The sequence below is a fragment of the Natrix helvetica genome (assembly GCF_964273705.1).
Source record: "Natrix helvetica genome assembly, chromosome: Z".
Lineage (NCBI taxonomy): Eukaryota > Metazoa > Chordata > Lepidosauria > Squamata > Natricidae > Natrix > Natrix helvetica.
The window spans coordinates 41,975,095-43,070,010 of record NC_138554.1 but is presented as its reverse complement, the minus strand read 5'-3'; the positions used below and the strand labels follow the sequence as shown (position 1 = coordinate 43,070,010).

The window sequence follows — 1,094,916 nt, the reverse complement described above, 5'->3', positions numbered from 1 at the left end:
ACTTCTCAGCCAAGATATTATCAGCTAATTTGTAGTTTAGCATGACCCTAGCCAATTGTAATTTATTCAATAAACCATAGTTAAGCAAAATTTGCCTCAGAAGGTTGTATGAACGTAGATAAAGCATCACTAGCCTTATCCATATGTCGTATGGCAAGTCCATGCAAATATATAAATGAAGATAAATGCACCACAAGAAAGTTACTTAAAATATATAGGATGGTTAACTAATCTAAGTTAATTCACTCCCAACTCCAAAAATGCATCATTCCTACTGTGAGTATGATATTTTGATTCCTTTCCTTGACAAAGCAGACATCTGTTTATTTTTTCATTTTAGTCTGGGCATGTACATAAAAATACAGCAACACATAATTCAAAAGCTCCAGTAAATTTTTTAAAACTGAATATGAGAGCTTGTCAGAAAAGAAAGAACTACATCAGAAAAGAAATAAGGCATTGTACAATATGGATTACGAAATATATTTATTTATTTGTAGTGTTGGGATAAGAAATAAGACAAGTGCATCAGCTAACAGAACTACACTAATATATAAGATTTGGTTATAATTTGGTGATCATTATGAGATAAATGCCAGTTTTATGTAGTGGTTAAAGACACTGGGCTAGAAACTAAAAGACTAGTTCTATCTTAGGCACAAAGCCAGTTGAGTGACATTAGGTCAGTCATGCGCTCCCTCTCAGCCCTAAGAAAATGAGTGGTGAACCACTTCTGAAAACTCTTGCCAAGAAAACTGCAGGAACTTGTCCTCGCAGCTGCCAAGAGTCAAGAATGCACATTTTTTTAAAAAATCCTTATGGTAGAGTTATCAGCATTGTTCTATATCTTCTTCCTAAAATTAAATGATATGTTATGTTACTTAAGATATGTGCCAAAGTCAATTTGTATTACGTACTTAACTTTGTATATTGCACAGAGTTATGTAGATGAAATGGGTAGCTATAAATTTACCAGATAACTAGATAAATTGATAATTCTAATCCTTCTCAAATTCTGATTTTGAAATCAACAAAACAGGAATTGGGTAGCACCTTTTCTGACTATCAAATGTTATTAAAAGGCATACGATTTGGTGAGCTGCCATTCTTTTCATTAGATGCATAGAGTAACTAGACTGATAATGGTATTTAAATGGGATGAGAGGGATTGAAACGTGTCATACGACTTTTAAGAATAGTATGTAAATTTCGTTATTGAATAATATTAAATGAGGCTCATACTAAAGTAATAAAAAGGAAAAATTGGTTAATTTGAATAGTTTCCTTACAGACAAAATGTAGATACTTATTGTTAAAAAAGCATTAAGAGCAATCAACTTTCCAAAGGGGGGAAAAACATGAGGCAAAATAATCAAATTTTGAAAACTGACAAACTGACTGGCTGTGGAAGATCATGGAAAGATAATGTAAAAGGTCATAACTCCTTCATCCTTCATCTCAGGTTTAATTAAGCTTAGTTCATGCACTATCCATTTATCTCTGTAGAACATGAAACAGAGGCATCCATGAGTACTGATACCCATTTACATTGTTCCAGAAAGTTGGAAGTACAAACTTGGCATTTGCAGAGGCTGGGTTTATTCATTCTGCCAATATGAAATAGTTTTATTTTCCAGCTATAAAATATAGATTATGTCTCTCTGAATGAAATAATTTTGTTAACACCTTTTTTTTTTGCAACAGTCTCTATTTTCTTCATTGGTTTCATTAAGAGTGGTAGATGCATAAGCATTTTACGTTCACATGATACAAGAAAGTTTAAAGCAGAATGTGAATTTTACTTTCCTGAATACAGGTAGCGGTTGAAGTATGACCAGCTATTAATGGCCATTCAAAGTTAAGACAGACTTCCTACCCCAATAGCTACATATCACCCCATTTCAAAGTTATGGTGGCTGTACTGCCCTGCAGTCATTCGCCTTTATGAACAACCACAAGGATCCCCTCACTTCTGTCTCCCATATTCTGCCCCACCAAGATCCTGCAATCCTTAGGCCTGCTCCCACACATCCATCACTCATTGGACTTATCTCTGCATCTTGGAAGGCTGGGGAGGTGATCCTGGGCCTGTATCACGCCTCCCCCATCCCTGACGCAGCCTATACTTTGTTTAATGACCCGCACGTTTGTTTAATGACTGCATTAGAAAGAGTAGGGATGGGGGTTGTGAAGGGAAGCCATTTTGCTTAATGGCTGTCATGACATGTGCCCAAATGAGCAGGCTGCATTAGAGTCGTATCTCAAGGATTGCCTATATATCCCAGTGATATTATAAAATGATGTGAGTTGTAGTCATGGGGTAGATCTTTGTATATTAAAAACAACACCTGGTATCTATACCTGAAATAAATAATGTAAATTAATCATGTCTGCTTACTCTTATGCCTGTTTATTATACAATTATTGTTCGGCTTCAGCTAATTATGAGAAGCATGGAACTATCCTTCTGCACTGGAAGCCAAATATCTTGGAATACTAAATTCTTCTGCTGGCAGTAAATTTCTAATTTATGAAGTATGATTTTTGAATACACAGATCTTTGGCCTTTCATGTCATTTGGAAACTGCTCTTAGTCCTATTGACAATAGCACCACCTACTGACACTCCAATGTCACTTGCCGAAAGTACTGTGGGAGATTCAGTTCTGGTTGGCTTTGCATATGAAAAGCTGTGGGTTTTTTCATGTCTGATCCTAACTACCAAATAGTAAGAATCCCATCCTCACTGGCAGATTGCAACTGTCTCATCTTGGCAACTCCAGTATTTGCCTTTGGAATATGACATTGACTTTTTAATGGTTTCTCCAGTAAATATACAAAATATTTTGGTTTCTGAAAACAGTTGGTTTTTCCTGCTAGAAGTGACAGAAATGTATGAAAAAACAAAGTGCTTATTACATTTGTGGGAGAAATTAAGAACATGAATCTTGCAATGTGTGATCAGAAATATATCTTGGGAAGAAAGAAGATGTAGCTAGATCTTCTCTCTTAAATTACTGGTTGACAGAAATATTGGTCTTGCCATTGATTAGATATTGGCCTATCAATTATATGAAAACATTACCTATGAGGACAACAGGTTTCATTAAAAAGGTATTATGAATACAAGTTGAACACTCATAGAGGGGTGCCCACAGCATCTTGTACCTCTTTTCACCTATTCATCAAGGTACAGGTGTTACATTAAAATTATAGTTAGAGAAGGGTCAGGCACAGTTTTCTTTTCTATAAACACAATGAAAAAGTACATCATAGAAAAATACCCAAAGGTAATAACACATCTGGCAAAAAGTAGGACAACACAACAAATCTAAAACTGTTCTCAAAGTAAACAGGCTTTCACACTGTGGACTATAGAGAATCAGAGAATATCAGAGAATCAGAGAATATATGTATACATGTTATACAGAGAATATATGTATAAGAGAATATATGTATACATGTTATCAGAGAATATATGTGTTAGATATTAACATATATAGGAGGAAGTCTCCTCTCTGGTCCGCTGCTACAGCGGGAAACAGGTATTACTCTGATTGGTCGAGAGGCGTACCCGAGTACTATAAAAGGGGAACCCTCCGACCACAGAGCAAGCTGGATCACTACTACTACTAATAAAGAGCTGTTAAGTCACTTCGTGTCCGCAGTCTGTTCTCTCGCTGCCCAGATCTAACATTAGCGACGAGGGTGGGATTGAGAGACAGATAGGACGAAGAACGCTACCTCCAGAATCTCCGGCTTTGATCCAGCCCAGGAATTCGGTAGAAATTCCGGCAGCCATCTCAAGCCACCGCAGCGCGGCAAATTCAAACGAGAGAAGATGGCGATGCATGCTCCCCCCGCTCCATTCGACCCAGCGAATGATGAATGGGAAGCCTTCATGATTCGTTTCGAGTGTTTTCTCGAAGCGAATGAATACACGGGAATCACCGACGCCCAGAAGAAAAACATTTTCCTCGGCTACTGCGAAAAAGAAGTATTCAACACGGCCAGAGACCTCACCGCGCCTACTCCAATACAGGCAGTATCATGGGCGGCGTTGCAACAGGCTCTACAGACTCATTACGCGCCAAAACCTTCCCGCCATGTTTGCCGCCAAGCGTTCAACACGAGGAACCAGAAGACGGGAGAATCTATCAACCAGTACGTTGCAGCACTACGAAAAGCAGCCACACATTGTGGATTCAGAGACCTGGATGAGCAGATTATGGATCGACTCATTAGCGGGCTGAGAGACATTTCCCTACAAAAGCGGCTGTTAGCAAAAACCAATTTAAGCCTACAGATTGTACTCGAGGAGGCAAGAGCTTCAGAAGCAGCAGACAGATCAGCGGAGACAATTCAACGTGGGTTCAACACTGGCCAGCCAGCGCCAAGACACACCAAAGTTCACTACGAGGACACAAGCCCCGACTACGAGGATCCCGAGTTCGAGGACAGTCACCTGATGTGGAGCAGTCACATGAGGCCTGGGGGGAGACCCGGATTCCGTTTGCCGCCCTGCGCAAGCTGCGGAGGGAATCACCCCAGGTCTACTTGTAGGTTCAGGAACGTTGTTTGTTCGCACTGCAACAAACTTGGGCACATCGCACGAGTGTGCCGGAGCGAAGTCCCTGCCTCACGGCAGCCACCCATGTACCGCCAACAGAAGCCCAACCCAGGGGCTTGGCGAAACCAAAAAGGGCGCCCAGAGAGAAATCCACAAGTGTTTACCCAGAGAGAAAATTCCCAAAGAGCTGAGCGAGCGTATCCCCAGAGAGATTACACACAAGGAGCTGAGCGAGCGTATCCCCAGAGAGATTACTCACAAAGAGCTGAAAGAGCGTTCTATCAAGACGCTCAACGAGAGTATTTTCAGGATACAGATACTGAGATAGAGTTGACCCAAAGAGAGGAGTTGCGAACGTATCTCACCACGATAAGTCAGGTCCGCCCCAAGCGGCCAAAAAGGCTGAGAGTCACAGTCCTCTTGGAGGGCTCACCTTGCGAGCTAGAAGTTGACACAGGATCGACCCTGACGATCATTTCATGGGCATCCATGAAACAGGCTATCCCTAGCCTCAGAAAGAGCCAACTACGCTTTCCAGACGTCCTGCTGCGAGACTACCAGGGGAACCAAGTCCCCATCGTGGGCCAAGGCACATTCCAAATCCGTTTCAAGGACATCATAGCCCAGCTGCCCGTGACCATCGCCAGCGCGCCATTACAGAACCTTCTGGGGCTTGATTGGTTTGAAGCCCTGGGGTTAGAAGTCACCGGAATCAACGCCGTGGAAAACAGCAGCGCTGAACAGATTTTTAAGGAGTTCGAGGATGTGTTCAGCCCCGGTCTTGGTAAGTATGTGGGTAAACCAATATCATTTAATTTAGACCCCAAAGTGGCGCCAATCCGACTTAAGCCGAGACGAGTGCCTTTTGCACTCCGCCCAAAAATAGACAAGGAAATAGATAAATTAGTAGAGCAAGGAGTCCTTGAGCCGGTGGATCACGTGCGTTGGGAAACTCCCATTGTGACCCCAGTCAAACCAGACAGATCAGTCCGCATCTGCGCGGACTATAAATGCACAATTAATGTCGCGCTACAACAAAGCGCGTATCCTGTGCCTGTAGTACAGCACTTATTGCACTCATTGGGGCCAGGAAAGGTATTTGCTAAATTAGACATGGCACAAGCTTACCAGCAGCTGCCCGTAGATAGCGCCACAGCGGAGGCCCAAACTATAGTGACGCATAGAGGGGCATTCAAATGCAACCGGCTGCAATTCGGTGTGAGTGTTGCTCCAGGTTTGTTCCAGAGCGTCATGGAACGGCTTTTGCAAGGGATACCGGGAGTCGTCCCCTATTTCGATGACATCTTGGTGTCCGCTGCAAACAAGGAGCAATTAAATAAAAGAGTCAGAACTGTTTTGGCCAGAATCAGAGAGAAGGGTCTCCGCCTTAAAAAGGAAAAATGCCAAATTAACGTGCCTAGCGTAGAATTCCTGGGATATAGAATCGATGGTCAGGGAATACACCCCACTTCAAAGAAAATTAAGGCGATCCAGGACGCCCCCACACCACGTAACCAGACCGAGCTGCAGGCCTTCCTCAGACTACTTAACTTCTACAGCGTTTTTCTGAGACAGAAGGCGATCGTTGCTGAGCCGCTACATCGACTACTCCAGCGAAACGCACCATGGAGATGGGGACGATCCGAAGCAGCAGCTTTTGCCGGGGTAAAGCGCCTGCTCACCACTGACTCGCTGTTAGTCCAATACAGCCAGACACTACCGCTAGTATTGACCTGCGACGCATCACCTTTTGGAGTCGGCGCAGTCCTTAGCCACAGGATGCCAGACGGAAAAGAAGCACCCATCGCGTTCTACTCTAGAACTCTTTCATCGGCCGAGAGGAACTACAGCCAAATGGACAGGGAAGCGTTAGCTGCGGTAGCTGGAGTAAAACGTTTCCATGAATACCTCTACGGCCGCGATTTTGAACTAATTACTGATCACAAACCGCTGTTGGGACTTTTGGCGGGAAACCGCCCCACCCCGGTCTCCCTTTCTCCACGCATGACCAGGTGGACTGTTTTCCTGGCTGCGTACTCCTACAAGTTAATTCATCGACCGGGCTCCACTCTAGGACACGCAGACGCACTCAGCTGTTGCCCACTACCGGACCTTTTGCCAGACCCCACTCCCGAAGTACCGGTGTTGCTCATTGACTGTTTGGACTCAGGACCGGTTTCTTCCTGCGACATTGCAAGGTTCTCCTCTAAAGACAATTTAATAAAGCAAGTTCAAACTTGGGTTTGGAGGGGGTGGCCGAAGGGAAACGTGGGCCCAGAATTCAAAGTGTTCTGGTCAAAACGGGACGAACTCTCAGTGTTACAAGGTTGTTTATTGTGGGGGGATCGAGTTGTTATTCCTTATGCTTTACAAAAAAATGTGTTAGATGCATTACATGTCGGGCATCCGGGGATCGTTAGAATGAAGGCTTTAGCGAGAAGTTACGTTTGGTGGCCAAACATGGACAAAGAGATAGAGGAGTGGGTGGCCACTTGCGATCCATGCCAAGAATCGAGACCAGCACCCCCGGAAGCACCCGCCACGGAATGGGAAAAGCCGAAAGCACCCTGGTCGAGAATACACATCGACTTCGCAGGGCCAGTTCAAGGTCAGACTTTCCTTATAGTTGTGGATGCATATTCCAAATGGCTAGAGGTAGTCCTAATGACTTCAACCACGGCAGAGGCAGTCATTAAGGTTCTACGGCAACTTTTCGCCACTCATGGCCTGCCCGACCTCCTAGTCTCCGATAACGGGCCCCAATTCACGGCCATGCATTTCGAAACGTTTTTAGCAGGTCAGGGAATTCGGCATGCCCTCGTCGCGCCATTCCATCCGGCATCAAACAGACAGGCGGAGAGAATGGTGCGATTCGCAAAAGAGGCCCTCGCTAGGATGGGTCCAGGTGATTGGCAAACACGCATTGACCATTACCTCTTAATTCAGCATATTACCCCAAGCGCAACGACGGGTAGGAGCCCCGCTGAACTACTCATGGGCCGCCGTCTACGGTCTCACCTGGACCGTCTTCACCCAAATTACTCTGCCACAGCTCCCCCAGACTCCACAAGCAAAATTCGGTCTTTCAGCATAGGGGATTCAGTATACGCCCACAACTATGCAGGGGGAACATTGTGGATGCCGGCCAAGGTCATTGGCATCACGGGTCCACGATCGTATCTGCTGGAGCTGGAAGATGGGCGGAACTGGAAAAGGCACATCGATCAACTTCGGGGTCGCCTAGCACATTCAGACCTTCGAACCGAAGACGAGAGTTTCCAGCCAACGGAAAGTCAGCCGCTCAAGAGCCCCGTCATAGAGAACTACGACACCTGCGAACCCAGGTCGGAACAAGAGAGCGAGCACGAAGCAGAGCAAACCCCAGATAACGCAACCGAGCAGACTCCGGAACGCCCTAGCAATGAAGGCACAAAACCTCCCGAACATGAAACAGGAAAAGCACCCGATCCTGCAACCACTTCTAACCAACCCGAACTACGACGCTCCTCCCGAGCAAGACAAACACCAACGTATCTAAAGGACTATGTTACTAACCGCAACGTTCCGTCTAGGAGGGGAGGGGTGTTAGATATTAACATATATAGGAGGAAGTCTCCTCTCTGGTCCGCTGCTACAGCGGGAAACAGGTATTACTCTGATTGGTCGAGAGGCGTACCCGAGTACTATAAAAGGGGAACCCTCCGACCACAGAGCAAGCTGGATCACTACTACTACTAATAAAGAGCTGTTAAGTCACTTCGTGTCCGCAGTCTGTTCTCTCGCTGCCCAGATCTAACAATATGTATCAGAGAATATATGTATACATGTTATTAATTTTATATTTCTGATGGGCCATATTACATTGATTAATCACAACCTGAGGATACTGCTTTATATACAATGTGATTGTTCCCTAATAATCTTCACTTCTTCCAACCTCAAAATGCAAAGAACAATGCTATGATAGATAGAAAGAAAGGAAAGAGGAAAAGGAAAGAGCTGAGCAGAAGGATGTTAAGTGGATATGGCTTCTCCCATTGACTTTGCTTGTCAAAAGCCAGCTGAAAAGGTCACCATGTAAATGGTGATTACATGACCTCAGAATGCCACAAACCTTGTAAATGCGTATCAGTTACGAAGTGCTCAAATCACATTGTGACCATGGGAATGGGGCATCGGTTGTAAGTGTGAGGCCCCACTTTTCAGTGCCATTATAATAGTGAATAATGATTTGACTAGTGGTTAAATGAATGGTTGTATGTTGAGGACTAGCCATATTTTGATAATAAGCAAACAGACTTGAATAGTTAGCAATTTGTCCAAGTATAGTCGCAATAGAATATATTGCAGTGATGATGTATTATTTAATAAATATGTTAAGCCTCAGAGCTGCTAAAAAGCCACAATTTCTATCTAAAGCACCTTTATTTAGAATTATTGAGAAAAGAAAGGAAGAACTCACTATACATCTATCAATAAACATACTTTTTCATCCTAAGGACCAGCCATAAAACATGAATGTTTTTTTTTTTAGGGCAGAAGCAAATATCTTTTTCAAGGCCATGGTTCCCTGGGGACAGGTAGGGGCTTGCCCCCAGCTTAGGATCATCTTCAGGAAGAGAGCCGGCATCATCTCTTTACTCAGGCCTCTCTAGCACAGAGACCACACAGGTGGAGTAAATAAAGTTAATGCTGTAGAATTACCGTCGGGGCATTTCCTTACTGAGGAGCGTTTGAAGCACTGTGCCATGCCTTGAAATTACAGCTAATTATAGAGGCCATTTGCATAAATTACAAGGAGCGAGGCAGTTGTCGCCAATCCTTTCCATGCACTTAGGAAGAAAGTTCCGCTTGCTGGATGGCAATAAACTGAAGAGGGGGGCTGGGCTGGAAAAGAGACCCACCTCTGAAGATGATGGAGATGGAATTGGAAGGCAGAGGATAGTGGGGGAATCCATTTACAGAGATGCAAGCCCCTAAAGCTACACTGGTGCCAAAATTGCTTTTGGATGGAGGCCTAAATGTGCAAAATGAATTGGGGAAACTTCACTTTGCAAATTGGAAATTTAGAAGTTGGTTTGTCATCATCCAAAATATGATTCTTTAGTGAAAATTATTTTTTGTGTGCAAGAGTAGTCACATTTCTACTGCAGTGAGTGGGTTTTCCCTATAAATTTGAATTTTTCCTATATATTTATGAATGATAGCAATCTACCTTACAAAATTTGTTGTTAGCAGTGCTAACATAACATATGTGGAGAAATGGACCACTGCTATACTTATAGTTTCACAATTCTCTACTATACCCTTCATGTGGAAAACATTTTATATTAGGTAAGATAAAGATGTCTCCATGGGTTTTTAGAGAATGGCGCTTATCTTCATTTCTTAAGTCAAAGAGCTAGTGTTGCCCAAAGACATTTCTGTGGTCAGGTGGCCAGCATGACATCACAACAAAATACAGAGCATATAGGCAACATGGAACTTCAGGACGAAGTAAAAAAATGGATATTTAAGCAGACTGTGGCTCAAATTCCAGATTTTTAGTACTCCCAAGAGATTTGTCCCCCTGCTCATAAACCAATATGCTATAGCCCTTCATAGTAATTCAGTCTGATAACATATCTCCACTGTTCTTCATCGTCAGCTGTATTTGGATATGACATGTGCTTTTCTATGTTAATTAGAACATTGGAAATTCTCCAGGTTCAATCTCTCATCATAGATCCTAAATACAGGAACAATTATGGGATATATTATGGGACAGATACTTTATAGCATTTTGTATTTTTATTGTATTGTACATTATGTGCTTTGCTTTCTTTGAATCACACAAGCTGTTTTGTTTCCTCAATGACTTTTTTGGCCCTAATTCTGGAAGTAAAAGTCCTCATCTGGAAGACCTTAGAGCGGTGATGGCTAACCTTTTCCCCATGTGTCAAAAGCAGGGGGAGCATGGGGGCGTCGTGCGTGGGTGTGCCCACACTAATAATGCTATGCGCACAACCTCCCCCCCCCCGCTTTTGGTACATGATGAACCCATTTTTCACCTTCTCCAAGCTACAGAGGCTTTCTAGGAGCCCGGAGAGGGTGAAATCCACCTCCCCCATGGAAGCCCTCCAGAGGTTTCAGGAGGCTTTCCTGAAGCCTCCAGAGGGCACAGCCCTACGGGCAACCTGAAAGTCCATTCCCTAACTTTCAGTTTGTGCATTGGGTTGGTATTTCTGTAAGATTTGGTTTTAATCAGTGACAGAGCTGACAGGGCAACAACTTGTGTGCCCTAACAAATGGCTCCATGTGTCACCTGTGGCACACGTGCCGTAGGGTCGCCATCACGGCCTTAGAACATGAAACAAAAGAGTTGGAAGGGAGCTTGGAGGTCTTCTACTCCTACTCAAGCAGGAGATCCTACTATGTCAGACAAATGGTTGTCCAGTCTCTTTTTGAACACCTACAGTGATGGAGCACCCAGAACTTCTGAAGGCAAGCTATTCCATTGGTTGATTGTTCTTACTCTTAGGAATTTTCTCCTTAGTTTTAGTTTGCATCTCCCATTGGTTAGTTTCCATCTTCTGTTTCTTGTTTTGCCTTTTGGTGTTTTGGAAAATAGTTTGACACCCCCCCCCCCATCTTTGTAGGAGTTACTCAAATATTGGAACACTGCTATTATGTCTCCCCCTAATCCTTTTTTTCATTAAACCAGACATATCTACTTCCTGTAGCTGTTCTTCATATGTTTTCGCCTCCCCTTAATCATTCTTGTTGCTCTTCTCTGTACTCTTTCCAGAGTGTCAATATCTTTTTTATATTGTGTCTAGCGCTATCTTCTCAGAGCTTTCATTTGACTGTGTCCTTTTCCTTTGTCAACTCTTTACCTGCCCCTACCCCCCACAGTCTTTAATGGAGAAATAGCAGGCCAAGAGCTGCACTGACATTCTTGATAAGAATGGCGGTAACTACAATGAGAAGAGCTCTTTTATTATGATATTGAAAAAAAATCAATGATTTTAATTATTCAAGGACACTAAAAGTTGTTATAAATAACTGGAAATACATCAGCAGTGTGTTGTTCCAGGGCCCTGCGAAAAAAGATCTTTCCTATAAGTGGTGTACCTTGTCTTAGAAATAATTTGCACCAGTCTTTTCAGTTGGGGTATCTCAAAGTAGCCAGACTTGATGAGTATCAACTCTAGCTTTGAGAAGACCCTAAGAATGCAGCTTTCAAACAAATTGTTTTCTACACTAATAGATTTATCTGGTCAGCAAAAATGAAGTCAGGTGGCTGCTGGTAGTTCTTCCTTCCCAGATGGTACAACTCCTGAAAAAGCTTCCTGCAGTACCAAAAGTTTAAAACAGCATCTACTGACAATGAGGAAGGCTATTTTATAACTTTGGGGGGATTGGGCTAAATAGTTTATCCAGTTACCTGTGGACTGGAAATAGGAACTTTTCCCTTGGAATAGAGGAGGTAGCCATGAAAAAGGGCAGTTCATTAGAGAGACAATAAACTTGAAAAGGAACATACAGAGAAGATCAGAATACTCTACAAATAGGCAAGCCATGGATTTTTCAATGTTTGTGTTCCTCTATCCTCCAAAACCCATAAGCAAAATATCCCTTGCATTGAATGTTGTCTATGCATGTCCTTGCAGCTTCTTTTTTCTGCTTTGTCCCTGTAATACTGCCTTCATCTGATCTCTAGCCCACACCTGGAAGTATAAGGTGTTCCTAGCTCCTAAATCCATATTCTCTTTCATATAAGAACAGGTTTTACCATGGAAACAATCTGATGTGCTTCAGAAACCATTCTGTTGGAGGCACATCATGTGACTGCCTAGAGAGTGGAATTAGACTGGCACCTATTAACCACTTTAGGCTGATGCAGATATGCCCTCTACCATTTGTTCCCTGGGCACTACCTTCAAAGCCAGTCTGTTTTGGGCAATGGAAGAACCTGCTTCTTTCAGACCAAGCTGTTTCTGCATATCTAAGCCAAGCCACAGATCCAAGAACTGCTCAGACTGAAGATTGGAACTGGGAGTGAAGTAGGAAAGGGGCTGCACAGTGACAAGAGATAGTGAGAAAGAGGTCTCTACTCTTTCAGGTTCCATTTCCACCTGTCAGCTGTTGTCTAGGCTGATTTCATACATAGGTTTAGGATTATTCTAAAAGAGCAATTATATTTCTGCTTGAAAGGTATAAAAATTTCACCTGGTATCAGATGATTGTCAGGGTCCCTTTGAACACACCCATGCCAGACGGAGTTTTGACAGATGACTAAACCCACTAGTCAAGCCATCTGTCAATACTACTGTCCTGCCCCAGCCTATATTAAGGAGGATGATTGGTGAATGTTTTCCTGGCGATGTTTAGTGAGACAGGGAAGGAAATACAACCTGAGGAACTCATCAATCTCTATCTTTAACATGTTCTGTATATCTTCAAATGAACACTACTGTATGTTGACAACCTATAGCTACAGTTCAGGCAGCAAACATTTTGGTAGTGTAATTTTCTGCCACCTCAGGGAATGAATAGTACTTTTTATATATTTTATTTATGTTTCAGGTTTCTAAACTGCCTGTATTCCTCAAAAAGGAGGTATTTAACCTAGTTAATTTTAACTTAGCTATGAGTAAGAATTCTGCATTGGAGACATTGTCATAATGATGACTTGCAAACTCAGACAAATGCACAAGTTTTAACACAGATATACTCTATATGACAGGGATGTCATACTCACATCATCACGTCGTCATGTGACGTACCACAACTTTCCCCCCTTCACTAAAATGGGTGGGCATGGCCAGTATGTGATGCATCCAGGCCACAGTCCGCGAGATTGACATCCCTGCTATATGAGAACAGAATCAACAGCATCCAAATAATGGGATTTTGATGCTACTATAGATCTGCATTTCCTATGTAGATCATTTTTTATATTCTGCCTTTTAATACTATTTTAAACTTTCTCTTTATTTTTTCCCCCTTTAATTAAACAGAACTGAAAAAAGGAAAGGAAATAAGAAACAAAACAGCAAAAGTATACATAAAACAGCAAAAGTATACATAAAATAGCTTCTTATGTAAAGTTTAAACACCAGTTTTAATAAAAGAGGATCTCATTCTAATTTTCCATACATAATCCACCTCTGTTAATTTTAAGGCAGCAGGCTAGAGAGCAGGAGACCGGGAATTCAAGTCCCACCATGAAAGCCAGCTGGGTGACTTTGGGGCAGTTGCTTTCTCTCAGCCCAAGTTACCTCACAGGGATGTTTTTGTAGGGAAAATAGGAGAAAGGGCGATTGGATATGCTCACAACACTGAGGCATTAGTGAAAATAATAAAGGTGGGATACAGATAAATAAATAATAGTTTTATGTACCCTATTAGTTACTTTTACTGTTTTAGTCCATTTTAAGACCTAAAAATCCAACATTAACTTATGTATATCTGTGAATATTATAATGTTAGAGTAGAGTGTAGTGAGAATAAAGTTTTGCAGGACTCTTCTTTGAAATTTCTGCCTGATTTAACAGATTTTCCAGATTCACTATTTGCAGTTTCAAACTTCTTTTCCTTTTAGTAATACCTCTTTGCAGCCTTTTTGTTCAGGAATTTTCTCATCATTTGGGAAAATCTTGCATCCTCAATTCTTAATCATTTAAAGAATAACAGGGAAGTTTGGACTGGGTCACTCTCACTTTTATTTTCCTTTAGCCACCCCCCTTCTACCAGGTTGTGTGCTTTCATTTTTCTTTTCTTTTTTCTTTTCATTTTTTTACCTGTTAACAGGAAAGACCTGCACTCAGTGCACAGCAAGGGTTTTTTGTCCTGGAGACGGCGCGTCCGTAGGTGGGTTTTTGATGTCTGCAGTTCAGAAACCGCCCTTCCAGGTGGCTCAAAAGCATCTCTGTGGCTCAGACACATAGACTCGCGTCTGCATCTCCCACCCCTACCTCAAATCCCTTCTTCCTCCTCCTCTGCCGCTGCCTTAAGACTTTGCTTCCTTCCTCTCAGGGATCTGTAATTTGTTCTCCCCCCCCCCTGCCCCACCTTCCTCTTCTTTTGTTTTATCCCTCTTTCTCCACCAAGTAACAGTGGTGTAAAAATCATAGCTGTCAGATTCTTAAGAATAAACCACCGGTACAATACTGGGTCTACCTTTCTGGTTCTTATTTTACATAGACTCTTATTACCTAGTCCAACTGTTTTCATGTGAATTCATTTTCATATGAATTTCCCTAAATACTTTTATTGACAATTATATTATGAGGTAATCTTTTGGAAATGATGCATTCCTGGAGTTTTGTGGACAAATAGTTGGGGACTTTGGTAAGCTAGCTGCTGCAAAGCTTATGCATTCATTAAAAAAATTCTTACAATAGTCAAGCAAAGCATACATTTACTATGAATTGGACCTTTCTTTCCTTTAGCTCCTTTTTTAGACAGAACTCTTACATATGGTACTTCTTGTCTTGGGACTTTTATCCCAGTAGGTTGACATTTCCAAACAACACTTGGAGGGGCAGAGCTTAGAAAAAAATTGGAAATAAAGATAAAGCTGAAGACTTCTACTTGACTTACAGCATGCCAAGTTTGCACTTACTACAAAATGTAGGATATATATTGTATTAATGTAAAGCATCAAATGGGAAAAGAAAACTAATGGGAACTAACTACAAGGTCATTAGTATCCCGAACAACTATTGATGTTTCTGCTTTGGAGTAAGAGTAGGGCTGTCAGATTGGATGGCCAAAATCCAGATAATTGCTATATGACACGAAAGAGATAGAAGGCAAATAACCCCTCTCCGATGCTCTTAAATGGTCTTCTAGATTTTTGTAAACTAGACAGAGGGGCCCTAGATAAAAGTTAAAGTTTTTGCAATATTATACCACCTTTTTATAAATTAGTACATGGGAACTGAACTGCTAGATTGGACAGTTATTAATATATGTTTGGCAATATTCAAATTACTAATAATGGTATTAAAAATTATTAGCTCATGAATGATGCCAAGAATTGCCAGAGATTCCCAAATGAATTTCCTGCTATTACTTTCATATGATGAGAGACACAGTATGATTTCATGGATCATAGGAATTTTGTTCTTGAAGAAGTGTGGGGAAAGATGAGGCTAGAAGCTCTGAGGAACGTCCAACACAATTTTATTTAAAGTAACAGCAACAAGCAATACAGGAGAGAATCTCCGTTCCTCAGCCTGACAGCTATTTATACGAAGAGCTGTCAGGCCGAGAAACCAATCAGGGAAGCAGAACAGCCCGCCTTCAGCCAAGCCGCGCCTGATTGGCTAAGGCGTGGCATGGCTGTTGCTAGCTGTCAACAGAGGGAATCCCCGGTCGTATGTCGGGGTGGAAAGGAATATAGCAGTTCTCAAGGAAGCAAGATCTGAAATCTAAACATCAGATAACATCAAAGAGGCATATGATTTTATTCCTTTCACTGTTTGACTGTTTCTCCACCAGCATCCAACTTAGACAGTTTTCTCCTGAGCCAGGTAACATCTGTGCTTCAGAACGATTGATTCCATTATGAGCCCTACAGGGGTGGGTTCTGGTAGTTACTACTGCCAGTTTGCTCGTGGGTGCGCTATGCGCGCATGCGCAGTGCAATAAAAATGGCTCTGTGCATGCGGAGAAGCAAAAACAAGATGGCGGTGCCTATGGCGCCACCCAGAGAACCGGTTTGGGGGGGGTGTCAGGCCTGGGTTGCTGCCGGTTCCAATGATCCAGGTCCCTAAACTACTATCGGTTCAGCTGAACCGCTCCAACCAGTAGGAACTCACCACTGGAGTCCTATCTGTCACTTTCTAACTCAAGGACATTTTATTTAGCACCAGAACCATTGCTGGTTAAGCCATTGTTACTGTAATCTACCATCATCATGTTATGGCCACTAATAATCTAGGATTATTTTATTCCACTGAGAAATTTTTTTGAAAAACTATTTTCACCATAATGCAATAATGGCAGTCATAACCCAGCCAGTAGCTATCAATTCTTGAGTTCATTTTCAGAAAGCAAAGCATTAAGAAGAAAATGGTGACCTCTTATTTGGTTCATTATTTTGATGCTATGGTGGATTTCCCTACACATACACCCAACTCCTACTGCACGAAGGAGTGGCAACAAGGCTCCTAAAGTTGACTAGCATTGTTTCAGATCATATCCCACCAATGTTTCAAGAAAAACACTTGCATTCTTCCTAGAACAAGGCACTGTGAGAGAAATGTGGATTTTTGACTCAATATGGTGCAGCAAGAGAACAGCATATCTGCTTGGATAGGAAGAGCAATGAGTGAGAGATTAGCTATGCTGCAGACTGGAAGAACAAGGAGACATTTAAAAGCTCAGGGGCAGAAGTATACATGGAGATTCTTTTTCATTAGTCAGCTGGCCCTACATTTGATCCAAGCACAAATAAGGATATATAATGCCAAGCCTTGGTTTACTGATTAATCCACAATTTGCTGGGTTTGTATAGATAATAAACCACAGATTGCTGCATTTATAACCAGGATGAGTTAGTTTGAACAATGTGCATGGTTAAAACTAAATTTTACATGTAATATGTACTTGGATTTAGAAGGCATTTGAGGTTGTTAACTTGCTAATCTGTTAAAGTTTTTTTTTCAATTAATAAAATTAGAATAAAACACCTCTCTCAATTCTGGCAACTATGCCCCATCTTCAAAAACAAAGGCTTAGGATTTCCCTCCAATTTACAGATGGACCGGAGGGCAAAGGAATATTTTTCATGTTTTCTCTCCTACAAGGTTTTACTAGCATTGCATAATCCCATTTTGTGACTCAACACAGTTTAAAACAGACATGACATCATTGGAAGAATTAGTAATTATTTTGTGTTTTTTCAAAGAAATAGCAGCCACACATTATCACTGATTAAAACCAAATCTTACAGAAATACTTTATCCTCTAGCTTTTGCCAAAGTCCTGATTTAGATTAGAGGTCAGCACCATAGCTGTTTGTAAGAAATAAAGGATCCTACTACACCAATGTGGATTTTCCTTTAAAGCAAATAGAAGCAACAAGAGTTTTCAAGTCCAAATCTCTTCCTCACACCTTAGTATTGTTTTTTCCCCTAAAAATAAAACATATAAAAACTGGACTAAAATCAAGATTGCTTTGATGGAGATATATTTTGAAGAGGTAGGGCCACTTTAGCGGGATTGCAGCCTACATGGGAATTTCTAAGCAGAACAGCTGGCTAGGTAGGCTGTAAACGGGCATGGGTGTGAAATGAGGTATGGCTACTTTAAAAAGTATGGTGTGTTTGCTTTGCTTCAATAGTCTTTCAGATAGGCAGGTCATCCACATTCTAGCCTAGCCATGTATTACCCAATGGAAATTGAATCAGCAGGATTTTGGTTTTAGTTTGTCACATAGTAAAAATCTATAATCAGTGTTAATCTAGGACTGTATGTAAGTTTCCTTGTTCCTATAATATCCCACACACACTCACACAAATAAAACTTTATACCAGCCTCGTAAAATAAATAAAACTCTTTTCCAAATCTAGGAAGACCTTATAAACAATAACAACTTCACATTCTTATAAACATCTAGAGAAAGGTCAAAAAAGTTGAGATAGCATTCTTGACCATGTGATCAGAGACCTGATCCTTTTCATGTGGACATGGAGCAAGGGTTTTCACTAAACAGCCCTGGCCACCATTTTTTTTGATAATCCCGCATGCAGACACACACACACACACACACACCACTTTTTAAAATGTTTTAGAGTTTATGTATGCCCAGCCCCTCTGTATAATTTATGAAGGCAGCCTACTATTTATGACAGCCTAGAAAAAGATGGTGCTACTTTGAGAGTCCCACAACTCTCTTTAAAGTAGCATTGTTTTCTTTCAGATTTGTGTAGGAAAGGTACCAGTTATATATGGAGTCCTAGGTATGCATGGGACTTTTATGAATTTCACTGGGTCTTTTTATAGTTTTGATTCATTGCAAGTGGGTGTGGCCAGATTGGGGAGAAGAAGATACAGATTTAATGGCAGACTCTGCAGACTGCTTTGAATTTATGTTATTTTCCTCCCCTTCCTCCTTTTTTAACATTGCTAGCTTTTGTAAAATAAGTAGTGGTTTGCTTGTGAGCACAAATATGTGGATTGATATTTTGGTATCCAGACACAAATCTCAACATTTGTCAAATAAACAGAAGGGATAAGAACAAGAACAAAAAGTACCAAATGCAATTTACATAGCCTTAGAATCAAGGTGTTATTTGACCAATTTCGTTTTGCTCTTCCATTGACTATGCACTATGTCAACAAGAGACATAGCAAAAAAATCAAACTAAATTTCCAGATTTTGACATAATTACAAGCCACAGTTAAACAAGCCAGAGACATAACCAATCTTAAACTTTGGTTTCAAATTCTGGCTTTCTAACCTCAAATAACTGTTTTGTTTTGATTAGGTTCAGATAAGCAGATGTATCATAGATAAAAGAATTCCTGGGTTAAAGTTGCATGTCTGTCTTCATTGTAAAAGAACCAATACTCTCTGCTTCTCTTTGTTAGAATGTCCTAGCTCATTGTACTATAGAAAGATAGTACCAGCCCTTTTAAAAGAATGAAATATTTTAGGAGATATTAAAAAGGCAGAATATTATATTTTCCCTAAAGAAGAAACATGTTTCTAAAGACAGAAACTCAGAGCTTCAGCTCCCTGCCCCAAAAAAATATTTGGTGCCCCTTGAGAAGGACTGGGCCAGCCTATCTATAAAACAAAAGACCTTCAGCTCCAGGATGATGGGATTATCCTTCAGAGCAAAGTCATTCAGCCACAATAGAAACTGCACAACAAAGCCTCTTCATTGCATCAACCCAAGGTTCAAGGAAGCTTGACTCAGATAACCTAAAAAAGCAGCTATGACTCCTGCATAGTCCCATGGGAATGTGACAGCAACTAATGGAATACATGCACTTTCCACAGGAGCAGGAAACTCAAGGGCAAGGCCCAAGAGAGGGTATAAATAACCCTCTCTCTCCATTCCATGTGGTCAGCTACTCAGAATCACATCTGCTTGATAGTTCTGCTTCACCATTAAACCATCTTTCCAATCAGCCTCCATGTTTCCAGTGTTTTTCTCCCCACTTGGAACTGAATCAGATGGATATTTCTTTCAACAATACTAATCGTTTCAAAATAAAGCTCTGGAAGTGGTATGAATGATTAGCAATTCTCAGTGGTATCTCCACATGCAGCCTTTCAGGAACAGATCTGTTTAACAAGGGGAGATGGCAATGTCACAGTGTCACAGAAAAACTGAAGTTTTTTTTTATTTACTTGCTTTGTTGCAATGATACAGATTTACAAATGTTGTGGTTACTTCATTGGGAATGTTTGCCTCACCTTGTTGTTTGGCTCCCGTGCTTTGTACATTTTCAGTTATTTCATAGCATATTAATATAGAATACAGGATTTATAGCTTTGCAGCCAGAAGTTTTTCAGAAAACTCCACAGATTAAACATTAGCAATAGAAAACTTTTTAGTGGAGTCTCCTTAATTAACAAATTAAAAGCTTAGCATTAAAAAATTATGATTGACAGTTTCAGAAGCATGAGACACTCTTTAAAAAAAAATGCTATAGAGTGCTATAGGGGTGTTGCACCAATGCCGGGCATACTGTAGCTCTTTGATGTTCACCATGATTGAAAAATTAGAATAATTTATACAGAATTGCCAAAATTGTTGAGGAAATTATGCAAAGTCACCTGTATACGTTTACATCACTTATAAAGCAATGGTGGGGAACATACGACTTCAGATCTTGCTTTAAGCATTCTTCACTATTGTCCATGTTAGTTGGGAATGATAAGAATTATGGTATATTTTAGAGAGCTAACAAGTGTCTCTCGTCAGGTTGCTTTTCTTAACAAGTCAGAGTAATCCAAATTTGAACTATATGCATTGCAGAAATTAATTACCCTGGAGTACAAGTATCGTGTTTCTTATCACATTCCAGACCACCTACCCCAAGAGATATTCAGCAGTGAAACTCCTAGCAAGATGGTATCAGCCTAAATGCTTGCCTATATATAGAGCTCTATTAGTTATTTTTCATGTGTATGTGTGTTTGTGTGGCATATGTGAGTTAAGCCAAACCCAACTATAAATCACTCATGTACTGAATTCCACACCCACAGAACAGGGTGGGGTAGTGTAAAAGAGATGGTAGCAGGGAAGGAGTACTTTTGTTGTGCCTTAAGTTCCCTTTGGAGCACGGCATACTTATGATAGAAAGAAAAAAGGTAAAAAGTTCAGGTGAAGGGCAAAAGGATTCCTGGAATGGCTAAATCTATAAAAGAGGTTGCAACCATGGGGTGATTTGCTTTTATTTTATTTCCAGCATAGCCCATCAAGGAAGAAAGTCTTGCCGAGTCCTGTATGGTAATTTCAAGGTCCTTCAGTTTGGCTTTCCAAAATTGCCATATATTATGCAAAACTGGAGCACACACACCCCCAGCCGAAACTCTTGACATAAATCAGTAGAGCTGTAGATTTTAATCATATCAGTTACCATAAAAATCAATCAAAGTGATTGGTCATTATATTTCTTCTTCACTAATTCATGGAACAGAAACTAAAAGGCTGCTATGCCAGAACAGTTGCATAGTTATTCCTTTCCCCCCCCAAGATTCAGTTTTCTGGAAAGCTAATATTTAAAAGGGGTGGGTTTTTTTTTTTACTCTGTTCACAAATTTAGCAGTCAGTTTACATCTAAATGTGAAACAATAAACATTAGCTTAAAAATAAGAATAAAAATAGAAGCACGGGAAAATAGGATTGCAGTCTTTCATTGTTCTGGAAGTAATGCCTATATACTTCTGTCATTAATAGTATGTCTGAATTTGCAGAAAAAATGATATTTTAGACTGGAGGTTCTACAGAGCTCTGGATGAGTAATTTTTCTACTGGTAAGAATCTTTTCTTCCCTACCTGTCAACTTCTGGCCATCCTCTCCATCTTCTTCATTCCTAAATTAAAAATCATTTGGTGGCCCAACAGGAGTAAATGAATGATTTCTTCTTCTTTATTTTTGGCCTTTCTTTTTTCCTATCTGTTTTTCCTAATCTCAGCTGAAGGCATGATCTGAAAGGATGGAATTCATATGCTTCAACCTGGTGGGCTGTTAGGTGTGACACCCGGAGGAAGGGTACTTTTGTGGTTTTATAAATCTGGGTAAGCCACTTAGAATCATTATATGAGATAGTCTCATATGTCTCATATAAGCAGCATATAACTCTTGGAAATGTCTAATAAGTTAGAGTAATGAAAACATGGCAAATTCTATTCAGTGGTTTGCAGGCTTAACCATAGTTTTCAAATAGGGTCCCATACCCAAACACAATTTCTCAGCTGTAGAGCATCTTATTTTGCATATAAAAACTCCTCAGTTTAGTTTCCAGATTTCAATCTCCAATCAGGAAAATTGAAGTGATGCATTGATTCTGTTTTTGGGTTGCATTGCAGCTAACAGAATATGACAGTTCAAATCACTATAGATTTCTCTGGTGTAGCTCATTTCAACTTACTGTCCTTTGGCCATTCAAGCAGAGAATTGTGCAAAGTCCTGGATGCTGCAAAATAAAATCTTAATGAAGTGGTATGAGAAGAGGATCAGCACTAGTCACATTTACCTGAAAAATACAGTTCTTAATATTGAAGAAAATTCATGGATTTAAAAGCAATGTTTGAGTCAGTACCCAGAAACAAACAATACCCAGAAACAAACAATTTGATGAAAGTCTATCAGAACAGTACCAGATAGTTCCAGTGTGGCTCTCAAGTATACCAGAGTTGTGGTGGTGCAGTGGTTAAAATGCAGTACTGCAGGCTACTTCTGCTGACTGCCATCTGACAAGTTCGATTCTCACTGGCTCAAGATTGATTCAGCCTTCCATCCTTCCGAGGTTGGCAAAGTAAGGACCCAAATTGTTGGAGGCAATATGCTGGCTCTGTAAATCGCTTAGAAAGCGACTATAAAGCACTGTGAAGTGGTATATAAGTTTAAGTGTTATTGCTATATGTTCACACTTATCCAGGAAAGTGTGACATATATCTGCATTCTGCTGCCTTTCTTTTAATTTGCAATATACATTCATTGGTGTCAGTGATGGGGTTTAAAATTTTTTACTACTGGTTCTGTGAGCATGGCTTGGTGGGTATGACATGGCTTGGTGGCCATGCCAGGGGAAGGATGCTGTAAAATCTCCATTCCTTCCTCACCCCAGGGGAAGGTCATTGCAAAATCCCCATTCCCTCCAGATCAGCTACGACTCAGCTGGCAGAAAATAGATAGGGCAGTGCCAGTCAGAATTGGTATTTTGGTGTTTACCGGTTCTCTGAACTACTCAAAATTTCCACTACCGGTTCTCCAGTACTGGTCACAACCTGCTGAATACCACCTCTGATTGGTGTGCGTCAAGGCCAGAGCACATAGAATAGTACATTGTGATGGCCTTGCATCAGTCCAAATAAAACTAAAGTAGTTTTCTCAAGAAACTCTTTTATGTCTTCCATCAGTTCTGGAAAATTAATGGTATCAGTAATATTCAGGCTAAATCCATTAGACATATAATACAATAATAATACAATAGCAGACTTGGAAGGGACCTTGGAGGTCTTCTAGTCCAACCCCCTGCCTAGGCAGGAAACCCTATACTGTTTCAAACAAATGGCTATCCAACATTTTCTTAAAGACTTCCAGTGTTGGGGCATTCATAACTTCTGGAGGCAAGCTGTTCCACTCATTAATTGTTCTAACTGTCAGGAAGTTCCTCCTCAGTTCTAAGTTGCTTCTCTCCTTGATTAGTTTCCACCCATTGCTTCTTGTTCTACCCTCAGGTGTCTTGGAGAATAGTTTGACTCCCTGAGATATTGGAACACTGCTATCATGTCTCCCCTAGTCCTTCTTTTCATTAAACTAGACACATCCAGTTCCTGCAAACGTTCTTCATATGTTTTAGTCTCCAGTCCCCTAATCATCTTTGTTGCTCTTCTCTGCAGTCTTTCTAGAGTCTCCACATCTTTTCTACATCATGGTGACCAAAACTGAATGCAGTATTCCAAGTGTGGCCTTACCAAGGCATTATAAATTGGTATTAACACTTCACGTGATCTTGATTCTATCCCTCTGTTTATCCAGCCTAGAACTGTGTTGGTTTTTTTGGCAGCTGCTGCGCAGTGCTGGCTCATATTTAAATGGTTGTCCACTAGTACTCCAAGATCCCTCTCACAGTTACTACTATTGAGCAAGATACCACCTATACTGTACCTGTGCATTTCATTTTTCTTGCCTAAATGTAGAACCTTACTCTTTTCACCATTGATTTCATTTTGTTAGATAGTGCCCAATGTTCAAGTTTGTCAAGATCCTTCTGTATCTTAAGCCTGTCTTCTGGAGTGTTGGCTATTCCTGCCAGCTTGGTGTCATCTGCAAATTTGATGAGTTCCCCATTTATTCCCTCATCCAAATCTTTGATGAAGATGTTGAAGAGTACTGGGCCTAAAACAGAGCCTTGGGGTACTCTACTGCATACTACCCTCCATGTAGATGTTGTTCCATTGAGGACTACATGTTGAGTGCGGTTGGTCAGCCAGTTATGAATCCATCTAGTGGTGGTGATGCTGTCTAACCCACATTCCTCTACTTTATCTAGTAGTAGGTTATGATCTACCTTATCAAATGCCTTACTGAAGTCCAAGTAAACTATATCGAAGGCATTCCTCTGGTCCACTAATTTTGTCACTTTGTCAAAGAATGCAATAAGATTAGTCTGGCATGATCTGTTTTTGACAAAGCCATGTTGGCTTTTGGCTATTACTTTGTTTACTTCTAGGTGTTCGCTAATTCTTTGCTTGATTATCTTTTCCAGAATCTTTCCTGGTATTGAGGTCAGGCTGATAGGTCTGTAGTTTCCTGGATCCATTTTTCTCCTTTTTTGAAGATGGGAACCACATCAGCTCTTTTCCAGTCCTCTGGCAGTTCCCCGTTGCTCCAGGATCTCTGAAAGATATAGTTCAGTGGTTCTGAGATCTCATCTGCCAATTCCTTCAGAACCCTGGGGTGTAATCATTCCGGTCCTGGTGATTTAAATTCGTCTAGGGTAGACAGATGCTCACTTACCATTTTCTTCCCTATTTCAATTTGTATTCCTAATCTGATTTTTGTGGTGCTGGTTTTGATAGGTTGGACTGTTTTATCCCTTTGTGTAAAGACAGATGCAAAAAATGAGTTAAACAGTTCTGCTTTCTCCCTGTTGCTTGTCACCTTCTTACCACTTTCTCCCAGCAATGGACCAATTGTTTCCTTAACTTTTTTTCTTGTTTTTAACATGTTGGAAGAAGCTTTTTTTTGTTATTTTTTACTTTTGTGGCAAGCCTTTCTTCATTGTGAGCCTTAGCTTTCCTCACTTCATCTTTACAGGCTCGGACTATTTGCTGATATTCTGCCTTAGTTATGTCCCCCTCTTTCCACTTTTTATACTTATCTTTTTTGTCTTTCAATTTGTCAGAGAGTTCTTTATGCAGCCATGCTGGTTTCTTTTGGGAGCTGTTATTTTTCTTCTTCTTTGGTATTGTGCTAGACTGGGCTTTTGTAATCTCATTTTTCAAAATTTCCCAAGCCTCTTGAATTGTTTTCCCCTTGAGGATTCTCATCCATGGAATTCTTCCCAAGCTCTCTCTAAGTTTATTTAAATTAGCTCTCTTAAAGTCCAAGACTCTAGTTTGACTTTGTTCTACTACTTGTGTTTGCGTAATGTTGATTCCAATATTGCATGATCATTTGCCCCCAGAGTTCCTATGGCTTCAATACCTTCTATCACTTCCTCTCTGTTAGTGAGAATTAAGTCCAATATGGCTGATCCCCTTGTTCCCTTCTCTACTTTTGGCAAACAAGGTTGTCTGCTAGGTTTGTTAGGAACCTGTCGGATCTTCTACTTGGTGCAGAGTTTGTTTCCCAGTTGATGTCAGGGTAGTTAAAATCTCCCATTACTATTGTGGTGAGCTTCCTACATAAATTAGTTAGCTGACTAGCAAAAAGTTCATCTACTTCCTCTGCTTGGCTGGTATAGACCTATGGCAATGTCATTTCCCTTCCAACCTTTAATATTGACCCAAATGCATTCAAGATAGTTCTCATCATTGTTGTGCTCTATTTCTGTAGAGATGTAGTTATTTCTTATATATAGTGCAACTCCACCTCCTCTTTTATTTGGTCTATTTCTTTTAAATAATTTAAATCCTTTTAGCTGTATGTTCCATTTGTGGGTTTCATCCCACCAAGTTTCTGTAATGGCAACAATATCGTATCTGCTCTCATTTACTTGAATTTCTAATTCACCCTGTTTATTCCTCATACTCTGTGCACTGGTGTATAGACATTTAAGTCCATTTTGATTGACCCTGTGTTTACTGTCTACATAACCTGTGTTATGCCTGACTGTCCCTATTTTCTTTCCACTTGTATGATTCATGCATATGGTATGGCACTCACTATTAAATGCTTGGTTTTGCTTGACAGCGGGAGTGATAATCTTACCCGCACAAACATCTATGTTACACGCACTGATAACCCTATGAATTTTAGATTGCTGGGACAGAAATGTTCTGTATCAACTAATTCTCTGTCCCCACTGTTCAGTTTAACATCTTGGGGTTTCTTTGCATCAACATTCTGCAAAGAACATATAAGAACTCTATTAAAAAAATCTCACAAAGTCTGTGACATTTTGTAATGGCAAACAGTTCTTAAGGCCCTGTTAGGATGCCCTGCAATGTATCCAACCTGTTAGGATTGGAGTTGGCTTGTTTTCTACTGAGATTTCTATGCAGCTTTGCTGCCTAAATTATTGGTCTTAAGCTAATTTAAATTGACTCTTTTGGCTTCTTTGATTTTGTGAAATGATATTAAAAGTTCATGGTTAAATAAAATACATTTGGGTTTAATTTTCTGTGGGCCCACTGTTCAATATCTGATGTTGTTAGATTTTGAGAGCCAAAATACAAATGCTAGTGTATAATATTCTGATTTACATATTATACTTCTTTGGGCAGTTCACTATCTTACCAAAATCTTATGTCTAAGGCACAACAGGAGAGCTTAACTCTAGCTACTGGCTACATATGATGTGTTGCCATAAATGTCATTTTTAAGGGTGTCTTCACATTTCTTTGTTGTTATTATTATTTTTAATGAGATAAAAAGCATAAATCATGTTCATTTTTTATATTTTATGCACAAAACCCATAGGGAGTTTCCAGTCAGCAGTAAACATAAATATTGTCTTTTTTCTGAAGTCAATTTGGTCATTTCAGCAAGTTCCATCATCTTCCCCCATAATTCCTCCATTGTGAATAATGCTGGATCTTTTCATCTTTGTGCATAAAATAATTTCACATTGTAGATATCATACACAAAAACAAAGTTCCATAGCTTTTTTCCAACAGTTGTCAATTAATTCCCAAAGAAAAACCTTTGGTCTCAATTGTATATTAATCTTAAACGTCCTCTGAATTAATGCGTTTATTTGAATCCAAGACTGGTGACATACACCAATGTTATATCATTTCATAAAAATTCTCTTTCAGATTATAATAAAGTGTAAATTACAATCCTTTCAATCACGTTTCCCATCATTTCATTTGTATGTTTTGCGTGAAATTTAACCCACTTTATCATACATTCTTTTATTTGTTCTTTAAAGTTCAATAACAATTAATACATTTTAGCAACTAAATATTCATCAATGCTATACAGTTCATATCAAATTTGGTCTTACAATGATCAAAACCATAAATTCTTGTTTACTTTAAATGTTTCTAATAATTATAAATAAGAAAAAGCATCGACTACTTTATCATTTTGTCATTAATTATCCTGATTTTATTTTACATTGTTCTTGACAAAATTCTAATATCTCACCATAATAGTCCTTTGAGTTTGCCTATTATTTCTTGCCTATAAAATGCTTCAAAGGTGTTTTTCGGCCCCACCTAAATTTGTATCTATTACATATTCTCAAATGGAACATTGGCATTTTTCTCAACATATATCTTAAAGTAACTATTTCAACTTCCTATTTTTAATTTTAATTGAAAATTGCTTCATGATATTCTATGGGAAGTAGCATATAAATCTCCAAAAAATAAACCAAATGTTTTTTAACTGCTCAAAGCTTTTAAAAAGATGGCTGGAGCCATCTTTTTATTCTAGTCCTTTATCTTCTTCTGATCCTGCATCATACACAATTCCAGCTACCCTCACTTTCTTGACTTCTGTCTTGGAAAATATTCAAAGGTTGTAAGCGAAACTCTCGGTGAATCTGAGTGTCTAAATGTCTTGGCTTCCCTTTTCCAGCAGCTGTTTCTCCTCTTCTCTCAAGGCTGCTTTCTTGCAGGTGCTGGGGAACTTCTTAAACCTTAATTAGGAATGGAGAGCAATATAGAAGGAAGGAGAGGAGAGACAAAGGGAGAGAGAGGGGGGGGAAAGGTCTCTTATTCCCTCAGGGCAGAGCACATCAAACAACTCAAGCTGGCTCTTGTGAAACTGATGGCAATTTCCTCTTCTGTCATAAAACAAATTGTTATTTGTCAGGAAAGCTGGTTAGCTGGTTGTGGTATGCCATGTGCATGCTGTGCCCTACAGCCTGGGTGTATTGTGCTGGGGCCTTAGCATAGGGTGAAGATGTATAATGGTGTTGGCTGATACATGAAGCTTATCAGAAGGAAAGAGATGCTCAGAATCATGATGAGCCCGTGGCTTAGTGGCTAAGACTCCTGCCTAAGATATATACAGCCCGGGTTCAAATCCCAGTAAGGGTATGGCTAGCTGATGAAAGCTAATTAGCTCGAAATAGATCTATACTAGTCTCCCTTTATTTATTTATCAGTACAAATACAACACAAATATAAAAATACAACTTTAAAAATAAAAATATGGTTTTCTGCCTGCATGGTCTTCTGTGATAAGCCGAAGGACAGAAAGAGGGAGTAGTGACCTTCCTCCCATATTTAGGCATACCAGGGGTTGTAACACACACACACACACACACACACACACACACACACACACACACACACACACATATATATATATATATATATATATATATATATATATATATATATATATATATATATTCATTCATTAAAATAATATAAATTAGTACTTTTATACAACAATTTATAAGTATTATAAATCATATGTGGCGTGTTGATAACTGAGAATGGTTTCTTCTCTAAGCAAAAAGTTATTCAGAGATCATTTGCATGATTCAGTTTCCACCATGCATATATGGGCCATTAATCATTTTTAAATGTACAATATTATCCTTACTTGCTTCAAGACAACTAGTAAGGCAACCTCTTTCTTTCTATTTTTGCTATGCATAATTGTTTTCCAATTTCAGTACAAGTAAGACTGTCCTATTCACATTTTATTTCATTTGTGCAAATGTCTCCACCACAGTTGTCTACAAAAACAGATAGCCTCCATAGCTTTTTTTATCCTGGGCTGTTGTGCCGTCTACCGCCTTCGAAGGAACTTCAACCAGTGAACCTTCCCCAGTTTCTCATGATGTGATTGAAGGAATGCTGTCCTTTCTTCTTTCCTTCTTTCCAGGTGTAATGGATAAGAGGTTTCATAGTTTTCTCTTCTAGCCCAAGAAACAAGAATGAGAAAGCTATGCTGACAGATGGGACAGTATAAGGGGAAATTGATGGAGGGATGCTCTTATTAAAAAGCTCTTAATGGAGGCAACATTCCTTGAAACAATGGGAAGGTAAAATGCAAGTTTTTGATTTTCAGGCGGAATAGGTGGGAGACCTAAAGAAGCAGGGAAGTCCACCAATTGGACACCATATTAGTTGCAGCTCAGACAGAAGAGCAAGACATTGCTTTGGCTACAGCACGGTAGGTTGGAATTGGAAGGGATTTCTTAAGCCAGTATCTTAATTTCCAGATGAATTCATATTTAAACTTTTTTACTTTTTAAAAAATATTTTAAGAACACAATAAAGCCAATTTATATAAATGCATCCACTTATTGTTGGTTCCACATAATCTGTTCTTCCCAACCAATTTTTTTTTGGCTTCCATTCAATCCTGCCCAATTCTTGGAGATTGTCAGGACAAGTCCTTGAAGCTTTCTTGGCAAGATTTTTACTCCTCCCTAAACATATGAGATTTCAGAACTATTATTGACCAGAGTTCCATTTCTTTATATTAATAAGAAATTAGTGTCCTAATTGTTGATTTTTATGCTGAGCTATCGAATCTCCATTTTAAAAAATCCAGATACCTACTGAATAAGCAATAAACTTAATATTTTTGTTGAACACTAAGAGATAACACTAAAGAGATTACAATATTTAAAAGTATAAAAACTAGGTGTGTTTCCTTTGGGATGACTATGTGTCCCGCTTCTCAGAAATTCTTTCAGTGGAAGAACTATCAAAGGTATATGGGTGAGAATAAATCTTACTGCTTTTCCAGTAAAGGCAGGAAACAGAAAAAAAATGTACTTTTCTTGCATATACATTCTGTCGTGGGTGTGATAAAGAGGACGTGGAACAACAAGATCCAATTAATTCAGCAGCCATTTAAAAAATCACTTGATCTTAAAATATGATAGAATTAATCTACAACATTTTTAGGGTTGTCGTAAATTAGAATTATTTTTAGAATTAGAGTTGAGGGCTCAAAATTTTGATATAAAGATCTACAACTTCAGCTCCCTTGCTGATTTTTTGCATGCCCCATTTTCCTTTTTTTAATTTTGGAATGTTGCAAAGGAAAAAGTATCTCAAGAGCTTCCATTGGGACCACAAAGGTGTTTTTATATCTAAGATCTTGTCTGAAATTGTCTTTCTTCCACTTTTTGAATCTTGTCTTTCTTCCACTTTTTGAAAAGGAAGCCAAAGAATCTTATGACCTCTAAGATGCTCTTTCACAGATCATAAATTATAGCTGAAGCCAACTAAGGATTTTATGCTGTATGATACTTTCACAATCTTCAGTAACCATCACAATTACCAACAGTCTGAACTGAAGAACAATTTCTTTCAAAAGTTAGCTAATTAAACTTATTCCCTCACCCGTTGCTTTTTAAAAAGTTTTTATGAAAACTCACTATTACCTCTGATTCTTTGAGAGATTATAATTTGTAAAAGTTTGTTTGGGGGGGGGGGTTCTTCACTTAGCTTTTAATAACCAAGTAATTAAATTTAATAAATATGCTATTGTTAATATCTTTATTTCCTTACAATGTTATTTCATTTTCTTTTTAGTATCTTAAGGATTGTATTTAACTCCTTTTACAGTCTTCATCTATTTTACCTTTTCATTTGGTTCTTAATTCTCTTCATAGTTTATAATTTTAGACTTGTATGAAACATTACTATAGTCAATGCCTTCTATGTATATATGAAGTATGATGCTTCCAAATATTAGGGTATCAGAAGAAGTCCAGCTCTCAGTTATCTGAACTCTCAAGAAGCTGTTTTACATATTAATGGCCTCCAAATCTCCTCAACCATTCAGAGCATGCTGCAAGTGGTGAATTAGTTTAGATGTCTCTAAAAATAAATCAAGTGACGCATCTCAAGTTCTACAACAGAAATGTTTAACGTAAGTATTTCAAAAAAAAATTAAAAAATGGAAGGAAATGGAGATAGTGGGACATTAGAAGGTAAAATGTGTGATTATATGAAAATAAACCATATAAGCTATGTTTCTATGTTCTCATGATTCTGGCTCCCTTGAAGTAAGTGTAGAATTAAGGGTGTTGATGAAGGCACTAGGACAGGGGTGTCAAACTCAAGACCCAGGGTCTGTATCTGGCCCACAAGGTGCTTAGATCTGGCCTGCGGGGCTGCCCTGGAAATAGAAAAGGACCGGCTTGCAGTGCCTCTGTCAGTGAAAACAGAGCTCTCGAGGCCCCAGTGTGGCCCTTGCGAGCTCCATTTTTGTCTGTGGCAGCCTCCTGCAAACCTCTGCCAGTGAAAATGGAGCTTGCGAGGGCAGTGGGTTGCAGGAGGCCATCGCAGCTGAAAACGGAGTTCGGGACCCCATTTTTGTTGGCAGAGTGTGTGGGCCACCACAGGCGCACCCAACACAAGTGACGTTGAGCTGGCCACTCCCCCTCTGGCCATCTCCCCAACCTGCAAGGTGAAACACAATCCTGATGCGGACCTCAATGAAATTGAGTTTGACACCCCTATACGAGGAGGATGAGAAATTGAAATAGGGTCAAATACTCTATTTGCTTTTAGAGCTAAGCTATCATGGGTCTTAGTCATAATTTTATATACATTTCTCTTGAATACATTTGGAGATTGTTGGTGTATTTTCCCAGCCCCTTCATTTAATCTTCCTATTGCGTTTCGTTTCTGCTTAAATTGTATTGTATTTATCATTACAAATCTTCAAAAAAGTCTCTGAATGGTTCTGACCTTTCAGAAAAAGAAAACCTCGCCTTTCCTAACGTTTTCTAAAACAGTCAGTTGACAACCTTGAATAATTCATGTCTGATTTTTAATTACAGCAACTTCCTTTCCCTCCCTGCTCTCATTAGAAAACATATATTGTCATCTAGGGAGGGGAGAACCTGTCTGACCAAATTTAAAGCTATTGAAGGAAATTTTTCAAGATTTAAAGACAAGTAAAAGTGATGATAGAAACAGAAACAGGAATTGCTGCCCAGCCCACACCTAAATTTCATCATCTTGGGACTTATTTGAGCTCGTTAACATAAAACAGGCAATGTTTTGCAAACAACTAAGTGTGCATGTCCACAAAGATATCATGTAGTCATTCTTGAGTTTGGTTTTTGAGGCTTTGAGTCAGAATCTAGGCCTGTCTGTTACTAAGGTTTGTCCACTTCTTATCAATTTGGGAAATCATAAAAGAAATGGCGATTGCTAGGCGTGTTCTATCCATATGTGGCACTTGGTGCAAATGGCCACTTAACTATATATTTTAACCTTTTCTATTTTGACCCAATAACAGTTGAATTGTATGTAAAAATAAAACACCAAGACATCTAGAGTGTTCTGAGGAGGAAAAGCCACTTTATATATATGTTACAGTGAAAGTCCGAAATCTGGTGAATGTCGACATTCACATAGTCGCTTGGTGTATGTCCGAAATATTTGCTAAATACCCTTATCCTCTCGACACCCTTACCCTAATACCCTTATCCTCTCGACACCTCGGCTCCTCTGTTTGCTAAATATTTGCTAAATACCCTTATCCTCTCAACACCCTTACCCTAATACCCTTATCCTCTCGACACCTCGGCTCCTCTCTTTTCGACCTTCACCAGAGCATATCGGAGATTTCGGACTTTCACTGTAACATCGTCACCGTGAAAGACCGAAATTGGTATGTGTCGACATTCACCAGTGAATGTCGACATTCACCAATTTCGGTCTTTCACGGTGACATATATATATCATGAGTTAAGGTAAGTAACTTTATATCAACAAGAAATAAACAGAGTTGATAACACTGTTCTACAGAAATTCTATTTGAATGCATATAATATGCAATTATATAGCCACTTTTTATGCTGCTAGAGGAAACGATATATAATTTGATTCCCATTCCTTTCAAATGCTTTTATTGTCAAGGGAGTAGAAGAGCTTGGATTTAATTGTTGCATGGCCACATTCAAAAGTTTCTGCTGGAGGTGTTGGTTTTTGGGAATATAAGGAGGAAGAGTATCTCCATTTATTTATTTATTAAATGTATAAGTTATCCATGTCAGTATTGAGAGAGTTAATAACCACTTAGTAATTCTCTCTAATAAACTAGATCTGAAAGGTTAGGAAATTTACCTCCAACATCTAATTATAATAAGCAGATGAAGAAGATGTAGGAGATGACCAGACTGAGCCTGAGGGAGGGGTCAATCAGTTTTGAGTCCCTTCATACCCACAAGAGATCTAAGTCTAGCCCATTTTGGACTCCATTGATTCTGATCTACCATCAATTTGCTTTGATCATTAGTAGTTCAGATTCTTGTAGAGACCATTAGCATGCAATAAACCTGTATTTTTTTTGAACTGCCTTGAGTCTGATTTCCTGCATTTGACATAAGCCTTGGTATGTATACCTCTATGTGGGATTCTGGTGCCGTTTGAACAGCAGTGTTCATGTAGCCAAGCCAAATTTGTTCTGGCTTGGGTGCTTAAAGTGTCACATCATTTTAATTTTTTCAATGTAAGATACAGGTAATTTCCCCATTGGTAGAAACTACTAAAATGGCTTCTCCTGGCTAACTTTTGAACAATTGCATATCTCCTTATTTATACTACAGTACTGAAAAAAATTATTTAGGATAAAACTAAAGTGTACTTTTGTATAAAATTTAAAACTATGCCTGGATATTACTAATGATTTCCTTGGTTCAGTACATGTTCAGAAATACTCTGATCTTCAATTGTTAGAGATTGTTCATCAGTCAAACCCTCTATTAGACCATTAGATTTAGCTTTGATTGGTAGACCATGGGATAATGTTAAAAAGCATAGTAAATCATCTCATTCATATACTGTACTTACAGCTATGTTCACGTTTATAATGTATTGCAGATATTAATTCACAGTACTAAGATCTTTTAATCTTCTAATGTATAAAGATACATTAACTTTGAATAATCAGAAATATTATAGAATGAAATAAATATAAACAATTTCAGGAACCAAAGCTTGGATATAGAGACTCTACTTGTTAGATAGGGCAATGAGAAGGCAGACTCAGGTTTAACACAATAACAGCTCTTTATTACAACAGTCAAGTCTATACAATTCATCAGCAGTTAGGTCTGACAGCTCTCCTTTTATAGGGAGCTGTCAGGCCTCTCAACCAATCAGATTGAACCTCTGTTCCCGCCTAAACAGCGAACTGGAGTGGAAACCACAGTAGCCTGTGTTAATATCTAACACTACTATTAATAAAATAATGGAAATAATAAAGATATTTTAAAAAGTAGGAACAACACCAGGCCTATAGTAGAGTTTGTGTGTAATTTTAAGAATATCCTCAAAGTACTTGCTTTCAACTTGCAGCAATTATGGAGTACTTCTTAATGTACGTACATGATTAGGAATCTTCTGAAAATTCTTGTAACAGTTTTCTTTGTCAGTATTTCTTTTACAATGCCATTTAACAATAGGGTTAAATATGGTTATCAATAATAAATAATACATTATCATGGTGAATATTAATAGTAAATATTATAAGCCAGATGTTTAGGCAGAATCTGGAATTTTAACCCACCTAGCGAGTCCTTCCTAAGGATCTGGGGTAGGCAGATATTTCTGTTTCATAGAGTTAAGTGTATCATTGCAGTATGTAAGCTGTTTCAAGTAAAACTAACTTTTGCATTTGACTGATGGTAATTTTGTCAGTGCTGATGCTCTACAAATGGTGTTGCGGATGTTTTGGGATTGTACCCTTCACACTTACTGCTATTGGTTGTGTTAGAGGAAATGTCCATCTGGGAATTCCCCTCCTTCCTGACTCCTGAGTCAACATGAAGGGGAGCGCGGAGCGCGCTCTGCGGGACCGCGGCTCACGCTGTGTGATCCCTCCTCCGCGATCCTTCCAGCCTCCCTCCTGCGCACGTCCCATTCCCCGCCTTCCTAAGTCAACATGAAGGGGACCACAGAGCGTGCTCCGCGGGACCGCGGCTCATGCTGCGTGATCCCTCCTCCGCGATCCCTCCAGCCTCCCTCCTGCGCATGTCCCATTCCCCGTCTTCCTAAGTCAACATGAAGGGGACCACGGAGCGTGCTCACGCTCCGCGGTCCCCTTCATGTTGACTTAGGAAGGCGGGGAATGGGACGTGAGCAGGAGGGAGGCTGAGGCTAGAGGAGCCTCCTGCACATGTGGTCCCATTCCCCTCCTTCCTGACTCCTGAGTCAACATGAAGGGGACCACGGAGCGCTCCCATTCCCAACCACGTGTGCAGAAGGCTCCTCAGCACCTTTTCCCTTTTCCCTTTTCCCTTTTTTTTTAAATTTTCATGATGAGAGCGGTGCGGCTCTGCCTCCCCTGCCTCCCCTGACCGCACGTCCCTGGTGTGTACGCATGCGGGGGGGGGTATTAAGAGTAAGTCTGCTTTCTGCCTCAAAAAACATATTTCTCCATTTCTCATTCAGGGAAATATAATATTCTGCCTTTTTAATATTTCCTAGAATATTTCATTCTTCTAGGAGAAGGATGAGTCTTAACTTTTTACAGTTCTCTCTTTCCTTTTTTATTATTTATTATTTGCCAAACTTGTATTGCAATAGTCACTAACTGATTTTTTTTGTCTTTCTTCTCAACAATTGTTAAGTCTGTGTGTTGTGGCAGGTGCTTGCCTGTAAAAAAAAGTCCCAGAGCACTTTGACTTCTTCATTTTCCATTAACTTTGTCTATTTTGTGGTGTAGTTAATTCTTACTTGGAGGCAAATGGTATTTCTTGGAAGTCTTCCAAAATATCATTGTTGTTAATTTGTTATGCTTTTTTTATAGTCAGTTTGTACGATCTTTGCCTGGCCTTTTTTTTTAATGGACTTGCCCTGCCTTAGGAATATTCTCCCACTGGAAGTGAGATCTGTCCCACATTTCTGCGTTCTGGAAGAGCCTAAAAACATGGTTCTGTTTTCAGGCCTGGGGCCATGGATAGGGGCCTGCTACATTGGAGATGGCTGACAGGGTTGAGAAGATTCACCCTGTCAGCCATCTCCACCCAGAGGTCACCCATTGTCTTGTTTTTTTTAATTCTAGCTTTTCTATCTATCTCTCCTAATTTTAGTTGTCTTGTATTATCTTTTTTAAAAAAACTTTTTAAATTATATTGTATGTTTACCAGAGTCATTGTATCAGTGAGATATGGGTTATATAAAAATGTAATAAATGAACAAATGTTTAAAACGGCTACCTAGATGTTTCCCTGTTTCTTCAGTTTCTTGCATTCATTGTCTGTTTCTGCCTTCTCAATTCTGACTTGTGCATTTGTTCTTAAGGCTTTGTCTTGTGCAGCCAGAATCAGTATCTCAGTCTCTTTCTCAAATTTTCTTGCTTGTAGCCATTGCCAGATCTTGCTGTTATCTAAGAGAATAAGAGCTGGAAGGGATCTTGGAGGTCTTTAATCCAACCCCCTGCTTTTCTACTTTGCCTGCCATTTCTTTTATGTATTGGATTGGATTGGATTTATTAGATTTATATGCCACCCTTCTCCCAAGGACTCAGGGCGGCGTACAAATTAAAAAACACATAGTACAAAAGTTAAAAGGAAATTAGAAACAGTCCAAAAAACAAATCCAATTTATATAACACTCACATTTTTAAAATTAAATAAAATTAACAGGCCAGGCCGGCTTGCTGGAAAAGCCAACTTTTTAGGGCGCGTCGGAAGGACCGGAGGTCAGGGATTATGCGAAGCTCCGGGGGCAGCTCATTCCAGAGGGAAGGCGCTCCCACAGAGAAGGCTCTCCCCCTGGGGGTCACCAGCCGATACTGTCTGGCCGACAGCACCTTGAGGAGGCCAACTCTGTGGGAGGCTATTGGTGGCAGTAGGTGGTCTCGCAGGTACCCTGGGCCTAAGCCATGGAGTGCTTTAAAGGTCATAATTAGTACCTTGAATCGCACCCGGAAGACAACTGGTAACCAATGCAGGCCGCCTAAAAGGGGTGTAACATGGAAGCACCTAGGTACCCCCATGATAACCCGCGCGGCCGCATTCTGGACCAGCTGAAGCCTCCGGGTGCTCTTCAAGGGCAGCCCAATGTAGACAGCGTTGCAGTAGTCCAGGCAAGAAAGGATGAGGGCATGAGTGACTGTGCACAGAGCATCCCAATCCAGGAAGGGGCGCAACTGACGTACCAGGCGAACCTGGTAAAAGGCCCCCCTGGTCACAGCCGTCAGATGTTCTTCTAAACTAAGCCACGTATCCAGGAGGACTCCCAGATTGCGAGCCTTCTCTGAGGGGGCTAAAATTTCTCCCCCTATCCTCAAAGATGGAACAAGATGCACAAATCGGGATGACGGAAACCACAGCCACTCAGTCTTGGAGGAATTGAGCTTGAGCCTGTTCCTCCCCATCCAGATCCGCACAGCCTCCAAGCATCGGGACATCACATCGAGGGCATCGTTTGGGTGGTTTGGGGTAAAGATGAAAAGTTGGGTATCATCAGCATATTGATGATACCGTACCCCAAAATCACGGATGATCTCGCCCAGCGGTTTCATATATATGTTGAACAGTAGGGGTGAGAGAACCAACCCCTGGGGCACCCCACAAGTGACGCGCCTGGGGGTCGATCTCTGCCCTCCAGTCAACACAAACTGCGACCGATCCGATAGGTAGGAGGAGAACCACCGTAAAACAGTGCCCCCCACTCCCAACCCCCCGAGTCGTCGCATTAGGATACCATGGTCGATGGTATCGAAAGCCGCCGAGAGGTCTAATAGGACCAGGACAGAGGAGCAGCCCCTGTCCTGGGCCCGCCAGAGATCATCAACCAACGTGACCAATGCCGTCTCCGTGCTGTACCCGGGCCTGAAACCCGACTGAAACGGATCCAGGTAGACAGCTTCATCCAGATACTGGGGGATGTGCTACCACACTCTCGACAGCCTTCGCTACAAAGCGAAGGTTGGAGACCGGACGGTAGTTGGCTAAAGAGGCTGAGTCCAGGGAAGGCTTCTTAAGGAGGGGCCTCACCACTGCCTCCTTCAAGGCGGTGGGAAAGAACCCCTCTCTCAATGAAGCGTTGGTAATCGCCTGGAGCCAGCCTCGTGTCACCTCCCGCGAAGCCGAAACTAACCAAGAGGGATACGGGTCCAGCACACAAGTGGCAGCACTGAGTCTCCCCATAATCCTGTCCATGCCTTCGGGGGTGACAAGGTCAAACCCATCCCAGATTGTCTCCTCAAGATTCATCCCCGTCGGCTCACCCGAATCTACCCAGTCAGAGTCCAAGCCTGTCCGGATCTGAGCGATTTTATCCTGCAGATACTGAACAAATTCTTCTGCGGATGCGATAAGAGCAGAAAAATATTGCCGTTTTGCCGCTTCTATCGCCACTAAGTAGGATTTAATATGAATTCTTACTAGTGTTCGATCAGATTCGGACCGGCTGGCCCTCCAGCCACTCTCTAGGCGTCTTTTCCGGCGTTTCATCTCCCGGAGCTCCTCGGTAAACCAGGGAGCCATCCGGGATCGACACCGGGTCAGAGGCCGCAAAGGCACAACACGATGCAAGGCCCCAGCGGCAGCCCTATCCCAGGCTTCTACTAGGGCTTCGGTCGAGCTGTGAGCAAGGGATTCAAGAAAAGTCCCAAGCTCCATCAGGAACTTTTCGGGGTCCATCAGGTGCCTGGGGCGGAACCATCTAGTCGGTTCCGCCTCCCTGCGGCGAGGGGTAGTGGTATGGAAGTCAAGCCTGATGAGGAAATGATCAGACCATGACAAGGGTTGAATAGAAATATCCCCTAAATCTAGATCATTCATCCACTGCCCAGAGACAAAAATCAGGTCGAGCGTGTGTCCCCCATTATGGGTGGGGTCTTGAATTAACTGTGTTAGGTCCATAGCTGTCATGAAAGCCATGAACTCCCGAGCTGACTCGGATGTCTCGCCAATGGAAGGCAGATTGAAATCCCCCAGGACCATGAGCCTGGGGAAATCAACCGTCAATCCAGCTAATACATCCAGCAGCTCCGGCAGGGCCGATTAAACATAGCAGGGAGACAGGTATGTAACAAAAAGGCCCACCTGAGCTCCAAGGCCCCAATTCACAAAGAGGGACTCACACCCGCCTATCTGAGGCACAGTGACCTCCTGAGGTCTGAGACTTTCCCTAGTAACCACCGCTACCCCCCCGCCCCTGCCCTGGGCTCTCGGCTGGTGAAACGCCCGGAAGCCTGGTGGGCATAATTTGCTAAGGGGCACCCCCCCCCCTCATGGCCCAACCAGGTCTCTGTAATGCACGCCAGGTCCGCTCTACCCTCTTGTATGAGGTCGTAAATGAGGGGAGCCTTATGTACCACAGACCTGGCGTTAAGCGACACCAGCCGGAGACCAGGGTCCTGTAATCCCGGGCACCCGGGGGTGCAAGAAGGGCGATGAGGGTTGGAACGTGCGATCGCTCTTAAACAGCAAACCCGCGTCCTCCGAACATCATTTGGCCCTCGGCCCCCACCATATCTGCCTCTCCCAGAAACAGTAGAGATGGTGAACCCCCAATGGAATGGCTTAATGTCTCCCCCGGAATCCCAACCCTTCCTAGCCCTCCCAACCCGCGCCCATTAGTTAGCGCTGGCCTGTGCCCTGGCAGACTCGTCCCCAAACCTGTCTGAGCCATCCGAATCAACCCTCCCTCCCCCACCTTAAAATTTGGTTTAAAAGCCCCTGTAAAAAACCCTTAAGAAGTCTCTTCTTCGCATGCCACCTCTCGGGATCCCAAGATCCGTCATTAAGGAAGCATCTTGATAGGTCAGAAGGCCATTCCCGGGAAAGGGGAAGTTCCCGGAGGGAATAAAGTTCTGTCGCAGTATAGCATAGAGGAGAGTGTGGCATCAACCAAACAGGATGACATCATGGGGAGATTAAATGAGGAGATGACATGTCCACGGGGGGGGGGGGGGGGGCAGCCGGCAGTGTTCAAGGGGGTAGCAGGAAGCTTATGTCCATCATAAAAATTGTCGGTGTTGGGGACAATATGTAAGGGTAATGGCCAGCTGTCCAAAATCGCAGCAGATGCTAGCTTGCGAGGTGGTAAAGCGGCCAGTGATGGCGGCAACGAGGACAGCGGTGGCATCGGCGGCTGCTCCAACTCCGACTCCAACAAAAATCGCTTCCCTCCCCCTTAGTTCCACTAACTATCTTTCAGAGGATGATCCCCATCAAAATGCTAAGCACAGCCCTTGAGCCAGAAAAAAGTTCTGTACATATGCAATAAAGGAATATATTAATTGAACACTGAAGTTGACAAGCAGGAATAGCAAGGAAAGATGGATAGCTCTAATACAGAGGTGGAACATCAGTCTCCCCGGGGCTGCATTGCTCTGGGAAAACTCTCTCTGGGGGTTGCCTGCAATAAATGGATCAACCCATTAGCTCTGTGTCACTTTATGACATACCAACATATTCCTTTTGAAATATGTATACACACACCTACATACACTCCTCTTTTCATTTTCCTTTCTTCTCTCTACTTCATCCCCATTGCTCCTCCTCTTTCCTCTCCCCCCCACATACAGATAGATGTACCGACAGATAACCCCAGATACCTTTCAGAAAATGAATTCATATACACTTGTTAGTTAAGGTAGTTTGGTCTCTCATATTTTATGTACACAATGTAAATATCTTGCCCATCCAGGAATAAATGATATAAAAGGTTTGTTTGTTGGGGAAGATCAAAGGGAAATGAAATTATGAATGAGCCAACTCAAACAACGTCACAGCCACCTGGGGCAAGAATGACACCACCAGAGTCAGATTAGTGCTCCATAAATTATATCTCCTGTGGGTTACAAGGCCTTAAAAATGAAGTTCACAAGCTAATTTCTAATTCTCCAAAGCCATTATCCTTGCCTACTGATTGAATTAAGGTTCAAATTTTCTATTGATTTTTACAAAGATACAGACTTCCATCTTTTTTGCCCTTTTTAGAATTGTATTTTCCAGGGAAAAATTGCTTTCATTTTAAAAATCCTGTGTCACGTGATGGTAAGAAACAGCAGTTATCTCAACCATCAATAATCCCAAAATTTTTGTTGGTAAGTGAGACAGTAGGTAACTGAATTTTGCCCCATTTTATGACCTTTCTTGCCACAGTTGTTATGTGAATAGCTGATGTTAAGATAGTAACACAGCTGTTAAGTGAATCTGGCTTTCCATTAACCTTGCTTTCAGAAGATTCAAGTTAATCACATGACCTGGGGATACTGCAACTGTCATAGATATGAGCCAGTGGGTAAAGTTCTGGATTTTAATCACGTGACCATGGGGATGATGCAACAGTTCTAAGTGTGAAAAACAGTCATAAGTCATTTTTTTCAGTGCTATTGTAACTTCAAACAGTCACTAAATAAATGGTTGTAAGTCAAGGACTACTTGTATATGATACAATAAGGAGTATCATGTATTCCTGGGTTCTGAGCATATTTCAATCATTTATAAATGGCTGTTTTTTCCTGTCATTCCACTGTCCCTGATACATAATTAAATATAGCTGTTTTAAATATTTTCACATTTATTAGAATATCAGAATGCAAGTATGCATGTGTATAAGTCCACAGAACTATTGAATACCATTTGTCCATCTTGACTAAGTTTCATGTAATTAAGAGTTTCCAGAACTTAAGTATCATGGGAGGGAGGGGGAGGGAGGGAGAGAGAGAAAGAGAGGGAGAGGGAGGGAGATTAAAAGAATTTGCATGATTGCCATACTTGCACATCATCTCTTCTTTAAGCTGCTTTCTGTATATGAGCTCCTGCTAGCCATGCTACTGTTGTGCCGCAGTCAGATCACAGATGATAGGAAGGTGGGATTTAAATCACAACTAATCATTCGTGCTGCAGCAAAATGCTGGCGCTTCTGAAAAAGCAAGTACCTGTTGGAAATGAATTTTTCACATCTGCAAGAAAACTTAAAAGTTGTGAATCTTTTTAAAAAAGTGATTAGTTTGATTTAGTACTGAAACTCTCCTATGTACAGTATATTCTTACCTGAAATACATCTAAGCAAAGGACTTCTTGGTTTAGGTCGTCATGAGAATTTAACCCCTTCTAAATATGCTCATTGTCCCATAAGAGTCAAGGCAATATTCTCCACACATATCTAAAGGGCTGTTTAAAAAAAAATCTACAGAATTCCACATTTTGCCACTGTCTTCTGTCGGGGCGACTAATGAATCATATTGACGACATACAATACTTGCATTCTCGGCTCGTGTGTCTCTCCTCCTCCCACCTCCATTGTGGAGTCAGAGATATCATGGTCTATGTCTATGTTTTTTCCAACTCCATCTTCTCCCCAAACCTGTCAGGCCAGCTGCCCTTCTTTCAAAAACCTGTCTGGTTGCCTAAAACCTGCAGATCTTGGTGTCATGGTTTTCTGAGAATGGAAAGGAAAGCTGACAGCTTAGAAATGATTCAAGAAGGCACAACCTTTCCAATAAGTGTTTTTGATCATTCAAAAAAATGCCTCGGGTAATGCCCATGGCAAAAAACTCTAACAAGCAATACATCTCCACAGTGCAAGCCAACTGTTGATCATATGGTAATAGTGTATACTTGTTCTCTAAAGCTATTCAAGAACTATTTGCACAAAGTATTTTTTTTGAGAGGGGTTAATTTTTTCTATACTTATATCCCCCACATTTCTACATTACACATATACTTCTTTAAAATGCATAGGAGAGATGAAAAGAACAATTTGAGAGGGCCAGGAAAGCAGTATATGGCTATGTTTTCACATACTACTCTAGGCTAATATGCTCTCAGTTAGTTTATTTCAGGCTATGCTGAAAAAGTACAGTTGTTTATTGTGAGACAAACTCAGACAGTAAGAACTGATCTATGATTAATAATGAGTACAACTCATTATGTGAGCATATCTTATAGATATGGTTGGGAATTTTACACCTTCGATTTTTCTCTATATGATGAATTGGTGATGATGCCACAAATTTTATACTAGCTGAACTGCTCTTGATTAAATACCTTGTGAAAACTTCAAATAATTTATTCAGATAACATTGGTTTTCAGTGGATAATTGAGGGTTCAGCCAGGAAGAAAATCTGTAAGATTGTATGCATACTGGCTTTCTAACATGCAAATATATTTATAATGATGTCAGCAGATAATGGAGGTTATTCATAGTGCTCTGGATGATATAATGCCTTATGATACTATCTACCTATTACTACTTTCAACGGTGCCAAGGTCCTCAAGCTAGCGGTAACTCTGACATCATAGTAAACAAGAAGCAAATTTAGATAGGAAAATTATATGTATGAAATTATGATGGAGAACAAATGCTTGATGAAAATGCACAAGTGTATATTTCTTGCTTTTTTAAGTGATATTAGGGAAGCTATTACTATGGTTTAACTTTGAAATGGCTGCTTTCATTTAAATTGTTATCAATTACAGAATTATAAGTATTTCAAAAACTCAAACAGGATTTGCTGAGGTGGTGGTGGTGCAGTGGTTAAAATGTAGTACTGCAGGCTAACTCATTGCTCACTCCAACAGTTTGATTCTTACCAGCTCAAGGTTGACTCAGCCTTCCATGCTTCCAAGGTCAGTAAATGAGAATCAGGGATCGTATTCACTTACCCTCCCTACTGGTTCGCAAATGTGAGCGTGCTATTTTGTTGCCTTTTAAACATATTAAATTCTGATTAATCCACACTTTCTCTCTCCTCTTTGATTATGAACAGTAAGTTAATATGTAATACGTAAGTTTTAAATTTTCCTTTTCTGGAAGCTTTTTTCTATATAAGATGGCAAATTAATTTGTACAAATCTACAAAATAATGTCAGTAGTATCAAGGCCACCTGTACCTCATTCTACAAAGCACATTTTTACCATATTTTATTTCAAGGGTAGTCAAGGTACTATTGTTGCTTTTTGTAGCAATTTCTTCCTATAGAAAATTGTATTTGATTAGATACTTACAATTTTCTTTAATTTCCATGAAAGTATTTTTGCACTTTTCCTTCATAATATCAAGCTCTTTTAATTTAACTATTGAACTCTATTTCTAACTTTATAAAAATCAATTCCTTAATATAATTATCTGTCCCAATAATCTTCACAGTCAACCTAACTACAGACTTCTAAATATTATCTTTAAAGAAGCTTCCAAGAATGATTCCCAGGGCAAATCTACTATTTTTACAATATTTGATTATGGGTAATAATTCTGTACCACTTATAGCCAGAAGATAATCCATTATCTTATTTTTTTCAGAAGAAATGTTTATTTATTTGTTTGTTTTCTTACAGGAATTCTATTGCCACCTATCTCATATAATGCTTCTTAGTAGTTTACAACAAACCATAAAAAATCAGATAAACACAGAGGTACTATTTTGTCAGGGGCCAGACCAAACACCTTCCCAGCTTATGCCAGGTGTTCAGAGGCCTCTGGAAAACTTAAAAAGCAGGGATCTCTAGGATCTCAGGTTAGAAGGTTTTCCAACGGGCTAGGACAGTCACCAAGGTGCGCCTCTAAAACTCCACCAGATGGCAATATTTAAGGGAGGGGAACTTTACCGCGCCCACCAGATCTGACCTAGTAGGATGGGCAGATATCCTCAGAGAAAGGGAGTCCCACAGGTAACCTAGACTTGTGCCATATGGGACTTTCAAGATGATGGTCCTATATGGCACAATTTGGCACAAATTTAGGTTACTTCAAGAAGATAGCATCGTGAATTGCATTCAATGCAGTTAACAAACAGTGGTATTATTCCATTGAATTATGGAACACCAAAAACTGGAAAATTATGGAAAACTGCATTCTGCACCATTAGAAACTTATGGATTTTTTTCAAAGGCAACCCCAAAAAGAGTGTATTGCAATAAACCAAACAGGAGGTGACCAAGGAATGAATGACTGTGAGGAAGGCTTCCTGGTGGAGCGAGATGAATTGGGCAAAAGTCCACCTGGTCACAGTTGCTATGTGCTAGACAAACACCAGATCCAATGTGTGACCACCATAACCATTTTGCCATGAGTCAGGCTGTTATTTAAGTTGGATCAGGTCTACGACTGCAATAGTGGCCATAAACATCCAAACTACTTTTAGCCGCAGATCCAGAGAAGGCAAGTTTAGGTCCCCAATCACCATCCATTTGGAGATTTCCACGATGGAATCTATTGGAGTTCCTCCAATGGTCATTTTGTAAATGATCATTGTTTTTGTTCAAGTAGTGCAGCCAAGGCGCCTATTACTACAGGTACTACCATCAAGTAGTGATGGTTTGAAATTGCAGCCAAGGCACCTATTACTATTGGTACTATCTTTGCTTTCTTATGCCACATTCATTCTACTTCTATTCGCAAATCTTTATTTTGCGCTAGTGACGTCTCGCCTGGATTACTGCAATGCTCTCTACATGGGGCTTCCCTTGAGATGCACTCGGAGACTACAGTTGGTCCAGAACGCGGCCGCGCGGGTGATTATGGGGAGGACTAGATACTCCCCTGTAACACCTCTCCTGCGCGAGCTGCACTGGCTGCCTGTGGTCTACCGAGTGCGTTTCAAGGTTTTGATTATGATCTTTAAAGCGCTCCATGGCACAGGGCCTAGTTATATGCAGGATCGCATCCTGCCCCACACATCCCTACGACCAATTCGCGCACACAGAGAGGGACTTCTCCGGGTGCCGTCCGCCAAACAGTGTCGGGGGGCGACACCCAGGAGCAGAGCCTTCTCTGTGATGGGCCCAGCCCTGTGGAATGACCTCCCCCGTGATATCAGGATTATTTCCGACCTCCGCTCCTTCCGTGTACAGCTGAAGACCCACCTCTTTCAATTATCCGGCCTGGCTCAATCGCAATCGTAATCTTCCCATTCCTCCAAACTGTTTTTAAACTGTCTGTAAATATTAATTTTTTGGGTTTCTACAATTGGGGTATTTTAAAGCTGATTTTTAACTGTCTATTGATGTAATTTGTTTCCTCCTCCGTGTATGTATGTGTGTATGTATGTGTGTTGTATATGTATGTACATTTGGTGTTGTTATATATTTTTTATGTTTTATGCTCCATTGTACGCCGCCCCGAGTCCTACTTGGATAGGGAGCGGCTAATAAATCCAAATTTATTATTATTATTATTATTATTTTTTGTGATTTTTCTTCAGTTCTTTCTCTTCTATTCTGTTATCTCTCGGTACTGCAACATTCATATCCTGCCTTTTTTCCCCTTATTAACAGTGGCTAAATCTAGAGTATTGTGTGGCACATGCTGGTCTGTTTGTCCCAGAGTACTTTAGCTTCTTCATTTTTTATAACTTTTAATAATACTATATTTTGTTTTCCCAACAGTTCTTGCTTGCAGGGAAGTGGTATTTCTTACAGATAGTCCAATACACCATTGTTGCTACTTTTTCATGCTGTTGATTATAATCAATCTGTGAGACCCTAGTTAGCAGCAGCTAACTAGATGGTCCACTGTTTCTTCAGTTTGCTTGTAGAGATGGTGTTTGCTGTATTGTTGTTGTTGTTGTTTGTCACATAGCAGCCAGCTAGTTAGACTGGATTTGGCATTTTTGACCATCATATCAAATCCTTCCCAAGGCCTGGAATAAGCAAATGTTATACTTTAATAATATTAAGTATATTGTTATTATATATGCAATAATGTGAATTCAAAGCTGACAGTTCCTTAACAGGCATTGGCCTTCCTGTACATTGAGTTCTTTCAGAAGATGTTTTGGATGCTTTATTTATCAGTGTAGATATAAGATGTGGATCCAGCAGCATGTCCTTTTGTAATTGGAAATGTTGTCAAGACATAGATATTCTAAGTACCATCCAAATATTTTATGGTATGATAACTGTGCCAATAATCACTGGGGCCTATTTATGCTATAATTTTTCAATTTTCAGTCTTGATATTTTGTGATTTTGTCCAGTTATTAGTCTTCTATTCTACTATCCCTGTTTGTTGTTGTTGTTGTTGTTGTTGTTGTTGTTGTTGTTGTTAGCATTATTTAATTATAGTTGCCCACTCCCATAGATTCTAGGAAGCTTACAAATACAAAAACAATAAAAGCAGTTAAAAACATGTTTTGCCTGTGGCAGACCAAACTAAAAGAATCTTAACAATAACAAAGCAAACCAAGTCCCCACAATCACCTTAACTCCAGATCTTAGACCAAACCCAGTTCTTCAGGGCTTTCCAGAACCCCAGGAAAGAAGATGGTATTCGTATCTCTGGTGAGATGATGTTTCAGAGGAGGCATATATCTTTGTTCCCATAATAGTTTAATACAAGGAAGCTGAATTGCACTCATCCTGAAGCAGAAACAGTTGAAGATAGGTGGGCTTTCAGGTATCCAGGCCCTTTCCTTATATTTCAGGAAAGGGTAGCCATATGCATTATTATTATTATTATTTTTAGAAAATAGGAATAGTGATTCGGAATTTTTATCTGGTTAGATCTCAAACCTTTCACAAATTTCTACAGCACTAGTTGCTCAGAGGAAAGGACATTTCCTTTTATCCCTAAAACTTACATTATTTCTTTATTATGGGTACTTGTTTCCATAATCCGTAGATCATAGATCCACAACAGATATGTCTTTTAAATCCCAATGTCTATAAGTTTATTTCTTTGTTCATAATCTGTGCTCAAAACGTAGGGCCTTATCTCACCTGCACCATGACACAAGCAATATCTTTCTTCATTGTATGCACTTCTTAGATTGCTTTCATCTCCTCCCCTCGAGTGAGACACACTTAAGCTGTTAGTTGGCAGAGGAATTAAAGTGATATTTTCGTCATTACTCCAATACCATCCAGGTGTGTGGGCTAAAGATACTAAGGCAAGACACAAAGAACCTGAGACCAGACAGAATGATTGTTAAAACATGGTGCAGGTGCCCTCCACATCCAAGTGTAAGAAACAAGCAGAAAAAGTTCATTGCCATGTGGGGGAAGGAGAAAGAGATATAAGATTTATAACCTGGAATATAAAGAGGGTTGAATGGCGAGATTCTTGATGGCTTACTTTTATTAGAATTCTTTTTTTAATCTCCAATAGCAGAACCTTATCTGTATCAAATATATTCAAGTTCATTAAATGTTTAATGTTTTTAATCCTTTAACTACGAGAGTTGACTGCATAGTTACTGCAGATGACTGCAGTAATATGAGACAGAAGTGGTACAGGGAATATAGAGATCGGAAATGTAGGTAGAAGTTTTTAATGCTAGTATATTGTTCTACTGACATAAGGTATAGCATTTTGATTCAGCAGCATGGAAATACCTGTTTAAGTTCATGAAAATTCTCCAAGAATGTAAAGTTTCATTGCTCAGATCTTTGCAACAATTATGTAAGATAAGCTAGCGATAAGATATCTAAAAGCTCGTGAACCTATTGCAGAGTTGTGTTCAATATGTAGTGCTTGTTCTTTTATTCAGATTTTATAGACCCCAGACAATAAAACTTGAGATGGGAGTTTAGAACTTAGAACTAAGGGGAATTAGGGTAGATTTCCTTATATTGCGATGGGATTTATTTGATAGCTGGTAAAAACAACATCATTGCTGGGTTATGTTTTTAATAATAATAATTGCAATGGGCACCTTTGGTGCAATTCTAAAACATCTTGAGCACCACTTATATGCCATCAGCATTTACAAAATCACTATCAGTCAATAGCAAAAGGCAGTTTTATTTGGAACAGCTTAAATCCTCCAACGGTATCTTTAATATTATTAAGCAACAACATCTGCCTATCCAAGGTCCTTGGAAATGACTTGATAGATGGACAAAATTGCAGATTTAGTCTAAACATTTGGCTGACTCTGTGACCAACCATAATAATACAACCATTTGTGACTTCTTTGTCTTGCTCTTTATGGGAAGACTATTCATTTGTATCTACCTGTATATTTATTTCCTGCTTAAGTAGAATTCAGTTGCAAGTTCGATCCTACTATATTTGACTCTGCTATGTTTGTGTACATTTTCATATAACATTATTATCATCATTACATTAATTTATTGTGAGAAGCTGTAATAGGAAATGGGATACTCTGGTTTTATCTTAAATGCTATTATGCCTCTTGCATTTTATTTGGCTGTAAACTTTCTTTTAATAATTTATTCCTCTCTTTTCTTCAATCTGCAAATTACTTGTCAAATTAGAAAGTCATTTCAAAATTTAGATGTGGGCTTTACTCCATTCAGTGTATGATGCACTATAATTATAAGGTACCAAAAAGATTAATTTGAATCTGGAATGGAATGATAGTTATAGATAATCAAACTTGCACTGAATTATTTAAAAGTCACATAATCTTTGATGGTGGCAGTAATACCAGTGATTTACTTTTTTATATCCATAGATTGGTTGTTGAGAACTGCTTTAATCTGTTTAGGGGATGCCCAGTTTCAATCTTATAGAAATTAAGCTTTTAAGAATTTGATATGATTTTTTTTTTAAATTAACAGTGTGGCATTCTTCATCTGGTCACTATTAAAAATGCTATCAGATAGGACTTTGGTTTTTCACCAAGAATATTTTTTTCACTTGGAAATTAATATTTACAAAGTTAGTTTTGCATACTATAATGCACCAGGTGAGGATATCTACTATAGTAGATTCTTTTGTGAACTTGGGACTTTTTCTTACCCTTAGCATTTCTTCCTTCCTTCCTTCCTTCCTTCCTTCCTTCCTTCCTTCCTTTCTTTCTTTCTTTCTTTCTTTCTTTCTTTCTTCCTTCCTTCCTTCCTTCCTTCCTTCCTTCCTTCCTTCCTTTTCCTTTTCACTTGGAAGAATTATAGAAATATTAATATTATTAGAATTAGCAGCATATCATGCATCTTAATTGTTAGACTTTATATCACCTGTTCAGGAAACCTTAATGAAGGAATAAATAATTTGTAGCCCATTAGAAGTAAGCCTCTAAAAAGTAAGGCAAATTACAAAGGCAGGTGGTGAATGAAATTCAAAAGCTTCATGAAGATGCATCATCTCTAATCAACAGCAGTTCACTGCCTAAAGGATTAAAGTCAGTATGTCTGCAATAAAAACAAATATTCTGTATAGAACAGCTGATGAAGAAGAAAAAAATCAAATGTATGGCATTTCTTCAACACCTGGTTTTAAAAAATGCATTATAAAGTACAGTAATATCTAGTGATATCCATAGGGTTAGAAATATTCACATCGGAGTAATTATATTTCTAAAAATAGTTCCTATTTTATCTGGGAGGGAAACAAAAGTAATATGAGTTTGGAAGGAGACATGACAGACTAGAAGAGAGCTAGATTATGAGACTGAACATCAACATTCTATTTCCAGTTGTAAAGGATGATCTAGCAATACAGTTCTGTAGAACTCTCTTTTTAAAAGCTTGAATCAACAGGATTCACAAACAAAATTTTATCAAAATTCAGAAATCCAGAAATTGAAAACGAACTGCTTACTGATGTAATTTTTTTACATTTGTAGACATAATGCTCTACTCTCTATATTCTTTGCATATCTCTTCAAATGATTTCTGTTTTATTCTGTTTTTCTGTTTTTAAGAAGGCAACCATTTGTCTGAAATAGGGTTTCCTGCTTCAGCAGGGGTTTGAACTAGAAGACCGCCAAGGTCCCTTCCAACTCTGTTATTCTATTCTTTTATTCTGTTAAAACAGATTACAGGCTTCCAAAGGATCACCCTCTGTAAAACTAATTTAAAATGCACCAAAATTGTTCTGGATAATTTGACCATTTTCAGATATGTTTAGATATCAGATATCAGATATGTTTAGATATCAGAAAACTTATGAGTACAAGCAAGTTTATAATTTAGCCTAAGGAAGCTGACAATATTTGCCATTTTGACTAACAACTGATCACAGATAATTAATAAATAAGCATTCCCCTGGATAGTAACTAAGCATTTTATACCACCCAGTTGAAATCAAATCTATCCAAATATCTATTTTATCTATTCACACACAAAAACCAATTGCTAGTTTTTCCTTTCAGTATTAGTAATATGGTACATCTCTGTTATCTTTCAAGCTTTTAATACTGGCATGCCAGCAATTTTGCATTTGTGTTTCTTTTCTTAATCATCCCAGCAACTGAGACACAAGACAGGCCAAAGAAGGGAAGACATTCTTCCCTTAAAGCACAAATTGATTGTCTTGTGGTGGTATTTCTCTGTCTATGGACACTTTACAATTGGCATAGGAATATAAACTTGCAATTGCCAGCCCCTATCTATAATATAATAGGCTCAAGTGGAGATCTCCATTACTGAGACTCCATTTTTATTTGAAAGATCATAAAAATCCCAGGCACAATAGTAGCATTCCTAATTGTTCATTAGACAATTCACCCCCCCTCCCTCAAACTCATGTGACTCAGTTTCCTCATTCATGTGTTTATATACATTACTTGCAAATTAAAATAATCTGAGTCCTTTGAACTCCTCCCGTGTCAGGTCACATTGGCACAAAAAGCATTAATGGAGAATAAATGTTTTAGTTCTCAATGTTGCATTGCTGCAGCAGAGTTAGCAGAAACCCCTTGTCTTTCCTGTTCTTTATGCCTATTAGCAATATATTTGCCTTCATTATGTCACATTGTTAGCTCTTAATTGTACAAAATTTGTGGGAAGGCAGAATTAATGATGTCGTATGAAGAACATTGTTTGTGAGTAATCTAAGGACTCCAGCTGTTACACTGTACAGATTAACACCATCATTGAATAGTTAATTAGACAAATATTTTGCCCTATAGTATTCTGCAATTTGAACCAAAGACAGGATGGTACTCTTTTTATTTTATATATGAAGCAGGTGAGCCTTTCATTAACATTAGCAATAGTGGGACAAAATCTTAAAACAACAAATTAGATTAGGATAGGCAGGATTTGATGTGGCATATTCCCATTACTCTGATACAAAAGTAATACTTCTGGGTTGGATAGTAATAATTAGTATCATTCAAAAAATAAGTGGGGTTCATTGAGATGCCTAGTTTAAATGTATGCTCAGAATAAGAAATGTAGAACTGGAGTATTCCTAACAGCTATATAAAAAGAATAAATCAGTTAACAATGATCAAAACAGAGCTTCACTGAGGTTTTCAGATTCAGTTTCAAGGAAGTGTGAAATTGGAAAAGGAGATATACTAGTACCTGATTTGTAATAAAAGAAGGAAAAGGGGGCTCTGCATTTTAATATTTTAAGGTGTTTTAGTTGAATTTTTCAGTTGAATGTTTTTAATTATTATTATTTGTGTGTTATTGTTTTTTTAACTATATTGAATACTGGTCAGTCACATGGGTTGTGAGATGGGTGGCTATATATAATTTGTAATAATAAATAAATAATATTTTTAAAATGTAAATAAATAAAATAAACTGGCAAATTCATATAGAAAAGGAAGGAGTGTTTTCGTTACCATTGATGTTACAGAAAATAAGAAGTGCAACATCAAAAATTGTCAAATGGCAAAGCAAAATTAATGTTGGTGTGTTAGTAGAATTCCAAGATATTCTGTAGCCTATCCTGAAGTCTGACTTCTACATCTTAAAAAGCTGACATTGCAATATGATATCCATTCCCATATTTTCAACAACTATTAACCTAGTAATATTTATGGGTTTATGAGTCAAGATGCCTGAATGATACTATGGAAGCTTCTATACTGCTATGTAAAAGTAGTATCCATCTGTTTCTGTGCCGGCCTAAAACTATCTGGTTTGAAATGCCCAGCTCCCATTGGCAATCCTTATTCATAATGTAGGCAAAGGGTTGGCTTTATTTATACTAAGGAAAGAGCTGGTGGATTATCCAGCTTTGTTTCCTTTTCCACTAGAAAAAAAATCAGATGGTGATAGGAAAATACTTGCCAATCATTTTCCTTAATACAATATTAGATTGGAGGTGGAAAGGATGCAAATGTTGACCAAGATCACCTCACCACATCACTAGCAGAATGGTCAATGAATTGACAGAATAGTACATTTACAGGAAAAGTTATGTGAAGATAAAGAAAAGTCTACTTTAAATCCAGAACAGCTGAATATGAATTAAAGCTGCCTCTGATATGTGCCTGGGACCAGGTGAAATTGACATCATGAATTCAGGGAGCAAAAAAAAAATATTGTGTTGTGGTTAGGTGCAAGTGAGGAATAGTTCTGTATTGCCTATTCCTGCTCAAGGGAATATACAGGGTTGGATCTCATTAGTAGTTTTGGAGCTGTGGTTTGGGATTCTTTTCCCCACAAACTTGTGAAGTCAAATGGAATGCATCTTCCAAGTTTTTATTAGGATTTCCAGAGTCAATTTGTGGGTTTTAATAACAGGACTGAAACAGGATTTACACCTCCCCAATGAAAGGATATAATTTTTCAGATGCTGGTGAAGTGCTCAGGCAGTTGAAAAGGTAGTGTTGCTAACACAACACAACATAGAATTTTATGACAAGTTTAAGAAGTAATATAAAATAAAATAGGTTGTCCCAGATTGACTTGAGAATCACTTACAGAGATTGATAGTTCAAGTGACAATAGTTGATTGGGACTTTTAGTCCTAATTCAAGCCTGCCCCCATAATCTCTGTTTTGACTCTGGCCATTTTCACACAAGCATATTCAAGAATCTAACTATATGCGTTGACATTCATTTAAAAATGCAGTCCATCACAATCCATAAATCCAAAGGTGGATTTATTTTCCAGCTCTTTCAAAAAGCAGAAGTTATGATTCATACCGTATCTGCATTAGTACTAGTGCATTAGTACTAGCCACTATGATGGCTAATCATACAGGTTTGACAAACCCAAGATGGGCTTTTACATACATGAATTTGCATCTTTAGGCATTTCCAGTTCACCAACTTTTTTATCTCCCAAACTCTTTTGGATCGCCTTTAAAATTTAATTGAGACAGTTTAGTCTATTATGTATACCATGATTGCACAAGGAAATGTTCATCTATTTGCCAGGCTAAGGAACTGTGCACCACCTAATCTGCATTTTCCTTTTTTGGCTAATTCTAGAACACTTAAAAAATAAGTAAAATAATGTTCCTTTGCTTACATGGTGGAAGATTCCCATAGAAATTAAGATAAGATTCTGGGTTCCTTTATCAGCCCTAGATTAACCTTTAAATGAAATCAGTATATGCTTAGCGCACAAGTAAGTAAGTAAGTAAATAAATAAATAAATCTTTATTACAGTCAAAGACCAGCAATACACATTAGTTTTTACAATATGTTAAAAAGGACTGACATTAAGATATAATTAAAAAGTATTGACGTTAAAAGTAGAAAATAACATACATGTTCTCAGATTGATCGGATCACTCCCTGGTTTACCTGGGTGCAACACTGTTAAGTATAGTAGTAAATACAATGGTCTAAAGATTGTTAGAGATATGTCCAGATTATTGGTACAAGATGACAACTATACTTCTGTAGTCAATTTTTTTCTTATGGACATTGCAGCAGCACAGAACTTTGCCACTGCATACGTGGTAACTGGGTTAGTGTCCTGGAGGAGAAAGCCTAGATAAAAATTGTCTGCCCTCCCTGGCAATCTCTCTAATAAGGGGAGAATATGTGCAGACCTACAAGCTCTGTATAGCTCACAGTTTAATAGAACATGTGAATTATCTTCCACTTCTCCTTTACCACATATACAAACCCGTTCTGCTATAGGTGTTCTCTTATACCTGCCCTGGAGGAGTGCTGAAGGAAGAATGTTAAATCTGGCTCTGAAGAAAGCTATTCTTTGTTTTGGGAAGATCAGGTCATTTAGATATCTTGTGGATTCCCACATACCCTATTTGATTCTTCCTTACTGTGGAGAAGCAACCTATTTAGTTCTTCTTGGAACTCCACGTCCTTCATTCTATTAATTACTACTTGCTTTGCTTGATCAAAGCCTAGGGACATTAAGAATAATGGTGAGAGCCCATAAGAGCCCAGTTTGTGATCAATTGCCTGTTTCCAGGGGGAGGGGAAATTGTCAGTCAACACTAGTGGGAACAGTCCCTCTGGAAATAAATGCATTTTAAGCCAATGAATGATCATCATCTTCCAGACTTTTATCTGAATTTGAGGCATGCCTGTCTCAATTCTTAACTGGGCATTTGAAGTTCCATTGGGTGCAGCTAAGATGCTCGTAGGAATTTGGTTTGTATGGTTTCTAGCAAGTCTTTCTTTGTAAGGATTTCTGTTTGTGCCCCATATAGAATTTGTGCCAATGTTTTGGCTTCAAAAAGTTTTAAGGCAGCAGGTACTAACTGACCTCCACCTGTATAAAAGAAATGTTTAATTGCATTTGAGGACCTATTGGCTACTTGCAATGTGTGATCCAGGTGTGCCTTCCATGTCCTTGTGAGTGGAAAACCACCCCAAGGTATCTAAATGTTCTAAATTGTTCCAAACTATGTCCTTCTATTTTCCAGGAGTATTGGCTTGGTCTTTTAGCAAAACTAAAATGTTTGATTTATCAAAGTTAAGGACCAGCTTGTTTTGCCTGCAATAGCCAAGTGTTGCCCTAATTGCTCACTTCAGTCCTACAGGGGTTTGTGAAATGATAGCGGCATCATCAGCATATAAGAGAATTGGCACTTTTCGTTGTGCTAGGTTAGGAGGATGGAAATCAGGGTTCTGTAAGAGATCAATCAGGGGATTTCTGGTGCAATGTGAGAGTAAGGAGTATTGTATTATGATCGCTTTCCAATCATGAGTCTACCACCATCTTCTGTAAGAACTTCAAGAGGTCATATGATATTATCCAGTAATCAACTGTGGATTTTCTTCCTGCTCCCCGATAAGTATATTCTGCTGGAAAGTCGCCCCATGGGGACCCGTTAAGGATACAAAGATCCAAATGTACAGTCATTTGTCTTACACACAAACCTGTCCGATTAGCTTTAGGGTCTTTAAATTGTCTGGAATGCAAAGATTCTCCTGTTACATTTTCATCATAGTGAATCTTAAAATGATTAAATAATGCTTGATCATTTGGTCCCATTCTAGCGTTTAAGTCCCCCCCACCTATAATTATTGCAGCTTTGGGAATTTGGCTGAACAGCCCAGAATAATATCTTCTATGCTATCCCAAATCTTGTTAATCACATTATTCTTATTAAGTGGAGGAATATAGATATTAAAAAGCAAAATCTCCACCTGTTTAAATAAGAGTAATGTAGTTACAACCCATGGCTGGAAAGGTGGCATTTAAATTGCAAGGATGTATTAACTAATGTCACAATACACCCTTTAGCTCTCCCCCCGACCTTGCTTAGGAAAGCCGGGATTGAGTTAACCCAATAGCCATCTAACTGAATCTCTGTGAAGGCCCAGGTTTCCTGCAAGAAGAGGATGTCAAATTGTGATATATAGTCAAAAAAGAGTTGGCCTTTTGATGGAACAGACCAACCTGCTATATTCCACGTTATAAGGGAAAGTGGGTCATCTTTTGCAGCTCATTAGGAAACTTGAATTATACAAAGGGAAGTTGTCTGGTTGTTACCATGGATTGAGGTGTCATTGCACACCGAATTGGCCTTCTTTAAAAATAGGGAGGATCTGTCTAGGTCATGTGTAGACTCTTGAGGAACTTGTTCAGGGTAAGAGGTTTTAGCACCAGCTAAGAGAGCTTGCCATTCCAATGCCTCTTCTCTGGGTGTAGGACAAGGTGTTATTAGGTCGTCTTTCATTCTTTGAGATGGTGGCTCTGACATGGGTCGACTCTCAGTTTCTTGGTTTGGTGCTGAAGGTGCTGAAGGTGTCATGGGATATTCACACAGGGATGAAAACATCTCCATCTCTATTGGGATCTCTATCCCTTTGGGTCTTGGCTTCTATTTTCCATGATCTTGTATTTATGTAATCCTTGTCCTCTGGGGGAGAAGTGAGAGGCTCAATTATTGGGGAAACCAGATCTATAAGCAGCTCTGCTGTGTCCATTGTGACCAATAAGGAATTTTTTTTTAATTTTCTAACTTGTATAATATATTGTCTTGTTCTTTCCTTGGGAAAGCGCCAAAAGCGTTAATGAGACCAACTTCTGTACTGTTAAGTATCTCTTCACCGGGCAGGGCTGGTTGACTCCCACTGTCTTTCTCTCTCTTTTCCAAGGTTGAAAATGAGGAGGAGGCAGTCACCTTGGGAGCTTGCATGTTAGCTATTAACGGAGTAACCCTTTCCTCACCAAAGACTCTGATGGGAAAGATTTGGAAGGAGGCTAAATATGCCTTCATCTTGAATAACATCAGTGGTATGGTGGGCTGTTTGAAAGACAGGAGAATCCGCTTCCAATTTGGGGCCTCAGGTAACAACTCCACAGCATGGAGCTCAATCCTGCCCCTATGACAGTAAAGAAACTGGCTTAGGGAATTTAGTTTTGCACTTCTAGAATTCCAACATCCATAATTAAGTCAGTTCAGATGGATTCTAAAAGCTATCCGTTGGGTTTGTAATGAGCGATATGATTGTTGTAATTGAGGGAGGGATGCTTTCCTGATTTCTTCTTTATTGATACCTTTTCCTCTTGTTGCCTTGTCTGGGAAGGGTCTGTTTTTCTGAGAGGACTGCCACCTTTTATCCGACTCTTTAACTGTTTCTCTGGCTCTTTGCTCTTTTTCCTTTTCCTTATCCTGCGTATGGGAGTTAACCAAGTATTCTGCAAGAACTTTAGTGGGGGTACCTGGGGCCCGATATTGTACTTGAAGAAAAACAGCTAAATTTTTTTTCAATGTCTCTACATCATGTTGGATGGTAATTAATCGTTCAAATATTGAAACCACCGTTTGCGCTGTGAGAAGGCATTGCTTTGCCATAAACTCAGTTGAATTTTCCCAAGGTAAACTCTCAGTACTCTGAATTATCTGGTTGTTGGTCACCTTTTTTGCCTTTAGCTCAGCCTCCATATGGGAAGTTATTGGGCTAGTTGTTTGTGAGAAGAGCTGGCTTTCAGTTTGTTCCCCACCCCCACCGCCAGATCGGGAAAGTCTAGTAAATGCGGTTTTGCCATATCTTTTTGCCGGTCCGTTCTAATCTCTCCAGATTGTTGGGGATGGGGGAAGGGGTTAGTTTTACTTACAGATCTCTTGCCAACAGAGAGCTCCTCAATTCTTGGTTGTTTTGCTGTCTTCATTGGAGGGAGAGATGCGGGGCTGGTGCTATGGCGTTTCTTTCTTTTTCCCATGCTTTTTAAATTCTTGGTAGCAACAAAAGTTGTTGTTTGTATTATGTTCTATGCTGTTAATGTTAATTAAATAAAAGAGGATCCAATGGGAGTACTAAAAATTGATAAAATAAAATAAAACCGGGAGGCACTACTGCAAACACGCTCCAGCTGCATCGGCTACAGCTCCCCCACTTCCCTTAGCGCACCAAGATACGGGGGCATACCTGAGATTTTTCCCCCTAGTGATGTGCCCTTCACTCTTTTACTGCCACACCAAACTTTAGTCACTTTTCAGAAATTGTCCTAGTCTACCACATATAATATGCATTGCCAAAAAGTTTTCTTCGGAAGGATGAGTGACTAAAAGCTTGCTTTGAACATGTTGTCCGAGTTCTTATTTCTTTCCATCTTATGCAGAGTTGATATTCAGCAGATTTGGACCGGTTCACCCCAACCGGTAGCAGAAATCACTAGTGGGCCCACCTGCCCCGACTCTATGTTGTCCTATTTAGGGACGTTTCTGAAGCCAGGTGCACGCATGGAAGGCGCGTGCACGAGCAAAGCCCATGTGCAGAAGGCCGGGCACATGCGCAAAGTGAGCAGGCAGGCATGGGGCGAACCAGTGGTAACAAAGTGTGAATCCCACTGCTGATCTCATGGCATGAACTTTGTTTCTGTTGAGGGACACCATTGTTGAGCTATGCTTCGGGCATCAGTTGGCCTTAAGCTGGAACAGTAGTAAAGTAGAATAAAGGCTCAGAAGTGGTTTAGGGGAGAACACTCAATGCCTTTAAAAGAACGCAGCAATCCATTCCCAGTTCAGGACCAGGAATTGTCTCCTTACTGCCAAGTTTTGTCAGCAAAAATGAAGACAGTTCAGAGGTTATTGCCCTCACCAGCTGATCATGTACTAAGAATGAACTATGCTTTCACCTGGACAGTCTGTACAATGGTTAGGGTTAGGGTTAGGATTATAATGATTCAGATTCAAATTCACATTTGATAATGGAAGTACAGTATATTGACTTTGAACCAGACACTGTCTCAATAAAACCTACTTTTAATTTCAATGGGAATCTTCCACCACATAACCTATTTTTTAGCAACTACACAAGGATATGACAACCATATGCCAGCAAAGGAATTTATATATAATTCTAATATTTGGATACAATTCTAATCGACAAACATGAAAACCAATAAAAGTCTCAAATATCTTACAACTTTCTTGGCTGCCTATATAACATGTACTGAAACACCACTGATATGCTTCAGGGTCTGCCACAAAGAAGAGGGAGTCAAACTATTCTCCAAGGCACCTGAGGGTAGAACAAGAAGCAATGGGTGGAAACTAATCAAGGAGAGAAGCAACTTAGAACTGAGGAGAAATTTCCTGACAGTTCGAACAATTAATCAGTGGAACACCTTGCCTCCAGAAGTTGTGAATGCCCTAACACTGGAGATGTTGGATAGCCATTTGTCTGAAATGGTATAGGGTTTCCTGCCTAGGCAGGGGGCTGGACTAGAAGACCTCCAAGATCCCTTCCAACTCTGCTATTGTATTGTATTGTATTGTATTGTATTGCTATGTCATTAGGCTTTAAATACTGTTTCTCAAAACTGTTCGAGGCATAACTAATATCATTTTGAAATTGCTTTGAGATTTCTCTTCTAACTCACTAGAAGAAATCCCAAATCCTTTTTCAGAACTAATAACAAAAACCTCTAACCACTAGACATAGCTATTAAAGAGTTTTGTTTTAAAATATAGATTCATTGGTATACTTTGTACTTCACAAAGCCAGTGCAGGAATTATTAGGAGAGGAACTTAAATTAGATTTTTAGTATAATAATGCCTTGATAGTAATGCCTGTGGCCATGTTTCATTCTAAATAACCTACTGATTTGAAATATATTACAGTTCTATTTTCTTTATATCAAAATATAAATGATAGCATGATAGTGTAATAGGATATGTGGATGACCTTAGGGAACACAGGAAAGAGTTGCTGCATAGGAAAAAAATCAGAAAAGAGAGGCAGGAGACCCCCCAGGTGGCTTAATAGCCAGCAAAAAAAAAACTTAAGAGAATCCAACCTAATAAATCTGGTGGTAAAAATATTTTCCACTTGATTTCATTAGAGATCCAGAATAGAAAAATACAGTATTGCATTTTGCATATTTAACTTGTGGGAGTCTAAAGAATAAAGAGATAGTGTAGACACATAATCTTTTATAGAGAAAGTAGATCAATTGAGAACTATTGACTACAAAATGAAACCTCCTTTTTCAATAGCACTATATCTCTAAATAACAGATGCTCACAAGGTACAAAGCTGATTTATTTACAAGTATTAAAAAACAGCTCTAGCATGTGCTTGCCTGCCTTTCTAAATTTAGTTTATAAATACACACTTTCAATAATAATCATAGTTCAAACTATGGAGAAAATGTTAAAAGAAAAATCCAGGAATATTATGCTCCAAACTTGAGCTAATGATGGAACCAGGGTGCAGGAATAATGGGCCGGTGTCCTAATCCAGTAGAGCTCTGCTTTTGTTTCATAAAGCCACAATTGAAACTTAGTCAAACGTAGGTACAGCTCCAAAGCTCTTGCTTTAAAGCAGTTCACATCATTTCTGTTAAGTGCTTTGATATAAAGACCTTGTGGCTGGAGTGAGGGGGTAGGGTCCAGAAGGGAGGGTGAGCATCTGCCAAGGCTCAATTTTAAGGACCAATGGTTTTGGGAGTTGCACCCGGCTGCCAGGGAGTGAGTAAGCCAAGGGAGCGGGTACATGAACAGGAGGAGAAGGTAATTAAAGAGGGAGGCACTAGCCACAGCAAGTTCCCACAAATGAAGGCCCCGAGGCTGTAGACACCAAACAACAAAGGACCAAGCAATTATTTGGCTCCAGTGGAAGGTGCTGGTCCCAGCAACGAGCTGGTTTTAGCTGGCCACCCTGGGGCAATGCTGAGGTTTGACAGAGAGGGTGGCGGGCATGATCGGGGGGGGGGGGGGGCAGGGGAGATGGCAATACAGCAAAGCTTGTACCAGTGTCTTAGTTATTATGCAGCAAATACAATTGTATCCCTGTTTTACATGTAGAAAAGGGGGGTTCACAAATGAAGCCTCCAATGTGCTTATAAATACATTACAAGCTTATAGTAAAAAAAGAAAAAGAAAATAAAAAAACATATTGTAATTGCAGTGGTTGTGTGCATGTAGCAGTAGGCTCTCCGGGGAATAGGGAATTCAATGTCAGGCTCAAATAATCCGGAACAGGAATTGGATTAAAAGCACTGAGTTTATTTTTGCCACTTATTCACAGGAATCTGAGCAACTAATTGTCTAAGCTAAACTGGCACTAGGTAAAGGTCAACATAATTCATGAGGGGCTAGATCAGAGTCTCTTGTGGCTGCGCAATGACTCCAAACTAATGCCACATTTAACTCCACTCTCCAGCTCAGGCTGCTCATTTCCTACAGAAAGTATTATTACTTATTTAAAAAATTCTTACTGTTTTCTTGCATATTGTCAGTTGACTAAATCATTAAAGTTTCCATTCTATACTGTTCTGTTCTATTCCGCAAACATTAATGAATCAAAAACTCAGAACTATCATATCAGAGTTGCAAAAATATGAGTAATCAGTGGAAGGCAGCAAAGATTTAAAGTGTTCTGTCTTTCTTGGCTGGAATCTACTGGATGTCTGGATTTTTGCAGACAATATATTATATGGTAACCATGCCCAGACTTGCCACAATGAAACTTCACACACAGAAACATACACCTTATTGACTTGCCCTAAAGTCCTGTTTTAGGCGGTATTGCCCTGCCCAAGAGGGTTATCTGACTTACTTATTATATAATCTTCTAGATCAGCGGTCACCAACTGGTGGTCCGCGGATCACTGGTGGCCCTTGAGAAAATTTTGGTGGTCCACAGAAAAATTATTTGCATTTTTATATTGCATAAATACTATTTTATCTTTTTAAAAAATTCATATTAGTGGTCTGCAGGATTTAAAATTATGAATTTAGTGGTCCCTGAGGTCTGAAAGGTTGGCGACCCCTGTTCTAGACAATATCAAACTTTGCAGTGGTTTTATTGTTCATACAAATTGAATTGGAACGCTGGCACATCCATACCATATAAAGGTTGCTTTTCTATAGACGTTCCTCTATATCTTGGATTCCAATCATAAACTTGCACGCAACCTTAGAATTAAAAAAATTATACAGACATTTCTCCATTGTTTTGGGTCACTGACACCATCTCAATAGCTCAGTATCCAGGTGGGAAAGCTCAAAATTCTGAAACAATTCAGCTGTTCAATTTTATGGGTTTTAATGAAATAGATCAGCCTATAGTTTTAAATACTGATCCAGAGTTGGGGACCAGGCCAACCAGTCATAAAAAGGCTAGTGTAAGAGGAATGGCCATTTTGTAAGATTAACTTAACTATCAGGGACAGAGGGAAAGAACATTTAGGATCGCCTCTATCTGCCAATTCTCCCTTACCATTCTTCCTGCTAGACTTGACTTTCCATAGGGAATTATTAATTTTAAAGTGAAGACCCCCTTTTATAATTCAGGGTAGAATTATGCAGTACTGTCAAGCAGAAAAGGATTAAGGAATGCTTTTCAGTTGATAATTCTTCCTTGCAATTCCCTGTTTTAGAATTAGGAAACCTATGCTTGTCTTTCACCATGCAGTTCTACCTTAAAATAACCCCCATACTAATTCTCATTAGATGTGGCAACAGTACCTTACACAAAGCCTTAGAACCTAAAGTCACCCTTCTTTTTTGAAAGACCTTGAAGAAGAGCCCTTGTATTCCTAGATGTACTGCATCTAATTTGTTAGATACTAGCAACTGTTATAATGGTTTCCACCAAGGTCCTCTGTTCCGGCGGGAACACAGGTTCAATCTCATTGGTCAAAGGGTCTGACAGCTCCCTATAAAAGGACTGCTGTCAGACTGAACCTTCACTGGATTGTACATAGTTGTTCTGTTACAATAAAGAGCTGTTGTTGCCTTTAGCTTGAGTGTGCCCTTCCTTTACCCAATCTAACACTGGCGATGAGGATGGGATTGGAAGGCAACTAGGCGAACCAAAAAGAGCATAGCAATCCAGCAAGTACATCCAGCCCGGAGGTCAGCACAGCTTCGAGCAGCCATTTTTGAGCGGCAAACTCAAAACACCCTCAGAACACAAAATGGCAATGCACGCCCCATTGACTCTGTACGACCCAATCACCGAGCACTGGGAATCGTATATGCTGAGGTTCGACTGCTTCCTCAAAGCCAATGACCTCATGGGCCTTTCTGAAGGCTGAAAGAAGAACATGTTCCTGGATTACTGTGGACGGGAAGTGTTTGAAACAGCCAAAGATCTATCTGAGCCAACGCCACTCCAATTGGTCACTTGGTCAGTGCTCCAACAGACACTGAGGACACATTACACTCCCAAGCCATCTAAGCATGTCTGCCGGCACGAATTTAATATTCGCAATCAGAAGGAAGGCAAATCGATCAACGAGTACGTTGTGGCGCTAAGAAACGCCGCAGTGTACTGCGAGTTCAGAGACCTAGACGAACTCATACTTGGCCGCATCATATGCAGTGTGCGGGACATTAATTTACAGAGGAGGTTACTTGCCAAATCTAATCTCACTCTACAAATTGCCTTGGACGAAGCCAGGGCATCCAAATCTGCCGTTAATTCTACAGAAACCTTGCAGTGCCAAAGCACTCCACAAGACTTGCGAAAGAGCGCACATGTACATCACGAGGCTACAGAGGCCGAGGGCTCAGAAAGCGAAGATGACAGCTACCGCATGCGCAGTAGCCGTACCAAGCCGGCACGCAAATTCAAACCGCGTTTCCCACCTTGTGCAAACCGCGGAGAAGACCATGCCAGATCGTCTTGTTGTTTCCATGACACCACCTGCCAGCGTTGCAAACGAAAGGGGCACATCACCAAGGTTTGCAGAAGCGAGCACCCCACAATGACCTGGAAGCTCAGAAGCCGACCTAACCGCAGCAGAGGCCCAACCAAGGGGCATGGCAACCATGGTGCTCAAAGGGCGACACCAGAGTCACCTACCACACCTCAATTGACCAGGTCCGCACAAGGCAGCCAAAAAAGATGAAGGTCACAGTCCTCATTGAGGGCTCTCCATGCAAGATGGAGATCGACACAGGGTCATCATTGACCATCATGCCATGGTCTACACTCAAGCAGGCTATCCCTAGCCTGAAGAAGCAGCATCTACGCATTCCTGACATCTGCCTTCACGATTACCAGGGGAACCGAGTCCCCATCGGGGACCAGGGCACCTTCCGGGTGCAATTCAAAAATTTCAGCGGCCACTTCCAGTGACGGTGGTTCAGCAATGACCTGCAGAGCCTCCTGGGGCTTGACTGGTTCGAAGCCCTGGGCCTAGAAGTGACTGGTATCAACGCCTTGAAAGACAAGAGCACCGAATAATTCTTTAAGGAGTTCGAGAACGTCTTTGGCACCAGTCTAGGTAAGCATGTGGGGACCCCAATCTCTTTTAATTTGGACCCCAACATAGCCCCCATCAGGCTAAGTACCTTTCGCTCTCCGCCCTAAAATTGATCTGGAAATTGACAAGCTCATAGGCCAGGGAATCCTAGAGCCGGTTGATCACGCATGCTGGGAGACCCCTATAGTGACACCTGTCAAATCTGACGGGTCTGTCCATATCTGCGCAGACTACAAATGCATAATCAATAAAGCTTTACAACAAAGTGCTTACCCTGTAGCCTTGTGCAGCATTTATTACATTCCTTAGGCCCCGGCAAAGTATTCGCTAAATTAGACATGGCACAGGCATACCAACAATTGCCTGTAAATGGCACTACGGCACAAACTGTCATGACGCACAGGGATGCATTCAAATGTAACCACCTGCAAATTGGAGTTAGTATCGCCCCTGGATTGTTCCAAAGTATCATGGAACGGCTTTTGCAGGGGATTCCAGGAGTCGTTCCCTATTTCGATGACATCTTGGTATCAGCTGCAAATGAGGCACAACTTTTCAAACGTTTAAGAAGTGTTTGGACCAGAATTAGAGACAAGGGCCTCCGTCTCAAGAAAGAAAAATGCCAAATTAATGTGCCAAGGGTTGTATTCTTAGGGTACCTCATTGATGGCTCTGGGATTCACCTGACCACTAAAAAAATTAAAGCAATCCAGGACACCCCTACACCTCACAATCAGACTGAGCTGGAGGTGTTCCTCGGGCTACTTAATTTCTACAGTGTTTTTCTGAAAAAGAAAGCCACCGTTGCTGAGCCCTTACATCGTCTCCTGGCAAAGAATGCAAAGTGGTCGTGGGGCAGAGCCAAAGCAGCAGCATTTACTGCAACAAAAAGACTCCTGTCAGCAGACACATTCCTGGTGCAGTACAGCCAGACCCTGCCATTTGTTTTAATTTGCAACGCTTCCCCATTTGGCATCAGAGCCGTCCTCAGCCACCACATGCCAAATGGAACCGAGGTACCCATAGCCTATTACTCAAGAATCACAGCCAGCTGGACCGTGAGGCTTTGGATGCAGTGGCCGGTGTAAAAAGGTTCTATGAGTACCTCTACGGCCGTGATTTTGAACTCATCACGGACCACAAACCGCTACTGGGCTTGCTGGCTGGGGACCGGCCTACTCCTGTGTCATTGTTGAATGACACAGAATGACCAGATGGACTATTTTCCTTGCGGCCTACACCTATCGCCTCGTCCATCGAACAGGCTCAACCTTGGGGGATGTCAACGCTTTGAATCACTGCCCACTACCAGAACTACTTGCAGACCCTACCCCGGAGATGCCAGTCGTTCTCTGCTTAGAGACTGGTCCTGTCTCCTCTAGTGACATTACCCACCACTCTGCAAGAGACTTCACAATCAAACAGGTTACGTGTGGTGGCCTAACATGGACAGGGAGATCAAAGAATGGGTGGCTACCTGCACACCATGCCAGGAGTCCAGACCAGCTCCCCCAGAGATGCCAGCTAAGGAGTGGGAGCGACCTCAAGCACCATGGTCTAGGATGCACATAGATTTCGCTGGCCCAGTTCATGGCCAGACATTCTTAGTAGTTGTGGACGGCTACTCGAAATGACTAGAAGTAGTCCTCATGACCTCTACCATGGCAGAAGGGTCATCAAGGTACTACGGAGACTTTTCTTCACACATGGCTTGCGCGACATCCTGGTCTCTGACAACAGGCACCAATTCATGGCCATGCAATTCAAGACCTACTTAGCAGCACAGGGAATCAGACATGCCCTGGTCACACCATTTCATCCGGCCTCCAATGGTCAGGCGGAGAGAATGGTGACATCTGCAAAAGAGGCCTGGGAGATTGGCAAACACAGGTTGATCATTATCTTCTAATTCAACACATCATGCCAAGCGCTACTACGGGGAGAAGCCCCTCCGAGCTTCTCATGGGTCGCCGGCTAAGGTCCCACTTAGACCGGCTACACCCAAACTATTCTGCTGCATCTCCCCCAGACTCAACAAACAAAATTCGGAATTTTAGCATAGGGGATTCAGTTTATGCCCACAACTACGCCAGGGGAACTCTGTGGATTCCTGCCACAGTGATAGGCATCACCATGCCTCGCTCTTATCTCATAGAGCTTGAAGACGGTCAGAATTGGAGAAGGCACGTGGCCGCCTCTCCAACTCCACTCTTAGGCAGCCAGAGGTAACTCCTGCACAAGTTAGCCAAAGCCCTACCCAAAAGAAGCACGAAGTCACTCCTTCCACAGCCAACTCAAACCCGAAAACACCGGGATACTCATCTACTTGTGTTGTAGGCCCGCAACAAGCTCCGAGCAAACCAGCTCTAGGAGCTCCAGCTGCGGCCTGTAAAAGATTCCAGGAGCTTCCATCAGGTGAAGCTGCAGAGCCAACAGGTCCATCCGACCTGTCCGAAGAACACCCTCAGACTGAACTGCGCAGGTCTGGCAGAGTTACCAAAAAGCCCGCCTACCTGCATGACAACGTCACAAGTCAGTTGATTCCATCTAAGAGCAGAGGGGTGTTAGATACTAGCAACTGTCATAATAGTTTCCACCAAGGTCCTCTGTTCCAGCGGAAGCAGGGGTTCAATCTCATTGTCTGAAGGGTCTGACAGCTCCCTATAAAAGGGCTGCTGTCAGACTGAACCTTCACTGGATTGTACATACTTGTGCTGTTATAATAAAGAGCTGTTGTTGCCTTTAGCCTGAGTGTGCCTTTTCTTTACCCAGTCTAACATAATATATAGCTAGTCCTTGGCTTATGAGCAGTTTCTTAGCAATTTTTCAAAGTTACAATGGATTCTCCCCAAAAGATACTTACAATTGAGTTTCTGAAGTTCCAATAGCTGTCTTCCCTGGCAGTCACATGATTACATTTCGGGCACTTGGTAACTGGAGCACATTTACTGGCAATTGCAGAGTCCTATAGTCACATGTCTATGATGTATGACATTTTTATTGAAATTTTTACGTTGTTTACTTCCAGTTTCTGGCAAAAACTGTCCATAGTGAATAATGGGTTTACTTAACAACTTTAGCATTTGCTTCAGGGGTGGGATGCTGCCAGCATTTCTGCTGCTTCGTAACACACGCAGCAGACACTTGCTGCGCACGCACTGTTCAATGTAAATTGTTCTGTGCACATGAGCAGAATAATTTACAGTGAATTGCGCATGCGCAGTCACTAAAATCCAAAATGGCATCAGCCAAGCGGCAGCGAAGGAACTGGTTCAGGGGCATGGCAGGCCTGGGTCGCTGCTGGTTCTGAGACCCAGGCCTGAATTCCACTACCAGTTCGGCCGAACCAGGCCGAACCAGCAGCAACGGACCTCTGGTTTGCTTCAAAACCGATGCAGAAGTAGTTCATAAAATCAGGTCAGACACATGATGACCTGCTTTACAACTGCCATGACTTACGACCGTAATTGCCAGCCTCAATTATGGTCATAAGTCAAGGACTACCCCATCGCAATCTGACCACGATAATTATTCCCTCTGAACCATTTCTATACTGCAGAATCCAACCTGGTTCAATATAATGTCTTCCAAAGAACTCTGGGAATTTGATATTATTGTGAATACTGGAGTTACATAATTTAATTGTCTTTAATTGGTAACCGTTAAGATGAAGCTGATCTAAAATGTGTTAATTGTGATCCTAGATACATAGATCAGCTATCACAACTCAGCAACCTAAGGCCAAGCCTAAGATTGCTGATATATATTGCAAGCTTATCAAAAGGCTCAGCTCTTAGTATAGCCTTATAACGTTCCCTTCTTCTATCAAAGAAAGTGTACATTAAATGTAATAATGCCTGAATCCATTCCTAATGACAGACAGCTTCAGCGGCAATAATATAGACTTAGTTTGCGTCCTTACTTGTAACAAATCATACAAAATATTACTATTTTCTAGGACATATATACTTTACTTCTATAGCCTGGATTCCCATCATGAACTTGCATACAGCTTTTTCTTTTAGCTTGCCCTTTGCATTTCTATTTGTTTTTTAGCACCACACAAGTCTGTTCAAGCAACTGAAGATTTTCCCATTATTTCCTCTATGCCCATTTCCCTCCCTTCATGCAGACGCAGCTGAACGGAAGCCGAGACACAGACGGATAAACACAGGTGCGGAACTGAGTGTGAGCACTAGTTTATTTATGGTACGGAATCCAGCCTTGGCGACGACAGGATTCCTACATTACAGTCCTTAATCTGTCCAGTCGGAAGCAAGTCTCCATTCATTCTGTTTTAGCTTTAAGCTAAACAGGACAAAAAGGAGAGATATTTGTCCACACTCTGCTGAGGGCTATCTGGCTACTGATTTGCTTCCCTTTTTACACTCATGTGGCAAAATGTATTGCTGCTCTACTTCTAACCGTAGGTTATCAGTGTCCTTGCCACAGGACATCAGGGCAAAATACATTAAAACTTGATTGAACAATAGATACGAAACACTTTGAGTATCATTTCTTTGATGTTTTCAAAATATATCCACCAATAAAAATTGGAGGGAATTTCAAAGATAATTTAGTTCAACTTGCTGCTGATGCAAAAAATGGACTATTATGATATTTTCTAATAAGTAATACAGTGAGCATATTTTCTTGGAAAAAAGAAAGGGGAAACTGAAAAGGGGAAAATCTGAAAAAGATGCATAAGGATAAAAATGTATAATTGTGTGAGTTTATAACTTTGCTTTTCAAATGAAAACTTCAATAGCAAAACCACAAAAACAAAAATGCACACTGTCATGAAAATATCTAAAATCAATATATATATATATAGCTATAATTTTAAAAGACAATTTACTTTCCATATTTTTCAAAAGTATATGGAAGATTGTACATTAAGTGGTACCATTTCTATGGTAAAAGTTAAATGACCAAAATAAATGAGCTTTTGAAAAATAAATCTATAGGAAGCTTTCTTATAATAAAGGGTATGATGTAACTATATGCCAAAAAATTATTAAGGGAGGAAAGGACCCCAGCTTTTGTAGCAATTTGTTCTACGTCGAATAGGACTGTTCTCCCTGAGAATAGTGAAAAACAGTCTTAATGGTAACTTAAAATATATTAAGGTTGGTGCTCCAGAGTGCTAATGACCTGCCTTAACATTTACTCTGATCAATTACTTGGAGCAATTCAAGAAGATCCTGAAGACTTGGAAGCCCAAAAGGATCAATTTGCTCTATCCAAAAGTATTTTTCTGAGTCCCCTTTTCAAACCAACAAGATACTTCATCATATATCCATTTCCAATTTCTAAAGAGCACTAATTCTAGCATGCTTCAATACTCTCCCCAATAGCAGTTTTAGAAAATTAATATTAGAGCATTTTAATGAGATAACTGAAACTGTGAAAAGGGATCACTGAAACCAGCTCAATGTTCTATAGCCTCTAAAAGTACCCTAGGACCACTTTTCCAATGTAAAACACCAAGAAATTTTTTTTATGTAGTTTCCAAAACCTTCGTTTCTTTGAACATAGTCAATTTTTTATGCTGCTTGTAAAATACCTTGATTGCCCATTGATGAACCTGTCACCAATTGTATCATTCTTTTCCTGCTTTTATTTTTAATGTGTTTCATTTTTAACTCTGGTTAAATGAAGTTCTCCCTATTCTTTTTGTTCACATTTTTCAAATTGGCTACAACTTACTGTTTCTTACTCCATGTAAAATATATGCTTTCTTTATCCAGGTAAACTCCAACTATTTCATTGTGTTGTAGTTTTAACTTGTAAAATTTGCAAGATGTTCTTTAGCTGTCCAACCTTTCATGTACATCCTGCACAGAATAATCTTTCTCCACCTAAGGACACTGATGTCAAGACTGGTCAACAATAAGCCCTCCTTTCTTTTCTCCATGCTTAGCCTCCTTGAAAACATACAGTAACTGTCATAAAAGGCCAAGAGACGTGGCATCAAAGGAAGAAGTCAGTCTCCTCTTTCCCCTCCACCATGTATATTTTCCCTATATGGTTTATGTTGTGGCCCAGCAGGTGCCGTTGCCGCTGCCACCAGACTCCAAGAGTGAGGGTCCCTATGAGTCGGCTCAAGAGGAGGTGGGGGACCCTGGACAGGGTTCCGACGCTGAGCAGGGATCGGAGAGTCTGGTTGGCCACCAGGAGGCGCCTGAGGCATGGAGCAGCGGTGAGAGCCAGAGGAGGGGGGCTCCCGATGCCATGCCTTGGAGCAGCGGGGAGGAGTCACGAGACAGTGAGTCAGAACTGAGCAGGGAGTTCCTGGATGCTCGTTACCGCCGCGCCCATAGACGCAAGGAGCATGGGCATAATTATCGGCGATAAGAGCTCTCAGCTGCTGATCAGGAGGCTCCTCTCCAGGTTATAAAAGGGTTGACTGTGCATACGCCCTTTGCAGCAGTCAACAGATGACTTATGCCAGAAGTTCTAGTCTGGAATTCTAGCAAGCTGGATAGCTGCTTTCATGTCTTGTTTTTGTGAGTTTTGTCTTGGTGGTTTACTGCCACGGAACCTTCTGTTTGTTTGTGCAATAAACCTTGTTACCTTGTACTGTTCCGGAGCGTGTTCTGTGTGGGCAAAGGAGGAAGGGGGGTCAGAACAGGTTTATATTATATTTGAAGTATATATCAGTAATCCTCAACTTATTACCACAACTGAGCCCAAAACTTCTGTTTCTAAGCAAGGAATCTGTTCAGCGAGTTTTGAACCATTTCACAAACTTTTTTTTTTACCAGTATTAAGTGAATCACTGCTGTTCTTAAGTGAATCTGGCTTCCCCCATTGACTTTGCTTTTGGGAAGCTGGCTGGGAAGGTTACAAGGGGTGAACATATGACTCCAGAACAGGGCAACTGCTCATAAATACATGCCCATTGCAAGCGCCCAGATTTTGATTATGTGACCATTGGGATGCTGCAACAGTTGTAAATATGAAAACTAGTCATGTCACTTTTTTCAGTGCTGTTTGAATAGAAAAAGCAATAGCACTTACAGTATATACCACTCCAATGTATAGACTTATATACCGCTCCAGTGTATAGACTTATACACCGTTTTGGGTGGTTTACAATGTCAGTATATTGCCCCCAACAATGTGGGTCCTCATTTTACCAACCTCAGAAGGATGGAAGGCTGATATATATACCTTCCATCCTTCATTAAATATATATATATATATATATATATATATATATATATATATGTATGTATGTATGTATGTATGTATGTATGTATGTATGTATGTATGTATGTATGTATGTATGTATGTGTGTATATATATATATATATATATATATATATATATATATATATATATATATATATATATATATATATATATATATATATATATATATATATATATATATATAAGATTGGGAGATTTAAGATTTTTTAATGAAAAAACCTGTTCTTAGAATATATATGTAAAAGTGCTGATACTGTAATGGGTTTTACCTTTTGTTTGTATTTGACCCTAAGTTTAGTTATTTAGAATTAGCCTGCATTCTAACCACAGCACCACCAGGGCTTCTGGCCATTAAATACATGATTGTGTATTGAGGTCTGCAGAGAAGAAAAGACTGTACAGATAGAGATTGTATATATCTCAAAAAATTGGGAAAATACTTTAGTATGGCACAGCAAAACACGTAGGAAATCATAATGCAATTTCACAAGTATTCATTGAATTAATTTTGATGTTTATTTTGGTGTTTATTTTCCAGCCTGCTCATCAGAAGAAGGACAAATATATATTTTTTCTCCATTGGTCATTGAAGAACATTGGCTTTAAGGAGAGGCAGTATTTTTGAATTCTCCATCCTTCCAAATCCATGGGTGCCCATTCCAAAAATATAAATTAGTGAGTAGTTTCTTCTTCTATTCTGCCAGTCAAAATAGAGGAGTAAATAAGTTCTCCTTGCTTGCATTTGTAGTTACTACAGATTAAGTTTAAAAGTAGATGAAAAGCAAAGGAGAATACATGTTTGGTTTGTAAACACTTTCAAGATTTAAATTTTCTTAAAACTTTTATTTTATTGAATCTTAATCTGGGTCACATATGCATATCTGTGGTGGGATGAGGATAAATTACCCTTGCTATATAACTTCTTGGCAGTGAAGGATTTCATAATGAAAAAGAGACAAATAGATCTGTAGTGTAGTTCATGAAGGAGATTCATAATAGATTCTGAAACTAAACCTTGGATTATACTAATTCTCCAGCACTCAGAATATAGTGAATGTCACAGGACAGAGACTGAATATAACTATCCATTAAACTACAACCAATATAGATGGGGAAGAAATGGAGGTAGTGACAGATTTTATTTTCCTGGGTTCCAAGATCACCATAGATGGGAATTGCAGCCAAGAAGTTAAAAGACGCTTGTTCCTGGGGAGGAAAGCTATTGCAAATCTAGGCAGCATACTAAAAAGCAGAGACATCACCCTACCAACAAAAGTGCATATAGTCAAGACTATGATTTTCCCAGTTGCACTGTATGGCTGTGAAAGTTGGACTGTAAGAAAGGCTGAGTGCTAAAGAATGGAGGCCTTTGAACTATGGTGCTGGAGAAGACTCCTGTGAGTCCCTTGAACAGCAAGGCGATCAAACTGGCCAGTTTTAGAGGAGATGAACCCTGACTGCGCTTTAGAAGTCCAGATCCTGAAGATGAAACACAAATACTTTGGCCACCTAATGAGAAGGAAAGACTCACTGGAGAAGATCCTAATCCTGGGAAAGATTGAGAGCAAAAGAAGAAGGGGATGACAGAGAATGAGGTGGCTGGATGGAGTCACCAAAGCAGTTGACATGAGCTTAAATGGACTCCAGACGATGGTAGAGGACAGGAAGGACTGGAGGAAAGTTGTCCATGGGGTCGCGATGGGTTGGACACGACTTTGCAACTAACAACAACAATACCCTTCTATATTATAAGGCTTTTATATTAGAAACAAAATCTTGATATATAGTAGCAATAGCAATAGCAGCTAGATTTATATACCATTCCATAGTGAGTCGATCCTTTGCTTTTTCTGAAGATCCATCAATTACTATAGCGAACTCTGCACAGCATTTATATTCTGCATTAATAGATCAATTAGAAATGTGAGCAGTAAAGAAAGTGGGAAAATATCTCTTTTTTTTTTTTCTAAAAAATTTTATTGGTTTTTTTAAAACATTTATAAGGAAAAGGGTAGGTGGAATGGTATACAAATTTTGGCAGTTGCAAGTATGGCAGACGCCCCCTCCCTCCAAACTCATAGGATACATCTATGTATAAAACATTAATACAAAATCGTATAAAATCAGCATATTAATTCTATAAAAAAATTTCAATCAGCTTATATATTATGATATATAGTCTAAATATAATTTCATTATTACTTTCGGTCTGTTTATAACAATGTGATTTTCTTATTCATTTTTGTGATCTGAGCTTTCTTAGTGTTGCCCCTTCTCCCCCCGCTGGCAGAGCTCCGGCCCCTCCCGTGTCCTGTGTGACCGTAGAAGAGTCTTCTGTTTTTTCTAGGTTCGCTTTATTTTTTTCCATAAAGGCCTGAGCCTCTATGGGTGTATTGATTCTGATTCTTGTCTCCTCCCAGAATATCAGCATCCCTTCAGGCATCAACCATCTAAACCACACCCCTTTCTGGTATAATTTATTCGCCAATTGCGAATAATTTTTCCTTTTCTCCCTAATTTTTTTGGGGATCTGCTTCAAGATGGTTATCTCCCTGTCATGGTATGTCAATGCTTGCTCCCTTTGTACACCCAGAATTATGTCTCTTGTGCTTTTCCTAAGAAATTTGATATGGACCTCCCTGGGTACATTGTGTGTTCTGGCATATGCTGAGTTCACTCTATAGACCAGGTCTATCTCTCATTCCATCTGTTGTTTATCTTTGTGTATATATTCAGCTAAAATATTAGTCATGATGTCCCTTATGTTTTCCCCATCTGCTTCTATAACATTTTGAAATCTAAGATAAAAGGACATTCTCTCAAATTCTGTTTTCATTTGTTGTATATCAAGTTCTTTGTTACCCTTCTGCAAAGCTTCTACCCGCCCCTCGCCTCCGCCACCCCACCCTCCACAAGGTCCAGTCTCTGTGAGTTCTTATAGATTTGGACTTGATTCTCTTTAATTTCTTCCTTCATTTCCTTTAATTGTTTCTTAATTTCTTCCTGACCCTGTATAAGTTGCTGAAGCATTTGTTGCAAATCCATCTCTGTACTCTTGGGTTGCATCAGTTCTGTAATCTTTGACTGTGTGGCAGGACTGGATGTTGCAGATGTCGGTGCAGAGGTAGCAAAGCCAGGTTTTCCAGGTGGTGGTCTTTTTGGAGACATAGTTTATAAAGCAGAGAGATCAGTCAGTGTAGAGACTGGACAGGTGAAGAAGTAGAGCAGGCAGATGAGTTCAGGAGGCAGAAGATCCAAGCAGCTGGGAGTTTCTTTGGTCAGTCTAGCAATAGAGAAAGATTTTCTCTCCAGAGGGTTCAGGAAATAGCAATCCACAAGAGATTCTTCTGGGTGACACGGAGACAAAGACCGGAAGCCTGAATTTTAAAGGTGGAGTCAGGTTTCACAGTTCATAAAGACAACGGAAGTGTGCCATCTTGCCCTGCCAGCTTTGGGCTCAGAGGCATAACAAAAATTTTAAAAGTTCAAAAAGTCCTCAGTTCACCCATAAGTTCTGGGACTAAATCCAATGAAAGTCACTTTTACAGGGGTGAGGCATCATTAGTTGGCTCTCCCCCCTCCTCCTTCCCCTGGGGGCGAAAGCAAAATCTTCTCAAGCCGCTTGTCCAAGGGGGGGGGGGAATCCCCCTCCCTCTAACCGCACCTCCAGCAAGAATCCGAAAGTTTAACTTTTTAAAAACGCTGAAAAGTCCATCATTTCAAAGAGAAGGGAATGAAGAAAGGAAGCCTCTCACCATACCGCCGCTGCTTCCTTCAAAAGTACGTTGTCCGCTCGGCATGGAGCGAGACGCGTGCGCGCCCTTCAAAACTGCTCCCTGGTGCCTAGAGCGAAGCGGAGAAGCCCCCACCAGCCGCCGCCGATGCAGGGGCCCTCCGCGAGCTGCTCCCTTGGCAGGACGCCTCTCCGGGGCGTCCTGTGCCCCCCCAGAAGCGGGGGAAGCCCACCGGGAGAGCGGGAGCAGGCAAAGGCTTGCCTGTCGCTGTAGCCGCCGGAACCGGAAGTCAAGAAAGTGGGAAAATATCTCTGTCATCTTCTAAAATTTTAAATTACAGATTTACAGATTAACGGGGTTGGAAGGGACCTTGTAGGTTTTCTAGTCCAACTCCCTGCCCAGGTAGGAGACACTACACCATTTCTGACAAATGACAGTCCAATCTCTTCTTGAAAGCTTCCAGTGATGAAACACCCACAACTTCTGAAGGCAAGCTATTCTGTTGGTTGATTGTTCTCACTGTCAGAAAATTTATCATTTCTAGGTTGAATCTCTCCTTGATCAGCTTCCATCCATTATTCCTTGTCTGGCCTTCAGGTGCTTTTTAAAGAGGCAGAATCATATGTTTCCACTATTATCTCACTCTTGAGAAGGGTGAACCATTTGTTTTGTAATATATGTATGCATAAAAGCTTCTATTGTGATCAGAAATGTAGCACTTTCTAAGTTAGGAGACTGATTATGAACTTTGTACATCCGTTATAGATTTTCTATAGATTGATTTTTTAGGTAGTAAGATACAATTTTATATCGTATAGAAAAGGAGGATAATAATTTGCAGACATTCAACATACGTGGTATTAGCCTCAGGTGGACAAGTATTTGTAACTCTATTAATAATGAGGGCATTTCTGTGTGACCTTCATTGCCATATCTAGATAACGTCTTTCCTATTTTGCAGTTCTGGGAGAGAGGGGGAGGGGGCACATACAATTTACTTAATTTAACTGATTAAAATTTACTCTGAGCATGTGTAAAATGTCTTTACTTGCCAGGAACACTATTAACATCAGAGAAAGGGGGAAAAATTAGAAGGAATATCACAGCCCATGAATGTCTGATCTGAGAACATAAAAATTTAGTGCCAGTTTGAAAGCAGTTCTAAAAGTCTTATAATGTTTGAAAAGCTAAAGTGTTGAGTTGATGTAGCTCAGCTGCAATTTATTCAAACCTATTGCAAATGGAGCAGTTTGGTTGGATTGGAGTTTATGTCTAATAATGGAAATGTTAGCTTGAGGTCTTCCCATTTCCCTCTCAGTGGCCCAGACAAAACATTGTTTCATCATTTTTTTCCATTCTGGTCAGCATAAGAATATATCAACCAGAGCACGGGTGAAATTTGACCACCTCGGCCTGGCTCGGGTGAGGCGCTAAGGGCAATACGGATTGGTCCACCGAGCTGGTAAAAATCGCTCCTGGCAACTCGTCCATGCCCCCCCCAGTTGCCGCTCACGTTTTCCAGCCGCTCAACCCGTCCTCCCAATCTGAATGTTTGTCCCTCCATTCACAGAAAAACTGCTGCTCCCTTTATGGTACCCCCTCCCTCCTGGGGATTATCTTAAAGGGACAGACTGCAGCAGCTCTGCTGTGAATGGAGGGAAAAACATTCAGATTCTCTCTGCCACAGCATTCACTATGAGCCCTTCTCGTGCTCATACACACATTTTTTCCTACCAGGTTCTGTGGGCGTAGCTTGGTGGGGGGTGTCATATGACTAAGTGGGTATGGGCGTGGGCGTGAGTGATATCGAGTTGGCCATGCCCACTCAATCACAGGACACACACACACACAAACCCCACCAAACCAAGCCCACAGAGCCGGTAGGAAAGAAAATTGAATATCACCCTTGAACCAGAGTCATGCTCTTGTGAGATGGGCAGCCATATAAATGATTGATTGAGAAATAAATAAGAAAAGGATGAGGAAGCATGCAAAATGCCAGTTTACTAAGCCTCTTCTCTCTTCTTGTAAGATTTTTATTAATGCAATACTCGCAGCATCCAGAAATGGGATTGTGGTCTTTATTCCCCATTCTCTGCATTTCAAGTCAGTTGAAATGAAGAGAATCATAGATCACCCACCAAAAACTTCCATGTTAGAAAGGAAGCAACAAAATATATCCTGTCATTTCCCCTCACTTCCCTGATATGTTATTTTCTAACTAGTGCTATTGCTAGTAACTTTCAACCCTGAACTAGTTCTTCTAATCAAGGTAAACAAGTACTCATTATTCATTATAAATATGCGTCAGGGTTTTCATTATGGGTCATTACTGAGCTTCTAGCTAAGCCACACTCCTGGTATGCCTGGAAGAAAACACAGTAGTATCCTTTTAAAAGGACTCATACCTAGTTTGATCTTGTGGGTCAAACTTGCAAGATCACCTTTCTTGTGGCACAAACTCTACACCTGTGAGAGAATAATGCAAGGAATGCATACTCAGCAATAACACACTCACAAAAGAAAGCTGTAAGCAGAAACATGGTGCCCTGTTTGGAATCTTTTGCCTGAAGCAACTGTTCTCAAATGCCTTATTGAAAAAAATAATAATCTGAATCTAATGAAAGTCAAACAAATCTAAATCCAGTGAATTTTGAAAGGGACTTTGATAAAATAGAGCAAGGTCAACTAGGCTGCTAATAGCCTGGCTTTTATTCCAACCCTCAAATTATCTTATTCTTTGCTATTTAAATCCAGGAGTCATCTTTGGTATACTGTATTTATGAGACAATTAAACCCCCAATTCAACTGTTAATTGTTTCTGTCAAATTCCAAAAGAAAAGGCCAAATCAAAAGACCAGCTTCAGTTTCATTCTGAAAACTGAGCTTTTGGGCTGAGAAAATGATTACAAGATGATGACTTTTATGTTTAGCATGATCACAATAACCTTGCAAAGGCAGTTCTAAATTAAATTAAATTTCATCCTGCAGATGAAACCACCTTTCCAGATGGTTTTCAAAATACAGTTCAGGTCTATATTTGTAACTTCCAATTGCACCTTCCAGAATTTCTAATCAGCACTTGTTACACGGAGAAGAATTCTGAATGCAGTAACCTTGGCCTTAGCCTTAATCCAGAAGGCACCAAATGTAAAAGAATGGCCTAAGTCGGGGTGGAGAACTATGGCCCTTTTATGACTTGTGGCCTTCAACTCTGAATTCTGTGAATTGAAGTCCACAAGTCATAAAGGGGCCATAGTTCTCGACCTCTGGCCAGACAAAGATGGTCTCCAGCATCACATTCTATTGATTACCATTGAATTACAACAGTAATTGATTTTCTGTCCTTTTTTTTAGTGATTGTCATATGACCATAGTGTGTATGTGTACATTGGTATAATTTGTCTGTTGTTAGAACAAGAGAGACATATTGATAAAGGAACTCACAATACGAAATCTGGGTTAAAAACTCTCATTAGTTACTTCATAGCCAATTCCATATAGGTACTGACTCATTTGCTTTATTAAGACAAACAGCTGCAAAAACTGAGCCTCTCATCTCAGTGGAATCTGCTATGAGAAACCCGAGAATGCCTTCCTGCCTTTCATTCTTTTGCTTTTTCCTGTGCAAGTTTCTAGCCTTGAGGGTGGGAGAGGAAACCCCAAAAACCATATAAGCAATTTTAACTGAAAGTTCAGAAACCACAAGCGTCCCCTGCCGGCAGCTGCATGGTCTGAAAAGTTTTAATCTAGTGCCAAGTCATCATTTCCTTGGAATATTAAGTGAATTATTTTGAAATTGTTCTTTACCCCATTCGTACCTTCGTGGTTAGAAAGAAGTTAGCTTTAGGCCTTGGAATATGTTCCAGGTGCAATTTCTCATTTTGTTCGTCATTTCTTTTATATGCAGCCAGAGTTGTCTTTGGTGAACTTTATGCCTCAGTTTCCCAACAGATAATAACCTTGTCCTCAGCTTAAAGGATGAAAAGAGAGGGTATGGCCAGAAACTGCTACTTCTCGACTGGCTACAACCTGTTTATCTAGAAATGAAGCAGTTACCTTCCATTTCTGTAGCAATGGTGATTTATTCAGAGCTTGTAAAAAGGCTTATAAAAATGACAGATATACAAAGAAATAAAAAGTAGAGAGATTTTACTGTACTATTCCTTATTATATGCAGGAAGTATTCTCAGAATTCAGGATAGTTGCAAAGCCTACTTACATCCTGGAACATAAGTAACAATATTAAAAACCCTGGAATGCAACTTCCTCATTAAGATCCCCCCCTCCCTTCCCCTTTCTTTCCTGGTTGTCCTTAAAATACTATCAAATGGAAAGAAGCAATAGGCAAGAGCTGATGTTGATGAGTTTTTTGGCTGCTTCACATGCCATCTGGCATAAAGACGCTCAGTTTGACATAGTGGCTAAGGTGCTGGCCAGAAACCAAGAAGACACTGAGTTCTAGTCCTTCCTTAGGCATGGAAGCTGAGTGGGTGACTTTGGGCCAGTCCAGGCACTTTCTTTCTTCCTTATTTTTCATTCTTAAATTCCAAGAAAGGTATTCCCTAGATTATTATTTCTTCACTTCCATTTGCTGGAAGTCACATTCTCCATTAAAACTCTGCTCTTTCTCCCTCGTAGCCTTAAAGCACACTTACCTCATGCCATCTCTCATCGTTAAATCAGCCATGGGATGGGAATAAATCCCAACTCCCCAGACACATAATCCCACATTCAGGAACCTGCTTACAACAAAAGCTCAACAACCAAACACACATTTTTTCACTAGATGGAAACAATGTATATGCAGTAGACCAGCCTACTGTAAAATGCAGAAATATACATCCTCTTTTCTTTTCAATTCTTTTCAAATCAACAGGAATTTACCATAGCTTTTTTTTCCCCCAACCTTGAATTCAGATATGTCACTTGAGCATTTACATAATGGTTCTGTCAATGCAGAGGGCCTCTGTTTCCCTTGCAAGGGCTTCAGCCCTTATAACCCATAATTGTTTCCTGGCAAGTTGCCACTGCATAGCAGTGATGGTTAAACGTTTTGGTGCTGAGTGCCCAAAGCTTATGTGCGAATGTATGCGCATGTGCCCCAACCCCCCAAATGCAATGCAAACGCCCCATGCGTATGCGCCCCATCCCCATGTGCACAATCCCCTTCACATGTGTCCCCCCCATGCATGCACCCTGGCCCCCCAGCCCCGTTTTGGTTTCCAGGTTGGTGCAGGAGGCTTTTCAGGCCCAAAATGGGGCACAGGGGGGGGCTTGTGATCTTCACAGTTTCTCCCCCCAGTGTGCCCTAGCTTTCTCCTCCATTCCTACCTCCTATCCCTTCCCCAATCTTTGCAGTTTCTCCCCCCAGCATGCTTTTTTTCAACAGTGAAGACATTTGTTGGCCTCGGAATGGAACCTTTCTAGATCAAATTACTTATGTATTTTGGGTTTATTCATATCTAGCCTTTATTGATTTTATAAATATCTGAAGGCAGCAAACTTACCTACTCTTCCCATTTTCCCCACAACCCCCACCTTGTGACTTGAGTTGGATTGAGAGATAATGACTGGCCCAAAGTCACCTACCCAGCTTTCATGACTAGAATTCACATTCTTCTTTTAGACCAGCATCTTAACCACTGCAACAAACTGGCTCTGTTAATATTAAGTCTATTAAGCATTAATTTAAAATGTGGCTCAAATAATAATGGAATGACACCAAATTGGTTAATAGTATTTTTCCACAATAGGAAAAGTTCTCCTAGAAAGAATATTTTCACATAATTTTCAATATGTAGCAAATTAATCAACATATAATTTTGTTATCAAATATTCATTTTAAACTTGTCACTAAGCCATAATGTATTTACTTTATTTTGACATTAGCCAATCATGGGTATCCACAAAGTGGCCGAAAAAAAGTTGAGATGGTGATTGTAACTCTGGAATTGATGCTTTGTCCCTTTTTTTGCATGCAATGTATGTATGACATCACCTTGACTTTTTTGATCTACAGATGCCTCTGGCCCAAGAAAAACAGAGAACTAGTGGAAAATCTGTATATCGCGTAAGATACAAATAAAATCAAAGATTTCTGTTTTCACATACAACCACTTGGTTCCAGGAGTGCAAAATAAAATCCAAAAATATTGCGCTTTTTTAAAAAAAGGTGCAATTCTGCATGGTAATAACTGCAATTATGACCCTTTATCCCAGCCATCCCTGTAATCAATTATAAAAAAACATAAACTATGATTTAATTATATATAAAATTACATAAAGATTATGCAAGATATGAATCTAAGATTTTATGTGGGGTTCTTGGTTGTTTTCTAGCAGATATTTCATTACCCAAACTAGGAACATCATAAATGTTTCTGATTTTATGTTAAATTCTCTTGATTTTAAAAATCATGTTTCTCTTGAATTAATTTCATCTTCTTAAGATAAAATTCATTTGTATCTATCTCATTAAATGTTGATGAAGATTGGTATTTTTGGTGGTTTGCCAGTCTGTAATTATTTCTAACTTTGCATTTACCATATACATTTTAACTTTTACTAGTTATTTTTATTTACTAATAAGAAGAAATAAAGTTTGCTGAAATCCAGTTAGTATCTGGTCCTCCCATAATATCTATGCATCTATGTACTCTTTGGTAAGAGAATACGAAAGAGGAACATATGAGATAGGTTGTTTGGATTTCGGTTCTCAAAATTTCCAGTTGGAGTCCTTATTAACAAAAACTTTGCAAGCTGAATTTTTCCATATTAATTAGTCTGCTGCTACTTTCCCATACTTTGACCAATAGGTACTGAGGCAAAAGAATTGCTGATTTTGAATTCTTATTTTTTAAAAATTAAAATGGTTTCATGTATGAACTTAATCCTGTGCCTGTCTACTATAAAAATGAGCCCAATCTGTTAACAAAACTTTATTTTTTATTTCAAATACCTGCATAGCATGCAATATACAAGGCATTATTAGATGATACTGATCTTGCAATTTCTCTCAAGAAGGTTCACATATAGGGACTGCAATTTTTATTAATCTTTATTATTTTACAATGTATGACCACATTCTCACCTCTCCAGTGAACGATGCCTCCTTCTCTCAAGACAGTTCTAGTTCTATGGGACTGAATGTAACTCAACAAACAGTGCCATTTCAGGTGTGTATCCGGCTATACAATAATCTCCAGGTCAATTATTTCAGTGATGCAGTGACTCTTGTCTGGTCTGAGAGCCAGCTGAATCCTCCTATAATCTGATGATTTACTGCAATTAAGACTGAAAACATTTATAGTCAGCCCCAGATTCACAGAACTATTCCTTCTCATTTGAACCAAGTGTACATTCATTGCTAGGATAGATACACCATGTGCCAACAAAAAGTAAAAGGGTGGATTTATTATGCTGGATTCTCTTGGCTTCCTTCAAAAATGCGTTCCAAGGAAATAGTCTATTTAAGGAAAACGGTCATAGTTTCCTTCAAAAATGCTTTGCAAGACTAGTGGATTAGGCATAACACAATGTAGAATTCAGTGTTATGTCTATACTTTTTTTAATGCTATTTTCATTCCAGTAAAGCAAATAATCTGCCAGAATGTAGTCTGGAAATATTCTCACAGATATATGAAATATATCATTTTTAAAAAGCAGCCCATTTTCAATTTTTTTAGGCTGATTCTTGGCTACAGCTCTAAACAGCTGATATCTCAGCTCTTTGTGATGATTCATGAGTTAATTTATGCTTAATCACCAAATGAATCAATTAGCAAAAGGGATAACCATTGATCTTTCTTAAGAGCGAAGGATCTTCCACTAGCTATTTTTGTTGCACTTGGAGGGTAAAATCATACTCCTGCGGAAGATGCTGAATTAAGTAGAAGATATTGCCACCTGAATCCTTTATGAAGAATTGGCTGTCACTGAGCTCACTGACAATTCCTGCTTACCATACAAAGATCAATGCCAAGGACATGTACTGATGATAAAGCCTCCATCTCATCTCTATATTACCCTTCAGGCAGGCTGAAATCTAAGTTGTTCCAGTATTCATATAAGTAGCCTCTTCTGTGTTACAATAATTGAAAACCTCTAGGAGCTTTTGGAGGTCATAAATTTGCTTTTATGAATGGACCAATTACCGGCCTTTTTCTTCCCATCTGGTCATTGGGTTCTCTGCCTCCAAAACTATTTTAACTGGGTTTGCCAAAGGGGTTGAATAGGCCACTTTAATGGTCCCCCCCCCCCAAGGTTCTACTCTTGGGAATATGAGAAATTGATATTCCTATGGTGGAGTTCTAAAAAAGTGAATTGTTTTCAATCCTGGCTCAAAATTAAAAGGCTACAGCTTGGTATGTCCAGAGCTGCACAAAATGTGAGTTTTACTACAAACGTCTCTGCCAAAGTAGCAAGAGTAATGATAGAACAGATCCTAAGCTATCAGAAAGAAAAGTATTACACCTGGCTTGAATCAGTGGATGAGGAGGTAAAAAGACCTTGGATTACTCTTACCCTGATGAATAAACAGGTGTATGACCTTATTGAAAGGGATTCTCCTTACAAGACAAACAATAGCTTGAGAGGAAGCTCTTGAGAGGAAAGTTTTAAGGGACAAATAGCAGGAAGCAGAAAAAAAGGAAGGATGGAGGGACAAGCAATTTGATTTAGTGCTATGAGAATCATTCACAGAGACACTAACATAATTGGTCCATGATGGCAGTCAAACAATTTCAAATTCAGGACAAAGTACAAAGTAAATAGCAGTTAGGGTGGTGGTGGCTGGGAATCTACCAATTGATGACTTGAAAGCACTATTTTAAAGTCTCTGGTAGTTCCTCACAATCTAGATTCTCATTGAGTCTAATTAGCTAAATGTATGGGAAGGAAAAGAGGGCTTAGATTACAGAATCTTGGGAAATAAATGTATACTTTAACATACTTTTTCATAATGTTATTAAATATGGATTTTGATCCTTTTGCTAACTACCAGATATTCTGATCTATTAATATTTTGCAAATCATAATCCTTTTTCCAAGACGTTGAGAAGTGTGTTACATCTGTGTTAATGTAAGGAAAGCATGCTACCACTGTTATATACCATAGTTGAGTCCTGAATAGATAAGGTTTATACCTTATCTATTCAGGACTCAACTATGGTATATAACAGTGATAGCATGCTTTCCTTACATTAACACAAAAATTCCCCACAGGTTTTACCCTAGGGTTATTTCCATGTACTCATTATTATCAGTTCCACAATCATCTGAAACATGAACAACTTAGCAACTGTCGTACCTGCACCTTCTAGGTGCTCTAGACTACCTCCACCAATTATCTCTCAAGTGAGGAATTAGAGAGAACAAAATAAATATACAAGTGATATTTTATATGAGATTAGAATATTAGCAAGGGAGCTCCAGTGGTGATATATGTGTATGTTTTATGTTGTTATGAAGAAACAATACCATTACAGTTGGATTTTTTTAGTTAAATTCTTTGTAATGTTCATGGCCCAGAGTTTCTTGACCAGATGAGTCACTAGATTTATTGAACTGATTTGCTAAATAAACCCTCTCCCCATCCTTCCTGTGCTGCACTTGGGGGATGTGGGGGGTAGAAGCAAACAAACAAATAAAAACTAGCCATAGGCCCTTCTCTTCTACGGAGATGAAAACACCATGGTGTTATAATCATCATCATCATGGTTTTACAACTGCAGGATGGAAGGATTGCTAAGGAGATAGGAAGCATCATTCCTATCTTTGCAAAGATGAGCTGCCCCATTGTACTCCATAGAGTTCCTGAAAAGCTGAATCTTTGCCATTTGATCTGCAGGTAAGCTAGAAATAAATTTGTTCAGTGGCCCAACACTGTCGATGGCATAAAACTAGAGTGAGGAAACACTAGTCCAGAAATTAAGTCAAGTCTCTTTGGGCTCATTCATATGTTCTATTTGCTTAACATGCTTGTTCACATGTGCAATTTGCTTAACATGAATTGCATTCTCAAACCATACCAACCTCCACTATTATTTTTTTCTTGCCCTACTTCTAAATGCCATTTTTCAATTTCTGCTTGGTATAATCCATGGCAAGTGCTTAATCTGTGGCAAATCATTCAACAATAAATTTAAGGGTATAAACTTTCCTTTTCTTTATCAGACACAATTTAGGGTATACTTCCCAGTTTGTGGCAACCTGTCCATAGCTTGAAAATGTTTCTGATTGGCAGTGTTGCTGTCTCATAAAAATGGCAATTAAAATTCAGAACACTGAAGGATAAACAATGGGTGTCTCTATGCTTATTAGAAGGACCCTATTTTATATGTATACAAAAAAGTACGTTAGACTTTTAAATCAGATGAATCTTAGCTTTCTAAGCCCATTTGATTTCCGTGTTGCATGTTAAAGAAGATTCTTAGGAATCTTTTTTTTAAGGTCCTATATTAATTACCCATACACTTCCACACAATGCAGTTCCAGAATTCCCCAGGGGAGAATGTTCAACCCAATACTAGCCTGTTTTGACATAGTCATAGTGGGTGACCTGCTCTTAAACTCTGCCTTGCAGAATAGCCCCAGGGAAGTTGAAAAGATTTACTATTGGATCAGCTTCCTACCCCCTGGCAGTTCTGTAGGTGTGGTCAAATTTATAGTAACAAGCATATATTGAGGAATGTACCTGTTCTGGCCTTTAGGGACAGGTGTGCACGGGGAGGGGGGGAAGGTTTTTTGCAAGGGACTTTCAGCTCTGATACTTTTCTTTTTCACAAATATTAACTGTCAGATAAAGAAACCCCCCCCCCTATTTTTTTTTCAGTAGAAAAAAGGCCCTTTTGCTTTCCTCTGGAGTCTTTGCTGTTATTTTTCCAGCTGGGAAAATCTCTGTCTGCTCCCTTGCTTCAGTTCCATTACTTTTTCCGTGGTGGAGGACTGCTTTGCCTCTCCTTTGAGAAAAATAGCAGAAGGCCATTCATGTTGCCTAGTAGTGATTTATTTCCAGACAAGCAATCTGAAATTTACCACTTTTTCTTTACCCCTCTATTAAAATGCAGAATTAATTTTTAGATCAGGGTTTTCTTCCCAAACTTGGCATTTTTTTCAAGTGTGTGGACTTCAACTCACAGAATTCCCTAGTTAGCATGCAAAGCAAAATTCCCAAGGCACACCAGCTGGAGAATTCTGAGATCAACATCCACATGTCTTAATGTTGCCAATTTGGGGGTGGGGGTGGGGGACGACTTTAGATGATATATTAAATATGAATATCTTTTTTACAGGAAAAAAAGCATTTGTGATATGCTCATGCACAGCTTCCATTTCTCTTGGACCTGCACAGGAAAGCTCCTTATGTGGGAAAGTGAGCAACATAGTTACCTATATTCAGTGGAGCCTTCACAGCCTCCAGTCAGCAGCTGTTACATATTACTAAGTGTGGCTAGGAAATGCCATTTTCTGGGGTCTCAGTAAAATTATTAAATACCTTGGAAATATCAACTTTCTGATTAGGGGCATAACTGAATCTTTAAAGCATTTGATGTATTATTATCATTCTTGGGAGTGGTTTTATAAATCAAACGTGATAAATTATAGACCATGGTTTATAAATCCAGCCCATTTTAGTTTATTGAATAAACTATGATTAAACAAAGCATTATTTAGTGTGATATAACTCTGCTGTGTCCCCTGATAAACATCGTAAATGTAACATTTTCTGTTGTTTTTGGCTGTTTTAATGACCTGTTGAACACTAAACCACAATTTAGTCTCAGCGGTGTGGTTTATGGTTCATTGTATTGTCTGAAGCAAGTAATTGGATTAATTCTATAAACAATTATTTAACCATTGACAAATACGTCACATAAATACAACATTTGTGTGTATACAGAGCAAAGAAAAAGAATATGTTGCTGTCTAGATGTTGCTAAACCGCACTTTCCAGCAGGCAAGGTTTGCATTGACAGTTCAGCAACATAGGGAAAAGCGTAAGACTCCCTGTCATCACAACATTGTATATTTTCCTTGACAATTCTATAAAATGTCAATCTGAATCTCTTGTACCTGGCTGGTCTCACCGCCTTAGTGAAATTAGGTCTTTGTCATCTTTCCATTGCAAGTCATGTTCACACCAGCCCTATGGCTTTGAGACAGGCTAGAACCTGTGAGGACGATGGGGGAGGGGTAGTCTATAAAGGAAAAAAGAGAAGACACTCTACCTTCCCTTTTCTTTGAAGGTAGATCAAAGCTTCTTAGTAGCACTGCAATTGAGGCATTATGAGAAGGCAAGGTGATCAATAAAGCCATGCTTGCTACTGCCCTGGATGTTAAGGTCTTGACTTACACCCCAACCCAACTCATTCCAGACCAGAAGTGAAATGAGAAGAATGTATCCTACTCATCAGATTCATTTCCGTATAAATGATCTTCCTGAATCAAATTTTGATGGCTAAATACTGGAGTAGCCAACCACTGACCCCTACCTTCTCAAAATGCTCCCTGCCGTCCTAGCTTATAATTGTTCTTTTTTTTTAAGGCAGGCAAGATGACTTACAAGCATAGAGCTGCAGTAACCCTATTATTTCCTAAAATAATATTAGACCTATATGAGATCCAGAGGCATTCTTGTAAATAAATATTAGAGGCTGGTGCTTTGCTTATTAGGACATAGCTTCCCATTTCTAAAAAATAAAATCAGAGTGAATAAGGAGGCCAGCAGATTCCAAGGGTATGGATACAAATATGCTCTTAGGGGCTTTTTCTGTTCAAATGGGGTTTATTTGATATAAGATATAAAACATATAATAAGAACACATATAGAAATTGACAGATAAAATAAATCATCTTAAATACTTAGGACTGGCACAAAAATACCTGCAATGCAATTCCATCTCTTTTGCAGTCATTTCCTCTTTCCCTCCCCCATTCTTCTTTTTTGATCAAATTCCTTTTCCAGCTCAACTTTTTATGATTGCCGAACATGTTCTGTCTTCCCTTTGCTGTTGTTGTTTTTTTGTCTCTACTGAGATTTCCTCTTAAAAACCAATTTGGAGTGTTTTGACAAAATTGGAACTTCATTAAGCAAGTTGCCATTATCCTTTTGCTTCTTTGTGGGAACAAAGGCACTCAGCAACCAAACTGGCTGCCTTGGCTTCCAGAACCTTCTAAGAAATGGCCTAGACCCAATTTGATATTTTGGGTTTTGTTTGGGAGTGCTCTTTTATAGTATCGTAAATTGCACCTGTGATAAATGACGGGGAAAGTCTTTATGTTGTCCCTATGTCTGTCTTCCTTGTGGTGCATTTTAGTGAAATGAGTTTCTGAGTTCAAGAGACACAAAGAGATATTCTCACCTCCCTTGTCTTTCTCAGTAAAATGCGGCTTAGATAGAAACAAGGTTCTCCTATCCTATGCATTGCTTAATAAATCTTTTGTTTCAAATTCATTGATAGCTTCCAAGAAAATGATATTATTTCCTTAGGCACTGGAAGCCAGCTGGGTGAATTTGGATGTGTCATTGTCTCTCAACTCAACCCACCCCATATGGGATGTCATGTGGCAACAGGACACAGCAGCATTATCTATATATACTACTTTGATTGGATTGAAAATAATATAGGATAAAATACTTAAGCAAACAAATACCGTAAATAGCAAACCTTTTCTGTTTGAATGAGACTTGATATTCTTTAATTATTAATTTTCTTTTAGTATTCAATTCAAATATGTACCATTTTTCAAACTAGAAATCTCCAAAGATCTAAAATGTACAGGATTGCTTGTTTAGAGTATTTTTAAAAAGCTTCTCAAGGGCCTTTCCCACTTCTCTGTTACTAAACTCTTTGTCTGTGTTTGAATGCTATCCTAGCATTTCTCTCTCACACGCACTTCTGTGCTTCTTTCCACCTTAAATCCATTCCTCTCTCATCTCTAGGCCTAGATATGACACCACTGCAGTCTTGCTTGCCTGCTGCTTTCATTATTTTCTTCATCACTAGCTAGAGATGCATCTCTGTCCTGAAAAAGAAATTTGGGGGCACGTAGTTTTGCTATGGCTTTCAGAATTTATCTATGCAATGTGGGGTTACATAAGGAATATACAAAGAAAGGGCAAGTTGACCACTTGTGACCATTGAACCAACTTGGAATGATTTGAGGTGAGAAAGAATAATTAGCCAAACCTGCCTTATAGGATTGTTGCTATAAGAATAAAATGAAGGAAACCCCTATTTGCACCTATTAGAACTAAGGAAAAAATGGAATATAAATGCAGAAATAATAAAAAGCATTTTTTCTCTATCCATAGAATAATTGGTTAAAAAACCAAAAGCAGGACGCTTTCTTTCTAAAAAGTTCAAACTTTGAGCTGTAAACCTCATATAACTAATCAATACTCTAAAGTGTTCTAAATGTTTGTTTTAAAATCAATTTGAATGTTTATATGGATATGACACAATGGTAAAATTTTGGAAGGATTAAAAAATGTAATTTTAAGCTGCAAGTGATCGGCTGCAACCTTTACTTTAGAAAAGAATTACCTTATAAAAAGACAAAACCCCTATAGAGGACTTCAGCCAAGTTCAGTTTTATAAGTTGCATCATGCCTACTACTACTCCTGCAATCTCCTTGACCACTGCACATTACACCTCTCCTCTATGAGTTGCATAGTTTATCAATATGCTTTCAAATTCAATTCAAGGTGCTGGGGATGACCTGGAAAACTCTTCACGTCATAGGACCAGGTTATCTGAAGAATCATCTCTCTCCAATTACATCTAACTCCCTGCTAGGTCCACAGGAAGAAGCATGTTCTAGGTTTGGGCATATCATCTGATGGGGCCCCAAAGGAGAGTCTTCTCTATGGTGATGTTCTAACTTCAAAACTTTATCTGCCTGAATATCAGGTTGACCTTGACCCTAATTGCCTTTTGGAAGGTTTTGAAGATATAGTTTTGCCATCTTACTTGGCTATCTGACTGTGATAAGGAGACTGTTCAATGGCTTTATTGATAGTTAAAAATGTACTGTTGCTCTGCCACTGACTATGAATTCAGTATGGTTTTTAATAATTTTATATGATTTTTTGGTCTTATTTGTATTTTATTTGGATTTTTGTTTTGCTGTTGTTTTTAATTATTGTGAGCTGCCCAGAGTCACATACATGAGATGGATCGCTGTATCAATTGAATGAATGAATGAATGAATGAATGAATGAATGAATGAATGATATAAACCTGAAATGATAAGATTCCTAGGATTACCTTAGTCTGTCCATCCTTTTCCCCACACAGAAAGGTGACTTTTTCAAAGCTAGCTTTTACCGCCACCTACTGGGACAGGAAATTATTACAGTAGTCTCATCTTCCAGCTACCTCAAGGGCAACTAACCAAGGGCAGGTAGATGGTTTGGAAACATTTCGTTTCAGAAATGTACAGATGAAATTGGTCATAGGGCTGAAACATTTTCTCAATATTCAAGAGAGCACAGTGCAGCCAAAGGATCACATCAACATGCTATCCCTCCAGTCCTATGTAGAAAATAAAGATATGCTAGAATAAATTGCACAGTCCCAACTGTTGAGGCCTATTGTTATGCAATGAGGCCAGTGACTAGTATTTTTCTGACAGTTTTAATGTGAGACAAGGAAAATGATTGTTTGATTCTACCCGCTTATTGGGGGGGGGGGGAATCACCAATTGTTCTCCTTAAGGCAGTGTTTCTCAACCTTGGCAGTTTGAAGATGTGTGGACTTCAACTCCCAGAATTCCCCAGCGTTGCTGGCTAGGGAATTCTGGGAGTTGAAGTCCACACATCTTCAAATTGCCCAGGTTGAGAAACACTGCCTTAAGGTAACATGAGATAGAACACCGTGGGAGCTTGAGGTGAAGAATTGATATACCTTTTATGTTTCCCAGGAGTCAGTGGTCCCTTTGGGGCATGAAGACAACCTTACAACATGTATAGAGAAGGGTTGGGGCTTATAACAATCAAATTTTCTTTGTCCCCTTTTGGAGATCTCTGGGAAGAGGAGCTGCAAGAAGCATCATGACACACTCCCTTCTGTTTCAAGCCATGCCCCTTTCCACGTCTGTGACCCATCCATTCAACTGTTGGGCATAGAGAATTGGCAGGGGCAGAGGTGATATTCAAACCATTTCGGGCGAACCAGTAGTGGCGGCTGCTGGAAGCGCCATCCACCCACCCTGACGTAATGTGCGACCTTTTGTGCATGCTCACATTTGCGAACCGGTAAAGGTAAGTGAATCCCACCACTGGGCAGGGGGATATTGAGTTCTGTCATCAACAAGCCTACAAGGCAACAGCAGTGTGAGAGAGACCATTGGAAGCAGACGTTATAAAGGAGACCATTTGGTGTTAGAAAAGGAAGCCAAGATCAGATGTGGAATCATTGGAAAAAAGCATTTCTAAAAGATTCCTTAGCTGGCTTGCTCTAGATCTGCCTGGGAATTTACTTGCATAATTTACAAGATTATGGTTTGACCTCGACTAGTATTAACAATACTTTTCTGAAATCTGTGTAGTTCTACACCATGACCAGTTATATCCATTTCGTCTTATTCACACGGGGTACCTTGTCAGTCAAAGGCAGGTCAATATCATTTGGAAGGGAAAGGCAGGTTATACATTTAAAATGAGTATTTCCTTTGGTTTCTTCATCTACTTTATGTCAATTGATCTCCTTTATGGACTCCTCTCTGTTCTCTAGTTAATACACAAGGGAGTTGGATATTTTTCTGAGTTCTATAAAGTTTTCAGGAGAAATGTCCTTATTTTTTAAACGTTAAAATGAAGAAAAATAAGCATTTTTTAAAACTTAGAATATAATCCCAAACTCTTTTGTTGCTGCTTTTTGCTTTTAAATAGATACATTGATGTACAGTGCCATAATCTGAAGAATAATGTGTATTTAATGATACTTTGAAACTCATTGGTTACATATTGATTCAAACTGGCCTTTCTTACAGATTGGATGGAAGAATGACTATTCCATTTATAATTAACCCCATTTTAGAAAGCTAGAGATGATACTAGCTCTTTTTAAAATCCGATCTGGGGATTATGGTGAATCTGATCCACTTCATAACACTCTAACTATTTATAATTAATTCAGTAAATTAAGCATACTAGGTTTTAGCATAATATGGGAATACAACCACTGAAATGTAGCTACCATTTACACAGATTATGTCCCTCTTAGATCTGAGTGACACAGGAAAAGCATACAAGGCCTGTTGCCAGTAGAGTTGTGTAGTAGTGGATACAAATATTTTTTTTAAAGTGCTTTGTGTCAGGTACATAGGATCAGAACCATTGTTTAGTTGCAGTTCAAAAGATTTATTGTTCAACCTATACATAAGAATCTAGTCAATTAAAATTCAGTACTAAATTGGCACCAGATAAGGGTCAACAGAATTCAAAAGGGATTGGACTTGGACTATTTGTAGCAATGTAACAGCTCTTAGCTGCTGGCGTGCTTAACTCCTCCCCCCCCACCCCCCAACTATTTCTTTGGAACATGTTGTGATATGTTCTGCAATGCCTGTGTTGGAAGAAATGTCTTCTGGGTTCGGCTCCAAGTGGGGAAAAAGACACTGGAGACATGGAGGCTGCTTGGAAAGATGGTTTTAATGATGGACAGAATCACATGGCTTGAGTCCTGAACAGAAAAGGTGATCACATGCTTCAATGTTGGGGAGAAGAAGGAGGGACTGAGATGCTGAGTCCCTGGTTTTATGCTCTCTCTGGTTTTTGATCTTGAGCTTGTCTTCTGATTGGTTGTCAGACTCCCATGGGGCCATGCAGGGGCAACTCTCTAGGCTGCGTTTTGAATCCAGGTTTGGTTGAGTTCTCAGATGCCATGTGATGAGTTGGGTAAAGGGCCAATATTATCATGCCTTAATCCCATCCCCCAGAGCTGAAGGGGAGAACTCTTTATTATGTAAAGGGACTGGTTTGGCCATCTTAATGGCCCATTGACTGGAGGCAGGAAGCTACGGGGAGCTACTCTCAATTTAAAACATATTTCTTTCTTTTCACATCCAGGGAAATATAATATTCTGCCTTTTCAATATTTCCTAGGATATTTCATTTTTCTGGGAGAGGGCTGGATGATAACTTTCCACACCTATATAAAAGCAGCTGAATATTTTTTAGAAATTGTACAACTGCCTTTTGCAGCTACCCGAGTTTGGTTTAATGAGTTGTAACTTAACAGTTGCTACATTGTGCCTCCACATACTCTGAACTTCTGCCTTTGAATCCATGGACTACCCAGCCTCAATACTTATTTTCCAAATAGACTTCAGTTTCAGAAGAGCAACTATGTGTCCTCAAAGGGGACAAACACAGACACAAATATCTTTGCTTCCTGTTTGTTCCACACACACATGCATACACACGGATATACACATGGGTAACTATTGTCATCAAGATTTTTCTGAAAGACAATTTCCAACATTCCTCACTATAATGATCCTCTGTTACAGTAGGAATTATAGTTCAGTAACACTTTCAAAGTCACAAGATCTCCAGCCTTAATTTACAGTTGCTGAATCATAGAACAGGGAAAAATGCAGCATTCAAATAGGATTAACTTTGCTACAGCTAGGAAGCACAGTCCCCTCTCTATGGAAAATAAGATTCCTTCAATACAAGTCATTTTTGTAGCATTCATTCTACAGGCTGCATTTCAAAAACCTAGGTCTGCCTTTGATAGTCAAATACTAAGTAAGCTCAATTTCATGATCTCAATCTACTAACTGTAATTTAAATAATAATATCATTAGTAAATGTCAGAGAATCTACACAATTTTTAGACTATTTACTTATTTTTCAAGTATTTGGCGCCCTCTAGGGGTATAAAACATTGGTTACATGAAATAGATATGTCAATCTAGGTCACTCTTAAACACAATTTGTACTCAGGAAAGTTATCATATTATATCCCAGCAATTTGTCTCCTTGCAGCAACCAGCAAACAGCCTGGTCAGGTTCAGCACAGCCTGATTTAGCATGAGTAGCTGATTGGCAGTTGGATCTGCCTACCGATCAACTGTTCCAAGCTGCAGGGATTGCCCATTGCTGCTGCCACCTATGCCCCATTTCCATCTCTGTGTGTTCCATTTTTGGACTCCGCATGCTCCATTTTCAGCCTTTGCACATCCCATTTTTGGCCAGTTCCAGGTGATGGTGATAGGCAGCCGCCTGGAATGGACCAAAAATGGGATGCGCAGAGGCCGAAATGGGGTGCGCAGAGGCGGTGATAGGTGGCAGCTGCGATGGGTGGCACCACCGCCAATGGACAGCAGCAATCACCGCAGTCTAGAACAGCTGATTAGTGGTATTCCAGGAGGCATATCCAACCGCCTGCTTGTGTTAAATCACCCTGTGCTGTTTGCTGCAAGGAGGCAAATTGCTAGGAGGCAGAGGTAGATTTTTTTTCTTGTTTTCCTCCCCAAAAGCTAGAGGCATCTTATAGTCCAGAGTGTCTTATAGTCTGAAAAATACAGTAATTACAGTTTATTTTTATGAGTCTACAGTGGTTAAGGCATCAGGCTAGAAATTGGAAAACTGAGTTCTAATTCTGTCTTCAGCACAAAGCCAGCTGGGTGATCTTGGACCAGTCACTTTCAGCTCCAGGAAGGAGACAATGGCAAAACCTTGCCAACAAAACTGCATGGACTTCTCCAGGTATTCTCTGAGAATTGAATATTATTGAAGAAAAAAAATGGAATTATTTTTTGCTAGCCAATTTATATAATACAAGGGCTGACATCAATGGCAAGTAGATTCTTTTAATCATAAGTGGCCAATAAAACAAATGCATTCTTACATGGAGGATAAAAGTAAATGGATAAGAACAATGCAGATTTTGTAGGATGATCCTTGAAGACAATCCAAAAATTAGAGCCATGGAGAATGTGGTAATATGGATGGATGGTGATTGATACCTTCGTGAGGTCTTTCATTATCCCGTTTTGAAATATTCTCCTCCACAGCTATTCTACAGTCACAGTGATGTTTAAACTGTGATGTTTAGAAATCTCCTATGTGTATTCTTATGGGAAGACCTATTTGTGTATAGTCTTTACACCTTAGCTCAACAATGAAACATTTTTAATGACGCTCGTACCAAAAATGTTGGCATCCAATGTAGCTTTCTCAATTACGAGATTTATTTTATGAGATAAATTTCCTATGGGATTGAGGCAAGGCATATCCTTAAATTTGGGACTCAAAATGTATTTTCTCAGTTCTTGCAATGCTCTGACTGTAATGTTTTGTTTTAATTTGAATTATTTTTAACAGGCACCCTGGCTACATTTTGTAAACTATTTATTGTCATTAAGAGTGCAGGTTGCAGATACAGAATATAAATAACAAGGATTTTCTACTTCCCTATTATAGTCATTACAATATGAGAATCCAGATCGTTAGAGAGGGCTGTAAAGCGATACGAAGGCCTAAAGTGCTATTGCTATTATGCTTATGACAACCTGTTGAAATGTCAGATAACCTTTACTGATTGGATACGGTGGAAATAATTCAAGTGTTTATTAGATTGTGTCTCCAAATTAAACAAAGGCATCACTGCCAATTATTTTCACATTTTGCATATTTGTCAAATAATATGCTTTGCCTTGTTAAGAAAAGAAAGTATCAGGGTTCCACGGGAAAATTAAGAAAGATGTGGGTTTCCCAGGTTAGAAGGTTGCACGCTGAGTTCCAGCCTCGCAAGGGTCCTCGGCGCGCTCTAACTGATAAGCTTTCTGACCGCACCGCGCCATCTAAGAAGAGATTCCCTAAACAGCGCAGATGTTGATTCTCATCCCGCATCCTAGAACGAAGGCTGCATAACCTGGAGAACGAAGACAACAAACAGATGAAAGTCTGACCCGCTGCTGCCCCCAGTGGTCTTCCGGAATTCGCAGCACAAGGTTGGACAGCTCTACCTAAATCCAAAAAAACATCAGCAATGACACATTCCCCTCCCCTTATGGCGTATATGTGTGTGCGTGCTTGCTATTGGCTTCTCAGGAAATTATTTTTGCTTGACCAATGAAAGTTATCTGCGAAAGAATCCCACCCCTTTTATTGAGCTCTGTTTGTTTTTCCTCTTCTTCTCCCAGGTCCTTGCCTATCAATCAATGATAAGCGGAACACTACCCTGAACATCAATTGGTAAGGATTCAAGTCAATTTGAGATTCCGTCCAACCGATTGGACTTTCCATTGACGTCCGTCATTGTCAAACCCGTTCTTTTACATTGGCTAAACTTGGACGTTTCGGTAGGCAGGAAAGATTGGTAAGAACGGATGCCAATCATTTGGAGGCGGTTGTCTGAACGAACAACGCGTATTTTGATTGGCCGAACAGTGCAATCCTTGAGCGGCGATTGGTCACGTCTCGGTGCGATAGGCGGGGATTACAGGGCGGTGCCCGGTCTGCTGAGGATGAAAATGGCGTCTTGAGGGGGGTCCGTACCGCTGCCGATTCCTTTCTAGCAGGTGAGCGGGTTCGAGGAAGCGAGTTCGTGCTCGGGGAGAAATGGGAGGAGAAATCAAGAAATGGAGTGGGGTGATAAATGGAGGAAGAGGTGGGATCTGTAAAGCAAGTAGGGGGCCTTTGTTGGGAGCCCCCCCCCCGAGCGCGCGAACAGGGCTGAAGCAACTGGGACCGGAAGGGGGCGGGGCTAAGGTGAGAGCCCGCCTCCGGGGACCCATAAGAAAAACAGGCGTGGGTGACGGGGGGGGGGGAGAATGTCCATTCATTACTCTCCTGCTTTAGAGAGCGGGAGGCGGGAAACTACGGGATATTTTAATAGTTTGGCATTGTTGCTTGGGGTTTTATTTTTATTTTAATTAATGGCGGTAAATACCTGTACTTTATAACAATAATATGACAGCAAATAACGACCTTTGTGTAATATTGCTGCTTCAAATATATTTTGACTTGTTTTGTTTTTTCCCCCTGATGCCAGGCTATTTTGACAGATGCGGGGTTATGAACTCCTGTAGATTAAGAAAATGGTATAAGAATGGAGAAGAGCTGGAGGATGGACAGTGACAGTCCTGCCAATTATATATATATATATATTTTGCAATTTAAGTAACAGTTGGAAGGGATGTTGGAGGTCATCTAGTCCAACCCCCTGCTCACGCAGGAGACTTGTACTAGGGAATTGAAATGCTGATCTGCCGACCTTTCTAATCAACAAGCTCAGTATCTTATTACAGTAGAGAATGTGTGTATGAAAAGAATTGAGCTAGTCATCTAACCTAGGTGACAGTGAGAATAAGTGGTTTTAGGGCACTGGGATGAGCCTGAGGTCCAGGCAGAATCAGAATGGAAGGTACTTGGAACCAGGGAAGGTAAAGAGATGGGTGTGGGAGTCTAAAAAGAAGAAAAAACGGATGGAGATCATGCTGCCTCTACTCATGGAACAGATGTTCAGCACAAAGGTACAGGGCAGAGAGAGAAAGGGAGAGGTAGTAGATGACTAAATGATGCAGGAAAATTCACAAGACTATCAGATTAAGTCAGGTTTAGCATTTCAAACCTTTGGACTTAAGTAAAAGGCAAGTTTCCTCAAGTATCAGTACTATATTCAGATGCACTGAGAATAAAATATAATTAGTGGGGGTACAAGAAATGATAACACAATCCCTTGCTGTGCTTTAGATTGCTTGCTGCAATAGCAATACTGTATTTGCACAATGATGTTTTTTTTAATTAATACAGTTTAGGCTTAGTTACAAGTGCATAGTTTATAAGCACATAGAAGTTCAAACCAGTTATAGAACCCTCTTAATTTAACTGACCTCAGTTTAATTGCCTTTGAATGCAGTGAACAAAATCAATTCATATACTGTATACTGCTGTGCATGTGTAAAATCTCAATTGCTATTGTATGCATGCTTCAGATATGTAAAATGTGTATATAAAATCCCATTCCAATTTTGATTATTCTGCTTCAACTTTGTTTATACGGTAATGCAGTGAGGTGCCCAAATTAGCCAACTAGTTTAGGGCAGGGTGTCCTGCAGACCTAACCAGTGGAGTTGAAAAAGAAATTGTGGTCTATAGGATCCTAAAGAACAACCAGAAGAAGACATCTACTGATCACGCACAGATCACTGGCAATGCTTGGTGTGTTGAATCAGAAGGCTATGTTTAATCTTCACAGATCAGTACTATGCAGCCAGTTAAAAAGTCCAAACAATCTAGCAACAAGGCATGTTTTATTTATTGTACTGTGTGAGTGTTATTGCAGTTATTGGATATGATTCTGATTTGCAATGGTGGCTAACCTTTAAACAAATCCTAAATTTATTATATTGGATTCCATCTTTAAAATATTTTTTTCTTAAATTTTTCTGAATTATTTCAAGGATAAGATTAAATAAATAACTGCAAAGACAATAAAAAAGACAAATTACAGACAAATAAAAAGAGAGACAGGAAAATAAGAAAGTGTGCACAATATATACAGAGAATTAACATTAAATAAACACACACAAACCTTTAAAATATATTTTTGGTGAACTTACTTAATTTGTGAGCTGGGCTGAGAGTGAGTGGCCTGAAGTGACAGTTCTCTAAGAGTGATTGACCCAAAGTGATATAACTGGCCTAAGGGAAGCTTAGAACAGAAGTTTCCTGATTTCTATCCAACTTCTTAACTACTATTCCAAATTGGATATAGGTCCTAAACCATATAAAAGACTTAAAAGCAAGTGAGACAAAACCCCAGCCACAAGTAATTCAAGTATTTTTAATGTCAGTTTTAAGTTTTAAAAGTGACACTAAAAATACTTAGTTATTTGTAGCTGGGGTTTTTCTCTCTTTGAGTCAAAACTTGCTTTTATATTTTATGCTAAAGTCCCTACTTTTTAGGTGGAAGGGGGGGGGAATTGTGGAAAAGCAGAATAAGATGCTAATGGAATTAAATGGAGTTGGACTAATAGAAAGTTAAATATAAAGAAAAATAAGGGATACTCTGGAAGCGTTTAGTGATAATCCTCACTCCTTAAAATGCATACCCATGTACTCTAGTGCATTTTAATCTGAAAAAAATATTACTGAAAAATTACTCAATTTCATTGTATACATGATGTACAGTGACAATAAAGGCTATACTACTCATCTGATTATATACTCTGATAGTTATCTACATCCCTCTGTGCTGATGTGACTATCCAAATTTAAGGGGGGGGGGGGGAATGATGACTATGAGGCCATAGCTTGTGTTTATTCCTCTCTTTTTAAGAAAATGAGTTCAACAGCTTAAAATATTTCTTTCTGGGATTTAAAGATTTCAGTAATGATGGTTCCTCGAATTGTAAAGTAGGGACTTTAGCATAATGTAAATAAAACATTTAAAATTTTTAAAATAACATTAAAAGTTGGTTGCTTGTGGCTGAGATTTTTTGTGGCTGAGGTTTTTTTTTCTCTTTGAGTCAAAACTTGCTTTTAAGTCCTTGAATCCTTCCTCGCTGGTTGAGTGATATTTAACCTTGATCTTGCAAATCAGAATTTTCTATAAAGGTAGTCCTCAACTTACAATAGTTCATTTAGTGACTGTTTGAATTTACAACAGGACTGAAAAAAAGTGACCTATGATCATTTTTTCACACACCTACTATAGCGTCCCTATGGTCTCATGATCAAAGTTGAGACATGGCAACTGACTATATTATGCTTCCAGTGTCCCAGGGTCATGTGATCACCTTTTATGGCCTTCTGAAAAGCAAAGTCAATGGGGAAACCAGATTCATTTAGCAGTTACTAACTTAACTGTAGTAAATTCACTTATATGTGGCAAGAAAGGTCATAAATTGGGGCAAAATTCACTTAGCAAAGAAATTTTGGGCTAGTGTCGTAACTCAAGGACTATCTATATTAGAGCTTCTGATGTGGGCTTTCAGCACACCATGTTTAATCTAAATTCTGAAAGCCACCATGCACTGAATTTAGGTTAGAATATAGCAAATCCTGGCAAAACAAGTAAGTCTTCATTTTCTTATTCCATTGTCCTTTTGAAGCCCTATGAACCATCATTTATGTCACATGAACATTGACATGACATTTTTATTGCTGTTGCAAGATGCCCAGAGTTGTTTAAAAAGGAGAGCCATGCAAATCTTATCATTTAAATAAATATATCTAGAAACCGAATTGCCTGTTAAAAGTAATGATCATAGTGGGATATTTTTCTCTTTCTTATCCTCTTCAAAACCTTATCTCATTTTGCCTAATCTTATGTAGTTGATGGAATGAGTCATAGTTATCAGCTTCACATTTGCTTCCATTGAAAGGGTGGGAATTTTTTAACCTGTACCTTTTTCTAGGCTTTAAAAGATATGTTCAGTTTGAGGAGATGCTGATATATATAATGTACTCGCATACATGCTCTGAATGACCTTTTCTCTTTGGAATTTTAGTCATATGACTGCAGGATGCACAAAACAGTGCTTAGAAGGCTGAAAATTATTATTTTTTGTTGTTGTTTCTTTCCCACACTGGTCATTCTGTTACCATCTTTCTTTCCCTGTTTCCTTCATTTTGATAATAATCATCTCTACATTTTCAAATTTATCACTACAATCGTAAAATCTATAAATTTTCTTTTGGAATATTTCCCATATACAGAATTCCATGAATAAGTTGTCATAATTATAATATAATTGCTGCTTAGAAATTTAAAATAGATATTTCTAAGATATGTCAAAGCCAGTACCATTTTGTAAACTTATTACATACTACAAATGTGTAAGCACCATAAAACAATGCATATAATTTTATATTGATGCTCATAGTTTATAAAAGCTTTTGCTTAAATTCTGTCTTGCAGTTATTTGGCTGATTGTTTCTATTATGATGAGGTAGCAGAAGGTCAGAACATATTTTTTTCCTTTCCAAATGTGATAAATATGCCCCAAAGTAGTCCTACTATTGATGGCATCACTGTGAAATTCTCTCAAATATGTTGCATTTTTTCCCATTCTAATAGTTTTTACACTACCTTTCTAATCCAACTTTCCTTTTATTGTTCTGATATCTGTCAGCTCCACAAGCAAAAAAATGCTTAAGATAGATTTAAATAAATACTGGAGTACAATTCTGTGCTCCAGTTTTATATTGTGAGTAATTTTAATTGAGACTGGTATATTATGACAAATTTCGTATCAGTATCTCTTTCTTGCACACGCTATAAATCTTACTATCAATATTGAAAAATAGTTTAGATTATTAATTGATTAACCAAACTTCTTTTTTCAGATTTAGAGACAAGTATGGCTGCCACTGCTGCAGTTAGTCCCAGTGATTACTTACAGCCTGCTGCTTCAGCAGCTCAGGTGGGTTATTTCTGTTGATGGCATTGCTGCATTAAAAAAATATAAATGGTTAGCCTAGAATCCTGCAATGTGGAAAACTCTCTGACGAAAGTGTTTGCTATAGAGAAGAATTAGTTTACCTAAAAATTCAGGGATTGTTGCACATAATGCTAGTATATGTCAAATTCCAATACTGTTCTTGAACGTAACTTTATATTATAATACTGTGTAAGATGTTTGCATGCTGTAGTCAGTGTTTTAGGTTCTTATGTTTATATTCCAGTATGGATTATTAGGTATTATTCTGTTTCATATACATATATAAACGTTCATATTTGGAACAACATGTCATGATGTTTGCCAATCAGTTACAAACTTTATCTAAAAATGGTTTGGTGGACTAAGCAATTTCTTGATTTTTAAAAAAGATTTCCTGCATGTGAAAATATATTTAATTTGGCAGAGCAAGAGACAAGTGATGGAAGTGAAAAAAAATAAGAGAACAGTTGAAATTTTTACTGTGTGTTAAGTGGCAGTATCTACTAAAAAAAAAAGTTTAGACTTGGTTATATAAATGGTGTCCATCAGATGTTCCTAGGGTTGTAAGTTAAACTAGAAACTTGAAAAAAATATCCCAAAAGAAGACAGTGACAAACCATTTATCTTTTTGCATTCAAGAAAACTATTCTTGGCATGTACAAAGATTCAACTGGTATTGCCATCAACCCAAGTATATAATTTAGGACAAATAAAAGATCTATGTATAATTCACTTATCGAGACAACCAGTAGCATAGATGATTTAGATATTTGCTGGAGAATAACAGATAAAAATTTATGGCTACTAATCAGAGTATTTATAAATGGAATTTTCAGAGAAATAACTAGTAGGAGTGTGCATGCTTTGAAAATGATCTGGAAGATACACTTCCAAATGTGCTGGAGCATGAATTCAGTATCTCTTTGAAGTAGCTGTGTCTTCTTTGGCTTCCATGTGAGCTTGAAAAGAGGCACAACTGCTTTAAGGACTGCACCCTTAATGCAACTCCTTAAAGTAGCCACATTTGTTTTCAAGCTTGAGCAGAAGTCTGAAAGTTTAAAGAAATGCTATACTACACAACCTGAAGCACATCTTCAATATCATTTTTGAAGCAAGAAGTATGCACAGTTTTTAATGATTAACAACCATTGAAAACACACAGAAGGATTCACAAGGTCAGTGCAATAATTTCTCTTAGGAACATAGAAAATATGAGATTATAAACTCATAATAACATAGAACTCTCTGTTTTATAAAGAATCAAGTTAATAAAGCACTGTAATGAAAATGTTTCTTTGCTTTCTCCCCATAAAAGAAAGTTATTTTAACTGGAAAACTCATTAATAGACTATATTATTTATTTTGAATTTCATTTTACTAGGACAGTAACTCATTGGTGAATCTTCAAAAGGTCAACTATATGTGAAAGCATTTTGGCTACAAAATTAGACAGAAACTAAAAATACTTTCTTTTATATGCTATTAGCTACCAGAGAAGAGAAGCAGAAAATACATGTAGAATAAGTACTGGACAATTAAAAAAGAAGGGGAAATCCCACCTTCAGCCTTTGCCAAGCGTCTAAGAAACTCTGGTTCCATTAGGAACCTTGGAATTCTATTTAATCCAACTTTCATTAAACACCACGCAATGTTTAGCTATATTCTTCCTCTTCCTGGTTGACGTAGTGGAAGTATGTACAACATTTCTGCTAGATGTGGGTTGTGTCCTTTTCTATCTTCCTTTTGGAATAGAAAGAGAGTAAGATAATCAAATCGAGAAATGGAAATTGTTTATGTTTTCAGAGTGATTTTTCTATGTAACAACTTTCAGTTATCTTAAGATAACAGACTCCCTTTCACAAAACAAAATCAAGAATAGTTTTCATGAAATATAGCTTCCATCCTATCACCCTCGGCAGAAACATCTAAGGTGCTCTATATCATCATTGTATCCAATGGTGGGTTGCTAACCAGATTACTACCGGTTCACACGTGCGTGCAGCACTTATGTGCAGAAGCATCCAGGCGGGTCGGTGGAGCCTTCCAGCGCCGCCACAAACGGTTTGGCCGAACCGAAAGCAACCCACCTCTGTATCATCCCAAAAGTTTAGGTTTTAGTTTGTTTCTAAAAATATTTCTTAAGTTTACTTTCTTAGAGATGTAGTAGGACTCTAAAGTCCTACTACATCTCTACTTGAAATATAGATGCATTAAGAAATAACTGTATCATAATAAAGAAATGGTTTGTTGGACGAGGGGTAGCATATATATGTATGTATGTATGTATGTATATGTAAGATATATATCTCTCACATGCATACCCTTTTATCTATTTCCATCATGGTAAGCATTATTATTCAAAGCAAGGAAAGGAAGTAACACGTAGCCAAAGATATTTAAGTCATGAGATAAGAAAAAAAAGAATAAAATGTGATTAAATTCACTATATTCTTTTTGCTCTTGGAACTCCATCATATCCACACATGACTCTTTGTGGTTTTTATTCTTTAAAATCCTCAATTTTTCAAGAACTCATCAACTGCAACCAGCCCCAGTTTCTCAGGATTTCTCTTCTATGCAGTTGATTCATTGTTACTTCATATATTTGCCTTGTAAATTAGTTCTAAATTGTTTTCTCCAGGAACAAACTACCAGAATGTATTTTTTCTATTTGTCACTCATTTTTGTACCCAGCCCTTATTCATTCATCACCCAAGAACTTCTGACCCTATTTTGTTTCACAATAATATGCAATATGTTCCGTATTTGCTCTGCATCCAAGTTACTTTTTATACTGACATATCAGCCTCTCACTTTCATAAACCTAGCTGAGCAAAAACAAACTTCGAGACACAGCTATGTTTCTTCTTTATACAATTCTCCTAGTAATAGATTACCTGTTGCCTTCCTACTAACATTTATTTGTATGTCCTAATAATTTCATTGTCCATTTTCTAATCTTTTGTAATTATTCTACCAAACTACATCAATTTGCTCCAGCTTTTTGGGCATTTGTGTATAATTAGCTATTAATCATTCCATTTTCCCTGTCAGATACAATTGCCTTCATTATATTAATGCTTAGATCTATTTTTTCACTGCAGTATACCATCTAATATTTGCTAATGCATTCCTTATCGATTTATTCAAAAATACATTAAACAACTAAGAGAACGTGATCTATTCTTCTCTTATTCAGGGTTGAACTATTTGCTATGTATTCCATTTATTCTCATGCATACATTTGTTAGATAATATTCCCCCTCACTGCATTCAGCAAGCAACTTTCAACTCCGTATTTGTGCAAAACATTATATCCATCCTGCATATTCCTTTTATTATACACCTTCTCTAAATTAGTGAATGCACAATAACTCTCTTACTTTGACATATTTCACAATTGCCTACTAAACACCAGTACTCAGGTCAGAATACTCCTACCTAACATAAGAACATTTTGTTTCCCAAATTTTGTTCGTTGTCACCCGTCGCATCATTTTTAATTATAATTCTGCCAAAAACTTTTTCGGGCACACTTAACAGTTACTGCATTTACTGCTTTTCCTTTTCCCTTTATAGAGGGAATAATAAGGCATTGTTCCACTCATCAGGCACAGATGGAGTCTCAGTCTCTCTCTACACACACATGGACAACTCACACTGTTGCATAGCTACTCCTTAAATAATTGCAACCTTAGATTTGAGCATAGGCACAGCATTTATGGCATCTCTTTTCTTTCTTTCTTTCTTTCTTTTTTTTTTTTTGATACTATCATTTAGCATTCATTGCAATTTCACTCCTTGATATACTAGTGTCAGTTCCATATATATCTCTCAATGCATCCTCCAGCATTCTCTCAGTGGTTTCACGTTATGCATGTTTAGCCGTCTTCACTTCCTTTCTATATTTCCTGTGCCTCTTAATCTTAACCAGCTCTTATTTTCTTTGACTTACCTTATTAACAGCTATATTTTCCTGTGTATACATATTGTAGTAATGCTTCTTTCATAATCTTTTTCTCTAGCTGTCTTTCCTTTTCTGTGCACTTTTTATTCTTTCCAGCCTAGTGAAATGTTGGAGATGTGTGTGTGTGTGTGTGTGTTGTATTTGTGCTGATAAATAAATAAAGGGAGACTAGTATAGATCTATTTCAAGCTATTTAGCTCTCATCAGCTAGCCATATCCTTACTGGGATTTGAACCCAAACCATATTTCGGCATACCAAGGGTTGTAACACAAATACATGTGTGTGTGTGTTTGTGTGTGTGTGTATATATATATACACATATATACACATACATACATACATACATACATACATACATACATACATACATACATACAATTACTAAGAATGCTGAGCTTAGTGTCCCTTCATCATACGTCCTAATAGGGCAGGACCTCCATCAGGCATTCCTGATTCTCCTGGATTGAACAGATGGTCTATCCATCCAAAACATAAGTCTGTTAAAAATTAAACAGGAAGAAACCAATATTCACGTGATAGGAGAAATAATACAAGAAGGATCAATTTTTTTAAAAAAGAGCCCTAGCTAGCTTCGGGCTGCAGAGTGGATGTTTATACCCTTTAAGCTTGTTGGAGAGGCAGTTGGGCAGCAACTAAGAACGCTGCTGATTGCTCTGTTCTAAGTTCTTACTCCTTCTGATCATCTGACCCAGAGTAGAGCATGTACAGCCTGCAAACACAGATGCAATGAAAAGGAAAAGCACAAAACTGCATTCATAAACAGAACACGTTACTTCACTACATAAAATAAAATATAGATGCTTTCTTCTGATAAAGGATTTGTAAACAAAATTATTAAGAACCCTTCATCAACATGCTTTCTCTAACTTATTTTGTCACCTATATTCTGTATTCCCTTCATTTTTCCACTAAGCATTGCTTACATATTTCCAGTGAGATACTTAACCGACCTCTGCAATATTTTGTCACATAATTTTACTTTCTTATATCCGGTTGGCTGTAACTTTTTCTTTATGGCATAATTGAATAAAACTTAGAGCATTATGAGAGGTCATAGTGTAACAATAAAATACAGCAGCATGCCGCAGGCCAGGTCTCAATAAAAAGGTTTGATCTACTTTCAAGTGTCAAGGAAGGGATTCCTTATCTATTTTCCTATATTATAGGTTTTTTTTAAAAAGAGATCCTCCATCATTGCAACAAAGAAAGTGGACAATGTTAGGAGAAGTCTGCTTCTTATTTACTTCATGTAAATGAATGGTTTTTTTTTTCTTTTTGATAAAAATGATTCAAATCATTGATTCATTGAGAGAACTAATAGACTATCTTTTAAATAATTCTGTTCTCTTGGTGCCCAAGCTCCATTCAAAGTTAGTGAATGACCATCATTGTGTATGATATCAATATATGTTTTTACTGTGTATGAGTCTAATACAGTACTAATTTTTGTTTATAAAATGTTTATTATGGATATTCATTTTGAGGTGTTGATTGCTGAAAATGGTAAATATTGAACTCAGAATGAATAAGAAAATAAGAATAAATGTTCATTTTGGGGAATGCTTCATTTCTTCTTGTATGGGTGTTATATACAGAATATTTTGGATCTCTCAAATTATCATATACATTTATAATTCATATTTTGAATACATGTTAGCTGGAATGTTTGCTGAACTTAAATTCAGTGGAATAGATCCTAAACTAGTCTTAGTTTAGTTCTTAGTTCTTTTGCACTTGATGAGCCAATAGCACTTCTCAATTAGTCTGGATCCAATTCTATCGATACTTTTTGATTTAACAATATGATGTGCTATTTTAATACAAAGTCCAAACTCTGTATTATAAAGATCTGAGTTTTATCATTCTTCAGCTGGCTTGTATTATATCTGGAACAAACTATTTGTGTCTCCTGCCTTTGACCCAAGCCTTTTCTTTTCCACTCCTGTAGGATTCTCAGCCATCTCCATTAGCCCTACTTGCAGCCACATGTAGCAAAATTGGTCCTCCAGCTGTAGAAGCAGCAATTACTTCTCCTGCTCCTCCTCAGCCTGCTCCTCGGAAATTGGTTCCTATTAAACCTGCTCCACTCCCATTAAGTTCTAATAAGAACAGTATTGGAATCCTACCATCAAAAGGAAATCTCTTTCAAATCCAAGGTTCCCCATTGGGGACATCATATCCTGGTGGACAGCTAGTATTTACAATCCAGAACCCAACTGTAATCAGCAAAGGAACCCGTTCTCCTGCCAATATCCAGTATCAGACGGTACCACAGATCCAAACAGCATCAGCACAGACGATTCAGGTGCAACAAAATTTGGGCAATCAAATACAGATTATTCCCAGCAATATCACGCCTTCTTCTTCCTCCTCTTCCTCATCGTCCTCTTCTTCAGCTCATAAGCCTGTGCCAATAAAGCCAGCTCCAGCTCATAAGTCATCAGCATCCAGTCTCCACAACACAAGTAATGTTGTCAAGTTAACTGGTACCAGTGGCAATGTTACACTTACTCTTCCAGTGAGCAATCTTGTAACTTCTGGGGAAACTAGTTCTCAAACTCAAGTTGTGCCCGACAGCCCCTCTAAGCCAAGCAGGAAATCCCGAAAGAAAATGGTATCACAAGCTCAGACAACTGCAATGGCTATGGCAGAGCAAGTGGAAACAGTCTTAATAGAGACTACGGCTGACAACATCATCCAGGCAGGGAATAATCTGTTGATTGTGCAGAGTCCTGGATCTGGGCAGCCAGCTGTGGTCCAACAGGTGCAAGTAGTTCAGCCCAAACAAGAGCAACAGGTAGTTCAGATACCACAGCAAGCCCTACGGGTAGTCCAGGCAGCCTCCGCTACACTCCCTACAGTTCCCCAAAAGTCCCAACAAAACTTCCAGATCCAGACAACAGAGCCAGTTCCCACTCAGGTATTTCATTGAAAGTTTCCCCCTCTTTTTTTTCTTTAAATTTTTTTTTTATTAATTAAAACTAACCCTCAATTTGGAGTTATCAATTAATACATAATTAGCAGAATTCTTGGGGGCAAACAGGCTAGGGGTTCTTCTAATTGGAAAAACCATTTGCCCAATTACTTTTTTCCCTATAAATACGTTATTTAAGTGTCCGTTTCCTATAAAAGCATTCAAGAGATATAAACAATTTGGCATGCATTTGTTTTGGTGTAGTGATTTGTAATCTATCAGAACTTGGGAGAGGGGAAGGTTGGGAAGCTGTACTTGGAGGTCAAATTCTACATTCCTTCCCATGCACGGGTGCAGCCTGTGATTCATTTTTGTGTCGTTTTTTTTTTTTAGGTCTATTTTAAGACTCCTTCTGGTGAGCTACAGACAATACTACTCCAAGATGCCTCAGGAGGGGGTCTAACCATGGCCTCTTCCCCTGCGGTCTCCTCGGCCACAACCTGCAGCAGCCCCGTACCCCGCAGTTCCCAGTCAGGGGGGAGTACCAAAAAGACGGGGGCTCGTAAAGAGCGTGCTCTGCCAAAGATTGCCCCTGCTGGAGGCATCATCAGCCTCAATGCTGCCCAGCTCGCTGCAGCTGCCCAGGCGATGCAAACGATCAGCATCAATGGTGTGCAGGTTCAAGGGGTTCCTGTTACCATCACCAATACCGGAGGTGGGAAATATGATGTGATGAACCTGTGATGTGCAGTATATCAATTTGTGATACAATAATATGTTCATTCTTTAAATTTCTTGGAATGTTATCAGTAACGAGGAAGAGTAATGTATAAGTAGAGTTATGTATATACTTACAGGAATTACATCTTCATAATGATTCTAGACTGCTCATAACAATTTTTTTAAAAAACCAAAGTCCTCTTCCTCAAAGGTGCTAGACTAAACAAGCCCCCCAGTTCAAATTCCATCCTGGCCCAATTCTTGGGGAAAGAGCCAGGCCTTGAGGAATGGACATGCTTGAAGAAAAGTGTGAAACGTTTTGTGTTCATTTTAACTTCTGCACCCCCCCCCCCCAAGACTGATTTCTTCTTGCTACATTCTAATAATAGGGGTCCTGCCCAACTACAATGGCAGATTATATCACTATGCCATCATTACTAGGAAATAGCTTGATTATTTTCTGAATAATTGTAATTCGTAATCATAAACATTGCATTCTTTCTGTTCTGTATATTATTCCCTGGTGCTACCTCCCGCTGCGGGGAGGCGGAACCGGAAAGCACTAGATGGTTCCGCCCCAGGCGCCTGATGGAACCAGATAGGTTCCAGACGGAGCTTGGGCCACCTCCTGTAACCTTGACCCGCCCCCGGGTAGAGGACCTGGTGGTCGCGTGGAATAATGCGACTACCGGGGCCTTGAACCGGGTGGCGCCTTTGCGGCCTCTCCGGCGGCAACGATCCACCCTGGCCCCTTGGTTTACCGAGGAGCTGAGGGTGATGAAATGCCGCAAGAGACGTCTAGAGAGTAGTTGGAGATCCTCTCGTTCCGAACTTGATCGAACACAGGCACGAGCCCATTTAAGGACGTACCTTGTGGCATTGAGAGTGGCCAAACGCCAATATTGTGCCACTCTCATTGCATCCGCAGAGAACCGCCCTGCCGCCCTGTTTCGGGTGTCCCGCTCCCTCTTGTTTCAGAGGCCGCGGGAGGCCCCTCTACAGGGCAGAGCAGAGGAATTTGGGAAATATCTGCAGGATAAAATCGCTCAAATCCGGAAGGATTGGGTCCCTGTTAGTGGTCCAATGGAGACGTCCGTGGCGAGTCTTGAGGAATCGACCTGGGAGGAGTTTGACTTGGTTACCATCGAGGATTTGGACAGAATGCGTGGACGACTGTGACCCACCACATGTTTATTGGACCCGTGCCCCTCCTGGCTTGTACTGGCATCCTGGGAGGTTACACGAGACTGGCTCCTGGACCTAGTGAACGCTTTGCTGAGCGAGGGGTCTCTCCCGGCCGCCTTGAAAGAGGCGGTGGTGAGACCCTTGCTCAAGAAGCCTTCCCTGGATCCTTTGGAGCTGGCCAATTATCGTCCTGTCTCCAACCTTTTTGGCGAAGGTTGTAGAGAGTGTGGTGGCCTACCAGTTTCCACGGCATCTGGAGGAAAATGATTATCTAGACCCGCGCCAGTCCGGCTTCCGCCCCAGTCACAGCACGGAGACGGCCTTGGTCGGCCTTGGTCGCGTTGGTGAATGATCTCTGGAGGGCCAGAGATAGAGGTTGTTCCTCTATCCTGGTCCTATTAGACCTCTCGGCGGCTTTTGATACCATTGACCATGGTATCCTACTGCGCCGGCTGGAGGGGTTGGGGGTCCGGGGCACCGTTTTGCGGTGGTTCGGCTCCTACCTTTCTGGCCGGACGCAGCGTGTGTTGGCAGGGGAGGAGAGGTCGACCCTACGCCCCCTTACTTGGGTACCACAGGGGTCGGTCCTCTCGCCACTCCTGTTCAACACATATATGAAGCCGCTGGGTGAGATCATCCGTGGTTTCGGGGTGGGATACCATCTGTACGCTGATGATACTCAGCTGTACTTTTCCACCCCGAACCACCCCAACGAGGCCATCGAAGTGATGTCCCGGTGTGTGGAAGCCGTACGGATCTGGATGGATGACAACCAACTCAAACTCAACCCCTCCAAGACGGAGTGGCTGTGGGTACCGGCTCCCCGGTTCAGCCAATTAATTCCATCATTGGCCATCAGGGGCATTCAACTTGCCCCCGTGGAGCGGGCGCGCAATTTGGGCATCCTCCTGGATGCCCGGCTGTCCATGGATGACCATGTGACAGCCGTGGCAAGGGGGGCGTTCCACCAGGTTCGCCTGGTGCGCCAATTGCGCCCCCTACTGGACCGGGACGCCTTACGCACAGTCACTCATGTGCTGGTGACGTCTCGCTTGGACTACTGTAACGCTCTCTACATGGGGCTTCCCTTGAAATGCACCCGGAGGCTACAGTTGGTCCAGAACGCAGCCGTGCGGGTAATTATGGGGAGTACTAGGTACTCCCATGTGACACCGTTCCTGCGCGAGCTGCACTGGCTTCCTGTGGTCTATCGGGTGCATTTCAAGGTTTTGATAACAATCTTTAAAGCGCTCCATGGCTCAGGACCTAGTTACCTGCGGGATCGTATTCTGCCCCATACATCCCTGCGACCAATCCGCTCGCACAGAGAGGGCCTCCTCCAGGTGCCGTCCACCAGACAGTGTCGAGGGGCGGCGCCTAGGAGTAGAGCCTTCTCTGTGGCGGGCCCAGCCCTGTGGAATGACCTCCCTCCAGATATTAGGAATACCTCTGACCTCCGCTCCTTTCGTATAAAGCTCAAGACCCACCTATTCCAAGTAGCTGGCCTGGCTCAACTTTGATCTAACTATATCACTCCTGACGGGTTTTTATTTGGGTATTTTAATTGCATTCAATTACTTAGGGGTTTCTAAACATTGTATTTTATTGTTTTTATTCATTAGCCAACCTCCTCCTTGTACATGTCTTGGTATATGTTTTTGTAATATGTATGTCTTGTCTATATATTTATTTCATATGTTCTATTGTACGCTGCCCCGAGTCCTTCGGGAGAGGGTGCGGCTAAGAAATAAATATTTATTATTATTATTATTATTATTATTATTATTATTATTATTATTATTATTATTATTATTATTATTATTATTATTATTATTATTATTATTATTATTATTATTATTATTATTATTATTATTATTATTATTGGTTGCTGGAGAGATGGCAGTGAAGGATTCCACACTTTCTATCTTCCTGAGGGTGGAAAAAGTATGAAAACTCCCTCAGTTAGCAAGTTTGAAAATGTGTATTGGAGTGGGATAGCAATATTGCAAAGATAAATGTTAGTAATTTGGGAGGAGAAGTTGGGCTTCTGAATCGAGGCAGGAATAAAATGTTGGACCTTGACTTGGGTTTTATTTCAAGTCTTGTGCAATTCTGACATCCAAAAAGACAAGAAAAGAAAATGGAACTCATATTGCATATTACATTTTATCCTAGAGGTTTCCTGGAACAATTGAGTCTCCATATTATAACAGTGGAAATTCCCAAGCCATATTTTCTTCATTCTTCTGTTTGCAGGTCAACAGCAGTTAACGGTGCAGAATGTTTCAGGCAACAATCTAACCATCAGTGGCCTGAACCCTACCCAAATCCAATTGCAAATGGAACAAGCACTCTTGGGGGACCTGCAGCCTGGAGAAAAGAGACGGCGGATGGCTTGTACCTGTCCGAATTGCAAGGATGGAGAAAAAAGGTAATGTGTGGGGATTGGTAGCAAAAAGGAACATTAAATCCCAAAGGTTGCCAACTTCAGTTCCTACTTTATATCAGTGGTGGGGTTCAAACATTTTTACTACCGTTTCTGTGGGTGTGGCTTGACAGTCATGTGTGGCCTGGCTATCGTGACTGGGTGGGGTGGCTTGGCCATCATGTGACTGGGTGGGAGTGGCCAATTTAGCAGTCCATTTTGCCAATTTAGCAATCCATTAAACAATACACAGCAGCCCCCTTTTCTATTCTTTTTAATACTGCATGAAGTTTTTGCTCTAGGTTTTTTTTATTAGGGGGGAGAGGTTGGCAATGCCTGCGGATTTCTAGGAATTTCTCCTCTGTGTTAGAGGCACCAAAATAACCAAAAAGATATAAGGTCTCCTGCTGGAGCAGGGGATTGGAATAGATGATCTCTGAGGTCCTTCCCAGCCCTGAATTGCTGTGCTGTTTCAAAGCATCCTCTGAAGCTGCATCTAGTGCTAGATTTGTGGTCCTTCCTTCCTCTCCTTTTTCTCTCCATCCACCCATATCTGATTCACTTTCCATTCCCTCTTTCTCCCTTCCCTCCCTCTTTTTCTTTCTTTCTCTCTTCTCCCCTTCCTTCTTTCTTTTCTTTCTCCCTTCCCTATTTCCCCCTCCCTCCCTTCCTTTCTTTATTTATCCCTTCCCTTCCTTCTACCTTCCCTTCCTTCTACCTTCCCTACCTCTTTCTTTCTCCCCTCCCTCCCTTCCTCCTTCCTTCCTTTATCCTTTTCTCCCTTCTTGTGAAGAACATCAGAAGGTCTTTGGTAGGAGGATGAAAAGCCAGACATTTTGAAACAGAGAACATGCCCATTGATCATCTGGCATTCTTAGAGCTCCACTATTGATTAGCTTAGCCTGAGCAAGGATAGCTAGCAGCACTTTCAATAAGCTCTTAACTCAAACTCCATGCCAGAGGTCTTCAAACTTGGCAATTTTAAGACTTGTGAACTTGCAACTCCCAGAATTCTCCAGCCAGCAGAGCTGAATTCTGTGAGTTAAAGACCACTATTCTTAAGGTTGCCAAGTTTGCAGACCTCTGCTCCATGCCTCCAGGATCCCCAAACAGTGAGGATTTCTTTTGTTTCTCCCTTGAAGCCCCCCCCCCCCAGCAGCCCGTTTTTGCTGCCAGGGGGCTGCAGGGAGGCTTGCTTAACAGGCCTCCCTGAAGCCCTCTGGGAGCCATAATAGTGCTCGTGGGGCCACCTGGAAGGGGCGTGGGAAAGTAAGGTTGCAAGCCCGGGGGGGGGGGGGAGTGCAGCAAGCTCCAGGGAGGGGAGAGGCAAGCGAGACTTATCTGTAGGCAGGAGGAAGCAGCTCAGTTGGGGCGCAGGGCAAGCACCATGTGGCAGCTTAGGCAGGCAAGCCACCCAGGAGGTGAGGAGTGACTGGGCGGGGTGGGTGGATGGGGTGAGCGACCGGAGAACCAGTTCGGGGGTGTGGCAGGCCTCGGTCACTGCGGGTTCCAGTGATCCAGGACGCCAAACCACTATCAGTTTGGCCGAACTGGTAGGCACTCACCATTGTTTATAAAATTATTTATTTATATCCTTCCCTTCTTGCTATCAATAAATAGTACTTAGTCCCTTATAACAACAAAATCAGCATTTTAAACAGTTAAACATGGATAACCCCTATTGAACAAATTTATTTAGTGGAAGCCTTACTTGCTTTTTATTCGAGATTATTCGATTTCCATGACGGGGGATCCAGACATGCTGCGTGCCTACCTGACTCATGAGTGGCTCGTGGGAGAATTGCGTGGCAGCACCAGCAGTAAGCAGAGGCATGGCGGATGGGGGAGGCAGGTGATCCCAAAGCCACACGTGGGTGACTGCTTGGCGCAGCTGCAGGCAAGCTGGGAGAAAGTGGGCTGCAGTGGGTGATGTGTTGGGATCACCTCTACCTCCGCCTGGCTTTACTGCGCACTTTTTGCCCAAAGAGATGAAGCTTCATGTGCTTCCAAAGGGGACACAATTTGCTTCCTTTCCAAGCACCCCATAGGCAACCAATCACTTTTCGCCTGGACGGAGACTCAAAGCTTAGTGTGCTTGCAAATGAGACGGTTTGAAACAAAGTGATTAGGTCTGTTTCAGTGCGTTCCCTTTGCAAGGACACAAAGCTTCGTCTCTCTTTGGGTGAAAAGTGTTTGGGCTGCTATCACCACCGCCACCCTTTCCATCCCATTATCTGCTTGCCTGTGGCCTCAATCGAGGCCAACCTCTCAGCACACCCCGGCCTCCACCTGCCCTCGCGAGGCCAGCAACAGCATGGGCAGCCACTTGGCAGCCAGCATGGGCAGCTGCCATGGCCAAGAAGTGTCCTGGCAGCAGCTGAGCCAACATGCAGGGTGGGTGGAGGCTGGGTTGTGCCAAGAGCTTGGCCCGTTGTAGCCACGGGCAAGCAGGCAGTGGGATGGAGAGGGTAAGGCCAGAGGTAGCTTCGCTCCCAATCCTGTTGGGCCCCACACTCACTGCCTCCTGCATTTTAAAAAAACAAGACCTTCCCAAAATACTGTGAAATCAAAATTTTAAAATACCAAGGTAAAGTGTCATAAGAATGGTTTCCGATGCATTATTTCCTTAGATATACAAGTTTTAAAAATTGATAATGTTTGTGCATATCTTCCTGTTCCATTAGTTGCCTATAAAAACTGCATAGGTTTGAGCATACTGTAGCTTGTGGTAAAGTGATTGATATGTAGGTGATGAAAAGATTGATTTTCTGGAGAAAGGAACTGATGTCGCAACGGTACAACGTGCGATCTCGGAGCTCTGAGATCGCAGTCAACACTTTTGCCGCTGGACGGCCATTCGGACCTAAACCGTCCCGAAGAGACGGTAACAGAAAAGAGTACGTCTTGCTGATCTCAGGGACACCGCAAAGTCCCTGATCCAAGAGAATCTCTTCTTGCCGGTGACAATAAGCACAGCCTCAAGCTGTTGAAGTCGGGACAGCTTCACAACAGGAGGAAAGCGGAAAGAGAAAGTGTGTCCATCTGGTGAGGAAATCTTGTTTTTATAAAAGACTGCCCCCAAAATATTGAAGTTAAATTAAATTAATCTTAGAGGGAAAAGAAGTTACACTGCCACTTGGAGGTTGGAGGTTGAGACCTGGAAACATTGCTTTTTCTTTTTTCCCTTTGATCATTTTGACCTTGCACTTCAAAGGCTTCAGCTTGTTTATAAAAGAAATAAGGAGAAGAGCATGGGTTGTTTACACAGATGCTCTTTGGATGCTGTTGGTAGCTGGAAAGAAGTGAAAACAAAGATTTGTTTTTAAACCAGAGTGACAGTGTTTACTAATTTGAAGAATGGCACGACATCAAAAAGAAACCATAACATTACAACAGATTATGTTTGGAATTCAAAAATTATTAAAAACAACAGAGAGAATTGAGAAGAGATGGGAAAATATTGAAAATATAAATTATAGTGTGGTAAAACCTGATGGAAAAATGGAAGATATCCAGCAAATGGAAAAAGTTGAGGCTAGTCCTAAAAACCCAAGGGGAAAATGAACAGAGGGGCAAGATAACCGTGGATATTGACAGTGAACTTAGTGTGGTTGGAGATGGAAAGAGTGGAACAAGAAAAGGGAAGATTGATGGAAAGGTGCTTTACTCCAGATTTCAAGGCATAGAAGAAGAAAAAACGAGAAGAATTGATGGACTTAAGGAGAGACTCTTTGACAAAAACTCTACTGATAGCCAAAGATAAGCTGACTAAAGAAGCTGATGGAGGGTTTCAAGATTTTACAAGATATGTAACAAGCAACATGTTGCGAAGGGAAGTCCAAACAAATTTGATTAAGGAAATAACCAGAAGACTAATTCCACAAATGGCAAAAGAAATAGGATTACACTATTACTGGAAAGACACAGGTTGAGATATGAAAATTAATAATAAAACACTAGTTAAAATTAGAGTGTTATGTTAAAAATGTAGTGATAATGGATAAAGTTTGATAAATAATTGATAATAATAACAATGTATACATATGTATTGGTTTGATAAGAGGAAATTTGGTATAAATTTTAAATGGTGAAAAAGGGAAAAGGTAAGTTAAACTTAGTCAAACTATTGTTAAATGAGTGACTGATAAAAATAATAATGTAATAATTTGTATTGACATGATAAAAGGGATATTGGATATAAATTGTAAACAATGATTAAGAAAAGAGGTCTAAAAATTTTGTTATTAAACATAATTAATTTTTATTTTGAATGTGTTATAAAGATATAATGTGGCTGGATGATATTGAAAATAGATAAGGGAATGCCAATATATATATATATATATATATATATATATATATATATATATATATATATATATATATATATATATATATATATATATATATATATATATATATATATATATATATATATATATATATATATATATATATATATATATATATATATATATATATATATATATATATATATATATATATATATATATATATATATATATATATATATATATATATATATATATATATATATATATATATATATATATATATATATATATATATATATATATATATATATATATATATATATATATATATATATATATATATATATATATATATATATATATATATATATATATATATATATATATATATATATATATATATATATATATATATATATATATATATATATATATATATATATATATATATATATATATAAGAAAAGATCAATTTTCTATCAAGCAGGACACAAATCATTAAGTGTGAAAGATATTCTATAATAAAGGTATTAGATTGTCTAGTTGTTAAAATATGATCTGGTGAAAGCTTTTCAGAAGAAAGGGTGTTCTGGTTTTCTTGTCCAGAGATTATTTGGCATTGTATAATGTCTTCAGCCTTTTAGAAATATAGCACCAATAATTGAATAAGTGTACATTGTCTGCTATAATAGTTTTTGCAGGTTTTTTATGTTGAATAAAATAACTGCATGAAAAAGAGACAGGTTTATTCCCAAGTTGCTTATCTCTGAAAAAAATGAAATAGTATTGAATTGTTTCCTGGGACAGTACAGAGATATTCATGTTAATGGATGGGCTTAATAATGGATCTGTTTTTGTATTGAACAGAAAGACTTCGAGTTTTGTCTGCTTTTTTTCAGAACCAAGCTGATCAGCTTATTAAAAAGGATCAGCTCAGTGGCAGAAAACAAATAGTTTCTTTCCTATTGCACTTGGTGACTATCTTGAGCAGGTTGAATCGAAGAGAATGAACCTGCCTTCTGAAATTCTGAAATTCCATCTGTGGGTGATGTTTGGATTGGTGTAAACTTGCATCCGTATGCACGTGTGTAAAACTAACAATTGATATGATCTCAGAGCTGAAAAGGTTGCACCTTCCTTGCTAAATTGGCAGGCAGGTTTGGAATTATTGAAAGGTTCACTTATTCAAGCAGTCTTGCATCTTTGCTTGGAAGACTGAAATGGATACTTAGTAAATGCCAGAAGAGCCAACGTGTTTTTAGAAAAAGTACTTGTAAATCATAGTTGAATCCTTTCCCAGAAACCATATAGGATAATCAATATCAAATTAGTTTGATGTTTTCAACAGATCTGATCCCTGAGATCCCACCACAGTAAAATCCAGCAAAGATATCCAGACCTTAATTAATCTAGATTAAGAACACCCTTTTTCTGTTTTTCTTTCTTTGTAGGTTGGGGGATCAAGGAAAGAAGAGGCACATCTGCCATGTGCCTGAATGTGGAAAGACCTTCCGCAAGACTTCCCTTCTGCGGGCCCACGTACGTCTACACACAGGCGAGAGGCCTTTTGTCTGCAATTGGATCTTTTGTGGAAAAAGATTTACACGCAGTGATGAACTGCAACGACATGCCCGAACGCATACAGGTCTGTCCAGTCATTTCTCTTCCTCTCTCTTCCGTTGTATCCCAGCTGTCGTTCTAGTAGACTTGGATATTGGGAAGTGTGATGTTTCTTGGATCAGGTATTGCAGCAAAAATGCCTGTTCCCTGGTCTCATTCGATGATGTTCTGTATTAAATAGGATCTGGAGCATGCCTTTTTTCATTGTACTAGTGTGGTGGATAGATATAATGAGAGGGAGTTTTGGAAATATTGTAATCTTATACTATGAAGGGCTTTATAGGTGATTCAGCACCTTAAATTGTACTTCAAATAATAAAAAAATATTTATATAAAAAAAACAAAGCACACTAGAAACTATTATACTTCTAGCGTAATATACATATATTATATCTATATATCCCTCTGTAAGGAAAGTTGTTGAAATGGTAGTTGGACTGCGGTTGCAGAAGGCACTGGAAGCAGCTTATCTAGACACATTTTAGTTGTGTTTTAGGCCAGAATTTAGTACACCAATAACCTTGGTCACACTTGTAGTTAATATGGGGTAGAGCTGGGATGGAGATACTGCATCCATTGTTGATCTCTCTGGTGGCTTTCACTACCATTGATCATGGCAGCATCTGGACTAGCTTTAAAAGCTGATAGCATGTTTTACAATGGTTATCTTCCTTCCTTCGAGGCCTGTTCCAGCTGGTGTGCTGGTGGAGACAGGTTGTTCCCTAGCCCTCTCCTTTATGGGGTGCCATGGAGTTCAATGTTCCCTTTCCTTTTGTTGAGTGTACTATTACATTACTGTGCCATTCATGCCCCTACAGGGTGACTGTTGTGGAATACTCCATCTTTAATCTTGGATGGGTTTGCACTTTCCCATTTATGATTGGGAATTGACCTGGACTCATAGTTCCTGCAGTGTTACAAAGGCCTTTGCATATTTCCATTTGGGGCACCCATTGCATATATTTTTGTATCTGGAATCCCTTCAGATAGTTGCCTGTGCCCTGGGTACCTCATGACTTAACTATTGTGATGTGCTCCACCTGGGCTATCCTAGAAGTCCACTCTAAAGCTTTAAATGGTTCAGATTAGAGCATTGCTAGGCTCACAGCTAGAATTCATATCCTACAGCTTAGACTGACTTTAGCATTCTCCGCTGTATCTCATGATCTGCTCATTTACATTTCACAATTCAATTGTTCTGTTATGGTACTGATACATTCAGCTTTCTTTGATTGCAGTGGCCATCATTCCATCTCCATTGTTCATAAAATACTGTCTTAGCCTTAACTAGAAACTCACATATTTAAAGTCTGAATGGAAAATTGTTCCAATATTGAATCAGATTAATGCTTAGCATTCTGGTTTGAAAAGTGGCTTATCAGATGCCTACAGGGAAGACGTGAACAAGATCTTCATCCTTGCCATGCATTTTTACATGAGTTTATGTTTAGATTTTGTGGGGGGAAGATTTTGTTCAATCATGCCCAATTCTTAGAAAAATCCCTGCAGTGGGGGATTTGGCAAGGTTTTTCACAACTGTTTGCCATTGCCTCCTTAATAAGGCTGAGAAAGTGAGAGTGGCCTAGTATTGCCCAGCTGGCTTTGTGCCCATGGTGAGACCAAAACTCACTGTCTCCCAGTTTTAGCCTTAATCTCCATACAAAACTGGCTCTTAGTTTTAGTTCTGGATTTAGTTTTATCATGCTCCTAATTTTTTTTAAAAAGCAATCTCTGTAAGGTATTTGTGCATTAGCTTTTTATTATATGGCTGTTGTCATGTGTGCTCATTGTTGTTCTTGTTCCTTTCTCTGACCAGGTGACAAACGTTTTGAGTGTGCCCAGTGCCAAAAGCGCTTCATTAGGAGCGATCATCTGACAAAGCATTATAAAACCCACTTGGTCACCAAGAACTTGTAGATTGAGATGCAAGCAGAAAAAGTAAGGAAGCGGAATGGTGATGAGCAACTTTTCACCCCTCATCATGAAAGATGGTCTCTGCAAAGGACAGGGGAAAAAAAAGTCCCCAAATAATTGTCCTGACTATGTGACAGCTTTCCCAGCCACATCTGCCCAAGGAAAAATGGAATGGCTGCTGCTCCTTCAATTGAACTGCCTTCAGAAGGGCATACTCCTTTGGAAATTCTTGATGAATACATCAAACTTCAAGGCTCGAACCAGAGATGGGGGAGCAATGCCATTTCCAAATATGCTCAAATCAGCACAAGCCCAGTGGCAGACCTGGAAAAGCAAGGCAAAACCCATTTATGCACTTTCCTCGGGAGTTTGCAGAGCCAGGGCCCTCTGCTGCACCAAAGGAACTCCTTATGGGTTTAAGAGTAGCACCAGCGGAACTGTACCCCACTTGTAATTTGGGTTCCTCTTCCCACTCACTCCCATGTGCTTGTGAAGCTTTTGAATGAGAGGCAGGGAAACCATCCAAAATGGGACTCAGTCCCCCTAGCACATTCCTACTTTATATTTAAAAATATAAATATATATATATATATATATATCTATATACACACACATATAAAATAACCTCCTTAGGAAGCTTCATGTCTTTTCTACGGAGAATGTTGCCTTATATTTTACCCCAGGTTCAAATTATGTATTGTGAGCATTTTTTTTTAATTTAATGATTTCTTTATAAGCAAACAATCCTTTGCCTAACAGTGCAGGCAAAGGCTAAAGCCCCTATCCAAATGCAGAGGCTGTGATCTGATCGTGGTCTATAAACTAGAGATGCCCTGTCTACAGAACAGGGATTTCTAGGGTATGTGTAGCAGCAGCAGCAGCACTTCGTTGAAGGAAGGAAGGAAGGGGATCTCCCATGTATATACGAAGCAGAGCTGTGGGACTGTGTAGATAACAAAAAGTGCAGGCAAAAGCTATGTATGAGCCATATGGAAAATCTAGGGCAATCTGTTTGCAATTCTGCATTGCTTGGTTACATAAATAGAGTTAAAAGTCCAGTGTAGATTTGCACCGTCAAGCTCTATTAGACATTATTAATGATTTGGCAGGAAAAGGAAAAGGAAATCTTTTCAAAAATGGAATATTCTCAAGTTTTTCCCTTTTTTTATTTTATTTTGTTTACTTCGCTGCCTCTTTTTTTTATATATATATATATCCGATGCAGCTCTTTTCGTGTACTATAGTGTATATTGTATCATAAGCTATATATTGCGTTTAAGTGTTTGTTTCAAAAATATACCATTTGTTATTTTTGACCTTTTAAATTAAAATGAAAATCCATTTTATTTTTTAGTTGTAACTGCTTGACGTATGTTTCTTTAAGTGACAAATCATTCTTGCTTTCAATTAATGGTGTAACTTGGCAGAGCTGCATGTAGCTTGCCTAAAAGGGAGTGCTGGGTTGGGGGAGAACCATGCATTTCTTGATGGACTGAAATGTTACAATCTCACACTGAACCATCATTTGGGAACAAAAGATTATTTTTCTTAAGAGGGAAGAATGGAAAAATGGGTTGTTTAGGTGGCTTGTTGACAATACAAATGTAAAAGAGAAGTATTTTTACTCCTTAAGGACTGCTCAAAAGCATTTTCATGCTCAGATTGTTTTGTCATGCAGATATAAAAAGCTGGTCAGAATGCTTTGATTTTATTACGTCTCTTTCATTACACTCTCACTCTCTCCATAAAGAAATAACAACTTTCAAAAATACACTTGTGAACTTTGTATAGGAAAATGATCTTTGACCTGTTATATTCATTATATAACAGCGTGCAAAGGTTTATAATGGTGATCATTATGCTTCTGTCATGTTTAATCCATAGTGACAGTGAATTATAGTGGAATTCAAGGAAAGCTGCCTTGTTCTACAGCACAGGTGTCCAACTCGCCGCGCCGTTTCACAAAGTTTCCTCCGTTCACGGAACTGCGGTAGGCGTGGCCTGCATGTGATGCACCTGGCCCACAGGCCGGTAGTTTGACACTCCTATTCTATAAAGTAAAGGCTTTATCAAGGATTTGTAGTACCATCCAGCAAAACGTTTTCCCCTATTGAAATGCTCACACGTTTTATTTTTTTCCCATCCTGGGGGGAAAGTCAATGATTTAAGTAGCAGGCAGACAGGTAGGCAAGAAAGAGAAATAAATCCATATCGTTATACTCCAGTTTTGAAACTAATGTTGTGAATAAGCAATCCCATATTAAAAGTTCTGAAATGGTAAAAGGTATAGTGTTTGGTGGCTGTATTGATTTATAAGAAAGGAGGCCTGAAGAATGTACTTGTTAACATATCTTGTTCAGCTCCAACACGCAAGGTAGCTAACATACCTCATAAATACCACAATACCAAGATAAGAAAAAGGTAAAGAACATAGCAAGAGTTAGAGTTAATTCATATTGTAGATATTGCTCTGAAATACTTTATAAAGGAGCAATGTTGCATAAAATCAGGAGAATGGAGCCCACACAGATTTCAGAGGCCAGCATACTGTGCAGGGATACGGCAGATAAGGTCTGTTTCTGGGTCCATTATCATTTGATCTGTTGAGAAAGAATACCTGAATCATACTTTCCTGGATTGACCAAACTACAAGGTTTTGATTGAGATATTGAGAACATCCTTTGAGTGAGGGATTTTGCCAGACTTAATAATTTCAGTATCAATCATCGCTTAAACCCTTTAGTTGATTTACACATATACGGTAAGCCTTTTGACCATAGATTAGTTTTCTCACTTGATCTATTATAAAAGGACCAGGAGAATAGGGACTTCACTGTCTCTCAAAGAAAGCTTTCCTAACGTAGATATTGTTAATAAATCCAGTTTTACCTCAGGTGTAAGGAAAGTATACCAGATTCCTCAAGCCTAATATTTATTGACTTGCGACTGGCAGTGGCTCCACAAGATCTTTCTCAGCACCTGCACATGTTGAAAAGTGAATCTAGGGATTTCTATAACAGAGTCTGATTTGGAACTTCAAGCATAGCTACTATATATCCTTGACCAAAGAACAATATAGATCTTGAGCAGATACACATGGATTTGTGAGAGAGGATAGGGATAGTCAGCTGGTTCAACTATGGCAATTCATTGGGAGACAGATGTCACAGATCATCCTCTCACACAAACATAGTCTTAACCACTGCATTAAATTGGCTCTTCTTATAATGTACTGCTCATAAACATCTGTCTAGCTATCATGGAACATAATATGACTTAGCACTAATTAATATAACTAGTAAATTCATCTGATCAAGTTAAACTGTCCTAGGCAGAAGAAAGGATATCTGCTAATTTAGTCCTAGTTATCAAAATAACACACCTTGCAATATTCCATTGCAAGTTTGCAAATTACCACTTGATACAAATGGTTAATACTATGATCTAGATTCATCATAATGCTGTTAATGAATTATTTTAACTTGCTTCAGCCTGGCTTCAGTTCCTGTACTGTGAGAGTTCACCATGATAGAGCAAACCACATTTCCAACCCATTTGTTCCCTTTTTTTTTTCCATTTATTTCAAATTTCATGTTATTGTTATTGACTTTAAAGACTCGCAGCCTGCCTCATCTCCAAAGATTGTCAGCAATGTCATCACAAGAAAGTCTCTAAGGAAAGAACATAATAATCAAGACCACAGATACAAAATCATAAAGAGACACAAATGAAATCCTTGAGTTTAGCTTATTGTCTAAATCCATCCATGTCGTCAAAAAGCAATTGCTGTGATTCACGTATGGTTTGTTGAAGTAAATAATCAACATTACAATTTAATATAGTGAGGTAGTTTGGCAGCATGCTAAAATAATGGTTGGGAACCCACAGACCAGAACAATAAATTATTCAATCCCTTTTAGGTGAATCTAGTTATGTGACGCTAATCTACTGGGCAAAAGGAATAGCATGGGATTTCTGGCATAATGGATGCTTTTTACAAGAAGTCACTGCTCACCAGAGCAACTAAATTCTGCCTCTAGAGATGATACCAGAATTTTAGAAAGACATTCTTGTTGATTGAGACCAACATTTTTTCTCAGAAAAACTTCTGAACAATCCTTGTGGAACAAATCTCCAGCTATGGAAGAAATAATAGGAAAGAATAATAAAATTTTACTTCATCATCCAGGCAACAGAAAGCAATACGTTACTATTTTTTCTTTCTTCCTTTGGGTCACTGAAATGAGGCAAATGAATTACACTGGCTGATGGGCAGGGCAATTCTGCCAATTTCAGTGCATTACAGGTAATCCTAATTAATGGATCACAATTTGCGTACTTGGCAACCAGCTGACAATTATAATGGTAACAGCACTTGTGATCGCCATTTGCAACTTTTATTGCTGCAGCCTGAGAAGCAAAATCTATCTGGCGGGAGTTGCAAATGGTGATCATGTGATGTCATGCTCAATGACTGTATGGGACTCAATGGCAACAACCAGAACATCTGCAAATTCCATTGTAATTTGGCATGATCATAGACATTGCATTTTACCATCTTGTTACTTAAGAGACAGAGATGCTAATCCCAGTTGTTGATAAACTGGATAAACATTTTGAATCTTCCTGAAGCTAGGATTGGAGCTGCTGGAGAGAAGGAGGGGGTGAGTCACAAGACAAAGACACTGAGGTGGGGGCCCTTAAACTCCATATCATTTGAATCTTCCTGAAGCTAGGATTGGAGCTGCTGGAGAGAAGGAGGGGGTGAGTCACAAGACAAAGACACTGAGGTGGGGGCCCTTAAACTCCATATCATTTGAATCTTCCTGAAGCTAGGATTGGAGCTGCTGGAGAGAAGGAGGGGGTGAGTCACAAGACAAAGACACTGAGGTGGGGGCCCTTAAACTCCATATCATTTGAATCTTCCTGAAGCTAGGATTGGAGCTGCTGGAGAGAAGGAGGGGGTGAGTCACAAGACAAAGACACTGAGGTGGGGGCCCTTAAACTCCATATCATTTGAATCTTCCTGAAGCTAGGATTGGAGCTGCTGGAGAGAAGGAGGGGGTGAGTCACAAGACAAAGACACTGAGGTGGGGGCCCTTAAACTCCATATCATTTGAATCTTCCTGAAGCTAGGATTGGAGCTGCTGGAGAGAAGGAGGGGGTGAGTCACAAGACAAAGACACTGAGGTGGGGGCCCTTAAACTCCATATCATTTGAATCTTCCTGAAGCTAGGATTGGAGCTGCTGGAGAGAAGGAGGGGGTGAGTCACAAGACAAAGACACTGAGGTGGGGGCCCTTAAACTCCATATCATTTGAATCTTCCTGAAGCTAGGATTGGAGCTGCTGGAGAGAAGGAGGGGGTGAGTCACAAGACAAAGACACTGAGGTGGGGGCCCGCACGCCGTTAGGCGCGCGAATCATATATCTATAAACCAAAATAGCAATAATACATTCTGGATTAGTGTGTTTGAGATTGTGATTTTATTTATTTCAAAATGACTGGCTTAGTTCAATGTAATAGCTGTTTTGCACCTGTCTTTCGCAGTACTCTTTTCAAATTTGGATACTGTCCCCTTTGTAAACAAATTACGAGTCTACATAGGCAGATTACCTATCTAGAATCTGTAATCTGTGCTCTCCAATCAGAAACTAGGTGTCTACGTCAGCCATTCCACTCTATGGTGAAGCCACACTATCAGCCCCCTCTACCACAAAGATCTTGCAGGAGAAGAGCTGTCTGGACAACTGTGGGATCTGGCAGGTTGAGAGCTGTGAACCATAAACCCAAAGCTTTTGCTGTGACCCAGCAAAACAGATATAGTGCCCTTGCTGACCTTAATGGGGACACTAAAGAGATAGGTCAAGGCAGTTGTGATAATGATGACTCAAATAAGCAGGGGATCGTGGTCCAAAACGAAGAACTTTCTTCGGAAAGGCGAAAAGGGGAACCAGGTATCACACATCAGTCGCAGAAGAAGATCAAGGTATGTAAAAAGAGAAGTCACCTTCTGGTTGGTGATTCAATCGTAAGAGATGTTAATTTAGGAGAGGATACGGAGGTTTTAAAAGAGGTCAGGTGTCTGCCAGGTGCTACTGCCAGCAGAGACAAGAGGCGTATTCTTAAGATAGTCAAGAATGCAAGTAAGGACTGTGACGTTGATGCTATTATACATCTTGGCACTAATGATCTATCCCAGAAAGATGTACTTTCTGTGCAGAATGATTTCCAGAACTTGGGGTATGAACTTAATAGTATAGGTTGTAGGCTTATCTTTTCAGAGGTTTTACCTGTATATAAGGAACAAAAAGGGAAGGGCCAGCGTGTAGCAGAGTTTAATGTTTGGCTAAAGGAGTGGTGTAAAAGGGAAGGCTTTGGTTTTATTAGTCATGAAGCCTGTAGCTGGTCCAATGAAAAACTGTACAAAAGAGATGGGTTGCACCCATCCAAGAAAGGAACTGAGTTACTTGGCATTAAATTCACAGATTTTCTTGATAAACATTTAAACTGAAGAGCGGGGACAGAGAATTAATAGATACAGAACATCTCTGTCCCCAGCAAACTAAAATTCATAGGGTTATAAATGCATGTAACATAGATGTGTGTGTGGGTAAGATTATCACTCCTGCTGTCAAGCAAAACCAAGCATGTAATAGTGATTGTCATACCATGTGCATGAATCACACAAGTGGCAAGAAAATAGGGGCAGTCAGGCATAATACAGGTTATGTAGACAGTAAACACAAGGTCAATCAAAATGGACTCAAATGTCTATATACCAATGCACAGAGCATGAGGAATAAACAGGGAGAATTAGAAATTCAAGTAAAAGAGGGCAGATATGATATTATTGCCATTACAGAAACTTGGTGGGATGAAACTGACAAATGGAACATACAGCTAGAAGGATTTAAATTATTTAAAAGAAATAGACCAAATAAAAGAGGAGGTGGAGTTGCACTATATATAAGAAATAACTATGTCTCTACAGAAATAGAGCACAACAATAATGAGAACTATCTTGAATGCATTTGGGTCAATATTAAAGGTTGTGGGGGAAATGACATTGCCATAGGTCTATACTACAGGCCACCCAACCAAGCAGAGGAAGAAGATGAACTTTTTGCTAGTCAGCTAACTAAGGTATGTAGGAAGCACACCACAATAGTAATGGGAGATTTTAACTACCCTGACATCAACTGGGAAACAAACTCTGCACCAAGTGGAAGATCCAACAGGTTCCTAACAAACCTAGCAGACAACTTTGTTTTCCAAAAAGTAGAGAAGGAAACAAGGGGATCAGCCATACTGGACTTAATTCTCACTAACAGAGAGGAAATGATAGAAGGTGTTGAAGTCATAGGAACCCTGGGGGCAAGTGACCATGCAATATTGGAATTCAACATTATCCAAACACAAGTAGTAGAACAAAGTCAAACTAGAGTCTTGGACTTTAAGAAAGCTAATTTCAATAAACTTAGAGAGAGCTTGGGAAAAATTCCATGGATGAGAATCCTCGAGGGGAAAACAACTCAAGAAGCTTGGGAAATTTTGAAAAATGAGATTAGAAAAGCCCAGTCTAACACAATACCAATGAAGAAGAAAAACAACAGCTCCCAAAAGAAACCAGCATGGCTGCATAAACAACTATCTGACAAACTGAAAGACAAAAAAAGTAAGTATAAAAAGTGGAAGGAGGGGGACATAACTAAGGCAGAATATCAGCAAATAGCCCGAGCCTGTAAAGATGAAGTGAGGAAAGCTAAGGCTCACAATGAAGAAAGGCTTGCCACAAAAGTAAAAATTAACAAAAAAAGCTTCTTCCAACATGTTAAAAACAAGAAAAAAGTTAAGGAAACAATTGGTCCATTGCTAGGAGAAAGTGGCAAGAAGGTGACAAGCAACAGGGAGAAAGCAGAACTATTTAACTCATGTTTTGCATCTGTCTTTACACAAAGGGATAAAACAGTCCAACCTATCAAAAGCAGCACCACAAAATTAGGAACACAAATTGAAATAGGGAAGAAAATGGTAAGTGAGCACCTGTCTACCCTAGATGAGTTCAAATCACCAGGACCGGATGGATTACACCCCAGAGTTCTGAAGGAACTAGCAGACGAGATCTCAGAACCACTGAATTATATCTTTCAGAGATCCTGGAACACCGGGGAACTACCAGAGGACTGGAAAAGAGCTGATGTGGTTCCCATCTTCAAAAAAGGGAAAAAATTAGATCCAGGAAACTACAGACCTATCAGCCTAACCTCAATACCAGGAAAGATTCTGGAAAAAATAATCAAGCAACGAATTTGCGAACACCTAGAAGCAAACAAAGTAATAGCCAAAAGCCAACATGGATTTGTCAAAAACAGATCATGCCAGACTAATCTTATTGCATTCTTTGATAATGTGACAAAATTAGTGGACCAGAGGAATGCCGTTGATATAGTTTACTTGGACTTCAGTAAGGCTTTTGATAAGGTAGACCATAACCTACTACTAGATAAAGTAGAAGAATGTGGGTTAGACAGCATCACCACCAGATGGATTGGTAACTGGCTGACCAACCGCACTCAACGTGTAGTTCTCAATGGAACTGCATCTACATGGAGGGAAGTATGCAGTGGAGTACCCCAAGGCTCTGTTTTAGGCCCAGTACTCTTCAACATCTTCATCAATGATTTGGATGAGGGAATAAATGGGGAACTCATCAAATTTGCAGATGATACCAAGCTGGCAGGAATAGCCAACACTCCAGAAGATAGGCTTAAGATACAGAAGGATCTTGACAAACTTGAACATTGGGCACTATCTAATAAAATGAAATTCAATGGTGAAAAGAGTAAGGTTCTACATTTAGGCAACAAAAACGGAATGCACAGGTACAGTATAGGTGATACCTTACTCAGTAGTAGTAACTGTGAGAGGGATCTTGGAGTTCTAGTGGACAACCATTTAAATATGAGCCAGCAGTGTGCAGCAGCTGCCAAAAAAGCCAACACAGTTCTAGGCTGCATCAACAGAGGGATAGAATCAAGATCACGTGAAGTGTTAATACCACTTTATAATGCCTTGGTAAGGCCACACTTGGAATACGGCATTCAGTTCTGGTCGCCACGATGTAAAAAAGATGTGGAGACTCTAGAAAGAGTGCAGAGAAGAGCAACAAAGATGATTAGGGGACTGGAGACTAAAACATATGAAGAACGGTTGCAGGAACTGGGTATGTTTAGCTTAAGAGAAAGAAGGACTAGGGGAGACATGATAGCATTATTCCAATATCTCAGAGGTTGCCACAAAGAAGAGGGAGTCAAACTATTCTCCAAAGCACCTGAGGGTAGAACAAGAAGCAATGGGTGGAAACTAATCAAGGAGAGAAGCAACTTAGAACTGAGGAGAAATTTCCTGACAGTGAGAACAATTAATCAGTGGAACAGCTTGCCTCCAGAAGTTGTGAATGCCCCAACACTGGAAGTCTTTAAGAAGATGTTGGATAGCTATTTGTCTGAAACGGTATAGGGTTTCCTGCCTAGGCAGGGGGTTGGACTAGAAGACCTCCAAGGTCCCTTCCAACTCTACTATTGTATTGTATTGTATTGTATTGTATTGTATTGTAAACTATCTGAATAGTGATTCTGGGATCAAGAGATTTGGGTTTCAAGTCCTTATATAACACATTCTCCCAAGAGTGCAATAAGATATAAATGAAATGACATTCAATAGTTATGGATTCTGTAGGTCTAAAAATTTTCCTCTGCATATTCAAAGAACTGACAGAAACAAGGGACATATACATCAAGATTACACCAAGGAGGACCCAGAGAAGCACCCAGAAAAAAGGCAAGAAAAGAAAGAAGCAGTAAGCAGTAAGTTTAAGTTATGACCAGCAATGTAAGCAAGAGATTTCATGCGTCTAACCCAGCAATTGAGGGAAATGACTTTTACACACTTTTTTTTACACTTAGACTTAAATACCGCTTCACAGTGCTTTACAGTCTTCTCTAAGTGGTTTGCAGAATCAGCATATTGCCCCAACAATCTGTTCCTCATTTTACCCACCTCGGAAGGATGGAAGGCTGAGTCAACCTTGAACCTGGTGAGATTCAATCTGCCAAAGTGCTGGCAGCAGGTGATCAGCAGAAATAGCCTGCCGTATTGCACTCTAACCACTGGGCCATCGCAGCTCACTTTACCAGCAAAGGCTTAGTAAATTCATAAAATCCATAAAGGGAAAGGTGGCAGAAATCAGGATGAGACCAAGATGATTTGTTGTCTAAACCAGAGCAAATGAAATTTCCCTCTTGCCCTAGGCAAGATTCACAGTACTGTATCCAAAGACAATCTAAATAATTTTTTTGGCACAAGGCAGAAAATTATATCTTTCTCCTTCTATTGCTTTCAGCAAAAATTAAATAACTAAAATCTCCTTGCATACTCAAGATATTTGGCATTTTCTGCCTCTATCAGCCAGCTCCCTAAATAGTGGGAAAACTAGCTCTGAGCTTAATGTTTGCTATATGATGGGCTTAATGCAGTATGGGAACATTTAAAAAGCAGAGTGCTTGCTATACTGCTTCTTTTCTGGACTAAGGAGAGTATTTAACTGGTTTTCTTTTAAGGTTAAGGTTATTTTGGGACTTTCTGAGTGTTTATCTCAAAATACCAAAAAACTATGCCACTAGTCCTCAGCACCTACATCTCAGATGTAATTCTGAAACCTGCAAAAATGAGCTTGTAACCTTGAGTCCCCATCACTAGCTTAGTGATGGCATTACCAAGCTTACTGAAATAGTTGCTAGTCAATAGCAGGTTTATTCAGAAATGAGTTCAACCCTTTCTATTCATACTCACATCAAGAAGAGCAAAATTCCAAGGTATCTTCATCTTGCTCTGAGTAGCTGATGAGATGGCAGCATCCCTGGTATTATACATCAAGATAACTTGTCCAGTAACTCATCCTGTGGGATAAGGTTTTCACTGGAAAACTGCTCAATTTCTGGAAATAGAACAGTATAGAGGGGGGGGGGAGGAAGCAAACAAGCAAGCCTCTTAGGTCACTAAGCAATAAGCAACCAAATAGAAAATGACATTTGGTTCATTTGCAGATATAATCCCTTGTTACCAATATCAGATGTACATTTTAATTAGTACTTCAATCAATCAGAATAGAGCTGAAGTGACTTTGGGGGTCTTCTAATCCAACTCCCTACTTAAGCAGAAGACTCTATACCATTTCAGAAAAGTGGCTGTCCAGTCTCTTCTTAAAAACCTCCAGCACCCACAATTTCTGAAGGCAAGCTGTTCCCCTGGTTAATTGTTCTCACTGTTATGACATTTTTACTTAATTCCAGGTTGCTTCTCTCTTTGATTAGTTTCCATTCATTGTTTCTTGTCTTACCTTCTGGTGCTTTGGAAAATAAGTTGACACCCCTTCTCATCTTTGTGGGACCCCCTCAAATACTGGAATACTGCTATCAAGTCACCCCTAGCCCTTTTTTTCTCTAGACTAACCATATCCACTTCCTGCTACTGTTCTTCATATGTTATAGTCTCCAGGCCTTTAACCATCTTAGTTACTCTTCTCTGTACTTTTTTCAAAGTTTCAACATCTTTCTTTGAAATGTGATGATCAAAACTGGATGCAGTATTCCAGGTGTGGTCTTACTAAGGTTTTATAAAGCAGTACTAATACTTCACCTGATTTTGATTCTGTGCTTCTGTTTATACAACTAAGGATTGCATTAACTTCTTTGGCTGCTGCTGCACACTGCTGGCTCATATTTAAGTGATCATCCACTAAGACAACTACTTATTTTCCTCCGAAATTAGCCCTAATCTGGGTTCATAAAAAATCTGCATGCACAGTGTAGCAATACAAGCAATCCTCACTTAGTGACCACAATTGGGACCAGAAACTCCATTGCTAAACTCATAACAGAAAACCACATGATCCCAATGGATTTAGGACTTTACTTCCACTTGTTTATTAACTGAAGCAGTTATTAAGCAAAACTTCATGTGTATGATGATTTTACTTCTGCCAATTCTATTTAATTCAGCTTGCTACAACCCAATTGCAAAATGCACAAATGAAGATCACACAATTGTGGGACACTACAATGGTTGTAAATGCATGGTGGTTGCAAAGCACAGGAACAGCAATCATGCAACCACAGAAAACTACAATGTATTGTAAATGTGAAGCTTGGTAACAAAGCTATTTTTATACACTGTTGCAAATATGAACAGTCACTAAATGAGGTAATTGTTAAAACAGGACTATCTGTATGCAACCTACATTTCAAACCAATCGAAAGTAATATTGACAAATAGTGGCATATCATTTATTAAATTAATTAATCATTTAATTTTCTTAATAAAATATTATAAAGGGTTTTTTTTAACTGAATGGTATGTTTTTTAACAGAAAAGTATAAACTCATGAATTGCTAAGTACACAAGGTTTATTAGGAGCAGGAAAGGATGTTAATTTACAAGCAGGCAAAGCCATTACAAAACCAATTCAACTGTAAGAAATACAATTTAAAAATTATTTTTCCTGTTTATCGTCAAATTCCAGACCTTTTAAATGGCAGGCTCTGTGATGGGCCCATGCATTCCTCATTTTTAAAACTATGCGCTCCAAGCGGGATATACGCTGCTCCAAATCTTTCACTGCAAAAAAACATCACAGAGGTTATTTTTAGTAGCCAGAACTATTTTCAAAGAGGCATCCATTCAGCCAATTTATTCAGCATAAAATTATAGTGAAATCTTATATTTGTTATTCCAGAAATAAATCAACCTGAGTAGTATGGTGCTTTTTCTGTAGGAGATAGCTAGGCAGAGGCTGAAGGTGGGTTCAAGTGAATCATCAGTTGGAATCTATGCTAAAACTATGCTCCCAAAAGAGACTTAAGTTCCAGACTTCTATGAATTCAGTTGGCTCTTATCTAGTGCCAATTTGCTTTGACTGTTAGTAGACCAGATTCTTGTGTATAGGTAGGTACATGTAACAAACTTATAGTGCTTCTTTTACTCAGAAGCTGGCTTTCATATGGGTTTATCAAAAATGTGTATGTACAGTGTAGTAATACAAGTAGTCCTCAGTTAGCAATTACAATTGGGACTGAAACTCCACTGCTAAAAACATAGCAGAAAATAACATGCTCCCAAATCCATGTTTAAGCTAGAGTACACTTTATCAGAAGCATTCTAAATTGACAAGACATAGATATCTGTGAGCTGAAGGTTTACAAGAAACTAGTAGAGAAATGGAATGTATTTATACAAGTTGTGATAATCATATCGAAGTCAACATGTCTGCAAAATTACAATTATTAATAAAGCAGTGTTAAAGTTAATACTAATACACTATTATTGGTGAATTAATATATCAACTAGAATAAGTTTAATTATTTCAGATCAGACAGTGGAAGAATTTCTTGAAGATTGGTATTCAGACTTGTTCCCTTTTGAAACTTCTTTGTTGAACATTAAAGTCAGCTCATTTTCCTGTTCAACACATCTTATGAAGACTTTAGGTCAGATTAATTCATACTTTACTATATTTAAACTCATTGATCTCCCAACTTCGGAGTCCACTAGAGTTGGGTGGCCAATAAATTTGAAATAATAATAATACTAAGAATTTTATAAGATACATAAACAAATTGCAGCTTCCTGCAATAACATCAGTAGAGCTGCAAAAAACTGAGCTGCTCGGAATATGTATATTTTAAGAAGGTACTTGGTTGATACCTAGGATGCTGGCAGCAAACCGAGGAGTTTGACTCGGTTGCCATCGAGGATTTGGACGTGTTACGCGGGCGACTACGACCTACCACATGTTCATTGGACCCGTGTCCCTCCTGGCTTGTACTGGCATCCTGGGAGGTTACACGTGACTGGCTCCTGGGACTAGTGAACGCTTCGTTGGGCGAGGGGTCTTTACCGGCGCCTTGAAAGAGGTGGTTGTGAGACCCTTACTCAAGAAGCCTTCCCTGGACCCAACGGAGCTAGCCAATTATCGTCCTGTCTCCAACCTTCCCTTTTTAGCGAAGGTTGTAGAGAGTGTGGTGGCCCAACAGTTCCCACGTCACCTGGAGGAAAATGATTATCTAGACCCGCGCCAGTCCGGCTTCCGACCCTGGCACAGCACGGAAACGACCTTGGTCGCGTTGGTTGATGATCTCTGGAGGGCCAGAGATAGGGGTTGCTCCTCTATCCTGGTCCTATTAGATCTCTCAGCGGCTTTTGATACCATGGTATCCTTTTGCACCGGCTGGAGGGGCTGGGGGTTAGGGGCACCGTTCTACGGTGGTTCGGCTCCTACCTCTCCGGCCGGACGCAACGTGTGTTGGCAGGGGAGCAGAGGTCGACCCTGAGCCCCCTCACTTGTGGGGTGCCACAGGGGTTGGTCCTCTCGCCTCTCCTGTTCAACACATATATGAAGCCGCTGGGCGAGATCATTCATGGTTTTGGGGTGGGATATCATCTGTACGCTGATGATACGCAGCTGTACATTTCCACCCCGAACCACCCCAACGAGGCCGTCGAAATGATGTCCCGGTGTTTAGAAGCCGTATGGGTCTGGATGGGTGACAACAGACTCAAACTCAACCCCTCCAAGATGGAGTGGCTGTGGCTTCCGGCCCCCCGGTTCAACCAGTTGCTTCCATCTCTGGCCATTGGGGGCGAGCAACTGGCCCCCATGGAGCGGGCGCGCAATTTGGGCGTCCTCCTGGATGCCCGGCTGTCCATAGATGACCATGTAACAGCCGTGGCAAGGGGGGCGTTCCACCAGGTTCGCCTGGTGCGCCAATTGCGCCCCCTATTGGACCGGGATGCCTTACGCACAGTCACCCATGCGCTGGTGACGTCCCGCCTAGACTACTGCAATGCTCTCTACATGGGGCTTCCCTTGAGATGCACTCGAAGACTACAGTTGGTCCAGAATGCGGCCGTGTGGGTGATTATGGGGAGTACTAGATACTCCCATATAACACCTCTCCTGCGCGAGCTGCATTGGCTTCCTGTGGCCTATCGGGTGCGTTTCAAGGTTTTGATTACCATCTTCAAAGCGCTCCATGGCACAGGACCTAGCTACCTGCGGGATCGCATCCTGCCCCATACATCCCTACGACCAATCCGCTCTCACAGAGAGGGACTTCTCCGCGTGCCGTCCACTAAGCAGTGCCAGAGGGCGACACCCAGGAGTAGGGCCTTCTCTGTGATGGGCCCAGCCCTTTGGAATGACCTCCCCCTCGACATTAGGATTACCACCGACCTCCGCTCCTTCCGTTCAAAACTCAAGACCCACCTTTTTCAACTATCTGACCTGGCTCAACCATAATTCCATCTTATTCCTCCTGACAGTTGTTTTAAATTAGTAATTTTAAACTGGGGTGTTTTAATTCCTAATCTCATTATTATTATTTTATGTATTGTAATGTTGTTCCCTCCTCCGTGTAATATATATATGTACTTTTATTTATTGTACGCCGCCCCGAGTCCCTTGTGGAAAGGGAGCGGCTAACAAATCAAATAAATAAATAAATAAATAAATAATCAACCATTAGCACCAGTCAATGGTATTTGTGATGCATTTTTGAATGTTCAGTTGGCTGAGTCTTGTTGTATTCGAGTCTTTTCCCATGTAAGATTGAGATTGTCTTGGCAACATTTTGACGAGGTCTCACTCGCCATCTTCAGGGTAAGTTTTGGGCTTAAAGCGTGGTCGGAGCTGCCGTCTTTCTATAAATCTTGGTGGGAGTGTGTGTGGAGTGCCGGCTTTGTTTCAGTAAGCGGAATGATTGGTTGTGTGCTTGTATCATGATTGGTAGATTGGTGCTGATTGGAGCTGGCTGTGTGTCCGTTGTTGTTTCGTGTTGTAATGGCCTGGGTGGTGGGTGGGGCTTGTTTGTTGACTAGAGCTGGTTTCCAGATGTCTGGTAGGTGGGAGGTATCATCATGTCTGTTCATGTTGTGGGGGTGTTTCTCTATTTCGATAGCTTCCATAATTATTCTCTTGTTGAAGTGTTCAGTTTTGGATATTAACCCCGTTCCTTCAAAATTAATTTCATGTCCTGTAGCTTTACGGTGCTGGAAAAGGGAGGAAGTTTTTTCTTTTTTTCTTACTACTTATTCTTCTGTTCGTTTGTCCTATGTATGTTGCAGAGCAGATTTTGCATGGTATTTCGTAGACTCCTTGGTTTTCTAGCTGGATTTTGTCTTTGAGGTTTTTCAAGATGTTGGGTATTTTTTGGTCAGAGTTGAAGGCTGTCTTGATATTGTCTTTGTGGAGAATTTTGCTGAGTTTATCTGTGGTTCCTTGGATGTAAGGGAGGAGGGCGATGCTGTTGTTCTGTTCTATGTCTTGGTTTTGGCGGGGGGTCTCCCTTTGGATTAGGTTGATAATTGGTTTTCTTTGGAATCCGTAGGAGATTAATATGTTTGTGAGCGTGTGTAATTCAGTTTACAACACAAAACAACAATGGACACACAGCCAGCACCAATCAGCACCAATCTAACAATCATGATACAACCACACAACCAATCATTCCACTTACTGAAACAAAGCCAGCACTCCACCCCCCCACCAAGATTTATAGAAACATGGCAGCTCCGATCACACTTTAAGCCCAAAACCCAGCCTGAAGATGGTGAGTGAGACCTCGCTGAAACAGTGCCAAGACAATCTCAATCTTACACGGGAAAGACCCGAATACAACAAGACCAGCAGATAGATAGATAGATAGATAGATAGATAGATAGATAGATAGATAGATAGATAGATAGATAGATAGATAGATAGATAGATAGATAGATAACCATGTTTTCCCGAAAATACGACAGGGTCTTATATTTTTTTTGATCCACGAAATATGGCCTTGGGCTTATTAAAGAGGAGGGCTTATTATTTTTGGGTTGCCGGGCGGCTGCTCCCTTGCGACTGGGTTCCCGAAGAGCATCTTTGCCCCCACCTCATTCCCGCTGCTTGGCACCTTCGGGATACTGCTAGGTCGGCGAGAGGTGCTCTGCCTGCCCGGAGGGGGGTGGGATTGTCCAGGGGGCTTATTTTTGGGGGTGGGCTTATATTTTTGCCCATGCAAAAAATGTGGCAAGGCTTTAGTTGCAGGACAGGTTGTATTTTTGGGGAAACACGGTAGATAGATAAATATATCAAGTTTTTAAATTACAGTAGTCCTCAACCTATGATCAAAACTGGGACAAGAATTTCTATTGCTAAAATAGACAGTTGTTGAATTGCACCCAATTTCACAGTATTTTTCTCATAGTTGTTAAGCAAGTTACTGGAGTTATTAATTGAATCATGACATTGTTAGCTTCCCCCATTCACTTTACTTGACAGAAGGCGATTTGGGAAGGTCACAAATGGCAATTACATGAGCTTGGGATGTTTCAACTATAGTTAAATACATTTATTTATTTAATTAATTAATATGTTGCCCATCTATCAAGCACCCATATTTTGATCATATGACCATGGGAATGCTGTGATGGTCATAAGTGCAAGCACAAATCATGTCACTTTTTTACGCCTTTAGTATAAATTTAATGATCGCTAAATGAACAGTTGTAAGTGAATGACTATCTGCACTACAATATGGTCTTAGCATATTTACTATAGCATGTTAGTTGATTTCACAAAGGACTGAAGTGCACAGGTAGGAAACCCCCCCCAAAAAAGGTCAATATAGAACAAAAAATTAATTAAAATCAATTCCCCCTACTCCTTCTTCATCAATGCTTGCCCTTAACTTCTTGATCAAATCATTTTAAAAATATGTTTGCTTACTTGTGCAATCCAAGGTTATCTGGATGTTCTGAAGCCCAACTTGGATTTCATCCAATGTAATCTTCATTGGAGATCTAGTGAAATAGCGTGGATTGGTTTGTGTCCCTATCTCTTTTGGTCCAAAATCATTGCTGGTTGAAGAGATTGGGTATTCAATACCATCATCTTCCAAGGGAGGAAAAATTAATAGCACAGTAATTAATTTCTCCTAGAAGAAATGGATTATTTAGACCTCTATCAATGAGGAATTAGGTCTGCGCTCAGGATCAGACACACAGCGATTATATTGTTTAATGAAATCTAGTGAAACTGGATTGGAGAATGCAACCTCCCCTTCCTCAATCTTGCTGGATCTGCTAAAGGCTTTTGATGCTATTGCTGCTGGAATTTTTCTGCACAACTTTTCTTCTACATGGACAATGCTACTGCTGGGATGATCAATGAAGAAAATGGTTGTGGAAGTATGTGTATACACCAATCCAACTGACTGGGGCCTCTTTGTTGCATGACAGAATAGAACATTGCCTATAGGCCCCTTTGCTTTCAGAATAATTCCAACAGAATTTCTTATTGTCGTATTATTGATCTATGGTGCTGGAATAGGTATTTCATTGGTAGAGGTAGGATATTTAATATGCAAAACTTTATACAGTAACTGTTTTGTTGATTTGGGGCACATACCTTGACCGGATGATCCTGGCTGTTCTTGGTCATCGTCTTCTTCATGTCGAAATATGTAGGCAACTGTCCAAAACAGCAAGGATAATTGAATAAGTCTCCTGTCCTACTTTCTATTGAACATATCAAACTATATATGACCACGTCATTACTCATACAAAGATAGCATTTGTGAAATAAGTAATTAAGTCTTATAAAACAGCGATGGGCAACCTATAAAACGTAGCCTGAAAACTATCTGGAAGTGATAAATTCAGGGCTCTGGCAAAAGAAAGCCCTCCTTGCATCACATAAAGGGAAAATAAGGCTGATTCTACACAGTTTTTATTCTCATCCTGCCCATAGCTGGCATGTGCTTTCAGTGGACTATAGTTGGATGGATCTCTGTGACATATCAGTACAATAGTATATGTGTGAATTAAAGTTTTACATTGTACATATAAGCAAAAATAGTAAGCTTTCTAAACAATGTACTATCCAACTTGTCTACTGCATTATACTTACTTGATGTCACCCAGTTTTTCCCTTAGGCAAATTATATGGACAAACATGATTCAGGTGCAGAACAAAAATTGTGATTTGGTTCCTATTTATTTTGATTTGTCCTCAGCCATAAACCCTTCTCTGGGCAGGTGTTTGTCTCATATCATGGTTTAGCCAGCATTCTACTTCAAGAGCAAGGAGAAAAATGATGTTTGTACCTGGGACTTCTAAACGGTTTTCTCTGGGAATTGGTCTTCTGTCTTCCACTTTTGGACGTTGAGGTTCTGAGATTTCATCCTTGCAGCAGGTCCAGGACATATCCGTATGTTCCCAGTCCTTCAGAGATAATGCCTTAATTTCTGAGCAGAAAAGAACCCCTTTGGTCTTGTGATAAGGAGCTATCGTCTAGGGAAAATCACTAACTCCCAACCCCAGGGGAGGGTTCCTGGAGACTACTGCTTCACGCTTCTTCTGGATAGCCTTGACATTCTTACTTTGAATGGGGATATGCAGCTTTTCCAGCCTAGAATAGAGTATAGAAAAGTGAGAAATACGGCAGGTAGTGACTCCCAACTCTAGAGAATGCATTCCCCTTAAGTCTCACATTGCATTGAGAAATGCTGGAAAACTCAATTCTTTCTCCTGAACCAATGAATATATTGCTTTCTTAAAGATCAATATCTCCTGCCTATATCGTGGGCCCCTAAACAGCTGCTTTATTTAAACCAGTGTTTCTCAACTTTGGTACGTTTAAGTTCTATGGACAACTTCCAGTCACATGAAGTCCACATATCTTAAAGCATTGAAGTTGAGACACATTGATTTAGGTTCTGTTCATCCAACATACCGAGGCCCAAATTTGGCAACCATATTTTAGCCCAATATGTTATGTAATCACTCAGCTTGCATAATTTTTTTTAGAATTCAAGGTGTCATGCAAACTCCAAAAAGGAGGTTTGTTTAACACACACTGTGAAAATATTACACAAACACAGTCAAAAATTTTCTCAGCTGCAGGTAGGTTCTATACTTAAGGAAAGTATTAGTTTGAGAAAACTGTGAAGGTGATGAAACTAAAAAAAATGTGAGGAGTGGAGAGAAATGATACAGTATTCCATTTTATTCTCACAACTTCTTCTGAGGTAGGCTGAGATCAGTGGTGGGATTCAAAAAAATGTTACTATTGGTTCTGTGGGCTTGGCTTGATGACCTTGGCTTGGTGGGCATGGCAGGGGAAGGATACTGTAAAATCTCCATTCCTACCCCACTCCAGGGGAAAGTTACTACAAAATCTCCATTTCCTCCTGATCAGCTGGGACACGGGAGGCAGAGAAAAGATGAGGGCGGGGCCAGTCAGAGGTGGTCTTTACCAGTTCTCTGAACTACTCAAAATATCTGCTATTGGTTCTCCAGAACTGGTCAGAACCTGCTGAATACCACCTCTGGCTCAAATGGAACAAGCTAATGAACATTATTAAATGAGAAATACTAATCAGAATCTCCCCTATCGAAGTCCAAAATTTTAAATATTACTGGAGTAGTTGGGCTCAATGTTGGGGCTGATCTCACAGAGCAGAGAGTATCACAGATAGTAAATAAAGAACTAGAATTCAAAAGCTTATATAAAATCCAGCTTACACCCCCAAATGTGTAATGTTGCTTCCTTCCTTCCTGTGCTCTCATTTGCTTTCTTCCTTTCTTCCAGAAAGAGTCTGCTGATATCTTCACCTGGATAAGGTGAGAATAGGTGAAATAAAACTGTAATAAAATAGGCTTTAAGATTGAGCAGCAGGTAAAATACAAATATGAATGGTATGTTATTTCAGATTATTATTTGTTGTTGTTAGTTGCGAAGCTGTGACTGACCCATCGCAAACCCATGGACAACATTCCTCCAGGCCTTCCTATCCTCTACCATCCTCTGGAGTCCATTTAAGCTCATGCCTATTGCTTCAGTGACTCCATCCAGCCACCTCATTCTCTGTTGTCCCCTTCTTCTTTTGCCCTAAATCTTTCCCAGCATTAGGCTCTTCTCCAGTAAGTCAGATTATTTAAAAACACTAAATAAAGTTAGAAAGATATGTCAAGACAGGAGAAATTACAACTGCCTTTGATAGCAAGAATTTCTGTGATTAAAATGAATGTTTTGCCTAGAATATTATTTTGGTTTTAGCTAACACTTATTTTGCCTGAAATGATGAATATTTAAGCAATGGCAGAAAGATATACTGTATCCAAATTTGTATGATGGAGGAGGAAACACCTCCTTAAATATATGACAAGATATGAAGGAGAAAACATTGGGTTTACCTGATATAAAATTGTATACTGCGGCTTGTTGCTTGGTTTAGAATGAGTTTTGCTGAGATATAGACTTGTGGATTTAGAAGAACCTCAGATGTTGGTGGGAGTAATTCTTGGTACAATTAAGTTATGTTAGACACACCATATTGAGAATATGGAATAGATACAAAGTTTCCATGTTTTTTCCAAGCAATTATCTAAAGTCTGATGCTTAGTCAAGAATAAAAAATAGTTTGACAGTGATTAATACATCTATGTAAGTTATGCTTCTTAGTCTTGCATTATTATGAAATCACAGACCAAAATTACTTCCAGAACAATTAGTACATAATGAAGTTAGGTTCCAAGAATCACCACTATCCACCATCACTGGAAATCGGTAACACAGAAGACAAAAATATGAAATACTTACTTCCTGAAAGGAGCTCTGGCTATCTGACTTATGAACCATCAGGGTAAAATATCACAATGGAGGCCATGTCACTGTTACCTTAGCAACCTGTCTCAGCCATAAGCATTTTTATGGCTTTTAATTCTTTCAGCCTGTTTTATTTACCCACTTGCTTCTGAGCTGGGCTAGAATTGTCTGGCTGATCAGTGCTCAGTTTGTAGAACTGAAAGGTCATGCCATACAACGGGAAGGGTTCCATAAAATAATATATGACAGTGCTTATACACCAAGAACAACCACAGTACTGCTTTTGTATCATCAAGCTCTTTTTATATGTGATAACAACGCATATCTTTCTAAGGAAGGTTATATGTATGCATAAAAGTAGGGAAATTTTACTCTTGTACTGCTCTAGTTATTACTGATACTGTTACTATACAAAAGCTTCATAGTTTGATATGGTGTATCACCACAGGAGCTAACTCAATGCATGTTCAGCAGAGGTGGTATTCAGCCAGTTCTGACAGGTTCAGGAAAACCGGTAGCGGAAATTTCGAGTAGTTTGGAGAACCGGCAAATAGGCTGGCCCCACTCCTGCTACCCCCCCCCCCAGCCTCCCAGCTGATCTTCTTTTGTTGCCCTGAACAGAAGAATGGAACTGGAAAGCAGGTTAGTGGGATGGGGAGGGAATGGGGATTTTGCAGTATCCTTCCCCTGCCACACCCACAAAGCCATGTCACAACCACAAAGCCACGCTCACAGAACTGGCAGTAAAAAAAATTTGAATTCCACCACTGATGTTCAGGACTGGGCTGCAAAATGATAGCCCCCTTCCACTGTTGCTTCTATCAACCAGCATTTAAAGCACACTGCCTATAATATAGAAAGTATCTAATAGCTAATGGTAGCCTTATCATCCCTAAAGCTGTGCCACTGTTGCTGACAATGAATTCCAGTTTATTATTTTCTTCTGTTGGTCCTCTATCTCCCCACACTTAGTTTCAAGAGCATCATTAGGAACAACCTAATTCCACATGGAAGACTCTCTTGTTCTCGGCCCTTGATAAAGAGTATGAGCTTCAGATTTGGCAAAGGGACTACCGTCCTTGAATTGTGAAAGAGAAAATGGAATTAAACACAGTCATCTCTGCAGTAAACGAACTTGGGTCGCCATAGCAAAATGTAGGATTCAGTACTCTCCCACGCCATATATGTTTTCAAAAGAGAACGTAAGCTCCCTGGCACAGAATATACAGCAAATGCAAGGGAGAATTTAAATAAAAAGTATGCATTGCATAAAAGAAGCACTTTATATAAACTGCCTGTCTACAGGATATGCAACCTTTTACAGAATGCTTTAATAAGTAGCAGTCTTTCTGAGTATGCTGGCTGTGGAGTTCTGGAGTTGAAAGTCAGGCATCTTAAAGTTGCCAAGGTTGAGATACACCGATAAAAAGTGTCTAGTTTGCCTTTTTTTTTCACTTGAATGAGCTTCAGTTTAACAATACAATTTTATTTTATTTTTAGACATGTGGAAGTAAGAACTGTTTAATTTTGGTCAGTAAAATTTTGACAAAGTCCTTAGTATAATTAATACCAGTTCTCTACTTCATAGGTCCACCATATACACCTGCAGTTACTTTTCATGATTCCAGCATTTACAGGTAAATGTATAGGAGTTACATTTCCCTCTCCTTTTTTGTCACCATGCTGTTGATTGGAGAAATCTGAAAGCTGTAAATCTTCAGTTCATTTTATATGGACCCAGGAATCAGAATAGGCTACTCACACTATGGGGGTACAAAGATCTAGACCCGTAGATGGCAGATTAGAATTTTGTGTTACCAATCCTAATCCAATAATTTTAATTTATTAACTTTTTAAACAACTAGGGTTCACCTCTTCTCTTTGCCAGACTCTGGTATAAATTAGTTGCTAACCTTCCAGAAGATCCGTAGTTTTACCCTGCCCTTTTGCTGTTTCTAAATTCCTCGAATTCTCCTTTTAGAAATTTCGGGTTGTACTCTTATTGGTTGACAGTCAATATTTCAGACAGCACAAGACTTTAAATCTTCTTCCATCGTTCTATTGCAACTTTCAGAATAATAATAATAATAATGTAAAATGCTCGCTTTTCATTGGGCTCACGGATCCCGCCTTCTATCTTCCTATTCGCAATGTTTCAGTTCTTCTCTTTAGTTCGCAGCGATGAGAGAAAGCGGACGGGAGAGGGATTGAGTACTGCGGCAATATTTCTGATTGGAGTTTAGTCATTTTCCTCCGCCCCTTAATTTCTGACGAGTGAAGGTAAAGACAGCTTTGAATGTTAGAGTCTGGCCGCTTCCCCTTCTGTTTGCGCATGCGCTCTATGAGTAAAATGTGACCTTAATGTTTAGGTTCAGGGGTCTTCTGTGGCTTCGGGCTTCGAATTTGATCATCACTCGTAGTTCGGGTCAAGTTCAAAAATCTTCTCATGCCATGGATTTAGGATCTCTTCGGAAAAACTACAGGGGGGATGAAGAGGTGAGACATCTCAATGTATTTCAAGGATTCCGCATAGAGAAAATGTTAGCAAGGGATTGGCGACAGCCTCTGACTTTGTGCAAAGTGCGTGGCATTTATTTGCAGTAGTAATCTTGGGATCTGCTGTCAGGACCGATGTTTTGTTCTGTCAAAAATAACAACGGGACACTAAACATGATATTTTACAAAGTACTCTCTTCTTTAGTGGGAGATCGGATCTCGGAATGCTTCTGCTGGATAAATGGGTCTTGGGTGCAGGATTTGAACGATCGCATACAACCATTTTATAGTTTTGCAATAGTAAAATAAACAGTGAAATGAAATAATTAGAGCAAATGCTGTGTGTCGAATTAAAATGGCTGAGAAAATATGTAGCTTTCAAATGTTTGGATAGGAGGTAGCTCCTGAAACTAAACACTGAAGGTTTTCTTTTTAATTAAAATAAGAGTGAGATGGTTGGGTCTCAAATGTGTAGAGATCGAACAAGGGTGTATAAGTGGAAATGTTTGAGCACAGTTATAACACAAAAAGGCAATAATGGAATAACTGCAGGTTGTGATAAGAAAAGCTGAAGAGGGAGCAGTGGTGCTGCTAGATAATTTTAGGTTTGGGACTGAATAAATTTAGAGGTGTCTTTAAATCGCTTTGTGCATTTTTTTTCTATTATGAAGGACTTAGTTTCCCTTTCCCTTTGAACCACTTTCCTTGTCGCTTTACAATTGCATCCATGTTTCTCTAGTCAAATTTATGTTGCTTAGATTTTTATCACGGCTTTTTTCATATACAACTCAAGGTGACAAACTTACCAATACTCAGTTTTCCTCTTATTTTCCTCACAACAAATCTATGAGATGAGTTTTACTGAGAGAGAATGACTGATTCAAACTTGCCCTGCCTGTTTTTCATGCCTAAAGCAAGAATAGTTAGTCTCTTCAGTTCTAGCCAACACTTTAACTACTATAGCGAAGTCTCATTTTCTTGTAGAAGGTGAGATTATGGAAAATTATAAAAACTTGTCAATTGTAACGGGGTGCGGGGGGAAAACTGTTCAGATTTTGGATATCTCAACATATACATGATATACTACACCAATGCACGAGCATATAATAGATACAAACTTAAGGTAAACCGCTCCAACTCGATTGCAGAAAATACGACTTCAGCAACAGAGTGGTCAATGCCTGGTGAAATGCACTACCTGATTCTGTGGTTTCTTCCCCAAACCCCCAAAACTTTAACCTGTCAACGTCACCCCATTCCTAAGAGGTCTGTAAGGAGCATGTATAAGCGCACCAACATGCCTACCGTCCCTGTCCTAAAGTTCCCTTTTATTTGTATCCATTTCATGTATTCAAAATCATGTTTATACTTATATGTGTTATCCAAGACAGTCTTGACAAAATAAATAAATAAACAAATCACTGGAAGGCATGTACTGCATCAAAATAGAAGAAGCAATGGGAATGGATGAAAGAAGATGGACCAACCAAAGGAAATTGGTACTTGAGATTGAAAGGGATTGCTAAACACACACCTGCTTTCTACGTCCATCCTTCTAGGCTTTCGAGGAGAAACATCTCACCTCCCTTAATCCCATTCAACAATTCTCTGCATGGTTTGAACAGGCCATGAAGTGTCCATCGATTGGAGAAGTCAATGCTATGTGTTTAGCCACTTGTACCAGGTAAGGTGTGCATCCTCACGGCTTGTCTTTTTGCTGCTTTGTTATCTATCTGAGTTTTATCTTTCTTTCTATTACCTGATTTTTACCTCTTCTCAGGGAGGGGAGACCTTCTGCTCGGATGCTGCTTTTGAAAGGATTTAACCAGGAAGGCTTTCTTTTCTTTACCAACCATGAGAGCCGGAAAGGAAGGGAACTGGTGAGCGTTACCTTGTGAGGAATAATTATTTGAGAAAGACTGAAGCTCGTGTGCTGAAAGTCTTAGTTATGTTTGAAAATGATCTATGCATCGGGGACAGGGATGAGGAAGGGAAGCTACAAATTAGTCAGAATTTTGTTCTAGTTATTGTTTGCAGTTCAAGGGAAGGTGAGAACGTTGCTTATTTTGCGTATTTCTGCGTTTGCTGGTCATGATTCCATGAAGGCACTATAGATCATGAACGTTCAACCTGCCTGGAATTGAATGGAATTACCTTGGGCAGCACATAAAATATATAATATAATGAATATATATATATAAATCAAAAGAGTGGCATGGTGGCCTAATGGTGAAGATGCTCACCTCCCACTCGGAAGGCTGAGAGTTTAATCCTAGGCAGGGGCAGATGTTTCTCTCCTAGGGCACAAAGAAAAAATATCTGCTGTGAACTTCATGTAAGCCTCAGGAAGGGCATCTGGCCAATAAATACTGAACGCCATCTGGATTCTATATCGCTACCCTAAATAGGGACTACAGAATCATAAAAATAACTCTTAAAGGTTTGAGAGGTGTCTTTTATTCAAAGGACAATAATAGTTTTCCCTCCCAATTGTTTTGTATTGTTCTTTCCCCCATTATTTACAGGATTCCAACCCATTTGCTTCAATGGTCTTCTATTGGGAGCCTCTCAATCGCCAGGTAAAGAGTGTATATTCTTTTATTTTAATATAGTAGTGGGGGGAGAGAGAAGAATTTGGTAGTCACATTTGAACTTTTGGAGGCTAAGACTTCAGGAAAGGTTATCACAGATTGTCCTTTCAATCTTATCTTTGTAGTTTCACTCTATAAAGTGAAGACTTGAGCAGATGGCTAAATCTTGCTGCAGCCAATATTTGTTTCCTTCAGGTTTATTCAATTTGGAAAGTTGACTCCTGTACTATTCTTCCTGCAGGTACGGATTGAAGGCTCTGTAGAAAGGCTTCCAGAGCAGGAATCAGAGAAATACTTTCATTCGCGTCCAAAAAGTAGTCAAATTGGGGCGGTTGTGAGCCGTCAAAGCACAGTGATTGCAGACAGAGAGGTGAGGAATGGTAGTGCTATGTTTTTCAGTTACATATTTTTGAGAAAAAAAGGGACAACCAACATTGAAATGTTTCTGCCTTTACATGTAGGATTAAAATACATTTTCCCCAATCACATATTCAGATAGTCTCCGTGAATTTGTTTCAATGATTCTTTTCATTATAAAACTTTTATAATAAGAGAGCCAGTTTCATGTAGCGGTGAAGCTGTTGGCTTACAAACCATAAGATTAAATTCTAGGTCTCCCATAGGCATTGAAAGCCAGCTGAGTTACTTTGGGCAAGTCATTCTTCCTCTTGACCCAACCCCTCTCAGAGAGTTGATGCTGTGGAAAAATAGGAAGAAGAAGTATAGATTTTAAAAATGGGATAAAAACTAATTATAATAAACTTGAAGAATTAAGATAATCCCAAATGCAAACTGAACGTACATCAAATGGATATAAATGTTGAGTTGTTCAGAGTGAATATTCTTCATCAGAATGATTGAATTACATTTTAAATATTGATCTATGGAAAAAATGATGAAATCTGAACCACTTTGTGATACAGATGGTAATCAGAACACCCTTAAGATATTATAATCTAAATAGTCCTTTTTCAGTTAGGTGTGATGGAAGTTATATCCAAAACATGGATGGTAGGTTGCTTATCTGTGCTTGTGTAGATAGTCACTGTAACTCTGTTTTACATAATGTGTGGAACATTAGAACATTAGAAAGACAGACTAACCATGAAACCTGCCACAAACCACTGAGATATATAATTTTACATGTATATGACTCTCCCCACCCATTCTGAGAAAGCTCAGAATGTTGAATTTAATGTAAACAGATTTAATGCATGTTAGTCAGCCTTTCAAAAGTTAAAAATATACGAAGACTTGTTGATAGCACAACATGCTTGCTCACCATCAATAACCAGGAAATCCATGTAAAAGAATGAGCACATATATGCTTTTGCAGAGTAGGTGTAAACTCCTCTATGATGGATGATAGTCTTGAAAAGTAAATCTGCACCTCAATAATCTATGAGAGTATATGTAGAAGGCTCCATTAGCAACTTAAATATAATATCAAGCTTCATCTTTTTTGCTTGTTGTGATGATTTGTTTGAGGACTTCATAATACTGTCCCTTCTGTTAGTATTTAAGGAAGAAGAATGCAGAGCTAGAGGAGATATATCGAGATGCCAAAGTGCCTAAGCCAGGATACTGGTGAGTCGGACCTTCATGTGCATTTTGGCAATAGGTGTTTCTACTCTGAATTCAACATTAATTCACTGTCAGCAAGAATTCATTATGGTCTCTGAAACCTGAATGGCTGCAGGTAGTTACAACTATTAATTTAGCGACTGTTCATTGTTACAACTGCACTGAAAAAAGTGACTTACTACTTATATGTTCATACTTACAACCATTTCCCATAATCAAATGATAAAAACCTGGCAACTGGCATGTATTTTTAAAGACTGCAGTATTGTGGGGGTCATATGATTTCCATTTACAACCTTCCCTTCCAACAAGTCAGTGGGGGAAAGCCTGATTCTCTTAATGTATGCGTGAATCACTTAAGAGCTGCAGTGATTGATTTAACAACCTTGGCAGAAAACGTCATAAAATTGGATATGACTCATTTAAACAACCTCCTTGCTTAGCAACAGAAATTGTGATTCTAGTTGTGGTCAAGGACTGCTTTGTAACACTGGCTAGCTGGCAACTTTAGCCTGTGACAAGACACGTGTGGAGTGAAACAAACCAAAATGGCTTTCCATTATTAACGCCACTCAGATATCTCTTTTGATTTTAAGCTAACATGAAAAATTGTGCCATAGCCATTCTCTTGGATTGTTATTTGGGTATATGTGTACTTCCTAGATGTTCTAAACTCCATATTTCTACAATTCACATTCCACTTCAGAGAAAGCTACAAACTTTTATAATTATGTCAAATTAACATATCTTATTTATATAACTATGTCATTTCTGTTTTGCATAATTTTATGCTAGCCATAAGAGGAATATAAAAACAAATTCCAATTTATTCTAATTCATATTTAAGCATGGCAATCACTGTCATTTCTGTCAAATATTTTTTCACTACAGTGACCAGAAAGCTATTTTATTTCAAAATAGGAATTTGAGGTTAATGGATAACCGAGTTCTAGGCTTGGTGCAATATTCTGTGTTCAATAATACAGTGATTCTTAGATAGACACAATGTCTTTCTCTGGGATTCATTATTATTTCAGAGATAATGCTGAAATATCTATACTTGTCCAGAGATCCTGATAAGATGGCCATTTCCTCCCTGCTTATGTCCTACCTCTTGGTCCATCTCTGTTAAAAGGAGATATGTTTTCCCTACTTGAACGGAGGACGCCTTTGTGGGCATGTTCATTTGACCTTCAACTCATTGTCTTATTGGACCTTCTGGCCTGAATTGTTCAGCCTAGTCTGGACTTGTAGCTTGTAGATCAGTCTAACTTTTATTGTCCAGCAACTTGCTGTGGTCCTCTTTTTTCCAGGGGAGGATACATCTTAAAGCCAGAAGTCATCGAGTTCTGGCAGGGCCAGACCAACCGTTTGCATGACCGCATCGTCTTCCGACATCTGCAGGACAGCAGCACATCCTTGGACCCCATGACTCACCGAGGGGAGGGCAACTGGGTATATGAGAGACTCTCTCCTTAAGCAGCTTGCAGGATTTGTCTTTAAATATACATGGCAACGTCTCTGATCCCAACCCTCCCCAAGACAGAGCAGATGAAGAACCAAGAGAATAAAATCCTGGGTCTAGAGTAAGAAGACTTGTATTTAGATGTCTGCCACCCATAAGTAACTTTGGACTACTCCTTAACTATCTACCTATTTCATGCCACAGTTTTTGTGAGGACAAATTGAGGGTTTCTTCACTGAAAACTATCCTGAGGATATGTAAGAATGGAGGAATCTTAATGAAAAGGATTGAATTCTCAACAACTATACCCCCCTGCCCCCAAGTACTTTCCAGATATGGGGAGTAGCACTGGTGGGTGAACATAACAGAGTGGCCTAGTTTTGTAGTTTATATTTTGCAGTTAACTCTATATAATTCTGCATTCAGTTGCGATAAATAGATTGGATTTGGTTTTTAAAAACTTCATTACATTATTTAGGATATTTAAAGCACTCTGTATTAAAGAGGCAGTTTGATGTAGTGGTTAAAGTGGTTTCTGAGCCAGAAACTAGGAGAAACTAGTAAGTGACTTGGTGCTGGTCACTCTTACTCAGTCCTAGGAAGAAAGCAATGGAAAACCATTTCTGAAAATGGTTGTCGAGAAAAATGCATAGACTTATCCAGGCAATCCCTGGAAGTCAGGAATTCCTGGAAGGTATTAAAAGGAAAAATAATAATTTCTATAGCATCTGCACATAATGTGCCTTTTGACTCAATCCAGCAGTTAAGAAGCATTGCAAGCAATGTGGACTTTGGAGCCATAATTAGAACTAATGGAAAAACAAGATCAGATCATCCATGCCAAATGCAACAATTGGCATTTATAAAATAAACAAGACTATAACTCGCTGTAAACTTAAGAATATCAGGAGTGGTCTGAAATGTCAGTCTTTTTGCTCCTGAACTTTCACTGTCTATGTTTTTAAACTTTTCAACCTGTAAAATGAGGGGGTTCAGGTAATCAAATTCCTTTTCATTAGAATTGCTGAAGATTGATCACGGTTTCCTACAAGTCTGAATTAAAAAATATATAAACAAATATATACAAATAAATCCAAAATAGCTATAGCATACTTTTTAAAAGACAAATTTTCTCAAACCTAGAAAAATCAGGAATTTCAGCAATATATGTTTATGTGTTTTGCATCATCAGCCTGCCACCCGTAGTCTTCAGTTTTGTTAGAGGTAGCTGTTGGCCACTGACAGTTTATTCAGCCAACTATGCTTTAGAAGGGAGATTCTTTCTTAAAAAATAAGAGGCACTGAAAAGTGGAAATAGCTATCCAATTTTTTAAATTTCTAGTTGTTCCTTGGAAACAATATGCAAAGGTAGGACTTACATCTCTGCTTGCATCATGGGAAAAGAAATGTGTCCCATCCGACTATCTGCAAACCATCATACAGGTAGTCCTCAACTTACTACTGTTTAACAATGTTTCAAAATTATGACAGCCTTAGAATAAATAGCATGATCTGTACTCGCACTTAACTACCATCCCAACCACCTCAAGTCAAATAATTGTAAGAGTCTTGGTAACCAGTTCACATTTAAGGCTGGTTGCAGCATCCTGTGGCCACGATTGCAATTTATGCTCCCCCCCCCCATTTCTGATAAAATACACCCATTGGAGAAGCAGGATTCTCTTAATGGCTACTGTAAAAATTATTGTAAAATTGGGTCCTACTTAACCTATAATCACAATGACTTACAACAAAAATTCCTGCCCCAAGTATAGTTGTAAGTGGACTACTTGTGTTGCATCACTCAGAGTGTTTTCCAAGCTCAAGAATTTTTCAATGATGTTGGAATTTACAGCAAGAAAGGTGAGCCTGGAGAGCCTCATTTTCTGAACAATTGTGTTCAATTTGCATAGGAAAAATTAGAATCCCAAGCACTGTATCCAGCCTGCAGTAATAGTTAGCAAGGAAATCTGCTGCTTTTGTCTCAAGATACTTTTGTCTCCACTATGACAAGCACTGTGTATGCTTTTGTTTTCAGAAATGTGAATCTTTCATGCTAGAACTGGATGTGCAAGTTCTACATCAGCAAGCAGTTATTGTAGACCAGACACAGGGGACTGTGTGCACTTTTGTGTTAATGTTATTTGTAAAAAAAAATATTTAAGTGGTGTCATTACCTTAATAATTGTTCAGTCTGACTGACCTATCTTTGTGCTCTTATGTACTTAGTTGATTCTGTGACTATGTACATTTGGACAATAAAAGTTAGTGAATGATAGTTGAAAGTGAGCATAGTTTAATATTAACTTTGTCCTGTTTTATTGCTTTCTTAATTTTCTCAGTACAGTAGGATGTCTCTTCTGTATTTCATATGCTCTAAGATGGATTTGGACATTTTATGGCCTACGGATCACATCCGGCCCTTTCACTGAAGCAGGGGTGGCAGAAGTAATCCTCCACAACCTGTTTTTCACGTGGCCTCTTGGGAAAATTACCTCTAAGACTTTACAGCAGACATACTCCCAATGTAAACGCGGCTGGATCAGCTACTATTAACAATATTTTTTTTTGTTTCCCTTCTTATAATAAGATCAATATTTCTAAACCTTGGAATCTTTTCAGATGTGGGGACTTCAACTACCAGAATTTCCCAGCTACTAGAGCTACTTTCCCAGCTACTGATACCATACTAGAGTATCAGGTGCATACTTTTAGATATCCATATTCTAAAAACATTTTCCTTTCTTACATTTTTAATTAGTATCATTTTCACACAACTTTCTCCAGAGAAAGGCTCAAAGTTAAGGTACCTTGTCTGTAGAATGTCCCAAATTTTGGGTGAAATACAATCCCAGATTTCTTCCAAGAAAAGAAGACATAGAAGGTAGTGAAACAAATATTTCTATTACAGAGTTCTGGAAAAATGGTGCTAGTAAGAATAAGACAACATTGGAGCAGAAGGATAAATGGTTTTACCTAATATAAGTAAGCTACTTACATTCTAAAGCAGGGGTGTCAAACTCATGTTCTCATGGCAGCATCAAGTGATGTATTGGGGCTTTCCCCCCTTTCGCTAAACTGGGTGTGGGCATGGCCAGCATGTGACGCATCCACCGGGAATTTGACAGCCCTGTTCTAAACAGACCTATCTATCCATGGACACTAAGGATATTACTACTACAGAGCAGTCTCAGAATCTCGGCAACACAATAATTCTAAAATGTCAGACAGCTGATTGAAGTTACCAGTTTTAACTCCTGGAGGATGAAGCCACCTCTCCCAGTTATGGAAACCTATTTGACAAAGAACAATATGAAGGGCAAAAATCAAGTTGTTACTTCTAGCTCTTTAAACTGTCTTCCAAATCCTAGAATTTGGGATTTGGAACCTGAGAAGGGCAAAAGAATAGAGCAACTGCAATGCTTTTTGTGTTCTTGCAGAATGTTCTGAAATCGAGATCCGAAGAGAAAAATATAGAAAATTGTTATTTTAATACAGATAGTCCTTGACTTACAATAATTCATTTAGTGACCGTTCAAAGTTACAGCACATTGAAAAAAGTGACTTATGGCAGTGGTGAGTTTCCAATTTTTTTACTATCTGTTTGCTCGTGCATGATGCTTCTGCACATGCACAGAAGTGTCTGGGCAGGTGGGCAGAGCTTTCTGCTCCCGCTACTACTACTGGTTCGTCCGATCCGGGCCAAACTGGGAACAACCCACCTCTGACCATTTTTCAGAGTTATGACCTTTGCAGCATTCCCATGATCATGTAATCAAAATTCAGACATTGGCAACTGGTTCATACTTATGGCCATTGCTGTGTCCCAATGTCATGTGATCATCTTTTGCAACCTGACAAGCAAAGTCAATGGGGAAATCAGATTCATGTAATAACCAGGTTACTAACTTATCAATTGCAGTGATTCATTTAACAATGGTAGCAAGGAAGGTCATAAAATGGGGCAAAATTCACTTAACATCACTTGTCTCATTTTACAACAGAAATTTTGGGGTCAGTTGTGGTCGTAAATCGAGGTCTACTTGTAACATCTTCCTTAGAGAAAAGGGTAAAAGAGTGCTTTAAATTTGCTTTCCACCAGGAGGCGCTAGAAGGAGATTTCTAGGGACTGTTCAAGTATCAGTTCTCTTGGGTTGCATCCCAGTGAAACTGCAGCTGTGATAACCTTTTGCCCTTGCTGAGCTTCCGGAATGTTTGCCTTCTGAGTCACTGCTCTCTTGTTCTAATCAGGAGTCAGGATCTCTTTCAGTAAGTCATTTGAATGATGGGATTCCCTAAAGGCCAGGTGAGTCCCCTGCATTGTGGAATGTTCCCTGGATACCTACCTTCCTCCTTTAGCCTGCAGCTTCTTGGCTCATTACCATGTCTAAAACTTGCAAGTCAGTCTTGTATTCAAGGAAGGAAACTCTGCCTCTGACCATGTGCAGAACAATTAAGCAGCTGAGCAATTGGAAGCAGTTCTCACCACCTCCATTATATATTGTGGATTGCAAAAGAGGTTCCTGTCTGGCTTCCAAGTTGAGCTAGTGCTATTGATTTTAGAAAGGAACATATTGGCTGTACTCTGACAGGTAGGAACACAAACAAACCAATCACTTGTTAGTCTAGTTGTGCAAACGCCTGTGGGGTTGGTTTGTGGTTTACAGAGGGGTGTGAACCATGAGTCATTTGCTGTGATGCCAGCTTTTCCATCGATCAACCTTTTTTCTTGCATTAAGTATATCAGAAGCTCAGTGGGGAATCTTTCTCAAGTTTGAGTCCCCAAATATTGGGCTATAACAATTTTTTTGTCTTTCCCAGCACTGCCAAGGGATTAAGGGATTATCATAGTGATAAGAGATATTGACTTCCGTAATCTGGTAATCTTAATCTCCACATTTTGAGAGTTGTAGTTCTTCTATATCAGTATTTCTTGGTTTCAGAGTCTTTAAGAGGTGTGGACTCCAATGCCCAGAATTCCCCAGCCTATCTGCTTCCCCAATCTGGTGATCTTCCTCTTAGAATTTTGAGAACTGTGGTTCCTCTATATCAGGGGTGACAAACTCATGTCATCATGGTGATGTCACGTGACATATTGTGACATTTCCCCCCTTCGCTAAACTGGGCATGGGCGTGGCCAGCGTGTGATGCATCGGGGCTGTGGGCCGCGAGTTTGACACCCATGCGCTATACCATGAAGAGACTTTAAGAATAGAATAACATTTAGTTTATTCAAGGAAAGTTAAAATACAAAACACCAAAAGAAAAAAGCCCACAACGTTTAAAAAGTGTCTTGAAAGAAAAAAGATTTAACACATATACACATAATATCCTTCCTAGCTATTAATCTCCCACCACTTACAAAACAGGCCAAAATCATTTTAAACTACCGAACTATTAAATCTGCTTACAATTTGTTAGTCTGTCATCGATATACTATATCAATAATGAAGTAGTTAAAAGGAAAAGCAATATTAATAATAATATATAGAAATATAAAAATAACAAAGATTATCAATAATAATGAAAAAAGACAATTTAAAATCCCAAAACTCTGTTATAATCAACTTGTAGAAAATTGACCATGTCTTCAATCCAAAATCATCCCAAAAAATTAAACCTAATTGGTCCTGGATCAAATACTCACATTTCTTAATACCATTTCTTTTCAGTTGCTGATTGATTAAATACAATAAATCCAATCTCCAAAGCCAATCTATCTCCTCCCCTCCCAAAAAATCCCAGATGAGGTCCCCCCCCCAATTAAATGTAATAGGTTTCCCCACTCTCTTTCGAATCCCTTAAAAAAAAAAACCATTTATCACATCCACCCAAATCTCAGAGCCTTTAGATGTCTGGACTTCAACTCCTAGAATGTTTAGCAGTGGAATTCTGGGAGATGAAGTCCATACCTCTGTCTATACCAAGGGAGTTCTATTTTGGAAAGAAAGATTTCAATTATGAATTGGAAAATGGTACTACATTTTGGGCAAGGATGTAGACTAATTGAATGGCATGAATGGGCTCTTCAAACTGGATTCTATAACTCGAGGTATTTAATGCTTCCCCCCTCCCCACTTTCTTGATAGTTGATGGGATTAAATGCAGTTCAAAAGAAAAGGCAATCTTTAAAGGCTCAACTAGTGACTTTCCTAGCCTCCAAGATCACCGCAGATGGGAATTGCAGCCAAGAAATTAAAAGACGCTTGTTCCTGAGAAGGAAAGCTATGGCAAATCTAGATAGCATACTAAAAAGCAGAGACATCACCCTGCCAACGAAAGGGCATATAGTCAAGGCTATGGTTTTCCCAGTTGCAATGTATGGCTATGAAAGTAGGACCATAAGAAAGGCTGAGCGCCAAAGAATTGAGGCCTTTGAACTATGGTGCTGGAGAAGACTCTTACGAGTCCCTTGGACTACAAGGTGATCAAACTGGTAAGTCCTAGAGGAGATTAACCCTGACTGCTCTTTAGAAGGCCAGATCCTGAAACTCTAATATTTTGGCCACCTAATGAGAAGGAAAGACTCACTGGAGAAGAGCCCAATTCTAGGAAAGATGGTGGGCAAAAGAAGGGGACGACAGAGAATGAGGTGGTTGGATGGAGTCACCGAAGCAGTAGGTGTGAGCTTAAATGGGTGGTAGAGGACAGGAAGGCCTGCAGGAATGTTGTCCATGGGTTTGCGATGGGTTGGACATGACTTCACAACTAACAACAACGACCTTCAATCCTACTGTCATGAAACTTGTCAGATATTTTTTTAAAAATCTTATTTTTATGGGGAGGAGAAATCTTGTTCTAACTTATGCCACTTGGAAATTCAATCTGTCTTGGAACTTGTCATAGGATTCTTCATCACAAACTTCTGCTTAACAAGACAATTTAGGAGTGAAACTAACCTTTATAAGATTAGGTTTTAAACTGTAAAATCACAGTTAAAAAACAGTGACATGTGGTACAAAGATCACATTTGTCCTTGAGTTATTGTATCCCTGTGTAACTGGATCTGTGAAGCAGAAACACAGGTGGCATTTTACATCTGAGTGGGAGATTTATCATCAGGTCAGGTGCCTTGAGTATAAGTAACTGAATCCATTGCAGAGAAAAATAATACACTTTAGATTCGTAAAATGATGTGTTGTCGTGAATCGAAAGAAAGATTACTCTAAATTTAATTGAAGACAGTCCTTCCCACTCCTTGAAAAAGAAAAGCAAAAAAAAAAAAGCCAATCTGTTTGTAATGTATCAGAAAATATAAGAATTTTAGGAGTAAATGGCGAGGCAGTAGTGGGAGTAGGGTGGGAACTCTATGCATTTTGTTTCAAGTAAATACATGGTTGAACACACTGTAGTTGTCCGACCTTGGGGAAGTAGCTTAATTTTAACTGAGGGATTGGTGGCTTTTGTTTTTCTTTCTAAGAAAATCTTCCAGAAGCTTAATAGCAGTCTTCTCTTAGCAGGGTAAGAAATGGCTGTGAAATAAACTTGCCTAAACCACTGTCTTCGGTAAATGAACGAGAAATAATGTCATTATCCTTATTCAACGTGACCATTGAAAAGCATCATATTGCTGATAGCCTAGATGCTTTTTGATCAAAACAGAGAAGACAAATAAGTAGGAAGATAATTTCATATGCAAGTGAATAGGTTCCTTTATATACGCTCATCCAAAACAGGAATAGCTACATAAAGAGCCTATTTTTGAATACCTCGGTGCATCCATTTCTGAAATGTACGAGCAATAAAGCAGGGATATTTCAGTATGAACAAAGACTACATTGTATGGATGTGTTTTTTACTGGATCCAAGTTTGCCCCAAGGAAATATATTTCCTTTATCCCCAACTCTCTTTCTTATCTTTTAGCAAAATAATATATTGCTTTGTCCTAGAATGAGCCCATCCTCATTCTTTACTGCCTGAAAATGTAGCCTCTTTTGGTTAGCGTGAGTGAACAAATTAAAACATATTTTACAAAGCATAAGAAATGACTGGAGTTTGGGTACCCAGTGTCTTCTATATTATAGCAACACAGAATTAGTGCCAGCATATCATTGCTTAAAAGGAAAGGTTCCTAGATTGTGCTAAACTGTAAACCATGCTCCTAAAAACACTTGGTTTAATCTGTTGCATCAAATTTTGGCCGATTTGTGGAAGTTAGATTATAATTATGTTTAGGCCGATCACAACTGGACTGTCAAAATCCAGACAACCACCAGAATGTAGCAAAGTCTACAGAATATCATCTATGCTGCCATCTGCTTGCCATACAATCCATTTCCTTTTTTTTAGCATCAGGACTGTCCTGCCATGCCATGCCACCCCCTGCCAACTCAGTAAGAAACATACAGCCCTCGCTATTTCTCTGTGGAGAAATTCTGAAAAATGCAGACACAAATGTGAGACCTGTATTCACAGAAAAACACTCTATACATGCTTAATTAGACTGACATTTTCTTCCCTTTCATTGTTATAAGAATCAAACCAGTTGTACACTTATCACAGGATTCCCTTGCCTTCTTCCAGGAATTATTTCACTCTTAAAATTTCCCTATAGCCTAGGATTTCCTGGCAATATCCTGTTGAAATCCCATGCCCAACCTGGCTTAAATTTTTGAGATCAGGTAAATTTGCTTAAGTGTTGCCACCTGTAGATAAATGTAATATTGACATGTGGGGTATAACTTTAAGGCAGGAATTGATATTAAGTGCAGGCATCCTTGACTATGTTTCCCTTCCTATTACATTTGTCCCACTCAATTCAGGGTCTACTTGTTTGTACCATACTTGCTCAGTTTGTACAACAAAGTCATCAATACCTGATGAATATTGTAGGCGTTTTGTTTGTCACAGCCTGTCCCTGCTTGTCATAGCCAGCCCCTGTTTTGGGCTGAGAGAAGTTGCTGGCCAAGGTCACCAAGATGGCTTTCAGAGAGGATTAAAACTGGGTTTCTCCAGTTCTAATCCAGCACCTTTACCACCACATCAAAGGCCTCTCATACACTCAATTTTCTTAAATCTAAAGTAGTTTTTCACGGAAATTGTGATCATTCTAGAAGCCAAGTCAAGTCCAAAAACATTAGAGAATTACTGGAAGCCTGGCATTCTGGCAATTGTGCCATAAACAGATTTTAATAACATTGACATACTGTGCAAAGGCATAATCAACAGGCCAACAAAAGAGGCAAAAGGACCAAAATACATCTTAAAAGCAATTCAGGGCTAGAAGGGCATAGATTAACACCAAGACTAACATCAAATCAACAGTCAAGAAGTGAATAATATCCCACTCAAAGAACTAACAAACAAGCAAAAGCAAACAGCCCCACCACAAACCCACCAATGGTTGACAGGGCAAGTCAGTAGAATATAAATTGAGAACACCCCCCCCCCATCCCCTACTAACGTTGATAATGTTACGGTTTGGTAATGAAACATCTGCAAGAAAACAACCAAGCTCAGAGTGCACCAAGGACCTCTCATTTCAACCCTGAGGTACAAACATACACTTTTATTGGAAAAACAGCTGATTTTTGAGTTTGCATTAATAATTCAGATGAAATAGGTCACTTTTTAATTGTTTTCATAATAAATACATTTAGGACAATTGGAACAAACTACATAAGGTGATTTTTGCCAGATCACAAGAGAAACTGTTACAGAGTTCAACAAAACTGCTGTTCAAAGTTTATCAAAATTGTAATTTTTACAAGAGCAAAACGAGGTTGATGGATGAGTTATTAATGTAGTTCTTGGCAGCTAAAGTTCATGTGGTTTGCTAGACAAATTTGAAGGGAAATAACCTGAGGGTTATTGCAGTAAATGTGGGAAAAGAACAACCTTGAACTGAACATATGTAGCAAGCAAATATTTTAAAGGCATTTCTGCTGATTTAGTGGATCAGAATTACAAAATCAGACAAATTAATATTTGCCATTATTGAAATGACTCATAGGAAATGGAATTTCAGATGTGAATATGGAATAATAAAAATAAAGCTTGAGGCTGAATTTATAAATGCATGGGAAAATGTTCAAATCTTCTTTTCAACTATTATTCTTGCTGATAAGAGATATTGGGGAAATTCTGAAGAAGTAATTCTAGGTAGTGTTAAAGAGTTCTGAGTTACAGAGTGAGACAGTGAGAGAGACAAAAACAAAGAAGCTATTTTTGTTTCCTTATATTTAACAGCGCCCTTTCTAGAATATAGCAAATGAATTACAATATAAAGTTCCTATTAACTTTCTGTATAATTCTTCTGAGAAGGAACAGCCAGTCCAACACCAACCCCCTCACCTCAGAATTTTCACTGAGACATCAGGAAAAAAAACCCCACACAAGCTATTCAACCTTGGACATACTGTGGTAAAAAATGATGAAAGATTTACAAAAGTAGTCTTTGATGAAGCTATTAAAAAAAAAAGGTACTTTAGAGGAGGAGGAAATCTTTTTACATGGTGATTACTATTCAGTTTGAGCTGGAGAGGAACTGTTTCAAGAAACCTTGCTATATATCAGTGTTTTAATGGACTTCAACTCCAAGAATTCCCCAGCCAGCAAATCAAATAAGATGTTAAAACAATAGAATATTTAAACAGCTTGTTAGATTGGGTAATGGATAGGCACACACAGGCTTAACGGTAACAACAGCTCTTTATTAAGTACAAGTGAGAACATTCCAGTGAAGGTTGAGTCTGACAGCAGCCCTTTTATAGGGAGCTGTCAGACCCTTTGACCAACAGGATTAAACCTCTGTTCCCGCCAGAACAGAGGACCTTGGTGGGAACTACTGTAGTTGGAACAAGTATCTAACACCCCTCCCCTCTTGGATGGAACAATCCTACTTGTTACGTAGTCACTCAGGTAGGCGTGCTTTTGGGTAGCTCTGCCTGAGCTGCGCAGTTCAGTAGGAGGTGCTTCCTTGGACAGGTCGGACGGACTTGTTTGCTCCACAGCTCCTCTTGGTGGAAGCTCCTGGAAGCTTTCACAGGCCGCAGCTGGAGCTTCTAGAGCCGGTTCACTCGGAGCTCGCTGCGGGCCTGCAACATAACCAGATAGGTTTCCCGGTACCCTTGGGCTTGAACTGGCCCTGCAAGGAGTGAGTGTTTGCTCCATTTAGGTAGGGCTTTGGCTAACTCATGTAGGAGTTACCTCTGGTTGTCTAAGAGTGGAGTTGGAGAGGCGGCCACGAAATTGGTCAATATGCCTTCTCCAATTCCTACCATCCTCGAGCTCTAGGAGGTAAGAGCGAGGGCCGGTAATGCCTATCACTGTGGCAGGAATCCAGAGAGTTCCACCGGTGTAGTTGTGGGCGTATACCGAATCCCCTACGCTAAATGTCAGAATCTTGCTTGTGGAGTCAGGGGGCAATGAGGCAGAATAATTGGGGTGTAGCTAAGTGGGACCTTAGCTGGCAACCCACGAGAAGCTCAGAGGGGCTTCTCCCTGTAGTGGCACTGGGTGTGATGTGCTGAATTACCAAATAGTGGTCAACCTGTGTTTGCCAATCTCCCGGGCCCATCCTAGAGAGGGCCTCTTTTGTAGATCTCACCATTCTCTCAGCCTGTCCATTGGAGGCCGGATGGAATGGCGTGACCAAGGCATGCCTGATTCCCTGAGCTGCTAGGAAGGTCTCAAATTGCATGGCCATGAATTGGGGCCCGTTGTCAGAGACCAAGACGTCGGGCAGGCCATGCGTGGAGAAAAGTCTCTGTAGCACCTTGATGACTGCTTCTGCCGTAGTGGAGGTAATCAGGACTACCTCTAACCATTTCGAGTAGGCGTCCACAACTACGAGAAATGTCTGGCCGTGAACTGGGTCAGCAAAGTCAATGTGCACCCTAGACCATGGTGCTTGAGGTCCTTAGCTGGCACTCTGGGGGAGCTGGTCTGGACTCTTGGCACGGTGTGCAGGTAGCCAACCATTCTTCGATCTCCCTGTCCATGTTAGGCCACCACACGTAATTCCTAGTCAAAGACTTCATCCTGACAATTCCAGGATGCCCTACGTGTAAAGCCTCTAATACTGCAATGCACAGTTTGGGTGGAACAACAACCCAGTCCCCTCACAGTAAACAGCCATTTACAACCGATAACTCATCGCGTTTGGCAAAATACATTTTGAAATCAGCCTCAACAGGCCCCTTAGACCACCCCCAGTTCAAAATTTGTTTCATGGTGGAGTCCTTCGCAGAGTGACGGGCAATGTCACTGGACGAGACAGGCCCAGTCTCAAGGCAGTCAATGAGGAGGACTGGCATCTTGGGGGTTGGGTCAGCGAGAAGTTCAGGCAGCGGGCAGCAGCTTAGAGCATCAGCATGCCCAAAAGTGGAGCCTGGTCGGTGGATGAGACGGAAGGAGTAGGCAGCTAGGATGATGGTCCATCTGGTCATGCAAGGTGATAATGACACTGGGGTAGGTCGGTCCCCAGCCAGTAAGTCCAACAACGGCTTGTGGTCTGTAACCAGTTCGAAGTCCTGGCCATATAGATACTCATGGAACCTCTTTACTCCGGCCACTGGAGCCAAAGCCTCATGGTCCAGCTGGCTGTAGTTCCGCTCTGCGGCAGACAAGATCCTGAAGTAAAATGCAATAGGGGCTTCGGTTCTGTTGGGTATGCGGTGGCTGAGGACGGGGCAGACGCTGAATGGGGAAGCGTCGCAGGTCAGCACCAATGGCAGGGTCTGGCTGTACTGTACCAGGAAGGAGTCCGCTGACAGGAGTCGTTTTACCGCCACAAATGCGGCAGCCTCGGCTTTGCTACAGGACCACTTCACGTTCTTAGCCAGGTCACGGTATAAGGGCTCAGCAATGATGGCTTTCTGTTTAAGAAAGACACTGTAGAAATTAAGGAGCCCGAGGAATGCCTGCAGCTCGGTTTGATTGCGAGGTGTGGGGGTGTCCTGAATTGCTTTAATTTTTTGTGTGGTTGGGTGAATCCTAGAGCCATCGATTAGGTACCTAAAAATTCAACCCTTGGCAAGTTAATTTGGCATTTCTCTTTTTTGAGACGAAGGCCTTTGTCTCTAATTCGAGGCAAAACTGTTCATACACGTTTGAAAAGTTGAGCCTCATTTGCAGCCGATACCAAGATATCATCGAAATAGGGGATGACTCCTGGAATCCACTGCAAAAGCCAGTCCATGACGCTTTGGAACAGTCCAGGGGCAATACTAACGCCGAATTGCAGATGGTGACCTTTGCATGCACCCCTGGGTGTCACAATGTTTTGGGCCTCCACCATAGCACCATCTACAGGCAATTGTTGGTATGCCTGCGCCATGCCAATTTTGCGAAAATTTTTCCAGGACCTAATAAATGAAGGAGGTGCTGTACAATGGGTACAGGGTAGGCACTTTGTTGTAGCGCTTTATTTATTGTGCACTTGTCGTCCACGCAGATGCGGACAGACCCATCAGATATGACAGTGTCACTATAAGGGTTTCCCAGCGTGCGTGATTGACCGGCTCTAGGATTCCCTGGCCTATGAGCTTGTCAATTTCCCTGTCAATTTTGGGGCAGAGAGCAAAAGGTAATCTCCTGGGTTTTAGCCTTATTGGAGCTATGTTGGGGTACAAACTAAAGGAAATTGGAGTCCCCACATACTTACCCAGACCGGTGCCGAAGACGTCCTCGAACTCCTTAAAGATGGCTTCAGCGCTGTCGTCTTTCAAGGCGTTGATTCCGGTCACTCTAGGCCTGGGGCTTGGAACCAATCTAGCCCTAGGAGGCTCTGCAGGTTGACGTTGAGCACTGGCACTGGGAGTTTCCCGCTGAATTGCTTGAACTTGACCTGGAAGGTGCGTTGGCCCACGATGGGGACCTGGTTTCCCTGATAATTGCGTAGGCGGATGTCAGGGGTGCGAAGATGCTGCTTCTTTAGGCTAGGGATAGCCTGCTCTAAGATGGACCATGACATGATGGTCAGTGATGACCAGGTGTCGATCTCCAACTCACATGGAGAGTCCTTGATGAGGACTGTAACCTTCAGCTTTTTTGGCCACCTGGTGTGGACTTGGCCGATTGACGTGTGGTAGGTGACTCTATTGTTGCCCTCTGAGCGCTGTGGTGGCTTCTGCCTTGGCTGGGCTTCTGTTGGCAGTTTGGTGCGCGTCTAGGCTGCCAGGTAGTGGCAGGGAATTCACTCCGGTACACCTTGGCGATGTGCCTCTTTCGCTCGCAGCGGTGGCAGGTTGCATCACGGAAATGGCAAGCCGATCTGGCATGGTCTCCTCCGCAGCTAGCGCAAGGTGAGAGATGCAGTTTGAATTTGCACACCAGCTGGGCGCGGCTAATGCACATGAAGCAGCTGTCATCTTCTTCGCCTTCTGAGCTCTCGGCCTCTGCAGCCTCACGATGTATGCGTGTACACATTCGCACACCTTGTGGAGCGCTTTGGCGCTGCAGAGTCTCAGTCGATTTGATGGTTGATTCTGACGCCCTGGCTTCGTCCAAGGCGATCTGCAGAGTGAAGTTAGATTTAGCGAGTAACCTCCTCTGTAGGTTAATGTTCCGTACACAGCAAATTATGTGGTCCAGAATCAGCTCATCCAGGTCTCAGAATTCGCAGTATGCTGCGGCCTTTCGAAGCACCGTAACGTACTCATTAATTGACTCGCCCTCTTTCTGGTGCCTGATGTCAAACTCATGCCGGCGAACGTGCTTGGAAGGCTTGGACGCATAGTTGGTTCTCAGTGTCTGCTGAAGCACGGACCAGGCGACTGATTGTAGCGGTGTCGGCTCAGAGAGGTCTCGAACACTTCCTGGCCACAGTATCCGAGGAACATGCTCTTCTTGCGGCCTTCAGAAAGGTCCATGAGGTCATTTGCCTAGAGAAAGCAGCCAAATCGTAGCATGTACGAGTCCCAGTTCTCGGTGACTGGGTCATACGGAGTCGGTGGGGCGTGCATGGCCATTTTGTGTTCAGAGGGTGTTTTGGGTTTGCCGCTCAAAAATGGCTGCTCGAAGTCGCGCTGAGCTCAGGGCTGGATGTACTTGCTGGATTGCTATGCTCTTTTGGTTCGCCTAGTTGCCTTCCAATCCCATCCTCATCACCAGTGTTAGATTGGGTAATGGATAGGCACACACAGGCTTAACAGTAACAACAGCTCTTTATTAAGTACTACAAGTGAGAACAATCCAGCGAAGGTTGAGTCTGACAGCAACCCCTTTATAGGGAGCTGTCAGACCCTTCGACCAATAGGAGTAAACCTCTGTTCCCGCCGGAACAGAGGACCTTGGTGGAAACCACTGTAGTTAGAGCAAGTATCTAACACAGCTTAATATAATAACGCTGCACTAGAAGGAAACTGAAGACCATAAAAGGGGATTTTATAGTCAAATTTTAATGGGGCACCAATTCATGTATTACAGTTCCCTCTTTAGTTGGTTTTTTTTCATGTGGTGTTGATAGAAATTCCTGATAATCTGTTGAGTTACATTTGGATCTGTTCCAATATAAAGTATTGTCTGACTAAAAAATAATATAAGAAGCTAATAAAGCTTGAAGATGAATATTATTTGTACATTGATATCAAGATGGTGATTTGTATCTGAGCCATGTAATTCTGCAGGACAAATCCAGCATTTTTGCCACCTGATGCAGAGCACAAGAGTCTTCTCTTCCCAGTTTATAGACTAGATCCAACAGATTTTACAGTTAAAATTTTACTTCAAAGTTGGAGGAAGAATAGCAAATTTCATCATACTACAGGACAGCAGACAAGTTTAGTGGGATCCCGAAGCAGTATCTCATGTAAATGTGATTAATAAATAAAATGAAATCATATATCTGCCCTCCTAAGAGATCCTACTACTAATCTCAATCTCATAGTGATTGGGTTCATATATTGTATTAAGCCATAGTTATTGAATAAACCCCTATTGGTTGATTTTGTACTATAAATCATGGTTTATAAGTTACTGTGTCTTGGTTCACACATTATGCTAAAACAACACCAATTACATTACTTAGTGGGTTATCTGAAACCTGGCTTTTGTCATTTTGTCTTACAAAAGCACTGGTCTTGGGGTACATAAAAGTGTTGCCATAGTTTCACCACATTTTATTTGAGTGCAAGTTTATGTATTGACCCTACTTATTTGTTGGCCTGCATTAAAATCAGTATCCCTCTTTTCTGCTAGGGATACAGCACATAAATAGCATTGTATATACATTGCAATGCACAGTATGTACTGAACAGCTGGGTTTGTGGACATCACTTAGGCAGCTCATGTACCAGAAAACGTAATAATATTCAGGTAGTCCTTGATTTCTGATCAGTTGCTTAGTGATAATTCAAAGTTATAATGGACCTACCTCAAGGTATGTATGACCTGGGTTCAAAGTTCCAACAATTATGTGATCGAACTTTGGGTGCTCAACTACTTGGGCCCATTTATGTTTCCAGGATCTTAGATCATATAATTACGTTTTATGATAATTTTGCTGAAAACTGGCATTTACTTTTGGTGACAAATATCTGTAGCTTGGGTGTAGGATGAGGGTGGAGGTTCTTTCTCTGAGCTTGTGGATTGGTTTCCAAATATTTTGTCACTAGAATAGGTAACATCTTTAGTGGAATTTAGGGAATTCCATAAACTCTGCTGAAGATGTTATCTAGCCTGGCAATGAAAAGTTCGAAACCAACCCTCAAGCTCAGAGAAAGAACCTCCACCCTCATTTATTTCTGGGTTTTTGTAAAACTGGGCCCATAGCAAACCATTGATTTACTTAATGACCATGATGTTTGTTTAATGATTGCCACAAAAAAAGTTGTAAATTTGTATTGGTTATGATCAACCCACTAAATGACTGTCATGACTTACAATAATTATGAACAGGCTTCATTATGTAGTATGTCATAAGTCGAAGACTATGCTCAAAATCACTAGAAGAATCACCTTTGCTTTTTGCTAAATTAGTAAAGTAATGCTGTCCACCCATCAAGTTCAAGAGCCATACTATGGTAGGTGCTATTAAGTCAACAGGTTGTAGTCCATTGTTCCAATTATAGATGATTTTCTCTAATCTTCATCTGATCTTCACCTGAACGCATCCAACAAAGGGGAGGCACTACTTCTCTGATTAATGGTTCCACTGTCAAAAAGCACTTACAATTCAGAAGTAATTTTCCCTTCATACATATTCAATAATAATAATCTGTTCCTGTAATTTAAATACATTATTCAGTGCCCTATTCAATGTTATATCCTGTCAAGTATTTGAAAAACATGACTATAGCTCTTGTTGGTCTCTTCTCAAAAATAACCATCCTTCTTCATTTAATCCACTGTTTTTCAAAGTTGGCAACTTCATGGTGTATGGACTTCAACTTCACAAATATGTGAAGTCCATTCTGGGAGCTGAAGTCTACATGTCCAATAGTTTAAAAATCAAGGATTATATTTCTCTTCCCAGTCACCTGTTACTCTCATTGCTATACTTTAAAATGTTAAAGATTGTCTGAATCAGAAGCCATAACTAGTCATGGTATTCAAGGTAGAGTGGGCACATCAAATGCAGAACAAAGTGCAAGTAGAATTTTTATTTTAAAACTGCATTTCTGTATATGCTACCTAAAATTATATTTGCCTTTTGGTTTTAGTTTTCTTCCCTTCAAGCATATCACATTATTGATCCAAATCCCATATTCAGTTTACAATTTATTAGTACTGCAATTTATCCATAGAATTTCTGCTTCCTTAGAAAATAATTTTGCAATCATCTCTTTTAAATAATATTGATATTTTATCCCATTTCTTTTATAAAAACTACTAAATTTTATTTCTGTTCTGAAAGATATCCTATCCAGTTTTATATCATCAGCAAATTCGAGAAAGCTTCATGTCTTTATCCAAGTAATAAAAAATGTTTCAGAATTCAGGACCTAGGATATTCCCTCCACCCACATGGTACTGTAGGAAGCCCTCCATCCCCAGATTAAAATATTATTTATTCTTAATATTAAAATGAGGCAGAATATGATATTTCTCCAAAGGAGAATTTCAGGAAAAATAAATCTTAACAAAGGCAGAAAATAACTCCAGTCTTTCTTAATAGCCTCAAGTTTTTAGAGATTGATTTTTGTATCTATGAAGAAAGACTGGGCCAATCTATTCATAAACAAAATGCCTTCTGCCCTTACAGCTGAAGGGATTAAGAATTTACACCCCCCATCCAAATTCTAAAGACAAGACATGACCTTTAGGATTAACCCACCACCATTAGAATAGCAAAAAACACTACATTGCACAATTCCCCTAGCCTAGAGCATCTTAATCACAAAATCCCAGAACCCTATAAAGATCCATTCATTCTCCCAGCCAAGGAGTTGGACAAGCGAGAAACATTGCTGTTGTCACTGAAGTTTCTGGAAACCAAATAAACCTTCTTTCCTTGCAGCCAGTCAGCCTCCATTTTATTTCCAGCTCCTTTCTCCTGGCTTAGAACCGGACCAGATTTTTCTTCCTCTAGTACCTTATTCCAATTTGATAAGGAACCACTTATTAGTACTCTGAGCTCAATTTTTGAGTCAGCTTGGTAGCCACCCATCCCGCTTAAACTCAAGTAGCATGCTATGCAGAATATGGGCTGTTTTGTAAAGTGCTTTTCTGCAATGAAGTTAAACTACATCTCCAGCATTCCCTCAATCTAAGGATTCTATCCAAACAAACCTTTGATTAAGTTCATTTGGCAAGATCTGTTTTTGACAGCTCATGCTGACTGATGGTAATTATCAGATTGTTTTCAAATTTCTTAAAAATAAAGATTTGTATGAACTGCTGTAGAATCTTTCCATGTACTGACATCAGATTCGCCTTAGTTGTTGATATCTAAGAGACAACCAAAGCTCACCTATAAGAAGCAACTTAATCTATTAAAACATTTCCCTTCTAAATTTTCTATGACAGAATAAAATCATATAAGGTGAATGTTTGGATAATTTTCAGTGATAGTCAAATTCAATCGCTGTTGCAAGAAAGCTTATAGCAGGGAGGAGGGAAGACGAATGCAGGTGCCAGTACCAATGAGGCCTATCAGAACAGCTGCCGAAGTGTGCTAAGAGCTGGGCAGGCCTGAGAGGCAAAACAAACATTTTCTATTTACTCCGATTAAAATGTTAACAAGGTAGCTAAGGAGGGGTAATTGATCTGAATTTGATAGTAGTGTGTATGCTCCCTTTTCTGTGTTCTACCTCTCAATATTCCTTTCTCATTTATAAGTCCCTCATAAGCTTGTGTTTAATGCAAATCTTGCATTGTTTATTTCTTAAATTAAAAAAGAGGAAAACAAAATAAAACATAATGTAATGTTCATCCTTTGGAGAAACTTCATATGAAAATCAGGACCCGATCCTAAAGTTTCAGATGGTTCCCTCGTTAACTTCATTAGCAAATGTAATGAACCTGATGTGTCAACATCAGCTTCTCTTCAGCTGAGAAATGTCCTCAAAAACGGGCTTATGAAAAGCATCTCCTTCACTTGGCCATTATTTTTCATCCCGTTCCCCATCAGAAAAGAAATTGGGGTTTTCGGGCAAAGTAGCCCTGATTTTCTTCTTTTCTTTGAAGCGTCCAGAATTGGAAACTTTGACATGTTTCCCTTTGGTACTTTTGTCCACAATTTTCTCTAGCCGGGCATTGAATTCCTGCTCATTGTGGCTTCCACTGCTCCCATCTGCTGGCATGCCCTCTTGTACACTCTCATCATTGGCCACTCCATAAATATCTGGACTTTCATACAATACCTTTGGAGTTGATTTTTTCTTTCGGAGGAAGGTTAACTTCCACCAACTATAATTATTTTCTGCCATGGTGCCAACAGGAAGGATCAGTCACCCTTGGAAAAGAGGAAAAAAGCACATATGATCTTGTGACATTGGCTGGTTCTTCTCCCCCCCCCCCAATAAATGATCAATAAGATCATATTTAGAATTCTGAGCTTCATATTCCTCATGTACACATAATAAACACCTCACCCCAAATCCCTATTTTCATTCCAAAAATAAATTATGCAAGCTAGATGGATAACATAAGCAAGAAAACTATGAACTTCCTCTCTTGATCTGTGTCAATGCCCTTATTGCCTTAGAGAAGAAAATATGTAATACAAATAATGAGGACAAAATCAAATTCCATGTATGTGGGAAAGATTTATTTTTGATGTTTAAGTATCCCAAGAATTACGCTGATTGAATCCATGCATTATGCCAAGCTAAACAAGCCAGTTGTAATGTGCAGAAGGAATAAACTTGAGAAATAGGAGCAAGAACCAGAATTAAAACAACAGTCAGAAATCTGAGGCTGGGCAAGAATTGAGAAATCATCTCAAGACAAGATTCTTTTGAGTTCTCACAATAATAAGGGGGTGAGGAGGACATTCAGACTTCCAATATTCTGTTTCTACAACCAATAAAAGAAGTGTTGGCATACATGACTTTGGTTTCCTAATCTGGTGCTAACCAAGTGGGTCTTGTGAGTCCTTTTAAATGATCCATATGGGCCAGCCTTAGATAAGAGAAAAATAGGCTATAGTTATATCTTCTTGCTGAATAAAAAAATTGTCCACAAACAACTACAATAATTTTTATTCTTTCCATCTAGGTGGCAACTTAAAAATTAAGTAGAATTACAATTGGTTAGCATTTGGTGACCACCAAGATACTTTAAGGCTAGACTGTGGAATATTGGGGAAAAAAATCCTTTAAAAGGGAATAGGAAAGAAAACTGCATGGAATGCTTATTAAATCAGCAGGGGAACTCAATTTGAAAGTGTATCTTTAAATTATTATTATGCATTGATTATTATTTTTCAGCTTCTAGCTCGTCTCAGGATTTTATATTTGCTCAAGGTGTAACTTCTTGTTTTAAATCTATTTGGATCAAGAACAAGGGCAGGAGCTAAATTAAAACATTTGTTTGCTGTGTGATCTAAAGATATTGTAGCTTGAGATACCATTATAATAGTTTACAAATAGACAACCTACTGAAAGAAAAGACTGAACTCAACCTTCTGTTTGAAGGCCTATCTATTCCCTGTGAGACAAGCAAAAAGAAGAGATAACCTTTCTCCCATCCCATGTACTGTATGTCCTATATTAGAGCCCATTCACTGTGTCCATAGATTGCTATGTGGGCTGCTAAAATCCAACCTTATCTTCCAGCTCAGAAGTGGAACCAGAGAGAGATATTAGAAACATAGATGAATGGTAATCTTTAGTCTAACAAGTGCTATGTCACTCAGAACCAGCGTTCTTCAACCAAGTATCCTCCAAATGTGTTACATTATTTTTAAGGTTGGTGACTAAGTTACAGATTCAAATATGCTGTCCCCAAAACCATGCTTAAACTTTAAGACATTTAATGTTTCTCTGAAGCACATGACCTATTGCATTTCCCTTTTTTTTTTACTCATGTTCTCTTTGTCTATCAACCTGGAATCCCCCCCCCCCATATGCTGGCTCAGAATTATGGGAATTGTTTCAATAAATGACTAGGATCGGAGGTTGGGAAAAGGAAGAAAGGAGGGGTCCAGGACCCATTTTTATTGGATATTGTAGATAACTAGATAAACTATCTACCATGTCCTAACTACTTCCATAGGGTCGAGATAATGGCAGAGAATGCTCTCTCCTAGACCCTGCCAGTTGGAGTTCTTTGATTGGGAGGAGGTTGGCAACATACATTCCTTGCCTGACTGAGTGGGATGAAGCTGGATCTATAGGCAGCCTGGTTCTATTCCATGTTGGGCTTTACAGGTCATAAGCAACATCTTGAATTGAAGGAAACTGGCACCCAACACAGTTCATAGAGTAGAGATGTTAGATGTGCCCTTCTTTGGGCACCCAATATAGCGTTTAGCATTTGATTTCATCCATCCTTGAGAGGAATCTAATAGGTTGGGAGCAAGGCAGTTTGGAGAGATCAGAAACTGAAATATTCTGTACAGATGTATCTTCCTTTTCTCCATATAGACAGCAAAAAGGAATCATTTGCCAGAAGAACCCTCTTGCTAGAATGGCATAGTATTTGACTCTAATCCAATGTTTTACATGGATAACAGAAAGCAGAGCATTTTTAAAACTCACAAATTGATGGACACCTTTGAAATAGGCAGTAAAATAAATAAATGTATCAAGACACACATTTCTTGTCTCCCAATTCTTAGGACATAATTGAGCAAACTAATGTTCTTTACATGCTTTGGACTATAGTTCTTATGATTCCTTGTAATTTGCTGTTTTGGTTGGAGGCGAATAAGAAAATTCAAATTTTTTATCAATTTGCCTGACTTCTGAGCTAAAGAATCAGATCCTATCTCTGTTAAGCATATTTTAGCAATAACTCAGGTTTGCAAAAGTGAAATATGCAAAACAGACAGATACTCAGTGGGTTGTCTGAGATTTTTTTTTTTGTTTCCCTATCTTATTTGAAAGCCAAATAAAGTTGTTCCTTCTTATTCTATGTTTACAACAATCTTGCAAAAGATTAGAGCAAGAAATTATATCTTGGTCTGGGATCATACAGAGATTAGGAATAAGTATGGATGAAAACATGTGTTTGCCCCATCTTGATTCAAAACTCTGCCCACTGAAGTTTTATTTGTCTTATCTTTACATCTGCTATAATTGATTAAACATTTGTGAAGGCTACAAAACACAGCATTCTCAGGTGTGGAGTGAGTTTCCTTTCCCTCTTCCCTTAAAAGTGCCATTAACAACATACCTGATTTGTCTGATGTCTGATTTGTCCGTCACTGAACAGTATCTTCAACTCTTGTGGGCAAAGACCAATATGGAGAAGACGTGAGGTAGAACGAGACAGAGCTAGACGTTGAGTTACTTTTTTGCAAAACTGCAGAGATGGCTTTGGCAACCAGTAAAAATGTAGTTCTCACATCTCAGGTGTGTGGAGGTGCCACATACCTATTTGTGCTTCACTTCTCTCTCCCTTCCTCTGTATGTCAAGGTTAACCAGGGACTGAGCCACTCCTGCCTAAAATAAACAGGAGCGAATAGTGGCTGAACAGGGACAAATTTGAATATTCATGATGAGGGAAATCTAAGCTGAGACCTTTTGCTGCCTTAGAGCAATTCAATTTGACTTTACCTGCGGAGAAGGAGGAGGTGGTATTTAAGGTGGGGGGAGTTAAATTCCAGAATTTCAGCCCTTGGATGTTGGGAATGCATCCATGAAGCCTTAAAGTTTTGTTTACTGAATCAAAGTTTTAAAAAGGAAAAAACTCTACTTCCTTAGGTGGATTATGTTGATAATCACAGGCAATAAATGCCTTACTGAATGCATATGCCCACAGAGGCTTAGACTTTATAAATCCAAACTGAGTTAACAAGGCAAAATTTAAAACACCTAGATTGTAAAGGATTGCACCCTGATAAGTGACTGCCTGCAGGGCGCAAATTCTCATATGGGGACACTATTATTCTGCAAGAAAGTAAGTCCATAATATTGTACACTGTCAACTTATTGAAGATAATTTTCCTCAAGGTCCATTTTTGGTGATCTGGCTAGTTTATTTTTTTCTGCCAGAATCAAATGTGGGAATCAACCACTGAAAAACATGTCAACTATAAAGTAAACTGAAAATTCACAAAAATTCTATGAGTTTTAATCCTCAGAGTCACATATACTATACATATAATTTTATGTCACAGTAATCAAATGATAAATGATGTGTGAACAAGTGTTTTATAAATGCCTGTTTTGTGACTTCTAGTTCCAGTTACTGTATTTATTATAATTGGACATTTATTTTATCCTTCTAATCACCCAGCAATATAGGTAGGCAAATACATGAAAGATAATGTGTTAGGTATTTATAGTTGCAGCATAGTGTAAAAACCTCCTATTGGACATATTTTATTACAATAAACAAAATATTTGAGGGCAAAATTTAGTGGTCACATAGTTGTATTCATGAATTGGTGGAGTAAGAAACATTTTTGAAAACTTGCCTTAAATATTTTGGGTATTCTAAAAGCCTTACTGAAGTTTTAAGCTTTTATAATAAAGGCTTCAAGGTAGATGGGAAGGGTTTAATTTTGTATTAATTCATTTTTAAATAAATATTAAACTATTTGATCACATGAAAAGCTTCTTCCTAAAATAATTTTATCATCTGGAGATTTTAAGAAACAGAGAAAAAAATTCCCTCCAGAGATATATCTGAGTTCTGCTTTAGTTCATGCTGGGGCTTGGGTCTCTGTAACACTGAGCAAGGTTAACTGGAGTTTTTTTTTTTTTAAAAAATAAGGAAATAGTCTTGCCTACTACTAGCATGATGTTTGCAAAGCTTTCAACAATTGTGACTATTTGTTATTTATACAGTGTCTCAAAGATACTGGTTCTTTGTGGAACAGTGTAAATATACAAATAAAAAATATAGATTTGAGTTTCCAATGTGTTTTCAGTCTAAACTGAACAACAACAACAAAAACCCAATCCTTTCCTAGCTAAATTTCCGATGTCAGATAAGCCCAGTAAAAGGTCCTGGTAAATGGAGACCAATTTATTCATCTATGTAATCGTCCAAATCCAACTTTGTGGGATGCAAAATGTAATTTTCTAGATATCAAAGCAATATGGGGACAGCAGAATGTATACCCACTGAAAAACTAATTCTCAGCTTAATCCACCTTACAAAGAACTCCTTGTTAAAATAAAACAAAATAACTCTTAAACTGACATTTAATTTGATATTGAATAGGTGGAACTTCCTGGTTCCAGTTCTTACCAGTGCCAAGCAATCTTCTAATGTTTATTTCTTTATCCTTCATTGAAACCAAAGGGTTAACATCTCTAGTTCTTACTAGTTTGGTTCTTTTACATCTATTCTTTTCATTGGAGGATTAGTCAGACTAGACTCTGGCTCAGGCACTCATCAGACCGGTTTAGACTTCTTTTCTTTTTCTTTCTGTGTTGGGGTGAGAGAATAATTTGTTCCTTTTCCTTTTCAGCTGCCAACAGCTTCCAGTAATCCAGGTTAGAGACCATTCAGTTGTTTTCCCAGGCAAATCATTATCCCAAAACAGCAAATATTTCTAATGAGAAGAACATTGTACAGTATTTAGAGTGGAAAAGAATCTGTAATTGTAATTGTTCAGAACTGAATCTATTTCCCATAATTCAAGTTTATATCAGTTCACCATTTTGGGACTGAGTCTTAATGAAATTCCAAACTCACTTGGTTACCCATTCCTAGTCATGAAATCATGACTCTTATAACTTCTAAAACTAGGGACAGGGCAAAGGTAACGTGAGAAAGGTCGGGCTTCCTTCACTCATCTATAACCCATATACTAATTTATTTACTTCCAGCTTGAATTTTATTTAAGCATTCTTAAATTTGTGTGTCACTTGAATGTACCCTCATTACAGACAAATTTAACTCCATTTATGTTCCATTCAAAAGATTGGGGCTTTAGTTAAATATAATATTACCAAAATTCTCTGATCTCAGGACAGTAAGTATGTTTAATGGGTTAAATCCAAACTTTTTAGAGAAGGAAGTTCAACTGATTTTAAGATCTATTTTCTAGGCATGTCTAAGTCCAAACTCAACACCAACAATCTGGAATACATCAATAAGAGTTGGCAAAATGTTTTTGATACTGTAAATTTGCTTTCCACAATCTGATGCCCTAGATATTTATTAGATTATCTTTTAAGAGGCAAAGATTATATAATCTAATAATTACATAATCTACAGGTGAACATGACTGGAGAAAACTCACACATAAGTCATATAAGGGATATCCATCTTCTCATCATCTGCCTGGAAGTTATAAATAGTAGTGAAATTGGATACTATCTAGAATGTTAAAATGTAGTTAATTCTCATTCAAATCATTCAGACTGGAACATAAAATAATTGCTTATAATAAAATGTCTTGTGTCGTCCAGTAAGTCATTTATGAAAAGTTATTACCTTCGCTGTAAGCAAACACATGGACTGAATGTTGAGCTCTGTAATTTCACCTTTTTATCAAAGGCAGTCTCATCTTAAAATACTATTACTAAAACAAAAGCTGAAAATATTCACAATTCAGTTTGGAAATCTATTATACACTTTGGTGCCAAATATTCTACCATGTACATAAAACATTAGAATTGCTGGACAATTCAACTTGGAAAATAGATGTTTTTACATCGTTTGCTATTATTATTATTACTAGGTTATGCAATTCCAACATTAACTTCTGGTTGGAAGAAATGGCTAATTTTGAAAAACAAAAATATTAAAAGTTATTTTCCAATGTGACTTTACAGTCCTGTTATTCTTTAATTTACTTGAAGGCAGTCTCATTGTGTAATCATTTCTCAGCATCCAAGTAATAAATAGCTGATGTAATGGACAGCCTTGGATTACCAAAGAACATGAAGAAATTATGACTACCGTTTTATCTTGAACTGTCGAATATCTGAATACTATTCTCTGACGGGTTTTTCTAGTGAATAAAGATAATTGTTTCACCTTACGATAATTTGCGGATTGACTTAAACCTTTCGATAATCCTTTTACTACTGGTCTTGTCCTTAGCTGAAGCATTTCCGCTTCATCTACACTAGGGTTCAAATTTGTACGTGCACAATTCGTTAATACAAAAGTAGCCTCGTCAAAGAATCTGTGTGCAAATTTTGAGCACCACCTGCCGACCGCTACCGTTTCCTAACTGCTTTCCTCTGCCCTCACTCGCTCCGTCCGCAGCGCCCCCACCCCTGCCGCCGCCTCCGCTTCTTCTGCTATAAGTGAGCTTTTTACGGTGTGAGTTTCTGCTGGCCAATCACAGAAATGATGCGTGGCCTTGTACAGTTCCCTCCTTTCACTTCCCACAGAAGGCGGCCTCTGCATATTGGAACTTGCATTCGTTATTGGCTACGGCGGAAGAACTCCGTCCTGCGTCTGCTTCGATTGGTTGTTGAGGCGGAAGAGTAGCATCGTTGAAGAGAAGCGAGTTCTTTTGGCGGCGGAGGCAATAGGCATTATGCAGGTGGGAAAGAACATGTAATGATAAGGGGGAGTCGATGGGTAACAGCACTTGGGTTATTGGGGCGGGGGGGGGGTAAACACCTCCTCCTGAGATTGCTCCGCAATCACTCTAGGCTTGAGAATTACAGACTTGGAAGGGACCTTAGAGGTCCTCTATTCCAACTCTCTACTCATGCAGGAGACCCCATTTTGCACCTACATTAAACTCCCCTTGTTTAATTCTAAAAAGAAATGCCACGTACTTTCCTCCGTTAATTCTTATAATTCTAGTTTCCTGGATGCAGTTACCAAGAGTAAATATAACACTTTTGGAAACACTGGCTCATAAAAATCTTTCAGAAAGTGTACAGAAGGGCTCAAACCTCTGATTTCATTCAGGGTTTTTTTAATCTGTAGAGGTAGTCTTCCACTTCGAGGCATCCAAAGCCTTGGATCTGTTTCTGTTTCAAAACCACTTTACTTTTTAAAATTGCAATTTTATTGTCTGTGAAAGAGACATCTTGCTTTTATTTATTTTAAAATACTGTACCCTGGAAGCTGCAGATTCTTAAAACATTTTATTCACATTTGTGTAATACAGTGTTTGTCAATCAAAGCCTCTTTAAAATGTGTGAATTTCAATTCCTCAAATTTCTGTCTAGGAGGGAATTCTGACTAGGAAATTCTGAGAGTTGAAGTCCACACAACTTAAAAGTTTCTGATATTGAGAGACACTGGTGTAAGCATGCGGGTTGTTAACATGGTCACAGAAATCTAAGACATTTGGAGGAAAGACAGATAATCTATGCAGTGGGTGTAAGCTACAACCTCCGTTCGCACATACGGATTTCAAGATGATTTACTAATTGTAGCCCACTGAAGTCAATAGTGCTTAAAAAAACCCTGGCATATTGTGGTGTGTAAAACCAGTAATTGGAGCAAGAATTAAGCATCAAATGGTCATTTTAATTCAATATATTTTAGTATTTTAATAGATTAATATTATTGGACATGTTATTTCCTTTAGATCTTCACTGAGTTAATATGTTGGGGGGTTAGCATATTATTGACATAGTAATTTCACTGAGTTAAATCTCTTTGAGACTCTTGTTAAATCACTCTGTTTCTGTTTTAACAGGACTATCAGAACTTGCCAATTGATATACAGACCAGCAAGTTGCTTGGTAGGTCTCTTTGTGTTCTTTATTTGCCCTGTTGAAACAAGTGTCTGCTTTAAAAGTACTACACACATAAATATGACTTGGAATAGATGTGTGATCTTTCTGGCTTTTCTTTTGATGTGTGTTTTTTTCTTTTTGAAGATTGGCTGGTGGATAGGCGACACTGCAGCCTGAAATGGCAGGCTCAGGTTCGCATCATCCGTGAAAAAATTGCTTTGGCTATCCAGGACATGCCAGAAAATGAAGAGATCAAATGCCTTCTGTCTGGTGCTTGTGAGTATTTATGGAAGTTGTTAAATGAATATATAATTAACCTTGTATTTAGAATATATAATTAACCTTAAATAATAAGCTTGGGATTTTTGCCTCTTTATTTTTTAAAGAAAAATAAGATTTTTAAAATATAGAATAAAATGTATTTAATCAAAATCCCACAGTCTTTCTGTCTCTGATTCCAGATATACACTATTTTCATTGCATCAGAATTGTGGAAATCCTCAAGAGGACAGAAGCCTCTTCTAAAAACATATTTGGTCGCTATTCGTCACAGAGAATGAAGGTGAGTCGTCCAGAGGAGGAGAACAGCATATTTTGCATTCCACATCGCTCAATAAACTCCACATTTTCCAAGAGTTGGTTGTTCCCCTCTATATTACTTATGCAAACCTATACCCATGAATTATAAAACATTAAAGTTTAATTAATTAAGGTTCACTTCTTTGTGCTAAACCAAAACAACCACATATAGTTTAACATGACATATAAACTCTATTGATTGTTAAAGTTCCTTCAATAAGTGAGCAATTTACTAATCTTTGGATTTTTCAACAGTTGAATCAAGAATAGCAAGTTTCCATGTTCTTATCCACTTCCAACAAAAGATTCGTTAAATTGAATCGAAGATGAAGGGCATATTTATCCAATAAATCTAGGCAGAAACACTCTGTGGAATACTGTCCAAGAAATAGTATACCAAAATGTAACATATTCTAAAACTCCTGTCTTTCAGAACACAATGTGGAGAACTTTTGCATCTGAATTATTATTTATACAGGATTTATTATTAAGCAAACTTATATGGTTCTATACTTTGATAAAAATAATAAGAAACACAATAAAATTAGAACAAAACCCCCCACAACACTGAAACACAAGTAAAACTTTAACCACGATGGCCTGGCCCATCAAATCCTGGATGCGGTATCAGGGGTAAAAGCCAGCTTTTCTTTGGTTTCCTGAAGGCCAAGAGATTGGAGCCATTTGTATCACTGCAGAAGGTTGTTTCATGTGCCATGAGGCATATGCCTTGTCAGAGAGAATGTGTTTTCCAGGCCTCACCAGGTAACACCAGGGGGTCTTGGAGCATGTCAACCATCACAGATCTTGTGTGTGACAGGCAGAAACCACGGTGGATAAGTGGTCCTAAAACTAGCCTGGCCTCATATCATGTAAGACTTTAAAGGTGATGATCAACTCCTTGAATTGCATCTGGAAGCTTAATGGGAGTTATTGCTGCTCATTCAGCAGTTAGGTGGATGTGCTGTAATGTGATCACTACTGCTTACGTCAGGGGTCCCCAACCCCCGGGTTGTGGCCTGTTCAGAACTGGGCCACACAAGAGATGGCTCGTGTGCACCTGTGTGTGTGCGCAGCTCAACTCGAGCAAGCTGTGCCCCAAATGCTTCTCTCTTGCATGAGTAGAGCTGCATGTGTACATCCTGGCCTGCCGCTCACATGGCCATTTCCCCCTTCCCCCCCCCTTTCCAGCCCACTAATCTGTCTGCTCTCAATGCTCCAAAGGCGAAGCAGTGAGAGCAGAGGCTGAGTGAGATGAGCGCACCCTCAGCTTTGCTGATACAATTGAGTCTGCCTGTGCAGAATACCCAATCCGCTTTTGGGGTGTCAGATAGCCTTGGTGATCTGAAGAAGCATGAGACCATGTCCCCAAAGGCTTCTGTGCACCAAAAGCTTTTGCAAATGGACGAAAAGCTTCATGGAAGTGATTTCACACTGCTTCAGGCCTTCCGTCCCTTTGTAAAAGTTTGGCACAGAGAAACCTGAAGGAATGTGAAACTGCCCCAAAGGCTTCTCTCTTGCTTGAGTGGACCTGCACATGCTTCTGTCGCCTGGTTCCCTCTCTTTCCCCTTCTTCCGGCCCACCAAGCTGCAAAGGCTGGGGATCACTGGTCAATGTCACTGCATTCTGGACTAGATACAGCTTCCGGATGATCTTGAATGGTAGTCCAGGTATAGGTGATCCTCGATTTAGCAATGATTCATTGAGTGACAGGTTACAGCAGCACTGGAAAAAGTGACTTATGACCTTTTTTCATCTGGACATCTCCATGGTCACGTAATCAGAATTCAGTTGCTTGGCAACTTATATATTTTATGATGTTTGCAGTATCCTGGGCTCATGTGATCACTTTTTATAAACTTCTGTCAAGTAAAGTCAGCAGAAAGCCAGATTCACTTAACAGCTGTGTTATTAACTGCAGTGATTCACTTAACTGTAGCAAGAAAGGTTATAAAATGGGGCAAAACTCAACAAATTCCTTGCTTAGCAATGAAAACTTGGGGCTCAATTGCGGTTGTAAGTCGAGGACCATTTGTAGAGCAAGTTGGGTTAGATGAATCCATAGGTGACTGAGAAGTACCTCCCAACCAAGAAGGGGCAACTGGCCCTCTGAGTGTATTTGTGCAAAGGCCTCTAACCTCAACTGCCATTTTCACATTAGACCAGACCTGTGAGTCCAAGAGACCCCCCAAAAGAGTGTAACTCCTGCCAAACATAAATATGGCATACCATTGGATATGAGGAGTGGTGATGGGGAGGCCTAAAACCCACAGCACTTGTATGCTTTTTTTAAATGAAAATGCACTCGGTATAGAGTGTAAACCATGGGTTAAAGTTAAGCATGTAAGAATGTGAATCATATCACTGTTCAACAAACCATTGTTAGATCATAGATTAAGGCTGTATGAATCAAGTTATATTGAGATGGATGCAGTTGTAATGCCCTCTTACATAGATAACAGACAAGCTTGAGTGAACCTGAAAGAGGGGGAAGTAAATATATGAGTTTCAGTCTACTTAGATGGAGCAGTGAGCTATTATTGTTTGATTTAATAGAGCTTTGGGAAATCCTTGAAGAGCTAGCTCAACCTCTCATAATTTTGATCGGTTTTCATTTATTCATTCAGTAAATTAAATTTTTCTTCCTGGTTTATTTTCTATTTAAGCATCTTCTGGGTTTTTTCAGTTTTAAGAATAAGGGCAAAGTGCAAGAGATGCTATAGTAACTATACTTTCTCATGTCTGAGAGATGGCATTCTGGCCCTTAGAATGATTGGAAAATGGGTTGCAGACTGTATATCACAGCAATAGTCTCCTCCTTTCATTGTCTTTTCTGCTCCTCTTTTACAGGATTGGCAAGAAATTGTAACACTATATGAAAAGGATAACACTTACTTGGGTAAGGCAAAACACAGCCTCCCTGTGTTGCACAGAAATGTACACAATTCTCTTAATGAGTCTAACTCCTCTCCTTTCTTTAGCCTGAAATTAAGGCTATATAAATTCAGTATTTACACTGCTTGCCTACCAGCAATTAAAATCACATTTCCTCCTCTCAGAAACACCTTCAGAGATTAGAAGGCTTAACATTTGAAGACAATCGCTCTAACGTAAGAAAAGCATTCCATATTCGTATTGTCCTTTCTGAATCTAGAGTATATTCTCTTACTCAGTAGTGTTTTCTCAATGTCTGCAGTCCCTAAGCACAAAGGAGTTTAAGACTTCAAAAAGATACAAGTGATTGCAAACCTTTTTGGCACTGAGTGGCCAAACCGGAACGTGCGTGTGCAGGCCGGAGCCCCGGAAGCTCGAAGACAAACTCTCCGGTGTGCATGTGCGCGCCAGTCACCTGGTCTTCTGCGCGTGCCGGACAGCTGGTCTTTGCGCGTGCCGGAACCTTGGAAACCCGAAGACCAGCTGACCGGTACATGTGCCGGAACCAGAGGAGCGCGTGTCAACACAGACGGTTCTGCATGCCACCTCTGGTACGTGTGCCATAGGTTCGCTATCATGGGAGCAGCCATTCCCAATCTAGGTGCCGCTATTAAATTTTAACTCTCCAAATTATCTCCTGCATCCACTCTGAATAGGGAATCTATATATAAGAGCTGCGGCGATGCAGTGCTTAGAATGCTGGCTAATTCTGTTGACTGCCAATTCCCAGCAGTTCAAATCTCACCGGTTTAAGGTTGACTCCTGTCCGTTCAGGATCAGTAAAATGAGGACCCAGATTGTTGAGGTTAGGGGCAATATGCTGACTCTGTAAACCTCTTGGAGAGGGCTGTTAAGCAATGTGGAGCGGTATATAAGTCTAAGTGCTGTGGCTATCTGGTAGGATCCTAGACTAGAGAAGGCTGTTCTAGAGTCACCAGCAAGAGCCCTTCTACTCTACCTGAAAGTTACAGTGCTTGAGTTTGAGCTTTTTCTTGTCTGTTGTTTTATATCAACCTATACATTTCCTTTCTAGGCTCAATATTTGTTTGCAGGTCTTATATGTCTTGTTAGTGACTAATCCTAAGTGGTTTTTGTAGGTTCCTAGCCAGAGTAGAAATACAGTATATCTTCAATACAGATAACTAGATGTTTATAATTTTGTAAATCTGCACATTTCCAGAATATTTTCATTAGCTTCAACACTCTGATTCTTATTACTAAAGTTCTGCATCAGAATAGGAAAATTCTGTGGCATTCTTTATGTTACTGAATACACATTTAAATTCCTTGAACAACTTGCCTCCAACACTGGAAGTTTTTAAGAAGAGATTGGACAACCATTTGTCTGAAATGATTTAGTGCCTCCTACCTGAGCAAGGGGTTAGACTAGAAGACCTCCAAGATCCCTTCTGTCATTCTGTCATTTCTTCAATATTTTTGTCATGTTATTTGGGGTTGGGATCCTACAGGTTTGTGCAGTTTACAGATGAATGATTGTTTCTTCTTAGGGAAAATCAACCTTAAGTGATTGGTATTTCCTATGGAATACTAACTATAGTATTACAATAGTATTAACTATTGATTACAGTATTAATTAATAATAACCATAGTATTAGAATAGTACTAACTATTCTGTTACTTAGCTGAATCGTTGTCACATGGATACTCTTGATTTCTGAGAAAATTTCCTCCAGTGTGGTGCTCCCTAGATATATTGAATCATCTGCAACATATTGTTCAAATCAGCCATAGTGAACAAGAACTATGAGTATTGTTTCAATATGTTTGGGGGAACAGCAGTTCAAAAGGTCTGGAGATTTTCTAAGCAGCACTATATGTTGCTGAAGACATGTTTTAATTAATATGGAAAGATTTATAAATAATAAGCCCTATGTGAGAAGTTGCAGTTGACAATTCAGTCTGGGTTATGGAGGTGGTACATAAAATATATAGATGATTCTCACTTCCTTTTGTCAGTCCTTTGGGTCCCCTTCTCACTGGTTGGCCCTACATGTTCTCCTTCAGCATCCAAAATAATCTGCCTATTTAGGATAAGGAGACCAACTTGCACAGTCATCAAATTCTACTCTTCTTTGTTAATTTCATTGTTCTTTGCATTACATTTCCTAACGTATGGGGGGCCTGTTGGTCAAGAAGTGTAAATTATAATGAGAGTGAAGAAGGTAATTCTGATGTTAAATTCACCAGCAAGGATTAATTTAGAATTTGAGTGTCTTGACAATAAATCCAGAATCTAATCCTTAAAGATATCCCAGTTGTTGTTGATGTACCTCTCCTGAGTTGAAAACTTATACAACTCAGTACAGTTCCCAAATTTTAAATAAGGTTTCTTTTCTTATTGCTGTGTTAATTATTACAGTCATTCTGCATGCATACTAGCAAAAAACCGTCTCATCCATACACCATGCTTGGCAGGTAAACCCTTTTTAATATTTTTATACATTGGCAAAGCTGTTATTTTATTTTTGAGCCAGATACCCTAAGGAAAACAAAATTGGACATTAACTATTGGACAGAACTAAAATGGTTGTTCCCGATTCTGTTCCAAGGATAACTGTAAACATAATTATAAGATAACTGAATCAGTATTGACTGAATAAACAATTCAAATATTTGGAATTACCTTCCAATCTTCCTTAATGTTTGAAGAACCAAATGAAAGATTCATGTAAGCCTCAGAAATATCCAAAGACTTGCAGAGATATTAATTTTCTCTCAGCAGCAACAAAATTCTTTAAAGGCCAAGGTATTGAGCCTTTGGTTTATATCAAATAGTTTTGTGTGTTCAAGGATTTAAAAGCCTTAGTAAATGTAAATTTACAAGAGCTGTATTTTGTGTATCTTGCCATGAGTCAGATACTATCTCGAGTTTAGAAGGTGACTTTTCCTTTCTATAAATGTTTGGGAATTTATCATGTAACATATTGGTTAAAAGTAATCTTCATGGCTTAGCTCCCCCCTCCCCAAATTCTCATTAACAAGTTTGTTTCTTCAAAGAAGAAAAAATAGGCAGACTTAAATTAACCCACCTCAATTCTTTTTCTAGTATGCTTGTCATGAAAGTTAAAGCAACATCTGTTTTATTCTTACCAAATGGCTAGTTCTGTATTCAGTTGTTTTTATTAACCAACTGTCATGGGTAGGAGGTTCAAATTACCAGTACTGAAAAGTATAACTCCCTTGAAGATTAGTCTTTGCTTGGCAGGGGATGATTATGCTGTAAATTTGAATTTCTTGTGTACCATATGGACAGAGTTTTTCTCCCTGTTTTTTCTCCCAGTCCAGTTACGCTTCCTTTGCTTCACCTCCATTCCCACAATCTCTTTTCTTTCCTGTCTCAATGCAACTATCCATTCTTTTTATTGCTCCTTTATACTAGAAGTGCTTGTGCATAGCCATGTGAGTAGACTATGAGATTAGGTTATTATATACAGATGGAGATCAATTAATTCTATAAAGGGAGTATATTATTTATAGGCAATTACTTTTAATTGGTAGTTATTAATTCATGTGTGTGGGAGGGTACATGTATGTTGGTCCAGCTTTGCCCTTTTTGGGGGCATGGTTTCTGGAATGTTCATGCATGCATGTATAACTATCTATATACAAATGCACACTTTCCCCTTGATTAGGAATCTCTAATTTTAGTTGCATTTAGCCATGGCAATCTAGTTTTGACAAGTTAGGGAAGCTGTACTTTATTTTTCTATTTATCATTTTATTCCTACACTCTTCATTTCTTGGAGTAATGGCGAACCTAACATCAGAGTGGTCTTCCTTTCTGGTAAATCAATATATCTGCACTCTACTTGCTGTGGCCTTCAGTTGAAAAACATGGTGCTTTTCAAAGGTATATTTCCTGGCCAATGAAAAGTTGCCTGTTCCTGATCTATATTGCTTTGATTGGGTGTGTACAGTTTGTGTACCATAATGTCATCAGGCATTTGCTCATTCGCAGAAGCAGGGTGAAACACACTGCCCCTTTTTTATTTTTTCCTGCAGTGGAACTGGCCAGCCTCCTGGTGCGAAATGTCAGTTATGAGATCCCCTCCCTCAAGAAACAAATCAGCAAATGTCAGCAAATGCAACAAGAATACATCCGGAAAGAGGAAGAGTGTCAGCTGGCGGCAGCTGAGATGAGGGAGCGTTTCTGCAGCTCCTGCAAGCAGTACGGAATTACGGTATAAAGGGATGCTTTCCCCAATGCTTTTAGTCTACCTTGAACATTTTGGCAGAAGATGGGGGCTGCTTAAGACCTTGAAAGTTTATCCCCAGTTCAACTAATTTGTTGGCTTGTTGTGGTTGTTTTTCTGCAGTAGAGAAAAATGGTTCTTGATGGATTTTTAAATTTGATTGCATCCTCTTCTTGTGATGTGTCTAGCTGTGTTGAAGGTGGCACAGATTTTATATATATATATATATAATCTGTGCCATATATATAAGGTTCAAATCCCAGTAAGGGTATGGCTAACTGATGAGAGCTAAATAGCTCGAAATAGATCTATACTAGTCTCCCTTTATTTATTTATCAGCACAAATAACACACACACACACACACACACACACACACACACACACACATGATTAGACTCCGTGCAGACATGTCCCATGATCCCACAGTCCCCTTTCTTCAGGTTCCCTTCCCATTAAGGAATTGGAGATAAGGCAAAAAGTTCAGGAATCACATTTATTTTTCATGAGTGAATAAGCTCAGGGGGTTAATTATCACAGCTTCAAAGTTAAGCTCCTAAACCCACTAGGCCTTGGCAAACCTTCTTTTGAACATTGTCCATTTGTTTTTTTATATGTCCCATTTCAACCAGGGGGATGATATACATCAAGAGCTCCTAGCTTTAGTGAAAGATTTGCCAACACAACTGGAAGAGATTGGAGCTGGTGCCAAGGGACTTTTGGAAGCCATCAACCTATACCAGGCCTGTGTACAATTTGTTTGCAATGGGTAGGTGCTTATAAGCTGAAAGGTTGTAGAACAGTGATGGCTAACCTTTTTTGCCATTGTGTGCCAAAAGAGGGGGAGGCGCAGGGGGTCATGTGCGTGCATGCCCATATCCATAATTCTATGCACACCCCCCCCCCCCACTTTTGGCACGATGACACAGTGGACCTGTTTTTTGCTTTCCCCAGGCTCTAGAGCCTTTCTAGGAGCCTGGGGAGGGCAAGAACGATCTCCCCCCCCCCCCCAGGCCCTTTGGAGGCCGGAAACGGCCCATTTGCCAACTTCTGGTCAGACCAGAGGTGCATTTTTCACTCTCTCCAGGCTCCAGATCCTTTCCAGGAGCCTGGGGAGGGCAAAAATCCCTGGATGCCCACCGGAAGTCGAAATCAGCCTGTTTCCCAACTTCTGTTGGGCCCAGAAGGCCCGAAGGCACACATGCCATAGGTTCGCTATCACAGGTCTAGAATAACTTTGGGAGCGGTTTTCCTCACTATTTAAAATCTGCCGATGAACTGGAAAGGGACAGTAGGTCTATGCCAAAACACGAGGTGTCAAAAGTGGGCCTCCATGTAAAAAAAAGAGAAAAAGCTGAATGAAGAGGACTGCAAAAGATCTCCGGCTTGAAGAGACTGGCTAGAAAAGACTGCATAGATTTAGGTAACCAAGGGGTCCAATTCAGATAGGTCTGGTTGTATGATGTATTTTTTGTGGTTGAAGAGAGAGGCTGTACTTCAGAAGAAGAATATATGCAACTTCAAGCTGAGCTAGAAAAGCTGTTGACAAAAACCCTGGGAAATGTTGACATGGTCAATGATGTACTAATTAGTCAGATAAACATGGATTAATTAGAGATTTTCCCCCCTTAAAAATGTTTGAGCTGCTCCATTTATTTGAGCCCTGTAATGAATCCCTGTGATCCTGGGATGAAGTTTGCAAGCACCACACAACCCACACGTAAAGTTCTTTTTCCAGCTACTTCAGTTTGTAACGTGTGATGTATTTCTAAGAGGGTGAAGATCATCTTTGCTTCTACAAACTCTAACAAAGTGCAAACTGAGGCTTCTTTTGTATAATCTAGTTCTACAGAACAAGTAGTCCCATTGCTGAGACATGTGCAGGCTCAAGGCAACACCACTGTGTATGAATGGAGGCGAGGAGTCAAACCAATATTGGTGGAACGGCCAAAGACAGAGGAAGTGAAGGAAATGGTCGAGGAAGAGGTGGTATGTATGAAGGGGACCAAAGGGACACAATAACATATACAGAATCTAAAAAACACCTTTTTCTCTCCCCACAAAAAAATACATTTTAATATAAAATCTTTATCTCAGATTCTTTGAGAATATGATAATGGAACCGCACATTTCTTTTCTGTCCATTTTGAGGGTCTGCATTAAATTCAGAATTTTCTTCTTTTTCACTAAGTACAATGTATGATTTGTTGGGGTATGCCTACAGATACAAAAATGTGTTGTGTTCCATTGATAAAATAAATCTAATAGGGTTCAGAGGTTTGGCCAGAGAATTCTGAGAGAGGATTGTAGTCTGGTCAAACTTAAACCCAAAACAACTTTGTTTTTCTGGGCATTGGTGATAATAAACGCTTAAAGGCTTGAATAGCTCGGCTTTCGCTCCTCCTTCCCCTCCTTCACATGACCCCTGGCTCTGCACTCACTATGCTGCTGTTAGATGTTGAATGCGCCATTGGCCATCCAATTCTTTCTGTGTCTCTAGCTGCCATTTCTTTTTCCTTTTTTTAAAAAATAAAAATATTTTATTGAATTTTCCAACATTTAAAAGACAAAACACAAATGTACACTTATAACAGCTTTTCCATATCGGTATCCATATCTTTTGTAACAATCCTATTTACAAAAAAATCTATCTCCATATCACTACCTTAAATTATATCCTTACTTAAATACACTATGTATACATATACATATACATACATGCATAAATACATACTGTGTTTCCCCGAAAGTAAGACAGGGTCTTATTTTCTTTTGCCCCACGAAATATGGCCTTGGGCTTATTATAAGGGGAGGGCTTATTGTTCTGGGGTTGCAGGGCAGTTGCTCCCTTGCGAACTGGCTCCCAAAGAGCCGGGCATAGCCTCAGGGGCGAAGCAGCCATGAGGTGACCATGCTCACGAGCAGCCGCCCGGCAAAACCCCTCTCCAGATGGGTAGAGCATCATTCACTGATCTAGGGGGGTATCCCTAAGGCGCCAAGCCATGTGGTGCTCTGCCTGCCCAGCTTCTGCGGCTTGGCACATTCAGGATACCTCCTAGGCTAGTGCATGGAGCTCTGCCCGGCTGGAGAGAGGAGTTGCAAGAGCGCCTGTTCTGCCCCCACTGCGCTCCAAGCATAACTTCTTCTCTGGCTTCCAAACTCGGCTGCCGAGTCTTCCAGCAGCGGCTGCTCTAGGAGTGCGCTCTATGGTTGTGGGCTGGCTGCTGGAAAACTCTGTTCGGAAGACTCTCTGTCTGGCGCTTGCGCAACCCCCTCTCCAGCCGGACAAAGCTCCATGCACTGATCTAGGGGTATCCCCACCTGGCAACTCCCCCCTCTGGCCAGGCAGAACGCCACTCCCCAACCTAGCGGTATCCCGAAGGCACCAAGCAATGTGAGTGCCTTTCCTTCCACCCCAGCTCCCGTGGCTTGGTGCCTTCGGGATACCGCTAGGTCGATGAGCGGTGCTCTGCCTGGTCAGAGGGGGGGAGGTTGTCCAGGGGGCTTATTTTCAGGGGTGGGCTTATATTTTTGCCCATGCGAAAAACGTGGCAAGGCGTTAGTTTCAGGACAGGTCGTATTTTCGAGGAAACACGGTATGTATATATACATACATACATGTGTGTGTGTGTGTGTATTATTATATATATATTATTTTATATATATATAATACTTTTACCATTTATACCTTAAGTTTTATGTTTACTCTCAAGCCAGAAATACCATTTGTTTCAGATTTGATAGTACTTGGTTTCTGCACGCTCCTTCATTTCCATTGGTAGTCTGTCTATTTCTGCACATTCATACATTTTCCTTCCTATAATTTGATCGAGGGTGGTGGTGGTTTCTGTTTGTTTCTAATTCTGTGCTAGAACGATTCTACTTGCCTTAGCTGGAATTTCTATTGACCTGCCCTTTTACCTGGTCTCCCAGTCCTTCAATGCCTACATGTTTCAGCTCTGTGCTTAGATGAAATGGGAATGGGAACTTGTACACGTTTTTATTGATTTATATGCATCTGCTGATGGGAAAAAGAAGAAGAATGCAGGACTTCAGCCCAGCCATGCTTACATATGATACGGCCAGCCATACAGTTCCAGGCACTATTAAATATTAAAATATGTTTTGTACAAAAAAGGTATTTATACTAACTGTTACATAATTTAAAACGTCCTAAAACTGATGTAGCATTAAAGAGATTAAAATATATTAAAATATGCAAACAATATAAATCAGCAGTTATGACTAACAGAGGATTACCATCATGAGGTATCAGATGCGGAAATGAATAAAAATATGTGCCAGAATTGTAATAAAAATGGTAGAGGGTTTAATCTCTAAGGGAACAGTATTTCACAAAGAAGAATCCTTACTGTAACAGAAATGCAGCATCTGTAGAAATAATTATCCTAAAATAGTCCCATGTTGTCCTCATATATCTGAAATTCGTCTCATTTTATTGGCCAGATGGGTGCCCAGATAATCAACATTCTAAGTGGCCAGCGCAGAAAGTCCCAAGCTTCCAAATGTTAAGGGATGGATTTTCTGCTTTCATGTTCTGTAAACAAGAATAAGAAGCGTGAAACTCATGACCTAGTAACTGTGTTTAGGAGTTTTAAAAAAAGACACATAGGAGTTTAAAGCATAGGAATTGATCTGAAAGGGGGGGGGGACACCTTAAAATCATGACATACCTCCCAAATTATTTGGTGACAGTTTTGTTTTCCTGTTGCAGATTGACTGGGGTGACTTTGGAACAGAAGAAACAGTATCTATCTCTGAGGCAACAGATTATGGTATCTCAGTTGAAGGAGGAAGTGAGGAGATAGATTGGGGAATTTCTTTGGAGCCAGAGGCTCAAGTGGGTGTTTTCCATATCTACCTGCTTGTATATTAAGTCTGTATTCCTGCAAGTTTCAGAAGTACTGTGTCAAAACATGTTGGCTGTACATTATACGTGGATGATGTTGGTACATAGCCACACAATTTTAAGAGGGAATGTATTCAAATACAGCATTAGGCTGGGATTTATTTTAACCATGTTTATTAAACAAGCTGCAAATATCTTTTGGGACAGTCGGGATTGCGATTGCTAATATGTTTATGGGTAAAATAACAAAAACAAACCAGAATTAAGCTAGAATGTAATATACCTAAGCGAGGGTGTCAAACTTGATTTCATTGAGGGCCACATCAGGGTTGTGTTTGACCTTGTGGGGGAGGGTGCGGAGGGGACTGGCCAATATGGGCATTGTCAGCTAGACATCACTCATGTCGGAGGCACCGGTGGTGGCCCAAGAGCTCTGCCAGTGAAAATGGGCTCCCAGCTCCATTTTCAGCTGCAACGGCCTCCTGCAACCCTCTACCGGTGAAAATGGAGCTCCATTTTCACTGGCAGAAGCACCAAGGGCCAGTCCTTTGCTGTTTCCAAAGTGGCCCTGCGGGTCAGATCTAAGCACCCCGTGTGCTGGATCCGGCCCCTAGGCCTTGAGTTTGACACCTCTGACCTTAGCCATACTTAAAACTGGATCAAGATTTGTGAAGGACAATAGATTTAAATTGCAGTCATGGAAGACTTAATCTTAATTGACACTTTTTGTGTAGTTAAAGTTAAATTTCTGACAGAGACCTTGTTTCTACATATTATGAACCAGCTCATATTTCATGCAGGTATTATGTACATCCATAGAGTAATGGGCCAGGAATTCAAACTAACATTTTGTATCATGAATCTGTTAGCTTTGTGTATTGTTGCCACATGTCACCATCCTTCCTTCCCATAGGAGAGCAGCTCTTCAGGCATTGACTGGGGAGATATGAAAGATGATATGGCTCAAATGTTAAGTGAGGGTAAGTGTCTGTTTTGCTAGGGGGAGAGCAATATGCATTCATATAAACTAGAGTGAAATTCATTGGGGAATAAGCTGAAAAAGTCTTCCCCCTCCAAAACCTGCCTCAATAAGGAAACTATTTCAGCATCAAGGCCACTTGAAGGTGAGAACTGACAGACATGGGAGGTATTGAGGATCATTTCCTTGAACAATTTATCTTTCTTGGGGCACTTCAGCTTTCACAGTAAAGTTATCCCTGAAAATATGATGTTTTATCCCAGCTGTCACTGAAGAGGATCTAATGTGAAAGAGAGGTGAAAATGTTAGACACAAGAGGGCGGTATTGGATTTGTGATTCTTACTCCTGTTATTGGATCCTTATCCAAAGATCAGACTTCAGTTCATACTTATCCCTTTTTGGATTTCTTCTATTCGTTTTCAAGTTGTGCTGGTTGCTTTATCCATTGGCGATACATTGATGTAACTATCAATGCTAGGATTCTTGCTGGTGGTTTTGAAATTGCAGGTGGTTGTCAAAATGCATTTTCTCTTGCCAGCATATGAACTAGAAACATCTAATTGAATTGTTTGGAAGCTGCTTCTTTCAGTGCTGGATTTATTACATGAAGCCATCATTCATAATATATAAGGCTATGATATAGTTCCACTTGTCTTTGACTATGATGGTTAGAGATGATAGATTCAAATATATCTGGAGGTCACCAGGTGGAGATAGCTGATTGGTTAAGAACAGGGTAATCATAGGTAGATTGATTAATCTGCTAATTCTCTATTAATCTGCTAATTTGCCTCTTAAAACAGCAGCCTGAGAAATAAATCTGAATTCAAAAGGTCATCTGAAACCAAGATCAAAGAGGGGTCAAAGCTCCTTTTACTAGCAAATTTGCAATCACAGAAGACTTGAAAAATGCAAACCTTTATATTGAGATATTGGTTCCCCCCCTTCCCCCCCCCCAAAAAAAATGGAGTAGCCTGAGCTACTTGAAGTGGTGCTGATTTGGTATTGATGTTTTCTCACAATCTGAGAATGGAACACTTTTTCTAGGTTAGAATTTGGCAGATGGATCATTGACATAAGCAATATTGGAGGAAGGGAGAAAAACTATGTAGGTTGGAAATGACCACGGATAACTTATTGGTATCACTTAGGGAGCTGGAGGCTAAAACATATGAAGCATGGTGGCAAGAACTGGCTTTATCTAGTTTAATGAAAAGAAGGACCAGGGGGCGGCATAATAGCTGTCTTCCAATATCTAAGGGACTGCCAGAAAGAAGAGGTGGCCAACCTATTCTCCAAAGTACCTGAGGGCAGGACAAGAAGCTATAGATGGAAACTAATCAAGGAGCAAAGCAACCTAGAACTAAAGAAAAAAACCTGACATTTAGAACAATTAATCACTGGAATGATTTGCCTCAAGTTGTGGATGCTCAAAACTGGAAGCTTTTAAAAAAGAGACAGCCATTTATCTGAAATCGTATAGGGCTTGCTATTTGAGCACTGAGGGTTGGACTAGAACAGTGATGGCGAACCTTTTTTGGCTCGCGTTCTACAAGTGGGGGGAGCGCAGGGGGGTCAAGTGCGGGCGTGCCGCACCCATAATGCAATGCGCGACCCCCCCAGTGCGCATGCGCGCACAACGCGTGACCCCCCCCCCTCATTTTTACATGCTTTTTTCGCCCTCCCCAGGCTCCAGGGGCTTTATGGGAGCCTGGGGAGGGCGAAAGGAGCTCCCCCGACCCCCCGGAGGCCCTCGGAGAGTCGTTTTAAGTGCTCCGAAGGCATCAGGGAAGCCTCGGACGGTCCCTGAAGCCTTCGGAACGCTTAAAACGACCCTCCGAGCAACCCGGACGTGGTTTTAAGCGTTCCGAAGGCTTCAGGGACAGTCCCTGAAGCCTCCAGGGGGGCGGGGGAGACTCTTTTCGCCCTCCCCAGGCTCCTATAAAGCCTCTGGAGCCTGGGGAAGGCGAAAAATAGCTTTTAAAAAGGTGAACTAATCTGGCCAGCGCGTGCATGCGCGCTGGCCAGCTGACAGGGCAGTGCCTTGCGTGCCCTTACAAATGGCTCTGCGTGCCGCTTGTGGCACGCATGCCATAGGTTCGCCATCACTGGACTAGAAGAATGGTTCTCAACCTTCCCAATGCCGCGACCCTTTAATACAGTTCCTCATGTTGTGGTGACCCCCAACCATAAAATTGGTGTCTCGGTTCCTAAGACCATGGAAAATATGTGTTTTCCGATGGTCTTCGGCGACCCCTGTGAAAGGCTTGTTTGACCCCCAAAGGGGTCCCGACCCACAGGTTGAGAACCACTGGACTAGAACACCTTGAAGGTCCCTATCAACTCTGTTATTCTGTTATTCACCTGTGTTTTCCATTAGCCAGTTATACAAGTTTCTATCTGAATTAATAGCAGGTTTTATTTATTTTCTTAGATTTTTATCCCACTTTTATTACTTCATAAGTAATTCAATGTGGCGAATATGCACAACATTCCTTCCCTATAATAACAATCCTATAAAATGGATTGGATTGAGAGGGAGTGACTGACCCAAAGTTACCCAGCCAGCTTTCATGCGATGTTTGCAGAGAAAATCTAAAATCTATACAAAATCCATCCCAGTTACTATGTAGAAATTGGATTTCCTTGTGCATTCTTTCTATGATAATCAAAAATTCATAATCAATAATATTATACAGTATATAATATTAAATTTGGAGATTTTTAATTCAGGCCCCACACCAAGAAGGCTGGAACCCACAATCCTTATGATACAGAATTAAGCAAATGTTATGTATTGTTACGCTAGACATACCTAGTTCCTGCAACCGTTCTTCATATGTTTTCGAGGACTGGAAACTAAAACATATGAAGAACGGTTGCAGGAACTAGGTATGTCTAGCTTAAGAGAAAGAAGGACTAGGGGAGACATGATAGCAGTGTTCCAATATCTCAGGGGTTGCCACAAAGAAGAGGGAGTCAAGCTATTCTCCAAGGCACCTGTGGACAGAACAAGAAGCAATGGGTGGAAACTAATCAAGGAGAGAAGCAACTTAGAACTGAGGAGAAACTTCCTGACAGTTAGAACAATTAATCAGTGGAACAGCTTGCCTCCAGAAGTTGTGAATGCCCCAACACTGGAAGTCTTTAAGAAGATGTTGGATAGCCATTTGTCTGGAACGGTATAGGGTTTCCTGCCTAGGCAGGGGGTTGGACTAGAAGACCTCCAAGGTCCCTTCCAACTCTACTATTGTATTGTATTGTATTGTATTGTTACATTTGTTTTTGCTCATGTGAATGGAAAAAGCTTCATAACCCACTTCATTTGGTTTCTAATATTTACCAAAGATTTTAAACAGATGTATATGATTTTCATGAGAATTAGTAGGCAGTAAGCTCAGGCAGAATAATTCTGCACTCATATTAGTTCTCATCTTTGTACAGCATTTGCTGTCTGCAACTTCAATTGGTGATTTAGAGGGGCATGGAGCTAGGTAGAATACTGAAATTGCTCGGGACCTTTTAGAATGAATTTGTTCTGAATTTGTTTGATTGTGGGAAATGGACAGAGAAGGAAACTAAGCATTTGCCTCATAGCTTTTGGAATTTTATATATATATAAAAACAACAAATGGTATTTTTCTCTTTTACCTGTGTCCCTTGTTATTCCTATCTAGACCTTGAGGGAGTTGCCCGAGGTCCTAATGCTTTCACCCTTCTGGAAATTCCAGAGACTCGTAATCAGTTCATTGATGAACTCATGGAGGTAATGATAGATACTTTTATTTTATTCCATTTGCTTCCAGTCTTTAATATTGTAAAGCCCTCCTGGAACTACCTTTGCCATCTGTGTCTCACTTTCCTAGTTTTTTTTTAATTTCCTTGCCTTTCAAGATAAGTGATGTCCAAGATGCCTTAAAATAAATATATCTGGGATTCAAATTCATTTTTTGAAATAGCTGCAATCTCATCGTATTGCCAAATCCTGTGAAAATTACTGGCATTCATTCAAATCTCGCTGGATATTTTTTTTTAAAGAAAGCGCATAGGTTATGAAAAGTTAAAATGTTAAATGGTTGTTTTCTTTCAGGGTTTCACCTATGGGAATATTTTGATACACTATGTGATGTTGCATGAGGTTATCTTTGGGTAAAGCAAGGAGCATAAAGGTCCCTTTTTGTTCATTATTCTGAAGGAAATTCAGGAATCTTCCTCCCCAATTCCTTCTGTATCAACCTGTGAAAAACCCTCTCATTTTTTCCTATTTTAATATTTCCATAGCATAGTTCTCACTGTAATGTAAACCTGTGTTTCATCTAATGCAGAAGAACATGATTTTTTGGATCAACAGTGATTTATGCAAAAACAGCTAAGATATGTTTTTACTCTTCAATCATTTGAATGAAGACTTAGGAATCGGTGTATAAAATCCTGATTTTAAAGTCAAAATGATTTGAACATGCAGTCAGGTACTTGACATCTTTAGTTGAATTTCCAATTTGCTGGTGGTGATAGGCGGACTGACAAAATTAAAGGTTAATAGGTTAATAAAAGGTTACCTTTTCCCTTTTCCATCAGTCTTTGTGAGGCTGTGTGCACTGGTTCAATTCTTTTAAACAAAGCAGTGCCCACCCCCACAATCATGGAACAGAATTTGAGAATGGCAACTTAAAGCAAGCAAGGTTCTTCCTTAATATCAGATGCAAGGGTGGCTCAGTGGCTGAGACGCTGAGCTTGTCGATCAGAAAGTTCGGCAGTTTGAATCCCGAGCGCTGCGTAACGGAGTGAGCTCCCATTGCTTGTCCCAGCTTCTGCCAACCTAGCACTTCAAAAGCATGTGAAAATGCAAGTAGAAAAATAGGGACCAACTTTGGTGGGAAGGTAACAGCATTCCATGCACCTTTGGTTTTTAGTCGTGCTGGCCACATGACCACGGAGACGTCTTCAGGCAGCGCTGGCTCTTCCGGTTTGAAATGGAGATGAGCATCACCCCCTAGAGTCGGGAACAACTAGCACATATGTGTGAGGGGAACCTTTATCTTTACCTAATATCAGATGCAGACATTGTTCAAATGTCTGGCAAGAGCATTTTTTCCCTCCACCATGGAGAAAAAAATGCATACAGCAGAGAAAGAGAATGTCCTCCACATCAGTCCATCTCAGTCACACTGCATGCTTTATTTCTAAGAATTGAAACAAATGTGATGTGCTTCTTATAATAGCAATGTCTTTTTTAAAAAAATCTTACTTCTCTTTTGCTTTCCCAGCTGGAGATCTTCCTTTCCCAGCGCATTGCTGAGATGAGTGAAGAGGCAGACATTCTATCTGTGAGTCAGTTCCAGCGAGCGCCACCTATCTTGCAAGACCAGACCAAAGAGAGGTTAGAAGCCTTGATGGCAGTCATCCAGAATCTAATAGGACAGCTAACGAACCTGAGAATGCAACATCTTTTTATGATCCTGGCTTCTCCAAGGTAGATAAACTAATGTTTTCACTCCAATCCTGATAATAAGGATTGGTAAAATTGACTGTGCTTAATGTTCTCACAGTTAAATTTTGGTTTTTTTTTTTCTGATATAAGTATACAGGGAGTCCTCAGCTTATGACCACAATTGGGACTAGAATTTCAAAATGAGGCTGTTGTTAAGTGAATTATCCCCATTTTAATGACATTTTTGCTATGATTATTAAGTGAATCACCCTGTTATTAATTGAATCACATAATCATTAAGTGAACCTAGCTTCCCCATTGGCTTTGCTTATCAGAAGCCCACTGGGAAGGTCGCAAATGGAGATCATGTGATCCAGGGTGCTACAACACTCATAAATACAACGGAAGTTGCAAGTATCTGGATTTTGATCATGTGACCATCCGGATGCTAAGATAATCATAAGTAAGTCACTTTTTTCAGTGCTGTTGTAACACTGAACAGTAGCTAAACAAATAGTTGAAAATTGAAAATGCCTCTCAGACAAATAAAGCATTGGTAAACAGGGTGCCACAATCTCCTGCTTGTATGCATTGCTGTGTTTGGGATAACAAATAGCATTGCATATTGTGACAATCCGTTAACCATATGTACTCTGTTTTCTTGGAAGAACGGCCAGCATCCTGAGTTTCTGCCAAGTCATGGACTGGAAGCAACCTGCCAATTATTCAGCATTAACATAGGCTTACCTAGAAATTCATTATGGTGAACCAAGTAGATCTTACATAGGTGTAAACATCTTTATGGTCAACTTATTAGTTCATTGGATTATCTCAATAGATTAAAATGTGTTTCTCCATTCCAAATACTAAATCAACATTTTATGCATTTCCTCTCCTCCTTTGCTCTCATAGCTACTTTAAAAGAAATTGTTCCAGAATAGGTTGCTTCTCTAAGACCATCCCCTGACTTTTTCAGCTATCAAGTTATTTATTTTATCACTTCTATGAAACAAAACAAAAACATGACATGGTCCCCACACTTAAATTGAATGCTCTGATGTCTACCGATAGTTTTATGGCGAGACTGATCAGCTAAACTTGTCAAATATTCTGATTCTGAGATATCACAATGATACAATGGAACTTCGATTTATTGGGTAGGGGTGGTCTACTAATACTGAATTTATTTATTTATTAATTTATCAAAGGTATATAGCCACCTATCTCATCAGACATGACTCTGGGCATCATACAGCAGTGCAATAAAATAATGATATAAAAACATTCAATATAAAAATATGAACAGTTGTTATTAAACATTAAAATATTGTTTGAACGTGAAGCATATAAATCATAATAAGATAGAGTAAGTATATCAAGGGGGACGCGGTGGCTCAGTGGCTAAGGCGCTGAGCTTGTCGATCAGAAAGGTCGGCAGCTCAAATCCCTAGCACCACATAACGGAATGAGCTCCCGTTATTTGTCCCAGCTTCTGCCAACCTAGCAGTTTGAAAGCATGTAAAAAATGTAAATAGAAAAAATAGGAACCATCTTTGGTGGGAAGGTAACAGCATTCTGTGCGCCTTCGATGTTTAGTCATGCCAGCCACATAACCATGGAGACTTGTCCGGACAGCGATGGTTCTTTGGCTTTGAAACGGAGATGAGCACCACCCCCTAGAGTCGGGAACAATTAGCACATATGTGCGAGGGGAACCTTTACCTTTACTTTAAGTATATCAACCATGTCATCCTCAATAGGGGAGTCCCTTCAAAATGTTGCTGGTTCCCTGGGACTCCCAAGCCTGATGACATAATCAGGTATTGAGGGACTTCCTAAACACCAAAGAGGATGAATCTTTGGGGAGATGGAGAGAATTTTCCATAAGGTGAGTGCCACAGCAGAGGATGTCCATTAATTACACATTGGGTCAATGCATTATTTTATGTTATGTATGTGATGTGGTTATGTGTCTATTGTGTTAAAATAAAAATAATGCAAATGTAGCTGCTTTTTTCAGACCATTTCAAATAAAAATTGTCTGTAATTTTGATGACATCAGAACAGACATTCGGCCCATTGAACCCAAAGTCTGGTAAATGGAGGTCCGTTAAATTGAGATTTCATTCTATAAATGGTTAGGTATACAGCAGATAAGAATTGGTTTGTAGGTGTTACATGGATGCCATTATGATTCAGGTATGTGGATCGAGTGACTGAGCTCCTCCACCAAAAATTGAAGCAAGCAAATCTATTGCTTCTGAAGAAGGAGGTAATGGTGCAGAAGCAGAAGGAGGCACTGGAAGAACAGGCTAGCCTGGAGCCAAAACTTGACTTACTTGTAGAGAAAACCAGAGATTTTCAGAAACTGGTGAGTACCCAGGAAGTCTTCTGCATAGTTTTTCATGTGATAAGATCTTTAGATCATTTCTGTTTTTGTGTAGTTCGGCATATAGTTTATTTCTTGATTCAGTATATCTTACATTTCTGCCGTAAATTGCACCTTCCTCCTGTGTCATAATATCCCTGAAAAATGTGAACAAAAATATAAATCAACATCACCTGACATTTTCAGGAAAGCTTTGAAACAGAAGGTATTCTATTAGAACATGAAGAACAGAAATTTAAAATGCAGTAAATGCGGATGTTAGTATATTAGTTGATAATCTGGGAAGTGAAATGCCAGTCTGAGAGCAGTTTTGCCTTCAATATGAAAGATTAAATACTTGGCTGAAATGTATTTTTATTTTAAATGACATTTAAAATAAAAATTAAAAAATCCTTTATGTTTTCTGAAGAAATTATTGGGGTAGTTTGAATTCGAATTCAAATTAACCCTGCCTCATCATTTATTTGTTTATTTATGAACTTATTTATTACTGAAAATTGGCCATCTCTGAACAACTGCTGTTGCCTCTGGAGAAAATATATTTAATCATGATTAACGAATTGATGGCAGGCTACAAGACCACATGTTCCTTTACTCCTTTGATCTGCCGTTTCACACACAGGCTCTGCTAGATATTTTGCTTGCTTGTAACAAATATTTGTTTTCCCTTCAGCAGAGTTCTCAGGAGGGGAAGGATAAATTGGGGGGGGGGGGGGCGGAGATATGTGAAAATATTTAGGCTGAATTCAGTTTTCAACTATTACTTTTTTTAGAAACTAGAATTGAATGATTGTACTGTAGTGAATAATTTAGATCATTAACCTGACCAGCTTCTTCTGGGTCTGTTACATATAGAAACCTGATATAATAAAGGTGTATATTAGTAGCACGTCTGAGAGTTATTGATGTATACTTGTACTAATTATTTTTCAGAAAAATAAAAATGTACATAAGTTGTCATTTAGATATTCATTCTTATGTTGCTTTTTATCCTTTTATTGAATATGTATTTTAATTATAGTGATACTCAAGACTCCACTAAGACCCCTAGTATTTTCCTTCTCTGTATACATTTCGCTGATTTTTATTACATAAATATCCATTATTGCTGAAAATCATTTTTAATACAGGTAGCCCTCAACTTTCAATAGTTCGCTTAGGGACCATCAAAATTCCAACGGCATTGAAAAAAGCAACTTATGAGCATTTTTCACACTTACGACCATGATCCCCATGGTTATGTGATTTACATTCGGATGCTTGACAGCTAACTCTCATTTATGATGGTTGCAGCATCCCAGGGTCATGTGATCCCCTTTTACAACCTTCTGACAAGCAAAGTCACTTTTCCAGATTCACTTAACAACTGTGTTACTAATTTAACAACTGCAGTCATTCACTTAACAAACGTGGCAAGAAAAGCCCATAAAATGGAGCAATTAACAAATTTTCCACATAGCAACATAAACTTTGACCTCAATTGTGCTCGTAAGTCGAGGACTACCTGTATATATGTATGCTGCTCATTAGGGCTGTGCAGTGTTTGAATTTGACTTATAACAGGTGAATCAGAATATGTGGGAGTATTAAGGCAGTTCCACTTTGAGACCCATTAAAAGCAACCATGTCATTTTCCAGGATTGTTCCACTGCAGGAAGCTTTGTTCCTATTTGGAAGCTCGTCTTCCAGAGTGAATCCAAGCCACTGCATAGTTCTTCTTGCCAAACCTAACCTCATATGTCCTTCATGATTACCTGACTTTGAGAACAGTGTTGCGTGGTTGAAAGGAGAGGTAGGACATAGAAATCAGAGCCTGAGAGGTGGCAATTGGTTAACTATGGCAGCCTTAATTTTATGAAAGATTGCGTCTTTTTAATTCAGTATCAATAGGTATATAGCTTGTATGTTTAAAATCCAGGATATTTTATAACTGATGGAAGCCTTCTTTCAGATAAAAGCTGACATCTCTAAGAGGTATAACGGTCGACCTGTGAACTTGATGGGCGCCTGTCTTTGATTCTTCCTCCTCAAATATGCCAGAGACCGCCTTTCAAGCAGCAAAGTGTTAAGCATCATCTCAAACAAGAAGATAATTGGAAAAAAGAATAAGTATCAAAAAGTATAATAAAAGAGGACAAGGGCTACCACTGACCAAGCTCCAGGAGTTTTGGATCTGTAGTGGGAAAGATGCTCTGATTCCATTTGTATCAGCTATAAACACTTCTTAATAATTTCTAATGAGTCAATAAAGCTGATGTTTCAATACTAAATTCTTGTTTATCTTATGTATTCTCTGGTTGAGGAAGATTAAAAACTATCTCTCTGTTATTATTTCTCTGAAGTACTAAATGCACTTTTAATTTTTCCTTGCTTTCTGTGGAAATTTTCTGCACCAACTACTTGGCAGCAGGAATATTTTGTAAATGTCAGTAAGTGATTAGTTTTTTGCTTGATCAAAGAATTGAGGGAAATACTGTACCCATTGTTATCAAGTCATCTGCTATTTCTGTTGCTTAATATCTTTAACAAATAAGTTTGCTTGTCTCTATTTGTGTGATATTTATTCAACTTTCCTAAGCTATCCTAAGGAAGAAACTTCTGCGAGTAATATCACTGTCATTGTCCACCATACTTTTATACTGCCACTTATTTCAGTGGCTTCACATAAAGTATGAAGGAGTTTGTATCTATGGAAATTCTCCAATCATCCCAGTCATGGTTCTCCCAAAGATGCTTTTTCCAGAAGGCAACTGGACTTCCTTGGTTTAATTTAAAAAAAAAACATTTCACTTATCTAAGAAGCTTCTTCAGTTCTTATTAAGAACTGAGGAAGCTTCTTGGATGAGAAGCGAAACGTTGTAGAAAAAAACCAAACAAATGCAAGAAGATCCAGTTGTCCTTTGTAAAAAGCACCTTTGGGACTACGAAGGAATTTGCATTCAACTACTTTCAGCTATAAATTCTAATTTTATGGTTCCATTTTTGATTGTATAAAAGAGTTCGGCTGTTATTCAAGTTACTTGCACTTTTCAAGACACTTCCATTTCTGCACAGGAAGCAAATGCGTTTTGGGTTGCTACATTTATACTTCATGATTCCAGGTGCACACCTAACCCCGTATAGCATCTGTTCATATATACAATGCATCTGGAATATAGGATGTGCCTTAAACTGAGGCAAAGTTCTAGGTATATACCTTCTATTCCTGCTGTTTCTCTGAAATATTTGCATCAAGTGAAGAGATCAACAGATGTTTTTCTCTCAAGTCTCCCATTTCCATGTTGTCCATCTGTGATTCAGCTTTGAATGATAACTAAATGGTACAGTAGCCAGTCACATAGTGAATCAGCCCTTCCCTTTTTTCTGTTCAAAGTTGGCACCCTGGAAGAGGCTAAATCAAGTCATCCCTAAGCTGTGGATAGACAGCGATGCCAGCAAATCACTGTGAGTGGTTTCAAAGTCTGTGCCCATTGTCTTTTCCCCTGGCAGATGATAAGAGAAGAGTACCAGTACCACCCCTTTTCCCCTCTTATTTGTTGGGGGTGGGGATGAAGAGTGTGAGATCGTTTTGGGGTGTGGGAGGGAGGTGATTCGATTTTAATTTCATAGGAGAGCAGTTGATTCATTGCTCTTTGTCGGTGGTGTTGACTCTCGTAATGACTTCCCATCAAAATGAAAAGTGGAATGACAGCGTTCATTATTCCTGCTGCTTGTTATCTCAGCAGTGGGGGGGAGGGCTACCCCCTCCCCCCCACGCAGCCTTTCAGCCATCCTGGACAGTGAGTGATGGGCCCTATTAATCACCGACCCTGCGGACTCTGGTGGACACACGCTACCCGGCAGAGAAGGAGAAAGAGATAAGGCACCAACAGCCGCTACAATCCATTAACGTCAAGTGGGACTCTGGCCCCTCCTTCATTCTTTGCTTTCACCCTCTTATAGCTATAGAGGTGGTTGTCTTGGGATGAGGTGGGATGGGGAGGAGCAAGAGGGGAAAAGCAAATGGGCTCTACTTTTTTGGGCCATCAGCTGGAAACTGAGCAAAGACCTTACTTTTCTCATCAAATCTCAGTAGCATTCTGGGTTGTTTAGAGCCAAACCTTGTAATTGGATCGCCATTGCTATGGCTACCCAAAAGGAAAAGTTTCTGTTTTGCCATCTTATTTGCCACCTCCAAGCCCTCTTTTTGTTGACATACCTCTCTTCAATTCATTGCCAACTGCAAAAACATTCTAACCCTTGCATGATTGTAAGGATCATTTATGATTCACCTCTTGGTCAATGCATTTCAGCTATGCCCAATCTGGTGACTTTCAAATACGTTTGGCTGAATCCCCAAAATTTGCAGCTACAAATGAATTTCTTAAATAATGTGGAATGATTCCTATATCAAGGTATGAGCATATACTGTATTTAAAATAAAAGCCAACTGAACACAATGTGAAACAAGTTTGAAATTGACTAGGCCTAGGTATTTTACCTATATCCCTTCAGAAAATTTGCTATACTTTTACTTTATGCTGTTGGAATTTAATTGACTATATTTTGGGGGTTTGACACACATGTCATTGGCTTAATGCTTTCATGCAGAGATGCAAGGAATATTATAATGTACAAATTGTTTAACAGGTGGTAGGTATTAATATAGACAGCCAAACGTGACCCTCAAAAATCTTAGATTAAGGGACACTAAAATTCACGGTTTAACATTTTATTGAGTTATAAAATATTGTAAAATAGAAAAGTAAATAGAAAAGCAGTGGCGAGGAAAAGGGAAAGGAAATGAGGAAGGATAGGAAAAAACAAAAAGTAGCATTGACTTCTGACTGTTGCAGTAAAATAAGGCATTAACATCAAATCACAACTTTTTGCTTTTTCATAATATGAACAAGCGATTTCTGTAAAGATCTATCTACTCAGAAAAACTCAAAATCAAAGTTTCATTCTTTTCCATTTCAAGCACAAATTTCAGAAGCGGTCTCCAAGTGGAAACAAAAGTACTTACAGTATTTTTCAGAGTATAAGACGCACCTTTTTCCCTCAAAAAAGAAGCTGAATATCTGAGTGCATCGTATACACTGAATACAGAATTTTTTGCCTCCCAAAACCCCACCCTCTTCACCATAATGCCTGTGTAGAGCCTGTAGGAGGCTTTTGGAGAGCTGCTGGGGGCTATGGAGGGCAGAAATGAGTGAAACACGAGGTGTTTTTTGCTCAATTTTGATGCCCCCCCAGCCCCTAGGAGTATGTAAGGCTCCTAAAGGCTATGTATGCAAAAAATTTTTACAAAAGAACGGGCCCGTTTTCGTGAAAAATGAACTGTTTTTTGCTAATTTGGGGGGGAGGGCACCCCCCATGAGCACTCTGCAAGCCTCCTAAAGGCTATTCATGCCTTTTGGGGGGGGCGTTTTTGCAAAAGGCAGGCCTTTTGGGGAAGTTTGCAGAGTGCAAAAACTTTTTTTAAAAAAATTGCCTCTTCAAAACCTTGGTGCATCTTATACTCCGGTGCGTCTTATACTCTGAAAAATAAACTATGTTCTTTAATCGAAGTAGTCAATTTTGCCATTTCAGTCAACTCTATCAACTTCTGCAACCATTTGTCCATAGTAGGAATCAAAGTACCCTTCCATTTTTGTGCGTACAATAGTCTTTCTATTGTCAACATATATAATAACAAAGTTTCGATTTTTCCTCCCAGTTTTTTCCATTATGCCCAAAAGGAACAATTCTGGTTCCATTTTTATCTCTATTTTCAAAATTTTATATTAAAATATGAATCATACTCCAAAAATATTTTGCTTTATCACATGTTCACTATTGATGATAAAAAGTCCCTTTTTTACTTTTATATTTCCAACAATCATTTGACATACCTTTATACATCTTAGATAACCTACCTAGTTTTAAATACCAATGATTATAGGAAAAAGATAGATTATAATTTCATAATTATATAATATAAATTTACCCTTCGTTGACATATTTTCCCATTGTTCAAGCATCACATTATAACCAAAATTCCTTTCTCAGTGCATTTTTATAATGATTTACATGTTCATTTTGGGAGAGACACTAAAATTGCATCATTCAGTAATCCACCAAAACAAATTTGGTGGAGTACATTGAAATTAATTGGAATGTAGTAGATACAAAAAGAAAACTAATATATAGTAACAACAACAAAGTACAATTGCACTTATTTTTGGGTTTATATCGTTACAATTTCTTTTGTGTTGCAGTCTAGCAAAAAGTATCTTACTAGCAGTTGTTAAAATAAAAAAACTTGGTTATATTTTTGGATATTACATTTACTGTCGAGTCTAATTTGGCGCTAAAATTCCACCATTATAAAAACAAAGGCTTTGGCCAGCAGCAGACTTATAAGTCCAAACAGAACTTATAATTTAAGACTTTATAAATGTAAGATTCAATAAAAAAATACCTGATTCTTAAGCGTTTTTAAGCAGAGATACAAAACCTCTTTCAAGTCCAATTCAACAAAACTCCAAAATTTAAACTGTATCACCAATAAGATCTTACCACTCTAATGTGGCAGCTGACTTTAAATATGTCACCATTTGAAATGTCTCATTATTATAATTTAAGTTTATACTTTTAACCACATTTAAGAAAATCTCTGGTGTCACAAATACTATTATTCAGGTTCTTCTGTTTCTACAAATTGTTACTGTTTGTGGAATACAAAAAAATATGTGTTCCAAACATTAATCAGTAATCCTTTGATTTCAGAGCTGTTCCATTAGTACTCTTAACTTTTACTAGCTGTATTAATTTATTAATATTGATCTTCTAATTTGCCTTAGTTCTGGTCTAGAATGCTTTCTTTTAACAAATAGTTGGAAGCATTTTAAAATTCTTGAATTTCCTCCCTCTTCTGACCAGTTGCATGCCATCCCTATTTTTACTTCCAGATCTCTCAAAAACTAATCTGTGTTCATCTTCATGTGCGCCAGTCTTGAAATGTTGAGAAAATCAAGAGATATTCTGAAGAGAGTAGGTGGAGACATCATCCAGACATGGGTCAGCCAGTGTCCAATAGGACTGGGTCTACCAAATTGACAAGACCCGCCCTCCATACTAGCCTCTCCAGCTTAGACTCAGTACGTTTCCTTTGGACTGGCTGTGTCTGGTAATCTCTTCGACAGTTTTGTTTCTTGCAAGTTGGATAAATTGATAAATTCGTATTAATTTGATATATTGGCTATCCTAAATTCTAAATTGTTAAATTTGCTGATTGGTGCAGAGGTTTTCAGAGTGGGATTTATTCCCTGGCCCTAGCGGCTTTCTGAGGGGATTGTGCCCACGGGTTCTTCCCTCCGGCACTTCCTTGCCGTTTGTGCACCTCGCTTCGTTTCACGGGCGCTTCATTGCTGTTCTTCGGCTCTCTGGGTCATTTCGGCTTCTGAGCTATTAGCTGAAAGAGCGCCTGTCAACAGCCTCCGTCTACAGTTACAAGCCGCCGCTGCCACCGATTCATTGCCACCAAGTCGCGCTGGAATCACTATTGGAGCCATGGCTTCCCTTCCCAGGGCTAGGGCTGCTGGTTTGTCGCGTTGGCAATTTGCAACCTCAAAATGACCAGGAGGTTGTGGCAAACTAGCCGGCATTGCCAATTCGCCTTTCCAATCCCTCAGAGGACTCGAAAGTTTCAGGTGGCCATCTCTGACAAGAATTTTGGCGGGAAAAGATCCCGGCGGCCATTTTAAAGCATCAAAAAGTTCCGTCTGCCATTTTGACAGCACCACACGAGGTTGTGAGTAGAATGACTTCCCTTGTCTCAGATACTGTTCTTGCTGATCCCCCTCAGGATTCCCCTCCTTCTTCTATACTACCGTGTTTCCCCGAAAATACACCATGTCCTGAAACTAAACCCTTGCGACATTTTTCGCGTGCGCAAAAATATAAGCCCACCCTCGAAAATAAACCCTCTGGACAATCCCCCACCCTCCGACCAGGCAGAGCACCGCTCGCCGACCTAGCGGTATCCCGAAGGCACCAAGCCACGGGAATGAGGTGGGGGCAAAGGCGCTTGCATTGCTTTCGGGGTACCGCTAGGTCAGTCAGCGGCGCTATGCCCAGCTGAAGAAGGGGGGGTTGCTGGGCAGCTGCTCTCTTGCGAGCGGGCTCCCGAAGAGCCGGGCACAGCCTCAGGGTCGAATGGCTGTGTTGCGCTGTCGCAGCAGCAACGCAGCAGCCATGAGGTGACCAAGCTTATGAGCAGCCGCCCGGCAACCCCCCTTTCCAGCCGGGTACAGCGCCGCTGACCGACCTAGCAGTACCCGGAAGGCACCAAGCAACGCGAGCGCCTGTTCGCCGCCCTCCACGTCCCGTGGCTCGGTGCCTTCGGAATGCCCCTAGGTGAGTGAATGGGGCTCTGCATGGCTGGAGGGGAGTTCGCAGCGGCTTTTCCTCTCCCCGCTCGCGCGAAGGGCATCTGCGCTGCTGGCGCCGTCCGCCGCTTGGTTTTTTTTTCAAAGCATGGAGGATGGATGCCGCTCTGGAAGTACGCTCTATGGTTGTGGGCTGCAGATTGTACAACCATAGAGCGTACTTCCAGAGCGGCATCCATCCTCCGTGCTTTGAAAAAAAAAACCAAGCGGCGGACGGCGCCAGCAGCGCAGATGCCCTTCGCGCGAGCGGGGAGAGGAAAAGCCGCTGCGAACTCCCCTCCAGCCATGCAGAGCCCCATTCACTCACCTAGGGGCATTCCGAAGGCACCGAGCCACGGGACGCGGAGGGCGGCGAACAGGCGCTCGCGTTGCTTGGTGCCTTCCGGGTACTGCTAGGTCGGTCAGCGGCGCTGTACCCGGCTGGAAAGGGGGGTTGCCTGGCAGCTGCTCATAAGCTTGGTCACCTCATGGCTGCTGCGTTGCTGCTGCGACAGCGCAACACAGCCATTCGACCCTGAGGCTGTGCCCGGCTCTTCGGGAACCCAGTCACAAGGGAGCAGCCGCCTGACAACCCAAAAATAATAAGCCCTCCCCTTTAATAAGCCCAAGGCCATATTTCGTGGGTCAAAAAAATATAAGCCCCTGGCGTATTTTCGGGGAAACATGGTACCTACGGGGTCTGGGGAGTCGGCACCCAGGAAAAGGGCAGGTTCTGTAAAGGACGTTGCCCCCAAGCCTGCCAAAGTTCCGGCTCAGGAGAAGGTTCTCTCCAAAGGGCAAGAAGGTCCTCTGATCTCAGGGTCTCGTAAAGCCAAGGCCAAGTCACATCATTGCGAGGGGCTTATTCAGGCTAGATTGATTCCTGAACCCAGACCTCAGAGTCCTGAAGAACTGTCCACTGACACAGATGGGGAACATTCCCCTCCTGCATTCCCTTTACAGCCTGAGGATGGGGTGGTTGTCCCTGAGGAGGATGATTCTGAAGGGGAAAGGAGCCTAACACCTGACCTAGATGTTGATTCACCTAGTCCAAGGGGGGGGGGGGTTCCTGCTATCTTTCTGACATGCAGATATTATAGCAGCTGCCATAGAGAGAGGCATTGCTACTGGCCTTCAGCATCGTGCTGATGTGGTTTCTTCTATGGTAGAAAAGGTTTTTACTTTGCTTAAGCTTTTTCTGGAGGTAGTCCAGAATCAATGGGCTAAGCCAGGGTCTTGGCCTCTTCCTTCCGCCTTGGATAAACAACTTTACAACGTGAGTCCCGAGTTGTCCAAGTTGCTGGAGGTACCTTCCATCGACCCTCCAGTAGTGGCACTATCTGCTCCCAACGCTGCCACTGAGGCTTCTGAAGATGCCCTACGCCCGGAGAACAAAAGGTTTGATCAGACCTTGGCCAAGAGGCACCAGGCCTCTACATTGGCAGTGGGGGTTGCTGCTTCTGCTTCTTTCTTTAACAGGGCAGCTTTGCGTTGGCTGAAGCAACTTCAAGAGAGGCTTCCTCCTTCTGACATGAGATCCCACAAGGATCTAAATGGCCTTAAGGCCGCGATAGAATATTCTGCGGATGCCTCTTTGGATGCAGCACGTTTCGCCTCCAAGGCCATAGCTTCTTCAGTGTCCACTCAACGGCTCTTATGGCTCAAACAATGGCAGGCAGAAGCCAGAGCAAAGTGGAGGCTTGCCTCTTCACCTTTTTCTGCTGACTGTCTCTTTGGGCCTCCACTTGAACCTCTTCTTATCGTGTCCAAAGATAAATGAAAGGTTCTGCCTTCTGCTACTCGAAAAACTGATAACAAATCTTCTTCTTCTTTCTTCCACAGGCAGCCTTCAGAACCTGGACGGGGGTTTCAATTACTCCCGTCCGCATCGTCAGGCACCCCCCAGACAGGAATCAGCTTCTTACGATAGATCTGGCAAGGGCAATCAATGTTTCTCCTACAGGAAACCTTACAAGGGAAGTTCCTACTGCCCATTCAGAAAGCAGAAGTGACTCTGAGTTTCCTTCCCATTGGAGGTCTCTTGGCGGCCTTTGCCGATTGTTGGGATGCCATCACCAATGAGACATGGATTCGACGCACAATCAGATTGGGATTGGCTCTAGAGTTTTTCTCTTCATCACGTGTCAGGTCTCCAGGGACACCGTCAAAAGAAGGTTGGTAGAAAAAGCTATCCAGCATCTCCTTCAGATTCAGGCTATAGAGGAGGTGCCTCCCAACCAACAGGGACGGGGTTTTTACTCCCACCTCTTCATAGTGCCAAAGTTTTCAGGGGGTTGGAAAGCAATTCTCAACCTCAAATTTCTAAACAAATTTGTAGTTTACCAGAGGTTCAAGATGCATTCCCTGCAATCCATATTGGAGAGTGTTCGTCCAAATGACCTCTCTTCTGTGGATCTCACGGAAGCATATCTCCACATCCCCATTTTGCAGGACCACAGGCAATTTCTCCGGTTTCCCCATGCTGGAATGCATTTCCAATATCGGGCTCTCCCATTCGGCCTCTCATCGGCTCCAAGGGTCTTCACAAAGGTCCAACCCATCTTCACTCTCTGCATATTCACATTCTCTGTTACCTGGATGACATCTTGTTGCTGTCCAGCTCATTACACCAGGTCCACGGGGACATTCAGACCACTCTTCAAGTCCTCCAGCACCACTGGTAAAGAGTCATTTAACCCCTGCCACTCGCCTCATACATCTAGGGGCAGTGATAGACACAAGCATAGGGAGGGTCTTCCTTTTTCTGGAGTGAAGAGTGAGCATACGCAAATTAGTCTCAGCCACCCGGAGGCAACACAAGATCCCGCTACTCCAATTGTCGCAGCTACTAGGGAAGATGGTGTCGACCTTCTACATTGTGCTGTGGGCTCGCTTCCACAGTCATCATCTGCAGTGGTTTCTGCTTCCCTATCAGCAGTCCAACAGCAGCTGTTCGACGGTTCAGGTATGTCTCACTCCGGAGGTAAGAACTTCTCTACAATGGTGGCTGTCTCCAGCATTGTCTCAGGGCATTCTGTTCAGGGATCCTCAATGTGTAGTCCTCACCACCGACGCAAGTTTCCTGGGCTGGGGTGCTCATATTTAAGATCAAGTAGCTCAGGGGCTCTGGTCCCGATCTGATCTAAAAAACAGTATAAACTGGTTAGAGCTGTGGGCAGTGTATCTCGTGCTACTCCATTTCAGAGACAAAGTCACCAATGCGCACGTATCACAATCGGCAGGCGGACAGTCTCAGTCACATGAACATCGACCCAGCAGAGTGGAGCCTACATCACAGGAGCTTCCAAAAACTCATGGAGAGGTACGGGCTCCCAATTCTGGAACTGTTTGCGACGTAGAACAACCATCAACTTTCCAGGTACTTCACGTGCTACATGACTTTGGGGGCGGAGGGAACCGACGCTCTCAGATGCAGCTGGCCTCAGGGTCTTCTGTATGAGTTCCCTCCAATTCCACTGATTCAGCGTGACATCCGAAAGATGCTGATCGAGGAAGCAGAACTGATTCTTATAGCACCCCACTGGCCCCACAGGCCTTGGTTCGCGGTCTTGATCAATCTGTCAGTGGGCCCTCAGTGGCAGCTTCCTCAATTCTACTCTCTTCTTCTACAAGGCTCCCTCCAACACCCTGATTTAGCCTGGCTTTGTCTCACCGCTTGGAGATTGAGAGGGGGCCTTGACAGTAGCTAATCTATCACATGAGGTTATACAAATGATCCAGGCCGCCAGGCGTGCGTCCACCAATCGCATTTATGACGCCACTTGGACTCAATTCTCTTCCAGGTGTCAGATACAACAAATTTCACCTTTACAGGCCTCCATACCTAATGTACTTCAGTTCCTTCAGCTGGGACTTGACAAGGGACTGTCCCCAAATACGCTACATCATCAGGTGGTGGCATTATCTTCAGTTCTGTCCATTAAGGCTTCCAAGCCACTCTTACATCTGCCTCTTATTCGTTGATTTCTTAGAGGCACTACAAACTCATGCCTCCTCCTATACATAGGTTTCCTTCTTGGGACATTGTCTAGGTCTTGGATGCCTTAATAGGGCATCCATTTGAGCCTCTACATTTGGCACCTTTGTACCATCTAACAATCAAGGTTGTGTTTCTTGTTGCAGTCACTACAGCCAGGCGGGTCTCTGAACTAGCAGCATTGTCTACCAGACAGGACTTATGCATATTTCATCCTGACAGAGTCATCCTCCGCCTGGACCCTACTTTCATACCTAAGGTAAATTCAGTATTTCATAGAGCACAAGAATTGGTGCTTCCTGACTTTTGTCCCAAACCATTACATTGTCTAGAATGCAAATGGCACTGCCTCGATGTGCGTCGGGCCTTGCGTGTATACATCAAGCGCACAGCGGAATTCCAACGTTCAGAGGCTCTCTTTGTACATTTCCAACCTGGAGGTAAGAAGGGATCCAAGACTTCTTCTACAGATATTGGACGTTGGGTTTGCTCAGTGATTTCCAGAGCCTACATCGCTCTATCTATTCCGGTTCCACAACAAATCATGGCACACTCCACACGCAGCACTACCACTTCAGCTGCTGGCCATCTCAGGCTCCCTTGGAGGAGATCTTCAGGGCAGCCATGTGGACAACGCCATCACCATTCATCCACTACTATAGGCTAGACAGATATGCGTCGGCAGATGCAGCCTTCGGACGGTGAGTATTGCAGCGGATGATGGCCCAACAAGATTCTTAAAGCCTCACTCTGTTCCCTCCCATGGGACAGATTAGGCTTTGGTATGTCCCATGTCTGGATGATGACTCCACCTACTGGGAGAATGGGCATTGATTACTCACCTGATACAGCCCTTCTCCAAATGGTGGAGACATCATCCAGCCCCACCCTGGGAGTTTTATTCGGACTAATCTTTGTTTTTTGTCTTGACAAGGAGAGATCACTTATTTTATCTGAAGTTGACACAGCAGTCTACCTTTATTCTTCCTTCATCTAAGTTGGAGAGGCTAGCACGCAAGGCGGGACCTGCCAATTTGGTAGGCCCAGTCCTATTGGACACTGGCTGGAATACCCATGTCTGGATGAGGTCTCCACCATTTGGAGAAGGGGGGTGTCAGGTGAGTAACCAATGCCCAATCACTGTTCTCTCCAGTTGATCAATAGGAAAATGCAAAGAACGACTTTCAGTTAGTCCTTTGCTAATAAACAACTGCCAATGCCAAAGTAATGAAACTTCTCTTATGCACATTTCACACAAAAGTAAAAGATGGTACATTATTTTCTCCACATTTTTGTTCATATCCTATGAACTTCTCTGGTTATACGCAGATGATCAGAGAGTTACAAGAGCAGAAGTAATGATCCGCCAGGACTAGGTTGCATTAAAAAGACTTTGTGAAATAAAGCCAGGAGATGACTGAGATTAGATTTCCCACCAATGAGGAAACAATCTACTCATTGGTTTTATAAAGATTTTATAAATATAAATGTAAAGATGTTTGCTGTGCCAACAAATATTTGTGCTTGTATGGATCCAGCTAATGTTAACGTATATGGGTTCAGAGCTTATTCTAAGTGGATGTGGAGATTTCAAGTGAAACTACCTTTAACTGAAAATTTACATAGTAACAATTTTATTTTCTAAAATAGATCATAATAGCACTGGCAATGGTACCAGCATTTAAACTTATATACCGCTTCACAGTGCTTTACAACCCTCTCTAAGTGATTTACAGAGTCAGAATATTGCCCCCAACAACCTGGGTTCTTATTTTACCCACCTCGGAAGAATGGAAAACTGAATCAGCCTTGAGCCGGTGAGATTGGAACTGCCAAAATGCTGGCAATCGGCAGTCAGCAGAAGTAGCTTTCAGTACTGCATTCTAGCCACTGCGCCACCACAGCTCATAACACTCTGGCTTTAATCCTCTTACTGTATTTTGTACATATTTCTTTAATCAGGCAGTATTAGCTGTTCCTTCTTTTGACTAAATTGTAAACCCAGACATATATTACTTATCAAATGCAAAGTGATCTGAAAGGAAAGAAAAGTCAAGGAAAACCCTTGATTAATGGTTGTGCTAAAAAAACAGATCAATTGTGATAATTGCTTAATGTTTGGTATATTTTTCTATCACACTTTCAGGGTATTTCACCTACAATGTCTTACATTTCCTTTGACAACTTTTAAATTAGGTCATAGTTACTGTGCTCTAGAGTGACATTGTCCCTCTGCAGAGGGAATAAAGCAAATTAAAATAGTCCAACACATACAGTAGTGACTCCAGAATTCTGATAGTTTTCTAAGATTGGAACAGTTATTTGGGGCCATTATCTAAGGCTCTTTTCATATTTCAAAATCCTAGATGGAAAAAATACGCCTATTCTTTCACTAAATAGAATCTGTCTGGGTCACCATCAACATCTACTGAGATACTGGAGGTGAATGAAGTGGGTAGTTAGAGCAATAGCTATGTACACTAGTGGAAAGAGTTATGAGCTAAATGTAAGGTGACCAGACATCCCGCTTTTGGCAGGACAGTCCTGATAAATTTGTCCCGCGTCCCGCAGCGTTTTAAAAATGTCCCAATTTTTGGTAAGGTGTGCGGCCGCGCACGTGGCAAGAAAACACTGCGCAGCAGTTTGCAACTGCCGCACAGTGATTTCTACTGTCACAGGCTCTGGAAGCAGGGGAGGTCCTTTGCAGGCGGCTAGAACTGGCTGCCCACAAAGGACCTCCCCGGACTTGTTTTGATGAGCGCGAGGCGACTGATGGTAGTTTGTGCCGGCCACGCCCGCTCAAACTATTGTCAGTCGCCCCGTGTTCAGCAAAGCAAGCCTGGGGAGGTCCTTTGTGGGCAGCCAGTCCTAGCCACTTGCGCCTGGCACTGTGGCTGAAGTGAACCTCCCAAGCCCCCGCTGCCAATAGAATAACTGCTGCTGCCGCCTCCTCCTCCTCCTCCTCCAACAGCACCACCACATTTGCTGCCCGGTGCTGCGGCTGAGGTGAAGCCACCAAAGCTCCCGCTGGCACCCCTGCCCGTGGGCCCTGCCCCCTCCTCCTCAACTGTGCTTTTAAAAAAATGACTCATGGCTTCTCAAAAGCAGGGTGGAGGAGGAGGAGGCAGCATGGCTAATGCGGGACCCAGCTCAGGTGCTCCGAGCGGAGGGGGTGGTGGCGGCGGCGCTGCCACGGGCGGAGGTACCAGCGGGAGCTTTGGCAGCTTCACCTCAGCCACAGCGCCAGGCAGCAAATGTGGTGGTGCTGTTGGAGGAAGAGGAGGCGGCAGCAGCAGTTATTCTGGTGGCGGCGGGGGCTCATCGGCATCTTCAGCGGCAGCCCTTCCCCCGGTGAAAAAAACCATAGATGGAGCAGATCCATGCAGATGATGTCGCCGCAACATGACTGGAGGAGGAATTCTGGGAGTTGAAGTCAAGGGTGCAAGGGTCTTGTAACTTGACAGCTTTAAGACTTGCACTCTTCAATGCCAGAGTTCCTGAGCCAACATGACTGGAGGAGGAATTCTGGGAGTTGAAGTCCACAAGTCTTAAAGCTGTCAGGTTTGAAGACCCCTGGGTTTTTTTCCCCTAAAGGGTTAGGGGTGCAAGGATATAGACCAAATTTTTAATCAAGAATCCCCCCCCCCTCCCAGTCAATGGTGTCCCGCTTTACCAATGTTAAAATCTGGTCACCTTAGCTAAATGCCTATTTAGCATTTATAATTTCAAAGTTTCTATTCATAGCTTAAGAAAACAATAGTCTCCATTGACTTATAATAAAAGTAAATTTAGATCCTTCTTCCTTCCTTCCTTCCTTCCCTCCCTCCCTCCCATGTTATCCACATAAAATGCATGACAAGATTAGTGTTTTACATGGTAGGTATAAGCAGTTTTCTTCAAGTCCTTGCCATGGACGAGTCTAGTTCCAGAATCTTTTCTTCAGGGGAGTGGGGAGGAGAGAATTTGTGAGGTGAACTGAAATTAAACTCATATGAATGATACTAGAGAATATCCCTCAGAAGTAGCCATTTTAAAAGCCTGCAAAATCTTCTGGTCACAATTCAGATGTCAGTAAACCAGATCCATTCTGAGAAAGTTACTTGAAATGTACTTTATTTGCAAAGATGCTGAGAGATATATTAGGTTAGTTAAGATAACACAGTACACACATAACAATATTTCCAACAATATATCTCTGGGTTCCATATAAGCTCAGAAGCATTTAAAAAAATACTGTGATAATACAACAGATACCAAAGTTGGACATTTTTATGACTTAGAACATTTTTGTATGATTAAAAACTTTCATGATCTGAAATGTCTTCAAGTGATAAGAGACTGTAATCTATGCCTAAGCTTCTAATAAACAAGAATAAATGTCACAAAGATGTCAATAACAAGATTTTTTGCTACTACTTGCACAACATGGAAGTTTTCTAAATTAATTTCTTAGTTTATCTATAATCTCAGAATGGGATCCCATTTCAATCACTCATTTGACTTCATTTTGTTCTTCTCCTTAAGGTGCCACTTCAGAATGTTCCATGCAGAAAATTAAGGAATAATTTGATGCAAATAATAGAAACTACAGAATCAACAGAAAACCCAATCAAGTGAATGCATTGAAAAAGATCCCACCTATACCATCATTTTGTTTCTCCCCCCAACTTGTACACCTTATGAGTGCTCCCACAAAGGTAGTCCTTTAATTTGTAGCTTGCCTATTTGTTTTTCCTTATTTTAGGTGTTTTGATTGATTGATCAATGCCAACAATTCATTGTAATTTCTTAAGCAATTGCATATATAGATTTTTCTCCCTGATTTTCTCTAGACTTCAGGAAAAAAAACCATGCCAGGCCTGGTTGATACTTGAATGGGAGTTTGACAAACAATCGGTGAACCTGAAAACATTCTGGAAAAAAGCAGTAAAAAGCTCTTATTATTTTAATGCATTATAAACTTTTAATCATTAGGTTAGGTTTAGGTTTAGGTTTATTGGACTTATATGCCACCCTTCTCCCAAAGGACTCAGGGCGGCGTACAACGTTAAAACACATATTACAAAAGTTAAAAGAAAGATTAAATAGAATATCCAAAAAAAACCAATAGACATTTACAATAAGATTTAGAAATTAAATTAAAAATAACAATTAAAATTAATAATTTATTTTATTGAGGCCAGGCCAGCTTGCTTGAAAAGCCAACTTTTTAGGGCGGGACAGAAGGACCGGAGGTCGGGAATTATGCAAAGCTCTGGGGGCAGCTCATTCCAAAGGGAAGGCGCTTCCACAGAGAAGGCTCTCCCTGTGGGGGTCACCAGCCAACCCCCTGGCTGATGGCACCCTGAGGAGGCCAACTCTGTGGGATCGTACTGGACAGTGGGAGGCTACCGGTGGCAGTAGGTGGTCTTGCAAGTACCCTGGGCCTAAGCCATGGAGCGCTTTAAAGATCATAATTAACACCTTGAATCGCACCCAGAAAACAACCAGCAACCAGTGCAGGCAACCTAAAAGGGGTTCAACATGGGAGCACTTAGGTACCCCCATGACAACCCGCGCGGCCGCATTCTGGACCAGCTGAAGCCTCCGGGTGCTCTTCAAGGGCAGCTCCATGTAGAGAGCGTTACAGTAGTCCAGGCGAGAAAGGATGAGGGCGTGAGTGACTGTGCACAGGGCATCCCGATCCAGGAAGGGGCGCAACTGGCATACCAGGTGAACCTGGTAAAAGGCCCCCCTGGTCATGGCCGTCAGGTGTTCTTCTAAACTAAGCCGCGTATCCAGGAGGACTCCCAGATTGCAGGCCCTCTCTGAGGGGGCTAAAATTTCTCCCCCTATCATCAAAGATGGTACAAGATGCACAAATTGGGATGATGGGAACCACAGCCACTCAGTCTTGGAGGGATTGAGCTTGAGCCTGTTCATCCCCATCCAGATCAGTACAGCCTCCAGGCATCAGAACATCACGTCGAGGGCATCATTTGGATAGTTTGGGGTAGAGATGAAAAGTTGGGTATCATCAGCATATTGATGATACCGTACCCCCAAACCATGGATGATCTCGCCCAGTGGTTTCACGTATATGTTGAACAGGAGGGGTGAGAGAACCGATCCCTGGGACACCCCACAAGTGAGGCACCTTGGGGTCGATCGCCGCCCTCCAGTCAACACGAATTGTGATTGATCCGACAGGTAGGAGGAGAACCACCGCAAAATGATGCCCCCCACTCCCAACCCCCCAATTCGTCGCAGTAGGATACCATGGTCAATGGTATTGAAAGCCGCCGAGAGGTCTAATAGGACCAGGACAGAGCAACAACCCCTGTCCTGGGCCCACCAGCGATCATCAACTAATGCAACCAATGCCGTCTCCATGCTGTACCCAGGCCTGAAACCTGACTGAAACAGATCCAGATAGGCAGCTTCGTCCAGGTACTGGGGAAGCTGATGTGCTACCATGCTCTCAACAACCTTGCTACAAAGTGAAGGTTGGAGACCGGACGATAGTTGGCTAAAGAGGCTGGATCCAGGGAAGGCTTCTTAAGGAGGGGCCTCACCACCACCTCCTTCAAGGCGGTGGGAAAGAACCCCTCTCTCAATGAAGCATTGGTAATCGCCTGGAGCCAGCCTCGTGTTGAGGTAGGCCTCAAACTTTGGTTCATTATAAGTGCAAACTTTGGTCAAGGAGAAATATGCAGACTGTTGCTGTGTGAATCGCTGATGTGGTATTTTTATCTTTAGGCACAGACAGGGAGGACGGATGTTTCCTGTTTAATCAGTCAAGGACAGGGGACAGTTCCTTATTATTTTTGCAGATGTCTGGGTTTCATAAACTGCCCACTAACAGACTTTTATTCTTGTCTTTTCTGTATTTTTCCATGTACTCTTTTACCATATTTGGAACATATATGTATATGTAAATGCTTACGTCAAAAGGACTATATAAGCTTGCTGGAGTGGACCTTTCGGGGTTCAGACTATTGTTCCCATTTTTGGTGTTTGAACCTGCGCAATAAACTTTCTTGCATTGGAAAGACCTGGTCTTTGAGTCCTTACTTTCCACAACAGTGTCACCTCCCGGGAAGCCGAAACTAACCAAGAGGGACACGGGTCCAGCACACAAGTGGCAGCACTGAGTCTCCCCATAATCCTGTCCATAATCCCTCGGGATTCACAGAGTCAAATTTATCCCAGATAGTTTCCACAAGATTCATCCCTGTCGACTCGCCCAAATCTACCCAATCAGAGTCCAAGCCTGTCCGAATCTGAGTGATCTTATCCTGCAGATACTGAATAAATTCCTTAGCTCTACCCTGCAAGGGGTTTTCCCCAGTTCCTTGATTAAGTAAGGAGTGGGTCACCCTGAACAGGGCGGCTGGACAGTTATCTGCAGATGCGATAAGAACGGAAAAATGTTGCCGTTTTGCCACTTTTTTCACCACTAAGTAGGATTTAGTATGAATTCTTACTAGCGTTCAGTCGGATTTGGACCGGCTGGCCCTCCAATCACTCTCTAGGTGTCTTTTCCAGCGTTTCATCTCCCAAAGCTCCTCGGTAAACCAGGGAGCTCTCCGGGATCAGCACTGGGTCAGAGGCCACAAAAACACAATGCGGTCCAAGGCCCCAGTGGCCGTCCTATCCCAGGCTTCCGCTAGGGCTTTGGTCGAACTGTGAGCAAGGGATTCAAGAAAAGTCCCAAGCTCCATCAGGAACCTTTCAGGGTCCATCAGGTGCCTGGGGTGGAACCATCTAATCGGTTCCACCTCCCTGCAGTGAGGGGTGGTAGTATGAAGGTCAAGCCTAAGGAGGAAATGATCTGACCATGACAAGGGTTGGATAGAAATATCCCCTAAATCTAGATCATTCATCCACTGTCCAGAGATGAAAATCAGGCTGAGCATGTGTCCCCTGTTATGAGTGGGGTCTTGAATTAACTGAGTTAGGTCCATAGCCATCATGGAAGCCATGAACTCCCGAGCTGACTCAGATGTCTCGCCAATGGAAGGCAGATTGAAATCCCCCAGGACCATAAGTCTGGGGAAATCAACCATCAATCCGGCTAACATACCCAGCAGCTCCGGCAGGGCCGATGAAACGTAGCAGGGAGACAGGTACGTAACAAAAAGGCCTACCTGGACTCCAAGACCCACTTCACAAAAAGGGACTCACGCCTGCCTATCTGAGGCACAGTGACCTCCTGAGGTCCAAGACTTTCCCTAATAACCACCGCCACCACCACCCCACCCCTGCCCTGCCCTGGGCTCTCAGCTGGTGAAATGCCTGGAAGCCTGGTGTGCATAATTCAATGAGGGGAACACCCCCCTCATGGCCCAACCAGGTCTCCATAATGCACGCCAGGTCTGCTTTCCTTTCTTGTATGAGGTCGTAAATGAGCCTTATGTACCATGGATCTGGTGTTAAGCGATACCAGCCGGAGACCCGGGTCCTGTAATCCTGAGCACCCGGGGGTGCGAGAGGGGCAATGTGGGTCAGAGCACGCAATCACTCTTAAACAGCAAACCTGCATCCCCTGGACATAATTTGGCCCTAGGCCCCTGTAACGCGTGCGCAATAAATCACTTTCAGATAAGAACCCTTTTTTTGTTTTATGACCTGCGCAATAAAGCTTTCTTAGTTTAACTCTTGAGTGTCAGTTTAGGCAGTTCAGGCCTAGCAAACTTTTTAACATCGTGACACCCCTTCTTTTGCTAGTCTGGGCTGACGTCATCAAATCATCAATTAAGGCACATCTTCTTTCGCAGATACTCGTGTTGATTTGCGGCGAGTGGTTTGTTAAGCATGTCTGCGATCTGATCATGTGTAGAAACATATTGCAATTTAACAAAACCTTGCTTAACTAATTGCTTTGTGTTTTGATAACGAATGTCAATGTGTCTGGACCTAGAACCTGTAAAATGTGACTCAGAAATATAAACAACAGATACATTATCTTCCATCACGGTGATTGGTCGAATCGGACGTGTCCAGATATCTGTGATCAAAGCATCAAACCACGTTAGAGAATTACAAGCATCTGAAACACAAGCATATTCAGCTTCAGTAGATGAACATGAAACAAAACTCTGTTTTCTCACTTGCCAGTAAACAGGACAACCATTTAGGAACATCATGTAACCAGAAGTGCTTTTGCGTGACTTCTTGTCGCTCGCCCAGTCGGCGTCGGCAAAACAAATCAACTTTGGTTGATCAGTGTGTGTTGGTTCTAGCAATAACTTCATGTGCTTAGTGTGTTTTAGGTATTTCAACAACTTCTTAATGCATGACCAATGAAATTGTGTTGCCTTACCTACGTGTCGTGATAAAAGATTAACACTAAGTGCGATGTCAGGTCTGGTCCAACTACTAATGTATAATAGTGAACCAATGACTGAACGATAAAGTGTTTGATCCTCGAACTCAGGACTTGGTTCATGTGTTAAGTTGTGAAAATCTGTTTGCATGGGTGTCTTTGTTGTGCTAGCATCTTTCATGTTGCAATGATGTAGAATGTGGTCAATTTTCTCCTCTTGTGAAAGACTAAACCCCTTCTGTGTCTTTTCAATTTGAACACCTAAATAAGTGCTAATGTGTCCTAAAGATTTTAGTGTGAAGTATCTCTGCAAACTTTTAGCAAAAATCTCACTCATTTTCTTATTTGGACCAATATAAACAATATCATCAACATAAACAAGAATTATCTCATATGCATTGTTAGATCTTTTTGTGAACACGCATTCATCAGTTTCGGACTTAATAAAGCCCATTGAATTTAGTTTGTCAGTAAGACATAAATACCACATTAAACCTGACTGTTTCAGACCATAAAGACTTTTGTTCAGGAACCAGGTATCCCCTTCTTGCTTTCGGAATCCTGGAGGGCTTCTCACGTAGATCTCTTCATCTAGGTCTGCATGTAGATAAGCTGTGTCCACATCAAATTGGAAAACTTCTAAACCAAGAATAGTTGCAGTGGTTAAGGCAATTTTTACACTTTCAGTTCTGACTGTTGGTGAGTAAGTGTTTGTGTAGTCCTCAGGATAACGTTGAGCGAAACCCTGAGCTACCAGTCTGGCTTTGTATAAAGACTCACCATTTGGTTTCTTCTTGATTCTGTAGACCCATCGGGTGCCAATGACTTTCTTGTTTGCTGGAGGTTTTGCAGGTGTGAATACATTAAGTTTCTTTAAACTGTCCATTTCATCCTGCATTGCATCATACCACTTGTCTTGTTCTGAATCAGGAAGCTGTTTGATTTGTGTGAATGTCTCTGGAGGAAGAGTAACGTTGCAAATCAAAGGTACTGGTGATTTTGTCAGTTGCCATGAATAACGTTGTGGAGGGATTCCTTTTGTGGCCCTCTTGGAGCGTCTAGGAACAACAGACCAGTCTTCTTCTTCTTCTTCATCATCATCCTCATCCTCACGTTCGTCGCTAGCATCAGCATCCGCGGCTTGAGAAGACGGAACATCAGGTTGTGAAGAACTGGTAGAAGGAATATCTGCCTGCGAATTGTCATCAGGCTGCGTGGCATCTGGAACACCATCTCTAGGAAAATAAACTTCAGGATCATTGGAATGAATCCTGGACCAGTCAATGTCTTCCTCAAAATTAGCAGATTGTGAAATGACAATCACATGTTTAGTATCAATGAATTTGTACCATTTTGAATTATCATCAATACCCATAAATCTTAGTCTCTTTGCTACTGTACCTCCCTTTCTTCTTTGACTTAAGGGAGTGTTCACCATAGCATATGAACCAAAAATATGGAGGTTCTTGAGATTAGGCTTGTAGCCATATAGCATGTAGAAAGGAGTTTGATTGATTACACTGCTCCAAGTACGGTTGACAATGTAATTTGCATATTTGATTGCTTCACCCCAGTATGCGTTACTGAGATTGGCATCTTCTAGAAGACAACGCATCATGGTTTGTAGAACCCCTTGTCTTCTTTCTACGACTCCGTTATGAGCCGGTGTATATGGAGCAGATGTCTGATGAAGAATTCCATTCTTACGCATCCAGTCCTGGAAACGCTGAGACATGAATTCTGCACCACGGTCACTCTGGATTCTGGCGATGCGAACTTGGTATTGTGTAGAAACAAACGCTGCAAAGTCTTTAAAGATCTGAAAGGTCTCAGATTTCTCTCTCATAGGATATACAAATCCATATCTAGAATGATTATCTACAATTGTTAAAAAATACTTTCTGCCACCAAGTGTTGGTGGGAAAGGACCCACTATGTCAGTGTGTACCAAATCAAAAATGCGTGTTGACCGGCGTGTAGCGTGTTTGGGAATTGCAGCCGCCTTGGATTTAGCCTTTTTGCAAACGGCACAATCCAAAAACACCTTACACCCCTTTAGATCCAAACCTTTTGCGAACTCCGGCATCTTTCTAAGAACACGGAAACTGGCATGCCCCAATCTTCTGTGCCACTTGTGAATACACCTGGAATGCAAAGGTTTACCAGTTAGTGAATTCTCAACATTAACAGTTTCATGAGGACCCTCAGGCTTACTTTGAACAATCTGTTTCTGTTTTCTTTGTTTGTTGGCTTTAGGAGCCTTTGGCACAGTAACGCTTTCTCTCTCTGGGACAACTCTCTCTGGGTTTGCGTTGTGCCTTTTTGGAGTTTGCATACTTGCCTGTGCTTGCCCTTTAGGCTTTGGCTTTAAGTAATAAACACCACCAATCAGCATGGTTTCAGCAACAATATCACCATCTTTAACTAAGTAACTTGCTTTTTCGAGGTGGTGAACCTGGAACTTTAACTCTCTAGACAAGTGACTTTGACTAAGCAAATTACTGGTTGCTGAAGGTATGTAATAAACATCAGGGATGTGTGTATCGAGCTCTTCAATGTAAACAGTTCCTTTTCCCATAACCTTGCAAGTGTGGTTGGTGAAGGAATACAGTTCTCGATACTCGGGCTCTGGTTCGCCCATCTCTGTGAAAAGTTCCCTTCTGTGGGTAACGTGCACAGCTGCTCCACTATCTAAAGTCCACAAAAGACGTCTGTCGAACTTTGGATCAGGTTGTGGAACGTTGGTTATGGCCAGTGTTGCAAGTGGAGCTTGTGGATCACGCCTTGGACCACGACGACCTTGTCTTCCGCCTCTACCTCTGCCTCTGGAATCTGTTCCTCTGGGCTGGTACGTGACGGGAGCTGGAACTCGTTGGGGACAATCCCGGGTGTCATGTCCCACACGGTTGCAGGTGTAGCATTTTGGCATCCTTGGAGCGTAGCCTCTTCCTCGGAAGGGACGTCTGGCTGGAGCCTTTGGTGCTGGAGGCCGTTGCAGATGTGGGGTAGCTAACCTGATAGCTTCGTCTTCCACTAAAAGTCTGCAAACGTGGTTAACTGTGCGTTGAGCAATAGGCACGTAGTTAATCTTTGCAACAGCATCTTTCCATTCATAATTCAATGAGTTAATGATGATGCTAATCATTTGGATATCATCGATTACATGGCCATTTTGTCTCAATTCACTTCTCATTCTTTTCAGTTTGGTCAAATGTCCACCAATTCGTTCACCAGGTTTCAACTTCGAACCATGGAACTCAGACATGAGCAAACATGAGGATTCAATTGAAACGGGCCTGTAGCAATCTTCCAAAATAGCCCAAATTTCTTGGGCAGTTGCATCAGGTGGAAAGATACCTTGGATCTCAATTTCCATTGACATGAGTAAAGTCGTGATAGCTCTGTTTTCAAGGTTTCTTATTGCAGGTGTCCAGGGTTGACGGGGAGGATCAAAAACCATGGAATATGTGCCTTCTCTTCGAAGCAAGAGCGCAATTTCACTGACCCAGGCTTTATAATTCTCTCCTGACTCCTTTAATTTGGACTCACCAGTCAAGGGGGTGACTGTGAATACCTGCTGAGGAACAATTTGTTGCTCTGGTTGCAAATCTGGTTGTTGAACCAGGGGATGCTGGGGTTGCATCATTGGCCTTTGCGTGGCAACATCAAATTGGCTTCCTCGAATTCGCCTTTGGCTTTGCCTTATTCCATCTAGGGAGAATTCCACACCGCCAGGGGGTATTGAAGACTTAACCTTTGGAGACAAAGTTTTGGCTTCTAAAGGACTCATAGACAATTCTTTAAACCTCATAATCTTTTGCTGTAATGATTTTTCTCCGCCAGCAGATGGCAGTGCAGCTTCACTTTTTGGCTGCCTCTCCTTTCTATACGTATGCTGAAGTTCAATGGGCTCAAAGGGACCACGTGACCTCGGTGACGTGTACATGTCTCTTTGTTCTAATTGACCAGTGAACTCTGTGGGGTGTGTCTTAGGCTGTTGTTTTGAAGAAGACAAGATGGCGTCCTCAGACATTTTGGGAGTGGGGGAGCTTCTTCTACTTCGCCTTATCTCCTCAAAACACACTCTCGCCTCCTTAACATATCTTTCTAAACGTTCTATTTGATATAGATAGCTTTGCATTTCTTGCTCATCTGGGGAGATGTCATAAACTTTGCTTTCTGCGTGGGAGGATTTTAACTCTGCCGGCAGTTGCCATTCATCAATCGTTTGATAATCTGCGAGGGTCTGGGAATGGAGTGGCTCTGGCAGAGTGGGAAGTTTTGGCTTGGCCCCCAAAAATTCATAATCTCCTGGAGATATTTTAGAAGGAGGAACCACTGACCTCGTTTCGTGGATGTCGCGTCCTGTAGCTCCTTCTCCCATATTTGGCTCGGCACCTGAAGGAATTTGTTGTTCCTGAAGCACGTTTTGATCTTGCTTCTCTGTGTCCGAGGGAGCCTCCTTGTCAGAGGAAGCTGATCCATCTGTGCTCGCCCCATCTTTCTTTTTCTTTTTTTTCTTTTTCTCCGACATTGCTAATTAGGCTTAGTCGGTTATCTTTAGATAGCATGAAGGGAAAATACAGCCATAAATTGTAACCATCTCAGCTGGTATCATCAAAAGCCAAAAACTCTGCTACTAAGTTGTCAACCAAACCTCTGCTACCAAGTTGTCAGGGGAAAAAAACACCCTGTTAGAGATCAATGAACCGTGGCTGATTCCCTTCTGCATATCTTTTGAGATATTGAGAAAAATAAGTCTTTAAAAGTATTCTAATTAATAAACAAACTTTAATAATAAAATAAAACAGAAAATAACTAATTGGTTACATTTTGATAATGAAAAGCTTCGTTAGCCAAAGTTGGCTGCCGAACAAAGAAGAGAGGAATTTGGAATGTGTAACGCGTGCGCAATAAATCACTTTCAGATAAGAACCCTTTTTTTGTTTTATGACCTGCGCAATAAAGCTTTCTTAGTTTAACTCTTGAGTGTCAGTTTAGGCAGTTCAGGCCTAGCAAACTTTTTAACATCGTGACAGCCCCCACCGTATCTGCCCCTCCCACATACAGTAGAGATGGCAAACCCCCCAATGGAATGGTTTAATGTCTCCCCTGGAATCCCAACTCTTTCCAGCACTCCTGACCTGTGCACATTAGTTAGCTCTGAACTGTGTCCTGGCAGACTCCCCCCAAGTCTGTCTGAACCATCCAAATCAAAGCCCCCCCCAAAAAAATTGATTTAAAAAACCCTGTAAAAAACCCCTAAGAAGCCTCTTCTTCACATGCCACCTCTCGAGATCCCAAGATCCATCATTAAGGAAACGTCTTGATAAACAAGAAGGCCATCCCCGGGAAAGGGGGAGTTCCCAAAGGGAGTAAAGTTCTGTCGCAGTATAATATAGAGGAGAGTGTAACATCAACCAAAATGGAGTGACATCACAGGGAGATGGAACGGGGAGATGACATATCCATGGGGAGGCAGCCAACAGTGTTCAAGGGGGTAGCAGGAGGCTTATGTCCATCATAGCCATGGTCGATGTGGAAGACAATATGTAAGGGCAACGGTCAGATATCAAAATTGCAACAGATGATAAATTGTAGGTTGGTGAAGCGGCCAATGATGGCTGTGGTGAGGACAATGGTGGCAGCAGCGGCTGCTCCAAGAACTCCAACAACTGAACTCCGTCCATGCCAGCCGCACTCATATCCGTCACCAGGGCTGCACTCTGTTAATCCAGTCCATAGTGTCTCAAGGGGAAGGGCCAAATGGCCAAATGGCATAGTACGGTGGCCTAGGCAATGGCGGGGGCCACAACACAGGAGCACCCCCCGAATCCAACTGCGCCCACGCCCACGCCAACTATCGAAGCCACCTTCCGCTGGCATCAATACCCATGCCAGCTGCCTCAGCCACTCCTCCGCTAATCCAGTCTATCACGTCCATAAGCAGGGGGAAGCAACCAGGATATTGCGGCATGGGCAGTGGCAGCAACGGCGGCAGAAACCCCAGGCAGGGAGCCCCACCGCTGCCGACCATACCCACGCCGGCAGCAGAAAAACGCTCTCCATTCTCCATTCACCACCAACCGCCCCGTTTCACTCACAACGTTCCGGCTACAGGCAGGAAACCGCAGCTCAAGGGTACCCCCCGAGGTCCCAGGAAGTTCCCATAGCTGGACCTGGAACCGATGATGGGATAGAGTACCCCCTGCACACCCCGAGAAGGAAAATCATCTCCCCAAAGTTCTCCTCAAACGTGACAGGGCACCACCTTGGGCATGCGCAGAAGTCAAGGGTGGAGGCAGTCAGACCCCCATCCCCCATTAAACATGAAACTCAGTCAACTGAACATTTAAAAATTTATTACAAACTTTATACTATTATATTAGTAGTATATTATTATTAATAGTATATTATTATTACTATAACTATTATTACTATTATTATTCTAAACTATAGGTAGTACTCAACTTATAACAACAATTGAGTCCAAAATTCCTGTTGTGAGACATTTCTTAAGTGAGTTTTATCAATTTTACAACATTTCTTGCCACAGTTGTTAAGTGAATCACTGCAATTGATAAGTTAATAACCTGGTTGTTAAGTGAATGTGGCTTCCCCATTGACTTTGCTTGTCAGAGTTGCAAAAGGGGAACCACATGACCCTTGGACATTGCAACAGTCATAAATACGAAGCAATTGCTAAACATCTGAATTTTGATCACACATGGTTATGGAGACACTGCAAAGGTTGTAACTGTGAAAAATGGTCATAAGTCACTTTTTTCAGTACCATTGTAACTTTGAACGGTCACTAAATGAACTATTGTAAATTGAGGACTACCTGTACATTACATTACACTATACTGACATATTATTACCAAGAAAACTTCATGAGTATTGCAGTCATTTTTACAGGTTCCAATATATTTTATATTTTGCTTTGTTTTATTGTTATATTCTTTACTTACTTTTTCTCAGGATCTTTTTTAAGATCTAATGAAGCTGCATTTTAGAAGTTGTTCTTTATGACATATGGTGCATTGATTGATTGATTGGTTGGTTGATTGATTATGCATGTGCCTAGTACAATATTTGGAAGATTTCTCTGCACTATTTTGCATTAATGTGTTCATAGGAAGGGTTTTTCCCAAAATAGAGCATCAATTGAACATAATTCTATACAGAATTATTAGCAGGATTTCATATGGCCTGATATTACTAAGTGGAAAGTGCTAAAAATGAGCAGGACATTTACAAACATTTGCATAGCACATTCGCACATCTAGCCTTTTCTCACATTCATATGTTCGATAGACTGTTCCCCTGCTTGAACAGAAGCAGTGACCTGAGGAAATGTATTAATTACCATACCTTTATTCAGAATTAATTAATCTAGACTAATTAACACCCTCTGGACTAATACCAGAATTGTTAATAAGGCATGATAAAAATTCATCCAAGTATGATATTTTAAAATTTATTTTTAATTGCAAAATGAAAATGAAATAAAAATAGAAAATAAGGAATTTTCTGCTATTAGTTTTTCATATCAAAAGCATGAATCTATTCACTTTATATCTCACATGGAAAAACACATGAGGAATTTTTATTTTTACAGATAAAATATTTGAAAACTTTCAATGCTTTAGTTCAGCATTCTGAATCCTGGTTCTCTCTACATACTTTGAACTGTATCTTCCATCATTCTCTATTCACTTGGTAGCCTTGTTGGTTGGAAAATGTGGGAGCTGAACTAAGTGCAACAGTTCAGAAAGCTGGCAAGATTGCTCCTTTTTCTATGTTTGTGTGAAAGAACTGTCACAGATTAAGCACTTTACATATAGATGAAAGACATCACCCAATTTAAAAGCAAAACACTTTTGTGAGGAAGTGTGTTCTCACAATTACCTAGTTTTATTATTCCAGGATAAATTATTTCTTCATTAAATCTACTTTGCCAAAGCTTTAACTGAAGATGTCAAGAGTTAAAAAAATATTTAAGAATATCTGGACTACCACTGTGCTAGATTTTTCCCCACTCACTTATGATGACTAGCCAAAGTAGATAGATATGCATGAAATATAATTTATCCTCTGTGAATTAATCTAACCCTTTTAACCTAGGGAGCATCACCCCAAACACAATGCATTGTGTTTCTCTTTCCCTTGCTCTTAAAAAATTTATGCAATAAATCTGTTCCTATGTTTTGATATAGAGAGAATAGGGGTACTTTTTTCCAGTGTTCTTTTAAAAAAATCAAATTTAAATTATGTTTTGCAAAAATTATAGGTTCACATTACTTGGGTTTTCAAATGACGCCTTTGAGTACCTACATCCCCACAGTCATTTTTACAGATGTCGAGTGGGTACTCTGCTTTCATTGATTTTTGTAAACAATAATTTTATGTTTTTTAAAATGGAGAATTAATATATTTGAAAAATAAGGGTCAGCTTTAAACATAATATATATTTCCAATAATATCTCTCTATAGACTTAGATGCATTTGAAAAAGAACTGTGATGTAGTTGCACTCAGTTGCTGGGTTTAATTCCCCCCCCCCCAAAAAAAAAGACAAAAGGAAGTTAAGGAAGTTTTTAAAAAATGCCCTGGGAGTTGAGAGGAGATAGTATATAACAATTTAGCAGCATTTTCAATGACAGGATATTTTAAAATTAGTCAAATCTAGAATGTAATTATTCTACTATCCTCTATTATTTTATGTTATCGTATGCCACTGATATGTCACCTGATCAATGATAAGATATTTTAAAATTAGTCAAATCTAGAATTCTATGAGATGGCAAAGTTACTATCCTTCATTATTTTATATTATCATATGCCAGAGATGTCACCTGATTTTCCTGGCAAATAGACACAGATAGAACTTCAAGAGCATATTGCTGGCACTTTTACAAAATGGGTGCCACGAGAGACTCAGTCATAAAAGCATCCATTTTATTAGAAGGCAAATGCATGACCACCACAGCCATACCACCTCATACCATTCTTTTCTTTTCTTTTTTTCTTTTGATATATAATGTAAAATAAAATCCCGAACTGAAATTAATCCTCATTCTTCATACAATGTTTATGGAGTCCATAGGCATTTCAAAAATTAAAAATCATGCTAAAACCAGTTTTGAAAAAAAGCTGAGTTGAAGCACAGAAGTTGTGTGATGTTAAAAACAGCATTCATCAGCCAATCCCATTTATGACTTGAGATGTATTGTTTTGATTGCTCTTAATTTTAAAAAATCAAACATAGATGGATGTCTAATATGTTTGAAATGGCCTATAATGTGAAGAATAAATGTGAAGGGTTTGAGATGATAATAATGTTCATGTTTGTTTTTTTCAAGTAGCTGTGAATGCATGCAATGTCACTCTGCCTGTTTATGAAACGTGTCTGCTCAATTTTTACAGGCTTTGCATCTATAACAATCCCTTTGCCCCCAAAGCAAGAGTGCAAAGAATCAGAAACTTCTAACTTTCCAAAAACTACCAGAAGCTTTCTGGTGACATAATCTGAAGAGACTGAGTTGAATTTTATATAACTTCAAAAAATAGGATGGGAAGTATGGGAATATATATGAAAATCCTCTGGAAGGTACAGTACAATTATGGTGAACCTTTCAGCACCGAGTGTCCAAAATGGAATGCGCGCTGGCCATCTGGTCTTCAGGTTTCCAGCGCTCTCATGGGCGCGAAGACCAACTGGGCGGTGCACACATAGAGCAGCTGGCGATGGCGCAACGTGCCCAGAGAGAGGGATCTGCGTGCCACCTCTGGCACACGTGCCATAGGTTTGCCATCACGGGTATAGTATGTTGGTTCCATTTATATTTGTAAACCATTTCCAAATTGGATGGTATAATGTCAAGGTTTTTCAAGGTTTTTTGGCAGGAAGTTTAAGAGTGAAGCAATTTGCCATTTGTTTACTTGATACTTTTTTAAAAGAACAAGAGAAAACATATAAAAATTAATGTGCTTTGTGTGTCCATATGGCTTATTGCAATGCCCAAAGCATGTGCCCAAACCCCCAAAATGCAATGCATGCATGCCCCTGTGCATGTGTCACTCACACCGCCCTGCCCCCTCCCCACATGTGTGGCAGAGACCCGATGACCAGCTGACTGGTGGGAGGCGCACATGCATGCATGGCACACCTGAACTGAGGCGACAGATTGCAGGCCCACAGAGAGGGTGCTGCATGCACCTGTGGCACGTGTGCCATAGGTTCACCGTCACGGGCTTATTGGTACCCACCTCTGATTTATAGGATTGGTTTAACTAGATAGTGCAGTATTAAAATCATTTGAACTTTGAAAACTTTATTCAAATATTTTTTTCTCTCTTCATACTCTTCCTTATAAGTCCCACCATGGTAGTGTATCATTGCTACATTCATATTGACAAACAAAGCAATGAGCTTTCTCCTCTCCGTACTGTGAAATGGAGCATGTACATGTTTGAATGGAGATTTAGCCATTAAAAAACATGAAAAGTGATTCTAATTTACCACCCTCATTCATTAATAGTCAGTATCTCAGAAAAGTCCCATTTCTTGCAAATGCACCATCCACACTCCACTACTTCCCCCTGCTTATTGGGAAAAAAAGAGGAAAGAAGGAAAGAAAGGGGGGGGAGCTTTAGCACTGCAAAGCCATTTGTCAAACATTCCCGTGAGCTCTGCTTGGCTGTTTCTGAAAGGACACCGTGCCACTGCAGGGGAAGGTGAACATGAATAAAAGCACTATGTAAATTGGTGCTTAATCTGTGGAGAAACACCCAGGCTCCAGAGAGCTACTCATCACTCCTCTTAACTGTGATTAACTGATGAATTAAGCAGCACCTTTAACACTTTCTGTACTGGCCAAAAGATATGCCATATAGAACCATGCATCCTTTACGAAAGGCCTGTTCTAACAGTTCTTAGACACCAGCACTATTTATGGAAATTCTGCCTTGAATCAAGAGTTGCACCATTTTCTTTAGTCTGCGAAGAGGATTTAGCTTCTATCAAATCTGTCAAAATTTTATACACTGCACAAGATTAACCTCAATAGAGAGATTGTACTGTGGGACATGTTGTATGAACCAGATCATCATGTTAAGTCATATAATACAGTTAGTTCATTTCAGAATTGCATGTTATATGAACTAGTCACCCAAGAGTTATATAGATCCAACCACTGAAAAAGGAGGAGATGATGGATTTTATATGTGCATGAATGGACATTATAAGGCCATGATGGCGAACCTATGGCACACGTGCACAAAGTGGCACACGAAGCTATGTCACTTGGCACATGCAGCCTTGCCTATTTGTCTTCAAGGGTTTTTGGCGCACCTGCAAGCACAACAATCAGCTCTCCTTTGCATGCATGGTAGTGGCAAAAACCAGTGTGCATACGTGCATCAGCCAGCTGATCTTTGGATGCGCATGCATGCCAGAACACGGAAGTTCAGCTTTTCCAGAGCACAATCCTTTTGTGCAGATGGCAGTGCCGAAAACTGCCCTGTGTATGCACGCAGGCCAGCTGATGGATGGGCACACATTCATGCTATAACCCAGAAATTCGGTTTTTCCGAAACACAGCCCCGACAAATGCGTGTTCGTGTGATGTATCCATGTGACTTTTCCGGCACTTGGTGCCGAAAAGGTTCGCCATCACTGTTGTAAGGCTTACTCTTCAAGTAAGGACATGCCACATTACAGATCTATGTTGAGGTGCTATCTTTAATCTCAGCTCTGATGTGTGACATGGCTAAACATCTAACTTTGCCCCTGCAAGATTTTTCTTTTTGTACAATTTACAAAGCCTATTTTTTAAATAGTTAATCACACAGGAGTATCCAAAAATATAAAACTTTTCCCACTGCAGAAGTTACTTCTATGAATGTGAATAACTAGGAACATATGTACAAATTCAGGAATGGAATTAAAAACCCAACTTTTCTATATTCATGATGCCTTTAAGGATAAGAGATGCCTGACTGAGATAGAGGAGTCAATACCAACATCCCACAGCCTTCTTCTCTGGTACCTGCAGACTCCCTGCCAGACTTTAGTTATTTTTAGATTATTTCAATTTAAAAAACAATGGGAAGCTGGTATGTGCAAAGCAAAGCACCAAGCTGAAGCATCATCTTTATTTACAATAATGCTTCTGCGATTCACATAGGCCTCATAGGCATTCTTGGAAAATAAAAATGGTGGGTGGCTGCAGTGCTTCGTTTGGAAATGTGTCCACCAGAGCAAAAAACAAAAAGACCAAGGTAAGCATGGGTGGAAGAAAACTTTCAGAGAAGCTAAAAAGGGTGGCGGGGAGCAACCTTCTTAATTTGCCTCCTAGTCAATGTGTAGTTTGTGACTGGTTATTTTGTGAGACTGCCCATGACATTATCTGAAAATTCTAAAATATACCCACCGGTCCAAAAAGACTGCCTATTCCTGGCCTAAAGTATCCCGTAGAGAAGGTTCAGATGTCATCCATCAAAGGCAATGTCACAAATTGTAGTTTATTAGCTGATGATCACCCAAGTGAGAAACAACTCAAGCATCACACCTCGTATCTGTTGCTCAAACTGTAAGATCAGGTAATAAATGCCCATAGAAATGGGGTCAAAACAGGCTACCAAGAGGAAAGAAGGAAATATCACCATACTTGGAGAAAAAGTTAAATTTTCAGATGTACAGTTGCTCTTTTTTTTAAGGGAATTACCTTCCTATGGTCTAAAGATAAATAAGGAAATGAAGACTAAGTATGTTCTGTAAACACAAAGCACTGAATGTCACCTGGAAAATAAAAATGGGAAACTGAGGAGAAGGTGTGGTAAACTTAGTTTCCTTTTGTGCAACCATGCTAAAGAGGAATATGGCAGCCTTGTGGTATCTCTGATTATGTCTTAATTTTGTTGAAGGTCTACTTATTACCTCTAAAGGCTTAGCAACGTAGCCTTCTTGCCATTGCTTGAAGATATCCCGCTGTTTGTCAAGGGCAGGGATTGGCAACAGACCAGTGGTGGGTTAAAAAAGATATTCTATAAATTAAAAAAATCCTTAAAAACCATTGTTAAGTATTCCACCAGCAATAATTTATACTATAACTATTTTAAGGTATTGTACCAGCCAGTAACCATTATTCCACCAGCAATAATTTATACTGTAACCATTTCAAACTATTCCACACACAATAATTTAAAATGAAACCATTAAAAATATTCCATACACAATAAATTACAATAAAACAATTTAAAACAATTCTATGCACAATACATTTTAAAGTATTGAGTATAGAATATTTTAAAATGGTTTATTTTAATTTATTTTGGATAGAATCTTTTTTAAAATAGTCTAAGACAATTTAAAAAAAGAATCCACACACAATAAATTGAAGTAAACCATTTTAAAATATTCTATACTCAATACTTTTAAGTAAAATTATTTAAAAAAATTCTATGCACAATAAATAAAATATTATTTTAAAATACATTAAAAAAATAAAAGAAAAAAAACCAGGTTACTTACCAGCAGGCAGAATCAGCAGCTCTCCGATGCGATGGATGAATGCAACAGGCAGCAGACAGGCAGAGAGGCAGCAGGACAGTAAGACTGTTTAAGACTGCTTAGGGCTTAGCCAGCCAGGCGAGGCTGGAGAGCGGGGGTGGGGGGCTTTTGGCCTAGTCTTGCGGAGACTTGCCGCCCATGCCAGCCCGGCGCTTCAGTGAGGAAAGGCCCGGAGGCCTTTACTCGCGGAGGCTCGCCGCCCTTGCGGCCCACGCCAGCCTGGTGCTTCAGCGAGGGAAGGCCTGGAGGCCTTTCCTCGCGGAGGCTCACCGCCCACCGCCCGCTGCCCGTGCGGCCCACACCAGCCTGACGCTTCAGCGAGGGAAGGCCCGGAGGCCTTTCCTCACGGAAGCTCACTGCCTGCCACCCACTCGGCCCACACCAGCCCAACGCTTCAGCGAGGGAAGGCCTGGAGGCCTCCCCTCGGCAAAGCTAGCCTCCCATCGTCCCCCTCGCACTTAGTTGCTTACCTGAGGGAAGCAGCAAGCTCCTTGAATGCGAAGAGAAGGGAGTTTTGAAATGGAGAACTCGCTTTTAAACGGGTTGCCTCCAGCCCACTCACTGATTGGCTGGACTCCAGCCAATCAGTGAGCGGCGGGCTGGGCTAGCTAGTTTAGTGTGGACGGGCGGGGGAGTGAGCGAGCGAGCTGCATTGGGACGGCAAGGGCGATCGAGCGACAGGGGCGGTGCCGGTTCCCAGAAGTTACTTCCGGGTCCGGTTACTTCCGGGTTCGGTGATGAACCGGATCGCCCGATCCGGTGCAAACCGGGAGGAACCCACCATTGCAACAGACATACATTTACAACAGTTGCAGTATCTTGGGGTCATGTGATCACCATCTGCAAGCTTCCCAGCCGACTTCTGACAAACAGTCAATGGGAGAGGCCAGATCTACTTAACAACTGTGTGATTCACTTAACAAATGCAGTGATTCACTTAATCAACTATGTCAAAAAAGTAGTAAAATCAGGTATGACTCACTTAAACAACCACTTTGTTCAACAATGAAAATTCTAGTCTCAATTGTTGTCATAAGTCAAGAATTATATAAGTTTAATACTATTATTTTTATGGAAAGAAAAACCCACGAAGGCAAAAGTCCTCACAAAAGTCATAATATTGCTCTATTGCCGCTCTATGGATATCAGAGATCAGCATGCAAAGCAACAGCTACTTTCATTCTAATCTAATACTACAAGTGCTAAGTAGGGGGGGGTTGTGGGGGGGGGAGGATGATGCTGATCACCAGATATAGAAATAAAATGAATATATTGCATTCAGTGACAATACTCGACTATTTAGTGACAGTCAAATAATTAAAAATTGTGCTATGAATAAACATAAACCTCCTCAGAATTTGAAGAATGGTTTCAGCTCAAGCCAATTTGCTTATGGGGCTAAATTGGGGAAAACTTTGCCTTTTTAACTTTAGTAACAAAATTTTTACTGGGCTCAGAAATAAGCTTCTTTTCTCTTTCTGAATAGCCATGAATGATGGATGGAAAGGAATGATGGAAAGCGTATATCTATACAAAGTGTGCATACAGGTGAGTCCTCCACTTACAATCAAAACTGAGTCCAAAATTTCCATTCCTAAGCAAGACTGTTATTAAGTGAGCTTTGTCCTATTTTTTGCCCCATTGTTAAGTAGATCACTGCAATTGTTAAGTTAGTAATAAGGTTTTAAGAGAATCTGGATTCCGTATTGTCACTAATAAATGTTTGTAAATCAAGGACTACCTGTCTCTTATAGTATCTGGCATTAGTATTTAGTATCTAGATTGCTAGCTAGCTACAATCTTTCAGGTAATCATCTATCCAGCTGCTATAAAGCAACTGTAGAAGTCAGTGTTGGAATAGAATGGAATATAAAAGGAATAGAATAGAATAGAATAGAATAGAATAGAATAGAATAGAATAGAATAGAATAGAGGTGGAAGGGACCATGGAGGTCTTCTAGTCCTACACTCTGTTTAGGGGAATAGGAAACCCTATTCCATTTCAGACAAATGGTTATTCAATCTCTTCTTTAGAACTTCCAGTATTGGAGCATTTACAACTTCTGGAGTCAAGTTGTTCCACTGATTAATTGTTCTAACTGTCAGAAAATTTCTCCTTAGTTCAAAATTGCTTCTCTCCTTGATTAGTTTCTAGCCATTATTTCTTGTCCTGCCCTTAGGTGCTTTGGAGAATAGCTTGATTCCCTCTTCTTTGGGGCAGTCTGTGATATTGGAACACTGCTGTCAGTCCTTTTCATCAAACTAGACATACCCAGTTCCAGCAACCATTTTTATATTTTAGCCTCCAGTTCTCTAATCATCTCTGTTGCTGTTCTCTGCATTCTTTCTAGAGTCTTAACATTTTTATATCATGCTGTACCAAGGCAAAACTGGATGTAGGATTCCAAGTGTGGCCTTACCAAGGCATTATAAAGTGGTATTAATGCTGCATGTGATCTTGATTTTATATCTCTGTTTATGCAGCCTAGAACTGTGTTGGGTTTTTTCACAGCTGCAGCACACTGCTGGCTCATATGTAAATGGTTGTCCACTAGGACTCCAAGATCGCTCTCACAGTTACTACTATTGAGCAAGGTACCACATATACTGTACCTGTGAATTTGTTTTTCTTGCCTAAATATAGAACCTTACTTTTTTCACCATTAAATTTCATTTTGTTAATAAATCAGTTAAAATTTGTCTGTTTGTGTGTGTGTGTGTGTGTGTGTGTTTTTCATAGATTTTCATGGGTGTAGGTATGCTGGTCTTGTTGTATTCGGGTCTTTTCCTGTGTAAGATTGAGATTGTCTTGGCAATGTTTCAGCGATGTCCCACTCACCATCTTCAGGCTGGTGTTTTCGGCTTCATGCTTGTGCGAGTAAGGCGTGGTCGGAGCTGTCGTCTTTCTATAAATCTTGGTCTTTCTATAAATCTTGGTGTGTGTGTGTGTGTGGAGTGCTAGCTTTGTTGCTGTAAATTGGTTGATTGGCTGTGTAGTTGCATCCTGATTGGTAGATGGAATTGATGTTTGTAGATTGGTCAGCTGTTTTGTATCATCCTGTGTGGGTGAGGTGCTGGCTGTGTGTCCATTGTTCTTTTGTGTTGTAACGACCTGGATCATGGATGAGGTTCGTTTGTTGACTAGGGCTGGTTTCCAGATGGCAGGAGGTATCATCATGTTTATTCATGTTGTGGGGGTGTTTCTCTATTTCAATGGCTTCCATAATTATTCTCTTGGTGAAGTGTTCTGTTTTGGAGATTAATTTGGTTCCTTCAAAATCAATTTTATGTCCTGTTGCTTTAAGGTGCTGGAAAAGGGAGGAAGTTTTTTCTTTTTTTTCTGACTGCATTCTTGTGTTCTGCGATGCGTGCATTTATTCTCCTATTAGTTTGTCCAATGTATGTTGCAGGGCAGATTTTGCATGGTATTTCGTAGACTCCTTGGTTTTCTAGCTGGATCTTGTCTTTGGGGTTTCTTAAGATGTTGGCTATTTTTGGGTCAGTGTTGAAGGCTGTCTTGATATTGTGTTTGTGGAGAATTTTGCCGATTTTATCTGTGGTGCCTTTGATGTAAGGGAGGAGGGTGATGCCTTTGTCCTGTTCTGTGTCTCGGTTCTTGGGGGGAGTCTCCCTTTGGATTAGGTTGGTAATTGTTTTTCTTTGGAATCTGTTGGAGATTAATACGTTTGTGAGAGTGTGTAATTCAGTTTTCAGGTGGTCTTTGTCGGCTAGGCGTTTGGTTCTGGAGATGAGGGTCTTGGCTACAGAGTTGATCTGTGCAGGGTGGTGATGGGATTGTGTGTTTAAGTAGCGGTTGGTGTTTTTTTTCCAGTAGATGGTGTGTCCTAGGGAGCCATTGGGTTTTTTGTAGATTAGGATGACCAGAAAGGGAAATTGGTTGTTTGCTTCTATTTCCATAGTGAATTGTATTTTGGGATGTAGGCTGTTGAGATGTGTGAGGAAGTTGTCCAGTTTTTCTTTTCCGTGTGGCCAGATCATGAAAGTGTCATCTACATATTTAAGCCAGAGTTTGGGTTTGTGTTCAGATTTATCTAAGGCGTTAGTTTCAAAATATATGTATATTTCATGTCATGTTTCAGTTCTTCCCCAAAATCTTCACCTCACCTTTTGTGGTGGTGAATGCAAGTTTTCTTCCATTTGGTGTTCTCATGAAATATTTGGTTCCATTTCCATAATTCCAATGTTAACCTGGAAATAACAGAAATATTATTTGTATTTAAATAAGGGGAATCTACATTAATTCATTCAGTAGCTAGATGCAGCAGTTTTTGTTTTGTTGGTACTTTGCCAGAAAGGAAAATTTATGATCATGAATGTTTAGCATGCTAAAGGCTGCATAGTGAAGCACACATTTTTATTGTCACATCATGCATATCCATAACAAGAAGTCTTAAAGTCTGTTACAAATAACCTTTTGTAGACCCCAGTCTATTTCATTAGATGCAAGATGTGTATCTCAGATTTCTGAAATACAAATATAAATCAGTGTTAATGTTCAGAATGGGAATTACTGGAGCTGAAATTCAGAGTCCTTGAGACAATAGTTTGGAGATGTTTGATACAGATGAATATAATTATATACAACAATTTAAAGAAGAACAGTGGAATAGAATGGCCAATTGTTTTTTTTTAAAAAATACAATCCATGATTACTAAAGTTTAAGTATAAGAAAAATAAGACAATTACATACATTACTACTAAAATTTTACTGGCAAGTATTCAAAGCAGCTATAAAAATTTAAAAAGCAAAAATTGAGCATGACATGTTAAAAAGGCAACTTAAAATGAACAGTAAGTGATAAAATCATTTGCAAAATAACTAAGGGCATATCTTCCATAAACTGGAAGCAACATAAGAAGTGCTAGAATAGTGATGGAAAGCCTTTTGAGCTTGGCATGTCAAAAACTCAGAAAATGCCTAATTTGATTCAGCTGGCATTTTATCCTCAGAGAGCAACAAAAGAGAAACAATTGTGCAAGAACAGGGTGTTCTTTTGATAATAGCTGCCAGGTGTTGGACAATGCTGGAATTTCGCCCAAAATGTTATGGTGTCAATGATTCTCTAGCCATCACTATGCTTAGAAAGATGGTATCTGATACTGGAGGCATGTCCAGTCTCCTACAGATTTTATCAATCAGAGAGGTAAATTTAAACTGGAAGAAATAATTCCTTAGGTAATCTGACCCTAAACTGTGTAGGACTTAAAAGATCTGTGTAGGACTTTAAAAACCCTTAAAATATCTCTGGCAAAGAAATGGCAATCAGAGCAGATCTTACACTAGAAGCAATACAGGATCCAGTACTGTATTGTATCTTGCAGCATGTGCAACTCCCATACACTTTTCAAAGGTAGTCCATATTGAGCATGTTGCAGTGGTTTTCATGGGATATAATCAGGACATGGGGAATTTGACCAGCTTGAAAGAACCTCAGTTAGCATACTAACATAACTGTGCAAAAGTACTCCTGGTCACAGCCACTCAGTGACAGTTGAGTAAATAAGGAATACTCTTGGGGCAGAACAACAACAGCCAAAATATACTGAGCTCTGAGTTCTTCCACCTATAATCTTTTATATGATGCCATATTTCTGACTGTTATTTCAGAAGTTAAGAAATCCTATGGGTAAGACTGTGGTATGTGTACATATGTGTTTTCAGCTATCATTTGTGGATCATTTGTAAACCAAGTATCAAGAGAAAGCATGAACGTGGAAAAAATATTGTAAGATCTAAGTGTTTGACAAGGATCTTGGAAAGATGGCTAATGTGTCATATAAACAGTTAAGTAATAGTTCACTGACCCAACTTTTTAATCTTGTAGTAGTTAGATTTATCTTCAAATAGATCTGGCCTTGGATGGTAAAATAACTTCTCCATCAGCCATGTTGGGCAAACAGCTGCCCAGGAAGTTAACTAATTATTTTCTGCTATTAAGAAAACATTGTAGAGAGGATCAGGAAAACTAAGGAATGTAGTCCTTTTCATAGTTCTTCAATACACTTCTGATGGCCACATGAGTCAAGTAGTGGAAAAAATCAGAAAGGATGGGTGGGGCATTCTTCCCTGTACCTACCCATGGTAGGCCCCAGTTATGTTGTTTCTGTAAGTGTACTTTTCACTGTAGCATGGAGAGAGAGAGAGAGATGGAGATGGAGATGGAGGGAGGGAGAGAGAGAGGGAGGGAGGGAGAGAGAGAGAGAGAGAGAGAGAGAGAGAGAGAGAGAGAGAGAGAGAGAGAGAGTCAGTCAGTCAGTCAGTCAGTCAGTCAGTCAGTCAGTCAGTCAGTCAGTCAGTTTGTCTATGGAAATTCTCAATCATCCAGGTGTCATGGTTGTCCCAAAGGTGCTTTCTTGAAAATGTTTTGCTTTTCATCCCACCAAGAGAAACGATGAGAATCAGAAGCAAAATGTTAAAAGAGAAAAACTAAGAAAGTCGTTGCCTTATGAAAAGCACCTTTGGGAGAGAAAGAGTGGTCCAGGAAGTGCAAGCCTACTGTAAAAATGGCTGCCGCACAAAACTGTACCTCCAAGCATTGTGATTTAACGCAAAAAATAACATGTCATAATCCTTGTTCTGGCAGGGGCTTTACATTTTTAAGTGGAGAAAGCAACACATTTTGCTTGCAATACAAAGAGATATAGTCAATCAGATACAAGTTTATTAAATTTTTATGAGAAATATAAGAAATTATCTTTCTTATTCAAGGAAATTACCTCAAGGTTCCACTTTTCTATGCTTCCTTTGGTTTCAGTATAGTGTGTATAGGAAATACACTATACACTTAACTTTTCTAAGGAACATGTGTTCCTTAGGAACAAATGCTATCAGCCTATTGACATATGCTACCTGTCAGAACTAATATAGTCCATTGCTAGGGAGTGGTTGGATGGGGTTTTTAAAACATGCCAAAACTGCTAACAGGAAGAGTGAAAACCATTGGAAAAATTTATTATAGTTTCACTAAGACATAAATGAACTGACACAGTATTATGTAAAATGCATGAAAGATACAGGTAGAACTATTTATCTCAAATGTCCTATTTCTCTGTTGTACAATCCAGTTCTTACTTACAAGGGTTTAGACAAAAGTTAGAAAATTCCATATGACAGAAATGTATTTGCATGCAGAAGGAATTTCCCCAATCTAAGTCTACAGCATCTGTCATTTGGCCAGAAGAGGTAAGTAGCACTTAGTGGTCAAGGACCTTGTTTAGCAGTGAAAGATGACAGGTTGTCCATTAAAGTGAAGGAGAAAAGAAAGGATCATGTCCCATCTTTTATTGTGTCATATTGTCGATGGGGGGAACTGTAAAGGAAAGCGGGCTTTGACAATTCAGCTTGCCTCTCTCTCCTCCATCTCCCCAATCTACTAAAACATACAGGCCTGTCAGGGTTATTAAAAGACCTTGTCACTCCTCTTTAAAGCAATCATAAATACCTACTGGGTACTGACTGGATTTAGCAGAGGGAGGGAGTGGGCTGCAGGTGCCTTGGCCAATCTCTGCTTGATGACAGAAACTTGTATTGATGCCCAGTTGGCAGGTTTGAACAGTGGCTTGGTGCTTCTGTCTGTCTTCTCTGAGGGCTAGGCTGGATTGCCATGAAGTATGCTAAAAGGATACAGCAGTTAGTTTTTAAAGAGATTGTATACTATGCATATAAGTGCTTTACTTTCTTCTTGAAAAATTTTCAGGGTAGATAAGATGCAAAATTCAAGAGGTCAGCAGCACCCTAATTCACTATAAGGATGGAACTATGATGCACTTATAATTGAAGTATTTCTGAGCAAGCACATTTTCTCAATGCTACTATATTTCATAGCAATCTGGAATAACAGAAAGTAAACAGGAAAAAGGGATTTGAATGTAATGAGATCCTTGTTGTCCTTATTTTCTTTTAGACAAAATTGTCAGTAGGGGTTAGCATGAGGCCTATTTCCACTGGTACTTAACATTGCAACATGGTTTTTATGCCCCATGATTTCCTCCTTATCTCGCCTTCATTCATAATACATCATTATTTGTATAAACCAAAGAAGGCCTGGAACACCTGATCAAGAAAATCAAAGAAGAAAGTGAGAATGTTGGTCTCTTTCTGAACATCAAAAAGACCACTGTTCATGCAGTTCTTGACCACTGCAAGGAAGAGAAACATCAAAATAGAAATTGATGGTGAAGAGAGAGAATGCTTGGGAAAATTCACTTTACTAGGATCTCTAGATTGTTCAAAGTGATGAATGCAGCCGAGAAATAAAATTTGGATTGTACTAGGTCACACAACAAAATGAACATGAACCAGATATGGAAAAGCAAGTACATCAGCCTGGCAAACTAATGTAGGTTGTCCGCTCTATTGTGTTTCCCATAGCTACCTATAGTTGTAAAAGTTGGACCTTAAAAAATTCCAAGACAGGAAGAAAATCAACTTGTCTGAGCTATGTTGCTGGAGAAGTTTCCTATGTATTCCTTAGGCAGCAAAGGTGACTTACAAGCAAGTACTGGAGGACATAACACTAGACATGTCACTAGAATGCAAAATCACAAAACTGTCTCATTTACTTTGGCCATGTCATGCAGGAGAATTCATTGGAGAAAGCAGTTATGTTTGGAACAGTTAACAGTAAAAGGAAAGCAGGCCATCAAAGAACACAGTGGCTGGATAGCATAAAAGCTGATATCAGCTAGAATGTAGAAAAAACTCAAAGAAATAGTGGAAGATTGGAAAATATGGAGAGACCTGGCCCATAAAATTGCCAAGAGTCAGACATAATTTAATGGATATCATCATCATCATCATCATCATCATCATCTCTCTCTTACTCCAATCCTACCCAACAATAACTTCAAGGTAGGCAAAACTGTTAATCTTGGCCATAGAGCTCTTTCTTTCCCACTGTTTGCCTACTTGTGTTTTATGCCCACTTCCCTGCTTTTGACAAATTTCTAGCAAGATAAATGGGAAGGAGCAGACTTACATCATTTGAGGAGGTAGAGAAGTGTGTACTGATACTTTGCCAATTTCTTTGTATTTGTCACTGCAATCATGTTCCTTTTCCTTTACCTAGTTGTCTGGAAGCTGGCCAGTTCTCTCCCTCTACTAAATCTAACAAGTAGGATAATCATAGTAAGGTTTGCCTCCTTTCTCTCTGAGGTTATTTCTGCTCATTATTTTGTTTTGCCCAAATTAGACATGACAAAAGGGCAGACAAAACCATCTAGGAAAGCTATATCAGAATCCTGAATTTAGGTCTTCCTCTTCACTACTACAGTCCTCTGATTGATGAGTATCCTTCCTGCTGTTTGGTAATGTGCTGAAACAGGGTAACAGCAAAGTCAGAGCCAAAAACTATTCAGTTTGCCTTTAACAAGTAGCATCCTCACAAATTGGCAGTGAGGCAAAACAGGCACAGTAGAAGCAATTACGGATTGGCAATTGGAATAGCAAACTTTATACCAGCTTTGTTCTGTGTCAGTGTAAGATCGGGTGGATAGCAATTTATAGCACTGAATATTGGTAGAAGAGTCTGAAGCCCAGACATGCCACATAATATAATTCCCATGCTGCCAGTGCTCATTCGTAAGTTGGACAAAGAAGAGTCACCAAATATGGCAATCAGCTGGTGGCCTACATTCCCCTGACTATTTTATTTGCTTTTGCAAACACACACACACGCACACACATCGCTCCATCGCCCCACCCCCTCCTTACATGTACTCTCCATCAGAACAATTGCCGAGGATGGGAATTTGGTGGCAAGAAGCCATTACACCTTCTCTATAGGAGGGTGAGTATAATGATGGAAAGGTGGAAGTTTGTATCACACATTGCAAAACTGTCTTCACAGTGTTTTTTCAGGAGCAGGGACTGAACCTTTAGTTAATTCACACACCTTCCAGAGATCCACAAAAATTTTGTAGTATCTTGGAAATATAGAGATATGGTATTGAGAGTCAGTTAATATTGTTCTTGCCTTTGCAAACTGTCTTTGTTTAGCTTTCCACAATTAGTAAAAAGATAATAAATTCTGACAAAAGAATTTGTAATTTAATAAAAGAAATCATGCAGATTTGTACAAATAGAATAATGAATGATATTTATATTATTACACTATACATTCTTTAGAATTTAGAATATCTTAGTGGAGAAAGTTCATATTATGAGGCTAGAATAACTGATGTGCTGTTTTGTCCTTTAAAAATTGCATTTGAAAAATATATTTTTTTAATTTACCAGCTTTTGCTTTTTCAACTAAAACTGTTTTGGATAGCAAGCATATGATTGTATTACATATTGGAGAAGAAGAATAAAAATGAATAGCCATACAACATTCAAGTTGCACTCACACCAATCTTCTTAAATTATAACATTTATCTCCCTTACTAGCCTCAATACATTAACAAAGCACTAATGACCATACTTCATTTCTCCTTCAATCTTCCTTTTGGAAAAGACAAGAGATACACTATTTGTGCAAAAAGAGACACACAACTACTATTTGAAAATCAATGGTTTGTTAAAGTTAATGTAGATCAAGGACCTGGGAGATTTGAACCAAAAACCACAATCAACCATGAGAATGGTTATTGCTTCAAAGAGATGATATAAGAATAAGGTAGTAGTGGGAAAGGGAAGAAGCATGTTACATTTTTCTATGTTCCATGAAAAGAAGAAGAGTAAATAATTCTGGTAGAGTGACTAGAAAGTTTTTTCTGTCTCACATAAGGGACCAGATGCTCTACTTTTTCTCACAGAAGCTTTTCAGGTAATATTGATAATCAGGCAGCATCTTTTAGATTACTTGGTGCCAAGTCATCTACTGTATTTTTAGGAGTATAAGATGCACCTTTTTCCCTATAAAAAGAGGCTGAAAATCTGGGTGCATTTTATACACTGAATACAACATTTTTTGCGTCCCGAAACCCCTTCCCCTTCACCAAAATGGCCATGCATAGCCTTTTGGAAGCTTTTAGAGAGCTCCTGGGGGCTGGGGAGGGCAGAAATGAGCAAACAATGGCCTGTTTTTTGCTCAATTTTACCCTCCCAGCCCCCAGGAGGACTCTATAAGCTTCCTAAAGGCTATCCATTCCCTTTTTTTAGATGAAAAACGGGCCCATTTTCGCAAAAAATGGGCCGTTTTTTGCTTGGTTTTGCCCCCCCCTCCCAGGAGCACTCTGCAAGCTCCCTAAAGGCTATTCATGCATTTTTGGGGGGAAACGGGCCCATTTTTGCAAAAAAACGGCCAATTTTTGGGAGGTTTGCAGAGTGCAAAACTTTTTTAAAAAAATTTCCTCTTCAAAACCTTGGTGCGTCTTATACCCCCCAAAATACAGTAATTTAATGACTACTTCACCTAGGCTTTCCTACAATATTTGCCATCTGAAGCAGCTTGTTACCACACCTCAAAGTTGGCTCAAGTTTCCCCCCCACCCCTAGAAAACCAGAAATTGGCTACATGACTCAAACCTTCCTGGGAAACATGCATAAAATAGTATTCTAATCTCAAAATATAATTGATCATGATCCAACCACCAAAAGCATTGGTTAGAATAAATAGCTGTGGTCAACAGAAAACCATTTTATAGCAGGATCGTCATGGATGCCTTGGTCAACACTGTGTTATGGACCAACATCTGTTTCATTTTGAAGCTGATATACTTTGTCAAGTGCCAGAAAGGCAAGGTATATTTGTTTCGTTTGGGTTGTGTTGGAGGCCCTGGAAATAGCAAAAGGCAACTTCATCCCCATGCAGAGCCAGAGAGTTTCCTGGTTCCCATGGCAATCCCAAGAAACTTGCATCCTGAAGACTATTTTATTCCTATCTATAATAGGCCTTTCTCCTCACATGCAGTGGAACTAATGTAACCCCAGCTGCAGGGCTTGTGAAAGGGACAGTAAAGAGGAAGGTTTCACACAGCCCCTTATGCCACCTCCTGTGACCCAGCGCCACCATTGCTGGCCCCTGAGGTGCTGCAGCTGCTCCACCTGGGCCTCTTCCTTGAGTCAGGAGGTCAAGCAGTGACCTCGGAGAAGAAGGGGAGCAAGGGTCAGAACTTCCCTGACAAGGATCAGTCAGCCCTGGGACTGACAGGGAGAAAAATGAGTCCAAAAAGAAGGGGGCAGCTGAGTGGTGTGTGTTGTGGTAATGGGTAAATAAAAGAGTCTTTGTACATTGGTGTAGGTTGCTGAGAAGCGGTGGGGTTCTGCCTGACCTTTTATCTTGCCTTATGTTCTATTCATCTCATTCATTCATTCTCTCTCTCTCTCTCCCTATATTTTGCAAAATCCTTCCTTACTTCCTTCCCTCCTTCCTTCCTCTTATTATTCTTTCTTTATTTTAAGTGTTTAGATGTGATGCTGAAATTACTAATTATTATTTGTAATTACTTATTTATTCTTATTCTTCTTAAATATGTTTATATGATTTCTACCACCTTCATTTTCCTTTCCAATGTGTCAGTTTCTTATACTTTTCATCCATCAACTTAATTTTTGGCCTATAGTTTTTCTTTGTTTTCTCTCTGTACATATCTTCTTTCTCCCCCTCCCTCCCCCCCTCTTTCTCATCCATAGAGATGGTGAACTTTGTTTTTCTCCAACTCACTTTACTATTGTTATTGACAATTAGTAACTCCTCAATGTACATATTATATATAGAGAATGTTCTAATAATCTATGCCATCCTTTAAAATCAACATCTGTCATTTGGAAAGGGAGAGATGCTTTTTTGTGAAAGAAAACAAGCTATCTTCTTCTTGTATCAATAAAAATGTATGAAATCCCTGCATGATATTTCTTACCTATTCATCTCTAGTGTCAATCAGTATGAATATTATATACTGTTGTACTGGCTGGTAATGAGAGATAATAATATAAATAACTTCTGAACTTTGCCATAATTGGAGATATGTACTATTCACAATAAGGAAAAAAAACAGTATAGCAAGTCCTTTGTATAGGGTTTATTCAGTCAATAAGCTCTTTTGTCATAGCTTACTTTAAAAGAAAGAAAAAGGGAATGGATTATTCTTTCAGAGATAACGGCCACTGTCAAACTAAAAGTAGAGTGTGTGTATTTAGAAAGAAAATATATGTGATTAACAATTCATGGAACAAACACAGGAAATGGGATTATTTCCATACTGATATGGAACAGTGTAGATCCAGGAGAGTGATACATAACAAGGAGAATCAGATTCAAGGTCTTCCTTAATTTAGACATCTTTATTCATCTATATATCCATCCCCATAAAGCAAATGCTGTTTTCAGTGTTTTCAGAGAAAATATATTATCTCAGCTCTCTGCTTTCCATTTCTATTTATTTCCAACAGATCTCTAAATACCCAGAAGATTCTCTTTCTAACCAACTCACCCATGTCTTTTCCTTCCAATTTACAAATTGAGGTGATTAAATTCCTACTTGCCCCAATTCTCTGTTCATTCCGTGATTGAAGATACATGGTTTTTTTAAAAGAAAGGAAGTCAAGAATTGGTTAAAGTACAAGATTTTCAAAGCAGTATTTAAGATGTGGATTTAAAGTGGGAGGGATTCAATGGTCCCTAGGGGCTGAGCCTTTTAGTTCTGCCTCCTTTCCACTCAGATTTTCTCAGTAGACCTTTGAGTGCCTGGAGTAGAACTGGTCCAAGTTGCTCACTTCCTACAGCTATGACTATTATAGGCTGGGTGCTTATTTGCATTCGTCTAAGCACCTAGCATTCCATCCTCATTTCTCAGCTCCTTCCAACCCCCCCCCCCCCTTTCCCCAAATGAACAGCACAGCTTCATGCCAGCAATGCATTATCTTCGCAAGATTGAGGAGCTAATGGAGAAGATCGCCTCCCAGCAAAGCAAAAACTCCCCCTCAGAAGACCTGGGAGAGGTTGAGCTATTTGTATTTCCTCAGGAGAGTAATCTCCCCTCTCCCCTTCTCCAACTGGGAGTTGGGTTTTGGTCCCTTGATGCCTGAGAGAATGATGAACAATTCAAACCCTCATTCAACATGGGCCTTCAGCACAACTTACCATAGCTTGCCAGATGGTTGCATTTCTCACTGCTACGGTTTACTCTGCATTGATGCTCTCCAAAGAGTATCACGAACACCCTTAGTCTTTCTTACCCCAGGATGTTTCATGTGCTAGAATTTCATTCAATATCTTGTCAGTATATTTCAGGAAAAACAGTTATATCCCTTTTCTGCCTACTTCCAGAATCTAAGAAATAAGTTTTTTTTTTTTTGTATATCTGTTCTAGGCTAGCCATCTGTTTATCTTCAAACAAAACAGTCCTCTGTTTAAAGACATTCTCTATTCAAAAAGCTCAAGTTTGCCCAAAGGAGGCAATGATAAAGCCATTTTTAAAGTGCTGGGAAAGTATTAGTACATCTCAAAATATGTCATTTTTGGCTAATGTGATGTAGAAGTTGTTTCCTCAGAATTCTATGTACTTCTGGAAGATACTATATTTGCTGGACTATTTCCACTTGAAAATTGTCCCCAATGCTCAAAATCACATTCAAGCTATCCTATGTTATTGTCACTATTGGCTGTGAAGGAACCTCATTAATTCTTCCAGCGGGCCAGTGGGTGAGCATGAAATCAATACTCTAGCCTATGATCCACCCTATCTTGGCATTGGAGTAACAGTGGAAGCACTGTGAAGTGAAAGTTGTTATTACCAGGGATGCCCATAGATATTGTTAAAAAAATTAAGATAGTGGCTAAAACTGTGGCTTGAAAGCTCTGTTTTTATGTGCATTGCACACAAAAGTCAAGATTTCATTATTGTGCCCACTGTTTTGATTGTTTTGACCATACCTTGCAGGTTGCCCTGGTTACTTCTATGTGAAACTGCCTGCTTTACAATTCTAAGAAAAATACTACAATCCTATTCTTGCAACATTTTCTTTAGCAGCAGAAGACATGCTGATGCTCAAAACCATCAGCACAAACACCGCTATTACAATAATAATTACAATACATTAAATAAATGGGTTGAATTTTTCTCTTCCATAACATCAAAATCAGCTACTTCAAGAACTCAGCCAAATGACAGGGCCTGCACTTATTTTGGAAATATTATTATCATTTATTTATTTACTTATTTATTACCCTTGTTGTTGTACACTATACTCATTCTCTGAGTGAGGACAAACACAATGCCTTTTGGATCCATTGTGTGAAACCAACTCCATGTTAATATTTTTGAGAGTCTTTAAAGTGAGAATGGAACAGATGCTTCTGAAAGATGAAAATCATTCATATTTCTGTCTTTAAGATATCCCCAAATTGTTCAAATCATGTGTCAACCAGTCTTGTTCCCACCTTTGAAAAAAAATGTGCTGCCTAAAATTGGCTATTTTCCTACAAAAGGTTAGCAGCACAATTTCATGATACTGGGGATTGGGGGGGGGGGGGAGAGTGATGGGGAGAACTTGCCATTCCAGGTCTAAACCATGCTTTAACTGTTGTACAATATTAAACTGTACCTGAAACCAGTTGTAATATCATAGCAAATCTTTGGGGCATTTCTATTAAATATTATTAAACAAGGGTATTAAACAGAATTAAAGCAAGGCTAATTGTTGAAATATTGAATTAAATGAGTATATTTCATCATTAAAAGAGTGAGAGAGCATAAAATTATCAGTTCTGAAGGAAAGGCCCTTTTTTGGTTACATATTCTGGCAATAGCATGATGGCAATCACAGCTGAGTTCTCCAGTATTCTTTACCATCTGGTTAAGGCATTTAATTTGAATGTTATGTACATTTCATCAGATGTAAGGTCCTATTTTCTGCACCTATTTATTTTCACTAAATAATCTTTTCTTGTAACTGATTTTGTTTCTAAATTATTTTAATTTTCTTTAGATCAGAACTGTTGATCATTTATTTGACCAGGGTTAGAGGTTAGATTTTATATACAATAAATGCAATAAAATCACATAACTGCTATAATGGCTAGAAAACACACTTCTATTTCATAGATAATTGGCAATAAAGTAGCCCCATGGACGCTTTAAATGTAATACTTCTACTTTCTTTGACTCATCATTAACATCATAAGCGGACAGCCTACCCTTTAGCTATTATTTAATTATTCCATTTGTGCAGGAATGTTCTTTATATGAAGCAAAATGCAATGGATTTGGAGTACCAATAAAGAACAATAGAATAAGACAGCTGAGTCCATATGTCAAACCAGCAACTTCTCCTGTGTAAGCCCTGAACAGGATCTATACAACACAGAAGTACTCAGCTCTTTCTCTTCCCCTCATTCCAAGATTGTCTGCTTTTTCTGCCTCTTATTCTATTTGTCCCAGGGGAGCTGAATTGTGTGGTTGTATACAACAGCCTGTTATCAGCCAGGCACTGCTGTGGCTTTCTGATAAACCAAAATAAAATACCCAACCCTCTTGAACAAAATCTTGTTAAAGGGCAGCAGGGACAAATGGTTGATCGATTCTGGGACATCCAGTTCTGAATGGCAGATGATGGATGGGAAGAATGTCCTGCCTGAGAAGGATGAAAGAGGTCAGTCAGCTGATAGTAGCTGGGAGATTGTCCCTGCTTAGGCAGTGTCATTCCCTGTCCCAATCTGGACAAGTGAGCAGATCATTGCATATGCATAGATATTAGTGTAACATGGTTCATGTTTCAGCTCTGGAATCTGTTGCTAAAACAAGTTGCTGGGCTTCCAACCTATACAACAATAAAGGCAAGAAGTACCTATGAATATACAGAAAGATTTTCCCACCATTTAACCTATTACACAGGGTCTGATTATATAGGACAGATTTAAAGTGAAAGTGTTTACTCATCAATTCTAGAAAATATGTCAGAGCTGAAATGTAAAATTTCTTAGCTGCTAGACACTACATAGTTTTAAAATCCTTCATACTCTCTCCCCCCCCCCCAAAAAAAAATTCCATGAATGTGCCTTTCTACATTTATTGCCAATTTTAGAAATGCATTTTTCTGGAGATGCAAAAAGTTGCCCACTCATTTTATTTGTTTCTTAAGCTATTCTTTAAACATTGATACCTTTTAGGAAATAAACTATGCAATAATAATGCATTCCTTGCATTTAACACCAGCTAAGTGAAAATCCTTCAGAATTGCTATCAAATTTAAAAATCTATGATAAAAGGTGTGCATATTTGCCAGTCTCTTTAAGCAATTTTCATGTCTCTGCATGTGCAAAATGCCTGGCGCTTTCTTATTCTAAGTCACATTATGGTTCAGTATTATCCAAGCTGACTCCCAGCATCTTCTAAGGTATTCATACTAGACTATTGTGGATGTAAAGCAGATGTTACTGAAGTGCCAATACAAAACTTTCAAATTTTGCTACTGAAGGTGGATTGGTTAAATATGAGATTTTGCTTTGGAATCTCTGCTCTTCAGTATCATCAGTGTAATCACTGTTATAAATGTGATTTCTTAAGCATCTAATTAGCAAAGGCTGTAGTTAGAATTAACATTGGACTTCCATGATGGAGTTAATTATTTGACAATGAATATGATAGATGGTACTACTTTTAATTTAAATTTAATGTAATATATTTTTTAAAAATTATCAGCACCTCTCAAATTCATCCTAGTCGCAGACACCAACATACTTCAAAAAAAAAAAGTCATTTGGCTTCTCTAGATAAACTGCTGAGAATTCCAGATGCTACTGCAGCATAAATTGAACCTTTGCAATCATTTTTCAAAGAGGCCTTATGTATAACACAGCATAATAATACATTCTAGTCTGTCTAGTTCACTTCTGCACAATTAGGCACAGGATCTAATTGTGCAAATGTTTACTACTGGATTGTAGAATAGTAATTTAACATCAAATTATCATTAACCAACCTTAGATATGCAGTACTAGACAGTCACAGTAATAGCTACATGGCTGGATTTAGACTTGGTGAGACTTTCAAATATGAGAAGTGGCAGAGATTCCATTTGTTAAAGGCTAATGGAGAATAGGAGGGCTTACTTTATGGAGACATTAATGTATGAAATTATAATAACACTATGACAAGTTTTTTTTTAAAAAAAAGCTAAAAATTTGAAAGTCCTCTTCAAACTGGAGGGGCTCTAAACTGAAGTTGTTTTGTTTATGTCTAACTTTGGTTCCAACCAACCATCTGTTCTGGGGGTCATATCAGAGATTGCAGCTTATGTGGCACATTAGATTGCTTTCCTTGTGACAAATAATGAAGTAACTATCACCTCTCTGTTGCTTTTTTTCTTTTTTGAATAGCACAAGCTAAAATAATTTAAGTGTCTCTCCCTCATTCTTTGTCATCCTTTTTCACCTCTTCCTGCCCAAAGCAGAGATAGTTGTTTTAGCAATAAACTGCTAAAACAAAAGCAACACAAAATATTTGTGTACAATCTTGCAATCTTGTACTTACCTTATGCATCAAAGTGGTTACTTTTTGTAAAAGATGCACTGTGCATATAGTCATTATATATTCTTTTTCTGACTTTCAGTTAAAAAAAAAGGTAAGCACTGATAAAACAGTTGTAAAACTCCTTTAGGGATTTACACATATGTGTATTGGTGATACACAAGTGCTAGCCAATAGGTGATTTCCCCTGCTGAATTTACTTTCCCATTCCAGCTGAACTATTGTGAAAATCCACATAACTAATTTTGACAGAATTTTCCCCATGAGAGAAAAACATATGTTTGTCTATAGAACACCAGAAGCACAATCAAATCAACTCCACTCATTTTAACGTTTTACGATTGTCTTTATCCTTGGACAGGCATAAGAAATAGGAAGGCTTTTTAAATTCCTTTTTTAAAAAATGGTAAGTTGCTTCTTCTTCCTTTCTGTGCTAACAAGAATGGGAACTGAGCTGCTTTGCTCAGTAAGATAGGCTGCTGTACACAGTGCTGGCCCCAGAGGAGAAGAAAACTTCACCTGCTCAGAAGCAATTAAATTACCAATTAAGAGCCTTCCATTTGGTTGAGACCTGCCAAGGAACATGCACTATACTCTAATTGCATTCCTGATAACAATTTCACACAATTAGTTGCCCAAACCCAGCATAGCACAATGGGTTTGGGGTCCCACTGCAATCTGGCCATCTGGGTATTCAATTAAGTGTTCCACTCCTATCTACTTTCCCCCCACCGTCTATATGAGTGAGTGGAAGGTTTTTCCCTCTTTCTTTCTTTCTTTCTTTCTTTCTTTCTTTCTTTCTTTCTTTCTTTCTTTCTTCTTCTTCCTTCCTTCCTTCCTTCCTCGCCACCCACTTTCTCAATTTTGTTTATAATATTTAGCACCCTCTTTCAAGATTATCAGCAAAGACTATTTTTCACTAAAGGTTTTTTAAAAGGTATAATTTTTACATGGAGTTTATGAGCATTCTAGCTGCTAAATTAGATGATGTCCTAACCTAATTACATTTCAAAATGAGGAAGAGAACATGTTATTTCAGGTTCCTTTGACATACTTGAGAGTGATACCAGAACTACGAGCAAACCTGATTGTGTTGCGCTAGCTTTATGCCATGTCCCTCCCTCAAACAGTCTTCTGCAGTCCTTTTTGTACCATAAAAATATCTAATTGTTCTTCTTAATCTAATATTGAATCATGGTATGCAAATTTTATAATACTTCCCACTCCACCCTGCTTTACAAAAAGGCTTTACAAAAAAATCATGGGAGCTGACCAGTCTAGTTCATCGTTCTTAGATTCTTGGGAGTTGCAGGGAAGTAGGTTACTTATTATCTATTAATAATCTTCAAAATATTCCCCTCGCTATGGAAGACCACATATTTTAGGACAATATATAGAGTCAGGATGGCATATTACTCTTATATTGTCATAGTAAGAAATTAGTTATTCAAAGAATCCCCAAGTAGAAATCCCATGTTTCTCTTATGATTTTTCCAATACTCAGACTATGTTTTATCATTTCTCTTTAATCTGGTACAAATTCCACTAATATTGTGTCAGTTGTATGGAATCTGATTGTGCAAGTATCACAAGATAATATTGGATACTCTCAATGAAATCATTTCCTCCCTTTCCTATGTCTGTATCATTATGTATTTTCTGTATTTTTATCTATTTAAATTAAATAGATTTAAATTACAGATTTCATATGCTGGATTTTTTTTCCTTTCAAAATAAGTATACATTCTTGGCACTTGGATATATTAGTATATTTGCCCAATTTAGTGGTTCTGGACCATGAATTACCATTGCATAAAGTTGACAGTTAAAATGCTCGAGGAACATGTTCTGCAACAGATCCATGTACAAAAATGTGTCTATTTTTTTAAATAAAAGTACTCCAACCAATCTCACAGAGTTATGCTTTGTACATTTTATACCTGATGTTGCTGCTGGAACATGTTTTTTCTCAAATGGGTAAGCCATAGTACTGAATTAAAAGAAGGAATGAACCGACTTCACACACAAGGAATTGGCTAAATAGTTTGGGACTGTATACGATAATGGTCTTAAGAATGAAGGCGAATATATATGTTTCAGGATATTTAAATAGAAAATATATGAGTTGCTTCCCAAATTAAATATATACAGGTGTGTGTGTGTGTGTGTTTTGTGTGTGTTTGAAGCACAATATCTTCCAACTGAAACTCAGGTTATTCATAATGCTGAATTCAAATTGGTCTTTATAGTCCTGTAAATTCTAAACTTATTTTTAACTTTAAAAATATAGTTTTCCATAACAAAAAGTTCTCATTCCTAAGTGAATGTGTTTTTGAATAAAACATTTTACTTATAAATACAGAACTTATGGAGAGTAATATATTTCAATATAAAATAATAGTACAGGTAGTCCTTGTCAGAGGAAATTTTCCACCCTGAGCTAATGAGGTCTAGAAATCGACGGCTTTTCCAAACAGCATATCTTCAAGAAGCAAAACAAAAAAACAAAAAACAAACGAGAACATGTTCCAATGAAAACAAACTCTAATACAAAAATAAGAAAATAGAAATAAAACAAATCTATCTAATTGTTACATTTTGGCAGAAGCAATTCTCGTCCACCTTCTTTGGCAGACGAACAGAAGATCAAAAGGAAAAAAGTCTCTAGAATGTGTGATGTATTATAAACGTGTTAAGCATGCGCAGTAAATCATTGCTGATAAAGACCTATGACCTGCGCAGTAATATCTCAGCACAGCTAGCAAACAATTAACACAGTGACAGTCCTCAAATTACAACAGTTTGTTTAGTGACTGTTTGAAATTATAACATCACTGAAAAAGTGACCCATGACTGTTTTTCACACAACCACTACAGCATCCCAGTGATCATATGATTAAAATTCAGATGCCTGTCAACTGACTCATGTTTATGACAGTTGCAGTGCTCAGGAATCATGTGATCATCTTTTGCAACCTTTTGCAACCACCCGACAAGCAAAGTCAATGGGGAATCCAGACTCGCTTAATAAACATGTTTCTAATTTAACAAATGATGTGATTCATTTAACAAGAAAGGTCGTAAAATGGGGCAAATCTCACATAACAAGTGTCTCACTTAGCAACAGAAATTGTGACTGTAAGTTGAGGACTAAATGTATATATCTCCACCTAACCAATTAAGTATATTTGTAAGATATCAGAAAGCTTCTGCCATGTCTATGACAGGCAAAGAGCATAGTTTGGATTAGTTTGCCATTGTTCCCAATACTAGCTACATCCTAGATAATCATCTGTAAGGTTTTTTATTCCCAACTATAATACTGCACAGATGCACATTTTCTATTTCTGGATTGCAGCACACACCCATGCATACCACTTTGTAGGCTACAGTTTTGGTAGAAGAAAAAGGGAAGAGAAAAAAATGTGGCAACTGTAAAATAATCAAATAAACAGAAATAAAAGAAATTACAAATATTTCCAACATTTAACAACTGCCAATTTTATATATTATAGTTTCTTGTTATGAAAAAGTTGCTCATATTTAGCAAAACAAAAGCTCACAGAAATGCCTCTATTGTTGCAGTACTTCTGGAACTACAGGAGTCAAATCTCATCACTGTCTCTTCCACCTCCTTCTCATCATGGTTTATTTCCATTGCCTCTCATCTTGCCCCCCTGGTAACATTTACTTTGTCTTTGCTTTCTTAAGCATATACAGTGCAGCTGCTTAAAGATCTCTAAATCTCTCTGTTAAACAATACTTAACTGCTCAACAGATGCCCCAGTGCACCTTGGGACAGCTGCATTGCAAAATACAGTCACAGCCATAAAAGCAATTGAAGTCAACATCACTTTGAAAAGTTTATTGTAATGCATATATTCAGCACCCACCTCTCAAGTATTTTTTTAAATTAGATAGGTAGACAATTGGTCCTTATAAGATATAAAATTAAAATTGTGTTCAACAAATATTTACAATTAAGGATGCATGAATATGCTTCAACTCCTTTACTTATGTCATAAAAAAGAGTGTTTTGTGCACCCCTCAATGGCTATGTAGATTTACAAAGAACTTAATACCATGTGCACTGAATTCAACATTGCTTAAAACTATAATAATGAAATTTCCTCTTCTATCTAATATAATTTGATTTGGAGTCTTGTGGATAACCTTCATGCAATTTTACCAAAGAATTGAGATACTTTCAGTGGACAAATCCATTAATTATTTTATTGTGTATTTAAAAACTCAAGGTTCATATCCTTAACCAAGTACCAAAATGCAGTCTGGGGATTGAATGGGATGAGAAAGCTGTCTAATGTGGCCCATGATGTCTACACTGCTGAATCCCCCACTCAGTCCATGTAATAATAGTATTTAGTGATGGCTACATCTTTTTAAGAAAGTACAAGTATACAAGGATATACAGATAGTCCTTGACTTACAACAACTTGTTTAGTGACCAAGCAAAGTTACAGTGGCACTGAAAAATGTGACTTTTGACCTTTTTTCAAAGTTACGAACTTTGCAGCATCCCAGAGTTCTGGTTCATATTTATGACTGTTGCTGTGTCTCAAGGTTATGTGATCACTTTCTGCAACCTTCTGACAAGCAAAGTCAGTGGGAAAGCCAGGTTTACTTAGCAGTAATGGGTTATTGATTTATCAACTGCAGTGATTCACTTTACAACTTTACAACAAATTGGTAGGTTGGCAAGAGCTGGGGCAAGAATGAGAGCTCACCCCTTTGTGTGATGCTTGGGTCTCAAACTTCCAGTCAACAAATACATTTTGCATTACATTGTATGGAAATGAAATATTTAAAATGATAGCTAAAAATAAGCATGATACCATCTATTTGGGGACTTATCTTTATCCAATATCTCAGGGGTTGCCACAAAGAAGAGGGAGTCAAACTATTATCCAAGGCACCTGAGGGTAGAACAAGAAGCAATGGCTGGAAACTAATCAAGGAGAGAAGCAACTTAGAACTGAGGAGAAATTTCCTGACAGTTAGAACAATTAATCAGTGGAATAGCTTGCCTCCAGAAGTTGTGAATGCCCCAACACTGGAAGTCTTTGATGTTGGATAGCTATCTGTCTGAAACGGTATAAGGTTTCCTGCCTAGGCAGGGGGTTGGACTAGAAGACCTCCAAGGTCCCTTCCAACTCTGCTATTGTATTGTATTTTATTGCTTTTGAAGTTTGGCCTTTGATGCCTCCAAGCCAATGGAAATAGGGCACTCCAATTATACACTTAAATCCACCTTGAAATACTTTACTGGGAAATGAAAAAGCACATTGAAACCATCGCATCTGGCTCAGATAAAGTTTTTGGACAAGCCAGGGGAACTATTATTATTACTCTTAACTTTCAGGACTGAATTTTGTAAGTTTAATGTAAGTTCAAGAATGAATTTTTAGATCATCAAATAAACCTGAAGACCTACATAGAATGCCAATTAATCAGTATCTACCTTGACTTCATCAAAGCTGGTCAGTATCTAAGGATTCTATGAGTCAGCAGGAGAAGCTAAGTCCATCATGCACCGAGTTATGAATTAACAAAAATCCCTTTAATCAATGTCTCCACAGCAAGAATATACCTTGATCATATGCATTGCATCTCCTGAGTTCCTTTATCTAAATATATGAGGTTTGCAAGAAAAAAAATTGGATAAATGCATACTAATGACAAGTCATTAATTGCAAAAAATATAAAGTAATATGCAGATAAAATATAGCAAATATTGCATGTTCCAACATAATGGTAAACTTCCATGTAAAAGCTATTGCAAATGATCTAAATCAGGGGTGTCAACCTCAAGGCCAGGGGGATGGATCCAGCCCATGTGGTGCTTAGATCTGGCTCGTGGAGCTGTCCTGGAAACAGTGAAGGACCAGCTGGTAATCCCTCTGCCAGCAAAAACGGAGGACGGCTGTGGGTGCTAGATACTCCCCGCCCCCATGGTGTTGCAGCAAGACAATAGTAGTTTCCACTCAGGTCCTCTCTTTTCGATGGGAACAGAGAGGCCCCTGATTGGCTGGAGCGCTGGACAGCTCCCCTTTAAAAAGGGAGCTGCCCGACCATGCATTCAGTGGATGCCTGTCCTTATACCAATAAAGAGCTGTTGTTATCGCTAGCCTTTTGTGCCTTTTATTACCCGATCCAACACTGGTGACGAAGGTGGGATTGGAAGGCAATTAGGCAGATGAAAGAGCGAAACTCACTGACAAAAGAGCTTGATCACAAGGCAGCATTCCGCCTGGAGCGCAGGAAGGCAACAGGAGGGCCATTACAAACCCAGAGAGAATCACGATGGCCACCTACACTCAACCACCTCCGTTCAACCCAGCCACAGACGATTGGGACGCGTATCTACTGCGTTTCGAGGTCTACCTGGGGGCGAATGATCTCGGCGGCGTCCCGGAGGCCTGGAAAAAGAATCTATTCCTGGGTTACTGCAGCCCCGAAGTTTTGGAGACCACCAAGAACCTCTCTGAGCCGCTGCCGCTGCACGCTGTCTCCTGGTCCGCATTGCAACAGATGTTGAAGACCCACTACGCCCCGAAGGCATCCAAGTACGTTCGGCGATGCCACTTCAACATGCGGAACCAGATGGAAGGTGAGTCAATAAATGAGTACATAGCAGCACTCCAGAAAGCCACACCCCATTGTGAATTCCATGAGCTGGACAATGTTCTCTTAGATCAAATCATAATGGGAGTCCGAGACCGGGCTCTACAGGCGAGGCTGCTGGCGAGATCCAACCTTTCCCTCCAGATCGCTCTCGACGAGGCAAGGGTAGCCGAGTCAGCGAACAAGTTCGTGGAGACCCTCCAATGCTTCCACGCACCCGCGGAGGCACCCAAGAACGCCCATGTCCACCACGAGGCTATCGAGTCTGAGAGCTCCAAGAGCGACAAGGAAAGCAGTTACCGCATGCGCAGCTGCGAAACACCGATGCGGAAATTCAAGTCGCCTGGCCTGCCCAGTGCCAGCTGCAGAGGCGATCATGCTAGAGCAATCTGCTGTTTCCAAGACACGACGTGCTGGTGGTGCGAGCGAAGGGGACACATCCCCAGAGTGTGCTGCAGTGAGTTCTCTGCAATCACTAGTCGGCCCGAAAGAGCGGAGAAGGGACCGAACCGGAGACAGCGACCCAACCAGAGCCCTCCCAGGAGGACAGAAACCAGCGACCAGATAGCCAACCTCATGGCGACGGCCCAGGGACGCCATGGTCGCATCAGGAAACCGAACATCACGGTTCCTGTATGGCACATCTGCACCAGCTGCCCTAAAAAACTAAAGGTCACCATTTTCCTCGAAGGTGCCCCTTGCGAGATGGAGATTGACACCAGATCGTCTCTGACAATCATCTCATGGTCGGTCCTGAAACAGACGGTCCCGACCATACAGAAGAAGGACCTCAGACACCCAGACGTCTGTCTACGGGATTACCAGGGGAACCTGGTTCCCCTCATGGGCCAAGGCTCGTTCCGAGTGCGCTACAAACAGATCACCAAGGAACTACAGGCAATCGTGGTCCGGGACGATCTCCAAAGCCTTTTTGGGCTGGACTGGTTTCAGGTATTGGGGATGGTCATAGCCAAAGTAAACACCCTGAACGAGACGGGAAAAGCACCAGCCACTACTGCCATCGGGAACACCGCGGAAACGATATTTAAGGAGTTCGAGGACATCTTTGCCTCCGGTCTGGGTGAGTACAAGGGGGACCCTATTTCCTTTAGCCTAGACCCAAACGTGGCACCAATTCGGCTAAAGCCTAGGAGAGTGCCTTTTGCCCTCTGACCAAAAATTGATAAAGAAATTGACAAACTGGTGAGCCAGGGGATCCTCGAACCAGTTGATCACGCCCGCTGGGAAACGCCGATCGTGACCCTGGTTAAGCCCGACGGGTCTATCAGATTGTGCGCCGACTATAAATGGACAATCAACAAGGGGTTACAACAAAGCGCGTACCCCGTACCCGTAGTCCAGCATTTGTTGCATTCCCTTGGCCCAGGAAAAATATTCGCAAAACTGGACTTGGCGCAGGTGTACCAGCAGCTGCCAGTAGATGGCGCCACTGCGGAGGCCTAAACAATCGTGACACACAGGGGGGCGTTCAAATGTAACCACCTGCAATTCAGTGTTAGTATCACCCCTGGGCTGTTCCAAAGTATTATGGAGCGACTTTTGCAGGGGATACCAGGAGTCATTCCCTATTTCGACGACATATTGGTATCCGTCGCAAATGAAGTGCAACTTTTAAAACGAGTTCATGCTGTACTAGACAGAATCAGGAACAAGGGCCTCTGCCTAAAAAAGGAAAAGTGCAGAATAAATGTACCCAGGGTAGAATTTCTGGGCTACATGATCGATGGCTCCGGGATCCACCCGACTAACCAAAAAATCAGAGCTATTAGGGAAGCCCCTACTCCGAGGAATCAGACCCAACTCCAGGCATTCCTAGGGCTCCTTAACTTTTATAGCGTGTTCCTCAAGCAGAAAGCGACGGTTGCTGAACTGCTCCACCGCCTGCTAGTGAAGAACACGAGTGGACATGGGGGAGGACTGAGGCCAAGGCATTCGCCGCTGTGAAGGGACTGTTATCGGCGGACTCTTTCTTGGTGCAATACAGCCAGACCCTGCCCCTGGTGCTGACCTGCGACGCCTCCCCTTTCGGCGTCGGTGTGGTCCTGAGCCACCGGATGCAGAATGGCACAGAAGCCCCCATCACATTTTACTCAAGGACACTGTCCGCCGCTGAATGGAACTACAGCCAGTTGGACCGTGAAGCCCTGGCTGCAGTGGCAGGAGTCAAGCGGTTCCACGAGCACTTGTATGGCAAGGATTTTGAATTGGTGACCGACTACAAGCCCCTGTTGGGACTATTGGCTGGGGACCTCCCGACACCAGTATCACTTTCCCCCTGCATGACCTGATGGACTATCTTCCTGGTGGCATATTCCTACCGGCTCATCCACCGTCCAGGCACCACACTGGGACACACCGACGCACTAAGCCAATGCCCACTACCAGACCTGCTTGCCGACCCCACCCCCAAGGCCATGGTACTCCTGCTCGACTGCCTAGACTCGGGCCCCATCTCCTCCAGAGATGTCGCACGCCACTCCTCAAAGGACCCCATCATCAAACAAACGTTGAACTGGATGTGGAGGGGGTGGCCCAAGGGGCCGGTTGGAGCTGAATTCAAACAGTATTTTGCAAAGCGGGATGAACTGTCAGCCATCAGGAGTTGTCTACTGTGGGGGGACAGGGTAGTCATTCCCAAGCAACTACGAGTAACCATGTTAGAGGCTCTGCACATGGGTCACCCTGGAATTGTGAGGATGAAAGCATTGGCAAGGAATTATGTGTGATGGCCCAATTTGGACAGTGACATACAGGAGTGGGTAGCCACATGCACACCCTGCCAAGTGTCCAGACCGGCTCCCCCAGAGGCGCCTGCAAAAGAATGGGAGTGACCCCCCAAGCACCGTGGTCCAGGGTCTACATAGATTTCACTGGCCCAGTTCACGGTCAGACATTCTTCATCATCATGGACGCTTTCTCAAAGTGGCTGGAGGTAGCCCTGAGGACATCCACTACCATAGAGGCAGTCATCAAGATGCTATGCAGGCTATTCGTGACACACGGATTTCCCGATTTGCTGGTATCAAGTAACGGCCCACAATTCACGGTCAAATCATTCAAAGAATTCTTAGCGGCACAGGGAATCCGACATGCCCTAGTCGCTCCGTTCCATCCAGTGTCAAATGGCAAGGCAGAACGGATGGTAAGGTCTACCAAGGAAGCCCTAAATAGAATGGGCCCGGGCAACTGGCAAACGTGAATAGACCACTACCTGCTTATACAGCACATCACACCCAGCGTCACCACTGGCAGAAGCCCGGCTGAACTCCTCATGGGGCGCCGGCTCAGGTCTCACCTAGACCGGCTACACCCCAACTACTCAGCAGAAACGCCCCCTGATTCCACAAGCAAAATTCGGACTTTCAACGTAGGCAACCCGGTTTACACCCACAATTACACGGGGGGACGCTGTGGATACCCACAACCATCATCAGGGTTTCAGACCCACAGTCCTACTCCGTCCAGCTCGAGGACGGACAACATTGGAGGAGGCACATCTACCAACTCCGGGGACGAGTGGAAAACTCCCCCCTCCGGCAAACGCCAATGACACTACCGCAAGCCGAACCACACCAACCCCAGACCAAGTGGGAAACGTCAGGGGACTTATCTGATTCCAACAGGGCCTGGGAAGATCCACCTCCGGAAGTTCCAGCCAAGGCCTCCGAAAGTTTCCAGAGGGTTCCATCAGACGGGTTCAGAGAGGCAGCAGGTCCGACTGACCAGCGCAAGGGGAACCAATCAACTGAACTGCGCAGGTCCAGCAGGATGACACAAAGACCCGCATACCTACGTGACTGCGTCACCCGTTAGAATGGTCCATCCTAGAGGGGAGGGGTATTAGATACCCCCCCCGGTGTTGCAGCAAGACAATAGTAGTTTCCACTCAGGTCCTCTCTTTTCAGCTGGAACAAAGAGGCCCCTGATTGGCTAGAGCGCTGGACAGCTCCCCTTTAAAAAGGGAGCTGCCTGACCATGCATTCAGTGGGTGCCTGTCCTTATACCAATAAAGAGCTGTTGTTATTGCTGGCCTTTTGTGCCTTTCATTACCCGATCCAACAGTGGGCAACTCTCCTGAGCTCCGTTTTTGGTGGCAGAGGGTTGCAGAAGGTCATCACAGGTGAAAACAGAGCTCAGGAGCAACTTTCTCTGGCAGAGCGCACAGGCCACCCCAGGTCCCTGACACAAGTGATATTGAACTGGCCTTTCCCACCCTGGTCATCCCCTCCTGAGGTCAAATACAACCTTGATGTGGTTCTCAATGAAATCGAGTTTGACACCCCTGGTCTAAATCATAGAGGTATGGTAGGCATTGCATGCCAAAACAACTAGACAGACAATTATTACCCCTCATGCCATCACTCTGCTGAACATCTAATTACTACAGTACTGTCTTATATCTAAGGATATTTATCTACAGTATGTAGTATCGCTGTATTACTATCACCTTTTTCATCTTTTCTACTACAATCTCCTATTGGAACCTTATGATTATATTATTTTATTGTTTATATGTACATTGAGAGACAGTAACAGAATAACAGAGTTGGAAGAGACCTTGGAAGTCTTCTAATCCAATCGCTTGCTCAAGCAGGAGACCCTATATCATTCCAGACAGTCCACTTGTTAATTAGTCTTACTGTTAGCAAATTTCTCCTTAGTTCTAGGTTGCATCTCTCCTTGATAGTGGTCATCCAATGTTTCTTTTCTTGCATTCTGTTCTTTTGGAAAGTAGGTTGACCCCATTTTCTTTGTGACAGCTCCTCAAATATTAGAATATTGTTATGATGTCACCCCTACTTCTTCTTTTCACTAGACTAGATAAACCTACAACTGTTCTTCATATATTTTAGCTGCCAGTCCTCTAATCATCTTTGTTTCTCTTTTCTGCATTCCTTCCATCTTTTTATAATATGGAGATAGTCTGGTTTTTTTATGATATGGTGATCAAAACTGAATGAAGTATTCCAAGTCTGGTCTTATTAAGGCTTTATAAAGCAATACTAATACTTCATATGATCTTGATTCTATCCCTATGTTAATTAAGCTAGGATTGCATTGGCTTTTTTGGCTGCTTCAACACACTGCTGGCTCATATTTGAGTGATTGTCCATTAGAACTCCAAGACCCCTCTCACAGTTATTGCTATTGAGTCAGGTTTCAATAATCTGATTTTTTTTTTTTGCCTGTCTAAAACCTCTTACTTTTCTCTACTTGAATTTCATTTCAGTAGATAGGACCCAGTGTTTAAGTCTGTTGAGATCTATTTAGATCTTGAGCCTATCTTCTGGAATATTGGCTATTCCTGCCAGTTTAGTGACAGCTGCAAATTTGATGAGTTCCCCTTCTATTCCCTCATTTAAATCATTTATGAACATGTTGAAGAGTATTGGGCCTAAAACAGAACCTTGGGATACCCCTTGGCTTCCTTCCTTCTTATGTAGATGTAATTCCATTGAGAACTACATGTTGAGTGGGATTTGTCAGCCAATTACAGATCCATCTGATGGTGATGCTGCCTATCCCACATTTTTAGCTAAGCAAAAAGTAGGTTGTGGTCTACTTTGTTGAATGCCTTATTGAAATCCAAGTATACTACCAATATGTGTACTTATATGTGTATAATCCAGAGCTTATGCATGGAGACAAATTCCTTGCGTGTGTGCAACACACTTGGCTAATAAAGTTATTCTGTCCTGTCCTGTCCTATTCTATATCTGCATTCCAAAGATTTAAGTGGAGCAAGTGTGTGGGAAGGAGAGAGTGAAAAAAATTAGGTATACCATCTGTAAAAATGCATATCCAGACCAGTGATATTTTAGCTCTGTAAGCTACATGCTGGAGAAGAAGATCAACTGCAAGTACTTTACCTACATTAATATTAGATAGAAAGAAAATGATGAAATTATGTTCTAGAGATGGAAGGCAGCTTGTGAGAGGAAATCCTTTCCATAAGAAATAAACTACCTTTATGAGCTGCAGAGATATTACAGAGCAACCGAAGATAGAGGAATTCAGTCAACACCACATATTTCAAAGGAAAATACAGTTTTCTTGATAGGGAATATGGTTAGAAAGAGATGATGAAATGCTGATTTAAAAACAAGACTACTTTGATATTATCAAATTGGCCAGTAGATGTGATATTCTGTTAGCTGATTTTTAAAAAAAGATATCCAGAATTATGAGAGTAATGTACTATATTTTGAATTACTGTGCTCAACATTTCAAAGTGGGAATTAAAGAGTTTCATTTGTCTGCCTCTATCATCCTGATCCCAATACTACATAGCAAACATTAGAAATGGATTTTTCCTGGGACAGCCTGTTTTTTCTTCCCTACCTCAGAGCTGCTCAGGTAAGCAGCAAGTAGAGATAGCCCTGCTGAACAATAATTGTGCTTTAATTGCTTCTCATTTCTGGTCAGCCACCATGCTTAATAATAATTTCTCTACCTCCCCCCTCCCCCCCCCAATGCGGGGAAGGCTGGCTGAAGATGCTCTGGATAAAGCAACCGGTCCCTTGCCATCCAATTGTTGTCTCAACTATCAATCAAGTGTGGCAGCTCAAAGAAACGTGCAGGGGTGAGATGGGAAGAATAGGGTTCTGTTTGCATAAACAGCTCCAACTCTCTCTCGCTCGTGTTTTCTTCCCCCCCCCCCTCTTCACTAGCCAAAAATATATGGCAAGATGGAGCCTGGCCCATTAATCAAGGCAGCTGGTTGAACAGCCTTTCCCAGTGTTAATAAATACATTTCCCTCCCCTTTATTGGATGCTTGTCCTAATTTGTTTCTCCTCTGGATTCTCTCCCCTCCCCCATCCTCTCCTCTTTCCAAAAGTGAAATCCTTGCCCATTTCTCCCTCGTCACCCCCCAACTCCCAGCAGCCCTTGAGAAAGCAGATGTTAGGCAGCCCAAACAGAGCCAGGCTGAGGCTGGAGCAGCCCAGTAGGCCTTGGTTGCCATGGCGACTGAGAAGACCGCCTGCTGGCTGCCTTGTGCCTTGTCTTGCTGGCTCAGTGATTATCTCCATCTCAGCAGCCCTCGCCATACGGCCTGGGCTATAATCAAATCCCCTCTGTTCATCCCCTCCAGAGAGCCACACACCGATTTCACCGCTTTCTCCGTGCCCCTGCGATCAGAATGCAGATGCATGAGCAAGCCTTTTATTAGGAGCCTTTATTACTCTAGAGTTTCCATTCGAATTGGAGTGGAAACGGAGGGAACAGACAGGGATAAGCCGTGGAAGAGCATGCCCATGTGCTTGACTGTGCATAATATGTTTTCATGGCATCCAGTGTGGACCTGCCTGGGGAAAGAAGGATGAAGAATCAAGACCTTTCTAGAGGTCGACAGTCAAGTGGAAGATCAGCCTCTATATCTGTTCTCTGTTAAGTCTTTCCAACCTGATTGTCTTCATCCTAAAATCCATTATACATTACAATACAATAGCAGAGTTGGAAGGGACCTTGGAGGTGTTCTAGTCCAACCCCCTGCCTAGGCAGGAAACCCTATACCATTTCAGACAAATGGCTATCCAACATCTTCTCAAAGACTTCCGGTGTTGGGGCATTCACAACTTCTGGAGGCAAGGTGTTCCACTGATTAATTGTTCTAACTGTCAGGAAATTTCCCCTCGGTTCTAAGTTGCTTCTCTCCTTGATTAGTTTCCACCCATTGCTTCTTGTTCCACCCTCAGGTGCCTTGGAAAATAGTTTGACTCCCTCTTCTTTGTGGCAACCCCTGAGATATTGTAACACTGCTATCATGTCACCCCTAGTCCTTCTTTCTCTTAAGGTAAACATACCCAGTTCCTGCAACCGTTCTTCATATGTTTTAGTCTCCAGTCCCCTAATCATCTTTGTTGCTCTTCTCTGCACTCTTTCTAGAGTCTCCACATCTTTTCTACATCGTGGTGACCAAAACTGAATGCAGTATTCCAAGTGTGGCCTTACCAAGGCATTATAAAGTGGTATTAACACTTCACATGATCTTGATTCTATCTCTCTGTTTATGCAGCCTAGAACTGTGTTGGCTTTTTTGGCAGCTGCTGCACACTGCTGGCTCATATTTAAATGGTTGTCCACTAGGATTCCAAGATCCATTTCATAGTTACTACTGTTGAGCAAGGCACCACCTTTACTATACCTGTGCATTTCGTTTTTGTTGCCTAAATGTAGAACCTTACTCTTTTCACCATTGAATTTCATTTTATTAGATAGTGCCCAATGTTCAAGTTTGTCAAGATCCTTCTGTATCTTTAGCCTATCTTCTGGAGTGTTGGCTATTCCTGCCAGCTTGGTGTCATCTGCAAATTTGATGAGTTCCCCATTTATTCCCTCATCCAAATCATTGATGAAGATGTAGAAGAGTAGTGGGCCCAAAACAGAGCCTTGGGGTACTCCACTGCATACTTCCCTCCTTGAAGATGCAGTTCCATTGAGGACTACACATTGTGTGCGGTTGGTCAGCCAGTTACGAATCCATCTGGTGGTGATGCTGTCTAACCCACATTCTTCTACTTTATCTAGTAGTAGGTTATGATCTACCTTATCAAATGCCTTACTGAAGTCCAAGTAAACTATATCGACAGCATTCCTCTGGTCCACTAATTTGTCACATTATCAAAGAATGCAATAAGATTAGTCTGGCATGATCTGTTTTTGACAAACCCATGTTGGCTTTTGGCTATTACTTTGCTTGCTTCTAGGTGTTTGCTAATAAGTTGCTTGATTATCTTTTCCAGAATCTTTCCTGGTATTGAGGTCAGGCCTGTAGGTCTGTAGTTTCCTGGATATAGTTTTTTTCCTTTTTTGAAGATGGGAACCACATCAGCTCTTTTCCAGTGCTCTGGTAGTTCCCCGGTGCTCCAGCATCTCTGAAAGATATAGTTCAGTGGTTCTGAGAACTCATCTGTCAGTTCCTTCAGAACCCTGGGGTGTAATCCATCCAGTCCTGGTGATTTGAACTTGTCTAGGGTAGACAAGTGCTCACTTACCATTTTCTTCCCTATTTCAACTTGTGTTCCTAATCTGATTTTTGTGGTGCTGTTTTTGATAGGTTGGACTGTTTTATCCCTTTGTGTAAAGACAGATGCAAAACATGAGTTAAATAGTTCTGCTTTCTCCCTGTTGCTTGTCACCTTCTTGCCACTTTCTCCCAGCAATGGACCAATTGTTTCCTTAACTTTTTTCTTGTTTTTAACATGTGGAAGAAGCTTTTTTGTTATTTTTTACTTTTGTGGCAAGCCTTTCTTCATTGTGAGTCTTAGCTTTCCTTACTTCATCTTTACAGGCTCGGGCTATTTGCTGATATTCTGCCTTAGTTATGTCCTCCCCTTTCCACTTTTTATCCTTAACTTTTTTGTCTTTCAATTTGTCAGAGAGTTCTTTATGCAGCCATGCTGGTTTCTTTTGGGAGCTGTTATTTTTCTTCTTCATTGGTATTGTGCTAGACTGGGCTTTTGTAATCTCATTTTTCAAAATTTCCCAAGATTCTTGAGTTGTTTTCCCCTTGAGGATTCTCATCCACGGAATTTTTCCCAAGCTCTCTAAGTTTATTGAAATTAGCTCTCTTAAGTCCAAGACTCTAGTTTCACTTTGTTCTACTACTTGTGTTTGCATAATGTTGAATTCCAATATTGCATTGTCACTTCCCCCCAGGGTTCCTGTGGCTTCAATACTTTCTATCATTTTCACTCTGTTAGTGAGAATTAAGTCCAATATGGCTGATCCCCTTGTTCCCCTCTGTACATTTTGGAAAACAAAGTTGTCTGTTAGGTTTGTTAGGAATCTGTTGGATCTTCCACTTGGTGCAGAGTTTGTTTCCCAGTTGATGTCAGGGTAGTTAAAATCTCCCACTACTATTGTGGTGTGCTTCCTACATACCTTAGTTAGCTGACTACCAAAAACTTCATCTACTTCCTCTGCTTGGTTGGGTGGCCTGTAGTATACACTTATGGCAATGTCATTTCCCTCCCAACCTTTAATATTGACCCAAATGCATTCAAGATAGCGCTCATCATTGTTGTGCTCTATTTCTGTAGAGAGATAATTATTTCTTATATATAGTGCAAGTCCACCTCCTCTTTTATTTGGTCTATTTCTTTTAAATAATTTAAATCCTTCTAGCTGTATGTTCCATTTGTCGGTTTCATCCCACCAAGTTTCTGTAATGACAACAATATCGTATCTTCCCTCTTTTACTTGAATTTCTAATTCGCCCTGTTTATTCCTCATACTCTGTGCATTGGTGTATAGGCATTTGAGTCCATTTTCATTGACCCCGTGTTTACTGTCTACATAACCTGTGTTATGCTTGACTGCCCCTATTTTCTTGCCACTTGTATGACTCATGCACATGGTATGGCACTCACTATTAAATGCTTGGTTTTGCTTAACAGCGGGAATGATAATCTTACCCGCACAAACATCTGTGTTACATGCATTGATAACCCTATGAATTTTAGATTGCTGGGGACAGAAATGTTCTGTATCAATTAATTCTCTGTCCCCGCTGTTCAGTTTAAATGTTTATCCAGAAAATCTATGAATTTAATGCCAAGTAACTCAGTCCCTTTCTTGGATGGGTGCAAACAATCTCTTTTGTACAGTTTTTCATTGGACCAGCTGCAGACATCATGACTAATAAAACCAAAGCCTTCCCTTTTACACCACTCCTTTAGCCACACATTAAACTGTGCTACACACTGGCCCTTCCCTTTTTGTTCCTTATATACTGGTAAAACCTCTGAAAAGATAAGCCTACAACCTATTCTACTAAGTTCATACACCAAGCTCTGGAAATCATTCTTCACAGAAAGTACATCTTTTGGGGACAGATCATTTGTGCCAAGATGTATAATAGCATCAACATCACAGTCCTTACTTGCATTCTTGACTATTCTTAAGAATGTGCCTCTTGTCTCTGCTGGCAATAGCACCTGGCAGACACCTGACTTCTTTTAAAACCTCCATATCCTTTCCTAAATTTACATCCCTTATGATTGAATCACCAACCAGAAGGTGACTTCTCTTTTTGCATACCTTTCTCTTCTTGTGCGACTGATGTATGATACCTGGTTCCCCATTTCGCCTTTCCGGAGTAAGTTCTTCTTTTGGACCATGATCCCCTGCTTATTTGAGTCATCATTATCACAACTATCTTGACCTGTCTCTTTAGTGTCCCCATTAGGGTCAGCAAGGGCGCTATATCTGTTATGCTGGGTCACAGCAAAAGCTTTGTGTTTATGGTTCACAGCTCTCACCCTGCCAGATCCCACAGTTGTCCAGACTGCTCTTCTCCTGCAGGATCTTTGCGGTAGGGGGGGGGCTGATAGCGTGGCATCTTCATAGAGTGGAATGGCCGAATTGGGCACCTAATTTCTGCTTGGAGAGCACAGGTTAGAGATTCTAGATAGGTAATCTGTCTATATAGACTAGTAATTTGTTTACAAAGGGGAAGTATTCAAATTTGAAAAGAGTACTGCGAAAGACAGGTGCAAGACAGCTATTACATTGAACTAAACCGGTCATTTTGAAATAAATAAAATCACAATTTCAAGCGCACTAATCCAGAATGTATTATTACTATAGAGTTAAAGGGCCACTACCTACTCCTCTTTGTCTCTCTGCTTCCCCCCTTCCAGGCAGCAGCTCCAATCACCAGCCACAGGAAAGGTCAAATGAAATGGAGTTAAAGGGCCACTACCTACTCCTCTTTGTCTCTCTGCTTCCCCTCCTCCAGCCAGCAGCTCCAATCACCAGCCACAGGAAAGCCACAGGAAATTATCCTCAACCTCAATTCTTTTCTCATGGAGAAAATCTGTCTAGATGGTTACTAGGAGTAAAAAATGATTTAATGGCACATAATGAATCAATCAATGCATAATGGTATAAGATTAGGAGAGAAAGTTCAACACATCTGGAGGGAGACTCAGGATAGAGTCTGACAAGCTTGGTTAGATTTTCCTGTAAAAAAACAACAATTGTTTCCAGGGTTGGAAAGGTAAAGATGTTAAAGATCATCAAGAGGAACCCCATGCCAAATGCAAGATGCTCCATGTTACAGCATCCATACCACTGTCCCTTCAGGTTCTGCTAAAAAGTCTACGAGAGTCAACCCCCATCTGGTTCACAATTCACACAATTGAGAATTTCTAATTTTCTGGCAAAATCCTGTTTCTTCGAATTTGAAAACGGTAGTTCAACTTCTATTCTCTGGAGCAACAGAAAATAAATTTACTCTATCTTCTACATAATAGCCCTTCAAGTACTTGAAGATGGCTGATATATTGCCTTTTAATTATCTTTTCTTCACACTAAGCATCCTCATCTCTTTTAGCCACTCCACAGAAGAGTTGGTTCACATAAAAGCTCAACTTGTTTCCTCTTTAGCGTTAAACCCTCCAGGAATGAAAAAATGCTTTATTGTGTATTTTTTCCAACCAGATACCATAGTTAATACCAACCTGCCACAACCTGGTATCCAATATTGATTGATTGCTTTACAGTATATATCTGTCTTATCTCTCCATGCTGATTTTATAGAAAGAAAGATAAAGTTCCTGCCTTTATTACTATAAAAGTGTTGGCTTTTATTGGTTCAGTTTATAAAGTACAGCAGGAGTCAGAATGTTGGATGCTATGTTTTATTCACTAAATTGTCACTAAATAATAACAACCTACACATATACATATTGTTTATTTTTCTACAGTATATAAAAGCTGCAAAACACATTTGAATCAAGCTCAGTTCTTAATGATCACATTGACCCAAACATGCAATGTCTTTTAAGCAAACAAGTAAAACCCCTAACATTGGATCAGCAGTCTAATCCCAATATATTGGTGTACAAATTAAATATTAATGCTATACAAAAAAGCAGTTCTAAATTTGATTACTTTTCACCAACAACTCAAAAATCACTGGCGATTAGCAGACCATTCTTTGGCTCCAATTATAAAAGGTGTGTGTGTGTGTGTGTGTGTGTGTGTGTGCGTGCGTGCGCATGTGCATGTGTGTGCATGTGTGCGTGCATATGTATGCACACACACGTGTTTGCATTTTTGACATGACCCAGTAGCATTATTCTATGTCACTATGTATCAGTATCTCTCATAAAATAGCTATTGTTTAATGATAACAATTTAATCTGTATTACGTGGTAGAAGACTGCTTTATATGGTGAGTCTAGACATGCATCTACCTAGATCAAAGCCATCAAACAATATTTTCCCTTTTGCATGGCAAACAAGTAAGACAAAATGTTTTGCTCTTACATAAATGCAAATTAGCAAGTCTCCAGCTAACAGAAATGTAATTTCAAGCAGTGACTGCATGGCAATTCTTTTATGATGAGCCGGCTTTAACTCATTTATTATGGGTTCTTGTCATTAGCATTCTCAGAATGTTTGAATGCCTGAGGAAGAAAATCCTCTAGAGCTTTCACTAATCCATTGAAACAACTGACTGGGATCTTTTGCTAAAATGAATAAGAATTTTGCCCTGCGGATTTCAGAAGGTCCCAAGCAAAAGACACTAGATTTAATTTTGCTTTGTGGGCCCAAAATAAATATGCATGAAAACAAGTGGATCATGCAACTGCATTCTGAATATCAATAAAAATCCAGGTGGCCTTATAGAGCCTCTTCTTCTGTTATAAATACAACAGATTTTATGCTATAATGTTTTTAATGTGCTTACGGCTACTAAGCAGCAATTTTATTTTATGAAATAATCATTTTGTTTCATATGTGGAAGGACCTCTGTTATAAATTCTACCCAATGGCTGGCTATTATTGATTGGGCGAGAGAATTGAAATATTGACCTGAATATTGCCAGTGTTTCTATTACATTTCTCAAATTACAAGACACTCATCTTTTTTGGAAACACTTTGGGTCCCCAGGGTAGAATGTGGGATGAAAAGGAAACTACTGTCAACATGATACCCCCATCTATGACAGAAAGACTACTTCACCAAAGCCCCCTTTGGTTTCACATGTACTTGATGGGTCTTTTGTACATCTCTTTCTTGAGTCTATTGACTGTAGCTCTGTCTTTGTCATCCTGTCAGGCAGAGGTTGAAAAAAGGATGGGGGAGTGGCTCTTAGGGCATGGGAGGATGAGGCCGCAAGGAGAAGACTCACAAATTAGGTTACAGCAAAGAAAGAAAGAAAACATTCAGCAATACATAGATTGCCTTGGGGTTATTGCCCTCTGTTTCTCTTCAGTCTTTGCTCTTTACATGCTTTTTTATATAGAGAGTCTCATAAGTTATGCCAACAGATGTCTTATTGAAATCCCAGAGTAGAGCAGTCTTTTCTATAATCCACATAAGGATTTTTTCCCAAATGGGAACAGTGGCAAGTTCTCTCCATTGATCCAGATGGTTCTTTCACTGAATTTTCTGGAGAAAGCCACCATACTCAGCTTTGAAGATATATACTAGTACAGAAGAACTGATTTGCACAAATGTAGTGCAAGATACCCCAGGATTGTCTCTGTTGCACAATCTATTGTTTGCCATATTTGCCTTTTTACAGATTTCATATGTTTTTTCTTAGAACAATATTGATAGCATTAGGATATGAAAACTGAGCTGACAATCTATTGTTCTCTGAACAAGTCTTCCCTATAAATGTTATGTTAACGATCATCAATATATCTGATATTTCATACCATTTATATCCAAGAAAAGTGCTCATATCACTAATAGTCTTGCTTTATTTGATACATTGATCAAAGTATGCAAGGCAGAACATACTTTAAAATAGAGTTCAGGCAATATGCATGCCAAATCCTTTTCTCTGGCTCCAGAGCTTCTTCAGATGGGCTGCTGAAGGACAATGGCATCATCACTGGAAATCAGGATTGTGATGATTCTATGCTATTTTGATGCAGAAAATATAGCATACTGCAGTGTGAAAGCTATAAAATTGTCTTAATACCATTTAAAAAAATATTCTCCCCAGACAAAAAAAAGTAGTTGACTCACTTTTTAATTATTTGAAAGATCAAATGTAAATGTTTTTGTGCCAGTAATTGTGTGTATGAACCCTTTTATTGTTCAACATCACTGATTATCAGCCTAGCTAAATGGCAGCACTCCTGGCTGAAATAGCAAGCAGCACCCTTGTTAGCATAGGAAATACAATAGAATGACTGGAAATAAATAAAATGGCAACATTTTCCATATTATTGTCAAGAAAACTGCAAGGTTCACTACATGAAGTTAATAGGAGTCAAGCTCAACTCAATGAGTCTAGATTTATATTTTATTGTGGTGTATCATAATTTTCTAGTAGTATTCAATCTTATGAAAAGCTGCTTGCTTTGTTATCCATGTGTACATTTTTGATCAAGGAAAATGTAATGGTTTTTTTGCACACCCACTGGACTACCTGAAGATGAAATTATTTTGGATCAGACAAATGGGGAAAAAGTGGATTAGACTCAGCTTTAAGAGTAAACATAATTTAGGAACAATGTAGAGTAGATATGATTAATTTAAGCCTTATTCATTTCATTAAGTCTAATTATGGTTAATTATTATGGAAATCATTGTACATTCTATTCTGTGCTATTTTTATGCAATTGGGTTGGTTAAGGTGTTATTGCATGCTATACTATCTTTATTCTTCTTTATGTTGTCTTTTTTTTAAAATTGTGTTGACCATCCAGAGGCACTTTGTGAGGTGGACAAACTTTAAACAGATATAAACAAACAAACAAACAAACAATAAATAGTCACAACATATTTATTTTATTTTCATAATTTTATAAAAAGGTTCATCATTTGTTTGTATAGTTAGATCACCAGAATAAGCAAATGTATTTCTTATTTTATAATTGGATACACATAGCATGATAAACCATAATCATTTTTTTTTACCAAACATAACTCTTATGTTCACATAACATACTATGTTCAAAGAAACAAACCATATTATAGATTGATGTGATGGCCTACTTCACAAAGCATTGTTAAAACAATGAATGCACTGAACCATCAATTGTCAAAATCATTGTAGCCCACTTTAATGTATTCTGCAAACCCAGCAATCAGACATCTCTTTTTTTTCTTAGCTTAAATTAGTGTTAATAACTAAATAATATTTTAGCTTAATTATTTGATTTACAGAATCTTATCGCTTTAAAAATTTTAATATTTGTGTTTCTGAAAGTTCATATGTAAATCCTGTTAGTTGAATTTTATGATGTGATTTTTAAAAACTTGCATAGGCTAGATAAATGTGAGTAAACCAAGTGTAATTACGCCAGATGAAAAATTTATGGAAGCATTCCAAATTTGTCTCTATTCTGCAAACAGCTTCTGAGCTGAGATATTATAGAAGAGAAACGATCTCAGGGAAGTGAGAACTTAGCATTTCACCAAGAGTATCCATGGCAAATTGTAACTGATTTTTAATGAATAAGCAACAATCAACTGGCATTTCCAGACTATATTTACTTTTTTTACTTATACTGTTTCTCAGAGATTTGAATATCTGCATATATATGACAATGAAAGAGGAGGGATTCAGTTGTAGAAGTCTTGCCAAGAATCTTGTGTCAAAGTGAAATAGCACTGAAACACTATATATAATAAATCAGATTAACCATTAAATGAAGAAATAACCTTTCCTCAATTTGATAGAATTTAATATAACTCGGGGATCATTTTTAGTGTTCATTCAATTTTACTATTTACAGCCTATTAAACAGTTTGTTTCTTTACTCCTCCTTTTAATTTATCTAATTATAGTCTATCTTTATGCTTGTGAATATTTATTAATAGTATGCTTTTAATAAGGCCATTGACAATTCTGACACGTGAGCTAACTTCTGTTAAACATACAGCATTATGCTAGTTAAAGATGTCTCTTCCTTTGCTACATCCAGAATCAATTGTGTTTATAATAATTTGTAATTAATACGGCCACATTATAATTATGCCTTTCGATTTCTAATTTTAGTTAATGGGACTCCTGGTCTGGAAGTTTTATTTGGAGAGCATGCATTTTCTTTTGGCATACTTTTGTGTTTCTTCACTATTATTATTTGTTTGGTAGTTGCCCAAGGGTCAGTCACACATAATAATGTGTGTAGCAATAAAGGAGAGGGGGGGAGGGAGGGAGGGAGGGAGAATAGGGCATTATTTTAAATGAATTAATAGGGTTTTAATTCTTTTCTTGGTATGTCAAAATCCAGATGTCCTCATACTGTTGCTTTTTGATCACGAATATGGACACTATTCTCTCAGACTCTTGCTTTCGTTTATCAGTCAATAGTCTTTGGATGCCCTCTGTTGGTAGAAGCTATCAAGCATCAGGAAACACCAGTGAACAGGTTTACAAGAATAAGAGACCTTCCCTTTCTGATGTTGTAATTATCAATATTATTTAATTAATAACTCACTTGTCAGCTTTGTCATGTATAAATTAAGAAGAGAATTAAGCACATCCAAATAAGTAACTATGTTACTTTAAAAAAAAAACTTCATTCTATTCTTAAAATTTTAATGGCAGATCTTAAATTAACTCCTCCTTGTTAAGATAACGTTTTTCTTCCTTAATTTCTACATGGCTACACACAGAAATAAGAAAATTTTTTGAATAATCTATGCTGAATATGATTTGAAAGAGGGATGGCTATGGGAGGAATATATATACATTTTTCTAGTTCCTCTGCTAAACAAAAATATATTAATTGGAAAACCTCTCTGATATATTTGGGACAGAATACAATAGTTAGATGTAAGCATAATCATATCTATGGTACATCTAGCTAATAAACTTTTAATTGGCTAAGTTAATGGATCTATTCTAAATATGGCTCTATGAACCCAAATCAATTATCATGGGCTGACATCCTTCCATAATCTTTAAGAGAGTTGTCACTGATTTGACAGATATAGCATGTTCTAACTACAGTGGTTTCCACCAAGGTCCTCTATTCCGGCGGGAACAGAGGTTTAATCCTATTGGTCGAGGGGTCTGACAGCTCCCTATAAAGGGGTTGCTGTCAGACTCAACCTTCGCTGGATTCTTTTACTTGTTGTACTTAATAAAGAGCTGGTGTTACCGTTAAGCCTGTGTATGCCTATCCATTACCCAATCTAACATAGCATTTTCCTTGAAATATACTGGTAGTTATTTCTGTTATTGTTCCTTTTGATTAAACACACTATTTCCTTCTTCCCTGAGCCAAATTAATACAAAATTAGGCAAATCATCTTTGTTCTGAATTTTAATTTTCTGTTGTTTTCAAAAGTTGAAGCCATATATATATTACAAGCAGAGACTATTTCACTAAACTTTCAAAGTTTATATATTTTTTCTCATTATTTATAAATCTGTTCTTTACAGACTTTTACTTTTATAACATCTTCCGAGTTATAATTAGTAAAGGTCAGTTCTGAATAAAAGAGTAAATGTCGAACACCAGGGAAATCAGGAGATTCAGGCAGTTCAAATGAGTGTAAAGATTTATTGCAAGCTTAAGTGTCTACAAGAATCTGATCAACTAATGGTCAAGTGAAATAAGCAAGAGATAAGACAGGCATTCATGGTATGTTGGACTTAGATATCTTGCAGACCCATAGGACTCATGGCTTATGGTGCGTTTGACTCCTCCCTTGGGCTCAGCCTGGTCATCTTCCTAGGGAAAAGTCCCTATTTTCCATTTAGCTACCCACCCTCCAACTCCCATGTCAATGCATGTAATAATTATAAAGTCCCATGTGTCAAATAAATCACCTATAATTATTATTTTTGAATTAAATGATCTGAAAGAAGGAAGAAAGAAAGGAAGGAAGGAGGGAAGGAAGGAAGGACGCCCATCAGTTCCTAGTTTTCAGCAAATAAAAAAATAATAGTTGCATTTGTCTAAATCTTCCTATGACCTTCATTTTTAAAAAGTCATTTAAAATTAAATTTCATTTTTCTCCCTCCCTAAAACCAAAATAATTACCAAGTATTTTGTGTACACTATGTGATAAAAACAATAGCTTTTAGCAAAAATTGCTGGTCAAGAGAGTTCTTCAGTAGAAATTACTTGACTTAGGAGCTAGGAGGAACAGGATTTCAAATTCATGGCATTTTGATATAGGTTGGTGGTTAAAAAAAGTTTTGAAAGAGTCAAAAATTACATTTTATTCTATATAAAATCAAATATGAACTAAAATATTGTGATGTCTCCAAGACTGAAACCTTTCCTTTCATCTTCCTTCCCACAAAAGAGACAGAAATGAAGGCCACATGTATTACTAGATATTGCTAAGCTGCTTAAAGGAAGCAGATCTAAGCATTAATTGTTGTTTCTAAAGCCAACAGCTCTTTAAAGACTGTGATTTACCACTCGGGCTGCCCAATTTAATATGGAGATATAAAATGTTTGTCTATACATGTAACCACTGTTTTACCTGGGCTTTGTCATGATGCAATCAAATCTAATACTGCTCATTTCCATCATGTAACGGGGTTGGGCCATGCCTCCAGTCCCTAGATCTAATACATTAATTTTATAATTGTTGGTTGTGTTTTTATTCCATTCATTTTAAGTATCAGTCACTCAGAGTCATGTATATGAGTTGGGCGGCCATATAATGTGTAAAATAAATAAATCTGACTATAGAGAATCTGTTCTTACTTATATTGATTTGATTTGCTAATCTGGAGTGTACATTACACCAGTGCTGAAAAGAAAAAAAAGTCTGATTCAACAATGGGAAAACTACATCAAGAAAATCCACAAGGGATATGAATTGGCAAAGGCTAATATGCTTCACATGGAGGCTGAAGACAGAATAAAGCATGGGGTCATTGCTCTCACCTTCATTCTTTGAAGAACTTCATCCATTGATTTGAGACCTTGTCTTGGGAACATGCATCAGAAATGTGTGAGGGGGGGTAGTGAGGGATATGTGAATAATGCTACTGATTTTCTCAAGGGGGCATAAATTACTTAATTAATTATCAGGCTTTTTTGGTAGCCTAGATTTAATGTTAGCCAGTCATTAAAATAGCCATCCATCACAGCTTTACTAAGGACCAATCCATGAAAAGAAATCTTTCAAACAGTTAGCCAATGGTAAAATTCTAAATTGAAGGTAGCAAGTACAAAGCTAAAGAGTCTATTAGAGATAATTTATTTGTTGCTTTCTTTAGACTTCAATTTGCAAAAACAAATTGAAAAGACAGACCACTTTTTTTTTTTACTTTCAAAGACTAAGGAAATTCTTATTCTGTTTTCAGAATCCATGTCAATTTCAGCTAATTTTCAGAATTCAGTTGCTTGGAAATAGGAACTTTGCAAAATCTGAAATTAAATTGAATTCAGTTATTTATTTTATGCCATTGTGTATATTATCTGTCTCGGGAACTATCTGAATAAAAAGCTATAGACATACGGTATATACACACAAATATATAACTTGCTAAAATATATTAACTGTGAAATCCTATATTCATGCACATGTGACTAAGCTAAAATGAGCTTATTTATGAGCAAAGATGTATTATTGCATTGTTGGAAAAGATACAATTAAAATATGGGTAACAATAGGATACGCTAAGGGATTACTCTGATAGGCAAATTTAGATTTTTGAGAGAAAATACCATAGTTTTGGGGGATAAGGTTCTAAAATAAAATTTCCAAATTTGTTTTTTCAAATTTAGACAAGTATAGTTTACATTTAGCCTAAACTCATACAATATGTTTTTGTAGCAATGCAAAATTTATTTAGAAGCTTTTTTGTAAAAAAAATTGATTGGATACAAAATAATCTTAAGAAGAACTTTTAAAATATCCTTACTGCTTCTATGGAGATCATGGAATGATTTAATACACTCTCATGGCCCCTTGTCAAATTATATGAACTCCAAAATATGGTTCTGGAAAATTTTGGGTGAAAAAGTTGAAGAATGGGTTTTAAATACAACATTCAGGAGTTTCCGGAAATGCAACTCTCAGAAATGGAAAAAAGAGGTTACATCTCCAAATTTCTTTCTTTTATATGAGATGTGGCCCAGGAATTAAAAGTGTGATGCCAATAAAGGAGAATATTTGAAGCTCAGGGTTAAAATGAGGGGTCCTTTGGGCTCTCTGAGCAAGCTACAGAGCACCAAGGACCACTAAAAGTGTGATATTTTGTCATATTTTTATAATAAGGTATAATTATTTTAAACTGAAGGGCAACATCCTAATTAAAAATTATCCTTGAAACACTGTAATACGTTTCTTTGCACAATATATTTTGGTGAATACATGCCATGCTGTACATGGTTATTCTGGGGAAAGATTGGCAATTGAATTAAATAGTAAGCGTTGTAAGCTTTTATTGTAAGAAGGTGCATGTAGCAAATCATACTGTAAATGTCAGAAATTGGAGACTGTCAGCATTCCCCAGCAAATGCAGTCAATCCTACCTCCAGGAATTGTCAACATTCACCCAGTAATTGTTTTTCCAGCAAATGCTGACAATGCCAATAATCTCATGTTTTTGATGTTTGCTGTTAATATAGTGCTTGACACCTAATTATTTTATATGACATGTTGCATTTCTATACCACCTAAGAGCAAAAGCTCTTTGACCTTTACACAAGTAAAGGTAAGCAATGTACAGCACTCAAATATAACATCCCAATATAAAGTCTAAAAATAATAATTATAGAGTAATTCAAATAAAGTCCACAGACCAAAAATAAGTGTGTGGCTTTGATGCCATTTGTAGATTTTAAAAAAGAAAACACGTTAATTCTTCCGTGGTTTTTGAAACTGTAGTTGAAGTTAAGAAAGATGCAGCAGCCACATTATCCAAATATCTTTCATAGTATGATCTGTCTCTTCTTCAGCCAGCTGCCTCCTATGGTACTTGCCATCAAAGGAAAACAGATTAACTGTATACTTTGTTTCTTGGGTTTATCTGTTAACCCAAGTTATACAGAATAATTGCTAAAACCTGTTTTGGAGCTCACAATTACAGCTAGTTATTTTGTCTCCACCACCTTCCATATGGTTTTTATCTGGCAAATGTTATAGGATGTCTACGGAGAGAACAATATGTGATTTTTAAAGAAGAGGACAGAAGAATACAATGCATATATCACATATATGCCGTCATAAATATTGTGCAATCAGTACACAATTAAGAACTAACATTTAATATTGGTTGACTTTCATGATAGGGCACAAATGTGGAGATCAAAATTGGGGAAAGGAATGCCCTCCATGTATGTTGGACTACAACATATATTGTCCCTAATGATGACCTTATATCTGTCAATAGATTACCATATTTTTCGGCATATAATATGCACCCCCCTAAAAGTGGGTGAAAATTTTGGTGCGTCTTATAGACCAAAGACGGGCCTGTTTTTGGCCTCCTGAACCCTCCACATGTCACGTTTTCATCCTCCCCAGTTCCCAGAAGCACTCTGCAGGCCAAAAACAGGCACATTTTTGGTAAAAACAGGATGCATGGAAGGTTCAGGAGGCCAAAAACAGGCCCTTTTTTGGCTAAAATGTGGCAAAAACAGGCATGCTTTTGGCAAAAATGGGACATGTGGAGGGCAAAAACTATTTTTATCTTGTTTTCCTCCTGTAAATCTAGGTGCGTTTTAAAATCCAGTGTGTTTTATAGTCCGAAATATATGGCATTTGTCTCTTTGCAAGATGTCCTACAACACAGGTATCAGATCCGTGGCATCACTTTGCCATCACATGACGTTTCGTGACTTTTTTCCCCTTCATGGAGCTCGGGTGGACGTGGCTGCATGTGATGCAACCAGCTCGCTGGTGCCAGCTTGATACCCCTGCCCTAGAATAATCTCTAGATCAAAATATTTTCCTCCCCTCACAGGAATATGCATTCAGTGTATTTATAGACCTATATCTTTTTGCCTCAATTAACTATAGAATACTCTATAGTAAGAGTATAGATGATATCTTTATTGGAAGTATTAAAAAATGCAACTTTTTCATCAGACAAAATAGTCATGGAAAGAAGGGGCTGTGCACCAATAAAGTTTTCAGAAGAATCTGAATGCTTCTGCTTGATATTCTAGGCTTTAATAAACATCTTCTTACCTCATTACTGAGTTTGGATTCCACCTTGGATATCAACATGGCTGTCATGTTGAAAACCATATTGTGTGTGTATGTGCAGTTTAGATGGGTGATCTTTAAAAAGTTAAGCAAAATCAGATGAGATTTAGACCTGCACATTAGATTGGAAAGTTAAAAGGAATAAGGTATCCCAGAAAGCAACAGCAATCACTTACAGTATTGCCAAGACCATGTAATCATTAGGACTCAAGCTAAAGGGATAATTTACTGTTCATGGATTGTATATATGCATGTTTTAAAAACAAAAGCGTTGTTGCAAACTTCTTAGAAAGATTGTGGGGAGCATAATTCTGTAGATATTCAAAATGTTACAGTAGATATTAGTAGTAGTATTGATTACATTTCTCTTTCATTTTTTAATTTTCTTGAACATACTTGCTAGTTCATGTTAGATGTGACTGAAGAACTTCAAATAATCCTTGAGTGATTTTAGAACTATATCCTATGAGTTCAGCTTGATAAATCAAATCAAATCAAAATTTTATTCACGATCCAAGACCAAAAACCTCTTTGATAAAACTTCCACAACTTACTTTCAAACTGTAGTAATAACATTATAGACAAATTGCACGCTTTTTTCTCCATTCTTGATCCCTTAACAAAAGTAGAAGTCAAATGGAATCAACCACAATACAGTATATGGCATTATGTTGTCAAGATGATCCCTTCATCTTCTGATAGCTCTGGTTGATTCCCTCCCCCTCCCCCCCCCATCAATAGAATAGAAGTATGTGGATGCCTCTACTGACAGTCAAAAATAAATTGATCTGGTTTGGGTCACAGTACTTGAAGAGGAGATTGCCTGGGAAACAGATGTACTAGAAGGAAGTTCGGGGTCCCTTTTTGAGGATGGAACCAAGACTAGTTGCAGTGAGTGGAAAAATTGATCATAATTCAAAGGCCAGCAGAGGGCATACTGCTAAGCTTGAGGAAATCTCCCAAAACCTTGTATCTCATTTCCCATTGGTTTCTAAACTAACATAAGCAATATACTTTAGCTGAATTTAATACTGGCTTCAGAGTACTTAGAAGTTGCTATATGATTTGCACTTACTTATAATCAATATTTTCTTTCTCTCCTGATGTTACTTTTGAAGAAATACTACTATTCTTCATAAATATTTGCTGGTAATGACAGTCCAGTGAGTGTTTCAATATTGCGTGTTGGGCACTTGACTTATGAATAGTTTTGACATAGTATATATTTAAGTCTTACAGATTAAAGTGAGAGATTTGATGAAAATTATGTCAAGCTTTCTCCATAACTAGCTATGAGATTTAGTTCAGAGCAGCAGCACAACCCAAAGACTGAATTGCAGCTTTTTTTTAGCAACACATACTTCTGTCTCAAATAACAAGACTTCTATCATGATTAACCTATCCTCGTTGCTTTCCATTGAATGCAACTGCAAATAATTTAGTTCACATCAAATCCATTATGTGTAGATATTAGAACAGACCATTCATGCTTCATTCCCAACCAGGTTTCTGAAAAGAATGGCCATATGTGTGAGAGACAGAGTTTAAAGCATGAAATGCAGTATTGATAGAGTTATGACACAAGTGGAAATTAGTTTCTTGCTATCTGCTGCCTGCTGAGGATTTGCTTTTGCTTTCCATTACACTGTGTTTGCATATTTATAAATGAATCAAATATTACAATGCTCACAAAACATCCTAAAGTTTTCTGATACTAAATAGTATCTTTGTGGAAGCGTATAAAAGCACATGCTAAAAATGCTGTGTCTAAGAGGAAGAGAAAGCTGTGGGGGGGGGGGGGTATGAAACTTTTGGAAGTAGAATATGATCTGTATGCAGTGGTGGGATTCAATTTTTTTTACTATTGGTTCTGTGGGCGTGGCTTGGTGGGTGTGGCTTGGCTTGGCTTGGTGGGTGTGGCTTGGTGGGCATGACAGGGGAAGGATACTGTAAAATCTTCATTCCCACCCCACTCCAGGGGAAGGATACTGTAAAATCCCCATTTCCTCCCGATCAGCTGGGACTTGGGAGTCAGAAATGGTATTTACCAGTTCTCCGAACTACTCAAAATTTCCGCTACCAGTTCTCCAGAACTGGTCAGAACTTGCTGAATACCACCTCTGCCCGTATGATAGAAGGAATAAAGTTATTTGCAAATGCACACTTAGTAATCCAAGTGTACTGAAATATATCAGACAATATATCCATCGGATATATTGAATGTAATCCCCATATTTTTCAACTACTAGATCAAAAATAATTCAACCAAAAAGAGGGGGAATTACAGTGCTGCTGAGCAATTCCACAGGAAAGCCTTTTTTCCTGAACAATTTTATCAAAAGGAGCTTGGAACACTTCTTTTATTTCATTATTTCACTCCTTCCTCAAAAGTATGTTTTAGTTTAAGACAGTGTAGATGCTCTTCCCTGGCTGTGAATGCTCAGTTGTCCCTTAAATACAGCAATGCAGAAGCCATATATTGTTGCTCATAGTGAAAAGAAAATATTGTGTGTGTATTCAGAACTAATTTTGATATTTGATATACAGAATGCCATGGACTCTTGATCTTAGAAGAGGCTCTAAAAATTTCTGAAACTCCAAAGAGTCTGGTGATCATTGCTGAAAATGTTTAAGCAATTTCAACAAAGTATTATCAGCTTTTGCCAGTAGGTGGAGATGCAAGATCACAAATTATTCTCAATGCTTCCCAAACTGAGGACAACTGGGGGAAGGAAAGGAGAGAAAAAAGTGAGCAATGCTAATTAATAAAGATAATAAAAGTGTTTCTTATGAATTAATATTTTTTGCATTTAGAGGAAATGCAATATTATAACAAATTTCTCTGTAAGAAAAGGGCAGTTGAGAAAAGGGTATGAAATTATGACAAATAAATGTAAGGTGCTTCCAGTTTGTTGCACTTCAGCTTTATCGTTTGCAATGATGATGTCTCTTCAACAACAAATCTTTATTTTAATCACAGACCATCATAAAATGCAAACAAGGAAAGTTACATCCATTTTAATAATATCATCTGAAACCTAAAAGCAATCGGAGATAATTAAAAGTAGGCTTATTAAAGCACTGTACAATTTAAAACACTAACATATTTTTATAAAATGCTTAATACCAACACTAAGAATAGAGACTAAAGATATAAAAAACAAAGATTAAGGAAAGATCAATACATTAAAAAATTATTAGTAAGTTGACCCATGCCCAGTGTGCTTAATTATTTCTTTGTTAATGTCAATTGCTGCCAGGCAAATTGTAGCAATTTTGAATGTAATATGGTTCCTTATCAGAGAGCAGAAAAGGGACTCATTATGATTTATAACAAGTGTCAATAAGGGAAGAAAGTTTCTTGACTACATTAGTAATAGCAGCAGTACCAAAACCCATGTGTTATAGTCTAAATAGTATTTGTGTTGGTAAAATAAGGAACCAGATTGTTGGGGGAAATATGCTATAATGCTTGCATTGTAAACTGTCCAGAGAATACTGTAAAGTACTATGGAATAGTATATAAATCTAAATGCTTTTGCTATTGCTACATGAGTAGCAGTGGTGGGTTCCTGCCGGATCGCACCGGATCGCGCGCTCCCTTTTGGCGATGAACCCGGAAGTACGTTCTTGCCCCGCCCCTGGCGACGGGACGACGCTTGCCTGCACTCCACCAGCTCGGCTGGGACCGGAGACGTTTCTCTGCTCAGCAATGTCTTCAGTGGAGCGGTGGCAGCCTGGCAGGCTGAGCCTGCGTCCCTTTCAGGAGCTCCGCTCCACTGAGGAAACATCTCCAGTCCCAGGCAAGCTGGTGGAGCACAGGCAAGTGTCGTCCTGTCGCCAGGGGCGGGGCAAGAACGTACTTCCGGGTTCATCGCCGAAAGGGAGCGCGCGATCCGGTGCGATCCGGCAGGAACCCACCACTGATGAGTAGGTTGTTAAACTCATGGGAGCTTTGATAAATCTTCCATTAAGACCTGTAGGAAGTTAGCAGTCACCCCTCTCCTAGAAGAATGAAATATTCTAGACAATATTAAAGGGCAGAATATTTCCCCCTAAAAGGGAGGCAGAAACTCAGCCCCACACCTTTGTCAATGGGCCATTAAGGCCTGAGACAGTCTATTCTACATAACAAAGATCTACCTCTTTCAGGCAGAGCCATAATAGGAATCCCAAAGCCCTTTCATTACATCATCACCCAGCAACAGCTCACCAAACTTGGGACTCAAAAGACAACCTATAAAGTTGCCCCTGCATGGCCCCATGGGAGTCTGACAACCAATCAGAATACAAGCTCAAATTCAAAAGCCCAGAGAGGGATTCTCAGCATCTATCCCCCTTTTTCTTCAAGATCTTCAAGGCATGTGATCCCCCCTTTCCCCCAGGACCTCAAACCATGTGGTCTTGTCCACCATTAAAAACCATCTTTCCAAGCAGTCTCCATGTTTCCAGTGTCTTCCTCCCAGATGGATATTTCTTCCAACAGAACCTAAGAAGGGCATTTTGCTGTGCAGGGAAGTTAAAGAGATTCCTGGTTCCCATCTTATAGAAGCTGTAATGTGGGTTGGAATATAGCTGACTTTGTTCTGGAATTTCATATCTCAGGCCCTTTGTCAAATGCTTCCTTTAGCTTGAGTGTGTTCCCAAAAAAGCAGATGCTCAAATGGCGGGCCATAATGAGTATGTTTCCCCATTGTTGCTGTGATGGTTGAAATTACTATGTTAGGACCAATGGAGTCAGTCTTGATGGGACATAGTGGCATTTGAGCCAATATGTGATTATTAGCAGCCATACTCTCATCTCCATGTTTTGTGGCCCGGCTTCCCTTCAATAGGTGTTCCAGCCCAATTATCTCCTTCCTAGAATTTCCCACAGATTTTTCTGCCCTTATTTATTTCATGAAATAAAAAAAAATCCTCCCATATTTTAATCTGCTGATTTAATGAAATAGTAAGTGAATTGATGCTGATAATAATTTATTTTTAAAAGCACTGCAAGTTCCTAGCAAAAATGAGTAAAGGGCTACTGGACATCTCAGCAGCTGAAGATTCTGATATCTGCTGCCGATGTCCTCTTGGGCTATGGCAGAAAATATTGCCAGTATTTTCCTGCATTAAGAGGTTTAAAAACATTCGGTTTTGTTTAAAATAGTTAATCCTCCGATATTTACTCACAAAGACTGAAAAAATACACCTAAAAGAATAAAGGGGGGGGGGGGAATTGTTTTCTTGGAAATAAAATCATCTGCTTTTGGGCTGAATAAATCTGCTTACATTTGTTTTAATAACCCAGTGATTTTTGAAAGGGGAAAATATTTTCTTCAGTCTGTTCCTCATACCTGATCCTGCCATAAACACATTCTAATATTTATTTTCCCTCACCACCTCCTCATAGCGTTGTCTTCATCTCAAGCCCAGCCCATGAGTAAGAAGTTATCCTTGGCTGGGCTGATGTTAAAGTAGTATTTTTGCCTTATTCAACTACCATCCAAGGTGATTGTCAAGATTTGTCTTTGTCATGCATTATCTTAGAGGGAAGTTAGGTGATTCAGTGACTTTAAACAGAGGCACTACCGAGGATAGAGTTCTGATAGCAAATTTCATGCCAGTATAATTGTCTGCCAATTCAAGGATGGCTGGGTAGCGGTTTCACTCGGCAATGGAGAAAGGCCCTTTGTGTGCTTCCAGATGGATAGCTCTTCATGCTGCTAATCAAAATATATTGTGCAGCTAGTCTGTCTTTTTCTACTTAATCAATTTTTCCAGAGCAAGATGTGCTTGGCTCTAGTGAGCATGTATCTTCGGAGAATGCCATTTACATCCCACATGTCATCAAAATTAAATTCCAGTGTGCTTTATAGCAGGCACAGAAGAGATATTCCATCCTGGGTAGAGAAGAAACTAATCTGCATTTTAAACAATAATATTAAAAAATAATCAGATCAACAGGTGGGTCAGTCATACTTTCTACAAGAGAATTCAAACATATAAGAAAGTAAAATGTTTCCTCAGAGCATCCTTCTCCAACTTGAGTGCCCTTCAGATGTGTATATTAACTTCCAGAATTTTCCAGCCACCATGATCAGTGTTAAAAATCTTAAAGTTGAAGTCCACATATCTGGAAGGTGTCCAAAAAAGAAAGGCTGCGATTGAGGCTGGGAAGAAGACACCTGAGATTGCCCTCTCTTACTGAATGATGAATTTTTCTCATTATTGGAGGGCAAAATCTGAGGTACCTATTCTGAGGTCCCTAAAATATTCTCAAAAGCATCATAGGATTGTGGTAAAAATAATAGTTTTAAATATGAAAATACTCCATGAATGGGTAGACATATCAATATTTCCCAATCTAAAGTTGTCAAATGTATCAGTATTACTGTTCCCATAGATCCCACCCAGCATAATCAATGGGAATTCTATATAACGTTTCCAGTGCATCTGCAGGAGGCCAGGCTAGTAAAATTTGATATTTCACATACAGTATTTTTAGTGTTGGTCACTTCCCTTGGCCTCACCAAAGGTAAATCTAACCAGTATAACCATCACAGAGTAGGTTTAAACAGTTTCCCTCCACAGGCTTGGACTAGATTGTTATTGTGATCCTTTCCAATTTTACAATCCTATGATGTTAAGATCTGAAATCTATCTAGAAACGGATGGATTGGGCAAATCTGGCATTCACTAACCCATGAAAGCATGGATCCTTTATGAAAGCAAAATCTCACTGTTACATAAACAAATTGGAAATAATGAGGGATTGTGTGATTATGGGACTTTAATGTAATTTCATCCCAGAAGAAGTCAGGCTATGAAAATAGAGCTGACAATTTATAGTAGCTTTAAAGATGGCAGTGCAAAAATATTTAAAAAACAATAAAATGCAGAGGGATCTTCCAGAATGTGTGCTTAGCAACATGAAATTGAACTAAGACCCATGCTGGTCACTTGATACCATCACTGCATGCTCCCCGTCATGCTCTATCCAATTCTTTTCCTGTTGTAATTGTAAAGTTTTGGTAAACTCCTATTTTGAATCAGCAAGTCTCAGGACAGAGGAGGAACAATTTGAAATGTCTTGTGCAGGATACTCTGCAGAGCCGTTCCAGGGTATAGTTGGCTCACCCCACTTTCCAACCTCTGATACCTGCCCAGGCAAAGAAGTCTAAATATTGATTGGTCATAAGAGGGAGTACGCTATCCTGGTGAACCAACAAGAGGTTTACAATAGAAGATAATATATGCAGCTTGGAACTGAACTGTGAAGTCCTTGGTTGTTTGCTTGCAGATATTTTTAGATAACATGTTCATTTAGATCAGTGGTTCTCAACCTGTGGGTCAGGACTCCTTTGGGGGCATTTTTATTTGATTTCTATTTATTTTCAAGATTTATAGACCGCCCCCTCTCCCCGAGGGGACTCGGGGCGGTGTACAGGCATCTCATTAAAAACCAGATACAAAAATAAATACCCTTAAATACCCTTAAAATCGAATTAAACCTAACAGCTGTACAAGATAATAAAAGTTAAAAATCAACCTAAAACTAACCCCTAAAAATTTAAAAATGCAGACTTGAGGGACTAAACTGGGATTAGGCTAGGCCGGCTAACTTGAACAGGTGGGTTTTAAGCTTCTTACGGAAGGAGCGGAGATCGGTGGTGGTTCTGATATCAGGGGGGAGGTCATTCCAGAGGGTCGGGCCCATCACAGAGAAGGCCCTACTCCTGGGCGTCGCCTGCTGGCACTGCCTAGTGGACGGCACCCGGCGGAGTCCCTCTCTGTGAGAGCGAATCGGCCGAAGGGATGTATGGGGCAGAACAGAAGGGCCCTACCCTTTGGAACGACCTGCCCCCAGACATTAGAACAACAACCGATCTCCGCTCCTTCCGCAGTAAACTGAAGACCCACCTGTTTCGGCTAGCGGGCCTGGCATAATTCGACAACTTTTCCACCCCTAGGTCATTTTTAATTGTCAATTTTAGTTTTTAAACTATTAATGTTATTTATTGTAATTATTTATTTATTTTTTACCTCCTCTGACACTGTGCTAACTGTTGCTTGTGTACGTCGCCCCAAGTCCCTGTGGGGAGAGGGGGCGACTAATAAGTTTAAATAAATAAATAAATAAATAAATAAACAACCCTTTCACAGGGGTGGCCTAAGACCATCGGAACACATATATTTTCGATGGTCTTAGGAACTGAGACACCAATTTTATGGTTGGGGGTCACCACAACATGAGGAACTGTATTAAAGGGTCGCGGCATTGGAAAGGTTGAGAACCACTGATTTAGATAAAATGTTCAGTTTACAGTTGTATTTTGTTTTCCTTTTGAAGAATTTGAAGTTTGATGGGAAACAAAAGATAAAAATGAGAAATTCTTCACGGGCCTGTAGAGAACTAAATCAGCTGAAATATTTCTGAGCCAGGAACACAAATTTTGACTGGCTGATGTCTATAGATTCATCACCTTTCTATAAGCCCAACCTACCTCATTTATTTAGGGGTGGGGAGTGGAAGAAGGAGTGCTATACGTGCCTCCTTGAGCTTCTAAACATAAGGCAGATGTAACCCTGATAAATATGAACAGGTTTGCTCCTATGACATATAATAACCTTAAATAGTGAGAATGGACTATTTATCCTGTTTAGTTTTATTTTTTGTATTCAGAAGATCTGGGTGATGGAAAGAAAAAGTGAGTTGTCTGAAAGTGCTTTTAAATTAGCACACCTGTTTTTATGTTTCATATTTAACCCACTGCTACATTTAGTCTAAACATCACTTCTGTCAGTCCTATAAGACATCATGAAGAAATGTAGAATCATGCCAAACTGCAAATTGCTTCAAACATCATTTTGAAATTGGAGATTGAACCCCATGCATTTTGGAAACTGAATTCCAGGGAAACTGAAACTTCCAGGAAACTATTCCAGCAATTATAGGTACTTCTTGACAAGAGTTTTCCTTTACAGTTTTCCTTTGCCCTAACAGTCTTAAAAAGATTTCCAGTTTGTTTGTTGTCCCTCTGATTCATGTATAACTTCCATGTATGGCCACATTTCTCATAAATAATATGATACGAACAACTTTGAAAAAATTAAAGAGGTGACCTATAACAAGTTGGGCTTCTCCCAACTGATCTGAGTAGGCATCACATAGCATTGCAAGTTTTTCATTCTTTGGAGAAACAAAGTAATGTGATAAACTGAAAATGTTCCCAGACAATATTTGGGATATTTTATTTTAATAAGGACCACTTAATTTGTTCTTTGGCAGATTGCAGCACCTACAAAGAAGCAAAAGGAGAAAGATATGAGAACCATTTCTTTTATCTGACATTCTTGCCCAAAGAACAGGCATAACTCATCTACTTCTTTTGCAGAAAATCTCCTGCCAACTTTGTGGACCCACGTGTTATGTACAAAAGTGTTCAGCCATGCTAAAATTTATCTGGAAGGTTCACCTGGGTGTTTCTTCATTTAACTGCCTCAAGTGTGCCACTCTGAGAGATTAGGACTCCAGCTCTGCTCTCTTTAATGATGGGAGCTCTAATTCAGTGTATCGGAACAGCATCAGGTTGGAAAAGTCTGATGTAGATCAACATCAGGCAAGGGCTGTCACTTCATAGGATGTACTATGGGTGAGGCAAGTTATGCTTGCTCAGCATTTAGTTTGTTAATGAAAATGGGATTACTCATTTCAGCACTACATTATTTGCTGCCATTGCTTTGCCCTTAAAAAAAATCTATTGATGAGATTTGTTCTTAAATGTTTGGTTTTATACTGTCCTCAGGCTGTTATTTGAAAGGCATTATAAAAATAGTTCAATAAACCAGCCAGCCATTCAGCATGTTCACTTTTATGAACTCTGCAGACAACAGGATGAAATCATTGACTAAGATTGGCAAATTGCCAGCTAGAGAACCAAGTCCTGGTGAAACTTGATGCAAATTATGTTTTTGAGGTTTTTTCCAAATCAAGCCTGTGAAAGGGAGAAATATTTTGAAAATATTGAAAGAATTCCCTAGATCCGTGATGGCGAATCTTTGGCACGTACACCAGAGGTGGCACACAGAGTCCTCTCTGCTGGCATGCATGCCATCGCCCCAGATCAGATCTCCATGGCGTTTCATGAGCTTCTGTTTCCCTTCAATCGACAAAACAGAAGCTCACGAAAGGAAAATATCTTATCTCTTGCTACACTGCCGGTGTTTGGAAGCTCTGCCTCCCGCCAGCCAGCTGGTCTTCAGGTCTCTTCTGTGCATGCACACTTGTCTGTGTATGAGCACATGTGCGCATGTCTGTGTGCGTGCGTTTGCGCATACACATGCATGCGCACCTTTCAGTTTGGGCATAGCTGCGTGCGCAGTTTGGGCACTCGATGCCTAAAACGTTCGCCATCACTGCCCTAGATTATCTGACCCTAAATCTTCCTATTCTGAACACTAGATGGCAGACATCTCTTTTAAATGAAGGAGCTACACTGATCAGAAAGGAAGTTCATTGACTGAAAAAGTAGGTTTGAGGCAATTGCGGTATTTTGTGGCTAAAAAGATATTTTGACACACTACCTACACTTATGCTATTCCTTTTAGTTGTTCATTTATAGCCTATTAAATCTTCATCACAAAATTTAGTCTTGATCCAAATGCTGATGATTTAAATGATTTATTTTACAGGATCCCAAGCACCTCTAAAAAAAGATTCTTAACACAAGTCTACAGGAGTGTTTCTGGCCCAGAGGAAGAGAAAGAGCTCTGGATCTTGCATTGAGCTTAAGAAACCAGGACACAATTAATTCATGTGCCCAAATGCAGTGCTCAATCCATTTACTTTTTGATTCTTTTATTTATAATTAGCCCAATCTTGTAGGAGATTATCTGAGGACAGGTAACAAATCTAGTCTTCTTGTATTAAATAGCTTTGAAGAAGCCACTACACGTCTAAACATAACACTGGAGGAGTTCTTAAATGGGATGTAATCCAAATTAATTTTAAATAACTTCATAATCCCTTGATTTCTGCAAAACTGAACACATTGAGCATTTTTTCAGGGAAAGTAAACACTTTCAAAGAGCTTATTTTGTTTTATTTGTTTGTTTGTGCTAATTAAGCTTTTAATTGGTTTAATATTTCACTCTATCTTCCCGATGATTTCTGGGAAATATACTTCTATGAAGAAAACACTGATTATTAAACAGAAAATTTTACTATTCTACCAAACTACATCTTAAAGGTAATACCCATATTACGAGCGTTCCCTTAGCGAACGTTCAAAGTTACATGATAAGCGCCCCCTAGCGCTTACAAACAAATCCCAAAATTACTAATATTGCAGCACCAGGGCAGTTGTTCACTCTTATGAATGACCACAGACCACTCTGTAACATTTGCCCTGCAAATTCCCCCACCCCTGGCCAGGTCTTCAAAAGTACATCACCTTTGGAGACTCTCTTATCTTGCAAAGATCTCCTCTCACGGTTTCTTTGCCTTTTTCATTGCTTCAGGCTTTCAAAGCATTCATAAAGAACAGAGGTCTAACATACCATGAGACCATGCAAGATCAGTGGTGCGAAATCTGGTGCTACTGATCTTACGTGATCTCACACTTTAGGCATCTATTCTCTGCGAATTGAGGCCTGGGTATTTGCAAATGTAGGTAAGGCTTCGGCACTTCAGGCCTTCCCTCGGTTTGCCATTTCCTTGCCAGGAGATTGCATTCCTGCAGGTTTTGGCAGCCTGTTGCAAAAAGCCTTTGTTGGGCGGATGCCTCCCTCTGAAGCTCTGTTCCTACCGGCAAAGGCTTTTTGCAAAGGGCTGTCAAAGCCTACAAGGATGCAACATCAAGTGCTTTGCTGACAAGAAAAGAGACCTGGAGGGGGGCGCATTCCTCCAGGTCTCCTTTTTCATCGACTGACTTAAGCAGTTTGTTGGTGAGAAAGAAGATCTGGAAGGGCACATGCAGCCCTCTGGGCCCCTTTTTTTCATAGCAGAAGTCTTCTTCAAGCTCTTTGCTGACAAGAAAGGAGGGTACTGGCCAGTGGTGGGTTCCTGCCGGATCGCACCGGATCGCGCGCTCCCGATCGGCAATGAACCCGGAAGTACGTTCTTGCCCCGCCCCTGGCGAAGGGACGACACTTGCCTGCACTCCACCAGCTCGGCTGGGACCGGAGACGTTTCTCTGCTCAGCAATGTCTTCAGTGGAGCGGTGGCAGCCTGGCAGGCTGAGCCTGCGTCCCTTTCAGGAGCTCCGCTCCACTGAGGAAACGTCTCCGGTCCCAGCCGAGCTGGTGGAGCGCAGGCAAGCGTCGTCCCTTCACCAGGGGCGGGGCAAGAACGTACTTCTGGGTTCATTGCCAATTGGGAGCGCGCAATCCGGTGCGATCCGGCAGGAACCCACACCGGTACTGGCAAAGAAACAGGCTAGAGGAGACAGATTTTCATAAGGTAAGTCACCCACACAACAGGATGGGGGGAGCAATTGTGGTGACCCCAGGGGAGGGAGAATGAGGTATCTGTGGATTGGGGGAGACGTTGAGTGATCTGAACCAGCTGGCCTGTTCCATCACTAGCCCCTCCATAGCCTTTCCCACACTGAGATACCTCATGTGCATTAAAGAACTACGGATTCGATTAGCAAATGTGTGGGCGAAAGCAGGGAGTGATCTCGTTCAAGATACCAGATTCACTCCTACAAGTCCTTGGGTTACAAATGGAATGGGCAGGCTCCATTTCATTCGTAACTCTAAGACTATCTGTAATTACGATTAATGGATATAAAATCCATTTCAAAGTGTTGTCTGCAGCTGAGCTGAAGTTGTGGTTAGACATAACTGCATAAAAACTGCTTTTCCTCAGAAATATATTTGCCTCCCTAGATTTTGGGATTTATTCAGAACAGACTATAAAGCATAAAAAATATTATCTCAGTCATTGGCAGGAAACATTGACTTACTGTAGTTTTGATTTGGCTTTCTGGTATTATAAATTGCAAAGCTTGATTAATTACATAGATTGCTAACTTGGACATTTAGAGGATTGCAAAGGGGCCAATGAAAATCATATATTTCAAAATTGTGACGTAAGTAGCGTGCAATATAAGAATGCAAATGCAAAATCAAACAATTTCCATTGAGACACCATGATATACCTATTATTTTTGCCCTATTGAAATGTGTCCTAAATGCATATGATTACTAGACAGCAAAGCAACAATACCTCCTGCTATCATTTTATTAGGTTCATAATGTTTTCAAATATACTTCCTTTATAATAACTAGATAAGCATTACCCTGGTTGCATAACCCCTGGCTATTTTGCCCCAATGTTGCAGAGCAGAGAAATAAGCAGCCAGAAAGAAATGATGAATAATATGCATGTGAAATTAGTGCAAGGAGATATAAGAAACTTAAACTGTCCTGAACAAGATTTTATTTTATTGTGAAAAATATCACAGATAATTTTAAAAATATATGCAGGATCAGGCCTGACTAACATGTCTATATGAAACCATTAGGAAGTAGGCTATTAGATGGACTGGGACGTCAAAAAGCATCCCATAAGAAAGCATCTAATGGCATTTACGTTGTTCCCAAGAAAGCAGCATGGACCGTCTGTGTCACTTCCAGGAGTTGGGTTCAGTTTGAGGGAATCTTTACTATTTTACCTCGCACAATACAGGAGTCCAATTTACAACCATTCTTTTAACGTGCAATTGAAGTTACAATATTGGAAATAAAGGTCTTCAGACTATTGACCATCACAGCATTCCTATGTTGACATGATCAAAATTTGGGCCCTTTTACATCTGGCATATAATTACAACAATTGCAGCATCCTGGAGTCATATGGTGACTATTTGCAACTTTCCAGCAGGCTTCCACAAGCAAAATAAAAGGCGGAAGCTGGATTTACTTAATGACCACTTGATACACTTAACCATGCAATGATTTGCTTAGCAACCAAAAAAGGTTGTAAAAGTAGGTGTGACTCACTTCACAAATGCCTTGTTTCGTAATGGAAATTCTGATACCAATTGTGGTCATCAGTCAAGAACTATATACTGAGAGTCACTCACTTTTTCTAACCTAATGTACTTTTAAGTGTTTTTGGACCTCAGGTCCTAGAATAATGTTTATTTACAGATAGGCAACTTGAAGCAACAGAAAAAAAAGAGTGATATTTGGCTTTATGTTAAGTGTCTTATAGTATTTCTGAACACAAGATCATGGATAATTAACTTAATAAATGCAGGTAATGTGCAAAGGTATATATAAGAATCTTGCTTTTATAATTTTTATAAGGATGAAACAAGGAAACTGAGCACATGTCTCTGATTATTTTCTAGTTTTTTTCACTTGAAAATTTTCAGATTTATATTATAAAGCAAGCAATATTTGTAATAGGTTTCATACAGGTAAAGGTTCCCCTTGCATATATATGCTAGTTGTTCCCGACTCTAGGGAGTGGTGCTCATCTCTATTTCAAAGCCAAAGAGACGGTGCTGTCAGAAGACGTCTCCATGGTCATGTGGCTGCCAAAGGCGCCCGGAACGCTGTTATCTTACCACCAAAGTGGTCTCTATTGTTCTACTTGCATTTTTACATGCTTTAAAATTGCTAGGTTGGCAGAAGCTGGGACAAGTAACGGAAGATCACTCTGTTATGCGGCACTAGTTTCATACAAAACAGCAAAAGATACAGTATATATCCTAACAAATGGTTGGTTAACCAAATGCTGCTCCATTCTTTACTAAACTAAGTCAGCATCATCCATGCACAACATGGAAGCATTAACAGATTTATGGACATCTCAAGTTTGGCAAAACTACAGGTAGTCCTTGACTTAAGACCACAATTGAGCCCAAAATTTCTTTTGCTAAATGAGACATTTGTTAAGTAAGTTTTGCCCCATTTTATGACCTTTCTTGATACAGTTGTTAAATGAATGGCTGAGGTTGCTAAATTAGTAATACTGTTGTTAAGTGAATCTGGCTTCCTCATTGATTTTGCTTATCAGAAGTTTGCCAAAGGTGATCAGATGACCCTAGAACACTGGGCAACCATCATAAGTATGAATCAGTTACCAAGCATCTCAATTTTGATCACATGGTCATAGGGATGCTGCAACAATCATCTGTGTGAAAGACAGTGATAAGTCACTTTTTTCAATGCTATTGTAACTTTGAACTGTCACTAAGTGAACTTTTGTAAGTCTAGGACTACCTGTGCCTATTTTTTTAAGAAAATGAACACAGAGGATAGAATATTTAAATGAAAATGGAACACAGCACTGTTATCTTTTAAAAAGGCATTTCCTGGCTGGCCTCCAGAGAACATAATTCATGTACTGACATTTTGCCACAGATTCCACTTATCTGGCTAAGCCATCCAACTCTATCACATTTGAGAAAGCAATATCTTTCTGCAGAAGCCAAACTTCAGATGATTCAAGCAGTCTTACCTGAGTGACACTGTGCTCTGCTAAAGAGCTGTCATCCACCTAAAATAGGAAAAGAGATTCAGATAGTTAAGGAAGATAAAGATTAGCCAGGAGAGAGATAAATAGAATGCTGATAGCTAAGTCAAGAAATCCATAAAAATAAATAAGGCTTATTTAAAAAGGAGAGAGTCTTGACTAAATGGATTTGAGGGGGAGAAAAGACACAAAGCCAATATATATTGACAATTCAGCAAACAAATAATGAATTTGAGAAGCAAATTGCTAATGACGCAAAGACAAAGAGATGGTTCTTGATTTAGTCATAGATTTTTTCCATTTAGAATTAGTCATACTTAGAGTATATCCATTAAAATCAATGACTTCTGAATTATTAATGATTAACTTATATCCTACTGAGTCCAATGAGTCTAGTCTAAATATGCCTAAATCTGGAGCCAATGTCATAAAATTGTCTTGCAGTATGCAATATAATATCAATGTCTAGCCAACTTTGGTTGATTTTGAAAAGCTAAGCGGGTGGAATCTGATTAATATTTGTATGGAAGTCCATCAGGAAATGCCACCAGGAAAGATTCAAGAGTGTCTGCCTCCATGAAATATTGTTTGTAGGAATGTGCCTCAGAGACTTCCAATCTCCAATTTTCACCTCCAAGTTTTCAGAGAAAGAAATTCTGTTCAGAAGGGGAATATCCACCATCAGAAAATCTTTTCTGACTCATCCAGGGCTGCTAAGTCATGTTCATTCTAATTCGACATCAGAGGGAACTGAAATTAAGCATGCTAGGAAAGAAACCACAGCTTCTCTGGATTTAATGCTTTCCAAACCCAGGGGAGAGATTTGTAAGATACAGATATGGCCTAAGAGATTTCTCTTTCTCACATGAAAACAAAAACCCCTATATCTATTGTTGCTGAAGCCACATCAGCAAGCATGCAAATGTATGAGAGATTCAAATCACAAGAGCCTCTGGGGTAAATTTTAGGAAGGTTGTGCTCATTTATGAGAAGAAATAACGATTGTGAAATCGTATGGACAAAGGCTATGAAGATGGACATCTTAAGCAATGATCAATTAAATCAGATGGAATATAAATATAACTTATACTAATTGACAATTTGCAAATTAATTATCTGTGGAAAGAGTATGCTGAGAAATATTTTTAAAATTCTCAGATGAAACAGTTGGGGCATCTAAACTAATATGGAAAATTAAAGTCAAATCTCCGTCAGGTCAAGCTTGACACCTGATGACTTCCTATGCATCCTTGACAACTAGAAGAAATGGTTTATTATTATTTCAAATGTCCCTGTTAATTTTCAAGAACAAGGTGACCCTGTTATTGCCATAGTAATAATGAATTCACCCTTGGAAAACGTTTTGACTTACCAGAAGGAAAATGAAGCATACTAAACTGAATATCCTACAAATAAATGAATATAAGTAATCCAGAATGGATAATTTTAAATCAGATGATAAATCAGATGATTACATGATACATACTATTTTTGATCAAGATCTGTTTGTAATTTCTGGCAAGCTTTTATGGACTTTCGCTTAACACAGAATTGAAAACATAATACTTTGTGGATTTGTTTATAGGAAGGATAGGGAATAGAAAAATAAATGTTTGTAACATTAGAGGGGTGAAGAGTCACTAAATGTTTTTATATTTGCAATGAAGATTGAAAGTCTGTTCTTTATGGGCTATATATTACATTATTCAGGTCATGATGCATATGGCAATAAGAATGTACAACAACTAAATATAGTTTTCCATTGTGAAGAAGGAAAGGATAAGGAAAGAAAATCAACTACGATGGTCAACAAATAGAGAAAAACAACAAGAAAAACCACAAAAGGTTTTTTTTTCTTCAAAAAAAAAAAGATCAGAAAAATCAGGACATTTTCCATATAATGGGAGACAAGAATAACCCTTGACAAGATCTAATAGAGGCAAAAGAAGTTAAAGAAAGATGGGAATAATAATACTAATCCATCAATTCCATAAATACTATTATGAATGGGACAGTGGTGGGTTCTGGATCCCGTTGCAACCGATACAGTGCAACGGGGCCCGGTGTCCACCACATGAATGCACACAATGTGCGCATGCATCCTTACCTCTTGCGATGCCTCCGCAAGCCTCCGCAACACTCCAGCTGCTTGGCGGAGCGTCGCGTAGCTGCTGTGTGCTCCATGCGTGTGCATGGAAGCGCAGAAGAGCTCAAATACAGGTAAGGAGCTTGGGTGGGCAGGTGGGCCCTCTGGAGCACCGTACTGGAACGGTACCGGGTGCTCCGGGCAGGCACCGGTATGTCTGTACCGGGGCGTACCCCCTACAGCCCACCACTGGAATGGGATTACACAATGAAAGATAAACTATTTCAGGAAATAACTCTACTAGAAACAGGAAAAAAGACCAATAATCAGATAGAAAGGCACCACATTACCCAATGAATTTTTTTAAGTTGCAACAGAAAAGGCTAAGGAGCTACTAATTATATAAACAAATGTAAAACAAGATTATATGGGGGTCCTTGATGCTCTTACGACCTTGGTTGTTTTCTTCAGACATTTCATTACCCAAATTAGGTAAAATCCTAATGAAATATCTGCAAGTAAACATCCAAACTCAGATAACATCAATGACCCCTCGTTTCAACCCTGAATTACAAATTTTCTTATTTACAAGATTGTGCAGTTTGGAGACTGAAAAGTGCAGTATATGTAATAAAGGGCAATTTATGTATTGATTCATAAAGTGCAAAAAATATTCAAGTTATCAAATATGTCCTAGTTCTTCATACAAGCAAAGTTACTTTGATTTCTTAATATTTCATATTAACCAAGATTTTTTCACTTCACATTTTAATTTTCTTAATTATTTTCTAAGCATTTCCTTCTAACAAAGTCGTACCATTTGATCATTTGAAATACTGTTTTAAATTCTAATTTTAATCCTGGATGTCAGTTCTTCAAATTCTGACATTTTTAAAATATATTTGTTTTCCAAGTGATGCAAATTTAGAGAAAATATTCTTGTCCACCCTCCCTATTCTGAACTATACTGTCTCTCCTGCCCCAGGCCAGAACGGGAAAAATTGCCGCAGTCAGCTCACTACCTCCAGCTTGCCACCACCAAGTTGTTTCTACCAACTCATCACGGCCAAGTTGACACAGAGGAACTCCACATGTCCAACTCACCAAGGGGACAGCTCATCATGGGCAGTCAGAGTGAGAGCTGGACAGGTGAGTGAGCAGAACACAAAGCAGGGGCGGTAGCCATGGGCTTCCCATTTTCACACTCACACACGTACACACACACATATACACACATGCTGCTGCCGCCACTGCCACCGCTGCTGCTGTACCAAGGTCCAGGCTGAAGAGGCCAAACACACTGGTGATAGTGGGGTGTGTAAAAATGGGATGTCTCTGCCACCACTCCTTACTGCCCACCCAGTGGTGGGTTCCTACGGGTTCAGACCAGTTCAGCTGAACCGGTAGTGGTTTGGCGGCCTGGGTCGCTGGAACTGGCAGCTACCCAGGCCTGCCACGCCGCCGAACCAGTTCCCCGTGTGGTGCCATCTCCGCCACCATCTTGTTTTCTAGTTCTGTGCATGCGCAGAACAAATTTAATTGCAGTGTGCATGCACGCACAGCACATGCACGTAAAGTGTGCATGTGAGTGAACCAGCAGTGCCTACCGGAACCCAACCCTGTGCCCACCCCACCCACCACTGACATTGTTGCCATTTCTTCGGGCCGAAGCTCAATGTGCTGATGGCAAGGGTTAAGAAAATGGCCACCACCACTCTGCACTGCTCACCCACTCACTTTCCTGCCTGTCCAGCTCTCCTTCCAGCCACCCACAATGAATTGTCCCCATGCCAAGCTGGCCATGTGGAATTGTCCTGTGGCAACTTGGGTGGGCAGTGAGTTGGCAGAGGCGACTTGGCAGTGGTGAGCTAGTTGTGCAGAGCTGTTCACAGGAAGTTGTCCTAGATCTGTCCCAGGCACTTTAGTTCTTCTTGAAAAGGATCCAAGTTCCTAATCACTGCAAAATTTCTTCAGAGGAATCATCAGAAGTTCTCACATAGCTTTTATTTTTTTATATGCCTTTGAGTAAGTGGTGACTCGTGTTGACTACCTGGATTAGTCCTTGCAGGTTTTTTGGCAACAGTTTGGCCTTGACATTTTCCTAGGGCTCAGACAGAATGACTAGTCCAAGGTTACCAGCTGGCCTTATGTCTAAAGTGGAACTAGGATTCATAGTCTCCATTTCTAGGTTGTTGCTTTAAGAACTACACCATATTGGCACTCAACATGCCTATTACCTGTAATATATTTCATATTCTGGCACTACATTAAGTCTTGGTTAATGAAATAAATGTAAACCTCTGTAAATTCTTCTGTTTTCTTCATTATTTGTCATATGTTAACTATCTGATCTCATATTTTTCTATCTTTTCTTAAACGTGTTTTTATTTGACATTTCCACATACAAGACACCAAGCCTATCAAACAGATTCCCATAATATATAACAGGCTGGGAATCAATCTGAAATATGTTTTCAATTGGGTTGGAATTTTTAAAAGAACCGATAATATCGTCAGAGTTGGAAAGGACCTTGGAGGTCCTCTAGTCCAACACCCTGCTCGGGCAGGAGACCTGATACCATTTTAGACAAATAGCTATTCAGTCTCTTCTTAAAAGCCTCCAGTGATGGAGCACCCACAACTTCTAAAGGCAAGCTATTCCACCGGTTGATTGTTCTCACTGTCAGGAAATTTCTCCTTAGTTCTAGGTTGTGTCTCTTCTTGGTTTCCATCCATTGCTTCTTGTCTTGCCTTCTGGTGCTTTGGAAAATATGTTCACCCCTCTTGTTTGTAGTACCCTCTCAATATATTAGAACACTGCTATCATAACACCTCTAGTCCTTCTTTTTACTAGACCAGACTTACCCAGTTCAATGTTTTAGCCTCCATCTTCCTAATCATCTTTATTGCTCTTTGTATTACAGAATCTCAACATCTTTTTATATCATAGTAACCAAAACTGGATGCAGTATTCCAAGTTATGGTCTTACCAAAGCCTTATAAAGTATAAGATGTGATCTTGATTCTATCCCTCTGTTAATGCAGCCTAAGATTACATTGGCTCTTTTGGCAGCTGCAGCATAGTGCCGGCTCAAATGTAAATATTTGCCTACTAGGACTCCAAGATCCCTCTCACAGTTACTGATACTAAGTCAAGTTTCATCTACTCTATACTTGATCCCAGAGCAATTCTGAGGCTTGCTCTGAGATCTCCCCACGATCAACATATTTTAAAATTATTTGCTGGAGGTGTTTCAAATTCCCTCAGATAACAAGAAAATGTTAGCAACCAGCAGCTTTTACAGAGTAGAACTGCACCGGGGCTTGTAAGTTGGAAACCTACTGTGGGTAGTTTAGTTTGCACCCATTCCCAGTCAATCCATATATCTAGATCAGCGTGAACAGGCACATAACTCAGTTTAGCCAGCAATAATGTAGATTGGTATGATGGGTATTTATTAAGTATCAGAAAGCATTAACAAGAGTTAAGTGTCAAAATGGAACAAAAAGCAGACAAAAGCAAGGAGAGATATGAACAGAAACAAGAGTTTACATGATCTAAGAAATTAAATACAACAAAAAGCATTAAACATTTTCAGAGCCATTGGAAACAATAATTAGCATGGACAGTCCAAAGAAAGCCACTTTTGGTGTTTCCAATTTTAACCCTTTTATAGACAGTTTCTGCTTTGTCTGCAATTCTTATACCTCCCATGTTGCCCTTGGGTAATTACGGTAGTTGGAATTAGTTCTTTTCTCTTAAAATTTACGAACAGTTTGTGCAGCCCTTTAAGTTCTCTGCATGCTTGCTCTGCAGCACATATTTAGTCTCTATAGATAACAGGGTCATTTTGTGAGAAAAATAAATTCTCAAAGGAATGGGAATCTATTGATCAAATTTACATCAAATCAAAACATAAAAGATTGTGGAGAATTTAACATATTAAGTTTGTTTTTAACCCTTATATATACACACCACCAGAGATAAAAGAGGAACACCAGGTGATCCTTCCTTTATTCTGTATTTAAAGAGACAGTTTGTCGAACAGTTATTGTGCATTTAAAACCCCACAGAGAAAAGATACAATTTAATATGTCTTGTGATATGTGAAGTGATCAAAAAGACCAACACTTTTCTTTCAAGGCATTACTGCTAATTACTTATAATAACAAACTGAGCAGTTATTTCATACTTCAGGCTTGTGAAGGACTATATCTCTGGACAATCATAAATGAGGTCCAAGGTAAATATTTCAGCTCAGCCATTCAACATGCCACACTTAACATGCTTAAAGGGAACCGATGTCTTACTTCTGCTTCCCACTTTGGAAGATGTTTCAATATTTGTACAACTTTTCCGATATAATTTCACTTTGATCCGAATTGCTGGTGATATAATCAAAGAGAATGAAGCCATAAGCTGCAGGCTCCGGATTTGTCTGAGATGGAAAGAGTTTTATGAGTAAAGTAAGTTGGAATAAAAGCAAGGATGATGCAAGAATCACCAAAGAGTAAGAAATACAAAAGAAAATTAGAAAAGTACAGTAGACTCACTCTAAAATTCAGCTTCTGGATGACTTGCTGGGAATCACTTTCCATAATCACGCTAGAATTTTAAAAAAGGAAAGAAGTTAAACATCTTAGGAAAAAGAATTTTCAGTCTTGTTAATAGTGCTTTAAAAATCCTGCAAATGAAAATAAGAGTTACCAGACAACCTGACATGTTTCTTGTGTACTCATTAACAGTGATCATCTTGCATAGGAAGAGGCATTGTTTCATTGAAGCAACATTTTCTTCTAATGCAATATTTTGTGTAGGTTTTTAGTGTTAAAATGTTGTAAGAACCAGTTAGTCAGTGCTGATGCCTGTTACGAGATTTCCTAGTCAGCTTTCAGATATTTATTTTGTGGTTTAAAGTTTTTATTCTAAATTTTATTCTGATCTTTCTACCTGTTTTGCAGAAGTGTGGGTATAGTCACTGCTTTTCTGTATGAGACATTCCTCTGTATTTATCTTTATTTTTCCCCCTTTCTTTTCTGATTTCAGTTCTGCAGTCCTGTCTCCTACTGAACTGATTTTTTTTTTACTTATAAATCTCAGTCTGAGCAATTAATATCCCAGGGTAACCAGTTCTCGTCCATAAGCCACATTCAACCTTCTATCTAATCGCATGTAACTTCTTTCAAATGTCACCCACACAATTGAGAAGAATGGAAATATTTTTTTAAAAGGCTTACCACATTGGCTTCTACCCTGGTTTTGACCTTACTATGCTAGCTAAGCTCTGCCCATCACCGGCATCTCCCACCTTACGTTAACACTACTGGCCTGAAGCCTTTGTCAGCATATACTTTTACCTAGAACAAAGACTACTGAACTCAAGAGAGATTTACTTTTGATTACACATGTAGATAATCACTCTCTGTCTCAAGAAAGTGGGGACAAGCCCAATTCAGAAGTAAATAAAAACAAATTTTGAAATGTGAATTTAAAGTATCCCTTATTTTTACCATTCAGCTGGCTTTCTTAATGTGACATACCTACACTGTATCTCTCAAGTACTTTAAATTACTGTGGTTTATTTATTTATCAAATGTATATGCCTTTTTCTTATGGTTCGAGATGATTCTCAGCAGTTTACGAATCATGGCAATTATTTTTATATCCTGATTAGAATTTGAGACTAATATAATTAGTTAGTTTGCCAAAATTTGCCAAATGTACTTTATAGCAGAAAGATATTTTGAATAATATTGTATTTATACTGCACAATATTGTGCACTTTACAGAGTACACTATACTATATATACTTAAATCCAAGTTTGTATTTAAAGAATACCAGGTAGTGTCGGTATGAAATGTATTTTACTGTAGTTTTTCCCTGTGATTCTTTGCATATAATGTTTTCTCTTCCACAGAAATCTCACCCTCCATCAACAATCTCATCCACTACAAGGAAAACCCCATCCATGTTTTCTATCAGAATTCGCTTCTCCACATTCTTTCTAGATAAAAGAGAAAATGACAGCAATGTTAATTCCAGAATGCATTATCTACATTTGCTTTCCATGATTTCCTGCCTGCTACATTCCCCAGGATTTCTGATGTTATGCTCTCTTACAATGGTTTAAGAGTTAATGCCTTTTCCTCAAAAATCTCTTGGAAATGTAATTTCATAAAGGCTCAGATTAGACAAAAGATCTTTAAAATAAAGAATTCTCAGCACCTTGTCAAATTACAACTTCCAGAATTCACTGGAGGAAACCAGGATAAAAATTATGTGATATAATTATATAGACTGATAAAATAGATGCTTCGCCCCCAAAATAGGATTTTTTTAAAATGGAAGATGTTTCTGGAAATAGGCACTTCTTTCCAAAGATAATATTGGTTATAAATCATTGTTTAATTCAGGAGTTAAGTATGGGAATTCCATGGCCTAAGTGATTGCTTAGTTGAAGATATTCTTTTTTTAGAACACCTAGCTTTGGTTTGTTTGTTGCCAATGATTTGGATCACGTGGTCTAAGTTTTGAGAAATTGCAGTTGCAAATAGAGCTTTGAACCCAGTAGATCTCAGTTGGAGTATCTAGAGAGTAGTGGTGAAAGACTGGATTCTATTCCCTAGATTTTGATATATGGTACTCTGGTAGAATGCAATCTTTTTTTGCATTTCAATACCCAGATGATACACCATTCAATCTCTTCTGAAATATGTACCACACAACTCTCCATAATGAACTTTTGCCTCCCAGAAATAGCTTCCAAGAGAATTCAAAATAGCAAAGAATGACTTTTTTAAAAGTCAATTATATTCACTTGTTAAAAGCACTTTTTATAAAGCACTTCTTTGAAAACAAATACAAAGGTCTTTATTTACTGTCAATATTATAGATAAATCTTTACAGGTGAGATATTGCAAAATTGAGATATTCGTGCTAAAAATAGCAACCAACCAGTAATGGAATCCTATTTTCCTCACTACCGGTTTGGTAGCGGGAGCACATGCATGTCTGGGCATGCGTAGAACCTTCTGCGCATGTGCAGAAGGCCCTTGATGATGTCTGAGTGGGTGGGCAGAGCTTCACGATGATGCCACTACTGGTTCACCTGAAACGGCGTGAATTGTCAGCATACCACCTCTGCAATCGACTCTCTGGTTGCTACTTATTGTACTTTCATTAAACTTCTTGAATACGAACCTCAGAACCTCTCTATATAGACACCAATCAGATAGTGATTACATATTTATTTCTATGCAATGGGAGGTCAATAATGGAAAGCATAATTCAGAGGACATGTTGAATTTGCTTATAAGGAACTCCTTTGGGGAAAATAAACGCTAATGTCAATTCAATTCAACCAAGATTAGGTTAGAAGTGATCATTTTCAATAGCCCACCCAGAATTATTTAAGATTGATAGTCATATAAATCTTTTAAACAAACAAAAATAACACTTTTTAAATGCCAGAGGAACTCAAGAAAACTACAGATATTTCTTGGGAGATTTGATTTTCTTAAGAGCTTGCAACTTGGCTTGCATTCTTAGACTAGCCAAAAATCTTCCTTCTTAAAGACGATGTTTCTTGCCATGTGCCAGGCCACTATAGGCAGCAATATGCAACTGGGATTATCCATATATATTCATACACAAGAATGTTATGGGTAGGTTCAATGAATTCTGATAATTTCTGCTCCCCAGTCTATAATTTTGGTGCTTGATAAAGCAATCCTTAATTCCCAGCAGAAATAACAAAAGTAACTCACCGCAGCATATGACTGAGGGATTCAAAGAGACAGGAAAGAACTGACATCAGCATTAACTGGAAAAAATGGGATTCAGAAAAGAAACTCTTATCAATAACAGTCAATATCTGGTCTAAGCATATATTTCTGCCTAAGTACTGCTCTTCAGAAATCAATTGGAAGCAAATCAAATTGGAGTTTCCACAAGGCTCTTTCACCCAGCAACATATGAGCTTTCTGCACAAAAATGATTTTGTGTAAATCATTATTTGGGGTCTCGTCCAATCAAGATGAGTCTCAGAAGCTCAATCAGAAGCTTCCTCCCTGTAGTTTATTTCTTTCTTTGCTTCCTATTTAACTTGCCAAAGAGATAAATTTTGGGAAAAGGAAGCATGCACCAAATAGAAAGAAAATCCAAGTACGAAATCTAGAATATTATTTTGTCTATTCTTTTGCCACACTTTTTGCTAATTTGCCTATGGTTTAAAAATTATTTTAAAGGACATATTACCTCATTTTCATGGGAACTCCCCACCACATAAAAGAAAAGATCAATGCTGCTTTTATAGACTATAGTTAAGCCTTCTAAGAAAGCAATCTCACCTGTGGGAGAAAAAGAGAAAGAGAGAATTATATCAACATTGTGTTCAAAGTATTCAAAACCTGAGAGGCTGATGGTTTGCCATATTTTATTTTGGCTGTACCCATCTAATATCTGTATATTTCAAGAACTGTGACTCAAAAGGAAGCTTTCCATTGATGCTAGTCATTATTGATATGGTTAAAAAAAAAAACCTTTCAAATTTGAGTTACTGGCAACTAGACCTACAGTTAGTTCGATAGCACACATAGAATTGTGTCTGTTATGAAAATAATTCAGAATTCTGTGCTTTGGAAATTATCCAGCCATGAATACAGCCTCATTCTGCTACTTGTTAATGCAGTCCTTTTTTTGCTAGCTTTAAGTCCTGCCTGGAAAAAGAAACCGCTTTAAGAATTTGGTTAACTTTAATAAATCAACTCCTTCAAGCAATTGCCCTTTCTCAGGTTTGCACAGAAAAGATTGGCTGATTTAATGAGTAACAGAGACATGCTGTGTTTCTGTTCATATAAGGTCCAAAGCAGTGGTGCTTGTCTGCCACTTACGTGGCCTGGTTCTGAATGGGCAGTGGCCCACTATTGGGCTATAGACTGGGGTTTGGGGACCCCTGGTCTAAAACATTGAATTTTGAATCATTCTCAAAGCATGCCCAATCCTGAGCTTAGGTGAAAAATATGTTTGCCCTCATGATCATAACCAAATGTTGCCCCTGAGGGTTTTTCCTGTAAGATATAACGCCTTGGATATATAAGTTTATGGAAGAGGTCTTTAAACCCATTTCACCCACTGCTTGCCTCTTTGTTTCTGCTAAACTCAGTTCATATGACAGGTTTAACCTCAAACTCAGATTAACAAAACATAATTGCTATAATCGTATGCATGCTTTGCCCTTAAGTGATCATACAATAGGCTAAGGGTTTCTCATAAACTCTGAAACACAAATGGCACAACTTCATTTTAGCCTACTCAAGTGTGTTGCATAAATGTATTCTATATGCTTTTTATTACCCCTGGCTGCTTGAAATACATTTTGTGACATAGGAAGGAGATCCGAAGTGCTAAATCAAGGGATTCTGTTCATCAGGCCAAATGGTCAAGTTGCTGAGTTTTGAGATGAACTTTTACTCACTTTCTGTCTTATGAGTTTTGTTGAAGACATTTCTCTCAAAGCTCTTCTGTTCTTTTGTTGATGAAAATGTGTCATCATAATACTGTGGACAGTCAGAAAAGGAGATTTAAAATAGGATTGAAACAACAGAGGGATGGGAAATAATTTGCAAATTGGAGTTATCTTTATTCAAGATAAATTGATTGTGTCGGTTATGGAAAATAGGGTACCATAGCCTTCCAAAACAATCAGGTGAAAATAAATGTAAAAAATACAGAATTTCCCCAAATATAATGTCTCCTTCTTATGGCTTTTAATACTGCAAAATGTTTAACACCTATGTTCCTTTTTCCTAATGTTCCCTTATTTTCTTCTCTTCCCATACTTGGCTTAAATCGCGTTTTAACTGCCATCTCATTCCTTTCTAAATTCATCTCTGTGATTCTCTCTAATTTGTAATCTATACACTGGTAAATTTAGATACTAAATTGAGTTATGGGAGTGTGTGCGTGTGTGTGATACACAATAAAGTGGACATACAGTATATTATGAAGATCTCTTTAATAGGGTCCGGATATCTGTGACCTAAATTCTGGCCTCAAGACCACTACTGCACGCACATAGGCTTCTCTCCAGGATGACACAAATCATGATTGATTAGGATTTCCATCCTCAGAGACAACACCCCAGTGTCTGGAATAGTCTATAGTTTTGACAACACCTAATTGGCTTTGGCTGATTTTGTCAAGCTAAATAGTGTTGGCAGTGGTTAATACTTGATAGGAGTTCATCAGGAAATTAAGAGCTACAAATAGTCCTTGAATCACAAGCGCAACTGGGAGCAGTATTTTCACCATAAATCAGGTGAGACCCAATTTTATGACAATTTTTACAGTGGTCAAGCAAATCGCTGTAGACAATAAACTAATCAAGCTTTCTCAATTGATTTTTTTAAACAAAAATTGGTAAAAAAAACCATAGCTCTGCAAGATGTTACAGCCAATTGTAAATGCAAACTGGTTATCAAGTGCCCAAATTGCAATCATTAAAATTGTGAAACAATTTTTTGGACAAATGGTCACAAGTTGAGGACTATACTGGGAAGTAAAAAAAAAAATCTGAGCGAAAGACATTAGCAAACTCTCTCCCTATTGGTACCAAAGGAAGTGTATTGACCTGCCCATCTCACCAACAGCTGTGTCTAATTTGAAATAGTCCTTAACCTTTATTTTAGACTAATAATGATCAAACTCCTAATGGGACCAGTATAGATAGCAACTGGCTTAGACCATTATGGGTACTGAACAATGAGTAAGATCTTTGACTTCTTATAAAGCAATTGCCTATATTCTGTTCCCTACCTAATAAATGCAGCCAGCCAAACTTATCATGATTACTTAAAGTAAGGATCACTTATTCAATTGGCTTATTTACCTGTACTTTCAGTGGGAGTTAATCAACAATTGCTTTAGATAATTATTTTATTTCTTAATTATTGGTATTTTATCCTTCATGGTAAAATCACTCTAGATGAAAGATAGTGAATGATTGATACTAACAGTAATAACAATTACAATAACGATAATGGAGATTCCAGCGGTAAGTTGTGATCCCATTATCATTCATATTCTAGCCATTCTATAGGATGGCTAGAATTTAAGAACTTCAATATATCCTCAAAAACCTTATTGTTTATATGTGATCTGGCAGCAATTCTGCTCCCTTGGCTTCCAAAACCACATAGCAGGAAAAGCAGAATAAGAGTGACCAGTAGATGACTTTTATTCCAAATAACTGCTTGGACAATTGGGCTTTTTATTATAGGAAGTAGACAGCTGGGACGCTTAATGGAGCTTTATAAAAACAGCATTGAGGAGGAAATGAATTGAATGAGACATAAGTGATAAATTGGGAGTGAAAATGTTTTTCCTGTTAGAATACTACAGTACAGGGACACTGACCAAAACTGACATATAGGAGAGAGAGAAAGATCTTCCTATTGTAAGGAGCAATTGACAGAAATCATAAGGTATTTGGCAGCAAGCAGCAAAAATGGTTTTTAAAAAGTAGATAGCAAGGAATTCTCTTGGACAATTTCAGAATGACATCAGATGCCTTTTGTAAACACAATATTGTATAGATATATGGAAATAGAAGGGGGAAATTATGAACTATGTATGTGCAAAGGGGGATAATACTTTGAATTAAATAGCCACTTTGGTCCAGTGGTTAACTGCTAGTCTTGCCTTAGTTATGAAAGCTGGTGGGATGAAATTGGATCATTCTCAGTCACTCTCCCTTAACCCAATGCACCTCAGAGGGTTGTTGTGGAGAAAATAGGAGAAGGAAGGAGTGGAAGCCAAAAGAAGGAAATCATATTCTCCAACTTAGACAGTTTTATTAACTTTCCCTGACCTTAGGTTTATCAGACCTTCAATAAGTAAGCAAAACGTCAATCAAAATTGCTAAAAGTATCCTACCTTAGCCAAAAGTCGCTGCCCAAAGCTGTCCAAGATGAAAATTGCTTTAATGGTGTACAGAGATGGTTCCTAAGGTCAACATTAATTGGTTTCATTTTACTGCAAGATTCAGAATATTCAGACAACAAAATAATTAAACAAATGATTTGGAAAGAGAGGTACTAATAAAGGAGAACGTTTGTATTTCAGGGTTGAAATGAGGGTCTGTGGTGGTCTCTGAACATGGCTGTTTTCTTTCAGATGTTTCATTTGCCACAGTAGGCAACATCACCAATGCTGTTAAGGAGTGGAAATTGCTCTTAATTTATTCTCTAGTGGCTTGTCCTGTCAGTATTCATGGGAGTGGGCTTGTGGTGGTTTTTATGGTGTGTGAGGGGTGGATGAGCTATTTACTGTTGGGTTTGTTTGGAAATTCCTTGACTGGAGTATTGTTCACTTCTTGACTGTTGGCCTGATGTCAATCTTAGTATTAATCTACGCTCTTCTGGGTGTTGATTGCTGATGAAGAGGTGTTTTTTTTGCTTTTTTGCTACCTTTTTGACTTGTTGATAGTTCTTTCGTCTATGGATGGCTGATTTGTCAGAGTGTCAGGATTTCAGGAGTTCTCTAGCATTTTTTATTTGGCTTGATTTAAGATGATCACAATTTTCCAATTAAAATTATGGTAAAGTCTATTTTATGTGAAAATTAATGAGTTTTCATCATGTCTTGTGCTAGTTGGTTTTCATGGATGCGTTCTCCTAGTCTTCTGCCCATTGGCTCTATATAATGGCTGTTGCAATCATTATACTGAATGTTGTAGACGACTCTTGTTTTTTTCTTCTAGGTCTGTTTGGTCTTTTGGCTTACTTAGGATGTTTTGGCTTTACTTGGTTTGTATCCTACATCAATTCAATGCCATGTAGTTGCAAAAGTCTGTTGATGGTTTCTGAGATTTTTTTGATGTGTGGCAGTGTACTTCTTACGCTTGGGTTGTTTGTGGTATATTGAGTGGGTGAAAGTGAAGTCCCTGATGTTCAACATTTATTCAACAGGCTTTTCTGAAACTTTTCTTTGCATTATTTCAACTAATATTTCTATACGTCTATAGTTAACACGCTTAATTCTCATCACAACCTATCATTTTTTAAAATTTCTGTACTAATGTTCTGGATTCTATTACATTTCTAGTCAAACCAAAAGCACAATAGGAAGGTGTCAATAGGTTGGGAGAAAAGCTTCCTTCTTTAGTAAGGCAGTAAACACCAAAAACTAGCTCAGCAAGGACAGAACAGTTTGTGTTGGTGATGGAGATGGGGAATTGAGTAGAGGATTAAGAGCATTCCTGAATAGCATTATCCGTATAGAAACATTTTGCTACTGTTGTTAATTTGTTTAAGTATATGCCAATATGTAGCAAATTCTACATTACAAGGATTCTGCCTTGACAGCATAATAAGCAAACAAATATCAAATCAGAATTTGCTCAAGATAGTTAACAATACAGATGTGTATAAATTATTTCAATATTTATGTTTCCCTTTGGGTCTCCTTCCCTTCACAATTCTATCCACCCCTACTCTAGATAATGCTTTAGGTCAGATTGGTGTTTTCCTCAGCTCCCTCCTCACTCCACCTGTACTCCCAAGGACTCAACGCAATGAAAATCAGGCTACTATTAAGACCACTTCATTCTGTTTCTATCCCTCTCAGGAAGATTTTTCCTTCCAGTATCCCAGCACTTTTTTCTGCCTGGCCGAACGCGTGCCAAAACTTTAGAGATCGAAGTTCTTACGTAGGCATTTGTTGTGATGCCTCCCCCCTCCCCCGTGGCGCCCGCCTTCCTTGCAGCTGCTTCCCCACCCGCTTACCAGTATCAGACCAGAGGGGATTTCCATGGCTCCAGACCGCACTCCGCCGGCGCGATCCGCACCTCCACCTCTTCCTCCACCGGATCCCCTAGCAGCGTCCCCGAGGTGGTCGTGCTGACGTGGCCGGGCCTCTGCTTTTCTCATCTCGGGTCGCTCAACGCCAGAGCTCAGTTCAGACCAATTGAACTGCTCCGCCCCATTCGGGCATTGGGTGGGCTGCAACGCTCCCCCGCCCGCCTTCCCGGCCTCTAAGTATAGCATGAAGGACCACTTCTTAAAATGTCCACGCAGGGAAGAAGTGGCGGAAGAGAGGGGCGGGAGATGTGGGAAGCGAAGTTCTGTCAATCTGTAGTGAGAGGGAAAAAAGGCAGCCAAGGATTTGATAGAAGCATAGAAAACTGACAGCAGGGGGAAAAAAACTCGATGGTCTATCGAGTCTGTCCGTTAAGGTTTCGGTGTTTTTGTTTTCGATTTTTTAAAATTTATTTTATTTTATTCGGATGATGAACAGTTGTTTATCCCAAGCATGTTTAAACTAAGTTACTGAGGATTGACCCACTACTTCCACTGAAAGTTGTTTCCAAGCTTCCACTGTGAAGTAATACTTTTAAACATTACCTTTGAAGTTTGGTCTTGTCAGTTTGAAGTCTTGCCCCTGGGTTTTTTATATTGGCTTAATATTGAAAGTACTGCCTTCTAGAACTCTATTCACACCCTTAATATATTTAAAGATTTTAATCCTGCCACACCTTTTCTGTGCTGTACTCCGGGCTGTACATACTCAGTTCCTCCAATCTTTCCTGTTACATTTTGTCCCTCAGACATTGCACCACTTTTGTTACCCATCTTTGGACTTGCTCAATCTTATCAATATATTTCTTTAAAGTGAGGTCTCCAGAACTGAAGACAGTATCTAAATGGAATCTGATTAAAGTCCTGTATAGTGGAATTAGGACCTCCATTTTCCTGCTGATGGGGATATAGCCCTAGTGATGCATCCTTGAATTTTGTTTGCCTTCACAAATGGCTACACAGTTTGCTGACTTTGTAGTCATCTGTTATGAGCAGATTATGTTAGTTTTTCAGGAGATGGAAATCCTTCCTTCCCTCCCTCCCTCCCTTCTCAGGATCTGAAAAATGGAGAAATATTTCTCAACTCATGATCTTTGCCATTATTCAAAATACTTCGGTAGAAACCCACAGCCTCACATATAGGCACTGTGGAAGGATTGGACAGCCATCTGATGGTCCCTGGATAATCAGCCCATTTCTATTTTTCTCTTTTTTCCTCACACTCCTGATATCTATAGTTGTTGAACTTGTTAGCATTATTAGGAGTAAATTTAAACCCAGTGCAAGTCAACTAGCAAATCTTTGGAAATCTTTTGAAAGCAAACACTTTACACACACACACACACACACACACACACACACACACACACACCTTTGTAAAATGCATCATCAGGTAGTAGTTGCACATTGCAGATGGCTAAAAATTGAATAAAATGGGCATATTTCAGGGCGTGATATAAATTTATGGCAGAAGACAGATTTTATAAGAGAAATTTAGAATGTAATGTTGCTTTTCATAGCTTTGTGTTCATTTGGTGAGAAATAAATCATAGAATTTCAATAGAGACTGCAGCATTTCTTTTTAACCATGTACAAGTAGTCTCCGAATTATGACAATAGAGTGCAAAATTTATTTTGCCATGTGAGAAATTTGTTAAATTTTGTCCCATTTTATGACTTTTCCTGCCACATCAGTTAAGTGAATCCAGTGGTGCTATTCAGCCAGTTCTATCCAGTTCGGGCGAACTGGTAGTGGTGGTGGTGGGAAGCTCTGCCCATCTGCCCAGACATCATCATGCATGCATGCTCACATTAGCGAACCGGTAGCGAAGGTAAGTTAATTTCGCCCCTGAGTGACTCACTGCAGTTGTTAAATTAATAACACAGTTGTTAAGTGAACCTGGTTTCCCCATTGATTTTGCTTGTCAGAAGGTCACAAAAGCTGATCCCATGGCCTCAGGACATTGCAACGGTCATAAATATGAACCAATTGTCAAGCATCCCAATGTTATTCCCATGACAATGAGGATGCTACAATGGTCGTAAATGTGAAAAAAGGTCATAAGTCCAGGTCTAAATGAACTGTTGTAAGTCCCTTAGCCAGTAGGGTAAAGGCAAATAAAGGAGGATTTTCACCACAGCCTTGTTTGACTGTGATGTGTCCAATAGTAAAATAAATTCTCAATTTCAATCATCATTTTGTTGTGGTGGTATGAGAGAAATGTTTTCTGGGCACTTTGGTGTTTGTTTGTTTTTTACAACTGATGGCATACTGTGCTAAAATTCTAAATTTGAACAGCCATGAGACTACAGAGTTCTTTTCATCATTCTTAATTTTATATTGTCCATAGCAAAATTCTCCTAATGAACTTTGGGATGCCCAAATTAAGAGATTCAGTCACACATTTTCCCATTCTGAAACATATGAATACACACACACACACGCACATGCACGCACACACGCACGCACACACACACACATACACACAACGGTTAATATTGTAGTGGAAAGGAATTATAATACTGAGGGTGAAGATTCGTTCTATGAGCTTTTGGGTTGATTTATGAATGTTTTGCTACCAGACTAGGTAACATCTTCAATGGCGTATAGAGTTCAAGATGTTACCTAGCCTGGTAACGAAATGTTCCGAAACCAATCCACAATGTCTGAGAACGAACCTTCACCTTCATCCTATACCCGAGCTACAGATATTTGCCACTATTGTAAATGATAATACTTTTAAGATAGGTGCATCTCTCTATCTGGAATACCTGGTCCGGTATTATTAAAGAATAATACTATAGAAGAAAAAAATTGAGAAAATGTTAAGTGTTCTAGCATAACCCATTTAAAGATGTCCTACAGATTACAATGTAAAAGATTGAAATCCCCTCTAAAAGTAACATCTTTTAGCATCCATGTGGTTTTCATAGCAATATGAGTTTGCTACTGACTTCTTTTGAGGTGGCTTTGTCTTCTCAGTCTAGTCTGTAATCATAAGCAGGCTTAAAGTCAGTCAAAATTCATAGGTATTATCACCTAGGTACCCCATGATAACCCACGCGGACGCATTCTGGACAGCTGAAGCCTCCAGGTGCTCTTCAAGGGCAGCCCCATGTAGAGAGCGTTGCAGTAGTCCAGGCGAGAAAGGACGAGGGCATGAGTGACTGTGCACAGAGCATCCCGATCCAGGAAGGGGTGCAACTGACGTACCAGACGAACCTGGTAAAAGGCCCCCCTGGTCACGGCCGTCAGGTGTTCTTCTAAACTAAGACGCGTATCCAGGAGGATTCCTAGATTGCGGGCCCTCTCTGAGGGGGCTAAAATTTATCCTCCTATCATCAAAGATGGTACAAGATGCACACATCGGGATGACGGAAACCACAGCCACTCAGTCTTGGAGGGATTGAGCTTGAGCCTGTTCCTCCCCATCCGGATCCACACAGCCTCTAGGCATCAGGACATCACGTCGAGGGCATCGTTTGGGTGGTTTGGGGTAGAGATGAAAAGTTGGGAATCATCAGCATATTGATGATATCGTACCCCAAAACCACGGATGATCTTGCCCAGTGGTTTCATATATATGTTGAACAGGAGGGGTGAGAGAACCGACCTCGGGGGCAACCCACAAGTGATGCGTCTCGGGGTTGATCCCTGCCCTCCAGTCAACACGAACTGCGACCAATCCAATAGGTAGGAGGAGAACCTCTGTAAAACGGTGCCCCCCACTCCCAACCCCCCAAGTCATCACAGTAGGATACCCTGATTGATGGTATCAAAAGCTACCGAGAGGTCTAATAGGACCAGGACAGAGGAGCAGCCCCTGTCCCGGGCCTGCCAGAGATCACCGACCAACATGACCAATGCCATCTCCGTGCTGTACCCGGGCCTGAAACCCGACTGAAATGGATCCAGGGAGACAGCTTCATCCAGGTACTGGGGAAGCTGACGTGCTACCACACTCTCAACAACCTTCACTACAAAGCGAAGGTTGGAGACCAGACGATAGTTGGCAAGAGAAGCTGGGTCCATGGAGGGCTTCTTAAGGAGGGGCCTCACCACCACCTCCTTCAAGGTGGTGGGAAAGAACCCCTCTCTCAATGAAGCATTGGTAATCACCCGGAGCCAGCCTCGTGTCACCTCCCGGGAAGCTGAAACTAACCAAGAGGGACACGGGTCCAGCACACAAGTGGCAGCACTGAGTCTCCCCATAATCCTGTCCATGACCTCGGGGGCCACAGGGTAAAACTCATCCCAGATTGTCTCCACAAGATTCATCCCTGTCGACTTGCCCGAATCTACACATTCAGAGTCCAAGCCTGACCGGATCTAAGCGATTTTATCCTGCAGATACTGAACAAATTCTTCACCCTACCCTGCAAGGGGTCTTTCCCAGTTCCTTGGTTAAGTAAGGAGTGGGTCATCCTAAACAGGGCGGCTGGGCAGTTGTCTGCGGATGCGATAAGAGCAGAAAAATGTTGCCGTTTTGCCGCTTTTATCACCACTAAGTAGGATTTAATATGAATTCTTACTAGTGTTCAATCAGATTCGGATCGGCTGGCCCTCCAACCACTCTCTAGGCGTCTTTCCCGTGTTTCATCTCTCGGAGCTCCTTGGTAAACCAGGCAGCTACCCGGGATCATCACCAGGTCAGAGGCCGCAAAGGCACAATGCAATCCAAGGCCCCAGTGGCTGCCCTATCCCAGGCTTCCACTAGGGCTTCGGTCGAGTTGTGAGCAAGGGATTCAGGAAAAGTCCCAAGTTCCATCAGAAACCTTTCAGGGTCCATCAGGCACCTGGGGCGGAACCATCTTGTCGGTTCCATCTCCCTGCGACGAGGGGTAGTAGTATGGAAGTCAAGCCTGATGAGAAAATGATTAGACCATGACAAGGGTTGGATAGAAATATCCCCTAAATCTAGATCATTCATCCACTGCCCAGAGACAAAAATCAGGTCGAGCATGTGTCCCCTACATGGTCTTGAATTAACTGAGTTAGGTCCATAGCCATCATGGAAGCCATGAACTCCTGAGCTGACTCGGATGTCTCGCCAATGGAAGGCAGACTGAAATCCCCCAGGATCATAAGCCTGGGGAAATCAACTGCCAATCCAGCTAACACATTCAGCAGCTCCGGCAGGGCCAATGAAACGTAGCAGGGAGACAGGTACGTAACAAAAAGGCCCACCTGAACTCCAAGGCCCCATTTCACAAAAAGGGACTCACACCCACCTATCTGAGGCACAGTGACCTCCTGAGGTCCAAGACTTTCCCTAATAACCACCGCTCCCCCCCCCGTCCCTGCCCTGGGCTCTCGGCTAGTGAAACGCCCGGAAGCCTGGTGGGCATAGTTCACTAAGAGGAACACCCCCTTCATGGCCCAACCAGGTCTCCGTAATACACGCCAGGTCTACTCTACCCTCTTGTATGAGGTTGTAAATGAGGGGAGCTTTATGTACCTCGGACCTGGCATTAAGCGACATCAGCCGGAGACCAGGGTCCTGTAATCCCAAGCACCCGGGGGTGCAAGAAGGGCTATGAGGGTGGGAACGCGCGATCACTCTTATACAGCAAGCCAATGTCCCCTGAACATAATTTGGCCCTCGGCCCCCACCATATCTGCCTCTCCCACAAACAGTACAGATGGTGAACCCCCCAACAGAATGGCTTAATGTCTCCCCTGGAATCCCAACCCTTGCCAGCAGTCCTGACCCACGCCCATTAGTTAGCTCTGGCCTGTGCCCTGGCAGACTCCCCCCAAGCCTGTCTGAGCCATCCAAATCAACCCCCGCCCCCTCCCTTAAAATTTGATTAAAAACCCCTGTAAGAAACCCCTAAGAAGTCTTTTCTTCGAATGCCACCTCTCGGGATCCCAAGATCCGTCATTAAGGAAATGTCTTGATAGGCAAGAAGGCCATCCCCGGGAAAGGGAGAGTTCCTGAAGGGAGTAAAGTTCTGTTGCAGTATAACATAGAGGAGAGAGTGGCATCAACAAACGGGATGACATCATGGGGAGATGGAACAAGGAGATGACATGTCCACAGGGGGGGGGGCAGCCGACAGTGTTCAGGGGGGCAGCAGGAAGCTTATGTCCATCATAGCGATGGTCGGTGTTGTTAAGTAATTAAGGACAATAAGTAAGAGTAACGGCCAGATGTCAAAATCGCAGCAGATGATAAATTGCGAGGTGGTGAAGCCGCCAGTGATGGCGGCGGTGAGGACAGCGGCGGCAGCAGCGGCTGCTCCAACTTCAACGACTCCAACAGCTAAGCTCCATCCACGCCAGCTGCACTCATATCCGTCGCCAGGGCCACACTCCGTTAACCCAGTCCATAGTGTCACAAGAGGAGGGGCCAAATGGCCAAATGGCACAGTACGGTGGCCCAGGCAACATCGGTGATACCAGAGGGGGCCACAACGAAGGACCCCACCCGCTCCAGCAGCACCCACGCTAACTACCAAAGCCATCTTCCGCTGGCGTCAATATCCATGCCAGCTGCCTCAGCCACCCCCCGCTGATCCAATTTATCCCGTCCATAAGCAAGGTGGAGGGGGGTGAGCAACCAGGTTAACACCACGGCATGGGGAGCGGCAGCTGCAAAGATGCCAGTCCGGGCGTCCCACTGCCGCTGCCGCCGACTACACCCATGCCGGTTGCAGAGACCCCAGGCAGGTGTCCCGACGACGATGACAACAACCACCCCCACGCTGGCTGCAGAGACCCCACAGTACGGTGGCCCAGGCAACGTCGGTGATACCAGAGGGGGCCACAACGAAGGACCCCACCCGCTCCAGCAGCACCCACGCTAACTACCAAATCCAGCCGCTGACGCTGACCACATCTACGCCGGCAGCCGCCGACACTCTCCATTCTCCTTTGTCCGCCAACCGCCCCGTTTCACTTACGATGTTCCGGCTACAAGGCAGGACATCACAGCTCAAGGGTATCCCCGAGGTCCCAGGAAGTTCTCACAGCTGGATCTGGAACCAGTGCTGGGAACCAGATAGGGTACCCCCTGCAAGCCTCGAGAAGGACAATCATCTCCCCAAAGCTCTCCTCAAACGCGACAGGACACCATCTTGGGCATGCGCAATACATGTCCTTTATGTTTTGTGAAGCATATTCAGTAAAATAATTGTTGCTGTTATTCAGTCTCTAAGTCATATCTGACTGTTCGTGACCCCATGGACCATAGCATGCTAGGCCACCCTATCCTCCACTGTCTCCCAGTTTCTCAAATTTATGTTCATTGCATAAATGACACTATCTAACCATCTTATCTTCTGCCGGCCCTTTCTCCTTTTGCTTCAATCTTGCTCAACATCAGAGTCTTTTCCAGTGACTCCTCTCTTTTCATTAAGTGGCCGAAGTATTTACATTTCAGCTTCAGTATCTGTCCTTCCAAAAAACACAAAAGACAAACATGACACAACCTAATAATAGAAAAGCCAGGGTGTGCATTTAGCTAGGTTTGTGAGCACAGCCAAATCATAACAGATTTAATTGCCTTAGTTTCTTTGAGTGGCTATGTCTAAGTACTGCTGGATTATAATTTTATACATTTTTAAAATTTTGTTCATTTTCAGGTAAAGCTGTGTTCTAGTTCATCCATAAGATGTACATCTTTTGGTACTGTTCCAAATGTACAGCACCTCCCTTATCGTTTGGGACAATATCTAATCAACATGTTAACTACGACTAGTTCATCTGAAAAGGGTCCAGATGCTTCGCTACTAATTGCTTCCATGGAAGGGAATACTAAGTACCTATGAGAAGTTGTTGAGGATAAACAGGCTACTGGAAAAGTTTCAATTAGTGCATAAAGGGGGCAATTAATTAACTTGGATTCTTCACCAAAGTCCTGTGGAAGTTAAGAAAGAGGGAGCTTTGAAAGGATTTTAGTTAATTCTGACAGGCTTTGTACATTAGACAGCTCTCTCTATTTCAGCATTATAGCCTGTCTTGAATTTGTAATTGCATTCCAGTTTGTACAGTTGGAAAAAAATGTTGGGTTAGATTTACATACTCATTATATCTTCCATCAGTATGATGATTATCTCATTCTTGAATATATTGCACAAGTTCTTCTTACTGATGCTATTTTTTTTCAAACGTGTATTTTCAATCACTTTTATGAGGAATGTTTTGAACTATTGTGTCCCTTGTCTCCAGTAAGTTCAACACATTCCATATTGCATCAATACTTTCATTCTTATTTCTGGAATATTCCTGTGAGCATATGGAAATTGTATAGTGTATTGTATATTGCTTATGGAATAATAAGCTAAATCCAGATTGGAGCTCATCTTATTACTCCATAAACTTGACTATATCATGAACCTAACTACATGATTACAATACGACACTGACTAGAATATAGAAGGACAATTTGGAAGGAAGCTTTGGTAGCCAAAGTGGGCTAATGATGCAAAGTGGTTGAGGTGAACTTAGCTTTATAATTATGTTGATATTGTTTTTAGTCCTAGATTGATTTTTTATTTGTTTCAGGTTCAAACTGCTGTAAACTGTACTATCAATATTCAGTAACAAAGGACAGACCTTGGCTGATGACATGATGAAGAAGATGAAGTGAGGAAAGCTAAGGCTCATAATGAACAAAGGCTTGCAATAAAAGTAACAAATTAAAAAAAAAGCTTCTTCCAATATGTTAAAAACAAGAAAAAAGTCAAGAGAACAATTGGTCCATTGCTGGGAGAAAGTGGCAAGGTGGCAAGCAACAGGGAGGAAGCAGAACTACTTAACTCTTTTTTTTTCATTTATCTTTACACAAAGGGAAAAAATAGTCCAGCCTATCAAAAACAGCACCACAAAAAATTGATTAGGAACACAAGCTAAAGTAGATTAGGAACATAAGTTAAAACAGGGAAGAAAACGGTAAGTGAGAACCTGTCTAGCCTAGACGAGTTCATATTACCACCCCAAGGTTCTGAAGGAACTGGCAGGTGTGATCTCAGAACCACTGAACTATATCTTTCAAAGTTCCTGAAGCACTGGGGAACTGCCAGAGGACTGGAAAAAAGCTGATGTAGTTGCCATATTCAAAAAAGGAAAAAAAATAGATCCAGGAAACTACAGACCATCAGCCTGACTTCAATACCAGGGAAGATTCTGGAAAAGATAATCAAGCAAGAATCAGCAAACACCTAGAAGCAAACAAAGTAATAAACAATATCCAACATGGGTTTGTCAAAAACAGATCATGCCTGACTATTGAATCTTTGACAAAGTGACAAAATTAGTGGACCAGAGGAATGCTGTCAATATAATTTACTTGGACTTCAGTAAGGCATTTGACAAAGTAGACCATAACCTACTACTAGATATAATAGAAAAATGTGGGTTAGACAGATGGATTCGTAACTGGCTGACCAACCGCACTCAATGTGTGGTCCTCAATGAAACTGCATCTACATGGAGGGAGGTATGCAGTGGGGTACTCTGTTTTGGGCCTCGTATTCTTCAAGATATTCATCAATGATTTGGATGAGGGGATAGATGGAGAACTCATCAAATTTGCAGACAATACCAAGCTAGGAGGAATAGCCAAAACTCTGGAAGATAGGCTTAAGATACAGAAGGAACTTGGCAGACTTGAATGTTGGATGCTATCTAACAAAATGAAATTCAATTGTGAAAAAAGTAAGGTTCTACATTTAGGCAAGAAAAACAAATGCACAGGTACATATACAATACAATAGCAGAGTTGGAAGGGACCTTGGAGGTCTTCTAGTCCAACCCCCTGCCTAGGCAGGAAACCTTATACAATTTCAGACAAATGGCTATCCAACATCTTCTTAAAGACTTCCGGTGTTGGGGCATTCACAACTTCTGGAGGCAAGCCAGTCCACTGATTAATTGTTCTAATTGTCAGAAAATTTCTCCTCAGTTCTAAGTTGCTTTTCTCCTTAATTAGTTTCCACCCATTGCTTCTTGTTCTGCCCTCAGGTGCTTTAGAGAATAGTTTGACTCCCTCTTCTTTGTGGCAACCCCCGAGATATTGGAAAGCTGCTATCATGTCTCCCCTAGTCCTTCTTTTCAATAAACTAGACATACCCAGTTCCTGCAACCGTTCTTCATATGTTTTAGTCTCCAGTCCCCTAACCATCTTTGTTGCTCTTCTCTGCACTCTTTCTAGAGTCTCCACATTTTTTTTACATCGTGGTGACCAAAACTGAATGCAGTATTCCAAGTGTGGCCTTACCAAGGCATTATAAAGTGGTATTAACACTTCACGTGATCTTGATTCTATCCCTCTGTTTATGCAGCCAAGAACTGTGTTGGCTTTTTTGGCAGCTGCTGCACACTGCTGGCTCATATTTAAAAAGTTGTCCACTAGGATTCCCAGATCCTTTTCACAGTTACTACTATTGAGCAAGGTACCACCTATACTGTACCTGTGCATTTTATTTTTCTTGCCTAAATGTAGAACCTTACTTTTTCACAATTGAATTTCATTTTGTTAGATAGTGCCCAATGTTTTAGTTTATCAAGATCCTTCTGTATCTTAAGCCTATCTTCTGAAGTGTTGGCTATTCCTGCCAGCTTAGTGTCATCTGCAAATTTGATGAGTTATCAATTTATTTCCTCATCCAAATCATCGATGAAGATATTGAAGAGTACTGGGGCTAAAACAGAGTCTTGGGGTACTCCACTACATACTTCCCTCCATGTAGATGCAGTTCCATTGAGGACTACACGTTGAATGCAGTTGGTCAGCCACTTACGAATTCATCTGGTGGTGATACTGTCTAATCCACATTTTTCTACTTTATCTAGTAGTAGGTTATGATCTACCTTATCAAATGCCTTACTAAAGTCCAAGTAAACTATATTGACGGCATTCCTCTGGTCCACTAATTTTGTCACTTTGTCGAATAATGTAATAAGATTAGTCTGGCATGATCTGTTTTTGACAAACCCATGTTGGCTTTTGGCTATTACTTTGTTTACTTCTAGATGTTCACTATTTTTTTGCTTGAATATCTTTTCCAGAATCTTTCTTGGTATTGAGGTCAGGCTGATAGGTCTATAGTTTTCTGGATCTATTTTTTTTCCTTTTTTGAAGATGGGAACCACATCAGTTCTTTTCCAGTCCTCTGGCAGTTCCCCGGTGCTCCAGGATCTCTGAAAGATATAGTTCAGTGGTTCTGAGATCTCGTCTGCCAGTTCCTTCAGAACCCTGAGGTGTAATCCATCTGGTCCTGGTGATTTGAACTCGTCTAGGGTAGACAGGTGCTCACTTACCATTTTCTTCCCTATTTCAACTTGTGTTCCTAATCTGATTTTTATGCTGCTGTTTTTGGTAAATTAGACTGGTTTTTTTTCCCTTTGTGTAAAGACAGATGCAAAAAATGAGTTAAATAGTTCTGCTTTCTCCCTGTTGCTTGTCACCTTCTTGCCATTTTTTCTCAGCAATGGACCAATTGTTTCCTTAACTTTTTTCTTGTTTTTAACATGTTGGAAGAAGCTTTTTTGTTATTTTTTTACTTTTGTGGCAAGCCTTTTTTCATTGTTAGCCTTAGCTTTCCTCACTTCATCTTTACAGGCTCGGGCTATATGTGGTACCATGCTCAATAGTTGTGACTGTGAGAGGGATCTTGGAGTCCTAGTGAACAATCACTTAAATATGAGCCAGCAGTGTGCTGCAGCTGCCAAAAAAGTCAACACAGTTCTAGGCTGCATAAACAGAGGGATAGAATCAAGATCACGTGAAGTGTTAATACCACTTTATGATGCCTTGTTAAGGCCACATTTGGAACACTGCATCCAATGTTGGTCACCATGATATAAAAAAGATGTTGAGACTCTAGAAAGAGTGCAGAACAGAGCAACAAAGATGATTAGGGGACTCAAGGATAAAACATATAAAGAATGGTTGCTGGAACTGCAGATGTCTAGTCCTTTGAAAAGAACTAGGGGTGACGATAGCAGTGTTCCGAAATCTCAGGGGTTGCCACAAAGAAGTGGGAGTCAAACTTTTCTTCAAAGCATCTGAGGGCATAATAAGAAGTAATGGGTGGAAACTATTCAAGGAGGGAAACAACTTAGAACTAAGGAGAAATTTCCTAACAGAATAATTAATCAGTGCAACAACTTGCCTCTAAAAGTTGTGAATGCTCTAATACTGGAAGTTTGGAAGAAGAGATTAGATAACCATTTGTCTGAAATGGTGTAGGGTTTCCTGATAAGCAGGAGGTTGGACTAGAAGACCTCCAAGGTCCCTTCCAACTCTGTTAAATTAAATTGCTCACTTTTGGACTCTTAGCACTAAAAGAAGGTTAAAATAGAGAAGTGTTCCTGATTTTAGGGATTTTGATTAGGAAAACATTGAATGAAAGAACAAATGCATACATCTCTTCATATTTAAGGAAATAAAATTGCACTAAAAGAACAAAATTAAAATATAACAGCAGCTAGTATTTGCAAATGTGGTCCACTAGATTCACAAACCAGGGCTTTTCTAGAAATATCTCACCAGGTTTTCTTCTAAACCCAACTTTGCAGAATTACCAACAATGACCTTACTAGCTGGGAATTCTGGGAATTGAAGTTAAAAAATATCAAAGGCACTCAGAATGAGGAAGGCTGTTCTCAAAATACTGGATATTGTGCTGCAGTATTTGTATATGCTTGCTGAGCAGGTATGTGATGCTCAGTAAACTTTGGTTACTTGGGACACATTGACAGGGATGCAAAAGTAGCATGTAGTAATAGCATTAAATTCCTAATTTCACGTGACTCTTATTTCAGGTGCAGATATTTATATCCAGATGCAGACAGTTTTCTTGTTATATTTCAGTGCTCAGAACAGGATAGCTTCACTGCTTTTTATTTTATGCTGCCTAGTCATACTGGAAGCAGTGACAAGTTTTATTTTTTTGGACTCCAAGATTATTGCAATTGCAGCAATGAAATTAAAAGATGTTTGCTTCTTGGAAGGAAAGTTATGACAAACCTAGACAGCATATTAAAAAGCAGACGCATGCTGACAAAGATCTGTGTAGTCAAAGCAATTGTTTTCCAGGTAGTAATGTATGGCTGTGAGAGTTGGTCCATGAGAAAGGCTGCGTGTTGAAGAATTGATGGTTTCAAACTGTGGTGTTGGAGAAGACTCTTGAGAGTCCCTTAGACTGAAAGGAGATCAAATCAGCTTCAAAACAATCAATAATATACTTTTATTTGTCAGAAACCTAGAGAGAGACATTACTATAGTTCAATAAAAACCTGAAGAAAGTAACAAGCTCCAGAAGTAGAGCTGAAAAACCCCTTCCTGAAACCTTGGAGATTTGTTATTACCATTGATAGTGAAATGGATAAAGTGGACCAAGAGCCACAATTTTTAAAATGGCTATTTCAGATATTATTAAATTTTTAATTGTCCTTCAATTGTTTGTTTTAAAAAATGGCCTTGAAATAGAAGCTTATATTTGCTATTATCATTTGGTATCACTGAAACTTTTATGAAATGCCACGAATAAGCTTTTCTTGAGCTTTTCAACACATGAAGTAAAAGTGCGCTAATGAGAAGCTGAACCAATAGTATATTGTGCCACAGGTGGCATGCGGAGCCACTTGCCGTCAGCTGGCCAGCACACATGCAAACCGGAAGTTCAGGAACGGACTTCCGATTTGTTCATAGGACCGTTTTGCGCCCTCCGGAGCCTTCAGGCGGATTCCCTGAAGACTCTGGAGGGCGAAAAATGGCCTACGGACAAACCAGAAGTCCTGTTGCTCATAGGGCCAGTTTTCGTCCTCTGGAGCCTTCAGGGAAGCCTCCTGAAGACCCTGAAGGCCCCGGAGGTCGAAAATCGGACCTATGGACAAACTGGAAGTCACCATTCCCAAACCTCCAGGTTCCCCGTAAGTCCATTTTTCGCCCTCTGGAGGCTTCAGGGAAGCCTCTGAGGCCTCCTGAGGGTGTGCAGGGATTGTTTTCACCCTACCCAGTTTCCTAGAAAGCCTCTGGAGCATGGGGAGGGTGAAAAAAACATGGCAAAAGTGGGGAGGGAGCTTGCTGGTCGTGCATACATGCACACACGCAGGGTGTGTCGTGCACATGGCATTATGAGTGTGGCACACCAGCACACGACCCCCGTTCTCCCCCCCCCCTGCTTTTGGCACGGGAGCCAAAAAAAGTTCGCCATCACTGGTTCATAGGATAATGAATTGGATAGACCGTCAATTAGGATTAAGAGAACTAACAAATCTCATATTTATATGTTTTCCAGAAATGGGGAATTAATTTATGAGTGTTTATGTTAATAAGCCAAAGAAGGACATGCCACTAGAGATGTTCCTCTCACTCACTAAAGCATTTTTGCTTGGTTTTTCTTGTATTTCTCTGTCTTTGTTCAATGGTGCATATGCTAATATTTGCAAAATATAAATTTAAACATGATTTAAGACCACATGCTATATATTTTTATTTACCGTATTTTTCGCCCTATAAGACGCTCCGGAATATAAGATTTTAAAGGAGGAAAATCTAGAAAAAAAAGATTCTGAACCAAATACTATAGTAAAATATTTTATATCAACTGTATAAAGTTAACAGCAGTTTAAGAACAATTTTATGTCAACCATGTAACACAGGGGTGTCCAAACTTTTTTCAAAGAGGGCCAGATTGGATGAAGTGAACATGCTGGAGGGCCGAACATTTTTCCGAACATTCTTTGAACAATAACAATTAAATGCAAATGAATTATTTTATGCCAAGTTAATTGCAAATGGCATACTTTTCATTTCATAACATTAAGATCAACTGACAGCTGAGTTTTCACAATGTATCCATCTTTTCCCTGAAGACTCGTGTTTAGTACATTCAGATGCTTTCTTTCCTCTTTCCCTCTTACTTGTCTATCCTTCCTTCCACCCTCCCTTCCTCCTTCCCTTCCTTCCTGCCTCCCTTCCAGTTCCCTCCTTCCTCTTTCCTCCTGCCTGCCTGCCTTCTTTCCCTCCTGCTTATCTATGCTTCCTTCCTTCCTTGCACCTCCCTCCCTTCTGCCTGCCTGCCTTCTTTCCTCTTTCCCTATCCTCCTATCCTTCCTTTCTCCCTCCCTCCTTCCCTGCCTCCCTTCCAGTTCCATCCTTCCCTCCTTCCTTCTGCCTCCTTCCTGCCTGCTTGCCTTCTTTCCTCTTTCCCTCCAGCGTGTCTGCTTTTCTTTCCTTCCTTCCACCTCCCTTCTGCCCTCCTGCTTTCTTTCCTCTTTCCCTCTTACTTGTCTATCCTCACTCCCTCCTTCCCTCCTTCCCTGCCTGAGCGGGCTTCTTGCATGGCCCCAGCCCTCCAGCCGGTGGCTCATCTAAAACTTTTAACTTCCCAATCTAGCGTTCTCCACCCACCCACCCCCAATCCGCCCGGATCTGTCATGCAGCAAAGAGATACAGTAGCTGGGCGCAATAGCAGCAATAGCTATAAGCAGATCCGGAGAGATTTGGGGTTGGGGGTGGAGAACGCTAGATGGGACACAATCAAACTCGATTCAAAGGCTTTCGCTCCTGAGATCAGTGCACTGCCATCCAAAATGCTATTACTACGATCTCTGCCACCTGGCAGCGCACCGATCTCAGGAGCGAAAGCCTTTGAATCAAGTTTGATTGTGTCCCATCTAGCGTTCTCCACCCCCAACCCCAAATCTCTCCGGATCCGGAGAGATTTGGGGTTGGGGGTGGAGAACGCTAGATGGGACACAATCAAACTTGATTCAAAGGCTTTGGCTCCTGAGATCGGTGCGCTGCCATCCAAAATGCTATTACTACGATCTCTGCCGCCTGGAACTGCCCGAGAAGCGGCAGGTAAAGCGGGCGCTGCAGCGATCATGGTACCAGCATTTTGGATGGCAGCGCACCGGTCTCAGGAGCCAAAGCCTTGAGGCACCTTTCGTTTGCAGGAGGAGGGCAGCTTAAAGCAGCGCCCCAGCAATGTGAGGAGCCGCTGCCACCGCCACCACCGCCTAAGCCCTCTCGGGAGCCCAGCCGAGTGGGAGCTCTGAAAGCGAAACCTCTCTCCAGCCATCACGATCTCTGCAGCCCCCTCTTTGCCTGCCCCATTTTCAGATGACCCAGTGGCTACATTCGGCTTACAAGACGCACTCAGATTTTTACCCTCTTTTTTGGAGTAAAAAAGTACGTCTTATAAAGCGAAAAATACGGTATATTTTAGTACAGATATAATTTAGATCAGTTCACTTTAGAATATTTTTATTTATTTATTTCATCAAGCATGTATTAGACAACATATATATTTATAAACATGATTTTGGATACATGAAATGGATACAAATAAAAAGAAACATTAGGACAGGGACGGTAGGCACGTTGATGCACTTATGCATGCCCCTTAAATAAATTAAATATTTATTTAAATAAATTAAAGCCCACACTGAATGACAGGTTTTTGTTTCTTTTAAATTTCGTTCTGGTCTTAATTGAAAATATTATTATTGTTGTTGTTGTTATGAGGTTCATCTTTGGTGAGATTCACAGCCTTTGGACTGATTGGTAGCTCAACAGCTCGAGTCCTAACCAAGGACCTAGGAACTGTTAAGGTAACATCGGAGGATATAAGTTGTTCCAAGTAGGGTGGTTTTTGGTAGAATCAGAATGTTCAAGTCAGGTAAATTTAGAATTTCCAAATAGTGAGGTAGCCTTTTAGGTATTGCTCCAAGGGCTTCAATTACTGTTGTTGTTGTTGTTGTTGTTGTTATTATTATTATTAATTTTATTAATTTTATTCATTAATCATGAAACTCAGCCAACTGAACATTAAAAAATGCATTACAAATAAGATTGACTGGTGCTCATGGTTGATACGGTTTGCTGCCAGCGTCCTAGGTATCAACCAAGTACCTTCTTAAAATATAAGATGTTCCGAGTAGCGCTGTTTTTTGCAGTTCCGCTGGTGTTATTGCAGGAAGCTACAATTTGTTGATGTATCTTGGAAAATTCTTGGACATGGTGCCAAGTGCCCCGATGACAATGGGTATCACTGTTACATGCTTCATCCATAGCCGTGTAGTTTCGATGGCCATGTCGCAATATTTCATGATTTTTTCTAGTTCTTTTTCTTCGACTCTGGCAACTCCAGGAATAGCGATATCAATTGTTGTTGTTGTTATTGTTATTATTACTATTATTATTATTATTATTATTATTATTATTATTATTATATAGTTTTAACATGAAACTCAGCCAATTGAATATTCAACAACAACAACAACAACAACAATAATAATGGCACAAACCAGCAGTGGTAATTCCAGTGGTAATCGGCATACTGGATGCTATTCCAAAAGCACTGGAATTACATTTAAAACAGTTAAAACTTGACAAAATCACCATCAGTCAAATGTAAAAAGCTGCACTGCTTGGATCCGCACGTATATTTTGAAAATACGTTACAATGTCCTAGGCCCCTGGGTGGGGCCCGACTAGTAATCAATGCCAAATCCGGCGAAAGAACTGGCTGCTGTGATACAATTGTATAATAATAATAGTAATAGTAATAATAATAATAATAATAATAATAATAATAATAATAATAATAATAATAATAATACCCTCCGAGGAGCTTTACCTTGTCATGGTGGAGGGGCTTGCACGCTCTAGTGATCCTAACGGCTATGCTGAACAGGTGCAACCATATCAGACAAGTCTTAGGTGAAGGGCCAGACAACATTTGCTCCACAACCCATTCAAACATGGTGAATACAAAAAAATAAATAAAAAAAAGGAAATTTATGCCGGCTGAACTGTCACCCGGATTAACAAGGGTTCTGTTGGATGCTATGGCTCCTGGGCATTCTGCGCAAAATGAGCTACAGGGCTCAGCTCCCTCTGCTCAGCAACCAGGGCATGGAGCTGACAAGTTACTGGAGGAAAAAGCAAAAAAGCGAAAAATCTGGACTAGGGAAGAAAACATCTCTATTATGAAAGCTTACTATCAGTGGAACCAGAAAAATGTGGATTTCAAAAATGAATGTATCAGATTTGGAAGATGAACCACACGGACTGTGATATCAGTGAACAAAGGCTAATAGACCAACGACGCGTAATTCTGAGCCACAATTTTTTCACTACAGCAGAATTAACAGGAATCCAAGAGAAAGCAACTAATGGTCTGAGTATACCAACAAAAAAGAGTAACATCAAGAATGATTTGCAGACTCAGAAGCAAACTGAGGAAGAAAGGGAGAAAGAGGCTGCTGAAATGGATGAAGATAAAGAACAAGGAAGCACTGAAGAGCAAGCACCAACAGATAGTGCTCAATTAGCTGAGAAAATAAAGCATCAAATGGAAGATGCTGAAAGAACATGTTTTCCAAAGCTGAACCATGTGAACCAGAAAGAATTGAGAAATATACTAAAAAAGGTCAATGAGGCTGTGCAAACCATTCAAACCACTACATTAGCTGAAACAAACCAGCCGATGTATGCAGCAGCTTTCATAACCACCAAAGAATTGGGTTTGAAAATACAAAGGAACCAAGAAGGGGAAGCCTAAGTGGAAAATTCGGTTGGAATTGAAGACCAAAAGGTTCATGGAGACTTGAGCAACTTGAAGAATTTAAGGCAAGGTCAGCTAAAGAACAAGCAGGTCAAAAGCAGCCTGGAAGCAAGATACGATTTGGAGAATAAAGAGATTGCAGTAGTAATTGAAGAGCTGAAGCAGAAGGTTGTTGCCATTGCTGAAAAGATGAAACAGTATGAAAATCGAGTAACTCAGTTCAAGGGAAACTCACAGTTCAGAGCAAAGCAGCACCAGTTTTATATGAGCTTAGAAAGTGGAGATGGAGTAGCAACAAATTAAAAGCCCGATAAAGAGAAAGCTCTGAAATTCTGGAAGAATTTGTTGGAAAACAGCAAGAACCACAACAGAAATGCAAAATGGATCAAAGAAATTGAGGATTCTATTAAAGTGCCTAAAATGGAAGATGTGAAAATAACAAAAGAAATGGTGCAAAGACTGTCAAGAAAAGTGAAGAACTGGAGTGCACTTGGACCAGATGAGTTACATGGCTTCTGGTTAAAGGCACTTACAAGTATGCACAAACGATCGGCAGCCCAAATGAACCAGATCTTAAAAACACCTGAAAATGATGAATGGATGACAACTGGAAGGACATTTTTGATCCAAAAAGATAAAGAAAAAGGAAAGGACCCTGGAAACTATAGGCCAATCACCTGTTTGCCAACAACATACAAGCTCCTTACTGGTATCATTGCAAACCAAATTTATGGATACTTGGAAAGAAATAACTTGCTTCCTGTAGAATAGAAAGGATGCTGCAAAAATTCAAGAGGAACAAAGGACCAACTGCTGATTGACAAGCTAATCCTAAAGAATTCAAAGAAAAGACAAACCAACCTGTTCATGGCTTGGATAGACTATAAGAAAGCATTTGATTCAGTTCCCCATAGCTGGATCAAGAAAAGCCTGAAAATCTTTGGCATCAGCAGCAACATACAAAAATTCATGGAAACTTCAACGAACCTCTGGAAAACGAAGCTTATAGCTAATGAAGAAGAACTGGGTGAAGTTGAAATTAAACAAGGCATTTTCCAGGGCGATTCCCTTTCACCCCTACTTTTTATACTCTCAATGATACCAATGACAATCATTTTGAAGAAGATGAACTGTGGATACGAACTTGCAAAGAAAGGACTGAAAATCTTGCACTGGGTGTACATGGATGATTTGAAGCTGTTTGGTAAAACAAAAGCTGAACTGAGTTTATTAATTAAAAGCACAAAAGAATTTAGCCAATTCATTGGTATGCAGTTTGGAATTGACAAATGTGCAACAATGGCAACCAAAGCAGGCAAGGTCATAGAAGATGATGGACTAGAACTTGAGAATGAAGAAATGATAAAGGCAGTAAAACAGAAGAAGGCTACAAGTACTTGGGGATTTTAGAGGCCTCTGACTTAATGCATAATAAAGTCAAGGAATTAAGTTCAGCCAAGTACATTCGACGAATTCGCAAGATTTTAAAGTCCAAATTGAATGGAGGAAACATCATAAAAGCCATAAATACCTGGGCTAAACCTGTGATTCGATACTCTGCAGGAATAATTGACTGGACCCAGTTGGAGTTGGACAATTTGAACAGAAAATCAAGGAAGCTTATGACAATGAATCATGCTTTGCACCCTAAAAGTGATGTTGACCGATTGTATCTACCAAGAGCAGAGAGTGGTCGAGGACTCCTACAAGTAAAACAGACTGTGGAAGAAGAAAAACACAGCTTGAATGATTACATCCAGAAAAGTGAAGAACCAATGATTAAGGAAGTAAATAAAGGAGGCCTTTTAAAGACAATTAAGTCAAAAGCTGAATATAAGAAAGAAGTAATTGAGAAGCGAGCTGAAAATTGGAAAAGCAACGTTATGCATGGCCAATACTTTAAAAGTATTGAAGGCAAAGGTGACCAAAAACTAACTTAGAACTGGTTAAGATCAGGAGTACTGATAAAAGAAACAGAATGCTTTATTTTGGCCGCTCAAAAACAAGTCTTAGCCACAAACTGCATGAAGGCAAAAATTCAACATGTTACCACCAATAGCAAATGTCGCCTCTGTAATGAGAAAGACGAGGCAGTTGACCACTTGATCAGTGGGTGCAGCAAAAATTCACAAACTGACTACCCACAACGCTATGACCGCGTTGCTACGATCATTCACTGGAAATTGTGCCAAAAGTTTGGATTTGAGTACAGCAAAAACCACTGGGACCATCAGGTTGAGAAGGTTTTAGAGAATGAGAAAGTCAAGATCTTGTGGGACTTCAGAATCCAGACTGACAGGCACTTGGCCTACAACACACTTGACATAACAATAGTTGAAAAGAAAAAAGTATGGTTCATTGACATTGCAATACCTGGAGATGCATGAATTGAAGATAAACAGCAAGAAAAAATCACAAAGTACCGGAACTTGCAAATTGAAATTGAGCGACTGTGGAAAAAGAAATTGTGTGTTGTCCCGATTGTAATTGGAGCCCTTGGAGCAATACCTAAAGGACTACCTCGCTATTTGGAAATTTTAAATTTATCAGATTTGAACATTCTGATTCCACAAAAAACCGCCCTACTTGGAACAGCTTATATCCTTCGACGTTACCTTAACAGTTCCTAGGTCCTTGGTTAGGACTCGAGCTGTTGAGCTACCAACCAGCCCCAAAGGCTGTGAATCTCACCAAAGATTAACCACGCAATAATAATAATAATAATGATAATGATAATGATAATGATTATTATTATTATTATTATTATTATTATTATTATTATTATTATTATTATTATTATTATTATTATTATTATTATTCAAAGAATATGACAAAGAATATCTAGGCAAAACTACATCTCACAAATGTTTTCTGAATTAAGTAGAACTATGTAGTATGAATCTGATTTGTGTTATTGTTGCAGGATATAGTCAGTCTGCAATAATACAATATCACTTATGCAACATGCTACATATAGACCTACTAATAAAAAACTTAATTTAAAACATCACATTTAATTAATTCAAATATTTGTCCAGTTTAAAAATATATAACCTCCAATATGTATCTATAAAGTATTTTTGAAAGGGGGAAATCACTGCCCTGAACTGCCAAAGAATTAAAATTAAAATCATGGCCTCCCAAAGGCTGCTGTTTTCTGATTTACAAAGGAACAGATATAATGTACATTAGCACTGATCTCCCACTTGTTTTTAAAAAGGAAATAACACTTTACCTAGATTTTTTTCATGTCTGCATGACATGGAGAGAGTGCACAAATTCTTATCACCTCCATGTCATACCTTACTGCCACTTCTTTCGTTCCTGCCAAAAAGCTTTCTGGAAGGTCAGGTTGTTCTTATAAGTAAAACTAGAATATAGTAAAAGAGATGCAGAAAATATTTTGTTTTGATCTCCTTGGTGCTCTCTGAGCTTGGTTGTTTGCTTGCAGACATTTCATTATCTGACTAGGTAATAATACCTAATGAGTGTAATATCATTATTGCTATTAAGTGCATATTTGTTTCTTCCCCCTTCTTAAAATAAGGATCCAGGTAATAGGCAATTCCTTCCTCCTTTTCTTCTCCTACTTAGCAGCATATTCACATTTCATTCCACATTTTCTAAAATGTACCTGAAATGTACTTTGGTAATAGCACAGTATTATACTTTATTTCTTTGAGCAATGCAACTCATATGTGGATATCTTTCTCGTCATTTTGTAAACACTGGATTGTTCCAGGAAGTTAACTGATAGAGCAGTAGCTATACCAATATTTTAACGATTGGTTGGTATCATTGGAGACTTTGCTTAAAAGTTGCAGAAAACAGTGTATCACATCAATGGGAAACCTGCAGGAAGTAGAATCTTTGCTAGTATCACCATCATATCCAAAATGTAAAGGCAAGAAAAGTCATAATGCAGTGATGGCTAACCTTTTTGTCGTCGCATGCTGAAAGCGTGTACCCATATTGCAATGTGTGTGCCTCCCCCATGCGCCCCATGCATATGGGCATGACCCCCAGCATATGCCCCGCCCACATCCATGCGACCCCGCACATGCACATGTACCCTGTCCCCATGCATGTGTGCATGTCTCCCATATGGACTCCACCCCCTGTGCATGCATGGCAAAAACCTGAAAACTAGCTGGCTGGCGGGAGGCACACGCACATGCACGGTGCTGAGCTGGGGCGACAGCCCAGTTGCCATAGGTTTGCCATCATGGTCATAATTAAAAGGAGTGGGAATATAAAAGCTATCATTTTGGGGTAGCATTGCAAGGAAAGGTAACTACACTAAGATATCTATATGTTAGCCTAACTTATTATAACTCTGATCTCCTAAAGAATGCAGTCTGAGAGGCCTACAAAAATGGACTATTCACAAAGTGAAGCATTCCTAAGCCATAAAACCTAAATATAGGAACACACATGTGTGGTAACTATCTCCACATTTGTAATCAGGTTAGGCAATATTAATGGACAGCAACATGACTGAAAAAGAGGAGGAAGAAAATCAAGGATGTTTAAAGCTATTTCCCTTCTGCTCCCCTATTGCATGTCAGTACACATTAAGATCACATATTGTTTTGATAATTCATTTTTAGTGTGCTTCCATACTTGGCTTTAAATGCTGAAATGGCTGATACAGACATTATCTTTTTGATTTTCCAAAAGCACCATTCTACCCAACATGCTGGAGGAGGATTGTTTCATTTTTCCTCATAGATACAATTTTGACTCCTACCCGCATTTTGAGGCTTCCGGAGCACCCAAATTCTGCTATTAAAAATAAGTGCAAAAATGCCAGTTTATCAGCATTTATCTCCTTAATATAGTAAAATTACAGCATAAATGCCACAAAAGTTTTGATATATTTATTTTGCCTTTAAAAATCTTCAACCTTCACAAAAGCAGAAACAATTCCTTTTGAAGACAGAAAATATTTTCTTCCCTGTTGCCAGCAGCTGAAAAACTTGTTTGACTCATTTAGGGTTTCACCAAAAACCTGTTTAGAGAAAGTAAAATTGCAAGGAGGGTGTGAAAGAGACATGAAGTCATTTGCTATACTCTTTTAAGTCACCAAACAAGCATTTTCAGATGCCTCATTTCTAAAGAAAAAAAATCCTTTACCACTTTAACCCAATTAATAGCTTTGTCAAGCCGTTTACGCCTATGTTTATGTGGGCACAGCCTTACCCAACACACCTGTTCAGGCAGTTGGCTCTTTCTCTCTTCAAACACAGCATTAAATTACAGTATTAAATAGATCTCGTGATGCAATGGGTTTCAAAACGAATACCACAAACACATACTTGATACAAGATATACCAGGGTTGATCATTCTATCACTTGTCAACAGACTACTTTTTTGAGATAATTTATAATAAACTAACTATCCTTTAATGTTTCTGGCTGTTTATTTAAAAATGTTTTTTTTGTTTTGTTTTGTTTGAACATATTGAGGATTTCTGGACTGATATTTCTGAAGTTTTTCTAGTTTGAGATTTGTAGTAAAGAACTGCTAACCCTTCAGACAAAATAAACTATGTGTTGCATATTTATAGAATCATGCATAATTATTATGTTAGGCAAATAACAAATACTTCTCACTTACATAAATTAATGTTAAACACTGAAAAACAAATTCTCAGTTTCTATCACAATTGATTACTGACAAGGTTCACATTGATTTCTTTAACAAAATGTATCTGATTTGTAAGAGTTCGGTACAAATAGAACAATAACATACTACATGTCTGGCAGTAAAAGAAACAGAAAGTTTCATTGTTATTTTTTTGATGAAAGAAAATGGGAAATGTATGTCTTTGTAGAATTCAACTGCCAAATTAGCACATGGAAATGAGTTCATCAGGTCATCATACAGCTATATTTCAAGGATGCTTCAACTTCATCTAAATTTCCATCTCTTACTTAGTCTAAAATTCTGATTGAAAAACTGTTTATGTGATCTTCCTTTAAACGAAAAAATCTAAAATTAATCTTTAAATTGACAAGGTCAACTTGTTTATAGATTGTATAGATTATTTGTCTACAATTTTTACATTACATTAAATTTAGGGGCTTACCTAATACATATGATTTAGTGATTAGGGTTAATATATGGATATTTATTACATTTTTTTCTTTTTTTCCTGTATGAACTGGTTGCTGACTTTAATAAAGTATATCTACCTAATCCAAAGAGTGACAGCAAAGTTGATTTGTTTGAAGCTATAAACAAACAAGACAGACAGATACAAAACATCCAACTCACAATCAGTTTGTAGAGATTAGGTAATAAACAATTAAACAGCGATGTCAAGATCTGGAGTCATAGTGTCTCAAACAATACCCTTAACGCATACAATATTTTTCTCAGGGAGAAAAGTACCTTTTAAATTCATCCAATAATTCCAAATTTGGGACAAGCTGTCAAAGGCACATAAAAGTGGGGTGACAGGTGAGTCAATAGAGTTGAAAGAACTGGTATATGTCTCATAATGATATGAGAAATGAAAAATAGTAATTATGATTACACCATTACTTTATCTCAAAGAACAGATATTAGCTAATGTTTGGTGGCTTAAGGTATTAATTCAGAGATTATAGGTGCTCCCAGATTAAAATTGTGTAACTCCCTTGTCTCATTCTCACAATTTTAGGAGTGAAGAGTTGTGTAGGAATAGATATTTATTTTGCAGTTTGTTTATAAAGTTAAATGTTAACATATAGAGGTAGTCCTCGACTGAGTTCATTTAATGACTGTTTGAAGTTACAACAGGATTGAAAAAAGTGATTTATGACTGTTTTTCACCCTTACAACCACTGCAGCATCCCAATAGTCATGTAATCAAAAGTCATATGCTTGGCAACTGGTTCATACTTATGGGTAACTAACCTATCTACTACAATGATTCACTTAACAAGAAAAGGCAAGAAAGGTCATAAAATGGAACAAAATTCACTTAACAAATGTCTTACTTGACAACATAAATTTTGGGCTCAATTGTGATTGTAAGTCAACTACCGGTATATATATATGGTATGTGTGTATTATTCTTGATCTGCCCTTCTTGTTGAGGATTACACTTATTTTTCAGGTTTTTGCCAGGAGCCTTGCTGCAAAATATGAGTTAAACAAAGCCAGGACAAAAACTAAGTTTGATTTAATGTACGTTAAATTTGATGAAATATTCCTCATATAAATATAGATTTCTATTCTATGGTACTAAAAGTTATTTTTCCGTAACAATTTTGGAAAGTATACTATGTCAAACTTGAGAGGGAGAATGAGATTTTTAAATTTAAATATGAAAAATGTATTTGATGTCTTTATTTCTGGTTGAGATGCAGACAGAACAATTTTGAATGGTATACTTTCTTTTTAGAGCTTTTTTAATTTTTTTAAAAAAACAGTGCACTACTCAATTTTGAGATACCAGTGGTGATCATAATAAAATTATGTTTTATTATTGTTTGATTTTATTGGAGAAAAATCAGTAAGTGTGGTATATATCCCAAATTACAAATTGTAGAGGACCAAGCTGAGTCAGAAGGTGGAATCAAATCCATCATCAGTTTAGAGTCTCTACCCAAGAGATGTAAGTCCAGCCCTCCTGAAGGCCATTGAGTCCATCTGGCACTGATTTGCCATTAGGTCAATTCAGATGTATAGGTAGCATGAAATAAGCTTGAAATACTGTTGGAAGTTAGCACCTAAACTTCATCTAGAAAAAGGAAGTATTCTAGGAAATATTAAAAAGGCAGAATATTATATTTCCCTGGATGAGAAAAGAAGAAACATGTTTTTAAAGATAAAGCAGCTCCCTGCAGCTCCCTGCCCCCCCCCTTCAGCTCCAGGGTGATGGGATTAAGACATGGCCCTCAAAACATGATAGGATTAGCTCTCTACCCATTTTACCACATGGCACCTGGGAAGATTACATCACCCAGCAAGGCTTAACCAAGCCTGGGACACAGACAGCTTACAAAGTTAGCTAAGAACCCCCATCCTCGGAGTCTGACAGCCAATGGGTTATGTTTCTTGTACAGGAACAGGAAGCTCCAAGGTGGGGTCCAAGAGAGGGTATAAATCTATCTCCCTCTCTCACCCATGTGCTTTTTTTGCCCAGGATCTCAGATGTGGTCCTGTCCACCATTAAACAATCTTTCCAAGCAGTCTCCATGTTTCCAGTGTCTTTTTCCCCACTTGGAACTGAACCCAGATAAACATTTCTTCCAATAGTACTTTTTAATTTTATCATGGCTCCTGTCTTCTTGCATCTGACAAATAAGTGCCCAAGTGCTTAAAGCTATATTAGCAAAACCCACACTTCTAAAATATTGAAAATGTAAATGTGGAAATGGAAGTAAATGCTTATGCTTGCTGTGCTACCATCATCACATTCTGATTGTAAAGAACATTTAGAATAAAAAAATGATTTTTACATTTTCAATTTTTATCTTATTATATTCCTGAACATATTTTGTATGGATTTCAAATTTAAGAGGAGTAAAGGAAAATAAATTGTTACACAGATAAATAAAATGTCACTAAACCTGAATTATCTGCAGCGACTTAAAAATTATACATAATACAATCTATTAAATGTAACATTACGTTGTAGTTGCAAAGAAGCATTCACCAAAACTTCCAAAGTAGTACCGAATGTTTAAAATCCATACATGAACAGGAACTTCTGAAGACGTCACTTGGTTGTCAATGGCAACACTCTCAATATGGCGCCATTTCGCAAGGGTAATAGGCCCGTCATTAGGCGGTTATAAGATTACGTAATCGGGTGGGGAACGGTAAAAGAAACTAACTGCAGCTTTAGAGCTCAGAGTCCAAAGATAATGGCAAGAGGCGATTACATTTTCGAGACACAGTTGGTTGTTTCTTCTGTCAATCAAACAATCTGGTTCAAGGAGCTAAGCGAAGATTAAACTGATTGGGGAATTTATGTTGTCAATCAACTAGCATCGTAGACGGCCCTCTAACCATCGTGATTGGCTTTTTCTCTTGACATTTTTTTTTGCCTCTGTTAACACTTTTATCTGTGTGGATTCTGACTGGCCGTTAAGCTGTCAGTCGCTGTGAGGTTTGTGGTTAGGAAATAATGTTTAGTTTCTGAGTGGACAAACAAGCTGTCATTCATCTCAATCGTTAAAAACGATTGGACAAAGCTACACAGAAGGCAGGAAATCTTGTAGTAGCAGTCGAATGCCGCTGTATGGGCTTAAGACCGGCATTGAGGCAAGGCCTCCTGAAGGTAGTCGTTCGTTCTGGACGGTGATCACTGGACAGAGAAGGTATACAGATGAAATGATGGATTTCTACGACGGGAAGTTGTTGGAGAAAGCTAGTGCTAGGGAATAAAAGACGGATTGAATACTGGGGGGGGGGTTGAAATCTGGGGAGAAAAGAGGTGGGGGTGACCCACAGAGACGGCCTGCAATATATAAAGGGGGGGGGGGGGAATTGAGAGGCGTTGGAGGGGGATTGAGAGGCGTTGGGGGGGGGAATTGAGAGGCGTTGGCGGAGATGGTTGAGAAGAAGATGGAGGTAAAAATATGGTAGGCGACAGACGGAGGGCCAGGTAAAGGAGGTAGCTGGGAAGAGCAGGACTGAACAAATAATATGAATCGAAGAAAGGCGACTGTGGGGGGAAACGGGGTTCAGATGCAGAACCGAGGTGGGGTCTTGACCAGATGAGGCTTGTGGAAGGAAAGAGATGAGAGGAAGGAGGGTCTGGAGGGAAGACGGTACATGAGTTCAGGCGTGGGCGGGCTGTGGAAAGAGCTGATGGGGTAATGCCGGTATATGGAATTTAAAGAGCACTAGGTAGACGGAGAGAATTTTAAAAAATATGGAAAGTTCGGATATGCGGAGGTAAAAAGTTAGCCTGAGAAAGTGAAGATTGGAGAACTGTTTTTCCCTTCTTGTAAGAGAAATCCGATAAGGGAATTTAGTATAGGCAGGATTTGCTGAAAAACGAAATGGTGGAGGGGGTTTCTGAGTGGGTGAGGCACTCCTAGAACATAAGAAACGGAATGAGGTTGGTCCTCTAGAAGTAGAAATAGAGTAAAACCAGATAGTGGAGAAAATGCGAGCCTAGCAAAAGTAATGGGTGGGGAATTGTTTCTAGAATAGAAGCAGTTTGACATTTAATTGTATTCTCATAACCATTTGTAGTAAATGGATGTGTTACAGGCCAAGAGCTGTTCTGTTTAATTAAAAGAACATTTGCATAGTGTTATTCTGTAACTTAATAATTAGCTTGTGGGAGTTAGCAATCCTGACCTATTTTTTTCAGGATTCTTATATTTGGAATCGAAGACTTTTAGAGAAATGAAAGTAAGAAAATTGACAAAAAAGAGAAATATGGGATTTATTATAAAATTTTAAGAAAATATATACACCAGATCATGGATTGATTGATTAATTAAGGAAAAACTCTTGCCTGTTGATCTCTTGTTCAGAATCTCATTAAATGGGTTGCACTCCTTACTAGACAGGAAAAGAATGCTTTTGAATCTAGATAACATTAACTATATATCACATTATAAAGGGATATTATTTAAAAATGACAGCGAAAGTAAAAAGCTTTACTTTTGTTGGAGTTATACTTCCTCATGTAAATAGGACAAGGTTCAAGCTCTTGTGTGAAAATATTCGTGATAGAATTCTCTTATGTCATTAGCTTGCATTGTGAAGAGTTTAAATTTTTAAATTGAGATTGTAATGAGAGTCCAGAAAGTCTTAGCGATTGAGAAAGTAGGATTAATGAGGGAACATAAGAAAGAAAGTGTCTGGTGGAGAATTTTGGCTCTCATGTCTTTCAAAACAACTACTACTTAGAAATCATACGTCTCTGATGGAAATAGAAAAAGGTGCTGAAATATGATAGTAGAAGCATAGATTGGATTAGTCTGCGTATATGGTTGCTGTTCTTAATAGATCAAGGTATGGCTTTTGGAATTCTTGTATTCTGTTTAATTTGAAATGGGAGCAGATGATGCAATAGTTGTGATATAGATTTTAAAAACAATTTCAAATTAATTAAAGGGGAAAATGTATTGAAAAGCTCAAGACATGAAAGCCAAAAAAAATATATCATGGCTTTATATTTAATTCTAAAAATTTGAGCTTGCAATGTTTTCTGATAATATATGTAGAATTATTCTGATGGGATATTGACCTTTCTTATCCTCATGTTTCTAACTTTTATCAGAAAATGATTTTATGTGTTTTTAATATTTAGTTCCTTTTGATAGATGCACTTTAATGTCCATTTAATATTGAGTGTACAGAGATTTTATTGCTTGAAGCTTGATTGTACACTTATATATGAAAGTATAAGGAAAGTATTTGATCATAAATGCCACCTTATCCATAATTTTCATTGGCTAGATAATTGAGGGGGAAATGAAAGAAGCCCTATTTTTCCCAAATAAGTTCTAAAATTTAGATATATCTGCCAAATACTGACCTGCCATCAGTTATATCTCTTCCAAGAAGGAAGGCAACATATATTTCCTATAAATATTGACAATCAAACTGATTGAGAATCAGAATGTTCAACAATCAGGAATCGGAAAAAGATGGGCACAGATCACTGGAATACCTGTAGCTATTAGTAATGCAACAGTGTAGAATTACAAGCCCTGGCGGTTCCTGGAGTAAGGAAAAGAGCTAAAAGAATCTGAATAGCTAAAGCAAGGATCAATGCATATATTAGAAGCTATGTTCTTTATTAAATCCAGTAATTTCTTCAATAGGCATGAAGTTGTAGGTATGACTTGGGAGAAATAGTTGCAGACATAGCTCTTGTGTTGATAAATTGCAACATCCTTAATGCTCAACGTGAATTTAAAGTCCTTTTAAATTACTTAGAAATTTATGCTGAATGAAGACATAGTCAGCAAGTTTAAACATCACCCACAGCTCAGTGGTGAGAGAATAAAAGGAGGCAAACACCAGCATTCTTTGGAGTGTTGATATTTGGCTCTTGCTGGGTAATCAGATGCCAGAAGCCAAATGGATATTTCCTTTAACTATGCCTCCCCCCCACCTCCACCCCCTTTTTGTTCAGACATGTCTGATTCTCAGTGACTGCCTGGACAAGTCCTTATAGCTTTCTTGGCAAAGTTTTCCAGAAGTGGTTTGCCATAATTTCTTTCCTAGGGCTAAGAGAAAATGACTATCTCAAGGTCATCCAGTTGCCTTTGTACCTAACATAGGACTAGAACTCAAGGTCTCCTGATTTCTAGTCTAATGTCTTAACTATTATACCAAATTAGTTCCCCCATAAACTGTAGGATAATGCTAAATTACTTGGCTCTTTTGATCATATTTTTTGTTAAATGTGCACTCCACAACTTATTTCTAACCTGTACAAAATAAAAAAAAGTGTTGAACTGATTTAAATTATGGTGCCTTTTAATGCCTCTGTTTGATTTTTTTGGGTGTGTTTCAGTTTCTGATGAAACTTGCAGCAAGCAGCAGAAAAGTCTTCCCTATTCTGGAACCCTATACTCTTTAACTGCTCCTTTAGAGAAAAAGGAGGAAAGAGGGGAAGATCAAACTTGCAGCTGTTCTGGAAGAATTGTTCCATCTTGCAGTTGCTGTGGAAAAATAAAAAAATCAAGGAAGTTGCTGTGTGGATTCATTAAGACAGTAAGTTACATGAGTTAATATGCTTTGTTTTGTTGTAAAACAATTTTGTATTCTGAATAAGCTGTTCCAGAATAAAAGTCTACTTAATGAGAGTTTTTTTTATTCCTGGAGATTTCACAAATGTATTCATAATCTGAATTCATTTAGATTTTTCTTTAAAATGGAATAAGAGCATTTGTTTTATAGTATATAGAAAAATATCTCACAAGAGATATTTGAATATTATTAAAGATTCTAAATATACTTTTTCTTTCTAGAAATGCTTTCTCTGAAGAAATATTTCACTGAAGGACTCATTCAGTTCACAATTTTTCTCAGCTTGATCGGAGTGAGGGTGGATGTAGATACTTATCTAAATTCACATCTCCCTCCTTTGCGGGAGATCTTTCTGGGCCAGAGCTCTGCATACACTCAAACACAGTTTCACAACCTGCGGAACACCCTAGATGGCTATGTTATACATCCCAAAAGTGTAGATCTGGACTACTATTTTACAGCTCGAAGACTTCTCAACCAAGTTAGGGCCTTGGACAGGTTTCAGGTGCCCACCACTGAAGTCAGTGCTTGGCTGGTACATCGCGATCCTGAAGGTTCTGTCTCTGGTGCCCAACCCAATACAGGCATTTCCCTTGAGAATGGCAGTAGCTTGCAAAATGGAACTGCTTCAGACAATGTAGTCAGAGAAAATGCAATGGAACAAGCATATAGTGAAGAGTTGGAAGACCTAGGTGCAGTGGCTCCTCCACTAAACGGTGATCTAACTAAAGAGGTATGTATAGCAATATTATATGGGATAACCTAAGAGAAAGAAAATAATTGTTTGAGGATCTCTGTAACTTTCATCAATAAATATACTGATTTTTGCCAATATTTAACATTTCTTTGATAAGAGTGAAACAACAGTATTAGTAATCTATGTTGATACATGATGTATATCCAAAAGTCAGACCTCATAAACAATTTATTATATAAAATACATTAAATGTTGCTATTTTCTTCTAAGCCATTGGTTCCCAAACTTTTTCCTTCATTACTCAAAGCTACTTATTAGAAAGTTGAACTTTGAGGACAGGTCATAAGTCCCTTTATTCAGCATCATCATAACTTTAAATGGTTACTGAATGTATGGTTGTGACTCAAGGACTATCTACATAACTAAGTGATCTTTAAGTTATTTCAGCAAATTACCATTCATAATTTTATTGATTTTCACCTTAATAGGAATACTTTGGGAGATTTTTGACTATTTTTGATACACATAACCATCTTTTGTGGTGGGAAATGTGTTCAGGGAAAAGAAAAATACAAAGATAAACTCTTTATCTAATTTTGGGTAACTTACATGGATTTGAGAAATGTTCTAAACATTTTCTTATTCATTTGGCAAATGGCTGAACATTTCAAAGTACCATAAAATTTTCTTTTTGGGAAAAGGATAATTAAAGATATTGCAATAATCCTATGGGGCATCATTTTTGGTACACCTTGGATATGTTACCTTAGGTTATATTTTTATGGTGTTTTTAAGTTTTTTTAAACACTTTTTTAGGTGAAGACATCCCAGTTAATAATATCACCTGCTTAATTTGTAGTAATAGATAATTTTATTGCATATATTAAGTTAGCGATGAGTTAACCAATTTTGAATTCTTTCAAAGGAATTTTTTAGTATGTATTTAAGAAAGCGAATGCTTTACCCTCTTCCTAAACAATAAAAACTATCGTTTGCAGTCTTCTTTTTTCTCTTCTGTCCTATGAGGGTCTATTCTGGTTTGCTTTGTTTGTACTGTACTTTGTTTTATTTAGTGATGAGTTCAGTTATTTACATGGGTGCTGAAGTCTGTCTCAAACACATGGTGATATAGAACTACTTCCAGACCATCCTTAATCCCTGGTAGTTTATGTTGCAAGTGGACTGTGTTACTAGAGCTGGTATCCAGGCTGGGGGAGTGTTGAAGCAGCTGTTGTGACTATCTTCCTCTCTTGTCATGTTGCCTCATCTCTTTCATAGGCAAATATAGAGTAAAGATTTCAGAAGTTCTGCCCTTGAGAATATAAAAGTGGCATTTGCTTTGCAAGGGAGGCTTTCAGTTGAAGTAAAAGTAAGTCACTAGCAAGCTGAGAGAATCATTTTGTTCTGGAAATATAAATACTGTATTTTTAGAGCAAGAAATCAATCCACTTTTGTGGATCTTTCAACCCCCATGTCTTAAAGGCACTAAATCTAAAATGGCAATAATAAATGCCATTTTATTAAAATAAAAATTGTAAAAATGAGATAACCCTTCTGAAGTATAATTATGAGGCTGATTAATATGAAAAGTTGTGTAAACTGAAGGTCATTTAAAAAGAGAAAATTTGAGATCAATTGTGGTCGGAAGTCAAAAACTATTTGTATTGGGGTGGTTGTTTTTTTCAGATTTGAAGCCAAGATATTTGGTAGTCCTTGGTCATGAATATGAAAATCAGTACTGTTTGCCATTCTAAATTCACGGGGCTTGCAAAATATGATAAAAGTGGTAAAGATGAATTTATTAAAGTTCATATGACTTAGATTTTCATCAAACTCTGATTGATATGACAAGTCTAATATTTGATTTAGCGATAAACCTGCTTTAGAAGCTTATCCTCTGGAATGGTGCTGTAATAAATAAAGTATATTTCCATTATTCATTTTGAAGTTATCTTATCATTGATTATAGTGCAATGGGTTTTTATGATTAGTACAAACCAGAGAATGAATCTGTGGTTTATTTTGACATATGGTACAAGGAAAAAGTTAGTATACTATACTTTTATATTTTATATTAGTATTTTTCTAACCCTTACTGGTCCTTTCATTCTTTTAGACTTCTCATCCTTTCATGGCAATTATGTACAGGTGCTGTAATTTTTCACATTACAGAAGCAGTTGAGCATTTGATCTGTAACCTTTTGCAGTATGATATGTATTATGACAAACAACTAGAAAGTGCTTTTCTTTAGAATAAATTCATGACTAACTTGAGGTCTATATATTAAGAACTTCTTAAGAATTTCTATAATAAATTATTTAATATACAGTATTTGCTTTTTTGTTTGCTTACCTAACCCTAACCTAAACCCAAAGGAATTAATTGTATATGCTTCTGTATTGGAATCTAGATACAGGGAACATAAATCTATAGGGTAGTGATATGGGCATAACATTTAGATTCAATTAGGCAATATATTGTTTTCTTTTCAGGAGTGCAGAAGACTAAAATACATATACTTTGGAGTATAAATAGATAATTTAAAAAATTATGAGATGGAAGATTGGATTCAGTTCAATCTTAATCAAGAACTCTGTGAAAATATAACATGGACTTCAAGATAGATGACTTAATACATTTATTCTTGAGCTCTGAAGGTTTTGTATATACAGACTACATATAAATGAACAGAAATTCTGTGAAGGAAATAAGGTACTTGGAAAAGCTTTCTAAAATATACACATCTTCAACTGGACACTTGCCTGATGGTTCTTGGACTGACATTTCAAGGATAGGATGTAAAACGGTAAAGACTTGTACATTTTTTATTTTTAGTATGTATTTATTTCAGAATCTGAAAATACAGCATATAAAATTAACAGAATGTGCTAACCCTGTACATAATTAGTTTTTATACAATCTTTATCAATTATGTTTTCCACATCTTTCAAGTTTATTACTGAAATTATTACTGTTTTATAATGTATTTGCAGTTTGCCAATATATGCTGTTTCTTTTCAGTCCAGTGAACAGGATATCTTTTTTTAAGTAGAGGTGAAATGAATGCAGTGGGCTGTCCACTCAACCAAACAGTGGTGGGGCATGAATTATTGAACTTTTAAAATATTATTGGCCATAGTACCCAGAGTCCCATCTTTTTTCCTGCCCATTGGAGTGTCATTGAATTTGACATCACTGAATATTTTGCACTGCCCTGCAACATTTGATACCTGAAACACAGGAATTTTGTTTACATAGTTAACACTCCACCCCCTAAATTAAACCAAACCAAAACACTAACACTCTTGAATTCCCTGCAGAAACTAGATGAACTTGTTCCCTGTTTGGGGGGGGGGGTCATTTATATCCTCGACCTCATGGCCTAGATATGAAATGTGGGCCTCAGCTATTAGAAGTGTATCGAAGTTTTTAATAAGCTCTATCTTGAAATTAGTGTTATAAGAATTAGATGTTTTTGAATTTGTTTTTATATATTCAATTTGTATTCCACTGCAGTCTCACAACTTATGGAAGTTTTTAAAAGAGTTGGTAGTGCTTTAGATAAACAAGTTCAAGTATTCACTTAGCTTTGAAACTAACATTTGTAGCCTGTCTAAATTGGCTAAATTCACAGGTTTTTATTACTACAGTTTGTTTAGTTCTGAAAGAGTGTATTATGTGAAGTTGGCCATTTATGGCTTATTCAACAAACCATGGCAAACCATGACATATTGGGTAAACCTCTCAGCTTAATTAATAGTTGTGAGGAGGAATGCAGGTTATGTCAATAACCAATAGATTATTGTTATAAGAACAATGAAATAGAGCTATGCTGTTCCTATTGGAGGGTATTAATCTGCTATGTGGCTTTAGACTTTCTCTTGCTTCTTCTTAAAATGTCAGTTTCTCTAATGGGAAAAGTAATACCTCACAGGGCACTATTGAATCTCTTTCTATTTAGAACATTCTTACTATAGAAATGGTTAGACTGCAGTAGAAAGGGCTTCTGGATAAAAGAACCCACCCCAATATAGATCTGAGCTTTAGGACTTTGATGACTGTTGTATTGTTAACAAAGTACTAGGAGTGAATGTGGGGTTATTTTGTGGTGAGTCTAAGGTGTTATTTTCCTTTTTCTCTCCCCCAAATTCATACAGCTTCCAAATACATTCTAATATGCGTATTTTAAAATCTCATTTTTAGTATATTTTCTTTACTATTGGATCTAGTAAATTGAGGGTTTTAAGTGCTTAATCTGGACAGAAAGAAATTCATTCTTATCCAAATATGACAGGTAAGCTTATTCAGGCCTTAGAACATTTTTTCCTTACAGTTTCCAAGGAAAGGTCTATCTCCTACAATAACCACATAGCTATTACCGAAGACCTTGCTAGATGGGATGGTTTATTGAATACAAGAATTTATGTCAGGTTTAATTGTTTTATTTCTGGTTGCTATTTAAAAATAAAGAAAAATAATTTGTTGAAAGTTGAAAATTAATTTCTGCACTGTTTTATCATTTTAGTAGTTCTTAGTGTATAAATTGAAAAAAGAATAATTCTTTATAAGGATTTCAAATCACAGATAACATTTCTAGAGGAGAACAGGGTCTGATAGCTGTCTGTCTGTCTGTCTGTCTGTCTGTCTGGTATCTAGTATCACCTTTTCTAACTAACTTTTTATTATTATTAAAATCGATAAGCTTTCCAAGCTCACCAAAGCTTTTACCTTTTGATAGTGCTTGTTAGCTGGAAAAGGAGCTTCCAAACTCCTGACTTTCATAACAATAGGTGTCCACCATTATGAAACTTTAAAAAAATATTTATTAAATTTAATATGCCTTAGCTTTATATACTTGCAGCTTTTTTGAAACTTACAATATTTTTTTATAGTTCGGATTTTTCTAAAGTAGAGCTCCATAGCATTTCCTGGAATTCGTCAGATCTAGAATTTCCATCCAGTATTTCATGCTCCCCACTAGACCATTTTTCCTAACAATGTATATAGTCTGTTCATCTAATTATCCAGGCACATTCCCATAGTTCCCTTGGAAATATGCAAATCCCTATTTGCTGGCAAAATAAACTTCATTTTAAAGCAGCATTTCAATATATTTTTTTTAGAATCCTGAAACACATAGAAGAAAGTTTGGGATGCCATGAAAACATTATTAACATAGAGAGTACCTGCCATTCTAGCTATTTTGGGGCAAGAGGTAAAGAATAGTATGAGGAGCCTATTTTTTTTATTTCACATCATAAAAATGGTAAAGAAGACCCTGTGGAATTTATTGTGCTAATTGTTGCTGACTATAGGGAGCGATGCTCATCTCTGTTTCAAGTCCATTGAGTCAGCACCGTCCAAAGGCGTTTCTACAGTCATATGGCCAGCCTGATGTCATGGATTGCTGTTACCTTCCCACCGAAGTGGTATCTATTTATCTACTTGCATTTTGAACATATTGAACATCATAGTTTTTAAAAATGTCATAGGCATATAACTATCCCTAGAATTTATTGTAGCTATGTTATAAATCAAATTATTGACAAAAAATTACCACATACCAATTCAGTTTTCAGTGTTTCTGCTGCTGGATAGAGTAGGCATCTATTTCTTAGCAACTATAATGCAAAATGATATTATATTTACTTTTATATCTTGACTAACATTTGTTTACAATGGAGGAGATTAAACTGCAGTAAATGACTGCCTTCCATTATGACTTCACTCAGTGGTTGTTTTGCTTTAGCCTAATCTAGAATTTAAGAACAAATGAGCTGTTCCTAGTTATTAAGGATATATTTCTCTTGTTTCCTTGGTATTCAGAATTCAGAGGTCTGATTGAACCACTACCCTGAGTTTTGGTAGCTACTACTACTTACCGGTAGTTATTATTTCCCATCCTTTATGGACTCATATAGAAAAAAATTATTTAGCTACCCTGTTTCCCTGAAAATAAGACCTCCCCGGATAATAAGTCCAATTGGCCTTTTGAGCGCATGTGTTAAAACAAGCCCTCTCCCTAAAATAAGTCCCCAAAAATATTGCAACACAGCAGCAACTATGAAGTGATCATGCTCGCTGTCTCCTGCACCTCAAAAATAATAAGACCTCCCTGAAAATAAGACCAAGTGCTTATTTCAGGGGTCAAAAAAGAAAAGATCTGGTCTTGTTTTCGGAGAAATGCAGGTAGAAGTATAGCTCTGGAAAGTATTATTAAAGCTTAATTGAAATTTGAATTATCTATTCTATAATATCTTTTTTATTTTGTTTGGCGTAGACATTGTTATCTTAAAATAAATCCTCACACTTGCACGTTTACTTAAAAGTTTTTTTTTTACTTGATAATTCCTATGAAGGAGAACTAGACTAAGGTTCTTTTTCCTTCCCACTAGCATCTTATAATGTCTAGAGTGGTTCTATTATTGAGACCACATCTGGTCCACAAACTGTTTGATCACCAGTTTACAATGATTAAAGTACAGCATTCAAGAGTGTGTAGAATCGTTTATAGCAATTTGCCATTAGATAAGTTAAGAATCACACTCATTTATCATATTAAAAACTTTAACTATTGATATAAGTAATGTTTGTTCAAGGTGTGTTGTAGCTATTTAATGTAGGACATTGCTAGTTTACTCATACCTTTTGATTTACTTATAATTGCAGAATGAGGGAAAGTTAGTGTAATAGCAATTATCTAAATTAATTGCCTATACCCACACTTTTAATGAACAACAGGTACAGTTTTTGTAATTCTTTTTTTCCTATGATGTTTGTTCTGCTTGGATTTATTGAAATTTAACAGTTTTATGTCTGTTGAATTCAACAATAAATTGTATTTTGTATGCCTTTTTAAATTGTATTTTTCTAATTCATTGTTATTGTATATAAATGCAAAGTCTTTATGTTCATAATTGGATTTAAAATTTTAAAAAACTGGTCTTTAACAACAGATAGTTTGAGAAGCGCTGTTCTAGAGTTACCCAGGTATAACAAAGCCTACTGTTATTACTATTATATCAGCACAACAATGGTTGGTTATTTCTAGAAAATGCTATAAGTAAGGAAATGGCTATGATATGCAGTTTTGCAAATGCAGAAAATGTATGCAACTACTTTCTGTATATTATTTAAATATTCTTAAACTAAGGAAAAGTTTATGAACTTAGGAATTTCCAGTTATTATTAACTCAATCATGTTCCACGGTTACATTCTGGATTTCCTTCCAATAGTTCTCTGGAACATACCTTTGTGGGACTTTGAACAAGATCAAGCTGTTTAGCATAGAATTAGGATGATAAAATAGGATACAAGGAACTGAGACTGAAATATATTAAAATACATTTAGTAAAGGAAACACAGATCTTTAAAACATTGCATTTTCAATAATAAAACATATATCTTTGAGCAAGGATGCAGTTTAGCATCTTTTAATGTTTCCATTCTATACTACAGTGATGCTTTTGCTATAGTTCTTATTTTAGGAATTTTTTAGGGATTGTCATGGTTTGACATTATTGCGCAACTGTAACTTTTCTGTGGGATTAAAATTTACCAGCAAGCTAGCCTGCTGTCTATCCATCCTTCGCTACCATGTAACAGCATATGTCATACCATTTTCTTATTTGTTGATTGTTTGTTATTATTTGTTTATTCTCATGATACTTGTTTGGATTTCTTTTTTACGACATGAATGGCAAAAATCGTTGCCATCGTTGTTCTGTCAGGAAGAAATAGAAGAAACTGTGTCTGCATCAACAAGTCATGTAGATCCTCTAGATGTCTTTCTATTTTGCTTCCTCGAAAACCTAGAAGCAACTCTGCTTCCTTTCCGTATGGAATATAGTAGTAGTTTTTGCTGATTTTGCTATGCATCTTTGATCCAACTGCACACCTCTGCTTTTGCTTGAGACTTCAAATTTAATACACAAGTTCTCTTTTAATACAATATTTATATTTGATATATGTCTCAAGGACTCTAGGTCAAGCTTTTGGGCACCAAGGAACAGTTCCATGGAGGGCAGTTTTTCTGTGGACCAGGGGCGCGTGGTTTCCCATGCTGCCTGGATCCATTGTTTGTACGGATGGGCTTTGCTCATTTGCGTGGCAGAGGTTGGCTACTCTTGCTCTAGGTGGCCTATACATCTAGACCTTGTTTAACACCCATTCATTCAGGGATTGATCAAAGTTATGCAGGTACTGAATGAATGAATAGTAGTTACGATTGGTCTTCAAAGTTTCAGCTATTGTAGCCCCATGGTCATGTGTTCAAAATTCAGATGTTCAGCAGCTTACCCAGGCCAGTGTGCATTTAAAAGCCTTGTAAAGGGCCAGTAGTTGCTTTGTCCGTGGGAGAAAGAAGATGGTATCAATGGGAGGAAAATGATGGTGATAGTCAATAGGATGGCAGGACTAGGCAGAAGAGTGCAGGGTGGCTGAAATGGCAGAGATAGGTAGGGAATAAGCAGGTTGAGGATTTGAAACAGAGGCGAGCATGGCAAGTAGATCCTTGCCTAATAACAATGTGGTCCAGATCTAACAACTATAACCAGGACTACTGGAACTGCTGCAGTGGTGGGTTCCGGATCCCGGTTCAACCAGTACGGTGCAACGGGGCTGAGCATCCACCACATGCACGCACGCAGCAGGCACATGCATACTTATTGCCCGTGATGCTCTGCGATGGGTCCGCAACGCTCCAGCTGCTTAGCAGAGTGTCACGCAGGCTCTGTACGCTCCATGCACGTAAGCACCGATCGGCTCAAATAAAAGTAAGGCTGGTGGGTCCTCCGGAGCACTGTAACAGAACGGTACCTGGTGCTCCCAGCAGGCACCGGTATGCCCGTACCGGGGCATACTGGTCATATCCCACCACTGAACTGCTCATGCTATGCAGTGATGTATATGATGTTTCACCTAACAACTGCTTTGCTTAGTGATGGAAAGCACATTCCTAATTAGGATTGTTAACCAGGAACATAGTTTGGGAGAGTTTGGGTTTTTTGCTTTTATTTTTACTACTATTTTGTTAAATTTACTTTTTTCTATAGTAACGGATTAATCTTTCTGTGATCGTTTAAATAATATTCCCCTCTGTTAGAAAGCATATGATTTGTACTGGATGCAGACAGGCTACGTTGAATATAGGTCCAAGAGTCCCAGAAAGTTTCTTGAAACAATATTTTAAAAACTGAATAAAACTTGAATTGAAAATAATTATTTTTCATACAGAAAAATACTTCTTAAAGGCTAATCTGTATTTACTAATGTAGCCTGTTGTTTATGTGTTGCTGAAGTATAAAGGGCAGAAACTCAGAATTGATATTATAAGTAACTATGGAAAGAGATATAAATGAAAACAACCAATTATTAAATTAAATAGGCTGAAGATATACTATGTCAGCATCTTCCTCTTCACTCTTTGAAAGCAGAGGTCAGCATCAATAGCTGACATGATTGTTGCTTTCAAAAGTCTTTTTGTCAAAGAGGAGGCTTTCTTATTCTCAGCCCAATATACAGTTCTTGTTTTCGCTTTGTTTTTTTACAAGCTAGAAGATGTCCTAATTATCTAGTTTCCCTAATCTAGTGGCCTAACCTGGGCCAACACAAAAACAAAAATGCATTGCTGCACTAAATGATTTATAGATATTCATCCATATTGGAAAACGCTGATACTTAGAGCTGTATTTATTGTGGAAGAACACCTTATAGCTGGGAGAAATGAATTATTCTTGAATATAACATCTAGCAAAATATAGCATCAATGTCTGCTAAGATTCCTATATTGAACCAAACAAAGCCTCTCCTTCATGTCTGCAAAGCTAGTGTTGTAAATGTGGTGCAATTATAATAACTTGTGAAGAAATGAACTGAATCTTCAGGGGTAGAAAGCTTTTGCTCAACATTTTCTTTCTTTTCCTAAAAATAAGAAAATAAAATGGACCCAAAAACCTAATTGTATGCAGGTTTGTATATAATTATGTTTAATTTTGATGCAGAATTTCATTTAATGTATGGTGTATATTCTAGTATTCATTTCTTGTATCTGGTGACTTCTCCACCTGTATTCCAGTAATGTTTTATTCATTATTAGTGGAATTGGAAGAAAATTACTTGAGTAAAGAGAGAGATTGCATTTCTTATTCCATTATTTTATATTTGTTTTCTGAAAGCTGTAAATCAGAAACTAAAATTCCAGGGTAATTATTGATTGAGGGGATTTGGAGGGAAGGAAGCTCTAATCCTGATTTATAGAGTCAAAAAATTCCTTGTAAGTTGATTTTCATCTCTTACCTGTATAAAACACTCTACTTTGTGGCCTGCCACTTTTCTGCTTCTTTTGGAGAGTGAATGAAATCTCAGTTGATGAGAAAGAGAGAACTTTGGGTAATCTCCGAGTGGGAGAAAGGAGGAGAAAATATTCAAGTCTATCTGGAAAGGCTTCTTTAATGTTGTTCCCCCTGCACCATCGCAACCATCATTGCCTGGTTTGGGTGGGGCATCCAGGCATGGGAGCTTTTCAAGGAGATAGAGACCTGAATGCTGCTGCAGCTCCCAGGGCAGCCTGGGTGGGATGGAAGCTTAAAAAGCAATTGGCTGTGTGCTTTGCATCCTAGGTGACGAATGCAAGGAGGAGCACTTTCTCCTGCATCCTCAGCAGGGACCAGAGGCAAGGGATTGGTTCTTTATGCAACCTAGGTAACCAGCACAGGGCGGAGCCTGGCTCCCTCTGCATCCTCCGCGGTGACCTGGGGGAGGGGACTGCCTCCGCCTGCAGCCTAGGTAACGGGCGTGTGTGTGGGTGTTGTCTCAGTCTCACTGCAGCCACAGCACAACACATGGGGTGGGGATTCCATCTCTGCAGCTTGGGCATTGAGCAGGGGGTGGGGATTTGACGGAACTCCTCTCTTTAAACGACAAGCAGAAGAGAGCTGAGGATTGGATCTCATGCTGGAGTGAGGGGAGGGAGGAGGACTGGCTATAGCACAGCACCTGTGGGTCACATGCTGGAAAGGAGGGGGGCTTTCAAACAATTTGGGGGCAGCTAGCAAGCTTGCCAAAAAAAAAGAGCAACTGCTAACTGAAACTGGAGATGTCTGTCCGGCACTCATCTCGGGTCACCCAGCTCTGCCTGCCCGGAATCTACGCTCTACATAGACCATGATCTGGGTGGACAGCTCTGGGAGCGGCAGCTGGGGACATGAGAAAGGTATCCTTTCTTTTTAACTCTTTCCTCATCCCTCATGCCTGTCTGCCGCTTGCTTTTATGATAGATTCAGGCCAGATAAAGCTCAGGTACTGGAAAGATGTGCAGTAGGAAAGACTGTGCTATACATTGACTGAGGGAAATATTGGATTGGAAAATATACATATTGGAGGAAGAAGTATAATCATGGTTTGAATCCTTAATTTATGAAGATATTTCAGTGATGCTTTAGTTATAGAAAGAAAATTATGTTGATGATTATGTATTTTGTGCCAGTGATTTTCACAGAAGGTGGAGGGAGATGGACAGAATTCTAAAATAGGAATACTTGTAAGAGGGAGCAGGTAACTGAAAAAAAATATTTGAAATTAAGAATATCTTTGATCCATGGGGTGTTCTGGCCTGCTTTACAATGGAAGTTGGGGTGAGCAAAGGGTGTACCTTATGAAACATTATCAGGTCTTTCCCACCATACTGCCCAATCACTTCCAAACACTCATAGTCTGGAAGTAACTAGAAAAGGCATACATTTGGATTAGGATCTTTAATTTGAAGAAATAGTTGGTGAAAGGGTTAAAGGAGAGGGAAAGATTGTTTCATCTAAAAAAATCAATTTGCATTGAATGGTCCATGGAAAAAAGCTTGTATTTTGCAGTTAGGGAGGAGATGATTTAAATTAATTTGAATGAATGACAGATAGGAAGAAGAAGAAGACGAAGAAGAAGATATGATCCAAATGCCTGTTTGTGATCAGTTAGGCCATAAAAAAACAAATTGGATCTTTTGAAGCTGAAGATGCTGAAAGTCTAGGGAGATCTAGGGCAGTCAGTCTGAGGTTAGAAAGGGGAGCTAGCAGTTGCAAAACAGTCTGTCTGTAAATTAGTTCTGAAATACTAAACCAATGATTTGAGTGAATACTAGAATGATTAAATTAAGATAGAAATATTAGAAACAAGCTTATTCTGAATTATTGCTCCTTACATAGATGGAATAGTCAGTGCTTTGAAATTGGGTGGACAAATCAGAAAGATTGCAATATTTCTGTATTTTATATTCCCTGGTATTCTGAAATGAAGGATGATTTAGTTTGTTATGTTCCTGTCTGGAGCAAGGAGAAAGAACTTAAAATGAGTACACTTGCCATCTCTAATTCGAGACTTCTTTGCCACTTATGTATTATATAGGGATAATGATAATTCGATGTGGTTTTCATTGGAAATGGAAATGTAGAAGGGTGGAGCCCCAAGTGCTGACCCATCAGCCTCATTCAGCCAGAAGGTTTGTTTGCAATATTAAAAAAAAAATCCGGAAGAATGGGAAGGCATTTCTGGGCCTGAATGAAAGAAACATCCTGCTGCAGTATGTGAATGAATATAACTTTGAGTGATCTTTGTTTTGTAGTGGAAGAATTTGTAGGATATTGTAGGGTATGGGATGAAAAAGGAAATTTTAAGGTATAATAAACCTTGTTTAAAGTCTGTTGTAGAGGAGGAGGCTTGTTCACTGCTTTATGGTTAGAAGCAGGCAGATTTTTTAGAGTGCATTCATCAAAGTGATTGTTTTCAGTTTGAAGGACTGGTTAAGGTAGACAGCTCAGCTGTGTGGAGCTAAGGGAGCTGGCAAGGCATAGGACGCATGGCAAGCCGGGTTCTCAAGTTGCATCAGGTGGCTGAAAATGCAGAGAATCTCCACCCCTTTATGCAAATAGACAGAATGGCACCACAGGCTGATGCAAGCCCGCTATGGAGCAGCAATCCGGAATGACAATTGGCCCTCCCTCTCTCACCCAGCCAGCCGTCTGAGCAGTTAAAGCTGCAGACTCCTGCCTGGACAGAGAGAACATTGCTGCGTAGTATGGGCAGGGAGGAGGAGACAGCTCAGTTGCTGTCCATGGAGTCCCTTGTTTGGGCCCCGGAGCAGCCCCTTTGCAGAGCCACTCTTGGCAAGCTCCCTGTGCAGGATGGCTGTAGGGGGGGGAAATATGTCTGGAGCATCACGGCAGCAGAGATGGTCGAGGGAAGGATCAGGGGAGGAGGGACCACACCCCATTCAGAATGAAGGGCGGCACTTAGAGGTGAGTGGGGTCAAATGATGGCGTGGGGCCTATGTCACAGAATGGATGAAGTTATGGTGGTGCTTTGGGTATAAAAGCTGGAGGCATTTGTCCTGGAAGTTTTGTAGGAGAGGTCATCCTCCTGAATAAGTCTTTTTGACGAAGAGAGACAGTCATGTTTCTTTCTCCCTGTTTTTTTTTCTTTTAGGATATAGATTTAATTGATATCCTGTGGAGACAGGATATTGACCTTGGTGCTGGACGTGAGATTTTTGACTACAGCCACCGCCAGAAAGAAAACGACGTGGATAAAGAACCAAGTAACGGTGAAGAATGTGGGGATGGCTGGAGGAACAGAGGGGATAGCAGCATCAATGACAGAACTGAGGTAGTGGATGGCGAGACAGGGGAGACCTTCCCTGTGCAGGTAAAAACAGCCTGATGGGGAAGCACAGATTTCTTTCCTGCCATTCTGACATTGTACTCCATACCTGTCCAGTAAAGAAGATTGCAACCTGTAGTTCAGTTCATTTTCCAAAAAGTATACTGTCTCCCATATTTTTCTTTTGGGTGCTATTTTTATATCTTCTCAAATTATTTATGTGTTTTAATGTGCTTACATACTAAACTAAGCTGAGCTTTTTATTTTTAAATAAAAAATATATAATATCTATCTAGCTATCTATCTACATATATATAAACTTGGAACCTTATTAGTTGGACCTCAGTGGATAGAGGCTACCTGGAGTTTGTTGCCCAAATTCCTGTGATCTGTGTATCCAGTCTGCTGACTGTCAAGTTCACTCTTTCCAATATCTTCTTCTGCTTCATATGCAGGGCAGAGAATAGTCCTCAAGAGGGCAGAATAGGCTCTGGTTCATTGATACCTAAGGGCTCAGCTGTACTGTTCTTTCGGAAACAGGCATTCAGAACAATTTTCTGCTGCACTTTTTGTAGGTTTCATCTAACAAGAAGTACAGGTAGTCCTCAACTTACAACAGTGCGTTTAGTGACCATTTGAAGTTACAATGGCACTGAAAAAAGTGATTTATGACCATTTTTCATGCTTAGGATCATAGCAGCATTCTCCCATGTCCGTGATTTACACTCAGATGCTTAGCAACTGATTTATATTTATGACGGTTGCAGTGTCCTGGGATCATGTGATCACCTTTTGTGACCTTCTGACAAGCAAAGTCAGTGTGGAGCCAGATTCACTTAATGACATTGTTATTAATTTAACAATTGCAGTGATTCACTTAACAATTGTGGGAAGAAAAGTCATAAAATGGGGCAAAACTCACTTAACAAATGTTTTGCTTAGCAACATAAATTTTGGACTCAATTGTGGTCATAAGTTGAGGACTGCCTATAAATGGAAGTTATATCTTAATTGTAACCCTTACGTTTTTCTACAGTTTGTTTGCTGCTTCTCTTTTTTACTGGGATAGGTTATGAGATATATGTACTTCAGATAGACATGAAATACAGGTAGTCCTCGATTTACAGTAGTTCATTTGGTGACCATTTGAAGTTACAACAGCCCTGAAAAAGTGACTCGTGACCAGTTTTCACACTTATGACTGTTGCAACATTCCCTGTGGTCATTTGATGTACATTTGAATACTTGACAGCTGACTCACATTTATGACGGTTCCAGGATCACATAACCCCTTTTGTGATCTTCTGACAAGCAAAGTCAATGGGGAAACCTGATTCACTTAACAACCTTGTGACTATTTAAGAACCGCAGTGATTCACATAACAAACGGTGAGAAAAGTCGTAAAATGGGGCAAAACTCACTTAACAAATTTCTCACTTAACAACATAAATTTGGGGCTCAGTTGTGATCATAAGTTGAGAACTATCTGTACAAATTGGACAAACCACTTGGAATTCTGCCCTTTGGATTAACTACATATTTACTGTTTTTTAAGAATAATTAATTTTTAAAAATTGCTTTGGATGAAATATATCAGATTTTGAGCAGATGATGCTATTTTGGACTTGGGTGGAATACCTTAAGCCACATCTTTGCAAATGGTCACACATGAGGGTTCTCCCCCCCCCTCTCCCCGTCCTACAGAGTACCTTCTGACTAATATTGCACAGAACCACTTCGTTTGTGATATGGGTAGTCTCCACATTTGATAAATATGACTAAAAAAGATTGTGTAATTCACTGACATTTTAAGAGAGAAGACCTAAAAACTATAAACTCTGAAAGACACATAAAGACAGTTAAACCGTATTTGCCATCACCCTTGCAATTCCCTGAAAGCAAAAAAATCTTTTTCTATTCAGTTGAAATCGTCACCACTGAAGCTCCTGATAGCAAAAATGAAAAAGCAGATTCTGTGTACCAAAACATTGGCCACTCTGTCCCTGGTTTAGTTTATATATCAAATACTAAGGGTCAGGAAAAAAAAGAAGTAAAGGAAAAAGAACATAAATATTAAACACTAGAAAACCACAGAAATAGATTATCTTCATAGTCTGGCCTTGTATCAGTAAAACGGCCTTTATATTGTTTTTTCCCTAGGCGCCTGGGGTGGAGGATCAGACAACCTTGTCTTTGGAGGAGTGTCTTAGATTGCTGGAGGCTACATTTCCTTTTGGAGAAAATTCAGAGGTACATATTTTCACTTTGGAAGTAGAGCTGATCAGTTTGGTTGCCTACCGCAATGCTGAACCTTCTAGATATATCACATTTCAACTCCAGTAATTTTCAATCAGCAGCAATGGTAAGTGGAATTGTGGTAGCTGGGGCCCAACACATCTGGAGGGTATCAGTTGGAGAAAGTTAGCTTAGTGTTCACTCTATTTGTCAGTTCCAGTGATCATTCCAATTTAACAATAGATTGAATTTCCATCTCGTGTCCTTGGAATAACCTTGGGAAATAGGCAAGTGTGCTATGCTTTGAGAAAAATAGAATGTTCTGAATAATCCAGGAATTTGCTCACCCACTAACCTAAATGCATTTTCTGTTTTAAAACTACGGCATTCCATATCTTGCAAATTGAACCCCCTTTACCTCCCCACCTTTGCTTAGTCTTATTCTAGTGTAGTCTTAGGGAGGTTAATAGAATACAGACTGAATCTCACTTATGTTTCATGAGGTTTCCTAAAAACTCCTTTGGCAAACTTTATTCTCTATTCCAATCTCTTCACACGATTTCTTTATAGGAATATAATGTATAATATCTTGAGCTACTATTTATTCATATCTTTATGTAAGTGCTAAATATATTTAAGTAAATAATAAATCTTGGGAAAGAGATTGGGTTGCTCTAGCATGTGACAAAAGAACCTCTACATTTCATACACTGAAAGGAAAGAAAAATGCTGTTTTAACACCATCTAAAACTTTTTTCATTCACTCTGCTGTTTGTTTTAGTTTCCAGCTGCAGATGTTCCCAGCCTAGCTGACTCTCTGCCTAACGAGAGTGGGCCTTCTGTCGTGTCAGACGGGCTCCTGTCTCCCCTTCTGACAGAGACAGAGCTGCCCTTTGATCTGGAGCAGCAGTGGCAGGACCTAATGTCTATCATGGAAACGCAGGTGAGGAAGGCAATTTCTTCATGTGTTGGTTTCTCCAGGACAATATACGTAGGATAATCTCCTATGCTTTCTGGATTTAGCTCTTTGTCCAGTTTGCATCAGTTTGCCACAACCTATAGCAGTGATGGCAAACCTTTTAGAGACTGAGTGCCCAAACTGCAACTCAAAACCCACTTATGATATTTATTGCAAAGTGCCAACATGGCAATTTAACCTGAATAATGAGGTTTTATTACCCAAAATAATGATAAACAAAGCAGAGTTCAGCTAATTGTTCTACAAAAATGGGATAAATGCACTTTTATGCCCCTTCATTTTTTTTCTGGTTTTTAAATATTATGTTTAGCAACAATAGCAAAAAAGAAAATCTTTTGTAATATCATTTCTCTTTCCCTCCCTCTCTTTCCCCCCTCTTTCTCTCTCTCCTTCTCTCCCCCTCTCTTTGCCTCCCTCCCTCTACTTCCATCTCTCTTTCCCTCCCTCTTTGTTTCTCTCCTTCACCCTCTCTCTTTCCCTCCCTCTTTTTTTCTCTCTGTCTATGTTTCCCTGCCCCCTCTCTGCCTCTCTTGCTTCTCTTTCCCTCCCTCTCTTTCCCTTCCTCCCTCCCTCTTTCTCTCTCCCCTCTCCTTCTCCCCCCGGGGGGAGGGGTAACCCCTGAACTAGTGCTGGGTGGTGGGAATCTGACATCCAGAGGCTGACGAGCCCAGGAGCACTCACCCATCTCAGCTGGTCGGCGGAGAGCCGAAGACCAGCTGGCTGGCGGGGAGGCAGGGCATCCCAACACTGGCAGCTCTGCAGGAAAAGCAACTGACATCCGGGAGACGAGACGAGACAACACAGAGTTGCATTGTGGCTCTGCGTCATAATGGCTCCAGGAGGAGGGGACTCTGTCTCCCCCATTGTGAAGCACGCTAAAGGTGCTGCAAGAGCACTAGGCAGGCCATGGAGAAAGCAACAGCAAATGTACTGTGACAAAGGCAGAATGCTGTTTCACACATTCTTTTTAGTCCCATAAACTTTTGTTACCCTGCAAACAAAGGCGGGAAGCGTGACAGAAATGCGATGGAGCTGGGCTGTAGCAACAGCGTGCATGTCCACAGAGAGGGCTCTGAGTGCCACCTCGGTGTGTGCCATAGGTTTGCCACCACTGACCTATAGGTATTGTCCTAGAAATGGAAGAAAGTTGGATCTTCCAATACACATATTTCCAGGTTTCAGTTTGGATCAGAGAATTAATATTGTTATTTAATTGATGTGGTTTTGAAAGGCTTCAGTCAAATGTAAAACAGAACATTTTATTTTCTTTGTAGTATCTGTAATGCAGAGCACTTTCTTTATTCCTGCTAGGACTTTTTTTTCCTGTAGCATTTGGTAGGACAATAGAATGGAACACTAGGATATAAAATGATAAAAGCAAAATTCTGTAGAGTTGTAACTTTCTTAAAACCTGTCGGGGATCCAGGCCTGACAAAACAATCTTGTTGAATGTATTCATCAAAATCAGAAAAATGAGAAGCACTAAATGATTGCTAGCAAGACAGTGAAACAGATACTTTCAAACCATTTGTTAGAGAGGAAATCCAAATAATCTTCAGGATTCTAATAATTCCTAACCCTAATAATTCAGTGCAACATAGGAAAAAAGCCTTCATATGCAAAACCATGCAGCATGCCTGTTCTTGAATTATATCACATAGCATTTGTTCTTGCCAGGATTTTTTTAAAAAATCTGCCAGTAATGAATAGTCTCTGTCCCTGGAATTTCTTTTAAAATTTCTTTCATTTCTAGAACATGCTAAAGTGTTTATATCAAATACCGTATTTATCGGCGTATAACACGCACAGGCGTATAACACGCACCTTCATTTTAAGAGGGAAATTTCAGGAAAAAAATTTAAATTTCAAATAAAGAACTTTGAAGCAAAATAAGGGTAGCTCAGAACTTTTTTTTTTATTAATATTATTACCACTTATAAGGTAAATAATGTAAAAGGACAGTAAAAGCAACTGTTTTAACAAAGAAACTTGGATATTCTGTTTTTACAAAAGTTTACTCAGAAATCGCTATCTGGGAAACCAAGAAACTCTTCATCTTCACTGCTATCTTCAAAATCGCAATGAACACTGCTGCTTTCACTGCTACTATCTTCCACCCTCCCTTCCTCCTTCCCTTCCTTCCTGCCTCCCTTCCAGTTCCCTCCTTCCTCTTTCCTCCTGCCTGCCTGCCTTCTTTCCCTCCTGCTTATCTATGCTTCCTTCCTTCCTTGCACCTCCCTCCCTTCTGCCTGCCTGCCTTCTTTCCTCTTTCCCTATCCTCCTATCCTTCCTTTCTCCCTCCCTCCTTCCCTGCCTCCCTTCCAGTTCCATCCTTCCCTCCTTCCTTCTGCCTCCTTCCTGCCTGCTTGCCTTCTTTCCTCTTTCCTTCCAGCGTGTCTGCTTTTCTTTCCTTCCTTCCACCTCCCTTCTGCCCTCCTGCTTTCTTTCCTCTTTCCCTCTTGCTTGTCTATCCTTACTCCCTCCTCCCCTCCTTCCCTTCCTTCCTGCCTCCCTTCCAGTTCCATCCTTCCCTTCCTTCTGCCTTCCTGCCTTCTTTCTTCTCTCTCCTGCTTGTCTGCTTTTCCTGTGTGCGCGCGCGCGCGAAAAGGAGGTGGTGGGAGAGAAATTTGAAAGGTCTTCTGCTTTCGGAACTCGGAAATACCCCCCCACCTCCCCTTTTCCTCCAGCGAGCACAAAGCTTGACGGAGGCGAAGTGTGAGCGCGCGCGCGAAAAAGAGGTGGTGGGAGAGAAATTTGAAAGGTCTTCTGCTTGCCGTGGGCGGGCCGCATTTACATAGAGCAGGGAGGGCTGTTAAAGGGCCGTATTAAACCGGGCCGCAAATGGCCCGTGGACCGGACTTTGGACATGCCTGGTGTATACGGTACTTGTTAATACTGTAAAAACATGGCTTCTTAACATTATATCGGCGTATAACACGCATACATCATTTGCCCCCTATTTTTCGGGGGGGGAAGTGCGTGTTATATGCCGATAAATACGGTAGCTAATGGTCTGGCAGCAGCATGATCAATAACATTGTGCTAAATGTTTAACTTTTGCCCAGAAATCCCCTAGTAGCAGTGTTTCATTTATATAACAAGTAATTAACCTCCCTCCTCCCACTTTTTTATTTTGCCAAAACTTGGTGGCTAGAGGGGAGAATTGGGTAGGATATGCACTTGTATGTAGAAAGTATCTTGGGAAAACAATAACTAGATCTTCCTAGATGCTTTCTTGATTATTAGAGGGCAGCAACTAATAAGATTGTTATTTAAGAACATGGTATTTAACTTCTGTTTGTTTACAGTAAACTGTATCTGAGTTTTCTATCCACTTAAGTGGATGAGAAGACTACCATAAATATTGATGTGTACAGGTAATCCTCGGGTTATGAGTGTTCCCTTAGTGAACGTTCGATGTTATGTGATAAGCGTAAGTGTAGTGTTTACGAACAAGTCCTGAAACTATGAATCTTGCAGCAGCACGGCAGTTGTTTGCCCTTACGAACAACCTCAGCAACATTCGTCCTGCACTTTGTTGGCCAAAACGGAGCTTCAGAGGGCCTGGCCCACCCACCGATGCTCTGTTTAAGCCTGGGCAGGCCTCGCCAGGAATTTTGCAGTCCAAAATGGAAGTTTGGAGAGGCAGGCCCACACCTCTGATGCTCCATTTAGGCCTGCACAAGCCTCACCTGGCATTTTTCTGGCCAAAACAGAGCTTCGAAGGGGTGGGCCTGCCACTCCAAACCTCCATTTTGGCCTGCAAAGTACTATGTGAGGCCTGTCCACGCCTAAATGGAGCGTCAGTGGGGCAGGCCGGGCTCTGAAGCTCCGTTTTGACCAACAAAATACAGGATGAATATTGCAGAGCCTCTGCGTTTGTTCGTAAGAGGGAACAACTGCCGTGGGGCTGCAAGATTCATAGTTTGGGACTTGTTTGTAAACACTAGGGGTGCCCCTCCGAAGCTCCATTTGGTCAGCAAAGTGCTGAGCAAGGTCTGCACGGACCTAAATGCAGTGTCGGTGGGAGCTTGGCTGGGAGGCTAGAGAAGAGACATCTTGCTAGATCTTTGCACAGTAAGTGATCTGGCATGGCAGGTTGGGGGGAAGCAATTGTGGGGATTATGGGGTATTTCAGTGGGTCGGGTAGGCCTTGGGTGGTCTTAAGCAGGTGATCTGTTTCATCACTAGGCCCCTCATGGCCTTCCCCACCCTGAAATACCTCATGTGAACTTAACGAACTGTGCATTTGATTAGCGAATGTGTAGGCAAAAGTGATTCCGTTCAAGGTACGAGATTCACTCCCACAAATCCTTGGGTTACGAATGGAATGGGCAGGCTCCATTGCATTTGTAACTCGAGGACTACCTGTACATGTTTCCAGACCAATGTGCCAAGAATATAAAATACTAGGTTTGGAATTAAATCTAATATACTTCTCCTACTATCTTCTATGCCCCAAGCTCTGGGAGATGGGAGGGTCCACTAGATCAGACTTTATCTCTGTGTTATGTGTTGTAAGCAATGGGGTAATTTGATCCACCAATAATATCCATTCTGCTAATGGAAACATAACTCATTGTTACTTTTTTCTTGGATTCTTTATATTTTATGATGTTGTTTGAATTGGACAATATTGAGACCTGCAGAATCTAAACAATCTCTTTCTCCTTTGCAGAGCATGGAGGTAAATAGCACTACAGCTGTAGAAACTCTGTACAACAACCCAAATGGAGATCTTTTGACAGCCAACTACAGCCTTGCTCCATCTACCCCTATTAACCAGAACGTCAGCCTGCATCAGGCATCGCTAGCTGGCTGCACACAAGATTTTCCTTCCCTGTTCAGCTCTGAAATTGAAAGTCCCTCAATGGCTGGAGGCTCAGCTTTGCTGCAGCTGGTTCCTGATAACTCCACTGGCTTCAGCACTACATTTGGCTCTACCAACCTAAGTGGCATTTTTTTCCCTCCCCAGCTAAACTGCACTTCAAATGAAACATCTGGGCCTGAACTCCCAGACCCTCTTGGAGGGCTTCTGGATGAAGCCATGTTGGATGAGATTAGTTTAATGGATTTGGCTATTGAAGAAGGCTTCAACCCAGTGCAGGCATCGCGCTTGGAGGAGGAATTTGATTCAGACTCAGGGCTCTCTCTGGACTCAAGTCACAGCCCTGCTTCTCTCAGCAGCTCAGAAGCATCTTCCTCCTCTTCGGCCTCTTCCTCCTTTTCTGAGGAGGGAGCTGTGGGCTACAATTCCGATACTGAAAATGTGGACTTTGAAGATGCAGAAGGAGCTGTTGGGTATCAGCCAGAATATAGCAAGTTCTGTCGGATGAGCTACCAGAATCCTCCTCAGTTGCAGTACCTGCCTTATCTTGAGCATGTGGGTCACAATCACACATATAACATGGCCCCCAGGACCTTAGACACTGATGAATCTCAGCCAGCTAGTGTGGGAAAGAAGACTTCCAAAGAAAAGCAAGCAGATTTTCTAGATAAGCAGATGAGTAGAGATGAACATAGAGCCAGAGCCATGAAGATTCCTTTTCCCAATGAAAAGATCATTAATTTGCCAGTAGAAGAATTCAATGAACTCCTGTCCAAGTATCAATTGAGTGAAGCACAGCTGAGTCTAATCCGTGACATTCGCAGAAGGGGTAAGAATAAGATGGCAGCCCAGAATTGTCGTAAAAGAAAACTGGACACTATCCTCAATCTGGAGCGGGATGTAGATGATTTGCAGAGAGACAAATCAAAGCTCCTCAGGGAGAAGGTGGAATTCCTCAGGTCCATCCGCCAAATGAAGCAAAAGATGCAAACCCTCTACCAGGAAGTGTTTGGCCGTCTGCGTGATGAGAATGGCCAGCCCTATTCTCCAAATCAATATGCTCTACAGCATGCCAGTAATGGCAGTGTTATTCTAATACCACGTTCCTTGGCTGACCAGCAGGGACGGCGTCAAGAGAGGAAACAGAAAGACAGGAGGAAGTGAAAGATGATAAATATCATTTGAAAAGCATAAACTTGCTGAATCTGCAACTTCGAGAAGGGCTGAGCCCAGAAGAATTTGGAGGAACTTTCATGCCTTCTTATCCAATATATCTTCTCAAACCATGATAGCTGCCAGCCAGTGTATAGGAGCAGACTGCTGGGCAGGGGGCCTACAAGTCTTGTGAGGCAGAATGGCAAAGCATGTTGGGAAAGACCTGTGCTTCCAAAAGTCTCAAACCAATTGAACATTATGAGAGTGTGAATTAGCTGGCATAATGTGTGTTTGCAGGGGGGAGGGGGGAAATATCAGCAGAGGATAAAAAATTTGAATTGTTAAGGCTGGCTTTTTGTAAAGGAAGAAATGTTAAATGGATAGCTTGAGAAGACCTAAGAGTATTTTTTTTCCTTTGAATTCCCAAGTCTTGGATATTTCAGGTAGCTGATTGGATTTTTTAAAACTAATTTGACATCAATTATATGCAGTTCAAAACCATGCCTAAATCTGAATACTTAGCCATGATTTCTTCGTAAATCTTTATGTACTTAACTACAGAGGGAGCACAGAAAATTGTACTAGAGAAGAGAAACATTTCCTTCAAGCTGAACGTAAGAATTTCCCATTCAAGGAGTTTATATGTACTACCATTTTGTACTTCAACAATTACCACAATTATTTGGCAGGGTAGGAGTGAAAACTGTTAATAGGATTGCTATAGAAATGCATCTTTATCATCCCTCACCAATTGAATACTTTGTTAAAGATGTTACTTGCCCCCAGTGAGGAGCCAGCATTAATTCTGGGCCAATATCAAGATGCATTACAACATGATGGTGCATGGTAAAATTGCATGCTATAAAGCTGTCTTTTCCGATTGATTGGCTTAGAGAGACTGCTTTGGGTGAAGGGAAGTGTAGGGCCAAAGGTATAGATCTTCATTTGACTAGAGTCTGCAAGGTGTGTGACCATCACCATTTGGTCTACACCACAGCGGGTTTTGCTTCTATTAAGTGGGCATGCTGTGTTAAAAGCCATCTACAGCAAGCCTCTTTATGAATGGGCACTTTGATTTTAATTTATTATGGTTTTAGAACTCTAGGTTCCTATATTGTTTCCTCTCCCCTGTAGGGCTATAGAATGAACTTAATAGTATGCATGTAGGATAGAAGGGTGGTACTTCCCCTGAAGATCAAAGCTACTGAAAGTTTTTTCTGCCATAAAGACTCAAAATGTGTTAACGGTGATTCCACAGCTGGCTTCCCTTCTGTCCTTGGATGTCATTCCAACTTCCCCCTTCCTCCATTGAAAAAAAAAAAAAAGGCGAAGGGTGAGGGTAGTGCCTTGAACACAGCTAGCCTCAAGCTCTGAGGCCATCCCCGAAGCTGTTAACTTGCAGTATAGCACAGCTGGAAGTATTACTGACTTGACCAGCAACTGTAGAGCTAAATGGCTTTGGTTTTTTTTCCAGCCACTCAGTCCTGTGTATGTGGTGATATGTGAGGGCATAACACTGAAATGGGCATCCTCCTGAGGATTGTAGAGATGGAGTGCATTGGTTTAAATGGTATAAAGCAATGTTTGCAAACATACTTTTTTTTTTTTTTTTGAAGGCCAAGACCTTTTCCAGAAAAAAACATGAGAGTGGATATGAAGTATATGTATGAAGCCTTCTCCATTTCTCATGCTTTGTAATTAAGAGCATGAAATTTGAAGCACAAAATGTGTTGGAGCTGTGACTAGTTGGATGGGTAGGATGGAGCCCTGTTGCGTGCATGTGTTAATTTATTTCTGAGGTTTTATTCTGAATGGTTTCTATTATGAGCTATGGGAAAGTGAGGAGAGTGTGAGCACAGGACAAAAATAAAATGGCTTATTCACTATTTGAACATTGTTTTGTGTCTTCTTTACCTAGGACTAAACCTAATGTATACATTTATAACAATGCTCTTATTACTCTTCTGTAGGCCGATGAAACTTTGCTGCCTTATAGTCACAGTGAATGATAGATAGCTATTAGTTGGGATAATAGGAGTGCATCAGGGCTTATTAAAACTTTTGTGAAACTAATCTTCTATACTTTCAAGACCATGAATAAAGAATCTGATGGTTAATTTCTTGTAAGTATATATAGCCAGATCTCCTTACAGATTGATTTATTTTCCTTATAACAAATTCTGTAAAACACTTGTGTACCACTTTCTCACATTTGTAGAAAGAAGCAAATTTTAGCTGGAACAACTGATTGAAAAACTTCTTGCAAGGATCATATAAAGGGAATTCAGCAGAGGCTTCAAATGCTTGAGTTTAAATATTAGACAAACAAGCTATGTTATGTCAAATGTTATGATATAGAACAACGCATTGCCATAAGATAGTATTCATTAAGGAAACTCTGTAGCAAGTAGTAATATTGTTAAGTAATGTTGTACTTCATTCCCCCAAATATCTGAAATTATATGGAATAGTATCTGGATAATCGGATACTGATTAGGAATAGTAGTTTTGGTAACCAAAAGAATTATATTGGGGTAATTAATACCTGCACATAAAATTAGTAACTATCTTACACTTAATAGAACTGCAGTTCAGATTTTCAACCACCTAGTATAGCGCAACATGATATGGAGGGACAAGAAAAGAATACGTATGTGAAAACATCTACCATAGTGATTGGGTTACAAGATGTATTGGTGTGGGGGGGGGGATTTTTCAGTAAAATATTCAGTCGTCTTCTTTAGAATGTTTCATCTAGTGCAGTTCTCAACATTTTCTTCACCATCACTATCCCCTTTAAATACCTTTTGTGGACAAACCATGGCAACAGACTTCCAAGACTTAATTCAAAATTATAACATTTCTCCAAGTCTTCACAAACCTGTGATGGCATTGCAGGTCCTCCAGGGATCTACGGACCATAGGCTGAGAACCACCAATCTAGTGAATTTACTTTCATGTGAATTCTGTTTGCAGAAATTAATAAATTATAATTTGGTACTCTAAATCTGAGCTAGCCAAGAACTGGATGTCCTGTCTTGGATTGCTTAAAAGAACTATCACAAAATCTTCATGGTACAATTAGAACAAGCCATTTTCAGAATGTATTCTAAGTGAAATTTATTGTAAAAGTAGCCCACATATGGTAGATTCCTGGCTTCTAGCTTTATTTTGCACTAAAGATAGTATTGTTCCTGGAATAATGTATCCAGGGATATGCTGAATGCGCATTACTTTCTTCTCCAATGTTAACTATGTACCATGTAGATATCTAGATCACAACTTCCATTTTGATTCCCTTAGCTGGGGTCATCCACACTTTCAATTCAGTTTGTATCTTCACTAGCATGTGTTATCAGGCAACCTACTGTGTAGAAAACAAATATTAAAAAGATTTTAGCACAGATTTGCTAAATTGTAATGCAATTACCTATGGCTAGGTCCTGGAGAAGTTGGATGTTCCCATGTCTTAACACACTTTATAGGTGTAATAGTCTCTCCATTTAACCCATGAATGTTCATGTCACTTATAGAACAAGTTCATAAGGCATGAAGAACTGTTCCAATATTAACATTCTGTTCTCTTGTTCAATTTGTTGCATGACAGCAAGATAAGTTAGCATAAATGTGCTTTGGATACAAATTTACAATGTGTAAATTTGCCCTTCCCCCCAGGATTTGGGCAGGCTCTGATTTCTCCATTGCCATTTAAGAAAAAAAAAGATACAAAAAGAAATCTTACTAATGCTTTAAGATTATGGCTTTTCCTTGCTTGCTTACTAGCTTTCCAGGTCATAGGGGTGGTGGTGGTTATAAGTAGCATGTTAAGCTGTGTGCAATAGGTTTAGTTTTCTCCAGAGAAAATGCAGAAGCTAGTAATTCAAGTAAAAAGTAACGTAAATTAATAAAAGTAAATTTAAATGTAAAAAAACCCAGAAGGGCATTACAACACTCACAACATAGCTATTACAACATACCTACCCATGTTTTTCCCAAAATAAGACCGGGCCTTATATTAACTTTTGCTTCAAAAGATGAATTAGGGCTTATTTTTTGGTAAAGTCTGATTTTTGGGGAAACTATTAAATGTGTCCATCTGGCTGACAATCTTAACAGGTTTATTTTTGGGGTAAGGCTTACATTACAAGCAGTCTGAAAAATGCTAGGGATTATGTTTTGGTTGGGCCTTATTTTTGGGATAAACAGGATATACTTAACTAATTAGAAGCAAGAAGAATGAGAAATGGCATGTCTTAGCTTTAAGATGTTTTGGGCCTCTCTTCTACAAAGTACCATTTGTAGTACACTAAACAGGTACTTTGTCACTCCATATCTTATAGTAACAAGACATAATTGTCTACATGATGTATACTGTACAATGTCATGAACAAATTTAAAGCCATGTATTTTCCCCTAAATTCTAGATTCATGTCCCATTATGAAATACTTGCAAGGAAGACCTTGCCTAGAGGGAAAAGAAAAAAAAAGGGTCAGGATTATAAATCTAAAATTTTATTAAGACAAAAAGACAAATCATTATGAAGTTAAATCCAAACACTTAAGTTTTAGACATTTTCACAGAAGCCTACACATGCTTTATCTTAAAAAAGATTTGTACAATACATTTCTACGTACATACTGCTCTGTGAAGGAGTTGGTGGCTTACTAGGATTTGAGCAAATTTATTGGTAAAATTATGTCCTTTGTAAAAACAGAAGTTTTATTAAATTGAAATTGGTGGCAGGCCAAGACAAAGAAAATAATAAATGCCCAAGTATGACAGTGTTTACAGAATATTCTGCAACTTATTTGTGCTGTAGAAAGTTTTTTCAAGGTTTCTTCTTGATGCCACTCATTTAGATTCTCAAGTTCACATACATATAGGAAAGTTAAAAAAGTAATTCTGTGGGAAAAGATATTAAAAAGATGCATAAAAGTTATTTAGAATAAGGTGTTGCCAGTTCAACTACAGGGTCTAAATTTTAATCTTTTCTCATTTTAGATGCAATGATAATTCTTGTATTAGCAGTCTCAACTGTTAAGTTTAACACTTAAGACACATTTGTTCCAGCATTTCAAAATTGAGTAATTTTACTCAATTAAGAGTAGCTTATTTTAATTGCAGGTTTTTTTAAAAAAAATATGAGTCTGGCTATAGAATACTGTGAACCATTCTTTGTCTCAAGTCAGTTGGAACACACCTACACTTCCCACCCCAACAATACACAAATAATACCCAAAAAAGGAATGAAACCTACACACACATGCTAAAAATGCAGTTAACACTATTTGAGAAAAAGGCTGCAAATTGCAGGTGATCTTTAGAGAACATGCCACCTCCACTTGCTGTTTCTGTTGGTGGCCTTCATTCTTCCAATCAAGGTGACAGATTATGAATATATATGTTATATGAATATATATGTTTTATACATATACATATATATATATATATATATAAACATAAACACACTGTCATAGGGAGAAATCTTGTCCTGTTTCTACAGAGGGCATCCTCCTCAGCCAAGAGCTTCTTCACTTCTCCCTTATGTTCAAACCCATAGTCTGGTATTTTAATACAAAAGTCAGCCAAAGGAGGGATGAGGACAGAAGGACAAGCAGATTAATTCTTGTCATCCTTCTTATCATCGTCCTCTGAGGGATAAGAGTGCCATGTGAGCCTTTCCTCATAAAATGAGATGACCACTTGTGGACACTTGATGTTAGCTTCCTTGGCAGGAACAAGATCAGCTTCATCTGAGTTTTTCCTATATAATCAAGAGAAAAAAAAGTTTTAATATTTATTGCACAAGGAATGATAAAGATCTATTCGTGTTAAAATCCTTTTTTAAAATATAGATGGTCATTATGCTGTGTCATCTAAATGATAAATTGATGGAATGTATTGTTTACAGTTGTAACATTAATGTCAATGTTTTCTGGCAGCAACTACAACCATTTTTATCCCCCCCCCCTCTAATTTAAAAGATAACTCACTGGATATTTTGTAATTGTAGGGGTTGAGGAGCACCCCATTAAAGTGCAACAATATTATGACATCATATTTCAACCCCTATATTTGGAGCTATAATTGTCTTTTTAGACCAAAGAAGTAAATTGTGACTCTCGGACTGCAAAAGTAAACATTATTTGGATTTCTATTGGTTTATTCAGCATGACTATCAATGAAGGATGTTAGAAACTATACAAGTAGTTCTTAACTTACGACCATAATTGAGCCTGGAATTAAAGTTGTTAAATCATTGAGGTCGTAAATTGAGATATCCTGTGACCAGATTCAAACTTATGAATGCTTTTTTAATGGTGGTCATCAAGCAAACACACAGTTATTAAGCAAATTCATTTTCCCCAATGAGAATTTTTTCTGGAAACCAAAAGTAAATGGTGGAAACAGGCAATTTCTTCTGGGAAATTGCAGTCATGTGACCATAGGATGCGGCAAATGGTTGTAAAGGTGAGTTGCCAAGCACCCAAGATACAATTACATGACTGCATGCGTATTTCTATTTCTGCCCATTGTAACTCCGAAAACAGATTTTAAGTAGCTCTGGAAATACACCTTAATTTCAGCCATTAAGTGACAGGTCATAAATCAAGGATTGTCAGTGTATAGATCAGTGATGGCTAACCTTTTTGTTGTTAGGTGCCAAAAATGCGAGAGTGCGCACGCGATAGCATGTACGCCAGCACCCATAATGCAAAGCGCCCACCCATATGCGCATGCGCGCACAACTCCCCCCCCCACATGCACTGTACTACTACTCCAAGCTGAGCTTGGTATTTCCTCCGGGGGGGGGTGTTCAGGAAAGCCTCTGGAACCTGGGGAGGGTTGGGCCCATTTTTCATTCTCCCCATGCTCTCCGAGGATTTCTTGGAGCCTAGGGAGGGCAAAAATGGCTTCCCCTGGCCCCCAGAAGCCAGAAACGGATCATTTCCAAACTTCTGGTTGGCCTGTTGGGATTGTTTTTCACCCTCCCCAGGCTCTGGAGACTTTCCTGAAGCCTGGGGAGGGTGAAAACATCCTACCCCGGCCCTCTGGAAGGCCAAAAATCAGCTGGCCGACACACGCATGAACCCTGGAGCTTATAACTTGTGTGCCGGAAGTTGTGGCTCTGCATGCCACCTGTGCATGCTTGCCACAGGTTCACCATCACAGGTATACATAATCCTCAATCTAGGACCACCATTGGGACTGAAATCTTGGTAGTTGAGTGAACAGTTAAGTGAGAGATCCATATGACCACTTTGTTCAATGACCACAATCCTGGCACTTCCAGTTGTTGCTATTAAGCAATCTCCTAGGTCGTTAAGTGGACAGTCTTAGATAAGGATCATGGAGGCCTCGGGGCAGGGGGAGGATTTATTGGGGAGAAATCTTTAACTTGGCTGCAGGAATGGAGCTATATTTTTCAAGTGCTGCAACCTGACAAAGATTCCTCCCACTCCCAAAGGGGGGGGGGGAGATACTGAGTGAATGTAACTGTTTCTGCAGCCCAATGAAGGAATTCCTCCCAGTGGACAGAGAAATCTTGTTGTGCTGGAAATCTCAGCTCCACACAGAACTGAGATTTCTATTCCCCCAGTAGGCATATCCTTCAGTCAGACCGCAGAGACCAGAGGGGATCCTTTTGGCAGTAGCTTGCAATCTTCCTTTCATGCTTCTCTACTGACTTTTTGGGGAAGCCAGCAGCAAATGGCTACCACAAGATTGTAGGATCCCAGACAACTGGTTGCAAGTGCGAACAGGTTGCCAAGCATCTGGCTTGTGATTGCATGAAGATGGACTGTATATCACGTGAGGGCAGCATGGTGTTTTACAATGGTCAGAAATGTTTTACAGGCCCATAAAGCAACCTTTCTGACATCACTGTAGTTTTGAAAGTTGTTAAATGATCAATTGTAAGTCAAGGACTACCTGTAATTTAGCAAAATCAGATTTTGAAGGTTTGTAGTTATATGCAAACATTTCATTCCAGAGACAGAAACTGAATTTTCTTATTCTTCACAATATCACATTTATCTTACCTGGGATTCCCAAGATGTGACTCTTGGAACAAGAAATATTTCATAATTCACTCATTAAATGTTCTACTGGTTTATATTTAACATTACTAATAAAACAATTGTAATGAAAGATGGCTGGTCTCTATATTGAGAAATCACTTCTCAGATCTTATACAAATTATTATGTTTTTTAAAATTATTTTAATTATGTTTTTCTTTCTTAAATGGAAAATTTAAAGCCAGATCAGACTACAGTATTGGTAGTACTAGACTTAGACCACAATTGAGCACAACATTTATGTTGGTAAGCAAGACAGTTGTTATATTTATCATATCCCATTTCTGACATGGTTGTTAAGCTAATCACTGCAGTTATTAAGTGAATCATGTGGTCATTAAGTGAATCTGGCTTCTCCCCTTGACTTTGCTTGTGAAAAGCCAACATATCACTCCTGATCAGTGCAATTGTCATTAATACATGCCAGCCCCAAATTCTTGATCGCCTGACCATGGGGATGCGGCAATGTGGGAACACATCATGAAAGTGGGAACAGTGAGGCAGTTAAATTTATATGCCATTCCAACTGTCAACAAACTGGAGAGCATAATTTCTGCCAGGGGCAAACAAGATTAAAACAATAAAAATTTCAGTAATGTTGGGGCAAGTCAAATGTGGGGAGGAGCAATGGAAAAGACCTGCCTACGAGAACATATATCACAGTAAATGACATTTTTAAAAAAAGAGGAAATCCAGGAGGAAGCATATCTTCCTGATCTAACTGGGCAGGTGGAAACCATTAGGAACAGATAGCCCCATAGTTTAAAATACTGAAGTACAAGATGACAATTTGTACCTTGAAACTACCATATTTTTCAGAGTATAAGATGCTCCAGAGTATAAGACGCAGCTTAGTTTTTGGGGAGGAAAATAAGAAAAAAAAATCTGCCCCTGCCTACTAGTATCTATCCATGTTCATCTAGCTAGCGTCCTCAGTAAACAGCCTGGCCGGTTTCAGCACATTAGTTTGTTGGTTGTGAGCGTGCACACACGTACTTGCTTCGCTCAAACGGGCCTCGTTGGGGCTGATATGCAGCTTCAAAAACACAGCTGATTGTTGCAGGGAGCTCCATTGAGTAAAGCAAGCAAAGCATGCAACTGGTCAGATAAGGCAGCAGTTGTTCCAGGTTGCCATTTTCGCCTCCACGCTCACGTTTTTAGCTTCCAAACACTCCGTTTGAGACCTGTTCAAGACTGCGGGGACTGCCAAAGCAGATCATGCCAATCATCGCCTGAAAACACGATGCACGGAGGCAGCGATGCGCTCTGGTGATCCTCAGTCTTGAACGGGTCTCAAATGGAGCGTTCAGAGGCTGAAAATGCAAGGTGCAGAGGCCAAAAACATGTGGTCTGTGGCAATCCCTGCAGCTTGGAACAGGTCTAAAACACAACATGCGGAGGCCGAAGGGTGGGGGCCAGCGGATGGGCAGGACTAAATTCAATGTATTAGATGCACCCAAATTTTCATCCTATTTTAGGGAGGGGAAAAGTGCATCTTATACTACGAAAATATGGTAATTGGTAGCTAGTACAGATGGTGGTGGTTACATGAGCATGCTAGAATACTTGAGTTGCTTCTTTTGGGATCAGATAAACTACCTTCTCAAAGGCAGTCCAGATGGAAGTACAATAATCCAAACTGAGGGGACTAATTTTGGTAAAGTGAATATGGCCTTATCCAGAACCTGAGATGGAATCAGATTGCTTCCAAACTCATAGCCACTGTCTTGCTGGGATTTAGCTTGAATTTATTCTTCCTGATCTAGCAGTCTGATATTATGTCACAGCATTTCCTCAACATTTATTCATCGTATTTCTATTTGAAGATGTGCAATGCGAGCTTCAAAAATTAAAGAACAAATTTACCATTTCATTAGGAACATGAGCTCCCCACTGGAATCTGTGGCACCGATAATCCGTTCTGGCTCAAACCCTCTTGCAAACCCTCGAGGCTTTTCAACCTAAAGAGCAAAATAGAAATTTTAATATTGCTGCTTTTAGAGTTTAACACAAACAGATCAAGCACTGAATTCAATATGGACCCATCAGATAATACAAAACATTACTTCCAGAAAATGGCTTCTGCTATACTCTAGAAATGAGGGAATCCTAAATTAAGAATATCATACATATAGTGTTAACGTTTGGAATTTATATTGCTCAAAACTGTTTGATTTCATGAACCCTAATCTCATGTAATTTTAAGGACAGACCTTTAGCAAAATTAAATAAAGTTGAACTATCATTTTTGTAATCTGATCTCTTCCTTAACGGCAGCTACCAGAGATCATGTATTCCTTGAAATTCTAGGCACTAATGAAACAATGGGCTATAGATAAATATTAATGGGATAAAAACTATATTATATTGCAATTAAAGTTTTACAGCTATAAATTGGGAGTTTAGCTACACTTCCAAGAATGGGAAAAAATAACTATAAACAGAAAAAACAGAAAAGGATGTAAAAACTGAAATAAAAATGCTAAGTACCTGAAAGAATGATGAACTAGATAAAGCAATAATTCTGGGGGAATGAATAAAGTTCTTCAAAATTACAGGCAGCAACAGTTATTTTAAGATATTTCTGCATCTCAAAGATGTATACTATATTCCTGTAAACTATAATTATGCCCCTCTATTTAAAATGTCTATCTAATTCTTTTTTTCTCTTTAACTATAAAGACATAAGTAATCTTGAGTGGATCGTATGTTGAAGGAATCTGACTTACCTCTTCTCTTTTTTTCTTTGGTCTGCTTTCTTCCCCCCTATCCTCAGAATCTGACTCGGCTTTGCGCTTGCTTCCCTCTGACTTGTCAGTTTCATGTGCTGTTTTCTGGGATTGCAGGAATTCCGCAATTAGGTCAGGGCAATCGAGATTCTCCTCTGGCTCCCATGTATTATCTTCACTGCAATGCAGCCAAAATACCAAAGTTTGTAACTATCATTTTTATATTTCTATCATATATAATCAGAAAAAAATATCTGAATGAATATGAGACCTGGAAATTCTTTGCATAACTTAAGAGTAACTTTCTATAAATGGAAAAGTATTAAATCTATAGAATTTGCACAAGCCTTTTATTTTAAACCTGTTGTAATTGCTGACATTTTTATGAGTACATAAAAAAACTTTCCATATACATAAACAAGTTACACCACCTGGGAATATGGTTTAATTTGAACTAAAGCAGAAGGAATGTTGCATTATATACATAGGGTATCTAATGACAAAGAGAACCAAATTACCAGGATTTCAGTGGTTTTGTTATTTTTGTGAGTCTTGGTTTTATGAAGTGAGAATTAAAATACGGATGGGGGAGGGCTCAAGCTTTTGTGCATTAATAACCAAGGCAGAACAGTTTTTCATTTTCCTCATTACTAATAAATGCATAGGTTATGTAACACTCTTGGAGGGCAAGCAGTTTTGGATAGCCTATGTATTCAAGTGCCCCTCAGAGCATGTATGGCAGGACAGTAAATACATCCCTGGAAAAACATATAGAAACATCTGCATATGTCACCTAACTAAACTAAACTAAAATGTAAACAAAGAACTGTGCAAATTGGAAAGTACATTTTTGGGAAAATCAATCTACATCTGATTTTTTAATACATTATTATCCTGCAGGAACATATACCATAGTTCATATTACCACATCTTTTCCTAAAGTGTAACATTTGCCTGAAGTCTGCCAAAGGTACAACTAAGATAACATAAACAAATATAAAATGTTTAAAAACGCAGTGGGGCAGGTTGAAGTACATTACCAGAAGGTAAGATTTTTTAAAAATTAAACTGGATTTTTAAAAAGCCATCATTCTAAGGAATAAGCACTATGGAATGTCAATACAAGGTCTGAAAAACCGAAGTCAGCCGATCTTTCCTTTCAATAGAACTACAAAATAAAAGAAGTAGCCTTACTCTGAAAAGCCTTTCCACTTGAGCAGGTATTCCACTTTGCCTTTCACTACCCGCCTGTCAAGAACTTTCTCCACAACGTATTCCTCTTCTTCCTCTTCCAAGACCTCCTCCACTTTCTTCTTGTTTTGCTTTTTTCCCATTGTGCTCGCCAGCTTTGCGGTTTAAAGGAGGCTGTTGCAAAAAATGAAAGAGACATCAGGAATGAAAATGCTGATTGAAAAACTTTTGGAACTACATCAGCAACACTAAATAGAAGTTGCTATATTCTTTTCTACCCAGTGTTCAACCATAAAATAATGGAAAAATTAAACCCAAAGATGTTTACATGGGTAGAAATACAATCACAAAAACACACATGAAATACGTAAGTCTATCAACATCTATGGTCTACAAATATCTACATAATTGCAATAGCGGTTAGACTTATATACCACCCTATAGTCTTTACAGCACTCTCCGGGCAGTTTACAATGTCAGCACTTTACCCTCAACATTCTGGGCCCTCATTTTACCAACCTCGGAAGGATGGAAAGCTGAATTAATCTTGAGCCCTTCAGGATCAAACTACAGGCTATGGGCAGAATTAGCCTGCAATACAGGATTCTGACCACTAGGACATAAACCCAAGCTTTGCTGAATGGCATTCATATGTCCATCATCTGTGCTGATTTGATTCAATAGCATAGTCTTTTTAATTAATGGGACATACAGATCAACTCTGGGATCTGATTCTATCAGAATGGCACATGTAACCTAAGGCAACAGTTACAGACAGATGACTATAACAAGTTCTATGCAACTTAGTTTTTATTCCAAGAACAGAATACACTGCAGGAAACAGAGCATTATGTTTCAACTTTAAATTTCTCAGAATGAATTTTTATGTTCAAAGCAAGAAATATTAGCCATCACATTCTTTTTTGCTATTCTCGGAAAAACCAACAGGTTCTCTACATATGATAGAACAATAGCTTGATAAGAAGAGAGGAAGATAACATTATCAAGTAGTAGGAACAGCATAAGTGCATATAGCAAGCAAACTAGATTAAACAGCTTGTGTCTACTGGAAATGAAGAATTACAGTCTACTGGAAAAAGAAAAGGCCTCCTGCAGGCAAAACATGTCACAGCAGGAGGATACACTTGTCTCAGTTGGGGTCTGATAAAAACAGACAAAAGCACAGCTAGGGTTTAGAAAAGGGTCTAGTTTGTAATGAAAAATGGTTAGCTAGGGAGATGCCTATGAACAGGGGCTGAGAAGGAAGGGACATTTCTAAACACATTTTATTAAGCTTAAACTGGCTTCCAAATAGTGGGAGCTCTAGTTTTGAGCTGTTCTGAGTGTAGCATAGGTTCTTAACATTCTTGGCACACCAACAAGTCTTTTCCTGTCTGTACTCCCTTTTCTTTGTATGACTTGGTCTTTTCAATTTCTAAGCTTGAAGCCAGTGTGAATTCCTTTCATGCATTACTATTTGAAAAGCAAAATAAAATATACATGTTTAAAAGTAAATTATAGAGCTACATCAAAACTATTGTATTTTTCAGACTATAAAACACTCTGGACTATAGGGCGCACCTCACTTTTGGGGAAAAAAAACAAGAAAAAAAATCTGCCTCTGCCTCCCAGAAATTTGCCTCCTTGCAGCAAAGAGCCTGGTCAGTTTCAGCATAGCCTGATTTAGCATGAGCAGCTGATTGGCAGTTGTATCAGCCTCCCAGAATACTATCTATCAGCTGTTCCAGGCTGCAGAGATCTCCACCGCCACCTATCACTGCTTCTGCACATTCCATTTTCCGCCTCTGTGAGCCATTTTCGGCCCGTTCCAGGCAGTGGGGATTGCCGCCACCTATCCCTGCTGCCTGGAACAGAGTGAAAATAGGACACACTGAAGCCGAAAATGGGATGCCCAAAGGTACAGACAGTCCCTGCAGCCTGGAACACCTGATTTGTGGTATTCCGGGGGGGCAGATTGATCAGCTGCTCATGCTAAATCAGGCTGTACTAAAGTTGACCAGCTGTTTGCTGCAAGGAGGCAAATTGCTGGAAGGCAGAGGGGGAAGGAAGGCTGGCAGGTGGGCGGGCTTCAGCAACATTCGCTCTGTAAGACACACAGGCATTGCCACCTACTTTTGGGGAGGGGGTGTGCGTCTTATACACCAAAAAATACGGTAATTCAAATTAAGACACACAGGCATTGCCACCTACTTTTGGGGAGGGGGTGTGCGTCTTATACACCAAAAATACGGTAATTCAAATTAATGCAACTAAGTGAAGACAGAATTAATTTTCTACAGTACTTGCATATGGATTTAACCAAGAGCATCTGAATTTCCTTGAATTAAGGCTTATTTCTATTTCTATCATATACATATCCCGCTCAAACAGGAAAGGGAAGAACATACACTTTTATATAGATTTTAATAGTCTTATATGATGCCAAAACTCAGAATAGTCCAAAGTCATAATGAGATGACTATCCTAGAAAACAATTAAGTTTATGTTCCACCAGTACAACGTCTCCAGACTGCCTAACTTCTCTTTAAGAACTAGATAAGGTTCCATGAAATTCAAGGAGAGTCAGGTTTATCTCTTGAAGCTGCACAAGGACTCGAGGCTATTTCTCTGTTTAATCACTCCTCCCTGCCTGGCTCAAGGTTTCCCAACACTTACAGACTTTATGTACATTTTCAGTTTTCTATATTGTGTAAAATGATATTGTAAGCAAGACATTACTTACAATAATACACCAAACTTTTGTGCTAAAGAGATGGCATATATTCAGGAAACATAACACTTTCTCTGGCTTTTCATCTAATGGTATTTCTCATTTCAGAAATAAATGGGAAATGCTACAGCTTTTAATGTTCACATATCTGTGAAATGTGATTATTCTAATGTGATTGCGCTTTTCAAGGAATTTATAAAAAGAAATTTATCTTTTTTCTATCAATGATATGACACATTCCTTTCAATAAAAATGCTGTTAACCAGAAGGAGCATAATCTGTACAGAAAGATGTAAAAATATTTTTCCTTACTTAGCTTCCATTTCCTCATCTGCCTCCTCCAGATTCTTGAATGAAGAAGAAAAGTTCAAGGAGAGGATTCAATTATATTTTCCTCTCCTTAACCTCCTGCTTCAAAATGCCTACTTTATAACAAAAATGCAGAATAGCTTTACCATAGGGTATGTATGTTGGCAAAATTTCCTCCTCCCAATATAATTCATCCTAGCATTAAAAAAAAAAATTATTTCCCTTTTTTGGCTTCAACTATATCCTTTTACTATGAAATTATCCTTTCTACATGTTTTACTTTCTCTTCTCCTTTATATCCATTTGTCACCCTACAATTCTCTAATAAATTAATTTCCCCATCACCAAAACCATATACTTCAAAATGCATTGAGGTTATTTGATCAATACATATAACTGAAAAAGCAATTAAGTTTCCTTATTCATATACAGGTAGACCTTGACTTATGACCACAATTGAGCCCAAAATTTCTGTTGCTAAATTAGACAGTTAAATGAGTTCTGTTCCATTTTATGACCTTTCTTGCCACAGTTAAGTGAATCACTGCAGTTGTTAAATTAGTTACAGAGCTGTAAAGTGAATTTGACTACCATATTGATTTTGCTTGTCAGAAGCTCGCAAAGGTGATCACATGATCCTGGCACATGGCAACTGTCATAAATATGAACCAGTTGCCAAGCATCTGAATTTTGATCACATGACCAAGGAGATGTTGCAATGTTTGTATGTGTGAAAAACAGTCATAAGTCACTCTTTAATGCCATTGCAACTTTGAATGGTCACTAAGAAAATAGCTGCAAGCCAAAGACTACCTGTAATAGAAACCAAACAAAAACAAAAGTGTAGCGTTTAAGTAGGCAGTATTTAAGACATCAAGACAATCAAAATATGTAAATAACTATAAAAATGGAAAATTAAGTCAAATATTTGGAATTTATTTTCAAAATAAATAATGATTGCTGTAACAAGAGGTTATAATGATACAACACAAGCTTAGGCGTCATATAATTTTAAATGTGCAGCATAGTTCATTTATTTTTATTATTATGGGAGGGAGCCCTACAAATTGCTTAGTAATTTCATTTCATGACCCTACATTGCACCACAATTAAGTTCCCATTAGATACTCAATGCAAACATATTTTCATTTAATTACTATCCTACAAATTTCCTTCTCAACAATCTTGCCAAAAATTACTGCCAGGTATATCTAGATGTAATTATAGTATCTAAGTAGAAAAGTGAAGAGGAAATGGGCATAATATTTATAGTTAATATAAGGATGAATTCATGTTCAATTATTAATAGTTTCTAAGCATAAAATGCTGAATATTGGTAATAGGTTACTAGTTTTTGATCCATACTATTAAGACATAAACAATTATATTGGATAATGAGTGATCCATTTTCCTTGCTTGTTTTTTGCAGAGAAAAGTACTGTAATCTTTCATAAGGATATCAGTTCTAATGGACTATGTATATATTAACCTGAGTTTTCATTTAAACCTGGGTATGTTCAGAGGAAAAAAAGATTAACTGATAAAGAAGAGAGTAACTAATGAATTGGATTAAACTTCTGCAGACTGACAAGAGTTCAAAGTAAAGTATTTATAGAATCCTTGTGTATCTGGAATGTGAACATCACTTTTTCTCTGGTAGTTCAAATTGATACACATAATACAGATATTCCTTGACTTACAAACATTTATTTAATGTTTGGTTACAATGGAACTGAAAATAGCAATTTATGGCAAGTTTAAACACTTACGACCATTGCAGCATCTCAGGGTCACATGATCAAAACTCAGGCACCGGATAACAGAGATGGTACTTAAAACCAAGGACTATGACTTAGCAACTACAGGCAGCCAATCACACAACCCAAAATCAAACCAGGACTCGGAAAGGAATTTAAAGGCCAGTACTCCCCTAGACAAGCACAATCCAAAGTGCACTGAAGGTCTCCTCGAATGGGGACAAAACATTTGCAACCAAATTGTCAAGCTTGGAGCTCAAACCAACAACATAACTGGATAACTGCCATATACTATGATAGTTTATTGCCGGGTCATGTAATCACCATTCGTAATCTTCCCAGCTCATTTCCAACAAGCAAATTCCACGGGGAAAGCCAGATTCACTTAACCATATGATTCACTTAATAACCATATGATTCACTAAATAATTCATAATTCACAGCTTAACAACTGTGGCAAAAAAAGTTATAAAATGGAACATCACTCACTTAATGCCTTGCTAGCAATTGTGGTCCTAAGTTGAGGACTACTTATACTCTCATCCCATTTTATTTTCACATCCTGACCAAGGTGAGTAACTATCTACCCAATGAATGCAGACTTGAACCTGGGTCTCTCTGGTTCTTGTCCAACCATCTTAACCATAATACATTATATTCAAGTTCATACTGTTACATTTGCAATTTAGGGTTTCATGGCTTATTATACTGTAAACTAACCTTGTGAACATGTATTAGTACTGAAATCCCAGGAGCAAGTACTTACTATCAGGAGCAGCAAAATGATTGAGTGTTCAATGAAGGGCTCCTGAAACAATTGAGCAGGGTTGCAGATACTGCTCTTATCAGCATCACTGACAGTGTCTGTTTAACTCTTTGGATCTGCATACCTAGGTGCATTAAACATACATCAATGTGGTAAACGAATAGAGTATTAAACCTGAACTGGGGAAACCTAGGCTCAAGTCAGGTAAGAATACTACAAGTTACCTTAGATCAGTTAATATAGTACATCTTTGTCTGATCTAGTTGTACTGATGATAAAGTATGACAAAACCAAACTCCTGACCAAAATGTAGTAAAAAAAATACAAGTTAGTATTTTACAACATAATCTATCACAAATACTTAATATATCCTAAGTGTAGCTCCATAAATGTATTTGTAATAATATTCCACTATCACAAATAAATTTCACATCTTTTTTTTAAGGCATAGATCTTGAGGTTCTTTTTACCAATTCTTTCAAGATCTACTGACTTCTTGCTAACCAGCAAAGAAGTAGCTTGACTATGCTCCAAATAACGTCATGTATTCATTGAACAGATTCTTCTCACTATCAATAGATTTTGGGAATGTCTGGGGCTATGCAAGTCTCCATAGTACATGTTATCTACAAAAAAAATGAAATGTCTTATTAATCTCCCACCAATCTTAAGGGTAAAAAATCCAACTTAGTTCCTGAGGATACAAATCTACTCCATCCCTGCTTATATTTCTCTCCAATAAAAAAGAGAAGCCTCCAAGAACCCGCTAATTTTCTTTTGGAGCATCTTTCTCAGTCAGAAAGACTGGATCCCTCCCCCCCAAAAAAAATCAGGTGTTCATCTATTTGAAACCCAACATTTTCATTCCTCCCTCCTATTCCCTAACCTCTTTACATAGTGAATCCTCCAATTCACCGGTATGAAGCACACATATTTAACATTTTCAATTACACATTCAATGTTTGTTTTCTGAAAAGCACGTCCCACCAACGATAACCTGTACAGCCCTCCATCCGCTGCTATGTTTTACAGTGCATCCGGTCTGTCTGAATACAGTAGTATACATACCTCGTCTCCCTTACTCAGCCTAAAGCCTACTTTAGCCTGAGGTTAAAGCCAATTTCATTGTATTTATTTTGTACAATGACAATAAAGACTATACTATACTATTTCTTCAGGCAAAGTGCGTCGCCGTAATCCATCGCGTATCTGTTTCTTGTCCTTCCCCTTTAAGGCCAAATTAGGTTTCTAACCTCAGCCATATTATACCTTTCGTCCGTCCCCCCGTCCCCCCCGTGGAAGACCGTTTAGAATCCTGCAAGATCTCGAGATCTCCAGAAACCCCTCTGCAAACCTTTTCAGCCCACCCCCAATATGGCCGCTTCGCCCTCATAAGCCGCGCGCGAGTTATCTGGCAGCCCTCCACCCTGCTCCCTTCTCTCCTCTTTACCTTGGTTAGCCTCGACAAGACCCCACAAGTGAAAATGTAAAGATAAAAAGAAGCACGGAGAAGCGGAGGAGCCTCGGCTGCAGTGGGCGAAAGAGCAGGTCCCCGCTTCTGAAGTAAGAGGAGCAACGGCTGGGAAAAGGGCCTACCGCGTTCGATCCGCCTCCACCAAACAAAAGAGCGCTGAAACCCCTCTACCCGCCTAGATCCACTGCGCATGCTCTCTGCAAGTCGACGCCCCCCCTTTTTTTTCTTAAGCCTCTCGAAATTATTCTACCCCGCGGCATCCTGGGACCGGATATTGTTTTTTCCTACCCTGCTCATAGACTTAAGATCAGCCTACAGATTTTTTTCTAGAAGGAAAAACGAGACTTGTTCATGAAAACAAAGACGAAGTTTAGAATTTTGGCCAACTATGGCTGATCAGGGTTAACATATTATCTTTCCCAAGGAGCCGGTTTTGTTTCATTACACTGTCAACTTGATTTTGTTTTTAATAGTGTTTAAGTTTTAAAAGTTTCATCTTATATAAGTTGATTCCTCTAGAGTTTAGTTCTTAGAAAATAGAAGAGAATTCTTTATTGGCCAAGTATGATAAAAAGACAAGATACATTCATCAAGAATCATAAGGTACAACGCTTAATGATAGTCAGAGGGTACAAATAAGTAATCAGGAACAATATCAATATAAATCATAAGGATACAAGCAACAAAGTTACAATCCTGCAGTCATAAGTGGGAGGAGATGGGTGATAGGAACAATGAGAAGACTAATAGTAGTAGTAATGCAGCCTTAGTTAATTGTTTTGACAGTGGTGAGGAAATTATTGGTTTAGCAGAGTGATGGCAATTCGGGCAAAAACTGTTCTTGTGTCTGGTTGTCTTGGTGTGCAGTGCTCTATAGTGTCATTTTGAGTATAGGAGTTGAAACAATTTATGTCCAGGATGCGAGGCAGAGGTGGGATGCTGCCGGTTCTGCCTGAATCAGGCACCGTTTGCTTTTGTTTTGCGGCAGGGGAAGGAAGAAAGTGAACGCCGGTTCTACGGTGATGCTCCGGGAGGGCATGCGGACGTCTGCCGCCAGGTAGTGAGGGAGGGAGGCAAGAGTGGTGGTGGTGGTCCCTTTCAAGCACAGGGCACGGAGGCGGTGGGCAAGATGGTCCCATCACCTGTTGCTGGAGAGGGGTGGTGATCCTTCAGCCAGGATCACCTTGGCGTGGGCTGCATCGACCTGTCTGCCCATGCCATGTCCTGCTCTGGCTGGCCGCATGACTACCAAGTATGGTGACCTGGTCTTTGCCAAGATGAAGTGGCGCCACCCAGGCCGAAGAGAAAGGGTGACGGGCTCTGCAGTGACACAGCCGGGCCTGGCCTGATTCCCACATGAGGGGCTGCTGCCCACCTGCCCACTGGCGGACTTCGCGCCTCTCACTCCGCTTCTTCACCAGTAGGAAGCACCGCCGCAGATGACTCTACTTCCTCCAGGTTCCTGGAGTGGTGTCAGCGTCAGCAGGCCGATCTGCAAAGAGAGCAGGCAGGTGGCCGGGTGGGAAGCCAGTGGGCTACTTCGAAGCCTGAAGCCCCGCGGAGCCGGCACGGGAGGTACGCAGTCCTGGATAGAAGGCAGCCTTTTCTGCAGCATCCCCATCCCCTCTTTGGATCGCCCTGCAGCGGGGGAGCTTTGCCTTTGCAGAAATGGGACGGGCGCTTGTGCAGCAGCCCCGAGATGTATACTTGCCCTCCCGCAGCACCACTTCCACCACTCCTCTCAGCTCCAGCGCAGCATCTGCATTTCCACCAAGGGCCACCCTCCCACCAACCACTGAGTCTGGGTGGGACACCGACCTGGGAAGGCAAGCGGGCATGGGGGACCGCCAGTAAGGCTACATGGAAGGCAGACAAGCATGGCAGGGCTGTGAGGAAGAGAGTAGGCTGTCTGCTCCCTTCCCTGTGGCCCTGACATGCTTGCCTGCCTTTCACCCAGCCTTCTGCATGCCTGCCTTTGCAAGCTGGTCCCAGGGACACCAAGAAGACTGTGAAAAGCAGGGGAGGGCTGCATGGAAGGTAGTAGGCTACTTGCTTCCTTCCCTGCGGCCCTGCCATGCTTGTCTGCCTTCCACAAGGCCTTCTGCTTGCCTGCCTTTCCAAGCTAGCCACAGGGATGCCGGGAAGGCCTTGTGGAAGGCAGGGAAGCATGGCAGGGCCATGGGGAAGTGGGCAGGGGCAGCTAGCTAAGCTGCTACTTGCAGACTTACCTGGCAAACCGATCAGGGGCGCAGCACTTCAGGCAGGCAAGCTGCAGAGCAGAGACTGGGCAGGGCGGGGTGAGTGAGCGGCGACTGGGGGTTCAGGGGCATGGCCAGGCAGCGTACCGGTTCTGCGACCCAGGCCAGCATACCACTACTGGTTCGGCCAAACCGGTAGGAACCACCTCTGCTCCACACTGTCCATTTTGGATGCAAGGTAAGTACAGGCCCCATGCGGGGGCTTGGGGAGGGGGGAAACAGGCCTCCTGGAAGTTTCAGGCCTCCAGAGGGCCTCCGGACCTGGAGGGAGGTGGTTTTTGCTCTCCTAGAGACTCAAGGAAAGCCTCCAGAGCCTGGGGAAGGTGAAAACACCCCACTCCATGCGGTGCAGGAGGCCGTGAAGGCCATGCCCACCATAGCCATGCCTATCCAGCAACCAGGCAAAGAACCTCTTGCTGAAATTTTTGAAGCCCACCCCTGCCCTCAGAACTTCATCAAAAAGTTCATATCACTTACTTGAAATAGCACGGGCAAGTCAGCTTACCAAAGGATTGCCCTGTCTTACATTAATGCAATTTCAAAGACCACCACCAGGTTACTAGAATAACTATGCCAATAAATCTATATTCTAGGCCACGGATGGCAAAATCTTTGGGCTTGGCATGTGAAAAATCCAGAAAATACTCAACTGCTGGTGTGTCATCTCCCACCCCTGAATAAATGATATAAATAAATACCAATGAAGAAGAAAAATAACAGCTCCCAAAAGAAACCAGCATGGCTGCATAAAGAACTATCTGGCAAACTGAAAGACAAAAAAGGTAAGTATAAAAAGTGGAAGGAGGGGGACATAACTAAGGCAGAATATCAGAAAATAGCCCGAGCCTGTAAAGATGAAGTAAGGAAAGCTAAAGCTCACAATGAAGAAAGGCTTGCCACAAAAGTAAAAATTAACAAAAAAAAGCTTCTTCTAACATGTTAAAAACAAGAAAAGGTTAAGGAAACAATTGGTCCATTGCTAGGAGAAAATGGCAAGAAGGTGACAAGCAACAGAGAGAAAGCAGAACTATTTAACTCATGTTTTGCATCTGTCTTTACACAAAGGGATAAAACAGTCCAACCTATCAAAAGCAGCACCACAAAAATCAGATTAGGAACACAAATTGAAATAGGGAAGAAAATGGTAAGTGAGCACCTGTCTACCCTAGACGAGTTCAAATCACCAGGACCGGATGGATTACACCCCAGGGTTCTGAAGGAACTAGCAGATGAGATCTCAGAACCATTAAATTATATCTTTCAGAGATCCTGGAACACCGGGGAACTACCAGAGGACTGGAAAAGAGCTGATGTGGTTCCCATCTTCAAAAAAGGGATAAAATTAGATCCAGGAAACTTCAGACCTATCAGCCTGACCTCAATACCTGGAAAGATTCTGGAAAAAATAATCAAACAACTAATTTGCGAACACCTAGAAGCAAACAAAGTAATAGCCAAAAGCCAACATGGATTTGTCAAAAACAGATCATGCCAGACTAATCTGATTGCATTCTTTGATAATGTGACAAAATTAGTGAACCAGAGGAATGCCGTCGATATAGTTTACTTGGACTTCAGTAAGGCTTTTGATAAGGTAGACCATAACCTACTACTAAATAAAGTAGAAGAATGTGGGTTAGACAGCATCACCACCAGATGGATTCGTAACTGGCTGACCAACCGCACACAACGTGTAGTCCTCAATGGAACTGCATCTACATGGAGGGAAGTATGCAGTGGAGTACCCCAAGGCTCTGTTTTAGGCCCAGTACTCTTCAACATCTTCATCAATGATTTGGATGAGGGAATAAGTGGGGAACTCATCAAATTTGCAGATGACACCAAGCTGGCAGGAATAGCCAACACTCCAGAAGATAGGCTTAAGATACAGAAGGATCTTGACAAACTTGAACATTGGGCACTATCTAATAAAATGAAATTCAATGGTGAAAAGAGTAAGGTTCTACATTTAGGCAACAAAAATAGAATGCACAGGTACAGTATAGGTGGTACCTTGCTCAGTAGTAGTAACTGTGAAAGGGATCTTGGAGTCCTAGTGGACAACCATTTAAATATGAGCCAGCAGTGTGCAGCAGCTGCCAAAAAAGCCAACACAGTTCTAGGCTGCATCAACAGAGGGATAGAATCAAGATCACGTGAAGTGTTAATACCACTTTATAATGCCTTGGTAAGACCACACTTGGAATACTGCATTCAGTTCTGGTCGCCACGATGTAAAAAAGATGTGGAGACTCTAGAAAGAGTGCAGAGAAAAGCAACAAAGATGATTAGGGGACTGGAGACTAAAACATATGAAGAACGGTTGCAGGAACTGGGTATGTTTAGCTTAAGAGAAAGAAGGACTAGGGGAGACATGATAGCATTGTTCCAATATCTCAGGGGTTACCACAAAGAAGAGGGAGTCAAACTATTCTCCAAGGCACCTGAGGGTAGAACAAGAAGCAATGGGTGGAAACTGATCAAGGAGAGAAGCAACTTAGAACTGAGGAGAAATTTCCTGACAGTTAGAACAATTAATCAGTGGAAGAGGTTGCCTCCAGAAGTTGTGAATGCCCCAACACCGGAAGTCTTTAAGAAGATGTTGGATAGCTATTTGTCTGAAATGGTATAGGGTTTCCTGCCTAGGCAGGTGGTTGGACTAGAAGACCTCCAAGGTCCCTTCCAACTCTACTATTGTATCCTGCTATATTGTATATGTTTAAAAAATACAGTCCAATCATATGTGATTCTATATATTATGTAAAAAAGGACAAATAATTAAAATAAATAAGAGAAACACAAACTCATTCTGGGCAGGTCTAAAGGCCACACAAGAGCACAGTTCTTTCATGCAACTTCTGGAGTTAGAAGTAGAGGTTTTGAAACCAGCTAGGATGAAAAATGCAAGACAATTCCTAGATGCCTGGCACTCCAACTATGCTGCAATAAACAGCATAAGACTTAAACTCTATCTATGAATCTTATCAAAAGATATTCATATATAAATTAACTGACACACAGGAAACTCACATATATATTCACTGGCATGTAAACTAACTGCCACACATGGAACTCCTCCACTCTATCATGAACATAACTGACATAACAGAAAGATATTCACAATCTTGTCAATCAGGAAAACTTATTTCCTCACATCTTTTCCATTGCTGATATTACCTAACATGGCAATGGAATTTCGCAACCTAGAAACCTAGCTCCTAAGAGCACATTATTCTTTACTATGGCAATTTTTGAGTTCTCACTTTCTTTTTTTTAATAGTCAGCAGTTGCATAAACCCATGTTGAATAAGTATAAAAATACAGCTGTGGTTTTTTATTTGGAATTGTTAAATTAATTTGTAATATTCAAATACTCAATCTTCTTTTAGACAACACAACCTTTTTAGCAATGGATATGATTAGAATTTTCCAATCCTCTCAATTTAGATGTTTTAAGAATGAAAGATTTTTTTTGGGGGGGGGATGAACTGTGAGAGGGATCTAGGTGTCCTAGTAACCACCACTTAAGTATGAGCCAGAAGAGTACTGCAACTGCCAAAAAGGCTAATGCAGTCTTAGACTGCATCAACGAAGTGATAGTTTCAAGATCATGTCAGGTGATAATACCACTTTATACTGTACTGATCAGACCAAGCTTGGAATGCTGCATCCAATTCTGATCACCATGATACAGAAAAGATATTTGGACCCTAGAAAGAGTGAGAGAAAAGCAACAAGGATGAAAAAGGTCTCTAAGATAAAGCATATGATGAACAACTGAGGGAATGAGTATGTCTAGTCCAATAAAGAGAAAGACTAGGGGTGACATGATAACAGTTTTCCAGTACTCAAGGATCTGTCACAGAGAAGAGGGGATCAACCTATTCTCCAAAGCACCTGGGGACAGAACAAAATCATTAAAGAAAGATCCTACCTAGAACTAAAGAGAGATTTCCTGACAGTGGGAACAATTTTATTAATTTACTGATTGATTGACTGACTGACTGACTGACTGATTGACTTATTTGTCACCATTGCACTTCATGGAGATTCTAAGAGGCATGCAAACACTACTCAGTGGAATAGCTTACCTCCAGAATTTTGGATGCTACATCACTGAAGTTTTTCAAGAAGAGAGTGGATAGCCATTTGTTTGGAATTTCTTAATCACTAAACCAAACTGGCTCTTTATTGTCTCTTGGACAAACTTAACATCTAGGAGGTATGGGAATATATGTGTGCGACCATAGTAATAGCTTCAAGAATAACCTTGTCCAAGAATAACCCTGTCCAAGAATAAATTTGTCCAAAAAAAAAGTCAAATTTCCTTGAAACGATAAAACTTCTTCCATGTAACAGGTCAAGGCCATGGAAAAATAGGATCTGCCCAACAGAGCAGATCTGTACAATATGTAGAAGAGCAAGCAACAGAAAATGTAGAATCCTGTTAAAAACAGAACAAAAATATGGTCAAATAGAAAAAGTGCTGCTGATGACAGTATTTGATATAGAGGATTTTCAGTTATATCCGTACAGGAAACAAAAGTGAAATCAAAGGCCAACTGACATACTGTAATTATGAGAAAACTTCTTAGTGTACCATAATAGCTTCATCATTGAGATCTGATATTGTTATGGAAAAGCTCTTACTTTAGCAAGTCACACCTACTTACCATATTCTTTTCATTGTGGATCAGGAGTTCAAGAAAATCAGACAAATTGTTTTGATGAAGTGCATTTCACTGAAAAGAACAAAATTACAAAACTAGCCTACTTTCATAGCAGGATGCACCTCCAAGTGCACAAATATTTTTCAAAGCCTGGTCTGCAAATAAAAGCCAAAGGCCTGTAAATGTAAGGAATAACATAGTAGTTAAGGCTATCTTGCCTACTGCAGGGGGGGGGATCATTCTGCAAGAGTTCTATGGAAAAACGTCATAAGTCACACATGAACCTGACAGTAATTTTTGGCAAGCTTAAGAGTGTATCTATTGGCATGAAAAGAGCGCATTATTGAAAATTTATATGGAAAAGTGTAAAATCTGTAATTCTTGCGATAAGTGTTAAGAGATGGAGTCCTTAAAATTACATAAAGTTTTCATTAGGCAGAGATTGGCATAGGTCTATCTATATTCAAACAACTGCACTAACTATATAAAGAATTATTCCAGCTTCAGAAAAATCAATTTAGAATAAATGAGAAAATAAGTGATCTGGATAGTAAAGACAGGTATGACATATTCCCCCACCCCATTTTTAAATACCAATAGCTGTCAATGTAAAAATGAAAAATTCAGGCAATTTTGACAGCCATGGGAAGTTGACCATTTTCCTGCCTTCCTAGCTCATCAAAATATCCCATCATGAGAAAGCCAGACAAATTCAGTAAAGACATTATAGAATGCAGAACTAAATTTTGTTACCAATCTGCAGAAATTTTCTAATGCCTAAAGAGGAAAGTACAGAGAAATGATAGTTGGTAACTGAAGGAAGCAAATGAACATAGTAAGATTCAATCTGAATCCTAATTCTTGACATGGGTTCTCCCAAATTTTAATTTAAAAATATAAACACAAAACCTGACTCATTTTAAATAGTGACTAAGGTCTTTGTCCCAGATTCTGAGGTGACTCATTCGGAAGACATGATATTCTCTAACAGTCACAACCATTTTCATTAGCCCTGTGTGTCAGAGTGCGCATAGTGTGACTATTTTGAGACAACCCAGGAGCAAAATACAGTAAACAGAGGTTTATCTTTCAAATAGTGGTTTATCTATAAGGAATATATACATACATGTATTAGGCAAAGTCAGGCAATCAATCATCATCTACAGCATAGAAGCATACGTGGAGAGAAAGACACTCTCATAGAGCCTCTCTTATATATACAGCCTCTAAAAGTTGAATCAGCCCAAAAACCTTGTGACTATTTCCCTACCCTATATCATTGTAGCAGCTGGTCAGCTCTTAAAGTATTTCCCTGACATTGTGGCTTGGAGAAACAGAGGGATACAGCACAGTAACTTCTAGACAAAGGAATTCCCAAGGTTAATTTACAAATCATGAAGAATCAGAGTGTTTCTTAACAGGGAAAAGGTCAAGAATAAAAAGTGTCTGAATAAAGCTGAATTTAGAGAAAGTTGCAATACTGCAAGGATTTTCTAATCAAGTATAGGCTAAGGGGTAGGGATGGCTTTATCAAGTAAACTGGTTTGGAGGAATAGATCCAAGGAATAAAATCAGTTTTTGTTAGATAGTTGTACTAACTGCAGTGGTTTCCACCAAGGTCTTCTGTTCCGGTGGGAACAGAGGTTTAATCCTATTGGTCGAAGGGTCTGACAGCTCCCTATAAAAGGGCTGCTGTCAGACTCAACCTTCGCTGGATTGTTCTCACTTGTTGTAGTTAATAAAGAGCTGTTGTTACCATTAAGCCTGTGTGTGCCTATCCATTATACAACCTAACACTGGCGACGAGGGTGGGATTGGAAGGCAACTAGGTGAACCGAAAAGAGCGTAGCAATCCAGCAAGTACATCCAGCCCGGGGCTCAGTGCGGCTTCGAGCAGCCATTTTTGAGCGGCAAACTCAAAACGCCCTCTGAACACAAAATGGCCATGCACGCCCCACTGACTCCATATGACTCAGTCACCGAGCACTGGGACTTGTACATGCTACGATTTGACTGTTTCCTCAAGGCAAATTACCTCATGGGCCTTTCTGAAGGCTGCAAGAAGAACATGTTCCTTGGGTACTATGGCCGGGAAGTGTTCCAAATGCCAAACGACCTCTCTGAGTCGACGCCACTCCAATCAGTTGCCTGGGCCGTGCTCCAGCAGACGCTTACGACTCATTACGTGCCCAAGCCGTCCAAGCACGTTCGCCGCATGAATTCAACATCAGAAATCAGAAGGAGGGCAAATCGATTAATGAGTATGTTGCTGCGCTCTGCAAGGCCGCAGCGTACTGCGAATTCAGAGACTTAGACGAGCTGATTCTGGATCGCATAATATGCAGCGTACGGGACATTAACTTACAGAGGAGGTTACTCGCAAAATCTAACCTCACTCTGCAGATTGCCATGGATGAAGCCAGGGCGTCAGAATCAGCCGTCAAATCGACTGAGACTCTGCAGCGCCAAAGCATCCCCCAAGACGCGCGGAAAAGCACACGCATACATAGCGAGGTTGCAGAGCCCGAGAGTTCAGAAGGAGAAGAAGATGACAGCTGCCGCATGTACAGTAGCCGCGTCCAGCCGGAGCACAAATTCAAGCAGCGCCTCCTGCCTTGCTCAAGCTGTGGAGGAGACCATGCCAAATCAGGGTGTCATTTCTGTGACACAACCTGTCAGTGCTGCGAGCAAAAGGGGCACATCACCAAGGTGTGCCAGAGCGAATTCCCTGCCACTAGCTGGCAGCCTAGAAGCGCACCAAACCATCAACCGAGGCCCAGCCAAGGGGCCTGGAAGAAGCCACCACGGCGTTTAGAGGGCGACGACAGAGTCACCCACCACATATCAATTGGACAAATCCGCACCAGGCAGGCAAAAAAGCTGAAGGTCACAGTCCTCATTGAGGACTCTCCATGTGAGATGGAGATCGACACCGGGTCATCGCTGACCATCATACCGTGGTCTACCCTGAAACAGGCTATCCCTAGCCTCAATAAGCAGCATCTTCGCACCCCTGACATCTGCCTACGCGATTACCAGGGAAACCAGGTCCTCATCATGGGCCAAGGCACCTTCCAGGTGAACTTCAAACAATTCAGCAGGAAACTCCCAGTGACAGTGGTCAGCGGCAACCTGCAGAGCCTCCTAGGGCTAGATTGATTCCAAGCCCTGGTCCTAGAGGTGATCGGCATCAACGCCTTTGAAAGACGATGGTGCTGAAGCCATCTTTAAGGAGTTCGAGGATGTCTTCGGCACTGGTCTGGGTAAGTATGTGGGGACTCCAATTTCCTTTAGTTTGGACCACAACATAGCCACAATAAGGCTAAAACCCAGGAGAGTATACCTTTTGCTCTCCGCCCCAAAATTGACAGGGACATTGACAATCTTGTAGGCCAGGGAATCCTAAAGCCAGTCGATCACGCATGCTGGGAGACCCCTATAGTGACACCTGTCAAATCTGATGGGTCAGTCCGCATCTGCGTGGACTACAAATGCACAATTAATAAAACACTACAACAAAGCGCCTACTCTGTACCCATTGTACAGCACCTCCTTCATTTGTTAGGCCCCAGAAAAATGTTCGCTAAATTAGACATGGCACAGGCATACCAATAATTGCCTGTAGATGGCACTATGGCAGAAGCCCAAACCATTGTGACGCACAGGGATGCATTCAAATATCACCGCCTGCAATTCGGCGTTAGTATTGCCTCTGGACTGTTCCAAAGTGTCATGGAACAGCTTTTGCAGGGGATTCCAGGAGTCATCCGCTATTTCGACGACATCTTAGTATCGGCTGCAAACGAGGCACAACTTTTGAAATGTGTACGAACAGTTTTGGCTCGAATTAGAGACAAAGGCCTCCGTCTTAAAAAGGAGAAATGCCAAATGAACGTGCCAATGGTTGAATTCCTAGGGTATGGCTCTGGGATACACCCGACCACTCAAAAAATCAAAGCAATTCAGGACGCCCCCACACCTCACAATCAAACCGAGCTGCAGACGTTCCTCGGGCTGCTTAATTTCTACAGCGTCTTTCTTAAACAGAAAGCCACCGTTGCTGAGCCCCTACACCGTCTCCTGGCTTAGAACGCAAAGTTGTCCTGGGGTAAAGCCGAGGCTGCCGCATTTGCTGTGGTAAAACGACTTCTGTCAGTGGATTCTTTTCTCATCCAGCACAGCCAGACCCTGCCATTGGTGCTGACCTGCAACGTTTCACTGTTTGGCATCGGTGCTGTCCTCAGCCACTGTATGCCTAACGGAACCAAAGCCCCTATTGCATTTTACTCCAGGATCTTATCCTCCGCAGAGCGAACTACACCCAGATGGACCATGAGGCTTTGGCTGCTGTGGCTGGAGTAAAAAGGTTCCACGAGTACCTTTATGGACAGGACTTCGAACTGATTACAGACCACAAGCCGTTGTTTGGCTTACTGGCTGGGGACAGACCTACCCCAGTATCTTTATCACCCCGCATGACCAGATGGACCATTTTCCTTTCTGCCTACTCCTACCGCCTCATCCACCAATCGGGCTCCACTTTGGGGCACACTGACGCTCTCAGCCGTTGCCCGCTCCCTGAACTTCTTGCTGACCCTATCTCTGAGATGCCAGTCCTCCTTATTGATTGCTGGAGACTAGGCCTGTCTTGTCCACTGACGTTACCCGTCACTGTGCAAAGGAGTCCACAATCAAGCAAATTTTGAACTGGGTGTGGAGGGGGTGGCCCAAGGGGCTGGTTTTAAAATGTATTTTGCTAAATGTGATGAGTTATTGGTGGTAAATGGCTGTCCATGGTGGGGGGACTGGGTTGTTGTTCCACCCAAACTGTGCATTGCAGTATTAGAGGCTTTACATATAGGGCATCCTGGAATTGTTAGGATGAAGTCTTTGGCTAGGAATTACATGTGGTGGCCTAACATGGACAGGGAGATCAACGTCTTGGTCTCTGACAACGGGCCCCAATTCATGGCCATGCAATTTTAGACCTTCCTAGCAGCTCAGGGAATCAGGCATGCGCTGGTCGCGCCATTCCATCCAGCCTCCAATGGTCAGGCGGAGAGAATGGTGAGAGGCCCTCTCTAGGATGGGCCCAGGAGATTGGCAAACATGGATTGACCATTACTTGCTAATTCAGCGCATCACACCCAGTGCCACTACTGGGAGAAGCCCCTCCGAGCTTCTCATGGGTTGCCGGCTAAGGTCCCACTTAGAGCGGCTACACCCCAATTATTCTGCCTCATCACCCCCAGACTCCACAAGCAAGATTCGGACTTTTAGTGTAGTGGACTCGGTATATGCCCACAAGTACGCCGGGGGAACTCTGTGGATTCCTGCCACAGTGATAGGCATCACCGGCCCTCGCTCTTACCTCCTAGAGCTCGAGGATGGTAGGAATTGGAGAAGGCATATTGACCAACTCCGTGGCCACCTCTCCAACTCCACTCTTAGACAACCAGAGGTAACTCCTGCACAAGTTAGCCAAAGCCCTACCCAAACGGAGCAAATGCCTACTCCTTCCATGGCCAGCTCAAGCCCAAGAGTACCAGGAAACCTATCTAGTTTTGTTGAAGGCCCGCAGCGAGCTCCGAACGAACCGGCTCCAGAAGCTCCAGCTTCCACCAAGCAGAGCTGTGGAGCAAAAGGTCTGTCTGACCTGTCCAAGGAAACCCCTCTTACTGAACTGCGCAGGTCAGGCAGCGCTACCGAAAAGCCCGCCTACCTGCGTGACTATGATACCAGTAGGATTGTTCCATCTAAGAGGAGAGGGGTGTTAGATACTTGTACTAACTGCAGTGGTTTCCAACAAGGCCCTTTATTCCGGTGGGAAAAGAGGTTTAATCCTATTGTCGAAGGGTCTGACAGCTCCCTATAAAAGGGCTGATGTCAGACTCAACCTTTGCTGGATTGTCCTTACTTGTTGTAGTTAATAAATAGCTGTTTTTACCATTAAACCTGTGTGTGCCTACCCATTACACAATCTAACAGTTTTATTTACATATTTCAAACTAGTTTGTCTACCACATGATACAGTAGTACAGATAAATTAGATTTTGTTTTGTTTCCCTTCAATTCATAATCAAAAAGTCATATAGATCATACAGGTGCTTTCTGATTATCATTATTATGACCCCAAATTTCTCCTGAAATCAATTGTTGACTCTTGAGTATCTTCCTTTAATTTTGAATGTCATTTTATTAGTATTATACAGTAGTTTGAATACTTTTCATTTTGGGCTTAGAATATAAATTAGTATTTCCCAGTCTTTTGACTATTGCTCAGTTTACTATACCTGCTCACAAAATGCATGGAATAGTTTAATATTTTGTAAGACTTTAAATGGTGGCGTTGGTAATTTATTAATCTGGCAGTTTGCTCTTAGCAATGTATTTTAAGACACATTTACCTTCACTTTCCAGAAGTGCTCTAGGATTCAATCCTGTTTGGTTACCGGGACGAGAGGTTTAGTCTTTCGTGCTTTTGGACGTGCTGGAGCCCATCTTATTGCCCCACTCCTCTGAAGATGGGCTCCAGCATAAGTCTGAAAGTTCGTGTTGGAAGAAGTTTAAGTTTATTATTAGATTAGAAGAAATGTCTTTCTGGGTTCAGTTCTAAGTGGGGAGAAAGACACTGGAAACATGGAGACTGCTTGGAAGGATAGATTAAAGGTGAACAGGACCACATGGGTTTGAAGTCCTGGCTAGCTGACCACATTGAGTGGAGAGTGGGTGTTTTTTACACCCTCTTTTGGGCTTTGAACTTGAGCTTTCTGTTCCTGTGGCAAGCACAAGTATCCTATTGGCTGTCAGACTCCCAGGAGGCGGGGATCTTAGCTAACTTTGTAGGCTGTCTGTGTCCCCGGCTTGGTTGAATCTTTCTGGGTGATGTAATGAAGGGGCTTTGGGCAATTCCTATTATAACTGAGGGCTAATCCTACCTTTGTTGGATCTTGGTTGAGGGTATTTGCTTATGAATAAACCTAGCCATCTCTCTATCTCTATTATTATAGGCTGATATCTGCTATGAGCTATTAAGGAGGGTGCGGGCTATTAAGAGTGAGCCTGCTTCCTGCCTCAAAAAAATGTTTCTCCATCCAGGGAAATATAATATTTTGCCTTTTTAATATTTCCTAGAATATTTCATTATTTTAGGACAGGGGTGAGTGCTAACTTTCTACACTTAGAAGACCAAATTCTGATCCCGGTGACCATACCAGATTGGATCCTGCAACATTATCTTGGGACACGTATTCATAAGAAGTGCTCTAGTTCAATGAATAAACTTTCAAATATATCATCTACCCTGTCTTCTCTCTTTTACATAATTCTATGACTGCTTCTCCTTTATATCTTCCTTCTCTACAGGTTTCTTTTGTATTTTTTTAATTTTTCTTGACCTTCTTATTTGGTTGTAATTCTCACTTTCTTTATATTGCTTATTTAGATGACACATCTTGTACATATATAGAATAGGTGGTACCTGGAACTGAGATGTCTTAGTGAACCATCATTTAAGCAGGAGCCAGTAGTGTGCTGCAATTGCCAAAAAATCCATTAACAGTCCTAGCGAGAAATGATAGTAGTACTTTACACCATGCTGATGAGACTACACTTAAAATACTGCATTCAGTTCTGGTCACCACAATAGAAAAAAGAAGTTGTGATCTGGAAAGTGTGCAGAAAAGAGCAACAAAAACGATAATGGGTCTACAGGCTAAATCATATGACAAATGGTTGAGGAAGCTAGGCATATTTAACCTATTGAAGAGAATGATTAGAGGAATATGATAGTTGTCTTCCAGTACTTGAAGTGTTGTCATAATAACTTGGGGATTTACTTATCCACTAGGGCACCAGAGGGTGGGACAAGAAGTAATGGATGGAAACTTGTCAAGGAAAGATCTAATCTGGATCTCTAAAGAGAAATTGCCTGACAGTGAGAGCAATTAATCAGTGGGATAGCTTGCCTCCTGAGGTTGTAAGTGCTTTATCACCTGAGGTTTTTGAAGAATAGATTGGATGGGCTTTTAATTCACATAGTATAAGGTTCCTACCTTAAATAAGGGGTTGGATTAGAAGACCTCTGAGGGTCCCTTCCAGCCCTATGATTCTATGATTCAAATATTTTATTTCATTGATCTTATAACTATAGGTAATAGATCAATTTATTATGGAAGAATATAATTTAAATAGTCATGGGTGGCTACTGTTAATAAAGTTATTATCATTCCACCTATCAACAATCCATTCCACTCACTCCTTGTTCTTCTTTTCCATCCCACTCAATCTCATGAATGTATCTGTATCCTCTTAAACAAATGTGCTCAACCTGCAGCCCGCAGTCCATATGTGGCCCTGGACAGCTAGTAATGTGGCCCTCCAAGATATAATAAAAATATTAAACAATAAAGAAAGTTTGTTATTTGTATACATTCACTGTTTTATATATGTGGCCCAAGATAATGTGGCCTAGGCAAGCCAAAAGGTTGGACGCCCAAGTCTTAAACTATTATAATATTTCATACATCTAATAAAGTTGGTTCATAGTCTACAAAAGGTTATGATGTAATATATTCAAAGCTTTAAGCTAAAGATAGCCTTCAATCAAAATAAATTATTGTAACTACCATATTGCAACATTATTATTGCAATTAATAGGAAATAATACTAGACCTGAAGTTTGGAATAAAATGAAAATACTCAAAATTATTAATTAAAGTGACTTTATAACAAAATGCTTTTGATTGTGAGATTTGGGGGCTAGGATGCAGAATTCAGATCATTGCAGTGACATTTCTTAAACAGATTGTATAATATGCTTTTTATTTGAAATAGGATCTAACACATCAAATCACTCCTATGAACATTTACAGATGTTTACTACCTTTAGCTCAGAATCGAAACTACATTTCCCAGCAGCCCTCGCTGCTTTTATCTTTAAACGGAAACTAGGTCATTGGAAAGATGATTTAAAAAACTATGAGAGGAAGCCAGCAGTGGAGCTTGGTTGTCTTAAAGGGGAAGCGTCTAATTCAGAAGCTTTGGTAAGAGAAGCGGGAAGGTTGCAGAGTAAGTGAAACCTGGCAGCAGGTTCTGAAACGCAAGAATTAACAGAGTAGCCCATTGTTTGTTTTTAAGAAAATGCAGAAATAGCGAGGGAGAAAAATTAAGTTGGTAAAAAGGTTAAAAGTGTGGAGAATGTGAGTAAAGAAAGGCTGTTCCGACGAAACAAATCGGCAGTAGCAGCAGCAGCAGAGCGAATATAAAAGTGGTTGTCGGTGCAGGTGGTGCCTTTTGGAGAGGATCCCGAATATATATGTAGACAGTTTAGCACAAAAGAGCGACGGGCTATAGGGAAGGGTGGGTTGGAGCGGCGGTGGTTATGGGGGTGGGGATCTTAAGCTGGCAAGAGCAAAGAAGTATCATTGAGTAGCAGAAACCTAGTTTCACACTTGGACACAGCTTTCTTCAAACGGATCCTGTCGGCTGGCGTTGATGGGGCTGCAGCCCAGTATGGCTGAAGGGGAAAAGTGGCCCACTATTGGCTACTAAGCAGCCCTTTTTCCTGCTGGGGACTAAAGTTCCCTGGGACGAGTGAGTGGGGTTACTCAGAGGGCCCCGACTGTGGCTTTTCCTCCAAACAGCAGTGGGCATTGTGTGGGCTTCCCTTCTTTCCCCTGGTAGACAGATGACCCCAGGAAAGCTTCCCCCCTGCCCTCAGCTTGCAGCTAATCCCACTCACAGGTGGGGTCTACCTGTTGGTGACAGAGTGGAGGAGGAAAAGGCCAGGATGGAAATAACTGTACATAGGCAGGAAGGGATTCCCGGGGTCCTGCTGAAAAGGGCAGGTCACAGAACACTTTCCAGAAATCCAACCTGTTTATTTTGGCCTTCAGAAAAGGCAACAGCTTATTGTTCTCAGATTTTGAGCAGCTGCTGCTAACAGGCAATTGGAAGGGGACATTTGTCTCAAAAACAGACAGTTTATGTTCCTGGAAGTTGGCAGACTGATGGGGGAATGCCTAACTTTTGGTGGGAGCAATCAGCAGGGGTCTTTGGCTTCTCTTTTTATCAAGCATTGTTGGGTAGGACACACAATGCCCAAAGTAAATAAAAAGAACACCAAACCGGGTTGTTACAGGGATTAGCAGTGCAGTGTGAATTCCTTCCCCCTCACCTAACTGCCAGGATGTGTTAACATCTTGGGTAATATTGTCCTGAGGGAAGTTAGTGTGCATCTACTAAAACTCACATTTGAACAAAGGGCATGTTTTCCCCTAATACTGTGATTTTCAGTTGCTGGTTGGTTCATTGTAGGCCAAGAAATGGAAAAATAACCTGGAAAGGGCTAGTTTATGTATATATCTCCCAAGTAGATAAATTTAGTAACTAGGTTCTTACAACCAAAACTCTAAACTACAGAGAGTCCTTGACTTACCACCACAATTAGGGCCATAATTTCCATTGCTAAGCAAGACAAGTTTTTAAGTGAGTTTTGCACCATTTTTTGAACTTTCTTGGCACTGTTATGAAATGACTGCAGTTGTTACATTAATAACGCGGTTGTTAAGTGAATCTGGCTTCCCCATTGACTTTGCTTGTCAGAAGGTCACAAATGGTGATCACATGACTCCCAGACATTGCAAATGTCAAATACATGTCAGTTGACACGTGTCTGAATTTTTATCGTGGTGATGCTGCAATAGTCATAAGTGTGGAAAATGGTCATGCCCCCCTTTCAATGCTGTTATAACTTCAAACTGTGACTGAATAGTTGTATGTCAATAACAGTGGTGGGGTTCAATTCTTTTTAATACTGGTTCTGTGGGCATGGCTTGGTGGGCGTGGCATGGATTGGTGGGTGTGGCTTGGTGGACATGGCAGGGAAGGATACTGTAAAATCTCCATTCCCTCCCCACTCCAGGGGACAGTAACTGCAAAATCCCTATTCCTTCCTGATTAGCTGGGACTCGGGAGGCAGAGGATAGATGAGGGTGGGGCCAGTCAGAGTGCTATTTACCGGTTCTCTGAACTACTCAAAATTTCCGCTACCGGTTCTCCAGAACTGGTCAGAACCTGCTGAATACCACCTCTGGTCAACAACCTATATTCGCATTACATGCTACTGTGCCCAGCCAGGTGAACCATGTAGAGGTATAGGGAGATGGCGCACTTTGCATAACACATTGCAACAGGGATTGTGTTTCTACAATATCTTGTGCTATGTCTTTCCTGTTTTATTTCAGCTTAATTCATCTTACTGAACAAATCCAGGCAATAAGGATAAATGGAAGCTGAAGCTAGGGAGGGCTTAACTTCTAAAAGAAGGAATGCTGAACTCCATTCCTTGTGTGAATCAAGGCCTTTTGACTTGAATTTTTTACCTGCTAATATGAAGTGGGGAAATTATGAAACCTGTGCATGGCTAGATGCTTCTTTTTTTCTTCAGCTTTGGAAATGAATTAATACTGAACTGGCCATTCAGACGTCCAATATAAGTAGTGTAACTTAAGCAAAGATGACATATAGTGTCATACTGGAAGTATATATGTTATAAGTGGCAAATGTGCTTGGGAACAGTGTATTATATGCTGCATTAGAAGCTGCTTAACTCTGGTCTGTTCCCCTGCTGTAGGATTTAAGGATGAGCCAGCTGTGCTGAGCCAATGGGAAGAGCATATAGCCATGATGACAAACCTATGGCATGCATGCCACAGGTGGCACACAGAGCCCTCTCTGTGGGCACCCCAGCTGTTGCCCCAATCCAGCTCCACTGCGCATGCGTGCATGCCTCCCGTCGGCCAGCTGGTCTTCAGGTCTCTGCAGCCCATGTGCGAGAGGCAGGGCGCATGCACAGGGGGGCACTTGCATTGAATTTTGGGGCCTCACACGGTGCCCCTGCACCATGTTTTGGCGTCCATGTTGGTGCAGAAGGCCTTCCAGGTCCAAAACAGGGGGCGCCGCTCGAGATTCCTTGCACCCCATTTTGGGCCTGGAAAGCCTCTTCCACCAACCTGAAAGCAAAAAATGGGCCCGGGGGGACCGGTGCGCATGTGTGGGGGCCAGGAGATCATTGGGGATCTCATGTGTATGCACGAGGAGTCGTGTGTGCATGTGCAGGGGAAGTGGGCCATGCACAGGGGAGTTACGTGTGCATATGTTGGAGGGCAGGGTGCAGGGGAGTGTCGCGCATACTTTGGGTGCAGGTGTGCTGTTGCACGTGTGCTTGCGCTTTCAACATGCAACAACAAAAATGTTAGCCATCACTGGCATATGGAAAGCTGTTAAACTATCTCCTTGCACTGCTTAGAGAGCTTATGATGGAAATTGGTTCAGGCAATGGAGATAGGGGTTCTTAAACATATTTGTGTCATGAGCCTTTTTCAAAGTTTGGTGACATACATGGAACCCTTTTTTGAAAAATATATCTAAGCACATAAAATAAAACATGAAGAAATAGATTGTGCTACTGAGGAAGCTAAGTGTACTATTAGCAAAGCATTAAAATAGCAAATATGTAATATAGTAATATTCAACAAAATCAATTACAAGACAGTACACTGTAAGAGTATAATAATTTTAGACAGCAACATGTATTGAAGTTAGATATTTTTGGAGTCTCAAGTCCATACATTATTTTGCTGCCAATTTAAATGTTCGAATAAAAAGCTAGATTTCAGGGAGAGGGTACAGAAAATAAACGTGTGTAATTCGCCCCCTCCCCCCCAATCCAGATTCATGGCCTCCGTAAAAGAGTTGGTAGACTCAAGTAAGAACTCCTTCTTTAAGCCAAGCCCACATTTTTAGGCCAGTGAAAGTACTTGAAGCTTTAAGTGCACGTCAGGGACACACTCAGAAAGGTTGTTGTGGTATGCTTATGACTAAACAGAAAATACCTGTTTTTCAGAAGGTAATTTGTTGAGGTTGCTTTCCACCAGCCATTCTTCTCTCTCAAGTTTCTCTTTATTACTTTAGCCTACCATGTTTGCTTATTTGTTTTGGATACTCTCATTCAAGCAAAGAGCCATGCAGTGCTGTGCTTCCCCCATCTCTCTCTCTCTCTCTTTCTCTCTCTCTCTCTCTCTTTAATTTTATAAACAATTTTCTGAGATCTATATGGGACTGCAATGCATGGTTGGAAACAAATTATGTTTGAGGCTGGTGTACTGCTTTGCACCCAATTTATATAGTTTAATTAAAATAGCATAAAAATAATATTGGCTGACGCAAAGAGATTTGCAGCTGCAAAGAAAACAGTCTACAGGCAGATTGGCACTGACAGCCCAGGCTTTAAGCTGCCTTTTCAAACTGGTACTTTACATGTGGATTTCAGCTTCTCTAATTCCAGCCAGGAAGGCCAACAGGCTGCTGGCTGGTAATTAGGAGAACTGGAAGTCCAGCACATCAGAATAGTTGTGAGAAGGCTGGTTTAAGTTCATATCTGCAGCTTGGGGAATAAATCTTCATGTCTCTGCCTCATTCTTTATTTTGGGGAGTTCATGTTCCCCATAATATAATTTCTGTCAGCATTGTCTTTATTGGCAGAGAACACTTAAAAATAAAATTGGTCAGTTTGTCCTACTTAACAGTCCAAGTGGGAGATCAAGTAGAATAAAAAGGAAGTATTTTGCAAGTCAGTTGAAGGGCAGAACAATCTAATTTGCCCTTAACTGAGGGTACAGGAAATATAAAAGTCCCTCTTAGTTAAACTTAGAAGCTGTTTCCTGACTTTAAAAGTATTTTATGTTTTGTCTGTTTAAATCTAGCATACAATTTTCTGATCTGGGGAATTCTAAAGAATTGAGGCTGTTGAGAAAGTTGACACCAGAAGTCCTGTTCTGCATAGCTATACCGACTTGAATAATGGAGAACACCACCTTGGGGAACATACAATGCAGTGTTTCTCAACCTCAACAACAATTAAGATCTGTGAATTTCAACTCCCAGAATTCTAGGAGTTGAAGTTTATGCATTCAAAGTTGTCAAGTTTGAACATAGTGAATAGTGATTCTTTCTAATTCAAGACTATGTAAATGGATGTCCTCCCTATATGTAGGAAAAAATACAAGGTTTCTTGGCATTGATTGGACTGGCTATGGGTGTACACAACATAGGATAGGCTCCTACCAGCCTATCCTCATTCAGTCAATCAGGTTTCCCAGGCAACTTATACAACCTCTTTAGAAATATTCTCAACTGTTCAAATGACCTTTGTTTCTAAATAGTGTCAAAGGCACTATTTAATGTCCAATCCAGATCTAAATGTACCTAGTGGGGACTGAAAATGGTTTGTGTATAATCCTAATATAAAGGCTTAATCACTTTAAAGCTCAATAGCACTACTACTAAATTTGGGGTCTCTTTTTTATTCCACTTTATTTATTTTAAAAAAGGAAATACTGGTAGAAGCAAAGAATAACAACTCCTGCCCATTTTCCCCATCTGTGACAATGAAGAGGGACGTGGTGGCTCAGTAGGGGTAGTTAAGAAGCTGAGCTTGTCAGTAGTTAAGAAGCTGAGCTGGTTGATCAGAAAGGTTGACAGTTTGTTGGTTCGAATCCCTAGCGCCGTGTAACCGAGTGAGCTCCCATTACTTGTCCCAGCTTCTGCCAACCTAGCAGTTCGAAAGCATGTAAAAAATGCAAGTAGAAAAATATTCCCCTTTAGTGGGAAGGTAACAGTGTTCCGTACGCCTTTGGAATTTAGTCATGTCCGCCACATGACCACGGAGACGTCTTTGGACAGCCCTGGCTCTTTGGCTTTGAAAAGGAGATGAGCACCACCCCCTGGAGTCAGGAACGACTAGCATATATGTATGAGGGGAACCTTTACCTTTACCTTTAACAGTGAAGAAGGGCAAGTGAATGAATAGTGATGATAGCAGCCATAAGGGGAGAAGGCCCATGCAAGCCATTTTGCCTAATCCAAATCCCTGACCCCCAAAATCCTCCTGAGTCCAGCTCTATTTCTATGTTCTTTAGACACATGTAACTATAGTTAAATAGAATAGAATAGAATTCTTTATTGGCCAAGTGTGATTGGACACACAAGGAATTTGTCTTTGGTGCATATGCTCTCAGTGTACATAAAAAATACAATCATTAAGAATCATAAGAGCCAATACTTAGTGATAGTCATAGGTTACTAATAAGCAATCAAATCACATTAGGAAATAAACAGAACAATACAAATTGTAAAAATACAAGCAACATGGTTATAGTCATAAGTGGGAGGAAATAGGTACTAGTAAGGATTAGAAGAAAAATAGTAATATAGTAAATAGTTTGACAGTGTTGTGGGAATTAATTGTTTAGCAGAGTGATGGCATTCAGGGAAAAACTGTCCTTGTGTCTAGTTGTTTTGGTGTGCAGTGCTCTATAGCATCGTTTTGAGGGTACAAGTTGAAACAATTTATGTCCAGGATGTGAGGGGTCTGTAGATATTTTCTCAGCCTTCTTTTTAATTCATGCAGTATACAGGTCCTCAATAGAAGGCAGGTTGGTAGCAATTGTTTTTTTCTGCAGTTGTAATTATCTGTTAAACATATTTTTTTTCCAGATCAAATCGTAAGAAAACACAACAGTATTAAATCTCCCATGAGATCTAATAGCGTTGGGGTTTATGATATTATATCTTTCAGGCTCACAGGGAAACAGATTCCAAATGCTGCTACTTTCATCATGTAGGATATTAATCTGAAGGAAGCAGTTTTTACCTGCTTTATCACTCTTGTGGTATGGTTTTCTCACTACTCTTGTGGACGAACAGTTTAAAACTACATGTGGATGGCCATTGAATTTCAGTAGAAAGAAGGAGGGTTAGCACCAACAATGCATGTATGTTGTACATCCAAGGATTAAAAACGAAACCCAAATATGTCAGAAAGTAAGCAAGTGCACTGCTAATCGAGATGATAACTTAACAATAATTTTCTCGGACTTTATGCTGAGAATCTCAAGGCAAAGCTGCTAGGGATGATGCAATGAAGCCAAGTACAGGACGACTTAAGATAAACATGGGCATGCATAGTTTTTTTCATTTTTTCTCAATGGGATGCTTATGGTTTTCCCTTTACATTTTTTTAGAGTCATAAAGTCATGAATCATTGGGTTTGCTCCCTGTCCACCCATTCCTTGTCCCCTTAATTCAAATTAAAGCAAATTCTATTCACCTTAATTTAGCCAACTTTATGTTTTGTTTTCTTGTTTGTGTGGCTGAATAAATGAGGATTAGGATTTGTGTGTACTCCTGCGATCTTTTGAATCAGATGCAAAAAATGTATGAAATACATGTCGGCACTTGCTTGCATTGAAAAATGTCTCCTTAACAAACTCCCCTTGTATCTGTCAAGCTAGAACAAGTGCTTGCATTCTTCTTGGTCTCTAGAAATGAAAGCGTTAAGATGTTGAGACTGAATCTATTTCTGGACAACTACTGGATTTATGGAGGATGCACAAGTTAGTTTTGGGCTATATCAAATTCCGTCGTGAAAAAAATCTTGGCCTTGCAGGTTGAATTAAATTATTCAGATTGAAACAATTCTTTTCTTTTTGCAGGACATTGTAGTTTATCCCAATAGCATTGTTTCCTCTCTCTTCCACTAAACCGTCCCCTCTTCCCAATTTAGCTTGAAATACACCAGGCATCCCTCTTAGGACTTATCTCTCCGCTTATCTTCATAACTTAATCTGTTCTTTAGTGCTCTATTGTCTTCTAAAGTAGTAAAAAGATAGATGAAGACATTGCTGTCTGGCTTTCCAGTTGCTATAAAAAAGAAAAAAAATGTAGGAAAGTGAAGTGAATATAAAAGAAAAAAAGATGATTTTAGAACTAAGAGGAAGATTGTGGTCCTCTGGATATTTGTGATTGCGGTTTCACTACACCCAGTCAGGTTGGCCAATGGTAAAGAATGCTGGGGTTGTTACTCAGCAACCTCTGAATTGGCACAGGTTTTCTCTGCCTGGTTCATAACTGGTCAGGCAGTTTTCTTCTCACCTGCCAAAAGAAATTTATATGTACTAAACCCAGGTTTGGTCGATTCACTCAATGGATTGAAGATCTGAGGGCACTTACCACCCATGAATGGATTGTTGAGAGTCAGTTATTAATGAAATATGGAACTCCTTTGTACAGTAAGTTAGAAAATGATGATTATACAAATGTATTAAAATTTATGTGTGCTTGAATAATACATTATAAGTATATATAAAAAATTGTAAGTTTTTTTTCATATTAAGCACATTTTATATATAGTTGTGTAAGTATTTGCATTATAACTATCTTTGTGTTTTTCTTTTTTCTCTTTAAAAAAACAACAGTAAAAATTAAATTTAAAAAAAAGCCCAAAGTGAAATTCCCTTGTTCCAGTCCTTGTTTCAATAAAAGCAGGTAAGCTAACTCTTTAGTGGACCGCTTTGGAATATAACCTGAATTTAGGTTTGTTCGTCTGTTCTGTAGACTAACTTTTATCTAAAATATTCCATTTACTTTCCGTTACTCCATCTCCAGAGCAGGATCTGATTTTATTTGGTAAATAGGTGGAGGAAATGCAGATAGTTCATGGATAATTAATGCTCTGGTATTAATTGTATGTCCTTTCTTTCTTCCACCCCCCCCCCCCAGATGTTTCCCTCTTAGGTTGTGAAAGTAATATGTTGGGATATCAAGAAGAAGAGGTAAGACTATTGCCATTAGCAGACATGACCGTATGAACTATTTTCTATTTCACCCATTCTGAAAATATCTGCAGTCAGCGTCCAAGAAGGAAAATAGTTTTTAACAGCCTCCAAGTTTGACTGAATGTGGCGAAATAATAGAGGCTAAAGCAATATTGGCAAAGGTTGCTTCAAAATATGAGGATACTTTATTTCCAAGCATTGTTTCCTACTTTATATTCATGCTTAAAGCAAGTTATTTGGAATAAGAAAGCTTCAGTGCAGAGCCATAGATCTATAGCTTAAGTCACAATCTATAAAAGCTCCTCCCACGCACACCTACATATATGTGATTTATATGGTGGCAGAAAGCTGAATCATGCAAATTCCTCTGGAGAAAAAGTACCTAAATATACATGAGACCATGGTGAGATATTTTGAATAAGACATGTTGTGTAGCCTATCTGCCTTCCTTGTAGCACATATTTATATCTTTCTCAGGACAGAAACTTACACAAAGATTTTTCTTAGGTGCTCACAGCTCAGCTTCACCCTATCTTTTGAATATTCAAAATAAATCTAGTTGAACAAACTATGCTTTGTGTAAGTTAGCCAAGCTTTCCTTATCCATTCATCCTTTATATGTGCTTGACTTGCAACTTTCAGAAGGTGGCTGAGCATTTTGAGGTTTGAAGTTCTGAAGCATACAAATTTGGTGGCAGCTGGGCTGAACATCACATTATTCCTCTGTTTTATCCCTGAGGCAATAGATCAAGTCCTGTTTCCTTGCTCCTCAATTCTTCCAAATGAAGTGAAGGAAAGATATAATAATACTAGTATTTATATTCTGATTGATAATAAAAACAGATATAATTGCATACCTTTGTAATAAGATGGTGGGCCATCTAGTTATAGTACTGGGCATGTATGTTTAAGGTTTAAGAACTTCATCTTTATGTAATAACTTAATTGACTTGTAGCTAGCTGTGATTAGCTTGCATAAGTTTAATTAGACTAGGTGTGGCCCCGTAAATATTCATTCTCTCTGAACATTGGCCTTTCTGGCTGGGTTAGGATGAGTTTGGAGTCTTAATGACACCCGGAAAGTCATAGATTCCCCATAATAACTATTGGAAAAGCATAATCATGTTTATCAAATAGACTTTGTATATTTCTTTTTTCCAATGCTTGAGAAATCTGTCTTGAGTCTCTTTCCAGCCTTTTGATATTAATATAGTAAAGCTTTTGTACAATCATAATGAGCTTCTGTTTATGCATTCAATTCTTTTGGCTGAAAAAGGGGGAGATCTCTCTGGTTTAGGTGCTAACATTTAGAGAAGTGTTGCAAATTAAGTGGACTCTAAAGATGTATTTTTTTCCTCTGGGTCTGAACCTAGGAACTGACTACTGTCCGTGTGCAAGATCCTCGAATACAAAATGAGGGCTCATGGAATTCTTATGTGGATTACAAAATATTTCTCCATGTAAGTATAGAAATACTGGGGGGAAAAAACAGCAGTAAGTAACAGAACAGAATAACAGACTTGGAAGAGACCTTTTGAGGTCTTCTAGTCCAACCCTCTGCACAAGCAGGAGACCCTGTATCAATCCACACAAGGTTGGCCATTGTGGGAGGCATGGCCCATCCCCGTCCTCCAGCTCTGCCACACATGTGAGACGAGCCTCCTGCAACAGCCAACAGACCCTGGGCAAACCCGTTGTTAAATTCCCCCCCACCGCTATCAAAATGGATCCTGGGCGCTTATGCTGCAATCGAGAAACGGGAAATTGAGTGGCCGGCATAAGAGAAGGAGAAGGACCAGGGAGAAGAAAGAGGGAAAGTGGCCTCCTCCTATCCTTGCACCTGCTGCTCCGTTTCCCATTTCTTCATTGCAACGCCACGCTGCAGAGCTTTCCCAACCCACCACCCAGATTCCCTTGCTTCCCCCAAGCATTTCTTTGCCTACCTGATTTCCAGGTCTGTTGCGTTTCTCCATCACATTTCTTGCCTTCATGTGCAGGAAATAAAAGCTTGTGGGACTGAAAAAAAAGTTTAATCAATCATTTCCAACTTTGTGAGATCTTTTTTTTCTGTGAGAAGTTGGAATTGATTGATTGGACTTTTTTTTTAGTCCCACAAACTTTTATTTCCTGCGCACAACGGCGAGAAATGCAATAGCGAAATGCAACAGAGCTGGAAATCAGGTAGGCAAAGAAATGCTTGGGGGAAGCAAGAGCATCTGGGTGCTGAAATGGGCCCATCTATTTCCAGCAGTTGCCCAGGCCCGCTGGAGGAAAGGCTGGCATCTACTGGCACTTACATGCAGTGGCATTCCAGCTGTGGCTGGGAAGGGGCAGCTGGTATGGGCGCTGGAGGCAGGACGCCTGCTCATTTCAGTACCCTCTCTGAACCACTGGCGCTTCGCCAGCATTTTAGCTCTGGGCTGCTGCCTTATGTGCAGGCCCTGCCCCCCCACTGCCTGAGGCAGTTTTTGCCTGAGTGACATGATTGAAGGTTTCCGTCGTTCCTCTCTTGGACTTTTGGGGAGGGTTTTTTTTTTTCCCCTGCCTGGAAGGAAGTTGAATGAAAACCAGACGTTGAATGAAAACCAGACGTCTAACTGGTTCGCTGAACTCAGCGAAAAATTAGGTTGTACCAACTGATGTGAACCAGCTGAATCCCACCATTGTAGCTATCCAAAAAGCCTCCAGGGATGGAGGTCTCACAACTTTTGAAGGAGAGCTGGTTAATTGTTCTTATTGTTAGGAAATTTCTCCTTAGTTCTAGTTTACTTCTTTCCTTGATGATAAACTATTTTCTTGCATGCTTTGCAAAGAACCAGACATGAAACACACATCTGCTATTGATGTGGAAAAGAACCTTGTGCTTGGTTTTTTATTTCTGCGGACTTACTTAGTGCAGAAGTAACAAAAAACAGTGAGAATTTCCCATTATTCTTTCATTCTGCAAACTGTTGTACTTTACAAGCATGGGAAAATTGCTTCTGGTTAGTGCAACTTTTAAGATGTGTGGAGTTCACCTCGCGGAAGAGAAAGAAGTCTGGGAGTTGAAGTTCGCACGTCTTAAAGTTGCTGAGGCCAGGGAGACAGCCATTTTTGACCCATTTCTTTCCCCATCCATTTGTTAGGAATTATTACTTTTGTAGACATTCTATGCCTACTTGAGGTATATTGCAACTATTTTCCCTGGTTCCCCCGAAAAATCATAAAACTGGTATTTTCTGGCATTTTTTGGATGTGTGAACCACTGAGCCATGGTGGTGCAGTGGTTAGAATACAGTATTGCAGGATAACTCTTCTTACATTGCCAAGCGTTCAATTCCTTTGATCCTGACTGACCTAAGATTGATTCAGTCTTCCATCCTTCCAAGGTCAGTAAAATGAGGACCCAGATTTTTGGGGGCAATATACTGAGCCTGTAAATGCTAAGAGTGTGCTATAAAGCACTGTGAAGTGGTATATACCATATTTTTCGGAGTATAAGATGCACCTTTTTCCCTCAAAAAAGAGGCTGAAAATCTGGGTGCGTCTTATACACTGAATACAGCATTTTTTTGTCTCCTGAAACCCTGCCCCCTTCACCAAAATGGTCGTGCATAGCTTTTAGGAACCTTGCAGAGTGCTCCTGGGGGCTGGGGGGGGGGCAAAATTGAGCAAAACCAGCCCTTTTTTTGCTCATTTCTGCCCTCGTTTTGCTCAATTTTGGCCCTCACAGCCCCCAGGAGCATTCTATAAGTCTCCTAAAGGCTATGCATGCCCTTTTTTAAAAAAAACCAGTGGGCCCATTTTTGCAAAAAAAGGGCCAGTTTTTGCGAAAAAAGGGCCATTTTTCAGAGGTCTGCAGAGTGCCAAAGCCTTTTAAAAAATTTTTCCTCTTCAACACCTTGGTGTGTCTTATACTCCGAAAAATATGGTAAGTCCAATTTAAGTAAATTTAACAGCTAATTTTCAGCAATATATTCCTGAAGGTTATTAGGAACCATGAAACAGGGAATGGGGCTTGATGCAGACTGCCCCATTGTCTTCCGAATGAGCTTTGAAGGGAGAGAAATCAATATGCATAGTTTCAGTGTGGACATAGAAGCTGGTTTGCTTTAGGAGAAGAACGGGAGACAATACACTAGTAATCTTGGATTTTCAACCACAGTTGAATCCAAGGTTTCTGTTGCTAAGCAAGACAAGTTGTTAAGTAGGTTTTATGACCTTTCCTGTCACCGTTGTTAAGTGAATCACTGCAGTTTTTAAGTTAGTAACATGGTTGTGAAAGAATTTTGCTTCCCCCTTGATTTTGCTTGTCAGAAAGTTACAAATGGTGATTCCATGAACCAGCGACATTGCAACTGTCATGCCATTTGCCAAGCATCTGAATTTCAATCACATGATCATGGTTATATCATAAGTATAACAAACAGTCATAAGTCACTATTTTCAGTGCCGTTGAAACTTTGAATGGACAATAAATGAATGGCTGTAAGTCATGGGCCACCTGTATTGTTATGTTCCAGGTGTGAACTTCCCTGTAGCACCTGACTGACGGAACAGACAGAACTTTGGTTTCATGCACCTTTCCTTAAATTATTATTAAAAATTGCAACCAACATCAATCTATTGTTTCCCCACTTTTTACATTGCACAGTATGAAATGCTTTGAAAATCAAATTAAATAGAAAAAGTAAAACATGACAAAAAGAGAATCGTGGTGTAACTTTAAAGAGGCAGACAGGCAGTGCATATTTTTGTAACTAATATAAACAAAATTGAAAGCTACTTTATACTTCTTTTTTTGTTTTATTCACCAGTTTTCTTTATTCGTTTTTCTTAAATTTGTATTCCTTTTATTTGCATAAAATTTTTCAATAAAAAGCAATTTTAAAAAATCAAATGGATTTTTTAAAAAAAATGACGTTTAATCAAAGTTCATTCTTAAAACCAAAAAATGCTATGGTAAAAGCTGTTTATCATAGCAATTCTCTATTAGCACAGCAGCCAGCAGAGGGAGACAGTATAGAAAGAGATTTGGAGTGAAAAAAAACAGGTGGAATAAACCTTGTATCAACAACAATCTTTCTTCTTATTTTACAGACCAATAGTAAAGCTTTCACAGCCAAGACATCTTGTGTCCGCAGACGATATCGTGAGTTTGTGTGGTTAAAGAAACAGCTGCAAAAAAATGCTGGCTTGGTGTAAGTGTGAGGTTGTGTTTTTTTTAATAGTGGCTTAAACCATCAAAGGACATTTGCACATCATTTGAAAATATTTCAGTGATAAACGAATATAATTTTTTGGACTGGTGGTAACACTGGCACTTTTAAACTTACCTTAGAAATGTCAAAGTTGAAAATATGCTTGAACTGTAATGTATAATTGTGCATTAAAACTGAATAGAATTCAAGCAAAGAGCTTTAGCTCATCTGCATATTGACAGACCTAGAGCCAATTTCTTAGGTGAAAATTCAGTAAATTGAGGTCTTTCATGGAGGACTAATGGCAATTCCAAAAGATAATGATGGTTTTATATTTTGAATTTTACTTTTCATTTTATGCATTTCAAAGAAAGCTTAATGAGCTTGTTGCTTTTATTGCAAAATACAATTTATAAACTTTCAGGGGAAAAGATCCCTAACCTTGACTTATCATCTTGGAACAATCACCCCAAACCTTTTCATAAATCCACCTTATGGATATAACACAATAGTGTTTGAAGGTACTGCTTGAGCTTGCAGAGGATTTGAATTTTTGCAAAGAGAGCTGTTAATGATGCAGAAGTCCAACTCTTGTAGAAGATACATTCTTCTTTGTCAGCATTGCTGCTGAATTAAATTAGCTTCACTGTAGGCTCCAAGCATTGATGGGAATAGACTTTTAGTAGAATGGTAACACCTATTTTGGTGAAGAAGAAGGTCACGGAGTAGCAGAAGATTGCTAATTACTTTTTATTTGTGGATGCATCCTCAAGGAGGGATATATTTTTATATGTATGTAAATCTGTCCCTTGTATCCTTTAGGCCTGTCCCAGAACTTCCAGGGAAATCTACTTTCTTCGCAGGCAATACTGATGAATTCATTGAGAAACGAAGGCAAGGATTGCAACAGTTCTTGGAGAAGTGAGTGGGGAACAGGATTATTATTGGAGATAGAACATTTTCTGGATCCCACCTGAATAGAATTTATCATCAATTTTATAATGGTGTGGAGAAGATAACATAATCAAGATAGTTTCAATTTATGTGAATAACCGAACTTGTAGCTTAGTTGATTTTTTAAAAAACAAAATCAAAAAAATATGACAAGAAAAAGTTGATATACAGGTAGAAATTTTTTGAAAACCCAAAGCCTGTCAAAAAAAGACATATCTCAGATACAGATCAATGGTCCTGGCAAATTTCCTAGGAATTTCCTAGGAGTGATATTGATCTCCCCTTCTGCAGCTATAGGAACAAATCAATAATTGACAGTATTCCCATTACAATGGCAGAAAACTTTGATGCCACAGCAGCTCTGCTATTAGGACTCTAACAATGGTGGGGAAAAGCATGCCAGTGTGGATGGAGAAAGCCATATATTTGCTACAAAAACTTCTTTCGTTTCCTTCTGTACGGGAAGAATTATATGCTAGCACTATAGTTGGCACATCCCTTCCCCCTCTCAATGGAAACATTGCAGTCAAATTGAACAAAGGCTGGCCAAGGCTGCCAAAATAATTTTTTTAAAAGAAAGGTGGGGTGGGTGGGGGTATTTCTTCTACCGTAGATTCTAACTTCATACCTTGAGGGTCACTCTGTCTCTCAGAATCTAAGTTGTGCTGCAGCAGTAAAAGCTATTAAAACTTCAAATGGAAAGTACTGTTTCTGAAGATCTGATTATTGTAGCATTTGTGCTTAGAATTTCCAATTCTTTTATTCATATTCTAGGACGGTACAGAATGTTGTACTCCTTTCAGATAGCCAGCTGCACCTTTTCCTACAAAGCCAGCTCTCTGTACCAGAAATTGAAGCTTATGTGCAGGGTCGGGGCCCTATGAGTGTCACTGATGCCATTCTCCACTATGCCAGGTCCAACTGTGGTTGGATTCAGGAGGACAGTCATTCAGCTTTGCTGGCTGTGCATGACTTTGGCAACAGGTGAGTGGAACGGATCTAATGGTCCAGAAGACAGTAATCACAGTTTCTTTTCCAGGATTTTTTGTACTTCCTGTCTTCTATGCTTGTCCATGGCTCCCCTTCCTTTTTATCAGTCCTTGTTTGCAAGATCTCTGATACAGATTGTACTAGAGCTGTAGAAATAAATATTCCAAAATCAAATCTGGAGGGGACACTTAGATATGGGACTTTAACTTCTCTGCGATAATGTCAGTTGTATGGACATGACAGGAGCATAGGTATGACTGAGATGGGGAAGTAGGTGCTTGGAGTATGATTGCATGTATGATCTGAATTTAGGAATGTGCATATATGTTGGGGCTCGAAACCCAGCAATAAATGTGAGTGTAGAGCCAGAAGGATTGACCATAGCTATTTGGTGCTGAATCCAACAGCTAACTTTTTCTTTCTCTTAACCCACCTAATAGGAAAAGGAAGTGGGAGATCACTATTTGGCTGGAAATTGCTTTATGTGTTCAACAGTTGACTTTCTGTCTATTGTATCTGTCTGTCTTTCTCTCAGACTGGTTCTGTTTCCTTCTTAATGAAGAATCACTTCTAGAATTTTTGATTAAGTAGCAATGACAGGTATGATTTTGGCAGATAATGTGAGCTTTTAGCAGAAAAAGGACCCAATTTCTCATTCGTTTGTACCATAATTTATGGCATCATTTTCTTGTTTGATTCTATGGAATTTTAATGGAATTCCCAAACACATTCAGATTTGATTGTGACTTGTATCCAGTCCATATGGAAAAATATATCATTCTTTTTTCCTCCATATCCCAAGTTTTATTTGCATGTAGAATTTGGAGTAGCAGATGTTAAAATGGTTTTGTCACACTGTCTAATATCCTAGCATCTATTATCTTTTAAGGGATTCATATATATATATATCTGTTAAATGTGGTAGTTTGTTTCTGTAAGAAACTGAGTTAGTTATGCATGGTGAAGACAGTTTTAGATGTGTTTACCTTCCAGACATTTCTATACTTGCATCAAATTACAGCACAAACAACAAACTTTTGACAGCATCCTTTTCTGCCTCCGCAAGATGTAACTTTCACCTAATTCCCCAGCCCATACTTGTGTTATCATTGTTAAACTAGTACTTTCTCCCTTATCCTAATAGATGTTTTGCCATGGATATAATCTAATATGCTTTATTAATCAGTCTGTGACACAGCCAGGGAACCTCTAGCTTAAAACCTATTGGCCACTTAGGCTATACCAGTGCTTCTCAATTATTTTCTGTCATGCCCCCCCTAGGAAGAAGAAAACATTTCGCGCCCCCCCCCCCCGCGCGACTGTAAATAGTATAATTTGTCTATAAAATTGTTATAAGTACACCTCTGCATAACATAGCACACCGGTCTTTCCTCGTCTCCCACCGTAGTCACATGCTTTCTTTCCTCTTTCCCTCTTACTTGTCTATCCTTCCTTCCACCCTCCCTTCCTCCTTCCCTTCCTTCCTGCCTCCCTTCCAGTTCCCTCCTTCCTCTTTCCCCCTGCCTGCCTGCCTTCTTTCCTCTTTCCCTATCCTCCTATCCTTCCTTTCTCTCTCCCTCCTTCCCTGCCTCCCTTCCAGTTCCATTCTTCCCTCCTTCCTTCTGCCTCCTTCCTGCCTGCTTGCCTTCTTTCTTCTTTCCCTCTTGCTTGTCTATCCTTCCTTCCACCCTCCCTTCCTCCTTCCCTTCCTTCCTGCCTCCCTTCCAGTTCCCTCCTTCCTCTTTCCCCCTGCCTGCCTGCCTTCTTTCCTCTTTCCCTATCCTCCTATCCTTCCTTTCTCCCTCCCTCCTTCCCTCCCTCCCTTCCAGTTCCATTCTTCCCTCCTTCCTTCTGCCTCCTTCCTGCCTGCTTGCCTTCTTTCCTCTTTCCCTCTTGCTTGTCTATCCTTCCTTCCACCCTCCCTTCCTCCTTCCCTTCCTTCCTGCCTCCCTTCCAGTTCCCTCCTTCCTCTTTCCCCCTGCCTGCCTGCCTTCTTTCCTCTTTCCCTATCCTCCTATCCTTCCTTTCTCCCTCCCTCCTTCCCTGCCTCCCTTCCAGTTCCATTCTTCCCTCCTTCCTTCTGCCTCCTTCCTGCCTGCTTGCCTTCTTTCCTCTTTCCCTCTTGCTTGTCTATCCTTACTCCCTCCTCCCTTTCTTCCCTCCCTCCCTGCCAGCAGCTCCTCCAGCATCCCAGCTGGAAGCAGCAGCACAACAGTCGCCGTTACCAGGGGCGAAGGGGTGGCGGTGGCAAGATCGGGCGACCGCCGCCCCTTTGTCCCTTCCCCAACAGCGGCTGTTGCGCTTCCGCTTCCAGACAGAATGCTGGCGGGGAGGCGAGCTACCTGCATAAAGACACCGCCGAGGGCATGGCAGAATATATCCCGGCTTGAAGTGGCAGCGCTGGGGACTGCTCAGAGACTCATCAGAGCCGCGGGCTGGAGCTGTGCAAAAGGTCTGCTTGGGCTGGGGGGGTGGGGGGGGGGAGGGAAGCCTGGGACAGCCATGCTTCCCTCCCTCCCACCCCCGCCCGAGCAAGCTTCTTGCACAGCTCCAGCCCGCGGCTCCAATGAAAATCCACAGTCCGAAGTGCTGCCACTTCCAGGCGGGATATATTATGCCTCGCCCACGCCGCCGCCGTTGCACCCAGATGGAAAGGGAGCCTTCGCGCCCCCCTTTATGGAGCCTCGCGCCCCCCCAGGGGGGCGCGCCCCACTATTTGAGAACCGCTGGGCTATACCAACAGTTATACCAACTTTTCTATTAGACCTGTGCATTACTTTTTGTATATTCTTATTTAAGTAGTCCTTACAAACCAGATCTCTTCCGGTATCCTCCTGGAATTGAGCAAGTTTACTACTATTGCAGAAGAAAATATAGATCATTTTGAACATGTACTTAGTGTTTTTCTGGAATATTGTTAAATCTGTGTCCAGTAAACATTACCCCCCATGTATAACAGCTGCGTAAAATCCAGCATGTTTTGACAGATAGCTAAATTCACTGGTCTAGCCATCTTCAGAATACTTCTCCTTGTTCATCCCATCCAAAGTTAAAGAGAATTTTTACAGGATGCTTTCCTGCGGACTGATGAAAGTTGAAAGGAAGTGAAAAGAAACAACATTTTTTGCCTTAACATATCTTATATATAATAAATAGGAACAATAGTATTTTCTGGCAGCATGCTTGTGGCCGGATAGGGAATCACTTATTGGGTAGGCACACTGTGTTGGCATTGATATTGGTGCCATCTCAGAAACTGGGGTATAACACTTGGACATCAGAAAGCGCTTATAGACCTCTAGTCATGTTCTAGACCAGCGATGGCGAAACTTTTTTGGCTCACGTGCCATAAGGGGGAGAGCGCAGGGGGTCGTGTGTGGGCGTGCCACACCCATAATGCAATGCGGACCCCCATGCGCATGTGCGCATGAAAGGCGCACCCCCCCATTTTTAACATGATTTTTTCGCCCTCCCCAGGCTCCAGAGGCTTTATAGGAGCCTGGGGAGGGCGAAAACAGCCTCCCCCAGCCCCCAGAAGCCCTCCGGAGGATTCAGGGACCTTCAGGAGGCTTCCCTGAAGCCTCTGGAGGACTAAAAAGGACCCTATGAGCACTCCTGTTTGCTTGTAGGGTCCTTTTTAGTCCTCCAGAGGCTTCAGAAAAGCCTCCTGAAGGTCCCTGAAGCCTCCAGAGGGCTTAAACCGATCCTACGAGCAAACCAGAAGTCCGTTCCTGAACTTCTGGTTTGCCCATAGGGCCGTTTTTTTGCGCTCCGGAGGCTTCAGGGAAGTTCTTGAAGCCTCCGGGGGGCCTCGGGGCGGGGGAAGGCTGTTTTCACCCTCCCCAGGCTCCTATAAAGCCTCTGGAGCCTGAGGAGAGCGAAAAATGGGTTTAAAAAAGGCTGAACTCAGCTGGCCAGCACGCACATGCACACTGGCCAGCTGACAGGGCAACGCCTCGCGTGCCCTGATAAATGGCTCCGTGCCATAGGTTCGCCATCCCGGTTCTAGACCATGAACCTCTGAGCAGTAGAATTCTGGGAATGAATCAGCAGCTTTAAATTAAATATTTCTTTCTTTCTCTATTGCTCTCAACTCTCCTGGTATGTGCTCAAGTTTTGATGAAGAAAGCCAATTTGTCCAAAGCTCCATAGAACCACTCCCTCATTGGAGTGACGTCAGCATAGATGGCAACAAATTGGAGAGTCCGTGTTCTGAGGAAGATGACCATCAACCAACAGGACTGCTACAGGCTGGTTCCACAGCATCAAATCACATCGACAATTAGCGAGAATAAAAAAGCCCATTCAGGATGTGCTTTGGAGCTCAGCATAAACTTTTGTCACTTAGTTGAAAATTATTTGGATTATTAGAACTCCAGGTGGAAGTGCTTGGATTATTTCTAGTGGTTTGGGTGTGAACAAACCTGGACCAGTGAAATGTTTGAACAATTAGAATTGAAGCATATGAATGCAGAAATAGTTTTCCAGTATGCTTTTTTTTCTGCTCTTCCACTTTGAACCCTCGTCTTCCTCAACTTTATGTATATTTTGACAAATTATCCTGCATAGGAAAGCGCTCTGGCTTGTTGACTATGTTCTCTTCCCTCGTCCTCCATATCTTTATCTGATAATGCTTGCTGCACAACCCCAGCTGTCTTTTGTAGGTGTATCAAAACTATTTGCCTGTAGTAGGGCTTCTTTTTAAGATGGTGCCAGAAAGCCCACCTGCTTGCCATGAACGCCAAATCCACATCTGGGTTCTTTGGTAGATATACACAGCTGGGACAAATGGCCAGACTCCCTCCCCAATTCATTATTGCTGGAGCTGCTAAGAGGAGCATGTTATAAATATTCAAGGGAAACGAGGAATGACAATCTGTATTCTTAGTTGTTAGGTGCACATCCTGGGAAGAGTCATTCTTGCTATATTTCATTGCTTTGACACAGCATACAATTTGACAAGGAGACAGTAATAAACCCCATCTTATATACTAAATAAAAATTGTACTTGTCTGCCTAAATCCTCTTATCAGTATCATTACTATAGCAGCAGCAAAACAGCAATTCCATAAGTCTAGATATCTCAGTTTGCAGATTTCTTATTTGACTTGTTTGATCCTTGAGCAAAACATAAAATTGAAATCAACAGACTTTGAAGAGCCTGGAGGATCTGCAAGTGCCTGCTTGAGATGTTCCAGTCCTTTCCTTTTTCTTCCCTTCCCCCTGCATTTCCACACACTACACAATAGAAGCTAAATATCAGACCTATGTTATTTCTCTCCCAGTTTTTGTCCTTTAAACTGGGCAGAGAAACAAGAATAAGGCAATTTTTGCCACAAGTAAATATTTATCCTATGGGCAGTGGCTTTTTTGTTTGTTTGTTTAACTAAATTACTTGAGGGTTTTTTGTCTTCTTTGTGTTCTCTTGTGATGACAATCTCAACAAATTACATGAAAGCAGAACAATTATTACTTAAAAAGAACTAGTACATTGCTTCTCTTCCCACTCTTACCTTCTGATGGTCATTTTTAATTTGAATTTTGCTTTTATTATAGAACCCACAAAGGAACAATGCTTAAAGCTATAAAAAAGCTAAGTAAAATAAATAAATAAAATAAAATGGTAAAAAATGGTGGGTTTTCATGTATGTGTGAAATATACAGTACACATACATGTATGCACAAGCCCACACAAACCATTTCACTGAATGGTTGCCATATTTTATAATTATCCATATCTAAACTAAGTCAGTAAGTGATTTGCTTGTAAAATATTAATCCTGTAGACTTCTAAATTGTTGGGACCATATATTTATTTTTCCAATGCTGAAATCTTTTAATATAAACAGATAATCTACTTTCTTTATATGCATAAGAGTATGGTTCAAAATGAACATCCGGAAATATTAAATCTTTTCTCAAAATTGACTTAATACATGTAATAGTTTCTTCCCCCATGGAACCTTTATAATACCCTGTATAAACGTATATTTAATCAAAGCATTGATTTCACTGCTGTTCCCGTCATCTGAGGATTTACTCAAGCTTCTCCAATGTTTGTGATGAGGACCTGGGGAGAAAATGAATCACCTTTTCTTTCATGATTTTACAGTTTGTAGAATAAGAATAAAGTAAACCCATACTAGAATTGCCTTTAGTTGATGTTTCTCAGTATGTGGGTCATGAAGAAAACTGCAACAGGTTGCAAAATGGTAATATTCAGCAGCAGTTTCCTCAGTTGTATCAATTGTCATAAAATTACAACATGCCAATCCTATGGTAAGTGCATTATGCTTACAAGAAATCCCTGAATTTATATTTAAAAAACCATTCTGTTCTCAAACCAACTATCTTTCTTTCTCACACCAAATGTGGTCCAAATTTATTTTGTCAGCCAAGAGTTGCCAAATGTTTGCTTTGACTTATTTGTAAAAATAAAGGGATATAAATAAATAACAGATCTCACATTTCAACTATTTTCACATAGAGAAACATACAGTTGCATATGTACATATATATATATATGCCTTCCTTCTAGCAAAATATAGAAAACAAGGGGGTTGGGGAGGATGTAGCCGATGTAAGAGGGGAAAAAAGGATATGCTATGAAGAAAAAAAAAGTGAGGCTCATAATTAGATGAATTTGAAGAATCATAAACAAAGGAAAGAAAATAGAAAAACTCCCTTTTCAGGCAGGATTAAATTCACCACACAAATAGCCCTTTTCAAGCCTCAAGTAATCTTTGGGCTAAACCATTAAAAATAGGCATGTGATATCTTATCTAATGGATGCATTTAGGCTAATTCTTTGTTTTCAATCACATCTGTTATCAGAGAAGGTAAAGCTTGTATTATCGATAAACATGGCACCTTTCATTCCTGAAGACAAACAAAATACACTATTAGTTTCACCAAGGATTGTTTTGGACAGACACACCCACATCTCACACAAATGAGTTGTTGTACTACAATAGATTGACTTGAAATGACTAAGATCCAATAGGCAATGCTATTTCTCCTTCCAATTCTAAAAAATGCAAATCTTTGCCTTTGCTAGAGCTGGGACCTTCAGTCAATGTGATTGAGGGGTGCCATATTCCTTTGAGCTGGCCCTGATACTAAGGGAATTTTTTTCTCCTCAGATGACTTTGTTACCTCAAATTTGGAAACTGTGATGATCAAAATTACAGCAACCATTAATTGGAAGTACAAAATAATGGGATATCTTTCTGTTTCCTCTCTACCAAGGAAGATGTAACAGGGAATATTTATGTAGCAATTTTCACTTAATTGTTACATAAGAACTTTGTAGGAGGTCACTCACTTCTGCCTTACAAAATGTAGCGGAGTTACTATAGATAAGGCCATTGGAGAGCTTTAATTAAGACAGTTTTCTACAATGGATTTGCCCATTGCTTATGAAATTGTATATTTTGATATAGATGAAGATAGCATATGGGCCACAGCTGACTTTGCAGGCTTATTTTGTGTTTGAAACTTGGACCACATAAGATTTTTGGTTGAATAATCTTTTTGCTTGATGATGGACCAATGGAGAATAGGCACTCAAAATCTCACTTAAGCAGGAAATCTATTTATACCTCTCTTAATTGTGTGTGTGTGTGTGTGTGTGTGTGTGTATTGGTGTATATCTATATATATTGGAAGGCTTTCTAAATCTGTTTTCTCAAGGTGCTGGACTACAAACAATGAAATTTCTAACCAGCATACTAGCTGGGAATTTGGGGAAACATAGTCCCAATATACTGATCTGTTGTTTTAACTGCATGGAATTGGTGGAATGAATTTTTCTCATGTCCTTCCAGTACCATAAGACCCCCCAAGGACCCATGCATGAAGTATCTTGTGGGGTCTTGTGTTAGAAGAGTATGTACAAAACAATACTGGAGTTTGGAACTCAATATGTTTTTTTTTAAAGAATTGGGGTGTGATTCTGGTTGTCAACCTCCTCAGATTGCAGTTTTACATTTCAGGGGCATTTTGGACCTCTGTCACATAAGGGATTAAACCAAGCACACAGGTGGAGGGCACGGGAAGAGGACTTTGAAACCTATGGAGGAACATTCTCAAAATGTCAAAAGAAGTTCACTTCAAAGAAAAACTCAAAAGAGAACAAGCCTCTTTCACTAGCCAGATGCTCACTAATGACAGCTACTCTGCTGATTGGCCAGGCTGCCTCATAAATATTGATGGGAACGCATGATCCAAATGGCACAGCTGTGCAACCACCTGCCTTTGCCAGCTTAGCTTTCGAAGCTTCCAGAGAGTAGCTTGGAGCTTTTGGGAGATTTGATTTCCCATCTTGAAAACTCCGCACCAATCTTCTTGTCCTCTTTTGAGTGAAGTCCTCCTTTCTTTTCCAGTTAGGAGAGATGTAAGGAGATGATAACCAGAGGAGTCAATGCAGTTTAAGCAGAGTTTTACTTTTATCCAACTTCAGTTTTTATATTTATTTCCAGTATGAGATATTATATAGAACCAGACATATAAAAAGATGATTGCCTTTATTCAACTAGCAGTTGACTTGCTCCAAACTGTGTGGACTATTTCTTCTAGTACATGCTGCAAAATGAAATAACCGATGGAGGCCCATAAGGTAGTACTAATCTCAAGCTGTAAGTGTTTATGTTTATGTTTGAATATTCCCATTAGTTTTTTTTTTTAAAGCAGCTACCGGTATACTGTATAATGATCACAAGTATAAATCTAACATAGCAAGGCAAAGACTCTGTTAGGAGGGCTGTGTTCAGTTTGAAATTTTCTCCATCGGAGTTCTTGTCTAATGCAAGAAAGTGTAATACAGTGCAGCCCAGCTGTAGGTTGTAGCTCAGAATTTCTACTCCTCCCCTTTATCCAATGGCTCATAATGTCTCCAGGTTATCACAATGCAATGGAAGCCAGGAGAGAAGAGAGCCCTATAAGGTATTTTAAGAATGGGTTAGACGAATTCACATGTCCATTACTATTAAAGTGGGCCAATAAGTGATGTAATTAGAACCTCCCTCTCTCTGAACACCATTTTTTTAATGTCAAATAAAAGACGTTCAATTCTTTCCTAATCTGGTGGTTTTCATTTGTATCAGGATTGCACCCTCATAATGCTGCTTTGGAATCAATGCTAATATCTTCCACAGGCATTGGCCAGCTCAGTTGTGTTATCTGATTTTAAAATAATGCTATATATACTCTATATTAAAGTCAGTGGAATTTTTCTCTTACAGTTGGGAGCTGGCTAGAGTCCCTCTATAAATAGTCTGAGCTAGCTAGAAAGTCTTTCTTTTTAATTTTTGCTCAGGGAAATGACAACACGACTCTACTGTGCTTGGACAAGTCTTTGTTAGCCTGACCTTTCACAAAGGATCCTGGGAGCAAGGTTCAGTCATGCTGAGCTTCTGAAATGTCCATCCTTGGAATATGTCATTCAATATGCAAAAAAGAAAATCTCCAAGTCTTCTTAACTTCCAGTCATATACAAATTCTGGAAGTTCAAATTTAATCTCTCAGTAGCTGTGCAAACAAGTTGTCCTGTTAAAATACCACTGACTGAACATATGCAGAATTATAATCTCTTATTACTTTTAGAAATCACATAGTACAAATGTGTGGCGTTTCATGAGTTAAAAAGAAAAAAAAAGGATTCCCTGCTGGAGTAAGAGCAATATCAACATCTGCATGCTTTATTTTTAGGTTTAAGCTGATTTAATCTTCCTGCTGCCCTGGGATCCATTTATTAGGCTCCCTGCAAAGGACTAATGGCTTGGCAGTTCTTTTATTCATAATGAGTTCTTAGCTCAAGTGCTGGTCCATCTTTCCCTGTTTTAGGCCTTTACTTGATCATACGCAGTTTCAAAATTTCAGAGGCAGAAAATGAAAGCTTGGAGCAGAGACTCTTCTTTGAATCATTGATTATGTAAAGAAAGAGGAAATAAGAATTGCATATGCTCAGGTGATTCTCATTTCTGCTGGGTTCTTCTAAGAGAAACTGTTGGAAGGATGCTCCATATCTGAAGGCCGGTTTGCTTCATTCACCTTCCTACTTGAAAAGATGTACTTCCTACTTCATTGAAGAGTTGCCTCTTCCTGACTGCTCATTTCAAACTATAATTTTCTGGGTGTGTGAAGATAACACCCCCAACAAACACCCCCCCCCCCCCCAATAACAAGCTGGTGGCTGGATCTAGTGTTGAGACATGAACCTCTCTCCCAGCTTGTTTCTTTCTCTCTTTTTCCCCTGCTGTTGGCTGGATTTCTGACAGAGCATCATTAAGGCTCCCCAAGTCTCTCTGCCTTCTGCTCCATTCCAAGTTTCTCTTGGCAGTCGTTTGCCCTTTTGTTGTTGTTGTTTTAAAATAGAGAAAGTGATTTCTGCTGTGCCTGCCAGCAGCCTGGAATTTCAGGGTGGTGATTAGGGGGGGGAAGGGGGAAAAGAGAGGGAAAGAAGGAGGGAGGGAGGTTGAGTGCTGTGTTATAACAGGCTCATTAAGCTCAGGGTGGCAGGGTGGCAGCTGTGGATCGAGATGTGGGCAGCCATCTGAGACGCCGAGAGGAAAAGAGATGCGTCTCTCCATCAAGGCCTGGACATGAATCCTGTGATTTGATGCTCTATGGGCAGCCTCTGCCAGGGAGTGAGGGAAACCATCAGTCTTGGTTTGAACCAAGATTTCAGTCAGAACTTTCCAGCACCAGAATCTGCCATCACTCACCTGGGTTGGGATGTTTTCATTTGATGTTTTCTTTGACAACATTTTGTTTCATGTTTTGCCTTTTCGCAATATCAACCTCTCCTCTTTGGGTCTGAGATACTAATGCAGAGCTGAGCCCAGCTGATAGCATCAAATGCATCCTTCTGAAAGTTTAGGTGCACCGCAGAGAGATCTCTAAAAACGGTTACTCAGTTGCAACACAAAGGGGCAAATTAGTAAATGCATCATTATAGAATAATTAATTCATATTTAATGTAAATAAGTCAAATAATTTCAGTTCTGGGTAAACTGGCATGTTTTTGGCATGCAACCCTATTTTAAAATAAAATTTGCTGGGAACACAGATACTTAAACCTTAAATGTGAATGTGGCACTTCCCCCCACAGAGGCCACTAAGGTTGCAAAATAATGAAGGTTCCACTCAGCATGTGCAGAGTACATTTCTTTCATGGCCAGATATATATAGTCGGGACACAGAGAAAGAGTTTTCAAGATCAGGAATATGCTTTCCAAAGAAAGACATTTTTACAGGTTTTTTTAATGTGCTTTTGTAACTGGGATATACTGGTATATAGAAAATAGCTACCAGAGTCCATTTTTATACTGAGAAATCTATGCTCCAAATACTTGGAATGGTCTCTCAGAGACCCATTCCACTTTCAAGGGGAATTATCTATTCTCCAGTCATGTCCTAATATGTCATTATGTAATTTCCCAAGGAAATGAAATTCCCTCTCCAAATAGGTTGCAATTCTAGAAATAAAAATGTTAATTTATAAATTTTATTAATGATTAGTCTCTACTGAGGTCCTTCATTAAGGCTAAGAGTAGAATGATGCCTTGAGGTGCCTTGAACGACCTTGCTGGGTTGTTGTAAGGATTACTAAACTGCTTTAAATGTGTTAATGTTTAATTGCAATCAGAGATCAATAGACATACACAGGGTTATCCTCTTTGGTGTTGTCATTTCCAGTCAGTAGCAACCGATTGTAAGTTATATTGCATTGGAGAAACCTGGCAGATTATTTTACCAATAGGAGAACTGGACTTTACTTAGCCCCATCAGTCAATATTCATCTGAAGTTTGTGGCACCAGTTATCTGAATGGACATAGGTCCCCTTATATTAGTGAGAGAAACAAAGGCCACCAAACTGCCAACTTGGTCTTATTAAGATTCCTCTTATGCCAAGTATTCGTTCTGAAGCAGGAAACAATTAAGGGCACAAGGCCTGGAAAGTATGTTCCTGCAGTTTTTCTTGAAACTCTTTTCCTGTTGGATATCATTAACATATTTTGTAAAGAGAATCTTACTGGAGTTTGAGCATAGCTAATGTCATAGGGTGAACTTAAAGGGATTAAAATAGTCCATTGTAGTGTGTATGTAAAATGGGATGGGGTGGGACAAAGTGAGATGGCTTTAATTCTTGGCCAATTACATCTTTCCCGTTTTCTTTTTGTCTTTGACACAAACAGAAGTATAGAGAATAAAAGAGATCTGGACTCATTTCTCACATCAACATGAACTTGCTTGATCAGGGTTGGAAAACCTATGGCCCTTGGTCTAATTTCCAAATTCCATTGTGAGTAATCAGTTCAGACCTCTGGCAATAACCATCTGTCTCTCCCTGGCAACTGTTTAAGTGGGGAGAAAAAGGACAAGTGGGGAGGAGGGAATAGCAGAAGTCAAAGGGGAAAGGAAGGAAGAAGTGGTTCTATTCCTTGTCAGCTTTAGTCCTGGCAGAGTTCTGTAATTGGAAAGTGACTCTTAATCGAAATGGGTTTTCCATTTCCTCATCAGAGGCTTTAAGATGACAAGGCCATCAGGTTGGGGCAAAAATCTCGGTCTCAGACTATAGAATAATAAAGACCTCACCTCCAACTCATTAGGGTTGATTGGCTGTGGTTTGATTTAAGAGAGATAATTTTAAGTTTACTCCAAAGTTACTCAATTACTAAAATAAGTTTCCTTCCCTTCCAACCATAGCTGCCCTTTTGCACTTGCAATATGAGAACAATAATCTAACTACCATGTAAAACTGGTATAAGGACTAATTAATGAAAAGCACTTTGAAGGCTCTAATAGGCCCATGGAACCAAGCAAGGCTGCCATTCAAATCCAAGTTCTGACTTTGGAACCTGTGAGATATTTAAAGTACAGCTGTGCAAGTACAGCCAAAATGAAGAGGAAATGTTATTTTAAATGCTTTTTCTTCAGGGTTTGGAGAGTGGAGATTATTTGGAATCCTTTAAGCTAGAGTGTCAAACTGTCACGGCATCATCACGTGATGTATTGTGACTTTGACAGCTCTGCTTTAAGCAACATCAAGACAGGTTCTTCTTGCATTGAAAGGCATGCTGAGGGGCTGGGAGAGTATTAGATACAACAGATCCATGACCCTCCACCAGCACATTTCCTTTGCCTTTTAGTGCCTTCCAGCATGCTGAATTTGGAAGCTGAAAAGGAGGAGACAATGGGTGATATACTTTTCCTGTCCTAAGATCAGAATCCCTTCAAGTCAGATATTTTTTCTAGGGAAAATGTAAGAAAAAAAAACCATGGGTGAAATCAATTGCATCCTTAAATATTCTTGAATATTATCAGAATGGAAATTGTGGTAAGAGGGCAGAATCCTGTGATCATCTACTTCCCTTTACTGGAAGCTATTGAAAATCAAGGCCGCTCAGCATTCATATTCTTTTATCACTTTGAGGCAGTCCTTTCCAACTGGGTGGCCTCCTGATGTGTCAGGACCAATACACCGGCAAGACACCAGTTGGAAAATGGGGAATGTAGCAGCATGTAGAGTGGAATATGGCATATTTGCACTGTATGCACAAGGAGATATTAACACATAGTTTATTTTGGAAATAGGAAATTTTGTTCCAAGTTGGAATAAACTGGGACAACTGCCCCATTTATTTCAGTGGTACCAGTGCAGGAAAACTTCTCAGGGCACCATGACCTTTATTTTTTCCTCTGCTGGGAACACAGTTGTGAAAGAGAGCAAACAATTTGTGGCAAGCAGTGATCCCTGCTTCCTGTGAGCTGAGAGGTTCAAATATGTCTTCCCAATTAAAGCACATCTGTTCAAAATGAACTGGAGAGGGCTGCTGCTGGTAGAGCTGCTGTCTCTTTAAAGAGCCCTTGTAGTGACTGATGAGGGTTAGAGTGAGAGTGTGAGAGAGAGAGAGAGCCCAGCAGGTCCTGATGAAACACTCATCGCACAGCTAGAAAATGACTGTAATTATGAGTTGGTCCCTGCAGAAGAATGAACTCCAAGTTTGCTAATAACCCCGCCAGGTGCTTTTCTCTCTCTCCATGCCCAGGTGGTCTCAGTGACAGCAAAATGTGGCTTGCAGAAAGTGCAGACAAAGTATTGTAATGCAGGGTAAATCTATTTCAGCCATTCCTTCAGGAGAATGGAGTCATTTGGCCCACAATGTCATGACTAGGTCTACATAAACCAGAACTTAAGAATGATCATAATATTTCAGACCCAAATAACAGCCCAGCCCAGTGCTCTGTTTCTCAACTGACCAGCCAAATGTCTCAGGTAACACATAGACCCTTCTGGCAACATGGGGGATGTTGGCCAAGCATTTCATTCTCAAAGACATATTCTCATTGCATGTGTGCAATATTTTTAACACTATAAAGACTGTTCATAGATGAATCTGCCTTTAAAATTTTTTTACTAAATGACCATAAAATATAATATCACAAGCTGATCATTCAATGATGGCTAACCCTAAAAACAATTATCTTTGATTTAGGACTAATTAATGCCAACGTTTTGATGGCACTGAAAAAAATGACTCACAACTGATCTTTGCACTTATGACAGTTGCAGCATCCGCAAAACTCATGATGACAATTTGGGGGCTTCGCAACTGGCAAGTATTTATGAGACTTCTTGGCATTTTTAGCATGAGAAGTAAGGTTGAAATTGCAAAGTATCTCACTTATCAGGACATACACTCTGTCTTTCAATAGGCTTTCTACTTATTGTTCTGTTTGGGTCTACTTTACAGTAACTATCTAAATGTATGATTACTTTGTGATTACAATAGCTCCAAGGAACTCTGGACATTTTATCTGAGGCTAACTTGGAGAAATATTTGTAAAACTATATGTCTATTCGAGTATTGTAGATTGTATTCTAGTATTACCTCTGTGTGTTTAAATTATAAATGCTGCTGCTTATTGCAAGTGTGATTCATCTCATGCACAAGAGAAAGGAGAACCAGAATGCTGAAGTTACACACATTTTTAGAAAAAGTGCAGAGCAGAATAATAGCACAGTGATGTGAGTGTCTATGGGATTCAGACTGTTGCAGGGAAGGGAAGACATTAAGAGAACATAAGTATCACTTCATCTGAATCAAATATGGCAGTACATGGATTTAAGCATTACTTTCCAAACTCAGGCTCTGGGCATTTGTGAAGATTCTGAATCATCCAGGTCATAGTTGTCTCAAAGGTGTTTTTTCCAAAAGGCAAATGGACTATTTTTTCCTTGAAGAAAAAAACATTTTTGCTTCTCAACCTAGAAACCTAATCTGTTGTGAAAGGGTGGTGGTGGTGGTGAAAGGATAGGTACTGATGGTAGAGACTGGATGGAGGGGGTGGGGGGATAGAAGGGTAGTTTCTGACCTGATGGTGGTGGTTCCTATCATCCACCTATCATCCATCTATCCATGTGTCCATCTGTCTGTCTATCTACCATCCTCCTTCTACCTTTATCATTTATCTATCATCTATGTATCTCTGCTGATTAATATCATTGGTCAATATTTGAGTTTAACAAATGTGCTTCAGCTGCTCCTTTCAGTGTCAACTGAGCCACTAAGAATGCAAATCTGCACATGGGCAAGGTACAAATTCGCCATGCATTTCAACTGACTATGGAAACTACGCTTAGTTTGCAGATTTTTGTATTTTGTTTACAGTATTTGTTAACATAGAACTCAAAAATACAGTATTGTATTTAGTATTTGTTTGTTAATTATTTTCCAGGTACCGTGATCCCTGGGGAGTGTGGAATGCCCCCCCCCCTCCATTCTTTTCCAGTGGGAATTCAGATACCTTAGCTGAGCAGTTAGCTACTGCCACCTTGTGGCTTTCATGACCTATATACCTGGGATACAGAGGCAGGCCAGCTAGGGAGTTCTCTATGTGACAGATACTTTTCACTCCCATAACTGTGTTTTCCCCGTTCAAATGCAATTCAATAAATTGCATTTTTCCCGATTAGACAGGGAAGAACTACCCCCTTTATAATCTCAGTTATCACAGAATAGCACCCATGGTTACTGCAACAAGGGATTTCCACAGCCCCCATTGTGCTAGACTCTGTGTTTCCAGACTGTGACTGCAGAGCCTTCTCTGTGTCCCCAGCTGAACTGCACAACAGTGTGCCTTCGTAAAACAAGAAAAACTACCATATATCTAGATGTAGGCAGGGAAAAATACCTAAGGCATCTGTAACCTATTTAGATCCTGCAGTCATGCATAACAATGTGTTGACTTAGAGCTAGAATGGGAAAATTAGAGGTAACAGTGAAGAACAGTAGTGTCTTTGGGCACATAGTATATATCTTTTATTACCAAATACGTGCAGCTAATCTTTACCCATAATGGTTGGATTCCCATGCACAAAATATGACTTTTACACCAACTGGGAATCCCAAATCTCCAGCTTTAGAAAATAAACCTGATAGAAACTGGCTGAATTATATTTTGCATTCGGCCATATTACTTTGGGGTTTCATTTGAATTTGGAATAAAAACAGAACACTTAACAAAGTTATATTTTTGTGCAAGCATTTACTTATTTATTAATCTAGCAATTAAAAAAGAAGCAATGGATTGTCACATCCATTGAGAATGTTTGCCTTCATTGCTTGCTTCAAATTATATATACCACAGTTTGCTCAACCAACTTACCTTGAATTCGCAATAATGAGTTGCAGATCCGGAAGATCCATTAGATGATATAAAACAGGGGTCCCCAACCTGTGGGCCATGGCCCACCACTGGGCTGTGGTCTATTCGCAACTGAACTGCATTGTGGCGGGCCAGCATACGTGTAGCCCCACTCACACCAATAGCAGGCACTGGTGCTCACAGCCCCATTTGTGCAAGTAGCGCAACAAAGTCTTCTCCCTTGCATGAGTGGAGTTGCGTGTGCGTGCATGCTGGCCCACTGCTAATGCAGCCCAGTTCCCCTCTCCTCCTCCAGCCGAGCCACCAAGCTACCTGTTCCCGATGCTCCAAAAGCAGAGATATGAGAGCAGAAGTTGAGGGGATGAGTGCACCCTGCTTAGCTTCGCTGATTCACGGAGGCTGCCTGCACAAGACACCCAATCTACTTTTGAAGGGTCAGACAGTCTCAGTGAATCTGAAGGAAGATGAGACCATGCTACTAGACGCTTCTCTGTGCCAAAAGTTTTTCTAAATGGACGAAAGGTTTTTGGGGAGCAATTTTGTGCTACTTCAGGCCTTCTGTTCCTTTTTAAAACCTTTGGCATGGAGAAGCTTGAAGGAGCTGAGACCGCCCCAAAGAGAAGGCCCCAAAGCCTTCTCTCTCATGTAAATGGAACTGCGTGTGTGCCGGTCCCTACTCATGCAGCCCTGTTCCCCTCTACTTCTACAGCCAAGCCACCAGACTGCAAAGATGGGGGACTGCTGACATAAAAGATATAGAGAAAAAGTCAACTCTTTGCTTCCATCTAGTGATGGTTCAGATTTTTACAGCCCAGTTCTGCTAGGCCTGAGAGTATGATCTGCTTGGTTGGACTTCAGAAGTAACCTGGAGAGTGTCTGCTGGAGAGAAAAAAATGTCTATTTGGATATATATGTATATATGAGAGAAAGCATAATGTATGTGCATAAATTCTGGTTGGCCAATCAGCTGTTCTAGCGGTGGGGATCGCCGCCGCCTATCGCCACCCATTCACTGCCGTCTGTTTGCCATTGATTGCCATGATAGGTGGCAAATGGGTGGTGGTAAATGGGCGGCAATGATCCCCGCCACCTAGAATAGATTATCAGCGCCGCACCAACCCCCCCCCCCCCACTGCAATACTTGCTCTACTTTTTGGGGGGAAGGGGGGAAGGTGCGTCTTATAGTCTTATAGAATTTACCAGCTATGGTCACATTCTGAAATTCCTTATCAAGAGAGATTGATTTTCTGTATTTCAGTATTTTTCAAACCTGGCAGGTTTAAGACGTGTGGACCTTAGCTCCCAGAATTCTCCAGCCAGCATGAAATACATAAAATTCATGTATAAAATTCCAAAGTATGCTGCTAGGGAATTGTGGACATTGAAATTGACTTATCTTAAAAGTTTCCAAGTTTGAAAAATACTACTTCACTTTTATATAAATTGACGTTTCACCCATTTAATTCCTTTATTTTTTCTGCTGTGCTGTTTGTAACTTGCATTTTAATGTTAATATTATTTTAACTATGCTCCCATTTTATTTTTATCTATAGTTAAATTATTTAAATTATTAAAAAAATTAAAATTTAAAATTATTTCTTAATGTTACACTTTTATTTTGAATTTTATTTTTGTTATCTTAGATACATTTATAGAAAGATAAGAGTGTAAAACTGAATAATATACTGCATAAGGCCTAACAACACTAAAAAAAATTAGTTTAAGAACTGTATTATCAACAATTACAGTACATCCAATTTTACGAGCAAGAAAATGTTGACTATAGTTTTATTCTAAAGATTCTGTTGAATTTTTTTGAAACTAAACATACAACCAAGCAGATTGCCTTTAAACTTTGTTCATACTTATATTTATTGAAAATGACCCTGAACATTTCTCTGATCTGAATTAAATTTCTTCCTTTTCAGTCATTTTATTTGGGTATTTTATTCTAATAATTATATTTACTGCTGGTGTGTTGTGGCCCTTGGCTACAATAAAAATTGACCAGCTGATTAAAAAGCAACACTTCAGCATAATAAACACATTCCAGTCAGAAAGTGACAGTAGTATTTATTCTGGAATATCAGCAAGACATACTTTATTATTTTTGATAGTTCTGAGAAAACATACTCTTCCTTCCAAAATAATCATGACAAATCAGAAGTACAGTGAGCAGCCTGATGACTGTAGCCTGTGAATAAAATTCCAGGAGAATGAAAAAACACAACAGCTAAGTTTAGGGGACCAAAGTGCTATATTTCTATATAAAGGGGGACAAAGGAGGTTGATGGACTCAACTTCAGCAGGTGTGCATCTGTTTCTTACAAATAGCCAAGAAGTCCCAGTAATTATCTTCATCATGATGTCAAAGCAAAGAGATATGCACATAATCTAGGAATAAATGTAAAATCAATTTGAATATTCATTTGAGAAGAACAAATATATAATATGGAAAACGAATTCATAACAGGTATGAATGGTCTTTCTCATACATTTCAATTCAATTTCAATTTATTCGATTTGTTAGCCGCTCCCTCTCCACAAGGGATTCGGGGCGGCGTACAATAAAAGCACATATATAAATACGTATACACATACACATACACGTACACGGAGGAGGTAACAGTCATAAAATACATACAATAATAATAATAAAATTAGCAATTAAAAATACCCCAGTTTAAAATTACGAATTTAAAAAGACTGTCAGGAGGAATAGGATGGAACTATTTATCCCATAACTAGTTAATGTTCACCCTGCGTAAGTTTCTAACCCACGTAGATTTGTTGTTTTTCTGGAAAAATATATCTATTTTTAAATATGTTTAGTGACCTTTTGAAGGAAAAACAGAACCTTGTTTTTTTTTTAAAAAAAAAATAGACTAGCCCTTTCTTCATAAAAAATGTTTAAAGCATGAAAGGGAACTGTTCCCTATTTGTTATCTGTTTGGTAGAAAATCACTGATTTTCTGAAAAGGGATTTTGCTTAGCCTTGCTAGTTAATAGTTTCATTACCTTCTGCAGCTGGTGGGCAATTTTGCTAACTGCCCAGACTTTCTATTCCCAATTTCTGGTTGCCACAAACCTTGGATAAAATCTGGGCTTCATAGTCAGTCAGGACCTTTTTGTTTTGTATTTTAATGGCAGTTGAGGAGATGAGCATTGTTGTTATGGATGAGCCAGTCCCAATATTGCACAAATTCTCTATGGTCATTCACCAGGTCTGCTGGAGATGTGGAGAAAGATCTAAAGAATAACCTTACATCTCCTTCATCCACTTGTGCTGAGCTGATGCTTATGTTCAGCTGATTCCTTCAGAACATTTTTATTTCATGCACAGATTCTGATCTAACTTTTCCATGTAGATGTAAATATAATTCTGGATATTGTAATATCATCTCTGATGTATAGACTAGCATGTCTGGAATGGTGGCTAAACCTTTCACTATAGATACCCATCTATAGTCACCCAACCCTATCCCATTTTACATTAAAAAAGAAGTTTGGGGGGGGGGGGTTCTGTTGGCAAGTGACTCTTAAGTGTAAGAGGAAATGAAACTGGATAATTCACAAATTGTTGACCTTAAATTGTAAGCACAGAACCATTCACAGGCCTCATTGTTGATAATCTCTAAAATTTGGTCATAGCGGGCAGTGCAAAGCATGTATCAACATTATTTTCTGCCCTCTATAGTGGGGGTCCCCAACCCCCAGGCCATGGCCCACTACTGTGCCTTAAGCCACTCAGGACTAGGCCAAAGAAATGACAGGCAAGCACATGTGCATGCTCCATTTGCTTGAGCTTTGAGCCTGCGTGCCCACCACTCACATAAATGGAGTTGTGTGTGCACACATGCTTAACGGCTGTTCATGAGGAATCATTCCCTCTCCCCTTCCTGCTGTTCTGCAAAGCTGGGAAGATTGGGGAAACTCTGATCTATGGGACAGAAAGAATGTACGTGAAAGCAGATATGAGGTAGACTCCTAAGGTAGTGATGTGAATTCTTAGGCTAGCAAATTGAGAACAGGGAGAAGAACTCATAATGTTATGCCCAACAGTCAATTCTACAGAACCTGTCCAGGAACATCACAGATCCCAATTGCCAGTATTAATTATAGTATCCCTGTCACAGCATATTCAATAACATTTTTAATGGACCTTTGAAACACAGTGGACTGCTATTCTTTATGTCTCCCTATTTTTAAAAAAAGAATTATTACAGAGTCAATTATTCTGTCTTCAGGCCACAAAAATGCAACAAACCAATGTAACATAAAAACAAAAGGCACATGGTCATGCCACAATGCAAATCCTGCCTTTGTGAACTTGTGTCCCAACATCTGACATGACTCATGTTTTGTCTCTTGCCCTCTTCCATCCACGGTGGACACTGATACTTCAGTGTTTCTTGGGACTTACTAGATTCTTTCCAGGTCTATCTCAATACTCTATGCTTTTTCCAAACATGGGGGCTTTCTGACTCACTTCTGCAAAGAAAAGAGGCCAGAAGATGGAGCCAGAGACAATATTCCTCCTGGTTTAATTCAAACTGAAACTGAAAAACACAAAGAGGTTATGGCTTTTCCATGTTCAGATTCTGGCCTTCCCTCCTGGACTGGATAAAATTGTTCTTAATAATGCAAAGCCAGAGAAGTCAAAGTTCAACTGAATTGTAGCTCACTAAAATTTAGGTCCAGAGTTTCTTTTCAGTGTCAACATTTGGAACTGGATTGTGCAATACAGTAAAGGTGAGTATGCTTCTGAGCATGGATAACATTCCTTCTTTATCTATCAGCCTTTCCAGAATATCTGGAATTATGGCCTGAGCTGCCACTTCAGGGTAATCTTCAGCATTTGGTACAAGTATACAATCCCCCTTCTAATCATGACTTAAGAACTGTCTCTTTTGTAAAGCAATTGTAGGCATATCTGAATTTTCTAAGAAGACATATGTGATTAGGAAGGTGATCAATCATTGATGTTGAGCCAGTTTCTATTAGTGAGAATAGAGGCAAGCTTTTAGATTTACATGGTGCTCCTCACTAGGCCTGATTAATCAGGGTCAGTTCTTTAGTTGACAGTCAATAATTTGCCCCTTCTAACGAACAAGTCTTTTTAAAAAGAAACAAAGTGTTTTCTCTCAGTAGAGGAAGACAATGTTATTGTAACTCCCCACAGTATCTAAGGAATCTTGAAACCAGATTGTCGAAAGAAAACAGATGTGTAACTGGCTAGCCTTAATTCATTAATTCCTTATCAAATGTCCACCATTCTAGGCCACTTCTTTTCTCTGGGTCATGTTTCTTACAAACATAGTTTACTATTAGTATCACCTCTTGGTAGTTATTAAAACATTATACTATGTCTTTCAAGTCTCTTAAGCGTTGTTCACTTTACTGTAAAGTACCTGAGGGAAGACTGAAAGCTGATGAAGCATTAATAGCTTTGGCAAGAGAATGTTTAGTAACCAGCTGAAGACAGAGGCGTTCTATTTACATTGCTGATACCAGAATGCAGCGGGAAAGCCCAAGTAGCTAACCTAATCATTCCTATATGTTCTACCGTATACCTTCTATATTGCCTTACTTTGAAAAAGATAAGGCAGCCACTATCCATTAAAGGATTTCAGATCCTATTACATGTTGCAAAGGAATGGTCATACTACATATTACAAATACGGACCTACATTTAATATGTTCTTATTATGAACCACTGGAGAGAGAGGTGGAAATTCAAGTGACACCACAACATAACTTATGAAGAATCATACCCAGTGGTCAAACACATGCTCTGCATCTAGAAAATCCAAATTCAGTCTTTATCTTAACCAAATTGAGCTAGAAAATTCTGGATAGCCACCACCAGGCAATGTATTATATATATAATATATTGGTCTAATCGGTTTAGGTATGCTGTTATATAGTAATCATTTCCAGGGAGTGAAGGAGTATATTTTGATTATCAACAGCATTTTCCCACTAGGGCTCTGTAGGTATATATGGATTTTCATTGGGATTACAGTCTAGTACAAAGTGTTTAAAAGACTGCCTCTACCCACACTGAGGCCCTGATTTAGGACAGCAGTAGTAGTTAATGAAATGTGAAGTTTGGATCTGAAAAAACTATTGGATCCATGGGAAATGGAAAATTCTAGAACTTTGAAGAGATAAATGCCAAGGAGAATCACCCAGAACGAGATGATCAAAGCTGCAGCATAGCATTATAAGCACAGCTTTCCTTATTTTCCTTACCTTTTTCTGCTGTTCCTCATTCTTCCAAATCATAGGCAGGCATGAGATGGTTCTTTGGGACAATCCCTACTATATTGTTCAGCTCTCCGACCCACCAACCATACATGTTATATTCCTAGAAAGAAAGTACCAGTAGCACTCATGAAATAATGGCATATAAGGACTTGATGGGATAGAGCTAAGATTTTTGTCTCTGGCACAGATCATTTTATGCATACCTCCACCTGTCTCTTTAATAGAAATGTTTTTATTTTTAAATAGGCTAAAATATTATCCATTTCCATATATATTGCTTAAATATGGGGGCATCTTATATGTTGTCAGATGTATTGCTACATAAGTACCATCATTATTACTAATGCTATTTCGTTACTTCGCCTTCTGTTTTTCTTTTCAGGTAGCAGAAACTATTATAAACATGGATGAACCAGATATATTTTGCTTTCCTTCTTTTTCTAATATCCAGAATTGTTACCCCTCCCATATTAATCTTCCCATAGATAGATTCCAATTGCAAATCAACAAAGTGAAGACTTGGGGAAAAATCACTTGGGAATAATATATTTGGGGAAATATAAATGGAAATTAAATGAAATGTGATGTAGGATTCAGAACTATTTGGCATCTTTATATATACAATTCTTATACATGTTTTCCAGGTGTACTGTAAATAGACTAAAACAATAGCGGTATATGCAATGGAGCAATGGATTACGAAAGACATGGGAGGTGGACTTGTAGCTGTCTAGATGCTGCTGAAGTATAATCCTGAGCATCCCCCATTTAGTTATATTAACTGTGACTGCTGGGAGCAGTAATTTAGTAACATCTGAAGGGCCACAGATTCTTCACATCTGCCACAGGACTTTCAATCCTCGTCCGTCCTTTGCTAGTCTATTGTGAAATATACCACATTGCATTCTATTTTAATTTTAAATTGGATTTTGGTTGGCTTAGATCAGGGGTGTTAAACTAGCGGCCTGTGGGCCAGATGCATCATACACAGACCATGCCCACCCCAGCTCCACAAACGGGAGAAACATTGTGAAACATCATGGCAATGTGACACTGTGAGTTTGACACCTATGGCTTAGATGAAAGACTTCATCTTTAAGCATTGAAGCAATTGGTGTGTGTGTGTGTGTGTGTGTGTGTGTGAGAGAGAGAGAGAGAGAGAGAGAGAGAGAGAGAGAGAGAGAGATGCTCCCTCAGACATATAAGCATACATGTTATATTATAGAGAGACATGAGGGGAGAAGTTAGGATTATTAAAATTGAAAGGCAGCAAGTGCCCTGGTTTTAGGCAGGATTTTCTCCCAGTGTTATTTAAAGATATCAGGGGTTTCCATTATCCTTCTACATGCAAAGCAGTGTTCTAGCATCAGCCTACCCTTTCAAAAAAAAGTCAGCAATTGGCAGTCTGTAGTGGCCTTGCTTCCTCTCCTTGGAACTTTCTAGTCAAGGCAAACTAGAAAGATTGTGTACAGGGCTTGTGGCTTCATCAACAAATCAAGATCTGCTGTAACCTATTCTGGAATGGAGAGTAGCAGCCAATTGCAATAATTATGCAGGGTCATCATTTTCTCTGTAAACTTCAACATTCTGGTCAGGTGGGGTTTGATCACTGTACAACAGATCCAGGAATTGTCTTTTTCAAGCTTCCATTCCTTATTCCATCCCCACCCACCCCTTTGGCATTTGATATACACATTTCTGCCCTTTGGTGCTTCTGGCTCAAAATCACAGAACTGGAAGGGATATTTTAGGTCCCTGAGGGACCCCTGCTTAGTGCAGGAATCCAGATTAAAATACCTCAGACATATGGCTTTCTAGCCTGTCTTGAGCACATCCAGTGAAAGAGAGCTGTCTGACTAAATGGCTCCACTATTCTTACTTACTGTTAGAAAGTTTTTTTATAACATTCAATCAGAATTTGATTGAATACCATTTGAATCCATGTCCTGCATTCTGGAACAAGGGTGCAGGAAATGGAATAATGGTACTTGAGAGTACCATTATATCCCTTCCTTGATCATATTTTCTCAAAGCTAAATAAACCTAGTCACTCTGATCTCTTTTCATATATCTTAGTTTCTAGGCCCATCTGGCTTTGTTAGTTGGTCAGTCTAATCAGCCAATGGATAACAGATCTATATTTAATTCACCTTTGGCATTTAATTTGCATTAACCACAGTGTTGAAGAATTAATTTATACATGAGTTTAATTATCATGGCTTCCCAAAAGATTCTTAAGAACCATAGCCTGGTGCTATACATGTTGCCTTGATATCTTTGGATAAAAAAACTAAACGAATGGGGGGAAAATCATATATCAAAGGGTTGTTTGGATTGTGTATTGCTTTTACTGCCAGAACTCACTAAGAGGCTTACTGGAGAATGATTTTTCTAGGGCTTTCTCCTCAGGTCTGAAATAAACTAACCAATGAGGTTTTAACAATTTTTAGGGCCTTTGAATCAGCATTGCCTTCTGGCAATTGTATGGACTCATCCTACAGTTTTCGTGGCAAAATTTCCAAAAAATGGTTTGCCATTGCCTGTTTTCTAGAGCTGAGAACGAATGATTGGCTGAAAGTCATCTAGCTGCTATGGGCCAAAGGATTAGAACTCATGGTCTCCTGGTTTGTAGCCTGGTGTCTTAATCATTATGCCAAACTGGCTTTCTAGGTTGTGATTTACACAACAGCGAATGTAAATTCCTTCAAAGGGAATATAACAGGAGTGATATCACCAGAGTTAGTTTTAGTCATGGCCTCCAGTCCAAGTCCATTTATATCTATTCAATTTTATATATCAGATTCAGAAGCATATATTTGGAAATTTTCATTTTAGAAAAAAAAGCAATTCCTCAATTAATAAAAGAGCAAAATGGAATACGTTTATATTACTACCAGATGCATAAATAATGTTTTTCTTAGATCATAGTACTGCAAGTTAATTGTCCTGTATGGATAAAATTTTCTGCACACAGAAAGTAAGCATGTTAGGGAAACAGTGTAAACCAGAGTACACCCTGATATACTAGTTTTCTATGAGAAAGGAACTCTTCAGAAACCCAGCCATACATTACTCCATCTGCAGGCTAAGAGAACAGAATGTAAAATCATATATATTGTTCTATGGCCAAAGTCCCAAATAAAGAAGTACTCTATTTGCGATGGCCTTTTCGTTTGTGGCACTTTTACCACTGGATTTCTTCCTGCTTTTGAGAATGTATTCCTAAAAATTGCTGGTTAATGGTGAAATTATGCTGCTCTGCAATTTGCTTCTTGAATAGCAACAATGATATTTGAAATAATGATCAATATGAGAGTTCCTCTGAGCATGTTCAGAGGGTTTCCTCTTCAGATCCATCTCCTTCATACTGGTAGTACAAATGAAACACTGAAAGAAAAGTTTTATTTCACCAGTCACTAGCATAAACATTATGGGTTGTTTCTAGGCATCTATGCTCGTCACTTGTTGATTCATAACATGGCAACTAACTTGGCAAACGAGTCATTACAGATTAATTGCCACAGATACACACATCTTTCCTCTCATCTGATGTCCTTTCAGGCATGATGCTTTCCAGCTAAGTCTATTCACACATTCTACTCCAGTCACCAGACTTTAATCATGAACCAACCCATGCATGTGTAAGTGAAATCCAAGATTGGAGGAAGTCACAGAGAAAAGGTAAATGCACTATATGGCTGGATGGCAAAGCAAAGATTAAGACCCAATCCATTTTCCATACATTGCCTTGTCCTGAGCACTGTGAGGTATTTTAAAACAATTTCAGCTTTGATGGATTGCTGGGGAGCTGGCGATTGCTCATAATCAAGAAAGGAAGAATGGAATGCAAATGAGCACAAGCCGAGAACCATCGGCACTGGGCGCTTTATTTCTCTGCACTGTGCCAAAAAGAATTAAAACAACATTAAACTCCCAGCAATAATGTTTAAGCTCTCGTTTCCAAGTGCCAAATTGCACCGCTCTGGATCATACAGATGTTCGTTAATTATGCTAATTTTTATTAAACTATTAAAATGGAGGAAGTTGCACTGGCAGAGCCCCGGCCCGAGGTGAACCCTGTCTTGCGTCTGGAGGTGCTTATTTGCCAGCTCCCCTTAATAAGCTGCTGATGCTGGAGGTTTGTGCTTTGCTTAGCGAGGGGAAAATGTGTGTGAGGGAGATGGAGAGGATGACTTCTTCAGCAGAAAACTGTCAAGGAAAACTCTAGCACTGTTAGTGAGATCTGATGCACTAGCAATCTGTTGTGTCCTTACCATAAGGGGCAGATGAGGCAATGTTCTGGAGTGCTCCCATTCAGGGAACTCTAAGGAAGCCAGTTCTGTTGGCCTCCTCTTGTGAAATCTGGTGCCTCATGGAGTCCCTTCCTCATGTAGTGTTGATCAGGGCTGATAAAATTGCCCCTGCCTTCTTCTAAGTCAGGCAGCAAGACCACTGCCTTTCTTTGGCAACTGGCCACCAATATTAACTTAAGACAGCTGCGGTGGAGGTGGCCAATTTTCACTTCTAGCAAATGTAGCTCAGGGAAATCAAATTCTCCATCCTCTCAATGTGGCTTTAATAGTGCATCAAGATCAAAACAGAGTATTGAGAAATCATCTCCCTCCCTCATAGAGCTGATTAACTCATCTGGCAGGAAGAATAGAAGGCAGCAAAATATTGGGAAGCCATACCAAATGGCTGGCTCAGTCTATTATTTACATTTTGCAGTATGTCCACGAATGGTACGATATTCATGGCATTATGAAAATTGTTAATACCAACTGAGCGTTGCTCAGAGTGCTGTATTAGATTGTTTTTAAAGGAAGGCTCAGAATTATATTACTCCTGCATCCTTATGAGGAATTGTAATCCCAACAGTTGCATAAAGTTTCAGCTCTTTGTTAATTTTTTGGAAGTCCTTGCCGCAGGAAGTTCTGCAACAATGAACAAACCTATTGTTGTGTACATCCCCCCTCTCCCCCTTCTTTTTGTAATCACTTGAAAAAGCATTCAGTGGGAAAGATCCTGTGACTTTAATGTGTTAATTGTTCTGAATGGTGATATAGTCTGAAATGAAGAACAATGGGCTTTGGGAAGTGTATGACACAGGATTCTTGCTCACATCCTTTCCTTCAGGCAGTAAATCCTGATCAAAAGACCTCACTCCCAGATTTATTTTTAGGGAAGGAGAGAAAAAGAACTTTAAAACCATTACATAAATTTGTAGATTGCATAATCAAATTGAGGGAAAAGAAAAAAGATAAAGAAGGATGTTATATTTTGTCTCTGAGACAGGACTACATGCATTTTCATCTACCCTGAGTGTATAGAAGAATGAGAGAGTATATTAGAAAGTGAACATTCAATTATCTCAAGATAAGCATAGCCCCAAGGGATATACCCTCCAATTTAAAATAAATTCCAAAAACATGTAAGGAAAGTAATAATTAAAAACACAATTTGTCTTAGCGAGCCCTGTGGACTTGAGTTTCTAAATTCCATGTGAGCATCAAAACAGGAAGGGCACATCTCTCCCTCCCATCCCCCCCCCCGCTCACTCTCCCTCCCTCCCTCTCTCTTTCTCCCCCTCCCTCCCTCTCCTCCCCCTGCATTATTTCATACAGGAGTTCCACACGTGCAGATTTGGAAGAATTTATGTTGGTGAGATCCATCAATAAAATGACATCTAGAACTATAAGAAAAAGCATAGGATATGATCCAAAGTAAAAGATAATTGAGAAACATCATGGATAAAGTATCTTTATCTTACAGCCTTCCCTGTTACTATTTTACTGCTTCTCTACATCATCCTGGGTGTCCTTTGCATATCTCCTGTCTCAATGTCTGGACTCTCTCTTCCATGCCAGGAGAAAATGCCTTAGCAAGCAGGTAGCAGCGGGGGGTTGAAGGAGTGAGACTAGGAGGAAACAGCAGGCAGCTCTCATAAGCTGGAAAAAAGAATGAAGACCCCTGCTACAAAACTGCTTGCTTTTAATTTCCGTCTGCCCCCATCCCCACTGTTTCCCTATTTGTGAAATGTTCTGCATGATAGCTCAGCAACTACCCAGATGACCACTGAGATGTCCTTAAAGGGCAGGACAGATGCATTTTCAGAACTGCAGGCATACTTAGCTTCTATATAAATAAAACAGGTGCCAGGGCTCAAGTGTAAACTATCACCGATTGACTGGGAAGCCTCTCTCTATACACACAGCTGCAGCTGTCTGTTGCAGTAATTCAATGGTCATGGGAACTCTGCTAATCTCTCTATACTCAGTCAGACTATGAATCTATCTATTCCATTGCTGTGCATTCTCAGTGGCATTTAGACCTTTCCAGCAAGACTTCTTCTCTAGACTGCTTCCTGATATGAAAACTCTGGTTCTTATGATTTTCCACTGAGCTAACTCTCTGTAAATTTGTGTTGGTTAGGACTACTTCAGATATTAGATACAAGCAAAAGAAAGCCATTAAAGCAATGCTTTAATAATTATTATTAATTATTTGTCATATGGTTGTATTATATGCTTTGCTATAGCACTCTTACAACAGCTTCTAATGGTCACACCTGGAAAGAACATTGTTTATCTTTTATTTTTTTTCTAATTGTAATTTGGAAGGATTTTATAGGGAGTTTCATATCATTGATAGGTAGAGCTGAAACAAATGGTAAATGGATTTAGTGCTAAAAGTGGACAGGCCAATTATCAGTTGGATTCACACAATATGTTTAACATTATTGTTGAAGTAATCCATTTAGTGCAAAATGCACTTGGCAGTAAGCTAATGGCCTTGGTTTACATGATCCACTGAGCCATGGATAAGTTTAGAAAGTTGTGTGAATGCAGTTCTAGAGTTTTAATTGACCCAGAGAAGTATGTTATGCTGTCTTGAATGCTCTTTAGGTCAGGCTATAGCAGTGGTGGGATACGACCGGTATGCTCCGGTATGGGCGTACCAGTGCCTGCTGGGAGCACCAGTATACAGGTACCGTTTTGGTACAGTGCTCTGGAGGGTGCCCACCCTCCTTACCTGTATTAGAGCTGTTCGGGGCTTCTGCGCACGGAGTATACAGTGTCTGCATGATGCTCCGCTGAGCAGTGGAGCATCACGGAGGTGTCGTGGAGCGCCGCGGGCGGTAAGTATTCATGCGCATGCTGCACGTGTGTGCTGCATGCGTTCATGTGGTGGACCGCACCGGTTGCACCGGGATCCAGAACCCACAACTGGGCTACAGGCCCGACAATGTGACTACATCCATTTTCTGATACTTTTTATTCCATACTATTTGTAATATTCTTATTTTCCCTATCTTCCTCCATCTCCATATCTGCAATGGCATACATAACAAACCTGGAAACATAGAAGCAAAAAGAAGACAATTAAAGTTGGAAGTTGGACCATTGCAGAATCCCATGAGAATGAAACTCAAAGTGTAATGGGAGAAAAGAAAAAAGAAAAAAAGGCACCAACTTCCAACTTTCTCTTTTTCCCTTCTTCCCTTCTTACTTTTCATTGGGTTTTTTTTCCCTTTGTATTTTAAACTAATAAAAAAGTTAAAATGGAGAATGAAAAATGAAGTAACCACCTTAATCATGGAAAGTATATGGCGATCTGAAATTTTGCTTTGGCAGACTTTTAAGATTCTGTTACATTACTCTACCAGCAATAAAGATGTTTCCATAAACCCAAGCAGTTCTGGTTTCTGCTTCCTAATCTCACAGAGTTTGACAACAACTTATCCAGAATGCTAAAAGAGATACTTGTTGCCAGAACAAGGGCTTACAGAGAGGCATTAAATTACGCTGTGGTGGCAAATTGGCTGCCTTCCATATAATATATGATTGGATTGATTAACTGACTATATTTAGGTATGCTACTTCCTATAATCTTGAATATTTTTTAAAAAGATATAGTCATCATAGAAACTTCTGCCTAAGAGTTGGATGGAAGAGTTTGAATTGTATGATTTTTACAGGTATGATAACTAATAAAAAGAAATTTGTTTACAGCACTTCAAGTTTGGTGACATACTGCAAGATTGTTGTTGATAAAAACTTACAATCAAGGAGTAGGAAATGTGGCTAGAGTAGAAAATAGTAACCAAACATTTAAAATAATGTTTGGGGAAAAAACAGTGCAAAGGTAAAGTTGAACTTAAATGCCTGGCATTAATGCTCTTAAAAACATTCTTCCCAAGATAAGTAGGGACTGATCCTGTGAAAATTCATTGCTATGCAAGCTATAGGATTTCCATTAAAAAAGCAAAAATAAAAAATAATAACCAGTAAGCTTCCTCCTCTAACTTGTATTAAAATTAACCACATGACCTCCTGATGTCATCACATTGCATGATTCATTTTGTAATGTGATTGGAAGAAACATACAATGCAATATAAACAGATCAGTTACATTTTATGATACTTTTAGAAGAAGACAAAGTGTACTCTGTGGATTAGCAGCTCTCTGTTCCAATGCCTGATTTTGACTTCTATTTCAAGAGAAAGTAGTACGGCATGTGATTAAAATTATTCTTTCTTTAGATACTCTGCACATTCTGTAACTGAACCTTGGCATTAAAAGTAGGTTGCAAGACTGATTCATCCTAGTTTCCAATTAATTCAGGGGGGAGTACAATCTTAGGAGCCTCTGCCCTTTCTCTGTAGTGTTATATTCTGTTTTGGGCTGGAAAAAATAAGAGGAGCTGGCTCCACAGCCCATCTTGCCAATGCTGAGCTAGCAATATTTGCTCTTCAGCTCCACTTTAGCTCTAGTTACAGTCCAAGCTTCTCATAAACAACCCCAATCCTTCTTTGGTGATGCAGTTAATCAGCTCCAGTCACTCACAGAAGATCAATGGCGGGATGACGGATGTTTGAGGAGAAAAGCCAAAATCAATCACTGGCTTATCGGTATATGATTGCTTGGACCCATTATTAGTGCCCGAGTGTCGTACATTATTGTTAGTAAAATGGAGTCCTCTAATTCATAGGTGAGCTGTGACATGCATTATTGGAAGGTTATGTGACATAGGAGGGTTTTATATTGCGTCGCTGCAGACATCTGTTTACCTCAAAAATTGGCCCACGGCCATAAGCCAACTCAGAATAAAATTTAGGGCTTCTCATTGGAAACAAAGAAACCTGAGATTGTTTGCTAATTTTTAGAAGTTAAAGAAAGGTGGATGCCAGGGTCTGATTGCCTTTCCAGAACCCTCAATAACAGCCCCACTTTTCTTGGATATTTCCATGCCATTCACATTTTTCAATAGGAGCTTCACAAGAAAACTTCACATCTGCTTGTATTATATTCTTCTTGCAGTGTTGCTGAATATCTCCCTGCTAAGATTGTAATGTCACTTTGCCCTATAGAAAGTTATAATGTGATGCCAAGAAGCTGAATTCTTTCCCATTGAATTTTGTTATCTTTAATCTTAGAGTAGGTATGCTCAAAACAGATCTATCAATGAATCTCGGAACAATAACATGGAAATAGTGGATGAACTGAAAGACTGGATCTAATCCCCGAGCCAGTAAAAGACCTTCACTTCTTAAACAATCTTTCCTTCTACTAAGCCAAATTACCTACTTGCAGCAAATTATGGTATGGCATTGACATAACCTGGCAGCCTTTTTTTCCCCCCAAGACCTTATCAGGTTATCTTCATTTAATCTCCAACCATTTGTAATGCTCCATCCTGCAGGGGCAGCAGTGGTGAGCGGTAAGGGAAGTGAGCGATGGCCAGCATCCCTGCCTCCTTCCTCCACGAGCGCAGCTGGGGAGAAATCAGGGGTAGAGAGGGAGGAGAAGGCCGTCCCTAGCAGGAGCTCGGCTGTCTCCTCCCTCTCTCCCCCTGATTTCTCCCCATGGCAAGCAATGCAGCTCTCAAAGAGAACAAGTGTGGATGCTTCTTCCAACAGCTGAGGCCTCCGCTCCTCTTCCTTCCTCAGCTGTTTCTTTCTTTCGCCGTTATGGGGGCGGGGCCAGGCTGCTACCAGTCTGGTATGCCAGATTTTCACTACCTCCTCTGGCGTACTATACCGTACTGGGAGGAACCCACCTCTGCCCCAATCCCAGACCACACTAAGGAGAGTGACTGGTAGATGTTTCCCCAATAGCTGCAGAGGTGGTATTCAGCCAGTTCTGACAGGTTCTGCGGAACTGGTAGTGGAAATTTTGAGTAATTTGGAGAACTGGCAAATAGGCTGGCCCCAGCCCTTCTGCCTCCCAGCTGGTTTTCTTTTGTTGCCCTGAACAGGAGAATGGAGCTGGAGAGTAGGTTAGTGGGGTGGGGAGGGAATGGGAATTTTGCAGTATCCTTCCCCTGCCATGCCCACAAAGCCACACCATGCCCACAAAGCCACTTCCACAGAACCAGTAGTAAAAAAAAATTGAATCCCACCACTGGATAGCTGATGATATCTGGTAGAATAAAGGGAAAATAAAGGGAAACAAGGTCTCTTGCCTTGGGCATGAGGTTTGATTGGAAGACTCAAAGATCTCTTTCTGCCCTAAGATTAGTGTTTACTAATTAGTGTATTACGAACAAATCCTACAGAGAATTTATAAACTATTTACTAGCTTAGGAACTTGTTAAATTTACATGGAAATAATTTATCTTGATTTCAGATTGTTTAGGAAGAATTTTTATGATATTTGGCTTAGTAAACTAATTGGATGTAAATTAAATGATGGTTTGAAAAAAGAAATTAAAACTATTCAAAAATATATCATCATTGGCTCCTCTTACTTAATGAAGAACATTTTTGAATGAGATGCTTCAGAACTTTGCTCAAAATCTAGCACTCTTCAACGTTCTTACCAATGATTTCCTAATTCTAGATTGATCAAAGTTCAAAACTAAACATTGATGAGAGGAGACTGTGAGACATAAAATACATAGAATTAAGTTACATATTTTATATTTACACAGATTTTTTCCATTGAACAAAAGAAAATATACTATACAATAATTAATCATTATCAAAGAAGGCTCCAAAGCTGCAAAAAGAGGACTTGGGAAATACATATAGACCTATAGACATATAGTTGGTTCACACCTATCTTAAATAAAGAAGTGTAGCTGATACAAATTGAAAGAGATAAACTAATGCCTTAGAAGATTAAATCTAATATAATTCATATTAACTTTATAGAATAGTAAACTGGGATGAAACTAAAGAGAAATAAATGATATCTGGAGGAAAACAAGAGTAACCACAACATAAAATGAACTAGAGGATGGGATACACTCTGGCTTCACAAACAAAATATATGAATAAAATTTCAGGATTGTGACTCATCATAATTGGAAAACACATCAGTTATGAAATTATCTTCAAAAGTGCTGGATTTTTGGCTATATTAATAAACAATGAATTCTCATTTAATATAATTCAGTGTTCCCTTCTACTGGCTCAGCAAAGATAGGGTACAGAATCCACTCCTTGGTGTTTATTTTAAAATAAGATATAGTGAAATAGAGATGGGTTCAGCAGAGATGGTATGTAGGAAAATGAAATAAAAACCGAAGAGGAAATTAGGTATGTTTTAACCTGCAGAAGAGAAAGGTTAGGGTTAGGGTTAAGGATGAGTGTTCTCTCTTGCCATTGAGTGCACTGAATGTGCTTAAGTTATAGGATGAGAATTCAAACTGAACACTAGGTGAAGCTAATAGTAATTAAGGATACATTAGAAGTATACACAAGAAACATTAGCCAAAAGGGTAATGGGCTCTAGCTTAGTATAGATGTGTATATAGAATAAACAACATCTATTGTAACTCAGCAATTCCAGGTTTCCTGCACAGATTGAACTATCAGCCTTTCTTAGCTGTTGCCTTAAAAATACATTGGAAGAACATCTACAATTTCAGCCAGCAAGGCGTAATTTTTAATCCAATCAATAAGATTGGTCTATAAGCTCTCTCTTTGACTATACAATATTGAATGTCATAGAGGTATATAATATTCAATGCTGTCTTCATTTTGGCTGATATGGAAGAAAATTAATATAAGTTCTTTTTGTACTCAGGATTTGTCTAATCGTTGGGATCAGGGATTATTTATCCTTCCAGATCAGTATTCAATTTATTAGGACATGTGAGTGTTTGGCAGTTACAATAATGGAAGAACAGGGCAATTGGCCTTTTAAAATCTGGTGGCTTAATACAGTGGAAAATATATTGTGCCTATACTGAAATATTTTCTTTTATTCCTGAGCTAGTTCTGACATACAGTCAACCTTAGATTTTTCTCTTCTTCAATTTTATTCCAGCTGCTGAAGGTTCCAGTCTTGATAATTCATCTTAATTTTACTTCAATAATACTATGTAGGAAGAAAGGAGGAGAAGGAAACAATTCCATCTGTGCTTACATCACATGCCATTCTTTCTCAAGAACACCAATGTATCAAAAGGATTGTGCTATTTCTAAGAACTGGAAAAAAGCAAAATATATGCAAGGTGCTGATAGATCAAGACTCATTCCATTAAAAAAAAAGAGGAATGATATCTGGGAGATATTAAATCTGGGTGTTCTGCATAAGACAAATAGTAGATATAAGTGCAAACATTATTCTTAGTACATAGATACAAAACTAAAGATGATAATTAAATGACACAGAGCTATCCACAAACATTCATTCCAAAAAACAAACAATCCCCCTCAAGGAAGACTTACCTGCATGCTATTACACAACATTTAGTTTAAATCAAATACTTAAACCCTCCCAACTCCCAAAATATTCACAAGTCTTTCTATTATGCCCATAAAGAGCTCAGCGAACAAATATATATGTACTGTAATCCAAGTTTGTAAATCTGAGATGAATCTATCTTTCTAGCAATGAATAGTGCTCTTTGCCACTGAAAAGGTGTATTCCAATTTTAAAACTCTATAGTAGTTATTGAATGATAACCAAGAAGAAAAACATAGTCATATACTATGCCTTTCATTTTAGTTTCAAAATTACTGTAAATAGGCTTTGGGCTTGCTTTCCTTTTTGCACTAAAGTACTGCAGAATATTTATTTATTTGTATCCCACCTTTATTATTTTAACAAATAACTCAAGGTTACAGACATATCCAGCACAGCTTCCTATTATTTTCCATACAAAAACAACTCTGTGAGGTGGGTTGACCTGTGAGAGAATGACCGCCCCAAAGTCACTCAACTGGCTTTCCCGGCAAAGGTAGGACTTGAACTCATGGTTTCCTAGTTTCTAGCCTACTGCCTTAACTATTGATGCATAGAAATCTTAATAGAGACTTCTGTCAAGACTTTGGGGCTTCAGTATTGAAGAATGATTTTACACCTGAGATACATTTGATGATTAAATTAAACCACTGTACTAAGCCATGGTTTGTTTATTAAATGAAATATAACTGGCTGCATTCATTCAATGCATTAAGCAATAAACAATTGTTTACAAACTACTATAGCTATGTGTTTGTCTTTACAACATAAAGCTACAGATAAAAGAACCTTGTGGCTTAATATCTTTGAGTTCTTAAGCCTTAGGGCAATATTATAAACCCAACTTATCATTAACATCTTCCTAAATTGTCTAACCGATTGTTATCCTAGGAGTCATACTTGAGATATGAGTATTAATTAAAGAAATAAGAAATTTCGGCAAGAAAACATTTCTCTTGCTAGAGGTGGCATTCTTCAAGAGCACTTGATACATTTCCCCCCTCTTTATCTTTCAATTCTCTGCTGCTTCTTTAAGTAATTTAAATGTTTCCTTGTGTAAATCAGAATTAAAATGAATGTTCCTCTCTATATCATTGCTTCACAGGATGCTCAAAACCCTATAATTAGCTTTAAGAGAGAGAGGCAAAATAAGCAGTTTATTTCCAGGAGTGGTGACCTCAGAGATTGTCTTCTTACCAGGAGGCAAGGCCTTCTCAGCTGCCTGATTTTTGCTGCTTCCATTCATTTCAGGACAGCTCTTCATTGTACCTCATTTATTAGTGCAAGCAAGTATATTAATTACATTTTCCATCTCAGACATCACAATATTATGAGCTGGGTTATGTGAAAAAAGGTGGAGGCTTCCTGTAAAATGTGGTCTGGATCGCTTTCAGCATAACCAGTCCCCTCTTTCTTCATACACCTGTTCTCAGTTGAAGTTTGACCTGCTCTTCAGGCTAATTTTTCTCAATCTCAGCAACTTTAATATTTGTTGAGGAATTCTGGGAGTTGAAGTCCACCCCTATTAAGTTGCTGTCATTCATTTTTGTCATTTAGAGCAGCAGTCTCCAACCTTTTGGGCACCATGGACCAATTTTTCCACAGATTTTGTTCGCTTGCCCACTGCACACCTCCACTGTGCAGTCCAGTTCCTAACAGGCCATGGACAGGTACTGGTCTGTAGCATGTAGCTTGGGAAGTGAGAATCTCTGATTTAGAAGAGCAGAGAAAATAATATCAGGAGAAGTATAACTTATAGCTTAAACCTTTTTAATTCTTGATGTGGAGATAGGGAATGGGGAGGGGAAGTGTATACTATTATTATTATTATTATTAAATTTATTGGCTGTCCATCTTACCACAGGGTAACTCTGTGTGGCTTACAATATTAAAAAGGTAAACTATATAAATAAAATGCAACAAAAATACAAAGTATAATACATAGCCCTAGCCAAAAGATGGGGAGGGAGGTGGGATCTGTTTATTAATCTATCAACCACGCCCAATGTGACCCCCCACAGAGCAGTATAGTATTGCTAAAGCACTTATGAAACAAAAGCTAAAGTCTTGATGAATTTTAAGTCCACATCTATCATTTTCAAACTTGTTTTCCTTCTCAAAATTCCTAAAGCCGAGAGCATAACAAGGAAATTGCATTTAAAATATTTATTTGTGTAAAAATTGAGTTTTCCTAAATTCTCAAGATTGCTAATGACTTGTTATACTATCAGAGCAGCTTTCCCTAACTTTTACGGATTTTTGGATCAGCAGGGTGAGGGGAGGGGATGGTGTGAGCAATGGGTGAGTGTGCATGAGCAGCTTTATTTGCACAAGTGCAGTTGCTTGCCAAGTGCAGCAGCACAGGCACACACACACTTCCATGGCCCAAGGTCAAGGCCCAGTAGTGGGCCACAACTTGATGTTAGGGACCCCTGTGTTAAAATACAAATCAAAAGGGATTTGGTAGCACTTTTTCAGACTAATCAATTGTATTAAAGAGCATATGCTTTCATGAGTTACAGTTCATGAAAGTGTATGCCTTTTAATAAAATTGGTTGGTGAAGTGCTAATGGAGTCCTGCTTTTTGGCTACTAGAGATTAACACAGCTGTCTTCCTATAGCAGGGATGGCTAACCTTTTTGATGTGGCATGCCAAAAATGTGCACATATGCGCACCATAATGCAATGCACCCCCGCCCCCTGCCTTGTGCATTCATGCACGACCCCACAAATGCATATGCAACCCCCCATGTGCATGCGTGACACCCATGTATGCACACATGACCCCCGCATCTGCCCCGTCCCTCACACATGCGCATGTAAACTCTGCACATCTATGCACAAACCGCTATGCATGCACAGCAGAGACCCAAAAACCAGCTGGCTAGCGGGGGACATGCGTGCATGCGCGGTGGAGCTGAGCTGCGGCAACCGCTCACGTGCCCATAGAGAGGGTTCTGTGTGCCACTGTGGCATGTGGGCCATAGGTTCGCCATCACGGTCCTATTGGGTTAAATCACTAGTATATACAATGTTTTCTTTAAAACTACTCACTTTCAAGTATTTTCTTTTGTTAATCTTTTCCTTTAACTTCCACATGGAGAACTCATGAAAGAATCATAGGTTCAGGGGTGGATTGCTGCCAGCGTTGCTACCAGTTTGCTTTGCCTGTGCTTTGCATGCATGTGCACAGTTGTAAATTGTTCTGTGCATGCATGCACAGAACATGAAAAAATTACTAAAAACATTCCAACAATGGCAGCTGCGACCGGGGAACCAGTTATGGGGCCTGGCCAGCCTGAGTCACTGCTGGTTTTGAGACCAAGGCCAAAATACCACTACTGGTTTACCCGAACCAGTATAAACCGTTAGCAACCCACCTCTGCATAGGTTGAATAGCTTCCTATGCTTGGCTTGAAATCTGGATTTATCAACTAAATTCTTTCACTTACCCCAAATAATGTTTTTTTTTTTTTTTAAGAAAAGGCAATGGCTGTTTCACCTTAATAAAATCCCAGAGAGGGTGAGCATTCATGTTAGTGTGATTATGGTCAGGCCCAGTTTTGCTGTTTTAAAAGGAAGAGGTACCTGATCATTTTGGTTATGATTATGATCCCAGTGTTATGATTCTACAGTCAAATTGTACTAATTTTGATTTATATAAAATATATTGCAATCCTGATATTATTCGCCCCTCAAGACACCAATGACAAAGAACCTTAACTGAATTCAGAGACAATAGCTATGGTTGCAGCACTCCTCCTCCTCTCCCTCCGCCCATCTCCCAGAGCCAATGGGATTGCAAAATCACATGACATGGTTATATTAATATTTATTCCATAAAAATGTGGCTGCTTCATACCACTCCGCTGCACTATTCTGACTGCAGTGCCAACCCTCAGGCACCACAACACAATTTGGAAACCATGTGACGGAAATGTTTAATCTGTGCAGCCCATCTGTGCTGCGTATTTTTCCACATCTCCCCGAGAGAGGCGCCTCTGAATCTCCACACTGCCTTTAATATTCTCCTAAATCATTCCCCCCATTGCACTTTAAGGGCCATTGCTACAATTTTACAGGTTCATAGAAAGTGCACTGAGGAGGGAGGAGGATGTTCTTGGGGTGGGAAGAGAACCTGAGGTAACAGGGCATTTGTTGCTGGGATTCTTTTTCATATATATTCTTGGGATAACTCTTGCTCATGCCTCATGCCATTTGGAAAAGGCAGTGGGAACTTACCCTTAATAAAGACATCAAGCTGCAGGCTGCAGGAAGGTTGTGTCAGCGCAAGCTGATTGGGAATGGGGGAAAACATGATTTCCTAGGAGCCCAGCTATAATCAGCCTTCCAATTTCAGGGCATGGGGCAATGGTCTGCCCTTTGGTTTTCAGTAGGAATGTCTGTGATCAACAGATATGGCAGTTCCCACTAAGTATATGAAAAAGATGAATGTGATTTTGCCATGGGGGGAGGGGTGCTTTTTCCACTGCTGTCCAAGGCAGACATTCTTGGAGCAATTTGCTTATATGAGCCTCATAGGCATCCATTTATCAAATGAGCACATACGTCTTCAATACAGCCAAATGTGTGAGACATAACAGTGTTCACTGAATTAATAAAGCAATGATTGTCTTATAGAGAACTCATCCTGTTCCAAATCTGATCTCTAAGGATAGCTAGTTCTCATACCCAATTGAACATGCAAAGATTTCTGCTACTTCTGGCTCTTGAATTGAGGTGGATCTTATGGAAATTTTTAAATGTCCTCGAAAGGCAAGAAAAACCATCACATTTATTTAATGTAAAGCTCTATTAAATATAGGATAAACAAGAGCATAAGTGTAAATATAATAATTTCTAACCTTAGAGAAAAGCCTATATCCACACAATAGCCAAATCAGGATTGACTTGACCAATAACCTTACATATATATTTGTATAGGATTCCCCAGATGCAGTACTTGAGCTCTTCAGAGAAACTGTAGAAACCAAATGATAATAAAAATAATAAATTTCTATATATAACAGCACTTACCTAATCTTTAAAAGTAGAGAGTATTTCAGCATATAAAGTTTGGGCATAATTATATGACATTAAATTATAGCTCTGAAAATAGACTTTTAAAAGCAAACCACTGAAATGCACCACATTTCAAATCAAATAATATCTTCGCTTCTAAAATTCTGCTATTGGAAAATTCCTATAACTATCAGAAGTTGCTCAGGCTTTGATAAGCCTTGAAAGGTAACTCCAAAAATATGGAGAAAACTGGGGAAACTACTTCTTTAAATTCACACCCTGAATTTTAGAAACTGAGTGGCTCTAGTGATCATAAAAACCTCACCCTGAGACATTTGGTAGAAGACTGACAACTGGCATGCAGGAATTAAGCTATAACATAAGATTTTCAGATCAAAAGTTACATCTTCAAAATATATTCAATGAAATTGAGGGCACCTGACATTATTTTCACTCTTCAAACAGGTAGGAACAGTTTAAATCTGACCTGTATTTATCCTTACTGCAGTCACTCACAAACACTGTCAGCACAACTTGAGCAAATCCAGGTAAACAACAGGGAACACAAAGAATGGCATGTAACTGAGACCTTCCATCTACAGCCAGGTAATAAAAAATTCATATGTGGCTTTGGATCCTTTAAAAAACCCCATTAAGAGTTGATATTTTGCTAAGAGTTCTCCTTTCATCTGCATTAATCAAATTGTGAACCTATCTCTATTGTAAATGAGAAGAGCATGGAAAGAGCATTGTGCTTCCAGTTCTATTTTCTCAATAGCAGACATCAACATGGTATTAGCCTTTCATTCAAATTTCAACCAATTCAATTTTTGATGCAATTCCTTCTGTACTCATCTTTCAGCTAAAAGTCCCAGATATTTTTACACATGCATATTTTGCTTGTGGGCATACTGCCTGATCTCTTTCGATCTTATAGCAGCATAACTGAAGTTCCAGACACATGACAAGGGGTTTGTGTAAAGATGCTTTTTGAGTAAAGATTGGACTAATGAAATATATAATGGTTGCTCATAAACACAAAACTGAAAAGATCATTTTATGACAATATGGTGGTTTTTAGAATGAGTATCATAATTTTTAGAAGTAGAGGATTTTCAGTTCCAAAATCCATATTGTAGTTGTTAGAAACTTGAAATAATACTTCTATTTATGATTTTTAAAAAATCAAATCCTATTCAGTTTTGGCCCCTCAACATTGTAACATATGACTTTCCATATTCATTTTTGATCAGACAATATATCCTCATCTTTTGACTTGATAAAGCCTAAAATTTCATCCACAAATTATTGTTGCTTACTTTGTAAAGCATTTAGACCAAATGTGAATTTTTAACAGGCATACATTTCAAGGCCCCCAGAGGTGTCAGGAATGACCCGGATGTGAACTTAAAGTTTTAATTTGCCCTTCACAGTCTCCCTGATTTTCTCATATAGTTGTCTTGTTTTGAATTTGCCCACAGCTGCAAATAATGACTATTGAAGATCTATATCTTAGTATGTTTATCCTGTTGTGTGTGAGAAAAAGTGTGCATCGTGAAAGAAAGTATATGTGGTGAAGATCAAAATTAATCAAGCAAATCAAACACCATATTTAAACAAATCAAGTATAGAGTAGTTCTAAAGAAAACCACTGATTTTGATGAAGGTGTTAATCTTTGCCACTGGATTTGTAGAATTATCTAATATGTAGGCTTTGAGAAACTCAGAAAATAATTAATATAAACCTAAGGTTTTCTGACTTTCTAACCTTTTAAAAATTTCCTGAGAAAGACAGATGAACTTAAACCTGCTTGGGTAAGGAATCTAATGATGCATTCTATGGCTGCCCCTCTCCAGTGATTGATGGAAATGTTCAGGAATTACAGGAGAACTAAACAAGGTAACAAAATATATATTTTCAGGGCTGGCCCTCCTATTAGAGAGACTTCACACAATGCTTCCTAGGACAGTAACAAACTGGATTCTGTAATACAACAGGTCCTTTCTTAAAACCAAGCCTTCTTTCCTTCTATCCTCTGCTGGGTAGAAGATAAAGAGTCAGCACCAATGCAACTGACCAGATCTAGAAATGAGTAAGATAACTTTTCCCCTTTTGCTCAAGCCCTAAAGTGTCTTCACCTGATTCTTCAAGAGACCCAAGCATCTTTTTTTTCTGTAACCCTTAATCCCTCCCTTCCACTACTTCCCCGTAAGGGAATCAAGGAGGACGGAATTGAAAATCATGAACAATCTGTAGCATTACTCATTACCTTCTAATATATACAAGCCCCAGGTTATTGCCTGATCTCGCCAGCTATTGCCACTGCCAATGAACTAGCTGCTTTTGGGATAGCGATGAGTCTCGGAGGAAAAAAAAGCATGCTGGAATAATTCACTCTTGAGAGATTTTAATCCCTCATTTTCAAACTCAAAGGGTAAAAAAATTACATTCTATACATTGAAAAGGAATAAATAAATCAAGTTAAGAGGTGTGGTTGCTTCAAGAAATCCTCTCCCTCCCCCCTCCTCTCTCTGTGTGTTTAGGTGCTTGTATATGTAAACGTGTATCTAGGAGATGTAAGGGGGAAATTGGACACATTCTGGTTTGCCAAGATATTCAGACAGAGACTGATGCTGTTTGTTACATCATCTGTTCAACAGAGGTGTTGCTATAGCAGCTGCTTATAGCTTCATTTCCTGGATACCCCCCAGGGGGGTGTCACAGCCGGATCCACCTGCTCTTTTACCCTACCCTCGGCAGGGTCATCTTAAGGTCACCAAAATAAATGAACGTCGTTGCTAATGATCTGTTTGCTGGCTGTTTATTCTCCGGGAGTGTCAGGGGCGCTCACATTTAGTAAACTCATTATGGGTCCAATTAGACTTCACCATTGCTAGATATTTAACTCTTTTTTCCTTTTAAATTAGCATTTTAATAACATTCTATCCAGCAAGGATGGGTGGGGGGGCACAGGGAACAAAATGACCGCTTTTCACGGACAAAAACTTCTTTAGCCGTAGGTGGAACTTTAATAGCAGATCTGTGAAGGTGGCATAGAAATAGGTCCATGTTCCATAAACACACACACACACACACACACACACACACACACCACTATTGTACCAGGGAAGAAACGACAGAGGGTGTGTGGGGGTGGGGGTGGAAGGAGCTAAAGGAAACATTTCTATTTGCTTTATCACACACTCGATTTCCTAAATTTGTTCAGCAGCCAATTATTTTCAGCGTTAACGTCTTGAGCTGCTCGCATCTGATGAAAATGAGCAGCCATCAGATTTAAACTCTGGAAGTGACCTGTGAAGGGGTTTGGAATAATTACGTAAAGGACTCAATTTATTTTAGATTCCCCTGGCTGGAAGAACCATCCAAAAGAAAAAAGAAAAGTAAGAAGGGTGGAAAAATTAAAAGAATCCAACACTGATTAGATGATTAGAATTATCAAAATATCTCTTGAATAGAACCCCCCAGAGAGCTACTTCTTTTAAAAAGGTCACTCCAATTATTTTTGTGTCTTTTCATTCTTTGAGAATTACTCCCTACGTGGAATAATTTTTCCACCCTCCCCACCTTGAGCAACCTCAAATGATCGATTTTGCAACTGAAAGGGTGACATAGCATGTAGAATGAGGGGATCATACCTATTAGTTTTCAACAAGGATCAGTGACTATTTTTAAAATGTCAGGATTTTGTATAGTCAGACCTAACATTCATTTGCAGCACACTATCCTATGTTTATTTATGAAGAAATGAGCAGCACTTTGTCAATAGAACTTACTCCTAAGTAAATGTTCTTGGGAAAGCTCCTAAGAAAAGGATCAAAGGAGGAACCCATTGTTTCTGGCTGTGGCATGCTGTATTTGTAGGGTTCAAGTAGAATGAGGAGGCTGCCTTAGGCAAGAGAAAATAGATGGCATGAAGGGGGAGGGGAGTTACCAGCTGTTTCCTTGTACTGAAGCTATCTCTGCCACCCTGCTTCTTCTGAGCCCTATAAGTTATCAACTCAGATAAAAAATGGGTTGGGTTTTGCTCCGTCAAAGGTACTGACCCACGAGTCAGTTAGAGAGCAGAGGGTACCAAGAAATAGAGACCACTCTCTTTCATCTCATGTGGCTAATTGCCTAAGTCTGAATCTGTGTCCAAGGAGGGCTTTTTTTAGGCGTCATGCCTACTGGTTCTTCTAAGAATTAAATCTACCAGCAATTATTTTAAACAGTATTATAAACCAGAACCATCCAGAAGTTGTGAATACTCCAAAACTGGATGTTCTGAAGAAGAGATTGGACAATCATTTGTCTGAAATGGCATAGGGTTTCCTCCCTGAGCAGGGGGTTGGACTAGAAGACCTCTAAGGTCCCTTCCAACTCTGTTATTTTATTCTATTCAGCTATTTATGATTCTATGAACCCATGCCATGCCCTTTTTTGTGAGTTTTAAAGGCTCAAGTTATCACACCTTGACTCTTGATCATCATACATGGCTATATATTGATTTATTCATAATACATATTATGAAAAAGCAATTTAAACATATGAGGCAGTCCCATAAATGTTAAAGTTGGTAGTGCAGTTTGTGAATGGAATCTCACCAGAATGCAACAGCTTACTGACAAGACCCACATCTCTGATGCTGTTTTCTTTCACTCCCAGCATTCACTACTAGGTATTAAGTCTACTATGAAACATTTGAAGCTACCTGCAGAATTCTATAAACATGCATCATTTTGGGGGGTGAAAGTATATCTGTGACTATCTGAAAAAGCATGCAGAGAACTGATCTGAACAACAGAGAAATAATTTATATAGTTCTATATACAGTCCTTGATGCAACAGCATGTCTCTTACTCTTACAAAGGATGCTGCTTCTGAATATTTCCCTAGGTTTTTGTTAAATACTTCTTAACAATTAAATTGAGAACTTCAAACAAAAGTACTTGGCTGATGCTCTTCCTGCAGGAATTGTTTTGCATTCATATAGAGAATAGCACTAAACATGAGATTCTGTAATGACTGATTAATTTAATACAGTCCTCTACATAATTCTTCTTTCCTCTTTTTATCAGCAATATATTATTATTTCCAGATTATAGACAGGAGAATGGTATTAGAGCATTTTCATCTGATAATATTTCATCTGATATCAGAACTTCAAAACACATGCTTCAATCCTGTTACTTGATGATCCACGCTAGTGAAATCAAGAACCTGGAATGGTTGTGCCTCATCAATGTAAAACCTGATTACTAGAATAATTATTTTCTTCACGATTGCACATGTTGCATTTATAGTATATGCAGCTAAAACAGAACCAAAATAGTCACAGATTTCAGAAAATTTGCACATTTAGAAATGACTATTAAAATTTAAATCAAAATACGATACAATATATCCATAACTCCTTGCCTACTTAGTTTGCCTTAAGTTAGAACAGTTTGGTGTTCATGGATATTTTACAGCCTTCATTTCTACTTTCTTTTAATTATGTATTTCTTAAAACTGGGCTTGGCCAGGTAGATCATAGAAGGAATTATAAAAAGAGAATGCATTCTTGGTTTCCACAAATTGTCAAAATTAATGAAGAGTATTTTGTTTTATCCTTGTGGGGACCAATGTTTGTTTCAACATGTTCAATTAATGGCATATGAACTGCATCTGAAAACAAGGATTTTGCTGGAGGCCAAGACCAAACTAGAGGTTTCTGGTACACTGCCTCCATTCTTAGCCACAATAATTTGCCAACTTATTTTTCAGTCTGTGTTATATAACACTGCCAGTCTCTGTCTGACTGCATCAGCATGTGAGCTGCATGGATAGAATTTGTGCATTCTGCTGCCACAAGTCCCTAGCCAAAGGCTGATGAAAAGTAATGCTGGGAGCCACAATAATGTTCAATTATAGTTTTCACCAGAATTATAACTATTTTGCTGATATAACATGGGCAATATCATATTAAAGGTATAGTGTTGCTATTTTCTCTAAAATCTGTATCACTTAGAATATATAACTGTATCATTATCTGAATTCGGAATGTAAATTTGTAGATCGATTGAGCTTTTGGAAATGCCTTCCTGCTCGCCCTCTTTTTTTTTAATGAATACCACTAGTCATCTCCAATATTAACTTAGGGAAAAAAAGCTGTGCATAAAATCTGCCTGCCAGCCTGCCTACTTACCTTACCTATCTATCTATCTATCTATCTATCTATCTATCTATCTATCTATCTATCTATCTATCTATCATCATCTATCTATGATGGATTCAATTGGCTAATAACTGTACTATCACTACCTTTTCCATAAGTTCCAATCGTGTTTTGTCTTTTTTCTTTCCACATTAATACATGCATAAATAACTGTGCGTTACCCAAATATTTATCATATAACTGTGATGCCAAGAAGAAGCTGGACTTACATTGTGGGTGAATAATCAGCACATCATTAATCATATATTACAACAATCTACATACACAAATACAAATTAATTCAAATCCAAAATTATTTTGATAATTTGGACAAACAGTTTTTGTTAAATAATTGATAATCACTTATCAACTCTTTTTGATCAATTAAAAATAATCTAATGATTCATCTGAAGATGTTACTGTGATATTATGGGAAGACTAGCATTTGGATTTTTCGCCATAGTCATAATATCTCCAGCAATTCTATAGGCATTATTCCATACTTACTAAAATCAGCTTTGAACAGGGTCCCTACTTGCACGTTACCCAAGACAGAATGCTGATTTATATATAATATAAGGTATAGACACTGAAAATATACACTATAATGTAAATACAAATTAGTACATCTTGGGGAGTATTCTGATCAGGTGACCCGTGTTCCTGCTACTACATCTGCTGTGCCATTACTGACCACTGCTTTATTAATTTCAAGTTACTTTTTCTCTTTTCTCATGGTTCTTTATTACTAAACTGCATTTGAGCAGAGTTCTTTAAAAAATAAAATAAAATGGGCTTTTCTTCTTATAGTCCTGTCTAGGAAAGGGCGCGGTTTATAAATAAAAGTTTACTTACTTGACTTACTTATAGTCATTTAAGTGCAATGACTTACTTATAGTCATTTAAGTGCAATTGTTGTATAATAATGATACATATCTATCACCAACACCTCCTGACATATGTACCTAAATAAATATTGATATCATGAAAAAGCCAAAGTATTTTTTTTGTAAACTTGGAGTATATTCAAAGTTTTCTTCTGTATGTATTGAAGACACTGCTTCATCTATGTAATAACACTGAAAACATCTGTGAAATAAATTGAGCTTCAATATGGATTAGTTTTTGGCAATGATAATTTTAAAAGCTCACAAGGAAAACCAAATTGGATACATTAAGCTCGACTGTAAACCTGAGAAGAACCTATATTTTATTTATTTACAAGTGTGAGAAAAGAGATAAATATATAATAAAACATAAATAAATAAAACGCGTGTAGAAGAAAACAGTCAGGCTATAAGTTCTTTAAAGCAGTAGTATTTCAAAGATAGAACTACTTCACGCTAAATTCAAATACACTGCAACCGAACCAGAAATAAATCTTGAATGCAGTTGATGTCATGGGATCACACTAGATTTGCTTTCAAACTGGCATAGAACCCTTATATGGAAGTGCCCTTAATCTTTTAAATACTATTAAAGGCATAGTAATTGGCACAGCAAATTAAGGGTAGCATAGGCATAGTAAAGTAAAAGTGTAGTTGTAGTAGTAAAGACACAGTAGTAGTATTTCCACATTAGCAGCTCCTAGCTCTATCTATTTGGATCTCTTGCACTGTACTCTTCAAGCAGTATTGCAATTGCTGTTCTACCTCACTGAGGTTGAAGATTTAAGTATTTTAATGCTTTCTATTGTATTTTACCCAGACTCCCAGTTACCATTTCTTCCATCTCTAGATTGGACTACAAAAACTCCTACCTCCTCCTTAGGTTAGAAAAAAATCAATCCATGTTGACATTGTTAGAACAGATGGGCGATTAGTGCAGCATAGACAGATATCCATATTTCTATATTCCTATAAGTCAATTTTCCAAACATGGCTTTGCTTTAACTACTTTTTTCCTATTCACATTAAAAAAATTAAAATTTGGCCCAAGTGGCGTTTTAAGTATGATTTTTAGCATATTGAAATTTGAATTATTTCAGGATATGTAAACATTAATTACTTCAGGGAAAACTAGAAAACTGAGCTGGGTGCAGGCATTCAGTGAAGAAACTGTAATAATGAAAAAATTGCAGTTTTCCCCCCTAAAGATAAATTTTCAAAATTATGCTGGAACTTTTAATTCAAACACAAATACTGATTTGTACATATTCTCTATACACCATACAATGTTTGTTGTCATTCAGTAGACCACTACTCATTATAATGTAGAAAAATAGTAATTTTCTAAAAAGATAGAAAACAAGAGCCAAATTTATATATTATAATGAAAATTACATCAACGTTCCACTTCTCTCCCGAAATAGTTGGGATTTTCTGCTGCCTAAAAAAAGGTGAGGAAAGCATATGAAAAAAAGGAGAAATAAGAAAACAACTGCACAATAATATTTTCTACATCTTATCCATCCCCTGAAATTAATAGATTTATATAGTCCTATCTATAGCAGATTTATTATAAATCAGAAGAACTTGAAACTGAAAAAAAAATTTCAACCCCATTAATTTCAAGATTCCTTTAAACATGACTATAGGGCTCTTTTCCCTTGATTGTGAAAAAGCATTGAAGAAAAACCAAACTGCTCTACAATAATTTATCAACAATTCAGTCTGTGGTGCAGTGGTAGCATGTATAAAATGCACGCATTGTTACATAGCTGTTATGCATTTCTATGACAATGAACCAGACACAATATATACACATATTTATGAGAGAGTTAAGAAGAATAACTATAGCAATATTAACAATAATTTACATATTGTCAGATAATGACAAAAGTAGGGATGGAAAAAGGAACCAAAAGGAGCAAAAAAGAAGGGAATAGCAGAAGGTATTGACATACAAGGGAATATGATGGGACCAAAAGTTAGGCATGCTTAAATTATTTATGATTCTTCTACATGTAAGAATAAATTTAATGGGAAATATTGTTAAGTGCCTGTTTAAGGACAAATACTTATGTATTATAGGAAATATATTTAGAACTCTATTCTCTGGCCTACTGAATCTTGTTTTTTTTAAAAAAATCAAAAATCTGCTGGGATCGGGCAAGTTCAGAACAAACTTACTTTTCTTTATATATATATATAATATTTTCTGAAAAACGTGAATTTTTTATGCTCCTTTCCCAGCTTGATGTCCTCCAATAGTTCTATATCTAAGACAAGCTGGGGTTAATATGCTAGAAATGCCCAAAATGTATGATACTATATTTAATCTCATTTCAGTTAGAACAAAAAGTTCTAACTGAAAGAATGGATACTAGCATAAGTGTCCAGAAATGTTCTAAGCAGCCTATTTCTCTTTGTCTTTTAGTTTTAAAGAGAGTCTTACCAAAATCCAGATGTTCATAATTTCAAAGATGAGGTATTCTGATGCAACACTTTGATCCTTGTGGCCAAGATACGTAGGATACTCCCATTATAGTTTTTCCACAACAGCCCACACATCAAATAAAGACTACAGAGTCAATAATATTCACATGGGTCACTCACGAACCATGAGAAGTAAGCCATCTGACTTTTTTTGAACTCATATGTTTATGCATAATAACCTATCATCTGGAAATATCCTCACATTTTCCTTCCCTTACATTCAGTCATATGTCAACATTGTCCAAGACAATAGGCATTCTCATCATATTTCCCAGGATTCTGTAAGTCAAATGAAAGAGGAAAAAATAGGAGTACTCCCCAATTCTTTGCCGCTTTTCCCTTCTGAAAATTACAATGATTCAGTTGCACAAGGAAGAACTCAAGGACAATTTGAGGAGTGACAAAGGAAATAGAGCAAAGAAAAACAAAAAAACAAAAAACAAAAATAACCTTTTGGGGAGGGGGTGTCATTTTTTTTGACAGCAGTAGTTAAAATGTTTGTTTTTTTTATCAGCTTAGCTGCACCTTCAAAATTGTCATTTCATTAAAAAAATTGACAGCACAAGCTATAATTTGGAGATAGCAATAGCAGGATATATCTAGATTCGTTATGCTACTTTAATTAAATACTGCATTATGGCTTGTGACAACTTCATTGCTAAAGCACAAATAAATGTGGAATTAAAGTGTTAGTTAGGCTTTCAGTATCATAATATTTGGGGATCTTTTTTGTTGTGTCTCTTCATATATTCTTTTTCCTTTTTCATTCCTCACTCTCCATCTTTCAGTTTAACAAAGAAAAGAGCCATAAAATCAAGATGTTTGTTCACTTATAGATGGAGTAGGCAAGGGAAAAAGAAAAAGGAAAAGAAAGGAAGAAAAGAAAAAGATACGTTATAATCATGCAACTCTACCACAAACTCTCTTCTGCGGATTCTCTGATAGCAGGAACAATTCCTTTGATGGGAAAATGTTTGAATATTAATTGTGTTTGTGACTCTTATCTTTCAGACCCGGCTCCTTGTAAATGATAGTTCTCACGGCTGTGGGATTTAGCTTCCTTTGTGTAGCATTTAATAGCCAGTTTTTAATTTTTTTTCAACTGTTGATTCGTTACCAGTTTGACACAATAGCAGCTCCTGAAAGTTCATACAAATTTTATTCTTGATTATAGCAAATGAAGCAAAAGCAGTTTCTTCAGTATCAGCTGCCCCTTCTATTCACCCCCACCCCCCCAACACCTTTGACTACACCAGTAAACTTGAAAAGAGTTATGGGGCTAACGCAAACTTATTTTATTCCCAGAAATGTAACCCCCGATCCCATCAATCTATTTGCTTCTCTGCTAATGAAAAGCCAAGGCCGCATGTGACATTTCGTGGCACCAACCACTTTAAATGTTACTGACATCAGTCGGGTTTTTAAATGTTACTTGCCTCTCATACGGATCAGGAAATGGTTTTATAATTATCTCCTCTCTCTAAATGCACTGAGAGATTTTCACGTTGTTCTTTTAAGAATTTCTTGATCACAGCCAAATTAAATAACAATACATATTTATATTCTGAAGCTCTAAGAAATTGATTAAAAAAAATAATTTTACAAGAAAACAAGTTTTGTGACTATGCACAGGCAGCTCTGGTAGGTTAAAAAAAGAGATTCTAAAAGATGGTTTTAAAATATTTTTACACAATTGTAATCAGATTATAACAGGTTACTGTAAAATGAATATCAGAAGAAATTATCAAGCAAATGTGAGATTTTTCTGGCTAAAGATTGGGCGGAAGCATAACAAAAACATTTATTTCTACCGGTATCATCTTCCTAAGAAATAATCAGTATGACTAATTAGTAACATTTCTATTGCCAATTTAGAATATAGGCCTCTCTGTTCCTCATAACCAACCTGGGACGATTAGTAAAATATTTAGAACTAAATCTTTGTCTAATAAAAGCAAAGATGATTCTAGCCAAGAGCTTGTTATAAACCTGCTTTTGGAAAATGGAAGGAATGTCACATTTAAAGACACATATTTTCCTTGATAATATATTCAAATGGAAATGCATTGAATCCACTACATACACTAGCATAACCAATAAATTTGCAATATTTCAGCCTCAACAGCCTACAATGATTCGTTTTAAAGATTTATGTGATAAAAAATTACTCAGAGATGAATGGAGTTTATTCTGTGCCAGATTGGGAGGTATAAGGAATTAAACTACTGTCTTTAGCAGTGCATTTATTATTATCTCTGACAAAGAATAAAGACTTTTACAGGGTCCATGATAAATTTCTGCATAAAATAAACAGGGTGGTGGAATTGCATATGTGCAACTATACATATATTATATCTAAATATTGCATTAACACAAGAAAATTGTGCATGGTTTTGCATTTGAGATACAAAACTAAAGATTACCTACCACAACGAAGAAGAAAATTTAGAAATGAACTGACTGAAAGAAAAGTCTCTTATTATATAAGGCACTGTTATAGTCTAGAAGAGATCTTTAAATGAAAGATTGTGTTTAGAAATAACAAGAAATCCTTACAATATCTGGATATTAAGATGTTTGTGTGTTATTGGAAAAGGATAACATAATAGACAAAATTTGGCATAGTTTTAACCAGCTGAGATCAATTCCATTTTCTCTGGAGACAAAAGGAAAACTTCAGAAAAAGTCACATCAATAATTTTCTGGATTCTGGTATTCTATTCCAACTCAAAGGATATAGGGTTTAGGGAATGAAAAAAAGGACAAACCACTTAAACACGTATCTTACTCATTAGAAGGCAGAGATTTCCTCAATATGTAAGACCTATAAATATCACACCCAGCCATCCTTAATGGTAACTAAAATCTGTTACTTCATTGCCTCATGATAGGGCCATCCCTGACCTAGAGTTCATACTTGAAGATCATAGATGGGACATTAGTTTTAACAGGCTTTAAGCCCTCTGTCAAAGCCAAATAATAAAGGATAGATTTTCCCCGAGACTTTCTGTGCTTCTTATTAGTGAAATGGGGGCTACAATCCAAATTAATGATTATAATAGCAGGTGGTGGTAGTTTCTCCATATTAATTAATATACAATATCATTTGCATGTGTGTTGTATAGCTTTGTTACTTATTATTTGAATGCCAATGAAATGTACAGTATATCCAAGATAGCTGAAAGTATAGGCTTTGACATCAGCATGAAACAGATAGAAGCTATGTGAGACTTTGAAAATGAATATTCTGAAGATTATTTCATATTTTTGAACGTCATGATATAGTTGTAATCAGGAAAAAACATGGATAAAAACATGGATTCCCCATTTTTTCAATGGTCTTCCTTTCATGTTAAAGGGAGTGGCTGACCAGGGCCACATTTGTAAAAATGTAAACCTAGTGAAGGGTGTTTCTTCTGGATCAGTTAACATGTATGGAGTAAATAGCATTCCTCTTCTTAAATACAGTTGGATAATCTGATAATTTTGGAGGCAAAAATAATAATAAGAATGCTTATATTTTTCAGAAGAATAGTCAACTTACTGTTCATGGCATAAAACAAAACTGGAATTAAAGGGAAAGAAGGGGATTTCAATGTTATAGACAGATATTAATTTTAGAATGCCACACCCATAGGACATCGATGGGTTATTACTGGGGTGGGGTTACATTATTTCATCTTTGCCCATTCTGGCACTATATAACCTTTATGTTGTTATAGAAAACTATGTGTAGAAAATTACATGGAAGAAATGAATTGTCTAGGGGGTTTATTTCTGGATGGTTGGTTCTTGTCTGAAGGTGAAGATGAAGGGGGCTATGATAGGGGAAGCTCTCTGAGGAGGGGAACATGGGTGGGGAAATAGCCTTAAGCCTGAATTTGACCGGTGTATGACCGTTGCCTTCTAGCTGACCTCAGAATCTATTCCCAAGCATTTCTGATTCTATAGTCTCCTGTCCCCATGGGAGTTATTAATGGAAAAAAAACCCAATATCCTAGCCATCTTTTCATTGCAATGCAGCTTATTAAGAATGACACGATGGGGGTATAGGTAGAAGGAAGAGGAAATATATGTGGGTTTTTAAAAGCCACTTGCCAAAATGGTCTTAGTTGAAATGAAGGTTCATAGCATCATCTGATCATTCTTTCACTCCTGCCTTCCCCCCCCCCCCTTTCTCTTTGCATCTGACTCCTCACATTCCACAAAAAGACCACTAGATGTCACCCGCCTCCTCCTTTCACTTCAGGATCTATGGAAATAGGATTGTACTTTAAAGCAACAGTTCAGAATTAATAACACTGGAATGTTTTGTTTGTCTTATCACTTCCAACAGAGAGATAGAGATAGATAGATAGATAGATAGATAGATAGATAGATAGATAGATAGATAGATAGATAGATAGATAGATAGATAGATAGGCAGGCAGGCAGGCAGGCAGGCAGGCAGGCAGGCAGGCAGGCAGGCAGGCAGGCAGGCAGGCAGGCAGGCAGGCAGGCAGGCAGACAGACGACAGAAAGATCAATTTTGAAATAATTATTCAAATATAAAAATCTTCTATTTTGATTTATGGGGTAGGAAAAAAGGATGTTCTATGACTGCAGAACAGTGGCATTCTGAGTTCCTTAAATTGGTGCCCTCTAGTGTTGAATTACAATTCCCCAGCCAGCATGGTTGTTATAGAGATGATAGGAATGGTCTGAGTATCATCCTTAAATTTTATCTGTTGTTTTCCTTTTACATTTCAGATATATCACATTCACAATTTTGTCATGGAAAATTGTCTCAAAATACAAACACCCAGTTTCTTGAATAATACTATTTTTTTAAATTTTTGATGGCTGGCTGAGGATTTTACAATACAATACAATAGCAGAAGGGACCTTGGAGGTCTTCTAGTCCAACCTCCTGCCTAGGCAGGAAACCCTTTACCATTTCAGACAAATGGTTATCCAACATCTTCTTAAAGACTTCCAGAGTTGGGGCATTCACAACTTCTGGAGGCAAGCTGTTCCACTGATTAATTGTTCTGTCAGGAAATTTCTCCTTAGTTCTAAGTTGCTTCTCTCCTTGATCAGTTTCCACCAATTGCTTCTTGTTCTACCCTCAGGTGCCTTGGAGAATAGTTTGACTCCCTGAGATATTGGAACACTGCTATCATGTCGCCCCTAGTCCTTCTTTTCATTAAACTAGACATACCCAGTTCCTGCAACTGTTCTTCATATGTTTTAGTCTCCAGTCCCCTAATCATCTTTGTTGCTCTTCTCTGCACTCTTTCTAGAGTCTCCACATCTTTTCTACATCGTGGCAACCAAAACCGAATGCAGTATTCCAAGTGTGGCACCAAGGCATTATAAAGTGGTATTAACACTTCATGTGATCTTGATTCTATCCCTCTGTTTATGTAGCCTAGAACTGTGTTGCTGCACACTGCTGGCTCATATTTAAATGGTTGTCCACTAGGACTCCAAGATCCCTTTCACAGTTACTACTACTGAGCGAGGTACCATCTATATTGTACCTGCGCATTCTGTTTTTCTTGCCTAAATGTAGAACCTTACTCTTTTCACCATTGAATTTCATTTTATTAGATAGTGCCCAATGTTCAAGTTTGTCAAGATCCTTTTGTATCTTAAGCCTATCTTCTGGAGTGTTGGCTATTCCTGACAGCTTGGTGGCATCTGCAAATTTGATGAGTTCCCCATTTATTCCCTCATCCAAATCATTGATGAAGATGTTGAAGAGTACTGGCCTAAAACAGAGCCTTGGAGTACTCCACTGCACACTTCCCTCCATGTAGATACAATTCCATTGAGGACTACACCAGTGGTGGGTTCCGGATCCCGTTCCAATGGGTACAGTTGGAACGGGCCTGGCGTCATCCACATGGATGCACATGGTGTCCGCGCTCACGCCTGCAGCATGCACATCCAGCTGCTCGGCGGAGCATTGCGCAGGCACCGTATGCACCATGCATCTGCGCAGAAGCGCCATAGGTTTAAAGGACAGGTAAGGAGCTCAGGCGAGTGGATGGGCCCTCCAGAGCACCGTACCAGAATGGTACCCGGTGCTCCGGTATGCCCGTACCAGGGCATACCGCCTGCAACCCACCACTGGATTACACATTGAGTGCAGTTGGTCAGCCAGTTACGAATCCATCTGGTGGTGATGCTGTCTAACCCACATTCTTCTACTTTATCTAGTAGTAGGTTATGGTCTACCTTATCAAATGCCTTACTGAAGCCCAAGTAAACTATATTGATGGCATTCCTCTGGTCCACTAATTTTGTCACCTTGTCAAAAAATGCAATTAGATTAGTCTGGCATGATCTGTTTTTGACAAACCCATGTTGGCTTTTGGCTATTACTTTGTTTACTTCTAGGTGTTCGCTAATTCATTGCTTGATTATCTTTTCCAGAATCTTCCCTGTATTGAGGCCAGGCTGATAGGTCTGTAGTTTCCTGGATCTACTTTTTTTCCTTTTTTGAAGATGGGAACCACATCAGCTCTTTTCCAGTCCTCTGGTAGTTCCCCAGTGCGCCAGGATCTCTGAAAGATAGAGTTCAGTAGTTCTGAGATCTCATCTGCTAGTTCCTTCAGAATCCTGGGGTGTAATCCATCCGTTCCTGGTGACTTGAACTCGTCTAGGATAGACAGGTGCTCACTTATCATTTTCTTCCGTATTTCAACTTGTGTCCCTAATCTGATTTTTGTGGTGCTGTTTTTGATAGGTTGGACTGTTTTATTCCTTTGAGGATAAGATTATTAAAAAAATAAGAGTAGCTTGGAACGACAATCAGGAGCCTTCCAATATATGATATACAGAATCATACAATGGGAAAAGAGATGAAGGCCACACCATCTGCTTGCCACAAAACATAATGACCCATTTATCAGTCTCTGACCATACAAAAGATTACTTAACAAAATGCAGACTGCTACTTCTAAGAATTCTGATGGAATAAAAAAATATCTTTTGACACACTAAATAGCTCTCCAGAACAACACATTTTAGACCAGGGGTGTTAAACTCATGGCATCACGGCGGCATCACATGATGTATGAGGAGTTTCCCCCCTTTGCTAAATGGGGTGGGGGTGGGGCTAGCACATGATGCCTCTAGCCCATGGGCTGCGAGCTTGATATCTCTGTTCTAGACCATTCAAGCAAGTCATGCAACAATTTACAAAGATATTCAAAAGCCATCCTGATTTATGAAGAACATCTTTTTGACTAAAAAGTTTCCAGCCACTCCCGTAAACATGCATGAAATATGTGATTGAAAACTATTCCACATATGATATCAAGCAAATAAGTGCAACCAGGCATTGAACTGCAACCACTCCTGCCACCCAGATTCATTTAACTATGTTCTTTAGGGTACATAGTTAAAAAGAAAACATACTTAGAAGTGTATTCATGGTAGAACCCATCAGCCATTGATAGTATCCCAAATAGTGAGAAAGACTGTTTTTAAAGTCATCCAAATATCATAAAATAATGATAATGAAGATGAACTTACATTGTTTCAATGATGTCTCAATGATGGCTATAAGAACTGGGGAATTTTGGAAGAATATATTCTCCCTTAATTGCTTTGCTCTGATTTTTTCTTTCTTTAAAAATGTCCCCTGGAAATTATAATGCCAAATTTCAGCTGATCCTAAAAATCTAAATAAAGTATGATTTAGTATCTGGATGGGAGACCATCAGGAAATACCAGAGCTGTGAGCTAAACTGGGAAGGGTATCTGTGAGTTAAGGGGTGGCAAACAGAAGAAAGCAATAGTAACAAAATGCTGCCAAGAAAACTACAGGGATCTATTTTGTAATTCCCAGGATTTGAGCCCTCAAGTCTTTACAATTCTGAGGGCTTGGCTGAAGTCAATTGCATGTGATATTAATAAATTCCTTAGACATACTGTAGGTACACTGGATACCTGTAGGGAAATCATTGCTTGCCTAATTCATAAGCCTCATCACTCTGTGCCAGTAATACTCTGGTTCCTTTCTAGTTCATAATCGTTGTAATAGATGCCAGACATTGATATCTGAATGAGTGATTTGTAAAGCGTTATTGAACTCCCTGAAAGATATAGAAACGAACACTTATAGCAATATATCAAACTGTTTTTTTAATTGTAAAATTACCTGGAGGAATGCAGAGCAGGTCATAGTTGTACTAAGCAACTCTTAATGCAATGCAGTTGTAAGCAGTGTAAGGAGAAAATGAAAGAGAAGGTTCTTTAAAGAAAAAAAGATGTCAGGGACATCTGGTAACACCAGGGCCAAGCCTAGCTGCCAACACTGGCAAGCTTTGCTACAAGCCCTCAGTGTCATTTAAAAGCACCTGAGAATGCAAGTTGACTCAGGTTGTTGAGCATAACCACTGACTGTTCTCTTAATGGTGCTAGTGAGGAGCTCCAGAACAGCATTATCAATGGCACAAGAGATATGCTGATGGCTTAACACCTCCAGCTTAGCTGTGCTCAGTGAAATTGTCCAGGTTTTAATGCTGGAACCTCAGCAATAAAAAGGAATGAATAACATTATTTAAAGGGGGAAAATATCAAACCAAAACTGAAGCACGTGATATTGTCAAACATTTGCATGCCTTTCCTAAAACAAGCAATATAATTCTGAGATCTTAATGATCACATTAGGTAAAAATGCTAGGAGTTCCTTATCAAGGCTGGGTTTTACCAAGGATGCCTACAGTAATTATATACGCTACCTACTTGGAGATGTTGAGCCAAAGACAGTTTTGTCGTAAGACTATGACCCAAACTGAAGCAAAATCCATTTTAAGTCATACAACCTGTCTGAAATGCCACTGATTGGGAATCTTAAAAAACAAAAATCTACTCAACTTCAAGCATAGGAGATTGCTTTGCTTCTTCCTTTTAAATTGGTCAATGGCTAACATGTCCTAGTTTTCTGCTGATTTTTGAATGATGTTTTCCAGTGGCCAAGAGCTTAGATGAATCACAGAGACTCAAATGAACCTTACTGTATAAGGAATGTTTTTTTACTGATCCTAAGCTATTTTTAAGTTATTTGTGGCCATTGATAAATAATATCTAAGAGATTGTGTGACTATAACCACAGAGATTTAATAGGGAGAAAGTTTAAAGATAAGAGTACTGTATACATTTAAAGTGTAATTGATAACCTTCCCTTCTCATCATGGCAATCACAGAAAAGCTTCAAATTTATGAGAAGGAAGGAGAGGTTCACTTGAGAAAGCTATTTCACCAGATTTGTTGCAGAAAATGTTTGGGCAATTTGGCAAAAGAAACAGGAAATAGAAATAGGATTTGTAAAAAAGATAGGAAAGAAGAAGTCAATAAGATTGAAAAATCTGTAGGACAATTAGTTGGAGATCTAAGACAAATTACCAACATAGTGGAAGTTTTGGGAAGCAAGACAGAAGCAATTCCTTAAAAAACATGGAGAAGATATAAAACAAAAGCTTGTTAAGCCTGTCTAATTTCCTGGGTTGGGGGGAAGATGACACTGTGATGGAGACTAATAAAGTTTATATGATTAATACATATTTTGCAAAATTAAGAAACGTTCCAAGAGATCCTTGTGCAGTTTGTAAGGAAAAATAATAGAAATCAAAGTGTGCAGCAGCATTTTAATACTAGATTGGGGATTGGTAAGGTGATTTTTCTTAAGTAAATTCCAACTACAATACTGTATAAGTGAATAGATGTTTTTTCCCCTTATAAACTTAAGCAGAAGATTCCATCTGGATGAGAAAGAGTGATTTTTCCTTTTAAACTGAACTCTGTGCAGAAAACAAGAGATATTTTGGGAAAATTTAAAGAATTGGATGAAATACAACGGAAGTGACAACTACATATGCAACTAAACAAATGCTACAACAGATACAACAAAATTCTGAAGAGGATTCTACATTGGGAGCAATAGGGATTGACTTTTTAAGTATTGCCAAATTAGGCATTATTGCTGACTGTAGAATGCAAATGCAGCAAATGCTTCTAAAAGTAAAAATATATATCATTATTTGAAAAAGTTAAAACAATATGTGATTTCTTTAAAAAAACATAGAAAAAATAGATCCAAAAAAAGATTGTGGTTTTTCTGAAAGACATATCTCTTTTTCAAGAATACATTTGATTTGGGTATAGATATTGGCTATTAAAAGCATAGATGTTACCAAATATAATTTTGGATCAGAATGCAGTGACTTTAACTTTCTACCAAAAGAATTTTATTGGTTTTTAAAGTTTTTTGGGGAAAAGGGTAGGTGGATATAAAAAAAAACTTTTTTGGGGCAGCTCCATCGTGCCAGAGGTAGGAATCTCTCCAATTCTCACAACTTTTTACAGAAGAAAAAAACCCCAAAAGATAAAAGATAAGCAGAAACAGCATCTTATTATACATTGTACCAACCATTTGTTCAATCATCTCTTTTGCCACTTTCTAATATATCAACAATTAAAATGATATTCCAGATATACCCGAGTCTTTCTGTTATTGTTCCCTTCCCCTTGTGCCCAGGAGGAGCCGCAGCCCCTCCCTCCTCCATGTCTTGTGTTTTGTCACCTTTTCACTACTTCTTATATTTCCGTCCTCTAGGAGGGCACTATATTTTTTAATGAAGGCTTCTGCCTCCATGACTGTGTTAATTCTAATTCTGTTTCCCTCCCAGAAGATCAGCATTCCTTCTGGCAATAACCATCTAAACCAAATTCCCTTATTATATAATTTCTTTGATAAGGAGGAATACTTCCTCCTCTTATCTCTTATTTTTTTTTTGGAATTTACTTAAGAATGGCAATTTCTTTATTTTTATATTTTAGTGGTTCCCCCCTGTGAGCCCCTAGAATCTCATCCCTCGTGGTCTTCCTAAGAAATTTAACATGTACTTCCCTTGGAACATTATGTGTTCTGGCATATACTGAATTAATCCTATAAACCAGATCCATATCCCACCACAACTGTTCTTTATCTCTTTCAATATATTCTGCTAAAATTGTACTCATAATATCCTTAAGATCTTCATCTTCTGTCTCCGGTAGGTTCTGGAATCTGAGAAAGAAGGACATTCTTTCAAGTTCTATCTTTGCCATAAAATTTTCCAATTCTATATTTTGGACTGCCTTAACCTCCTCCAGCCACACCCTCCTCTAGCACCCCAATTCTCTGTTTATTTTCTGTTATTTGTTGCTGCACATTTTAAAGCTCATCTCTAAAATCTGCTACCTCCTTTTTCAACTCATTTTGACCCTGCATAATAGCTTGAAACATTTGAGTAACAGATAAATCCTTTGAACTTTCTCCAGTCTTTTCTTGTAAAAATGATGAAATTTTTGTCTGTTGAATCGTTGGACTGGATACAGTAGAAGTTGGTGCCGAGGCTGCTTTGCCTGTAGGTGATTTTTTGGCGCCCATTGTCTAAGTTCAGAAAGAGTAAAGATCTTTTGCAAAAGAAATGGCCTCTGTGAAGCGCGCAGCCGAATGAGTCCGAGAAGACAGGCAAATCCAAAAGTGAAAATTAACCCTCTGTCACAGTTCCAAGCCAGGAAGTCACTCAGAAAAAAAAAAAAGAAAACCAAATAGTCCAAATCCAGAAAGACTACGTAATAGGAGAGGCTCCAAGAGTCCTTAAGGGGGGATAATATAAAGCCAGACTTTCTTCAAAGGTAGTTTCAAAAGGCAGACTTCATTTATAAGTGTGAAGAAGAAGAAGGAAGAAGGCCATCTTGGCTCCTCCCCGGGACCAGGAGCAGAACATTAAAAACTTCCATAAAACTTTCAAAATAACTCAGCAATCAGCTCTTGCAATTATGATATAAATCTTTTCACATAGTTAGTTCAAGTGGCTAATTCAATTTTTGCTCTCTATCTCCATTCCGAGATTGAGAGACTGTCCAAATGCCGCTTTGCCTGAGAGGGGTAGAAGGAAAAAAAACAACCCCCCTCCAATCTTCCTACTTCAAACAGATTGAATCCACAACTTGTAAAAAAAGCCGCTACTCGTCAGTTGAAAGCAATTAAGGAGATTGGAATGAATTTCTCACCTCTAGCACTTCAGCCGCTGCATGTAGTTAACTCTTTCCTTCCGGAATCCATTCAGCGAAGGTGCTGTTATGCACCCCCTACGCTCCCCGGCTCCTAAGGCGAAACTGAAGACCCCCCCACCTATACGGGGGGTTCCAGCAAGTGGCCCTTTGGCAGGTGGTCTCTCCAAGACCCCCTGTGCTCCTAAAAGGAGCCCACCGGAGAAGCGAACAGCGGACCAACACCGGTCGCCTTTGGAAACAGGAAGTCCTCTCCACAGTGACTTTAACTTTCAAAAGGTATAATGGTTCTTTTAGATGGAGACTGAATATGAAGTTGTTAAAGGAAATTATAATATAAAATAAAATAAAAACTCTTAACAATCAGAAAATTATCAAACCATGGTAGCTATATTCTAATTTTGCATTTTTTGTGTCAGTAATGCAAAATTAAAATCATCATTATAAGAAGGTACACTGTTTATGTCACATTAACATGGACAAATGACATCCAGATAGAGATGGAAAAAGTCAATATATTTCAGGATTTGAATACTTATTTTTTATTTAAATATTTATTTTATAAAATAAGTAATAATGCATTATTATTTTATTATTCCCAATTTTTTGCCAAATATAACTTTTATATCTTATACTTTGATTTGTCTTTAAAAATTCTACTATTTGGTAGAAAGGCAAGCATTAAGGATCAGAGGACTTGGGAAATATTTTTTTCTACCTGTCCTCAAATATTAAATATTGGATTGGATTCAGTTTAGTTAGAATGCATCCTAGCTCACTTAATGGTTTTTTTTTTTATTCTAACGAAATGGCTACATTTGGAATAATCTCCTTTTTGATACAGATGCATACTATTTAAAAGGATATTGGTATGATGTCCATTTTTAAGTCCTGGTATTTTGCGATTTTTTCATGTTCCTTCTCGTTGACCCTGCTATCACCTGGTATTGCGATGTCTATGATTGTAACCTTATTTTTCTCAACCAGTCTGTTGTTAACCATAACCAAGTTTTTTCACTGTCCACTTTATCTTTTATTTTTTCCAGAAATTGACCATGCAATGCTTTTTTCTGCCAACTTTCCATTCTTGATTTTATCACATCTTTTCTGTATTCTTGTTTCGTCTGTTGGGCCTTCAGTAGATTTTTGTTCTTTACTTCGATTAATAGATATTTTTGACTTTCTTTTAAATAATCAGCCAGTGCATGTTTTTCTTCTTCAACTATTTGCTTCACTTGTAATAATCCTCTGCCACCTGATTTTCGGGGTAGGTATAGTCTATCAGTGTCACCTGGACGTGGATGTAAACTGTAGATGTAAACTGTAGTGCATTGTCATTAGTTTCCTGGTTTTTCGGTCCAAAATGTCCAAATCAGCTTGTGTCCAGTTAACTATACCAGCTGTGTATCTTATAACTGGTATTTCCCAGGTATTTATGGCCTTGATTGTATTTCCACCATTTAATTTAGATTTCAAAATTTTCCTAACTCTGTTGGTGTACTCTCTCCTGACAATAGTTTTTACTTCTCCATGTTTGATGTTATCCAACTGCAGAATGCCTAAGTATTTGTAGGCTTCATTTTCATTGCATTTAATTAGTTGGCCATTGGGCATTTCAATTCCCTCACACGCAGTGATTTTGCCCCTTTTTATGGATACAGTGGCACATTCTTCTGTGCCAAACTGCATTGAAATATCGGTGCTGAATACTCAGACTGTGTTTGTCAGTGATTGGATTTCTATTTCTGACTTTCCATAGTTTCAAATCATCCATATATAATACATACGAATTTTTTTCAGCTTCTTTGGCTGTTTGGTAGCCTAATTTCATTTTTTTAAGATTACTGATAGTGGGATCATCATCATCATCATCATCATCATCATCATCATCATTATGGGTTTACATTAATGCTGAAAAGAAACCTTTCATAAAATCTAAAGTTATAGTAAATATACAAGGTTAATTTAGTCAGCCCCCCCCCCTTACTACATACCATATTTGAACAAGACTTTCCTATTTGCTGTTGAATCATAGCCAACTATGCCTCCCCCCCTTCTTTCCCATCCCAAAATCCCATCTCCCCATGGCTGATGCATTAAATGTCAGCCAGGACCTTAGCAGCAGACACATGCATTCCAAATAACACCAGATGGATTTTTATATTAGCTACTATTTCATGTTCAAGGCACAGCAACCGTACTGCGTTTTTTTAAAGAAAAGAAAAGAAAAAGCAAGCCTCGGCGCCTCTTGTCACACTTGCTTCGGCAAGATTAATTTTGCAAAATTAATTGGGACAAGATTGAGAAGGAAATTAAAATGCAGCTGAGTGAACAGGCTTTTCGAACACCTTCTTCTCTTCTTCTCCCAATCCACTTGCTTGCCACCCTCAGCAACCCCGCCAAGCTTTATTTTACCTTTGCTTCTTCAATAATCATAGGTGAGCACTACTGCCTCATAAAATCATTTTTGAAAGGAAAACACTCAGGTGCACTTAGTTATTCCCAATGAAGGAGGTGATAGAGCTCCATTCAAAGAAATTAAAACCAGGTCATATTATTGGGTGCTATGATAAGAAAGGCAGGAAGGCAACATGAAGACCTACAGTGTCTATTTCTCAACCTTGGTAAGTTTAAAATGAGTGAACTTCAACTCCCATAATTTTCCAGTCAGTTTGTTGAAGTCCACCATCTTAAAGTTACCAAGGCTGAGAAACATTGATCTACATGATAAAAATGTCTTTCTTGCAGCATTACGTTTAATATACAAGTTAATATTATAAATATGGGAGGGTTTAAGATTGCATTTTGTGATGACATATTCGTGAAAGTACATTTTGAATACAAGTTGAAGCTGGATTATTAAAAAGCATTATTTGAAATGGTTCATCCCCTGGAATTGTAAGAACTGTAAAATTGTTAAAATATTTCCAACAAGTAGTTGCAAGGATCCCAAAGAATAAGAAGCATTCATATCGATATTAATGAATTTAAGATGTCTTTGTTCCTCACAAAGAATTAGAGAGAAATACTTCTATCCTCTGTTACAAGATTTTCAATAAAACTTAAATGTCCCTCCTATTTTAAAATTGAGTAAATTTGGGAAACTATCCTTTTTTATTTAAAAAAAAAATGTGTTCAAAAAGTCACTGCCAACTGTGGCTTCTGGGCAAAATTCCACATTTGCATTTGAGCAACTTCATATAAAGTATTATAGAGAAATTTTGGTTTATGTGATATGTTGATTTTTGTGTCTGTGAGGTGGTATCTGCTGTAAAATTTCATCAAAATGAAATTTTCATCGAAATGAAATTAATGTCTCCTGGACAACCTGGCTACAATGTAAGGGAAAGCATGTAAAGAACAAAGAAGTACAACCTTACTCCAGCATTTTTAACTCTTGATGCCACTGTGCTATCTTTATGCACTGTAACTCAGTTATTAGCCTGTTACTTTGCTGTTGTGGATTGTGTAGATCAGGGGTGTCCAAACTTGGGAACTTTAAGACTTGTGGACTTCAACTCCCAGAATTCCCCAGCCAGCCTGGCTGGGGAATTCTGGGAGTTGAAGTCCACAAGTCTTAAAGTTCCCAAGTTTGGACACCCCTGGTGTAGATTAAAGAAGAATTATATTGTGGAATATTTATATTTTTTTTGCTATTTAATGCAACATTATTTCAAGGGTTCCTCTAGGATTAAGAAAGTTTATAAAGAAATGTCCTATCACCAAAATTTTGCAGCCATGAGGGGGGAAAGCAAATCTGTTTTTTTTATTTCTTTATTTATCTAGAGGAACTTCATAACTAAATGTTATGAAATATACTCCATACACTACATAGTACAAGGAAGAGAAAGTAGGATAGGCTTTTGAATGACTATAGAAGTTGGGTCACTCCATTATTTAGTATATCACTTTATTCTTCCCCATTCCCAGCAAAATACAAAGTCAATATATTATACAATAAAAGTCCCAGGAATCATACAAAATAAGAAAAAATAAGCTTATATGAAGCTTGCATTTCAATTTCAGCTTAGAAAATGTATAGCCCAATTGCCTTGATAGTACTGTGTAACCACATGCTGAGCTGAAATTTGTTCCAAACCATTGTTTTTATAAATGTGACTTCTTTAAGGTGCTAGCAAGTACTGGTCTACATTACAGTGTTAGAAAGGGCTTGAGGAAGACAGCCAAGACCCGTGATGGCGAACCTATGGCACGTGTGCCAGAGGTGGCACACAGAGCTGTCTCTGCTGGCACCTACACCATCATCCCGGGTCAGATCTCCGTGGCATTTTTTTCGTGAGCTTCTGTTTCCCTGCAAATGATGAAACAGAAGCTCATGAAAGAAAAAGATCTTACCTCTTGCCGCACTGCCCCACCTCCTGCCAGCCAGCTGGTCTTCGGATCTCTGCTGCGCCTGCACACATGTCCATGCATGCGCAGGCATGTTCATTAATGCACAGGCATGTCCATGCATGTGCAGGCATGTTCATTAATGCACAGGCATGCGCAGGCATGTTCATTAATGCACAGGCATGCGCAGGCATGCGCAGGCATGCACGTGTAAATCTTTCAATTTGGGCATGCACGTGCACGCAATTTGGGCACGGTGTCTAAAAGCTTCGCCATCAACGACCTAGACTCTAGTAATAGCAATTTATATCTTAACGAACTGACCTTTAAGACCAATCCTAAATCATTAGGACCAAAAAAACTTAAGTCTGGAACTTACTCCTCCTCAGTACAGAAGTGTTTCTTGTGTAGAGTCAGCTCTGAAGTTCCTACTCCTTTTCCTTGATTGCTTTGATATGAGTAATTACATAGGTCAGGGTTTTTATCATCTGATATCAAGCTTCTTGGAGCTAGATTCTTACTGAGGACACATTCTTCATTTGCATATCTGTGGTAAAGAAAGTACTTCATATTCCCACCAATTCTTCATCCTCCATTTCTGCAGTTTCTTGCTCCTATCTCACATCTGATCAAGCAGCTCAATTATCTATGTGATTCTTGAGTGATAAAACACATGCTCAGCCTACTATAGAGACAAACTATTGCCAGGCATATTTACATGAAACGAAAGAAGAATTTCCAGGAGCAACTTTCTGAACTAGAGAGGGAGATTTGGGTGTAGAAAGAAGAACAGAAAGACATGGGTGTGTTTATTACATACAACTATAGTTTTCAATATATTCTAGTTTCAAAAATTTTCCTTAATGATTATTGTGAGTCCATAGTAGGACTCATATGTATTGCAGATATTACTCATTTTACTTATTTACAGAACCCTCATGGCAGAAAACCACTAGCTGCAATCAAATAAGAAGGTTGCATCCTAGAATATAGTTTCCCTTTTTGATATCCTTCTTATGTTTGCCAACCTAGCAATTGATGAATATATTCCTCCACAAATTATGTGTGTTCTCTTTCATACTTCCCTTTCCTCAAGATCCCTAAATGCACTAATATTTATAAAACCAGTTACTTCTTTCTCTCCTGCCAAATTTTGTAACTATACACCTTCCCCTTCACTGGAATCCACATCTGTTTAGAGCTTAAAATGGTAACTGCACAGTACTGTTTATGCAGCAAGTTTATTAGCAGAGCTAATAAATTAGAAGAATGTCATGGGCAGCTGATGCAATATGTATGCCATCCCAAAATTATTGGAATTATCTCAGGAACTTTAAAATTAAATTGCATCACAGTTTGCCTGTTCAGAACAGCTGAAATCACAACCTGCTCTCTCATAGTTTGGATATGCCCTTTGTTTATCTTTTTGGTTTTGGCACAAAGCTATATGGTAAAACTGCTGCAGGTTCTGGGAGATTCCAACCTCCATGCCCTGAGGGAGGATCCTAGTTACCCAAATATTTGACACATAGTAATAAAGGACTTCAGAGAAGTTGAAATGTAACTGGAAGATAGAGGACATAGACACTTTCTTCTGCCATGATCAGATCACTTTCTTTTCAAATTACAGATGAAGCTCCCTTGAAATTCTGCAAGATCCATTAGAGGACACCATTTTTAGTGGTTACAATCCTGCCTTATGAGTTGATTTAGTTGGTGGTGCTGTGAGAATAGCAATTGAGCTTTTGCAAGGTCTATTGTGGAGTTCTCCAGTGTTTGATACTCTCACCTGTATTTAATCATGCACCACTGGAAGAAATTATTTGCTGATTCAGGGTGAAAGATCATTAGTATGCTGATAATGCCCAATTATATATTGCTAGATTGAGGTGGAGATGCTGTGGAAGTCATGCATTGATACCTGGAGAAGGTCAGGATATTACTGGGATAAAACAAGAGAAAGAAAACTAAACTGAAATTACGCTACTTGCTGCTAATAAACATGAAAGCATTTTTTAAGAATTGTCCCAGTAATTACTCTTGATATGGTAGTGTCACCAGCTAAGGAGTTGGTATATGATCTGGGAGTCCTTCAGCTGAATTAGCAGGTAGAAATTACGGTGGTGGTGGGGAGAGGGTTTGCTCAGCTCTAGCTGCTTGCATCATTAACACCCCTACTTTAATCAAGATGACTCATGCCCTAATTATCACAGCCAGACACTATAATGTATTCTATATGGGACTGCATTTAGAGATAGTTCCAAATGTAGTGGCAAGACTCCTGAAGGGACAAATCAATTAGTGTAGAATTCAATGTATTCACTGTATTTAGTGTATTCACTGAAATGGCTCCTAATTCGCTTTTAGGCTTAATTCAAAGCACTTATCATCTTTTTTAGGATCTTCATAGCACTGCTTCATATTATATCATGCAACATCTACCTAACCAGTGTGAACACCTAGAGAGTGTCTGCTGACAGCCTCTCACTCTGTGAGAGTATCTGTGAGTAGCTCTAACTCTTGGGTTTGGAAGAGAGAATTGACCCCAACTCTGCTAGTATTTAGAAAGACAATTAAAACTAGGTATTCTAGCAGGTATTCAGCTCCTAGTTTGTCATGGTGTATTTTTTATAGCTATTTGTTTGGACATTATATTGTGATTTTAGCTATGTGTAGTGATTGTGTTATTTGCCTCCTAGCTGATTTCAACAACTTATAAATAAGACAAATAAATACATAAATAATAGTACTTACCTTACTAATAATGTATATCAAATCTCCCCTTTGAAAGGAAAGTTCATCTGGGTGCCCCCCTGTGCAGCTCCATAGACTTTGATAATAATTTGCATAATGCCTTATGAATCCTAAGGGAGAAATTTCATTGCAAAAGTTATTAAACAGTTTCTGAATTCCATTCAAGGGGTTTACAGAAATACAGACAGGACAAACAGAATTAAACATTTTGTTTAAAATGCGCGCATGCACGCACACACACACACACAAACACTGTAGTCCTCGACTACACAATAGAGCCCAAATTTCCATTCCTAAGCAAGATAATTAAGTGATTTTTTTACCCATTTTATGATCTTTCTTGTCACAGCTGTTAAAATAATCATTGAAGTTGTTAAGTTAGTAACATAGTTATTAAATGAATTTGGCTTCTCCATTAACTTTGCTTGTCAGAAGATCACAAAAGACTCAGGACATTGAAACAGTCATAAATACATTTCAGTTGCCAAGCATCTGAATTTTGATCACATCACCATAGGGATGCTGCAATGGTCGTAAGTGTGAAAAATGGTCTAAGTCACTTTTATATATACTGTAAGTCTCTCTCTCACACACTCACACACACACAATTGATAGTGAAGATCAATCAAGATTATTCTAATTATTGGACAGGCTTTACAAGTAAAGATATTTTTTTTAAATGTAGGATGTATGATAAGAATATATGAATGAAAATAGTTTTCTTTTGAATTCTATTTATTTATTTATTATTTATTATTCGTATTTATAGACTGCCCCTTCTCCCGAAAGGGAATTCTAGGCAAGATTAGATATGGGTCTCAATGCCAATAGGTATTTTTCCACAGCTAGAATATTGAAATTATATGCATTTGTTTATCTCTATTTATCAGATTCTGTCCATAGGTTTTCAAGTTTATCTATGCTATAAGCCTGTGGTGAGTTCCTAACCTGTTTACTACTGGTTCGCTGAGAGAGCACTGACATGGCTTTCTCCTGGTGTCATTTTGCTTAACCAGTCACTTTTGGGAGGGTTTATATACAGATCTGCCTGGCAGTGAACTACTAAAGTCCAAATACTTTGAAAGAGGAAAGAGTCAGGTGACTGTAAGCAACTGGTTTGTTTTTTTGGAGGTCCTCAGAAATGTATTTAGTTTGAGCCATGACACACTTCTTCATATTTATGTTGTGAAGATCAGGCTTGATGTTACATCCAGAATTCTGTTCTTTAACTAAGGCAGGTCCTCCTTTGGTTGAAACATTTAAGTTTAATTTTCTTTTCAAATGAACTGATAATCCTAGAGGTTTATAAATTTTTGCCACACCCAAATAGGTAGCTTTGGATTATCTCCTCAATAAATAAATGGGCAAGTACAATATTTTTTATTCATCTGCTTAATTGGGTCCACTTAATTTTAGGATTATGTTTTCGATCATATTCAAAATTCAAAGGGTAAACAATTTTTTAAGCACCACTGTAACTGTCCAGTGGAACCACAACATAGGGGAAGACAGAAAGCGCATTACCCATTTTGAATTGGAAGAAAAGAACATCGTAATAAGAAAAAGGGCGTTGGTCCTTACCTGAGACGCCTCTTCTCCTAGGGTGGAGGCAGTGTCCAGGCTGGGTTAACCTTCATCCACTCATCTTGAGGACTGAGTCTGGTAAAGTTGTTAAGCCATGCCCCTATTGTTAGGCAGACCCAGCTTTTGATGAAGAAAACACCAGACCCCGTGTGTCATCGTTCTCAGTTGCAATATACCTGTACTCCGGCCATCCAGTTGAACACTCCTGCTGAGGTACTAATATATAGATCAGTCGCATAAATCGCTCCCCTGACCAACATCACCATGTAGTGACCAAGACAACAACTTTTTTTTTATTTTTTTATTTTTTATATATTTCAAAACTGTAACCAGCAAAAACTGTAACAAGCAAAAACTGTAACAAGAAAGGCTAAACAAGGATCAATTTCTGTCCTGGGAGGGGCTGGATGCTGCCTCCACCCTAGGAGAAGAGGCGTCTCAGGTAAGGACCAACGCCCTTTCTCCCTAGTGGTGGAGGCAGCATCCAGGCTGGGATGTACCAAAGCTGTAACTGTCCCAGGGTGGGTTTAAGACTGTTGCTGTGAAGTCTCAGCCCTAATCACTGACGGTAGCACCCTGAAACCAAAGGCTGCATCTGCTGATGCAAAGGAATCCGTTTTGTAATTCTTAATAAAAGCATTAGGTGTGGCCTAAGTAGCAGCCCTGCATATTTCCTGCAGGGAGGCCTGAGCCGCCCATGCTGCTGAGGTGGGCGCGCTCCTTGTAGAATGCACGGTAATTTTACCCAGCACTTGTGAAGATTGGAATTGGTAAGCCAATGAAATACAGGCCCTCAACCACCTGCCTATGGTGGGGGATGTGATTTTGCTGCCTAAGGAAGCTGGCTGGAATGACACAAAGAGAGCGTCAGATTTCCTAATTGCAGACGTGTGTTTCAAATAAATATTGAGAGCCCTCCTTACGTCCAAGGTGTGCCACTTATGTTCCAATGGGTGCACAGGATGGGGACAGAAATTTGGTAGGACAATCTCCTGCATTCTGTGGAAGCAGGAACACACCTTGGGGACGAAGGAAGGATCCAAGCGTAAGACCACCCTATCTTGATGGAAAGTGCACAAGTCCTCCTTGGCTGAAAGTGCCTGCAACTCTGAAATCCATCGAGCGGAAGTAATGGCCACCAGGAATGAGACCTTTAATGTCAAGAATCTGAGAGACACATTCCCTCAGAGGTTCAAATGGAGCCTTAGTTAAAGCGTCAAATACTTTGGTAAAATCCCAGGATGGGTACTTGTGGACTGCCGGAGGCTTGAGATTGGACGCCCCTTTAAGAAAGCGGCACACCGTAGGCAGCTAAGCCAGTGAAGGAGAACCCCCACATGTCAAAACAGATGATATGGCTTCCACTTGCCTCCGGATGGTATGGGGCGCTAACCCATTGTCCAATCCATCCTGCAAAAACTCAAGAAGTTGAGGGATTGTGATGTCTTACCGGAACACCAGGAACAGAAAGATTTCCAGTTGGCGTCGTAAATTCTGTCGCTGGACGGTTGCCTAGCGGCCTGAATCGTCTTGATGACCCTGAAGGAGAAATTGTCCCCCCCTAGGACACTCCGCTCAAATGCCAGGCAGTCAACTGGAACCACTGAGGATCTGGGTGCTCCAGTGACCCCTGACTGAGGGAGATCCTTTCCTGAGGAGTCCTCCAGGGTCTGTCCACCGAAAGTGTCTGCAGGTCGGCGAACCAAGCTCTGCGTGGCCAGTGTGGGGTGACCAACACCACCTTGGCCTTCTCCATGAGTATTTTCTGGATTACTCTGGGAAGGAGAAGCAGTGGGGGAAAGGCGTATAGAAGGCCAGGAGGCCATCTGCATCGCAAGGCATCCACCCCTTCCGACCGATGTTCTGGGAACCGAGTGTAAAACTGCGGAAGCTGGCTGTTGTTGGGGGTGACGAATAGATCTATCATCGGCATGCTAAATCCGTCCACTATGTCCTGGAAGATCGAGGGGTGCAGTTGCCACTCGGCATTGTCCAGAACCTCGCGGTTGAGCCAGTCTGCCTGCACATTCACCACCCCTGAAATATGTTCCACGGTGAGACAAAGCAAGTTCCTCTTGGCCCAAAAACCCAGCTTCATGGCTTCGTCCATGAGTGAATGTGATTTGGCCCCTTTGTTGGTTGATGTGCGCCTTCGCAGACACATTGTCCGTTAGCACAAGCACAAGTTTTCCCGCCACCAATGGAAGAAATTGGCGGAGAGCCAGATGGACCGCCCTCAACTCTAGCCAGTTTATATTGTGGGATCAGTCCACCTGGTCCCACTGGTCCTGTGCTACCTGTGTCTGAAGGGTGGCCCCCCAGCTGAAAAGGCTGGCATCTGTCGTGACAGTCAATGAGTCCTAGTCCTTGAACAGACGGCCCTTCGTGATGGCCTGAGATGTCCACCACCTGAGGGAACGGGTGACCTCCGCCAGGATGCGCACATTGGCCAGGGGAAGCTTAATAGTCTCCTCTGAAAAGGTAAGAAGAACCATTGGAGTCATCTGGAATGTAAACTCGCCCACGAAACTATCCCGATGGCTGACACCATGGTGCCCAGTAATTTAGAGAGGGAAGCCAAGGAGCACCTGTGTGTCCTGGCTGTCTGACCTGCCAAGGCCCTGAGAGTGTACTGTCTCTCTTGAGACAAGTACACCCTGCATTCAATTGTGTCGATCAACACCCCCAAATGCACCAACCTGGTGGAAGGATGGAAGTGGCTTTTGGGAACGTTGATTGAAAAACCATGATCCTGAAGAGCCTGGATGGCAGATGCCAGATCCCTTCGTGCCTGTCTAGGGGACGAAGATTGGATAAGGATATCAACAAGGTAAGTGTGAATTCTAATGGGCACCTCCCATAGTGCTGCGACTAAGGCCGCTAGAACTTTCGTAAATACTCGGGGTGCCGATGACAATCCAAAGGGGAGGGCAGTGTATTGGAAATGCTGCCCTAAATAGGAAAAAAGTTGGAACTGTCTATGTTGGGGCAAAATAGGAATGTGGAGGTATGCCTCCGTCAAATTGATTGAACTTAAAAAATCACCATGTCTGATGGAGCCCAAAATGGAATGCAAAGAATGCATCTTAAAATGCTTATAACAAATGAACCTGTTTAATTTTTTAAGGTCCAAAATGGCTCTCCGAGGCCTTTGGTATAACAAAAAGGGTAGAATAAAACCCCAGCCTGCATTCCTCAGCCGGTACCGGTTGGATGGCTCGAATGTCGAGGAGATGTTGGATCGCCTCCAGCATGAGGCGTCTGCGAGCTGGGTTGGAGGAGACCGGGCAGGTCCTGAAGATCCTAGGGGGGGTTGGAGATGAACTCAAGGGAAACCCCTTGTCTAACAGTAGATGTAACCCAAACGTTGGAGGTAGTTGTGTCCCACACATTAGCAAACATGCTAACCTACTTCCAATGGGATAACTGGCCCCAGAGGGGCTATGTTCTGCGATAATAACGCCCCCCCCTCCATGAAAGGGATGCCTGGAGGACTTTCTTTGCTGAAAGCTGTCTGGCTGGGGCCTCTGCCTGGAAGAGTAGCCTCCCTGTTGTCTATATCCCTGGCTCCCATAGTCCGCCCCCCGAAAACCATAGTCCTGGTTCCGAAAGGACAAACCAAGTTCTTGACCTCGAAGGAGGAATGCCTGGGGTAAGGCGTCTGGCGATTGAAGCCCTTCTTGGGAGCTGAAGGGAGGACCTTCCTCTTTTCTTTATTTTTCACCAGGTATGGATCCAAGGCATCCCCAAAGAGAGAGCTGCCCTTGAATGGAGCAGAGGCCAATCTCCACTTGTGGCGTGCATCAGCTTGCCATTGTTGAAGCCACAGGAGCCTGCGGGATGCCACTGAAGAGGCCATGGCTCTGGTGGTGAATCTGGCGGAAGTTAATGTTGCATCCGAAGTGAACTGGACTGCCGCCACTAGTTTTGCAATGTCCTTGTGGGCTCTTATGTCTGAAATAGGTACTCGCTGTTGCAGTTCTTGTAGCCAAAGAAGACATGGTCGGGTGAAGAACAAGGCTGTAGTGGTGGCCTTGACCGCCCAAGCTGCCGCCTAATGTCCTTTTTGCAGAGTGAGATCCGCCTTCTTCTCTTCTGGCTTAAGGACGTCCTCTGGAGCCCCTCACATATGAGCTGGTATGTAGAGGGCAATCACTGGAGCATTTATCGGGGGAACAGACAGAAACTGCACCAACTCGTTGGCGACATTAAAGAATTTTTTATCTGAGGCTGAGGGACTTGGACCCGATGTGGGAGCCGCCCACTGCCGTTGGATCAAATCCACAAAGATCTTTGGCATTGGTATTGTCTCGGCTGGAAGAGTCTGTTCAGAATACAGGGATTCTGCACTAACAGCAATTGGCCAGGGAGTGGCAGTTGTCTGCTGAGACCCAATTTTAGAGGCTGCCTTAGCTTTGTACAGCAAGGAGGGGAAGAGAGCTGGAGGGAAGAGTCCTGAAAAGGCTTTTTGGTCAGTTTCCCTTCCCTCATCGTCAGAAAGCTCAGCCTCCTTGAGTTCTCCTTCCTCTAATTCAGAGGATTGGTCTTGATCCTCCTGGTCAGATATCACCAGTTCTGTAGGTGGCACCCACTAAATGTGTGGTCTCTGAGGACCTTAGTGCTGCCGGGTAGCTGTGCTATTGCTTTCTCAATAAACTCTCCAATTACTCACAATCCACAATTTTTTAAAGATGAAACACAAATCTTTTCCGACCGGAGATAAGTGATGACACAGTCGTCCTCATTGAAGGACTGAGTCAAAAGCTGGGTCTGCCTAGGAACAGAAGCGTGGTTTAACAACTTTACCAAACTCAGTCCTCAAGATGAGTGGATGACAGTTAACCCAGCCTGGATGCTGCCTCCACCACTAGAGAGAATGTTTAGATGAATAAAACCACATACATCATCATAATATGCAAGAAAGATTTGTGGAGATGGTACAGACAGAATACAAATCTTGGTAATAGTTGGAAGAAAATAGATCTACTTCTTTTGTGTGAGATAAAAGAGCTTATTCAGGTAGTCCTCATTTAGTGACTACCTTGTAAAATAACCATGATAAAAAAGTAGCTTTAGACTAATGGAGACTAATCCTCCATTTATGACCTTCGCAAATTTGCACAGCAAAAGAAAGCTGAAGTAAGATTGTAAGTATAGTCGTTGTTTCATTTAGCAACTATTTTGCTTAATGGCCAATTCTAATTATGGTCACCAAATGAGGACTACCTTTACTGAAAACCAAGTAAAGGTGCAATATTACTTGATCTACAGCAAGAGGTAAGCATAGCTTTATTGCTACTAACAATTAAGTCAGACATTATTTGATTTTGGTTACTAGATGATTATGCAACACAGGATTAAATGTGCAGCTTGAATAAGACAATAGCATATCTCCAAAATGAGTTCTCTGCTATTCTATATCATACATTTGCCACAACTGCTAAATTGCCCAAGACATTTGACTCCATTCTGAAAGTTCATTCTTAATTGAGTCATTCCCAAGTATAATATTCTTATGCTGATCATTGCCAATATAGTTATGAATAAAAAAAACAGAGAGCATTAATTTTATCCCTATATAAATTGAGATGAATGATTTAGAATGGCTGGGAGCATATATTGTGGCATAGAGGTGTGTATATACCAGTCCCTAATTCAGCATCTTATACACAGTTATCAGGATGTCTGAGAGGAATAAGAAAAACAAAATGATTATAATAATTTACTTACACAGTGTCCTTCCCTTCACTTACTGTGATTTATGAGTATATAGTAAAAACAATAAAAGCATATTAGAAACCATTATAGTCATTTTTAAAGCAATGTTAGGAAGAAGGGAAAAAAATCCAACACTGTAGTGTTTATTTTAAGAAAAAATAATGTTTTAGAGATTATTGGAACGACCAATGCCTCTTTTCTTCCTTTCCCTTGTTTCCATCTGGATTTGTTTTCTTTGTTTCTTTGTTTTATGCATTATGTTGTTACTGTTTAAAAAATGTTTTTAGCAAATTGTAAACGGCCCAGAGTCGCCAGGAGTCAGATGCACATATTTTAAATATAATATAATATAATATAATATAATATAATATAATATAATAGTATAGTATAGTATAGTATAGTATAGTATAGTATAGTATAGTATAGTATAGTATAGTATAGTATAGTATAGTATAGTATAGTATAGTACAGTACAGTACAGTACAATACAATATAATATAATTGTTTGTATGATTTTTTTATTTTTCCCTTTCAAATTCATTCACCGATATACATAATATAGTCACACAGTCAGTGGAATGGTTTGCCTTTAGAAATTGTGGGTGCTCCATCATTAGAGGTTTTAACAAAGAGATTGAACAGCCATTCGTCCAGAATGGTATAGGATCTCCTGCTTGGGCTGGGGGTTGGACTAGAAGACCTCCGAGTTTCCTTCCAACTCTGTTACTCTGTTAAACACAATTTATCATATAAGGATGTTTCCTGAACTATGAGCAAATGCAGCACCCAGAACTGCAGGAAACTCAAAGCAGCTCCACCTAAGTGTTTTTTTCCTGAACTGAATATATATATTCTGGCAGAGAAAGAATCAGGTGGTCTGGTGGGGAAGAGAGACTGGGGGCAGAAAGCAGGTGGACAGGGATGGTCCAGGAAACAGGCTTTCCGCTTTCAGCCTAAAGTCTCAAGGAAAAAGCCTGGGAAGGAAGGTTCCCTCCCAGTGCACTCTGGAAGGACAAGCTTCCCTTTGAAGATGTCTAGAAGTAGTAATTGAGAAGGTCACATTCCAAGTAAACAGACCTTCACTGCTCTCCCTTCCTTTTGGCATGCAATTCTCCTTTCTCTAATTTCTGGTTTTTACAGTGGGTTTCTGTCTACTTTCTTGTCTCACTTCATTTCATGACCTCTTTCTTGTTTGTTTGCTTTCCTAATTCCATGGCAGTTCTTCTGCTGCTTCAGTTTTATGTTGACTCCTGGAAGCTTCAGGATAGAGCTACAGTATATAATTATGTTGGTAACAATATAGAAATGTTTTGCCATTGTCTTCTTCAAGGATTTTTACAATTTCCCAATCTAGAGGTAACCTAAGTAGTTACCTCTAGATTGGGAAGTCCTGAGGTTTCCTGGAGCTTTATCTTCCACTAACTGGTAGGGATGTCCAGTGCTTTTCATTTAAATAATATTGGAGATCACAATGTAAACCTTTTCTGAAATTCCTTAAATTATTTGAATTCAAGGGACTGCATAGGGCACATTAATGTGTGTTAGTTGATAAAATTTCATATATAGAGAAGCAATTATGCATTTTGCTTTGCATAGAATCTGTGAGAAAGAAATTATGACTCATACAGAAATGCATTACAATGCTTTAAAAATATTCCAGAAAGAGACACTCCTATGTTTTATTATGTATCAGAGTTTACTTATTATATTGGATTCTAGAAGATGACTCTAATAAGGCTTAGATTTAGACACACCTAGCATCTATCAATACTCAATATGATTCATGGTTGAAACATGTATTGACTCTAGCATCAATAAGGTCAATTGATTGTTCACTTTATAGTTCAATAGAAATACCATTTAAAAATTCCTGGCTGACAGACTTTGTACACATATTTTAGCAACAATCCCATGGTAAAACTGGACAACCAATATGGAGGAAGTGGCATGTATAGCACTTATTTATATATAAAAGATATAGTGTGTAGAACCTTACCTTTATTTTTGATGTTTCCAGCATTTTCCCTGTCATCCTGAGCAAACATGTTGAAGTCCTCATCTACAATAATAAGTGACATGAATATAAAATATCTACTGGCAGACTAATTATGCCACAAAATGTCCATCATTTACATTGCAGAAAAAGTATACATTTTTCTCCCACTTATAATCCATGTACATTTGTCATGATGGCGGTTAATAACCCCACCCCCAAAAAGGAATCTAGGAAAGACTATAAGACAATATTTTGTGGAAGCCCTGCCTTGGTTTCTGATAGAAATGAAACTTTCCCATGGCAAAAGAAGCTTTTCTCTCTCTAGGAGCCATTTGTGATTTTTGTTCACTGCAAAACAAAAGCAGTAAGGTGACATAGAAGGAGTGATTGGAAGCCACTTTAGTAAATGAAGGGAATTGCTGGCTAATGTAAAATAATCATCAGCAGCTAGAAGATGAGGATGCTCATGAGGCAGTCTGAAGAGTGGCTGTTAGGAGCTGCCTAAAATGCCACAAAACGATATTTAAAATACCTACTTGTAATAAGAAATGTGTATTAAAGATATAAAATTCAAATAGCTATAATGCTTTTGCTAGAATCATATCAAAATTTGCATAATCCTGTTAAGAAAGAAAGGGTGCATTTGTCTAGAAATGGCAAACTCTTTTAAAAAGCATGTAAAACTTTATATTTTTTTGCTTTCCCAGGAGCACACAAATATCGGCCAGATTGAAGAGTTCAGTCTACTTCCCACAAAATAGTTTTGCATGGTATGATGTATTTTTATTGCTTTTGAAAGAAAGATGATTGTAAGCATTTTACTAAGTACGTGTTGCCACCATAACCTCCCATTCCTCTATACTATAAAATATGACAGATTAGAATAAAGGAAGGTGATTAGAAAAAAGGTATGAGAAGAAAAGATTAAATCTCAGTCACAGCACAGAACTAATAACTAACAAGGTCCATCCTATCCTCCTTCCCCAAATTTTTGCCATTAGCTATTTTTTTTTCTTTTTAAAAACCTTCTTGGTGCTATTATTCATATAGTCCACATAATGAATCTCACTGTATTCTTCTTTGTTTTAAAACAGTTTTCCTCAATCTGATGTTTTCAAATGTTTTGAGCCACAACTCCCAAATATCCAGACAACAATTTTTTCAGCTGGCATAGAAGTCTGGAGATTGTAGCCTCAACACATACTGTATGTAGGAGTTCAGGTTGGAAAAGCTGTTTTAAAATGTTGCAAAATGTTTATATGAAATCACTTCAAAGCAGGATTAACATGCACTTTATCTACATGGCAACTATATAGCTGTACATAAACTGATATTTATTATAAACAAGCAGCTGTGTATTTGTGTAAAATGCAATCACAACAAAAATATTAATTGCATTTTCATATTTTCCTGATTTTAAGAATCTTGCAACCTTTCTAATGACCCTAACGTTAGAATGAGACATACCCTGCTGTTTACCAATACAGATATGTTCAAACAATATAATAATATTATGACCAAATTGAAAGAATACCTTCTTTGATGTCTTCATAATGCAATGCAGGGGTTTAGAGTACAGCTATGCACTGTACTAGTCTCTAATTTATGTTTTGCTATGGTTTCATTATAATCAGCACTTATGTAGACAATTCTAAAGACTTGAATGTATTGAAACAATTTATTTCTGACCAGTTGAGCTTCTACAACACAATCAGGTTAGATAAAAGACTAAGTGTAGGAGTTGACCGGGATGAGCCTGAGGGAAGGGTCAAGCATGTTATAAATCTCTAATCTCTTGTGCCCACAAGCTCTAAATCCAGCCAACCTTAAATTCCATATACTTTTATCTACAGCCAATCTGCTTTGACCATTAGCAATTCAGATTCTTATGGAGGCTTTAAACTTGCAATAAAACTATAAATTCATTTGAACTGCCTAGACTTCTGATTTTCTGCAGTTGACACTTGTAGCTTTATTTGCACAACATTCTAAGTTAGTTTAGTGTTAATTTTGGTCAGTTTTTAAAAAATAATTTAGAATGGTAAGCTCCTGCTCCAGTCCTACTCTGCTGCCTTATAATGCAGGATATGTGTTGATGTTCTGAAGCCAAAGCATGCATCAACAATGGGTAGCAGTAATACACAAAGATGCTAGATATGAATGATCATTGTATTATAGATGGCAAAAGTATAATTTCATTTTGTATGGGAGAAGGCAATGGTAATTCACTTCTGTATTTTATTAAGAAAATTATATGAGTAGACCAGATAAAATGAAAATTTCAAAATATTAATGAGGTTTATGAGGCAGCTAGGTTAAAGTCTTTGGGATATCTAGTTCCTGATGTCATCCAGGAAAAAAGACCTAATTCTACAATTCTAGAATTGCAGTGGGCCTGTAAAATGTAAGAAGCATGATCATAAGGAAATTCAATCCACTGAAAGATGGAATGAACTGATTAAAAATTAACATCTTAGGAATTGGTAAATTGAAATAGATTGGAATTGGATACTTTCTACCAGAAGATTATACTACATATTGCTCAGGATGCAAAAACAAAGAAGGGATTCATAGCAATTCATTACTTTCATAGTCAGGAAGAGTATAATAACTAGGGTACTACACAGCACTTGGTAGAATGCAATTAGACTGTGCAAGCAACTCTTTAATATGATGATTATTCAACTTTATGTTCCAACCACTGATGCAAAAGAGAAGGTTGACAAATGTTATATGTAAATGTTGATTTAAAGTCAAACTTAAATCAATAGAACATGCAAGCAAGACTTGTAGGTTATGGCTGGAGATGAGAATGCCAAAGTTGGACATGCTAAGGAGAAACATTTAGTTGGACTGAATGGCTTGGAAAGCAGGATGATGATTTATTAATTGCTACAATTCCGTGATTTATTCATTGCTCAAACAGCTTTCCAACAACCAAAATAACATATGTGGACATCACCAGGTGGAGTATTATCAGGTGCAAACAACCAGATCTACATGTGAAGGGTTCAAGATAACTACTTTATTATGCTCTATCTATAATGCAAGAATCTCCCTAGACAAGGTCCCATGCAACTTAGGGAAGGTCAGGTATAAGTTTCTTTTGGCTGTGTAAGAACTTTACCTCCCCGCTTGCTCCCTCTTCATTGCTTGGCAAGGAATGACCCAACATCACACTCCTCTTATCAGATCCCTTCCTCTACCATGTCATGTTTATTGTCTAGGATCTCACAGGAACCTGGGAGGGTGGATGGGAGCAATGCCAACTCAAAGGAGTCCTCTCCCCTGAATCTGAAGACTATTTCCAACCAGGCTGTGCATCCTGCAAAACATCCAGATGGTTAGAGAATTCCTCCTTACTTTCCTTCAGGAACTGAAGTCCAGAAGATGAAAGCCGAGTCTCATCTGCTCCAACGCTTCCCTCTAGAGGTGCCTCCTCTGCCTAATTAACTCCTTCATTCACTGATTCCTTCTTAGGCTCTGAGATTTAATCAGCGACTGGAAGTTTAAAAGGTCTTGGCTTGTCTGGGAATCTTTGATAAAACTGCTACACTAATTCAGGAGCATGCACAATATATTGCCCATACTTAGCATTTTTCCATGAAAAGTTCTGCTTCTGGATATCATTTCCAATGAATCAAGTACTATATGCCTTTACACTGTCTCCTTAAGTTCAATATTTCTTTTACCCTGAACTCTTTCTTGCCTTCAACAATCAGTATGTTTGGGCATACAGTATATGTGTTAATGGCAGTTGTGATCATAAAAAGGTTGGCACCTCTCTAACTAGCAATAAATGATAGAAAACTGGGTGGACCTTCATAGATGGTGCCAATTGCAAACAAAAGGCCACAGTATTTACACACTGTAGGACCTTAAAGGAACTCAAACTTTGATCAAATTTCTTCTAGGATCTGATAGAAGTCAAAAATTTGGTCAACAATCACACTTTGTTTCCCTCAGCAACTGCTGCACTTCTTGCTACTGCCAGGTGCATGGACTCTTCCTCTCCTGAATCAGCTGTCGGTGGCATGAGAGAGGGGAAACTTCACAAAACAAGACTTAGGCTCCTTTGATTATCCTGCAGTTCCTTCAAGTTGGAGTCTATATGTACACAAAGTTAGTATAATTTGTCCAGATTTTGTGGAATTATTTGCCTAACCAGCTCAGTCAGTATGCAGACATTGCCTGAACTGATCAATCAATGCTTCTTCATTCCAATCCACATCTACCAACAACAACTTGAAATCAATATATAAAGCCTCACCCTTCTATTGCCTTGCCTGAGCTACCAATCCCATGGCTGATGGTTACATATTGGTGGGAGTGTTCTTGGTAGTTCCTTGATAAGGCTGTTGTTTACTGTTATCTTGTTCGTCTGCATTGATAGTTTCCTGATTGCGGTACTGTTTACTTGATTGTTGGCCTACTGTTAATCTTAGTGTTAATATCTGCTCATTTGGATGTTGAATGCTGATGAGGAAGTGTTTTGGTCTTTATTTAATTTTGAGATTTTTGATTGTCTATTTTGAATAGTTAAGAAGATAAACACAAGACATCAGCCTAATCAATTGAACCACCAAGAATTCTCCCACCCACATTGACAGAGCAAATCACCAATACTGTATATAAAACATAAGAGAAAATCCCACTCCCTTCTTGCACCAATGATGTTACCTAGTTTGGTAATGAATCTGCAAGAAAATCACCAAGCTTAGAGAAAACCACGGACCCCACATCCAATTGTCCTTATGCAAAACCTATAGACAAATCAGGAACTACAGCAAAAATGAAACATGGTGAAATAGATTGGCTTTGTGTCAGCAATATATATGCTGGGTATATATTGAAGGAAGCTAGTTTAGGTGAAGATGAACATGATTTTAAAACTGGAGGAAAATGATTAGTAACTGCACTATGCAGATGATACTATTTTAATAACTAAAAATACAAATGATCTGGAATCTCTACTAGTGAAAATCAAGGAACATAGTAAAAAAACTATATATATAGTTTTATATATAAAATATATATATATTATATTATATTATATTATATATATTATATTATATTATATTATATATAAAATATAAGACCAAACTCATGAAAACAAGTATAGCAACCAACCTCAAAATTGCCAGTGAAGATACTGCAGTGATGGATAACTTTTGTCTTTTGAGACTATCAGCAGTAAAGAAATATGCTATGCAGTGAAAAATATACTGAAGACTAATACCTGGTACAGTTGCAATGAAGTCTTTTGAAAAGATGTTCAAAAGCCATGATATATTTATAGAACTAAATATCAGGCAATGATTGTGCCTGTGACAGTCTGTGGAAGCAAAAACTGGATTGGAATAAGCAGTATAAAAATAGTATTGATGCTTTTGGACTTTGGTTTGTAGAAGATTTCTGAGAATATCACAAACAGCCAAGAATACAAGAAAATGGATTTTTACTGAAAAACAGAGCTACTTCTTTTGCCATTTCACTTTGGTTACTTCAGCCATGTTGATGGCAGGGCTGTTGCCAGCAGGTGTGCAAATTATGTACTGCTCAAAGGTACCATGACATGAGAGGGAGGCACCAAATGAAGAGGATGATAGTAGCTGGATAGTAGCCCAGTGCTGCATTGCAGAGAACCAAGTTGGGGAAAGAACCCTATCCAGATATTAATTCCTGCACATACACAGCACATACGGTAGATTGTACAAGAAAAGAGAGAACAATGTGTCAGAAAGCTGGAATTGCCACATGATGTGACTTGATGCTCTGATGGCAGAAACCTTGTTATACTACGGTACCAATAGAACAGGGCCTGCGCTGTTGATGGTTAGAGTTGTCATTGGCAACTTTGCTTTGGAGAAAAGTTAGGAGCAATAAAACTCTAAGTGGAGTTGCTTGTCTTCTATTGCAACAATGCTAGTCCTGTGTACACTGGGCTCATAGATCTTGCCATATGGTCTCCATAGTGCCTGAGTTGCCACGGATGGGGAGAATGAAAGTCCTACTCCCTGCTAGTCTGCAGCTCCTGGCTTCTAGTCATGGTCTAGTCAAGCCCGGGTTCTGATGCTATCTTGATATGAGGCCAGGCCTGCAGATCGCCCTTGGCCTGCCTCACCCAAGCACAGAGCTATGCTTCTCTTCTGTAGCAAGCAAAAACTATGATCATGAGAGCAGGCCCTGGCCCTAGCAGTGTTAGTGTTTTGATGCAGGACTAACATGGGAACTGAGCCATACTTCTCATCCTAAGTGAGGACCCATAATTTGAGATAAAATCAGACTGGATTTGAGTTACAGTATGTGGATTGAAACTGGGATTGTTATCTCTGCTTGGGAAAAGCAATTATAGCCAGTCAGTAATGCTCCCCATTCCACTATTCCATGGCTCAGAATAGCTGATGTTTCCAATAAAGGTGTATATTTGTTGAACTGAAGGGTCTCTAGTGTTCTGTGAGCTTAATTATTTTCTTGCAGACATTTCACTATCCAAACTAGGTAACACCATCAGTCCTAGTCAAGTGCACATTTGGATAATGAAATATCTACAAGAAAATTACCAAATTCAGGGAGCACCAAAGACCCCTCATAGCTCATGTTTTTTTTTTAAATCAAAGTTTATAGCCCTAAAAACCTGAGCGCTAGACTCACAAGCATCCATTTAGTGTTTCAGCTCCCTGGCCAATTGAGCTATATACTGGAGTTTTCAAGGATGTCCTGAAACTCAGAGGTTGGTTCACCCCACCTAGACCCTTAGCTTACAAAAGAAAATGCTAAAACAGAATGTAGGAGGTAGTAAAATGCATACAGGCAAGGAAGTGGGAGATGACATGTGAAGATTGACAGCTACTAGAGGCAGGCAGTCAAATGTCACAAGCTAAGGAGATCAGCAAATTCTAATGGGATTTCTGGAGCCTGGCTTTGGAGCTCAACTGGTGTTCTCAAAAGCAACACTCTAAGAGCAGAGATTGAAGTTTGACCTGGAGACTGGCAACAACTAGAAGAGAAGCAAATGTACTGAGACAGTGTCCCACTCCAGCTAGTGCAATAATGTTTGGAAAAAGGTAATATAGTTGTATGCTACCTTGTAGACTGTGAGTCTTTTATTTAAACTGAATATTAACAGACTGAGTATGAGGGGTGTGGTGGGCAAGCCATGAAGACGCTTGCCTCCCACTCAGAAGGTTGCGAGTTCAATCCTCTTTAGCAGCAGACGTTTCTCTCCTAGGTCACAAAGAAAAATATCTGCTGTGATCTCTGCATAGGCACCAGGAAGGGCATCCAGCCAGTAAACACTCAGATCCATCCAGTTGCTACAATTCTATCCCTAATAGGGACTATACAGTTGTAAAAGGAGAGTTTTATTAACAGATTGAGTATAAAGAACAATTAAAGATATAATGTGGCAACATCACTTTGCAAAGCCTGGAAGGGTGGAATTGACCTACAACAATATCCTGTTTTTGAGAAAGGTGAATACTGAAGTAAATCATTGAGTACAGACTTGCTATACTGTGTTCTTTATGTTTGAGATCCTTGTTCTATAAGTGAAGTTTGCAACTTCATTTGGCATTCTATAGATATATCCATGTTGTTTTCTTGACAGAAGTATAGAAATCTTTCCTACTGCCCTTTTTCGGGATATTAATTTTCAACTTCCCAGTCTAATCTATAACCCTGGGGTTTCCTGTTGATCTCATGTAAAAATTCAAATCTCAATTGGTGCCCACCAAACCTTTTTCAAGAGCATCCAATGGCAACTGGCTATTGCCACTAGCTATTCTTATGTCAATTAACTACAAGGAATAGGTCAGTGATGGTAGAAGCCCATGATAATTGGCCTTTCTATCAAATTAACAAAGAATCTTGCAGGTGTAAAGTAAAATAGCTGTTATAGTAAAGTTTCTGTGAAAGTACCAAATGGCAATAGATTTAGCTAAGTTGAAGGAGCAGACTCTTTCTTATTCTCTTATCACAACTATTAAGATAGTGTTAGCACCACCAATCCTTAGAAATAAAGTAATCCAGTAGATCAGGTAAAATGTAATTTCAATATTGTGCTGCTGTCTTTGGGGCAATGAAAATTGCCAGTTCTAAGATGTCTGATTTTGGTTAGATGACATTGGGGGCTAAACTCCCACATGTATTTCATCTCATAACCATATGAAACTTGGCATTTTTCATGTGAAAAAGCCAGTCATTTCAGATGTTAGTACAACTGCCTGTGTACAATAAAGAATTTTGGGTGGCAATATTTTAAAGTAATACCAGTGAAATCAGGCTATAATCCAATGCTGCCCAGCAATAGCAGCCTATATAAGCAAAGTGTAACAATATAAAAGAGGAAAAGGGAGGTCATATTTTAACCGTGCTCCATAAACCTATCAATTGTTATTTAAGACAGTAATAGCAATCACTTGTTATAGCATCGTAAATTTACATGGCACTTTATAAGTATAACACAGGCAGGAAAGCTTCCTTAGCTTTGACAAGTATCTCCGGTCTCACTAAAGAGAAGACAATGAAAGAAACACGCTCAGGACATGATGGAGGCCAGGGGAAGAGGAAAAGGGAGGAGGAGGAGAGGGATGTTTGGGCAGCAGGACAGACTTAGCAGAAGGGCAGTTCAGATTCCAAAAGGAAGTGAGGGTTAAGAGACGAACAAAAAACCAAAGGTCAAACAAAAGTATTATTTTTTTTCCAGTGCACGTAATCACTCTGAAAGCTAATTATTTCTTATTAGCTTGTCAAATTGTAGCCAAAGATTTTATTATTTCTCTCCTTCACCAATTTTTAATTAAATGGCAATGCATAGTAGTAATTATATAAGCCCAAGAAAATATTATTTGGCAAAAGGAAATGATAACTTATAGGTTGCTGTGCTTTAGCATCACTCAGCTTGATCCTTGATTTTTTTAAAAATGAATTAGATTTTGAGTTGTCATAGCCAGCAGCAACAGAGAGTATTCTTTATCAAATAATTGTAGAAAGCTGCTGATTTTAGTGATTACTCTGCTCATCAGGGGCAATGAACCTTTTGAGGACCAGTTTGGTATAGCAGTTAAGGAAGGGGTGGGTACAGCCGGTTCGGGCTCAAGGTAAGCATGGCGCCTGCTTGCCCTTCATCTCCGGTCGGGGCCCAGGGACACGCCATTCCCTGACTCTAACCTTGCCCTGGAGCCACTGCTCGCTCGCTGCCTGCTTTGCCAGGTGGGGGAATGTGCTCTTCCCCGGCCTCTGCCTGCATGCCACTGCTCCCCTTTGGCATCAAACTGCCGCCCCCAGGGGCCGAACCAATTAATTCAGCCTGCTGTGCCAAACCAAAGGCTGTGGTGGTGGTAGGGCAAGCATGGGCACAGGAGGGCCGAAATAGTTTGGGAACGGAATGGATGGTTTTCTTACCTGTAAGAAGTCCCATCTGGAAAGCGCTGCAGCAGAGATCTTGCAGCCATTTCTTCCGTCCCTTGCCGAGTCTCGGTCACTTGTGGAGACATTCCATGTACTCTCTGGGTTGGCAGCTGCTTCTCTTGCTGGGAGAGACAACGTCTGTTGTGCAATTTAGCAGATGTGAGCCGTTGCATTCCTCTAAGTCCCATCCAGAAATTGCTGTGGCACAGAGAACCAGCATTCAACATGGTTGCTGCTTTATGCCGTGTGCTTTCCAGATGGGACTTAGAGGAAAGCGGCGGCTCACGGCTGCTAAATTGCACAAGAGATGTTCTCTCTCCCAGCAAAAGCAGCAGTGGAGAGAAGCAGCTGTTGTCCCGGAGAGCAGAAATGGAGTGGAGCAGGCCCCGAAAGGCTTCTTGGTCAACCCTTGCCACATGGTGGAAGTCATTAATACGTGAAAGCTGTGCATGCATGCATGCATGAATGGAAGCTGTGCATGCACACATTTGTGCACGTTCACATTTTCAACAAGCCGGTTGTTAAATGGGTTGAATCTCACCACTGAGGTAAGGTACCAAGCTAGAAACTAGGATACCATTAGATGTAGTCCTACCTTACACATGAAAACTGGGAGGCTTTGAGCCAATCACTCTTTCACACCCCCTAGGAAGGAGGCAATAGCAAACCACTTCTGAAATCATGACAAGAAAACTGCAGGAACTTGTCCAGTCAGTTAACAGGAGTCAAAAACTGACTGAAAAGTGGGCATATGCTGCACATGTATGTAATAAACTTGTTAGATATATCTCTAGGATGTCTAAGCTCAGCTAACTGGAGAAAAATAACAACAAACATTATTACTTGTAAAAATATAGAGACGGTAAACCATTTTCACGTTATTGTGGGAAAATTCTTTCTCAATCCAGAAGATTTTGAAAGATATCTTTTCAACTTTAATTAGGGTGCTATTTGAAGTCAACCATTATCTCTGCTTTTGGCTGTCCCAATGCAGCCAATCATTCTACGAACCTTTTGATCTATGTGCTCACATGAGACACAGAAGACTGGAAATCGGTCCAGAATGGCTACTTTTAGTTCTAGCATTTTCAGCTTTTCAGTAGATACTGAAAGTGACTTTTGACACTGACATCCTATTACATATGTTCATACTTCTGTACCATACTGATGTATCTACATGGGCTGGGAATGGCATTGTCATAAAGGAAGCCCTTTTATCAGTTTATGAGTTTTAAAACATAAAATTGTGCTAGCATGATTTTCGATTAAAAGCATTTTTTTTAAAAAAAATAAAGTTTATAAATTATTAGTACTATATACACAATCAACATAAAACATTAAAGAGACAGTAAAGTGGTACTGAAAGGGTACTTAGTTTTTAAGCGATCTTTTAATTGCATTAAAATACTTTTTCATAGGAACATTCTTGTGCAAATATTAAGTACCTTTTTAAAAGAAAAATAGCACAGATTTTAAAAAATGAAACATTTTTAAAATGAATAACTAGAAAAGTAATACTAAAAGTAAAGTGATGCATAGTACTATAGACAAAATTGCCCAAAATATCACTTTATCAGTCAAAACTTGCTTCTTTCAAAAAAAGAGGAAAATATCTTATAAGAGCTGCTTTAGTGCACATTTCAACCTTAACCCCTAATCCTGCATTCTTCACTATCCTTTATGTGTGTGTATGTGTGCATTTATATGCACTTGCATATGTGTGGGCAAGTAATATGTATCTAGTAGTGCAGGAAATAAAATGAAGGTCTCAAAATTAATCAGAAATAATCCTCTTATATCAACTACAACTTGGATATATTGAAAAAAGCATCTTTATTTTATGCACTATTTACAAAATGTTATGCTACAATGTAGTTTATTTTGACTTACTATGTAAGTCATTATGGTTTGAAAATATAGTTGATTGCTGAAAATGTTATCTGAACCAACAATTATTAAATCACTGTATCACAGTTAGGCAAATAATGGAATAGCACAATGTAGGAATTTAACCATTTCTTTTACTTCAGCTAGCCAGCTGGAAAAGAAGCTATGTAGTAGCCTAATTAATTTACTTATGTTCCAGTCAGAAGTTTGAATGATATTTCCAACTTATCTTTGTTGTCTTAAGGACATGAAACCTGTTTTTTTTAAGTAAGCAATATTAGGATTCTAAATTTTCCTAACACTAATATTGGGATTCTGAATTTTCCTTTTAAAGGGAAATCTAATACTTTTGGGGCCTAGATCTCTTTTCTGCAAAGGGAAGGAATATCTGACAGATAATTAAGATAGAAAACCAACCAGCTATGAAAATATTTTTTTTTCCTGATATCCTATCTGCAGAGAGAGTATTGGACAACCTGCCATACTTCACTTTTTGGAAGTCAAAGCTTTTTTCTCCCTTACCATGACTTTGTCTAGGGCACAGCTGTCTCTTCCCCTCCATTCAAATCAATGCAAACATGGTCAGGCTATCCCTTTGTGAATTCAGAATTGAATCTGAAGTTGTAGGGTCAAAAAAAGCAGCTCTGATTACCCTGCTCCAACCTTACTATTAGACGGGAAAGTGGAACCAAAGATCTTTTCTAAATAAATCAGTCTTGATTGTAGAGCTCAGGCCAATGAGGAGATAAATCTCATTAGCATTGATTTTAAAATAAATTATTGAGAGTGCTTTCCCCATCCCACTTCTCTACTCTGTGAATCTGCAAAGAAAAACTCTAATCTGCTTACTGTGATTAGTAAAAGAGAAAGGGGGGGGGGGGAGAGAAATCCAAAAATAATGGAACAATCAATTAATATTGCTCCAGAGAATTCTTTGTGAAAAAGAATTGAAACATTTCGGATTATTCCTGCCTCATTGCACTTTTAGCTGTTGATTGGAGTTAGATTTAGACTTTGACTGAGGCAAAAATGTTGCTTCTGGTACCTCCTCCCCTTCCTTGTACTTCACATCCCAATTTTCTTACAGGGATTTCAGAAGGTAGAAGACCCTGTGCAGACTTCCTAAAACACTTGCTTCAGAAGGTCTGTATCAGAAAAGCAGAAGACAGCTAAGCATTTTTTATTCATGTTTCAGAATGTTTATGATTATTCACCAGGAATCTGTGGTTCAGTATATGGCATTCCTTAGCTTAGAACCAGTGGTGAAATCCAAAAGTTCTCCCTATCAGTTATGGGGGCGTGGCTTGGTGGATGTGGCTTGGTGGGGTCATGTGACTGGGAGGGCATGGCCAACTTGACATCACTCACGTCACTCACTGTTAGATCCAGGAGCTGCACATTCTGCCCTTCTGAAACCCCCAACGCTTTATGTTTCCCTCTGCCATCTAGCTTGACTACCAAAGCGAACCTCAGAGGCTTCTCTTGCTCCACTCTCCATCCCAGAGGGTCACGCATCCCCCTCTACCAATCCTCCATACAAACCACCCACCCTGTTTCTGCAAAGGCAGAGCCCCCCCTGCAGAGTGACCCAAAGAGGGGAGGAGAATGCTGCAGAAAAGGCCATCTTCCACCTGGGCCAGCATGCCTCCTGTGGTGGCTCTGTGGGGCTTGGGACGCCAACCTTGGAAGGCAAGCAAGCATGTGGGACCTCTGGGAATGCTGCATGGAAGGCAGGCAAGCATGGTAGGGCTGCGGGGAAGGGAGTAGGCTCCTAGCTCCATTCCCCACAGCTGGCCAACTTCGACATGCTTGCCTACCTTCCACGTGGCCCTTTGCTTGCTTGTCTTCGCAAGCTGGCCATGGGGACACTGGGAAGGCTGCATGGAAGGCAGGCAAGCATGGCAGGGCTGTGAGGAAGGAAGTAGGCTTCTAGCTCTCTTTCCTGTGACCGGCTGGCCCTGACATGCTTGCCTGCCTTCCATGCAGCCCTCCGCTTGCCTGCCTTTCCAAGCTGGCCATGGGGAACCCGGGAAGACTGCGTGGAAGGCAGGCAAGCATGGCTGGGCTGCGGGCCGCAGGGAAGGGAGTAGGGGAGGCAAGTTGAGATGGTGGAAAGCAGAGACTGGTTGGGGCGGGGCGAGTGAGTGGTGACCTCTGGACCACTTTGGGCGCGTGGCCATCCAGTGGTTCCTACCGGTTTGGCAACCCAGGCTCAATGTCCGCTACTGGTTCTCCCGAACTGGTCCAAACCAGTAGGATTTCACCCCTGCTTAGAATGCCTTATTGCAAACCTCACCATTTGTTTTCAAAATATCAAACACTTCTGAAATGCATTGTTTCACTCCTCCATGGTCCAAATTACTTTTTTAAATATAGCAAAAACAAATCTTTGCACTTCAGCCAGATCCCTATTTTTGCAGACCCAGAATTTACTCCAAATGTATAACAAATGTTTGCTCCCCACCATTTTGAGGCAGGAAATGTGCAAAAACTATAACCTAATAATAAAATAGACTTTGTATATTTAAAATCAAAGATTCTCAAACCTTGTCTTAAAATCGTGAAGAAAAAAATCTAAACCATGCCAATATTAACACCATTTCCTGTCTACTATGTTGCTCTCAGATCCCTAAAAGCATTAAGAATGACTCATCACCAACAAGGCCAGAACAGTTACCGTATACTCAATGAGCAATAAACTAATTGTAATCCTAATGCCTTTTTTGCCAATGTAACAAGAAATTTACCTCAGTTCATATTGTTTTAATTTGTCTTATAGATAATGTCCCACTGATTTCTGATCCCAGTTTGCAACATTTCCTCTTTGTACATTTTTCATATACGTTCTCAAGGGTGGGCTTCAAAAATTTCAGCAATGGGTTCTCTGCCCAGTTGCTGGGTGGGTGTGACCGTGGTGGGTGCGGCCTAGTCGGCCTCCTGCACCGTAGCAAGGAGGGATACTTTCCAGTAGTGGGATTCAAAAATTTTTATTACTGGTTCTATGGGCGTGGCTGGGTGGATGTGGTGTGGCATGGCTTGGTGAGTGTGGCTTTGGTGGGTGTGGCAGGGGGAGGATACTGTAAAATCTCCATTCCCTCCAGGGGAAGGTTACTGCAACATCCCCATTTCCTCCCGATCAGCTGGGACTGAGGAGGCAGAGGATAGATGGGAGTGGGGCCAGTCAGAGGTGGTATTTACAGGTTCTCTGAATTACTCAAAATTTCTGCTACTGGTTCTCCAGAATTGGTCAGAACCTGCTGAATACCACCTCTGGTGTTTTCATCTTCCTCAGTCTCCAGAGGCCCTGCGGAAGTCCCCCCGCCCCCGAGCCTCTGCACAGGCTCTGCACTTACCTTGCATCCAAAATGAATTGCGTGAAAACTCTTGGGAGGGGCGGGACGGGGTGGGCACGGCCAGCCAGGGGTGGGATTTGGAGGTTCTCCGAACCAGCCATAATGTTAGCTATGGGTTCTCCCAAATCCAGGCAGCCCACCCCTGTACATTCTGTGTTTTACATCATGTCTTTTCTATGTGAATTCAAGGCAATTAGCCTGGGAGGTATTTGTAGAGACCTGACTGGCAAGAAACAAACAGGCAGTTTTGCTCATTCTTTTAAAGCTCAACAATTTCTCATAATCTTCAGTCATTATGGCTGATGATACTGATAGGGAGTTATGGGAGTTGTAATTCAACCCATTTGAATGTTTTTCTTTTGGCAAAGGCTAAATACTTTATATCAAGAGAGCCTTTTTCAATCAGAAAGGTACTGATTGCATACAAGATTTCATACCATGCATGCAAGACTTCAAAATGATTTAAAGCATCACTGAAATTCAAACACTTTTGTTATAACATACTCTTAAAAAGTCTGAGATCGTACAAAATGCAGGGTGCATTATTCAGTAACTTCAGCATACAGTGGTTTCCTCAAGGTCTTTTATAGGTAGGGCTTGTTCATATGGTACTGTCCCCCATCCTGGTGTTCCCAATATTTCCTATATATGCACAGAAGAGATTCACAGGAGATAGCAACAATCCACTTTTGATAAGCACCAAGAAGTTAAGTAAAGTAATCCTGAATGTCATACAGTGATATAACATTGATAGAGGGCATTACGAGTACTATAGAAGTGGCTACACAGTTTGGAAAATTGATGGAACAGGGGACTCAGTTGTTAGTGCTTGATAGCTGCCCAAAATATAATCAACTGATGCCGAATCAGATTGTGGGACACTTCCAGAGCCAAAAGGGCATTGTACAAATTTACAATGAGTCCTGGACAGAATATTCCCTCTTTGAGGTCTTTTGGGTCAATAATCAAAAGCAAAAGAAGCAAAAAAAATACCATCCTGTTAATCAAGCAAAGAAACAATGCCAGACACTTAATATTTACACTAGGTTTTGGAAACTATTTCATGGATTCCATGTTATACATCAGTGGGTCCTGAAAATGGTCCAAAAATGTGAGTACATATAATTCTTCCAAATAGAGGTAGTATAGCTTGTTTTCCTCAATTTTACAAGAAAGGTGGAGGAAAAAGTATTTGCATTTTTCCATATCTGTAAAACAAATGGAAATACTTGGCTAATTCAGAGGTTTTATCTGGCCTGCCAACCTCAGGATCCAATACTATACAGACAGTCTCAGAAAAAATACTGAATTAGGTCTCAGGATAAAAAGGTTTGTAACTTAAACCCTAGAATCTCTAGCACTCTGCTAGAAAATACTGACCAGAAGTCCCCCACTCCCCAAAATCAACATTAGTGCAGTATGTATTTGGTCCTTTTTTACTCCCAGTCCAGCAGCTCAAATTGCTTGGCAGAGCTGTGCAGCAGAGTGAACTCCAGACATTCCCCCAAGGAGACTCCTCTGTCTCACTTTTTTCTCTGCTTTACTGGAAATGGAATGCTATTTCCCCCATTTTAGGTTGCTGTGCTACCCACATTAGCAAAGCCTTCCTAATGGGTCTATAGTAGTTTGCTATAGTCCCCAGCCCCAATCTGAGCCATATTTTGCTAAAAAATAAATTAAAAACCCAATATTTATCTTATTTTTGGAAATAAGAAGAAGGATAGTAGAAAGATAATTTTATTTATTATAATTGGTTAGATTTATTTGCTACCTTACCTCCAGGAGCTTCAGGCAAGATACATATACCGGTAAATCATTTTCCCATTTTTTTCCTCTATCAAAACAATATTGTTGTACTTGTTGTATACTAAATCCACAATACAATACAATACAATACAATACAATACAATAGTAGAGTTGGAAGGGACCTTGGAGGCCTTCTAGTCCAACCCCCTGCCTAGGGAGGAAATCCTATAAAGTACTTATTCTGCACCCAACCAGGTCTTGGTAATGCATGCCAGATTGGCCCTCTCATCCATAATTACATTAGAGATGTGATCCATTGATGGAAGGCCTTAATGCAGACTGATCTGGATTCAGCAGCAGGTGACAAAGGTTAGGGTCACTGAAGCTCCAATGGCCAGATCTTGAAGCACAGCATAAAGGCATGAAATGCGTCCTCAATACCAAGATTATGTTTCATGTTCCACCAAAATTCCTCATTCCCATCAACATTGTGATGTCTTTCCCTGCCCTCTATTCTCTTACAGAAGTCATCCAGCAGGATTTGGAGGGAATGTGCCCTCTCCAGTACAATTAGTGTTCTAGATTTGCCCTGTTCCTCTATGCCATTAATTATATTGATTGACTGATTTATGAGAACAAGATCTACTATATTATTCATTTCTATAGGCTGTTCCCCCCATCTCTCTCAGTGTGTGAGAGTATGTATTTACATGCTGAAGAATAGGTTAAAAATACTACAAGAAAAGTTTTTTTTTTAAAGCCAGAGGTCAAGTTCTAAATTTTTAGATTCAGGTCTTTTTGACTCAAACTGAGCTTCCGTAATATAGTATATCTGTAGATTATGGTACTATTGGTCAGCCTTTGGGTTAGTTCAGTGGTTGTAACATCAATTGATGGTTTGCATTTGTAAATAAAATGAATCAAGACATCTAGTGCCAGAACTAGAATATTCACTCTACTTCATGTACCACATATTCTACTATAAGGCATTTAGGGATCATAAGTGAGTAATCCAGCAATGAGAAATCAAGCCTTAGACTTTGTTTCTGTATGTCCCATATTGTTGATGCAATAAAACACCATAAACTATTCTAAAATTGGTAGAGTACTTGCTGTGTGTGTATGCAGAAATCTCTGGATTTTTCAGCTAAAAGAATCAATTTGTAAGTAATAAGAAAATCATTAAATGGGGATTTTGTGACGAAGCAGTCAATTTCAAAGATGATTTTTCCAAAAGGCAATTTGGGTTTTTTTGAGAGTCCAGTTGACTTTTCGAAAAACACCTTTAGGATAACCATGATCTGGATGATTGAAAATCCCCATAGACATTCAGTTGAACTAAAACAAGAATAGATAGAAAAGTAGGCTGAGTTTGACTAATACACTCAACCAGTGGTGAAATTCAAATTTTTATACTACCAGTTCTGTGGTCATGGCTTGGTGGTGATGTCACTCATGGCCACGCCCACTCAGTCACATGCCCCCACCACCTCCAAGCCACGCCCACAGAACCCGGTAGGAAAAAATATCCGTATGAGTCTATTCACAGCGGAGATGCTGCTCCCTATATAATCCCCCCTAGCCCCCTCCCTCCTGGGGGTTGAAGTACGTTAAAGGGACAGACTCCTGCAGATCTGCTGTGAATGGAAGGAAAAATGTTCAGATTCTTTCTGCCACAGAATTCAATGTTAAACGCAGCAGAGACAATCCAAATGTTTCTCCCTCCATTCACAGTAAAGCTGCTGCAGCCTGTCCCTTTAAGATAGTCCCTGAGAGGGAGGAGTCCGGGTGTGGGGGAGACCATAAATGGAGCAACAACTCTACTGTGAATGGAAGGAGAAACATTTGAATTGTCTCTGCTGCATTTAACGTTTAATTCTGTGGCAGAGACAATCTGAATGTTTTTCCCTCCATTCACAGCAGAGCTGCTGCTCTCTTTATGATCCTCCCCAGCCTCCTCCGTCCCAGGGACTGTCTTAAAGGGACAAGCTGCAGCAGCTCTGCTGTGAATAGAGGGAGAAACTTTGGATTGGGTGAGTGGGGGGTAGAGCAACCGGAAGGGCCGGGTGAGCAGCGACAGGGTGACAGACGACCAGGCGGGCATGGGTGGGGGCCACTAGGGATTTGTACCACCAGTTAAGAGAACTGATGCCAATCATCCCTGCTGGTTTGGCCGAACTGGGCCGAACAAGGAGGATTTCACCCCTGTACTCAACTAAGTTAAAATGTATATGGGCAATTAATGATTGAACATATTGGGAAAACTAAGCATAGTCTGAGTATGTTCAATGCGCTAGAACATGACAGTTTAATATGTTTGTTTGCTTATTATAGTTTATTTTATTGTTATGAAAATAGCAATTGTGATTTGTTAACCCAAATTTAAGCTTTAGGATGTAGTATGATGCGGATAAAATTCTAAAGGAGTCCTGTGTTTCCATGAACCAAATCCTGGACTCAACATTCATGAAAGATGAACATGCATTTTTATTAGCAATGCCTAGAATATTGAATTTGGATTTTTTTTAAAAAATCTTTAAGTATCTATTCAGACATGTAGTAGCTTAAGGTTACTATCCAGTCTTATTTAATTCAGAAGAATGTTGTTATAAGAAAATCAGACAACATCTCTTCAATGCCTTGATATTAATGGTTTTATCTTGCCTTTTAAGGCCATAATTTTGAGCTAGTGTTTAGATCTGTATCACAAAGTGCAACTTCCAAACTGTTCTAGACTTTTTTGAAGGCTAGCAGTGATTTGGGTCTGCTTCAGTATAGTTTTATTGCAGCAACACAGACCTGGGTCGCACAGAGACAAAGCTTGATTTCTTATTGCTGGATTACTCACTTATCTTCCCTAAATGCCTTATCGTAGAACATATGGTGCACGAAGTAGAATTAATATTCTAGTTCTGATACTGGATTGTCTTTTGATTCAGAAATGTAGCTTGGATTATTTGTTTGAGATATCATCTTGGCCTGCATGCAAATGGCACCATGAATGTAGGCTTTATTGATGTGAGAGATCAATGGTACAACTCTCCAGAATCTCAGGCAGAGTTTCCTTTGTATCCAATCAATTTGAATACAGGTACTTTTTAACCTACATATGATTCAATTGCTCTATGAATTTTTTTCAACATAGGATAACAAGACTTTTCTTTTGTATAGTACTGTATATTCAACAAATTGCCTGAATAGTTGAAAAGTTTACATTCTTTTCACTATTAATAATTTCATTTCAATACTGCCCTCTTAATGGTTCGGGGAAACCTTTATTAAAATTTAAAGTGTTTATTAAAAGCAAGGAATCTGTATATTAAATTAGTCTAAAATGGCTAAATATTATGAAAAGCCAGGCTGAAACATAAGACTTTACTGCTTTCTTGAGGATCGCTAAAGATGGTAGTCCCTGGAAAGCTTCACGAAACATCTTTCATTACCTTAGGAAGATATGAAAAGACCTAGCCACAATCTTCATCAGAGAAGCTGGTGGATTCCCAAACTCTCCTTAATAAAAACTAAGGAACGTCACAAAAATGGTATTCTTTCAGGTAACTTGGATCTAAGCTATTTAGTTATGGTATGTGCAGAAGTTTGAAACAGAAATATTTTTCAGTTTCAAACACCTTACTTCAAACAATATTTCTAGTTTGAGCAGTTACTCTAACCTTATTAAAAGTGTTTTGACACGATTTTAAGTATTGTGAAAGTATGTCCAAGTCAGAAATAAGGCTATTTTGACTTTGAAACACTTCTGAAATAGTTAGGAATTCTGGTAAGTCAGTAGAACATAATTCGAATATGAGATTTTGAGTTCAAAATGTTTCAAATTCAAAACATTTTGCACATCTCTATAATTTAGGTTTTAAAAGTGAAAAATAGTACTTTATATTTTGCCTGGAAACCTATGTATAGCCAGAACCAGTATTTAAGAACATGCACAGTAAGGTATGAGTAGCTTCAATGATAAAACTGGCTTCCACATTTTGATTTAACTGGAATTTCAAATTACATACAAGAATAACCCTATATAAAATGCATTACAATTGTCTAATACTGTAGTTAACACTGCTGCAGCACTGTTTTAGCTGATGTTAGCTAGTCAGGCTCTAGCAGCACTGCAGTTGATTAAAATAATGGAATCTAAGACAAAGTACAGCATATCAGCTGAAATCATGATATTATAATTAAATGCCAGGCTTTCCCAGTTGCATGCCTCAAAAATTCATGATGGATGGAGACTTTCTGGAAGAAATTCAGTTATGTTTCTCTTCTGGAGGATACAATCACGAAAGTGTTAACTGGTCTAGTATCCACTTGAAAGTTGAAAAAAGGATTTACCCTCTGAGGCACTATAAAAATGCTGGGCAAAAATGACAGAAACAAGCAGTCACCAGTTCAGGGAAACCTTTCCATTTATCAATGTGGATCCCACTTGCTTCACTCTTGCTTAAGTACAGATCAGGGAGCTTAGGTGAACTAGTAACAGTTTAAAGATATGAACTTCATTATATAAACTGCTCAGTTCACACAATTCCTGCCAGAAAAATAGAATCCCCAAATGAACTCCAGTCTTTTTGGTAAAGATAGGTATATATTGGTAGTAAGAGACAAGGAAAACATATGTCACAATATTTTTGTTTTTAAAGTAACACAACAGATACTGTACAGATAGAGCTTCTAACTTACAATTATCCAATAAGGCTAACATATTGATGAATTGTATGAAATCAGTTCAAACAGGAAATAGGGGTCGAAAGTGTGAGAGTTTGAACATGGTTGTAGGCAAAAATTAATTGCAGAACACCATTTATTTTTAAGATAAATGGGGTGGGCTGGGGAAGAATAAACAATTCAGAGGTGTGGATGGGACGGCCTAATAGTTAAAATAGTTATAGAGATGCAGATCTGGGTAGCTGTGGGAGAGCCTACTCTTAATTACATATTGCCCTTCTTCTGGAAATAGTTTCTTTCGGCATTCTGAATGTCAGTCCTTTTGTCATTAAGAAAACCAGTAAAATTTTGCTACTGCATTCCAGTTGGCATGAAAGGCAGGGTATTCTAATGTTGTTTCATAGATGTTGGAATAATTTTAATGTAGCTAATGTTCCTGGTATCTATATAGGTACTGTAGATATGTTTTATTTTTTATTATTGAAATCATGTCTATTTTTAAAATTATGTATATTGGATATATACAATACCAATCATTATTTCATCACCTCAGTCATCATCTACTGCAGTGTTTTTCAACCTTAATCACTTTAAGGGGTAGATTCCAATTCAGACAATGAAGTCACTTGAGAGTGAAATGGGTGGCATATAAAAAAAACAAAACAAAACATCAGAGAATTCCCTAGCCAACCGACACATACAAATGCATACTAATCACAGATACACATATATGGCTTTAAAATCATACCTAAAACATACCTCATTAGTGATTCCTCATCAGATTAGAGAGTGGTATTGGGTTGGGTGTTACAATAATGCAATAATACAATAGTAGAGTTGGAAGGGACCTTGGAGGTCTTCTAGTCCAACCCCCTGCCTAGACAGGAAACCCTATACCGTTTCAGACAAATAGCTATCCAACATCTTCTTAAAGACTTCCAGTGTTGGGGCTTTCACAACTTCTGGAGGCAAGCTGTTCCACTGATTAATTGTTACAAAGTTTGATGCTGGATATCAACAATCGAAGCTTAGTTTTCAAGTTACAGGAAATAATTTATTTGTTGTAAATTAGAATTCATTTAATAAATTCCAATTTATTCCATCTTGAAAAATAACCTTGATTAGTTACTGTGCCTAATGCTGGACAATACACTTTAAAAATGTTTTAAATACTTTAAGTAAACAAGAATAATAATGAAAGTAGAAAATAAGCCATATGAAGAGAGATTGAAGGAGCTGGAGGCATGCTTAGCTCTGAAAAGACTTGAAGAGGTATATGATAGCACTATACAGAGGTGGGTTTCTGCCTGTTCACTCCGGATTGGGTGAACCGGTAGTGGCGACAGCAGGAGGCTCTGCCCACCCGCCCAGATGCTTCTGTGCATGCAAAAACAAACCGGTAGTAAAATAAATTGAAACCCACCACTGGCACTATATGATAACCTGAAAAGAAATAAACCATCACCTAATATCCCAGAATCTAGAAAAACAGAATGATGGCTTTAAATTATAGCAAGGCTATAATCACAGCAAGGCTGATCCCATTTTAATATTATAAACAGTTCTTAATAATAAGATCAGTTTGACCAATGTTGAATTATCTAGAAGTGTGATGGGCTTGCTTATATTGGAATGAAGTCTTTGAACTGGAGGCCAGATTGCCATGTATCCATGATATTTTAAATTGGATTCTTACACTTAGTAGATTAAGATTCAGTGGCAAAAATATTCCCTTTCAAGTACATTTCGAATATCCTATAAGAAGATATTGGAATAAACAGGAACCTTGTACATTTGAGGCATGTGGTTTGTTACTACACTATGATCTCTTTCATACCAACTTCCAGTAGACAAACGCAACACATTTATGTTATTCTCAGTTTTAAGGTTAACACTAGAAAATCCCTTCCCCGCTGAGCGACATTACCTAAATAGAGAAACAGAATGACCACTGCTGGGCAAAAAAGCAATGGGAATGGGAGCAATTTCCAACTTCTTACTAGCTTCTTCATTAAGTTTTCTTATGGACAGTTGGCAAAAAATGTTGGAAATCTTAATCTTCCTTTCTCCCAATCTTCCCTCCTCAAATTTTTGCTAATTTTCCCATTTACTTTCAATGCAAGAAAAAATCAGCAGGAAGTTGCAATTCCAAGAGTAACAGCCAGGTAAGTGGCCACTCTTAGTTGGGAGGGAAGGGATAGATGGGAAAATGATACATGGGTGTCTGCAAGTGGTGCTATGTGAATTGGAAAGGCTATATGGGTGTGCACCAGAGAGGCTGTGAGGGTCAAGGAGAGCATGGGATATGGTTTAGATCACAAATGGTAGCCTGGGGATGCGTGAAAAGTGCTATGCAGGTCAGATAGAGTGCGCAGGAGCAGCATGGAAGAAGAATAATGCATGGGAATTATCTGGATATATGGGAGAGGTGTCATGCCAGGTGGGGATGGCATGCCAGGAGTGGTGTGGGTTGAGAAGCCTAGGAGTGCTTGGAAATGTGCAAGAGGTGCTGTGCAGGTCAGGGACTGCACATGAGATGATGGTACAGTTTTGGAAGGGTATGTGGAGGTTATCAAAGAGGTGGTCATGAGCAGAGAAGGTTTATGGAGAGCAGGGTGGGTTGGGAAGAATTCGTGGGGACAAACAAGAGATGTCTGATATGGGTTACAGAAGGTGTATGGTGGGCAGTGTGAAACAGGGTGGATACATAGGGATATGCAAGGGATGCTGCATGATCAAGTAGGAGGACAGTGGAAAATGGAGAGAGTGCTTGGGGTGGCACAGATTTGAAAACTAGTGACAGGGTAGCATGGACCAGGAAGGGAGTGTGATGGTTGCTTCCTTTTTTGTTTCTTTCTTGTTCCTCTTTCCTTTCCCCTTCCCTTCCCTATCTTATCCAGCAAGCAGGTAAGTGAGTGCTACTGGGTGGGAAAGGGAGCAAGAGAATGCGAGACTGTTTGGGAAACTACAAAAAACATTGAAAATAAAGTTCATGTAACCACAGCAGTAACCTAACAGTGCAGCACTAGCCAGTAGTACTGAAGTAGCCACAACTTCCCCAAATTTCATTCCGTTTTGAGTCCCAGATTTTGGATATATTTTGCATCCAAGCTAGCTCTCTTGGAAAACCAGTATTCAAAAATGGTTGCCATATGATGCACCATTTCATTCAATTAAAGGTCATGATGAAAGTTTTAGTAGTATATAAATAAAGCAGGATTTTCAAGCAGTCTCTAAAACTAATTTCCACAGGATTTTGAAATGGTCACCATTCAAGAGCTGCATGGATACAGAGAACAGCAGACTGATAAAAGTGCCCAGATAAAATCTACTTGCTTAGTATTTGCTGGCTATGACAAGGAGCTAAACAGAGCCTGGAAATTACCATCCTACTATGAATATACCTGGTTAGTCATCAGAAGAAAGGATGAAATTTGAAATGAGCCATTGGTCTGATTTATTGCAGGAACCCCAAAAACTCAGCAGATACATTTTTATTTGTTTCTGGGTTTGTGTGGCATGCTTTTTATTATGCAAATAAAATTCTCAGTTGTGTCTGAGTGTTTTTTTAAGAATGGAACAGAATGAACTGCTTAGAAGAAGGAGAGAGTCAGAAAGATAATTTCCTCAGCAAGTCATCGTCGCTAATGAAGTTTTACAAAAACAGATACAACCAAGGAAAAATAAAATTTCACAGGTGATAAATTTTTCCAATTTCCGAGGCAGAATTCGATAGGATTGTTAAATTAAGAGTGAAGGTGTCTGTTAGGAAGCAACGAACAATGATGGGTAATTTTATAGAGTGGAAAATTGAATCAAATTGCAACATTAAAACACAGCTCCTTGGAGGATCTGCCCCAAATGCAGGCCTACTTCACTATATCAGTTGGTGACTTGGGGGAAGGGATATACTGTATGAATGGAAGGACTGTGCAATTGTAAACAGAATGGAGATATGGCTTCACAATATCTTTAGAATCTCCAAGTTGAAGAGAGGGATGGATAGGATACCAAACAAAGTGGGGTGAGGAGAGGGATGAGAAATCTTCTTCAATCAGATCTTGGGAAGAATTTAATTTGCCACAACTACCAGACCTTCTTTAAACCTAAATCTGAGCTGGCACGCAAGAGAGATTAACAAACTGAGTGCTTCTGAGCATCTTCAGAGTTTTACTTTTAAAGTTATGCTAGGTTATCTCTTATCCCAGTAAATTAAATAATGAAGAAATAAAGACCACAGTTTTATGCTCCACATGCATATATAGCTGATGTGAAAGTCCATGTATATGCTTGACAATCAGATGGTTGATTGTTTTACACAATACTACTCTTGAAGAGATGTCAGGGTTGCTAATACTTATTAATTCTAGGGTACACTTGTTAGGAAGCTAGGTTTACAGGTACTGAATTATTAAATAACTGTTTGATCTATCAGTTAGATTGCTGACTTCGGAAAGTATAGATCCTATAAAAAAAGCAGAGGAAGAAGTGTCTATATTTTTATTTATCAAATCTCACTGAGGTCATTGCTGAATTTAAAATAGCTAGTACTTCCATAGAATGCACAGAAAATTTCAAACTGAGGACCCTAACTAAGGAAGTAAATACATAAACTGTTGATTAGTCATTTTTCTCTTGTAAGAATGAACCAAGAATAAGGTAAGAATAGAAAATCATGTTCACAATATTTTTTCTATTTCCAAAGGTGGTTCATGACTTAAAGACTCAAATACAGGATGGACGTAACAAATTTCTTTTCCAGGATCTCTCTTCTGAAGTTTGCATCAGATGGTAAACTAATATCTTGGAAAAATTATTTTCTTCTATGTTGCAATCATTAAAAAAGACTCTGGCAAAGATACTGTAAAGTGCCTGGCCCGTCTTTTAACATAGTTTGATATTTAGATATTAATATTTATGCAAAATTGGAAAATCCCAACCCATGAGGTGCAGAATAGCCAAGGACAAAACTCCATTATCTTTCTCTATTAATTATCTTTTGCACTGGGATCAGGGAAAGAATTCTCTGAAAGATTTTCTAAAGCTTTTTCTATCTTGTCTTCTTCAGATGCTGATAGCACTTAGAATCTCTCTTTCCCATTTTTCTAGTTATGGCCTTGGGGAGAGAGAAAAAACCCTCTGAAAAACATGAGATTGAAAAGGAGCTAGATGAAAAAAATAATAATCTATCACTTTTACGTGAATCAATATTCAGGAAAGCATGGTTCTTCTCCATCTCTCTATTCTCTGCTATTCAATTCAGAGTTGCAGTACTCTTGTGAACTTTATGGCAGTGACTCTGCAACATGTCTGAAGGATTGGGAATGACAGAAAGGAATGCTGCCAAGGCCTGAAAGCTAGTTACTGGATCTCAGAAATGAGGTTGCCAGATTCTTTATCCTTATCGAATTGCTATTTTTGCCCAGAATATTTGTCTGAGGAGTTTGGCAATGTGTGCCTTGGGTTTCTCTTTTTAAATATGTGCAGTGATTTGTATACCAGATGCTTTAGACTTTGCAAAGAGTTTGTAGGTACAAGGAATCTGGATCCTTTACAATCCTAGCCAAAAAATATTTTTTCTCATATGGTTGCTATCTTTCTTATTTTCTTTTATTTCAATACATATCTTTACAAAGAAGAAGTTATAACCCCCAAGGAGCTTCAAAATAGACTTTCATCAGTGATCCTGGAGTCTTCATTTAGGAATAGCAGGGGTATTTCATAAATGAAGAATATGTCTAGACCTTTTGTGTGATTTTGTTACATGCACAAGAAAAGATATGAGCATGTATAGAAAGGTAAGTTCTTTTTATCTGCAGAATGAAACTGATATGCAGAAATCCTGCCTCAAGACACTAAGAAATCCCAATCAGACTGATGGAACAAATTTGCCATTCTCCATGAGTGCTGGGCAGAATGATGATTTAGTATGGATTACTAATCCTATTGTCCAGAGGTGGGCTGCACATATGTTAACAACCAGTTCGCTTGAACCGGTCCAACCAGGCAGCAGTCCTCCTCTGCTATTGTCTCAGATTGGCTCCCTCATTTTAACAGTGGGAATAATGAATGAACATTCCTATGAATTTGGTTGTGTGCTGATTAGCATGAATGAACCTCTCATTATGATTTCACCTTATAGCCTAATGAGTAATCAGGGAATTGATGAAGTAATTTTAATGACAGGGAATGTTTTTCTTAATGACCTAGAAATCTCTCTCTCTTGTGTTTGAAATGTAACAGCAATCAGAAATAGCAGAAGGGGCAGAGGAATGATTTATAACAGGTTTTGAGACAGTAGAGGTAGAAAGCTCTGTTTGCAGGCTCATATAGTAGCTCTCTTTATTTAACTGATGTATGATCAATAGTTTTGTTGCCTAATTTAGCAATCTAGTATTTCAAATAAATTCTGCTCACACAATGTAAAAACAAAGATTGTAAACGTAACTTTCTCCTTTTAAGAAAATTAATTCCTGTATTATTCTTCAGAGTTTTTACTGCCTTGCCTTCTGTACTGCCTTTGCTTATAAAGACATTACTCATTTGTACAGATATATCTATGTCTCTATGTGTTGCTTACCCCAAGAGCTCCATTTATTTTTTGAGTCCACCAGATATTGATAGAAATAAACTTCACAGAATTCAGTATCTCATGAATCTTAGTTTCAAAATCCCTAATCTGAAACCTTTTTTTAACAATCAGTTTTCGAGTGATATTGAATTTGTGTGAGGATAAGGAACGCCTCCCTACTCTGGAACAACACAAGCAGTCTTTCAGAGTTCTTCCAAAGAACAGCTAAGCCTTGGTATTAATATGTTGGCACTGGGGCCATAGGAACTCCATCCTGCCAATCACATGACATCAACACTGGGAATTTACGAACATGACCTATCTTTGTCACAATACTTTTTTTTATCCTTGAACAGAGGCATGCTCTTTCAGCTCAGAAATTTACATTAACATTGAGCAGCCCTCTCTCAAAAGAGGGGGAAGAATAAGATACTACCTATCTCCTGTCCACAATGCAGTCCTTTCAGTAGTTTTAAAAAGATCCAACCCCTATTTGCACTCTGATACGTGTGACCCTGAGGGCACAGATAAACCCCGAAGTGGCTTCAAGAGCTCTCAGAGTGCTAACAACCAGATGACTGCAAAGAAATATGATCCTTGCAACCCCCCTCTCCCCATCCTGTCAGAACAAATCTTTCCGTCGCCTGTACCATCCTGCCAGAACTAATGAAGCTTCTTGGATAAGAAGCAAAATGTCTTTTCAAAAAACAAAACAAAACAAAATAAACAGTACAGTTGTCTTTTGAAAAAGCACCTTTGAGACATAGCAATAGCACATGGGTTTTGAAAGACAATAGAGATTTGCTGCCATGATGGGAAAGCATTGGAGGCTTTTCATTGCAATTATTTATATTTGTAAGCCCTTACATTCTGCACTGAAAAGCATTTCCTCAATTACCTATGGTATGTTTTTGCAAAGCAATGGATAAACATTCATAGATATATCTGCAGAAATACATGAACTGCAGGAGAGGGGACATTTTAACAATTTACTTTTTGTTTGAATAAACAGAGGGAGGGTATGCATTTTTTGGAATGCATTGAGTGGAACTTATGATTGGGATGAGATACTCAATTTTTGGCAGAAATTATCTGTTGTTTGCATAATTATTTGCGTAAGACAAGCACCAACTGTCTGGCTGACTGCTCTTTACTTTAGACATGCCAACATAGAGATAGAGACTTGTTCATAGCTCTTGATACTTGATCTGCAAATAGTCAAAACAATTTTAGATGTCTTTTACAAATGTGAGATTGAAAATTTATTCCATAGAATCCTCCTAATTATACTTCTGTTTTCATGCTGTAAACTGAAAATAACATAAAACTGAAAGGATCAATAGATTCAGGAAACTAGAATGCACCAAAATTAAACTTGGTGGCAAGTAGTCATTTTCAGCAAATAGTTTAGGTGTATTAGGCCCAGAATTTGTAGAAAAGCCTGTCATATATAAAATGAAAACCAGAGAAAATAATCTGGGAATATATGTCATTCTGTCCTTTCAAATAATCTAATTATTTTTCCAACCAATTGAGATAATTCGTGCATATTTCTAATCTGACTTTTTAAAACTGACTTTCAATTGCAAATTGGTATAAGCATGGTATTTGTATAAATTATTTTTGGTAAAATATTTCATTGACATAAGAGTTATACAGATTCTTTCAAATATAAGTAAACTTAGTCTTCTCCAAAGTACAAATGTGTTAAAACTAAAACTTCCACTATTCCTAAAGTGAATGGCTCACCTGGAAGAACTTCATAAATGCCCTCTTTGCCTTGCACCATGGTCTCCTCTTTGTCTAGGTCCAAAGTGGAATCCTGATTAAATGTTACACTTGGGGTATCAAAACTCTCTATGTCATCATAGGCCTCTTCTTTATCAGTATTATGGTAGTCCTTTTCTTCCTCTTCCTCTTCCTCTTCCTCCTCCTCCTCCTCCTCTTCCTCACAGGGGATAATGAAGGAATTCATATCTGAAAGATTAAAAAAGAAAAAATAACTTATGAAAAGAGGGAGGGAGAGGGGAGGGAGGAAGAGAGAGAGAGAGAGAGAGAGAGGAGGAGGAGGAGGAGGAGGAAGAAGAAGAAGAAGAAGAAGAAGAAGAAGAAGAAGAAGAAGAAGAAGAAGAAGAAGAAGAAGAATCATCTACCATGTACCAGGCAGATTCAATAACATTACTACTTGCTTGCTAAAAATAAGGTTACCAATCTCCTCTGGGATTTCATCAGGTGGTCAAATCCATGCACAACCATAAAGAAAAACGAAAGGATACAACTTTCATCCCCCCATAACAATCAAAACAAATGTTCTGAAAGGAAGTAACTTAACTCTAACAGCCTAGTAGACCACATTCTGCTGAGATCCTTATTCCCATTACAGTACTGCAAATTCATGAAGATACATAAAACTTTAAAAATGTAATAAAACAACCTTTGCTATGCATATAGTACACATACCACACAATCAGTGGCATGCTGCAGCTGACTTGTTCTGGTTCATGAAATTGTTATATTTTCTGAATTTTGCAACCAAGTTGAAAGCAGAGTTCAACCATGATGCCCAGTGCACTGATTAGCTGTTTGGCGGTTTCTGATGTGGCATGCTGGTAGCAGTGAAGTTAGCAGAGTTACTTGTTATAAATTTATTAACATAGCATGAAATGTTAACATGCCATCTCCTATTGTATTTATACATTTATGGGTTGAAACTAGAACTAATGCAATTCAGTGCAAGGGAATCCCATAACAGATACACCTTGAATCTGTAATTCTCACAGGCAGGGTATTGTTTTCACTGTAAAGGAGGATATTATTCAGAGTATCTATAAACATAACTAACAACCTATAAATGAAATTTGGTCCCCTCATCAATGAATTTTTAGAGTGAAAAATGTAGATTAGTAACAAAAACAACAAAGCAATAAAAATTTATTTTCAATCATAGTACCTTAAATAGCATTCACAACACAGGCTTTGCATCCTGACCAGCAGAGGATGCTTTGAGAGCATGCATTGTTTATAACTCAGAAAATGTCTCCACCAAAGTGGAAATGTGATTTTAGGTTTTGATTAATCTATCTCACATTAAGTTTCATTATTATCAAGTTGGTTTATATGCCTAAAAGGTATCCAGGGAGCTGGGAGGAATAAACCTGGGGAAAAGTACAAAATAAAATAAAACCAAAACAAGATAGGAGAAGAAGATGTCATGTTTTGCATTTTGAGTAGATTTGTCTCAGTTCAGATGACAAGATAATAGATCTGGAATTTTTAATTAGTATAAAAACCAACTAAATACATATCTATGAATATTGAAGTGGATTAAGGATTACAGTATATACATTTCTTTTAAACAAGGAAAAATGTGGGAGAAATATCTTTTATCATTATCCCTATCTTGAGCATTAAACTATGAAAAATGTGCTAAGAGAATGCTAGCTTGTATATCATTATTTGGATAGGAGGGTGTACTTTTAGAAGCTCATTGCTTTTCTACCATAGCTATCCTTGCCTGTGCTTTAAAAAGCCTCTTCTTTTTAGCTATGTATTCTTTAAACCTCTCCCTCTATTTCTTCAGCCAAACCTAAATTTCCCTAAATTAATTTTATTTGTAGCTTCCACACATCACTTGTTTTCTTTTCTTTTAAATATGTTTATTGGGCAGGTACTATCATATCTAGGCCATGTAACAACCTGCTGCAAGTTCAATAACTACCAAACATTGCCACTTAATTGGTGAAGTAAGGGAAGGTTCAAATTATCCTCATGTGCACTGCAAGAATAAAGAGGTCAGAAGACTAGGTGCGCATCAATGTATTCACCATCAACTTTTTCCATGAAGTGGGAAACCCTGATTTGAGCCATACTAAGAAGAACTCCAGAGCAACCTGTATAAGTCACAATAGTGTAGGGGGAAACAATATTGTGTGTATGTGAAGATAAAGTACTGGATTTTATTCAAAAACACCTGATTGAAATCTGTTCATCACTAAACTTCTTACATAACTTTGGGACAATCAGGATTTCTCTATTTAGGTGATGTATTTTTAAGGGTAAATGGGATTTCTTTGATGTTAGTCTTTAATTGACAAAAGCCTCAAAATTAATAAGGAAACTCTTAGAACAAAATCACCAATTTGGAGGTTTCGATTAAACTTCCTTACGTTTTCTGTGACTTTCAGACAAGTTTATCATTCTGTTTTTATGATTTTTCTGAATAAGTTCAAGATATCTTTTGAAAAATAGATGCATAAGCTAAGATTCTTAGAAATGTATGCAGATGTTTTTGTATGATGATAAGAAATCTATTTTAAACACAGACACATATCCAAAGTCCTTAGGAATTTAAGAAGAGCTCACTGGTCACATACTTCTATCCAAACAAGGAAGACTATTTCTGGCATGATCATCTAATGCAAATTAGAACTGTAAATGGAAAAGGATATATCAAATGCTCAATCTAGTTTTAGAAAAGGAAAGAACAAGAACCATTATTGCTAATTGCTCAATAATTGAGAAAACCAAAGAATACAAAAAATTTAACATGTACTTTGCTAATTACAAAAAGGCCTTCAGTCATGTTGACCATGTGGAATATGTTTTTAAAATATCATTGCCCTCATGTCAAATCTATATATCGGGGTGGGTTCATGTACCGATTGGTACCAGTTAGCTTCACACACGCTTTGCATGTTGCTGTGTGTTGCTTGCGCATGTGCAGTTGACTGTAATTTGTTCTGCGCATGCGCAGAAACATGCCAGCAATGGCAGAACAGACCGGGGAACCAGTTTGAGGGCGCGGCCAGCCTGGATTGCTGCCAGTTCTGTGACCCAGGCCAAATCACCCCTACCGATTCGGCTGAACTGGGCCAAACCGGGGGCAACCCACCTCTGCTATACATAGTCAGGAATCTTTATATTATATTTATATGGAGATGAGGAAAAACATATCCTGCCAATAACTGCTAGATATCCTGGCCATTCTGACACTACCTATCTTCAGTGGCTGCTTAAGGATGAACAGACCATAACTACAGCACAGGTGGCCAGATTCTGCGCAGCAGCACTGGGGATTTGTCACAAACACATGTCTTCTCCACCATGGTTATTGTTATATTCCTTTCCTCCCCGACATACGACCGGGGATTCCCTCTGTTGTCAGCCAGCAACAGCCATGCTGCGCCTTAGCCAATCAGGCGCAGCATGGCTGAAGGCGGGCTGATCCGCTTCCCTGATTGGTCCTTCGGCCTGACAGCTCTTTGTATAAATAGCTGTCAGGCAAAGGAACGGAGATTCTCTCCTGTATTGCTTGCTGTTGTTAAACGTTAATAAAATAGTGTTGGACATTCCTCAGTGTGTCAAGCCTCGTCTTTCCCCACACTTCTTCACTGGCGACGAAGGTGGGATCCTCCTGAGGCGACGACCCTGACGGAACCCAACCTCTTCACACAGCCGCTTGAGTTTAGCTCCCCGAGCCGCACAACTCCAAGCCGCTATGTCTTCGCTTCCTCTGTTCGCTCCCTTCGGAACTGAGGGAGAAGGATGGACGGGATTTTTGGAACGCTTCGAGTGTTTCCTGCGAGCCAACGGGAAAAGGGGTATTCCGATGGAGGAGAAGTGCAGCTTCTTCCTCAGTAGCTGCGGAACCCCAATGTTCAACGCCGCCCAGGCGTTGGCAGCCCCTTTGCCAGTCCACGATCTCGACTGGGATACGCTGATGGCCAAGCTGAAGGGACATTACGCCCCGACCCCATCGAAAATTACCAGGCGGTACGCTTTCCGTCAGTGCGTCCAGAAGCCGCACGAAGACATCAGCCAGTTCCTCCAGTCCTTGCGGACCACAGCTATACCCTGCGAGTTTCCGGACTTGGAGGACAACCTGGTGGAGCAATTTGTCAGCGGAATCAGGGACCGCCGGCTGAGGAGGCGTCTCCTGGCTCGGCCAGAAATCACCTTGGCAGAGGCGGTCGCTGAGGCACGGGCGGTGGAGTTGTCTGAGCAATCCGTCGCTGAGATGGACCGCCACCCGTTTCCATCTTCCCCAGCGCATACCTGCCTCATTGATCAGCTGGTGCCCATGCCGAGCCCGGCTGAAGAAGAGGAAGAGCTCGTGGCTCGCCTGGCAGAACTGCAGAGATGCCGCAATCCGCGACCTCCGCGCCAGACTTTGACAACCTGCCTTGGCTGCGGGGGCAGCCACGACCGGTCCGCCTACCCATTCCGGGCATCCATCTGCCGCCGGTGTTCAAAAAAGGGGCACCTGGCCCAAGTTTGCCGAGCTGTGCTGCCACCACCACCACCCCAAGGAGCCACAATGCGTCCTCGCTAGGGGGGAAGGAGTGTTATATTCCTTTCCTCCCCGACATACGACCGGGGATTCCCTCTGTTGTCAGCCAGCAACAGCCATGCTGCGCCTTAGCCAATCAGGCGCAGCATGGCTGAAGGCGGGCTGATCCGCTTCCCTGATTGGTCCTTCGGCCTGACAGCTCTTTGTATAAATAGCTGTCAGGCAAAGGAACGGAGATTCTCTCCTGTATTGCTTGCTGTTGTTAAACGTTAATAAAATAGTGTTGGACATTCCTCAGTGTGTCAAGCCTCGTCTTTCCCCACACTTCTTCAGTTATGTTATATAACAAGTGTGGCAAATCCTTGCACTGCTTAGTTCTTTCCCTTTTAGCATTGAACCTACAACAGGCCACACAGTTTATGGATTGCAACTGTAGTATAGTCAGACCATGTATAATTGACAGACTGGATTCTTTATTATAGATTTTAGTTGTTATTTATTATTTTATACTAGAATTTTTAATTGTATATATACTAAGCGTTTTATTTGTTCTGGTCTCTGGTCTAAGACTGTAATAAATTGATTGAATTGAGTAAGAAACATCAGTAAGATCCTCCTTGCTTATGAGACTACTCTAACAGCTGAAAATGGACATGATTTGGAAGCTCTAATGATAAAAGGAGTACAGTGAAAAGTGTGCTAAGATTAAATATAAAAATACCATATTAATAACCATATTGATAATAATTACAGTAACCATCCTTAAATAAACAAATAGTGAGTAGCTTCTGCCTTTTAGGATCAAGCTATCAACAATAAACGAAGTAGCAGTCAAGAGATATACCACAGATTAGCACTTGATAGGACAATTATAAAGACCTTGGAATGGGTGCCCTATTGGACGACCTGAATAAGTCAATTTAGGGACAGATTGTCATGGAGAAGAACTATCTATGTGGTTTCTAAGAATAAAATTATGAGGTGAAAATATACAAAGTCTGGATGACCTTCAGATTGATCTTCTGTTGAAATAGGTCAAATTCTTCTTGCACAAACGTAAGGAAAGAAAAGGCAGGAACATAGCTCTCTTAGCCACCATGTGGCAACTAGGATGTAACTGAGATAATGTGGAAATCAGTTTTAAAAGAATATTTATGAGGAGATGGAATTGGAAAAAGCTCAGACTGTTTACATCCATGCATTAAAAACATATCCATCAGATAACCTTTCCATTGACCCACTTTGTTGTAGAAGGTGACAATAGATATATTCAAAAGACCTTTCAAAACAGCAAAGGAAGTTGTTTTCAACTTTTGGAAGCAAAATCCATATCTAGATTTACAAAGAACATCTTGGCTGAAGCAGCAAGGCCATAAGTAAACATCTGAGACCAGACCAGACAGTTATCAAAACTCTCTGCAGTAGTCTAAAAACAGACAACAAAAAGTATAAAGGTTAAAGTTAAGATTTCCCCTGTCCAGTCTTGTCTGATTCTAAGGGGGGGTGTTCATCTCTCTTTCTTAGCTAAGGGAGCCAGCATTGTCTGTAGACATTTCTGTGGTTGTGGGCTCCTTGATTATACATACGTTGAGGTACAATGTATGAGCAAAAATATGTTGCCACATAAAGGCAGGAGAAAGAAACACAGATTTAAATCCAGAGCTGGTGTAAATATGGTATGGCTAAATTGTTAGATTCTATAGTAGTTGATCTTCAATGTCACAAGGGTTTCTTTTGCATCTATCAATTTATCAATTTGAGTCTAATCCCTGAATCTTTCTCTGCAAAGCCCAGTAATAAATGCTTGCTTTCCTAGATAGATATTTATTACCATTCTCAGAGTAAAGTTCTGACAGAGGGTATATAGCTTTATCAGATCCCTGATAGAGTTGACATCAAGATTATATGTGAAGAGTAGGATCCTTATCCTGCCTGGTTTATTGAGGTTTATTGTTAACTGAAACTGAAGAAGACTCTCCAATACTTTTTTATACAATGGCACAACTAATGAAGGTATGTTAATCACTACATAGTTTCTGATTTTCTGGCTAGATCCATCCTTTTGTTTTGTTGGGCGAACAACCAGTCCCTTCAATAATACCGATTTTTACTCATTCCCTGCTTTCTATAAAATTGGAGATACTTTTTGAAGGAAGAGAGGGAAGAAAGGAAAGATCATTTACCTAATGACATTTTGGCAGAAGCCCTAGATAGGTTCCAATTTGCAACAGTATGTTAAAGCTGAATATCCTATTCATATAGGTAACATACAGTTAAGGTGATTGTACTGATTATATCTGGAATTAGCTATGTGTCACTAGTATAAGGTATATAAGTAAAGATGGCAACTGGGAGTAGATACATCCAATACTTGCTTGCTTGCTTGTGGCTCATTGCTATCTGCTTTAGGCTTTCTGTCTCTCCCAGAGGAGTGATTGACTGGCCATGCATTTCTGCCATTAAATCATTAAGCCCTGGTAAGATGCTAAAGGATGGTCCAGTGCTTTAGTGAGGACAGAGGACCCTGCCACGCCAAGTGATTTTAAACAAAATATACAAAGAAACATAAAAGAAATTCTGCTGCCTCCAGCCATGATGCCACTCCTCCATTTCAGAAGCAAGGGAAATTAAGAAGTTTCTTGAGTGAAAGCAATTGGGACTCGTGGCTTCCAGACTTAATTTTTTTTTTCTTTTTAAACATATGAAGAACTAGAGAACTTCGTCTTGGCTTTTTCTATTCCTTTATTTACATTGGTTGCAAATTTAAGATTGCAGTTTTTTGTGGGTTGTAAATTGTGTTTGAGGGAAGGCTTTCTGACAAAGACATGGCATGATATGGTTGTTTAAGAAGAACAGCTGATTTGCCCTCACGTCATGTATTTAAGTATTATTTCAACATTTGCCACAAGAAGGAGCAGAAGAATAATCTTTAAAAAAAAGTTGAATTATCTTTCACAACAAGGGAAAGACTTGAAAAGCATGGTAAATATAGATAACAAAATTCAGTTCCCTTGGATCTAAGACTTTTACTTATTTGGAGCATTTATATGGACAATAACAAAGTCATGGGTAAAGAGGCTAGCACCATAGTGTCCTGCAAGGTTCGTGCCATGCTTGTATTTCTGCTTATGGAGAACTCAAATTATATCTGCATGAGGTGTAAACTGATTGGATTGGTAGAAGAGAAGGTGGAGAATTTAGAGGCAAACCTTGCTGTCTTTTTTGATAAAGTGACTAAAGTAGTAGAAATGCTGTGAATATAGTATGTTTAGACTTCAGTGAAAGTGGGATATCTCAAGTTTCTGTGTTGGGCTCAGTGCTCCTCCACATCTTCATAAATGATCTAGATAAGACAATAGAAGGAGAACTAATCAAATTTGCAGACCACACCAAACTAGGAGAATTGGCAACACCTTGGAAGATAGATTCAAGATTTAGACGAATTTGACAAGAATTTGGGCCCTATCCAAAAAGATACAGTTCAGTAGTGAGAAAAGTAAGGTCTTGCATTTTGGCAGGAAAAAACAAATGCACAGTGTACCAGAAGAATACAGGGTACCTGGTTCTATTGTAGTAATTATGAGAGAGATCTAGGTGTCCTAAAGGACCATCACATAAGTATGAGCCAGACGTTTGCTGCAGCTGCAAAAAAAAGCAGTCTGCATCAATAGAGTGAAAGCATCAAGAATAGAGAAGGTATATCCCTGCACTATACTGCATTGCTGAGGTCACAGTTAGAATACAGTGTCCAGATCTAGCACCACGACACAAAAAGATGCTGAGGCCTTAGAAAGAGTGCAAAGAAGAGCAACAAGGATGACAAAGGTCTGGAAGGTAAACCATATGATAAACAGTTAAATGAACTAGCCTAACAAAAAGAGATTAGGGGTAACATGATAGCCATCTACCAATACTTCAGAAGCTAATACAGAGAAAAGAGAATTGACTTATTCTTCAAAGCACCTGAGGGCAGAACAAAAAACAATGGGTGGACAGATCCAATCTAAGCAAAAATTGGAACTAAGCAAACATTCCCCTATAGTGTGAAACATTAATCAACAGAACAGCTTGTTTTTCCGAAGTTGTGGGTGTTCCATTGCTGGAGATTTCTAAGAAAAGATTGGACAGCCATTTGTCCAGGATTGTTTAAGGTCTCCTGCCTTGGACAATGGGTTAGACTAGAAGACCTCCAAGGTATTTTCTAGTCCTATGATTCTAAGGTATACCGTACCTGACACGTTAACTGAAGTTTGTGGAACTGAAGTATGGTCTCAAGAGGTCTATTCAGGATAGAAATAATTTGTTGATAAATAAGTTGAGAGTCATAGAAGGGAAAGTAATGAGAAACAATATGTGGTAGAGAAAGAAAGTCCTATTCCTTTGATCAGTATCCCTAAATGCAGCATGCCTATATCTGTAGGAAGAATAAGGGCATGAATTTTGAAAAAGATAGATACAAAGTATTATAATACTGGCAACACTTATGTGGAAAATCTTGATAATAATAATCAGAAAAATAAATAGCGATTGAAATCCTGTGGAATGCTGGAGATAAATGGAAAGGGTATTGTGATCATTAGGTGTAAGAGTGGCAAGCATAACTTTGACTGGAAAAGAATCTTTAAATATCTCTTTCAAAAAATCTCTGAGGGAAATGGGTGATTAAGAAATATGAAATATAAACAAACAAAGAAATAAATAAAACAAAGAAGAATACTGCAAAGTTGTTACCAGTCTGGACACTACCAGTATGCACCCCTAAGACTGATATAAAAGCGGGTATCTTCAGAGAAGGCAGAGATACAGGAGAGTGAGAACATACATTGTCAAAAGTCTCGATGAACAGGATAAGTATGTTCATGCATGTGATACTGAGTGTGAATGTCTGTTTTTTTCTCACTCACATTCACTTGAAGACCATTTAGGACAATATTTCTTCTCCTTCCACTTTGTGAAAACTGAAGCGAATGACTAATGCACAAACTGGTGGATTAGTTAAGGCTATTGATATCCATAGTTGATTGATAAATATGTAATTGCTTCATTGATTAATTCTTAGAATTAAAATATGGGTTTGATCCTTCCTAAGGGACTCACCTTTCAGCAGAAATGTGATATGATCCACCCAGTCTATAGCTTCTGTAGGATTAGCAGCTGTGAACTGCAAAAGAAATAAAAAATCAGAATGCCAAATGTATATAATCGTTCTTGATTTATGACCACAATTGAGTCCAAAATTTCTGTTGCTGAGTGAAACATTTGCTAGGTGAATTTTGCCCTATTTTATGACTTTTTTTGCTATAGTTGTTAAGTGAATTACTGCAGTTAGCAACATGGTTGTTAAGTGAATCGAGCTTACCCATTGATTTTGTTTGTTAGAAGGTTGCAAACATGACTGCAGGATACTGCAACTGTCATAAATATGAGAATGTTGCCAAGTGGCTGAATTTTGATCATGTAACTATGAGGATTGTGCAATGGTCATAATTGTGAAAAACAGTCATAAGCCACTTTTTTCAATGCAGCTATAACTTCAATCACACATGAATGTGTCTAAGTTAAGGACTATCTATCTGCCTTGATTTACATGCTGGATATTTAAATATGGCACCACCATCAGTGTAGATTACATGCCATTGGTATTATGTTCTACATGTAGTCCTCAACTTACAATCACAATTAAGCCCAAAATTTCTGTTGCTAAGCAAGACATTTGTTTTGCATTTTGCAGTTGTGAATTTTGTCCCATTTCACAACTTTTCTTGCTACAGTTGATAAGCGAATCACCACAGTTGCTAAGTTCGTAATATGGTTGTTAAATGAATCTGGCTTCCCCATTGACTTTGTCATAAGGTCACAAAAGGGGATCACATGACTCAAAGACACTAAAACCATCATAAATATGATCAGTTGCCAAGTGTCTGAATTTTGATCATGTGACTATAGAGGTGTTACAGTGGTCCTAAATGCGAAAAATGGTAATTAGTCACATTTTTCAGTGCCATTGTAACTTCAAATCATCACTAAATGAATTGTTGTAAGTTGAGCAATACCTGTATTCATCCATCCATCCATCCATCCATCCATCTGTAAATCATTATTAAGAATGAATTCATAACAGCATGCAACAATAATATCTATTATTGCTTAGGATCATTTGAAATGCAGTAGGGTTTTTAAAGACAGTTTACCCATTCAGTTGCTGAATCAGTGAACAATAAGAAAGGTAATGAATAGGCAAATAAGCCTTAGTCTGTAATGTTTTTGTCTAGATAAATATCATCATGTCTTTCATTTCCACCACTGTTCAACTCTTCTCATTCTATGTAAAATAGTTCCCTCCCCTTCTAAAAAAATGTTATTCTTGCATTTGTTCACTTATTTTAAAAAATTTAAATAAACTTATTGAGGAATGAGGATGAGGCTGTCCACATATATATTGAAAGAAAACCAAACAATGGAAAATGTGTAATGACCAGAGATTAATCAGATTAAAATGCAAACTCTGCCACAGGAGTACTTTGGTGTTGGACTAGCTTTGAGAACTAGAAATAACATGCATGGAGAAAATTATGCATTAATAGGTTTATGTTAGCAATGTAGATGAAGTTTCAGATAGACTGACAATGCCACATCTCTTTGGGTGATACTCTAGGGTAATTATTTCACTCTACTAATGAGGCAGAGGATATTTTGCTTCACTATCACAAAACGCTTGCTCAAGATCACTGAAGGAAGGATACAGAGATAAACATGGAAAGAAGGGTCAGAAGAATAGCTAACAGACTAACCAGGGAGAAAAGTATGGGAATGAGAAGCAGCAATATATTAGAACCAAAGAACAAGGTTGGTTCAGTTAATATATTTAAACAGCCTTGAATCTCAATTAATTTTACTGGGTGGGATTTTCACATATTGATTGGGTTGTATGAACTTCAAACTCAGCATAATTAATACATATTAGCTCTGAAGCAGCAATGTCTCGGTCCCTCCAACTTTTATAAATGCCAAGATAAGTTAATTCGAGCAGAATGATAAAAACAATGGTGCAGGGGGATAACAGTGTTTTTTAATTTCATTCTTAATTCTACATATTTTAATATAAGTATTGAATTTACATTAGTAGAAAGAAAGAGGAATATCCCATTCTCTTAACAAAAATTATAGGATCTGATGTTGTGCACAGGCGAATATAGGACTCATGCTGAGAGCTAGAAATTCCCAGAACAAGAGCACTGGTTATGTCAACAACTATCAGACAGCAGCAAGCCTTAGGAATGCAAAGCAAGGCATTTGTTGAACCATGGGAAAGGCAGGAAATAGAACCACTGGATTTAAATGGATGTAAAAAGGAACTGTATCTCACACTGGCAGAGGGCAATTAAATCTTTAAAATAGCTTCATAAGTATTAGTAGTAATAGTAGTTGATTATTCTTCATTGTTCTTATAACCATGTCAAATGAAATAATTCCAGGATAAAAATAGATTAAAAATATAGCAATGAAATATATGTGTGGTAAACATAATGAAGCCATGCTGACTTTCTAGCTAAATTCTGTGGCAAGCATCACAGAACAGTTCAAAAGCATTTTAAACTTTATATAGCAAAATATTCTTTAAGCTAGGATATTAGAATTTTACAGATAACTAAAATAAATGGATGGATAAATAAACAGATAGAGAGTACTATTTGTAAAATTCTACTTGAATGGACCTCTATAAATATGATCGATAACAAAGGAAGCGCAAACATTTCACTGAGTATTTTCCAAAATACAGAATATACAATGTTGTCTTTCCCCTCATTAAACACATTTTGTGACTAAATTTCTTGATGAAAACTCTTCCTACAGTTCATGTTGGCAGAAAGAACACTTTCCTTGTCTGTTAATCATACCTCATAGGTTCGTTTACCAGGAGAAGTCAACTCAAAGCAGCAATCTCTTCGGAAATCCTTGCGCAGATAGGGAGCCAACTGAGCATGATAGTTCTCAATAGCAAACATGCCTTTTGGTTGTTTGCCTGCACAATAGCAATGATGAATCATTATTGGTATTCAACACAGGACCCCAAGGTCTTCAAGATTCCTTATGTTCATTTTTTACTTATTTTATTTATTATTAAATTGTATGCCAGCCATATCATTATCCAAAGTGACTTTTGGGCAGCTTATAGGATGATGATTGAACTATGGATAGCAGAGAAGAATTTAATCATTCTTTTATGTCTGCCATACAGGCAGTCCTTGATTTACCATTACAACTGAGCCCAAAACCTCTGTTGTTAAATGAGTTTTGCCCCATTTTATGACCTTTCTTGGCACAATTGTTAAGTGAATCACTGCAGTTGTTAAGTTAGTAACCCCGTTGCTAAGTGAAACTGTCTTCCCCATTGATTTTGCTTGTCAGAAGTTGCAAAAGAGAATCACATAACCTTGGGACACAGCAACTGTCATAATATGAACCAGTTGCCAAGCATCTGAATTTTGATCATATGATCATGGGGTCGCTGCCCAGGTCATAACTGTAAAAAATGGTCAAAAGTCACATTTTTCAGTGCTGTTGTAACTTTGAATGGTCACTAAATGAACTATTGTAAGTCAAGGACTATCTATACTCTTTCAAACTGCATTTTATTTTATGGATTACTTGCACCCCATTAGAACGATACATTTCCCTTTGTTATATTTTCATCAGAATATGAGCTTGATTGGCATTAATTGTTTAATTTAAAATGACGTTGAAAAGGTATTTTTGATTTTGGATGTGCAATATTCTGGATATATCAAAGAGCTATGTGGGACTTAGGACCAATATTCATGTTACAAGTGCCATGCAGAATAAGCTTTTAATTGATCTATGTTTGATGAACTGATCTGTGTGCAAGGATTTTCATTTTAGATTCTCCTCATTCTGGCATCAACAACCCTTCCTCTCAAGTTTGCAACAGCTTGGAAAAAATTGAACAGAAATAACTCTCCACTTCTGAACAGCTGCTAGATGAAGCAATTTAAAGCTGTCTCCATATGGCAGACTTGACATATGCATTTGCTTCAAGCTAATTTGCAGGAGGGTGATAAAAAGGGAGCATCATTCCAAAGGATCCAAGTTGCAGGATCAGAAGGCAGATTCTGCCCTCACTCAAAAGTTCTCCCTGCCCTCCCAATTAAGTCATTGATTAGGACTGCTGGAGTATGCTGTTTTATTAAAACACATATATTTTAGTGGGGAAGGGGTTTTGGTTGCTATGGGAAGGATTATTTTATGATATCACACCAGTGGATAGATGATATATTTCAAGCCCTCCCTCCCCCCATTTTACAGGTACTATGAACCCTTTCTTTTTTACTTCCTACCAAAAATTATCAGGAAATCAGATCACAAATGTACATGATTAGCCGTTTAATATTGACATTGTGATCTCATAGGAATAAAATAGCAGTTGGGATGTTATGATTGTCCATTAGTGATTCAGGCAAAGTACAGAGTTAGAATAGAAACTAAGCAACCATAGACATTCACTAAACATATTCTCATGAGGGAGAGACACTCTGTCACATATAAATGTACAAGTTCCACATGTGGTGGGAGGATAAGTAAAATTAGGTAAAACAGAAACATAGACCTTTTGCTATAAGAAGACTATTTTTACAGAAATTGCTATCTATATCTAGCCAGGATTTGCAACAGATTATTGATATATTGTTTCTATGTGATACTGAATTTCTTTTTTCTTTGTGCAACGTATGAAACTGAATGTTTAACTCACAGTGTGAATTGTATTAAATACTTCAGGCTGGATGCCAAAAATACATTTTTCTCTGTAGAACCTTCTTGTAACTGATAACATTAATTTGATATTCTCTTTCATCTCCTTATGCAGCAAACCATTACTGTATTGTTGCTTACCTGGAGCACTGTGTTTTTCTTCCAATTTTTTTATATTTGTTTTTCTAAGTTATTGGCTGTTTCTCTCATGAGCTGAGCACCACTGTAAATTATCTTTTTCAAAAAATGAATGTTTGGATTTTAATAGGTAAAGTTACAGTTAATGTGAAATTTAAAAAATATTTATCTATTTTAACTCTAAAATTTTGATTTAGTTTATTTCTTCTGAAATTAGTCTGTCTATGTTACATAAGTAGGAGGTTGTGCCATTGGCATTATAATGACCAGTAAGGCAGCAGAGTATGAGTGAACCATCTCTCTCACACACACTGGGGTTGTGAGCTGGATGTGGTGCTTCCAGTGGCAGCAGGAACTCCTCAGTTCCTACACCAAAAGATGGTGTTGAATTCTGAGATGAGTTTTGAAACTTCCAAACACCAGCCTTATAGGTTCAGTCTCCTGTTATACATGCATTTTGTTTCTATGATGTCAATGATGTTCGCTTTTGAGAATTAAATGTATTCTTGCACCCTCTTCCATACTCCTTTTCTCAGTCAAACTACAGTGTGTTTGGGAAATGGGGACTGGCTTTATGAATATGCACTTGTATGCAGGTATATATATCTACAGTTTCCGAGATGCAGCAATTCTTTCTCTGTTTCTTATTTCTTCCTTTCTCTTTCTCTCTCCCTCCCTCCCCCTCTCTATTTTTGTCTACACACACACACACACACACATTTAACCTACATTCAATTTTTTCTACATAGTGGTACAATGTAATCAGAGCCCATTTATCTAAAGCTTGCTAAATTCAGTTGGAAGTATTAACTTGTTTATATGCATATGATTGTGCATAACTGAAAAATATTTATACATACTGACATACAAGATTACATATGGTCATTTAGAGGAGAATTAAAATCCACCTGACAACTAATGGGAGAAAATGGGGACTACTTTATATACACAGGGCCTTGTGTCTCTATTTCTCCTTTTTGTTCATCTTTAACTGACAACGGTGTTAGAATACAACCAGCCAGTCTTCTTCATCTTAAGGCTGCATCTAATGGCAACATCCCACCCTGTATGGTGGCTAATTCATCACCCAGCTAAAAGAGCCAATATGATGTAACACTTCTTCTGTTGCATTTGGATTAGGAATATCCATATACAACTTCCAACTGGTTGCAAACTTTAGTGGATATCCCCCCCCCCCCCTCAATTTTACATGATGTACAGGAGATTTAACAATTTGATTTTCATTTCCCTGGGTTCCTTGTGTGTAGAACTGCTTTAATGTTTGTAATAAATGCAGAAAATATCAGAGAATAAATGAGCTATAATGTAAAATGAATTCTGGACAATAGCATTTCTTTTGCTGCTGTCTTCTCCAGTTGATCCACTGGACATTTATGGCTACTCATGAACACAGTCTCCTAAAAAGAGAACAGCTTTTTTAAAACCTCAGTTCAAAAGATGCAGTGAAGGAACAGAAAACACCTACTTTTTTCATTTGCATAATAGTAGAAAGCTGTATTGTCAAGAACACACCATCTCCTTTGCCACTCAGAACCAAAGATTTTGGAGTCTGTGAAAAAGAAAGGAGGTGGAATGAGTAAGGATTCTGTATTTCTGAAAAAGAATATCAATCACGATTATTTCTGGTATTAATACATATTGTTCCAAGGCATTTTGCTTATACAAGGTACTTTTCAGAAGAGATATACTCATTTTGTCTGTTTACTGCAGTTTTTTCAACCTGAAAAAATGTGCTGGACTTCAATTATAACAATTCCCAGTTTACATAATACTTGACAAGTCATGTATATAAGCCTTTCCAAAGACTTGTGGCATGTTCTATATGTTTTAAAGTTGAAAATATCTGGAAAGCTCTCATTATTTGCTGAATATTTTAATTAATTTGGCAGGGATTAAATATTATTCCAAAGTACAAAAATGTGGTCACTTTTTCTAATTTCAAGGGCCCACTGATTTATTTGCCTGTAGTGCCAAATAGGTAAGTGACATTTGACCAAACATGGAATATCCTTTTCTATGTATTGTTACAATTCTTTAAAGAATAAGAAATTCCTGGGATATCTGTTTAATTCTCTCTTTTTTCTTTTACTCTGCCTATCTATCTTTTTCTGCTGCAATATGGTTTCTATTATCACTTTATCTACATCTAACTGAAGGAATGGCAAATTGATGGACTGATGCAACCAGGATATTTTGATACATTTTAAGTTATTTTCTAGACTTTGGCTTCCATAAAGGATACGTCTATAGACTTAGTATATGATGACATGTGACAAGAGAAAAATCTGTTTAATACGTGGTATTCACAATAATAATCATACTGAAATGGATAGAAGCAAATACAATCACTTCTAGCAACTGATGTTGTATTTTGTGTTATGTACTTCTCTCAGCACCAAATGTCTGCATGAAAAGTTAACCATAATTTTTGCTTAGAGGATTACAAGTTTTAAAGCATGGACAACATAGGAATACAGAAATGTAAATTCATAAATCAATCACAGTTGATTTTAATAATGATAAGGATCTTACTTATGCCAAGGGATCTTACCCCTTAAAAAGTATCTGGAAACTTCAGCTGATGCAAAATGCAAAAGCACAAGCAGTTTTTTATATATATATATATATATATTCACCCTCTGTTGGGTGAACTGCATTGGTCACCAGCTTATTCTGGGTCCAATTCAAGGTGATGGTGTTGTCTTTTAAAGCTCTACTATGACAAGGGACAAGGCCTTTTTGAGGGACTGCCTCTTCCTAATTTCATCTGCCTCACCGTTCCAACATAATCAACATGTTACCGATTTTCCCATCTAGGGAGCTTCATTTGGCAGGCCCTAGGTGGCAGACTTTTTCTGCTTTGTGGAATCTTCTCTCCACAAAGATTAGGTCAACCTCAGCATTCCTGAGCTTTGAAAGCTGGTTATGCCAGCAGGCCTGAGGACGCCAAGGGCAGATGAACTTGTGAGATGACTCCCTTATTATTAACTTATTTATTTATTTATTCTTCGCATTTCTAGACCGCCCCCTCTCCCAAAAAAGGACTCCATCTACTACTTTCTTTTCTTACTTAGTTCTGATTACCAAACTAGAACTAAGGAGAAATTTCCTGACAGTTAGAACAATGAATCAGTGGGATGGCTTACCTTCAGAAGTTGTGGGTGCTCCAAAATTGGAGGATTTTAAGATGAGATTGGACAGCCATTTGTCTGAAATGGTATAGGGTCTCCTGCTTGAGCAGGGGATTGGACTAGAAGACCTCCAAGATCCATTCCAACTCTGTTATTTTGTGATATTTTATAGTCCTCAAGGTTTTAACTTATAATAGATTTAGATAACAATTGTTTTATATTTATTGTTTTATTGGGGTGTTATCAACCACGCAGTGTAATTTTCCATGAGATAGGTAGCCATATCAATTTGATTAATAAATACAAAAATAAATAAATATTCAGTTAGTAGATGTTCACCTTTAGCTCTCTTTTCCAAATAGCCTTGTTTTAAAACGATTCCTTGATCTTCAGTAGCCTTCTGTGTATTGTTCTCATCTAAAAATAATAATAATAATAATAATAATAATAATAATAATAATAATAATAATAATAATAATAATAATAATAAATGACAACTATTCCAAGACGGAATACATTTGTTTTTGTTGTAACCAGCCTAGAGAGCTATGACTACTGAGCCATTTCAAATTTTTACTAAATAAAAATAAAAAAGTCAGTTTTATGTTTTATCTTGTCATAATGTAACAAAATTACTCGACCAGAGGAATGCTGACTTCAGTAAGGCATTTGATAAGGTAGACCATAGCCTACTACTGGATAAAGTAGAAGAATGTGGGTTAGACAGCATCACCACCAGATGGATTCGTAACTGGCTGACCAACCACACTCAACATGTAGTCCTCAATGGAACTGCATCTACATGGAGGGAAGTATGCAGTGGAGTACCCCAAGGCTCTGTTTTAGGCCCAGTACTCTTCAACTTCTTCATCAATGATTTGGATGAGGGAATAAATGGGGAACTCATCAAATTTGCAGATGACACCAAGCTGGCAGGAATAGCTAACACTCCAGAAGATAGGCTTAAGATACAGAAGGATCTTGACAAACTTGAACATTGGGCACTATTTAATAAAATGAAACTCAATGGTGAAAAGAGTAAGGTTCTACATTTAGGCAACAAAAACGGAATGCACAGGTACAATATAGATGGTACCTTGCTCAGTAGTAGTAACTGTGAAAGGGATCTTGGAGTCCTAGTGGACAACCATTTAAATATGAGCCAGCAATGTGCAGCAGCTGCCAAAAAAGCCAACACAGTTCTAGGCTGCATAAATAGAGGGATAGAATCAAGATTAGGTGAAGTGTTACTACCACTTTATAATGCCTTGGTAAGGCCACACTTGGAAAACTGCATCCAGTTCTGGTCTCCACGATGTAGAAAAGATGTGGAGACTCTGGAGAGAGTGCAGAAGAGCAACAAAGATGATTAGGGGAGCGGAGAGTAAAACATATGAAGAACGGTTGCAGGAACTGGGTATGTTTAGTTTAAGAGAAAGAAGGACTAGGGGAGACATGATAGCAGTGTTCCAATATCTCAGGGGTCACCACAAAGAAGAGGGAGTCAAACTATTCTCCAAGGCACCTGAGGGTAGAACAAGAAGCAATGGGTGGAAACTAATCAAGGAGAGAAGCAACTTAGAACTGAGGAGAAATTTCCTGACAGAACAATTAATCAGTGGAACAGCTTGCCTCCAGAAGTTGTGAATGCCCCAACACTGGAAGTCTTTAAGAAGGTGTTGGATAGCCATCTGTCTGAAACAGTATAGGGTTTCCTGCCTAGGCAGGGGGTTGGACTAGAAGACCTCCAAGGTCCCTTTCAACTCTACTATTGTATTGTATTGTATCTATTCATGACTACTACCAAATTCACAAAGCTTAAATGGTGAGGCTGGTAATTACGTTCATGACAGTAACGTAACAGTAAGGTACATATTGGTTATATCGATAAGCTGTGTGATTCTTACATTTCTTACAATGCAATTACAATGCAATACAATTCTTACAATGCAGCACAAGATAGATTTATATATTTCTGATTAAGATGAGAGAGAGAGAGAGAGAGAGAGAGAGAGAGAGAGAGAGAGAGAGAGAGAGAGAGAGAGAGTGTGAGTGAGTGAGTGTGTGTTCAGGTCTGAGATTAGAGCTGACCAGAAGCTCATGTTGGTTTACAAGTTGTCATAATGGAATGATTAACCCATATAATGCTGCAGACAACTACATTGCTGCCCTAAAGACTGTATTTTTGACCTTTGTTCGCCAAAGAAAACTTTGAATGCATACATTTCATACTTATTTATTTATTTATTTATTTATTTATTTATTTATTTATTTATTTAAACTTATTAGTCGCCCCCTCTCCCCACAGGGACTCGGGGCGACGTACACAAGCAACAGTCAGCACAGTGTTATACAGAGGAGGTAAAAAATAAATAAATAATTACAATACTGAAAAAGGTTAAAACCCCAATAACATTAATAGTTTAAAAACTAAAATTGACAATTAAAAATGACCTAGGGGTGGAAAAGTTGTCGAATTATGCCAGGCCGGCTAGCCGAAACAGGTGGGTCTTCAGTTTACTGCGGAAGGAGCGGAGATCGGTTGTTGTTCTAATGTCTGGGGGGAGGTCGTTCCAAAGGGTAGGGCCCGCCACAGAGAAGGACCTACTCCTGGGCACCGCCCTCTGACAATCTCTAGAGGACGGCACCCGGAGGAGACCCTCTCTGTGTGAGCGAATGGGTCGCAGGGATGTATGGGGCAGGACATGATCCCGCAGGTAACTAGGCCCTATGCCATGGAGTGCTTTGAAGATGGTAACTAACACCTTGAAGCGCACCCGGTAGGCCACAGGAAGCCAGTGCAGCTCGCGCAGGAGCGGTGTTATATGGGAGAACCTCGATCTCCCCATAATTACCCGCGCGGCTGCATTCTGGACCAACTGCAGTCTCCGGGTGCACCTCAAGGGGAGCCCCATGTAGAGAGCATTACAGTAGTCCAGGCGAGACGTCACCAGCGCGTGAGTGACTGTGTGCAGGGCCTCCCGGTCCAAAAGGGGTCGCAATTGGCGCACCAGGCGAACCTGGTGGAACGTCCCCCTCGCCACGGCTGCCACATGATCTTCCATAGCCAGCCGGACATCAAGGAGGACGCCCAAATTGTGTGCCTGTTCCACTGGGGCTAATTGTTCATCCCCGATGGCCAGCGATGGAATGTGCTGGTTGTACCGGGGTGCCGGAAGCCACAGCCACTCTGTCTTGGAGGGGTTGAGCTTGACCCTGTTGTCACCCATCCAGACCCGCACAGCTTCCAGACAACGGGACATCACTTCAACAGCCTCGTTTGGGGTGGTTTGGGGTGGAAATATACAGCTGAGTGTCATCAGCGTACAGATGATATCTCACCCCAAAACCACGGATGATCTCGCCCAGCGGTTTCATATATGTGTTGAACAGGAGAGGCGAGAGGATCGACCCCTGTGGGACCCCACAAGTGAGGGGCCTCGGGGTCGACCTCTGCTCCCCTGTCAACACACATTGCGTCCGGCCAGAGAGGTAGGAGCGGAACCACCGCAATACGGTGCCCCCGATCCCCAACCCCTCCATGATTGGAAGGGAAGGAATACAGGGGGGGAAATTCTATAATTGATTCCTCTTTGCACTACTCAACCAACTTTTCCATGCTGATATCAACATAGATATGAAAAAGCCAGCATAATTAAAATGGTATTTAAGTCAGCAATGAGTTTTAAAAATACTTTTCTTATTAGCTTAGAAGCATGTTATCTGGCTCACTTGCATCTATGGAACTCAGGCTTGAAAGATGCAAGAGCATCTATGAAAATCAGGCTTACATTGATTATACTTCAGAATTTCTGCTAAATTAAGCTAGTCAGTTTTTATGCTTTATTTTCTTTAAAAATCACACACATTTTTAATAAAATGAGAGTTGCTAGATTAGAAATTCTTGATGCATTATAACTCAGAAACTCATCTAGTCATACAATAAACCACACATTTTTGTGGCAAAACTGGTAGTTTTAACAGAACTTACTTTCAGAAAGATGGTGTAAAACTGCTGCCTTAAGCACCAACAAATGGATTCAATGAAAGCCCATTGAAGACATATTGGTTCACCAAGGCATTTGTAGAATAGCAATTGCTCCAGGACAAGTTTACTTTTTTTTAATTGCCTTTTTAATTGCTTTTTTAAAAAAAGAATCTTGTTTTAATTTTTGTATTTTTATTGACTCTTAGGATTGTTGGTTTTATTGTTGATGGTTACATTTAAGATTCTTTTAATTGTTCTTTGTAAACTGCTTTGGGCAGTTTGGGAGGAAGAGTAGTAAAGAAATAGTATAGAAATATATTGTTTACAGCTTTAAAAGAAATTTGGTGTCATATAAAATTAGATTTGTCATCAGTGCTTTTCTCAATCCACCCTTAGGTTCAGTACAATCTCGTAGCATGAAATGTGGATAATTTCCAGAAATGGTAGATTCTTATATAAATTCCAGTATGAGATCTTACTTGCTTATTCCAACCATAAATGGTCCAAATGCCAAGGATCAACAAGATGTGACAAATTAGTAATATATCAATAATCTATTATATATAGTACCATTAAATGGAAAAGGAAGCATGGTATGAAAATCTGATGACTCCACTATACAGGGCCCCATGAAGGCCTCTGTTTTATGGATCAGGAGCAACACCGACTAAGGTTTCTAAGTAATCCCGGTCACTATTATTCTATCCCACTTTCTGCAAAAAGGCTGAACATTTTCAGACAGCCTATGCATTACAGGAAAGATTTATTTATTAAATTTCTATGTCGCCCATCTCACTGATATAGAAACTCTGTACATTCCTCTCACTTGATTCTTCTGGGTCTTTCTGCAAAAAGGACCCAACCTGGACCCTGAAAGAAAGGATTCATTTCACAGTGAACTACATAAATGAGAATTGCTGAGGATCTATTTCATATGAATTCTATATCTGTTGTTCCAAAACACTTTAGTTTCAGATATTTGAGTATTTTAGTAGTAAAAATGAAACTCTACAGTATACCTTCTGAGGTGAAATTACAAGAAATTGTGGTACTGAAAATAAGAATCAAACAAATTATTGCATTAATATAAGTATAATCTTTATTGTCATTGTACTTAAATACAACAAAATTGTTTCAGATATCAGATTGGTATTGAGCTTTGGATATTTAATGAAATAAATATACTCTAATATAACCTTACTTCAAGATGCATCCTACACATATTGTAGATGTACTTAAAAGATATCCTGGCACACTGAGCCAGACCTTGGTTTTCAGTCATTCTCACTAGAGATTTATGCTCACTCACTCAGACATTTACATAACCTGTTGCCTCTTCTGCTTATATTTCTTGTTAATTAGCAGAAAACTAGAAAAACAGAGTCAGTGAATTCTTTCAATTTTTCTGTGAGAGTTTAGAGAAAAAACAGGGCCCATTCTAGATGTCTCTGGTGACATGATCTATGATGAATAATTTGAGGATCCCTAGAAGGTTGCAAAGAAGGCAGATATCTGGTTCATGGCACATGTGCAGTGTATTGCCTCTCAGAATTTGCTGTGAGATTTCAAACAGTTTTTTGCAGTCCCAACAGCCATCTCTAGAATATTTTAGGGATTCCTACATAATAATGTTTTAAAAATAGATATTTATTAAAATTTTGTATCAAACCTAAAGATAAAAAAGAAAAAATGTTCAAGAAAAAAGAAAAAAGTCCATATAAGTTTCCAGTCTTTTAAACAGCATTTGTTTTCTTCCTGGTCCCATACGTCAGTTTTGCCATTTCTACCTATTCTAGCATTTGCTATCCATTCCTCCATTGTGGCAATTTCAGTACTCTTTCACCTTTGCGGAATGCCAAACAAACTATCCAGCAAATATAACTTGTCTATAAACAGGGAACAAAGTCCACACTCACTAGCACCGATGTAGTTATCTAATTCAGTATATTTGCAAGCAAATAACTAAGTTCACAGAACAGCAAGCCTGCAACTTGTTTTATATTCTTTAAATCTTTAAAGTGATAGTTAGCTTTTATTTTATTTTGGTGTGTGGTAGTTTTTCAAATCTGTGTGTTTTATAATATTTTTAATTAAAGTTTTAGGAAACAAACAAAACAAAAACTAATAAAGAGCAGAGGCAGGCAGGTAGGGAGAAAGGAAGAAAAGCAAAAGTGCAGAAAGAATAAAAAAGGAAAGAATAGAAAGAATGTTCTTTGCAGCAATTACAAGTACATTTACAAATTTCTCTCTTATTATATGTTTACAAGAAACCTCATCTTTTTCTATTATCCATTCCCCCCTCCCCCACTCATCAAAACCACTAATGAAAAGTGCGCTTTTCTGTTTCATAGAAAGTCTTAAGAATTTCCAGTCAATAATAAATGTGAATATTGTTTTTCTCTCTTCAAAAAGGTTCATTAACCTTCTCCATAAGTTCCATCTATCAACCATTTCTCTGTGTTGGTATAATTGAGACTTTCCATTTCTGTGTATATAATAGCCTTGGTGCAATTGTCACATATTAAAACAAAGTTCTATAACTTTTTCTAGCTCCTGTCCCTTAGTCCCACACAATACATTTATGGTTTCAATTGTACTTTAACCTTTAACCTTTTCTGAATTAATTATTTTGGCCTTTTTACATGTCCACCAAACATGATGAAATGTCTCTTCGTGTTGTACACATTTCCAGCAAAAATTTCCAAGTACCTTTACACATTCTAGACAATTTCTCTGCGGACAAATATCAAGGATACATCATCTTATAAACATTCTCTTTAAGCACTGCCTGCCAGATTGATTTTGCCACACATAGATCAGAGTCTCTCTGCCAAGAAGCATTTTACTTTTCAGGAGGCTGGCTGAAAGAGTCTCTCCCAAAATCCAAGCAAGATTTTGGCACAGAACATTTGCAGCATGGGGTGTTTGTAGCTGACATCCAGAGATTGCTCAATGACACAAACTCCTGCTTGATGGAATTCCTCTCCATGAAGGGCAGATGAACTGCAGCACTGGACTGGAGAAATGGATGTCTTGCTCTTTTGCTCCACCTGCTTAACAACTGCAATGAGGAAAGCAAGGATTGCAGTCGTTGAGCAAGGTTGTCATCTGGGTATTTCATTTGATGACTGCAATGACATATGAGCTAAATTCCATGTTTAATGGTGATTGTAAGTCAAAGACTACACATATGCAAAAAATTAAAGCAATAAAAGTGTACTCATCATACTACATTATAATGTAAAGCATAATGGCCAAATAAATGACCATTATATGACACTCTCATTGATAGAATGCTTGGTTTCTTATACAATAGCAAATATCCTATTGGTCTCAATTTGGAGGTGTGTTTAGAAAGTAGATTTGCTTGTATTACTCTATGCGCTTAATCTATAATTTTCCTCTTCAGAGGTAAACAAACTGATTCTATAGTATATGAACATACGCAAGACTGAATAACTCAAAATGGTAAATATTCACATACATTTTTCCTTTTTTCTTCTTTTTCATTGCAAATATTGTAATTTAAAAAAATACTCAGAACACAAGAATTCCAGGATTTAGAATGAATTCTAATTAACATTTATTTCCACATGTAAAGCTACATCATTGTCCAGGAAAAAGGATTTACAAGCCTGACCCTGTTAACCTTCAGGAAGTCTTTGAAGACTTGGCATTGGGGCCAGAATGTTTGGAGAGTTTGTCCAAGAGATAGGTGCTTTGTTGTTGTTGATTTCTGGTTGCTTTGATATGGGGCATTTGGTAATACAGCTTTAGTTGCTGTATGCTGCATGGAATTACGGTTTTATGAGTTGGGCAGGCCTTTAAGTAAATAAATAATCAGAATTAACAACAGATTCTAATGGTTGTTTTGAGTTATTGCACCTTGGCTTCTTCACGTCGCATATGATGTATTCTCCGATTTCTAAAATCCATTCTTCCCAAAATGTATTTATGGCAGGTTCTACAGCCATTGTGATTTTCAAGTTATGTGTGCTGGAAGGTAAGAGGAAATTTTAACTGAGGGAAGGAGGGAAAGTTAAAGAAAAAGGAAATAGTGTTAATATAATAAATAACTTTGAAGTAGGAAAGCAAAATATAATAAAATGAATATCAAGGGGAAAGACAAGGTAAAAAGTATTAGCTTTTAATAATTTATTTAAGTGGAACTAAAGAGACCAGACAAATATTTAGACCAAGAGAGCTATATACTTGTGAGATCATGAGAGAAAAAAGAACAGTGATAAGAAACAGCAGTAGAAATAAGAAATTTAATAAGAATATAAGAAATATGAGAAAATACAAACTCGTGGGGGAGGATTGAAGGTTCACATAAAGTGTTCAAATTTAACGCAGATTAACAATGAAACAAAAACCTGTATTGGTATAATTTTTTCTCTTCATATTTTAAAGGAGAAATGTTTAGAAAGAAGAGAAACAAAATCACCCTTGGGAAGAGATGAAAATATATGGGTCCATTTTTTTTTAAATTGAGGAAAGAATTCAATTTTCAAAGCTAATACACAAGACATCAAGGCCACTTCCATACCTCAGGATTTCTGTTCACCCATCCCTAAGAAAGATTATAAAACGATAAATTTGGCATCATCTTTACATTCATCTACCTCAGTGAAAACATGAGTAAACCAATCAATGATTTTTTTAACTGACAAAAAGTAATGTAACAATAAAAGAGAATATAGGTAGCTTCAGTTTAATTGTTGATATTCTCTAAGCCTGGTTGTTTGCTGGCAGGCATTTTGTTATCTGACTAGGTAACTTATGCTGAAGAAGTTATTAGTCAGGTACTCTGTATACAGAAATACAGTGAAAGCTCAGTGATAGAATGGATTTAGATTGATATACTCTCTGATTTAAACAGCAGTTGTGAACAAGGGGGGACATCCTTTCTACCGAATGCCTGTTAATTCAAAGTTTTCATAAAAACCAGATAGGTAGTCACCTTTCATTCATGTTACTATGATGGGAATCTTTGATGTAAAAAGAAGTATCCAAACCATCTTGGCATAATTTCTTTATCATTTTTCAAGTCTCTAAAAGTAAAAGATGGCATTCTGGTGCAGTTAGAGATTAGGATGCAAGAGACAATGTGAATCTTGCCATCAAGAAAACAGATCATCTGCAAACCTAGCAGAGCTAAAGCATTGAAAGAAAAGCAGTAGCTTTGCATCTGTATCAAACAAAGAGCAGCAGACTCAAGAAACACACATATATACACAAACACACACCTTATTTATTCTTAAAACCTACTAACTTCACACAATTATACAGGTCTGCAGGTGTTTCCAAATTTATTCAAAGCCCTCATATAAAATTTAGGCAACAGGGAAAAGTGGAAAGAGAATGGAACTGAAACAAAAAATATTTTAGTTTAATTAAAAAAGAAATGCAAATCAGAAAAGAAACTGGGTCAAACAAGAAAATATAAGAAATTCTGATAAAATAAAGAAAAGAGAAATGGGGGTAGGGAGGAATGTATTATAGGAAAAGGTGAATAAAGCTTTGGACAAAATAAAAAGGATGAATAAAAAATTAGGAAAACAAGGTGAAAAAAATAAATTAAAAATAGAAAATTTTGAGGATGAGAAGATGGAGAACAGAATTAATAGAGAAGATATTTGTAATGCTATCTATAGCAAATTGGAGTGAAATCAAAATGACATGTACATGTTGGTATTATCAATTTCACCATTTGCATGATGACATTGTTTATTATATAATATTATTTGCCTATGGATATGAAATAAGTAAGCATGACTTAAAAAATAATGAAATTTCCATGGAGAATATTCAGCTTTTCTGAAACAGAATAGAAATTGCATACAGTAAATAGCACAAAGAAAAAACAAGCAAAGTATAGATTGTGCAGCAAAAAAGTAGTAATTAGCCATTGAAACATAATTATAAAAGAAAACTGAAGGTAAAGTTTAGGGATCTGACTGGCAAACGAACTTTAAGAATATGGTGGTTTGGTGCCTGTCCTATGGTAATGACAAAAAAAATAATGATGATTATGATGAAACTTTGCCAAATGCATTAATAAACCAAGCTTGTGAAACTTTCAAAATTACTTTGGAACTTGTTAGAGTGATCAAAAGAACCAGCATCACCTTCCCCAATGCTAGAGGGTAATAAATTCTACCTTCTGGAGCATGATGCCAATTGATTAGAAAGGATACCAGAACTGTGTTGGAAACTTGGCACTGCTCCACCTAATTTATAGTGAATCAATCCTCCCCTCCCCCATAACTATATAAAAGTGCTACTGAGCATGTCCCCAGTGGCCATTTTCCTAGCTTTTAAAGTATGAATCTTTTACCAGAAGGGGTTCCTTCTTGTTTTGCTAAGCAGTCTCTCTTAATATGCCAATTCATCCATGTTGTCAAATTTTTCCTTCCCTATTCTTTTCTTCCTTCACTGAACTATTTTCATTTTAGAGTTTTATGATTCTGGAAAACTCTGGGGGTAGACATAAATCCTTGCAAATGTGTCTCAAGGTGAGCATGAGGCACAACTGCAGCAGCCAAACATAAGAGTTCATTTGTGCAAATTCCCCCAGACTACCCCATGCTCAGCTCTTTTATTAGAGAGATAGAAACTTTCCTTTCTCCCCAAGCAAGATATATAATGCTTAATTCTATTTTCATAACTAAGGATTTCCTGAGATATGTAAGTCACTGCCTATATTCAAGATTGAACATTAGAGCCATGGAAAGAAGAGTGTGAAAAATTCTGGAAACTGCTCTCTTTACAGGGAAACTAAGTATGAGAACAAATGACTTTTGTAAAGTGGAGCTGAAAAAGTTCAACTGGTCAGTGACTTTGTTGCAAGTTTCAGATTTTCATACTAAACGGATTTTTAAAAAACCCACTTTCTATATATGTCCCTCTTGCCACTGACTGAATCACTGCTATTACAGCATTCTCACCAAATATCAAACTAATGCAGGTTTTATAAAAGGAACAATTTGATGAAAAAGCATGAGTTTGACTGGAATATCTTCTTGCAAGGCTATAGCAGGTACAGAACAGAAAGGTGGGGAAATTATTTTAAAAAGAAAAGCTGAAATAATGTGCTGAAAAATAAAGACTTCAAGCCAATTAAACCATCCAAGTATGAAACAAAAAAAGGACAGACTGACCAATTTTCATTCATATTTGTTCTCAGTAATCCTTTGATGTAAGACAATAGATTTCTAATATAAAATTAACCTAATATATATGTATTATAATATTATATATTATATATCCTGGTTCAGATTTGTTATCATAATTACAATCAACTATTAATAATATGGGAACTACATAAGTATTTCCCAACCAATGGCTTTCAGATGTGCAAAACCTTACCTCCAAATGAAAAGCAGTTCTGTCTAGATACGATGACAATGAAAGTCCACCAGAAGAAGACTAAACTACTGTAAGAGAAAATTTGCACAACCACCCATTCATCTTCCCAGAATCATCCGCCATGTAAATTGGAGAAACTTTCATAAAGCACAATTTTCATTCCTTTTTCATCACACAAATCCTTCACATACCAATTTGAAGTCAACCTTCATTTGTCTTTGTTTCTACTATCTTTGAAATAAGCAAGGGGACTTATGCCTTGTTGAGGCAATAACATAACCGATCAGTTCTTCCTCTAACAAGCCCATGGATAATCCCCTCCCTCAAACAGCTCACTCTTGCTACTGATTCTAGAAATCAGTACTAATGTGGAAATTGCCTCATTCAACATGCATTCAAGAAAATAAATTGCTAGCACCCTGCCTTTCCATGTAATTAGTAAATGTTGGGAAACATTTTTTTTCCATTTGCAAATGAATAATTAAATATTTCAAATTAATTAATTAGTTGGAAAAAGCAATTGTTACAGAGTCACAAGGAAACAGCATTGATTTAGGAAGGATAGTATGGATAATATTTTTTAATTAAGCACTTTTCACAATAGTTCTAAATATAGTTGCAGGTTGTAGTATAATTAATACTATAACTCTTCAATTAATGCTTCCCTTCCCCCAAGGATTCAGTCATGCCCTAAATTTCCCCACCCATGTTGGGCAAAGCACAGAGATGAGGTCTGCTGCATCATCAATCTTTCTATTTGCCAATCATTCAATATGTCAGTTGCTGAAAGTATTGTCCTCATACTTTACAGTGCTGTGAAATGAAAAAGGAAAAAAAACTTTCATACTTCCTCACAAAATGAGACATCTCTCTCTCTCTCTCTCTCTCTCTCTCTCTCTCTCACACACACACACACACACACACACACACACACACACACTTTTGGCTATAGATATTTGTGAATACCTACTGGGATTTGTCAAATAGATGGTTGCAGATGATTACAAATTGTATGGGACCATTTTAAAAACATTAATCAATTGTATTGAGAAGTCTCAAAAGTTTTCTGTTCACCCGTTTGTCAGACCTGAATCCAGAATGAAATCTGTAAAGACAATACAGACAATACAGTATTCTAGAAATCATCATGAAGTGCATATTCCTGGAAAATCCTATGGGCAGCGGTGTGATACAGCAGAGGAGCTGTTGCATTTCCATTACTGTTTTTGTTTTTGTTTTTTGTTCTACGTAGCAATAGGGTGATCTTCTTCAAGTGTTTTGATACTTCACATATGCTAACAAGATATGAACATTTCAAAATGTTTAAAAGAATCTCATACAAATTGTTTTTTCACTGTCTGTATACTATAAGCCTAACTTGCTAGGCTGTTCATGGTGAGATACTTTATAAAACAATTGGTGACACTGATAAATAGGAAGCATTAGCACAAGGATTGGCTTGTAGCCTACCCTATTTTATAGGAACTGTGTGTTCATTACAAGAATTATTAAAGTTATACTGCAATGCTACTTCAGACCTAGCTGTATCGTTTCATTTTGTTCCCACACTTTCTTAGCGGGTCTTGGGAAGTCAGATCTCTTCTTTTACAAGTCAAGGCTGGACAATGGCCTCCAGATGTTAACTAGCTCAGCCTGATGTTTGCACTAATCACAACAGAGCACTGTACGAATATTACTAGAGGCCCACTCCTGAGCAGAAACCCACCCTGTTCCACAATTAAAACAAAACAATTTTGGATTTCTGTCAACATTGGCCAAGCTCAAACTCAGTCTCAGCCTCTTTTGGCTTCCCTCTTGGAAGGACCAGGTTTGCATTACTGCCGACTACTTTATTGAATTCTATCCCCATGCCCCTTGTGTTGAGGCCTGCAAATTTAAATGTCATTTTGCAGCACACATTTATAATTACCATAGCAAGCCTGGGACATGGAGAGAAATCTGCCACTATGAATATTAACATTAATGTGCCCAATGCCAGTTTGCCAATCCCGCTGGCAGGAGTATAAAAATGCTTGAGTTAAACTTTTATTTAGATGTTAAAAGATTCCGAGCCTCAGCAGGGGTGACAGAGGCAGCCCCTGTGCATTCCTATCACTGCTTGTGCTCGAATTGAATTACACCAGGGGGAAGGCAGGGAGCTGACAGTGAGTTGCCATGCTTATTTAATCTCATTTACTATCAGTACATTGTCAGCATGGGGTTTCCCCTTGTCTCCATTCTTGAGAAATAAGCTGCAGAAAAATGGTCTAGACTCATTCCTTTTGCAAAAACGAACAATTAAATTTTTGCTTCATGAAAAGGCAGATATCAGCTGGTCATTTAACGTAATAGTTGCTCATTTTCATTCTCTTTCTCTATGTATCTTAACTGCAGAATGGTTTCCAGTTAGGCACCGGTGCTCTCTGATATTTTTCTTTTTATCTGTAATCACTCTGCAAAGTCAGTGGATGATATAACAAGTTACCATTGCTCCATCTAACCTAGTTTATAAGGTCATTGTTAAGGAGTAAGTACTTTTTAAATGCAAAAAGCTCCAAACAATTCATAGTGAAATAAATTTTAATCTTTAGTGAAAAGCTGATGTAGAATCTTAACAAACTGCAGAACATTTCTTAGTAGTTTCCACAAATTTGCCTGTAGGGGCTCTTCCTCGTGGTTGCATTAATGTGCGTTCCTTTAGTGCTTGAGTTGGCAGAAAAGTATGCCAGCATAATTTGCACTGTTCCCATGGCCAAACTCTAATCTACCTCAGTAATGAGGCTTTGGAGTAGTCCTATTCTCATAGCTTTACTGTGGTACAATTTAAGGGCAGTAATTGGTGGATTTCCCTAACTTCTTTTTTCCTCTCACCTATCACTAGCTAGTAGGGAAAACATCCACTAACTACTCTCCTTTTGTGAGGCAAAAGACTTGACCCTTGGTGGGCTATGCCTAGAACAAAGGATTGGAAGAGGTTGAAAGATAAAGCAGAAGGGAACTTCAACAGCACATCAAGATACCTGCCTCCCAATTCAGACCTGACCAAGCCTCTGCAACTCTATCTGTCAGCCAATTTTGGGCAGGGCTTTACCTAGCTAGAAGGAACAACTATCATCACTCTTGTCAATTTCATCCCAGATTAAACATATCCCAAATATATAAGAGTTGCAAAGAAATATAGGGAATGTGCTGAGGCTACAGCATGCAGTATATTATCCTATGAAGTACAATACGATACAATAGCAGAGTTGGAAGGGACCTTGGAGGTCTTCTAGTCCAACCCCCTGCCTAGGCAGGAAACCCTATACCGTTTCAGACAAATGGCTATCCAACGTCTTCTTAAAGACTTCCAGTGTTGAGGCATTCACAACTTCTGGAGGCAAGCTGTTCCGCTGATTAATTGTTCCAACTGTCAGGAAATTTTTCCTCAGTTCTAAGTTGCTTCTCTCCTTGATTAGTTTCCACCCATTGCTTCTTGTTCTACCCTCAGGTGCCTTGGAAAATAGTTTGACTCTTCTTTGTGGCAACCCTTAAGATATTGGAACACTGTTATCATGTCTCCCCTAGTCCTTCTTTGTATTAAACTAAACATACCCAGTTCCTGCAACCGTTCTTCATATGTTTTAGTCTCCAGTCTCCTAATCATCTTTGTTGCTCTTCTCTGCACTCTTTCTAGAGTCTCCACATCTTTTCTACATCGTAGTGACCAAAACTGAATGCCGTATTCCAAGTGTAGCCTTACCAAGGCATTATAAAGTGGTATTAACACTTCATGTAATCTTGATTCTATCCCTCTGTTTATACAGCCTAGAACTGTGTTGGCTTTTTTGGCAGCTGCTGCACACTGCTGGCTCATATTTAAATGGTTGTCCACTGGGACTCCAAGATCCCTTTCACAGTTACTACTCTTGAGCAAGGTACCACCTATTTCGTTTTTGTTGCCTAAATGTAGAACCTTACTCTTTTCACCATTGAATTTCATTTTATTAGATAGTGCCCAATGTTCAAGTTTGTCAAGATCTTTCTCTATTTTTAGCCTATCTTCTGGAGTGTTAGCTATTCCTGCCATCTTGGTGTCATCAGCAAAGTAAGCAAAGTGGTAATGGAATAGAGAACATGTCATTTCTCCATGAAAGAAAGGGAAACAGTAGGAAGCATGGTTGTATGAAGGACCTTGATAGCAGAAATATATTCTTTTGGGAGAAAACCAGAGACAACTACTTTCCAAGTTTAAATTGACTAATAATCCTTTACCCCCCAAAACAAGTCAGAAGTCTCTTTAAAGATTGCTGAACCTGTACTTTATAAGAAGTCTATAATCTCCCAGTGTGTATAAGGAATCAATACAGTGTCTGCCTGGTGTTCTGTGATGTGGAAGTCAAGCATTATGCTAGCAGTTGCTTCTATGGAAATTAGATATCCAGTCTCTTCTGCAATCCATGCAAAATGGCCAAGGAAAACAGTGCCCAGTGACTGAAGAGAAGGGACTGTCACAGCAACTAAAGGAAGATTAGAACTATAATTTATTGAGATAGGTTGTAGTAAGAAAATCTCTCAGGCCTGATTGCGTTTTACCTTTCTTCCCTGTTAGAACTCAGTGAATAATGAAGGATTTTTCCTGAGTCTTTCCTGAATACTATTTTGCTTCTCAAGATTTGTTTTACCTCTCTTTATGTAATAATTTTCTTAAGTTCTTCTCTATGGTTCTCTACAACAGAACAATGAGAACACAGCAGTTGCCAGTCCCTGACCGCAACTTAACCAAGACTATAAATAAAACTTCATGGATCATTTTTTGTGTTATTAAATGATGAAAAAACATTATTTTAAAATTGAACTAGTTATGGGTGAATTTAGGGATGTAGTTGGTTGGAAATGACACAAAGGTTGCAAAACATCTCCTCTGAAACTGTTAGCACAGCATATTTGTTCCACAAGTAAGAGAATATGAAGAAGAGAATTAAGAAAGTGAAAGGACAGATCACCAAATGATGACAAATTAGTTACAACTTTCTTCCCATAGTCATAAATCTTTATTCTTGGAATATTTGTTATGATGTTCTTCCCCACACCTGTTTTTCTATTAGTTAATGCCATAGATGGCACATAAAGCTCAGCCCAACTGAAACAAGTGTGTTTTAAGGAATGGTCTTTCAGCTAAATCATGAGGAGGTGCCACTCTTGCTCCCTATTGCCTTTTAACATTAGTATCTGCTGAGCAGCTGCATCTGTGAATAGAAACTAGTAGAAATATATATTTTAAACAAATGTTCTGAGTATTGGTAACTTTATTCAGTTGTGTTTTTCTGCAAAATATTCTAAATTTAATAGAAAGTAACCCTGGAGCCAGATCATTAGACTCAATATTCAGTATTCTCCATATGAATGTGTTGGATAATGCACACACTTTTCTCACAATTCTTCAAAATAGATCTAATTATTATTGCAAAAACCTATGAGTAAAAATAAAGCTGGAAGATTAAAACATTCAGATACAAACACATACAAAGCAGTATCCTTCCCTTACCCTCCCCCCAAATACATGTTAACTTCACCCATTGGTGTTATATGGCTCTGTCACTTTTGGCATCAGTCTGATCACTGAAGCCTTGACTTTCCTACTAAATTGTTGGCCAGTTGGTGTATATTATGTGAAGACAGGCCCAGTATGGCTTATAATTCATATAAACTCTAATCACATGACCAACGATAAGAGATTATGGGAACTGTCATTCAAATCAGCTACATTAAAAAGTTTTAAGTTACCTTTTTCTGCTGTATATTACCATTGGCTCAGTCCCCTACTTCATATACTGTAGAAAATATTGCTGATTTTTAGGTTTTCATTTGCATTTGCAATAGGGTGAAAAAACTGAGATGTGACAGTTTTTAAAAACAGAAGATGCAGCATTTCAATCTTGAGGTATTCTTCTTCTCCCCCAAATTTTTTATTTTCATGTTTACTGAAGCAATTTTATATTAGTCAATATAAAACTCAGTAAGAGCTTCGGAGCATTTTCTTCTGAGAATTTGAGAACATTTTCCTTTAAGATGATGGGACTTTTTAAAAACAATTTATTTTCAAGAAAAAGACCTCTGTTTGTGGTATGTGTGTCCATGGTACAAATATATGAGATAGGTTTGCCATTATATGAATCATCCGCACATATTCTAATTGCAGCATGAGAATGCCCTAAGAAACGTTACGCCGTGTCTTCATACCATTGTATTTAAACTCACATTTCCTAATCATGGTGGAAATAATCATTTTGATTCCCATATAAGGTGATTATTTTTTATGTCATGTCCACAGGATGATCCTTTCTTTTCATCTCCATTCCTGCTGAGGAATTTTGTCATTAACTGTTCACTCGAAATTGACATTTTAATGTTTTTTTCTCTATCCCCAATGCGGTTTTTGACATGGGTACAATCTAACATACTTCATCAACAACTGGTTACATGGTGAGAACTGGAATCTGTTCAGCTCCTATTGGACACTCTACACTGCTATGTGTATGCTTCTTGTGTTACTGTGAGTATCCACTGACATCTGGCTTCCGCAAAGGCATCTGTCCATATAATGCATAACTGGTAGTTTCCGAAGCATTTGTTAAGTCTAACACAGCACTTCATATTCTTTTGAAAAAAACTACTAAATCCGTTTTGTAAACATAGGTTTAGCACTTAAAAAAAAAAGAATGCTAGATCTATGTTTAAAAAGCAGAGGCATTGTTCTCTTGAGACAGTGCTAGTCTTGAGAAAGTCTATTTAAAATAGGAAAGAAAGCTAAGATGGCTATGGATTGCTAATTTGGTCACCATTGATATATTAATAGTGAACATTGCTGCTATCAACAAGCAATTTGTTGTACTTTTTTTTACAATTTACTGTTTTAAATTCCTGTAAGGAGATGGCACCATTGTGTGAACTCCATTGTGGTTCTATGGCTGTCCACATATGAAGAGGAAACTTACTTCTTATTGATTGCTCCCTTCGGCCCAGAAGTCATGAGGAATCTAGGTGTATATCAACAGAAAACATCTCTTTAAGACACAAACATGTTGCAATAGCATGGTTAGGCACCTTTGTGTGACTATATAACAGCATAGTGTGGAAAAATCCATTCTCTGTCAAGGGTGATTAATCCTACACCATCACATTCTCGTGTGTGTGTGTGTATGTATATATGTGAATGTATGTATATATGTATATGTGTGTATGTGTGTGTGTGTATAGAAGTTGCCGTCTTTCTATAAATCTTGGTGGGATTGTGTGGAGTGCTGGCTTTGTTTCAGTATGTGGATTGACTGGATGTGTGGCTGTATCATGATTGGTAGATTGGTAGATTGGCTGTGGGTCCGTTGTTGTTTTGTGTTGTAACGGCCTGGGTGATGGGTGGGACTCTTGATATTGTGTTTCTGGAGAATTTTGCTGATTTTATCTGTGGTGCCTTTGATGCAACCCTGCACAGATCAATTCTGTAGCCAAGACCCTCATCTCCAGAACCAAACGCCTAGCCTGCAAAGGCCAGGCGTAAAAATTGAATTACACACTCTCACAAACGTATTAATCCCCAAAGGATTCCAAATAAAAACAACTACCAACCTAATCCAAAGGGAGACTCCCCCCAAAAAACCGAGACATAGAACAGGACAATGGCATCACCCTCCTCCCTTACATCAAAGGCACCACAAGTAAAATAGCAAAATTCTCCACAAACACAATATCAAGACAGCCTTCAACACTGATCAAAAAATTGCCAATATCTTAAGAAACCCCAAAGACAAGACCAAGCTAGAAAACCAAGGAGTCTACGAAATACCATGCAAAATTTGCCGTGCAACATACATAGGACAAACGAACAGGAGAATAAATGCATGCATCGCAGAACACAAGACCGCAGTAAAAAAAAAAACTTCATCCCTTTTCCAGCACCTTAAAGCTACAGGACATGAAATTAATTTTGAAGGAACCAAGTTAATCTCCAAAACTGAACACTTCAACAAGAGAATAATTATGGAAGCTATCGAAATAGAGAAACACCCCCACAACATGAATAAACATGACGATACCTCCCGCCTACCAGACATCTGGAAACCAGCCCTGATAAACAAACAAGGCCTACCCACCACCCAGGTCGTTACAAAACAAAACAACAACGGACCCACAGCCAGCACCAATCAGTACCAATCTACCAATCATGATACAGCCACACATCCAATCAATCCACTTACTGAAACAAAGCCAGCACTCCACACACTCCCCACCAAGATTTATAGAAAGATGGCCACGCTTTCAGCCAAAAACACCAGCCTGAGGATGGCGAGTGAGACCTCGCCGAAACGTTGCCAAGACAATCTCAATCTTACACAGGAAAAGACCTGAATACAACAAGACCAGCATATATATGTAATTGTGTTACAACCCCTGGTATGCCCAAAAAATTATTTATCAGCACAAATACAACACACACACACACATATTGTGCAAATGGTATATTTTGAGAATATTTATTATAGGTTTATGCTAGATTTTTCCTACAGCTATATTCCTATGTATAATGACTTTAAACCAAAAAGAAGCCGTGATTGGATATGACCATGTTATGAATCAGAGAATCCTCAATTTTCTTACAATATCAGTATAAACAATTTGATTTCCCATCTTTTATAAACATTCTCTGAAGCATGTAATAAAAATGAAACATTTTTTTTAAGTCAGAAGAGTTATATAGGTAGCCCTTTATTTTGAACAGTTCACTTAGTGACTGTTTGAAGTTACAAAGGCACTTTAAAAAGTGACATGACCATTTGACTGTTGCAACACACATATGACTGTTGTAGCATCCCATCGTCATGTGATTTACATTCAGATGCTTGACAACTGATTTACATTTATGATGGTTGCAGTGTCCTGGGGTCAGGGAAGGTTACCTTTTACAATCTTCTGACAAGCAAAGTCAATGGGGAAACCAGATTTACTTAACAACCATGTAACTAATTTAACAACTGCAGTGATTCATTTAACAAATGTGGCAAGAAAAGTTATAAAATTGGACAAAGCTCATTTAACAAATTTCTCACTTAGCAGCATAAATTTTGGGCTCAATTGTGGTTGTAAGTTGAGGACTACCTGTATTTTTCATTTCTTAAAACTAAGACCCATTGATTTTCCAAAACTGAATATCGCATTTCTTCATTTCACCTTTCACATATATTACCAATGTTAACTTTCATTCCATTTTTAAAATTTCATTTAAAATCTAAACTTTTATGTAGTATTTCTTAGAGATCCCAGGAGTCTCAAATTGTATATGGACCCCTGTTTTTTTTCTTACATATTTTAACTATACATAGTTCTACACAGATTATTCAGATTAGTCATTATTAGTATATAACCTTTCAAATATTTTTAAAATAGCTATTACAACTTAAACAATTTAAAGTATTTATCCCTTGCTTGGTCTAAGTTTTTAAGAATCCCAGTAAATTGTGTTCTTTTTCCTCCGGTTCTGCATGTGAATCATTTTTCCTGTCCTTTTTGTATTCCCCCAAGCATGTGTGGAAGTTGCAAAACAAAGGATTCAGTTGGTTTTCAACAAGATGAAATTGTATATAGAAGATATAAGCCAAATTGGCTTGACTATCATTTGCACAGTAGCAATATTTACCTTACCCAGTAATTTCTCTTCCTCTTCTTTTGAATTATGATCCCCTTGGGCTTTTGATGAGTTTTTACTGGTTGATGTTTTCACTCTTGTTATTACTTTTGGATGGCAATATTCCATACTACAACATCTACTTTAAATGCATCAAGGGAGAAAAGGCAGTGGAAGAAGAGTCATAACAGATATAACAGAATAACAGAGTTGGAAAGGACCTTGGAGATCTTCTAGTCCCATGATGGGGAACCTATGGCACGCTTGCCAAAATGGCACACCAAGCTATGTTGCCTGGCCCACACAGCCTTGCCTATTTGTCTTCAAGGGTTTTTGGTGCGTGATTAGCTGTCTTTTGCATGTGTGGCAGTGCTGAAAACCGATGTGCACATGTGTGTTGGCCAGCTGATTGTCGAGGGTGCATGTGTCCTAGAACCCAGAAGTTCAGCTTTTCCAGAGTGCAATCCCTTTGTGCACAATATCAAAAACTGGCCTGCATATGCGCGCAGGCCAGCTGATCATTGGACATGCATGCGGGCTAGAACCCAGAAGTTCAGCTTTTCTGGGGCACAGTCCCAACATGTGCACACATATGTGATATTTCTGCGTGACAAGGTTCGCCATCACCGTTCTAGTCCAACCCTCTGCTCAGGAAGGGATCCTTTACCATTCCACTAATACGTATGAAATTCCAAAATCAAAAATTCTTTACAAATTGTTATTAGCTCCACTAATTCTGAATTAGTTATATTTAGAATAGATCCATCTAAATAAATATAAGTAAACTAATTAGTTGGTCATGACTAATCTAAACTCTGATTTCAGTGAATCTATGATCTGAGTTCAGCCATCTAATTTGGGTTAAAAAACCATTTTACCAATGAAAGCTAAGCAAGCACTCTTGTTTTGCTATATGCTTAACAATGTTTTCCACCCATTTATTTGGGACAGCAATCTAACTGGTGAGTTGGTAAATCCTTATATCATTTTAAAAAGTTTTATTGCATTGGCTACTTTCCAATAGTCCAATTAGAAAATTGATTGTAATAATTTGACATTCTTTAATTAAAAACTCAAATTTCTCCATTTGTTATTTATCAGTAAGGTCTTACAACCCTTGCTTTGTCATCTGTATTTTGTATTACTCTTCAGCTGAATAATTATTTAAAAGTTTTAAGTATTGCTACTATCCCCTTACTTACTGCAGAAACTCTTCATAGAGAACAGAAAACAAGGTAAAAAAATATTTCAGAAAAGAAATAATGGCAGGAAGTAGTTGAGAAATTTAATACAATTGTCAGCAATATGGATCTCCTCAAATTGATACTACATAAAATTAATTTTATTACATTGTTCACTGGAGTAAATAAGAAAAGTGTATGTGAAGGGATAAAGCAGAAATATTTTATGTGGACATTTTTGTAAGAAGCTAGTAAGCAAAAATTCAGAAATTGTGGGCATCAACAGGAAGCTAACTACATTGTGTCAATGCTGGAGCTGCAATCAATGGCAGCAAATCAATTGGGGAAGAGTTATTCAGCTGATGGATTTATTGCATAAATGAGGTCATTTGCATTTCGAAAAGTCGGTTCAAATAGAATATTTTTTATTTATTTTTACAAAATTATATAGCAAAAAATTCCCAATAAATTACAAAGACACACAACAATTTTAAGGCTTCTGTTGTGCAGATTCAACATATCTGATTACAACACACCACATATCACTAGCGTTATAGCTTCTACTGATTACTTGGTAATCTGAAACAGCAAAACAAGCTGTGTGATATTTTGCACCACAGAATATCAGCTGCTTTGACAATAATTCTTTCTGCTTAGAAAATTCTGGATGCTGTAGTTTTATAAAAGGGCTATGGATCTACCTAAGTATGTAGCATAGGAAGGCTACTAGGTTAAACAAATGAAACGTATATAATATGTTCTCTGAAAAATATCTGTGACTGTCTGCAATAATACATACCTTCTTATAAACCTGTCAGGTATCCACACAAGTTTCCAAAGAGACCCTCTATTATTTTGCAGCTGGTAAGTAATACAAGTAGTCCTCGACTTACAACAGTTCATTGAGGACAAGTAATCCTCGACTTACAACAGTTCATTGAGGACCATTTGAAGTTACAATGGCATTGAAAAAGTGACATGACCATTTATCACACTTAAGACTATTGCAGCATCCCCATGGTCATGTGATCAAATTCAGACACTTGGCAACTGACTCATATTTATGGAAGTTGTTGTGTCCTAGGGTCACATGATGATCTTTTGGGACCTTCTGACCAGCAAAGTCAATAGGGAAGCCAGATTCATTTAATAATTGTGTAACTAACTTAACAACTGCAGTGGTTTACTTAACAACTGTGGCAAGAAAGGTCGTAAAATGGGACAAAACTCACTTAACAAATGCCTCGCTTAGCAACATAAATTTTGGGCTCAATAGTGGACTACCTGTATTTTGCATTATGAAACTATAATTCCTTTGATATTATTACTTTCCTTATTTCTAGTCTTTAAATAACAATTGAGAAACTAAGATCGCACATCTCCAAATGATGGCTAAATTTAAAACTACAATTTGCGTCCTGTCAGCTAGTGTACTTTAGCAACCTGATTGGACAATTTGAGCCAACTGCAACTTTTCAAAAGAAGCTCATATACAAGTGTTGCAATTAGTGTTGCAGTAGTTGAGATATAACAGTTGCATATTAACTAACTCAGGAAAGGACACAATTTGTGCACTTGATGGTGTAAAGGTATTACTTGGTATAAATGCCACAAGTAATTGTTAAGGTTAAGGAATATTTCCACAACAAAACCCCTTTTTCAGGGAATATGAAACCCTACAAATCTTAATCTCTAAGGCTTTTTTAAAAAAAATACCAATAGCACCTCTGTGTTATGGATTTAATTTCAGCTTTCTCTTTCATTGAGCCCATTATCTAATTTAAGCAACATTCAAGAATATCAATTCCTTCCTTTGAAGTGCATAATAAGTCACTATCATTAACATACTGATGATACCACATGACAAAATTCTAGATAATCTTCCTTAGTAGTTTCATGTACATGTTGAACGGAATGGAGAGAAAGATAGAATTCTATGGGACATCACTGAACAGTATCTAGATGTTAAACAGTTCTTCACTATCACTTAGGACATAGCCTAACAACAAGGAACAGTACCCTGTAAAACAGTACCCACGAGGCTTAGTTGTGCTGGAAAACAGGAAGCAAAAAGGTATTTTCAATCATAGTAAAAGTTATCAAGAAATCTGCTGTCAAAATATTCTTTAATCCTATCATCTAGAAAACAGGAGGTGAGAAACCACAGACATCCCATCCTAATCAAGTGTGCACACTTTAGTGTCTCAACATTCTATCCGCTTTAACTACCAGTTTAACTGGTTGTTAGGATTGAAAGTTACATTGAATTGCAACCTTAAAGAAAACCTATAAAATATATGTAACGCCTGATAAATGGTCAAAGATGTATATAGTGTGTTGTCTGTGGAGACTCTCAGTCATCCAGGTCATGATTGTCCCAAAGGCACTTTTTTCAAGAGGCAACTGGACTTTCTGGTTTTTCTTTGAGGATGTTTCACCCATGAGCAAAACTTCTTCAAAGAAAAACCAGAAATTTCAATTGCCTTTTGAAAAAAGCGCCTTTGGGATATATAGGGTGTTTCAAATGTTTGTTGGAAATGTTATTGTAAAAAAGGTACTTTTTAATCGTATGTGGCAGATTTGTGATAAAGCAAAAAAGTTTTAGGGCCAGATTTATGCTTTAATTCAAAAGATACTTAAAATAAATATACAATAATAATTTGTTTTTAGGACTATTGGATAAACAACTGAAAAAAATTGGAGCTTTATATATGCTGACTGCAAGAATTTAATATGCACAAAAATGGAAAGAAGAGTCAATGGAAGAATGGAATGAAAAAGTGAAAAAATGATGGGATTGGCAGAGATGGCAATGTTAAGGGAAAGAATGTAATTAGCTTTGTTTTTCCAACTGGAAACCACTTCTGGATTTTCTGCTTAAAATTTGATAATGGGTTTTGATGATTAAATAGGTTCTCTATAAGTAAATAGTTGAGATTATAATTTTGCTATGTAATTTATTGTTCTTAAAAAAGTTGCAATTACTGCCTTTTTTCTTTTCCCTTTCCTCATCTTTTCCCTTCCCCCTTTCCCTCTACCTGTTTTCCTTGTCTTTATCTTCATTTGTATTTTATATTAAGAAAAAACATTTAATGCAAAATAATATTTAAAAAGTTCTGCTCCGATCTATCTGCCCTGATGGTGCGAATCTTTATTGACAATGTTAAAAATATACTGAGAATCAAGCTTTTTATTCCAGTGATGTATATATTTCATTTCTTCTACTTTTCTCCTAACATAACATTATGTCAGCTGTTGAACACACCATGTTATTGGACATGATTTACTATGTTAAAAGGCAAGCCCTATATCACTCATAATGAAAAATTAAAGTTAATGCATCATAAATGAGGAATTTATTACCATTAACTCCGATAAACAGTTATAAAACACCCATCCTTTCCTGTCCAGAAGACGTGGGACTTCATTAAGCTCAACTTTGCTCAATTTTCACTAGACTGGTTATATGCACTCTCAAACTGGTCACTATTTATTGTTAAATTAGACTGGCTCATTTTCCAAAGGAGAAAGGCAGGTTCAAAGAGCCTTCCCCCTACCTCTTTATTCATTTTGTTCTGCAGGCAGTGTGGAGCAGATGGATGGGGGAGACAGGTTCACGTGACATACATCTTGCTGGGTTTATTTAAACTCTCCTGAAATATATGTTTAGCAAAAGCTGGCTTTGCCTTGGCCTTAGGCCATTATTCAGAGAGGGTTGATGTATAAGTGATAACATATGGGCAAGCTGTGCAATGACACGACTGATGCTCTGGTTTACTTAAGGATGTCTTTTTGCCGAACATTTGTTAAGACCATCTGGAAGTTCAAGATTTGGATTGTTGCAGTGGTGGGTTTCAAAATTTTTTAGAACCTCTTCTGTAGGTGTGGTCTGCTTTGTGGAAGTGACTTGCCAGCCATGTGACTGGGTGGAGTGGCTTGCCAGCCACGTTACTAGGTGGGAGTGGCTTGGCAGTCATGTGACTGGGTGGGTGTGGCTAACTTGTAAAATGTTAAACTTGTAAAATGTTAAACTCATTTAACAACGCTCTTGCTTAGCAACCAAAATGTTGGCTCAGAAACTCTGACAATTGAAGCATGCAAGTCTTAAAGCTGTCAAGTTACAAGACCCTTGCACCCCTAACCCTTTAGAAAAAAAAACCCAGGGGTGTTCAAACTTGACAGCTTTAATACTTGTGGACTTCAACTCCCAGAATTCCTCCTCCAGTCATGTTGGTTCAGGAACTCTGGCATTGAAGCGTGCAAGTCTTAAAGCTGTCAAGTTACAAGACCCTTGCACCCCTAATCCTTTAGAAAAAAAACCCCAGGGGTGTTCAAACTTGACAGCTTTAAGCCTTTAAGGTTTAGATAGGACTCTTAGAGGCGGCCGGGGCAATTGGTGAGCCAGCCAATCAGTGAGCGGCGGGCGAGGCAAGCGTGGTGCGGACGGGCTGGGGGAGGGAGCTAGAACCAGTTCTAAATGGCATGGTAGATTTGTGGAACCTCTTCTATAGAAGAGGTTAGAACTGGTAGGAACCCACCCCTGGATTTTTGGTACCCAGGAACGCAACTCTTAGCCACTATAGGATGCCCCCAAAACAGAAGAGGCTCTTCCAAATTTCCATCAGTAATTTTTTATTCTGGATTGACTCACATCCTCCCAACTCTCAATGCATTGCTTGGAAATCTTATATTTCAGTCCTATACATTGTGATGCTTGCTAATTCATACAGTATTCTTGCCCTGTAATTTAAGTCTATACATAATACAGATATTCCATTATCAATTGGAGGCTCCTTGTAGCTAAATTTAGTAAATCAGTAGCTCCATAAAAGAGAGGGAAAGGGAAGCATCATATAGGGTAACCTGGAATAGGCCCTTGCTCCCAATTACGGCTTCTGATTCCTACATCCAGCTTCTAGGCTCATTCCTCAGGCAATGGGCAATGTTCTCACCCAAAAAACAAAACAACAAAAAAGATTTTTCAGCCAGACTAGGCAAATATGGCTACAAATCTCACATAATTGCACATAAAACATTCTTGCTAACATACCACTCTTCCTCTTCCTTCCGTCTGCCAAAAACCTCAGCATGCATTTGTGTTTGACTCTCTTCTCCTAGAATTTCATTGGCATTTGTATAAGTTATCCATTTCCTTCTTCCATTTTAAAAATTATACTATTCTTCCAATCCAACTTCCTTCAATATACTGTATATACTGCATATAAGCTGCATAAACCAGGGCAGTGTATACAGCGTTGTCTCAACTGGAGCTTTGCCAATCTGGAGCTAATCTGTTCTGAAATGTTTTATCACGTTTGGAACCTCTTTCTGAGTTCAGAGATCTTTTGGAAAACTTTCCTTGTTTTTCTGTATCTATTTTATTCTTAAATGTACCTATAAGTTTTTGTAATGATGGTTTTTGTCTCTACTAACAGGTCTCTGAATTTTTTTGTTAAATTCGTTTCTTTGTTTTTCTTATTTCTTCTTAATAATTTCCACGGCTTGTTTTGGAATTTTCCTCATTAGGATTTTTAAGTTTGGGATTCTAGTCTCCAATTATAAGCAACAAACCTTGCATGGATTTTCTCTCAATTTCAAATTGAATTTGATTATAAAAATCTCTTCTTCTGTGTCAGTGTTTGGACCATACACTTGGATAATTGTTATATTAAAGGGATATCCATGAAATCTAATTAATACTCTAAAAGTTTCTGTTCTTCAGTAGCATGTTAAATGTTGAGGGTCTCAATATCAATCACAATATTATCAAACATTATCAAACATTTTATATTTTCTGTCCATTTATTTTCTTTGATAAAGACTTTGCCTTCCCCGGGCAACATATTCCAATTATCTGTATTCAATATATTTCTATATCACTACTGAACAATATAGATTCTTGTTAGCTCTATCTGTGCAGCTGGGTTGACCTTCAGGCCTTGTGGGATCTTCCTGGGAATATAGATTTTTGGCATACATTCCTAGAATTCTTCACTTGTTCCTCTCAGGAACACTCTCCCCCACAGCACAACTTGGGGAGGATGCATTCTAAAGATATACACTTAAAGAGACTCTAATAATCAAGTTTATTGAGCATTCCAGTTGATGTTTTTCCTTGAAGAATCTGTATTTCATTTCATTGAAATGCTTAGTGCTTCATCATTACCAATCCTAGTTTAAGCACCCTGTCAGACTTCAGTGGATTGTGGCTATATCCTATGACCTCACCTGCCACACTCATAGACTTCCTTTACATATACCTTAATCTCCACCATAAAATGATCCTACCACATTGCTTGTACAAATTATAATCATAGTGAAACTTGAACAGTTAGAATTTTTAGAATTCTTATTTTGGCCACTTTGGTCTCATCCATTGTTCATACAATTTGATCCCAATTTTCAAATATGCTTCCACAGTTGAGACTAATACCCTCTAGCATAATGATTAGGAAAACCCAGCCAATTAGAAAGTTGGCAGAAACACCTATCAAAAATCTTCCAAATATACATATGAAGGAAAAATGCTTTTCAAGTCTACTATGACAATTGAGATTTGAGTTGAGACATTTTTCATCTAGGCTTTAACAACTGACTCAGGATGCAGAGATAGATATAGTTACATTTTGATTGTGGAAAATATCTACCTTTCAAATTGATGTCATGGAGAATTCATCAAGTGAATCTCAAATATGAATGCAATATTTGTGAAATTTCTGACCACCTAGCTACATTATAACTCTTTTATGAAGTTTGCATGTAGTCTTTTATTAATTCCTTATGATTGTCTATTGCCCCTATTTTTTCCAGCCTGGACCTATCTCTATCCTAGTAGTTAGAAACAGGATATCAACAGTTGAAGGACATGTGGGAAGTTGACAAAAGAAGAAGCATCTTAGAAAGAGATCTATATTTTTATATAGCAAACTGCACATTCCCTTTAATCCCTAGTTATTGTTTAGGCCAAATCCAGATTTCTAGACTTGGATTTGCTGTTCAATATTTTACTAGAAGCCCCAAACCAGTGAAGAAAAGTTCCAAAATTCAATTTCAATTTTTGTACTCTACAGTTTTCCACAGTGACACCTGTTGATTTAGAACCATTTACATTTAGTTTAGTTCTCCCCTGTCCCAATCATTTGATACTGTTTAATTTATTGCAATTAATTTCTATTGGACATGGTAGAAAACCAAAGTTCAAGATGAGGACAAGATTAGACAGAGGCAAAGTTAAAAGGCACAACTAGCAATATGCCATTTGTCACATAGAAACATTGGTAACATGAAGATGCATATGTGTCATCTGGCCTTGTCTTTCCAGACATATGTCTCAAGTGACCTCTTCCATTTAAGACATATTGACTCTATTCTGTCCCTCCTCCAGGGATATGCTGAGCACTGCAAAGGACATGAAAGATGCCTGTATCTGACCTCACCTCTTCACTGAGTCATGGATAGGAATATAAATATTTATACTTCTTTTCAAAGAGCTGAATCTCAATAAGCCTTGTAAGAAGACAGAAAATATTAACAATGTTTAGAAATAGCTTTCTTTGCTTTTAACTGTGAAAAAAATACATTAAAAACAGCTTTCCCATAGCAACTGTATTTGTGTTTAACACTGTACTTTGGAAAGTTTTAGACTCACTGAATTAGAAACATTACTTTCTGATATATGAGCAGGTTGGATGGGAATTCATCTTTACCGGAAGACCTTTCTTTTAATGTCACATTTGTTTGGAATTAGCTGATGGTAAAGAAATCTATTTCTTTGTAACATCAACATACCTACAAACATATTCCTCATGCTATTCCTTTTTGAAATAGCAGGAGGAATATGTGCTTTGTGTTTTCACACTATGCAAAACACAGAAAAAGATATAGCAGGCAAAAGAATGTAAAGATAGGAGATAAGAGAAAAGAAAAACTAGCTAAAATTATTTTTAGCAACACTATAGTATTTATTATACCTTTCTATATTTATTTTTGCAACTATGTATGTTCCATTCTTGTATCTACCATGTTTTTACACTTCTTTATGCATTGTCTTAAACTCTTTTTAAAAAGAATCTCCCCTTCCCCCCCAGGATCTCATCATGTCCCACTATCCATAATATTCTCAGTCTTCTCCTTCCTCCCAGTCCCTTTGCTCTTACTTCATACATTTGTTCTATAATTCAATCTTCATTATCAAACTGACTCAAGATATTTCTTTCATATCATTCATTCATTTTTAGTTCAGTTTGCAACATTTTGACATATGCATTCTTCAACCTACTTCATTGCATTTTATCAAGCATGATTCTTAATTTATCACTTTTGCATTTAACTAATTTCATATTTTTCCTAATATACCCAGCTCTCACTTCCTTATAATAAAATGCATAAAGCATATTCTTATACATACTCATATTCAATTGAGAGGGCATTCATTACTTAATGAAAGTTGACAATGATGATCATGAAGATGTATTCAATTTATAAAGTCACCTAATCAAAAATGACTCAAGGCATTGATGTATAGATATTAAAAACCTCACAATAAACAATGAAATAATAATAATATCATTATATTGGGAAAATATATAGAAAAAGAACATTCCTTTAAAATAGGAATAGACAGGGTTAACTATATCTTTGAGGTGGGGGTGGGATGCAGTGACATAGAAGACTTATTGCCAAAATCCTACTAGATGCTTTAGTTGATAGGATTTGGAATATGCTTATCCTACCAGATTTTATACGATAAACAGAGAGAGTTGACAAAAGCTGATCCCACCAGACCACTGAAGACCACTTGAGAATTACAACTGGCACAGAATATGCTTGCATGAATGGTTAGGGAAACATCTTGGTACAGTTGTCTGGAACTTCTGGTTCCTTAGCTGCACTGGTTATAGTTGGTTTCTGGGTGCAATTCAAAAGCTTGATCAATTTTGTGAGAAGAGACAAAGGAAATATAAAAGGAAATCAAGCTCTAGTACATTATTTGAGGGGATAAAAATCAAAATTATTAAAAATGAAAGGATGGAATACAAAGTTGGTTTATTTGATCAAAGTTAAAATAACTATGTTGCTATTTCTGGTAACCCTTAATGGACCTTTGCTGGTCCATTAAGGGTAACCAGCAAAATTAGGATTTTTTAAATAGATAATAGATGGGATATGAGAAAAATAAATCATTGGCTGTATTTTAAGAGAAGGTGATAAGTTATTAAAATTATTTAAACTGGTACAATGAAGGACAAAGTCATGTTTATATATTTCTTTTCTTTATTCTTTATTTCTATTTTACCTTCTATTTTTCTTTTGTGTACCTTCCATTTTTTAATTCTTTTAATTTAGTTTTATTTATTTATCAAATTTACAGTATATTGCCACCCATCTCAGCTGAAGTGACTCTGAAAAGTGCACATCATTATAGAAAAGTTAGAATACAAATGTAAAATATAATAAAAATATAGAATATAATGAAGAGAATCAGTATGGTCTAGTAGTAAAGACACCAGACTAGAAACCATGGAACTTTGAATACTAATCCTCTAACCCAAAGGCATGAAAGCCAGTTGGATGACTCTGGGTCACTTATCCAGTTTTTATCTTGTTTTTCTAACAGGATTTGCACATTTTTCATACTTTTCTCATATTTAGTAAATATTCCACCAAGATTCTGAAATGAATTTTCTTGCTATGATTCTTGCTATTTATATAAAACCTGCAGTTGCTGAGATTAATACTTCGTTCCATTTTCAGTTCCATATTTCTCAATATATCATGTAATCTATCTAATAAAGATTACCTTATTTGTTGCAAATCATTCAGGTTCTCAATCATCAATACTCAATCATTCACTGTGCCGCAGACATCCGGGTGTGAGTCCCTCGTCGTGAGATGGGGCCCAGGGAGGCAGTTGGGCCTGCTGATAGTATACCTGGCTCCTCGCTATACTTCAGCGGCCCTGCCCGAACTCCTTGAGCTGATCTCATCGGTGGCGGTTGAGACCCCCAAACTTTTAGTGATGGGGGATTTTAACCTGCCGTCGATGGGAGAAGCGTCTGAGGGGGTTCGGGAGTTCATGGCTTCCATGACAGCCATGGACCTGACCCAGTTAATTCAGGGCCCTACTCACGAGGGAGGCCACACCCTGGACCTTGTTTTTGTCTCTGGCCAGTGGACGAGTGATCTGGGAATAGGGGATCTAGACACTATTCCCCTGTCATGGTCGGATCACTCACTTCTCCGGCTGGACTTCCCTGGTGCTACCCCCCGCCGCGAGGAGGCGGAACTGGAAGGTATTAGATGGTTCCGCCCCAAGCGCCTGATGGAACCGGATAGGTTCCAGACGGAGCTTGGGCCACCTCCTGTGGACCTGACCCGCCCCCGAGTGGAGGACCTGGTAGTCGCATGGAATAGTGCGACTACCGGGGCCCTAGACCGGGTGGCGCCTTTGCGGCCTCTCCTGCGGCGACGAACCACCCTGGCACCTTGGTTTACCGAGGAGCTAAGGGTGATGAAACGCCACAAGAGACGCCTAGAGAGTCGTTGGAGATCCTCCCGCTCCGAATTTGACCGAGCACAGGCACGAGCCTATTTGAAGACGTACCTTGTGGCATTAAGAGCGGCCAAACGTCAACATTGCGCCGCTCTTATTGCGTCTGCAGATAACCGCCCTGCCGCCCTGTTTCGGGTGACCCGTTCCCTCTTGTTTGAGAGACCACGGGAAGCCCCACTACAGGGCAGAGCAGAGGAGTTTGGGAATTATCTACAGGACAAAGTCGCTCAAATCCGGATGGGATGGACCCCCTTCAGTGGTTCAGTAGAGACGCCCGCTGCGAGTCTTGAGGGACCGCTTTGGGAGGAGTTTGACTCGGTTGCCATCGAGGATTTGGACAGGTTGCGTGGACGTCTGCGACCCACCACATGTTTATTGGACCCGTGTCCCTCCTGGCTTGTACTGGCATCCTGGGAGGTTACGCGCGACTGGCTCCTGGGCCTGGTGAACGCCTCGTTGGGTGAGGGGTCTCTACCGGCCGCCTTGAAAGAGGCGGTGGTGAGGCCCCTGCTCAAGAAGCCTTCCCTGGACCCAACGGACCTAGTCAATTATCGTCCAGTCTCCAACCTTCCTTTTTTAGCGAAGGTTGTAGAGAGTGTGGTAGCACAGCAGTTCCCACGTCACCTGGAGGAAAATGATTATCTAGACCCGCGCCAGTCCGGCTTCCGACCCGGGCACAGCACGGAGACGGCCTTGGTCGCATTGGTTGATGATCTCTGGAGGGCCAGAGATAGGGGTTGTTCCTCTATCCTGGTCCTATTAGATCTCTCGGCGGCGTTCGATACCATCGACCATGGTATCCTGTTGCACCGGCTAGAGGGGCTGGGAGTCAGGGGCACCGTTTTACGGTGGTTTGGCTCCTACCTCTCTGGTCGGACGCAACGTGTGTTGACAGGGGAGCAGAGTTCGACCCGGAGGCCACTCACATGTGGAGTGCCACAGGGATCGGTGCTCTCGCCTCTCCTGTTCAACACATATATGAAACCGTTGGGCGAGATCATCCGTGGTTTTGGAGTGGGATATCATCTGTATGCTGATGACACTCAGCTATACATTTCCACTCCGAACCACCCCAATGAGGCCGTCGAAATGATGTCCCGGTGTCTGGAGGCCGTACGGGTCTGGATGGATGGCAACCGACTAAAACTCAACCCTTCCAAGACGGAGTGGCTGTGGCTTCCGGCCTCCCGGTTCAACCAGGTGCTTCCATCTCTGGCCATCGGGGGCGTCCAACTAGCCCCCATGGAACAGGTGCGCAATTTGGGCGTCCTCCTGGATGCCCGGCTGTCCATGGATGACCATGTAACAGCCGTGGCAAGGGGGGCGTTCCATCAGGTCCGCCTGATGCGCCAATTGCGCCCCTTATTGGACCGGGATGCCCTACGCACAGTCACCCATGCGCTAGTGACGTCTCGCCTGGATTACTGCAATGCTCTCTACATGGGGCTTCCCTTGAGATGCACTCGGAGACTACAGTTGGTCCAGAACGCGGCCGCGCGGGTGATTATGGGGAGGACTAGATACTCCCCTGTAACACCTCTCCTGCGCGAGCTGCACTGGCTGCCTGTGGTCTACCGAGTGCGTTTCAAGGTTTTGATTATGATCTTTAAAGCGCTCCATGGCACAGGGCCTAGTTATATGCAGGATCGCATCCTGCCCCACACATCCCTACGACCAATTCGCGCACACAGAGAGGGACTTCTCCGGGTGCCGTCCGCCAAACAGTGTCGGGGGGCGACACCCAGGAGCAGAGCCTTCTCTGTGATGGGCCCAGCCCTGTGGAATGACCTCCCCCGCGACATCAGGATTACTTCCGACCTCCGCTCCTTCCGTGTACAGCTGAAGACCCACCTCTTTCAATTATCCGGCCTGGCTCAATCGCAATCGTAATCTTCCCATTCCTCCAAACTGTTTTTAAACTGTCCGTAAATATTAATTTTTTGGGTTTTTACAATTGGGGTATTTTAAAGCTGATTTTTAACTGTCTATTGATGTAATTTGTTTCCTCCTCCGTGTATGTATGTGTGTTGTATATGTATGTACGTTTGGTGTTGTTGTTTATGCTCCATTGTACGCCGCCCCGAGTCCTACTTGGAAAGGGAGCGGCTAATAAATCCAAATTTAAAAAAAAAAAAAAAATACAACAGTCATCTGCATATCAAAGTTCATACACATTAATATTCTCAATCAACACAAGTCTAACTACTCCACAAGCATTCCTTATATTTTTATCTAAAGGGATATCACACTTTCTTCTTTTTATTCTTTATATTTATTCTCACCCTTGTTATATTTAATTATTTTTATTACCATAAAAAAGAATGAAAACAGTATATGTGTTATATTCTTAATCACATTCTGTAATCTCTCTCCAACTCAATCTTTACGTGGAAAAATCCATAAATTCAGCCTATTCATTTTAACATATACTTTCTCTAAGTCAACAAATGTAAAATATATTTTATTTTTCACATTTATGTATTTTCAAGGACCTGCTGAAGAGAAAAATAGAATCTATACATTCCCTCCCTAGTATGAAGTTGCACCACAATTCTAATATTTTGCTAATTGTCAACTCTCATACTGACCTAAGTCACAATTCTGGTACCTTTCCAAGCATATGGCACTAATTCACATTTTGGGAATTGTATTTTAACCCTTTCATTTATAATTAAAACTATACTTTTGTTTTGTACATAAATCCATAATTTATTTTATAAATTCCCAATTTATCCTTTTCTCTATATTTCAGGCACATGGAGTATCTATCTGGAAAACTTTCTAGGTTGGCCAGGTCAGGAGATAAAATATTGAGCTCTACTTTATTGATGTAGACTATAGAAACAACATCTGGAATGTCTCCTCCTTTCTTATGTCAAAGAAAATTTAAAAAGGAGTATTTCTAACTGCCACATTCTTTCTCCAAGATAATTTCTATAGTCATTATTTTTCTTTCATTCATTTTAGTTGTTAATTTATGCTCTTTATCTCTTACACTCCAATCATACTTTTTCATAAATCAATTTTGTCATTAAATGAGCTCATAGATATTAACCTCTACCTCCCATCATGGCTTTGTTCAATTGAGGATTTCACATAGACTTTTTTTTGTAAAACTGAGAAAGGATGCAGTAGGTTACTAACTTTAATTTGTCTGTGCCATATACAGCGTCCCTGCTAAAAGTAAGAATAATATTGGTAGTTTTTGGCATAGTTGGGCCAGTATATGCAGCCAAAGCCCAGATTTACCCAGACATGTTCATATTATTCTAGTGTATTACTTACATCTCTCCGTATAGTGTCATTTTTTATGATCAGTGGATTTATCAATGGAATTTATTTGCAGATAAATAGGGGCACAACTCATTTATAGCACATCCCTTCTTGCCACAATCTGTTACTATGAGTGGTTAATAATATAAATTATTTCTTAGGTATTTATTGATTTTGGTGTTTATCTGACATACTCCTTGACCCAGTGCTAACTATACTATTACTCAATTTGCTTTCAAAACCTTGACAGTGAAACAGCATATCAGTAGTTTTAATAAAAGACAGGTCTCTGAACACATTTAATATCCCATTAAAATTAGTATTAATATTTCTTACTGCAGATGGATGACTGACTCGGACAGGCTTCCAAAAGGGCTAAATTAAGCAATGTTTTTCTTCCATGAGAAATAGTAGGCATGAGAGAAATAAAATTCTAATCAAAATTAGAGCAGGGTAGTGCAAAAATCTTCTTACTTCCATATCAGATTCCCAATCCAGCCTAATTCTGCATTTTGGTTGGTTTAAAAAAATATTCTTGAATGAACCACAGTTGATAATTCTGAGATTCCAGCCTTCTACCATACTGTAGAAGAAAACTATAAACCAGAGATTCCCTTATTCATTATTAGTTTTATATCAAGAACTACTCAAGCTTTTTTTTAAAAAAAAACCTCAGCTTAATTTGATTAAACCTGGAATAATTATATATCAGCATAAATATATTCAGTTTCCATTAATTTAACAGTATCCGCAACTCACTTTTCAAATTCTGGGTTCACTTATCATGATGAAACAGGCTTGAGAATAAATAACCTTGAGAGATAGAGGAAGAGCCTCAGCCTAGACAACAATAAGAGAAATCTGAGCACACACAAAAAGGAAAGGGGTAAAGAAAGGATATCAAAAGGGACACCCCACCCCACCCCTCATTTCCTGGAAAGTAAAGGTAGGGAAGGGAGAATATGTTTTCAGATTTGTAAGACCTAACAATAAATGTAGCATTAGTAGTCAGGGTTTTGGTTTCCTGTCTGGACTATCTCTTAAGTATGCAAAGTTACAATGTGATTTCATTGGATTTAACAGCATATGCTGTGAAGCCAAATATTGTAGTTTATAAACTCTACTTTGCAGTAAGAGACTTAATATTTGACTATTCAGGTTTAAATATGGAGGAAATATTGCACAATCTTCTGAAAAATATTCCAGTCAGTTGCTTTTAAAACAATAGCTAGGGCTGTTGGGTACTGGATACACCCAATTCAGTCATATCTCTAAAGGTGGAGGTTAAAAAAAAAACAAAATGGCATTTGCAGGACTATGATCACTGCTGAAAAATGCAAAGGGATGGAGCTTGGATCTGATATAACAGTCAGCTTGCCTCCTTCAGCCTTTCCTGCAGAAGCCATGGAATAAAATTAAGTACTTTGGCTTAGATTTTCATTGATATAAAAGAATCACTTCGAAACAAAATGGGTGGCAAATAAAGCAAATCAACAAGCAAATAAAGTAAGGCTGAATGGAAAGCTGCAGCTCATTCTGATCTGATTCAACATTCTTTACAAAGCTCCAATGTCATTCTAGTTAGACAGACACTGTTAAACACATATGCCAGAAATAAAATAAATAAACTTATATTGTGCTATGTAAACAGCCATGGTGGGAAGGGGACAAAGGAAAAGTATTTATTTCAGTGATCAATAGGTATACTCTTAGCTGAGAGTGACTCTTTCCTTAATATCTCTGTTTGTCTGACCCTTCCAATCAGAGTGATTCTGGTGGGTAGATTACTATTATTATTCCTAAGTCACAATGTCTTAGGTGTGTGATCATGAGAGAAGAAGGAGACTGCTTTCTCCACTCTTTGGCTATATAAAGATATTAAGGAAAGGCAGAACTTAAGAATTGCTGGGAGTTTTGATGACACTGCAGAAATACAGAGGATGTATGCTATCTGCCATGGTCCCAAATAGTAAACAAACAAGGGGTTTTCTATTAGAGAATATAAATATAGGGTGTATCCATTATTCTACCTTTGATAGTTCAAATGGGAATCACAGCTTTCTAAGCTCATCTGGTTCCCTTCCCTGGGTTGGTTCTTCTGATGCAGTAATGGTGAACCTTTTAGAAACCGAGAGCCCAAACTGCAACCCAAAACCCACTTATTTATCACAAAATACCAACACAGCAATTTAAACTGAATAATGAGATTTTACTACCTAAAATAATGATAAACAAGGCAGATTTTAGCTAATTGTTCTAAGAAAAATGTGATAAATGCACTTTTATGCCCCTTCATTTTTTTCCTGCTTTTAAAATATTATGTTTAGCAACAATAAAAAAACATTTTGTAATATTATTTCTCTTCCCCCTCTCTTTCCCTCCCTCTATCTCTTTCCCTCCCTCTCCCATGTCTCTCTGTGTTTCTCTCTCTCTCCCTCCCAGTGGGGAGGAGGGAGAGAAGGAGCCCCTGAACTGGTGTTGGGTGGTGGAAATCTGATGTCCAGAGGATGATGAGTCCAGGAGCAGTGCGCCGAAGATCAGCTGGCCAGTGGGGAAGTGGGGCATCACAACACAGAAAAAGCAATTGACATTCGGGAGGCGAGAGCGAGCTGACACCAATGCAGGGTCACATTGTGGCTCCATGCCGTAATGGGCTCCAGGAGGAGGGTACCCCATCTCCCCCGTTGTGAAGCGAATTAAATTTCACTGTGCTGTGCAAGGTGCTGCGAGAGCAGCAGACAGTCCACGGAGGCAGCAACAGCAAATGTACCACAACAAAGTCGGAATGCTGTTTTGCAGATATTTTTTAGTCCCCACAAACTTTTGTTTCCTGCAAACAATGACTAGAAACGTGACGGAGAAATGCGATGGAGATAGGCTGGGGCAACGACATGTATGCCACAGAGAGTGCCACCTCTGTGTCACCTCTGGCTTGTGTGCCATAGGTTCGCCACCACTGTTCTGATGTTTAAAGCAGAGAATGAGTACCTATCTTTCGTTCTGACCTGTTTTGCTTATAGGGCTCTCCTCACTGTATCATAATCATAATGGCATCATTCAGCTTAAATGCTTCCTCAGATAGAACCCTAACCTCAGCAAGAAAATCACTACTTTTAAAAAACATCTCACAGATGTTGAATCAAAGTCATTTTGCATTGCAATCTAATTCCAATGTATATTATATTTTTAGATTAATCAATAGCATGCTATGCTTCCAGCTAATCATTACTACTAATATAATATAAGAATAATATAAGGAATGATGATACAACCAAGATGTAGCAATAAAAGGCAAACTTTGAGAATGCTACAGAGTATATTTAGGAAGGAAAGCACATTTAGTTATTGATTTGGTTATTGATCCAATTCCTGATCCCAATACACCAATCATAGGGATCAATGGGGAAAACTTGGCATTCCCTTAATTAAAAAAACCAGAAATAAATTCTAGCAAAGATATTTCTGTATACTACCCCATGCATGCATTTCAGCACAAAACTGGACTCAACATTTTCACTCTATAATTGCCTGCATACTGAGCCAACAACAGCTTCTATTTAATTAAATATATTATCAGAGTAGCTATCACAAAATCTTAGTGTAAAGAACTTATTTCAACCCTACCCTGGACAGGTATGTCTGATACCTCTAAAATAAATGATTCCTGGTAGATCACCATCCTGATTAAACTTTTCTTAGAAATTGATAAAAGCATCTCACCTAGGAGCAAAGTATATTGTGTCTAATGTTTAAAAAGGGCAAAAGACAAGAACCTGCTAATTATAATTAATCTGCCAGTTATTTTTCTAAGCTTTAGATGAGACATCTGAATAAATTGGAAGTTTGGGAGGAAAAAACAAAATTCTTCATTCCAGAGAAGGCTGGATTTCAAAAAGAACAAACACAGTATATCTGTGTGTGACTTTGAAGGTTCTATTTTAAAAATATACAGTATCAGTGGACTTACAAAACAATTCTATGCATTTATTGATCTTATCTCTGTCATTGATTCATAGGCACCTTCTGAAATATATTGATATTACAGGAGAGTAAGAATGGGCCCACAACACTCTTGATCAGATTCAAGCAGCACTGTTTACTTATGTCCTTATTTAACTTTTGCATGAATGATATTGTATCCCATTCACTTGATGGAGGAAACATTCTAATGTTAATGTACGTTCATGATATGGATCACACGATAATGTCTTTATTTAGATAGACAGTACGCTTATATGTTTATGCATAAGCATCACTTCATATGAGTAATTCAACATTAAAGCCAAAGATTCATACATGAAGCAATATCATCGAAGATCTATTTCTCAGCTTGGTTCATTATTGTATGTAGATGTTTGCAGAGATAAACAAGATAAAACCTTGTACTGCAGTACAAGTCCCACCCTTTTAGTGCTTGATAATGATACTATCCTCAAGTATATAAGGTGCAAAAGTGTATTATGATTGGAATGGTTGCTTCATCATTTTGACAAAATCTCAGCTTGCTGTGAAGGTCCCTGAAGTTGACTTTGAATGTATCCCTCAGTCTGAGGCTATTCTTATTGCTCATCATAAAATTCAGTCAAAAACTTGTAGAATGAAGGCATAATAATGAATAGTTTACATGAATACATATTGTGGACATTAAGATGTAGGAGTTAAAAATTCATAGTTGTCAGATAGCAAAACTTTCATTTTTCAATTCCTCCCCCCAATTATTTGAGAACTCAAGCACTGTCAGAAAAGATATACGGGTAGACCTTGCTTAAATACTTTCCTCTTTAGCAACTGTTCAAAAATCACAACAGTGCTGAAGAAGAAACCTTTTTTTTAATAAAGTTTTTTTTTTATTTTTTGTTCTCTATATATACATTCACATAATTATTATTCCTTTTTTTTACATTCATAATTCTAATACATTTGTCATTCCAATTATAGAATTGTAATATTCCATTCGGGTTGTTTTGTTTACCATCCCTCGCCTATTTTGACACCACCTTCTTCTCCTTTCCTTTTCTCCCTCCCTCCCTTCTCTATTTCCTTAATTCCTCTTTTCCCTTCCTTCTTCCTTACCTCTCCCCTCCTCTTCTCTTCTTCTTCCCCTTCCTACCCTCTCCTCTCTCCTTCTCTCCTTCTCCCTTCCATCTCCCTCTCCTCCTCACTATCTTCCTTCTCTCCTCTTCTTCTCCTCTTCTCTCCTCTCTTTCTTTCTCTCCCTCTCTCCCTTTTCTACTTTCTTCTTTTCTCCTCTCCTTTCATGTCCTTCTTCCCTTATCTCTCCCCTACTTCTCTCTACCTCTTCCCCTTCTTACCCTCTCTCCTTCTCTGCTTCCCCCTTCCATCTTCCTCTCCTCACCTTCTCTCTTCCTTCCTGCCTTTTGCTCTCTTCCTCTCTTCCTTTCTTTTTCTATTGCTGCAGGTGTCTCTTCCAGCTCTTAATTTCAATTTTCTTGGGGTGGTATTTCCGCAAACCCAAAAATCTTTGTCTATCATTTCTTGTTTTTTTTAAAGAATATTTTTCTTTTTTGGTCAGACAAAAACAGACAACAAATAACACATAGAACCTTCTTCAATCACGTACAGCTTGTCATTTGGTTGTAAATTTTTGCGCATCACTTCCATAGTCCTCACTTTCAAATGTATGTAAGATCACAAATTATCAACTCATTTCAAACAAATTCTCATATCATCAATCCAGTATATTATATAAAAATATTTTAATTATTAAACATTCATTTGACTATAAATTGCTTTTACATCCTTTTGTATGAAATATCCTAAATTTGAGGCAAAACTATATAATAGCATTCCATTCAATAACATTTCATCTTTCTAACATATTCTAAATAAAAATTGATTATATTTAATAACAAATACTTTTAAATGTCCTCTTGTAGTCCTCATTTGCAGTTTGTATAAAATTTCATATCCTCAAATTAGTACCAATATATGTATTATTATTATCAACATTACTCATTTATATGACTATATATAATACTTTAAATTTAGTTTGACTTAATTTTTATTATAAACTTTCACTACATCAACCTGTATCTTTCCAGTAGTAGTGCAGTTTTATATCTCATTTGTCATTTGTGGAATTAATATTCTGGTTGTTTTCTAAGTGGGTCTTTTATGGACTTTTGTATATCTTATGAGCACTCGAAACCCTCCATCTGTTCCTTTCATCAACTTATCTTTGGTTATCATCGATGTTTCAGTCAAGATTTTTCTCCTTACTTCCATCAAATGTTTTCTTTTTTCTTCTTCTGTACTTTGAGGTCTGAAGTAGAGTTCCAGTCCACCTATCTCCCCTTTCCATGGTCCACTCCTACTATTTCCAACCACGCTCAGTATGCTGTCAGTATCCAAATTTTCTTATCTCTTTGTTCCTTTTTTCCTTCAATTTTTGGAACTCTGTCCTCAACTTTCTTCTTTTGATAAATATTCTCAATTTTTCCATCTCCTTTTGTTGTTCTTTGTTCTGCGTCATCCATTCTCATCTCAATTTTTTCTGTTATTATTAATATCTTTTGAGTTTTAAACATAATCATTTCCATTATTAATGTTTCTTTTTCATGCTGCACCATCCTTCCAACTTATAAACACTGCCACTATAGTATTCGAGGCTTTTATTGTATTCCAAATAAGTTCATTATAATAATACAATAATACAATAATACAATAGTAGAGTTGGAAGGGACCTTGGAGGTCTTCTAGTCCAACCCCCTGCCTAGGCAGGAAACCCTATACCGTTCCAGACAAATGGCTATCCAACATCTTCTTAAAGACTTCCAGTGTTGGGGCATTCACAACTTCTGGAGGCAAGCTGTTCCACTGATTAATTGTTCTAACTGTCAGGAAGTTTCTCCTCAGTTCTAAGTTGCTTCTCTCCATGATTAGTTTCCACCCATTGCTTCTTGTTCTGTCCACAGGTGCCTTGGAGAATAGCTTGACTCCCTCTTCTTTGTGGCAACCCCTGAGATATTGGAACACTGCTATCATGTCCCCCCCAGTCCTTCTTTCTCTTAAGCTAGACATACCTAGTTCCTGCAACCGTTCTTCATATGTTTTAGTCTCCAGTCCCCTAATCATCTTTGTTGCTCTTCTCTGCACTCTTTCTAGAGTCTTTCAAGTCAAAACTTAATCTTTCAAGTCAAAACTTTGCCTTCACTGCAAAAACTCCGAAACAGCAGCTGTATAAACAAACCGTGCTCTTTCCACTATCACTTTCAATAAACAATCTGAAAGGAACTCTGATCATCAAAGAGTGGAAGGAAAATACAATGATTCAGCCTCCAGCCTTAAAGTGGCAGTGTTACTTTTTTTTTTCCTCTGCTATTACAGCCCTTTTTAAATAGCAGACTTATGGAGAAAAATTCTTAATTAAAATAACAATCCAATCAAATGTTGTAGAAAAGCAAGAAATTTTTAATCCACAAGTATATATAGAATAAGTAAAAAATAAAAAGTAGAAAAAAAACCGGAACCTTCCAATTTAAAAAATAGGAAACATTTGCAGAACTTCCATTTGTAAAAAGAGAATTCTTAAAAAAGGATAACACACTAAGTTTAACGTAGCTTAATTTCGACACTTGTTTTCTTTTGTCTTCAATTTTAATTTTGTTTTAATTTTCTTTGGATAGTCTCTTTTCTAATAATAAAATTTCTTCACCAATCTGACACACTATTCTCTTCCATTTTCTTTCTGTTCCGGAGCTGTCCCAACTTCAGCAGCTTCAGGGATGGGTTTCTGTCATCAGGAAAAAGAGCTTTTCCTGGATCAATCAGAGACTTTGCGGTGTCCCTGAGATCAGCAGGATGTACTCTTCTCTATCACCGTCTCTTCGGGATGGTTTAGGTCCAAAAGGACTGCCCAGTAGCAGAAATATCAACTGCGATCTTGGAGCTCCAAGATCACATGTCGTATTATCGCGACGTCAGCTTTCTCTCCACTCCTGAAGAAGAAACTTTACAACTGGTTTTCGCACTTATGACCAGTGTTCTGTGGTCATGTGATTACCATCTGTGGTAATCACAGTCGGCTTCTGACAAGTAGAGCCAATGGAAAAGCCAGCAGCAAAATAGGCAAGTCACAGTCACATGATGTCTTGCTTAACAACTGTGTTGCTTAGCAATGAAATTCTTGGTTCCAATTACTGTTAAACAATGACTACCTATAACAAGTAACAGTATATGATTCTATCACAACATCTAAAATAAGAAAGGAGAAACACAAGAAACTTTGAATCTTCAGCTTGTGTATCTTAAGTACTATTCTTGTAATAGATTAACAGAAGCAAAGTTCATTCATGGAACTACATCAGTAGTGGGTTGCTACAGGTATGGCCTGGTATGGCTGTACCGGTAGTGGCCGGGAGCAGCGGAGAACCAACCCGCTTGTCCTCACTCTATAGCTGTTTGGCCGACCCGCTTGTCCTCACTCTATAGCTGTTTCTTTGGAAAACGGCAAAGTGCGCACGTGTGCTCAGCATGTGGTGTGTGCATGAGCTCCCAAAACAGCTGGTTGTCATAGGGATGGTGGATTACGCATGTGCGCGCAGCGCACATCAGCCGCGTGCACGAACAGACCACGATCAATGTACCAGTAGCGATGGTAATAGCAACCCACCACTGAACTACATGCTGTTATCTGAAATAATAATTGGAGACACTCCAATTGGTCAGAGCTATCTCTTACATTCCCATCATAATGGAAGGATAGTATTGACAATGGAAAGATGAACCAATTAATTAATAGCTCATTCCCACTGCAGGAGAAATATTGCAATGAACTACAGAGTGAGTGGCTGCCATTACTATGGCATCTAAGAGGTTTAGGTTTAGGTTTAGGTTTTATTCAATTTATAGACCGCTCCCTCTCCCCGTAGGGACTCGGGGTGGTGTACAGACCATTCGTGTATAAAACAACAAAACATAACATAAAACATCAGACAAAACAACGCACACATACCGTCTGTATATACAACCCAAACTAATTAAATAATTAAAAACAATTCTAAAACCAGTTAAAAACTCCAAAATTTAAAATTTAGAAAGCCATCCAGGAAGGTCAGTAGAAGATGTTCCCTGTAAGTACAATTACAATTACAATTAGGCCAGGCTGGCTAGTCGAAACAGGTGGATCTTGAGTTTCTTGAGGGTGGAAAGCCACCATATCATCTTGCTATAATCACCCATTTCAAGGTCAGTCAGAAGGGCAGCATTTCCTCCTTTCTTTTATAGCAAGGAAATAAGATCAAGGTAGCAAAAGCGATGGTTTTCTGCTGTTCCATTGGCAGTGAATGGCCCCTCAATCATCTCCATTTCTCATCTACCAAAGCTACAGGTTGCTCTAATGAAAGTAGCACAATTATAGCACCAAATAAGAGAAGCAAAGTTAGTTACTGTGAGAAGAGCCTTTTGGTAGTAAACTACTTCATCTGAAAATATTGGCAAAGACTTAGTATTCAGTCTAAGTCTAATTGATATTTTCACAGATTCTAACTCTCTTTTCCCCAAAGGATGGGTATAATATTGCCTGCTAGAAAGATTATGAAAGAACTCATATCAAGCATTTTAAATATTCCTAAAGTGCCATATTTTATTTTATTCATTATTAGTCTACTTTTCTCACACATATATAATTTCACACTGATTTCCAAATATTATAAAGAAATACATGGCCCGCTCACTTGATTCTGGAGTAAATATGAAGCTTTTATCTGTAAATACAGTGAAAACATATTGAAAGGGCATGGGGGAAAGGGCAGTGGACATCTGCACAAGGTGAGTCTTTTCACTCCCACCCTCCAAACACTCCTGTCTGTGATCTATTGTGCCTTTTCCAAGCTTGGAAGTGAGGAGTACAGCGTGTCTGACAATATTGATTTAACCACCCTAATTAATGTAAACATGGCCAAGTGGAACATTAAATAATGTATTTAACTGCTTGAAAGACAAGAGGAGTGTTCCAGGAGGGTTGAATGAAAGAAGGAGGCTTTTGATGTATGTGTAGATAGGTCTCTCATATGTAAATAAAAATGGCCTCTGTATTATGGCTTATCTAAATATTTTCATTTACGATCACAAGGGAGGAGAGGTTGATAGACTTGGACTCTTCAACTTTCAGCCTTCGGTCTATAGCCCCTAAAGGAAGAGGACATGAGAGAAAATGTGGAAGGTAAAATGAATGTAATTTACACCTTCTTTGCTAACCTTGCCTTGCCATTATTTCATTTGTAGTTGTTTCTATACCATTGGTCTAAAGCACAAGTTTACATCTGCGTGCCATAATTTTTCTTAGATTTCGTGTCATCAAAACAACAACAACAACAACAACCAGCATTCCAGGCCTGTAGAGCAAAATCTTAAAGAAATTGAAAGATGTCATTTCTTTCAGTCAGGATAAACTAATTGAATAAATCTCAGTATCAAGACTGTGTTTACTTATATAGGCAATCCCCAGGATAAGAACATCTGACTTGTGAATCCCAGTACTTAAAATCGATTTCCTATTACTAGAAATGGTTGATGGTAGTCTTATTTAGGTAAATGTTTCCATGAACATCTAAAAACTGACTATTAAAAATGCGTAGCTTCAGTGGTTCATAAAAATATTCTGCGGCTTTAGCAGCTCACGGAGTTAAAGAGGAAGAACACAATTTGCCAGCTCATGTCAACAACAATAATTGGAACGAGAAGACTCCTGACAGAATTTGGGACCTACTCTAGGAAAGAATACTTACAGATAAACTATTACAAAATCAAGGAAGTAGTATTTGCTAAAAGGCCAATGAGACATAGATGGACCCTAGATGGCAAGGAGATTGAACAAGTGAAGTAATTTAGATATTTGAGTAACCAATTTATTGAAGCATATAATAGCATCAACAAGAACAATGCTTTCCAGTTAGTTTGTCTCAAATTTATCAGAGAAGACATATTGTGGGTACCATCTGGTGGAGACCTATATTTGGTGCTCCCAAGAAGTGGTTCTTTTCTGCCACAGCACTGGCCCTATGGAGCATTCCTCCTCCCCAAAAATTAGATTAGCTCCATCTTGCTATCATTCTGAAAGTCCCTCAAGACCTGGTTATGTCTTTAGGTCTGGGGAATCAGAAATATTCTAAGATACTTCACTGACATTTGTATATACTATTTGCTGTTCTATTGATTGTTGTATGCCATTCAGAATAACTTTTTACGACATGGGCAGCCATATAAGTGTGATTAATCAATAAATTTAGTAAGGATGATTTTTAAGCGCTTATTTTGCAGACAAAAAATAAGTCCTTTATACAGTTATGGTGCAACCACAATATTGTTATCTAAAGTTTTCAAGAACTTTTTAAGCCATGTATCATGACAAGGTTCTTGGATACCTTTGCTTCCTTAAATGACACTTTTTAAAAACTGAATTGCCTCTCCCCCAAAACCCCCACAATTTGTTTTTTTAAGATCGAATTTCTTAATAAAGTTATTTGTAGATAATGTTTGGCAAAACATTTCCTGTATGTTTCTTCACTCATCCAACCTTATTAAAAAAGTCTACAAAAATAATTCACCTGCCAAAAAATTGGATAGCTTATCAAGAGACATGATATGTGCTTCCATGTTGGTAACATCTTCAATCAGTGTGAAAATGCAAACTATGAAGACTTAGTATAGTAGAAAGGGCAAGGGCAAGGCAAGGCTTTTATCAAGTGTTAACTAGACAAAGGATGGAGCAATCCACCAAACTGTTTGATTTATGAAATGTTTATGAGGAAGATTTTTTTGGAAGATTTTCCTCTTTCTAGTTAGTACAGAAATAAATGAAATACATCGGCAGAAGAGGGACACAAAAAACTGACCCTTTGCCATGCCCAATTCATTCATTCATTCATCCATCCATCCACCCACCCATTCAATCAATCAATTTCAATAGGCACCCAACTTAACCAAGAACTCATCGTACAATTCTAAAATTATAAAACAATGAAAAAGCATCAAACAGTAAAAACATCCACAAAATAAATATTACCACTTTCCTGGAATTTCCTGAAACTTCATAAATATCAGATTACACTCCATTTGGTTTTACATCAGCTTCTGGTACTTCACTCCAGACTGCTGTGCCCAAGTCTGTAATCTCTTATTACATCATTTTACTTGGAAAAATACATTATCTACATTATCTTCAAATCAAATTGCCCAATCTAACCTACTTGAAAGATGAACTGAATAATGTACTCAAGGGCTGAGATGGAGAGACTGGTCATTGGATGGAGGAAGATTCATATTGAATTTGATAAAGTACAAAGCCAATCTTAAGTATTATACTATAAAAACCATGAGAAAATAATGGTTGTGTTGGAAGAAATGTCCTTCTGGGTTCGCCCCCAAGTGGGAAAAAGACACTGGAGGCATGGAGGCTGCTTACAAAGATGGTTTAATGTTTTAATGGAGGACAAGACCGCATGGCTGGAGGTCCTGGGGAAAAAGATGATCACATGTGTTAGATCTGGGCAACGAGAGACAGACTGCGGACACGAAGTGACTTAACAGCTCTTTATTAGTAGTAGTAGTGATCCAGCTTGCTCTGTGGTCGGAGGGTTCCCCTTTTATAGGGATCGGGTACGCCCCTCGACCAATCAGAACGATACCTGTTTCCCGCTGTAGCAGCGGACCAGAGGGGAGACTTGCCACGATATATGCTAATATCTAACACCCCTCCCCTCCTAGACGGAACGTTGCGGTAGGTGACATAGTCTTTTAGGTATGTGGGGGGTTGCCTTACTCGGGAGGAACGTCGTGGTTCTGGTTGGTCAGAAATGGTTTCCGGATCGGATGCTTTTCCCGTTCCACATTCGGGAGGTTTCGTGCCCTCGTTGCTAGGGCGTTCCGGAGTCTGCTCGGTTTCGTTGCCTGGGGGTTGCTCTGCTTCGTGCGTGCTTTCTTGTTCCAAGCTTGGTTTGCAGGTGTCGTAGTTTTCTATGATGGGGCTCTCGCGTGGCTGACTTTCTGTAGGCAGGAAAATCTCGTCTTCGTTTCGAAGGTCTGAGTGTGCTAGGCGACCCCGAAGTTGATCGATATGCCTTTTCCAGTTCCGCCCATCTTCCAGTTCCAGCAGATACGATCGTGGACCCGTGATGCCAATGACCTTTGCCGGCATCCACAATGTTCCCCCTGCATAGTTGTGGGCGTATACTGAATCCCCTATGCTAAAAGACCGAATTTTGCTTGTGGAGTCTGGAGGAGCTGTGGCAGAGTAATTTGGGTGAAGACGGTCCAGGTGAGACCGTAGACGGCGGCCCATGAGTAGTTCAGCGGGGCTCCTACCCGTTGTTGCACTTGGGGTGATATGCTGAATTAAGAGGTAATGATCAATGGGTGTTTGCCAATCACCTGGACCCATCCTAACGAGGGCCTCTTTTGCGAATCGTACCATTCTCTCCGCCTGTCCATTTGATGCCGGATGGAATGGCGCGACGAGGGCGTGCCGAATTCCCTGACCTGCTAGATATGTCTCAAATTGCATGGCCGTGAACTGGGGCCCGTTATCAGAGACCAGGAGGTCGGGCAGGCCATGGGTGGCGAAAAGTCGCCGTAGAACCTTAATGACTGCCTCTGCCGTGGTTGAAGTCATTAGGACTACATCTAGCCATTTTGAGTATGCATCCACAACTATAAGGAAAGTCTGACCTTGGAATGGCCCTGCGAAGTCGATGTGTATTCGCGACCAGGGTGCTTTAGGTTTCTCCCATTCTGTGGCGGGCGCTTCCGGGGGTGCTGGTCTCGATTCCTGGCATGGGTCGCAAGTGGCCACCCACTCCTCTATTTCTTTGTCCATGTTTGGCCACCAAACGTAACTTCTTGCTAACGCCTTCATCCTAACAATCCCCGGATGACCCACATGTAAAGCATCTAATACATTCCTACGTAAAACATACGGAATAACAACTCGATCCCCCCACAATAAACAACCTTGCAACACTGAGAGTTCATCCCGTTTTGACCAAAACACTTTGAATTCCGGGCCCACGTTTCCCTTCGGCCACCCCCTCCAAACCCAAGTTTGAACTTGCCTTATTAAATTGTCTTTAGAGGAGAACCTTGCAACGTCGTATGAAGAAACCGGTCCAGAGTCCAAACAGTCAATGAGCAATACCGGTACTTCTGGAGTGGGGTCTGGCAGAATGTCAGGTAATGGGCAACGGCTGAGTGCGTCTGCGTGTCCGAGAGTGGAGCCCGGTCGATGAATCAATTTGTATGAGTACGCAGCCAGGAAAACAGTCCACCTGGTCATGCGTGGAGAAAGGGAGACCGGAGTGGGGCGGTTTCCCGCCGAAAGTCCCAACAACGGTTTGTGATCTGTAATTAGTTCAAAATCGCGGCCGTAGAGGTATTCGTGGAAACGTTTTACTCCAGCTACAGCAGCCAGCGCTTCCCTGTCCATTTGGCTGTAATTCCTTTCGGCCGATGAAAGAGTTCTGGAGTAGAAGGCGATGGGCGCTTCTTTTCCGTCGGGCATCCTGTGGCTGAGGACTGCTCCAACTCCGAAGGGTGATGCGTCGCAGGTCAATACCAGCGGTAGGGTCTGGCTGTATTGGACAAGCAGTGAGTCAGTGGTGAGCAGGCGCTTTACCCCGGCGAAAACTGCAGCTTCGGATCGTCCCCATTTCCATGGTGCGTTCCTCTGGAGTAGACGGTGTAGTGGCTCAGCAACGGTCGCCTTCTGCCTCAGAAAAACGCTGTAGAAGTTAAGTAGTCCGAGGAAGGCCTGCAACTCGGTCTGATTTCGTGGTGTGGGGGCGTCCTGGATCGCCTTAATTTTCTTTGAAGTGGGGTGTATTCCCTGACCATCGATTCTATAACCCAGGAATTCTACGCTAGGCACGTTAATTTGGCATTTTTCCTTTTTGAGGCGGAGACCCTTTTCTCTGATTCTGGCCAAAACAGTTCTGACTCTTTTATTTAATTGCTCCTCGTTTGCAGCGGACACCAAGATGTCGTCAAAATAGGGGACGACTCCCGGTATCCCTTGCAAAAGTCGTTCCATGACGCTCTGGAACAATCCTGGGGCAATACTCACACCGAATTGTAGCCGGTTGCATTTGAATGCTCCTCTATGCGTCACTATAGTTTGGGCCTCCGCTGTGGCACTATCAACTGGCAGTTGCTGGTAAGCTTGTGCCATGTCTAACTTAGCAAATACCTTTCCTGGCCCCAACGAGTGCAATAAGTGCTGCACTACAGGCACAGGATATGCGCTCTGTTGTAGCGCGACATTAATTGTGCATTTATAGTCCGCGCAGATGCGGACTGATCCATCTGGTTTGACTGGGGTCACGATGGGTGTTTCCCAGCGCGCGTGATCCACCGGCTCAAGGATTCCTTGCTCCACTAACTTATCTATTTCCTTATCTATTTTTGGGCGGAGTGCAAAAGGCACTCGTCTCGGTTTAAGTCGGATTGGCGCCACTTTGGGGTCTAAATTGAATGATATTGGTTTACCCACATACTTACCAAGACCGGGGCTGAACACATCCTCGAACTCCTTAAAAATCTGTTCAGCGCTGCTGTTTCTCACGGCGTTGATTCCGGTGACTTCTAACCCCAGGGCTTCAAACCAATCAAGCTCCAGAAGGTTCTGTAATGGCGCGCTGGCGATGGTCACGGGCAGCTGGGCTTCGATGTCCTTGAAACGGATTTGGAATGTGCCTTGGCCCACGATGGGGACTTGGTTCCCCTGGTAGTCTCGTAGCAGGACGTCTGGAGCGCGTAGTTGGCTCTTTCTGAGGCTAGGGATAGCCTGTTTCATGGATGCCCATGAAATAATCGTCAGGGTCGATCCTGTGTCAACTTCTAGCTCGCAAGGTGAGCCCTCCAAGAGGACTGTGACTCTCAGCCTTTTTGGCCGCTTAGGGCGGACCTGATGTATTGTGGTGAGATACGTTCACAACTCCTCTCTCTGGGTCAACTCTATCTCATCGTCTACATCCTGAAAATACTCTCGTTGAGCGTCTTGATAGAACGCTCTTTCAGCTCTTTGTGTGTATTCTCTCTGGGGATACGCTCGCTCAGTTCCTTGTGAGTAATCTCTCTGGGGATACGCTCGTTCAGCTCTTTGGAAATTTTCTCTCTGGGTAAACACTTGTGGATTTCTCTCTGGGCGCCCTTTTTGATTTCGACAAGCCCCTGGGTTGGGCTTCTGTTGGCGGTACATGGGTGGCTGCCGTGAGGCAGGGACTCCGCTCCGGCACACTCGTGCGATGTGCCCAAGTTTGTTGCAGTGCGAACAAACAACGTTCCTGAACCTACAAGTAGACCTGGGGTGATTCCCTCCACAGCTTGCGCAGGGCGGCAAACGGAATCCGGGTCTCCCCCCAGGCCTCAAGTGATTGCTCTGCATCAGGTGACTGTCCTCGAACTCGGGATTCTCGTAGTCGGGGCTTGTGTCCTCGTAGTGTACTCTGGTTTGCCTTGGTGCTGGTTGATTTACGTTGGCCCCTCGTTGTATGGTCACCGATGATTTCTCTGCTGACTCTGACGCTCTTGCTTCGTTTAGCGCTATCTGTAGGGTTAAATTCGGGTTTGCCAACAGCTTCTTTTGTAGTGAAATGTCTCTTAACCCACAGATGAGCTGCGCTAAGATGTGCTCGTCCAGATCCCTGAACTCGCAGTGAGTTGCTGCTTTTCGTAGGGCTGCAACATATTGATTGATGGATTCTCCCGCCTTCTGGTTCCTCGTGTTGAATTCCTTGCGGCAGACATGGCGGGAAGGTTTTGGCGCATAATGAGTTTGCAGGGCCTGTTGCAACGCCGTCCACGATACTGCCTGTATTGGAGTAGGCGTGGTGAGGTCTCTGGCCGTATTGAAGACTTCCTTTCCGCAGTAGCCGAGGAAGATGTTTTTCTTCCTCACGTCGGTGATCCCCGTGTATTCGTTCGCTTCGAGGAAACACTCGAAACGAATCATGAAGGCTTCCCATTCGTCGTTTGCTGGGTCGAAAGGAGCGGGGGGAGCATGCATCGCCATCTTCTCTGTTTGAATTTGCCGCGCTGCGGTGATCTGAGATGGCTGCCGGAATTTCTGCCAAATTCCTGGGCTGGATCAAATCCGGAGATTCTGGAGGTAGCGTTCTTCGTCCTATCTGCCTCTCGATCCCACCTTCGTCGCCAATGTTAGATCTGGGCAACGAGAGACAGACTGCGGACACGAAGTGACTTAACAGCTCTTTATTAGTAGTAGTAGTGATCCAGCTTGCTCTGTGGTCGGAGGGTTCCCCTTTTATAGGGATCGGGTACGCCCCTCGACCAATCAGAACGATACCTGTTTCCCGCTGTAGCAGCGGACCAGAGGGGAGACTTGCCACGATATATGCTAATATCTAACAACATGCTTCCAGGTGTTGGGTGATGAAGAAGAAAAGGGAAGAAGGGTCAAAGAAGGGCTTGCAGGGCTTTTTATAATCTGTTCGGCCCCACCTATCTGTTTCCTGTTCCTGTGTAAGAAATGTATTCTGATTGGTTTCAGACTCACATGGGCCCATGCAAGGGCAACCCTCTAGGCTGAGTATTGAATCCAGGTTTGGTTGAGTTCAGATGCCATGTGGTCAGTTGAGTAAAGGCTTATATTATCATGCCTTCATTCCCATCCCCCTAGAGCTGAAGGGGAGAACTCTTTTATTATGTAAAGGGATAGCTCAGGCTTTAATGGCTCATGGGGGCAGGAAGCTGCAGGGAGAGTTACCTTGTCTTTTTGAAGCATGTTTCTTTTCACATCCAGAGAAATGTTCTGCCTTTTCAATATTTCCTAGGATATTTCATTTTTCTGGGAGAGGGCTGGGTGATAACTTCCTACAGTTGTTTTCTGCTTACATTGAACCTTATGACTTCTCAGGTTGTCCAATACCACTGCTGCAGCTTCTCAGATTGCAATTATAAAACTATCAAAAGTTCTTTTTTATGTTTTTTATGTTTTTAATTAGTTTTTTGGTAGAAAAAATATTTTGCACTTGGGCTTGTCTATTTGTGATTGCCAATGAAAAGTTAATTACCAAAAGTCTAGAATTTCTCCTTGAATACTTAGAATCAGTTTCAATTTCTGTCCTAGAAGATGTAGACAACCTGCTTGGAGTGAAACATTCCACTACTTAGCATCTAATTTAGCTTGTAATTTTTACTTAGAGGTAATGCTTTAGTTAATATTACAAATGCTTCTCTGAGAAGAGGTGCATTCTTACTTAAAGGAGGCAAAATATTAGACCACTTTTAAAAAGTTGTAATCTTCCATGTTTGAGTAATTTGTGGAAGAATTTAGTTGCTTCTTAGTTGCAGATAGTCTTGGAAGGAACATTATTCTATCCCATTTCAATTTGAATTCACAGTGCGTTACGTAACTGAATATCCTTTGCTGGCTTGATGCATAATTTTTAAATGAAAACTGGGATTTTGATTCCATTGGTTCCTCGACTTCTCCATGATGTTCGATTCCATGCACCATGATATCCCTCAGAGTTCATTGAGCAATTTAGAAATAGGCACTGATAGTGTCATTTGGAGACTGAAACTATTATATGACATCCTTTAAAGTTTTCCAATATCTATATGAAACTTAGATTTATAGCTGAAAGCTTTTAATATGTTGAAGGCATTTACTCTATCTCTTTGAAACATCTTCAGAAAATGGTATAGCTTCACTGATACCCTGCAATCAGTAATGGGTTGGGTGAATCATAAAAAATTGAAACTGACAAAATAGTTAGATACTCATTGTGAGAAGTCGTAATTCCAACTACTTAGAATCCTTCCTAATCTGGATGGTATTAACTTTTCCAGAAACAGAAGATTCATAGTTTGGATGTATTTTGGAATCCAGATCTCTGTTTGATTTCCTATATAGAGATAATGGTCAGCAGCATCCTTTCTCAGCTTCAATTGATACGCTATGTCCCTTTCTGAAAGTACATTTCCTTATATACAAGGCATAGAGGTTTCATTATTGCAATGACTTTTTTCAGGCTCCATGTTTAGTCTAAAAACTGATATAAAATTCAGCAGCCAGATTAGGAAGAATAAGTAAAGTGTTGGGTAACTTATGTTGTAATTTGTTATTGTTGATTTTTCTGTAGCATCTAATAGAAGCAGAAGCAGTGTACTGAAATGTGATCTGAAATCAATGAAGAGTCAATACTTACATGAAATGGTTGGCAATCTTTTCAGGTCACAATTGCCATTATGCAGTTTTTAAAAAATGATGCAAGCACATAAACAAATAAATGAAAGTTCTTAATGGTTTTAAAAACAGAGATAAAAATTTCATGACTATCAATCCCATGAGATCTTAATATCCTCACTGAAGCAAATACTTCTCATGCTTGAAAGCTGAATATTTTGGACATAAAATAAATGACAAGGGAATGAATATAAATAAGGATCTGGCTATTTTAGGAATTAATGCTCTTTCTCCCCTAAAACTGTAGTTTAACCAATAGGATGGGAAATAGTGCAGTATCTTTAAAAAATTGTGCCACTATTGGCAGAGGACTTCACCCTTTTACAAATGCTCAAAGCAGATACAATTTGACATTGGAAATATAAACAAAAACAAATGTACCGATTGCTCCAAGGCTGATATTCTGTGATGTCAATTGGCATATTACTGAATGTTAATGCCAGCAGCTATAGAATTAGATGGAGCATTTCTTCCAATTCATGAAAAACAGCTGAAGTCAACAACCTATTGTTCCAGAACACTCATAGATCTAAACGTTCAGCACAAAGTGAGAAAGTCTATAGACATGTAAACAATTCTCAGAGTCCCTTTATAGAATGGAACCATTCCAGTTGTACACAGACTGTAAGTCATTAGTCCTACTGATAAATTGCAAAGATTTGGGGAAGGTGCAAATAAGAGAGAGAGAGAGATATTTCTCCAGAACTCTAATGATAAATATTGCCACATGGAATTAATGCTTGCTTTGTTAGAGTTATAGTTAGGATCACAAATACAAATTAGAAAACAAATGGCCACAAACAGAGACAGTATGTTTAAGCCTATACTGTTGAACAATGGAATAATCAAGATGAATGATAATACTAAAAAAAACTTGTAACTAATTCCAAAATCCTTCTTAGAGTAATTTCAAGCAGGGACGTGCGGTCAGGGGAGTCAGGGGAGGCAGACCCTCACCTCTCATCATGAAATAATAATATATAATAATAATATCCACAAGGGAGTTTCATATATATAAGAGGAAGAGGAGGGAGGAGGAGGAGCGCACGCGGGGCAGTGCCAGCTGGGCAACCGGCGGAGGCAGGGGGGTTCTCGGAAGCGCCAATAACCTTCCTGCCTCCACTGTACTTTGCGCGCTCCTCGCAACTGCAATAGATGTCCAGAAGTGGCAGGGGCTTGATGACGTTGCCGCAGCTGCCATGCGCGGACTGACGGAAGTAGCCAAAGTGGCGCAGAGGCAGTCCGGCGGACGAGCGACCGAGGATCAGGCTGCCTGATCCTCCATCGCTCGCTCGCTCGCTCTTTCGTCCGCCCAGACCCCTCGGTGCCACTCTGGTTACCTCCGTCCAGCCGCGCCCAGCAGCGACGTCGGCGATGTCATCAAGACGAAGTGGCTTGGAGGCGAAGTGCTTTTCAGTGCTTTTCTGTGCGTCTGGCATTTAGGTATATAGCCGAATGTCCTAAATGCCAGACGCACAGAAAAGCACTGAAAAGCACTGAAAAGCACTGAAAAGCAGCTGCTGTTGGGGATCGCAGAGCGCGAGCCGGCGGAGAGCGCCCGCCTTCCTGAGCGCGCTCCGCCGGCTCGCGCTCCGCGATCCCCAACAGCAGCTGCTTTTCAGTGCTTTTCTGTGCGTCTGGCGTTTAGGTAGATAGCCGGATGTCCTAAACGCCAGACACACAGAAAAGCACTGAAAAGCAGCTGCTGTTGGGGATCGCGGAGCGCGAGCCGGCGGAGCGCGCTCAGGAAGGCGGGGAATGGGATCACATGTGCTGGAGGCTGAGGCAGCCTCAGCCTCCAGCACACGTGGTCCCATTCCCTGCCTTCCTGATGACATCACCAGCCTCACCAGCCATAAACCTCACCGCACGTCACTGATTTCAAGAAATGGTAAAATCAGCTTGCCAACAAATTCTGGGGCTAAGTTAATGGCACCAAAAGTCCAGCTATTCTTAACAGATTCTATTAACCATATGTCCCAGTTTTCAAGCAGGAAAAGACTGACACAAATAGAAACAGCAATCGTTTACTGAGAAAAATAATCTCTAGATGAATTAGAGATGATAGATATTCTACCTAGCATGCTGAAATCATAAAATTTAACATTTTAATATTTAATTTGGATTAGTAGATTACATTTAAATAATTTTCATGCACAAGTCTTTAGGTGTGCACAGAAATCTTGTTGACAAGATTTAAAAAGGGGACTTTTGAGCAGAGATTCTGAAGAATAAGCTTATTTTCTGAATCTCTGCCTCAAAACTAGGAACATCTGTTTCCATGCTGCTCCTGTGTTTTTAGTTCTAGATTTTAACCATGCTTATATGTTTTCTGTAGAAAAGTATTCCTCATCTCCCAGAAGCATTTCATAATACAGCCAAAAGCTTGGTAGTATAAAGATACTATCTGGTAATTTCATCTGAAGCAGAAAAGTTACTATTTTTGAAAGATTGGTTATACCTCATACTTTTTTATTCATTTACACTAATGAATATAATATAATATAATTTATACTTTATAATATAATTTATACTAATTAATAGAGAAGGTTCATAACTTTGCAAATCAAGTATAATAAGGCTATAAGCATATTGAATTCTTGCTAGATCTACTGGTAATCTATACCTAATAGTCATTAAAAACATATTGAGTATATAATGTATTGTATTGTAAACGTTGTCAAGACAATCTGAATCTTACATGGGAAAAGACCCTAATACAACAAGACCAGCATACTTACACCCGTGAAATTGAGTATATAATGTATTGAATAACCCCATATACCTAAAAGCTAACTCCCTCTCTCTCTCCCTCTCTCTCCCTATCTATCTATCATCTATCTATCTATCTATCTATCTATCTATCTATCTATCTATCTATCTATCTATCTATCTATCTATCTTGATATCAGTGTCTCACAGCCTTCAACACTCACCAAAAAATAGCCAACATCTTAAGAAACCCCAAAGACAAAATCCAGCTAAAAAACCAAGGAGTCTACGAAATACCATGCGAAATCTGCCCAGCAACATATATAGGACAAACAAACAGGAGAATAAATGCACGCATCACAGAACACAAGAACGCAGTAAGAAAAAAAGAAAAAAACTTCCTCCCTTTTCCAGCACCTTAAAGCTACAGGACATGAAATCAATTTTGAAGGAACCAGGTTAATCTCCAAAACAGAACACTTCAACAAGAGAATAATTATGGAAGCCATTGAAATAGAGAAACACCCCCACAACATGAATAAACGTGATGATACCTCCTGCCTACCAAACATCTGGAAACCAGCCCGTTAACAAACGAACCCCACCCACCACCCAGGCCGTTACAATACAAAACAACAATGCACACACAGCCAGCACCAATCTACCAATCATGATACAACCACACAACCAATCATTCCACTTACTGAAACAAAGCCAGCACTCCATCCCCTGCCACCAAGATTTACAGAAAGATGGCAGCTCCGTTCGCACTTTAAGGCAAAAACAACAGCCTGAAGATGGCGAGTGAGACCTCGCTGAAACGTTGCCAAGACAATCTCAATCTTACACAGGAAAATACCCGAATACAACAAAACCAGCATACCTATACCCGTGAAAATCTACGAATATACATATACATATACGTGTGTGTGTGTGTGTGTGTGTGTGCGTGTGTGTAATATATGCTTAGTGGCAATTACATCGGCCTAATATGCAATACAGCCCTGGTTTGAATCCCAGTAAGGGTATGGCTAGCTGATGAGAGCTAAATAGCTTGAAATGGATCCATACTAGTCTCCCTTTATTTATTTATCAGCACAAATACAACACAAATATAAAAAGGCAACATTAAAAATAAAAATATGGGTTTCTGTCTGGATGGGTTTCTGTGATGAGCCAAATGACAGAAAGAGGGAGTAGTGAGCTCCCTCCCATATTTGGGCATACCAGGGGTTGTAACACATACATACATACATACATACATACATACATACATACATACATACATATATATATCAAACAGGTAATTTCTCATATAAGGTAGGATAGTTCTCCTTTGCTTACTTTTTTTTTTTTGAAGGATTGAATTTTAGTGACTTGCATATTTTAATTGTCTGGTTTAATTATCATGATGCTTGTATGTTTATTTTTATTATTCCCAACATTTACAAGTATAGAATTAATGTCAAAGTGATTTCTTTTCTCCAAATATTATTTTATAACTGACACCCTATTGAAATCCACATGGTTTAAAAAATATTCTCAAGAAATGCTTTTCTAGAAAAGGGGATTCCACAAACACTTATAAAAATCTACTTGAATTCAATTAGAGCCAGTGGGGGCATGGAGACAGAGAATCATCATAAATATGGCATGCCTTCCCAAACTGACACCAGGGCTGCACTTCAAGTCTTTAAAAACACATCTGTAGGAAATCAAGTAGTTCCATGGGCTCCTTTGGCATATTTATGGTCACCGGGAAGAGCTTATGGGCAGAAATCTGACTGAGTTATAAGGAGACAAGCAAAAGGTCAGTACATGGATGGACAAGGGTGAAATTTCTTTTCTTCTTTGTTACAGCCTAGTTTTCATCAAGATAATAATCTTGTGCGTGGCCTATACCAATTTTATTGCAGGTGGGGCTTTATGTAATTGAATGCTCCACAATGAAAAAAGGTTCCTAATCATAAATAGTTCATATATCAGGGAAAAAGCTATATTAGGAAATCTTACTTTTCATGTTTGAATGCTAATTTTCTGCATCTATTCCCTTATCTCCATTGCATTAAACTGGTATAGCCCAGAAATTTATTTTAATCAGCTCATGGGATAGTTTGAAATTGCATGTTACCTATAGGATTGTTTCCAGTCTGCTCAAAATATCTTCCTTTCTTCATTTTTATTTTAAGGTGAATATGATCTCAGTCTTTAAGAGACAATTTTACACCAAAAGAAATGTAATTCCAACATATTGCCACAGGGATGCACTGTAAGATTTTGTGTGTGTGTGTGTGTGTGTGTGTGTGTGTGTGTGTGTGTGTGTGAATATTAGAATTTCAGTTCTCTTCCATCAACCCTTGGGAGATTTCAAAATATATAAGGCAATATTATTTATTAGCTCATCTCCTGTTGGTGTAAGAAAATGAAATCCTCAAGTTAGTCAGAAATTTTCCATGGGAGGGGATGACGACATATGACAGCTTAAGGAAATTGCCAACATTAACAGTATTGAGGTTCAAGCCTATATAAATATTATAACCTTTCATTTGGAATTTGTACCCCCACAAATAAATGGGAAAGAATTGAATTTAATTCTTTATTTGAATTCAAGTGTCACTAGACACACAGGGAATTTGTCTTGAGTACAGTAGCTCTCAGCATACATACAAAGCAACAAAATCATCATCCCACTAAGAGGGAGGAATAAAGAACATAATAAGAAGGATAAATAATAATACTACAGCCATACCACATTGGTAAATACACATAGACATTAGATAGCACTGTGAAAATTAAGTATTTAGCAGAGTGATGACGCAAAGGAAAAACTGTCCCTCTTTCTAGTTGTTATCAAGATAATAAGCATCCTATAGAATATGCCTTATTCTATGTCCCTTAATGTACAGCTGTCCTCTTTATTCTAATTCAGGATTTAAAATATGTCTATAGCCAAAATAAATTAATTCAAAATATAAAACTGTGAAATACAGCTATAAGAATAAAAGCTAGTACCAATTAAGTATAGAAATTCTGTTCTAAAGTATTATAACAGGGAGAAATTACTACAACAGCACAACTAGAGAACTAATATTTTGCCTATTAATGCTGTTGCTATGCTTTCACGGCATATTTTCATGCCTGGTTATGCTTCTTTACTATAAGGCAGTGGTGGGCTGCTAGGGGTTTGCCCATGTTCGGGAGAACCTGTAACTAACATTATGGCTGGTTTGGAGAACCTCCAAATCCTACCCCTGGCTGACTGATTCAAATCTTGAACAAAGGCACTAGCATTTTTGTCTCTTTAAATATACTTCATAAACTGAATTCAGTTTTCTCTCCTATATTTATCTAACCAAATCCTAGGAATAGAGGAAGAAGATAAGTGTAAAGACTCTGATTAAAGGCAAAACATTATCAGCAAAAGGCAATAAAAATATTGATCTTATTTTCTGAATCCTACTTCAAAACATGTAAATAAATAACAAGGCTGCATAAATAAAAGTAGATTCTGAAACAGTTCTTTCTATTACCTGTTCAACTCCTGATAACACAATAGATCTAGAATAGTGTAATAAATCATTAGTAATTATAAGATATAAGACATTCAGATATATAGCTATCACAATGAAAAACTGCCAGAGCTCACAAATCGGCATTTTATTTAAGATTTCAGATTTGTCAGATGATATCTAGGAGGAATAGCTGTTTTAATTAAATAATAACTTTTTAAATAGTGAAGTATAAAAGTTACAACACCAAAGAAAAAGACAGATTACATATGAATGTATGAAGCACCCAAAAAAACTAACAAAAAAGTCCATGTAATACATTTAATTAAATCCTTAAGCTTATCATTAAATCTATAGAAATTTATTGTGTCATTTTCTTGTTTTAAGCTAAGCCTTCAAATATGTGTGCAGTCAAATCTTCATACTGTAGCTGCTTGAAAAGTAACACACTGTTTTTCCAAGTTTTCCATAAGATTTCCATAGTACACACACCTACATACGCACACACTTCTGCACAACTGAATAGGTCACATCCTGATAATAGATCATAAAAGATGGTACAGTACTAAGTAAATTTTTCATGCTATTCTGCATATATAGTTCAGACAAGCCTTCTCCCTCTCTCCCTCTCCCTCTCCCTCCCTCCCCTTCCCCTCTCGTATCTGCTGCACTGGGTACACAACAATCCATTAAGGGTGGGTAATTACAAAAGCAATCTAATTAAGACATCTGGAATCTCCATGCACCTTAAATTTGTGCACTAACATGAACTTCCTAGTCACTAAACCAAGTCTATCTAATCAAAACAGAGCTCGAAGCATCTGTTTGCATAGTTCTAAAGGCTTGGTTCAAATTATCATGTGAATATCTCAAGTGTTCAGTTTGTGCATTTTGCTACTTGATGGAACTTATTCACTAGTTTTTGAAAAGGGAGAAAAGTAAAAAGGGTTGACAGAGCAGAAAGTAGCTCAACAGCTAGATAATACTCTATATATACAGAAGATCCTACATTCAAAGTTAAGCATTTCTATTTTAAAACATCTCAAGAAACAATGCCGCAAAACTTTTCTGTCTGAGAACTCAGGTTTATGACCAGAAGGATCATGATCTTATATAGATAAAAGATGCCATGTTTTTAAACTATTTTAAATTGTGAGCCTATTAGCTTACTCTTCCCAAAGTTGAAAAATGGGAAGGAAAAATACTCTAGTCTAGTGCATGCCTATGTAGGAAGTTATCACCTAGCCCTCTCCCAGAAAAATGAAATATCCTAGGAAATATTGAAAAGGCAGAATATTATATTTTCCTGGATGTGAAAAAAGGGAGAAACACATTTTAAACACAGGGTGGATTCCTACAGCTTCCAGCCCATCCCCACTTTGTCAATGGGCCATTAAGAAGGCCAAGCTAGTCCACTTTACATAATAAAGAGTTCAGCTCCAGGGGGATGGGTGTAGAGTTCTGGCAGTGACAATGAAGGCATGATAATATAAGCCTTTATTCAAGTGACCACATGGCATCTAAACTCAATCAAACCTGGATTCAAAACAGCCTAGAGGGTTGCCCCTGCATGGGCCCATGTGAGTCTGACAGCCAATCAGAATACATTTCTTACACAGGAACAGGAAACAGATAGGTGGGGCCGAACTGATTATAAAAATCCCTGCAAGCCCTTCTTCAGCCCTTCTCTTCCCTTCTCTTCTCTTCTCCACCAACATTGAACCATGTGATCACCTTTGCTGTTCAGGACTCAGGCCATGTGGTCCTGTCCACCATTAAAACCATCTTTCCAAGCAGCCTCCATGACTCCAGTGTCTTTTTCCCCACTTGGAGCCGAACCCAGAAGGACATTTCTTCCAACAATTGGCACCCCAGATGGGACTCCAAGCTAGCTTAACAAATGGATATGGCCCAGGTAAGCCTCCCATGCCGGCACAGACCCCATTGAGTCTGTGGGTGGACTTCATCTTGGCCTTAGCCATTTGGATCTAGGCTTTAAAGGGGTTTTGAGTTTGAGCTCAAAGGCTGCCTGGAAAGAAGGTGAGTACCTCTAAATTTTAATTCTCTAAAATTTAATTTTAAAGCATGGGAAATGTGTGTATGCCTGCCTGTGTGTGACTAGTTTGTGTGAAAATGGATGGAAAAGTGAATGGATTTTTTATTTTTTGTTGTTGCTGCTGTTTTTGTCCTGTGAGAGAAAAAAGCTAAAGCCCATAAGAAAGTTAGTGAGAAAAAGGGAGGTACGCATACCCGCTCCGACAGCACCCCTCCTGGGTCACTGTGCGGCTGGTCCTCCGGGTCTCTTTCCCCAAGACTTGAAACTGTAAGAAAAGTCCCTGCGTGAAAGGGCGCGAATCGAGAGAAGGTTCCCGCGGTGAGGAACGCATCAAAAGTCCCTCCGAAGGGCACCCCCCGAAAAGTCCCTCCGAAGGGCACCAATAAGACCCTCCGAAGGGCAAACAGAGAAAGTCCCTTCAAAAGGGCGCGAAAGGTCCTCTAAGGACGCGAAAGTAAAGTGGGGAAATACGAAGTGGCAAACCCGGCTAGGACGAAGTGAACCCACATCTAAACGGGATCATGGGAAGCGGTAGCTCGAGGGTAGTCACGGAAACCCCCCTAGGGGAGCTGTTGGGGGCCTGGGACGAAAAGCAAATGCCCGTCCTGGCCGGAATGAAGAAAAAAAAGAGCAGATTGTAGAAAATGGGCTTTGCTGAAAGATGATACAGGAAAAACTAATTTGGCTGAAAAGGTACTTAAAAGAAAATGGTGGGGTTTCTTTTTTTCCCCTCTTGTCTGTCTCTTTCTCTGTCTTCTATATAACCACGTGGTTTTTGTTTCTTAAGATTTGTGCCTTCCCCAATTTAACTGAAATGCATGGTGGGAATGATTTTGTTTTTGCCTCTTTGTCTCTGTGTGTGTATGTCTAAGTCTTTGTGCACCCTCAAGGTAATTGTAACTAAGATGTCTCCAATCCAAAAGACAAGAATTTTAAAGTGTTCAAAGAAAGAAAGGAGTAAACTGGCAGAAATTGCCTTCGCTCAGTTTGTTGGGCCTAGAAAACTAACTGAAACTGGGAGGGGTCTTTACTTTGTGTCTGTTCTGGCCAGCAGAAACAGAGTAAATTTTTTTTTCTCCTTCCTTCCTTGCCTATACCTTAAAGTAACAACCCAGGAAATGTTTGCAAGAAAAGTTTCATCCTTGCATTTATTGTGTGACTAAATGATTTTACCTGTTCATTTCTTTCCTGGAGCATGTGAATCCAGACCCCATTTCTCATCTGTGATATCCCCATAATATTTATCTGTTTATCTGTTTAGTAACTGATGGTTTTATATTTTCAAACTCTGCCTGCAAGCTATCTACCCCCCCCCCACCCCTCCCTTACCTCTAATCCTCCAACAATGCCTTTTCTGTGGGGGAGGGAACCTTGTTCTTATGTTTTTCAGCCCTAGAAGATTGTACTCTTCAGGTGAGTATAGATTTTTTTTTCCTTTTAGGGGGAGGAGGAGAGTGTTGCCTTGTGTGTGCATGTATGAAATGAAGGAAATTCCTACTAAAGGTTTGCCTTCAACCTGAGTAAAAACCCTCTGCACATTTTTCTGACCAACCTACTCTATTAGTCCTAAAGTAAAAACCTGGCCTCCAGAAGGCAGTTTTGATTTAGATTTTGTCAACAAATTTGCTGATTTTCTGGCCACCATCAGATGAATCAAGGGCCCCACCCAGATGCAAACGATGTGTTAATGAAAGTCTCCATACATCTTGGATCTTTAAAAATATGCCAGCATGTGCTGGGAGAGCCAACCTAGAACCCTGGCTGAATGCAAACAATGTGTGGACAAACATCTCTGTACATTGTTTCTATACATCTTGATATTTAAAAATGCCAGCGCGTGCTGGGATATCAAGATAGAATTTGGATCTTTAAAAATTAGCCAGCGTCCGCTGGCAGGTCCAAATTAGAAACGAACACCCCAGGGCAGAGACAGGCATTAACAATCTAGTGCGTGATCATTTCCAGACCTGGAGGGAAGTTGAGATCCTTTAATAATAGAAAATGGAGCTCATTGGCTTATGTACAGCTCCCTGAAGTAATTGTAATAACTGCCTTGCATGAAGAAAGAATGAAATGGGATTTTTGTATGTGAAATTAATGATTGCAGTGCAAATGTGAGTATGTTGATGGTAAAGTTGGTATGAATGTAGTTTGATTCCCTTTCATATAAAGAAGCAGTCAGTTACAAGGTTGTTTAATGGTATGTGTGTGTATGCATGTGTGTTATCATTTCCAAACCTGAAGGGAGGGTGAGATCCTCTAATAAAAGAAAATGAAGCTTGGTGGCTTGTGAAAAAAAAAGCTTCCTGAAATACCTATGATTGTTTGGCATGAGCAAGCATGAAGGTCTGATTGCAGTATGAATGTGAGTATATGTCCCCCATGCCCCAGGGAGTGATAAGTGAATGGATCCAGAGATCCACGTGATTGCCTGTGTGAATTCCCCCCCCCCCCCCCAATCTTCCTTCTGGGTCATTCTTTGGAGGGAAGCAGGAAAAGCAGGGAGAATGAGTGTCTGCTCATTTTTACCATGAGTGTGTGTATGAAACGCCCCAGTGATACCTGTGAATGCCTCTGGGCATTCCCCCCTCCTTCTTTCCCTCCTTCCTTTTGGGTCAGTAAAGGAGGCTGAAATTTTTCTCCTCACTTTAACCACTTTTTCCCCCCTCTCTTCTGAGAAATTTGGAGTAAATGGGTGATCTGCTCGTGCACTTTTACCTTTCACTGTTGTGATCTTTCATCTGCACATAAAAATTATGCAGTTACATTTCTTTGCTCTGAATACAATTTTGATTTTTTTTTCTTCTGGAAATTTTTGAGGTTTAAAATGCTTAATTAAACCTATAAAAAGAAATGATTTTGAGATATTTTGCTTACATTTGTAAATCTTTTAACATACTTAATGAGAATTTGCTTCCATCTGAATAGAATTTGATATTTTTGAGTGTTGACTCAAAGTACCTTTTTTTAAATTGCAATTTTTTAAAAAAGCTGTTCTTCTTACCTCCCTCTTTTACACCTGTGCATTTTTAAATGTTTATGAGTCAAGGTGCTCTACCCTATGATATTTTATTTGTTTGTTTGTTTGCAACACAAGTTGTTGTCCCTCTTGGAAATTTACTCATCTTACTGCAAAAGTGTTTCAATCATACAGGCAGTGGGAATGTCATGTTCCATGAAATTTACCTCGTCTGCCTCCTGAAATAATGTTTGGATTTCCACACTTGGACAGAATGGGTGAGATTCCACAAAATGAGACTAAAGATATGTCTGTAAAGAACTGTATTCTTGGCCTCTCCTCTTTTTTTTTACCTCAGAAACAAAGGACGGCTAGCTCAAACCATAACTCTCCAATTTGCTGCTGGTGATTGCCTCCTGATAAAACCTGACATGAAGAAAAAACTTAGCCAAGCGTGGGACAGACTACCAAGACTGATTGACCACTCTTACCAGCCTTACCACCAAACCAAGCATGCCACCCTAGCAGACATGAAAGAACCCTGAAGGAGATGAAGAAGTAAAGACCAAAAGACTCTCTTCTATCCCCAGAAGACAGCTGTAAAGACTATGGGGGAGGGTGGAAACTGATTGTAAAGTTTTGTTTCTTTGCCTCCTTCAAAGAAATTGTAAGGTCTTCTTTCCTGTCTCATTTATATTGTAATCAGTTTAAGGTACTCATGTAAGAATTGTATTTGAGAATGGCTAGCACAGCAAGTTCTGAACACCTTAGATTTCTGGCTGGTGGGAGGGAAATTTTGTCCAAAATGTCTGTATTTTCTGTATTGTAGAAGCAGCCACACACACACACACACAAGAGAGAGAGAGGGAGAGAGAGAGAGGCCCCATTCAGAACTAGATTGAAACTATCTCCTTGACCCAACTCCACAAAACATTTCCTAGGTTGATTTTTGTCTTTGCACAAAAGCCTAAGCAGTGATATCTCCCTTTTAATCCCATGGGGGAAGGGAAGTTCCCCTCAGGCAATCCCCCCACTTGAAGAGCTAGCAGAGAGGATCTCCAAAAAACCCCAAGCTCTCACAAGAAAAAAACCACACTGCCCAGTAAAGCAGGATATGTTGCACTGGTGGTCTCAGGAGGAGGAATCCCAGGGCTCATTGTGTGTAGTTTTAAAAATACTAAATAGTCTGGATTGCACACTAGCTAATCTCAATTTGGCCTCACTAAAATAAGAGCTAGGGCAGATTAAAGAACCATCCCCTGAAAATGGGTAGCCTGTGCTTCTTTAAAAGGCAGAACCATGGCTGTGAAGGATTTTTGGGATTTGTGGTTGCTTGTACCCTGTCTGGAAGCTCACAGAAAGTGATATCAACCATCTGAAAGGCATGGTAAATTGGATATTGTAAATTTCTTTCCAGAAATTGTGCCCTGGTTGTTAAGACCTTCATGGTTGAAAGCTCTCTGGGAGCCACTGAAGTGATCCTTCTGCTGTCTCTTTCAATGTCTTTCCATCAGAAAAAAAATTAAGTTTCCCTGATCTGACCAATTTTATCTTTTGTCAAAAACATGTGCGTTCCACTCACATGTTTTGAAAAAAAAAAAGGAGGGATTGTAGGAAGTTATCACCTAGCCCTCTCCCAGAAAAATGAAATATCCTAGGAAATATTGAAAAGGCGGAATATTATATTTTCCTGGATGTGAAAAAAGGGAGAAACACATTTTAAACACAGGGTGGATTCCTACAGCTTCCAGCCCATCCCCACTTTGTCAATGGGCCATTAAGAAGGCCAAGCTAGTCCACTTTACATAATAAAGAGTTCAGCTCCAGGGGGATGGGTGTAGAGTTCTGGCAGTGACAATGAAGGCATGATAATATAAGCCTTTATTCAAGTGACCACATGGCATCTAAACTCAATCAAACCTGGATTCAAAACAGCCTAGAGGGTTGCCCCTGCATGGGCCCATGTGAGTCTGACAGCCAATCAGAATACATAATAATAATAATAATAATAATAATAATAATAATAATAATAATAATAATAATAATAATAATAATAATAATAAATTTAAATTTATTAGCCGCTCCCTTTCCAGACAGGACTCGGGGCGGCGTACAGTGGAACATATAAAGCAAAAACATATACAAACACATAAACATACTCATATACAAAGACATACATGCACGGAGGAGGTAACAAATTACAACACATTTAGACAATTAAAAATCACCATTAAAATACCCCATTTACAATAACACAATTTAAAAATTTAAAACTTAAAACAACTGTCAGGAGGAATAAGGCAAAAATTTACGGTTGAGCCAGGCCAGATAATTGAAAGAGGTGGGTCTTCAGCTGTACATGGAAGGATCGGAGATCGGAAATAATCCTGATGTCACGGGGGAGGTCATTCCACAGGGCTGGGCCCATCACAGAGAAGGCTCTGCTCCTGGGTGTCGCCCCCCGACACTGTTTAGCGGACGGCACCCGAAGAAGTCCCTCTCTGTGTGAGCGGATTGGTCGTAGGGATGTATGGGGCAGGATGCGATCCTGCATGTAACTAGGTCCTGTGCCATGAAGCGCTTTAAAGATCATAATCAAAACCTTGAAACGCACTCGGTAGACCACAGGAAGCCAGTGCAGCTCGCGCAGGAGAGGTGTTACAGGGGAGTATCTAGTCCTCCCCATGATCACCCGCGCGGCTGCGTTCTGGACCAACTGCAGTCTCTGAGTGCATCTCAAGGGAAGCCCCATGTAGAGAGCATTGCAGTAGTCCAGGCGAGACGTCACTAGCGCATGGGTGACTGTGCGTAGGGCATCCCGGTCCAATAAGGGGCGCAATTGGCGCATCAGGCGAACCTGATGGAACGCCCCCCTTGCCACGGCTGTTACATGGTCATCCATGGACAGCCGGGCATCCAGGAGGACGCCCAAATTGCGCACCTGTTCCATGGGGGCCAGTTGCACGCCCCCAATGGCCAGAGATGGAAGCCACTGGTTGAACCGGGAGGCCGGAAGCCACAGCCACTCCGTCTTGGAAGGGTTGAGTTTTAGTCGGTTGCCATCCATCCAGACCCGTACGGCCTCCAAACACCGGGACATCATTTCAACAGTCTCGTTGGGGTGGTTTGGGGTGGAAATGTATAGCTGAGTGTCATCAGCATACAGATGGTATCCCACCCCAAAACCACGGATGATCTCGCCCAGCGGTTTCATGTATGTGTTGAACAGGAGAGGCAAGAGGACCGACCCCTGTGGCACCCCACATGTGAGGGGGCTCCGGGTCGATCTCTGCTCCCCTGCCAACACACGTTGCGTCCGACCAGAGAGGTAGGAGCCAAACCACCGTAAAACGGTGCCCCTGACTCCCAGCCCCTCTAGCCGGTGCAACAGGATACCATGGTCGATGGTATCGAACGCCGCCGAGAGATCTAATAGGACCAGGATAGAGGAACAACCCCTATCTCTGGCCCTCCAGAGATCATCAACCAACGCGACCAAGGCCGTCTCCGTGCTGTGCCCGGGTCGGAAGCCGGACTGGCGCGGGTCTAGATAATCATTCTCCTCCAGGTGACGTGGGAACTGTTGTGCCACCACACTCTCTACAGCCTTCGCTAAGAAAGGAAGGTTGGAGACTGGACGATAATTGACTAGATCCGTTGGGTCCAGGGAAGGCTTCTTGAGCAGGGGCCTCACAACCGCCTCTTTCAAGGCGGCCGGCAGAAACCCCTCACCCAATGAAGCGTTCACTAGGCCCAGGAGCCAGTCACGCGTAACCTCCCAGGATGCCAGTACAAGCCAGGAGGGACACGGGTCCAATAAACATGTGGTGGGTCGCAGACGTCCACGCAACCTGTCCAAATCCTCGATGGCAACCGAGTCAAACTCCTCCCAAAGCGGTCCCTCAAGACTCGCCATGGGCGTCTCAACTGGACCACTGAAAGGGGCCCATCCCATCCGGATTTGAGCAACTTTGTCCTGTAGATATTTCCCAAACTCCTCTGCTCTGCCCTGTAAAGGGGCTTCCCACGGTCTCTCAAACAAGAGAGAGCGAGTCACCCGAAACAGGGCGGCAGGGCGGTTATCTGCGGACGCAATAAGAGCGGCGCAATATTGACGTTTGGCCACTCTTAATGCCACAAGGTACGTCCTCAAATAGGCTCGTGCCTGTGCTCGGTCAAATTCGGAACGGGAGGATCTCCAACGACTCTCTAGGCGTCTCTTGTGGCGTTTCATCACCCTTAGCTCCTCGGTAAACCAAGGGGCCAGGGTGGTTCGTCGCCGCAGGAGAGGCCGCAAAGGCGCCACCCGGTCCAGGGCCCCGGCAGTCGCACTATTCCATGCGTCTACCAGGTCCTCCACCCGGTGGCGGTTCAGGTCCACAGGAGGTGGCCCAAGCTCCGTCTGGAACCTATCTGGTTCCATCAGGCGCTTGGGGCGGAACCATCTAACAGCTTCCGGTTCCGCCTCCCCGCAGCGGGGAGTAGCACCAGGGAAGTCAAGCCGGAGAAGTGAACAGGAACAGGAAACAGGAAACAGATAGGTGGGGCCGAACTGATTATAAAAATCCCTGCAAGCCCTTCTTCAGCCCTCCTCTTCCCTTCTCTTCTCCACCAACATTGAACCATGTGATCACCTTTGCTGTTCAGGACTCAGGCCATGTGGTCCTGTCCACCATTAAAACCATCTTTCCAAGCAGCCTCCATGACTCCAGTGTCTTTTTCCCCACTTGGAGCCGAACCCAGAAGGACATTTCTTCCAACACCTACAAGCAGGAAAATGTTACACAAATCCAGTACAATTAAAAGAAGTAAAGAAATAGTTTCTGATGGCATGAGAAGAGATGATTATATATCTATCTATGAAACATGAACAGGTTGGGTACGTTCAAGCTACCACCATCCTCAATCTCTCAAAAGATAATCTGCATCCATCCACTTTCTTACTTCTAACTCTGCAATATTAACTTTGCAATATAACACACTGCTCCATGTTTAGCTGTCACAGATCCTATAAAAACATCAGAAACCATGCAGAAAAAATATATTTCTTGCAATATTCCCTCCAAAACCCTTTATTTCAGGTTGCCCACTTGTGCTCCAAACAATTGCTCCTCACAAGGAGATCATAGACAGTAGTTATACCATTAAGGAACTGGATTCATCTAACCTTACTTTCTGAACATTTCTGGACTTACAATTATTTTAAAAGTAATACATTTGAAAAACTACTTAGAGAATAGAACTTAACCCAAAATAGAAAAAAAAAACGTAAAAAATTTAAAGAATATAAAATAAATGGCAACTGGGCAAAATAAGAATTTAATTTAAGAAAGTGTTAATGTATTAAGGGGTTAGAAAAATTGGAAATATTAGAATTTTTCTAAGATTTTTGAATTAACTAAATAAACAAAACAATATCTTTGTGGAAACATAACTTGTTTGGTGTATTAGAATAATTCATTGAAATCTGAAAATAAAGAAATTTGAGTCTTTGTGATTATAGAAATGGAATACTAAAAGAGATGAAAGTTCCAGGCAGGGGAGAAAAGGGGAAAAAATTCTTTGTAGATTGAGAAACATTGAGAAATAAAGAAATTGTGGTTTAAAAGATAGAGAGGACATTCATAATGTAAATACAGTAGAAATGATAAGCCATGATAATGAAGACTGCCTCCATAAAAGACATACCATTGGATTTTGAAAACAGGGTTTCTAAAGCCTTGAAGATAGTTTGAGATGAGGGAAAGTAAGTTTGAATGGAGATTCAATGCTTAAGAACAACCTGATGAATTACAGTTCACAACTGTCAGAAGCAAAGAATACAAAGTTGACTCTTTTAGTCAGAATCAAAGTAAGAAATAGTTTAATAAAATGCTGGAAACTCTTTAGGACTTTTTGCTGACAGACAGAAATTATAATGATTTTTGAATTTGTGAATGAATCATGGGATGTTATGGAAAGAAGTGAATTATGAGTATAATCTTACAGAATGTAGGAAAATATTAAATCTTCCTATATTTATTGTAAGGAAGATCAAGAATCATTTCTTTAAATATCCCTTTTTTCCTTTTCTTTTTGTACTGTGTATTTCTTTTATTTCTCTTCTTTCCTTGCTGATTTCAGTTTTATTAACTTTTATATTGTTAAGCCCTTCAATAAAAGTATTTTTAAAAAGAAGGAAAAACCAAACACGCAGACCATAACATAGATCATACATACAGTACATACATACATACATACTGTATATTTGGATTTCAGAAACCCTAATCACCCATGAAATGACTTAGGAAGACTTGAATCATTCATTGAAAAATATTAAGGATACAACAAGGAAATGCAGGCCCAACAGAAATAAAGTAATGGCTGTTGCTGAAAAACAAGCACCCAACAAGCTAAGAATCGGCTTAGAGGGCAATAAACTCTTACCTACAGCTACAGGGATATAGGCAACAATTGGTTGCTGCAGAAATATAGGCAGTAAACAGTTAGCTTGGATGATACTCTATGAAAGCAAAATGCCTCCTTTCTTTTATAAATAGCGATGTACAAGTATTATTGCAATGACATCTGATGTCATTGTATGCAGGTCCATAACATAGTCATTTATCCTAACCCCTTGTTTTGCTGCTTTAAGAACATTTAAGGTAAATAGCTGTTTTAGTGTGCTTAGTGTTCAATTTACCTGCTATGCATAGAAGGGAAAGAGTGTTAGATACATTTGGATCCTAGATGGTATCATTCACAGTGCTACCTCCTTATTGTGTACCTGGCTGCTCTTCTCATGCTATCTCAATCCCTTTGCAATCTGCACATTAAAATGAAATACAGGCAAATGCCACCTAGATATTCTCATGATTCTCATAGAGTTCTCTTTAGCAAGAGTTATTGACATGGATGGGATGGGCTCAAAAGACTTCCAGCAATTGAACCATTCTCAATTTAGAACCAATGTATCTCCATATCCCCTCTTTCTAATAGCCTTTTGATGAACTGACAAAGAAGATGATTTCTTTTCTGATAAGGGTTATGTGGGTTGTGCTTCCTTCAAAAGAGTGACCTTTGCCTTTTAAATGAAAATGAACTGCTGAATCTAGTCCTGATGAGTTTGTTCTATGTTGTGCCGTACATTTATGAAGTGATTGTTTTGTTTCCCCAATGTACAGATCTGCATATGACTTACTATATTGTACTGCATATACCACATTGCTCAGTTTGTGTCTGGGTATTTTATCCTTGGGGTGGACAAGCTTCTGCCTTAGTGTATTCTTGGATTTGAAGTGTGCATATATGTTATGTTGGCTGAAGATCCTCCTGAGCTTTCCCCATATTTCTGCAATGTATGGAATGTTGATGTTGCATCATTTATTGTTCTCTTTGTTGTCTATTATTTAGGAGCTCCTATAGGGTCTTTTTTGAGATTTGATGCAAGTCCACTTGGAATAGCCACATGTTCTGGGGGCTTCCCTTGATGTGTTTTAGTATTTTTTTAAAAAAAAGAACTTTTAAAGAACCTCTGGGCACTTAACAGTTTGTTACTTGAAGGGCAGCTGCTTCCCACTTCATCAGAAATGTCTTACTACATTTCTGTTGGGCTTCCAAACTCTCTTCTTTTAAAGACAATGCTTGCCTTTTTCACTTCTTAATTTCATTCTCTTGGCATTTCCCTAATTTAACAATACATTTCATTTGTCTTGTTTTTCATCTATTACTGCCTACTGTCCCTTTATATTTTATTGTATTTTAATATTAAGCTGTGATTGGTTTGAAGATTTAACTCCAGGAGCAGGATAAAAAAAACTTTGTAATAAATAAATTTGGACAGAAACTCTGCTTTGTTGCTGCTGCCGTTGGTTTTATGAATTTCATTCTTTTTGATTTAAAAACAAGCTAATACCAAAACCTCTAGACAGCAGAAAATAGATACAGGGCATTAAAGTCAGCTCAATATTTTTGGAAGAAAATATTTCAGTTCCAACATGAACTTCTTGTCCTTTCAAAGGAGGAATAAAGCAGCAAATGCCAGTCAAGCTCTTTAACCAACATAAGTACCTCTTGGCACACTGGAAAAGATGGTACTATTGCTGACGCCACACAAAGAATTTGTAACTTGCATGTCAAGATGACATTTATAGGGCTCTCAAATTGGAAACTGTACATTTTATTACACTCCCTGTCAAAAAAAAATCAGTTCCACCAGAGGTTAGAATGACAAGGGAAACCAACCAATCAATATTGGAGCTTCTAATATCTAGGCTGAACAAAAAATCATTAACCTGTTACTTTTATGATTTTGTTCTGCTTGAAATAAGGTATTTTAAAGTTTTTTTCCATTTCCCAGACGAATTTCAAAGGGGAAGCTTTCTTTTCCACCTCTTTTTTTCAAGTGCCCATTGAATTGTAAACAGCTGTTTAGAATAAGGAAGAAGATATGTACTTTTTGGGAAAAGTTGGGAAGATTCAAAGTAGTTAATGCAAACCAAAATTTTTGCCTTGGAATAGAAATGATAATATTTTTTCTTCATCACTGATTTTTTGCAAAGTAAATAAGGACTATAATTTCTTCTGTACAGGCTATTGAAATGACCACTAATATTATTTACCACTAACAGTAAGCAGAAGGATCTGTTGCTGTTTTGGATGAAGGCACTTTTTCTCCCATGTTTATTCAGTGCAAAATTTGTTGTAGTACCTTCCTAAATATGGCTTCCTATTCCCTTTATTATTTAAACAATTTTTCCCTTGAATAGTTTAAAAACAATCATGTAACATAATTGTAGGATTACGTCATTTGTTGCAATTTTAAGCTATGAAAAGTAACTGAAACTTATCTGGTGCTTTTTTAATGTAATTTTCATAGAAATTGAATGATGTTTATTCTCATATACATGTTAAACATTTGTGACTTCAATAACTATATAACATTATGTTCTGGGTCACAATCTGTATACAATGTATGTGGAATTATCTCCTTTTAGTCTTCCCTCTACTAGAAAATATTTTACTGCAAATTATTATTTTATATTGTATTTTAATGTATTTTTCATTTTATCCTGTTGATTTGCAAAAGGAACAATATTGTTCTGCAGACTTATATGACTACAGTAAATACATAGATAAATATTGTATTTTTGTCTCACACTGGACAAATATCTCTAAAATAGCTCATATCAGTAAAAAGAGAGAAAGAGAGACAAGGGCAGCCACTAACTAAAAACAAGATTCATAAACTAAAAGGACAAGAAAAGAAGGGGAGTGGTAAAAGATAGAAGAAAGCCATCACTTCTTCAAGGCTAAAACAAAGTGGTAAACTGTAAGTGGACATTTTTATCCAATTTGAGCCAGTCTGATTTTTTCTTGTTGATGATCTTGTTTAAATAGCAATTGATGGCTCTTGTTCTTTTGCCAATGGATAAGGACAGAATGGACTAATGGACCCCAGGGATTGCTCCATGTTTCCTTCATTTGGTACGGAGTATCTCAAAATGGCTTTTAGCCATTCATTTCATTGTCATCATGTTCTACTGTTGTTCAATATGACTTTTGATCTATAAAAAGCTGCATGGACAATGTAAATGTTATCTACTGTAATTAATTAATATAAGTTGATCTCTATGAATAGATAAATGTGCAAATGCAGATATGCAAATGCCTTCCTGACCTTTAAACTGCTATCTAGAAAAATATTCCATTAGGTACTCACAAAATTGACCAATCTAAAGTCATAAGAGAAAAAGGTTTCCAAGACTAAAGTATCTTCCTATTAAGGTAAATTAATTGGTCATTAAAAACATCTGGAAATTTATCATAGTTTCTTTTGCATCCTTGGTAGTCTAGCTTTTTATTAATTTTAATTAATGTACATAAATTTATTTTAAAAAGGGGGGTCTCTGAAGACTCTATTCACTCAAGTAAAACATTTGAAACCTTGATTTTCCATATCCCTGTTGTGACCAAATTGGCATATCTGTTTCTTCCAAACTTCTGCTGTCCAAACAATTTTATGATCAAATGTTCTGCTACTGATCCAGATATTTTCTTGGGAAATAGCTATGTTATTTCACCCTGTGAAACATTCAGATCATAGCTTTCTCCCTTTGGAACCATAGCCATTTTTCCAGGATCAGAAGTCAAAATCACCACCAGTCTGGAACTTGAACAGTATAAGCTAGGGGTCCTCAAATTAAGGCCTGGGGGCCACCGAAGCCATTAATCTAGCCCGCGTGGCTATCCCATCCACATCGCCCTACCTACCCATTGGCTCCCACCTATCTTCTGGAGACCGAGGAGGCCAAAAACAGGACATGTAGTGGCCTGTTTTTGGCGTCCCTGGCCTCCAGAGAGAGAGAGAGAGAGATGGAGGGAGGGACACCCCCCTACACACAAACAGAAGTCCCTCACAGCCCCCCAAAACAGCCACATCCCTTCACTAACATGATTTCCATCCCCAGAAGCATAACAAATTATAGTTTAATTTGTGTGTATTGTTTAATAGACTACTTTATTGGCCACATGCACTCAATCACATGATCACCTGGCCACGCCCACCTATGACCACTAAGCCACAACCCACTAGCCGGTCTGGTCCCTCAACAGTCTGAGGGACTGTGAATTGGCCCCCTGTTTAAAAAGTTTGAGGACCTCTGGTATAAGCCAATGAGGAGTTTCTTTTCAATACTGAAACATACAACTCAATCAGTGCATGACCATCATTCACATTATTAATTTATGTTGAATGTATTTGCCTGATTCCTTAACCCAAAAATTAAAATTGTTACCATGGGGAGGAGGGGGGGGGGCTCCAGCAAGACACTGTCCTGTTGCATATAAGATCAGTGAAATATTCCCTCAATGTAATGCCACATCAGCCAAACTCCAGGTGGAAGGAAGAGAGACTGGCTTGACCTGAATAGGAGAAGGAGTAGGAGTTGGAGCAAAACAAGATCTCACCAATGAAAAACAACTGCCCACATAGCACTGCAAAGCTTCAGCATTGCCAATGAAGTGATTGCCTTTTGTGCAATTCCATCTATAACCAGGTCTCTAAGTAGGCAGGGCTAACTTCTTGAAATCCCCTCCCTACTAAACTTCCTTTAGATTCCATTTTTTTCTGGTTAAATGGACTGAAACAGACTAATTAAAACAAGCAGGGACCTTAACTCTTTAGTATCACTCAAGCCTGATATACCTCTTGCTCCATGGATAAATTACCCAAATGTTTACTCCATATATTTGGAAAGTAGTTCCAAATTTTGTCTTTTCTCTCATTAGTCTCAGGGATGATCTGTACTGCCAAATTGCTCCAGGACAAGTAGTCAATTCTTAAGGGCAGGAATGAACTTTCCTTCCCAGTCAAAGCCATTGTAAACACATCTAATAGAGATAAAAAACTGGGGTTCTTTTTTCTTTTTCTTTCAGGCTCACTTAAATAACAGTAAAATGAGGAACTTTTTTTCTTTTGTTTGTTTTCGTGGAACAGCAGATCAGTAGAACAATGGATCTATCTTTTATTGACAAGTGGTCTGCCATTTTCCCTTTAGCTCTAGCATGAAGAAAAACAGCAAAAGTGTGATGTTTCTCTTCATTGTTTCAATTGGCCAGAATGGGTTAAGAAGTAAGTGAATCTACCAACCAGGATCATGGCAAATATAGCCTAGACAGACTATCATCATTGTGCCAAAAGCTGAGGAAAGGGTGAAATTCAGAAAAAATATTTCTGAAGCCAGCTTCATGTCTTGCAATTTTCATACAGGAGGTCTGCAGCTTAAGACTGCAGTATAGAAAACCATCATCTTTCTCTTTTTGCATTTCAGAATATTATACTTCCTCCCAAATCTTGCTCTTCCTTATTGGTACTTAATGTCAAAAGTTCTTTCTGTTTCCTCTTCTCCCCATGTTCATTTCTCCTTCTCCGTCAAAAACACCAAATATAAAAGTCATTATCTTCTCCCTCTCATCCAACTATCACATCTCAGGGACACAGCAACTACCATAAAGAAGTAGCCAGCAATAAGCGTCTCTGAAAATAATACCACATACTTGTGGTGAAAAAAATGTGACAAACCAAATGTTTGCCTAATGCTTTCCAACCCACCCTACTTTCAGACAAAGCCCCTGAAATGCTATCTAAACTACAGAATAGAAGCCTCATAGGACAGCTCTAATAAGGGAACTGCATACAATATACTAACAGGGTGAGAAACCTCAGTGTTCCATTCATTCCATAATCAGGTACATTCAACTGATTACTTCAACACATTCTACAAAATCTAGTTTTGCTAATAGGAGAGATGACCTTATGTTTGTGCACAAGGATCTGCCTAGCTTTCCCAAAAGTTGCCAACAAATCAGATCCCCTAGAGTAGCCCTGAACTCTATACAAATCTTTGTTCAGAGTTGTTCTTTCTTGAAAGAAGTTGAAAGTATTCAATAATCATTGAATAAACAGTTGGCTATTTGTCCCTCAGTGTTCTGCTTTATTTTGTTTTGTTTTTAATGTTCCATGGCATTACATTATTAGCTTGTGTCTAATGCTTTGCAGTGGGAAAATGAAATGGGGACAATTGGGAAGCTTAAAAAGATATTCAAATTTTATTTCTTCCAAAGGAGAATGGAAGTGAGGTAAGCAACACTGAGTTCATTTTTCATTTTATTAAATGAGTCAGAAAGAGAGGAAGAGAGGAAGAGACAAATCCTTCAGTAGAAGATGGGAAATTGTCCAGAAAGGCTGATTTGTGCCCTCATGCCTGAAAGAAAAGGCAGCTGCTGTTGTTATTCCTTCTCCTTAGAGCAGCTATTTTTCCTACTTGTGGAACTTCTGTTGTGCACTGTTCTGCAGCTTTGTCACAGACTATGTAATAGGAAAAAAAATGCTCCATTTGTGACAATACTGCAGTTTTGTCAAGTGCTACTTAAACTGTTAAATAAATTAAAGCTGAGGATGTGTCTTCATCAGTGAAAACAGAGAGAGTCCTCTTACTTTCTCCCACATGGCCATTTGCTTCTCCCAAATGTTGAAAGATGAAAGTGAGAAAACAAGCTTGTCAAACTTGTTTTTATGGCTGAAGCCATTCCCAGGCTCCATCCACTAAAGTTGCACAGCTTCTCCATACAGAAATAACTACAAGAATAACTTAATAATGAATACCTAAATGAGTGCCAGAACTACTGGAATGAAAGTCAGCCAGAAATTGCACAAGGGTAATGGTTGATGGTTACATCAAATTCATCATTAGTAAGATATTATATTACTAGGAAAAAGTCTTACCAGATCATAACTTTGGGAATAAGGAATCTGTTTGGCTCAATTAAAAGGGCTTCAGTGTTGAAATATATTCATCTAATGGTATTGGAGAAAGACTTGCCTATTTGCTATTCCATCAGAATGTTGGGGCAAAGCAGAAGCAAATCTACATCATTCCCAAGTCATTCAGGGTAGGCTGTGCTCAAACAAATGCTTCGAATCTGTACCTTTAATATTGCTAAAATTATTATTTAATGAAATTATTATATTTGGGCTACTCTACAGGAAAAAACAGTTTTTAAAGCAAAATTAAGTAAACTCTCAGATGTGACTTATCCAAACATGCAGCAAAAATTCAGTACTCTTGTCAGTAAATAGTAAGCAGGAAATAGCTAACATTAAGAATATTTTTCTAAAACTGTTGTACCATCCAAAGTGGTTCTATGAAAAAACAAAGTTTTCCCAACATACTTAGGAAATGCATCTCTTAATTATCACTCCAGGTTTCCTCCACTTTATATGTGTTTAATGAAAAGAGACAAGGAACGGTCGCAAGAAACCCAAGTTTCAAATTCATTTAGTCCCAAGTAAGAATAGCTAAAGTCTAAATTACCACATAGGTAGTAAAGACCTGGTTTTCAAACCTGCTTAGTAATAATTCTTAGATTATTCTAATATCTAATTAATCAATTTAGCCTATTTCATAAGGTTGCTACTCCTTATCCCATTACATATTCCCCAAACTTTCATGAAAAGGGATGAATATATAAAGAAGGGTGGAGAAATAAGTAGTGACCTTTTTTAATTTCAAAAACTTGACTGAGAATGCGAAAAGGGATTGTATCATTTGTGCAGCATTTTGAAAGTGCACTGGAAAGAGTGAGGACTGGCAAAGTCACTGAGTGGGAAGAAAGAAGGGTACAGAGAGATCAATTGGCACAATCCATCAAGCTACAAGGAGTCTAAATAATCCAGGATATCAACTTGACTGATATATAGCTGATTTCAATGAGAGGAGCCCTTTAACAAGGCAGCTGTTCCGATAGCTACTGATCACAAACTGTCTGAGCATACCTGGAACTGAGACACATGGCTCAAAGCCATTCATCACAGATCTGCCCTAATGACCAGGCTTATTAGTAAACATTCCATGAACCTAATAATTTGCAGCTGTGCCTGGGGCAAGCTTTGGAGAGTCAGCTTCTGATATATATAAGCAAGGTTTGGCAATCTGAGAATCACTTTCTTGAACTTTAGTTAGCATTACTGAATTGCCCTATAAATTGGCATAAACTTATAACTTATTTCTACTGCATTAGGAGAAAAGTTTTTAAGAATTAAGTAAGTGGTCCTTCACATCTCTGATCCATAGAATGCAACCCACCTGCTAAGAATGGCTTTACTAGTTGGCTTTATGAGTAGATTTATATATATATATATATATATATATATTATGTTCTAATGTCACATACCAAACTGGAATTTGCTTTAATGGATGCTGTAATATTAACAGACTTCTCCATAACATCCAGTGATTCTCCAACTTCCATGGAATAAAGTGAATGTAGCTTTGAACCGTTTTCCTCAACAAATAAATGAACAAGTATTTTTTTTCTAACTTGTTTAATTGGCTTCTCTTTCTCTAATTTTAGAACTTGCATCTGTGCAGGACAGATAACATTTAGGTCATCTTTTTGCAGAAATATTGAATATTCACAAGGGTTCAAATTTTTAAGCACCACATGCTGCATTGAGAGCAGAACTTGCCAATAGTAGTTCCAAGCAGCTTTTGATGAAAATATTTTTCATTCATTTTGTCTTTGAGGGACCATGAAAATGCATCCAAATTAATATGGCTAATTTTTCAACATGTTCTTATTACTATATATTTATTCTTTTCATATTCTTTTATGTTATGTTTATTTTTACTCCTGTACTTTGGAGAGATATTCTATGAATATGAAAGATAGTTCATAAGCATTTTAAATAAACAACATAACCAAGAAATCTTTCTATGCTTAGCACAGTCAGAAACAAACCACAACACAAGACTCCATATATATGCATTCACTGCACAGCAGCAGCAGCATTTTACTAGTTGATTTTTGAACTTACTTGCTACTACAGATACCAAAGACTTTAACAATCCTGAGATATCTTTTACAGATTATTTCAGAACAACTACATTCAACCCACTGTCCTCTTATCCAAAGCATTTTATTCTCTGCCCACTTTGCATTTTCAGCCAAACACTTGCAGGTACATAACCCATCTGATTAGCTGACGGCTGCCTGATTGCTGCAGTTTCAATGGCTTGTTGAGAACATCAATTGCCAGTCATGTCACCAAGAAAAAAGGATTAATAACAGATTGCTCAGGCTGGCTCAATACTGCTGAGTGCGTCCAACAAAACACTGTCAGTAGCATTCCCACTGGGATACTCTCAGTGTAGAGGAACCACAAAGAACATCTTTCATGATTTTACAAAACAATGATTAACTCCAGACCTTCACAGTAGGTAAGGTATATGAGGAGCAAATAGCAAATAGTGACTATTAATTCCAAATATATTCTTCTTCCTCTTCTGTTCCTGTTTTGGGCAGCATCTTTTGAGAATGATACTTGCTAGGGAAAAAAGACAGATTTTCTTGTAGGCCTCATGGTATGGTATAATGTGTCCCATAAGAAACATATCTCTCAAACCTTTCTGAAACCTTCTTTGAAGAAAGCCATCAATTTGGCAGATTGGTTCAAGTTAGGTGTAGCCGTGTGTGGGAAGAAGAATCTGTGGAACATAGGATTACATCAACAATAAAAAGGCTGGAACTGATTTTATGACAGATCTGGGTCTCCACGTTTGTTACTGACCTTTCCCTTTCAATGTAGTTCTTATGATCTTCCCATGACATGGCAATTCAGCTAAAGGCTGAACTTTAAATGCTAGCCAGTTATTAAATAGTAAGTGCTAAAAAATATTCTTTGCCTAACAATAGGGCCACTCCTCTCTGAGCAGAATTAATGCTTAAACTCCATGAATAAACTAAGGCCTCTTTTCCATTTATGGCTCATCATCATCAATAAATAACTTACAAAAAGGAAAAATATGCTGTTTTCCTTTTTTTCTATTAAGGGAGTTTAGTTTACAAGGGAAAGAAAATCCTCATTTTGAGAAATGCTATTAATGTTTTGTGAAGCTATTAATATTAATAAGAATCCAACTTCTTTTTTAATAGTAATTTTATTATAAATGAAAAGATAAAAACAATTCAAAATGCATTTAAAAACAAAAGAAGAAAAATAAAAACTGCAAAAAAAATAGACAGAAAGAAAGAAAAAATAAGAATACAGTAAAGATAAAAATAAATAAATAAATGACTTTCTCTTTCATCACAAACATGAACAATTTTAGTTACATGTCATCTTCTCTTAAAATATAAAAACCGATCTTTTGGTCCCACATCTCATCTGTTATCAATAAACAATCCTTAAAACATGCCATTCAATCCTAATTAGCAAAAGTCCATTAAGAGCTACTAGAGATAAAAACATATATATTTTAACCTTGATCAAATAAACCAACTTTATGTTCCTTCCTTTTAGCAATCTTTACTTTACAGAATAGAATTGGAAGGGACCCACAACTTTTGAAGACAAGCTGTTCCACTTCACTGTTAGGAATTTTCTCCTTAATTCTACCTTGCTTCTCTCCTTGATTAGTTTCCATCCATTGTTACTTTTCTGGCCTTCTGGTACTATGGAATATAAGTTGACCCCCTCTTCTTTATGGCAACCCCTCAAATACTAGAACAGTGCTACCATGTCATCCCTATTTCTTCTTTTCTCTAGACTAGTCATATCCAATTCTTGCAACCATTCTTCATATGTTTTAGTCATCTTAGTTGCTCTTCTCTGCACTTTTTCCAAAATCTCATCTTTTTTGTAATGTGGTGACCAAAACTGGATGCAGTATTCCAAGTGTGGCCTTACTAAAGTTTTACAAAGTAGTACTAATACTTTATGTGATCTTGACTCTATGTTTCTGTTTGTACAAACAGGGATTGGATTAGCTTTTTTGGTGGCTGTTGCACACTGCTGGCTCATATTTAAATGATTGTCAACTAGGACAATCCAGGATCACTATCACACTTATTGTTTTTGACCCAGGTTTTACCTAATCTGTACTTTTGTAACTTGGTTTTTCCTTTTTAAGTGTAAAACCTTGCTTTTCTCTACATTAAATTTCATTTTATTGGATATAATCCATTGTTTAAGTCTGTTGAAATCTTTTTGGATTCTTAGCTTAACTTCTAGGATGTTGGCTATTCCTGCCAACATAAAGTCATCTGCAAATTTGATGAGTTCCCCATCTATCCTCTCATCTAAGTCATTTATGAAGAATATTGAACAGTACAGGGCCTAAGACAGAATCTTACTTCCCTCCATGTAGATGTAGTACTATTACGAACTACTTGTTGAGTACAATTTCTCAGCCAGTCACAAATCTATCTGGTGATGATTCTGTCTATCCCATATTTTTCTAGCTTATCAAAAGTATGTTGTGGTCTTCTTTGTCAAATGCTTTACTGAAATCTAAGTATAGTATGTCTGCAACATTTTGCTGGTCCACTAATTTAGTTACGTTGTCAAAGAATGAAATAAGATTGGTTTGGCATGATCTGTTCTTGATTGGTTTGGCATGATGTGTTCTGGTTTCTGCTTATTTGCCTCTAGATCAGTGGTGGGTTTCTTTTTTTTTTTTTACTACTGGTTCGCTGGTGCGTGCAACGCTTCTGCGCATGCGTAGAAGTGCCTGGGGGGGTGGATGGGCAGAGCCTTCCGCTACAACCACTACTGGTTCGCCTGATCTGGGACAAACCGGGAGCAACCCACCTCTGGTCTAGGATGTTCATAGATATGTTTTTTTAAATTATGTTTTCCAGTATCTTCCCTGGAATTGATGTCTGGCTGATTGTTCTTTAATGAATCTGACTTTTTTCTCTCTTTTTTGAACATGGGAACCACATCAGCTCTTTTCCAGACCTCAGATAGTTATCCAGTGCTCCAGGATCTTTGAAAGATAGGTTCAATGGTTCTGAAATAACATCTGCTTTCTCCCTATTGCCCATTACTTCCCTGCCATCTCTCTTTAATGGACCATTTCCTTGATTTTTTTGTTATTTATTTGTTGAAAGAAACTTTTTTAAAATTATTTTTGACATTTGTTGCAAATCTTAATTCATTCTGAGCCTTTGCTTTCCATCCTTGCAGATTTGGGCTATCTGCTGATATTCTGCATTAGTTATGTGTCCCTTTCCATTTTTTTGTATTTATACTCTTTGTCTCTCAGTTTATTAAATAGATCTTTATGAAACCATGCTGGATTTCTTGTTTCTTTTTTAGTGGTATTGTGTTGGACCTGGTTTTTATGATCATATTTTTCAGAGTTTCCCAAGCTTCTTGAGTTGTTTTCCCTCTAAGATTTTCATCCATGGAATATTTCCTAGCTCTCTCTGAGTTTGCTAAAATCAACTTTTAAAAAAGTTTAAGATACAGATTGGATTAGGTTCTATTACTTATTTACATTATATTGAATTCTAATATGATGTGGTCACTCTCCCCAAAGTTACTGCAACTTCAACCTCCTCTACTATTTCTTCTCTATTGGTAAGAATTAGGTTCAGTATAACTTTCCCTCTAGTTTCCTCTTTTACTTTTTGGATGACAGATGTCAGGTAGATTGATTAGAAATCTGTTTGATCTCCCACTTGATGCAGAATTTGTCTCCCAGTTGATGTCAGAGTAATTAAAGTCTCCCATTACTATTATGGTGTGTTTCATGCAAACATTTATTAATTGGTTAGCAAAAGATTCATCTATTTTTTCTGGTTGGTTGGATGGAATGTAATATATGCCTACAGCAATGTCATTTTTTTCTTTTACATTGACCCATATGCATTCTAGGAAATTTTCATCCTTGGTTTTGTGCATTCCTATAGAGATTAATGATTTTTACATAAGATACAACCCCTACCTCCTCTTTTGTTAGGTCTTGAATAGTTTGTATCCTTCCATCAGTACATTCCAGTCAGTGGTAGGATACTGCCAGTTTAAGAATTGAATCTTCTATCACCAACACTCATTTTTTTTCCTAGGGAAGTTTGGGTTACTTTACTTCCTGTTACAGGAGCACTTTATGATATTTCTTTTCTAGGGACACTTGATGATGCCTCTTTTCTAGGTTCTGCATGCTGTTTTCCAGGGGGATTGCTAAGGTACAGTGGGGCTGCATTGGGATGGGCTGAATTAGACAATAGCAGGGGCATTGTTTTTGTTTTTAATTCGATGAGTGATATGGTCCTCCTCTAAAAATCCATATACAGGTTCATTTCTTTTAGAAATTGTTTGTTGCTTATTATGTTCAATTTGAATATAGCCTTCTTGCTTAGTTTGGAGTTTCTCATATTGTAGGTTTAGATTCAAAGTGGTTAGAGTTTTTGTATGTATGTATACAAACCCACACGCACCAACTTCTCAATGACTGTTTGTTTTGCTACTGGGATGGGCTGCTTCCCCCCCCCCCCCCCACAAAGAGTGCGGAATTATCAGGCTGCTTTTAGGAGATCCTTTGTTCTTAGTCCTAACCCTAGAACCTGGTTTATTATTTTTTATTCTTTTCTTTCTCTCGAAATTCTTCAAAACTTTAACAACCTTTTTGTAAATCCAACATAAGAAATTATCCTCATCTCTCTCTTGATTTGTTGTGTGTGTGTGTGTGTATTATATATGATTTTTTTATTCCATTGTTATTATTTTTATAATTAACTCAAACATTTTAAATTGTTAAGAATCAGCTGGTTTCATTTGCAATTCCTTATAACTTGTCGTTTTTAATTCCACTTTTAGATCAGTCTCAATCTTATCAGATAAAATTAATTACTCCTATATTATATCTTTTAAAAACAATTTATCCATAATGACAAACACCCTTAAAATTAACATCTGGGTCCTTTGTTTACAAATACCCTTCAATATATTCAATGTTAAAGTATTTTATTCCATTCTGTATTAGGATTAGATCTTTTCCTCTAATGTAATCTTCAACTCCTTCTATCTCACTCTAGTGTCCAATCTTCAAATTTTCATCTTATATTTTTAAGAATACAAAACAATAGTATTTTCCCATGGGAAGGATATTTACAATCAATCTCAAAATATTATTTAAAATGCATTTGGAAACTTACTCCATTTGTAACTTTCCAAAATTTAATTAATGTTTATATCACCCTGTGACTTTTAAAAAAGAGGTTTTTAGAAAACATTTTTAAAAGTTTAAAAGGTTCTTCAGCTAATATTGAATAATGATTTAGCCAAGGAGTGATGGAAATGTATTCTGTGCTGGAAAAAATTGTCAGTCCCTACTAATAATTGACAAGGATTTAGCAAGGAAATTCCACATGTGATTAGAAAAGGAATCATTGTGTCCATAAAGGTGTCAATTGCAGTTTGGACAAAGATCATGCTTTTTCATCTCCCAGAGATGGCTGCCTTGCTCTCTCCTCACGAGGAGAACTGTCTGGAACATTTGTGGGTGCTTCCATGAGAAGACATGAAATACTGATTCACTCACTGGCACTTCATTCTGCTGTGGTCATTGGCTATGAATTGCTCAACTCCTCTAAGCATACAGAAATTCTTTGTATTGGAGTCAAGCTAAGAAACAAATAATCTTTTTCCCTCCCTCCCTCCTTCTCTCTCTCTTTCTCTCTCTCTCTCGTATAACATGCACTGTTATGCCTAACACATGCCAATGACTTACATATTTCTGTCCAAAGTTGAAATGTAAGAATGAAAGGCTGGGTTGTTACTTTTTTATCATGTTTTGTAGTGGACACCTATGCACATGTTCACTTATTCGTTCATTTTCATCAAGTCCCATTTCGTTCAGTCTTATTGCCAAGTAAGTGCTAAACCTCTATTGATTTCAAGACTAACACATCTTACTGATGTCAATGAACAACTAGTGTACAGCACAATTATATATAAATCTTCTTAGAAGCTAGGTCCGCTGAGTTTAATGAGCCTGTCTTTCAAATGAGAATGTATAGAATCGTCGTAATGTCTGGATCAAAATATCTTAAGACAAGAGGAATCATGGCAGCTATCTGACTCTTTGGCTAATGTAGCAGGGAAGCTCTAAGGATTGAGGTTTTGAAGAACTAGAGATAAGCTCTGTGAGGCTCATGTAATGTGGAGCAGTCATAGGCCCTCTCAATGGTGTCCAATACCATTAGCAGTTCCAACTCTCTTTGGTTTTAAGAAGCTATTTAAATTGGATTGTTCCAGTGAGCCTTTGGCTTTTTGTTCAGTGTGGGTGACTGACATAGTTAGTTGATATTTTTATCATTTAGTTTTTTCCAATGATATCTTAAAAACTTGTATACTATCCAGAGACAATCCATCAGTCTTTAAGCTTTCAAAAACTGTATCACCATAAAATTTGCTGTATCTCACTGTATCTTCCCTATTGTCCTACAGCTACAATGCTGATATGTGATACAATCTTTATTTATGATGTGCAGGGCATATTAAGAGAGGTTTCCTACCCTTTCCCAAATGTCAACATTTGATAGGAAAACATTTACTAATCATTCTCCTTAAAGTCAGATGGTGTTCTTACTGTGGCAGGGGATGGGTTTTGACAGCTAGCTACATCAGTGGTTTTAGCTATCCGTCAAAACCCATTCTGGTTTGCACAAATGTTTCATAGTGATGCTTTCAAATGGAACCTGACTATCAACTAAGACCTTCTTTTGAACTATTCCAATAGAATGATAAACCTTTGTTTACAATTAACTCAGACCAACTGACTTGATTCATGAAAGCCTAATAGCATTTTCCCCCTCCCTCTTATACGAAGATTGTCTGTTTGAGTCACTCTATATTTCTTTCCTCCTCTTGTCTAAAAGAATCATGAGCTATAAGATGGGAAGATGAAATGAGTGTTTAGTAAGAAAATCAACACCTGCAAGAGTGGAAGTGAGAGTAGGATAAAAGGAACCTTGTTTTTCAAAAGATATATAGAAACTAGCATATGAGAACTTACAGTGAGTTAGTTGTTTTGCTCTGGGCAACTAGCAGAAGGATGTCGAACTGCTGAGGCAGGATTTGCCACATGTATAGTAGTCATTTGTGATTGCATATATGTAGTAAGTATCACAACGTTAAAAGTACAGGTAGTCCCCAACTTGCAACCAGTTGCTTAGTGACCATTCAAAGTTATGACAATTCTCCAAACAGTACTACCTGATTCCAAAGTTTCGACCCCCCCCCCCTGTCACATTTCAGGTGCTTGGCAATTGGACTCTATTTACTGTTTGCAACATCCAGCAATCATATGACTGAGATTTGCAACATTTTTGCCTCAAACTATTATTTACTTCTGGTTTTTGGCAAAAACAGCCAATAGTGAACAATGGGTTTGCTTAACGACCATGGCATTTGTTTAACAACTGTGGTAATTGCTTAATAACAATGACAAAGAAGGTTCTATGACCATATAAAAAAATGGGCAGCCTCCATTACATTGCAGTCATTAAGTTAATGACTACCTATAACAAAATTAGTATGATTTTGACTGGCTGGCCTGGCATAATTTCAACGCCTATCTCCTGGCACTTATATTTTACTGGTTTTTAAGGGTATTATTCTGTAGAATTAATTTTATTGGGTATTGGGATTTTAATGTCTGTTTATTTTAATTATTTATTAGCAATACAGTCCTGCACATCTTTTATCCTCCTCTTATCAATCCATCCATTTTATATTTGTATATATATATTCTCCATGTAGTAATTTTAATTGTTTTAATTTTGTTCTTTGACATGGACTGTACACCGCCCCGAGTCCCTTTCGGGAGAGGGGGCGGTCTATAAGCGCTAATAAATGGAATTGAATTGAATGATTTGGCGTGATACCAAATAAAACAAATGTGATATGAAAGAATCATCACTCAGGCCCAGGGGTTGGTTCTGGCAGGCACTACTGCTGGTTCACTCATGGGCGCACTGTATGGGAGCACTTGATGCTTGCTGTGTGATGCGTGCTGCGTGTGCATGCACAGTGCAATAAAAATTATTCTGTGCATGCACAGAAGCAAAAAATAAAATGGTGGCGCCTATGGTACTGCTCGGGGCGTAGCAGGTCTGGGTTGCTGCTGGTTCCAGCAACCTAGGCCGCCAAACCACTACTGGTTTGGCCGAACTGGTTTGAACTGGTAGGAACCCACCACTGCTCAGGTCCATCAAAACTTTTCAAAATGTATTTGGTCTAAACAAGTACCAGTAGAGAAGAAATGCTTGTGTACACTGCAGGAGAAAAGCAGAAAACCTTTTTCAGTTGAAGATGACAATATTACAGGAAACAAAAAAATCTATCAGGGCCCACATCATATATCAATGTTGGGTCTGAAGCCAATATGAGTGAGGTCACAGCCTAAAAGATGAGTAGAACTACCTTTTTCTCTCTTCCTGGACCTCTTTTCTCTCCTTCCTCTGTGAATTTCTCTGTGTCTGCTTCTCTGATAAGACTCGCCTCTTTTTCTCCTCTTCTTCATATAACAAGCAAACTCTTAAGGAAAAGACAAACTGCTTTCGCTAGAGGTCTAAACTGATTAATTGCAAAGGACTTCTGAAATTAAGCTGAAGGCTGCATGAAATTAGGTGCTACTGTAGGCATGCAGGGTGCTCATCCCTATTCTAGAAAGTTTATAAAACCACTTTCAATTCTATTTAAAATCATTGTTTGCAAGTGAATGATGGGGTTCAATCAGCAGATAGAAATAACAAAGCATTCAAAACTTCAGACACAAAAGCCAAGTGAATCACTGAGATGCTACACTTTTTAAAAATCAAAATATGTTATTGATATACGTGGAGTGGACATTGAAAATCTGTTAAAAGTTGCTCCTCACATTAGCTGATGCACAATCCTTAAAAAAATTCTACTGTCATCTCATATGAAAGAGCAACACATTCTATCTCTGCAGAAGAATATTTATTGGCAACAATAGCAAATCTGCCTATAGAGCTGACAAGTTGGATAAGAATTTTAGAAGAGACAAATTCACTGCTTGTAGGATTGCCTCAGACAGGTTCGGTAAGCATTTTTCTTTTAAATTTAAAAAAGTGGTCCATACAAATGGCAAAACCTGTTTGTCTGGAAGTGACAAAAGAATTGTAGGCATGGGCCATGAGAAATGATGCCTCCTCTCTCAAACTATTTTCAATTCAACCATTCTTTCTCCAGCTTTAGAAAAAGTGAATTGTTTCCCGTCTTTCTCAATTTGTCTGCTAGCTCCTAAATTTCTGCACAACAAGCGCCTTTCTGCCCTACAGTAATCGCAGGCTTTCGAGCGCGAAAGGTGAACGTTCCGCATCCCCATACTCTGGACACAATTACATTTACACATAACCCCCTCCTTCCCTGTCATGATCTCTTTGCCTGACATCTCATCTGTCAGCAGCCCATCGCCGGCCACGGATCCAGTGACCTCCCTCTGAATAAAAAGAGGAAGGGACAGGGCAGTAAATCCCATCCCCAGAGCGCATCAGCGCGGCAGTAAATTGGAATCCTCTCCGTGCCCCCTTTATTATCACACTCACAGCATGAAGTTATGAGCCTCCACGCAGCTCCTGCTATAAAAATGTGATGGATGGGAGGGAAACCTCAGGGAGTTAATCTATTCTCCCATTAAATTTTACTTTAATTGGTCTTTGAGTCAATCAGAAACTCACTAGTCAGTGAATTAAGAAAAGGAAAGGGGGGGAGAATGAAATGGGTAGGAAGATGAAATAAGGGGTGCCTCTATCAAATCATATGATAAGGATCTAAATAGCTGGTGCCTGAGACCCATACTCTGCACATTGAAAAATAGTAATCTTCAATCTTAGGTAGAGGTCCTTCACAGCTTTGAAATCCAAATTTCCTTGAATATATTTTAATATGGATTTTGAGTCAAAGACTTTAAGCAAACTGTCCTCCAAACTTTATCTTCCAATGCTTTTGGCTTGGAATTCTGGAAGCGGTGGTTAAAAAACAAACCAGAGAGCATAGGTTGAGGGAAGCTATCTAAATCACTAAGATATAAACATTACAAACAACAAGGAGGTTAGATAGACAAATAATAAATAATAAACAAACAAACAAACAGATTCAATTAATCAGAATAGAGTTTGAACGTACCTTGAAGATCTTCTAGTCCAACCTTCTAGTATATTATCATATACTATTTCAGATAGATGATTGTCCAGTCTATTAATAAAAATATCTAGTGATAAAGCACCCACAATGTCTGAAGGCAAGCTGTTCCACTGATTAATTGTCTTCACTGTTAGGACGTTTCCTTAATTCCAGGTTGCTTCTCTCCTTGATTAGTTTCTATCCATTGTTTCTTGTCCCGCCTTCTAGTGCTTTGGAAAATAAGGTGATCCCCTCTTCTTTGTGGCAGCCCCTCAAATACTGATATATTGCTATCATGCCACCCCTAGTCCTTCTTATCTCTATCCTGGCCACACTCAATTCCTGCAACCATTCATATCTTTTTGTCTCCAGGCCTTTAACCATCTTAGTTGCTCTTCTTTGCACTCTTTCCAAAGCCTCAATATATATTTTTGTAATGTGGTGACCAAAACTGGATGCAGTATTTCAGGTGTGGTCTTACTAATGATGTATAAATTGCCACTAATACTTCATGTGATTTTGATTCTATGCCTATGTTTATACAACTAAGGATTGTATTAGCTTTTTTCACTGCTGCTGCACACTGCTGGCTCATGTTTAAGTGATCATCTACTAGGATTCCACGGAGCCTCTCTAATTACTGTTTTTGAGCCCAGTTTCACCTAGTCTATACTTGCACCTTTGGTTTTTCCTGCCTAGGTGTAAAACCTTGCTTTTCTCCACATTGAATTTCATTTTGTTGGATAGGACCCATTGTTCAAGTCGGTCAATATTTTTTGGATCCTGAGCTTGTCTTCTGGGATGTTGGTTATTCCTGCCAGCTTAATGCATCTGCAAATTTGATGAGTTCCCTTTCTATTCTCTCACCTAAGTCATTTATGAAGATATTAAAGTGTCTAAGACAGAACCTTGTAGTACCTCACTACCCTCCATTTAGATGTAGTGCCATGAAGGACTACTTGTTGAGTAAGGTTTTTCAGCTAGTTACAAATCTATCCACATTTTTTAGTTTACCAAGAAGTAGGTTGTGGTCTGCCTTTTCAAATGCCTTGATAGGGCCTCAGTATCCTATGTCCACAGCATTTCGTTGGTCTACTAATGTAGTCAATTTGTCAAAGAATAAAATAGATAGATGGATGGGTGGGTGGGTGGATGAATAAGTCAGAGGCTTCATTGTGGAAAACATGTTCTACACTAAAAAGCTTGACATCCTTCTTCAAGATCTTAGCTCCTCTTTGCCTAGTCTTATTTTTTAAAGGAAGCAACAAGAACAAAAGAAACTGCTGCTTCCTTGGAAGCCACTGCAAAGACACCTTCTCCCCAAATACACAGACTAACTTTGTATGCATATGTCTGACTGCAGTTATTTTGTAAGGAAAAAGACCTGACAAACATCCATATCTGCAGAATTGCCTTGCAGAGGCTCCATGTTCCAAAACTTCAAGTTTTCAAGTGACTTGATATCTTTTCAACTACCATTCCTCTTTTATAATTCTTAGGAATTGTTTAGACTAGCAGTCTGGTCTTTATATGACGCAAGGCCTTGTACATGCCACAAATTTATTTCCTGTTTGTGTAAAGTAAGAATGTTGTTATTGCAAGACCTGGAGCCAGTATTAGGGTAGAATTAGAATCTTGTTTCTTTCTCTCAATGTTTGAAGATAGCAGATCACAGATCAACTTCGAATGCAGTTGAGAAGGTGGGAAATTGAAACCAAAGGTCAATTTTTAAAATGTCTGCATTTTTTTTGACTATTCAAATCAAGAGTTTAGGCATCAGGCATGAAATTCTCCATAGTTATTTTGCAAACTTGATGTGATTAGGAATTACTATGTCATAGACGTAAAGTATAATCACAATTGAAATTAATTTATATCTTGCTTTTCATTATAAAGAAAACCCCAAAGCATAACTAAATCTAATACCAAACACCAGTTCCCTAGCATTCGTACATGCAAATTGAAGACATTTTCACAGGTAATAGTCACATATGGCTGTTATAGAACACAACAAAGTGTAACTTCTGTAATGATATTGTCACATAATATGTCTCCTTTGCAAAATATTGTTGTATCATTAACAATCACATGATACATTCCTTATACAACAAGGGTCTTCAAACCTTTGAGATGTGAGGTACAACATACACTATTTTACAAAAAGGAATAGATAAAGAATGTTTCTTTCTCACTACACTAGTATGGTCTTGTGATTAAAGCCCTAGGTAGAAACCAGGAGACTGAGTTCTAATTCTGCCTTAGGTATGAAAGCTGCTGGGTGATTTGGGGGCAGTCACTCTTTTTCAGTTCAACTTATTTCACAGAATTGTTGTTTTGGGAAAAGGAAGAAGGAGTATTAGATATGTTAATGGCCTTGAGTTACTTACAAAAATAATAAAGGTGGAGTATAAATAAATAAATGAATCTTTTGATGTTTAAATCTTAGAAAACTTTATGGATGAGGGCTAGATCAGCAAGAACGAGAGTGAACTGATTTGTTACAGAAGCAACGCACAAACCACTTTTGAAAAAATGAGCACAGGTTGATAGAGAGAGATATAAGATTTAACATTATATTTGTGTCTCCGTATGGTATATTTAAATTCTAAAATTTTGTTTACTCAGAAAGAGGGCTTAACTCATGAGAAAACTATTGTACTGTAATGTAATCTCAATTTCAGAATTCTGTATGAAATATTTCATGAAACAATACAGAAATCCCACATAATTTAGCAATCACATGAGATTTTTACCATTAAAATAAAAGGATATATCTGGCTCTTTTGATCTGTAAACCATACACATAGCTAGACATAACTTTCTACACTCCTGCCTAAGGGTATGCTGCCTAACCAGGGGGTTGGACTAGAAAACCCCCAAGGTCCCTTCCAACTCTGTTATTCTATTCTATTCTGTTCTGTTCTGTTCTGTCCTGTCCTGTCCTGTCCTGTTCCTTACAAAAAGGTGTTTGCATTTTATTGGAAAGGTAAAAATGACAACTTAAAATATACTTTGACATTTCAAATTACTGTCCCCCTTTTTTACATATTTTATTAGCTTGGGTAATCAGTTGGAATGCTTTGATTCATTGAGAACCACAATAGCAGCTCTCATAGGAAGCTCTCACTGGTCATATAATCCTGAATAGTTTATGTAAGAATAGAGAAAGTGGTATAGCCTAGATTGCAAGTGAATAATAAGCCTTAGAAAAAGTGCAAAATATTTTTTTTAATCTGCAAGAGAAGCACTAAGTTTTAAAGAGAAATCTTAGGCAAAAAAACCCAACACTTTTCTATTGCGTTAGCTTTCTTTCTATGGAGATGTGCTTCTGATTTTCTATAGTATTTTATATTTCTCCCTACAAACTAAAGTTATCTACCCCATTTTACTGTTTCGGTTTTCTACCAATCTATTCTGCTGTATATATATATATATATATATATATATATATATATATATATATATATATATATATATGTATATGTATATGTATATGTATATGTATATGTATATGTATATGTATATGTATATGTATATGTATATACAAACAATTTTGTTGTATAACCAATTTCGTTGTATTTAAGTACAATGACGATAAAGATTATACTTAAACTTATAAATTATAGCAGGACACAGAGTACTAGCAAATCTAATGTTGGCTACTTAACAGAACTATACAATTTCCTAATATTTCTGTCATTGGATATATCCAAATCTGAATTTAAAATAAAGTATGAAACTCACAAAGAACAATAAAAATGATTTGCTATGCCCGAAGACCACTATAGTTGGGAGCTCCAAATAGGGCACTCTGACTTTTACTGATACTCCTTAGTCTCTGTGCTTCATCTGCATTCTTTTTCATTTCCAAATACTCCAAAGGATAGTCAAAGCAGTCTCTTGCAGTATAAATAAGTAAATTAGGGAGCAGGTGGAGGAAAGTAAAACGATGGCATTCTAAAAAATATCACCCATAAAATCACTAGTGATACTGCAACTGGTTACAACTTTTCAATTTATTTCTAAAAGAACCATGTGAGTCTCAAATATTATTATTATTATTATTACCTATTATTGTTGTTGTTGTTGCTGCTGTTATTTTTATACATGAAGGCAAGCAACTGTAACCAATATTTTGCTTTTAATAAGCCAAAATGTCTTTTCTCTCCCCACAAGATGTAAAAATACAGTAAGTGGGACATAGTGTGTAGGGCATGCCAGCTTATCTTCTGGTGAATAGACAAGCTTTCCCAAGGCAGCCATTTTGTGACACACATAAAACATGCTATTACATTTTCAAATCTGTCTATGAACATGCCTGAGTTGTTTATTTACAGACGCAACTCCTCAGTCAACAGTATCTTTTCCCCCATAATTGCACTGTTGTATAGTTCAAGTATTAGTGCAGCGTAACCAAACAAAATTATACTTCCTGAATAATATGTTTCCTAGCAGATAGCAGCTTCTTATAGTTTATACTTGGGTACAGAATAAATTATTCACACATTTTCCACCATAATTAATTACTAGTTTCTTCTGAGACTGAGTTCAGTTAATTTTATCTAGATTCAATCTTGATTTAGGATTGGAGTTAAAGCAGGCAAAGATATGACTATCAGAAAAAAAGTATAAATTGCTATTATGAATCGAATAAAAACAGAAGAAGGTATTTTAATATCATCTTGTTTATAAGTCATCAACATATGTCTATGAAACTAAATAAACAACAATGCATTATCTCAATTATATCTGAGTAATTATGTATAGAATTGCACAGTATATATTCCATCTATAAATGCAATTGTTACATGACCATTCAATTCCTTCTACAAAGATAATGTCATTACTATAGGAAGTTAATGGCTGAAGCCATTTTAATATTTTATTCTTAGAATTGTAGCATTCAGACTATCCAAAAGAATTCTTGAAGTTAAAACGACAACTGGTATTTATATGTAATGGCTTCGGGCAAAATAGTGAAAAACTTCAAAGCCTCAAGCATATATTTTTTTAGTCACTACAGAATGCTCTCTTTTAAATCCTCTGACACATACAAGGAACTCAATCTTTTTACTTTTCTCTAATTCTTAGAGGCAGTATTGCTTCTTTCTTTCTCCAAGCTTAGCAACACAAGAGTTACTATGCAGCTAAAACAAATAGCTGCTTCTCAATTCTTTCACAGTCAAGGAGAAATGAGTCAGTTGCCTATGTCCCAAATAACCCTTTATTCTAAGAGTTGTCTGGAAAATTTAAAGGGCATATGAACCTGCTGGGCATCAGCTAGGACAAAGATGCATTAATTGCCGTCCAATCCCTGACAATTCTGTGTATTGATCCTTGGTCCACTTTCTCAAATATTATTGTTTCTTGATGATGAACATATCCCAGAAGGAAATCTCTTAAAGGAGAAGGACCTTAAAAATACAGTTTTAATAGCAGACCTACTATCTCCTTTACAGTTATACATTCCAGAGGGTAATAGGCTGAAGGAACAAGATTCTCCAAGTTTGTTTCTGGGATTAAAGATCCCACTCCATAACCACATCATTATCAACATCCCAAGATATTGTAGATTGTTTGTATGATATAAATGTCTTAGGAGAAGGGACAAAAATACCACTTTAACAGCAAAAAACTAAATATAACTTTCAGTTACTTCTGTAGTAACCTTGGGATAATAGAGGCAAGTTCCTTAACAATAATTAATAAATCATCTATGCTACAGTTGAAACTGTTAGGATGAATCCTATGGCTTTGATTGGCACACAGATGTAGAACATAATAATTTATGATGGCTCTTTTGAATTTCTCAAAGAAAAATATGAATGAAGTATCCATTCAAACAAAAAATGAATTAATCTTATGTTTACTAGGTAATTAGTAAAAGGGACATAGTAGCGTGAGTTTAACCCTTAGATAGGTCATTTATGTATTAAAATGAAGTATATTGCTGCAAATGTACTCGAAAGGATTTGCAGAATTTGTAATACATTGCACATCTTCCTGGGATTAAATACTAGCAAGGACATAAGCACATGCTTTCACACAAATCTCATAATAGAAAGGAAGTGAAGTCAGATACTTAAGATATGACAAGTGGTGATAGAAACATTCAATCCTTAGATCAACATTTTGAAACAGGCACGCACTGTTTCAAGCACTGATTCAGTACTGTTGACGCTGCTTCCACAAAACCTTTCTTATTTTTAAAAGAATATTAGCTTAGAATCTTTTTTAAAGTGAAAAATGCAATACCCCCATGAAACTTCATTCACAAATAAATGTTTTAAATTACAGAGATAGATGGAAACTCAGTTTTATTCTAATCATATGGACGCCATGGTGTAAATGTGGTAAAGAAAAAGAAAAGCAGAGAAGGGGTGGTTTAACTCTTTATTGTTTCTCCTAATTTATCTACTCTCTACTATTCCTCAAACATTTGAACATACATTAAAATACTCTGCTATATGTCCTATAACAGAAAAGTTTCTTGGGCTGCTATTTGAAGGGCATATGTAATTCTTAAGGAAAGTTTTAAGCAAACCCTTCCTCCCTCAAAGTTGTCAACATTTTAAAGTGGAACTATATTGTACCTCCACCAGTAGATGGTGCCCTAGGTTTTCTTACAGAAGAGTATTGTAACAAGAACTCATAGGTCTCATGGGCCACCCTTTTTCTTAAGATAGATAAAATTCTAGATATTAGGCAATATAATAGGATGAGATACATCATCTTATAATAAGATGAGCATGCATCATATTATTCTAATAAAAACAGAATAAAAGTATTGTCTTTTTGGTTTTTAAAGCTATATTTGGATAGTGAAACAGTAACTTATATAAAGCAGTTCACTCTTCTTTGTCACTGAACTAATTCTCAAACAGGAGAATTAAATCTATAACCAAACTCTGCCAACTTAAGTCTACCTAAAACATTATGATGATGCTCCTGAAACCTTGCAATATTATTTTATTCAGTAGGCATCTGAAATGTTTCCACCGGCTATTTACTTTATTTATAACCAAGCATTCTAAGTAATCTAAAAACCAGGAATTGAAGTGGGGCAAGCTTTCAGCTTTTTTTCAAGTATTAAACTGTCTTGTTTCAGCTTGCATGCACATTCAGCCTGTAGGCAAATTTAGCCTGTGTGCATATATATTTGGAATGCATAAGCACAAATAATTATCAGCCACACCCATTAAAGCTGTTTGATGATGATGACACAGTTGCATAGAAGCAAAAGGTCCCCCAACTAATTCTCTTTCCTCTTCAACCATATGCATCCATTTTGGCTCTGTGAGCACACCACACTTTCTAAACAGGAAGCAGAATCTAACTGTGACCCTGTGATGAACTTTCGCTATTTCTTTAGGCAAAGGGAATGATGGGTCCCAGGACAGCAAATCCTTCTGTATGTACACATGAACTGGGGGAGTTGAGGTAGCAAAGAGAACAGAAGAGTGTAATTATGAAAATTAGCTCTCTTAAACATCAGGCCCTAGGCTCACCAGCTGACAGCTTGAAAGGAAGGTTGTCCAAAGCAAATGGCTTAACGAGCTGTTGTATTGTTGTCCACATTACAAATATTTAAGATGCAGCTGATGACAGGAAGCCTATGGGCAGGACAGCTTTAGGCAAGCTAGAGAGAGCTGAATCAGGAAAGTGTTTTCATACTTTTTCAAGGAACGGAGATGAAATTCTTACATTCAAAACAGTAAGGAATTATATTCCATTAGGAGTGATGAATATGCAGATATCTGTTTCCTAAGGTATGCAGGCTGAGAAGTGATGAATAGCCTTAGTTCCCAACACACATAGAAGAGTTTAAAAGATGTTCTTTATCAGCAGGATGACTTTTTGGAAAATGAAATAGAATAGGCCAAATCTGGTGTGATAGAAAAGGTCAGCAAAAGATCTTGTTTAAAAAAGGGACAGGTTTCAGCCAGAAGTAGTACAGAAAGTTTTCCCAATCCACCTCTTTGAGAGATGAAATTGAGGCATAACTTGGAAGTGGCTGATTCCTTCTTTTTCCTTCTCCTGGTCACATGATTGAGAGCAGAAGACTTTTAGGGAAGAAATGGTGAACTGAAGATGGCTCCTTCTCAGTGGAATAAAGTGGAATGAAGAGGGTGAATGGCCTCTCTGGACAAGAAGAGGCCTGGGACCACTTACAAGTGCCCCCAAGAGGATGATTGTGAACAATAATCCCAGAAGTTCATTTTTAAAATGTTTGCTATTTTAGACTGTATTTGGAAGATGATATGGAACAGGTGCAAGTTTTACTGCATAGGACTGAGACAAACTTGAAAGTGGATCTGAAAATGACAGGCCATGGAAAAATGTGGAAGGAGATGCCACACTATACATAGGAATGAAATTGGTTGATGTCTTATGACTCTTACAAAAGAATGACCTGGATAACTTTTTTATACTGGATTCACAAATGAGACTTAAAGTTGTGAAGAATTCTGTGAGAAGGGAAAAAGAAAAAAATGAGGAGAAAACAAATGCTATGTCTTTATTTGAGTACATTTAGGATCAAGATTGTTAAAAGTAAAGAAAAGCAATATGAAAAGCTCAAGATTAAAAATAACAGAAATTAATATAAAGTAGGTTTTTTTAACTAAAGTTAAAGCAGATATGTTATTATCTCTGGTAACTATTAATGGACTTTTACTAACTAGGATCATAGAGTTTAATAAAATAAGTATAGGAGGGGAAAAATAAATGTTACAAGGACAAGTTAAGCAACATAAAATGAGTATTATTTTAGGACATACTTTTAGGGGGATTGTCAATAAATGTTATAAATTTTATAAGAGGGAAAAATAGAACATGTGCAAACTACTTCCCAGTGTGTGCATATACACCAACAAACATTGATACATAACCAGTAGCACACAGATGTGACAAATGATCCTGTAGTCCGTATTTTTGGGGTAGATTCAGGGCAACTGGATGAATTGAGCATTTACTGGCTGGATGTCCTTCCTGACACCTACTTGGAGTTCGCAGCAGATATTTGTTTTTTCAGGCATAGGAGAACAACATCTGGCGCTACCTAGTATTGATCTCTTAACTTTCCAAGTGAAAGTGTCTTCATCTCGAGGCCATCATGCTGCTTCTATAAATAAGTCTATCTAGTTAATAATATTATTAAAAACTGCTAATATTTTAACTCTTACCATCTGGAAATGATTCAGAAAAATATAACATTATTTTGATAATCTTTTGGCAACCTAACCAATTAGGCTTACTGTAAATAATGTTACAGCCCAGAAAATTATAGGGACACACATAATAAGTAAGTGTGTTCACTGATCCTTCCATGTTTTTTTAAAAAAATCTTGTTACCCAGTCTTGGAATACATAAGAATTCAACTAACATAATATTCTAATACCAATTATCTTTGTTCTTTATTTATTTCAAAAGATTTATTTTAAAACATTATGCAGCTAAAAACTAACTTTATTTTCTTCATAGCTAAGAGCTACTTCTCAGCTACTTCTTATCTATTTCTGACAATTCCAAACAGTAGTAATACAGTAGTAGTAATAATAATAGTAGTCATAGTCATCTAGTTTAAATGACAGCATCATTAAGCTAAGGATTCATATGTTTTCAATTTTTTTTAAAAAAAGATATAACATCTCAGTAAATTAGATTTTCCTAGAGTAGAAAAAGTTTACTCAAAAAAATGCCAGGACCAAGAAAACTCAACTTAATTTGACCCATATTATGAAGTACTTCTAATGAATCTTTTGGAACATGTACTGATGATCTTTGTTTTACTGTGAGATATTAATTGATTTACAGTGGCTTTTGACAAAATATTTCAACTGTTCTGTGCTGCATTAAATGTAAAATAGGTCCTTATAAAAAGCAACAATAAATATTACTCCCATTAAGAAGTGATTTGAACAAGCTCTTTACCTCCTTGCAACTAGGAATCCACTGCTTTGTTTTCTGATTTACTATATATTTGTTTTTTTATTTTTGACTGAAGAAAAAGAAGAGCCGTTCCTTCTTCTTCCCCACTCACAACAAAAATAATAATAATTGAACTTGGACTATAGCTGAATTTGGACTTTGACATATATAAAAGATCTTCTCACCTCCATCACTCTTGTGTAGCTACTTTAAACTAAATTAACAGCATAAAGTGCCGTTGGAAAAATAAACATCTGATCCATGAATATTGTTGATTGGTGATCGGAAAAGAAATATTTTGAGATGTGTAATTCTCATGGAGGAGAATGGACTTTCTTGGAACATGAGCTTAAAACTGCAGTGCTTAGCAGGACCCTAAATCTCTACTTATAGGATTTACTGCCTCTATTCTCTTCCTTTACTGCAAATACAATCTGGCAGTAACGGTCTAACACGGGAACACCATCACTGCCTGGTTGATAGCTCACATAAAGGCAATGTCAGCCGAAAACTATGAGTTTATAAAAGGGGAACAAACCTTCGACAGTGACAAGAACATGAAACCCATTAACAATTTAAACACTCAACATTTTTTATCTCTCTCCCTTCTCCCATCTTAAACCTATTACAGGCCTGATCGAAGGCCTGGCCTGCTGAGTTTACTACTGTGCAAGAAAACCTTGGTGCAGGTTTTCCAGTCAATACAAAAGACGATGGGTTAGGGATAAAGCCAGCCAGAAAGCTATCCTCTCCTTTCCCTACATCCAGCTATTTAAACCATTTGAAGATAAATCTGTCTATGTTTTACATACCCAAAATATTGTTAATATGCATAACAATGAAAGTAAGAGAGGAAAAGGTGTAAAACCAAGAAACTTGACCTTTAGAGGAAAATGAGAAATATGATAAGATCAAAAACAAAATGGAATAAAATGCAGGTGATAGTGATACTCTTAGCTGGCTCCCAGCTGATATAACTAGTAGAAATAATTCAATCTTGTGTGGGCATCCAGAGTTATTTGGAGCTGAGTAATGTAAAAAGTTAATAAGCAAACAAACATATAAAAACACCTCATCTGTTTCATACTGTTCTTATCTTCTATGATAAAGAATGGTTTTTTAAACTTCAGAATAATCTGTTATTATTCTCTAATACGCTCTTCTTCGAATTAGAAGTCTGAAGAGCTGTATACTGTTTTTTCAAAGGAGATAGATCCACCTCGACTTCCCTGAACTTGCCATATCCAATAGCCAAATAGCAGGTCCTCAAGTAATCTATTTAAAATCTACAGGTAATCCATTAGCAATCATTATGAATCAACAAAGAAACTATGAAGTTGTGGGCAGACTTAATTCTCTTATAACTTTTACAGGCTGGTTTTAATGAAAGTTTAGGATTAGTATATTCAAAAGATAAGCCCCAGTTCTTAATTGTATTATGAAACCCTCTCATATTCAATATTTTCAGCTAGATCTGACTGTTATCAACACAGAAAGGTTTAATATCCTGAGAATTTTATTTTAGAATCTTGATTGTTTCTTTAAATATTTAATCATCATCATCATCATCAGTCCACCAATCTGAACTAATTGCAAACCTCTCCATACTCAGAATAAATTTAAGTACAGGATTACGGTGTATCCCAGATTCACACACACACCCAATCTTAATTTGTGGTCTTTACTAGAACCAAATTCTAAAGTTTAGCAAAGAAAACTCCTTTGCTGCTTCCTCAAGTTACTTATTTATTTTTGTTATTCATTGTGTGTGTGTATGTGTATGTGTGTGTGTAATTAGGGGAAAGAAATACTTTTAAGTCTGACATGTGAAATGTGTACTTCCTCAGGAAATGTATCCAATGGGCATATTCATATGACCAGTTCAAATCTCAAAGTTTATCTTGAAAAACAAGTTTTTGGAAGATATTCTTGTCTCATATAATTTAGAGAATTTCTTGAGCTGCCACATGGGCATTTCTACTCTATTTAATTTAATGAGTTAAACTACATGAACAGCATACTTGAAGTTGTACTTGAAATACAAGTCATGCTGTTTCCTTCCAGAGATATGATTACCATTTGTGAGGTCCAGCTCTTTCATAAGCCAAAGTAAAACACATAGTTAAGAAGGATGGTGAAAAGTATTCTAATTATGATATAATACCTATTGCTGCTATGCTCCTGATATACTAGTCTCTTCCTCTGTTGCTGCCACCTGTCATCCATTTAGTGCTACAGCTTTTATTTCAAATATAACTTAATATTAAACATTTGTTCTTTAAGAGAAATAATTCTGCAGGACACTTGAAATCTAGGGGGTCCTTTAGAGAAAACATTATGGAGAACCCTTCTTCTGCAACCATATTCTTTTTGATAATAAAAAACCAGACATGCAGTTGTGGGTGAAGACCCTTTCACGAGCAAGAAATAACAGAGTATCTCTCTTTAATTTCCTACTTAAAATAGCACAAAGTTCAAAAATAATTTAGCTAAATTTATTGGACAGATGAAACAGTAACAAACTCATAAAATAAATGAGTAAAGTCCTCAACAAAAGGACATTTCTGAACCAGAAAATAAAAAGAATGTGACAAATTAGTATGCTTCCACCTTCACAGGGCATAATATGTGTTCAAGGCATTTTTGCAGTCAATAGAAATCAAGTCAATTTCAGAGAAAATGAAAAAAAGAAGAAGGTAAAATAGACTTTTTAGGAAAAAGAAAGCATGCATTTAAAAAAAATTATATGTGCTTTAAAGAGAACAAATGGTCCATGCTAAAACCATTTCTACCCATACCCAAATTTACAAAGTTGTAGATTTGCAACCATTGCTACTTCTGCTTGCTTTAGATGCTGAGGACACATTGAGAATACTACAAACCTTTCGTCCTTCATTCAGCCCCACTTCAAAATACCGCAGATCCTATGACCTATGGTAACAAACATTCTCTTGCAAATGCCTTGCTTGGTGGCTGTTCAACTGCTGAAAAGAAGGCAGAAACTCAAACTGACTAACTTTTTGTCAATTTCACCATTCTTTCTTCTATCTGATGAGTTGCAAAGTGACCAAGCTTACATTTACCCTTCAGGATTTGGAGTTTGGGAGGAAGAGTGAGACATGAACATAATCAAAACAGTCTGAGTGTCTCAGACTTTAAGAGTGCTGACTTTAAACAATCTTAGCTTGGGAAGAATTCCATGGATGAAAATCTTAAAGGAGAAATCAATCCAAGAAACTTGGGAAACTCTGAAAAATATTATCATAAAAGCCCAATCCAGCTCAATACCACTGGAAAAAAAGCAAAAAGTACAAGATGAAGTCAGGAAAGCTAAGGCCCAAGAATGAAGTAAGATGTGCATTAAGTGTCAAAAATAATAATTAAAATTTCCTTTCAATCTATAAAAAAAAAACCAAGGAAACAATCAGTTCGGTAATGAGAGAAGATGGCTAGAAAGTAATGGGCAGTAAAGAGAAAGCACAACCGCTTAATTCATTATTTGCATCACTCTTCACACACGAAAAAATTATAGCCCAACTTATCAAAAACGTAACAATAAAAGACAGACTAGAAATACAAATTAAAATAAGCAAGAAAATGATAAGACAACACCTGTCTGCTCTACATAAGTTGAAATCACTGGGACTTACAATACAATACAATACAATACAATACAATACAATACAATGCAATACAATAGTAGAGTTGGAAGGGACCTTGGAGGTCTTCTAGTCCAACCCCCTGCCTAGGCAGGAAACCCTATACCGTTTCAGACAAATGGCTATCCAACATCTTCTTAAAGACTTCCAGTGTTGGGGCATTCACAACTTCTGGAGGCAAGCTGTTTCACTGATTAATTGTTCTAACTGTCAGGAAATTTCTCCTCAGTTCTAAGTTGCTTCTCTCCTTGATTAGTTTCCACTTGATTAGTTTCCACTGGATTACATCTCAGAATTCTGAAGAAGCTGGCAGAAATGATATCGGAACTATTGAACCATATCTTTTAAAGACTCTGGAGCACTGGAGAAAAAAACAGATCCAGAAAACTGTAGACTAATCAACCTGACATCAATACCTGGTAGTATCATGGGAAAGATAATCAAAACAGAACTGCAAATACCTAGAAGCAAATAAAGTTATAACCCGAAGTCAGACAGGTTTGTCAAAAACAGATCACACCAAACCAATGTTGTTTCATTCTTTATAAAGTGACTTAATTAGGGGACCAGGAAAATGCTGTAGACATAGTATATTTGGATTTCAGTAAGGCATCTGGCAAATCTACTTCTTGATAAGCTAGAAAAATGTTATTCATTCTTTTTTTCTTTGTCTCTTTCTTTGTCTCTTTCTCTCTTTCTTTCTTTCTTTCTTTCTTTCTTTCTTTCTTTCTTTCTTTCTTTCTTTCTTTCTTTCTTTCTTTCTTTCTTTCTTTCTTTCTTTCTTTCTCCCTTCCCTCTGTGGGAAGCAATCCCTCCCCCCCAATAACTGCTGAATGTCACTTTGCAAACCTGAGCAGCTTTTCAATTTAAAGCAGAATTCCAAAGTTTGCAGCTTTAAAACTTGTGGGCTTCAACTCCCAGAATTCCACAGCCAGGCATGCTCAGTTCCGATTTAAAGCGACAGCATTTGTTTTTCTCCTTTGCTGAAAAGAGAAAAAGTTTCCTGGCAGAAAAGTGAGTTTCCTCCCTTCTTCCTCCCCCCCCCCTCTCTTATTTTTTAAAGTTTTTTTTCCCACTTGCCTGAACCGGCAGGAGAAAAAACTTTTTTTAAAAAAGCTTCTGATGGGAGAACATGGTGGCCAAGGCACCATTTTTACTACCGGTTTGTTATTCTGAGTTCTGTCCAATGGGAAAAAAATATGCGTTTGTGTCTTGAAATAACAAACTTTACATAGATTCACACAGATTTCAAGTCCAAGATCTAAAAATCTGTTCTTGAGAAAACGCAAAGAATCAGAACTGTTTTCAATGGATACAGAATCTTTACCTGAAAATGCCCTTTATTTATGTTACCTGAAGTGTGTAATTGATACACACAGATACCCATTGATAAAATACCAATGCATTGTCAGACGTTTACCATTATAATAATTCCTACTCAATAATTAAAATAAAGGAAATCCAAGTTTTAATGATTTGAAAAGTTATAATTGTAAATGAGAACTTGTGAATCCATTTTAATGCAGGTTGAAGGAGTCTTGAAGAAAAAAAAGTAATGACTTTTCCATGCTGCTACTGGATAATCAATCTATAGAATGCGCGAAATTGTAATTATATAGTGGATGAAAGTGGAATGTCTTAAATTAAAGTATCGTTTGTAATAATTCTGTTTTAAAATTTCATTACCAATTATTTAAAGCCCTCAAACATCTTGGAAATAGCTTGAATGAAAGAATAGTTTAAATGGTCAGAAATTTATTTAAGGAGCCAGGGCCAGACTTCTGTCCATCTCTGATCAATCTCATCCCAATCCAAGGAAAAGAGGAGCCATCTCACTCCATTAAGACTAGCCCACCCCACTCGTTCCAACAGAAGGGTCTGTTGCAGACCTTGTTGACCAAAAAAATCCAGTTGATGGGGTTAAGAAGAGCCTTTTCTGTTGTTCTCCCAGCCTTGTAGAATATTCTATTACCCTTTCTGCCTTTTTGGAAGAGCATCAAAAACTGGTTTTGCCAATTGGCTTGGGTCCCTCATTGCTGAAAGTTAAGAATATCTCATCCCCATGCTGTCCATCTCCTTGGTTCAAGTTTTATATAGCATTGCAATTGTTTCCATGTTTATGTTTTTATATTTTGTAAGCCTTAGAATCTTATTGGGTGGAGTCAGAATCCCCTTATTGGGTGGGGAAGGCACATACATTATATATATATACATACATAGTTACATACATACCAAGGCAACAGTCAAAATAATTTAAACAATAAGAAAAGGAACTCAAGAGGAGTTATAATGCCTGATGGAATATGCAGGGCTCCCTTATCAGCCATTCTGCTTCAGTGGAATAAGATATTAGATCTGTTCTTTGGCGCTAACAACATAGCATTCAAGGATTATCAAACAGCCCCACTCTGTTTTACTCCTTATTTGAGTGGAGTTTGCAGTCTGCTGCTTTCTTGGGTAAACATTATATAGGAACAGCTACAAAACACTGCTGCAGTGATCTTCATCTATAGCAGAGGTGGGTTGCCGAACCGGTAGTGAAATTCAGGCCTGGGTCGCAGAACCGGCAGCGACCCAAGCCTGATCCCGCCCCCCCCCAACCAGTCCCCTCACTGCCACTTGGCTGCCGACATTTTGGATTTTGGTGACTGCGTGTGCAGTTCACTGTAAATTGTTCTCGCATGCGCGCAGAACAATTTACATTGAACAGTGCACATACGTGCGGTGGGCATCTGGCATGCACACATTGCATGCGGGTTGTGAACCGGCAGTAATACCAGCAGCGACCCACCCCTAATAGTATCTCCAGGATCATGAAAAGTTGCAAAGTGAGAGGGAAAATGAGAACAGTTGGTCTGAACACAGCAAAAGTGTAATCCAAAACAAGCTGGGAAAAGGCAGAAGTTTGCAAGATTTTGACAGGCAAATAATTATTTATCTAAAAATAAAGTATCCAAGTGAAATATTCCATTTCTGAAACAAAATGCATGATTTTTTTTATTTGTTTGTTTACTATTATAGTTCAAACAGAATATATTGATGCAATCAGTTTTTCTTGGCACTTGGTGCCTCCTTCTGTTGTAATCCTTCACACCCCTTTTTTTCTTGTCCTAAGCTCTGGCTTTGGTCCTCTCATTCATCATTGCCTTATTCTAGGATCCAGCTTTGGTGTGTGTGTTACAACCTGTGTAAATTAGAGTATTCAAAACCCAGCTTGCTTCCTATAAAGCCACTGGATGAAAGAAAGATAATTCTCCAAGTGCACAGTTTTATGGTATAATCTTTTCCTGCTATTAAAGAGCTTAATGCATGGGGCTGACCCTGATTCAACCAAATTTACGGAGCCCATTAACAGTAATCCTCAAAGGAAGGGATGGAGAAAAGCTAAAGCTCCTTTCAAATGCAAGGAAGAAACAATCTCCATACAACCTGCAATTCTCTACAGTAGAAACGTTAATAAAGAAAAGAAGTCAACAGGAAATAAGAAAAAGGAACAATTTAGGTTAGTTCTGCTGCATATCTTTCAAGGAATATCTTCTGGAATTATTACTGAGAAAAGAGAACTAGAGAAAAATACAGATTTACGTCAACAAAAAAACCCATGTACATATGCTTAGTGTGCTATAATTATACACATAATAACTATAATTTAAATAAAAAATACCACACGTTATTCCTGGGAAAGACTATAATTATTTGGACTGGAAATCTTTCAAATAAAGAATGGCTTTCTGTAAAATAAGATACAGGGTCATCCTAGATTGTTTAAAGAAATCCACATAATTAATAACTTAAAAATAACTTGGTATCAGAGCAAGGTCTCTTTAATAGAACATCCTAATTTCTATGAAAAATCAACTACATTTCTCTGGGAAACTTAGTTGTAATTATATTTCCTATCTGCTATTTTTCCTCAATAGGCACAATCAACTATTTTGCCTATTCTTCTAATATAGTCTAAATCAGACATATACAATATGATCTTCCTAATCTTATTTGTTTGTATCTGCTTCCCTGTTCAGATAAGGGAGATTTTTATTGAGAAAAATGTTTTTCCCTTTGAACAAAATCAAACAAGTCATCTGAAAAATAATTGCCTTTGAAATGGCAAAACTCCTTTTTCTTGTGCTCCAACCTTTATTTAAAATCAAAACTGCAGTAACTGTAGCCAACATCATGTCTCCTCATTCCTAGCATGCCTCTAGTACTGCAGATAGATTTCAAAGTGACTGATGAAATTGGGAGGACATCATGGATATTAGACTGGACTGAAAACCCATTCAAGTCATCAACAAATAAATAAAAATACACTATATAAAATAAAACACTAAATAAAATAAAGATCAAATACCAACTTTTTAAATGAAATTCAACTTAAACACAATTATTATATATACATCTATATGTTCAAATGCATTCATTGTGGGCTAACTGAGTTCCACATGTATTGAAAGAAGAGATAGCAGCAGCAGCAGACTAGATCTAGTATTGTCATTGTTGAGGAAGAAGAGTTTTTCAGCAGAATATCTGATAAAGCTGAATTGACTTTCATATACATGCAAGAACTGTTGCTGAAGAGAAGTTTCAACTTATTTTAAATAGTTTACTTGGCCAACCATCCCATAACAGTGACCCTTGAGGGCATAGCAAGGATTAATACAATAGCAAGAAGCAATGGCCTATGACCCATACTGTAGATTGCAATCTTAAAACCATATCAGCAACAGAGGTTGTCTAAAACCTGGTTCCAATGGAAACTGCCCAGTTTGCATTCAGTTTACATATTTCCCCATTAATAGTTGAAAAAGGACATAATTTATTTCATAGAAATTCAACTAAAGAAGCAACTGAAATTGTCTGAAGTATATCCTCAGAAGTAGCTTATTTCAGTTGAATAATAACCACATCTTTTCCATTCAAAGAGGCAACTTATCATACACTGTGTGAGAACTTCTTGCAATGAATGCAGAACTTCCCCAAATAGAAAGAAATTGCAGTGAAAGTTGTTCTTATATGTAGATACCATTGTAGTGAAAATAACATCAGAAGGAGCAATAAACACTTCCCCAATCCCAACACCTCTTACATGCAGGGTTTAGATTCATCCCTTGTGTGTGTGTATGCATGCGTGCGTGCACAAGTGCGCATGTGTGGGCTGTTAAATTCAAAATCCAGGCCCTGATATGGCCCATGGAGTGATTAGATCTGGCCCACAGAGTCGCCCTGGAAACAACGAAGGATCGGCCTGCGGTGCCTTTGCAAGCAAAAATTGAGTTTGGGAGGATCATGCGCAGGACCCCCCCTCCCTTGGGCTCTGTTTTTGTGAGCAGAGGGCTAGCAAAACAAAGTAAAAACAAAAGAAAAGGTGAAATGTTTCCCCTGTTGCATTTGAGCATGCAAGAAGGGACAGGAAAGAAGAAGGAAAAGAGGAAAGACAAAAAGAAGGAAAGATGGGAGGAGATTAAGGAAGGAAGAGGGGAAGGAAGAAGAAAGGAAAATGAAGAGAGAAGGAAAAAGAATAAAAGGAAAGAAGAAGGAAGGAAGGAAGAAAGGAAGGGAAGGAGATTATAATGAGGGTCTGAGGGAAGTCCTGCCTTAGCACTTAGCTACCACAGATGCCCCTGACATGAGTGATGTCAAGCTGGCCATGACCACGCCAGCCCCTGAAGTCAAACACAATCCGGATGCGGCCCTCAATGAAATCGAGTTTGACACCCCTGGGCTAGGGGCTAAAATATATGAAGAACAGTTGCAAGAAGTTTGCAATGTTTGTCTAGTGTAGTGAAAAGAAGAACTAGGCGTATGTATGATAGCAGTGTTCCAATATTTGAGGGGCTGCCACAAAGAAAATGGTGTCAAGCTATTTTTCAAAGCACCAGAAGGCAAGACAAGAAACAATGAAGGAAAACTAATCAAGAAGAGAGGCAACCTAGAACTAAGGAAAAATTTCCTAACAATGTGAAAAATCAAGCAGTGGAATGGCTTGCTTTCAGAAGTTGTGGACAGTCTATCACTGGAAGCTTTTAAGAAGAGACTAGTTTGGAATGGTACAGAGCAGTGATTTTTTGGATCATGTGCCAAAAGCGGGGGGAGCGCAGGGGGGTTGTGCACGGGTATGCCCACACCCATAATGCTATGTGCATGACCCAGTGACTTCCGGTTTGCTCATAGGACCGAGCTTATAGGGAAGCCTCCTGAAGGCTCTGGAGGGCAAAAAACAGCTTTAAAAGAAGACCAAAGTCAGCTGACCAGGGCACACATGCGCACTGGAGCTCACAGGGCAACGGTTCACATGCTCTAAAAATGGCTCCGCGTGTCACCTGTGCCATAGGTTTGCCATCACAGGTACAGTCTCCTGCTTGTGCAGGGGGTTGCATTAGAAGATCACCAAGATCCCTTCCAATTTTGTTATTTTGATCAGGGACAGGAAATGAAATCCTGTGAATTTGAATTTGAAGCAATTAGAAATGCTTAGCTTTGAGAAGAAAAGGCTGAGAGGGAAGTAACAGAGGAAAAGATGCTGTATAGAAAAGGATCAAGTTCTATTCTCCCCTCACGTGTTCCTAAACATATTATGGTTTTGGGATACAAAAGAAAGATTCCTAGCAGTAAAAGTAGTCAGAATAATGTAAGCACATGATGGACTCCCCCCGTCACTGGATGAAATGAGGTGGAAGCTTGAAACTGTTTCATAGATTTCTTCAGAGGGATGAACTCCATGACTTAAATGGCCCCTTTCAGCTTCATGATTTGAAAGAAAAAACTATGTTGGTCTGTTTTTGTAGCAAAACTAATGTGGCATATATTTTTGTGGGTTTATGAGTCTTTGTTTTTTTAAGATATCAAAAATGATTCTTTGGTAGAGAAAGGTTCTTGAATATAAACAAATGAATTTAATTTGGATTTGAAAATTTGGGGTTCCAATTTTCAGATTGTCCTCTAAGCAGATTCCCTAATATGTATTTGATTTGCTATCACTATCTTTATGTAGCTTTTCAATATAGTACTTCACCACCCGTACAGTCCCACTTGCATTCCTCTCTTCATGCAGGAGAGGCTTCAGCGGAAGAAATAAAAAACCTGTGAATATTTCCCATTTTCACTTTTTTTTTCATAAAGACAGTCAGACTCTGACATAAACAACAATTTACACCCAGCATTTATTTTGGAAATTACAGTGGCGTGTTGCTAACGCACACAGATAAATAATGTTTTATGGGATTCTACAGAGTTCTTTCAAGGGAGCGGATGTTTAGTAGAAACAAGATGATTTACAAAATAGAGCACACCAGATTTAGCAGTTAATCCTGGGAGCATATAAACACTCAAGGAACTCCACAATTAAAACAAATTAAAAGGGACAGAAAAGAATAAGCATCACATTTGTGTGTGTGTGTGTGTGTATGCTACTTACATATATACATACACACATTACCAACACCACTGGATGCATTTGGATCGAATTCAGCATTTTTATTAGTTTATCCAAACACAAAGTAAAATACAAAAATGTAAAAGAAAATAATGGAAAAATAAGGTAGGGAACAGGAAGAGAAAAGTGTAGAACAAAGGAAAAAAAGAAAGAAAAAGTGTTGATTACTGACTCCTTTTGGCGCAGTAGAATAAGATAATTGCATCAAACTTCAACTTTTTACTTTTATATAATAATATAAATATAATAATACAAAACAACGCTATAGGACATTGCACACCAGCACAACTAGACACAAAGACAGTTTTTTCCCCAAATGCCACCACTCTGCTAAACAACTAATTCCCACAAAATTACCATTACCTACGAAGCCTGCATTATTATTACTATTATTATTATTATTATTATTACTACTACTACTACTACTACTACTACTACTACTACTATTCTCTTCCTTCCTAGTACCTACCTCTTCCCACTTATAATTATAACTATGTTGCTTCTTATCTTTGAAATTTATATTGTTTTATTTGTTTCCTAGTATAATTTGATTGCTTATTAGTAACCTATGACTATCACTAAGTGTTGTATCTTATGATTCTTGATTAATGTATTCTATTTTATTTTTCTATATATACACTGAGAGCATATGCACCAAAGACAAATTCCTTGTGTGTCCAATCACTTATTGGCCAATAAAGAATTCTATTCTATTCTATTCTATTCTATTCTACTACTGGTGCCGTCCACTAGGCAGTGCCAGCGGGCGACGCCTAGGGGTAGGACCTTCTCTGTGATGGGCCCAACCCTCTGGAATGACCTCCCCCCCGACATTAGAACTACCACTGACTTCCGTTCCTTCCGTCAAAAATTAAAGACTCACCTGTTTCGATTAGCTGGCCTGGCACATTCTTAGTTTTTACCTCCCGATGGATATATTTTAATGGGTAATTTTGGGTAATATTTTAACTCTTGGGTTATTAGAGTTTTTAATGTATTATATTTATTATTCTATATACAGTCTTGTAACCTCCTCCACCTACGTATTTAATTATTTAACTGTTTTATGTATGTATTTTATAACGCATTTTAGTGACTGTACACCGCCCCGAGTCCCTTTCGGGAGAGGGGGCGGTCTATAAATATGAATAATAAATAAATAAATAAATAAATATTCTATTCTATTCTATTCTATTCTATTCTATTCTATTCTATTCTAAACTAGTCATTTCAGTAACATCAAACCTACCTAATTGGCAAAAACCAAATTCAAAGTTTCATTTCTTTTCCACCTCAAGCAAAATGTCCAAAATTGGTTTCCAAGTAGAAACAGAGTTAATTGTGTGTTTTTCTTTAATTAGAGCATTCAATTTAGCCATCTCTGCTAATTCCATCAACTTTTGTAGCCATTCATTCACTGTGAGAGTCAAGGTGTCCTTCCCATTTTTGTTGGATGCATTGCCACTCCTTTGGGTTCTCAGTCACATCTATGGACAGACACACATCCTCCATACCAGCCTTGATTCTCACAGATAGTCTTGTAACACCTTAGTGTATCCACACTGATCTTTTTAGATGTCTCCCATTTTTCTTTTAGCAGAAATAGTTTTCAGTCATGACTTCAATATCTTATTTCACAGGATTTCCAATCTTTCCCAGACATTCTTCTCCTTTTTGGATTTCAAATAGTTGACTATATCTACCTTCCATCTTATTTTATCAAAATGCACACTTCTGAAATCCATTAAACAAGTCTGATTCTTCTTTATTCCTCTAGCTCTTGAAATTATAACTTCAATGGTAACATGATTATTTTCTCCCAACATTTCAATCAATTTTGTTTTTCATTAAATTTCTTCCTGTTAAATCCAGTTGTACCCTATAGAGTATATTACAATCATATGTACTATTTTCACATTTGTTGCTAAATGTTTTACATTACAAAACCTGTCCAATGTCATTTCATTGTTGCACAGTAATATTTTATACTCAGAATAATAATAATCTATACACTAGAATCAAAAGATACAAAGAAACCAAACCTGAAATTTCACAAACTATATCTTAGCATTGTATTTGCATTAAGATATCCTATTTCTTCTAACATTCCTCTGAAGTAAGCTATGCTCATCAAGGAAATCAATACCAAAAGTTAGCTACTAAGTTTCGCAGATGAGTAGAAATTTGAGTTTCTTTCTGCCTGTACTGCAATAACCAAACTGCAGTTGCACAATTTTATTATTCAAGTCAGTAATAATGGCATTGGAAACTTAATATATCCATAGACTATAGGTTGCCGATAGACTATAAGTTACCCACTCCTGAAATGGAATTTGCAATTTCAGAGCTATATAGTTGATCTTCTCATACATTTATTTCTTGAATAAATTGTTCATAATTGTTCATAATTGTTCATAACAATTAAGATTGACACCAAACTGAAATATTAAAATGTGACTAATATTGATAGATATACATTTATTTTTATTAATCTTATCTGTAATCAGCTTAAATACATTTAAAAACATTTGCCCAACTCAATAATAGTAGCTTTCCCTTTCCCTAAAATACTACATCCGGTTCTGGGTATCATAGTTTAGGAAGGACATTGACAGATTGGAGCATATCCAGAAGACAGTAAACAAAATGATAAAGGGCCTAGAAGAAAAATCTTATGATTTTAGTTGGAAGTATTGGGTATGATTGGCTTGGAGAGAGAAAAAAGAAGACGACTGGAGGGGAACATAATAGCTTCTTCAGGTATTTGAGATTTGTTCCAGAAGACAGGACAATTACACAGAAATAAGTTTTGGTAGGACATTTGTAAGAATCTTTAATGGTAAGAGTCATTCAGCACAGGAATATAATGCCTTGAGCAGTGGTGAACTTTTTATCATTGCAGTACTTAAACAGATTTTGGGAATGTAAGTGCAGCTTCCAGCACTCTCTAACATTCTATGATTTTATTACAATATAGAACACCTATTTTGAATATATAGCCAGAGGGTTAGCTTAGTTACTGTAGTGAAAGTAACTACATCTTTTTAAAACTAACATATTTATGATCACATAACATTTGTGGGTTAAAATCCACGCCATAATATTCATAAATAATTATCCTGAAGAGCACATTGATATGGGGATGGGCAAATGATAAAATCAGAGAGAAATGAAAAAGAGAAAATACCTTACTATATGGGATGCCAGTGTCATTTAATTACCAAGAAAAATTATTAGTCATGCAAATATCACAATCTTTACTTTCATTTCCATTTGACTTTTTAATTTTTTAAAGTCTGATGGGATATATATGGTTTATTGCTTTGTGGGATATGAGGAGCTGTCAAGATAGTTCATAGGTATATTAATCACTCACAAAGCCTACTTCCTGATATGTATTGGATGGGTTTTGTAACTATTTGTTCTGGTTATACAGGCTGATAGTATATTCTAAAAGTATTTCTAATCTGGAGTACAACTGCCTAATGTTTAACTAACAGAAGTCTGAATTACAGGAATCATTTGTAAACTGAGATGCTCTTACAATAAAGCTGAATATTTTTTTAAAAAAAATTCCCAATCCAAATAAACTAAAAAAATTAAAATACAAACAAGCAACCATTAAAATATATATTCTGGGTTGTAATCCAATTCTTTAGGGAGATGATTCACCAGATATTCTGAGAAAAACTTGTTCTACTTTCTTGCTCACTGCTATGTCATGAATCTCTTGTTTATATAAACAACATCTTCTATTTTCCTCAGTCAAGTGTTGGAGGATATTTGGAGGGTGTGTGTGTGTTGCACTGTCCATATGGAACCATAATAAAGATTACATACTCTATTTGTCATGTATGTATTTGATCAAATTTATAAGAACCATACAACACAATAAAATATGGTAAAAACTACCAAACTTTCCAAAGTGCTATGACCTAACAAATCTGATAATCACCACCACTTCCACCCAAAGAAACAAGGCTTGGTAATATCAGCTTGGTTCACACATGCTAAGCTACTAAAAATATCCAACTGGTTAAACTTAGCACCAAACATAGCACATGATGTTATGTCACATCATATCACAATACATTCGATGATTATATCTGCCAAAGAGTTAGGATTAAGGTGGGGTTAGCTTTACCACACGTGATTCTGTGGCTTATATGAATGTAGATATTACAAACTAAACTAGGTATTCAAAGAGGACAGTTATTCTCTCATGACAATGGTAAAGAAAAGTAAAATTCTCAACATTCTGATTCAGATTCAAAATTGATAGCACTATAATGGTTGCACTCTACTTTTTATGTTGTTAAATTCTTTCTCTCTCTCTCTCTCTCTCTCTCTCTCTCTCTCTCTCTCTCTCTCTCTCTCCCTCCCTCCCTCCCTCCCTCCCCCCCCCACAATTTGATAATTATGGAGGAAAAAACATATATTCATCTTATTGGATCTCTCATTAACCATCTTATCACCTGAAGCATCTTGTAACAGTACTATCCCTATATGGATATTACACTGAAGAAAGTGAAACTAAAGGACTATTATTCATCCTCTTGTCTTATAGGACACATACACAATATGTGTGTATGTATGTCTCTTATACTCCAACACATACATTTTTAACCAAAGATTCTTTGAATTGTAGAAACATGTTAAGATGTTTCTTTGGTAGAAGTGCTATTCTAGATATTGCATTTCTTTCTGGCTAGTCAGATTACAGTAATCTAAATGTCCAATCTTTCTACCTGTTTGCTTGATTCACAAGTAGAACATGATTTAAAACCCTTAAATACAATTATACTTGCTATGAGTGCCTATTACTGTAACAGAGCCTAGGAGGATCTCAAGACCACATTGGTTAGGGCTCTTCAGCAGCCCAGCAGAAAAAATATGCTCATCGCAATATTTACTGCTTCAGTTGTTGACCTCTATTCTGCCATAGTAATGGCTGAATCAATAATGATGACTGTTTTTATTGTTTTATTGTAAGAAAAATTAAGAAGGAATGTAATTAGTGGCGTCCAATGGCTTTGTTTCCACAAGTTTCCACTAAGTGCAGAGGTTAGCAACTTTCTTCTGTGCAGGGGCCAGAGACTATTGCCATTTCTGGGGACATTGCTCTGCCTTCATCAAGATGGTTGGTTAGAATGGCCACCTAAAGAAGCCGGCCATCTCCAGCCCATTGGTTATAGGTGTATCAACCACTGGTCTACTGGTACTTGGAATTGTGTGTTTAGCCACCTGTTAAGTGCTTAATTAAGAGATTACAGGCATATATGTGCTTTGTGCTTATGATCCAGCAGTCAAATTACTTCTGAGCAAAGATCTGTCTTTTTAAAAAGTTAAACTCATACCAAATAGCATAGCCAACGAGTCCCTGAAGTAAAAGAGGCACAAAGTGAAACAGGAGGAAGTGATGGATTATGAATAATCCTAACGTTCAATTAATGTTGCAAAAAAAAATGACAATCTTGGCAGTGAGTTCAATCCTGTTCTTCTGTTTGGACCATCTGGAAGTAGCCTTCACCAAAGTAACAAAATAATAACAAATGTGGTCTGTTGTTAGCAGAAGCAGTAAAAAATATGTAATGGTCCCAGCATTGCACACATGGAATAACCCAGCTCTCTTTAAAACTGTGTAATATAGGACTAATGATTTTTTAAAGCAGTAAAGTAACACAGAAGCCAGGTATCTGTCAAGCGCAAAAGGCCAAATCCACAATCTAAGCAACTAATGGTTAACACTATTTTTGGTGCCAGATAAGAGTTAATGGAATTCAAGAAGGTTTGGTTTTAATTTGTTTGAGGCTACATAGAGATTCCAGGCTGATTTCTCTTTTAACTCTGTCCCCAGATCCTGCACTCCTTCTCCTCCAGGATCCGATCTCTTCTGCAACCCAATTCAAAATAGTTATGGAAGACAGTATCCAATGATGAGAGTAGTGGAGGCATGACTACAACAGCCTAAAGTAGAAAAGAGAACTTAAATAGATCCCTTACTTGATGTATCAATCATCACATAATAATGAACTATGCTAAAATACACTAGGTAAAAAGAAAGTCTCAGGAGAAAAGGGAAAACAATAGTAAAATGGAAATAGCTAAAAATGTTAAGTCACTTTTAGCTGTGAGCTGGAATTAGATGAAGCCAACATCATGACAGCTAATCTTTAAAAAGCGGGAGACTGAGTTGCACCTTATCCATAAAAGCTGGTTAGGTGACTTTGGGCCAGTCACTCTTTATCAGTCCAAACCTCCTCATAGGGTGGTTGTGGTAGAGAAAATAGGGGGAGGGAGTATTAGATACATTTGAGATCTTTTGTGGATATATTTTTTTACATGTTTTGAAATTATGCACAAAATTCCGAGCTATTTAATATAATCTGTAGAGCAAAAAAAATAACAACAAAAATTCTGCTGTCAATTTACATGTGCAGGTCTCCCATTAATATGTAATAGTGCTGCGCATGCGTGAGAATGGCCCTTTCTATGATAGCTTTATTACCACAAAGTGGCAATTAATAACTGACTTTATATATATAATAGCCTGTTAATATTTCGAGTTCTTGCTATCGCACTGTTATTATGATGGCAACTGTGAATTAAAACCGAAAGGGGGAAGCCCTCCTTCCTTTTCTTGCTTCCAGCTGAAGAAGTTTCCTCTCTGTTACCAAAAGTTTGCCTAGCCTTATTTTTTATAGCTAGGTGAGAAAGGATTTACAGGGAGCTGAAATCACTGGAGCTAATTAGTTGAATGGCCCTATTATTTATCCAGGGACACGTACTACAATAATTGCTATTGCAGGTTTCAAGCATCTCCAGGATATTAATTCCAGAGCTCTCATGTCATCTCAGTACAGTAAAACTTCCAAATGGCACCCTGAAGGTGCATAATCTCATTTTAAAACTCCTTTTTCTTCTTTTTTTTCTAGGAGAACTGGCAGAATTTCCTTCCATAAAAGCTGAAAAAGGAGGGAAGGAACTCATAATATTTTCCTCATAAGAAAACACTAATATTTTTCTTATTATATTTTTCCCCACTAGTCCACTGACCTTTTCTTTCCTATTCTCAAGCTTTCAGAGAAGGGATTGCTATAGCACAACATTTATTTGGAAACTAGATCCACTACCTACCCAGTGATTAAGGGAGATTTTACATGATTTCCCTCACAGGATTTGGCACTCACACAAATAACAAGGATTACCTACCTCTCATGTATAGGGAATATTGAGTTATATTCCATAGTATATAAAATACTGCTTTGAATTGCCCCTGAGAAATTCACACTGAAATATTGTGCTTTGGAGTCATAGAAAATATTTAGAATGCTTAGATATAACTTGGAATTTAGGGGATCCTTTATTGTGCCCACATGTTTTGTATACTGTGGAATCTGGATCATATTGAGATTTATAATAATCATGATGTGATATTGGTAAAAGCAAATAATAGGCAAAGAAACAGAAGTTGTTCTATAGGATAAGAAATTTTGTCATTTACCATAAGAAGCACTATACTAGTCATGAAATTAAATAACAGTGGTTTTCTTTATTTCAAATTGAAAGCATTTATATGAAGTAGCTTTCAAACTGCTAATTTATGTTTTCCATCACCGTTGCAAACATAATACTGAATGTTTTCAAATTTACTCAGATCTTGACTTGATTGTCTCCAAAACGAGATTATGTGTTCCACTGAATAATTGTGAATAACAAGTTGGATAATAGAATTATAACTTGATCTTGATAAGTCTTGGCAATAATATTTGTGAAAATAATTTTGCAACTTAATTGATCACAAATTAACTGAGTCAGCAGTGTGATGAAGCTGCAAATAAAATGGAATTTTAAGTTGTGTTAATAGAAGTCTCCAAATAATGAGGGGTAATAGTTTGAGTTATTCTTGATTGATTAATCAAAACTTTCCTCAAGTTATTTATTTTCTAGGCAGAACATTTTAAGTGATGGCAGGCAAATCAGAATAGTACCAAAAAGACCAACTTTAAAAACTAAGTCCCCTGAACAGATTGAGGAAAATGGGTATCTTGAACCTTGAGTAAAACTGACTACGCTCTTCAAATATTGAAGAAGTATTAACACAGAAGACAATCACAACCTGTTGTTTATCATCCAGAATACAGAGCCTGGAATAATGGTATTAAATTACAGGAAGAGAAATTCTAGGAAAATTTTCAAGTGACAAGAATTACGTAATGGAAGCAATTACTTAGGAAAGTGTTGAATATTCTTTTTCTGGATGTATTCAAGCAATGACTAGAAAATCACCTGTAGGGTGAATTTGAATTTCTGTATAGTAGGAAGTTATATTTGATAGCATTCATCAAGTTATATTTTGATGAACTTTTTATGATAGGATTTTCTCATTTTTATATGTTAGATTCGTACCTTGTCTTTCTGACAGGAGCTCAAGACATGGTATCAATATTCCTTCATCTCTTAGTAATTAGTAGGCCTGATAAGTACCTGATAATTTTTAAAAAATCATAACCAGAGTATAAGATTAAAAAAATGAAAAGCAGTTATATAAAAGCATGCTGTAGAACATACTTTCTAAGTTCTAGTTAGATTCTTTCCTAAGCTTTCTGCCTGCCTGCCTGCCTATCATAGTGGTTTCGCACCACTAAAACAGATTAGCCTATTTACTGCTAGTATATGTGCCCATCCTTATAAATACAAATATATGGCTAAATAAACTGCAGAAATACGGGCTTAGCTGTACAGAAGGGGACTTGCATAAATGTAGAGCCATTCCTCTAAGAAATTTATCACACATTTCCCCCTACCATGCTAGGATGGCGGCACATTCCATCTACGGCCTTGCACTTTATTGCCCTCAGCGGTAATATTAATAACAGTAAAAAATAATAGCATGATCAGATAGCATAAGCTTTAAAGAAATGCCCCATTGTTATTCTAATGTTCTTAAAATCCGTCCTTCTTGTGTGTGCATGTACACACATACACACACACTTCTGTTTTCTAGAGTTTGTTTAGATAAGTGATTTGCAATTATTCCCTTCTTCCCAAAGGAAGAGAGGAAGGAAGCAGAAAAGAAAAAAAAAGAGGGGAGAAAGGGAAAAGAGAGAGAAGACAACAGAGAAGGCCATAACATTTGTTTAGGAAATTTATTTTTACCAATATTTCTCAATAAAATAAAGTGTATAAATGAAATCGGACTGACAGCATTGTATTTTCTACCTAGCCAGCAAATTAGAGAGACAGTTCAGCAGTTGACATCCATTTTCTTCCACATCCTTCTTCATCTTTTTCTATCTTTAAGAAGGAAAACACTGGAAGCTGCTATAGTAGTAAAATACAACAGTAATGCAAAAATAAAAGAGCATTATGGGACTGTTTGTGTCTGTGGTATATTGTCTAAATACAAGTTATTAGACAAGTTAGTGGGGGGAGGGGGTCTGAAAGTTTTCAACTGTATCTGACTGGCAAGAGAATATACGTTATCTTACCTGAATGTTGATTCTCATGGAACAGCAGGACGACTCAGAAGTGGGTATTCGCGTCGGCCTGTAGGTTCACCATTCCCAAGTTGTGCTCTGCTATAATTGATCCCAGGTGTCTCTCTGCCCACATGCCTAGTCCCTATGGACCTCGACCCATAAGGACTTTGAGTGAGTGCCCCCTTGCTGGTTTACATGGGTTTTTGCTGCCACGTTGTCTTTGAGCAGGAGCACGTGTTGGCCCTTGAGCCAGATCTTGAAGTGGAGTAGTGCTAGGTGAACTGCCTTGAGCTCTAACCAATTTATGTTGTGAAGGAAGTCGGTCTCTGTTCACCATCCCTGCGCTAGCTGGTTCTCTAGCACCACTCCCAACCATAAAGGCTGGCATCTGTTAGTGTCAGATCCCAGACTTAGGACTGGAGATAGCCACCAGCGTAGGGACAGAAGCACCTGCGGAAAAACGTGCACCAATGCCATCGATGCGCTGGTGCCCTATCGCTGGAATGGCCCATTGCAATGTTCTGGAGTGTAAGTGGGCCCAGGACATGATGCCTATGCAGGAAATCAGTTTTCCCCAAAGGCTGAATAACGTGAATACAGACATTGACCGAGCCCACATATCTAATGTATTAGTTGGAGAAGGCTGTCCCGGCGGTCCGATGATAAGAAGATTTGTTCCTGGATCATGTCGATGCCCCCCCCCCCAGGTGCTGAAGTCTTGTGACGGGTTGTAGGTGGCTTTTTTGAAAGTTCACTGAGAATCCCAGAGTTTGCAGTGTCTGTATTGTCAGCTGCAGGTCGTGTCGTGCCCTGGCCTCCATTGATACTTGGATGAGGACGTCGTCGAGATAGCACTGGATTCTTATTGGGACTGTTCGCAGGTAGACCGCCACCACTGCCAAAATCTTTGTGAAGGTCCGGGACGCCGATGCTAAACCAAATGGGAGTGCCCTGTATTGGTAATGTATACCTGCATACAAAAATCTAAAATATGCAGGTATGCCTCGGTTAAGTCAGTGGAGGCCAGGTAGTCACACTCTTTGATGCCTACTAAAATCAATTTCAATGATGACATCTTGAATCTGCGATACACCAGGCAGTGGTTGAGGGATTTCAGGTCTAGTATAGCCAACCCCCTGATGCTTTAGGGACTACAAAGAGGTTGGAGTAAAACCCCAACCGCTTCTCTGCTTCTGGGACCAGTTCTATTGCCTGAATGTCAAGAAGATGAGTGATGGCCTTTCTCATAAGTTTGTGCTTTCCCCTGACCTTGGACATGGAGAAGACCCTAAAGCAATTGGGGTGAAGGAGAAGAACTCGAGCCTGAGTCCCCCATGTACTGTGCTAAGTACCCATGCATCCGTGGTGACCGCCTCCCAGGCTTCCACAAAGGTGAGGAGGCAGCCGCTGATGGGATGATCCCCTGAGGAATCACTACCCTCTGCAGAAGGAATCGCCACCTCCCCCTCGAAAGGGCCTCCTGCCCTGGGACTGAAAGTGGTTCTGGTACTGAGGCTGAAACCTCTATCTGTCCCTGTTAAACCCCCTAGCCGTCTGTCTATCTGGGCAAAGCTGATAGTACCTATGAGATGGTGTCTCGTAGTCTGGAGGTCTGTAGGCCGCTCTGCAAAAATAAGGTGCCAGCCGTTGTACTGCGCACTTGGTGGCAGACGTGGGGAGGACTTTCTTTTTATTTTTGTTCTTGACCAATATTGGGTCGAGAGAGTCTCCAAATAAGGATCCCCCAAAATAAGGTGCAGTTGCTAACCTCCACTTGGACTTAGCGTCCACCTGACAGTTGCGCAACCAGACCAGATTCTGGTGGCAACTGACGATGACAGGGCCCGGGAAGCAAACTTCACTGCTGTGAGGGTGGCTTCCGCTGAGAACTGGGTGACAGCCAGCAGTTTATTAAAGTCCTGTTGGAGGCATGCATCCTGAGGGGAGATTCGTTCTTGAACCTGTTGGAGCCATAACAAGGATGTTCTACAAGGGCGGGGCTGAAGTCGCGACGACACGATGTGCGATCTCAATGCTCTGAGATCGCAGTTGACACTATTGGCACTGAGGGGGTCAACGGATCCAAACTGTCCCGAAGAGACAGTGAACAGGAAGAATATGTCTTGTGGATCTCGGGGATATTGCAAAATCCCTGAAAGAAGCAAGAGAAATCCAGCCAAGGCTGATGAAGTCGGGGAGGCCCCAAAATGGAAGGAATGGAAAGTGAAAGTGTTTCCAGCTGGTGAGGAATTCTTATTGTTTTAAAAGAGAGACTGCCTATAAAAACTTAAACATTGATTTAAATTGAAGAATAGAAGAATCAAGTGGCGAAATTAAATCTGTAACGGTTCTGGACAGTGGCTATCCTATTTTTTTATATGCTATCTTCATGGATGGAATCTTTACAAGCTTTTTAAAATGGACGGATTAAGTCTTCTTTTCCCACCTTTTTTTCTGTGACTGTGATTTATAGACCAAAGTTTTCCTCTTTCATCGTTGTGAGTATTTTTTTTTTAAATTCATTTAAAGATTGGACCTTTTTTAAAATTTGAAATACAAAATAGATATATAAAAAAGAAATATCTTAAAAGTGCTATGTGCTGGGAGGTTTCGTTGATTGGAGCTTTGTGTATTCAAGCGGAACCTTTCCCTTTCTTCATGGTTTGTTTTGACAGCTTGTTACAGAGTGATAGGGGTAAGCCACATGTCCCTTTGAAGTGTGTTTTCAACCAGAGAAGAGGGGGGAAAACGGCTTTTGTGAATCCATGTTTTAACTTTAAAAAATCTTCCAATCAAGAGCACTTTTGCTTAAGATGGCAGAACGTCAAGAAAATACAAAGATTGTAAGCTTGCAGACAATATTTTCAGAATTACTAAAGCTAACAAATACATATGAGAGAATTGAACAAAAACTGGAATATTGGAAAAGCTAACAGAAAAATGTAATGAAAAATTTGATGATGTTAACCAAATGCAAAATGGGGGGATTAAAATCCAAAGAATTGAAGTGGAAAAGGATTATAAAGTGGTTAAACTTGCTGATATCCATGACAATTGGTTTGTTTTTGAAAATGCAAAGAATGGAATATTGAAAGAGGAAATAAATGGAGAGGAAATCTATTTCAAAGGGCAAGATATAGAAGAAGAAGAAAAAAGTAAAGAATTTATGGACTATGAAACTTTATCAGCAAAAATATGGATAACACTGCTGATAATCAAAGACAAGTGGAATAAAGAAACAGAAAGAGGGAATCAGGATTATATGAGAGATCTTACAAGCAAGGAGTTGCTAGGAGTAGTCCATACAAAGCTGATTAAGAAGAAGCTCAGAAGATTGATACCACAAATGGCAGAAGACATAAGGTTGTTTTGTTATTGGAAAGATACAGATTGATAGATGGAAGAGTATAATTTAAAATTACTAGCTAAACCTAGTGAAGCTTAGTGATAATAGGTATAGTTAAATAAAAAATTGATAATGATAATACTGTATACAATGTGTAGTGTTATGATAAGCAATAATTGGGTATGAATATTGAATGATACCCATGAAGGAAAGGCTAGAAATCCTTTTGGATTATATATAAAGGTCAATAATAATAATAATAATAACAATAAAAAAAGAATTAAATTAGACACAGTTAAGTTTTGATCATTAGGGGGGGAGTTCCGGTTCCGGCGGCGGCGGCGACGGGCAGCTCTTTGCCCGCTCCGGCTCCCCGGTGGGCTTCCCCACTCCTTGGGGGGCACAGGATACCCCGCAGAGGGGTCCTGCCGGAGGGGCGGCATCGCGGAGGACTCCTGCAGCGGCGGCGGCCGGCGGGAGGTCTCTCGCGCGCCCAAGGCACCGGGGAGCAAGCTCGGAGGGCGCTTCACGTTTCTGCGCCTCGCGCCTCGCTATAAGCCGACTGGAGAATGCAACAATAGAAGGAAGCGGCTGCAGGGCGGTGAGGTTGCTTCTCTCTTCATTCCCTACTTTGCATGAAGAACTATTCAGCTTTTTAAAAAAGATTTTTACTTTCGGAGCATTTTGGAGGCGCGGCTGGAGGGAGGGGGGTTTCCCCCCCCCCTTGGACAAGCGGCGAGGAACAATTCTGCTCTCAGCCCCCGGGGAAGGAGGAGGGGGGAGAGCCAACGAATGAAGCCTCACCCAGGCTGAGATGATTTTCTCTTCAACTTATTTCTACATATTACTGTGATTTGAGGACTTTTGGAACTTTTTAAAACTTTGTTATGCCTCTGTGCCCAAAACTGGCAGGGCAAGATGGCACACTTCCGTTGTCTTTATGAACTGTGAAACCTGACTCCACCTTTAAAATTCAGGCTTCCGGTCCTTGTCTCCGTGTCTCCCAGAGGAATCTCTTGTGGATTGGTATTTTTTAAACTTCCTAGGGGAAATTTTCTATCTACTGCCAGATTTATTAGAGAGACTCTCTTCTGCCTGGCTCTTCTGCTCCCGAGACTCACCTGGCTACCCTTCTTTTCTAACTGTCTATCTTATATATGGACTGAACTTCTAACGTTATAAAGGATGACATCTAAAAGACCACCTCCTGGAAAACCTGGCTTTGCCACTTCTGCTCCAACATCCGCAACATCCAGTCCAGCCACACAGTCAAAGATATCAGAACTGATGCAACCTAAGACTACAGAGATGGACTTTCAACAAATGCTTCAACAAATTCTACAGGGCCAGGAGGAAATTAAGAAACAGCTAAGGGAAATGAAAGATGAAATTAAAGAAAACCAAGCCCAAATATATAAGAACTCACAAAGACTGAATCTTGTGGAAGGGGGGGTGGAGGAGGTGAGGGGGGGGGGTAGAAGCTGTGCAGAAAGGGAACAAAGATCTTGACATCCAACTGATGAAAATAGAATTTGAGAGAATGTCCTATTACCTTAGATTTCAAAATGTTATAGAAGAAGATGGGGAAAACATAAAGGACATCATGACAAACATCCTGGCTGACTACACACACAAAGAAAAACAACAGATGGGGTGGGATATAGACCTGGTTTATAGAGTGAACTCAGCTTATGCTAGAACACACAATGTACCTAGGGAGGTTCACATTAAATTTCTTAGAAAAAGCACAAGAGATGAAATTCTGGGTGTACAAAGGGGGCAAGCATTGACATACCATGATATGGAGATAACCATTCTGAAGCAGATCCCTAAGAAGATTAGAGAAAAAAGGAAGAATTATTCGCAATTAGTGAATAAATTATACCAGAAAGGGGTGTGGTTTAGATGGTTGATGCCTGAAGGTATGCTGATATTCTGGGAGGAGACAAGAATCAGAATCAATTCACCCATAGAGGCGCAGGCCTTTATGGAAAAAAACAAAACACTCCTAGAAAAAACACAAGACACTACAACGGACACACAGGACACGGGAGGGGCCAGAGCTCTGCCAGTGGAGGGAGATGGGGCAATAGCAAGAAGACTCAGATCACAAAAATAAACAAGAAAATCATATTATTATAAACTGACCGAAAGTGATAATGGAATATCTGGATTTTATACTGTAATGTCTAATCTGATTGAATTTAGTAATAGAACTAATATGCTGATTGTAATCAATTATATACCAATGCATTATATATAAATGTATACTATGAGTATGGAGGGAGGGACGCCTGCCACATTTTGCAACTGCCAAAATTTGTATACCTGTCCATTTACCCTTTTCCCTATAAATGTTGAAAAACCAATAAAATTTTTTATTAAAAATAAAAGATCATTAGGGGGGAAATGTTATGGTATAGGATATAGCCAAATAAGGAAAGGATAATGATAATAATCTATATATATGTATGGGTATAATATAAGGAAACTGGATGTAAATTGTAAACAGTGATTTGAAAAGGAGGATTAAAAATTGTGTTATTAAATATTATGGATGTTTAGCTAGAATAGGATATAAGGATTTAATGTTAATAGAGGATTTTATACTGTAAATAAGTAAATGAAATGTCAGTATGTGATTATGTACTACATTTTGCTATATTTTATGATGAAGGACGTTTAAACAATTATAGTCAAATAAAAATGGAGGTATGATGATGGTAATATGTATAAACATTTGAGTTAAGATACCAGAGTTAATATGAATTATACTTGATGACGCTAGAAGAGATGCACAAAAACCTCTTGTAACCAACTGATATACTTTCTACAGTATGTAAAGAAGGAAGATTTTTATGTTTGTTTTGAAAATTAAAAATAAATAAAAAAAGTTTTTGGAGAAAAGGATGTGCTACTAAAGAACGAGGCAGCCAAGGTGGCTTTAATTGCCTAGGCAGCCACCTGAAAGTTTTTGTGGAGGGTGAGCTCTGCCTTCCTGTCCTCGGGTTTGAGGTTGTCAGCAATATCCCCCTCCATTAGGGTGGAGGATGTAGCCAGGGCCGCAACTGGCGCATCAACTGTTGGAACTTGAAGGATATTGGTGATCCATGTTATAGAATCGGCGTCACTACTCCCTGGGTTGGGAAACGCCCCTGGGCAGGCCCACTGATTTTTGACAACCTTGGGAAAAGGTTTTGGGGCAGGTATCTCCTCCTTGTCTGGTTGTGGCTGAGAGAATAGGGTACCTTTCTTAGCCTGCTGAGGTTGGGTTGTAGGTGCCTGAGCAGGAAGAACCTGGGCAGGTAACTCCAATTCAGCTGTTGCCCTGGCCTTGCAAAGGAGGGACTTAAACAGTGATGGGGGGAAAAGCCAGAGAATGTAGGAGGGACTGGTTTTTTTTAGGACTCCTCGTCCTCTGACATATCAAGGTCCCTCTGGGGCTCCTCCCCCAACAAGGATGATTCACTGGCTACCGAAGGTGAGATAGGCCTGGCCTCAGTAGGGGCTCTGATTTCCCTGCATGTGGAGCTATGCCCTTTGTTCTCAGGTTGTTTGGCAGAGGCCTTGACTTGCTGGTGCAGGCCAGAGGCAATGCCATGTGAAATGGCTTGTGTGATGATTTGTTGCATGCGCTCAGGGATGTCCTGCATAAAATCTTCAGGGGGTGACTCATCCCTTGAAGGGGATTCATCCCTAATGGTTGGAGGACCCCTAGGGACCAGAGAGGTATGAGGAATCATGCTAGAGGTGTGCAGCCAAAGGGATTACCCTGTAACTCACGCACATTTCTACCAAATAAAGGGGGGGGGGTAGAGAAATTTCCCTGCCCCTCTTAGAGCGTTGGGGAGAAGGGGAAAGGGCTCTTCTCCTGCTTGTGGATCTGGAACTATGAGCAGGGCTGATGCTGTGTTCTGCAGAGACTAGAAGCCTCTCAGTTCTGGCCACTCTTTTTTCTAGGGTTTTCTGCCTGCGTTGTTCACCCCTCTCCACTGCCCTGGATTGGCGTTGAATCATAGTGGCCCTCACCCCTAGGACTTGGACTTGGACTTCCTGGGTGGTCTGGATTGGCTCTGGGCATTGGAAGTGCCAGCTCTCCTACTGGGGCTATTGCAAGGCATGGCTAAGCCAGGCTCTGCCACTCACAGCCCTTGATAACAGCAACGGTGCTCCAAACGACGTCTGAGACTTTTTTCTCTTCCATGGCTCTCCTTGCACTCAGATCAAAGTGATCGGCTTATCTCTTAGCCGATTGCAGCTTTTTCCATGTGGTGGTGCTTAAAATGGCTGCCGCAAGCTGCCTGTGCTTTTGGAATCCAAAATGACCACTGTTCCTCTCTGTGGAGCTCCGGAGCCACCACGGTTCGTGCAGCTGCCTCAGGAAGCCCAAAGTGGTGATTTTAAGGAGCCTCTCAACCTCCACGAGCCTGGAGGGTCTCTCTGCTGCTTGAGGCCAGTCAGGCAAGGGTCTTCCCCTTGTGGGGTTAGGCAAGCCGATAGACTGCCTCTCTAGACCATCCAGCAATTTAGAATTTGAATTGTCCAATTAATCTGATTTTCTTTTTAAAGTTGTTCGAGGATTGAGAAATTAATTCAGAATTGGAGCCAAGGAAAATACTTCTTCTCTTAGACCAGACTGAGTTAAACTGGGCCAAGGAAGAAGCAGAGTCATAGGCATGACTTCTGAATTATTGACTCAGTCTCTCGACCAATCAGGTTATGAGAATACCCACTTCTGAGCCAACCTGCTGTATCCTTGGAGAAAATTAGGTTCAAGAGGCACTTATAACAAACACCTACTGTATGTCTTCACCAATATTACACTTTTCTCTATTAGAGTAATTCTCAACTGTTTTTATAACTTTTCAAATGCTCCTGTCAGGTGAAGGGCATGTGTACTTATATCAACAAATAAATACTACTTGGGAAAACAAGCCTATATAATCATTTTAAACAATATTTAATCCATTATGTAACCTTCATTTTGCTGGATCCTGCACCATATAGTTTGGCCAACTTACTCAAGATTTATTGTAATTTTGTTTTCAGGTTCCTTTTTAATAAATTCATTTGCTAGATTTTATACTTTTTATTGTTCTTTAATTTCAAAGCAGATAGTTGACAATACGGTGGTGCCGTAGGCATTGCCATCTTGTTTTTTGCTTCAATTTAAAAGTCCATTAAGGCTAGTTTGAGGCATAGGTCATCATCTCAAGGATTTTAAGCCCTGTTGCACAAAACATGGCACTATTGTATGTTGTGGCAGAATTTGTGTTTGCAAGCAGCACAGAAAGATGTAAATTCGTGAAGCATTGTGTGTGTGTGTGTGTGTGTGTGTGTGTGTGTAAATATAAAATTGTCCTGTGCACTCTGGATATTTATAGATTAATGGTAAAGTGAGAGAGGACAACTGTCTCTGTAATATAGTGCCTGGAGAAGCACATGCTTTGTTGTTTCTGTCGTGTTCATGATCACAGGGGCAATGTCTCTTTGGGCAGGGAATTTCCCTTTATTGGCTCTTCAGGACAGCTGAGGGAGACAAAACTTCATGCCAATGTAAAGGTCATCTAGTCTAGTGGCTAGGTAATTTAAGATTGATTAAGTATGTCATGAGAGAGACAGGGTACCTGTTAGATTAGATTCACTGGAAATGCAGGCTGGGGACTTGGCTGGGTCTAACTGGTACCCTGTATCTGCTATGAGAGCTTTGCTCTCATCATATCCCATGGTGAATAAAAAAACCTGGATAGAAGCCAAAAGATGAAATTTTAGTTGCTACTACTTTTCCATATGGATTGAAAATCGTAGTTAGTGAGGCAAGACCAAGGAGAAATAATGAAAGTTTTAGCCAATAGTTCAATATGGTCATTCACCCAATAACTTCCACTTTCATAAAGTCTATGTCCAATCTCAGAAAGGCATTAGAAACATATTTTTGGAGTTAAAGGTTTGATGTTTGGATTGAACAACTTCTAATGGTACAAAGTTGTCATGAGAAATTTGAGGATAGCATATTCTCTCAGAGGATAGCATATCCGCTGTGCATTTTCAGCAAGGTAATCCTTTGTCTAAAATAGTATAAGGTTTCCTACTGTTAGCAGAGTGAAGGATAATTCTCAGGTATTTGTAACAGAAATCCTGCTTGAGTCTTTTGGCTCTTGGGCCTTTTGGTAAATGTCATCATTTTACTTTTCTGGTAACAGAATTCTAACTAATCTTTCCTGCAATACTGTGCTAGTGTTTTGAATGCTTTTTTAAGACCAGTAAGTATTCTTGGAAATAGGTTGTATTATGGAAGGAGTGTTTTTTTTTAATGAGATGATGGAGTCCTAGAAACTCATCAATGGTAAGGGACCTTGGAGGTCTCTAGACACCCCCTCAAGCAGAAAACCTTACACCATTTCAGACAAATGGTTATCCAATCTCCTCTTAAAAACTTCCAATGTTGGAGCACCCATAACTTCTGGAGGCATGTCGTTTCACTGATTAATTGTTCTAACTGTCAGGAAAATTTTACTTAATTATTTATTGATTCTCTTAGTCTAGACTGGTAGAAAGTCAACTTGCTCTTCTGCAGGTATGATTTACTTGTTCCAGTCAATCCTGGAATTTTCATTGTAGTTTTTTTCCATAGAGTTTGCTGATTATGTAGACATTGCACAGGATCCTCCTTATTTGTATAGGGAGACAATGATTGTAAGCTCCAATCCTTAGGGGCTAGGCCATGGGTGTCTATGCAGATGAAGACTCTGTAGTGGCTCAGAAGTTCAATTGTTTTTAATGACCTCTGAATGAATTACATCTTTTTCTGGACTTTCCTAGTCTTAGTTAAGCAACAAGTGTTTTTTTTTAAAATCTCAGTCACTGCTCTAGTGCCCACATTGGCAGCTTTCCTATTGTTTTAACATCTTTTAAGATGCAAGGATTTAATCTCAAAGTTGTTTAAGCCAAGTATATACATGCATAGTTTGATTTGAGGTTTGGGGGCAATGGGTGAGGAATAGTTCATCATATTCAGGGCTGGGTGGGGGACATTTGTGTTGCATATAGAAGGTGGGTTCACTGGGGTGTAATCTAGCATTGAGATCCTCTCCCAGGACTACGAAGTCATTTGGATTCTACACTATAAATTCAGCAGCATAAGTCTGCAGTTCAGCACACAGTTCCTATTTGAGGGTCTATGGGCATTTATTATGAACAGGGCATGGCAACTCAATTGGATTAACACTGTATATGACTTGAATGGGGAAGAGGGGCTTGATATGGCATGTAAATTAGAACTCTTCTGTGATTTGCACCTGGTTTGACCCCAATTGAGAATGAGTGAAAACCATTTAATATCAGTTTGTCAATAGTTCATCTTTCCTGAACCAATATGATATTGTGATGGGAGAGGAAGCTAATGAACCAATCTCTGGTGAAAGCAAACCACCTAGCCACATTCATGGTTAAAAAGGTGAGCTTATGCTGGTCTCTTGGATGTCAAGCAGATGTGCTGCAAGCCAGAGGCTGAGTAATTTTTTCAGGGGCAGGTGAAGGTTTCAGTTTCTCCCAAGTTTGTCTAGACTGAAACTTATGTAAAATGATATACTATCACTATGTATAATTCCTTTTCAAACATTACCAGGTCATGTCACTACTTGTTAGAAGTATCCTTCCCCTCCTTTCTCATTAGCTAAAACACCAGTCCATGTTCTGCGTCTTTGGGTTTACCTTGTGCCAAATATCAATATTTCTCTATCCTTATTGTAGCTGTCTAAGAAGCTCTTTTGGGATTACTCAGTTCCTGCTGAAGAAAGGAATCCTGCAAGGCTGCTATGAATGTTCTGGCTAATTGGTGGATAAAGTTGCTCTGAACTGGACTCTAACTGCACAGAACCCAGATTAAAATATCTGGGACCCAGTTTTGTTGTATGTAGGATAAATTTGAGTTAGTGATTTCTGAGAAAGTGGACAGTGGTTTCTGAACTGTTAGTTTAGCCACCTGTTTATTGGACCCTCTTGAGTTTAGGCAGCCAAGGAGATGGTCTGTATTTGGGTTGGTGGTGTAGTGTCAGCCTTGTTGAGAGAACAAATGGTGTTTTCAACATTGAAGGAAGCAGGCAGAACTGACATACTCCAGGTCCCTTTAATTAAATAGTCCCATCTATTAGGACCCTGGAAACATGACTTCTCTATCACAACACTTGCCCCCGGGAATGATACCCCCTTGAAATCTATGCAGTTCCCACACTACTCACATACTGTATGGTCTTGAAAAATCCGGTTGTTTTCCTAGACATTGGATTGTGATTACTGTTGCTCCTTTGTTGGGTATGTTTTTTGTCTATTTTTATACAAAATGACTGGCTCACATCTTGTTTTGTATTAAGTTTTATTTGTTTGCTCATTATATTGTGAGCCATCTAGAGTCAGTTTGAAGTTAGGCATAATCTAAATTGAATTAATTAAACAAATAAATCCTCATATTCTGTAGAACAAGCTGGAAAACACAAATGTTGCTAAGTGGGTTGAATTGCGCAAGTAAATGACCTCAGTCAAGTAATAATGATGTGGGAGCATAAGGTGAAATGCTGATTCTAAAGCAGCACCAAAGCCATATGGAAATAGTCTTCAGATTCCCAGAGTAGGTAACTTTCATTTTCTTATTTCAGGACTCAACTACATGTTACATGCAAATACTTTTAGGTTTCATTGTTCTTGAATCAATGCATAAGTCAGTTTTTTTTTTATAAAGTGTCTTTTTCAGATATATAGTAATAATACAATTTAACCAGATCTATCCTTGCTTTTAGGGGGCAAATTCAACCTCCATAGTAGTTTGGTGCATTGTTAAAGTTCTTATATACTCCAATTATTCATTATGCTTTGGAAAGGAATATAATGATAGATATATTTCCACAAGACTTCTTAGCTACAGGTGAAACTCAAAAAATTAGAATATCGTGCAAAAGTTCATTTATTTCAGTAATCCAACTTAAAAGGTGAAACTAACATATGAGATAGACTCATTACATGCAAAGCAAGGTAGTTCAAGCCGTGATTTGTCATAATTGTGATGATTATGGCTTATAGCTCATGAAAACCCCAAATCCACAATCTCAGAAAGTTAGAATATTAATGCAATCAATAAAACAAGCAGCAATTACTGCCTCAATGTGGTATGGCATGGAAGCTATCAGCCTGTGGCACTGCTGAGGTGTAATGGAAGACCAGGATGCTTCAATAGCGGCCTTCAACTCTTCTGCATTGTTCGGTCTCATGTCTCTCATCTTTCTCTTGGTAATGCCCCATAGATTCTCTATGGGGTTCAGGTCAAGCGAATTTGCTGGCCATCAAGCACAGTAATCCCACAGTCATTGAACCAGGTTTTGGTGCTTTTGGCAGTGTGGGCAGGCGCCAAGTCCTGCTGGAAAATGAAGTCAGCATCCCCATAAAGCTCATCTGCAGAAGGAAGCATGAAGTGCTCCAAAAATCTCCTGGTAGATGGCTGCGTTGACCCTGGACTTAATGAAGCACAGTGGACCAACACCAGATGATGACATGGCTCCCCAAATCAACACAGACTGTGGAAACTTTACAGTGGACTTCAAGCATCTTGCAGTGTGTGCCTCTCCATTCTTCCTCCATACTCTGGGTCCTTCGTTTCCAAATGAAACTCAGCAGTGCCACAGGCTGATAGCTTCCATGCCATGGCGCATTGAGGCAGTAATTGCTGCAAAATGGGTCCAAACCAAGTACTGAGTACATATGCATGCTTATACTTTTCAGAGGTCCGATATTGTTTTATGTACAATGCTTGTTTTATTGATTGCATTAATATTCTAACTTTCTGAGATTGTGGATTTGGGGTTTTCATGAGCTGTACGCCATAATCATCAAAATTATGACAAATCACGGCTTGAACTATCTTGCTTTGCATGTAATGAGTCTATCTCATATGTTAGTTTCACATTTTAAGTTGCATTACTGAAATAAATGAACTTTTGCACGATATTCTAATTTTTCGAGTTTCACCTGTATATATCAAAGAATATGGGTGTAATAATAATGCTTCAGTTTAGATGAAGTTGTCTTTATGCATATGTTCTAATGCTGCAATTACATACAAAAAAAATAAAAAAAGCAATTGTAAAATAAAGATTGTCATGCATTTATTTAAAAACAGATCATACCGAATATATTTTATTTAGCAATAAATCATTAAAATTAACCCAATTATTTTTGAGTTTAGTTTATATTATAGCAACTCCAATTGAAAACAAGAGAAAATGCACATAATATTGCTGCCAATAAATTTGTCAATTAACACACTTATTAATCAATTAATACACTCGTTCTTAAGTTGGTAAAAAGTTACCAGTATTTTTTTTTCTCTCTAGGTTACTGATGTGCATATAAACCATGATTAGCTTGTATGCTTTGCTTAGAAAATGCTATCCGCCTGCTGGCTATCATTACTAGTGACTTTTATAACCTGCTTTATAAGAGGTTATTAAGGAATATGGCAAGGGATGGTAATTGCTGTCTAATATGAATAAGGCATTTTATAAAATGGTCCTTTAATTTAGATGGTTAACTGGAGAGCAGTAGAAATTATAAACAAAGACTTGTGGGGAGTGTGTGTGTTTTTATGTGTGCATGTGTGATGGAGAAATATCACACTAGTTATGTTACAGCATTTGTAGTGGCGGGAAAAGTGGGTTAGGACAGATTTATATGTTTATATGTAACAAAATTCTGAAAAAATATTAACTAATAAAGAAAGAGAAAGCATGTATTTCTGAGGGTGGGAGGGAGGGAGAGAGAGAAATCATAATGTACAGATAATTGCCAGACATATTAAAATAGAAAAACTAATATTGAGACACTTGCTGGTGACTCTAACAATACTGCTTAGTATTTCAAAAGTGGTTCTGTTATTTAAACTTTCCATTCTCAATAGCAGATATAGGGGCTTTGAATAGTTTAAGCTGAACTGAGATAAGCTGACAGTCTAGGCATCTTATAAGGTAACACTTGTGAGATCATCAGCATATTTTCTCTTTTAGTTCATTGGAATGCTTTCTCTGCTATATTTATTATAGTAACAATCTATGTATAATGAAATATGAAATATATTATGTAAGCGACATAAACATTTTAATTTTAATTTCACTTCATACTGGTAGATTACCAGCCTCCCTGCCCCATGCTATGAGAAGGAAGGAAGGAAGGAAGAGAGGAAGGAAGGAAGGAAGGAAGGATCAATCCTGTAATGGAGTAAACCATCCTTCTGCTTCACAAGGTGAAATACAAGTATATCACTTCATGCCATTATAGCTGGAATATGGGAAAGGATAAATTTTATGAGTTAAGGTTTACTAATAATGAGAAAATGATCTACTTCTGTGTTCTGGGGTGTTCCAGTGTTTCTACTACAAAACCAAAAATGTGATTGAGGATTACAAAGGTGGGGCACAAATCCAGGGATACCATAAAGTTTGTATGTGGAAATATTAAATAAACACAAATTTTGAGATATTATCACTCTCTGAAAAACCCCATTTCACTTTGGGCAATTGTGATAGCACAATTTTATTAATCAGGGTGACTGAATACTAATGTTTGCATTGTTTATTAATCAGAAGGCTTTTGCAATATAGTAAGTACCATAACTTTTCTTACCTATTTTTAATCTATATAGGTCAAACATACAGATATTCTGTCATCATTCTTTATTGATGTTACTTTTCAGATGCTTCACCACCTTGGTAGTTTCCAAATTTGCTGTAATTTGTCACTATCCTCTTTGATCAGTTGTATCCAAAATTTGACATAGTAATCCAAATAGAGTCTGACCAGACAGAGTAGAATAGAAGAATTACTCTCTATGATCTGGACTCTATGATCTCATTAAAGTTCCCCAAGTCAATTTTTGCCTTTTTGACAGCTACATTGCTCATGTTTAACTTGAAGTCAGTAAGGACACTCAGATCCCATTCCCACATACTACTGCTGTCATTCTGTACTTCTGTCTTAATTTTTTCCTGTCTCCATGAAAAACTACATTCTCCATATACATTCCTTACTGTTCATCAGATCATTACTCAAGCCTATCTAGATCTTTTTTTGAATTGTCTCTCTTTTATGATTACCCTCACAATTTTGTGTCATGTGTAAACATTAAATGTCCCCTCAATTCCCTCATCCAAGTCATTAATAAAAATCTTGAACAGAACAAGACATATCCCTCCATTCAATACTTCCCACCAAGCTGAAGCAGAGTCATTAAGGAACATACTTTTGGATAGATCCATTCAGCCAACTATGAGTCTATATAACAGTAGTATCACCTATCCCAAATTTTACCATTTTATGAAGGAGCTATAGTAAATTCTTTACTGAGATAAAGATACACTATGCATATTCCTGTTGAATGCTCACAAATATGCTGTTTGATAATCTATTCAGATCCTGTCAATATGACAGGTTCTGTAGTTTCCAAGCCAAATCTTTTTCATTTTTCACAATGGATATGACATTCGTTTCCCTCCAGTTTTCTGTGACCTCACAGTCATCCAGTTCTCAAAGGTTATTGAGAGTATTTCTATTACCTCCACTAGTTCCTTCAATGTCTTTGGGTGTAATCCATTTGGTCCTGGAGACTTGATTTGATTTAAATTAGCTACATTGACGCTACATATCCGCAGAGCCCATCTGATGTCCAACTTGTGCCAGACACCTCACCTTGGGTGACTGGGGCACGGACAGAAGTTAGGTATGATGACTTCCTGCACCCTGTGGAACCAGGTGTTGACCTTCGGGCTGAAGGCTGGATCTAGACGCAGGACAACCCTGTCCGGGTGGATGACACAAAGGTTCTCTCGAACCGATAGGGCCACCAGTTCGGAGATGCGTCTCTCAGATGTTATTGCGATGAGAAAGGCCGTTTTCAAGGTGAGGTGGTGAAGAGACGATGTGTGCAGAGGCTCGAAGGGTGGTGAAGTAAGGGCTTGTAGAACCACCAATAATTGCCAGGTGGGGTAACGGTGAACCACCGGTGGACGTAAGTTGGAAGCGCCCTTAAGGAAGCAGCGGACCCTGGAGATCTTGTTGAGAGGCAGATTTGGGTTGGCAGACCAAACAGTGGATAATACCGCCACCTGACGACGAAGAGTGTTCGGGGTGAGACTTCCTTGTAGGAAGTCCAGCACGCGGAAAACGGGTGCAGTGACTGGATCGAGATGCAGATTGTAACACCACATGGCAAAGGTGGACCAGGATGAGTCGTAGATCCTGATCGTCAAAGGGTGTCTGGAAGCCTGGATGGTGCGTACCACCTCTTCCGACAGGCCTTCTCTCCTCAGGAGGTCCCCATCAAGTGCCAGACGGCTAGCTGGAGCCACTAGGGGTCCTGATGTACTATGGCCCCCTGCTGATGGAGACCTGATCCTGAGGGATTCACCATGGAGGGGAGATCGACAGGCCTACAAGGTCGACGTACCATGACCTGCAAGCCAGTGGGGAGCCACGAGGACAACCTCCACTCTTTCTGTGATGGTCTTGCAGATTACCTGTGGTAGAAGCAGGAGTGGCGGGAAGGCATACAGGAGACCTGGAGGCCAACTGCATCGAAGGGCATCCATCCCCTCCACCCCCAGCGAGTGGAAGTGGAAGAAGTAGCACTGGACTTGCCCGTTCTCTCGGGTGGCAAACAGGTCGATCACCGGGGTGCTGAATCTGCGGAACAACTGGCGGAACAGAACCGGATGCAATCGCCACTCTGCACTGTCTATGGTGGTCCTGCTCAGCCAGTCCACCTGAGTATTGTCCACACCCGATATGTGGTTGGAACGAATGGAGGCAACATGTTGCTCCGCCCAGCAGCCCAGGGCCTCCACTTCCGCCATGAGCCTCTTGGATCTGGTGATGCCCTGGTGATTTGTGTGTGCCTTGGTGGCCACATTGTCCGTCATCAGGAGGATGTGCTAGTGCCGAATGTCCCAGTGAAAATGTCATAGGGAGAGTCTCGCTGCCCACAGCTCCAAGAAGTTGATGTTGCAAGCTGCCTCGGCTGGAGACCACTTGCCCTGAGTTACTAGATGTTCCCTATGTGTCCCCCAGCCGGCAAGGCTGGCATCTGTGGTGATGACGATCCTGTTGGGTTCTTTGAACAGGTGTCCCTTAAGTAGAGCTGTAGACTGCCACCCTACGTTCCCTCTAAGGTGCGCGGCTGCGCTAGCGCGCAGGTGGCAAGAAAACACCGCGCAGCAGTTTTCAACTGCCGCGCAGTGATTTCTATTGCCACAAGCTTTGGAAGCTGGGGAGGTCCTTTACAGGCAGCTAGAACGGGCCGCCTGCAAAGGACTTCCCCAGACTTGCTTTGAGGAGCACGGGGCGACTGAGGCTAGTTGTGAAGCCCCAAAGCCCCCACCGCCACCGGAAGAACTGCTGCCACCACCTCCTCCTCCTCCTCTAACAGGCAGCACTGCCGGATTTGCCGCCCGGCTCTGCGGCTGAGATGAAGCCGCCAAAGCTCCAGCCGGCATCTCCGCGCGTGGCAGCGGCGCCTCCCCTCCGCTCGGAGCAGCTGAGCTCAGTCAGCGCTGGGTTACCCCTGCCCCCTCCTCCTCCTCCGCCGTGCTTTTGAGGAGCCATGAGGCTGCAGGAGCCAGTAGGAAGGCGGGGGGGAGCAGGGGGAAAAAAGCCTCATGGCTCCTCAAAAGCACGGAGGAGGGGGAGGGGGCAGAGGTAACCCAGCGCTGAGCTCAGGAGCAAATCTGGTGATTCTGTTGGAGGAGGAGGAGGAGGAGGAGGAGGAGGAGGAGGTAGCAGCAGTTATTCTGGTGGCAACTCGTACTCGTCGGCATCTTCAGCAGAAGCCCTGCCCACAATGAAGAAAGCAAAGATGGAGCAGATCCACGCAGATGACGTCGCTGCAACATGACTGGAGGAGGAATTCTGGGAGTTGAAGTCCACAAGTGTTAAAGCTGTCAGGTTTGAAGACCTCTGCATTTTTTTCTAGGGGTGGAAGGGTCTTGTAACTTGACAGCTTTAAGACTTCCATGCTTCAAATGCCAGAGTTCCTGAGCCAACAGGACTGGAGGAGAAATTCTGGGAGTTGAAGTCCACAAATCTTAAAGCTGTCAGGTTTGAAGACCCCTGGGGGTTTTTTTCCCTAAAGGGTTAGGGGTGCAAGGGTCTTGTAACTTGACAGCTTTAAGAGTTGCGTGCTTCAAATGCCAGAGTTTCTGAGCCAACATTTTGGTTGCTAAGCAGGAGCGTTGTTAAGTGATACTGATATTATATAACACTTTGAATTAAGCGGGTACCTTGAAGAAACATAACTTTGAGTTTCAAATAATACTGATTTCGTTGTTGTCTTAGGTGACATCTGTGAAAAAAATTCGGGTGCTCAGGCATGAAAATGTGCCGCTCAAACACTATACTTTTCTGCTCACATCGAAAAAAAATTAGAGGGAACATTGCTGCCACCACCTGAGAGACCTCTTCATGGATGGGGGAATGTGCACCAAAATGGATGAGTTGCTCCTGTTGGCTCTCTGATGCGGTAGGAGAAGCCACTGTAGCGCTCTGGAATGAAGCCGTGCCCAGGGAACGACCAAGATGCAGATCATCTTCCCCAACAGCTGAGACGGAGTATCACGGGAACCTGCCTTGCTCCTAACACTTTGTGGGTCAAGGGCACTAGGCTGTCTATCTTGTCCTGGGAGAGGGAGACCCTGCAGGTGGAGGTGTCTATCACTGTCCCCAGGTGGATTAGCTTGGTGGTTGGTGAGAAATGGCTTTTCTCTAGGTTCAAGGAGAACTCATGATTCCTGAGAGACCTCATGGTGATGCGGAGGTCCCGTAGAACTTGTTGCCTGGACGACGATTGGATGAGGATGTCGTCCAGGTAACATTGAAGCCTTAGGGGTCTGCGCCTGAGTTGTGCTGCTACTACTGAGAGGACCGTTGTGAAGATCCTGGGTGCCGACGACAGGCCGAATGGAAGGGCCCTGTACTGATAGTGTCAGCCGACATAATAGAATCGCAGGGGCCTGACGGGTATGTGGAGGTACGCCTCCTTTAGGTCGATGGATGTGAGGAGGTATCCTTGGCAGATCCCCGCCAGGATGGACTGCAGGGACTGCATCTTGAACCTCTGGTAGGCGATATACCTGTTGAGGTTCTTGAGGTCCAAGATGGCCCTCCACTCCCCCCCCCGAGTTCTTGGGTACCAGGAAGAGAATGGAGTAAAATCCCTTCCCTTCCTGGTCGGGTGGAACCTGCTCTACCGCATTGATCTCCAGGAGATGGTGGATTTCCTGGGTCATGAGCTCCCTCTTGAGGTGGCAAGAAGGAGTCGGGCAGCGGATGAAGTTCTGAGAGGGTTGGGAGAGAAACTCCAAGGAGAGGCCCTCACTGACAGTCTGGAGGACCCAAGCGTCCTCTGTGGTTAGAGCCCTATGGGGGTGAACAGCTGGAGCCAACCCTCGATGGGCACGGAAAGTTGATGGTCACTTAGACTTGGGGAAAGGCCTGCTGGAGGCCCCGCCGCGGTTAGGTCTACGGTAGTTGAACTGTTGCCTACCCCTGTCCCCGAAAGGACTGCCTGTCCTGGGAACTATCCCCCAATTGGCCAGTTGGCCTGTTGGGGGGAGTGTAGGAGGGGCCTGCCAGGTCGGTGGAACAAAAGGGCTGTCTCCTAAAACAGGGGGCTGATTTGCGATCCTCCTTCTTATTCAAGATGGGCAAACCTTCCGCTTTTCCTTAGACTCAATCAGGAAGGGATCTAGGACCTTCCCAAATAATTTGGTCCCCTTAAACAGGGGAAAAGCCAATTTCCACTTATTTTTCTGATCTGCTTGCCAATGGTGGAGTCAGACCAGACGGCGGGAAGTGACATTGGACGCTAATGCCCTGAAGGTGAATTTTGCCGCATTAAGGGAAGCGTCAGCTGCGTATTGAGAAGCAGCAATGATTTTGGTTATGTCCTGGTGGAGATGGATGTCCCCTGCCAGGAGCTTATCCTGCAGCTCTCGTAGCCAGATGACAGAGGCCCTGTTAAGGAAGAACGCGGAGGAGGACACCTTGATAGCCCAGGCGGCCGCCTGTGGGTCTTATGGCAGGCCTTCACCGTTTTTTTGTCATCCGCCTTGTCATCAGCAGGTCGGCAGGGAGGGTAGAGTTAGAGGTAAGAGCTGCTATGAGGGAATCCACAAATGGCAGGACCAAGATGTCCTCCAGTGCAGGCTCAACTGAATACAGTCTCTTGTCACCGCAACTGGGGGCGGCCAGGGAGGCCGGTTGTACCCATTGTCTCTGTATGACCTCCATAAAGAGGCCAGGGACCGGAACCAGCTCAAGTTGGGCAGCCTGAACATCAAACATGCTCACATTAGGGTTTACCGGAACAGATTCTGAAGAGGCCTGCCCGGCTTTGAGCTTAGTCCCTACCTGTTCTTAGCCTTGTGCAAGATGGATTTGAAAAGGCTAGGCTTGAAGAGCCCCAAGAATGCAGGAGTATCCGGAGGAAGGTCCTCGTCCTCCGAGAGCTCCTGCTCCTCCTGGTCAGGGTCCTCTAAGGTGGAAGCCTTGCTGAGCGCAGAGGATTCCAGAGAAGGGTGACAGACCCGTCTGACAGAAGGAGATGCCTCATGTCTGGGCTGGGAGGAACTGGGGCCGGCAGGCACCTGGTCACGCTTTTGCATGCCCTCAGCTATGCCCTGAGCGATGGCACGGGTGACCACGGCCTGCATGTGGGCGGAAAGCTCAGGTTCCTGAGTTGATCTGGGGTCCTCTACATAGGGGCCCCCAGCAGGAGGGGGTGTCCTGCTGGATGAGGTCGTGAGTGAACCCACCCTGGTTGGGGCCCTCAGGGGGGGCAGGCTCGGAGGCCCAAGAAGGGGCTGGAGAGCCTGGTTCTGCCAGCGACCTATCAGGGGAGAGATCCTGAGATTCCACCTCCTCATCAACTGCCTGACATTGGGCCTTCTCGAATTGTTTATCGAGGGCCCGCTGTCTCCTCTCAGCATCCTTGGTTGCTGCCATAGAGGGAGCCTTGTATGGATGGCTGCCCTGACTGGCCAGCCTGCCCTTTCTTGACCCTCTTCCCCTGCCTGTAGAGGGTCCCTTGCTAGGGGCCTGAGAGGGGCCTGGTCTACTGTCTGAAGGGTCAGATGGGCCAGGGTGCTCCATGGCTAGTTCCACAACAGTGGATGAGAGGCCAACAACTGGTGGAGACAGGAGGGTTGGAGACTCTGGTGGCAATAGCTGGAAAGAAACAATCAGGAACAGTAATGAGAAAGGCACAAAAAATAAATAATGTAAAAAATAAAAATGATGTTTGGGCTTTATTGCTTCAGCCACTCAGAGCGGAGGTGGATGGGTGGCCTGCAACCGAGGCTGCAAGGCCCGGCAGAAAAGGCAGGGGGAGGCAGTTAGAAAAAAAAAAACCCTTTTAAAAGGGGCCTCCCTCCTTGTGCCAGTGTATTCCGTTGCTTGGACTCTCCAAGCAGTCCACAGGAAAAGAGACAGACTGCTATATTGCCATCTTATGAATGTGGGGGGAGGGAGGAGGGAGGAAAGAAGGAAGGGAGAGAGGAAGGAAGGGAGGAAGAAAGGAAAAGAAACAGAAAACATTTTACCTAACCCACACAGGAGTTTTATCCCTGTCTCAAAACGAGGCACTGCCCATTTTGGTGACAAATGGTAGATTGGATCAAGGTAGACTTCCCTTAATAAAAACTCACTCTTGTATCATCTGATATGGATATACTACTACTAAAATACCCAGTCTACATTCAACAGCAAACCAATCTCATATTACTAATTGTCTGAAAACTTTCTTTTATGATTGTGTGATCATTGTTTTTTTAAACTAGTTTCCAAATATTTCTAAGAAGCATTTAAATGAAGATCACTTCCGGTTCCTGCTGGCGACGGACATGCTGTCTGCCGCTCGTCTCCTTGGTTGGCTCCGTAAGGAGCACAGGGGGCCTTGGAGTGGTCCCCTGCCGAAGGGCGGCTCACTGAAACCCCCCGGAATCGGCGGCAGCTGGCGGGGGTGTTTTCAGCCTCGCCTAGGAGCCGGGGAGTGGAGGGGTTTTTGGGGACAGCTTCGGGCTGTCCGCCCTTTCGCCGAATGGGCTCCGGGAGGAAGGAACTTATCCAAGGAAGAGCGGCTGAATGCTGGTGGTGGGGAAGCCACCCTGATCTCCTTAATCATCATTAAAGGATAAGCAGCAGACTACTGTAAATTCGTGTTCAACTTATTTGAAACTGAAGATTAGAGGGGGGTGTTTCTTCTCTTTACCCCCCCCTCGGATTAAGCGGCATTTGAACTATCTCTCTCTATATTGGAATGGAGAGAGAACAAAGGCTGACTCGTCACTTGAACTAACTAATGTGAGAAAGATCGCTACCACAATTGCAAGAGATGATTGCTGAGCTGTCTTTAAAAAAAAGCCCTATGGAAACCTCCGTTCTTCTCCCTGTGAAAGGAGGAGCTAAGATGGCTTCCATCTGTCTTTGTTTTTGCACTTACAAATGAAGTCTGCCTTTTGAAACTACCTTTGAAAAAAAAACCTCTGGTATTCTTTTATTACCATCTCTGAGGGAGACCGGGACCTCTCCTGTTATGTGGTCTACCTGGACTTTGATTATTTGACTTTCCCCCTTCTGCTGTGCCTCGGTGTCCTGCAACGGTGAAGGAGAATTAACTCTTCACTTTTGGATTTGCCTGCCTCCTTGGACCGGCACAGCTGTGCAATCCGCCGATGTCATTTTCTTTGTAAAAGACTTATATACATCTCTGAACTTAGACAAATGGGGCCTAAGAAACTACCAATGGGCAAGTCATTTTCGGTTCCTCCATCTGCCACCTCCAATCCAAGCATGCAGCAAATGAAAATTACCTCATTGTTACAACAAGAAGGATCTGGAGAGAGCCCGAAAGAGCTGTCTGTTACCCAAATGTTTCAAGAAATTATGAGGGGTCAAAATGAGTTGAAAAAAGAGGTGACAGATCTTAAAGATGAACTCAGAGGTGTTCAACATCATATTTCAGAAAACAAACAGAGAATTATGGTGTTGGAGGAGGGGACGGCTGGGCTAGGGGAGGAGGTTAAAGCAGTCTGGAAGGGAAATGTAGAACTGGAAAACTTCATGGCAAAAATAGAATTTGAGAAAATGTCTTTTTTTCTCAGATTCCAGAACCTCCCAGAGACAGAAAATGAAGATCTTAAGGATATTATGAGTACAATCTTAGCAGAATATATTAAGAGAGACAAAGAACAGTTGTGGTGGGATATGGACCTGGTTTATAGGATTAATTCAGCATATGCTAGAAGTCATAATGTTCCAAGGGAGGTACATGTTAATTTTCTCAGGAGGACCATAAGGGATGAGGTGCTTAGGGCCCAAAGGGAGGGACCACTAAAATATAAATATGAAGAAATCACCATTCTTAGCAGATTCCGAAAAAGATAAGAGAAAGAAGGAGGAAGTATTCCTCCTTATCAAAGAAATTATACAATAAAGGAGTTTGGTTTAGATGGTTATTGCCAGAGGGAATGTTGATCTTTTGGGAGGGAAATAGGATTAGAATTAATACAGTGCAGGAGGCTGAAGCCTTCATTAAAAAACATTTCTCTCTCCTAGAGGACGAACACAGGGAAGGTAGTGAAAAGGGTAGCAAGGTACAAGATATGAAGGAGGGGGGGCTGTGGCTTCACTTGGGGACAGGAAGGAAAGAGCAATATCGAAAAGGCTCAGGTCACAAAAATAAAAGTATTTGAAATACTTGTAATTGTTGATATACTAAAAAGTGACAAAGGAAAAATGATTGAACACATGGCTGATACAATGTAAAATAAGATTCAGTTTTTTGCTTATCTTTTATATCTTGTTTTTAATATTGTAAAAATTGTGAGTTTTGGAGGGATTTCTACCACTAGCGTGGGAGCTGCCAAAAATTTCTATGCACCCCTTTACCTTTTCCCATAAATGTTTAAAAACCAATAAAATTCTTTTTTTTTAAAAAAAAGAAGCATTTAAATATTTTACCAATAACTATGGCTTAATAGAATCATTTTGTGTCTTCATATTGTTAACTCTTTGAGTTTTGTATTGCAGTTTTATATTTTCATTTTTATATATGTATACACACAGAGAGAGAGAGAATATACTTGATATATTTTTATTACTGGTCTTAGACAACAAATAAAGAAACTGAACTGAACCAACTTGTGTAGACATCACACATTCAGTGATTACATAATCTTCTCTACAGAATGACAGCCACCTTTACTTCTCAACCAATTCTTTCCTGTTCCTGTTCCTTTTGTCATTTTTGCTTCCTATAGTCTGAATAGCCTTACAAAGAAAGAACTTAACTTAGCCTCGTCAGTTTGTTCCTGTCTTGACATTTCAACTTGTTAAATTACCACTCTCCCTTCCCATTTCTCTAATGCACGGCATTTTCAGGAACTACAGAGCAAGTACATTTAAACAAATAATGATGGAAACCCAAGTTAACTCCCACAATTTGAAGCTATTTATAAATAGCTGAATTTATAGTTTCAAATTGGAAGATACCACTGGGTTTAAGAGAATTGTGGGAGGGGCAACATTAATTTTAAAATTAAGTACATATTTATTCTCTTCATTCTCAACAAATATTTTGATTTCCTATCCCCCATATAAATAAAGTCAAAAGCAACTTTCCAAAAATCAGGTCATTTTTAAAATATTTTTTCCATGTTTCCATTCCACAATACTCATTAAATCTTTGGTTTAGCTTGATGACAAAAAAAGCTTAGAGTTTATTCATGAGGAGATATGGGGAAAAATAATTACTCTTTATACAAATATGAATGGCATAAATGTCTATATGCAAAACTGTAGGCATAGCATCACAAGTGCAACATTTTTCATCCAGCTTATATACTTGGCTTTTGATTATTAACGTATATCTTAATCAACCATTGAGGAATCAAATAATATCACAGCTGAAGAAAGAAAGAATGTGTATACACAGTACTTCTTTGTCTGCAGTAGGTTAATATGTCTGGCATTTTTAGGTGGAAAGTGTTGAGTAGAAGATGATATGAAAATCTCATTGCCCAACAGATCCAAAGAGACACAGTCATTCACAGTAAGCCTTGCAGGGCTAGAGGGGCAAGTATTCTGACTTGATATAAAGCACTTTCCAGACTTTAAATATGCTGGTAAAAATATATACCATTATATGTTGTTTGACAATCAAATGGGTGGCATACAAATTTAATAAATACATATATAATGGGCTCAAGTGAATTGCTAGTACTGTAGTTTAACCAATGCTTGCTAGTGTATCTTGCCTTTCATCTGATATTTTCTATATCTCCAATATACTTTTTATTTCTATGAAAATTATAATTAAATAAACAGCAAAATATAATATCAATTAAATATAGTATGGAAGAACTGTGCACAAGCCTTCTTAAGAATCTGAGAGGCCCAGAGACAGAATGCTTAAATATTCCCTCTTTCTTCTTTTTACTAAATCAGTGGCCCAGTAAATAGGCATTCAAAAGGAAACCTCAAATCTTAAATTAATTATTTTATTGCTTTGAAATTGTCATATTGGATGGAGCCCATTTTGTGAGGCACAACTTAATTTCGATGTTATTTCTCTACTCCATCCCAAAATCTGTTAAGAATGTTGCCGGTGAATTACTGGGATTTCTACCACAGATCTATGTACAGTGTGTGTGTGTGTGTGTGTGTGTGTGTGTGTGTGTGTGTGTGTGTCTGTCTGTCTGTCTGTCTGTGATAACAAAAATTCCTACAGTACCTTCCAAAGAAAGATAATCATGATAGAACAGCATTATCACAGGTTATCTTATGTAATCTATGCTTCAGTTCCTTGCAGAACAGAAATTCATATTCCATCATTTGTTAATTTATGTAAAATAATATTAGTTGGTTAAATGGCACCAAATGTAAATCCTTGTGAATTCAACCTGTTCCTGGCATCAGTATGTAATTCTAAAGATATTTCAGAAATCTAGATCCTATCTGTACAACATATGCGTTGCCTTTTCCTTCTATTTCCTTCAAATTTAGTGAATATTCTTATTTTTTTAGTCCATTGTACACATAGTATATAAATTCCATCTTGCTAATTATTGCCTGAAAGGGAATGTTAGTTTTTATTTCATCAAGGACTAATTGGCTTATTTTACAGTCCATGATACTAATTAATAATTGTCTCCAAATCTGTAATTTGGAGGATCCCTTGATTTTTCTCAATGCCTAGCTTTCACTGTCATACATACCTCTGGAAAAAAAGTATTTTACTCTTCTTTACTGCCACAGAAGTGATCTTTATGAAAAGCAGCAACTTGAATTTTAACACAAGAAACACTTGTCAACCTTCAAGCAACAAGTAGATGGCACTGTAGTCATTGCTGGAAAATTTTTCTAATACACAAAAAAGCAAAAAGCTGACAGTAGGGGGAGGGGGAAATGGGAAATGTCTTCCAGCAGTGACAAACATGGAAAACAAATAGGTCCTTCAAATGTTAACTCTTCTGTCTGTATCAGATTATTACAAAGAAAAAACAATAGATAAATGGAAGCCATGAAAGCCATCACAGAAGAAAGAAAAATTGATCTGTTTTTAGCTATACAAAAAAGCCTGTGGATCCAAACATCAGCTGTTCTCCCTGTGAAATTTCAGAATTGGCTTCTGGGGTGTTAAGATGAAGGGGGAGGGGGGGAAAGCATTTTGAGATCATACAAGCCATTAGTAATTTTTTCCCCACAGGCCCATTATTAAGCAACGCTACCAGAGTTAGAGTGATATATATAGATAGAAAGATAGAAATCTTCATGGAAAAGCATTACCATCAAGATTCTCTTAATATACCACAATTAATATCAGTTGAATTAAGGAGAAAGAGTTAAGTATATATTATTATACACAAAATACAAACATACTGCTTAGTTCCTTTCAATACATGTACCTCAAAAGCTTGAAAGGGATTGTTTTCCCGTATTTCATCTGCTATATGTGGTCCAATACATTCTCCTAAATTTGGTTTCTAAGGTTAGACATGGCAGTGAACGATACCTGCTCATGATTTTTAGTTCTGCTTTTAAAAAGCCTTTTACCATTTCCAGAATGTTGCTAATTTCACTTTCCTAATCTTATAGAGACTTTTGAACTGAGCTACAAGAGTCACCACTGGAATGTCAAAGTACCATTACTTCAGCACATTGAGAAGTAAGCCAAAGAATGGGAAAACCGTATCCAGCCAGCACTCTGCCTCTGAACACAGGTGTAATTTTGTTTGGGGATACAATATGTAAAAATCAATGCCATTACTAAAAGAGGAGAAAGCTTCTAAAACTGAAAAAAGAACAACAGAAAAAGAAAGTGAAAAGTGAGAAAAGGCAAAAAAATAATAATGAAATTATAGTATCCGATAATGAGAATACTGGGGCAGAATCTCTGAAGAAAATGAGAATAGCCCAAGAGCTGGACATTCTCACCAAAACCAGTAACCAAGCTCCAGTGTTAAAGCTGAAAAACAAAAATATATTTATTTTTCATATTTCTTAACTGCTCATCTCCCTCTGTGTACAAGATAATAAAATTAACATTAAAAGCAAAATAATTTAAGATTTAAAAGCTTTAAAATGATAAAAAACATTATCAAATTTCGAAAGATGAAAAAATCCAAGTTGGGGGTTAGCAGTTGTGATACGCATGGGAGGTTGTCATGGCAGGTTGCCAGTATCCCCAAACCTGGACAGTCAGGTTTTGATCCCTTTGCAGAAGTCCAAAAGTTGGGGGTCTTCTCACCTCTGAGGGAAAGATGCAGGGGCAGCATAATAAGACCCTCTTTCTAAACCTCTAAATTATTGATAACTTGTCCCATATCAAGGCACAATTCAACCACAATGAAAAAGACCATTGGCTTACCTGAAGGGTCCTTTTCTGGGCACCGCGGGAGAGTCCAAACAGTGGGTTAATTCAGTCTGGTTGCCCTAGGACTGAGGAACTTTTTTTCCTTTGACCACACCTCCTGGTGTGGCCACTCCCCAGAATTTTGATATGATCTGGAACCGTGAGGATGGAGCGGAAGCGTCCAAGAAGTACAGTTCCTGTTGACACAAAGAATAAGAATCCCTGGACGGACTATCCAGGGCGGGTTGGACCCTCCCGCAGTGCACAGAAAAGGTAAGTCAATGGTCTTTTTCCTGTGCACCGCTTGGAGAGGCCAAGCAGTGGGACATACCCAAGTTATTGTCCATCTGGGCAGGCAGTAGAATCCCAGGATTCGGTCATCGAGACAACCGCCTGGAGTACCCCCTGCCGAAAGACGCCTCAGCCGAGGCGAACACGTCCAGTTTGTAATTTATGATGAAAGGCAACGGGGAAGACCATGTGGCCGTCCTGCAGATATCTATGATCAAGGCTTCGGTGGCCCAGGCCGCTGAAGTGGCCGCGCTCCTTGTAGAGTGGGCGGTAATGCTGCGAGGCACTGACCTGAACTGGAGCTCATATGCAGAAATGATGCAGGCCCGGAGCCACCTGCCCACCGTGGGAGATGAGATTTTCTTGCCCAAGGAGCCCAGCTGGAAGGAGATGAAGAGGGCCACTGATCTACGAAACTCCAAGGTACGGGCGATGTAAACCTTCAGAGCTCTTCTGACATCCAGTTTGTACCAGGTGCGCTCACTGGGATGTGATGGATGTGGACAAAAGTTTGGAAGAATGACGTCCTGCGCTCTGTGGAACCAAGAATTTACCTTTGGAACAAAGACTGGGTCCAGTCACAAAACCACCCTGTCCGGGTGGATGACACATAGGTCCTGGCGGAAAGACAGTGCTGCCAGTTCCGAGATATGACAGGCGGACATTATAGCAATGAGGAAAGCTGTCTTGAGGGTAAGGTGGCGGAGAGACACCGTACGAAGAGGTTCAAAGGGTGGAGAGGTGAGCGCTTGCAAAACCACTGACAGCTGCCAGGTAGGTAGCGATGGACTGTGGGAGGACGTAGGTTGGAGGCGCCCTTGAGGAGGCAGCACACCCTGGGGATCTTGCTGAGGGGCAGGACAGGATCACCGGACCAAACGGTGGAAAAGGCTGCCACCTGGCGGCGGAGCGTGCTCGGGGCCAGATCCCTGCCGAGACCGTCCTGCAGGAAATCCAGAACGCAGGACACAGGAGCTGTGACCGGGTCAAGACGTAAGTCCTCACACCACTTGGCAAAGATAGCCCAGGAAGAGTCATAGATCCTTGTAGTAGAGGGCGTCTAGCCGCTTGAATGGTGCGCACCACCTCCACCGACAATCTTTCACCCCTTAGCAGGTCCTCCTCAAGTGCCAGACGGCCAGCTGGAGCCACTGGGGCTCTGGATGGACGATGGCCCCCTGGCTGAGGGAGACCTGATCCGGGGGAATCCGCCACGGAGGGGACACCGACAGGCTGACAAGGTCGGTGAACCACGATCTCCAGGGCCAATGGGGGGCCATGAGGATCACCTCAGCCCTTCCGTGATGACCTTGTTGAGAACCTGTGGAAGGAGAGGGAGAGGAGGGAAAGCGTATAGCAGGCCCCGGGGCCAGCTGCACCGAAGGACATCCATCCCCTCTGCTGGAGAGTGGAAGCGGGAGAAGAACCGCTGGAGTTGAGCTTTGTCCTTGGAGGCGAAGAGGTAGACTGTAGAGCGGCTGAACATGCAGGACAATTGGTGGAACAAGGCAGGGTCCAGTTTCCACTCCGCGGGGTCTGTGGTGGTTCTGCTTAACCAGTCCGCCTGGGTGTTATCCACTCCTGAGATGTGGTCGGAGCGGAGGGACGCCAGATGACGTTCTGCCCAGTGGCCCAGGGTCTCCGCCTCCCTCATCAGCTTCTTGGATCTGGTGCCACCCTGGTGGTTGATGTGCGCCTTGGTGGCCACATTGTCCGTCATCAATAGGACGTGACGTTGGCGGAAATGGTGTAGGGCCAGGAGGTCCTCCAGAGCGGGCTCCATGGTGTATAGTTTCTTGTCCACCCCGTTAGGAGAAGACAGCGTGGCCGGTTGGGTCCACTGGCGTTGTATGAGATCTAGGAACAATCCAGGGACCGGCACCAGTTCCTGTTGAGGAGTAGGAACATCAAACATGGCCGCGTTAGGGTTAGCCGGAACTGAATCAGCTGGGGCCTAAGTGGGCTTGGGTTTAATACCCACCCTGGTAGCGGCCTTAATTTTATGGAGTATGGACTTAAAGAGACTCGGTTTAAAGAGTCCCGAGAATGCAGGAGCGTCAGGCAGGAGGTCCTCGTCCTCTGAGAGCTCCTGCCCCTCCTGGTCAGGATCCTCCAGAGCGGAGGCCTCACTGACCACAGAAGACTCTAGGGAGGGGTAATGGACCTGTTTAGCAGGGGGAGGAGCAGGCTGATTGGGCTGAGAAGAGCTGGGAGCCACTGGAGGTTGAGCTCGTTTCCGCATGCCGTCCGCGATGCCCTTGGCTATGGCAGGGGCGACCACAGCCTGCATGTGGGCAGAGAGTTTGGGCTCTTGGTCAGACTCAGGGTCCATACCCACGGACTCCTCCAGATGGGAGGGGATGGCCTCGGGCCTATTGTCCCGGCTGGGTTCCTCGGGAATGGGTTCCTGTTCAGAAGCCCAGGAGGGGGCTGGGGAAACAGGTTCCATCAGCGACCTGTTGGGGGACAGGTCCTGCGATTCCAACTCTTCAGTCATCAGGGCTAGAGGATCTCCCCAGGGGAGGGGAAGGACAAAGGAGTCCCCAGAAGGATCGTACTGTGGAGGTTCCTTGTCAGCCTGGCGCCGGGCCTTTTCAAATTGCTTGTCAAGTGCCCGATGGCGCCTTTCAGCGTCCTTAACCTCGGCCATAGATGGGGCCCTGGGGCGATGTTTGCCCACGGTCCCTGCACCACCTTTGCCCACCCCACCTCCCCTAGATGAGGGGGATCCCTTGCTAGGGGCCTGGGAAGGGCCTGGCCTAGCATCTATGGACCCTAATGGGCTGGGCAGCTCCATGGCCAATGACCACACAAGATAGTATGCAAAGGCACTGGCAAATGGTTGGAACCGGAGGCTCTGACCGGCTAGGCTGTAATGAGAGAAAAAACAAACAAAAGGACATTCGTGAGAGAGTACATAAATTAATACTGACACAACAGTATAAAAAAACAGCCAGGGAACACAGGAGGTGTAGAGGGCCCACAGCTAAGGATGCAAAGACCCGGCAGGAGAGCAGGGAGGGCCAGGCCAAGACTGAAAAAAAGAAAAAAGAAAAGACTGGGGCCTGCATGGTGAGAAACGCCCTCCCTGAGCCAGTGCAAAGGCCACAAGTGACCCAGGCACCAGCACCACCTAGCAAGTGATGTGGGTGGCCGAGGGCCAGCTGGGTGGCCCCGGACAAGGCCCCCAACCACCCAGCGGCCTGCTGGTGAAGCGTGGCTGAGCAGTGCAGCCGTTGCCAAAAGGCGCGAAAAATTCGCGCCTAAAAATGGGCTCCACAACAGCGTGGGGGGGAAGGAGGCGAAAGCGGTGACCGCATGTGCAATTAGCGGTCGCACGCTCCTCCGCAGTGGCTGGGAACGAGAACAGGCAAGGGAAACTCGAAAAAACTCAAAGAAAATAACTAACGGGCCGGCAGGGAAACGCAGGATCGAAAAAAAGCCTCGCCGCTTGTTGCCACGCTGTTAAAAGGCGCGCGGCGGGCCTCCATGCCAGCCCGAATGGTGTACCTATGGAGCATCTCCCCCCACCATCACACTTAGCTCCTGGCTTTGTATAAGGTCGAAGCAGCTTGTAAAACACACGATTAGAGAAGGAAGGAAAAGGAAAAGGAAAGGAGAGTTGTAGGAAAGTAGAAAATGGAAATATTTGGAGAGTCCAAGCCAAAAGGTGAGAAATCCAGCTGGAACTCGCAGAAAAGCAATCCGAACGGGCAGACTGAGGAAAAAGTCTGGGGAGTGGCCACACCAGAAGGTGTGGTCAAAGGAAAAAAGTTCCTCAGTCCTAGGGCAACCAGACTGAATTAACCCACTGCTTGGACTCTCCAAGAGGTGCACAGGAAAATTAACAGAGTAAAAACTAAAAATAGTTAACATTATACAAAAGCAATAAACATAACATACACCAGAATACATTTTCAGTTACAGTAAAAATAATATAAATTCCTATTGCTATAAACCAACAACCCTGCTATCGATCTCTGTTAATGAGATTTACAATAATACTCTTTATCCTTAATATAACATTACTTATCACCATTCTCAACAACAGGGAATGACCAATTAGACTAGACCACACTGGGTACTTAATAGAACCTACAGGTTTTCAGAAGGATGTTGGAGAGTTTCCCAGGGATCTGGAAGGCAGATTCTGGTCACCCATTAGAATAAAATGTTGGGGTGAAGGACAGCTTCTCTCTGTAAGCAATTCTGCTGTTGCTCCTTAATGTCTCAGGAGTTCAGGAAAATATAGCACTAGAGGACTTGCCTACACCAGCACAAGAGAAATACTTATCTTAAGCCTAGAAGAAGAAAACTATTTGGACTCTTGGCAAACAATGATCAAAATGAGATATTGCCTAGATCACACAGGGACATTGATTGTACTTGTTTATTACCTTTAAGAGATGGGAATCGGGAGTGCAACATCCTGATCCTCCATGTTCTCTCAATGGCTCTCAAAACCACCAATCATGGTATTCCTCTGAACCACTTCAAAGGAATTGCAGTGGAAGACATTGTTTTGCAGAGGTTTTTCTTCCAAATGGGGTGGTTTGAGTGAATGGTGGTGATGGAATAGAAGAGATTTCTACTTTGTTGTGTGCTGTAGAGATCCTTCTTCTCATTTTTCAACATCTTTATAAAACCACTGCAAGAGGTTATTCTTCAGCATGGGATACTAATGTCATCAATATGCTAATGATACCCAGCTATACAGCCTAGACCTCATTTGAACATGCAATGTCTTAAAAGTTCTGACCAATGTTTTAATGGAACAGACAGTGATTGAATCCATCAGTCCCACAAGATATAGTAGAACAGAAAATCAACTCCATAGGTCATGTGAAACTACGTTTATTGTTATTAGCTATAATAACAGAATTTTTCAAGTTTGATTGTACTGTACCTTCTCTTCTTTTTTATACTCTAATTAATTAGGGAGATATTTCCAAATGTTATTGTTATAGACTTAAAAATGTTTCTCTAATGAGTTCTACATGGGGCAGAACTTAAAAACCATCTGAAAATTATAGCTGGTACAGAACACAGCAACCTGGGTTGTGATGAATGCTCCAGTGTGCACAGAAAACCCTTCAGGTTTGGGAACTCTATTGGTAGCTGGCACTCCTCTAGGTGTGATTCAGAGTGTATAGCACTATATGACTCTGGTTCTACTTATCTGAAAAATCATCTCCTCTAGCATTCATCCACTTGTGCAATCAGATCTCACAAGGTCTTGTATCTCCAGATGCCATCTCTGCAGAATTCTCATCTGTCATGAATTCAGAGTCAAAGTTTTTCCATTGTAGCCTCCACTGTCCTGGTTAGAGCTCTAGTCTATTTCATCCCTCTTATGCTGAACACAGAAGTACATATTTCATACTGGAGCAACACAAACACCAGAGATACTCTTTGAATTGTAAAACATGCTGTGCCATGCAAAACTGTACTAAGAAGAGATAGCAATAACATGGGAATATCATTAGGAATTTTAATGGACCATTTAGAATGCTACCCAAAAAGGAATAAACAATGCTTGGTATTTAGAAAATGTAGGATTCAGATAACTCAGCAATTATAAATGAAACTAAAATAAATCCAGATATATAAATATTGCCATCTACAATCTAATTCTATGGCCAAAATAGATATGGAAAACCTGTGAATGGGTAAAACCTCATTTTTAAAGCGTTTATTGGAGATGAGGGGAAAGCAAGTTAATTTAGATAGTAGAACAGATAATTGGAATGGGGAAAATATATTTTGTTCACCTTTGAATGCAAATCACCTAATTCACATTTTTGAACTAATATACAAATTAAACATAGTTATCCTTTAATCTGTTTTTTGTAATATAGTACTTTCATTAGGAGGTACATGAGTAGGAAATTCATACACATAGAGGGTGTATAAAAATATTAGAAAAAACTACGTATACGGTAAATACACATTCCTATACCAAATAGTAATAGTCATATAGATGTGGAGTAAAATAAGCCTACTTTTGAACATGCTACAACTATAATAAAAAGTGATAATGGATTGAAAGTGTCCATCACTACCTAGTTCTCCTTCCCCAGCTCCTCATTGGTAATGAACCTTACCAGATGAAGAAATTCCTACAACTTTCTGATGGAATGCTTATCATCCGTGGTTTACAACACAGAGACCAATGCAGAAAATCAGGACTTTTTAAAATCATTACCGACCTTACTTCAGAATTTAGCCTTTTTCTGCCTATGGAATTACGTGGTCAGCTTTCACAGGCTCAAATTCATGAGAAACCAGTAGTAATGGTGGGGTGGTAAGATAATTATGAGAGGAGGAAAATAAGGAAAGCATAAGGAGCAAAGAGACTCCTACATGTGGCCAAAAAGTGCATAGCTATGTGGAGCTCACAGAATATTTCCTGGATCTGTAAATCAATACAAGGATACTGCTGGGAAGAGAGGTTTGCAGCCATGAGATCCAACTGGTAATAATGTACCCATAAAATCCCCCTTTTTATCCTTCCAAAGATATGTTTGTGGCATGGCTAAAGGAGAGGAAGAACAAGGAGGTACCTTATAGTTGCAAGTCTGCTTGCTTCTTACAGAATCTCTTACTGTTTCACAGAGTGAGTTAAGTTCCCTGCAAGCTCCACATATGGATAGCATACCATGCTTAACTTGTTGGAATGTGGCTGGTGAGATAAAACCATAAGCCTTCAAGACTAGTGTATGTACGGTTCGATTTGCAAATGAAATGTATGGGCCCCATTCCACACTATCCAATTATAATTTCCAAAAGTGGAGGTAAATTTCAAATTCTATATGGGGTAAGTAAAATAATCTCCCCACCCAGTATATAGAAATTCACATATATACACAAGTACAAAAAGAACAGAGATAAAGATTAACGCACTTCCTTCACAACATAATTTAAATCTGGACTGGAGATCTCTTTGTTTGGTTAATCTTTAAAATAAAAATCTGCTTCACTACTTTTAATAGATGGAAATAGGATCTGCCTATTCAAGGATACCTTGCTGAGCCATTTGGCATCTAGCTTGCATAGCTAAATTTTAATATTGTGGGCAATGCGGAAATCCATTAACAGAATGATTAACTTAATAGAATAATAGAGTTGAAAAGGACCTTGGAAATCTTCTAATGCAACCCCCTGCTCAAATAGGAGACACCATACCTATACTTAAAAGAGAAACATGTGTAGCAGTTATATGATCAGGGAGAAAAACTCTCATTCCTACTTCCAGGTTTATTTGAAGGTAATGGCTAGTTTTTGTTCAATGATAAAAGAAAAGGGTTACCTTTTATTTATTATTACGGTTTCCCATATTGGTGGGCTCAATGTTTAGGTTTAATGACATGGCTCAAAATTAAACCATATTCTACCAGTACAACTAGAATTGTGTTTATAATTGAAGGAAGTACTTCATAGTCAATGATTAACTAGGATTCTTTGCATGCAAATCATGTATGTTACTATTGAGCCATGGTTCTCTGACAGGGAATGGCACAACTCACCGCAGCCAACTCACTGCAACCAACTCACTTGCACAAAGCAAAATCATTTACAAAAATCTAAGTTGCCTTGCCAACCATGCCTCCATGCAGCCTTTGAAGATGGCATGTTATTTTTATGGAGAAGTGAGCAATGGAAGAAAATTTTTCAAGAATATGGAAGTACAGTAAGTAATTCCGCCTACAGTAAATGGAACATTCCACAAGTTCTTCAGAGTCTGAATACTATTAAAAAAGTAAAAGCAATAGCAGGTTTGCTCTGGTTTTAAATAATCTGAAGCCAAACCTCCCTCCCTCCTTCCCTGTGTGTGTGTGTGTGTGTGTGTGTGTGTGTGTTTGTGTGTGTGTGTGTATGTGTGAATGGAGTAGGGGTGAAGGTATGGAATCCAGTTCCCCAAACCAGGCAGATTTGACCAGGGCCACAATTGATTCCAAACCAGCACAAAAATCTTGTTTGAAGGTGTCCTAAGCCTGATTGATCCAGAAGCTTCATGTTGCTTGTTAATCACAGTACTTAACCCTGCACACCTTTTCTTCTCTTCAGACTGGACCTGATGAACATATGTTCTACAGCTGTTCATACTTTAAACTATACAGGAATTTTCACACTAAATAAAATTTAATTTTGAGCCTTTCTTGTACTTTCTTGTTTGAATATGTAACATGTAAAATATTCTTAGTTCAGAATGTAAGGCAAATGATACACAATCTTGCTAATGTGGGTTTCATAATGACAACAAGGAAAAAGGTACTGTATACAAAAGGCTTATTAGCTCCAGGATGTAAACACCCATTGTAAGAGTATGGGGAAAATTACTAACCAGCTATTTACTGCTGGTGCTGAGTAAACATCAGTTATTAAGGTGGAAATATTTTCCCAGGGCTTCTTTCTTTCTTTCTTTCTTTCTTTCTTTCTTTCTTTCTTTCTTTCTTTCTTTCTTTCTTTCTTTTTTGAAAGAAGAGAAGGGGTATAACAAAAGGAAAAGGTTGCTGAAATTTCAAGAGACAATGAATTGCATGCTCTGAGCCAAGATCCTCCGAACTAGGTTGAAATTAGTTGCTTTTGACCGCCAGGTGACCTCATGGCTGCTTGTCCTGATAGACAATCTGCTCTCTCAATTCTTTCTCTGCGCATTATTTTTTTCTGAAATTATACATGCTAGTTGGTTTACTTACCTTTTGATTAGACCGAGCTATGACCCTACTCTGCTGGGATATAATCCAAGATTAAAGCAAGTAGTTTGGGGGAGGGGAATTCATCTGGGGATAAAGGAACATGACAGATTGACCCTCATGAAAGCCTGAAAAATTCTATCATTTTAAAGTCTGAGAAGAAAATAGCATTATTATTATTTATTTCACAATAAGGGGAATCTGTACAGAAATAAACCACTGAAGCAGCCTGACCTTTTAAGAGGGAAAGAAGAAAAGAAAACAGTAGTTTCCCAATGAAAATTCTGTTATAGTTGAAACAGGGGGAAAAATCAATCCCTCTTCACAGAACCTAATATCCTGCTTCATAGTACTTGTTAATTTGGAAAACCTAGGACAATATCACTATATATATTAAAATGTTTTCTTTTCTTTTGGGAGATGAATTTCTTCTCTGTAAGAATTACTCTCCATTTTGCCCCAAATTATCAATTTAATACATAGTTATTTTTCTCAAAGCTCAAGGAAATTCAGTCAGTTGCTGCAAATTGCTGGAGAACAAAGCAAGAGAATATCCACAACTTTTCTGTCAACACTAAACTCATGTAACATTTATTCCTAAATAAACAATCCCTAGGTAATAAGGCTTTACTGACCAAATACATGAACATTTTATGTATGTTTACACACCCTGTTTAGAAAAATAAATATATTGAACCAAATATGGTTCATTATATTAATTTCATTAAAACTCATATTTTTGTCTACACCTTTCTCTAAAATATGTTATCAATATACTCTTTAAATTGTAGAACAGCATTACAAATTTAAATAAGTATGCCTTGGGAATTATGAAGCAGTTTATATGTGTGTTTATTTATTTATTTATTTATTAAAGTAAAGTACTGCCCATGTTTCACTCTCAGTATTAAAATATGATATTAAATAAAATATTGAATTTCTCCCTCATCCCTGTTCCGTTCCATCTATAAAATGAAAGCAGAAAGAGGAAGAAGTATGACACTTAAACAACACTGCAAACAGTAAGGGAGAAGAAGAGAACAGTAAGGAGACACCATTGGTAAAAAGCCTCAACTTAGCAATTCCATTTTATATGAACATGATTATTTTCTCAAATGATTATCCTTTGCCTCATAGTTCAAATAGATACACCAATTATCTTCATTTATTTTTGCCAAGTCAATGGCAATTTTATATATCCCTCACATGATCTACTTCAGTACTTTATTTCCAATTGTCCCAGCTATTAAAAGCTGTTTTTGTAAGTACTAAAAATTATGTCATTCTTCATTATTTAGCTATTTTCTATATCACATTCCCTAGATTCTTATGCATCAACTTTCAGAACAACATACAAAATCTTAGCTATTGGTCTTCTCACCTGCCTATATAGCACTTATGCCAAGAAGGTTAAAATGGCAAGATTAACATATCTGGGCACTATATAATTCTTTATTTATAATACTAAGATAAAAAGGATGAAATATTGGACAAGTCAGCTATTGCAAAAATGCGTAATGTTAATTCACATAGGCATGGTTGGTAAGCAGGCTAATTAACCTGGAATACAATATATTGTGTACATGATATATATGCAAGCTGATTAGAGTAGGAGCTGGAGCTAGATTGAAAACCAATTCACAAAGTCACTTCCATGCATAATCACATTAACAACAAAAAAGATAGCCTGTCTGGAAATCATATTCCCTAACAAGATATCATCCTAGCCACTCCAAATAAATATGTCTAGAGAAGGCTTGGGATGGAGCTAACTGTAGCACTCTATGCTCATTACTTTTCTTTTCAATTCAAAGCCGTTCAATTTTTTTATTATTATTGCTGGTTAATATCCACACAGATTTGAAAAATAGCTCCAGAACCAAAAATTTGACCTCCCAAATTTTATTCGTAAACAACAAAAAGTCAACTTTGTCCTCTGCCCCACATACTGTTCTTGAGACTTTTAAATGAATTGTTCATTGAGAGACAAGAAGAAAAGATAAATAACAATGAACCTGAGTTGAAATAAGATTCAGTGCTAGGTAATGTTTGAGAAAGCCATGCAAAACTTTGAAAGGAACAGCAGTTTCACATCTGGCCTATCATTTGGTCCACTGCTCTGTTTTCTTTTGCTGTACAATACTGTACTCCTGACCTTTGCTGCTTCAGCTTGGGGGTCCATCTAATGTTCCAGACTGTAACCTTTTCACCTGATTGCACATGGATGACCTCAGGCCTCTTCCCCTGTCTCCCAATCACCTTCTGTCTTAAAACTCATGCTTAAAGCATGTAGAAAATGTGGCTATTTTACTTCTGGACAATCTACACAAGAACATTACCAGCTGCAGCTCTCCTGCTTTAGTAGACAAAGAAACTTGTGAAAATACAATGATACACAGACCTACACTGAAATTACATGTCCGAAAAAATGTGTTCCAAAAAGTGAAGATAAATTTTCATATACACTTCTGCTGCACAAAACATGCAAAGGTGAGAGGATAAGTTGAACAAGACAGTCCCACTAATAAGTAATTTCATTCTCAAGCATATTAAGCCTTTTATAGATTTTTGCTTCCCCCTAGAAAGAGACTAATTATTTATTATTTACGGTTTACCCTCCCCATTATACTGGGCAACATTTTTTTTCAAAAAATTTTCTTTCTGGAAAAAAAATAGTGATTACAATAGACCGCTTCAAACTGAGCACAAATATAATTTCAGAATCACGGAAAGCTATACGAATTTAACAGGGCCAAAAATACTCTGCAGTTGATTTTCAGTATCTGATGTATCTTCCGGCAGTATTCAACAATAGTCAGCTAGCATTGACAGATTCCAGTTGGCCTAATGCTGTTCTTCCATGGCAATGTCAGGGTGAAATGACCAGGTTTGTCATTGACCTGCACTTGGATTTTCAGGAAACAAGTCCTACTGAAAATGCAGAAAATGAATTTTCAGTAACATGTTATACTTTGTCATTGATGCTCTGTAGTTGCCAAGAAAATTCTCAAAGACATCCTTGAATGCTTTCCAGACAATTTTCTCTGGCCCCACTAGCAGATCTTTAATTTGTTATTAATGACATATCTGATCTGTGGACCAACACCACCTTCTCTAATCAGTTATTCTTGGAAACATCTATCTCTTATAACAAAAACCCTCATCTTCTTTGTTCATCATTTTCACAAAAGTTTTCATCAGTCCGAGTTTATGTGAAGTGGAGGCAAAAATATTTTTATTGGGTCAACAGGTAGTTCATGTGCCATGTTTTTCTGCCCTGGAATAATTCTTTTGGTCATTTCTTTATAATGTAATGAGACTCTCTTGCATGGCTGTCCCATTTGCATATATAACAATGGTATTTGATATATCTGAGCTGCACTCCAGGTAGTACAGCTACTATTTTTAGATCTCCAAAGATATCCCTCCATAGATATACCCACGTCTACTGGATATGCTTCAACAGTTCCATGATTCCCGGCTTCTACTTCCGGTTGTTGAGAGCGACGGACGTGTTTCGTTCGCCCTGTGCTCTCTTGGTGGGCTCCCCTCGGCTGGGGGGGGGGCACAGGGTGCCTTGAAGGGGTGCCCTGCCTTATGGGCTGCTCACTGGGGGTCCCCTGGAACGGCGGCGGCTGCGGGGGGTCCCTGGCATTGCCCCAGGAGCCAAGAAGCGAGAGGGGGGTGCGCTCCTGCACACCTTCCTTTCGAGGCAGCTGGATGATTGATAACTTGAAGGCTGCAGCTGAAGTGCGGTGAGATGGGAATCCCCCCCAATTCTCCCTTGATTCTCCTTTGATATTTAAATGAAAGATTGTCAGCTTTTCAAGAGACTTTCAATCCTCCCTTGGGAAGTGTGATTGGAGGAAGGGGGATTTCCCCCCCCTCGGAAAAGCGGCTTGGAGCTATCTCCTCTCTCGGAGGAGAGAGAGAGAGAGTTTTTAAAAGATCACACTCGCTATAAGCAATGGCAAAATGAATGTCCTAATACAATTGTGAAAGAAAAGTGAAACTGACTGTTTTAAAAACTTTGAAAACTTTTGACTTGTTGCTTTCTGATCTCCGGTGTTGGCAAAGCAAGATGGCACACTTCCGCTGTCTTTATGCCCTGTGAAATTAGATCCTCCTATAAAAACTACTGGCATTGTGCTTTTGCCTCCGTGACTCCCAGAAACATCTCTTGCTACATAGCATCTTGGACTTGGAATAACTGACTTAATTGGCTGGAATTGAATTATATAGAAAGTTTCTACTCCTATCTGGACTGCCTGCCTCGTGTTCTCTCTTGGTTGTGCCTTTCTACAGTCGCCATTTCTCTGTATGGACATAGATATTCCTGAGTCCTTTTTTTTTTCTATGATGGCTCTGAAGAAACCTCCACCTGGGAAGCCAGGTTCTGCCCCAGCATCTTCAACATCCAGTCCTATTGGGCAACAATCCTTAACATCGTTTCTACAACCTAAAGCACCTGAGGAGGAATCTGTAGCCCATCAGTTGCTTCAAAAGATTTTAAAGGGGCAGGAAGAAATGAAAAATCAACTGAGGGAGATGAATGAACAGCTCAGAGAAAATCAAAATCAAACGGCACAAAACAAACAGAGACTGGACGTTCTGGAGGAGGGGACAGCTGAGATGAGGGGGGAGGTGAGGGGAGTCCAGAGAGGAAATTTAGAACTTGAGAACTACATGATAAAAATGGAATTTGAAAGGATGTCTTTTTTCCTTAGATTTCAAAATGTAATTGACACTGACAATGAAGATCTTAAGGAGATAATGACAACAATTTTAGCTGAATATATTAAAAAAGACAAACAGCATTAGGGTGGGATATTGACTTGATTTATAGAGTTAATTCAGCTTATGCTAGAACACACAATGTTCCAAGAGAGGTTCATATTAAATTTCTTAGAAAGGCTACAAGAGATGAGATTTTGGGGGCACAAGGGGGCAAACATTAAAATATAAGGACAGAGAGATAGCCATTCTGAAACAAATACCGAAGAAAGTAAGAGATAAGAGGAAAAAATATGCACAATTAGCAAAAAAATTATTTGACAAAGGTTTTTGGTTTCGGTGGCTTCTCCCAGAAGGTATGCTGATTTTCTGGGAGGGCAGTAGAATTAGAATTAATACAACTATGGAGGCGGAGGCCTTCATGGAAAAAAACAAAGCTCTCCTAGATAAAGCGGAGGACACTACACAAGATATGGGAGGTGCCGAGGCTTTGCTGGCAGGCGGGGGGGAGGAGGCAACAATGAGAAAACTCAGATCACAAAAGTAAGAAAAATTAGTGCAATTGCTGATATAATGAATCTTTTTGTTTGATACAAAGTAAATGATTGAAATTATTGAAAGATACAATGTAAGAATAAGCTGTCAGAAGTTAGTTAAGCAATAATATCTTGTTTATCTTTTTGTAAAAGTTATGAGTCTTGGGGGGAATACCGTTTCCTGCACGATGTAGCTGTCATAATTTGTACACATATCCAATACCCCTTTCCTAAAAATTTTTTTGCAAAACCAATAAAATTCTTTTTAAAAAAAAACAGTTCCATGATTTCCTATTTCTCTTATGTGTGCAATATAGCTGACATGTTGCCATTACGTAAAAGCAGACGATTTCTATAAAACTGTGATAGGTTATATTACAAGTTATTTTCATGATTAGCATCCAAAACTATGGATACTTGTATATACACCCAAAAGTGTTCAGGGAGCGAGATCATCATTGTCCAATGTTTCAACTGGCAATTAAACATGTAATAAATGAGAGGTTGATAAGATAGAAATTATTTTTCCAAACTGAGTATCATATAGTACAGTGTAAAATTCGGGAATTTTAAATCAATGTTGCTACACTTGTGCATAAAAAGTTTTCATGCAATCAATTTTATTTTGGCCATAGCCATTGTTACCTCAACTTGATATTCAAAAATTTAATGTGTATTTAACTATCTTTTAAAACAGAAGTATCTAACTCAAATTATTTGTAAAAAAATTATTCACAAACCAAAGGATGTATAGAGATTGCCAAAAATATCAGAGAAATCAATCAATCAACAACTTGAATAAAGATAGTAAGGATCTATTCTGAAAATCACTAGACAGCCTGATCATATATAAACCATATGTACAAGCAATTTCCACCTTCTCCTAGTTTTCAATGTGTCTTCAACTTCTAATTGAGTAAAGAGACATTCATGCATTTAGCCTCATGTTTAAATAAAGTTGCAGTAAAAAAGAATAAACAATTCAATGAAGAAACAAATACACCAAAGACCTGTGACCTGAGGACTCTTCTGCCTTCTTCATAAATGCCATTGTAACCAGTAACATCATAAGAGGGGAAAAATAAAGAAGAGAGTTCTTATCCTCAATGGCTATTGTTGGGTCAAGGTAGATTGAGACTCTTTCTTCACAGATGTCAAATGCCCTTTGAAAAGTTCAACAGGGATTCCAGAAGAGATAGTGTAATCTGGATTTCCTGAGCATTCCTTTTTCACCACAACTGGCAAATATAGGAAAGATTAAATGTTTAAGAATAGATATTTCAGTTTAGTTTTCCTTTGCTCTCCTCATCTTATTTTCTTCCTTTGTCACAACTTTCTAGGTGACAAATCTGAATTGTCTGTTTTCATTATTATACATGCTATGATATGAAACTTTCAGACTGAAGAACAAGATATGAATGCTTTATTTAAATATATTAATATAATATGACTATGGAATAGAATAGGGAGATAAGTAAAAGTAATTTCTTGTCTGAAAAACAAGTCTGGCTTGCCCTTAATAATTTCCACAATGAAAAAGGAACAAAAAAGCCAACCATGAAACAATCCAAATAGTAGTTAAGAGATTTAAGGCAAAAATCAATTTTAATTAAAATAACTCCACAGATATGTTACTACTAGTGGCATGTCCTGCCCAAAACATTTTGGTGTTCAAGGCTCACAATGTAAATGGTCTGTTTCTTCCTACTAATTACTATAAGCGCAATCAAAAAGTTATCCTAAGACTCACTGAAATTAACTGTAGCTTCACAATAGTTGGAGCAAAAGAATTTCCCAGTAGACTGTGACTCATATGCCAGACTTGTTTCTTATTTCATGTTGTTATAATGGGCTCAAGATCTACCACTGGAAATCTTAGTCAAATGCTTTATGGATAATGTAGCCATGTGTTACTTTATTCAATTCACAATGCAAATGCCTACGTTGAAGTTAGTCAGTTACTATTGCTACTAATTTATTTATGTATTTAAATTTAACAAAAGTTTTATGGCCTTTCTTCTACCAAAGAAATTGCACTGTATTGCCTATTGAAGGTTAATCATTCTAATTCACAGTGTATAATTTATGTGCAAACAGATTATATAAATGTATTTGGAAGTAATACTGAAAAATGTTTTCACCTTTTGAGTGTCACAAGATAATGTGTTATTCATTTATTCCATTTCTAGTCTACTTTTTCTCCTGATAAACGAAATGTTCATAGTATTCCCTCTTACTATTTTTCTTTGTATGTGAAGTGAGAAATAGTCCAAATCTAAAATCATCCAAGGATTTTTTAAAGCTGAAAATAGATTTGAATTCACATTTCTAACATGCAACTCTGAGAAAAACAAAAGGATTGGCATATTATCTAGCTGCCTTCATCAAGGAATACTTTTAGCTTTGGAGTTTTAAGGTACGCCTGTTCTTTGAGAGAATTATTTCCTCATTTAGATGCCCCACACCTGACCCAGAGTCTCTCGGTCATGTGTGGCAGACACTCATCCTCAAATCAATAAGCATTAAATCAACCTCATTTTCTATCATTTAAATTAACTATAACCACTTTAATTGCGAATTCATTGCCAGCAAACGGCTTATTGCCTTTTACATTAGAGCTCCGATTTACTTGCATGTCACAGACCATTGAGAATAGTTCTGCACATTCTAAAAATCCTTTCTTCTTCCCCCATTTTTTGTGCATCTCAAAAGCAGAAGACTGTTAGGCAGGAAGCACTTTCCAGAAGGTAGCCATTGAGCAGTAAGGCATTTGAACACTCATCCCGAGCACATAAAGCCAATATTTTGCGTGAGAAATATTTACACCCACACATTTTCCACATACTGCCCTGGCCTATGGACTTTAGGAATCCTTCTTTCCCTCCTCACATTTTCTCCCTCATTCCTATGTCAGTTCATATTTTATGAGCATTAATGACATTTAGGTAGACATGTGCTTGCTCTATACTCCACCACATGCTCAGAGAACATGTGGTTATAACTCAATGTGATTACACACAGCAAAGGATGAGCAACTATTCAGTCACTGGAGACCAATTAGATATGTGCATATGTGTGTGAGAGAACTGCAGTAGTCATCATATAAGGAGAACCAAGATTTCTATTTTCATTATGTTTTTGTGGGGGGTTTCTTTTTTATTTTGTTTTAATATGTTAAAGATTATATTTTATTTGTTTTATTTAGCTTTGTTAATTATTTTGCTTTGTTTTCCCTTTTTAATTTGCTTAGAATATACTTCATACACTTATTAACTTGTTCTCTTCTCAGAAATTGTATTGCTGGTTTGCTACTGAATGGTGTAACTTCTGTTGGCTGGATTTAGCCTATTTTCTTTTTATATATATTTATATAAAATTTTATTAAAAGTTTTAAAGAGAACATAAAAACTAATACCAACTAATATAGACTAAAAAAAAGCAAACAGGAAGAAGAAAGAAAAGACAAAATTGTTGTTTTAAGCCCAGAGTTGATGGACATGAGATGGGTAGCAAATAAATTTTATGAATAAAAAACAAATAATAATAAAAAAGAATAAAAAAGAATAGAAGCAGCTTTCAAATTTTTTTGCAGCAAATATAAATATGGTTACAGATTTACCTCTTACTCTAGGATTGCAATTAAAAGCTTTTTTTTTATAATCATCAAAACCATAAGTCATAAGAGCACTTTTGTTGTTTCATACAAAAAAGAATTTCCAGTCAGCTATGAATATATAGATATTTTCTTTTTCTAATCAAAGAAGTTAATGTTGCTATTTGTGCAAGTTCTATCATTTACACCAGGGTGTAAATAAGTGTTGAACCTTTCCACATTTGAACATAATGATTTTGCTGCAATTGTCATATATAAAAACAAAGTTACATGATTTTTTTTCTACTTGCCTGTTTATTGGTCCCAAAAGAAAAAATCTCTGGTTTTAATTGTACTTTAAAATATTCTGAATTAATGCATGTATTTGTATCCAAGTGGATTTTTTTTTTTTTTTGCTTTTATATGGTAGAATATTTCTTAATATTCTTCACATTTCCAACGAAGATTCTTTATACATTCTTTAAAATTTTTCTGATGAAAGATACCAATAATAATAATACTATCATTTTGTAAAACTTCTCTTTAAGATTAGAACATAAGGTAAATTTCAGTTCGTTCAACCACATATTTTCCCATTGAACCATTTGTATTTTGTAACCCAAATTTTTAGCCTATTTTATCATACATTCCTTCATTACATCTTTTCTCTCATATTTTAGTGAGATTTTATACATTTAAGCAATAAAGTGCTCATCCCTGGTATATACTTCTGTTTCAATTTCATTTTTACATTATTCAAACACATAAAATCTTTTATCTACTTTTAAACCTTTGTGATGATTTGTATAGAAGAAAATCATTGACAAGTATATCCTTCTGTTGTCAAATCTTCTCTTGATTTTATTTTACAATCCCTTTTTTTAAATAAAATTTTTATTTTCAGACAAACACAAACATGTAACATAAAAGCCTCTTCAACTACACACAGTGTGTCGATTAGTTACAAGGTCTTTCTGTGTCCTTTCCATAGTCATCACTTGAATTTTATCAAAATTCACATATTGACAATCAAGGTATCTTTGTATACATTGTTATTATGCTTCCTATTCCTATTCTAAGTCATTCTATCATTTTAGCATTGATAACATTCTCTAATAATTTTCAATTCCATGTTTTTCCCCCATTATTAGTATCATCAATCTAATATACATGTATACAAATTGTTATAATTATTAAACATCCATTAAGCCTAGCTATTATTACATCCTTTCAACATAAGGCATATTAAATTTGAAGTAAATTTATATTTTGACATTTTATTACATCATCCTGAAATCATCCAATATTATATCTTTATATTCTACTCTATATAGAATTGTTTATCTTTTATAAAAAGGCTTTTCAACATCATCTCCATGATCCTTACTTACAGTTTGTATAAGATTTCATATTATCAATCTAGTATATATAAATGCTTTGTTATCATTATTAATCATTTATTTGACTATACCTATTATTACGTTGTACATAGCACTCAAAATGTAACTATACTTAAATAAAATTTATTATGACATCATTCTATTATTTTAGCAATAATAACATTCTCTAATAATTTTCAATTCCATGTTTCTTCCCATTATTAATATCATCAATCTAATATACTTATATACAAATTGATATAAGTATTAAACATCAATTAAGCTTAGCTATTATTACATCCTTTCAACATAAGGCATATTAAATATAAAATAAATTTATATTATGACATTTATTACATCATCCTGAAATCATCCAATGATAATACATCTTTAGATTCTATTCTATATAAAATCGTTTATCTTTTATAAAAAGACTTTTGAACATCATCTCCATAATCCTCACTTACAGTATTGTATAAAATTTCATATTATCAATCTAGTATATATAAATGCTTTGTTATCATTAGTAATCATTTATTTAACTATAGCTATTATTACGTTGTACATAGCACTCAAAATTTAGCTACATTTAACTAAAATGTATTGTGACATTTCATTTCATCATCCTATATCCTTCCAGAGATAGTGTAGTCCAATATCTCTTGCCATTTGTAAAGTCTGTATTCTAAGTGTTTTCTTGATAAGTCTTATGTGGACTTCTCTTAAGAACTTGTTGTTCCTTGCAGGTCAGTAATTACCCAAATCACGGTATTTCCTAGACTCTCTGGCAATTTGACAATGAAGTCCATTGATATCTCCTTCCACGGGGCCTCAGGGCGGGCTACACTTTGGAGAAGGCCCTGGGATTTCTCCGGTGGTCGTTTTGTAGCTGCACAAATGGGACAACTGGCTATGTAGGACTTAATGTTTTTTTTTCAATGAAGGCCATCAAAATTGTCTCTTAACCAGATGTAAAGTCTTTACAAATCCAAAAAGGCCTGCCATTCTCAAATCGTGAGCCAGTTGAAGAACAATAGTTTTCAGTCAGCAGGAAAATATAATTTAGCCCCTACCCAAGCCAATCCATCCTTCATAGTGCATTCGTTTGAACGTTCCTTGAACCAGTCATCAGACTCAAGGCCCTCCTTGAGTTTGCACATGAGGTCCGTCGTGACCTCTAAATTCGAAATGCCTTGGCTTCTAGTAATCACTGGGGCAGCTAGACTTTTTACTGGGATGACTGGGTGAACTACGCTCAGTTTAGAGCTGTTATATTGGGGAAGCCTAGACAAAGCATCACCCATGAAGTTCTTCCCCCCTGGAATGTACTTGAGGGTGAAATTGAAACAGTTGAAATGTTGTGCCCAACGCACCTGTTTAGGAGATAGCTTATGTGGGGTCTTCAATGCTTCCAAATTTTTATGATCAGTCTATACTTCAAAAGGGTGTTTTGCCCCTTCTAGGAAATGTCACCAGGTCATCAAAGCCCATCTGACTGCAAAAGCTTCCTTTTCCCATATAGCCCATCGCCTCTCCGTCTCTGTCAGTTTGCGAGAGGTGTAAGCGCATGGCTGCAATTTTCCATCAGCGTTCATTTGAAGTAATACTGCCCCCACCCTTACATCATTGGCATCAGCTTGAATGATAAATTATGCCTCCATATCTGGGTGTTTCAAAATGGGTTCAGTTGCAAAGAGTCGTTTTAATTTCTCGAAAGCGGCTTGACACTCCATAGTCCAATTCAAAGGCTTACCCGGTCTAGGCTTGGCCTCCCCTTTCAATTTTAGGAGATTTGTAATGGGCAGAACAATGCTGGCAAACGAGGGGATAAATTGACGATAAAAATTTGCAAATCCCAAAAAACTTTGGAATTGTTTGCGGGTGCGATGAGGTGCCCATTCAGTTACAGCCTGGACTTTCACTAGGTCCATCTTGATGCCATTGTGGGAGATGCGATAGCCCAAGTAATCAATTTTCTCTTGATGAAATTCACATTTAGAGAATTTGGCATAAAGTTCTGCAGCCCGGAGTTTCTTGAGTACTGATTGTACTAAAGTCACGTGTTCAGCCTGTGTTTCCATGTAGATAAGGATGTCGTCAAGGTAGACCATCACGCCCTTGTACAGGTGTTCATGTAAAACTTCATTTATTAATTGCATGAAAAAGCTGGCGCCCCCTGTAGGCCAAAGGGGAGTACTCTGAATTGAAAACACCTGAGTGGGCAGTTGAAAGCAGTTTTCCATTCATCTCCCTCTTTGTTTCTGACTCTGTAGTAGGCCTCTCTTAGGTCCAATTTCGTGAAGATCTTCCTTTTACCCAATTGGGCCAACATATCCTTCATCAGAGGGAAGGGGTATACATTTTCCACGCACACACTATTAAGATTCTTGTAGTTAACACAGAGATGAAAGGAGCTATCTTTTTTTTTCTCCAAACAACACAGGGGCGACCACATGTGGCCTAGCAGGTTCAATAAACCCCCTTTTCAAATTTTTGTCAATAAACTTCCATAATTCCTCCATTTCGCATGGAGTCATTGAGTAAATCTGGGGTTTTGGAAGTTTTGCTCCTGGAGGATCTCAATGCTGCAATCTGTTGCACGGTGAGGGGGTAATTTAGCAGATGATTTTTCACTGAAAACGTCCTATAGGTCCCAATATTCCTTGGAGATTTTCTCAGCTTCTTTTTCGGGACCGCTCTCACGTAAAAGTCACCTCTCCCAAGCTTCTTGAAAGAGTTCCATAGCCTGGGACAACATAAGGTTCTCCTCATCGGCGTCCTGCCAAGCAGCTGCTGGCCGCCAATATCGCCTTGTGGTAACTCCAGCCGGAATTTCTTCAGGGTCATACTTCTGTCCCACTCCCAACGACAACCTAGGGTGGACGGATCGTTCCTCCAAATTCAGATCTACCATCTGCTCCATCTCCAAGGGACACGAGGATGCAGCCGCCCCATGTCATCCTCCTGGTCGCTGCCTGGGTAAGACATTCCTTTGAAGGTTTTGCTTTTATTTACACTCCCCTCGGAAGGTGTTAGGTCCAGGATGAGTGCGAAAGTGAGATCTTGCTTAATGTAAAGCCGGCCTCCCTCAGCTACCAAGAAAGAAACCACTTAACTCCCTTTTGCAGAATTAAGAGGACTTTTACTGATTATGGAAAGATAGCAGCTAAGCAAAGCAAGATCTGAGGCAAAAGTGCATGAAATCATACATATCAATATGTGACCAACCCTCCCCTCCAGAAACCCTCATCCCAGCATCCAATTTGCAAAACCCTTAGGTGTCATGTGAGTTCCATCTTCAAGGGGCATAATCAGGTTGGTATGCAGGACGGTTGGCCTTGACTGACACCAAGCACTAATCTCCAACATGCTCAGCAGACAGTGAGACCAAAACTCCCTTTTTACAATCTCTCCTGTACTTAAACTTCCCCTCCGAAATACCAGCCACCCATCCCCGTTTCAATGGCAACCGAAAGCAAATAGCGAAACAGAGGCTGACACACTGTCCCCATACTTTCTGTATTTTGATCTATAATTTCAAGTCTTTTTTCAATTCTCTCTGTAATTATTAAAACTTTTTGAATTTCTAAGAAAATTCTTTGCAAAGTTAGTGCCTTTTCTTCTTCACGTTGTGCCATTTTCCAGGTTATAAACACTGCCAAAACATCCGAGACTTTTTAAGTCAAACAAATTCAGTGGAATTTTTCAAATCAAAGCTTTCTCTTTCCTTCAAAGGAACACCTGTATAAACAAACCATTTTCCACTGAGTCTTTCAGTAAACAAAACGTATAGCTTTATCAGATATTGCCAAGCCTCTAGCCACTAGATGACAGTGTTACCTCTTTTCCATCTGTTTCTGCCTCTCTCTGTAAACACCAAATTCGGAGAGAGGTAAAAAAAATGTTTAAAAATTACACTCCATCCAAGCCTTACGAGAGAAAAAGCTTTTAATCCACGAATACAAAAAATGGAAAAAGTATAGAGGAAGAAGGAAAAAAAGAGATCAATACAGTTTAAAAGTAAGAGGCATTTGTAAAAAGTCCATCCATAGAAAACAAACAAAGTTAAGGTAGAAAAGATAACACTATAGTCTTAAACCAGGGTTAATTAGCCACTTATTTTCTCCTGTCTTCAATTTTATTTTAAATTCCAATTCTTTTGGGTTTTCCCATCTCTAATAATAAAAAGAATTCTCACCATTTCGACACCACTCTTGTACTGCTTCTGTTTCAGAGGCTTGTCCCAACCTTCTGCAGCCATTTTGGCTGTTTCTCTTGTAGCTGGCAAAAAGAGCTTTCTCATGGATCAATCAGGGGCTTTGCGATGCCCCTGAGATCAGAAGGACATGTTCTTCTTTATCACTGTTCCTTCAGAACAGTTTACGTCCAAAAAGATCATCCAGGAACAGAGATATCGACACCAATCCTGGAGCCCCAAGATTGCATGTTGTGTCATTGTGACATCAAGCCCCACCCCCATTTTACTATCCTCTTGAGAAATTCTACTATCATGGTAAGTTAACCATTAATGTTTACTCATCAGTTATTGTCTATAAAATTGTTCTTGTGTTGAAAATCATAAAGATGGTTTTGAGCACAAGCTAAATTTATTTATTCTGTATTCTAAGAATAGTCCATTCAACATAATGGTTTTTAAATTTTAAATTATCCTGAAATTTGTCATATCATAAATATTTATGCCCTCATCTCTGAACAAATCCTTCTAATTTAGGTAACCTTCTGTTTTTTAAAAAAACACCAGCTTTTTTTAATCTAAGCTAGATATTATACAGCAAAATATAATTTCAAATTGGATTCAAAAACCAAAAACGTTCTCTTTGTATCTTGTATTATCTTGTATTTAACTCATGTTTTTTTCATTGTCATGCAAATTTAGATATATCTTTTACCAATGTCTATCACCATTTCTACGGTTTTTAGTGTGTTCAGTTCCAGATTGTTCCGGTCGCACCATGAGGCTAGTTGTTCAACCTCCTGACTGTATGTGGTTTCATGGTTGTCTCGAATGAGACCAATCACTGTTGTATCATCTGCAAACTTCAGTAGTTTAACAGAAGGATCCTTTGAGATGCAGTGAACCCAATGGGATGGGGTCAGTTGTAGGAGGTTTGGCTGTGGTTGGTGTGTTTGGGATGGGGGTTGTGGAGATAGGTGGCTGTAGTTTCCTTTCAAACCTGCAGCAAAACACTTCCATGTCATTTGCCAGTTGTTGGTTTCCTTTAGCCTGGGAAGGAGGTTTGCTGTAACCGGTGATATTTTTAAGAGTTTTCCACATGTTTGATGGTTCATTTGTCGAGAACTGATTCCTTGGCTTTTTGCTGCTCTGATCTCCCTTGTTAATACATTTTTGGCTTGATTGTACAACATTCTATCACCTTTTCTGTAGACTTCCTCTCTGGAACAATGTAGCTGCTTAAGTTTAGCTGTGAACCAATATTTATTGTTACTGTATATTCAAGTTCCTGGTTGGTACACATAGGTCCTCACAGAAGCTGACATATGATGCTACATTATCTGTGAGTTCATCCAGATCTGCAGAGATATCTTCAAAAATATTCCAGTCAGTGCAGTCAAAGCAAGCCTGTAGCTTTAACTTTGCCTCTTCAGTCTAAGTTCTCACTGATTTAATTGTTGGTTTCACAGTTTTAAGTCTTTCTTTAAGTTACCTTTGTTGAAATCCCCTAGAATAATGACCAGTGAATCTGGGCATTTGGCTTCAGCCTCCATAATTTGATCAGCTAGAGTTCGTGATGCCTTGTTTACATAAACTTGTGAAGGAACATAAGACACCAATTAGGAGAAATGAGGAAAACTCTCGTGGAGAATAAAATGGTTTGCAGTTGATTAGTATTACTAATCAAAAATTCTTTAAATAACTTACCGTCTAAATGGTAAATTACTTGTTAAAATATATAAAACAAAAATAACATTCTCAATAAAACATTAATCTTATTCACAGAAATTCTGCCCAACAGTGACAACTGTAATTTATTCCATCTGAATGTATCTTTTAAAATTTTATTTAATTAATTGTTTTCTGCCCATCTCGCTGGAAGGTGACTCTGGGCAGCCTATAACAAATTAACATAATTATTTTGAAATAACTTAGGATTCATATTTATTATAGTTTTATCCAAATATTTTACCTTTTTTTCAATCTTTAAACTTGTTTAGTCATCAACTCTGATCTTAAATTTTCATGTTTTTTTATAACAACTTTTTTTGTTTATTAATCTTGAGATCTTTTGTTGCTCCAAATTCTTTTAATTTACTCATTCCCTTTAAATAAATTGAAATAAGAACCAGAATCTAGTTATCCACATAAACTCTTAACTTTGTATAAGTTGTTTTAATTTTTATACTCACAATCCTCTCATCCTATCTTATGTTTCTATTCAATAGCTCAAGAACTAAAATAAACAAAAGGGGTGACAGTGAGCAACCTTTTCTTGATCTATTTTATTTCACATTATTTGGTTAAATTTCTATTTATACTCACAATCCTCTCATCCTATCTTATGTTTCTATTCAATAGCTCAAGAACTAAAATAAACAAAAGGGGTGACAGTGAGCAACCTTTTCTTGATCTATTTTATTTCACATTATTTGGTTAAATTTCTATTAGCAATTATTTGTGCTCTCTGTGAAAAGGGCATTGATACTTACCTGATACGCCTCTTCTCATAGTGGGGGAGGAGTATCCAGGATGGGTTGACCTTGTCCTCTCTTGATTGGAATGAGTCAGATAAGCTCTTACCCATATCAGGGAGGGGCTGGATACTCCTCCCCCACTATGAGAAGAGGCGTATCAGGTAAGTACCAACACCCTTTCTCCATAGTCAGGGGGAGGAGTCTCCAGGATGGGATGTACCAAAGCCTACACGTCCCTAGGGAGGGTTACACGTTTGAGTATATGCCCAAACTTATGCTTGGTGAGACCTCCCCCGCCTTGTGAACAGCCTGCAACACCCTATGTCCGAATGAGGCTTCCGCAGAAGCAAAGGAGTCCAACTAGTAATGCCTCACAAATGGTGAGGGGGAGGACCCCGTGGCTGCCCTACAGATCTCAGATAGTGAGGCCTGCATGGCCCAGGCCACCAAAGTGGCCGCGCTCTGTGTAGAACGCACTGTGATAGAACTTGATGTCTGCCGACCCCGTGCCTGATAGGCAGAAGCCATACAAGTTCTTAACCACCTGCCTATTGTGGTGGAGGTCACCTTGTTCCCCAGGGACCCCCGCTGGAAGGAAGCAAAAGGGACTTCCGACTTCCTGTTCAGCCTGGTTCTTCTGAGGTAAATCCTCAGAGCCCTCCTCACGTCCAAGGTGTGCCACTTCCTCTCTATTGGGTGAGAAGGGTCCAGGCAGAATTGTGCAATATCAGCTCCTGCGAGAGATGGAAACAAGAGCACACCTTGGGAATGAAGATGGGGTCCAACCTGGTACTACCCTGTCCTGGTGGAACATGCAGAGATCTTCCCTGGTAGACAGAGCCTGCAGTTCGGATATACTCCTGGCAGAGGTGATGTCCACCAAAAAGGCCATCTTAAGTGTCCGGAACTTCAGAGAGACAGTACGTAATGGTTCGAACGGAGGGCCTATCAGAGCGTCCAACACCCTGTGTAAGTCCCAGGAAGGGTATCTGTGCACCGTGTGCGGTTTAACATTGGAGGCCCCCTTGAGGAACCGCCTGACCATCGGATGGTGAGTACGTGTCTTGAGATCTACCACCCAGGAGTACCGATGAAATGGCCGAGACCTGTCTCCTAAATGTGTTGGGAGCCAACCCTCTGTCCAGCCCCACCGGGAGGAAGTCCAGAACTTGTGCAACAGTGGCCCGGACCGGATCATGGCCCTTAGAGATACACCATGTTGAAAGGGCCTGCCATGTAGCACCATAAATGCGCTCCGTGGAGGGTCTGCTAGCTGCCTGGATAGTCTGTATAACCCTGGGGGAGGAAGATCTTCCCCCAGGGTGCTCTGCGCAAGGGCCAAGCGGTTAGCTGGAGCCACTGAGGGTCCGGGTGTTCCAGTGACCCCTGACTGAGGGAGATCCTCTCCTGGGAGGTTCTCCAGGGCCTGTCCACCAAGATGAATTGGAGATCGGCAAACAAATGCCTTCGGGGCCAGTGTGGGGCAATCAGCACCACCTCCGCCCCCTTCCGCAAGATTTCTTGTATGACCATGGGGATCAGGGGTATGGGTGGATAGGCATAGAGGAGCCCCCAGGGCCAAGGGCATCAGAGAGCATCTACCCCCTCCGCCCCCCATGTCCAGTACCTGGAGTAAAACCTCAGGAGCTGGAAGTTGAGAGGGGTGGCCAATAGGTCGACCTCTGGGCGTCCTAAGCGCTCTGCCAGCTCCTCGACGATTGCTGGCTGCAGCTTCCACTCCGAATTGTCCACCTCAGTCTGGCTGAGCCAGTCGGCTCTGATGTTCTCCACCCCTGCTATATGTTCTGCCCACAGCGAATGCTGTCTTAAGATCATAGGCTATCTGAGGTGCTACTGCAATTTCTCATAGTCGGACCTCCATTCTGAGTTTGTGGTGGGTTCCGACATGGGGACCGGCCTGTCTGACCCTTCTGCCATGGGTAGAAGGGTGCTATGATTCTATGACTAGGATTAGCTATAATTTTTTGGGTTGTTTTTTTAAAGTATTATGAATTCTTTGAGTTCAATTCACTTGTTGGCCTCTAGAGTGCATAGCAAAACTTTGTAGATGCAGATGCAGCTCGCTGGTCAGCCACTAGATTGTGTGTAAAGTTGACGTAAGGAAAGCTAAGGTTCACAATGAAGAAAGTCTTGCCCCAAAGGTAAAAAAATTAACGAAGAAAGGCTTCTTCCAACATGTTAAAAACCAGAAAAAGGTTAGGAGAACAATTGGTCCATTGCTGAGAGAAGGTGGAAAGAAGGTGACCAGCAATAGGGAGAAAGCAGACTATTTAACTCATGATTGGCATCTGTCTTTATACAAAGGGATAAAACAGTCCAACCTATCAAAAACCACACTACAAAAATCAGATTAGGAACACAAGTTGAAATAGGGAAGAAAATGGTAAGTGAGCACCTGTCTACCCTAGAAGAGTTCCAATCGCCAGGACCGGATGGATTACACCCCAGAGTTCTGAAGGAACTGGCAGATGAGATCTCTGAACAACTGAACTACATCTTTCAGAGATCCTGACGCACCGGGGAACTACCACAGGATTGCTGATGTGATTCCCATCTTCAGAAAGGGAGAAAAACAGATCCAGAAAACTACAGACCTATCAGCCTGACCTCACTACCAGGAAGATTCTGGAAAGGATAATCAAGTAACAAAGTAGTGAACACTTAGAAGCAAACAAAGTAATAGCCAAAAGCCAACATGGGTTTGTCAAAACCAGATCATGCCAGCCTAATCTTATTGCATTCTTTGGTAACGTGACAAATTTAGTGGACCAAGGGAATGCCGTCGATATAGTACTTAGACTTCAGTAAGGCCTCTGATAAGGTAGACCATAACCTACTACTAAAATAGAAGAATGTGGGTTAGACAGCATCACACCAGATGGATTTGTAATTGGTTGACCAACCGCCCTCAATGTGTAGTCCTCAATGGAACTGCAACTTCATGGAGGGAAGTATGCAGTGGAGTACCCCAAAGCTCTATTTTGGGCCTAGTACTCTTCAACATCTTCATCAATGATTTAGGTGAGGGTGTTAGGTATGTAAGCTAACAGTTGGGGTAGCAATATATAAGCCATGATAGTAGTACTGTTTCTTTAAGTACCGCTGTAAATGTGATTGGATGCTGTTACCTCAAGCGGCCATAATATGGAGCCAGAATGACTGTTAGTTCTCTGTTTGCTGATTGGTGGTGGAACTCATCAAATTGCAGCTGACACCCAGCTGGAAGGGATAGCCAACACTCCAGAAGATAGGTTAAAGATACAGAAGGATCTTGACCCACTTGAACATTGGGCACTATCTAATAAAATGAAATTCACTGGTGAAATGAGTCAGGTTTACATTTAGGCCGCAAAAACGAAATGCACAGGCACAGTATAGGTGGTAACTTGCTCAACAGTAGTAACTATGAAAGGGACCTTGGAGTCCTAGTGGACAACCATTTAAATATGAGCCAGCAGTGTGCAGCAGCTGCCAAAAAAGCCAACACAATTCTAGGCTGCATAAACAGAGGGATAGAATCAGGATCACGTGAAGTGTTAATACCACTTTATAATGCCTTGGTAAGGCCACACTTGGAATGCTGCATCCAGTTTTGGTCAGCACGATGTAGAAAAGATGTGGAGACTCTAGAAAGAGTGCAGAAAAGGGCCACAAGATGATTAGGGGACTGGAGACTAAAACATATGAAGAACGGTTGCAGGAACTGGGTATGTCTAGTTTGATGAAAAGAAGGACTAGGGGAGACATGATAGCAGTGTTCCAATATTTCAGTGGTTGCCGCAAAGAAGAGGGAGTCAAACTATTCTCCAAGGCACCTGAGGGTAGAACAAGAAGCAATGGGTGAATGCCCCAACACTGGAAGTCTTTAAGAAGATGTTGGATAGCCATCTGTCTGAAACGGTATAGAGTTTCCTGCCTAGGCAGGGGGTTGGGCTAGAAGACCTCCAAGGTCCCTTCCAACTCTGCTATTGTATTGTATTGAATAGAGATTTTGCATCTTTGCTTACAAAATTACATAATGCCAGTTTGGAGACTCTTCAGCCCCTCCAGTGGGGCTGCTTGCTTTAGAAGCGAGGACTTGATTCCTGCCTGTGTCCTCCAAGCTGCAGGGGGGCCGCCATCTTGGGCCACGTGGGGCCTCTCCTCCCCCTTCTTTTCAAATGGCTCTCCGGGGCAAATACAATAGCCCCGCCCTCAGGACTTTGAAACAAACAACAAAAAAAAACAACAACAAAGGGCTTGTGCTGCTAATAGCTGGCTCTCACCTGTGGCCTCCTACTGTTAACAGCCGATTGCTGAGAGCCTTCTGCCCCCCACTCCCTTTCTTTTGTCTTCCTTAAAAGGGAAGTTTTTTCCTTAAAGGGAAGACCTTCTTAGGGGAAGCCTCGCAATTATCTGAGCCTGAGCCTCGTTGCCCTGCCTGGGCTTCTCTGGCTAGGCAGGCCCTCAGAAGAGGATTGGGCAGGTCTTGCATAATCATGATAGCAAGGAGCCAGAACACAGGAGGGCAAAGGCGAAGGGTATTCTCACCTGGAGGGAGGGGTTCCCTTCTGCAGCCCTGCCAGATGAAGAGAAACCTGGTAATCTTTCCTCAGGTTCCAGGGGGGTTGTTTCTTCCTGCTGCTGGCCTTGTGGCAGATGCCTTTCCTACTTGGAGGTAGGCTTGTGGGTGGGTGGGTTGATCCACCGCCTGCCTCTTTAGCCTCCTTGATGGAGATAATCCTCCTTTTGGCCTTTGCTTGCCTCCCCCGCCCTCGGCTAATGCCTCTGTGATGGACTTTAACCTTTTTAAGGGCTCCTCAGTGCCTCCGGTGATTGCTGCTGCAGGACTGAGAGCTCGGCTCCTGCCGGTCTCCTCTGAGCTGCTGGGGGCCGCCATCTTGGACCACGTGGTTTCAAAATGGCCCCCAGCTCCAAATTCAAAAGGCTCCTCTTTGCTGGAGGACATGGAAATGGCTTGTGCCTTTGTAGGCTGCCATGCGGCTTCCGCTGCCGCTTGGGGGTCTCTCTCTCGCCTCCCCCTGCCTCCTGCACATCTTTCTGAGCTTCTCCTGCTCTCACCTTGTTCTCTGGTGATCGCTGCCAGCGCAGGCACTCCGGGGTGTTTTAAAACGCAGAGGTTCGTCGCCCAACCCCTGAGGGGAGCGCTCCGATGCCCTTAGAGCCTCCTTGGGCGTTGCCCATGCTGCAGGGGCCTCTATGGTGCTCGCTTGCCTGTCTTTGGTGAGAGTCCTCACTTAGTGCCCTGGGTCTCACTCTGTGACCTGGGCTGCGTGCCGCCTTAGCAGTTGCTGCATGGGCCTTCTACTCCCACAGAGAGTTTCCTCAGCCTCTGGTGATTAATCAGGCAGCGTGGAGGCAATTCCGATCGCTTTTGCAGCAATTTAAAATTTCCTTTAAGTTTCCTCAGGATCTCATGATGAACACAGCCGTCCATAGATAGACTGAGTCGATAACTGGGTGGAACCTGGTGACCAAGGCGTGGCTAAAAGAGCTTATCTGACTCAGTCCAATCAAGAGAGGACAAGGTCAACTCATCCTGGAGACTCCTCCCCCTCACTATGGAGAATATAAATTAATTTTACATGTTTTATAAAATTATGTCCAAAATTCACATATTACAAAACCTTAAAGAAGAAAGTAAAGTTTCAATTGTCAAAAGCCTTCTCTGCATCTAAAATGATTGATGTAGCTTGTTTTTCATTATGGTATTCCAAATATTCTAAAATAACCAATACAGTTCTTACATTAACTTTCAATTGTGTTTTATATAAAAATCCACATTGATCCTGATGAATAATTTTTTGCAAAATTAATTCTTGCAAAAATTTTCACTCAGCTAAAATTGTTGTAAACCACTTGTCATTACTCATAATGATACTGGTCTAAAATTTCTTGCTGAAATCAAATCTCCTGCATTCCATTGTACTTGAAATAATAGAAATTATCAAATCACAGACAGAAATCAGTGCAGGTGCCACATCCCCAGCAAAATATATGGACAGTGAACATTATAGAAAAAGGATGTTACAGCATCAAGCTAGCTAGCTACAAGTCACCCTTAAGTGCAGCTCCATGTAAAATGTATTGCAGTGCTCATCCTAAAATATACCATAACTATTTTCATAACATCCCATCTCTACAATAAATGGAACTGATGAAAAAGATAAACAGAGAGAAGCTGTTATCTGCTTATTCAAAGGCTAGATAGGCTCAAACAGCACTTCCAAGTTTCAGACAATTCAGATAGAGGAAATTGGTATTCCTCTATCACTGGCATAAAAGAGTCATCTACAGCATTGGGATTTTCTACCAGCATTTTGACAAAATTCAGCTTCAGCTGTTTTACTTAATTCATTCTGCTATAGACTCCAGACTCTGGTTTACAACAGAGATAGTGTTAATAGTTAATGTTTAGTTAATAGAACTCGATATCATCAGCATATTGATGAGTTGATAGCTCCAAAGCTCAAGATGATCTCTCCCAATGGCTAGATATTTAATAGCATTGGTGATAACACTAAGCTCTGTGGAACAACACAAGCCAATTAGTATGCTACTAAGTTAGCCTCACCAATAATCATAGCTGTGACTATAGCTTAGCATTAATACAAAACAGGAGCTTGCAACAATAACTTTGCATCAAATTGAAAATCTCTGATTTTGTACTGATGAGGAAAAACAGAATAGGGCACTGATATGCAGCAGGAAGATGGCAATGGTGCAATAAATTTATGATTATTTAACCAATAATACATAGAAGCATTTTACGAACACTTACTATAGTGCTTTGATACAGTAGAATACAGTAGAAAAAAGAAAGAAGAAATCAAGAAATCAAAGTGTTCTGGGGTGTTTTTATTTATTATTTTTGAGTTTTAATTTGTAAAGTAAATAACAAATTAAGTAACAAAAATTCTTATAATTTCTTAAGGAAGGGGGCATCAACCATTAATTTTCCAAAAGAATATATCAGATTGTTAAGATCTCTTTGAAAACTAAAATATAAAGTGAAGTGATTTCTAAGTTGAACTCAAGATTTCAAATATGCATTGGATTCTTTTTCAATAAATGTTGGTCAATAGTTTTCCTTACTCACTTCAGAATTCTTTTCTTAACATCCTCCTTCCCCCTAAATCCCAATACTCTTAGTCTTTTACTACTTGTTGAGTGATATTGAGACATACTGTTCATCCATTTGTATTTATTATAATTAAGGCCAGGACAGGGTTAGGGTTAGGTTTTGGGGTGTGTGTGTATGTTTTATTTGCAGTTTTCCTTTAACAACCAATATATTTTGCGGACAAAATAATGACTGAGTCGATACATTTTTACACAACCCTAATGATGATAATACAATTACATATACATAACTTTTGTCTTCCAACGTCTAATTTTAATAAAGTCATTATGGTTATAAAATATCAGTCTTAAATGATGAGTGGCGTAAGGTGATGGAACGAATTGGTTCGAATGGAGCAGAGGTCAATGTCTGCAGAACAACTGCCAGGTCCCAAATCGGGTACAAGTGGACCATCGCAGGACATAAGTTGGTAGCTCCCTTCAGGAAGCTGCGAACCCTGGGATGTCTGCTGAGTGGTGTAGAGTCGTCTCTGGACAAGATGGTGGCCAAAGCGGCCGTCTGCCTCTGAAGGGTACTAGGGGCAAGACCTTTGTCCAATCCGTCCTGAAGGAAGTCAAGAATTTGTGGAATAGTTGCTGCGGTGGCAACAATTTGACGCAGTAGACACCAGGATGAAAAGGCAGTCCAGGTCGCATCATAGATGCGCACTGTGGAGTGATGTCTGGATGACTGGATGGTGCGGATGACGTTGTCTGAGAAATTGTCTTGCCTCAGGAGGTCCCCCTCAAGTACCAGATGGCCAACTGGAGCCACTGAGGGTCTGGGTGCTGAATGGCCCCCTGGCTGAGGAAGATCTGCTCCTGAGGAATGAGCCAGCATTTGGTCATTGACAGTTCGACAAGGTCGGTGAACCAGGATTGTCGGACAGTGGGGTGCGACCAGCAGCACCTCGGCACCTTCAGTAGGATCTTCTTGATCACCTGGGGAATGAGGTTGAGAGACAGGAAGGCGTAAAGAAGACCTGAAGCCAGCGGCATCGAAGGGCTTCCGCCCCTTCCGCTCCGGGGCTCTGGAATCGCAAAAAGAACTGGGGAATCTGTGTGTTTGATGGACTGGCGAACAGATCTATCGCCGGAAGGCCGAAACTCTCAGACAGTTGGTGAAAAAGAGATGGATGAAGTTGCCATTCCAAGTTGCTGATCGTCGATCTGCTCAGCCAGTCTCCAGTTATGTTCTCCTCCCACAAGATGTGATCTGCCTTCAGTGACCCAAGGTGGCATTTGGCCCAATGCCCGAGCGACTCTGCCTCCAACATCAGAGCCTTTGATCGAGTGCCGCCCTGATGGTTTATGTATGCCTTGGTGGCAATGTTGTCCGTCAGTATTAGTACATGTGTGCCCTCAACATGCTGGCAGAAGTGGCGAAGCACCAGCCTGGCCGCCCTGTGCTCCAGCCAATTTATATTGTGGGCGAGCTCCACTGGCCACCATCTGCCCTGTGCCATGTGAGTCCGAAAATGGGTGCCCCAGCCATACAGGCTGGCATCTGTTGTTATGACAAGACGCTCTGGATCCTTGAAGAGGGAGTCTCTTTGCAGAGTCAGCAACTGCCACCACCTGAGCAATGTGATGGCTCTCGGAGGGACGTTCACAATCCTCTTGGAATTGCTAGCCTTGCGACGTTGAATCAGAAGCAAGAACCACTGGAGCTTCCGTGCATGCATTCGAGCCCAGGGAACTACCGCAATGCACGAGACCAGCTTCTCCAGAAGCTGGGATAGAGTCAGGATGGAGGCTGACCTCGATGTCCTGATGCATCGTGCAAGGGAGGTTATGCTTTCCGCTCGTTGCTGCATGAGGAAGACCTTGCAAATGTCCGAGTCAATCACCGTGCCCAGATATTGAATTCTGGAGGTTGGTGACTTTTCTCCCAGTTGATTGAAAAGCTGTGCCATTCGAGGGTGCAAATGGTGAAATTGAGGTCCCGATGTGCTTGTGGGATGGATGACGACAGTAGGACTATGTCATCCAGGTAGCAGACGAGTCATACAGGTCGGGATTGGAGATTCGCTGCGACTGCGGCCAGGAGTTTTGTGAATGTCCTTGAGGCCAATGAAAGACCGAAAGGAAGGGCCCTGTACTGGTAATGATGTCTGAAAACTGGAACCTCAAGAACTGGCAATGCGCTGGGTGAATGGGGACGTGCAGGTACGCCTCCTTCAAGTTGATCAATGTCATGTGATCGTCCTGCCTGATGCAACTCAAGATGGTCTGGAGTGATTGCATCTTGAAGCGTCTGTACACTAGGTGGATGTTGAGCTTCTTGAGGTCCAGTATTCCTCTCACCACCACCACCGATGCTTTGGGGACCAGGAAGAGGATCGAGTAAAAACCCCTACCTTCCTGACCCTGGGGTACCTGCTCGATGGCCACTATCTCCAGCAAATGTCTGATCTCTACCTGCATCAGCTGGCATTTGAGGGGCGATTTGGGAATGGGACAGTGGATGAAGGTCCATGGGGGCATGGAAAGGAACTCTAGGGTCAGACTGTACTGAATCGTGTTCCGAACCCAAGCATCTGTCATTGTCTCCTCCCATTGGTTGGCATAAAACTGTAGACGACCCCCGATCGAGGGGACCGGTGATGGTCACTTAGTCCTCCAAAAGGAGCAGTTGGAATACCCCCCTTGGAAGGCCCTGCAGTTTCCCTGCTGCCTATTCTTGTCCCTGAACAAGGACCTCTCGTGGGAGCAGTCCTGCGACTGGGTGTAAGGCCTAGTGTAACTCCCAGAGGTAGAAGGGGCGTCTGCATTATGAAAGGGCTGCCTATGAAAAAAACGACTGCCCTTTACTGTTTGGCTTTTTGGTAACAGCCGGCAAGACCTTGCGCTTATCTGGACTCAATTAAAACGGAGTCTAAGGTCTTCCCAAAAAGCTTGCCTCCCTTGAATGAAGTGGAAGCAAGGTTCCACTTTGCCTTCATGTCTGCCTGCCAGTGATGAAGCCACGGGAGGTGACACGAGGTCATATTGGAGGCAAGTGCTCTAGCTGAGAATTTGGTGGCATTAAGCGAAGTGTTGGCCGAGTACTCAACCGCTGCAATTATTTTGTTGACATCTTGGCACAACCTAATGTTACCAGCTGGGAGATTGGACAGCAATTTGCACAGCCAAAATAGGCCCCCCCTACTGAAGTAGGAAGAGGAGGAGGAAGCCTTCATGGCTCATGCTATGGCCATATGAGTCTTGTGACAGGCCTTCTCTGCCCTCTTATCCTCAGCTTTGAGTCCTTCCAGCAGGTCAGTTGGAAGGACCGAATTTGAGATTAGGGTCACTATGGGGTCATCAACGTGGGGGAGCTTCAGGAGATCCTCCATGCCAGCTTCCATAGAATAAAGCTTCTTGTCCAGCCCACTGGGATTAGCCATGGAAACCGCCTGGGCCCATTGATGTTGTATAATGTCCAGGAATAACTGGGGAGCAGGGACCAACTCCTGAGGAGGGGTGATTTCCTTGAACAGCCATGCCCCTAGATCCTAAGATCCAGCTATTGGCTCATTGCCCTGTTTGGCAGAATTCTTATCAGATTGTGAGGGAAGCCCCATCTGAATAGAGGAGGCCCTAGCCTTGGTGAGAATGGCCCGAAACATAGAGGGCTTGAATAACCCCGAGAAGGCGGGAACATTTGGGGATCAGGTTGTCCTCCAACAAATCTGGGGCATCCTGACCACCCTCCTCCGTGTCAGATGCTTCATTGACGGCCAAGGAGGCAGGAGGGGAGACCCTACCCTCTTGCTGTGGGGGATCAGCAACCTTCCCTTTGGCTTTGGTTCGGCCTGGGAGGGGTAAGGAAAGGCCCAATTGCTGGATACCATCAGCAATCCCCTGAGAGATAGCCCTTGCAACCACCTCCTTCATGGCTGGAGTTAGCTCAGGAGTGGAATCTTGATTCTGGGGCAAATCCCTGGCTACAGGTCCAGGAGGCGGAATTTCCTCTTCCAATAGGCTCCAACAAGCCTCTTCCATGTATTCTTCTTCTAGAGATGAGGCTAAGGACTTGGGAGATGCCCTAGAGGGGTTAGGGGAGAACCCAAAATCGCCCTCCTCCACTACAGATAGAGATTCTTCTGGTGAAAGATGTAAAATGGGGGAATTAGCAGGAACCTCAGCAGGTGGAAGGAGATCCTTTTCAAGCCCCTGGTTGCCCTGAGCCTTCTGAAATTGTTTTTCTAGGGCTCTCTGATGCCTCTCAGTCAGCCTCTTTTCTGCCTTGGACATCTTCCTTGTTTTGAGCTGTTTGCCTTTAGTGGGGCATGCTGCTCTAACATCCTTGGCCACAGGATTGGGCCTGGTGCACTTACTGATGGTAGGCCCTGCCTGCTTTGCAACCTTCTACACACTTTTGCTGGCCATGGTGGAAACTTCCAGCCCCCAAACCTCGTTACCCAGAAAAGGATGCTTGGAGAAAATGGAGTCTCAAGTTGCAATGAAATCTTGAGGCAACGGCTCCAGCAGGTGAAGCAACAACAAAATGGCGCCAAGAGGAAGCTCTTAGGGTGCTCGCAGATCCACGCTAGTAATATCAGGAAAGGGAATGGCCTGGAAAGCCAAAGTCCCTGTAGCCACCAATCAAGGTCTTCAGGGGAGGGGGAGGCCTGCCTGGAGACCCAGAGCAAGGCCACTTGACCAACACCCCTCCCAGCGGTGATCTGCTAAGTGACCAGGCTCCAGCACAGGAAAAGAGAAAAAAATGCCTTGGATTTAAAGCACATGCTTTTTTTATCTTCCAAAATGGCTTCCGTAAGCTTGGAGCAATACCACGCTGCTGTCGGTGATCTGGAGTGCTTAGTAAAGCCTCCAGAACTAAGAGGGGTTTTCTGACAGTTTGCAGGGGCACCTGACTTCCCTACCTGGCCCCTAAGCTCTCCAGCGGCTGCTGACGAACCTCCTGGTGCTGCCAGAACTGTGTGGAAGAGCGGGAGGCTGGAAATGCTCCAAGCAGCCTGGTCGGTGCGTGAGGAAGGCTATTTAGACGAAATAACTTCTTTCAATGGTAAAAAAAAAAAAAAAAAAAAAAAAAAAAAAAAAAACTAGGTCTATCTAAGGCTACAACTGTGGAAGAAAATTAAAAAGGCTACACTAAACTAATTAGGAGAAATCCAGCTTGCTATCAAAGGACTAGAAATCTCAAATACATCCTTTTAGGGCGACTGAGTTTTTCAAACTGACCTCCAAAGGGAGCAGGAGGCATGGCTACACTAAAGATTTAAACTTAGTCCTTGGCCAGCAAGCTGAAGTTAACCCATGCTTGGACACTCCAAGCAGCGCTTAGGAGAATATCAAAATACTTTCCTGCTGTTGCTAAGATAACTGTATAGTTGGATCTATGTGACCACCAAAAAAACATCTGAACTTGAAGATTCCCCCCCCCCCTTTTTAAGTGTATAAATTTTCTTCTCTAATTTTCCCTCACAAATAAATCCACTGTGAAGCAGATTGCACTGAAAGACAGGGATTTACTCAAAAATCATCCAGGAACTTCTAGAGCTGAGGAAGTTTCTCCACTCACAGTTCAACATTTTAACTACTCTCATTGGGTCTATTTTAATTTAACAAAACTTGGGTCCAATCAAATATATTTAGCATGCATCTATAATTTGATTATTTAAAACTTTATCTAAAATCTTTGAGATAGTAGCTTGCAAAATGCCATAATAGAAATCTGGAAATTCTAGTTAGGGGTCATTCAGCCTTGCATTTTATTTTTAAAAAAATATTTTGACAAAAGCTAAGTATTTTATATTCAGCATTTACATCAGTTAAAATAACTGCAACTAAAAAGAACTATCATTACCTAGAACAATGTAAACAAACCTCTGAGTTTGTGGGTTTGTGTTTTGGACATACCCACATAGAGCCACTAAAACTGAATCAATATGTATATGAGGATGTTTCAAAACAAACAGAAATATGTATGCACATATTATTTGATCATTCACTATCTTCCTGAGCATTCCCAGTATTACAATACTGACTGCACCTTAACTATGCACTAAAGGGAAAAGGGGAACTCAAATGTTAATTTCAATAAAATTAACTTAGCTTGTTGGTTTCATTGCAATGTAATTTTAGCCCAGTGCCCCAAGGGGGAACCTGAGTTGTGTGTCATAAAAGGCTCTGCCGTCTCAGATTGGTTGCTTCGTTCAGCTCGGTTTCTCGGTTCTGTCGCCTGGAGGTGAGCAGCTCTTGAGAAACCCCATCCCATAAATTGGAATTGTCACAGGCCACTGTATAGAACATTTATACAATCTAGCTATTTTCTCTTTTGCAATATTTTATGTAAGCTTTAAAAAAATGCTGCTTTGGGCACCCTGCTTAGTTATCTGGCTGCTGAATCTCCTCGCTTTAAAATGTGTGATCACGTTATTAGATAATTGGAAGATTACCAATACCAAGAATTCATTGAGTGAAGGCAGGAAAGTCAAATGTGCTCTCTCACATACACATATTTCCTCATAAAAGATTGCAAAGCACTTTGCAAATTAAAATTGTTACTACTACTTAATGATATGAACATGGGAGGTATTATTACTTGGGATGTTTTTGAATTAACTTGTCTCAGTGTTAAAGTAAAAAAAAAATATAGCATTTCCATTCTACCTTTTCTTTCCTAATTAAACAGCAATCTTTTGGATTTTTTAATGTTAAGTGGAAGGAGGAGTTAAAAAAACAGAAAGGAAGATGTAGAAATGAAGATCCATTTTCTAAGGACCATATGAAATAATTAGAAATAAGAAACATAATAGCATAATAAAAGATTTGTCTGGAAAAACAGTTACTCTTCTATTCAAACAATTCTGACTTCCTTATTCATATTTTTTTAATTCATTTATACATTATGTATGTACAAAGTATGTTTTAAGACATATTTCTTAAAAGGTATCTAACAGAGAAGATTTAAAAGTTATAATACAATTTAAACCAAAGCTATGCATGTAAAGTGGATGGCATCATCTCATTGAGATTGACGGAGCCAATATTGGAAACAAAATTCTCCTAAATCTCAAAAGAAAGAACTATGCCATCAATTGTTGGCACTTGAGGACAAAGCAGGTTTTAGGGGCTGCAAAAGGAAAATGATTCATGGGTGCACATGGTTGCATACATGTTCTATATATGTTCTCCATGTTATCACTAAGGGGTTGGAAGAGAAGGAGAGTTGGCAGAATTAGGAGTACAAACTGTCTCTTCAAGAATTATTACTGAGTGTAGGATGTGGAAAATCACCTGTGAAATGTAGCTTCATACATTGATGCTCATAGAGAAAATTCTGAATGAAAATTTTGCACGTAAGAGGGACTACAAATAACCCTGACTACATACAGTATATAGATTCAAACCAAATTAAGAGACAAAGCTTCAAATCTGGGAATCAAACCCTTCATCTGCCTTGTTTAGTAAGCCTCCAAACTATCTGCTTAACACCTACCAGGCATAAAGTTCCAGCACTCAGAACTCAAGTCACAGCTTGACTAACAGTTCCACTTCTTGCTATCTTACTGGGTCAATCACTTTTAATAATATCTGAATAGGGCTCAGGTGTTGTCAAGGAGCAGTGGAGAATAAGATGAAGCACCACTGCTTTGGGTTGTAGGTGCACTATTTCCCTTTCACACATGAGACTCACAAAATCTTTTGTCTAAATCACTTGATAATGCAAATGTGAAAACACATTGTGCTGAATGCTCATTTGAATTACAGATGTTTCTTCTCCATCACTTTTTGTTGCATACTAAGATTGATCATATACTCACATAAATATTAGGGAGAAAAGGCTGAAAGGCAATTTAATGTCATGTATGAAAACCTTTGATAAGCTGGCGATGAAACCACTCCTGGATGAAGGTTTGTCTAAACAATTGAGCCCTGAAACAGCTAAATAGGTTTTAGAAATGACATTTAAGAAACTGATTCCTAAGGGAAAATATGATAGAGGTACATATAGTTATGAATGGTGGGGAATCCGAAGCAAAAATACGGTTTTCTTTTCTTGGAATACTAAAATTTATATTCATTGAATTAAATTAATTGATGAAGTATGGTACAAAGAAAGTATTTCATATAACATCCAATTAATACATGGAATTTATTAGTAGAAGATATAGAAATAACTTTGCTGATGCCTTACAGAATGATTTGAAAGATTTAGGAAATATAGGCCTGGCAATCATTATTGTTTCTGATAGTAAGCAGAGCTTCTAGAATCTAAACAGTTAGGTTTATACAATTTAATATGTTCATATATGAATAACCAAAAACATATATTTCACACATAACAGGAGGTATTTGGATTGAGGAAAATTCAAACAAAGGAAAAAGTAATGGGAGGATCTTTCAAAGAAAAAAAGCAACCTTGTGTGTTAGGAAACAGCTACCATCATTCCTTATTAGTATTCACTATTCTTCATGGGAGTTACAGAGGTCAATGCATTTGATGGACAACATTGAAAAAGGCTGAAGAGTAAATGACTGCGTTCCAATTGTAATATTTTGTTCTGGATCTCTTATATATTTCTGAATAAAGAGTTCAAGGCCAGGCTACCAGAATCATTTGCCTTCATTTGAAACTGCCTGGAAACTGATTTAACTTCTAAGGCCTGGTTACATGTCTTAATATTAAAAATATTTGACTGGATGTGGGATTTGCTATGATAGCAACCATTATTTATTTATTTATTGGAATTTGTCAAACAAAAATGAGAACAAGAATAAGAATAAAAATACAGTGACAGGTATGATAGGCACGTTACTGCACTTATGCACGTCCCCTCTACTGACCACTTTAGTATGAAGTCCATGGAAGTCAATTTGTGACTGAAACTGAAAATTTGTAGCTAAGACGACTGAATTAGGTAGGACATTCCAGATCTGATAACTCTATATTACAGAAATCATATTTTTTACAGTCAAGTTATGGAACACACTCCAACTATATCTATTTCTGAAAGGATATAGGTTATCAATGAAAACAGTTGGGGGTTTGCTTATTTTTGGTTTTTAATATGGGTTCAAACTTTAAAACTTTATCCCTTTTCATTTTAATAACCTTAGTTTTAATTGCTCTAATTTGATGCATATGTTTTAATACATGATGTAAAAATGATGTTGAGATTCTAGAAAGAGTACAGAGAAGAGCAACAAAGATGATTAGGGGACTTGAGGATAAAACATTTAAAGAACAGTTGCTGGAATTGGGTATGTCTAGACTGATGACAAGAAGGGCTAGGGGTGACATGATAGCAGTGTTCCAATATCTCAGGGGTTGCCACAAAGAAGAAGGAGTCAAGCTATTCTCCAAAGCACCTGAGACTAGAAAGGCTAGAACAAGAAGCAATGGGTAGAAACTAATCAAGGAGAGAAGCAACTTAGAACTAAGGAGAAATCTCCTGACAGAACAATGAATCAGTGGAACAACTTGCCTCCAGAAGTTGTGAATGCTCCAACACTGGAAGTTTTAAAGAAAATATTGGATAACCATTTGTCTGAAGTGGTGTAGGATTTCCTGCCTAAGCAGGAAGTTGGACTAGAAGACCTCCAAAGTACCTTCCAACTCTGCTATTCTATTCATTTAATGTGCTTTAAATACAAACAAATTAGATAAACATATCAACTATTCTGAATCATATACAGTACATATATTTATACCATTTACCATTCCTTCATACATATATATGTACAAACAAAAATGAAATATAAGAGCCGTAAGCAGTGAAATTGCATTTTAAAGTATGCTGATTAGTGTACATTCAAAGTGACAATATTTTATTCTGTTCTATTCTAAACATTTGTCATAACTTTTTCACTTTCATTAAAATCCATTTCTTTTTTCAGTATTACACAACCAAAGGCTCATTTATGACATAAGCAATGCATGAAAAACCTGTTAGCTATCTATAGTTGAAAAGGAAAGAAAATAACTTTTTTTTTAACATGCACTGGGTATCTTCTACCCATTTTAAAGCAGCAGAAGCTTTGTATCCCTTAGCAACCTAGATGGAAAATTGGCAACCAACTGACCTTATCAGAGTTTCAATTAGAATCATGAGAGCACACCATAAAAACATGCAATAGCAAAACACAAACCACTTTAATTGAGAGAAAATGTGCAGGACTAGTAGGCCAAAATGGGATGTTAGGATGGAAAATTCCTCAGCTTCCTCCTAAATTTAAAAATTATCCATTCTTCTTAAAGGCTCTATTTTTTAAAAAAAGTGTAGCAATAAAAGTCCTGTTTGTACAGACAGATCTCAGAGAGTCTCTTTAGGAATTTAAATAATCTATCAAAATGGCTGGTAATTCAGCATTTTGGTTACAGAATAGCAGATAACTGGGCTTTTTATGTAACCAACTGTTTGATGTACAACTGCAAAACTTGGTGCAGGAATTATTTTTATTGAAAAGGCGTAATTGAAGCCTCTTTGCTTTTTAAATTGATAAAGAAAAACCCTTCTCAGCTTTGGATGGTTACATGCTAAAATGTATCTTTAAGAATGTAACATTAAGTAACAATATAACTATATAAAATAACCCTGCAGAGATTCAGTTTATGTATAACTTTTCTGGCAAGGCCACGAACAATTCAGAAACACCTATTTTTGTTTTAGATTAACTAAATCTTACACTTCATCTAAATCCACACAAAATATAGCTCATTTTAACAATAGTTTGTTGAAATGAAACAGCTTTGGATATACAGTAGCTCATAAAATTAAGTGGCTTGAATTAAGTATAGTTTGGATTAATCACACAGCAATATATTAGTTTATGTTTGATTTAAACAGAAGTAGGATATACAGTATGTGCTTCTTGAAGCCCGTCTAAAAGAAGAAAGCATAAGGAGAAATGCATAAACTGAAGGCTTGCAGGTCCTTGTGTTATTATTTAACACGGTCATTGATTGCTTTGCCCAAAATTATAAGCCAGAATTGTTGCATTGATGGCTTATTGATACTAAGAAACACATATGCTCTCATATTACTCTTATTTGGCTATAAGCAGAAGCAACTAAAGTAATCAGGAATTTAACTAGCAATTGAAACCTTTGCACTGTAATCAAAGAAGCCTACTGGCTCCTCACTAAAGCTTTCCTCCTTAATTTCTAAATTCCACTGATAGTTTTGGGACTATTTTTCTGAAAGTCCGCATAGAGAATAAGTAAGAATGTACCACTTTGTGATACATTCTTTTTATGATAGCCAGACTTCTAATACCCATAATGTAAGCCACTATGAATCTTTATGAAGTCAAAAATATAGAAATAATGTAAATAAATAAACAACCTGCAATCACCATCTCTTAATCAGTAGATTCTTTCATATATTTGACAAACACACCATGTGGATGTAGACAAACAAGAAAAAGATGTGCCTAATATTAAATATAGTTTTACTCATGGGACATTCAAAACAAAAAATAATATTGTAAACCTAACAGAAGATTCTAACTGCACTTTGCATTCTATTGTGGCCCAATTATCTATCATTCTTCTATTCAATAATGTTATACTTAAATAAAGGAATTTCAATTATCAATAATATAATGAATAAGTAAATTATCATAACTTCAATTTTGAATAAACTTCTCTGTGTGTTTATCAATGATTCCGTATAAACAAATACCTTTACCAGTTAAATTTCAGGTGCAGTAGGTTGTCTTTGCACTCAGATAAATAGATTTAGAAGTAATTCCTTCGACAATTTTTCCATGCAAGTTTCCTTACTAAAAATAAAATTATGTTTACTAATTGTGAATCATTCTGCATTTCAGATAGTCCATACTAGATATATCTTTCAAATATTTGAATACATACCAAACCATATTAAAATTATAATGCCTCACTGAATTTGAACATGTGTAGACCAGTGGTGGGTTGCAAATGTTTTACTATTGGTTCAGGCTTGCTCCAACACACGCTCACATGCAACGCTTTTGTGCATGTGTCCGGGTGGGTGGGCAGGGTCTTCTGTCGCCGCTACTACAGGTTTGGCTGAACCAGGCCGAACCGGGAGCAACCCACCACTGGTGTAGACTGACTAAGTTCAATGCAGCTTATTTTTGCATATGAACAAATTGCAAACCTGGGCATTTCATGGCCTCCAGATCACATACAGCACTTTGGTTGTTTCTGTCTGGCCTGCATGAGATCAGTCAGAAATTAGAAATCAAATGTAAATAAGTGGATAGCATGCATGTAATACAATTGCATTGCTTTAATTTTGAAGGCAACTGTATTTTTTTCAATTTACATATGTGCATGTGTGTGTGACTATACACCTTCATAGCCCTATTTGTTTGACTCTCCACAACAGCCAAATTTCTGATGCAGTCCTTTGGGAAACTTAATTGCTCACCCCTGATACATAGGATTGAATTGCTAAATTCAAAATGTGTTGTTAGAAAGCATCTGCATTTCAACGTGCCTCTGCTCAAAGAGAAAATGCATTTTTATTAACAAAAATAATTATAATAATGAAATGCAGGTTGAGGAAAAGGATGAAACTATAGATTTGAAAATGATTTCAAAAATTAAACCATCAAAGCCACTCCCCCCCCCTTTATTGAAAATACAATACAATAGATAGTGAACACATGAAAGGAATGGCAACAGGCTTTCTATCTGAGGTGTTTAGTGACTGTTTCCCCAAGTACCATCTGGCTATATAGATATAATAACAATTATTCCATCGAGGTAGACCATCCTCTAAATCATATTAATATACACAGATTCTCCTCATCTTATTGAGCTTGATGTTTCCGCACGCTCCCATTTAACCTGGGTAATGTGCTAAAACAAGTTGGCTTCATCATTAAGAATTGATTTTTAATTTATGGGAACGTCAAGTGCATTCCCATAATATCCTTTTGTAATCCAAAACAGCCGGAACTACTATACTACTGAATAATCTGTTTTTATGGGCTTTCCCCCCCCTTTTTTATTTTTAAAAGGAGAGATAAAATAATATTCACATCTTGCTATATGTTTATGTTGAGATTTGTAGGCTTGGGGCTGCTGCCTGCTCATGCTTTTCTCAAATGTATTTTATGTAAGAGAACAAGGCAGCTTGTACTCCACTAAGCTAGATAAGCTTGAAGGAGGGGGAGTTTATTTCTTTAAATTATTTAACCGTGGCAGAGCCCATTGGGACCACATAAATTATAAAACATGCTAATGAAAAACATTAGTTAGGTTATTCCTAAAGAAAAAAGACAAGCAAAACAGAAACAAGGTTTATTAAAAAAAAGTAATGTAAAAAAGAAAAAATGATATCTCCTTATCCAAAATTTTGTTCATTTTAACTAGGTCATTCAGTAAATACACTATTCTATCAAGCAGTGTTGTAATCAAGTTAATTAGACAAAATGACAACTTCTGTTATATTTATAGAATTTTAGAATGAGGACTTTTCTTGTTGCTGAATGATACAAATGGTCAATTTCATTAATTACATAATAATCATCAAATCATAGCCACCCATTAACAATTGACATAGATTGCTGCTAATAATATCCATTCTCATATGCATTTGATCTATTAACCAAAATGATGTTCTGACCTTGACTGTCATAGAAAAAACACTTAATGTTGGTTGCATATTTTATTATCTCCCAAATCCTTTCCTTTCCTTTGGGGAGTTTTATATTTCATAAATGTATGTTTATAAACACTCATTGTAAGGAGATAGATGCTTTTCATTTTTTCATCACTTCTCTTTATAAGCCATTTTTAAAGAACAAAATACAGTTCTTACAAACTGATGGAAATACTGAGCAATAAACTTTAAGTCTAAAGTTACCACATGTATATTAAGACAGCATTCACTATGTTAAAATATTTAATATTATATGGACTTATATTGTGAAACCCTCCAAAGGCAGCCTCAAAATCTATGTAAAATCTGTTCTGCATTGTCATTCATTACTTTTGAGAGTAGTCAGCTGACTTGAGAATCAGTAAAGAAAGGCTAGGAATCAGCAATGGGTGGGAACTGCAAATTTCATATCAGTATAATTTTCTGCTGACTCAAAGATGAGTAACTAGAACTTCAACTCAATAGTGAGGAAAAGCCTGAATATTTTACCATTTTGCTTCATTTTAACTTTTACTCCTGCTTGCCTTCTAAATTTATAATCTCATATCATTAGACTTTTGAACTAACATGATATTTAAGATAGCATAGTCCTTAAAAGCTGTATAATGCCATTGTTCTGAACATACAGGTAGTCCTCTACTTACAACCACCATTGGGACCAGAATGTCTGGTTGTTAAGTGAGCCATGTTCAATTCTGTGAATTTTTGCCATGGTTATTATGCAAATCACTGTAGTTAAGTGAATCATATGGCTATTAAGCAAATAAAGATTCCCCCCATTCATTTTGCTTGTTGGAAGCTGGCTTGGAAGGTTGCAAATGATGATCACATGACTCCAGCAAAGTGCAACTTATGAAAATAAATGCTGGTTGAAAGCTCCCAAATTTTGACTACATCATCATAGGGATGCTGTCATAGCGATGCTGTACAAGGGCCAGTTGCAAGTCACTTTTTTCAATCACTGTCATTATAATTTCAAACAATTGCTAAATGAGTAGTTGTAAGTCAGGGATTTACGGTATTTATCTATTGTAACCCCAAATAGCCCATTGCAAAACTCAGAATTTGTCAGATTTATAAATACAGTCATATGCACATACATATCTAAAGTTTTTGCTGATGAGAATCAAAGAAAGGAAGCAGAACCAACTGAAGTGTAAACTGACCAATGCCTTCCCTTTGAAACATTATATCTTTTCATTTATTTTTTTAAAATGCTGTTTTTTAAAACAAGGCCAGTAACTGAAACAAATTCTATTCTTAGAATTTAAACATCTTTCAAATCTTGATACAGCGTTCATTACCCACATTAGAATGATTCAGAATTAAAGGAAAAGTGACTCAAAAGCAGATTTGCATTAAATGCATTTATTATCAAAAAATTATATATTAAATTACAGTTCTCAATCTGCTTATAGACATATTCATTTAATAAGGACTAAGACAAAATGAATGGTGATGAAGAAAATAGAGAAATTATAACAGTTATATCTTGCACTAAAGACAGCAGGTGTTTAGAAAATTCCTTTTATGTATCCTAGGGGGATACATTAAAAATACCTCTTCCACCTTTTGTAAACAGGTATTGTAGGACTTTGCACTGATTCAAAACCTGCAAAATCAGTTTGGCCAGACATAACAAGGGAATCAAAGAAACAAATGTGCATATCAAAAGCAGCAATATTTCTGTACAGTATTATCATCTTTTTTAAAATCACTTATATTGATCCCGAAGTCTCTAGAAGATAAAATATAAACTCAGAGCAAAATCAGACTTGGTAAAAAGTGAAGTGGCAGAGTATATGTGCATGCATGTTTATAGGTGTGTATATCTGTGTGTAGAATGTCAAAATAAATACATTTGCCATGGGCTGTTATTCAACCATTAAGTAATAAGCATTGCATGTTTAATTTAGGCTATCCCCCACTAAGTATCACATGAAGAACAGCAATAATAATTCTTCCACCAACGATATCAGCTTGAAGCTGAACATAAGTAGAAAATGCCTACCTTTCATGAATGACTTTTTCTTTCTTTCTCTTCTTTTCCCCTTTAAGGTTACCGTAAGAATAAATAAAAATGTGACTACTCTGAATTCAGCAAGATATCACATAGTCAGCTATTTTTTAAAAAAAGGGATTCTGATTTTTAAGCTCAAATCTATTTAAGGGATTTCCTTTCAATATTTAATAGGGCAACATTTCCTTCCAATATTTAATAGGGCAGGTACAATCTAATTCCCATACTGTATTTTTGCACCCATAGGTTATTTTACAGTGTCAGATTATTATCCCATCTGGAAAACATTGCATGAAATCATATCATGCTCTGTAGTACTATACGCTGCACACAAACATCACCAACAAAATATATGTATCATTGTTCATGAATGTTGTCCCCTCAGAGAGGATCTTGTGAGAACTGTGTTTGTTGAGGACAACATATTTTTATGGAGTATATTCAAAACGTGTTAGCAGAATAAACATGCACCCAGATAGCATATAACTTTCCACCTGCATCTCTCAAATAAGAAATATGCCTGAGAGATAGTAGCTATGTAGCAGCAAGTGGTAACAGAAATACAAACACACACACATATAACCATTAACATATGAAATGGTGATCATCCTTGAGAAATTATATTCCAGATCAGTGTCCATGATATTTCTGTGAGTTAATGTTTGTTATGTCTATTTCATGAGCATTTCACTTCCAGGCAAGCTTTTCTAAAGGATCTCAGTCTCCAGGAGGGAAATTAACATAAAATCATCAAGCATCTCACTTTCATTGAACTGCAAGATTAGGAAGTTTTTATCCATGCTTGTAAAAAGTAACATCCAAAAGCAGCCTTTCCTTATTAAGAAAGCCACATTAGAGATGTTAAAGTCTGTAACCTTTACTTGGAAGCAAAACTATTATATTTGATGGAGCTACTTTGGCTTATCTGGGACTGTAATCAATTCATTGCTTTTTAGCACCCTCATGAAATATGCAGCATTTATATTTTTATCAAATTTCCAGTTTTACACACAACTGATACAGAATGCTGAGGATTCTAAAATTCTGTTTTATGTTAGTTTATTAGTATGTAATAAAATATTTTTAACTCTAAGATTACAATAATTTCCCCTGTGCATCCCTCTAATTCCATAGGAAGTTGATATTTCGTGATTCTACTTGACATATGGATTGTTAAGGATGGGCGAAAATAATTAACCCAAGATAATCTTGAGCATTCAGAATGGGGCAAAAGTTCCAGTCAAGAAGAATAATTGTCTGTAATGCACAGCAGCTTCTCATTCTTCTATGAGGTTTGCTATTTAATCTTATCTCCAAAATTTAGTACTTTAAAAACCAGTGAAAATTATTGTTTTCAAAGTGTTCATTAATGCTCTGTATTTTTCCTACAGTTTAGAAAAACTTAGGATAGACATTTGTTTGGTTCAGGAAGAAACTCAGAGAGTAGTTCTAAGAGCAACAATCTGATGTAAGTAAGCCAGTGTGGTCTAGTAGTTGAGGCTAAACATCAGGAGGTTGTGGGTTCTAATCCCACCTTAGCCATTAAAACCAACTGGGTCACATTGGGCCAGTCACCTTCTGTCAGTTCATCTCATTTTATAGGGTTGTTGTTATGGGGAAAATAGGAGCAGGAAGAAGTAATCAGATATATTCACCACTTTGAGTTATATCTAAAAATAATGGAATAAAAAACAACTTGAAAAGATGTTACATATTTTGCTGCAACAAAAAAAGGCAGATATAAAAAACACAGCTAACTTTTCCAAGAATTTCACAATGACTAGATAGGTCAAGCCTTTATGTAAAATACAAGGGACACTAGTACATAGAATATTCTCCTTTTTTAAATCACCATTTATCTCCTAATGTAGTTAAATCCTTAATTCAAGGAGGAAAATATCATTCATTCTGCATCAGGGAAGGAGTATGCTTTTGTCCAAAGACTAGAATACTCCCCACCCACCCCCATCATGTACACAGAGTTTAGCTATTAAAACCACACAAAATTAAAAAGGTTGAAGGGGAAGTCAGAGGAGTCAGCCTAGCCAATGAGCCATGGATGGAAACTGATTCTCAGTCATATATTTTCCAATAATTGGAGGTAGGTATAAATGGGGGAAACACTGAGTGCCATCCAATGAAAGCCATCATAACTGACTGTAATGCTTAACTCCCGTTTCAAACTTGGGATAGACTACATATTCCCCTTTTAGATATCATGTTCAGACCACTAATATGCTATTTATCTTCTTATTCCAAAATTCACTGGTTGGATTCAGATGTTCAATTTTTTTTTCTCTCATTAAATTCTACAATTTCTCTAGTGATGTGAATCAGATAGAACTAGATTAACTGGAGAAGCAACAAGTGCAGAATTTGAATTATCATTATCATTGATATGCTATATGTATGAAATCCTTTTGGTATTTTAATCTTTAATATTTCAATCTTCTTTCTAAATTGTAGTAAGTTAACGCCAACAACAATATCACTGGAAGATCTAAGGACAGGTTGGAATTCATCTTCTAAGTGAAGAAAAACATGTGTGGATGTTTGCAGGTTCTAGTGATAAAGTAGCAAGCCACTCTTTTAAGATGTAGACAGTTCTCTATGTTACCATCTTCTTTCCTGTGTCATTAATTACTGAAAAGACACTTCTGAAAAGCGTAAGATTCCTACAGAGCAATTTACATTATTGCAAAGTTGGGCAGGTATTTACAACTGCAATACTTAAGGTGGCATGTATCACACACACAAAAATGCCTGGATACAGTTATGTTAAAAACAGAGCAGATATGCAGCATTTATTAACATATACTTCCAGAGCAGTATTAAAAATAAATAATGGTGCAATGCCTAAACAGAAAAAGGATTAATGAAGAGGTGAAATTTTAATTCAGTGGCATACTGAGACCCGTTAGACAGATATTTACACACACACACACACACACACACACACACATAGTGAAAAATATAAAAGAAGTTTGAATTCGTAAAGTCAAATCAGTGCAAGATAAAGGACAGCATCAACCATCAATACCCTAAATGTTATTAAGGCAAACTGAAAATATAAGAGAGATCCTTCAAGATGAAGCAGACACAGCCTGAAAACAAATGTTTATATACCATTCTCAACATTAGAAATAAACAGTCATGCACACATAACTTTGTAATGCAGAAACCTCACATAAAGAATCTGTGAGGCTTACATCTGAGTAAATACACATATGGTAGTTTCAATGCTGTATATTCTGTGCTACATGACTAGTTATGACATCTAGTTATACAACTGAAATGTATTTAGAGCAATAATTATTAACATAAATAAAGCTATATTAAATGTAAATGTTGCACAAAACTATAAAATACGAAATATTTTGAAAATACAAGGTAGCATGGAATTTCAAATTTCAACTAGACTAAAAGAATTAAAAAGCTTGTTCCACCTTAAAAACCAAGAAATTGTTTATTTTAATACTCCAGAATATATTATGGTTTTATCAAATGTAGTACTATGGTTATACAATATATTCTATCATAAAAACACATGTATTATATTTCAATAAGACTAAGAGTTCTCAGAATATCTGAAGTCATGATATTTTTACTGTAGGCAGATGTTTATCTGTCCCCAGTCTTATTTATTATTAGGCATGTACTCAAGAGCAAGTACAATGGATTACCACAGATTAATAAAGAAGCAATTAGTTAAGCTTAATCTACTGAAACAACTGATTCTTTTCTTATGTAATTAGAAAGAAATGTGAGACTATTTATACCACAATCTCATCCTGTAACAACCTACAACAGCAATTTTACTTCTTAATTTTCTTGATATAGAATCTTATACAAACCAAATGTGATTCCTTTACCATCCTTCCCCCACACTCTTTGTCTTTTCATCTAAGGCTGTTTAATTCCTGATTAGAGTTTTTGTTTTATTGGAGTCTGGAACTCCAAACTTATGAATATGAGTACATATTTTAAAATTTGTCTGTGAAATTATACAGAAAAGAGGACCTTTAAACATATCAGTTCACAACTACAAAGTAGTTGTGTTTACAATACAATTAAAAATGCTCCAGGTTCAGAATCAATACAAGGAAAAATTAAAAAAAATCTATTAGCAAAGAGATGTTTAAGTCTCAGTATATTCAGGAAGAATATAACAATTTATGGCAAAGCTTATATATAAAGTTTATGTCCAAAAAAGACTTAAACTATCATTATATATGAACAGAAAAGAGCAGTACAATCTATTAGATCATAAAAGCTCACAACTATGATACCAAGCCAGCTTAAGTTCTCTTTTTCTTTAACATTAATAAAAAAAACCTAAAAGCCTCCATCCACACACAGCTGCATGCCAAGTTTTAAGCTTTCAAGCATGAGTGCAGAAGCAAAGGAAGGGGGAGCTGGCAGGAGTGGCAGAGAGGACATGTATAAGGAGGGAGGCAAAACCCTGCCAATCAATCATTTATAATTAACAAAAAAAATCCAATTGGTGGTTTTAAATAGAGATCAATGTGGTTTTCAGGCCGGACGGGCAGATAGAGGAGAAGAATTTCACCTTCGCGTCTGTCTCCCTCACAAGCTGTCTCACCTACAGATTTGCCATTTGTTTTGTTAACAAAGCTTCGGGGGGTGCCGGGCTCTCATTGAAATTTCATTAATCTAATGGAGTAAAGTCCTATAGAAAAAAAATCAAATTCTCGTTGAGCGAGATGCTACCTGGGAAAGATAACCTCTGGTTGAACTCCCAGACTTCTATTGCTCAGCTATTAGTCTGAGAAATCAGACAGCAACAAGGCTGATTACAGCTAGAGGCCACAACATTTTTTTCCTTTCTGTCTCCCCTCCTCCTCTTTCATTTCTCCCTGTTAGCACACTGTTCCTAACTAGCAATCTCTTGAATGCAAGCATCATTGCTGGACACTTCCCTGCAAAAGATGGGGGTTGTCTTAAAAAAATGGGGGGGGGGGAGTTTTCACATTCTCAAAGATGGCATTTAGTGACTGGATATCAGTGAATGTACAGTACATCTCGGATAAAGAGAAAAGAGAAAGCAAACTATCCTTTGTGTAGTTTACTGGTAATTTCCAAATAGATGAATGGGAAGAAGCCCATTCTAAATTGGCAATCTTGAAGAGTGGACTTTTTAAACAGGTGGGGGTTTCAAAGACCTTCACAAAAGAGTTAGCCAGAAATAAAAAGAACACAACAATTAGAAATAAAGTAGGCCATGTTTCTTTGGGGCAGGGAGTTAGACCATGCTCCAAAACATTTAAGAGACAAAGCAAAGTTTAACTGGAGACAAATGCATGGGTTTGGGAAAGACTCAAGCTTTTGACATCTTCTCTACTTAGCTACTTCTGTTTTTCCAACCTCTCACATGGCATTTGAAACATGGGATTATAATATGGAAGAGACTGCCAAAATATCAGCCTGAGATATCTAGATCCAACTATAATTCCTTTAAAAGGGCAGTATTAATTCCTTACTTGGATTCTGTGGGTTTTTGAATTCCTTACTTGGATTATGTGGATTCTTCGATTCTTCTCACATTAGCAGAAATATCTATATTCACATATGTATATAATCATACAGAATTGGATGAATTCATACAATGTACTAGGAAAACATTAGCTCAGGATTTCAAATAATGAAACTAGCAAACTCTATAAGTTGAAGAAATTAATTTATGTGTAGTTATATCCAATTTATTTTGCATATCAGTTCTGCTGAAATCATTTTTCATGTCTTACTGGTTTTAATGGGACTTGAAACTATGATTACATTAGTGTTTATCTACTGATTCAACAGTAGAAAGATACTTCTTTAATTTTCATACACTCAGTGAATAGTGTTTACCCTTGAACATGTGAATGAAGGACAAGTAAGGTATTTTTTCTTGGGTACTGCCTGCAGAAAGCTTTTTCATAATTTTCCTATGTGTGACTGCAAGCATTTGCTAGGCTATTACCCCCCTAATTGGCAACAAGCTGGCTGGCTAAAAATAAGAATTCACTATAAAGCTAGAAAGAAACCACAATATAAACTTTCTTTTATGGGAAAGCAAGAATAGATGGTTGTAAAATTTCATCATCTGCATTTATTTGTTAAAATTCATATTTCTCTGTTGTAGGATAGGAATGGATACACAAAGTGAGATGGGTATTATTTGTAGACAGGAGTATAAGTACAGGTAATTTAAGTGAAAGGCTCAGCACAATTAATGGACACTATTTGCTCACATAAAATACTTACATTTGTGTATCACACTATTATACAATTCTGGTTTGCAAAACTCATTTAATTAAGCCTCTGCATTTACTAAAAGCTTTTCTTAATGCAAGTGAATTTTATAAGCAGAATTTTAGGCATTAAGAAGGGAAAAGTAGATCAGCAACAAAGAGATGAGAAGAGACAAAGTGAACTTTTTTTTTTTTGCATTTTTAGAATTTTGTGGAGGATTATTCTGTAACAGCAACAAAGTTATTAGAAATTGATCAATGACAATTTGTTAATTCAGAGGCAGCAAGTAAATAGGTCAAAGACTCACTGTACAGCAAACAAGCAAACAGCCTGGGTTGGATTAGGGTTAGAAAAAAGCAGGAAGGTAGAGAAATGGTGAAGGGGGAGGAAAATTTTGTGATAGAAATGTTACTCCAAAAATTGTATTTTTTTCCTCTCTTTCTCAATTTTCTCATTTTCCCCAATTACAGCAATATTTTTGACAACTATTCAATCATGTTTGAAGAATGGATATTAAGGAAATGTATTACAAAAATGTTCCATTACTACTTATTCTTTACTAGTTGCCTCTTCAAGAAGTAGTTATATTAAAATGCTAGAATCCATGTAATGAACAGTGTGTGGCCTAGAAAATTCATACAAGGTCTACATTCACTGCAATGGTATGGTATTGTCTGCACTAGAAAGCAAGACACAGTTATTACCCTAAATAAAATAAATAGAGTTAATAATTCCTTAATCCTCTTCTGAAAAGATATACATAGACAATAGTATCATCTACTAAATATTGTTGTTGGGCTCCTGGTTTGATATTATCTTCTAGGATGCAACATTCAAAGCCTAGCAGAACCATATATCTTTGGGAATAATTTTATATTTATGAGCCTTGTCCATCTCCAGCCAACCTTGTGAGAACAAAACAGTTTCATGGCATTTTAAAATGATTACCTGTATTACTGGATAAATATTCAGGGACCTACATTCTCTTCATAAACACGCCACTAAATGATGCCATCTATTTACTTTCTATGGTTAGGAAGAGAATAAAGCATGACAAATTCAGACTCCAAAAGAAAAATTTGATTAATTGATTGGTTGAGGTTATACCCACAACTGCAACCAACTCTTTAAAAGTATAATTAAAACATCTATGGTCAAACAGAAATGTAAATGACAATAAACATAAAGGTAAATAAAGTAATACAAATGGCTCAATAGAGCCATTTTGCTATAGTAGTTAAGACAATAGGCTAAAAATGGAGTGTGTGAGTTCAAGTTCTGTCTTAGGCATAGAACTAGCTGGGTGACTTTGGGCCAGACACTCTTTCTCAGCTTTAGGAAGAAGTAATGGCAAACTATTTCCAAAAACACTTAGCCAAGAAAACTACAGGGACTAGTCAGTCCGGCAGACACCAGGAGTCAAAATACCTAATTCAAAGGAACCAAAAGGAAAATATGGTGGCAATGCATTAAACCAAGAAAACACCTGCCAGAATAGTTTATTTTGGAGGCAATTTTCTAAAGACCAGTATGAATGGAATGACAATTCTAATCTCCAAGAATTGTCTCTTCCAGCGTAGCATCACACAACAGAAAAACAAACTAGTTTCATTTTAAACCCTGTTATTTCCATGAAGTTTAAGACCACTGGCAACTATTTTGAACAGTCTAATAGTCTAGGATTGATTTTGGTTGGAGAGGACAGTCCTGCAGATATCTAAGTACCAAACCATGAAGGACTGAGATTTGTTCCAGCAGACTGGAAGTCTTTAAATTATCTTTAAAATGTATTTATTTCATATGAAATGTTCACAATTTCTGATATAAAGTGTGGGTTTGTTAACCTTATTTCAAGCATGTACATCTAAGGAAACAAACAAAAACATCTATTAAGATGTTCTGTGGAATATCTTTATTCCCCTACCTTATGAAAAACAGATTTCAATACTATATATAAGATCGGCCTCAGCTTGAATCTTTAGGTAAGAACAATCTTTAACTCCAATTGTTGAGAAAGGTATAGTTTATTAAAGGTTAAGTGAAATGCAGTAGAGAAAAGCCATAATTGAAATCAAAATCAAATATGATGTTTTCAGAATGGTTACTTCAAGTGTGGTTTGGAATGCAGCTGTATTCCATTCCCAGTCGGTCAACCTTGAAACTGCATCTCAGGGAGATACAGTGAACTTTCATTTTCCTTGAATTCTCCCCCTTCCACCCAGTACCCCTACAGTTCATGGCAGTCTGGCCCTGAGTGGTAGCAAAAGGCAAGCAGGAAGTGGCAGCTGACACTATACTTACAAATTTCATAAATTTAGATTCATAAAACATGTTCTCCTATTCTATGTACCTGAAGATACAGGCGTTTTTCTGAGTTAACATGATCAGTTCAGTGTTATCTCAGTATTGGTACCAAGTTGATACCAAGCTTGTTTAGTGCTATTCCCACAATGTACATATTTTATTTTATACAACATGATGATAGTTTAAGATGCAGAATGTAAAGCAACGTGTTTATAGGGGGGGGGGAGGATTGGGAACAGATACTTTACAAGAAGAAAACCCAAAGTAGAATTTGTGGGGAAGGTAGAGGAATCCTCAGCAAATAATCTGGAAGCAGACGCCCAAAGAGAAATCTCTCTCTCTCTCTCTCCCTCTCTCTCTCTCTCTCTCTCTCTCTCTCTCTCTCTCTCTCCCTCCCTCCCTCCCTCCCTCCCTCCTCCCCCCCCTCTCTCTCTCTCTCTCACACACACACACACACACACACACGAGTCTTTAGGGATTTACATGAACTTTTGAACCAGATACTCAAAGACAGAGCCCAGCCTGTTCCCACTTTAATAAACAATTTTTTCTCAATTAATTAAGGTTTGGAAAGGGGGAAAATAGCAGAAGCAAAGTAATTTAGCATGCAGCACATACGTTACAGATGGATCCCACCTTTGGATGCTTATTAAATCTATGCATGATTGCACTGGGAGAAAATTAATTGCATTGTTTTTCACAATTCAAGATGGCTTTGGAAAAGAGCAAAGAATATGATGGAAAACTGATTAATTTATGTGTTTTAAAATAAAAGACAACTTTTCAAATATCAATAGACCTTCAGGATGTTTTGTTGCATTTCCCAGTTGAAAAAAGAAAAGGATATAACGCTTCTAAAATTAATAAAATGTTTATAAAATTTCTCTTGGAATAAAATTAAGATGCTATAAAATCATCTTTACTGTAGAATCTTTAATGTATTTATTATCTAAGTGTTTCCATCTTTTACAATATCATTTTATTGTAATCCACCCAGAGTTGCAAGAACAAATAAACTTAATAAATAAAAATAAATAAATAATAAAATAACTGTGACATGTCTTCTCCCAACTGTATCCCCTGCACAAAATCTTACAATTTCAGAAATGTTCCACTAGTAATAGAGCTTAATTTTCCAAAAATAAACAGAAAATTATATAAACTATCTCGAATGTTGGACATTATCTTACTTATGTAGAATCATTGAGCTATCTAACTTACTCTTTTTTATTCAGAGTAGGAGTTGCCCGCTGAAGTTTTCAACATAAACCTTTTATAGTTCAACTAAATCTGTAATCCTAAATATACAAATAAAGCTATGGCTTATCACTAAGCTATAGCCCTTCTCCTAAAATAGTTTAATGAACAGCCACAACACCAAGGCTGCTTTTATTTTATTTTTTTAACCACTGCAAACAGCACATTATATACTAAGAATATAACCAGGCATTCTTCTATGGGAACTCTTATGAAATAAAAGACATCTTGTACAGGAGAACTTCTGATGAATTGGCTCCCATTTTAATTGATGGAATACTGTCTGAAACACAAAAACACTTCCAACATATCTTGAATCACACAAGAGCAATTCAATAAAAACAGCATTTGTTCACAGAACTGCCAATACATCCATTCCTGATCTGTAAAATGGCTGTACTTTATAGTTGCTTAGTTACCTTAGGACAAAGAGCAAAATAGGATCATATGGAATAAAAGCTAGACCAGTTCAACAGCCTTAGCAATACTAGAAATTAGTCCTAAGTATGGGTACAACTGGTTGCCTACCAAAGCTTATAAAATCATGCTGAAATTGTAGTTCTTAAAAAATCAGTAAAAGCAATGAAGAATTTCCCCTTTCACCAATAGACCAATACTTACTATTCCTGCACAGCCAATAAAGAATTAGCAATGCTAAATAAACATTTGGATGTTACTGTGAACATACAATTTATAGTTATCAATAAAATGAAGATTAAGGTAAATAAGATGGTGCTGTTGGATAATATCTCTAGCAAAATAAGGGAAATTAGTTCGTTGTAAAGGAATTACAGTCAACCAATCATACTCTTTGAACTTCTCTGTCCAACAGATTTTTAAATAGGTGGATTATTTTAATTTAAGAATTGAACTGAAAGTTAGTCAAAAGAAAGATAAGATTTAAATAGAAAGCTAGAATCAAAATCTCTACTATAAAATGAATTTCCAGGTGAACCTCTGAATTCATTGGCTTTCCATACTATCATGGTAAATTGCCATTGGGGCCTTGTTTGGAAAAGTATCATATTCTTTGAAACAAGAGACAAGTGGGCTGTAAAAATCATCCAGGGGACAGAAAAGATTGAAAGAAGTGATGTGAAACAATTAAATCAATTTGCCATTTAATAAATGGGTAATAAATTTGTGACTTATAGCAGCAAATCTCTGAAAATATTTGCAAAATATTTCTCACAATTCTAAATGCAGACACCTATTCAGGAAGATTGTTTACCATTATCCTAAAACAGATTTTTCTTAGCTGATGCCCAAATCCATCTTGTCTGGGAATTCTCAACACCTCACTTACCTGGAGAGCAATAAATTGAGAAAGTCATCCTAAATTAGTACTTCATAGTAATGGTGCATATTCAGAAAGGAAGACAAATTTGGTCACAAGATTGGTAGCAATCTTCAGCAGCTATTTTTCCAGGTGCAACTATATCAGAATACAGATAATTTATTTCAGTTGCGTATAGTATACTATTACTATGACTGTCTTTTTGCTGTGATATTTACAGTACATTTTTTTTTCTTTTTATGTATCAGTTTCTGGAAGAACTTATATAAAAGCTATAAAACATAGTAATACATAATTTTCAAGGATCTTTTACAAAACACAAAAAAAAGTAAAGTTCAGTGGCTTATGTGGGTGTGTGTGCATGCTTATGTATGTGTGTAAATAAATGTTTTTTTCTGTCATGTCAGCTTGATCTGTTCTTCCTCTTTGAAATTTGCCCAATAATTCAGTCATTTTAGCAGCAAGAAAATGCCTTTTCATCTTCTATGTAAGCCCCATTGATTTAAATAGAAATTAAGTCATATAATTCATTGCATAGTTTCAAGTAACTTATTCTGGAGTCAATTCATGGTTTTAAAATTATATAATATACATTTGATTGTGATACCTGACATTTGGCATTTTTTTAAATGCCACATAAAATCCTACTGACTACAGATTGCCTTTTACTATATCTTAAAAATGATATTATTTCTAGGTGTGCACATGTTCGTTTAAGCTTAATCAAATAAACATGCTGTGTTTACTCTATAAATTAATTTAAACAACTTATTAAGCTAGGGTAAAATGGTGGTAGATTAAGATTGCTTTGAAAAGCTGCCCTTTGTATTAACCAGCCATATGAATTAGGCCATTATGTAAAATGATATTTATTTATATACTATATAAAATGTAAGACTTTGGTGTTTTGGACAAATACAAAATTATATGTGATATTCTGGATTTGATGCTTAAAAACTATAGTGTAAATCCACTGGACAAATTATCATGAATCTATCATTAAATGTTTTGAGAAACAAGCAATAAACTAAATGCACAGCAAAGTGTGAGCACACTGTGATAAACTTAGGCAAAATTACTTTCCTTCATTATCTCTTCCTACATTCTCAAGCTGCTCCCCCCCCCCCCACCCCTGGTCTTGAGAGTTTGTAGATGAATTGTAAACTTACCAAGACTGCCCCCAAAATGACCTCAACTGCTGAACTTGAAAGACCCATACGTTTTTCTAAAGGGGCAAAAAGAGCCATTTGTTTTCCCGAATGCATTTCCAGATTCTTTCAAAAACAGATATTTTCCTTGAACACATTCCACTTTTACATAAGCCAGCTTTGTACCATGGGAACCTCTTGCTCTCCGGCTGAACATAGATGACCCCCAAGATACCTTCAATCTAAACCTTGAAAACAGACTTGAACCTGGACCTTAAGAGTTGTTGAAGTATCAAAATGTCATTTATTTTCACTCAAGAAGAAAACAGAAGAACCTGAACCTAGAGCTCCTCCAAATATAGACAGCCCTCTCTTGTGCTTTCTCATAGGTCTCAATCCCTATCCTAACAGTTTGTAGAATCACTTCATATATTATGCATCTTTCATGTTTCTATCTAGTGAGATATTTTTAAAAACATAGATGAACATTGTCTTTAAAGGTATAAGATATAAATGATATAGTTTTAGTTATATAGACATATAGATACAGAAACAGGGACAGGGACAGATTACACACACACACACACACACACACACACACACACAAACATTTTACACCATCTATAAACATTTAATTTATTGGGTCAGTTGCAACTAGATCATGGTGTGCAAAGCAATACCGAGATATGGATTGTTTTAAAATAATAATTGTGTAGATATAATTCATGTAATAGACTTTGATTATAAACAAAATAAAAATTCCTAATATAGAGGTGAAAGTGGCATTGTCCCATTTATTTAAATAGAAATTATGTAATTCATTACATAGTTTCAAATAACTCATTCTGAGGCCAATTCATAATTTTAAAGCTATATAATATACATTTGACTATGATGCATGACCCATGTCCTTATCCCCCCAATACCACATGAAGTTCTACAGACTACAAACAGATTGTCATCCACTACATCTTGAAATGGTATGGGTATTATTTTTAAGTATGGACAAATTAAAGCATCAATTAACCATCATGTTGCAGACCTCTGTAAAATACAGATATTCATTTAAAGGAGAGGTTAAAAAAAGATCCTCTTAAAGGCATACTCAGAAGTCATATTTTAGCCTTTGTTTTAAAAATTAAAAAGATTAAATAAAATATGTTTGATTAAGAGGAATTATGCCTTAAACTTATATAGATCTACCACAATATAATCTCAGGATACTTCAGAAATGTTTACCAAAGGCAAAAAAACCTTTACAAACTGTTAACTGATGAAAACATTAAAGGCAGACTCTCCCATGTACAGTATTCCAAACATGGATAAGGCTCCATTTACCTTTGATTATGCTAATTAACCAAGGCATCCAAGCATAGACATCCAATCCTAAACATGATAATGCCAAAATGTACATTGCAAAGTCAGATTTGTATTATCAATAGGTTGGAGTTTACATCATAACCCATCATAAAATTCACAGTTTGTCACTTGTCCCTCCTTTTTTCTATGGAAAGGAATCTTAAATATTGCCAAATGTGTGCAAATATGTGTTTTTGTAGTAATACATAATATTGGGCAAGATTGTATGAAATTGAAGTACAATGGTGCTTAACATGAAATATACTAGATGACTTTGGGAAAGTTGGTGTAATCTAATCTAGTCTATTTCACAGGGTTTATATAAAGACAGCATTGAGTTTTTATCCCATATTTTATGTTGGGAAGTACGACAGAAGGAGCCATTCCTAGATAAGGGTTCCACATACCCACAGCATTGAATTCTGGATAAATATTGTTTGTAGATATAATTTGGTATTGTGCAGACATCTTGGCTTTCTAAAAGACAACTCCAGTATTTTTTAAAAGAAAAAAAAAGAATTGTTGTATTTTATGGATATAGTTGAAAATAGCATGGATATGTTAAGTGGCCTCTAACTTTTAATAGCATTTCTATTTTTTCAAGTATGAATTCCACTTACTGGTTATAATCTAGTATAATTTATATTGTTATGAAGTCAAGTAAAAGTTTATGTACACCCATGCTAAAAGGCTATATTCATCTTACAAGTGAATAAAACTTAACTGTAACCTGGTCTCATTTAAAAATTGAAAAAGTAAATATTTGCTTAGGAAAAAGAGCCTTATGAAATGCAATGAGGTAGAAAGTAGAAGCTTAAAACTTCTTTGCTTGCCATTTCTTCACTCTAAATCATACCCCACAGTGACTTCTCCAGCCATGGGGATCTAAAATCAAATATGGGCAAGCGTGCTTGAGAAAGCAGTTTGGGATGGAGAAACATCTCCCCTCCATTTCCCACATAAAATTCTCCCAAGTGGAACTGGAACTTTAGTAATCCCCTAAGAAGAATCAATCCTAGGAAATATGTCACCTTGCTCATAACTATTTGACCTTGTACACTGCATACTGACTGTATTCATATACTCATTGTACTAGGCTAGAATGCCTTTGGGTAGTGGGAAGTCATTGTTCCAGCAGTTATATGAACCAAGTAATTGCATTAAGTCTTAATGCAATTTATTTGTTTGGATATAACATGTTAAATGAATATATTAACAGAGTTTAGTTAAAGCTGGTTACAGTTATATATGTGATATAAACTGTGATTCCAAATGCTCAAAATGTTTCATTTATTAGCCCAGTAATTTTTACAAGTCAGTCTTATGGACCTACTGTTTGGATTACAGTTTGTTTTATAGTCACTAATGATTAGACTAAAGTGAATGTTCAACCAAGAATGCACGGTTCCCAAGTCACATGCTAAGACACCTGTATCCAACTTTCTCATGTTTTCTAAAAGGCATAATATTACAAGGAAATTCTACCTAGCAAAGAGTTTGTGGTCAAATTTGATGGGGGGAATGGAGTAAGCTTGTGGGGTTTGCATATGCTCATTTTTTATTATTTCCATATTTCAAACTTAAATTTAACCTTTAGACTGGATGTGAATGATCTATCAATTTTAGTTTCTCCCATTTCTAGGTTTTCTAATGCTTGTTTTATTTTAGGTTATTTTCACATCAGTTTGGTTATTTCTCCAAATTTTTGCAAGAAATCTATCTAATACTTGTAAATCATTTTATACATTATTTTCATTATTACTGGATTTATTGGTCAGTTTTTAATGCAATAGTTCAGTAGTTTTCAACTGAAAGATTGTGAAAAGGTTAAAATATTGTACACCTGCATTTTCATTCATATTTATTCAAAAAGTATGAATTACATAATTTTGCATGAAATTATAAATTGAATTAATCTCATCCCTATTCATAATATGTTCCATAATTTATCCTCTGTAAATGTTGGCTTAAACTAATACCTGCTTGAAATCTAAATTTCATCCCTCTCCTACAGTTGTGCAACAACCTGTGCATGAAGAAAGTGTGATTTGGAAATAGCTATACTAAAAAGTTTCTTATTGCTGAACAGGGGAGCTGTACCAAAAGTGACCATTTTCGCTTTTTAAAAAAATTGATTCCCAAGTGTTCTAAACCTTTTTAATTGTTTAAGTAAGGGGAGGAAAAAGGGTGGGGGAAAGAAGAGGTAAAATTGGGGGGATGCTGCATTGGTTGCCATGGCTGCTCAGCGTGCCTTCTAGACTTGGCTTGTACCAGCAGAGTTCAGACAGGTCAGCATGTGACCGGCTGGAAACCCTAAGGTTAAAAGTTCAAGCAGCAGTGGAAAAACCAATATGTCGGCAGTGAGGGGTATGCTGTACAATATATTTCAATTTACATCAACCCATGCATATAAAATTTAGATAAATTCTATTCAGATCTCATGTGGGTTGACACCCATGTCTACGCAACCAGATGTCCAGAGATGGAAGGGAAACTATGACGTTCCTATTTGGCTTCAGAACTTGAGGGACAGAAGATCTAAATACTTGATAAGTTGTATGGTTGTTATTTAAAACCAAACTGAAACATCATTGTATAGCTACTACACCCAATTAAAAATATTTAAAATATTGTTGCATCATTCTAATTCATTTTACTTTTATCGCTTTTATCTCCTCTTGATCTTTTCTTAATTTCCTGAGGTTTTGCCATTCTAAGTCAGTCACAATGAATATTTACACATGACACTGTCTAACTGCTGTTCTTCCAATTCCTATTTATACTCCATGTCATTTTCTTCAAATTTATAGTTATTTGATTGGATTCTGAATTTGATTTGGATCTACCCTCTGGTTATTTCTGATTTCATATAACCTTCATCACCATGAACTGGTGTTTTCTCTCTTTGATAACTAATCTTCAAAATTCATGCTATTCCCCAAAACATAAAATCTTCATAAAACCAAGATGTTAGATGCAAAACCAACCACAAGATGGCTCCCTGTACCCCTTCCTTCACCTGGCTTCAGACTGGAAACATACTGTGGCTAAAGTTTCTGTTAGAATAACAATGGAAGGATCCAACTATGATTCATAAATTCCATGATATTTTTTTGTGACTTAAATACACTACAGCATAATCACTGATGCAATAAGCCGGAATGCAAAAGAACCCAGATCAGCCAAGATGTTCTTGACACTAACTTTCCTCATAAATCCATCTTTCTATATAGTAGCATAAAATATTTTATTTGCTGCTGTATAAATGAAAGAAAATAGATTATATGCCAAAAAAAAGAGAAACGGAACTAAAAAGCTATTATTCAGATTGGCCACACTGATATAAGGCAGGCTACCCAATTTCTACCACTGGCTAATTTTCAGTAATAGTTGTCAAAACTGTGTCTGAACTATCTCTGAAACTGCCTACAGGAACAGGAATGCCTTAATATTCTTCCGTACAAAAATATTTTTTGCATATTATAAAGGAAAATGCACCTTATTTTTTTCATGGTTAAGGAATGATGTTAAATGAGCTCTTTCCACAATCTGATGTGGTAAAATCCAGATACAAATTTAGCAACCTACAGGGCCAGTCCACCCCAGCTGATTTGAAAGGTCATGAAAGGACAACATATTATTAGCTAAATAATTTATTATTGTATGGGAAAGTAACTATTGCCTGAGAAAGTAAGAATATTTTTTCTAACTTGCCAGTTAGCTTTGACATATTATTTCTTAATACTGAGACTTGGAAGTAAGATAATTTTCTCTTTAGTTTGAGGCAGAAAAATATCTTGAACATATCCTACACCTATACAATACTTGAGACACAAGGAACTGATTCAGTATAAAAAGATGTCTATAATGTAATATCTACAAAAAGAATAAGCAGATCTGCCAAGCTACTCACTACCTGTAAAGGTAGAACAAAAAGCCTGATGCCTAGAAAGTTATACAGGAAAATATTAGCAACCAGACAAATAAGTTATGGTTGACAGTAGACAAGTTTTTCTGTTCCATATGGGAATTTTTTTGTATTATTTTAGCTATTCGGCAATACAGCACTAGTAAGTAAAGAAGCAAGACCATGACAGAGAATACAGTATTAAGACTTTTAGTTTTTAGTTATATTATTTATCTAAAACCCAGCTTCCCATCATGGTGTTTTGGGTGACTATCTGTCATATGTGATTGCCAATGCCATCATAGCAGCCATTTTAGGCCTTCTGCCATAAGCCTTCTGCCATAAGAACTAAAACCCTTGGAATATTTCAGATGTCTTCCTCTGAGCCAGAAGTTTAGGAATACCAAACCAAAGATTTTGATTTTGATTTGTACAGGAGCATAAAACTGTGGAATATGGGATAGACAAGCTCAATAACAGGATTATTAATTACCTACATTACCTGTTCTAGCTGTTTCAGACAAATAAAAATGAATGTCAAAAATATGGCACTGAAATGTAAATCCTGCTTTACTTCATAGATTAATGAATGATGATTAGCAATTTGCATGTTTTGGATATTATCCAAGTTTAACTTTACAAACAAAAAGCTTTAGTAAGTTGAGCTATATAATAGCACAGCAGACTCAAACCATTTAGAGTATAAAACTTAATTGGAAAGCATATTATTTTGATCAGTGTTTGACAGATAGCTCAGGAATGTTAACAATGGAAATTGTAATTGAGACACCCATATTGATATAGGCTCTTTCAAAATCCAGAACTTACTTTATAAAATCAGAAAACTGTTCTTAATTTTATATGAGCAAAGATGTTCTTTATAGTTAACGAAGAACTACATTTGAAAAAAATAATTTTAAGAATTTTAATAAAAGAGATACTGAGATAGAAAATGTTCAGTTAAGGAAAACTTTAATGTGAATTACAGAAAGAGATTCAAAATAGTTTTTATTTTCCCTTCATATACTATATTCCAATATACAGAATATTGAATAACAGATGCTTCTCTTATCTTTCTTCCAAAGGCTTCCAATGTTCCACCGTCTTGTATTTGACTGCATTTAGAGATTATAGGTATGAAAAAGCATTTGTTCTATTTGTTCTGTGAAATACAAGTTCAAAAAGTAATAAATAGTCAATTATTATGTCTCTGTATTATCTTACTTGAAACCTGTGAATAATAGTAATCCCGGTCAGGAATAGGCTGGCAGAGGAGAGATGTAATATAGTATACTCTCTCTCCTTTGTGCCCAGTGGAGAAATCAAGTTTTTAAGGGAAAGTAGCTTTATCCTCCTCATTAATGCCCATCACTGATGAACAGTTCTTCATTTTTTTTATTAATTTATACATGCCACTGAAGTTTTAATACACAAGAAACTTTTGTGTGTTTATTGATAAGGCTAATACTGTATAACAAGCTTAAGGCTGACAATAATGATCATTTATCATTACCCTTTCCCTTCTTGTGCAAATCACAGCACAAACTTGTTCTATAAACCATTTTTCCATCTTGAACTGGGAGGTTGCCTTCATCTTATTGCCATACCATGAGTGAGACAGCGTACTTCAATCATATGTAGTGACAGTTAAAGCAGAATCCCTTGTTTTGTAATGACCCAGGGACAGCTCAATATAGGCAAAATCACCAATTTCCTTGAGAAAAAAATCAACTGACTTCAGTGACTCAAACAAAGGCTAGAGTAACAAAGTAGAGATTGGCAAGAAGAACAGCAAATATCATGCCTGTACACTTTTCAACTCAACCGTGGGGAAAATCCCTAAGATAAAGCCAAATATTCTTTTCTTATAAGACTTTTTATAGACATGAAATGTTTCTGAAAATATTCACAGAAATATGTATTTCCCTTGACAGCTTGCTGATATTCAAAAATCAAACAGCTGATGCTTTGTCATATTTAGTTCTCTTTTAAAATCAGTCTTCAAGTGATATTTGCTGATAAAATGAAAGTAATATCTTACCTTTATCAAAAGCAGAAAACTTTTCACCAAAGGCAAAAAAGTTAATTTGTCATAAATGAAATGTCTGCTTATGAAACATTGCCTCATTCTGTAATAGCTTAATTTGGCTTTTAGAGTTTTACCCCTCTATCATAAAACTGAAGCTAAGAATTATCCAATTAAACTGAATGGCACAAGAATGAGGTGAGATAAGATATAAAATACTTATACCAATCATAACTAATTTATGGAAGTTGTATCATAAGATATGATGCCATAGGATATAGGTTAGACAGGTTTTAAAAGAAAACAGATCACATTATGGTTTTCAGAAGCAATATGGCTCTAAGTAACAGCTGCTGAACAGAACAACAGACAAGGGCTATTACTTTCATGTACTGCCTGTAGGCTTCACAGAAGCATCTGGTTGGTCACTCTGGGAAATAGAATGCTGGACTAGAATGATCTTTGATCTGATCTACCAGGAACCTTCTTACTGTCTTATCATTGTTACGCCAAAGTAGTTTTATGAGCAGGTCAATATATTGTAGGGCCAATTTGAGATGGCTATAGGATTCCTATGAGGCAAATTATCTAATGTCATATGCATCTTTTCCTGGCTCAACACAAGCTTTTCAAGCTGTCCTTTTCTACACTTCTACCTGCATAAACTTTTTTCTTTATAAAAACTACATTAGCTACACCAGAGCTCCTAGTCTCCTTTCTCTTAAAATTCCCCTGTTAGATGTTCTAAGAGAATTCTATATCAAAATACTTTTGTAGTATCACATCCTCTTAAGAACTCCACAAACTGTTGAAATTAGTAGAAATCAAAGAAAAGTGATCAAACAATTCTCCTAGAAAATTCAAAGGTTTTTCCTTCAGACATTCCTTCCTTTTGTAACTTGTTTGCTAAGGAAATCATATTACATTTTTTTTGAATATTATAAAGGATATTGCCAAATGCTTAACCTCTGTTTTATGTGAACTGAGTATATGCCATAAGACTTACAGTATTCCCAATATCCATCCTTACAGCTGAAACATTCAGGGAAAGTCACTTGGGGTAAACAAGCTGTTTTTCAGGTTCCTTGTTTACCTTCAATAATTGCCTTATTATGGAACCTTCATTAACCTCTGAGAACCCTAAAGCAGTCCAAATCACAGTTTGAAACAAAGTTCTCTTAAGTGGAATAGCTGCTTTATACAAATATGTACATGTGCACATACAAACACAACTTTCTGTCTGATTCCTCCGTTTGTAATTGATAACTAAACATCTGTAGCAATACAATAGTACAGTATGGTTAACAATAGTACACATGTACATGCTTGCACATACATAGCATATAGACAAACATAGTGAACATAATTTTGTTCTGAAATTAATATGTCCTTTCCCAGATATTCCTAATGGAGCATGGTTTGGTAACTACAAAGAAAGAAAAAGTAAGTATTGGTTGCTCCTATATTTGATAATATATACAGTAATAGTTTCCTACTGTTGAAATCATTTCTCATGCTATTATATTTGAATGACAAATTATTTAGTATGGCTTAATTACATGAAACAATTTTCATAAAAAGTATTATTAAAATTTTATAGCAGTCTTTCAATTTTTTTTACAAAAAAGTACTTTTTAAATTGCCCCTCAAATTTCGTACTATAAATGAAATTAAGTGTGACACTTTTCCATTCACAATGTAGTATTGGCACGCCTGAAGGCAAGATGCAAGGTTGTTGAAGAACATTGCTTTTACTCTTTCAAATAAATAGTTCTACTCTTCTGGTTACAGACCAGCTACAAAAATATCGCTGAACAGCAAAGAAACAGAAAGAAGAAAGAAAGGATTACAACAATTCATCCTAAATACAGTTTAGGGGCCTTGTCCCCTAAGACTTTCTGGCCTAGAGATGTAGAATAAAGGAGGAAACTTACTTTGTTTTATGGCAAACTGAAAAACAACATAAAATAGAAAATGCTGGAAGCAAAGACTGTCAATTTGCCACAGTCTAGGAGAACGTGTGTGCACACACGTGTATATTAGAGTTAAAGTAAACAAGTGAGGGATGTCTGCCAGAGCTCTAGAATCACCATGTCTTGAATCCGCTTCCAGCTCTTCATCAGCATGAAAAATGATAACCCCAGCCAGATTTCTCTCTGTCACTGGCATAAATGTGCGATTACATTACAGCTGTTCATATTTTCAATCTAATGAAGGGTTGTGCATTTAAATAGTGAGATTTATGGTGCAAGTCTATAACGTCTGTGTAGAGGCAAAACTGTTAATTGATGTCTAAAATGCTTCTTGTTTATTTTGACATCAATTATCATTTTTCTCTATTTTAATTTAAAAGAAAAAAAGAAGTGGTAGGATTAGAGTATATGGATATATATGTGTGTGTGTGTGTGTGTGTGTGTGTGAGAGAGAGAGAGAGAGAGAGAGAGAGAGTATGTGGATGTGCCTGTGTATAACCTACCATTTCCATGCTGCTACCAATTTGAAACAGACAGGATTTCTCGCTGCTTCCAGAGGGAAGAAATTAATATACACAAATAATGAGGAAAAGAAATAGGCTTAAAATGCAGCACTTGGGAGAAAGATTTTTTTTTAAGTGCCTCAACGCCTTAACATTCCTACTGTTGTTGAAAATAAAGGAATCACTATTACAAGTCTGTTCAATTTTGTAAGAAAACCAATAAACATGGGAAGAGGTTAGGTTCAAAAACAGGTAAAATTGAAGCTTATTACAGAAAACATCAGATAATAAAATTAAATAACTGTATTGCCATCTTGGTCTTGTGAAAAGACAGATGATAAACTTGACCTGACGCTGGTACTATCTGACAGCCATTTTTTATCTACACTGCTCCACCCCACCCCCTGTTTGGCAAGGCTGAAGCGTGTTGTGTAAAATGCATAGACACGGTCAGGTCAGGCCTCGGGATCGGGTGAATCTAGGTTCACATTTGCATACAGGCGGGGTTTCACAATGAAGGCCCATCTGTTCCTGTCAGAGAGTACAAATCGAGTGTCACCCAAGTTGGTGCAAAACAACAGCAGTGCAGTTATTAGGTGGAAAAACATTTGGCTTGGGTTACGGATATGGAACTGCTGATTTGGGTTTAAATACCTGATAACTGAGGACTTTTTATGGCACACAAACAAAGCATGAACCTTGTCTGATCCATCGCCCCCTTCTTTTCTCCATTTCTCCACTGCTATTCCTCTCATCTATTACACCAAAGATAAAACTTACGTTATTTGTGGATATTGTGAATAATATTTGCCCTTAAAAAATAATTTGAGAAAACAACATAGATGTCATTTTAAATTACAAGAGAAAGATTTGAGAAGGCAAAAGTTGGGGAAAATTTATATTAGAAATTGAGGGAGGAATTATTGAGAAAGAAAAAAATTGTAAAATAAAAGACGGACTTTGAACTTCATTTGCCCTCAGTGGTCATTAATATTGTACTGAGGCTAGGCCATGAACTTTTAGTGAATTTTGCCATTTACTCATGTTGTGTAAAGCATGAGATTTTACTTACTGTAACAATTTTCCTCCTTCTGTCCAGTTAGCTTCCAATTGTATTCAGTATAAATAATCTGTTAAGGGTATCAAATCAAAAGCTATAAAGTTTTAATGTATTTTTAACCTATTGGGATTCAGGAGTGGGGAGACTAGACAAAAATCAACTTTTATTATATACAATAAACAAGTTGGTGGGTAAAATGATGGTTAAAATGCTTTGCAAAAAGAACTTGTTATCAGGTTTATAGTTTCAAAAGCCAAAATATTTCTATAAACTTTAATACATGGGCAGAAATATCTAAGAGCAAAAACAATGGAAAATATATAGATAAAAGCAGATAACTAATACTCTGAAGTATGAACACAATACCACAATTTTGTTGTACATTTTCTATGTCTTTTCTTTCACTTTGGGCTTTCTCTTTAAATTCCACTAGTACAAGCATGCACATACCTGCACACGTGTGCCCGTTCGAGCGCGTGCGCGCACACACACACACACAAAAAATCTATATATAACATTTCAAAAATTTGCTGAAGTGAACTGCACTCCATAAAAGCTAATCCTTTAATAATGGCTTTATGACACCACAAAGTGCTATGTTGATTTTTTATACAGCTAGATCAATAGCATCAAAATGTGAATAGTAAATGCTGCCCTTATAAAAGAAGGTCAAAGGCAAAAGCAAGGCTTGAGCATTATTTGAATTTCATTTTAAAATAACTATTTAGGGTTACTATTTAGAGAAGCTATTTAGTGATGCAAAATTCTTCTATGCCATTCAGAACAACTATCTTATAAAATATGCATACAATTGGAATAGAAAACCACATTTTTCCATGGAAATTTCTACAGTTACATCTACTTCAGCATTTCTCTATTATCAATAGGAAGATCATTGGTCTGGATAAAAGCTGCGATGTTATCCCTTGAACCATTTTTAACAAAAAGGGAAGTACTGGAGGAAGCTGAGAAAAATATAATTGTTAGAATGGGATTTTTAAAAAACAAAAGGGAAATTTTGTAGGAAATTCTATTTCTTCCCCGTAGCATTCTGCCTATTAGACTAGGTACAACATTGGGAAATCATAAAAGATCAATAAAATACAAATGGAAATCATGTGGTAAATACAAACTAACTGATTCTTTGAGACTATAGCTACTAATCTTTTCAAATTTCTGATCTTGGGACACTGATGAACCTTAAGGAAATTGTAAATATTGACAGTGTCAAGAATTTCAAAAAATTGCAACATCTCACAGGTTGTTAATATTATTACTTGAAAGCTTGTGAAGTTTTGGCACCCTTACCAACATATTTTCAGGAAGAATATTAAAATGATATTTAGAAATCCTATAAGTTTTCATGCATTATAAAATACCAGGGAGGAGTCATTTGTGTCATGTTTGTGTCATATTAAGTTTATCTGGTAGTCCTCAAAAGTTTTTAATAGTCTATATAGAAGAAAATTTGGGGCAATAATTTATCAAACCATTTTTTTCAGTCAGGTTTTGATTAAGAAAACTATAAAAGGATTTATATTTATAATAGCATTTTTAAAAAGTACCATAAATAAGAATAACTTCAAGAAATAATGGCTGATGAGCAGAGGCTGAAAGATCTGAAACATCTGAAAGATGTTTTAGCATCTCTATATCCCAAAATGATACTACATGTTATGAATGCTCATTTTCTGGAATCTCCAGATAATTTTTCTCAATTATCTGAGTAATAAGCTTGTCTGTAAGCTTGTCTGTAAGCTCCCATTTTTTTTAATCAGTCATCAAATGGAAAATTATTTTGTGGAGATTTCACATATAAATTTCAATAGCCAGATCTAGATTCATGGTGGACCTACAATGGCTTCTCTCATACTTGAGGAATTCTGTGGGAAAAAATTAAATGCTTTCACCAGTTAAGCCTTGCTCTCAGTTATGGGAAAATTTACATGCTAAACTCAAATCTAAGTTTAATTTTAAAATTTTAAAATGCCATAACCATAGATCTGATATTAACAGAATACTAAGAAGTACAAGTAAATAACTCCATGTCATAAACTAAACTATATTTGCTTCTTTTACTATTCGACATCTCAGATCAAGTGTATTACATGATTATAATTTCAACCAATTACCTTCTTTCTTTATAGCAAATGAAAGGCAACTAACTCATTCATTCCTCTCCCCTCAACACTTCCATCATAGAGTTTCATTCCCATGTACTATTCTTGGTCCTAATTACTGATTTGTTTCATTTTACTTCATTTCTACCTTGCTTCATAAAATTTAGGAAGTAATAAATTGCCTAATATTATATCAGTTCATTAATATGTTAACCTAACCTAAGATATACAGACTTGCAGTGGTTTTCCAGTTTTGAGAGAATAGTCTTCAGCAGCCCACCTGGAGAAAATACTTATTGAATAAGAGTGAAGCCTCCATCATTAAGCAACATTGCTTCTTCTTGCAGAAACTTGGCATATGCTATTTAACAGAAATATAATCTCATACATGTATACAACACTGGTTTTTTTTGCTGCTATCAATATGGTAGCATCTTTAAAAATACCAAACATGCAAACCTGGCAAGAGCATGTAAAAATAGCCCACAGACGGCTTGTAGGGGGTGGGGTGGGGGAAATGTCAACAGTATTAACAAATTGATGCCTAAGAAACTCTGAACAACTAGCGATGCTGTGGGTGGGATCCAATGAAAATCTTTTTTTAAAATATTTGTATAGTTTAGCCACACCTTTTTCTCAAAATTAAACAAAAAGAAAAAAAGAAAAGATGTTTCATAATCTCAATCAATCTACTTGTTAAAGCAGTCATATTTTTCTGCAGCACCATGAGCAAAGTGTTCCTGGGTCTAACCAGCTACATTAGTGACATATCATATCAAGAGATGTGGTATATTTGTACATTAACAACTGGATGTGAGAAACCTAGGGAGATTCACTGCATTTTATTTGCCCTTCTCTCCTTCTAAAGATGGGGGTGGGGAATCTCATTAGAGGCCTTTGTCTCTTTTTTAATTGTCTTCTGTCACTCTGATATAATCTCTCGCTTTCTCTCTTCAGCACCAAATAAAACAACATGAAATAGAATAGAAATATAAATATTAACTGCAGTATTTTTTTTTCAAATATGAGAAGTGAACAGGAACTGAACCTTGAACTTAATTTCCCCTTTGAACTTGTTACCTTTTTTTAAAGCAAGTTGCTTCCCAAGTAACTCTGTGTTTCCCTCTCTTTCAGACAAATTTCATCACAATTACTGTCCCTTCCACTTGGCCTTAAGATATATAATCATTGATTTGACCTAATTACCTGGTGTAGGCCTCTTTCTACAAGGTGAAAGGCAGATTGGTGCGAAGTGAAATTGACCCAGCATTCCTGATACCCCAATTTTATTCTAATTATTACAAAGCAAGTTCTTCATCTTATTAAGCAATCCTTTGTTCAGATTCACTGTTTTGTGCCTATCATTGTTGGATATGTCCTTTGAGTTAACAAAGCTCCCTGGGGAATTCTTTTTCAAGCCATCTCATGTTCAAAACTTAAGCATTTTGGGAAGGTTCGGTTTGTTGAGCAAGGATACAGAAAAAAAGAAAAGCATTTATAGAAGAGTGTTTTATTTATTATCTTGCATTACAAAAGCATGAGAAATAAACATGTAAAGATAGTGGTAATTGAAATGATGGTTAGCAAAAAATCTTTGAATGCAGTGTACAAAGTATTATATGTAAGTATATTATACATAAGACTTAAAATATATTTTATAAAGCTGTGTTTTTTTCAAGAAGACTACTAACAAAGTACTCTCATATCAATTTAATGAGGGGGGGGGAATAGCCAGCTACCACCAATATGGAAAATTCACATTGTATACAATCAGTGTAAAAGAGATTTTTAAAAAGTCAAATTATAACAATGTATGATGGTAGTAAAACAAAGCATTCCTTGTCAGGCTTATTTGAGCCAGGATGCTAGCTGAACTCTGGAATAATCTTTCACAATTTGGGAGCATCCAATTAGCTATGCTGGTTAGAAATTACAGAAGGTGTGCTCCAGTACCATCTGAAACAGGGATGTGCGGTCAGGGGAGGCAGAGCCTCACCTCTCTTCATGAAATAATAGTATATAATATTATAATATTATATACATCCGTCCGGCCGCGCCCGGGAGCTGCGGAGGCAGAAATGTTGTCAGCGCTCCCAGATGACGAAGCCACGAAAGCGACAGGAGCGCGCGAAATCCAGCAGAGGCAAGAAGGTTCTCATCGTTCCCCAGTCGCTTTCGTGCCTTCGTCATCCGGGAGTGCCGACAACATTTCTGCCTCCGCAGCTCCCAGGCGCGGCCGGACGGAGGTAGCCAGAATGGCGCCGAGGCAGTCCGGCGGGCGAGCGACCGAGGATCAGGCTACCTCGCTCGCTCTTTTGTCTGCCCGGACCGCCTCGGCGTCGCTGTGGCTACATCCATCCGGCCGCGCCTGGGAGCTGCGGAGGCAGAAATGTTGTCGGCGCTCCCGGATGACGAAGCCACGAAAGCGGCAGGAGCGCGAAAGCAACAGGAGCATGCGAAATCCAGCAGAGGCAAGAAGGTTCTCGTCGTTCCCCAGTCACTTTTGTGGCTTTGTGGCTGCGCGGCCGGACGGATGTAGCCACAACGACGCCGAGGCGGTCCGGGCGGATGAAAGAGCAAGCGAGGCAGCCTGATCCTCGGTCGCTCGCCTGCCGGACTGCCTCAGCGCCATTCTGGCTACCTCCGTCCGGCCGCGCCCGGGAGCTGCAGAGGCAGAAATGTTGTCGGCGCTCCCGGATGACGAAGGCACGAAAGCGACTGGGGAATGACGAGAACCTTCCTGCCTCTGCTGGATTTCCCGCGCTCCTTGCGACTGCAATATGCAGTCGCGAGGAGCGCGCAAAGTCCAGCGGAGGCAGGAAGGTTCTCGTCGTTCCCCAGTCGCTTTCGAGGACTGCAGAGCGCAAGCCGGCAGAGCACGCTCAGGAAGGCGGGGAATGGGATCACGTGTGCTGGAGGCTGAGGCAGCCTGAGCCTCCAGCACACATGGTCCCATTCCCCACCTTCCTGATGACGTCACCAGCCTCACCAGCCATAAACCTCACCGCACGTCACTGATCTGAAAGATACTAAATTTCGATAAACTGGGCAGGAATCTGGACCTAGCACTAAGCTCAGGCTTTGGTAAACTTAAGAGAACAATACAGTTTCCTGCATGTGTGAAATGATTTTTCTTTCCCCATTAAGCCACTAGAGATAATTCTCTATACAGTGCATTTGGTTTTTTAAGACATTTATCCATTATGTCAAGGCAGTGCATATTTCTCTTGGTGAGATTCAGATAACAGTGTGTTGACTTGCAGGTTATTCTTTAATGAGAAATCCCAGCTTGTATCAAATAGCATGAATATGTTTGGAGTATCTAGTTTTGCTTGAGCTTGTAGCATAGTGCTAAAAGAAAACTGTCTAGTATTGTTCTTACCATTAGTAAAAATGGAGTGGAGTGGAGTGGAGTGGAGTGGAGTGAAATGGAATAGAATAGAATAGAATAGAATAGAATAGAATAGAATAGAATAGAATAGAATAGGACATTGGTCCTACTTGATACGCCCTTTCTCTGAGTAGCTCCGGGAGAGTGCAAGAATGGGTTGTCTCGTCTGGTATGCCTAGAGACCGAGATGTCAACTTTGTGGCCATGCCCCGTCATCACCCTCTCTGGCCCTGTTTCGGCAAGGATGTAGCTGTGAATCAAATTTCAACAAGGTTAAGTGGTAGCTCCTGGTTTCAGACCAAGCAGTCGCCAGGGTGGGGTTGCACTCTCCCGGAGCTACTCAGAGAAAGGGCATATCAGGTAGGACCAATGCCCCTTCCCCTGAGTGCTTCTGGGAGAGTGCAAGAATGGGACTTACCAAAACTGGCTGATCTAAGAGTGGGACGCCACTTGGTTGGAAGTCCACGTATCCACATGCACTCTTTGCAGGATCCTCCGTCCAAAGGATGTTTTCACCAAAGCAAATACATCCAATTTGTAATGGTGAATAAAGGACGAATGAGAAGCCCATGTCGCCACCCTGCAAATGTCTTCGATGGACGCTTGCGTAACCCATGCCACTGTTGTTGCTGCACTTCTGGTAGAATGCGCAGTCACTCCTTTGGGAGCTGGTAAGGCCTGCACGTCATAGGCCTTCGCGATGCAAGCTCTCAGCCAATGGCCTATTGTCGATGGAGTTACCATGGAGCCCATCAATGAAGGATGGAAATACACAAACAGTGCCTTAGTCTTCCTAGTAAGGTACATCTTCCTGATGTAAATCCGGATGGTCCTCCTCCCATCCAAGGTGTGCCATTTCTTCACCAGGACATGTTGGTACTGGGAAGAAGTCTGGCAGAATGATATCCTGGGCCCTGTGGAACCAGGAGTTCACCTTGGGATTGAAGGAGGAATCTATCAGGAGGACCACCCTGTTCTGATAAAATATACTTGTCTTTCCTGCTGAAAGAGCTGCCAGCTCTGAAATGTGCCTGGCCGAAATGATGTGCACAAGAAAAGTGACCTTGAAGGCCAGGAAACATAAGCTGACAGTCCTTAGCAGCTCAAAGGGTGTGGAGGTGAGGGCATGTAGGATCTTCGATAAGTCCCAAGTGGGTATCTGTGAATCACTGGAGGGTTCAGTTTTAGCGCCCCCCCTAATAAAACTCCAAACTCTGGTGAGTCAGAGATTCCCTTTCCCCACATGACAACATCATTGCAAGGGCTGCCACTTGCCTGCAGATGGTGTTGTGCGACTGGCCTTTGTCCAGTCCTTCCTGGAGAAATTCTAGGACTTGTGGCATCGACGCTGATGGGAACAATGTCTGCCTTAAGGCACCAGCTAGTAAACGCTATCCAAGTAGAATTGTAAATTCTGTTTGTGGATGGCCTTTTCAAGGCCTGAATAATCTGTATTACCCTGGAGGAGAAGTTACCCTTCCTCAGGTGGCTCCTCTCAAATGCCAGATGGTCAGTTGGAGCCACTTAGGCTCTGGATGGACCAAGACCCCCTGACTGAAGGAGATTGCCTCCTGAGGGATCCTCCAGGGCCAAGATATGGATAGGCTACCAGGACTGTGAACCACAGGTGTCTGGGCTAGTGGGGAGCAAGGAGCAAGATCTCTGCCCTCTTATCAGTACCTTCCGAATGATCTCTGGAATGAGGGGAAACCTGGTGAAATACCGTGGTAGTTGAGCATTCATCGGGGAGGCAAACAGGTCCACAACTAGCCTCCATTTGGAGTGGTCTATTGTGGACCTGTTGAGGTAGTCCGCCTGCACATTCGCTACTCCTGCGATGTTCTCTGCTTTGAGAGAGGTTCTTCTGCCCACATACCCAACTGTTCTGCTTCCGTCATGAGAGGCCTAGAGTGGGAGCCTCCCTGACAGTTGATGTGAGCTTTGTACTCATATTGTCAGTAAGAACGTGTTGTCCCTGGATTATGTCCCTGAATCATTGAAGGGCCAAATGTGCTGCCCGAAGCTCCAGCCAATTGATGTTATTGTTCAGGTCTTCCTGAGCCCAATGACCTTGATCATGTGAGACTAGAGATGGGCGCCCTAGCTGAATAGACTGGTGTCTGATGTTATCGTGATGCTGCTAGTTCTTTGAAGGCACATCCCTTGTTTAGGGCTGTGGATGTCCACCATCGGAGGGACTGCAATCAACCAGAACCCTAGTCTGGGAGTTGCTGCTGCAGGGCACTGGAATGGGAGCAGAAACCAGTGAAGGGGCCTGGCATGCAGTCTTGCCCAGGGAACTATAGAGATGCATGTCACCTTTTCCCCAATGGCTGAGACAGGAGAGCTATGGGGACTGTGCATTCCTCCCGTATCCGTTGAACAAGGATACCAAGCTGTCCTTGCAGTCCAGTGACAGAAACAAAACACCCAATCTGGTGTTGATCACTGTTCCCAGATGCAAGAGTTGTGTGGTGTGAACCAGATGACTTTTTGGGAAGTCGCCCTCCCGAATTCCCTTCAGGATGGATTGGATGGAATTCATTTTAAATCTCCTGTAGACCAGATGTACATTTAGATCTAAAATAACTCTCCACCCACTTCCGAATTCTTTGGAATAACGAAGAGAATGGAGTAAAATCCCTGTTCTCTTTGGCTCTCTGCAACTGCCTCGATGGCCTGAATATACAACAGGTGTTGGATGAGACCCTGCTTTTCATTGTTTTTCGAGACAGGGCAACAAATAAAGAAATTCAGGGGTATGGAAAGGAATTCCCGACTGAGGCCTAACCTCACTGTGTTGAGTATCCAATTGTCTATTGTTATTGTCTCCCATTGAGCCACAAATAGAGCTAATTGGCTGCCTATGGGAGGATTGATTTGGGAGTCATCTTGGTCTGCGAAAGCTGCAACTTCCTGATCCACGAAAGGGCCATTTGCCCTGGAGTTGTTTCTGGCCTGGTTGCGAAACCCAGCTCTGGTTGGCATTCTAATCTATGATGAAAGAACCTCTGTGGCTGGGGAAAAGCTGATTCAGTGGGCTGAAAAGAAGACTTGCAGTAGTATGGCGAGGGGCACCAGTCAGCCCACCTAACTGAAGATGGAAGAGTCTTCCTTTTGTCCTTATTTTTGATAAGGATTGGCTCTTGGGCATCCTCAAATAGCGTGCCACCTGTGTAGTGGGCAGAGCCTAGCCTCCATTTGGATTTGGCATCAGCTTGCCAGTGACGAAGCCAATGCATCCTCCTAGATATAATGGAGGATGAAAGAGTTCTGGAAGCATACTTTGCTGCATTCAGGTGGCATACACCAGGAACTGAATTGCTCTATTAATTTATTGAGCTCCTAGTTTATACTAGTAAAAGGCACTCAGTAAAATACAATCATCTAGGAGAAGGCTGATCCATAAGCAGCCTAAATCTACAAACAATTTATTACAATTTATTAGGGAGAATGCTATCCTTTTCAGAACAGGTTGAACATGTATTGTCAAGACAAGGACCACCTATTCCAGTGGTTCTCAATCTTTTCTTTAAAACTCTTTTGTGGCCATGGACCATGACCATGCACCACCAAGACTTAACTCAACATTTAAGTCATAACATTTCTTCAAGCCTTCGTGGACCCCATGTCACAACATAAAAGCCCTGAGGGGTCTGTGGATCGCAGCTTGAGAACCACTGACCTATTCTATACATTGATGTACCTAGTACACTGTATTGAAACCCAGAGGATGGCTTTTAACATCATCACCACCCAGTATGGAATAGTAGTTAAAGCATCGAGCTAGAAACAGGAAACTGAGGACCACCTAAGGCACAAAGTTAGATGGGTTACATTGAGCTAGTCACTTCCCTCAGCCCTAGGAACTGGCCGGCCATTTCTGAAAAATACAGAAAAGTGCAGGAGTGAAAGCACACATTTTGCCTCACTTGCTACAGCACCAGAAAGAATAGCCAAAGAGCTGATTGACACATAGACTGTGGTGACATGACTCCATGCCTGCCATTAGAGTCCTGCTACCAGTGTTCTTGTGTCTTTAGCAGCACCTGTTATTTATGCATCCAGTCTGGACTCTCCTTCCCATGCCCATCCAATATCCTACTGATTCTAAACAGATTTATATATCTCCATATAAATAGTTGGCCATTTTCACAAATGTCAGGAATACTTTCAGTACAATATACATTGTATATTGTTATTATGATACCAATATATTATACATTTCTACCAAATAACTCTATAGTTCTCTTCATTCAGCAAATCTGATACAAGAATGTTCTAGAGTAAAATATCTGAAAAACAATCTCCCCAACAATTAACTGGCAACTTTCATGACTAAATGAAATTCTGAGTGTATAACTAACATCTAAGTATTGTATTCATATATAATTTATAGCAAACTAAGTCACCTTGACTGACATATTGTTTTTATGTCCCTGCTTTTATAGTACTGCATACTAGGTGAATGGCAGCAAGTTAAAGATCAGGAACCATTTATGTAACTGCTGCATTATACTTATAAAGCATTTCTCTTTTGGACTAGAGCTCGGTCTCTAAATCTTCATAATAATGATGCATATTGCCTCCCTTTTGGCATTGAGAACTACTGTCTGTCCACATACTATAAGCAGTAACACATTTGAGAGGAATGATGATAGGTTTTATGCATATAGGTATAGATTAATTATTAATGCTCAGTAGATTTTAAAAATTGTTAAAACTAAATTAATTAATTATTTAATTTAATATATTCAATGTCGATTTCTTAGTATTTAAGAAATATTTATTTTGTTTAAAGATTAAAATTAGCCAGAGATTACTCTCAAACACAAATCAACAACTTTTTGCTTGAACAAACTCCATCCCTATATTAACTACTAGTTTACTCTTTAGCAACAACTAATAGATAGAAGGATGCAAGGATGAAGAAACAAGCTGCCTAAATATTTTTATCTTTCATATAGTAATAATTCACACAGTTGTTCAGTAATTGACTGAAAATATTTATGTTCATGAAAGACAAAATAAAACATACTAAAATTGGAAAGCGCTAAATATGCAAAAGTTCATTTAAGTTTTTGAATATACTAGGGATATATTAGGAAACATAACAATTAGGTAGTAATGTAAAATAAATCCATTGTCATGGAATAGAAATCAAATATCCCCCAATAGCTTCTGCTACAGCACAGACATCACCAATCAAAAGATCCTATTTGACATCTGTCATGTGAAACAAATGGATTCCAGATTTTTACTAACCTTTCTTTCTTCATCTCAGATTATAATCAACTTGTTCACCTTAATTGCGTTTTAATTATTCTAGACTTTAGTATGATTGGTAACAATAGGATTTACAGACATTTGGCTTAATAAAGAATATAATTTTCAAATACTAGACATTTCCCTTAATCCTGAACACATTCTAGTAGAATAGTCAGGAACAATTCCCTGTAAGACCTGTTATTTATTGAAGACACTCAAAACAACAGAATGGTATAGGTTTGAATGGGATAAAAGGTTTGAAGAAATACCAGCTCTAATAACCAACTATTCAGCAAATAGAAACCAAGTTGAAACAGCTACTAAAAAGGAGTAAATGGTATTTTGGGGGAAATTAAATTGTGTAGAATTTAATTTCTAATAACTAAAAAACAAAATCAAACTTCAATAGACAGTGAGGATTGAATATGTTGTGTTAAAAAGAAAATCAATATTGTAAGAAAAATAATAAGCAATGTTTTATTCAGACCAGTCAACATTTTCAAATGCCAAAACCATTTCTACATTCCTCTGAGGCATACACAATAAAACTAAGCCATTATCTGACTTGGCATAATGTCTGAACCAAGTTTAATATTATATATGAACTAGATCAGTATGGCCTGTATAAAACTACACTTAAAAATCCTGCATTGGTAGGAATTAGTTCTGAGTATAAAATTGTTAAAATCCTTGAACTGCATGTTCCAGCACCATTGTTTTGTGTTGTAGTCTTATCTGAACCACTTTCTGTATAATTTCTCTCTCATCTTAACTATTCTATAGAGCAGAGAAACTCTTAATGAATATAGGCACAAAGAAGTTTTCTTCTCATTCTAGGTGGACAAAATTACACAAGGAAATATTTGTACTTCCTTTTATCACAATATTCAAACACTACAAATTAGTGAAAGAAAACTGTTCTCTAGTTGCATCTCTCTGTTCCATTCCTTATCTCTTCCTTTTCACCTCATGCATCAGGAATGATCTAAAAGAGCAAAATACCTCCCAGAATTGGAAAAAGTTCAGAAGAACCAACACTTATCAATGGTCTTGCATTGTTGTTGTTTTTCTTAGTCTGGCTCTCATCCAATCCCTTTTCATACCATCAGCTCTCTTAGAAGTTCTTCTTCTCAACCCATTCTCTAAGCAGGATGGTTATTTCTTCCAACACTTGTTACATTAAATACCTATGCATCTACTTTCATCCCTGTCCCAGACTTATCTCTTTCCTTTCAAAAAACTACCCACTTTCTTAAGAGGATACATCTGTTGTAATATCCGATTTTTAGTCCTATCATACAGAAAAAGGAACAATATGAAGAGCTCTACCCAATGAAATTGATTGAAGATTTATTTATGAATCCAATAAGAAATAATAAGCACAGCTCAAAGATGACTAACCTCATTGTAAGATTCTGAGGACAAACAAGCTATCAACATCTTATCCTACTTCTATACGTAGATTCATATTCAATTGCCACCTCAGTAAATATTTATGAAAAATTCTTCTTCATATGTTTATGTAATTTACACATATTTGTCTTAATTGTAGACAGTTTTGTGTTCACTTTTTGAATATCTATACATTTTGCAATTTTCCTTTAAAATGTTTTATGAGTTTTCACCCAAATGCATACTTTTACTATAGAAAAAGCATTTTTTTTAAGTGAAGTTGTATGTATGCCAGGTGTATGTATTTTCTTTAATACATACATTTGGGTTCACAATAGAAAACTCCACTCTACTTTTTTAAAAAAAATGCTTTTTCTACAGTTGTTTGTAAGAATTATAATTTATTTCAATTTACCTCAATATCTGAACCAAATTACTTTCTCACCTTTCCTCCCTACTGGTTAAATAAATTTGGTTGAATTAAAAAAGAATGAGGTTGCTTAATCAAAATAAAACCATAGTAGAATATCAATTTAAAAGATCCTATTTACAAGATGTTGGATTTAATAGGGAAAAAAACATGTTCAGATTCTACCATTTATTTACCAGTATGTTAATCTAAATTTAGTCGGACTGGTGTAATTATCTCCTTTGCATAAATTATATACTCATGCAATTAGACAAATGTTGTAAAAGTACACAAACAATATAAATATAAATATGAATAGGGATTTAATGGACATTTGTATTTAATAAGCAGGCATTATCCCAACTCTGTTAAAACAAGGTTCTACTGCATTCAGATTTTAATCCAATTCTTTCGTATAGCTTTCTACGCATTCACTTTCTTACTATTTACTTTACATATTGTATTTTTCGGACTTTAAGACACACTGGAATATAAGATGCACCATGATTTTGAAGAGGTAAAGTTTTTAAAAAGTTTTTGCACTCTGCGTGCCTCCCAAACCTCTGCACGCCTCATTTTCTGCAAAAAAAAGGGGGGGCATGCAGAGCTTTGGGAGGCTTGTAGAGTGCTTCTGGGGTCTAGGGGGAGCCAAAAACAATTAAAAATTGCCTGTTTTTTTAAAAAAAGGGCCGTTTTTGCAAAAATGGGCTGTTTTCGTAAAAATTGGCTGCAAAAATGGGCCATTTTTTGCAAAAAAGGGGGGGAATGCAGAGTTTTGGGAGGCTTGTAGAGTGCTTCTAGGTGCTGAGGGGGACAAAAACATCCCATTTTGTGCAAAAACGGGTCATTTTTGCAAAAACAAAAGGGCACGCACAATCTTTAGGAAGCTTGTAGAGTGCTCTGGGGGTGGGGGAGGCAAAAACGAGCAAAAACTGCCCATTTTCTGCTCATTTCTGCCCTCTCTAGCCACCAGGAGCACTTTGAAAGCCTCCCAAACCCTTTGCACGTCTATTTTTTCAAAGGTGGCAGCCTTTGGTAGGCTAAAAATGCTATATTCAGTGTATAAGACGCATCCAGATTTTCACCCTCTTTTTTGAGGAGAAAAAGGTGCATTTTATACTCTGAAAAATACAGTATTTAAGAGTATGCTAAGTTTAAAGAATTAAACAATTTATATGGTAAATGCCACAAATTCTCCTACCTTATCCAAAACAGAACTGAGGAAATTGCTGGAAGTTCAATATATGTTCCAAAATGTGATACATATGCATAGAACATAGAATGGAGTTGGAAGGAAACTTGGAGATCTTCTATTCCAACCCACTGCTCAAACAGAAAACCTATTCCAGAGAAATGATTGTCCAAACTCTTTTTGAACGCTCCAGAGATGAAGCACCCAGAACTTCTAAAGTCAAGCTATTCCATTGGTTGATTGCTCTAACTGTTATTAATTTTCTCCTTAGTTCTAGGTTGCTTCTCTATTATAATCAGAGACTTAAACTGGGAACTAAGCAATCCCAGTTTAATCCCCTGATTTATATGGGCACCAACCCCTGTGGCTCTCATTTTAATCTTAGGAAATATTTCACTCATATTATGCAGATCAACTGCAGCAACATTTTTCAGCTAAGTGATTCTGGCCCTGAAATTGATAGTAGCCCCAACTTCCCAGGAAAATGCAAAAGGGGCCTATGCTTCACCATGTCTACTCCAAATACATACCTATATAGCAGGGGTAAAATGATAGCAGTTTGGACCAGTTCTCCCAAACCAATAGTAAAAATGTTACCAGTTCACCCGAACTGGTAGTAAAAAAAATGAAACTGGTTTGGCGAACTGGTTTTTCCAACGATCAGCTGTGATGCCAGATTTCCTGCTTTCTAGCTAATCTAAAGTGTGGCACAGCGGATTCTGTTCGCTTACCTTTGCAGGTACACTTGGTAGCAGGCTCCACCCACCTGCCCTGACATCCTCACATCCGTTTTTGGTGCTCTGTGCATGCGCAAACACTCACATTGCTACCGAACGTGTAGCAAAGGTAAGTGGATTTCACTCCTGCTATACAGGTAATCCTCAATTTACAACATTTCATTTAGTGACCGTTCAAAGTTACAACAGCACTGAAAAAAGTGACTCATGACTGCTTTTCACACTCATGACTGTTGCAGAATCCCCAGATCACAGCATTGTGATCAAAATTCAGAGGCTTGGCAACTGAATCATATTTATAAGAGTTGCAAAAGATTTATACAATCTGAAGAGAAACCAGAGTATTTTTAACAGTTGCAGTATCCTGGGGTCATAGGATCCCCTTTTGCAAATTTCTGACAACCAAAGTCAATGGGGAAGCCAGATTCACTTAACAACCATGTCACTAACTTAACAACTGTGGGAAGAAAGGTTGTAAAATGTTGCAAACTTCACTTAATAAATGTCTCACTTAGCAACAATAAATATTGGGTTCAATTGAGGTCATAAATTGAGGAGTACCTTTATTAGCAACCATGCATCTGCTACAAAACAGTTGCTGGCCCTGATCAGTAGATTTATACAGTAACATTTATAGAATGTTTGTAAGGATTCATGATGGTATAAAATTATGCAAAACATCATGGTGTCAATAATCTATTTAGGATACTTCAAACGACTGGCAACCAAAAGCATGCAAAATGTAAAATAGGAGCTTGGAAATTGTTTGTTTTATAGAAATAGATGAATCTTTATTTTGTTTACTGTTTTTTGCATTTATGAATTAGTTTTAAAACTTTTGTAAATTTGTTCCAATCTGCACTTGCACATTGATGCTTCTTGTATGCATATCCTTATCAATATTTTACAATATATTATTGGAGCCAGTTTTCTCTAATATTACTTTAAATAACATTTTGTACTCATGCTTTATGTACATTTGTTTCTCAACATTTTCAGTGAATGACGAAAGTGTGAAATGAAGTGTGGAAATCAAATGGATCACTGTTTTTTAGTTTACTTCTTTGTTTAAAAGCACAATAAGGTAAATTTATATTAATATATCAATCAAATGATTTTTTTTCTGTCATCATTTCTTTAAGAATAATGATGAGCTCCCTTTGGCACAAATACTCAAATATCTCAAAGGTAAAGTTGCTCAGGACACAGAAAAGGTGGAGCTCCCCAATTCTTCTTTTAGAAAGCAAATGCAACTACAGGGTCAGGGAACTCCAAACTGGTTCAAGAAAAAATATGTTTACTCACCAGCCATGACCTAACCATTCCCCAGTTGCTATTAGTTCAGCTGGAAGTAAAAGTCATGTAACTGTTGCATCCTTTACAAGCTGTTCAAAAAAGACAGGTAACTAAACAGCATGCCTGAAATAGTCAACATTCCACATAAAACTAAGTCACAATCTGTTGCTGCTCTTAAGCTTTTGAAAATATATTTCATATTAATATAATATGAACTCAGGAATAATATATATTTAAGGTTTATCCATGGCTTCTTTTGAAATGGTTGTCTAAAAAAATGCTTCCATGCCAGATTATGGAAATTGCATATATCTTATTAAGTACTTCATGTACTTATTTCCTGGCCTCATCTATAGTACTGCCCACTATCTCAAGGAAACAAGCCAGCTGGAACAGCAATATTAAATTGCAACTAGCATGCTCTATAGTTCCAGAACACTGTCTGTGCAGAGTAAAAAGAATGTCAACAGCAAGTATGTCACACTACAGTTAAAACAAAAAGGGATTCCTGGACATTTGAGAGGCAAAACGGTAATTCTATCTCTAATCACTCAACTACATTGGCACCCCCAACCCTAGTTTGAATTTTGGATACATTCATCGTTTTAAAATTCACCTGTAGATATTTCTGCTCAGGTTTCCTTGGGTTCTGCACCTACCATGGATCTCCAGAAAAAGCAGAACAGCAGCACTCATACAAGGTAATAAGAACAAAAAGGTTGAAAGATGCCCCAATTTGATACCCTCCAGGTCTGTTGAACTTTATGTCTCAATTAATTTGGGAATTGTAGAAGTTAAATTCCAAAATATCAAGCTTCTGCATGGGGAAAGCTGCAATAGATAATAAGCTGGGTGCATCTAAAAGGTTACAGAGTAGAAAAAGGAGCAGTGGCTAATCACCCTAGACCTAAAAGCTTTCAGCACTCAGATAAAATCTGCAGTTTGGAGATGCTGTTAGGATCTTTAGCTTGCTTTTTTTTAGATAACTGTCTTTGCTTTCTACACTTGATTGTAAAAGAGCTCTTGCATTTGTTTGTGTTTTAATTCTGTCTGTGTTTTAATTAGTGCTATTTCCTCTCCTTTAAAAATGTGGTGCTAAGGTACAATAAAAGAGTATTCTCAGTAAATGTAACATGCAAACATAGCCATTGCCAATTATTTTTTAAAGTATTTCAGTTGACAATGTGTAAAAGTAACATTATCAGCATCTAAACCAATCTTCCCTAGCCCCAGACAGGATATCCTATGCACAAAACTATTCCCTCCTTTGTTTGGAAATGTTCAAGAAAAAGGAAAAGCAGAACTTCCTGAGGCCGTGTTTGTCCTGTTCATCTAAGGAAGCAGTTTTCCTAAATCTATCTCCACATAGAGATTTATTCTTACTCTACTTTCATGAGAGATCTCTTTTTTTCTAATGTTCCTTTTAAAAATTCAAGTATGCATATTAAGCTTGAGCCTTTCCAACTGGTAAGTGGGTTACTCTATAATTACCTGTAGGGAGATAATAACTAATATAATGAGTATTATTCAAATAACATTTTGTCTCAACAAGTGCGTCTAAGATGAGTACCCAGCCGTTTCCCAGCACTTCAAACCCATAAATCATCTTATTGGGATGGTTTTTTGACTCAAAAGCATTGCTAATGTTAGTGGTGAGAACTGTGTAAAAAGGCATAGCTCTCCTAACTCTTAAGTTATTTCACTCTATTAACCTCTGTATAGGAGTGCATTTGGATAGCAGTTGTCAGAAAAATGGAATAGTATTAGTTCCTCTACTAAACTAAATGAGGTCACTGCCTTCAACCATATCAAACCCACTGTTTCAATTAAGCAGAAAATTAACTAATCACATATTTGGAATATTATATTTTTTTAAAGAAACTAATGCTCAAAGATTTTTTTTTAACTATCTGGATTTCAGAAAAAAATATTTTAAGTATTAAATACCCTTTCTTCTTCAAGGGAAATTAGAAAAAAAATTATTAACTTCTTCAGTCCAGAACAGTCTTCCATACCAATTATTATGGAATTATAACGCTCCCAAGATATCATTATGCCAAAATCTCCCCATCCAAGAAGCAGGGGAAGATGCTGTCTCATAGTATATCACGTGTGAAGATCATAAACAGCATCTATATTCTGTTATAAGGCTCACAGATTTTATATGATCCTTAGGCAGATTTTATAAATTTTCCAATATCTGGATGAGTTTGTTGTTAGCTTGAGGACATAGCCCTCCCTCATCCTCAACTTTGGAGAAAGTTCTACCATAAATTCACTTATTCTTAGCCAATCAAGAGTAACAGATTATCGCACAATAGGGAAGCAGTTTGGTTTAAAAATTAAAAACACAGAAATATTCAGGCAAATTAACAATTATAGGGAATATAGCAGTGATGCAGTGATGTGGGGCAGAATTTTTAGATTTTGGGGAGACTTTAAACAGGCAACTGAAGTTTATCAGCAATTTAAAATGGATGGACTTTAAATAAAGGAAAAAGAAAATTAATTCTTAATTGTGATGGACATTTCCAAAATCACTTATCATCGCCTGGACTTCAAGAATAGGCACAGACCTCTAAAAACGGTAATCAATGGAAATGGAGAAACTCTAAATCTCTAAATGACTGCAATCCAGAAAGCAGATCTTTTAAGAAAGATAATTGCAACCAGAATCTCCTGCTTTATACTGTTTGGGTCCTTAGAGGTTCTAGGCTGTGATTTTGCTTAATGTGAGATGCATGTCTATGGGCCCAAGACTGCCTAATTGATTCAGGTATTCCACAACTTACAACCAAAATTGGGACCAAAATTTCTGTTGCTAAGCGAGATGGATGTTAAGTGACTCTCTCCATAGTTAAATGAATCATTGCAGTTGTTATGTGACTTGTGAAGTCATTAAGCAAATCCAGCTTTCCTTATTGGCTTTGTTCCTTGAAACTGATTGGAAAGATCGCAAATGGCAATCATGTAAATCTGGACACTGCAACCATTATAAATACATGGCTATTACCAAGGTCCGAAATTTTGATCACATTACCATGGCCTGCAATGATCATAAATGTGTAAACTAGCTTTTTCATCTGTTGCAACTTCAAGTTACAACAGTCAACTCTTAGTAACTTCATAGTTGCATTTTCTCCATGACAATCTAACCCAGGGGTTGTCACGTGATGTATTGTGACTTTTCCCCCTTTGTTAAGCCAGGGGTGGGCATGGTGAGCATGTAATACATCCAGCCCCCAGACCACGAGTTTATCTAACCTGTTCCTTAGTTTTTCCAATGGTGCATCCATCAGTACGCAAAGGATCCCTGACCTGCTCTCGAGTTGCCATAGGGAAGGGGGATGGGAAAGCAAACTCTGCAGCTGCATCAAGGAGCTGGTATCTCAATCAAAATAAGGCACATTCCAACTGATATGCCAAGGTCATCTCCACGGAAACCCACAGTGGCTGGAGGGAGTGACTTTTACAGCCCGCAAAATTGCTTCATTTGTTGTGACTGATGACACATATTGGGGGGAGGGGGAAACAAGGTCAGAGGCAAAGTGCAAATTAACTGAGGTCAGAGTTGGCTCCACCTGGCCCGTGCTGACATGAAGCTCCTAATAAATAACTGGATTTCCTTTGAAGCTTGGCTTGAGGCTCATTATTTAATTAGGGCATCTGTTGGAACCTTGACAGCGAGCCAACTCTCCCAAAACTAATAAAAATGTCCGGGATTCCTGGGCCCTAGACTCTCCATCCATTCCCCATCACCTGGGGTGCCTGGAGAGAAACTCAGGCTACCGTGGCAGAGGGCGGACTATCCAAAGAGAGCCTGCTACAGGCAACCTTGAGTGGGGTAGAACTTGCCTTCACCAGGGGAACTCCAGGAACCAGCAGACCAACCAGAGCCAAATTGCAGCCCCCCCGGGCATCAAAATTGAGAGGCCCATAGCAGCGACTGAAACAAGAAAAGATGAGTATTGGTGGAAAAAATCCCTAAAGTGGTTATTATTAAAAGTTTTATTGGTTTTTACAATTTTTTTCAAGGAAAAAGGGTTAAAAAGGGTATAGAAAATTTTGACAGCTACATCGTGCGGGGGAAAGCAGTCCCCCCAAATCTCACAACTTTTACAGAGAAAAATAGAAAAACATCAACATTTGAATAGATATTAGCAGTTTTGGGTTTAACACTAAATCATCAATATATTTCAATCATTTTTTTGTATCACTTCCATAAAGGTACATTGTAACAACAATTGCAATAATGTTTCAAATCACTTTTGTGACCTGAGTCTTCTGGTTGTTGCATCCTCCCTCCCCACCCATCAACTGGCAGAGCCTCAGCCCCTCCCTCCTTCATCTCTTGTGTACCATCCCCTATTTCATCTAGGAGAGCATTATGTTTTTTAGTGAAAGCCTCCGCCTTCACAACTGTGTTAATTCTAATTCTATTGCCTTCCCAGAAAATCAGCATGCCTTCTGGCAATAACCACCAGACCCCTTTATTATATAATTTTTTTTGCTAAAGAGGAATATTTCTTCCTCTTATCTCTTACTTTCTTTGGAATCTGTTTAAGAATGGTTATTTCTTTATCTTTGTATTTTAATGGTCCTCCCCCTTGAGCTCCTAGAACCTCATCTCTTGTAGTCTTTCTAAGGAATTTAACATGAACTTGCCTTGGAACATTGTGTGTTCTAGCGTATGCTGAGTTTATCCTATAAATCAGGTCAGTATCCTACCAGAGCTGCTGTTTATCTCTTTTAATGTATTCAGCTAGGATTGTAGTCATAATCTCCTTAAGATCTTCATTCTCAGTTTCTGGCAAGTTTTGAAATCTAAGGAAAAAAGACATCCTTTCAAATTCCATTTTTATCATTGGCTTTCAAATTCTGTATTACCCCTCTGGATTGTCCTAACCTCCTCCCTCATCCCAACAGCGCCCTCCCCCAGTACATCTATTCTCTGTTTATTTTGTGTGGTTTGTTGTTGTGTTTCTCTGAGCTGATCGTTTAGGTCTGTCAGTTGTTTTTTCAATTCGTCCTGTCCCTTTAAGAGAGATTGAAGCATTTGGTGAACAGATAAGTCCTTTGTACTCTCTTCAGGTGCTTTAGGTTGTAGAAATGACACCAATGGTGTCTGTTGCGTAATCGAGCTGGACGTAGAAGATGTCGGGGCCGAAGAGGCCTTGCCAGGCAGTAGTTTTTTAGGACCCATCATAAACCTCAGAGAGAGTTATGTGTCTGTACAAAGAAATGGTGTCTGTGGAGAAGCACAGCTGGGAGAGATCACAAGGCAGGCAAATCCAGAAGGGAATAAATCTTCTAATGCAGCTCCAGATCAAATAGATGAATCAAAATATTCCAAATCCAAGGGAAAAGCGTATTTAGAGAGGCTCCTGGAGATCTCTGGGGTAGAGACTAGTTCAAAGCCATAAAATCTTCCAAGAGAAGAATCTCATTCATAAAGACAAAGAAGAAGGAGGAAGTTGGCCATCTTGGCTCAGCCTTTACAGGAGGTCAGGAAACAACAAGTCGAAAGTTCCCATACATAGTTTAGAGAAGAGTCAGTTCAACCAACCTTTCTCTCGCAATTGTGGTCAAAAATCATTCTCCCATTGTTTAGAGGAAGTGAAAGTAAGTTTTTAACTCTCTCTCTCCTATGAGAGGGAGAGATTTTGCAAGTGCCGCTTTTCCGAGGGGGGTGGAAATCCCCCCCTCCAATCTTAACTCTTCCAAAGGTTGAAACAAAGTTCTAAGAAAACTGCAGTTCATCAATTGAATAGAACAGTAAAAGACTTGGGGAGACTTCCCACCTCACCGCACTTCAGCTGTATCCTTCAAATTGATTATTTCCTTCCAGGCTCCGCTCAGTGAAGACGCGCGGCGGCATGCAGCACCGCCGTGCATCCCCCACGCTTCCCGGCTCCTGGGGCGAAGCTGGAGACCCCCCTGCAGCTGCCGCCGATCCAGGGGCTCCCAGCATGCCACCCTACGGCAGGGCACCCCTCCAAGGCACCCTGTGCTCCCCAAAAGGAGCCTAAAGTGGTTGAAGGCCCAGGGCTGGGAGAAACCCTTGAGCGAGCTAGGAAGCGTGGAATGGATGATTAACTGGGAACATGCCAGACTTTGAAAAACTCTGGTGGAACCCTTGGGGGGGGGGAATTCATAGAACAGCTGAGAGACAAATTTGAATGAACCACACGGATGAGGGGCCGTCATGCCACCCAAAGGGGGGGGGGGTTACAGCTGAGTCCTCTGAAACAAGGACAAGCAGACAGGAATGCAGTCCCCCTTCCCCAGTACCCAGAGGGAGAATGAGCCCAAGGCTGCTGCTGTCCCTCCATGTAAGAGGCAAGCCACCCAAGGGGGGAGACACCTCACCTCCCTCCAAACTAGAGCTGAAAGAGACCACCAAACACACCAAGTGCAGAAACACAGGGCCCAATATGGCAAAGGAGGATCAGGGCTGAACAAACTGCCACAATTCAGGGGGAAATTCAATGGAGACTCAGATCAACTGGCCCTATTCCTTGATTCTGCTAGAGTCCACCTAGAGCTCTATGGCCACCTCTACCCATTGCACAGAATCATGGTGGATACCATCGCTGGGCGGCTAGAGGGAGAATCAAAGTAATGGTTAACAACCCTCTATAAGAGGAGAGCCCCCAACTGCAAGACATCAATAATTTCCTTCAAGAGCTAGAAGCCAGATTTGAGGAGGTCGATGAGGATCCGTACAGGATTCTCCAAAGCCTAAAGCAGAGGGGGCAGTCCATTAAGGAACACATCCCTGGGGGAAGGAGTTTCCTAGCTGATACACTGTCCCACATGTCCCAATACAAATATGAACGGGAGGGGGTAGAAGACAACATCATCCCCCCTACCCAAACAACAGCCCAAGTGACCACCAGATGACAATGCCATGGCTAACAAGATCGACCCGTAAGCAATCTAACCATAACTCAAAACCTAGCTGTTAGCAGACCAGAGGACAGGAAGGCCTGGAGGAACGTGATAACCAACACATCTTGACAAAAAGAGATGTAGCTTGGAAGGGGATGAAACTCTATATTTCAGAGTCCCTACACACCTTTATCCTCCAACGAAGTCATGATGTCAAATCAGCGGGCCACTTTGGGTTCCTAAAGACTTTAGGGGCAGTAACCTTCCCCTGGAGTGGGGAGAGAATGGGGATTTTGCAGTATCCTTCCCCAGCCAAGTTCATGAGGCCATTTCACCATAGTGAAGATCATCAACCCAGTCACAGTGCAATTAAAATTGCCCTGACTGCTGAGGGAAGATACACCTGGTATTCCATAGCAGACTCTTAAAACTCGTGGTGAGGTCAACCCTGAGACCACCACTTCGTGAGCCCAAAGACCCAGTGCTCATAAGGGGAGAAACCCATTATGAAGTGCAATGAATCCTCAACTCCAGATGGCACAGGAGACAGCTCCAATACCTAATCAAGTGGAAGGATTATCCATTATCAGAGGCATCTTGGGTAAAGAGTAGAAATATCAGGCTGACAGCTTCATAGCTAAATTCCATGCAGACAATGCAAACAAACATGGGTGGAAATCGCAACCCTAAAATCTATACCTGTGCTCAAATTGTGTTTGCTTTACATGGGTTATCTTCAGGAAGTGAGGGGAGCCTAATGTCAACTCGGAAAGAATCCCTGACCTGCTCTCAAGTTGCCATAGGGAAGGGGGATGGGAAAGTGAACTTTGCAACTGCATCAAGGAGCTGGCATCTCAGTCAAAACAAGGCACATTCCAACTGATACACTGAGGTCATCTCCACGGAAACCCACAGTGGACAAGGGAGTGACTTTTACAGCCCACGAAATTGCTTCATTTGTTGTGACTGATGACATATATTGAAGGGAGGGAAAACAGGGTCAGAGGCAAAGTGCAAATTAACTGAGGTCAGAGTTGGCTCCACCTGGCCTGTGCTGACATGAAGCTCTTAATAAACAACTGGATTTCTTTTGAAGCTTGGCTTGAGGCTCATTATTTAATTAGGGCATCTCTGGGAACGCTGACACTGTAACATTCCAGCCACCTTTCTAATAGTCATCCTCTTGTTCCCTTTCATTCATTCTACCTTCCCCATCATTTCCCTGTCCCAGAGAGCTAAATCTTTGGACAATATGATAATTTCAGCCTGGTAATTTCTGCCTCAAATGAGATTCTGGATTGCTTTGTTCAATGACCCATTTTTCCATGATATTTTTAGAAGTCTTCCCCAATGCCAAAATTCAACAGTACTAACCCACTGCTTCAAAGTCCAGCTTATACTTCCATAGAATGCCACAGAGAAATAGCATTTGTTACTGTATTCTGATCTCTGCAGATTTCCCAGCATTTGAATATTTTTTCTTTCATGCCTGCTCTAATAAATGCTAGTTTGCAGTATATTTCTTGACAATGCTACCTACTCCCAATACAAGCAACACTTTGCAATATACAAAGGGAATATCCTTTAATGTAAAATTTCTAGGAGCCTGGGAATAAAACCACAAGCTTGGGGATCTCAACCGCCGTCTCCGAGATCAGCTCGAGGAGCTCGGGCAGGGCCGCTGATGTATAGCGAGGAGCCAAGTATACAATCAGCAAACCCCACTGCCTCCCTGGGCCCCATTTCACACCAAGGGACTCACACCCGGGTATCTGAGGAACAGTGAACTCCCTCGGCTCTAGACCTTCCCGTATAACTACCGCCTCCCCACCACCCTTACCCAGGGCCCGAGGCTGATGGAATGCACGGAAACCTGGTGGGCACATTTCCACGAGGGGTAAACCACCCTCGTGGCCCAACCAGGTCTCCGTTATCCCTGCAAGGTCCAGCTCCCCCTCAGAGATCAACTCATTAATGAGGGGGGCCTTGTTGATCACGGACCTTGCATTGCAAAGCATCAGCCGCAGGCCCCGGCTCTGTAGTTCCTGACCACCTAGGTTGCGGGGGTTGGTACAAATGACCGGGCGAAGCCAGCAGCCACGGTCTCCCAACCGACCTTGTGATCTTCTCTTGTCCTCGCATCCCCCCCTCCCCGCGACCGTTGTAATCAAACAACCCTCTGTTGGAATAACTTGTTCCTTCTCCCCACCCCACCCCGCTCACTTCCTTCCCGGACTCACCTGTTCGTCTGGCACTGGCTCCTCTCCCGGCCTGGTTAACCCACCCACCCTCCCTGGAACCCCTTAATAACAGTAAAAAACATTTTGATAAAAAGCCCCTCAGCCTCCGTTTCTTCCAGCCTCTGGAGGGCGAAAAACAACCAAAAAATGGAAGCAGAAATCAGATAGCCAGCACGCGCATGAACGCTGGAGCTGGCAGGCCAACGCCTTGCGTGCCTTAAGAAATGGCATGCCATAGGTTCACTATCACAGTTCTAGATGAATTAACTCCATAGCCCTCCATGAACTGGAAGCAAAATTCTTCAGAAGAAAGCTTTCTCTGATCAGATAGACATAAATGAAAGCCTACATATGGTTCTTAGCCATCAGAGAGTCTACATACAGATGTTTCTCTTCTACCTAAATTCAGTTTCCAATGTATGGATTATTGCAGAGGTAGGTGATACGACTTCTTATCAAAATCTTCAGACGTGTATCTGGAAATAGATTGTATGGCTTCCATTAGGACTCACTGACAAGGCTAGGAACAGAATATTTCTACCTGAAAGAATCCCGAAAATTCAGGACAATACTGCTTGTTAGAAAGACATAATACTGTACAAGAGACATCAATATTAGCCAAAGGCAGTCCCTTATGTATGTGTATATGAAAATATATTACATCCTCCCAGGATCTTTTTAAGAAAAACAAATGCCAACCGTATTTATTCCCTTTTACCACAAGAGGGGGATGCAGAATTCTTCTTACTTTCTCTGGTCTATAAATTCCAGTCCCATCCCCCTCCTTTAACTGCTCCTTTATAGGCAATTACAACACAAGGCGTTAAGCCATTAATGTAACATATATCTGCCTGCATATTGTCACAGCATAGCCCCAGGATTACTTCTAAGGGCCAAGTACCACATTACATGGCTGGTTTTCCAAAAGGAACAACCAAATAATTCAAAATAGTAGATGGCTTTCATTTCATGGTGATAGAAAACTTCTTCTTTATTGCATTGTCAGGAATCAAAACAAACAAGGCCACAGTTCAAAGAGCTCTTCTGAGGACTTCTGCATTGCCAGGCATTCATACCAGGCATTTTCTTTCAGCGTTTTCCTACATCCAAAATACTGTCTCAGTTGAAGCAGCAATTGGATTCACATCCTCAATTGTATCTCATTTTCAATCGTATCATTTCCTTTTCAAAATATCAAATAAAGTATAAATTCTATTTGAATTCAATTCCTGCCTACTCTATTCACAAATCCATGCTAATTTTTTAGCAGTGATTTGGAAACAAATTGCCACTGTTTTTTTCTGGGATTTTTAAAATTCAGATTCTTAGTCTAGCCTACAGCACTATCATTTCCTAATGGTTTCTCCTCCAAGTATGAATTAAATCTTAATTAGATTTTTCTCCTAATCATCAAAACCACAAATCTCAACAAAAGTATATCTTGATACAGGTCATTGTAGTTGCTCATAGAAACATAGAGGAATATAACAGATTTAGTAGAATGAGAGCAAGGGCTCGGGTGAGTTGCTATAAGCAACTTATACAATCAAAAATTCATAACCCCACATTTAATGCTAAGCAATATTACAGCAAACTATTTGCTTGCCATTTCTCTTTTAAAACTGATTCCCAGAGCTATGGCCAAGGGACCCTGAATCAAGTTTAAAAGCATGATCCCACACATTTCAAAAAGCTACTTTCACTATGATCACAATGGGAATTTCTTCATATTTTCCACAGTTTGGTCTGCCATAAGTACCAAACAGTACTCAACAGTACTATATCCAGTACACAAATTTCCACCTTTTGAAAGTATTGTCTTACGGCCTACTTTAATCTAAAAGTTCAGAGATAGCTATATAAAAAACCAAAGCCAGATCATCATCTATTCAATGTCTTTTTCCTGCTTTCTGACAAACAATTTATTTTGTTATTCTTTTTCTGAAGCAATTTGATTTTCTATGTTTAATCTTTATCTAAATAAAATAGATTCTGAAATTGAAAATAAGTATTATTACAATAAAGATAGTAAAAACTTTAGAATTGCTGTAACCTACAATTAGATACCTACGTACATATACGCCCAAACATGAAGAAAAATGACTAAGAAAGACATATAATCTAGCATCCTGCATAGCCTAGAGCATTGAAAATCTCAGGGTTTTGTCACAGTAACATAAGTTAGCATTTAAGAAAGCCCTGGACCACCCAGTGCCATACAAACATTAGTTCCTTAATAGCTCATTAGGGGCCATCATCTAGAACATGGTCGTGGCTCATTGAATAAAGCCGTCCCTCTCCAATTTGTTGAATTACCTCTTCATCATGATCTGCCTCTGCCAGAAACAGAGGCTAAAAGAAAGAGAGAAGCTGTGTGTTGAAGAATGACCGTTGGCTTACCTAAATGGTCGTTCTCTAAGCGTTGCGGGGGTGTCCAAGCATGGGTTAACTTCAGCTTGCTGCCCAAGGACTGAGTTCAAAGTTTGTGTAGCCATGCCTCCTGCTCTGTTTAGAGGTCAGTTTTAAAAAATGAAGGGATGGGGCCCTAGAAGGATGTTGTACCCAGGTGTTCTATGTCCTCAAAGGTAGTAACATATGCACCCGCGGACAACCCCAGAGTGAAGTTGGACACTCCTGCAGCGCCTAGAGAACGACCATTCAGGTAAGCCAACAATGATTCTCCTAGGTGCTGCTTGGAGTGTCCAAGCCTGGGACATACCCAAGCTATGTAGTCCCAGAGTGGGAAGAAAGAATGTCCTGGTTAGCGGGAGTAGCAATGACCCATTGCAAGACCCGTCTTCCAAAGGAAGCTTCTGCGGCCGCAAAGGAGTCCAATCTGTAATTCCGAATGAATGGAGACAATGAGGATCAGGTAGCTGTCATGCCGATCTCCTCGATAGGTGTTTGTGTGGCCCAAGCGGCCGTAGTCGCAGTGCTCCTGGTGGAATGCGCTGTTATACGAGGAGGAACAGGCCTAGCTTGATGTTCATAAGCTAGCTTAATGCAGGCGTGCAGCCAACGTCCTATGGTAGAAGATGACACCTTCCTGCCCATGGAGGTGGGCTGGAATGATATGAAGAACGATTCCGACTTGGAAAAGGAAGCGGTCCTTTTTTTGTATACCCGCACTGTGCGGCGCACATCCAATTTTGCCAGACATGCTCCCTGGGAGGTCCTCTGGGGTGTTGGGCAAAAATCGGGGAGGATGACCTCTTGCGTCCTATGGAATAAGGTATTAATTTTCAGGAGAAACGCTGGGTCCAATTGCAGAATGACTGTCCAAATGTATAATACAAAGGTCCTTCCTAATTGAGAGCACTGCCAGCTCTGAAATTCTGCACGCTGAAGTGATAGCTATGAGAAAGGCAGTCTTAAACGACAAATGTTGTAGGCTAATGGAACGAATCAGTTCAAATGGCACCGATGATAAGGTTTGCAGGACAATCAATAGGTCCCAAGTAGAGTATCGGTGTACAGTCGGGGGCGGGGGGTGGTAGCCCCCTTTAGGAAACTGCGGACCCTTGGGTGTCTGCTGAGTGGTTGAGAAGAGTCTCTGGACAAAATGGTGGCTAGGGCAGCTGTCTGCCTCTGAAGTGTGTTGGGGACAAGGCCCTTGGCTAACCCCTCCTAGAGAAAAACCCGGATTTGTGGAATGGTCACTGCTGTGGCATCGATGTGATGGGATTGACACCAAGAAGAAAAGATAGTCCATGTTGCATCATAGATCTGCACCATAGAAGGTTGTCTGGATGCCTGGATAGTGCGGATGACCTTATCAGAGAAGTTGCCTCAGGAGATCCCTCTCAAGTGCCAAATGGCCAATTGGAGCCATTGAGGATCCAGATGCGGAATGGCCCCTTGGCTGAGGGAGATTTACTCCTGAGGTATGCACCAGTGCTTGGTCACTGACAGGCTGACAAGGTTGGCAAGCCAGGACCTCCTTGGCCAGTGGGGGGCAATTAGCAGCAGCTCAGCACCCTCCAACAAGATCTTCCTGATCACCTGAGGTATCAAGGGGAGAGGCGGAAATGCGTATAATAGGCCGGGAGGCCAGCAGCATCGACGGGTGTCCGCCCCTTCTGCCCCGGAACATTGGAACTTTGAGAAGGACCAGGGGAGGTGTGTGTTCTCTGGACTGGCAAACAGGTCTATTGTCGGAAGGCCGAACCTCTGGGTTAGTTGGGGAAACAGAGATGGATGACGTCGCCATTTTGAGTTGCTGATGGTTGTTCTGCTTAGCCAGTCCACTGTCATGTTCTCCTCCCCCGAGATGTGACCCGCTCTCAATGACTCGAGGCGCCGCTCTGCCTATCATCCTAGGGCTTCTGCCTCCGTCATCAGGGCCTTCAATCGAGTTCCATCCTGGTGGTTGATATAGGCCCGTGATGGCGAACCTATGGCACGCGTGCCACTTGTGCGCGCGCTGGCCAGCTGAGTTCACCATTTTTAAAAGCTATTTTTCGCCTTCCCCAGGCTCCAGAGGCTTTATAGGAGCCTGGGGAGGGCGAAAAGAGCCTCCCCCGCCCCCCCCCCCCGGAGGCTTCAGGGACCGTCCCTGAAGCCTTCGGAATGCTTAAAACCACGCTCCGAGCAAACCGGAAGTCACTTCCGGGTTGGTTGGAGGGTCGTTTTAAGCGTTCCGAAGGCTTCAGGGACTGTCTGAGGCTTCCCTGACGCCTTCGGAGCGCTTAAAACCACCCTCCAAGCAACCCGGAAGTCACTTCTGGTTTGCTTGGAGCGTGGTTTTAAGCGCTCAGAGGGAGAGGGAGAGAGAGAAGAAAACAAGAAAGAAAAAGCGCCGCAAAGAAAGACAAAAAGACGAAGGGTGGAAATGCCCAGGCCGCTATGAATCCCAGAGCACCCTGTTTCTTCAAAGGATCCCACCGATGGAGGGGGCAAGGGGGAGGCTCGGTTCGGCTCAGCCAGTTGCCGTGGCGGTGAGAGATGAAGCTGAGCCGCAATGGGGAGAGACAGGATGGCAGCTGCCGCCGCTACCGAGCTTGTCCTTGGGGCTTCGATCGGACACTGGTGCCACAGTCGGCTGCCGAGAGGCGGCTGGGTTGTCTGTGACTCGGTTCCCCCGCTTTTTCGCGCGCACGTAGGTGCACACACACACACACACACGCGCCTGTTCACGGACCTACATACATACACACACACAGACCCACACACACAGGATGGAAAGCACAAGGCGCCCCCTCTACCAGATCCCGCTGGATCACGGGATCCGCTTGGCTGGGAACTGACGAGGGGCGCGAGGAGAATTCACAATCATCCCCAGTTTAGCAGCACCCAGCCCGGCTCACTGCAGCTGGCCGTGATGTCAGAGGCACCACTCTTAAAGGGACCGACAGCCCGGCTGGCGGCCGCAGGTTTGCCCGCTCAGCCTGTGTCTGACTCGGTGTGTGCGTGTGTGCTGGTTCACATTCGCGCCCGTGCGTGGAATTGGGGCGCACGTTGAAACGCGAGTGGCGTTGGAAAGGGATGTAAAACGAGAGGGAAATGCAGATGACAGAGCGGAGTGGGGAGGGGAAAGAGATGAGAGCGGAGATCCCAAACTGAGAGAATCTCACCAGGTTTTGCCCAGCGACTTTCACGCGCATTTTATGTATGCGTGTCTGCTCAGCTGGGTGGTTCAAGAACTACTGTCGTGGAAATGTAAATGTCCGGGGATTCTGAGTTATGCATATTATAGACTTCGTGCCTGTGTGTATTTGTGTCCTAGCTTGTCAGCCTCCGGAGGGCCTCCGGGGGGGTCGGGGAGGCTCTTTTCACCCTCCCCAGGCTCCTATAAAGCCCCTGGAGCCTGGGAAGGGCAAAAAAACATGTAAAAATGGGGGGTCGTGCATTGTGCGCGCATGCGCACTGGGGAGGTTGCGTGTTGCATTATGGGTGTGGCACGCCCGCACTCGACCCCCCTGCGCTCCCCCCACTTATGGCACAGGAGCAAAAAAAGGTTCGCCATCACTGATATAGGCCTTGGTGATGTTGTTTGTCAGTATTAAGACATGGGCTCCTTCGATGAACTGACAGAAGTGGCACAGGGTTAGCCTGGTGGCTCTGAGCTCCAGCCAGTTTATGTTGTGGGCGAGCTCCATCTGCGACCATCTGCCTTGCGTCACATGCATCTGTAGATGGGCGCCCCAGCCGTACAAGTTGGCATCCGTTGTATGACCAGGCGCTCTGGTTTCTTGAAAAGGGACCCTCTCTTCAGTGCTGCAGACTATCACCACCTAAGAGACAAGAGCACCTTTTGATGAACGTTCACCACCTTCTTGGACTTGCTGATCTTGCGTCGCTGAATCGGGAGAAGGAACCACTGAAGATCCCATGCATGCAGCCGTGCCCAGGGAACTACTGCGATGCACAAGATCAGTTTCCCTAGCAGCTGGGATAGAGTCACGAGAGGTGCTGACCTGGACCTTCGGATCTGACGCACAAGGGATGCGATGCTGTCCATTTGCTCCTGCGTGAGAAATGCCTTGCAGGTTCTGGAGTCGATCACCGTGCCCAGATGCTGAATTCTGGAGCTTTCCAGATTGACGAAGAAGCTGTGTTGCTCTAGCGTGAGGATGGTGATGTTGAGATCCCGATACACTTGCTCTCTGGATGAAGACAGCAACAGGATGTCATCCAGATAACAAATGAGTGTCACTGGATTAGATCGGAGATGTGCAGCTACACACAGAGGAGGAGGAGCTTCCGGCGATGGCGGTCGCCTCCTGAGCTCCGGAGAACGCCATGGAGCTCCCGACAGGATAAGGGACTGCCGCCGGGCCTCATGTCATTGGAGGCCCGAGAGTTTGATAGCTCGTCCACCCTGGCTTGTTTTGAGCTCGTTTCGGGCCGCCAGGGTGGTCGGGGGAGTTCGGAGTTCGGAGGGACAGGAGGAAAGGAAGGAAGGCTGTAAGCGAGGAGAAGGCTGGGCAGCAATGGCGGCAATAGCGGTGCATAGTGGCGCGCAGCGTGACGTGGTGCGAGGATTGCGCTGGCGCTAGCGCTGGCGGCGAAAAGACACTGGCAAGAAGAACAAGGCACCGGGGAGGAGAACAGGACTGATGGGTGTGAGGTGTGAGGATTGCGCTGATGCTGGCGGCGAAAAGACACCGGTAAGAAGAACAAGATACCGGGGAGGAGAACAAGACAAGGCTAAGAGGTTGGGAGTCAGCCGGGAGAGGCTAATGGAGACGGTTATGGCGGCGTGCGAGGGGAAAGAAAGGTCGCCACTGCCAGGGACTCCTGTCATTTTTCTACTGTATCCTGGCTGCTCCCATGCCCCCATGCCCCCCGGGCCCTGTCGACGCCAGCAGGGGGGCGCCAAATGCCTATTACGAGTCTTTGTGAACCTTTGTGAAGTTTGGAGAATTTTGGAGAACTCTACCCCAAACTTTACCCTGAACCTTGGAGAATCTTGGAGCGCCGGGTGGGAGTCTCTGGAACCATCTTGAACAATCTCCCACCTTCTGGTCATCTCTGCCATTTTACACAACTAAGGGATATTCGATCATTCCCCTCCCCCCCTTTTTTCATCCAAGTACATTAACATCTCCTTCCTCTTACTAAGACCCCAACTCATCGTCTATCAACTTTTTTCATCAGCACCCTGATCCCATTGGGCTTTTAATTATCTATTCGAGGTTAGACCTGCTCCGCCTGCGGGAGGCCCCTCTCTCGCAGGTATGGCCCTTGGCTCTCTCAAGGGCCTGCCTTGATGACGGGTTTGCGAACCCCGAGAGGTGGAAGAAACGGAGGCTGAGGGGCTTTTTATCTAAATGTTTTGTATTGTTATTAGGGGGTTCCAGGGAGGGGGGGTGGGTTAACCAGGCCGGGAGAGGAGCCAGTGCCAGACGAACAGGTGAGTCCAGGAGGGAAGTGAGCGGGGTGGGGGGGGGGAGAAGGAACAAGTTATTCCAACAGAGGGTTGTTTGATTACAACGGTCGCGGGGAGGGGGGGATGCGAGGACAAGAGAAGATCACAAGGTCGGTTGGGAGACCTTGGCTGCTGGCTACGCCCGGTCGTTTGTACCAACCCCCGCAACCTAGGTGGCCAGGAACTACAGAGCCAGGGCCTGCGGCTGATGCTCTGCAATGCAAGGTCCGTGACCAACAAGCCCCCCCTCATTAATGAGTTGATCTCGGAGGGGGAGCTGGACCTTGCAGGGATAACAGAGACCTGGTTGGGCCACGAGGGTGGTTTACCCCTCGTGGAAATGTGCCCACCGGGTTTCCGTGCATTCCATCAGCCTCGGGCCTTGGGTAAGGGTGGTGGGGTGGCTGTAGTTATACGGGAAGGTCTAGAGCCGAGGGAGTTCACTGTTCCTCAGATACCCGGGTGTGAGTCCCTTGGTGTGAAATGGGGCCCAGGGAGGCAGTGGGGTTTGCTGATTGTATACTTGGCTCCTCGCTATACATCAGCGGCCCTGCCCGAGCTCCTCGAGCTGATCTCAGAGACGGCGGTTGAGATCCCCAAGCTTTTGGTCATGGGGGATTTCAACCTGCCGTCAATGGGAGCAGCATCTGAGGTGGCTCGGGAGTTCATGGCTTCCATGACAGCCATCGACCTGACCCAATTAATTCAGGGCCCCACACACGAAGGTGGCCACACACTGGACCTTGTTTTCGTATCTGAGCAGTGGACGAGTGATCTGGGAATAGGGGATTTAGTTGTTACTCCCCTGTCATGGTCAGATCACTCATGTCTCCGGCTGGACTTCCCTGGCGCTACCCCCCACCGCGAGGAGGCGGGACCAGACTGTCCAAGCTGGTACCGCCCCAAGCACCTGATGGAGCCGGATAGGTTCCAGACGGAGCTTGGGCCATTACCTGTAGCCCTGACCCGCGCTCGGTCGGAGGACCTAGCGGCCGCCTGGAATAGGGCGGCGGCTGGGGCCTTAGACCGGGTTGCGCCTTTGTGACCTCTCCTGCGGCAGCGACCCGCCCGAGCTCTTTGGTATACCGAGGAGTTGAGGGTGATGAAGCGCCATAGGAGACGTCTAGAGAGCAGGTGGAGGTCCTCACGCTCCGAATCTGATCTAACACAGGTAAGAGCCTATTTACAGACCTACCTTGTGGCATTGAGAGTGGCCAAACGTAGATATTGTGCCGCTCTTATTGCGTCCGCTGATAACCGCCCTGCCGCCCTGTTTAGGGTGACCCGCTCCCTCTTATCGCAGAGGACGCGGGGGGCGCCCTTGCAGGGCAGAGCAGAGGAGTTTGGGGAATATCTGCAGGACAAAGTTGCTCAGATCCGGAGCAGATGGGCCCCCTTCAGTGGACCGGACGGGCCGTCAACAGTGAGTCTTGTGAGACCATTCTGGGAGGAGTTTGATTCTGTTGCCCCCAAGGATTTGGACAGGTTGCGTGGACGGCTGCGACCCACCACATGTTTAATGGACCCGTGTCCCTCCTGGTTGGTACTGGCATCTTGGGAGGTGACTCGAGGCTGGCTTCTGGGCCTGGTGAATGCCTCATTGGGTGAGGGATCCTTACTAACTGCCTTGAAGGAGGCGGTGGTGAGGCCCTTACTTAAGAGGCCTTCACTCGACCCAACGGAGCTAGCTAATTATCGTCCAGTCTCCAACCTTCCCTTTCTAGCGAAGGTTGTTGAGAATGTGGTGGCGCAGCAGTTTCCATGACACCTTGACGAATCCGATTATCTAGACCCACGCCAGTCCGGATTCCGACCCGGGCACAGCACGGAGACAGCCTTGGTCGCGTTGGTCGATGATCTCTGGAGGGCCAGAGATAGAGGTTGTTCCTCTATCCTGGTCCTATTAGACCTCTCGGCGGCTTTTGATACCATCGACCATGGTATCCTATTGCGCCGGCTGGAGGGGATGGGAGTCGGAGGTACCGTTTTGCAGTGGTTCGGCTCCTACCTCTCCGACCGGAAGCAATATGTGTTGACAGGGGGGCAGAGGTCGACCCTGAGGCCACTCACTTGTGGGGTGCCACAGGGGTCGGTCCTCTCGCCTCTCCTGTTCAACGCATATGTGAAGCCGCTGGGTGAGATCATCCGTGGTTTTGGGGTTGAGTACCATCTGTACGCTGATGATACTCAGCTGTACATTTCAACCCCAAACCACCCCAACGAGGCTGTCGAAGTGATGTCCCGGTGTTTGGAAGCCGTCGGGGTCTGGATGGGGGACAACAGACTCAAACTCAACCCCTCCAAGACCGAGTGGCTGTGGCTACCGGCACCTCGGTTCAGTCAGCTGATTCCATCGCTGGCCATAGGAGGCGAACAATTGCCCCCTGTGGAATGGGCGCGCAATTTGGGCGTCCTCCTTGATGCCCGGCTGTCAATGGATGACCATGTGGCAGCCGTGGCAAGGGGGGCGTTCCACCAGGTTCGCCTGGTGCGCCAATTGCGCCCCCTACTGGACCGGGATGCCCTGCGCACGGTCACTCATGCGCAGGTGACGTCCCGCCTGGACTACTGCAACGCTCTCTACATGGGGCTGCCCTTGGGACGCGCCCGGAGACTGCAGTTAGTTCAGAACGCAGCCGCGCAGGCTGTGATGGGGAGTACTAGGTACTCCCACGTAACACCTCTCCTGCGCGAGCTGCACTGGCTGCCTGTGGTTTTTCGGGTGCGTTTCAAGGTCCTGATTACCATCTTTAAAGCGCTCCATGGCACAGGACCTAGTTACTTGCGGGATCGCATCCTCCCACACACATCCCTGCGGCCAATTCGCTCTCACAGGGAGGGGCTTCTCCTGGTGCCGTCCACTAGGCAATGCCTGCGGGCGACACCAAGGAGTAGGGCCTTCTCTGTGATGGGCCCAACCCTCTGGAATGACCTCCCCCCCGACATCAGAACCACCACTGACTTCCGCTCCTTCCGGCAAAAATTGAAGACTCACCTGTTCCGATTAGCGGGCCTGGCATAATTACAACTGTTACCTCCTGGTAGACGTATTATTAACTGGTTATTTTAGGGGTATTGCTTTTAATTTAATTTGTGTGTTATTTTTAGGGGTTTTAAAATTATATTTATATATACTGTCTAACTGTACAGTTCTTTTTAACTCTATTTTTAACCTCCTCCATATTTAACTTTACATATTTAACTTTCCTATTTATTATATTGTGATGTATTCTTTGCATGGACTGTACACCGCCCCGAGTCCCTTTTGGGAGAGGGGGCGGTCTAGAAGCACAGTAAATAATAAATAAATAAATAAATAAATAAATAAATAAATAAATAAATAAATAAATAAATAAATAAATAAATAAATAAATAAAAAATAAATAATAAATAAATAAATAAGCTTGGTAAACATCCTGGTGATGAGAGGCCGAAGGGAAGAGCCTTGTATTGATAGTGCTGGTCTGCAAACTGGAACCTCAGAAACTTGTGATGCGCTGGATAAATGGGAACATGCAGGTATGCCTCCTTCAGGTCGATTGACGTCAGGAAGTCGCCCTGCTTGATGCAACCCAAGATGGTCTGAAGTGATTGAATCTTGAAGTGTTTGTACGCTAGATGGATGTTGAGTTTCTTGAGGTCGAGTATGGCTCTCACCCCTCCCGAGGACTTTGGACCCAGGAAGAGGATGGAGTAGAATCCCCTCCGCTCCTGGCCAACGGGAACTTGCTTGATGACCGCTATGTCCAGCAAATGTCTGATCTCTGCCTGCATCAGATGGCGTTTGTGAGCTGATTTTGGGAGTGGGCAGTGGACAAATGTCCATGAGGGAACTGAGAGGAAGTCTAAGGTAAAGCCGTGATGGACTGTGTTCAAGACCAAGGCATCCGTTGTCGTCTCCTCCCACTGCTTGGTATAGAGTTGCAGATGACCGCCTATGGGAGGGGACCAGAGATGGTCACTTATTCCTACGAAAGGAGCGGTTTGAGAATGCCCCTCAAAAGGACTTGCGGTTACCCTGCTGCCTGTTCTTGTCCCTAAACGTTGCCCTATCATGGGTGCGATCCTGCGCTGGTGAGTAGGAATGGTTAAAACCTCCAGAGGTAGCTGGAGGATCCGCGTTCCAAAAAGACTGCCTGCGGTAATAAGATTGGTTCTTGCGATCAGCCTTCTTGGTGACGGCTGGCAAAACCTTGCATTTGTCCTTGGATTCTATTAAGACCAAATCCAAGGCCTCTCCGAAGAGCTTCCCCCTTTTGAAGGGAACGGAAGCGAGTTTCCACTTTGCCTTCATGTCCACCTGCCAATATCTAAGCTACAGCAGATGGCGTGATGTTACATTGGAAGCTAACACCCTTGAAGAAAATTTGGTGGCATTAAGTGAAGGGTCAGCCGAATAATCGACTGCGGCAATAATTTTGTTGACATCCTGTCACAACCTAGTGTCACCAGCTGGTAATTTGGCTTGTAGTTTAAGGAGCCAGAAAAGTGATGCTCTGCTGAAATAGGAGGAGGAGGAAGAGGCCTTCATGGCCTACGTGGTGGCCTGATGGGACTTATGACAGACCTTCTCCACCTCTAAGCTGGGGAAGTAGACCTTCCTGTCTGGTCTTTGGGACCCGCCTCTGAGGCCTGGCCTTAGAACGGCCCTGGCGAGGCAGCCAGTGACCTAGCTGTCTCATGTCCTCAGAAATGCCCTGAGATATTGCACTGGCAATGACCTCTCTCATCTCATTGGAGAGATTGTGGCCCTGGTCCTCAGCTGGGCGACGGTCCCTAGATCTAGGGGCCTGGAGTGAGGGAACCTCCTCCGCTATGAGGGAACAGGCTTCCTGTATTGACTCTCCCACTAGGGAAGGACTTGGGGATTCCTCAGAGTGGTCTGACGATAGATCAAAGTCCCATTCCTCCACCAGGGATGATGACATTTCCCTATGAAAGGAGGGCAGAGAAGGCCTGGCAGGAGCCTCCACAGGGGGGAAGGAGGCCAGGCAAGCCTTTGGGCTTTTTGAAATTGTTTCTCCAGAGCCCTCTGGCTTCTCTCCGCCAACCTAGCTGATGCTTTAGACATCTTCAGAGGTTTGGGCTGCTTCCCTTTTGGAGGGTTCCCAGTACCTTTACCCTTGCCAGCAGGCCCTGGCCTGCTACGCTTAGAGGGAGGTGAGCCTGCTTGATCTATCTCCTCGGCTGCTCTGGTGGACGCCATGCTGAAGAAGCGAGGCAAAACCAATCAACTCTACACCACAGGGTTGTTGTAGATGGTGATAAGGCAATAGTCAATTCAAGTCCCAAGTCCAAGTAAAGGGTCTCTGTCTGGGCAAGATAGAGTTCAAGCAGGACAAAAAGGCGCCTTACAGAAAAGTCCAGAGCACCCGCAGATCCGTGCTTAAATTAAAGCAGGGTATGGCCAAAACAACAGCCAAACACCCTGCAGCTGCTAGGGAACATTGTTCCTGGGGAGGAGGGACCTGTTTGGAGACCCAGAACAAGGTCCTTCAATTAATGACCCCTCCCAGCAGCGATCTGCTCAGGAGTCAGGCAGCGCAGTTTAAAATGGCACAGGAATTTTCACGCCACTTTCAAAAATGGCCACTGCACAGCTCGGAGCGGCACCGGGAACTGTCAGAAACTGTGAAGGGGCTTTGCCAGCCTCTGCAGCTACAGGAGAGCATTCTGGGGGTGGGGGCTAACTACCTACCTGGCCCCAGGTTCGTCAGCAGCTGCTAATGAGCCCCCCTGCTGTGGTGCCTCAACTGCGGGTAACACCGAAGGCAGCCTCACTCTGAGCAGCCTGCTCCATGCAAATAGGAAAGGCAATTCCAACTGATAGGCACAATCCTATGCTATTTCTAGAACAAAAATAATAAAAGGCTACACCATTTTACTGTTTGGAGAGTCCAACCATATAATTAAGGACTGGAGCTCCTTTTAGGGCAACTGAGGTTTTTAAAACTGGCCTCTAAAGGGAGCAGGAGGCATGGCTACATGAACTTTGAACTCAGTCCTTGGGCAGGAAGCTGAAGTTAACCCATGCTTGGACACTCCAAGCAGCGCCTAGGAGAAATGAGGAATCTGTTGTGTACTGGCGAGCCCGGCCAGCAGAGGCCGTCGAGAGAAACGCCTCTGATTGGCCTAGGCGCACCAGCCGGCCGGCGGGAGAAATATTCAACTCCCATTGGTTCACCGTCTGACAGCTGCATGTATAAATAGCTGTCAGACGGCTTCTGTTGTGCTTGTTCCTGTCAGTTCTGTTCTGGTTAAATAAACGTGTTAGTTGCAATCAGCTGTCTCCGTCTCCTCAGTACAAGCCACAACACTGGTGACGAGGATGGGTGACACGGATCCCCACGTTGTGCCTCCCATGGCTGCTGCTACCGTTTTTTGCCTTTTAGACCGGAGGCTGAGGCGTGGGACGCGTTCTTAGAACATTTTGAATGTTTCCTCATCGCCCATGACCTCACCAGCCTCTCGCTCGACCGCAAACAAGGTATTTTTCTAAACTATTGTGGCTCTGAAATGTTTGCACTGTCTTCTCCGGTTCCTGTACATATGATGCCCTGGGACCAACTACTTCTGAAGCTGAAACACCACTACGAGCCTGCTCCTTCGCGCTTCGCCCGGCGTCAATATTTCCGCTGCTGCATCCAGAAAGAAGGGCAGCCCATCAGCCACTACGTGGCCTCTCTCAGGGCGGCAGCTATAAATTGCGAGTTCCATGACCTTGATGAGGCATTGCTTGAACAATTTATCTATAGCCTCCGAGATGTTAAACTCCATCGGCGCATTCTCTCGCGTTCCGAATTGACGCTGAAAATTGCTGTGGACGACGCCCGAGCCTACGAGATGGCTGACCAGTCCACCCCGGACTTCAGCCGTTTCTCTCAGCCGCCATCGCACATGGCTGCTGCCCCCTCTGCCTACAATCCGACCGCCTCTGCCTCCTACCGCACTGACATCAACCTGGCCATTGATCGCCTGCAAGCGCTCTCTACTAAGGACGGCCGGCCCTGCCTTAGCTGTGGCGGCCGGTACCTCCATTCCTCCTGCCGTTTCCGGGCTGCAGTTTGCCACAAGTGCGGCAAAAAAAGCCACCTGGCCTCTGTCTGCCGTTCGGCGCCGTCTGACCACCGTGCTCAGCCACCGCCTCCTCAGCTGCCCCGCTCTCCAGCTCATCTGCCTTCCTGCCAGCAAAATTCCCTGTCAGTGGGTGATCCTGATGATGCCTTCCCGGAATGGATCATTGACTCGGCCTTTTCTTGTATGGGAGGCCGAGGTAAGCTGCACCTGCCTGTCTACATTGAGGGCGTCCTCTGCTCTATGGAGGTGGACACTGGATCAACCCGATCCATCATGTCCTGGGATACCCTTCACTCCCTCCTTCCCCACCTCCGCCGCCAGCACCTATCTCCCGCAGACTGTTGCCTCCGGGACTACCAGGGGAACCCTATTCCTTTACTGGGTTGTGGCCATTTCCTAGTCTCCTACGGCTCCTATCAATCTGTCCTGCCCCTGCTTATGGTCCAGAATCCCCTAGCCTCTCTGCTGGGACTCGATTGGTTCCAGGCTCTGGGTCTATCTATTTCTGGGGTTCATGCTATCTCTCTTCCCCCTCCTTCCTCTGATCCTGCTCTCTCCTCCCTCCTTTCGGAATTTGCGGATGTTTTTGACCCCTCCCTGGGCTGCTACACTGGCACACCCATCTCTTTAAACCTCGATCCCTCCGTGGCTCCTATCTGCCTCAAAGCCCGCCACCTGCCTCTCGCTCTTAAGGCTAAAGTAGATGCTGAGCTCGTTAAGCTCATTGCCCAGGGGATTTTGGAGGCCGTCGATTTCTCGCCCTGAGAGACGCCTATTGTGGTGCCTTTAAAGTCCAACAGGTCCATTCGGATCTGTGCGGACTTTAAATCGACCGTAAATAAGGCCTTACAGTCCCACCCATACCCCGTGCCCGTCGTGCAACACGTCTTGCACTCTTTGGGCCAAGGCCGGGTTTTTGCAAAACTCGACCTTGCGCAGGCGTATCAGCAACTCCCCGTAAACGACGCCACCGCACTTGCACAAACTATAGTGACACACCGCGGTGCTTTCAAATGCCGCCGCTTACAGTTTGGCAGCAGTGTGGCCCCGGGCATTTTTCAGGGCCTCATGGAGCGTTTGCTCCATGGCATTCCCGGGGTCACACCCTACTTTGACGATGTCCTAATCGCCGCTAAGGATCGATTAGGACTCGCCAAAACACTGTGGTCGGTTCTTCAGCGCTTCCGCGCTGCCGGCCTCCACCTCCAACCCTCCAAATGCCAGCTGGGTGTCCCTGATGTCACCTTCCTGGGATACCTGATTGATGAACATGGCATCCACCCTGACCCATCCAAAGTCGAAGCCATTCTCTCCGCCCCCACTCCCTCTAACAAAGTCGAGCTCCAGGCCTTCTTGGGGCTCCTCAACTTTTATTCTTCATTCATTCCCCATAAAGCCAATCTCGCTGAGCCCCTCCACCGCCTCCTGGACACTCCTCCCCTTGGAATTGGACAAGCCACAAGGCGCATGCGCTTGCGGCTGTCAAGCGCTCGCTCACGGCCCCTCTTGTCCTCACTCAATATGATGACCGGTTTCCCCTTGTCCTGGCCTGTGACGCCTCCCCCTTCGGCGTTGGTGCTGTCCTCAGCCACGCCTACCCCGACGGCTCGGAGTCACCCATCGCCTTTTACTCCCGCACCTTATCCAAGGCTGAGCGGAATTATAGCCAGCTGGATAAGGAGGCGTTGGTCGCCATTGTGGGAGTAAAAAGATTTCATCACTACCTCTACCTCTACCCTTCTCTCTTGTCACCGATCATCATTGCCGGGGACCGCCCTACTCCCCTCATTCTCTCCCCCCGCATGTCACGCTGGGCAGAATTCCTCGCTTCCTACTCCTACACACTTTCCTATAAGCCAGGTGGACACATTGCCCACGCTGATGCTCTAAGCCACTGCCCTCTGCCTCTACCTGTCTCTGATCCTGCTCCTACCCACACGCTGTGCCTCATTGACGACCTCCACCTGCTGATGTCCGCTTCAGACATCGCACAAGCCTCTCTCGCTGACCCAGTCCTCTCCTGTGCCATGGCCGCTGTCCACCGCGGCTGGCCTGCCTCGTCTGCTGACTCTCAACTCCTTCCTTTTTTTCGCCGGCGCACGGAGCTGTCAGTCCTTCAGGACTGCCTCCTCTGGGGCAACCGCGACGTGGTTCCAGCTTCCCTGCGCAGCGCTGTCTTGACCGCCTCCATGACGGCCACCCTGGCATCGTCCGCATGAAAAACCTCGGCCGTGGATATGTCTAGTGGCCGTCCATGGACGCGGACATCACCTCCTGGGTCCAGCATTGCGGCCCTTGTCAGGTCGTGCGACCTGCCCCTCCAGCTGCCCCAGCCCGAGATTGGGAACGGCCCATAGCCCCATGGAGTCGACTTCACGTCGACTTCATGGGCACAATGGATGGCCGCAATTTTTTTATTGTTGTGGATGCGTGGTCTAAGTGAGTCGAGCTGTTTCCCATGTCTAGCACAACCTCGGGGGCCACCATCCAAATTCTAGACTTCCTGTTCACCACCCACGGCCTCTCGGACATTATCGTGTCCGATAACGGACCCCAATTCACCTTGGAGGAGTTTCAGAACTACCTCTCTTCCTTGGGCATTCGTCATGCCCCTGTCTCTCCCTATCACCCTGCTGGCAATGGCCTGGCAGAACGGGCCGTCCGTTCTCCCAAGAAGCTTTCGCCCGCATGTCTGCCCTGCCTTGGCCTTCCCGGATTACTACCTATCTCCGCTCACAACACTCTACCCCTTGCCCTTCCTCCGGCAAGAGCCCTGCCGAACTGTTAATGGGCCGGCGTCTCCGGTCTACTCTCAACCGTCTCCACCCTCTCTACACCCCTTCTTCTGGTGGGGGAGGGGGTCTTCGCCCACAATTTCACGGGCGACCCAAAATGGGTACCATGACAAGTCACTGAAATAACAGGGCCCTGTTCCTACAGGGTCCTCCTCTGCGATGGGAGACATTGGCGGCGGCACGTTTACCAGCTGCAATGGCGACCTCCCAAGAGGCCTGTAGACAGACCAACATTGCCAAAACAACCAGGCCCTAACAACGCCGCCTGCCGGCCCAACAACCACGCAGCCTTACCTTTGCATGCTGGTGCCTTGCCGGGGGTTGGGCCTGTCGGGGACTCCGCGCTGCCGACTCATCACCAGGGCGGAGCCGACACAACTCCTTCCTCAGGGACGATGCCATCTTTACCAAGAAGATTGCAGCGTGTATGCAGGCGACCAACATACCTTGAGGAATACGCCTGTGCAATCCAGGGGAAAGGGGTGTTGTGTACTGGCGAGCCCGGCCAGCAGAGGGCGTCGAGAGAAACGCCGCTGATTGGCCTAGGCGCGCCAGCCAGCCGGCAGGAGAAATACTCAACTCCCATTGGTTCACCGTCTGACAGCTGCATGTATAAATAGCTGTCAGACGGCTTCTGTTGTGCTTGTTCCTGTCAGTTCTGTTCTGGTTAAATAAACGTGTTAGTTGCAATCAGCTGTCTCCGTCTCCTCAGTACAAGCCACAACAGAATCTGTAAAAATGTCACCCAGAGATACTATTTCACAAATATACAAGAATACAATGTTAAAAGTTATAACTAGCCCCAAATACCTTGGCGCCTGATGCAGGGTGACCAAACTGCACTTCTGCTTTCTTTCTAAATAACATGGATGAAATTGGCTGGACAAGCTTTGCTGCACAAACTTTGTTAAATGGAATGACTGTAAAGTACAATACATGTAGTCCTCAACTTACAACCACAACTGAGCCCAAAATTTCTGTTGTTAAGTGAGACATTTGTTAAATAAGTTTTGCCCCATTTTACAATGCTTCTTGCCACAGTTAAATAAATCACTGCAGTTGTTAAGTTAGTAACACGGTTGTTCAGTGAATCTAGCTTCCTCATTGACTTCACTTGTCAGAAGTTTGCAAAAAATGATCACCTAAACCTGGGACACTGCAGCCATCATAAATATGAGTTACTTGGCAAGTGTCTGAAAGTGATCATGGAGATGCTGCAGCAGTTGTAAGGGGAAAATTTCATAAGTCACTTTTTCAATGCTGTTGTAACTTTAACAGTCATTAAATGAACTGTTGTAAGTCAAGGACTACATGTATTAACAAAAAATGATATATCTGATATATCTAGATGTATATTAAATGCATGCGCAAGCGTGCGCACACACACACACACACACAATATCACTCAATCTATTTGGCTGGAAGGTCAAGTTAGCCTCTGCCATAAGCACAACTGTTAACTGCATAACTTTATCTGAGCAGAAAGACTAAAACTAGTCACCCAATTTGCAATCCAATATATCATTCAAAATCTCATGCTGTCTAATCAGTGCTGATTAATATCTTTAATTTAAATACCAGTAGTGTCTAACTAATATTATTTATATACTGATTGACTTAACAGTAACTATTTACAAGCCTTGGTATTTAAATTCTGCATCTCTTAGGTCTCCTATCAGTCAGTCGAAACCTGCTCAGCTGTTTCTATGATATTAAAATAGCTGAACTGAGAAGTCAGAATGCATATTGCTTTAAAATAAATAAATAAATAAAATTGACCCTGTTGCTAGATAACATATAAACAGGTTGTAGATAAATATTACAAATATTAGCATGTACGAACATTGTTATTACTGACCCTTAAGAAATAGTTTATTTACTAATGTACTGTAGAAGCCATCTTATGTCCTTTAACATAGGAACCTTTATTCTGATATCAGAAAATTATCTTGAGACCATCAGCAGTTATCAAATCTGAATATGATTACACCTGTACATTTATGACACTTAACTTAGATGCATATATTTATGTTTTCCCAATCAGCAGCCTCTTTTCTTCTCTGTGGGAATTTGCCAATGGCAAATCAGTTTTAAAGAGAGAGAGGAGGAAAGGGAAGAGAATGAGAAACAATGAGAGGGAGGGAGGGAGGGAAGGAGGAAGGAAGGAAGGAAGGAAGGAAGGAAGGAAGGAAGGAAGGAAGGAAGGAAGGAAGGAAGGAAGACTACCAGGGAAATTCACTTTCATATCTACATCTGGTATGGCTTTGGTCTCTTTCCAGATTCTTTCCATCAAGAAAGTTTCGCTGGGGGCAGCATGGTTTCAAAGAAGAATCTATAATATCAGAGACATGTGACTGTCTTTACTTTTGTGACTACTGAAAAAGTCAGGGAAAGGAACTCCTTAATTTCTCATTGGGAGCAAAAGATTTTATTTGATGCTATCTTGATTACCAAGCTGGTTGTGTAAGTGTACTATTATACCAAGTAGAGAACTTTAAAATTTGCAAAGATCAACAATCTCACCAGATTTCAACTGTTTTTCACCTTCAGTAAACATTCCCAGGTATCTACCATCTGCAGGCTTTATGGCTCACTTTCTTTATGTCTATCAGGGATGAAAAGGATGAAGTATCCAAAGTCAACCCTGTTGGCATGGTTAGGCCAACATATTACATTAATCCGATATGTAACTTCTACACTTCATTCATCCATGTTTATTACACTAGAGGAATCATTTTCAGATACTTGAAGCACAAAACAATACAATTAAATTAGCACAGCAGCTTCAAATCATTCATTATTTAAAGCATAAGAACCAATATTTTCATAACAGAAAAACATTCTCCTGCACCTCTGAGTTTTCATACATAAAAAGACTTTTTAACATAAGTTTAATAAAAAAATTAATAAATCTGAACAAATCTATTTCTTTCATCTATATATGTGTGAGAGAGTATTTGCTTCCTACATACATTAACATCCTAAACATATCAATTCCTGACGAAGTTAAATCCAGAATATGAAATATCTAAGTGGTTTCAATATTTGATTTTAACCATCAGTATTTTTTTCTCAATGATCTACTCTTCCAGGAGCAGCCATTACAGTTTTTCTCTTCTTCTGTACTGGTCTTTTGTACCTTCCAAGGGTTCAAGACAACTCAAAATTCAAGTTATATTTTCCAGATAGACCAATGTGAAAATATACTACAATGTTCAACTTTCCAATCATAAAATAGAATATTGCTTCCAGTGCCAAATTGACAATGCTTGACATGTGTACTAATCACTGCAATATTCATATACTCTTTTATTCCTATGCAAACAACCATTCCTACTTATTTATCTCCCAACATATAAAAATGTAGATAACAAAGCATTTAGTAAGATTTACTCACCATTTTCAAGGTAGCTAGATGCAAAGGAAACATCTAAGCCCTGATCCTTCAGAGTTATCCCCACTCCCAAAGTTTGAAAAAAGGAAAGATAATATAAGCAAATCAATTTTAGGAAATGGCAGCTAAATAATTACTTTTCAATGTTACCATAGAAGATGAAAAATAATATTGGGTTATCTGATTATACTTTTTATTTATGCAATTTCTATTTTAACCTCCATATTCAATTGAAAGGATTATAGAGATGCCCAATAAAATATAATCCTTCAAACCAGATCAACGAAGAGTTATTTGCCCACACATAAGAGCCTATCCACATATCAGAAATCTACATATCTACATATCTGAACTGCTGCCAGTTCGCACCAGTTCAGGTGAACCAGTAGTGGCGGCGGCACAAGGCTCCGCCCACCTGCCCTGAAATCATCAAGTACCTTCTGCGCATGCATCAGACATGCTCCTGCTACCGAACCAGTAGTGAAGAAAATAGAATACCATCTCTGCTACACATAGTATATGCTAACCATTTTTTTCTAAAGTTATCATGTGTGTTTACATGACTGAAACACCCTCCATACGTTTGTAGTTTGGAAAATTAACCAACTTTCCCCAATTAAATGTTTTTAATATTATTTTTAGTTCATCACAGAGATTTGCACTTGAGTTCCACATTATTCTCTCTTCAGTACACACTGAATCAAAGTAATTTTTAACCATTGTGTTTGGTCTTTTATTTACTATTACTTCCAAATGATAGCACACCATTTCCTAGAAATATGTCCTACTTGGTTCATGGAGGCATGATTGTGATTTTTTCTTTCTTTCACTGCTTCTGTTCAGATAGCATATTTAAAGTGAGCTGATTAAAATGCATCAGTGTCTTGCAACATTTACTTTTGTAAGTACAGTTCTTGGTATGCCTTGTTCTATAAATCTTTTCACTGCAGAACTCATAAAACTATGTATTTTACAAGGAATAAGATAGGCCCCTTCTGAAGTCTGAAGTCACAAGCAGATGTTTGCTTCACAACTTATTCCACTGGAAATGGTCACACTGTACAATTAAATCATCATGAAGGACTTCATATACACTAATGAGATAATGTACCTAGATTTGACTAGGATATTTACAGATAGCACCATCTTATTCTACAAGAGAAATGTTGTGTGTTAAATAAAAGTTATATAGCTCACCTGCAGATGATTGCATCTATGCAATTTTCCTTCTAGTGTTATATGAGTGGTTTATCACTGTTTTCTAAAAAGCTTTGTTATAATTTAAAAAAAATCCAAACCATAGAATTTCCACACTATACCAATTCATTTAATAACCAGGAGGACCCTAAAGTTTCTAAAATTAGCCAAGTCAGGTGAGTGCTGCCACCTGCTGAATACTAGCTTTAAATCACAAAAAATAGACATCCTTTTTATTGCAACCATCTGGAGCCAAATCTTTCATTAATATTGATTCTTTTGGTCAACGTGTAACAAAAAATCCACTTCAAGATCATTAATTATGGGCATCAATAAGTGATATTGTAAATTGTTGGACCTGAGCCACATTTATTTACTAAGTATCAATTGGTTCTATCCCTCTCTCTTTTCCCCAGAGGAATTCAAACCAGCGTAATTAATGTTATTTAACAATTTTTTTCTTCCCAATGAAACTGTATCCTGTCCACTCATCTAGAAAGTATTTCATTTATAGAATGAAGGGTTCATTCGAACTCCTCACAGCCATTTGTGTGTAATATTTACCATTTCCTGACCATTCTTTCTTATTTTTGGCTGTATACTGTGCCTAGATCTTATTGATTTTGATTTGTATTGTTTGTATGCTATTATTTGTGAAACACCTAATATCACTTGGAGTTGGGTGATGTTGAAATAAATAAAAGACTGCTATAATGTGTTCGATCAGTAATAAACACTTATTTCTCAAAAGACTGCTTCCCATTATTACCACTACTTCTCCAGGATGTTGTCCAGCTTACTTTTGTGTTTTTGTGCCAGGTGGGCATGCTTTGAAGGACTGACCATTTTTATTTTCTAAGAATATTCATAAGGATATTTTGGACTATTATTCCCATAATTTGTTATCAATGATCTTTTGGCTAGAACTGATACTGATATCCAAAGCATTCTACACATGTCCAGTAAAATGAAGCATTCTATTTAACAGACTGTTGACTTCTCTCCAATCTATAACTCTCATTGTATTTGTCTGTTTGTACTCTCAAGGTTGCCAAAATAGTGCATTATACCATAATAATTTTTGAATAAAGTTACCTAAAATCTACTAATTTAAAGAATACATTAAAATTCCAGGAATAATTATTCCTTTGGAACTAAAATTTCCATGATCTTCAGATCAGCTTTATTCACAAAGTTGTGGTCATTGCAATGTATCTATAGTCACGATATGACTAGATGTTGAAATGAAAAGTTATGAAGTCTGCAATTCTAAATCCATTTACTGGATAGTTCATCTCTTATTGAATTAAGTTGATATATACGTGCGTGTGTATGTGTGTGTGTGTGTGATAGCACTTTTGCTTGAAATCTAATACTATTACAAGCAATATATTTGATTGACTTACAATATGCTAATCCTCATATTGTCTTATGGTGGTTGTTACAGAAGCTAAATTTGATACACTCCAATAGTAAATGAGGGTGATTTTTCTGAATCATCTTCTACAATTCAAGTTCCTAGCAGCTGAGTAATATAAGGAATCTTTACAGTACAGATTTCACCATTTAATTAATGTAAATTGCAGCCATTCTCCAGAGAATGGCACCATTAAGAAATCCTCCAGGAGAGATTCCTAACTTGTATTGCCCATTTATATCTGAAAAATACCTTGCCATACTGGCCCTTGCCATACTGGTCAGGCTGTGCCTATGAAAGAAAGTCAACCAGTAACAGCTCAGAAATAAGATAATGGTGAAAGAGTGGAGATGATGACAAAGGCGGAGCATTTCCCATTCAGAAGGGGAAAATCATATATTCCTGTGCAGGTGTCACAGCTAAGTTGTGTTAGAAATGGAGACAGTGATGTTAATAGACCCAGATGAAAGACTATTTTAATCACCACTGGGTGAGAGATGGGAGAGAAACTGATGTGCAAACATCATACTTGAATCCTTTCAAGTAAGTATGTGTGTGCACATACACATGAATGTATACACATTCAGAGATGCTAGACAGCTGATAAAAGGGACAAAGGCAGCTGCTGAGCTCTCTCAACACAATCAGGAATGAAAGCTGAAATGGGAGAAGGGATTTATCTAATTTCAACATGGAACTTAACACAAGGCTATTAACTACTTACTCCATTCCCATTTCAACAAACTGAGCAAACATGTACTTTTAATTGGAAACTTCAAACATATATAACAGAAAGGGGGGGGAAATCAGATGGAGGACTGATAGTTCATCATATTAAAATTAGAACCAGAAAAGTTTCCAGAAAAGTCAGTTCCAATGACTACTGGAGACATAAAGGTTTCCTCCATCTCACTCAAGCATGCAAAATAATAAGTATATATTCCATACCTCAGCACCTCAGTTAGGATGATGTACTGGGGCTCTCTCACTTTAAAAGCAGAAACAAACCTACCTGTTCCCTCCCCCTGAACCCTTTTCATCCTGAAATCAAATATTCTTCTCTTTCTTGAGGAAATCAGAAGCTATTTACCTGCTCAAATTCCAACCAACTTGAGCACAGTGGTACTTCACTATTAATTGTTAATTGGTTCTTAGAGGTGCAATGAGTACCAAAAATGATTAATACCAAACGTTTCCCATAAATAGTGAGTCACAAGGCAGTCGTCACAGACAAGTTCTAGCTGTGCATTAAATATCAGACAAATGATGAGTACTGGAACAAAATTTTCACGTCAAAATGCATTGAATACCAAATTCATTGAGTTTTAAACTAGTTGAGTACCAAGGTACCACTGTCCTATAATATATAATTTATCCCAAAATTCTCAGTATAACGAAAATAAGCATTTTGCTGAAAGCACTTAGACAAAGTATCAGAGAAAGTATATTTTGTGTGTCCAAACTTCAAAACTGTGGAGTCCAGCCTGAAGCCTAATTGGAGAGAAATAGCAGCATAAACTTTTTAAAAATAAAGGAATTAGTGCAAAGGAATGGTTGAGTCATAATTGCATATAATATTTGAAAGCTGGCTTCATCATAAACTAAATAGTGCTGTTATTATAGTGACTGAGTTTAGTTGTTATTTGTTTTTCATTTCCAAACATTAATGCTGAAAACTAATAATTTCTAGGAAACTACAGACCTATCAGCCTAACCTCAATACCAGGAAAGATTCTGAAAAAAATAATCAAGCAACGAATTTGCGAACACCTAGAAGCAAACAAAGTAATAGCCAAAAGCCAACATGGATTTGTCAAAAACAGATCATGCCAGACTAATCTTATTGCATTCTTTGATAATGTGACAAAATTAGTGGACCAGAGGAATGCCGTTGATATAGTTTACTTGGACTTCAGTAAGGCTTTTGATAAGGTAGACCATAACCTACTACTAGATAAAGTAGAAGAATGTGGGTTAGACAGCATCACCACCAGATGGATTGGTAACTGGCTGACCAACCGCACTCAACGTGTAGTTCTCAATGGAACTGCATCTACATGGAGGGAAGTATGCAGTGGAGTACCCCAAGGCTCTGTTTTAGGCCCAGTACTCTTCAACATCTTCATCAATGATTTGGATGAGGGAATAAATGGGGAACTCATCAAATTTGCAGATGATACCAAGCTGGCAGGAATAGCCAACACTCCAGAAGATAGGCTTAAGATACAGAAGGATCTTGACAAACTTGAACATTGGGCACTATCTAATAAAATGAAATTCAATGGTGAAAAGAGTAAGGTTCTACATTTAGGCAACAAAAACGGAATGCACAGGTACAGTATAGGTGATACCTTACTCAGTAGTAGTAACTGTGAAAGGGATCTTGGAGTCCTAGTGGACAACCATTTAAATATGAGCCAGCAGTGTGCAGCAGCTGCCAAAAAAGCCAACACAGTTCTAGGCTGCATCAACAGAGGGATAGAATCAAGATCACGTGAAGTGTTAATACCACTTTATAATGCCTTGGTAAGGCCACACTTGGAATACTGCATTCAGTTCTGGTCGCCACGATGTAAAAAAGATGTGGAGACTCTAGAAAGAGTGCAGAGAAGAGCAACAAAGATGATTAGGGGACTGGAGACTAAAACATATGAAGAACGGTTGCAGGAACTGGGTATGTTTAGCTTAAGAGAAAGAAGGACTAGGGGAGACATGATAGCATTATTCCAATATCTCAGAGGTTGCCACAAAGAAGAGGGAGTAAAACTATTCTCCAAAGCACCTGAGGGTAGAACAAGAAGCAATGGGTGGAAACTAATCAAGGAGAGAAGCAACTTAGAACTGAGGAGAAATTTCCTGACAGTGAGAACAATTAATCAGTGGAACAGCTTGCCTCCAGAAGTTGTGAATGCCCCAACACTGGAAGTCTTTAAGAAGATGTTGGATAGCTATTTGTCTGAAACGGTATAGGGTTTCCTGCCTAGGCAGGGGGTTGGACTAGAAGACCTCCAAGGTCCCTTCCAACTCTACTATTGTATTGTATTGTATTGTATTGTAATAAGCTAGGAATCATAAGATTGCTTGAGCCTTGCTTTCTAAAATAAAAAAGAGAATGTATAAGTTGAAGAGAATATTAGCATGAAATGTTCTGATGTTGCCTTGCTCTTCATTTCCAGTCTAGAACTTTTAAGGCAAAACCTTCATTTTCAGTAGCAGTCTAAAGGAAATGCTAGAAAAGAATAGATATAAAGTTGTTTGTAAACTTCCCTCAGTTTCCAGGTAGCATATGACCAACATAGAAGTATTTTATATATGCTCTAGAGTCTAGACATTTTATAAAGAATGTTGGAACATTTCTCTGTTCCATCCTGTCAGGTTGCCACTAGTCTTAGATTCCTCAGAAGCTCCAGTGTTGGAAGCACTATGAAAATGTTATTGCAATTTGACTTTTTTAATTTTTTACTGAGATTTTTAACGAATTAGCCCATATACAATTCAGAGTCTGCCAGCAACTATAAACCAATTTTATTTTTTACTTCTAGATGTACTGCTTTGCACTCACACATATTAAATCCCATCTGTCCATTCATCTCTTACAGAGCAATATTTCCTAAGAATTCATAATTACAGAATCAAGATTACAGAATCAAGATTACTACCATTCCGGCCTGCTAAAAGGCAATTTACAAAACATAATTTTTCATAAAACCTGGCTGAGTCAAGTATTCAAGTTTCTCCAAGATGATCCTGTATTTATACTAGACTATAAATAAATTTATTTATATTATAATTTTATCAAATATATTCCTATTTGCACCAGCCATTATTTTCAAATAGAACAGGAAAAGCTTTCCGCCTGAAATCTGGAAAGCTGCTTACTGGGAACAGCAGTTCAAATATTTTGGACTACATTTGTATTTTGGACTACATTTCCTACTATACTTATCTTGTGACTAATAACAAAGAATATGAGAGCAACATTGCCTGTTTTTGTCATAAGCAGCACAAACTACATGGATTAGTGGACTAATACAATTTTAGACAAGATAGAGAATATGGAAAGCTAATTTGGTCATGAATTAATGTTATGAAAAGAACTAAAATTCTTAATCAGCTGTCAAAACTATCCAAAAGTTTAGTTCACAAAAAAGCAGCACAGCTAACAGAATCTCTTATAGCTTTCAAAGGAAATTTTTACTTAGCGAAAATCTAAAGATGTATCTCCAATGGATGTTACAGCTTATTAGAAGACACTTCTGTTCAATAATACAGCTTATGTACTTGGATAACTGATAACTATTAGGCTACCAAACATGTCAAATCTGCTGGATAGGAAGCAGAAAGAAATAATTTAACAACTGGAATGTAAAACAATAGAATACTTGTAAAAAAAAAATAGGTTGGTGGGCTTCCAGGAGATATTGCAGTGGATGATAACACTACATATCTGAATACTTGGCTAATCCTCATGCTTGGTTTGTTTTTTTGTAAACAATCAGATTACATCTATTCATCAAAGTCATCTCACAGGAAGCCACCTATGAACAAATAGTCCTTGAAATTTCCTGTATAAAACAATAAAGACAATCAATTTATAACTAAAGCTTTGAATGTTAAACATCAGCTGAAATCTGCAAGCTTTATGCATCTTTTTTACATCACGTTTAAGACATACTACAATGTCTCCTCAGAAAGTCCCCATAAGTTCAACAGCACTTATTCTTTAGTAAGAAGAGGACATGTTAAATGTTGATTAAGAGTTATGTTGCTATATTTCAACCAAGAATTCATTCCAGATTCTGAGGAGCAATTGCAGGAAAAAGTATTCTACTACTAGCACACACTAATCTAAATTCTTTTACTGATGAATTTCCAAAAAGTTGAATTATTTATCTGTAGAGGAGTAGCCATTTCACTTATTTATGTGGCACATTTATATACCATGTTAGTCTGTTTCAACAAGAATCTTATGGCATCTTAAAGAATAACAGTGTTATTATGTCTTACTCTTTTATGAGCTACTGTAGAATCCACTTCAGTTACCTGCCAATCTTAAAAACTAAAGCATTCATAGAAGGAAGATTTATTCACCAAGATACAGTATGTAAAGCATCATGCTGCCAAAGTTAATCTCAATTCATGCTTTATATTTTATCACAGAAAGAAATAATTTAATGTCTTTCAAAATATGAGACATCATGGGAGTTGTAGTCCAAAGCATTTTGCCTATCTAACAGCCTATTCCTGTTGTAGCTTGTATAGATTTATATTCATACCACAGAAATCTGCACATGCAGTATGTACACAATTTTTAAAATCTTGTGTATAAATTTTGCAGGTGTTTGATAAATGCAAAGTATTTTCATCTGAGCACATTATGTATTGGCCCTTTTTCTTGGGAAATAAGGTTCCATTCGATAAATACTAAGGTATATAAATAAAAAGCATGAGTGGGGAGAAATAGTTATATACATGAACCTGACATCCTTGAAGCTTCGGATCACAGTTCCATAGAGAACACTCTATCACTATTTGCTTTGGAAGATATGGTCCTTTCCAAATTGAAATGAAGGAGCAAATTTAAAAATAAACTTTTTCTTTTCATTATTCAATTTGTTTTCCCATAAAGTTTATGGAGCAGCTACAATTAGATGAGTCCAAGTTGCAAAGAAAAAAAAAACAATGCAAGGGAACAACTTTATCAGATTCTAAGAATCTATTGTCCCCAAGTTGTTTGGGGGTGGGAGGAAACTGGGAGCCTCATTAGTGTTTAATGAAAATGCAGGGAATTAAACATTTAATAGCACAGAAGCACCCGTAATTAGCTTGTCCCCCAAATCCCCTGAACTATTATTCTTTGGTACAGGTTCAAAAATAAGACAAAGTCCCAGGGAAGGAGCAAGTAAGGCAACACAGGCTGAAATATCTCAAAGGAGGTCTAGCATTGACTGCATTAATTCCAAAGAAGTATATTAAGCCTTGCTGTACCTTGCTTTTGATTTTTTTTATAGCATGGCTGGGAAAGACAGAAGCAAACCATGGTATCTATTAGCTAACATGCTTTTTATAAGGCCACTGTGTCCTTGCTATGCTGAAACGACAGGCCCAAAGGTGCAATGTGTAATTAATGAAGAGAGAGTGCTTGATATATATTGATTGAAGGCGAGCTGTGTTAGTTTGGGATTCTATCTCTGGTGACACAGAGCTAGATGGCAGAAGCACAAACTCCAAGCCAGAACAGACTTAACCATTCTGCGGTGTAAAGAAGGGGAAGTGTTACAATATTGCTTAACTTGGTGCTTGGTAGAAAGAAGCAATAAAATATTTTCACCATAAGCAGAATGGCTTTTCTGTCTCACCAACCATTCAATACAACCAGATCCTGAATATTTTGCAGTAGCAGAAGTTGTATTACCCAGGCCCACAGGGTGACTTCAGATAAGCTTGAGCTATCCTGAACATTTTTATGGAACACCACAAAGGGTCCACTGAGATTTTAATCATCTTCATTTGCATTCGGATATATCAGCCTTCTCCAAATATGGTACCTCTAGATAGGTTAGTTGGCAAGTACCATTATTAGCAACTACCATGATTCCCGGCTTGCATGGCCTATGCAAGCATTTCAATTCAATTCAATTCAATTCAATTCAATTCAATTCGACATTAAATTTAGACAGAGTTGAAAGAGTTACTGTATTCCAAGACTGTTTCCCTGAAATGGAGATGGGAAATAGAATTTTCAACAAAATCTTCAGAGCAGTAAAATCAAAGAGCAAGGAGGAGAAAGAAAATTGAATATTTCAGAGATTTATTTGGGGATTCATTTGGTAGTGAATACAGAATGTCTGTTTTCTTTTCCTTCTTTTGTAAATTCAGGTTACTAGATGAATTTTAGTCAGATTATACATCACATCTAAATGAATATAAAGCTGAATCACATATGTGCACCTTCTAAAGCCCATGTTAAAATTATTGATCTACTAGACACCCACCACATGTAACAAAGCTTTCTTAGGTTCTCAAACAGATTCTTTCAGCTATTAACATTTTTTAAATGTGAAAATGCTTGAATTAATTAAGATGGGTTCTTACATATTTTGTTTTCTTTGTTGATATCTTTACTGTTTTATAATATTTTAACAGCTTTTTAATCCACTCAGAGAATTCTAATTATTAAATAGATTAAAAATAGTAAAAAATAAAAAATATGGATTTTAAAGCATGTGTTCAGGTAAAATGACTTAGTAAATTTTGTATTAGCCATCTAATTTTGTTATCCTGAACACAAAACAGTATTATTGTTGCAACACAACAACATAGTGCAGGACTAAAATACAAATCGAAAATACAAAGAAAGGTCTTTGCTTATGAATTCATTTCTGCTTCTTCATTTTTTGTGCAAATGCCACCAGATGGCACTGCATGGCTTGAAACCTAGGAGAGCCCACATAACAACTGAGTCATTATCTGGATTTGAATCAATTTGCTTCCTTATTTGAAAATGTATTTAATTCCTTTTTGCCCATGACTCATTCCCAACTAATCTAGGATCAGAAAAGTTGGTCAGCAACAGATCACATGTTTTACTAACTCACAGCTGGTTCAGACAGGAAACTGTTTATACCAACCTCAGCTACTATTTTTCTAAATTTAAAACTACTAACTTATCAGTTCCAGTTGTTGGCAATGCCATAGGCTGAAAGTCAGATCTTCTGTATGTCCAAAGCTTCTGATTGCCCAGATACGACTCTACTGCAGACCTTTCTCAAGTTACACATAATTACTTACATTCTACTGATGTAGACATAGCATGTTGAAATATCTCTACAAAGATACAGAGAAAATCCCCACAATTATGATAACATATCTTCACATCTTTGGTTACTTAATTCTGGGAAATATTAGAAGCTGTATCTATGCATACTCTACTTCATGCTTCCATTTTTCTGTAAGTAATTATAGACTATGTCTTCTGTGAATAATATGTTTTGATAAATACAGTAGAATGCAAATGAAAATAAGTGGATGGGTCATAGCATGGGTAAACAGGAAAAAGGGTAACAACAATGCTGAAATTATGAATTTTAAAGAAACAAGAATTACATCTCATTTAACATTTGAGATTTTTCTAGCCTTCTAGTCTTTAAAAATGTAGATTAATATACACTCCTCTATCATTTATAACCAAAATACTATCTCTATTACCTATAGACAACTTCTAAGTTCCTCTATACAAGTCCCAGTAAAATAAAGGGGTCCATGCAAATAATGTCAAGTTCTTGCACCATTCTCATTCATCCCTGCAAGATATGTGCTTGATCTTCATTTGAAGAAGTCTGGCTTCATAATTTCTCATAATTTCTGAAAAGGGTTTGAACTGAAAAATGCTTTCTTGTCTTGCAGAAAATGAGTAAGAAAGAGACTATTAAAAAGAATTTCTCTCACTTCCACTTCTGTGTTTCAATGATTACATAAAATGTCCATAAGATCTTTTTAGGTTAAGAAAAAAAATGTATTTATTGAGTTTACACTTTTATGAAGAACTAGTTCCAGCCAAGAATGAAGTAAAAATCCTTATTCTGGTTAAATATTTGAAAGTCTATATGAAAAAACAAAATTCTGCTTCTAACTAATGAACCCTCAAGTATCTCAATGGAAATAAAAGCTGATGATCCAGAGTACATCTGCCTTCATGCTCAATGATGTCAGTATCTTCAGATTTTCAGATACTAATTTAACAATAATGCACATTCCCAAAACAGATTTACAGAAGTGTTATTGATACTGCAGCTTAACACTCCTTACTGCAGCCGTTCCCCTGAATTATTGGCTATCGAGAAGAAATGCAGCTGCACTTGTAAACCTTTTTCGCACATAAAAATGATATCGTGGCCTTCCATTCTGCAAGGCTGTAGTTAAAGGCTCTGTCAACATTGCCATTATAAATTACAACCCTTTTTGAACACATTTATGAACTAGAAAAACGCACACTGTTTCTCAGCAAGAATGGCTTGTAGGCCTCATCGGTTCCTAAATACCCATTTGAATGGTGCTGTTAGCTAGCTTTCAACACCAATATGTGCAAATCTTGGAACCAATTCAAACGTTATGGGGCAGCACCACCCAGGACTCAGTCAGTGTATCTCAGGCCAAGAATGTGCTCTCAAATGCAAAGACTAATTGATGAAAACAAATGGAGTAGTATTAAAAAGAGCAGCTCTGAGCAAATACAGAGTGCATTTTTTTCTCCAGTTATTTTGTATGGGTCCATGCAATTAGAAGTGGAATAAACAGCATCAAAGCAGAATATAAACTTCTAAGATCTTTTTTTTTAGAATTTAAGAATATGTCCTATTAGAGTTACAATTCATATGTAGAAAACTTATTTGAATATGCAGATAATGAATTTGTTTTTAGAAGGCATAACAAACAATAGCAGCTTTTGAAACAATAAAACAGGACAATTCTTTAACCTAAGCTTAGGAACAAAGATAATAATTATATCTAACCTAAGACAGTTACACTTATCCCACTGAAATCAATGAGTGAAGTCTCTTGCGATTACCTTATATCCTACTGCAGCATGACTTAGTCAAGTTCAATATCAAGTCACTCTTATCTGACTGACTGGCCACAGTTTTCCAAAATGTGATTGCTGCTTAATAGATACGTGGTGCGCACTGTTTCTGCTATATTAAGCAATGTGAGCACTAGGCATACAGTACACCTTGCAACTGGTGCAAAAGTAGATGCTAGGTGGGATACATTTGGAGAGGGTGGGGCGGGAGGAGGGCAATAATTAGCATTTCAAATACAATTTTCAGCTGTATTATTTGCATCATGTTATCCAACTTTCTTTCTTTGAATTTATCTTTAAGGGCATAATAGCTCACAGTTTTTAGCAAGTATGGTAAAAAATAGCTACAGATAGTATAGAAGGTACATTAAGTACTGTAAGATAATCGTTATAGATTTAGCTCCTTGATTTTTACATCTTTTTAAAATATGCTTTGTTCCAAAATTAATTAATTTTACATTTTAATCAATTAATTTGGAATGTAATTAATTACTTTTATACAAAATCAATCCAAAATTAAATATTTATATTCTGAACTATTCTATGCACTTCATACCATAATAATAATTCTTAGCACAAAAGTGTGCTTCAATAGAAATTTGTGAGTACACAGACACATTAGAAATAATACGAGAATCATCCTAGATATAATAGAGTACTATGAAGCGCACCCAGGAAAACAAATGGTACTGGTTTTCCTTGATGCACAAAAAGCATTTGACAACGTAATTTGGAAATTTATAATAACAATATTGGATGAGATGAAATTTGGTGAAAAATTTATAAAAATGATAGAAGGATTTTATAACAATCAGGTTTATTTGGCAGGGACGAAAAGCGAGGATTAAACTAAAGTCAATGCAAGACAGCAAGGAGAGGGGAGGTTTAGCATTACCAAATTGGGATTTATACGCATCGGCAGTATCAATAACATGGGTGAAGGATTGGCTAGAGCTAAAGAATAAAAGAATTTTGACTCTGGAAGGCCATGATTTGCAAGCAGGCTGGCACACATTCCTATGGAATGATAAAAATAAAACGCACAAATACTTTCAAAAACATTTAATTAGAAGAGCGTTATTGCAAAAATGGCTCAAAATTAAAAAAAAAAAACCACTATGTGAAAATTCCGAATTGGCTATCACCGACAGAAAGGACAACTCATCCAAATTTTATAGATTGGAACAAAATGCTAAGATATAGAGACTTAAATGATAGACAGGGAAACTTAAAAACAATTGAAGAATTGTTAACTTACCTTCAAATCAAAACTAAATACAATAAAGATACCAAAGTATATGACATTGAAACAGAACCACACGAATTGGATAAAAATAGAAGAGGAAATTGTGAAAGAACAAATGATAAAATGGGCACAGAACTTTGGATATAATATTGAATTAGACAAATGGGAAAAATTTTGGGGAACAAACTTAAAAATGACGCTCTCAGTTGCATACAAGGAAAACCAGTATAAAATGTTTTATAGATGGCACCTGGCACCAACAAGGTTAGCTAAAATATCATCAAATACCTCCTCAAAATGTTGGAAATGCGAATCGATACACGGAACGTATTACCATTTATGGTGGACCTGTGAGGAGGCTAAAAAGTTTTGGAAAAAGATCAAAAATTGCCTGGAGGCAATAACGGGAGTTAAAATAGAATGGAAACTGGAAATCTTCTTATTAGGAATAATGTCTGCGAAATACAAAAAAGAAATCCAGTATTTAATACTACATATAATAACGGCGGCAAGGATTGCCTATGCCCAGAAATGGAAAAACAAACTAACTCCAAGTGAAGATGGAATAATAAGAAAGGTTATGGACTGTGCTGAAATGGACAAACTAACTAAAGAAATTCAGGGAAAAGAAGAATCAGAATTCTACCAGATATGGGATAAATGGTATAGGTGGATGGAGGAAAGAAATAAGAATCAATGAAGGAATGTAACAAAACTTAAAAATAATAGTTATGGGTAAAATAAGAAAGTTAAGAATGGTGAAACCCAAATAAAACATAATCGAATGGGGAAAAATAATAAAAATAAAAAATTAGTTAATTCTAGGTGATAAATAAGTAGAACGTTGTAGCTGCTTATAGAATGTTTTCGTTTTTAAAATGTTTATTCGTTAACAGATAACTCATCATGACATTTATTATAATATAAATATAAATGATTCTAGACAAAAGTACATTCAAACAAATATAGTTAAATGAGAATGTTGGTATATTGATGGTATAAAGATTTTTGATTTAAAATGTACAATTCAATATGAATGAAATATAAAGAATGATTGTACAAAGAACGTACAAAATTTAATTGTAACCAATTGACAACCTTTCTGGAAGATGTAATGAAGAATGTTTTTGTGTGTGTTTTTTGTTTAATTAAAACAATTAAAAAAAGAAATTTGTGAGTATAGAGAGTTTAGGAATGAGCAAATTTTTCCAACCCAATGAAATTCCATTTCAGATGTCCATCGTTTAATTTCCTATTCACCCTTTTGAGGGAATGTGCTTGCGTGAGATCACAGTTCCACTTAGCATCACACATGTAGACACACATTCAGTAACTACATGGGATCCTTTCACTATTGGTAGTTTTCTGAATCACAGAGAATTTTATGAATCAGAGAATCACCATATTCATATTGTTACCCATATTTTAAATTAGCATGCTTCAGTGAACAGATTTCAGCCATTGATATTTTTTCACAAGGTAGGTGGCTGTTGAGATATGCAAAGAATCAGGAATTGAGGCAATGACCAAGGTCCCGTCAGCTTACTTTTGTGCATGTGGGGATTTGGGAGCTGAAATAGTGAGCAGGTAGGAATTAAGATACTGAACAGGCTGTGGCTCTGGGGCCCTGTAGCAGACTCATACTTTGAAAATCACTATTCTAGAGCAATATTGGGGATGTGATGTCCATAGGTGCAATGTGCAACTGGATTTTAAAATAAAAGTCTAGACTTGTTTAATTGAAAAAGAAAATAGAGAATTCACATAATACAAAATTAAATGCATCACACTCCAGGATCATCCATAAGCCAAATATTAGATGGGTACTCTTTTGCTTTGTTAGCAAAGATACCTATTTATCCAAGAAAAGCAAAAGAAGGGGTGAGATGGTAGGAACATCTTATGGATGGGGGAACCATCCTTATCACATTGTCTTCTGGTAAATGCATGTTTTCTGATTGGTCACTTTCACTATGGCAGTTTGATTTGGTAAAATTAAGTATAGGGAGTCCTCAACTTATGACCACAATTGAGCCCAAAAATTATGTTACTAAGTGAGAAATATGTTAAGTGAGTTTTGCCACATTTTACAACTTTTCTTGTCACATTTGTAAACTGAATCACTGCAGTTGTTAAATTAGTAACATGGTTGTTAAGTGAATCTGATTTTCCCATCGATTTTGCTTGTCAGGAGATCATAAAAGGTGATCATATGACCCCAGGACACTGCAACAGTCATAAATATGAGTCAGTTGCCAAGCATCCGAATATAAATCACATGACCATGGGGTTACTGCAATAATCATAAATGTGAAAAATGGTCATAAGTCTCTTTTTCAGTGCTGTTATAACATTGAATGGTCACTTAATGAACTGTTGTAAGCCAAGGACTACCTTTAATTTTTTTTACAAAAATGCATAATGGTGGAAGATCTTAGCTGAGGATCTTAAGTAGGTTAACATTTTCAGTTCTATAAACTCTAGGTGCTTTCACCCAAAGCTGTTACCATGTAATTATTTTGCCTAAATCACGTAATTTTATTTTATGTAAGGGTAGCGAAAGAGTGCAATTAATGACACTGTCTTCTACTTGTACCCTTTCTCTGCTTTCCAGATGTTCTTCCATTCTTTCCCTTTGGACAAATAAAACTTAGGGGGAAAATCCAAAATATATATGGTCTATGTTTTGACTGGAAAAATCAATATACTCTGTGCCTTACCCAAAATGTTCTATTTCAAAATAAGAGTAGATAGTTTCTGGAATTGATCAACTTTTCATTTGAAATGTAATTGGTGTCAGCACTCAACAGATTCTAATAGCTCCCAAAGCCCATGTTAATACTTATGCCAATACATCACCTATCATTATTTTAGTTTTTTGATTATTCAGTTAATATCTGAGGAGATGGATACAATGCTAATTTTTTTACAGTATCTGAAGAACCTAGCACTGAATCACTTCAAGACATTATTGAAACTTTTAAAAATAAGTAAATTCCTAAATCAATCTAAAGCTGAGCAAAAGAAAGTTAAATTTGAAACCATGCTCAGTTCTGCCAGAACAGGGTAATAATTGTCTGCCATGGTCTTCTGAAATTCTATTAGATGCCAATCAAAATACAGAGTTCTGCCATACCACCACCCTTCCCATTTGTAAATCATTCTCGATGCAGTTCAAGACCAACCTGCAATTCCTCCAAATTGTCTTTACCAATTTTCATGATTGTGTATCTTCTCAGCTTTTCAGCTAAGATCATGTATGGTTGTCTGTATATTTATGGGTTTGCAAATTATAGAAAAGAACTGCAACCAAGTATTATTCAGCCCAATTAGCTAAGTATGGAGAATGGCAGGTCACTCTTTCTGTATCAATCTTGCCAGTCACTGAAATACTATTTCCAGAGTTTCAAGTGATACATTAACAAACACACAGTCAAAACCATTCAGTTAACATGCTTTTTGTCTAGATTTGCCTGTTAATTTCCAAACATTCCTCCTGACAGACCTATTAAGATAGTGTTTGAAAGATAGGAATGATTAAAAAAAAAAAGTTTGGCAAACACACGGATAATTCTTTAAAAGTCTTCTATCCAAGGCAGCAGAGCAATCTGGAAAGTATGTTTTCCCAATAAATCTTGGGGGAAGTGATCATGCAATATTGGAATTCAATATTATGCAAACACAAGTAATAAAACAAATTAGAGTCTTGGACTTTAAAAGAGCTGATTTCAATAAACTTTTGGATTTGGGGAGGATTCTGTGGATGAGAATCCTCAATGAGAAAACAATGAAGCTTGAGAAACATTGAAAAGCAAAATTATAAAAGCCCAGTCTAGCACAATTCCAATGAAAAAGAAAAATAAGATATCTCAAAAGAAACCAGCATGACTGCATGAAAAGCTATCTGATAAATTGAAAGACAAATAGTAAAGATGGAATGAGGGGCATATAATCAAGAAAGCATATCAGCAAATAGCTCAAGCCTACAAAGATGAAGTCAGGAAAGCTAAGGCTGAAAATGAACAAAGGCTTGTGACAAAAGTCAAAAAATAATAATAATGCTTCTTTCAACATCTAAAAAACAAGAAAAAAGTCAAAGAAACTATTGGTCCATTAATGGGAGTTAATGGCAAGAAGGAGCTGGCAACAGGGAGAAAGCAGAATTGCTTAACTCGTTTTTTACATCTGTCTTTAAACAAAAAGGAAAAAAACAATTCAACCTATTAAAAACAGTACTGTAAAAGACAGATTAGAAATACAAGTTAAAATAGGCAAGAAAATGGTAAGAGAACACCTGTCCATCCTAGACAAGTTCAAATCTCCAGGACTAGATGAATTATATCCTAAGGTTCTGAAGGAACTGGCAGATGTGATCTTAGAGCCACTGAACCATAACTTTCAAGGCTCCTGGAGCACCGGGAAACTACCAGAGGACTGGAAAAGAGCTGATGTAGTTCCCATCTTCAAAAAGGAAAAAAAATGAATCCAAGAAACTACAGACCTATCAATATCTGGGAAGATTCTGGAAAAGATAATCAAACAATGAATGTGTGAACATTTAGAGGCAAACAAAGTCATAATCAGAAACTGACATAGGTTTGTCAAAAACACATCATGCCAGACAAATCTTATTGCATTCTTTGACAAAGTGACAAAATTAGTAGACCAGAGAGAGAAATGTTGTGGATATAATTTACTTGGACTTCAGTAAGGCATTTGATAAAGTAAACCAAAACTTATTACTTGTTAAGAAAGAAAAATGTGGGTTACACAGCATCAACACCAATGGATTTGTAACTGGCTGACCAACCACTCAATCTGTAATTTTAATGGAACTGCATCTACATGGAGGGAAGTATGCAGTATCCCAAAGCTCTAACTTAGGCCCAGTACTCTTCAATATAAATAATTTAGATGAGGAGATAGATAGGAAACTCATCAAATTTGCAGACAACTCCAGACTGGCAGGAATAGTCAACATTCCAGAAGATAGGTTAAGTTCAGAAGTATCTTGACAGACTTGAACATGGGGTACTATCTAACAAAATGAAATTCAAAGATAAAAAAGCACGGTTCTATATTTAGGCAAGAAAAAACACATGCAAGGTATAATAAAGGTGATACCTGGCTTAATAGTAATAACTGCAAGAGGGATCTTGGAGTCTTAGTGGACAATTACTTAAATATGGCCAGCACTGGGTTGCATCTACGAAAAAGCCAACACAGTCCCAGGCTGCATTAACAGAGGAATGCAATCGAGATGGTATTAACATGAAGTGTTACTACCATTTTGTAATGCATTGGTAAGCCATATTTGGAATACTGCTTCCAGTTTTGGTTGCCACGATATAAAAAAGATGTGGATACTCTAGAAAGAGTACAGAGAAGAGCAACAAGGATGATTAGGCGACTGAAGGCTAAAACATATGAAGAATGATTACAAGAATTGGGTATGTTAATTTTAATGAAAAGAAGGACTAGAGGTGACATGATAACAATGATTGCCTTATCTAATGGATTGCCATAAAGAAGAGGAGATAAATGGATTTTTCAAAGCTCCTGAAGGCAAGACAAGAAACAATGGATGAAAACTAATCAGGGAGAGAATCAACCTAGAACTAAGGAGAAATTTCCTAACAGTTACAATAATTAATCAGTAGAATGACTTGCTTCCAGAAGTTGTGTGTGCCCTAATACTAGGCACGCGGAGCCATTTCTGACCACATGCGAGGCATTCCCTGTCAGCTGCAGTGCACTAGCCAGCTGATTTTCAACCTTGATTTTCAGCCATTTTTCACCTTCCGGAGGCTTCCCTGAAGTCTCTGGAGGGCGAAAAGCAGCCCAATGCACAAACCGGAAGTTTGGGAACAGACTTCCGGTTTGTGCGTTAGGCTGTTTTTCGTCCTCCAGAGGCTTCAGGGAAGCCTCCCGAAGCCTCCAGAGGGAGAAAAATGGCCCAATGGGCAACCCAGAAGTCCATTCCTGAACTTCCAGTTTGCGCATTGGGCTGTTTTTTGCCCTCCCCAGGCTCCTAGAAAGCATCAGCAGAGGAAAAATAGTTTGGCAAGGATCAATGTTTTTCTGAGCACATCAGTAAAAGTGGTAACTGGTAACTTTATGTTTTATGAGCAAATAATATACATATTTTTCAAGTTACTAAGAAATCATACAGTTGTAGCAATGCTCAGCTGATGGCAGGAAAAAACAAAAAGAAGTTCCCAAAGGTTCTAAGTGGCCAAAGTGCAATGGAAATGTTTCTTCCAATTATATGACTCCCATAAGACAAACTAATAAATAAAAATACTGTACTTAAATTATATAATATTTTTAAAATGTTAAAAACATTTTGAACTATGTAACTGTTTTATATATTCTTATAATATCTTTGTACTGTAGACCCATTCTAAGAAGTGGCCTTTGGCAGGCATAAAAGCATCCTTTGCAAGAAGTCATCTAATAAGTAACAGGATCCTGATTCCTAATTTGAATTCTCAGCCACTCAGGCTACCTTAGCCTTCACTTATAAGGAACACTTAAAATGTGCTTGGATTAAACACTCAGAATTGATTAACTGAGGATCCTGAAAGAATCCAAATAGATTGGGAAAACAATAAGGAAAAGGTTGTTGTTAGCTGAGGTACCATCTTTATGGTACCAGGACTTTTATGCTGGATCAATTAAAACATTGAATACAAGCTTTATAATAATACTTTTTTCCTCAGATACAGTCAAATAAAAGAAGGAATTATATATTATATAGAATGAAAATCCATTCTATGTCTGCACTGCTTTAAGCCTATATAATATAACGTTTTAGGGAATGCAGACATGGAAGAGTTTTAGAAATAGTGTTATAGTATATTTGGCCTTGCTGGACTAGGTATGAAACCAAAACCTCAACTTTCCAAATCATAACCCATAACAGGGAAAAAACAAAAATATAAATCTATACAAAAAACTAAGTTTTAAAAAGAATACTAGATCATCTTAGACAGTATTTTTAAATAAACAGAATGTACAAATTATTTTATGCATGTTTATTTAATAAATGCAATATCTGTTTATATAATGCTAGTGCCAACTAACTAATATCCTTGCCCTATGCTTTTCTAATATTATATTTATGTTGTTTTATTTACTAAGAGGTCTTCAAAAGACCTTAGATACATGTTCTTTATTAGAGCACCATTCTTTCTTCAATATCTGGAAACGAGAGATGCAAATTTGTATATTCATAACCCAAAAGGGGTCTTCACTGCTATTATCAGGCAAACTATCAAATAGATACTCAATAGTGTAATTCTTTTGCAGAATAGTACTCTTCCAAGCTGCACTGACTAAAAGTGGCCAGTAGGGAGAGCTGCAGTGTGCAGCTTTTTTATTTCTCTTTTTAAAAAGAAGGAAAATCTTCCCTTAAACAATAGGGAAATACTTAAATGACAATATACAAACGCTAGTATGAGTTAAGATGCTAGCCTATTGCAGCCAATGACAAGCTCCTTGGCATCATAAAGGAGGCAGATGGCAAGCAACTAATGTGACAGAGGCCTTCGAAAAAGGAAACGTAAGACCTGCAGAAGGGGGGGGGGGGTAATCCTATTCTTAAAACTCAACAGACTGTAAGGAAGTCAGAAAAAGAACAGAATTTGAAATAACGTTTGGGAAAGAATGAATTAATTTGTACAAGAATTTAGACATAATGGCAAATAAAGGGTAAGATTTTCAGGGCATAAAAATAAATACATATTGATCTACTGTGCCAGCCATGGAAAATAATGCTAAATTGAGAGAGGTAAGGTAAGAATGCTTGATTCTGCCCTTTTGGCTCAGTTTATCATTTTCAATCCTTCTGTTTGCTTTGGCAAACACATTGGGAGTGTTTCTAAAAATACAGCCTACAAATCTGTATCTATTGTTGTTTGCACTATTTTCCCAGTATACACTTTAAAAAAACAGTACTGTTGTGAGAAGCATTTTCCTTATATGCACAGTTTGTACATACAATGCTTTACAGATCTGTGTGCTGAAGAATGAAGTGCAGAAAATTATGAATTTCAATAAAGAAATATCGCTTGAATATTGCAGATTCAAATTCTGCAAATTGGATATCTTTGCACTATAATGCAATCCAAACATGACTTACCCACTCCTAGGATATCTGTGGAATAAAGAGTAATATTTAAAACATACACATGTTGCTGTGTATTTATCTGTTAGGATCCTCCATCTGACAATTATATCTGTTAGGACATCTCTGTACATTCATATAATACTTTGTTTGAAATCCTTTAGAAAATTGACATTTCCACAGTCATTTTAGTCCTTTCTCAGAACTTTTTATATGTCTTTCTGAGATATTAATTGCATGTCATTTTATCTTGTGCTGCGCATATTTACAGAATTTAGTGTTTTGCACGGTTGTATATTTTATGATAATGCCTTATTCTTTCTGATTTTTTGCTTAATGCCTTATGGTTTTAACAGAATAATGTATTACAAATACTAAAAATAAATACATAAATGGAAGTAGATTTATATTTGCAGGTCATGCTCTGTGCACCTTTTCCATCATCTTTGAGTGGACATGTTCTTTCCGTAACTTGTGCTTCCTGCTTGCTATAATGCTAACTGATTTTGCAGCTGTCAAAATGGATTGTGGCCCATCAGAACTTCGAGAACAATGCTTTTGTTAGGTCAGTTGCATGTTTTGCATAAAGGATGTACCTGACTCACAACAGTTGAAGATGAACCCTTAGAAATCTTTTTAAATGGGAAAACCATAATATGCCAGATCTTCAAGTGGATCAACACTTCTGCGAGATAAACTGGTAATGTTGTTTTGGGCCATTTGTGAAAATGCGCATGCATTTAATAGTCATAATTTCCAGATTTAGAGATCCCTGAACAATATGAACTTTTGAAGGCACTGATTCACATTACCACAACTCATTTGCTCAATTCTCTCTCCAGGCCAAATGCCTTCTACAGAAAAGGAGAGCTGAGGGGAAGGTGGGGGAGGAAATAGATGAGATCTGTGGAGATAGCTTCCTACTTCTTGTTCTCACTTCAATAAGAATGAAGGAGCAGCTGCAAGGAGTCATGTCAGAGCCAGATCTTCACAGACTTGAAGTCAGCCCCTAATACACATGGATCTCAGCAGGTGCTTGAGGACCTCAATCTACAAAACCAGCCTTGTATTTAACAGTTATCAATTATAAGATTACCACTGGGAAAAAATTCCAGATAAGAGATTGGTTGCATATTAAGAATTTGTCTATACAGACACAGTGACTAATCAGAGAATGTTTTTCTGGACCACATTTATTTTTAAATATAACCTGGTTAATTTCTAAAGGCTTATATAGGATAAATAGTAAATGAAAGGAACCAGCGGAATTTTTTTTTAAGTCGGTTTTTTATTTCTGCAAGAAATTTGCTGATGGAGCAGACAGAGATAAACTCAGAACAGATTTGGGCCAAAAACCATTGAGTTAGCCATTACTACCCAAATTAATTTAAAATAGAGAATGTTAGAACTTGATTCTATTTATATGGTTATATGGGAATTTAGAAAGGATTATCATTTTCTACATATCTTGAAAAAGAATTGTGTTGCCTAAAACTGTAGCAAGGCAATCTACACAAACCAAATGGTATGACTATTCCCAAAAGCAAAGGGAAATAAACAATGTCCTGTTATATATTTTGATTTCAGATTTGCATTATTTATTAAACTGTAATAATCAGATTAAAAAGATTTTCTATTCTAATCAAGTTCCAGCCTATTTCCTTTTCCTGAGAAATAACAAGCTGGGTATATTAATCATTTTATCAAAAGCTGACGAAGTTTCTAAGATTCATGATAAAAACATCACAAAATGCCAGTATGGGTCATAAAGCTGACCTGCTTAACATGCAGTGGCTTGACTTCGAATGATTATAAAATGGCCATTCATTAATGAGGACTAACTGTAAAATTAAAGAACAAAGGTTATCAGTTAACTAAAAATACAAACCCCAAACTTAATGTTCTAAAGAGCTGGATTTTTTCCAGTATTGTGTTTCAGCTCTCTCAAACAAAATGTTTAGTAAATTACACGAATTACACATGAACATCTGAGCATGCATAGAATATGTTTTTTCTAATGCCTAATTGTGCATATGCAATTCACATCCAAGACTAAGTAGCAGTAGAAGTCTGATGCAGTCTTTTAAAAGAAAACTGCATAGGCTTTTATTCATCTAGAATGCCAGAATTACAAGGTCAGAGCATACAACCACTCCCATTTTACAGAAGGGCCACCAAGGCAAAAAGCATTTTTTTCATTAATTATACTAGCCCCCCCCCCCCATATGTCAGGGATAACAGGCTATCTTTTGATACTTTTGATGAAAGCTAAGCAACTGCTGATCACCAATTCTCCCAAAAAATAAAGTAAAGAGAAAATTACCTGATATATCCTAAGATGAAGATCAATTCTCAGTTAATATTTTACATTTGATTATAGTATAAATCCCCAAGCTATTAGTTGTTGAATAGCTCAGTTGCTTCTGAATCTTCAACCCCTTGTTAATATAAATTTAAGCAGATAGGCATGAAGTCTTTAAAATATTTAGAACAGCTTTTCCAGTTATTATACTTGTTATATTAGATCATAATTTCCAGAATTTCAGACTAACAAGGACATATTTTCTATAATAAACTGGATCATATGTTTGGGTATATTGTTATTATTTTAGTTTAATGTCCTATATTCACTTCTATGTGTTCTCAGCAGAAAAACAATAAAATGGTGTCTATAAGTAAATAATCTCATATTTCTTCTTTGCATACGTGCTCTTAGATTTTAGCAAGGATTAGTTTACATTTCTAGGTATCTACCCTGTTTCCCTAAAAATAAGACCTCCCCGGATAATAAGCCCAGTTGGGCTTTTGAGCACATGTGCTAAAAGAAGCCATCCCTGAAAAGAAGCCCTCCCCGAAAATATTGCAACACAGGAGGAGCCATGAGGTGACCACGCTTGCTGCCTCCTGTACCTCAAAAATAATAGACCTCCATGAAAATAAGGTCAAGCACTTATTTCAGGGGTCAAAAGAAAATAAGACCTTGTCTTATTTTTGGTGAAATGTGGTAGTAAAATAGAGGATTACTTTATTGTAAGGTAAGTGGAGAAAGATAATGTTTAGCATGTACAAATGAAGCTAAATATGGACTGGTCATTAACTTCTAACTTGTAAATTTTAAAATATGGATGCAGCCACATTTTAATTCTTCTGTTCCCAAACACAAATATTAAGACAGACTACAATTATGTCTTGGAAATTCCATCCATGCACAAAGATGTGCATCTTCATACATCCTAATATAGTTCAAACGAAGCCCTTCAATACCATGCTAACTGTATGAACAAATATGTTTTTAAAAATCAAAATTCACTTAGAGAATGAAAGATTCCAGATCCTTACTGGCACTTCACAGAGAAGAAATGTGAAGTACTCAACGTAAGATATATTTTAACAGTGAGGTATAAATATTGATAATCTGGTCATTTATTCCTGGCAGCTAACATCACATCTTAAAATCAAAGCAAGCAAGAGTTTCTGATTTTTGTTTACAAGTTATGCGAGAACCCCTCAGCATGTCAAAAGTACAAAGATGTTTGAGTAAACAGAACTTAACCAAGAAATCAGGGCACACACTATTAATTCAAAAACACTCTTCTTTTTCTTCAAAGCTGACCTGTCCCTTTCTTATTGCAAAGTCTTGAGTTCTTGGTTGCTGCTTTAATGACTTGCCACTTATCCTTGTCATAACTATATGAATAGCAAAACTGACAGAGAAAGAACAGTTACAGAAGAAGTGGCTGGACAATACATACATGTGTTGTGCATGCTAAACCTCACCTCCACCACCTACATAGTCACTGAGAGGGTGAGAGAAAAAGACATTTCATTCTTAGGCTTGGGGGTTGAGCCACGACTCACAATTCTGAAACAAGAAACATTTTGTTCCTCTACTGGTATTCTATCTATTATGACTCCTCCGGAGGAAATGATGAACGAACATTTTCAGTCTACTCAATGCCTCTACAGCGGTGTGAAAAAGTCCTGCACGCTTTCAGTTTTAAGCTGATTTACATGTTTAATCAACTTTTCACTCATAGAAACCACACAAAATTAGTACTTTGATGAAAATTTATGTAGTTGGATTGAGATGCATAATTTTTATTAATATAACCAAAGTCTTTTAAAGGTTTTGAGTGAGTTTATGTGCTAAAACAAACACAACTTGAATTTTTGAGAATCTTAGGATCGAAAGTAGCCAAGAGCAGCGAGCTTTGGCTGACCAATCAAAATGCACAGAGGCTAAATCTATGAGCCAATCAATGTTGTCATACTCTCTGACTATAAATAGGCATGAAAAGCATTGAGAAATTTAATTTAGCTCTGGCTGCAGGCAAGGATGAAGGCCTTTGCTTTCACCAGTACGGAGCAGCGGCATCACATCATTGTGCTTCATGAAGAAGGTTACTCCTGTACAGAAATAGCCAAGAGAGTAAAATGCCATCGCACTACAATGAGCAGAGTGATTGAAAAATACAAATAACTGGTTCAGTTGATGATAGGCTCCGCTCTGGAAGACCAAGAAAGTCAACAAAACAGGAGGATCAGGCTCTGCAGTACATTTCGATGGCTGACAGGAAGCTCATCTCACCTCAGATTACAAGAATTGGGGGTGAAACATGTGATGTAAAAGTGTGTCACAGACTGCTTGCCAGAGGGCTCAAAGGCTGCAAGGCTTGAAGTAAATCTGTGCTCACAGACCCTCCCCGCTCTCGTCGATGTGTGTGGGCCAAGAAGTATGCCAAGTGTACCAACGAACAATGGGCCAAGGACATCTTCAGTGACGAGAGAAATTTCTACTTGACTGGGAATCAGTGCAATAAGTATGTCAGAAGATTTCCAGCTGAAGACTTTAGGCCGTATTGCCTGAATCTATCTGTGAAGCATCCATTGCACGTAATGGTCTGGGACTGTATCGCTGCTTCTGGTATTGGTCGGATACAAATTGCGCAGGGAATCATGAATTCCAAGCAGTATGTTGAAGTCCTGGAAAAGACCATGCTTCCTTCAGCTCAGCAACTTGTAGGGAAGGACTTTTACTTCCAGGATGACAATACTGTCATCGAGCCAAGTCCGTGCAGCAGTGGACAAAGAAGCATGATGTTCGACTCTGGGATTGGCCAGCTCAGAGCCCGGATTTGAATCCAGTTGAGAACGTGGTCCAAGGTTGGTTATGAAATAAGCAAGAAGCATCCAAAGACCAAGCAGGAGCTGATTGAATCCATTATTGCAGCCTGGCACCACATTGTCACCAAATATCACGTGCAAAGGCTTATACAGTCTATGCCAAAGCGATGCCGCCTGGTGATAAGCAATATGGGCTGGCCAATTTCATATTAGTAACCAAGTTTGGTTACTTAAACGGTCCTTTTCTGGGCCACAAACAATAAAAATGTTAACAAAACACTAACATCAGCCTTAGTAATTGCAACACATATGCCACTGGGTATGCATCAGTTAATTTGTTTTCATAGTCATTGTAAGCATGCATTCTAAGCATGCAAGAAAATTCACAATCTCCATCCAAACAGCACCAAATTGCAAAAAGCTTATGCTTTTCACTTAAAAACCACCAGTATTTATTTAAATATAATAATATTTGCATAGCAGTTAGCATAAAATATCATAAAATCAATGGCCTATCTAAAAAATGTCATAAACCGTAAACTGTAAAGCGTGCAGGACTTTTTCATACAGGTGTAGGTAAAAGATAAGAGCCATCAACTGGGGCCAGATATAAAACAGCAGCTCAAGGAAAGAAGTATGCAGTTAGAATTAAAAAATTGGGAGCATCGGCCTAAGAACTGCCATTTTACAAAATGTGTCATCTTTTAGTTTAGACAATCTTCCCTAAACTTTAGTGCTTATAACAAATTGAGAAGAAAAAGACATATTTGAGACTCCAAAGCCTATAGCAACTACTGCATGTCATCCAGAGCACACAGATCAGGAGGCCAAAATAGGAAAAGAAAAGTAAAGTAAGTCAAATTACCATGTTTTTCCTCAAAAAAAAAAGTAGAGTAGCATCCTTCTTCATTAATAGAGATCCCCTGTTACCTATCTGTCCTAAACATGCATTCAATCAGCCTTCTGGTAACAAATGATATGAGAGGAGGGAGGGGGAGACTATGATATTTAGAAGTAACAGGAAAATATGCTTGATCTCCCCCTTTTAAACTGTGACTTCAGTCTTTGTATGACTGATCCAAGCAAGAATTCCTGATGCCTATTAGAGGAATGATTTAGGAAAGACTCTGGAGTCAACATGAAAATCAAGTCTCATAATTCCTTTCTATTCTCCATTGAATTTCTAAGGAAATGGTTATGAACTGCATATGATGGGAGGGCAACAATATTGTGATCCTTAGCTGGCAGATTTTGTAGACATTTTGACAAATGTAATAAAAATAGAATAATATATTTACTAGGAAATGGATGGAATTGATTTAGAACTGCTTGAATATATATAATCAACGTTTGTAAAATGTTGGGGGAAACTGCATTTAGACATTCAAGAAACAATCTACCAACAGAAGAAAACGGCGTAGTAAGTCTATCAATTGTTGTTGTCGTCATTGTTATTGTTATGTTATTGTTACATTACACTACATTTTGTGTGTGTGTGTGTGTGTGTGTGTGCATGTATATATGTTCCAGCATAACTCTCGAGCGCCTCAAACAATTTCAACCAAACTTGGTACATGTAACTGCTTTGTTAGCAGAGTTGGAAGGGACCTTGGAGGTCTTCTAGTCCAACCCCCTGCCTAGGCAGGAAACCTTATACCATTTCAGACAAATGGCTATCCAACATCTTCTTAAAGACTTCCAGTGTTGGGGCATTCACAACTTCTGGAGGCAAGCTGTTCCACTGATTATTTGTTCTAACTGTCAGGAAGTTTCTCCTCGTTCTAAGTTGCTTCTCTCCTTGATTAGTTTCCACCGATTGCTTCTTGTTCTACACTCAGGTGCCTTGGAGAATAGTTTGACTCCCCCTTCTTTGTGGCAACCCCTGAGATATTGGAACACTGCTATCATGTCTCCCCTAGTCCTTCTTTCTATTAAACTAGACATACCCAGTTCCTGCAACCGTTCTTCATATGTTTTAGTCTCCAGTCCCCTAATCATCTTTGTTGCTCTTCTCTGCACTCTTTCTAGAGTCTCCACATCTTTTCTATATCGTGGTGACCAAAACTGAATGCAGTATTCCAAGTGTGGCCTTACCAAGGCATTATAAAGTGGTATTAACACTTCACGTGATCTTGATTCTATCCCTCTGTTGATGCAGCCTAGAACTATGTTGGCTTTTTTGGCAGCTGCTGCACACTGCTGGCTCATATTTAAATGGTTGTCCACTAGGACTCCAAGATCCCTTTCACAGTTACTACTGTTGAGCAAGGTACCACCCGCGGGCCCTGGGTAGGGGTGGTGGGGTAGCGGTGATTATACGGGAGGGTCTGGAGCCGAGAGAGTTCACTGTGCCACAGATATCCGGGTGTGAGTCTCTTGGCATGAAGTGGGGCCCAGGGAGACAGTTGGGCTTGCTGATTGTATACTTGGCTCCTCGCTATGCATCAGCGGCCCTGCCTGAGCTCCTCGAGCTGATCGCAGAGATAGCGGTTGAGACCCCCAAACTGTTTTTTTTTTCAAAGAATTTTATTGGTTTTTTTAACATTTATAGGGGAAAAGGTAAATGGAAAGGTATACAAATTTTGGCAGTTGCAAAGTGTGGCAGGCGCCCCCTCCCTCCAAACTCATGGAATACATCTGAGTATAAAACATTAATACATAATCATATAAAATCAGCATATTAATTCTAAAAATATTTTCAATCAGTTTATATATTGTAATATATGATCTACATATAATTTCATTACTACTTTCGGTCTGTTTATAACAATGTGATTTTCTTATTCATTTTTGTGATCTGAGCTTTCTTGCCCCTTCTCCCCCCGCTGACAGAGCTCAGGCCCCTCCCGTGTCCTGCATAACCGTTGTAGAGTCTTCTGTTTTTTCTAGGTTTATTTTGTTTTTTTCCATAAAGGCCTGTGCCTCTATGGGTGTATTGATTCTAATTCTTGTCTCCTCCCAGAATATTAGCATACCTTCAGGCATCAACCATCTAAACCACACCCCCTTCTGGTATATTTTATTCGCCAATTGCGAATAATTTTTCCTTTTTTCCCTAATTTTCTTGGGGATCTGCTTCAGGATGGTTATTTCCCTGTCGTGGTATGTCAGTACCTGCCCCCTTTGTACACCCAGAATTTCGTCTCTTGTGCTTTTTCTAAGGAATTTAATATGGACCTCCCTGGGTACATTGTGTGTTCTGGCATAAGCTGAATTCACTCTGTAAACCAGATCTATCTCCCATTCCATCTGTTGTTTTTCTTTATGTATGTATTCAGCTAGAATGTTAGTCATAATGTCCCTTATATTTTCCCCATCTGCTTCTATGACATTTTGAAATCTAAGATAAAAGGACATTCTCTCAAATTCTGTTTTCATTTGCTGGATATCAAGTTCTTTGTTTCCCTTCTGCACTGCTTCTACCCCCCCCCTCACCTCCGCCACCCCACCCTCCACAAGGTCCAGTCTCTGTGAGTTCTTATAGATTTGGACTTGGTTCTCTTTAATTTCTTCCTTCATTTCCTTTAATTGTTTCTTGATTTCTTCCTGGCCCTGTATAAGTTGTTGAAGCATTTGTTGCAAATCCATCTCTGTACTCTTAGGTTGCATCAGTTCTGTGATCTTTGATTGTGTGGCAGGACTGGATGTTGCAGATGTCGGGGCAGAAGTAGCAAAGCCAGGTTTTCCAGGGGGTGGTCTTTTTGGAGACATAGTTTATAAAGTAGAGAGATCAGTCAGTATAGAGAATGGACAGCTGGAGAAGTAGAGCAGACAGATGAGTCCAGGAGGCAGAAGATCCAAGCAGAAGAGAGTTTCTTTAGTCAGTCTGGCAATAGAGAGGAATTTTTCCCCCAGAGAGTTCAAGAAAATAACAATCCACAAGAGATTCTTCTGGGTGACACGGAGACAAAGACCGGAAGCCTGAATTTTAAAGGTGGAGTCAGGTTTCACAGTTCATGAAGACAACGGAAGTGTGCCATCTTGCCCTGCCAGCTTTAGGCTCAGAGGCATAGGAAAGTTTTAAAAGTTCACAAAGTTCTCAGGTCATCAATACGTTATGGAGCTAAATCCAATGAAAAATCACTTTTACAGGGGCGAGGCATCATTAGTTGGCTCTCCCCACTCCTCCTTCCCCTGGGGGTGAGAGCAGAATTTTTCCAAGCCGCTTGTCCAAGGGGGGGGGGAATCCCCCTCCCTCCAGCCGCGCCTCCAAGGAAATCCGAAAGTTTAACGTTTTAAATTGCTGAAAGGTCCATCAAATCAAGAAAAAGGGAATGAAGAGGGGAAGCGCCTCACCACACCGCTGCTGCTTCCTTCAATTTTTACATCGTCCGATCAGCCTGTTGCGAAGACGCACGCGCGCCCTCCGAGACTGCTCCTCGATGCCTGGAGCGAAGCGGAGAAACCCCCACCAGCCGCCGCCGATGCCAGGGTCCCCCGCCAAGCCGCTCCTTTGGCAGGACGCCTCTCCGGGGCGTCCTGTGCCCCCCAAAAGCGGGGAAGCCCACCGGGGAGCCGGAGCGGGCAAAGGACTTGCCCGTCGCCGTCAGCCACCGGAACCGGAAGTCGAGACCCCCAAACTGTTGGTCATGGGGGATTTCAACCTGCCGTCGATGGGTGAAGCATCCGAGGTGGCTCGGGAGTTCATGGCTTCCATGACAGCCATGGACCTGTCCCAAATAATTCAGGGCCCCACACACGAGGGAGGCCACACGCTGGACCTTGTTTTTGTCTCTGGCCAGTGGACGAGTGATCTGGGAATAGGGGATTTAGTTACTACGCCCCTGTCATGGTCAGATCACTCATCTCTTCGGCTTGACTTCCCTGGCGCTACCCCCCACCGCGGGGAGGCGGAACCAGAATATCCCAGATGGTTCCGCCCCAGGCGCCTGATGGAACCAGATAGGTTCCAGACGGAGCTTGGGCCACTTCCTGTAGCCCTGACCCGCTCCCGGATGGAGGACCTGGTGGCTGCATGGAATAGTGCGGCTGCCGGGGACTTGGACCGGGTTGCGCCTTTGCGGCCTCTCCTGCGGCAACGAACCACCCTGGCCCCTTGGTTTACCGAGGAGCTAAGGGTGATGAAACGCCACAAGAGACGCCTAGAGAGCAGATGGAGATCCTCACACTCCGAATCTGACCGAACACAGGTAAGAGCCTATTTACGGACCTACCTTGTGGCATTAAGAGTGGCCAGGCGCCGACACTGTGCTGCTCTTATTGCGTCCGCGGACAACTGCCCTGCCGCCCTGTTTCGGGTGACCCGCTCCCTCCTGTTACAGAGGCCGCGGGAAGCCCCCTTGCAGGGCAGAGCAGAGGAATTTGGGGAATATCTGCAGGACAAAATCGCTCAAATCCGGAGTGAATGGGTCCCCCTCAGTGGTCTAGGGGGGACGTCAGAAGTGAGTCTTGAGGGACCACTCTGGGAGGAGTTTGACTCTGTTGCCGCCGATGATATGGACAGGCTGTGTGGGCGACTGCAAGCCACTACATGTTTACTGGACCCGTGTCCCTCCTGGCTTATACTGGCATCCTGGGAGGTCACACGAGGCTGGCTCCTGGGACTAGTGAACGCTTCATTGAGTGAGGGGTCCCTGCCGGCCGCCTTGAAAGAGGCGGTGGTGAGGCCCTTACTCAAGAAGCCTTCTCTGGACCCAGCCGAGTTAGCTAATTACCGTCCCGTCTCCAACCTTCCCTTTTTAGCGAAGGTTGTAGAGAGTGTGGTGGCACAACAGTTCCCACGTCACCTGGAGGAAATTGACTATCTAGACCCACGCCAGTCCGGTTTCCGGCACGGTCACAGCACGGAGACGGCCTTGGTCGCGTTGGTGGATGATCTCTGGAGGGCCAGGGATAGGGGTTGTTCCTCTATCCTGGTCCTATTAGACCTCTCAGCGGCTTTTGATACCATCAACCATGATATCCTACTGCGCCGCCTAGAGGGGTTGGGAGTGAGGGGCACCGTTTTGCGGTGGTTCTCCTCCTACCTCTCCGACCGGACGCAATGTGTGTTGGCAGGGGAGCAGAGGTCGACCATGAGGCCGCTCACTTGTGGGGTGCCGCAGGGGTCGGTCCTCTCGCCTCTCCTGTTCAACACATATATGAAGCCACTGGGTGAGATCATTCGTGGTTTTGGGGTCGAGTACCATCTGTACGCTGATGATACTCAGCTGTACATCTCCACCCCGAACCACCCCAACGAGGCCGTCGAAGTGATGTCCCGGTGCTTGGAAGCCATACGGGTCTGGATGGGAAGCAACAGACTCAAACTCAACCCCTCCAAGACGGAGTGGCTGTGGCTACCGGCGCCCCGGTTCAAGCAGTGGGCTCCATCGCTGGCCATCGGGGGCGAGCAACTGGCCCCCGTGGAGCGGGCGCGCAATTTGGGCGTCCTCCTCAATGCCCGGCTGTCGATGGATGACCATGTGGCAGCCGTGGTGAGGGGGGCGTTCCACCAGGTTCACCTGGTGCGCCAATTCCGTCCCCTATTGGACCGGAACGCCCTTCGCACAGTCACTCATGCGCTGGTGACGTCCCGTCTGGACTACTGCAACGCTCTCTACATGGGGCTCCCCTTGAGATGCACCCAAAGACTACAGCTGGTCCAGAATGTGGCCGTGCGGGCAATCACGGGGAGTACTAGGTACTCCCATATAACACCTCTCCTGCACGAGCTGCACTGGCTACCTGTGGTTTTTCGGGTGCGTTTCAAGGTGTTGATTACCATCTTTAAAGCGCTCCATGGCACAGGACCTAGTTACCTGCGGGATCGCATCCTACCCCATACATCCCTGCGACCAATTCGCTTTCACAGGGAGGGACTCCTCCGGGTGCCGTCCACTAAGCAATGCCAGCGGGTGGCGCCCAGGAGTAGGGCCTTCTCTGTGATGGGCCCAACCCTCTGGAATGACCTCCCCGCCGATATTAGAATCACCACTGACCTCCGCTCCTTCCGCAAGAAACTCAAGACCCACCTGTTCCAATTAGCTGGCCTGGCCCAACTATAGTTTTATTCTCCAATCCTCCTGGCAGTTATTTTAAATTTCTGGGGTAGATTTTAATGTTGTTTTAATTTTATTATTACTGTATAGATTTTTATGTATGTAATTTGTTTTTACGGGGTTTTTATGTTTTTATGTATATGGTATTTTAACTTTTGACTGTACACCGCCCCGAGTCCCTTCGGGGAGAGGGAGCGGTTTATAAATTTAATAAATTGAATTGAATTGACCTATACTGTGCCTGTGCATTTCGTTTTTGTTGCCTAAATGTAGAACCGTACTCTTTTCACCATAGATGACACCCTCTGGAAACAAAACTGGGGGGAGGGAGACACCCGTGGTGTGTGTGTGAATGCTCCAGCATAACTCTGGAACACCTGGCCTGTTAAGGAGAGTGAGTGCAGTGTCCTAGAGAGACAATTATTTGTGATGTTAGTTCCTTCTCAGCTTCCTCCAGAAAGCCGTCCAATGGACCAACGTGGAAGCACCTGATAGATTTGGGTCAATGTGCCAGAATCGTAGACAGGGTGGGAAAGAGGAACACATGGGAAGGGAGAAGGAAGGGATGATGGGCATAGGAGTAGAGGGAAAAAAGGCCCCTCTCAATTCCTCCCTGTCAGACAAACGCACCGACGTCTATATTCGGGCAACGCCAAATCATCAACTAGTATTCTATAAAGAAGTGCTTTATGTTTTGTAATTTAATTCACTCCAATTGGCTAGATGCAACGAGAAAGTTGTCTTACATTAACTTTTGTAAAAACAGTAACACCAAAAATTAACCTCCAATTCTTCTAATGAAAGGAATGTCATGTTTTGATAAAAGAGAATGTCATTTTTGCCTAGCAATGATTCAGTAAATTTTGTCCAAGGTATTTATGTTTCCATTAACTGCAGAAGTTACAGTAGTCCCTGAGTTTCTGTCCCAAAGTAATAGGCGTAATCTAACATACATCAATATGTTTAATTATCTTTAACCATTACATCCATCCATGCTTTAATTCAACTGAAAAACTGCAAAGTACTATCTGTGCTGCCTGATTTGAAAGAAGAAAGGTAACACCTTGCATTTGATAATACTTAATGGCATACAAGAAAATAAGTTTATATACAAATGGGTTAAACCCCCTATTACTATTATCAATATTGCAAAAATAGCAAAATAGACAGTGTTATTTTATGCATTAATTTCATTTTACCTTTTAGCATAACTAAAAAACTATATTCACCAGTATACAAATGGAGAGATTTGTCAAATGTAAAGATTAGATGGATACTGCTACACTGCACTATAGTGCTACTGGATGCTGACTAATGAAGCATTCTGAATAAAATAAATATATTATATAAATACTCCCTATTTCTTAATTACCCTACCTTTTCTGAAAAATGAGAACGTGATCTTCAATATAGAATTCTGAAGATGCATTAATTTCAGACATAAAAAGGTAGCTATTAAATTCAAAGGAGTCAGTCCTGACGTGAAATCAGCAGGTCAAAACAAAATGGGCAAAGCAAAAATCTACTAAAGGCAATATTATTGAAAAGTAGTTGAAATGCAAATTTACAACCAGAGGTCTGAAAATGGGATAAATTAGTCATACTTCTTATTGAAATGAATGAAACATATATTCAGCAAGTTTAATTTGCTGGTGTGGAATGAAGTGAAAAGACAAACCACTCCTGAAGATTGTGTTAAACTTTGTGGATATCCTAAATTCAATTTGAAGACATATTTTAAATTTTTTGAGGCAAATGAGCTCTGTTTTTAATTTTAAAAATGATAATTTAGCATGAACTTAATTTTAAAATTGCAAGCTAATTCCTTTTCACTTGGGTAAAGAAGTTGTATTAATACACTAGATTCCTTCAAGATACTTTATATATTGCAAGAACTAAACTTCCTGCTAAGTTAAACATATTCTGATTTCTCAGTTTAGATCTGATGGAATAGTAGCTTCTGGAGCTTTCAAATTATAAAATTGAAAAATGTTTTGGAGTCGTTTAGATTTACCATGTATGTCAATTCTATAAAAGCAAAAATATATATACTTGTTTTAATATCCGTTAGCTGTTAATATTCTTCAGCTGTTTACAAAGTTGAATTATCCTACTATATTTATATTTTAAACGGGTTAACTTTATATGTTAAATTTTTCATAATCTCAAAATAAACCTAATTTATCAAAAGATTCTTTTTTCATATTTAGTAGCATAACGGATGTTTAAAAATGGTTGATTGTTGTTATGCTGGAGCTGTAATATATTTCAGGAGAAATTGTGTGGTATGAATTGGAGTTGATATGTGATTGTTCTATTTTGGTTTAATATTTACATTATTGTAATATGATTTTAAGAAGAGAGATAGTAATGGGATGCAGTATTTTACTGAAAATTTGGAATGTATGAAGTAATTTAGAATTTTGGATTTACTAAGCTAGAAATATGCAATGAAAGACAATTTTGCATTATTGAAAAGAAATTTAAATCTAAATTTAAAATCTTGTATTGAATTATTGGATTTAAATTCAAAATCTTGAATTTAACTATTGGATTAAATTTAAAATCTTGAATTGAACCCTGGCAAGACTGAGTGTCTCTGGATTTTGAGATCTTTCAACTCAGGGACTATGCCATCTTTGGTAGTGAATGGGATTGCATTACCATAAACAAACCCACTGTGCAACTTGGGGATCCTCCTAGACTTGCAACTTTTGTTCAAAGAACAGATGAAACTGTGTCTAAAGGGGATTTTGCACAGCTTTGCCTTATGACCCATTGTACCCATTCCTGCTCTGCTTATAATCATTCATGTTCTGGTCACTCCCAAATGGACTAATAACAAGTTCAACTTAGGCTGCCCTTGAAGAATATCTGGAAGTTTCAACTGGTTTAAAATGCATAATGGAAAGCTATATGCCCCCCCCCCCCCCCCCAGTATATTACATATCTGTTCCATGAATTGAATTAATTGCTAGTTTGCTTCCGGGCCAATTAAAGCTGTTTGTTCTGATCTTTAAAGGCCTCATGGCATGGGACTTAGTTATTTGAGGGACTATCTCCCCTGACTATATCTCTCTTTCCCATTAGATACAGTAGAAGAGTTATGTTGCAGTTCCCATCTTCAGAAACAATAGAAGCCAGAAGATGGGCTTTTTCTCCATGGCACCTGCCCTGTGGAACTCTGTTTCATTCCAATATGAGATTTGCCCCATCCTTGACATTCTTTCAGAAGTCTTTTAAAACATGGCTGCATTAGCAGGTCTGAGGATTTGATGAGATTGTTTTTAACTTCAAAACATTGTTTTTAACTTCAATTCTCTGTAGTTATTAAATGTGGTTATATAAATGTGATTAATAAATAAATGATTTCGCTTTCAGCTTCTGAACTGGGAATCAATATAATAGAAAGATTATTGATGTGTTTCCAAATGTGCAAGATTTAATTTCTATTTCAAAAATTAATTTGTTTTTACATATATATTGTAATACACATGTGTTGTGTTTTATGTGTATACATACATTTTACTTATTCATATATTATAGAGACAAAAAATTAAGAAAATTTTAATACTAATTTTTGAGGAAGGGCAAAATTCAGTATATGAGAAAAAGTGTTTTTCTTCTTTAGCAAAAGCCCTCTATTTATGTTTCTGGGAAATAAAACAGTTGATTTAGAATCCCCTTTAAATAGCCACAAGTGATGATGAAGCAATATTTTCAGAGGTAATTTTTCAAGGAGTGCTAGGACAACTACATGAATATAATGAAGAAATACAAAGAAAAAATTCTTAGCTACCAGAAAAAATCTCTAATCAACATCATAATTACTACATTTCTTCTACAAATCTGGAAATGATGCACTATCTAGCAAAAGGATTGGGGTAAATTATATGGCCTGGCCAACATATTTTATACTAGTCATTGATAACATGTTTTGTGCACATAATAAACAATTTGATCTGGATATATTCTGCCCCACATAGATATATTGTCTATGAAGTAAAGAGTAGATACAGTACAGAGAAAGGAAAAGGGAGAGATTAATTTATCCTTTTAAATGGAAAGCAGACTTAGCAACCATTCCAACTGCTGTGGTTTGAAATCCCTGTAGACCTGTCAAACTAAAAAGGCAAGAGTGAACTCAAAATGTTAAAGCAAGTATGCAGAACAAATGAATTTTAAAAAATACTAGCTCATGAGTATAGAGTAAAGATCTCTGTGACCGTTTAGCAAAGTAACCCAAACAGCAGAATTTATATTAATGGATGTAGACATTTCTATGAAGAAAAAAATATCCTTTCATGTGTTCTAATCAGGTCTTTTTAAAAAATTCTGAACACAGCTGTCATCTTCACTGTCTCTCCAATGACGCCAGATGCCCAGTTCATCAAGGAAATGCAGGAAAACAATGATTTGAAAGCAATTAGAAGTACCGAGACTCATATTAAAATGTGATAACACTATCCTAGTGGGAATTCAAGGCACCATTGCATTTCTGACATTTCTGTGTTGCCAGAGATGAACATGTGTTAGAAATGGAGTTCCCCCTCCCCTTGACACTGAATGAGGATGAGTGGCTATCATGTGGGAATTTTATTTCTGAAGCCAATGAAAGAAATTAAATTAATATAAGGCATTTTTTAAAATAATCCATGCGTTCAAACTTATTTTTAAGAAGAAAAAATCTTTACCTTAACCAGATTTTTTTCATGAACATGAAGCAAATATTAACCAAACCAGTTCTACTGTGAGATGGGAGGCAGAAAACATCACAGCCAGCAACATGCAAATCTTTAGATAGATAGATGATAGATAGATAGATGATAGATAGATATATAGATAGATAGATAGATAGATAGATAGATAGATAGATGATAGATAGATAGATAGATAGATAGATAGATAGATAGATAGATAGACAGATGATAGATAGATGATAGATGATAGATAGATAGATAGATAGATAGATAGATAGATAGATAGATAGATAGATAGATAGATAGATAGATGATAGATAGATGATAGATAGATGATAGATAGATAGATAGATAGATAGATAGATAGATAGATAGATAGATGATAGATAGATAGATAGATAATAGATAGATTCCATGTAAAAGTGTATAGCAGTATGAACACTGTTTTGCCAGTGTCTGGCATGTCTTGTGCCACTACAAATTGACTGATATTAGTGACATCTAGTTTAGAAGCAGTCATGTTCTCATACAATGATTTTATAAACTTATTTTCATGCAAGGAACAATTTATGCAAAAATGTCTCTCACTTTAAAAAGCAGATCATTACACATAGTCCTCAATTTAAATCACTTGTTTAATCACACAGGTTTTTTACACTTAACGACTATTGCAGCATCTCCATGGTCATATGATCAAAATTTGGAGACTTGGGAATTGGTTTAAATTTATGAAGGTAGCATGTCCCAGAGTCATGTGATTACTTTTTGCAAAGAAGCTAATGGGAAGCCAGGTTCAGTTAACAATTGTGCTTCTAACTTAACAACTTTTCTCACTGATAGACCCCCCTATGTGAGAGTTGGGAGTAATATTTCTAACACCATGTTTCTGAGCACAGAAACTCAGGGCTATGTCTTAAGTCCGTTGTTGTTCACCTTGCTGACCCATGACGGTTGTGTGATGTTTGCTACTAACTATATTATGAAGTATGCAGATGATATAACAGTGATGGGCCTTATTCAGGATGATAATGAAGATGATTACCGGGAGGAGGTTGAGAGTTTGATGAAATGGTATAATAAAAACAGCCTGGTTTTAAATGTAGGAAAAACAAAAGATATCATTGTTGATTTTAGAAAAGGCAGGCATAGCCATACACTTCTGAGTATTAACGATTTAACTGTGGAGATGGTTAATAATATCAGGTTTTTGAGTATGCAGCTGACAAGCAGGTTAACTTGGTCATTCAACAGTGAGACACCAATGAAGTAGTCACAGCAGCAACTGTATTTCTTGCGTGATTCCTTCCCCTATCCTTACCACTTTCTATAGAAGAACAATTGAAAATACCCTGTTGTATTGTATTATTGTGTGGTTTGAAAGTATTATTGTTTCAGACAGAAAGGCTGTGCAGAGAGTGGTGAGGATGACAGAAAACATTATTGGAAGTTCATTTCCTTCTATCCAGGACATAGTATATAAGCAATTCTTGACCGAGTCAGGGATGCTGCACATCCTCTCCATGAATGGTTTTCTTTGTTGCCTTCTAGGAGGAGATGCTTTCCAAAGCAGAACACCGAAACACCATTCCGGTATGGTGGCCACTACTCCCAGCTGCCACCAGTATGCTCGTACTGGGCCGTACCACCCGGAAGCCACCTCTGGTACATGTATATGTATATACTCTGTGTGTGTGTGTGTGTGTGTGTTCTTTTGAGAGTGGGCAGTGCCAGGGTGTTCACAGAAAAAAGTGACAATAAAGTTTATCTTATCTAACTGTACTGATTCACTTGAAGAACGGTCATAAAATTGCCCAAAACTCATTTAATATCTTAGCAACAGAAATTTTGGACTCAAATGTGGTCATAAGTCCATGACTACCTATATTATCTTGCACCAATATCAATTTCTGAGCACATTTTAGCATGTATATAGTATACAAAGGTACTGTTTCTTTTTATGGCAAGGAGTAACTGGCAATGTACTACAGAGAACCTGAAATCTGTATCACATATACTGCAAATCATGTCTCTTAAAAATATTTTCCTTCTACAAATCTACCAAGTAAGGAACCATGCTGAATCCGTCAAGGCATTTTAATACCACAAATTCCATTTGATTTCCTAAATGTAAGAACTGACATACACAAAAATGAAACACATATGGATCTGTAGCACTTTTGTATAAACTATACTAAAATGGCTGAACATTAAGTACATTTTTATTGAATTGTAAAAATTATAATTTGTTAAAAAGCAGTTTCTAATATTACATAAATTAAAAAGCTTTAAAAATTTATCTTCTTTTACTTCACAATTACCCTGCCCTAATGCCCTAAAGTAAGGAGGAAAAAAGCAAGAATCACATACAAAATTAAAGAAGAAGAAAAATAAAAGGAAAAATACCCCTAGGAAATAGGGGAAAAGAACATGATGGAAAAGAGTCAGCAAGATTTTTACTTTAAAAAACCTGATTCTCTATGTAATACTTCAGATTTTTTTTCAAACCAGTTTCAGAGACTTGAACAAAACTATACGTAATTCAAGTAAACTGCCAAAATAAAGAAGATCCATGTCTATGCTACATAATGAACTGTAAAGAGTTATTGAGCGAGGAAACAGACATCCCAGGCCAACATGTTAGGAAAAAGATTTTGCTAGCTAATAAAGTTTGCAGATTTATTTCAATGTAATATATTATCCCCCTATCATCTGTAAACAGACTGTTAGTCTACATCATCATCTACTTTCTTTAAAAAAATATTAATGTACACTTACCTCCCGGTAGGAATCCCCACTGATACCTAAAAAAAACAAATAACAAAGACCTGTTGAAAAAGTTTGTTTCTATAAATATAAAGTTTGTATTTTCTATTGACTGCCATTATTTCTAGACATCTTAACAGACTGTATATTAAGCAGTTTTTTAATTTCCATTTTATATGCATTTACCTGCAATCAATTTTTCTACTGTTATTTTACTATTTTTAGCAAATCCAAAGCTATGAAGGTAAAATTAGCCAAACTTGATCAAACAAATGGAGATTTTTAAAATGTTCAACTTAAATGGCATTGTCATCAGAGGTGGGTTACCAATTTTTTTACTACCAGTTTGGGTGCACTCCCATGCCTACTCGCATGCATGCACAATGTGCAGAAGCATCCAGGTGGGTGGGCGGAGCCTCCCATCACTGCTACTACCGGTTCGGCCAAACCGAGAGCAACCCATCTCTGATTGTCATACAGATAGTCCTCAATTTATTGTACAATCTTTCATTTTGTGACCGTTCAAAGTTAAAATGGCAATGAAAAACGATACTTATGATCATTGCAGCATCCCCATTGTCACATAATCAAAATTTGGATGCTTGGCAACCGGCCTATGTTTATGTTGCACTGTCGCAAGATCATGTGATCACTTTTGCAAATTCATTGGGAAGCCAGATTCACTTTACAACCATGTTACTAACTTAACAACTGCAGTGATTTATTTAACAACTGTAGTAAAAAAAGGTCATAAATTGGGGCAAAATTCAACTAACAACTGTCTCACTTTGCAACAGAAATGTTTGGTTCAATTGTGGTCACAAGTCAAGGACTACCTGTATTTTCAAACTTACAATTTTTTCCCAAAAATTCTACTATCTTTCATGATGAAAGATGAACAGCAAGTATCTTTTGATTCCTAATTGTAAAACTGATGAAAAAGTAATTTTAGCCCTAAGATTTTTCTGGAAGAGTTCTTTCAGTTGAAGGAAGCTCCATTAGTCACATCTATTATGTACTAATATTGAATTAATATTCTGAGGCGATCCAGTCACAGTAACAGCTTTATTTGAACACTAACTATGTAATTACAAGAACAGAACAATGAGCTCCGGTTTGACAGCTATTTATATGGTCGCTGTCAAACCGGTCAACCAATCAGAACAACTTTAGCTCCCCCTGGTGACGCCTACATGAATCGGCCAATCCCGGCATTCGGTTAGTGTTGATTGACACCTTGTGTTTGCTTGGTTCAGACACAACACCTCTTTCCCCCAAGTTTGCGCAGGCGTAGTCTGATAAATATGCTGGACGTTTCCAGATTCGTTTGGAGCGACGCAACACCTGCGTTTGCATTGGCGGTGGCACTGGTATGTCCGGCACCTCTGTTACAGGACACTCCTCTGATGGCTGGGACGACTCCAGCCCGGGCTGATTTTGGGTTTCTACAGGAAGGTTGTCCTGCGCTGGAATTAATGTTGTAGGCGTGTAGGGAGCGATGTAGGAAGCAAGGGGGGTAATCGGGACAGGCCAGCAGGCGCATGGAAATTCTTATCAATTGGAAGGAATGCGTTGGGTCGTTGTTCAACTGGGGCTTCTCGGCGGCGCAAATGATCGATGTGATGCCGCCATTACCTCCCATCATTTACAAGGTTCCTACAGGGTCCTGTTACTTCAATTATGGTTGCTGGAACCCACTTTGGTTGCCCCCCGAAATTGTTTGCGAAAACCCTGTCCCCACACGCGAATTCTCTAGTTTGGTAATTTCTGGGTAGTGCAGGTACGCTGTTGTACTCAGGATGTAATCTGTCAAGGGTGGTCCTAAGCTTCCTGCCCATCAAAAGTTCGGCTGGACTCTGATTAGTTACTGGGCAGGGAGTGGCATGTTGATAAATTAAGTAGCAGTAAATTTTGTCTTGTATATTGCCATGAGTCATTCTTGCCAAGGCTTCTTTAACCGAACGGACTGCCCGTTCCGCTCGGCCATTGCTGGCCGGGTGGAACGGAGCCATCAGCACCTGTCGGATTCCCAACATAGCTAAAAATGACTGAAAAGAGGCCGAGGTCCACTGAGGACCATTATCGGACACTATTACATCCGGCAGCCCATGGCATGCAAAAATCCGTTTCAGAACATTAATAGAAGCCTCGGCCATTGTAACAGACATAGGAACCACCTCCACCCATTTAGAATAAGCATCTACTAGTACCATAATGTTAGTGCCTTGTATCAGGCCAGCGAAATCAAGGTGTAACCTAGACCAGAGACCCTTAGGGGCTTCCCATTCTCTAGGTTCAACCGTTGCCGGAACTGGCCATACTGCCTGACAATCGAGACAATGGTTCACCCACAATTTAATGGCTTCATCCATCCCAGGCCACCACACGTAACTGCGGCCAAGGGCTTCCATTCTGGGAGGAGTTTGACTCTGTTACTTCCGAAGATATGGACAGGTTGCGTAGGCGACTGCGAGCCACCATATGTTTATTGGACCCGTGTCCCTCCTGGCTTGTACTGGCATCCTGGGAGGTCACACGAGGCTGGCTCCAGGAGTTAGTCAATGCTTCCTTGAGTGAGGGGTTTCTGCCGGCCGCCCTGAAAGAGGCGGTGGTGAGGCCCCTCCTCAAGAAGCCTCCCCTGGACCCAGCTCTGTTAGCCAACTACCGTCCCGTCTCCAACCTTTGCTTTCTGGCGAAGGTTGTAGAGAGTGTGGTGGCACAACAGTTTCCGCGCCACTTGGAGGAAAATGATTATCTGGACCCGCGCCAGTCCAGTTTCCGGCCCGGCCACAGCATGGAGACGGCATTGGTCGCGTTGGTGGATGATCTCTGGAGGGCCAGAGATGGGGGTTGCTCCTCCATCCTGGTCCTATTAGATCTCTCGGTGGCTTTCGATACCATCGACCATGGTATACTATTGCATCGACTGGAGGGGTTGGGGGTGAGGGGCACCGTTTTGCGGTGGTTCTCCTCCTACCTCTCTGGCCGAGTGCAATTTGTATTGGCAGGGGGGCAGAGGTCGACCTCGAGGCCGCTCTCTTGTGGGGTGCCACAAGGGTCGGTCCTCTCGCCTCTCCTGTTCAATGCATATATGAAGCCGCTGGCCGAGATTATTCGTGGGTTTGGGGTAGACTACCATCTGTACGTGGATGATACCCAGCTGTACATTTCTACCCCAAACCACCCCAACGATGCTATCGAAGTGATGTCCCGGTGTCTGGAAGCTGTACGGATCTGGATGGGAAGTAACAGACTCAAGCTCAACCCATCCAAGACTGAGTGGCTATGGCTACCGGCGCCCCGGTTCAACCAGTTTACTCCATCACTGGCCATTGGGGGCAAACGTCTGGCCCCCGTGGATCGGGTATGGAATTTGGGCGTCCTTCTGGATACCCGGCTGTCCTTGGATGACCATGTGACAGCCGTGGCCAGGGCGGCGTTCCACCAGGTTTGCCTGGTGCGCCAATTGCGTCCCCTATTGGACCGGAGCGCCCTTCCCGGCTAGACTACTGTAACGCTCTCTACATGGGGCTCCCCTTGAGATGCACCCGAAGGCTGCAGCTGGTTCAGAATGCGGCCGCGCGGGCAGTCTCGGGAGTCTCTAGCTACTCCCACGTAACACCTCTCCTGCGTGGGCTACACTGGCTACCTATGGCTTTTCGGGTGCGCTTCAAGGTGTTGACCATCATTTTTAAGGCGCTCCATGGCAAGGGACCTAGTTATTTGCGGGATCGTATCCTGCCCCATACATCCCTCCGGCCGATTCGCTCACACAGAGAGGGACTCCTCCAGGTGCCGTCCACTAGGCTGTGCCAGCAGGCGACGCCTAGGGGAAGGGCCTTCTCTGTGATGGGCCCGAACCTCTGGAATGACCTTCCCCCCGACATTAGAGTGACTACGGATCTCCGCTCCTTCCACCAGAAACTTAAAACCCACCTATTCCAGCTAGCCGGCTTGGCCTAATTCCATCTATCCCACCTCAGTTCTATTTTTAAATTTTTAAGATTGGTTTTAAGGTCTGTTTTTTAATTTTTATAAATTGTACAGGGGTTGTTTAATGTGATTATTACTTATGTGTATGACTGTTTGTATGTTTTAAATTTATTCCTGTACACCGCCCCGAGTCCCTCCGGGGAGAGGGGGCGGTCTAGAAATTTAATAAATTATTATTATTATTATTAAATGATTCCTGGGTGGCCCTCATGCAACCTCTGTAACACCTGGGTTCGAAGAGCCCCGGGAATTACAACTTGGTGTCCCCAAAGCAAACATTCCTGCATAATGGACAGTTCTAAACGCCGCCTCCTATAGGGAACAAATACGCTATCTAATCCTTCATCCGGCCAACCCCTGCAAACCCAGTCTAATATCCTAGTCAGAATGGTATCCCAGCGGGTATGCGCTGCAATATCTGTGGAAGTCAATGGTAACTGAAGTTCATCCACCGCCAATACAGGGAAAATTGGCGCTGGGTCCTGTGCCCTTAAGGGCAGCGGACAACGGCTCAGCGTGTCAGCGTATCCTACCTGTTTTCCTGGGCGATGCTCCAACCTGTAGGAATAAGCGGCCAAAAATTCGGACCATCTCAGCATCCTCGGAGAAAGTATGGGGACGATCACCAAATAAGATTCCCAGTAAAGGTTTGTGATATGTCACCAGAAGGAAATGGCGGCCATACAGGTAGTCATGGAAACGTTTAACGCCTGCCACGGCTGCCAAAGCCTCCTTATCAACCTGACTGTAGTTACGTTCAGTAGGTGATAAGGCTCGGGGGGAAAATGCAATAGGGGCTTCTTGCCCTGACGGCAACAGATGAGCTAGAACAGCTCCAATCCCATAGGGGGAAGCGTCGCATGTCAGTGTTAACGGAAGTTTAGAACTGTATTGAATTAGGACAGCTGAGGAAGTAAGGAGATGTTTAACATTTTCAAATGTTTTAGCCTCCCTCGGGCCCCAGTGCCAAGCAGTCGAATTATCAAGGAGTCTATGCAATGGTTCTGCTACCGAAGCTTTATGCAGAAGAAACATTGCATAGAAATTTAGGAGCCCCCCAAAAGCCTGTAATTCAAGTTTTGATTTGGGGGTTGGAGCCCAATGTATAGCTTCAACTTTGCTTGGAGTAGGATGTATTCCCTTACTATCTATTAAAAATCCCCAAAACTCAACGGAAGAAACTCCCAGGTGGCATTTAGAACGTTTAAGCTTAAAACCAGCAGTTCTAAATCTAGATAGGATGTTCCGCACTTTGACAATGAGATCCGCTCGGCTATTGGCCGCAATCAACACATCATCAAAGTACGGAACCACCCCCTACAGTCCTTGGAGCAACCGCTCCATAAGACTTTGAAAAAGACCCGGGGCGACAGAAACTCCAAATTGCAGCCTGGTGCAACGAAAAGCCCCTTTCTGAGTCACAATAGTTTGGGCATCAGCAGAAGCCGGATCCACAGGCAACTGCTGATAAGCCTGGGCCATGTCTAATTTAGCAAAAATACACCCCCTTCCCAATGAGTGCAAGGTTTGCCCTCAATGCGAACAGTGATTTTAAAAAAATTGTGAGCTTGTATGTTGTTCGGAAGCTGATTGAATGATCCATTCGTCGTTAAACTCGTCACTATTAACAGCAGAGCAGTCATTATGGCAGGTCTGTGAAGGCTTGCTGATTCGTTTGCCAGGGGTCCGGTCGCTCTGACGAACCTGATCCTGTAAATTAGCACGGCAAACCACAGCAATGTGACCTAGGCAGCCACAACGCCTGCACATAGCTTGTTTAAAATGACAGTTCGAACGGAGATGCTTGCCTCCGCAACTCAGGCAGCCATCATTTTGTTTTTTGGCGGGCTCGCCTCTGAGGTAAAATTTTGATTGAACTCGGACAACTTGCTGAAGGTCATCAGAATCATCAATGTCTTGTCCTATTTGTTGATTAACGCAGGAAGATAAAAACAGTGGAGTGGCCCCACTGATTCTATTGTGAATCTGGTTGGAAGATTTCTCTGCCAGCTCCGCGGCTCTAGCCTCATCTACAGCTATTTGTAATGTTAATTCAGGTTTAGCCAAGAGCCGGCGCTATAATCTAATATCCCTAACTCCGCATACAAATTGCTCCACAAGAGCATCATCAATTGGCAAATTGATTCATCCTCCCGCTGTAGAGACAGTCTGAAGGCATGTCTTCTCGCTATTTTAGATGGAGCGGGGGAATAATGATGTTTTAAGTTAGTAATCAAAACATCCCATGGAACGGTGTTAACAGGCATTGGAGCAGATAGTGCCCTGGCCATACTAAACATTTCTGGCCCACAAGCACTGAGGAAAAAAACCCTTTTTCTATCTTCTGACACCTCAGCAAAATCGTGTGCCAGCAAAAAACATTCGAACCTTTCCAGAAAAGCCTCCCATGACTCCTTTTGAGCGGAGAAAGGGGCGAAACTCGGAATAGCAGACATTCTGTGGTATGATATCGCTCCCTAATAAACAGGAAACTCTGCGTGGACGTTAGCCAACTCCTCGTCGCCAGTATTATGTACTAATATTGAATTAATATTCTGAGGCGATCCAGTCACAGTAACAGCTTTATTTGAACACTAACTATGTAATTACAAGAACAGAACAATGAGCTCCGGTTTGACAGCTATTTATATGGTCGCTGTCAAACCGGTCAACCAATCAGAACAACTTTAGCTCCCCCTGGTGACGCCTACATGAATCGGCCAATCCCGGCATTCGGTTAGTGTTGATTGACACCTTGTGTTTGCTTGGTTCAGACACAACAACATCAGTCACATTAAGTGTAGTTTAGGACAGCTTGACACTTCCTGTTTGGGCAATCACCAGTATTGACCATCACCACTTCCTGACTGCAGACATGGGTGACCTTTTTCTTTTTTCTATCCCAGGCCTATTGCAAATGCCTATATTTCCCAGCTGCAGTTCAAATCTGCTGTTGGCTCCTCCAACACAGTTTAAGCCAGAGATGTCCAAAGTCCGGCCCCAGGGCCAATTGCAGCCCGTTTTTCAATTTTGAGAGGCCCGCCGTTTCTTCTGGAGTTATTTATTTAGTCTTTCATAAAATAGTTCATTTGCATTTAATGTTAATGGTTCAAAGAATGTCAGGCTAAATGGTCAGCCCCACACATTTTCACCTCACCAAATCTGGCCCTCCTTGCAAAAAGTTTGGACACCCTGGTCTAAGTACTTTACAGCAAAAGGATTCCAGCACCTTGATGTATTTTTGTAACAGTCTTAGATCCAACTGATAGTACTGTCTGCTGGGAATATTTCCCTCCAGCAATTGGTTGGTTACCTTGAACTATTGGGCTGCTATGCTCTATGTTAGTTGGCAATTGTTGGTTTTTAAAAAAAAATAATATTGTAATGCCCCATTAAAGTCTAAAAAATCATGTATTCAACTCTGATGCCTCTCACTGGGCACCCTTTCCATTCCTGCCCAGACTGAGTAAACCCTGCTACCTTTGTTTTCACACTCCTTGCCTATGCAGCACTTTACTTTTCTTTAATTGTTTTTTAAGTCTTTTAAATTGCAAGTTAGGAAAAATTTTGTTTTTAAGAAACTGAACGATCTGTTCTTCCTTGCTACAAAGGTTCTGCACTGTCCTATGACCATAATAAGAATTTGATTTGAAGTTTCTGTGGACCTTCAAAAGAATGTAAAAATGAAAGAACAACCTGTTTTCTTAATGTTTTGATTATTGTAACATCTAAGGGAGAAAATAAAAAATAAAAAGTCAGTGTTAGTGTCCAAAAAATTATGTGGGAAGGGATATGAAGGTATCCATGTATGCTAACAACTGGGAAAGTAAAGGAAAGTCACAGAGATTAGTGAGGAGATAAAAGAATACTGGTAGATGAATTCAGCCAGTGAGATTTGCCTTTCCTGCAAGGGTGGAAAGGACAAAAAACTAGAACAATCAATCAGGTTTTGCAATGGCTATTGTTATGTATTGAATATATATAGTTGTGTAAAGCCCTGCTAAAGTGAAACTAACCTTTAGATGACCCTAACTGTTAGCTCCAACTGTTTTGGAGAAAACAGAACATTCATATTTGGGCGGGCTTTTTTAAGTACTATGATTGGTTAGGGCCCTTTGGGCCCAGGATATAAATTAGAGGCATTGCCTGCTGTTCCTCAGTTTAAAAATTTCATTCAATAAATGCTGTTGTATCTATGCTGGTTGTTTCTTGCCTACTGAACTCACTACACAATAGCCATTGTTCAGTCTAAGCACCAGCCAGACACTGTTGATAACTGCAATTCAGTTTGGAATTTCTGAACTTGGCTTTAAAAACACTTAGGAGCTGTACGGGACACAAGTAGCTTTGTCTAAAGTGCAGAATTGGCCATAAAATCACCTGCAAATTGCTTATCTAAAGCAAAAATGAACCAACTTTTGAATGTTACTTGAGAAGTAAAAGGACCCACTCAAAATCAGTAAATCAGGGGAACTTTTTAAAACATTAAGCATTATAATAAAAATTAAAAAACGACAAAACAAAATGTAGAGGAAGTGAAACAATAAAACTAAACAGGTGGAAGCTATATAATGGCACATCATAGATTTCAAAGGGAAATCACGATGAAATTTCAGTTGCAGTAAAGGGTTCTTGAGCCATACAAAGATTTTTCAATACATGCTTTCAATGATTTAATTATCTATCCCAATATAAAAGCTTATTCAATGGCACACATGACTTGGATCTTAGTTTAAGAGGCAAAGGTATGATATAAAAATTATACTGAGCCATGGGATAAAACTATATAGGCCTCAAGGCTTCTGTCAAATTTCACTTCAGCATTAACAAACTGCTAGTAAATTATAGTACTTTTTCCTCCATATTTTGCCTTGAATGTAATTCCTGGGTTCCTACTGTTAATATTTCCATGAATCCAGTCTTGGAAAGTAATGTAACAAGATCAATATTTGATTTCATTCATATTTTTTTTCATTTTGATAATACTTTACAAGAGGATGCTTCACAATAATATGAAAGGACAGGGTTAGAAGATGGTAATCAAGGACATGCATGATTGGAATTTTGAAATATTTTGAGGAATTTTCAATATTATTTTTTCAAATAATATTGCTTGGAATAGTAGTAAAAAAGGCATTTCTGCCATTCTTTGAAAGAGAAAATAAGGCCTAACGGCTAAGGCATCAGTCTAGAAACTGAAAAACTGAGTTCTAGTCCTACATTAAGCATGAAGGTTGGCTTGGATCAGCACACCTCACAAACTTGTTACTGTGAGCAAAATAGGAGGAAATAGTTCTTGATATGTTTGTTGACAAGCTATTTATAAAAATAACAAAGGCAGTAAATAAACTCTGAAATACACATAATCACATAATCATAAAGAAATCTGGTGTTTGTGTGGGGAAGAGCAAACTTTGATAAGAACAGGTTATATTTACTTGGCTACATTAGCCCATGCCCTTCTCAATACCCAGTTAGAATACTGTAGTATTTTATACTTAGGGCTGCTCTCAAAGAGCTTTCAGAAATTAAAGTAGCCCAAACTGAAACACCACATCCTTTGGATGATCAACATTGGGATCATATTGCATCAGTTTTGCAGACCCTACATTGGTAGCCAGTTGGAATCTGGTCAAATTTAAGGCACTTGTGTTGTTCTATAAAAGCCTTATATGCCTTGGCAGATATACGCTTTCATAACTACCGGTACATACTCCCATAATTATTAGCTCAACCAGTTAGACATACCAAGTAGAAACTGCTGCAAATCTTGCATTTTGGGGAGATTTGGGGCCTTGAGGAGAGGTGATGCTGCTTCTAATTAGCAGTGCCGACCATGTGGATCAGCTTCCCAAACCAACTAATTCTCTGTTGGTACTTCAGAAGTTCTTTGAAGATCTTTTTTTTTTCAGATAATTTTTTCCTGGTATGAATAGTGCATCTTTATATTTATTTGCAATTTATTTCAGATAATTATTTTTCTCTTTTTTGTTGCAGTTTTGTTCCTACTGTAGTTGTTGTAATTTATATCTCTTCTATGTAAACTTCTGAGAATATTTTTATTGTATCAGCAATAAAAATGATACTTTAATATTTACTTCAATAAATATTATTAAATATTAAACTGTAATAAATGATACATTCTTTTTAACTTTCTATTACTTACATTCCACACCATTCATTGGATTCTGAGCAGATAGCAATAGGATAAAACATAAAATACAAAACCAGATAAAATAGAAATATACGACTTACTGTCTGTGATGTTATATTTTTATATGCATTTTTGTTGTGTGAGTGTTTTTTAAAAATCCTACAGAAAAAAAATAACTTGCTAATATAAGGTTCCAACATAACACTTTTAATCTAGTGTTTTATCATATACCGTAACTAGGTATGTATTTTTGATATCATAAAATAAGATTCTCTGTTAATAATGTAGTGTACCGCATACCGTCAGAATTTCAGAAAAGAGAGTTGAATACTGGTCATGAAATGTCTGAATATTGCTTAAAATATATTTAATCTTTTAAGCAATAATCACCTCTCCCCTCCCCCTCCCCCATTACAATTCTAGAGGCTTCATGGGATTGCACTGATAATGACCCAGCAACTAAGTCAAAATATGATCTGTTTAATTTTTGGCTTAGTACAAACATGTGAATTTAATTAATTTTAATATATTTGGTAAGCCATGATTAAACAAACCATGGTTTAATACAATTATATTGTATTGGGGACAAAAGGTTTTTAGGCTTTCAGTTCTGAAACTTTAACATTCAGCATGCCTAATTATAGCTGCTAATCAAATCATTTTTAAAAAATAGAGGATGTGAAATTGCAGGCACAATTTAAGAGAACAGCAGGCAGAACTGGAGAGTGAAGTAAAATGCGCCATCAATTTAGAGTCTGCATTGTCACAAGGGATCCAAGTCCAGACCCCCATGAATTCCACTGACCTATCTAGCACCAATTTAGTGGTCAGTCAGATTCTTGTGTATAGGCTTCAATAGTTTATACTACAAACTATACAAATGGTTCTGATTCTTTGCACAATAGTGGATTTAATAGTTTTATCAACTGAAAGCAGACAAACCTTTCTTTGTAATTTCTAACAAAGCTTTTTTTCTTACTGACTTATTAATTTGTTCAGTTGCATTTCCCCATTTGTTAAGATTATTTTCCCCCAGTGTGGGAATTCTTTCTTTGTTCTATACTGAATGATTTTTAATCAGAAAGATTAATTCTAAACCATTAATACTTTTTGTTTAGTGAATTTGTGTCTTCTTTTCTTGAGAGGGATGCTTAATCTCTCTTGAATGTGTCTTCTTCATAACATTTATCATGCCAGGTGCCAAAAATGATTTTCTGTCACTTTCAATTTCAGTTTGACCAAAAGGATTGGTATATCTGTCCCTAACCCCTGTCATTTTGAATACAATACATTGGATGGTTTTCAAAAGTAAGTCTGAGTTGCATTACATTATATTAGTTACATTAGACTAGCGAACTGGAAGTGATGTTCCCATGATTTATCCTTGAGTAACTATTTATAAATACTAAATGCTTCATAAATGCTAAATCTTCAAATTTCAAGGTTCTATCATATCTCAAGACCTAAAGTGGACACCTAACCTCAAAAATGTCATCAAAAAAGCACAACAAAGAATGTTCTTTCTGCACCAACTCAGGAAGCTCAAACTGCCCAAGGAGCTGCTACTATAGTTCTACAGAGGAATTATTGAGTCTGTCATCTGCATCTCTATAACTGTCTGGTTTGGTTCTGCAACCCAACAAGAGAGACACAGACTTCAGAGGATAATCAGAATTCCAGAAAAAATAATTACTACAAACCTGCCTTCTATTGAGGACCTGTATACTGCACGAGTCAAAAACAGGGCCATGAAAATATTTACAGACCCCCTCGAATCCTGGACATAAATTGTCTCAATTCCTACCCTCAAAACAACACCATAGAACCCTGCACACCAAGACAACTAGACACAAGGACAGTTTTTTCCTGAACGCCATCACTCTGCTAAACTCCCTCAACACTGTCAAACTATTCACTAAGGCTACATTACTATTACCTTTAGTCTTCTCATCGTTCCTATCACCCATCTCCTCCCACTTATGACTGCATTACTGTAACTTTGTTGCTTGTATCCTTACGACTTAGATTGATATGGATTGTTTCCTGATAGCTTATTTGTATCCTATAATTAAGTGTTGTACCTTATGATTTTTGACGAATGTATCTTGTCTTTTTATGAACAGAGAGCATGTGCACCAAATACAAATTTCTTGTGTGTCCAATCACACTTGGCCAATAAAGAATTCTATTCTATTCTATCCATCTCATGATTCTACTGGAATCAATTCCTCACTATTTTTGTGTTATAAAAACTTAGTATCAACCCTGAAGCAATCCAATTCACCACTAAAATTCTGGAAGGAGTTCATTAGATCCATTGGGACCTAATAGATTTCATCTGAGTACCAGTGGGCCTCAGAACATGCTCCATGGTGAAGAAGTATTTGAGGTGCTCTGTGAGCTATCAGCAGTCTAATTGGGCAGAGTTACTGCCATTTGCTGAGGTGGCATACAATAATGAGGTGCACAGCAGCACCGGCCTGACCCCTTTTCAGGTCACCAGTGACATGGAATTCGTCCCCATGCCTGAACTCCCCAGGGAACCCCCTTCATTCATGTCGCTAAATGAATGGATGGAGTCACTGAAAGAGGCATGGGAAAATACCAAGGGGGCTTTACGAGAAGCGGCAAAATCCCATAAAACGCAAGCCAACAAACACCACAGCCTCCAAGTACCTTTCCAAATGGGGAGCAAGGTTTACTTTTCAACGAAGTACCTAAAGTTAAAACTCCCTTGCAAAAAATTAGGATCAAAGTTCATAGGTTCTTTCCCTATAGTGAAAGTAATCAACCCTGTTATGGTACAGCTTAAACTCCCTTGCTTTGTTAGTGAAAGTGCATTCGGTCTTTCACAGCAGCTTGTTAAAGCTGGTGTTGGCTTCCAGATAGGCCGGTAGATCTCGCAGCCACAAAACCAATAGTGGTGCAAGGGGAAACACATTACAAGGTAAAGAAAATCCTGGATTCTAGATTACATAGGGACCGGTTGCAGTACCTAGTGCAATGGAAGGGATATCCATTCTCCAAAGCCACCTGGGTTAAGAGCTGGGATGTGAAGGCAGATAGGTTGATCAAACAGTTTCACGACAAATACCCCCAGAAATCTAAGGGGCCTCCAGGGGGAGGAAGGGAAGGCTAGGTTGAACCTTGAGTACACTCTCTTTGATTTCTTTTCTTTGCAGGAAGTCCTTTTCAATTAAGGGGGGGGGGGGAGCTTGTCAACCTGAAGCATTTTGAAGCTTCATTGTTGCCACACTGGAGGTGAGGGAAAGGGAGGGGGGAATAGAAATAGCTAGGGTTTTGTAGCCAAAACAAAATAATTTCTCCTGGGAACCAAGGACATTCCCACAGGTGGCTGGAGAGAGGAGGATGAAGTTACCAGGCAACTGGACGGTGCGGTAATTGAACCACATGACTGATTATTTGGGAAAGGCAAAAAACTTTTGCTTTTAATTAGGTGAAAACCATGGGAACATTCATAATCTGTTTTCACCAGCCTGTGCCAATATGATATATCCAATAAACTATTATTTGAAGAATCTACCTGCCTTGGAGTTCTGTTTGCTATGGATGTATTACTTCTGACACTTAGCGTATTAAGCAAATAATTTTGTAGCACTGGATGGAAATAAAACAAACATTACAATCACAGCTGTTAAGCTCAACTCACAGCTCATTACAGGGCATGATTTTTTAATATATAAAATATCAACTTCTAGTTGATTTGTTCAACTTCCCACTAGACTTGATCTAATATTTTAACTTCCAAAAACAGATTTAACAACGTATGCTTAGTTTTATAATTAGAAGATAAATACTATAATGATTTAGATTTAGAATACCCACATTTCTGCCTTTAATAGCCTGATGCTATGAATCTAATGATAAAATAAATTTATAAGTTTTTTTTAAAAAAATCTATCAAATACTGTGAAACATCTACAATATTTTATAGCATAGGATTCTCTAAAGCTATTATTACTGTGGTCAATATTGTTATTCAAACTACTATTATTTAAAATAGTATTTATTAATTTATTTTCATATAATAAATATTTGCTAGTCAATGAGCAATCTGAAAGTTCATGAAATGATGAATAAGCTGAAGAGTTTAGGGACCCTTGATGTAGAACATTTTCCCAAGTAAGTCCTTGTTAACATGAAAGGAAAGCTGCACACAAATAGCATAAAACACTTTCCATGAGGTTAACATATGATATTTTGCAGCAGATACTTTTCCAAAGTCAGACTTGTTCAACTTCTCATTTTGATACGGAAGATATGGATACAGTCAGCATTTGGTTTTTGCTCTGAGTGCAAAGTTCTATCAAGCTCAGAACAGCATCAGTGACATAAAAACTAAGGACAAGGACCCACCAAGGGTTTTAGAAAGTTGGCAGGTAAAGAAATCCATTTAGTAAAAACCTCTACCCTGCAAAACTGTTTCAAATAAACAAGCCATGAGATAGATCCATAAAGTCTAGGTATAATTACACTCTCCTGCACTTCTGGCCATCAGAGAACACTAAAACCAACACAGCATGTATTTAACTTAGATCTCAACAAATCTGGGTTTAGCTTGTAATGTCCACCCAAGGAAAAATAATTGAAGCTAAACAGGTTTACAAGCTGGGAAGAGGGAAAAGGAGGCCGGAAGTACAAAGGAAAATCGCAGAATGCGTCATCGATGCCTTAGCCCTTTAAAGTACATTTCTGACACAGTAACTGGGGTGAAGTGGAGAAAATGTGAAACTAACCTGGCTAGTCAGTATTCATTATTTACAGTTCCAAGTTTGGAAATTATTTAGTGAGTTATAAGAAAAAAACAGAAACATTAACTCCCATCATACTAGCTAATACTGATGAAAATGACAGTCAATATTTTGAGTAGAAGAAATTTAGGGAAGGCTGAAATTAGTCATAGCACTATGAATTATAATACACTGAAATATGCCTGGCCTGTAATAAAACTGGTTCTTATCTATAATCTTGTGCTATTTATATTCTTATTTTTTTAAAAGCAAAGAATGTACAAAAGACTTGTTTAAAAGTATATTTTCCCCATATTTTCCCATATTCAGATACAAGACAGATTCTCTTCCACTGAAAACTGTAAACTCACAAGCTGCTTAAAAACCAAAGTAGTTTTTAAAAAGTTGTATATCCCTTCTTTGGGGTTGACACGTAGTTACTCACTGAGTAGACATAAGTCTCCCTATTCTATTCTGCAATCCAATATTTCCTCAGTTTCCTCAATTCCTCCGTTGTAGACTTTTCATGAAGACTAATGTGATTTTAAAACATTTTTATTTATTTATTTATTTATTTCTTGGATTTCTAAACCGCCCCCTCTCCCAAAAAGGGACTCGAGCCAGAGAAGAAAGAAAAGTGTTAATTGAACAACATTTCAAAAAGTTGGGGAGTCTAAATCTTTTCATTCTATTCAGCTGCACATATTCTGTTATACAGATTAATTCCTGCTTAAACACCACGGAAGTAGAGACATGATGACTGATCAATAAATGCATATGCACAATCTATTTCAAAGTACTATAATAAGAAATTACAAGAGTTCCTAGATGCATCTACTTAGAGTTAATTTCCTTAACTTTAAGTATTTAAACTATTTCTAAGATATAAGATTTACACTACAGAGAATGAGTTTTCCTTCCTTGCAATTGTTTCCTTGACTTTTTTCTTGTTATTTATATGTTGAAAGAATTTTTTTCTTGTCTTTGATTTTTGCACACATTGTACTTAATTCTGAGCCTTCACTTTTCTGACTTTGCAGATACGGGCTATCTACTGATATTATGCCTTAGTTATGTGTCTCTTTCCATTTTTTGTACTTGTCCTTTTTGTCTTTCAGTTTATCAGAAAGATCTTTGTGCAACCATGTTGGTTTTTTCATGGATTTCTTATTTTTCTTTTTCAGTAGTATTGTCCTGAGCTGGACATTTATGATCATAGACTCTCCAGTCTCTTTCCTGAAAAACAATCACTGTTCCTTTGCTATCTTAAAAAAGAGGCATTAGTAACATCTCTACTAACTCTATTTACAGAACGGTTTATATTTATAAGAAGATCCTACACGACCCTCATGATCCAGTCCAAACCTATGATTCTGTTCACCCTACACTATATAGAATATTCCTCAAAAAAAAAGTGAGGTGGACAACATAGAAAGAATAAGGCAAAAAGGATTGTGGTAAAACAACCTTCCTTACAGATTGTTGGAGCATAGCTATTAGTATCATAGTAGCTTGAATAAAACATGAACAATTATGCTAAATAGAAGTATCAATTGCCAGGTAGAGAAAATATCAGTGCTCATCATATAAAACTAATGCTGCAACTAATTAAAGATAACCCAGTGGACATGATGAGATCTCCGCTACCTGACTGATCAAAAAGTCACATTCTTAAATACCACTTTTATTTCAATATCACAATATCTGATTTAATGAGCTTTTAATTGCTAGGAAATTGTATATACCTTAGTTTAGCTAATGAGATACGTATCACTCTGAAATTCCTTTTTTTCCATTTATTATTATCTCTGAATATTCAAGTATAATTTGAAAAACAAACATTTGAATAAACTAAAAAAGTTAGAATTTGAAGTAGGTTTAAAAAAAACAGGAAAAAAAAAGATATTGCAGCTTCAGTTCATTTAAACAAAAGCTCAACAAGATTTCTATCAGAAAACAGCTTCAGGGTATCTATGAGTTTCAGAGTCCTTTTTATTAATTTATCAGAGACTGTATTTATTTGATCTCTAACTTAAATTATGTGTGATCAAAACTAATTAGCAGAATAAATAATATGTTAAATTTGTATATACGTAGAGCTATCTACATTTTTGTCATCTTCGTTTACCAGGAGAGGTAATATCATTCTGTTCATACAATGCAGATTTCTACTGCTAGAGGCAAATATTTATTTGACATAATTATACAATACTCATGTTCTTAACACCTCAAGAAGCCTTAGAAAAATTTAGTTAAAAAGGGTGTTGGTACTTACCTCATATACCTCTTTTAATAGAGTGGAGATAGTATTCAGATATGGTATGGGTTGACATTGTCCGCTCTCGGATTGGACTGAGTCTGATTAAAGATAGTTAAGACACGCCCCCATTGCCAGGCATACCAAGCTTTCGACGAAGAAACACACAGACTCCACGTGTCATCAATGGAAAATAACAAAACATTTAGTGTTCAATCAACAAATGCCCAGTCAGAAAAGTTATTACACAAAATGCCCGTTAAGGTAGGTACACAGGTACATGCAGCCCAGGAATCTGTACATTCTTATTGAGGAGCAGTGACATACCAGGGAGTGGCTGGATGCTATCTCCTCCCTATTAGAAGCCCTTTCTCCATAGAGGTGGAGATAGCATCCAGACATGGGACATACCCAAGCTGTACTGTCCTTACAGGTGAGCCAAATACTGGTCTGAAATACCCCTTTCAGAGTGAACTGCTTATAAAACCCTGCAGCCAAATGCTGCTTTAGCAGATGCAAACCTATCCAACTTGTAATTAGTTATAAATGGTGAGGGCAATGCCCAGGTGGCTACCCTGCAGATCTCCTCTAGAGAAGCCTGCGTTGCCCAAGCAGCTGTGGTGGCCGCGCTTCTAGTAGAGTGGGCCGTGATGCCCCTCGGTGTTGGTTCATTCTGGGACTCATATGCCCTGGATATGCAACTTCATAACTATCTGCCAATGGTTGATGCTGAGACCTTCCTTCCCATAGAGGTGGGCTGGAAGGAAACAAAAAGTGTTTCTGACCTCCTGAAGGTAGAAGTATGCTTAATTTATATTTTAAGGGCCCATCGTATATCTAATTTATGCCACTTTCTCTCTAATAAATGGTTCGGGGACAGACAGAAGTTAGGTAAAACAACCTCCTGGGCTCGGTGAAACCAAGAACAAACTTTGGGCACAAATGATGGCTTTAGACGTAATACCACCCTGTTGCAGTGAAAGGTACAGAGATTCCTCCTGATCAACAGGGCGTGCAGCTCTGAAATCCGCCTGGCGGAGGTGATAGCTGCCAGGAAGACCACCTTTAAAGTGAGGAACTGCAATGAGACACTGCAGAGGGGCTCGAAGCATGGAACTGTGATAGCATTGAGAACTTTAGACAAATCCCAAGTAGGGTATCGATGTACCATTGGCGGTCTAAAGTTGATCGCCCCTTTCAGAAACCTCCATACAATAAGGTAATAAGCTAAAGACTGATCCTCCCTCCCCCCAGGATAAGATGGTTGCTAACGCCACCACCTGTTATCTGATTGTATTAGGGGACACATCTTTGTGCAGCCTGTCCTGAAGAAAGTCCAGGACTTGAGGTACAGATGAAGAGGTAGGATTAATGTCTCTGTCCAAACATCAGACACAAAAATCTCGGCAGATGGCACTATATATGCAGTTCGTGGAGGGCCTCCTAGAGGCCTGGAATGTGTCAATGACCCTGGAGAAGTTGTCCTCCCTCAGAGTGCTCCGCTCAAGCGCCAGGCGGTCAATGGAGCCACTGAGAGTCTGGATGTTCCAGTGACCCCTGACTGAGGGAGACTCTGTCCTGTGGGATCCTCCAGGGTCTGTCCATAGATAAGGTCTGTAGGTTGGCAAACTATGGCCACTATGGCCAGTGTGGAATGAGAAGGATGACCTCTGCTCTGGCGATTATGATTTTGCGGATGACACGGAGCAGCAGTGGAAGAGGTGGGAATGCATAGAGGAGGCCAGGAGGCCAGGGACACCAAAGGACATCCACCCCCTCTACTCCTGGGTGTGGAACCTCATAAAGTATCTGGGGAATTGTGAGTTGGTCGGGGTAGCAAACAGGTCCAAGATTGGGATAGTGAAGCACTGCGTGATCTCCAGGAAGATACAAGGATGCAGCCGCCATTTGGCATGGGCTACTCTGGCCCAGCTAAGCCAGTATGCCTGAACATTTGCCGCCTCCGAAATGTGCTCCCCTGTAATTGAAAGGAGGTGCCTCTTTGCCCATGTACCTAGCCTCTTGGCCTCCAGCATGAGGTGCTTGGATCTGGTCCCACCCTGATGGTTCACATGGCCTTCAGCGGTCAAGTTGTCCATCAGGATCAGGACATAGTGTCCCAGAATAGTGTGTCTGAAACTTTGTAGGGCCAGATGGATAGCTCTGAACTCCAGCCAATTGATGCTGTGAGCTCTATCCATCTGGTCCCATTGGCCCTGGGCTATCTGCGACTCCAGATGGCCCTCCCAGACAAATAGGCTGGCGTTGGTGGTAATAGTCAGTCTGTTGGTTACTCTGAAGTGGCATCCCTGGGAAATGGCTGGGGATCTCCACCAACAGAGTGAGCACCGAACTTCCAAGGGGATGGTGACTTTTGCCAGGGATGTGCTGGTTCATTTCTTCTGAAACGGTAAAAGAAACCATTGGAGATCTCTGGTTGCAGCCATGCCCAGGGCACAATGGCAATAGCTGACATCATCTTACCCAGCAATCATGATAGCATGGCTAGAGAGACCCTATATTTCCTCTCTACCTCTGCAACTAGTTGCCAGAGACTGTTCTGCCTATCTTGGGAGAGGTACACCTGGCAAGCCATTGTATCTATCTGTGCTCCCAAATGGGGAATTCTGGTGATGGGCTTCAAATGGCTCTTCGCCTTATTAATGGAGAAACTATGAGACTGAAGCACCTGCATCGTGTAGATAAGTCCTCCCTAGCCTTGTTCTGAGAGACCGATTGTGCCAAAATGTCATTGAGGTAACATTGTACCCTTATAGGTATGGTTTGCAATTGTGCCACCAATGCCACCAGAATCTTGATAAAGGCCCGGGGTGTGAAAGGAAAGGCAGCACCCTATATTGGTAGCGTCAGCTTCTGTTTCGCATTTGCTTTCGGCTGCCATTGAAACGGGGAGGGGGGGCTGGTATTTGGGAGGGGAAACTTTTGTACAGGAGAGATTGTAAAGTGGGAGTATTGGTCAAACCGCCTACTGCACATGCTGAAGATTAGTGCTTGGTGTCGGTCAAGGCCAACCGTCCGCATACCTTCCTGATGATGCTCCTTGAAGATGGGATTCGCATGACACCTAAGGGATTTGCAGATTGGACATTGGGATGAGGGTTGCCAGGGGGAGGGGGTTGGTCACATATTGATATGTTTGATTTCGTGCACTTATGCCTCAGATCTTGCTTTGCTTAGCTACTATCTTTTAATAACCAGTAAAAGTACTCTTAATTCTGAAAAATGGAGTTTAGTGGTTTCTTTCTTGGTTACTGAGGGAGGTCGGCTTGACATTAAGCAAGATCTCACTTTTGCACTCATTCTGGAGCTACAACTTCCGAGGGGAGTGTAAATAAAACCAAAACCTTCAAAGGAATGTCTTACCCAGGCAGCAACCAAGAGGATGACATGGGGGCAGCTGCATCCTCATGTCTCTTGGAGATGGAGAAGATGGCAGATCTAAATTTGGAGGAACGATCGTTCACCCAGGTGGTCGTTGGGAGTGGGACAGAAGTATGACCCTGAGGAAATTCCAGCGGGAGTTACCACAAGGCGACATTGTCGGCCAGCAGTTGCTTGGCAGGACGCCGACAAGGAGAACCTTATGATGTCCCAGGCTATGAAACTCTTTCAAGAGGCTTGGGAGAGGCGACGGTTACACAAGAGCGGTCCTGAAAGTGAAGTTGATCTCCCAGACCCAGAGAAGAGAACTGCAGAAGCCCTGTTCCTCCCAAGGGGGGCCCTGGGGGCAGACAGTGGAGCACATCAGGATGGGGAAGCCCTGAGAGCCCTTCCAAGAGGAGGAGACCCCCCCGCAGACACCAGATGGCAAATGTTCCTCCGCTTGGCGTGAAATTTGGAGGTGACCCAAAGGAATTAGGATTTTTCCTGGTCCAAGTCTGTAATTTCATGCAACAGTTTGGAGAGGATCTCCCCACAGAAGAAGGCAAGGTAAGAGTGGTTACCATGGCGCTGGAGAACAAGGCAGCGGCATGGATGGTTGCCCTGCACAACGATGGCTCCCCCCTACTGAGAGACTATAATAGGTTTATGGCCACCCTGAGGAAACGCTTTGATGACCCACTCACGGAGCTGAAGGCCAGAACCAGAATGAAAACCGTTACCCTGGGAAGAGTCCAGTGGCTGATTACATACAAGAGTTTCGTGAATTGTCCGTTTATGAGGGAATGGTCGGAAGAGGCTTTAATGGACAGCTTCATGGATGGTTTAAACAAAGATATATACCAAAACTGTGTAAACAGGGGAGCCCCCCATAACTTGCAACGCTGGTACTAATTGGCAGCAGACATGGAGATCGATCTAGCCAGAGACAAGTACCGCGAAGACAGTAAGAAAGAGAAAGCCATCCCCCCAACCCCCCCAAAGGAACTCCAAAAGGAGGGAAAAGTTGGTCTACAAGCAAGCCCAGGTCTAACACCTGCTTACGTTGTGGAAAGGAGGGGCACCAGGCAGCAAATTGCCGCTCTAATATTGGCCCAAAGCCCTCTGCCGGGGGAGAGAGGAAGCCAGACAAGCAACCCGGGAAGAGAAGGGACACCGCCATGAAAGGGGTGGAACCTGTTGTACAATTCCCTCCCATCCCAAGATAAGAAGAAACGTCCTCCTCATCAGGGGAAAGTGAAACCGAATCCAATGACGACCATCTGGTAAGTTCCCGATCAGGCCCCTTGATCATCCCAGTAGAACCTAAAGTGCCCTCTACTGGTGCCCAAGCATTAATGCTGGCCCTTTTAGACTCAGGATGCACACATTGCATTGTTAGCCCGGAAGTGGTGGAAAAAATGGGCTTGAAACTGAGAACTTTGGAAGTCCCCATTGCTTTTTGCCAGCTTGATGGGTCTATAGCTGGGGGGGGGGCTGCCCATTTTGTGACTGAACCTATAGACATGTGGATGGGAGATCACCAGGAAACATTAAGTTTCATTGTGATCCTGGGGATGGACCGACCTCTCATACTGGGTTTACTCTGGTTGAGTAAATGGAACCCACACATCAACTGGAAGAAAGGGTGGCTGCGCATCCAATCTGCTAAACCCCCTGAAGGAGATGGGAGAGTTTCCAATATTACCAATGCTGAACCTAGCTAGTGGCCTCGCTGCAGGAAAAAATTGAGGGGGAGGAGAGAATCCCAAAGGAATATTGGGACCTGAAGGGCATTTTCAGTGAAAAATTCTTTGATAAATTACCCCCTCACTGTGCAACAGATTGTAGTATTGAAATCCTCCCAGGAGTAAAACTTCCAAAACCCCAGATTTACTCGATGACCCCACGCGAGATGGAGGAATTACAGAAGTTTATTGACAAGAATTTGAAAAGGGGATTTATTGAACTGCTAGGCCACGTGTGGGCGCCCCTTTGTTGTTCAGAGAAAAGAAAGATGGCTCCTTTCATCTCTGTAAATTACAAGAACCTCAATTCGATGTGCGTGGAAAATGTATACCCCCTTCCTCTGATGAAGGATATGTTGTCCCAATTGGGTAAAGGGAAGAGCTTCACGAAATTGGACCTAAGAGAGGCCTAGTACGGAGTCAGAATCAAACAGAGTGATGAATGGAAAACTGCTTTCAATTGCCCACTGGGGTGTTTTCAATTCAGAGTACTCCCATTTGGTCTACAGGGGGTGCCAGCTGTCTTCATGCAATTAATAAATGAAGTTTTACATGAACACCTGTACAAGGGCGTGATGGTCTACCTTGACGACATCCTTATCTACACGGAAACATGGGATGAACACGTGACTTTAGTACAGTGCTTCTCAATTATTTTCTGTCATGCCCCCCCTAGGAAGAAGAAAACATTTCCCGCCCCCCCCCCGCGCGACTGTAAATAGTATCATTTGTCTATAAAATTGTTATAAGTACACCTCTGCATAAGAGGTGGTCCACCGGTCTTTCCTCGTCTCCCACCGTAGTCACATGCTTTCTTTCCTCTTTCCCTCTTACTTGTCTATCCTTCCTTCCACCCTCCCTTCCTCCTTCCCTTCCTTCCTGCCTCCCTTCCAGTTCCCTCCTTCCTCTTTCCCCCTGTCTGCCTGCCTTCTTTCCCTCCTGCTTATCTATGCTTTCTTCCTTCCTTGCAACTCCCTCCCTTCTGCCTGCCTGCCTTCTTTCCTCTTTCCCTATCCTCCTATCCTTCCTTTCTCCCTCCCTCCTTCCCTGTCTCCCTTCCAGTTCCATTCTTCCCTCCTTCCTTCTGCCTCCTTCCTGCCTGCTTGCCTTCTTTCCTCTTTCCCTCCGGCGTGTATGCTTTTCTTTCCTTCCTTCCACCTCCCTTCTGCCCTCCTGCTTTCTTTCCTCTTTCCCTCTTACTTGTCTATCCTTACTCCCTCCTCCCCTTCTTCCCTCCCTCCCTGCCAGCAGCTCCTCCAGCATCCCAGCTGGAAGCAGCAGCACAACAGTCACCATTACCAGGGGCGAAGGGGTGGCAGTGGCAAGATCGGGCGACCGCCACCCCTTTGTCCCTTCCCCAACAGCCGCTGTTGCGCTTCCACTTCCAGACAGAATGCTGGCGGTGGAGCTGCTGGCAGGGAGGAGAGCTACGCGGTGGCGAAGACGGGCGGTCCCATGCTTCCCTCCCTCCCACCCCCGCCCGAGCAGGCTTCTTGCACAGCTCCAGCCCGCGGCTCCAATGAAAATCCACAGTCCGAAGTGCTGCCACTTCCAGGCGGGATATATTATGCCTCGCCCACGCCTTCGCCGCCGTTGCACCCAGATGGAAAGGGAGCCTTCGCGTCCCCCTTTACGGAGCCTCGCACCCCCCCAGGGGGGCGCGCCCCACTATTTGAGAACCACTGCTTTAGTACGATCAGTACTCAAGAAACTCCGGGCTGCAGAACTTTATGCCAAATTCTTTGAATATGAATTTTATCAAGAGAAAATTGATTATTTGGGCTACCGCATCTCCCACAATGGCATCAAGATGGACCCAGCAAAAGTCCAGGCAGTGACTGAATGGGCAGCTCCTCACAACTTGCAAACAATTACAAAGTTTTCTGGGATTTGCACATTTTTATCATCAATTTATCCCCTCGTTTGCCAGCATTGCTCTGCCCATTACAAATCTCCTAAAGTCAAAAGGGGAGGCCAAACCTAGACTGGGTAAGCCTTTGAATTGGACTATGGAGTGTCAAGCTGCTTTCGAGAAATTAAAGCGACTTTTCGCAGCTGAATCCGTTTTGAAACACCCAGATATGGAGGCACTATTTATCATTCAAGCTGATGCCAGTGATGTAGCGGTAGGGGCAGTATTACTTCAAACGAACGCTGATGGAAAATTGCAGCCATGAGCTTATACCTCTCGTAAACTGACAGAGACGGAGAGGCGATGGGCTATATGGGAAAAGGAAGCTTTTGTTTGTTTGTTTTGTTTTGTTTGTTTGTTTTTATTGGATTTATATGCTGCCCTTCTCCCAAAGGACTCAGGGCGGCGTACAACATTAAAAAACACACATCCCGAAAAGTTAAAAAGAAATTAAATATATATCCAAAAAAAACAAATCGAATTTGTAGAACAATACATTTAAAAAATGTGTTAAAATTAACAGGTCAGGCCGGCTTGCTGGAAAAGCCAACTTTTTAGGGCGCGTCGGAAGGACCGGAGGTCAGGGATTATGCGAAGCTCCAGGGGCAGCTCATTCCAGAGGGAGGGCACTCCCACAGAGAAGGCTCTCCCCCTGGGGGTCACCAGCCGACACTGTCTGGCCGACGGCACCCTGAGAAGGTCAACTCTGTGGGATCGTACTGGACGGTGGGAGGCTACTGGTGGCAGTAGGTGGTGTCGCAGGTACCCTGGGCCTAAGTCATGGGGCGCTTTAAAGGTCATAATTAATACCTTGAATCGCACTTGGAAAACAACCGGCAACCAGTGCAGGCCGCCTAAACGGGGTGTAACATGGGAGCACCTAGGTATCCCCATGACAACCCACACGGCCGCATTCTGGACCAGCTGAAGCCTCCGGGTGCTCTTCAAGGGCAGCCACATGTAGAGAGCATTGCAGTAGTCCAGGCGAGAAAGGACGAGGGCATGAGTGACTATGCACAGAGCATCCTGATCCAGGAAGGGGCGCAACTGACGTACCAGGTGAACCTGGTAAAAGGCCCCTCTGGTCACGGCCGTCAGGTGTTCTTCTAAACTAAGCCCCATATCCAGGAGGACTCCCAGATTGCGAGCCTTCTCTGAGGGGGCTAAAATTTCTCCCCCAATAATTGGGTGCCACTGAATGGGGAGGTGCCACTTGGTACGGACATCTGCCTGCCATGGTTTGAGGCAAAGTAGACGCCTGGCCGTGACCGAAGAGGCCATGGCTTTAGAAGCGAATCTAGCAACATTAAGGGAAGAATCAGCTGCAAATTCAACCGCTGCCCTGATCTTGTTGAGATCCTTATGTGATCTAGTGTCAGTAGGAGCAATGTGCTCCTGAAGCTGTTCCATCCAAACCAAGGCTGCCCTGGAGAAAAAGGAAGTGGCCATAGAGGCCCTAACAGCCCAGGCCCCAGCCTGCTAGTTTTTGACTAAGGTTTGATCTGACCGTTTCTCCTCAGGCTTGAGAACCTCCTCAGGGGCTCCAGAGACCACAGTAGGTGAAGACAGCGCTGCAATGGTGCGTCCACTGGGGGAGTCTCAAAGAACTTGGTGAGATCTGGTGCAATGTTGTAGAGATGTTTGTCAAGGTTGGTCGGCCTGGAGACTCCCATTGCTAATGGATGATGTTCAGGAATATCTTGGGAACAGGGATCACCTCTTTTTCCACCATGGGTTTGGTGAATGGGGTACCGGGACCCTCAGTTGAAGCCATTTCTGCCAGTTTATCCTGTGAAGTAGAAGCTGAAGCAGAAGATGGTAAGTTAGCAGCTTTAATGGCCTTAAGAAGGGACTTGAAATGATCAGTTTTGAATAATCCGGTAAAGGCAGGGGTATGTGGGGTGACCACCTCATCATCAGACAGGTCTGAGTCCCGCAGGTTATCTTGCTCCCCACCAATTGAGTCCTGAGAAGTACAGGCACAGGGATCAGGTTGCTGAGCCGCAGCAGAAGATTTATGCTTATGGCCATGTGATGGAGCAGGTTGGGGTTGCTGTTGTAGGCCAGCAGCCATGACCTATTTAATGGTTTCAGCAATGATGGTTGCCATATCAATAGGAGAGATATACATGGTGTGTGGGGGCCCAGAGCCATGTGTAACCGGGAGAGAAGCCTGTTCAAAGGTGCGTTCCCTATTGAGAGGGACATCAAAGAAATTGCCTCTGTTGTCAGGTTCCATCGAAGACAAGGACTCCAAAGAAGACAATTCCCCTTCTGAATAGGCCGGGGGTGTGTGTCAGGGCCCATGGGAGGTAAGACAGGGGGAGCTGGGGACGCCACTTGGTGATCCTCAGAGGGAGGGAGGGAGGGCTAGGCAGTTAGAATATGTTGTTGTTTTTGGGCCCTCTGAAATTCTTTCTCAAGGGCCTTCTGCCTGCGCTCTTCTGCCCTGGTAGTCGCTTTAGAGACCTTGAGGTTTACTCCTGAGGAAGGGGCCTCTTTGACTTGCCTCTTCCTGCTACTCTTTGCCTCTGATGGCCTTGCCTCCTCTAATCCTGCATTCGTATCCATAGCTGGATCAGCCATTTCCCCAAACATAAATGAACACCCCAATAAGATAGGCAAAGGTCTCACCCGTTTGCTGGCCAGGCGCTCCTGATCCAGTCCACCTGGGGTGATCCCGTGTTGTTGGGCACTCCAAACAGCTGCTGTAGAGTTCGCACCTTTTTTAAAATGTCCAAAATGGCCGACTTTTTTTTCTCTGAGGCTTTTTCTACCCGCAAAATGTAACCGCTGCACGGGAAATGCCTGGCCGTGCGTCCCTCGGAGTGCACAGAATCAAAGAGCGCTGCGGGGAAACAGCCATGGAGCCATAGCTCGTGAACTGGCTGATCTAATTGCAAGGCAGGCTTCCTGAGCAAACTCATGGCCGCAGGCAATCAAACGGCTGAGGAGAGGCAGCCAGAGATCAGTTTCAAATTTCCCTCCAATTTGTAGAATAAAAGATTATTTAAAGAACCAATTTAAAGGAACAATTTTTTTTGAAAAATTCACCAATTAAAGATATAATTAAATAATTTGTAGGAGAAATCAATTCTCACAGCCAGTCCAGGTTGGACTGAGTCTGAAACTGGGGAGGAGCCACAAGGGCCTGATGACATCATAAGTGTAGACTCAGTCCGATTGGTTAATGCAGTGGTGGGCAACCTTTTTTTTTCAACTGAGCCAAATCTCGCCAAAACCACAATTGAAATTTATTTTGAGAGCCGCATTTTTAAAACCGAAAATACATAGGATGGTACACTGTTTTTAGTTTCAATAAGTTTTTATTGAGAATATTCTGCATGCAAGTATCCACATAGGTCGGGAGGATACAAATAACACAACTAATAAAACAAAAACTTTAGAACGATATTATTTATCGATAACGTTAAATTCCGTAAAATTTGCCTTACAATGTAGAGAAAATTACATCCTGACAATGACTGACAAAGTCACAACCACTAATGTGAACATTGGCCTTGCATTTCCTTGGATAGTTTGAGTAAGTCAGGTTTGTATGTTGTTGTTTATAATTTCATCTCTCTCTCCCACTTTCTTTTTTTCTTTTTCTTTCTCTCTCTCTCTCTGGCTCTTTGTCTCTCTCTCCCTCCCTCCCTCTCTCTCTCCCTCTGTCATTTTCTCTGGGTGTCTGTCTGTCTCTCTGTATCTCTGTCTCTCTCTCCTCCTTCCCCCATCTCTGTCACTCTGTGTGTGTGTGTGTGTCTGTCTGTCTCTCACTCGCTCTGTGTGTGTGTGTGTGTCTCTGTCTCTCCCTGTCTCTCTCCCCTCCCTTCCTCTCTCTCTCTGTCACTCTGTGTATGTGGATGTGTCTGTCTCTCACTCATTCACTTAATCACTCACTGTGTGTGTGTCTCTCTCTGTCTGTCTATCTTTCTCTCCCTCCCTCCCCCTCTCTCTCTCTCTCTCTCTGTGTGTGTGTGTGTGTCTGTCAGTCACACACACACACACACACACACACTGTGGTCACCTTGTTGAGTGTTCCAATCACATTTGAAACACTCAACAACTGGCCTGCATTTATGGTATTTTGCAGCATAAAATACCATAAATGCAGGCCAGTTGTTGAGTGTTTCAAATGTGATGGAACACTCAACAAGGTGACCACAGTGTGTGTGTGTGTGAGTGAGACAGACAGACAGACAGAGAGAGGAACAGAGAGAGGGAGTGAGAGAGGGAATCAGAGAGAGACTGACAGAGCTGTACGCGCGCGCCTGTTTTCCACGGCGTGGAGCAGCGGCGAGATTCTGCGCGGCAAGCGATGATTCCAGGGGCCATCAGTGGGGGGGCAGGGTCTCCCCTCGCATTCCTCATCTTCCCGGATGGCCCCTGGAATCATCGCTCGCCACGCAGAATCTCGCCGCTGCTCCACGCCGTGGAAAACAGGCACGTGCGCACAGCTCGGAAAATTACAGCCTGGAGTCTCCCAGGCTGTAATTTTCTGTGCGCACGCGCCTGTTTTCCACGGCGTGGAGCAGCGGCGAGATTCTGCGTGGCGAGCGATGATTCCAGGGGCCATCCGGGAAGATGAGGAACGTGAGGGGAGACCCTGCCCCCCCACTGATGGCCCCCAGAATCATCGCTCGCCGCGCAGAATCTCGCCGCTGCTCCACGCCGTGGAAAACAGGCGCGCGCGTACAGCTCGGCAAATTACAGCCTGGGAGACTTGTCACTCGGCTTTTGCAGAAGCTTCCCTCCGAAGCCCAAGAGGAGGGAGGGGAGCGGGTGCCCGGCACACTGAAGAGCCGCATTAAAATGTGTAAAGAGCCGCATTTGGCTCGCGAGCCGCGGCTTGCCGACCACTGGGTTAATGGATGGAGCATACCCAGTCTGGCTGCTGTCTCTACAATAACAGAAAAATTAGAGAAACAAGATGCAGAGACCATATGTTCTGCAGCGATAGGAAGCTTGCGTAATGTTGCATTTACCACTGAATATCTGCAGAAGAATTTAATCGCTTTCTGCTCCGATGGTGCCAACGTTATGCTTGGAAGAAAATCTGGAGTCAGCATCAGAATAGCTCAAGACTTCCCAAACATCGTAATTTGGCAATGCTTGAACCACCACCTCCAACTTGTGCTGGATGATACAATAAGAGATATAAAGCAACTCAACCACTTCAAGATCTTCCTTGATAAAATACACACCACCTTTCACAAATCCTGCAAGAGCCAGAATGGCCTTTTCCAAACATCTGAACAACTGGGCATTGAAATTGTGACGATTGGCAGAGTTTTGGGACCAAGATGGGCTGCCTGTAGTTTAAGGGCAACCATGGCTGTGTGGCGTGCTTATCCAGCGCTACATCAGTTTTTTCTGGGCAATGAAAGATTCCCAGGCATGGCTTCCTGTCTTGAAAATCTAATTTTTTTGAAAGATTTGGCCCTCATGATCGATATTCTAAATGAGATTTCTCTTCTCTCAAATGCCCTGCAGGGGAAAGACACAGATATCATCAAGGCTGAAAAGTTAGTATTGCAAACAATCAAAGTTTTTGAAGTGCTTAGACAGAGAAAGGGCACTTATGAAACAAACCTTGAAGCAATGCTACAAACACAAGCCTTCAAAAACATCAATTTAGCTCCAAATCAACGATTTGTTGCCCCTCCTCATGACAAAATTCTGTCAAGCACCATCACCAATTTGAAGAAAAGGCTGATGGATTGCGACCATCTAAAAACAAGTAGCCAGTTGCCAGATGCAAACAAGTTACACTTTATCACATATTTGGAGCCAGATTACTGGAACATTGAAGATGTAGTCATTCCATGGGCTGAGGCAGAGGCAGCATTGTTTGGATTTGGCAAAAATTTTAATTACAAAATTAATTTGAACGACTACAGAGATTTTTTTGGAAAATGTGCTCAAAAATCCAAACAAGTACAAAATTCCTGACGGTATCAGAAAAGCTAGAGATATTGTCAGGACAATTGCTGTTAGTTCAGCAGAGGCGGAAAGGGGATTCTCAAAAATGAACCTCATATGTTCAGAGCAAAGAACCTGCCTAATTGTTCCAAACATAAGTAATCTGATGGTGATAAGTGTTCTTGTCATGCCTGTTGAGAGATGGGACCCAATTCCTGCAGTGAAAAAGTGGCTCAGAGCACACCTCCACACAGCTGATGATCCACGAGTAAAGACCAAGAAAGCTGCAACTGAGGAGTCTGGAAGCCTAAGAACCATATGGAAATATCAACAACCAGAAAACCAATAAAACAAGTAAGTACTTGAGTGTATCTCTTTCATTGTGTTATTCTTATGTAGGGTGTAAGTGCATGCTGTTAAAGACTTCCTTTCTATGTCTCTTCTTTGTACAGGCCATTCATTGGAGTAAGTGTGGTTTAGTGATGTAGAAGACCGGCAAGGCCAGTCATCCTTCTTCTGTAAGTAGCTGTCTTTATTGCTGGGTGTGCTGGGTTCATCCTTAATATAGTAAGTGCAAGCAATTAAAATCTTCCTTTCTGTGTCTCTCCTTTATACAGGTTATTGGAGCAAGGTGGTCAGGTGGTGTGCAGAAGACCGGCAAGGCCAGTCATCCTTCTTCTGTAAGTAGCTGTCTTTATTGCTGGGTGTGCTGGGTTCATCCTTAATATAGTAAGTGCAAGCAATTAAAGACTTCCTTGTCACGACGTTAAAAAGTTTGCTAGACATGAACTGACACTAAAGAGTTAAACTGGGAAAGATTTATTGCGCAGGTCATAAAAGTTCTTGTCTGACATTGATGTATTTGCGCATGTCTTCACACATTCCAGAGAAGGAGAGAGAGAGAGAAAGCTACTGCTGAACTTTTGTCCGGCTGCCAAGCTGGCAGACGGAACCTTTTCTTATCAAAATGTAACAATTAGTTAGCTTCTGTTTTATTTACTTTTATTATTTTCGTATTAAAGTTTGTTTATTAATTAGAATATGCTTCTCAAGACTTTTATTCTTTTCTTCACATCTTAATGCATATGCTGTTGGGAATCAGCCCGATCCATAGACCTCATTTTTCTTCAGGGTGATTTTTCCCCTGACAATTTATGGCAGCAGAGACGGTTAATGCTAACAGAGTTAATTGATGGAAGCTGAGATGGCTATAATTTACGGCTGCTTTTCCTTCGAGCTATCTTAAGATAACCGACTAAGGCTAATTAGCCATGTCGAAGAAAAAGAAAAAGAAGAAGAAAAATGGGTCCACTTCTTCCGACACGGAGGCTCCCTCAGACACAGAGAAGCAAGATCTTTCAAAATTACTTCAAGAGCAACAAATTTCTCCAAGTGCCGAGCCAGCTGTGGGGTAAGGAGCTACAGAAGGAGAGATCTACGAAACGAGGTCAGTGGTTCCCCCTTCTAAAATACCTCCAGAAGATTATGATTTATTGGGGGCCAAGCCAAAACTTCCCACTTTGCCAGAGCCATATCACTCCCAGACTCTTGGAGATTATGAAACACTTGATGAATGGCAAAAGTCTCAGTGGCAACTGCCGGCAGAGAAAAAATACTCCCATGCAGAAAGCGAAGTTTATGAATCCTTCCCAGGCACTGGGGAAGAAATGCAAAGCTATCGTGATCAGTTAGAACTGTTCGAAAAATATGCTAGGGAAGCGAGAGAATATTTTGAGGAAATGAAAAGAAGTAGGAGGGGCTCCCCCACTCCCAAAATGTCTGAGGACGCCATCTTGTCTTCCTCAAAACAACAGCCTAAGACACACCCCACAGAGTTCTTAGGTGAATCAGAACAAAGAGATATGTACACGTCACCGAGGTCACGTGATCCCTTTTGTTCTACTGAACTTCCGGCTACGTATAGAAAGATGAGGCAGCAAAAAAGTGAAGCTGCACTGCCATCTGCTGGCGGAGAAAAATTATTAGAGCAAAAGATGAAGCAGCTTCGTCAGAGCTTTAGAGATTTATCTATGAGTTCTCTAGAAGCCAAAGCTTTGCCTCCAAAGGTTAAGTCTTCAATGCCCCCTGGTGGTGCTGAATCCTCCCTAGATGGAAAAAGGCAAAGCCAAAGGCGAATGCAAGGAAGTCAATTTGATGTTGCCACGCAAAGGCCAATGGTGCAATCGCAGCACCCCCTGGTTCAACAACCAGCTTTGCAACCTGCTCAACAAATTGTTCCAATGCATATTCCTCAGCAGGTATTCACAGTCACTCCCTTGACTGGTGAGTCCAAATTAAAGGAGTCAGGAGAGAATTATAAAGCCTGGGTCAGTGAAATTGTGCTCTTGCTTCGAAGAGAAGGCACATACTGCATGATTTTTAATCCTCCCCCTCCACCATGGACACCTGCAATGAGAGACCTGGAAAACAGAGCAATCACGACTTTGCTCATGTCAATGGAAATTGAGATCCAGGGTATCTTTCCACCTGATGCAACTGCCCAACAAATTTGGGCTATTTTGGAAGATTGCTACAGGCCCGTTTCAATTGAATCTTCATGTTTGCTCATGTCTGAGTTCCATAGTTCGAAGTTGAAACCTGGTGAACGAATTGGTGGACATTTGACCAAACTGAAAAGAATGAGAAGTGAATTGAGACAAAATGGCCATGTAATCGATGATATCCAAATGATTAGCATCATCATTAACTCATTGAATTATGAATGGAAAGATGCTGTTGCAAAGATTAACTACGTGCCTATTGCTCAACGCACAGTTAACCACATTTGCAGACTTTTAGTGGAAGAGGAAGCTATCAAGTTAGCTACACCACATCTGCCACGACCCCCAGCATCAAAGGCTCCAGCTAGACGTCCCTTCCGAGGAAGAGGCTACGCTCCAAGGATGCCAAAATGCTACACCTGCAACCGTGTGGGACATGACACCCGGGATTGTCCCCAACGAGTTCCAGCTCCCGTCACGTACCAGCCCAGAGGAACAGACTCCAGAGGCAGAGGTAGAGGCGGAAGACAAGGTCGTCGTGGTCCAAGGCGTGATCCACAAGCTCCACTTGCAACACTGGCCATAACCAACATTCCGCAACCTGATCCAAAGTTCGACAGACGTCTTTTGTGGACTTTAGATAGTGGAGCAGCTGTGCACGTTATCCACAGAAGGGAACTTTTCACAGAGATGGGCGAACCAGAGCCCAAGTATCGAGAACTGTATTCCTTCACCAACCACACTTGCAAGGTCATGGGAAAAGGAACTGTTTACATTGAAGAGCTCGATACATACATCCCTGATGTTTATTACATACCTTCAGCAACCAGTAATTTGCTTAGTCAAAGTCACTTGTCTAGAGATTTAAAGTTCCAGGTTCACCACCTCAAAAAAGCAAGTTACTTAGTTAAAGATGGAGATATTGTTGCTGAAACTATGCTGATTGGTGGTGTTTATTACTTAAAGCCAAAGCCTAAAGGGCAAGCACAGGCAAGTATGCAAACTCCAAAAAGGCACAACACGGGCCCAGAGAGAATTGGTTCAGAGAGAGAAACCGTTACTGTGCCAAAGGCTCCTAAAGCCAACAAACAGAGAAAACAGAAACAGGTTGCTCAGAGCAAGCCTGAGGTTCCTCATGAAACTGTTAATGTTGAGAATTCACTAACTGGTAAACCTTTGCATTCCAGGTGTATTCACAAATGGCACAGAAGATTGGGACATGCCAGTTTCCGTGTTCTTAGAAAGATGCCGGAGTTCGCAAAAGGTTTGGATCTAAAGGGGTGTAAGGTGTTTTTGGATTGTGCGGTTTGCAAAAAGGCTAAATCCAAGGCAGCTGCGGTTCCAAAACACGCTACACGCCGGTCAACACGCATTTTTGATTTGGTACACACTGACATAGTGGGTCCTTTCCCACCAACAATTGGTGGCAGAAAGTACTTTCTAACAATAGTAGATAATCATTCTAGATATGGATTTGTATATCCTATGAGAGAAAAATCTGAGACCTTTCAGATCTTTAAAAACTTTGCAGCTTTTGTTTCTACACAATACCAAGTTCACATCGCCAGAATCCAGAGTGACCGTGGTGCAGAATTCATGTCTCAACGTTTCCAGGACTGGATGCGTAAGAATGGAATTCTTCATCAGACATCTGCTCCATATACACCGGCTCATAACGGAGTCGTAGAAAGAAGACAAGGGGTTCTACAAACCATGATGCGTTGTCTTCTAGAAGATGCCGATCTCAGTAACATATACTGGGGTGAAGCAATCAAATATGCAAAGTACATTGTCAACCGTACTTGGAGCAGTGTAATCAATCAAACTCCTTTCTACATACTGTATGGCTACAAGCCTGATCTCAAGAACCTCCACATTTTTGGTTCGTATGCTATGGTGAACACTCCCTTAAGTCAAAGAAGAAAGGGGGGTATAGTAGCAAAAAGACTGAGATTTATGGGTATTGATGATAACTCAAAATGGTGCAAATTCATTGATACTAAACATGTGATTGTCATTTCACAATCTGCTAATTTTGAGGAAGATATTGACTGGTCCAGGATTCATTCCAATGATCCTGAAGTTTATTTTCCTAGAGATGGTGTTCCAGATGCCACGCAGCCTGATGACAATTCGCAGGCACATATTCCTTCTACCAGTTCTTCACAACCTGATATTCCGTCTTCGCAAGCCGCGGATGCTGATGCTAGTGACGAACGTGAGGACGAGGATGAAGATGAAGAAGAAGACTGGTCTGTTGCTCCTAGACGTTCCAAGAGGGTCACAAAAGGAATCCCTCCACAACGTTATTCATGGCAACTGACAAAAACACCATTACGTTTGATTTGCAACGTTACTCTTCCTCCTGAGACATTCACACAAATCAAACAGCTTCCTGATTCAGAGCAAGACAAATGGTATGATGCAATGCAGGATGAAATGGACAGTTTAAAGAAACTTAATGTATTCACACCTGCAAAACCTCCAGCAAACAAGAAAGTCATTGGCACTCGATGGGTCTACAGAATCAAGAAGAAACCGAATGGTGAGTCTTTATACAAAGCCAGACTGGTAGCTCAGGGTTTCGCTCAACGTTATCCTGAGGACTACACAAACACTTACTCACCAACAGTCAGAACTGAAAGCGTGAAAATTGCTTTAACCACTGCAACTATTCTTGGTTTAGAAGTTTTCCAATTTGATGTGGACACAGCTTATCTACATGCAGACCTAGATGAAGAGATCTACGTGAGAAGCCCTCCAGGATTCCGAAAGCAAGAAGGGGACACCTGGTTCCTGAACAAAAGTCTTTATGGTCTGAAACAGTCAGGTTTAATGTGGTATTTATGTCTTACTGACAAACTAAATTCAATGGGCTTTATTAAGTCCGAAACTGATGAATGCGTGTTTACAAAAAGATCTAACAATGCATATGAGATAATTCTTGTTTATGTTGATGATATTGTTTATATTGGTCCAAATAAGAAAATGAGTGAGATTTTTGCTAAAAGTTTGCAGAGATACTTCACACTGAAATCTTTAGGACACATTAGCACTTATTTAGGTGTTCAAATTGAAAAGACACAGAAGGGGTTTAGTCTTTCACAAGAGGAGAAAATTGACCACATTCTGCATCATTGCAACATGAAAGATGCTAGCACAACAAAGACACCCATGCAAACAGATTTTCACAACTTAACACATGAACCAAGTCCTGAGTTCGAGGACCAAACACTTTATCGTTCAGTCATTGGTTCACTATTATACATTAGTAGTAGTTGGACCAGACCTGACATTACACTTAGTGTTAATCTTTTATCACGACACGTAGGTAAGGCAACACAATTTCATTGGTCATGCATTAAGAAGTTGTTGAAATACCTGAAACACACTAAACACATGAAGTTATTGCTAGAACCAACACACACTGATCATCCACAGTTAATTTGTTTTGCTGATTCTGACTGGGCAAGTGATAAGAAGTCACGCAAAAGCACTTCTGGTTACATGATGTTCCTGAATGGATGTCCTGTTTATTGGCAAGTAAGAAAACAGAGTTTTGTTTCATGTTCATCTACTGAAGCTGAATATGCTTGTGTTTCAGATGCTTGTAATTCTCTAACGTGGTTTGATGCTTTGATCACAGATATCTGGACACGTCCGATTCGACCAATCACCGTGATGGAAGATAATGTATCTGTGGTTTATATTTCTGAGTCACATTTCACAGGTTCTAGGTCCAGACACATTGACATTCGTTATCAAAACACAAAGCAGTTAGTTAAGCAAGGTTTTGTTAAATTGCAATATGTTTCTACACATGATCAGATTGCTGATATGCTGAACAAGCCACTTCCTGTAAATCAACACGAGTATCTGCGAAAGAAGATGTGCCTTAATTGATGATTTGATGACGTCAGCCCAGACTAGCAAAAGAAGGGGTGTCACGACGTTAAAAAGTTTGCTAGATATGAACTGACACTAAAGAGTTAAACTGGGAAAGATTTATTGTGCAGGTCATAAAAGTTCTTGTCTGACATTGATGTATTTGCGCATGTCTTCACACATTCCAGAGAAGGAGAGAGAGAGAGAGAAAGCTACTGCTGAACTTTTGTCCGGCTGCCAAGCTGCAGACGGAACCTTTTCTTATCAAAATGTAACAATTAGTTAGCTTCTGTTTTATTTACTTTTATTATTTTCGTATTAAAGTTTGTTTATTAATTAGAATATGCTTCTCAAGACTTTTATTCTTTTCTTCACATCTTAATGCATATGCTGTTGGGAATCAGCCCGATCCATAGACCTCATTTTTCTTCAGGATGATTTTTCCCCTGACATTCCTTTCTGTGTCTTTCCTTTGTGCAGGTTATTGGAGCAAGGTGGTGAGGTGGTGGTGCAGAAGATGCAGAAAAGGACAGTAATCTTCCTTTTCTATTATTTTGTGTGCTTGTTTCATCCTAATGCAGTGCATGCAATTAAAGTCTTCCTTTCTGTATCTCTTCTTTGTGCAGGTTATTGGAGCAAGGTGGTGAGGTGGTGGTGCAGAAGACGCAGAAAAGGACAGTAATCTTCCTTTTCTATTATTTTGTGTGCTTGTTTCATCCTAATGCAGTGTATGCAATTAAAGTCTTCCTTTCTGTGTCTCTTATTTGTGCAGGTTATTGGAGCAAGGTGGTGAGGTAGTGGTGCAGAAGACCGGCAGGGCAGTAATCTCCCTCTGTAAGTAGCTGTCTTTATTGTTTTGTGTGCTGGTTTCATCCTAATGCAGTGCATGCAATGGAAGAGTTCATTTCTGGGTCTCTTCTTTGTGCAGACCATTCATTGGAGTCAGTGATACTGAAGACTGGCAAGGACAGTCATCTTCCTTCTATAAGTAGCTCTTTTATTGTTTTGTGTACTTATTTTAATCTTATTGTAGTTCATCCATTGGGGCAAAGAATTCAGTGACATCGTCTTGGCCACTCCCACCTGGTCACATGACTGCCAAGCCACTCCCACCTGGTCACATGGCTGGCAAGCCACTCCCACCTGGTCACATGGCCAGCAAGCCACTCCCACAAAGCAGGCCACACCTACAGAAGAGGTTCCAAAAAATTTTGAAACCCACCACTGCTCTAAATAGATATAAATTTTGTACTGCAAAAGCCATAGTGATTTGGGAATATTTATTAGAAATATTATGTTTATAAATTATCATTCCATCCAATAAATGTGTGAGGCAATATTACATTTAAAACAACAGAAACATATCTGATAAAATAGATATATCAAAAACTGTCAAATAAAAAGCAGGAATAGAAATCTTTCTGAAACTCAAAAACATAAGACATGTTTTAATCCACTAAATGTTCAGAAGAAAAATGCAATTACCTGTCTACAAAATTTAATGAAGAACTTAATTCCAAATTGCACATGCTTGTTTTTGTTTCTCCGTTCTCTTAACTACGGAATGAAGATCTTAAATGCAATAATAATAGTTTTTTAATATGATTGGAATTGAGTAACAACATAAAGTATGACACTATAAATGTTGCCAGACCATAGAGCTACAATCCAGCAATACCTGGGCAATTAAATATTGCCCAACTCTGATATCAAAACTCTTTTTAGCTGCCAACATTTCTAATTTTAGAATGCATGCTTGTACAAGAAGTATACAAATTAGAACATGGATTTAAGTGGATTACTTATTTGAATAGAATCAATTGCTTAAAATAATTTTATAGCATTTTAAATTAATAAGATTTTGATTTAAAAAAACCAACCTTATCCAAATATTTGTTTATAAATATGTGTGTATCATTCTTGAAAGCTCAATTATCCTGAACCAAATATCTCCCCAGCTGAAAGTTGTCATCAATCCTTTCTTAAATACAGTCATTCTGGCTGAACATATCTATTTCTATTGCGGAGGATTGGGTTTTTCCCTTACAATAATCCTCAGGTTTTAGCAAATCTGAGCTCTGAACACTACCATACATTGCCCAGGAGGATCATTATTTTGTGTGCAGATCTCAGTGTTAATCCTTAGCATTTCCAGTTAAAAGAATAAGATAGCAAGTTAGGTGCTGTTTTATACTTTGGTGATAGTTCTTGTTTTATTCAGATAAGCTCCAACTGAACTATTTGAAAGGTTTCCACTTTAAACCTAACTTGGGAGAAGTCTGATAACCATAGTGATCCATAGTTCTTCATACCCATCATATCTATGAGGTAAGCTAGCTCAGGAAACAGACCCCTCAGCTTTGACCTTATAGATATAGTCCAGTAACAGAATGTGGAAAGCCTGTGTGTATTCCCTTCCTTTCCCCTAAATCCCATAGTTAGAATGGAGCCAATTCCAATTTCTTTTTTCTACTTTCCTGCTTTTCCCAGCTTAAAGCATGATTTCGTTTTTGTCACTACAAAGTTTCTCCAAAACTATCTCTGCCAGTGTCTGCACTACCAAGCAGATTATACATGCTTTTTCTAGAACAAAGCTAAAAGGGGCATCATAGTTCTAGTCCAAACCTGGGGATAATGTTAGAATTTGAAAGTCAAAATTTGAAGTTTGATTGACATGGGCTTTTATAGTATGATAAAGTTATTTTTGTAGATTTAATTAATTATATGAGAAATGCCATATTAGGAATATACACTGATACTGACATCCCCTAAACTCCGCTGAATATGTTACCTAACCTGATAATGAAATGTTCGGAAACCAACCCACCAGCTCAGAGAATGAACCTTTACCCTCATCCTACATCTGAGCGACAAATATTTGCCACTATAGCAAATATAATAGAATTTTGAAAGCCTTCCAAAGCAGTTCTCCATCTTAGTTTATATGCAGCAACATAAAGGTGGAGTTACTTTCTTCATATATGTTTCCCCCTTTTCTTCAACTAAGGATTTTTTTTATAACAGTCCAATTCTCTCGTGTAAAGGTCTTGCTCCTTCTTCCGTATACCCGGAGTCTGAGACAGCTCATCACAATAACAGGCCTACCTTCTTCCTTCTCCTGTGCCACATTTAGAGGTATTACATGGCTAATGCTAGTCAAACATAAAATGCAATATTTGGACAAAGTTCCACAAGGAAATATATTGTAATTTCAAAGTATCAAATGTCTAATCTTTACAGCTCTGAAGAGATATGAGACTGAAGAAATCTTAGGGGAGAAAAAAATTGTGACCAAATTAGACTTCCATTTGCCAATGAAAGCTTCTCAAATTACCTTAGATTGCTCTTGTAATCACTAAAAAACTTCAGTGGCCTATCTCATTAATTGTTCACTAATGCTAATAGTCTAGCAACCAATACATTAACATTGTTAAATATTTTGGCTGCATTCCTACTATAAAATTGAATCCAATTATTATGTGCTATGTAAAGACAAACTGCACTGTAACAGATGAGAAATGCATTAAAAAAAGAGTAAGCACAGTACATGACGCAGGTAATAGCACAAGTAATAAAAAGTGGTTGAAATGAAAATGTATATTTCTACTGTGCATACATTTGACTTTCTGCTTAAGGCAAATACAGCAAACAACAAAAATAAGCAAGCATTCTAAATTTGTATTATTTCCATGGCTGCACATTCTTTTTACTTATTCCACAATTGTGCCTGATGTTATTCTTGAAATAGAGAGCTATTGTAAATTTCACTTTGTAGATACTTTGAATGTAAACATTGCTCCAAATTTCAGCTTTTTAAATATTATTTTTTTTGAATAACTTCCTATGGCAATAGATATATCTTTCTTTTAGCTTCCACTGTTGTTCCACAAACTGACAATGTCTATCTAATAGCTTTTGAAATCCTAGTATTGCCAATAGTTTTCGCAACAAAACTCTTCAAATTTCTTAATTAACCTGTGAAATAAATAGCATATTCACTATATTCTTGCTTTCTGGAACACTTAATTTCTTATACTTTAGATCACAAAAACACATCAGAGACACCAACATCCAAAAGTAATGAGAGTGATAGGCCCTATTAAATTATGGGGGGAAATATGTATGTATGTATGTATGTATGTATGTATGTATGTATGTGTGTGTGTATGTATGTGTGTGTGTGTGTATATATATATATGTTTTCGTAGATTTTCACGGGTGTAGGTATGCTGGTTTTGTTGTATTCGGGTCTTTTCCCGTGTAAGGTTGAGATTGTCTTTGCAACGTTTTGGCAGGATCTCACCTGCCATCCTCAAGCTGTGGGCTATATGTGTGTGTGTGTGTGTGTGTGTGTGTGTGTGTGTGTGTGTGTGTACGTCTTTGGTTTTATATTTGTGTTGTAATTAGTGGCTTAGTGGTTAAGACTCCTGCCTAAGATATATACAGCCCGGGTTCTAATCCCAGTAAGGGTATGGCTAGCTGATGAGAGCTAATTAGCTCGAAATAGATCTATCCTAGTCTCCCTTTATTTATTTATCAGTACAATTACAACACAAATATAAAAAGGCAACAGTAAAAATAAAAATATGGTTTTCTGCCTGCATGGTCTTTGTGATAAGCCGAAGGACAGGAAGAGGGAGTAGTGACCTTCCTCCCATATTTAGTCATACCAGGGGTTGTAACATATATATATATATATATATATATATATATATATATATATATATATATATATATATATAATTTGTGTTATATATATATATATTTATTCATAGATTTTCACGGGTGTAGGTATGCTGGTTTTGTTGTATTCGGGTCTTTTCCTGTGTAAGATTGAGATTGTCTTTGCAACGTTTCGGCAGGATCTCACCTGCCATCTTCAAGCTTGTGCTTAAAATGGGAACGGAGCTGCCGTCTTTCTATAAATCTTGGTGGGAGGGGATGGGGTGCTGGCTTTGTTTCAGTAATAAAAACCAATCACTCCACTTACTGAAACAATGCCAGCACCCCATCCCCTCCCACCAAGATTTACAGAAAGACGGCAGCTCCGTTCCCATTTTAAGCCCAAGCTTGAAGATGGCAGGTGAGATCCTGCCGAAACATTGCAAAGACAATCTCAATCTTACACGGGAAAAGACCCGAATACAACAAAACCAGCATATATATATATTATAGCTATCATCTTATAATTCCTAGTTAAATTCTATGACTTCCTCAAAGAAGAACATAAATAAGTGCAAACTAAAGATTTAGGTTAGAATCCTATCATTCCAAAAGAAAATATGTAATCCAGAGGTGGCAAATCAGAGTTTATTTGGAAGAAAGTTGTTTTAAGAATGATATTACCAGGCATATAAAGTGATAAGCTATGCCATCCAATTTCAACAGTACCATCTCAGTGGGAGATGTTCTAGGAAACAGATAAAAATAAAACCCAAGCATACAGTATGCAACATTTGAGGCATGGATTTCCCATATGTGCATTATACCAAAGAAAGACATTTTATTGCCATCAAGTTCTTATGAATTACTTGTCATTGCCATACAAGTTACATAGTGGAGGTTGAAGTCAGAAGTATCTTGAAGACAACAAGCTTATCTACCTCTTTTCTATTTTAAAAGCCAATGTATTTCTGAATATAGGAGATATATACATTTAAGTATGGATATAATATACAGTAATAATAAGAAAAATGTATATAAGGATGGATTTCCAAATTTTCTCTCATCCAAATACAATTCTCTCATCCAAGCACACTCTCAGTATTAAATATTGCTTGAAAAGAAGAGGCAAACTTCAGGAAATTAAATTTCGGTTGGGGAGAGGATCCTGCATTCCTCATGCAGCCATATTTTATGATTAAAATGTATTTTGATGACCTTCATATATTCGTCATGTTATATATTGGTCATATAGTTTGGTCATGCTAGATTGGCTCTCACAGGCTGGGAAAACACAAAAGACCTATACAAAAAGGCAATCAGATTGTTAGCTCTGGATTGCCTCAATGGAAGCAATCTTTTTTGGATATGTCAGACACAGGAGAGTGGATTAATGAACTTGCCAGAAATAATTGTGAAAACAGTAAAGACAATGTCCTCTTCCCCTCACAGAAATTGCTCTCATGAGAATTATATGCAGATGTACACACCTCTCTTTAAGTTGTTCAATATCAAATAGGATTTCATCTCTCTGTATCCGCGCTCTAGCACTAAGGCTCTCACTCTGTAGGTTTTCCAGATAATCTTCAACTTCTGTTGGGGAAAAGATTGCAAAGAAAAAAATAATTAGACTTTATTCAGAAAGGTAAACAATATACTGAAAATTATTAAACTCAGGACAAATAAACATAACTCAACTCATATAAAATAAATTAAAGGTAAATGGCCATTCGTAGACAAAGACAATAAAAATATATAACAAAGCTAAATCTATTAATAAATAAAAGAAAGCAAGTTAGAAAACCAGAAGTAAACAAATATTATGTGTGTGTAAATAGAGGAAGAAATCTGATTTGTTGTTATAATTTATAATGGCCACAAAAATTCAATATTTCTTGAAATATTTTATCAATCACATTAAAAAAAACGCTTCTGAAGGGAGGAAAAGGTAGAAACTTATTTTTTTACTCATTTTATTTCCTGGATATGAGATTGCTATCTGAGCCATTTCATCACATATGATTATATATTTTTCTACAATATATAACTGTTTTGCACCTCCAAATGTCCATATACATGGCTTATTCCTTGGTACATCTAGATTATTTAGACTGATAAAAATACCAAAGGTACATAATTAATTCTAATTACTGTGTTATATTAGATCAACAGTAGGATGCAATGTCATAAAAATGCCAATCATTCCTGCAAATTTCTCCAATGCACAACTTTTCTCTCATATAATAATAATAATAATAATAATAATAATAATAATAATAATAATAATAATAATTATTATTATTATTATTATTATTATTATTATTATTATTATTATTATTATTATTATTATTATTATTATTATTTATTAAATTTCTAGACCGCCCCCTCTCCCCGGGGGGACTCTAATATTTCCACAGACATCAGCCATTTTCATAGGAAATGAGATAGGATGACTGAACAAAAAAAATCAGAGTAGACTAGGAAGAGTGGTACATAAACAGTAAAAAAATTGAATTACTTTATTTTTACTGCACAAATGTGATCTTATAAAATATCCAGAAAAGGCAATACAAGCGAACAAGTTCAGATGTCAACATTTCCCAGGGAAGGATAAAAACAAAGAAAGACAAAAGAAGCCTTGTCCAACCTAGATTGGTATGTCTTTTTAAATACATTTTTAAGATGTTGGAATGGGGAAGGAAGGGTTAGAAAAACTTGTAAACAGAATAAATTAGCTATTATATAATTACAAATAGAATGTTCTATTTAAATATAAAGTTGGAAAGACACAGAACTTCACATTTAAAAATCCAATGAAAAAGGTCTTTTGGACTGCCAGTTTAAAAACTGCATTTCAGATTAGCCCTACTTTATTGTTAGCCAGAGGACATTAGATCTAAAAGCTGATGTACTAAAAATACTTTTAAGTATGTTTACTAAATAAATTTCTTCAGTACTGAATAAACACAGCTTGTCCCCTCAAACCTGCCAAGATTAGGAAGTAGTTTTCCATGCAGCCTCAAGCCTTAGCAATTATTGTTTTATAAATTAATTTCTTGTTATTATTTTGATGATGTTGTAAAGTAACACACTCTTACTTACATATGAACATCTCTATATGTAGATGACGCACTTGACAATCCAACTTCTATATTTCTGATCTATGTTTCCTAAACAATATGATTACTTTTGATGACATATAAGACAGACATGGTAGTTGATACTGCAGCCTGTTTTTCTGGCTTATATTAATAGAATGTGCCTTCACTATTGGAAGGCCTAGAGAGTTTCTGGGTTGTAAAAAATGCAGCAAGTTTGATAATAGGAGAGCATGACATGCAATTAATCTCCATTCATAGCCTGCTCTACTTGTCAGAAAAAGAAGACTCCTTCTTTAGAAGGAGATCTGAAGACTTCAATTAAAAAGAGTCAGCTAACAAGAAAATAATCTAAGCTAAAGGAAAGGTGGCAGGTGCCGAAAATGAGCTGTTTACGAGAAATGTCAGCTCAAAACAATAAAGCACTGAACATTAAAAAGAAGCAAAATGAAATGAGTTGACAGTATCACATCCTCCATTTTAAAAAGGAAAAGAATACCACATGTTCAGATGGGAAAGATAATTCAGTAAAAAAAAAAGTGTTTCTAAACCAGAGCCCAAAATATTGAAACTTATATTTGAGCTAAACATCTTTTTTAAAGCTGTTTTTAGCTTCTTGTTTCAACTTTGAGACATATGAATTAATAAGAATATCCACAAGCCTCTGCAGCTTTCATCTCACTAATTCACACATATGTTGATCAAGTAGTTGTGATCGAGTTATAAAAGCAACTCCCTAAAATATTTTCTGACTAAATCCTTTGCAACACTAGATAAGCCAACTGAAAACTTTGGTAACACTATAGTGGAAATAGCAATCCAAAACTTATTTAGCAGACGAAACATTCCTGCCACAGAAAATACTGAGAAAATACTTAATGGGAAGAAACTTAATTATGCAAATTAAAAAAAAATAAAAAACAACTTAAATAGGTAGACAAATGAGATGAAGGGGGCAAAAGTTAAATCAATACTATGGAGCTAAGTGTAAGCATCAGAAGAAACTAAGTGACATTGCTATTAATTTTTAGAAACTGGCTACACATATACAGAGATATTTTTAACTTCAAATGTTCTGCAAATGTATGCTAGCATTGCAAACAGACTATAGGATAACGTTCTAGTTCAAATTTATGGTCTAACTCTTATCTGAATATAACTTAAAAGGGGAGTGGGTAGAAATATAAGTTTATAAATTAAAGGCATTGAAGGTTCTATTTCTTTCAACATGTATCTTTGTAAGTTGTTTGGTTAGCATTCAGAAGACCAAATACCAAAATGAACTAAATATTACACCTTCTCTAAGGCCTTGTGTAACAAATCCTTTCTTTATAAATTATTAAAATATACCATCATCTGCAACATTTTGATATTAGAAAATTATAAATGGACTAAGAATCCAGATAAATTGAAACATTGAAACTTTTACAATAAGATTTTTGGAATGAATTAGAAAAAATTAATAGCTTTTCTTAGGAAATAGATTCTATTTGGGTTTTAAGCAAAGATAAGCAATTTCATGATTTCAGAATGGAATACTAGAGCGGACTAAAGTCAGTACTTTATATATTTTCTTTCCCTTTATTATATTTTTATTTTTCTCTATTTTTTCTTTTTTCTTGCCTTTTTCCTTCTTTTCTATTCTTTTTTCTTTCTTTAAGTTTAGTTTATACTACATTTCACTATTATAATTAAAATTCTTAAATGGATGGGTGATAATACACATAGCAATAGTTGAGGTCTATTGATGAAATTGTTTATTTGTGTGAAGCATATTTTATAAAATTAGACTTGTCTTGTTTGATGAGCAGCTAGATCAAACTCAATTTCATTGATGGGCGGATGTGGCTGACTGGGTGGGGCCAGCTTGACGCCACTCCCCTCTTTGTATTGGGTAGATCGGGCTGAAGCCACATTGGCCCGTTGTTTCCTCTTTGTATTATCACGTTGGCTGGTCCCTTACATTTTCCAGAACAGCCCCAGGGGCCAGATCCAACCACATTGCAGTCCAGATTCGGCCCGCGGGCCTTGTTTTTGACACCCCAGAGCTAGATAGTCAAGGTCACCAACCTTCTGATCAAACCCATCCCTCACTTCTTTCTTCTTTCTTTCTTTCTTTCTTTCTTTCTTTCTTTCTTTCTTTCTTTCTTTTTTATTTATTTTTCTGATGCTGCAAAGGGCTTGGCTTAGAGAAATTCTGCAGGATAGAAAAGTTTGTCACCTACTTCTTACAAGTTCATAGTTTGTACAACCCTAAATGAGGCTTTGCTCAAAAAGATCAAAAAAACAGAAATGAATAAGCATTAAGCAATTTTACACCATTTTAAACAACTGCACCTTGCAAAAAACGTAACATCCAGCATATCCTACTATATATTGTTTATTTTACAGAGATACTTCTAATACTCATCTTTTTTTCATTACTTATAAATTGGCTTACTATACAGGGCACTTTTATGTCACCATATCACTTTCTAATTATATTTCTAACACATTATGTTACTGTTTTATGCAGCAGTGTGCAAAAGTTGTGAAGAAATGATTGTTAGAAGTAATAAGACTTAGGTAGCTTATATCTGCCCTGTTGTCCTTAACTCATAGTTATGTATTACTGTTTATACTGCTGTTTATACTGCTATAGTTTGTTTTAGTTCTTTTTTGTTTGGACCACAGAATATTACATTATTATACACTATATAACATTCCTTAGATGTAGCTTTAATCTTAATTAATCTTGTAACTTCTCAAGTACTTTTACTCAAGTAATTCTATATGCTTCAGACTCTTTTTTCTAAATGAATACAATACTCTTTTAAAACTTGCAATCATAGGTTACCATTAATGGCATGATTGTAAACTTCTATGTCTTTTGTCATATGTTTGTCAATGACCAAAGTATACAGTTATGTTATGTTATATTATCAATAAGAAAATACATAAGTATTCTGCAATTTTTTAAAGATTAGATAAGCTAATATTAGGTGCATTGCAGCATTTAAATGCACACATATACAACCAATGAATGAAATGCTTTCTTATTGTTTTTATATGAATGTATGCAGGCAATTTATATAGGGCAAAATAATAGAATGCAGACACCTTCCTGTCTTTGAAGGAATCTGATAGCACTTTTTCCAACTAATAAATGCTATTAAAAGTCATAAGATACTTGGTAGTGGTTTGACTAATGTAGGATTTAAGTTAGGAAGAATTTGGGAAAGGAAATGGTTGATTATGTAGATAAAGGCTATATTGAGGCAGATTATATGTTATCTTCTCAGTTAAAAACCCATTATTTGTTGAGACCTTTTCAGCCTAAAACATTTTAATGTATATGAGTTCAACAACCTTTCTATTAATGGTGCAGTTAAAATCTCATTTTTCCAAAAAGATCACTTTAAAATGTGCAGAACAGTGCCCAGGGAGGTTAAAATGTCCCAATACCACTTTAACCTTATTTTGAGTAGATGTGTCCTGATATGAACTTGTGTCCATTAATTATTTTGAGCAAAATTGTCTTATTTGTCCTGTAGAGATTCATTGTTAACAGATGATGACATCTGCCACCCCAAACCATTTATTTACTTGCTGGGACCTGTGATGGTATTGTTGGCTTGATGTAGGGCCAAACTTGACATCTGGATTTGTTGCAGGTCCTCTGGTAGTCTGAATGGTTGCATTAGAATCAGTTTCCATAATATTTCAACTATATTCCATATATAAGGTTGGCTCAAATCATTCTGCTTTTGGACGTGAAACAGCAAATGATCACCCAATTACAGTCAAGATGAACTTTTTTGTGGGGGAGGGAATCACACAAGTACCTCCCTTATAACAAACTCCTATATTTAGCAATTTGCTACACTGATGCCACTGAGCTCAGTGGGAGCCCCTAAAAAGATCTAAATTTATAATATAATAAAATAAAAATGCATTGGTTTTGTCTGAAGGAAGAACATTGGTCTTCTACCATTCTTATTTATTTATCAAATGTACCAGCTGCCTATCTTATTACAGGGCAACTCTGGGTGGCTTACAATATTAAATATTCTTAGTTGGGCAGTTGATAAAAGCAATATATGTCAGGATGCTTTTCTGCCAATTAGATTAAAGGAATTAAAAGGGAATTAAGGAATGCATGTTAATAAGGAAAAGCCCTATTTACCCCAATTTCAAATTTGTTGGCATTCATTGAATCTACTCACAAGACGTATATATAACAAGCACAGGAAACTCAGAGATCACCTTTAAAAAACAAAATACTCCTTGACTTACAGTACAAATACTCCTTGACTTAACAACCACAGTTGGGACCAGATTTTCCATTGTAAATTGGAACAGCTGTAAATTGAGTCAGATCTGATTATTATTGCAATCAATTTGTTATTTAGCGATTGTTAAGCAAATCACCACAATTGTTATGTGTATCATGTGATTGTTAAGCAAATCCATCTTACCAGAGTATTTTTTGGCAAAAATCAACAAAAAAAATATCACAAATCACAAGAGTACAGGATACTGCACTGGCCTTAAATGCAAGTCAGTTACCAAGCATCCAAATTGTGATCACGTGACCACAGAGTTGGTATGACGATCATAAATTATTGTCAGGTGAAAAGATAAAAAGTCACTTTTTCCAAGGGCATCATAATTTTGAACCATTGTTAAATGAATGATTGCAAATCATTCCACAGTTCTGTGAAAGCCACAAGAAAAGTTTAAGTAGATTAAGTAACATCACCAAAACAGAGCTAAAAATTTGGGGCCAGTTTTCCCAAAAGAGGATGTTTCCTTTTTCAATATAGGTTCCCACAAGATATTTTTCATGTTTAAACGTTTAATTTAAAATCCTGCAAAAAACCTGGCTCTGAAAATAAGCAGTTTACTGATACAAATTGCTATTGCAATCTTAGAGTGTAAGGTCACCTATGTTGCCAGCACATTGTTCAGTTTTATACTATTAGATTACAGCCCTAATCTATAATTTAGCTCCAACAGAGCATTAAAATTTTAACTGATAAACCAATGAAGGCAAACCTTAATCCATATATTACTACAGAAAGGGGTGAAAGAAAATGTTGAAAATTTTAATTTACATTTAACAATAATAGTCCTTTTTCTAAATCTTTACCTTTCTTTTATTACTTCATAAAGCCTGGGACAGAGAGGTTCCACAATTTGTCCCTTTATTTACTGGTAAATTGATTACAGTAATCTATTAAAAGGCAGAGAGAAACGACTGTTTTTAAAATAATCATTCAATTGTCCTAATTTAAGCAGTTATTTTCATTGTTTTACAAGAAGTAAGATTAAGAAATATTAGAAATTGGAAACAGAGAACATAGGAATTGGGTAGATTTTTCATAATAGAAGAAATTTAAAAGGAAGCACAAAACGTGCATGAAGTACTAAAGTTGCTGCCTGCCCTGTTTGACAGAACACGGGTATCTTCTGTTTGAAAGAGCTATTTTTCCTAATCTGGTTTAAAGCACTGCAAGAAACAAATACAAATGTCCTAATGTTGCTATTCACCAGTTAGCCTTTACTGAGTAGGCACAAGATAGTAGTCAAAGACTTTTCCACTACAAGATGGATTGTATTTCCACTGAAGCCATAGGAATTTTTAATGTCCTGAAGAGAGGGAGGTTGATGCTCTTGCTTAGCAGTAAAGTCTTAATCTGAGGATTTTAGTATAAGAAATGTTTGGACTCCTACATTGACTTGTTTTTTTGACCTACTCATGGCCAAGTTCCATTTCTGCAATATCCATCATTCAAATATGAGGTACCTATTTATTTATCAAGCTGCAATTTTAAATTGGTGTTCCTGCAACTAAATCGGCTTTCTCAAAAGATGACAATGAGGTACCGCTTCATGAGATAATAATTTAATCTACCAATACCTCAATAATAATTAGTTGTTAAAAATAAAATAATATACAATCCACATTGTGTGGTGAGGGGGAGCTGTATTCAAGTTTCTTTAACTAAAGACACCATGTTTTGACCTTTATTTCCCTCACAAAACATCAGAGTTTAGGTGAAATGCCTAGTTATTGAAAGAAACATTATAGTTACCTCCAAAGAGCTTCTGGACGTCCTCAGGAAGGATATCTGCTGCAGCTTTCATTAGATTCAAATCTAGTGTAAAAACAACAGCAAATGAACCAAAACAAAATTTGCTAGGATTTATTGCTTCTTCTACTATTAGCAGTTGCTGAAGGAAAAAGGAAGCAAGAATATTCAATAGACTGTACAAAGAAAGGGAAGGGCCTGTTTGTCTCCTTTACAATTGCAAGTCCCTCCTTCTCTAACAGAAAAGGCTGAGCAGGCACCTGTGAGAGTCAGAAATGCAGCTGTAATTCAGTTATTTGGGGGAAGCATTTCCTCCTTCTTCATTACTGTAATCCAAACCATATTGCTTTGATTTAACCTAAAGTGATAGTAAGGATATGTTTTTGCTGTCTCTAGCATGTACAATTTTCACAGAAGTTTGGGCCCAGAGAAGCTTTCACAGGATACCATAAAAGGGCCCAGCTTTTTAGAAAGGCCGCTTTTTAAGTGCCTGTTTGTTTGGATGTATAGTGTTGTTGTTTTTTAGCATTAAACCCTAACATTCGGAATGTTATCAGTTTAAATTTGTTTATTAGAGCAGGAAATCCAACATTCATGCAATAGGACAGAAAAGGCAACTGCAAGAACAGAGACTGAATATGTCCTATTTCCTTGGCTGGACAATCTCGTTGATTCTTCTAGAGAGATTCTCTAACAGATCCACCAAGTAATTTAATTCAAAAATAACCAACACTTGGTGGTGGTGGTGGTGGTGGTGGAAATTCATTTTAAAAAATTTAATATTTATTAGAGATAATATAACTTGCACAGTCTTTCAGAGTAGATGAGCTTTAAAAAATGAAATAAATAATAAATAACTGATTTCCTTGAGTTGAGTTTTCTGTCAGACTCAACATTTTCTAAGTATCAGTGCACCAGGGTTTTGCAATTCGTTATGGGATGTTTTTTCAACTTCTCCACCTAATATACCATGTTGGGATTTTTTTTTTTTTTTGTGACTCCCTTTCACAAGCATTAATGAGGTCTAGCTCTGCTTAGTTTCCTGGATCAACTAAGGTCAGCTAGGCCAGGAGTCTCCACCTTGGCATCTTTAAGACTTATGGGCTTCAACTGCCAGAATTCCACAGCCAGCATAGCTGGCAGAAGAATACTGGGAGTTGAAGTCCAAAAGTCTTAAAAGTTGCCAAGTTTAGAGACCCCTGAACTAAGCGACCTTGCTTGGAATATGTATCCAATTTCAAATATATTTAATTTATAAGAGCAGTATAGATTAAATATAAATTATATGTATCTCTACATGCTCCAAATATCTCTGATATCAGACTTCCTGTGCAGTTAAATATCTCTAATCTTGAAAGTGTCTTTATAACACATGCTGAAAGCTTTTAACATTAGATATGCAGTCTACATTTTTAGATTTAAATAGACTAAGAGCAGCACCAAATAACTTTAGTAAAGTAATATATTTATTGAAAAGCATGTATTTCACAAGACTTATTGCTGGTAAGTATGAATATAAATAGGACAAAGACTTTATATTTTAAAATGAGCAGTTGCAATGAACCAAAGGTAACTCAAGTTTTTTAAGAGCTTTGTTTTGGGTTGTTTTTGAGCTTAAAAAGAAGTAGAAAAAGGAAGTGGGTTTATGAATGTATAGCAGGATGGCTCTGAGGTGGTAAAGGTAATATCCTTTCTTAAAAATTATTCTGAGGAAATGTGTTCACACTTCAAGCCTGTGTATCTACTGTATATAAACTAAAGCCAACTCTTCTTCATTAACTTAGAAAATATTGATTTTATTGGTAAAGTTCAATAGTTTCAAGCATTTTTAAACTCTGTCACCGTATTATTTAGAAATTAATAATCTGCTAATTTGTCATCTATGACTTTGGTACAAACAGGCTTCTCTTTGTTATATTGCATGGATGAACTGTTGTTCCTTATGCATTTAATTTTCTCTTTGTATAGCCCATTTAACTTTGTGGCTTGCTTCACACATCACTGTTTCTTTTAATAGTCATTTATTCAGTAAAGCACAATGGCCATATTTACACATAACACTAACCCATAAAGCAACATGTAAACAACCATTTTGGAGCCAAAGTGCATTTGGATACTTAAAAGCATCTAGTGGATGGTAAAATGGTTGCCATTCACAAAATGGCTATGATGGTGAACTAATCACAAAACAAGAGGAAGTAGCTTCACCATTTTTGCAGGTTCACATTGCACATGTTGATGGTTTCACATTATGTAAAGTCCTCGACTTGTGACCAGCTGCAAGCCCTCGACCTATAACTTTCCGCAAGTCCTCGACCTACAACCTGTCATTCTGGCAGGGGGTGCCTATTGGCTAAGACGCACCTGGCTGAAGCGGGACTTTTACTGTTTCCCTATTGGTTGCTCTGCTCAAGTACAAATAGCTATCAAGCAGAGCATGTTGCTGAAGTTGTTGTTCTACAGTTGCTTGCTGTTTGGTTGTAATAAATAGTTGATTAAGGTTACCTCAATGAGTCTGTTGCCTCTGTTGTCCAGTTTACAATACTGGTGATAAGGATGGAATACAGAGGAGCCTAACAACTTCAACAAGAGAAAAATACATTTTTCCCTCACACGACCCTCCTCACAACTCAGCACATTGGATTTGAGAATGGTGGTGTTCCCACACTTCGCCCCCTTCTGCTCACCATGGAATCGTGGAACGGGTTCCTGGAGCAGTTTGAATGTTTCTAGCTAACAATGTCCATGAATTGCCTGCAGACAGAAAGAGAGGTTCCTGACTCAGTTCTTGCGGAACCGAGATGTTCACCACCACTCGAGCTGCAGAGGCACCCACTCTTGAGTGGAATGCCAGTTTAAAAAGGCCATCTGCCGATGCTGTACTTAAAAGGGGCATTTAGCCCACGTTTGCCGGGCTAACTTACCCTCACCAAGCCCAGCCACCTGGCCGCTGACAACACGACCTAAATGCTGGCTGACCCTACCAAAAGAAGACTGCTTTGCCGTCACCAGAACACACCACCACCAAGTCACCTTGATTAGCAGCACATCTTCCCGCTCATCTGACAGTAAAAAAAATCCACCTTACTCTACGCTTCGAGGGTGCTCCATGCTGTATGGAGGTTGATACTGGCTCTTCCAGATCAATCCTCTCTTGGAGCACCCTCCGCTGCCTTGTTCCAGCCATCACAAGAGCCTAGCTGAAAGAAGCCACCACTAACCTCCGTGAGTATCAAGGACATTTGATTCCCACCCGGCTCTGCTTGGATATCCTAGTTGACTATGCAACGTTCCGCGGTTGCCTGCCAGTGATCACCATGGTCAACCCGATGCCTGCACTCCTGGGGTTGGACCGGTTCGCTAATCTCCGCCTCTCACTATCAGGCATTCACACCACCTCCCCTGCTGCCATCTCTGTAGAAGACGTCACCCAGGAATTTGCTGACATCTTTGACGGCACCCTTGGTAAATTTAGGGGTTCCCCCATCAGCCTCAACCTATACGCCCAAGTAGCCCCCATACGACTAAAGGCTCGCCAAGTGCCTTTTGCTTTGAGGCCCAAAGTTGACAAGCATCTGGTGCAAGGATCCTTGAACCCGTTGACCATTCCAAATGGGAGACTCCTATAGTCATTCCCATTAAGGCCAATGTGTCCATTAGGATCTGCACTGATTACAAATCAACCATCAAGGCCCTCCAAGCAAATCTATATCCAGTTCCCGTAGTATAGCACTTGTTCCCTAGGGCAGGGCTCCATTTTCGCAAAACTGAATATGTCCCAGGCCTACCAGCAGCTCCTGGTGGATGATGAGGCCACAGCTGCGCAGACCATCATCACCCATCGGGGTGCTTTCCATTGCCAAAGGTTGCAATTTGGTGTCTCTGTGGCCCCTGGGATATTCCAGAGCTTAATGGAGCTGTTGCTCCATGACCTCCCAGGGGTCATTCCATATTTCAATAATGTTCTGATAGCTGTTGGCTGCAGATCAGAACTCATCAAAATGCTACAGAAGGTCCTAACTCGTTTCAGGGAAGCCAGACTTAAATTAAAGAGCAGCAAATGCTGCATTGGAGTGCCCCAGGTGGTGTTCTTGGGATTCCTGATCGACACTCAAGGACTTCACCCCATCCCTTCCAAAATCACAGCCATAAGGAAAGCCCCCACACCAACCAATAAAGCTGAACCGCAAGCGTTTCTCAGCCTTTTAAATTTCTATGCCTCCTTCCTCACATAAGGCATCTCTAGCTGAGCCTCTACATTACTTGACAGTTCAGCAGCCTGGAACTGGGGCAGCCATGAAGAGCATGCATTCCCAGCTGTCAAATCCATGCTGACGTCAGTGGCTGTCCTTGTTCAATACAATGACAGCTTGCTCCTGAAGTTAGCATGTGATGCCTCCCCTTATGATGTGGGGGCAGTCCTCTGCCATGTCTTCCCAAATGGCATTGAGGTCCCCATTGTACACTTTTCCTGGACATTCTCCAAAATGGAGAGAAACTACAGCCAGATCGACAAGAATTTCCAGAATCAAAAGATTCCACGAGTACCTATATGGGAAGTCTTTCACCTTAATCACCGACCACAAGCCTCTCCTTGGGCTTCTGGCCAGTGACCGCCCCATCCACCCCATTCTGTTCCCGCGCATGTCACGCTGGACTGAATTCCTGGTTACCTACTCCTACACTCTCCTATACCGCCCCGGGAAACACACCGACATGTTGAACTGCTGCCCCCTACCCACCATTGCAAAAGACTCCATCCCCACCTCTCCGTCCTCTCCATTGAGGACCTACACTTACCCACCTTGGCCTCCAAGATTGCCACCACTTGCAGGCTGACCCCGTCACCACCCAGATTCTTGACTGGGTGTGAAGGGGGTGGCCACTAGGCAAGGTGGCCGCCAAGTTCCAGCCATTCAAACAATGACAGCTGAAACTGTCAGCCCTGTGAGGATGCCTACTATGGGGTGACCGGGTGGTGGTGCCCCCCACCTTACACACCCCAGTTCTTGATCACCTGCACTTAGGTCACCCAGGCATAGCTCAGATGAAGGCACTTGCCCGTAACTATGTCTGGTTGCCTAGGATGGATGAGGCCATCTCGGCCTGGGTGGCAAATTGCCACCCATGCCAAGAGTTCAGGCCGGCATGGCCTGCAGCGCCAGTTAGGGGGCCCTGATCCAGAATCCACATGGACTTTGGTGGCCCATTCCATGGCCAGAACATCCTAGTGGTGGTGGAGGACACCTTCTTTAAGTGGGTGGAGCTGGTACTCATGACATCCACCACCACCGAAGCAACAATCAAGGGATTACAGCGTATATTCACAACCCATGGCCTGCCAGACACCATTGTGTCGGACAATGGGCTGCAATTCATGGCCGCTGGATTCCAGGAGTTCCTAGCAGACCTGGAAATCCATCACACATTAACAGCCCTTTACCACCCAGCTTATAATGGCCAAGCAGAACAGGCCGTCCTCTCAGCCAAGAAGGCCCTAGGGTGAATGGGGCGAGGAAGTTTGCCTGACAAAGTGGCCTCCTATCTCTTGGGCCAACACTCGACACCTTGCCCCAACACTAATAAAAACCCCGCGGAGCTGCTGATGGGCCGGTGGCTTCGTACAACATTAGACCAGATGCCCCCCCCCCCCCAATATGCAGCCGACTACCCAGCCAGACAAGGCCCAGACACCCGGCAGTTCCAGGAGGGGGACCTTTTTTTGCAAAAAATTATGCCAGGGATCCCTGGTGGGTGCTGGCCATAGTCACCCACCTAACCAGACCCTGTTCTTACATGGTTCTCCTGCAAGATGGCCGAGTATGGTGGTGCCACATCAACCAACTGAGGCACTGTGCAACAAGTGAGGCCCTCCCCCAGTCAGGCCTCTCCTCCACTAACAGACAGCCAACCCCTGCCTGCCAGCATCCTACACACACTCTCCCAGCTCAAGCCGCAGCATTCTTGGTGGCAGACTTACCTGGAGAACCAGGTCAGCTTCCACAGGTAGAGCCTCATGACATCATCCAAGGCCCTTTCCCGGCCAGGGAGGAGCAAGAGCTAGTGCGACCTACCTCTTCAGCTGATGTCCCTGGACTGAGGCACTCGGGCAGAGCTGGGGTCACCGCGCCTACCGGGACAACTACGCATGCACCATCTTGGATGGAAGGAGTGTAAAGTCCTTGAGTTGCAACTGGCCGCAAGTCCTTGACCTACAACCGGCTGCAAGTCCTCGACCTACAACCTGTCATCCCGGAAACTACAGGGCGGTGCCTATTGGCTGAGACGCGCCTGGCTGAAGCAAGAATTTTACTGTTTCTCTATTGGTTGCTCTGCTTGACAGCTCAAGTATAAATAGCTGTCAAGCAGAGCGTGGTGCTGAAGTTGTTCTATAATTGCTTGCTGTTTAGTTCTAATAAATAGTTGTTTAAGGTTACCTCAGCGAATCTGTTGCCTCTGTTGTCCAGTTTACAATACATTACCTACTCAGGTGTCTACTGCAACATTAATGGAAGCTACAGTATATCATAATTGGTTATGTTTACATAACATGGTAAGAAACACAAGGATTTACAAACAAAATTGATAAATTCACACAATATGTAAACCACACAAACCTAAGACTATCAATATGTATGACAAATCTCCAAGGGACTCCCGGATGGCAGAAAATCATGTCAAAAATTCACATACTTTGCTACATTTTGCAACCATCCAAGTTTCCAAGGCCTAGATGTTGTAGTTGTACCACGAATCATATCTATATTATTAGTTAAAAGGTAGAGTGAAGCAAGAAAATATGATGTAATGGGGATCAGACAATGAAAATATACAGAAAAGCTGCATGTCAGCAACAAAGAGGCCCAGCTCGTCAGGATGATGAAGAAAGGGAAACAAAAATAGAACTAGCCATCCTTCAGGAAGTCATTATATAGGAATGAGCCAACTGCCAATATTGATATTGTTGATATTATCCCCACAGAATTGTTGAGGCCTGTACCGCTCATAATCATCACAATATTATATGAGAAAAATTGGGAAACGTGATGGAATGTGCACCTGAACACAGAAGGAGGAGCATTTTGCCAACTCAGAACTTTCCCAGAAAGCAATCCAGATCAAGAAACTGCACTGCCCCGAGCTGGATGGGGGAAAGTGGAAGAAGTTTAAAGTTGCTACTTCCTAAGAATCACTCAGGATATATATTTAGTACTTCCATCTTTAGTTTAATAAAATTCCATCTATTAGATATAAGAAAATAAGGGATTGGACTTGACTGGATCTCACTGTCTTGTATTTGGGCTTGGCCTATAGGAAACAAATACAGTATATGTCCACAGAACTGGAAATCGAATGTTGGTACTTATCTGAATGTCGACTCTAATGATGGGGACTGGAGGTGCTACCATCGGGCTGTTATCAATCCTGATTGGTCCATAGACTGAGAGAAAAGTGTTGCAGCCATGCCTCTACTCCTTTTACCCAGTTTCCTCGAGGTCACATGGAGTAAAATGATCTGTAATAGAATTCACAACAAGGATACCCCCTCCCCGGACAGGCCGCTACGACTAAGCAGGGTGGGAGGTAGCACCTCCCATCCCCATCATTAGAATTGATGTCAGGTAAAGTACCAACATTAGTTCTCCATGATGGGGAGCAGGGGGTGCTACCATCGGTATTCAAGCTACCATTCATAGGGTGGGGAAGAAAGTTATCAATCCATAGCAGCTGTAGGAGCTACTACCTGCTGCAACACTCTACGTCCAAAGGACGCTTCAGTTAATGCATAGGAATCTAGTCTATAGTGGCGAATAAAGAGCTCCAGGGAAAGCTCAAGAGGCCAGCCTACAGATATCCTCAAATGGACCTCTATTTGCCCAAGCCACCATGGTAGCCGCACTTCGAGTAGAATGAGTGGTAATACCCTGGAGTGGAATCTTGCCCTTGGCTTCATAGGCCAAGGAAATAGCCTTCCTCAACCATCTGTCTATTGTGTTCGGAGTTACTTTAGTTCCTTGCGTGGCCGGTTGGAAAGACACCAGCAACACCTCTGACTTACGAAACGAGGCTGTTCATCTGAGATAAATCCTCAGTGCCCTGCGGACGTCCAGCCTGTGCCAGAGATGTGGGAAGGAGCCAGACAGAAGTTGGGTAATACTACCTCTTATGCCCTATGAAAGGGAGTGTTAATTTTAGGGAAGAAAAAAGGATCTAACCTTAGTGTTACCCTGTCCTGATGGAAAATGCACAAATCGTCTCGAGCTGAAAGAGCTCCGAGCTCTGAAATGCATCTCGCCAATGTAATGGCTATAAGAATGCAACTTTCAGAGTCAAGAGCTGAAAAGAGACTGTACGTATGGGCTCAAAAGTCCTGTCAGTGCCTGAAGGACCAGTGGTAAATCCTACGTAGGGAATCGGTGTATGATTGGAGAGGCTAGATTTGCCGCACCTTTAAAAAAACGCTTGATAAGCGGTAGGTGTGATAAGGGAATTTACCCTTCCCCAGCAGGACAGTAGAGAGCGCTTCTATTTGATGGTGCAGAGTATTGTGGCAAGTCCCCTGACAGGTCTGTCCTGCAAAAAGTCCAAGACCTGTGGTATGGAGGCAAATGGACACTGACCCACAAGACCTGACAAACGCTGACCACATGGCATTGTATATTCTTGTGGTCGATGGTAGTCTGGATGCCTCCAAGATGGAGATTACTCTAGTGGAAACCTTTGCTTCCTTCAGGAGGCCCCGTCCAAGTGGCAGGCGATCAGTTTGAGCGTATCAAGACCCCCTGGCACAGACAAATCTCCTCCCTGGGGATTTTCCAAGGTGGGGACGCAGACAGTTGAATCAGGTCTGCATACCAAAGTCTCCTGGGCCAATCTGGTGCTAGCAGAATTATCTCCGCCCCCTCTAACACTATCTTCCTGATGGTCCCTGGAAGAAGGGGAAGGGAGGGAAGTGTATAAGAGGCTTGACGTCCATCTGCATCTCAGTGTCCATGTCCTCGGCCCCTCACATCTGGTATCTGCTCACAAAGCGCAGGAGTTGCGCGTTCACTGGTGTTGCAAACAGGTCTATCAATGTGGCAGCAGATGCGGTGAAAAAGTTCTGGATAGAGCTGCCACTCCCCATGATCCACGGTGGCCCGACTGAGCCAATCTCCCTGGTGATTGGCAGTCCTGGAAATATGGTCCGCTATGATCAAGGCCACGTGTCTCCGCTCATGAGATGAGTTTGTATGCCTCTGTCCACAGAGCCTTTGAGTGAATCCCACCTTGCCTGTTCACATTTGCCTTTGTGGTGATGTTGTCGGTGAGAAGTAGCATGTGTTGTGCTGCAAGTCCGGCTGAAAGTGGTATAAAAGCTAGACAAGGCACTTTGAGCTCTAGATAGTTTATATTGTGGTGCAGATCTGTGGCCATCCAACACCCTGCCCAAGCTTCAAGGCCATCAACGCCCCCCAGGCATAAAGGCTTGCATCTGTAGTCACGGTTACTCTTGTCGACTCTCTGAACTGTGATCCCCGGTTGAGTGCCGCAGAAAGCAACAAACGGAGCAACAGGCGGACCTGTGGAGACACTGGAATGGCCAAAGGTGAGTTGCTCATCATCTGTCTTTGATATGGGAATAAGGCCCACTGTAATGTCCTGGTATGAAGGCGTGCCCAGGGAACAATCCCTATGCACGATATCATTGTGCCTAAAAGAAATGAAAGATCTACTATAGGGACCACCTGCCTGGATCATATTTTGCATACGTTTTTTTGCAAATTGGACCGACAGTCCTGTGACAGAAAAACTAACCCCGCCCCAGAGTTTATTATTGCTCCTAGGTGCAATATCCTCATGGTGGGTGTGACTTTTAGCAAAATTGGCAGAGAACCCCACCAGCTGAAGTGCCTGATCATAAGAATGGGCCTATATGGGGACATCATCAAGGTAGCATTAGAGTCTTACTGAGATGGAACGAAGGTTCTGACAATGCTGCATTGAACCTTGATGAATGACCTCGGGGCTGAGGCGAGCCCAAAGGGCAATGCCTGGTATTGATAATGAGCCCCCTCCTGATCAAACCAGTGGGAAGGTAATACTGGGATGTGCAGATACACTTCAATGATGGAGGCCATATAGTCTCCTTGCCTGATTCCTTGTAATATTGGCCTCAATGAGGCCATTTTAAAGCCTCTATATATGATATATCTGTTCAGATGCTTCAGATCCAGCATCAGTCTCCACCCCACCCCACCCCACCCCAAGCTCTTAGGGACTATAAAAGAGTTGGAATAAAATCCCAATCCCCGCTCTTCCAATGGAACCGGCTCTATTGCTTGAATTCGACACAGTAAGTGTCGAACTGCAAGGCGTACAAGATTGCGCTTAACCAGGTTCCAAGAAGAAGGGAAGGCCCTGAAGAGATTCGGAGAGGAGGAGAGAAATTCTAATCTGAGGCCTTGTTGTACAACTGCGAGGACCCAAGCGTCCATCATTATGCTTTCCCATTGTGATGCAAAGTGATACAGGCAGCCGCCCATGGGATTGCTCTCACTTCCCTCTGCAGAAGAGACAACCACCTCTCCCGCCAAAAGGCCGTTTAGATTGGCCCTGGTTCCTATTCCTGTCAAGAAAATAGTTTCTCTTTTGAAATCGATCCACTCTAGAATCATAGTACCTGTTCTGATGGTAATCAGGCTGACTGGGATGGAAAGAGGGTCATCTATGGTAGGGAGCCGGCCGGTTCTCCTGTCGCTTGTTTGGAGTGGAAAAGAAAAAGCACTTTCTTTTTTCCTTGTTTTCAATTAATATGGGCTCCAAGGACTCGCCACAAAGAGACCCTCCTGCATAAGATGCAGATGCTAGGTGGAACTTTGATTTGTTGTCTGCCTGCCAGTTCTGAGCCAGAGGAGGCGCGTGGAAAAGTACAGAAGGATACAACGCCTGAGAGGCGAACATGACGGAGTCAAGTGTAGCATCTGCTGAGAATTGTGTTGCAATAATAATCTTACTAAGGTCTTTTAGGGTACGAGCATCTTCAGGTGGTACGTGCTCCTGCAGTTGCTGCAACCATTAAAGAGTGGTTCCATTAAAGAAAGAAGCAACCGCTGCTGATTTTATGGCCCATGCTGAAGCCTGGAACCCCTTCCGTAAAGTGAGTTCAGATTTTTTTATCCTCAGGCTTCAGTTTGTCCACAACGTCTCCTGAGACCACTGCGGCAAAAGAAGACAGGGTCGCAACTGGGGTATCGACCAAAGAAACCTGAAACTCTTTGCAAAAGGCAGTCATGCATGGAATAGTCAGTGGTAAAAAGAAACGAGGCCCCTAAAAAAACATGGTAGCTAGACACCATCAAAGCTGACACTGGGCAGAGCATAAAACAAGTGATAGAAACCATACAATATCAGAAAATGTGAAGAAAGCTGGTCCATAAAATCTCCAAGAACTGGACACAATTGAGTGGATAGTATCATCATTTTAGCATATTGCATGAACCAGATGTCAGTCATAAATCATAGGGTTGAAATGGATCTTGCAGGCTATTTATTCCAAGACAGCACAGCACAGGTATCCTCACATCATCTCAAATAGCTATCCAACCTTTCCTTGAAAACCTTCACTGACAAAGCATCCATAACTTCAGGACGCAAGCTGTTGTATTGTTTAATACAACAGTCAGGAAATTCTTCCTTATTTCATATCTGGATCTCTCACTGTAAAGTTTCCATCAATTATTTCTTGTCTTATCTTCAGATATTCTGGATTCAGAATATCTTCCTAACAATATCCCTTTGTGTAATGGAAGACTGCTATCACCTGTCTCCTTAGTCTACTCTTCTTTAGGTTAAGCTTTCCAAATTTCTTCAGCCCATTCTTCACAGGATTTAGCCTCCAGGTCTTTTATCAACTTTGCAATTCTTCTCTACATTCTTTCCAGTTCCTCAGTGTCCTTTTTGTATGATGGTGACTAGAACTGGACACAGTATCCAAGTAGATCTGACCAGTGCAGCAAATAGCAACAACTATTGCTTCCTATGTACTTCACACTGTATTTGATATGGCCCAAAGAAGCTTTGGTTTCTTTGACAGCTTTGGCATATTACTGTCTCATGCTTTATCTCTGTTCTGTCAAGAAGCCAAGTTATTTCTTTCAAGTACTACTGCTAAGCCATGTAATTCCTATCCTTTTTTATATGTCCTTTTTTTTCTGCCTCGGAATTTTATCACTGAACAATTTCTTGTTAGATAGAACCAAATTATCAATATCAAAATTCTTTTGAATCTTGAGCTTGACTTCTGGGCTTTTAACAAACTGCTCAGCTTTTTGTCATTCTCACATTATATGAGCATTACTTCTATTCTTTTATTGTCACTTTTGTAGATGTTAAAGAGTACCCCACTACATAATTTTCCAAGTAAAGCAGGCATAGATTCACTGATCACATGTTAGTTATGGTTGTTCAGCCAACTATATAAATCCCTATGGTTGTCGAGATATCTATATATCCCTATATCTATCTCATATTCCAGGTCCAGAAGGAGCCTGTAGTCTACTTTAGCAAATTAAATCTAAATATACTACATCCATAATATTCCCCTCATGGAATCCAATTACCGTGTTAAAGAGAGCAATATGATTCCCTTGGCATGATCTGTTTTTAATAAATCATTGGGGGCTTTTACAATCCCATTTCTTTCAATAAATCACAAACTAGGTTTAACATTATAGTATGTGTGAACTTGGTCACATATAAAATTGCAGTAACCCTAAGAAGGGTTTATGTATGAGTCAGCAGTAGCAGTACCTGCAGCAGGCATGCAAAGTAATGAGTCTATTACTAAGGCTAGTATCCACCCTAGTTCCAAACCCCAAATATTTAAATACACATTACACAGCTATAACCATTTTGTACAAATCTAGCATTTGCCATAATAGAACAAAGAGGAATGTTTTTAATGAGAAAGCAAGTGAGGTTTATAATCAGCACTTTTGCACAAAGATGGGAGATGGTTTTTTTAGGACTATTTTTACCACCTTAGTCATAATAGTTGAAATGAGTATTATCTTTGCATATGCAAATTATTCTTTCCTTACTTTGTCATCACAGCCAATACACCCTTACATTTGTATACAGTTTTTAAAGCTATAGCATATAACCTATAAACTTGAAGGTCTGGTGCTTGTCATTTTAGAAATGAATCATTGAAGGGACCAATTGAAACAAAAAAAAAAAAAAATCCCCTGGTTGCTGGTAGTGAATGGCAAATCCTCCTACACTGCTGCCATATCTCATCAATATGTTCTTTGCCTGAGATGCCAGGCTGCCTTCCCAAACATACAATGATAAGACCTCCACCTTATTTGCTCAGGCTCCTTGGAGTTCAACAGCCAGGCTCTCTCTTTAGTGATAGCCTATTAAACAGACACATTCCTTTGAAGTCTCCTCTTGATTTTGAAATCCAATTTTCTCCAGCAAATGCAGAAGATGTGATTGGGGGTAACTATGGAAACTAAGCTCAGGAGAGAGGGGAAAGACTTGAAGAGAGTTGAAAGAGCAGCAAGGTGGGGAAAAAAACATAATCAAAAGTCAGACAATACTTTGCCATGAGAATATCAACAGATTAGGAAGGTTTGCTGCAAAAACTGATTTTGTAAGGTGTATTCTTTGTGGCTGAGATCCAGGACATGTCAGGGAAGGAACTCACTTCTGTTCAACTTATCCTTTGTCATAAGGTGGAAGGATATCTAAATGCTCAAATGTATTGAAGATCACCTCTTCTGTCCAAACTACATCCAAATCTTGACATGTCTGCTTTCTTCCAGCCTTTTTCAAAATGTTAACAACAAAGTGTGACAAGGTTAAACTGAGGCACCAGCTCAGTGGCCGGTTTCTGATATTAATCCAGATTTAATACAATTAAGGAAAGATTTAAAGAAGTACAACAGCAAACAATACTTTGCTACATACCTGCAATTTTGTATATACCTGCACAGAAGAGAGGATAATCTAACCCAATTAGGCAACTATCTGGCAATTCGCTTCATGCAATTCATCTGAGAAGAAGAATCATTAAAACGTAACAAAGTTTAGTTTAGAATGTATTTTAATGCTATGTTGGACACCATTTAGACCTGTGCATTAAGGTGTCTTATTTTGTAGAATTTTCTACAATTTTTTTCCAGCAGAATCCAGCTTGAATTCACACTGAGAGATTTGTTATCTCCATTCATTTTGAGGTTTCACAGTGTCTCACTTCTTTGTGGTTTCAACAACTGCCAACTAATAAGAAGCAGTTATCTTGCCTTTCTCAGAAACATCGGAAGGCTAAAGCATTCAGAAGGTAAGAAAAGAGGTGCCTTTGAGTATATGTAAAGTGCCAGATAAGCTAGGATTAAGTGTAATGGTTTCCACTGCAAGGGAAGTATTTTAATTGAAGTGAACCCCAGCAACAGGGGATCTTGTTCTTCATCTCTCCAGGAAACTAAATTTTCCAATATAGTAATAGTTAAATGAAAGGAAATGGTTGTGAACATATCTTCTTTCCCAGATTTTCAACAGAAATATATGCAGAAAACATATTTCTGTATACAATTTTTTAAAATCTGCTTCAAAAAAGTACTTTTTAAGTGGAATGTAAGGGTTAAAATATTCTTAAATAAATAGTGTCAATTAAGCAATTGATTTGAGAACATCACAGATGCAAAAATTAAGAATATTGAAACACTCATATTATTCAGTCCATCTTATTTAGTCCAGTTCTCTCAGTGGCCAGCCAGATATTTTTGGAAAGCCAGCAAGTCACACAGATAAGGGCAAAATAATAATACTTCTTTATTCCCAAGAAAATAAGTCTCCCAACTAGGTTGTCATCATTACACCTTGTAGTTTCTAAGCACTGTTTGCTACATGTACTGTACAAATGTTCTTCATTGGCTGTGCAGGTTTCCATGCTGAGAAAACCTTCTGTAAAATATAAATATAACCCTTTCCTAGTGTTGCCAAGTACTAAGACTAATAGTTTCTTATATTGGAGACATTGTGGTAATATGAGAAACACTATTCATTACTAGGTGACCAGGTGTGTGACAACTACCTCTGAGTGACTCCATATGTTGCAAAGTATTTCTATATTCAGAACACATAGAGATATACTGTGATCCTTGCAGATTAAAGTTTCCCTCTTTATTATCGCTAATAGAATCTTTCCATTTGAATTTGCATAATATGTGCAATTTCGTAACTGAATTAGTCATTTTCTCAATTCACAGAATTCTATTGATGAAAAACTAAACAGGATGGATTTGCCCAATGTATTGTGCCATTAGAAGAAAAAATAAACCTAAGGTTAAAACTAAGCAACTTAGTCTGTTGTACAAGTACAATGATTAGATCTTTCACTCTCTTGGTTATGCATATTGTGCAAAGCCAGTTATTATATTAGAAATACCATTTTTCCTGTAAATCCTGAACCTAGGATTAATGTTTTTCTTGACCTTGCTGAAGAATTGCACAAAGGCAATGTTTCTTGAGGGTGCAATTAATAGAATACATTTCAGTAGTCCAAATAGGAGAGTGATAGCTAGTAGTGCTTTTTAAAAAGTATGCTTCCCACGAGGGGGGAAAACCCAAAGCAATACCTATATTAGAGCAGTTGAAAGCTTATATAATAGTTGCAAGCTTTTGATTTTCTAAGAGCCTCTCATCAATCAAATTTTCAGTATATAAACTTTGACAAGATTCCAGTTTTCATTTTTGAAACTGGGAAAATTTCATTTCAGCAAATGAGGAAAATCCATTTATAGTGGAGAAAATCAAACAAAATCATGTTGTTTGATTTTTTAAATATATAGACATCAACTCGCAAAATATTTGTACATATTTTAACATTGCTTGAGGCTAGCACTCCTAATATACTTAAATAGGAGTAAGTCCTATTGAACAATTCAGTCATATTTATGCTGGGTTAGATACTGCCCAGATCCTTATTCTAAAATTCTACAAACCCTGGGATAGATGTTCAGAGAATGACTTGGATTCCTCTCTCTGATGTTGGACATTAGAGATAGAATTTGCTATCATTCTCTCCTCTTACAGGTATCAAACATCAGATTTTTAAAAAATCTCCTTGCCATACTCAGTAACTGGCTCTATAGGGGATGCTAGGGACTGAAACAGGGTACAAGGATCCTAAACATTCCCAATTGTCATGGTTTTTGCAATATACCTGTTGAAAAGGGGGATTAAATGAGTTACTAAACTGTTATATTGTTTTTCCTCTCATGTTCCCAGCTAACCAAAATTTTAGCCAACCAAAAACAAAGAGGCAAACAATATCTAATATGAGGAGCAGAAAATATAAATGGAAAAATCAGGTGAGATGGGTGCAGATACTAGCCATAGCTTTTGAAAGACAAAAGGGAAGCATCCAAAGGAAATGCACACCAGGATAGGTAAAGATGCAATATATCCTCTTATTCCTTTTATTCTTCTCCCCCACCGTTTCATTGACAGATGGCTCTTGGTTTAAAGCTGAAGCGTTTATTGATTCTTTCCCTTTGCCATCAGAATATGAAATGGAGCTACACCTCCTTGTCCCTTAGATGTCTTCAGCGCCGCAGACTTTCTCCCAATATCTCCTCTAATGACTTTTTTATTGACAAGACAGAGTCTTAATGAGGAAGTTTACCATGCCATATATGTTGTTAAAGGCTGCTTAGGAAGAATTTCTTTTTCATACTTGCATCAGGAACGGAACTAGCATTATAGAACGACAAGCAGGAGTTGATTTATAGAGTATTTGCAGAATAGTATGAACAAAAGTGGTAGAGAAGAAAAAGATGTGGAAAATATCAGATCAATTAGTTGGTTCATCAAGGCATTTCCTATGTTCTATTTTAGGTACACCTGATTTTTAAATCCTTACATCTGGAACTTGGTTACCTAGAATAGTGCCAATATTATATCCCTTATCATATTATTCCTATTTCTAGCTTCATTAATTTGGTGACCTTATGATATATTATCTCCCAGGATATCCCAAAGGTGCTTTTTCAAAAGGCAACTGGACTTTTGTTTTTTCCTTGAAGATATTTTGCTTCTCATCGAAGAAGCTTCTTCAGTTCTGACCGAATGGTGGAGAATGGAAAGATTTATATTCCTTGCAATCATCTGGTCTTTAGCACTCTTTTTGAGAGTCATTGAGACTACTTGGAAGTTTATCTGTATCCTCAGGGTCACCTAAATAGTTCGAAATCTTCCAGAATAGCAACAGAACTTAAACTTATATACCATTTCATAGTGCTTTACAGCCCTCCCTAAGCAATTTACAAAAGCATTTTGCCCCCCAAAATCTGGGTCCTCATTTTACTGATCTCAGAAGGATGCAAGGATGAGTTAACTTTGAGCCGGTCAGGATTGAACTCTAACAGTGAGCAGAGTTAGCCTACAATATTGGATTCCATCCACTGCAGCACCGTGGCTCTTGTCAAAGGCTACCTGGGAATTTCAAACATAAGTCCCTGTACAAATTAAGATGGCACTTGTGAGAACAAAGTCAAAACTCAGGCGTACAAATGCAGAACATTTTCCATCATGAATAGAACTCCTTCCTCCATGTAATAATCATGTCTTCTCATTTATCCTTGGGCATTAGGGCTGTCAAATCAGGGCTAGAAAAGTTTAAATTATTACTATATGCCAATAAAGAGATAGATGCAAAACAAATATTTTTCTGCTATTTTGTGGTAATGCAAATTTTTGCAGCTCAGATCTGATAGCCCTGTTGAAGAGAGACATGAAGAAATGCTGGGCAGAATATTGCATTGAGTTTTTGTCATGTGCAGTTAGCCTACAAACGCAAGATGTATTCTAGGAGGGAAAAAGTACAATAACACATTTATGTAATTCACAAAGTCATTCTAAAACTATATTATATTAGTTGGCATATAAACCATGAGTAATGTGAAACGGAAAGCAATTGGTCCTGATTACTGATGTTTAGATCATACTTAGTTATGTTGGTGTAGAAATCTAAAAATTATAGACTTAGTGCTATTAATCTTCCTGATTATTAAATCAACAATGTTAAATATCAACTTGCTATGTTCAAACATAAAATAAGCACAGAAGGTTTTTTTCTTATTATGCTAACACTGGGTTTAAATAAATTAAGTGCCCGATGTCAACAAATATTCCAGCACACTATCCATTTTTTACAATCTGTGAAAAAATCAACCACTGTTCTGTTCTGTTTCCTTTATGGAGTTCTTCCATACCAAGACACTTGTTATGGCATATGACTTGATTTAACTGAAAGCTCTGGAATCATTTAAACAACCTTTTTTGCTCCACAGTCATCTCAAACTGTAACCCAATGCCACACTGATTTTTTCCCTTTAATTTAATTGGATTCAGTTTTCTGTTTTGTATTTTATAAACACTAATCTCCATTCTAGTCCTCAGGTGGAAATATTTGAAGATATCAAATTTAAATGTTTGAATAGTCCTACCCTTATTCTATAATTCTATATAATAAAATATTGGTGTGATTATAAAAAATAATAAATGGCTCTATTTAGGTATGCCAAAGCCACAAATCCTTTTGCTTAAAAAGAAAAAGAATGAGTGACATGTATTTATTATTATGAGTCATAAATAATACAAGTTACTTTGATATAGCACTTTTCATTTACAATCTAATCCTAACAGTTACTTAGATAATGCACTTTTCATTTGCAGTCTAATCCCAAACATATCCAAAAAGTATAACCGCCATACTGAGAATGGAAACAAAATCTAGCCCCAAGGTTTGTCCTATTATTTACTTACAATATCCATATTATTTGGTGGCTGACGACTATATTGACCTGTGAATGGCATGCTAGAATAGCACTCCCTAAAGGGAGTGAATACAGGATAAATACTAAATGTAATTTGATTCATTAAATATAATTAATATAATTTTCTAGCTCTTTAATAATCTATTTTTCTTTCACATTACAAATTATAATAATGGCAACACATGAAGAGATTATGAGGTCTATATCAAAGTAGAAGAGCATTCTTTTTCCTCTAATCCAGAGTACAAAATAATCATTAATTGGTCTGTGGCTACAACTCCCAACATTTTTTTAGGACTGTAAGAAGGTGTTTGATAGTATTAGAATATTATCAGGTTCCCTCCTCCCCAAGGGATCATAATGGGAATTGGAATAGGAAGTAACTGGAAGTCCAATTACTCCTATCCCTACCCTTAAATTCTTCCCAAATTATGATTTTTCAGATTCCTAGGATATATGAAACAGAAATATTATTAATCTAAATGTGAATGCTAGGGACTAAAATTGTCTTATTTGAACCTAATTACATTTTGTTCTAGTGAAGTTTGCCATAATCCATTTTTATTCAGAATTCAGCAATATGATTTTGTGGTGTTCCAAAATCACAAAAATGGAACTGATATACAGCATAAAACCTGTAGATCATGTGCTGCTATTCTTCTGGTCTAGATGATAATGAGTATCATATGGAGAGCTGGAAAATAGAAAAAAATAACCTTTGGGTGGGAAAGTGCAAGTCTAGAAGATTTAATTATTATATTAAAGTTGTTACATCCACACTCATATCCAAATGACAACTAAACAAATGCACAAATGCATGCACAGTGAATCAAACAATGATCAACAGCTATGTATCACTATCGTGCTTGATCTCATAGAAAGTTCTGGAATCAGAAATATGGAATAAATATGTAAAATAAATAATGAATATCTTGCAATACTATTCCAAGTTTCTCCGTTTGTCTAATGGTTAATGCAGCAAGCTAGAAGATGCGAGACTGAATTAAAGTCCCATTTTAGCCATGAAAGCCAGCAGGGTGAATTTAGGCCAGTCAACCTACCTCAAAGGTTGTTTTAGGGAAAATAGAAGGTGTTGGATATGTTCATACCTTGAGTTATTTGTAAAAATAATAAAGATGGGATACAAATAAATAAATTAAAATAAAATAAATACTATGCAAACACCCAAAAAACACAATATCTTTGCTAGCTCATCAGTGCATATATGTTTGCAGAAATACAGGGAACTATAAATATGCAATAACAGAAACCATTTTGTACATATAGAAGGGTAAAACATGTTTAAATAACACTAAATCTAGTGTTCATTATTCCAGACAATAATTTATAGAAAGGCAGAATTTAAAGATGAAATGTGTTAGCCTTTCAAAAGCTCCATACCTACAGGAAAATAACCCCCCCCTTTTTTTATTTGCTGCTTATGTAACTGATTAAATTAAAAAATTATCTACAAAACATATGTGTACCAACAAACAACAGACATACTTCATAAATCATGTGTAAGAATACATCAAGAGACAAAGGAGTATTCAGAAGTAGTCATAGTTCCAATTCAAGTTTTTCATTCTTCGTATCAAATCACATAAAATCAATGTGTTAAACAAATAATCTAGTTTTCATTCTTAATCTATACTGATATATTTAAATAGAAGTCATGTAATAACTTATAAGATAATACGTCCATACAGAACAAAAGTATTCACACTGCATAATTAAATTGTCATTATTATTCCATCTTCTCTGGGGTTTTGAAATGTGCTAATTTAAGAAGGGGGGGGTGAATTGTAGATACTTTTAATAGCATCCTTGTTACTTTATCTACTTTCCTTTCTCAAAAAAGAAGGGATCCTATGATCAGTATACTTTGAACAATGTAGCAATGGTATTAATATTGCTTTCCTCCCTAATAGATCACTAGAGAGAAGGAATTCATAGAATTGTCTCTGTTTCACTAAAACAGGATCCAGGGGCTAAGAACCTTTCCAATCCTCATTGTCCACTCCACAAATGCTATATATGTTTACACAATAAACTTACTTATTATTAATTAAACTATGATTTACTCAACTCATTCATTTTTCTGGATTTGTAGCACACACCAAGATATAAACAAAGCATAAGCTAAGTACACTGACTTGGTTTATATAGCTTTCTAAATAAAATGTCATTGACTAATTTTTGGTTTAGAGTGTCATGTGAATATATTTAACGTTCAGTCATTGAAGTGCCTGACTTTTTATCTTTCCACTTGGTTGGTCTTGACCAGAATGTATCTTCCCATAGTTACAAAAAGATAATTGGGAAAGATTCAGCCTTGTCGCATTTCCTATTTCTTGATAAATTCTTGTCAATATTTTATTTTCCAAAGAACCCCAAAAGGGAAAAATATCAATCAATAAATTACCATTAATCCAAACAATTTCTAGCATACTGGCAAGTTTAGTTATATGAATTTGATGTGTCACTTGTGTTGCTTTAATATGCAAATCAAATTCATGTACAGCAATCTGCCATCACAGCATAAATTGTGTGGGCATTCTAAGACATTATAATGCCAATTTCCAAAGAGAGGGGGAGGGGGGAGGGGAGGGAGGGAAAGAGAGAGAGAGAGAGAGAGCTCTTCATCTGTGCAATTGCTTCTGAGTGTTGCCTCATCTAGTTCAGTGCAAGTGATGAACCCCAAAGTCTGTGGAATAATATTAGAGGACTTTGGTAGATGAATAGAGTGCTTGATCTACATACAGTATCTGCATTAAGAAGAATGTTTTCCAAGGGAAAAAATATTTCTTTGGACATCTTTCCTAAATTATCTCATTCATCAATTGTTCTTCTTTAAGGAGAAAAGAGCAAACACACACACACACACACACACACACACACACACACAAACACAAACCTAAAAAGCTAGATAAATACTAACATAACCATACTGGAACAGTAATTGACCCATTTAATTTAGCTTTGGGTTTTCCAGCAAGGGATCAATATGCCAAAGGAAAATGATGCTGTGCATCCTCAATTCCTAGCATCTGACTGCAGCTTTTCTCCAAACAAGATGGTTACAATCTCTGCCTTCCATGCACGCCCTTGAAGGCCTCTCTTCCGTGCTGGTGCCTGATAGCACCCAAATGGCTCGTAGCATCCTTCGTAGCCTGGCACTGTACCCTCTCCTTAAATCTTCCCAACCACCCTCATGGCGCCCTCATTGGCCAGCTAGACTGAATAACGAAACGACCAAAGCAGTCTGGCGAGGAGAAGCAAGTCCGGACTGGAGGAAATCAGCTCTGAAGCGGTTAATTTCTCGGGCTCCCAAATTGATCAGCGCGGGGACGTCAGCCTGAAATGAACTTGCCTTGTTCGCCGAGGTTCGAAGACAGCGGAACTCAATCAACCACGGGCCAAGCGGTTCAAAGCCGCAATTCATCCCTCCGCGCCTCTGAAAAATGGGAGGTGACAGTTCATTTTGCTAGTGACAGTCTGTCGGTCTCGCTCAGTGCTTCTCCCCCGTCGGTGGCGCGGCGGAGGTAAAACGCTTGTTTTCTGGTAGCCTCACTTTGTATTCCACTCAGCTGAACAGGACAGTGTGAGATCAAAGGTGGAAAAATCTCCCATCCACCTGCTATTCCGTCCCCTCTCTTTCGCCAACCAATTCTTTTACACAAAAGCTGCACCCAGAAATAGAAAACTATGTTGCCTCTCTCCATTTTCTGTATGGTATATTTCTTATTTCTACTTAGAGCTGAGGAAATCTAGTCAAATTAGTGCAGCCTTATATGGAAAGGGTCCAATTAAAGATAGGAGAAATTGCCAATCTAATTCATATTTAAGGTTTTAAGTGTTTATTTTTCTGGTTTTCCTTTCATATTATATAAAAGTGAAGTGCAAATAAATAGTGCAGTGAATCAGATTACATAACTAGTGCCCTTAATATCAAAGGCCCAATATAACTGAGTTAACCACTTGTAGTTTCCATTAATTTTCCAGAGGTGTATACTAATGCTCAACAGTGCATGGTTCATCAGGAATAGAGGGCAGATATTTCAGAATACATCTCCAAGAATCTCTTGCCATGGTTGGTTGGGTCTAAAGCATCTGTTGCTCTTATTGCCCGTAAAGCTTAACCAGTGGTGGGTTTCAAAATTCTTTAGAACCTCTTCTGTAGGTGTGGCCTGCTTTGTGGGAGTGGCTTGCCGGCCATGTGACTGGGTGGGAATGGCTTTCCGGCCATGTGACTGAGTGGGAGTGGCTTGGCACTTAGCAACCAAAATGTTGGCTCAGAAATTCTGGCATTTGAAGCACACAAGTCTTAAAGCTGTCAAGTTACAAGATCCTTGCACCCTTAACCCTTTAAAAAAAAACCCAGGGGGGTTCAAACTTGACAGCTTTAAGACTTGTGGACTTCAACTCCCAGAATTCCTCCTCTCGCTCTTCATCTTGATGATGTGCAGACGGGCGGGGGGAGGAAGCTGGAAACTGTTCTAAATGGCACTGTAGATTTGTGGAACCTCTTCTATAGAAGAGGTTAGAACTGGCAGGAACCCACCCCTGGGCTTAACAATGCACAACTCTATATACCGTACATCTCTTCAGAAGTAACTGAATCCTATGAGGTTTCCAGACTATCCAGGATGAAAGAAATCCAGTTGAACTCATTGGGATTTCTTCTTTTTAAAAAAATCTAAAAATCCAGAATATCAAGCAGTCAATGAGCATGTTAAACCCTAAGAATTTTCAAGGTATTACCATATATAATAGCAATATGAAATTATAAACTCATAAAACCATAAAGTACAAATACACATTCTGATGATTGTGTAGAGATATAAACAGGAACAAATCTTAGAAGATTAAAAAAATAATTAAACCGTAGTTATGTTTTTCATTGGAAATTTCTTTGGGTTTTTTTTATTTCGACGTCAACATCCATGACAAACGTATAGTATTTGAAATACTTATCAAACATTGTTTACTTCTTGTATTGAATTTTTATTCCACTTTGATTTTCTATAATTCCAAGCGGCATTCATAATGTTCCCACCACTTTTTTTTTGCCGCAACAACCCTATGTAGTGGGTTAGAAGAGAGAGAAGATGCCAAGACTGGCCCAAAATCATCCAGCCAGTTTAATGGCTAAAAGAGGACTAGAGGACTCAAGTTTTTAGTTCAGAACCTTAATCCCCACATAAACAAGCTCTGTTTTAGAACTACAAATGAGATTTGGCTCCAGTGTGGCTGGATAGTTGCAAACACAGGTACTTCCATTACTAAGCTACATGCATGCATACAGATTGAAGAAGAAGCTTTCATATAATACAGATCACAGCCTCAAGAGGCTTATACTCTTATTAGTCAAGGCAAGAGAGTGATGAAAGAAATTATGGAAAAAGGGACAATAATCATACAGAAGGAAAGAAAAAAGTGGTTCGCGAAGCCTCAATCCTGGGGCAGTAGTGTCGGTGTCCCTCATCATCACTTTATCTTGTAAAATAAACAGTCAATCCCAGAAACAATTGGGCAGGAGGGAAAGTATTTCCAAATCTGATTTTATAAAATTGGCATTGTGAAGAGGGAGCTGTAAACCTAGACAAATGGAGTAGAGCCGGAATGGTTATTATATTTTCAAGCTCTTGCATGCTGACAAGCAGGCCCAGTGGGGTTCAGTGGTGAAATTAGTGTATGAAAAAGCAGCCAAGAAGACAGGTCTAAAAGATGGACTGGCAGCCATGCACTGAGCTAAGCCATCTTGGAGATAACAGGTTGTCAGTCATCCGAGTGCTGCTTATACATAACATGCCGCATTACTGAACTCCCACTACTGAGAGAATTAAACCTGTCTACACACATACAAACATCTCCAGTGTTCTGATTACATTTACAGAGGTTGTGACCTGCACTTCCGTCTCTATGGAAACCTCTTGCACTGCCAAAATGGAGTCAGAGTTGTTTCGCCATGGGTGGCTCATCTTTAAAGGTAAAGAGACTTCACTAACTTAGCTCAGATACTAAAGGAGCCCACCTTTTGCTCTTTCCATACCCTCAGACTTTGCAGTTTCAGAACAAAGAGATAAGCTGAAAATAAATTCAGATAAAAGGAGCCATAGAGTAAAAAAAAATATCTGAAATGGAAAAGTAAACATTCAGATTACCTCAAAACTTATTAAGGGGCAAAGATATAAAGCAGCTGTCTGAAATCTGATCTTGTCCAGAGGTATTTAATTTTGTGGTCATAATAAACTGGGTGATCATTGGAGATGAAGTCCAAATATCTCGAGACAGGGAAGTTAAGGGAAATTGGATTTAAATGCAGCTCAGACTAGTTTCTAAGTTGGTCATTCATGGCATATAATGAACTCAGTGGGATTTCAAACTGGCATGATAAATATGATTAAAACTATACTTGTACCTTATTAGCCTAATTTATGTCTGAAGGTTATTGTGAGGATATATTTGGATGATAAGTATAATACAATAATCCTTGACTTACAATCATTCATTTAGTGACTGTTTAAAGTTGCACCAGCATTATAGCAGCAAGATTACTTTATGCATAAAAATGGAAGGACACAATGTGAATCCCACAATCGACAAATGGCTGCAAAAGTTGATGGAGTTAGCAGAGATGGCTAAATGGACTGCTTTAATTAAAGAAAATAATACAATTAATTTTGTTACTATCTGGAAATCGTTTTTGGACTTTGTGCTTGAGGTGGAAAAAAGTGAAACTTTGATTTAGGGTTTTGCAGATTAGATAGTTTGGTGTTATAGAAGTGGCTAGTATATATTATTATATAAAAGTAAAAAGTTGAAGTTTCATGTTATTCTACTGCCCCCAAAATAGTTGGAAGTCAATGTGTTTTTTTCTTTTCCCCCTACTACCCTACTCTTTTCTCTCTTCCCATTTTCCTCCCCTATTTTACTTTTTTCATTTTTTCTTTATATTTTTGTATTTTATGCTTTGATAAACTATTACAAATTTTTGAACTCCAAAGTTACTCCGGCATTGAAAAAAGTGACTTATGATCAATCCTCACCACCATTACACCATTCCCCACAGTCATGTGATCAAAATTTTGGCACCTGGCAGCTGTCATGTATTTACAATGGTTACAGCATTCCAAGATCACATGTTTGCCATTTGCAGCCTTCCCAGTCAGCTTCCAACAAGCAAAGTTAATGGAGAAACTCAGATTTCCTTAACAATCACATGATTCACTACTTTACAACTGCTGTAATTCAATTCACCATGGCAAAAAAGGTCCTTAAATTGGATGCTTAACAACTGCCTTGCTTAGCAATGGAAATTCTGATCCCAATTGCGGTCATAAATCGAGGACTACTTACCAATCCAGTAGAGGAAAAATGAAATATAAATGTAGTCATTCAGTCTGATCCTTTGCAAGAAAACCAATTGCTCAGTCTCATAAACCTGAGAAATGTAGCTAAGCAGAAATTAGGGGACTGGTAGATTCTAGCTAAATAGACAAATCCAGGTGACTCTCAAGCAAGTGACTCAAATGACACGGCATAAGGTTTAAAAACATTTCTCTCCAAAATCACTAGAAAGGAAAAGATTATATAGATCTTTTCCAAGCAGCTAAATCAGATCTTCACCTTAGGTTCTATACCAAATGCCAAGGCTCAGCTCAGTAGTGCATGAAGTGATGAACCCCCCCCCCCCAAATCACACTAACCAAAGCCCTAAAACCTGATAATAGCAAACATTTTATATCTGAAGTATTTTGGGTACATAACTACATAATTTAGAGTTGGAGAGATAAAATACACAATATACATGGGAGAAAGAGTTGAGTAATTTTTTGCAAACTAAGGTAGCTCCATAGCTATACAGAAAGTAACTGGCATTAGATCAATTAGTCCATGTATCCCAGAACTGGGTCTTTATTTACTTTAATTACTCTCCAGATTAAGATAAATAAGAGAGATAGAAAAACATATAATACTGTACAGCATCATCCCTATCCTTAATAGGTATGTATAAAATTTGAATTGATATGGAATTAATATGAGATCATATCCAGTCAGGAAGGTAGACAAGAACTATAGTTACTTTAAAAAGAAAATGGACTATATATTTCTACATATGAGTAGGGATTGTGGGCGTTGTAGTCCAGTCTGAAAGGGATATGTTGGATAAAATGTTATATACTAAATTTTTTATCAATGATTTAAATCATCTCAGCTGAATGACTGGGTATAAATCAAATAAATAATGAAGAAATAATTAAATAATTTATCAAAATAAGTTGTTGCAGTTGCTGAAGCTTCTACTTTTCAGTTGTACTGTATCTCAGTGTTCCTTACTCCCTTCCCTGAAAAGAACACTTGTTTCCCCTTAGCTACAGATTGTGTTACTAATGTAACAACCTTCAGTTGTTCACTTAACAACAGTGGCAAGAAAGATGGGACAAAACTCATTTAACAACTCTCTTGATTATTAATGGAAACTTTGGGCTCAATTTAGGTTGTAAGTCGAGAACTATCTGTATTATTAGAAAGGTAGCTTGGAAGTCATTGGAAGATCTCTATTTGCAAGAGTTTCTGATTTTCAAATATTTAGCAATAATAAAATAATTTTAAACTGTTGAAGTAAAGAAGGGAACTGTCTGAAAAACTATGAGCTCTATTTAGTTCTGATTTGAAAATATATTTACAAACTTAAACAACAATAACACAATAATTGCATTTGTCAATTATGGAGTCACAAATAATATAATCTAGATGCTGAGGATGCTCAGTACCACACATACTTTCTTAGATGCAAACATCATGGAGTTCTCTCCTTTCCCAAATAAACCTGCAAAATATTGGGCTGTGTAAATTCCCAGGAAGCATAAAATTGAATAACTAGTGAGTATAGTCATATAATAGGTACTGTAAGATCTTTGAAGTCACCCATCTGGATAGGAACTATCACAAAGAGGCAGATCATTTAGATCCTTGGAGAAGATGTGGTACACAACAAAATTGCAGTGGTGTTAATAAGGAAGACCTCATATGGGAGTAACAGCAAAGATAGAGCAAAGGCTGTGATTGATATTTGACACAAACAGCCACATGAAAATAAATACTCAGTCTGCAAATAATACTTTATAAATGCCTTTCTAATTCTAAATACAGACAGGGCCCTGGAAGGGGAGTTTGAGGAAGATTGAATTAAGCTGTTAACCCTCTAGGCTATCCTGTCGTTTATCGTTAGGGAATTAATAGGGACGTGGGAATGCAGATGGCCTGCCTGTCAACTCCACGAGGTGATTTTTCTGATCTTCATGAACGTTTCCAGCATCTTTCATTAAACACTCATGTACCAATTTGTCATTTTAACTGGGCAGGAAAAGAAACTCCCGTTGAACTCCCTTGCCTCAGGTGTTGGGAGTGAAACTAGAAGCAGGGAGTTTGTGTGACTTCCTCTGCATTCTCCAGTCAGCATCAAAGTTGTTGTATCAGGCAAATTGAAACATTTTTGGTAGAAACTTGTAAACATGAGTGCGCCGCTTAGAAAGACTTTGAAATATTTCATAGAAGATGAAGATCCAGCAAAACATAATAAAGCACTAGAATCCTTCATATGCTTTATGTATCAATATTGGTTGCATTCCTTTCATGAGTAGGTGAAGTGCCTGCTTTAAATGTTATAACTTCTCAAGCAGAGGTAGGGGGAATTACTGCCACTTTCTTTTAGCTCAGTGTTCTGCAAATGTGTTGCATTACATCTTTCCTCTTTTCCATCCAGCATAATTAAGGCCATGGTGTGTGGGAGAGGAGGAGAGGAGGACTGATTTGGTGGCTGGGGAGGGATAATTCTTTTCTGACATATTAACCAAGTTATAGGTTCTATCTTTGATGCCAGCATCCCATATCTCTGTTCAACTTATTTGTTCAACAGCTTCTTAACAGGATCTTTGTAATTTTCTAAGCCTTTTGCCATTCTGGCAGAATAAATCTTAGTTATTTAGAAAAACAGAGAAGCAAAACATTCTTGGAGTTCCTAATAGCTTCATTAAATGGCCATATGTTTTTTAAACTATATATTTAAAAAAACAGGCTGAGTGGTTCAACCACTGTGGGGAGAAATGGAAGAAGGATAATCTTCAAATAAACATGATCTGAAATTAATATGTTAGGTAGGAAGAGATTCAGAGGTGGTATTCAGCCAGTTCGGACCCGAACTGGTAGTGGAAATCACAGGTGGGCCCATCCACCCGCTCCAGCTCTATGCCGTCCTACTTAGGCATGTTTTCAAGCCAAAACACGCACGCTCATATTTGCAAGCCAGTAGGGAAAGTAAGTTAATATCACCCCTGAAGAGATTGAAGAAATTAGTTAATTCAGTCTGTACCTTAAGAAGCTTTTTATTGTCTCTTGTGTATCAGTGAGCAGAAATGGAAGTGTTTTCACAATAGGAATTAGAGCTATGTCCAGAGCTGCACATAGTAAGGCCATTAGGGCAGAACTATGAGACAGAAGTTCAAAGCCTCTTTCAGTGTAATGAGTGGGGGGTTCCCTACAGAAAACAAGAATAACTGACTATATGCTGAATTAAGTACCCATAACACTGTTTGAATCACTGTTTGACTGGCAGCCTGTTCTGTTTTCTATGCAAAACCAGAAATACAATTTGGCTGGGTGCAGAATCCAGCATCATGATAATGAAAAGATCCATTAAGTTGCCTCTCTTCTTATAACAAAAATCCTACTTTCTGGGGCTCTATATATACATGCTTTAAGGTTTATAGGAAATGTACTGTAGTTTATCTAAAGATGAGTTAATCAAAGCTAAATAGGCAGCCAATATTCATGTGACTAAGATTAGCATATCATGCAGAACGAATAACAATAACAGTGACAAGAAATGTCAATAGCCAGCATTTCTCAAACAAGATCATTTCTACTATTTGGTACAGCACAATGACTGTCTTAAGCAGCAACGTCAAGGTTTTATGAAAGGTCAGTCTATTTTATTTTTCATATATGATTGTCTACCACCCACAGTCACTTGTTCAACACAAACTGCTATAGAAAATATGTGTGTGTATGCGTGTGCGCACAAGGACATATACAGTATACAAAAAACACATATGCATGTATACACACAAACCCACACACTCTATGATTTCTTATAATTCTTCAGAAATATGTCTTACTGGCCTTATTTTCAAGTGTGAAATAAATTTCTGTTTCCACTCTATCAGTACATCTCTTCATATATGATTTCAGTGTTTAACTTCCACAAAGAGATGCCTGGAAATCAATGAGTAAACTCTGCCAAATATGAATTAATCAAGAATTACATTTTCAAAGATTCTGATTTTAAATTTTCTGTGGTTCCAGCAACTAAGGTAGAATTTTAAACACATGTCTAAATAAACTCTACCAGTTCAAACCAAAAATCCTTCTATATTAGAAGAGGCACATGCATGTTTTGCTTTCAAATTTATATTGAATCAATCAAATTTGGTCCCTTTCATTTTTCAAGATGCAAATGTCAGCCTTGGTGTACCTGGCAACCCAGGGCTGCCATTTCGGTGGGAAACCAAAAAACAGAGATTGCCTTTTACGTAGGGACATAGCCACCATGATGCTAAACCCACCGAACTGCAGAGCCCACACCAGACCTGTCGCCACTGCTGACATCAACACCGAACAGCTGATGGGTGGCCAAGTTGTCAAGTCCTTGACTTGCGACCGGTCTAAAGTCTTCAACTTACAACCAGCCGCAAGTCCTGTTCACTCTATTTTGTGGGATGTTTTCCTCACCAAACTTGGCAACCATTATGCCCCAACACTATCCCGCATCACCAGACGCTAATCTTTCAGGCAACGCATTCAGCAAGAAGGAGAGCCTGTAAGCCAATTTCTTGTTTCATTATGAACTGCAGCAATTCAATGTGAGTTTCCGGATTTGGACGACTCATTGTTAGAACAGTTTTTTGGGGGGAGAGCGGCGACTGCTGGCATGTTCTGAAGTCACTCTGTAAGCAGCTGTGGATGAAGCCAGAGCAGCCGAAATGTCTGACAAGTCATGGCTGAAATTCAAAAGTGCCAGCTGTTTTCCTCTCTGGCCCCCAAAACTTTTCAAATTGATGACATTGCTCCTCCTGAAGACTGTGACAATGACCAAATCAACCACCTCAAGTCGCAACTGATCAAGCGAGCTGCTATCCCCACTAGATCCACTCTGGAAGGTTATCTGGGCTGCGGAGGAGCCCAATCCTGTGCAGCTTGCCAATTCAAGAATGCTATCTGCCAGCGCTGCAACAAGAAAGGGCACTTGGCCCACGTTTGCTGGGCCAACCTGCCCTCGCACAGCCAGGCTGTGTTCCGCCCTCAACCTACTTGGCCGGCCCTCCCTGCCTAGGGAAGACTGTTTTACCATCAACAAAAGCCAGCACCGCCAATTCGCCTCGGTTAGCAGTGTGTCATCTCACTCAGCTGACGGACAAAAAAATCTACTTCTCTCTGCACATTGAGGGGGCTCCATGCAACATGGAGGTGGATTCTGGCTCATCCAGGTCAATCCTCTCATGGAGCACCCTCACCCCAACATTTACCCAAGGCCACCTGAAAACACCAATTACAAATTTGCAGGACTACCAGAGATGCTCAGTTCCGACCTTAGGCTGCCTCGATGTGTAGTAAACTACACTACTACACTACACATGGCCACCTACCGATGAATGTTGACCCTGCCTGTTCTCCTAGGGTTGGACTGGTTTCTGGTTGAACTAATTCCCTAACAGGCATTCACACCACCTACCCTGCCACTGCCACTGTAGAAGACGTCACCCAGGATTTTGCTGACATCTTCAAAGGCACTCTAAGTAAATATAGGGGTTCCTCTATCAGTTTGAACCTAGACTCCCAGGTAGCCCCCATTCGGCTGAAGGCTCGCTGGGTGCCCTTTGCCTTGAGGTCCAAGATTGATGCAGAGCTGGACAAACTCCTGGTTCAAGGAATCCTTGAAACCATCGACCATTGTAAATGGGAGACTACTGTAGTCATTCCCATTACGGCTGATGGGTCCATCAGGATCTGTGCCAACTACAAATCGACCATCAATAAGGACCTCCGGGCAAACCCATATCCAGTTCCCATCATACAGCACTTGCTCCACTCCTTGGGGCAGGGCTGCATCTTCGTGAAACTGGATATGGCCGAGGCATACCAGCAGCTCCTGGTGGATTACAAGGCCACAGACCATCATCACCCACCAGGACGCTTTCCGTTGCCGGAGATTGCAATTCAGTGTGTCTGTGGCCCCTGGGGTTGCATGGAGTGGTTGCTCCATGGTCTCCCAGGGGTCGTTCCATATTTTGATGATGTTCTGATTGCTGCTGGCAGCTGATCAGAACTCATTGAAATGCTCTGGAAGATCCTGTCTCGTTTTCATGGAAGCTGGCTTAAATTAAAATGCAGCAAATGCTGCTTTGGGGTGTCCCAGGTGGAGTTCTTGGGCTTCCTCATCAATGCTCAAGGACTCCACCCCACTCCCTTTAAAATTAAGGCAGTGAGGAATGCCCCCACCACAACTAACAAAACCAAACTACAGATGTTCCTCGGCCTTTTAAATTTCTATGCCCCCTTCATACCTCATAAGGCATTGCTAGCTGAGCTGTTCCATTGACTTCTTGACAGAGCGGCAGCCTGGTGTTGGGGCAGCCGTGAAGCACATGATCTCGTGGCTGTCAAATCCATGCTGACGCTAGCAGCTGTTCTTGTTCAGTACAATGACAGGTTACCGCTGATGTTGGCATATGATGCCTCCCCTTTTGGCATGGGTGCAGTCCTCAGCCATGTCTTTCCTAATGGCTCAGAGGCCCCCATCACCTTCTATTCCTGGACACCCTCCACAATGGAGGGACACTACAGCCAGATCGACAAGGAGACTCTGGCTGCAGTTTCCGGGATTAGAAGGTTTCACTAGTACCTCTATGGGAGGCACTTCACCTTAATCACCGACAAACAAGCCTCTCCTTGGGCTTCAGGCCAGTGACCACCCCACCCCACCCACTCCCATTCTGTCCCCATGCATGTTGCAGTGGATGGAATTCTTGGCTGCCTACACCTACACTCTGCTACACCACCCTGAAAGCAGCTAGCCCATGAGGACGCACTGAGCCACTGCCCCCTCCTTCACATTGAGAATGACCCAGCCCCGATGTCCTCTGTCCTCTCCATAGAGAACCTCAGCTTCCCCGCCTCCATCTCGGATGTCACTCACCACTCCAGAGCTGACCCTGTTACCACCCAACTTCTAGACGAGGTGTGCAGGGGGTGGCCACTGGGCAAGGTGGCCACAGAGTTCCAGCCATTTAAGCAATGCCAGCTGGAACTTTTAGTCCAAGGGGGGTGTTTGCTATGGGGAGACTGGGTGGTGGTTCCCCCCACCCTGTGTACCCATGTCCTGGACCATCTACACTTGAGCCACCCTGGCATAGCTCAGATGAAGGTGCTCACCTGTAGCTATGTCTGGTGGCCCAAGATGGACGAGCCCATCATTGCATGAATGGCTAACTGCCACCCCTGCCAAGAGTCCTAGCCGGTGCCTTCCACCACACCAGTCCAGGAATGGAAGCTGCCCAGAGGACCCTGCTCCAGGCTTTACATGGATTTCACTGGCCCATTGCATGACCAGAACTTCCTGGTGGTGGTGGACACCTTCTCCAAATGGGTGGAGCTACTGCTCATGTTGTCCACCACCACCGAGGCAGCAATTAAGGGATTGCAGAGAATCTTTGCCACCCATGGCCTGCCAGACAACCTCATGTCTTACAATGGGCCACAATTCATCACTGCATGGTTCCAGGCATTCTTAGGTGGCCTAGGAATCCAGGACGCCCTGACAGCCCCATATCACCCCTCTTGCAATGGCTGGGCAGAATGGGCCATCCGCTCAGCCAAAGAAGCACTAGGGTGCATGGGGTAGGCAGGTTGGCCTGACAAGGTGGCGTCCTACCTATTAATCCAACACTCCATGGCTTGCCCTACTACCAAGAGAAGCCCCACGGAGCTACTGATGGGCCAGCACCTTCACACAACCCTAGACAGACTGCACCCCCAATACACAGACCAACCTAGAGTCACACATCCTGGAGGGGATGCAGTTTCCATGAGAAACATCATGAGAGAACCTAGGTGGGTGCCAGCCACTGTCATACACCTAACAAGACCCTGTTCCTATAGGGTCCTCCTGTAAGATGGACGTGAATGGTGGTGCCACATCAACCAATTAAGGTGCCACCCTCCAACTGAGGCCTTCCCCCAGTCAAGCCTCTCCTCAACAGACCTGCAACCAGCCGCCCCCTACCAGTGGCTTACACATGCTACGCCTCAAGGCGCCATGATCCCGCCTGACACCTTACCCCAGAGAGCTGGGCCTGTCAGGAAAAAAAAAACGCCCTGGAGAAATCTGAGATCAATGGACCGGGCTGATTCCCTTCCGCATATCTTTTGAGATATTAAGAAAAGAAATAAAAGTCTTTAAGAAGTATTCTAATTAATAAACAAACTTTAATACGAAAATAATAAAAGTAAATGAAACAGAAAATAACTAATTGGTTACATTTTGATAATAAAAGCTCCGGTTGCCAAGTTGGCAGCCGAACAAAGAAGAAAGGAATTTTGGAATGTGTGACGCATGCGCAATAAATCACTTTCAGATAACATTTTGTTTTATGACCTGTGCAATAAAGCTTTCTTAGTTTAACTCTTGAATGTCAGTTCAGGCCTAGCAAACTTTTTAACATCGTGACACCCCTTCTTTTGCTAGTCTGGGCTGAAGTCATCAAATCATCAATTAAGGCACATCTTCTTTCGCAGATACTCGTGTTGATTTGTGGCAAGTGGTTTGTTAAGCATGTCTGCGATCTGATCATGTGTAGAAACATATTGCAATTTAACAAAACCTTGCTTAACTAATTGCTTTGTGTTTTGATAACGAATGTCAATGTGTCTGGACCTAGAACCTGTAAAATGTGACTCAGAAATATAAACCACAGATACATTATCTTCCATCACGGTGATTGGTCGAATCGGACATGTCCAGATATCTGTGATCAAAGCATCAAACCACGTTAGAGAATTACAAGCATCTGAAACACAAGCATATTCAGCTTCAGTAGATGAACATGAAACAAAACTCTGTTTTCTCACTTGCCAGTAAACAGGACATCCATTTAGGAACATCATGTAACCAGAAGTGCTTTTGCGTGACTTCTTGTCACTCGCCCAGTCGGAGTCAGAAAAACAAATTAACTGTGGATGATCAGTGTGTGTTGGTTCTAGCAATAACTTCATGTGTTTAGTGTGTTTCAGATATTTCAACAACTTCTTAATGCATGACCAATGAAATTGTGTTGCCTTACCTACGTGTCGTGATAAAAGATTAACACTAAGTGCGATGTCAGGTCTGGTCCAACTACTAATGTATAATAGTGAACCAATGACTGAACGATAAAGTGTTTGATCCTCGAACTCAGGACTTGGTTCATGTGTTAAGTTGTGAAAATCTGTTTGCATGGGTGTCTTTGTTGTGCTAGCATCTTTCATGTTGCAATGATGTAGAATGTGGTCAATTTTCTCCTCTTGTGAAAGACTAAACCCCTTCTGTGTCTTTTCAATTTGAACACCTAAATAAGTGCTAATGTGTCCTAAAGATTTTAGTGTGAAGTATCTCTGCAAACTTTTAGCAAAAATCTCACTCATTTTCTTATTTGGACCAATATAAACAATATCATCAACATAAACAAGAATTATCTCATATGCATTGTTAGATCTTTTCGTGAACACGCATTCATCAGTTTCGGACTTAATAAAGCCCATTGAATTTAGTTTGTCAGTAAGACATAAATACCACATTAAACCTGACTGTTTCAGACCATAAAGACTTTTGTTCAGGAACCAGGTATCCCCTTCTTGCTTTCGGAATCCTGGAGGGCTTCTCACGTAGATCTCTTCATCTAGGTCTGCATGTAGATAAGCTGTGTCCACATCAAATTGGAAAACTTCTAAACCAAGAATAGTTGCAGTGGTTAAAGCAATTTTTACACTTTCAGTTCTGACTGTTGGTGAGTAAGTGTTTGTGTAGTCCTCAGGATAACGTTGAGCGAAACCCTGGGCTACAAGTCTGGCTTTGTATAAAGACTCACTATTCGGTTTCTTCTTGATTCTGTAGACCCATCGAGTGCCAATGACTTTCTTGTTTGTTGGAGGTTTTGCAGGTGTGAATACATTAAGTTTCTTTAACTGTCCATTTCATCCTGCATTGCATCATACCACTTGTCTTGTTCTGAATCAGGAAGCTGTTGGATTTGTGTGAATGTCTCTGGAGGAAGAGTAACGTTGCAAATCAAAGGTAATGGTGACTTTGTCAGTTGCCATGAATAACGTTGTGGAGGGATTCCTTTTGTGGCCCTCTTGGAGCGTCTAGGAGCAACAGACCAGTCTTCTTCTTCTTCATCATCATCATCCTCGTCCTCACGTTCGTCGCTAGCATCAGCATCCGTGGCTCGCGAAGATGGAACATCAGGTTGTGAAGAACTGGTAGAAGGAATATCTGCCTGTGAATTGTCATCAGGCTGCGTGGCATCTGGAACACCATCTCTAGGAAAATAAACTTCAGGATCATTGGAATGAATCCTGGACCAGTCAATATCTTCCTCAAAATTAGCAGATTGTGAAATGACAATCACATGTTTGGTATCAATGAATTTGTACCATTTTGAATTATCATCAATACCCATAAATCTCAGTCTCTTTGCTACTGTACCTCCCTTTCTTCTTTGACTTAAGGGAGTGTTCACCATAGCATATGAACCAAAAATGTGGAGGTTCTTGAGATCAGGCTTGTAGCCATACAGCATGTAGAAAGGTGTTTGATTGATTACACTGCTCCAAGTACGGTTGACAATGTAATTTGCATACTTGATTGCTTCACCCCAGTATGTGTTACTGAGATTGGCATCTTCTAAAAGACAACGCATCATGGTTTGTAGAACCCCTTGTCTTCTTTCTATGACTCCGTTATGAGCCGGTGTATATGGAGCAGATGTCTGATGAAGAATTCCATTCTTACGCATCCAGTCCTGGAAACACTGAGACATGAATTCTGCACCACGGTCACTCTGGATTCTGGCGATGCGAACTTGGTATTGTGTAGAAACAAAAGCTGCAAAGTCTTTAAAGATCTGAAAAGTCTCAGATTTCTCTTTCATAGGATATACAAATCCATATCTAGAATGATTATCTACAATTGTTAAAAAATACTTTCTGCCACCAAGTGTTGGTGGGAAAGGACCCACTATGTCAGTGTGTACCAAATCAAAAATGCGTGTTGACCGGCGTGTAGCGTGTTTTGGAACTGGAGCTGCCTTGGATTTAGCCTTTTTGCAAACGACACAATCCAAAAACACCTTACACCCCTTTAGATCCAAACCTTTTGCGAACTCCGGCATCTTTCTAAGAACACGGAAACTGGCATGCCCCAATCTTCTGTGCCACTTGTGAATACACCTGGAATGCAAAGGTTTACCAGTTAGAGAATTCTCAACATTAACAGTTTCATGAGGATCCTCAGGCTTGCTCTGAGCAACCTGTTTCTGTTTTCTCTGTTTGTTGGCTTTAGGAGCCTTTGGCACAGTAACGTTTTCTCTCTCTGGGGCAACTCTCTCTGGGTCTGCGTTGTGCCTTTTTGGAGTTTGCATACTTGCCTGTGCTTGCCCTTTAGGCTTTGGCTTTAAGTAATAAACACCACCAATCAGCATAGTTTCAGCAATAATATCTCCATCTTTAACTAAGTAACTTGCTTTTTCGAGGTGGTGAACCTGGAACTTTAAATCTCTAGACAAGTGACTTTGACTAAGCAAATTACTGGTTGCTGAAGGTATGTAATAAACATCAGGGATGTGTGTATCGAGCTCTTCAATGTAAACAGTTCCTTTTCCCATAACCTTGCAAGTGTGGTTGGTGAAGGAATACAGTTCTCGATACTCGGGCTCTGGCTCGCCCATCTCTGTGAAAAGTTCCCTTCTGTGGGTAACGTGCACAGCTGCTCCACTATCTAAAGTCCACAAAAGACGTCTGTCGAACTTTGGATCAGGTTTTGGAACGTTGGTTATGGCCAGTGTTACAAGTGGAGCTTGTGGATCACGCCTTGGACCACGACGACCTTGTCTTCCGCCTCTACCTCTGCCTCTGGAGTCTGTTCCTCTGGGCTGGTACGTGGCAGGAGCTGGAACTCGTTGGGGACAATCCCGGGTGTCATGTCCCACACGGTTGCAGGTGTAGCATTTTGGCATCCTTGGAGCGTAGCCTCTTCCTCGGAAGGGACGTCTGGCTGGAGCCTTTGATGCTGGAGGTCGTTGCAGATGTGGTGTAGCTAACCTGATAGCTTCCTCTTCCACTAAAAGTCTGCAAACGTGGTTAACTGTGCGTTGAGCAATAGGCACGTAGTTAATCTTTGCAACAGCATCTTTCCATTCATAATTCAATGAGTTAATGATGATGCTAATCATTTGGATATCATCGATTACATGGCCATTTTGTCTCAATTCACTTCTCATTCTTTTCAGTTTGGTCAAATGTCCACCAATTCGTTCACCAGGTTTCAACTTCGAACCATGGAACTCAGACATGAGCAAACATGAAGATTCAATTGAAACGGGCCTGTAGCAATCTTCCAAAATAGCCCAAATTTCTTGGGCAGTTGCATCAGGTGGAAAGATACCTTGGATCTCAATTTCCATTGACATGAGTAAAGTCGTGATTGCTCTGTTTTCCAGGTCTCTCATTGCAGGTGTCCAGGGTTGAGGAGGAGGATTAAAAATCATGGAATGTGTGCCTTCTCTTTGAAGCAAGAGCGCAATTTCACTGACCCAGGCTTTATAATTCTCTCCTGACTCCTTTAATTTGGACTCACCAGTCAAGGGGGTGACTGTGAATACCTGCTGAGAAATGTGCATTGGAACAATTTGTTGATCTGGTTGCAAAGCTGGTTGTTGAACCAGGGGATGCTGGGGTTGCATCATTGGCCTTTGCGTGGCAACATCAAATTGGCTTCCTCGAATTCGCCTTTGGCTTTGCCTTTTTCCATCTAGGGAGGATTCCGCACCGCCAGGGGGTGTTGAAGACTTAACCTTTGGAGGCAAAGTTTTGCCTTCTAAAGGGCTCATAGCTAAATCTTTAAAACTCTGGTGCAGATGCTTCATCTTTTGCTCTAATGATTTTTCTCCGCCAGCAGATGGCAGTGCAGCCTCACTTTTTGGCTGCAGTCGTCTATACGTGTGCGGAAGTTCAGTTGACTCAAAGGGACCACGTGACCTCGGTGACGTGTACATGTCTCTTTGTTCTAATTGACCAATGAACTCTGTGGGGTGTGTCTTAGGCTGTTGTTTTGAAGACAAGATGGCGTCCTCAGACATTTTGGGAGTGGGGGAGCTCCTCCTACTCCTCTTCATCTCCTCAAAGCACTCTCTCGCGTCCCTAGCATATTTTTCAAAACGTTCTAATTGATAAAGGTAGCTTTGCATTTCTTCGTCATCATCTGGGGAGGATTCATAAAATCTGCTTTCTGCGTGGGAGGATTTTTTTTCTGCCGGCAGTTGCCATTCATCAAGTGTCTGATAATCTGCAAGTGTCTGGGAATGGAGTGGCTTTGGTAAAGTGGGAAGTTTTGGCTTGGCCCCCCAAAATTCATAATCTCCTGGAGATATTTTAGAAGGAGGAACCACTGACCTCGTTTCGTAGATGTCGCGTCCTGTAGCTCCTTCCCCCACATCTGGCTCGGCACCTGAAGGAATTTGTTGTTCCTGAAGCACGTTTTGATCTTGCTTCTCTGTGTCCGAGGGAGCCTCCTTGTCAGAAGAAGCTGATCCATCTGTGCTTGCCCCATCTTTCTTTTTTTCTTTTTCTTTTTCTCCGACATTGCTAATTAGCTTTAGTCGGTTATCATGAGATAGCATGAAGGGAAAATACAGCCATAAATTGTAGCCATCTCAGCTGGTATCATCAACCATCCTCTGCTACCAAGATGTCAGGAAAAAAAACAACGCCCTGGAGAAATCTGAGATCAATGGACCGGGCTGATTCCCTTCCGATATCTTTTGAGATATTAAGAAAAGAAATAAAAGTCTTTAAGAAGTATTCTAATTAATAAACAAACTTTAATACGAAAATAATAAAAGTAAATGAAACAGAAAATAACTAATTGGTTACATTTTGATAATAAAAGCTCCGGTTGCCAAGTTGGCAGCCGAACAAAGAAGAAAGGAATTTTGGAATGTGTGACGCATGCGCAATAAATCACTTTCAGATAACATTTTGTTTTATGACCTGCGCAATAAAGCTTTCTTAGTTTAACTCTTGAATGTCAGTTCAGGCCTAGCAAACTTTTTAACATCGTGACAGGGCCAGCCTATGCATGTGGAGCCACATGACATCATTCACGGCCCGTCCCCAGATGGGGAGGAGCCAGAGCTGCTGGGACCTACTTCTTCAGTCGACGCCCCTGGACTGAGGCGATCAGGGCAGAGCCGGCAGAGCCCTGCCTACCTATCAGATTACACATGCGCAACTACCATGCATGCACCCACTTGGGGGGAAGGAGAGTAAAGTCCTCGACTTACAATCAGTCTAAAGTCCTCGACTTACAACCTGCAGCAAGTCCTCAACTTACGACCAACAGCCTGGCAACCAAAGGTCCATGCCTATTGGTTAAGATGCACCTGGCTAGAAGCGGACTTTTTACTCTGTTGCCATTGGCTGCTCTGCTTGACAGCTCTGATATAAATAGCTGTCAAGGCAAAGGGAGGTGCTGAAGTTGTTACCTTGCGGTTGCTTGCTTTTTTGTTCTAATAAAGTTGTTAAAGTTACCTCAATGAGCCCAACACCTCTGTTTCAGTCCAGGCTTCAATACAAGCAGCTGAAACCAAAATGGAAGATTGTGTGCATGTGAATTGAGTGTGGCTGATGATGAAACTCTGCTGGTTTCCCTGCTAAATGGCTATTGATTCAGCTTAGGGAAGAATAGAGGGTGGGGTGAGCTAGGGAACAGTTTAAAAAGGTGAGACAGTTACTGGATGGTTAGTCCTGATTTTGAATTGCCTGTTAATGGATGTCAGTTTGTGCTGGTGGTTGTGAGGGATATAAAAAATACCCAATTCAGAACTGTGGTTTTGGGGAGACGACTTCTGGTCCCCGAAGGCGACAGACGTGCGCATCCACTGCTCGTCTTTTTGGTGGGCTCCTTTTGGGAGCACAGGGTGCCTTGGAGGGGCGCTCTGCCGTAGGACGGCTTGCTGGGACCCCCTGGATCGGCGGCGGCCGCAGGGGGGTCTCCAGCATTGCCCCAGGAGCCGGGAAGCGTGGGGGATGCGTGGCAGTGCTGCATGCCGCCGCACGTCTTCGCCAAGCGGAGCCTGGAAGGAAACAATCAATTTGAAGGATACAGCTGAAGTGCAGTGAGGTGGGAAGTCTCCCCAAGTCTTTTACTAATCTACTCAATTGATGAACTGCAGTCTTGTTAAAACTTTGATTCAATCTCTGGAAGAGTTAAGATTGGAGGTGGGGATTTCCACCCCCCTCGGAAAAGCGGCACTTGTAAAATCTCTCCCTCTCATAGGAGAGAGAGAGAGCGTTAAAAACTTACTTTCACTTCCCCTAAGCAATGGGAGAATGACTTTCTACCTCAATTGCGAGAGAAAGGATGGTTGAACTGATTCTTCTTTAAACTATGTATGGGAACTTTGGACTTGTTGTTTCCTGACCTCCTGTAAAGGCTGAGCCAAGATGGCCAACTTCCTCCTTCTTCTTTGTCTTTATGAATGAGATTCCTCTTTTGGAAGATTTTATGGCTCTGAACTAGTTTCCACCCCAGAGATCTCCAGGAGCCTCTCTTATTACACATTCCCCTTGGATTTGGAATATTTTGGTTCTACTATGTGATTTGGAGCTGTATTAGAAGATTTATTCTCTTCTGGATTTGCCTGCCTTGTGATCTCTCCTGGCTGTGCTTCTCCACAGACACCATTTCTTTGCACAGACGCATAATTGTCTCAGGTTCATGATGGGTCCTAAAAAACTACTGCCTGGCAAGGCCTCTTCGGCCCCGACATCTTCCACGTCCAGCCCGATTACGCAACAGACACCATTAGTGTCATTTTTACGCACAGTCACTCATGCGCTGGTGACGTCTCGCTTGGACTACTGTAACGCTCTCTACATGGGGCTTCCCTTGAAATGCACCCGGAGGCTACAGTTGGTCCAGAACGCAGCCGCGCGGGTAATTATGGGGAGTACTAGGTACTCCCATGTGACACCGTTCCTGCGCGAGCTGCACTGGCTTCCTGTGGTCTATCGGGTGCGTTTCAAGGTTTTGATAACAATCTTTAAAGCGCTCCATGGCTCAGGACCTAGTTACTTGTGGGATCGTATTCTGCCCCATACATCCCTGCGACCAATTCGCTCGCACAGAGAGGGCCTCCTCCAGGTGCCGTCCACCAGACAGTGTCGAGGGGCGGCGCCTAGGAGTAGAGCCTTCTCTGTGGCGGGCCCAGCCCTGTGGAATGACCTCCCTCCGGATATTAGGAATACCTCTGACCTCCGCTCCTTTCATATTAAGCTCAAGACCCACCTATTCCAAATAGCTGGCCTGGCTCAACTTTGATCTAACTATATCGCTCCTGACGGGTTTTTTATTTGGGTATTTTAACTGTATTCAATTATTTAGGGGTTTTTAAACATTGTATTTTAATTGTTTTTATTCATTAGCCGACCTCCTCCTTGTACATGTCTTGGTATATGTCTTTGTTATATGTATGTCTTGTCTATATATTTATTTCATATGTTTTATTGTACGCCGCCCCGAGTCCTTCGGGAGAGGGTGCGGCTAAGAAATAAATATTTATTATTATTATTATTATTTTTACAACCTAAAGTGCCTGAAGAGAGCTCAAAGGATTTTTCTGTTCACCAAATGCTTCAATTTCTCTTAAAGAGACAGGACGAATTGAAAAAACAACTGACAGACCTAAACGATCAGCTCAGAGAAACACAACAACAAACCATACAAAATAAACAGAGAATAGATGTACTGGAGGAGGGCGCGGTTGGGATGAGGGAGGAGGTTAAGACAATCCAGAGGGGGAATATAGAATTTGAAAATCATATGATAAAGATGGAATTTGAAAGGATGTCTTTTTTCCTTAGATTTCAAAACTTGCCAGAAACCGAGAATGAAGATCTTAAGGAGATCATGACTACAATTTTAGCTGAATACATTAAAAGAGATAAACAGCAGCTGTGGTGGGATATTGACCTGATTTACAGGATCAACTCAGCATATGCTAGAACACACAATGTTCCAAGGGAAGTCCATGTTAAATTTCTTAGAAAGACCACAAGAGATGAGGTTCTAGGAGTTCAGAGGGTGGGACCATTAAAATATAAAGATAAAGAAATAACCATTCTTAAACAGATTCCAAAGAAAGTAAGAGATAAGAGGAAGAAATATTCCTCTCTAGCAAAGAAATTATATAATAAAGAAGTCTGGTTCAGGTGGTTATTGCCAGAAGGTATGCTGATTTTCTGGGAGGGCAGCAGAATTAGAATTAACACAGTTGTGGAGGTGGAGGCTTTCACTAAAAACATAATGCTCTCCTAGACGAAATAGGGGATGGTACAGAAGAAATGAAGGAGGGAGGAGCCGAGGCTCTGCCAGTAGACGGAGGGGAGGATGCAACATCTAGAAGACTCAGGTCACAAAAGTGATTTGAAACATTATTGCAATTGTTGCTATAAGGTAACTTTATGGAAGTGATACAAAAAATGATTGAATATACTGATAACTTAGTGTTAAACTCAAAACTGCTAATGTTTATTCAAATGTTGACTTTTTCTATTTTCCTTTGTAAAAGTTGTGAGATTTGGGGGGACTGCTTTCCCCCGCACGATGTAGCTGTCAAAAATTTTTATACCCTTTTCAACCCTTTTTCCTCAAAAAAACCTTGTAAAAACCAATAAAAACCTGTTAATAAAAAGAACTGTGGTTTTGGTGTTTTCCTCCCTCACTATTACATCGGAACCTGACAGGAAGTCAGGACTACCCATTTAATAAAACAGATGGCAGAGGGAATGGAGCCAAATCTGGAGGCTGCAGACTTGGTGGAAACTATGGAGCCAATGAAACCTGCCCCTCTGTAGACCTTTACCGTACCTCCAGAAGACCCTTCCCAGGACATTTGACCAATGAACATCCAGGTCCCAAAAAAATCCTAAACAGCTGGGAGGCTTTAGAAATCTTCCAGGATATGGGCCCAAAAACCAGGGGAACAGGAGAGTTGTGGCTAAGCTCCTCAAAGGCCTGTGATATATGGGACCCCTCTACCTCCCTTTCCCATGGTTATTCCCTCTGGGAGTTATTTCACCCAGGTGAAGGAACAATGTATCTCTGAGGGCGAATGTAGTCACTCCACAGTGATAAGAAGCCAAACAATGGAAGTACTGGGAGAAAAAATTTGGAACTGCTAGCTTCAGACAGCCAGATCCTGAGAGAAGATGGAGGGGAAAGGAGAAGTGACCTGCTCTCCTCCTGAGTCTCAATACCCAATAAGGGTATTCAAACCACTTCAAACCACTTTCAATAGGTTAGCCCAACTCCACACTATGAAAAGCCTGGACAGATTAGGGAGGTAGAGCAGAGATCAGAGACAGCACCTACTACCCAGTTTCCCTATGGTGAGCGAAGAGAGTCAGGGCCCTTAAGATATGAGAGATGAAACTCAACACCTTCCTGACCTGAGGCAGGGCATGATCAAAGATCATTAAGCCCTTGGGAACCACTGGCACTGCGAGTATCCTTTGACAGTAATTCAGATGAAGTGGTTCTCTTTTTGGCCCAGGTGCTAAATTATATGGACTGATATGTTCACCTATATACATCCCAATGGGCCATGGTGATGGCAGCAGCAGCGGTGATGGAAGGAGAGACAGCTGACTGGGTCACAGAACTATACAGTGACCGTGGTACGGAACTAGGGGACATAGGCATGTTCCTAGCAGCTCTTCAGGAATGATTTGAGGACAACACTAGAATCCAGCGTGCATAGGGGGAGTTATTGGTGGCCAGGCAACATAGCAGACCAGTGACTGAATATATCAAGGAGTTTCGAAGGCTGTCCTGCAAGCTGCAAGGATGGCCAGAACAGTTGTTAGTACACCACTTCAAAACAGGCCTTGATCGCACGTTGCAGCAGGCTTGTGTGTACTTAGACCTACCTCCATGCATGGTAACCTGGTTCCAGGCCACTACAGAGCTGGAAGTGGAGTTATGGGATGATAGACCAAGAGGGACTGGATTATGCCAGCAATGACCCCAGAGCACAACCAACACCGATAACAACAACTGGGAAGGCCACAAATTCCAGGCCACCAATAATATGCTTCCAATGTACAAAGTCGGGCCACCAGGTGGTCGATTGCCCCAAGGAAGGTTCCAAAAACCCCTCAGGGACATGACAAGGAATGGAGAGAAAAACAACCAAGAAAACCCTGGAAAAATCAAGAGGGGTGCAGCAAGCAAGTTCATCAACCCCAGTTGGGACCGGAGTGGAAATGAGAGGCCGAATGGATGAGGAACTCAATATTGGTGGGAGTGATGATGACAGAGAGAATGATCCCATGGTATGTATGGCCATCCAACCCTTTCTGATCTCAGTAGTGTTAATGGCAAGTAGGCACCAAGAGTGCAAAGTCCTGATTGAATCAGGCTGCACACGTTGCCTCATGAGTATAGCCATTGCAGACAGTTTAGGAGAGAAAATCCAGAAAATGTTAAGTCCCCTAAGCTTCGAGCAAATGGATGGCTCCCTGTTGGGTGACCAACCTGTGACACATATCATTGAAAGGATCACCTTAGAAATAGGACCACACCAAGAGATCATACCAGATCATCGTAGTACCAAAAATAACAGAAAAAGTAATCCTAGGTCTGGCCTGGCTCGATAAGTGGGGGGAGGGAGATTGCCCACACATTCAGATAGAGGTTGGGACTAACACAACACCAAGTGAAACATACACCCATAAGCTGGAAGAAAGGGGATCAGGAAGGGGTGCTCTGTAGAGGGCTAAGCCAATGGGTAAACCAATGGCTTTCCCTGCCATATATAGGGACTTAAAGGGAGTATTTAGCGAAAAGGAGTGTGATACACTTCCTCCCCACTGTCCCATGGACTGTGCGATAGAGATACTCCAGGGAGGCAGTTTACTGAAACCTGGCCCAATGAGCGGAAGGCTATATCTTTATAAAATTAGATATATAGAAAGCATATTATAGAGTTAGAATCAAAGCCGGAGATGAATGGAAGGCCATCTTCAATTGTCCACTTTGGAATTACCAATTTAAGGCATGCCATTCGGGTTACACGGGGCCCCAGCTGTTTTCATCTGCTCATTAATGAGATCCTACAGGAACGTCTATATAAAGGTGTACTTGTCTATTTAGGCGACATTCTAATATACTAAAATCCTAGAAGAATATGTCACCCTGCTGCATCAAGTTTTAAGCAAACTATTAGGTGAGAAACTATACATAAAATTATCTAAATATGAATTCTATAAAACACAACTAGACTATCTGGCATTCCAAAGCTCCGAGAAGGAAATAGAAATGGACCTGAATAAGGTGAAAGTAACATTGGACTGGCAGGCCCCCAAAACACACAAACAATTACAACGTTTTCTGGGTTTTGCTAATTTCTATTGTCAATTTATCCCTTCCTTCACTCGAGTGACTCTCCCGTTAATGGATCTCCTATGGACTAAATATCTGGTCGGGAAGCCGCACCCTGATGCAATGGACATTAGCATGTCAGCAAGCATTTGAACAGCTGAAAAAGTTATTTGCCAGAGAGCTGGTGATAAAACATCGAAACACCACCAAACCATTTGTAGTACAAGCAGAAGCTAGCAATGTGGTGGTAGGAACAGTTCTTTTGCAAACAAATGAGGTGGGATTTACAACCATGTGCCTACATGTCCTGTAAGCTAAATGACACCAAATGCAAATGGGCAATATGAGAGAAGGAAGCATTTGAAGTTCAATGGACTCTAATGACCTGGAGACACCTACTGGAAAGGGGGGAGCTTACCATTTGAAGTTTGGACGGATCATAAAAATCTAGAACTCCTCCAAAACCCACAAAGATTATCACCCAAACAAGTCCAATGGGTGTTGAACTTTAGGTGCTTCAATTTCATGCTGAAATATATACCAGGTGGACAGAACTTTTTAGCAGATGCCTTATCCCGGAAATCACAATATGCTAGCGGATGAGATGAAATAATTCAATCCATGATACCACCATCACGTCTTCGAGCACAAGCGGTTCACCAAGCACCAGAAACAATCTGTCAGAAAAAGCAAAAGGGAGACATGCCCAGTTCCATCCAAGCCACACATCTGAATAATCAATACACATACACTCACACAACAAGATACCTACTATGGAAGGTGTCCAAGATTTATGAACCCAGTGCTCTCCATCTGGATGTGCTTCGACACTGTCATGACATCCGCTTGGCTGGGCACTTCAGGTTTCTAAAGACTTTGCACATAACAAATTGGCAGTTCTGGTGGCCTCATATGAAGAAGGATGTGAAGGACTATGTACATAACTGTGTTATATGCAACACCATGAAAAAGCAGCAAAGAAAATCTCCTGGACTTATACAACCAGTGGCGAATCCTGTAAGACCATGGTAGGAGATAGCCATGGACATTATAGTGGACCTACCAGAGAGCCAAGGAAATATGGTGATTTGGATAGTCATAGACCATTTTTCCAAACAAGTCCACTTAGTGGCTTGTTCCAGCTTCCCATCAGCCAGAAAGCTGGTTAAATTATTCATCACTAATATATACCACCTACATGGCATACAAAGGAGAATTGTATCTGACTGAAGGATGCAATTTACCGCTAAATTTTGGCGGCAGTTCCAAACCCTGATAGAATCATCCCAAGGCCTCAGCTCAGCATTCAACCCAGCTACTAATGGAGCCTCTGAGAGAATTAATGCAATGATAGAGCAGTATCTATGCTGCTATATAAAGCACCAGCAGTCAGACTGGGAGGAATTACTACCACTTGCCAAGGTAGCCTATAAAAATGTGGTGTTAGTAGCACCAAGTTCACCCCTTTCTAGATAACAAATGGAGTGGAATTTATGCCCATACCAGAGTGCCCCTGAGAGAACCCTGAGGAGGTAGACCTTAAAGAGTGGATAGCTAAGATGAAAATATTGTGGGGAATAGTGAAATTAAAGAACTCAACAGAGAATTAGAAAAATCAGGCAGACAAAAAACCAAGCCTACAAACCCCATTCCATATCAGGCAACAGGTCTACATATCTGCTAAATACATTAAGTTAAAGTTACCATGCAAAAAACTAGCCCCTAGGTTTATTGGCCCATTCCCAATTATGAAAATCATTAACCCAGTTACAGTGAAACTCCAACTCCTGCACCTATTAGGGAAGACTTTCCCAGTTTTCCATTGTAGCTTGCTAAGTCCAGTTCGGACCAACCCCTTTCGGGGACCTCCATGGGAAAAACAGAGATAGAAACCAAAGAACCTGGGTAGGGAGTCAGGTAGAAACAGGAAACTGTCCCATTGTGCCTTTTGTTTTCCAGGTGCCGTCTCCATGGTAGGGGGGGCTGCATGTCAGCCCTGGTGTGCCTGGCAACCCAGGACTACCAGGGGAACTGAGAAGCAGAGATTGCCTTTTACGTAGGGACACAGCCACCATGACGCCAAACCCACCAAACCGCAGAGCCCACACCATACCTGTCGCCACTGCTGCCATCAACACTGAACAGCTGGTGGGCGGCCAAGTGGCTGAAACTAAAATGGAAGATTGCAGATATGCAAACTGAGTATGGCTGATAATGGAATTCTGCTGGCTTCCCTGCTAAATGGCTACAGACTCGGCTTAGGGAAGAATCAAGGGTGGGGGGAGCAGTTTTAAAAGGTGGGACAGTTACTGGACGTTAATCCTGACCTTGACTTTGAATTGCCTGTTAATGGATGTCAGTTCATGCCAGTGGTTGTAAGGGATATAAAAAATACTCAATTCAAAACTGTGTGTTTTGGTGTTTTGTTTTGTTTTTTGCTCACTATTACATCAGAACCTGACAACAGATAATTCATTTTCAGACAACAATAACTGGCAAGTTAGATTTTATTAGCTTGAAGTCAGAGGCCTGCAGTAATAATGCAAATAAAAACAATATAAAGGATATGAAATAGATTCCCCGTATTTTTACAATTTAATCATAAACTAATCCAATTTATTTTATTCACATGGTTAAGAGCCCACTCATAACACAATTTTAGCATATCCCTATTTTGTTTCCAAGCTTATTTTAAAATAACTCCTCTATATCAGAGTTAGATTGTACAGTTCATAGAGGTTACAGATACACTACCCTTGCCCCTTCTTCTATTGTCCCCATTACCTACTTTATGCACACAATGACCATACACAGGAGCAAGCTCCTTTCTCCTCTTATCAAAATATCTGATTCTAAATTAGCTAAGTTACCAGAGTTGTAAGGTATCAGAAGCTACCAGAGGAAAAGAAAACTGTCCTTTCAAGACACACTTGCTCCTAACTTTCATTTTTTAAAATATCTGTTTGAAATGTTTGAAATTATTATTCTGTTGTTAAAATCTAAATATCTGTTATATATAATTTGATACACTTTACTTTTAAGTGAGCTTTCATTTTAAATAATATGATGTTTTTAATTTTGAACTCATTCTTCCGCCTCAAAGAGTAGGCTGTGTACCGAGTTCCCCTTCCCCTACTTTATGCTCAAAATAAAGCTGCAAGGTAAGTCAAGTTATGGGATGAAGATGGGGGAAAGATCTTTTTACTGGGATCAACAGTCTTTCAAAGAAAGACAATCTCATGCAGGCAAGATTTGACACTGGGAAGATAATTTCCCTGGACTAAGAATACCAAGTGCACGTGTCTTCCTGAGGAAAAGAGTGAAAGATAAAACTACATAAAAACAGTGTATTCTCTTTTGATTTCTTGTGAGAGATCAATCTAGAAGCTTTTGGGTATAGCAACAATTCCCATCTCCTTGATTTTACTTAAGGTGCAATAAAAGAGAAAGCTGGTCTATCTAGAAAGTACACAGATAATATAGAGAATCACTTTTCTGATTCTCAGATTGTGAGAAACCTCCTCACTTTGATGCCTGTTCTTCCATAATCAGTGACAGACTATTTGCTTTGAATTGCTAAAAGTTCATTCCCAACATATGCAATTGCCATATGAAAATCTTTGTTTGGGAGCCCCTACATCAGTGGTTCCCAAACTTTTTCAGTCCACCGCCCCCTTGGTGCTACAAACTGATCCTCAGTGCCCCCCCCACCCAGTGGTGGAATTACTGTAACAATTAATTGCACATTTATTCAAAATCCAATTTAAAAACCTTTGTAGTTAATGTTAATTCAACAAAATTGTTGAACATGATCCAGTGATACCAGGTTTTCAAAGTCTGATAGTCATTTATCAAGAACCTTAGTAACTAGTAACTTAGTAAACTCAGTAAAATTTAGTAACTACTTCACTGTTCAGTAAATTCTTAATGTAATGGATGGGCTTGATGAAGTGATACCAGTTTCCCAATGTCTGGTTTTAAGTCACTTAGCAGGAGTCTTAAATCACCGCGTTCAGTAATCTGGAGTCATTTTCTTTGCTTGGAGAGAAGTTAGATGACCACACTGAAGCCACGTTCCACCAAATATGATGTTGGAAATGCAACAAGGAGCTTCTTAACCACTGTCCATAGTGCAGGGTAGCGATCAGAAATTTCTTTCTGTAACCAAACTCGATTTCTTGAACTTTGGCTTCAGCTCAATGTCACCAATATTTGCTTGAATTATTTGATGAGATTATTGCATGGTACCTAGGGATTCCCAATATGGAAAGTGAGAATGGGAACATTTTAACAGATCTATATGTTCTGGGATTATAATTTTCACTAAAGAACCATGGGGATGGAAAGAGAAATATAGACAATGGAGTCGAATCCCCTTCCTCAACAGTTTGGAAGCAAAGAACAACTCTAGCAAAATGTAGCCTTTTACCTCTTTGGGGAATCATTAATTATTATTATTGTTGTTGTTGTTGTTGTTGTTAATAATAATAATTTATTTTTCCCAATACAACTCATGCAAAGGGTCATCCACAACTACATTACATTTTCCACACTCATATTTGTGATTCCTTATAACTTCTTTAAACTAAACATTTTTAGTACAAATCAACGCATTGACATATATATCACTAATGCAGTTTCCTATCTCTTCCATTGACATAATTAACACCTTATGTATTGAATACAAGTATATCAAGTATAGGTTAAACATGAATTGAAAAACATCTAATTCAAATGTATAAGCTGTGAATTTATTATATAATCACAGGCAAACATTGCACTTATGTGTAAATCCTCTACCCATGCACATTATAAGACAGATAAAACTATCTTAGCTGGCTGTTGTAAATATTACTCTGCTAATTCAACAAGAAATGCTACTGCATTAATCTTTAATGCAGAACAGTGCTAAAAGTGATTTTAGCAATTTTCTTCCCAAGTTAATTCAAAATGTATATCCAAATGTTCCTCTTATTTTTTCCCCAAGCACTAGAGAGGATTATATTCAAAACCAGACACTTTTGCTGTGTGTGTGTATGTGTGCTTGCTTGCTCCTGGTCTCCAGAGTCAGAGGAGCCAGTTGGGGACCCCCAGAGGTCATCTAGTCCCATCCCAGACAGCGCCCCCCGCCCCACATTCCCCAGCCCCACCTCCTCTGGGAAGGCTCTGGTGGGGGGGGGGAATGCAGAGCTCCCACCCCTTCTGCTGCTCTCCCCCATCCTTCACTCTCACTCCCTCCTTCTTTTTGTAGGCCGGCGGCGGCAGCGCTACTGGGACAGTGAGCATGGATGGGCCATCACCACAGGGAGGGGAGGTCTGGCCGCCAGCAAAGGGCTTCTGCTGAGGCATCCCATGCAGGCAAAATAGCAAGCAAAGGAGGATCAGGCAGGGCACCGAGGCCCCTTCGACTCCCACTTTGTCTTGATGAGGTCGCTGCAGCTTCCAGGTGCGGACAGACGGAGGTAGCCAGAGCAGCCAGGGCGGGTGAGCAGGCGAGCGATAGAGGATCAGGCAGCTCTCTCGGTTGCTCACCCACCTGCCCAGGCTTCCCTGCCTCTCTGACTACCTCCGTCCATCCGCGCTCGGTAGCTGCAGCGACCTCATCAAGACAAAGTGGGAGCAAAGGGAGGCGAAGTGGCCTCCCTTTGATCACTTGCTCCCCCCGCCTGTCCGCACTATGCTAGCCCTGCCCACCGCTCACTGATTGGCTGGCTCACCAATTGTCCCGCCCGCCTCTAAGAGCCCTATCTATAGAAAGCCAAGCAGAAAAAAAGGTAATTGGGTTTGATAGGGCTCTTAGAGGCAGGCGGGGCGATTGGTGAGCCAGCCAATCAGTGAGTGGTGGGCAGGGCTAGCATAGTGCGGATGGGCGAGGGGAGCAAGCGATCGAGCAGCTTCTGCATGGGCGGGGGTGAGTGAGTAAACTGGTTCTGAATGGCTCGCTAGAGGAGGCCACCTCCAGCACTCATCTGCCGCCTGCCTTGCCTCTTACCGCCCCCCTGTCGCCCCCCCTTGCCTCTTACCGCCCCCCCTAAGCCATCCCACCACCCCCCAGACGGCGGTACCGCCCACTTTGGGAACCACTGCTCTACATCATCTCTGCCACCATCTGGATGGATGGTGTAATAATCTGGCCTGTTAGAAAACATCTTCCAAATATACCTCTTCTGCCAGTTTTTTTTCCCTAGGTTGAAAGCATGTAGGATTGGTATTGACAGTCCACATTGTCTTAGGTTTTGGCTAATTTGTTTTTGCAGAATATAGAATGAGATGCACCAATGCAATTCTCCAAATGATTTGTTTTGTCCCGAATCTAAACTGATATAGCTTTGCCAGGTGTTGAATGAGATGCAACGTAGTGCTAATCTGGTTATTGTGTTAAAAATCGAGATATGCTATTGATTTTAAGAATTTTGTTTGTATGTTTGTGTTCATTCAAGGTTTTAGAAGATTTTATAAATGCATATCTGACATCCATATAGCAGCATGCCAAGAACTTTGACCTTAAATAGCTTAATTGCTGCAAAAGAAAAGTTGTTCCTCTACCAATTAGCAAAGATGTTGACCACTTGACATACTTTCTGAGTTTTCATCGCTAACTGTCATATATTGATGACCCCACTATGTGGGACTGGAAGGAAATACCTAGGTATTAAAATTTATCCCATGAGATGATTCATTCCCTGCATTCAGAATGTTAATTCCTATTGTAGAGAATGTAAATTGACATTAAGGAAAAAGAGAGAGATAACCAGTTGGGAAAGTACCCTACATAAGCTACTTAAAATTTTTTATATATTTCCTAAAATATCAATTAGAAAATGTTCTATTGCCCTGTGAATCAGGTCTCTCTATTTCCCTTTCTGACAGATCCTTAATAATACCCAAATCCAAATTCTTAAGATGGTGCCTCACTTAGCTTCCTAGTAACAATGTATCTGTATAACATTTGACAGGTGTACAGAGAACTGAATTATGATAGCAATGTATGGACTGTGTAGGATTCCCCATTAACATTTATTGGAGATTGTCATCGCTTTGGACTGAATGAAGTCCAGATGTGGAAACTCTTACAAGGGAGACTCTAAGAGGCAAAGGCTAAACATGTTGCATTGTAGCAATTCTGCTGATTTATTGTTATTAAACCTGACAAGATTTGGAAGAGGAGAAAATTGAACAGAGCAACACAAAGTTGAAATTGCATGATGCTGAGCTGCCAAAAAAATCTGTGTTTTCTTAGAGAATGGAGAGTTTAAAATAAATTTTAAAAAACATTGCTAAAATATTGTTTGGACTTTTGCCAAGGGATTCAATGTCTTAATACTATGTAGCAGTTAAAGGAGGACTGGTAAATTATTGCAAAATAATATTGTTCCAAGAAATCCTATACAGCAATAAAAGGAGCTCAACAGGGTTTATTGCTGAACAGACATTTATAACATTGCATTTTGAAAGGAAAACCATGGGGTGTTCTTCACAATGATAGAAGGTGGTGGCAAGAAGCACAAAGAAAGAAACATTAGAGAGATCTTTCTAAATCAGGCATCCCCAATCTGATGCCCTCCAGATTACCTAAATTTGAATACTCCAATTTTTTAGAAAGCATAATACTGTTTCAATATTTATTTACTCTTCTTAGTAACATTTCAGCCAAGAATCTCTCCATAATCTATCTCTAATGCTAGGGATAAAACAGTGTGGTTGGCATACAAATTACATGTTATCCACTGAGCTATATTACAATTTGCTTCCTCATATCGTTCTCTGCTGCCTATTTACTAGTCCTGTCCTTCTGAACCTACTTTGAACATGCATAGAGAAGGCAAAACTGAGAATACTTTTGCTTTTGCTACCTGTTTGCTTGGGGAGGGCAGGTGCTCACACAAGAAACAGCAGTAAGAGAACCAAGAACATTGAGAGAGTAATAATGATGTAATTCCTCAAAAAATAGACACCAAACCATGCATATTTTAGATCTGCAAAGATTTTGTTGGACTCATTATATGCTTATTATAAAATGAATGAATGAATATTTGCTTCCCCTTTCACTTTTCACTTGGCCATTGGAAAATGACCTCAGAGTTAGAAACTGACAGTATTTATTATATTCTCATAACACAGAGGGATTAGCACACGAAAATGATGTTGTGCTCTTTTGAGCCTTAAAATCTACCTGGATTACAGAGATCTCAATTAAACAGCAAAAAGTAGGATGTTATCAAAGATAATCCTATGTTTTGGGGGACAAAAATAATAGAGACAAGATGAATGACACAGTGGAATAAATCTTAAAGTCAAAATAAAATTATGGAATATTAAGTGAGAGCTGCTTTGATTTCTTACATTATTCTCTCTTTCTCTAACTCTTCTGCCTGTTTATCATATCTCCTAGATAATATTCAATTATTTTAATTGTAATATGCTATATTTGATTCGAAGAAAAGTTGTATTTAAATCTAAAAAATGAAAACAAACAAAATACTCTTCTGATATTTAATACTTTAATGTTTTATTTTTAAAAACTGTGGAAGTTTTTAATATATTTTAATAGTTTTCAGAATAAATCACCTTGGGGATCTTTATTTGGGTCACAATATGTAATATATAATATAATAAACTAAAACAAATAGGAGCCAATTCATAATTCCTATAATTGTTGTGTGTGTGTGTATATATATATATATATATATATATATATATATATATATATATATATATATATATATATATATATATATATATATATATAATTATCGTTTCCTGAATTATTTTATAAAATGTTCAAAACAACTATTCCTAAGTCAAAATGCATTAAAATTGTACTATATAATTACAGGAATATATCCACTGCAGTATATGTGTGTTTGTGTATGTGTCTATGTATGTATATTTGTATAAGTATATACCCACATACATACACATACAAACAGAAAAAACAGACCATCTCTAGTTAAGCAAAGGAAAACCAATTAAGCACTCATATTTCATCTTTTAAAGAAATGATACGTAGAAAATCAAAAAGAACCGTGGAGAGGGGGGAGGGGGGAGGAATTAGCCTTTAGGGAACAAAAGGATCTGATAACTTGATAAGTTGTTCAGAAGAGAGAGGAATAAAGGGCCAACTATACAATATATGTTTTTCTTTATTTTCAAAGGGAAGCAATCAGGGAGCTTTCACTTATATCATTATTCCAGTTAAGGGCCAATGGCTGATTAGTTCTTTTCTGAAAATCCTTCTAGCTATTGTTTGTTCCTAGTATTGCAAAGAATTGACCAGATACAGGACACAGGCACAGAAAGAGAAAGAGTTTTCAATCAATTAGTACTTGATTCTAATCAATTTGTGAATTTGTGATGGGCAAGGGACCTACTTTACTTACCTGCAACATTTGGCAGCTAGGAAGGCATAAACACTGTTAATGTTAATATTTTCAAGCTATATCTATCTATTTACAAAAATAAGAATGATCTTCAGATTACAGTTCAAACTGAAGAGCACACTTTTGAGGACGGGGCATCAAGCCATGGTGAAGCTTGAACTGAAAAAAATTTAAGTTAGGTGATAGTGCAGTTTGGTCTGTAGTATTATGACATCATATCTCTGGCTATCTTTGATCGACATTATTGTTGAAGAAGTGACCTTTGGTGCTCTCCAGTTTGTTAGATTAGGGAAGTTGTAGTCCAACACATCTGATGGCTCTGCTAGATTTGTGATTTCTGGGAGCCCTGGCTTAAGACATATTTGGAGCTGAGCTAAACATGATGTTTTAATCAAAGACGAGGAATGGAGTGGATATTAGTAAATACAAGTCCATCTTTTCTTCGTTAAAACTGCCTCATACACATATTTAATCTTCTTCCACCATAATTGTGACCGCCCCCCTCCCCCCAAAAAACACGAATACCCATTTAGACAGTGCCCCTGATTATTTCTAGAAGAATTTTCCTTGCTGCCATCTAATGGTAGCAATGCCCATAAACAGAAGTGAATCACAACAAAGCATCTTTGACATTTTAGGACTGCAGTTGGACTTCCTTCAAACTGGAATTAGAGATGAAATTAGGGGCTCTGCCCATTTGGAGTGTAGTTACTATGGATGCAGCAAATATAGAATGTGCAATCCACAATGTACTGCAATCCAGAGGAATGCATGCATTTATATCTGATTGACTCCGAATTAAAAAGAAGTAGAGTAGCTGGAGGAAAATATCTGGCAGCCAGGCAAGTTTTCCTATAGTACATCTGTTGTCAAAGAAAATGAAAATTTTAATAGGTTTCTGGTGGAAAGTGATTTTTTTGCATATCCCTTTTATATCTATCCAAGATATTTAGAAGGCTACATAAAGTCACAGATAGTTGGAAGGTAAGTGGATTGTATTATTTCCCTATACATTGCCTATAGACATCCTAAATTCTTTTAACTGTGAAGTGCTTGTGTGCCTGTGTGTTGATAAAAATGCTGATATATTTTTGCCAGAACGAGTCTCTTTTGGCAGCATCTTCAATTTTTCCTCCTTTTGTTCTTTGACTGCTTAATCCCTTCCTCCCAACCCGTTGCTTAATATTTATTCATGAGTATTTGGTGCTTTCAGAGCCACCAGGAGCAGCTGTGTATGATCTGATGGAATTCACTCAGAAGTGGCAATGTCTTTTCATCTGTTCATTCCAGCTAGCTCTGTGGCTGACAAGCATCTGGTGTTTTGGATTGGGCTCCAAACCTAGAGGCATTAACATGCATTTTTGTTATGTGCAATTGAGTCCATGGGCAGTATGTGATCAAAAATCTATGGCTTTGTTAACACAAATGCTCTACTTGTCTCAGAGCAATTAAAGGAGGGGGGAAAGAGCAAAGCAATATTAAAAGTGTAGGAAATGAATTTTTACAGTGAGCTGTTTGTGACAGGAATGATTGAAAATAGACCTTATGCCAGTGTTTGTGTATGAACAGACAGCATGGCTTAATTGCAAAAAAATGTTGCTTTGGACCTTTCCACAATATGAATATGTACGTGAAGGTAGACAAAGACATGGTCAAAAGGGTGATAGCTCACTGACAGAGAACAAGCTTTGTATGTAGACGTTTCAGCTCCACCATCTCCAAGTAAGGCTGTAAAAAATTCCTGTCAGAAAACCTGAAGAGTTGTTGCTAATCACTGCAGACAACTGGAAAGGCTACTGCCTTTCCTGTTGATAGAAGGTAATTTCCCATTTTGTGGGAGGATCAGATCAATGGAACAAGTAGTCTAATGTTTATAGCACCAGTTAGCAAGATGCCTGGTAGAAGTTCATAAGCAAGACATTGTGGCAATCTCTCTCCACCACCTTGGTGTTCTATTTTTCTGAAGAGGTAATCTACCTTCACAACAGAGAGGCCAATTGAAATGAAAGGCTATCATTTTCTCAAATACAGTTTGGGTACTCAGTTGCTTCTGCAAAGAATTTTCTTATCACTTTTGCTATCCCAGCAGTTAGAAGACTTGAAGAGAGAACAAACGATCGAAGAGACATCACTTTCAAAGGTAAATCTACATCTAGAGAAAAAGGACAAGATGCAGCCATCTCCCTTCAAGTAAACTGGCAGTTGAATTTTACTGCAAAACTAATTTAAAAAGAAGCATTTTCCACTGCACCTGACCCAGTAGTTTGGCCAAGGGTGCAGGGAAACTACATTACCTTAATAATTAATCATATTATGGTTTAACATAATGGCCTGGTTCACACAATGTAGTAAAGTAATTTCTAGGTTCTCAATGCACACAGATCCATAAACAATTGCATCTCAAGATACACTCTGTTCACTCAGTTCTGGGGTCTTTCTGCTTGTCATCCATCAGTCCTTGCTATTTAAGGTAAATGCCTCATTTTGCATAAAGACAACTATGGCCTTAATCTACATAATCATTATGGTTGCACTCAAACAGCTCAAGTGAATAGTACAACCTGGAGAATTAACACTATCTTTAGAGCATTTTAAGATTACGTTAAACAGAATCTTGCAAGCAGAAATAATTTCTCCCCTCCTTTCTTTTTAGTCCCCAGAAAACTAGGGAGAGTCACTTCTGAAAAGTGTCCCATGCTTTTTCCCCATCTGAAGATGGGGAATGGCCTCTCATGAGACCATTGCCTGGATTGCAGCTTTTTTCCTGTCTTCCAAGGTCATTCCCACAAATCATCGCAGTTATGCATTTCATAAGAAGAACCAGTATTCAATATGAAAATAAATGCTTTTCCAATCTGTCCACTGTTGCTTAGAAGCATGTCAATGAACTACAACTGAAAAGTGTTTCCAGATCAAAAGAACTCTTCAGTCATGAGACATAAATTACCAGGTATTTTCTACAATGCCTGCATATAATTCTGTAAATTCTCAAATATTTAGGTATGTTTGAAATCAAGTATAGATTTATCTTCTGCATCACAGAAAAATTTAGGCCTACTAGGTCTGAGTTACAAATATCTGGATGACTGACAGATGGCAGCAAAGAAATAAAGAAAACACCAACTCTTTGCTGCTATCTAGAGATCATCTGATTCTTCAATTCATATCTGGATTGTAAATAAGAGTAAAGTAAATAACATTGAACACCACTATTTCCATCCCATCCCCAATTCGTAAAAGCAGATGTGTAACATTAAAAATTCTCTTTTTTGTTTAAATTTTGATAAAATGTTTAAAGAGAATATAAAAACTAATAAATAAATCAAAGAAAAAGAAAAAAGAAAAATGTGCAAAAAAATAGAAAGAAGCTCCTGATTTTTTTACAGCCAATATAAATACAATTACAAAGTTATCTCTAACTCTATGATTACAAAAAAAAAAACCTCATGTTTTTCTGCTATCTATTTTTTCTATTTATATCATAGGAGCATTTTTCTTGTTTTATTCAAAGTCTACAAACAGTTTCTAATTAGCCACAAATGTAGATATTGTCTTTTCTCTAATCAAGACAGTCATTTTAGCCATCTCTGCAAGTTCCATCATCTTCCTCATCTATTCCTCTCTAATGGGTAATGTCAACCTTTTGAGCATATAGTAATCTCAATTTCATCATCATATATAAATACAAAGTTCCATATTTTTTCCTAATTGTTTGCCCATTATTCCTGAAAGAAAAATATCTGGTTTCAATTGTATGTCTTTAAAGATCTTGTGAATTAGTGTATCTATTTGTATCCAATTTTGTTTTTGGCTTTTTTACATGTCTTGCATATATGATAAAATATATTTTCATGTTGTTCACATTTCCATCAAAGATTCAAAGTACACGTATATAGTCTAGAGACAAACACCAGCACACATCATTTTATTATTATTTTTGTTTACATTTAGAACAGAATGTATATTTCAATCCTTTCAACCATATATTTTTCCATTGATCCATTTGTATATTTCAGCCAAAATTTTAGCCCATTTGACTCATTGTCACTAGTTCTTCTTCTGTCTCATATTTCAATAAAGATTTATACATTTTAGCAATAACATGTTGATCAACATTTTTATGTAATTCTATTTCAAACTTAGTCCTACATTATACAAAGCCATAGAATATTGTATCCACTTTAAACCTTTCCAATAACTGCATATAGGAAAGCCATATAACAACTGTCCATTTTGTCAAAGGCCACAATAAACTTGCTATAACATAGAACAGAAGGGACAACTACATTTTCATATTTCAAGATTTCAGAGAATTTACATATCAAATAACTCAGTTGCTGATAATCAATGGGAGAAAAAAGAAATACTGTAGGTCAGCAGGAACTTTATGTATATAATAAGATCAGGTTCCCCATCTGCATCAAAGGTAAACACCATACAGTAGCTTAAGACTAACCAATGATTTCATAGCTAGGTTAAATTTGAAAAATTGGTGTTTATCCTATTTCATATATGTAATCATGCCATATATAATATCATGCCTTCCGTGTCTTATCCAACAAATGATAAATCCTACATTTGCTTTAACATTAAAAAAATAGCCAAAGCACTACAGTATCTCCCAAAAATAATATATCCAAGTTCTGGAAAAATACCATGTAAGAGTTAACCCCACACTTGTTTGACATTATTGTCCATTCATTTAGTCACTGGATCACTGCTGTTGCCTGAGGGGAAGAGGCAATTTTGCATTCTTTGTTCGAGTACAGAAATCTAGATAATCCCTTCGATAAATAAAAACGTTCATTCCTTGTGGCTGCCTAGTAGTTGGCATTTTTATAGCCCAGATCTGGTAGTGCTTTCAGTTGCCATTTGTCCAAATTTTCCCTTCACCCTTCAGATGGAACAGGTATGAGTGAGCAACATTAACCAGAAGGATCAGCAACAGCAACAGAACAAGTCAGTTCAACTGACTAACAGTGACTCCTGCCCAATAACATGCAACCTTAGAAACTGCTCAGAATTGATCTCTTAACCATAGCCAAAGCCAGATGATATTTTTAAAAAAGGCCCATGTTTATCTGATCACTGCTATTTGGAACCTGCTCCTATAAGCATGGAGCATAAAGTCTGAGAAAGGGAGCAGACACAAAGGAGGCCTTGTTGATTCAGTGCTATTTTTTTATCTCAGTTGAAGAAGACAATGATTGCTACCCAGTGTGCTGGAAAATTCCTGATCAGTTTTATAACAAGTGCACTATATTCAAGAGGTGCTGTAGGTTTCCATGGAGCCATAGCATGCCACTTCCACCTCAGGTCCATAAACTCACCTATTGCCACATGTGGCAGGAAGCTCTAGGTTTTGTGGAGTTCACATCCTCCTTCTCCTCCAATTTATAAAGCTCTGTGATGGTATATAGGCAGATGTTGTGATGGAAAAAAAGGGTAGCACAGCTGAAGGAGTAGGAAGACGTCTGACTCTGTTTCAAGGGTACCAACAGATTAATATGTGTGGATATGCATATATGCATATTTATTTATTTACTTCTTTACTTATTTATTTAGTCATGTTTATGTAGTGTATATTGTGGGTGGTGACCCTTTGAGAATTGTATGCAATGAAATTTCATTTTTATTTATGCCGGTTAGTGTACATTTAAAGTAACAATAAAGTTATTCTAACTCTTCTAAGTGGAGCATTACCCTAATTCTTGGTTATAAAATAACTAATGCCTAATCTTATTGCTTATAGTTGTTGATATCATGAAACTAACTTTGAGTAATATAAGTACGGTAATGTGTTGTCTAATATAGTAAGAGATGGTAGAACAGGCGGTCTCTTCCTAAAATCCACTCTCATTTCTACAGTTTTAAGCATGTTCAACTCCAGATTGTTCTGGCTGCATCACATGGCCATTTGTTGGTGACTATATTTTCATCAGACAAACTTCATAATTCAGTCAACATCCCAATAGTTACAGAATGGCAGGACTTATGATCCCAAACACTTAAAAGGCATCAAGAAGGACATTTATATATATTAAGGCACACAGAGAGGAATTTTGCTGTTGCTTGTTCTTCTTTTTCTTAAGTGAAAGCTAATGTTCTCATTCAGTTGTACATTTATGCTGCATTTCTGTGCACATTGATTCCCAAAGTAAAATGGCAATATTTAACATAGCTTTCCATTCAATTTTCATAGAATTGCAACATTGTTTAGCATTTCTGTGTTAATGCAATTTATGATATTTTTTGAATGATGTTGAAGATCCCATATGATCAGTGCATGTTATTTGTAACTGATAATTTAAGAGTTTTGCTGTCAAATGAGTTTAATTGAAAAGGAATGAGATCAAAGGATTATCTGGGGCCATCTTCTGTAAGGAAGGATAATCTAGTCACCACCAACTCCCCAATCCCACATGCAGACCAGGTTTCACACAGAAAGATTCAGGAAACCAAAACCACATGTCATGGCAAGGGAGGACCGTATCTGTTCCTAAAGTATCAGCGAACTCTTAGATCCCACTCTGACTACAATCTACAAAACATGGTGATGCAATTTCTTGCCATTTTGTTCTGGAAAAATGCCATACTATATGTTTAACATGGTTTGGAGTAATTAAAAATCTCATTCTCTCTTATTGTTTTTTAAAATCAAAAAGTAGGCCTTGCACATCTGCATAATGCTACCTGCTCATTTCCCCACATTCACTTGTCCTTGCTTCACCCAAAATTAAGTCCAGGCCTCAGCTACTAGGTTACTTACACTGGTTGTAGAAGATGAGGGGGATTATAAGGGAGAATGTCTCATGGTATAAAGACATTCAGAAATTAGGATTTTGTTTTACTTGCCATCTAAAATCCCACAATCTTTGAAATATATATAAATTTGGGCCATATTTTCTTATTAATGGCTTGCATTTTTTGTGTGTGTATCTCAAACACAGGTGTAGTTCCTTATATATCAGGTATCGTAGTATATTATAGAATTCTATATATCAAATACAGGTTTTACCTTTATATGATTTTAAAGTGCTTTCCTTTTTAAGTTGCTCATTAATGGGCCTCAGGGTTGTGTTTCTACTGTAACTATAATTAGTATGGGGAGGGAAGAGAAGGTATCTTTGTTTGCTTAGGCAGAAGACTTTAAGATAAATGACAGTTCTGAAGATGCTTTTCAGCACTTCATAAATCAACTACCAGCTGCCTGTTTTCATCAGAGAAATATCTTTTGTGTGTTTTTTCCCTTCTTTTCTTTATTCTTCTTCCTCTTCTCCAATATTTTTTTTAAAAGAACTTTGGAGAGATGGAAAAGAGAGGGAGAAAAATGTAGATAGGGAGGAGGGAAAGAAAGGAAATGACTTCATTCTTTTGAAAGCCTGGCTGCATTTGAAATGAAAACTGATTGCTTCATTTCAGTTTTGTGAATTAAAAGCTGTTAGAAACAACCACAGAAAGCAGGGGAGACACAGACGCCTAGCAGACAGGCTGACGGCTCAGCTAGCCCTCCTGCGTGGTGACAGGGGAGTATTTTCAGTCTTAAGTTTAATGTTTCTCTCTACTGTCTCACTCAGCATATCTGGAGATTTATGGGCAACTTTATTTTTAAAGTGAGTATTTATAGTTTACAGCCACTTCCCACATCTCTTGTGAGTTCTTGGCAAAGTCACGGTCTGTCAGGACAAAACAGATTCTTACTTGCTGAGGTATCTATTGTTGGCAATCCATGTCTTCATAATTTCTGTACCTTGTTGGCCACCACCTTTTTACAGTGGCCCGTCAAGAGCTTGGTAAAACTGCTACCTGTACTGCATGGGTACAAAATAAGAAGTCTATATGAGACTGCATCCCCCCCCCCAATGGAATGGCAGGGGCAGTATTCTATGAAATTCTCTATGAATTATAAAGTTAGAAAGGGAATTTAAGCTGCCAAGTGTCATTTTTCATTGCTGCAGGATAGAAATAAGTTTAATAAACAAATACATAAAATACATATATAAAATCAAATACAAGCATCTGGCCAAATTAAAATAATTAAAGCAGAACTAACTGTTGGTTGTTCAACGTCTATTTGAATAAATCCAGTAAGGAAAGACCTTAGTAGTTGGTTCTACTGTTTGTCAAACTATTCTTATGGTTAGAAAGTTTCCTCTGTCACTGAACTTGAATTTGCCTTTTTCTAATATAAGACAATTATTCTGTGGCTTGCACTCTAAAACAAGTTAAAACAATCATTGTCTTGTTTTATGCAATCCTTCTGTAGATATTTGGGAGCAATATCATCATATATAGCTATTCAGATATTCCTCAGAAAGTTGTTTTAAGGGTCAATAGGAATTGTATAATATAATGGTAAAATGCAATGTGCACATTTTAAATGAGAATTACCTCCTCAGGCCCTGAGCAAAATGACCTTGAGCATCATTTGTTGATAGAAACTTACTTACATATATGAAAGGTGAAAAAAAAAAACATTCTTATTAATATAATATATTTGACTATGCAAAATGAAATCAAAACATGAATTTGAAAATTAACTTATATAAATATGTTTTGCTTTTTTTAAAGATAAGTATTCGAGAATACAGCCATAAAAGAATTTAACTTCCCAAGGCCAGAAATTTACATGAGGTAAATGCTACACAACACATGTATTTTAATTTTAGCAGCAATTCACAGTATTTACTCAATTAGTATTCACATTACTCCCATTCTTATAAGTCTGGAAAATGGAAAAGGAGTCTGGAAGGAGCACAGAAAATGTTAATGGTGACAGTTTATCTGGTGACAATTTAGTGTCCATTATGAGGACTTGCTTTTTATCTGTGCCTTGTCCACAGAACAAGGTGTCCCAAAAACTAGTTGTCAGCCTGGATGAGATATATCAGACTCGGGCAAAGCATTACTGCTGCTTTGTTGTTAGATTGTAGCTGCCCAGTAAAAATCCCTTGCAAACAATTTCTTGCCTCATTCCCAATATGGCTGGAAACATTAGAATTGAAGATTGAGGAAAATTGAAAAAAGAAACCAATAAATATTGGCATGTATGAGCTCAAAGTTCCATAATAATCAATCTTCTTGTCCACAATACAGATACAAAAGTCTCACAATCCACAGAGCACAATGAATAGAAATAGAAAAAGTGCATCTCAGTTAGGGTACCAACTATGGACCAAAAACATTTCAAATGATATTCAAAAGTCGTGTGCTAGAAGGAATGATTACAAGAAAAATGAAAAACACTACTGGTTTTCCCTCACAAAACAGGATAAAGATACTGGGCCTAGAATCAATATGACCTGGAGATATTTTTTGAGTGCCCCTACAACAATGATTACTCAGTCTCTGAGTGTGAACAAAATCTATCATTTGAGGAAATTGTATTGGGTGCAGTTCCATGCCACTCAACATCCTGCTTCCTCTGATGACAGATAAGAGAAAGCCCAGTGGCTATGTGGGCCAAGGGAGATCTTACAGGAACTAATATCATATCCTGATCCCAGTCAGCTACAGCCAAGACCCCAGAAAACAACAGGTTCTTTCTGATGTTTTCATAAAACTGTTCCACATTCCTGGCTGCTACATGTGTTATTTTTACCCCCTCATTTATTTTAGAGCATTTGGGAGGAATATTGATTGCTTACAGCATTCTGTCTCAAAACTTTCTCACTATTTCTCCACAAAGAACAGAAATATCTTAAACCCAAAGGGAACTGGCCAGGATAAATGGAACAGCAGTTTCACTTCTTGTCCCCGGGTAACTGCAGACAGAAACCAGGTGGTATAAAAGACTTTTTCACATTCTGTAAACAATCAACCATTTTAAGGTGAAAGAGCTTTAGGATGAGGTGTGGGGTTGGGAAAATGATTCTATCTTGCCTAGTTGCTTTGAGAATTAAACACAGTGGTGATAACAGCAGCATTGGTGATAAAAATAAGATGCTTCAGGATATTTAGCCATCACTCAACAGTGGTTTACTATGACTACAGAAAGAACATATGATATTGGAAAGGTTCCATGGAAACTTCAGTAGCTAAATACTTGATGCTGATGTTTGATAAAGTGTATTTGATACCCTTTTGAATAATCAGATTGTATCCATTTGATTATTGAAGTTAGAGTTCCGTGAGTTTGATGTTCAGACTTGCCTGAAGAGCCATTATTCTAACCCTAGCCCCAAAACTAGTAGCCCCAGGGACAATAGGACTACAACTTTCAGATTGTCAAAAGCAGCAAAGCTCTGCCATTCTGGAGGATGCCAGCCCAGGAAAAGACCATATCACCAAAATTAATGTTATCTTGGTCACAGTCTTAGGATTCTATGGTAAAGTCTGTCACTGACTTAGAGTTTCAACAAAGACAATTTAAATATCTTGAGAAAATTACAGGCAAAGTGTGTTGGAAATTGTCAGTTTCTTATCATTCCCCCCCCCTTCATTCAATTTTGTGAAAGAACTTACACCAAAACTTCCATTTTCAGCTATCTGTAATAATATATTTATTTTCCGTGGATAAATCTGGCCAGATCACATTTGCTAATGGCCATCTATAAGAATTCTATGTATCTGATTCCAAATGAATTTTATTTTGCAAAGTTCTTCCTTTTGCCTGCAGTTACCTAATATCCCAGGGCAGCATTGATATTTTATGCAGTATAAATTTTGCTGTTTACTTTGTCTAGAAAATTCATACATATGTAGATTAATCTTTTCCAGAATGCCATCCTTCAGATGTGTTTCCAAGCCTCAAAAATTCAACCCTCAGGCCTATTGACTTTGGCATCTTAAAATTGGAAGGCACTTGGTTTGAAAAGGCTGACTTAAGCTTTGCCATATCTTCTCATTTTGTCCAGTTAGCTCAACTGAAATTGCTCATCCCTCGATCCTATGTTTAGCAGAAAAATATTTTATTGCCCCTCAGAGGTATCCCCAATGGCATGAGTCATATTACTATTATATGCTTTGCTTTTAGGAAATCCTTGAAAAATAAAGGCTTCAGCTAACAGTTTTCAGCCAGGGATCCTCAATATATTTTAGATGACTGTTTGCAGAATTCCTTGTCAGTGGCCATAAAGGGGCTGATGGGAATTGAAGATGAAACAGCTGCCGGGCAATAGATTATCAAAACTCCTGTTCAAGTCCTACATCTAAAGCATGGGACTCAATAATCTCTTCTATTATGAAACCTGGATGCTACAGAGGAAATAAAAGTAAGTTTTTCCTTTTTAAATTTTCTTCCATTCAATTGTGTCCAATTCTCAGAGACTACACACATCCTGTTTTTTTACCTGACATTGGCCAGGTTTCCACATCAATAGACTTTCTGAAACCAGACTTTGGCATTATCAGTTTGATGATTACAATCACACCTTTTACTTGTGAAACTTCAGATGAAAGAGATACAGAAGCTGGAAAGGGCAGGCTCTATAAATATGTCTAAAATGTTTTCTGGTCTTTCTCAAACATTTAGCCCCAGCAAAGGCATTTACATTTTGATAACCTCTTTGACTCTCAAAAAAGATGTTGAGACTACATTCTTCCTTTTCTTTTAAGCAACTGAATTTGCAATCAGTTCTTTCCTTAACTGCAATGTTTATAATATTATTGGGAAAGACAGAAAGATTTCTTTTCCTGATACAGTACCAGTATTTCTTCAGTAGCTCTAGTGTAGAACCTAATCTGGAAACTTTATAAAGTTACTAAAAAATCTCAGTTCCTTACCTGTTGCAATGGGTATCTTAAGATAAAACATCTGTAACTTTTCCTGAGACTTTGGATGAGAGGGGATGGCCCTATCATTAGTCAGAGGAAGATAAATGCTTCAGGAGGCAAATCATTGTTAGGAAATAGCAGTAATGTCGACTGTTTCTTCAACCCATTGGCATTCCTTTCACATAGCAAATAGAATTATGGGTACATGCCATTTTTTTCAGATTATCCCTTACCAATATTTAAGTAAGGTTAAGTTTACTGACAATTTCATTCTGTAAATGAAATGAGAACAATCTCAGGCAATAGAATGTCTTGGCCATCCCAGTTCTTTTTAATTTTCTCCCAATAAATATTTTCAAGTCCTCCACAAGATTCTAAAAATTACTTATCTTTTTGGTTAAAAATGTGTGTATGTGTGTGCATGCACAAGTCTTCAAGCTTGTATGCCAATTTGGTGTACTGATTAAAGGAATTAGAAACTCAGGAGACCAATGAGCTGAATAAGCCAGCTGTATAGGCCCAAGAGAGTTGCCCAATATTTGAAATTACCTCAACTGAGTTTGACACTGTGACTCCTGAGGATGTTGATAAGGTTTTCTAATCTTTAGGTCTGATCACCTGCCTGTTAGAACCTGGCCCCTCTTGGGTTTTTAATGCAGCCTGGGAGGTGCCCAGGAGATTGGCCCATATAATGGAAACAGCCTCTTTGAGCATTAGGATGATACCACCAGCCTTGAAAGAGAGAGTGTTGCACTTCTTTCTCAAGAGGCCATCCCTGGATCCCTCTATTCTGGATAACTATTAGCTGATTTCCAATCTTCCATTTTGAGGGGAAATTATTGAAAAGGTAATCAGACAGCAGTTGTAGAGGAACTCAAAAGAAACAGATTATTTAGACCCATTTTAATCTGGTTAAAATTGGTTATGTTTGTTGGTGACCTTTGGTGGAGCTGGGATGATCTATCCATCTTGTTGCTCCTTGATCTTTCATCCTCTTTCAACACTGTCAGTGATATCCTTCTGGATCAGCTACATGGGTTGAGAGTGGTTTACCTTCTTCCTCAGTGTCCTATCTCAGTCAGTAGAAAAGGAGAGATTGTGCCCATGGCCTCTCATTTGTGACCCCACCTAAGGCACCCGCCTAAGAGTTTTATGTTTTCTCTTCCTTCTGTTTAATATCTACACAAAACCAGGGAGAGGTCATAAGTCAGTCTGGAGTTCAAGATCATCAGTATGCTGATGATACTCAGCTATATATATCAACACTATAGACTGCACAGGTGAAGCTGATGCCGTAGTGATCCAGTGTCTGGAGGCTGGAGGCTGTTTCATTCTAGATGGAGAGGAATAGATTTCCACTCAGATCTGACAAGATTAAGAGTCTGTGGCTGTTTGGCTCCTCTGTGGTGGGAATGTTTCCATTGTTGATCTTGGATGAGGTTATACTTCCCCATTCAAAACTGGTGAACCTCTTGGGGGCTCTCTTGATTGAAGAGTAGGTGGTAGCTATGGCCATGCAAGTCTTTGCATGGGTTCATCTTGTACACCAGCTCCATCTTTTCTTCAACTATGAGGCTCTTTATAAAGTCACTCAAACCCTGGTCATCTGACAATTGGACTACTGCAATGTGCTTCACATTGGGCTGCCTTGGAAGATCAGCTGCAGTGTTGCAAACAAAAGGTAATGGCATGAGCATTAACAGGCACTTCAATGTATGCCCAAATGTTACCAGTGTTGTGTGAGCTGCATTGGTTGCCAGTAGACTTTGGGGTGCAATTTAAGTTGCTAGTCTTCTCCTATGAAGCCCTTCATGGCATAGGCCTGGCTACCTGAGGGACTGCCTATTCCTAATTGTTTCTGCTTATCTAGCATATTTGGACAGAATGTATGGTTTACAGACCTTCATTTACATTCTGTAATTAATCTGAAAGATCAAGTAAAGTTGCCATTTTTGTCATGGCCCACAGAAATATGGAGAATGCCCACTCTCCTAAGATTCTTGAAAACCCTTAAGACCTGGCTCTGTTCCCAGTACTGAGTTAATATGGATGTGATCCATTGGTCAATCCCATATGTTATTTTATTATCGGTACTGTTTGTTGTTCTAATTGTTTTAGTCCAGGCTACTTCTTTATGTAAGTTTTAATTTTTAATTTTATGTGGATTTTGTAAGCAGGGTCTTCAGGAGTTATACATGAAACAATAGATAATCAAACAAATCACCCCAAGTGTAAATAGCCAAACTCAAATAGACAAGGTTCTAATGCTAGGAAAAGTAGAAGGAAGAAGATGAGGACATGCATCAACTGAGTGGGTGGATTTCTTTATAGTAGCAATCTGAAGGACCAGGTTGAGGACAGATTGTTTTGGAAAAATATTAGATAGATAGATGATAGATAGATAGATAGATAGATAGATAGATAGATAGATAGATAGATAGATAGATAGATAGATAGATATGGGAGGATGTATGGGTGGATGTATGGATAGATAGATAAATACAGATTTTGTACATAAACACACTGTTTATTTGTAATAGATGGGTGTGCACACACATATTGCACATTTCCCAAAAATTTAAATAGCAAGTTTCTATTATTTTTATCCAAGCTGCTCATCTTTTACAATTTTTCTGAATCATCAATATATAATAATAATAGTAATAGAAATAGTAATATATAAAAACTAGTCCTTTGTGGGAATTAATCATTTAAGGCTGCCCAAGCTCATAATCAAGTCTTAAAATATAAATGGCTACCTCATAAAAATCTCAGTAAATCATAAAGGGTCACACTAAAATAATTTGTATCAGTTGGCAACTGATTTAAAGTGTTAATCCTCATTCATCAAGGGAAGCCTTATGTTTGCTGGCCCAGTCCGAAGATCTACTTACAATGTTTGCTGAGGAAGCAGAAAGGAAAAAAGGAGAAAGGAAAAATAGAGATGGATATCTTCATAATAGTTATGGAAAAGTAGAAACAAGAGACAATATCTCCCCGAAGTGACATTATATCCATACCCTCAAACCCCAAATTTCTATTCTGTTTCCTCTTTCATTCAGAATTAGAATTATGTAATGCAACGTGAAGAAGTAACAACAGGCAATTGTTTAGGAGGAACAAGGTTCAGCTTATAAAGCACAATCCATTACGGCGTTTTCTTACAAATCAACTTATACTGTAACAATATGATAGATTTGTTTATCACACCATTCTAAAATAATGACTTGATCCCGATAGCATGTTGAACTTCATATTAGCATGTCTACTGCATTGTGCAAAGCCCAGACTTTGTACCTATTTATATATTTTTGAAGTAAATGTATTTATTTACATATTTATTAGATTTTTAAGGCAGCATGCTTAATAGTAATTCTCCCTACTATGTTCCCCATAACAACAACCCTGTGAGGTGGGTTGGGCTGAGAAAATATCTGACCCAAAGTCACTCAGGTGATTTTCCATGCCTAAGGGAGGACTAAAACTCACAGTTTCCTGGTTTTTAGACCAGCACCTTAACTTTTAATGCCTAATTTGAATCACATCAATTTTGATCTAAATACCGTAAGACTATATCAGGGGTGGCGAACACGCGGCTCTCGAGCCGCATGCGGCTCCCGGCCAAAATGAATGAGGCTCTTTGCCTCTTATCATTATTTTGTATACTGTGGCTCGGATCGCGCGCTCCCTTTCGGAAGCTGGGGAGGTCCTTTGCAGGCAGCTAGAATGGGCCGCCTGCAAAGGACTTCCCCAGACTTGCTTTGAGGAGCACGGGGCGACTGAGGCTAGTTGTGAAGCCCCAAAGCCCCCACCGCCACCGGAAGAACTGCTGCCACCACCTCCTCCTCCTCCTCTAGCAGGCAGCACTGCCGGATTTGCCGCCCGGCGCTGCGGCTGAGATGAAGCCGCCAAAGCTCCAGCCGGCATCTCCGCGTGTGGCAGCGGCACCTCCCCTCTGCTCGGAGCAGCTGAGCTCAGTCAGCGCTGGGTTACCCCTGCCCCCTCCTCCTCCTCCGCCGTGCTTTTGAGGAGCCATGAGGCTGCAGGAGCCAGTAGGAAGGCGGGGGGGAGCAGGGGAAAAAAAGCCTCATGGCTCCTCAAAAGCACGGAGGAGGGGGAGGGGGCAGAGGTAACCCAGCGCTGAGCTCAGGAGCAAATCTGGTGATTCTGTTGTAGGAGGAGGAGGAGGAGGTAGCAGCAGTTATTCTGGTGGCAACTCGTACTCATCGGCATCTTCAGCAGAAGCCCTGCCCACAATGAAGAAAGCAAAGATGGAGCAGATCCACGTAGATGACGTTGCTGCAACATGACTGGAGGAGGAATTCTGGGAGTTGAAGTCCACAAGTGTTAAAGCTGTCAGGTTTGAAGACCTCTGCATTTTTTTTCTAGGGGTGGAAGGGTCTTGTAACTTGACAGCTTTAAGACTTCCATGCTTCAAATGCCAGAGTTCCTGAGCCAACAGAACTGGAGGAGAAATTCTGGGAGTTGAAGTCCACAAATCTTAAAGCTGTCAGGTTTGAAGACCCCTGGGGTTTTTTTTCCCTAAAGGGTTAGGGGTGCAAGGGTCTTGTAACTTGACAGCTTTAAGAGTTGCGTGCTTCAAATGCCAGAGTTTCTGAGCCAACATTTTGGTTGCTAAGCAGGAGCGTTGTTAAGTGATACTGATATTATATAACACTTTGAATTAAGCGGGTACCTTGAAGAAACATAACTTTGAGTTTCAAATAATACTGATTTCGTTGTTGTCTTAGGTGACATCTGTGAAAAAAATTCGGGTGCTCAGGCATGAAAATTTGCCGCTCAAACACTATACTTTTCTGCTCACATCGAAAAAAAATTAGAGGGAACATTGCTTCCGGGTCTGTTTTGGCAGGTCACTGCGTGGTGTGGCTCTCTGACTCTCACAGTTTAAAATTTTGGCTCTTTTTGTCGAACTTGTTCGCCACCCCTGGACTATATCTAGATGCAATCTATATTCCTATAGACTGTAATATGCCTAGTCAGTGTTTGCTTTAAGGAGTTGCTTCTAAGGCAACTCCAATATTAAGCATGTGGTAGCTCTGGATAAAACTGTTCTCAGATCGTTTTCATGGGATTGGAAGGAGAAAACAGGAGAATTTTGCCTTTGAAACTGGATGCCCCTTTTTATAACTTGTTCAAAAATTCCCCTGCTGCTCCCAGCTACTCTACTCTTATCCATTTCTCTACTAGCAAATAAATATGAAATCTGTCAGTTCTTCCAGCTGAGAGGTGAAAGAAGCTGCAAATCATACAACATGGTTACCTTCTAAAATTTCAATAATAGAAGAATAAGAGTTTTGTCTTCTAAAGTACCAACACAGTATGCGTTTGTATGTATATAGTAGTTGAAGGTGGTATGGAGTTGTGGGGGGGGAGCAGAGGGTTAGAAGAAAGGAAATGCTTTCAAGCATTTAAACATGGAAGAACAACAGGAGTTTAAATATAATTATGATGAAAAGACAAAATGATGGAAACAATTCAAGCTTGCCTAGAAATGTCCATCTCTGACCTTGACATACCTTCCTTTCTGTCGCTAGGTTGGGGAAAGAGAGTGTGATTATGAAGTAGTGAAAAAAGTGCACTCTGCACATCCTCCAACATGTTTTGGAGCTACCTCCTTTATTCCCAGACTAAGCATTGGCTTTCTAACAGGTTTAAAAGGTAGAACTATATATTAGGAAGAGAGGTCACTCACATTACAGGAAATTCAGCTGACATGAATGGTGCAAGGATCTTTGATTCGTCAAGAGTGTAGTTTGGCATTTTGATTCCAGCTAATAAATCAAGGAGAAAAACACCAGCCACATCATAACATTAAGTTAAGTGATAAGACCCATTCTGAAAATTTCAAAGCAACTTCTTCTACACACACACGCACACGCACGCACACACACACACACACACACACACACACTGATTCATTCCTTCCCAACCAGGCAATAGATGATTGAAAATAGCTGATCAATTTTTTCAGCATGGATAATAACATCAGTAATAATGCATGCATGCCTCTAATTTTGATCAATGTGAGTTTTCAATATTATTTTAAAAATATACCCTGAGCATGTGAAATTAAGCAGAAGAGAATGACTCAGATAAACCTGAGTCCTGGCATCTCTAATTTCAAAACTAATCACTTTTACTTGATTGAGTGATTAATTTTTCACATTTGCAATACTGTACAAAATGCCTTTTCCCGTGGCAGTTTATAACTATCAATAAAACACCACTCATTAAGATATACAACACTTATAAACTTGGCAATAAATAAAAACAGCATTAAAATAGCATGAGGACTGTTTCAGAGTTAATTAAAAGATATTGGAAAGTAAAAGTGCTGAAAATAGAAGGAATGAAGTATCAAGAAAAATTTCTTTGAGAAAAGCATTCCTCAGCCAGGCTACCACACCCTTCAGCTCCGATGGCTATAGCGACTGATATATATATATATATATATATATATATATATATATATATATATATATATATATATATAAACATACGCTCACACACGCAGGCAAACATATATACAGTATATACAGTATATGTGTGGATATATACAGCATACATACACACATACATATACACTGTGTGTGTGTGTGTGTGTGTGTGTATGTATGTATGTATGTATGTATACATACATACATACATACATACATACATACATACATACATACATACATATTGCCCCTAGCTTTGAATTTAGCAATTTTAAACTGGGCCCAAAAGTAGATCAGATGATAATTCAGATGGAGAGACTTGCAGTGGCAAGTAGCAATCTCAATTTTAGGCAACAGTTGTACAATAACCACTTAGATGTTATAGGCAATGTTTGCAGAAGTCTAGGTTAAAGTAGGATGTATTATTTTGTAGCTGAGTCTCTTTTATTGTTTTAAGATGTTCTACAAAGTAAAATATCATTCAAAAACTGAGTATGATTTTTTGATTTAATTGAAGATAGACTGTAATTCCATTCTATGAATCTGAGTTTATATTTTAGTTCGCTGCATAAACCCAATTCCAGTGTTTATGATATCATTAGTGAAAGACCTGTCATCATAAGGGGGAGAAGGCTCTCTTGTGTCAACTGCATTGAGAGGGGCCTATTGAATCTCTGCCAGCAAGATCCTAGTCACTCACTTTTTCCAACTGCAGTGCTTTCATTTTTTTGTGGTAATGAATAGCAACCATTCACTTATATAAAAGTAAAGGGGCAGTTCTGGGATAGGCCAGAACCACTATGGATCAAGTCTGTTTCTTTCTACAGAATAACATCTTGGACTGGATTAACTGGACTAAAGCAAGACAGGATGATGAAAGGATAGATAGATAGATAGATAGATAGATAGATAGATAGATAGATAGATAGATAGATAGATAGGATATACCCACCTACCTACCTACCTATCTATCTATCTCTCCTTCCATCTTCCTGTCTTGCTTTAGTCCTGCTAAGAAACAGAGTCCAAGATGTTGTTCTCTCTCTCTATCTAACTTTCTTAATCTCTCTCTTTATATGTATGTATGCATGTATGTATGTGTGTATATATTTAATGTATCTATGTTTGTGTATGCACGCATGCAACACATATACATATACACACATATACATATACATACATGTGTGTGTTTGTGTGTGTGTCTCTGTATGTCTATTTGCTTTCTATTTCCTATTCAAAATCAACAATTATTTTAGACCAGAGTAAACAAAATATACCATATCAAACACACCTTATGCTGTCACACCCTACCAATCATATTGGTCTGTATAGTATACAGTACAGTACAGGGTTACAAAAAGCTCAGAACACCTCTCAGTTAGGGCTCTGTTACAATTAAAGACATTTGTGAACTTTTCTCACCTTCCCTGTAGGCTTGACCTCTGATCCGTTTGTTGAAAGCCTGTCTCTGAATATGTTTGCCGTTCTCTTGTTACCAGTTTGCAGTTTGTTCCCCCACCCCATCCTTCTAGCCCAAAATAATTTTTCAAAGTAGACCTCTTGCCTGGAGTGCTGATGGACTGGCAGGCCTTGGAAAGCATAGGTTGTTGTGTGGGAAGACCTATGTATGACCCCATTCTTGGACCTCTGGACAGCCCAAGCCTGTCCTTTGGTGAATTCATTTAGAGTTGAACTTTCGGTGAACCAAAGCTTGAGAGGAAGAGGAGCTAGCAGGACAAGGTAGACAGAAGAGTAGAACTCTAGGCAAACCCATCAGGCTGAATAAATATTGAATGAAACCACGTGAAGGTTTGAAATGGAGCTGTCAGACTAATATGTAAACTGAAGAAAAGATAGGTATATTTTTCTGAGTGACAAAGAAGACACCAGTTCATTCTAAACACAGCAAGGCTAGGCTCAAACCTACAGGGGAATTATTTGCATCCCTATATGTTGGGATGGGGAGTGAGTCATGGGATTTAATTTGGGTTCCGCTAAGAATACCTGTGTGAGCAACAAACAAGAAAGTAACCCTGCTCTTTGTCTTTTGATACTTTCCTGCAGTTTCAAGGCCCAGAAGCGGTCAACCGATTTACTTAATCTGATGAAGTAACAGACACATAGAATTATCAGTGATGTTATCTTAATCAAATAGAACCAGGGGTTTCAGAAAGGATTGCTTTCTTGAGGAGATACAACACTTACTGATTAAACAAACATCAGGTGTCAGCACATGAGAAATTCCATGGTATTGTGATTAGTGTTCAGGAGACATCACTTCACTTATATTTTAACACATTTTGTTTTCTAACACAGATGGTCCTCAATTTACAACCACAATTGAGCCTAAACTTTCTGTTGCTAAGCAAGGCAGTTGTTAAGTGAGTCATTGCCCATTTTATGACCTTTATGCTATGGCTGTTAAGTGAATCACTAGAATTGTAAAGTGAGTCATTCTATCATTAAGCAAATTTGGCTTCCCCCATTGACTTTGCTTGTCAGAAGCTTCCTAGGAATGCTGCGAATGACAATCCCGAGACCTCAGGACGCTGCAACCATTGCAAATATATGCCAATTGCCAAACATCTGAAGTCTGATCATGTGACTGTAGGGATGCTTCAACAGACATAAGTGTGAGAATTAGTCATAAGTCACTTTTTTCAGTGCCTTTGTAACTTTGAGTGGTTATTAAACAAATGGCTGTAAGTTGAGGATTACCTGTAAATGCATACATTTTTCTTCAACTTTACTTAAATTTTCTGAGACATTCAGGCAAGTACAGTTCATACAGTTTTCTACATTGCGTTCCCTTCCAGATGCTCTAGGACTGCAATTTTTAGAATAGAGTAGTCCTCGGTTTATGACTACATGGAGCCCCAAATTTCTGTTGTTAAGCAAGATGTTAATTAAGTGAGTTTTGCCCCATTTTACCACTGCTCTTGCCACTGTTGTTAAGTGAATCACTACAGTTGTTAAGTTAGTAACACAGCTGTTATGTGAATCTGGTTTCCCCATTGGCTTTGCTTGTCAGAAGGTCACAAAAAAGTGATCACATGACTCTGAGATGCTGCAACTGTTATAAATATGAGCCAATTGGCAAGTGTCCAAATTTTGATCATGTGACCAGAGATGCTGAAATGGTTGTACATGAGAAAAACAGTGATAAGTTGTTTTTTCAGTGCCATTGCAACTTTGATCGCTCACTAAATGAATGATTGTAAATTGAGTACATGCATTGTGCATGATGGGATTCATAGTCTTGGCACATTCAGTCGAGAAGGGTTTCTAGACTCTATTCTCATGATCACAATGGAAGTGAAACATGACATTTTCTAGTGGAAAAAAATGTTGAATGGAGAAAAATTCACCATCCTTAATAATTAAATACAGTCTTGATGGAAATTATTTACAATCTAATAAATGAGTAAAACGTGTATATTTGTTTTGAACCACATACCATCTGAATGAGCTCCAAGCATTATAAATGTATAGAAAGCAGTTCTTCTCTGGAAAATGTTGCAGCTAAATCAAGTAAATTCCAATCTTCAAGTTGGCTTCCACTCTTAACAAAGATATTCTAGGGTAGCTTATTTCACCTTATTCCAAGTTGTCCTGCAGAAACCTGCACATTTCTTCTGATAAATCTTTTGGTAGAAATTTGGTAGATATGCATAATTATATGTTATAAATATGCCACTAAATGAAAAACTCTAAATTTATTGGCATTTCAGAATTCAAATCTGAAGACATTTCACTTTGGAAATTAATGAAGAAAGTAATAATTACCAAAATGATTTCTGACAGTCCTGGCTCAGGAGAAGCTATCAACTCAACATCTCCTATTCCAGGGACAGAACTGAAGGGCTTACAGATAAAAATTGATTGTAGTACCAGAGACAGGATAGGTTCTTGCTTAGAGCATGCAAAACTGCCCCATATCACATACAAATATGCCTTCCAAGATCTTGCTACATCCTCCAAAAATCCAATATGTTAACTAAGGTAGCCATGTCTCTTTTCTTATGATAGACAAGTGCCAGCTTTCTTTAGCCGTCCCCCACCATTCTCAGAAATTATGGAAATGGCTTGTGTTCTGAAATTCCTTCAAGGAAGGCTACCAGATCCAATCAGCAAATGTCTGGACAGTAGCAAAGAACTAATGTTGTGCTTGCTGCCATGTAGGGATCACCTGGATTTTTTCAGCCCAAATCTGGCACCTTAATTCAACTAACTATAACACTCATAATGAAACCAGAGGTGGGTTGCTCCCAGTTCGGCCTGGATCGGGCGAACTGGTAGTAACAGTGGCGGGAGGCTCCGCCCACCCATCCAGACACTTCTGTGCATGCACAGAAGCATTGCACAAGCTTGCCTAAGCCGGTAGTAAAAAAATTGCAACCCACCTCTGAATAAAACACAAGAAATAATAAGGTGTCTTTCTCCAAGATGTAGTCAAGGAAGTAATAAATAAAAGTGGGCTAGAAATAGCTGTTATTTAACAAAACACACTTTACACAAGCAAAAGGTTATTATTTTCATCAACTGTCAGGCTGATCAGAGACTTGTTAAAGGTTAGCTCTTTGATTAAACTCTAAGGAGTTTGCTTTAAGAAACAGCATATAAAGTGACAGTGTGCAAAACACCATTTCTCATTACACTTGCCTGTTGTTCAGACAAACTGTCACAACCACCAGAAAAAAAGCTGGGAAGCTAAACTTTTAGTTCAGAGAAAAAGTTACAAGTTGACCAAAAGTCCTCTCTTTCTTCCCTTTAAATAGGAAGTGATTTCCTGAGATCAAAAGGCTTCACATGGCGAGAACAAACGCTTTAAGGCAAGGAAGAGAGAGGAATCCCACCAAGGGCTAAGAACAGATGGCACTGACAAACTTGCTAGGGAGCCACACAGTCTCTTGAACGTCTTTTCTTGCTCTGATGCTTTTAAGGAAATGACTGGGAACTGCTCAACATTCCTTCTGAAGGTCTTCACGACTAGAAGAACCAGCCAAGTCACTGTCATAAATTATTTAGAAGCCTTTTTTAAGAAAGAAAGAAAGAAAGAAAGAAAGAAAGAGAAAGAAAGAAAGAAAGAAAGAAAGACAGACAGACAGACAGACAGACAGACAGACAGACAGAAACAAAGAAAGAAAGAAAGACAGACAGACAGACAGACAGACAGACAGACAGACAGACAGACAGACAGAAACAAAGAAAGAAAGACAGACAGACAGACAAACAACCTGGGAATTTCTTTTAATTTGTAATAATGGAGGAATTCCAGCTGCTTTGATAAAGACTGTGGTTTTAACAGTTTAACTCAAGATCCATATCAGAAATCTTTCCCTTACACATTCATGTTCACACAGATACCTATACACAAAATCCCTCCGGTATAGCACACAAAGCTACTTAGTGAATATGGCAGTCCTATTTCCCCCATTTTCATCCTTACTTTAGGAAAGAGGAAAACAGGAATGGGAGACATAAGGCAGGTGGTGAATAGAAAAGATGAGATAATAAATAACGAGAAAATAGATAAAACGAAAACGAGAAGTATTAGGGACATGAGATGAAGCAACAATACCATGATGGACAAAAGAGCAAAGAAAAAACAAACAAAGATAACTGGATGGAATGCTTATGAAAATGGATTTTAAGCAAATTAATAGAGAAAATAAATAATGGGCAAACGGAACAGAAAGAAAACCAGATCTCACAAATAATGTATGGAATTGTTTAACAATTTAAATGAATAGAATTCAAGGATTTAGAATAATTTCAGTAGCTTAATAGTACAATTCTGTACAGATTTATTCACAAGGAAATTTTGCACAGTTAATGATCTAATACTAATAGGTAAATGAACATAATTCATAATTATGTAGATAATTCCTTCTTCAACAATTAGTTGGCATTCTTTGATCACTGTGTTATGTTTCTGGGACCAAAATAAAAGATTGAATTAAATTCTATGACCTGTTCTTTTCTCATGTTTCCTCAGCAGGGTGTTTTACTTTTGTTTCTGTGTGTGTGTGTGTCTGTTGGAGTTACTGAACTCTGTTTATGTCTATATTAGCTACATTTTATGAAAACAGAGGTAGAAGATATAGTGTGATATAATGATAATGTGCTGGATTAACCTTGGGCCAATCCCTGTTTGTCAATCTAGCATACTTCAGACGAATAAGTTATGAAATAAAAATGGATCAGAAAGATATTTGTATCATTTTTAGCTCCTTTAGAGCTCAAATAAGGCTTGAATCTGAAAGGCAGAGATTAAGAAAAGCAGTGGTATTTAACAGAAGATAAGAGCTGCTATCTGGAGAAAATGGAACAGTGACCCTGAGACTGAAAAGATCCCCTCCAGTTTTGTTGCTTCTGAAGGAGAGGAAAGCTTGACATATGCAAAAAGAAAAAGGGAAAAGAAAGAAAAGAAAGAAAAGAAATACCAGCAACTTCCTTTGAATTTTAGATGAAGCCCAGAAGAGTTGTTTTGTATCTGGACAAGCTGACACAAGCGTGACCTTTTCTAGCTACTTGATTCTATCAGGCTTTGTAAAAAAAAAGTGGTTAACAAATCAAAACCATGAGTAGATGAGATCTAAAGTACAGTGCGGAAATCAATCTTCGTCAGTAACTTTATCTACATTAGAAGTTTAACTGAAAATGGAAGCCACTTAAAGTGAGAGAAAGACAAAAGAAACTAACACCATTTTCTGTCAGAATGTACAATTTTAACACCCCAGGGCTTTGTGTAACCCTCAAGCCCTCAGAAAGTTTACTAAATTGTCATTCTTAATGACAATTCTTAATGTAGCCAAATGGAAATATTATTAAATGATCATATTGCTCATGTTACAGCATGTTATTTTTACATTTATTAAATCAAATCATTTATAAGCATTTGTCTTAATTGGCAAACTATTTTGTAATACCTCTGTTTGGGGGAGTGCAACTCCTAAGCAGTCCACTTAAATATATTGTCACTGAAATTATTCTGGCTTTCTGACGTTTTGTTGGTACTGAAGGTACAGTGATTTTAGCCTTCAACATGACCATAGGGATATTTTAAGTATATTTCTTAATTCATATTCAAAATGTGACATTAACTTTTCTATAATTGGAAACCTCCACCACCGTGCCACCCTCTTGAGTAAGGTTGTTGATTCCTTCCCTAAAGTTTTATTCACATAATAGTAGCACAATAGTGAATGTTCCTGAATAAGCTGTCAATATCTGCCTCACTCGCAGCTCAGTGACTGAGTAAATAAATGATCCAACTTTAATTCCTAGCACCTTTAGTTAATACAATGGAAGGCAAACCTGTGGATCTGCAAATGTTGCTAACTTGCATTGGTCACAGAGAACATGGCATATAGTCTGGGATGCCAGGAAATATAGTCCAAAAGCATTTAGAAAGTCATAAATTCCCCACTGCTGGGACAGACAACTTTGGGTAAGACGTATATGAAAAATCTCAATTCATGATATGGCTATGCCAGGGATTATGGGTCCCAAGCAAGATGCTATCTGGGGAATTAAGATATTGGGTCTATTTCATTTGTCCAGTTCAATGTTTTTTTTCCCTTAAAATAAAAATGAAAAACATACTAGACTGCCTTTGCTCCTGCTTGGTGAGGAGTGAGATGTATACACATGGCAAGTATAAGTGGAGACCCCTAGGACAGCGCAACACTATTTTGTTGCCTAGTGATCTGGCCTTTCCTGAGATATTGGTACTACCCTGAAAAGTGAGTGGAGCAGGTGAGAAAAAAACAGATAAACAAATAATTAGTTCTAAGTCCTGAGAAAAAGTAAACTTTATTTATTCTGAGGTAGTTTTGGTTCCAAATATAAAGCATGGGGAGGAGACACTGTCTCTAGTTTCATCTTAAAATTCTAGATTATTGCATTAGAATCTAAATAATACTAATTCAAGTTTTTAAAGATTTGTTCCAAACCAGCCCCCCAGACCTCAATTTATTATTTCTTTACTGGCTTTTAGCATTTTCAACCAGCATGGAAAGCAAAATATGGAGGAAGAGTGTTGAAAGTTAATATTCGTAGGACAGGGGGAGTGTGGGATCCAACATCTCTGATCCATTTCCACCCACGTTCGTAAGAAAAAAGGATAGATTTATAGGGTTAATACAATAAATAGAGGAGAATCTGTTAGTATACATAAATAGATTCAACCCAAATTCATCCTGCATAAATAAAGTCTTAAGATCTCGAAGGGTTGGAGCCATATTTATACTAAAATTAGATATGACTAACAAATCCCATTTATTTCATAAAAATCAAAAGCAACATCATGACATACATAACTGGGAGATTCCTGCCTTTTATATTTAGTATCTGAAACAAGCACTGTTTTATAAGTCATTTCTGCTCATTATTAAGTGAAATTGTTTTCCAATTTAATACATCAAGTAAAACAATTCTCTTCCAATAGTGAGCATCTGAACGTGAACTAGATAGCTACTGCCTCCCTGGAGAAACCCTTCCTTTGCTTTATACATGCATCTCTCTAACCCTTGATCTGTTTGTGCAGCAGGCTGTTTCACAGGCTGATAGATTGTAAAGCATCTTTACAGGTCAAAATATGTTCTCCAAGGTGGGCATATCCTTCATCCTTTTGGCCATCAGTTTGAAAGAACACTCCCACCTCCCACACACATGAATACATTAGCAATAAGGATGTAGTCCTTGATACACTCTCTCTAATACTTCAATCCTGTTAAACTCAGTGAGGCTTCCTTCACAGCTGACATGCTTAGTGATGCAAGGCTCTAGTGATCTGAATAAGCATTGAAGGAAATGGGTCTAGCTTAAATATACAAAGATTTGGACTGAATATCAGGAAAGAGAAGGAAAGATATTTTGGGATTCTCCCCCCTCCCCCCTGAAATTCTTTGCATATCAAAGGAATTTATTGGAGTCTCCTTTCAGGTTGAAATGGATTCACTGAGTTATTTCAATCCAATTCTTTGGCGGTTTTTTTTTTACTAAAGTAAATGAAGTCCAAAGGAAGGAATTAACTTCTCTAATAAGAATGTTTAGAATTTGAGGGTTTCATCTTATTTTATTTGGCTGCTGATGGATTTAAGCAGACTTCAACATTTGGATTCCAAAACCCAAGACCTGAAGCATATCTTCTCCAAAATGGTTCATTTCTATAAAAAAATTTAGTGCTCTCTACACGTGTTGGGATATGACATCCAAGAAGTCCCAGGCATTATGACTCATTGGGTAATTGAGAGTCAGCATCTGTGATGCTGTAAGTCTTGTCTCTATTCAGTCCGTAGGACTGGCATGCACACCTGCAGATTTAAGGTTTTCTTTCCCCTCCTCCCCGCCTTCCAGCATTATATCCTCAGGCTCCTTGGAAGGAAGTTTTTCAATGGCTGGTTGAGAAATCTGTGAGTTTTATAGGCTTGCATATTTCTAAATTAATCCGAATTAATATTTGCCTTTTTCTTTGTTTTATCTTAAAACCCACTTAAGAAGGGGTGAGCTAACTAAAACAAATAGGGCATTCAGGCATATTCCCACAATCATACTCTTGATGCAATGATGGTTGTGAATTTAGAACTTTGGTGTTGGCTTCAAAGGTAAATCAAAAACAACACATACTTTTTCACTCCTTTTAGTGGATTTTTAAATCCCACAGCCAGTATGGACTAGCTAATACATAAAAGTAATTTCAGCCAAAAATTAATGTAGATGAGCAATAGTCAAGATGCAGAGGTATCTTCTTCTAATAAAAAAATGAAGTTGGGTGGAAGGAAAATTATTTCTCCAAGGCCTCTTGTTTCTCTTCTCTTACTATACATCTCTATTTTTTTAAAAAAAAAAACTAGTTGTTTTTTTTAAAACTACAATAGCGAGTAGATTTTTTAAAAAAACTACTCACTACTGTGAGACTAGTAAGAAAGGATATAAAACAAACAGGAAAGCAGACAGACAAAAATAATCTTACCTCTGTATTTAAAATCTCTTGGCTCTTTATGAAAAAATACGTTATTCCCTCCCTCCCCTCTAAATTTCCTACTACTGAAAGTATATCTCCTAACTTTCAGGGAGTAGATGGAGGAAGGAAAAGAATTGTCCCTGAGATGTTAGATGTAGTAAACTAGCCCTTAAAATATAGACCGTTCAGGTCCTTATGAGAATGAGAAATAAAAGGAGGACATAGCAAGACATAGAAGAGAGAAAGGTTTAAAGCTTTGGAGATAGCTTTATGTAGGTCCCTCTTCCATCTCGTGTTTTAAAAAAGGAAGGAGGGAACGAAGGAAAATGAGGATTTGCCTTGCTGGTATTCGAGTGATGTGGAGATTACGTTCACATTTGTGCTACTCAGAAGCTTGAAGTAACAAAGAAACATATACCGGTAATACATGAATCTGACAGCAAAGGCATAGAAACACAAGCTTAAGGGGAGAGAACTTCAAAATCTACATTTTATGAGCAATCCTGTTGGAAGTCGTTTGTATAATTGTAACTAACACTTGAGTATCTAGAAAAAAATTGTGCAAAAGTTCCTGAATCTCTACATTCGAAAATACGCGTTTCTATTTCATAAGAGGGGCGCGTGTGCATAGATATTATATGCGCGTGTTCGTGGTTCTTTCGGGTGGGTTTGTCTTTTGTGCCCATAAGCTTAGGACCGTCTATTCACTTTACAAACCGAGCAGCTGCCTGTTTGAAAGGGGAGGTTACTTCAGTGGGCAGGACTCGATCTAACTAGCCCTGCTTCCCCTTCAAGAGGACAACGAACTCGGAGAAGTTTCGGGGGTGGAGGGCCCGCTGGATCTGTCCGACGACGCAGCCTCGCTGCTTTCCTTGGTAGAGTTGCGGAAAGCCGCGGCGGCAATGGGATGGGAACCAGCCAATCCTTCCTTTTCCCTCTTCTTCTGTTTCATCCTCCGATTCTGGAACCAGATTTTTACCTGAGTCTCGTTCAACTCCAAAGTAGCAGCGATTTCCACTCGCCTTGCTCGAGTGAGATACTTGCTGAAGTGAAACTCTTTCTCCAGCTCCGTCAGTTGTTTGGTGGTGAAATTGGTCCGGATCGTGCTGGCATGGACGGCTAATCCATAGTCAGACACTTTCGCTGCTGGGATGGGCCAGAAACGTAGAAGGAAACAATCAAATCATTGGTTAGAATTATTTCCAAAATAAACCAGCAATTAGATGATATTAATCTCTGGTATAAACCTAGATAAAAGCAGGTGTGTGCCTCACAAAAGTCCAGCCCTTTGAAGATGTTGAGTGGCGCCTTTTACTTTACCTTAGTAATTCCTGGCCGGTAACCTTTAGATGTATTGAATTGTACTTTCAAGCTAGCATGGAAATTGTGATACAACACAAGTTGGAGGGCATCAACTTGAAAAGGTGCCTCTATATATTCTGGGCATAGTTTGAGCCTTTCAGAAATGGGGGCTTAGCTTTCATTGGCAATCCATTCACTCCCCATTAAGATTTTTCAGTTCCTAATTCTAGGTTTAGAAAAGATTCTGCTCTGATCTTTATGTTACATATTGTGCTCTGATCTGATCTTTATATTTATTCAAGAATTCCTGCAGGGTTTAGGCACAAAAGATTATTTGTATTCTAGATCAGTCAGTCCTCTGTCAATCTGATTTGGAATAAGTAGGGAAATAACCTGATCCAGGAAAACATTGGAAAACTACGTTTTAAAAAATCTCAGATAAGGCTGATAAAACATTCATCCCCTTCAGCCCAAAACACTAGTCTTTTTAACCCCCTGGGAAAAGACACTCTGAAATGTTTAGCCTTAAAAGAAACTTCTGCCTCTGTTTAAAAAAAATTCTCCTAAATCCTGGTCCAATATCTTATCTATGATTGGATTTCTACATAGCAACAAGCCATGTAACAAGTCTTTGAAAACCCACAGTTCACATAAGCCATTACAATATCAATACAAAATAAATTGCACTTTGACTTATGTGTGAACTCACCTTTAATATCATGGCTACCTCACTCAAACTGTTTCAACATATTCTGTACAGACCAGGGTCTTTTTTAACTTCAATCCCTATTTCTGAATTGAGGGACATTAGTTCTGTTCCTGATTTGTTTCCCCTGGAGCTGGTGAAAGTTGGGTAAGTTGAAAAATAATAATCTTGACCAACTCTAGGCAGGACTAAGGTCTAAAATAAACCCAATTCGTTTGGGGTGGGGGGGGGTCACTGTTTAATATATGGCTTTTGAAGGATTCAAAAAGCAACCCAAATTATAAAGGCAATTGCATAAAAATTAATCTCAACCAACTCCTACTAGAGGATCCTATTCAAATAATAATCACCTAGTAAAATCTTAATTGGGTTGGTTTTCCATGAACATTCTTCTGCATGTATGTTCATCTGTTTCATGGGAATGCTTTTTTCTGGTTCTTAATCCCTGGTTAATAGTGGTAAAAAGAAGGTTTCCTTCATCAGGGCTGGGCCCATCTAGGGCAAGGATTCTGTTCTTGTGAATAAAAAGACAACTCTGATTTTCACTAGGAAATACAAGACAAACTAAATCTCCCCAGTGTCCACATCTCTTTGAATAACCATGGATCAAAATATGGAAGCAGAATCAAAGAAAAGAAAAGCTATGAGCTGTTGTGGCTCCTGTATGTTCAAAAAGTCTCCATTTCTCAAACTTTAAATCAAGATTAGACAAACATCTGCCTCCAGTTTTGTTTTGCTTTTTGGGGGGATGTGGATGGGGGGACTTCCACTGTTATAAGCCTGAGACAGAATTGGATTTTTTAAAATTGATTCAACAGCATTGGGAAATATTTTTTCTGCCTTACCTATCATATTACAAAATAAATAATACAATGGCACTAGCTGCCCCATCACAGCACCATAGTTTCTGGGACTCTTTCACCTATTTTTTTGTAAGTTCACATGTATCATTATACTTCCATTTTTCTCTTCCTACAGTTTGATCCAATTACTTCTGAAACTGTCAATTGCAGTCACCAAATGAGTGGCCTTCTATTTTTCCATTTGGCAATTCTGCAAATAGAGAGGTCTTTCCCATCTCAACTATTCTCAAACTGGCTTTGCTTCCTTCTTTCCTCCTCCTTTCCTTCCTTCCTACCACCCCTCCCTCCATCTTATGATTTGCCTTCTCAGACCAAGGTTAATGATGGAGTGACACTCCTGCTTTCCAGGAGCAGATTCTCTTTTCAACAGTAGCCATCTCAGAAGATGTCTCTGGAGTCTGTAGTGAGAGGTAGATGAAGGAATCTTGAGCCAGTGCAGAAGCCTCATTCCCACTTGCTTCCTCCCCCCACCCCATCCCCTTTTTAATAGGATCCTGGCAAGGCAGCAATATGAGCATACACTCATCTCTCTGGGTGTCCAGGTGTGTTAGAGATTTACCTGTTCTGGGAGGATTCCTTTTCACTTTCATCCAGTCGAAGGTCTGGCTGGTGGTAGCAGTGGCAGCAGCAGCAGCAGCAGCAGCAGCCATGGGACAAGGATGGGCCCGGCAAGCTCTCGGCTCTTTGTTCTCAGATAGAGATGGGGAAAGATTGCCCAAAGCCCCTTGCAAGTAGCCCCCCTGATCAGAACCATATTGGTGTGGTTGGAATTGGCCCGGGGTGGCTGCACAAAAAGCATCAGGTATACTTCCCACTAGATGGGAAGAGGAATGGGAGGAAGCTGCAGCCAAGCTGGCAGGATAGGCCGAGGTCTGAAAGTAAGCTCCATCCGTCTCTGGGGAGTCATGGTAGAACTGAGGGTTGGTGAAGCTGAGGTTGCAACCCGAGTTTGAGTATCCCCCTCCTCCTCCTTGGTGAGAGGGGCTGGTGAAGGAGATACCAAGGCTAGCTGGGCTGTGAGGAAGAGGAGGAGGATAGCTGGGGCCCTGTTGGTGGTGGGCATTGGACCCAGTAGCACCCACCCCTATCACCCCAAAGCGCCCATCTGACTGATAGCTGTCACAGGCTGGAGTGGTACCTGAGCAGGCTGGATAGGAAGTGGTTCCTTGGTCGAGGTGCTGGTACTCCTTGGGCGGGTAGGCGCTCATCCCACGGTTACAAATTGCATAGTCTAAAAAGAAGTTCATTCTAGGTATTGTTCCTTTGCCAATGATGGAAGAGGGTTGCCCTGTTTTATGGGGATTCCTTCTGCCCTACAACCTTTAGATAGTATGTCAAAGTTAACCAGGGGGAAAAAGGGAAGAGAGAGAGAGAGAGAGAGATGAAGAGAACCACCCTTCCCATCTATGGATCTCCTGGCTTAAACCCCCCCTCCTTCCTGAAGCTTCAGAATGGGGGATGGGAGAAGGTGGTGGTGGTGGGGTGGAAGGGGATCTAAACCACGTGGTAACCACGTGGTTCCCTTCAAGCCCAATGAGCAAATGCCTCCCAAAGTTTGTCAGATATCTGCCATCATCCATCAAGTCCTTGGCATTTGCATGACAAAGGGACTTCAATCAAACTTTTCCCCATCGATCTGATTAACAACATGGATACGTCAAAAGGTTTTTCCCTCAAAGACTTTGGAAGAGGGGTAGAAAAAGGAAGTGATAGAAAAGAGGTTTGGGGAGGAAGAAAAGAAGGGGAAAGTTAAAACTATTCAAAGTCTATTCTATGTGTTAGAAAAGACGGTGACAAAAATCATCAGAACTTTTCTCCTTCACTGAAACAAAAAGAGCTTTTGCCCCATTTCTGCTATAAGGGACTCACCTAACAGAGAAAGAAGTGTGTGTGAGAGAGAAAGAGAGTAAGGGGTATTGAAGACTTCTTTATGATAGAAAATGTTCCTTTTCCTCATTAAAAAATAATCACTGAAGAGATACTTAAACATTTATGGGGTTTGCTTAAAATGTCTTTTGCTTTCTCTTAAAAAAAAAATCCAAATAGCTTTGCTTTGCATATCGCCTTTGTGTCTAGAAGCAGAGTTCTTAAGAGCAATTTAATTCAATCAACATTCTAATGAGTTGCGAAATAAAGTTAGAAACACAATTGTGTTTTGTTGAAAGGGGAAAGGAGAGAAAGGCAAATGAAATTGAAATTCGATCTACCCTATCCATCTATTAGTTATTTATTTGCTCTGACTAGCCATCCATTTTCCATCTCTATCTCCTGATATCATTTGCAATCCCTTCTATTTTTTTATTCAATAAAAAGCTTGTAGACGCTGGACTTTGATTTGTCTGTTATCGGGAGGGAGGAATTTTAATTGTTGCAATCATTCTTCACACTTAAATAAAGACAAGCAAACAACTCCCAAAGGCCACTTTCAGAGCCACCATTTCTTAATCCTGTTTTGCACAAAAGGAAGAGCAAAGAATCCCTTCTTTTATTTTATGGCAAGTAAATAAAATAGGTGTTTTGAAATAGGTGCTTATTACTTTAGGAAGCAAAGGAAAACGAGCTGTTTTTGTTTTCCTTGAGCAGGCAGAAACTTCACCTTTTCATTTACCTTCCGGATAAATGTTGGTCAGAGTCAAATCCTCAGAGTTGCGAATCTGGCTCTTAAATGAACTTTTGGCTTACTTCAACCTCTGGTGCTTTCCCCCTGGGCTGTACAGCCAGTAAATATCCTGACAAGTAACAAATGACTGTAGGCGTCAGCCTGCAAGTTACTCTTGTCTTCCATGTGCTAACAAGTAAATAAATGTTGCTGCCTTGGCTTTCCATTATATTCAGCATCCCAGAGTGGTTGAGCTTCTTCCTCTTTGTCAATACACGTGGGCCAAAGGAGGAGATTCCCTTGGAAAAGAAAGTCCGTAATTACCCATTTATGAACTCTAGAAATGAAAGACGCTCATGTCTCAGAACTGAGAAAAGGGAAGAACGGGAGGACTAGGTAGTGGAAAGGCACTGGAATCCTCCAAAAGGCTATATAAACAGAGTGCCAATATTGAATATGTGATTGGAGGGAGCATCAGAACTCCCATTTATTTTTGTAGTTTCTTTCAGGAAGTGAAGGAAAGGGAGACCAACCTCTCAGAGAGATTTATCTTCATATAATATACTGTAGACAGAAGAGTCACAGAGGCTATTCTAATGATGTCTTTACACAATGAAATAAATGAAGGATTAATGGAAAGAAAATCAAGAAAAACATACCAAGTGAGAAAAATTTAAATTAAACCTGGGGAAGGATTAGAGTCTTTTACATTAAAAATAAAATAAAATACATTTTATGAGAGAAAATATTTGCACTAGAAAACATGTATACTAAATTTTGGGGGGGTCATTCCCTCATTAACATTGGATCACTTAACAAGAGTTAACTTCAGGTTTTGCAGTGTAGTCCGGTCTTTAAATCCTGACCAAATTAGGTTTTCTGCATTACAAATCACAGGCTTTTGGTTGGAAAAACTGTTTCCTCGTTTCTTTCTTCATTATTTCCTAATCAGGGATTACTAAAAGCTTCAGGTGCAAAGTGGCTCTTTAAAGCCAGTGAAAACCTTGGGAAGCTTGTGCTCCCAGACTGTGGATGCCATTGACGAGACCCTTGTCCAACACAAAAATTAGGAACAGTAACATCATGTGACTGCTACCAGGGGACTTCTCATGAGCATGTCCTCAGTGGGGAGACTTGCTATCAGGGATGAGGACCCTGTAATTGGCAGAATGGGAGGGTCCATGGAGAATAATTTTCTTTTTTCCTCTCCCGTCTCTTTGCAATATAAAACTAATGCCAAGTATCAATTTATCCTTCCCGCCCCACCCTGCACGCTACTCCTTTTAGAAAGCTGGCCTATTAAAAAGAGATGGCAAATTACTGTCATGGAGAAGAAGTTATAAATATATTTTTTTCGGTTTAAAGCCCAAATAAAAATCAGGGTCGTTTATCAAATTCAGTCAATGCTTTAGAAGTAGAAGGGATGGTGGGGAAGGAAGGTTTTAAAGGGTTATTTGAGTAAGGATTTAAGAAACTCCAGGGAAAAAAATCAAATAATTATTTTGAGTCCTGTTCCAGTTGGGGGAAAGCGGTTCTTTAAAGGTTGGGAGAAGGAAGCCAGGAAGGCTAATCATTAGGTAAGAAAATTCTTCCGGGGCTCTGGGTTCCATATTGAACCATAGCAAAAAAAGCAGGATAGGACTTGGAGGGGGGAAGGGAAATGCAAGAAAGAGGACGTTAATGAACAGCGCTTGGTTTAAATCAACATCCTGAGTGCAGTTTCCTGTTATAAAGAATATCTTAATTCTGACTCAACAGGAAAATGCCTCAGTTTTGCAGGGAACATAAGGTCCAGCTACAGCGTCCGTAGCCCGACGAACTAATTCTTCATCAATTTGCAGATTTTCCATTTGTTGGTTTCCTTTTCCTAAATCCTTCAATCTTCTCCACCAAAGGTTTGTCATCCAGCAAGGGATACTGGCAGTTGAGCATAGCTTAAGGAGAGGAAGGAAGGCATTCTCTTCCTGCTGCTATCATTTGGTTCACAGAATTATGAATATTAAAAATTATGCCACATAAACTAGCTTGCAACTAGTCCAGTTTAAAGTGCTAAATATAAAGCAGGAATGGGTGCCTCAAATATGTTGTAATTACAATTCTCCTTTCAGAAATATAATCCAGGAAAGACCATTCAGTGTCGCTTGATCTCTGGATCCAGAAAGTTTTATTCCCCCCACCCCCAAGTCGGAGCAACTGGCTGCTGAACCGCCAGGATTGCCTCCCTCTGGAGCTCAGTGGCCGCTCACCATCTGCTCCTGAATGGTGCTGATTTTCCCACCCTCCACCATCACCATCCTCTTATGCCTTGCAAAATATCTAGTGTCCCAAGAATCTTGGGAGGTGACTGCATGTTTGCAAGTGAACAAAAAGAAAAAGTCTGATTTCCTCTTAGGAAAAGTTTGTAACTGGTCCCTCATAAAGAGCTGTGGACACCTTCTAAAAGGTTTTATAACAACTTTTCAAAAAGGAAACGTGTCTGTAAAGGTTCGTTTTGAATGCAGGCAAGAACAGGCAGTTATGAATTTTATCTTAATTCAGATACTCTTGGGAGAAGAACACCCAAATTCCTTCTCACTAAATTTTCAGACTTTTTAAAAATTACAAAACTGTTAAATTAATTTTAAAACTACATTATGTAGTATTAATTATGTGTACCTTCAAAAACCAATACAATATTGGTAGTTATGAATGGTAGAGCATCAATGAAGAGAATATATGTTTAAGTATTAGTATGATCATTTGAATAATTTTCTAATTATTAACCATTTTAGAAGGGTTTGTGGAAGCTGTATTTCAAAATATCTGGACAGTCTCAAATGTTGGTATGGTATCAAATGACAGTGCTTTACATCTGTGTGGATTTCAACATTAAGTCTTCTTGTCAATAACCATGCTTGTTGAAAAATACAGAACTTAAAGGATCAGGTTGAGATGTTCCTATTTGGGAAGAATACACTACCAGGAAGAGCAGTAAGAACTAACTAAAGAGATAACTAAAGTAGTCAAGCCAAGGAAGATGAAGATATTCTTGATCTCTCTCCTCCTTTATGAGGAAACTTACTATTTTCTCATTTAATATGTGTAGAGTCTGACATGTCCATGCCCCAATTAGGGTTTTTATAAATACACATCCTTTATCTCATGCACAGCCCATAGCTGAGGCAGCTTAAAGTAACCTTTTGCAATTCTTGTTTTAAAGGGGTGCTTTCCCTATTCTTCAACACAAGTTTTATAATCTGTCAAGGTTCACTGATTGTGTGGTTTATGATGCAGTCAATGGTTGGACACTTCAGGCTGCTGCTGCTACATGCTCCTTCCATCTGGTTGCTGGACTTGGGCACTTGGGATTCCATGGCACTTGGGTTCACAAACTGGGCTCTTAAGGCTCTCAGCGTTATTCTTAATGTCCCTAGGCTTTGATCAAGCAAAGCAAGTAGTAATTAATAGAATGAAGGACGTGGAGTTCCAAGAAGAACTACATAGGTTGCCTCTCCATAGTAGGGACAGAATCAAACAGGGTGTGTGGGAATCGGCAAGATATCTAAATGACCTGATCTTCCCAAAACAAAGAATAGCTTTCTTCAGAGCCAGATTTAACATTCTTCCTTCAGCACTCCTCCAGGGCAGGTATAAGAGAACACCTATAGCAGAACGGGTTTGTATATGTGGTAAAGGAGAAGTGGAAGATAATTCACATGTTCTATTACACTGCGAACTCTTGTAGGTCTGCACATATTCTCCCCTTATTAGAGAGATTGCCAGGAAGGGCAGACAATTTTTATCTAGGCTTTCTCCTCCAGGACACTAACCTGGTTACCATGTATGCAGTGGCAAAGTTCTGTGCTGCTGCAATGTCCATAAGAAAAAAATTGGCTACAGAAGTATAGTTGTCATCTTGTACCAATAATCTGGACATATCTCTAACAATCTTTAGACCATTGTATTTACTACTATACTTAACAGCACTGCACCCTGGTAAACCAGGGAGTGACCCAAACAATCTGAGAACATGTATGTTATTTTCCACTTTTAATGTCAATACTTTTTAATTATATCTTAATGTCAGTACTTTTTAACATACTGTAAAAACTAATGTGTATTGCTGGTCTTTGACTGTATTAAAGATTTACTTACTTACTTACTTACCGTGACACTTGGGATTCAGGAAAGACTGGGCATCTGGCTTCCATAGAAACCTCTGCATGCATAATGCCTGACAGACATTCTCCAAAGATACTATCAGCTGTTATGTGAATCCTTATGTACATAGTTTTAGTGGTTTTTTTCAAAGAGCCCACCACTCTGTTTTTAAACATGGGCTTTTAAAAAAACACTAGACCTGTGTTTAAAAATATTATTAGTGATCTCTTGAGAGAGTGCTACCTCTTTGTGCTCAGAAGATAAATTTAAATTAGGAAATGGAATATGGGTTCTGCCAGCTATATGTTGCTACTTTTGTCACCAGTGAGTGTATTAAAGGTATTCTGTTGCTCCTACCACAAGGAACTTCACATTTTAACTGCATTAATAAGTTTGGGGAAGGCAACAACAATAGAGTATTGTTCAACTGTTTGGAATCCCCACCATATATCTGACATCAGTACAATTGAGCAGATTCAGAAGTATTTCACAAGAAAAGTCTTGCACTCTTCCATACATAATAGAATTCATTATGCTACTAGTCTCGAAATTCTCAGTTAGAACTGGGTCGCTTGCGGTCAGACCTAGGTATTGCATACAAAATTATACGTAGTAATATTTTATCTGTAAATGCCTTTTTTTATTTTAATCATAATAATACGCCAGCTAACAACCATTTTAAACTTAATGTAAATTATTCTAAATTTGACTATAAAATATGATTTCTGTAACAGAGTTGTTGAAGTCTGGAATGCTCTACCTGATTCAGTTGTTTCAGCTACAAATTTTCACAGTTTCAGTCACAAATTGACTTCTGTGGACCTTACATCATACTTAAGTGGTTAGTAGAGGGGGAGTGAATAAGTACACTAATTCACCTAGTGCCTATGGTCCCTGTCACTGTATTTTTATTCTTTTATTCTTGTTCTAGTTTTTGTTTGACAAATTCTAATAATAAATAAATAAATAATAAATAAATAAATAAATAATTTTTTCTTAGTCCTATGTCATTTTTACACTGCCAGCTTTAGTTAGTCACTGCCAGCACTACAATTCCCTTTTGATATTAGTCTTTGTTGATCACCCCCTTCTTTTTCAGTCCACACCCTCCACTGCACCTCTTATCTTCCAGATAGACTGTTTTTTGAATACCAGTTTAGTGCAATTTCAGAAGACTGCTAAACTCATGTTCAGAAATTGTCTAATAGTAAAGTCATAGGCATAGAAAAGTCAACTCAGTTTCCTCCTTGGTGCCCCTCTTCAATGCCTATGATCCTTCAGCCATGTTATTTTTTTGGGACACAAGGTTCCTGCTTTTTTCAAAAACACTTACATTTACTCACTTATCCTTGCCCACTACACTTTATGGACAGCAAATGGTAGCTGTTTTTCTATTAGCAATGACAACCAGCCAGAGGGAAAATTCAAGCAGGGAGGAATAACCAGTTCTGCATTAAAACAATAAGGAGAGTATTACCACTTGACAGACTTTTTGTAGAGATAGAACAAAGAACAGCAATGAATTGTTCTTTTGGTCGTATATTTTTATCAACCCTTATACTGATACACTTTTCTGCCAGATCATGGACTAGATGCAAGCCTGTCAATCTGGTGGCTGAATGCGTCACACACAGGCCATGCCCACCACAAAGGCAAAAAACATCACGATACTTCACATGATGTGATCAAGTTTGACACCTATGGACTAGAGGAAAGCATCTAAATGGCCCATTATCCAAAATTCTCCACTAAGATCTATACACTTGCAAATAACAAAATATAACTTTTTTTTCATTTCTAATATGCAAAATAGTCAACAAATCTAATCATTTTGAGCATTAGTTAATCAAAGAACACAGAATCCATTCCAATAAAGAACAGTAAATTGTATTGGTTAGGCCTTAAAAGCATTTCTAAGGATTTGGATTATATTGTATAATTCAATAACTATAACAGGAAAAATAAATTTACTTTCTAAAAATGTGTAAACTAATTATATTGCAAATAAAAAGATAACTTTTAACTTGTCTCAATACAACACTGTTCCTCTTGATTCCTGGTGACTGAATGGACAAACGCCTGTTGTGCCAACATGTTCTCAGAGTTTATATCTCTTCCCTGGATATTCCAGGAATTTATTTGATTCATGTTATCTCACATTCCTCTGTTTCCAACATGCAAAATTATTTTTCCTTATTTATATAAAAAAGCTAAAATCTCTTTCAAACTTTAACTCCTGACTTCACAACTACATACAAAATGCATTAAACAGATTGGTAATCCAAATCAAATACAACATTACAGAAATTCTGAGAAAAAAGAAATGTCTTTAAAAGACATGGAAAATATAAAAAGAAAGCTAGTTTCCAAACAGCTAAAATATTACATATGTAATGCACAAAATGTCTCAAAAAAGCACAAAATGTCTCAAAAACCGGTATATATGTTGATGGATAACAGGCAATTATATACATGTTGATGGATAGGCAATTGTATTTAAAGCTAATTAATTTTTTAAAACTCAACTAAAATATCAGTTTAAGCATTAATGGCTTTACATGTTGGAAAATATATTCACAATGGAACAATTGTAGAATAGAAATACCCAATTCCAATCATTTTGGAATAAGAAAATTATCTTTATAATCCATTATAGGTTAAAATAATCAGACTCAAAATTTTCCTCCCTATCGCTGTAATTCATATGTAGTAACATGATATCGTTTAGATTTCATTTTCTGTCTTCAGCACTTCTAACACCAATTTAAAGTGTGTAGTTTATTTATGTAGTAGAATTCTTCACTGCATTGTAATCTTCATTTAGGTTGGGCTTCAGTGTTTAAAATTCCCAAGCAAAATAGGCAAAAGCCAAACTGACTGGTGGAAAAGTACAAGGTATTTGTGACATACTTAGTGTCTCTATCATTTGATACTGTCTTTCAAATTAGCTATTTTCTTTTTGGCTAGTGTACTCGAGAAGATTTTGAAGGTTCCAAACATCAAAAAAATAATGAGATCCCATCAGCGTAATGCAATTAAAAGAGATAGCGTATTCCATCAAGTATCAGTCTTTTTTTCTTCCTAAAAATATTTAATTAGACATTAGCCTTTAATTATATTTACTGCTTCATTTTCACTCGTGTATTTAGAGAGGCGATAGTGACACTAATTATTCTTATCCCCTAAAGCACAGTCGATAAAACTCTCTCTTATACTCACTTTGACTTGATGAGGCTTCTTCCCCTCCCCAATTTTATTGTGAAGAAAAGCAATCAGTGAGACTTTTTATTATTAGTGGTATAAAATTCTAGAACAATCTCCTTAGGAAAGCTAAGGGACTGAAGAATCTAGTCTGGGATCAAATCAGTTAGATAAATACCCTGCATTATCTTTTTTTTAGAGTTTCTCTTATTCTCACAACTGAGAATAACAAGAAACCGCAATAAATCATTTTGTGTTATTCCTCCTCATTATGCTTCTGCATTGATGATCAGAACTCTTGGTAGAACTTTCTTTTTCAAAATCTCTTTCATGGAAGCTGGCAACAGTCAAAACCAACTCAACACATTTTTCTTGAGGACTAATATGAGTAGATAGGCAAAACTTTATTTGTGTGGGTGTGTGGGTGTGCGTGCATGCACATGCACGCACGTCTGGTATTGATAGTATTTTATCTCGATTACTAGGTATTGTATTGCATGTAGGAAAAACAGCTAGACTGTCAGATGAATTTGGCTAGCAACCCAACAGCAATAAGTTAACATAGATAGTGCAGATTAGGCTCTTCTTATACCCACAATTCTGTTTTCATAAAAAAAGAAAGGCTGGAAGGGATATGAATGAGTTACCCACAATCAATTACAGCTGAATTTATTGTTGGGAATCCATTTTCATTTTTCTTTCATGTTTTCTTCAATGTCTGGCTTTATATTAATAACTGACCACATTAATAAAGGCATTAAGTGAGTGCAAAACCTTTTATTCTTTATTCATGTCCTAGTGCTCTTCAAACTGCATGGAGAATTTTTCAGAACTTCTTTAATGGGTGGAGACATTTCCATGGTCAGGGCTGTTCTTTAGCAATGATCATTGTACCACTACTGAAAAAGTTCAATGTTAGAAAATCCTTCATGATACCTTTCCTTGAGATGTAGTTGAAGCATAAAGGATTATTAAATAAAGGATATACAAATAAAGGATTATTTGTTTCTTGTGGGAGACAGTGTTAAGTCTAAAATAAGGCTTACATGATTTCCAAAAGTTGTTTTTTTACCAAAAAGAAAAAAGAAAAATACAAAGTATGAGAAATTGGTAGTATAATTTTGTGAGGTTGTTGTGGCCATAGAAAGAGGATTAATATGCCACTTATAGCTCATCAGTAAACTTGCCATTCATTGATTATTCAAATGCCAAGGAAAAAAGAATAGTACCAAGATCTGGGCCATTTACTTTTAAGCTACCATTCATACATTCTTTTTCAGGCTTATAGTTACAGCCTGATCTTCTTTCAAGCCATTTTGGGTTCAATTTATTTCCTTTGTCGAATCTGTAAATATAATTTATGTAAATGTCAGGATAATGACGGATCTCCGCTCCTTCCGCACGAAACTCAAGACCCACCTGTTCCAACTAGCCGGCCTGGCTTAATCAGAACTTCTAACCTCCCTGGCAATTTTAAACTGTATATTTAAATCTTTTGGGTATTTTAATTGTTTTAATTGTATTAATTTTATTGTTATTTATTTTAACTTTGTGGCTTTTACTTTTTGTATTGTTAATTGTTGATGTATTTACCTCCTCCATGCCACATGCCTTTATATTTGATTGTACGTCGCCCCGAGTCCCTTCGCGGAGAGGGCGCGACTGATAAATTGAATCAAATAAATAAAATAAATAAATAATATTTAACTGGTCAAATAGCAATAGTCTTGTCCAAAAACACCTACAAAATCTAACCAGGTGAATACAGCTTTGAAGTCACTGCATCACATTAGTTTCCTTTGTTTACATATTTTCTCATTAATAATTTCCAATCTTATGCCGAGGCAGTGACTGGATGTTTAATGTATATCTTCCAATTGCTGCGAACATCAGATTGAAAATGTGCTTCCTCTGGCATTTGACATTTTGAAGAGTCTAAAAAAATCAGGCTAAACAAATGGTGCAATCTTTCAGTCATTCAATAATTTAGATTTTATTGAATATGTTCCCTTCTTTCCTCTGACACTTTGGTCTTACTAATTAGGACAAATAAGATGGGTTTACTGTGAGCAAGGATAATAACTGGCAAGGCACCCCATTTATTAAGTCACTTTCTGTGGGTGGAGAATTGATTGGTGCCTGTGAGTGGCATACTGGCTAGACCTGCAGTGACTTGAAGGGTCATTATGATCTGCAGAAGAGTCCTAGCTAAAGATTTGTATTGATAAGGTATCACTTGTTTTGCACTGGTCTTGGGGAATTAACCCCTCTTGCTTTGTCTCTGTTACCAGAGGCGAAAATCACCCCAATAACTTCCCAATTCAAGTGTGAAACAACATAAGGGGCTGGCACATTCCCAAATAAAAGGCTAATGCCCCAAAACAGTGTACTTTAACAGACATGATCAAGACCATGCATTTTGGCCATATTCATACATTATACTATAACATCATACTGTTTTGTTAGTTAGCATAAAGTCTTCTAACTAATCTATTTAATTCTTCCAATTTTAATTGATTTTAGTATTTTGTTTATTTTTTATCAGATTTTAAGCTGCCCAGAGTCACTGTATCAATCAGATGGACAGCATAGAAATTTAATAAATAAATAAATAAAGTCTGAACCTTGTTAATGTCAGTTGTAAACCTTAGTTTATGTTCTATGTGAACCAGACTAAATATCTGATTGTAATCAACCATATCTTATTTGCAGTTATTGAACTACTTGCTAAGTAGTTATTAATGCCTAAGATAGAACATCTGTTTCCTCAGACCAATCCTATCATTAGGCAGAGTGAGGAATGTCATTGGATGAAACTTTTACATCCAGTGTAAAAGTAATGGCCTTCATGCTGTTCCTCTCTGTTAAAAGATGCATCTGAGTGTGCTATATGATGTCTGGGATATCCACCAGAAACAAATCATGGTTTTCTTCAATGTGTTTTATTGAATAGTCCATAACTGTTGGTGTCACACCCTATAGACTAAGCATAGAAATGGCTTACAACAAACAATTTACCCCAAATCAATTAAACCTTATTAATGCATAGCATGTTGTATAACCAGATGAAATTTGCTGAATCTCCTAAATTAGTTTATCTCTTCACCTATCTAACTGCCTTTACTTGATCACCAATGTCGATCTACAATTCAGCCACTCTTCCACTTAGTTTCTGTTCATAATTTGGAGAAAGGGCACTATCCTGTTCTTTGGCTTGGACTGCTAAAGATCTTGGCAAAACATTCTTTAGGAAGCAAAATAATGGAGACATATATGTATTGTCAATCATTATAATGGCCCTTATCTCCCAACAGGGTCTATTCTTTAGTACCAGAAGTTTTGCCTCTTGTCCAACATGGGATTTGCCAGTGGTGTCCAGTTTACAAGTCCCGACACTTTGATCTGCTAAAGGGCATTATAAGAATTGTTTGACTGACTTCTAGCCTTTTTTTCTGGAAATCCAAGATGGCATACAAGGAAGGTTTTCCTAATTTAATCCCCATAACAACAACAGCCCTATGAGAAAGATTGGGCTAAAAGAGAAATTATTACAACTATCAAAAGGTTTCCTGACTGAATGGAAATGGAACCAGGCTCTCTCTGTACCAAGTTCAGTATTTTAACCACTGGTGCTATATGGTTTGCCAAACACTTATGAAAGGTCCTAGAGTGGAGAAGGCTGGCTTTTTGTATCTGCAGATTAAATGATGGAGTAGAATGGGAGAAACAAAGGGATGGAATGGCTTACATAAGGATGTAGCCAATCTAGCTATACACAGTGTGTATGGCTGTTCAGTTCAATATTAAATAGATTGTTTCTGGTTTATTCTACAATGCTTTTCTCCAATAGCATTGTGTATTCTCATTGTTGAAATCAGCAGTGGCTGTGTTACCATGAAAGCTAGAAATATTGTGCATATATGTTTATGACTAAAGAAGAACAGTATGGAGTTATTAAAAATAGAAAAACTGCAGATTGGGGGTAATCTGTTTATTATATCCTCCCAAAAGGGGTAGTAGGAATGAAACAAAAACTGTGTGTTTTGTAGCTCTGGAACACTGTATGTAAAGGATTTTATAGTTTTGATCTAGTAACTTAGTGAACCTTTATCACATAAAGTGAGATAATCACCCCATTTGGCTTTACAGAAAAATATGGTTTGCTAAGTATCTTTAGATGTTTACACACTCCTGTATAAGTCTCTGTGATAACAAAACTTTCAGTAAGTATGATTAATCCCACATATTTGAAACCAGGGACTGTGATCTTATATCATGGCATCCAAGGCAGGCAAACCTCTGCCCTCTTTCAATAAATAACCATTGTCTGTGTTCTGTACCTTAGGCAAACTACAGCATCCATAATGCATTAACTAAGTCCTTATAAAATGAAAAGTAACCTTGCAGGGTATGACTTCAATCAGAGAAGTGACATGGGTAGGGAATGCTTAGTTCTTTCCTTATTGAATACTTTCCAATAAGGAAAGTGTCTTCTCAAGTCTGAATTCATCCCTTTGCAGCTGCTTTTCAACCCATGATGATAAGAGTTGATTGGATCCTAACAGTGTTGCTTAATTTGAAGTTTAATCTGTCATGGACCAAACAGAAATGTTCATTGTTGGCATCCTGCCTATTGTATGTTTTATTTTGTTTTGTGCATAACTTTCAATATAATAGATGTATTTCTTTCTAAGTACCACACATTTCTTCCCAGCAAATTCCCTGCCGGGGTCAAACATGTCTAAAGTATCATAGAAAGCTATTCATTACCCACAATTTTATTTAATATTACTGGCTTCTGGACAATGCCCAAGTTTGGCATGAGAAATGCCAGATGCTGTCCAGAAATTAGCCATTTGTTCCCATGTTTCTCTTTTTAGCAGGAGCAAGAGAGGTACAGACCTCTGGATATTTTTGAATCACAGCTCCCATCAATCCCAGCAGCTTGTCCAAATAGGAGAATGAAGGAGCTGGAGTTACAAAAATAATACAACTTCATTGTAGCTGAAGTTGAGAAGGGACTCTGTTACTTTCTTCATTAAAATTGGTTACCATGATTTGAAGTAGCTTCTTCATTGGCTTTCAGGTAAAAATACTGGAGATAGTCAATCTTTTTCAATCCAACGCCCTAAATATACATAAGCTCCATGCAGGATTTTGGCAAAAGAATGTGTGAGAAATAATCCAATATATCTCAAAGATAATTGATGAAGGTTCTATAATACAAGCTGCTTGTTTGTTTGGAAGTGAAATTATGTCTTCTAAATTTTAGGAATAAGTATAGTTTCATAACTTTTAAATATTACTCTAAATAATAGCAGTAAAGTTCCTGAATTATTAATATATTCCAATTATTTTTTTTCCAAGTGGGGTATGTGTTTTAGATTGGAGCACATATTTTATTTTTAAATTCATTTAGGGAACTAATTGATCATAAAATGTTCTCTCGTGTATGTGTGTGTGTTATGTCAAAGCACCTGGTATGCCCAAAATGCTAGCTGATGAGAGCTGAATAGCTTGAGATATATATATATGTATGTATGTATGTATGTATGTATGTATGTATGTATGTATGTATGTATGTTTGTGTGTGTGTATGTGTATATATATATATATATATATATATATATATACACACACACACACACACACACACACACTGTATATATATGTATATGTATGTGTATATATACATATATACATACATACATACATACATACATACATACATACATACATACATATATATATATATATATATATATATATATATATATATATATATTTCAAGTTATTTCAAGCTATACATACACACACACACAGAGACACACACCCCTCTACACCTACATGCACACACACACATAAACCAAATTCTTTTAAGGCTACTAAGCAGTCCATTTGCTTCTGTTTAAATATACTGGTTAGCCCCATTTATTCTCCTTTCTACTTTCTTCTCTGTCCCATTATCAACTCCTTTTTCCCTCTCTTGAGTATCTGTTTCCAAGTTCTCTTATGTTTTTGTCTGGACCTTCTTCCTTATAAGGAAATGATCAAGTAGGCCTTGAGTTGCATTTTAACAGAACAAAAAACACATCATTCCATTACAAGCTAGACTAATCTGGTTTTTCTATATTCTGTATGTCTGCAGAGATAATGTAAAATGAATCCTGACTTACAGTTGGCAAAGCAGTTTCTTAGTTTGGAGTCTGCATCAGAATACAGGAAGTTCTTGCACAGTTACCATCTTACCAGTACTGCTTACTTTAGCTGGCAGCAATTTCTCAAGATCTTGGGCAAACCCTTCATATACTAATATGTTAGAACCTGACCCTAAGACCTGGACCTTATTTCCAAATAAGTAGCCAAAAATAGCATACCTTATTTATTTGGCTTGCGAGATGGATTTCCTCAGCTTGGTGCCTTCTGGAAACATTGGGGCACTGACATGCAGAGTTCCCAGCCAAATGTCGTATAGCAACAATTGCCAAAATGTTTTGGGAATTCTCAAACGTTATTCTAAGATACTGTGAAAGATATTACTTTAGAGAGGCTACCTGGAGTTCTATTAACATCAGTTAAATTAAATATGACCTACTTCATAATTTTAATGTTTACATTAATTCTGACCATGTGGGAATATAACACATGTTTAAAGAAACACAGATTTGAAGGTCACTATGCAACCCCATCGGGTATAAGGGACGTGGTGGCTCAGTGTCTAAGACGCTGAGCTTGTCAATCAGAAGGTTGGCAGTTCAGCGGTTTGAATCCCTAGCACCGCATAACTGAGTGAGCTCCCATTACTTGTCCCAGTTTCCGCTAAACAAGCTGTTCGAAAGCACGTTAAAAATGCAAGTAGAAAAATAGGGACCACTTTGGGTAGGAAGGTAACAGCGCTCCATGTGCCTTTGGGGTTTAGTCATGCCGGCCACATGACCAGGGTCTTTGGACCGTGCTGGCTCTTCGACAGAGATAAGCACTGCCCTAGAGCCAGAAACAACTAGCATGTCCGTGGGAACCTTTACCTTTATCTTTATGCAACCCCATTGAAGATTTAACAGACCAGAAGAAAATAATATTGTGATGTATCAAGTGATTTGAAAGGCAAAAATCAATGGTAGCTGACACTTTTATATTTTAAATATAATCATTCCTGGCGGATAATGCCCTATAGCTCAGCTGCAATAAGATGGATGATCAGTAGCTGACAGCAATGAGATACAAAAACCACTATCTTTTGCAGCTATCTAATGATTGTCTAATTTTTCCCCCAGCCCAGATTAGATAACCCTAATGACAACTGATAAACAAACATCTGCAGAAGCTGATGTGAAAACATAAACATTGCTCTTTTTTTAATTGAACATCTTTAGAAAAATATTTAAGCAAAAAGAGATATAAATAGTGCTTGACTTAAGACCATTTCATTAAGTGACTGAAGTTAAGATAGCAAAAAGTGATTTAAGACTGGTTCTCACACTCATGACCATTGCAACAACCTCATAATTGCATGACCCAAATTGCACATGGCAACTGGCACATATTTACAATGGCTGTTGTATCCCAAGGTCATGTGATCACTATTTGCAATCTTCCCAGCTGGCTTCCAACAAGTACAATTAATGGAGAACCATGTGATTAACTTAACGGCCACATGCTTCACTTAACTGTGGCAAAAAAAAGTTCATAAAGTTGGATGAGGTCCTGTGTTGTCTCATTTAACAATCACACCCCTTAATGACAAATGTTCCAGTCCTTACTGTGGTTATAAGCTGAGGACTACCTCTATCTATCTGTACTAAATCCTAAAAGAAACAAAAGAATGAAGCAAATAATGAAATGTAAATAGATAGGTGAAGAGATTTAAAAGATCATAATGATATTTTTTACTAATTATTTATAAACTATAACTTTAAGTTGAAGCTCCTGACTTAGCCTTAAACTAAAGAGTCCTAATTAACTCAGCATAAATAACAAACTAAATTGATCAACAATAATATATTAAATTGATACTAGAAATCAAATTTTTCATAAAATGGAAGCATTATGGAACACTGCTTGGTTACATCAATGACCAAACTTGTGTCCAGTTTCTAAAATAAATGCATGAGTAACAAAGCATTCAGGCAACCAGAAAGTCCCACCTTAATCTCTGTGAAGTGCATTTGTGTATCTCTCTGAAATTTGAATACAGCTCCAAGAAAATGATCTTCCTCCCAGAAGATTCCAACAGTCATTGCTAAAGCTTCACTCCAGTGTCAAGACCTCATGATCCTATGCATTATTATTATTATTATTACTATTATTTTTCAGAGCCTGATTCCTATACAATTATCTTTTTCCTTTGTCATTATGCAAATCATGTTTTCTGAATCTAAATTCTCCTCTCATGAGTAGAAATTGCCTTATTTCTGAATTGTGTAGGTAACCCTGCTCAGGGAGGCTTATTTGGCTAAAGAGCTGGGTTAAATGCGATAAATTTAAAAAAGGAAAATTATGGTTATTGGTTGTGACTACTTAACCTGATGGCAACTCTTCAGAAAAAAAATTCCTACCAAATCTCATTAACTATGACATTATGCTTATATAATGATACAATTTGTTTCAATAGGTTTTGCAGGCAGATACTTTCATGGAAAGTACACGGTATGAAAATTCTGCATCTCAGACTGGATATAAACAGCTTTCCACCACACCATCTTTCTACTAATAGCAGTTTGGATTGGTTTTTCATAACACATATTTTGGTCTTAAGGAGAAGTTAAACATGAGTTATACATGAACCTAATGCATTATAGCATTCTCTCCTTCAAGTTCCCTACCAACCTCCTCTTTTTCTATTATATCTTTCACCTAACCCCTTCATCCTTGCCCCCAAACTATAATCAGCTTTGAGCAACTATAACTGCATTTGTAAAGTGGCAGCTCCCATTTTCCTGTCAGGGCTGTATGAACATCGGAGGCAGGGAGCTGTCATTTTTATTTATGCAAATCTCTAAGTGTGTTATAGGTGTATCTGTGCTGCTGGGTTTGAACTTCAAAGCTAAAACCTAAAGCTTTGCATCCAAGTGGATGCCAAAGAAGACCACCTACAACATCAAATGATTAAGAAAGACACAAGCAAATTAATTGGGCAGCTATATCAGGGCTGCGACGCTCTTGTCAAAACCTATAGAAAAAATATTTCTCATTTTTAAAAAAATTAACTGTAGGCAAAGAAAGACTGGATGTGAATATAGTTACAGTTCTTTTTTTTTTTAAGGTTTCTTTTCTGGAAGAAAATGGTGTTCAATCCCAAGCAGCATTTAATATTTAATTAGTTTCCCATAGGTCTGAGATCCCGTCTAAAATTACTGCTAAATATGTAACACCATGTTTTTGTCTTGGTTAGAAATATTTGCTTCTTTAGGATTGTTCCAACAATTTTCTCTCACCAAAATCTTGTTCTGTCTCCTAAGAAGTTGTGATATAGTTTTCTTCCTAATTGCCGCAGACTGAACCAGAAAGAGAAGGGACATTACTGATTTCTTATCTATATTTGTCAGGAATCAGCCTGAGCAAACTGATCAAAAGATTGGCCTGAACACAATTGTCGATGTTCAGCCTGTTCAGCCCTGAATTATCAGCTGCCATTATTGGCTATATAAAAACTAATCACAATTATATGCATATGAAAGGCAAGTTTAGCTATACTCCTGTCACTAAAAGCAGTATATTTCCAAGTTACGTGAACTGCACACTGAATGTTATTTTTACAATAATGAAAAATGCAATCCTATGGATACAGATTCAGGATTACAATCCATTTAATTTGGTGGATTTAAGAGAAATTCAATTTATTCTGAAGTAAATATGGATAGGAGTTCATTTATGAAGTATATGTGCACTCTGAATATCTACGGATGATTACCAGAATATCTAGTGCAATATGTCTGGAGCTCCAAAGCATACTGCTGTTCAAGGCAGAAGAGCAAATAATATATCTTTTTCTATATACAAAATTAAAATGCACAAGATGCTAGATGCAGTTGAAATAGCATCTAAAAAACTCTTTGGAGTAGACATACATTTAAAGCAAATTAAATAAATCATGCTTTGTAATACTAAATTTAGCACTGACCAAGCTTTAATATAATGGCCTTACAGAGGAAGTCGCAGTTGATCACTCAAGGTAAATCTATAGACCTTTATTTCCCTTTCTCCATCTTTAAAGGTTCCTTCCACTCTTTTTGAAATTTCTTGGAGGTTTTTCTTTTTTAGAAAAATGTTTTTTTAAATAAATTATTTAAGAGTTACACTGCATATGATTCTTGTCTCAAAATGGCAGAGAACATTGAATGCCATTGTTCAGTGATAGGGTGATATAGATATAAAATTGTTTCTCTTTTGTTCAGGGGTAGGGGTGTCATGCCAGCAGAGTCAGGTTAGGCAGTTGCTGAATTGTTGACACACTGAGCCCAAAAGATTTCCCGTTACTGTCCTAGATCAAGCACCCAGCTTTGGCATTGTAAACCTTATAGTTTAATACTGTATCTGCAGAGGGCTTTTTAAAAAAAACAACTATGTATGCACACATTAACATACCATTGGACTTAAAAACAAACTTCTGAGAGACTGTGGACAACTAAAGCTTGAAGATGACTTTCAGCCAAGCAAGTTTAGGCCTCTTATTTAACTGCATAGAATTGGTGTTAAGAGAATATGGGGAGAATTAATTGAGTTATCTGAATAAATTGCAATAAATACTGATGCAACTGTAAATTTCCCTTTATAAAAAGTAGTCAAATAGAGAAATAAGATGGAAGCTGCAAACATAATTAAGCAATATTGGTAGTCCTCCACTTATGATCACAACTGAATTTTGTTGCTAAGCAAAGTAATTGTTCAGTAGATTTCATCCAATTGTATGACCTTTTTGCCAGTTATCATGCAAATCACTTCAGTTGCTAAGTGAATCATGCAGTTGTTAAGCAAATCCAGCTTCCCCCACTGACTTTGCTTCCGAAAGCCAGCTGAGAAGGTCACAAATGATGATCACATGACTCCAGAATGCTGCAACTATTCTAAGTACACAACCGTTGCCAAGCGCCTGAATTTTGATTGCGTGACTGTGGGGATGCTGCAGCAGTTGTATGAGAGTCAGTTGTAAGTCATATATCCTTGTATATTCTCCTATAAACATCCCAGTTGTACTCATACACTTAGGAATAAGTAGGAAACAGTAGTTTATATACCCCATGCTTATCTGTATAAGACCAAAATATACAATCTTTTTTTAAATAGGAGCCATATTTAGCTTCCGAGTGACATGTCAGCAGCCAGTCTCCAAAGAGTGAAAGAATGATGCCAAGACAAAAGGGTACATGAATTAACTGTTCAAATGATTCATCCATGCATATTTCATAAATTACCCTTTATGCTGCAGTGATACTTTCATAGCAACTTTGGTAACCCTTTACTGCACAACCCCTAAGTATGAGACCTTCTATTATGCTCAGTTTACTATTCAGTCCCATAGGAAATGAATCCAAAAGGGAGAAGAGCCAAGACTATGGTCATAAGAGGGCTGAAGGAAAGAAGGAATATAATAACAAAATATGTAGTTTATCAGAGATATTTGAATTGAATATTTCACAAACTTACAAAATGTATTTGGAAAATCAGCCTGAATTGATTTAGATGTTCCAAAAGTATTGGGCCAAACTATTGAATTAAATTGATTCTATTTGGATTGACTCAACTGTTTAAAATGCAAGTAAGCCTCCATGGAAAATGCTTGAATTCTGATTTATTTGAATTCAAATAAATAACTTGATTGGCATGATTTGTGAAATAAGTATAAACGTTCAGGTATTCAACTACCCCATTACTGATGCTTCTAGGGTGCTAAAGAATAATGGTATTTGAAAAGATGACCTCATAATCTATTGTGTTACCAAGAATTAGTTTGGGGGCCAAAGGCTGCTGCAGGTATGCCAGATTTGTCCACACTAAATGAGACTCTTGTTTGTTCTACTCAGCTGCTAAGCAGAGGATTTTCCTAGAGCAGGCAAAAATCAGGGAACTGTTTCCATAGGAAACATCATCCCACACAGGATCAAATACAAAGCTGTCATCTTTAAATCTACAGTACTACAAAATGAAATAAAGACACCAACCAAAGCAAGATGGTCTGTGTGTTTATCTTTCTTTGTGAAAAGGTTGGTTTTAATAAACTGCTCTTTATCTGGGAAGTGTAAAATAAACAAATTTTCCTTTCTCACTGATTACTTCTGCCCAGCTACAGAATTTATTTTTTACTTCTTCAGAATAGAAAAATGGATATTAAGTTATCCTGCTGCTTACTAATATTCAGTGCAAGGTAGTTTATTGTATTGCCCAGAGCAGAAAATTTGCTGGAACATAAATTTTAAAACATATTATCAAAATACAAGAAGAGGGCTTTAGAGAATGTATATTTAAGGGTTTGTTCTTTCCTCCGATAGATGTGGACTCTTTCAATTAGGCTTTCTAAGGGGTATTATTATTATTATTATTATTATTATTATTATTATTATTATTATTATTATTATTATTATTATTATTATTATTATTATTATTATTATTATTATTATTATTATTATTATTATTATTATTAAAGAAGGGAGACGAAATATATCTATTTTCATGGAAAGGGAAATGTGTATCCGTTATTCTTAAAATGCAGTTAACAAAGAAACGTACCTAAGCTCATTGCATAATTGTCGAATCTTTTTGAGCTACAATCTGACGAACAGAGAATTTGAGATGTCAGAAGCTCACAGCCTGCTCAACCACGGCCTACATTCCTGTCTGCCCACACTCCCCCCGCAGCAAGAGAACAATTTTTGCCATCTATAATGGCTGCCTGGGTCTGCAGCAAACCCGCCCCACCTCCAACACTCCCGTGCGCGCAGGATGAGATCCCTGCGCCATCTTGAGTTTCCATTTTTCGACACACACACACCCTTTTCGGCGCCGGTTCTTCGTCCTTCTGCTCTTCCCTCGGGTGTTGGGCATTACTTTGGCCCCCGTTGCGACTTGAATTCCTCCCAAAATTTTGCCAGGCTATGAAAAATACCCGTGACTTAACAAAGACGTAATATGATTTATTTGTGTGTACGCGCCCGCCTGTGTGCGAGAGTATAACAATATGCTTTGTCAGAGAGCTACTGTTTTCATTTCGTTTCTTCTCTAGGGCTTCCCTTTCATAATCCAGCAAAATTTCCCAAACGCGAGACATTTTAAATCATTCTTTTGGTTTTGATTTCAGAAATGCGGGGTTGCAAATAATAAAGTGAGCGCTATTGGCGAAGAAGCATATTCGCAGCTGCTTTCTTTCAAGCCAATCCTCCCACGTAGGAGTCTATCCAAAGTCTTTTGTTTCGTTTTGTTTTAACTTGAATTGATCTCAAGAGATCGACATTTTATACGGAAAGTGTTCAAAAATTGGTTTCATGAAAACAATATTTCTTCTTTTTTTCCCCTCCCTCTTTTGGTTAATTTAGTATTTTTTATCATCCAGAATGTTTCCACTTTTGAAAAGTTGGCTTTTTTCCTGTAAGCCTGGAAAAACAGAATTCAAAAGTCTGGACACCATTCTCTTACTAATATTTCCATTCTTCTTTCCATTTTCATTTCCTGCCTTTTTTAGTGAATAGGAAATCCATAGGTTCAAAGCAAAATTAGCAAAAATAAAATATAAAGATTCCAAAAAAAAAAAAACCTGGTGAAATTGCTGCTGTGTTGATGATAGTGGTGGTGACAATACATGTTCATTTTAAGAACATTTTTGCAAATATTGCCTTTTTTCATTCTACCCTTCCTTTCTGATTTATGCTAGTTATGCTAGACGTATTACAGAGACATCAAATTGGTCTGGTTCCAGGTATTTAAATTCTTCCCAATTCTGGAGTGTATATATCTTCTGTGTGTGTCTGTAATGTGTGATCTGTAACTATTCAATCTGCTTTTTAAAAAAATATTTCCCTTTAACTGTTACAAATATTCTAAAATATCTCTGGTGTATTGCAATACCTATAAAATTAACTGATAAAAATACAGTATCTTTTCATAAAAAATATACCAGAAAATAAAATTAATTTATATTACACCTTAATTCTTAAAACACTGCTAAGAATAAAATCTCAATGAACTAACAGTATAGAAAGCTAAACTAGATTCTTTCTTTCAATGCCTATAAAACAAGAATGCGGCATTTTAGAGACTATAAAGCCGTTTATTTAATCTATGAAAATAATGTACAATAAATAATTTGCATTTTATTATTAAAACATTTAAATAAATAATCTACTTCTAAAAGGTAATGGTAATTCTTTCTTTCTGTCTGTTTGTCTTTATCTGTCTGTCTGTCTGTCTTTATTTTATTAAGACATATAAATGTCTTGATTCCTGAGAATTTCATTAGGACATTTTTTTTCTTGTTCTGCATTTGTTAATATCTACTCTATCAAAATGGGATTGGGGTGGTGGTGGTTGAAATACAGTATGGGAGAAGAAAAAAACCTGATGTTTGAAATATTTCAAACTCTAAAGGGCATAATTTCTTGAGCTGAAAAACAAAACCTCCTTATACAATTATGTTGCATTTTTAACACCTAGAGCACCTACTTGACCTCAAATGCTCCATAATGCATTTCCAAAGGGTACGGAATAAAGGAAAATCCTAATGTTATTTAAATATAAATTTCCTTTGGAAAAAATGATCGAAATAATTTAACGTGATCATTTCACTAAAGAGATACACCTTTCTCTCTAAGGAAACGTCCTTCCCCAAGGAGTACCAAGGGGGGAAAATAGGAGTTTCGTGGTTAAAAGTTTTGAAATGACTGCACTTAACTGGGCATAACTGGTGTGTGCATACACTTTGTATTATTTATAGGGGTATATTACCCAAGGCAAATAATAAATTGGAGGTTCGAGAGGTTACTGAAAATTGAAATGGGGCAAATCCAACGCACACAACGTGCTGGTGAAAAAGTCTAGGTCTTCTAGGGAGAAACTTAAAGGGCTATCTGCGCAGCCCTGGAGGCTGGGTGAAAGCTCTCCTGCGGCCTGTGGGCAGGAATTCGCCGAGAAGCCGCTCGGGTCCAGCGGCAGCAAAGGGGATCTCTGACTTTCCGGGAACCCGTCGCCCGGCGAGGAGCCAGAGCAGGAGGACGAGCAAGAGGAGAGAGTGCGAGCGCCAGCGGTTCCGCCGAGCTCTGCGGCCGGAGCTCTGCTCTGGCTGAGCATCGGGTAAGGCTCTGGAGCACTCCGACTCTCTCTGCTGTGACTGCCGGCTGGGTAGGGACCAGGCATCTTCCGCGCTTCTCTGCAGGAAGAGCTGCCGTTCTCAGCTTCCCCTGTTTCCTGGCTGCTGCCTTGGTCCTCTTCGGAGGGATCTGCGCTGTGCTGCGTTTGCCTCTTGTGCTTCATCCGACGGTTCTGGAACCAGACCTTCACTTGCCTTTCTGTCAAGTCCAGCAAAGCCGCGATCTCTACCCGGCGGGGTCTGCAAAGGTATTTGTTAAAATGGAACTCCTTCTCCAACTCCAAGAGCTGCGTGTTGGTATAAGCCGTCCTCAGCCGTCGGGAAACTTTTTCGCTGTGGTCTAAACACGCGTCTGGAGGAGAAAAACAACAAAATTACACAAAGTAATACAACAGGCTAAACGAATGATCCCGTCTCTGTTTTTTCTTAGCGGGGATGGGGGTGGACGTAGGGATGCTTGGATTGGAAGGGGGAGGGGAGAGTCATTTTAAATGGTTTGGGCATATTGCTAAATTTTGTTGGGCATAGTCCTCCCCGACCCCGAGTGTCTGTATACCCAGGAACACACCAGGCAAAATGGTTTGGCCTTAATGCCAAATGCGTACACGGACTTAAGGTGGGGGGTGCATTCTGGAAAAGCTGCCTTCAGTTATAGAGGAATCCACATTCAAGAGTGGATGTTCGTTCGCTGTATCTTATCCTTTCCTTTGTACTTTGCCTCGCTATATATGTGTGTAAGAGGAGGCTATTCATAACTAAATGAAAACGAACTCTGGGTAAGCAAATAACACTAACTATGAATAAGCAAAACAGAAAGCAGAGAGAAAAAGGCAGCATGTCTTGAAAGATTTATCTCCCTATTATCAACCTAAAAAATGAAAAGCCCCAAAAGCTGCCTTTTCCTGTCCACTAGCCGATTGGGGGGGGGGGGGGGATTTTCGACCAGGTCCTTAGAATTATATTTCCTGCAAAACCCTGCCTTCTTCAAAGCATCACGATTAGGTTGGTTAGTAGATGAGGGACATTAGTTTCAACCTTGGAGCATTGCATTGGTTGCCTAAAGAAGAGTTCCTTAGGTGAACTGTAGAGGGAAATGGGGGGGGGGAGACTTTGGGTTTTCCCTTCTGCCTTCTTTCTGTTCCTCGTTCCGTTACACTGGAAATAGAAGCAGAGCAGTTTATAGCCAATACCATTCCCCATGCCTCCCAAAACACAGCAGCCAAATTGCCTTCCATTCTTATCCCTGGAATCAACCGTCTAAACACCATCACAGAGGAAGATGCCATACAAGAATAAAAACGATGTGAAATGGGGGAAATTGAAGTGGAGTTACTCAATTCTGAAGACTGGCTGGGCAGGGGGAAAGAGAAAGGAAAGGAAAGGAAAGGAAAGGAAAGGAAAGGAAAGGAAAGGAAAGGAAAGGAAAGGAAGGAAGGAAGGAAGGAAGGGAGGGAGGAAGGGAGGAAGGGAGGGAGGAAGGAAAAGGAAGGAAGGAAGGAAGGAAGGAAGGAAGGAAGGAAGGAAGGAAGGAAGGAAGGAAGGATTCATCCTAATCTTTCAGTAACTAAAGTTAGAAATGGAAGATGGATATTCCTTTTCCCTTTTTTCCAAGTGATTCTTAAATAGCAGATTTTTTGTCTCTTCCCTCCACCCTGTCAGCCACCCAAATGTTCATTCACCCTCCCCACTCCAGCCCCCACCCTTTTACAGACCTGCAGGAGAAGCCGGGACAAATCCAGGCACAGAAGAGGAGGGAGACAAAGAGGCAGGGATCTGGTTAGCTTTCTTAAAAGATTTCTTCTCCTTCATCCAGGGGAATTCTCCACCCAGAGCAGAAGACTGGAGCGTGGCTTTCTGGGCCTGCCCATGCCTTGCTTTCTTTTGGCTCCTCAGTGCAGGCTGGCTGCTGGAACAAGGATCCAAGCCGAGGAGGGTTTGTTCCAAAGGAGGAGGAATTAACGTCGGTGGTTCCTTGATTGATGAAGTTTGAAATGTCTCCAGGACAGCGGGAAAGGACGTCAGACACTCCGCTAGCGATGGCTGGCTGTTTATGAAGCCTATCTCCCTCTCAAATTCAAAATTCATGGCTTTTTCCAGAGGCCCAGTGTAAAAGGAGGGGGCGGGGGATGCGGGTGGGTGGGTGGGGAAGGAACGCTGGATCTTTCAGGCCCTTCCAATATTTTATATCCTTTTTAGTGTAAGTATTATTTGCAGTCTCCTCCCCCTTTTCTACCCACCTTTTTATTTTTTATTTTTTAATATCTTATATTGCTGATAAAACAGGCGTATGGGGACCTTGCTCTATTAAACTGACGAGCAGGGATAAATTGCAGCCAATTTCTCATCACGTGACCTGGCTAGCCCAATAGCAGGGCCATTCTAGTTGAAAACAGAGGGTTAGAACCCCCCCCCATAGCTAATAATAATTGCAACCATGACAATAATAACAGCAATAATACTCCCACTTGTCATGCTTGAAGATTTCTTGTCCTGATTTAAAAAGCTAAATCCAGAGGAAGATGCTTCTTAAGGTTTGACTGAGGAGGCAATAGTGGGGGAGAGGGTATGAGCAGGTAGTGAAGATTACAATTTGTCTGTTAAGTTTATCTGGCAAATGGCCTGGGTGATAGGCCTAACGCAGAAGAAAGAATGAAGAGGGGGGGAAAGGGTGTTGAAAGACAGGAAAGGTATACAGAAGAAATATCCCCTTATTATAAAGACCCTTCTCATTTAACAACCAGCCTTACTGAAACAGTGAGAAACAAACTCATGTGAAACAGCTGATTTGAATTAAAAATATTCCAAACTGCCTAATTCAAATCCGTATGAAAGGACTTTGGAAATTGTTTCTAATAATACATTCTAGAGCAGACTTCGGAATGTTTGAGTTGATGGAAAAAGATGTGAGTTAGTAATCTAGGACCTATTTTTAAAAAGCTTCTTTAAGAATACAGGAAAGAATAACTCTCCACTCTCCCCATAGTTTACCACTTTTCTCCTCTCAAATGAATATTTTCTGGGATCGTCAACGTAATTTTAAAAGCTTTTCTTCAAATACCAAAACTGGTTCTTAAGGATGTATCTAAGAATGTTTGTAGGCCTCCACCCCCATCCTCTTTTTAAAAGTTGCCCACAAACTGAGCAAGTAAAGAGCAGGGATTGAGGGGGAGAGGAAAGTGATCAATCTTTTCTCACCAAAGACTTCTGACAGGCAGCCGAGGCTTTGCTTACTTCTTAAAGAATTTGGATGTTTATCAGAATTTCTGAAAGAAGATTTTTTTTTTCAAAAATTTGGACTTGATTGGTAAAGGTACTAAATAAAATAGTTTGAAGGTTCATGGATGGGAAATTGAGATGAGGTTAAGAAAGATAAATACCAAAGAGTATCTGAGAACCTAAAATGTTGTTTACCATTTGTTTATTTAAGCTGCTTTTCTCTCTAGCCTTAGAAACAGTAAAAAATAGAGATGGGAAGCTTCAGTAGAGGGAAGAGGCAAAACTTAGAATATTTCAAACATCCATATAGGATGAAAATCTTAAATCTGAGAGAAATAATTAAGTGAGGAAAAAATATTTCCAAAAGCCTATGTGGGAAGACTTCAGATGGGTTCTGAAAACTGCAGTACTGTAAATAATTAACATTATTGGCAAAAGCAAAAATAATTCAGTATTTGCGCTGCTCTGATTTGTAGAACGGTTAAATTTTAACTATTTAAAATCTGTAATGAAAATGTCATTTGGAAGCCCCAAATTATGACATGTATTTTATTTTGGGAAACATTGCTCATGATTCAATCCTATTCTTTTTTTAAACCATCATATTTGAGAGTAAACATTCCATTGAAATGGATGCCACTTCAATAGAGCAATGGATCTGAGTAGCAATGTTATTTTATTATTTATTCTCTACATTTCGCAAAGTGATAGTCATCTTTGTAAAATTACTTTATTTTGGATTATTATTTAATTGAATATCTTCTAACTTTTAATTCTGTTACAACCTCCAAATTGGAAAGGGGCGCAATGTAAAAGAAAAACAATGGAAGAAAATGAATGTTTCTATTTATATTAGACAGCTAAAGCATTAAGCTGGAGTTAAAAAAAAGAAAGAAAGAAAGAAACAAATCAGTGTATTTGTAAGTTTCCTTTCAGTGCTTGAGTTTAGTCTGCAGAGAAGTTGCCAACAGAATTCCATCTTCAATTCCCTTTCATGCTATGAATGAACACCTCCTTTCCATATAAAGTCCATTAGCTGATCATATTTGATATAGCTTCTTTTGCACTACTGATATTAGTGCCATTTATTGCTTTCAACTAAAAACCACTGACTTTGTTGGTCTGGTTTATCTGGAGTGATTATGAATAATGTTTTGTAGTAATACAGATGCGAGGTTATATGAATTGATGTTTTAGACACAGATACAGAGATGGTTGGATCTAATATAACTAACTTGCCATAAATTCTGCCCCAACCCTGAGATTATCATGAGAGATCCTGCTCCAGGTATCCTCACATGCTGAAGCCTTAATGGAAGTCCCTTCCACCTTTGGAATATTCTCCCCATTAAGATCCATATGATTCTACTCTACTATTTTTCATGGCCTTTTAATTTCTGTTCTGTTGCTTTCAATAGTTGAATTCTGGTTATTTTAAATCTTTGATGCTTTTATAAACTATTCCAGTGGATTGGTATCATCTACTGTATGTGTATGACTTAGAGTTTTCTTTAAACTGTATGTTGCCCTAAAAGCTATAACTTTAAGGATGGCTAGAAAGTTTTAAAAATAAATATCTAAATAAATATTTCACTGAGAAAAGTTAGTTTTATGAATGGAAGAAGAGTGTATTTTGTAAATCAGTGCATATTTTTAAAAATATAAATATTGAAAAATAGAATTGGTGAAAGTCAAGTGATATGGGGTATAAAATCCCTGAATGCTAAGAAGAAAAGTAAATTTGTATATTTTTTTCTGAAAGCATTTTTGTTTTTACAACACTTGCCATTGTTTTTAATATTGGGGTGTGTGTGTCTTTCTTACAAATTCTAGCTCTCAGTATCTGTTCACATGGGATTTTGATATTAGCTTATTCAACTAAATATAGAGAAAATCTGTTGGGAAAAATGTACCAAGAATGCAGGGGAGGGAATTTTTTTAACTGGTGAAGGTATGGCTAAAAGGTGAGTTTTCTTGGTATTGTCAAAAATTAGAATTTTCTGACCAATTAACCTTAATTTGACCTGAATATTTTGAAACAGGCTGCAATAACAGCCTTTTAATAGATAGGAATTACTTCTGAATATAGGATTGTTAGTTGCTAAGTATTAGAAATAAGTAAAGTGTTTTCCCTGTTTGACATATTTAGTTCAATGTGTCTGAGAATATGAGGCACTCCCACATAAAATAATGCTGATTTTAAATGCATAATCTGATACTGAATTCTTGATTTTGAAAGCTGTTTTTGAGCATAATGGAACTTTCTTAATTTGTATATAATTGTGGCAGTACTAATATAAGATAAAGAATGCACTATTACTCCCTAAGATTTATTTCTTGTAGTAGCTTGTCAGGAAGTAGCTCTTTTTGCTAGAATAATTTATTTGAGGAAACCCTTTCACAAAGGTCTGAATAACACAGGGGCCAATATTTTAGTTCTGTTAAATCATCCATAAAATCACAGACAGGGAAATGATAGTGGGGGAGGGGGAGATACTGCATTCTTGACTATTGTTGCTTGATCAGATCCCAATCAAACTTTCCACGCTCTTATGCTTTTAAATTACAGCACCACAGAATATTAAATTACTTCTTGGATGGATGAGCATAACCCAGCTACAACCATGAATGCAAGAAAGGGTGCTTCGGGTGCTTTAAAAAAATGTTATTTATGATTGCATGAAAGCTTTAATTATCAGTGGAACATAATATACCAACAAAACAAAATCAAATATTTTTTTAAGTCCCTCTGGCCTGGAATTCATGCCTGTTTGTAGAAGCAATCTATTTTTCTCCTCCTCACATTCATTAAAGATAGAGCCACAGACCAACAATGAATGCAAAGATATGTCTTTAAAGCTGTGAGAATAGTATTGCCATCTAGAATGTCTCTAGTCATCCTGCTGAAGACAATGAAACTGTTTTGGAGTTCAGTTGAAAGCAAATTGAAATCACATTTATACTGTACTACAATAAACAATCAACTGAAATTTAAAGCAATATGCAGCAGCCTTTCTAAGAAGCTATAGACTAGGGAGAATTATGACAAGCCAGTCTTGTTGACTCCAGTAAGAAGTTAACGAAGTGCAGGAAGAAAATTATATGAACCTGGCCTATGGTCTCTTTGTCCTATATATATATTATCTCACATGATACCAAAAATATCTGCAGAGTAACAGTTTTTCAACATATTTAGCATATGAGGTAGCTCACATAGCATGTGCATGAGCAATGTGATGAGGCCTTTTTAAAATATGGGCAAATATTTACTTATGGCCAACACACTGTAGCAAGTACTCTATCTCTGTATTAATGTGACCAGTATGATTCATGTGCACTACAGTCCAACAAATCAGGTTGGAGAATGCTGTGGCAAACAAATGCTTTGGTTCCTTCCCATAAAACTTTTAGAAGCAAGTGATGCTATTGCAGAAAGAATTCACAACCTGAATTCAGCTAAGATGGTTCCACCCTATATACTTTATTTCTATGGCATGGGGGAAGTACAAATAGTTGCAGGTCCATAAAACAGTAGTATTGGGGCCTATAATCAGGTCTTCATAAAATCAGAGAACATACAATTCATTTACAGTTCATCCTACTGAGATAGTACAGTCTCAAGTCTGAAGTTGGATAAATGCCTCTCTAAAACTGGTATTAATCAGCTACATTAGAGAAAAAAATCCTGTTGCATCTAATTAGTTGACCATCTTTTATTCTATAATCGCTAAGCAGATGTTCCCATTGCTCACAAACAGGACACAAAGCCAGAAGTCTTCTTCTACTGTTTTCCAGCACTTGATTTACAAAGTTACGTTTCCTCCTGTACAGAATTATTACAGACAATGATTGACTTAATGGGATGGGAACAAAACAATGGCATATGATTGTTACAGGAAATATGTAGTATCAGCTCACTAAAACCAATACCAGAATAGCTGTCTTCAATCAACATACCCAAAGTCACTACTGAATTCACTCATTTTCTAGCTTCATGCAGGACATTGAATTTTAGACTAACCCAACAGATTTGGTTCTCAAAACAGCTCATACATAAACTTATCCTAACCAATGTTAGCATATTGCCAACTGATTTGGTTATGCCTTTCTAACTCAGCCAGTGAATATACAATATTCCAATTAGACTTTTGGAAGCAAAGATAAACAGGCATTTTGTTCTGCTGGAGCATATTCCTCTATGTGGCCACATTCCTCTACCTCAAGGGATGGAGTTGAATCAAGAAGTGGGTGGAGTCATCATTCTCACTGCTTCTGACTCACTCCTTTCATTTTCCTCCTTGAACAATAAGCTTGCCAATGAAGGGACAGATCCTTTTTGCCCAAGGTCTCAATTGCTTGCTTGGCAAAAGATTTTTGAAATTAAACTTCAAGGTTAGAACATTCATAGAATTACTATGTGATTCTTTAGACCAACAAACAGTGGGATGTGCCACAGAAAACCCACCTCAATTCCCAACTGCCCTTTCTAACAGGAACATTAACTTACATTATGTTTTTACTTTAGGAAATATACTCTAAGTGCAGAGGTCTATCAAGAGATCACACAAATAACTTTGAACAGGGAGGGTCATAGATGTTGCACAAATGAAATCCCCACATTGACTATGCTGAATTTTTTTAAAAAATACTTCCACTCATAAATTCCCCAAACACAAAATTATTTCCACTTGCCAAATCCAGTAAAGAACAAGATTCAGAATGAAATGTTCAGCTTCTTCTCTCCCACAAGAGATTTCATAAGTGTAAGGCAAAAGCCTGACTTCAATCACAGAGGATAGCTATGATTTAAAAATATACTATAGAAGAACAGCAGTGATGGCAACAATCTACAAACTTCCTAGTTTATACTAGAATTTTAGAATCTCTGGGCTTAACCGTTTTGGAAGGTAGTCCTGAACTTAATCCCAGTCCAATTCTCTTGTTGATTTTAGCATGTGATAAACCAGCTTTGCAGTGTTTGGGGATTCTCTTGCAGATCATGCAGGTGAGGTGACTTCTGCCTCCAAATTCTGCCTTTAAGGCCCCATTGTCACACTTTCTAGAATGGCAGAATTAACAAAGCATCTTCTTAATAATAATAGCTCTTTTCTTTAGTCATTTTTTTCTCAATCTGAATTATTCTTCTGCCACAAAAACATAACATTTTAATTTGACAGGGCATTCACATTAATCTCCAGTCTCATAAGAGTTTGGAAAAGAGTAAATTGTCATCTAGGTTGGGAGTTTAAAAAGCAGATTAAGCCAAGCTTAATTCTTATCTGTCTCTGTTTTAAGCACCTTCCCTCCATCTAACTTTCAATGCTCCAAACAGCATCTGCTTTCAACTCCTTTCTTGCTTTACTTAGTGGTTTAATGTCACAATAAGTTCTCCCCCACTCATTCTTAATTTCAGCAAGAAAGCCTGTGTGCCTTTTGTTATGATTAATCATTTTCCTTTGTTTTCATTTTAGGCCCAATGGCTCTCTAGTCTGGACAGCACATGATCACCCTTCTTTGTATGTGCAGAAGATGAAGGGTAATTTTAATTGGCGTGAGACTACTTAGAACAAGATTTTTCAAGTGGATGGGGGGAGACTGGGGTCATTGTGGGGGGAGGGAGAGGGAAATCACACCCCATGATTAACTTTTAAAATAATTATAATCAGCTGGGAAAAGTCCTCATTTTATGAGCTCTAAAATAAAGCAGTGGCTGTCATAACCAAAAGAATAAACAGAATCAAAGAAGGTGGGATAAGACAGATAAATGCCTTTCTCATTAATGGCTGAAAAATGTAGAAATCTATTTTTTTAAAATTGAACATCTTCATTCTATTTGATACTTTATTTTCCTTCCTGTTTTCAAATCTGACAAATGGGACAAGAATAAATTAAGAACAGAAAGTTTATTGAAGAATTGTTCAACAGACAACCCTTTCAGCAAAGAAATAAACTTATCTACTGTAAAGAACAAAGGAAGATGCTTCAAAAAAGAGAAGGAAGTGGTAGTGAAGGAAGAGGAGAATTAGGTGGGGTGGGGATTAGCTAGTTCTTCTAACTGAGGACTATACAATTACAGCCTGATTTCATGCCTCCAGTAGAACTAAACACATTATTTTAAGTACGAAGATAACTACTGGCCTTTTCCCTAAATTACAATAACTAAAAAAGAACAGAGAGAGCAGGAAGAATGGAAAATAAAATTTGGTTGTACAATGACAAAGAAAAGACACCATTGTCCTTTATAACAAGTCAATACTAAAAAAAAGTACATTTTCCTTATAAATACATAAATGTTGGGGATAAATAATGCAACAAAAGAAAAAAATAGTTTAAAACTGGCTATAACCAATAAATATAATATAATATAATATATATTTATATATTTATATATATGAATGTTTACTGGAACATGGCACACCTCCATTGAAATTAGTATTCCAATGGGTGACCTTCAAACGTTGGTATATATAGCCATTAAAATGTAAACTCTAAGTGCAAGAAAGAATGTCAGGCCAAAGAAGAGGCACCAGTAAAGGAATCCTCTCCCCAAAGGATCTTTTACTTTGCTCCCATTTGGAGGACATAACAATTTCTGATCAAATATACCCTGTTTTCACGTTCAACAGAAGTTATGCAGACAAATGCAAAGACATATTATATATGTGAGAGAGTCCCCAGTCCTTAACCAACCTTAAAACCAAAATCATAAAGAAGGGTAGGTAATCATTGGAAGAACAAAGGGGAGGTCTCTATTTTTCTCCTTCCAGATGTTAGACTTCTATTTGTATAAGCAATCTTAATTTTGCTATTAAATTTACTTGGTAAAGAAACCACTCCACTGCCCATTTCTGAAAAACAAAACCCCTCATAGAATTAAAGAAGAGGGAAGGGAATATAGCAGTGAATAATAATTTGTAAGGATTGGGTTGGTAAAACTGGACAAAACACCCTTACATGGATGGAGATACACCAAGAATGGAAAAAGACAGTTTTCCATTCAATACCTTAGAATTATCTTTCTTCTTTGTAAAATAAACCTTTAAGAATTGTGATAGATTAGTATTTAGCTAAGGGAGAAGGGCATAGATATAAGAAATATTGAGGTGCATTTAAGAGCTACACCCAGATCTTTTTGTGCATGTATGAACTTTTTTTAAAAAAAATGTAACAGAAATTATCTATTTCAATTGATTTCAGAAGAATCAGGACATTTTTATACATTCAAAACATTTGTGTCGAAACCTCAGGGCAAATACATATGTAAAATAAAAATCTGAAATAGATACTTGAATTTTTTTTTAAAGGGATGAAATTTACTAGTAACATCTTCCTTTCCCCCTTATCAAAATGAATTTGATTGAATCCCTCTGAGTGTGTATGTGTGTATGTGTATGTTCCTGCATGGTTGATTGTCTCCAAACACCTATATACCCTTCTCTAATTGTAAACAAAATATTTGCATACTTTTAAGAAAAGAAAATACTTGAAATGAATAGAAGTAAATTTTACAGTTAGACAACTTTCAGCAGAGAATTCTCTTGCACAAACTGCATTGAAAAAATGTTATGTAAAGGGGTTTTTTTGGATGGGGGAAGGATCATGTCAGTGATTTCAGCAAGTCTTTTTCAAGGGGCAGCCTTATACGTGTTCAAACCCTTTCTATCAAATTGGAGTCTTAATGAATCTATCAATAATCAAACTATATTTAAGGAACCTATTCTATTATATATAAAAAGGCTGCTGTTTTGTGATCTGTATAGGACATATACACATGACTAGGAAGTTTGCTCCTAATCTCATTAAGAATTCTTACTGCCTTCCTGACTGGGAATGCAACTTGTGAACAGATAGAATGGTGACTTCTTTTCCCATTTAAATTATTTAAATTCCAATGTAATAGAGATTTGATTAGAAGTAATTTAGATTTTAGCAGTTATGAAAAGAGATTGATAGAAGAATGGTATGCATCTGTTAGTGTTTAGATGAGCCAGACTGCATTTCCCACAACCATTTTCTATTTATTAGCTTACTAGGGCTGATAAGTCCAAAAATGTAAAAGGGCTGAAGTTAATTTCCTATGGTATATATAGTGAGCTGAGGCATCTTCAGCTTTTCTTTAGATTGGAGAAATGCTCTACCTGCCTGTGGAAAGTCTGTATCTCATGAAAATGTGCTGCTCTATTCAAGATGTTATCATGACTGGTTAAAAACATGGTTCCCACGTATGTATTCACAAAACCAGCAAGAGTTGTGGATCCAAGAAAGAGCAAGTTTACTCTGACCCCTCCCCCTCTGCCTAAACTGGACTAGAACACAAAAGACAGTGTGTGTTTAAGATGCATTTTTCAAAGTAACTTCTCATACTGAAGAAAAAGGAATGGATTCCCATAGTCTTTATAGACCTTTTTTGCACTTTGGGGTTGCATTAGTCTGACTATTCCTAGCCTGGATTTACAACAGGTCTTTTAGAGCTCAACCAGGGCTGGTCCCTAGGATTTGTTCATTTTAATCTAAGGACTGTTATCTCAACCATATGAAGGGTATTAGGCTGTCTGGTGCTTTCACCTTTCTTTGTGAAGGAAATGTACAGGAATACTTCTACTCCAAAGAGTATGGCTTAGCCATAAGCCTCCTAAGCTCTTTATCACCCTAGGGTCAAATTTGGCAGGAATGGCAAGACACAGCATGCATAAACTGTGCCCCTGAAACAATAGGTTTGACTTCCCTAAAGGGTTTCAACACAAATGTTTGTTTGTCCATTTCTTTTTGCATAACCAGTCTGTCCCCTGACTCACCAATCCCACATCCACCTCCCTTCTTTATTAACTCCCCACCGAGTCTGCCCTACTTTTCATCACAGATGGGTCAGCTTCGGTGCCTCTTGGATTCTACCCTGAGTAGAAGCATGGTGAGAAGAAAGGTCCGTATAGGTTGGGTGAGCCTCACAAGGCCCATGGTGCTGGTTGGAGGCCATCTGAGGGCCTCCATTGTATTCCATGCTGGGGGGCTGGTGATGTTGGAGGGGGTTCAGCCCATAAAGTGATGAAGCAGAGTTGGGCATAGAATCCACATAATTGCCACCCACGTAGACTGGGCTGCCTTGCATATTGGGGGGCCCATAGCTACCACTCCCATTACCCTGTAAGACATGAGGATCGTACTCTGGTGCTGTGTTGGCATACTTCTGTTGGCTGGGGCATCCTTTGATGGGGTTTTGGTAGGCAGTGGGCATAGCATAGGCATTCTGGTGTGATTTGTTGAAAGAGGGCGGAGATGGAGCTTCGTAGTTTGAAGTCATGGGGTGTAGGGCATTCAGGAAGCCTGCAGAGGACTGAAGGGCTTGGGGTGGGCTCCCTGTGGGGGAAGGTCCCCCAGAGGATGACCCAAGGCCTTTTGACTTTTGATCCTTTTTGTATTTCATCCTCCGATTCTGAAACCAGATCTTGATCTGCCGCTCACTGAGGTTTAACAGGTTAGCCATCTCCACTCGTCGGGGTCTGCAAAGGTAGCGGTTGAAATGGAATTCCTTCTCCAGCTCGACCAGCTGGGCACTGGTGTAAGCTGTGCGGGCCCTCTTGGAAGCTGAGGAGCCTGGAGGGCTTTTCTCGCCGCTGCAGCTTTCTGGAAAGAAGGTCGGGAAATGAAATCAAAGATAATTACTTACATGCAGAAAATTGAATGCACAGGCTTCTTAATAAATCCTCCTATGGGCGAGAAGGCTACACTCTCTTCCCCAGTCCTCACTCCATAATCATGTCATTTATTAAGAGTTCTGTTCTCCAAAGCTGCCCCACGCTTTATGAAAATTTGATCATGTCATGCAGAAAAGAAATCCAGGGCAATTTATTTGGGAGTCGATTATTTTGAAGCAGATCCTTTCAGAGGAAATTATGTGGGCAAGGTTAGCAAGGCAAAATGAAGCATCTAGGTAGATAGACCTGCCCTGAATGTAGTTTGCCTGGTGTGCTAATCTGAATTAGTCCACAAAAGTGGGTGCCTGCTTGCTTTGTGAGATGTAACTCAGAAGTCTGCTTCCAGGATATACACACACACAAACACAAACACACAAACACACACTGCACTTTTGAAAGGCACAAGCCCATTGCAAGTTCCCACTTATTCCAAGGAAGGGATACATAGGAGAACTTCTTATGGGATTGTGTCCAGAAATATTTACAATCAAAAATGCAAAAGATGTATTTAGCAAGCTTTCCATACAAATACAAATTCTGATATTTACATTGTGCTTTAAAGTAAATGGGAATTGTGTTTGTTTTTTAAGGAACTAGGAATTGCTCCCGACCCTCCAATCCTGACTTGTAAGAAAGATTAGCTGTGAAGCAAAAAGACTCAGACCCAGGGTACACATACAAAAGAATATGTTAACAGAGATTTAAGGCAATGCAGCTGGACTAATGATTTCAAACTGCAATTGGGGGAGTCATTAATAATAAATAGCTCCCCCCTTGTAGAAATCTTTTTTATTCTGAATCACAGAAGCAAATGTAATATGAAAAGTATTTTTTTTCAAATGATTTCTACATACAACCTGATATGAAAAAATCCCCACTTTATTGTTCAAGAATCCAGCACCCTTCAACCATACACCTATTCTCTGCCTTATTTGCAAGTGTTTTGCATTGTAAGAAATTTCCTTATCATCATCACTTTAGCCGTTGTCTATTCACTGCAGGATGAATTAGGAAACTATACCTGAAAATAATTTGAAGCCATAGTTAATATATATTGAATAAATTTGTAACATTCCCTACACTGTTGTGATGTGCGGTAAAATCCCTGTGTTCTTGCAGTAAAAAGAGAGGTAAAGAAAGCGAAAGAGTTTTAAGAAAATGTTTTTACATGGGACAAAAGCAGAATTTGAGGATGAAGTTAATGCAGATTTGGTGAATGCTGGTGAGAGTTCACATGCCCCTCAGGGCAAGTGGTTTATGAAGCTATTTACAAAGTTATCTCCTTAAAACCTATACTTTTCAGTGAAGGAAGGAAGCTCTTGCATTTAGTTCTGCATTATAGGGATGTGTGAAACTGTAATTTATACAGTTGTTCTATTAACGTATGATTCCATCACTATTTAGTCAATACAACATTTGCAAATTTTTATTCAAGAATGTAAAGATTATGCAAGAGGAATTATATGAAAATTAGAATATAATCTGTCCCAGGGGTTCTCAACCTTTTGTTTTCACTGGCACATTTGGAATTTTAGAATATGCTGTGGGGTGCTCTCTTAGAATGACTGCTTGGGAATTTATTCTTTCCTCAAATGATTGCCATTGGGGAAAACAATACAGATTTATCAGAATGTTACCTACCCCTCTATCCACTGCGGCTGTTCCCCTGTAGGGTGCTCTCTACTTAACATTGTTTGCTGTTGTCCTTACTCTGAGCTAGTGGACATGCATCCAGAAATAGTACTGGGCTGCAACCACCTATCATTTTTATTTTCTTTAAAAATATATAAATCAACCTAATGGAGTCCATTGGGGCCCAAAGGCATTAGAGTTAATAAAGGTGACGCTGGAGGATGGTGCTTTGCTCATGCAGCATGCCAATTTCCAATTCATTTTTAATTGAAAGGTTTTTTAAATGTAAAAAGTCTATCAGATGTGATGTCTCCAGGCACATAGATGCCACACTGGGATTCCAGCTATTGCCTTTTAGTAGGACCATATTAACATGCTCAAACATATTAATCTGGTTGCTCTCTTAATTCAAGCATGACTTAGCTCTATACCTTTTGTGCAATAACACATTTGTGCAAATTATTCATCCAAATTAAACTGTGTCATAGTACACAACTTTGAATAGGGCTGCTGATTCAAAATTACTTAGTATAGCAAATTGGCTACAAGAAGTTTAATTGTCAAATAAAATTATTTATATTAGGAAAGAAACATTACTGACTTCAAAGAATGTATACTTAAAAAAGAACTGTAACCTAAGTATATTTACACTTGAGTTCTAATAACATTATTCCCACTTGCATCTATTTGATTTTAGGATCTTGATACCAATGTGCTTAGAAATGAATCTGGAGCCATTGACATTTGTGGCTATTATAAACTTTGTCCTCTGTAAAACCTGTTATCCCTAATAATTCTATAGTTCAAATATCAAGCAAAAAAACCCAAACAAAGCTCTTTTCCTACCGGGCAAGATTTGGACTAAATGACAACATTACACATGGACAAAATATATTTTATATAGTATTAGAAGGTGGAGATTGGGAAACAGTAGCCTTCATGCCTGCAACAAATTAGACAATCTCTGCTGGATATTAGTGAGCATCCATGCTAAACCAATGGCATATAAAATGGAGTATAACACACATCTCAGGACTTTGATGGAAATACATTTTGTCAGGTCTAAAAAACAGACATTATAACTGGAGACCATAACTCAGCTCTGCCCAGACTGTCTGGTTTGAAGAAGACATGTTCTACATCCAGCAGACTGAGAAAGAGATGACAGGGCCCTATGGTGGAAGGTGGATAGAAGCTCTTTGGAGAGTCATCAAAACCAGCAAGATTCTCTGTCATGAGACAAAGACAACTGCAAGCTTTCCGGTTCAATTGTGTTTTACCTTTAGAGGTTTATGTTCTCTCTCTTTTTAAAATAAAGAGCGTTACAGAATGACCATCTCACATGTAAAAACCTACACTGCGTCCAACAGCTGGGACTAATGGAAGTTAACTTTCTGACCATGAAAAAGGGAAGTGTTTTGAGTCCCAATTTTATTAGTGGCAGAACCTCTGCATAGATGTAGGTCTGAGAGACAGACCATTACTTTAATATAAGTAGATGATACTAATCATGTGTAATTAGTATCCAAATCCTTTGAAGGAATGGAGGTAAGAAGGGAGTTGAATTTATTAATACATAGAACTGAAGTGAGGAACCTCTTGCTCCTCCACTGCCACCTTTAGCCCTTCTGTCTTCAAGCACAATTCACAAAATCAATCCTACTGCACCCATACCTTGTTCTATTTCCCTTCTGGCACTCTCAGCTCTGTCTCTGGGATAGATTCCTGCCTTTGTTGCAAGCCATTTCTCACCTCAATAACAAGCTTTCCCCCTCAAGATCTAATTTTCAAGCAGATCCTTTTCTTCAGCTATCTTAATCACCTACTTTCTTCTAATCCAGAAGAATAGGGCCACCACCATCACCCTGAGCTAGCATGACTCTGCTGGTGTGGATTGTAGTTCCACCCAAGTTGCTTCCAGGGCCAAGCAGGATGGGTCACCAACCTAAACCTTTCAGATGGGGGTGGGGGTAGTGGAGAACAGGCATACTGTCCAACATAGCCTGCTTTTAAACAAGCAAATATTGCATTGGCTTGCACTCCTTCACCACTTCTCTTTCTTGTACACATCACCAGCTTTCTATAACTAAACTGGGCTTGCTTGTGTATGTGCCAGGGAGAGATTAATGGGCACTGTCTGTGGGTGCATGGGAAATGTGGGGCTATTTCCAAAAGCAGAAGATACCTGCGCAGGGGGAGCTGTTTTTCTGCTTGGCGTTTTGCCTCGACTCTTTCATCCAGGGAAAAATCTGCTTGGTGAGGGCCGCGTTACTAGAGGTCAGGCTGGATTTGCTTGGGACACTTTTGACCGCCCCCGATTGGCTATGGTTATTGCTGCCGCCGGTGCTGTTGGATGTGGTGCTGCCGCTCCCGCTGGCAGCGGTGATGGGGTTGGTGGGTGGTGAGACGGGCGGGGGCGGGTGGTGCTCCTGAGGCAAGCTTGGGCGCAGGCAGCTCCCGTTCAGGTCCTTCGCCTTGGCCAGCGGGACCGCGTTGCCCAGAGACTGGAGGGTGCAGGCGGGCCGCTGGTAATCGCTCTCCACATGAGCCGCGGGCTGGAAAGGCTGCGGAGAAGGGCCCTCGTAACCAAAGCCGTTGGCCCCGGGATAGGAATAAGCCCCAAAGAGCGGTGAGGTGTCGTAGTAGCTGGTCTTCTGCATGGCTGGGATTCCCCGAGGCGCTCGCTCGCTGTTACCAGGCTCCTGTTGGCCCTCTCATGGAAGGACATTGGCACCCCCCAGGTCACGTGACAAGGGGCCTTCCCTTCCCTCGGTGTCTTTTGGAAGATGACCTGAAAGGTTAGAAGGCACACACAATGATACGGCTCGGCCTCTGAATCCATCTTAGCGGCTGAAAAGCGCGTGACATGAATAGCTGGCCGGCTACGGAGGAGGGCGGGGAGCAGGGACCAGATGCCGCCGCCGCCAGTTTTTTGCCGGGTGCTATGAGATGCACCTCGCCTCTCTCCCTCGTGCTAAGAGTTTTAGATATATACATATAATACACACACACACACACACACACACACACACACACACACACTGACATATACACAAAGGTGACTTTGTGCAGGCGAACCATTCGCCAAACCGATTCCTCAGTGGCGTTTCCCCCTTCTGTTGTTCTAAAGTTCAGTTGTTTTTGTTCGTCTGCTTATTTGTTTTAACTACACCAATACCTACATATGTAGATCCTGTAGACCGAGAAAGAAATCGCCGTCGTAGGATTTCTTTTAGATCATTCAACTCCATTCTCCAAAATCTCTGCCGTGGGTAGAGTCCAGCTACCTCTCTACACACCAGCCTTTTCACACACGCGCGCGCACTTGCTCCAGTGTAAGGGCCAGGTATTTTATTTCCGCGTGCCAAAGAAACGAATAGTCTCGCTACCGCTTCTTTAGAGGGACTGAATGAAGACGAACAAAACAGGGACGGGAGAGGGCTTGGAAGTTAAAATTCCGGAAATCTGTGGAACTTACTTACAGATAAATTATGAAAGAAAGGGGAAAGTCACTTGGCAAATCTATTTGGAATGAATTTCAGTAGCATTTAGGTATTTTTAAACAACGCTCAGGCACCCGCATGGAACTGCCAAGTGTTTGTCACCTCCAAAATTAAAATATAATATTTCTCAATTCAAGATTGAGGAGTTTTGGAAAAACAAATCTAAGTATAAAAATTGGATAAAATTATATTTAACCATACCTTTAAATGCTTCTGAGATTCAACATTTAACATATTGAAAATATTTTAACACTTCTGAAATATTTCCAAATTCGATTTACTTAATCTGCTGCTTTCAAAAGAGGAATGAGATCAAGTTCTTTGATGTTGATTCTTTTGAAGCTGTTTTTGCAACTCTGACTGCGTTTGAAATTGGTTGTGGAAACTCCTCTTCCCTGAGTCGTTAAAATTTTGTCGTGTTGCTGCTCAAGGTGTGAGCTGGCCCCTCTCTTTCCTAAAGCCCAGCTTCAGCCCATTTCTCAACTGCTCTTTGAACAAAACAAATCCCGTTTTTCTCACAACGCCATTTGGTTCCTTGCTTTTGTTTCTCTTTTATTTTTATGTTGGGATTTTATTTTATTTAAGATGGGAAGTAATATGGTTTCCCAAAGAAAGGGAAAACTCCTTTCACTAGAAAAATTAATTTTATAAATATAATAAAAGCTATAACACATTTAAAAGAGCAAAACATGGATCTGTGGAAAGGAATTCTCTTTATCTCTCTTCGGCCCTTCTGTGCTTGTTTCAATCCAGAGAGCTTCCTTCTATTTTTCTTCCTTTGGGGCATACACATTAGTATTGAAAGGCACCACTCAGTTCTTTCCATTGTCCGGGAATAACAAATAGACCAACCTTCCCTACACTGATTCAATTCAAAATCTATGGTATATCTCACCTCTTCCTCTTCATTCTCTGCCCTGGCCTCGGAACTGTAGCCATTGCTCTCTAGAGGCAAGCAGCTAAAAATCTTCCTTGGCCAGGTGATCCTGGAAAGAATTAGGGCAGCTACCCTGCCTTTATTCAGCATCTAGGAAATATTTCTTAGCAAACCTGATAATTCAGCGCTGTTTTCCAAATGGTTTGAAGAAGAAAGGGAAAAAGAGATTCTGTGATGAAAGCTGAAGGTTGAGTACCCTGACTCAGCCATTATTATCTTCTCTTTAGGCCCTCCCAGTTTGTTTTGGATTTTCTGGGAGCACTGAAAGGCCTAGGAGAAATAGGCACCAAAGGATTTTTGCTCCTTAGCTTTTGTTGGCTTAAATTAAGCTGCATCTTTAAAATATTAATCTCCTTTCTTACCCAAAAAAGTAATCCAAAGTAGTCTATGCACTCAGTAGCTAACATTTGGATCCCTTTTTATACCTCATCTTTCAATACTTTCTAAATGTCGGTCATTTATCTTAGTCTAAGACGGGTGGAATCGTAAATGATTTACTCCAAGGAATTGTTGTGGTAGTTAAACGCATGCACACACATACATACAGAGAGAAATATCCATTGGAATAATGAATGAGAAATCAGATCGTGCCTTTGCAATTAGTTGCTGAAATGTCAACCACAACCCTGAAGTTATTTCTTGCCCGCTTGGAAGTTTCATGTTTATTCCCAAGGATATTTCAAAACAAATGCCTCTTTTCTTAAGATCTTTTATATAGTATATTTAAAGAAACAAAAACAAAAAACAAGCTGAAGAGTCCAAAAGCTTGTGATAAAATTGAAGGAAGGCTTTAAGGCCAAGGTGGAAAAATCCATAACCTTTTCCCCTTTAACCTCCATAATGGGTGGGAAAAATCATAATTATATTGCTCTGCTAGAATAAAATTAATCAGGTTTTTTTTGCTGATTGAATTGAAAGCTTGGTTTCCCAAAGTAGATGGTAATGATAAGTATAGAACAATATAACAATTCAAAGTAAAAAACTACTGTATTCACTAGACTCTAGATTAGAAAAAAAGGAAGGAAGGAAGGAAAGAAAGAAAGAAAGAAAGAAAGAAAGAAAGAGAAGGGAAAGAGGGAAGGAGACAGACAGAAAGAAACAATTTAAGCGAAAAAGGGAAGGATGAAGAGGAGGAAAATAAAGGAGTACGAATAGCAAAAAGAGAGCAAAAGGGGAGTAGAAGAAAAGGGGAGGGAAGAGAAGGAGGGGGAAGAAGAAGGAGAAGAGAGCGTGCGAGCGAGAGAGAGTCGCTGCGTGGAAGGAAGCTTAGAGCTTGTGAACTCTTCATGAACCGCGATGCGAGTCATACAGCTATAAATCATGGAGACACGGTCTCCGCCATTCACAACTGATAGCCTATTTCGGTCCACCTTACCTTAGCCTCTGACGAGAGCAGCGCGGCGAGCAGACATAATATATTTTCGCAGCCAGCAAGCAACGCAATCAATAAGCGAGGAGAGCTCCCCCCATTCCTCTTGGTTAAAAAAAATGTTCAAGGAATATCTAGAGAGAGAAATCCGGTCATAACGCCAAAGGGAGGGGGGAATCTCTCTATAGAAGCTCTGGTGAGGGATGCTCGGTTCTCTCTCTCTCTCTCTCTCTCTCTCTCTCTCTCTCTCTCTCTCTCCCTCCCTCCCTCTCCCTCTCTCCCTCTCTCTCCCCCCCTCTCCCCCCCCCGTTTGGGGAGGAGGGGGAAAGTGAGAAGAGGGAGAAATCACAAGATTCTCGACAGCCTTCCAAAGATATTGAGGATTCTGACTGCCCTATACTCTCCCTACGCCCTGTTCACGGTTAACAATGGCCTCTGGCTTTACAGCAGAAGGCAAGAGAGGAGAGAGAGAGAGCTCGAGAGAAAGATAGACAGACCAACCGACAGACAGGGTACCAAGGAGGGGAAAACAGAAAGAATCGCTTACATCAAACCCTCAATAGGGCAATGCCTAGATAGAGGTTTAAACATAATACTAATATTAGTGCTAATTCTAATAATAATAACCTGCTTGCCATTTAAAGGGGAGAAGGAGGGGGAGAATAAAGAGATATGTACCATAAAGAGACTTTATATCTGGTAAGGGGAGAGGCGATGATGTGTTTGTGTGAGTGAGTGAGTGGGCTTTGGAGAGCTTGGGCAAACGCCAAGGTTGCTTCCTGACAGTGTCAGTTAAGGAAAAAGCAATATGCAAATAGAGACATGGTGGACACAGAGGCCTAGCAGGAGAACTGGAGTTGTATTGATCCACATGTTTCTCAACTACATGTCAAGTTATGCTAATAAATCTTCAGAAAGAGAATCCTATCCCCCCACTGCTTTCTATCATCCTAATCTCTTTCTTCCTCTCCCTACATTTTTCTCTTCTCCTGAGATTTCAGTACAGCTACAGAAGAGATCTTTTGATATTCTGTTATTTCATCTGGTGCAAACTAGATGTCATATATAGAGAATATGACATAATTATGATGGCTACTATTCAAGGGAAGGTAACAGAAACATGATAGCATGAAGTTTTGCATGTGTATGTGTATTAGTAAAAATGTAAACATTCAAGAGGCTATAAAATAGAAGGAAAGTCAAATCAAGTTTATATATGAAGCCATATTTTGTAATTGGGTTTGTATGTTCTGGCAATGTGTGATTGAGCATTGAAGATGTGCCTCTGTATTAAGAAATTAAAAAGGCATATTACTGGAAGTCCATCATGTTATTCTGTGCATGTAGAAAAGTACAAAACCATTTGTTTCTTGGGATTACTTCTAAATTAGGTAATTGGAATGGGGAATATAAGAAACAATTTGACATGGGAAAAGTAAAATAAACCAATGATAGATGGATGGATGGATGGATGAATGTGATAGGTAGGTAGGTAGGTAGGTAGGTAGGTAGGTAGGTAGGTAGGTAGGTAGGTAGATGGGTGGGGAGGTGGATGGATGGATGGATGGGTGGGTGGGTGGGTGGGTGGGTAGGTGGGTAGGTAGGTAGATAGATAGATAGATAGATAGATAGATAGATAGATAGATAGATAGATAGATAGATAGATAGATAGATGTAGAGAAAGATGATATAGCTATAGCTATAGCTAGATGATGTCAAAGTGACTTAAGATTTATTACCCCTGTCCTGTCCAAAGGGAGCTTTGCTTGCAAAGACAAAAGGTTCACACCACTTTTTGCTGCTGTCAGGAAAGAGAGAGTTGCCATTACAACTGTGAGTGGGAGGAAGAAGTTGAGATCTCTGCACATTTTTAGTCCTGTAAGTATGTCAAAATGAGAGATCCATTGTTATTTCTTCCCCAGTTCTGTCTTTTGGGGTGCTGAATTGACAAGAACTGGCATTGAGAAAAGGAAGAAGTGCTGGAACGGGCTGGTTTATTTCTTTATAGACCCTGGCTATCCGAAAACATCATATTCGGCCCATGGAATTTTTTATGATACTTTTGCAGAGAGAAATGTTTTCATCTGAACTTTTTGCTAAATCCAACTTTACCTTTGATTTGCACCAAATGGTTCTAGAAATTACAGATGAACTTCTTGGACTTCCACTTGGATATTAGCTTTTTCTGGTCAGGCTTTCTTAAGGAACTAAGAAGGGGTGGGGGGTATTGTTGTTGTTGTGACTGTCTTTTTTTTTTACAATATTAAACTATTTTTTAATTTGGAATACCATTGCAAGATTGGATATTAAACATCTTTTTTCATCTGCAGAATTACTTTTAGACCACCACAGACGGTAAACTAACTTTTACCAGGATAAAATCTGTACTTTTATATCGTTTAGTTTAGTCTCTTTGGCTAACTGATAAGTTTGGAGGACAGTTTCAAAAACAGAGAGCAAGATTTAACGTTTGGAATTTATATTTCTTCCTCCGTTTATTATCTGTAGTTTGGTTTACCAGGTCAATTTTTATTTCAGATTTTTTTCTTTAAGTACATTTTTCTTGGACTAAACCATGCTGAATGCAATAGATCATGCTGGTGAATAAATATGCATAGAATAACTGTGCAGTTACTTAACAATCCTACAAAGTCTTACCTGGGGACAAATCCTAAAAAAACTCCTTGGCATTTTCTTCTGAGTAGCATATATAGGATTGCTTTGGAAAGAATAAACTCAAAGCAAGCTATGGCAATGAATCAACCCTCCTCTGCAAAATTAAAGGTTACACACTTTGTGGTGGTGCTAGTGAAGTAGCTTGGGGTGTGCCAAGTAGGTCACAAATGTACTATTAAAAACTCAGGCGAGTGATCCAGAAGATATAATGGAAAAGAACAAATTGAAAAAGGAGGGGTCTGTTTAAAGAAAGGGAAAGAGGCAAGGGGCAAACGTTGGGAGGGGAGACGTATAGAACCTTTACTTTAAAATAGATGCGTTTGCGATGGGAGGGGGGAATTACTCCAAATAGAAACTAAGAGACCCCTCTGTTCTCAGCCGCATTACTTGCAATTCATTGTTGCTGTTATTACCATCATTAACGCAATATTGTACAGTACTTGAAGCCGCCAGCTCACGTCGCGATATTTAGTCCTGAAAGCCACTAATTTGAATAAAGCAGCCGGTCTCTGGACTAACTCATCCTCAACCACTCAAAAGCGAATTTTTGAGACTTTTTGTCCCAACACTTTTTATGCGCACTGAATTGCCCAATTCTCAATTTTTAAATGGCACAACAGATAGCCAGACCACTTATTTTCGTTGAGGAAAAACAAAGCCTTCATATATATTCTTTCCCGACACTAAAGCGCGGCTTCTTCCCGTTTACAGAACATGAAAACGCAACAAGACCGATTTGCGTTTCTTAACATTTCTCATTTGTTGTTGCTTTTCGGCAGGCGAAGGTGAGGCAATATCTTCGTGCAGAAGAAAGAGGACTAATCCCCGAATTTGAAGTCTTGATAGATTTTTCTAAGCATAAAATGGGCGGACACAATCCTGTGCTCTTGATCCTTCCTGACAGGGACGGAACCCTTCAGATAAAATATTAGCTGGACCGCTCGTTCTCAATTTAAAATCTGCCTGAGAACAGAGCTATAATTTCACCGCGGTACGTTCAGGTGTAAAAGGACATTTATTTGGCAGTTGACCTTCACGTGTGACGGTAAGAGAAAAGGACGTCGCCGCCAAGTAATGGACCCAGAATTAGTGGGAGGTGAACAACGAGAGACCTATCTTTGAAACGGGGAGAAGGTTTCGTTTAAGAAAGGAGAAATCGTTTTAAAATATTTTCGTTAGGGGAAACATTCCTTGGCTCCAGTAACCTCGTTTCCCGTTCTGAATGCTAATATTATTAATCTGTAATAAAAACGTCCGCTAACCACCCACCCACAGTTCCCGGCTCGGCATCCCCGTATGTCACACAACCTCAAGAATATAAATCATGGCCGGGAGGCCTCGGCACCTCCTTCTCGGTTCTGCGGCCTCTGGCAACAATCTGAGCCTCATTCCGGGCGCTCCTTGTTGTTACTAAAAGCGCCGGCCCGTTTGAACTGCCACCGAGTTGGCACCAGTCCACGGATACCAGATCCTCGTGGGTTCTCCATTTCTGGCTTCCAGCTGAAATCTTTCGTTCTATAAATAAAATCATTGTCTATTTTTAAAAGGGCTTCTAGACTCTTAAAAACCCAACAGGTTACAGCTGAATTATTGCAATGCTAATACCAATTCTGTGCTAATGGATCTCATAGTCTGCTAAAGCAACTCAAGAAAGCTGAAGATTTGAAAACTTCTATATTGTTACTCCATTTCATTTATTCAGCCTTTGACAATCTGATGCCCACTAGAAACGTGGAATACACCTATCCATTCCTGGATATCTTGAGGCTGAAAGGGTGTGTAGGAAGGTTAATCCACACATTTATCTATGGAAATTATCAATCATCCAGGTCATGATTGTTCAAAGGTGCTTTTCCCCAAAAGTAGGACTTTCTTAGTTTTTTCCCCCTTTGAAAACATTTCACTTCTCATTCAAAAAGCTTATTCAGTTCTAGCACCTTTGAGAGATCCTCATCTTCAACTGCAGAATCACCCAGCCAATTATTGCTTTTGTTTTATGACTAAACCTGAAATGTAGGGTTTCACCTCAACTAGGTAGCTTCAGAATGGTTCAGTGGCTGTAGACTGGACCCTTTACAAAGTAAATTGGGAGATTATTCTTTTTTAATCTTTAAATCACAGCTGCTGGATTTTGACAGGGGAGGATAAGGCAGCATAGAGGAGGAGTTATACTGATCGCCTACCTATGCCCTTTTAATATATACAACACCCATTGTCCCAGTCTCTGTGACTGATCATTATTTGTTAATAGTCAGGACTGTTGTAAACCAACCATCTGGGGAGAGGGCAGGGAGAGGCACCAGTCCGGAAAGGTTGGGCAGCCATGCTGGCTGCTGGAACTTTTTGGAGTTTCAGTAGAATACATTTGAAATGGAACTGTCTTAAAGTAATAATCTACAGCATTAATATCTAGACTGTGGCAAAAAGTAACCTTTTTCCTGATATACAGGAGCCTTGCAGCTCTTGTATTGCTATCTCATTCAGTTCAGAAGAGTTGCTATTCCAAATCCATCTATTAAACACCATATAAGTAACTGATTAGGAAATGCAGTAAAAATAACTGGTGCTCACTCATTTAATATTGCAGCGGTTTCCTCACATCTGTGCAGGAATGAGGAATATGTCTCCAATTCCCTGCAGACACAGCCAGCCAGAAATAAGGCCTGCTGGAAGTTATAATTCTCCAATATCTACAATGCTACAAATTCTTTGTCTCTTATTTAGGAGTGGCCCTGGTCTTCTTTTTCTCAACATAATTTATTCCCAGTGGTATGTGAGTAGGTCAGTTTATTGTTTTATTTATTAGTGCAATTACTGTGGCAATTGCTGTAATGTTATCTACCATATTTGTTGTTTTATATCCTAGCTTTCTTCTGTGGATATGAAAGCAACATCTATGGAAATTATATAGTTTGTTTCATTTGTTGGAAGTAGATTGTGTTTCAGTTAATTATAAATACAGGGTTTATATTTATAACTAATCTTAGCATTACTCCCAGTTGGAGACAAAACATGAAACTCAATCAGACTTTAAGTTACAGGAACTCATCCTAAATTTTGCTAAATCTCAATCCCATTTATCCATCAACCCTGTATGGAAAGATTAATTCTAATTTTTAAATGTTTTATTACTGAAACTTTACTGAAACAAAAGCTACCCAAATGTAGCTTTTAGGAATGAGGGGCACTCATTCCCCATGGTATCTTTCATGTTGGATTCTTCCTTGTAGGGGGTCAGATTGTGAAAGGTGATTATTGAAGTAATTATGAAACATATCCATGAACAAAAATATTTTGTATCTTGCTTAAAAAACGTCTCCATTATCTAATGATAATGTTAGAACAGCTCCAAATTTAAAAGGATTTATGGATAGATGTCCGTGACTGAAAGATGTCTATATCAGGTAGGTATGTTATCCATGAAACCTGACCCTTTTTAACTTATTTGAACTAAGATAGACACAAATTCTACCTAGAAGCCAATCTCAACCAATTGTTTCCCTTGTTTTCCTTGATGGATTGTAACTCTTTCTTATCCATGACCTTTTGTTTTAGAAGCTTAATAACTCCCTGGATTAATGGTCAAATCAACAGAAGTAGTTCTGAATTACTTCCAAAATATTGCACATAAACAAAACAACAGCTAAAAGGCAGAGGGGAGGGAGAGGGAGAAATCCCCCGAATCCCAATCTCTTTCATATCTCACCCCCATCCCCTGGAAAGTTTTGAATACCAGTTAGCAACCTTGGCAACATTTTCAAAGCAGAGCTCAGAGAAGAAGAAAAAACTTACTGTCAAAGATTATATCTTTGGATTTCTAACCTCATCCAACTTTCAAGGGGACTAATTTCCAAAGGTTTTAATGTACTATTCTTCTCAAGCGCAGCTATAATACATTTGATAAAATTCAACATAAAGTGTGGAGTTGCCCTTTCTTAATGTGCACTAGACTTTAAGGTATAAAATATTATCAATTTCATATGACAAGTCTATTATGCAGAATCATAACTTTTCTATTGATGGCACTTCCCTCCTCCAATCCTTGGAATCCTTTATTTAAATTATTATGAATTAAAGTTAGATTCCCAACAAAAAGTTTCCTTATGGTTCCCATCTAGGCTCTGGCCTACCACATGACAGCCTATTCAATCATGCTATTGGGCTTGTAGACATTTCAAAGTATGGGGAAGGTGGAAGAGAAGAGATTTAAAGTATCAAACAACAATTTATAAAAATTTGAGATGACTCACTTACGTGCACAGTATGTATGGACTGTGCAGAAATCAATATATAGATAAAAGTTTGAATATACAAGTAAAATACTTTGGCTTCAACTTTCATCAGCTGCTCTGAAATAGGACACAGCAGCCTTTGGGGAAAGAAAAGAGGGAGGAAGAGGTAAATGCCAGAGGGGACATCTCATTTTGCAGTATGGCATATGCTGGTTGCCTTGTCAACAAAGTCAGGAAAAAAAGAGATCCAGCATAGAAATGGGGCTCTATTCCTTTATCCCAGAATAGTGCCCCATTTCCCCCCAGATTTCCCCTCATCACTCCACTCTGGATGCTATTTTGTCCTGGTTGGAATGAAACATATCAGCTTTTAGAGTTGGTCCCTACTTCTGAAATTTCAGGAAAAGAGTCATCTCAATACCATGCAGATTCTCTCAACAATGAGGAAAGGCCTCTAATGAAATCATATATTGGAAGTAAACATTAACCTTTGTAGCATTTTGAGGTCCATCTAAACTTCCTTTTCCTTAAACTTTACATCAGGTTGGGGGGGGGGGGGATGGGGGGGAATATGCTCATCTAACCAACATTGCAATATAGCCTGCTTATAAAAACCAATAATATCCTTTTGAATTGAATGTGATTTACCTCAAATATATTGAGAAATGTGACCCGACATATCTATCTGGTAAGGATTTAATGAAGTTAGAAGGTGAAATCCACACTCTTGAGGTCTAAAATGTCAGGTAAATTTGCTGAGCAAGGAAGTAAGACTGCTAAACATGGGGGGGGGGGTGTTTAACCTGATCTCTCCCAGCTGTATTGGACTATAATTCCTATCCCATCATGTCTGTCTGTCTGCCTGCCTGCCTGCCTGCCTGCCTGTCTATTCTATCTATTCTTTCTATCTATCTATCTATCTATCTATCTATCTATCTATCTATCTATCTATCCATCCATCCATCCATCCATCCATCCATCCATCCATCTATCTATCTATCTATCTATCTATCTATCTATCTATCATTTCCTGTGCTTCCTCACCGAGCTATCCAGCATAGTGTTTTCCCTGTCTGTGTGATAGTTCTTACATACCAGCTTGGCTGGTATCTTTAGTCACAGGAAATAATGCAGTGCTGACTGAAGATTATAGGAGTTGTAATCCAAGGTTTCTGAAGGACTGCAGGGTGGCCAAGCTGGTATGTAAGAACTTTCACAAAGAGAGACAGACCAGTAAGTTCAGAGCTGGTAGTTCAGTGAGTATCAGACAGACAGACAGACATATTGAAAAGAGAGGGCCAACATAACATGAGAATTGTTCAAGAAGATAAAAGCCAAAATGATTTAGTTTAAATTTTCTGTTTAGTTAATCACATACTGAAAATGCACCTCTTTACTGATTTACATGCAAAAGTGCAAGGCATTAGACATGACTAATTATTCATAATACAGTATATATACCTAGTGTAGCTTCAAATAGAAAGAGCAGTTTAAAATCCAATAGGCGGAATCTCAGCAAAAGAATGTTTAATTCTGACATAATTGAAATGGAGTTAGTTTCAAACTATATTAAAAAAACAACAACAAAAGTTTGAATTTGAAATCCACTTACTTCTTGGAAAAGAAGTCAATGATTTGACCCCACTGGATGGAATTATGCCTAGAGAATGAAAAAGAAAAGGCCTTTCAGACAGGCAAGCATTTTACTTCTCAAATTTGATTATTCTTAAATTTTAAGTTGGCAAAGTAGGCAAGAGTTAAGACAATGATATTCCTGAATAATATCTCAAGAACGTTTATATTCTTTCCCTACACTTAGCATCAATAAGTTATACACGCTTGCACACAGAGATAGACAGAATATCTGTTATCTATTATTTATTTTAGTTTTATATGCTCTTGTTCCCAAAGAAGTCTAGAATACTATATATCTATATCTGTCATAAAAACTTAACCAGTCATATAATTGACCACCATTGTACAGACTTTTATTTTTAACAAGTATAATGGATTTCCAGATAAAGGGGGAACATAAACTCCTTGGAAGAATAAACGAGTATGCAGTGGCAAATGCAATAAATATCTGTTTTATGCTGTTCCCCGTTCAATGTCCCTGGTCTGGGAACTGCTCAGAAACAGCAGCAAAGGATGTTATAGCTTCTCTACTTCGTTCAATGTAGTGGGGATGACTGAAAGGATAGCAGAGAATGAGTGGAGGTAAGGAAAACACAGTACAGCACACCTATGTCCTGTATTTATAACTTACTGGCCTTCGGCTTTTTATTGTTTCATTTGTGATTTTGCAACACAGTTTTCTCCAGAGCAACTCTATTAAATCTAGATAACCATGTCAGTCTAAGTTTAAGGTTGCTCCAAGTAATTCATTACAGCTTTTTTGTTGCTGTTTTTAATCCCAATATATTTCTAATTTCTTGCACCACTCATTTCTACCTCCACTCACTTAAGGAGAAATTACCCTGAGGTCAATGAAACTTTCATTCCAAGCTGTTTTTCTTTGGGGGGTGGGCTGGGATGTGTTTCTGCATCTATCTAGGTTTCACATTAACCAACAGTTTTCTGGCCCATTTTTTTTTCTTGCTTTACTTGGAAAATTCTTCAAGGCTGTTTGATCAGGGCATTCATCAGCATACCTAAGGCTAATTAGAATCTAGGCATCCATAACAGACTGGAAAAGTGCCGAAACCAAGAGTTAATTTTTAATTGCAAAAATGAAGCTTTGCAAAATGGCCAATGTTTAACAGACTCTCATTGTGAGACATGATTTAGAAGTTTGGGGTTAAGTCATCCTTTAAAGTATGCTTCCATTCAGGCTTGTTTGGAAGCTGAAGCATCCCATTTTAAAAGCCTTAGGCCATTGGTAGGCAATAGAAATTATACAAACTTACAAAGGAGGAAATAAATGCAGACTGTAATTGTATATTTAAAACTTAAAATATAATTCTTCTCCCCCACCTTTGCCTGGAATCATACATTTTCACATTTCTTTTTTTCTTCTGAAGAGAAGTACTTATCCAGATTCAAAATCTCATATTTGGTGCTGCATATATTAGGATCTAATTCTAATGTGACTCTAGAGATCCTCAGCATTGCAGTGAAGCTCTGCTGAAGTCATTGGACTTGTGGTCCTTTGAGGAGTTACCAGCTAAACCATTCCAATTAGGATTTTTAAAAATGATTAGAAAATGTTCCCCCAATCATGCCCCCAGAATTTGTCTTCAAACCGGACAAAATCAATACATATGAAGCAGCAATACATGTGAAACAGCTACTCCATTAATATCCATTTCTATCAATGAAAACTTTGGTTCTTCATCAAGTTGATGATTTATTATTAAATCATTAAATTACAGTGAGTTAAAGGTTTCGTGGTTTCCTCTTGGATGTCATTGCATCACAGATTTTGAAAGAAGATATATATTCAGCCAATTGAGTTGCCATTCTCTTACAACATGGTCTGACTTTACCAGTGAAAATGTTAAACAAGAAGGTAGTTTAAAAGTTTGATTGTTTGTTTCCTTTTTAAGTAATAAGATATATGTTTATAGATAATATAGCATCTTAAGATCCTCCTTCTTATAACTGCTATTCTCAGCCCAGAATGCAAATTTACTGTCAGCCTTGATGACTTTATCCATTTAACAATTCTGACTTTTTTGTTTTGATTTGATCTCTCAGCAGTGATTATTCATTTAATTAGCTCATATTTTTTTAATGAAACTCTGGTTTTCAGGATGATCTAACTTGGCAAAGTTCTTTGCTCCCAAATGTAGAAGACGTAATCTACAAGAAACAATTGGAAGAAAGGAAGAGGGAAAAGAGACCCTCATGGCAAGTGGAACATGAAGGTTTTCTATACTTGATGTGCAAGCATTGCAATCTTTCAAAAATATAGAATTATCTATTGGTAAAAAAAAATTATATGGATTTAAATTGTCAGTCAATTTATTATAGTCATTAGCAAATTCCACCTCTCAGCGGTTTGATCTGGAGCAAAATGCATTCCCTCGTAAGAAGATTCTGATTGCAATTTTATGAGTAACTTACCTGCTAGAAAATCTTACAGAAATCAATGAGACTGACTTCTCATAGGCATAGGACTGGAGTATCAATGCCTCCCCTAAAAGTTGATCCCAGGTACGTCTGTATAGAAATAGACAGGCTGACATTCCCAAATATTCATAGGTCAAATTAATTCCTACACATTATAAGGTATAAAGAAAGAGGCAAACACTATGCTAGTGAAGTGTTCCCACATCTAAAAGATTAAACGGATTGCTTATGTATTGGCCACCAAGTCAACTTTGTCTTCTTTTCTTGTCCCTTCTGCCTCTACAAACCAGGAAGATATTTGTTAACCACAAATAGCAAACACAAAAAAGAGTAATGCGGGTGGGAGAGAAAGAAGAGATTCGGATTCGGTCTTCTAGGAAACAGACTAGCCACGACAGCAGCCACCTCAAATAAATACAACTTTCTCATCGCCATAAATCACATCCCTCTGTTTAACAAGCGGACTTTCCCCTCCCAGAAAGAAGCGTTTGTAGTTTTCCCTTTCAAACAGCCTAGAGGCGTTAAACCTTTAACAAATGTGGACCGAGAGGGATGGCGGGGATGGGCGGGGGGATCCCTTTTCGAAAAAGCAACCTGCCTCCCACGTATTTTATTTATATTGGAAGCCCCTATTCAAACGTTATTAGGCGATTATTAATACTACTTATTTAATATATGGTCAGTTCCAGTTTGTTCTGATCAAAAGACGGGATTAGGGCTGTGTTTTGTTTTGTTTTTCTGGCGGGGAGGGGGGAATGGTTTGTAGAATTCAGGTCGACCAATCGACATCTTCCCAAGCTTTGTCAGAGCTATTAATTAAATCTCCGCGGCCCAAGTCTCTCTCTGCCAAGCTCAGACGAAGCTGCCTTGCTGTTTCGGATTTGAGCTTTCTTATTAAATTCGGTTTTTCTTTTAATTTCCATTAAACCTTCTTACCTGAAAAAATGCTCAGCGTAACGATTTCCGTGCAGAGGGAAAAGCGGCCCAAAGCTTCAGAAGGATTCAAAGAAAGCGAAGCGGGAAGAAAGAGCGAGGCTGCGGAAATAGAACTCCGTAGATGTTGCGGCTAAACTCTTACAGTGGAGCTTGTGGCTTGGGGAGTTTTGATTCCTACCGCACGGATGCGCTTTTTTTTCCAAGTTGGGGTGGGGTGGGAGTCCTTTTTACATTCCGACTGGACTGAAGAAAAAAAATTGCAATTTCCAAAATGCCAAGGTAAACCCAGTTTTTACCAGATCTGGGTTGAAGACACGCAGGACTTTGAAAATCTTCCCATTTCTACCGAAGAAGCGGGGGAAGCCCTATCGCTCTAGGCAGTGCTGGTTCTCTTTGTAAAGACTTTAAAACGTGGCCAGAAAGGGATTTTTACAGAATGACAAGAGGTGCCAGAGAGAAAAGAACCAAATGCGTTATGGTTTAAGAGACCAGCAGGAACTCGCTGGTTCTCAACATCAAGATACGAAATTGATTCCATATGTCTGTCTGTCTTTCTTTCTTTCTTTCTTTCTTTCTTTCTTTCTTTCTTTCTTTCTTTCTTTCTTTCTTTCTTTCTTGTTTATGATTTGTTTATATTGATGTCAATGAAAAATGAAGAATAATCCAGCTTTCATTTTTTGTAAGTAACAATCATAATGAAAACAAAAACAATTAGAAGGAAAGAGGTTTAAAAAATTCTCTCTCGCATGCTCATGTTTTAGACAACCGATCTTGCTGGATTATGTTTCAGCAAGGAAAGTTAGGGCGATGAGCAAAAGATTCCCCTGAAGAAGGAAAGCCACATACCACATTTTAATGTGGTCGTTAGCAAACTATCTATCGATCTGCTGAAGCATACATACCTACATGGCGTTCTTTTCTCTACCTTTATAGCCTGTGAACAGTGGAGTGGCTTCCTTCTTTTTTAAAATTCCATCCATTTATCCAACACCCACTATAATGATTTTAATAGCTTCCTTTTCTAAATCAGTATTTCCATTCTCAGGGGTGCACAAGATATTATTGTATGAATCAGTTAAGCACTTCTAGCCTTCCTTGTGTGATATTTACCAGGATTCCTATATTTTATTTTAGCTAAGAAATGAATACCCTTCCTTCCCTCTCTTCTTCTCCTTCCTTCCTTCCTTCCTTCCTTCCTTCCTTCCTTCCTTCCTTCCTCAGATTAACTTTGAAATCAACCTGGAATTAGGGTTCAAATGGGCTTGCTTCAAATGTTAATCTGTGGGTGGTAATACACCAGAGACAAAGGAAGAGATTCATGGGCAGTCTGCGATCCGAAGGCCAACCTCCCATCTTCAACCCCTTCTCTCGGCAGCTGCCTGCAGCTGGCGCTGACTCCCCAAGAGCTCAGAGGTGGTGGTCTCCTAACAAAGAGTTCTCCTGGTTTTGTAGAGCAGGGTGCTTTAGTCTTCCATTTTACCACACCAGCTCCCTTCCCTGTAATACCCCCAAATTTGTAACCCATCTCAAGTTAATCCGGTTCAAATCCTTTTGATTAGTGAGTGGCTCATTTGTTATCCCCCCTCCCCTCTCATGTCTGTGAGTAAAATTGCAAACACAGTAGACCTCACTGTTCTTAAGAAAATGAATTGCTTTGAATAAGGACAGGAGAGCAATGTTAACCTTTTTTTAAAAAAAAAAAGTTTCTGTGTTTAAAAAACATTCTTCTCAAAGGTTGCTTCATTGAAGGAAATCTCTTTTTATATATGATTGACTTTCTTGTACATATACTTTGCTCATTGTTGGATGACACATATCATGTTTTAAAATCATACTAGATATATTATTATTTAGTTTTCCTAAACACAAATACTCCAGGATTAAAGCAAACGGACCACAGATTTCAGTCACTTACTTGTCTGCTTCTGTTAATAATCCAGCAATGCCTTTCATTCTTTCCTTCTCTCCTTATTCTTTAATAAATCCTATTCAAAGTGGCCTTATTGCAAATCAAGGATATTTTTTATTTCAAGAATTCCATTAAGGAATACTTCTGCAACTTTTAACAAATTCATTATTCTCCTAAAAACATTCAATCAATCAAGACTTTGGAAAAATATGACCCCAAAGCAAAGCACCCCAGGGTGTTTTAATGTTGGTAGGGAGGACTCAATGAAGCAATCTCCTGTACAAACTTTGTAGAACTGAATGGGAATTATTCAACTTGATGAAGCTTGCCTACAAGAACTTCCCGCTGAATTGTATACAAGATACTCAGGGTCATGGCCTTACATCTGGAACTTGGTAACTCATTCTCAGATACACTAACTTCAATTCTTCTGGTTTAAAAAGGCGTACTCTAATATAAAAATAAATTTATCACTTTATATGAGGCAGAGCAATTTTGCTTTTCTTTTGTTATTATTCCCTTCGGCTTCTTCAGCACTTTTACAATCACAGTAGCAACATTAAATTAACCTACCTATGAGTAAGTCTTACTAAAGTTAATGGGCTTATTTCTAAGAAGGCTCACAGAATTGTAGTGTCTGATTTGAACATGCATCTCTAACTATCTTCTTTTGTGCTTCAGTGGGAACTGTGCAAAGAACCTCTCATGGAATTCTACCCAAAGAATAAAAGAATCATTCCTTGGGCTATTACATAAATGCTACATTTATTATAAACAGAAACTGTACTAATTTACAAGGTAAAGTACATAGATCTCAAGTGACCAAATTTCTACTTGGACTACTTTTAATAATTGCAGTATTAAATAGTCTTTACTTGGTTGTAAAGTCAATTAATATGAAATCATCCCACTGTCATTGGACTAAATAGTGAATAAAGTTGAGTAGTCTTCCTTTAATCCCTTGTTATTTTCTGATTTGAGATGTAGGTTTTAGAGTTACTTAGAAGTAAGCTATCTGAAAGTCAGAGGATTGATTTGGAAATATTTGCCCATATCTAAGAAGAAGCATACACATGCATCTAATGCTGAAGTCCCTGCATTACTTTACTGTATTTATTTTGGAATTACTCCTTGTTTGCTTGGTCTCTAAGAGACCAATCACTAGAAAAATGCCTCTCTTACTGAGTTTCTTAGTTTGCCCACAAAACTGTTTGTGGGCACACAAAGAGTGAGAACTGGGTAGAATTATAGCTGTCAGATATGAACTATGTCTGCTCTCTCCACTTTATTCTGGCTTGTGGTTGTGTTTGGATTGGTTTAGTGTGGCTCTGAGGCCCAAGAGTTCCTCTTAAGCCAGGGTCTATGTCTCCAGATGCTAACGGCAGTGTTCTAGCATGTTGGAAAATATTACCTTAAAGTGTAAGATCCAGAAATATTTCATGGATCAACCTTGCCAAGACCTTAAAATATATTAATATCCTCTGGAAACAAGTGGAATAAATTGAGGTGCATATTGCTAGAATCTCTGGGAAATTATCTCAAAGGAATCATTTCCTATAGATTTGGAAAGTGACTTATGTCCTTTGAAACTTAAAAGAGTTGTTATTGCTACAACTCTCTTACTCAAGCTCTTCTTCCTTTTAGGCACCGAGTTTCAGACATTTTCCTACTCTGTCAGCTTTATTCTGATTAATCAACACGGGAAGAAACTTCCTAACCAATGAAAACAATTACCCTGAGGACAACTTGCATCTAGAAGTTGTGGGAGCTCCCTCACTGGAGGCTTTTAAGAAGAGACCATAGAACCATTTGTCTGAAAGGGCTTCCTGTCTGAGCAAGGGGTTGGGCTGGAAGATATCAAGGTCCCTTCCAGCTCTGTTATTCTGTTATTCTTCTCTTCTTCATAGGTTAGCAGGCAGGAAGCAAATTGTTGTTGGATTACCTACCCTTGACATTATTTTAGTATAAAACCCAAGATTCTTTAACATAATAGAGAATCACATATTGAAACAAAAGAAAAACACTTGCTATGTTTTGAGAAGCTAATATGTTTTTATCATTGTGTTTTTGTCCCAAAGTTTCTCCCAAAAGGTGGCATATGTCTCAGCACAGAACCTACTGTATTTTATTCTCAGACTAAGGCTGAAGAACAAAGGCTGTGACCCAAGGTTATCTAGATCAATGGTTCTCAACTTCAGCAGTTTTAAGCTATGTAAACTTCAACTTCCTTGAATTCCTATTCTCCACCTCCACCACCAAGCATGTTGTCTGGGGAATTTTGGGGGTCGAATTTCATACAGATTAAGGTTGAGAAACACAGATTGAGTAGGAATCTTAGCCCCTATTGTCCCAAAGGTGCTTTTTCAAGAGGCATCTGGAGTTTCTCTTTTTTCTTTGAAGACATTTCGCTTGTCATCCAAGAAGCTTCTTCTGCCTCTTTAAAAAACACCTTTGGACCTGAAGAAGCTTCTGGGATGAGAAGCAAAACGTCTTCAAAGAAAAACCAGAAAGTCCAGTTGCCTCTTGAAAAATCACCTTTGGATAACCATGACTTGGATGACTGAGAATAGATGGTTTAGGAGGAGTGCAGGAAGATTTATTTAAATTGCTTCTTGTTGCAGGTTTATTAAAATATGCTTATACTGTTAATTCAGTTCTTAGGAGAAGAAGGTATGCTATCCTAGTTCTTCGAATTTAAGAAACATATTCTGATTATAAATAACTCAAGAGAAGAATTACAATACAATTACTTTTGTTATAATATGATGACTAAATATAAGGCTGAGATTTCAAAAACACTTATAATGTAATCCTATATAAATAATTAGAAATATGCTTATTTGTCTAAGTGGGGCATAAGCCTGTAAAGCATTGTAATCTTAGCTGTTGGAAAAATGCTTTGGATATTAAATGAGGCTTGCTTCAAAATTAAATGGATATAGAACCAGGGAACTAGGTCTTATGGAGACAAAATCCAAGAAGTCCAAAAGGAATTTTTAAAAAGTTGCAAAGAAAACATTGTTTTTCTCTTTTAATAGCTTTGCTCTGCCAATTTAGTTTTAGTTTGGTTGTTATTTTGGACCACAATTAAGAGGAAAGTTACCTTGCACAGGTAACCCTGTCCAAATGAAGATTGCAAGTTTTCCAAGAATATTGAGAGGAAGAAATGAATGCTTCCCTAAGCCTCCTCTTTGGAAAAAAAAACCCAACACAATTAATAGGGAAAAAGCCCCCACACTGAAGAATTATTTTCAATAATGTTTAATGGATAAATTCTAAAAGGGCTGTTGATAGAAAAAGAAACTTCGAATGAACTCTGAATCTAACAGCAAAGGTGGATGTCTGCTTGTATGCATCAATAGAAGACATAATCAATAAACCAGGAAGTATGTGAAATAGTATATATCTCATTTCTATGTTGCACTTCTGTAACAGTAGTGCTAATTTAGAAGGGTATTGGAGATCAACCAAGCTAATAAAGAAGTATGCACCTATAACACAAAGGAAGATAATGATTTTACAGATTTTGTTACAGTTTGCAGAAAAGTACTTCAGCAGCAAAGTTATTATAGTGCCCGATCAATAAATAAACCAATAATTAACACAAATAGGGAAATGTGTTATGATTTAATGAAGCAGGATGGCCAGCAGATACAAAGATATAGGTTAGAATAAACCCCAGTGAGTCTTTTTATGGAAAAGGAAAGGGATAGAAAAGTGGCAAGGTCAATTCCTCCAGGAAAATGATATCAGAAGGAAAAACTGATACAAAGGAATGGTGGGGGTTAGATTTATAGGTGGTGGATGGTTGTGTTGGAATGAACAGAAAAGAGGAAGGACTGACCTCTCTGCATCCCTACCAGGGCTGTTTGTGTTATTCACCTTGCTGCCTCATTTTGTGCTAAGCATTGTGCATTTTCTGCACCTTCGGTAGTTTTTCAGAATTTGCCTAGCTTCCATCTCAAAAATATTTTGGCCATAATCCAGCAGATAATTTTTTGCCCTAAGCCCAGGAAATGAACCAAACTAATGTTGTGTTTTCACTTGGAAGTCAAATCTAAGGAAATGAGAAAGAAAATCTTTGAAGTATTTTCTAGTTTCCCAGGCTTGATGAGGTTGGATTTCCATTTGCTGCAAGAACCTCAGAAGGAAAAACAGGTTTCAACCCTCATTTACATCACCCCAATTCTTCTAGAGCCCATTCTCACGTCCCCTGCTCCCAAACCCTGAGAGAAAGTGGACTTGATCAGTGTATTATGCAAGAATTCTTGTGGCATTAGAAAGGGCGCTTAGTCAATTCACATTACTTTGTAGAAACTTGCACTTTTAAAATAGACCTAAACTATTATTGTACAAACAAGATTGGACAGTACTGGAGTAAGCCTCACAAAGCTGCTTCTAAGTAGACATGTAGAGGATTGCACCATAAATAGCTTTTATTTCACAGTCCTTTCTTTATTTTTCTCTTAGTTCCCTTCTTTTATATCTTACTTGCATATTCACAAATCAAAATATTACCTTGAAATAATAACGTGGGAAAGAAGATACTTTCTTGCCATTATTCCTGGTTAATGGAAGTCATCAGGTTGACCGAATGGCCTAATCTAGAGGCTTGTCCTAGCAGACAAGACTAAAAGTGCATCATTCAGGCAATAGGTGAGCAAAGCAAATCAGGGCTCTGGCAGAGCCTCCACTGAACCTCCGAACCTTGCCTGCCAGCTTTCTCCTTCTTCCTTCCAGTTGTTGTTTGGCCCGACTTTCTAGACTTGGCCTTGCTCGTGGTGTTATGGTTACTGTTGGTGATGGTGGCAACATACTTCCAATTGAAGGACTCCGCCCAGTCTGACTTTCACCTTTCCCCGTTTGAGCTCTTTGAGGAATGGCCAGCTCCTTGAGTCAGCCAGCAAGCTGAAATGTCACTGACGAGTTCTGTCACTTTCTTGTCTCAGCTGGACCAGCCTCGCTCTGGGGCTTCTGCATTTCAAAGAGGGCCACCTTCGCTCAAAGTTTTTGAGCTCTTACCCTTTTCCCTCTGCATTAACTGCCGGGGATGGTTTTGGCTGGAGATTTCAAGGAATAACCATTGTCTACCAATGGCGATTGGAGAAGCGCTCTGCAGCAGTCCCCTTCCCTCCCACCCCATTTCTTTCAACAGAGCCAAGGAAAGGAAAGCAAGCCAGGAGAAAATTCACCAGCAACATTCGGGAGGATTGGGGTTGTGCTAGTCCAGTGAATCAGGCCCAAGACAACTGCCTGCATTCACAAGGCATATGTATGCATTGACTATTCAGGAGGAAATCCTAGCAAATTTAAGGAATCTTTCTGTCAGGTAAGTGAGCAGAGGTTGATGATCTCAGTCGCCTTAGCTGCACATTGTTCAAGCGCTCAATCCTCAGAATTTCAAGGAGAAATCCCACCCCATCTTCTAAGCTATAGCACTTTATTATTATATAGGCCGTCCTTATTAAGGAGTCCCGAACATGAATCCTGTGCTGTCCCAAGCATCGCTGTCCGCAGCGCAGAAATAAATAAGCCTATGGGCAAATATCCTTAAATAAAGGGAGAAAAAATATTCTTGTCAGAGACAAGTACATTATTTGTAAACTGGAAGCGAAGGAGAAGGGAAGGCCTCTGGTACAAAGTTCATTGTTGTCTCAACACGGGGTCTCTACCACGGATTTGGAAAGGGACCGTCTATTGTTCTGCCGGAGCCTCGAATGAAGAATTAAACAACGCACACACATACACACACGCGCACACAAGAACATTGAAATATATCCCGCTCATTCCAGTATACTAAACTAGTCTTCCTAATTTCTTATTTTAGGTGCAAGTTTTAGTACATTTCACACACAGGTAGATTTTTCAGTTAATTTACCATTGTCCTTTCCGGATAAATTGGGGATTTGACATTAAGAGTTCTTTAATCCCTTTGTCTGATTTCTCAAATCAGATTTTTCAAAGCGCTTTAGGCACAATCCACGGGGACTTCTATCTTCTCCAGACTTTTAAGTAAATGGGAGACATTTATTACCAAACATCTCCATGGATTGGGCCCTTTCTGTCTTTCTTGCACAGAAAATAGAATTTAACTCTGGCAGCCAAACCCCTAGATATCTCTCCTTCCCGCCCCCGCCCCCGCTGATCCATCTTGGGTTTTTTTTAAAAAAAAGAGAAATGGCAAACAAAATTTCTCTCCCCGATATTTCAAACTGTATTTTAATGTTATTTTCCATGATTTCTGGATTGCTCAAAATTTATATAAAATTTCTTCTTAATTGGTAATTACAGTTGCTTTAATTTAAGATTCCCAGCTATACAGTTTTCATATTAGGTTTTGATATATTACAGTAAATCGTCTGAAATAATCAACTGGGAGAGAGAATGAGAAGGAAGGAGAGAGGGAGAGAGAAAGAGAGAGATTCTGAAAGATCACACATCACTTTCGTTTGAGAAATGATTTACCTCGGACAGTGCTATAAACAACACAACTCTCTCCCAAAGACACACACACACACACACACACACACAATGGGAGAAAGTCTGTTGCTGCTGACATGTTTATTGTAATAAATCAACGGAGAGAGAGAATGACAAAAAGAAAAGGTTTGAGGATATGTGTGTATGTATACACACACACTCTCTCTCTTTCTCTCTCTCACTCACTCACACACACACACACACACACACACACACATGCATGCTCACACAATGAATGCCTACATGGGTATAAATATACACACCACCACAGGGTGAAGAAAAATGGGAGAAAATGAAGATGGCTATTTGTCACATTTTACGACAATAACATTAATAACAAACAATAAATTTACATGGACATACAGACTGAGAGGCAAGAAGAGATCTCCCGCTACTTACAATAAGTCCAGCCCGGCGTGGCTTCTTGCTTCCTGAGAAATGTTTTATTGCAGCTCTCTCTCTCTCTCTCTCTCTCTCTCTCTCTCTCTCTCTCTCTCTCTCTCTCTCTCTCTCTCTCTCTCTCTTTCTCTCACACACACTTCCCCCCTCTCTCTCTTTCTCCCCCCTTTCCCCCCACCTCTGAAATACGCTTTTGTGTGTGTGTGTGTGTGTGTGTGTGTGTGTACAAGAAAGAGAGTGAGAGAGAGGGAGGGGGCAGATTTTTTTTAAGGACAGTTGAATTTCACGTCAGACACAAGGAGTCCATGTCTGTGATTTTCCTGACGAATACATATCTATTCTGCAACCTCTGCATTAATTATTTAATGAATCACATGACTTGGGGAAGGATGGGGGTTCTCTTTCCCTAGCTTCCCCTCTCCTACAACATTCCCCCCCCCCCCCGTTTCCTCACCACAGAAAGGACCGTTGTGACCTTCTCCTGGAACGCTGAAGTTGTCCTTTGTCTATATACACACACACATACATTCACCCCATTTCTTTCACCATATACATGAATATACATTCATGCATAGGTACGCATTTCTTTTTATAAACATCAGTTCGATTATTTTGTAGAAATATATGAGGAAAAATGTAGCATTAGCAAACCAATGGGAGGGCTTCATTAGAAAGACACGTGTTACAAATAGCATATCCATAAGTTTAAGCAGATAGGGAAATGCACAGCTAGATACTTTTTGCTCAACACTCTTAGGAGCTCACAAACCTTTTTAAAAAGATATTCAATTTTTTTCCTTATATCTGTTTTGTCCTATGCTGTTTTATTAATTTTTTATTCCTTTGTTATCCACATTTTCTCTTTCTATATGCTCTTCTATGCTGAGTACCCTTATTTTTACTCAATAGCTATAGCACTAATACTAAGTATTCCAGAAAGATTTAATCTGTTGTCTATATCCAGAGCAAAGTCAATATTAAATAATAAAAGTAACAATCATAATAATAAGTACAGACTGACCATAATCAGTTGTACAGAATATGAGCTCCCATGGAGTTGGAACTAATAGTGGAAGCCTGAAAATTAGTATTTAATTTAGCTTTTATCAATCAGGCTGAGAATTACTGCAGTTGTAACCAAACACAATTTGGGAGTTCAAGTTGGAACAGACAGGTTTAAACCCACACAGGAATTGTATTTATTAGAATTGTATTTATCAGAAGAGTCTATAGAACAAATGATCCTCCACATTAAAGCATACCTATGTATTTATGCAAATGTCTGAAAACAGTTGTATTATGCATATAATAAGAAATACAAGAAAGGACAGTTCCCTTTTAAACAGGATCAAGGTTATTTTTTTAAAAAAATATTCCCTCCTCCCCTCCTATTCCAGATGGTAAGACAGTAATGATATCTTTTATCCAAACAATAGGCTCGATACAGCCAGGGAACTAGAGGTGTAAGTAGGCAGTAAAACCAAATCAAACAAAGGTGCAGGGGGAGGTGGGGGAGGGGAATAAAGACTTTCTCTGTAAGAAAGAAAAAATCTGTGTGTGTGTGTTTATGCATGTGCATGGATGTGCATAGACGTATCTGTGATTAACACACAAATGATACTTTGACAACTGAGCTCCATTTTCTCTTTGGTTGGTAAATGTGTTTGGCAAAGGTAACCTGCAGCAATTCTCTGAAAGTGAAATGCATTTTAGGCAGGACTTAATAAAAGATTGGGAAAACACTTTAGTCTTAAGATCTGTGTAACAAAAGAATTATGAAAAGCATGCGGTGTTCAGCTTTCAGGATGGCTACCATCACTGGTTCTACTGAAGCAAGTCTTATGCTGACAGTGGAAGAGGGGGAGTTGATTTTGAGTCATAAAAGGCCTTTTTTTTAGAATACAATATTCTGGTTGAAAGAATATAGAAAACAATGGCTGGATCATGAAACCCTTGCCTATAGGTGTGGCTAAGATCTTAAAGTTCATTTGCATAGAAACATGTTAATCCAAGAAGGTTTTTCCATATGCATAAATATACTTATTCAATATTATTAAATATTCAAAAAATGTCAGTGATGTAGCCAGTTGTAATTCCTAATCCACCACTACTAATCTATCAATACATCAATTGTCCCTCATCCTAAAATATTTTGATGTGGGAAGTAAAACCCAAAGAAAAATCCAGTTTTGACTTGAGAAGTAACCATTTAAAAAAAATTGCAGTAGGGATTTTAAAGAATGAAATTAACCTCAGTATAAAATATAGAATTTTCAAGCATTCTGAGAAAGGAAGGAAGGGAGGGAAGGAGAGTTATTTATAAAAAAATAAAAAAGAGCAAGGAAAAATCAAGAAAAGATTCTATGATCTTTGTACAAAGAAGGAAGAAAAAATCCATCTGCTTCTCCCTCCTTCCTCCCTCTCTCTGACTTTCTTTAAAAAAAGAACAACTTTGATTTTAAAAGACTTTCTGTCTTTTATAGTTCAAAGGAAAGGAAGCGTCTTTGCTTCACCCTGGTAGGTGCGAGAAACGAGAGGGTTTTTCTCTCTCTCTGGAGATAAAATGAACATTATATAGGGGGAAAGGCAGATTGATTTACGAATTTAAACACACTTGTTTTATTGGGGATCATAAATCTGTCAAGGGGGCTACTGATCAAACTGAGAATGTTCCCAAACCCCACACTCTGCCTAGCCTCAACAACCCGCTTCTTCGTCTCTCCCTAAAAGGGACCTATGAAAGGAAGGAAGGAAGGAAGGAAGGAAGGAAGGAAGGAAGGAAGGAAGGAAGGAACCATGACATACATCTGAAGAAAGAGAAAACATATGCTTTGAGCTTGGTTTGAAGCAAATATATGCACACAGGTAGCAGGGTTGAGTGCAGACACCCACAAACTTTCTTCTTATTTCCCAACTTTGAATGCATCTTTGAATGTATTAAGCTATCATTCCCAAAGTAAATGGAGATAGTGATTTAGTTAAAAATATGATATCACTGAGGGAGGCTGAAATAACACTACATGGCAAAAAGGGGAGAGAGTGAGTCAGTATCCTTGGCCTGACCACCAAAGATTCCTGGCTCCAGCCTGGTAGGCCCCAATTGCTGCATCTAGAAAGTTTTCTTTCTAGAACTATTAGCAAAGCACAGAGCAGGAGTCCAACACTTCTGGAGGAATCAATGGCATATTTGTACACATTGTACACATCCACTAGCTAGTTTTCTTGGTATGTCAAAAGACAAGAATAAGATGTGCCTGATAAACAAGAGCTTGTGTGTGTGTTTGTGTGTGTGTTGTGAGAGAGAGAGGGTAGAGGACATATGTTCTCTTTTTCATTTATCAATTTTCCTACATATTCTAGTTTGCCTCAATTGCCTATTCCCCCAGATTTCTTGGGCTATAGTTCCTGTCACTTGTACTTTCAAAATATCTGGAAGGTGGCCTGAGGTTTTTTTGTTTTCATTTATTTTTTTATTTCCCTACTCAACAAAATGCATGGAGCAAAAAAAAATCCTTTATTAATCACTACTTATCTGAAAGTTAGCTTTCATTGTGAATGCCAACTTGGGGATATGGAGGAAGGTGGAAGCTTTGTGGGTGATCTTTAAAGAGCATTTTATGCAGCTCAAAGCAAGCAGCAATTTTGGTCTTGATTTTGAGGTACCTAGATGGAACTGTGCAGACTGCAATTCAGTAGTTCCTTTCCTTTTACTTAGGTAGGTTTAAATGGCCTTAGACCAATTTAAAGCAATTTTGGAGTCTCAATTGGCAAAGATTAGTCTACAGTCTGTCTTGAGTTTTATGGCAAATCTTTCATGGATTTCCATAGTTATTGCTCTCACTTGGCCTTGCAGGTTGAGAGGGATAAGATCATCCATTGATTTGATTTATTTAGACTCCTTTGAAAAATAAGTGCCTTTACTACTTTCCCTGCCCCATATAGCTAGAGTATCAGAAACAATATAAAGATGTTACATTTCATGGGTGAATGTATGCCTGAATTCTTTACAAAATTTTGTAAAATCTCCAAACATTTACAAGCATTTCTGAATTGACATTTCACAATTTCATTAGAGAGAAAAAAAGGCAGGAAAGAAAAAGAATAGAGAAAAATGGGCATCAAGTTGGGAAATAAAAACAAAAAATGGTAAGACTGCCATTCTAGTCCCCTGGCTATCTTCAGTAGTCGAGAAATATATTTATCAAATTCTGGAGCACCAAAGCTTTTTCAGGCAGGAGGGAGATAATGGGTTATTAAAACATTTGTGAGGTACTGGAGATCATCTTTCTCAAAAATGAGGAGGAAGACAGTGAGAGAAGGATAAAAGCCTTCCCTCTACATTCTTGTCGGTGAATCTTAAGGGGGTTATGAAAGACATCTAGTCATCAAATGCTGTCTGTTCTTCTTGCAGGGAAGAAAAAGTGAAAGAATCAACCCAACTGAGAAGCAAGGGAAAGCCATAGCATTTCTACTTCTACAACCATCACTGTGATTCTCATTTCCACATCTGATTATGACAAAGTAATATCCAGGTACTTTGGGACAGAGAAATTGTCTCTATTCATAATTAAATTCAAGTAGACCAAAGTAAGATAAGAGCACATTAAATTAATCTCCATCAATCAAACCAGCCTAACTTTTCCACAACTCCCATTCATTGTGAAGGAGGACTTTTCTTGGGATTCTGCCCTCATCAGCAAAACCTACCAAAAAAAAGCCTAGCTTCAGACAACATAATTCAGCTACAGGAAAAATTAACAAGATCTACAAAAAGTAGAAGGAAATATGGGGGTGGGAAAGGTGTTGGGTAATGGCTGCTTTTGCTGAGAGTTTTCAGGTTGGTTTCCAGATTTTGATTTAGCCTACCCCTGCTTCTGTGTGAGCTATGCTATATGGCACAATGTCCAGTCCTGAAAAGGTCAAGGGGTTTGGAGAGGTCATTCTGTAGTTGCAATACCAGGCTAATCATTCAGAAAATGTGTCCCTTGGATGAACTCAGCACTCACTCTGCAGCTCACCAGGGTCAAATTTTAACTGTGTTTGTTTAATATAAGTCTCCTCCATCTTGAAATGCACATGGATCGAAGATAGATAGATAGATAGATAGATAGATAGATAGATAGATAGATAGATAGATAGACAGACAGACAGACAGACAGACAGACAGACAGACAGACAGACAGACAGACAGACAGACAGATAGATAGATAGATAGATAGATAGATGATGGGTGGCTAGATAGATAGGCAACAATCTATTGTTCATATCTCTTCCAACAAATGTTAAAAATATCATATAAAACATACCAGACACATGCATTTCAGCAGCAATTTACTAGCTGTCTCTCCTTTTTCCAAAGTGCAATTATGAAGTGTCCTATCTTATACCTGGAAAAGAAATTCTAGGAAGCACAAAATCTATAGAGAAATAAAAATGGGGACTTCTTAATTCTGATGCCTACTGTGTTGTCAGTTCTACCAAAAGAACAGATAACTTTCATACAAGAAAACTGCATTAAAACAAAATAATGCACAGAAAACATAATTCTAGAAATCTCACATAATCAGGAAACAAATTAAATTAACTGTGGTTTTTTTCTTTGTTCTTTTGATGAAAAAAACAATCCTGCCTTCATCCAGAACTGCAAATTCTATGAAAACACTTACAGAAAAGTAAGACTATAGTATTCGGAGGTCATTGCTTTGGAATGAACATAGAATCCAGCTTCTTCGCTTCATGGGGCACAATTTTAAGAGAAGACATTTGGCATTGTCCCTGCCCACTTTTATTCTTAAAACCCAAGCAATATGCAGTTTAAAAAGAACAACCCAAACTTATATATATATATATATATATATATATATATATATATATATATATATATATATATATATATATATATATATATATATATATATATATATATATAAATTTTACATATATTACCTTTTTAGCTTCACAGGATTTTTTTCCAGATGTTTATAGCTGATCGTGTTCATATTTGAAGTCAACTCTTCCATTAAAATAAAAAAGTGTTCAATTTTTAATGTATATTTCAGAGAATATTATCTCCTGGAAGATATCTTAAAAGATTCAAGGCTCCCGGGTGCTCTCTTTTTTTCCCAACAGAAGGTCTGTAGAGGTTTGCTGTTGAATAACAATGGGAAAAGGATAAGTATTTGAAGAAAAGAAATGATTAATGATTTTTCCCGCATAATTCTCACATTTTTCTCAGCTCCTGTCTGCTTTCAATGCCTGTGAACTTTTGGAAGCTATAGAAATCCCCACCCTAAAATCTATTCACACTCTCCAGCTTTGATTTGATTCTATAGGAGCTGCATTCTTACGTATATGCGTATATGCTTTAAAGTTTTGTTTGGGGAACGTAGAAGGGAGAAGGACTTGTGTTAGCCCTAAACATTGAAGAGAAACCCTCCAGCATCACAGGAATCAAGAGAGTTAAAACAATGTGGTCTAGCTATCACCAGTCCGGGGGAGTCAGGGGGGGAGTGGGGTGGTGGTAATCAAGCTTACAAAACATTTGCTCCACTTTAGTATGGCAATAATATGAAATCAGTATAGAATACAATTATAATTTTCTTTTGAGCCTTCCTCAAGCCTGTCACCACCAGATGTGTTCTGAATATTCCAAAAACAATAAAAATGTACCAATACTTGAACTGACATTTTCCTCAAGTATTAATCCATAAGAAATATGAGGTGGGGGGAATTAATTAAATGTGTTGTTATAAAAAAATTTCTTTTCTGTAAGTGCACGGTACATGTGCTTCCCTCTGTTGGTGCATATATAACTGTCCCAAAACATCCTGCAGACACCATATTTACTTATAAGTTAGTCCCATTAATTTTGATAACAAAGGATCAGTTGCAGGTTTATTTATTTATATATATATAAGATTTAGAAACTCTCCATCTCACACACAGAGTGACCCTGGGTGGTTTACATGATTCACAGCATTATGGCTGTTTTTTTAGTTGTAGTTCTATTAAAAAGCAGTGGGTTAACTGGACAGGGCACAGTGTTTAGCAATCTCAAATTCTTAGTAAAGGATTAATTGAGGGTATGGCTTGACCCATTCTTAATTTGATTTAGAGTAGTCTCACCAAAATCAATGAGGCTTAAGTTTGCAATTATTAACTTAGCTATCATAGAATTAAATGACTTTAAATATAACTAGATTCTCATGAGGTCAGGAATTTTTGCTTCAACTTTGATATGATATCTATTTGTATATCTGTCACATGAAGGGTGGACAATACAATTATAGTAGATCCTGTGAAACTAATGGGATTTGCTTGTTAGGAGTTGTTTAAGTCTCATTGGTTTCAATTGGTCTGCTCTAAACATGACCAAGTTTGGATCCAACCTATTAAAATTAAATTAAAAATAGACATGTGGACTGTGAATAAATCCTACTGAGATGCATGTTTTGATAATACAATAAAGCAGTAAAATAACAGTTTGAATAATGGATAAAAAAATGTAGCCTAAAGGAAGGTTATAGAATAGTTAACTCTTCCATGGAAATTACTTTCTCTGAGGCATTTCCCAGGGTAGAAAGCAAGCGGAATTTCTCTTGCACAAACTCCATTAAAATGAATGTGACCTTCATTTTTACAGGTCTTCTGGTAGAGAACCTTTGGATGAATTCTACCTACATGATCAAATAAATTAAGACCTACATTAATGGTATAACTCCTCTCTCTCTCTGTACCTCCCTCCCTCTCACCCTCTCTTTTTCTTTACACCAGCTTGTATCACCACCATAGACATCCACCCACATAAACACAGACACTCACACAGAGTTTGTAACTTGGAAGTGGAATGCTATTTCATCCTAAACAGTATTTTCGATACTTTGTATGGGAAAGAAAATGAAAATTAATACAAGAGCTATGGAGCACAAAAGAAGTCATTTGTCTTCTTGATTATCTATTTGCTTGTCAGAGTTTGAGCTATTGCAGTGGCTGGCTCCTTTGTAATATAAAAATACACAGAAAAACCTGCAAACACCAAGAAACATCTGTGCAAAAATTATGATCATGAAATGCAGTAAATACCTTAAAGAAGGCAGCTTTTTTACAAAAAAAAAGAGGGGGAAGGGATAAATTTCATGGCGAATATAAGTCTGCCCTCTTAGTATCAGTTATCAGGTAGAAATCTAATGCTATGGTATTTTTTTTTAACCAGTTTAAAAAGCAAAATGTAATCACCCTGATGCATACTTACAAAATAAATAATTCTTTCTAACCCTGAGATGTAGTAAAGGAAAGTATAGTCTATGGTCAAGCATATTTCATTTGCCAGAGAAGTTTAGGTTTAAAAATTGACAGTTAAAACCTGCTACAATCTAAAAGTGGTGGGATTACATGGAGACGGGAGGTGAACAATCACAACAAAGGAACCCTGTCAGCATTCTAGCTGCTATTAACAGATTCTAAAAACACAGAGAGTCATGTTCACAATAAAATGTTTTTTATTTTGTGATATTCTATATACATGTTTGCATGGATATCACACAAAACAGCAAGAAGTAATTATACAAAAGCAAAAGAGGGAGGCATCTTCTCTCCCTCCTAAGAGTTCTCTGGCATCACCTCATTTTGGAATGTCTTAGAGGGAAGGGAAGGGAAGAAAGGATTTGTGCCTGTGAAAAAAGGATGCAGGGAAGGTACAGAGGTCATATATATGTCTTCCCTTCACCCTCTAACTTCCCAGGGGAATTCCCTGAAGTCCCATTTTATGCATACATTATTTGGTCCAAAATTGGGTATAAACACACCAGAGGGGCGCTCTTATGTATAAGGGCCCCCCTTCCCATTTTAATGGCTACTGGAACACAGATGGCCTCATAATCAACTTTATGGACTGAAATGCACAGCACTCTTGGCTTTCCATGTTCCCCATGTTATGTAATTAACCCAAAGAAGCCCCCATTTTAATGGCTTTATTATTTCAAGTCCCCCTCCCCATTTTTTGTTGCTCTTCTCATTTTGTTTTGTTTGTTCCTTTTGGGTCTTTTCCTTACTACATTCACCAGCCAATTACATCCTTAGAAGGTTTGGGAAAATGTCACTCTCCTACCCCCTACCACCCTCCCCGTCCCCAATTCTAATCATCCCTCCATCCATAACTGCATTAAAACAGCTTTTGGTAGTCTTGATCAGCCCATGGATGGGTTGTGTGGTAGGTGAGGATGGATAATGGGGGTGGGGGGAAGCAGAGGGTGCAATAAGGATGGGATGCGAAAGAGGAGACAGAAAGAAAGGAAGATGGAGAGGGAGAGAGTCCAGTCCTCCTTAGGTGAAACCAAGCCTCATTTATTAAAGATGACTCTGGCTGTCGAGCTAATGGCTGGCATAAGGTCCTTCGTTTGTACGGGAGAGTAAACATGACAAATGGGCCCGAGTTTGGCTTGATTAAGGATGAAGAAGGGATCCATCTTAGCCAAATCTGGAAACCCCTACCTCCTATACAGTAGAACAGAGAAACTACCCCCAAACACAACCCGGCCAGTGAGAAACCACCCCCCTACTCCTTTGTTTCCTCTTCCTCATATAAATAGTGATCCCACCCACCTCCCTCCCTATCCTCAATGGCCCCCATCTTTCTTTTCAGGGAACAGTAAAGCCACAAAGCCACCTTCCGTTCCATAATCACTTCTTAGCACACGCATTCATATACACTCCGCCCCCCCCCGGCGCGCGCGCGCGCGCGCACACACACACACACACACGAACGTGCACGCACGCGCGTGTGCACCCCCCCACACACACTCAGGTTGCTCTCAAGGACGGTTATAGGTTGGGGGTGGGTTTCGAGGTTGGCCCATTGGTTCGGTCCTGAGGGCCGCCTGCTCCGCCTGGCACTGGCAGGTTGGCAGCAGAATTTGATCGGATCTTAGTATTGGGTAACTTGTGGTCTTTTTTCCATTTCATCCTCCGGTTTTGAAACCATATCTTGATCTGACGCTCGGACAGGCAAAGGGAATGAGCGATTTCCACCCTTCGCCTCCGGGTGAGATAGCGATTGTAGTGAAATTCTTTCTCCAGCTCCAGCACTTGCTGCCGCGTGTAGGCTGTCCTGGAGCGCTTGGGCTCCCCTCCGGTGTAGTTGGGGTTGACTGGAAGAAGAGGCACAAAGGAAGCGGGGAGGAGGGAGGAGAAAAGAACAAGGGCGGAATGGGGGAGTGTGAAGGTTACTCTTCTGCCTCTTTAAAACAAAACAAGAACGGTCTTCACTGGCTTCAGTCTTTTGCATGTGATAGTCAAACAGACCACAAAAACAAATCGCAAACCGCAGGTCCCCCGCCCCAAATCTGCTCAAGATTTTGATTCCTTCCTTCCTTCCTTCCTTCTCTTGGAGCCATTCTGACATATCTAGGATGGTATTCCAGACTCATATTTCTATCGGCCCACCAAACACATCCCATTGCATTTAGTACAGTTTATTTTTGAATAAATCCACCCAGGATAGGATTACAGAAATACATCCGTGTTCCTGGGTGGGTGCAGAGAATGGATCACAGTGTTTTTAAAATGAAACAAACTTAATTGGAAAATTTGAAGTAGAATATCTATTCGATCATCATCATCATCATCATTATTATTATTATTATCATCATCATCATCGCCATCATCATCTTCCTGGAGTTCAATGCCTTTAATAAGGACTGGAACTTTCCATCTTCCTACAGCCTTGCACAGCCTTAAAATTTATATATCCTGCATTAAAAAACTTCATTCCCACCCTAAAGGAGGGTAGCTGAGTTCTTCAAAGCAGTTAAACAACAAGGCTTTAAAGTTAATCTATAATAAACCCATTAACTTACTATTATTAGAGTGTTTGATATCACTGCTGAGAAAGAGTGGCAACCGACTCTCTTCTTTAAATTATGGATAGCAGGCCACTTTTAAATTTATCAGCAATTATAAGCAGAAATCAGAGAAAGAGGCCCCTATTTACACGAGTTGACTATCTCATAACGAAGCCATCAACGATAGGAGTGAAATGTAGAGTGCAGTTAAATCTCGTCTTATTGGACTAATAACCAGCATAAGTACCTCGAAAACACTCAAGTGAACAGACATCAATAAGCTCAGAGGCAGCAATTTAAGTGTCCCAGAGCAAAGTAATATTCATCCACGTGTACCGAAGAGTTAAGTGTGCACCCCAAAGTTCTATAAAGTTTCTGCTGGCATGTAACACACTCTTTCATACTAAATCGTCTTTTCTCTAATTCCACCTTCAATGCTATGAAAAGAGGTTGAGAAAAACCGTCAAGAGAGTGGCTTTTCAAGAGAGGGATTCGAAAAAGAAACATACAAATTGAGCTTTTAAAAATCCCACACATCAATTTTTTTCCAGTGGAAAGGAAAGAAGGAAAGGGAAAAGGAAAGGAAAGGAAGAAAGAGATTCTGGAAAAGGATGTTAACAGGGACTTCAAAGGCAGTTGGCCAAGAAGAGCAATAAAAATTTATGGAGGATGTAATTATAGCGCTCTGCAAACAGGGAGACCATAAATCTCCAAGGGGAATGGTTCTTTTACAACGGGGGCAATAAGCCTTTTTTCCCTCTCTTCCCAACGAGACTTTGAGGTGCAGGTTAGTATAAAGCGAACAGCTCTTTAAGGTTCACTTACCCGTGCTAACATGAACCTTCTTCATCCAAGGATAAACTACCGGCTCTTTGCCAGGGCTTTGGTTGAGAGAGTTTTGGCTACAGGAAGGCGGTGGGCTTGGCGTGATGGATTCGCAAGTATGATTTGGTTCGGAGAGATGGTTCTGAAGTCCAGCCGGAGCATGTTGGCTCCTGGGGGAGAGGACCGGTGGCTGGTGCCCAGAGCCCTGACATGGAGGATAGGATGGTTGGTTACAGGCGGACCGCGCTGGGTACAACGCCTCGTGTTGGAAAGAGTTCTCCTGTCGCCTCTGGCCGCTGAAATATTCCGGAGTATGACTGGGAAGGTAATCGTGCTGGGAATATTCTTCGCATGGTGGGAATTTGGGGTCCACATAGTTGGAGTTGATCAAGAAAGAACTCATGGCCATTAATTTTGGAATTGCAAGAGCGCGCGCGCGCCGGCACGCACACTCTCGCTCACTCACACACACGCACACCCCAAAAATATACTAAAATTTATTCCTATTTCTTCGCCCCCCTCCCCTTCCCCCTTCGCCCTTCCTTCCCCTCCCCTTTCGTTTTCCTGTTTCGCAGAGCCCTCCTACTTTTGCCGTCAACTGAACAAAGTTAGCTGTCCATGTGACCCCATGAACCAATAGAGGGGTAGCCTGGGATTCCCGGATAAGGAAATAATCAAGAAGGAAGAAAGGGGTGGGGGCGCATTTTTAGCCTTTCCGTTACCACCTCGCATTCAACTTGAAAGCAAGTTGCTTTGAAGTCAGTTGGATTTATTTTATCTGTAAAATATATTCGAGATATAAATAAGATTCTGCATTGCGGTACGAATAATAGGTATTCTGCATTCTTTTTTGATATTTTAAAAACGATAGTAATATTTCAATTTCACACACACCAAAATCGGATATTCCATAATTTCTCCAAAATCAGGAATACACAAAATCCTAAACTCCTATTCTTGCCCGACTTGTCCTCGGATATTTTGTCAAAACTCAATACATCCAATGTCTCTTCGTAGCGAATATCTAAGATCAATTTTAAAAATCAAATAAAGAAGTTTGTTGAGACCAAATATGAAACGAGTGAAAAAAGCAGGTCTATGGGTTTGTAGGGTATTCATTTTCTTGCCTCTTCTTAAATTTTGTGAGCGAGTCAAACCAGTGGCAAAGATAGATAGAGGTTATTTGGGATCGATAGAAACATCATTAACCAATTCGAGTTACCCATCCTTTAAATGACAGCTAGCTTCTGGTTCTCTCTTTCCCATGTTTACAAGATAAAAATCGTATAAACTTTAAGCATAAGAAGAGAGAATTGGGACTAATTTCATCAGATTATGAGGGGCATTAACTGAAAAAAATCAGCTTTTTAAAAAGAATAGAAAGAGGTTACAGGGTTTCTATATACAATACACATGCACGCACATACGCATATGCCTGTGTGTGTACTGACAAACATACGCCAAACCCACACATATCCTGAGTGTTCCTTTTTATTATACCTCATTGCCCCACCTTCCTTTTGTAAACTCCACGGGGCAGGGAGTTTCTTTCTACTACGATTTCTTTCTACTACTATTTCTTTCCCAATTAGCTTTCAATCCAATACAAAAAAATTTAAAATCTGTAGAAGATAATAAAAAGTTGGGGGGGGGGGGGCGAAACACCTGTGATAGGTGCTGTTTATATAATTATATAAATTTAAATTATAAATTTATAATTTAAATGTATAAATGTGTATATAGGTATACACATGTTTGTATGTAAAACCTCACAGAAGAAGGTGCACAAATGGCCACACACACACAAAAAGGAAAAATCTTCTTAAGAAACAAATGTCTTTAACGATTTATTCTCCTTTCTTTCTCTCCTTCTTCTTTCTTTAAAGCTGGGCTCCGCTCCGTAGGGTTTGTGTCAACTACATATTCCCCTAGATGCGAATTTGTGAGACAGCTTCTTTTACACAAATTCGGATCTACAGGGTACATACAGAAGACAGAGAGACCTTCTCCTTTGCCAAAAAGGGAGAAAAAAATGTTAGTTTTCAACCAAAAGTGGTTGGCATTCTGAAAAACATGGTTCTGTTTTAAAAGAAACTATGGAATTGTGTGCATTTGTAAAATAGTGCAAATTGGCCAGAATCTGTAGTAGAATCCATTACAGTTTCATACATCACAAAAGGGCATGCATCTTTAGAAACATAATCTGAAATTCAGGGGTTAAAAGAGGATTTAAAAAGAACATTAATTAGAAAGAAATTCATTCTGAATCTAATTCAACAAGATTTATTTTTTCATTAGAAAATCCCTCCTTTGCATGACTTTGTGGTAGTAAAGAATAACTTCCAGACATTGCAAAGATTTTTTAAGCATCTGGATAACTAATTTGCATAAAATGACAAGTAGAGAAGAAAAGACAGGGAAATCTGGAAACAAATTTAGAGGTAGACGGGGAAGAAGGGCGTGGTTCTTTTTTGTTCGCATTTCCTTTGAATCCCAGAAAAATGAAGAAGAGAAAAGATCAAAGAAATGTAATTGCAGTCCTCCCACCAATATAGGGATATAAAACAATAAAGTATGTATCCTGGGTAAACCATTCATCTTCTGTAGGTAGGAAAGAGAAGAAAGCTGTAGGCAAAGAGATAAAATAACTCCAGTATTGTTTTAGGATGTGTTACTAATTATCCATAAGCCTTACTTAATTCAGCTTCTCTACTTCTAAATAGGTCATAGGATTTTTACTGTTACTGCAGAAAGAAAGAAGCTTTTCTGATAACCAGACTTATTTATCAGAAGAACAATTTATTCATTTTCTTCTGAGTTTAAGATTGTACTACTGGAGCCTGAAGTGTGCTTCTCTGGATAAAATTATCAGTATATGTAGATGAATTCTGACATAGACAGACAGACAGACAAGTAGGTAGGTAGGTAGAATATGTAATATTTGCATGTTGGCCTAATCCGGATATATTCTTTATCAGCAGAACATGTAAACACAACATTCAATCCTACACACATGTGTTTAGAAATAATTTTCACTGACTAATCCAATTTTTTTCTCACCTAAACTGTGTAGGATGTGTTGCATTTTGGAAAGCAAAACTATTCACTTCAGGAATAAATACGGTATTAATTTCAGGCAAAACAAAACATTTGAAAGGAAATATGACTAAACTTATCACCATTATTTTCCGGTTTTCCTTCCTTACCAACTCCCTACCAAATAATATCCCTCCACCCTCCTAACCAAAAAACTCATCTGAGAAATGTGTTCCTGTTTCTTTTTTCCAATAATCAAATTTCCAAAAATATTTTAATTACTAAATATAAATAAGAGTATTTTAAATATTTTAAATCCACTTTCAACAGAACTTTCTTTTAACTATATCCAAATTGACTACATCCAAAGTGGAGTGTCAACATATCATTTTATCTTTATAGTGGGGAACATATACCTTTCCAAGCATACAAATCTCATTGGCAGAAGAACATTAAAGAGCATTCAGAACTAAGCTACAAATTCTCAGTTAAAAAAAAAATCAAAGCTAACTTAATGAGGAATAGAGATCAATGAGTGAGGCTTACTTCGAAGTAAACTTTTTTTCAATTCTTGTGATCAAAGTTAAAAAGAAATTCCTGCTCTTCAAGAAAGTTTACCAAATATGGATGCACACTAGTTACATCTTTCAGACACCAACTCTTGTTTTTCTTCTGATCTGGATCTTTTCCATTTTCCCCCTGCCTGTTTTTGGGAGGGGGTGTTATATGTACACTCTAGCCGGGCTTCCTTTAAGGTACAGGCTTTCCGGGAAACGAAAAATTAGGATAATTCTGTCTTTTAAAACAAACAAAATCAAAAACAGAAGTTTTAAAAATTCCTTGTACAAATAGATAAATGGGGGGAGGGGGTTATCCCAGTGTCACCAGCACCCCTAGCGTTTAGCAGAAATGTTCACACTTGCTCTTCCAAAGCACACATACCCCCGAAATAAATAAAAAAAACCAACGTCCCCATCTTTCCCCCCTCCCCCAATTCGCAATTCCTCCCCGCCCCCTAACCTTCTGCGCTTAATTGAGTGGTGGAGAGGAAGCATTTTCGATTGCTCTAATAAAAGTGACTTAACTTTTCGGAAGTTTGGAAAGAGAGATTTAGTCAAGCGACTTCTGCATTTCAAAAGGAAAAGTTAATGAGGCTTAAAAAAACAAAACCCAACCTCATTGCAAACGTGGCTAAGGTTCCTGTTTGCAAAATGCAATAAAATTAAGTAGATGGGAGAGAATGGTTGGCAAGGGTTGCTTACAAAGGGGGCTCACTTTTCGGGATCCTGTGAGAAAAGGGTATTCCAAGGGGAGTCTCTCTCATTAACATATAGAGGAAGCACCTGCCAAAACATTGCATCTTAAGACCTTGGTACATAATGTCACTCTAATATACAATGTTTGTGCCCTTTTCCATTTTCAGAGGGGTGAGGGGTTGCACAAAAATCGTCACAATGGTTATGGCTGTTTTCTTTCGGACTAAAACTAGGTTGACTTCCAAGGAGAGTCAATTGATAGCACTCTTTGCCAGCATAAACCCAAAGAGCTTCAGGAACTATCCCTAAGTGCCTTCACCCCAAATTCCAGTTTCATAGTCCTCAAAAGTTCCGTAAATATTCTCGAAGTCACTCCCCGCCGTTCCCTTTTCCCACAGTTAAAAAGATCCATGCGCTCGCTGCCAGCTAGGATACAAAATGTACCCGACTATCCCAACCACTTCAGCCGCAATCTGCCCCCGTGCCATGCAACCCTAATACCAACCAGAAAAGTAGATCCTTCGCTTATATCTTCCCCTCCTTCATATCAGATAGTATTTTCTCCGAAAGTCTTTCTTTCCTTCTTTCTTTCTTTCTTTCTTTCCTTTCTTCTTTCTTTCTCTCTCTCTCTCTCTTTCTTTCTTTCAGCTTTTAAAGCTTACAGAATATTTGGCTACTAGCTTTCAAGCAGCCTTAGGCCTAACTGAGCCTTTTCGATTCGGATACCGGCAAGTTTTCGTATTAATCTCCATAGTTTGTCAGTCTTTGTTAAACAGCTAGGCGTGTCCCGAGCGCCTCCAACATTTTAATATTTGTTAGACGCGCTGACCTGAGTTTCACCCCACTCCCCGGCTCTCCCCCTTGCATTTCTATAATACACTTGCATAGTTCTCTTGGTCATATTGAATTTTACTCAGGTCATTACTTTGGACGGGAAAGAAGTGGAAAGAATACCAGGGCCAGGCTCATGAGTGCAATCCTTCCTTTTATAGGGGCCACAATTGTTGTTTACTCCTTTTAATATACATCCCTTTTCATATATATTTTAAATATAGCACAATACATTCTTGTGGATACAGCCCACACGCACAGCCTTATTAGTATATCTGCACTTATACTATGCACCCAACACTTATATTAGGATTAGTATGCATGCAACATATATAGTGCAATATATGTATAGAGAAAAAGACAATGAGAGAGAGAGAGAGTACAAGAATTGTACAACTTTTTTATTTTGGGGAAAGACAAGATTTTTTCCTTTGTTTGGTCTTAGAGGTTATGTTGAAAGTATACTTGTCACAGGGGAGGAATTGTAGGAAACACCTGGCACAGAGAAGGAGAATGATACTCTCTCTAGAAAAGGGAGGAGGAGGAGGAGGAACAGAGAGAAAGAGAATTGTCTGTACAATTCCCCTAAATATGCTATCTTTATATTTGAGCAAAATGGCACTAAGCAATTAAAAGTATTTAGGTCAAATCTCATTTATATCTGGTACAGTGGCCCATTCAAAATATTTAGACAACTCTAAAATATACTAATCAAAAGGAAAATAATATTTGTGGAAACTTTCACAGTATTAGTCTAACTCACCCAAGTTACATTTTATTATTATAATTATTTAAGGCTTTTTTATTGTGCTGTCTTATTTATTCTTTTCCATATGCCACTTATTCTACAGGTCCCAAACACAGAGCAATGCTTTTCATAGGTTACTGACAAAACTGGCAAATTGCCATTACATTATTGCTATGAAGAGGTCATTACATTGATTGCCTTGTAGAAATAACCATTCTCTTTCATTTTATCTCTACATGGGACAGAAGCTTTGTCCAATAACAAGCAAGCTTCAGTGGTTTCTTCCCTTTTCTACCTAATTGATATTTCTTCAGTGGCTATTTCTATAGGACTGGGTTATGTAAAGGCTGAAAACTGAAAGCTGTAGGTTGGATGGGTTCCTATTAGAAGCCAAGTAAACCTGTATACTAGGAACAGAGACTTGGGACTGTTATCCATTCACACACACATTTCGTCATAATAATGCACTATCTAGAGATGACTGCACTTTAGAGATAACTGAATTAATTAGAGGTACCAAGGAATGGATCACCCAAGTTCCAACTAAACAGAGGGCCATTTATTTAGTGGTATTTTATAAAATACCAAGCAAAACCTATAGCATCCATTAGAATTAAACCTTTGCCTTTTTCCGACATGCACAAATATATTTTCTTACATTTCCATGGATACGCACATGAGAAATAAAACACTAATTGGAAATTAATTCAAGACAGATCCTTAAATATGTTGCATATATTATTAAATATAAATATCTTGGACTTGACTTCTTTGATCAACTTAATTTTAATAATCCAACCTAAGGAAACTAAAATTTCAGCTCAAGCAATTCATCTCCTAAAGGTGAGAGAGAAAAAGAGAGACTGAGACTCTAGAATGGAATGGTTCGTCAGCTTTAATGCCATTGTATATCCCTGAACAATCTTTTTTGTAAACAAATTGAATCTTTTCAATAATATTTGCTTCTAACTTTTGTATTTGTGAAAAAAACATGGTTTTTAACTCACTTAGGTTTTTAACATTCACCTGAGATTGTAACTATGGCAGAGACTAGCAAGTCTCCCTATAAGTGATTTCAGTTATACTGTAATAAATTGATTGAAATCCAAAGTTTGATAAATACACAGTAAAAACATGGAAATGAAATGCTGCTTTGTTGTTGCAATGTTATTATTATTTGAGTTTAATCAAGAGTTTTTTTATTTCAATATTGTAATTCTATTATTTTTTTCTTTTGAAGGTTGAAGAAAGGTTCCCTATCATTCAAAATTATGGCCTTTTACAATTGATTTAATCCACCCCTCTTTCATTCCTCATTTTTGCTAAGTATATTCTGCAACAATACTAATGAGAAAAGATTTTTCCCCATATAAATCCAGAGACTCTAGTTATTAAAGAGGCATGTGAGTTACCTATTCCTAGTGTAAAGCTAAAAAGAATCCAACTGGACCATTCTTAAGTTAGTATCTTAAAGATGTTTCTGTCAAGCAATTGAATATTCATTTTTTCTGTCATTTAACTACATCATGTATGGTGTGCAATTGTATTTAAGTGGCAATATGTTTTGAAGGATATTAACTGGATAAGGCAACTGCATTCATTTTTAAAAATAAAATTCAGGAATATAGAATTATTATCTGCTTAAATACGGATAAAGAGAGAATATAAATCCACAAAATAAATGTATAAACAAAGAGAAACTTGACTGAAAATGATTTCAAAATAAAAAGTTCAATATTCAGTATTGAATTTCAAAAGATAATTTGGCAACAGATAAAGAGTAAATAGGTCTGAATTTTTTATTTTTATTTTTTAACTTTTTAAAAATTTCTTGTTTAAAAGAGGAAACAATTCAAAGTAGCCAATTGCACTTTTTCAGCCACTGAGAAATTGTAGAATTCTCCCTTTATATTTGAACATTATATTAATATATAAACTAAGAATATTCAATGAATATTTCTGTTCAAAAGAAAAGGAAATCCCATAACTCAATGCAATCTTTATTTATTTTCAAGAGTGTTTTTGTACCTATAGAAGGTCTTCCATCATGTTGTAAAGCAATACTTTCCAAACTTTTTCCTTCACTAGGCAAAACTGCTTATCCGAAAGTTCATTTTCCCCAATATAGGTAAAAGACATTAAGTCAATTTAAATGTCCCTGTCCTGATTGTGTAATGCTTTTCTCTGTGTTACCCACACACCCCACACACCCCTAAAAATCACTTTTGCTCAATTTTGGTTAATGTACGGAGGTTTAGCAAACACTGCTCTAAATCCCTGAAAACTGCCTGCAAATTGCCGCTCTAAATCTCTGTAAATTCAAAACTGGATTAGGTTCTAAATCCTTTGGAACCTCATTTTGGAATAATGTGGGGAAAGATTTAGAACATTACTGCCAACATAAATTAAGATTTATGATGATTACTATTATCATTATGCACCATTAAAGGTAATTTCTTAATTTCAAATCTATTTTTCTGTATGATTAAAAAATACCACTTAAGGACATAGATTTCTAACCAAGGGAAGGCTTGCAGCCAATGCTGTAATATTAATATTATTCTACATTCTATATCTAGAACACGTTATACTTCCTAACAACTTATGTTCTTGAATTCCAACTCATCTTGCTGATTTTTTAAATCTATGCTGATTTTTTAAATCTATGCGATTGATGCTAAATTGGTCAAACTGTATACAAGGTGCTCATATAAAAACGTCAATATGACCATTCAAGGGCAAGGTTTTATGGCTAAAAGCTGCTGTCATCAAAGAACGTGCTAGCTGTGGAATGGTAGCAGCCCAAACCATTCATTTCTGCGGAGCTTGCCCTGGAAGTCCAGGACGCTGGGCTGTGGCCAAGGTGTCCAGAGAACACCTTGGAAAAACGAGGGAACGGAGTAGAGGAGGGAGGGAGGGCGGGCGGAGATCCTTCAGAGCCTCAAAGAAAAGCGCCCGTCCAACTTGCTCCAGGTATGTTTCCTCCAAACGCCGGGAGTTCTTTTGCACTTCCTAATTCTTTTCCCTCACGTTCACCTTCCCTCCTCCTTCGCCAGAAAGCCTCTTCCTTCCCTCCCCTCCCCTCCCTACTCCCGCCTCCTGCCCTCTTTGGAGCTGACATCCCGTCTATTCGCCTCCAACACAAGACCGGGTCTCGCACCACCTAAACTTTTGACCCTCGCCTTTTTGACCCTTGGCGCTATAATGGCTGCTCTCTCCAATCGGCCTTAGACCACCGTCCTTCGCCAGATTCCCGAACCTATACCGATCGATACTTCTGGCCGTCGTTCCTTCCTCAATTTTGCAATACGCCCCTCTCCCTAATATATTTGCCCTCCGGGTGAGAGGAAAAGGGGGAGGGGAAATCGAAAGAATGAGGCGGCTGGAATCGTAGCGGCCAAGTCGCTTTTCCTCCCTCTGTTTCATGCCGGCCAGCGGCGGTGGAAAGTAGCCTCACACCCACCCACCCCGTTTCTCAGGGCAAAGCTTTTCGAGAAAAGGAGGACCCTCTCTAGGCGCCGCGCCTAGGAGGGCTGGACAGCTGCTGTGAATTGGTCTGAAGCGAGCTCTGCTGGCAATACCGCGTTGTTACAAGCGCGGAATTTCACCCTTCTTCCTCAGCTCCTTTTCCCCAAGCCCAAATCCACCAATATGACACTTCTATAAAGTTATTTTTAGGAGAAATTTTCAGTTTGTGTTTCTTGTGTAAAACAACAAATCCTTTCACAAAACGTGGAAAATCAATTCCAGAAGATTAGGCCTGTCAGGAACAGCCTATTCATCCTCAAAACCCTGAGGCTTGGCATTGTAAAATCCTATGCCCGCTCATAGATACTAATCAAAACCCCGCTGAATTGCATAGGGTTTGCCATCTGTAGAATGTGTGGGGGCAGGAGGGAAAACCGATATTTCCAAGGCTAACTGGTGCCTGGGAACCAACTTTGGAGGATCAACTTTATGAAATTTTTCTAAAACACTTTAAAGGAAAAGAATGTCCAAATTTCAGTTTCAAAGAGGAAACAAGAAAGAGCCCTAATTTCTTTGATGGTTAATTTTTATTTGATAGTTAAAAACTAGGATGGGATCTTGGCATGGCAAGTACAGGTCAACTGCACCAGACATTCTGTCCAATCGAGTTCATTGCTTGATCTGTTTTTCATCTTCTCAAAACTGATTATATCTTCCTCACCTACAAGCCTACATTGTAAGAGAGAAACTGGCAGAGCCAGTAAGTCTTCCTGAGTGAAGGCTTCTCTCTTTCTCTTCCTTGTTTATTACTTAGTTGTGTTTTTCTGTACTCAGAGCTGCTTACCCTGCCTAGAAATCAGTGGATTAGCAAAAAAAAAAAAGGGGGGGGGAGGTGAAGAGGAAGGAAAAGGAAACATAAACAAAATCTCAAGCAATGGCTGCAATAAACTTCCATCTATTTGCATTAGAAAGAAAAGGTGTTTAAAGGCCTGCAATGATCAACAGGAGAAAACCTCTTCGTTTTATCTTCAAAGAAATCTTGGATATGTCCCCAAATTCCCACAAAATGATGGTTTCCTATGAAATGGACTTCTGGGGGAAATGAAGGCAAAACCTTAATGTTTCATTTTGCCAGCAACATTCTGAGTTCTTCCCATTACTCTACAGTTTTGGAAATTGTTTATGGGTTGAAGGTGATACTTAATGATAGGGACTTGCCTAAAACTGCCCAGGAAAATGTCTGAAGATGTTATCACATGCAAGCCTTAGAGGGGAAAAGGAAACTTTAGAAGAAAAACATAAACAACCAATGCACTAAGATAAGAATGAAAGAAGTTTGGAAGAAAGCTTGCAAAAAAGGGGGGGAAGGGGGAAGTCTAGTGACATGAATAGGACTTAAAATGGGACACTCCCAGAGCACTTGAAGAAAAGTCCCCCCTTGCATTTGTACAGGGAAGTGGAGGTCCTTCTCCTTCAGAGATGCCTGCTCTTTACCTCTGTCTGCTGACCTAGGAATGATCCCCAGTGCCTATGAATTATTGATGAGCTATAAGAACCGTCCCCCACTTTTCAGTATGCAAACCCCATTACACTGTTAAAATGGTGATTTAATCGTTTGGAATAGCTTTGCTTTGCTTCCTCTTCACCCTTCTCCCGCCCCTCCACAGAACTCATTTGTGCCCCCTTTTCATTTAATTTTCTTAATTAAAATCCTTTCACAGATTTTTAATTCCTCCTCCTCCTCTCTCCCTTTCTCTGTCCCTATAAAAAGAGAACAAGAGAAAGAAAAAAGCCAAACTCCACACCTTAAAAAACTATGTTGCATTTTAAATAATACTATTTAAACAAATGTAAAAATAGTATTACCATTATTCTTTTCAGTAAAAGGACAAATGAGCATTGACTATTGTCCTATTAATTAAATGTTTTAGATGCAATATTCAGTAACCTTTCCTTGGCAGTGATGAGATATGTTAGGTGTGGGGGGGGGGGGGGGAGAAAATAGATGAGAATTCAGGAAAAACTGAGAGAAAAGAGGGGAAAATATGTGTTTAGTTCTATTCATGTCCTGCAATGTTATTTGAAGTTTAATCTCCAAAAGTAAAAATATAAAGAATTAGAATGAAGATAATTTTAGGGTAAATATATTAAAATCTTATTGATTTCAATGAGAAATAAGCAAATATCTTCTATTGAAATAAAGACGATTTAAACATACACAACTAGCACACTTTTTAAACATTCTATTATCAAGTTATTTACACACACACACAAACACACACACACACACCTAGCAAGTTTTCTTGCCTCTTTTTAAATTTTACTTACTATTTTTAGGCTTTTAATATTTTATTCCATACCACCAAGAATCCCTCTGTGAAGGAAATAGGCAGTTCTTAAATATAAGTAAATAAGTAAATGGTGTGTGTGTGTGTGTGTGTGTGTGTGTGTGTGTGTTTTGCAGGATCTGAGTTGATCACTAGAACCAGATATTTAGTCATCCAAGCTTTCAATAGTGCTGGAGCCCATCTTCAGGGAATTTATCTCTCTATATGTTTGTTTACAGGATGCTGTACAATGGCAGAGGACAACTAGCAAATTGTGTGTGTGTGTGTGTGTGTGTGTGTGTGTGTGTGTGTGTGTGCATGAGCACACGTGCACATGCACATGCGCACGCATGCGCGCACACACACAGACCTTTTAAAACTACTTCATGGGATCTCTGCCATTGTACAGCATCCTGTAAACCAGATAGAAGGCCAAAATCCTGGCATGAGATAAATAACATTCCTTCTGTTTCATTTGCTTCCTCACAAGGACTGAGCACCAACAGGATTTCGGAAAACGGGCTGTTTAGGTCCCAATTTTGAATAGGAAATTCCAACTCAGAAACTAAGGAAAGGTGTTCCCTTTGTTATGTGAGCTATATTATCCAATCTTCATCCTGTAAGTTATCTGTCCCCCAAAAAGCTCAGAACTGTTTGCTGCTTAACTGTATATCAGGTATAGGTGTACATAAATAAATGTGTCTCTATGTCTCTTTTGGTCTCTAAATGACAACAGGCTTGAAACAATGAGAATTATAATACTATATTTCTGGAGGGCACAGAAGAGTGTGAGAAAGCACACATGTATAACATCTCCCAATCTGAATGCAGAGTGGTGCCTGAAGGTGATATCCTACACATTGATTGGTGATCACTAGAACAAAGTTGCATTCAAGACAATTGCTTCAAAGAAGGGTATGTGATGTCTGCAAGTCACAAATCAAATATTTCATTGTGCCTTTCCAGATTTAGCCAAAGGGCAGTGGCTTGTGAATTGCACAGTAAATCTGCATTAATTGTATCTATTTAAATGTGTATAAATATTTATATTTATGTGGGTTATACTAAGCCATTGTGAATTGTGACTGTGAGCTTTCTACTGTGTATTTGTATGTGAGCCAGTGTGAAAGAAGCATTCATACAATAGTTTATACCCACACATGCGCCTGCAATGAATAGGGTAGACTGGTTATCATGAGGCCAATAGAGTTCAAGGGGAGTTTATGCATTGACTTCAAAGAACATTGGATCTGACCTTTCATGGTCAAGAAGTCAGCTATTGTTGCCTGACAAATGTACTACTTAGAGAGGTGTATATTGGCTGGTTTGGAGCAGATTGCCTTCTCCTCTTCTTCAACACCCCCTCCCACACCCTTCACAATGTGTATGGGTGGACTGGAAACATTAATTGGAAAAAGATTAAAATGTGATGAATAAACTGGCCCATTTTTACTTTATGGTAAAGTAAAATGGTACGGGATCATTCAAGGGTGGAAAACTGCAGTGGCAGAGGTGGGGACATATGTCTATATATTTCTACACACAGTTTATTATTTACAATTGCTAGTTACCTTAGTCCAACCAGATTACTAATAGCAAATTGCGATTTTAGCAACAGGAGCATCTATAGAAGTTTGCCACCATATTTCCTATTGAAATATTTTACATGGGAAATATTTCTTTAATGTTTAAATGTAAGATTCAAAAATACCTCCATCACTTTACTATTGATCAGTTTCAGAAATTCTTCCATTATGGTATACCTTCAAACATAGACTGGGAATCAGAAGATCCTCAGAAAGATAAAGAAGATTAGGATTTTGCTTGTGATAAAATAGCTTTGACCATGATAATTTTATTGTGCAGAAAAATAGACTGCACACAAGATTTTTTGCTTCTTATTTATATTGTATGCCAGAACAATTCACTACTGAATGCTTTAAGGATATAGCATAGTGCAGTTTATAACAAGGAAATAAATTTTGCATAGGAACCATCTGCTATCTAGATAGAATTGTCTTCCTGTTGATTCTGCTCTGTGAGTAGCCTCAGTCTTTTTCAAAAGAATGATTAGTTTTTTTTAAAAAAAGAAAGAAATCAAAAGCAAGAGAAATTCTTGCTTTCCTTTACTATGAAGTGATTGCTGAGTCTTTCTGTGGTCCAGTAGATATTTGTGGAGAATTAAAAGTAACCAGGATAAGATGAATGTCCTATAGAAGGGACATAAAAGTAAGACATTCAGTGAAAAGATTGCAGAAGTAGATCCAGGAAAAAGAAAATGAGGACAATTTCACCATTTATTTACTCGCACTGCCAAAAGATTCAGATATATTTATCTTGCGTGGGAGGAGGGGCTGGAATGGAATGATGTAAGGTTGCAGCAACATTTTCAAACTTTACCTATCTTTTCTTCACCTGAACCAGAAGGAAGCAAAAACACCACTTCCCTTTGTTCACAAATGCCCCCACCTTTGCTGTCTTTCAACACCAGCTATCCCTTCTTGGCACTAGTTCAAATACAAAAGAGAAGGGTCACTCTGTAGACAATGCTCCATATTTACATCAAAACCTCTGGTTCAGACCCTGGATTCTTGAGATACTCCAGGTATCCTTAGCTGGAACAAGCCTTTCCAATTAGTGCTATGCGGGTCCGCAGTGCAGACTTTTGCCAGTATCCTTGAGATTATCTCATACTGTGTTTAGCAATACTTAATTCTCAGTTCACTGTCATATGGTCACTGTGGTTGCTATATTTGGAAAGACACAAGTTTACACATAAGGGACAAATGCAAAGAAGTGAATAGAGAAGCTTAAAGCATAGGAAAAATGAACTATCTGAAGAAAACAAAGTAGAGGATGGTAAGAAGAAAGTAGTTGAATAATTAAACCTGTAGAATGATTATGAATATATCCTTCGCAATCACATTGTGTCTTTATAAAACCTGGATAGTATTGCTAACAGTTTACTCAGTATCAAACTCTTCTAGTTAGTATCATCTGATTATTTATTATAAGATGCTAGTGCTAGTACAAAATAATGTCATATGTATTATTTTCCTTCCTGAGAGGAGATCATAGTATTTCATTCAGAGAATTGCATGATTGGTACATAATCTATAATGTTTAATCCTAAAATGGAGCATTTATTATTATTGTAAGAGTCCAATCCAAATCACCCAATGCTATTTATATTTCCTAAGAAACTTCACTCAATTAGGTACAATATATTTCTATGCAGACTTGTATAATGTTTAGTGCTAACCTGCTTTAATTCAAAGGAGATTTAGACTCCAAAGCTATGTTCATTAACTTAGAAATGTTTTTATAGAATTCAGTGGAACTTCATTCTCTGATTGAAATCAGATTTCAAGGAATCTAACTATGGCTGGATCGCATCTCACTGTATGCCCTCCCCACTTCTCCGTACTGCACAAGCATACAGACATAAACGCACATAATCAAAAGTGTGTTATACAGTGACAAAAGGAACACATTGAAAATAAATTTGAAAGTGATTATTATCTTCCCAGCATTTCCTAAAAAGGAGGCTACATCATCACCTCCTTTTTATAAGATTAGTTACAAGAATTTCTTTAACCAACAACATGCTTTATAGTCTAAATGGAGAGAAAAGCAGCAATAGAAATTACCCCCTCTTATACAACCCCCAAAACATGTGTCTACCAAATGGCATGGTCATAAAACCTTAATTTAAATGATTGAAGGGGAAGGGTTTGAGCGGAAATGGGAAGAAAATGTAAACACCACAAATTGTTAAGACAGGAGTTCTCTCACCTTTGCAGCCAAAAAGCAGCAGGGAATTGGCAAAAGATCCCTTATACCCAAAGATTATCCTCTTTCAATTCTTAAATCAAAACTAGAGGCACTGGTTTTCAAGGTTTTGCCCTGTGTGATGGTGCTTGTTATTGCTGTTTTTAATGGTGATTTCTACAGTTCTGAACATTATTGGAAGAAAAACCTCCAATAAATGGTAAGCATATTTCTGAGATGACTCCACATCTCAAATTCAGAAATAGTTTCTACCAATACAGTACTTTTGAGGGGAAGATTTGATATAAAGTGCCTCGGTGGCAAATTAGTGAAATTTCGTGCTGATAGAAAAGTAAAGCTTCCTGAATTCTTTGATTTCCTATAATCTTAATTGAAGTTAATGGGAACACAATAACATTTACTGGAAAGGGAAAAGTTGAGGTGATGGGTTGGGAGGTCAAAGTTAAGCTAAGAACAGATAATTACTGGTAATTGGGTCCACAATTCCAAACCATTTAGGCCGACAATGTGACAATCCAGATCCTGTGCTATTTTACTGGAAAATAAACCCATGGAATAAACTCAATGATATTTACTTCCAAGCAAGGTATGTTGGTTAGTTACCAGAGGACTATACAGCATATTCTATTGGCATCTATCAAGCCCTAAAGCCCTGCTTTTATCAAGATCATCTATCGAAAAGTTGTATGCTTTTATACTGCAAATAGAAGCTCTTATGAACCAGGGATGAAGGAAGGAAGGAAGGAAAAGAAGAAAAGAAAAGTTTAATATCCCAATCAGATTTTTCTCAATCTTCCCCAATATAAACTAATACGTTTATATTAGTTTTTACTAACAAAAAAGATAACTACATCAACATTTCTAAACACAGCATTTCTAAAGTTAAATCATTAATTTAGTGTCAGGGCTTTCTATTTAGATGATCCTTATTAGGAAATATAAATTTTTTATTTCAAAATATTTTTTTAAAAAAATATTGTGAATATCTAGATTACGCTACCTTGAATTTAATCTACTAATTTTCCTTTTCTTGGGGTGATCAAAGAAATATGAGTCTTTAAAAATATTTTGGGGGAACAGATCTCTGTGTCATCTTTTTCTATTTCAAAAATCTAGTCTTTACCAAGGCTCTGGAAGTGATAAAAAAATATGTCCTATGAATGAAGTATCTATCAATGAAGTTCAAATCATAAGTGAATTTAATATAAAATAAGGCATAGATACATAGTGTACTTGTATGCATCCCACAATTTTTGTGTGAGTTGCATGCCCTCAAAAAAGCTTACATAGCCCAAGTAAATAAAGGCAAGGAGAAGTACACATACTTATTTTCTACCAGAAAATCCTAAACTCTATTCTATGGCCACATACTTTCACAATATGTTTTTCTGGTGGATTGTGGCCTTTCCTGTGGCAACAAGAAGTGGATATTTACCGCTTTGTTGTGGATAAAAAGAAGGAAGGAAAGAGGAATTCTAGAGAAAGGGGGATGACATAATTGTTACAGCAAGAAAAAAAAATGTCCTGAAACCAAATGCTTAAGGGGGGGAGGGGGAGAATAGAAACTGGAGGAAATGGGAAAGTGTGGATTAAAAGCAAAGTGTCAAATTATTTGTTTAGAGCTTCTTAAAATAACAACAACCTTGCTTGGAATTGCTTGTATCTATGATGCTACCTTAATAATTCTTAGATCCTTGATTAGGACTTTAATTATTAAGTTTTCACCAGCCCAAGACTGTGAATCTGCAGATTTCTACTAATAACAATAATAAAGCAAGTTTCAGGGAATACGCATTGTTTAAACCATTCTCACCCTTGCACCTCTGACTCCTAAAGGTAGCACACAAAAGTCAATCCCACACATTTTGATAAAAGTCTGTCCTTAAGCAGTCATGCTTAAGCTTCTGACATCAAAACACTCCCAAGAATTCAATACATTCCCCAAGTGCTTTATAAGGCAAATAAGTTGGAGTGAATACACATAAAGTCCTATTGGTGTATTCCTCTATTCTAATAATATGTCATTATTAATAGTTAACTCTGTTGTTGTTGTTTTCTTGTTTCCAGTAAAGCATATGCTTTTAAAACAAAAATTATTGTGGGCCACACTCAGGTAATTCAGGGGCCTTGGTGAAGGTGTTCTCACTGAGATTTTATACAGAAGAAAGTTTCTAAAGGAGACGGAAACCCCTCCCTCTAGGCCCCCCTCCCCCCTCCACCCCATCTGTAACAACCTGGTTCTTTAAAACTCATTTAAGCAGATAATATTTCAAGAGAACTTACTTTAAGGTTAGCAGCTCCTAAGTCCTCTTTGGAGTAAACAGTGTGCCATCAATGCTTCCTATTTCTGCAATGGAGCTGCCTTTATCTGCCTGGAAAAGTGTTCTCCCTTTCCTGCCCCCTTCCAAGCCAAAGCAGGCAGTTAAAATGTCACTTAACATTCTGGAGAATGTGAAATATATTGTACATTGTCAACTCCCCAAAACCATAAAACTAACTTTATGGACCTCACGTGACTTTTGAGAGCCAGTGAGGGGTATCTGGCTGAGGTCTGGGCGATTTTTACGATCTAACTTCTAGATAAAACCCTATCCATTTGACATCTTAATGTCACAGCCACTTTTGGTATACTTACTTACTTTACTACGGGTAAAATATATACATGCAGGCATGTATGTGTGTGCGCGCACAGGGCGGGTGTGGTGTGTCTATGTATATTCAAGAGAAGGCGAGAAAATGTTTTGGAAATGACAACTCACACCCCAGCCTTCTCAAAACCATTTTAAGAAGTAACCAAAGAGTTTGGGGTAAGTTTGTAAGACCAATTTTATTTACTACAAGAGTGTCAGAGAGAGAGAGAGAGAGAGAGAGAGAGAGAGAGAGAGAGAGAGAGAGAGAGGGAGGGAGGGAGGGAGGGGGAGAGAGAGAGAGAGAGAGAGAGAGAGAGAGGAAGAGAGAGAGAGAGAGAGAGAGGAAGAGAGAGAGAGGAAGAGAGGGGCGAAGAGAGAGAGGGACAGAGGGAGGGAGGGACAAAGAGAGAGGGGGAGAGGGAGGGAGGGGGGAGAGGGAGGGGGAAGGAAGGGAGGGAAAGAACATTGTTGTAAGATGTACTTTAAGAATATCAAAGACTACTTATTTCCCTGTTGCAACAGACTTTAATCATAGCACTGTGATTTAAGGGGAGGAGGGAAAGAAAAGAAAGTTAGATTACCAGATTAATTTTTAAAGGAAAAAAGAAAAATTGCCTCATGCACATTGTTTATTTTAGCTCTGTTGAGAACTGTGATCTTTCCATCCTGAATGCAGTGTCTCTCTCTCTCTCTGTCTGTCTGTGTGTGTGTAATATTTGCAGGATTATATAGAAGCAAACAGAACAGATAACTTAGTTCTAAAATTTCACTGGCATGTTGTCATTCTCTGATAACTTCAGTGGCTCCCTAAATGCTTGGTTTGTGATCTTTGGAGCTGCAATCTGAATCACATTTACCTGAAAGTAAAGGCCTTTGTGCTCTTTGGAATTTTTTTGGTCAAGAATATGGCCAGAGTCTTAGTCTAAGGAGGAAAAGAATTTTTGAGAACTGTACCACTGGTTTCTCTTCTTTTTTCTGAGTTGTGCTAGTTCAGCATCTAATACCGCTTACAGGGGATGATTTTGTATCCTTGGCTCATTAGAGATTTTAAGGGAACGGGACAAAGACCACTAAGGAGAACCTGGAAGCTGGGTCAAGCAGTGGGTGAAGAGTATACACTTTCTCTTTGGGCCTCTTCTTAAAATGTAGATTTTGCTGATGAGTAACTTTAATGCTGTGACTTGTGAAAACGGTGGAATAAAGAAATGCAAAGAAGGGCACTATTTTTCTGGCCAGGAGAAACGTTTATTTGACTTCAAGTTAAGGCTACAAACCAATACGAACAGCGTCTTGGCAAGGATGAGAACAGGCAGCTAGACATGACAAATGCCATTTCAGACACACAGAAACACTGAATTCACCCTGCCCACTAAAACTTCCTATTAGTCACTGTAGAAATATTTCTAGTATTTACAAACATTTTAAACATACTATGGTTGGTCCAATCATATACCCTTTTAAAGTGAACTTCACTCACATTTATTTTAAAAAGAAAGAAGGAAAGTTGCAGAACTGGCCTATGATAAAAACAAGGCCAGGAATCAAATCACAGACTTGACAATTTCAAAGACAGATACATGAGCTTATATAGAGAGATATACTGGGTTTTTTTTTTAAGAAAAAGGTTTGTTGTAGTTGATGGTTTTTAATTTTCTTTCTTTTTTTTTCTTCCTGCTACTGAACTGCAGGAGCCCCCCAACATAAGTAGAAGGAAAAGACGTAGGCTTCCATATAAAGTTGTGAACTTTTAAGAACCCATCTTTCCTTCCCCATACTGGCTTATAAATAAGTTATAACATTTAAAAAGCACATTAAAAGAAAGAAAAGAGAAAAGAAAAGGACATGCTAACTTCTTCCAGAAAGCATCATTATAGCACGGACACAAACATTTAGAACATCTAAAGCATCAAAGAAGCCTCTGGATTTTATCTTTTAATTTAAAGGGGGTGATTGCAGCAAAAGACACAATCCTGGAATAATAGTACCCATGAAATTGTTTATTATTATTATTAATAGTAATAATAATAATTTTAAAAAATCAACAGCATGCTGAATGGAAAGTGCTTCACTTTACAGTACTCCAACTTAACAAAAACAAATCTGGCTGTTGCTTTTCATTTGCTTGCTTGTTTTAAACTTTCTTACTTCCTGCCCCTCTTTTCTATTTCTTAATATTCCGGCTTGAAATAATTTATGGCTGAAAAGCACTACCACCAGATGCTAAGCTCATACTTTTGAGTTTGTTATCTTTCTTCCACTTCATTCGCCTGTTTTGGAACCAGATTTTTATCTGTCTTTCGGAGAGACACAAAGCGTGGGCTATTTCTATTCGCCTTCTGCGGGTGAGGTAGCGGTTAAAGTGAAACTCCTTCTCCAGCTCCAAGGTCTGGTAGCGAGTATACGCCGTTCGGGCTCGTTTGCCATCCGGTCCGGTCATATCTGAATAATAATAACAACAGGACATGGGAAAAATGCCTTTTGTTGGTCTGGTTTCTCTTTTTAGATCACAGGCACAGAAAGAAACCGCGCTTTCAACTGTTTCCACCTCGGTCGCCTTACACTGCAGACAAAACGCCCCAGCGATTTGAGCACACGGCTTCTCTGCGTCTCCGTTTCCTCCAAGTCAATACCCTTCGTTTTAGTCTGGCTCCAGCCTTAATTCTAATTAATTTAAATCAATGCCCCCCTCTCCTCACACAATCCCTACAGCCCTATATATACATATATTTATATATTTCCAGGAGTCGAGAATAAATCTGACTCCACGCAGGTTTCTTGGGAAGAAACTGCTGCTCTGGGGGCCTGTCTCGCAGTCCAGGGAGTCTGGTCTCCGAAGACAATCTCCGAAACCCAGCCCCTTCGCGTCTCTCTTTCCTCGGCCTATTTTATCCGTCAGTCCAATTCGACTGGCGAGCTAAACAGGCCGGCTGGAAGGCTGAGAAGCGACTCTCTTGGCACCTTAACCCTCCCCACCTCGGCCACATTTCATTGGAAGCGACTTCCGCTGAAATCCTTAGGGCTCGCTTTCCCACCCAAAGAGGGTTAGCCCCGGCGGGCGAAGGAAAGGCAGTTCCTGCGTCCGGCTCTGCGGCGCGCACCCTTCTTTCATTTTACCCCACGGATTGAAGGGAAAGGCAGAGATTTTCGTCCTTTGCAGACGGGGAAATGTGGGGCGGAGGGGGAGGGGGAGGGAGAGAGGTTGGCAGATACATCTGTGCCTCAAACAGCCTTCCTGTTTTAACCCTTCGCCTTATCTTTCCCATTTCTTTTCTTGTGTTTTTCCAATTCTTGCTACTTTCAACCATCTCCCACCCTTCAGCTCTCCCCTGATACAAGGTTGTTACAAGCGCTATTCTTACTAGTATTGTTACCATCAATACAGCTTGACTTTTGCCATGCTGATAAAACTCTATTTTTTAAAAAAACGGAGGGAACCTGGATGGGTTATTTTTTTAAGAGAAGAAAATACTCTTTAAGAACCGAACGTTATAATGAAAGAAACAAAACATTGAAAACAAATAGAAAAGGGCATCTACAAAGAGACAGGAAAGTGGTCCCACAATGCGGTTGGTTTCCTTCTCCCGTCGCCAAAGCAAATACGTCCTGCCCAAATCCTATGTTTTATGTGTTTGTGTGTGTATGTATGTACACACACACGCACACCCACGCACATACACACAGACTACAGACTCAGAGAGAGAGAGACAGACAGACAGACAGACAGACAGACAGAAGGCGCAGACACACATCGCATAGATCACCCCAGCCAAATTAAAAAGGAGCAAGTCTGTACCGTGGCTAATGTGAAGCTTTCGCATCCAGGGGAATATCTGCGGGCTTTGTCCTTCCGTGGCCGGCGTGGAGGTGGCGATCGGCTCTGCCTGAGCTCGTGCGCCGTTGCTGTTGACTTGGGAGCCGCTCTCTTCGGGCCCCGAGGACGCGCTGGTTTCGTCTATCTCGGCAAACGCGGTGGCGCTAGCCGCGCCGACAGAGGCTGCCTGGTCGGCAGGGGAGGACCCGGCTGCCTTGCCTCCATGGCTTTCGCCGCCACCGCCGCCACCGCCGCCGCCGCTGCTGCCGCCACCGCCGCCGCTGCTGGTGGTGCTGGTGGTGCTGGAGCTGCTGGTGCATGGGAGGGATTCGGGAGAAGACAAGGAGCAGCTGGACGCCTGTCTGAACCTGCTTTCGGGCGCTGCTTGGGCAGGGAAGGCGCGAGAGCTCTCCCCAACCGCTCCAAAGTGGTTGGAGGAGGAGGATGATCGGCTGATGCTCAGATCCATTCCATTGTAGTTGTATCCCCCGTAAGAACCGGCGTGCATGTTGCCTGGATCTCTATAAGATCCGTTCATGGAACTGCCGGCCCCATAATTTAACAGCTGATAGTCTGGGGCATTAGGATAGCGTCCTGAGAACGAGTTTACAAAGTAAGAACTCATTTGGGTTTGTATTTTGGAGGGCTTGATTTGTGGGGCTCGTGGTCGTTATAACCCCTGTGCTTGAGGATTTATGATGTATTAATGAATTATAGCGATGCACTGTACTTCGTTTTTGCTATGTATGCGGCCAAATATGGGGGTGGGGTGGGGGGTGCGTTTGGGAATCACGTGCTTTTGTTGACCAGTCGTAAATTCTCACTGATGACCTCAAGAGGCAATTCATGCTCTATGGTTACAAATAATGACGATCCGAGAATCGTTAGGCCCATGTCAATGCGTGGCTTCCAAAGAGGGAGGAAAGAAGGGGGAGGAATCAGCCAGCACAGATTGCTCCTTGTTGGCATTGTGCGCC

At 39.4% G+C, this 1,094,916-nt stretch overlaps 15 protein-coding genes across 31 annotated transcripts; 5 read left to right on the top strand and 10 right to left on the bottom strand.

The window, feature by feature from the left end:
* The first annotated feature begins 96,915 nt into the window (after positions 1–96,915).
* SP2 (Sp2 transcription factor) lies at positions 96,916–123,768 on the top strand. 4 transcript variants are annotated; one of them, XM_081931839.1, is made up of 9 exons: positions 96,916–96,992; positions 97,185–97,562; positions 101,909–101,949; positions 102,337–102,413; positions 108,369–109,340; positions 109,728–110,049; positions 113,496–113,670; positions 119,411–119,604; positions 121,396–123,767. In XM_081931839.1, exons 4-9 carry the CDS (start codon positions 102,351–102,353, stop codon positions 121,494–121,496), a joined length of 1,827 nt encoding a protein of 608 aa, XP_081787965.1. In that variant the 5' UTR covers positions 96,916–96,992; positions 97,185–97,562; positions 101,909–101,949; positions 102,337–102,350; the 3' UTR covers positions 121,497–123,767. The 4 variants fall into 4 exon arrangements, with proteins under 4 accessions (XP_081787965.1, XP_081787967.1, XP_081787964.1 ...); XM_081931838.1 differs by lacking the exons at positions 96,916–96,992; positions 97,185–97,562 and adding an exon at positions 97,608–97,651 and having other exon boundaries at positions 121,396–123,768; XM_081931840.1 differs by lacking the exons at positions 96,916–96,992; positions 97,185–97,562 and adding an exon at positions 97,909–97,925.
* A 1,826-nt stretch (positions 123,769–125,594) lies between these two features.
* LOC309382160 (uncharacterized protein) lies at positions 125,595–143,201 on the bottom strand. Its single transcript, XM_081933684.1, has 8 exons — positions 142,788–143,201; positions 142,116–142,205; positions 140,696–141,000; positions 139,998–140,060; positions 139,317–139,481; positions 134,078–134,170; positions 132,347–132,491; positions 125,595–125,631 (listed from the first exon to the last, which is right to left on the bottom strand). The coding sequence occupies exons 3-7, from the start codon at positions 140,793–140,795 to the stop codon at positions 132,427–132,429; spliced, it is 486 nt and encodes a 161-aa protein (XP_081789810.1). The 5' UTR covers positions 140,796–141,000; positions 142,116–142,205; positions 142,788–143,201; the 3' UTR covers positions 125,595–125,631; positions 132,347–132,426.
* Positions 143,202–145,537: 2,336 nt separating this feature from the next.
* Positions 145,538–153,740, top strand: PNPO (pyridoxamine 5'-phosphate oxidase). The gene is made up of 7 exons (XM_081932039.1): positions 145,538–145,695; positions 147,255–147,379; positions 147,476–147,575; positions 148,221–148,274; positions 148,528–148,656; positions 149,803–149,873; positions 151,184–153,740. Exons 1-7 carry the CDS (start codon positions 145,561–145,563, stop codon positions 151,347–151,349), a joined length of 780 nt encoding a protein of 259 aa, XP_081788165.1. The 5' UTR covers positions 145,538–145,560; the 3' UTR covers positions 151,350–153,740.
* Positions 153,741–167,936: 14,196 nt separating this feature from the next.
* PRR15L (proline rich 15 like) lies at positions 167,937–177,364 on the bottom strand. The gene is made up of 4 exons (XM_081933688.1): positions 177,279–177,364; positions 176,085–176,264; positions 174,059–174,328; positions 167,937–171,173 (listed from the first exon to the last, which is right to left on the bottom strand). The coding sequence occupies exon 4, from the start codon at positions 171,145–171,147 to the stop codon at positions 170,824–170,826; it is 324 nt and encodes a 107-aa protein (XP_081789814.1). The 5' UTR covers positions 171,148–171,173; positions 174,059–174,328; positions 176,085–176,264; positions 177,279–177,364; the 3' UTR covers positions 167,937–170,823.
* An 830-nt stretch (positions 177,365–178,194) lies between these two features.
* Positions 178,195–203,163, top strand: CDK5RAP3 (CDK5 regulatory subunit associated protein 3). Its single transcript, XM_081933298.1, has 14 exons — positions 178,195–178,341; positions 179,458–179,503; positions 179,642–179,773; positions 179,959–180,059; positions 182,928–182,976; positions 187,035–187,213; positions 187,856–187,992; positions 189,068–189,212; positions 191,959–192,084; positions 193,007–193,073; positions 196,751–196,839; positions 198,341–198,546; positions 200,704–200,875; positions 202,845–203,163. Exons 1-14 carry the CDS (start codon positions 178,336–178,338, stop codon positions 202,908–202,910), a joined length of 1,521 nt encoding a protein of 506 aa, XP_081789424.1. The 5' UTR covers positions 178,195–178,335; the 3' UTR covers positions 202,911–203,163.
* A 90,402-nt stretch (positions 203,164–293,565) lies between these two features.
* COPZ2 (COPI coat complex subunit zeta 2) lies at positions 293,566–316,035 on the bottom strand. Of its 2 annotated transcripts, XR_014176824.1 has the most exons (10): positions 315,714–316,035; positions 313,864–313,932; positions 311,405–311,486; positions 310,186–310,277; positions 309,696–309,751; positions 307,856–307,933; positions 306,482–306,533; positions 306,239–306,366; positions 299,827–299,865; positions 293,566–293,650 (listed from the first exon to the last, which is right to left on the bottom strand). XR_014176824.1 is itself a non-coding variant. In XM_081971400.1 (9 exons), exons 1-9 carry the CDS (start codon positions 315,972–315,974, stop codon positions 293,603–293,605), a joined length of 777 nt encoding a protein of 258 aa, XP_081827526.1. In that variant the 5' UTR covers positions 315,975–316,035; the 3' UTR covers positions 293,566–293,602. The 2 variants fall into 2 exon arrangements, 1 of the variants encoding a protein (XP_081827526.1); XM_081971400.1 differs by lacking the exon at positions 306,239–306,366.
* Positions 316,036–343,391: 27,356 nt separating this feature from the next.
* Positions 343,392–372,461, top strand: NFE2L1 (NFE2 like bZIP transcription factor 1). Of its 3 annotated transcripts, XM_081970996.1 has the most exons (7): positions 343,392–343,631; positions 346,799–346,998; positions 347,256–347,767; positions 361,204–361,422; positions 363,539–363,628; positions 364,395–364,556; positions 369,271–372,461. In XM_081970996.1, the coding sequence occupies exons 3-7, from the start codon at positions 347,258–347,260 to the stop codon at positions 370,582–370,584; spliced, it is 2,295 nt and encodes a 764-aa protein (XP_081827122.1). In that variant the 5' UTR covers positions 343,392–343,631; positions 346,799–346,998; positions 347,256–347,257; the 3' UTR covers positions 370,585–372,461. The 3 variants fall into 3 exon arrangements, with proteins under 3 accessions (XP_081827122.1, XP_081827124.1, XP_081827123.1); XM_081970998.1 differs by lacking the exons at positions 343,392–343,631; positions 346,799–346,998; positions 347,256–347,767 and adding an exon at positions 358,726–358,945; XM_081970997.1 differs by lacking the exons at positions 343,392–343,631; positions 346,799–346,998; positions 347,256–347,767 and adding an exon at positions 360,684–361,016.
* Positions 372,462–375,065: 2,604 nt separating this feature from the next.
* On the bottom strand, positions 375,066–389,803 carry CBX1 (chromobox 1). 3 transcript variants are annotated; one of them, XM_081971789.1, is made up of 7 exons: positions 389,589–389,803; positions 388,139–388,262; positions 385,619–385,731; positions 382,579–382,749; positions 381,385–381,562; positions 380,522–380,616; positions 375,066–376,340 (listed from the first exon to the last, which is right to left on the bottom strand). In XM_081971789.1, the coding sequence occupies exons 4-7, from the start codon at positions 382,716–382,718 to the stop codon at positions 376,196–376,198; spliced, it is 558 nt and encodes a 185-aa protein (XP_081827915.1). In that variant the 5' UTR covers positions 382,719–382,749; positions 385,619–385,731; positions 388,139–388,262; positions 389,589–389,803; the 3' UTR covers positions 375,066–376,195. The 3 variants fall into 3 exon arrangements, with proteins under 3 accessions (XP_081827915.1, XP_081827916.1, XP_081827914.1); XM_081971790.1 differs by lacking the exon at positions 385,619–385,731; XM_081971788.1 differs by lacking the exons at positions 385,619–385,731; positions 388,139–388,262 and having other exon boundaries at positions 389,589–389,802.
* A 15,709-nt stretch (positions 389,804–405,512) lies between these two features.
* SNX11 (sorting nexin 11) lies at positions 405,513–427,490 on the top strand. 6 transcript variants are annotated; one of them, XM_081970991.1, is made up of 8 exons: positions 405,566–405,584; positions 413,859–413,928; positions 414,163–414,215; positions 415,592–415,678; positions 419,298–419,398; positions 420,221–420,319; positions 421,127–421,336; positions 425,457–427,490. In XM_081970991.1, exons 3-8 carry the CDS (start codon positions 414,192–414,194, stop codon positions 425,626–425,628), a joined length of 693 nt encoding a protein of 230 aa, XP_081827117.1. In that variant the 5' UTR covers positions 405,566–405,584; positions 413,859–413,928; positions 414,163–414,191; the 3' UTR covers positions 425,629–427,490. The 6 variants fall into 6 exon arrangements, with proteins under 6 accessions (XP_081827120.1, XP_081827119.1, XP_081827117.1 ...); XM_081970990.1 differs by lacking the exon at positions 405,566–405,584 and adding an exon at positions 405,585–405,609; XM_081970992.1 differs by lacking the exon at positions 405,566–405,584 and adding an exon at positions 405,704–405,722.
* Positions 427,491–440,091: 12,601 nt separating this feature from the next.
* SKAP1 (src kinase associated phosphoprotein 1) lies at positions 440,092–929,439 on the bottom strand. Its single transcript, XM_081971397.1, has 13 exons — positions 929,310–929,439; positions 907,113–907,175; positions 899,428–899,530; positions 856,781–856,806; positions 547,364–547,441; positions 545,359–545,442; positions 541,865–541,989; positions 539,064–539,127; positions 529,427–529,654; positions 500,033–500,095; positions 490,735–490,844; positions 444,270–444,384; positions 440,092–440,408 (listed from the first exon to the last, which is right to left on the bottom strand). Exons 2-12 carry the CDS (start codon positions 907,162–907,164, stop codon positions 444,286–444,288), a joined length of 1,032 nt encoding a protein of 343 aa, XP_081827523.1. The 5' UTR covers positions 907,165–907,175; positions 929,310–929,439; the 3' UTR covers positions 440,092–440,408; positions 444,270–444,285.
* A 62,573-nt stretch (positions 929,440–992,012) lies between these two features.
* Positions 992,013–995,340, bottom strand: HOXB1 (homeobox B1; the record flags this gene model as incomplete). The annotated part of the gene is made up of 2 exons (XM_081933231.1): positions 992,013–992,365; positions 994,653–995,340. 2 exons carry the CDS (start codon positions 995,338–995,340, stop codon positions 992,013–992,015), a joined length of 1,041 nt encoding a protein of 346 aa, XP_081789357.1.
* Positions 995,341–1,017,692: 22,352 nt separating this feature from the next.
* HOXB2 (homeobox B2) lies at positions 1,017,693–1,023,235 on the bottom strand. Its single transcript, XM_081969720.1, has 2 exons — positions 1,021,038–1,023,235; positions 1,017,693–1,019,677 (listed from the first exon to the last, which is right to left on the bottom strand). The coding sequence occupies exons 1-2, from the start codon at positions 1,021,408–1,021,410 to the stop codon at positions 1,018,998–1,019,000; spliced, it is 1,053 nt and encodes a 350-aa protein (XP_081825846.1). The 5' UTR covers positions 1,021,411–1,023,235; the 3' UTR covers positions 1,017,693–1,018,997.
* A 2,645-nt stretch (positions 1,023,236–1,025,880) lies between these two features.
* Positions 1,025,881–1,076,856, bottom strand: HOXB3 (homeobox B3). Of its 4 annotated transcripts, XM_081971393.1 has the most exons (6): positions 1,076,838–1,076,856; positions 1,075,623–1,075,868; positions 1,066,324–1,066,524; positions 1,048,195–1,048,242; positions 1,036,051–1,036,656; positions 1,025,881–1,032,162 (listed from the first exon to the last, which is right to left on the bottom strand). In XM_081971393.1, exons 5-6 carry the CDS (start codon positions 1,036,523–1,036,525, stop codon positions 1,031,396–1,031,398), a joined length of 1,242 nt encoding a protein of 413 aa, XP_081827519.1. In that variant the 5' UTR covers positions 1,036,526–1,036,656; positions 1,048,195–1,048,242; positions 1,066,324–1,066,524; positions 1,075,623–1,075,868; positions 1,076,838–1,076,856; the 3' UTR covers positions 1,025,881–1,031,395. The 4 variants fall into 4 exon arrangements, with proteins under 4 accessions (XP_081827519.1, XP_081827520.1, XP_081827521.1 ...); XM_081971394.1 differs by lacking the exons at positions 1,066,324–1,066,524; positions 1,075,623–1,075,868; positions 1,076,838–1,076,856 and adding an exon at positions 1,051,590–1,051,612; XM_081971395.1 differs by lacking the exons at positions 1,066,324–1,066,524; positions 1,075,623–1,075,868; positions 1,076,838–1,076,856 and adding an exon at positions 1,050,648–1,050,668.
* HOXB4 (homeobox B4) lies at positions 1,070,006–1,072,538 on the bottom strand. The gene is made up of 2 exons (XM_081971398.1): positions 1,072,041–1,072,538; positions 1,070,006–1,070,522 (listed from the first exon to the last, which is right to left on the bottom strand). The coding sequence occupies exons 1-2, from the start codon at positions 1,072,447–1,072,449 to the stop codon at positions 1,070,197–1,070,199; spliced, it is 735 nt and encodes a 244-aa protein (XP_081827524.1). The 5' UTR covers positions 1,072,450–1,072,538; the 3' UTR covers positions 1,070,006–1,070,196.
* Positions 1,076,857–1,091,255: 14,399 nt separating the features above from the next.
* Positions 1,091,256–1,094,634, bottom strand: HOXB5 (homeobox B5). Its single transcript, XM_081932979.1, has 2 exons — positions 1,093,922–1,094,634; positions 1,091,256–1,092,567 (listed from the first exon to the last, which is right to left on the bottom strand). The coding sequence occupies exons 1-2, from the start codon at positions 1,094,562–1,094,564 to the stop codon at positions 1,092,320–1,092,322; spliced, it is 891 nt and encodes a 296-aa protein (XP_081789105.1). The 5' UTR covers positions 1,094,565–1,094,634; the 3' UTR covers positions 1,091,256–1,092,319.
* Positions 1,094,635–1,094,916: the final 282 nt, after the last annotated feature.

What these genes read in the sequence shown, in the direction of transcription:
- SP2 (XM_081931838.1), top strand. Translation starts at nt 97,623, where the DNA reads ATGGAGTGGGGTGATAAATGGAGGAAGAG. An exon ending in CTGCTGCTTCAGCAGCTCAG is followed by an intron (nt 102,414 to 108,368) that starts GTGGGTTATTTC and finishes CCACTCCTGTAG; the next exon opens with GATTCTCAGCCATCTCCATT. An exon ending in TGCAAGGATGGAGAAAAAAG is followed by an intron (nt 113,671 to 119,410) that starts GTAATGTGTGGG and finishes CTTTCTTTGTAG; the next exon opens with GTTGGGGGATCAAGGAAAGA.
- LOC309382160 (XM_081933684.1), bottom strand. Translation starts at nt 140,795, where the DNA reads ATGTCCTGGACCTGCTGCAAGGATGAAATCTCAGAACCTCAACGTCCA. An exon ending in AAACCGTTTAGAAGTCCCAG is followed by an intron (nt 140,061 to 140,695) that starts GTACAAACATCA and finishes TGTTTTGGACAG; the next exon opens with TTGCCTACATATTTCGACAT. An exon ending in GCCAGGATCATCCGGTCAAG is followed by an intron (nt 139,482 to 139,997) that starts GTATGTGCCCCA and finishes CTCCCTTGGAAG; the next exon opens with ATGATGGTATTGAATACCCA.
- PNPO (XM_081932039.1), top strand. Translation starts at nt 145,561, where the DNA reads ATGTTTAGGTTCAGGGGTCTTCTGTGGCTTCGGGCTTCGAATTTGATC. An exon ending in ACTACAGGGGGGATGAAGAG is followed by an intron (nt 145,696 to 147,254) that starts GTGAGACATCTC and finishes CCATCCTTCTAG; the next exon opens with GCTTTCGAGGAGAAACATCT. An exon ending in GTGCCTAAGCCAGGATACTG is followed by an intron (nt 149,874 to 151,183) that starts GTGAGTCGGACC and finishes TCTTTTTTCCAG; the next exon opens with GGGAGGATACATCTTAAAGC.
- PRR15L (XM_081933688.1), bottom strand. Translation starts at nt 171,147, where the DNA reads ATGGCAGAAAATAATTATAGTTGGTGGAAGTTAACCTTCCTCCGAAAG.
- CDK5RAP3 (XM_081933298.1), top strand. An exon ending in ATGCCTTCTGTCTGGTGCTT is followed by an intron (nt 179,774 to 179,958) that starts GTGAGTATTTAT and finishes CTCTGATTCCAG; the next exon opens with ATATACACTATTTTCATTGC. An exon ending in GGCTCAAATGTTAAGTGAGG is followed by an intron (nt 193,074 to 196,750) that starts GTAAGTGTCTGT and finishes ATTCCTATCTAG; the next exon opens with ACCTTGAGGGAGTTGCCCGA.
- COPZ2 (XM_081971400.1), bottom strand. Translation starts at nt 315,974, where the DNA reads ATGCTATACTTAGAGGCCGGGAAGGCGGGCGGGGGAGCGTTGCAGCCC. An exon ending in CAAAACTCATAAGACAGAAA is followed by an intron (nt 310,278 to 311,404) that starts GTGAGTAAAAGT and finishes TTTCTCCCACAG; the next exon opens with GTGAGATTGCTTTCTTAGAA. An exon ending in GGAGTTCCCATGAAAATGAG is followed by an intron (nt 309,752 to 310,185) that starts GTAATATGTCCT and finishes CATTTTTTCCAG; the next exon opens with TTAATGCTGATGTCAGTTCT.
- NFE2L1 (XM_081970996.1), top strand. Translation starts at nt 347,258, where the DNA reads ATGCTTTCTCTGAAGAAATATTTCACTGAAGGACTCATTCAGTTCACA. An exon ending in ACGGTGATCTAACTAAAGAG is followed by an intron (nt 347,768 to 361,203) that starts GTATGTATAGCA and finishes TTTTTCTTTTAG; the next exon opens with GATATAGATTTAATTGATAT. An exon ending in CTTTTGGAGAAAATTCAGAG is followed by an intron (nt 363,629 to 364,394) that starts GTACATATTTTC and finishes TGTTTGTTTTAG; the next exon opens with TTTCCAGCTGCAGATGTTCC.
- CBX1 (XM_081971789.1), bottom strand. Translation starts at nt 382,718, where the DNA reads ATGGGAAAAAAGCAAAACAAGAAGAAAGTGGAGGAGGTCTTGGAAGAG. An exon ending in AAGTGGAAAGGCTTTTCAGA is followed by an intron (nt 381,563 to 382,578) that starts GTAAGGCTACTT and finishes GCTGCATTGCAG; the next exon opens with TGAAGATAATACATGGGAGC. An exon ending in CTCATGTTCCTAATGAAATG is followed by an intron (nt 376,341 to 380,521) that starts GTAAATTTGTTC and finishes TTGATTATATAG; the next exon opens with GAAAAACTCAGATGAAGCTG.
- SNX11 (XM_081970994.1), top strand. Translation starts at nt 414,192, where the DNA reads ATGTTGGGATATCAAGAAGAAGAG. An exon ending in TGGGATATCAAGAAGAAGAG is followed by an intron (nt 414,216 to 415,591) that starts GTAAGACTATTG and finishes GTCTGAACCTAG; the next exon opens with GAACTGACTACTGTCCGTGT. An exon ending in TTGCAACAGTTCTTGGAGAA is followed by an intron (nt 420,320 to 421,126) that starts GTGAGTGGGGAA and finishes TTCATATTCTAG; the next exon opens with GACGGTACAGAATGTTGTAC.
- SKAP1 (XM_081971397.1), bottom strand. Translation starts at nt 907,164, where the DNA reads ATGAAAGCTGCAGCAGATATCCTTCCTGAGGACGTCCAGAAGCTCTTT. An exon ending in ATTGAACAACTTAAAGAGAG is followed by an intron (nt 856,807 to 899,427) that starts GTGTGTACATCT and finishes TGTTTTTTTTAG; the next exon opens with GTATCAGTGGGGATTCCTAC. An exon ending in TGGAAACATCAAAAATAAAG is followed by an intron (nt 490,845 to 500,032) that starts GTAAGGTTCTAC and finishes TTTCTCCCTTAG; the next exon opens with GATTCATAAGGCATTATGCA.
- HOXB2 (XM_081969720.1), bottom strand. Translation starts at nt 1,021,410, where the DNA reads ATGAATTTTGAATTTGAGAGGGAGATAGGCTTCATAAACAGCCAGCCA. An exon ending in TGTCCCGGCTTCTCCTGCAG is followed by an intron (nt 1,019,678 to 1,021,037) that starts GTCTGTAAAAGG and finishes TTTCTCCTCCAG; the next exon opens with ACGCGTGTTTAGACCACAGC.
- HOXB3 (XM_081971393.1), bottom strand. Translation starts at nt 1,036,525, where the DNA reads ATGCAGAAGACCAGCTACTACGACACCTCACCGCTCTTTGGGGCTTAT. An exon ending in AAACAGCTCCCCCTGCGCAG is followed by an intron (nt 1,032,163 to 1,036,050) that starts GTATCTTCTGCT and finishes CCTTCTTTCCAG; the next exon opens with AAAGCTGCAGCGGCGAGAAA.
- HOXB4 (XM_081971398.1), bottom strand. Translation starts at nt 1,072,449, where the DNA reads ATGGCCATGAGTTCTTTCTTGATCAACTCCAACTATGTGGACCCCAAA. An exon ending in GAAGGTTCATGTTAGCACGG is followed by an intron (nt 1,070,523 to 1,072,040) that starts GTAAGTGAACCT and finishes CTCTTCTTCCAG; the next exon opens with TCAACCCCAACTACACCGGA.
- HOXB5 (XM_081932979.1), bottom strand. Translation starts at nt 1,094,564, where the DNA reads ATGAGTTCTTACTTTGTAAACTCGTTCTCAGGACGCTATCCTAATGCC. An exon ending in AAAGCTTCACATTAGCCACG is followed by an intron (nt 1,092,568 to 1,093,921) that starts GTACAGACTTGC and finishes ATTATTATTCAG; the next exon opens with ATATGACCGGACCGGATGGC.